Raw genomic sequence first — 857,597 nt, 5'->3', positions numbered from 1 at the left:
TTATACAAAGGTGTCACACAAGGAAGAAGTGTTAGTTTGTTTTCTAAAATGAACTATGACGATTTTGTATGGCAAGTTTAGCTCTAAGTAACGGTCCTCGTGTTTATTCGCGAAATTCACATCAAAGATGGATCACTTGCGTAGGAAATCATTTTGGCAAGGCATTTATGACCAGCATACACATTCCGGTCGTATGAAACGGGTCCAAATCCGTCCGTATATTGTTTTGTTTTGGCATTACTTATGGCAAAATAGTGAACTTTTCATAGGCATGTACGGCAAAGAACTCACCAACACTAGCGGACCGTAAGTACTGGGCCACCGATATATACTTCCATCTTGATCCAGTTACAGTGATTTCCATTCGAAGAAGCTATTTCGGTGTTTCGATTTGAATGGTCTGAGTTTTCATTCAAACAGAGGATGATGTTTAGGTACAGTCAGGCATGGAAAATCATTTACATTAATTTGCCTCTAACTTTTTTCATCGCCAGAATTCCGCAAAATGATACTCCAAGTTTTTGAAGGTTTTGATATTAACTACAACTCTTGTCAATAACCCATATCAGTACCTTTTATGCAAGATGTGCGATAGTGCAAATAGTGCAAGATAGGGCGGACAGAATCCACCATTGTTTTTAGTGAATGTAAATTACATTCACTGAAAAACAATAACAAGTTCGGCTCGCTCTAGTTTGTCATGCATAAGGGATACAGATTTGATTTTAACAAAAGCTGTAGCTAATATCTTATATTACGGAATTATGTTCAAGAAAAAAGTTAAACGTAACTGAATGTACCTACATGAATGCACGAAATGGATTTTCCATGCCTGGGTACAGTGCAGGTGGAAGTGCACTCAACATCCGGTAAGCATAGGCATAAATAAGATGGTTGGCTGGCAGGGGCCATGGCCCTAGCTGTCAAGACATGAACTATCGGTAGTAAATACCTACACATTTCACACCCCTAGTTTTAAAATTTGTGGGTAAGGGTACACCATTTCAGATTTATAAACCTGAGTCTTCATAGACTCATAGGCTTCATTTATAAGTAAGTCTGAGACCTTCATAGAAGTCAATGGAAATTCGTAGAAGGTAAGACTTAAGAGAAAGTCATTTGATTTCAGGAAACTCCATAGAAGATTGGGGAACTTCGTAAATATTTAGGAAATGTTATAGAATATCATGGAACTTTACTGCCTATAACCGCAAGTCAGTTCCAATTGTAAAAAACTGCAAATGAGAAAACGGTGCTCAAAGATTTTGTATGTTTTCTCATTGTACACTTCTTTTGAAAAGATAATTTTGAAAATAAACGTGTAATGTGATGTGAAAAAATATTGGATAAAATTTCGTGAAATTTTTATTTTATGACTAAAATCAGAGCGGACTTGCAATTACATGTAACTTCAATTAGGAAAATAACCGCAAGTCAGTCACAATTCCATGACGATGCTGCATTAGTTAAGCGTAATATAGATCAGTAGAAAGATACCATGGTCCCATAGAACGTTATTGAATGCTTTTGGAATGGTTTTGCTGGTTCCGGAGCTATGACCGGAACATATTCCAGTGAGTCTTGAAACCAGAAATTTTCAAAATCGTGCCAAACCATGCGATAAATTAATTCACATTAGAATTCTAAAAGAAGATCAATAAGAGTAATGACATAGAGGTAACTCTAAGACTAGTAGGTCCCGAAGAAACGTGCTCAACTTTTTGGCTCAGCTCTGGTACTATCTTCGGTCCCAAGCTAATCGATTCACCCCTCGAAACATAGGAAAATCCAATAACCCCTCATTTTATCTGTCAAATTTTCATAGCGAATAAAAACAAACATTGTGTAGTACTAGAATTTTGACTAGAATGGGGTACGTTAATCGATTTGCTTGGGACCAATAGGCTAGTCAAGTAGTGAGCCAATTTAAAATCGATAGTTTCGTATTGATTGTTGGTAATGATGAGTAACCATCAGCACGTTGGCCACACCCGGACATGTTCCGGTATCCGCAGGGAAGTGGTAAAACCTTTTTAAATCAAAATCCATCATGTGACAAAATAAATCACATGAGAATTGAGATCCCTAACCATTGGCGGTCATATTGAGTATCGTAAGAACTATATTGGCCACATCCGGACATGTTCTGGATTAGTGTTGCGCCGAACATCAGGCTTTTAGCTGACAAAATATCACTCAGAGTTGGTTGGAAATGCTATCCAACATGAAGCTTTAGTGTGATAATGTATTAACTAGAGAATGGTCTTAGAAGAGGGTAGGTAGATAGTTCCGTTAGAGTACGGCAGTATGAAAATTGAATTAAAGCTGAAAATGAGCGAAGAGCCATTAATGCGTCAAACCCACACTTTTTTGCCTAACCCGTACGATGTACGCAGAGATTTGTATGTCTTCAAATCTACAGGCAAAAAAAGTGTGCGCTTTGACTTGTACTTTGACAATACTGTCTGGCGACGTTTCATCACTGCCTGTAGATTTGAAGACATACCTACTTCAATTCTCCGCGTACATCGTATGGGTTAGGCAAAACAGTGTGCGTTTGACTTGATCTGTAGGTGTCGCATTAATGGTCCTTCACTCATTTTCAACTTCTATTCAATTGTCATACTGCTGTACTATAACGGAACTATCTACGTATCTCTTAAGACCATTATCTAGCTAATAAATTATCACACTAGATAGCATTTCCAGCCAACTCTGAAAATCGCAAACTTCGCGTACGAAGTAACATAAAAACACCGAATACCAGGTCAAATCAAGCTGAACATTGAATTAGGTACTAAGTAACATTGATCGATTCTCTTCGTCGACTTTCTCTTTCGTTAATTAGGCCTATTCTGCGCGGTGTGTGAGGTGAGATGACTCGCTTTCACTAGTACAGTGACAATTGTCACCTCGGGTGAGGTGACTCTCCATTTGATTTGCATGGAGACTCACCTCACCCGAGGTGACGATTGTCACTTCACCATCACTTCACTGTTACCTCACCTCACACGCCGCGCAGAATAGGCCTAAATAACTTGAGCACATAACCGTTTCTTGTTGTGTTTGTCATATTAGATGCAAGATAAAAGCTGCTTTGTTCGATCTGTGTGTTGAAAATATCTGGGTATGTCTTAACATGGCCGTGGGCATACAAAGAGAAAGTCGACGAAGAGAATCTGTCAATGTTACTTAGGACCTAGTGCAATGTTCAGCTTGAAATAGCACTATTCGGTGCAGCTCTATTCCGGATATCGCAGGGGAAGTGGCCAATATCTGTCTTGAGTCAAATCTCATGATGCGATATGTTTGTCTAACATTCTTAATTAAATAATCTTATCTTATCATTCGTTATTGAAGAGACTTGAGAGACCGTCTGCTGGTTAATCTCTGTTAATCAAATAAAAGCAAGCCTAAAAACAAAGCTGTGACGTTGTTTTATAGTTTATTTAATCAAATCATTTTTGTTTTCCTAATGTGACTGACTTGTGGTTACTTTTCGCTGTGGGCTCGGCTGTGGGACATTTTGACTTGGTATTGTTTTTCTTTTTTATTTTTTAACAAACCACCTTTGTTCAATTGCACAGCGAAAAAAACAGAAAGATGAACTGAATATTGATGCTAAACTCAAAATTTATAAAAATACAAATGGGACTGACTTGCGGTTACCGGCAGTTCATACATCTTCAGAAACTTTATAGAACTTTAGAACAAATTATATAGGAGATTAGTTAGCTTTATAAAAGCTGAGCGAACTTCATAGAAATCTTGTGAATTTCGTAAAACTCGTAGAAATGCAGAAATTCATTGAAGGTCACGCATTTTCTAGCCCTTAAAGGTAGAGCTTCGAAATAAATCTTTAGAAGCGGGAAACATATACAAACTTGAGGAACTTCGATGAAGTTGAATGAAACTTTGTTTTATTACCTTCTTCTCTTCTTCTTCGTATTTAAAGCAATATTAGCTTATTGCGTGCTCTCAACTTAGGCTCTGAACCATTTGGAGCATTATTTTAACTTTTGGTTAAAATTTGACAGATGGAAAGTTATCGATTAACCCTGCTATCCGAGCGTGGTTACTTCTGACAGACAAGAAGTTAAATTTTAACAACCTTCGCTAAGTTCTTCTCGAAAACCGGTCGATCGACAGCACAGGGATTTTCGAACATAGAAAATAACTTTCGAAATGTCACTTTTAACCACGAGTTAAATTTAACTCGGCAAATGGTTCACAGCCTTAGACTGTGAACCATTTGCCGAGTTAAATTTAACTCGTGGTTAAAAGTGACATTTCGAAAGTTATTTATTATGTTCGAAAATCCCCGTGCTGTCGATCGACCGATTTTCGAGCTATGGTCGTCAAAATTTAACTTCTTGTCTGTCAGAAATAACCATGCTCGGATAGCAGGGTTAATAGATAACTTTCCATCTGTCAAATTTTAACCAAAAGTTAAAAAAATTCGCCAAATGGTTCAGAGCCTTAGTGTTCTAAATGCACTTCCACAGTTATTAACTGAATTTGAATATTGTGTGGCTAGCACAATGATACTCTTATCCCAGTCAAGTTGAGAAAATGTTCAACCCGAAAGATTCCCTCGACCGGATGGGGAGATCGAACCTGCCACCACCGCGGCGATGAGGCTCCTCTTACATAAAACTTTATTAAAATTCCGGGAACTTCTTTTGACTTAAGGGCTTATTTTGAGATAGGACTTGAAATAGTCTAGGGGATGCCGTAGAAATTCACAGAACCAACTTTGTTCAAACATTATTCAGCAAACTTCTAAGAACAATTTTGGAACTTCCTGAATATCAAAAACTGTTCAAAATTTCAAATCTCGCAGATTTTTTTATCAAGGTCAGGAAGTATTTGAAAGACCTCCAGCTAAGCGATTTTTGTTTTTGTTTATTAATTTATTTGATAAGGCACAATCGAATTAACTTTACAAAGCCGAGCCGATTTTTTTTTTGCGAAGTTCAGCGTTTTTCGGAAACCGGAAATAAAACTCACATTGTTACATTTCGTTGCAGCCGGCGCCGGTGGTGTAGTGGTAAGCGTGACTATTTTCTCACCCCAATGGGTCTGGGTTCAATACCAGCCGAGGTCGGTGGGATTTTTCTGAGGCATAAAAATCTCTGGTCACGTCTTCCTTCGGAAGGGCAGTAAAGCCGTTGGTCCCGGCCCATGTGTGTTGTTGAATGGGTGCGATATCCTACGCAAGTGTGGAAGCTGCCATCCTTGCACATTCGATTACCGTTAATGGATGGCAATCGATGTCCGTCGGTGATTGGCACTAGATTGCGGAACAGAGACCAACGTTAAATAAAGAAAAGAAGAAGACATTTCGTTGCACTTCCACGACCGCGGTTAGGGCAAAACTTGGCAAAAATAGTTACCAGTTCACTGAGGATTCAAACGAACTCATAGCGTAGAAAACGATAAAGTCACGCACAAAGCTGGAACATTTAGCTCCGCGGCAAGTGTTGGCAGCTTTTGTAAACAAAACAAATCACATTGCCAAATTGTCTGATAATATTTCCGCGAAGCTCTGTATATAGGATTACTAGTAGCATCCAATTGGGTAGGCGCATAATACATTCAACAGTGGCACATGTTACGCCTACCCCGCGAAAAACAAAAAAAAATCCTATTTTGAGCAAATTTTTTGTTAAATAATTTTTTACGGTGATAAATGCATATTTCCATATTAATTTTTTTTTTCCTTGATTTGTTTTCCTTCGATCTTGTTTTCCGTATTGAGTGCAAATGCTATCCGACGCCAGAAAGGCGGCTCCCACACCTGGACCATACATATCGACTCATCAAATTCATGGACCGGGGACCAACGGCTTTACTTCCCCAGAGCTTTTATGCCTCAGAAAATCCCGGCGGCGCCGACTGGGATTGAACCCAGCTCCTTTGGGGTGAGTGGAAATCACGCTTACCACTACACCGCTATTTTCGTATGATGTTTCCGGTAACATCAAGAAGATTAATTAGACTAATGAAGGTACTAAAATGGGATGTATAGTTTTGATCAATAAGTAGTGAAAATTGATTATTTTTTTCTTGGAGGGTGCGATACATCACATAGGAGACAATCCTAGTCTGACCAGCCTTTGTTTGAAAGTCTTGTTAGTAAAGATAACCAAATAACCATAGGAGTCAAGGAACTCAACTAGCTCGTTTCTCGTTTTTTTTTTGTTAAATAGGTATTGAGCGAACGAAAACCGAATTCTCTTTCGAAATTGTTTGCCGCAATGTTGTGCTCATCTGGTTCGGGAACTACACTGTACACAAACACCATCCTCTGATCAAAACGAAACATCGAAATCGCCGGATGACGGTTGTTTTGAAATCAGATGATTTTTCTCTCTACTACAGGATGAAAATTGTTAGGGATAGGGCCTTTAGTTTTATTTTTTTCCTTTGGTTTGTTTTTTCCGTCGAAATTGTTTTCCGTGCTGAGCACCAATACTACCGACGTGCCAGGAAGGCAGCTCCCACACCTGGACCCTACCTATCGACCCATCCAGGGACCAACGGCTTTACTTCCCATCCGAAGGAAGGCGTGATCAGAAATGTTATGCCTCAGAACATCCCGGCGGCGCCGACTGGTATTGAAACCAGGCCTGCTGGGGTGAGAGGTAATCACGCTTACCACTACACCACCGGCGCCGTTAGGGCCTTTAGTTGAAATGCGTGATGCTCTCTGCAGAATTATTGTCATACTAAATGGAAATGCATATATTATTGACTCAGCCCCAAAATCATTCAAAACGATGATGTAAATAATTCTATCGAACGTCATTTGCTGATCTGAGCTGAAAAACGAGGTGGAAGCATACACTCATAAAATTCGACACATTTTTATTGGTGATTTTCCATGTAAAATTACACATGATTTTCATGTGTCCACACATAAACAGAATCCACTCAGAAGTACACATGAAATTTATGAGGCAAATGAATAGTATGTGTGGTTACACATTACAATTTTATGTCTACGCATAAGAACTACATATGTGTCCAACACATATATATCATTTGTTTATCACATTGCAAAAATTCATGTGTGGGATACATAAAAATAATCATTAAATATTTAATAGTGTAGCCATCGCTTTCAGAGCTGTTACGAACATAGGTGAAGCCTGAAAACCAATGTTTGGCTAATTCATGGTGGAGGTGGAGGAAGTTTCCCCTAACAACGAAGAATTAGTGTATCCATAATTGGAATGGCTGTGTATGGCTAGGGAAATTTAGATAATCAAATTATAAATCTAATTAAAACTCTTGCATGTCACACTATTCTAAAATGTTAGTTCTCTGAGTGCCGTATAGCCAATTTACAAACGAAAATCATCATGTATTTGGATGACAATCATATGGATGTTCGTCATCTGACGACGAATTCAACCATAAGAAAATCATCCGAAATTCGAATGCATATTGTTAAAGGGCTCGAGCAATGCAATAATCATTCGAAGTATTGTGGATGTTTTGGTTCAGTGTAGTCCAGTCTGTTTGTATCTATACACTCATGCTCTACCGTGGTGTCTTCCACACAACACAAACGGTAGAACACACGGGGCAACAATCAAGCATTTCGTCGTTGCTCACATCAATGTGGTGAATATAGGAGTTAGGATGACTGCAACAGACTCTCGTACCAACTACTCTTTCTAGCATTCATCACTACGATGCAAGTGTGAAAGAGTAAGCTGGTTTGTTCCGTCTTACCTCCGTCAGTTTTACCGCTGTCAGTATGTCCAAAAGTGTCAGATTGTCCAAAAATGTCAAAATATGTGAGTTACAGTCACGAGGCTGGCAACCCTATATCAATCTTATACGTTTCACAGTAGGAAACATCACGGGCAGATGATAGCATCAAAAACATGACCGCCAGTTAGGCCCCTGGCTACAGTGCATCTATATGTGGTTGACAGTGATAGAACCCCCTTGGTAGAACAACATTCGAACAATGAAATTATTATGAAATAACTATCATATGACAATGTGTTACCCAACTAACATTTTCAGCTTTATAATCCAACTTTTCCAGCATTGTGCTGTAAAGTAGCTGAAATAAAGCTGCAGATACAGCTACAAGCAGAAGCTAGCAAAATAGTTTTGGAGAGCGTTTACTCAACTTTCTCACAACCATTATTCAATTTTTCAGTCGCACTGAATAACATCAGCCAATAAACGCTAATGTCACTTCTATACACACACTAATCAACTTTCAACTTGTAGCTGAAAAGTGACAAAGTGACTATATTACTCATTGCATGGCTACTACGCAACCAACTACTCTTGCTGAATAACATAAACTTCAAAAGTGCTTTTTCAGCAACTAAACAACCTGTACTCAGCTAATAAACTGTGTTAGTGCTACTTTAGAAGCATGTTTACAGTCAACTAGGTTTATTTTTAGACTAGTGCAGCTTTTACTCTGCTCCTTTACAAACCTGAAGTAACTAGTCGAGAAAAGTGATTCATGTGCACTATTATAAAGCCTCTACTCAACGGTATTATTGTAGAAACTCATGTATATTTGTTTACATCAGTTCAAAGTGTTGGCGTAGCGAAGTTGGTAGTGTCAAGGTTGCCAATACGGTCGTCTCGAGTTCGATGCCAGGTTCCGGTGCAGGGTAAATAATTTGGGGGTATGCTTATAACTAATTTCGAATAATTTTATTCGCACAGCAAAATAAACTCAATCAATTCCTCCAACAAAAAAAGCGTAAATAATATTTAACCCGGCTTCTAGAGAAAGCTGTGTAGTGATTATTGAATAACCAGGAAAAGGTTGAATAAGCGCCTTTCAAGTTCACACACAACTAAACAGCAGGATAACAGCTGTATAGAAGCGTTAATGGATATGCAATAAGAGCTTGCCACGACTCTCCCAATAGCCATAATTAGCTGACTAAGTTCGCCAGATTTGCTTGTATAGAAGTTTAGTAAAGGTTGCCTCATATCGTATAACATTTAAATACAGCTTGAAGCTGTATAAATGAAATGAGTAAAGCGTTTACATGGCGAAAATTGTTAGCTGGGTATTTCGTTCTAATTCCTCAATTTTGTGTAAATTAATTCATGTCTGATCAGAAATGTTAATACTAGGGCATCACTGATTGCTATTTCCAGAATTCGCATAAGTACAACATTAGCAGCTCTTATTATGAGAAAAACTAAAATACATAAATATGTTACGGTCTTCCACGACAATGTCGTACGACAGAAACCGTAATATTACATTTTAGTTTGGTACTGCACTTTGATAGCTTGTTTTGCAAATGTTGGAGGCAAAGGCATTCCTTAGCTCAGTCGGTAAAGGCGCAGCTACAAAGCAAGACCATGCTGGGGTGGCGGGGTTTGATTCCCGGTCTAGGAATTTTTCGGGTTTGAAAACTTCTTCCTGGGCATTTGAAAACCTGGGCATAGAGTATGCACTTGCCACACTATACTAATGCAAAAATGGTACATTAATAACTGTGGAAGTGCATCTAGAACACTAAGTTGAGAGCACGCAATAAGTTAATATGCGATAAGCAATAAGCTTGAAATGCGAGGAGGAAGAAGATGAAGCAGCCAAAGGCAGTCGATTATCACATAAAATGGGTCGACTACGGTGACCGCCTACACCACTGGAGTAGTTCTTCAGCGAAATCATTATTTTTTGACAATGGATTTTCCAAAACGGGGCATCGATATTGACCATACATCAGAACTCTAAGTAGTCTTGACCACTTCAAACAAACTAGAGAAACGAATGAAGAGAAATAGGAATCACCGTAAACCGTTTGTGCTCGTGCAATGCGCTTTACACCGTATCCAATATATTCTCATACAAATTCAAACTGTATGTATTAGTAATTGTATTAATTACGGCTATATAATATTGATCAATTGCAGCATATGTTTTGGGATTATCCTGCCTTCAACCTGTTTGATCAGATTCAGACGTTTCTCAAATGCATCACAGATGGTACGCACGACTTTTATAGGCATTATGTCCCATTTCCATTTGATTATGGCTCTGAGTTGGATCAAATTTGATACACTGTGCTTGTTGTATGTATGACCATATGAAATAATCCAAGGTATTCAGATCTGGTGAACTGGGAGGCCATTTATCTTTGGCCAAAAATTTGGTCAATTTATCTCTTCATCACCTCTGAAAGAGCTTGCTGCCTTGCTGTGTGAGAGGCCGCTCCATCCTATTTAAACACATAGTGATCTTTTCAAATCATTTCTTACACACTTGGTTTCACATCTTCTTCCAAACAATTTCTTTTCATAATATATAGCGTTAATTTTAACGCTATTTCCATGAAAACTGATGTAATTTTCCGCACTTGCATATTCCTTCAGAAACCAACACTGGAGTGGTACTTTGGAACCGTGGAATATTTCAGTCACTCTCTGGTACAGAGGTGGAAGACTACAATCTGTAGTTTTGAACATTATGGGACTGCTGCAGGGCAAACTACTTTTCGTTGGATAGATCAAACTCTTCCCCAGCGTGCCGTGATAGTAGAATAATTCGACAACGAGCGTTCATTAGACCTTAATCGTAATGCCTGATTCCTTCTTTAAATTGCTTCATCTAGGTGGAACAATTGTCTGGAACTGGTTCAATGTAGAGTCGGTGTATAATGAGTCACGCCAAGAGAAAAACAGTTGAACTCGCATCACGGTTTTCGAAATATTCCCTTTCTTTTAACTTGGCAGCAGAGGACTTCTACATCAACTTTAAATGACTTCTAGCGAGAAAAAATAATAGTGGCTGTAGTAAATCATTATATCAGTGATTTTGTCAAATTATCTTAACAAAAAATAGTAGAAATTCTCATTACTGATCATTACCAAACGTATCCCATGACAATTGAATGTTCACTGCGTGTTTATTATCATTGCTTCGATTATATCTTATATTTTATTGCAATACCTTTCGTGGACCTTGCATAGCATCGTAATGTTTGTTTACTTTGCACGATAGGTAGCTGGTTTGACAGTTAGTTCGATAGGTAGACTTGGCTTCACTCTTGGCGTGACTCATTATACACCGACTCTAGTTCAATGTAGTGCAGTAACAGGTTGTATTGGCTATCAAAAGCAACAGCAAACGCACCGAGAAATGTTAATCCAAGCGAGTTATTAACAAAAGAGAATCATTTGCCCTTATGAACACTCACTGTCGAATTGCTCTTTCGTGCCTTAATTTCTTCGAAGCTTCTGAAACATCATAAACTTTCCGTTTCTTGAATGCTTGGAATCTCAGGTCAAGTTTCAGGACATTGTGCATAAACGACTTCGAAATATTAAGATCATCAGCCTTTTACGTATAGAGCGCTGGGATTTTCGTCAAATCCTTTTTCTGGCTATTTATACACTCAAAAAATTTCACACGTTTGATCGAAGTGTTTAAACACTTGATTTTTTAAATGCAGAATCACATTTTCTTTAAGTGAATTTCACCTTGGTTCTATGTGTTATACACGTTAATTTAGAGTGTTTCAAACTTTGAAATGTTGAATTTTTTTCACTTTCTATTCAAGTGTATTGCACATTGAATCACGCTACTGTTCAAAACAGATGGATTTAAAGTGTTTTGCATTTCAATACGATGTGAATTGCTTGCTCAGAAAGGTAAACATCGAAAACAAGAGTTGTGACTTTATCCTATTAACCCGCCTCATATATGAGAACAACCCTGGCACAGTGAGATAGAACGAAGACTCCGGCAGCAGCACACCCCAACAGTCCATGATCGAATCCCAAATCAGACCCATTAAAAAGATATGTGAAAGCTCTGGCCTCTGGCAGTTTTGATTATATATTTGTCATTTCAATTTTTAGAGTTGGTAAAGTAGAAGTCGATAAAGTAGAATATTGTAGAATATTGAACTATGGTGTGCAAAGCTATTGACATCACACATAGAATCCAAGTGTGTCACAATTCAAATCCATAGTGTTCAGGCATGGTTCATAGCATAAGATTCACACATGAAATGGATGTGTTTCACAATAAGCGCAAAATTAAGTGTGAGACACATGATGATGGCGTGTGGAATTTTTTGAGTGTAGATAAACATTTCAAAAGGTTCTATCTGCGTTGATCGATTCTCTTAATCGACTTTCTCTTTCGTCAATAACTCAGCTGCAAAACCTTTCTCTGTTGTATTTGCCGTTTTGGACACTATGAAAAAGAAAGTCGATGAAGAGAATCGATCAAAGCAGATAGGACCATTTAAAATGTTCATCGAGATTTTAATAACTCGTTCTGTCCTCACTAAACGTACTCGGCCGGATCTCTTCCGGTCATCCAACGACGTAGAATTTTGGCGCTCACCTTTCAAGAACTCTTTTAACACCCCTTCACAAAGATTCTTCATTGTAGATTAAAGATGGGTACATCATGAAAAAAAGTTGACATAACCCCCAATCATTTGTTTTAATGTAGTGCAAAAAAACACCAATACATCGTTAGTGTATGTGCTGCAGTTATACTACACTGACAAAAGTTTTCATATAGTTTCCATTGGGAACGCACATGATATTTTTCCAATAACAAAATTAATGATTTTTATCAGAAATGCACATAACATTCATGTGATCACATGAAATCTATGTGATAAATCACATAAATTTCATTGGACACATAAGGTTCATGTGATTTTGTGGTGAAGTTTTCAATTATGAGGTCACATGAAAGTTATGTGAAATTCTAATGAATATTTTCCATTGGAAATGTGATTTATTTTTTGAGTGTACAACAACGAAATCAAATTGTGTATGCGAATAAAGGGTGGAACGGAAAAAAATTGGTCAAATATAATTAAGTGCACACTGATTATATTATTATATAAATGATCCAACTTTATTTCTTTTTTAAGTTCAACGGCTACAAAATACAGAAATATTATTGTTGCAGGCTTTCAACTTTCCAAATGCGAACTGCCGGGAAATTTGATTTGAACTGTTTCTCATTTTCAACTTTTTCTGAGTTTTCTTTAGGTTTCACTTAACGATTGCCCAATATTTTTCGATTGGGTGCAGCTCCGGCGAGTTCGGAGGGTTTTTGTCCTTGGTTACGACTTGGACGTTGTTGGCGGTATACCATTCCGTAGTGACAGGAAGCGAGGTCTGGCCAAAACAGCACTGAATAATTGTGTTTCTTAAACAAGGAAACAGGCGTTTTTGCAAACATTCCTTTCCATAAATTTCATGGTTAACAGTGCCAGTAGCTACGAAAATTTCGCTTTTCAGCCCACTGTGCAAACCCGTAAGAAAAGAACCATAGAGGCACAATAAAATGTATTGCAACCATACAATAGAATGTATTGTATTTACAATAAATCATATTGTCTACAACGATAAAATAACCATAGAATGTTTTGTTTTACAATAGAATATATGGTAAATGGGGAAATATACAATAGAAGAAGGGGGTTGTTATGTATCTTAACCATAGGAAAAATCACTTTTTCCCGAACAAAGATGAGCCATTTACCATTAGTTGTATTGTTGTTCTATTGTTGAAAATTCTTAGTATATGGGACGTATTATAAATCTATTGTAATAACAAGATGTTAAATTTTCTTGTACAATATACGTACTCTCAGATCGATTGTTGGCAATAGATTTTGATGTAATTGTATTTTAGTTTATGGTAATTGTATTGTCATTTTTTTCCGGGAATCGCCTGCCAAACCAAGTATTTTTTCTGGACCTTTGACTACTGTTTTCTGCTTAACCTTATCTTGAACCTGTCCTTTCCGGTGTAAAAATATTGAACTGGGAGCTGCTTGAAATCCACCTTCACGTATGTTTCATCGTCCATTATGACGCAATCAAACTTAGTCAGCAATGTCGCTTTGGCCGTGGTGTTTTGCTTATGGTTCTTTGCGCTGCTGTGTGCGATATTCCCAGCTTCTTTCCGACATCTCTGATGGAAAGGTTAGGATTACGCTTGAAAACTCTGGCCACTCTTCTACCGGTTGCCGGGCATCCTGGTCCTCGATTTCCTTTCTCGTCTTAAAAATTCAAGCACTGATCCAAACGGAAATTAAAAGAATTTAAACCGTTACTTTACAAATAACGTTCGTAGATAATCAAAAAATGATAAAATGAAACAACAGTCTCATTTCGTATTCTAGGTAAGACTTATAACATTCAGGCGGCTTTGGAAGTTTTTTTTTTCAATTAAAATGTAATGTATTGATTTCTATATCAGCATGTCATTTTTGAGAACATCGATTTCAAAATAACTTGCGTCACACAAATCATTAGCCCATAACTTAAGAAAGCAATTTTAAACATTAAGCATTATTAGTTTACATATTATTTAAACGAGACACTCATTCGACCCTTCACGGGTCCTCCTTGTTCATAGTAGTCGTCGATTACTCCTCTGAAGACTCCTGATGAGAACAAAGAAGTACAAATTAGTAAATACGCTTCATTCATCTAATCGAATGCACACAAACCAATACAATACACACGTTGTTGGAGAAACTCGAAAACACGATACTGTAAAAATAAACAACACCTACTACACGTGCACATTTATGCATTACGAAATTATGGGTCGATTTATTAGGAGAAATTGAGAAAGTATTGCTATCATTTAGACCAATCTCGCATGCGTTGGCCGCAGACGACAATCTCCCTTAAATGGTACGGAAATGCTGACTTTTTGCCCTGCAAAAACGAACCGCGACGAATTGAAACCGACTAAAGAAAAAAAAACACAATTTTAGAAGTCTTTGGCAATAATTTGAATCGAAGCAAAAACAAAACAAAGTCTATTTTCGGGTAACTTAGTAGAAATTAAAAAGTAACAAGCATCATGCGAATTATTAAACTGATTGCTGTTTCATAACATTTTCTAAACCAAATGTATAGAACTGAATTTTAGATGAAATCCAATCTGAAAATTAGGCATAAAAATCGTTGCTATTCGAGTTTGGTAACTCATTCGCTGTATAAATAAACATTATGAATCGAATTTAATAGCCGATAGCGTTTCTTTCTTTTATTGTTTCCAGGAAAACACAATCACACACACACACACATACGCAACTGTAAAAAATTCTTCCTGTACTGAAGGAAAAAGTTAAAGAAAAAATCAATTTGATAACTGTTTATCTACAACAAGAACAACAACAACAACAACAACCACAACAAAAGTATAATTACGTAATGTGACAACAAAAACTTAAAAAAAACACGGAAATGAAATCAAAAGTCAGACACCTTCTACCACTTTACGAAAATACCAGTATATTTCTACAAATTTTAATAAATTACACAGTCAGTGCATATATAATAGGCAAATGAGAAAAAGAAAATGTAAGTTTATATAGTTCGATATCGCCACAATTTGAAAAATAGTAACCATGAATAGTGACGAACAAACAAACAAACAAAAAACAAGCAAAAGATTATATACATATATAAAGAAATGAAGAAACATGTACTATACAGAACTACGTAAAACCGCAACGGAAGCAGAGGTGGAATGTGTGTTAATTTTAATCAACTTTTCTTTTGGCTGTGCTTTTCAAAAAAGAAACCACAATTATTCAGCGTTTAAGTAATCTTATATCGATAGGTTTATCAGTTTATTTTTCTATTGCTTCGTTCCCGTACACACGAGCTTCACAGTTTTTTTTTTGTAAGTTGCGTTCCGCAAGCAAGCAGTTCGGTTTAAATGTCCAACATAAGCAGAGAGGATGAGAAAATAAGAATTGGCCAGTTAAGATCATCGATAGATGTGAATTCAGTGTTGGTTTGCCAGGTAGAACTACTGACCGGAAACCAAACGAACGGCAAATCTACTAGGCCGGGTGATTTATTTCTTACGAAACCAATAATTTGCATAAATTTGCCATTTAAATGTTATCTAGTAGTTATAATGAATGAGATACTACAAGTAAGCATGTAAATCTATAGCAGAACAACACACAAACACTGTTTCAACTTCACTTCAAAATACAAATAAGTAAAGGTTTAAAAACAAAATGAAAGCAACCATACAATTCATAAGTAGATGATCGTATATTAGAGGTAAACAGAAAAGAAGAAAATCGTTACATACAAAACAAAAAAGCGCTCCGATGAGACAAGCGACAAAGTAAAACAAAGAAAATAGTTACACTTAGAACAATGCAGAATACTGAAATTAAATAACTACTTCATTAATGACTATAGACAAAATAGATCAAAACCACTGTCATAAAAAAAAATATTAAAAAAAAACAGCAGAAAACAAAAGTAAGGGAACCCAACGTTAATGAAACTGTAGCAAAATAAACTCGGAAGCAAGCAACAATGTAACAAAAAAAAAGAGAATTAATTACAACAAGCAAGTAACTAAACCAAACGCTAGGAGAAAAAACAAACAAAACCATGAGAATGAGGACAATGCTGAGCAACATTGTAAAAGATGGTAATTTAAAAACCAGAAAATAAATAAATTATAAAAATGATTATTGAAAACGCTTGGCGCCTGTCTTGTGATCCGAAATATTCCTTTTTATATCCGCGGAATGTTAAAACGGCAGACTACGGTGGGCTGGGCATAGAGCAGCGATGCCGGAAGAATGACAAGCGAAGCGAGAATCCAGGCGAAACCTTCGACTCCGAAGCAGACTTCATACATTTTGTTAATGCGGTGGAGCAGGATCTTAACCGACTGAAAGCCATTGCCGGAGTCACAACCGAGTCCAAGTGGGAAAGGATTCTCCGTTTGGTGTAGACCTAACTACAGGGAACTCACTCCAACTCGATATTGAAGGGACCAGCGGGACCAGCAGAATGTAATTATTACGGATTCTAACCCGTCAAGTAATTAATAGCAAGTAAGTAACCAAAATATTACTAACATCTTACCATTCAGGCTTATAAGGCCATGTATAAATCCACCTTGTCCGCTGCTTACCTCTTCACCTAGTTACAGTCGAGATAAAGCCCCGAGGTCGAAAACAATTTTTACCGTATTATCGTTCGATATTCTAATGACATTCTCAGTCCGCCGTAAATCCATAGAGGTAACTCTAAGCCCAGAAGGTCCCGAAGAAACGAGCTCAACTTTTTGGCTCAGCTCTGGTACTATCTTCGGTTCCAAGCTAATCGATTCACCCCTCGAAACATACGAAAATCTACCAACCCCTCATTTTATCTGTCAAACTTTCATAGCGAATCAAAACAAACATAGTGTAGTACTAGAATTTCGACTAGAATGGGGTACGTTAATCGTTTGCTTGGGACCAATAGGCTGGTCAAGTAGTGAGCGAATTTAAAATCGTTAGTTTTGTATTGATTGTTGGTAAATCTCCATACACTGTACCAAAACATCATCCTTTGTTGGAATGAAACCTCAGACCGACACAGCGAAATCAACAATCAATACGAAACCAACGATTTTAAATTGGCTCACTACTTGACTAGCCTATTGGTCCCAAGCAAATCGATTACATACCCCATTCTAGTCAAAATTCTAGTACTACACTATGTTTGTTTTGATTCGCTATGAAAGTATGACAGATAAAATGAGGGGTTAGTGGATTTTCCTATGTTTCGAGGGGTGAATCGATTAGATTGGGAAGATAGTACCAGAGCTGAGCCAAAAAGTTGAGCACGTTTCTTCAGGACCTATTAGTCTTAGAGTTGTTACCTGCTAGCTCAGGGATTGAAGGATATCAGGGTCGTTAAACTGCTTATAACTCTCATACACGTAAGGTCGTTGACATCAAGTAGGAACACGTGAAATGAAGGTACCCTTTCAAAGGTGTTGCTAGATTCAGACACAAATAAACCCACCAGGCTGTACCAAAGTGTGTGCTTAAAAAAACTAATACGAAGGCTTTCCAAATCAATTCGGGAACGGCGAGGCTTAATGTCTCCTTTGTGAGCCCAGAAAGAAGCGGAACAACAACAAGAAGTGGAAGTGCTATGACCTAAGGACGTGCTCTACCTAATAAAGCTATAGATGCAACTTTTCATTTTAACATTTATTTTGTGACGTCACATTGAAAAGGGTTACCTGCGGGCATACTGCTTCTGGTTGATGATGTAGTTGGTGATCTGGTTGTGTTACTGATGGTGGCGGTTGTCGACGGGTGGTGGAGCTGATGATGTTGTTTGCTGGCCGGTATTCATTGCGGATGGAAACTAGCTTCAGCGAGGCAATCGCCGAAAGGCCAACGAATACAATGAACTGGACAATCGGGTGGCTTTTTTTTTTTTTTTTTTTCTTCATTATAGAGATTTTTAGCCTGAGGCTAGTTCATCTCTTAAATCGGGTGGCGACGGCGGTGTGATAGACGTACTGCCAGCGACGATGGTGAACTGGGCAGCGGGATGTCAACGGCGGTGCGGTGGCCGTACTGCCAGCAACGATGGTGAACTAGGCAGCGGGATGGCGACGGCGGTGCGGTTGCCGTACTGCCAGCAACGATGGTGAACTAGGCAGCGGGATGGCGACGGCGGTGCGGTTGGTATTTGTGCTCCGCACAAAGGATGCCGGCATGAACAATGCTAGGACTGTCTGGAGGTTCCACCGAGATGACTGGTGGACGTTATCGGCGGTCTGCCGATGAGTATGATACGCCGTTTGCCACTCACGCCAGTCGTCCACGTACTTCTCCTTATCCTGCCAAATAATTCCAAACAGAAAGAAAAAAGGCCCACTTCCTGGACCTTTTTCCTTATGTTCCTTTACTCCTATTCGTAGGAATCTCCTTTCTCCTTCTACTTTTTTTAATAATTTACACAAAAGACTACCACTAGAACAATGAAAATTCCTTTGTTCCTTTGACCACCTGCTAGCACAATGGTCACGCCACTTTCACCGAAGTCGCAAAATAATCAATTTGACTTTCGCGCGCACTTCTCCTTTCGAGAGTTGAAACTAGATAGCCTTCTGCTTTTGGAATTTTATTTATTTTAACTGCTTTTCGGCACCACAGGGCCGATGAAATGCCGAAGTTTGACATTTCGGCCTGGTTGGTTCATTTTTCTTCCTCATGCGCCACCTGTGATTGAGCTAAACAACTTGGCGGGGAAGTATTTCGCCCGTTCGTTCAAACTCCTTGACACTTGCAACACACACATGGAGAATCGTGAGAGTGGAACAGGCTCTCTCACTTGCTAAGCCTACAAATGAGAGCCACTGTTCCAGGATGTTAGTTTATTTATTTTATTTCAGGTGGGACTGTTACAGGGAGGGAGGTTTTGGACTTGTGGAGGAGCCAACAAGTAAACATTGGAACCAACGGTTACAGAGTTACCTCTATGACGAAATCACTTCTTCGAATGATAGCTGCAAGCGGATGACGGTTGCTTGTAATAAGATGATGCTTGTCTCGAATACAGGGTGAAAATTGATACGAGAAGCGAACGGACCCAGCTGAAATGCGTAGTGATCTCTGCAGAATTTGATAAGTAGATGCCTACTGGATGCACTTCATGTGAGGCGTGCTGTGTTCAACATACGTGATTTCGTCCAACTTGACGCATTATTCAGAGGCAGACCATGACAAACCGGATGCCGCTGGTAATGAATCCATAGTTTTAAATAATATTGTCGAATCTTATGATCTTCCAAAAATTTCCTCTGAAACACATTCTACGGAAATTCTGGTTTATTGTCAGAATTTCAATCGCTTGAAGAGCGCATCAAAAATGAATGAAATTTATAAGAATATATTGTACTCTTATTTTTCGGTTATAATGGGAACTGAAACAAGTTGGAATGATTCCATTAAGAAATTGTTGGCAGTGATTATAATGTTTTCAGAGATGACCGCGATTTAGTTTTATCTCAGAGAATGTCAGGTGGTGGAGTTCTTATCGCAACCTCATCAAAATTTAATTCGGAAGTCATTGTGTCATCGAAATCTTAAGAATTTGAGCATGTGTGGGTGAAAACAAATATAGCTGGTGAAACTCATATCTTTGCCACAGTGTACTTTCCACCAGCTTATGCTCGTAAGACTTCTTATGAAATATTATACCAAATAGCCAAAGGAAATAATGTCTCAATTTCCTCCTGAACTTAAAACTCATATCTATGGCGATTTCAATCAACGGAATGCTGATTTCATTCCTGATTCAGAAAATGAGTGTATTCTGCTCCCAGTCGTTGGTGAAAATTAGACATTGCAGTTTCTTTTTGAGGAAATTACTCTCTTAGGCCTAAACCAAATAAATCATGTAAAAAATCAGCAGAACTGCTTCCTATATATTTTTTTTACTAATAAATACGCATGAAGATTTATTATTTTTTTTTTTTTTTCCTTTGGTTTGTTTTTTCCGTCGATCTTGTTTTCCGTGCTGAGCACCAATGCTACCGACGTGCCAGGAAGGCAGCTCCCACACCTGGACCCTACCTATCGACCCATCAACTCATGAACCGGGGACCAACGGCTTTACTTCCCATCCGAAGGAAGGCGTGGTCAGAGATGTTATGCCTCAGAACATCCCGGCGGCGCCGACTGGGATTGAACCCAGGCCTGCTGGAGTGAGAGGTAATCACGCTTACCACTACACCACCGGCGCCGTTCATGAAGATTTATGTGTAAGTGAATCTGTTTCTCCATTATCGAAAAATGAAGTGTTTCTATATTTGTGCACGAAAACCATCCCACCGACTGTGACTACGAAGACGTCTTTGATTACAAACAATGCTAATTATGACAATATTAAGTACAATTGTGCAGTAGACTTTTTTTTATAAAATTGTGTTGGAAATTAAACAAGAGGAAATTCCTTTTAGGAGAATACGACGTAGTTAAACTAAAATTAATTCGTGCAACTTTCCATCAAAAATGACTTTAGACGAAAAAGTAGGAAATAATTCAGAATATATATTTAATCTTTTAGAACATTTTTTCAAGAGACGTACTCCAATTTCTCGGATAATGATCGTGATTATGAATATTTTTCATGCTTTCCTGACTTTTCGAGTAATGTTGGTATTAGAAATATTTATGTTCAAGATATTTTGACATGTCTAAAAGATTTGGACGCCACTAAAGGCTCAGGATCAGATGAAATCTCACCAGCCTTTATGAAAAATTTAGCAATTGAGCTTACAACCCCTATTTAATATGTCACTTGACTCTGGTACATTCCCGCAGGAATGGAAAAAATCGTTTTTAATACCCATTATGGTAAAAAATCTAATATCCGAAATTATCGTGGGATTGCCATCTTCTCGTCCATGCCTAAACTATTCGAATCAATCATAAACAAAAATATGTTCAGCCAAATAAAACATAGAATAACAAATGCACAACACGGCTTTTTTAAAGGTCGCTCTACCACAACAAACCTCCTGGAATTTGTTGATTACTCATTAACTGCAATGGACAAGGCAAACCAAATAGAAGCTCTTTACACTGAATTTAGTAAAGCGTTCGATAGACTTGACATTCCAATGTTGATTTTTAAATTAGAAAAAAAAAATTGAAATTGAGATGAAACTCCTCACCTGGATTAAGCCATATTTAACGGACCGTCAGCAAATTGTAAGATTCAGCGAGAAACAATCTAACCCAATTTAAGTCACGTCAGGAGTTCCACAGGGCTCGCACTTGGGACCTCTTCTTTTCATTTTGTACGTTAACGATATCTCTCTTATTTTGAAAAATCTCAGAGTGCTTATTTATGCTGATGACATGAAACTATTTTTAGAGATAAGAAATGATGATAATATGAATACGTTTCAGAATGAAGTTCGTGTTTTTTTTAACGTGGTGTTGTAGAAGTTTGCTGGAACTAAATGTTAAAAAATTTAATCGTATAACTTTCAGTAGAAAACTAATAAAACCAGATATTCGTATTACATTAGGTAATCAAATTGTTCAAAGTTGTGATAAAATAAGTGATTTAGGAGTTATTCTTGATTCTAAAACAACATTTGTGGATCATTATAACACAATAATTCATAGATCAGGCAATATGCATAATTTTATAAAGCGTTTTGGTTTCCACTTTAAATCGTACCGTTACGAAATCGTTGGTCGCGCTGAACAGGCGTAAACTAAGTTCATGGATTTGGGATTTATTCCAAGAAAATGTGATTCACTCAAATGAAGTAGCAGCTCAGGTTATGGTGTCACTTTTTTAATTAAATTTGATAACCAATCCACTAAAATTGCCATTTAATATCAGTGCTACCAGCCCTGTTACTGAAAATCATGGAAAATCCAAATCTTTTGCAAGTTTTAAATGTCATCAAAATACTTTATTCATCTTCTTCAAGTACATGCAAACGTCAAATTAATCCTACAGCAATAAATCTACCGAACTATTGCGTTAATCTGTCGATTCTTAAGCACACGGATATCTACCTAAAATCTAATAAAAAAAACTTTAGCATCGCATTCATTTCTATCAGCTCCAAATACAGAACTCTAAGACCTACTACTGGACCACCTACAGTGCTATCCTAAGTAACTTCAATTCGCCGGAGGAGATTGGTTGAAATCGTCCACCTCTTCGGAAGAAATCTTATGCGGCCCGGGCCCTTTCACCCGCTCCTGGACCTCCATGAAGCTACTCTTTATTTCATCTAGCGCTTGACCAAGACCACGCTTGATCAGATTGAACTCCTGAGTCACCAACGATAGACGACCCAGCAGATAGTTCAGATTCGAATCTACCTCGGACATGCGACCGGTAATCAGCGATACCTAAATTGGAAACAGTTATCAATCATGGTGCTTCAAACTCCTACAAGTCATCATGTTACCTTTCCTTCCATGCTATCCATGGTCATCAGCGTTCCATTCACGTATGCTTCAGTCTGCTGCTGTAGACGATCCAGAGATTGTTTGCTCGAAGAAATTTCCTGATACATAATACCGATCTGTCTCCAAACCTGGCTGATTTCGGTTTCAATCTTTGAGCTAAGATTGCTCAACGCTCCATTGTGATTGTCCAGAATCGTGGCTCCGATTTCATCGAACCGCTTGGTGACAGTCAAGTTCAACTCCTTTGAATTGGCCTTCACGACTTCCGTCACCTCCCGCAGAATCTGATGTATGCCGTAATCAATGCCACGCTTTGCATCCAAAACATTTTCACCTGTCTGCAGCAGGAACTTCTCCAGTCTGCTCAACGCCGCTATTTCGTCCTTCAGCGAGCCAATGTCCTTCTTGGTGCCGGAGAAGAATGCTTCGGTGTCGACAATTTCCTCCGACAATGTCTTCAAAATTTCATTCACCGAAGACTGCAGCACTTCGTTGTTCTCCTTGATACGGGTCGCCGTCTTCGAGAAGCTCTTATCGGATGCCGTCAGCACCTCAAGGCGCATATCTTCGATCGCCTCCAGTGTTTCATTGATCAATCCATGAACGAACTCCTTATCGACGGTTGACCCTGCGTTGGCGATTGGAGCCGATAGGGATGAATGGCTGTCCTTCACGTTGGCATCGATGGCGTCCAGCTTCTTGATGACCTTCTCTTCGAAGTCATCGTTCGAGTGGGAGATAACCACCGGGCTGTTATAGTAGGAGGACAGCCGTTCCTCGATCTTGCCGATAATGTCGTCCGATGAACCCAGTTTGGCCGTGACCAGTTTCTCCGCTTGCTCCAACAGGTTACGGTTGGTTTGCTGAAAAGATGACGTGAACAAATGTTCATCAGAAATTTACTCTCCACAAACTAGGTTAGCTTAGCATAATCGTGAATAATAGCTACCGTCAAGTGGGATATTTTGCAATACTTTTCATCTTCAAAGCTTTTCAACGTAAAATAATACAACTTACTTGTACCACAGACAAACAGACATAACACATTGAAGATTTTTCTCTATAAAACATTGCCGCTAAAACACTACCGCCATCTGTTGATTATGTTGTGGGAAGTACGATGAACAGATGACGGTAGTGTGTAAACGTCAAACGCAAGATAATTGACTATGCGCACCACAGGTGGCGCCAACCATTTAAATTGACCGTTAAATGCGTGATCGATGAAAAACTTGCGAGAGTTATGTCTGTGTGTCTGTGCTTGTACGCTATTGGCAGTACAGTAACCCCTCCATATATGCGGTAGGTGGTACCATCCACCCACCGCTTTTTCTGGTCTGTCCTTCAAACAATTACGCTAATTTGTTGAATGTGAGTCGTGTCGACCATAAATTAGTTATCTACAGAAATCCGCTCAATTGTTCCAAGGACAGCCGAGAAATAGTGGTGAATGGACGGTACCACCCACCGCATATATGAAGGCGTTACTGTATGCAGAATACAACATGGTACTAACTTTATCGAAACTTGGTTTCTCTTACTCAGGATTGACCAAAAACATACTTGTTACAAGTTTCTTTACATGAGAGGTAATTTGCAACATACTCTCCGGTTTAAAGTTTTCTGCCAATCGCTTCATCTACACTAATCAGTTGTTTTATAACCTGGTCATATAATGAGTAACTAATGTGCCCCTTACATCAACAAATTGTGTAAGCATTAAAAGGGAAGAGGTTTGAGATTTTTTTATGTGTTATACAAATTTCAGGAGGTAATTTCATACTAACAAAATCTTACACTGGGGCGATGGAGGTGTTGGAAATGTCCACAAACCGTTAAATAATTTGTGCATAGCCCCTAAAAATAAATATTTTTTTTCTTGCGAAGGTTCAAATGGTCAAAATATAGTAATGGTTCAATAAAAAGGGGCCTCCCTTAGCTCAGTCGGTAAAGGCGCCAAAGCAAGACTATGCTGGAATTTTTCGGGTTAGAAATTTTCTTCACTTTCCTGGGCATAGAGTATGATTGTACTTGCCACACAATTATACTAATGCAGAAATGGTACAGGCATCGCAAGCTCACAATTAATAACTGTGGAAGTGCATCTAGAACACTAAGTTGAGAGCACGCAATAAGCTAATATGCAATAAGCAATAATTTTGAAATGCGTCAAATTTAAACAGCACTTTTCAGTGCTCAACCTGTAAAATTTCTACCTTGTCAGACTCTCCTCTTCGATCCTTGTTTGGACCCTACCCGAGGTAATCCTGCTTGGCCATCGATTTGTAAAATTCCTCTTCGAACCTTCAGATTCTTATAGTTATCTGCTTGGAAGTCGATTTGGAGAAACTTGGTTCTGCCGCCATGGCGCCTAAGCGCAAAAGAAAAGGACAATCGCTTGATTCGCCTTCTGATTAAATTCAATTGAGCAATCAATTTGATATGCTTACTGATGTTGAGAATGATCCAGCATCCAGGCGAAATTCTATTAAACATTCTAGGCATAATGCCAAAAAGGAAAAGGTCCCCCTATTGTTGTAATCACTTCCGATTTCCATGGTTTTTTCAAGGAACTTTTGAATTTCGTTCAATTTAAGTTTTCACTTCAAATTGGACGTCGGGGTGAATTCCGTGTATTGGCTGAAACCTTGGATGGATTAAAACGTCTTCTCAAGTATCTTACTGAAAAGCAACACACATTTTTTTACTTATGACACCAAAACTGAACGTCTGTTCGAGGTTGTCTTGAAAGGTCTGCCCAGTGATGAATCTCTGGATCAGATCTAAGATGAATTTACTAAATTACTGTCCAAGTATTTAAAATGAAAATGTAATCTCGTCCTGGCGATTCACGCAACAGGATTTCCAATGATTTTTATTTAGTTCACTTCAAGTCTAGTGAACTAAACAACAATGTAATAATTACATAAATTACATTAACTGAAAAATAATAACAAGTTTTGCCCACTCTAGTTAGTCATGTATAAGAGATACAGATTTAAGCTAATCACAAAAGTTTTAGCTATTATTAAGATCTACAAAATACTTCATTTCACAGAATTCTGTTGATGGAAAAAGTTTGACGCAAATGAATGTAAATGAATGTAAATGATTTGCCATGCCTGCCTGCTTCAAATTCTTCATCTAACTACTAACAAAGTTCAGTAAGTAAATGGAGCTACCTATGCTGCAATTGCAGCCGTTAGAAATCAAAATTCTAACCAACATAATTCTAACGGAAATTTTGATAATTTTGACTTAGGAAGCATTACCAACGGGTGGAAACTAACGATTTTCAATTGGCTCACTACTTGACTAGCCTATTGGTCCCAAGTACATCTATAAGCGTACCCCATTCTAGCCAAAATTCTAGTACACTGTACACAAACATCATCCTCTGATCGAATGAAACCTCAGACCATTCAAAACAAAACACCGAATTCGCTTTTTCGAATGATAGCTGCAACCGGATGACGGTTGTTTTGAAATCAGATGATTTTCCTCTCGAATACAGGATGAAACTTGTTATGAGAAGAGAAAGGGCCTTCAGTTGAAATGCGTAATGCTCTCTGCAGAATGACTGTCATACTAAATGGAAATGCATATGGTATTGGTTCAGCCCCATAACGCAAATCATTCAAAACGATGATGTAACTAATTCTTTCGAACGTCATTTGCTGATCTGAGCTGACAAACGAGGTGGAAGCATGTGCATCGCTATCAGAGCTGTTACGAACATAGATAAAGGATGAAAACCAATGTTTAGCTAATTCGTGGTGAAGGAGGTTTTCTCCACCACGAAAATTTTTTGTTTCCATAATGGAATGGCTTATTATGGCTATTCAGGATGGAATTGTAGATAATCAAATTATAAATCTAATTAAAAGCACATGCATGTCACACTTTTCTTAAATGTTTGTCCTCTGAGCGCCGTATGTTTTATAGCTAATTTTCAAATGAAAATCATCCTGTATTTGGATGACAGTCATATGGATGTTCATCATCTGACGACGAATTCAACCATAAGAAAATCATCCGAAATTCAAATGCATATTGTTAAAGGGCTCGAGCAATGCAATAATCATTCGAAGTATTGCGGATGTTTTGGTTCAGTGTACTACACTATGTTTGTTTTGATGCGCTGTGAAAGTATGACAGATAAAATGAGGGGTTCGTGGATTTTCCTATGTTTCGAGGGGTGCATCGATTTACTTGGGACCGAAGATAGTACCAGAGCTGAGCCAAAAAGTTGAGCACATTTCCTCGGGATCTTCTGGTCTTAGAGTTACCTCTATGGCATTACTGCTCCTAAAATGGAATTTTTATAGAAATCATTAACTAACATGATTACTGATATGCTTAAAACTAACTCCATGTTTGATGCTATTCAAACTGGAGTAAAATTTGCGAACAATGTCGTTATGACTTTGAAATTTAGTCATGGATTTTAAATCATAAAATATTTTGAATTGGAATGCTCGATCTCTTAAATATAATGAGGACGAGCTATTTAACTTTTTGAGAGCGAGTTTGAGAGTTCATAACGTGCATATCACCGTTATAACTGAAAGATTCCTTAAACCTGACCATCAGGTTAAAAGGAATGTAAATTATTTCATTTATCGAAATGATCGTCTTGATGGAGCTTGTGGTGGCGTTGCCATCATTGTTCATAGACGTATCAAACATCAAATTCTTTCTTCATTTGAAACCAAAGTTTTTGAAACTTTGGGAGCTTCTGTCACCTTACATTTATAGCTGCCTATTGGCCATTCCAATGCGTAGGCCAGCAAAAGAATTTTCTCAAGGGTGACCTTCAGAAACTTACCCGTCATAGGTCTAAATTCTTCATTATTGGTGATTTCAATGCAAAACACCGCTCATGGAATAATGCTCAAAGAAATTCTAATGGTAATATTCTGTTTGATGATTTTTCTGCAGGCTATTAAACTATTCTATAGCCCAACATGCTTTTCTTCAGCAAGAAATCCCTCAACTATTGATTTGGTCTTAACTGATTCATGTCAACTTTGTAGCCAATTGGTTACCCATGCTGACTTCGGTTCTGATCACCTTCCAGTAACTTTTGAAATATCCCAAGAAATAATTTCTAATTCCAACAGCTCTACTTTCAATTATCATAGAGGTGATTGGGAGCAATATCAATCATTTATGGAATATAGCTTTGATATAAAACATTCCTTTGCAAACCAAGGATTGAACTAATCATGCTCTTGAATTTCTAACTGCTTAGCTGAAACAAGAGCTGCCTCAGTACCAAAATGAAAGGTTAAATTCGATTTAATTATAATAGAAGACGATCTTCAGCTCTTGATACGGCTGAAAAATGTCCGTAGGAGGCAATATCAAAGAACACGTGATTCTGCTATGAAAGTTATCTGGCGGGATTTGTAAAAACTAATTAAAACTTTTGAAAATAATGTTTCTAAATTAGACCCGAGTTCCAAACCCTTTGGAATCCAACACAATTTTGAAAAAAACCTCAAAAGCCTATTCCAGCGCTTAAAGAAGGTGGTAACATTTTGGTCAAACAAATAGCTTTCAAACCATTTATATGCAGTACAAATACTCAGAGAGAGAATGTTTTCAGCCAAATAAACTGTTAAAATCTGAACCAATCGAAAATTCCCATAAGAAGTTTACCGAGGATTTCTTATTCTTACTACATTAAATTTGAAAGTAATGCAATCGAACAGAAATTCTATCGCCTTTATGTTTCGTGTTCTTCTCAAATTCAACTAGTTTTGGAATCAAAAATAATATTCTAACTCTATTGATTAATTGATCTTAGTTGGTTAATTAATGGCAACCAGAAATGTGCAAAATATTGCGATGCACTCAATTATTATTTTGCACCCCAACAAACATTGAATGTTGAATAAGAGCTTATTCAGCCAAAAATAAGCATGATCAGCTAAAAAATGGCTTATGCAGCTGTTGATCAACTCAAATTGTTTGTTGGGACGTAAATCGAATCAAAAGAAATACTAGCTTCTAGCAAGGGTTGCAACATAACTCAAGTAACATTGCTAGCTTTATAGAGGTTTTATAGCATTCTACTAGTCCAAATCATGGTCTACAGAACCCTTATAAAACCAAAATCGTTTCTTGGCAAGTTAGGTTACAAATCCCTGCCGCCGAATTGTATTTTGTTTTCTCCGCTCATCTCTCCCTCTAAGTATTTCTAATATGCAGTACTCGTAATTTTTAATACGAGAAGCCGAGCAGACAATTGATTTAAATTTTTAATTATTATTTAATAGGGGAAATGGATGTAATGTCGGCCTAAATGCCCCTAATTCGGGCCCATACATAAATTCAGCAATCGACTAAATTTTCAATAGCGCCCAAAAATATTCATTAGTACCGTCCCAATGACGCGTTCATCTAGATAAATTTGATAAATAGCAGATTTTTAGCGATAGGCCCAATCTTAGATCCATAGGCCATAGGCCATGTTGGGTGTTTCTAGCATTGATGGACGCATAGCCGTTAGTACTTTTGTAATTAATTATATCTTTTCCCAAAATATAATAAATTAATATAAAAAGATGAAATACCGCACTAGACTGTAATCTCAAAAAGCGCTCCGTTGTAGCGAAGCTTAATTTCGGCGTTCAAATCACTAGAGCTGCGAAATAATTGTCCAATAAGTTGACCGATGTCGAACTTGCTGTATTAGATACCAAATCAATTGAACGCTGATTACCAGATCGGGGTGAGTTGAATCAACCAGGGTTGCTTCCACTCATTTCGCTTTACAAATTAGATGTTATATATAACCCCGGGAAAATCACAATGGCATCACACACGGATGTTCTAATGATATTTTGTGCTTGTAAGTTACAAGATGACGCTGTAATTCCTGAGTGCTCACTCTAAGTGAACGCTCACCAATCGAAACATTGCTCGCTGAAATCGAGATTGACAGGTTTTATGTGTCAAACACATAGGAACCTCTTCTTATAACTTACAAGTACAAGTACAGTATCATTAAAATATCTAATGATTTCATGATTCCGAAAACATTTCTCATGGCGAAGTTTGTGGAAGCAACCGTGGAATCCACTAGCTTGAACCGTGCATTTGCGCCTTAAGAGAGATCCAACCATTTAGTGCTTTATTTATTAACTGATGGATGGCAGGCTAATAAATGAACGCAAAGTAATTGAAAACCAACATGTGCACATAGTGACGCCCTTCAACGAGAATGGTTCATGATAGAACAAACCTAGTGGCACAATTGAGCTACTATTGGATCATTCGAAAGAGACGAATGGACAGTTTAATGTTAGGTATGTGCAGAAACTATTAGCGAATTCGTTTATTATCGGGGTTAACACCAGTTCCAACCCAGTGCGAAACCGAACTTTTTGCCAGTGTGAACCTCAACCTGAGCTAGGTTTTAAAAACAAACCAGCAAACTGACGTTTGTCAGAAAACAAGCAGACCCAATTTTGATACCCGATCCAGGTTGGAACTGAATAATAAACGAATTCGCTATATGTAAACCTTTGTGTCCGTGCCGAGCCATTCTCCAGTTGCCATTTGACTACAATTCCACTATTATTACATTGTGACACATTACCACCCATAAAAATACCAACCTCAATGGAATCTCTGTCTAATTTCAGCTCGGCCATCTCCCGGCGCAATTCTCTAATACTTTCGGTAAGCTCTTCCATCTTTCCTCCGAGTCCCTCCGAGTCCTCATCTGGCCGCGATTCCGGATTAGCTCTAGCTTCCAGCGCGTGTGCATTGTCATTCAACCAGCGCAGAACACCCTCGAGAGTTTCGCTCAGCTTTATCTGCTGCATCGTGTTCTTTTCATCTTGCTGCAATGAAAGTACATTAGAAGCAGTCTAAGTAGCAGGAACCCGCCCATCAATATTAACTAGCACTCCAACGATGAGATTATCTTAAGAGCGCTAGCAAGCGCGCATACTTACGTTGAGGAGTGCCGTCTCGATGCTACCGACACGTTCCTCCAGTCTCGTGATGGTCCCCTTGAGTGGTTCAAATATCCGCTGGTTCTTTTGCAGCGTTATCAGTCCCTTCTTAACCTGCTCGCCCAGTGACCGCTCCCGTTGTTCGTGGCGTTCCAGCTTGTTGTCCAGGAGATTGTACGAGTGCACCAGCGACAGGATGGCATCGCGGATTTCCTGATTGCTAGTGAAAAAGGGGGAAATCGATGGGTCAGGTTAAATTTGTATTTTTTTTTAAGTTGCTACACAATTTCATAACATGAGGATTAAAAAAAATAATAAGCCATTTGAATGGTATAGAATATTACTATCATTACGAAATTAAATATTGGATATATTAATGATGAATCATCAGAATTTCATTTAACTTGTTACTTACACATTTCTTTTCTTGTTACTTACACATACAAAATATCATCATAATATCGTATTATTTCATAATTTCATAAAAGACAGGGTGTAAATTACATCCCAAGCAAAAAGAAAAAGCAATACTCCGAATGTATTGACAAAAAACCGAGGGGGGCGACACATCTAAATCTCAAGTTTAGATGCTCAACAAATCTCACACTAGCGAATCAATCTTCGAAAAATCTTCTTTCATTTGTCGCATCTACTTGCATCGCGCATCATCTTCTTTCTATCTACTCAGCGTGCGCGCAGCTAGCCACAGCAAAACACAATCTTTTCTACATCGTAGATAGAGTCGTCCCCCTTGCAAAAAACCGCCAATTTCGCCATCAATAACATCGATACACGAATATTGACAACATTAATGGCAATACGTTAGAAGCCTTTTTACCTCAATGTATTAAAGACAATATTACTTTTCTCAATTTCCCCACACAAGAAACATGAATCAACAAAAGAAAGTGTGTTTAGAGTTCATGTTTGCATTCGGGTCCAAACAAAAACGATTGCTGGACCTGTATGTATTGAAAATACTAACTACACACTGAATTCGGATCACCGAAGTCGGTAAATTTTGCCGGGTTTTTGAACAGCTGAAAAAATTGGAAAAAATTGAAATGACCGTTACTCGAAGGAAATCAATCAAATCGACAAAATTGTTTTGTATCATTAAATGGGGTTAACTATGTCCGTACATTTTCGGAATGAATTTCCAAATTTTTCCATTTTTCACTGATTTGTAAACTTTTAACGAACAGTTTCGTAGTTCAAAAATAACCAAACAGCGGAGTCCTGGTTTAATGGATATAGGTATATATAGAAACCAATTTTCACCCAACATTTACTTGCACATTTTAAATTAATTTTCAGAATTTTTTTGAATAAATAGTGTTAAATAATGATCTATTCCAGGCCTACTCTTAAGTTTTCAGAATGATGTAAGAAAATCCTCTTATACTTTCTGGCAAATTACTATTGATGTAGATAATGTAGGTAATATGTCATATAAACTGTATTAATGGACACATATATAGTTTATTAATTAAGGGGGGAGTACACTTTGATTTTTCAAAAAAAAAAATGCATTTTTTTTTAGGCTTACAATGTTCCTTGGGATGTATACTTTAATTTAGAAAAGACTCCAAGTCCGCCAGAATATTCCTTACCGCTTTACGAAGCGATTTCCTAAAACATGTACCGGCGCGCTGAGAGAGCATTTTTATCTTTAAACGCGTTTATCTCGAAACGGGGTTTTTCAAACTGGCGTGGAAAATAACTCTAACCATAACTCTAATCATCAAATTTGAATATCGCCCTTGTTCAGAATTAAATTTTGCTTAGAAATACGTATCCACATTTTCGATTTTGTCAAAAATGGATTTTTAATCCACGATTTTGTAAGCATTTTTAAGGTGAAAAAATGGACTTTTTTTTCCTAAGGCCACAACTTTTGAAAAAATCAATTTAAAAAAAATCGGAATACGTATTTCTAACCCAAATTTCATTACTAATCAGGATTTTTGTTCGATTTATGTTCCAGGATCACATGGAAAGAAGTATTTTCCCACGCCGTTTTCCGACTTCCGCGCGAGGACGCCCGCGCAACCTGGTGCACGGGGAGACGCCAATCGAGTTAAAAAAAAATACAAATTGTAGTTCGAAGGATGACTAATAAATGGGTTATAACATATTTGCCCTTCCTGAGTGTTTTATTGCTTAAAAAATTAACGAAAATGCCTTACTTTTTGGACGTTCAAAGTGTACTACCCCCTTAACATAGGATGTACCGTGAACGTGGGTTATTCTGCGTGAGCTGTAATTCCGCGGACTTGTCATTCAAATACCAAATTGGTATACAAAATGTTGTAATTTTTCGACAGGACACAGAAAATACACAGGACTACAGATAACATGACATGAACTTCCAAATTGATCGAATTTAATCAAATCGATTGTCAAGTGCATGGAATTACAATACGTGTGAAATAACCCACATTCACGGTACGCAGTTTCCCAAATAGAAACTATCATGCTGATGTTTTGGTAAACATTCATAAATGAAAATCATGCATAGGAGAAATGTATGTAATGTCAGCCTAAATGCGCCTAATGTGGGCCCATACATTAATTCAGCAATGGACTAAATTTTCAATAGCGACCAAACATATCCATTAGTCCGTCCCAATGACGCATTCATCGATAGATAAAATTGATAAATAGCAGATTTATAGCGATGGGCCCAATCTTAGATCCATAGGCCAACATTAGAGCCGCTTCCTCAATATTAATTAATGTAACGTAAGTATGATAAACGCTGATAGTATTTATTTTATTTTAAAGTAAAAAAAAAAAACATGATTATGCTTGTGATTTTGTAGAAAATGTACATACATATAAACTAAGCCTGGGTGATTGGTCACTGTAAAATGATATTTTTTATTTAGTTTGTAATTGATTTTACATCACACACGAACATTAAAACAAATGGCAACACTGCATGCCTAAATGACGTACGTTCTCCCTCCTCTTGGGTAGGGGAAGAATATTGACAAAGTGGAAATTTTTCAACAATACTCGTCATCAATATTACCTTTTCAATAATATTGTCAATATTTCAATTTGCTGTCAATATATTGACCAGTGTAACGAGCACTTTTTGTGTTATCAGTAACCCAAGTAACACTTGCAACATCTTGCATGAAAAATAGAAAAAAATCCAGTTGTAAATAAGTTATATATTAATTGCTTCTAAAACACCCTGTTTTAGACGCGTTGTATTGTTGTTTGTGAAGTATTCAACCTTTCAGACAAGCACTTGTTATCTTGAAGCTATAATTCGGTATTTCATGTCTCAATTACCAGTTTATAACACATTTATAACTGATTGTATTTGGTGAAAACTGGCTAGCCTTATATACAACATGTTTTCATATGTCATTATTAGAAACATGGATACATCTGAGATATAACTTATTTATAACATGTTATTAATAAGTTATAATTCAGTTGTACTCATGTTTCCAAAAATGACATATGAAAACATGTTGTATATAAGGCTAGCAAGTTTTCATCAAAAACAATCAGTTAAAAAAAATGTTATAAATAGGCAATTGAGAGTTGCCATACCTAATTATAACTTCAATATACGATACAAGTAATGTTCTTGTTTGTCGTGTTATAAACATGTTTTGATAACAATTATGAAATTTCTCAATGCATTCTACAAACTGCACTACAATATGGCTGAACAATGAAGCAATGTATAGAATGAAAAAAACATTTAATTTGTGTTTTCAACATCACATGTACGTTTTGTAACAGAGAAAAGTAAGATAATTAAAAAAGAAAGTTGATATTCTATTTTTTTTTTGTTTTTTGCAAAGTTGCGGAATTTTATCCAGGATTTTTTATGCAATTCAATTTATAATATTAAGCTTTTTCTAAGAGCCAATGAGTTTTTTAGAAGTAGAATGTGTAGATTTACCATAAATTCGTAACCGCATAAATGTTTGCAGTACGAATTCTAAGTTTAGGCACTTTATTCGCACGATAAAACTCCTCAGAAGAATAAGTTGTGTAAATTGATGATAAACAAATTCCATTTGTAGGATGAATGAAATTAGTTTACAACATGTCCAATACAGTAGGTGCGTTATAGTCATAAATAAGTTACACAAGTCAAGCATATGTTATATATAGATCCCGCCTCTTGCGCTTTTTTCGGTATAAATAAGTTGTATATAAGTGACTAGACGTAAATGTTTACCGCTGATATTGTCATAAATAAGTTATGTAAACCCGTTTATGACAAATTGTGTTGCTTAGGAATGTTGTCAATATTTATGTATTGATAATATTGTAAGGAAAATTGACAATACGATGTTTGTCGATATATTGACATGTGTAATGGGCGCTTAAAGGTGGTTGTAATTTGACTGGGAATATTTCTTCGATTACAACAATGTTAGTGAGGAGCGACGCTGTTTTGATGACCCCCCGAAAGAATTGTTGAAATTATTGACATGAACATATTGATGGAAATGTTGACTAAACATTTTCCCTACACGAAAGTTGCAGCCCCACGGAAAGTTGAAGCAACCTAGCGCAAAAGCAAAAAAATATGTACAGAAACATACCTAATGATTTTCTATACACGGAAAACAAAAGCAAATCATTAATGATTAATCTTTAATCATTTTCAAACAAATGTCGGTTACTTGTACATCTATAAATTTTAATCATTCTTGTATGGTTTGGTTGAAAATAATGCAAACATTGTTCAAAACCATTAAAAAAATATTAAAATTGACACGATGTACAAATAATCGATTTTTTTTTCAGAAAATGAATAAATATGAATCATTAATGATTGATTTTCGTTTTCCGTGTGGATATGGCCAAACGAGTGGGGAAACTACACGCGAAAACTTGTTCGTTCCTTTCAACTCCAAATTTCCACTGCTACATTTTTTCAATTTTTTTTTTCTATGGAAAATTTACGTAACATTTTATTCATTGACCTTTGAACTGATTTTTTGAACCAATCGCATCAATCTTTGTTTTCATTTGGTTTCGTAGATTAGGTGTATACATTTTTAATGGACCACTTTGTCAAGCACTTTCGGCGTAACTTTCTACCAGCAATTTATCAAAACTGGACCAACAAATTAATATTTTTTAATGAAACGCTCAAATCTTGGCTATTTTTCTCGTGGATGTAGAAGAAAAAATCTCAAAATATTGTGTTATTTCTAAGTTCGAGTGGTTGTAAATTTTCATTTTAACTGCTCGAATGAAGTGATTAATTCCAGAGAGAAGCAGCAAATTGTTGCCACAAGTGTTCCGGGTAATATTGATAAATGATAATGACGTTTTGCTACCTGTCAAATTGTATGGAGTATTTTTGATTACATCATCAGTTTTGTACCTTTGCTTAAATTCATCAATAGAAGTACCGTAAAACGGGGCATCTTTGATAATGCGGGTAACTTTGATAGTATAATGTAAAGATTAAAGTTTCTCGCTGCGCTTTTTCTAAATTAGAAACATTGGTTCCATATTGTAGCTCAGGGTATTTCCGTTGATATCAGTAAAAACCAAATTAAAATATGACAATTTTCCTTCAATAATGCATCTTGACGAAAATGTCGGTGATAGCTCGGAAAAAAACTGCAATCTATATGCAAATTTTTTTTCAAGAAATCTATACGACATTTTCTGAAGAAAATCGCGACCGCGATTATTTTGCATTTTTTCCAGAATTTTCAAGGGACATTGGCCGCAATCAACTTCAAGTGCAGGATATTTTGTAGGCTTTAAAAAATTTAGACGCCTCAAAAGGTCCTGGACCTAATGGAATTCCTTCAGTATTTATTAAATGTCTAGCAATGGAACTCCCTGCTCCATTGTTCTGGATTTTTAATATGTCCCTGGAATCTGGAACCTTCCCAAAAACTTGGAAAAGCTCATTCCTAGTGCCTATCTTTAAATTTGGCCGAAAATCTGACGTACTTAATTATCGTGGTATAGCCATTATCTCTTGCATTCCTAAACTTTTCGAGGCAATTGTCAACGAAAAATTATTTCTCCAAATCAAAAATAGAATTACTGACATGCAACACGGCTTTTTCAAGGGTTGCTCGACCTCGACAAATTTACTTGAATTTATTGACTATTCATTGAATGCAATGGATAATGGAAACCACGTAGAAGCTCTCTATACAGACTTTAGCAAGGCATTTGACCGCATAGACATATCAATGCTACTTTTTAAATTGCAAAAAACTGGAATTGAGTCAGGGCTCCTAAAATGGCTTGAATCATATTTAACTAACCGCCAACAAATAATTAAATTCAACGGAAAGAAATCGAGTTCAATTCAAGTCACTTCAGGCGTCCCCCAAGGCTCTCATTTGGGACCTCTTCTTTTTATTCTATACGTAAACTACATTTCTTTCATTTTCAAAAAAACTTAAATTGCTTATTTATGCCGACGACGTGAAGCTCTCTTTGGAAATAAGAAATGAAGAAGACATCAATATATTCCGGAATGAAATACACATATTCTACATATGGTGCCAAAAAAAAAGTCTACTGGAATTGAATGTAAAAAAATGCAACTTAATATCATTTAGCAGGAAAAGAACAACTTCAAATATTTCAATTGCACTAGGAAATCAAAATGTAGAAAAATGTGAAAGAGTTAGGGATTTAGGAATTATCTTAGACTTTAAACTAACTTTCATAGACCATTACAACACAATTATTCACAGAGCAAATAACATGCTAGGCTTTATCAAGCGCTTTTGCTATAACTTTCAGGACCCATACACAATTAAAACACTATATATTGCCTATGTGAGGTCAATACTGGAATATTGCAGCATTGTATGGTCTCCTTTTTCAATCACGCACGAAGAAAGATTAGAATCCGTACAAAAACAATTTCTATTATACGCTCTTCGTAAATTAGGTTGGACATCATTTCTTCTTCCATCATATGAAGCACGCATGAAGCATAAACATACAAACATTAAAAGAGTGCCGTGAATATGCAATGGTTTCATATGTAAACGATATCGTTTCGCAGCACATTGACTCCCCATAATTTTTATCAAAATTAAATTTCCATGCACCTACTCGGCAACTCCGAAATCGAAATTTATTTGCCATAAAACATCATCGCACAAATTATGCAAAATATGGGCCATTAAACCGCATGATGGCCTCTTACAATCAATACTGCGAAACCATTGACTTTACAATGTCTCGGCATAAACTAAAACAATATTTTTACTCCATAAGGCTTTATAACTCATAAAAAAATAGGAAAGCTGACATTGCTTAATTTTTATTAAAGACCAAAATTATACTTTTGTCCAAAGTTGACGAAATGAATAAATAAATTTAAGAAATCAAAACTGTATTCGAATATGTACTTGTCTACGTTGGTTGACGAAATAAATAAATAATGAAATGTATTTCCGATATAGCCATCACAAATTCAATGTTGTATTCTTATTGCTTATGCTGTTTTCTGATTATTCAAAGTTTCATAATCAAAGAACTAAATTGTTTGAGTTTCACCCATTTTTTTTTACTACATTCATTGAACAAAGTAACCCCAAATCAAAAAAACTGAAGTTCGTTCACAAAACTAAAAAAACAGTGGAAATGGTTTAATTTGCATTTAACATATTACTAACGAATTGACTCTTGGATCCTCAGTATTTGGTTTAAAAATATAAAATTTGATAAACATTCATTGATGTAAAAAATATTTTGAATAAACTTTAAAAAACTATCAATGTTATCCCGTTTTACGGGCCCGTATATATGCAGTATTTTTAGTTGAAATCGAGGTTTCAAACCTCCTTATGTTTCTCATCTGCATCCTATTAAAAACTTCTGCTCAAATCTCAACACAAAGATCTACTCCACTTACTTTGTGACAAAAAATGTGACAAAGGAAATGCTAAAAATTACCCTATAAAAACACATTTCGTCCACTAATGTCGCAGCTAGCTGCCTCAAAGTTTATTTTACATGCCTGAGTTATTAGTACAGGAGTACAGGTACTTTGGTACAAAATGCGCAATATGTTCATATGTTAATTCAATAATTTTTAACGCTCATTCAAGTTTATCGTAATAACCCGCTTTACAGACTTCAAAACAATCCCGTAGCAAAAACGTTTGAACGAGAGATGTCATTATCTTTTGAAAAACGTGCGTCCACTCAGTGCTAGATTTCAATGAGCCGTGTTGCGTCAGGGCGCAGCCTCTTAACACTTGACTGCCATAATGATTGTATGCCTAGAGCCAAGCAGACCGACAACGACGACTTGTATACGGAACAGAAAGTATTGCAACGCACTTTGCTCGAGAGTGTCACACGAGTGCTCCCGAATGCCATAAATCATCATCTAGCACAGTACCGCATAGCCGTCCGATCCAGGAACTGGATGGATAGATGGATGAACGGATGAATGAGTACAAGTTGTTGGCAATGAATGTCGCTGTAGCCAGCGCAAAGGGAAAAAAGTGACACTTTTTGATCTAACTGAAAAGTCCCAGCGAGTCCAACACTCAGCATCAGCATCAATTATGACCAATTAGATCCTTGTCTTCGCTGCCATGTTTTCGAAACTAAACACTATATGCTACTGCATCATGTTTTCTCAAACGATTAATGAGTTCATTGCCATCACGATCTGCTGGAGGGAAATGGATCGTATCGGATCCCTTCGGAGCGAGTCATAAGGCACATTGCACAGCATTGCGATCTGATGATATGCCACAGTTAACTTAATTATGGTGGCGGGGATTTTCGTGTGTAATTAAGATGTCTTTTTTGGAAAATGTGCAACACTCAATTTTCAAGAACAACAGCCTGACAATTAATTTATTCTGAGGAATGTTTTGCCGTCCACCGAATGTTTTGGTTATTCGGGTTTGGGATTAAAGATAAGTGTAAAATACTTTTTTTTAATGGATAAATTCTTATATAGATGGGAAGCCAAAATGATAAAAGCAAATAAAGTGGCTAATAATATCTTGAAATTGAAACCGTCCAGTCAATTAATGTTTGACATACTTACTTACTCTTTGTTTAGTTTTAAAGATTTTTTATACCAAAGTTATTAAGGAATTACTTATTGTACTTACGTCACATCTACCCTTTGTTGAGCAAACACTTGTGATGATATCATACATAACACAGCCAAAATGAGTGTACTCGTTTTGATCCCCATGGTTGATTAGCCTTCAGTTTGATCTGTAAAACAAAATATAATTAGTAATAACAAATAAACTAAATAAAAAATAACAGAATAAACTGTTTTTAATCATATAGAGAAAACGCACCAGCATTGGATGGTCAATTTTCTGGGAAAACTTTAGTAAAAGATTTCGGATTTTCCCGTAGTTTGAAAATTCATATCTCATGAACCATACTTCGTAGAACAAATGATAACGAAATTATCTAAGCAATTCATAAAAAAATATAATCTAAAGTGGACCCTACAGGATTGATTTTATTGACAATAACCGTATCGTCAATACATTCTGTATTGCCGTGAATACATCGAAATTGACAATATTCCTATATTCACATCATCAATATTGTCGTCAATAATTCCCCTTCGCGTTAATATATATTGATATGTGTGGGGTTCGCTTAACAAATGTTTCCTAGGAAAATTTTTAACATGGAGGAAAATTTCAATGAAAAGCAGGAAAACCCTTTTTTAAGTGATGACAATTTTTTCAACTATTTCATTAATGCTTAGAAAAGAACTATCTTTCACAGGTTGAAATTTCAAAGCGGTGTCTCTTGCCGTTTTTGAGTTATGAACAAAAAACTAACTGCCCTGAAAATTGGTATTTTTGGAATCGGAGTGACATGTAGGAACCGTAAAACGGGGTAACATTGATAGTTTTTTAAAGTATATTCTAAATAATTTTAACAGCAATGAATGTTTTTCAAATTTTATATTTTTAAAACAAGTATTCAGGATCCAAGAGTCAATTCGTTAGTAATATGATCAATGGAAATTAAAAAATTTGCACTATATTTTTAGTTTTGTGAGACAATTTCAGTTTTTAGATTTGGGGTTACTTCGATAATGCTCGATGAATGTAGAAAAAATGGGTGAAACTCAAAAAAATTAGTTCTTTAAATATGAAACTTTGAATGAGTATATAATCAGTAAACATGATAAGCAATAAGAATACAACATTGAATTTTTGATGGCTATATCGGAAATACATTTCATAAGTGATGGTTTGAGTGCTTTTTCAAACAGGTGAAAAACACGAAAATTGTTTTTTAATATGTTTGTACAATATGTAACACATACTATATAAAAACTATTTACGATATCAACGGAAATACCCTAAGCTACAATATGGAACCAATGTTTCTAATTTGGAAAAAGCGCAGCGAGTAAATTTAATCTTTACATTATACTATCAAAGTTAACCGCATTATCAAAGATACCCCGTTTTACGGAACCAGAAATCCATTTCTGACGCCATTTTGATATCCAAGATGGTGGCATCCAGTTAGACAAAAACTGGGAAATAATGTCAGCATCCCAAAATATGGATATTTCTGGAATAGGGGTGCCGTTTAGCGACTAGAAATTTATGTTTGACGCCATTTTAAAATCCAAGATGGCGGCTTCCGGTTATAAAAAAAACTGTGATATACTGTCAAATATCCCACAATATGAGTATTGTTTAAATCTATGTGACGTGTAGGGACCGGAAATCTACACACTACGGAAACGTCATGTAAATTTCGGTTCCCTGAGACCGACACATGAAAGCGGCCCTTTTGACATACGAATCAGTTGAAAGATACGATAAAATCAATTCAATCAAACGTTCTCTTCGTCGAGTTGCTTATGTTTCGGTTTGAGAATACCGTAAAACGGGGTAACATTGATAGTTTTTTTTAAGTATATTCTAAATATTTTTTACAGCAATTAATGTTTTTCAAATTTTATTTATTTTAATACAAGTACTGATGATACTTGAGTCAATTCGTCAGTAATATGCTTGACGGAAATTAAATCATTTGCACTATTTTTTTAGTCTTGTGACCGAACATCAGTATTTTGATTTGGGTAGCTTTGATAATGCTCGTTGAATGTAGAAGAAAATGCGTGAAACTCAAATAATTTAGTTGTTGAAATATGCAACTTTGAATATATAATCCGAAAACATCATAACTAATAAGAATACACTGAAATCTTTTTTTACACGGTTTTTTTTACGAGGTTTTTTTTACACGGTTTTCCACGATTTACACGGTACTTTTTTAACGATTTCTCGACAACCATACAACCTATCGACTTGATTCCAATCACATTATCCGTTTCAAGCTATAGGTAATCGAATGACATACTTAAAAAAAATCACAATTTTTGGTGTAAATACAGAATTTTTAAAAATATGTCTATATGGACCATATCATGCTTTAATTACAAATGGCATCAAAATCCGATTTTTTAAAAATATTTAAGCATGCGAAAAATCAAAATCTCGTAGGATTTTTTTACACCGTTTTTTTTACACGGTACGTATCCCCCGTGTAAAAAAAGACCTGAGTGTACTACATTTAATTTGTGATGGCTATATTGAAAATACATTTCATAAGTGATGGTTTGAGTGCTTTTTCAAACAGGCGATAAACAAGAAAATTGAATTTTAATATGTTTGTAAAATATGTAACACCTACAATTAAAAACTGTTTATCATATCAACGGAAATGCCCTAAGCTACAATATGGAACCAATGTTTTCAATTCGGAAAAGGCGCAGAGAGTAAATTTAATCGTTGTATTCTACTATCAAAGTTACCCGCATTATCAAAGATACCCCGTTTTACGGTACTTAATTTTACATGAAATGTTAGTTTACATTCCATGAATTACATCCAATATGAATTACGTCTCGTGTAAAAGTAGTTATTTCTAAGTGTGTATGTATGACGCCATTTTGAAATTCAAGATGGCGGCTTTCGGCTAGAGAAAACTGAAAAATACTGTCAAATACCCCACCCCAATGTAGGTGATGTGTAGGAACCGAAAATCTATATCTGATGCCATTTTTAAATCGAAAATGGCCGCTTTCGGTTGCAGAAAAACTGGGAAACACTCTCAAATACCCCACAATATGGATATTTTTGAAATCTGGGTGACGTTTAGGGACCGGAAATCCATGTCTGACGCATTTTGAAATCCAAGATGGCGGCTTCCGGTTCGAGAAAAATAGTGATATACTGTCAAATTCCACCTCATGTGCCGTTATTTGGAACCACAAAATGAACAAAATGTCATACTAAACCACGATACCGATTTCAGTATTTTTGTACAGTGTAGACTGTTGGACTCATGTCAAGGATCTAGGCAAGAGAATTCAGGTGAGTTTCAATTGTACAGGGTTTGAAATTGTTATGCTATATGTATAGGTATATTAATTCCAGATCTATCTAATGATTCCAGTGACAATGACGAAGTATTTCCTCGTTATACCTATGTGCTTGTGTATGAAAGCGATTAGGAAAAGGAATAACTATCTAAAAATGGTTTATTTCTGGAAGTTTAATGTTTTTCATAATTGTTTTTAATCAACCTATTAATTCCCCGTCATCAGAAAAAAAAACTAAAGTTAAATTAACATCTCAAATAAAATAAATATGATCAAGTCGGCAAGTAGCAGACGGAATACGAGTATCTGTCAAAAGATAAGCAATTATAACGGAATTAAAATGAAATAAACCAACGCACTCAAAGTATTTCCCAGTTTTGCTGTAGTTGGAAGCCACCATCTTGGATTTCAAAATGGCGTCAGACACAGATTTCGTGTTTCTACACGTACCCATATTGTGTTCCTAAAATACCCATATTGCGGGCAATTTGGCAGTATTTCCCAGTTTTTCTGTAACCGGAAGCCGCCATCTTGTATTTCAAAATGGTTTAAGCAATGAATTTCCGGTTCGTGCACGTCACCCCACTTAAAAAAATACCAATATGTTGTGGTATTTCACAGTATTTACCAGGTTTTTTCTAACCGGAAGCCGCCATATTGAATTTCAAAATGGAGTCATACATGGTTTTATGTCTCTAAACTCCTTTTTTTTCCTTTATTTAACATCGGCCTCTGTTCTGCAATCTAGTGCCAATCACCGACGGACATCAATTGCCATCCATTGACGGTAATCGAATGTGCAGGAAGACAGCTTCCACACCTGCGTAGGATATCACACCCATTCAAACACACATGGGCCGGGACCAACGGTTTTACTTCCTTTCCGAAGGAAGACGTGACCAGAGATTTTTATGCCTCAGAAAAATCCCACCGACCTCAACTGGGATTGAACCCAGACCCATTGGGGTGAGAAAGCAGTCACGCTTACCACTACACCACCGGTGCCGGCAATAGGTCCCTAAACGTCACCCCGATTCCAAAAATACCCATATTTTGGGTAATTACACGGGGAACAAATGATAGCAGACACAATTATTTTACCGGGCAAATTAACTATATTGTTCAATTGTTTTAGGGATAACTCGAAACTATAGTTGATTTGACTACATATATATAGATGGCAACAACTTTATTCCATAGTTGGTTCAACTATATTTTTCAGTAGATGAACAAACGTCTAACTTCAAAATGCAACTATGCTTTAGTTGATTCAAGAAAACTATTGTTGGGAAAACAAAATTTTACAATGTTTATTAAACGAACTGCTCTTCATTATCGACATATTTAGGAATTTTGTTTTGCTTCTTTATCGATCTCAAAAACACAACTGCAAAATCATTAAAAAAAAGTGAACAAAAACATTCAACTTAGATTTGAACCTTGTTCATCTGCGTGAGAGCCAGCTATGTTATCGCCTGCTCTACACATTGCAAGTTAAAAGTATATAGATTTATGATGATCACTTAAAACCTAATTATATAAATAAATTACATTTGTTATAATTGTTGTTGTTAATTGATCAAAGTTATATTATTGGAATAACTATAGGTTTCTTTCATTGTTGTTTGTCCATGTGAAAGTAGCAATTAGGATTGTTATCTTAACTTTACGAATTTGTTCTCCGTGTAGGCAGTATTTCCTAGTTTTTCTCTAACCGGAAGCCGCCATCTTGAATATCAATACGGCGTCAGATATGGATTTCCGGTTTCTATCCGGCACCCCAATTCCAAAAATACCCATATTGACCAATATTTGACAGAATGTTCAAGTTTTTCTCTAACCGGAAGCCATCATCTTTGATTTCAAAATGGCATTTGACATAGATCTCCGGGGTTTACACGTCACCCCGATTACAAAAATACCCATATTGTGGGGTATTTGGCAGTGTTTCCAAGTTTTTCTGTATCCGGAAGCCGGCATCTTGCATTTCAAAATGGTGTCAAATATGGATTTCCAGTCCCTTAACGTCACCCCGATTCTAAAAATACCAATATTGTGGGGTATTTGATAGTATTTTTCAGATTTTTTTCAAATCGGAAGCCGCCATCTTGGATATCAAAATGACGTCAGACATAAATTTCCGGTCCATACACGTCGCTCAGATTTAAAAAAAATACTCATATTGTGGGGTATTTGGGGTACAACATCGATATAACTTAACTGTCACTTTTGACTTTCATCGTCAATATCTCACTAATAACAATTGTATTGTCCGATGATGTTATTACTTTGCTTGTTTGAATGATCGTTTTCCAGAAATCGGCGATGCAAGTCAAAAGTGACAGTTACGTTACACACTTAGAAAAATTCATGTAAATTTAGGCGCTCTGAGAGTGACATATACGAGCGTCAATTTTGACATAAAGTTGAGTCATAACAGACATAATAGCATTACATGACATGTTTGTTTACGTCTCATCTTTTTTTTTAAAGATAGATTCCGTCACGTGTAAAATTAGTTATTATGCACTTAAGGCCCACGCACATTAGATCCGGATCGGACTCGTTGCGGCAAAGTGACAGCTAAATATTTTATCTAACTGTCAAATTTACGTCAACGCAACGCAAACGGATCTAATGTGGGTGGCCCTTTAGAGTATATTGAGGTATACCTGTATATCACAGTTTTTTATATAACCGGAAGCCGCCATCTTGATGGGGGAGGTAGCTCATCGATTCTTCCGGTTCGCCTCCTAGCATCGTGCTATAAGGTACCAGGCGATAACCAGGGTAGTTGATCGATAGCTCGATGACGTCATTTCGTTGGCGTCTGCAATGGGAAATTCTCATAGCAGGCGTTGACGATGGGACGTTGTCGAGTTGTTGAATAGCAACTATCGTGGTAACTCACCGATTACCTGTCGATCTGCCAAATTTGGAAAGACGTCTGCATTGAATTGTCTCATATAATAATATTCCGCCAACTATATCACAAGAAATTGCGAGTAGCTGAGTGGAAAGGAGATAAGTTAAGCATTGGGTACAGGACCAAGTCTCCCCTGGGTGGTGCAAGAAGATGAGCGCAATAGAATCATCAAGTTGCCATAAGGCACGGAATGAGACTATTGCATGGCTGGGTAGTCAAAGTCTTCCATACGTTAGTCATTTCAGGTGGATTAGAACAGGTTTAGGTTTAGGGTGGGCGTTGGCCAGATTTGGATTTTTCAGATATAATCCTAAATAGGACCTAGATTATTTAATACACTAGTAACCTCAACTTCTGCCACAATGTTTCATTGTGACTAATCAACACTCAATGGGTAAAATATCAAATTTGCGGTAAATTTGAAAAAAGGTAACTTGGAGTGTAGAGCGCACTGCCCACTGGACGATTCTGAAGCCTGACCAATATATATAGATACATTCATACCATTGGCATTTTGTATTTGAGATAAGACAGAGACAGGATGCGGAGGGCCCGCTTAGGGGGAGCGTAACCCATGCTAAGGCTTCCATTTATTAAATAGTTCAGATAGGCTGGAAATGATAGGTTCATGTTGAGAAAATGTACCATATGGTGCCCGTTCACTGATCAAAATTAAATTAGATTCAAATCGTCAGGCCCTGCCCTGTAATAAGGGGATTGACGATGATGTGTCAAGTTTCATTTTGCATTTGCATATAATTGTAAGTTTCGGTTTGCTTTTGTAATTGTAAGGTAGATAGTTTGGCTCAATTGAAACATTGAGTTGTATAAACTTGACGAATCATACCTCTAAAATAGTAGTAGTTACAGTGCCGCATTATCTAACAACCACTGCCTGCAACTAATGTTGGAGGGGTCAGCAGGGCTGATTACGGATCAAAACTAACATAACTCTAACACTGAAATGATCCCGAAACTAACGCTCATTCATTGCACTTTGAGTCATAAAGTAGTTTTATTTATTTTCCTACTAATCTATCTACACACTTATTTTTTTCTACCGAGCTCGGCTGTGTGGGTCTCGGCGGGGAGGGGGTTTCGCTGAGATCTCGGCGGGAGTGACATTTGATTGCCGAGTCTCGGATAATGCCTTTTCTAATAATCTGCCTACGTTTCTTTTATTTGTTATCTACTTCATCCCTTTTTTATTTGTCTGCTTCTCTTCTTTTGTTTTGTTTGTTTACATATAACTAATACTAATACCTCCTTGTTTTCTCTCTAATTTGTCTACTATGTCCCACCATCACGATGAGAGATGAGCTACCGTACATGGTACACGCTCATATACACTCCCAAAATAGTATGCCGCAAGTAAGTATATCACAGAGGCAACTAAAGATCCAGAAACGAAAACCGATAACGCTGAAGATAATGAGCTGTGGTGATTTATATGACTAAATAGTATTATTTATTTATACTAACCTAAACACAACGTGGGGTGACCCAAATCCAAACTATCACTAACCAAAATAATAGACTTATCTTTTTTCAGCAGCACTACACCAGCCAGCAAAGTTCAACAATCCATCGTTGCTTATGCCTTTGTTGTCGTTTGGAACCAGTTTTGCGAGGTATAGGCGACGATTGTGCGTATTTCTCGCGTAACTTTTGAAAAGAGCCTACTTATAGCCTGAACAATACGTAAAGAGCAAATTGAAACATTGAACGTCGCGTGAAAGTGGAACTTAATGAAGGCCTAAGTACTTTTTCGTAGTTTTTAGTTTTCGGATTTGAAAGATCGTCGGTTACAGTGTCCTGCTTACTGAGCAGAAAAACGCGGTCCCAGGTCCTTACATATCAAAGAGATTTATGGTAAAATCGCTTGTGTATCGTGTATTTTGCGAAACTCGTTGTTGTCGTTGGTTCCGGGTTTGAATGGATACAAAAATTTGAGCAACGGTATTATGTGATATGAGGGGCTCGGTGGCCTTAGAGCAACCGTTTTTGCTTACTGAGCAGAACATCATGAGTCTAATCTCAGGCCCATCCACATTCAAGATTCGTCAATCGTTTTATTTGTTAATACGACTACATGGTAATAACAGCAACTCGGTGATTAAAAAGGTGCTCGTCTGCCTAGTGGCAAACGTTCTTGCTTACTGAGCAGAAGACCGTGGGTTTAGTCCCAAGCTCCTTCGCGTTATATGATCGTTAGGACATCAATTCAGCTTATCGTTTACCAAAACGAACCCTGCTGCAAACCCAACCCTCTTATCCAACATCCCAGTGATTCCTCGTGGAAGTGCAGAGGTGTTCTCGGCTTCCATCAAAGCGAGTGTCATGTCAACACAATCCTTCCCATTCCTTTCTTGACCTGTGTTCGGGCGCGGCCGGCGCTGGTATTGCCTAATTTAAGATCACCAGTTTTTACACATTGAGGATGATTGCTAGTCCCAAGCATCGTCTATTGGTTCTCTGTGTAATTACAGCTGATCTGGCAATAACAGAGTAGCAACCGTGGGCGGTCAATCAAGCTCAAGCTCAAGCTCAAGCTCAAGCTCAAGCTAACCGGAAGCCGCCATCTTGAATTTCAAAATGGCGTCAGATATGGATGTCCAGTCCCTACACGTCTTCTTGATTCCAAACATACCCATATTGTGGGATATTTTACAGTATTTTCCAGTTTCCCAGAATCGCAAAAAAAACTCGTTATTTGGAATTTACTTCGTAAAATCAGGGACGTAAACTGAATACTGCGTAAAAAAAGATTTCGTAAACGGAGGTTTCAGTGTACAAACAATGCTTATGTGCATAGTTTGTCATACAAGTGTATCGGCGGCATTAAACCGAATATAATAATAATAATAATAGTAATAATAATTATAATAATAATAGTAAAACTAAAGCAAAAAATAGCATTCTACATAATGGCATTTATTCATCAAAAATTTTTATCAAACAGGGGAATTGGCTCTAATGTTGGCCTATGGATCTTAGATTAGGCCCATCGCTAAAAATATGCTATTTGTCAATTTTATCTAGATGAACGCGTCATTGGGACGGTATTAATGGATATTTTTGATCGCTATTGAAAATTTAGTCGATTGCTGAATTTATGTATAGGCCCAAATTAGGGGCATGTAGACCGACATTTTATCCATTTCCCCTATCTGATTTTATCCCTCGAAAAGATAGAAAATTGTATGATGAACAACTTTGCTGAGAAAAGTACGTTTCTATTGTTGTTAACAATTAGGCTCCTTAATGCACTTTGAATTTGCTGAACATAGCAATGAGTATGATCTGAATACTGATAACGAGAAGCACCATTTAATATTTAAATCTGAATCATGCTCAAGATTGCATTGATTTGAATGTTCAACTTGATCACTTTTCAATAGTCAGATAAATAATAAATGTTTTCGTATTGCAGTTTTAATTGAATCAGTTTTTTTTTATTTGCTTGAATCATCCTCCAGATAATAGATAATTTTTGAGTAGTTTTGTTGTTGAAATTTTGAATTTAAACGATGCTTCTAGATAAAGGAAATTAATTTCTTCAACCCATACCAAGGCTGACCTTTGATTTTGGGGATTCAAACTGGTAATCCAGTGGTATTGAGCAACTTTATTTTGAAAATTATTCTACCTCTTTGAATTATAACAAAAGATCATTGTGTTGGTCGTAGCAATTTATGACCTGAGCAAAAAAAACTATTAAAATACATTCTTGGAAGTTGTTCTTCAAAAAATATTTCATATCTAATTTAAGCGTGCGACCTTTAATCATATTTTAATATAATTTAAATACAGGGTGACTGGCAATTCGTGTTACACCCGAAAAGAGGTGCAGTAGACCGCATTTACAGCAAAAAAATTACATGGCAAGGTAGGTCGAAAAATCATTCCTTACCGAGCTATTGAGCAATTAATTTTCTACTGATTCAAAGTGTCGCATTTTGTTCGGGTATTCATAAGCAATCAAAAAAAAATGTTGTAACTTTAAATGGTTAGAACCTGATCAAATCCATCCGACAGCTAGCCTGTGAGGCCAATTTAATAAAGTGGTTAGTAAACAAAGATTGATCATAGTAGCCAAGCAATGCTTACGCCCTGGTGGGCTTTGGTAATATTCGCGAGTGCCCGAGCAAAAGGTGGTAGTGTTGCTCGGCAATAAAAGTAAATAGATCAATAACTCGGTAAGGAATGATTTTTCCTCCTACCTTGCCATGTAATTTTTTTGCTGTAAATGTGGTCTACTTGCACCTCTTTTCGGGTGTAACACGAATTGCCAGTCACCCTGTATATTATATTGTATCTAACACCCTATTCTATCATATTGTTGGTAAACTTATCAAGAACATAAATTGGGACACCCTGCTATCATTCTTAGGCAATAGACAAATAAATTAGCCAAGCACAACATATGTAGGAGCTTGGTAATAATTCACAATCTAGGAAACATTTCGCAGCTGACTGACTGATATAGAAGAAACAGCTCTGCAATAAAGCAGCAACACATTCTAAACGGACTTGACCTTTTTCACAACGCGTTTTACGCGAAAACTGATAATCTCTCGCACAGTGTACAGATTTGATAGCCGCCGTTCGCTGGTCACAGACCAGAAGTACCTACATGAGGAGTTCATGGATCATCATCACTGACAATTATCAAACCACACACACAGTAAGCACAGTAGCACTTGATAGGAAGGTGCCATTCATGTGAATCAAATATATTAATTATTTTAATTTGAAAATCACATTAGATGTACTCACACTTTACAATCCTCCCAAAAACACAGAACACGTGCAGTCCCGTCACTGGACCAATGCAGACTGCTCGGCCGCCTGTCTCCGGATATCTCTGCGGTTCAAAAGAACAAACACATCACTTTTCTGTGCACTACTGAACAAATCAAAACGCATAAATTCTACATGTAATGCGACACAACATTCCTGCCTGCTTCTTCATTCAAACCCCGAACATATGTATGTGCTGACTGCACCATTTGGTGCAATTCGACAATGTTACGGGATTTCAAACGAATGGAATAAAAAGACGAACTTCTCAAGTTACACACTCTTGAGAGACACTTGACTTGGGCAATCTTTATCACTTATTCTTTTCGGGAAAAGCTTAAACAACCAAACAAACCTCTCCTCCGAGACGGATCCTATTTCTGCTGGGGGGAAATTTTCGGCTCACACTGCACAACGAATGCGACACTATGCCGAGTTAGTAGTCCAGTGAAGATGTTAACCGATCGAGCACTGTGGATGGACTGAGAAAAGGACCGATCAATTTAACTTCTCAGATGCCCTGTTGCTCATTGCTCGGTGGGAAACGCGCCGGCTGGGTGCTGCTCGCCTTTTTACTAGATGGGTGACGTACAGTGAAAACAGTTCGCACTTTAGATGCGAGTAGAAGTGATCATTTGGAATAGGGTAAGAAAAAACATTATTAGTTTAAAAAATTAGTTTAAAAAACAACGTAAGTATTTTGGTTAGAATTACTGTAACATTTTAGTTAGACCTAACTGGCACTCAATTCATTCTGTCGCACTAAACAAACCATTCAATTCAATTATTTTTTCATTAGGTCTCATCTATATTTTTCGGTCGAAAATTTGATTAACTTGATTCGTTTCCTTCCTTTGAAATCATTCGCAGGGAATTGTGTCAATCAGCACAAATTCTTCTTCATCGTGCAGAACTGTTTCTGTAAATCATCCTCCAAAAAATTCGACCACATTCAGAGAAATCAAAATTGACGCTCGCACAGCAGCAGATTTCATCGCATCGGTGAAAAATGTAATCGATGCCTCATCCTTCCATAGGTCACAACCAGCTCCGTTTCAATTTTCGACAATCAGTGATCGACCACATAGCGTGACATGAGGAACCAGTTGACCTTCGTACATTCTCTTAGAACGCTTCACACGGCCGCGGCTCAATTTACTGGTAAAATTTCCCAACAATCGGCTTCTATCAGCTTGATCAGACCAGAATGGAAGCAGTCCAGTTCCGACTACCGGAAGAGTTTTTTGTTCATCGGCCACCGTTTATCAGCGTGCTGCTCCTTCAATTTATGTACTCCCGGTGAAAATTTCAAAAAATTGTAAGTGTTCGCGTCTTACACTCAAAAGTTCATAAATCGTTTTCAGCACTTTTATGCTGGATTTATTCTGAAAAATATAATGTTTACCGAAAGCTTTGTAAAAAGTATTGATTTACCAATTTCCTGCAACGCTACACACTTATTTTGGATAAGCGAAGTCAGTAAAAGTTTACTTGGTTTTTGAATTTCGGATCACCCAGTAATCGCCACAGCAATCAATTTTTATTACAGGACTGTCCGTAAATTAAAGTTAAGTTAATCTGTCAAAAACAACTGTACATTCAGTAATTAATCCGAGTTGTGTTCAGTAATATTAACTGGAAAACCCAGTAAATATGATTATTGTTCTGTCATCTTTAACGGACAATACAATTATTTTTTGCACTGTGTTAGCCAGTTATCAAACAGATTTTTTTTCATTATGAGAGAAATTCTTATTTAAATTAAATAATAATAATAACTAAACGCAGAGCAGAAATACATTCTATTTAAATGCTTATGTTTATTTCATTACATATTTCTCTTATTTTAGTATTGATGTGAAATGACAGCAACCAAGAAATCACTCCTAACTCATCAGAAACTTGTTGCCCGTAGTTGTGATGTTTCCCACCCACATGAATACACTGGAGTCGCTTTTTACGCGGTTTTTTTACACGGTTTTTTTTTTACGCGGTTTTTTTTTACGCGGATTTCGGAATTTACGCGGTTTTTTTTACGCGGTTTTTTTTTACGCGGTTTTTTTTTACGCGGGACGGATCACCCGCGTAAAAAGCGACTCCAGTGTACTGGCTTTATGAACTTCGGGGAAATTCCCTCGCACGTAAAGTGTTGGAGTTTATTTTATTTAACTACGTCTTCAGCTATGCAGTCTGGATCACTTAAATTACTATTTTAGCTGTCTTATTCTAGTTTTGACCTATTTCTACTTATATGGAAGTCAAAAAGTTCAGCATCATCCAACAAATTAAAACATGTATCAAGTGGATGCTTTTGCCCAAACACGGTGCGATGTCTAGCAGCCCAGAATAACGAACGTTGGCGGGAGCGTCGCACTGGAACGTAGAAGTTTGCCTGTTGCAGAAGATCAGGGCAGTCAATCCGGTTACTTAGAATAACGAATGCAAACTTGCGTTTAAGATATGTATGCCGTTGGCGACACCGATGTTCGTAGGGAGGCAACCTGAGCCGATCATTCCAAGGTAATCTCCGTAGGACGAATCGAACGAAGCAAAGTTGCACTCTTTAAATTCGGACAATATGGGTTTCGTGGTGAGGGGTCCAAATTTGCACAGCATACTCAAGAACAATCCGAACAATTGAGCAATACAGACTTTTCAATGCATACACGCAAAAAAAATCTATTTTCATCATCTATTTACATTGGTGGAGGTTTATTGACGATATCTTCAGCGTAGTTAAATGGGAAGCCCTTCCACAAATTTTAGATTAGATCACCAGAATTCACAAGGATATCAAATTCACTCACGAGGTAGAAAAAGACGGGAAACTCGCATTTCTCGATCTTCTAGTCATCAGGGAATCGTCATCATCTTCTTCGCTTGAGTACGAAATTTACAGGAAACCAACAAGCACCAAAAGAGTTATCCCATATACTTCTAACCATTCGTTGGCCGCCTTACACCACATGATTCATCGGATTCAAACCTTTCCACTCAGCGATCGAGGAAAGGTTAAGGAATTACAGTACATCTGCGAAACAGCGAGACTCAACAGATACAAAGAGACCACAATCCAGGCAATCTTCAATAAAAAAGCGAGAATTCTACAAAGAAAATTATTTACAACCCTCACCTGAACTATTGAAACGAGTGTCCGTTCCATTTGATCAAGATATTACTTGTAAGCTAAGACCACAGTATAAACAATTAGGATTAGATTTAGTTTCCACCAGTAGACATAACCAATTGAAATCATTGTTAGGATCCACTAAAGATCCAGTTAATGTTTTAGGTAAAGCAGGTGTATATAAAATAAGCTGTAATCATTGTAACAAAGTATACGTAGGACAAACCAAGAGAACTTCAGCAACTAGATTTAAAGAACATATAATATCCTCTGATGATGAATCACACATAATTGTAAGCGAATCCACCGGTTGGGTGTAGTGTATTTGCAATAAAAATTAGAAGCGTTTATGTACCTCCGGATACAACGTAGGGTAACTGATGATGGTTGGACCTATTTAGGCTGGTTTCACACGACGTCAACATTCATGTCGTATTTTTTTTATGAATTCAACATATAATTATGAAAAATGCGTGATTAGGGGAAAGATCTACCTTTCTTGTTTCTAATAATAACATAAAAAGTTAAATATTATGAACAAATGATTTGATAAAACGTTTTTATTCAGCAAAGAATTATGATGTTGGTTGGACCTAAAAAATGATGATGGTTGACCTATTTTTGCAAATGCTAGTTTAGCCTATATTTGTTCAAAAACTTTGTTTAAAGCTTATTGGTATCATGAAAAAAATCCTTTTTATACAGTTTATATGAATTTGCTGTTTTAAAAAATCAAGAAATTTGGGTTTACCTTCGTTTTCAAAAAAGTTCACTTTCCACGCATTAGCTATTCATCTCGGCTCATTTTCTCGGAAATCATTGACCCGATTTGGAAATTTTTTAAAATCAAACTATAGGTATTGAAAGCTATCGAATATTTTTGGAATCGGTCAACTGGTTCCGGAGATATGGCCGGAACAAGTTCCAGGGTATATGGAACATGGACCTAATTTTGACATGGAAGGAATAAAACCTATCATGCGAAACTTCACATTACTTCCAAATTCGATAACAAGATCAATAACAAAATTGAGTGCCTTGGACCACATTGGCCACTTCCGGGCATGTTCTGGGTGCCCCCGGGGAATTTAGGGGCTTAAAATGACAGAATATCAGAACTTAATTCCGGTTTTATAGTTTTTTTTTTCTCCTGGGAGTTTTTTTTTCGGAAATAAGTTTTAGTTAGCAATTTTTAGTTTGTTAACATTTTATTTTAACGGCGCTGGTGGTGTAGTGGTAAGCGTGATAACCTCTCACCCCAGCAGGCCTGGGTTCAATCCCAGTCGGCGCCGCCGGGTTGTTCTGAGGCATAACATCTCTGATCACGCCTACCTTCTAATGGGAAGTAAAGCCGTTGGTCCCCGGTTCATGAGTTGATGGGTCGATAGGTAGGGTCCAGGTGTGGGAGCTGCCTTCCTGGCACGTCGGTAGCATTGGTGCTCAGCACGGAAAACAAGACCGACGGAAAAAACAAACCAAAGAAAAAAAAAAAAAAAACATTTTATTTCAAGTTAATTTACACACAGAAGGTGTATGAGAAGTGCTTAATGTAAATTAATATTAACAGATTCCTTCGGCGCTTTCGTGGTAGTTAGGAAATCGGTGGTTACCCTTTCAGCCAACCTGACGATGGATTCCTCCTTTAAATTAACACCCAACTAGGGACGCAAGGTCTTTAGCAGCTTCCAAGATCTTTTTGGTCGTCTTGGGACTGCCAGAAGCAGCGCACATACAAACCCAATCCCCTAGCTGGTTCTCCAAATCAACACTCAACACTATTTCCCTTCCATATTTCTTGCCATGGCTTCCCTTAATTTTTGCGTGAAGAGTCGTTTTCGGCATATTGTACCTTTTGTATGCCTGATAAGCGGTAAGTGATTTATTTTTTACTAAAAGAACAGCCTCTTCAAGATTTTCGACCGTATAATTCTTTTCTTTAGCCATTTTTTCAATCGAAGAAACTGATCACTCGGCCAAAACGAAATCGAATTTCAAATCAGCTGCGCATGAAGGATGTAGACAAACCGAAGCGCACCTAGTGGCCGTCTTAGAAAACACATAGGTCCAACCATCATCATGCGTAGGTCCAACCATGATCATATTTATCTATTCGAATTTCGTCAATTATTCAAACATTTTAGTGAAACCAATGGATGAATGACGTACTAACGTGTTGTTTACACCTTAAAGCAGTATTTTACTGCATGAAAATAAAAATAAATGTAAAAAATATTCCTTTTTTGTATATTTGAAAGTAAGGCATGATGACGAGCTAATGCGTGGAAAGTGAACTGTTTTGAAAACACATTGAAACTCAATTGTTTTGAAGTTTTTTCAATAAAACACCTATACAAATTGAAGAAAAAGAGTTTTTTTATGATAGTAAAGTGATCTTTGAAAATAAAAAATTAGCGAACATTGACTAAACTAGCGATTGAAAAAATAGGTCCATCCATCATCAGTTTTTGGATAGGTCCAACCAGAATCAATTTCCTACATTCGTTATAAGTCAGGTCAGACAGTAGCGTCAAAAACATCAAACACGATAGGGTATGTTTTTGCAGATAAGTTATTAACGAAAGAGACGTCGATGAATAGAATCGATCAATGCAGACCTTTTGAAATGTTCACCTTAGTATAAATAAATCGCAGATCTTGTAAAATGTGTTATATTGTTTCATTATCTAATCAATCACTTAAAGTGTGTATTGCTCTCATGACAAATTCAGCTAATTTTACCACCCTATTTTCTATTCGAAAATGCTTCAACTTCTTTAGCTTCAACTGCTTCACCGGAGACGCGAGAGGATCGCCGCCGATTGCCGGTTGGTTGGAAAGTGCCCGCATGCGGCGGCAAATGATTGTTTATGTTATTCCTTGTGGTGGCAAAGCCGGTCAAACATGCACACACAACAAAAACGATCAAATGTCGGAAAATGTAAACCAGATGAGCGCATCGCGTCCAGGCTATTCCTTGTTCTACATATAATTTAGCCGGAGATCCATTGCCGCTACCCGGAGTGAGAAGAAAATGGATGCTGTAGCGCTGATGACGATCAATTAATGCACATTTGACGCCAAGTCATTCTTTGCTACCCGACCACGACACCCGCTACTGGCCGCTAAATACTGCAGTGCTACAACGCCATGTCTCCATCATCGATAGGCGCGTGTTAATCCAATTTTCTTACTCTTTATTACGCGCCACTTGCTTTCCTTTGTATTCCGTTGTTGCGCTCTAGACGGACATATCCGACAACTTTGCTGGATCCATTGGGGGAAAATACTTCACTATAGGTTATAGCAATAAATAAAACAAGCGCTATTTATAGCAAATTTGTAAATATTTCATGTTTTATTAAACAAATCAAGGGTGAAGGTCAAAACATCCCAGCAAACATTGGAAACAGAGCTTATGCAGGCAAATACAATAAATAAATACAATAATCCGGACACATCAAAACTTAAGTAAAACACAAATTTCGCATTATATTTCATGGGATATGATTTAAAAATTCACGAAGTCAAAACCTCGGTCAAAACATAGTTATTCGCAATATGCATAAAATTTTCGAACTTTGCGCTTAACTCCATCCATTAGGGTTTGTACAGACTCCTCAGATATCGTGGTGTGTTTGATATTTTTGATTCCTTCACACTTAATCACGGCTTCCCTGTTCGGTAATTTTGTTTACAGTTTACGAACTGTAAACCACATAAAATACCGAACATTCAGCTATTCTAAATAAAATTACTGATGTTCAGTAGCTTTTGCGACAAACTACTGAATACGGTAATAGAAAGTACTGTAAAACGGGGTAACATTGATAGTTTTTAAATTATATTCTAAATAATCTTTTACAGCACTGAATGTTTTTCAAATTTTATATTTTTAAAACAAGTACTGAGGATCCAAGAGTCAATTCGTTAGTAATATGTTGAACGAATATTAAAGCATTTGCACTATATTTTAGTTTTGTGACCAAACTTCAGTATTTTGATTTGGGGTTACTTTAATAATGATCGATGAATGTAGAAAAAAAAAATGAATGAAACTTAAACAATTTGGTTCTTTAAATATGAAACATTGAATAAATATATAATCAGAAAACATCATAAGCAATAAGAATACAACATTGAATTTGTGATGGCTATATCGGAAATACATTTCATAGATGATGGTTTGAGTGCTTTTTCAAACATGCGAAAAACACGAAAATTGTTTTTAATATATTTGTAATATATGTAACACGTACTTTATAAAAATTATATACGATATCAACGGAAATACTCTAAGCTACAATATGGAACCAATGTTTCTAATTTGGAAAAAGCGCTGCGAGTAAATTTAATCTTTACATTATACTACCAAAGTTACCCGCATTATCAAAGATACCCCGTTTTACGGTACTGAATTTTCCGAAAAATAACAGATTTACGATTAATGGCTGAAACTCAGTAAAATAGAGTACCCAGTTTTCAGTATACATTATGTTTTACTGAACAGTCATCAAACGAAATTTCAAAATTGCTGATCTCACCAGTAAGTCAACTCGCTTGGGTTATCCTCCTCCGTTTCACCTTGCGCGCTTTACCAAGGTGAAAATAAGTGAAACTGTTACAGCAATTGGACAGTTTATGCACTCCTGCATCGACTTCCAGATATTTCACTGATTTTTAAAGAAAAACATTCACTAATAGTGTCTGCTGTAGAGCTCCAGACATGGACACGCAATCCGCACACCAAGAGAGCCACCAACCGGTCGAACCACCAGGAACAACACGATAAACATGTTAACCTCGTCCCTAAAAAATATCGTTTAAAATTTTAATCAATTTAATACTACCCATCGTATGGAAAAAAAATCATTAACTACCAGTAAATAAAATTTTTTGATGAATTACTGACTTATTCAACAAAATGTTATAATAAAAATACTGAAAAACTCAGGAAAAAATTAAAGGTTAACAAATACATTACTGATATAGACAGCAATTTCTTTACTGACTGTAACGGCAATTTTGAACAGTTCAAAGATTCTGCGATTTAAGAAGTTTTTAGTAAAAGTAAAAACTACTGGGTTCATGATTGAAAACTAAAATTTTATCAACTTCGGTAATCTAAACTCTGTGTATTGTTTCTTTCCAGAAAGCTTCCGCTTCATCAGAGTCCAATATCTCTCGATTGGACGTAACTCAGGACAATTTGGCGGATTTGCAGTTTATATTCACTTGATTTGCTTCGTATCACTCCATCACAGTTTTATAGCATAATGGCATGATGCCAAATCTGGCCAGAACAAAGGGTTTGATGAAGGGTAGCAATCCCCGAGCAAAGTCGGTTAACAAAATGATAGCAAATCTATATTAAAGGTTGAATTTCCTATTATAATGAAAACTCATTTTGATTTCAATTGTCGCGACAAAAGTTTGATTCACATTGTGTTTCATTATGCAGTCAAGACTTTTTAAATGAAAGCAACTTAACTTGAAGTTCTGCTGTTAACGTCTTATTTAAGTTCATCTGTTGTTGAACTAACATTTTAGGTCATTCATGACTTGTCCGGGGTGGGATTTGTGCTCAAGTTGTTCAGCGTGAGAAGCATGGATGCTAACGATTTACGCCAGGTCCGTATTCAGTTAAACATTATGAATGCAAAATCAGTAATCAAATCGATTTCATTGAAAGCCGGATTATTTTTCCGTTTGATTGAACAGCGTAAAATTTTGCTGTGTTTACCGTTAAGTCAACCAAAATGAGATCAACTGGAGTTACATCATAACAGTTACATCATAACAGCAAATTTTGATTTAAATTTGATCTCCAGCTTTACTAGGGTCGCTTCTGCAGGCACTGTTTCCGGTAAATCTCCTTGTTGATTGTGCCTGCACACTTTTCCAGTCAGTTTTTGAATTGCGGAACTGTTCGGTAAAATTTTAAAAAAAAATGTGTAAAATTTACAGACTTACTTTTGTTAACCCCGTTTAATGATGAAAAATAAAATTTGTCGATTTTATCGAATCTTTACGAATAACGGTCATTTGAATTTTAACCGAGTTTTTCAGTAATTCAAAAGCTCAGTAAAAAATACTGACCCCTGTAAAAAAAATCTAAGTGTGTGTAGTTCCTATTTTACGAGCCACCGTTAGAACAAAGAGATTCGGGATTCCCTCTAACACACATATTACGCAATTCGTTTTACGTTTAAGGTCTACCGGAGGATTTCTCAGAGTCTATGACCATCTTATTTCTCAAACGTCATCGTTTTGTTACATTCAATAATGTTGCAGAGTAAAATCACTCCATTCTTTAACCAAATATACAAAGCAATTAATGTTATGGATGTTCATGATTTTGTGGAAGCACAGACAAACAGACGTAACACTTTGAAAATATAGTATCTCAAAACATACACACTTAATCTAGCTCGGTAAAATCTCCAACAGCCGATTACTTCGGCATTCCGTTTGGCTGATATCTCTGCAAAATATCTGTTTGTTAGCTGATATCTCAGCAAAATGTTATTTGTTAGCTGAGTCTCGGCAATTTTTTGACTGAATCTCAGCAAAATAAATTGCAGAATTACTCAGCTGTTGGAATCTCGGCGAAAAAAATTAAGTGTGTAGGACCTCAGTAGCGACATCTCTCTGGCTTTTCGCGGAAAACAAGATTGCTCGCTAACTCGCAAACAATATTGCATAAAAGTTCTATAGAATGTATAGAAACGTCAATGTGATCCGATGCCAGCGCTGCGGCGAGTAGTTCGCGAAACTGATAATATTTAAATCAACCGTTAAATGCGTGAACGAAGATACACAATGAAGTGTAACGTCTGTTTGTCTGTGGTGGAAGACTATTATAGGTAACAACCTAGATTTTATGATAAGCATTTGTACCAAAAATCACAATTTTGTCATATTCCAGCAAAAGCGTAGCAGTGAAATAATTATAAGTCAAAAAATTTAATGTTGTATTGAAATACATTAAATCGGATTTAATTTAAATGTTCCCTCATTTCACGTTGAACCATTCTGAATAGCGTTAAGAAAATATCCGGAGATGGGCACTGTCCATTTTCCGCGCTGGTGTTACATTTTATTATGATGCAACTAGGAACTTATTATTATTATTTAGCTTTATTAAGGAGGCTTTCAGCCTTGGGCTGGTTCGCCTCCAAACTAGGAACTTGAGATCATCATACAAAGATAATGAACATACGTTGAAATGTCGTGGAACACATCAGAAATAAGAGGGAGACTATTAGTGATTTTGAATGGAGAAATACGAAGCGTTAGAGAGAAAAGGCGGTGAGCGGTGGTGAGAGCTGCTCAATTATTCCTTACGAATTTAATATCAAAATTAAACTAAATGCGTGTCAGAATATTTTAGAACCTGGAAGTGTGTATGTAATACCAATATCCATTTGATAACGATGATATATGTATACGTACATGCGTGGCTTATTGTAAGCGAAAGTGACCTCAGAACAACTCTCATCTTAGTGTTATAATGCACTTCCACAGTTATTATTTGAGAGATTACTAAGCCAACCAATGCATAAATTTGTATATTGTGTGGCACGGACACAGTTACAGAAAAAATACATGGCCTACTTCGATCAAATTTACGCCGCAATCAATATTATGGATGTTCCGGGTGACCAGTCAGAGACAATGACCAGCTAGTACATAAAAAATCAATAATTTACTACATTACATATAGTATCAGAACAAATCTAAGCATACTTTGATCAAATTTACGTATCAATCAATTTTACGGATGTTCCAGATCTTCTGGTGCTCCATTTGATGACAACTAAGATCCAATAACCAGCTTGATCGATTTATTGAAAATCATCATTTACCTACATTTCATGTAGTTGCAGACATAAGTCAAGACATACTTTGATCGAATTCACACAAAAATCTATTTTTCGGGTGTTCGGGATCTTCCGACGAACCATCTGGTGACCACATCGCATATACATGCAGAGAATAACCAAAGCACAGACAAACAGACATAACACTCACAAATTGTTCATCGCACAAGCATTTAACGGTCAATTTAAAAGTATCTCAGTTGGTAGTACTGCCACATGTGGCGCGCATAGTCAATTCCCTTGCGTTTGGCGTTTACACACTACCGCCATCCGTTCAGCGTACTACCCACCACAGTGTATTCAACAGATGGCGGTAATGTTTTAGTGACGATGTTTTACAATGAGAAATATTCAATGTGTTACGTCTGTTTGTCTGTGACCAAAGCCTACTTTGATCAAATGACGATTTTTTTTAAATTTTTGTCGACCTTCTACGATTGTGTTGAAACTTTGCACAGTTTTTGTTATTGCCCAACATGCCATTTCTACATAAACATTTCAAAAGGTCCTATCTGCATTGATCGATTCTCTCCATCGACTTTCTATTCAAATGAATAGCTGAATAGTATGTGTGGTTACACATGAATTTTATGTGTACACATAAGAACTATGTGTCCGACACATATGCACAGCAAAAAAAAATAATATCGATCAATGTAATTCAAGCTGATGTATGAAATAATGATGTAATAGCATGATACAACCCAACAAACAATTGCCTATTGAAGAAACGACTTTTTGACGATTTTATTCCACTTCATGCTTAATAATACTTGTACTATTTTTAATAATAACTTCTGTTCAGGCTTTGTTCACACAAATCCGGAGGATTTATTCAACCACAAGATCGAAATATTTGGTGTTGAATAAGGTATGTCGAGAAGCTTTTAGTCGACTTACAAAAGTTGTAACAGAGCTTATTCGATCAAATTTTTGATTATTCAGCGTTTACTAGACATCATTACTTCCTTAAACAGCGATGGTATAAAAACGCTTAATTCTCATGTGAAATACTGTTTAATTAGACACTATTATACATTTATTAAACGATTATTCAAACTACGGAATAATTATTCAAAAAATAAGAATGGGACAGAGCATGGTTGTTCTCGTTAGTGATTGTTGTGTCACATTATTTCTGTCGAAGCACGCACCCTCCACACATAGATCATAGAAAATTTATTACATACATACATACACACATGACCTTCCGATCACCAGCCGCTTGCCTTGCTGAGCTATCCTAGAATACATCATATGGGCTGCTAAATAAGCAATAAAAGCTTGAATCTGAATACCTATCACCACTCCCTGCCGTTACTCTAGCTAATTCAAGGAGATGTGAGAATGATTAAATCATTAATAGTTGTTTTACATGAGACCAATTTTACCTCTCCATCTCTCTAATTTCGATGGAAAGGATGCTGGGCTATTCTTTTAGATAGATCTATGAATTGTTTGTCTTGAGTGATACGATCTATGATTACGATTTAAATAAATTAGGCGTAGAAAATAAATATAAAAAGGGTTTAGGTTGGGATTGAACTCGCGACCTTCTACTTGGAAAGCGGTAACCACTATGCTACCAATTTCGTTTTGTTGTTAGCCTGAAGCAGTGATGTGGAATAATGAATGAATACGCCGTTTGTAAAGCATTTACAAATCATGTAATTAAAACATGGACGCATAGTGGTATAAGAGCTATTATGCTGACTGTATTCACCTTCATTCAGCAATATTGTTAAGCAATGCAATGGAATCTAATAATGGAGCTAGAAAACAATTATTAGACGTATAATAAAGAATGTTATTGAATCAATTTAAAACAGTCGAATTAAAGCGTCAATGTATGTGAAAATTACACTTATTCAGTATGTTATTAGATCAAACTTCTAGTGTGGAATCAGGAAGATAGTCATCGTTTGTATAGATTTTAATAAGTATATTAATCAAATCAGAGCAATCAGCGGAACAAAGGCGCATCATCGATCTCAATGAGGTTTTTTGGGCATATAATTTGAAAACCCGTTTTATTCAGCATTGTAAACTGTTATGAAGCATTTATTCAATCTATATGCTTATTTGTGGCTCTGTTTGACTGAACCAGTGTTGTGGAATAATGAATCTAATACGTCGTTTATAAAGCATTTACAAGGCTGCATGCATTAAAACATGGACGCAAAGTGGTATAAGAGCTAATTTTGTTGACTGTATTCACCTTTATACAGCATTATTGTAAAGCAATACAACGAAATCTAATAATGGAGCTATAAAACATTTATAAGACGTCTAATAAAGCATTTTATTAAATTAATTGAAAACAGTCGAATTAAAGCGTAAATGTATGTGCAAATTACACTTATTCAGTTTACTATTAGATCAAACTTCTGGTTCTGAATCAGGAAGACAGTCAACGTTTATAAAGCTTTTAATAAGTAAATTAGTCATATCAGAGCAAACGGCGGAATAAAGGCTCAGCTTTCGATCTCAATGAGCTTTTTTCAGCACATAATTCGATATCCTGTTTTATTCAGCAATGTACACTGTTATATATGTCTGTGGTACAACGTTATATAACACAACCGATTCATTGATGTAATATTGTATCTGCTTTTTGCTATTACATCATTATTTCATACATCAGCTTGAATTACGTTGATCGATATTACATTTTTTTTGCAGTGCATGAGTTTTAACCAAGGTTGCAAATACTCATTTCAGCTAAAACAATGTTTTTTTTTAACTATGAAATAATTTGATGCCATGATCATATTTTGAATTGGTAGGATACAAGAAGAGGTTGCAAATGATGTGTTTGGCATATTAAACCTGTTTATTTCGCTTCATGAGAGTCAGAATCAGCGATTTTTCACACACTCACTCACTCACTCACTCACTCACTCACTCACTCAGCGATCAGCAAATCGCTGATTGTGACTCATAGAAAGCAAAATTTACAGGTTTTATGTTTCAAACGCATACTTTGTAACCTCTTCTTGTAAGTTACAAGTAAAACATGCCATCATACCATCTTTTGGTTTTATTATTCCGAAAAACATTATTTTAGCTGAAATGAGTATTTGCAACCTTGGTTTTAACAATGTGCACTCAAAAAATTCCACACGTTTGATCGAAGTGTTTAAACACTTGATTTTTTAAATGCACAATCACATTTACTTTAAGTATATTTCACCTTAGTTCAATGTGTTATACACGTTAATTTCTAGTGTTTCAAACTTTGAAAACTTGAAAATCTTTCACTATCTATTCAAGTGTATTGCACATTGAATCACACTACTGTTCAAAACAGATGGATTTAAAGTGTTTTGCATTTCAATACGATGTGAATTGCTTGCTCAGAAAGGTAAACATCGAAAACAAGAGTTGTGACTTTATCCTATCAACCCGCCTCATATATGAGAACAACCGTGACACAGTGAGATCGAACGAAGACTCCGACAGCAACACACCCCAACAGTCCATGATCGAATCCCAAATCAGACCCATTAAAAAGATATGTGAAAGCTCTGGCCTCTGAAATTTGTTTATATATTTGTCGATTCATTTTTAGAGTCGGTGAATTAGAAGTCGAATTAAGTAGAATATTGTAGAATATTGAACTATGAAGTGCAAAGCTATTGATATCACCATATGAGGCACATACACTGAACGAATTTGACATATTCCTGTTATGTGGAAGTCTAATAAATTTGCGCTATAAGATAATCCATTGAAAATGATATGATTGAAAATGTGTCAGGTAAATTCTATATGAATATCTGATACATTTACAATGCTGATAATTTGGTAACTTTTATATGATCGTCATATGATAAATGAAAATCGATTAAATTATAATAATTAACTGAAATGGATTTGAAACCCATAAGCATAAGCTATACTTTTCACCACAATATAATATATGTGTCATAAATCAATCGAAGTACAGTTTATGTGAAAATAACATGAAATTTACTTCTTCTTTTGACACATATATTCAATCGATTTCTAAAAATAAATTCGAAAAAATAAACATCAGGCAGTGGGAGCTTTCACAGTTGTGCCTTTTTTTTATTGTAGCTGATTTGGGATTCGATCAAGATCTGTTGAGGTGTGATGCTTTCGGTGTCTGTGCTCGATTCCACTGGGCCACGGCTGACTTCAAGATTGAGCTCGTTCAAATAGCATGAAGTAAGAACAGCTCTCCCGACATGGAATGTAGTGCAACTTTATGCTCGTTTTGCTAGAGTGAAGACAAATAGCACTGACAAATTTATGTTCCGTTTCGGTGGTGTGGTTTGTTCAAATCTTTCTTAATGCACCTGTGTGCAATAAATCAACGACTAAATTATATGATTTGATAGAACTGGCTCATGAAGTTCGAGTACTACTTAGGGCTGGAATCTGAATTAGCCGTGTAGAAGGCTTACAATTAGAATCATAGCAAAGTAAATATTACAGTAGAATCATTTTTTTTTTCAATCTCAATACATTCTTTTTTGGAACCAATTATCATATGAATGAGTGTACGTTAACATCGTTGAAAATTGTTTCAATAATTTATAAAGAACAATCATGTAAGATGTATTTTATTGGGAGCGATGAAGAAAAACATGCAAAAACAAATGCTTGCTGTTGGATTTCCTAAAAGGCATTTCTATATGACTATTTAATGATTGGGATAGATCTGTTTACAATCTTTAAACGTCAAAAATCAAAGCAAGCTATTACAATGAGATATACATGTTTTCCTATACTGCAAAGTTAAATGACAGTCCAATAGTTTCTACATGTCTATTTACACGCGACATATCAACAAACGTCAAAAATCAGTAAAAGCAACTCCAATAAAATATACATGATTACCCGCATAAACGCGAACCATAAATTGACCTTACCTAAAATGGTTAAAAATTGTTTATAATCCCTGCTAAACTTTAACTGAAATGGTTATGGAACTTTACATGAACGTTTAATGATAAAGTTTCAACCTTATGTATTATGGTTTTTTGGAACTGGACCTTACAAATAATGGGTTGTTAAGAACCATTACCATTCCAAATTCTTGTTTTCTCCATACATTTTCAGAAAGAGAACTATATAAGAACGTTTTTACTTATGATTTGAGAACATTAATGGTAATGGTTATGGTAGTCAGTAAGGTCCATTAATGGTTTTGTATTATCGCTCAACTTTACGTGGAATATATCGTGAATTGGTAATCAGTAAATTACAGGCAACCAATTCGCGATATATTCCACATAAAGTTGATCGATGTTAGAAAACCATTCGTGGACCTTACTGACTACCATAACCATTACCATTAAAGTTCTCAAACCATAAGTTAAAAGGTTCTAATATAGTTCTCTTTACGAAAATGTATGGAGAAAACAAGAATATGGAACGGTAATGGTTCTTAACAACCCATTATTTGTAAGGTCCAGTTCCAAAAAACCATAATACATAAGGTTGAAACTTTATCATTAAACGTTCATGTAAAGTTCCATAACCATTTCAGTTAAAGTTTAGCAGGGATTATAAACAATTTTTAACCATTTTAGGTAAGGTCAATTTATGGTTCGCGTTTATGCGGGTATCTTATAAGATATATATATTTTACACAGCAAAAAAAATGTAATATCGATCAACGTAATTCAAGCTGATGTATGAAATAATGATGTTATAGCAAAAAGCAGATACAATATTACATCAATGGATGTAATTTTGTTCGCAAAATCGATGTACATCGTACAATGTGACACAGTCGATGGATTGACCTGGTTGCAGCAGTTTCGATGTAATATTCAACAACTTTTTTTGCTGTGTAGCGAGCAATATTCATCATGAAAACAGGTATATTTTACTGAATTTTCTCATAGTGCAAACTTATATGATTTTCCATTAGTTTCTAGATGTCTGTTCCCACCCATGACATATCAACAGTTTTTCACCATGAAATATATCAGACAATATTCATATACTTCTTACCTTCGCTAACCACGTTCGAAGCAAAGTATTATCAAGTACTAAGTATGTGAAATTACGATAGAAATCATTCCATATCGCAGTCATAGTTTTTAAGTGATAATCCAATGGAATCTATCAATCATCACATAGAATGAATAAATCTGCTGACATTGCTATGTTATAAGATGGATCCAATAAACGGTACATGTCGATTTGTTTCAGTGTAGAATCCAAGTGTGTCACAATTCAAATCCATAGTGTTCCGGCATGGTTCATAGCATAAGATTCACACATGAAATGGATGTGTTTCACAATAAGCGCAAAATTAAGTGTGAGACACATGAGGGTGACGTGTGCACGTGTGAAAATTTTTGCATACAAATAATCATTGAATTTTTATTAGTGTGATAATCATGTAGGATTTTACATGGAAATTTGCCAATAAAAATGTGTCGAATTTTATGAGTATACACAACCAGCGAAATTACCTCTGTACAACTTTTTTTTCTGTGTATGAGTGACTATGTACACGCTACCTACCCAAAAAGGGTAAACAATGTTGGGAGTGACAAGTTGACAAATGGACAACATCGACATGTTCATTTTTGAACTTGTCTCTCTCAACATAGTTTACCCATTTTTGGGTAGGTTCAGTTTTCACGATCTGGGTGTATTCTACCCAAATTTAGGCAGTTTTGAAATAGCGTGAAGAAATTTTTTTTGAAATTTGCCGTGATATTCGAACCAAAATTCTAACCAATTTCTATTTCTAACCATTTTTCATATAGTTCACCCCTTGCTAATCAAAACAAATCACGCACATAACGATACCAACAAATAAACAGTATAGTTTACTGTCACACTACTGTCAAACCAACCGTGCTTCCCTCTCGCGATTCCCGTTTTCATATCAAAATGTGCTCACGATCGTGCTCGTGCAGATAATTTACGCATTACCCGAAGATTTTCGTTAATATTTCAGTAAAAGTGCTACCAAAATGTATCGAATGCTTAGCTTAAGAAGCCTATCTAAGAATAAGAACAAAATATTATCCAATAAGACTAGTGTTGTGCGGCTCAATCCGGAGCTGATATGCTTCGAGAATTTTACCCATTTATGTAACCAGCAGGGTGGAGCTGTGCCCGAAGAGATCACACTGCTGAGAAATGGTGAGTTAAATCGAAATTCATTGTCGCTTGACACGCAGCTATTTTTGATCTGGATGCGACTTTTAAAGATTCGACGGGTATTGCGTATTATTTAAATTCTGTATTCCCTAGCCGCTTCCTATCTTGGGAGGTTATGTTTTGTTTGTGATGCAATCAAAACAAACCAAACCGCAGCTATGTAAACAAACATTGATCATACTGATTTTTTTATGTTTCAGATGTTTCCACAATCAAATTCGACATAATCAAACGTGTTCACTCGACTACTCCAACACTCGAAGTGCTGGAGCTTGCAGAAAAGAAAAAACGGAAGAAAAGTACTGGCAAAAAATTTACAGAATTGTTGAAAGGTAAATTTTCTGGTTTAACTTTTCGAAGAGATGAATATGATGTAAATGAATAATTCATATTGAATTTCAGTTACTGACACATCAACCAAGCAGACCAAAGCTTCGATTCAGCAATTGAAAGCTAAGAAGCTGTCGGATTTTATCAATTCACAAATTTCTCGCAAACAGTGCCCGTCTTCAGTGGGGGAATCCTCTGTCGGTCAGAGGAGTAGCTTGCAGAACACTCCAGAAGCATCCGAATTAAATTTTGTAGAAACTCCCGTAATCTACATCGGCAAAGATATGAAGGAGACAGAATTACCCAATGCAACATTGGCAGAAATTCTTGAAAGCTATCGCACGCTCAAAGAACTTCACGAGAGGCGTCATTCGGGTGGAGCAATAGCCGTGGAGGATGCCATTGAAGAGGAATTTCTTGAACCGAACGAGGGTTTAGTAGAAGAAGGGATCATTGAAATTCCCCCTGTTCAGAAACAGAGACGTAAGTCAAAGAAAGATAAACAAGCACCAGAAAAAGGCAAAAAGTTCTCTTCGAAGTATTACAAAAGCTCCGAACTGGAAACGTTGGCACGACAGAAAAGCTTCCACGTTACGCTGCATGCCTATTTGGATATCTGCCTCACTAGCGGGATGATTAATCGTGCCTATGCAACCGTGCTGAACTACAGGCACAAGCGGAAACGAAAAGTTTTAGATGTAGAAATCTACAACATCCTTTTACATGGTTATGCCGAGAATGGTAACATTTTGAAAATCAAGGACATCATGAAAATTTTGAAGGAGGACAACATTGAACCGAACCCACAGACCTATGCTGCCATTTTCGAGTGCCTTGGTCGGTTAGAAACGACCGAAGAAGTGAAAGACGATGCACATGCCTACCTCCTAGAAATGGAAGCCAAAGGATACACTATGGACATAGTGTTGGATCGCAGTAAGTTTATACGTGACCAGCGAGAAACTGTGCTTAGTTTGTTCAGTGAGCTGAACGCAGGTTATAGTCCGAAATATACTGCTCCGCCGTTACTTTACAGCAACCATTTACTGAATGTGCTGAATGAGACCGTTAAACCAATCGATGCACAGAAACTCAGCGAAGGTGATGCAAAAGTGACCGGTTCAGAAATTATGATCCCAAAAGCAGGATTCACTCGGGATCAACTGGAACAGTTTAGTAAATCGCAAGTAGAACTCGAATTGAAGGGATATCTCACGGTGAAAAGCATACAAGAATTTCCCGAACTGAACGAAACGGTTAAGCAATATGTGAGTATGATGGTAATTGATGAAATCGGTTCGACTGAAACTTACTGTTCTTTTGGACATTCTAGCGCAAAGAACTGGAGGAGCTTCGAAAAGTTTGGGCCAAACAAATCACGATGGCGTTTCACCGCGACGTAAACACTCTGAAAGCAGTGACAGAATCCAAATCGAGCCGAGCCATAAATCTGTTCCCCTACCTGAAAGCCCTCAGCGTTCAGCAATACACGGAAATCATGCTCGACGAAGCACAGATGTTAATCGAGGGATCGGACACATTCAGCATCATAGTTTCCCAACTACACAGAGAACTGGGTCGAAAGGTGGAAGCTCGGTATCACGTCGAACAGAAACGCCGAAGTGGAGTGCTGGATAAGACGTGTGAAATTTATAGTTTGTACTGCGACGCCCTTGCGGAAGGGAATTGCAGTGACAACTCGAGACAACTATGGCAAAGGTTGGTGCATGAAAACAGACACGAAGGTCCCAGCCTAGATATCCAGAGTGTTACTTGGCCGAAAGCTGCGGTTAATGGAGTGGGAAAATTCTTGTATAATATCCTTAAGAACGATCTTAAGATCAATGTAAATGCTACCTCCCGAGGGAACCGACAGGTAAAACTGGTTCCTGCCTTTTACTCGCTGTTCAGGTATGAGGCGAAATTAGCTAAGGAACAAATAAAACCACACCCAGTTATGATTAAGCTTCATCGAAAGTCCCAGCAAGATAACCTCAAGTTCGATATTAATTTAGTACCGATGGTGTGTCCTCCCCAGCCTTGGAGTACACCGGTGAATGGCGGATATGTTTTGGCAAAATCAGATCTCATTCGATTGCCTCAACAAGCTCACCAACAGTCCGAACGAATCAGTGAGGCCAATCCCCAGGATATGTACCCAACTCTGGATGCACTCAATCAGCTTGCAAGTATCCCTTGGAAAATCAACGGAGAAGTCCTGGATATAGTGCTGGAGGTGTTTAACAAGGGTGGTAATGCAAAGCTCGACGTTCCAGAGCCACCCAGTTCACTACCTCCGATTGTAGATGCAATACCTCGAGACAAAATGACCGGCTTTGATCGGTTCAATATGATACGAAAAAAGATGACTCATCGCCGGAAACAGGGCGACATGTATAGTTTATGGTGCGACGCTTTGTATAGGCTTTCGTTGGCAAACCACTTTCGTGATAAGGTATTCTGGCTTCCACAGAACATCGACTTCCGTGGTCGAGTTTATCCCATTCCACCACACTTGAATCACTTGGGACACGATCTAGCCCGCTGTTTGATGGTCTTCCACCAAAAGAAACCTCTTGGACCTGATGGTTTCAATTGGCTTAAGCTACACTGTATCAATTTAACCGGATTGAAGAAACGAGATTCAGTTGAAGACCGGTTAAAATATGCAGACGAAATAATGGACGATATTTTGGACTCTGCAGATCGTCCTTTGACTGGAAGAATGTGGTGGAGTTCGTCCGACGAACCATGGCAGACGTTAGCTTGTTGTATAGAAATCGCCAAAGTTCATCGTTGCCCTGATCCGGCCAAATTTATGAGCGGTTTCCCAATCCATCAAGATGGGTCCTGTAACGGCCTCCAACACTATGCAGCCCTTGGTCGTGATACAGCAGGAGCGGTTAGTGTGAACCTCGCACCTTCTCATGTACCCCAAGACGTTTATAGTGCGGTAGTGGCCCTGGTGGAGGAAAGCCGCGCCAAGGATACTGAAAACAACGTCAAGGTTGCTAAAATCCTCGAAGGCTTCATCACACGAAAAGTCATCAAACAAACTGTGATGACCACTGTTTACGGTGTAACCCGTTACGGCGCCCGAAAACAAATCGCTCGTCAACTTGAATACATCGACGAGTTTCCAGAGGAATGGGTCTGGCCTGCTTCCAGCTACCTAACAGTGAAAACCTTCAATGCCCTGAGTGAAATGTTCACCTCGGCGAAGGAAATACAAGATTGGTTTACCGATTGTGCGCGGCTCATTTCGGCCGTTTGCGGCCAGAACGTCGAATGGATCACCCCTCTTGGACTACCGGTAGTTCAACCCTACAATCGCTCCGATAGACCAATTTCGTCTAAAACGGTTCATTTTCCTGAACACTTTTCGATGGACTCGTACGAAAAGCCCAACATCATGAAGCAGAAAAATGCATTCCCGCCCAACTTTGTGCACTCGCTGGACTCGAGCCACATGATGTTGACCTCGCTGTTCTGTGAACGGGCCGGATTAACATTCATTTCTGTGCATGATTGCTACTGGACTCATGCCTGCACGGTGCCCACGATGAATAAGGTAAGTTTAGTCAATCGGTTTAATGACAATATCTAACTAAACATTTTCACAGATATGCCGTGAACAGTTTGTCGCCCTGCATTCGGAACCGATTCTCGAAGATCTTTCCAATTTTCTGGCACAAAAGTATAGCTACAATGAAAGGTAAGTTTGAAAAAAAATTAGGTATTTTATTCAGCCAAGCTCAAACTGGATCTCCCTACAATTCCAGTGAAATCACCAATGATGGATCGGTGATAGATCTGACTAAACGTAAACTGAACCGCATACTGCACCAATATCCGGACAAGGGAGACTTCGATCTGCGGCAAGTGTTGAAGTCGGTGTACTTCTTCAGCTAAAGGTGCATAATGCAAAAAAAATCTTACTAGGGATATATAGGGGTAAGGTTAGAGTCTAGTCAGTTGTGATTTGTGCATTCGATCGAAACTCGCCAAGTGTTTTTTACTTGGCCTCCGAACAGTTGGTAAGTTGAACCATTGTGATTGTAGCGATTGTTTATCGCTCATTTTTTTTAACTCGCCGCCCTAATCATTTACATAAGGCTTTATGTGGTAGCAAGCAGGACTGATACAGAATAAAGTGTTGTATGCATCGTATCGATGGCATCGTTTGGTGGTAGAGCTAAAAGAAATGTCCGTCATTCTCATTCGTATATAATGTGTACTCTGCCGGTGGACGCATAACGTTCAACGTCAGCATCTTATTTTTGAACTTGTCGTGGGTATCCAATCCCGAAGCGTACAACGAAGGATCAGATTAGAATCCCAAGGATCTTCGGGGTTGAAATTTTTACCATTTCCCCTGCGTTTTTCCTCAGATATTTGCCACTCATTAGTCTCAATTGGAATGGACTTCGAAGGGATAACCACAGCTGGAGCTGAGTGGATTGGGCGAAAACATCTCGAGTTCGGCGCCGGAAAAGTTCTTCCGCTGAAGCCTGCGGAGACCGAGAATCCTATTTTCGAAGCATAACAGGTCTTCATGGGGAGATGTTTGATAGTTTTCATTTACAGCTGCATCAGATCGTAGCTTGGCAGGCTTGAACGGTTGGTGGTGTGTAATTAGGAGGTGGTAGAAGGCATGATAATCAGCTATACGATAGGCTTTGGTGACATCTTAGAGGACACGCACTTTTGAGTCGATCAGATGATATAAACCTGGTTCGACGATGTTGCTCTTAGGGTAAGATTGAACTATCGCCCGTTCGAGCTCTGGGTTTACTATGAGTTTCATTCATCATCAATCATTGAATCAACAATTCAAAGGGACATCGAGCCAGAATCTAGTGGACGGGTTGTATTTGCTTGAGGCTTTGATGGCTTCCACCCAAGTAGCAATTTTGGTTTGTGAGGGTTTACACCATGATTTATACTTGTAGAATGCTTTAAAACTTCGATAAAACTTTCAATGTTACTTGGGCAGTTTTTTCCTTTTGGTTTGTTTTTTCCGTCGATCTTGTTTTCCGTGCTGAGCACCAATGCTACCGACGTGCCAGGAAGGCAGCTCCCACACCTGGACCCTACCTATCGACCCATCAACTCATGAACCGGGGACCAACGGCTTTACTTCCCATCCGAAGGAAGGCGTGATCAGAGATGTTATGCCTCAGAACATCCCAGCGGCGCCGACTGGGATTGAACCCAGGCCTGCTGGGGTGAGAGGTAATCACGCTTACCACTACACCACTGGCGCCGTTACTTACTTGTTACTTGTTACAACCTCTTCAGGGTTGCCAAACTCGTAGAATACTGACACCTTGATAGGCAAACTTTGATTGTCCTTGATAGGCACGTTCGGCACAGTGCTTGGCAGAGCTGTCGGCACGAATTAAGGTGTGTAGAGTTGCTACCATTGGTGTTTGTATTTCTTTTAATAAGGTGATCCATGAGACGTTTCGAAGTTGACCTGACAGCTAAAAAGCTCACTTATCGCACCAATACAACCGGACGTAAAAATCTCTATAGCAACGATAGCAACGGACAGCTGAGATTGAACCAATGATTAATCGTTAGAAATCAAGAATTACTAGAAAAACTATGCATGGGATTGATCATGATCCGACAAAAATGTATCCAAGATTTTTTGAAGACCGGTTTGGAGTATTATTTGAGAATGAAGCATAAAAAAATAATTGGAAAAACTTTCAGTGAGGAAAATCAGGATAAAACATTGTCAGGTTTTTCCTTATTTTACTTGCACAGGAGGCGTACCAGCCCCAGGCTGGAAGCCTTCCTAATACAGAAAACTTAACTTAACTTAACTTATTGTACTTGCAATTTTCTTCCAAATTTCATTAAAAAACATTTTTCAGATTATATTGTTTATGGATTGCTGAGATAATTTTCTTATCATTTCACTATACACTACACACGATGCTTGGATCATGAGTTATGAATTCCGGGAAAATCCGAAAACTTCAACTATAATTTTCCGGAAAAATTAACCACCTTGAATTGTTTCATTTTTTTTTTTCGTTTAGATTACCATAAACTCCGCTAATAATATTTGAATTGATATTTTGCTTAACGCCGTGTTCGGGGTATCATCTAAACCATTTGTGGAATAGTTCAATTATTTTACTTATCATTCGTTTATGTTTTTTATTAGGGTCTTCCTGCGGCCGAAATTTCATTGATTCTTTCGGCCCAAATATGTTCGATAATATAAGAAAAACCCATATCTTAAAAAAGTCCATAACTTTTTAATATGTAGAATCCCGAATTATAAGTCCTAACATAATATAAACAGAGACAAACAGACATAACACATTGAATATTTCTCATCTGTGGTGGGTAGTACGCTGAACAGATGGCGGTAGTGTGTAAACGTCAAACGAAAGGGAATTGACTATGCGCGCCACAGGTGTCTGACTGAGATACTTTTAAATTGATCGTTAAATGCTTGTTCGATGAACAACTTCTGAGTGTTGTGTCTTTTTTCTCTGTGATATAAACATATTCGAAGTTCATCTAAATGTACGGTAGCCCTGAGAATACACCTTTTAAATTAGAAGTGATAAAAGGATCCATAAAACAAACCTACTCCTTAAAAACACACAAACGATCTATAAAACTCCGGTGAAAATATCTAATAAAGTGTGGCGCGCAGCAGTGAGCAGGGAGGCCTGGAGCTACAATTACTAGCGCTGAAATGTAAGTCAATCGCAATCAACCGACACCTACAAGAGAGAATCCCTTCCTTTTTATAGATCCCTTCTTTTCCACGATAATCCCTGCCCAATCATCTCAATAGATCTTCCCATCCTTAGACAAATCCTATCAAACTTCTCAAATTCTCCACCAAATGCAACATAACCCCTCCGCCGATCAAATCCACAAGCGCACTTCGTCTAGCAAACCGAGCTGCCAAGGGTGGAACGTAACAGTCCAACAAATGACCGTGCGTGGCCATGGCGAAACATTGCATCGATACAGATTACTTCAGCGCAGCGTACGAAACTTTACTTGTTAGTGAACGAGAAGATCGAGCACCGCAAACTAATATTCGTGATACGGCAAGTAGATGTCGAAAACTGTACACATTCTGGCATCAATACAGCAGAAACTCGCTTCCACAAGTAAGTTCAGAACTATTCCACAGCCGCAGACAGTAATGAGCAAAGGCGGGCGCATACTTTTTGCCTGTAGATTTGAAGACATACTTCAAATCTCCGCGTACATCGTACGGGTTAGGCAAAAGGTGTGCGTTTGACTTTGTACTATCGCATTAATGGCCCTTCGCTCATTTTCAACTTCTATTCAATTTTCAAACCGCCGTACTCTAACGGATTTATCCACCTACCCTCTTCTAAGATCATTCTCTAGCTAATAAATTATCACACTAAAGCTTCATGTTAGATAGCATTTCCAACCAACCCTAAATGAACGCGTCATTGGGACGGTACTAATGTATATTTTTGGTCGCTATTGAAAATTTAGTCGATTGCTGAATTTATGTATGGAGAGAGTAGTTGGACAGCTCAGGTGCTACTAGCGTACAGCACAATCGAGTAGTGCACGGTGTTATGACGCGGAAGTAGCACTTTTCAATCGGGAGAGACGTGGCTTAGAGATTTACAAGAATGACTGCACTGCCGGTGGAAGCATAACTGTCCCATAATTCGACTTTTTTTGGGATTATGATGCTTAACGAGATAAATCAATACATATTTTTGAAATATTATATTCAAACATGTAATTTGTTCTAGAAAAATTTAAAAAAAAAAATGTAAAGTCGTTTTGTCCCATTGCAAAAATTCACGCATATCTGTCCCACTGCTCCAATTTTTAATACGTATAAGAAATTAATCAAAAATTATAGTCTGGTATCCAAATAATACATCGTTAACATATTACAAGCTCCAAACGATTGCCCAAATGGTAAAATTAATCTTTTAATTAATTGGATGATACCTCGATAACGTCGTAATCACATTAACACTTTTTTAAGGAAAATTTGAGCTATCATTCTCAGTTCTGTTACTATTTACAAACAAATAAATTAAAAACTGTACTAATCAACTTGTAACACCTTATCCTATTTGTACCTTTTCGTGACACATATGATTATTTGGTATTGAAAAACTATGGAGTAAAATGATGAGATTTATTTAAAAATAAAAGAAATGCATACAACGGTTAACCTTAAATAACTATCATTCCTATGCATGTTGCTTGGTCGGAAGAGCAACTAAAAATAATGTTTCGTCTTCTCCAATAACAGGTACGACAACTGCCAACAGAGAGGCTTTCCTATCTACTTCAATTCCACAAGGAGACCTTTGCCAGAGTACGTTAGCTTCAGTAGAGTACGTATCCTTTTCGATCAGCTGGAGTTGTTTCTTGGAAAAAAAATTTTGCGGTATTTAAGGTCCTCACTGTTGATGTTACTTGCGTATCCTAGCTCATAACTTCCTTTTTGAAAAACCAGTTTTCTCATGATGTCCACGATGGCTTGAATAAGTTCAGCGTGTACTGTGAGACATTAATCTTGGCTTGGAACGACACGTTCGAGACGCATTTTTTTCAACCGCTGTGTGAAATGAATGAGCGGCCATAAAAGTAAGGCCTGATTCAAAAAACTTGAACAGTATTTGCTCAGCTTGAATTTCCGTACTGTTTATCAGAAGGATGATGTGTTGAAACTAATTCCAATTCTTGTTTTGGGATGAGCAACTGTCCAACCAAAATGTAGGTTTGTTAAGGTGAGCATGCTTATTAATTACTCTGCAGTTTTAACATTTTTGTGTTTTTAAACATGGGACAGTTATGCTTCCACCGGCAGTGCATATGTTGCAGTGATTGTATGGTATTCAAAAGCATAGGAAAATGCAAATTTTGATACTTTTCCTAAAAAGATTTTTTTAAGATCGATGTGTAAGTGAGACCGTTGGTCCCGGGTCCATGAGTTGAAGGGTCGATAGGTGGTAGGGTCCAGGTGTGAGACCTGCCTCCCTGGCGTCGGTAGCATTAATACTCAGTACGGAAAACAAATCAAGGAAAAGCAAAAAAAATACTATACGTTTATGGGTAATTCGTACAATTTCAATGCTCATTCTTTACCAATTTAACGGTACATTATTGTGTTGCTAAATTTTCCATAAAGTTTGGATCATATTAATATTTTTTATGACGTTTATAGGGATTTTCACCGGGGTTTTATGGATAATTTAGGAGTTATATAAGGAGCATTTTTCAATTTGCTATGGATCAGTTATTAGTTTGTATATGCAAAAGTATGTATGCCATTTTAAAAGTAGACTTAATTTTTTATGAATTCGATAATTTTAGGCTGTATTAAAAATCTTTTGTTCTAGCTTTTATTCAAAAACGACTTTTGGCATCTCAAACTTTCTGGGTGGAAAAGGGATAATACAACGATATTATATTTGATGTCCAGATATTTACTACTCCAGGAAAAAAACATGATTCTACAGTTTATATAAATGTACAATTGGAAACGTTTTTATTTTGGAAACCATTTAATGAACATAAAACAGTATGCAATGCATTTCAAAGGTACATACGGTACAATAAATAACATTTAATAACATGTTAGCATTCGAAACATTTAAACCAATTACTTAAGGCAAAAAAGTGGATGTTTCTATACTCCCACCTCAAGTATTTTGACTATACGTGGCATGTAATGCGTGTACCCCCACCACCTCCTGCGTTACGTTGTATTAGAACGGGATTTTGTAGTCGCAACAATTTTATTAAGAATGTCCTTCTAACACAGGTGAGGTCATTTGTTACTTTATCGGGATCTAGATTTAAACGCGTGATTGACAATTTATTACTAAATTAAACCACTACACTACAACACTTGAATACTCTGTTTCAACTGCTCAAGTGACTGTTTTGCCACATTTGCTAGAATACCCTCCGGAGATGAAGGATCTTCCCATTCCAGTATTTTTGCACATTCTTCCAACATAAGGGCTGCTTCCCTGAGCTTTTCCTTCAGTGGATCTCCATCTAGCACGCCTTGACGGTACTTGGACTGCGAAAGCATTACGATCGGTCCATGCAGCTCGTATAAGATCATTGCCCGGGATCGAGTTTTCCCTGGCTCAAATATGTTCAATACCCGCAGAATATCTCGACACAATTCAATTTTACGTTCCAACAAAATATCCGGAAGTTCTTGCATTTCATATCCCGGTACTCTACCGTACAGTTCAATCAGACTTTGACGGATAGATATATTGATGTAATGTAACGGATGAAGAATGCTTCGGTACTTCTTATAAACCCTCTCAAAGGCCTCTAGTCTTTCCGATCCGTACTCCATGTAAGCCAGTTCATCTAGTTCGGCTTGCATCACTTGGGCGGCTCTCTGAACGGCAGCTCCCTTTATTTTGAATTCACAGTGTGTACACTTCCAATCAGCTTCATCATCTATTAATCCAAATACACAATAGATAAGCATTCGTTTCTCTGCAGAAAGAAATGTAAACTTACCCAAAGGATCACTGGACTCGATTAAGCCATTATCACATTTCTGACATTTCAGTGAACTGAAATGGGTGCCAATTTCGGTTGGATCCAGACAGCGTGCACATCGACAGGAGAAGAATTTGCCATGCTTTAAAGCAGCCTGTCGCACGCTGGTTCCGTTAAGCGTGTATGTGTAGGTGGTGTATAGTTTTTCACCCTCTGCAACGTCGATTGCCGTTCTTGCAATTAATCTAGTAAATGAAACATTATTTTAAAAAAATAATACTTTTTTTTATATTTGGAAGTAGCTGCCCAAGTATTTATGCTTGCTTTCCGTTGATTGTCTAAGAGTATTCATCGTACGAGTGCAAATACGCAAAATAATGCCCCCAACGCAATGCAAAAATGGACTTTGAATCACCCTAACATGGATGCTATTATTTCGTTTGAATAAATTGAAAGACTCTTTACAAATGTATCAACGGGAAAGGAATTTTCGAATATGCTCGGTTTTCTATTTTTAACCCAAATGCAAATCGTTTTGGTCTACTGCTAACAGCCAGCATGGTGTATAGCAATGTAGTGCGTGAAAAACGTTGAGCATGTTGATACCCATTAGCGAAGTGTGAAACTAATTTTCGCACAGATTTATAACTGTAAACATTTACCTGTAATCGTTGCTGGGATGAATCGAATGTGTTACGTTAGGCACACAGGAATGCGCCATGATGGCCAACTTCGGATATAGACCTCGCACACCGTAGCCATTGCGTGTCCGCGCTTCAAATGCGTTCACCTCAAGAATGCCTATCACCTGTTGAATCAACTCTTCTGGGAAGCGATCCTTCAGTCCACATGGGCCACGCAAGTAGCCAACAATATTCTGCTGGTCATGTTTCCATATCGCATCATCCTTTCGTGCATCATGGTGGTACTCCATCACACTGATTTCCGCATTCCACCGTTCCGGGTGGTCTTCCTTTGCCAATAGCACTCTCAATGGTGTTATGCAATCCAGCTGCAAACAACTGGCAGTTGAATCTTCAACATTTAGGAACTTGACCTTATTCTTCACAAATAGTTCACATTCCTTCTTGTGATACACAATTTCGTCCCTATTAGCACTACATTCTTCACATAGTGGCCAACCGCACTCGGAGCATTTTTGACCGCTCACTCCTCCATCCACTGGGCATGCACATTCCAAACATATTGGAGAACTGTCCACTTTAGGCCCAATCGCGAAAGGTGTTTCCTCCAAAATAATTTCGCCAGCTGTCAGATCCTTCGTTGCTACACCGTATCGTCCTAGCTCAGGACTTTCGAGCACTTTGAATGCTTCGCTCATACTGTTATCTTGTGATAAGAAATGTATGTATTTGGTCACTTATTATCTTTCTATTATTATGGCTTTTGAAAAACTGATCCGAAAAAAATTTCCTCCCCAAATATATATAGGCAGTTCAGACATACATGTTCACTCTACCGATTCTAGAACAATATTGCGAATAAAGCCGCGCAAGCAAACATGATCATCTCGTCTTGGCAATACGCTCCTATTTTTAAAAGAACTACGAGCTTATTTTTAGAGTTAACTACATGATATTAAGGACCAGCTCGGCTAGCGCCGCGCGGGAAAGCTTTGAAATGTTCTCTTGTTTTGTTGAGAAATAGCATCGAAATTAAAATGTTTTCATGACTGCCACAGTGAGTAGTTACTGTCCATATTCTAGAAAATTTATTTTAATTTATTTGTCGCCAATTAGGATCTTAAATGTATATCGGCTTAATGACCTAGACTTGACTAGTTCAATTACAAACATTTTTTGCATTGAAGGCATTTTTTCTTCAATAAAACAAATAATATAACACGAAGCCTTAATATCTTAATAAATTATGAATACTACTTAGTAGCCTCATTTAACCGGGAAATGCAGGATTATATTACAGATTTGTATAAAAAAATTACAGAATTTCATTTTATTTTCATTTTATGATGTACAAGAGGGGCCATGTCACCGATGTGAATATTCACACCATCCATAATACACCAGGGAAGGGGAGAGGAGTGAGCAACACAGCATCTTTACCCATGGGGGTTAAAAAAGTTCTGCGAGGTATGCTTATGGTAAACCAACTGCTCAGGGATTGTAGAAAGGAAAGGGTTGGGTAGGTTTTGTGTGAAAAGCGCATAAGCTATTATCGTATCGTTGAAAAATGGCCTCGTTTGGTTGGCGCTCTCGTCACAGAGCACATCGATTACATCACACCGTCAATGAAAAAGAAATTAAAAGAGATTGAAAGAAATTATTAGTGAGTTTTAAACTGTGATTTACCTATTAGAAATAAATTTGTAAAATTGTCTCCGTGTACTGAACAGCCATCCCTCTCGCCCTCCCGCCGCCTAAACGTCTGAAGGAGTGTGACGTCAAACTCCGTCATCCATTCATTCAGCCGGACAACGAAAGAGCGTGCAATGAGCGTCAGCGACCCTAATAAAGGGTGGGGGAGCACCATACATGAACGATACCACAAATCGTGCCACCGTACCACATATTGTTGGGATGATAACCCAAATAGGTTGTTAGGCACTCCTTATGGTTATCGTTCATGCGGGTGTTTCAAAGCAATTTACATCTAATCAACCCTCTGTGCGACCCAACCCGTGCAATGTATTTAATGTTGAGAGCCTTGTGTGCTTAATCATGAGTGGTCACGGATCTGGCAATCTTCACATGACTATGCGTCCCGGTGACGACGACTACGATCTAGCCGGTTTACAATAGGTTTTATACAAGAGTACTAGAATAGATCGGAGTTTTCTACGTTCCCATGTACTCCTTGTTTACCTTCAATACTATTTCCTTCTCTTGTTGTATTGTGTTTCTGGATATGCCACTTCCATCCCTCTAACACAAGATAATGGATCCTCGCTCCGGAATGTCTTCAAAACTGGGGGGATTAAAATCGCTCTTCGTGCACAACCCTTCCAGATGATCGAAAGAGCGCTCAGTCCGATTGGTCTCACCCGATATTCTTGAAATATTTGACATTTTGAATGAAACATTGCCATTTCCAGACATCGTGTTGTTAGTTTTCTTGATGGTCTTGTTCTTAATGCTTGATTTGTCTTTCGCTTCGTATTTCTAAGAAATGACTCTATAAATAGATAAAAAAAAAAACACAAACACAATGTTTCCCGCCCATAAGCTGTAGACCGAGTGCAGAATCTTTATGATGATACTTTCCAAACGTGCATATCCATAGAAATAAATCCAATTCAATAAAGGATTGATTTCTACTGCGACTAAATCCAGCATTCCTACTAAAATATCAAATGCTCTGCTTAATCATTTATTATTAGTACAGAGCAATAAAAAATGTACGGTGATGATTAATCTGCTTTTATAAGCGGGTTCAAATGCACTTTTGGTAAGCATCAACACTGATCTGGCAACACTAGTGTGCATCTTTCCAATGTGGTAAAGATCCAGATCAGCCCTGGGATCTGGTAGCCTAATAAAGCTACCTCAAGGTTTTGCCAAAGCCCAGGGTGTTTAAAAAAAAAATACAGAATTGGTAATGTTTCACCGCATGTTCGGTAGCTAACTTTTCGAACAATGCTAGTTGCCCTCAATCAACTGGGGCTAGCTGACTTGGGACAAACCATTTCAAGTTTATATGGAAATTGCTATGGGGGAACCAATTTGTTTTGTTCATATCTATATAACAATTCACCATACCGATCTACATTAAAAAATGATACATGTGCTAAAAGGACTGAGAAAACTTCCAATAAGAATAGCTATAGAACTTTTCATCAGGGCAATACGAAAAAAGGCTACACGGATAGAAATCTCCTTATACCTTTTGGCAAATTTATATAGCTGATTATTCATAAATGTATTAGGCCTATTCTGCGCGGCGTGTGAGGTGAGGTGACAGTGAAGTGATGGTGAAGTGACAATTTTCACCTCGGGTGAGGTGAGTCTCCGTGCAATTCAAATGGAGAGTCACCTCGCGCGAGGTGAAACACTTCAGAAGTGATAGCGTGTCACCTCACCTCACACGCCGCGCAGAATAGGCCTATATAAGTCAACTAATAAGCAGACGCCTTGCAAAAAGTTAACGACGATCATGCGTCAAATGAAATGTATAAGCGGTCACACATACCTTTTATGCATTCTTATAGGACCTATGCGGTTTGTCTTATGGAATGTATAAGGCTGATGTTTTGGCAAAAATGTATAAGTGAAACACATGAATAAAATAATTGATTTTCGTTTCGTGTAGAAGACAATGATCAAAAAGTATGGTTTTCTTATAGTAATTTCCATATAAACTTCAAACAATATGTGCCAAGTCAGCTTCTTACCAAATGAGGTCCAGTTTTGGGAGACTGATCAGGACCCGATTTGAAGCCGTTTGAGCACTCTGGTGCGAAAGTTTCGAATTTTGCATCAGTCTACTGTCGAGCAAAGTGATCAAATTTAAAACTAAATTTGATGTTGTGATGTCGATGATCATGATTACTTAAGTTGCTGTCGTTTTGGTCGATTTAATGGTTAAAATATCAAAATTGAGAGCAAAGAAATCTTCCTGTGACCATGCTTGTACACACCAACTGCTCATTTGTTAATAACTTGTCCCTCAGTTGTTGAAATTTGTTTTTCTTTAAAGTAATTGATAGATTAGGATCATAGTTTACTAAATATATATGCAAAAAGTAGGTAAATCTTAACATTTGAATCAACGCCAATGATTTTTTCACTTAAAGTACGAGATGTGCAGCGAGCATGTCTCATTTCATTTTTACAACGCAAAAACAAATACAGTTTATTACTTGAATTAAAATCTACTTGTTTTTACGTATCTATAACAAGCTTAAACTCTATTCTATGGACTGATTCAAACATAACTTTGTTTCGTCAAATCTGTGTAAAGTTATTAGCAAATGAGCAGTTGATGAGTACAACTGTGTATGCCAAGCATGAATGTACACGAAAAGTTTTTTACTTTGTTCAGAAAATGTCGCAAAAAATACCAAAACTATGTTGTTCCATCCATAATGGAGAAACAAAATATTTAACCGCGTTTTTCTCAGCTTGCTGTTTTAACGAACGGGACAATTATACTGAAAAGGGCAGTATAGGGTGTCCCAGAAAGTATAAGCACACTTTCAACTCGCCGCCATTTCTACACGAAACGAAAATCAATTATTTTATTCATGTGTTTCACTTATACATTTTTGCCAAAGCATCAGCCTTATACATTCCATAAGACAAACCACATAGGTCCAATAAGAATGCATAAAAGGTATGTGTGACCGCTTATACATTTCATTTGACACATGAGCTTCATTAACTTTTTGCAAGGCGTCTGCTTATTAGTTGACTTATACATTTTATGAATAATCAGCAATAGAAATTTGCCAAAAGGTACACTGAACCAATTTGACATATTCCTGTTATGTGGAAGTCTAATAATTTTGCGCTATAAGATAATCCATTGAAAATGATATGATTGAAAATGTGTCAGGTAAATTCTATATGAATATCTGATACATTGACAATGCTGATAATTTGAAAACTTTTATATGATCGCCATATGATAAATGAAAATCGGTCAAATTATAATAATTAACTGAAATGGATTTGAAACCCATAAGCATAAGCTTTACTTTTCACCACAATATAATATATGTGTCATAAATCAATCGAAGTAAAGTTTATGTGAAAATCACATGAAATTTACTTATTCTTTTGACACATATATTTAATCGATTTCTAAAAATAAATCGAAAAATAAACACCAGGCAGTGGGAGCTTTCACAGTTGTGTTTTTTTATTGTAGCTGATTTGGGATTCGATCCAGAACTGTTGAGCTGTGATGCTTTTCGTGTCTGCGCTCGATTCCATTGGGCCACGGCTGACTTCAATATTGAGCTCGTTCAATTAGCATGAAGTAATAACAGCTCTCTCAACATGGAATATAGAGCAACGTTATGCTCGTTTTGCTAGAGTGAAGAAAAATAGCACTGACCAATATATGCTCCGTTTCAGTGGTGTCGTGTATTCAAATCATTATTAATGCTCCTGTGTGCAATAAAACAACGACTACATTATATGAGTTCATGGAACTGATTCATGAATCTTAGCAAATAAATATTGCAGTAGAATCATTTTTTTTCAATCTCAAAACATTCTTTTCCGGAACCCCTTATCTTATGAAACAATAACAAACAATGATTATTTATTACAGTATCATTGTTGTTAGCAATATTTAGTTCGACTAATCATTCTAATGAGTGTACGATACAAGGTACGATAACATAGTTGAAAATTGTTTCAATAATTTATAAAGAACAATTATGTAAGATGTATTTTATTGGGAGCGATGTTCATCCCAGAAAAACATACAAAAACAAATGTTTGCTGTTGGATTTCTTAAAAGGCAAATCTATATGACTATTTAATGATTGGGATAGATCTTTTTACAATATTCAAACCTCAAAAATCAAAGGAAGTTATTCCAATGAGATATACATGTTTTCCTATACTGCAAAGTTAAATGACAGTCCAATAGTTTCTACATGTCTGTTTACACGCGACATATCAACAAACGTCAAAAATCGTTAAAAGCAACTCCAATAAAATATACATGATTATCTTATATGATATATCTTTTAGTGAGCAATATTCATCATGAAAACAGGTACATTTTACTCGATTTGCTCATAGTGCAAACTTATATGAATTTTCCATTAGTTTCTAGATGCCTGTTCCCACCCATGACATATCAACAGTTTTTCACCATGAAATATATCAGACAATATTCATATACATCTTACCTATCGCTAACCACGTTCGAAGCAAAGTATTATCAAGTACTAAGTATGTGAAATTACGATAGAAATCATTCCATATCGCAGTCATAGTTTTTAAGTGATAATCCATTGGAATCTATCAATCATCACATAGAATGAATAAATCTCCTGACATTGCTATGTTATAAGATGGATCCAATAAACGGTACATGTCGATTTGTTTCAGTGTATAAGGAGATTTCTATCCGTGTACCCCGATGAAGTTACTACACAGTCCGTGATGTTCTCGGTGATGGTAAGGAATTTTATGATGCCGATAAGTCAATTTGTACCGAAAAAAAATGGTAAGAAGGCCATTGTTTGGCAAGCGATGTATAAGTGTGGCAAGTTGTTAAAGCCATTTGTGACGAAGGAGACGATGAACATTGAAATTTACGTTCGAGAGTGTTTGTATCGGCGTCTCCGGCCCATGATCCGTTAACATGATGGCCCAGTACTATTTTGGTCCGATTTGGTGTCAATACACTACTCGAAATACACGATAGCTTGGTACAAAGCAAACATAGTACAATACGTGCCAAAAAATGAATCCTCCGAATTGTCCGGAGGCCCTGTCAATCGAAACTTTTTGGGCCCTTTCCAAGAGATATCTACGGAAACACTTTAAGGCAGCGAATTCATTCGAAGAATTTGATAAAGACTGAGCAAAAGTGGCTGCCAAGGAATCTGTGCTGAAGTTCATGGGCAGCGTCAGATCAAAAGTTCGCTCCTTGGCATACGATTAAAAAAAAAACTACGAATTATTTTCATCCTATTGAAAGAATCGAGAACATATGAAATATAAATTTGAGTTCAATAGCAGAACGTTGTTTTATTCCAAAAAAAAAAACTTTGCTAACCCTTTCTTGGACACCCTATAAGGCAATGAAAACAAAACTGTAACAACTACTGTGTTATACCCCGTTCACATTACAGCGTATATCACGTGATATACGCTGTCTTGCAATGAGCACTCAAACATCTAGTTTTCACTGGAAATCCTATGTATGAGTGCTCATTGCAAGACAGCCTATATTACGTGATATAGGCTGTAATGTGAACGGGGTATTACATGACTTATAACGAATAAACGTTGTATACGAGTGTCCCGAATACAACGTATAGTTCTTGTAATTTTGCATTGCAAATGCTATGCAAAAATAGACGAGTCATAAGTTGTATTTGGGGTACTCGTATACAACGTATATTCGTTATAAGTCAGCTAACACAGTAGCGGGTGCATCGACGTGTAAAGTTGTTTTTTATTTTCCTCTAGCTAACCTAAAAATGTATGAAATAAACTTCTCTGGCGTTTGTGAAATGCACAAGTATTAGTACAGAATATTGGGTAAATTATAAGTATTGGTGCAAGAAAACCTTTGAATTTACCCAAAGTGCTGCACTAATACTTGTGCATTTCACAAACGTCAGAGAAGTCTATTAGATCTGTAAAAATGAGTTTGACAGCGGTTTGTTATTATTATTTTTTTATATTTTTTGAAAATTAAAAAAATATATAAAACATTTATTTTAATTCTAAATGTTAGGATCAAAATTGAGATTTAAAAAATGGGAAATTTTATACCAACTTCCAATTACAGCATTTAAATATTCTAATAGCAAATTTCCAAACAGGAAAAACATGATTTATGAAACTGGGAAACTGTTGAATTATTAAACAAGAAAAATGGGAAAAACCTAGAATTTAAAATGGAAATTCAGTTGCCACTCAGAAAATTGAGCTCATGAAAATAAATATGTTTAAACCTAAATTGTGGTAACATTAACAATAGGGGTAATAATCATTAATTTAAAGTACACATTGTATTGCGTTATTATTTTATGATGATGATGATGATGGTCCCACCTCTTACCCCTACAAAGGTTTGAGCTGGACGATTTATCTTTAAGATAATTGAATATGACATTTTAACCAGGTTGGCAAACAAAATCGAACTGGTTTCAGTTACAGATATAGATTCCCTCTAAAGTTTACAGTTGCTTCACAGCGATATAAATGTGGAAAAGCTCAGGCGTCCACCTCTTAGTTCGCCTTTTTGTCCACCTAAAATATTCATAAGTATTACAAGCAATCAAGAGTTAATGAACAATCAACAAAGCATCCTATTACACTAGTAACCCCGCAATCTGATGCTATCATAATTTTCAGCAATGTCAGGAATGCTCACGAACCCCCAACATTTGCCAGAAAACTTGCTACTAACTCAAAGTATCTTCCAAATAAGCTTCAAAATTGCATTTTTTTTTATCAAATGTTAAATTCAGTCCTCTATATCCGTAATACGCGCGCGAGGCTCAAACCTTTGTAGACTACTTTTTTTTTTAATTAATCTACTATAAAATCATATATTAAAAATCCATCATCACCCTCGTGGCGAACAGAAATAGTTTTTGCAGTGCTACAATAATTATTAAAAAGTCGTTATGACAGCTATCCATATAAAATAATCCGTTAGAGATAACTTCGTCAAGATACATAATTTGTCAATTCATAAAAAAATCATTGGATAACTGTTCAAAAGACAGTTTTAACGTGTGAAATGCAGTGTCTTTTAAATTCTGTAAGTGTTGCTAAACGTTTGATATGTCTAGGCATCGAATTGAAAACATTTATTCCTTTATAATATAATGAATTTTGTGAAGCACAAGTCAAGAAATGTGGTGTTCTTATTTCAACCGCGTTTCTAGTATTATATCTATGAAAGTCACTTCCTCTTTCAATTCGATCACCCAAATATCGAGGCAGCAAACCGTTAACTACTTTAAAAATGAACACCATAGTCAAATATACAATTCTTTGCTTCACCGACAACCATTGTAAGGCGTCTAGCATCAAAGTTGAGGAAGTGAATCTATTACATCTCAAAATCAAACGCATTATTTTATTCTGCAAGCGCTGTAATCTCGATATTTGTGTTGCATTGGCCAGAAATAAAATGGAAGGGCAAAAGTCAAGATGAGGAGAGATGATTGATTTGTATAGCTGTATTTTACTGGCAATAGTTAAATCGTTTTTCAGTCGACATAGAATTCCATACTTCTTGGCAATTTTCTTGATGACATTGTCAATGTGAGAGCTGAACTTAAGTGTGTCATCAATAATCACGCCAAGATATTTAATCTCCCGAACGCGATCAATAGTCTCATCATTAATTACAACAGAGACGTTCTCATTTACTCGATTCCGCGAAATTACCATAAATTTAGTTTTACTTGTATTCAATTTTAACTGCTTATACTTCAACCATCTACTTAGAGAACGCAAATCTTCATTCAAGTGTAAAACGGCATCATCTAAATCCTTAGCTGCAATGAATAACACAGTATCATCTGCAAAAAGATTAATGTCGCAAAATCGTAAAACACGTCGCAAGTCATTAATATACATAATAAATAACAGGGGCCCTAATACACTTCCCTGGGGCACTCCAAGGGTATTCCCCACGGGACTGGAAACAGAATCATTTATTTTTTATTGTAAATGCACAGTTTTTTTTTCGGGTTTCCCTAGGTATTTGTTTGGGCTGCAGAATATTCTACATATTTCTACTTTCTTCTACCGAAATCATTACTAGATATAGAATAATGTCTGTTTTACCAAAAAGCTGTCCACCAAAGAGCAGTGGCATGAAAACACGAGGGAATATATCTGTGACTATGTTGAATATATATTTTCACACATTTTCACACCCACTTCAATCATTGCATTATGTTTTCAAAAAACCGCCAACTGTGACTTAAAAGTGGGAGTGTAGCTGTGTGAGAATATATTTTCAACATAGTTATAGAGATGTTTACTCGTTCTTTCCTGCCACTATTCTGTAGTGGATAGTTGTTTTGAAAAACAGACATTATTCTGTATCTAGTAATGATTTGATAGGTAGAAGAAAGTAGAAATATGTAGAATATTCTGCAGCCAAATGAATTCCTAGGGAAACCCGAAAAAAAAACTAACAGAGTTATCTTGTATATGATATTGTAGTGAAAAGTAAAGCTTATGCTTATGGGTTTCAAATCTATTTTCAGTTAATTCTTATAATTTGGCCGATTTTCATTTATCATATGACGGTCATATAAAAGTTACCAACTTATCAGCATTGTAAATGTATCAGATATTCAAATAGAATTTACCTGACACATTTTCAATCATATCATTTTCATTGGATTTTCAAATAGCGCAAATTTATTAGACTTCCATATAACAGGAATATGTACTATTGGTTCAGTGTAGGTGTGATCAGAGTCGATGTTATAATAAAGGCCCAAACGCAATGTGGGCGGAAGCGGAACGGAAACGGAAAGTTTGACAGTTGTCACAAATGACATCAAGATGCCTAACCGAAGTCGATTTGATTCTAACTAGTTTTCAATCCGACAAGTAGGCTTACTCAGATCGGGCTTTTCCGCTGCCGCTGCCGTTCCGCTTCCGCTGCCGTTCCGCTTCCGCTGCCGTTCCGCTTCCGCTGCCGTTCCGCTTCCGCTGCCGTTCTGCTTCCGCTGTCATTGCGCTTGGGCCTTTAGAGTCCCGCAAAGAGTGAAGCCAGAAGTACCAATCGAACTGTCAAGCGGGGTACCAAACAAGCAAAGTAAATAAACATTATTGTTCCCACAGCCAGTGAACTACTGACAATATTTTAGTAAGTTTAGATTAAAAACACTTCTTCGCTTTATTTAATACATTGTGGTATTTATAAGTTATATCAAGCTCTTGTTTGAACTTTTTTCAGGTTCTATAATTATTTTTGTCTCCCAGAAGCTTTGTTATCGAGATGAAATTTTTCACTTCTGAATGAAAATCATCCGATGCTAACACAAATCTGGTTGCCGTTTACTCTGACAGTGCTCCTTGTTCAATGAGGTACAGAGAGAGGTGAAGCAAATCGTGAAATATGGTTGTATTAGTAAACCAAAAAATCAACGTAAACGCAAGTAGTGACGTCACTACTTGCTTGTATCGTACAGGGGTTTTACTCACACAACTTAACCGATTGCTTCACCTCGGTAATCCAGCTCATTGCTCCTTGTTCGCAACATTTTCTCTTGGCGGGACTCTTATTATAACATCGACTCTGGGTGTGATGAGTTAAGTCCTCGGATAAACCACAGACAAACATAAATTCTCGCGTAACACGAGAGAAGGGTTGATCGATTGTCTTCATCGATTTTCTCTTTCGCGAATAACCCGACTACAAATGAATTTCCCATTCAGTGTGTTGTTTCAGGTGGTAAACCAAAGAGAAAGTCGATGAAGAGAATCGATCAACGAGGATAGGCTCTTTTCAAATGTTACGCGAAACTATTTGAATAAGTTTTTTCTTCACGGTAAAAAGTTGTTACACCTAATCCAAATGCTCTTGCACTTGACTCAGTCTGTCATGCGGCACCAATCGAAGTGATTTATCATTGATTTTCAAGTGATTTGCGTTTTGAAACAAAATGATTTGTCGTTGAAAAATATGTACTGTATAACACTTTAAATCAAAATGATTATCATTTGAATTGGCACCACTGTTTACAACTATTGAATTCGATTAGTTTTGCTTTTGGATTCAAATGTCAAAAACGCACATGCCAAACATTACTCGCGAAGATGGCATGTCAACCTCTAAGTCAACAACAAATTAATTAAGAGCAAGAAAGCGATAAATTTTCATTTTGTTTGGCAAGCAGTGCAAAACAGCAAATCACTTCACTAAATAGTCAGTCCGCATCGTGCTCTCTTGCCGTGCGGATCTATTTGCTTTTTGCTTAAGGAAGTGTTACTACTACCTAAAGCTACAACAAATTTAAACAGCACTTTTCAGTGCTCAACCTGTAAAATTTTTTCTACCTTGTTCAACTCCTCTTATTCCTCTTCGATCCTTGTTTGGACCCTACCCGAGGTAATCCTTCTTGGATATCGATTTGGAAAATTCCTCTTCGATCCTTCAGATTCTTATAGTAATCTGCTTGGAAGTCGATTTGGATAAAAAATTTACTGCCGCCATGGCGCCTAAACGCAAAAGAAAGGGGCAAACTCTTGACCCCCCTTCTGAAGAAATTAATTTGAGTAATCAATTTGATTTGCTCACGGATGATGAGAATGATCCATCATCCAAGAAAAATTCTAGTAAACTTTCCCGGCTTAATGCCAAGAAGGAAAAGATTCCCCCTATTGTGATAACCACTTCCGATTTCCATGCTCTTCGCATGGAACTTTTGAATTTCGTGAAAGTTAAGTTTTCACTACAAATTGGACGTCGGGGTGAATGCCGTGTATTGGCTGAAACCTTGGACGGATTTAAATGTCTTCTCAAGTATCTTACTGAGAAGAAGCACAAATTTTTTACTTACGACACCAAAACTGAACGTGTGTTCAAGGTTGTCATGAAAGGACTGCCCAGTGGTGAATCCCTGGATCAGATCAAAGATGAACTGGCAAAATTACTTGGAGTTGTGCCACTCCAAGTAATCAAAATGAAAATGAAATCCCGTCCTGGCGATTCGCGCAACGGGATTTCTAATGATTTTTATTTAGTTCACTTCAAGTCTAGTGAACTAAACAACCTTAAGGCCTTAGAAAAAGCTAGCCTTATGCTCCATGTCCGAGTGAAGTGGGAACACTTCAGGAAGACTGGAGGAAATTTCCAAAACCTCACTCAGTGCCGTAAGTGCCAGGGATGGGGTCACGGAACTAAAAATTGCTACATGCCAGCTAAATGCATGAATTGTGGTGATTCCTCTCACGCAAAGGACGACTGTCCTGTGAAGGAAGATCCTAAGAAATTTAAATGTTCAAATTGTGGTGAAAACCACAAATCCAATTTTTGGGAATGTAAGACTCGCAAAGCGATCCTACAATCTCGTTCTAACCGACAGGTAGGAAACGCTCCACGTTTCCGACCAGGTACAAATTCCTCTGCTGTTAACAACGGTCAGCGAGGAACAAATTCTACATTCGTACCCGTAGGTACAAATATCACCCCTGCTTCAAATGTTTCATCTGTACCTACTCCCCTCGCTGCTAACAATGTTCAGCGAGTTAATGGAGCTACCTATGCTGCTATTGCAGCGGGTAGAAATCAAAATACTAACCAACGTTCTAACGGAAATTTTGATAATTTTGACTTAGGAAGCATTACTGCCCCTAAAATGGAATTTTTACAGAATTCATTAATTGACATGATTTCTGATATGCTTAAATCTAACACCATGTTTGATGCTATTCAAACTGGAGTAAAATTTGCTAATAATATTGTCATGACTTTAAAATTCAGTAATGGATTTTAAAGCATTAAACATTTTAAATTGGAATGCTCGATCTCTTAAAGATAATGAAGACGAGCTATTTAATTTTTTGAGAGTTCATAACGTGCATATTGCCGTTATAACTGAAACGTTCCTTAAACCTGACCATAAGGTTAAGAAGGACGCAAATTACTTGATTTATAGAAATGATCGTCTTGATGGACCCTGTGGTGGCGTTGCCATCATTATTCATAGACGAATCAAGCATAAAATTCTTTCTTCATTTGAAACCAAAGTTTTTGAAACTTTGGGAGTTTCTGTTGAAACAAAATTTGGACAACTTACGTTTATAGCTGCCTATTTGCCATTTCAATGCGTAGGCCAGCAAAAGAATTTTCTTAAGGGTGACCTCCAGAAACTTACCCGTCATAGGTCTAAATTCTTCATTATTGGTGATTTTAATGCAAAACACCGCTCATGGAATAATGCTCAAAGCAATTCCAATGGAAATATTCTGTTTGATGATTGTTCTGCAGGTTATTACACTATTCAATATCCAAACAGCCCAACATGCTTTTCTTCTGCAAGAAATCCCTCAACTATTGATTTGGTCTTAACTGATTCATGTCATCTTTGTAGCCAATTGGTTACCCATGCTGACTTCGGTTCTGATCACCTTCCAGTAACTTTTGAAATATCCCAAGAAATAATTTCTAATCCCAACAGCTTTACTTTCAATTACCATAGGGCTGATTGGGAGCAATATCGAACATTTATGGAATATAACTTCGATCCAAACATTCCTTTGCAAACCAAAGATGAAATTAATTATGCTCTTGAATCTCTGACTACTTCTATAGTTGAAGCAAGAGCTGCCTCAGTACCAAAATGCGAGGTTAAATTCGATTCAATTATAATAGACGATGATCTTCAGCTCTTGATCCGTCTTAAAAATGTCCGTAGGAGACAATTTCAAAGAACACGCGATCCTGCCATGAAAGTTATCTGGCGGGATTTGCAAAAACAAATTAAAAAGCGATTCTCTGCCCTGAGGAACAAAACTTTTGAAAATAATGTTTCTAAATTAGACCCGAGTTCCAAACCCTTTTGGAAACTCACAAAAATTTTGAAAAAACCTCAAAAGCCAATTCCAGCGCTTAAAGAAGGTGGTAAAATTTTGATCACAAATTTGGAAAAAGCTCAGAAACTTGCTAAGCAATTCGAGAGTTCCCATAATTTCAGTTTGGGTCTTACTAGTCCTATTGAGAATCAGGTTGCTCGGGATTTTCGGAATATTTTCTCTCGGGAAAATATTTTTGATGATTCCTGGGGGACTGATTTGGACGAAGTAAGGTCTATAACTAAAAAATTTCAAAATATGAAAGCTCCAGGTGATGATGGAATTTTCTATATCCTCATCAAAAAACTCCCAGAGAGTACCTTGTCTTTCCTGGTAAAATTATTTAACAGATGTTTCCATTTGGCATACTTTCCTGATAAATGGAAAAATGCAAAAGTTGTTCCAATTTTGAAGCCGGATAAAAATCCAGCTGAAGCTTCTAGCTACCGTCCAATAAGTTTGCTTTCTTCAATAAGTAAACTTTTTGAAAAGATAATTTTGAATAGAATGATGCTTCACATCAATACGAACTCAATTTTTGCAGATGAGCAGTTTGGATTTCGCCATGGGCATTCAACTACTCATCAACTCTTGAGAGTTACCAATTTAATTCGTTCAAACAAATCTGAAGGCCACTCAACTGGAGTTGCTCTTCTAGACATAGAAAAAGCATTCGACAGTGTTTGGCATGAAGGTTTGATTGCTAAATTGAAAAAGTTTAATTTTCCACTTTACATTATGAAATTAGTTCAAAATTATTTAACTGACAGAACTCTGCAGGTAAATTATCAAAATTCCAAATCTAATCGACTACCTGTTAGAGCAGGAGTTCCTCAGGGTAGCATTCTTGGGCCTATATTGTATAACATTTTCACTTCGGACCTCCCTGATTTGCCTCAGGGTTGCCACAAATCTTTGTTCGCTGATGACACAGGCATTTCCGCTAAAGGAAGAAGTCTTCGTGTTATTTGCAGCAGACTTCAGAAAAGTTTAGATATTTTCTCTTCTTATTTACAAAAATGGAAGATTTCTCCCAACGCTTCCAAAACTCAACTTATAATATTTCCACATAAGCCCAGGGCTTCCTTTTTGAAACCTAGTAGTAGTCACATAGTCACTATGAACGGAGTTCCAATTTCCTGGTCAAACCAAGTGAAATATCTTGGATTAATACTTGACCATAAATTAACTTTTAAAGATCACATTGAGGGCATTCAAGCCAAATGTAACAAATATATAAAATGTTTGTATCCTCTTATTAACAGGAAATCCAAACTTTGCCTGACGAATAAAATTCTAATATTTAAACAAGTTTTTAGACCGGCCATGCTTTACGCTGTGCCAATATGGTCTAGTTGTTGCACTACCAGGAAAAAAGCACTTCAAAGGATTCAGAACAAAATTCTGAAGATGATTTTGAAGTTGCCTCCCTGGTACAGTACTACCGAAGTACATAGAATTTCGAATGTTGAGACTTTAGCACAAATGTCCTACAAAATAATTAATAATTTCCGGCAAAAATCGTTACAATCCTCAATTGCAACGATTAATTCCCTTTATACTTAGATAAGATTTAGTTTTAGTTATTTAGTTTTAAGCTATCAATTGTTATACTGACATGCAGGTTTAAAAAACCTGTTTAAAATACTGAATTGCCAAGACAGGAACAATGTAAAAACACTTAGATATATATCATAACAATTAAGGCTGGTAAGTTACTGTAGTAACTGGAGCACCTAGGTTAAAAATGAAATGTAATTTATTTTGAATTTGGAACAAATAAAGAGTTAAAAAAAAAAAAAAAAAAAAAAAAAAAAAAAAAAACTTCACTAAATAGTGATGTAATAGCAAAAATCAGATACAATATTACATCAATAGATGTAATTTTGTTCGCAAAATCGATATACATCGTACAACGTTATATAACACCACCAGCGGAAAAACCTCTGTGCACCTGTTTGGATGTAATATTCAACAACTTTTTTTTTCTGTAAAAATACACAGCAAAAAAATGTAATATCAATCAACGTAATTCAAGCTGATGTAATAGCAAAAAGCAGATACAATATTACATCAATGGATGTTTACTTTGCACGCTTAAAGCGCTCTTGTAAAAGTATGGACGACTGTCACCACAAAACTGAAAAGAGTTGTTCCAATCGATCCAATGGATTGATCCCACACGGAGATGAAATACTACCAAAAATTAAGTACTTTTTCTTAAATTCCCGGGTTTAGCCAGACCCCCTTCACTCTTTGGAATTTATAGAGACAGATAACAGCGCCAAACGGTTTGTGACGAGACAACGTTGAACCAACAATCAATACGAAACTAACGATTTTAAATTGGCTCATTACCTGACTAGCCTATTGGTCCCAAGCAAACGATTAACGTATCCCATTCTAGTCGAAATTCTAGTACTACGCAATGTTTGTTTTGATTCGCTATGAAAGATTGACAGATAAAATGAGGGGTTATTGGTTTTTCCTATGTTTCGAGGGGTGAATCGATTAGCTTGGGACCGAAGAGAGTACCAGAGCTGAGCCAAAAAGTTGAGCACGTTATTTCGGGACCTTCTAGTCTTAGAGTTGCCTCTATGGTTGAACTGCTGCGTTGGAAGAAAACACGCACACCAACATCTATGCATGTACGAACCCACACAACTGAGCGGACGGTACAGCGCAAATCAAAACACGAAGTCATCATTCAGCTTCGGCTACTCCCGTTTGCGTTTGTTTTCACCGGCGTTGTCAAATACTTCCTACGTTATAAAATAGAAAAGTAATGATTATTCCAACGTAATTTTTGAATGGAATGCTTGTTGCGTTGGCCAAAGAAGATGGCATATTTTATTACGTTTAGCAATGATTTCGATACGGTGCATTTCCAGTGGCTGAGGTGTTGGAATAATTCTTTAGAGAGAGGGAAGGGGTTTTCCCCATGTTTATGCTTATTAAGATTATGTTGAACAACAGCTCCGCAAATCATCAATTACTATTAGAGATTTGCATCTTACTGATACCGGCGGAAACTTTTTCGCTCGAAAGCAAAACATATAACATGCACATCATGATGCGCGCTTGAATGTGTGATTGTTTTCTCAAGTGTTTCTGTTGCATATAAAGTGGCAATGATTGAAAATCGAAGCAATCACAAACAAGTAAGAATCTTGCTATCGCAATATAATGATGATGACTTCGAGGACGATATCGTCCTCTTCCCTCGGCTGATTATCAACGTCCGCGTTGACATCTGCCATGCTGACACCTGTCAGTTATTGAGCCCTGGTGGTAAAGTTGGCGGGGAACTCCTAACAGTTTCAATGTGCACTCAACAGATACCACTGCGATCACATAAGGGTGGTAACTATATGCCTTGTATGAGGAATTGATTAGTGGGATATCTTGTTAATTAGATATCTTTGGATTTACTCAAATTTGAGTAAATCCAAAAATATCTAATTAACAAGGTATCCAACTAATCAATTCCTCATACAAAATTAAGTTTAATTCACGTAAATTTGGGAATATTCAAATTACTCAAAAGCAACTTATTGGGCTGAACTATATCGTTGGGTCGAATCTCTCGTTTCTTTTTTGACAACAATAACGAGTGCAAGTGAGAGGCTCTACTCAAAATTAAGAAAAAAGAACTCATACAAAACACAGACACGTCAGTGACAGATGCTGTCAAATACAATTGAATCCGATATTGTAGAAATAAACATGCTTTTGAATTCAAACATATATATTTTAGTTTTCAACATGCTTTCAATTTACTTTGAATAATTTATATGTTTAGAATATAAACATTTATATTTTTGATTTAAATGAACAAAATTCGTATCCGTGAATAAAAGTAAACAAATTAACATGTTCATGCTACCAGACAGTACCGATGGCAACTAACGATTTAAAATTGGCTCACTACTTGACTAGCCTATTGGTCCCAAGCAAATCGATTAACGTATCCAATTCTAGTTTAAATTCCAGTACTACACTAACTTGGGACCGAAGATAGTACCAGAGCTGAGCTAAATAGTTGAACATGTTTCTTCGGGACCTTCTGGTCTTACACACTAACTTTAGATTGCTGGAGTCAGTAAAATTTTACTGGGTTTTTGAATTGCGGATCCCCCAGTAATCATCACAGCAAAAATTTGCATTACCGAACTGTCCGTAAAGTCAATCTGTCAAAAATAACTGTTCATTCAGTAATAGGTTCGAGTTGCGTATACTGGAAAGCCCAGTAATTTTTTTGTTTATTTAGTTGCAATTTAACTGACAAGACAGTTATTTTGTTAATTCTTGTACCGTGTTACCCAGTTATATTAAAAGATGTGTCATTCAATCATGTATCATGTATTTAAATGTTAAATGCATTTTATGTTATCATATTGTCAGGCTGCTGATAGGAAACAACAATCATAAAATCAATACACACTACGCAGAAACTTATCGCCCGAAGTTGTTATGTTTCCAACCTCCATAAAAACTGACTTAAAGATTACAAAGAATTGCTTGCGCTTGATCGAAATGAAGACAGTCAACGACATGCTCAACATATGGAAACATTCCAAGAAATTCCTTTTCAAAGGAATAGTGACGTTCTTCCAGGAGATAATTCCACCGGTGTTGCCTTCAGGGAATTTTCCACGGACGTAAAGTGTAGGAGTTTCAAGGTTTAATGTTGGTATTGGGTCATCTAATAGAATCAAAAATAATTTAGTCACAAGTCATAGCCAAATCATGCACTATACGTACTTGAATCCATTCAACAATTCCGTCATGATATAATTCATGGTTTCTTGTAAATTTTCACAAAACTGCGTGATAAAACACTTGCTCCCGGATTTTACTGAAGCTAAATGGCGGCGGGAATAAAATTGACAGGTTAGAGTTTTACAATTCTTGGTCGGTAAAACAAAGTGGCTATTTCGCTGACCAGTCGGTAAACAAATAAAGCCTACTATGTGCACAGTAATTATTTTTACTGACTTTTCGTGAAATCTAGAAAATTTAGAAATTACCGACTTTCTCAGTAAATATATATTCTGTGTACAGTATTTTGCATCGAACGTTACCGAAGTTCAGTTTGTGTTTTACAGAACGTCGGTTATTCATCAGGTTTAAACTGCATTTTCAGTAAATCTTTCGTTTTACCGTGCAAGCCCAGTACAAAAAAATACCGAACAACTAAATGCTGGATTAGTGTGTAGAGTTACCTCTATGGTACTCTGCTTACTCTTCCTATAGAGGAAAATTTGGATCCACTACCTCATTTCTGTTTCATTTGCGCATAAAAAAAACTATTTGTCGTATGTGCCAACCGATCAAAACATAGCTCAATGTTACATACGACACTTATCTTCTATGGAGGTGTCAATCGTCGTATCAAGAGCAAATTTTCATTACGTCGAATGTAACAAAGGTAAACAAAGTCGAGCTATCAGTGTCAATCGATTCTCCTGCTATTACACTATATACTGTCCGAATATAGGATCAAATCCCATTTTTAAATTTATTTGCCAGTCAAATTGCTTTTTGACGTAATCACCTTCCGATCAAAATAGTTTTCGATGTTACTTAAGTCACCCAATTTCTATGGAGATGCCGTTTGACTTAAGTAACAGCGCTGAGAAACCCGTGAAAAGTGTACGTTCGTCGTTTCGCTTTCTCATTATTTAAGTGAATAAATCGAACTGTTTGTTGCTAAGATGATTTCGGTAGTCCTAAAATGATGAATGGGCTGCACGTAAGGAGACGTAATTGATAATTCTCCCGAATATCCTGGTAAATACACTTTGACTTAAGTAACAATAGGGGCCACCAAACGACGTATAATAACTTTTTAGCATGAAAGCTAGCGATTTGCATTTGTATGATTAAAACCCTGCTAAATATGTTAAACATTGCTATCACTATGAGATTATATGTGTTTACTTGGAAATAGGAATAACTTTTCGGTCATCAAAACAAAACTTTATTTTTCTCGGATTGGTGCGAATGTTACTTACGACATAATGAAAATTTGCTCTTGGTATGTAACAAATTATACAGAAGCGTAAAACTGTACATACGACTTGTTGTTTTTCCTAATAAAAGCACCGACAAACCGACATGAATGACCATAGCAAAAACCATAACATTTCTGACCAAAGCACACTACTGACATCTGGCTCCGTGTTCGCGGGAAATATTTAGCAAAACCATGAACCCGCATGCAAAAGTTATGAATTGGTTCGTGTGTGATCTATTCTGCAAAAAATATTTTTATCTAGATCAAAAAATCCTATGTTTTTGACAGTTCGGATCACTGCACATTTAAATCGGTCGTTTACGATTTTCTGGCGTAAGTCAAAATTAAGTGTCATGTCGGTTTGTCGGTGATAAAAGTGCAAATTTTGCAAATCTTAAATGTCAAACTGTTGAGGGTGGTCCTTAAAATAATAACTACGTTTTCCGTGAGATATTACTAATTGTAATACTTTTTTAAACCCAAAAAAGGCGCTCGGTCGAATGTATCACCACGGCATGCAAACGGTCTTATAATGTTGATTGGCTAAAACACGTTTTTTAAGGAACGCTATCAATACCTTACACGGCCAATCATACCAATTGGGTTCTTTAAGGGTATTGAGGTAAATGCATATTCGTAATCTTCATTAAAAATGGAACCCAAACCCAAAATTTCATCAATTTTGGCACACTGGAACTATTTTAAATAAGTACGATTACATTTGCATAAATCACCTTATAAGCGCCTCTCGGTGTCACTTTGTATGTGAGCGATCTGTCAGTTTGTCAGTTTAGTGTCAAACAGTGAAGTTATTATTTTGCTTTAAATCTTGATTTAAAAATCGAGATGAAAGTGTGTGGGTTCGAAAAAAATATCGCTGTGCTCAGAAAACGAAGCTCTTTCAGATGATATATAAAAACCGATATATTTTTCAAAATTAAAGAACCCAATTGCTATGCACAAGCTATGAGTAACTACAGTTTATTCCGAATCTGAGTAAATTTCGTATGGAAAGAAAATTATCTGAGTCAATTAATCTCAGTCGCTGAGTTGGTATGATTGACCGTGTACTCAATCCTCGACTTAAAGGCCCAAGCGCAATGACAGCGGAAACGGAACGGCAGCGGAAAAGCCCGATCTGAGTAAGCCTACTTGTCGGATTGAAAACTAGTTAGAATCAAATCGACTTCGGTTAGGCATCTTGATGTCATTTGTGACAACTGTCAGACTTTCCGTTTCCGTTCCGCTTCCGCCCACATTGCGCTTGGGCCTTTATCCTATCCAGATTTCCATGCTCGGTAATGGCAGCCTGTTTGTATGAATAAATGTATCCTTCACTGTGCTTTTTTACACTAATTGGAGGGCGTATGTAGAGTCGGTGCATAATGAGTCACGCCAAGAGTGAAGCCAAGTCTACCTATTGAACTGTCAAACCGGCTACCTATCGTGCAAAGTAAACAAGCATTACGATGCTATGAAAGGTCCACGAAAGGTATTGCAATTAAATATTAAATATAACCGAAGAAATGATCATATACACGCAGTGAGCATTACATTTGTCATGCGATACGTTTTGTAATGATCAGTAATGACAATTTCTACTATTTTTCCTTAAGATAATTCCACAAAATCACTGATATAATGATATACTACAGCCGTTATTTTTTTCCTCGCTAGAAGTCATTTGAAGTTGATGCAGAAGTCCTCTGTTGCCAAGTTAAAAGAAAGGGAATCTTTCGAAAACCGTGATGCGAGTTCAACTGTTTTTCTCTTGGCGTGACTCATTATACACCGACTCTACACGGAGAAAAAATACTACCCAAAATTTGAGTTCTTTTTACTTAATATTGACTTCAGCCTCTCACTTGCACTCGTTATTGTTGTCAAAAAAGGAACAAGAGATTCGATCCAACGATATAGTTCAGTCCAATAAGTTACTTCTGAGTAAATTGCATATTCTCAAATTTACGTGAATTAAACTTAATTTTGGGTAGAATATACTTAAGAGCAGGTAATTTTTTTGCTGGTGTTAAATGGAAACTACTATATGCGATTTACTCAAATTTGAGTTATTGGACTGAACCCCGGAATTTAGGGAAAAGTACTTAATTTTGGGTAGTTTTTCATCTCCGTGTAGGCGTATGTTTTTCCATTTTCTTCTGTTCCTGGGAGAGGGAAAGGGAGGGGTCAAAATCCGAACCTCCGCTCCAGATAGTGTCAACAAGTACAGTGAAGGATACATTTATTCATACAAACAGGCCGCCATTACCGAGCATGAAAAGCTGCACTAATAAAAATTCAATGATTATTTTTATGTGTCCCACACATGAATTTTTGCAATGTGATAAACATATGATATATATGTGTCGGCCACATAGTTCTTATGTGTACACATACAATTCATGTGTAACCACACATACTATTCATTTGACTCATAAATTTCATGTGTACTTCTGAGTGGATTCTGTTTATGTGTGGACACATGAAAATCATGTGGAATTTTACATGGAAATTCGCCAATAAAAATGTGTCGAATTTTATCAGTGTGGATAAATGTTAGTAAATTGGAATTTTTAAGAAATTATCATACATACGACCCAGTCAAAAAGGACTAAAAATAGCATAATGAAAGTAAAATTAGACGAGTTCATACAACGTATATTCGTTATAAGTCAGGTAATAGAAGTCGTAACATACAAATAAATTAACTTTCGTGGTTGAAAGGCGAAAACAAATAATGTTTGCGTATAGTGTATACGAAAATTCACCACTTTCAACGACAGCAACTGTTGTGTGACGTAAATCCATCATACGTCGCACCCACACTAGCACACTTTTCGCGAAATCCACCACGAAAAATTCAAATCACGCTTTCTCTCGCAGTCTTGAAAGTTCCGTCGAAGTTCTTGTGTGCGCATTCTCATCCCAGTGTGTGGCATTTTCGCTGCTTCAGTGAAAAAAGAGTATTTTGTGTTCCTTTTAAGCAAAGTTAAACTATATAAAACTTTATTCAAAAAGTAAGTACTTATCAAGCCTACGAGTAGTTCAGGCAGATATCAACTGTCGGAGATAAATCGATTTGTTGGTTCAAAAGAACCGTAGCGGAGTTTCATCATTCGAGCTGAAAATGTACCGCGCCTACCATCGATCCCGTTATATTTTCACTATCATCCCATGGAATTGGAATTATCGTGAATCGTATCTGTTAAACCGTTCCGGATGTGTAAATTTGCAAGTGTGATGGCTTGAATTATCCTTCGGGATTTAGAATTATGTGTGCGTCGCCCAAAACTGGGTTACATAACCGATCAATAACAGCCTCTCGTGGGGCAAAATGGTACCAAAGGAAATATCACGTCACACTTTGAAAAGTGAATGAGAATCAGTGCGAGTCCAGGGCCCTGTTATCAATTTATTGCCTTCCCATAGGATGATTAAATTCACCGACAGTATTTTCTTCACTATTACGGGACTCTCATTGGACCGGAACGTCGCCGGGAAGCATGAAGAACGTAGATTTCAGGGAAGGAAAATCAATATGGCTGCGAACCTAATTGACTACAATTGCAACTCACACCAACATGGGGAGCAGTGTAGAACAGAATAGCCAGCAGAGCTATTTCTCGTCACTTCCAAAATCTTTTATCTTTCAACGGAACAGGTTTAATCTTCTCCAAGGTAAGAAAGAAACCTAAGCAGATACCGGTTTCCCACGATTATAAGTTAGACACTCTAATCTCCTGTCTGGAAAGATATTATTTAATATAGGTACTCTTGCATTTCTAAATTTACTGCCTCGTTGAGGATCTACTATCCAGAAACAGCTCACGAGGTGAATCTGCAGGGGAACACATTATATAATTGTGAAGCAAAAATCCATGCACTCTACCTTCATTTGAGATCCCATTGAAATGAAAAAGTGCTAAATTAAATGGCTGGTCAAAAGTTATCTATATCGTTCAAAGCTGTAGACCATGCGATTTGCCGGCACTTGGGTTGGGGATTCTTTGGGGTTAGCAAGTAATGTGACTGTCACCAGTGCGATATACATATAGACATTGCGTTTGTGTTTGTCCGTGTTGTCCGTCTATTGGGGTGTTACGTCACCAATCGAAAAACGGAGAGGAATAAGTTTTTCTCGGTTTTGGTGAGGTGTTCAGCACATGATGAATTAGGCTCTTTCCGGAACGATATCGGGATTATTGGTTCGCGAATTGCGCACAGCGTTGTGTGATGCATGTTTTACATATTTCATATTGAGGTTGAATAGATGTCGGGATTACTTTTAAATGTGTCTTTCGCATAAGCTGGACAGACCTTCTCTGCCGGTGGACATATAACTGTCCCATGGGTATAGGAAATTTTATAACCCATAGCAATGCGTCTACTGACAGTTCTGATTATCGAAATCAGTAGATCTATTATCACTTCCCGTCAAAGTGTTGCATCATTCGAGGGATTTCTACCAAGCTTGAAAGATGAAAGTAATCAATATTATCGATGATGATGTATGGGTAACTTCAGTAACTTATGCATTTTCGCAAATAATCCGATAATCATTACAATAATTTAAAAGTAATTACCTGAATATTTAAGCTCGAAAGTTTGTACTTAAGTATACTTTAGGGGGCTTCTGTCATCATTGATTACAGGTCAGTGTCCATCGGATGATCACGAATCTTTGGGATTTTTTTTTTCGCTCTATTTGTTCCAAATTTAAAATAAATTACATTTAATTTTAACCTACAGTGGTGTCCTTTAAAATTAGCTCAATAGGTTCTCAATAGGTTGATTTTTATACAAACTAGCCAACTTTGACATGTTGCAACTATGTTTTGTTATCATCAATTGAGCTGAAAATTTGACCCAGAACTACAAATATGCTGAATTTTGCGTGTACGCAATATCAAATTGAATATGGCCAACTAATTAGCACATTTATAATTCGAAATTTCCGAAGTCTATTATTTCGGAAATGTTTGACCATATCGTAAATAATGTTTATAAGCACACAGTCGTTTATTGGCAAAATGGTTGAACATTTTAAAATTATAACACTTCGGAAATTTCGAATTATAAATGTGCAAATTAGTTGGCCATTTTCAACCAACCCGTCAATTTCCGGCAAGCGCTTCCAATAATTTGATATTACGTAAACGCAAAATTCAGCATATTTGTAGTTTTGTGTCAAAATTTCAGCTCAATTGATCATAACAAAACATAGTTGCAACATGCCAAAGTTGGCTAGTTTGTATGAAAATCGGCCTATTGTGCTAATTTAAAGGCCACCACTGTAGATGCTCCAGCTACTACAGTAACTTACCAGCCTTAATTGTTATGATACATATCTAAGTGTTTTTACATTGTTCCTACTTTGGAAATTCAGTATTTTAAACAGGTTTTCTAAGTGGTTGTTTGTTGAATCCGTTTTGAACGAAATACAATAGAACCACGTTGGTTTGAATAGCTAAAATTGCAAATAAAACGGAGCTCATTCAGAATTTGTTTAACCAACACTGCACAAAGAGATTTTTTTCTAAAGTCGCTGGATATGATGCGATATTTGTACATCAAACGATAGTTTTTTTATGAGAATTGAATGCCTAGATGGTTGTTCACGGTACGACACATTTTCTTATAGATGTATAGATGTACATGGGACCAATGGGCTACCCGCATAAACGCGAACCGAAAAATTGGTTAAAAATTGTTTATAATCCCTGCTAAATTTTAACTGAAATGGTTATGGAACTTTACATGAACGTTTGTGTGATATACTTTTAACCTTATGTATTATGGTTCTTTGAAAGTGAACCTTGCAAATTATGGGTTGTTAAGAACCATTACCATTCAAAATAGTTGTATAATATAGCATACAAACGTTCATGTAAAGTTCCATAACCATTTCAGTTAAAGTTAAGCAGGGATTATAAACAACTTTTAACCATTTTTGGTAAGGTCAAGTAATGGTTCGCATGCGGGTAGTCAAGTAATGAGCCAATTTGAAATCGTTAGTTTCGTATTGATTGCTCATAGTATAAAGTCCGCACAGTCTGACGTTTGCTTATGAATTTTACCATAGAGCACTATATCAAAGACATCATATCAAGAAGACTAACAACTTTGCCAGAATCCAAGCGACAGATACAGTAGCGCTGCGCTTGAGTGAAGGTAAAAAGTAACGCATAGAGAAATGAGCAAATACACAAACCTTTCTTCTGATGATGTAATATTTGCTATCAAATTCGTCGAAGCATTTACCTTTGAGCGGCAGATGACGCAATTGTACCTGTCTCATAGCGGTGTACGAGAAAATGAAAGAGTTGCCAGTCTTCTTGATATGTTGTCTTTGACTATATGCAAAAGAAAACTTCACTTTTCGTCGTCTTTTTACTCTCCGTTCTCATGAGAGTAAAAGAGATATCAACGAATAGAGACCAACATAAACCCGACAGAACTGTCCAAATTCGCAGGTGAGACGGTGAGAGTTTGGTTATGTTTCGCGCAGTCATCTATAGAGTTCTCCAGATGCACAAGAGTGTACGTGAGACCGCAAGATTTTTTTTTTAATGTGTGGTGATATAGAGGCGTCGGTGATAAAGGGGGTTCCTTCTTGGTTCTTTTTCATGAGATAGAAATCTCCATGCACAATCTTACTCACACTAAAGTGAAACGTCGATAAGGAGGGAAAAAAGGATCATGGAGGATTCCCGCGACATCACAACTACATACTGAGATAACACAAATTGGTGGCGGGGGCAATACCCCTCACCATCCCTCTCCAAGTGTAGAGTTTGGTAAAGAGAGATGATCAAACCGATTTGTACCTTCCTAAAGTTGTCCTCTACTCTCTCTATATGCAATTTTCACACTGCCGACTCTAACGGAACTATCAATTCTATACTTTCATCTCCTCATCTATCGTATAAAAATTACCACTTTAGTCTGTTACTTGAAATTAGCATCTTCAACTATTCAAATTCATTGGACAGTTCGTATACGCCACGATCAGTCAAGTTGCTTTTTACACCGTTGCTTTTTCGCGAGATTGCGAGTTATTAACAGATTGTTTATTCCTTCAGTGAGTGCGAATAGTTTGATAAATTGACAGGAAGTCGTGTCACAGTGGGGGTTTACCCCGATAAAACCATACCGGCGAGTAAAATTGAAATAAATAGTGAACCATTATTATCGGACAAGCGTATAGAGTCGCAAAAGTGGCGACAGCCATTGCTGTCAATTGACCCATATCAGGTGATGTAGAGATCTTGCATGCAAGTTCTTATATAATCACAAGAAGATTGTGTCGTGATTTGAAGTGACGGTTTAATTAATTGGTTGCGAGTTATATTCTCTGTGTGGCGCGAGTGGAAGACAAAAAATTTTCGAGCAAGTGTTTCTCTCGATTTTAGCTTAATTTTCTCTAGAGTTTCATCGAAAAAGCGGTTCTGACAAACAACTTCCGTCACCGATTCCCCCCAGCCATGTCGCTGGCGTGGGACTTTCCCCCCCTCCCAGACTCCGGAGAAGGGGCAAGTAACACAATCTATGGATCATATACGGGTGCGACACTGCCGGCCTACATGGACCCACAAGGTTTGCACGGTGAAATTGTGGTATTAAGGATGGAATCCGATACCGAATCCGGAAAACTACCGGAGCATCCTTTCTTGATTCGCTCGTCTATCGAGAAGTGGATAAAAGGAAAAATTGATGGTGCTTTCCCTGAATCTAGAGGTAAAACATACGCACTCAAAGTCCGTTCGCAGAACCAAATGAAACGCCTCCTCGCCATGGATCAGCTCTCCGATGGAACCAAGATCAGGATCACCAAGCATGCCAGTCTCAATACCACCCGTTGCGTAATCAATTGCCCAAGCATAGCAAAGGTAACCGATACCGACATTCTGTCGTATCTCAAGGATCAGAAAGTCACACAAATTCGCCGGATTACTAGGAAAGCAAGAACCGGGACCGAAAGAGAGAATACAGCTACTGTTATTCTGACAATCGATGGAACCCGCATTCCAGAACACGTTGACGTTGGGTATCTAAGGTGCAGAACCCGGCCCTATTACCCAGGACCGATGCTCTGTTTCCAATGCTTCGCTTTCGGGCACACAAGCAAACGATGTCAGCAAGCAGATAAGACATGTGGTCAATGCGCAAAAAAACACATTACTGTTCAGGGAGAAAGCTGTTCTGCCATCTCTTTCTGTCCCAGGTGTAACACGAATGATCATTCCATAGCTAGTCGGAACTGCCCGGTGTATAAGACGGAAGACGCAATACAACGTATCCGTGTTGACAAGGGAATCCCATACCCAGCGGCCAAAAGGATTTTCGAGGTGGCCACCGGAGAGAAATCCTTTGCTGGAGTCACCAACAAGAGTAAAGATTCCGATTTCGCTGACCTCTCAGCTAAATTTGACCTTCTCCTCAGCCAAATGGAGGAAAAGGATCGCAAGATTGCAGAATTGGAGGCAAAGAACCAAAGTTCTTCAACCACTAGCAAAACGGATATTGATGAACTCCGACAGATGATCGTGAACTTGCAAACCGAAGTACGACGTAAAGACGAACGTATTCAAGCCCTAGAATCAGCCCTGAAACCGGAAAGTCGGTTGAACATCATACAGAAACACGGGACCATCGAAGACTTAGTAGCCAGAGTCAAGTCTCTCGAGACCACCGTATCCCAAAAAGATAAGGAGGTTGCCAATCTTCGCCTTGTTAATCAGCAGTATAAAAAGCTCATCACAAATACCAGCTCAAAACTCCCGACACCATCTGTCCCAAAAGAGAACACCAAACAGGAGCAACAACAACAAAAATCCCAACATACACCACACGAAAAACCCTCTGGAACGAAGAAGAAGCAAAATAAACAGACAAGCGACGAAGTAGACTCAAAACGGTCAAAAACACTGGCATACATCTCTGATACTGAAATTGAACTCGACCCTTCGCCATCTGTAGAAAAGGTTGTCGACAACGAGCTTATCTCCTCGGAAGACGAGGTGATGTCCACCGAGGACAACTCAACTCCAATGGAAGACTAGACATCCACAACCCAGTCCGTCTTACCTGATCAACCGGAAAAGAATTCCCATAACAATCAACATGCACTTTACATCTACACCACCCTCTACTGAGGCTAGAAACAATCAGGAAACAAAGCGGACTGCATCTATCTCAATCACCACAAACATTACAACGACATTGAAAACACCGGATAAGGCCTCGGGTAGTCGGGGCCCTGTCAGTGCGGACGCTATGGACCAACCGGAACTGGCAGACACCCCCCGACACTCGTTGGCAAACCCCGACGAGCACCGGAATTTCATCATCTCGGCCGTGTCACGGAGCAGTCGAGGCCCCCTCGATGCGGAAGTCATTATCCCACCGGAATCGACGGACAACCCTCGTCACCCTGTGACCGCCGGAAGAGGGACGGAAAAAGGAGGACACTCCTATCCCCCTTGGGACAGCGTGGGACCAAAGGCAACCGTAATGAATAAGGACGACGAGGGATTCAAGAAGGACAAGCTGCACAACGTCAAAAATTGTGGAAATAATGGGTCGAGTGATAACATCACATTCCCCCAACGAAGCATAAACGATGATCCCAAGGAAGATGAGAATAGCATGGAAGGAGAAAGGACCAGTGGGTCGCGTGATAACTTCACTCTCCCCCACGTGGAATCCGAAAAGGCTCAAGTCGGCAGGCTGAGTGACATAAATACACCCCGAACATTTGAAACACCGCTGCATGAATTAAGTAACATGAGAGATATTCCCAAACAAGCACTATCAAATGCCCGCGAGTACGATAAATGGCGAACCCGGATTGGAGGGAGTCCCCTTCCGATCGCTGGTTCCTCATCTAGTCCGTCCTTCGTATCGATGGCTCAGACGACTTTGCCAGCAGCGGGGCCAGTTCTGGCTGCTTCTGTTGGTGGAGCTCTGCTGGGGTCCACCATTCTCCCCTCAACACTGATAAACATCCACACATCTGAACCCAATCGATTCCATGCCAAGTCAGTCATTGGACCCGGACAAACGTCGCGGGTCACTACTGGTGAAGAACGACCTATGACCGTCGGTCCGTTATCCAGATATCCATTCCTTTCGGTGACCCAGACAACTCTACCGGAAGCGGAAACAATCCTGACAACGTCTACCGTTGATGAATTGCTGGAGTCCATCTCTAGCTCTCCAACCTCGACATGCTCCAATGCTGCCAGCTCCAAACGGCTCCACACCAGACAAGCGCAACTGCCCTCACTGTCCACTAGTCCTATCGGCCCTGGTAGACCCCGCAGCACTACTTTAGCGATCCAATGGAACATGAACGGATTTTTTAACAATCTTGGGGACTTAGAAGTTCTGGTTCATAATATCTCACCCAGGATTCTGGCTCTCCAGGAGACCCACAGAGTCAACATAATGCAGCTAGACCGCACACTTGCAGGCAAATACCGGTGGATCAACAATTGCAGTCAAAGCAATATTTATCACTCGGTTGCCCTCGGAATTGCTGATGGCATTCCGTTCATCCCTATCGACCTTAATACCGACCTCCCAATCGTAGGAGCCAAATTGGAATCCCCATTCCCGGTCTCAGTCATCAACCTATACCTACCAAACGGGAAAATCCCGGACCTTCTACACAAACTCCAACGAGTTTTGGCCCCAATTGATGGCCCTCTTATACTCCTCGGCGATATCAATGGGCACCACCCATCTTGGGGGAGCTCTAAAGCAAACCTCCGTGGTGCTACCATAGCGGAACTCATCGAGTCCCTCGACTTAGTGACCCTCAACGACGGATCGAACACCTTCGTCCGTGGCCAGTGCGAAACAGCGATCGACATCTCTGCAGCCAGCCCAGCCATTACCGGGCGCCTCCTCTGGAAAACTCTGGATGATCCAGCAGGGAGTGACCACTATCCTATCATCATATTGTTAGGGGGAGAACCTCCAGAGACCTCAAGGCGTCCCAGGTGGCTCTACGATCAAGCTAACTGGGAACTCTTCAACGATACCGTGACTCAGGCACACATCGACCATCCAGTGGCAAGCATTGAAGAACTCATGGAGATCATTTCTGAGGCCGCAAAAGTTTCCATTCCAAAGACCAGTTCAAACCCCGGCCGGAAACCCTTACACTGGTGGTGTCCAGAAGCAAAGTCTGCCATTAAAGCGAGAAGAAAAGCTCTTCGTGCAGCCAAACGCCTACCCATGAATCACCCAGACAAGGAACGAGCTACCGAGCTCTACCGCTCCAAGCGAAATGAATGCCGGCAAATCATCAGGGATGCTAAGAAAAGTAGTTGGGAAGAATTTTTGGAGGGGATCAACCCCAACCAAGCGGTGTCAGAGCTGTGGAGTCGAGTCAACGCCCTCAAAGGAAAGAGAAAGGCTAGAGGGATGGCCCTTCGTCTCCCAAGTGGGCTCACACGAGACCCACAAACCATCGCCAACGAATTAGCAGAATACTTCGCTTCACTTTCGGCCATTAATCGTTACGACACGGCGTTCATACAAAAAAACCATGCGTCCACACAGAGTATTCGTGACATTGCCATCCCGGAGGACCCAATGCCAACAAATATAAACGCTCCCTTTCGGTTCGAAGAACTTAATCTAGCATTATCCCGTAGCAAAAGTAAATCTGCTGGTCCAGACGACATCGGATATCCCATGCTGCAACACCTCCCACCCAACACCAAAATCGAACTGCTAAATCTAATAAACAAAATTTGGTCGGACAACACCCTGCCTAAAGAATGGACTCACAGCCTAGTAGTCCCCATACCAAAGCAGGGACAAGCTGCTTCAACACCGGAAAATTTCCGTCCGATTTCACTGACGTGCTGTACCAGCAAAGTCATGGAACGGATGGTCAATCGCCGACTAATACGGTTCCTAGAGGACAACAACCATCTCGATCACCGACAGCATGCGTTCAGACCCGGCCACGGGACCGGAACGTACTTTACCGGCCTGGGAGACGTACTTCAGGAAGCGATGGAGGAGGAACTCCACATCGACATAGCGGCCTTGGATCTAGCCAAGGCATATAACCGCGCATGGACCCCTCAGGTCATAAAACAATTGGTTGACTGGGGTCTAAGTGGCCATATCCTTCACTTCGTTAAAAACTTCCTTTGTTGTAGAACTTTTCAGGTTCTGATTGGAAACCACCGCTCCTCACCCCGAGCGGAAGAGACTGGAGTCCCACAGGGCTCCGTCATTGCGGTCACCATCTTCTTGGTTGCAATGAATGGTGTCTTTAGTGACCTGCCAAAAGGAATATTCATCTTTGTATATGCAGACGACATCGTTCTGCTAGCTATCGGACGCACCCTCAAAGCATTGCGAAGAAAATTGCAAGCTGCTGTATCAGCCATCTCAAGATGGGCCTCCAAGGCCGGCTTCGTACTGTCCCCAGAAAAGAGCATGGTTTCCCATCTATGCCGCTCCCGCCATCGGCCGATACCAACGAACATCTTAGCGAACAACATTCCGATACCCAACAAAAAGACCATTCAGGTTCTCGGAGTGCGCCTGGACCGAGAGCTGAGGTTCAACGCACACTTTACTGACACTAAAGCCAATTGCCGTACGCGACTAAACCTCCTGCGAACACTCTCAAAACCACACCACAGCAGCAACAGAGAGATCCTACTAAAGGTAGCCAAGGCCACCGTAAACAGTAGACTATTTTATGGGATTGAACTAACCTGCCTCTCCAAAGACTCTCTAACCACGCATCTAGCCCCAACCTACAACAAGGCCATCCGGATCGTCGCAGGTCTTCTGCCCTCTACACCCGCTGAATCGGCATGCGTTGAACTTGGTGTACTGCCGTTCCAATATCAAATCGCCGAAACGCTGAGCTGCAGAACATCCAGTTACCTAGAAAAGACCACTGGGAACCACGAGGTCTTTCTCCTCAGAGAGGGGAATAGAGCCCTAGGAAGCCTGGTCCATCAGGAACTCCCATCCGTGTCCAGGTTACACTGGATCGGAGCCAGAGGATGGACAGAACCAACCCTACATGTTGACCTTTCGATTGCCAAGCACTTTAAGGCAGGGAACAACTCTCACGCTATGCACAGCCACCTAGCGGAGTTACTCAGAACTAAGTATGCCAAGTTTCAACACCGCTTCACGGACGGCTCCAAGGCTGCGGGAAAAGTAGGATACGGAGTAGCAGATACGTTCAACAGTTTATTCTTTCGACTTCCCGATCAATGCTCCATCTTCTCGGCGGAGGCCGCGGCCATCTATTTAGCCATCACTACGCCCTCCGATAAACCCATTTGCGTTCTAACAGATTCTGCCAGCGTTTTATGTGCCTTGAATTCAGCAACATCAAAACATCCCTGGATCCAAGGCATACAAAAGACCGCACCACCGAACACCTCATTTGTCTGGGTACCTGGCCATTGTGGTATAGGCGGTAACTGCGAAGCAGACCATCTCGCCGCCACTGGGCGCACCGGCCGGATGACTACCACATCTGTTCCCAGTTCAGATATAAAAACATGGGTGAAAACGACCCTTCGAGACGCCTGGTACCAAGAGTGGGTTACAAAAAGGGGACCTTTCTTAAGAAAAATAAAGGACGACATATTCAAATGGAAGGACACTACGAGTCGACGGGAACAACAGATCCTATCTCGGCTCCGATCTGGACACACCCGAGTAACCCATAATATGGGCAGCGCTACATCTTTTCAGAAGTATTGCGACACCTGCAACACTATAATGACTGTCGAACACCTGATCGTTAACTGTCCCTGCTTCCAGAACATCCGGGTCCACAACGGAATCCCGGACAACATACGCAATGCCCTGTCTAACGACCCATCCACGGAAGCTGCTCTAATAACCTTTCTTAAAGATGCTGGATTGTTCGATAAAATTTAATCACCGACCCCCTATACAAAATAACAACGCACCGAACACGGACCCGATTGACTCTAGACTGGATACCACACAACGATTATCTGATTACCCTTCACAACGACCATCCCTTTTATGAACCGCCAATCACGCTGAACAACCACAAAACACAAACGTTAACAAACTCTGTAAAAACCACTATGTACCAAGGGAACACCCTAAGCACATCTATACCCAGGAGAACCCCCTCAGGGTTCACCGAAAAAATCTAAACCACGTTACTCGGGGAGTCCACTTCAGGGTCTCTCGGAGATGAACCAGCCTACGGCTGAAAATCTCCTAAATAAAGAAAGAAAAAAAAAAAAAAAAAAAAAAAAAAAAAAAAAAAAAAAACTATTCAAATTATAGACAAACAATATGAAAATTATTCATGATTTTGGACTTCCAATAATCTAATCTGTCATACTTGAAAAAAAAGTTTCTAGGCCTTTGAAAATTTGTCAGGACATTGGGACAAATTGTCTGGATTCTGTCACTTTGCAGAATAATTAAAATAATGTGAAAAAGTATTTCACATTTTTAATTCGAGGTTGATTTAAAAGGAATTACATCCATAATGCCAAGAGATATCTAAGAATATTTCTTTCACAAGTTGGAGGAGAAGTTCAAGGTAGTTCCAAGCTAGGTCTGGCGAAGACGCATCGTAGTCATCCCTCGGTTGCCACCCCTAGGCGTCAAGTTGGTAAATAAATCCAATCAGTGCATGAGCTGTGCATGACTCTCTTGCTTGCATCGACAGTACCTAGCAATGAGGTACAGATAGAGGTGAAGCAGATCGTGAAATATGTTTGTATTAGTAAACCAAAAAATCAATGTAAACGCAAGTAGTGACGTCACTAATTGCTTGTATCATACAGGGGTTTTACTCACACAACTTAACCGATTGCTTCACCTCGGTAATCCAGCTCATTGAGTACCTAGTTGTTCGATTTGTTTGTTTGTCGTAAGCAGTTGAAATGCAATGTCACGCGAAGTTTTAAGGTGCACCGGTAAAACGAAGCTTATTTCAAGGTTAGTTTCGCTAAGTTCACATTATTCAGCATTTCACGTCAATAAGACAGCTGATAAGCTGAAAACTGCATCGTACAAAAATTTCTCAGATTATATCAAACTTGTGAAAGGTAAAAAAAGTTCCAATCGAATGCCACGATATTCAATAAAAGCTAACCAATTAATTAATTTCATATCATTTGAAAAACATGCAGAAGTTGATAATTAAGAAAAGATGATTAAATAGCAAATATACGATGATGTAACATTCACCCAGTTGATAATTTTGTTTATGTTTAAGCACTAAAAAATAAAAATAAACGTATTTGTTTCATAATCATGAAGCTATTTCCGAAAAAAGGGTTGACTTTTCACTCAGTTTCGATTCCTCCTACCTATCTGTTTCCTTCTTAAAATAACAGTAAAAACTGGTTCGATTTTGACAGTACAAATTGTTTCGAAAATCAGTACCTAGGTTCCAAGGTAGTTGTGAATACAACTTCAAAGTTATTGTGTGAAGAATTCGAAGGTAATTGTGAGAAAGAGAGCTCTGAGTTTAATTTTTCGATAATTCTGGGAATTCTATGACGATTGTGAAAAAGATTTCAAGGTAATACCAGAGAGAATCTCAAGCTTATTTTGGGGGAAATTTGAAGAGAAATCTGGTAAGTTCCAAATGATCCATCATTAAACAAAAACATTGTGTGACTTCCACCCAACCCCTCCCTCTACAGTTGAATTCCTTATATTTTGTAACATGCGAATGTAGAAGATTTGCAGATTTTACAGATTTTCTATTTTAAATTTGCCAAATATTTCTTAGAAAGTACTGGCAGCCCTGCATGTTTTAAGCTTATGATAGGTAGTTTTATTTCTCTTGATAATACTATAGAACTTATTTTGTCTTTTTCCACATGATGGCCATGAATTTTACCAGCACTAATTTGCGGGAAAAGCTACGACAATTAGGCATCGCGTAAAGTATGGCGCCAGTAAGATCAAAAGTCGTGAGGAGTACTCGATGTTTTCCTCCTGTAATTTAAAAAAAAAATACGAATTAAGGAGGCTTTATATGTGATTTGGATGTTCAGTGGGTATGTACAAAAAAAAAGCATTCCCAACTGGTCTATGAACACTCTACAATGTCAATTCCACCGACGCGACAACTGCCATTTTATTGGCAACCAAATGCAACGCTGTATTCAAATCCAACATCTATACACATAAACAACTATACGATGACGAACCGAATCTAAATGCCAGTTGGAGATGCACTAGAGGATGCACCTCGATAGTAACAGTGCGCTTTGTAGCTCGTCCTCAGTGATTAGAGTACACCAGACTCATCGTGTGCAAATTTCTCACTATCTTTCTGTGTACATTGCATTTTACTTTGGCATTAGAAGGCATGGCTTCAGCGTGCTTTTGAACCTTCGTTTATTTACTTTTGTTTCAAATGCACAGGCCCTTATTTTTAGAACGTGTTTTTGCTAAAACGCGACGATGAAGTAGTACAACACAACTGTGATAGAGTTTGATGAAATAATCACTCACAGTCGTGGATGTTCAACATGGTTCACAGGGGAGTAAGAGCAGGATAGCTGTATTGTTTACTATTATACTGCGCTGCTTGACTGAATGTCGATGTTGATAAGGATGATCCTCACCGCATGCTTCTCCTAGTTTTGGTTCAGTATTAATAGAACTACTGAAAGAAAGGGAAAGTAGCATGGTTCGATTTAGTCTTGGCAAGGTCATTACCCCGACGAGATCGATTTAGAAATAACTCCGGCATTATGATCTGCTGACCAATTGGTATAGCTAAGAAGAAAACAAATTTGTGACAATAATGATATATGTATCTTTTGCAGATGGCCCCACCAGCATACGCAGATCTCGGCAAGCAGGCCCGCGATGTCTTCGGCAAGGGCTACCATTTCGGCCTGTGGAAGCTGGATGTGAAGACCAAGACCAACTCTGGTGTCGAGTTCAATACCAGCGGTTCCTCGAATCAGGACAATGGAAAGGTTTTCGGTTCCCTGGAGACGAAGTACAAAGTCAAGGAATACGGTCTGAACTTCTCCGAGAAGTGGAACACAGACAACACTCTGACCTCGGAGGTGTCCGTCGAAAATCAGCTCGTCAAGGGACTGAAGCTGTCCTTTGACGGTTCTTTCGCTCCGCAAACCGGGTACGGTAGCGCCAAGTTTAACTACAGCGTCTCCTACAAGTACAGACGAAAGATAGACCATGCTAATGTTCTTACTTTGTCCTACAGAAGCAAGACCGGACGTTTTAAGACTGCCTACTCGCATGACAAGGTTCGCGTCGATGCCGACGTCAACGTTGATCTTGCCGGACCACTGGTGAACGCTTCCGGTGTGTTCAACTACCAAGGCTGGCTAGCCGGTTATCAGGTTGCATTTGACTCGCAGAAGTCCAAGGTTACCGCCAACAACTTCGCTCTCGGTTACTCGACCGGTGACTTTGTTCTGCACACCAACGTGTAAGTATCATACTGACGATATTACATAACTAATTAGATAGGGAACGCTAGTGTCTTTTCTTTTGGAGGGACAAATATATTTTATCTATTCTAATGTCCATCTAATGAAATGTTTAATGTGGTCATATTTTCAAGCATGCAGTATATTTACCCACTGATAAGATAAAATTACCTTAAACAGTGTGTACTCACGTAGGCGTATGTGTCTCGTGATACATGTTTCGAAATTTATAATTGCCAAAATTATCTAAGCTAGACTACCGCATCGTTCCAGTCAAAAGTACGGATTACACAATGTCTACCTTACTAGACATCGAACTGGAAGTATGTGAGGGCGAAGTGCAATTTGTCAATATTCTTGTTTTAGTGAGCGATAGGCTTAGCGTCAATTAATATTACACTGAAGTCTTTTTTTACACGGTTTTTTTTTACACGGTTTTTTTACACGGTTTTCCACGATTTACACGGTACGTTTTTAACGATTTCTCGACAACGATACAACCTATCGACTTGATTCCAAACACATTATCCGTTTCAAGCTATTTGTAATCGAATGGCATACTTAAAAAAAAAATCACAATTTTTGGTGTAAATACAGAAATTTTTAAAATATGTCTATATGGACTATATCATGCTTTAATTACAAATGGCATCAAAATCCGATTTTTTTAAAACATTTAAGCATGCGAAAAATCAAAATCTCGTAGGTTTTTTTTTACACGGTTTTTTTTTACACGGACCGTATCCCCCGTGTAAAAAAAGACCTGAGTGTATTGTTTTGCATAGTCATAGGGTGTAACACGGTAACTCTGCCCAGTAAAGGTTTGGTTGGTTTTCTTTATATAAGAGACTTGCTGCAGCAGCCGTAATCCTGCCCGGCAGCGCCGACTGGGATTGAAGCTAGGCCTTTTGGAGTGAGAGGCAATCACGCTTACCACTACACCACCGGCACCACAGCGCAGATTAGATTAGATTCGATTTATTTAATCAATAGACTTTCAGCTATATAGTCCTGCCCATTACTGATTGTCTATGGGGCAGTTTTGCATTTATGGGTAGAGCACTACTTCGTCATATGGAACCAATTTCCATCATACGCATCGAAAAACATGAACATGTCTGCTCCAATTTTTTGCTCACGAGTTAAATTACGATTGATGTAAAACAAATTCTACGGGCTGTCGAATGACCGATTTCATGTGCCGAAGCGAAAGTACAGTATCCCCCGCTCATCCGACAAAATCATGACCGGATTATCGGGGTTTGATTCGCTAATCCGACTGTGAAATCCATACTAAAAAATCAAAACAAACATACAGCATGTTTACAGCACAATGTATTCAAACGCGTGTTTATACTTTATAATCCAACATTTTCCAGACTAACGTGGTCCGAATTATCGATTCGTCTGATTAGCGAGTGTCGGATGAGTGGGTTGATACTGTATGACGATTCACTTTCGCACTCTACCTGATTTAAACGTGATTTGAGACATTTTGTAACTAGCTTTTTACCAAACTTGTATCAAGTTTCAATGGAATTTAACATGACGAAGGCCGAATATTTTATTTTTTAAAGCTGGTCAGCTAAGTTCTGTTCCGTTTCACCTCACACATCCATACTCCGAGAACTCCCAGAACTGTAAGAACTATAATATCATCCAAAAGAACTCCGAGAATGCTTGATACTGAAATTCCATTCTTGAACTACAAAAACCCACGGAACTTCAGCCACACCCAAAACTCTTGTAATTCCCGGGAGTTCAGGCATTGCGGCTTCTATGTATCACAGAACTCTATAAATTGGGTTCTTTCATTTTTAAAAATAAATCGGTTTTTATATATCATCTGAAAGAGCTTCGTTTTCTGAGCACAGCGATATTTTTTTTCGAACCCACACACTTTCATCTCGATTTTTAAATCAAGATTTAAAGCAAAATAATAACTTCACTGTTTGACACTAAACTGGCAAACTGACAGCTCGCTCCCAAACAAAGTGACACCGAGGGGCGCTAATAAGGTGATTTCTACAAATGTAATCGTACTTATTTAAAATAGCTTCAGTGTACCAAAATTGATGACATTTTTGGTTTGGATTCCATTTGTAATGCAGATTACAAATATGCATTTACCTCAATACCATTAAAGAACCCAATTGGTGGCACCCTAAATAATTCAAACGTTCTTGAACCCCAAGAGCTTTCCACACTCCAAAAATCCAAAATCTTCCGAGAACTTTTGACACTTCCAAATCTTTCGACCCTCCAGGAACTTGTAGATATGCTGAAACACCGAAACCTCGAAGTCCTTAAAAGTACCAAGAACTTCAAATCTAGATAGAGCTGGAATTAGGGTGTAACAGCTTTTGTAAACAATGACTTCTCTCGTTGATTTCTAGGAATTCAAGGAACGCCTACACAATCACATCACCATCGGGTAGAGCCAGTCTTCCCCTTTCCGATAGTGACGTCGATTGTCCAGGGAGACCCATGACTTTAGAGAAATCAACGAGAGAAGTAATTGTTTACAAAAGCTGTTACGTCCTATCCAGCTCTATCTAGAAATGTTTTGCAACGGGTGGTTCCATAATAGCCGAATATCTATGTTGGGGAAGCTCCGGAAGCTCTTAAATTTCAGGAAGTTCTTGGAGAGTTATGTGAGTTTCTGCATTTTGTACTTGCTATTTCATGAAAAAAAAATGTCCAAATAGCACTAAAACAAATTTGAGGAAATAAATAGCTGATGTATTATTATGCGAATGGCGGCAGTTGAGATGTTGGGTTGGAAGCGTTAGATACTGGCAAACATTTTCCATTAAGCGGGCTCCGAACAACGCCACCCCTGTAATTCCAGTCTAGGTATGGATACAGGTTTCAAAGGGGCCACTTTGCTTTTGGCTATGTTTGGCTTCACATTCGCCTACTGTCCGCAGATAGATGGCACATGCATAAGCCTGTCGACTCGCATCTACGAATGCATGTAACTCCGATACCCTGGATTGATCCGAACGAGTACAACCCAAAAGACATCGTGGAATCTGGATTTCGCTCAGATGCGTAAGATACTTCTGCCATGCTCTCAAAGTGTCTTGCAAATGACCCGGGGTCAGTTCATCCCAGTTTGTCCTAGCTCGCCAGATATGTTGCATCAAGACTTTGCCTTGAATTATGAAGTGAGCTTTTAACCCTAACGGGTCAAAAGAGACTCATTATGATCCGATCCCCCCCCCCCCTCCAAATGAATAGTTTTGATCCATTTCCCATAAAAATTGTACAAGTTGTCGCGGATTCAATTAGAGTTTTGGAAGTTTTGGGAACTTTTAAGAGTTGTGATAGTTCTAAGACCACCGGTGGATGTAGTCTGAGTTTTTAAAGTCCTCGGAGTACTGAGAATTCCTAGCGGCTTGAAGTGTCGATAACTACAAATTTCTAGAACTATTCTGTAATTCCATAAATCTCATCTCATACATGTTTTAATCGCCTATCAACATTGCAGCAACGATGGCCGCGAATTCGGTGGTCTGATCTACCAGCGATGCAACGACCGCCTGGAAACCGCAGTTCAGTTGTCGTGGGCCTCCGGCTCAAATGCCACCAAGTTCGGTCTCGCCGCCAAGTACGATTTGGACAAGGATGCCGCCGTCCGCGCCAAGGTCAACAATCAGAGCCAGATCGGTCTGGGCTACCAGCAGAAACTGCGCGACGGTAAGTTTAAATTGGCCAAATAAACCTAACTAAGGGGTATCTAATTTATTTTTCCAAAATATTTCAGGTGTCACCCTGACTCTGTCCACGATGATCGATGGCAAGAGCTTCAACACTGGCGGACACAAGATCGGTGTCGCTCTGGAACTCGAAGCCTAAGCGAGTCAAAATCGTGTTCGTGTTTTAACAAACAGATTCAAATCTAATAACTATTAAAAGAAATAAAAAAAAGTGTAAAACCACATAGTAAACATTCGCATCATGATGAAAGACAGCATGTCTCGGCAAAAGCGCACTCCCCAGACAGGGTTATGGGATGAGTCCAGCGATTGTTAGTGTACTGCCCAGTAAGCAGACAAATGAGACGTAAAAAAAGATACAGTCAAAAAAATCAAATAAAGATGGAAAAATCAGTACAGTCCCAAAACAATTTTTTTTTTGAAGTTTATTGAATTTATGAGAAACGTTGAATACGAAAACGGAACATCCACACACAAGGACAATGGCTTTTTACAACACGGCGAAACAATTCTACAGCCAGTTACAGATTTCCTACGCACACTTTTTAACGAGAACCCCGAACATTTTCTGCTTTGATTCCACTGCGCTTAAAAACCATACAAAGCCTAGTTACCCTGCAAATCTTCAGATAAAGTTAAATAGTTAGTAAGTTTACCTACCTTGCATCGTTAGAGCAGCCTGAAGCGAAAAAGATACAGACATCGCCAATCAAGTGTATTCGTAAGTTGATACGCTGTTATTTGGGTCGATTCCGGTTTCGTCTAATTGTAGGTATCGATTAGAAATAAAGCGAATAGAGCATGGATTTTCGCCTCTGCTTCACAAAAAATAAGCGTTTGACTTCAGGATGCCATTCCTTGCAACCCTTTCATTCCCAGTAAAGAGCCTGAATTTAATTTAAATTCAGGCTCTTTACTTCCCATGACTGCATAGATGATTCACAACGATTCTATAACATTTTCCCAAATGTAACACAAGCCCGAATCGTTTGGAAATAGTTAAATTTTGAACTCAGTATTTGCAACACAGTAGAAAAGGTCATAAAATGTATGCAATGTTTAAATATCTTTTTAAAATATTACATTCTGATTTCTTAGTACTAGAACTCAGAAATTTTCCAAAGTTCTCGAAAGAACTGCTCATATTACATAAACGACTTTCAGTCAAATTAATTGTTTTATGGAAAAGTTAGAAGGTACTGAGAAGCAAAGCACACATTATCGGATCGGAAGCACACAACATTTGCGATAAAATTTACTGCAACCGGTGGGGTTTGAACCCACACGAGTGCGTAACCAATTATTATACTACCTACTATTATAGGTACCGCTTGTTGGGGAACTAGGGGCAAGAAGGTCACCCGGGGCAAGAGTGCAACCCTCAATATATCTTGAAAATGAAAACATTTCAATCCTATCTCACCATGAATCAATGCATGGTATTCCTATGAAGCATTCTAGAAACTTCTGTCCGAATCGAAGTCGTAAAAAAATGCACAATTTCTGCATTGAGACGTCGCTATTGATGGTTGATTGAAACATTAATAACAATAAATTATTAAATATTTTCTTTAATAGATCATATGGGGCAAGAGTGCCATCCCTACATTTTATACATAAATGATTTATGTATAAAAAATTTCAGAAATTAGCACAATGGGGCATTTATGTTTCCAATATTCATTGTTTTCGTGAAATTTTGGAAAACAAACTGTATAAAAAATCAGTGCTAACATTTGAAAACGGCGCAAAAGCCATTTGTAAACAAATGGTTTTTTGGGCCCTTTACTCGCTACCCGAAGAACGCCCACGCAAACCAACAGCATCGTCAGGAAGGGGAAAATTTCCCCTACCCGATGTTGCTGTTGTGTCGCGTGGGTGTACTTCAAGTAGTGAGTAAAGGGCCCACAAACCATTTGTTTACAAATGGCTTTTGTGCCGTTTTCAAATGTTAGTACTGAAATAGTATCTCGAACATTGTTTCCTTTTGAATTCTTTGGCGCACATGGTTTATATTTTTTGGCCAGTATATACCATGTGGATAAGTCAATATGTTTGTGGAACAAACAATAAAAGTAGTTGCTGGCATCCTTAAGAAAGGTTATTTGTTGTTTATAAATGAACATTTATCAGTTTCTCTTCATTTCAGACCTATGGCCTTTTTGTCCCATAAGAGTGGCCCTCTTGCCCCATAGCATTTTTAGAGCAGGTACGACATGACATTTTGAAAAAAATCCTTAACGTGTTTTTATCAGGGGATGGATATGGCTGTCATATCGCTTAAGTTTGCTGCGTACCGAACATCTGCAACGTTGTAAGCGGTACCATGATATGTTTTGTTGTTTTGATGTTGAGTAAGTGTATTCAACTATATGTCAAACCCCTGGTTTTTATGGGGTTTAATTTTAATTTCAATAATAATACATGGAGACAAGGTTATAAACTTACAATTCGGTGCATAAATCCATATAAATATTCACGGAATCGCATATAACAACGCACTATCGTTAGGGTGACCTTCTTGCCCCTGGGGGGGATGTGCTGTCAAATCAGCCTACTGATCATCTTGTATGAAACTGGTTCCAAACGTAAACAAACGCTGTAGGTTTCTTATGGCTTGTTTACGTTTGGAACCAGTTATGCGAGGTAGGCGACGATTGTTCGTATTTGACAGCCACCTCCCCCCCTTGTCTTGCCCCGAGTATTTGACTAATGATCACGTATCATTCAAATTCGTTTCCACTACCGCATGAACACAAGGGGACAAGTTAGAATGTGAGAACTACCAAAATGGGTAAACTAACCATGTTGGGAGTGAAAAGTTGCCAAATCCGTGAATCCGATCGACATTATTAATTTGTCAACTTGTCACTCCCAACATAGTTTACCCATTTTTGGGTAGGTTCAGTTATGGCCGATTTGGGTGGATTATACCCAAATTGGATAGTTTTGAAATAGTGTGTAAAGTCACAACCATACGCTATTGTGACGGTTTTGAAATTGAATAAAAATATTATAAAAATCTATCAATTGAGTATTTGGTACTAAGGGAGTCTACAGTAGTTATGATGAAACATGCATATCTGTAAAAAAAATAAACAATTACCCTGATGATCAGTGAACCGAAAAAATCCATGACACGTTAAAACACAAAAAAACTGGGAAAAGCATTGAATTTATTTATTTTAAATCACTATCTTTGGCATTGAAGCCACACATACTGAATTATCGGGATTTAAATAATTCTATTCTTAAAAACTAGTTTACTAATATTAAAATCAAAAGCATCACACACACACACACACATCATTGAGTAATCTGCAACATTTGTTTAGTGTATTGTTATAGCCTTAAGTAGTACGATGCCCAGGAGTCCACAAGAGGTACGTATTGCGGAGACGATGGACTGAAGCGTGGAAGTTGATATCCCGGAGCACACTGATGCAGTCAATATGATTACTACAGGGTGTCTGCAAATTATCCGTACAAACATTGACGGCATACCTCTACACTACCAACCGGATTAAAATAAGCATACCTATATAGTTTATTATCTCGCCTATTGTCTTTATACGCAGCAATTTTCTTAAAGTAAAGTCCTGTACGCAGCAAATTTGATAAAGTTATGATTTCAAAATCTTGCAAAATAAAACCGAATAGTTTGTGCGGAGCTGTTGTTGAACTTTTTAGTCAAGGAAAAACTGTGTCAGATTGCAAAGACGCTGAATATGGCGAAATCTACTGTGACTGAATCAATAAAATGATTCCAGAAGCTTGTAACGCTAGAGGACCGCGTCGGGAGAGGGAAAAACGCACCGTTCGGACTCCACAAATGCGCGAGACAATCCGGTGACGAATCAAGCGAAATTTAACAATTCCCATCCGAAAGTTGGTGAAATCACTGGAAATGTCGAAATTTTCCACAACTTGAATGACACTATGAAAACAAATCGGTTCAGAAAAGTTAAGGTTCTTCTGAACCGGTTGGGCAGCCGCTATCAATCAGTTCTGTTTATCGATGAAAAAATTTCACTATCGAACAGCATCACTTATACTGAATCACAACCACCAGAATGATCGGTAGTTTGTAGCAGGTATACCAAGTGTACGTACATTAGAGTGATGCAAAATTTGAGATTTTCGCTCCACAATACTTAAACGATTCAAAATCGGATCCTGACTAACCTCTCAAAATTTGAACCCATTTGGTGAGAAACTGAGATGGCACAAACCAATTGAAGTTTGTATGGGAATTACTATGGTAAAACCAAGATTTTTGTTCATGTCTATCTAATAATTCACCATATTGGTCTGCTTCAAAAGTTTTCAACTGTACTTGTAGGAAATTTTCCCAGCTACAACTTTGCTCAAGACCACTTTTTAATTAAATGCAGGGATCGAAAGTTATCAATGGTTCAATGCGCTGATGTCTTATGATCATGCTCAATCAACTGCTCAGCAGACAACATTGGTGTTTCTGGGGCGTTGAATAGGACACACAAATCATGGCTACTATGTCACACTGCAAAATACAGTGTTGCCTACAGAGCAGCTGCTTGATCATGTCATAAGTTTACCAATCTCTTAAATTATTAATAACTTTTTCTCGTTTTACATAGAAACAATCTTCAGCAAAGTTGAAGCTGAGAAAATTTTCTATAAGAATGGCTATCGAACTGTTTCGCAACCCAATATGGAAAAAGACTAGAAGGCAATGAACAAAAAGTTGAGATTTCCCATAGTAATTTACATGTAAACTTCAAATGTCTTGTGCGAAGTCTGTTTCTAACCAAATGAGTTGTAACTTTGAGAGGCTAATCAGGACCCGATTTGAAACCATTTAAGCACTGTGGAGCGAAAAAGTCAAATTTTGCATCAGTCTAACGTACATGTTGTAAATAGTAAATAGTAAAATAAGAATGAAATAGATCTAATCCATACGCCAAAAACTATGCCAGTAGCAAAACGACACTGGTCGATTTACTATAAAAATAGAATGTCTCGTGAGTAAAGCCACTCGACCTTGTACAATTTCTCCCAAGGCCGAGTCCAGTGAAATCTTCGGGAAAGTTGGGAAAAGAGAGAGTGTGGCTACACCCGACTTTGAACGAAGGACCAGCGATCGGAATAATCTCTCGCATTACCGATCTCGTTCGAAGAAGTTCGCGGGAAAATCGAACTTCCGTTAAGTTCGGCCGAGGTCACCTTCCCTAATCTGAGGTCACGGTTTCGCTTCACTTTCGTCCGAACCGCAGATTGCAGTGGAAGTGTTTCGTTTTGTTCGCGTGATTATTTCGTTTTGTAAAGTGAGTCACGTTGTACTTTTATACTTCAATTCTAATTTCTCCTCGTCGTTGTTTAGTTATAGTTATAAATCTAAACGTAGTGTGCGTCTTAGGCTAGGCTTTGTGTGTGCGAAAAATAAGCTAGACCAGGTAATGTGCTCGTTAAAAGAAATCTGTGCATTGTGCTTAATGTTCTTTTCCCCAGCCAACGGCTACGTTCACGCTTCCAACGTCAGCATCTGCATCCCCGGGGCGAATAATCCCGGCAACCGTCACCTTGTCCGGTGGAAAGCGATCCGCATCTACATCGCTGAGCGGGGCTTTGTGGTTCATCCACCCACGTGGAAATCGTTGGCCGTTCAACACCAACGGTCGAACGCGCATCGATCGAAGTAGCATCGTCGCCGCGCCAGTAACAGCAGCGCAGCAATCATCAGCAGCTAAACCAACTGGTGAGTCCGTTCTGTTTTTTCGTTGAGTGTGGCGTCCGGCGAGGGCGCCACGGAGGACATTTTTTGCCGACCATAAGGTCGAAGAGCATGAATTGCTAACATTTGGAGAAGTCCAAGAATTGTAAGGTTGGGTGTCGGTAAGACAAACGTGCGCACGTAACGTCATACATGGATGCCCACCCAACCCATCAATGTTAGACACCCGGGTGCCAAGCTTTGCCGTTCCCCGCTTGCTGCATCGTCGTGGGATTCGTCAAGAAGAGACACAAGAGCACAGCACAGATAGGTAGTTACGCACACAAGGATAGGACCAGATAGAGAAATAGAATAAAGAGGAGTAGAAAATATACAAACAATGGAAATTTCGTAAAAGCATGCATTAGTTCATAATAAAATCTCAACTTACCGTTTTCCGTTGTGAAATAAATGTTTGATTTGAAATTGATGTAATGTTGTTGATCAGTCCTATCAAAGATTAGAATGGGAGGAAAAAAGTATCTTTACGTTGTTTTCGGGTCCGTTTAATTGTTGTTGTCTTCCGCATGGTCGGAATTTGACTGTTATGTTGCGTACCTCTTTTACTGCAGCTGCGCCTCTGGCGGAATTTAAGGGAAACTACCGATGAGGAGAACTTGACGTGGAACGTCGTTTAGGGTTTGTGTATTCTCTTACCGGGAGCTGTTTGGAGTCATTTCGAGGTTGTGAGAGATTATGCTGTTTCGTAATAGAGGTTTCTAATCGATAAAATTCGGTAGTAGTCAAGCTGGCTCGATCTCTTCTTTCTAAGAAGATTTTCACTTGGACTCGCCCTGGGGCAGTCTCATCCGGGCAAACTCAACGTGGCCTGCGGTCTCCTTTACCGGAGTGGCGCTTAAGCCGCAGGCTTAACAGAGATCGGCCAGTGTCGGCTACAAGTTACTTCGTTTTGCTTTTAAAAATCGAGGAAATATTTCATTTCAAGGAGTCATCATCCCGCTTCCATCGTGTCTTGGGCTGGAATAACTCACACCGGTAAAACCCCGTTGATCTTCATAGACAAAGGAGTGAAAGTGAACCAAGCAGTGTATCAGAAGCTGTTGACTGGCTCAGTACCTCCCTGGGCATCGCAGCATTTCGGCAAGAACGATTGGATTTTTCAGCAAGACTGACCGGTTATCGATATACCTACTTACGAAACCGAACTTCGTGCAACTGTTGTACTCGGCTTCTGCAAGCTGCGTACCATACTTGTTTTCAGCAGTCCTGGCGCGAAAGTAACATTTACGTACCTTACGCAGACGGTTACGCAGATTACGCAATTGCGCATTCCGCCACGGTTGTTGGAAATGCATAGAATGTCTACGAGCCTTTACCGGAACAGTATCATGAATTACTTGATAAATATTGTCATAGAATTTTGATGACAAATCGGGGAAAATATTCTGATATTCTGATCCTTGGAAACTTTTCTGAACTAGATTTTCAGAAGTCTTTGAAGAATGATCAAAAAAATTTATGGAAAATTCCAATGGAAATTTGAAGAGAAGGAATTCTAGGGATAACATCAATATATTTTAGAGAAGAATACCAAACTACACACTATGAAAGTCTCATGTAAATTGAGGTGCTCTGTGTGGGCTGATTTCTTCACGTCCTCTTATATCCTAAACCTGGTTTAAAGCGAAAGCTGAGCGTTGCTTTTGATATTAAATGATTAAAGACGCAAAATTCAGCTCAATAACAATTTTGGGAAGAATTTCAATATAATTGAGAGAAGAGAGTTCTAAGAAGAATTGGATGAGGATGCAATTCTAATAAGTAGGGGAAATGGCTCTAATCCCTAAAAATCTGCTATTTATCAATTTTATCTTGATGAACACGTCATTGGGACGGTACTAATGGATAATTTTGGTCGCTATTGAAAATTTAGTCGATTGCTGAAATTATGTATGGACACAAATTAGGGGCATTTAGGCCGACATTACATCCATTTCCCCTATTCAAAATATGTTCTGATTGTTTTTGAAGAGAGCTTTGATGAGAATTCCAAGGAAATTCCGTGAACTCCAAGGGTAATGATAATGAACTCTGCGAATAGTTTAAAAATAATTTTGAGAAGTTTTCTGAGGATAATTCCAGAAGAATTGTGAAGAGTTCGATAGAAATTCTGAAATTAATTTAAATGGAATTGAACTTTGAGTATACAATCTCAAAGGAATTCTGAGAATAGTTTAAAAGGTATTTCAGTTGGATTTTAGTTTTGAAAATTCTGAATTCTAATATTTAGGGGGAAGTCCAAGATTATTCTGAACAGAAATTTAAGCCATTTCTAAGGTTAATAGCCGGGGATTCTGAGGAGGATTAAAGTAAATTTAAAATTGAGTTATGGTAGGAACATTCAGGGAATCCCAACAAACATTGGAAGCAGCATGAGAATTCAGGCAAAAATATTGCTTCTTTATGCAGGCTTATTCAGCCTTTAATCAGTTCGAATTGTTTGTTGGGATTCCTTGAAGAATCAATAACAATTTCTAAGATAATCAATTTCCAAGAATTGTGTGGATTGTTCTGCAGAGAATTTCAGTAATGCCATATTTTTTTAAAGCTTATTTCAGATGCTTTAAATAAAGGTGGATAATTTTAAAAAAGTTCTTGAGAATATTCCGAAGAAATACTGTTAAAAATCAGCACTACCAGCGCTAAAAGGTGTTTTGAAACATGCGGGACACGATCTACAATAGATCCAGCCAGTTCATCTGTTTCGCTGATGACGTAGACAAGGTCCGAAGAACATTCCAGGCGGTGGCAGAGCAGGACGCCAAGCTGCAAAGGTTGGATTAAAGGTGAATACGTCCTCTATCTGTTGGCTGGAGAAGCCGAGCGCGAAAGAGAGCTCGCATAGGCAAAAGTGAGATAACCGACGGGTTGCGGATGAATTTGTGTACCTCGGATCATTGGTAACTTTGGTTAACAACTGAAGCAGAAAAATTGGAAGACGCCTTATTATCGGAAGTCGTTCTTAGATACCACAAGGCTTTGAGGTCTGATAAACTTCACACCCGTACTAAGTGTACCATGTACAAGACGCTGATAAGACCGGTAGTTCTCTATGAGCACGAGACGTGGACAATACCTTAGGAGGACCTGCAAGCACTGGGCGTTTTCGGACGACGTGTGCTTAGAACCATCTTTGACGGGATATGTGAAAACGGTGTATGGAGGAGAAGAATGAACCATGAACTGGCACATCTCTATGGCGAACCCAGTATCCAGAAAGCTGAAAGGGTACAATGGGCGGGACACGTTGTAAGAATGCCGGACAACAATTCCGCAAAAATGGTGTTTGTCTCGGATCTGACCGCTATAAGATGCAGAGGATTACAGCGAGCTAGGTGGTTAGACCAAGTGGAGCAAGTAGTAGGGGTGCCAGCTATACGAATTCTAAATGGCCCCGTTTAATTGCTTCAAACACAATTGATTGTATGGTTCTTCATTGTTTTTGCTACCACAACCAACAGGAATTTGAAAATCTTACCACTCACAGGGAAAATGATCGATAACGACGATTACCGTTATCGTCCGGAGACTTGGCTGTATTATACTATTGCACCTCTACTAAATAAGCTTTCACACTTCAATTAAGTTCCGTTTATATCAAACTCTTATGAAATACAATGAATTATTTAAGAATAATAATTATGCATCGCCTGTCCAACGTCACTTAAGTGCACATTTCTTCGTCCATGATCTTGGAAATCCATTCAGGTTCAGCTGCACTGATTTTTTCGATTAAACCATTAACCTGATAGCACAGACTTTGAATTTGCTTGTCCCACTGAGGCAAAATGTCACGAGCTTAAAAAGAAAATATCCAATTAGTAATAGGTACTTTCGATATACGACAAATTTAAAACTTACTTTCGAAATGTACCACCCCATCAATTTGATCGATATAACCATTCATGCGACCTTCGGTGATCATCTGGCTGGCAATACGTTCAGCCTTATGCGGAGGAATTTCCAGCAGAGAGCCCAACTCATCGAAGGTAATATTGTTGTACAACTTACTGGCCGACAGCAGATTGTGTTCGAACACTGCCCGATCGAGGATGGTCGAACCATCCACGGTACACGCTTTCTGGTGAGCTTGAAGCAATGCTTCGAAGTCCTGCAGCTCCGACCGACGAATGATGCGGTCGAAGTACATCTTCTCCAAAATCGAGTAAGCCGGTAGGTGCTGACAACGTTCGTCTTTGAACAGGGTAGCCAACATACGAGACCGTTGTTGACCAGCTGACGCAAGAACGGTACAAATCAGCGCTTTCTTCAGAGCAGTCATGCGTTCTCCTTCGTCAACGATGGTACGATATGACAGTTCATTGTACCGTTGAGCCGCTTCAATGAACTTCCGACGATAGTCAAGAACACGAGCATAACACACTTTGTACAGAATTTGCAATTTTTCATCTTTTGTATCAGCCTGAAGGATAGAGGCACGATTGATAAAAGCTTCAGCCTGTACGGGATCCTCGTCTTCCATGTAAAGACGTGCTATTTTGAGATACGTTTCCAGCTTATAGTCCAATGAGTAAGGCCTTGTGTAGAGAACAATTAAGGATTAGTTAGTATCTACCACACATATCTCCATTTAACACTTACTTCTGTCCGGTCTCGAGCGGAATGCCACCGAGTACGTTAGCGGCTTCCTTCCAATTTTGATTACGTTCGTAAATCTGTGCCAGATGTTGGCGAATGCTTGCCACTTGTTCCTCAAATGAGATCACACGGGGTTGCACTTTGTCGAGCGTAAAGTGTGACACTGCCTTGGAGATATCATCCGGCAATTTAGTCAGATGTGTACTAACATCGGACAAGACTTGCCGAGAAATGACCAGACTTACATGTTCGTTGACAACTAAAATGAAGTATATAAACGATGAAAATATCCGATCCAATAGCCATCCTACGATACTCACTTGCTTCGATAAAGAGTTTCAATGTATCCACCAGCTCATTGCCAGTATTAAGCAGAATTTGATCCAGCAGACCCCGGTACTTATCGGCTTGCTCCTTGTGGATTCCCGACGAAATTGTTAACGACGCTAGCTGATTCCGAAGGGACGATTGAGAAATGGCCATGGTTGGTCGCAAATTCCCACAAGGAAGCACTTATTCGTTGGTTACGCCACTAAATCCGTAACAAAGGTACAAGAATACACTTTTTATCGTCACAAATTTTGTGAAAGGCAACCGACAGAAAAAATGTTTTGGTAGATTGACATGTGAGTATTTTTCATAATCACGCCGAGTTAGCCCATAATTCTTCACAGGGTCGTTCATATATTATGTAACACATAAGGGGAGCTCATCAGTTAATGTTCTACAAAGGGTCATTTATTTTGTTTACTTCTTCTTTTTGAAATATTCTTCGATCATCATTTTATAAATGTGTTGGTAAAATTCATTAGAAGTGCATGTCCCCACGCCAAAACTGCCAATTTTTCATAAATATCAACTGGTATGGTGAGGAAAACTTAACCATAGAGGTAACTCTAAGACCACTGGGTCCCGAAGAAAATCATTATTATTTTTGGCTCACTCAGTACTAGAACAACGGTCCCAAGCAGTCCCAAGCTATTTCACTCACCCCTGCATGTTCTGCATGAATCCACACACCCCTGATGTTATCTGTCAAACTTTCATAGTGAATCAAAACAAACATAGTGTAGTAATAGAATTTCTACTAGAATAGGGTACGTTAATCGTTTGCTTGGGACCAATAGGCTACTAAAGTGGTGAGCCAATTTAAAATCGTTAGTTTCGTATTGATTGTTGACTTAACCATCTCTTAGTGGATATGAATGTAGCAGACAAAACATTCACACTGCCAGACTGCGCTGTATGCAAGTTTGTTTACACCCCTGAGCGGAAAAGTGAACACTCAAAAATATTATGAAACGAATATAGATTAAAAATTATGCATTTTATGGATTTTCAAAATTTATACATCGGTTCGATTAAAATTTTCGTCAAAATTATACTAAGTCCGAATAACAAAGTGGAATTCGATCAGTGTTTTCTAAAATGATAGCAAAAAGATCATCTGGATTCTCTTCGGAGCTTCGTGCTGGTGAAGAGCTTCGTTCCGGCGGATTTATACAGCGCATGTGATCAGCTGGGCAGCTAGACTGCGTGAGCACGAGTTCATCCTAATGAACATCGAAAAGGTATGTATTTTTTAATAATATTCATAAAAATAAAATAATTAAAAAACCTTCCTGAGACAAGTTCAATTTTGATTTGAAAACAATAATATTTACCATAAATAAAATAAAGAAGGGAAAAATACATTCTCTCGAATAAACCGTATCTATGCATTGTAAGTATATTTCAATTTTATACTACGGAACGCATAAAACATTTTTATACTAAGTTTACATTCTCTCCCTTTATACCGACCTTTGCGTCGGTACGGAGAGTTGCGATTTAGCGTAGTTTTTATATTATTTAGATTTCAATATTTTTTTAGTGAATACCATCAGGCTACGTGCACTGCTGCCATCAACCCTGTTAGTGTTGAATTCAATCTTCTGTGACTTTTTAATTGGACCCGTAAAATGCCTTAAAATGGTCATTTGTTTTATTTAATCAGTTTTTGATATTTATCCACCATTAAATACATCTGCTCATCTATGTTAATGCGTCAGAATTCACAATTAATTGTTTTAATAAACTTAAATTCATTGCTAGAGGCAATACATCTGGCACTGCTGTTTCAATGTTAATTTTCACGATTGCTAGCAAAGCAATAAAGTAGAAATGGTTTTCTTTGTGATAAATTTTGTTCACCAAGAGTTTTGTGAAGCAGTCGTTTTGAGTTTCGTGTATTCGATTGCGTTTAATTGGGTTCTTTAAGGGTATTGAGGTAAATGCATATTCGTAATCTGCATTAAAAGTGGAACCCAAACCCAAAATTCCATCAATTTTGGTACACTGGAACTATTTTAAATAAGTACGATTACATTTGCAAAAATCACCTTATTAGCGCCCCTCGGTGTCACTTTGTATGGGAGCGAGCTGTCATTTTGCTAGTTTAGTGTCAAACAGTGAAGTTATTATTTTGCTTTAAATTTTGATTTAAAAATCGAGATGAAAGTGTGTGGGCTCGAAAAAAATATCGCTGTGCCCAGAAAACGAAGCTCTTTAAGATGATGTATAAAAACCGATACATGTTTTTTTTTAAATTAAAGAACCCAATTGTGCTATACTTCGAAGAACAAAAGTAAGTAAATACAGTGAATGTGTTTTATCCAGGAATTTTTCGATTTAAAGTTACGAAATACATGTTTTAAATTTTTGTGTTCATAATATATCCATGTATGTGTAAACTAATGATGATGATTTTATGATATTTAAAAAAGAAGAAGAACACAAAATTACTTACCCTTTGTAGAACCTTAATGTTAAAAGTTATTACTCCTAATTTAAGGGGTGGGAGTTTTAAGGGTTTTAAGAGATCCCAAGTAACAATTTCCAGTTGAAGAAACGCTTTTGTTTTGATTTTGTTCAGTTGCATGTTGAATAATAATTGCACAATGTGTTCACCACAACTTTTATAAAACCCTTGTTTACTCTGGTTTGGAGAACCTATACAACTGCAACACAAAGGTGTTGTCTAACGTATTCAGTAAAACGTTTACCCAAAATCAATTTCTTGTTGAAGAAACGCTTCCATTGTGATTTTATTCAACTGCATGCTGAATAATAACTGTACAATTTGTTTATTACAACTTCTGTAAAACTCTTGTTTACACTGGTTTGGAGAACCTGTTCAACTACAGCATTATATGTATACGCGGTATAGGAGTAGAAGCAACTTTTATACAACGTTTATAGATACATATTTAAATTCAAGCTTTATTATTTTGGTGAAAGCTCTTATACAACGTTTGTAGACACTTCTTGACAGCTGCTTTGAAATTTAGTAGAGAGTAAACCTGAGAGGCGTTTGTTGAACTCTTTTATGACTCCTAAATAATCATTGTACAGCAAGCGGTGAAAAGCGTTTATAGCACTTTTCAATGACTCCTTAACAACCGGATAGAAGCAACTTTTATACAACGTTGATAGATACATATTTAAAGTCAAGCTTTATTGTTTTGGTGAAAGCTCTAATACAACGTTTGTAGACACCTCCTAACAGCTGCTTCGAAATGTATTAGAGATTGAACCTGAGAGACGTTTGTTACACTCTTTTATGACTCCTAAATAATCACTATACAGCAAGCGGTGAAAAGCGTTTATAGCACTTTTTAATGACTCCTTAATAACCGTTGTGTAAGTACTCACAATATTCACAGATTAAAATTAGTTTAACAACCCAACTAACATTTTTTGCAATGTAAACGCTTTACTCATATCATTTATACAGCCTCAAGCTGTATTCAAACGTTTTACGATATGAGGAAACCTTTACTCAATCTCTATACAAACAAATCTGGCGAACTTAGTCAGCTACTTATGACTGTTGGGACGGTTGTGACAAGCTCTTATTGCATATCCATTAACGCTTCAATACAGCTGTTATCCTGCTGTTTAGTTGTGTGTGAACTTGAAAGGCGCTTACTCAACCTTTTCCCGGGTATCCAATAATCACTACACAGCTTTCTCTTGAAGCCGGGTTAAATATTATTTACGCTTCTTTTTGGAGGAATTGATTGAGTTTATTTTGCTGTGCAAATCAAATTATTCGAAATTAGCTATAAGCACACCACCAAATTATTTACCCTGCACCGGAACCTGGAATCGAACTTGAGACGACCGTATTGGCAAACCTTGACACTACCAACTTCGCTACGCCAACACTTTGAACTGACGTAAACAAATATACATGACTTTCTACAATAATACCGTTGAGTAGAGGCTTTATAATAGTGCACATGAATCACTTTTCTCGACTAGTTACTTCAGCTTTGTAAAGGAGCAGAGTAAAAGCTGTGGAACTGCACACGTCTAAAAATAAAACCTAGCTGACTGTAAAATTGCTTCCAAAGTAGCACTAACACAGTTAATTAGCTGAGTACAGGTTGTTTCGTTATTGAAAAAGCACTTTTGATGTTTATGTTATTAAGCAAGAGTGGTTGGTTGTGTAGAAGCCATCAAATGAGTAATATATTCACTTTGTTAGCTTTGTTTTGCAGCTACAAGTTGAAAGTTGATTAGTATGTGTATAGAAGTGACATTAGCGTTTATTGGCTGATGTAATTCAGTGCGACTGACAAATTGAATAAAGGGTGTCTACGATGAAATTGCCACACACAAAATTGATTCGCAAAATTCGAGTTTTCATCCGATTGCCATCAAATTTTCAGGGATTGCGAATAAACTATTAAACTTCATTTTACCATTTTACTCGTATTTTATTTACAGTCCATACGCAAATGCCCGCACCTTGGCCTTAACCCCGGCCATAAGATTCTGCACAACCTGTGAATCAACCGTTTTTTGCATGTAAACCCATACTTTCTTCAGTTCCTCGACTGTCTTCACTACCTTAGGTCGTTTAAGAAGGTGCTGCTTCATAATCGCCAAGTACTTCTCGATGGGGCGGAGCTCCGGAGTGTTGGGAGGGTTGAACATTTTCGGCACGAAATTGACCTTATTGTCCGCATACCACTTCAGCACGTCCTTGCAGTAGTGGCATGAGGCCAAATCCGGCCAGAAGATTGTTGGGATGTTGTGGGCCTTCAGGAGAGGAAGCAGCCGCTTCTGGAGGCACTCTTTTATGTACACCTGTCCGTTCATCGTGTCCTGGGTCACGAAAGGTGCACTCCGCTTCCCGCACGTGCAGATGGCTTGCCAAACCAGGAATTTCTTCGCAAATTTGGACATCTTCTGAGTGCGGACATGCTCCGGAACGCTGAACTTATCCTTGGCCATGAAAAACAGGTTGCCGGGGATCTGTTTGAAGTCGGCCTTCACATATGTTTCGTCGTCCATGATGCAGCATTCAACTTTCGTCAGCATGTTGAGGTACAACTTCCTGGCACGGGTTTTGGCGGACTTGTTCTGCTTCTCGTCGCGATTAGGGGCCTTTTGAACCTTGAGCGTTCGAAGCCCAGCCTTAGTTTTGGCCTTCTGGACAAAACTTCGGCTTAGGTGCAGCTTCTTAGCCACATCCCTATCGGAGGCGTTCGGATTTCGGTTGAAGGCCCCAACTACGCGGTTGTGATTTTTGGTGTTGTACGAAATACTTTTTCCTTCACTTCTGGGCTTCCGATCGGTGGTCAACCGTTCCTCGAACCGCTTAATCACTCGCGACACCGTGGAATTCGCGATTCCCAACGTTTTAGCGATGGAACGATGCGAGAGATCCTTGTTCTCGTGATGAATGCGCAAGATTTTATCACGCACGAGCTGTTCTTTCGACTCCATTTCCGCGAGTTTTGATCACAGGACTTTAAAACTTGCAGGATGTAAATAATGCACTATGAACTAAATCCACCCAAATTTTCATTAAATTCTACCCACCGGTTAAAAAGTTAGAGCAATTTCATAGTGTGGCAATTTCATCGTGGACACCCTTTAATGGTTGTGAAAAAGTTGAGAAAACGCTCTCAAAAACTATTTTGCTAGCTTCTGCTTGTAGCTGTATCTGCATCTTTGTTTCAACTACTTTACAGCACAATGCTGGAAAAGTTGGCTTATAAAGCTGAAAATGTTAGTTGGGAATTGTCGTGGTACGCCAAAATAATTGCTTGTACAGTTTTTATTAATTTAATTTATTTGTGCACATTGAAAAAATATGTAATTTATGCCATAATTCACATTCTGTGATCATGGAGGAAGTAGTAACAAGCGTCTGTTTAATCTTTGATTGATATTCTTTCAATTAATCTCTCTAATCATTAATTGAGAGAATTTATCTAGAAATGTTACACGCTATGTCTGAAGGCACTTTTTTTGCAACATTCATGTACCTCAGATTTTTCTTCACTGGATGTTAGTGTTGATCTTAACAATCAAATCTGTGATGGTTTTAAAATAATTAATCTTGGGTTTTTTTAGAAATCGTGTTTTGAAGTTTACAAAGTTGAGTATAAAGGCGTATAAAGGGTGATACGGTCAAAATTTGGTCAATATCAACTTGACGTATTTCTTTCAATTTTGCATTTAAAAACCCTGAACACCCCTCATTTTGAAGGTGTGTGTGTGTGTAGAATGTTGCTCCTATTTCGATTTTGGAATTCACTCTTCAGTTGTCAAAATGCCGTCCAAGCAAGAAGAGTAGCGTATCAAAATTTTGCTCGCGCATCGCGAAAATCCGAGCTACTCGTACGCAAAGTTGGCAAAATCGCTAAAAGTTGCCAAATCAACCGTTACAAATGTAATTAAAGTGTTTGGGGAACGTTTGTCGACAGCCAGGAAGTCTGGATCGGAGGGAAATCGAAAACCGGAAGCCGCTGAGTCGACAAAGAGAGTTGCCGGTAGTTTCAAGCGAAACCCTAACCTCTCTCTCCGAGATGCCGCAAATAAGCTGGGTGTATCGTCTACAACCGTGCATCGAGCCAAAAAACGAGCCGGACTATCGACTTACAAGAAGGTAGTGACTCCAAATCGCGATGATAAACAAAATACGACGGCCAAAGCGCGATCCCGGAGGCTGTACACGACGATGCTGACGAAGTTTGACTGCGTGGTAATGGACGACGAAACCTACGTCAAAGCCGACTACAAGCAGCTTCCGGGACAGGAGTTTTATACGGCAAAAGGAAGGGGAAAGGTAGCAGATGTTTTCAAGCACATGAAACTGTCAAAGTTCGCAAAGAAATATCTGGTTTGGCAAGCCATCTGTACCTGTGGCTTGAAAAGCAGCATTTTCATAGCTTCTGGGACTGTCAACCAAGAAATTTACGTGAAAGAGTGTTTGAATAAACGTCTGCTGCCTTTCCTGAAGAAACACGGTTGTTCCGTACTGTTTTGGCCGGATTTGGCATCTTGCCATTACGGTAAAAAGGCCATGGAGTGGTACGCCGCCAACAACGTGCAGGTGGTTCCCAAGGACAAGAACCCTCCCAACACGCCAGAGCTCCGCCCAATTGAGAAATACTGGGCTATTGTCAAGCGGAACCTAAAGAAGACCAAAAAAAACTGCTAAGGGCGAGCAGCAGTTCAAGGCAAACTGGCTTTCTGCGGCGAAGAAGGTGGACAAGGTGGCTGTACAAAATCTGATGGCAGGGGTCAAGCGTAAGGCCCGGCAATTCGGATTTGGAAAAGCGGAAGCCTAACTGAATATTTTTCCTGAATTTTATACTAATTGAACTTGAAAAAGAAATTTAATTTGATTTTTTAAATAAACGATTTCACCGATTTACACGCGTTTTCCCTTGACCAAATTTTGACCGTATCACCCTTTATGGACAATTTACCATACAAAACAATTACGAATCAAACACATGCAGTTAAATAAGGTTTAAGTTGATTGAATTAATCCAAATGGCATTAAAAAAGTTCTCTTTGTAAGTAAGATTCATATTGATTATGTCGACTTGGTGCAAAATCAATTAATAGTTGTTGGTAGCACAACATCTTATTTAGTTTCTCTTCCCTTATAAGAGTAAAAAAGAAAGAAATGAACAGAACAGTTCGTTACAGCCACGTAATCATAGTAGGCATTGATTTGTGTCCTGTTTTGAGTGTTTTTTTTATAGATAAATCGTGTAGAAAATCTGGAAAAAAAGAAAATAGAGTGAAGCAACTCTGAAAAAAAATCATGTCACTTTAGTAGTGACGATCGTTGAAAGATTTTCACCAGTTCAATAAAGGAGATAGTATGTATCCAAAAGTTTTGTGCCCCCTACTCAACACGTGGCGAAGGTGGAATTTGCCACCAAAACATCCTGAGGGATGGAAATTTTGCTTGGATTTTTAAAAATAAATTGAGATGTTTGACTCAACGGCGAGATCGAAAATAAATTCTGGCAACCATAACGAATTTGTTGAAAATTTTTTGTACGATAATGTCGATAATACAGGAATGAAACTCACATGGGATCAACTACTCTTGCCCAGTGAGTTTAGGTAGCTCTCACCTTGCATTACTACAGAATTGCTAGAGCTTCATTGCAGTTACCATATTTTGTTTAAGGAAACATTTTGGAAGGTTCAGCAACTTTTTAGGAAATTCTGCGAACTATAGGGAACTGTAATGAATTTTAGGAAAGCTTTGCAAACTTTAAATAAGGTCCTCCAAAGAAGCAGAGAAATTCAGCAACTTTCAGAGCAGTTCATTGAACTTCAGGGAAGTTCTACAAACTTCAGAGGAGTTCTACAAACTTCAGGAAAATTCCAAAAACTTGAAAGATGTGCTTCAGAGGAGAAGTTCTATAAACTTCAGGAAAATTCTTCCAACTACAGAGACGGTTTATGAGCTTCAGGGGGAGTTCCTGGTTAGTTCTACGAACTTCAAGAGAGGTCATAAAAAGATGAACCAGCCCAAGGCTGAAAATCTTTCTAATAAAGCAAAAAAAACTTTAAGAGAGTTCTGTGAACTATAGCAACATTATATGAACTAAATGATGCTCTGCAAAAGTTCTTTAATCGTGAGGAATTTTTTGCAAACTTTACGATGGTCTGTGCACCACAGGGAAAATTTAATAACATTAGGAAAATACTGTGAACTTTAAGAAATATCCGATAATTTCAGGGAAATGCCAAACTCAGAGACGTTCAAAGAATATTAGGAGAGTTTGAAGAATTTCATCGAAGTTCAACGAAATCATGGAAAAACTTATGAACAGGGATTTGAATTTGAAATGTAAATTCTATAAGAGGTAACATTGGGTCGTTGGTTGAACAACTCCACCTCCATATGTTAGAAAACAGGTATAATAGAGAGAATTTCCTGCGATGCATCTTCCTCTTTTACGCTTCCCTTGTGAAATGTGATCGAAGGCATGTTTTTCAATACAAAACGCTTTTTTATATCTTTATATTTTCCTAACAAGTGTTTTTTATTATCTTTCATTTGATATTTTTATTTTTGAAATCAGTCTAGTGGTTCAAAAGTTTTGAAAAATAATAATTTAAATAAAAAAAAAGATTTTTTGGACCACCCCAACGTTGAAATGGTCATCCTAATGCCAAAATAAAATTTTCAATAAGGAACAAATTACCTTTTTTAACATATTCTGAGAATCACTACAATTTTTTGCTATGGAATGGCTGAATATTAGTAAATTTAGAGACTAAACCATTTTTTAATTATGTTTTTAATTAAAACATTATGAGATCATGGCGAAGCTTTGATATTTTACGGTAACGAAGAGGGAATCTTACTGTATCATTGAAACTTAGTATTTGGACTACTTTAATCCCCTTTTTAATCATTTTCAGCTGAATTTGTTTCGATCCGTAACAATTTTGTATCGTCAATAGTCCTTATACGCCTTTGTAAACGGCTAAGTATACTTCAAAACACTTTTTCTCAAAGAACCCAAGATGAAATATTTTAAAACCTTCACAGATTTGATTTTTAGGATCAATACTAACTTCCTGTGAAGAAAAAACTGAGGTACATGAAAGTAACAAAAAAAGTGCCTTCAGACATAGCGTGTGTTATCATTGATTATATGATATATGTCTTAAATTAATGTTTGTATTTATTAATAACACCTATATATAATTTACCTACCCTATACCTATTTACCTCTAGGGTTTCTCGAAGCAAGATTCGAACTCATGATCCCAGATTGTCAGCCGCTTCTGTTTCAATCTGCTCTATTCTTGAATACATATTTTGATCATATGAGAGAAGTATAAGAAGCTCATCTTGAGTGAATTCTCTTGCAGTCGAATAATCATTGCCTTATGGTCATATAAACGTGCCTATCACTTGTGCTATTTTTAGCAACAAAATTGTGGTTGGTGGTTGGTCGAATGTAAACAATCATTTAAGAGTGCTCCAAGCAGCTTTTGAAGCTTTTAACCAAATGTCAATACAACTACATTCTTGTACAACTCTGGAAGCTATTATTCAATGTTTGATCAACTCAGGTGTTTTATAAGAGATCCCAATTGTTTGTTTTGATGCGTTTATTCCACGTTCTGTATAGCTCTTGTGAATCAGTTTAACTAAGGTGCTATAAAAGTTATCGTAGGTCTTATAAAGCATATAGTTAAACCGAACGTAAACAATCATTTAAGAGTGCTCCAACAGCTTTTAAAACTTTTAATCAAATGGCAATACAACTACATTCTTGTTCAACTCTGGAAGCTATTATTCAACGTTTGATCAACTCAGGTGTTTTATAAGAGCTCTCAATTGTTTGTTGGGATGTTCCCTAATAAAATTGTTATTTTGCTTAACGACGTGTTCGGGGTATCATCCAAGCCATTTGTGGAATAGTTCTATTATTTGGGTTATCGTTAGTTTATGTTAATTTTTTATTAGGGTTCCTAATAAAGAAAATACCATAAACGAACGATAACCCAAACGATTGAACTATTCCACAATTGGTTTGGATGATACCCCGAACACGTCGTTAAGCAAAATAACCATAACAATTTTATTAGGGTTGTTACGTGTAACCGGTGGAAACTAGAAATACTCAGAGGCAGAGATGGGCAGAGAGAATGTTTTGAACCAAATGAATTATCAAAATCTGAGCCAATCGAACATTCTCATTAGAATTTTTCCGATGATTTATTATTCTTACTAGAATAAATTTGAAGTATTGCAATCGAACAGAAATTCAACCACCTTTATGTTTTGTGTGCTTCTCAAATTCAACTAGTTTTTGGAATCAAAAACAATATTCTAACTGTATTGATTAATTGATCTTCGTCTATTAATGAATGGCACCAAGAAATGTTCAAAATATTGCGATGCAATCAATTATTATTTTGCACGAAAATCAAATTAAATATACAAGTCATTTAAAATGCTAGCTTTAGCAAGGGTTGCACGATAATTTAGGAACAAATCCCTGTTGCCGAATTGTATTTTGTTTTCTCCGCCTATCTCTCCCTCTGAGTATTTCTAGTGGAAACTAATGATTTTAAATTGTCTCACTACCATGTTTGTTTTGATTCGCTATAAAGTTTGACAGATAAAATGAGGGGTTCGTGGATTTTCCTATGTTTCGAGGGGTGCATCGATTAGCTTGAGACCGAAGGTAGTAGCATAGAGGTAACTCTAAGACTAGAAGGTCCCGAAATAACGTGCTCAACTTTTTCGTTCAGCTCTGGTACTCTCTTCGGTCCCAAGCTAATCGATTCACCCCTCGAAACATAAGAAGAACCAATAACCCCTCAGTTTATATGTCAAACTTTCATAGCGAATCAAAACAAACATTGTGTAGTACTAGAATTTCGACTAGAATGGGGTACGTTAATCGTTTGCTTGGGACCAATAGGCTAGTCAAGTAGTGAGCCAATTTAAAATCGTTAGTTTCGTATTGATTGTTGGTAGTAGGTAGTATCATAGAGGTAACTCTAAAGGCCCACGCACATTAGATCCGGATCGGACGCGTTACGGCAAAGTGACAGCTAATTCTATTGTCTAACTGTCAAACAAACATAGTTTTTTTTTTTTTTTTCCTTTGGTTTGTTTTTTCCGTCGATCTTGTTTTCCGTGCTGAGCACCAATGCTACCGACGTGCCAGGAAGGCAGCTCCCACACCTGGACCCTACCTATCGACCCATCAACTCATGAACCGGGGACCAACGGCTTTACTTCCCATCCGAAGGAAGGCGTGATCAGAGATGTTATGCCTCAGAACATCCCGGCGGCGCCGACTGGGATTGAACCCAGGCCTGCTGGGGTGAGAGGTAATCACGCTTACCACTACACCACCGGCGCCGTTAAACAAACATAGTGTAGTACTAGAATTTCGACTAGAATGGGGGGAAGTGGAAGATTAAAATCCGTCACCATTTTGGAATCCAAGATGGTGGACCAAAATCCAATATGGCGGCCCCCGGACAGGAAATATTCTTCTTAACCCATGCAATATGAGTATCTACGGAATGGGCTTGATGAGTGGAAGAGGAAAATTGAAATCCTCCACCATTTTTGAATACAAGATGGCGGACCAAAATCCAATATGGTGCACCCAAACAGGGAATATGCATCCAAACTCATGCAATATGGGTATCTACGGAATGCACTCAATGAGAAGAAGTGGAAAATTGACATCCGTCGCCATTTTGGAATCCAAGATGGCGGACCAAAATCCAATATGGCGGCCCCCGTACAGGGAATATTCTTCTTAACCCATGCAATATGAGTATCTACGGAATGGGCTTGATGAGGGAAAGTGGATAATTGAATAGGTTTCGAACCATGTACCTTCCGATCACCAGACGCTTGCCTTGTCTTCTGAGCTATCATAGAATACATCATATGAGCTGCTCAATATTCAATAAAAACTTGCTTGAAACTGAATACCTATCACCACTCCCTATCGTCCCCAGGTCCAGTGGAAATCATTAATTCATTCATCGTTGTTTTACATGAGACCAATTCTACCTCTTCACCTCTCCAATTTCTAAGGAAAGGATGCTGGGTTATTTATTAAACTAAATCAATAAATTTGTTGTCGTGAGTAATGTGATCGATGATTACGGTTCAGAACACAAATAAAAAAGGGCTGAGCTTGTGATTGAACTCGCGACCTTGTTGTTAGACTGAACCAGTGTTGTGGAATAATGAATCTAATACGTCGTTTACAAAGCATTCACAAAGCATGCTATTCAAACATGGACGCATAGTGGTATAAGAGCTATTTTGCTGACTGTTTTCACCTTTATACAGCAATATTGTAAAGCAATGCAATGAAATCTAATTATTCGACAACAAACGTAAAACGGGGAAATCACTCTATCTCTAACAACAAACGTCAGATTGGCTGAAATTTTTTCTTCAAGTAGAAGTCATTACCAACTGCCTTCTGTGAAAATTTCAGCTTGATGAGTTGTGCCTTTGATTTTTAAAAAATAGTAATAGAATTATTCCACAAAAGTAAAACAAGTAAATCGCTCTATCTCTAACCCCAACCGTCAGATTGGCATGAAATTGTTTCTACAAGTAGAGGTTGATGCAAACTCTACCATCATGGAGAAGTAACTACAACGCACAAAAAAATCAGATTCCCTAACACAGACATCAGATTTCAGGTGCTAAGACTCATTGGCGTGTCTCATGGGGGAGCCTTAGGGGCCAGGCTTCCCCTTTGAATTACCTAGTCTCCACGCCGTTTGCAAGCAGGTTGAACGTTACTAATTACACCCAACAATTCGAGATGTTGTTTAATGTTCTATGTGTAGACTGCTTTTCTTAACCTTTGCTTAACTTTTTGTTAAAAATCTTTAATTAAATTTTTTCCACAACAAAAGTAAACCGGAGAAATCACTCTATGTCGTACCTCATGGGGGAGCCTTAGGGGCCAGGCTTCCCTTTGAATTACCTAGTCTCCACACTGAATGTTTTTTCGATTCTTAACTCGATCATCCCGTTTGCAAGCAGGTTGGACGTTACTAATTACACCCAACAATCCAAGATGTTTTTTAATGTCCTATATGTAGACTGCTTTTCTTAACCTTTGCTTAACTTTTTGTTGAAATTCTTTAATTAATTTTTTTCCACAACAAAAGTAAACCGGAGAAATCACTCTATTTCTAACAAAAAACGCCAGATTGGCATTGATATTGTTACAAGTAGAAGTCATTACCAACTGCCTTCTGTGAAAATTTCAGCTTGATGAGTTGTGCCGTTAATTTTTAAAAAATCGTAATAATCACTCTATCTCTAACAACAAACATCAGATTGGCCAGAAATTTTTTCTACAAGTAGAACTCATTACCAACTTCCTTCTGTGAAAATTTCAGCTCTGGTCTTAGAGTTACCTCTATGGTAATATTGACATTGCGCCAGATGACAGGAAAAACGAATGTTTCGTACCATTTATGAAAGATGTGTTGTATGTACGATATTCATTTTTACGAAACGGTTTTCAGAGAAATAACGAAAATACATTTTCAGTGTACTATTCGTACAGTATTTATGTTTACGGATTTTTCTTGCAATACTGAAAATTTACATAGGTATATTGAGCGTTACCAAAACTCAGTTTGTACTTACTGAATGTCGGTTACTCGTCTGATTTCAACTGAATTTTCAGTAAAATTTTAAAAATGAATAAGTGCGTCCAAGACAAATTTAACGTTAATAAAAGACCAATTTATAAGCGTTTGCGCACTTCTAATCCCACAAATAAAAAAGTTTAATCAAAGTAGTTCAAAACATGATTGCATACAATAATATCATAGAGGTAACTCTAAGACCAGAAGGTCCCGAAGAAACGAGCTCAACTTTTTGGCTCAGCTCTGGTACTATCTTCGGTCCCAAGCTGATTGATGCACCCCTCAAAACATAGGAAAATCCACGAACCCCTCATTATATCTGACAAACTTTCATAGCGAATCAAAACAAACATAGTGTAATACTGGAATTTATACTAGAATGGGGTACATTAATCGATTTGCTTGGGACTAATAGGCTATTGAAGTAGTGAGCCAATTTAAAATCGTTAATTTCGTATTGATTGTTGATAATATTACCTTCTGACAAGTAATTGATTAATAATAAATTTGCCACATTTATCCGCAATTTTTATTTGTTCATCATCTTATGGTATTGTGTTGATCCTCTGTTTAAAGCTTTACTTTTACTTGTTGTTGTTTTTTTTGTTGTTTTCAAGACACTTTATTTGATACATTTTTATTATTCTTATTGAGTATCAGTCATCGTTTACCACCCATTCGTCATTTTATGTACTACTTCTGCTTCCATTCGTGATCGTTCGATGAATTTGTGAATCCTCGAAACAGCTTTATGTGTAACATTTCCAGGTGGAAAATACGGTAGCATACACGATAATTCCTTCTGTTGAGCTTGTTGCTTTTGTTGTTGAAAACTTTGCTCACATACGTTGCACTCAAATTTCGCTATTGTCCGTCTTTTTCTATCTTCTATGTAGTAAATATCTTCTTTGAATATAGCATTTACCAATAATTGATTCGATATAGGGTAAAAATTTGATACTTTGTGATACAAAAAACCTACATATACATCTTCATTATTGGATGCTTGTAATATAAACTGCGCTAGATTTCGGGGGCTGGAATAATCGTCGATTAGAATCGCTGAGTCGGGGTTTGGTAAATAGCTCTGAAAAATGATTGTATTGAGTGTACGTATAATGAATAAATAAGTGTTCTACTTACTCTTATATTGGTTGCTCCGAAGTAGATAGGAACAATTCCCAAGGTTAAGGATTTCCAAAATTTATCAGCGATGTAGTCTTCACAAATCATATCTTGGTATACAATTATAAACTTGTATTTTGAGACAAAATCGTAGAAATCCCGTATAACAGTCTTATTTCTTGAATCGTTTGTTATACCAGCTGGAAACGTTTTGTTCCTCAAACAATGACCGTATGAATCTATTGCAATGTGTTTTCCAAGCTCCTTTACATACAATTCTCGACCAGTAAGTGTATCGCAATTGGATTGAATGTATAAAATTGGTGCTAATTTCATTTTCCTCTGAAAAGCCGTTTTCTGTCCAAATGTGTACATATTTTTATTGCTAATAAGCTTCTCTAAAGTTGTAAATGGCTGAAAGGTGAGTGGAACAGTGCTATGCCGGCTAAACGTTGACGAAAAATTGAATAAATCTAATCCATGTAACAAAAACGGTACGCTTTTAGGAGACCCATCGTGATATAAGCCCCAATATTCGCCTATTCTGCGATTGGAGGGCATGTCGTTGATTAAAATTTTGGTGCCATAAAATAGATAGCCCTGCAAATATAAGTAATTAATTTCTTAAATATATCCATTACATGTTAATTTTTCTACTGTAAAGAATGGATCTGTCTTTGCTTTCCTATCGCTTGTGAAGCGGCATTCTATTTGGTCACATTTCCTGTGATAATCCATCTCCTTTTCATACGGGCTCCACCAAACCAGCACATTGTAACCTGCTTTCGTGGGGCTCCCATGTCTTTTATACATCTATTAATTTTTAATAGAATAGTAAGTATAACTTCTATCAGTTCATAATAGTAGAGGGACTCACGTATGAACAAAAAATCAATATGAATAAAAAACTAAACAACAACAGTTTTGCATTTCGGTACCGCCCGAACGACATTGTGAACAGAGACTGCTCATATCAGCCAATCTCAGTACACAGCTCCAAGGGCATCACATCATATGCAAAACCATTTAACACATTTCTTTATCAGTGAGAGCAAAAGCGTACACCCATATATGCTATCGTTGTTCAGTTTGTTACGGCATAAACAGCTCGATGTGACAATTGGGACAATGCCTTGATCAGGCGTTTTTTTTTTTAAATTTTATTTGGAAATCGTGAAGTTCAAGCATTCATTGATTCGTCAATGATTGCTAATTGAAGTTGTTTTTCATACACCTGAGAGATTCATACTTCATACTGCAGAATGTTTCACCGCATGAATAGCTTCTGAAATTTGGTCGCCGTAAGGTTCTTTTTAAAATAATTTTGAAATTTTTATGAAAGCTAAATTTTCGAATAAAGTTTGTGCCTCCTAATAAACTCGTGAAGGTTTTATACGAAAATATTCATTCTTCAAAAACTTGCTTGTACACTACAGTTCACTGGTATTACATTAGTTGAAAGAAAACATGCAGAGGATGTAAGAAATCTACAACTACATTCGATGTTCATTCCATTTGTTTGTCTGTACGTTCAATAATTTGCATGGTGATTCAATTGATTATTGAAAATCCGGAATAACTCTGCGTTCATGAAGAAGATTCAGTGTGTGTATATGTGTGCATGTTTTTTTTAATCGTAAGGTTTAGGAAAGCTTCGAAAGCCTGGCCTGATATTGCTAATTAGTTCGCGGATCGCCTCACCACTTACGTTGCAGCTCCGACAGAATTTGAGTGACTGCCTTCCAGGTGCCGTCCTTTCGACACATTTCATCGACGACATTCTCTGCATTAATGACAGGCATCTTCCTTCGCACTGCTTCAAAACGAGGACAGTCGAAGACCACGTGCTCCGGTGTTTCGTCTACATTTCCATATTTCGGGCAGAGGGGTGGCATTCCCAGCAAACAAACGCCTATTGAAGAAACGACTTCTTGTCGATTTTATTCAACTGCATGCTTAATACTTGTACTATTTTTAATGATAACTGCTGTTCAGACTTTGTTTACACAAATCTGGAGAATTTATTCAACAACAACATTGAACTACTTGGTGTTGTATAAGGTATGTCGAGAAGTTTTTATTCGACATACTTAAGTTGTAACAGAGCTTATTCGATAAATTTTTTGATTATTCAGCGTTGCTTCCTTAAACAGCGATAGAATAAAGGTGTATTATATACGCTTGATTATCATGTGAAGTAACGTTTAATTAGACACTATTATACATTTATGAAACGATTATTCGACTACGGGATAATTAATCCGAAAATAAGAACGGAAGAAGAGCAGGGTTGCTGTATCTCTCGTTAGTGATTGTTGTCATTATTTCTGTCGCACGCACGCACTCTAGACTGATGCTAATTTTTAACATTTTCGCTCCACAGTGCTCAAACGGTCCCAAATCGGGTCCTGATTAACCTCCCATAATTTGAACTCATTTGATAAGAAACTGACCGGGCACTAATCATTTGAAGTTTATATGGAAATTACTAAGGGAAATCCAAACTGTTTGATCATTATCTTCTAGCCTTTTTACTGGCTGATTTTTTGGTAGGGAACATATGATTTGACGTTTGGGTTGTGTCGTTTGACTTATAAACGATCAAATTTGAACGTTTACTCGTCAAACGACACAACCCAAACGTCAAATCATATGTTCCCTACCAAAAAATCAGCCAGATTGTGGCGGCCATAAGCGCTCGTAAAATGCTGGATAGCTATTCTTTTGAAAAAATTCTCAGCTACAGCTTTGCAGAATAAAGTTTTTAAGCCAAACTTCAATTAAAATAGTTTTTAAATCTTTAAGAGACTGATAATCTTATGGCATGAGCAAGCAGCTGTTTTGTGGGCAACACTGTATGCTGCAGTGTGACATAATAGCCATGATTTTAGTGCTCTATTATACGCGCCAGAAACACCAATGTTGCCTGCTGAACAGTTGATTGAGCATAATCATAAGACATTAGACGAATTTCACGCTAACTCGACAAATGGTTGGCAGCACCCTCTCAGATGTCAATAAAACTTTTTTTTTTATATGCGTTTATTTTTCCAGGCTCATTTGCCGTAGCTTTCCGGAGCCGATATTCATCGTTTGGGTTACAAAATTACTTAAAACTAACGTTAGTAAAGCGGGGGCCGATTACTCGCGGCTATCTCGAGGTTAGGTGTAACAAATTGTAACAAACGGGTGGCAGGGTAGGGATTGAAAACACAAGGTTTTTTAGAGCAATGTGCTCTTGATCTAGAACTAAGCGACATACTGGAGAAAAAGACAAACATGGGGGTACACCGATGGAGACCTACCAACTTGAGAGAACGCAAGATGACACTAACTACTAAATCCTTAGATCGGTCCGTTATAAAAACACATAAATTAAATTAAAATATTCGAGATCTCGGCTCGCCAAGATGTCTCTAACGGGCTGCATAGGTTGTTTTCCTCGGGCCCTGAGGGATGCGGATAACTCGGATCTAGCAAAACAATGTAGGGTGCATGACCAAAGCACGTGGTCGATATCGTGATAGCCATTACCACAAGCGCACAAATTGCTGCCTGCGAGCCCGATTCGGAAGAAATGCGAGTCTAACGAGTAGTGATTAGACATGAGCCTTGACATAACACGTATAAAGTCACGGCTCATGTCCAATCCTTTGAATCATGACTTGTTGGATACCTGTGGGAGAATAGAATGTAACCATCTTCCCAGATCACTCTCATTCCATTTTTGTTGCCAGTTGGTGAGGACGTGCTGACGGGTAATTGAAAAAAATTCCGCAAAGGCGATTTGTCGATCAAAAATATCGCCTTCCATAGCGCCCACCTTAGCTAGCGAGTCCGCTTTCTCATTACCCGGAATTGAGCAATGAGATGGGACCCAAGCTAAGGTGATAATATAGGAGCAGTTAGATAAAGTACTCAATTTTGCTCGGATTTCGGTCAGGAAATACGAGGAGTGCTTCATCGGCCTCATTGATCGAATAGCCTCCAACGAGCTAAGGCTATCAGTAAAAATAAAATAGTGATCAGATGGTAGTGAGGCAATTTGCTCTACTGCGTAGAATATGGCTGCTAGTTCCGCAACGTATACGGAACAGGGTTTTTGCAGTTGATATGAGGCGCTATGAAATTCGTTGAATACTCCAAATCCAGTGGAAGCGTTTATAGTTGACCCATCTGTGAAAAAACTCTTATTGTTACTAACATGGTGGTACTTGTTTGAAAAAATCGACCGATAGTGATCTGGTATTCCACGGATTTCTTAAAACATGGTCAGATCAAAATTTACAGAGGAACTATAAAAGTCTTGGAGGCAAACACGAGAGGAATTGAATGAAGAAGGGCCAATCTCCAGCGTCATGTACTCGTAATAGAGACTCATGAATCTTGTTTGAGGATTTCTGTCGAGCAGCTTCTCAAAGTTTTCTATTACCAATGGATTCATTACTTCACAACGGATAAGAAACCGGAAGGACAGTTCTGCGAAACGATCTGTCAGTGGGATAACACCCACGAGTACTTCGAGGCTCATCGTATGCGTCGAGTGCATACAGCTGTAGAGTATAAACCAGCTGTATAAAAAAAAAATAAATAAATAGTAAAACAATCAAGTGTATATTTGTACCAGTGCATTCCAGCAGCCTAGCTGTAAACTCGTTCTGATAATATTCCCCTATTTACATTTCATACTATGTACAATGTACATTAGTCGCTTAGATGCGAGACAGTAACTCAGTTTCCGGAATAAATGGGTGAGAGAACAGACCCGAAAGAAAGACTCTTTTAATCGATCTTCGTATATGGTTCGGTACCCGACTCATCGCTCTTTCTCTTCAAAGAAGAGAATTCGCTCAGAAAATACGAACTAAAGCACGAATAAAGGGTACACAAAAGAAGGAGAGAGCATTGTGTCAAAAAAAACGAACGGCGTGAGTGGAGTCAGTTTTTGGAGAGAAGTTGTTGGAAACAGACGTGTTTGTGCGACACCGAAAAAAAATAATAAAAACAAAATGGAGGTAAAAAGAACGGCTGGATGCGACAATGGCGCAAGAGGAAACGCTCCCAAGAGGTAAGTTAAAACTGCATTAGAACCAGGTTGAACAATCACCTGGGAGTGAATTTATGAAAAGCCAGACATCAGCTCTGTGCGGCTGTTAGATTAATTTCTTTGTCCCCTGGGAGGGACTTGGAGAGTATGGCAAAGATAAAAGAAATCGAATTGCAGCAGACATTTTAATGCTCCCATGGGAGGGACTGAGCTCTGTGAGGCTGAAGAATATCCCCTGTGACGGATTGAAGCTCTGTGCGGCTGTTAGATTAATTTCATTGTCCCCTGGGAGGGACTTGGAGAGTATTGCAAAGATAAAAGAAATCGAATTGCAGCAGACATTTTAATGCTCCCCTGGGTGGGACTGAAGCTCTGAGAGGCTGCAATAGTGTATCGGCAGCGAAATGCATTCTTAGTTTTTTTTTTTTAATCATTTTTGCTCTTTGGGTGCCTACAGTGGTCGTGTGGTACGTATACAGGTATTAGTGAGAGATACAATAGAGTATCGAGTAACATATGCAATTCTCAATACGTTTGATTTGTGGAAGTTGAAATGACGCCGTGGAATGTTTCGAGCAGCAAAAATCGGACTTTGTGTTATCGATTTCTTCAATCGCATACTGTCATATGATAACCGTTAACGACTGTTATTACGATTGTTTTCTAGGGACAGCAAAAAACCTACCAAGAAGGATTTGGACGTGTTGAAAATGGCATTGGAAACCGAAAAGAAGCGAAGCGCCAGCCTTGCTACAAAGTTGAAGAAAGTACGAATGGATAAACGTGAACTTGAAGAATCCGTCAATCTTGGTGAAGCAGCACCTAGTTTCATGCAACGAAACTCCACGATGCATGAGGATCAGCGAATTGGTGTTGGTAAATCATCGCTCATTGCAACAGTGAACAATCTATCTTTGGCGTCAATTAACATACCAGAGTGTAAGCCCAAAGAAAACGTAGATGAGATCGACAGAAAAACCTACGAGAGCTGGATGGAACTGCTGGATGCGTCGCTACAGCTAATCGGTATCACGGACGAAATCACCAAGATGAATATCTTCAAAGTAAAGGCTGGTTCGAAGTTGCTGGAGGTTTTAGAAGGCACTTCTTCCTCCGCAGACTCACCCGACAAAGTTACTGCTCCGTTTTCAAATGCAGTAAGTCGTTTGAAAGACTATTTTGGATCTCGAGAATACAACCTAATGCAACGTCAGAAGCTCCGTTCCATAACGCAGAAAACAGGTGAGTCAGATACAAACTACGTAAAACGTATGGTTGCCACAGCAAAGTTGTGTGACTTTGAACAACAGCAGCTAACAGAAACCGTTGCCGACGTAATTCAGTTGCACGCCCTGAACGTAAAGGTTCGAGAAGCGGGACGAAAGTTATTGCGTAAAGGTGGAACACTCATAAATCTGGTCGATAAAGTACGGTCATATGAATTGGACAAGGCTAACGAAGAAATCTTTGCAAAAAATCATCCTCAAGCTTCAGCTTATACCGAAGTCGCAGCTGTCTCGTACGGTCAACTGTCAGGTCAACCCCATCGCATAGACTCGCACTACAGATCGCAAGGTACACGCGGTTTTAACCATGGAAATTCAGGATACACTAGAGACTGGCAGAACGTTAGAGGAAGAGGCAGCTCCCGAAGCCATGGAGTGGGAAGAAATGCTCAGCCATCAGGTATCCCGTGCTGGAGATGCACCAGCAGGTTTCATCAACCATCGACATGCCATGCTTTGAACAAAGTCTGCCGCAATTGCCAGAACATTGGACACCTCGAGCGTGCTTGCAGAAATATGCCGGCTCCACCAAAACGACGGAATAGTGAGGAAGTAGATGGTGCTACTAAACCGAAGAGAATTGCGGCAATTATTAAGGAAGATGATGAAAATGAGAAAGACGATAAGATTGTAAGTGAATAATCATCTTGATCATTTAAGTTTGATTTGCGGTTTAAATTTGTTTCCATAAATCTTGTTCGATATACCCTTGTTTCAATAAATATTTCATCAACAACAAATAGAGTTTATATCCACTTTTGAATACTTGATCGTTAAAAAAAAAAAAAAAAAAAAAAACTAGTTCGTTAAAAATAAAAATAATAATAAAGTTAAATTCATCACTAATTTTTATCTTACGTAAGTTGATAAACTTAAAATTCGCCTTATCGTTACTTTCCTTTGCAGAGCAAAATACAGGATAACCTGGCTATCAATAATTGCTCGATTGCAGATTCACAAGACGGCATAGTTACTGGCCAAATCGCTGGGGTACGCGTTGGTTTTCTTGTCGACTCGGGAGCCGAGGTTAACACGATTGGCGAAGATGTTTTCAAGTTTCTCATAAGCAACGTACGGACAAAAGAACAACTGTTCTCGGTAACTGGAGGTACAGACAAACCACTTAGAGCGTATGCAAGCATTGAGGAAATACGTGTGGTTGCGACATTTGTTGCTGAATTACATATTTCTGACGATCGCCCAATATTCTTGGAAAAATTTTATGTCATCGAAAACGCAAGACCATTGTTAAGTAAGAACACTGCACTCCGCTACTCTGTACTCCAGGTAGGACTTAACGTGCCAATCAACAGCTTAGGACAGTATTGTTATGCTAAATTACTTCCTGGAGAAGTATTCGTCTTAACATCACTGAAAGAATTTCCGAAGTTTAATGTGCCAGCCGTTACCCTGGATTATAACAAAGAGATTCCTCCGTCTAGAAACGTCTACACTAACATCCCTCTAGCGTTCAGGACAGAAGCAGAGCGTAGACTGAATGACCTGTTGTCTACAGGAATCATTGAGCAAGTCACCGATACAATGGACAAATCCTTTTGCTCTTCCCTTCTGGTTGTCCCAAAAGGGAAGGATGATATCAGATTGGTAGTAGATTTGAGAGGGCCCAATAAATCCATAATAAGGACTCCATTTAGAATGCCAACGCTCGAGGAGATACTAACAGATCTACATGGTTCAACTTGGTTTTCTACCATTGATTTGAGAAGTGCATTCTTCCACGTTGAGTTAGCTGACGAGTCGAGACATCTCACGAATTTTTTCGCAGGAAGTGCGACATTTCGCTTCAAAAGATTACCGTTTGGACTTTGCAACGCTCCTGATATTTTCCAGGAGACACTTCAGACTAAAGTTCTTGCCGGATGTCGGGGCGTTCGCAATTATTTAGATGATATTATCGTGCATGGGAAAACAAAAGAAGAGCATGACGTGAATTTGCAGGATGTACTTTCCCGATTACGAGATCATAACGTGAGCATTAATGAGGAGAAATGTGTCATAAGACAGCAGTCGGTCAAATTCCTTGGTATCACACTTTCACATGACGGTATGCGAGTCGAGGAGGAGAAACTAAGGGCAATCAAAGAATTTCGTAGGCCTGAGTCTCAACTTGAGGTTAAGAGTTTTTTAGGACTCATGAACTTTACAGAAAAGTTTATTTTAAGGAGAGCTGAGAAAACAGAGAAGCTGAGACTTCTGGCAAAATCGGATTCATTTTATTGGACAGAAGACGAAGAAAGCGAGTTTTTATACTTGAAGCACGAGGCGCTAAAATCAATTTCCAGATTGGGTTATTTTAGCCCAACGGATGAGACGGAGTTATACGTTGATGCTTCGCCAATCGGGTTAGGAGCTGTTCTCATTCAATTCAATGCAGCTGGAGCTCCCAGAATTATATCCTGTGCATCAAAAGCCCTAACAGACGTCGAGAAAAAGTACCCTCAAACTCAGAAGGAAGCCTTGGCCATGGTTTGGGCCGTCGAAAGGTTTACTTACTATTTGATGAGCAAACGCTTTTCAATCCGAACGGACTCTGAGGCTAACGAGTTCATTTTTGGAACTGGTCACAGAGCAAGTAAGCGAGCTATTTCTCGTGCAGAGTCATGGGCTTTGAGACTACAGTGTTTCGACTTTACGGTGAAACGAGTTCCCAGCCATTTGAACGTAGCGGACGCTTTATCTCGCCTGATAGCAACACAACTGGACGAAGCTTTCGATGAAGGCAACGATAAGCATATGCTGTATGCTATCGACGGAGGATTCATGAGCATCACCTGGAAGGATATTGAGGTCGCTTCCGAAAATGACACAGATCTTCTTCAGATTAGCGCGGCTATACATTCCGAAATATGGCCTGAGAACCTCCGTCAGTACGAAGCTCAAGGTAAATATCTGACTACTCTTGGTCCTATTGTGTTCAAAGACGATAAAATTTTGCTACCAACAAGACTTCGTTCGAGAGCTTTGGAAACGGCGCATCAGGGTCATATTGGTTGTGCGGCAATGAAACGTGTAATGAGGGAATATTTCTGGTGGCCAGGGATGGGCAAATCCATCGAATCGTTTGTTAAGGAGTGCAACACTTGTCTCATTATTTCAAGGAAAAACCCTCCGATTCCGCTGACCAGCCGCCGATTGCCAGACGGGCCTTGGCAAATGTTACAAATTGATTTTTTAGCCGTGCCTGACTGTGGTTCCGGTGAACTGTTGATCTGTGTGGATACATACTCTAGGTACTTGTCGGTAATCGAAATGAAGACGATAGATGCGAAAACCACCAATTTGGCGCTCTGTAAGATCTTTTACACGTGGGGATTGCCACTTTCGATGCAAAGCGACAATGGACCTTCGTTCCAAGGAACAGAATTCGTAAATTATTGGGAAGAGAAAGGAGTGAGAATCCATAAGTCGATTCCGCTGCACCCCCAATCTAATGGTTCCGTAGAGAGACAAAACCAGGGCATTATTAAGGCCCTTGCCAGTGCTAAGAACATCGGTACAAACTGGAGAGAAGCACTACAGGAGTACGTTCACATACACAACACGGTGAAGCCACATTCACGACTTGGAATCACTCCTTTTGAGCTACTTGTTGGTTGGAAATATCGTGGAATATTCCCAAGCCTTTGGGATTCGAAAAGAATAGTTCAAATCGATCGTACGGAGGTAAGAGATTCTGATGCTACATCAAAACTAATCAGCAAGAAATATGCTGATAGGCGCAGAGGAGCAATGATAAGTGATATAATTGCCGGTGATAACGTTTTACTCGCCATTCCGAGAAAGAATAAGACCGATCCAACTTTTTCTAAAGAGAAATATACAGTATTGGCACGACATGGCGCCAAGGTGGTAGTGCGAAGCGAGGGAGGTGTTCAATATGCACGGAGCATCCAGGACGTAAAGCGAATTCCAGATTCGAACGATATTAGCCAAGACAATTCCGAGGAGACCGATGACTTACCAGCGGAACCAGGTACGAGTGTTTTACAGAATCCACAATCAATTTCATTGGAAAATGATGTTCCATCGTATGTTAAGCCATATGACAAACCGAAAAGAATCGTTAGTAAACCAAAAAGATTCGAGGACATGGTTATGTACCATGTGTTTCAGTAGTGACCTATAATGACTATTTGCAGAGTGGAGGAGAAGGAGATTGTAGAGTATAAACCAGCTGTATAAAAAAAAATAAATAAATAGTAAAACAATCAAGTGTATATTTGTACCAGTGCATTCCAGCAGTCTAGCTGTAAACTCGTTCTGATAATATTCCCCTATTTACATTTCATACTATGTACAATGTACATTAGTCGCTTAGATGCGAGACAGTAACTCAGTTTCCGGAATAAATGGGTGAGAGAACAGACCCGAAAGAAAGACTCTTTTAATCGATCTTCGTATATGGTTCGGTACCCGACTCATCGCTCTTTCTCTTCAAAGAAGAGAATTCGCTCAGAAAATACGAACTAAAGCACGAATAAAGGGTACACAAAAGAAGGAGAGAGCATCGTGTCAAAAAAAACGAACGGCGTGAGTGGAGTCAGTTTTTGGAGAGAAGTTGTTGGAAACAGACGTGTTTGTGCGACACCGAAAAAAAATAATAAAAACAAAATGGAGGTAAAAAGAACGGCTGGATGCGACAACAGCCAAGCGCGATTCGGAGGCAACGGTATTGAACCCGTTGTAGCTTCAGGATGTGTGTTTTTGCCGCGGATTGAAAGCAGAAGTTACCGTACTCTAGGACCGACAAGATGGTTGTTCGATACAACCTGATCAGATCTTCCGGGTGTGCTCCCCACCAAGTTCCAGTAATTGTACGAAGAAAATTGATTCTTTGTTGGCATTTTTGTTTCACATACGCAATATGTTTTCCCCACGTGCTTTTGGAATCGAACCAGACTTAGGTATACTTGAAAGATATACTTTGAGTGATTGTTCTACCCTTTAGTTGAAGCTGTAACTGTGCAGGATGATGCTTCCTAGAAAAAAACAACCAACTCAGTTTTCTCCGGAGAGAATTCGATACCCAGCTTCATAGCCCAAGTAGACAAATTGTCTAAGGTATCTTGCAATGGTCCTTGCAGGTCCGGTGCACTTGGCCCTATAACGGACACAATCCCGTCATCTGCAAGCTGCCTTAGCGAGCAATTTTCATCAAGACAACCATCAATGTCTTTTACATAAAAATTATAAAGAAGGGGGCTTAAACATGAACCCTGGGGGAGACCCATGTAACTAATTCGTGAAGTTGTCGAGTTTCCATGAGAAAAGCTCATATATTTCTCAGACAACAAGTTGCTCAAATATTTGTTCATAATTGGTGAAAGCCCACTATCGTGGAGTTTATCCGAAAGGACATCGATACAAACAGAATCAAAAGCCCCCTTAATGTCCAAGAAAACTGAACCCATTTGCTGTTTTTGCCCATAGGCCAGTTGAATTTCAGTTGAAAGCAACGCAAGACAGTTGACTCTGTCTCTCACCCCTGGTAGGGGAGTATGGGTCATAGTGAGACAACTTTTTGCAAGTAGATATAAGTTTTTTTTTTTTTTTTGTTTCGATTTTTTTTTTTTTCTTTTTGATTTGTTCGTACGTCGGGCAAAAAATTTAATTACTAGTAATTAAAATTAATTAATTAGTGAAGGTTTTATTTTTTTTTTCCTTCTTAAGTGGTTGCGCACCGCTTTTGCGCAACACTTATGGCATCTTCCGATGCCTACGTTACGCGAACCAGATACTATGAACCGTCTTCGAAAGGACCATGGGTTGTCTTTTTTCGGCCCAAAAATAAACCTTTGAAAACTCTCGACATAACGAGAGATTTGCTGCGTAAGTATCCGGGAATCTTGGTACACAAAGAAAGATTCAACAAACTGCGTGTAGAAGCACCGACTTATGATGTGGCAAATAAAATTGCTGATCACGAGTTGTTTAGTGTTGAGTACAACATCTACATCCCTTCTCGAGATGTGGAGATAGAAAGCGTGGTCTCCGACGCGAGTCTGACTGTCGAGGACTTGAAACATGCCTCGGGAACTTTTAAAAACTCGACATTCGCTACCGCGCTAGTGAAGATACTGGATGTAAGGCAACTGCATTCAGCATCTTTGCTAGACGGTAAAAAAGTTTATAAACATTCAGACTCGTTCCGGGTGACTTTCGCAGGTTCAGTTCTCCCAAACTTTGTTAAAATTGATGGTGCTTTTTTTCCGGTGCGACTGTTTGTACAGAGGGTATATAATTGTACCAACTGCAAAAGGCTGGGACACTCGGCCAGCCATTGCGGCAACAAAACTCGTTGTGGCAAATGTGGTGAAAACCACAAAGAGGATTCTTGCCACAAAGAATCAGTAAAATGCGCTTACTGTGGCGAGAATCCTCATCCCTTGCAGGAGTGCCCGATGTACAAACAGCACTCCGATAAAGTGCAGCGTTCAATCTCTGGACGCTCCAAGCAGACATATGCTCAAATGTTGAAGGCTGCATCAGCCGTCCAAGATGCAAACCAATTTTCGGTTTTGTCAGTTGAAGAATCGGACTCTGACTCATCCGATGAAGGTGATTCTACGGTGGTACACGCACCTTCAAAAATAGACGGTTCCTCAAAAAGAAAATGCCCCTCCCCGAAAGTGCGCCGTAAGAAAACTAAAGTCACCTCCAGACGATTGCCAAATTCCCAGGGTAATGGGGATGAAAAAACAAAACCGAAGGCTCCTGTTGATCCAATCCCTGGATGCAGCAAGAATTTTCCGCCATTGCCCAACAAAGATAAAAAAAATAAAAAAGCTGCTCCTCAAACTTCTCAAAAGAAATCCAAGTCCGAACGAGGTTTGCTAGCTTTTTCGGACATTGTGGAATTCATATTAAACATGTTCAACATACAAGACCCTCTAAGAAGCTTAGTTTCTGCCTTGCTTCCAACGTTAGAATCATATCTTAAGCAATTGACTGTTTCATGGCCCCTCCTTGCATCAATCATATCTTTCGATGGATAATTCGTCGAACGAGGTTGAAGATATGATCACTGTGCTACAGTGGAACTGCCGTAGTCTAGTGCCTAAACTAGACTCGTTCAAATTTTTACTTCACAATTCTGATTGTGATATATTTGCTCTCTGTGAAACATGGCTTTCTTCCGATAAAGAACTCAACTTCCACGATTTTAACATTATACGCCTGGATAGAGACGATTCTTATGGAGGAGTACTTTTAGGGATCAAAAAGTGCTACCCTTTCTACAAAATTTCCCTTCCTGCTCTATCCGGCGTCGAAATCGTTGCTTGCCAAATAAATGTGAAGAACAAAGATCTTTGCATAGCTTCAGTATACGTTCCACCAAGAACCTCCATTAGCCGTAGTCAACTCTGGAATCTAGTTTCGATTCTTCCATCCCCAGTATTAATTCTGGGTGATATGAACTCCCATGGTACTGGGTGGGCCGATCTATATGACGACAATAGAGCGGCTATTTTTTACGATTTATGTGACGATTTCAATTTGACTATTTTGAACACTGGTGAAGCGACACGTATAGCAAAACCTCCGGCTCGAGAAAGCCGACTCGACCTATCTTTGTGTTCAAGATCGCTATCATTGGATTGTCAGTGGAAGGTTATCAATGATCCCCATGGTAGCGATCATTTGCCAATCATCATTTCAATAAAGTGTGGCCCTCACTCTGCAGAACCATCTCGGGTTCCATTTGATCTTACAAGGAACATCGACTGGCAGAAATATGCAACGGCGGTGACAATCGGTGTCGAATCAATAGATGCGCTTCCACCATTGGAAGAATATCGATTCCTAGCCGATTTGATTTACAAAAGCTCACTGGAAGCACAAAAAAGAAAAGTTCCAAGTGCACCCTTTAAAAGGAGACCAGCCACACCTGGTTGGGACGAAGAATGCACAAAATTGTATGTAGAAAAATCTGATGCTTTCAAAGCTTTTCGTAGACACAAAACCTCCACTTACTTCGAGGAATATTCAAAGCTTGAGACAAAGCTGAAACAATTAATCAAAGCAAAAAAACGCGGTTATTGGCGCAATTTCGTCGAGGGACTCTCACGAGAAACCTCAATGAACACCTTGTGGAGGGTGGCTCGCAACATGCGTAACCGCTCATCTTTCAATGAGAGTGAAGAATACTCCAACCGATGGATATTCGATTTCGCTAAAAAGGTCTGTCCGGACTCAGTTCCAGCACAAAATATTCTTCGAGAAGCGTCTCTTAGCGGCGGCTCTCTGGATAGACCATTCTCAATGCTGGATTTCTCTATGGCTCTTCTTTCATCGAACAACTCCTCACCGGGAAGCGATATGATTAAATTCAATCTTCTGAAAAATCTCCCAGATATCGCTAAAAGACGCTTGCTAGATTTATTCAATTCCTTGCTAGAAAACAACATTGTACCGCCTGAATGGAGACAGGTCAAAGTAATAGCCATTAAAAAACCTGGCAAATCAGCGTCTGACCATAACTCATACCGTCCGATTGCTATGCTTTCGTGCATTAGGAAATTGTTGGAGAAAATGATCCTTCGGAGACTCGATCACTGGGTCGAATCAAATAACTTGCTATCAAATACACAGTTTGGGTTCCGCAAGAGCAAAGGAACAAACGATTGTCTAGCGCTGCTTTCCACAGATATTCAACTGGCCTTTGCACACAAGGAGCAATTGGCTTCAGTATTCTTGGACATTAAGGGGGCTTTTGATTCAGTTTCCATTGAAGTTCTGTCAGACAATCTGCACAGATGTGGACTTTCTGGAATTTAAATAATTTCTTGTACAATTTGTTGTCAGAAAAGCAAATGAACTTTTCCCTTGGACAACTGACAACTTCCAGAATTAGCTACATGGGCCTGCCCCAAGGCTCATGTCTCAGCCCTCTTCTTTATAACTTTTACGTCAAAGATATCGACAACTGTTTGGCAGAACAATGCACGCTAAGACAACTTGCAGATGACGGTGTGGTTTCCGTAAGAGGTCCACATGCCGTGGACTTGCAAGGACCATTGCAAAATTCCTTAGATAACTTGTCTTCTTGGGCTATGAATCTAGGGATCGAATTCTCGCCGCAGAAAACTGAACTGGTAGTGTTTACTCGAAAGCGGTACCCAGCCCAAATGCAGCTTAATCTTTTGGGCAGAAACATTACCCAATCATTGTCTTTCAAGTACCTTGGGGTCTGGTTTGATTCAAAGTGCACTTGGAATGCCCATATTACGTATTTGAAGCAAAAATGTCAGCAGAGGATCAACTTTCTCCGTTCAATTTGCGGCACATGGTGGGGTGCTCATCCGGGAGACCTCATAACGCTTTATAAAACAACTATTCTCTCTGTTCTAGAGTACGGCTCTTTCTGCTTTCTCTCGGCAAGAAAATGTCACCTAATAAAATTGGAACGAATTCAATATCGTTGTCTGCGTATTGCTCTTGGCTGTATGCACTCAACGCATAACATGAGTCTCGAGGTTCTGGCAGGAGTAACACCCCTCCAGAACCGTTTCTGGGAGCTCTCTCTCAGAAAACTAATCAAATGCGGAGTGACGAACACACTTATAATTGCAAATTTTGAAGAAATTCTTGGGCTGAACACACAATCTCGATTTATGAGAATCTACCACCACTACATATCATCAGATATGTGTCTTCCTTGTTATACTCCAGACCGTGTTCACTTCACCAATCGCAGTTCCTCAATTGAATATGATCTGACCATGAAACAAGCAACTCATGGGATTCCCGATCAACTTCGACCTATTATTATTCCGCGTATTTTTACTGAAAAGTACCAACAAGTCAATTGCATGAAAAGATATTTTACAGACGGGTCCCGTCTCAATGGATCCACTGGCTTCGGTGTCTTCAATGAAAACTCTAGCGCCTTCCGCAAACTTCAGGAACCTTGTTCCGTTTTTGTTGCTGAGCTGGCAGCAATCAACTTCGCATTGGGGATGATTTCCAACATGCCCGCAGACCATTACTTCATCTTCTCGGATAGTCTCAGTTCGATTGAGGCTATTCGGTCGATGAAACAAGGTAGGCACTCATCTTATTTCCTTTCAAAGGTAAGGGAGCAGATGTGTGTGCTGGTCGAAAGATCATATATGATTACCTTTGTATGGGTCCCCTCACATTGCTCAATCCCAGGCAATGAGAAGGCGGACTCTCTCGCAAAGGTGGGCGCGCAGGAAGGCGAATTGTATGACAGGCAAATTTCACACGATGAATTTTACCATTTAGTGCGTCAGAGTACCCTTTCGAGTTGGCAAACCGATTGGGACACTGGAAATCTTGGACGGTGGTTACATTCAATTATTCCTAATGTTTCTTCGAGAGCGTGGTTTAAAGGCTTGGGCTTAAGTCGTGACTTTATTCGCGTGATGAGTAGACTTATGTCCAACCACTACTCGCTAGATGCGCATCTCAATAGAATAAACCTCGTGGACAGCAACATCTGTCGGTGTGGAAACGGTTACGATGACATCGAACACGCAGTTTGGCAATGTACGGATAATGACGCCGCCAGAGAGCGACTTTTGAATACCCTCGAGGCCCAAGGAAGACAACCCTATGTTCCTATCAGAGACGTGTTGGCAACCCGTGATCTCTGCTATATGCAGTCCGTTTATGTCTTTCTTCAAATGTCTAGTATAAGAATTTAATTCCTTTTGTCTTTTGTCTCTCTTTATTAGTTTTTGTTTGTCTTGTCCCCCGTCTCGATGAGTCTCATCGTCGCCCACTGGTCACCCACCATAGCCGGTCGAACTCCGGACGAAGCTAGAACAGCACTACCGTTCATACTGGCGACAACGCTCTGATGAGACAACGAAACCCTACCCCAAGCTCCTCCCCTGATCCTATCCTTCGAAAATGTACCCTTCTAACCTCGAGTAAGCCGCGAGTAATCGGCCCAACTCCTACTAGACATAGAATTAAGTGAATCTTGTTACACACAGTGAACAATGAATTATCGGCTCCGTAAAGCTAACGCGATTGAGCCTTCCAAATAAACGAACTAGATAAAAAAAAAAAACGCAAGACAGTCGCTCGTTCCTTTGCCTCTCCGAAATCCAAATTGCGTATCTGAAACTAAACCATTCGACTCGACCCATTTGTCTAGACGAAAAAGAATCATTTTCTCCAACAATTTCCGTATACAGGACAGCATCGCGATGGGACGGTACGAGTTATAATCCGACGCGGGTTTACCGGGTTTTCGAATGGCGATAACTCTTACTTGCCTCCAGTCATCCGGAACAATGTTGTGCTCCAGAAATTGATTGAATAAGTTCAACAAGCGTCTCTTTGTGACGTCTGGGAGATTTTTAAGCAAGTTGAACTTGATTCTATCCATTCCTGGAGCTGAGTTGTTACATGAAAGGAGAGCAAGTGAGAATTCAATCATCGAAAAAGGGGAATCTATTTCGTTATTACCCGACGGACGATCACGAACGTTGGTTTGAACCGGTACCGAATCCGGGCAAACTTTCCGCGCGAAACTGAAAATCCATCTGTCCGAGTACTCCTTGTCTTCATTTATCGGTGATGACGCGTTTCGCATTCTCCTGCCGACATTCCAGAGTGTTCTCATGGAAGTCTCTCGCGACAAACCATCGACGAACCGACGCCAGTAACCGTGTTTTTTGGCTTTAGTCAAGCCCTTAAAGGTTTTCTCGAGGTCGGTGTACCGCTCGAAATCCTCGACCTTACCGTGTTTGCGGAAGCGTTTAAACGCGGCGGACTTCTCGCTGTTCGCGTCGGTGCATTCCTTATCCCACCACGGGGTGGGAGGTCGCTTGCGGACGGAAACACCCGGAACACGTTTCGTCTGTGCTCGCAGCGCACAATCGATGATGAGACGAGCGAGAAAGGAGTACTCGTCCAGTGGAGGAAGTATGTCGACCGATTGACTGGCATCAAGAATCGCGGTCGCAAATTTTCGCCAGTCAATGTTTTTTGTAAATCGTACGCGATGTCAACCGAGCGAGTAGAAGATGAACCATTGGTAATAGAAATTTTGATTGGCAAATGGTCACTACCGTAGGGATCTTGAATTACTTTCCACGAGCAATCCAACGATAGTGAACTCGAGCAAAGTGAGAGGTCTAATCTGCTTATTTTTGCTGGAGGTTTGGCTACTCGTGTTGCTTCCCCGGTGTTCAGAATTGTCATTTTGAAGAAGTCGCACATGTCGTATATCAAGGTTGAGCGGTTGTCGTCTTACAGTTCCCCCCAGCCTGTACCGTGAGAGTTAAAATCTCCCAAGATCAACCGTGGCTACGGCATAGCCGTGCAGAGATCCGAGAAACTTTGACGAGAGATCGCGGTTCTCGGTGGAAGATATACTGAGGCATTTACCTCGAATATTAACCTGACATGCAACTACTTCAATGCCTGTCACCGAAGGCAGATCGATTCTGTAGAAGGAATGGAGCTTGTTGATCCCCAGAAGCACCCCTCCATACGAATCTGCGCGGTCAAGGCGAATAATGTTGAAATCGTGGAAAGCAAGATCGTTGTCTGAAGAGAGCCATGTTTCACAAAGGGCAAATGCATCAGAAAGTGAGTTGTTAACTAAAAATTTAAATGTGTCAGTTCCACTGAAGAACAGAGATCATATCCCCGACCTCATTCGGAGAATTATCCATCAAAGGATATGATCGATGCAAGGAAGGACCACCTAGAAGCTAGTTGCTTCAAAAGATTTTTCACCATTGGCAGCACTAAATTGATAATGCTCCTCAGAGATATTGAATATACTGAAGAAGCTATCCACAATACCAGAAAACGTGAACATGGGGGCATGTTCTTGCTGATTATTCAGCTGCTTTTCTGGCCGAAAAACTGGGACATCTGGGGTTTTAGATGATCCGGGAAGTGACAGAAAGTTCTTGTCATAATTACAAGGTTTAAAACCCGGTGGAATGGGTTTCGGTGCATTTCCGTTACCTCTTGATTTTTCCAAGGTGGAAGGGTGGTCCGTACGAGTGGCCTTACGAGGCTTTTCGGTGGTGTGGTTTTTTGCTCGTTTTCTCTATTGCCTTTAAAGACAAACGGACTACCCTCACCGACCTCTGAGTCAGAGTCTAGATCATCAACTGGCAAAATGGAGAACGTGTTACTGCTTTTTGGTGTGGTCTGAGAAGATGAAGCGGTATTCTTCAAGAGTTCTGCTAGTGTTCTCTTGGAGCGAGCTTGCAGAGACCGCTTAAGTTTTTCTCCCTGCTGTTTATACCTCGGGCAGTTAGTAAGGGTATGTAGGCTTTCCTTGCAGTACACGCATTTTGGAGGAGCACCGCAAGGGCCCTCTTGATGTTGCTCGCCACACTGATCGCAGCGTGGTTTGTTCGAGCAGTAGTCCGATGTATGACCAAGTTGTTTACATTTCGAGCAGTTCATTACCCGAGGTACAAACAGACGTACAGGCAGCCGAACCTTGCCAATAGCGACGTAGTGAGGTAACGCTGAACCCGAAAAGGTCACACGAAACGAGTTTGACAAGGAATAGGTTTTTTTGGAGGCTACTACGGATACTGACTGCATTTGAAGGCAGTCCAATATCTTCACCTTCGGCAGAGCACGGTTTTTAAAGATTCCGAAGGAATCGGGACCCAAGAAATCATCACTAGTCAAACTCGCTTCGGTGACCACTCCTTCGATTTCTAACTCACTACTGGGTATGTAGACTCGGTATTCCAATGAAAAAAGCTCGCACGCAACAATTTGGTTAGCCTGCTTCCGGTCATCAACGGTAACGCGCAGTTTTATTGGTGTTACCTTGAAAATATCGGTAACGGCCGAAAAATGTGTTGTTAGATCCTTAGAGATCCTCGGAATGTTCAAAGGTTTTTGTTTGGGCTGGAAAAAAACAACCCATGGGCCTTTCGAGGCTTCTGGGTAAGCCTTTAGGCGGGGGAGTGCAGAGGTTTTCGGGGTCAATGGTGTGGGGGGTGCAGGTGGACGAGGAGGAGATGGTGGGGGAGAGGGTTGTGGGCGATACCTTTTCTTGGGATATGCTCCAGTATTTTTGCTGGAGAGCGAGTCAACTGGAACGTCAAGGGTTTCCATTTCCACAACTTCCTCGAGACTTTCGTGTGAGGTGGAATTAAGAGTTTCGTCGTCTGAGATGGAAAGCGACCATCCCCCGCCTTTATCATTTTCATCCATTGCGGTTAAATATCGCCGCAATGGTGTTTTTAATAAATATTTTACAAATAATTACAGCAATTTCAAATAGTATAAAAAAACAGTATCAAAAAAAATGCAAAAAAAAATAAATAATTAAAAAAATACAAAAAAAAATGATATAGTTTTACTCTACTAAAGAGTAACACGAAAGAAAGAAGAAAAAAACCAAGAAAAAGAAAAAAATATATATATTTACTAAAAAAAAAAGTTTGGATCACCCTAACTATGCTCTACTTAAAAATAGTACGAGAAAAAAAAATCAAGAGAAAAAAAAATTATGGATATATACTATTTACAAAATTTTGGATCACCCTAATTATGACCCAACCTAATCTAATATGTATTGGACCATGCGGGGAGATGCGATACTGGTGAAAACAAAGCGACACGTTATACCTATTGCACTGAGGCGGCAGATGACTGGTGCGATGCTATTGTTAGCCCCAACGACTGTTGGGTCGATAACCTTGTAGCTGGTATGCCTCGGTCGCCTCGGTAGGCAATTTAACGTGCTTTCGTAGTTGCTATCAATGCACACTAATCGAGTCAGTACGGTTTTACTGAGTTTTTGAATTGCGGAACTTTTCGGTAAAAGTTTAAAAATCTGTGGAAAATTTATTAATAAGAAAATTTGTTCTGAACTTGTGTATACTTAGTTATGTTAACCCCATTTAATGATAAAAAATAAAATTGGTCGATTTCATTGATTCCTTACGGATAACGGTCATTTGAATTTTTACCGACTTTTTCAGCAATTCAAAAACCCAGTAAAAAAAATACTGACTCCTGTAAAAAAATCTTAGTGTGTGGGATGATGTGATGATGCGATGATGATGAGTTAAAGATGGACCGTAATCAAAGCGCTCGGCGTATGACTAACGGCTTCCTCACTCGCGCACTAGTTGTCTTAACACTATGCCAACTAACTTTGGCGAGAAAAACAACCCTCGCGTGGGGAAAAACTCAAAAACTCAAATACTAGTGTCGTACAACGAGACCGATGCGACTTAACCGGCTCAGCGTGCGAGACGGAATGACAATAAAACTTTGTAAGTGTATATTTCGTCTAAATACTTAAGCAACATTTGGAAAGGGCAGAACTTTTTTGTCATCATTTTCTTCAAAAAATTATAACTCAATAATGTCGAGTCCTACAAAATGTTACCAAAGAATGATTTGTAGAGAAATAAATGAGCTTGCTTTTATAACAAAATATAAAAAAAAATTAAAGTCTTTTTTCCACACTGAAAAAAATAATTTTTAAAACTGAAAAATGAGATTTCTCAAAAACACCATTTTTTTAATCTGAAACATACCATTTATCTACAACTCATTGATACATTATTATTATTTATCTTTATTAGGGAGGCTTTCAGCCTTGGGCTGGTTCGTCTAGGTCATTGATACATCTCAAGATGGGCACTTTTAAAGGAAAACAAATATTCAACAAAAACTATTTCGTGTTCGCACTGAATAAAATCTATGATTTTTTTCAGGGTGGGAACGACAAATTAAAAATTTTGAAAGACGTGTTTCACGTCTACCACTAAATAAGATTGAGTTAAACTCCAAATAAAAAATAAAATGATCTTTTATAAAGCTTTTGAATACTAAGGAAGGGTCAACTAGTTTCAGAGATATGGACGGAATTAATTGTAATTTGCGATTTCTCTGAAAACTATTCATTTATTATTCAGAACGCTGCTCAGGGTTACCATTAGAAAAACGCTAAGGCAACTATTCACCCTTTTGTGGTTTATTATATGAAGGACAGTAAAATAACGGCGCCGGTGGTGTAGTGGTAAGCGTGATTACCTCTCACCCCAGCAGGCCTGGGTTCAATCCCAGTCGGCGCCGCCGGGATGTTCTGAGGCATAACATCTCTGATCACGCCTTCCTTCGGATGGGAAGTAAAGCCGTTGGTCCCCGGTTCATGAGTTGATGGGTCGATAGGTAGGGTCCAGGTGTGGGAGCTGCCTTCCTGGCACGTCGGTAGCATTGGTGCTCAGCACGGAAAACAAGATCGACGGAAAAAACAAAACCAAAGGAGAAGGACAGTTAAATAGAAAACGTTAGTTTTATAATAATATCAGAGGTATTGGCCCATGATACAATAGCAGTTCAATTTTTCATTTCAAAACTGATAGAATTCTTGAAACTATCAATAGATTTCTCCAAAATTACATTTATGTCAGATGGAGCAGCTGCTCATTATGAGAACAGGAATTTTTTTTGCCAGTCTATGTTACTTCAAATCAATGCGCAAATTGGAAGCAGATTGCCATTTCTTTGCAACATCTAATGGCAAAGGTCCCTGTGATGCTATTGGTGGAACTTTAAAACGAATGGCAAAAAGAACAAGCCTTGCCCAAGAATACGGAAATACTATTACAACCCCACGAGAGCTCTACGACTGGGCAGTTAAACAAACAGAGAAAAACATTACAAAATTGATTTTCTGTAATATATCTACTGAGCAATACGAAAAAAATGTAAGAAGAACTAGAAGATTTGTTTCACCACGCAAAGGCGATATCTGGTACACAAAAATTTCACAGTTTTCAGCCTATTGCCAATAATCAAATTGCAGCTAAAACATATTCTAATTCAACGGAGCATCCAAAAAAATACTTCAAATGACAATGTTAAGAAACAATATATATATACGTTATTCTCTAAATAAGATAAAATAAAAATTTATGAAATAAGAACACCATTTTTTCACACTCTGCCAATTAAACATAAGATTAAAATTAAATTTTCTATATCATTCACATTAGGATTGAATACATCTTCAATATCTTTTTTGGTGTACCTTTCATTAGGAGCTTGTTGAGTGAAATCCGGTTGAGTGGTAGCTTTTACATGAGTCACAACATTTCAATATTTTTCATGCCTACACTAAAAAAAAATCATTGATTTTATTCAGTGCGAACACGAAAAAGTTGTTGTTAAATAACTTTTTTTCTTTAAAAGTGCCCATCTTGAGATATATCAACGAGTTATAGATAAATAGTCTGCCTACCTGTAGAAAAAAAAAATCCGATTTTTAAAAAATGGTATTTTTGAGAAATCTTAATTTTAAATTTTAAACATTTATTTCTTCAGTGTAGCAATAACATTTTTAATGTTTTGGTATTTTAACATGCAAGCTCATATATTTATCTACAAATCATGTTTTGGCAACATTTTTGTAGTACTTGACATTATTGAGTTATAATTTTTTGAAGAAAGTATTAATAAAAAAAAGTTCCACCATTTTTAAATGCTGGTCTAGCGTTTTAAAAAAATGCAAAGTTGCTTAAGTAGACGAAATCTACACACCCACAAAGTTTAATTGAACTCTGAGAGGGTGCTGCCAATTCCTTTGTCGAGTTAGTGTGAAATTCGTCATTAGTGGCTTGAATCATTAATAACTATTGTCGCCGCCAAAAGCTACTTTCTTCTCGGGTTAGGCAGAGTCTTTCGCTTACTAGGTCAGACACTGTTTCTCGATTCTAGGAGCTACTTTTTTCTCCGGTTAAGGAGAGAAGTTTTCACTTCTAGGCCGAAAGTTCTTTCTTAATTTTATTCAACAAAATTGTACAAAGTGATCTTACGGCTACGTGTTGCATTAGCAACTTATAATTATGTAAAACCTTTACATGATTTGTCCAGGGTTTAGCATATCCCTTTCAATACCGAACTTTAACCTTATTTGCCTCTTCTAATTGACTAGGATTCCGATCGCCCTTGAAAGGGTAAATTTGTGTTGTTTAGACCTTATTATGCCCTCTCAGATCTGGGATTTCTCAGATATCTTGTAAGTTTATTTATTGTTGTAACTCAGATCTGATATGGCTCTACAAATAAGAATGTGACATTTGTAACGTTTAAACATTATAATTATATCCTTCGTTAAGGATAAACAGAGAGGGAAAGCTAAACGTAACCTAGATGCGCAAGCATGCCATGCGTGGGCGTGTTTATCCCACTTGAACGCAGAAACGTTCCTAAGTAAATACTGCAGTTAGATTATGTAAAACGAGCTCTCGCTCCTTTTGCCCTACTTTTCATTTCATATTCTTGGCCTTGGTATCAACGTCAGCTAGGGCTATGCAAACGAGATGCAACTATGTTGTTATCTTATGGTTTTGGTTTTAAATTAATTGCCTCGCGGTAACAACTATTGATGCTTACATTATGTCGAAAAGTGAAGTGTTTTGAACAAAGTTGTAGCTGAGAAAATTTACTATGAGCTCAATTATCATTGTTTAAAGCAAAGCGATATGGTGAATTGTTAGATGGATATGAACAAAACATTTGGTTTCCCCATAGTAATTTACCTATAAACTTCAAATGGTTTGTGCCATATCAGTTTCTTATCAAATAAGTTCAAATTTTGAGAGGCTAATCAGGACCCGATTTGGAACTGTTTGAGCACTGTGGAGTGTAAATGTCAAATTTTGCATCAGTCTAACCCACACAGATACTATAAAATCTATTACATACATACATAAACATTTCGTTCTATGGAATTCGAACCATGACCTTCCGATCATACTAGAATACACCAGCTATCAAGCTAAATAATCAATAAAAGCTTGAATCGTGAAGAATACCTATCAGCAGTCCCGATCGCAACTCTAACTACTTCAAGGAGTTGTCGTATGAAGATTAATTCATTCATCGTTGTTTTATATCAGACCGCTTCACCTCTTCAATTTCCATGGAAAGGATGCTGAGCTATTTTTTTTTTCACTAGATCGATAAATTCGTTGTCGTGAGTGATGTAATCGATAATTATGATTTGAATTAATTAGGCGTAGAACATAATTAAAAAAAAGGGTTGAGGTTGGGATTGAACTAACGACTTTCTACTTGGAAAACGGAAACGGTAACCACTATGCTACCAATTTCGTCTTGTTGTTAGGCTGAACCAGTGTTGTGGAATAATTACACTGAGATTATTAATCAAACGAATTTCATAGAAATATCGTATGATTTTTTGCGACAAGATTTTATGTTGAATTTCATACGACCGAACTATGAACTGTCAGTTTTTGGTCAATCAGCCATCGTATGATTTATCATGCACATAACTATGAATCTCAATATAAACGAACGATAGCTATCATTGGATATTACGAACAATTTCATTTGTCATTTCGTATGAAACTCATAAAGGATATGAATGAAAAATATAGTTTGAGTTGATTAATTACTATATTAGTGATGGTGGTGACTAGTACTGATTTGCTTAGTTTAACGGCTTTCTAAGTCTTAATATCACTCTAACGACAAAGATTTAATCTGCCCGACGTTTCGGCCATGGACCATGAACTAAAACCTACACACTTAGAAACAACCATGTAAATTTAGGTGCTCTAAGACTGACATATACGAGCGTCAATTTTGACATAAAAATGAGTCATAACAGACGCGCAATTCAACTCAATCAAACGTACTTTTCGTCGAGTAACGAACTTTTCATTCTCAGAGCACTTAATTTTACATGAAATAATTGTTTACGTCTGATCCTTTATGTCAAAGATGGATTTCATCACGTGTAAAATTAGTTATTTCTAAGTGTGTATGACCAAAGCGTCGGGCAGATTAAATCGTAGTCTTTAGAGTGAGATTAAGACTAAGAAAGCCGTTAAACCAAACAATTATTAATTATATTTATTATATTATATATATATATATATATTATATTGAGACTCCGAGGCATCTCGTGTTTTCTGTAACTGTGGTAACTGTCGTCGACTCTAATGCTATTGGGAAAGGTGAAGCTGCAGCAATAGATACAGTTTTGCTAGCTGGAGTAGCAGCTTTACTTAAACGGTTTTCCAGTACGTCAATTTGTGGTAGCTGAGGATTGAAAATGAAACCGATTAGTTTTTTTTTTTTAGAAATTTTTTTGTTTGTTTTGCCCTACATTTTCCTCGGACTTCAGTGTGTTTTTTTTCTGCAGCACTTTAGCGTTATTTGCTGTCAACCCTGTTGCCTTCAACACAGCTGGAATAGAAGATTCCAGTTGAATTATTGAAGCTGTGGCACGAAGAAAAGCTGATTTGGATATTGGATGGTGGTTCCAATTTATGTAAACAAAAAAATGTAAAGTTAGGTTAGGTTTTCTTTACTAGGGAGGCTTTTAGCTCGGGGCTGGATCACCTTCGGTATTGTAAAAAATAACGAACCAACTGAGAACTTTATACTTACGATTTTGCGAGTAGTTTTGCTTGTACTCATGTCCAATTCCTGTTCAAAATTTTTTACTGTTGTATTAAATTATCAAAACAAAAACAAAAAATTAATCTCACACTTACCCGCAGCCGCTTGCTTAACTGTCACCAAATGTAAATAAAGTTGTAAACTACAATGAAACAATGCAAATTAAATTTACTTACAGGTTTACGGAACCTTGCGCCACGTCTTGAAGCTGGATCCGCCATCTTGTGTTTTGTTGTTGTTTTGATTTGCGCTGTCTAAATAAATTTCATACGATCATCGTATGATTTTTTGCCGTAAGCTGAACCAAAATAATTCATACGATGTGTTTATGAAATTTTAATGTTTTTCGTACACCTTTCGTTGTATCAAATTATGAATACTATAGATGGAGTATGAAAACATAAGAAAATTATGAAATTGATTCAGGCTCGTATTTGCATGCGTTCATACGATGTAGTTTATGAAATTTGTAGGGATAATTATCTCAGTGTAATATAATACGTCGTTTATAAAGCATTTACAAAGCATGCAATTAAAACATGGATGCATAGTGGTAAAAGAGCTATTATGCTGACTGTATTCACCTTTATTCAGCAATATTGTAAAGCAATGCAATGGAATCTAATAATGAAGCTATAGAAAACAATTATTAGACGTATAATAAAGCATGGTATTAAATCAATTGAAAACAGTCGAATTGCGTCAATGTATGTGCAAATTACACTTATTCAATTTGTTATTAGATCAAACTTCTGGTGTTGAATCAGGAGTCAACGTTTATATAACTTTTAATAAGTAAATTAATATGATTAGAGCAAACAGCGGAATAATGGCGCATATATCGATCTCAATGAGGTTTTTTCAGCATATAATTCGACATTCCGTTTTATTTAGCATTGTACACTGTTATACAGCATTTATTCAATATGTATGCTTGTTTGTGACTCTGAATTGTTTGTTGGGTAGATTTAAACTTTCAATTTCTTAATAATGAGAGATGTCATTGACGAATAGAATAAATAAAAGGGGTTCTAAATGAGAGGCTTGAGGAACTCCTGAAGTGACATCAACGGGATTTGATGTCTTTCCTTTGTGTTTTACTATTTGATGGCGGTCAGTTAAATATGATTCAAGCCACTTGAGGAGTGCGTAATGAATTCCCATTTTTAGAAGTTTAAATAGAAACATAGGTATGTCAATTCGATCAACCGCTTTGCTGAACTGAAATCTGTATACCAAACTTCTACATGGTTTCCGTTATCCATTGCATTATAGGAATAATTAATGAATTCGAGCAAATTCGTACTTGTTGAACGGCCTTTAAAAAAGTCGTGTTGCATAGCAGCTATTATGTTTTTAATTAGAAAAGTTTCGCATGAACATGCAAGAGCTAATGGCTATACCACGATAATCACGTATGTCAGATTTTTGCCCTATTTAAAAATAGGCACTAAAATCGAGGTTTTCCATATTTTAGGGAAGATTCCGGATTCCAGTGACATATTGTAAATCAAAAATAATGAAGCAGTTCAGTTGCTAAAGTTTTCATAAAAAAACAGGAAGAACTCCGTCAGGACAAGCACCTTTAGATGCATCTAAATGTTTTAAACCCTTAAAGATATCTTGAACGTTGATTTGACTTACGCTGATGTCACTTGAAAGTTTTGGATAAGATCCAAAATATTCACGGTCACGGTCCTCTTCTGAAAACGTAGTATAGATTTCTTGGAAGAAATTTGCAAACAAATTGCATATATCTTTCGAGTTCTCACCTAACCTATCGTCTCAATGCATCTTTGAATTGAAGATGTTCCTAGGACAAGATTTTATTTCAAGTTCAGTTTTAAAATTATGTTCCTCAAATTCTATATTTACGACCAAATTTAACTGATCGCTAGTGTCTAAATAGCATGCCAAAGTTTCTTCACTATTATATTTTTATAACATTTGTGTGTTTTCGATTAAAACAAAAAATTTCCCTGATGTACCAAACCGGATGTTTTGCATGACTCTGACATCTTCTTCTTTTTGAGAGAAAGGTGATTTAATTGACTTATTTTGTTGTTGATTTTTAGGAGCTCAGTACCTAGCTTCTGAGCGAAAAGTCAACCGTTATTTTTTTGCGGACATAGAGATAAATTGTATGGGATTTTTATTGTTTCGTTCTTATCTTATTAAAACAAACAACATTATCATTAATTTTCGATTGGCTATTGAATTTTCAACTCTTTTTCAAATTATATGAAATTAATATACTAATCAGCTTAGATTAAATATCATGGCATTTACGCAAATCGATTGGAACTTTCCGTGTACACAATTTTGTTTAATTTCCATATCAACCGATTCAAAATGTGCACAACACAGCCTGACACTACCGGGAATGTCAACCACACGCGGTGCAGGATGTGATCTTTCGGGAAGCGAAATAAGTTTCGTTTTACCTATGTACTTGCAGTGTTTCAGAAAAACTTCGCGCAACATTCGCCTTGACACCAGTCCCGAAGTGACGTTTCTTCACACACATTTTGACAGTTCCTTATGGGGTTTTGCGTTGGAGTGAGAGAATAAGAAAAAGTCCGCCATGTTTCACACATAGACTGACAGATACATATGAGATTTCTCCATAGGAGTAAAGAGTTACAGAGCTCTCGTCAACGCCAATAGCATTTCAACTGCTAACGAGAAACGGAAAAGCGAACAACTAGGTACTGTATGTACTAGGTAAGTAACAATTAAGCACTTGTAAGGGAAGGTTCATTAATTATGTCACGCAAATTTGGCCCATTTACAACCCCCCTCCCCCCTTTGTCACATTTTTTATATGGAGCTAATTGTTTTTTGTAAGGCTCGTCACAGTTTTCAAAACCCCCCTCCTGTGACATAATTAATGGACGATCCCTAAGCTGTACATTTTCGGCATAACATGCGCATTTAATTTCGTTCATTTACTTTATAAAAAGGCGAAATAATTGGCTAGTAAAGATCTTGAGTTAAGACTTGAAAAAGATTTTGACAATGTTGATATTACGCCACGAGAGATATGTCAAACCAAGCAACAACGATTGCATGCTCTGTTTTACCGTTCTAAAAAGCAGCAAATGAAAATAAAAATATTGGTGTCTGTAATTCCACCTCTTTCTTTCATTCGCTTGATGTTTGATTTATTTAGATTTTTTTTTTTGTTATTGATTTTAAGATTCGAACAGGGAACCAAACTTTAGTATTTATTTTTGCACGTCTCAATGAGGCCGCTGTATATGATCGAACTAAATGACATTAAAGATTATATTTATGTTGTTTACTTCTTGATATTCAGATACATGGAATGGGGGAAGATGCGATGAAGGCTGTTTGAGGCGGCGCCGGTAGTGTAGTGGTAAGCGTGACTGCTTTCTCACCCCAATGGGTCTGGGTTCAATCCCAGTCGAGGTCGGTGGGATTTTTCTGAGGCATAAAAATCTCTGGTCACGTCCGTAAAGGAAGTAAAGCCGTTGTTGGTTCCGGCCCATCTCAAGTAACATTTAAGCGAAGACAACAAATCAACGAATTTGATAGCAAAGATTACATCCTCAGAAGAAGGGTTTGTGTATTTGCTCATTTTTCTATGCGTTGCTTCCACCTTCACTCAAGTGCAGCGCTACTGTATCTGTCGCTTGGATTCTGGCAAAGTTGCCAGTCTTCTTGATTTGTTGTCTTCGATTTAAGGTTTTATCATGGGTTTAAAGCATTCTAAAAGTCTAAACATGGTCTACAGAACTTTCATAAAACCCAAATTGTTGCTTGGGATGTGTGTTGAATGGGTGCGATATCCTACGCAGGTGTGGAAGCAGCCTTCCTGCTCATGCGATTGCCGTTAATGGATTTCAATCGAAGTCCGTCGGTGATTGGCGCTAGATTACCGAACTGAGACCGACGTTGAATAAAGGAATGAAGAAGAAGGCTGTTTGAAATTGGGAAAAAAAAACATGTAGCAAGTTTAATTGCACTTGAGGCGGCCCGCACAGATAGAATTGAGCTAAACAATATAAAAAGGATACGCTTTTAAATTGGCTCACTACTTGACTAGCCTATTGGTCCCAAGCAAACGATTAACGTATCCCATTCTAGTCGAAATTCTAGTACTACGCAATGTTTGTTTTGATTCGCTATGAAAGTTTGACAGATAAAATGAGGGGTTATTGGTTTTTCCTATGTTTCGAGGGGTGAATCGATTAGCTTGGGACCGAAGAGAGTACCAGAGCTGAGCCAAAAAGTTGAGCACATTATTTCGGGACCTTCTAGTCTTAGAGTTACCTCTATGGTTTTACTTCCCTTTCGAAGGAAGGCGTGATCAGAGATGTTATGCCTCAGAACATCCCGGCGGCGCCGACTAGGCCTGCTGGGGTGAGAGGTAATCACGCTTACCACTACACCACCGGCGCCGCTAAACATCATTATTTTGGCAAAACAAAAATTCTTAACATACGGTAAGAAAAAGTACCCAAAAGTAAGTTCTTTTTACTCATCTCGGCACTATAGTGCAGGAACCTAAAAGTAGGTGAAGCGGGCCAAAGTAGTTTTCATTTACTTGTGTGCAATTCGTATAGAATTTTCAACTCGCTTTATACCCTATAGTAAGTTAGTTGTACCTAAAAGTAGGTAAATATTATTATACTCAACGTTGGGTTCCCACACTTTACTACCCCTGTTGGGTGGTTTTGCTCCTCCGTTTTTGACAACATTAGAAGGAGAAAAGGAGACAAACTAGTCAAAAGTAGGTAAAAGTGAACTGGCCGTTGGGTACTTTTTTCTTACCGTGTAGGGGAAATGAATGTAATGTCGGCCTAAATATACCTAATTTGGGCCCATACATAAATAAAGCAATCGATTAAATTTTCAATGACGACCAAAAATATCCATTAGTACCGTCCCAATGCGTTCATCTAGATAAAATTGATAAATAGCAGATTTATAGCGATGGGCCCAATGTTAGATCCATAGGCCAACATTAGAGCCATTTCCCCTATTTGCCCATAGGAAGGTGGCGCCAAAATAAATCGCCGTAACTTTTTTTACTAGCAGCGTATGTAGCGTAAATCAATCATGCTGTTGCGTACGCAACGAAAGAAAACACTTCCGGAAATTTAACTCGTTTATTGGGCAACCGAGCGGGAACCGAACGGTTAAAATTCTCCTAGAGATAATATCAACACGGTTAGTTTTTATCTTCACACAATAGAATAGAGGTTAACTTACGTTTCTGCGTTTCTTAGGGTCGTCACCCGGATCTGCCTACAGAGATGGGCTCGAATGACCACGTTATTAAACCTACATGTAAATGTTTGTGTCAAATAGTATCGTGAATCCAAATTTACATGTTTTTTACCGTATTCTTCTCGTTAAACGTAAACTTCTATGTAGTGTGGTGCTGTACAATGATTTGTAAGTGGACCTAGATGTGTTTATATTCAACGTTCAATGTTTAGTCAACAAATTCACAGTATAATTGTAAATTCCTCACCTTATAGTGTAATGATGATTTTAAATACAAATTTAAAACTAATTTAAAGTAGGTTTAATTGCAATTCAAATTTATGCACCAAAGTTCAATTTTAGGAGTGATTTGCACTTCTTTTTCTCACGCCGAATTGACAGCTCCGTATACCATTATGCCGCTGTCAGCTTCAATGCGGCGCCGCTGCATCCATGAGATAGATTAGTAGGTGTGGCGTCGCACGAGGGGCGCACGCAACAGTCCCCCCCAGTGGTTGGACCCTGGTCCGACCCACTCCCGTTTACACCTACGTCCAATACAGCTAGCTTGGTTGCAGGCCTCTCGTACAGTCCAGTGGTGGTCTGAACTGCCGCTGACCGAACCTGTCCATCAGCTGATGTCTTCACCGAAACCACTCGGCCCTTGGGCCAGCAATTTCTCGGCAAGCTGGGATCGGCCACGACGACAATCTCTCCAACTGCAATCGGCCTCACCGGGTAGTGCCACTTTGTACGACGCGTAATTGTTGGCAAGTACTCGTCCACCCAGCGTTTCCAAAAAAGGTTTGCCAACGCCTGTGACGCTTTCCACGATCGTTGGAGCATCAACGGACATTCGTCATACGGGACCAGTGGCTTCGATCCGTCCGACGAACCTAGTAAGAAGTGGTTCGGTGTAAGCGCCGGTGATGAATAATCATCCACCGGTACCTGGGTCAACGGTCGGCTATTGATGATGTTCTCTACCTCGATTAGATAGCTTCTCAATATTTCCTCCGTAGGTACTCGCTGTGGCTTGACCTGGGACAGGACCTTCTTCACGGATTGGATGAGCCGCTCCCAACAGCCACCCATGTGTGGCGCCGCAGGGGGATTGAAACACCACGTTGTTCTCGGTGTGGTGAATTCCGCCATGAACCTGTTCTGATCTAATGCCGCTAGCGCCACTTTAAGTTCCTTGTCCGCACCCACGAAGTTCGTCCCACGATCGCTCCTAATTTCTACTGGAGTTCCCCGTCGAGCGAAGCAGTTCCGTAGAGCTAAGATACACGAGCTGGTGTTCAACGTGGCAGCCAACTCGAGGTGTATCGCTCGAATCGTCAGACAAGTTACGATGACACCCCAGCGCTTCTCGTGATGGCGCCCTACAACGACGAAGAAAGGCCCGAAAAAGTCCACGCCCACGTACGAGAACGGGCGAACGAAGGCTGCCATCCTTGCCTTCGGTAGCGGGGCCATCATCGGTGGCGCTGGTGCAGCACGTTGCAACTTGCATAGCTGACATTCTCGACGCACTCGGTCGTAGACCCTGCGAACTCGTGGGATGTGGAATCCTTTGCGTACTTTGTTCACACAGGTCTCGTGGCATTGATGATGATACCGTAGGTGAACGTCGCGTATAACAAGCGTCGTAACTGGATGTTCTCGTGGGAGTACGATGGGGTACCTGCTGCTCTCATCTATAAAGTCGCATTCGCCCAATCGACTGTGGATGCGCATCACGCCCTGCTTGTCAATGAACGGACTGACCTTGAACAGGCTGTTCTTTTTCTGGAGTCGTCGGTCGCCCGCTGCTAGTACCGCTAGTTCGTCTGCATAGACCTCCTCCTGCGCTCGTTTGATTTGGAACGCCTCCGCTTCGAGAAGTTCCTGCTGCGTAAGTGGCCCGACACTCCGTTGTTGACCTCCCTTCTTCAGCCAGATGTTGTTTACGAACCGTTGGACGAAAGCTGTTACACGCCGTATTCGGTACCACGACGAGAAATTCTCGGGCAACAAAATGGTACGAACTCTCCCAACCGAATGGTGCAACACGCTTGAACGGATTTCTTCAACGGTTTCCTGGCCATTCAGCGACGACTCCGGCCATTCTATTTTGGGTCTCCACAGGAACGATGGACCGTTGAACCAACGGCATGCTGGCTTGAGATCCGGTTTGTACCTCCACTTTGTTCCGTCGTCGGCCACGTTCTCCTTTGTGCCTATCCACTTCCATTCTGTAACATTCGTCTCTTCCAATATTTCACCCACGCGGAAAGCCACAAACTGGGAATACCGGCGGTGGTCCGATTGAAGCCAGCACATGACGTCCCGAGCATCGGTCCAGAAATAACGACGGTCGACCTTGACAGAGTGGCCTGCCTCGATACTCTTGGCCAAGCGCATACCGATGACTGCCGCTTGCAGTTCCAGGCGAGGAATGGAGACGAACTTGAGAGGTGCTACTCTAGTTTTGCTGCCAACAAGCGCGCAATGAACGTGTCCGTCCCTTTCAAAGCGGAAATAGGAAACGGCTGCGTACCCAAGCTCGCTAGCATCTACGAACGTGTGAAGCTCGATCCTAGCCTCGTCAATGCTGGAGTCAGCCCGGTAGTAGCAGCGCGGAATTTCTACCGACTCGAGTTCCGGCAAAATGCGTAGCCATGTATACCACTTCTCCAACTCCTTTTTTCCAATTTCTTCATCCCATCCGGTTTTTGCTCTCCAGATCTCCTGTAGCAGTATCTTCAGGAACATCAAGTAGTGCGCAATGAGACCTAATGGATCGTAGATGGCCATCAGCGTCCGTAACATGTCCCGCTTGGTTGGGTGCTTGATTCCGGTGAGAAGGTCCTTGTTGCGTTCCGTGCAGAGCTTGTAGCGAAAGACGTCCTTCGTTGTGCTCCACCACATCCCGAGGACCTTTTCCATGGCAAGGTCGGCGCTCATCTCCAACGACTTTTCCGGAATTTTCTTCTCTCCAAGGACTTCCAGCACTTTGTACGAGTTTGATACCCAATTTCTCATGTGGAATCCGCCTTGTTGATGAATGTAGCGAACCTCGTTGGCCAAGTTGATGGCTTCCTCCTCCGTATCTACGCTCGTAAGCATGTCGTCTACGTAGTGTCTATGGCGTATAGCGTCGACAGCAATAGGGTACTCACTTTCGAAACGGGCAGCGTTTTCGTTCAAGACGAATAGCGCAGTGCTGGGTGAACAGGTAGCTCCAAACGTGACAACCTGCATCACATAGTCGCACGGATCCATCGTTCCGTCGGCACACCAAACGATACGCTGGCTATCTTCGTCTTGCGGGTTCATCATCATCTGGTGAAACATTTCAGCTACATCGCCTCCTAGGCCAATCAACCGCTCCCGGAACTTAAATAGTACTGGTGGTAGAGCGTTCAGTTGATCCGGACCTTTCATCAATACTGAATTCAACGATACTCCTCCGAACGACGCGGCTGCGTCGAACACGATTCGGACCTTGCCTGGTTTATTAGGGTTAAAGACTGGAAAAATAGGCAAGTACCAGGTCCGATTCCCCATCCTCTGACTTTCTTCCGGAGTAAGCTTGCGGACGTAGCCTTTGCTGATGTAGTCTGCCATCTTCGCTCTTAACGTCTCAGCTAGTTGAGGTTCGCGTTCCATCCTCTTGACCAGACAGTGATGGCGTCTCAACACCATTGATCTGTTGTTGGGTAGGCGCACATCATCGTATTTCCAAAGAAGACCGACTTGATAGCGCCCATTCTGGAACGTCGTAACGTCACGTAATTTCGTCAACGCTCGTTCGTCCTCTTTGGAAAGCAGCTGGTTCTGCGGAGCACTGATCCCCAAACTGTCAAGAGTGAAGTAGTTTTTGACGGTTTCGTGCAAGAGCTCATCCGAATCGTAAGAGTGGAAGCAGATATGGTAGCTGTACGGGGTAATTTTCGACGCCGGGTCATTATCGGACAAGCAAGTCCCGTAGATCGTCCATCCAAGGCGTGTCTTGACAGCAGCTGGTTCGTTTGGCTTCCCTTCACGGCTATCTAGGGGGTGGATCACTCGTACATTATTCATGCCGATCAATATCTTCGGTTGAACGTTGCTGTATGGTTCTATTGGCAACCCGTCGAGATGAGGATATTTCGTCGAAAGCATCCGCATGGAGAGAGATTGCGATGGAAGTTTCAACTCTTTAACCGTGTAGACATCTGTCAGTTTGTTTTGAGGACATCCGTCATACGTGCCCGAAACGTTGAATGAAACTCGCATGGCAGCGTCTTCGTAACGGCAGGTATCAGCCGTCCAGCGGAGGCAGAGTGGATGCCTTTCGCCGCGCAAATTCAACTCCTTCGCCAAACTTTCCTCCATCAGTGTCAAGGAAGATCCGCTGTCTAGGAACGCATAGGTTTGAACCTTGATCCCATCATTGTACAGCGTGATCGGAACGTATTGGAATAGTACAGCTCTGCTTTCTCCTCGATGCGTGTTGCATGATCTGGTTTCTCGGGAACTGCTCGCGCTGACGTGCTGTGAAGTAGAAGTAGTCGGTGTCGAACTCGACGAAGATGACGCTATCGATTTATCTTTCGCGTCGTTGTGCATCATCCGATGGTGTTTGTATTGGCAGCCGTTTTTACCACACGACTTCCCGGACTTGCAGGGACCTCGATGACTTTCCAGGCAGCTACGGCATAATTTGTGTTCCCGGAGTGCAGCCCACCGAGCGGAAAGATCCATTGCAACGAATTGTTTGCACTTCTCCACTACTATGCAGTTGCTATTGCAGATGACACATCCACTATCAACGTCGCTTTGGTTGACCTTAGGAACCGTCTCGGTGTGTGCGTTCAGAAATCCATCGTTCTTCCGTTCCCGGTGTGTCTTGTTGTCGAAGGAGCCCGAGAACTGAGGCATCGTCACCGTGCTCGCTGCTTCTGCCAGTTTGTACAGCCACTCGCTAAACTCCAACAAAGTTACCGATCGAAGAGACTGACGATGGGTCGCCCAATTCAGCCGAATCATCGGTGGAAGACGATCTACCAGATTGTGCAGCAGTGTCAAATTACACAGATGCTCCTCTAACTCACAGGCCTTCACTGTTGCTACCATGTTGCGAACGGCCAGCGCGAAATCAACGAGCGTACCTAGGCGTTCTGCTTTGGGAGCGGGAAGAGTGTTTATCTTCTGCAGCAGCGAATGTACGATGATTTCCGGACGCCCAAACAGCATTCGCAACGTCGAAAGAACTTGATCCAGGTTGGCTGGGTGCAACAGCTGGCATTTGACCGCTTCCAATGCTTTCCCACGTAGACACTTCTGTAGACGAGCCATATTCTCCTCCGCCGAAAATCCGCAAAGGTTCGTTGTGTTCTCGTAGGTTGCGAAAAACAAGGGCCATTCATCCGGTTCCCCGCTGAAGATTGGTAGTTCCTTAGAGACTGCGTGACGTGCGGCGATTTGGCTTTTATTGAGCAACGCCGTCCCCCCCGTGGCAGAAGGATAGTCGTGTAAGTCGTACGGATAGTACTCTTGAGCGGCAGGACGCGGAAGACCAGCATATGGGGCAAATGCCGAAGCATTCGGGCGCTGAGTATGATTCGCTTGAGAGAACGTCGGAATATGCTGACGTTGATCGGTCCGGAGAGAAGCAAACGTCGAAGCGATAGGACGGTGAATAGGTGGAGGTGGATTGAACGCTGGTATGTTCGAATGATGATCGATACGAGGAGGGTCACGAGCAGAGAAATCGGGACGATGGTTGATTTCAGAAGGAATATCAACTGGAACGTATAACTGTTGCTGTTCCCGATGTGGAGCGAAAGTTGGTCCGTCGTGATCTTGGCGGACTGGGGGTGGTGCAAAGGGAGGCATATATCTACGGTGACTATTCACAGGCGAAGAATGAAAGACAGGATGGTTTCTTGTGTTGTTTGGTTCGAAAGCGTTCCCTTCTGGACTACTTTGTCGTGCAGGAATGGCATTTCCCGTCGACTCGAGCAGAAGCTGAAACCTACGCAACATAAACTTGCGTTCGATAGCTTGCTCTTCCTCTAGAAGTTGGATCCGGAGTTCGGCAGGCAGTTTGTTCACAAAATCTGGATCGACAGCAACTTGTCTGGGAACTACTGGCACATCAGGATTCACAATAGGTGTTCGAGGAGTACGCAGACGTGGGGTTGGCGGTGGCGGATTTGGCGATCGTGGTGTTCGTGGACGTGGGGTAGGTGGCTGCGGATTTGGCAATGGACTACGTGGGGGTACTATTGGCGTTCGCGGAGTTTGCGGTCGTGGTGTAGGAACGGGCGGGATTGGTGTTTGCGATGTGGGCAGACGTGGAACTGGCAGTGGTATTGGTGACTGCGGGTGTGGTAATGGCTCACCTGTAGGAGTTCTTGGATGTGGCGATTGTGGAGCAGGAACTCTGGCAACGATGCACTCCTGGCAGCTCCAATCGTGATCGGCCACATCTTCGTTTACTCCGGCGCAGTCAAAGTGGAACCAACGCTCGCAGTCATCGCAGCTGACCATGTCGTTGCTATCTGGCAGACGGCAGAGCGGGCAGGATTGCTGCAAGCTGTCATCCGGCACTGGATCCCGAGTTCGGTCCCTTCGTGGCATCTCCGATTGATCCGGGAAACGAGAATTTTAAAACTGTTGCGTACGCAACGAAAGAAAACACTTCCGGAAATTTAACTCGTTTATTGGGCAACCGAGCGGGAACCGAACGGTTAAAATTCTCCTAGAGATAATATCAACACGGTTAGTTTTTATCTTCACACAATAGAATAGAGGTTAACTTACGTTTCTGCGTTTCTTAGGGTCGTCACCCGGATCTGCCTACAGAGATGGGCTCGAATGACCACGTTATTAAACCTACATGTAAATGTTTGTGTCAAATAGTATCGTGAATCCAAATTTACATGTTTTTTACCGTATTCTTCTCGTTAAACGTAAACTTCTATGTAGTGTGGTGCTGTACAATGATTTGTAAGTGGACCTAGATGTGTTTATATTCAACGTTCAATGTTTAGTCAACAAATTCACAGTATAATTGTAAATTCCTCACCTTATAGTGTAATGATGATTTTAAATACAAATTTAAAACTAATTTAAAGTAGGTTTAATTGCAATTCAAATTTATGCACCAAAGTTCAATTTTAGGAGTGATTTGCACTTCTTTTTCTCACGCCGAATTGACAGCTCCGTATACCATTATGCCGCTGTCAGCTTCAATGCGGCGCCGCTGCATCCATGAGATAGATTAGTAGGTGTGGCGTCGCACGAGGGGCGCACGCAACACATGCTGTTAATCCAGTTAATCAATCACCGTAAGACATGCTCGCCTATAGACTTCTCTGACGTTTGTGACATGCACAAGTATTAGTGCAGTACTTTGGGTAAATTATAAGTATCAGTGCAAGAAAACCTTTGAATTTATCCAAAGTTCTGCACTAAACTTGTGCAATTCACAAACGTCAGAGAAGTCTATAGACTTCTTTGCGGTTTAGGAAATACATAGGTGTTAGTGCAATAATAGGGTGGGCCACATAAACCATAATCCATTGGTAGAATTCACTTCTACATTTTAAAATTACGGGTGGCGAAGATGTACTTATTAAACATACAAAAGTTCTGGGACCACCAATGGAAATCAATGGAACTCGTAGAACCTATGTCTTAAGAGATTGATTTCAGGGAACTTCGTATATTGCGAGGAAACTTTTTAAGTTTATCGAATGTTCTATCGAGCAATTCATAAAACTGTCCACAAACTTAGGGAACTTTATTGAGGCTCAGATAAATGGATTGGTAAGAAGTTCAGGGAGCATTTTTTGAGTTTATGAAATTGAATTAAAGAAACTTGGTAGAAGTACGGGACGTATACATTTTATAGAACTTAGTTGATATACATGGATTTTCAATATGATTTCAATAAAGGGCCCATGCATTAATTATGTCACCCTAAATCGAAGAAAAATGTACCCTCTCCCTTCCCCTATCGTCACGTTTTTCTTAAACCTGATGCATTGATTGTCCCAAAATCTTAGACCCACCACCCTCGCCACCACGGGGATTTTAAGCTCAAGTCATATACACGCTATTTCAAAACTTCCCAAATTAGGGTAGATTACACCCAGATCGGCTAAAACTGTACCTACACAGCAAAAAAAAATGTAATATCGATCAACGTAATTCAAGCTGATGTATGAAATAATGATGTAATAGCAAAAAGCAGATACAATATTACATCAATGGATGTAATTTTGTTCGCAAAATCGATGTACATCGTACAATGTGATATTACACAACCGATGGATTGACCTGGTTGCAGCAGTTTCGATGTAATATTCAACAACTTTTTTTGCTGTGTACCCAAAAATGGGTAAACTAAGTTGGGAGTGACAAGTTGACAAATGAACAAAGTCGATCGGATCCATCGACGTGGATCCGATCGACTTTGTCCATTTGTCAACTTGTCACTTGCTACATAGTTTACTCATTTTTGGGTATGTTCAGTTTTGACCGATCTGGATGGATTCGATCCAAATTTGGGTAGTTTTGAAATAGCGTGTATAGATATATCAGTAACGGGTACCGAGCTCATCTCAAGTTTGCGGGCTAACATCGCGTTGGCGACTGTCATTCGATTTTGTCAAAAATAATCATCGTCCTCTCCAGCGCACGGCGCAGATTTCGCTGTCGTGAGTTCGAACTAATTTTCTTATAATTCGACCAAAAATTCAGTGTTTCTCGTTGATAAATCTTTGCAATAATGAGCGACGACTATTTGAGTAAACCTCTATCGTTTGGAGCACCTTCTCCTGGTAAGTTTGACTCCACAAAATAATAATTCATTACGCAATATTGCAGCTAGCAATGTAACCTCAATGCATGATGGTTGTTTTGATTCTTGCAGCACGACCATCCCAGCAGGTTCAGTCATTGTCTCCGTATTTGAATTATGATACCCGCTATATGCAGTCCCAGCCGGAATTCATCTTTCCAGAGGGAGCTTCCAAGCAGCGGGGAAGGTTCGAATTAGCGTTCTCTCAGATCGGTTCGTCGGCAATGATCGGAGCCGGAATTGGGGGTGCAGCTGGCTTCTACAATGGAGTACGTGCTACTGCATTGGCCAACCATACAGGAAAGCTACGACGAACACAGTAAGATTATCTGCCCTAACGCGGTTTGTTTAGAATTCTAATTCCAAATCTGTCATCATTTCAGGCTTTTGAATCACGTCATGAAACAAGGAGCGGCCACAGCGAATACACTTGGCACGTTAGCAGTGATGTATTCCGTGTTTGGCGTAGTGCTCCAGTGGGCGCGTGGTGAGGATGATGAAATCAACACGATAGCGGCCGGCGGTGCCACCGGACTGCTATACAAATCCACAGCAGGCTTGAGAAAGTGTGCCATCGGAGGAGGAGTTGGTCTAGCTTTGAGTTCACTATATGTGCTATGGAATGTCACAGGCGGAAGCTCAAAGAAGTTGAAGGAACTGCGATCGCAATACATGTAATTTGATCGATTTTTCCTAATTAGGATTATGACAAGAAGCTACGGCGGAAAATCGCTAGGTTCAGTAAGTAAATCCAAAGTGTATGTAGTGCTGATGGTAGGCAAAGCTTTCAGTTGTAAATCATTGTGGAATGTTCTGTCGAACGTCGGTAGACCAATGACTTATCGGGATCAAGTGTTTCCTTAAGATGGGTTTGATTATGTATGTTAAGGTACGCTTGTTAGCTGTGATCTTGATTTTTTTTACATATTTTCGTTGTACGAAAATGGCACTCTAATCTAAGTACTGCTTGTGAGCAAATTAATAAATTATAATTACAATAAGTTACGCGTTTCAACGTTGCTATTGAACCTGTTGGATAAACTGTAGACTGATGACTTCCATTTTGAATATATCTAGATAGAGCTGGAATTGGGTATTGGGGTATTGAGGTAAATGCATATTCGCAATCTGCATTAGAAATGGAATCCAAACCCAAAATTTCATCAATTCAAGACCAACAATTGAAATGGCCTTAACTCCATTTTGTAAACAAACCTTGTAATTCCATTTTCTCGCGAACCGAAACCTTCATTCGCAAAGCTAAACCACAATCGGGTTGAGGAGAATTTTCCCTACCAGTTCATTATGTTGGTTTGCCTTTGCGGACTTCTGTTCACGAGAAAATGGCCTTTCAATATTGATTTAAAAATCGAGATGAAAGTGTGTGGGTTCGAAAAAATATCGCTGTGCTCAGAAAACGAAGCTCTTTCAGATGATCAGTGTTGGCAAAATCATCAATCAAATAATATTTTTCCGCTCTCATACGCTCTCAATATCACACGTGATATTGGAACATAATATCATGCTTGATATTGATTTTACAAGCTCCTTTGATATTGCGAGACTATTCATAACGTGCAAAAATCAAGCTGACTCAACACAAAAATGATTCCGTTCCACATCGTTTTCTTATAAAGAAAAAGTATAGTTTGCTATCTCTTTTTACTCTTCACCGATGGCGGACACGAAGGGACTGCTGCCAGAAGTTATGGAAGTTTCGGTTGCATTCGGGTGTAAAGCTGGGTTTAGATTAGGCAAGTCAAATGATCAACTCAGTTGAATTCAATTGGCTTGAAAAGTTGAGTCTGGTTTAACTTTTTTCAATTCAAGTGAGTTGATCAAGTCAGTTGAATGGCATGGTTTACACGTTCAATTCATGTTCAAGTCAGTTGAATTCAACAGAGTTGATCATTTGACTTGCCTAATCTAAACCCAGCTTAAAGCAAAAATCATTCAACTCAATCTCACCACAGTTTGGTGAGATTTGCAGATGGTGACTTCTGTTCAGGGGATGGATATGGCTGTCATATCGCTTAAGTTTGCTGCGTACCGAACATCTGCAACGTTGTCAGCGGTACCATGATATGTTTTGTTGTTTTGATGTTGAGTACGTGTATTCAGCTATATGTCAAACCCCTGGTTCTGTTAGCTTGATATTCCGAGCTGCGATATCATAGCTTGCAAAATCAACCGCAGATGTTTGTTTGTTGATTTTTGTCTACGAAAATCAAGCGTGATCTTGGGCATTGGTGAGATTTGATTTTTTGATATTTTTCCAACACTGCAGATGATATATAAAAACCGATAAAATTTTCAAAATTAAAGAACCCATTTAGGGCGTAACAGCTTTTGTAAACAATGGCTTTTCTCGATGATTTCTAGGAATACAGGGCGCGCCAACGCGAACCTACATAACCATCGGGTAGAGGAAGATTTCCCCTATCTGGGGGCTTATTACGGATGTCACTTCACGGTGAAAACTTGTCACTTGTAGTCACGGTGAAGTGATTCCCATTTGATTTGTACGGCAAACACGGTTCTTATTCTGAGTATCACTTCATTATCACCGTGTAGTGACACCCGTAATAAGGCCCCTGATGTTGATATTGCTTTGCTTGGGCGAGCCTTGAGTTACTGGAAATCATCGAAAGAAGTCATTGTTAACAAAAGCTGTTACGTCCTAATTCCAGCTCTATCTAGATATATTTAGAACCTCAATTCTTGATAGTGGCTTTCTCAAGGCCGGCGCACAATAGATACGTTTTCGGGTTTTTTGACAGATAATGTATGGGCTAACTGTCAAAAAATCCGAAAACGTATCTATTGTGCGCCGGCCTTCACCCATATCCGTACACGCTAACGTGAAAGTAAATTTTCACCAATTTCAAAGAAAAGTGGCTTAACATTTTTACACATTTAATGAGTATTTGTTTCCGATTAATGGGTAACTGTTACCCATTACATATCAATAATGGATAACAGTTATTAATTAAATTGGTTAAAAACACTGATTCATGAGTGCCACTTTTCTTCAAAATGTGTGAAATAGTCGAGTTCTAAGTCAAAAGGTAAAATAAATAGCCCCATCTTCATCGAAATGTAAGTGTTGAAACAAAACGTTCTATCAGCGTATGCATTGACGAGTGTAGAATGAGTGTCATGATATTTTGCATCACTATGCGCTTTTATGTTAAGAATCAACTTAGCCCTCATTTATTTTCGGAAGATTTCAATCGACTCGCGTAAGTCATTATCTACGAGCCATCTCATCTATATTAAAGTCCTCTAAGTAAAAGTATGGACGTCTGTCAAAAGTTGTTCCAAGCGAACCGTCAAAATGCACTGTTTTGCTCGATTGGAACAACTTTTTTCAGTTTTGTGGTGACACTCGTCCATACTTTTACTTTAATCTATATCTATCTGATTGCTGCATGGAACTCGGCATGAATATGAAGTCGCTGGTAGAAAGTCACGCCAAAACTGCTTGACCAAGTTGTCAATTAGTCACCAAAGTGAAACTGGCGAATGCACCCGTCTTATACCTCATTTCATATGCTTTCGCGCGCATCGCATCCACGCTACTGCGAATGAACTTGACATATTGCCTCATCAATTAAGAATTAGTTGAATCTTGAATTTCAACGACGTGAGGTGACGAGATCACGTAACTTGATTACAAGCCTAGGTGTAGTTTTATGTAAATTGGTAGAATGATATTCACATAACGAAATATTTCAAAATTTGACCCGCATTTTCTTGATCAAGCAGTATATTGGAACATGTCATACCAAAATCCACATACAACTGGTTGTATGTGATATGCTCACAATACAGGTGAGTAGTGAAAGGTGTTGGTACCATGAAATGCAATACGCAATCAATTATTAAGGTTCAATTTACTTTGATGCATTTTTTAAAAATTCAAAAGCAGTTTTTTTCGACGCATTATTTTAGATTGCAGAAAGCTTACGTCATTTTGTGTAAAATATCAAAAGGAATCGAATAGTGCGAGCTTTTTGCATTCTGAAATAATGCGTCGGAAAAAACTGCTTTTGAAATTTTCCAAAAAGTTTCAAAGTAAATTGAGCCTTAATGAGTACAGGTGAGTTGAAAACGAACACTAATACCTGGTCAACGTAGAACCTGTATTTGCTATGTAATATGCTTCGTTTCTTTGGTATTCGTGATAACTTTGATAGGTATGTGCTGCGTTGATTGAGGCGTCGCTCGTAAAGACGAATTAGTTCTCTGCGCGTACAGATCTAGTTAGTGAGCGACTCATTGTTTTGATTAGGATTCCTGCGAGCAAAATAATGCCCAGTGTGTAAGTTGTAGATTTGTTCGACGGTTTATATTGTGTTCCCTTAATAATGAGGTAAATCATTTCAAATTTATGAACTAAAGGTACCAATATCGTTGCTGAAAGAACGGTGAATCAACATGAACGAATACGACAGTGAAAGGCGTCTAGCCTATCTATATCCCCTTATCGGTGCGTTATCATTTATCTGCTGCATATCAACGGCCGTAGCATGGCATCATTGGCAGTACGTGCTCGACACTTGTGTTGAAACCAACTGTGGGTGCATTCTGAATGGGCTGTCGACTCCAACATTCTTCACGGGTGGCCATATCGCCTACTGTCATTGGGCTACCTATGGGCTGGTTTTACCCATCATCTTTTGCTTCATATTCGGCATCTTCCATGTATTTCGAGTATGTTGCGGAAAACCGAGAGGACATACAACAGCAACAGTCCGGCAAATGTAAGTAAATAATGCTAACATTGAATCAATTTTAAGGAATATTATTCAAGATATAACTCACAACCGACACCGAAGATGTACATTAACCCTCAAATACCCAAACTGTAATTCGATGATTTTCAAAATCCTAACTCGATACCTCCTTTACAGGGTTGCCACATATACAGATTATTCTGTATTTTACAGATTTCTTATTAATTTCTTGACCAAGAATGTGTATATACAGATATACAGATTTTTACCTAAACTACAGATTATATAGATTTTTCGAGAATCAAAATTATTTTGCGAGAAGATTGAAAATATATTACGATTTATGATTTCTATTTGCAACAATTTTACTAAGTGTGTACATTACCAGTTTATATATTGTGCTCCTGATTTTCTCGTGTTCCTTCACTATATTCAACGCTCACTAGGGTCGAGTATTTTATGTATTAGTTATTTATCAAAATTTAACTAATTATTTGTCAAAATTATGCCACTGAATGTCAGAAAGTGTCGAATGCATTTTAAATGCATTTGACAACCGTTTTGACATTTTCAATGTGATGAACCATTTCGTTAATGTCGCTCCTAGGTGATGCTCGCTGTACAAGGCATTTTCCAGTTATGGAACATTGAGTGCTTGTAAAGCCAGCGGTAAGCGTGACTGCTTCCTCACTCCAATGGGTTTGGGTTAAATCCCAGCCGAGGTCGGTGGGATTTTTCTGAGGCATAAAAATCTCTGGTCACGTCTTCCTTCGGCAGGTTAAAGCCGTTGATCCCGGCCCATGTGTGTTGAATGGGTGCGATATCCTACGCAGGTGTGGAAGCTGCCTTCTGGCACATTCGATTTCCGTCAATGGATGGCAATCGATGTCCGTCGGTGATTGGCACTAGATTGCGGAACAGAGACCGACGTTAAATAAAGGAAAGAAGAAGAAGAGAAGAGTGTAAATTGTTAACTATTCATAGAAAAATTAGCATCCGGCATGCGAATAGTTACTTATTTTTCCTATGAATTGGCAATATATGCTCTAAAAAGAAACATATAATACAGTTTAGTTTATGTTAGCTAACATTTCTTTTTTTTGAGTTGACCAACTGCAGTTTCAATAGTCTAATATCTCGGTTGAGCTCTCCATGTGATACACAATACTAATGGCGGTAAGCTCCAACTCGGATTAACTTTTAACACCATCCCTGTTTGGATGATCTGCAAAATGTTTGCTTAGAATCATGTTGATTAACTCTGGTGTCGACATCAAAGCAGCTGGACATTCTTAACCGGGATTTAATTCGGGGAGCTTACCACCACAACAGACGACCCGAGCGGTGCTCACTAGATCACTGCAGCTTTTAGGCTCGTATTGTGATCAAATGTGTGTAGTAGATTGCAACCATAAGTATGTGATAAATCATGTAAATGAAATATTCAAAATAAATAAATTTTTACCTTTTTCATGGTTGTTTGGTTATAATTGTGCTACTATTACCTGTTTGCAGTTGCCTCCATTAAGTCGCTGTAATGTCCTGTGTATTTGTCGCCATTTTGTAAAATCATATTGAAGTCATTTTGAGTAGGTGTGGTTCATAAATATAATCAGTCTGGTATTGTTTCTGCTCGAGCCTTCAAATTCTGATGGAATCGATAATGGTGTCTTTTACTTTTTTGTCATGCTTTTATATTTTTCCCTATCATAAGATGCTGCTTGTCAATCCGTTATGTGTATCTCGCTTCTGTAGATATATTGTCTTATGCTGGTTCTCCAAATAAAGGCAGGTTTTCCTAGTTTTTTCTTCATAAATATTTTATATTCCATAGCCGTTTTGAGTACTCCTTAACACTGATAACACTGCGGAGTATGTGCCTATAGTAGTTGAGATTATTTTCCCTAATTTTGTTATTGATCGTTCTGCCTTTAAGCTATTTTGGAGCAACATGCACATGTTCTGATCCTTTTTTAAAATAACTTAGCGGAGCCGAGTAATATGGAATACCAATTTTAGTACTCACAATACCAAAAAAAAGATAGAAATGCATTATATTTTAGGTTTTTCCTGGGTGGCGATCGAAGCGGCGGTAAAGCGATCTTCTCCCGTGCACGCAACTTCTTTCTTTCCCGAATTTGTTCCTCATTTTCATTGAACCCGAATCGTGATCGCTGCTGCTGCTTCTGAACGTCGTTTCCCGTTGCATGCTCTCCGCTACTCTCGTCGGTCGTCACGTCCATGTCGTTATTTTCATTCAACATCTCCAACCCCGTGTCCGTTTCCTGGTCGCTAATGACTAACGACGCACCTTCCACCACTACACCAGCAAACGTACTGTTGCTGTTTTGTTTTCTTTCACTTTGCTGCTTTCCTTTTTCCTTAAGTTGCTTCTCCGGTTCCTTCCGAGCCTTCCGCTTGGGGCAGGAAAGCTTCCGGTGTCCGTCCGCCTTGCACAGAAAACATTTATCTTTGTTGTCATCATAAAAAAATATTTCCTTTGCGATTGAAGAAATGTAAAGACGTGGGGATTTCCTTCTTCACATCCATATAGGTATATACCGCGTATCATATTTCCCCAGCACTTTATCTAGCTCGTTGTCGGGTACCTCTGGTGGCAAGTCATACACACGCACATATTGGATGAATTCACCAGCATGCGACATGCGTACCTTTGCCGTCGTTCCATTCGAATAATGGAAGATTAAATCCTCCGAATTAAATGTCAGAGCATAGAACATCGCTTCCTCTGATTTGAACTTCATGAAGACTCCCCTTTCCTCACCAATGCGATAAACACCTTTCATTTCAGCGTCGAGTGCATTGGCGAAATTTACAATCTCTCCGATGTTTGGTTTAGCATCACCATGGCTGAAGCTAAACTTGAAGGTGTTTTTTTATTTCACACATCTTGCACCGTAGCAACAAAAGGCACCGAACTGCTAGCAACGAACAAAGAGCGAGTCTCGAAAACAGGCTATCGCGTGGTTCACACCGAAATAAAAAATCGACTGCTGCTGTAGACAGGTGTGGGATAACTGATGTTCTGATCCTTATTCGTTGTTGTTTGCAGATACTTCCTCGGGTACGTGTTCTGGGATTGATTCCGGGTTGTCTAAATGTATTATCTGATCCTCGACGTCATTACCTTCCGTTTCGTCCCGTTTATCATTATCTAGGCTCAGTTGATTTAAAATTCGAAGCATGTCGCTCTCCATACTTCGGAATGAGTTTCTGTTTCTTTTCAGCACTCCATAGAATAGGCGTGATCAGGCTATGGTATAGCTTAACGACCATTTCAAGACCAACAATTGAAATGGCCTTAACTCCATTTTGTAAACAAACCTTGTAAGGGCATTTTCTCGCGAACCGAAGTCCGCAAAGGCAAACCAACATAATGAACAGATAGGGAAAATTCTCCTCAACCCGATTGTGGTTTAGGTTTGCGAATGAAGGTTTCGGTTCGCGAGAAAATGGCATTACAAGCTTTTTTAAAAAATGGAGTTAAGGCCATTTCAATTGTTGGTCTTGATTTGACTACTTATAATATAATACTTATATTATATAATCATACTTATAATATAAGACAGGATACAATTATTCGGATGATCAGCGCTTTTGAGACTCCTAGATCACTGCTGTTTTCGAAATGACCAGACGTTCAAAGACTTGCTTTAAATCCAGCTACAATGTAACATCCTTTGTGCTATCTTTCATCTAAAATCCTACGTAGGACGAAAATTTGGTCGGAGGAACTACACTTGAAAGCCCATTTGGTATGCTGGAACTGCATAAAAGCAATCTGGCATATATTTTATACGCCGTCGGACAAAGTGTGATACACCGATAATCATCTACATTCTAAGCACACTGCTTTTTATCAATCGGGATTTGAAAAGTTTCCGTCTAGCTTTGAGGAATAACATAGCTTTGCAAAACTTCTTTCAGTAGATTTATAAGTTCTACCAGTAGTTCCTCAGATCTATATTGCAAAAATTCATCATGGATATATCGTTCTGATTTATTTTATGGAAAACGGAAGAAGGAAACCACTCCTCGATTCATTGTTTCAAAGATTTGCTTTGCACTTCATTTTGAACGTGTGCGCATGAGAGAAAACAAAACAAAACTAAACTACACAACAAAGAGCTTTATTATATGGCATGAACATTTTTCACGGATGTCAGTAAGATCATTTATTTTTCGTAATTACCAACTTTTTACGCCTACGCTTATCTTTGGAATCTATAGTTTACTATCCTCGTACTTCTTACCTTCTTATGACCAAAATTCAGCATACAAACGCATCACATTTTACTATGATATCGACTAACATTCAATACTCACTTTTCTCCCCCAGATCTGGTGAAGTGTTAGTTATGGCCACCAAGACGGATGTAACGGACGATGACGACATCAGCCCGTACTACTGGATCCCCGTAAGCATCATCGGCAGCTTCATGGCGTTATTTACACTGGTCCATGCCGCTATGTACCTGGATGGTTTCCTCTACAGTTGTAAGCAGTACCGCAATGAACTGATCAAATACATGCACGCCAGTGGTTCTTTGGTAGCTGCCATCCAGGGAAGACTGTCCTGTGCATCGGTATTCGATTTTATGGATTATCTTCATCAGGACGTGTCATGGGACCGGCGCCGCGAGGGAAAAATCAATACGTCGGCAGCACTTATCATTGGCATCATTTGTTCATGGACGTGCATTGCGCTTTGGATTTGGACCGTTGTCATTGCGGTCCAACGTGCCAGGGCAAGTCGTCGCGTCCGGGTTTAAAATAAGTTCCAATCATATCGGAACAGTGACCTCGTCCAATCATCTACCTGCTCAGCATGTTGCTTGAAATGCATACATATCAGTAAAATAGAAATGTCAAAGATTCTTTGCATTTTGCTAGCACATTTTGTACACAGGTTTGAAAGCCACTGCATCAGAAACGCATAAAAAAATGCGTTTATATAGATGAATACAACATGTTGAAGATAGGCCAAAATAAAATTACCCTCTCGCCGATAGCCGCCTAATTCTGAAATCTGCATTATTTTGATAACGCATATTCGCACAAAGGGGGCATATTTTTTATTGACCTACAAGTTTGCCATTTCTGAAGTAATTGACAGTGCAAAACAGAGAATGACATCTCAAAAAACATTCACACCTATTTAAACAAATTGAATGATTTATTATGACAGGGAAAACGTGCCTTCAAATATTTTAATGCGCAGATATATTTACATCATCGAAGCTTATTAAATTTTTTCTCACGCTTATGCCGCGGATACACTTGTATAATAAAACACTTGTATAGTTTTTGTATAGTGTTCATAATTATTATACAAATAAGACTCATACTCATAGTTTGTCATACAAGTGTATCCGCGGCATTAGACGTTTAATCACATATAATGTTAGTAATACATAGTTAAGCATAAGATTTTAAGCAGCAATAAAGATCTCTAGAGCAAATTTTGTTTGTTTATAATAAGCTGTTATATTTCAAAAAGGGCCCTTATCGGGCTATTAACGGGCTTGGTGGTTACTTGCGACTTATTTCTATTTTTTATACCCATAGGTTTTTTGAAAATTTTCAAGTGACTATACCGGAAGGATTAGTCTATCACACTAAGATTTTGACGCAGGACTACGTCTGTGATTTTTATATGGGGGTAAACCTTGTGAAAACCGAAAATGGAACATGTAACAAAATTATGAAATTTTTTGAACGCTAATAACTCAGCTGTCCCTAGACCGATTACAATAATGTTATCACCAATTGATCAGAAGTGGTTCTACGCATCTTTTAAATTTAAGACTTTATCATTTTTTTTAAATGTCAATATTGAAAATTGCACGAATGTGCAATTGTTGCAACGATAATTAAAATTATCACCGATTGTCTGCGAAAAGCAATTTTCCTAACACAGATTTCAAAGTTGAATTCCATCCGGTCTCACCAAACGGTGTTTTTTTTCTTTATTATAGAGATTTTTAGCCATATTTATTCAATCACCGCGTGATGAGTGGTGGTGTTCTCAAGTACACAACGAAAGGCCCTCCGCAAGCAACTAGCTATCAAGGCTGTGTGGTGGTGTCCGGTCGTCGGCATCAGCAGCGGCAGTGCTTTCGGCGCGTGGGTGGCGTTGAACATTGTTCTCCAGCACACAATGAAAGGCTGCCTGCAAGCAAGCTGTAGTCCACATCTATGCCAAGCGCATCACCTTCATTCTAAATAACATATATCTCACCAGCCTCATATGTGTTTAATACCCTAATAACTCAGCATTAATTACTCAACCATCATAGATGTCAGATCCCATATCAAGATATAGCTGGAATTAGGGCGTAACAGCTTTTGTAAACAATGACTTCTTGTTCTCCAGTACACAACCAAAGGCTGCCATCAGCCCACATGAGCATCTATAGAAGGAGAAAGAAGGCGCACCGCTATTGATCACCCGCATAAACGCGAACCATAAATTGACCTTACCTAAAATGGTTAAAATTTGTTTATAATCCCTGCTAAACTTTAACTGAAATGGTTATGGAACTTTACATGAACGTTTAATGATAAAGTTTCAACCTTATGCATTATGGTTTTTTGGAACTGGACCTTACAAATAATGGGTTGTTAAGAACCATTACCGTTCCAAATTCTTGTTTTCTCCATACATTTTCGGAAAGAGAACTATATTAGAACCTTTTAGCTTATGGTTTGAGAACTTTAAAGGTAATGGTTATGGTAGTCAATAAGGTCCAAGAATGGTTTTGTAACATCGATCAACTTTATGTGGAATATATCGCGAATTGGTTGCCTGTAATTTACTGATTACCAATTCACGATATATTCCACGTAAAGTTGAGCGATAATACAAAACCATTAATGGACCTTACTGACTACCATAACCATTACCTTTAAAGTTCTCAAACCATAAGCTAAAAGGTTCTAATATAGTTCTCTTTCCGAAAATGTATGGAGAAAGCAAGAATTTGGAATGGTAATGGTTCTTAACAACCCATTATTTGTAAGGTCCAGTTCCAAAAAACCATAATGCATAAGGTTGAAACTTTATCATTAAACGTTCATGTAAAGTTCCATAACCATTTCAGTTAAAGTTTAGCAGGGATTATAAACAATTTTTAACCATTTTAGGTAAGGTCAATTTATGGTTCGCGTTTATGCGGGCAGTCGTGAGTCTCTGTGGGCCATCAATGTCAAGCGCGTCATACTAAAGAGTATAAACAGAGAGAACCCCGCTCAAATTCATATTCCCACACAAAACAAAGCTCCTGCTGCAGTTAACAAATAAGTTTTATTATATAAGACCACGTACTCCTACGTCACCATTGCATACAACCCCTGGGCTGTCCCTTGTAGTTGTTTTTTTACAGTATACTGTAATTTTTTACCGAATATGGAACAGCTAAACATTAGGTAATCTATTCGGTAATTTTATTATTTACTGATTCCGTTCAGTAAATTTTCATCGCTCTTGAGCTGTCAAAATCTAAAGACCTGGATTTTAAATTATACAGAATGATTCGTTTGACTAATCAAACGTTAATTTTTGTATACTATCATCGCACGTTCGTACAAAAATAATATTCAGAAGCGAAGGACGATGCTATTGACTCCGTAACAAAACATACACAAATTGGCTTTTTGCATTTTTTTTTTTTTTTTTTCCTTTGGTTTGTTTTTTCCGTCGATCTTGTTTTCCGTGCTGAGCACCAATGCTACCGACGTGCCAGGAAGGCAGCTCCCACACCTGGACCCTACCTATCGACCCATCAACTCATGAACCGGGGACCAACGGCTTTACTTCCCATCCGAAGGAAGGCGTGATCAGAGATGTTATGCCTCAGAACATCCCGGCGGCGCCGACTGGGATTGAACCCAGGCCTGCTGGGGTGAGAGGTAATCACGCTTACCACTACACCACCGGCGCCGTTCAGCTTTTTGCATTTGATAAGGGCACTAAGTAGCGTCGGTGGTATTGGTACCCAGTACACTCAATAATAAATTAAATCAAAAAACTTAACAAGTATGCAAATTCCCCCTTCACCTCATTGGAGTCCGGGCCATTATTATTTCGAAATAAAAAAAATATATATCGGTTTTTAAATATCATCTGAAAGAGCTTCGTTTTCTGAGCACAGCGATATTTTTTTCGAACCCACAAACTTTCATCTCGATTTTTAAATCAAGATTTAAAGCAAAATAATAACTTCACTGTTTGACACTAAACTGACTAACTGACAGCTCGCTCCCATACAAAGTGACACCGAGGTGATTTTTGCAAATGTAATCGTTCTTATTTAAAATAGTTCCAAGTCCACATACTTCAAGTCCCCGCGTACATCGTACGGGTTAGGCAAAAATGTGCGTCTATCTTGAAAAACTGTCGCATTAATGGCCCTTTGCTCATTTTCAACTTCTATTCAATTTTCATACTGCCGTACTCTAACGGAACTATCCACCTACCCTCTTCTAAAAGATCATTCTCTAGCTAATAAATCATCACACTAAAGCTTCATGTTAGCATTTCCAACCAACTCTGAAAATCGTTAACTTCGCGTATGAAGTAACATAAAAACACTTTGAATGTAACAACTCAAGGCGGGAGTAGCCGTCAACAATGCTGATGATGGTACAGCACGCAACAACCACCCTACTGCTTTCTCTCTGAGATGATCACGTTGGTCATGACGAGAGGAGCAACACAATAGTTGGGTAAAGAAGAACTGCATTATAACACACCATCGACTGGAAATGCTCTCGCAACGTGGGGCTTTAGGTAGTGATGAAAACGTCGCTAGAACTATTCCACAGCCGCAGTCAGTTTATGAGCAATAAGAGGGACGCACATTTTTGCCTGTGGACTTGGAGACATACTTCAAGTCCAGGCGTACATCGTACGGGTTAGGCAAAAATGTGCGTCTATCTTGAAAAACTGTCGCATTAATGGCCCTTCGCTCATATTCAACTTCTATTCAATTTTCATACTGCCGTACTCTAACGGAACTATCCACCTACCCTCTTCTAAAAGATCATTCTCTAGCTAATAAATCATCACACTAAAGCTTCATGTTAGCATTTCCAACGAACTCTGAGTCCTGTAGGGTTTTATAATGCCCTCAAAGGTAGACCAGAAGCCTGGCCTTTTGTGATGAGAAAAACAACGGTCTATCGGCTGCCGAAACCAGTGGGGAACATTGTTGGCGACTGACTATAGAGGATGATGAATATGACATCTATAGTTTGTTTAGTGTGAGTTACAGCATTATTTTGAATTAAGGGTACTAATGGGGTCTGTTTAAGTTCTCTTGAGCTCACTCTAGAACTTACATCAATGACAGTTGTCCAGCAGTGCTCCCATTTTATTTGCAACAATCCAATGCCTACGAGATTGTGCCGATGGATGTGCCCAAGTTGTGCCGTATCTAATTTCGGCATAATGTGCTGAGTGACTTACCTCTTGGGATTACCCCTTTTCAGCATTATTTTTTTTTATTTTAGAATATTAATATATAATCAAAAATTATTTAAATTCAACCAAAAAAGATTAAAAAATCAATGAAAAAAGATTGGAATTAATCAAAAATTATTCAAATTTATTCAAACAAGATAGGTTTCAATTTAATCAACCATGATTTAACCATAGAGGTAACTTGATTTAACTGCGTTTAATATCAGATGATTATTTTTTAGCAAAAGATAAATATTTTATTATTTATTATTTATTTTAATTTTTTATTTATTATTTATTAAGTTTTAATCATTCGATATGATTATAGTACGTTCAGACTACTGAGTTATAACATGTTATAGCGCTATCTTGATGGTGGTTTCTGTGTTGCAATTATTTGACAACCGTTATAACATGTTATAACTCTCCAGTCTGGACAGCGCTTTAAACTAAGTTTTATGTCAAATTGATTAAATTTTGCAAAATGAGAATAGTTTAATTTATCAGTGTCACTATTTTACACAGAAACAAAATCCATTGGCAAAATTACTAAATATATTGATGGTTTAAATTAAATACTCCCACCAATAGATTTGTGCAGAAACGAAATTCATTTAATTTTACTTTTTTTTCTATCAAAACTACCCTAATAAAAATTGTATGGTTAATTTGCTTAACGACGTGTTCTGGGTATCATCCAAACCATTTGTGGAATAGTTCAATGATTTGGGTTATCGTTCGTTTATGGTTATTTTTTATTAGGGTACTCTGCCGTTTGAGTAAGCAGAATGACAGAATGGTATTGACTTTGTTTATATTTATAGTCAACTATACTGAAATCATAGATTTAACGGCATTAAGCGTAGTTATACTGAAAATAAGTGTTTTCTGCAAAATAGTATTTCTAACTATGATCTTTGTTTCAGTGTAGGGTGACCAGGTGTTTTGTTTACAAAAGCTGCTAGGCCCTTTCCAAATGTTACGCGATAAATGGTAAAAAGGTAATACACAAGGTAATACATCTATCTGCACACCCCTCAACCTCTCGTTGATTATGTTCTCCTTTTCCTTTTTTCGTTTTCGGATTTGACAGAACTCATCAGAAAATATCGCGTTGACTTCGCCGAAAAAGTACAGATTTTCTGATTTCCGAACACATGCACGGATTAAAGCCGAATTATTCATAAACAGTTCAATTTAATCGACAGTTTCCTGTTATAAAGCTAATAACGCCACAAAATAAACATGGATTTGGAATTGAAAAAGGTAACAACGCTTCTCAAAATCACGAAGTAGATGTGTCATACATTGTTCCCATTTTAGGCCTTTACCGAGATGCAGATGAACAAAATCGAATCCACCAAGAAAATCCGTTTGTTGGACATGAAGACCGATAGCCTGAAGGTGTCGAAACAGCGAGTTGAGCTTACAAATAAGGAAGTCTCCCATCTTAATACCGATACCAAAGTTTACGCTTCGGTTGGTCGAATGTTCGTGCTGTCAAATGTGCCTTCATTGACGTCGGAGATGAAAACCAAGCAAAGTAACTTCGAAGAGATGATCGGCCAATGTGAAAAGAATAAGGAGTTTTTGTTGAAAAATCTCAAAGAACAGGAAGACAGCCTAAGGGAATTGGTACAACAAAAAAGGACAGAATCTACAGCGAAGGAAAACGGAACCGATACGAAGGAGTGATGCTAGAATTTAAGTTCAGAACCATTAGAGGATGCATTTCGGATGATTGACGACGAATTATAGAGCACAGAAAGCTTAACTTTTGTTTGTAATGTTTTTCGTCATTAAATAAAGCTACATCTTTTCTGCGAACACACTATCCAAATCGAAATTGGCATAAGAAGAAAATTCATTCCCTAAATTCCTTTCGTGCTGAGGCTCGAATTTGCAAATATCAAGATTTAAAAACGTTTTAGCCCAATCACGTACGGCGTAGCCTGAACAGAGAATAGTTTTACAATGTGGTTTGGAAATCTTACGAACTACGATACCCATTTTTTCGATGCATTCCTCCGACAAGAATGGAGGATCAGCTATGATAAGATCGAAGGCTTCACTGAATTCGTCCAAATAATCGTTCTCAACGGCACAGTTGTAATCGAAATGTTGGAAGTCCGATCCAATAGATGCAAATCGTTCATCAAACTCGAACAATGTTACTAACATAAAATGTAATGTAATTATTTATTGACGTATTAACGATCTATTGGATATATGCACATCAAAAGCTTAATATTGGAAAACCTTGATTAAAATACCGAATGAACTACAGTCAAATTTCGCTCGTTGTTCTATGTCTAAGTGGGCTACGTTTTAGTTGGGCTGTAGGCAACCTGAATCGAAGTCAAACCTCATTTCAGACAGTGCTGATTCCTTTTCGATGGGCTCATGGATGAACAATTTGGATAGTTGCTAAAGGATTTTAATGATAATAAACAATAATTATTGGTGTATCCCTTAACAAATTTTCATCTTAACAGCTCAGCTAACCTTAATTAACGAAAGCCTTAGTGGACTACGAGTTTAGCCCAACGAGCTAAAGTTGACTGTATTTTTGTCACAACCGGCCAGACTAGTTCAATTTAAATTGTAAAATGTTGACTACTCTTGACCATTACAATTTCAAGCGATTTATAATAAAGTTTCGTCTTGCAGTGTTTGTGCATTAGCATTATAAGATTATTATAAAAGTTATAGCTTACCCTTTTCAGCAACATCCTTTACGTGATGATAGAGCGACGGGGAAGAAAGCAGAGCTACTCGCAGTTCTTTTCCATCAGAGGCAAATCGTTCTTTGAAATGATTTACAATTAATGCCAATTTTTCCTTTGTATCATTATTATACCAAAACTGGCTAAGTTGCTGCAAATAAAAATTTCCAATTCTTAAACGTTGTAATATGTGTACCCAAATGAGATGCAAACCCAATTTTCCTCGAAACCTGTGTTTCCAGCTAATTCACCGGTTTCTTCTGCCTTCTCGCGCAATTCCTTCTCCTGAAGGAACTGCTGCAGCACCAGCAAGGTATCCGCGGGCAGCCGGCAATCATCATCACTATCAATGTGATATTGGGCTAGCGACATGGTTTACTATTTTACTACCGAATTATTACAAATGAAACGAGAACCCGACGCCCGCACCGCACGGAAATCCGAAATCCGGATCAAAAGAACCAAAGCTGCACTTTGTTTTGTTCAGCTACGGCTACACTTTAGACCATGTTTTTATTTCTATGTTCTATGTTTCTATGCCCTTAGGGATGTCACAAGTATTATTCTAAGACGTATTATTTAAAATTATCCCGGAACAATTACCATATCATAAAAAACAATCATTCCACATCGAACGCTCGACTGTTTCGGTCAAGTATTGCTTGCACTCCGTAATCGGTACTAGTTTTTTTCCCCTATTGAGGTTTTTTTTTTCAATCCGCTTTCATACTGAGTGGTGTTGTAGTATACAACAGTGCAGTGAGCATCGCGGAATTGTAATTGCCGCTCAATCGTTCGAGAAAGGAAGCAGTCATTTCCGGCCGAGTCCGGCAGATGAGCTGTACATCTCTAACCAACAAGTTTCATCGCATCACGAAACGGCAAACTCAAGGTCATCGAGTTCACCAGCCGGCGAGCCAGCCGGTGCTTTGTTGCAAACACTCGAGGGCAACAATAGAACGATCATCACCATCATTCTCACATCAGGATAGATCATCGTCATCAGCCACACTCCGTGCGCTTGTGTGGAGAGTTAAGTAACAAACGGTTATCTTCCGTTCTCCGCAACCTGATTAATCTCCATACAGTGTTGATTAACTTTTCTGACACCTTTTTGTTTTTTCCTGAAAAAATTTTCATTTTTTTTTTCTCTTTTTTCTCATTTACTGTTTTTTTTTTTTTTTTGCAAGTTGATTAATCTCCCTATAGTGTTGATTAACTTTCCTGGCATTATTTTTTTCCATTTTAAAGTTTTTTTTTTTTTTTGCTTTGTTGGATTAAGTATTATTTTTACCGTTATATTTTTTGGATAAGTTTATTTTTTTTTTCTTATTTTTTTTTTTTATTTATTATTTTTTTTTTCTCAACGCATATATATATATAAATATATATATATATATATTTCCTTTTTTATGTCGAAATCTGTTGCGGAGGTACTTAAGACCCCGCAATGGATGAAACCAATGATGGCGGGGGTATTTCGCTAGCAGATATCTCCGATGATGAGTCTGTTAAATCTCCATCATTCGAAAATCTGCTTCTCACTGAAGAGGAAATGGATACCTCAGGGGATTCTACTTCGGACCCCAAAACGAGCACTGGAGCTTACCCAAAGGTGATGTCTAAACAACAACCTTCTTCACCCCCTGCCCCCCCTTCTCCACCATCGCCCCCTCGTCCACCTGTTCCCCCTACTCCAACCGTTCCCTTAAAAATTTCTGCGACCCCCCGCCATAAAGCTTACCCAAGCGACTCAAAAGGTCCGTGGGTTGTTTTTTTCCGGCCCAAACAAAAACCTTTGAATATTTCTCGGATTTCGAAGGATCTGACAAAACATTTTTCGGCCGTAACCGATATCTTTAAGGTAACGTCAAACAAACTGCGCGTTACCGTTGATGACCTGAAACAGGCAAACCGGATTGTTGCCTGTGAGCTTTTTTCGATCGAATATCGAGTCTACGTCCCCAGTTGTGACGTAGAAATTGAAGGAGTGGTCACCGAATCGAGTCTGACTTGTGAGGATTTCCTGCAAGTCGAATCATTCGGCATTTTCAAAAACCGTGCCCTCCCGAAAGTCAAGATACTGGACTGCATTCAACTGCAGTCAGTGTCGCACATAGGCACAAAAAAAAAGTATACCCTCTCAGATTCGTTTCGTGTGACCTTTTCAGGATCGGCATTACCTGACTACGTCACAATTGGGAAGGTTCGACTACCTGTACGCTTGTTTGTACCGAGGGTAATGAATTGCTTGAAATGCAAACAACTAGGTCACACCGCGGACTTTTGTTCCAACAAACCGCGGTGCGATCAATGTGGGGAGGAGCATACGGAGGGTCCTTGTCATGCTACCCCAAAATGCGTTTACTGTAAGGATGCTCCGCATGCTCTGAGTGATTGCCCGAAGTACAAACAGCAGGGAGAAAAACTAAAGCGGTCTTTGCAAGCTCGCTCTAAGCGCTCGTTAGCAGAAATTTTAAAAACGACCGCTTCATCTTCCCAAACCACCCCAAAAAGCAACAACACATTCCACCTCCTGCCAGATGATGATCAGGGCTCTGACTCAGAGGTGGGTGAGAGTAGTCCTTTTGTCTTTAATGGCAACACGAGGAAGCGGTCCAAAATAAACGTCACCCAAAAACCTCGTAAGGCCTCTCGTATGGACTACCAACCTACCTTGACAAATTTAAGAGGTAGCGGAAATGTACCGAAACCCCCACCACCGAGATTTAAATCTTGTAATTTTAACAAGGACTTTCCGCCACTTCCGGGATCATCTAAAACCCCAGATATCCCAGTTTTTCAGCCAGAAAAACAGCTGAATAATCAGCAAGAACATGATGCCATGTTCACGTTTTCTGAAATTGTGGAGAGCATCTTCAATATATTCAACGTCTCTGACTCAACTCGGAACATTATTAATTTAGTGCTTCCATTCGTGAAAACTCTTTTGAAGCAACTAGCTTCTAGGTGGTCCTTCCTTGCATCGATCATATCCTTTGATGGATAATTTTCCGAATGAGGTCGGGGATATGATCTCTGTTCTTCAGTGGAACTGTAGAAGTCTTATACCGAAACTTGACACATTCAAATTTTTAGTTCACAACTCACTTTGTGATGCATTTGCTCTTTGTGAAACATGGCTTTCTTCAGACACCGATCTCCCTTTCCACGATTTTAACATTATTCGCCTTGATCGAGCAGATTCGTATGGAGGGGTGCTTCTCGGGATTCATAAGCTCCATTCCTTTCATAGAATCGATCTGCCTTCCGTGACAGGCATTAAAGTTGTCGCATGTCAGGTAAATATTCGAGGTAAAAGCCTCAGTATTGCCTCAGTATATCTTCCTCCAAGAACTGCGATTTCTCGCCAAGGTCTCTCAGATATCTGCTCAGCTTTATCTGAGCCTCGGTTGATATTAGGAGATTTTAACTCCCACGGTACAGGCTGGGGGGAACTGTACGTTGACAACCGCTCAACCCTGATATACGACCTTTGCGATAACTTCAATATGACAATTCTAAACACTGGGGAAGTAACACGAGTGGCCAAACCTCCAGCAAGAGAAAGTAGATTAGACCTCTCCCTCAGTTCGAGTTCACTATCGTTGGATTGCTCGTGGAAAGTAATTCAAGATCCCTACGGTAGTGACCACTTGCCAATCAAAATTTCTATTACCAATGGTTCATCTTCCACTCGCTCGGTTGACATCGCGTACGACCTCACGAAAAACATCGACTGGCAAAAATTTGCGTCCGCGGTTCTCGGTGGTACTGATTCGGTTGACATACTCCCTCCGCTGGATGAGTACTCCTTTTTATCGCGACTTATCGTTGACTGCGCTCTTCAAGCACAGACGAAACGCGTTCCGGGTGTTTTCGTTCGCAAACGACCTCTCACTCCGTGGTGGGATAAGGATTGCACTGACGCGAACAGCGAGAAGTCCGCCGCGTTTAAACGCTTCCGCAAACACGGTAAGGTCGAAGATTTCGAGCGGTACACCGACCTCGAGAAAACTTTTAAGAGCTTGATTAAAGCCAAAAAACGCGGTTACTGGCGTCGGTTCGTCGATGGTTTGTCGAGAGAGACTTCGATGAGAACACTCTGGAATGTCGGCAGGAGAATGCGCAACGCGTCATCACCGGTCAACGAAGACAAGGAGTACTCAGACAGTTGGATATTCAGCTTCGCGCAGAAAGTTTGCCCGGATTCGGTGTCGGTTCAAACCAACGTTCGTGATAGTCCGTCGGTTAGTAACGAAATAGATTCTCCGTTTTCGATGGTGGAATTCTCACTTGCTCTCCTCTCATGTAACAACTCAGCTCCAGGAATGGATAGAATCAAGTTCAACTTGCTCAAAAATCTCCCAGACGTCGCGAAGAGACGCTTGTTGAACTTATTCAATCAATTTCTGGAGCACAACATTGTTCCGGATGATTGGAGGCAAGTAAGAGTTATCGCCATTCGAAAACCCGGTAAACCCGCGTCGGATTATAACTCGTACCGTCCCATCGCGATGCTGTCCTGTATACGGAAATTGTTGGAGAAAATGATTCTTTTTCGTCTAGACAAATGGGTCGAGTCGAATGGTTTACTTTCAGATATGCAATTTGGATTTCGAAGAGGCAAAGGGACGAGCGACTGTCTTGCGTTGCTTTCAACTGAAATTCAACTGGCCTATGCGCAAAAACAGCAAATGGGTTCAGTTTTCTTGGATATTAAGGGGGCTTTTGATTCTGTTTGTATCGATGTCCTTTCGGATAAACTCCACGATAGTGGGCTTTCACCAATTATGAACAACTATTTGAGCAACTTGTTGTCTGAGAAATATATGAGCTTTTCTCATGGAAACTCGACAACTTCACGAATTAGTTACATGGGTCTCCCCCAGGGCTCATGTTTAAGCCCCCTTCTTTATAATTTTTACGTTAAAGACATTGATGGTTGTCTTGATGAAAATTGCTCGCTAAGGCAGCTTGCAGATGACGGCGTTGTGTCCGTTATAGGGCCAAGTGCACCGGACCTGCAAGGACCATTGCAAGATACCTTAGACAATTTGTCTACTTGGGCTATGAAGCTGGGTATCGAATTCTCTCCGGAGAAAACTGAGTTGGTTGTTTTTTCTAGGAAGCATCATCCTGCACAGTTACAGCTTCAACTAAAGGGTAGAACAATCACTCAAAGTATATCTTTCAAGTATTTAGGTGTCTGGTTCGATTCCAAATGCACATGGGGAAAACATATTGCGTATCTAAAACAAAAATGCCAACAAAGAATCAATTTTCTTCGTACAATTACCGGAACTTGGTGGGGAGCACACCCGGAAGATCTTATCAGGTTGTATCGAACAACCATCTTGTCGGTTCTAGAGTACGGTAGCTTCTGCTTTCAATCCGCGGCGAAAACACATATCTTGAAGCTGCAACGAGTTCAATACCGTTGCCTCCGAATCGCGCTTGGCTGTATGCACTCGACGCATACGATGAGCCTCGAAGTACTCGCGGGTGTTCTCCCACTGACAGATCGTTTCGCTGAGCTGTCTTTCCGGTTCCTCATCCGTTGTGAAGTATTGAATCCTTTGGTAATAGAACACTTTGAGAAGCTGCTCGACCAAAATCCTCAAACAAGATTCATGAGTTTGTACTATGAGTACATGACGCTGGAGGTTGGTCCTTCTTCATTAATCTCCAATCGTGATTGCTTCCAAGCCTTCTATAGTTCCTCTGTAAATTTTGATCTGACCATGATGCAAGAAATCCATGGAATACCAGATCACCATCGGTCGATGGTTGTTCCCTCAATTTTTGCAATCAAGTACCACCATGTAAGTAACGATAAAAGATTTTTCACAGATGGGTCAACCATAAATGCTTCCACTGGATTTGGTGTATTTAATCAATTTCATAGCGCCTCCTATAAACTGCAGAAACCATGCTCCGTATACGTTGCGGAACTCGCAGCTATATTTTACGCAGTAGAGCGAATTGCCTCACTACCTTCTGACCATTATTTCATTTTTACGGATAGTCTTAGCTCATTGGAGGCTATTCGTTCAATGAGGCCGATGAAGCACTCCTCGTATTTCCTGCCTGAAATACGATCTAAACTGAGTGCTTTATCTAACTGCTCCTATACTATCACCTTAGCTTGGGTCCCATCTCATTGCTCAATTCCGGGTAATGAGAAAGCGGACTCATTGGCTAAGGTGGGCGCTATGGAAGGCGATATTTTTGAGCGACAAATCGCCTTCAACGAATTTTTCTCCATTGCTCGCCAGCAAGTCCTCATCAGTTGGCAACAAAAATGGAATGATGGTGAATTGGGAAGATGGTTACATTCTATTCTCCCACAGGTGTCGAACAAACCATGGTTCAAAGGGTTGGACATGAGCCGCGACTTTATACGCGTTATTTCAAGGCTTATGTCCAATCACTGCTCGTTAGACTCGCACTTCTATCGAATTGGGCTCTCAGGCAGCAATTTATGTGCGTGTGGCAGTGGTTATCACGATATCGAGCATGTTGTTTGGTCGTGTACCTTACACCGTGTTGCCAGATCTGAGTTATCCACATCCCTCAGGGCCCGAGGAAAACAACCCGCGATACCCGTTAGAGATGTCTTGGCGAGCCGAGACCTTGACTATTTGAATTTAATTTATGTGTTTTTAAAACGGATAGATTTGAGGATTTAGAAGTTAGTGTCATCTTGTGTTCTCCCAAGTTGTTAGCTACCCATCGGTGTACCCCCATGTTTGTCTTTTTCATCAGAGTGTCGCCTAGTTCGAGATCAAGAGCACATTGCTCTCCAAACCTTGTGTTCACAATCCCTACCCTGCCATCCATTTGTTACAATTTGTTACCCCTAACCTCGAGATAGCCGCGAGTAATCGGCCCCCGCTTTACTAACGTTAGTTTTAAGTAATTTTGTTATCTAAACAATGAATATCGGCTCCGCAAAGCTACAGCAAATGAGCCTGGAAAAATAAACGAATTATTAAAAAAAAAAAAAAATAAAAAACAATCACAACAAAATCTATTGACAATGTAAATCATACAAACAAATTAAAAATATTATTATTACAATAGATCTACAATACGTCCTATGTAGTATGAATTTTCCGAGGTGTGCAGGGGGAACGACACTCATTTGGATGTATTTTTTCAGTCTAGTAATTACTTGGGATTTTCGGGGAAAAACATAATTGATGGGATTTTTTTGAGTGTGTCGTGTTGACGAAAATAGAGCAGGGATAGAAAAAATAGATGGGAATAGATCAGGCAATTGATGTGATGTGAGGGATGTTAAAAAATTTCAGAGGGATACGAGTCTGAACGCGAAGAGGATAGGTGTAAAAAGAAGAAAAATTTGCTGCAATGAAGCGTCCATGAATTACGTAACGCTTATAGGGGGAGAGGGGGTCACCTATATCGTTACGAATAATACATAGGGGAGGAGCTTTGCGTTGCGTAAAAAGAGAACATTTTGTTTTTTTTTCGTTTCTTGATGTAAAGTTTGAAAATACAGGTCTTTTTTGACGCTTTTGGCAACGATAACGAAGGCTATCATCACTAAATCTTGCTTTACAAAATGGATCTGTTTTAATTTTATAAATTGAGATTTTTGCTATCTTGAACTTTTGAAAAGGAGGTACACGATGGTACGCTGATCTTTTGTTTTTGTTTTGAATATTAATAATATAATTAATTACCTAAAAATAAAAAAATACAAAACGAAATCATACATTAATTAAATGAAAAGGCGGGGGAGGGGGGTTTATTTAGCGTTGCGTAATAAATAGAGGGGGGTCATTTTCAGTGTACCGTTTTGTTCCAAAGGGGGGGGGGGTCAAACATATTGATTTTTAGCGAAACGGAATTAATGGACACCGCTCGGGACACCGCCCAACTATAATAATCAAAGCTCACAGCTCAAGTGCAGAAAATGGTTCCGCACCGAAAAGGTCGAAACTGCACAGTAGGATGAACGGGTGATGGCGATGGATTACAAGGTTCCAGTTAATATTCCCAGCTGTATTTGGACGGGAATTTGATCCGCAATATTCTCGCACAGAAATACATCACCCGGTGGGTGTCTTACTTCACTATTAGCTCTTTCTTATCCGAACCCTTGACCAGCAGCAGAGACGAGTAAAACTTGGGCCGAGTGGAAAAAACGACCTGAATTCCTTTTCCACCTGCTTGTCGTAGGGGGTTTCATTGGTAGAATCAGCAGTTCGAACGAAATAAACAGTTGCTTCGCGCCTGTTCGGTAACTTCCATGATACAACACACAGAGACCCGGGCTCTTATCCGTCGAATTCGATCGGTTTGAGTCCGGGAAATGGATGTGCGTTGCCGTCTCCTCCGTGATGCACTTGATGTTTTTTGCCCCCGAGACCGATTATAGACGAATGGTCCGTCATCTTTTTTCTAGTTTTCGCACCGATTTTTTACCGGCATGGTCAGCTGACATACGTGGTGTTTGTTGTGGAGAGTGTTGTAAACTGACAGTGAGTATGGCAGAGTGCTTCGCGGTCGACCTGAAAACTTCGAGAAACTGCACGGCTTGCTTGACAATTTGTGTGCATGCAGAAGGGATAAGTTGGGAATAGAAAGAATAGATAGGATGGATTGACATTTTTTTTTCCTTTGGTTTGTTTTTTCCGTCGATCTTGTTTTCCGTGCTGAGCACCAATGCTACCGACGTGCCAGGAAGGCAGCTCCCACACCTGGACCCTACCTATCGACCCATCAACTCATGAACCGGGGACCAACGGCTTTACTTCCCATCCGAAGGAAGGCGTGATCAGAGATGTTATGCCTCAGAACATCCCGGCGGCGCCGTCTGGGATTGAACCCAGGCCTGCTGGGGTGAGAGGTAATCACGCTTACCACTACACCACCGGCGCCGTTCAAGGATTGACATTTTGTGCACGTTGAAAATTATATGAGAGGTTTGGGTAAAAATGGGATAATCCTGAAGTGTCGTTCCCCCTGGAGGTGTGGGGTTTACGTAAACAGTGTTTACAAACTTCAAAGGCTTATGTATATACCACTATATGCTATGAGCGCTATGAGAGCTATGGGATCAACCGCTTTTAAGGCTGTCGGTTTTATTAATGGGATTAGTTTAGGCTAGGTTTAGGCTTTAGGCTGGCACACACTTAGAAGTTTTCGCCGAATTCAGTAATTTTTACCAAAATCTGAACAGCTGAACTGTTCGGTAAAATTTATGCAATTTAATTCAATACGCTTTTCAGTTACTTTGAAACTAAATCTACACTAAAATGGCAAGATTTGATCGTTTAAACAAGGTTGAACATGTTTTGAAATTATTTTTGTAATTCACTGGACTTTAAAATGAAGGTTAAAGTATTACCGAACGTTCAGCTGTTCTGATTTCGGTCAAATTTACCGAAAACGAAAACAAAATCTTAGTGTGCAGCGAGGTGTGCAGGCAGGTTAATTTACATGGGATTTCTTGTGGAGAAGCCAACAAGTAACATTAAAGAACCAACGGTTACACGCTTCGATCTGTATACTATCACACTTATAAAATAATACCTAACTCGGTTTAATTTGCTACCGAACCTCTTTGGTTACCTTTGGTGTCTCTGGCTTGCAAATGCATTTTAAAAACCATTTTAATAAGAACACTGATAAAATTTCAAATATTGTTTTTATGTGTCCCACACATGAATTGTTGCAATGTGAACAACAAATGATATCTATGTATCGGACATATACTTAATATGTGTACACAAAAAGCCATGTGTAACCACATTTGACTCATAAATTTGTGTGCTTCTGGGTGGATTCTGTATATGTGTGGTCGAGGGCTCAGCCGAGGGGGTAAATACGTACACGCTGAAACTAAAATACCCTAATAAAAATACTCAAAAATACCTCGAAAATACTTTGTACATGAAAAATACATTTTATAATGAATTTAATACACCTCAATACAAAAATACAGTAAACTTAAAAATACATAAATATGAAAAAAATACAAAATACACATCTTCAAGTCGGGTAGATGAATCGAAAATACACAAGTTGACAGCCCCTCGTGTGTGGTCACATCACAGAGAACAGACATCCAAGTCAAATTCCTAAAGTGTGTAAGAAATTTAACTGCTATTTCGAATAGATATTTGAAACTAGCAATATTGTGGTGGCGCTAGTGTTGATTTTCGTTTTGTGTAGAACAACCCTAATAAAACAGATACCATAAACGAACGATAACCCAAATGATTGAACTATTCCACAAATGGTTTGGATGATACCCAGAACACGTCGTTAAGCAAATTAACCATAACATTTTTATTAGGGAAATCCAGCAAAAAATAGGTACCGAACAAGATTTAAGAAATTTGGTGTGTATAGGCCTTGCTGGGTTAAAATATTTATGTCGCTCCCCCAAACACCTGGCACCCTTGCACATTATTCCCTTTCTGCGATGTTATTTGCGTTCTGTCAAATGATTGTCAATGTCAAAATTTTCACTTTCCTTTTTCTACTGCGTGATGTTGGAAGTGGCAAAAAACTAGTGCTTGCTCCGTTACCCTTTTTCGCACTTAACTAGTTAGTAGTACGCAAGTGATCAGCCAATAAGTATTTTACTAGCAGGAGTAGCGAGCGGATTGTAAAGTGAGTAGTGCTCGATCTGACGTGTATAGTTTGTTGGAAGCTAGCCGTATAGTGTCGTGAATGCGTAGTAGTTTTCATGTCGCTTTCACTCGGTTCGTATCCGGATCAACGGTAACGATCTTGTTGAATTTCTAAAAAAAAAAAATCATTTTGGTTACAACCAAGCCTGCGTTTTTAATATGCTCAAATCGATTAATTATTAAAGTTTTGCTGCCAATTCTGGAACGAGATTTAGTGTATGTGACATAGAAAAAAATCTGAACATTCGAGATAAGTTAGTGACGGAGAAGACGTGCTTATCGCACCGAAGTGATGCGCCCGAAATCGATTCTAGAAAGATGGAGCAAACCCCAAGAAAATCAACGTACACGACTGGTGTCGTCATCGTCATTACTCTTTAATATCACCTCAGACGTATATCAATTTCATGACATTTAATTAGTGGATGGCAACAACGGAAACCTTTTATTTAATATTTCATACAATAACACTTGCAATTGACTTTCGAATAGGTGTATGTATTGCTGACTGCCTAGTCCACAGATTTGGATGATGACGGGAACTTTTCTGCGAGCCTTACATAGATCCCGTGCTACAAAAAAAAAAATACGGAACGGAAAACGGGACCTTTGTGTGGTCTATTAATAGCGGAACCGTTCTCTGGCACTTCGATCGGTTAGCCCAAAAAATATGTGTTTCAAATTTTAATGTCTTATTATAGTAATTTGATCACTGAATTTTAGTAATAATAGTTGAACTTCTTCAGAGTCCGATGATATTGAAGTATTTCTAGTTTTACTACATTATCGTTGAGATATCAGTTAATATTATGTGGAGTTATCGTTATTCTGAAATAGGTTGAGCTCTTTAAAGATATGCATGTATATCAGCTGATAAGACTGATAAGTTCGAACCACGAACCACCTCTCCATAAGTGACTATCCATTTACAGAAGATTGGCCGAGTAAAATAACAAACATCAGAGAATAAAACGTGTAGAATAGTTGAACTTGTCAGACTAAAATATTGTTTATCTGGTATTTTAATATTTTCATCTAGATTTTTTAAACTATTCAGGTATTAATGTTTTATTGAATGCTTGCATCCACTCACTTGAAAACACTATAGTCGCCTTTCTAGACTACTTATACTAATACTCACTTTCTGATTGTCCATAGTTCCATGTTATAGTTTCCATCGAGGGGTAATACTCCAGTTTAAGGCGGACACTAAGCTGAACAAGTCTTTCGGGCAGTGCAGGAGCACAGTAAAAGACAAGTCTACTGGTTAGAACAAGGGTGATTTATTGATCCAATTAATGTGACTTAAATACTAACCCTCAATGTTTCGCTAAGTAATAAGTATAAAAATGCATTTCTGCTAAATCTGCAAAGTATCAGGCGTCGAACCCAAAGAATAATTCAATGAAAAAAGATGTAGAAATTTGATCACTTACGGCACTAACATCTTGAGTTTTGAACAACATCGGTATTGAGAAATAATTGTTTTTGAACTTTATGTAGTGGATTGACGAATGAGATTGGGGAAAAGTGCCTCTGTGATATTTTGGACCTGAATTTATGAACTACCATTTTGCCCTCCCCATGCACATGGAGGCTGGCGGTACTGAAGCAAAGGGTTATGTTTAGTCTTTTATATTTGCAACTATGATGATTTCCCATAGTGACACATATCACCTTCATAATGCATCAGTATGTCTCAAACGATTAATTCTTGGTTGTTAATAGTACTTGATGAAATCGGCTGCTTCATGCAGGCTGAGCAATTCTGATTATGATATTTTGTTCTGTATATAGAGGAACTGGGAGGGCTTATTAGAAACTTCTCACCAATAAAGTAATGATCTTCTAGTAAATTTGACATATCATTTTATTAAAATTTTATTTTATCTTAGCATATTATTTTTATTACAGTCAATTAGCATTAGCATACGATACAAGAGATTTTATATAATTGCTCGTTTTTGCGTAAAATAATCAATATGTATTTTACTTGTAATTTCTTTTGAAATGTTTTAGCGTTTTGTTTTTTTTTGTGATATGATAGATTTCCCAGTTTGATTAGAAGTTAAGAAGCTAACGCATGTCCACAGGCCTAATAGAAAGATATGTAGAAAAAGTGTATCATGAAGAAAGGTTGCGTTCAGGGTTCCTTCCACTCACTTGCTATTGGAGGCGGATTCTGAATTCTGACTGACACTGGTTCTCATAAAATTTCAAGAAGGTCATGCATAAGAAGCTATTGCAAAACATGGTCCTCTGTACGTTTACTTCCCAACTTTTACTATTACTACTGTTACTCTGACTATCCGCTACTTGAAACACTATTCCTCCTTATCCGGCATCGTAAGCAGGATTCACTTAATCCCTGTGATTATTATTCTGTGGTGCCAAATATTTACCTCTACCCTTGTGTTGTATGGACAGTGATGTTTCACTGGAGACCTGGCCCTATGACCCCCTTCTGTGCTTGAAAATGGAAATGAATTTATGAACTACAATTTTACATTAGCTATTTTTAACTTTCCTTTGTTAATTTTTCGAAGTTAGTATGTACCTACTAGGTATCTGATTTAAATTCATATTCAAATTGGTTTCAAAAAGTACATAACCTTCTAGGTTTACTAATATATAATCCATTTACAGGAAATTTGATCTGGATTTGCGAGAAAACTTCAAAGTTGCTATGGGAAAATTTATGGAAAACGGAAAGATTCTAATGATTCTATTCATTTGGTTGTTAAACATTCATACATTGTTCAATATTGTCAATGAATGTAGAAATTTTGTGCCGTAGACCACAAATCGATTAATATTCTTTGCAACAAGTTATTTTTATTAGGAAAAAACAACAGGTCTTATGTACAGTTGTTACGCTTCTATCAACTTTGTTACATACGACGATTGACACCCTCATAGAAGTTAGGTGTCGTATGTAACATTGAGCTATGTTTTGGCCAGTTAGCACATACGACGGATAGTTTTTTGATGAGAAAATGAAACAGAAATGAGGTAGCGGGCCCAAATTTTGCCTTTAGGAAGAGTAAGCAGAGTAGAGTCTGGTAGCATTAAAATGTCAATTTGTTTACGTTTTTACATACGACCTAATCAAAAAGGACTCCAGAAGTGTTAGTTTGTTTACTAAAATGAACTATGACGATTGTATATGGCAAGTTTAGCCTTTATCAATCCTCCTAGTGTTTATTCGAGAACTTGCGTAGGAAATCAATTTGGCATGGCATTTGTGACCAGCATACATGTTCCGGTCGTATGAAGAGGTCAAAATCTGTCCAAATCTGACTGTATTTTTTTTTGGCACTGTTTGGTAAAATAGTCAACTTTTCATGAGCATTCTCGGCAAATAACTCATCGACACTAGTGGACCGCGAGTACTTGACTACCTATACATCCATCCATCCGGGTCTGAGACAAAGTTGTAAGAAACTGGATCGTCTAAAAAAATGCAACGAACATTTATTTTTGTTCGTTAAGTTTTTTTAAACAACTCAAATTATTTGTGAAAACAATGTTCTAAAAGTTGATCTTCTACGATTTTTTATAAATTTAAAGCGTCTATTGTGTCCAATATCAGAATCAGCATTTTTGATTAGCTTCTAAATAAAAATAAGTTCAAAAATCTTAAAAATATACTTTTATGTTATTGACGTTTTTTTTTTAATTTTCTACAATAGTTATGATATTTTTCAGTATGCCCTGTTCACGTGGTAGTTCCTATCATGTCAGAAGCTTGAGTGAATATAAAAAAAATTATATGGTATGTCCCTGAGTCCATTTTCCCTTACAGCATGTAATCAAAAGGGGATCAAGTCTCTCCCAATTTTTCAAAATGCATTTTTTTATATCTTTTAGAAAAAACATACTTTTGAAAATTTAGGGTAAGGTGGCGCAGCAAGATGGGTCATCTACTTGATTTATTTATTTTTTATTGTCAGCATCAACAGGCTCAATATAGCCCAAATTGGGGTTGCGTTGAACCTGTTGATTTTGACAAACAAATAAATTAATAAATGTACTAACTAACCAGTGCTGGCATAATCATTAGCAAAATTTCGCGGGCATTCAATATCACGCGTAATATTCGTGCATGCATGTTTTCTCCTTCATCCATCGGTGACGACATTTGGTTAACTCTCAAGGCCCACGCACATTATATCCGGATCGGACGCATTGCGGCAAAGTGGTAGCTAAATCTATTTTCTAACTGTCAAATTTACGTCAACGCAACGCAAACGGATCTAATGTGGGTGGCCCTTTAGCGCAACGAATTACAACAAACACGATAATCAGACGCCACACGCTAAGATCAGATATGCCATATATAGAATAAGTTTACCCAAATTGAGCATGAAGCGGGCGAACCCAGAATGAGGGCAAAATGTATAACCCAAGTAAGTTAAATGAAAGTTGAATAAAATTAACTCATATAAGGATCAAATTTACCAATATTTTGGTCAAAAACCCACTATTATTCTGGTTTGTTTGGTTTACAGCCAATCGCTGTGTTAGGCTGGGTGATCTCTTAGCGCAATCTGGGTAAACTGCCCAAGTAACCATCAAGCCCACCAATGCAAAAAGTGCAATTAAACGCTTATATAAGGCTAATATAACCGTATACACTGGAGTCGCTTTTTACGCGGTTTTTTTTACACGGTTTTTTTTACGCGGTTTTTTTTTTACGCGGATTTCGGAATTTACGCGGTTTTTTTTTACGCGGATTTTGGTTTTTTTTTACGCGGATTTTGATTTTTTTTTACGCGGATTTCAGAATTGACGCGGTATATCGCTTTTTACTCGGTTTTTTCTTACACGGTCTTTTTTACGCGGTTTTTTTTTACGCGGATTTCGGAATTTACGCGGTTTTTTTTTACGCGGATTCCGGAATTTACGCGGTTTTTTTTACGCGGTTTTTTTTACGCGGGACGTATCACCCGCGTAAAAAGCGACTCCAGTGTATTTCAAAAGAGCCCTTCTTCTTCTTCTTCTTCTTAGCGTTTCAAGTTTATTGCTTGTCGCAAATTAGCTTATTGCGTGCTCTCAACTTAGTGTTCTAGATGCACTTTCACAGTTATTAATTGAGTTCACCCGTGTACAGGTCTATACTGTCATGGATTGCGTTGTGTCAACATCGTTATTTGTAGCAAAAATACACATGAGTTTACAACTTCGCTCAAAAAGATTCCTTAGATCGTGTATCTATAAAACCTCCATAAAATAGGCACAAACGTCGTAAGGATCTAGTGCTTATACTTAAGCTCATGAGCTGAGGAAAATAAACTTAAGATATCCATAATTAGGTACTGCAGCGTGACGTCACAAATGAACTCAGTGTTCAAACAAATAGTTTAAAATTTCCGAAATTGTCGAGGAAATACACGGTTAAAGGATGTTGCTCATTGTTGGACATTGCAGAAGTATGTGGTTTACATCTCACTGCAGTTTTTTAAGTTAATTAATAAAAAAAAAATCTACCTAAGAAAAAAATGACTAAGACCATCTAAACAGTAGGATCCACTGAACTGTCATCCGATTGAGGTTAACCCCGAAGCAAGATGCAAAACCTTTTAGACGAGTACACGGATGAATTTGAGTTCACTCTCTCTAGAAAAAGTGACACAAGTTGCAGACAATGTTTACTAATCATGAACACTAAATCTCGATTACTTACGATTACTTACGAAAAAGTAATCGAGAAAATTTCATTTAATGTTCATTATTCATTATTTATGAAGATTTAGTGTTCATGAAAAGTAAACATTGCCCGCAGCTTGTGCCACATTTTCTCGAGTGAGCGAACTCAAATCTATCCGTGCACTCATCTATTTTGATTTCATGAGACACTTATGAATTCCACAAATACGGCTTATGAATGATTATCTTAGGCTGAAGGTACGAATCCAGTCTGCTCTATTTTATAATCCTTTTTTTAAGTTTAATAAGCTGACTTATTAGTTTCTTTGTGTTGACTTACGAATGATGTTTCATATGTCAAAGTTATGATTTAATTAAACCTTGTGGCGAAAAATCATACGTGGTTCTTATTCAGTTCTTAAGTTTATTTACCTCAGTGTACGTTAAGGTGATTTACGCCTGCAATTCAAATTTTGTAGCGATTTATAAATGAAAAAGTTCAATACAAAACCACTTCCAGCTATTCATGGTTTAGACTTTCTATCAAAAAAAATAATGTTGAATCTAATGGTATGTGTATAAAACAAGCGTAAATGATCAACAATTACCTGTAATGCATTAATTGTATGAAATCAGATCGAATCAGATTTAGTTATTCCATATCAGTTACTAAAGCCCTAACTTTTTCACATCAATAATGTGGTTTTTCACATCAATGACAGTGTTGTATCAAACGAAATAATTGAGTTTTTCAACGCCAGCTTTTAGCACACTCAATAAGTAAACAAACAAGATGGCGCCTTAAATCTTTACATTCTTGCTTATTTTATATGAAAACATATAAACATTAATAGGTTATTGATCTAAAGCCAGGAAAAATACTTAAAATTACTGTAGTGGGCGAAATTAGGCAATGTACAACATTGTAGTACTTCACGGTATAATGATGAAGCCTTCTACAAGATCTAGATGTACATTTACTACCAATTAAAACATAAAAAAATACATGTCTTCCAAAAAAGTTATACAAGAGCGAATAGCTCGTCTCTGTTACTCATCATGAACTTCCTAATACCTAATGTCGTTATAAAGTAATTAAAAGTAAGCTCATTTTCCAGTGTCCATTAGAACTAGTGATTTTAACTTTTTCGCTGCCATATGTTCCATGGATAGGTAACGGATTAGTACCCTCTGTTTCGCTCGCATCGAGTTTCGTCGCAACGACATGGGTAGCGTGTGATTGATGGACGACCATTCATCGGTTTGGGGTTTTATCCGTTCTTACTAGAATCGATTGTCGGACGGCACTTGCCGAAGTGTTACCGAATCAGGTGCAAACGAAGTGATAACAAGAAGCTGATTTTCCCTTTACCTACCTTGCATTCTACAGTTGGTTGGTGTAAAAGTGCTACCCACAAGATTTAGTACGAAGCCTAAAGTTAAAGTGATACAACATGAGTGATCAGCAGTCACGAGACCCGCAGCCGCGTGGAGTGCAGGCACTAAAACAACACGTCATTCTCAACAAGATCGACACGGCACTGTGGGCATCCCGAGTGCTAACCATCCTCTTCACTATCGGCTACGTCATTCCGATCTTTGGGTAAGTAGTACAAAATACAACATGTTAGTACACGTGTATCGAGTATCATTGGTTTCATGAGTCACTATCGTTGGATATGTACTGTTATCAGCTACGTGACGTCACTTTCACATACATACGCAGACTTATTTATTTATCGTCCTACTGCAGTTACATGATTAATATAGGCATGGTCGAAAACATGAAAACACATCGCTTGTGTTCGGTCAGATATAAAAATTCAACTCACTCAGGTGAAGAAAAAAGTTGCACCGTAAAAGGCAAACAGAAAACCACATTGCCGCCAGTTCTCCGGTTGTGTATTTTGAATCGCTTTCTTACCTCCCAGAGATAGAAGGTATCTGCGGTGGCGGCGGCACGACACGAGAGTCATAATCGCGGCGTTGAAAAAAAAGTAATTGGTTTACGTAATAGAAATATATGACGCTTCAAGTGGATATAGGTACCTCTGTATGTACCAGTTTACATAGCAATATCTCCAGCGAATAGAAACAGTGAAATTGTATTTACTGCCATACAGCTGATAATGCACACATTGACACGATGTACCTTGTCTAGTGTAAGTAACACAATACTAGTTGAATGCTTGTGATGGAAGTTTATATCTTAATAGTATACCTCGCAATTTCCGTATACCTACAGCTGTGTTCAATATAATAGCAGCGCCGCATGCCGATTTCCACACAAAATGGTCAACTTTGACAAGTTGTAACTTTGTTCTCTTAAGATCAATTCGCCACAGAACTTCAAATATGTTCAATTTTACGATTACAAAATACCAAATTTTTGAAAGTACCTGTTGTAAAATGAGACACTAGGTAAAATTGTTCAAGATAATAGCAGTTTTTGATTTGAGTTTTTATGTACTGCAAATATTTTAAACATTTTTAATTATTATGTACATTTGTTAATTGGGTGGGGATTGTTTGAATTTTGAGAAATGTAAAATTTAAAATGTCAAAATTGTGCTGAAATGCAAATTATTAGTACTGCTATTATTTTGAACATTTTACCTAGTGTCTCACTTTCCGGCAGGTGCTTCCAAAAATTTGGTATTTTGTAATCGTAAAATTGAACAAATATGTGGTTCTATGGCTCAATTGATCTTAAGAGTTACAACTTGTCAAAGTTGACCATTTTGTGTGGAAATCGGCATGCGCTGCTATTATATTGAACACATGTGTAAGTATAAAAATGTACCTGTCTACCCATCCCATGCCTAAAGCAAATTAATAACACAATTGATCTTATTGTCTATGCGATCACGGTCACGGTTAGATGCATTCACATGGCAAACTAATTTTAGATTTAATTTTCCAATCCTTTAGGATTCAGTTTTAATTGTTCATACATATAAGATTGTTCGCTATTTTGTCCAATGCAACAGCATAAATATTTTTTTTTTTTAAATAAATATTCATAGTTATTTTGGTGTTTTTTTTTTTTTCTATATTTGCGCTATTTAAACAACACGAATGGAATCATTAGTATCAACACAGACTATTTAAAGGAGAAGGCCAACGATGTGTGGGGATGTGTCCTAGTGTGTGTCTTCAATCTAACTCCCACTGTCCGGCAGTTGTCTCATGGAAGAAATCTGCTTACAACAATCATATTGGGGGTAATTGAAAGCAGTTTTAGTCAGGGACTTGGAAGGTGATACCTGTACTGCTGATTCAGAGACCCATTTCAGAATGTATGATTATTCACGCCCATTCCGTGGTTACTTTATCGATCGTGTAATAAACCGCCAGCGCCGTTATCAAGTGTGGATATTGGACACTTCCAGAGTTGAAATATTAACGGGTGTTCAATAAAAAATGAGAATTTTTTCAGTCATATTAGCTAGTAAAAAAAGGTTTCCACCGAATTCAGTTTTTTTTATTAGAACATTATGTTTATTCTTCAAAAACAAAAACGTCAATGAATATTGGAGAAGGGGCCCTGGTCAGTAGACTGATGCAAAATTTGAAATTTTCGCTCCACAGTGTTCAAACGGTTTCAAATCGGGTCCTGATTAGCCTCCGAAAGTTTAAACTCATTTGATAAGAAACTGACTTGGCACAAACCATTTGAAGTTTATATGGGAATTACTATGAAAAACCATAATTTAGGTTCATATCTATCTCAAAATTCACCAGTTCACTCTACTTTAGAAAATGATAGCTTAGCTTGTTGAAAATTTTCTCAGCTACAACTTTGTTAAAGGCCATTTTTCGATCAAATGTAAGGAACAAGAATTATTAATGATTCAAGTCACTGATGTCTTATGATTATGCTCAATCAACTGTTCAGCAGGCAACATTGGTGTTTATGGCGCGTAGAATAGAGGACAAAAATCATGGCTACTATGTCACACTGCAGAATATAGTGTTGCCCACAATACAGTTGACGGATTTCACGCCAACTCGTCTTCGGAGTTGGCAGCACCCTCTCAGAACCTTATGAAACTTTGTGGGTGTGGAGACTTAGCAATTTTAAGCAACTTTGAGTACTTATTTTTTTCAAAATTTATCTCGCCTAACATTTGATAAGGGTCAAAGTTTTTTGTCGATTTTTTTTTCAAATCGATATAGCTTAAAAATGACAAGCCCTACAAAATAGTGATGTATGGCGAACTTTTAGCAAATAATCTGAAATTTTATAAAAAAAATTAAATAAATTAAAAAATTGGTTTCTACACTCTAAAAAAATATATTTAAAAATTAAAAGTCATTTTCCCAAAAATGGTACCCCTCAGATTTGCTTGATATTTTTTCTCATGAAAGGCAATATAATTACCTAACTTTTCTTCATACATCGCAAAGTGGGCGCTTTTAAGGAAAAAAAGTTGTTCGAACAACAACTTTTTCATGTTAATTTTTTTTTAGCGTGTTTCACTCAAAGTCGAATAGTAATACGCGCACAACCTTATTAAAATCCGTTGAAACTTAATGAGCATAAAGATTTTGACCTTTTGATAATCTGGGCGTGCTTAAAACAAAAATCTAGCCTAACATTTGAAAGGGCCTAATACAGAGGATTTTCCTGCATTTCGAATGGTGTTTTAATAAATGAAAACTCTAGTGTTTTTGTTTAGTGCATAATTTATTTTCCTATAATTCTCCATACATAATTTGAGTTTTTCATTGATTATTAGTCTATCGGAAACAGAGTGAAATTTTTCGGAGTTTCCTTTGAATGTGAAAATCGCTTAGTAGAAATTATGTTTTGAGAAATAGGTACAAAACAATGAAATTTTTGTGTACCAGGTATAGTTTTTACATGACTGAACAGCTCCTTGAGTTCATCGGACATCTTTGTGTATTGATCATTTGATATGAAGCAGAAGTTCAATTTTGTTATGCTTGTATCTGTTTGTTTAACTGCCCAGTCATACAGTTCTTGTGGAGTTGTGATTGTGTTTCCATAATCTCGAGCAAGACTTGCTCTCTTTGCCATTCGTTTGAGAGTTCCTCCAATTGCGTCACATGGGCCTTTCCCATGAGACGTTGCGAAGAAGTGCCATTCTGCTTCCAATCCATACTTGGACTTGAAGTTGCACAAACTGGCAAAATTCTTTTTATTTTTGTAATGAGCCGCTGCTCCATCTGACATGAAAGTAATTTTTGTGAAACTAATAGATTGTTTAATGAAATCTAACAATTTTGATATAAATAATTGAACTGCTATTGTATCATGGGTCAATACTTCTGAAATAATAATAAAGCTTAAATTTTCCAACTTGTTTTCTTTTATGTAGTAAATTTCGAAAGGATGTATCGTAGCTTGATTATTGTTCCAATGATAATTGTGCTGAGTTTTGAATAATAAATGAATAATTTTCAGAAAAGTCGCAAATCACTAAAATTTCACCGTTTTGAAGAGAATTTTTTTATTACTTAGGTAAGATGATTGCTCTTTATGAATAAAATCATGGGTTATGAGCTTTTCAACTTTTTCCGTCAAATATTGAACAAACTCATCTGCAGGTTTAATAATAGTTTCCAAATTACAACGGTCGGTAGTCAACCACTGTTGAAATAAAACTTCTTCCATATCATCTGCTTCTAATACTGATGTAAGTTCCCTCACGATACTATCTGTGGAAATGCATTCTTCACATGTACGATAAAAACAATCTATGGTTCTAATAGGACTACTGCAAAGTATTTTGTCTGCAATTTCTTTATATGAATCAAATTTTACACTATTAATAATCAATTTAACATTTTCATGTATAGTACAGACACATACATTATGTGTACCTGTACTATCCAACAGTATGCAATGCTTTGGTCGGAGCTGAGTGAACGAAGTAAATCCGATTTTAACACTTTTGTATTTCTCTTCAAAAATCATAAAAGCCTCTTTAAGAGACATCATCAATAAACGTTTCTGAACATGCTCTTTATATCCATTTCGATATTCAGAAACATAATCCTTACTTCCTGGCATAGGCCTACTAATATCATCACTGTCAAAGAAATTTAAAACAATTTGTTTTTCAGTATCATTAAATCCATGACCACTTCTTGCTTTCTTACTACAAAGAATACCTTGTTCTCTGACTAGCCTTTTCATCTGTTTCACTGTATGATGGGGTGCATTAAACTCATTAACTATTTGATTCACTGACCATGATTTAGGGAGCACTGATAACACTTTTAATTTGTCATTTGTACTCGTAGAAGGCAAATTAAATTTCTCCTTTAACTGCATGATCATTTCGTCAAAATCATTTGATTTGTTGACATCGTCTGAATCCATCCCAAATATATTTTTACGCACTGCCTTTGTGATCTCTGCAGATTTTTGAACACGATAATTCATACTTCTCATACTTCTCGATGAAATTGGTGATAACTGTAAGGTTGTAGCTATACAATTGAATTGTTCCACATTATATGGACCTTGGATCTGATCCGCTGATGGGATTGATTCTAGCGATGGATCTGTATCTGTAAAATTGAAGAAAAGAAAAAAAAATATTACCACACATTAATATATAACGCTGTTAAGGTGATAGTACCATGAACGGGGGTGGTTTTGATAATAGGGGTAACTTTGGTAATGCAGCTAAGCCAAAAATTTATGACTTAAGGCACATCGTACGCAATATTTTGGATAGGAAACCGATGTTCCCTTCCAAAATAATGAATACGAAGAGCATTAAGTCATAACTTTTTGGATTAGCTGCATTATCAAAGTTACCTCCATTATCAAAGACATCCCCGTTTACGGTACATCGAAGCCGCATCTGAATTTTCCCCATGTTTGTGGAGCACGAGCTGCATAAACCGCATATCGTACAGTCGTAAAAATTTGATAGATTGTTCACCGAGGTTGGCCTACCAATCGATCAAATTTGTACGATAAGCGGTTCATCCAGCTCGTGCTCTAAAAAAATGTTGAAAATGAAGTTGTATCTTCGATGTACAATCCTTAAACCACACAGTTGAAACAGTTAAAGTTATTATTATTTACCTAGTGTATCATCAAATTCCTGATGTTCTGATTGCTGATGACTTGTTGATGGTTGCGGCTCTTCAAACTTCCGAGCATGGCTTGATTCTTTTCCATCCGATCGCCTCTTTTTCGGGAGAGGTGTCCTATTGTGCACTAAAATTCCACGACACGATTCACAAATACGCATTGTTACATCCAATTGATGATCAAAGCCCCATGAATGTATTTTCTCTATGAGACTTGATGATAAATTACGTAAATTATTGCGGCTGCAATTGGGATTGTTTATGTTGGCACTACATTGCACCCTTTTAATAATCAATTCAGCAGATTTTTCCATTGTTGTATATATAAACACTTTTTCGTTTCAACAACTATGCAGCACTACACTTTCAACAACTATGCACTACAGCAACTATGAGCATTGTTGTGATATCACCAAACTTAAATATTAGATTATGTCGGTAGAAACAGACTGCGGTGCTTTAAGTTTATACCTTATATCTCTCATGTGACTACCTGCGTTGTTATATAACTGCTATATAGCAGGTAACTTAACGATTATTTTAGGCATGCCTTAAATAATCGTTAAGTTACCTGCGCTATTATATGTATTCACTTGAGAGATGAGGTATAAACATATATGCATATTGCTTACTAATGGACACACCTAATACATAAAAATAAATGAATGATTATTTTTCTAATTAAATTAATCACAAATACATGAATTGAAATCTTTTCATGAATAAAACATACTAAGTGATTTTTACTTAGTTTACCTGTTGATTTGGAACAATTTGAGGGTGGTTTTATAGAAGTTGGATAGAGTGTATGCATATATTATAATACAATCCATCACAGGAAAGTGCAAACCATGCTGAGATGGCTGTTCCTCATTAGAACGTTTTGTTCTGAACTCTTATTGGACGATTTGCAGGTAACTTCTCTGTACCCTTTTCAAATGTTAGGCTAGATTTCGCCCAGATTATCGAAAAGTATACCCATAAAGTTTAATCGAATTTTAATAAGGTTGTGCGCGTATTACTATTCGACTTTGAGTGAAACACGCTAAAAAAAAATTAACATGAAAAAGTTGTTGTTCGAACAACTTTTTTTCCTTAAAAGCGCCCACTTTGCGATGTATGAAGAAAAGTTAGGTAATTATATTGCCTTTCATGAGAAAAAATATCAAGCAAATCTGAGGGGTACCATTTTTGGGAAAATGACTTTTAATTTTTAAATATATTTTTTTAGAGTGTAGAAACCAATTTTTTAATTTATTTTAATTTTTTTTATAAAATTTCAGATTATTTGCTAAAAGTTCGCCATACATCACTATTTTGTAGGGCTTGTCATTTTTAAGCTATATCGATTTGAAAAAAAAATCGACAAAAAACGTTGACCCTTATCAAATGTTAGGCGAGATAAATTTTGAAAAAAATAAGTACGCAAAGTTGCTTAAAATTGCTAAGTCTCCACACCCACAAAGTTCCATAAGGTTCTGAGAGGGTGCTGCCAACCACTGGATGAGTTGGCGTGAAATCCGTCAGTTGCCTAATTTGCCATTAGATTATCAATCTCTTAAACAATTAATAACTATTTAATTTGACGTTTGGCTGAAAAACGATTTTCTGCAAAGTTGTAGCTGATCATAGTTCCCATAAGAATAGCTATAGAATTTGTTAACATTACAACATGTAAAAAGGCTAGAAGACAATGAACAACAAGTTTTGTTTTCTCATAGTAATTTCCATATAAACTTCAAATGGTTTGTGCCAAGTCAGTTTCTTGTCAAATGAGTTAAAACTTTCAGTGGCTAACTCGATTTGAAACCGTTTGACACTGTGGAGCGAAAATTTCAAATTTTGCATCAGTCTACTGGTCAGCCGTACGACGCAACTTAGTCGCGATGCTCTCACAAGAGCGCTGGACGGCACTGAAATCATTCTCATTTTTTATTGAACACCCGTTACTTGTGTAATTTGGGCCTCCCTTAGCTCAGTCGGTAAAGGTGCAGCTGTAAAGCAATACCATACTGGAGGCGGCTGAGTTTGATGCCCGGTCCGGTCTAGGAATTACAACATGTAACAGTACCTTCCGTTTTTTTTGAAAGCACGTGTTTTTTTTTTGTTTCCATCCATCGAACACTGAATTCAATTTATAATATTACTAAAATGTTCTTTAGGGATCAGAGCTGCTGGCAATGTATTAAAAAAAAGTTAAGGGTTGTGTCCAAAGCACGACCGCATTGTTGACGTAAGACTACGAGCTTATTAATATTTGTGCTGCTCCATTCTATAATATATTAAAAACAAAATAAATGGTTTAGAAATTTAACGCTAAAATGAACGATTCATTATAAAAAAAATTCAATTGGCGATTATTAAATCTAAAATTAAGACTCATTTTTTGCAATTAGCAAATCATCAGTTCCTTTATTATTCATAATTAGGTTCCAAACATTTTCATCCAACTTTCGGAGACTTTTTTTTTTCTCTGTTCGGGACATAATTTCACTGTGACCAGTAATTTGATCTGTTGTATTGCATGTCGTATTACTCCATCACTATTGAGAAATGATAAAGTATTCGACGTTGATACATTTGTCATTCGGGTCTTCATCGCAAGGAATCGATTCTAATTGAAAGATCCCGCTATTTATACCCTTCGAAAAGTTAGAGCACCCTCCCTTTAGCAACAAAATTAAGCAATGACACCGATTATAATCATGCATCAAAACCCTAGTATTAACACTTCAAACTAGGGAACAGCGAATAGAAGATTAGGAATCACATAGATGAAGACTAACTCATTTTTTCATTGTTTCAATAGCAAACCAAACAAAATCGAACCTTGTCACTATCAACAAGGCATAAAAAGTAACAAGGATTAAGATGTGTCCTGAAAAATCCTGTTCCCTTAGTTGGATGTAGGACTAGGAATCGGTGGTAGATTTTACATCCCGTAACGTAACACGAAAAGGTGATCTACCTACGTTACGGGAACTTACTAATGTTAGTCATTAACAACTTTAGAAATCAAAGTGCATCTGACATCATAAATCTGTATGTTGCAGAACTATGACATACAAGTGGCTTTCAATTAAAACTTATTTAAGTTAACTTAAATTCAGTTTATTTTTATCTTTGCTCAATTAAAAATCTATAAAATAGCAAACGTTTTAATTGAATAAATGGAATGTCAATTTGATTGTTCCATTGTAGCATATTTAACTCCCAATAGAATGGATTAAACCTCATATATTCAACAAAACATTCTACTTATAATTATAGTTTTCATAACTTTTATTATTCTTAGTGCTCTTTTCTTTCGAGAAAGATTGCCACGCAAATTACATATAAAAAATGCAAAATTACTCCGACGGCATTCGGATGAACTCGCGGATTTTCTCTGGAGTTCCCGCCATCAGCTGCCGCACACTAGACTGGTCAACCTCGGCGGCCATTATTTTCCAACATCGAGCCATCTGAGTCGTTTTTCCAGTTTTCATTAACTTCCGCTTGATAATTGTCCAATATTTTTCGATTGGGCGGAATTGTGGGCAGTTGGGTGGATTGATATCCTTGTCGACGAAATACACCTTATTATCGCGGTACCATGCGACTGTACCACCCGGCTGTAGTGGCAGCTTGTCAAATCTGGTCAGAACTTCACTGGATCTTTGTGAGCCTTAATGAAAGGTAGTATTCACAGGGCAAGTCACTTTTTAGTGATTTGATCACTATTTTGAAGCCTTGGTACTTGGAACTAAGAAAGTCCACAGTATTTTTAACAAAGTATACATATCTGTTAAAAAATGGAAATTTTAACCAGGGTGACCAGTAAACCGCAAAACTTTACAACACCCGGAAAAGTATTGGGAAAAGCCTTTAATTCCGATTAAAAATCGGGGAAAACATACCTCCTTTCCCAGAAAATAAATTGTAAACCTTGGAAACTTTCCAAAGGTATTTGTTTGTGATAGATTTTCAAAAGTCTCTCAAGGATGATTAAGAACTTTAAAAAATCCAAAGTAAATTTAAGAGAATTTTAAAGGATCCTAGGGATGATACCAAGACATATCAGAGAAGAATACCAAAGTACAGACTACGAAAGTCTCACGTAAAATTAAGTGCTCTGAGGACCGATTTCTTCATGTCCGCTTAAGTCTTAAGCCAGGTTTAACTACATAGTTAAACTTGGCTAAACACATACGAACGTCGCTTTTGATTATTGTGTAAATGATTAGAGACGCAAAATTCAGCTCCGAAACATTTTTGTACATAATTACAATATAACTGAGAGTGAATTTTAACGAGAGTTCTGAGAAGAATTCAAAATTTGTTCTGAAATTTTTCTTAAGGGAGCTCTGATGTAAATTCTATGAAAATCCAAAAATGATCTCTGCGGAAAGTTCTAAAAGAATTCTGAGGTGATCTCTGAAGATAATTCGAAGAGAATTCTTAAGAGTTCGAAATAAATTCCGAGAAGAATTCCAATGGAATCGACTTTTGAGGGTTCAATCTCAAATTCTGAGAAGATTTTCAAAGTTATTCTGTGATGAATTGTTTGTTTTGAGAATTCTGAGGAAATACTATGGGAATTCTAAGGAGAATACGAATTTAATTTCCACTTGAATGCAAGGGAGTTGTCCACGATTATTCTTACACGAATCGGGTAGTTGTTTACGTCAGATGGCGACTTGAGTGTGAAACAATCGATAGAACTGTTTCCGCACATCGGAGGTACATGAGCAAATCGGTGATCATCCCTTTTGCCAGTGGTGGCAGAGGGAAACACCCCTCACCATCTCTCATTAACGGATGAGCTTGGTAAAGGAGAGGCTCTACCCGATTCGTACATACCTCAAAATTGTCCTTTGTTTGCTTTCTACTTTCTATATACAAACTTCACACTGCCGTACTATAACGGAACTATCAGCTCCTCATTTATCGTATAAAATGTCCACTTTAAATCTGATATTTGATGTCAAGCATTTCCAACTACGAAAATAATCTATTTCCAAGAATGTTGTTGATTGTTCTGCAAAGAATTTTAAGAATGCAATATTATTTTTGTAAAAGCTTATTTGCCTCTAAGTTTAAGAGAAGGCAAATTATTCTAAAAAAGTTCTTGAGATCATTCTGAAGAAATTCTGTGAAAAGTTCTTAGCGAATTATCAAAGTTATCTATCTAGGTATATCCAAATTTTAAAGATTTCGAACGCAGAATCAATTTCAAGATCATAAAAAATGGGAATTACTATTTGTTAGTCATCATGGATAACGTAAGCAAAAGTAAATTATTCAAATCACTTCAAATGCTCTTCACAGGAGATTCCGTTGTGAGATTCGATTAAATTAGAGGAATTTATGAAATTTGATTTTAAGTTCCATGATATAAAAAGTTTATTTCAATATTAAACCTTATTTGAATTTCTTAAAATTCATATAAATGGTTACTTATTTAGAATTTACAAGTCACTATTGGGTCACTATTTCCGTAATTGTAGTCACTAAAGTCACTACTTTTATATCGCATCAGCACTACCAGCCCTGTATGCATTTCTCAACGCACTCACTCTTGCTTAAACAGATTCAAGTCCATCGTTTTGTTGGTGATAAGCTTGGTTTTGAGTCCCCTCCCCTTGGCTAGTTTTTGCACCTTGCTGTTGGTGGGCGGGCTTAATTTCATGCTAGTGGAGTGTTGGAGACGGTAGGTTTATGGCCGGCGTTGCTGGCTCATGCCGCGATAGAATGGCGCTATGGGCAGGCAATGGGGATTACTAGGCTTCCCCTCTCTGATAAACCACTGCATGAGAGAACCAAAGATCTAGTCCAGCAGTGATAGTATCACACTTGTTACTCCTTTAATTGAGAGCCGCGTCGTAGTACGCTTACGTATAGGCACTGACGTTGGGTGTGATACTGGCGGGTTTTGCCGCAAATCGCTCTTATTTTATTTATTTTTACGCAGATAGATTTAATTGGGGTTTGCAATGGAATTATACTATTGAAATATTTCAGTAAATGCCCAAAGGTGCTCCTTCTATTTGCGTGACAAGCTTTCATTGTTGTTTTCATTGAAGTATTACTCAGAAAACAATGTTAAACACCATTTTTGTACATGGTATTGTAACTAATCTTATATGTGCTTCATTTTGAATTGGGATAAGTGTTTGAACTATGGCTCTGGATTTCCACTATGGCATGCTTCTATTGTGACATACCTATACGTAATGTTGTGGGACGACATAGTGGAAACGTGTGAGCGTAGTTGGAGCATATACCCTATATAACTTAAAAATCAGCTAGGAAACTAACTTCAAAGTGAAGCATTTTAGTCACTTGAAGGTGTCACCTAGGACGAACTAATCAAAGTCAAAAACACGTTAAATTTTAGATTACATGCACAAGCATGGGGTATAGTTGATTAGATAGATTAGAGATTTCAATTATTTATTAAATAAGGCTAATGAGATATCATAATCATCAAACGAACTCAGATAATAAAATCTAGACAGCCCAATAGCATTGAGTAGATTAACAGGGGAGTTAGGATGCGGGGGCTCCGCTTAGGGAGGCAACTGGCTTTTGAAGCAACTTGCAGGTAGCCTTTTCATATATTGTCCGTTTATTTTTAAGGTGGCTTTGAAATGTCAGTTTGGTATATGTATGAAGGGATGAATCAGTGGAAGATGGATTTTCGGTTTCTTTACATTTTGCAGCACAAGTCTCGTACTATGTGTCTTTTCCTTAAAACCCCCCAAAATTGACCTCTTCAGTCCCTTCCTTTTCTCATGGCATTCGAGAGGTCCGCATGGACTGTTCAGCCATTACCATTCCTTTATCCTTGTCTTTGGTTCGACTTGCGCTCCCATTGCCCCAGCAAACGCTGCAAAATGAAAATGGAAATGAAAGCCAAAAGTACTTGAAACACGTCCAATTTTAGTTTACAAGCATGGGGTATAATTGTGTGGGTAGATTGGACGTTTCAGCAATTTATTAAATAAACATCAAATGAACTTCAATAAAAGGGTTCAGAAAGTCAATTAACTTAAGAGATAGGACGCGGGGGGTCCGCTTAGGGAGACATCTAGCCTTTGGAGTTGTATAATAAATCTTCCTATATAGTAATTTATTAATTACAGGCAATGCCAATAGCGAAAGTCATATCTTCAGTCTGGCGCCTGCGAATAAGTGAGGTTTTAGGAAAGATGTTTTAAATATGTTGATAGGTTTGAAATAAGAATTAGGAATGTTATACTTTAGTTTTCGGTAAGGTATGATGTGTCAACTAGACCCTTTTGTGCAATTCTTTAAAAATCAAATTGACTGAATGATTTATTGACTTCATTGAAACATCGCGTTGAGCTAGAAAACAGTACTCTTCTCTAACAAAAATTGACAAATCATATTCCTAACATAATAGTAATAGCAGTGTCACATAATCTAATCACAATTGCTGCAAATAGTGCTGGAGGGACCGGCAGGGCTGTATGCGGATCAAAATGATCCCGGAACTAACACTCATCCAATGCACTTTTGGTTGCATATTAGTTTTGTTTTCATACTAATTTATCTATACTTCTTTCTATTGTTTGGATCAAGTACAACTAATACTAACCTGCCTTTATGTATGCTTTTCTCCCTTTTAACCCATTACCTTTATGAATGATGAATCATATAATACGAGACACGTACAAGCTGGAAACCAAACAAATAAAGTGATTTCAATGGAATATGGAAATGGAATAGAATTTCTTCAAACAGGATATCAAACAAATTCAGGACCAATCCATTAGAGACCAGAAATCAACAAGCCATCTGTGAGTTATATACTCGGAGAGGTAATCGATAAATAATCCAAAAGTGGTAAGTAAAAATCATAGTGGAGCCAAGGATCATGAGAGGTAATTGTCAACAATTCATTAATTAACAGAAATAACCATATTATCCTATAATTGATTTTACTATTTTTATATTTTATTTTATATCTTTATCATAAATAAATACAGGTGGCATCCTAATGACGTTTTATACGGTTGGATTAAAAATTTATGCAATGAAAATACAAATAAAATGTTAAAAACATAATAGATAAAACGTTATTAATGGATGTCACCAGTATATTAAGACTAACGATCAATACACTGCATTATACAACAGATAAATATTATAATAAGTGCAGTGTTATCGGTGATATAAAAAAAAAGATACAGTAAACAATGGAACATATGTATTACAACAGTGGAACGGTGCTGGTGAAGAAGATGCCAGGAGATGGGCATTGCCTCTTCTCTACTATTGCGTATCAATTCTACCGAACAGAAATAGGATCGCAAGAACATCATAGTCGAATAATGGAACTACGAAATAGAATAGTCGACCATATTGAGAATAATCTGGAAGATTATATAGTGTCATTACGAGACACAGTCAGCGAAATGAAGCATTTAGGTGAAGAAACAGAAATAAGAATCGAAAAACTATTGAGGCGAATAAGAGAAACAAATGAATGGGGAGGACAAGAGTCGATTGCAGCGGCAGCGAGCATTCTGAATCGCAGAATCGATGTTTATTACGAAAATGGCCCATTAATATACTTCAATCGAGATGCTGTAGCAACGGGAGTAATAAGGATGGCATATCGTCTAACAAGAAATAGGTCAAGAAACGTGAATAGGAATCACTACGATAGCGTTATACAAAGAATAAGGACAGAAGAAGAGAGTGCACGATCACAAGACCAGCTGAGAATACCAATCCTACGAATAGCAGAAATACAAGATAACATAAGGACGAACGCGTCGCAAATAAGCAACATATCGAAGGAAATAAATGACTTGGGAACCGGTACATTTCAAAGCAAGGATACGCTTAAGATAGTTAATTGGAATGTAAGGGGGTGCTCGGAGGAGATTAAACGCAACGAAATGGACTTATACTTTCATCAGAGTGGTTACATGGTAGTAGCACTTCAAGAAACAAGAATGGCCCAATGTACACTGGAATCACAAAATTACTTCTGGTTCAATGTGAACAACAGCGAAGAAGTCAGGACGCGGATAGGAGGTGGTACGGCGATTGTTGTATCAAAAAGTATTTATAAAAGCGACAAATTTAGGAAAATAAGCCAAAATGCATGTTCCTATTTATGCGATATATTTGGAGAAAAGATCTTAATAATATCAGCATACATAAGGTCGGAAACACAGGTGGAAAGCAGGGAATTTGCCAAGATATCAAGGTATATTATCAAAATACCTTCCAGACTAAAATTCAACATCATTATAACCGGAGATATGAATGCCCATATTGGGAAACAAGACTTCACGATTGAAGACCATCAAATAATTGGACACAGCCTTCATCACCAGTTCTGTAACCCGAACGGATTAGGTCTTAAAGAGCTCATGCATGGTCTAAACCTGAAAGATTATCTTACATTTAGCAAATCACCATCGGTTGTTACAACATGGAGCAATGGAAAGTCGACATCGCAATTGGATCACATCCTGATGTCAAAAATGGATTTTGTCAAGATTCCAAGCATCAGAGCATATTTTCTACCCCACCTAAAAAGCGACCATAAAATGATAGAATGTGTATTGAAAAAAGAAACAAGAGAACGTGCTGCTAGCCATTGTTCTCGTACGACCATCCCGCAGGCTAAAAAGGCAAGATACGACCTGGATTTGCTAAAAAATGAAGAGGAACGGAAAAAATACCAGGATAAAGTTGACCGAAATCTGCTTGCGACAACGATAAGTGATAATGTCAGCGTGGATGAAAAATGGACTAGGATCCAAGCAGCAATAACAAGCAGTGCTGAGACAGTGCTTAAAACCATGGGATCCCCACCGACTCCAAGAAGAAGGGAAGCATCGAAAAAATACTTCCTAGCAACGCAAAGGAGGATGGCGGACAAAAACAATCCGGATTTAAGAAGGGAAGCAGCGGCGGCAAGAGTTGAAAAGAGGAAGGCATATGATTTGCATTTCACCGAAAAAGTAAATAAATTTCTTGGAGCAGTTGAAAAAGAAAACGAGTTAGCCCAAATGACAAAAACGTTCAGGTTTATAAAACACCACAAACGCAATAAGGAAAGCAAGTCGCGAAAATATATACCAATCCAACATTGGGAACGAAAAATTAAAAACACATCAATTGACAAAGAAGGAACATCGCTGAATCCACTCGAAGAAGATGATGGACGAGAGGCAGGACCGGCGCCGACGAGGGAAGAAATTCAAAATATTATATGGACAAATAGGAACAATAGCGCACCAGGACTGGACAACCTTAATAACGAGTTGATAAAATATGGATCGGAAAGCTTAATTGATAGCATAGTGGAAATAATGAAAGAGGTATTCCGTACAAACGTAGTTCCAAAGGCATGGATCGACACAGTACAAGTACCAATCCCAAAAATTTCACATCCTCAAAGCATGGAGGATTATCGATGCATAACTTTATGCAATAGCCCGTATAAAATATATGCTAAACTATTGCTTAAAAGGCTGCAAGAACAAGTAGACCCATTGCCGGCATACCAAATGGCCTTTCAGAACAAGAGAAGTGCTACAGACCAGATTTTCGTTCTTCGGAGGATTCTTGATGAACGATGGCGCAAAGGTTGCAAGACGATACTAGTTGCTATCGACCTGAAACAGGCATTTGATAGGATAGATATTTCCAAAACTGCGATGATTTTGGCAGAATTGGGAGTATCTAAAGCACTTATAAACCGGATTGTCACTGCTTGCTTACACGAAAAAACCTCCATACAATGGTTTGGACAAAGGACATCAAATGTTACCAAAACGAAAGGCATTAAACAAGGATGTCCAATAAGTCCTCAAATATTCATTCTGATGTTGCATCATGTGCTATGCACGCTACAAGAATTCATCCCAGAATTGAGATTAACACAAATCCACGATATAAAACTACCTTGCATTCTGGGATATGCAGATGATATAATGATAATTTGCAAAAGCGAAGAAGATGTGGAAAGACTGCTTTCAGTTCTGGAACCGCTACTCGCATCAATCGGGCTTGAAATTAATATGAAGAAAACGAAGGTTTTATATCGTGATCCCGAAATCATAAACAATATAGAGTCGGAGAAAATAATGAAATTTGGAAAGTACGAATTGCCGGTAACAACCATCCTGAAATACCTTGGAGCGCAAATCACCAGCAGCTTAACTAGAGGTGCAACAACGGCAGACAGGATAAGAAAAGCACAGAAAGCGTTTTTCCATTTATGTTCATTTCTTAAAGAACATCGCCTTCCGTGGGATGTGGTTAGAAGATTGTACCACTGTCTAGTGACTCCGGTGGTGACTTACTCGATGGAAGTATCTACACTCATTAAAATAAATAGGAATACACTCAGAGCCATGGAACAGGAAATGCTTCTCACGCTCAAAGGGTTAAGTGATGAGAAAGCGGAAGCTGAAAATAACACTACAAAGGTAGCTAATCCTAGAGAAGATGAACAAATAACGGAAAACGACAACTCACCATATGATGGAATGGAACCCCAGCAAAACGAAAACAATCCATATATACCTCAGAATTGGCTCAACGGTTATACAATAAATAACAAAATCAGAATTGCTAGATTGAACTACTATGGACACATTATTAGAAGTGAGGATAACGGCATCCTAAAAACAGCACTGGAATACAAGATAGACAAGGAGAAGAAAGTTGGAAGACCAGCATACACATGGAGGACGTGCATAAGACAAGACATCGAAAGAAGTGATATCAATATCAATGAATGGCAAGAAATAGCTAAAGATAAAGGAAAAATGAAAGAATCAACGAAGAAATTGTTTAGAGTAATGGTAGAATCAGAATATGAGGATAGTAGCGACTCAGACAGAGACAGCGATGAAAGCTCACTACTAACGTCAACATTTGCTGGATTCAGTGATGAAGACTCGATAAACTTTCGATTCGATGAAATTAATTAATAAATAAAATTAAAAACAATTTATTAACAACGCTAAAAGAAGTCAAGAGGAAAATATAAAATATCGCCATCAGAGATACTACAAGTAGAGATCGAAAAAGAAAGCGGCAAACACAGAAAGCATATGGTATGTAGCATGACATTTCAAATTAATGTATTGAATCAGTTAGAAAAGGAAATAACGAATGGGGATGAATCATATCTGTAAGGAATAATTAAACAAAGGTTCATAATATATTTATGGGCAGAAATACAGAAAAAAGGATATAGAAGAGCTTCTGTAGAGCAGACCGTACAGAGAGTATGGATGATAAAAAAAAAAAAAAAAAAAAAAAATTAAAAATTAAAAAAACACTCAATGAAATTAGTCGTAACAGAGTAACAGAACGAGCATAAAAACAGTTGGGGGGGGGGGGGGTTGGTGGACAATAGACACATGTTAACACAATACACAAGACAAGTTGGGGTTAATACACAAGACAAAATGACAAAATAAGTGACGACAGAAGACAAGACTGGGACAAAAAAAAAAAAAAAAAAAAAAAAAAAAAAAAAAAAAAAAAAAAAAAAAAAAAAAAAAAAGGTAACAAAAAAACAAGACAAAATACAAGAATGTGCAATTATATTATAAAAACTATTTGGATCAACACAAAAACAACAGTGACCACATGGGCACCATAGCCTAGGAACGTCTGTGTGTTGATTTAAAATAGAGGCTCATAGAAGCAAAATTTACCAATAAAAGGGGTCCAGTGTAGAGTTTAAGCAAGTTGCTGCCACTGGATCACTACAAAAAAAAAAAAAAAAAAAGAAAAGATAAGCTTGGTTTTGAGTCCGCAGCTGCAAATTCTTTGCCAGATCATTAGTTTTCGGGCGAATTTATCGGCGAAAACAAACTTGAATTTGCTGTCACCCGTGCTGTGGGCAGATAATTTTTTTGTCCGGGAACCTGCCGGAAATCCATCTTGACATCTCTTTCGAGATATTTCGAACTGACCACGTCGGATTGCATAATCAATTTTATTTTCTCGTCTTCCATCTAGTACAACTTTTTTAATACTGCACGTATCGAGACGAAACTTTCACCACTGAAACACGTGTACTCTGAATATAAATCTCTGTCAAAACATTCCAAATCCGACCACTACAGGCGCTGCTATCGAATAAAAATAAAGTTTTCGGATTCTAAGTGGACCAGACTTTACCTGGCTCTTACTATATATGTCTACATATATCTAATGTACAATATATCGAATGGCTATATGGAAAGAAAAGTCTTATGCAAAATGACTTTCATTGAACCTCCCTGCGAGAATAAATTCGCGTGCGAATGCGGCAAACAAAATTCACGCCTAAGATTCTCATGCATATTCACGCACTCAGTCACAACGCCGCAAAATCATTCCAGCTTTAAACTTATAAAAACCACTCAAACGTTAAGTGATAGCATGCTTATTCATGCTGTATTAGTTTTCGAACCCCTGATGCGCAAACAATAGTAATAACAATGAATAATGCCAAAATATAAAGAAATTAATTTTCGAACTCATCGGTGATTTTTGCGACTTCGAATTTTACAAGGCAAAACTCACTCATAAACTCACCCATGTGATTTGTGTTTTTTCCAAACACTGACCAGATGAGCTTCCCACTCACAAATGAGTAGCAGTTACTCGTTTTATGGTTAATAGTAACCCATAAATGGGTAAAAAAGTTATCCCAATTGTCTTCAAATTGAGTGGAATAGTAGTCATTAATGGGAACTGTCATGCTACCGTGTAGGGGGGATGGGGGCAAGAAGACCATACGGAGCGAGATGGGCCACCGTTCGTTTGGGCATAATACCTATTAACTTAATCTATTTTTTTTTACAAACTTGTTGAAAATGCATCTGCATCTCCATGAAAACCGTATCAAAATTTAATTACATGTCTATGATAATAATGGAAATGTAACATTAGTTCAAAATCTCTAGAATATTATAAGAATGCAGCCAAGAAAACAAGCATTGCATTCACTATATTACATTTTACTGATCCGCTGGTTTTATAGCGAGCAATACACGTAAATGTTGCTAAAAGAACTTATGTTTCTATTTCACATGATTCCTGAATGTTATTTTCTAGTGAAAACCTGTCAAAACGTTAACTTTTACTAGGGTGCTCATATTGCCCCGTATGGTTGTTGATCGGAGCAAAAACTGAAATTTTTCAGATAGGTATAATAATTTATTGAGTCTATCATATTTTGAACATTGTATATTATCAAACATATTCCAAAGTATGAACATAATCACAGCTATCATACATTTATAAATGTTTTTCATGTGTTATGTAGTGTTTTTCTTAGGAGGACCATATTGCCCCTATCTACCCTAAAGTATGTATAGGGTAAATGCCGGTTTCGACAATACCTTAACCTATAATCGTCAATTGAAGACCGTGAGCACTCATTTTTTGCTTGAGGATAAATACCAAACATGTTTCAGAGCATCGATTGACCCAAATTGAACGCTCAATCAAGGGCTTTGTTAACCCCTGACGATAATAGGTAAAGGTATTGCCGAAGCCGGCGTTTCCCCATATACTTTATACAACTCGATATTGAAGGGACCATTGTGTTATAGAACAACAACTCCATAGGAAATCCTGTTTACATTGTTTCTCGAACTCGATATCGAGTTACTTGACATCGATTTGTCGAGAGTTGACTTATTCTGCGAAAATAAGTGGTTCCAATTATTACCAATACTGACAGTTAATTTATAATCATACATTATCAATTAAACTATTCCCATTCTTCCATTTCAGAAACCCCACAAATGCTTACTACAAAGTATTAATGGCCAATGCCGCCACAAGTGCACTTCGCCTACATCAGCGCATGCCAACGTTCCAGTTCTCTCGGGATTACCTACAGAAGCTCCTGCTGGAAGATTCCTGCCACTATCTGCTGTATTCGCTGATTTTCCTGTACGCCTATCCGGTGCTACTGATCATTTTCCCAGTGGCACTGTTTGCGGTCCTGCATTCGGCTAGCTATTCGCTAACGCTGCTCGATGTGAGTATCTAAATGTTTATTAGTCTTCTAATGTACGATCTTCATATTAAGTAGCGGCATAAATGACGATTGCACACCACGTAACAGGTTTGTTAAGTTGCTAGCAAGATGCATTATAACCTTCGAGCGCCAACCCCGTGCGACCCACAGTACCTCGTGCGAGTGTTTTGCTTTGCGTGATGGGGAAACTGACGATTTTAATACGAGCTTAGCACTATGTCTATCTTTATTTCAATACGCTGTGTAGCCTTTGAATGTGTTTAGTTTACAAAGCAATGTTATATTCTTGCAGGATTTTCTCAAACGATGTTCCGGGAAGATACAGTTGCGTTGTTTTCTATTCAATGAAAAACGAATGCAAATTTTGTCACTCTGCACTACGTAGGCATTACTAATTAAATGTTATTTTATGCAGTAATGTAGCAGTCAAACGACGCACTTCGCTTTTTATCTCAGGTTTTCTCGATCCTTATGAGGGATAGCATTGCGGCCTTTCACTAGGTGCGTTTGTTCAAATTTTCAAGTGTTATCGGTCGTCCCAATATTAAATAGAACGCCCCAACCGATGGACTGACCTATGTGCATCTATTGTGCTGTAATATTCAACATGTTTTCTTTTGTTGTAACTCAGCCATTTGATTAGGTGCATGTAAACACCTTAAAAGCTGAATGAATTTAAAGTAAATCTATATTTTTTTCGTGATGAAGTTTTGTGAATCTTCCTGGGAAGCGATATTCTGTGTTGTTCTCATAATACATGCTTACGTTTCCATAAAATTACTTTTCTTCCTTTGTTTGCCTTTTATCTGTACAGTTCATGATTCCAAACTTATGTTAGTTAAGCTTATCATCATAATCATCACCATTTTGATTCTTGAACACAAGTGACTGCTGTTTCTGAGCTTCATTTTCACTCTCTTTTTCTCCACTGTTCTCTTCGGTTTCTATGATCTCGGTCATCAATCTTCCTCGAGCATTCCTATCACTTCCTCTGTTTCTCTGGTATTGTTGTTGGTGTTGTTAATGTCGTTATCCAACGATGTACAGTGCTGTTCGACATAACAGCAGCGCATACTGATTTTCATGCAAAATGGTCAACTTTGACATGATGCAACTTTGTTGTCTTATGATTAATTGATCTGAAACCTTAGTCACAGAACTACAAATATGTTCAATTTTACGATTACAAAATACCAAATTTTTGGAAGCACTTGCCGAAAAGTGAGATACTAGGTAAAATTGTTCGCAGTTTTAATGATTTTTCAGCTCATTCCTCAAAATTAAAATAATCTCCACCCAATTATCAAATGTACATAACATTTTTTTCCTTGATTTGTTTTCCGTGCTGAGCACCAATGCTGCCGACGTCAGGGAGGCAGCTCCCACACCTGGACCCTACCTATCGACCCATCAACTCATGAACCGGGGACCAACGGCTTTACGTCCCTTCCGAAGGAAGGCGTGATCAGAGAAGTTATGCCTCAGAACATCAGGTCTGCTAGGGTGAGAGGTAATCACGCTTACCACTACACCACCGGCGCCGCTATACATAACAGTTAAAAATGTTTAAAATATTTGCAGTACATACATTTTCATATCAAAAACTGCTATTATTTCGAACAATTTCCGGCAGGTGCTTCAAAAAATTTGGTATTTTGTAAACGTAAATTTCAACATATTTGTAGTTCTGTGCAAGCTTGCAAATGCTCATTACAGCTAAAATGCTATTTTTCGGATTTATGAAGCTATGAAATATTTTAATGATAATTCTTATTTGCAAGATGCAAGAACAGAAGGTAAAGTGTGTGTATGGCACATAAAACATGTCAATTTAGCTTTCAGAAGGTCACAATAGCGATTAGCTGTAACGATGAGCAACGCGATGAGCGAGCAATCAGCGATCATAAAATCGCTAGTTGTGACCTTCTGAAAGCAAAATTGACAAATTTTATATGTCATATACAATCTTTACCACCTCTTCTTGTATCTTACAAATAAAAATTATCATTATAGTAGGGTTTTTGATCTAATTTCCGTCCTACTAAGCACAACCCGCGCTTTACCTCTCTTTTCTGAACGAGTATAAACAAAAAATGGAATATTTCTATCAAAAATGACTTGCAAATTTATTCACCTTTCCATACGTACCGTTGGATTTGATAAAGAGTCACACATTGTTGAGATATTGTCTAAAATCTAACACTGCTTCTTGATTCTAAATTCGTTCTACGAGTTTCAATTCCGTCCTAACGCATTGAAACGCCATTAGATTTTCTTCGTCCTACGGATAAACGTAGAAAAAGGGGATTCGCTAGGAGCGCTTCTTTTGTTTTGAGAACAATGAGCGTAAATATTCATACAATGCGCTCTAACAGGATTTATGTTGTAGCTAATGAACTAACGCATCGGAACAAACCTATTATTGATTTGGGCACGGTGAAATCATTGATATTATTGATCTTTTCTGATCGATAGAACGGAAATGGGCGATTACGACGAAGTAGCGCTCTACCCTATCCCATTGTTTCATAAAAACGAAAAATAGCATTTTAGCTGTAATGAGCAATTGCAAGCCTGGTTCTGTGGCGAACGTTTTAGCATATTGTTTATTGTTGTTTACATCAACAGGCTGGATGAAGCCCCGTTGATGTTAAACTTATCAACTATAGACTTATCTGACGTTTATGAAATGCACAAGCATTAGTGCAGAACTTTAGGTAAATTATAAATATTAGTGCAAGGAATCCTTTGAATTTACCCAAAGTCTGCAATAACACTTGTGCAATTCACAAACGTCAGAGAAGTCTAAAATCTTTCAAAAGATGTATGCGTAACTTATAAACCTTAGAAAACTCTCAATTAACAACTGTAGAAGTGCTCAAACAACACTATGTTGAGGACCGGCGTAAAGTCCTGTAATAAAGCCATAAAAGAAGAAGACAAAAAGAAAAATAACTTTTACGCATATTTTCTTGCATAATAATGAAACAAACCGTGTATTTCCTTTCATATTTCTTGAAACTGAGAATAGGGTAAAGGTACTAATTTTCGACCTTCTAATACAAATAAAAAAAAATCAAAACTTTGTAGTTAAACAATAATGCGAGATTTTCGTATTTCCTGTTTTAATTACATAGAAGAAGTTTGTTTTTAACTCATTTGTAGGCAAAAAGTTCAAAGAACAGCACGCTTACCCTATAAAAGCAGCATATTTACAATGCAGTTCATATTCTGGGGTTCAGCCCAATAATCCAAATTTGAGTAAAGCGCATATAGTAGTTTCCATTTAACACCAGCAAAAAAATTACATACTCTTAAGCATATTCTACCCAAAATTAAGTTTAATTCACGTAAATTTGAGAATATGCAATTTACTCAAAAGTAACTTATTGGGCTGAACTATATCGTTTCGTCGAACCTCTCGTTCCTTTTTTGACAATAATAACGAGTGCAAGTGAGAGGCTGAAGTCAATATTGAGCAAAAATAACTCAAATTTTGGGTAGTATTTTTTCTCCGTGTGTGTTGGAAAAGTTCGCGATATTTCTAGACTAACATTTGAAAGGGGCGGAAGAGCCAAAATGTAAACAAACCATATTTTCAGAGTTGGTTGGAAATGCTAACATGAAGCTTTAGTGTGATGATTTATTAGCTAGAGAATGATCTTTAGAAGAGGGTAGGTGGATAGTTCCGTTAGAGTGCGGCAGTATGAAAATTGAATAGAAGTTGAAAATGAGCGAAGGGCCATTAAAGCGACAGTTTACAAGATAGACGCACATTTTTGCCTAGCCCGTACGATGTACGCGGGGACTTGAAGTAGGCCTGTGGACTTGGAGACATACTTCAAGTCCCCGCGTACATCGTACGGGCTAGGCAAAAATGTGCGTCTATCTTGTAAACTGTCGCTTTAATGGCCCTTCGCTCATTTTCAACTTCTATTCAATTTTCATACTGCCGTACTCTAACGGAACTATCCACCTACCCTCTTCTAAAGATCATTCTCTAGCTAATAAATCATCACACTAAAGCTTCATGTTAGCATTTCCAACCAACTCTGAAAATCGTTAACTTCGCGTATGAAGTAACATAAAAAACACTTTGAATGAAACCATATTTTGCCACATATAGAGAGAATAGTTCACAAACTACTCGATAAACACGAAAAAGTAGAAGAATATATCACTTCAAATCATCAAAAATGTTTCTTCTTACATGGCGTATTTCAAACTTTCAACTCTATGATGAATCTGGTTGTTACGCCTTGCACCAGAACTACGAATTATATCGTTTTAATATGCCAAATGTTTTGATTCTGTAGTATCTAGTCACGCCCGATTCATTTGAAATGCATCCGATTGATAGTTCACGTGTAAACAACGAACAAAAAGAAGACCAAACCATCTCCGGGCGTAATTCCACTCTCACAAAATTTGCGAACGAAGAACCAAGGCGGAACAACAAACAAAAAATCCCGAGGGGGTACTTCCACGGCGTATCACCAGTGTTGGCAGTTCAAAGGGTGGAAGATCTGGGGGGTAACAACATGTATGAAATTATCAGGGCGTATGATGTTTTCTTCTCATTTTCACGACAAAGAAAACTTTTTTTGAGTTTTTAGTGATGCATGATGATAGATTACACTATTAACTATATGTCAAGCTTATAAAATCAACCAGAAAATGGAAAGTCGTGAAATAGGATTAATTTTTAGGTCAACAAAATTCAGAAGCGATTTTCTCGATATGGTCATTTTGGAATTACGCCCTTTTCAAATGTTAGTCTAGATTTCACGAAGTTCACCAAGGGAAAAGTTCGCGAGTCATAGTGAGTTTTCGCGAACTTTTCCATCACTGCGTGTAGGTACTATTAATATAGATTTTCCCTGCAGTGATAGGAGCGATTATCTATAGGAGCGATTATCCTATTAGAAGCTAGATAATAGAATCTTTCGTCAATCTGTGTGCTAAGAATAGCTGGGAATGTCTTAACATGACCGTAAGAATGCAAAGAGAAAGTCGACGAAAAGAATATGTCACGATATTTATTTTGTAAGGAGAAAACTGATAGTTGATAAGATTCTTCCTTTTAGGTTTAAAGCTAAATCACAGATAACCAGACATAACTCTGGCAATCTGTTCATCTAACACGCATTTAACGGTCAATTTAAATGTTTTCAGTTGGTAGTACCACCACCTGCGGCGTGCATAGTCAATAACCCTTGCGTTTGATGTTTACACACTACTGTTCAGCGTACTACCCATCACAGTATACTCAACAGATGGCGGTAGAGTTTTAGCGACGATGTTTTATATTGAAAAATATTCATTGAGTTATGTCTGTTTGTCTGTGGTTAAACGTTCATTATTTCGAATGGCTAGTAAACCGAATGACCTTGGCTTATTAGCCGAATGACCTCAGATAATAAGCCGAATGACCTCAGCTAATAAGCCAAATGAAACTCGATATCTGCATGTGTCGAAGACTCATTCAAACTAGAGTTTTGAAGAGTTTATGGATTGAAGAATTGGTATCTGTATCAATTTTCGGTGTTATGATAGTACATTTGGGGTGATGGGATATACAAGGTGGCAAGTGAACCAGGAAAATGTCGGGAATTTAATTTCACCAGGATTTTTTAAGCAAAACCAGGAAAAATAATAATTTACAGCTGCATGTCGGTTTGAAATGATGACGTTACTATTTTTGTGTGATGCGTGCAAAATAAAGTACCTGTATATTCAATACACTTTGATAATCGAGCAGAAAAGCATCAAAGCTTTCGTCGCTGCTGTCATGACAACTTTGCTTTATGTTCTCAGTACAAACACGATGAAAGCTTATATACACGGTCCCTAACCCCACACTTTACACTAGAGTAAAACTGATGGCAACAGATAACTACGAATGGGAGCCGAAACAAACCACCCAAAATTGTCAAATTTGACATCTACGTGCACTGATCTATCAAAAATCTTGCTTTTGGTGCCGGATACTAAAGAGACTGAATTGGGTAAAGAGGCGACAGGTCTGCTGCTCGATTGGAATAACTTTTCCTATGACTTTGACAGATAACCGATTGTTCCAATTTTGACAAGTCGTCTCTTTATAAATTCAGCCTCCTGTAAACGTGATTGATAAGAGGAAGTGTGAGCTTTCATTAGATTTCGTTGTTGAATGAAAACTGTTACCCTTTTTTAGCACTGCGTAAAATGTGTAACGGCAAATTGGCAATGTTTGAAAAATCACTGATCCGCAGCTCATCGACAGATTTCAAGTCTATTGAACCCGAATAAGTATTTAAAGTATGTAGTTACAGATGGTGCCAATAAATTTGAAATCCGTCAACAAATGTCTGGGATATGAGTTTTCAAACATTGCCAGTTTGCCGTTACACATGTTACCGAAGGCCTCGTGTTCGGAGTGTTAATGACATATAAATACAAATATCGCTAAGGTCCAATGTACCTGTTCAGTTAAACCAGAATTAAGGCATGAGCGGAGGTCAACAAATTGACCTTTTGCCGCTTGATTACAGTATACGTTAGCTAAGTGAAAACCTTGAACTGAAACAAATACTCTGTTAATGGATATTTATCTGCCAAAATTTAATTTCAATTTGTTGACATGAACCGATGCACTGATGTATTTTGAATATTTTTCATTATCAAGTTTGACACATGATATGCATTTTAGTTACGAAATCTGCAAAACTGCTTTGTTAAAAAAGAATTTTTATAGAAGAAATCAGAAAAACCGGGAAAAAACCAGGAATTTTAAATCAGAAATTCACTTGCCACCCTGGATATACTTTTTAACGGGATTCAGGATTATGGCCCATTCCATTCTGGGTAATGGCGTGCGGTGTAATATAGCACAATCTTGGTATTTTATACCATCGACAGACATGATTATAGTAACGTTGTGCTCCTTTAATCTATTGTGTTACCTGACTTACAACGTATAAACGAGTACCCCGAATACAACGTATAGTTCGCCTAATTTTACATTACAAATGCTATGCAAAATTAGACGAGTCATATGTTGTATTCGGGGTACTCGTATACAACGTATATTCGTTATAAGTCAGATAACACAGTAGTACCAACCGGTGGAAACTAACGAATTTGAATTGGCTCACTACTTGACTAGCCTATTGGTCCCAAGTACATCTATAAGCGTACCCCATTCTAGTCAAAATTTTAGCGCTACACCATGTTTGTTTTGATTCGCTATGAAAGTTTGACAGATAAAATGAGGGTTTCGTGGATTTTCCTATGTTTCGAGGGGTGCATCAATTAGCTTCGGACCTTCTGGTCTTAGAGTTACCTCTATGATAGTATGTCGATTGTGGTAAAATAAAGCGGCTGAATTTATAAATAGACGACATGTCAAAATTGGACCAATCGATCATCTGTCAAAATCATAGGAAAAGTTATTCCAATCGAGCAGAAGACCTGTCAAATGGATAAGATGTCGCCTCTTTACCAAATTCAGTCTCTTTAGTAAAACGGTACTACAATCATGTCTGTCAAAAGTATTATCAATTTTCGGGGTAATGGTACATTCGGGGAAATGGGGTATAGGTTTTAATGGGATTCGGGTTATGGGACATTCGGGGTATTGGCATTGGGGGAAACGACATTCGGGGTAATGTAGCACAGTCCTCCATATTAGATATGAAATACTTGAATTTGATACAGTCATAAATTTTGTTTCCGTTTAGATTAAGGAAATCGAAAATTCATTATTTTTAGTTTGATAACTGACAAAATTTTCGATACTTCCTATTTAACTATGTTTCTAAGCTTGCGTTATTAAACCTTATAATGCATTCAAAGAAGAGAATAGTCCCTTTTTTATTATGTGTTCACAGTAATGAATATTCCATTCTTTATAAACTATCCCAAGAAGGACCTGGACGTGGTAAACCTTTTTGTTTCCTACAATCTCTTGATCTATTGAGCATTAATCTTCTTGCGTTATGAGAAAATTAAAGAAGGAAAATTTATTGTCTAACTTGTTACCTTCTTTAAAAGTTCTTTCCATTTGTGTGTACAACTGATGATAAAAGGTAAAGAAGTGCCAAAGTCGTTATTTCCACTACTCGAAACAAACATTTTGTATTTCAAGGCGACTGGTTATAGGAAAATGTGTTTATGTTTAATCGACCAAAGTTAATGGCGCACCCCTTCCGATAAATTAATTTGTGACCTCTTTTCCATTATTGATATATATATATATATATATAAGAACCTCCACCAACAATATTTTCCACGGCCTAATATCCTCATCATATTAAAAATAATCTAATTTTCATTTCAAATGAATTCAATTTCAGACCCTCGGACAAAATTCATGGTGGGGCGCACGCCTGTTGATATCGCTGGTGGAATTTCAAACCAGAAACATCCTTCGATTGGCGGCATTCGCTGAAATCTTCATTATGCCGCTGGCAGTTGTATTAGTATTTCTGTAAGTATTTCTTTCGTCATACCGCGCGGGAAATCAATCAATCAATTCACTTTCATTTCGTTTCGTGTCGTTGCAGGGGAAAAGCCGGCATTATGACTCCACTGGTATACTACCAGTTCTTGGTGCTGCGCTACTCGTCCCGCCGCAATCCCTACACGAGGAACGTATTTTACGAGTTGCGTCTGGTTACGGAGAATTTCGCTAATGGTGCACGCACACCACCGATCGTGCGCAAGGTGCTTCAGAGCAGCGTCAGCTTTATCAGTCGGTTAGCGCCACCCATGCAACAGCAGCAGCAGTAATGCTCGGGCAACGTGCTAAACGGAGTCGATAGTTAATTACAACAAATAATAACAACAATCATTTCGAAAAAACCATTCGCACATCCATCAACCACACCTTTCTTGATGCGGATTTGTAGGCATTTTCACCTAAACAATTAAGTGGTAGCATGGTTTGGACGAAGATAGCAAAGTCATCTTCACTTACATCGACGGCGACGACGACGGGTGTGTGCTTTATTTTCATACTAAAACAATTGTGTAGGATATGGGAATCATTGTAAGTAAGTTAAACGTTTTCTTTTGTTACTGCAATAGCATCTATCATCACGAAAGGACAAATTCATGCGGTTTGATCGTTCAAGTTTATTCCTTTTAATCAAAGAAAAGACGATCATACTAACTATCTAATTGAGGATTTTTCTAGATCCGAGAATCACAAAACAGAGTTAAGTAATTAATCGCGTTTCATGTTTTATTGAAGGGCTGCGAAACAATATGTTTTATTACCGTAGGAGGATGTTGAAGCATAGAAATTGAAAATGCATGGTTTATTGGGTAATATATGTTAACAGAGTGACACATTTCCTATATATCTCCTGTCGTTTAATGTTTTAAACGTGAAAGAAATGGCCCTGAGGCGGAAACGATTGCTGTCGGACAAGGTGGCGAAATGAATTATTAACATCATCGTAGTAAATGGGTCAGTGCAGTTAGCTAATGACTAGCGTCGGCTAGGGGTTACGAATCGATATTTAAGTTGGTTTATTGATTTTCATGGTTCTGGATGGAAGTATTTTATGCAAAATAGTCGAAGGGTTGAAAGCTCCTATATTTTTAAATGTTTAAAGCTTCTAATTTGACATACACAGACAACCAGAAGTCATATAATAATGCACATGAAGAATCGTAGTGCCTCGCATATTAAAATGAAATTCATCCCATTATGTTTACATTTCATAAAATACAATATTCTGCAGATTAAATCGTAAGGCTTGTCAAATTGTATTTGTTTTTTATTTTCATTTTATGATGTACAAGAGGGTCAGGGGCCATGTCACCGATGTGAATATTCACACCATCCATAATACACCAGGGAAGGGGAGAGGAGTAAGCAACACAGCATCTTTACCTATGGGGGTTAAACAAATTCTGCGAGGTACACTTATGGTGAACCAGCTGCTCAGGGATTGTAGAAAGGAAAAGGGTTGGGTAGGTTTAAAATGTAGAATTAGATGCCGTCGCGATTGAATGCGCATGTTTAAATAACGTTGATCCAGGTACCTTTCGTATAAATTTGCATATCATCTAGTTATGATTATTGTCAATAATACTTACATTTCGATAAAGATGATGCTACCTATCTTACCTTTTATGTGATACTCATCATCACAGAATGGAACCGAGAAGGGGCTCGTTGTCATCTGCTCGTTATGCGGTTAGCAATATCAAACAGTGTTACATGCAAACGAAAAAGAGATACAACCAGGATTAGTTTTTAAAGTAAGATTTTCATCTGAATACCCAACTAACCAGATATCAGTGACATTCCCTCCCCTTGGCTAGTTTTTGCACCTTGTTACTGGTGGGCGGGCTTAATTTCATGCTTTTTAGTGGAGTGTTGGAGACGGTAGGTTTATGGCCGGCGTTGCTGGCCCATGCCGCGGTAGAATGTCACCATGGGCAATGGGGATTACTAAGCTTTCCCTCTCTGATAAACCACTGCATGAGAGAACCAAAGATCTAGTCTAGCAGTGATAGTATTACACTTGTTACTCCTTTAATTGAGAGCCGCGTCGTAGTACGCTTACGTATAGGCACTGACGTTGGGTGCGATACTCTTATTTTTTTTTACGCAGATAGATTTATTTGGGTTTGCAAGGGAATTATACTATTGAAATATTTCAGAAAGTGCCCAACAGTGCTCCTTCTATTTGCTTTCATTGTTGTTTTAATTTCACTCAGGGAACAATGTTAAACACCATTTTTGTACATGGTATTGTAACTAATTTTATATGTGCTTCATTTTGATTTGGGATAAGTGTTTGAACTATGACTCGGGATTTCCACTGTGGTGTGCTTCTATTGTGACATACCCATATGTATTTTTGTGGTGCTTCATAGTGGAAACGTGAGAGCGTAATTGGAACATTTACCCTATACAATATACAATTTAAAATTAGCCAGGAAACTAACTTCAAAGTGAAGCATTTTAGTCACTTGAAGGTGTCACCTGAGACGAACAAAGGTATAATTAATATATGTCAAAGCCAGAAGTACTTGAAACACGTTTAGTTAAATTTATTTTAGTTACTTAATTTAGTTTAAAAGTATGGGTTATGTTCGTAGATGTTAGCTGAGATCTCGGCAAAATTCCCGTTTGTTAGCTGAATCTCGGCAAGTTTTTCACTGAGATTCAGCAAAATAAAATGCCGAGCTGCTCGGTGGTGCCCATCTCGGCGAAAAAATCTAAGTGTGCATGATATACGCTGTAATGTGAACGGGGTATAAAGCTGGGTTTAGACTAGGCAAGTCAAATGATCAACTCAGTTGAATTCAATTGGCTTGAAAAGTTTTGCCAGGTTCAACTTTATTCAATTCAAGTGAGTTGATCAATTCAGTTAAATGGCATTGTTTAGACGTTCAATTCACATTCAATTCAGTTGAATTCAACTGATTTGTTTACCAATATTATGAAATTATTGATTTCGGTTCCATTTTTAAAGCAGATTACGAATATACTTTGACCTCAATACTCTCAATCAACAAATCACTGATTGTGACTCATAGAAAGCAAAATTTACAGGTTTTATGTTTCAAACGCATACTTTGTAACCACTTCTTGTAAGTTTCAAGTAAAACATGTCATCATACCATCTTTTAGTTTTATTATTCCGAAAAACATTATTTTAGCTGAAATGAGTATTTGCAACCTTGCTTTCAGATGGTATATAAAACCGGTATGTTTTTCGAAATTATACAACCCAATTCTAGTTAGGAAATTAAAGTTATTAAAAGCTACAAAAAATACTTGGTGAAATTAATTCATTTAACATTCCGCCAAATAAAACTTCGCGAAATGGAACTCTGTAAAATGGTTTTCCGAGAAATAAATCCCTACACAAATGGGTCATTCCGCGAAACGTCGTACAACCTAAATGTTCCTAGAATTAGGGCGGATTACGTTAATCAGCAGGATATTCAAGAAGTTGACCACTTTGCAGCGCTTTAATATAAGCCGATGGTCTTGAGCATGAGCATGAGCATGATTGATCGCCCACGGTTGCTACTCTGTTATTGCCAGACCAGCAGTAATTACACAGATAACCAATAGACGATGCTTGGGACTAGCAATCATCCTCAATGTGTAAAAACTGGTGATCTCAAACTAGGCAATACCAGCGCCGGCCGCGCCCGAACACAGGTCAAGAAAGGGAGGGATAGGAATGTGTTGACGTGACACTCGCTTTGATGGAAGCCGAGAACACCTCTGCACTTCCACGAGGAATCACTGGGATATTGGGTAATAGGGTTAGGTTTGCAGCAGGGTTCGTCGTCGAATCTTGAATGTGGATGGGCTTGAGATTAGACTCATGATGTTCTGCTCAGTAAGCAAAACCGGTTGTGCTAAGGCCACCGAGCCCCTCATATAACATTATAGCGTTACTCAAGTTTTTATGACTATTCAGACCCGGCACCGACGACAACGAAAAGTTTTACGAAATACACGATAAACAAGTGATCTAACCAACTAAAGGGTAGAACAATCACTCAAAGTATATCTTTCAAGTATTTAGGTGTCTGGTTCGATTCCAAAAGCACGTGGGGAAAACATATTGCGTATGTGAAACAAAAATGCCAACAAGGAATCAATTTTCTTCGTTCTAGAGTACGGTAGCTTCTGCTTTCAATCCGCGGCGAAAACACATATCTTGAAGCTGCAACGGGTTCAATACCGTTGCCTCCGAATCGCGCTTGGCTGTATGCACTCGACGCATACGATGAGCCTCGAAGTACTCGCGGGTGTTCTCCCAATGACAGATCGTTTCGCGGAACTGTCCTTCCGGTTTCTTATCCGTTGTTAAGTAATGAACCCATTGGTAATAGAAAACTTTGAAAAGCTGCTCGACAGAAATCCTCAAACAAGATTCATGAGTCTCTATTACGAGTACATGACACTGGAGATTGGCCCTTCTTCATTCAATTCCTCTCGTGATTGCCTCCAAGACTTTTATAGTTCCTCTGTAAATTTTGATCTGACCATGTTGCAAGAAATCCGGGGAATACCAGATCACCATCGGTCGATGGTTGTTCCCTTAATTTTTGCAAACAAGTACCACCATGTTAGTAACAATAAGAGTTTTTTCACAGATGGGTCAACTATAAACGCTTCCACTGGATTTGGAGTATTCAACGAATTTCATAGCGCCTCATATCAACTGCAAAAACCCTGTTCCGTATACGTTGCGGAACTAGCAGCCATATTTTACGCAGTAGAGCAAATTGCCTCACTACCATCTGATCACTATTTTATTTTACTGATAGCCTTAGCTTAGTAATGAGAAAGCGGACTCGATAGCTAAGGTGGGCGCTATGGAAGGCGATATTTTTGATCGACAAATCGCCTTTGCGGAATTTTTCTCAATTACCCGTCAGCACGTCCTCACCAACTGGCAAAAAAATGGAATGAGAGTGATCTGGGAAGATGGTTACATTCTATTCTCCCACAGGTATCGAACAAGCCATGGTTCAAAGGATTGGACATGAGCCGTGACTTTATACGTGTCATATCAAGGGTCATGTCCAATCACTACTCGTTAGACTCGCATTTCTTCCGAATCGAGCTCGCAGGCAGCAATTTTTGTGCGCTTGTGGTAGTGGCTATCACGATATCGACCACGTGCTTTGGTCATGCACCCTATATTCCCCCTTATTCTGCGAGTCACGTGACTCTCTGTCACCGGTGAGGTGACTCTCCATGTAAATCAAATGGAGAGTCACCTCACACGAGGTGACTATTGTCACCTCACCGGTGAGAGAGAGTCATGTGACTCGCAGAATAGGGGGGATTGTGTTGCTAGATCCGAGTTATCCGCATCCCTCAGGGCCCGAGGAAAACAACCTATGCAGCCCGTTAGAGACATCTTGGCGAGCCGAGATCTCGAATATTTTAATTTAATTTATGTGTTTTTAAAACGGATCGATCTAAGGATTTAGTAGTTAGTGTCATCTTGCGTTCTCTCAAGTTGCTAGGTCTCCATCGGTGTACCCCCATGTTTGTCTTTTTCTCCAGTATGTCGCTTATTTCTAGATCAAGAGCACATTGCTCTAAAAACCCTGTGTTTTCAATCCCTACCCTGCCACCCGTTTGTTACAATTTGTTACCCCTAACCTCGAGATAGCCGCGAGTAATCGGCCCCCGCTTTACTAACGTTAGTTTTAAGCAATTTTGTAACCCAAACGATGAATATCGGCTCCGCAAAGCTACGGCAAATGAGCCTGGAAAAATAAAAGCATAAAAAAAAGTGATCTAACCATACATTTTTAATATGAAAGTATCTGGGACCGCGCTTTTCTGCTCAGTAAGCAAGCCACTGCAACCGACGATCTTTGAAATCCTTAAACTAAAAGCTATGAAAGAGGCCTTCATTAAGATCCATTTTCACGCGACGTTAAATGTTTCGATTTTCTCTTTACGCATGGTTCAGGTAATCATAAAAAGCTATGACCGACGTGACGATTGTTTAAGATCTGGTTGAACAAGCTATTCAAATGAAATTACGTTCTCGAATTTTACGTGGTATGTAATGAACAACAGAAATACGCGATAATTCATATTTTCAGCGGTTGGTGGTTAATTTTAAATATACTAACGGTACTGCCTACGACTAAATCAAACAACGCAGATAGCGTCAAATCTTCTGTTGCTTGCAAACATGATAAATCATGTTTTCTTTCTCGATTCTAAAACTTCCCGGAAAGCGAGAAAAACACCACTCACACACGTATAACCGTCCGGGAGGCAGAGTTCCAGCGCTAATCCGGCAAATGCAGCCGAAAACTATGAAAGCTAATGCACGCACAAAACAGAGAAGAAACTTAAGACACAACCGTATCCAAAGGCGTTCGAAACTCGACTCCCTTTAATATAAGCCGATGGTCTTTTCGCTAAAGTCCTCTAAATAAAGTAAGGACGTCTGTCAAAAGTTGTTCCAATCGTACCGTCAACACTGCACTGCTTTCCCGCATAAACGCGAACCATAAATTGACCTTACCTAAAATGGTTAAAAATTGTTTATAATCCCTGCTAAACTTTAACTGAAATGGTTATGGAACTTTACATAAACGTTTAATGATAAAGTTTCAACCTTATGTATTATGGTTTTTTGGAACTGAACCTTACAAATAATGGGTTGTTAAGAACCATTACCGTTCCAAATTCTTGTTTTCTCCATACATTTTCGGAAAGAGAACTATATTAGAACCTTTTAAATTATGGTTTGAGAACTTTAATGGTAATGGTTATGGTAGTCAGTAAGGTCCACGAATGGTTTTGTAACATCGATCAACTTTATGTGGAATATATCGCGAATTGGTTGCCTGTAATTTACTGATTACCAATTCACGATATATTCCACGTAAAGTTGAGCGATAATACAAAACCATTAGTGGACCTTACTGACTACCATAACCATTACCATTAATGTTCTCAAATCATAAGTAAAAACGTTCTGATATAGTTCTCTTTCTAAAAATGTATGGAGAAAACAAGAATTTGGAATGGTAATGGTTCTTAACAACCCATTATTTGTAAGGTCCAGTTCCAAAAAACCATAATACATAATGTTGAAACTTTATCATTAAACGTTCATGTAAAGTTCCATAACCATTTCAGTTAAAGTTTAGCAGGGATTATAAACAATTTTTAACCATTTTAGGTAAGGTCAATTTATGGTTCACGTTTATGCGGGTTGCTCGATTGGACCACCTTTTTTTCAGTTTTGTGGTGATAGTCCTCCATACTTTTACTAGAGAGCTTTACTTTTCGTTACTGAGTTGACGTCGGTAATACCGAACACAAAACGAGGGCAGAATAGGATGTTTTTTTTTTCACTTTTAATAAGACATCGAGTCAAAGCTTTTAAATACGTTCTTTTGTAATTATTCCTTTGTATTTAATCCGACCATTCACACACCACACTTTTGTTGAAAAGCACTCTGGAGGCTTATCGCTTTCCTCCCACACGTGGAGCGGCCTTCTGTGACACCTTGGTAGCCTTCTGCTTCTGCAGCTTCGCGGCCGGGGCCTTGGTTACCTTCTTCTCGGCCTGCTTGGCCTTCTTCGCTTCCTTGGCGACCCTGAAAATGTAAACATCATAATTGTGTTAGATGATTTACCGAAGTGGATTTCAACTGGGAGGAATTCGACTATACTAGGGGGAATTGTGCATGAGAAAATATTGCATGCTACTTTAAGTTATTTAAGGAGGAAATGATGACCAAACTGTTGACGGTATATTGGATTCAGCCCAAAAGTATTCCCTTCTGTGATTACGAATATATTATGTTGTTGTGGAAATCCTTGGCAATCTAGATGCTCTAAAAATCTCACGTTAACGAATCAGTCTAATTCTTTGCTACAAACAACGTAAATATTTACCTTTTTGTTTTGACAAAACCCAGGTAATCATGACGTTTGATTATTGAAAACAATATGAATGAAGAAAAGAGACCAACTGCTGTCATGATTACCTGAGATTTGTCAAATTGTATCGAAGAATACCCCGTACAGACTATGGCTTATATCATGTAATATAGACTGCCTTGCAATGAGCACTCATACATAGGATTTCCAGTGAAAACTACGGTGTATGAGAAAAGTCTTTTGCCATTTCTTGCTTCTAAATCTATCTACTCTCATCGTGCTCCATCCTTTTGCAGGAAATCTTCATTTTATCTACGCGCGCATCTCACGACAGCAAATTATATATCATAGAACCAATCTTCCCTGCATCTTAGTAAGAGACGTTTCCCTTGGACTTGGTCATATTCACCCATATTCTTGTTTTCGTGTTTTGTTCGAACGAAAAAGTGAATATGGGTGATTGTGGAATTAGCCTTTCGAATGTGCTGCCATTCGTATTAAGTTTTATGACAGATTCTGGATTTTCTGCAATGTTGCAAATGAAAACGAAACAGCTTACTAAACTAGACGTCGAAGGTCACATGCGGTGTGCTTTATCAACCACAGCTCCAAAGATTAAAACGCAGCAAGTTGGCTAGTTTAGGTAGATTTCCCAAAAATATAATTTGTATTTCCACGTCTTCACATGTGGGGTCCCAGGCGCAGATTTCTCATTGACGATTTGCAAACTTAATAGGAGTCGTACACAGCAAAAAACATGTAATATCGATCAACGTAATTCAAGCTGATGTATTAAATAATGATGTAATAGCAAAAAGCAATTAAAATTCTTGACTTGTGCTTCACAAAATTCATTATATTATAAAGGAATAAATGTTTTCAATTCGATGCCTAGACATATCAAACGTTTAGCAACACTTACAGAATTTAAAAGACACTGCATTTCACACGTTAAAACTGTCTTTTGAACAGTTATCCAGTGATTTTTTTATGAATTGACAAATTATGTATCTTGACGAAGTTATCTCTAACGGATTATTTTATATGGATAGCTGTCATAACGACTTTTTAATAATTATTGTAGCACTGCAAAAACTATTTCTGTTCGCCACGAGGGTGATGATGGATTTTTAATATTTGATTTTATAGTAGATTAATTAAAAAAAAAGTAGTCTACAAAGGTTTGAGCCTCGCGCGCGTATTACGGATATAGAGGACTGAATTTAACATTCGATAAAAAAAAATGCAATTTTGAAGCTTATTTGAAAGATACCTTGAGTTAGTAGTAAGTTTTCTGGCAAATGTTAGGGGTTCGTGAGCATTCCTGACATTGCTGAAAATTATGATAGCATCAGATTGCGGGGTTACTAGTGTAATAGGATGCTTTGTTGATTGTTCATTAACTCTTGATTGCTTGTAATACTTATGAATATTTTAGGTGGACAAAAAGGCGAACTAAGAGGTGGACGCCTGAGCTTTTCCACATTTATATCGCTGTGAAGCAACTGTAAACTTTAGAGGGAATCTATATCTGTAACTGAAACCAGTTCGATTTGTTTGCCAACCTGGTTAAAATGTCATATTCAATTATCTTAAAGATAAATCGTCCAGCTCAAACCTTTGTAGGGGTAAGAGGTGGGACCATCATCATCATCATCATCAAAAGCAGATACAATATTACATCAATAGATGTAATTTTGTTCGCAAAATCGATGTACATCGTACAACGTAATATTACACAACCGGCGGAATGACCTCTGTGCAGCTGTTTGGATGTAATATTCAACAACTTTTTTTTCTGTGTACGTATAAACCTTTGAAAATGCGTGAAATTCATTACAATTCAATGCACTCTTCTATTTTACGACAGTGTATGTAAATATGTGTTGTAACACTCGTGTTAATTTGTCTTGTATAGGTATAACTATCTAATAGATAATCTAGATGGAGCTTACAAAAGCTGTTAGGCCCTTGTTCTATCTCTATCTAGAATTTTTCGTATGAAAGGGGAACGTGGTTAGCAATTTTTGAAAATGGGAAATAAAACAGAAAAGGCTGAAACCCACTGATTTACCGAAAACGACAAACAGTCTTCACTAAACATAATGTTCAAATTTATCGGTTGTTTCATTTTTAAAGATTGGAATCTCCATGTATTCTCTAGTAGCAAGAATACAGAAATCCCAGGTGAACAAAATGTGCATTTCTCTAGCCTGACTTATTTCTTCTAATCGCCACCGATTATCGGACGATTAAACGCGCAAGTTGGCTTTTTGTAATTTTGAGATTATTAATCGCAGTTTGTTGCCAATGGATCAATGGTTGGACGTAAGATGTTTCTTTCTCACCTATGCTTGGTAGTTATAGATTAGAGAGAAGCTTTCGTCTTACAGGCATTGATCCATTAGCATATCATTTGGCGTAGCATTAAAACTATGTTCTTGTTGATATGGGCTAACGCCATACTTACTTGATGGCCTGATCCCGCTGGGCCTTGCGAACCTCCGGCTTCATGTTACGCTTAGCCATGATATCGGTGATGGAAGCACCGATGATGGCGCGCTGGAACTTCTGAGTACGGCGGCTACGCTTCTTGGTGGCTTCCTCAATCATGCCCTTCTTGTGCTTCCTGCGGTACAGCACGGTCCATTTCACCTTGCGCGGGTTGCGCTTCATCAGGAAGGAACGCTCGCATTTTTTGTTGATGAAGGTGAAGGTCTAAAACGAATGTGGATTTTAGAGCAGCTGTCATGAACCATTAAGGTTAGGCATATTAAATATCAACAAACTACAATAGAAGCATCTTCGTTAAAAATCTACTATCTGTGTAACTTTTCCATCAACGGATATTTGCATTTATTTAATAGAGAGAAATTTGTTGTAAGGAATCCACAAAATCTGAAACAATTCACTGATGTTGTGACATTTACCTTGCCATCGGCTTTGACCAATGTTTTACCACTGGCGGGGTAGATTTTGAAACCGCTGAACGCGCAAAGTCCGATCCTGGAATAAAATTAATGACTCTGCTTAGTTTCACTTAATAACTTTTATTTGCACACAAATCCGGTCTCGAAATATCGGAAAACTCACTTCATTTTGGCGAATTTCTACTGCCTCTTCGACTCAGTAAACTTGAAGCCCGAAACGTGGGACAGAAAAGAACTTGACGGTTCAATGACGTCACGTCCAGAAATCGGCGTTGCCAACCGAACAGAACCAACTGTCAGTGTCAGTTGGCATGGAAACAATGCCCTTGATTGTAGTTTCTCGATTGCGTGTTGTCCGATGCGGTCTGTTATGATATATGCGTGCGGAAATCTAAACGGCCACCCGCATAAACGCGAACCATAACTTGATCTTGATCAATAAAAAGTAGAAGGGTCTGTGCCTAGGGGCACGAACGGGAGCTTGACGTAGGACCGCTAGTGGACGGAATAAATGTGAAGAGCATTTAGTTCTTTTAATTGATCAATTATCTATTATCTCAACTCTTTCCGTTTTTGAATTGTAGGCGTATCAAATTTGTAGTATTTTTTTTTTCAAAGAGAAAGTTGATTAAGAGAATCAATCAAAATCACTTGCACCCCTGCTTCCAAGTTTGGTTACAAGATTACAACTCTGGAGAGCATTTTGTGTGGTCGTGTTGGGGGCTTGTGGTTCTGAATATGGACAAACAAGCACAGATAAATTCTATTCCAACTCTTTACTGATGTAAGCTTGATGGCCCTGTAGTCTGATAGTACACACAAAGAAAAATCGTTTCTAAAATTAAAAAAACCATTGGTAGAATTGAAAGTTTGCATTGGTTCTTTTTGGTAGAAAGCGGTTAGCTTTCAAAGCGATAGTCAGCAAACTGTCAAATTAAAAGTTAAAACTTTCAAAAAGAATTGTACTTCTGTCAAATTAAAAGCGTGACTGTGTTAAAATTAAAGGCGGAATATTGTTCATGTAAAACATATTTTTGACTTGAAAATATGGTATAGTTGAAATGACATATGTGTAATTTTGAATTTAAAATAATAATATTTTCAAAAACAAAATAAGCAATTTTCAAAATAATAAAATTTATTTACTTTTCATAAATATTACATAGTGTTTTTATAAGAAATAAATCGAGAAAACAATACAAAAAGATCCAAGAATATGTGTTATCGATGGCGATGCTTTCGTTTACGTCTTGGCCTCGGTCTTGAAGCTGTCTTCACTTTGAGAGGAACCACAATGTTCAAGTGCGATAGCGATAGGCTCGGTGATAGGTGTATGGATAGGTACAGAAGAAGATGATCCAACAAATAACATCGTGATCGGTTCCTGGTCCATTTTCGTCTGACGTCAGATATTGAATCGGACCGTCCTTGGCGAGGAAAGTTTATAAAAATAATTAACACACTTTGCATCTACTGTAAACAGTCGTTGATTACTCACTTGCATTCTGAGCCGTTTCATGCTACTTGCAGGGGTTGATGATTTCCAGCGTTCGCTTTTCATCTTCAGTGGGTTGAGTTGAATAATTTCGTTTAACCGAGGATCACGTTGCTTTCCTTGAGGAAATCGATGAGTTGTACTGATGGCATCGCTCTTACCTTGGGTTCTGCAAAAATATCCAGAACATTATTCAATTGTGTTCTCAAAATTGTACTTACAAACAAAAACTCACATCGATTGGAACAGCGCAACAATGTGTTTCCCGGGGAGATCTTTTGATTTGATAGTTTTTTTTTCCGTTTTACCTGAAATTAAATTATTAAACTCAAATTTTTATATGTATTGTCATTTCATCTTACCTGTAGCGAATGTTTTCCGCGGAAGCTGCTATAATTACTTGTAATTGATGAATTGATTAAAGTTCCGTCCCAGTTTATTCTACCTCTTGGTCTGAGTGACATCGGTTCAAATTCAGCGGCAAAAGAAGGCACAGTGTTGCCAAAAACTTTGTTAAGAATTGGTATTTTTGGCAGTTTAACAACTTTTATTTCAAAAATATGAACTTTTAAAATTACAAGTCGAAAGTGAAAGAAAAACTTTTAAACAAACAAAATTACATTCATTTCGAATATTTTCGAAGTTAAAACAACGAAATTCAGGAAACTTTTAATTTGAAATTGCAATATTTTTATAAGAACCATTTTTATTTTTTGTGTGTACGTTCAGACTATAGAGTTATAACATGTTATAGCGCTATCTTGATGGTGGTTTCTATGTTGCAATTATTTGACAACCGTTATAACATGTTATAACTCTCGAGTCTGGACAGCTTTTAAACGTACTATTATATCATAACTTCATATCAACTTGAATTACGATAATCGATATATGCTGCACAGACAAACAGACATAACACTCGTAAGTTGTTCATCGAACAAGCATTTAACGGTTAATTTAAAAGTATCGTAGTTGGTAGTACCGCCACCTGTGGCGCGCATAGTCATTTTCCTTGCGTTTGACGTTTACACACTACCGCCATCTGTTCAGCGTACTACCCACCACAGTGTACTCAACAGATGGCGCTAATGTTTCAGCGACGATGTTTTACAGTGAGAAATATTCAATGTGTTATGTCTGTTTGTCTGTGTATGCTGTGTGTGTATGTAGTTTGTCTTATGGAATGTATATAAAGGCTGCTGTTTGGGCAAACAATGTTTCAAAAAACACATGAATAAAATATTTAATTATTGTCGTTTCGTGCAGGATGCTTGTTTCATTGATATTTACAATACCTCCCTGATGTGTAATGCCAAGCCAACTTTCACTACAAATGTACTACTTTACCGGAAATTAGTTCCGTCAAATTCATAAATGAGTCGATAAAGAAGTTTCCCTGACGTGTTTCTCTTTCTAATGAAGCTTTGTTTGCTCTCCATCGCACTCTGGCATAATACCAAAAGTGCACTTTGTTGTTAATCTTTCTCGTTCGCACCGCAAGTACCACGCAAGAGAGTGCATCTGCTGTTGCGTGGGTGGTGCAGTGTGCCGTACTAGCAGAACGTAGAAAGGATCTACATTCGTAATACTTCAAACCGCGGTTCATCGCTGAAAAAAAAAATGTTCAAACTATCTCTGAAACGGTTTGCTTCCTTATTATTTTTCCAACTGGTCTTCTTGAGCGTCGATTTAGGAATCAACAGCTTCTCGTATCTGGTCCGTGGCGACAAAGTGTCCATCATCTTTCTGTTTTTGTAGGCGGATTATCGATTTTTCAAGGATCAACTTTTTTCGGCTTACGGTTTCTTTTGCTATATGTTTCCATTTCAGAGCCCAGGATGTATGCTTGATTCTCTCGCTTACGGCGATTATCTTCAGTCTGTACTCAACTTATGTTTATCAGGTTAGTTGATATTCGTCCAAGGATGGATTTGTTCAACGTTACGTTCTGCATCGTTTCAGGCTGGTATGGCCCATTTGCTGTATGAGAAGTTCCGGGTCCCACTGTTGGCAGCAATGACGTATTTCCTGCTCTGCATCAGCCTACACATCTGGCAAGTGATTGATCACCACAAGTCTCCGTATCTCTTCCAATGGCCCAAGGCACTAACGGCTCTCTTCATCATACAGAGACTATGTAAGCCAACAGTAAGTAACCTTAGAGCAAGAATTTTAATATTTGGTCAATTTTAGTTTCTCCTCTCTACTACTATCTGTACAAGAGATCCGCTTTGAAGATGAGCGATCCACGGTTCTATGAAAATTTGGATTGGATCACTTCGCAGTTGGCTATCAAGTAAATCCTGGGGGAAGGAATAGTGCTACTTTACGTTGAATATTATGTGTTTAGCAATGTCGTTTGTGCACTCGGATATATGGGTTGTTGCTTTTGTTGCAGGAGGTCCGTGGAACCCCGTTGGGTTGGATCAAACTTCAGTTGTCCGATTCATTCAGTTGAATATCGAGATTATTCAGGCACATACTTTTTTTTAGTTAATCTTACGTTATAGATTCTAATAAAAAGTTGCTATTATCACAAGGCAGCGAGTTCTATAGGAATCTCGTGCGTCGTCTCAAAGTTGAACGAATAGACTGTCGGTTTAAATCGATGTTACGCTCATAAAGAGTAAATAAAAAAAAGTATTGAAAAATTTGTCGTACTAGCAAGACAGTAAAATATGTTATTGCACATATCAATAAATCATAACCATGATGTTTGGGAATTTATTTGCATCGAAATGTCCCTTCTTTAGTAACACGCATATAACAGACCCATATTCTTGTTTTCGTTTGAACCGTATTTTTCATACTATTAGACAATAAAGCTTAACTGTTCTTTTTGAGCGACAGCATGTTTTTCAAACTTATGGCAGGAAATCCTTCCTAAATCATTAAACAGTCTCTGCATCAGTCAGCTCGTACAGAGCGAGTGTCATGTTACTATTATTTATTTATTTATTTATTTGGAGGGAAAATCCCACACTAGTGGGCGCAAAACCTCATCATTTCAGTACCAACAGATACATTTGCTTGGACTAAGTTTGATTGGATGATTGCTTTTCGGTTCCGATATTAATGATAACATAATTAACTTAATTTAAATACAGAAAACTGAAACCGTCAGGAAGTTGAAAGTACATTATAAAATAGATTCTTAAGCCTAACACGGGAGATATTAAAATCAAAGCAGTTAAAACATTTGTTGAAAATCTTGAACATGCTAGTTAACGGCTCATTAGCGCCGTAGTTTGTGCGAGAAGCCGGGATGTTGAAAAAATAATAAGAACGTAAATTTACGCGTCTGATATTGACTGCGCTTTGGTCAGAGAGCGTATAGGGCGTCGTTGTGCCAATTTGGTCGTGGCACATTTCGAGTATGAGAGAGTGATTGCAGTTTGCTCAAAAGTGCCTGAGTAAAATGCAAGTATTTTCGATGATTACCCGTAGTTGTTACAGTGAAGATATACACCCATATTCTCGTTTATGTCTGGACGTGTTTGCCATACAGAAACATTTTTATTTGATTTTGTGTGGTGGATGGGTTTCGGGCGTGGACAGGCATATGGGTGATAATATTAAGTTTACGTTAGGATAACGTTGAAACATTGAGAAATGTATCGCTTCAGTTTAAGAGGCACTTCACTTCGCAACCGATGAACCACTCTGACGGCCAACATTGCCGTGCAGGCGCCGTGTGTTGGCAGGGTCCAATATTGGACAGTTTGACGTTTATAAAGTACCATCAGTTGAAACTGTATTTTTGAACTTTATCTCTATACATTCTTAGATGTTTCTTAGTAGATTATCATGTTGGTGTAAGCTGATTCAAAGAGTAAATGGTTTTAACATTGAGCTGTCCATAGTTGGGCGTTGTTGAACTTCTGGTACTTGCACAACATTTCATGTGAATACCAAAGTAACCATATAATCACAAAATAGCTTTAGGTGTGGGTTCAGAGTGGTACAATGTCACTGAGATATGGTTAGTTGGGTATTCAGATGAAACTATTACTTTAAAAAACTAATCCTGATTGTATCTCTTTTTCGTTTTTTCGTTTGCATGTAACACTGTTTGATATTACTAACCGCACCGAGCCTTCATTCCGGGTGGTGAGCGAACCTGAAGAAGAAGAAGAAGAAGACCATAAACCCCTTCTCGGAACGAGTGTTTTGTTAGTGGACCTGGTCTGCGATTCAAGGTTGGACTCTGTGATGATAAGTATCACATAACAGGTAAAGTAGGCAGCATCATCTTTATCGAAATGTAAGTATTATTGACAATAATCATAACTAGATTATATGCAAATTTATATGATAGGTACCTGGATCAACGTTGTTTAAACATGCGCATTCAATCGTTACGGCATCTAATTCTGCATTTTAAACCTACCCAACCCTCTTCCTTTCTACAATCCCTGAGCAGCTGGTTTACCATAAGTGTACCTCGCAGAACTTTATTAACCCCCATGGGTAAAGATGCTGTGTTGCTCACTCCTCTCCCCTTCCCTGGTGTATTATGGATGGTGTGAATATTCACATCGGTGACATGGCCCCTGACCCCCTTGTGCATCATAAAATGAAAAAAATGAAAATGAAATTACGCGTCTGATATTGACATTCAACTGCTGCAGAAGTGAACCGCAATTGATGTCCGATCGCAGGAGATCAGCAATAAAGGTAGCCTTAGAGACGCCTCGGCGAACACTAAGTAATTGTAAGGACATCAAATTACAACGACTTTCATAACTAGGGAGATTGAAAGGATCACTCCAGGGTAGCCAACGAAGGGCGAAACGTACAAATCTTCGCTGATTGGCCTCAATACGATTCACCCTATTGCTGTAAAAAGGAGCCCATACTACGGAACAGTACTCTAATGTGGAGCGGACTAGCGAACAATAGAGTGTTTTTAAACAGAAAATGTCCCTAAAGTCTTTAGCGAAACGAAAAATGAAACCAAGTTGAGAAGATGCCTTAGCGGAAACATAAGCCACATGATCCTTGAAAGTGAGTTGTGAATCAAGTAGAACGCCTAAGTCTTTAATGGTAGATTCACGGTTTAATATTTGCTCCTGCATAAGCATAACAGATAGGTGATTTTTTTCCTGGAAAACGTTATAATGGCACATTTAGAAGCATTTAGTACCATCCTGTTCTTGTCACACCAAACAGCAAAAACGTCCAGCTGCTGCTGAAGAAACAATGCATCACTTCGATATTTGATGACAAAGTATAGTTTGAAATCGTCAGCATAAGACAGCTTCAGGCAAAGGATCAAAAAGTGAACGTCATTCAGATACAAAAAAAAATATGAACGGTCCCAGATGATGTTATGCCTCAGAACATCCCGGCGGCGCCGACTGGTATTGAACCCAGGCCTGCTGGGGTGAGAGGTAAACACGCTTACCACTACACCACCGGCGCCGTTGTATGGGTGGAGTTGTCAGCTTAGCTTAGCTTAGTCTGACTGCACGTATCGATAGTTGCACTCCGTGATTGATCTGAACCAGTGAAATTGTACAAAGAATCAACTGAATGGGGCTTGGTAGTAACCTGCCATTCCGCCGTTGTATGGGTGGAGTTGTCATGGGTACAAACTGGTCGATCGCATACACGACAATATTCGAGAAATAGAAGAGGCAGCATTCGCGTCACGATCTCGGAGTTCATCGTCCCAGCTGATGTTTTCAAAAAAGGTTGCCATTTCCTCGAAGTCAGTCCTACGGTAGTCATACGATACGCTGTCCACGGTAGCCCGAAAAGTGCAAGCCTGATATAAGTGTAATGATAACTGCAGAGGTGAATGGTGTCTACAACGTTTAACAAGTGGTTCGGGTGCCTCTTTCGATTCTAATCCCGTAATTAGTCGTCTGTTAACCATCCTTTCAGCGGGGCCGGTGGTGCAGTGGTCATCGTGATAACTTCTCATCCCAGCAGGGCTGGGTTCATTCCCAGTCCGGCGCCGCCGGGATTTTCTGAGGCATAACATCTCTGATCACGCCTTCCTTTGCAAGGGAAGTAAAGCCGTTGGTCCCCGATTCATGAGTTGATGGGTCGAAAGGTAGGGTCCAGGTGTGGAAGCTGCCTCCCTGGCGTCGGTAGCATTGGTGCTCAGCACGGAAAATAATATCGACGGAAAACAAATTAAGAAAAAAAAAAACATCCTTTCGTAGACTTTGGACATGTAATTTATAAGTGTAATCGGCCGAAAAGCAGCAGGTCCGGTCTCAGTGGAATTCGGCTTCGGGATTGGTACGAAAACCCCTGTTTGCCAGTTGTTCAGGAATACTCCGCTGTGCCAAATACCATTGGTGTAGCTAATGGGGGGCCCTCCAGAATTATCTAGGCCCCTCTCTAGAATTATCTAGGCCCCCTCCACATAAATTGTCTAGCTACGCCAATGCCAAATACGATTCAGCAACTCTAGAAGCGCGGTTTTCACTGAAAAAGGTAGCCGTTGGAGCATGGGATACCCAATGGAATCAGGGCCCGTAGCTAAGCCCCGTCCTTTGTCGACAAGCAAGCAAATTTTGTATTTGCTTGATTCTCACTTTGTTTATTCCAGAAAATCAGTACATTGCGCGCATTGAGTGATCAGATGACAGCCCTGGCCGTTGGAATACAAAGAGATAGTCAACGAAGAGAATATGTCAATGTTACTTAGGACCTAATGCAATGTTCAGCTTGAACTGATTTATTCTTTTATGTGTAAATTATGGCGAAGCGTCGAATGTCCTTTCTTCTTCATCAATTAAGATCATAAAGTTTTACGGTTTTACTTGTTCAAGACTTAAGGTATTTTTTACAGATCAAAATGTCGAAAGTTTTCAAAGCCTCAGATTTTTTTTTAAATGGTTTGGAGTAACAAAATCATACTAAGTTACAAATATATTTATGCTGAAGGCGATTGGGCTGAATTCTGATAAGTAAAAGATTGATCTAAGCAATTGTGTAAGAAATATAGAACTTGAAAAAATAACTGATCACATGTATTGGATCTTGAGGCTTCAGGGAGTTTTTAAAATTCAGAGACAAAAAAAAAATAAGCTTAAGATTTTTCGACTTTTTTCGACAAGACATTTTTAAGATGTTAGCTTTGAAAAATGTCAACAGCCCAGATTTATAAAATTCAGATTCCGGATAAAATTTTCTTGGCTCATAGACTGGACAAATTTTCCTGATTTCAAAGAAATTTTGATGCGAATATAAAATAATTCTGACTTGAATTTAAAGGAAATTCTTATAAAAATTCTTTTGAGGAGAAGCTAAAGGAAAAGAATTGTGCGGATAATGTAAAGAAAATGAAGAAGAGAGTTCCAAGTGAATTAATCATATTGTCGAGCAGTTCTGGGACCACCATCTATCTACCAGTGATTTTACGAAAATGACGCAATAAATTCCAGAATTTTCAAGCTTAGCATGAACAAGATTCTATTTTCTCGAGATTCTAGAAGAAAAATATCAAAATATTGTTCCACAGTAAAGTTCGAGTAGTAGGAATGATGTGATGTTATGTGATGTGATCCATTCCGAAATGTGTTCCAAGGAATCGCGGCAGAACAGATGAGATAAATAAGACTATAAAAACACACATGGATTTCGTACAAACACTTTTGTGTATTTATTAAAAAGGAGCAGGTAAAATACTTTCCTTACACGATGTTTAAATACAGTTAAGACTTAACGTAAAAAAACATTTAAAATAGAAAAAGTCTATTACACACAGTACCAAATTGCATTTTCTCCACCGCCCCCTTTCACCACCGCGTTACATCCGTTATCAGTACGGTTTCCTCTGGCTTTCGAAACTGATCCCCAGCGGCCTGCGTGAGGTAAATCAGTTGGCCGGAAGAGGTGCCACTACTTATTCTACTGCCTGGTCCGCCTGCCGCTTGGTTGATGTCCTTGGAGAGTACCGTAACGACCGGTGACGCATGAATCGTTCTCACTTTGCTTCCGCCTTCACTTTTGATTTTCGTTAGATCTATCACATCCGTTGCTGGGGTTTTAGCTGCCGTATTAGCCTTGGATTTTGCTTTGTCGAACGATTCGTCATCGAGTTGTACTGTCGTTTTGTGGCTGCCGGACGTAGTTTTGCTTCGGTCGTGCGTCTTCAGATGGCGCTTCATGTCCCCTCCGCAGCGGAACTTTTTCATGCAAATCGTACACGAGTACGGTTTCTCACCGGTGTGAATCATTCTGTGCGACTGAAGATACGAACTAGCCCGGAAAGCTTTGTTGCAAATATCACAAACGTGATTCTTTTCGTTTAAGTGTATTTTTCTGTGTAGCACTAGCGAGTATCGGCGTGCAAATTTCTTCCCACAAAACTCGCATTGATGCGTTTTCTCATTCGAGTGTATGGAGGATTGGTGGTACTTCATGTCACCCCACTGGCGGAATGCTCTCCCGCATTCCTCGCACTTGTAGGGCTTCTCTCCGGAATGCAACCGCTCGTGTACCTTCAATGCACTGGAAGTGAAGAAATTTTTCGGGCATTGGTTGCAGTTGTAGGGCCGTTCGTTCTTATGCTGCAACTCATGGTAACGAACTGCCGTTTTCGAATTGAAAACCTTATCACAGTCTGGTTCAGCACAGGGATACTTTTTGCCAGCCTTCTTCGACCCATCATCGTTCCCTGTTTCATCCGAAGCTTCTCCATTGGCCTTTTTCCGACCTTTCTTTTTACCCGGAGGGGCAGATAAGGTCACTACTGGTCTTGAGCTGTTAACATGATTAGGTTCACCATACCGGTGACTCACATCAACGACTTCCGCATGATCTTCACTATCATCGTTAGCCTCCAACGCATCTCCTTCACCCTCTTCATCGTCGGATACATAGAATTCTTCGTTATCATCGTCCAAGTCGCCCTCGCTAGGATCTTCGTTTGGTTTATGTTCGTCTTTTAGAAGCTTGGTCCCGTCCAATTCGTTCAACTGCGGCGCTGTAAGGTTGAACTCCACCAGCTTGGCTATCTCGTGGTTTTCGATGTCGTTCGTACTGAGGCCAAGAATTTGAATACTGTTCATGTCACAATCGTCGACAATGGTTGGCTGCGGGAGTGACTGCCCGGTTTCCAGTATGTAGGACGTTGATGGGTCGTGGTTTGGTTGGAGCGAGTGACGAAGAATCGCGTGCTGTTGAGAGTTCGAGGATAGCCGATTTGTTGATTGTTGGTGGGTGGACGGCATTTGATGCGCGGTGTGCTCCAATATATCTGGAAAAAATGGTGGAGATAATAATGTATTTAGTATTTATGGTTTTGATAAAATAGAATTTGAGAAACTATTATTAAAATGTAATAAAGAGAACCTATAGGGTGTCCTACAAAGCATAAGTACACTTTCAACATGCCGCCTTTGCGCAATTTTCGATATCGTCGAAATGCGCGGCATTTGCCCATTTATAATTTGGAAGTAAAGGCACGGTATTAACAAAGCTGGCGGCGGATTCGATTCCCCGTCTGGTCCAGAATATCTTTCGGGTTGGAAATGTTCTGTACTTCCCTGGACATAGAATGCAGCACAATATAGAAATTCATGCATTGGCTTAGAAAGCTCCCAATTAATAACTGTAGAAGTGCTTCGAGAATAATCAAGTTGAGAGCAGGCGAAAGCTCGTTTAAGAGCGTCAAAGCTAAGAAGAAGCAGAAGATTTTGATCCTCGCAATAATTTGGAGTACTTCCAAGTTTGCTGAATGTGAAGTCGTGCCAAAGACGTCAGGCGTACGCAACGATTTGTCTGAGCCTGGAAAGTTTTAGAGTTATATTCTGGTCCAGGTCCAGGCCGCAGCAGCAAATTGGAATCCACCCTCGCTCAGGAGGAACTTCGTTGGCTTGTTGGGAATGATTGAAGAAGTTTATTTTTGTGAAATCTTTGTAAGAATGTCCTGATTTTTTAAGGTCGCAGTGTTTGATGAAATCTCTCGAAACTTCTTAAACTTTTCAGAACGTTTCTGAAGTTGCCAGAACGGTATTCGAAACCATCCCAAACAATGTATGAAACCTCTCAGAACTTCTAACAAACACCTACGGCTAAAATTCTCTCAAATGTGGATCGATCGATTAATTAAAAAAAAACATGGATAATAATTCCAAGAGAATCTAATTATAGGTAAAATCTTTGCAAAATTTTAAACTTGCTTGAAGATAGTTTCAAGAGAATTCCTAAAATAATTCATGAGAATTTTTAAGAAATTTCAAAAACTTTGAGTGGATTTGTTAGGAAATTTCGAGGATATCTCCAAACAAACTCTGAGTTGTGTTCCAGGAGATTCTGAAGTAATTTCCAAGGGAATTTTAAGGAGAGTTTCAAGAGAATTCCAAGAGATCCTTCACAAAACCATTTTTAAAAAGCATTTCAAGAAAATTCTGTGGAATTCTGACGTAGAATAAAAAAAATATGGGATAACAGTTTTCTAAATTATAAATGGCATACCACAAGATTTCGAGGAATGTTCCAAACGAATTGTGATGCATATAATGGAGAGAAATTGAAGCAATTTCTCGCGAGAATTTTTAAGAATATAAAGATAAATGTAGAGCGGAGCTTCCTTTAGCTCAGTCGGTAAAGGCGCAGCTACAAAGCAAGATCATGCTGAAGGTGGCTGGGTTCGATTCCCGGTCTGGTCTAGGAATTTTTCGGGTTTGTGGAATTGTATACAGTGTATAAAACAGTTAGGGTTAAATGAGTCATTTTCATATGAATATGAACTGCCATCTGCCTCATCATCCACTGCGAGATTCACTGTCTCGTGAGAATCTGAATGATTGAGAAGTAAACGAGTCACTGACAGCCAAGCACTCAGTCAGCACGTTTATTCTTCCGTGATGGTACCCAATCCTTGTTTTGAATGAATGAGCGTACATTTTCTATAGAAACATGCTTTAATTGCATGCTGTTTGAGCGAAGGCAAGCGGTGTGAGTCGCCTGTTCGTGAGTGACTGAATGTTTTTGTTGGCTCTTTCATTGTCTCGTTCTTTACCGCTTTGAACAAACGATATGGACAGAGCAATTAATTGAATAGTGCAGTGCCTTCACACTCAGCCTAAGCAGTCAATAATTTTACGCTCTGATTGTATATAGAAAGTAGAAAGCGAGCAAAGGACAATTTTGAGGAAGACACGAATCGGGTCGAGCATCCTTTATCAAATCAAGAAGAAGACTGGCAACTCTGCCAGAATCCAAGCGACAGATACAGTAGCGCTGCGCTCGAGCGAAGGTGGAAGTAACGCATAGAGAAATGAGCAAATACACAAACCATTCTTCTGAGGTTGTAATCTTTGCTATCCAATTCGTTCGAAGCATTTACCTTTTCGCGTTAGATGACGCGATTGTGCCGGTCTCATAGCGGTCGTATGAGAAAATGGTAGAGTTGCCAGTCTTCTTGATATGTTGTCTTCGCTTTTATCAAATTCATTCGTTGATGAAGGATGATGAGGGGTGGAATTTTTCACAACCTGGAAATTTCCCTACTGATCTACTGGGTGTTGTGAATGGACTGAATGGAAGGTACCGTGGCGCAATCCTACGATCACACTGTTCAGCGCTGCCTACAAGATTCTCTCTCAAATACTATGCTCACCGAAGAAACGACGTGACAGCTCATACAAGCTACTTTCAAATTCGTGTCCAAGACGCCATATTTAAAATATGTAAAAACTACCGACATCTACTCATCCGATCGCGTCATACCATGAGCAAGGACACGAATCCTCGTATAATTTATATTGCCTTGGTTTAAAATGGACCATATTTTCACGATCCGGCAAGTTTACAGAAATGCCGCGAATACAACTTGCCCTACTACCCGCGCATAATTTATTCATTGATTTCAAATCAGCATACGACATAATCGATCAAGATCAGCTATGGCAAAATATGCACGAATACGGATGTCCGGATAAACTGACGCAATTGAACCGAGTCCCTTCGAATCTCAAAGAAGATTACAGCAAGGTGATGGGCTTTCGTGAGAGGAAGAGGTTCAAGAGAAGATAGTGTTATTCTCGCACCCCGAGTTCGGATTGACGGCGATATCGGGGTGGTTGATGAGTTCGTGTATTTGGGCTCACTGGTGACCACCGATAATTGGCGTTGACGGCGACTCTGTAGCTCTTTACTCCTATGGAAAATCGCGTAAGCAAACGTCGGACAGTGCGTGAAACATGGCGGCTTTTGTACTATCTCTTTACTCCACCGAAAATTCCCGTAAGATACTGTCAATTTTTGCTAGAAGAGACGATTTTCCAACGGTTCCGTCAACGCCAATGACACCAGCAGAGTAATCCAAAGCATACTTTGTACTCCACAGGACGTCAAATAAAGTTCGCCGCAAAACGAAGTTCACACTAAAGGCCCAAACGCAATCTGGACGGAAGCGGAACGGAAACGGAAAGTTTGACAGTTGTCACAAATGACATCAAGAAGCCTAACCGATGTCTATTTGGTTCTAACTAGTTTTCAATCCGACAAGTAGGCTTACTCAGCTCGGGCTTTTCCGCTGCCGATGCCGTTCCGTTTCCGCTGTCATTGCGCTTGGGCCTTAAAAGGCTCTGAACCATTTGGTGGATTATTTTAACTTTTGGTTAAAATTTGACAGATGGAAAGTTATCGATTAACCCTGCTATCCGAGCGTGGTTATTTCTGACAAACAAGAAGTTAAGTTTTTTACAACCGTGGGTTGAAAACCGGTCAATCGACAGCACGGGGATTTTCGAACATAGAAAATAACAAGGTACAAAGACAAAGCTTTTGGTATTGTTTGTATGGTGTTTTTGCGCTGGTTTGATTAATGGTTTTTTAGCATACGGGTTAGCGAAAAATTATTTTCTCCGTTGTGTATCGTTGCATAAACACGTCAGCAATCAGCGAGAAGTGAAGTTCGTCGTGGAAATATTGTTTATAGTGTATATTTCGAGTTGTGAAATAAGTGCTGAATCAATTTCGTATCGGAAATCTTGTGTTTACTGCTGTGTTATTGTTATCAAGATCAGACGCACTGCTGAATCCACCTCCACCGTTCGAGTGACGAGCGTATTAGAGCATCTCCACACGCGTGTTCAGTTGCTATCATGTTCATCATGAGTTCTGCTTGTGACAAATGCGCAAAACCTGTTAAAGGCGATGAAGAGTTACATACACATGAGGTGCGCGAACACGAAGCTGAACAAGGCTTCCCAGACAACCAAAATGCACATATATTCAAAGTTGTTTTCGTGATATACAAACATATATACAAACAAACAATTCGTATAGAATGCAAAGAAATGGCTTATACGTACAAAAGTGGAGGCCATATACGTGCATATTTTAATTTAATTTTAAACGAGTTGATTTAACATCATATACGATTTAATCTGTAATAACAAATTCATTTTGAAAAGTCTTACGATGTAATCTGATTTAATTTGTGATTCAGTACGAGGGAAAAATGAGTCATCGCATATAAGTCGGAAATATGCATTCTATACGATTTAACTTAAACATAATGCGAAGTATGCCATTCTTATATGCGATTTTGACTTAAACTGTAGCAATTTACGATACTGTCTGTACATTGTTATACGACTTCTGGTTGTCTGGGTTTTCTGAACATTATCCACTCAAGTCCGAACTTGTACTGGATGTGTGACGAGTGCGTAACTTTGATGAAATGTGCCAGATTTAAAACAACAGTCTCGTCGTTTGGAAGCGCAATCAACTTTATTACCGAGAGGCAAGAAATTGCACATGCTGAGATCAGACAGGAAATGGCCAAATAAGGACAGCAAATTGCTATATTGACGAGACGAATAGCGTCATCCTCTCCGACAAATCTGGATTCCGGAAATATCACCCGTCAACCCCCATTGAAACGTCGCCGTGATGAAGCCCTACTGACTAGCAAACCACTTGTTGGTGGTACTAAAGCGGTGACTGATGCTGATGTTCGGACTGTTCCTGAGCCTACTGAGTTGTTTTGGCTGTACCTCTCCCGTGTGCACCCTAGCGTGAAACCGGAATCAATTGAGAAGCTAGTCAAAACTAGCGTTCAGTGCGAAGATCCGGTAAAGGTTGTGCCGCTTGTGAAAAAGGGATCCGATACGAGTCGAATGAGCTTTATTTCGTACAAGGTCGGAATGGTTACAAAACTACGCAAAATTGCTTTGAGTTCGGATACTTGGCCAGAGGGGATGTACCGCGAATTCGAGGACACAAGTTCAAAAAACATGTGGTTGCCTCGTTTGAACACGCCGACCATCACAATCTCTCCTGTTCCGGGTCCTTCGGATTATTCCACTCCCGTCACCGGAATGGATGGCATCTAATTCCGAGTTACATGCAGCGTTGCACAATCGAAGCTGCAGCATCACTTGATGAAGTCGATTTTATTCCCAATTCCTGTAAACCAGAACGCACTATGGGGGACCTCGTTCCGCTCTATCCGGTCGCGCACGCTGTTTCCAGTCATCATAGTCGTTCTGGCCCTGCGGTCGAGTATGGCGGTGAGGTCCCCCAACCTTCATGTTCAGGCAAGTATGCTTCTAGTAGCAACAGGTATTTGTCTGATCAGTTTTCGAGTTCCAGTGTTACGCCTCTAGATACAAAATCCTTCACCGACTTCCTCCTGTTGAGTAGCATTTCTGTTGCCAACGGCATTAAACAACCACTGTACAGCATGAGTCACCAAACTTCACGCCCGGGTCGCACTATGGACTGCATTTTGGAAGCCTCTGGTTCCTCTAGTCCAGTCCCGCTGATTCCTGCCACCGGTCATCACAGTCGTCCCGGTCCTGTGACTAGATGTGGATCAGGGGTCTTCCAGCTTGCTTCAACAGGCAAGTACAAATGTGATCAAGACAATTCTTCGCCTGATATGCCTTCAAGTTACAGCACGTCTTGCATTTCCAATGTTGCTTATTTCAATCCTGAACATCACGGTCTGCAGTCCACCGATGACGGCTTCCTTTATAACACCGATTCTGAACATACTGCACCGAATCGTAGCTGCCACGTTTCTGAAACTGTCAGCCCAGAACGCATTGCCTACCGCCCCATGGAAGCTCCTAAGCCTCTCAACGCAGTCGTGTGTACTAATTCCTACCATCGTAGTTGTTCTGACCCTGTGGTTGAGAACGGTGAAGGGGTATTCCAACCTTTGATTTCAGGCAAGTATGCGTTTATTGAAACCAATTCCTCGTCTGATCAGCCTCCACGTTTCAGCGCAACATCTTCTTCACCACCGACTGAACCTTGCCTTTTCGATTGCCAACCTATGTTATCCGATGGACTTGTGGTGTATTATCAAAATGTTAGTGGCTTGCGAACTAAAATTGACGACTTATTCTTGACTGCTGTTGAGTCCAACTACGATGCAATAGTTCTTACCGAGACCTGGCTAGATGATCGACTTCACTCAGCACAATTATTTGGCAGTAGGTTCTCAGTTTTTCGTAATGACCGTAACCGGATGAACAGTGTCAAATCACGCGGTGGTGGCTTCTTGATTGCGGTTTCCAAACGACTGAACTGTTGCCTCGATCCTGCTCCGGTTAGTACTTCTCTTGAGCAGTTATGGGTGAAGATTACGACGTCACACAACATGATAAGCATCGGCGTTATGTACCTTCCTCCTGACCGTAAATCTAATTTGAGCTGCGTTGAGAACCATATCAGTTCCATTGGTGCTGTATTGTCCCGATTACATCACAACGATCTAGCTCTGTTATTTGGCGACTATAACCAGTCTGGGCTTGTTTGGAATATTTCCGCGAATGATCATCCAACCATTGACATTCTTCGGTCGTACATGCCTGCTTCCTGCTGTGCTCTTTTGGATGGTTTTAGCCTGCATGGTTTAATGCAAATTAATTCTGTACCAAACAGAAACTCTCGGCTGCTTGATCTTGTGTTGGTGAACGAAGCCGCCGCACTAGAGTGCAGTGTCACTGAGGCATCTGAGCCTCTGATACATCTAGACGCCGATCATCCAGCGTTGGAAACATTCATCAATCGATCAGTTCCTGTTCTCTATGAAAACATCGTTGATGTACAAAGCCTGGACTTTCGTAGAACTGACTACGTCGCATTGAATCACTCACTGGCCCAGGTAGATTGGCAGTCGTTTGACTTGTGTTCGTCCATTGATGAAGCCGTTAACTATTTCGACGAAGTTGTTAGCCGATTAATAATGGATTGTGTGCCTCTGAGGAGACCTGCTCCAAAACCTGCATGGTCCAATGCTCGATTACAAAACTTTGAAGCGTGTGAGATCGAAGGCTCTTCGAAAATACAGCCAGTCCCGTAATCCATTCACCAAACGATTATTTTCGTTAGCAAGTAATTGCTACCGAATGTACAACGGTTTTCTATACAAGAAGTACTCGAGACGTATGCAGACCAATCTCCGGCGTAATCCTAAGCTATTCTGGACGCTTGTGAAGACAAAAAGGAAAGAGGATGGGCTACCGGTTGAAATTCATCTAAGCGATAAAAGAGCCAACACTTCTTTAGAGAAATGTTACCTCCTAGCTGAGCATTTCAAGAGTGTTTTCAACGATTCAACGGCATCGTTAAGCCAAGTTGCTGAAGAGATCAAAGATACTCCCAGTGACGCGTTCAGCTTTGATATTTTCACGGTCACATTGGACCTCGTCGACTCTGCCATCCAGAAGCTGAAATTCTCGAACGCTGTTGGGCCTGACGGCATTCCATCGTCCATACTCAAAAGATGCTCAACAGAGCTTTCCTCTCCGCTTTCAAAGCTGTTCAATATTTCGTTACAACAACGTGTATTTCTCTCTCGTTGGAAATCTTCGTTCATGTTCCCGATTTTCAAGATAGGAGACAAACAAAATGTGGAGAATTACCGAGGAATTACTTCACTTTGTGCCTGCTCGAAAGTATTCGAGATAATCATCAACGACGCTTTATTTGCCAGCTGTAGAAACTACATTTCTCCTGACCAACATTGTTTCCACCCCAAACGTTCGGTCTCAACAAACCTCGCTCCTTTCATTTCCCTATGCCTACGGAATATGGAGGCAGGGGCACAGGTGGACGTCGTATACACGGATCTCAAGGCTGCTTTCGACCGGGTTGATCATGCCATTCTAATTGCCAAACTTGAGAAGCTTGGTGTTTTTCATGGACTCACTCGTTGGTTTGAATCGTATCTTACCAATCGAGAGTTTTGTGTGAAAATCGGGTCTGATCAATCGGAATATTTTTCAAACAACTCAGGCATTCCTCAAGGCAGCAATTTGGGACCGCTGCTATTCTCCATATTCATTAACGAAATCGGTTTGATACTTCCAACTGGCTGCCGGTCATTCTATGCAGATGATGTCAAGATGTACGTGGTTGTGCGATGCTTCACTGACTGCCTGCGGTTGCAGCACCTGATCGATAGTTTCAAAGAGTGGTGCTCTAGGAATTTTCTCACGTTGAGTGTTCAAAAATGCAATATCATCACTTTCCATCGCAAGCTAAAACCTATTGCATTCAATTATACGATCGATAACCAACCTCTGCAGCATGTGGACAACGTTCGCGATCTAGGAATTACACTTGATTCTGCTTTGACATTTAAGCTACATTACACGGATATCAAAGCAAAAGCTAACAGGCAACTCGGATTCATCTTTAAGATCTCTGATGAGTTTCGGGATCCTACCTGCCTGACAGCTCTATATTGTTCTCTAGTGCGATCGATCTTGAAATTTGGTGTAGGTAGTAGTATGGTGTCCGTATGAAACAGTTTGGATAGCGAGGATCGAGTCTGTTCAGAGGAAATTCGTTCGTTACGCTCTTCGCCACCTTCCTTGATACGATCCTACGAACCTTCCACCCTAAGAAGATCGTTGCCAACTACTGCGTATTGAAAGTCTTGAACGTAGGCGGAAGATTAACCAGGCAGTTTTTGCAGCAAAAATGCTGATAAGCGAAATCGACTCTCCCGGGATTTTGGCTGAATTCGAAATCTATGCACCTGAACGAGTTCTACGATCGAGAAGTTTCCTGCATCTCGGACCCCGTTCAGCTAATTACGGATTACATGATCCAATACGGTTCATGTCTGCCCGTTTCAATGAATTCTATGTTTTTTTTCGATTTCAACTGCACAGTGGAAACATTTCGTCAACGGATTCAACGTAGTCTGCTGGATAGGTGACGATACGGTTCGACACATGCAACTGCTTTCAATCAGCAAATTGTTGCAAGACGGTGAGTAGCTGTTCATTAATGTACATCTGATGAATTTTGCTACCTGTTTCCTTTTTTGTTCCCGATCAAGTCTGCGATGACGGCCTCGACTGATCCAAGGACAACTCCATGCCATAGGACGAGGTTATTTTTTTATGATGAAGACCATAGTATTATTATTTTTATAATTGATGTGTTTTTCTGTCCTTTTTATATTGTTCCTTGTATTTTGAAAAGATATGGGGGTTTTACGCCTATTTGCGCAAATATTTGCCAAATAGGCTTTTCCCCATCAATCTTCATTTAGACAACAAAAATCCGATGAAGAGAATAATAAATAAATAAATAAACTTTCGAAATGTCACTTTTAACCACGAGTTAAATTTAACTTGGCAAATGGTTCACAGCCTAAGGCCACGGCCAGGGTAGACGCGACACGCGACGCGACGCGATGCGACTCACGCAAGGAATAATAATAAATAATAAGATTCTTTTGAATTGGTCGCGTCGCGTCGCGAATCGCGTCTACCCTGGCCGTACCCTAAGACTCCAGGAAGCCATGATTCTGGTTAATTTCATTCGGACTAGTAAGTGCAGGCGTTATGTTCCGGTTGGATCGTAATATCAAATAAGAAGAAGGAGGGCCAAGTCCCATTAGAACTTCAGATCGATTGGACGTTTTATGATTGACTTATAGAAACAATTTAAAAAATGACATTTGCCATCTCTAACCCAATACACCCCGCGCTCCACTCACCTTGTTCCTGGAAGTCCGACTTGTTGAGAAACAGCACAAAGTTGTCGTTTCCTGTGTTGATGTGAATCTCCTGTGCATCCAGATCGCTGGCAAAATCAATCGCTTTCACCATTTCGGACTGTACTACCGTTGGTATCTGCTGCTGCTGCTGAGTTTGGAACCATGCTTTATCATCCACTGTGCTGCGTCCCATGCTGAGTCCAAGACCATCGTTAGTATCCGTATCGACGGCTTCCTGCACTTTCTGTACAACATTTCGGATGCCTTCCAACATGTCTTCGGTCTCGCTAAACTCTCCGGCTGCTTCAGTATCGGTACAAACCGGCACTGTTGTTTGCTGCTGAGGGTTGACAATCACGTCAGTGCCAAGCTGATTTTGTTGCTGATAAAGACGATCGCTTTCGGTGTGGTTGACGACTTGCGAGGTGAAAGCTGTCTGATGATTGGGTTGGTAGTTTAATCCTTGTGCTAAGTCCTCGGAAGTAGACCGAGAAGATTTGTCATTCTGCAGCTTCTTGGTATGTTTCACTCGTGGAAGTTTTGGTTTCTTCTTCGGGTCATTTCCTTTGCCATCATCGAGTGGACTTCCCGTCAAGGGTTCGTAGTGACCTTTTAGATGAGTAAAAAAAATCAACTGATCTTCAAACGATTCACTGCAAAGTTGGCAGGCAAATGCCTTAGGTTTTTCCTTGACGGTGCCCGTATTCTGCTGACTTTGGTGATCATTGGAAATGACCGAATCCCGATGGAACTGATCCGGGTGGTTTGTACTCTTCGAAACGACCAATTTCTTGGCAAGTCGCTTCTTGTGAGGCAGGTAGGTGTTAGCGAAGTGACTGTTGGTATTATGTCCTGTCCCGGACTCGATGTCGTCTTCATCATCGGAACGAGGTTCGCACTCCATGAGATCTTCTCTGGAGATGAACCCCTCAGTGGATACGCTATCGGAGGGTGGCCTTTCAAGGACAGTATTTTGTTGCGATGGAGCCATTTGATAGGCAAGATATCGCTTAGGAGATTCAACACGTTTGATGGGCGCCAGTGGGGGCATTTGAATGCACTAAGGATAGAAAAGAAATCAAAATGGTAATCCCGGTTGAATTCCGTTGCACATTCTATTAGGTCTTAACTTACATTCTGGCTTGTTGCGGTACTAATCGCAATATTTGTACTGGCGGTAGCTGATGAAGCAACGTGAAATAATTTAGGGGGAACGCAATCGTTTTGCAACATAGGATGGATTGACGAAAGGTGCGTTTGATTCGGTTGTTGCTGTGGTTGTTGTTGCTGCTGTGGCTGTGATAGTGACTGTTGCTGGAGCTGTGTTGTATTTTGTATTATCTGATGAGAAACTGCTACCGGAGCATGGTGATGAGAGTGATGGTGATGATGAGGATGATGATGATGATGATGATGCGTGCCATGGTGGGTAGTGAGAATATTTCCCGAACTATTTAGATTGGCCATATTGGGGTGCGTCGTATTGAGAAGTTGATCTTGATGATGGTAGTGAATGAAGTTACTTCCAGATGTGGCAACAGGCATGTGATTGACATTGGCCAATTGTGATTGGGTTAGCTTGTCGTGATCACTCAACGAATTAACGGAAGACATATCCTAAAATATACGATTAAAATAATAAACGTCAATCACCAAGAAAAATCTCACAAATGACTCACCTTAGGATTCGTAACAATGACCGGTGCTTCATGGGATATCTGTGTGGTCGGCTTGTTGACGAATTGAAGAAATAGTTTTCGATCATTCTCCGAAGTTTGCAAGGTACTCGCATCGACCAGCGTTTGAAGGTCTTCGGCCGTGTAGGTTTGAATACTGTTGTGATGATCCATTAAGTTTGTTGTTTGCTGGTGAAACTGATTGTTCGGTGTAGATGGTCCTGGGTTGCTGATATAGTCCACCAGTAACCCATTAGGCAGATGATTTGATAGTAGATCTGCACCCAACAGGGAGCTTTCGATGTATTCCTGTTCACGGCTGCTGGATGCTGGAGGAATCGTAATGAAATGCAACGTTCCATTTTCGACGTTATGAATCGTTCGAAGCACTCCTTTGGATAGATCCTCTTGTAGATGATGAGTACCAGTTCCCATTTCCAGATGATCCATTATGCTGCGATGATGAGATTCCTCCATGTTTCCGATTCTGTTGCTGATGTTGGAAGCGAGAGTAGCGATTTCAAGGTCGTAAATGTAGCAGAATCAGAAAACAGTCAAAAATGCACTAAAATTGGTAATTCTTCAACAAATTTCACTGCCTGTCACTGCTTCACTACTATCACGTTACGAAAAATTTGATGTTGTTGCCGGGAAGTAACATTTTAGCAAATAAATCGAAATCTTCCGTAAAATTAAAATGCGACTCCCGTGAACATCAACAAATTGGTGTTTGACATATTTTTCTGACATAATATCAAAGATATCGTAGTTGAATTCAACACTGGAAGCGGGTTTGTAAACAAGCACCCGTGCACGAAAACCTCGATGCAAACCGAAGAAAAAAAAAAAATCACCACAAAGGGCTGTTCAAATATTACGTCATAATGCCTTTTGATCCAAACGAGGATCCAAATTCAAATTCGAGTTCAAATTATGTTACATTCAGGCATAACATTTGATAACGGCACAAAAGAATTTGTAAACAAACTTTCTAAGGTCCTTTAAACGCGAACCAAAGTACGCCCACGCAAACCAACAACATCATCGGATAGGGGCAACTATCACCTTTCCGAAAGTGGTATTGGTTTGCGTGGGCGTACTTTAGTTCGTAAAGGGCCTTAGAAAGTTTGTTTACAAATACTTTTGTGCCGTTATCAAATGTTATACCTGACATATCATTTTAATCTAGGTGCTTCAGCTCGAGCTTCATCTACTACCACCGACGAACCGACATGCCACTGGAGCATTAAGTTAGTCCGCAACGAGGTCCGCAATTAAATTTGTCAGATGAGCGATTTGATCTGTCAAACGGGCGATCAGATCTGTCAAGCGACGTGAGACGCATACCAAGAAAATAAAATTTTACGTGTGTTCGTGTCGTTGCCCAAGTAACATTTTAAGTTTTATAGTGGTTTTAAAGCATGCTACAAGTCAAAATCATATTCTATAGAGCCCTCATTAAACCAAAATTGTTACTTGCACGGTAACCAGCGCGCCGCCGGGATGTTCTGAGGCATCCCTAATAAAAATAATCATTAACGACGTGTTTGGGGTATCATCCAAACCATTTGTGGGATAGTTTATCCATCCGGGATAAAGTTCTTTTATGGTATTTGTTTACTAGGGATAACATCTCTGATCACGCCTTCCTACGCAAGGGAAGTAAAACCATAGAGGTAAAGCCGTTGGTCCCCGGTTCATGAGTTGATGGATCGATACACGAAACGAAAATCAATTATTTTATTCATGTGTTTCACTTATACATTTTTGCCATTACATCAGCCTTATACATTCCATAAGACAAACCACATAGGTCCTATAAGAATCGAGAAAAGGTATGTGTGACCACTTAGGGGCTGTCCATAAACTACGTAGACTGTTTAGGGGGGGGGGGGGGTTGACAATTATCCACGGTCCATACAAATTTTAAAAATTTTGTATGGGCGATTGTCTACGCAGGGGGAGGGGGAGGGTCAAGAATCCCAAAAAACTGTCTACGTAGTTTATGAACAGACCCTTATACATTTCATTCAACACATGATCTTCATTAACTTTTTGCAAGGCGTCTGCTTATTAGTTGACTTATACATTTTATGAATAATCAGCAATAGAAATTTGCCAAAAGGTATAAGGAGATTTCTATCCGTGGACAGTGCAACGATGGACATGCTAGAGGTTAGGCGATTTATACTATTTTCCGAGCTATTTTCATAGCTAAGTTCGAGGCTAAGTTTTAGGAAAAAAAAAATCATAATCAATGTACGGTGTCTCGCTTGCTTGCTTCACACACACAAAAAATTATCTTTAATTAAATTGAAAAAACCATTGGTATACGCAGAGAAAATATTTTTGAACATAGCAATATTCAGTATAGTTTCAACAAAAAAGTTGTATTATCTCCCGGCTTATAAAACAATATCTTTGGTTCAACAATAATCATGCTTTCGTTTCAACAATATTTATTGTTGAATTCAAAAATGGGATGATACGACCACGTAACAATACTTTTCTTAAAGCAAAAATGATTTTTTGAGAAACTACAATATCTGGTGTTTAAAAGGAACAGCGTTAATTTTTGGACCCAAAATGCTATTTTTCTTGGTTTAAATAAAAATTTATTTAGCTCAATAAATTAATATGGTTGTTTTTATAATTCGTGGTATTTTCTTGTTTTATTTTTTAAATAAGTGAGAAATTGTTTTGATGCGTATATTATGCCATAATTCCTTCAGCTCATAAGCTCTATCCAGAAGTTCCGACGAGAACAGCTTAGAGAAACGGGGTTTGAACTGGTCAACAACGATGTGGGTGACACTTTTTTTGTCTGATCTGGAGAGGAACGCGGTTTTGCTGTACTTCCTTAGGATGGCTTGCTATAGAATTAAAAGTTTGCGTTGGTTCTTTTTGGTAGAAAGTCTTTAGCATTCAAAACAAAAGTCAGCCAACTGTCAATTCAAAAACAACTCAATTTTTACTTTTAAAAGTAGAAACTTTCAAATCAAATTGTAGAACTGTCAATATAAAAACCCATGTTTTTAAATAGACTCACGAAAGCATTTAATTTAAAAGATGGGCATTTTTAACGCAACGATGTATGTTTTCATTTCAAACATGAATTATTTTTTAATTCGACTGCTATATGCTTTGAAGAAAATAAAAATAGAAATATTTTATTTAATATATATTCGTTTATTTATATTTTTGATGATGACTGAAAGGGCACTGCATTGTGGAATCTTCCATGAGAAGCATTTTACGCAAATGATACAGTTGGTGACGAGGCTGCTCAAAACACATAAATTAGTAAAATCGGAAGCATGATCGAAAGTTTTCGAAAATTTCATCAACCTACCTCCAAATCCCGTAACTGGAATATCCTTCCGATCCTTCCACTTGATAGCGTCAGAAGAGAAACAAGCGCGCCGGCTTATGAAAATGTGGGAAACTGCTGCTGCTCATGCATGTTAGCTGCTGGTTTACTTTCTTTTTCACATGTCTAATTTGGCGGGAAACGGTGGTCCAGTACTGTCAACAACTTTGCAATGAAGAGGTTTTTGACAGTTTTTCGACTTTTATTCTAAAAAATACACTTTTAAAATTACAAGCCGAAAGTGAAAGCAACACTTTTAAACCAAAAAAATATGTTTTATTTTGAAAATTTTCATAGTTAAAACGACGAAATTTGGCAAACTTTTAATTTGATCATGCAATATTTTTATAGCAACAATTTTTGTTCTTTGTGTGCACTTAAACAGAGAACCTGAGTTCGGTAAAAAAAATACCGTCTTCGATCGGTAATGCTGAAAATTACAGATGTTTCGGTATTTTCTCACTTGATTGCTGAAAACTGTAAATGAAATGACCGAATTTCGGTAATTTTATTTTAATTTACCGAAAACGGTAAACATTTTTACCGGCAGGTCTGTAAATCAGCTTCATCACTAACTTCGGTGAAATATTTTACTGAGTCCGGTAACGGTCTAGGTAAACGTCAAATCCACCATATTGTTATTTTCGATCGACATTAAAAGCGTTCGTGCTTGTGAAAAATAAAAAAGGTGAAATTATGGAGGCTATTATGCAATGCCAAGAGGAGCGAATCGTAGATATTTTCCGTAAAAAATTAATTCTCGTTATCTAAATAAATACCGATTACAGATGGCTACCAAGCCTTTGGGGATTTTCCTTTTTAGAGAGTTTTATAGATTTTTCTCCTTTAGCTTACTTAAATCTTTGGTTTTTATTAGTTAGGTAGGTTCCGATTCAACACATTGTAGTTTCATTTTATACCTATGATCTTGACTTTTTTTTAACTTGGGGATGAGTACTTAAGGGGGTTAGATTTTGATAAATTCTTTAGTGGGAATGACACTGATGAAGACTGCACATTGTAGTCGAAATACGTATCTGTCATGGATACCAAAATTAATTAAGTGGAATTAAATGGAAGATAACCTTTTTTGCTGTTTTATTTAGCATTCCGCTAACAACCCAATTTCATTACTTCAATAAAAATTATTTTCTTTGAATTCAATAAAATGAATGATTGTGTCAACAATATTTATTGTTAGCCGGGAGACAACGATTTTTTTTATTGAATTCAATACAGAATATTGTTGAAATTAAAATATATTTCTCTGCGTGTACAATTAATTGGAATCGTCTTGGTGTCAGCAACGCATTTAAATCTGGTGCATTGAAACCAAAGACAGCATGGCGATTCAAATTAATTGTGTGCTTTTATTTACTTTATTGCAATCAAAATTTAAAATAATTTCAAAATATGTTTGTTTCAAAAACAAAGTACGTTTAAAATAAACTCGACTATGTAGTAAACAAACATAAAAAGCATGTTTAAAACAAACATATCTATGTTCGTTAACAAAGCTGTCAAAACAATCAAAAATGTTTCATTTATTCTCAAGACGAATATTTTTATATTTATTTTAAACATTGATGTCACATCGTGTCACATGACTTCAAACATAGAATACGTTTGAAATCAACCGAGTTTATTTTCGTGGCCAGAACAAACTAAGTTTACGTTTAAATTTACCTCAAATATTTTTGTTTCGATGATAGTTTTCTCTGCGTGATCTTCAGCTCTTGATCCGTCTGAAAAATGTCCGTAGGAGGCAATATCAAAGAAAACGCGATCCTGCCATGAAAGTTATCTGGAGGGATTTACAAAAACAAATCAAAAAGCGATTCTCTGTCCTAAGGAAACGAAACTTTTGAAAATAATGTTTCGAAATTGGACCCGAGCTCCAAACACTTTTGGAAGCTCACAAACATTTTGAAAAAAATCTCATAAATTCCAGCGCATAAAGTAAATTTTTTATCACATATTCCAAAAATGCTCACAAACAGAAACTACACATTTAGAAATTATCACCGGCTTCGGTAATTTTTACCGAAATCTGAACAGCTCGGTAAAATTTATGCAATTCAATTCAATTGCTTTTCAGCTACTTTGAAACTAAATCTCCACTAAAATGACAAGATTTGATAATTTAAACAAGGTTGAACGTTTTGAAACTATTTTCTAATTCAATAGGCTTTAAAATTAAGGTCAAAGTTTTACCGAACGTTCAGTTGTTTTGATTTAGGTAAAATTTACCAAACACGAAAAAAAAAATCTTAGTGTGTAAGCCATTCGAGAACTCCCTTAAATTCAGTTTGGGTCTAATTAGTCCTATTGAGAATCATGTTGCTCGGGATTATCTGAATATTTTCTCTCGGAAAATATTTTTGATGATTCCTGGGAGACTGATTTGGACGAAGTAATGCCGTGGATACACTTGTATGATCTACTATGAGCATGAGCATTATTTGTATAATAATTATGAGCACAATACAATAACTTTGTCTGTGCAATAACTATACACAAACTGTATATGCAAGTGTGACCATGGATGTGCTAATAATTTATTATACAAATAATGCTCATGCTTATAGTTTGTCACCCAAGTGTATCCGCGGCATAAGATCTATAGCTAAAAAGTTTCATAATATGAAAGCTCCAGGTGATGATGAAATTTTCTATATTCTCATCAAAAAACTCCAAAAGAGTTCCATTTCTTTCTTGGTAAAATTATTTAACAGCTGTTTCCATTTAGCAAACTTTCCTAATAAATGGAAAAATACAAAAGTTGTACCAATGGATAAAAAATCCAGCTGAAGCTTTTAGCAACCGTCCAAAAAGTTTGCTTTTTTTTTTTTCTGTTCGGGACATAAAACTACTGCGACCAGTAATTTGATCTATTGTAGTATATCCCGTGTCCTTAGTTTAGTGCATGTCGTATTACTTCATCACTATTGAAAAATGATGAAGTATTCGGTTTTGATACAGTTGTCATTCTTGCCTTCATCGCAAGGAATCGATTCTAATTGATAGGTTCCGCTATTTATACCCTTCGGAGTGTTGGAACACCCTCCAAAGGCGCGCCCCTTTGTCCGTCAAAATTGGATTCCTTAGCAACAAAATTAAGGAACGACACCGATAGTGACCATGCATCAGAACCCTAGTCTTAACCACTTCAAACTAGGGAACACCAAATAGAAGATTAGGAATCACATAGATGAAGACTAACTAACTCATTTTTTCCTTGTTTCAAGATCATCCTCGGTCCAGGCAACCCGAGGACTTATCACTATCAACAAGGCATAAAAAGTAACAAGGACTAAGATGTGTTCCTTTGATTACTGAAAAATCCTGTTCCCCTAGTTTGAAGTAGTCAAGGCTAGGAATCGGTGGTAGATCTTACATCCCGCAACGTACCACGAAAAGGTGATCTACCCACGTTACGGGGCAAATTCAATAAGTAAACTTTTTGAAAAGATAATTTTAAATAGAATGGTGCTTCCTAGGGTGCTTCACATCAATACGAACTAAATTTTTACAGATGAGCAGTTTGGATTTGGCCATGGACACTAATCAACTCTTAAGAGTTACCAATTTAATTCGTTCAAACAAATCTGAAGGCTGCTCAACTGCACACTTAGATTTTTTTGCCGAGATGGGCACCACCGAGCAGCTCGCATTTTATTTTGCTGGATCTCAGTGAAAAACTTGCCGAGATTCAGCTAACAAACGGGAATTTTGCCGAGATCTCAGCTAACAAACATATTTTTTGCTGAATTTCCAGCACAATAAAATACCGAGCTGCTCGGTGGTGCCCATCTCGGCAAAAAAAATCTCAGTGTGTATACAATTTTTCACCGAGATTCCAACAGCCGAGTAGATCTGCAATTTATTTTGCTGAAATTCAGTAAAACAATTGCCGAGACTCAGCTAACAAATCTCATTTTGCTGAGATATCAGCTAACAAACAGATATTTTGCAGATATATCAGCAAAAGTAAATGCCGAAGTAATCGGCTGTTGGAGATTTTACCGAGCTAGATTAAGTGAGACATAGAAAAAGCACTCGACAGTGTTTGGCATGAAGGTTTGATTGTCAAATTGGAAAAGTTTAATTTTCCGCTATATATTATGAAATTAGTTCAAAATGATTTAACCGACAACTCTGCAGGTAAATTAAAAAAGTTTCAAATCAAACGACTACCTGTTAGAGCAGGAGTTTCTCAGGGTAGCATTCTTGGGCCTATATTGTATAATATTTTCACTTCGGACCTCCCTGATTTGCCTCAGGGTTGCCACCAATCTTTGTTCGCCGATGACACAGGAATTTCCGATAAAGAAAGAAGTCTTCGTGTTATTTGCAGCAGACTGCAGAAAAGTTTAGATATTTTCTCTTCTTACTTACAAAAATGGAAGATTCCTCCCAACGCATCCAAAACTCAATTTCTAATTTTCCTAGAGCTTCCTTTTTTAAACACATTACACATATTCACATAGTCACTGTGAACGGAGTTACAATTTCATGGTCGAGTCAAGTGAAATATCTTGGATTAGTACTTGAGCATAAATTATTTTTTAAATTCAAGCATATTCCCATTCAAGCCAAATGTAATAAATATATAAAATGTTTGTATCCGCTTATAAACAGGAAATCCAAACATTGCCGGAAGAATAAACTTCTAACATTTAAACATTTTTAGACCGTCCATGCTTTATGCTGTGCCAATCTCGGTGCCAATATAGTCTAGTTGTTGCCCTAACAGGAAAAAAGGACTTCAAAGGATTCAAGTTCTAAAGATGATTTTGATGAAGTTGCTTACTTAGATTAGATTTAGTTTTTAGTTTTAAGTAGAGTCGGTGTATAATGAGTCACGCCAAGAGAAAAACAGTTGAACTCGCATCACGGTTTTCGAAAGATTCCCTTTCTTTTCACTTGGCAACAGAAGACTTCTATATCAACTTCAAATGACTTCTAGCGAGAAAAAAAATAGCGGCTGTAGTAAATCATTATATCAGTGATTTTGTCAAATTATCTTTTCAAAAAATAGTAAAAATTCTCATTACTGATCATTACCAAACGTATCCCATGACAATTTAATGCTCACTGCGTGTGAGCACCAACTCTAGTTTTAAGATGTCAATTGTTATACTGACATGCAGGTATAGAAACCCTTTTTAAATTACTTAATTGCCAAGGTAGGAACAATGTAAAAACACTGGCTGATAAGTTACTGTAGTAGCTGGAGCACCTAGGTTAAAAAGAAATGTAATTTATTTTAAATTTGGAACAAATAAAGAGTTAAAAAAACACAAAACAAATCAAATTAACTCAATACGTTCTAATGCTGATAATGACTCATTAGTAAACGCTACTGTGTTACCTGACTTATAACGAATATACGTTGTATACGAGTACCGCAAATACAACGTATAGTTACCCTAATAAAAAAATACCACAAACGAACGATAACCCAAATCATTGAACAATTCCACAAATGGTTTGGATGATACCCCGAACACGTCGTTAAGCAAATTAACCATACCATTTTTATTAGGGTAGTCTAATTTTACATTGCAAATGTCCTTTCTCTATTTTCGTCATGACGACACACTCAAAAACTCTCTTAAATTACATTATTTTTATATTCGTTATAAGTCAGGTAACTCAGTAGGGACAATTAACTCGGGAGACATCGAACTTCATCCTGTCCGAAGCGTTTAGATCTGAAGGATTCAGCTTGTGTATTACTTTTTGGCCCTGTTCCAGCATTTTCTTTAAAAAAGCAGAGGATACAACGAATTTCCCTATATTGAAAACGCATTATTCTATATTATACAGTGCTGTTCGACGTAGACCGATCGTCGTACAAAATGGTCAACATTGACATGTAATTTTGTTCTCCTATGATTAATTGATGTAAAATCTAAGCCACAGAAGTTAAAAATGATTAAAATATTTGATGAACAAATATTTGCCAATAATGCTAGTATTATGATCAATTTTGCCTCAATAACTTTGGTATTTAGTAAAGAAAATTGAACATACTTAGGTATCGTTCTGCGGCTCAATAGATCTTAGGAGAACAAAACTACAATTATATCGATTATATCGTACAGAATAGTAAATGATTAAAGTATATACTGCTTTACCCGAGGCTTTACTCAAAGCCATTTACATTTAAGGACCAAGCAAACTATGAGGAAGTTTGTTCACAAAGTGGATAGTATCTTGGAAACAACCCGCCAGGCTTGCAATTGCTCGTTACAGCTAAAATGCTATTTTTCGGTATTATGAAACAATGGGATACTATAATGATTGTATATATGACATATAAAATTTGTCAAATTTGCTTTCAGAAGGTTAGTAGTTAGTAGTTATCGGTCAGTCGACTTAAGAAGGCTTTTCCGATACTTGAAACTTTTGTGAGCGGGGGGGGGGGGGATGACTCTGCTCCAGAACACTACTGTCCTTCAGTTTTTCTGCTTTAAACGTGTCGAAATCAATTTTTCTAATTATAATCTAAAAATCTGTGATTCTCGGTAGGCAAAGTGAAAAATCGGTAGTTTTGAACCTTTCGTTTGTGAATCGGTAGGCACCCCGAAAATCGGTAGGAATACCGATAATTCGGTAGGTCTGGCCACCCTGGCTCGCTCATCGTTACAGCTAATCGCTAGTTGTGACCTTCTGAAAGCAAAATTGACAAATTTTATATGTCATATACAAACTTTACCACCTCTTCTTGCATCTTACAAATAAAAATTATCATTATAGTATCCCATTGTTTCATAATACCGAAAAATACCAATTTAGCTTTAATGAGCAATTACAAGCCTGCAACCCGCTCTATCGTCTACGTTGATTACTTAATGTCGCCCAAACATTTTATTTGGTAAATCATTTGGAATACTGGTTTGAACTTTCATTGCAGTTAGCAGACGCGGATCGCGACAATGAGCAACTAGTTTTATAGCAGCTTTTTGCAATTCAGCTTCCTCGTGCTTTGAGTCACATATTCATGAGTGAATGTGTTATCACTGCACATGTACAGTATACAAAACGGCGATGCCCCGATGGCCAATATAGCATACACACATTCTCCAACAGGGTAGCATTCAAGATCGCTGATCATTTTCTTCACAAAACTTGACAAAAAATGGATCTGTTTTGGCATTCCGTCGAGTCCGCGAATGGAATCTGTCCGTGGATCGTGTTCAGGACTGGGTCCAACTGGAGTGCCATCTTCGCTTAAAGCACCATCATTGGATAGCCAAGAGCTACCAAATATTTTTTCAGAGGTTGAATCATTAAAACGCCCTCTGAGTCTTACTGGTGTGTCGCAAAAAGTGCCGTTTAACAGTGTTAACACAGCGAAGCAGTATGTTGGCTCTTTTAAACTTATAACTGCTATTCTTAGCCGTCATGAAGTCGTACGCAGCCGTGTCGAGTTCCAAATCGTTATAACGCATTCCACGGGGTTTGTAAACATCGAATATCTTGTTGATGTCGATGGGTACCTTTCTTTTTATTTTCCGGAAACGTTGCGTTAATGTTTGTAGTACAAAATCAATGTTAAATAATACGTATATTTAAATTAAGATTAATTTGTAACAACCTTAAAACGGTATGTTCTGTTCTGTGTTCTGTTACTCTGAGTCTTCATAATCATCAAAATTAATTAAGTGAGTGAGGTTTTTTTTTACGACTGGGTCGTCGTCTTCAGAATCGTCAGATTCACTTCCTTCTCCATCTTGTGCTAGTTTCATCACCACCATCAGAGGCACTGTTACTTCAGAATCAGCGCAGTCATGTTCACGTTTAACTTGGACAAGATTGTGCATCAAAGATAACTCTAATTCTCGCTCTAATCCCTTAGTTTCATCCGAGGTATGTTCTGCAAAGCCTTGCTTTTCCGCCACGCTGGTCTCGAGGTCTTCAAAATAATCCAAATAATAAGTGGTTATAAACTCTCTATGATAAAATAGAAACCTTCTTCTTGAGTAACATCTATCGTAAGAGGAACGTGCTGCCCCATGTTGCCAATGCATCTCTTACTGGGCCCAATGCCTTCTTGTACACGTTTTCTTGCCTTCAGCTGCTCACTTGGGACTTCCGCAATGTGCTCTGGTTCTGGAATGGTTTGCAATACATCATTTACATGAAAACAGAACGTTTAGAAAAAAAACTTCATCGTTGCCTTTATCTGCTTCAGAACGGTCATCTAGTTTTTCACTCTCCAAACAAACAGCCCTTTGTTTGGCCGGCTGGACCTGGTTTTCATCAAATCTGCTGTTCCTTTTTGGCTTGGAAGATTGAGACAATCCAAGATGGACAGCATTGCAGTGTCGCGTGAAACTAAATATATGCCAACTGCCAGTGCGGTCCATGGCCAACGATATTTTCGTCCGTTTTCCCTCAGAGCTGCAAATTGGGCATACTACTTCGGCACGGTATTTATCGCCTTCATTTCCGTACACCTGAATTGTCAGGTCCTGAAGCTGTTCAAGGAAATTGTCATAAAATGACCCAGAAATGTTTCTGAAAAAGGATTGCGTTATGCTCACGAATTAATTTTTCTGTTAGAGTTCTACTTACTTGGAAGTAAAATACGTCAATATTTTTTCAAGTAGTTTATGTCCACTTGGATCCACCTCCACAGAACGTACGAGAACACTGGTGGAAGTCTTCGCCGATCCAGTCTGTTTCTTGCGTGGCTTAAGGAAGCTCTTTATCCCTCGACTTCGGATGATCGCTGCCAAATCGAGCAGGCACAGCACTTCCCCTTCCAGGAACTCGAACTTCTGGGGCTGCTTAGCATACAAAGGCCCATATAGCTCAAGGAGTGGATCCCCACCTTCCGCTGCTGCTTCGATGTAGTGGTCAGCCATACGACGCATATCCTCAGCAATTTTTCCTATCGATTCCCTCGTTAGGTTTGTTAGGGACTGCCGGCATAAATTCTGGACTTTTAATATATTCTTGATGTGGAGATTTATTTGGCCGTGCTCCAGCTCCAACTGTTTCCAAAAGAACGCCTAAAAGTTGAGATTGTATATTATATTTCATTTTTTTTCAATTGAGCAGCTCTTTTGACAAAACTTACCTCATCCCATGTCTCTTCCATTTTAAATCGGTATCAAACTTGGTACATCTCTTAAAACGTTTTAAAATTCTTAGATTTATCTTTGTTTCACCAGTATTGATTGATATTTTTATTTGGAAGTAAACAAACCTTAGCAGCGTTAAATCGATTAGAAAAGCTTCAGCGCTCAACAGTGTTGCCGTTTTTTTAAATATTTTCGTGCCGAACAGTGTGTCATGCTGTGTTTCGGCACAGTGTGCAGAGTTGATTACTCCTTGCCACAAAGGGCTGTTCAAATATTACATAATGCCAATATATGCAAAATTTTGACACCTTCACGGCCCATCCCTTCACGGCCCCACCACTTTGTCAAGCAGTTTTGGCGTGACTTTCTACCAGCGATTTCACAAAACTGGACCAACTAATTTCTATTTTTATGAAACGCACAAATGTTGGCTACTTTTATCGTGGTTCTAGAAGAAAACATCTCAAAATAATGTTTTATTTCAAAGTTTGAGTGGTAGTAAACGTCATTTTAACTGCTAGAATGAAATGGTTAATTAATAACAAATGAAAAAGGGGATATGCATAAATGACGCTGCATTTTAGGGTGAACAGCCACGTAGAAAAATACACTGCAAGGGGGAGGGGTGCAAAGTTGGTGCTTCATCAAACATCAAACGTAAACAAACGTTTAAAGTTTGCTTACACAGTAACTGGAAAGTACCCATTAATGGGTACAATTTCACCCATTTTGAAGTAAAGTAGGTTAACCTATTTAATGGGTGAAAAAATTAATCAAGTAATTAGTAAGTAATTAATGCCCATAAATGAGTAATTGTTACCCATAAGTGGGTAAACGGTACTCATTAATGGGTAATTTGCGGTAATTTGTATAACCTACTTTACTTCAAAATTGGTGAAATTGTACTCATTAATGGGTACTATAATGCGAGCTATCAAGCATAACTTTTCAAAAGGACGTAAGTCGCAAAAATAAACAAATCGATATTTTGCTTCTAACCGAATATAAAATACATGCTTTTCCTACGAGTTAATGAAAAACAAGGTTGGAAATTTTAATGAATTATGGAAAATATATTTAATGAACGCCCTATTTGAGGGGCGACCCCGGCGTAGTGGTTTAACATCCATACCACTCACGCCAAAGTCACGAGTTCAAATCTCACCCCCAGACAAGTCACGAATGACCCAAGAGTGTTAAAGTGACTATAATTAAAAAAAAAAAGCCCTATTTGATCTTCTTTTTTTGTATTTAAAATTTGTTGATACACCCTTTTCTTGTCAACATGACTTAACTGTTAAAATTTGATGGTAACACAAAAACTGCAGATACACTCACAGTGAAGCTTCGTATGTGAAAAAACAAAGCAACCATTAACAATCTGCAGATGCGCCAAGTTGTTTCTGAGTAGCAGTTATCTGTGAAAAATTCACAGATATTTGTGAAAAATTACAGGAAATCTGCGAAACTGTTTATACCAAACGTTCAGCTGTTGAGATTTTGGTAAAATTTTACAGATTTCTGTAAAAATTCTAAGTGTGATCACATTTTTAAATTTAGTTACCAGTCAAATTGCTTTTTGACGTAATCACCTTCCGATCAAAATATTTTTTGATATTACACCCAATTTCTATGGAGATGCCGTTTGTCTTAAGTAGCAGCGCAGAGAAACCCGTGAAAAGTGTACGTTCGTCGTTTCCCTTTCTCATTATTAAATTGAATAAATCGAACTGTTTGTTGCTACGATTTCGGTGGTTAAAGTTAAAATTGAAAATCATGTGGAATTTCACATGGAAATTCGTCAATAAAATGTGTGGAATTGTATTACGCATTTCACACCAAACAGGACTAATAAGCGTGTTTTCACTTATTAAAAAGTGTGATTAAAGTGCGAGCTTACGTCTAATCGTCTTGGTGTCTTCGGTGCACTTATTTCTTATGATGCGCGCAATAAGTTCTCCGAAGACACCAAAACGATTTGACGCAAAGGTGCACTTTTATCACACTTTTTGCATTGTTGGGGCACTCCAGTTTTAGATGCAATCAGCAATATTAGTGTGTATTTTCACGGGGTCCCAGATGTTTATTGCAATATCCAAAGTGGCCAGTTCGCAAGGTTTTGTATCCGCCAGACTATAAATATAGTGACTATAGTGAAAATGCCTGCAAAAGACAATTGCGTAATTTGTGCATGCACCTTAACCGGTTACTTTATAAATAAAAAAAAATAAGCAAACGATCAGCGGTGCCAGATATACAGATATGTTTGTATTATACAGATTTTTGAAGTCTCGTACAGACCCGATACAGACTACAGATATTATACAGATATTTGAAAATGAATACAGATTTAGTACAGATTTTCGCCAATTGGTTCCTGAAACATAACATAAAATAAACAAATTATTTTCGAATGTGTGCATCTTGTTATGATTATGGTACGTTTCTTAATGGTACAAGCACCTGGCAGTTTTTGTTTTACTGATTACGAACCTGACCTTTTTGACGTTTAAGTTCTTCTCTTTTGTAGCACACGATGACGGAGAAGAAAAATTTGTTCATAATCTATTTCCTGCTTGGTCATGCATCTTAAATTAAGATTGTGCGCACCGTAAATTCAAAAAGTCTTTTTAAATATCGTGATTTTAAACAGCAATATGCTGTTTTAGTCTCGGTTTTAGTTTTGAATTCGTATACTACTAAAAATAAAAAATGGAAGAAAAATACACTAAAATGAACTTTTTAAGTTCTAAAATGCTTATTTATTCAGTTTAGTGTGTTCCCGCATAAGCGCGAACCATAACATAAACCTTACCTAAAATGGTTAAAATTGTTTATAATCCCTGCTAAACTTCAACCTCGACTTCAACTGAAATGGTACTTGTAATGGAACTTTACATGAACGTTTAATGATAAAGTTTTAACCTTAAGTATTATAGTTTTTTGGAAGTGGACCTTACAAATAATGGGTTGTTAAGAACCATTACCATTCAAAATTCTTGTTTTCTCCATACATTTTCGGAAAGAAAACTATACTAAAACTTTTTAACTTCTGGTTTGAGAACATTAATGGTAATGGTTATGGTAACCAGTAAGGCCCATGAATGGTTTTGTAACATCGATCAACTTTGTGTGAAATATATCGCGAATTGGTTGCCTGTAAATTCCTGATTACCAATTCACGATATATTTCACGTAAAGTTGAGTGATAATACAAAACCATTAATGGAACTTACTGACTACCATAACCATAACCATTAATGTTCTCAAACCATAAGTAAAAACGTTCTAATATAGTTCTCTTTCCGAAAATGTATGGAGAAAACAAGAATTTGGAATGGTAATGGTTCTTAACGACCCATTATTTGTAAGGTCCGCTTCCAAAAAACCATAATACATAAGGTTAAAACTTTATCACACAAACGTTCATGTAAAGTTCCATAACCATTTCAGTTGAAGTTTAGCAGGGATTATAAACAATTTATAACCATTATCGGTAAGGTCATGTGATGGTTCGCGTTTATGCGGATTGCGAGCAATTTTATAGCCAAAATACATGTGGGAAATACGTAATCAGCAAGAAGGCGATTTTTTCTAGTGTACAGACAAATACAGACTTATTTTTTGACACTCATACAGACTTTTGAAAAAATCATCTGGCATCCCTGCTAACGATTCAAACGTCAAACCGAAAAGAGTCATCACCATCATCATCAATGATCATTATTGCATCCAGCGAGCCAGTTATCGTTTCGCTTCTGCCCAGTGCTGCCATTTATACAGATTTATCTGTATTATACAGATTTTTAAATCTTAATACAGACCCGATACAGAATACAGATTTATCACAGATTTTTAAATTACAATACAGATTTATACAGATTTTTATAAAATGAATGTTATGGTGTTTTTGACAGCATTCACAACCAGAGGACCAACCGCTTTCGGATGCATATGGAGCTGGTAGTAAACGATTTGAGATTGTATGGGGATTTACAGTATTAATTGAATATTTCCAATATAAGCATGTATGTTAAATACAAGAAATGTGGCCGAGCACATTAAAATGGTACAAATACAAGTACTCGTAAACATTTTACTTGCATTGAAAATGTATTTCGTAAGAAATTGCGGATTTTCTGATATTCTCCATACTGCAAAAATGATTTTACCAGCACTGGCGGGGCGGCATCTCTCGACTTTTCGGTGTAACTACCACACAAATGATGTAATTAATTGTATTCATCTATATTAAAAATATCAAATAGTAATGAACTCGTGCACTTTTTTGCATTTAAAACTGCTTATCAGGAAGATAATGAATAGAAACTAAAATCTCCATACATTTTCAAACGGCTTCATATCACTCTTATAAATAAGTACGGACGATATCACAAATGGCGCAATTATATCCCGTATGGTTGGTACCATAATCCGAATAGGTGGTTAAGCACTTTTTATGGTTATTTTGTATGCACTGTATTTGTAAAACAACAAAACATGATTAATTAAGAAAAAAATCGTCAATACAGAAAATACAGATTTTTTAATAGAGTGGATACAGATTTTTTATAAAACCACCTGGCAGCTCTGCTTCTGCCGCTGGCTGGTGCGGGTCTGCTGCTGCAAACGCCGGCTGCTTCGTAAATTTTTCCAAAATAGCCTAAGTTTTATTTAAATGTAGTAATTCGGCCGCCGAAAGTGTAAATCAACATGAAGTTCTCGTTTACCTACATTTTAGTGCTGGTAAGTTTGAAATAGGTTTAAATTTGACCCGGGGAGAGTGATTTTTCTACGTAGGCGCTCCCTTTGAAGTGTACCTTTTTGCCGACGCCGCCACGTCAGGATTTTTTCCGCCTGTCTGCCTGCTCGCCCTTGCTCATTCACTTGAATTGTTTTGGCAATTATTGTAGTGATTATCCATCGTTTATATTTGTTGCAAATACCGGAATATGAATTCATTGGGGCAAAGTGATCAAGTGATTTATTAAATGATTCAGTGGATTTTTAAAATTGGTGCATTTGATTTTAGCTCTGCGCACTGATACTGCCGTCAACTCTAGGAAAAACCAATTCTAAGAGTGCAGTTGTAGAAGGAATCACCGATGCCAAGGAGCTGAAGAAACTATTTCGCACTAAAACCAACGTGCTAGTATTGTTTGTGTCCAGCTTGAAGGAAGCCCAGAGTACCGTGAATGCATTCCGAGATGCAGCCGAAATCATCAAAGGACAGGGTACGATGGTTTTGTTCGACTGTAGCAATAGCGACATGAAGAAGATCTGCAAGAAACTCAAGGCCCATCCGGCTCCGTATACATTGAAGCACTTCAAGGATGGTGATTTTCACAAGGATTACGACCGCCAGTTGACGGCAATTAGCATGGCCAATTTCATGCGCGACCCAACAGGAGATTTACCTTGGGAAGAGGATCCCGTTGGCGTCGACGTGGTGCACGTACCGGATGCAGTGGTAAGTAGGCGGTAGAAAATGGCTTTGCTAGTTGTCACTTTCCAACTAATAAATATGGTTTACTTCCAGGCTCTAGGCAAGTTCCTCAAGAAGGAAGTTCGACCAGTATTAGTAATGTTCTATGCACCGTGGTGCGGATTTTGTAAAACCCTCAAACCAGAATACTCAGCAGCAGCCACCGAGTTGAAACCCAAGTACGTACTGGCTGCGATAGATGTGAACCGTCCGGAGAACTCCATCATCAGGAAGCAATACAACATCACGGGATTCCCAACACTTCTCTACTATGAGTAATTGCCTGCATTGTTAAAGGAAATATGGTTTCGTACTTACCATTTTTTAATTCCAGGAATGGTCGCATGAAGCATACCTTCGACGGAGAAAACAACAAAGCGGGAATCATTGCCTTTATGAAGAATCCGGCAGCCCCTCCACCGACGAAACCGAAGGAGCCGGACTGGGCTTCGGAACCGACCTCGGAGATTGTCCATTTGGGTAGCGCCAACTTCGAGCCGGCACTGAAGGATGAAAAATCGGCCTTGGTCATGTTCTATGCACCGTGGTGTGGCCACTGTAAGAAAATGAAACCAGAATACGAGAAAGCGGCCACCATCATGAAGGACAAGAAGATCGCCGGTGTTCTGGCCGCGTTGGATGCCACCAAGGAGCCAGCCATTGGGCAGCAGTTTGGAGTGAAGGGCTATCCGACGGTGAAGTATTTCAGCAACGGTGAATTCAAGTTCGACGTGAATGTTCGTGATGCGGATAAGATTGTTGAATTTATGAAGGTAAGTAGCATAACATCTAATCCGATTTTCAAAGTTGGTTAATGAAGTGAAGAACCGTAGACAATTGCCAAAAACAAGTAAGGGAAATGTTGGCTTCAGCAATACCTTAACCTATTATCGTCAGGGGGTAAACAACGTCCTTGAGAGCTCAATTTTGGTATGTGGATTTTTTGAGAGCATCTATTGGCTAAATTTGAGTGTTCCAGGACTTTGTTTACCCCCTGACGATAATAGGTTAAGGTATTGCCGAAGCCAACATTTCCCCTACCTTCGAAATCTACTGATATTCTTTGAAATTAAGAAAATTTATCCAAAATTTGCAAAACTTCTTTGGAGTTCGGTAAAATTGTACTGCTGGTGAAGCATAATTGCCCCATGTTCTATGGACTTTCATATACACATGGCACTATTGTGCTTCCACCGGCAGTGTACATCTAGCATCCCTGGGATACAAAGAATGGCCAGTCAACTGACTTCGTTTGAGACTGCCTATCAAATTATTTCGTTCGACAAACTTCCCCGACGATGTCTCACTTTACAACTTCTATCACTCCAGAATCCATCGGAACCCCCACCACCGCCGGCTCCGGAAGCACCCTGGGACGAAGAGCAGAACGAAGTCGTTCACCTCAACGACGAAACATTCAAACCATTCCTGAAGAAGAAGAAGCACGTACTGGTTATGTTCTACGCACCATGTAAGTTCTTCGTCCAAAATGTATTAAATAGTCTCTCATGTAATCGATCTTAATGTTTCAGGGTGCGGCCACTGCAAGCGCGCCAAGCCAGAATTTGCCAACGCCGCCGAGCAGTTCAAGGATGATCCCAAGGTTGCCCTGGCAGCTGTTGATTGCACCCGGCACAGTGGAGTCTGCTCGGCATACGAGGTTCGTGGCTATCCAACGATGAAGTACTTTAGCTATCTCAAAACCGTCAAGGAGTATAACGGAGGCCGGACGGAGGCAGATTTCGTAAAATTTCTCAAGGATCCCAACGCACCACCGCAGGAGAAAGCTCCAGAACCATATGGAGATTTCTCCGGTTCGGATAAAATAATCATCATGAGTGATAAGAACGCAGACGATGTCCTGCAAAATGAAGACCGTCTACTGGTGATGTTCTACGCACCGTGGTGCGGACACTGCAAACGAATGAAGCCAGACTTTGCCGAGGTGGCTAACCTTCTTGTTAAGAATGGTGTCCCGGGTAAGGTCGCGGCCGTTGATTGCACTGAGCACACAAAAACGGCCGAACGGTTCGAGATTCAAGGGTTCCCCACGATGAAGTACTTCGTTCGGGGGAAGTTTATCAAAAATTATGAAGATAAGCGCACGGCTCAGGCCATGTTTGAATTTATCCGCTCGAATGGCGCCAGCACAAAGGATGAACTATGAACAACCCTTTGTTGGACGGGTTTCTGTAAAAAAGAAGAAATAGTTTGTGATCTGATTAAACTCGCACAAATTGCTGAAAGAAGCGAGTGATCTTTTACTGTATCTGCCTCAGTTTATATATTCCTCTATCTGTCTGTGTAATAACTTTTTTTAACGATCTTGATTTTCTAAACAAACTGTTTTCAAATATTAAATTAAATCGTTGACCGTGCTGTATAATTTATCGCGGGAATCGGAAGCAAGCACACCTACGGTCAACAAATCAAACTAAAAGACTTTCTTGAATGATCAAATATCGTGGTTGAATGAGTGATTTATCTGCGTAGCCGTCACTGGAACGTGTGAATGAAATATAGGTGTTTTATTATTTAAATCTAGGTATCTGGTGGTTATTTTACTAATCCGAAATAGACCGCTGCGTAAGTGCAAGAAGTAAGGGACAACATCGTTCGCAATAAGAACGATACACTTTCAGGCGTGGTGTGGTGTGGTTTGTATTTGTTCAAATTTTTATTCATTGCTTCACAACGTGCAGTCCATAGTTGCAGTCATCGTTGTCGATGAATTTCCACGAGTTAAACATTCGGTCATAGAAGAATCCTCGGACTCTGCGCATTTGGCAGCCGTATTTGCTGGTAATCTTGGCAACTGCTTCGGGTGAGATGAACTTTTCGTAGAAATGTGTATTTTTCGGAATGAACTTGAGAATGTACTCTGGGATGATGATGAATATGAACCACGCCAACATAGTCTGATTTTCGGTAGTTACAAACAGGGATCCACCAGGCTGTAAGGAATAGATAAATTAGGAAAATTTCAATAGAGCTTACGATTCCGACGTATTGTTGATTTACCTTCAAACAACGGCAACATGCTTCCAGGATCGATTCCTTCTCATCTACATGTTCCATCACTTCCGAGCAAATGATAGCATCGTATGTTCCAGCGAACTTCTTTGCGTGTTCCTCCACCGTAATGTCGTGATATTCGAGGAAATCTTTCAATTCGCTGGATTTGGTTTCTAGATGGATTTTGGCTAGATCAATCATTTCTTTGCCCGGGTCAACACCTACGACGTAAGCTCCCAGTCGAGCTAGGTCTTCGGCCAGAACGCCACCACCGCAGCCAGCTTCCAGAATTCGCACGCCCTTTAGTGCGTCCGGTTTGGCAATATCGGCCTTTGAGATTCGACCCGTTTCGGCTAAGCCTTCAACGACAAGTGGTACCCTAGAATTGTAAAAGTCGGTTGCATGTTAGTCTCTTCCGGCTGTAATTTTCAGACAATCTATCACGGACAATTCAATAACACATGCTTTGCTATTAGCATAACAGTCCCACGTTATGTGGAATTGCTATTTACAAGAGACTGTTATGTGAGTAGCTGAAGCACAAACCTACCACCGAGATAAAAAGTGTGCTTAAAAAAATCCTCAAAAATGTTATTTGTGTTTGGTGCTCGAAGTGTTATTTTATTTATTTGAGAGGGAAAAGCCCACACTGAACCATAAGAAAATCCAATGAAAATGCTTTGAATGAAAATGTCAGGTAAATACTATATGAATATCTGATACATTAATAATGCTGATAATTTGGTAACTTTTATATGATCGTCGTATGATAAATGAAAATCGGTCAAATTATAATTAACGTTCTTTGAAATCGCCCCAGTGGTTCAAAAGTTGTGATTTTTTGAAATAAGCTATTTGAAAAAATCGATTTTTTGGACCATCCTCACATGGAAATGGCCACCCAAAACACAATAATAAAATATACGGGTCTTATAATTCGCGTTAAGGAACAAAAGTACCAATTTTTACGAAATTCTGTGAACAACTAGATTGTATTGCTATGGAATGGCTGCATACACTGAGAAAGCTAGAATTACACGGACAGAAAATTGAACCAAAAAAAACTTTAATTGTATTTAAGCAAACAATTCCGGTTGAAATTATATTGCATTTTGTTGTTTCAATAATACTTATTCATATAAATTCAAAATAGGATTCTTTTTGTTTTAATCAACCACTCTTCAATTGCAACTATTGTAAAAATAACAATATTCTATTATTAAGCCAACAATAGTTAATTCTAATTTAGCATTTATTTGCTGTGTTCATTTTCTGGGTCATGAAAGCAAAAATAGCTACCAACGATTCCCTCGTTTTCACCCGGACAAAAATGTAAACAATAACAATACTTCCGCGTTCCTCGTAAGTATTGTTTTTAATTGTGAATTTCGGGAAATAAGTGCAAGATTTTCGAAAATCTTGAGACTTGAGGTAAGTAAGTATGCTGCAATTCGAGCTGCAGTTGATAAATATAATCAATGTTTCTGTTTTTTTTTTCCTTGATTTTTTTCCGTCGATCATGTTTTCCGTACTGACGAGTACCAATGCTCCTGACGCCAGGAAGGCAGCTCCCACATCTGGACCCTACATATCGACCCATCAACTCATGAACCGGGGGCTTTTATTTTGCCTCAGAAATTCAATTGCAATTTCTGCAATTTTGTTTCAAAAATAAAACGAAACATAAAAAAATGCCAGATTATTTTTGCATCAATAAACATATTTTTATTTCTACTGCGTGAATTGTCAGACTTTATAAATAAATATGATTGAATCAACCAGAAATCTCTTTTAAAAACAAACATATTTTTGTTGTTGACCCAGCTGCCAAATTTGACAGCTTACGTCAAAACTATGAAAGCTCTTGTAAATTCTAACAGATTTCCTTTTTGATTTTACAATCCATGGGTTTTTAGAAACAAAAATACTGGATTGTTGAAACAATAATGATTTCTTTTTGCAGCCAAAACAAAATGAAATTCTTATTGATTTTACGTCAAAAATTATTACGTTTAAAATATTTTTTTCTGCGTGTACGATTTTCATAATATGTTTCGTATGAACAAGCATTTTCAGCTCTGGAAATAGTTTCATACGACACTTATGTTATTCATAGCATGCGTATGAAATTTACATGACTCAAAAATGATTCCCATACGAAATGAGTCTAAATTTCGTACGAGGCTGCAATGAACTTTATGAGTTGATCTTGTGTGAAAAAAATCATACGTCGTTCGTATGAAACGCTGTTCAATACAAAACAATATGGCGTACGAGCCGAAATTACTAGCGTATGTTAAAATTCCGGCGAAACTTGGGCTGTATTGAGAGGTAAAAACGATGAATTCTAAATAATTTTCCGGATCCTACCTAAATTTTTAAAATAATAGAGTGTATGGCTTTAATAACAACCATTTTTGTGTACTGGTAGATCCAGAAGAGCAATTTGATTTGGACGTGAATTGCATAATGGCTAGAAGAAAACGTAAGAAGGTAATGTAAAGATTGGGTCGTATGAATAAAAGCGTTTACTTTACTTTCCCCGTAAGAAAAGCACGGGAAAGTAAAGTAAACTCTTTTTATTCATACGGCCCATTATTTCAAATATTTACTATCAATTTGTCCACAGAATCTGCCTAATATCAAAATACTGCGGTTACTGCAATCCTGTTGCGATAACAGACGTAACCTAGGACGTAACTGAGTTAAAGTTGGAACCAGTGGCGTCAAAAGCCAGGCAGATTGTATTCCGGCACTTAAAACTTTATAGTTAATTTTTGAGTGATTTTGTTTACACAGAGAAAAAAAAAATTACCCTAAATTTAAGTTCTTTTTACTTAATTTTGGGTAATTTTGAGTTTTGCATCCCACTCTCACTTTTTGTTGTTGTAGGCGGAGCATAGCAGCTACTTAAGTATACTCCATTAACCCTGGCGATCACGAATCCCTCGCTCGAGTTGGACACGACTACTTCCTGAATGGGGAAGCTCCCCATCGTGCATATCGCCGCCATCCCCGACGCGTCCGTGACCCAATTCCCGTTGCCGGTTGGGACGCGATACGGGTCAGAGATGATTGCGACATCCGCTCCCTATTCCACTGCCGATTGCCACAGCAGTTGCTGGGCAGCCGAACAGTGGTTCAGGTTCAACTGCGCTACCTCGAACATGGCTGAGCATTGCTCTTGGCCCCCGGGCAGCGTGAGCCACCTGCCATGTGGTTGGTAGGGGTATTCCCCTTCTCCGCGCATATAGTGCACCTCGGCGGCTTTTGGCAACCTCGCGCCTTATGGCCCTCCAAGCCGCACCATCTGCAAAGCTTGCTCCTGTCGGTGTTCTTACAGTCACGGGCCACATGGCCCTGACCGAAGCACCTAAAGCAAGCCGTAACCGGTCGGGGAATACTGACGGGGCAGACCGACCAGCCCACTCGCACCCTCCCTGCGGCTACCGCCTTTCTGGCCTCAGCTGTAGAGAGCCTGATGGTAGCCACTTGGGTGGAAAACAGTCCCTTCCTCAAGGTAATCGCTGATTGCGGTACACAGCAAAAAAAAATGTAATATCGATCAACGTAATTCAAGCTGATGCATGAAATAATGATGTAATAGCAAAACGCAGATACAATATTACATCAATGGATGTAATTTTGTTCGCAAAATCGATGTACATCGTACAATGTGATTTTACACAACCGATGGATTGACCTGGTTGCAGCAGTTTCGATGTAATATTCAACAACTTTTTTTGCTGTGTACCTCGACTTGACACTGTTCCCGGAGCGCCGTGACTATCTCGGTCGCCTCCGTCACTTCGTCCACCAACCTCCTTTGCCAGTTTCTGGTAGGTTGGTCCCTGGTCCTTAGCACCACGTTTGAGCATCAGGAGCATCTCACCTGTACGAGTGCGCCTGATGCTCCTCACGTTACTGCCCATCTCCACAAGGCGCTCGTCCGTTCTCATTTTTTTCAAGACTTCCGCGAATGTCGACGCGTCCGTCTTGAAGATGAGAGCTTCGCCCTTGTTCCTGGTCCGGGCAGCACTGCTCTTGGGGCAGTTTTGTCCGGGGGTTTCGGGGGTTTCGGGGGGGCACCCTTCTTACCGCCCTGCTTCCCGCCCTTGGAGCCGCTACATTTCTCAACTTTGCTACTGGCTATTCCAGCCCTCTTTTTCGGTACGTCCACTAATGCAGTGGACTGATGGGCAACCGCCACACTCTCCACCTGCACAGAGACTTTCCATCTCTTAGGGCGTGCTGCGCCCTTTACTGGCGAAGGTGAGGGCCGATTTTGCTTCTGTCCCTGCGTAACGGCAAAGTGGAGGGCCTCGCTGGACATCGTATTGTTGCCCCCGAAGTTGAAGGCGTCCGTCTGGCTAGACTTCGGTTCCTTCTGTGCCGCCCTCTCTGCGACCTCTAGTCGCTTCCTGAGCCGCTCGTGGTCGTCCTGGGCCTCGTTCACGGTTGCACGGAGCTGTCGCAAGGCCTGCTTTAGGTCCTTCGCAATGTTGCTCTTCGTGCTCGTGAACTCTATTATGGCGTCGAGCTGTCCCGCGATTGCCAGCAGCCTAGGGAGGGGCCCAAAGCTATTCATGGTTCTGATTAGCCCGGGCCAGTCCTTCGGCTGCTCCTCTGGCTGTCCACCGATCTCGGCCGTTGTCTCTGCATCGCGCGGAGATTTCGGCCGTTTGTTCGGCTCATTGTGTTCGGGAGATCTGGGTAGACCTCCCTTCGCGAACGGGTTCGCGGTCGCCTCCTCGGTGACTTGTTCACCTGGGGTTTGAGGTTTTTGGCTTTTTTGATGATTTTGTTTAATCATCCTGACTGTTGGGTCCCCCTTAGACCGCTATCCTACCGTGCAAATGGAATAGTCGCTGATTGATCCCCATGGGTGCCTATGCGAGCAGTGAGGTCCATGACGAGGGTTGACATAGGCCTTCATGGGGCGTTATGTTCAGAGCCGGATCGCGTAATACGGGAATAACTCAACCTAACCTATTCCCACCGCAGCCCCAACTGGATGGCACGGGAGGAACGTATTCTAAGGCCTGCCAGGGTTTTATGGGACGGAGACAAGCAAGGCATTAGCTCAAACGTCGTTTCGGCCGGTTCCACCCGACTCTACTAAGAGAATGAAATACCTTGAGTGCCAGCCCGTAGCGTGGTTTATGGTAAGTTTCCACTCAGTGTCCTACATAATGCCAGTGTGTCAGTATACATACTTGCGATCTTACTGACATCGATCGCAAGGCGCCTTCCGGCGCTTCCCCTCGTTTGTTGTTCGATTAGCCGACTGGATCAGTACCGCAGCACTGGTTGTCCATCGTTTCCAGGGTGCACCACGGGGAGGCGAACAACTTCTTACCCCCTCCAACACCTGGACCCTACCTGTCGACCCATCAACTCATGAACCGGGGTCCGACGGCTTTGCTTCCCTTCCGAAGGAAGGCGTGATCAGAGATGTTGTGCCTCGGAGCATCCCGGTGGCGCCGACTGGATTGAGCCCGGGCCTGCTGGGGTGAGAGGTAGTCGCGCTTACCACTACACCACCGGTGCCGCTAATCGCGTTGTAGAACTGTCTCTACAACATTTGTGACTGATTTTATTCGTTGAATTATCGGAGGCTTTGCCGTCGGTTGATCTTCTTCCCGCATCCGTTTCGGTGTGTTTGGGACAGGATTAGTGCCGAAAATCTTCCATACTGGGTTCGATCCTAAATCTGCAGGTTTGGAATCAACACAGTTTACCCATTTTTGGGTAGGTTCAGTTTTGACCGATCTGGGTGGATTCCACTCAAATTTGGGTAGTTTTGAAATAGCGTGTAGAACAACTCTAGATAGAGCTGGAGTTGTAGCGTAACAGCTTTTGTAAGCAGTGACTTCTCTCGGTGATTTCTAGAGGTTCTAGGCTCGTCCACGCAAATCTACATTACCATGTGGTAAGAGAAGACTTCCTCTACCCGATGGTTATGTTGGTTTCCGTGGTCGTGCCTTGAATTCCTGGAAATCAGCGAGAGAAGTCATTGCTTACAAAGGCTGTTACGCCCTAATTCCAGCTCTGTCTACAACTTGGATAATTTGCTGCGATCTTAAGGGCTGTCCATAAACTACGGATACAAATTTTTATACAAAAGATTTAAAAATTTGTATGGAGCATACGTGATACCAGTATGTATTGTATAATGGTATTTTTACAGTTTGTACCGTTCTGATTCATATTACGAACACGCTCAAATTCTGAGCACTTGTGTTTTTGTATGGGACGGATTTTGAAAAATTTTCTTTTAGGATGTCCATATTACGATAAGTCGTGAGTTTAAATACATTCTGAGCGGATCAGCAATATTTTAGGTAAAAAAGGTGTTTTTCAAAGGATGATTTTAACGCACTGTTCGGAATTTGAATCAATACGGTAAATCGCGCGATGATCGAGACGTTTCCGTCGGATAAGATTATTTTGCGGCCGAGTGTCTAGGAAGCTATGGAAACCGAAATGGCTCTTGATTTTGTTTTATGCCCTTATAGTATAAACCACCATCGCACTTCGTGAGTTGCCCCAATAGAACCCTTGCTTTTGGTTTGAATCAGTACAAATTCGTTCTATTATATAAAAAAAAGAAGTATACATATTCATTTTCTTCCGAACTAAATAAACCACCATCACACTTTGTGAGTGACCCCAACAGTATCCTTGCCGTTGGTCTAAATCGGGTCAAATCGGTTCTAATAATTATTTTATATTCAATCAAGTAAACCACCATCACACTTTGTGAGTGGCCCCAACAGCATCCTTGCTGTTGGTTTAAATCGGTTCAAACCGCTTATAATTAATTATTTTGGTCATTGATAAAATAAAATAAACCATCATCACACTTTGTGAGTGGCCCCAACAGTATCCTTATTGTTGGTATAAATCGGTATACACACATCTAATAATGATCTACATCTCTAGACAGCCGGCTGTTTAGAGCATAAATCGAAAACACTTATAAATAACTACACAAAACAAAAGATCGCATCACTTATCAAGGTGAATCCTGATCCAACGAACCTAACCCACTAACAAAACCTCCTTCCTGTGACTTTTGTGGGATGCAGAGGTAAACACGGTCCCAAAACAACAAAAGTCACACACTAACATTCCTTCCCTCTCCCACCTGATTGCAAGGATGTGGCCGGTGACGTTATTGATCTTTAAAGGTAGGAGTCACTGGAACATGTACACTGAGAATGGCAGGTTACTCCCAAGCCCCATTCAGTTGATTCTTTGTACAATTTCACTGGTTCAGATCAATCATGGAGTGCAACTATCGATACGTGCAGTCAGACTAAGCTAAGCTAAGCTAAGCTAAGCCACTCTCACTTTTTGTTGTTGTCAAAAACGGAACGAGAGATTCGACTTTCTCATGACTATCGTTCAATAAGCTACTAGTGAGTATATGAGATATTCTCAAATTTGAGTCAATTGAACTTTATTTTTTTGTAGAAAATACACACGAGTAAGTAATTATTTTTGCCGTAGCCAAATGCAAACTACTATAAGCGGTTTACTGAAAATTAGCTTATTGAACGGAACATGGGAGATGAGTGAAAAGAACTTAATTTTGGGTAATTTTTCGGTTCCGTGTATCCAGCTTTCCATGCTCGGTAATGGTGACCTGTTTGTATGAATAAATGTATCCTTCACTGTGCTTTTTGACACTAACTGGAGGGCGTATGTAGAGTCGGTGTATAATGAGTCACGCCAAGAGAATAACATTTGAACTCGCATCACGGTTTTCGGAAGATTTCCATTCTTTTCACTTGGCAACAGAGGACTTCAACAACTTCAAATGACTTCTAGCGAGAGAAAAAATATTGCGGCTGCAGTAAATCATTATATCAGTGATTTTGTCAAATTATCTTAACAAAAAAATAGTAGAAATTCTCATTACTAATCATTACCGAGCGTATCCCATGACAATTTAACGCTCACTGCGTGTTTATGCTCATTTTTTCGATTATATTTTATATTTTATTGCAATACCTTTCGTGGAACTTTCATAGCATCGTAATGTTTATTTACTTTGCACGATAGGTAGCCGGTTTGACAGTTCAATAGGTAGACTTGGCTTCACTCTTGGCGTGACTCATTATACACCGACTCTAGGCGTATGTTGTTCCATTTTCTTCTGTTCCTGGGAGAGGGAAAGGGAAGGGGTTGAAATTCGAACATCCAGATAGTGTCAAAAAGCACAGTGAAGGATACATTTATTCATACAAACAGGCCGCCATTACCGAGCATGGAAAGCTGGATAATACAAAAACTCAAATGCAACGCTTCAAAGTTTAATTTTTCTTTGTTTATAAAATAAATATGAATTTATGATTATAATAATACATGCATATAATTAATTTGCAAGAAAAAAAAACTACAAATAGCTACAATGAATTTCATAGTTGATCCGATTGCTTTTCGTATTCCTCTCGTTTCTAATTCATACGAATGAAACGTACATTTGATACTCATAACGTATCATTTTCATACGACATATTTATGAAATCCATATGTGTCTACTGCAAAAAACATAAATGATAACAGGGTGCGCGTTCATATTTCTATCGTATGAAATTCTAAATAAATTCTTTTGGTTAAATTCCATAAACATTTCGTATGAAATTCCAACGAATTATTTCCTCAGTGATCCATTGACGGCAATCGAATGTGCAAGGAAGGCAGCTCTCACCCTTTGAACACATATTGGCCGGGACCAATGGTTTTACTTCTCTTCCGAAGGAAGACGTGACCTGAGATTTTTACGCCTCAGAAAAATCCCACCACCCGGTTGGGATTGAACCCAGCCCCATTGGGGTGAGAAAGCAGTCACGCTTACCACTACACCACCGGCGCCGGTTTTCAAGGACCATTTGATAGATGATAAATTGAAATAACTAATGACGATGATGTCGTCATTTGCATTCATCTTGGATATGACCCAAAAGATAGAATTTAAATGTTGATCAATCAATTCGGAATCTTCAAGGTAATCCGGAGACAGATACAGCACACAGCAGAAAACCACTTTCGTTTGTACACGCTGATTCAAAACTACCCAAATTTGGGTAGAATCCATCCAGATCGGTCAAAAAAGAACCTACACAAAAATGGGTAAACAATGTTGGGTGTGTCAAGTTTAAAAATGAACAAAGTCGATCGGAATCATGTCGATGTTGTCCATTTGTCAACTTGTCACTCCCAACATAGTTTACCAATTTTTGGGTTCAGTTTTGACCGATCTGGGTGGATTCTACCCAAATTTGGGTAGTTTTGAACTAGCGTGTAGAGTTTGCTGGAGGAACCGAGCACGATTGGCGTTGACGGCGACTCTGTAGCTCTTTACTCCTATGAGAAAATCCATAAGTAAACGTCAGACTGTGCGTGAAACATGGCGGACTTTGTACTATCCTTTCACTCCACCGAAAATTCCCATAAGAAACTGTCTATATTTGCTGAAAGAGCAAATTTTTCGACGGTGCCGTCAACGCCAATAGAGGTTTGCATCGAGGAGATGTTTGTTAATCGATGGTGTATGAATTTGTGTGGGGGTGTGGGGGTAAAATTAAGATAGCAGCTAAAATGAACATTTCAAGCGTAACTATGCAAATCGACGTATCTGATTTTGTAAACAATCACTGCAATCGATGATTTGTGGCAACTGCTACCTCACTCACAAACACAACAGCTAGTAGGGAGAAGATTCCCCTACCTGATGATGGTGTTTGTTTGCGTGGGTGAGTTAGCATTTAAGACAAACGTTCGATTGAAGTGATTGTTTACAAAAGCAGATACGTCGATTTGAATAGTTATGCTTGATTTGATGTTTTAAGGGTTTATTTATAATTATAAACAATTCAGCACACAGGCAATTCAATCAATACGTCCTCTACCCCGTCCTCAGTTGTTTACATTTAAAGAAATTTGATTATTTCACCGTTAAAAGAGTCATGCGTTCATTTAACCTGGTACACGCTAAGATGCACATACCTAAAAGTCGGTAAAGAATACCTAGATATCGGTAAAAATTACCGATAATCGAAGAAAGTGCACATACCTAAATTATCGGTTATCATGGATTACCAATAATTAACGTCGAAAATGTCCTAGTTTATAGTAAAAAATAGCCTATTTAAAGTAAAAAGTAAAGATTTTTATCGATAAAAAGTACCGATAAATTTTTACCGATAATTTTAGGTAATCGTAGCTTAGAGTGTATGTTAATTTTACCCCCGCTTCCCCTACTTCTGATCAAACCGGTAGTTCTCTATATATATACTGGAACGAGATGTTGAGCCCAGTATCCAGAAATTCGCTAAAGCTGAAAGTGTATACGATAGGTGATACACGTTGTGAGAATGCTGCACTACAATCATGACGTTTGCCTCGAATCCTGTGTCGCAAGGTTGTCGATCGAGCTAGGTGGTTAGACCAAGTGGTGCAAAATCTAGGATGTGTTGCGGACGCTCGGGAAATTTGAGACAAGCAACCATGAACCGAGTTGGAGTTGGCGCAACATTATGTAGTAGGTCAAGTCTTATCGAAGGACCAGGAAAAGTTAAGTTGGTATATTCAGCCAATGCTGAAAAACTGTCCTATTATTGTTTAAGTTAATGGGATTCTTATTGTAATACATAGTTCAATAAGTAAATTTTTCAAGAAGAAAACTTTTTCTATGAATGCCTGCACTTACCTCACTTGATAGAACGTATGGAGCATTTTTGCCGGTCCTTTGGTGTCCCACCAGAAGTCGACCATCTTAGCCAGGTGGTTGATTTCCGTTTTGCTAACGCTATCCTTTGGTGCTGCTTCTTTTGGTCGATTGTCATTTCTGTTAGAAGAAAATAAATTTATGTAGGTATTATCAAAAATTAATTTATTTCAGCATGATTCAGCGAAATACGAATCCGACGATCAATGTTCGCTTACAACATCGATTATCAACGTTGCCGCACCGTGCGATTAAGTGTTTTTTTCATTCAGTGGTTGAGAATCGATGGCTTACAAGACTGTTTTAGATAATAAAAATATGATAATAATTTGATTGTTGTACATCACAGTCACTGTGACTACACCGTTTCATTTCAATGATAAAGTTCACGCTGATAACAATCGTCGGATGCATGTTACGATGGGCTGTCTGTTCTAAAAAAAGATTTTTTTTTGTATATGCAAATCGAACGACTTAACATTTTGGTTGCCCTGGTGCGTTTCTTAACAAAGTGGGTTTTCAAATGGTAGATTGCAAATTCCGTTCATCATTATCGTTCTTTCTCACGACAGCGTTAATTCAATTGAAACACATAACAACTTCTCCACATAATCTCCGGTACACTTACAGTCCGATAATGAAATTGCCAAATTGTGCCTCCAAAGCCTTCGCAACTAAATTGAGCTTCAACACGCTGAACACGATCTCCAGTGCTTTGAACACCAGGCCCAGAACTACGTACATTCCGTAGTAGGGACTCATCTTGATAGTTTAAATTCAAACGCGTATAATACCACAGACAGACATACAAATTAGTACCGTTGTACTCCTTTAATCAAGTACCTCAAAACGTACAATTTGTGGTACTAGCTTAAAGCAGTACAACGGTATTACAACAGTGAACTTTGTATGTCTGTACAAGGTATAACCCAGGATTGGCTGCAAACGTGATGAACTGACGATGATTCAAACTGAACTGCTGAATTGAAACTGACTGTCGGTAGGAGAAGCTCCGTTGCGAATCAGGAATATAATTTTAGTTGTATGTATTGTGATTTTCACGTAAAAAGAAGCGATGTAGACCGAGCTTGATCGCCCGGTGGGACAACGTTGAGAATCGATGCTCTAATTCAGCGTTTCTCAATTTATGCGTCGCGACCGACCGGTGGGTCACAAACATTCAGACAACTTGGTCATGTTTTTAATATATCGTGCCAAATTTGTCTGAATTTAAAATTATGTTGAGGTAATCCAAATTGAGTTATAGTACGTTCAGAATATAGAGTTATAACATGTTATAACGGTTGTCAAATAATTGCAACACAGAAACCACCATCTATAGGCCGGCAAAATAAACTGCCGAGAATCCAACAGCCGAGATTTCATTAAAAATCTCGGTAAAAGTATAGAATACCGAACGCTTGGTAATTATCAGTTTTATTCAACTGTCAAAATTTACCGAGAACATCGGTACTTGTATGCCGAGCGTTCAGCTTTTATTTTACCGAAATACCTCAAAATAAGAATAAATCTTTTACCAATCCTCCGGCAAACCGTTCATGTAAAGATTTAGCTTTTGCCGAATATCGTGGAAATTTCAACTCAAATTAATTGGATTATTCAGATTTGCAATAATAATAATAATAGGGTAAACGCTCCTATAGTTGCGGTACGTTAGAAGCGTTAGGTTCATATAGTTGTGTATGGAGACTCCATACACAACTATAGGAACCTAACGCTTCTAACGTACCGCAACTATAGGAGCGTTTCCCCTAATTACAAATTAGTGGAAATTCTGTGAACAAGTCTTTATTCAAGTTATTCACGCAATGACACATTATTTCTCACTCTTCCACTCACCTATCAGCGTGTCCCGGAACTAGTTGTTCCGGTTAAAAACATGTTTTCTACCGAGAAATCAGCAAAAATCGTATTTTACCGATTAAGTTCAGCAATCTATTTTACCGAGATAAAAATATAAGATTAAGTGTGTAGATAGCGCTATAACATGTTATAACTCTGTAGTGTGAACAAGGCATAATATCACGTTCAGACTACAAAGTTTTAACATGTTATAATCAGTGATGGCATAATCATTAGCAGATTGATATTTTTACGCTCTCATGCGCGCTCAATGAGGCATGATATTGGAGCAAAATTATCATGCTCGATATTGACTTTACAAGCTCCTCTGATATTGCGAGACTATTCACAACCGAGTTCACAACGTGTACAGTTGAAGCTGAGAGTTGAATTGCCGCAAAAATGATTCCGTTGCACTTCGTTCTCTTCACCGATGGCAGACACGACGCGACAGCTGCCAGCCGTTATGAATGCTTCGGTTGCGTTCGGTAGTACAGCAAAAATCATGAAACTCCATCTCACCACAGTTCAGTGAGATTTACAGTTGTTGAATTTTGTTAGCATTATATTCCGAGCTGCGATATCACAGCTTATACAATATCAACCGCAGTTGTTTGCTTGTTGATTTTAGTCTACGAAAAACAAGCGTGATCTTGATCGTTGGTGAGATTAATTTTTTTGATATTTTTCCAACACTGGTTATAATAATTATTTACAAGACAAATATCATCAAGATAAGCTTATAACATGGCTTATAACCTGGCGAATGTGTATTAGAAAGTTCTCAATTAACGACTGTGTAAGTGCTCAAAGAAACCAAGTTGCTGGCATAAAGTTCCAGTCAGGCTTGCAATTGCTCATTACAGCTAAAATGCTATTTTTCGTAATTATAAAACAATGAGATACTATACTGATAATTTTTATTTGTAAGATGCAAGAAGAGGTGGTAAAGTTTGTGTATAAAATATAAAATTTGTCAATTTTGCTTTCAGAACGTCACAACTAGCGATTAGCTGTAACGATGAGCAACGCGATGAGTGAGCAATCAGCGATCATAAAATCGCTAGTTGTCATACACAAACTTTACCACCTCTTCTTGCATCTTACAAATAAAAATAATCATTATAGTATCTCATTGTTTCATAATTACGAAAAATAGCATTTTAGCTGTAATGAGCAATTGCAAGCCTGGTTCCAGTAAGAACGTATTAAAGCCAAAAAGAAGAAGATTCAGCCTATTTTGGAGATTTCAATGTCATTTTAAAGCCAGTTTGGAAAATCTGGGCCATTTTGACATTTTTAGCGATTTGATGACCATTTTGACGTTCAATGAGAGTTCTAGACGAACAATTGAAATAGGTGAAACAACCAAACGTAAACAATGACTTTAAATGCAATGTCATACTTAATTATCTTAAAGATGAATCGTCCAGCTCAAACCTTTGTAGGGGTAAGAGGTGGGACCATCATCATCATCACCCACGCAAACTAACAGTGCCATTCGATTCGATAATGGAAGTTGGATGATGCTGGTATTAAGTCCCAAGCACAATGTGGGTGGAAGCGGAACGGAAACGGAAAGTTTGACAGTTATCACAAATGACTTCAAGCTGCCTAACCGAAGTCGATTTGGTTCTAACTTGCTTTCAATCCGACAAGTAGGCTTCCGCTGTCATTGCGCTTGGGCCTTTATATCAAACGGTGAAAAATAACGATTTTACGATTACGATTGGTTTGGTTTGTTGGGTAGCCTATTGGTCCCAAGGAAACGATTAACGTACTCCCTTCTAGTCGAAATTCTAGTACTACACTATGTTTGTTTTGGTTCTTGGATTTTCCTATGTTTCGAGGGGTGCATCGATTAGCTTGGGATCGAAGAGAGTACCAGAGCTGAGCCAAAAAGTTGAGCACGTATCTTCGGGACCTTCTAGTCTTAGGGTTACCTCTATGTTTATATTGCGTGGATGTGATTTGATTCTCGAGAAATTTTAAAATTAAGTTAACTTTTGGTTGTTTCGCCTATTTCAGTTGTTGGTCTTTAGTTGTCGATTTCAAAATTATTAAAAGAGTTGTCAGGCCGTTTTGATGATTGTAAGGCCATTTTGGCTCATTTTATTATTTTGAAGCCGTTTAGGAAACAATACTAGTCTATTGTGAGGCCATTTTTGAGTGTTAACGTCGTAAGGGTTGTATTTCGGTGTTTTCAAGATTATTTGAGGGTTTTTAGGGCGTTTTCAAAGGCCATTTCAGTGTTTCGAGGTAATTTTTGCGGTTTTGGATCATTTTTTGCAGTCGCAATTTTGGCGTTGCACGTTGGTCCGGAGTCGATAATACTATTTTGTTGATTCAGAACTACTGTTACGTTTCGATTACTCTTTCAATAATTTCAGATCATTTTCGTACATTCAAAGTAGTTTTTGGACTGATTTGGCGTTTTGGCGTAAGTTTGTCGTTTTTTTGTGTTTTTACTTGTTTTTCATTTAACGCCAAGCTGTTTCAATGCCATTCTGTTATTGAGTTTCAAAGAATATTCAGATCAGAGGGCGAGCTAAAGACATTTTAGAGATTTTAAGGTCATATTGGCTCTTACATCATCTGTATTCATTATTGGTGGGTCGCGAGCTAAGGAAATTTCTAATGATGGGTGGCACTCGATAAAGGTTTGAGAACCGCTGTCTAATCCATCGAGTTGCGACGAAAGCTTGCTGACAGTCATTCTAGAATGGAACGTGCAATATCAACGCACACCCACTCACTCACCCGCACCGGCACGAACAGAGTGCGCATAATCAGAGAAGCATCCACGAAATAAACTCCGTTTATTTTTTGCGTGGTCATAGATAGGGCAACCGTATCAGTTGTGGTTATAATTCCTACTAGAATGTGTTTCTGTCATGACATATGGGACATAGGAACGTGTAGCCAGAAATGATTCACTTACCCTTTTCAAATTCGGCATCCTCTCGGGAGGCGTAACCGACGCATTCACGTGCCGGTCAACAACACACCGAAAATGGTTAACTAACACAGTTCCCTGGTGAGAAGAACTTTCATCATGATGAGATTGCATTTTTTTATGGTTGCAGAAACTGGTTTGAAGCTCAAGCAGAAACATTCATTGGTGTTATGGAACAAACGGTCTCTGGCTCTTGACGGAGGAATTACTGGTTGTGAGTGTACGACGATCCCCTCGCTGAAATCATTAGTTTTCGCAAAATCAATTAGCCTCAGCATCTTGAAAACTTCTTAGTCCAAGATCTCAAATGTTATACCGTAGATCTAATTGTTTTTTTTTTTTAATATTTTTAAGTTCAATCTATCCCTTCATCACACCTGATGCAATCATCGACAAACCGACGTGGCTGCCTATATTGATATTACACCAGGTTGAATATTCTCCTTTTATTCACCATCTCCACCTATTCGATTGTGTTCATATCAGGGGGACTCTATCCCTGTCAACCACATATTTAGATGCACCAACAATCAATACAAAACTAACGATTTTAAATTGGCTCACCACTTGACTAGCCTATTGGTCCCAACCAAATCGATTAACGTACCCCATTCTAGTCGAAATTCAAGTACTACACTATGTTTGTTTTGATTCGCTATTGAAATTTGACAGATAAAATGAGGGGTTCGTGGATTTTCCTCGAGGGGCGCATCGATTAGCTTGGGACAGAAGATAGTACCAGAGCTGATCCAAAAAGTTGAGCACGTTTCTTCGAGACCTTCTGGTCTTAGAGTTACCTCTATTATAGTAGCGTTTCGCTTAGAGTCTTTGAAACAAATGTACATGTAACTTAGCAAATATTAAAAGATCTGAAACTTTTAAACTTGCTTTAAATTTCAAACTTAAATTTTGTTTTGAACTATGGGACATGAATTTGACAGTTGGGTCCTTTAATTTTGCAAAATATATCGGTTTTCATATATCACCTGAAAGAGTTTCGTTTTCTGAGCACAGCAATATTTTTTTCGAACCCACACACTTTCATCTCGATTTTTAAATCAACATTTAAAGCAAAATAACAACTTCACTGTTTGACACTAAACTGACAAACTGACAGCTCGCTCCCATACAACGTGACACCTAGGGGCGCTAATAAGGTGATTTTGCAAATATAATCGTACTTATTTAAAATAGTTCCTGTGTACCAATTTGTGCTAACTTAGTGTCAAATAAATTTTCAAAATACTGAAAATATATTTTGTTTAGTTGAAGATACTTAACGTCAAATATCAGACTTAAAGCGATCATTTTATACGATGGATAAGGAGAAGAAAGTATAGAGTTGATAGTTCCGTTAGAGTACGGCACTGTGAAAATTGTATACAGAGAGTAGAAGCCGAACAAAGGTCAATTTTGAGGAAGGTACGAATCAGGTTGATCATCTCCTTTACCAAACACGCCCGTTGGGGAGGAATGGTGAGGGGTATCTCCTCTCGTCACTACTGGCAAACGAGATTATCGACGATTTGTGTACGTACTTTCGATGTGCGGAAACAGCTCTATCGACAGCGGTAGAGGCAACAATAGCTGCAATTTCCAAATCTATCGACTAGAAGCTTACGTCAGATGGCGACTTGAGTGTGAAACAATCGATAGAACTGTTTCCGCACATCGAAGGTACGTGAGCAAATCGTCGATCATCTCTTTTGCCAGTGGTGGCAGAGAGAAATACCCCTCACCATCCCTCCCCAACGGGGGAGTTTGGTAAAGGAGATGATCAACCCGATTCACCCGGAAAAAAAATAACCATACAATTACTATAAAATTAAATACAGTTACAACGCAATCTATTGTCAACAATCTATCTTATTTTACGTATATTATACAAGAAATTTTAACATATTGTTAAATATTATAATAGATGTACAATACGTCGCATATTGTAAGGATTTTCAACAATAGAACAACATTACAATTAACGGTTAATGGCTAAAGTCTGTTCGGGAAAAAGTGATTTTTCGTATGGTTAAGATACTTAACAACCCCCTTGTTCTCTTGTAGATTTCCCCATTTACCATAGATTCTATTGTGGAAATAATAAATTCTAAGGTCATTTTATTGTTGCAGACAGTACGATTTATTGTGAATACAATAAATTCTATTGTATGGTTACAATACATTTCATTGCATCTCTATGGTCCTTTTATTACGGGCATACATTCCTCAAAATTGACCTTTGCTCGGTTTCTACTCTCTATAGAGTATATACATACAATTTTCGCACTACCGTACTCTAACTGAACTATCAACTCTATACTTTCATCTCTTCATCTGTCGTATCAAATGATCACTTGAAGTCTGATATTTGACGTTAAGCATCTCAAAATATGTAAATCGTTAACTTCACGCATACAAACATGATAAGTTAAAGTCCCGGTTAAAGTATATTTTGTTTGTTTTGAGATTTTTGGAAGAGGGACGGTGTTCTTCGGTTTTTTGTATTGAAAATTAAATAATGTAACATCGTTTTTGACGTAGGACTTTTACTATACTGGGGGCCACATTAAGAACTCAAAAATGAGGCATGTAACGAAAATGGGGGAGTTTTCAAACGCATATTTCTCCAAAACATTAATGTGAAATATGTCATGCAATATGCCATTTGACGGGGAATTTATTGAACAATGTTTTGGCATATAGTAGAAATAGTAGCTAAGAAATTTAACGAAAATTTGAAGCATCAAAATTTCCCATACATTTGCTTTGACCACAAGGTGTCTTGTGAGGAGGATCTTGCTGGGATCCTTAAAAACTCGGTTTTGACGCCAGATGACGAAGTCATCTCCCAAGCATTCCGGATGTATTTACCCAGCGAGGGATTTGTAATAGCCCAGCAGAATCTTCCTACTATTTCGCTCCCAACTACCAAATACTTGCCCAAGCCCCAACATTTAATAGCCCTAAATATATTTCTTCCTGTCCTAGACATTTGATTACCCAAATTCCTTGAAATAATTACTGGATTAAAATTTATGAATCAGAAACCTTATTAATTGATAACCAATAAAAATGTATGACTACACTAATAAAATTCCACACATTTTTATTGACGAATTTCCATGTGAAATTCCACATGATTTTCATGTGACATACATAAACAGAATCCACTCAGAAGCGCACATGAAATTTATGAGTCAAATGAATAGTATGTGTGGTTACACATGGCTTTTATGTGTACACATATTAAGTATGTGTCCGACACATAGATATCATTTGTTGATCACATTGCAAAAAATCATGTGTGGGACAAATAAAAACAATCTTTGAAATTTTATCAGTGTAGGCAGTTGCGCAAGCATATCAAGCTGAATATTGCATTAGGTCCTAAGTAACATTGATCGATTCTCTTCGTCGCCTTTCTCTTTCGGTAATAACTTGAGCACATAACCGTTTCTTGATGTGATTGTCTTATTAGATGCTAAATAAATGCTTCTTTTATCGATCTGTGTGCTGAAAATACCTTGGAAAGTCTGGATGTGGAGATACAAAGAGAAATTTAAAGAAGAGAATCTGTCAATGCTACTTAGGACCTAATGCAATGTTCAGCTTGATATTTGAAAAATTGAAAAAAAAACTGTTTGATTTTGATTTCCAGTTTGAAAATTTTCGAGGTTTATTCCTGCCTCTTCTCCTTATACCTTTTCTCCTGTCTAAGGAGTCAGAGTGAATGAGTCGGTCACCCGCAGCGATCTTCGCTGGCCTACGACAACGACCTGACTTCTCATTCTCTCGTTGAGTTGTCGGGATCGTAATCCGACGAACGATGAGCACCGATGCGATGACGGAGGTATGCGACGCTCGTGTACCGCTCCGCTACAGCAGGCTTCGGGTCTGAGTTACCCAGGACGGACTCTCCGTCAAGCCGTTGAATCGCCCGGAGCGTAATCCGACGAACAATGACGTAGATTGACGATGCTTTGCAACGCTGCGATGCATTTTCCCGAAAATCCTGTTCGGTTTTCCACCTTGCAGAGAGTAGGGTGGTCGTATCATCCGAATTTCTACCGGCGCCCACAGAGAGGAGCTTGGGAGTTGATCTAGACTGGTATTGAAAATTTATTTTACAGGACGTGAGCCTAGGCGATTCCACTGGCTGTGGTGGCCTTTCTCCCAACAAACCTTGCTTGCGAGGACGAAGTTCAATTCGATGACCACGCTCTCTGGTGGTATGCTTAACGAAATGCAACTGTGAGACGAAGGATACCTCCAAGGGATAGCTCTTAGTCTGATCCGTAGCACTTCGCTAACCGAGTGCTATTCGAGGTTAGTTCTCGCCAGCCCTCGAATGAAAATCTCCTCAAGTTCTCTCAACGAATTGCGTGGTTACGGGTGCCAACTGTGAATGAAGTTACGTTAGCACCGACACCCCTGATAATTTCCACCAAATTACCTCACGGAGACTTTTTACTCCTACTCTCACTAAAAATATTATCAGTTTTTGTTCCCCTAAATATTCGAAATAAAATTTTCTTTAAATATTCTCGCTTTTATTTTTCCAAAACATGTGCTTACGTTCTACAGTTTCGTTTAATAGGTTGTGGAAATATTTTAAAATCAATTAATTGACTTTCACCTGTTTTAAAGATTCAACTTTTAAATATTCGATTTTAAATATTTGGCTTTAAATTCACTTTAGATTACATTAGCTGCTGATTCACAAAATAAATCTTCTTTTATAGGTTAAACTGATATGGAAAGGAAAAGATCGAAACGATATTTTTTCCGATCAGAGAAGCCCAATACCTTCAACTTTCCACTTTAGTCCCGTTTTTCAGTTCTTGGTGTTCAAATTCAGATTAATATTTCTGTTTGCCCTGACCAAAGAAAAACAAACCTTTTCGATGATTGTCTTTTACACCTTCTTTTAACACCCATCATCATTATTTACTGATTCGTACACTGTAATACATGTTGCCTGCTTCGAAGGTGTAGAAACTGAATTATATACATCTGAATAGGGTTCTCAATGAAACGTGGACCGTAAGTCAGTTTCAGTCTTTCCTAACAGAGACATTACAAAGTACGAAAAAAAAAGCCGAAGGCGCATTTACGTTCGAACTTCGGACGTGTTCATAACGTTCATCTCGAAGCAGCTGAACGCAGATGATTTTCAGACCAGAAAAAGGCGCGCGCGCTCCAGCCAAAGAAGAAGTGAAGAAGCCATACCGCCACTGGTCGGGTACAGTTGCTCATCATGAGAAACATCACTGGGGGCCAGCTTCCCCAAGCGTGTCATCATCATGGCGAAGAATATCAAACTCGCTCACCTATCCGTGGAGAAAGCGCCTATAGATCTAAGTATTCCCTAATCACGACAAAGAACAACTCGATACTGTGCACCAAACTAAGTGTGTATAATCTTAAAGTACCTCCAGCGTTGCTCGTATTATCAGCCTTCTACACTTACACTGTATCTAAACCAAGCGGCCCTTGTCAAGGCCATCACATTTTTTTTTTAAATGGGTGAATTTAAAATTGTTTATAACGTCCATCCACCTCACTGCTGCCAGACATACCAAGTTATCACACCCAACGCTAGGAAGTCAACCAAGGACCAAAACTTTTGTGGGAAAACGCTTCGAATAAATTTGCAGTACATCTACTATTTATCGATTGAGTAGAAGTAGTAGTAACAATACGTTTATTTCCATTGACTATGCTTTTTAACATTGATCTCACATTGTAGTTGATTTGCCTAATGGGTTTTTCATCTTTGTTTGAATGGTTGACTTGATTTTAAATTAAATGTTCTGTTTTCAATTAGTTTACCTTACCTTCCCATTTAGCGGCGTATTTTCAGTGATTTGAAAAATTTTATATACTAAGTAAGTACCCGAGTAGAAGAAAATATCTCAGTCATAAAATTATGAACGTGATACCAGAAAACGATATGTATGAGCATGGCATAAGAGGTAAAACATCATAAAATAATATCGTAAAACTAAGCAATTACTATATCATATCAATTGCAATGTACTATGGATTTGATACCGTAATTTCTACGTTTGATATTTAAACAGTATCTTATTTCTTGATATTTTAACTCTTATGTCATGCTGATCTATCATATTATCATATATCTATGATATTATAATTTTTAATATATTAAGGTAGGACCTCCTTCAGAACGCTAAAAGATCAGAACAAAATTGAGGTGCCCTATTTTGCACACATTTTTAGAGAAATTTCGAAATCGGTCATCAGAACATTTTAGCCATAAATCCCTCCAATAAATTCTCATAAAATCAACTAATGATTTAATGAAGCACAATTTAGCGATCGTTAATCAATTCGTTAACGGTTCTCATATTTAACGGAAACGTTAACGAAACCACTGGTTAAATGTCTAACTCAGTTTGGATTATTTTAGGCATTTATTTTTATTTTGTCCGCAAGCAGAACCACTCGCGAACTTTATCTATGTTTTTTTTATTACTAATTTCAACCTCTAATGAGCAGCCATAACAAACGAATCAAATTCTGCATATTGAGCGCTTTGTTTGATAATTTCCGAATTCAACGTGTGTTCCATAACGCCAATCTTTATATCCATGTCGGAGATTTCTTCCTTGATTCTGAATATGGCTTTCTTGATGTTAATCAAGGGACCTGCAAAAAATATATATAGATTTAAATCGAACACTCTCCGCAAATAACAAAAGCACATCTCACTTCCATCCGTCATCGAGTTTCCTCGTTGTTCCATCTGAATCTTTATGTTCTCCAACTCGTTTGTAATTTTTGAAAGTTCATGCTCTTTCTCAGTTTTCTCACCATCACTTCTCTTGATTTGATTATTAACCTGATTGTATTCCACTAAAATCTCTTTGTACTGCCTAACTAACTCCTTCAAATCGTTGTTCAAGTGCTTTTCGCGACTTTCTATTTTTTCCATAACGTAGCTGATGTCCGTCTGCAGCTTCTTCAATTGACTGTCCGTTTCCTCGGTGGCACTTTCGATGTTCGATCGAAGGCTTCTCATCTGCTCCAGGTGCGCTCTCCAATCCCGGGGATCAGTTTTGACCACCACTTTCAGCTGGGGTAGAACTCGCTCCAACTCCAATCGCCAATTTTCACTATCCGTCAACGAGTCGACCTTGTACTCTTTGTTGGTTATTTTCTTGTTCTTCTGGTCGGAATAATTCAAATCGAACAATCCATTTCCCTCGTCATCGCTCTCGTCGGTTCCTTCTACCATTTGTTCTTCTTCCATTTTTTCCAAGATTATCTCCGAATCGTTTTCGATCAGATCCACCATAGGATCATCCTCTTTTCGGCATTCGGGTCGCTTGATTTGAAATTTTGTTAACTTCAAGGCCTGTGTCGCCAGGCAGTCCATGATGTAGATGCAAATCGGTCCGGCTCCTTGAATGAGTTTGTTCGTTTGAAAGTCTGTGGGAACGTCCTGCGAAATGTATGTTTCATGAAAGAATATTGAAATATATGTCTGCGCCTTACCATTTCTTGCAGCACTCGTATAATCCTAGAAATAACCATGTTGGGGTCATCAAATTCCTGCGGTTGATCGAAAGTTTTGCCAATTTTCCGAATAAGCCAGGCACAGATGGAGGTAAACATGAAGAATTGTTCGCCCGGATTGAAGGATTTAAGGAAATAGTATCGATTGATTTGCTTCATTTTCATTTCCTTGAGTAGAAGTCGCTCGTAGTTTAATAGTTTCAGCTTTTCCATCAGATCATCGGCCTGGAAGGAGGACACATACGAGGCGCTATTTTGGTCTCGATCCATGGCGAGGCCATACTCATGCCGGAACATTTTTGTTTGAATTAATTTCACAATGTTCTCTGGAATAATATGAACTACAGATTTGAGCTATGAAAGCAAACTAATGAATTCGTACTTTACAACTCATGGACACAACAAATGGTGGGTTAGTGTTGCTAAGGAAATGTGGCGCGTAAAAATGCGCATGCTCACACGTGCAACATGGTCGACGTTAGACTACCCTCCCAATTGTTTCCCAACGTATACCGTGCGGGACCGAAATCCGTACACCCAAGCACGAGAGAATCATTAACGGTCAATACTAAATAATGCTATCACATTATGCTCTGTATCACATCTTTTTCCTTTACATTTATCTTTATTTTTCCAATATTTGCAAACACCAGGTCTTAAAATTACCTTTAATTATTAGAAAAAAGGATTTAAATTGCACATATCTTGAATCAAAATCCGTACAGCGTTTTACGATTGAATCAAAATCCGTACAGTTTTGAATCGAAATCCGTACACTGTGTTGAGGATGAATCAAAATCCGTACAGTCATGAATCAAAATCCGTACATGAATGTAAATCGATCGAAATCAATGAAAAAAAAACGTGTTGCTATCTTGAATAAAGTATTTTTTTGTAGTTGCTTGGCTAAGAGTCCAAAACAGCTATATTCGTTTAAATACACTAGTTTACAGCATATTTGAACTTTGTACGCTGATGGTCATTTCCCATGTAAAATCGTGCGCTGAATCCAAAAATGTAGTCCATCGGTAGGATAGTTTTGGAGATATAGGGGTAAGAGAGGCATAGTGAACAGGTGGGGCATAGTGAGCATCGCGCGTGCTCCAGCTTGGACTTCCGGCCGTTCAGAACAAATTTGTTGGCTGTAGGATCAATATCTTAATGATATTGATCCTACTACCAGTTGATTTGTTTCATGCAGTTGGAGATCCAGAGCCAAAGTACGGGATGCTCACTATGCCCCACCTGTTCACTATGCCCCTCCTTCCCCTAGCTAAAAAATGAAATCTCACGTTAAATAAAACTAAAACACAAATATCTCTGGCTGCAATGAAGTGATATTAATTATTTTAACGCCAAATTAAACGTGATAAAATTTTATTTCGATCGTTATAACACTATTTTTCCGTGAGAGTAATGGTAGAACCACCATAAACATTTTAATTTACATTGCTTAAAAACTTAGCAGAAATTCAATTTTTCTTAGGAAAACTTAAAAAACAAACTATTAACTAACAACAATACCATCAATCTCACTGACAATTGATCGAACGAAAAAATGTCTTACCTCTAATTTAGCGTTAAAATAATTGATATAATCTCATTACAACCGGAGATATTTGAATTATAGTAATCAAACTTGTTTAAAGTGAATTTTAATTTTTAGCTGTATCTCAAAAACTATCCTACTGACATTTTTTTCGACTACATTGTTGAATTTAGTGCACGATTTTACATAAGAATCATTCGTCAAAGGTTCAAGTTCATTTATTTTACTTTTACTTTTTTAACTAATGATATCAGCGTTAGATTAATTGATGCTCCAATCGATTCAAAGGTAACAGAGGTAACTGAATTCTTTTTATTTAAGAAGGTAACTGTTCTGGATTTTTATGCTAACTAATATCATGTTTAAGGATTAATTTCTTCCAAATTTTATTCTATACCAGTGCTTTGGGTTAAACATTCTTACTGGAGTTTTCCTCCGATCACAACTTCGAGGTTTTTGAAATTTACATGTGATAACGTGCAAGATGCGCCATACTTTGAAACTCCACCAACCCACTGGCATCAAGCGATAAATTAACCGGTTCCTAAGATGGTAGATGGTAAATAAGTAAAATAAAAATACAACCATCTTAAAAACCAACAAAAAAAGACAATGAACTGACATCAAGGATTAGTTTTTCGTTTTGTGCATGAAAATTAAAATTGGTAAAATAACGACTTTAACTTAATTTAATTTAATACGTCAAAAGAGTAATAATCATAAAAATACAGATCTTTCATTGCTTCTTTTCCACAGCTTTCTTCTGCTTCTTCTCCATTGTTACCATTGCCTTTTCAAGTTATAATGCCCTAATAAAAATAACCATAATAGAGAGCTTAACGACGTGTTCGGGGTATCATCCAAACCATTTGTGGGAAAGTTTACCCATCCGGGATAAAGTTCGTTCATGGTATTCGTTTATTAGGGAACTTTCTTTGCTCTTCTTCCTTTTCTTCCTCCTCTTCCTCTCTCGCTCAACCTTTTTCTTTTGTCGTTCTTCAATCCTTTGTTTCTTTGCGTTCTCTTTATCAATTTTCGCCCGCACTACTTTCATGTGTATTTCCGGTCATTCCTCGCTGGTAGCTGGGAATGCTCTCTGGCCCATTTCTGTCTGCTCTCTGTAAGGGAGCATCCAAAGATGACGTAGCATATTTTTGATCAATTTTATACTCCTCCCCCCCACCCCCTCGTAGCGTATTTGGCTATATCCAATACATGGCCGGTCACAAATTCTGAAACCCTCACCTCCCCCCTCAAATGCTACGTCATTTATGCATGGTCCCTAATTTGTATATGCGTGTTGGTGATATCCTGTAGGGGAGCTGCGTTGTTTTACTTTTTGGCTGGTTCTTGACGCTCTTCATTAAAAGATATTAATAATATAACGTTTACAATACGAATAAAATAAGAGAGTAGCGATTCAATACGGCATCTCTTATGGTGGTGAATTGAACGGCAAAATCCCTGGATGCTTCTTGGTAAGATTTCTCCGCACGCATCATTGCCATAGTCTTCTCCAAATCCTCCGGCGTGTATTTAGTTTCCATGATCTGCTGAAAAACATTGGATAAAGTAGAATCGTCATTAGTGATGCACAAGTGTACGGATTTAGAATCAGCTGTTATATATGGATCGAAATCCGTACAGTACTAATTTTGATAAATAAATACCATATGAACGATCCATTGCTTAGAATTGAGATATAAAACGATAAACACTAACCTTTTCGATCGACCTTCAGGAAACTACTTGCAAACATCACTAAAATACGCTTAACAAACTGAAGTAAATCCGAGAGATTTTCTTAGAAAATCGTTAAGAACGCAACCGATTGACAGAAATGCCCGACACGTGTTAAGGTTTTTATTTTTCTTATTTTAATTGTATGACATTCTGCTTAATTGTTGACGTAAACATTAAGCTAATGCATGAATGAACATGAATATGTATTCATGTATAATATTTACATTGTTATGATGCATATAAATAAACAAATTCAACAGGGTGTACGGATTTCGGTGCTGTACGGATTTCGGTCCCGCACGGTATTTGTGCAATTGTGTTTTGACTGGTTTTGAAGGAAAAGTAAACTGCATTTATAAAAAGTTAGTAAACCATTGCTAACCAGAGAACACGCTTCGAGTTTCAGTTAGTCAATCACTCGTAGGTATATGCATGGTGAACGGTATGATGCGAAGTGATTCGAATACGAATGAAATGTGGTACGCCTAGATGTAGGCGTACGGATTTACTGAAATGAAAACCGAAATATTTCAATGATTTCAACACCTCTATAGGTACGAGATAGCTGCCTACAATGAGGCACTTTATTTTCAGCAATTATTTTAAGATGTGAAGACAAAATAAAAGTATAGATTTAGTTTTTGAATATCATACCCAAATTCATAATAAATCACATAATAAATTGGTAGGGTAAATGTAGTAGTCTCATGGCTATACGTTGCCATATGCCATAATACACCATAATAGCAACCTATAGCACAGAGAACAGACGTTGAGGCTCGAACAAAATATCTGTCAACACTAGTGTGAAGATTCCTATTCGACTTAAGCACCACCAACGCCAACTTTCCAAATTAAAAAACTCTCTTTGACAACATGATGGCACTTGCCTTGCAAAACTTGCACTAGATACTAAGTGCCGGTAGCGCTGAGTGGCAATTTTCAACAGAAAATTTATCGACACTGTAATCGATCTTTCCTTTACCGATTTATTTTGAACTGCGTACTGGGTCAAGAAATGCTAAAGAAAAGTAATTTCTTTAGCATTCCGTGTCCTACCCCGCAGCACATAAAACAAGCGTAAAAAAGTTATTACTATTCAGCTGCTTACCAGGCTTTACGAAACAAATTGGTCAGCCTTTAAGCACAGACAAACAGACATAACACTCGCAAGCTGTTCATCGAACAAGCATTATACGGTCAATTTAAAAGTATCTTAGTTGGTAGTACCGACACCTGTGGCGCGCATAGTCGATTTCCTTGTGTTTGACTTTTACACACTACCGCCATCTCACTATCAGATATCAGGCGTTCAAAAATCAAAAAATCGACTTTCACTAATCCTTATTTCGTTATTTTTGGTCGATAGTAAACATTTCAACTAAGAGAATCTGAAAGTTTCAAGCTTCTAGCAGTTCTAGTTTCTGAGATATCGGATGTCGAAGTCAAAAAAGAGTAAGAAAAGTACAAATTTTGCCGCAAAAATACACTACCACTCAAATAAAATTTCATCCACTATTTATCATATAACTACCACATCATTATACATCGTTGGAAAGGTAATTTAATAAGCTTTCCGAAAATAAAATCCATTTGGAAATTTGATGGAGACAAAAAAATTTAAAAATAAATATAGAAAAAACTTTATTTTAACTTTATTGATCACAAACTTTCGAGTCTCGCACATTCCCAGGCTAATTCTCAGCTCTGGATGAAGTTTTGAGTTATTATGAGAGATTTCAAATTGCACAAGAGCTGGCTTGGAAACAAATTTTTTCAACAATTATTTTGCAACTTTTGGAGTTATATTCGGTTGGTATAGTCGAAATATATTGTTAAAGAACATTTTCTAATATTTCATGACCAACTTTTAAAAAGGGCTTAAGCTTTTGTACAAAAAGTAGTCATCATTATCATAAAGTTCACTGTTGGATGAACGTAAAACTACATTCGTTTATGCTTTATTCTAAAGTAAGTACCTGGGTTATGACGATTATAGAAGCATATGCGTAAGTATGTACCTACGCATATGCGCGGATGAGTTTAATTTATACCTAAGTCTGTACTTAACCTACTGTAGTGTCAATTTGAAGCCATAGTGTATTTTGTGTAGCTTTTATTTAAACTACTACAGTGTAATTCAAATTTACGGTTGAGACCAAGTGTGAGCATGGATAATAGAACCATTATTAATCTATTAGACGCAAATATAAGCCATAGTGACAATGTTCACAGAGCCATTGAATTCATTTGTGAAAATTATAACATCTCGGTGGAAAAACGTAAACGTCTCGATGAAAAGATCCATAAAATCGTTACTAAATACATCAACAAATGGCATGAAGCTAATCGCACGAAAGAGCGATTTGAGTCGTATTTTCGGAATTGGCTTGATGGAGAATTTGGCATCGAGGAATTCATCGAACCTTTCTTGGATTTGAGTGAAAGAGGAAAACGTCGTGTCATCGATAAAGAAGCAGTTGATCCAAAATTCGATACCATCGAGAAAGCTTTGTTATTTGCAAGACGGACCGCTTATAATCGAAAGGATTTTAATTTAGTTAAAGTTATTGGGCATATTTTAAAAAATTAAAAAAGCTCTAAAACCATGCTGGCTCAACTAACTGATCAACGAGGAATGATGTCACCAGAAGATGTCACTTATCGAGGCTGGATTGAGTAGATTTCAATACGAAGTAATACATAGTGAATCACCTTCAAGATTTCCACCTTACTATGTGATCGGAGCAGTGAAAAAATATGCGCCCCTCCTAGTGAATTCATCGAAGAAAGTGCATTGAAAATAAGAGTGAAACTCCAGGGGCTGATGGAAAATACAGTGAAACGAATCGTCCAAATAATTGATGCAGAGCTCAACGAGTATATGGATAGCAACGATCTAGTTTCTACGGAACTGGTTCTTCTATGTAGCTGGGGTATGGACGGATCAACTGGATATTCGCAATATCATCAAGTGCTACCAGAAGGATGTCAGGACGATTCAGATGTATTTTCGTCCACTTTAACACCAATTCAGTTGTTCATGTACAATGATCGAAAGGAAATTATGTGGTTTAATCCCATGCCTCAAAGTATTCGATTTTGTAGCCCATTCATCCTTGAATTCATTAAAGAGAGTAAAGAAGTTATTCTGGCTACAAAACAGGATGTAGAAAAAGAAATGAGTGAACTAACGCCAGTGAAAATTGAACTCTCAAACGACAAGTTTATACTTGTTGATTTTGATTTTGTCCTCAGTATGATAGACGGAAAAGTCTTAACTTATATCACTGGAAATTCGTCGATGCAGAATTGTTTAATATGTGGGGCAACACCAAATGTAATGAATGATGCAGAGAAATTCGAGGAAGGATTTATATCAAACGAAGAAGCCTTGCATTACGGCATATCTCCACTTCATGCTTGGATAAGATTTTTCGAATGCCTTTTGCATATTGCATACAGAATGGATATCAAAAAATGGAAGGTAACGAAACCGTTCAATGAACTATATGAACAAAGAAAAAAATATGTGACGACACAGCTTTACGAAAAATTTGGAGTAAGAGTAGATCTACCACGATCGGGTGGAGCAGGTACCAGTACTACAGGAAACGTTTGTCGAAGAGCATTTGGAAATCTCAAGCTTTTAAGCTCCGTGCTGAACATTGATGAAGAGTTAATTTTCAGATTCCGGAATATATTAATTGCTATTAACTGTCAAGAGCCAATAAACCCGGAAAAATTTGATGCATATTGTAAGGAAACATATAGGCTCTATCTTAAATTGTATGATTGGTACAAAATTCCTGCAGCCGTGCATGAAGTTCTCGCTCATGCCGGAGAAATAATTATACATTCACCAGCACCACTTGGTTCATTAGCGGAAGAGGCAGCAGAAAGTCAACATAAACAATTGAAAAAATATCGAACCCATCATGCAAGAAAACGATCAAGAGTAGCAAATTTACATGATGTCTTTATTCGTGCCATTAATGAATCGGACCCACTGATCAGTTCCATTTGGATGGCAAAAAGACGACAGAAAAAAGTATCCCTGGATTATCCCGACATCGTGAAAAGTTTCATGATATTTGAAAATTCTGTAAGTGATTCAGTAGTCGATACTAATGCCTTGGAGGAACTTATGAAAGCAGTCGAGGAAATTGAAGAAGAATTTGTTCATGATGATATTGTAACAGAGGAATAAAAAAAATTCGTTGAAACATATTTGATTTTGATTATTGTATCATGGCTTTTTGTATTTTTTTACAGAAGATTTGTTGAAAAAAATAAACATATTTCCAAAAAAAAGGTTTTTTTTTTATTTTTTACGGTGTTCCCCCGAATAAAACTATGGTAGGTTGTCTTTGTTCAATAGATTTTATTCTCTGAAAACAAGCTTGAAACTGTAACCGTTATAAAATCGTAAAAATTAAATTTTAATTAATCAAAAGTTAGGCCCTTTTCAAAAGTTGGTCGTGAAAATGTTGAAAAGTGATAACGCACACCTTATATTGATGAAACAAAGCAAGAATAATAGTAGAAATTGTTACAAAAATTATAGAAATATTTTTGACCGCCTGGTTGTATGAAAATGTCCCATAGTGCATCTGTTCAGCGTACTGCCCATCACAGTATACTCAATAGATGGCGGTAGTGTTTTAGCTACGATGCTTTACAGTGAGAAATAGTCAATGTGTTTTCTCTGTTTGTCTGTGCTTTAAGATACACTTGTGTTATTACTATACAATTTGATTTAATGATACAACTTTGAGTGTTGATCCTGACCCTTTATCTTTCGAACGAATCTGTTTAAGGGGCGTAAGCCTTGGCGTTGGTCCTGATAGTTGACTTATTTTTGACAGTTGGATTTTTTGACAACCATTTCGAGTGACTCCACACCCCTCAGATTATAACCAGTATGGGGGAAAATAAAACCATAGAGGTAGCTCTAAGACCAGAAGGTCCCGAAGAAACGAGCTCAACTTTTTGGCTCAGCTCTGGTACTATCTTCGGTCCCAAGCTAATCGATGCACCCCTCGAAACATAGGAAAATCCACGAACCCCTCATTTTATCTGTCAAACTTTCATAGCCAATCAAAACAAACATAGTGTAGTTCTAGAATTTATTCTAGAATGGGGTACGTTAATCGATTTGCTTGGGACCAATAGGCTAGTCAAGTAGTGAGCCAATTTAAAATCGTTAGTTTCGTATTGATTGTTGATAAAACCCTCTAGTAAAAACGTAGAGTAAAAGTATGAACCTGAGTGGAGTGGAGTCTCTCGAAAATAATTGTAAAAAAATTGATTTATAGCGACTGTAACATGGACACGACGCATGGTAATCTAGCCGCATAGACGTATTGAGCAAAACCCCAAAACTTTATAACTTCAAAAAAATTTAATTCAAAAACGAAAAAAAAAAAACACATTGCTGATCTTTTATATGTTGTGTAAAAAAGCCTAAATTTTCATGGAAAAATATAAAAACATATTGCTTCCTTTGTCTACAAACAATGAAAGCCATAAAAATCAAATACAATCTGTCAATCTAAAGTTATAAATATTTGAAAAATCGAATCATATAAAAATTAAAAAAAATTAGAAAATCTAGACCATGTTGAGTTTTTAGAACCATTGTTGGCTTTTCAAAATTATTATGCGTCGTTTTAGTGATATGAACGCCATTTTGGCGTTTTTATAGTAAATTAGGCCGTTTTAGAATTTTAAAGCCGTTTTAATAATTATAATTAACAATTAATAGTAAAAACCAACCAACGGTAACAATGAAAATCATAATCAGGTAACAATTGTTAACAATAATCACTGATAAAATTGGAAGATCGGCAAAGGAAATCAATGAAACCTACGGCCGTCTTATTATACTTTGCTGAGAATTGTTAAAATATCTGTCAAAATGAAAACGGCCTCATTTCATTTTTCCACGAAATTTGCGAGGGGCTTCCAACAACATTGATTACTTGTCACTACCGTCAAAATTACTCTGATTACTCACATTTTCGTAGCTAGAAAATTTATCTGGAGTTAACTCGCGAAGATGTTATTCAATCAAATTGCGTCAAGGCAACTTTTTGTTGGGTGTGACCAATAATATGACATTGAGCCATAATATAATTTTAATGGTGAAACAATAAATTTGATTATATTTATTTCATAACAACGATTGGGACCTCGATTGGGGGAGCCTTAAAGGCTTACTGACTTTGAACAAGCAATTATCGTTTGTTCATTCTTTTTGTAATGAAATTACATAGCGTCCGTATGTCATAAAAGTAAGCATCTCAAACTTAAGAAAATTCTTAGAGTTAGGTAATTACATGAATTTTGTTATTACGTTTTTATTTAGATTTTGAATATTTCATTATCAGTTAAATCTCAGACATAAGAACCAAAATTAAATTTTAAGAGTTTGAATTTTATAATTTTATAAAGTTCTGGCTTTGAAACATGGTAAAGAACACACAACTTGAATTTCATACATTTAGGACCTAGGAAAATGTTCAAGATATATGTCGATGCACAATTCTTAACATTCTGTATATTAAAATAAAAAATAGTTTTGAGATTCCCATATGATTTCATGATTTTGTACCAAAAAAGAAATTACACTAAAGTCTTTGTTTACACGGTTTTTTTTTTACGCGGTTTTTTTTACACGGTTTTTTTCCACGGTTTTCCACGATTTACACGGTATGTTTTTAACGATTTCTCGACAACGATACAACCTATCGACTTGATTCCAATCACATTATCCGTTTCAAGCTATAGGTAATCGAATGGCATACTTAAAAAAAAAATCACAATTTTTGGTGTAAATACAGAATTTTTAAAAATATGTCTATATGGACCATATCATGCTTTAATTACAAATGGCATCAAAATCCGATTTTTTAAAAACATTTAAGCATGCGAAAAATCAAAATCTCGTAGGTTTTTTTTACACGGTTTTTTTTACACGGTTTTTTTTTACACGGTACGTATCCCCCGTGCAAAAAAAGACCTGAGTGTATATTTCTGATACAGGTTGTAAATGGTAATAAAAGCCAACGAAATTAGATCAATAGTCATAATTCTTAAATTAAAATAAAATTGAGATCTTCCCTAGGCAGTCATTTCATAAAAATTCTAATACATGAATATTGAAAACAAATAAAATAAGATTTTCTATAATTATAATATGTTTAACCTAATCAAAAGTTTCATAAAAACTCCACAAAATATGTATGCCTGAATTTTTGTCGATGCAAAAAATTTGAAAAATCTATACATTTGACAAAAATTATGAAAAATAAGGTTATAATTTCATTTTATCAGGTTTTTAAGATACCAGACTTCGAATTTCATCAGATTCAATTAGAATACTTCATGAACAATTTACAGTCTTGAAAGAATATTTGAATGTTTAAAAGTTGGAGATCCTTAGAACTTGATCAACCTGAAGTCTTTGAAAAATGTCCAGAGAACTTTACTAATATCTTCGTCTATATGGAGATCTTTTGAATATTTCCTGCTGTCTAGGAAAGATGGTTTCGAAGAATATCCTGTAACTTATACAACGTTTCCTGAACATCTACAAGACTCCCTTAAGTTATAAAAAATTTCCTCAACTTCTACGAAGTTCCCTGAATTTATTCCAAATTCCATTTTCTTTACATCTCTCGTAATTCTACAAAGATCTTTGAACATATTTGCACTTCTGGAAAGACACCTATCATCGTCAAATATGTTTGAACACCTGGAAAGCTCCTTGAAATTTAAAGAAGTTTCCATAACCTCCAAGAAGTTCATGAAGCTTTTTTGAAGTAAGATATCTGAGAAACTGCAACGAAGTTCCTTAAAGTGAAGCGAGGGTTCCTGAAGTTCTTAGAAGTTTATTGAACTATTTCTAGATGTTCTACAAAATTCCCTGAACTTTTTCAAAATTCCTTCTACGATATTCTGCACTTCTACGTTTCTCGTGAAGTTCTACGAACGAAATTTCTTGAATTTGTACGTAATTTCCGCAACTATTCCAAGTCAATGAGGCTTAAAATTATATAGAGATTCCCGAAAGGACTTTAAAAAAATCGTTATTTGAGGTAACATCGAACTTGACAAGTTTGACAAAATACTGCCGGGTCAAAAAAACACCAAACATTCTGGGGGGTGCCTGGATAATTCTGGAGGGGCCTGGTCCCCTTGGCACCCTCATTAGCTACGCCAATGAGTGATTACAAAGATTACCCAACAAACGGTTGCCTATTGAAGAAACGACTTCTTGACGATTTTATTCCACTTCATGCTAAATAATACTTGTACTATTTATAATAATAATTTCTGTTCAGGATTTATTCACACAAATCTGGAGAATTTATTCAACCACAACATCGAAATATTTAGTGTTGAATAAAGGTATGTCGAGAAGCTTTAATTCGACTTACAAGAGTTGTAACCGAGCTTATTCGATCAAATTTTTGATTATTCAGCGTTTTATTAGACATCATCATCATAACTTCCTTAAACAGCGATGGTATAAAGGTGTATTTAGACGCTTGATTCTCATGTGAAATTAATGTTTAATAAGGCACTATTATACATTTATATTAAACGATTATTCAACTACGGGATAATTAATCCGAAAATAAGAACGGCACAGAAGAGCAGGGGGTTGTGTTCTCTCGTTAGTGATTGTTGTGTCATTTATTTTTGTCGAAGCACGCACCCCCACCTCAGATCTAGATTATTACATACATACATACACACACATGTCGGATATATGGGATTCGAACCATGACCTTCCGATCACCAGCCGCTTGCCTTGCCATCTGAGCTATCCTAGATTACATCATATGGGCAGCTAAATAAGCAATAAAAGCTTGAATCTGAAAACCTATCAGCACTTCCAGCCGTAATTCTACACGGTAAGAAAAAAGTACCCAACGGCCAGTTCACTTTTACCTACTTTTGACTAGTTTGTCTCCTTTTCTCCTTCTAATGTTGTCAAAAACGGAGGAGCAAAATCACCCAACAGGGGTAGTAAAGTGTGGGAACCCAACGTTGAGTATAATCATATTTACCTACTGTTGGGTACAACTAACTTACTTTTGGTTAAAAGGCTAGTGGAAAATTCCATACGAACTGCACACAAGTAAATGAAAATTACTTTGATCCGCTTTACCTACTTTTGGGTTCCTGCACTATAGTGCCGAGATGAGTGAAAAGAACTTAATTTTGGGTACTTTTTTTTCTAACCGTGTAGCTAATTCAAGGAGATGTGAGAATGATTAATTCATTCATAGTTGTTTAACATTAGACCAACGTTACCTCTCCATCTCTCTAATTTCGATGGAAAGGATGCTATTCTTTTCGATAGATCTATGAATTGGTTGTCGTGAGTGATACGATTTATGATTACGATTTAAATTAATTAGGCGTAGAAAATAAATAAAAACAGGGTTCAGGCTGGGATTGAACCCGCGACCTTCTACTTGGAAAGCGGAAACGGTAACCACTATGCTACCATTTTCGTTTTGTTGTTAGCCTGAAGCAGTGTTGTGCAATAATGAATGAATACGCCGTTTGTAAAGCATTTATTTACAAAGCATGCAATTAAAACATGGACGCATAGTGGTATAAGAGCTATTATGCTGACTGTATTCACCTTTATTCAGCATTACAATGGAATCTAGTAATGGAGCTAGAAAACAATCATTAGACGTAAAAAGCATGTTATTAAATCAATTGAAACAGTCGGATTAAAGCGTTGTGCAAATTACACTTATTCAGTATGTTATTAGATCAAACTTCTGGTGTTGAATCAGGAAGACAGTCATCGTTTGTATAGATTTTAATAAGTATATTAATCAAATCAGAGCAATGAGCGGAATAAAGGCGCATCATCGATCTCAATGAGGTTTTCTGAGCACATAATTTGACAACCTGTTTTATTCAGCATTGTACACTGTTATAAAGCATTTATTCAATCTATATGCTTATTTGTGACTCTGAATTGTTTTTTGGGCAGTGTTGTGGAATAATGAATCTAATACGTCGTCTATAAAGCATTTACAAAGCATTGAACTAAAACATAGACGCATAGTGGTATAAGAGCGACAATGTATGTGCAAATTACACTTATTCAGTTTGTTATTAGATCAAACTTCTGGTTCTGAATCAGGAAGACAGTCAACGTTTATAAAGCTTTTAATAAGTAAATTAATCATATCAGAGCAAACGGCGGAATAAAGGCGCTATCAATCTCAATGAGCTTTTTTCAGCACATAATTCGACATCCTGTTTTATTCAGCATTGTACACTGTTATACAGCATTTCTTCAATGTGTATGCTTATTTGTGACTGTGAATTGTTTGTTGGGATATTAAGTGCTCCGAGACTGAAAAGTTCGTTGCTCGACGAAAAGTACGTTTGATTAAGCTATATTTTGTGTCTGTTATGACTCAAATTTATGTCAAAATTGACGCTCGTATATGTCACTCTCAGAGCACCTAAATTCACATGAATTTGTCTAAGTGTGTAGATGATGGTTAAAACACGTCCTATTGTAGAACACGTTCTATCGATGGATGAATTAATATCGGCTGATCGGATGAATTTCAAAATTGTAGAGAAATTAATGGAGGAAAAGTAATGTTAGCCAAAGCAGCACGTTCCGTGAAGTAAACGAACCCGTATTTTCCTCAAGTTCATGCGATATGCCGTATCATCGTACATGAACCATAAGTTGTCAGTTGAAGATTTTTGTATCATATAAAATTCACAATTTTGCATCGAGCTACTACCGTGCGATCACACTGCTGAGCGCCGCCTACAAAGTACTCTCCCAAATTCTGCCACCGGCTGTCATTATTTGCATGAGAGTTCGTGGGGTAATACCAGGCGGGGTTCATGGGTGCCCGCGCTACCACGGACCAAATTTTATCGATTCGGCAGGTTCTGCACAAATGCCGTGAATACAACGTTTGAAATTTTTGCTCCACAGTGCTCAATCGGTTCCCAGTCGGGTCCTGATCAACCTCTCAAAATTTAAACTCATTTGGTAAATAACTGACTTGGCACAAGCCAGTTGAAGTTTAAAAAAACACCAATTGTGGAAAGTTCAGACATGCGTCTATACCCGAAAAAAAAAATAACAACAAAAATACATTAAAAACAATGTAACAATAAGACGAAAATTATTGTCTTAACAATGATTTATATTGTTACGTCTACAATAAATTTACCTTGATTTATGTTGTACAAAACAGTAAATTTCATGGTAAATGGAAAATTTACAATAAAAAAGGGGGGTTGTTAAGTATCTTAACAATGAAATTTTCGTGATTTCCCCATATAATTTTTTTTCAATAACATAATATATTATTGTTATTTTACTGTTGGTTGGCGAATTTATTGATTAAAAAAATAACAGTGTACTTTAGAGTGTATGTGTTGGCTTGACAGATCTACTTTATCGACTTTAAAAATAAATCGAAAAAATAAAACATTGCCCCGGGAAGGGAAGGGGGTGGTATGTCTGTTACGGGTGGTCCTTTTTTTTACTGGTTATGGATCGAGATTCGATCCGGAACTTGTGAGAAATACAGGCCAACTCCCCTGCGCTCGATCTCTCTAGGTCACGTCTCCTTGGTGGTTGAGCGTCGTTGATAAGTTAATGCATTCAACTGGAGAGAATCGCCCATGAAATATGCTTCCACCTGAGAGTTCCTTTCTGACATCTTCAAGTGGTGGAATTTTTTATTATTATTGTATGATTATTGACTGCACGGAAAAGGTCTCCATTAAGCTTTAGAGAGGGTCTAGGATAAGATATGAACGGACGCGGACTGCCTGATTTTGAGTCAAACGAACTGTCAAAGCCAGAGCCATACGAGCAGCGCCTATCTTAATTACATTGGCAGTGTTGCTGACCCTCTCATAGTCTGCATGCTTCAATCAGATTTATTTTTATTGTTCGTGAAATGAAAATACACCAATATTTAATGTAACAACAATTTTTATTGTAATAGAGTTGTTCATTATTGTTCATGATCGAATCATGTTAACAATAAAATAAATGAAAAATACGATAAAAATCATTCTAACAACATTTTATTATGTACATTCATTGTACATCTAGGTAGCAGTTTTGCCGTTTTCGGAAGAGTACAACATTATAACAATCATTTTTATTGTCGACAATAAATATTAATGTTAGAGCATTGTTTCCACTGAAGATTTTACTGTAATTTTTTTTTTCGGGTACCCAGAGACTAGAGACAGCATTTCTGCCTTTTCTACAAAACGGAGACACCTATTCTCTAAAAACAATATTGGAACGTAGTAGCTGGAGAAATAAACGAAATAAATTATAAGCACAAATTGAATCAGTAAATACAATACATTTTCTTCTTTGACGCCAAAAATACAATCGAAAGTTAAATAAAACCCTTTACGTCAAAGATGGATTTCGTCACGTGTAAAATTAGGTATTTCTAAGTGTGTCCTTAAGCGGTGAACAACCTTAAATTTGGTGGAGCCCGTTAAATTTGAACAAATAATTTCATGGATATGGCTTCACTTTTCATAAAGGCTTATGATAAAAAGATCTGTTGTTATACCTTGTTTTGTATAGCTAATAGGAGCACCATTTTTATCACGCAATACTTTCCCAAAGTTACGTTCATTCAAGCCTTGGAACACCCACCCTGGGCCATCGAGCAGAAGTAGTGTGAGTGGCAGCTCAAAAGTGTCAGCCATCATAAGCCTGCTTGAGCATCTTGCGCCACAAATCACGAACACATGGCCAGTGGCGCGTTCCGATAGACGCTTAAGCCAAAGACGACGCAAAAGAGACCCTGCTGTTCTGTTTCTCCAGTTTTGTTGTATAGAAATACAGGCAGCACGAGCAGCGGCTCCTCGGCCTACCTCGTTATCCGGATGGAAATAAGGAGAGAGCGAAGGAAAACCCCATGCACAAGAGAGAACCAAAACAACTCGTTAACTTGTTGTTGTTGTTGGGTGGTTGTTGGTTTGGGAGTTGGTTATTGGGAGAGCGAGCGGGTGGAATCTTATGCGCGCCGTTGTTTGGCTGTCTGTTCGTCGGATGGGATATCTGCTTAGTTCCTCGTGAGAGTTGGTCGTCGCAGGTAGACGTATTTTTTAAGCGAGTCGGTACGGTCACGCGGCTGGTTTATCAGTGAACACAGGAGACCGCTTTCCGCGTCGTCGTCGTCATTGTCAGGGAACGGAGATTTCCAGTTACAAACAGATCAGTGACTGTGCGCTTAATATTGTGTATACGCGCGAAAAAAACATTCGGATTTTGGCGAGTTTTATCTAAATTATGATAATTTTTTTCGTGGTTCTGTTGAGTGTACGAGCGTGCAGTTTTAATTAATTTATTCTGTGAAAGGTAAACTTGTGCTGCTGTTGATTTGCTGTTCATTTTTATCAGTATAAATGCGACTTTGAAAAAGGTAGACAGTGCCCTCATTGTCGATGTGTCGCTTTAAAGCAATTATGATAGCGAGGTGACAATCATCGCGTAAACAGCTGACTTATAGTACGTCTGGAAGTGAATGAAATTGTTTACATTTTGGTCGGGAGCGTAATAGGATCATTCTGTGAAGGATAGTCTTACCTAGGAGTGTGTGTTGGCCTACAGCCTTCTAAGTGTAAGGTGTGCGACTAATAATGTATTCATAACACATTCGAATCGTGAGCATATGTCGGACGCTAGTCGCGATTGACTTGTCGGTCATAATTCGATGTCATAAATCGCTAATTTACATTCGTGCTCACTCGGATAGGAATGCCAAGCACGACCGCGGTCAATGTGTGAGGTTCGGTGCGATGGTTGCATAAACATTTGACGGAAAATTAGCATAAAAACTGGGATGGATAAATAAATTTTCGGAACAGTTTGGCGTTCACGTCATGATCGATCAAGATGCTCGCAGCTTCCTCCCGTTCGTTGAGTCGAATGTGTATGCGATCGTCAATAACCGTACATCTGTTTACGCATCGACCGAGCTGGGTGAATGTTTGCTGGCTCTAAATCCAGTGAAATAGAACGCAAAATTTACCGTGATTTATTTATAAAAGTGAACCACGATGAAATGTTGCGATACTTGCGTGTGCCAGGAAAAATAAGCATTAGCTGCACGAGTCGCTCAACAGGTGCCCTCCCCCCGACTCGAATGTAAACAACCAATGTGTAACTGTGGTGCTTTCACATTGAGACTTATTTTTGCGCGGAAATCTCTGGGAATCAGAACAAGTGTACTTGGAATGAGATTCAGCGAGGTATACCACTACTTGGTCTAAGGCAGACGTCAAAAAATGTTGTTTTTCCAGCAGCAAACACTGAAGGACCGAAGAAGGTGAATTACAACAAATAATCGCATAACAAGAGAAGAATATCAACCGAAAAGAAACGAGAAGATTATTAAAGAAGAAAAGAAGGTTGTTTCAAAGTGCAGAGAAGAAAAGTTTCACGTTTCGAGAAGAGAGCAGCCGAGTGCACTGTTATAGCGGAGGCTGAATGGTATTATTTTTATGAGATGAACGTTGTTGTTGTGTTCTCTCGTTCGTCGGAATAGTCATCATCATCATCAACATATTGGTGAAGACGAGAGACGACTCCCCGTGCACGCGGTGGAATGTGTTGTGTAGCCTTAGCGGGATCACCGGTGCCTGTGGGTTTCTCTTCGCTTCTGGCCGTGTCCGATATATGTGATGGTAGAAGAAGATGATCTAACGAAAAAGGTCTACAGGAAAGAGTGAAAAACATTACGAGCATAATCCTAACTGTGACAGCCGCTCGTTCCAAGTAAAAGAGTGTGAATATAAAAGCTTTTAAACAAGATTAAAATTCAATTGATTGGTGCGGTAATTGTGAAGTACTCTTAGCATCGAGCAACTTTGATTAAGTGGATGGGGAAGATCCACTTGCAAGTTCGATAATCCTTTGGTTTGAAATGCCATTTATGAACCAACTGTGTTGGAACTTCTATCGAAAAATGGCTAAAGGAATCGCGTTTCTAGTTTTCTTGGCTAGTTGTAGTCAAGTACTGTCAACCTCGGACTTTGCAACGCAACGTACATGCGAGCCCATCAGAATTGAACTCTGCCGAGGAATCGGCTATAATGAGACGTCCCTACCGAACCTAGTGGGACATGAACTTCAGTCTGACGCGGACTTCACGCTGCAAACCTTCTCACCTCTAATTCAGTATGGTTGCAGCAAGCAGCTGAAGTTTTTCCTGTGCGCAGCGTACGTCCCTATGTGCACACCAAAAGTTACTATGCCCATAGGACCTTGCCGGGGGCTGTGCCTTACCGTGAAGACCCTATGCCATCCTATTCTACAAGGCTTTGGATTCCCGTGGCCATCAGCATTGGATTGCAACCGCTTTCCCGAGGAAAACAACCATGAACACATGTGCATGCAAGGTCCCGGTGAACCAGCGGACGGTGTAATCATGATCTCCAAAAACGACCGCCCCACGTGCCAAGGATTGATCAAATCCCATCTGTACGTGCGGTTGAACCGTTCCGGCCGATGTGCACCGCTGTGCGAAGCGGATATCATGTTCGAGCAAAATGAGAAACACTTTGCGGAAGTTTGGCTCACATCGTGGAGTGTGGCCGCCCTGTTTACGGCCATTATTGCAACTCTGTGTTTGATCCTCGCTACCAAACGGTGGCATAAGATTCTTATGCCACTGGTCATCAGTCATTGCCTGGTCACAGTCGGATGGGCCGTCCGTTGGTTGGCAGGACGCAATGCAACTGCTTGCGGCTACGATACACAGCTTCCGGGCGTTTCGCTACTGCTAACGGATGGCCTCATGACGGCGCCATGTGCGGCCACGTTCCTGCTACGATACTACTTCGGCATGTCGGCAGCTGTTTGGTAAGTCATAAAATCCAACCATTACTCATTTATTACTTCTATAACGAACCTCAATATATCAACCCCGAGCAGCTTTCTCCAACGAGCACGTTCTTGTTTAACTCGTTGACTCCGTATTCTATGGCTCTCGGGGACACACTTAACTATTTTCGGAAACGCAACGTACGATGTATGTAAGCGATAATTAACTCTTTTTTAATCATACTCCCTCCAAGGTCCAAAGCAGTAGTATTGCATCTCTCAAGTGGCAGCAGCTGAGATTGATCCCGCGCTGATGGGCGAAGGCGGGCGCAACTGACGAAATGCATGTACGTGCACTCACTCGTCATCAATTTTGCTATGGCTTGTTTTTCGACAGCCAGGGCAGTCCCCTGCTTTGGTGGCGAATTGCGTGGATCATTAATAGCGTGCTACTTTTATTGGAATCTTTTGACTTGACTGCACAGGCCTCTCTCTGTCATTCGACGACGTTCGTCGTCATGCCATTTCGCTTCGGTTATTACATATGGCCATTAAAATTTGACGTGCGCATCAGGCAGGCAAATGTAATGAGCGGCGAAATCCGCAACCGATCTCGTTAATTTTAGGAGATTTTCAAATTTTCTAACTCTTTCGTGGCGTAATGCAGTCCATGTCCATGTGAAAAAACGGTACATTTGCTGAATCCGTATGGGTGAAGTTGAGTGGTTCCAAACCGTTGCGTTATTTAAAACTGACTTCTGGGAATTATGGCACAAAAACGGGAAGCAATTTAGCACAATTAATATCAAACTGATTCCGGGTGGTTTGCTGTTTTCCGTGGTCAATTTTGGCGCAATATCACTTCTTGATTGCGGTGAAATAAATTTGTGATAAAATTCATAACAAGGCATTGGTTGTTCGATCACAACTTGTCTTATTGTCGTTAAAATTGAACTGAATTTCATGTTTGAATTTGCGATATTATTGAGATTATTGCTTATCGCATATTAGCTTATTGCGTGCTCTGTACATATAATTGTGTGGCAAGTACAATCATACTCTATGCCCAGGGAAATCGAGAAATTTTCCAACCCGAAAAATTCCTAGATCGGACCGGGAATCGAACCCAGCCACCTCCAGCATGGTCTTGCTTTGTAGCTGCGCCTTTGAGCTAAGCGAGAAGATTAGGCTTGGTTGATTCTCCTATAAAATGTTTGTTTTAACAATCATAGAATTGGTTTTGAAATTTTGATCATCTTTTGTTCTAGGATGGAACCTGACTGTGCAATTTAATGGTTGCAGTGATTATGAACCAAATAATAAAAAAAGTAAAATGAGACACTCAAAAACAAAAAAACTTTTATGTTATAGAGCTAGAAAGCTCAGAACAGAAAACAATTAGATCGTTCTACGAGGACGGTATCTTTATATTGGATATTGAAATGAGTCGTTCAAGTCGGCCGTCGACGACGTTGAATAATGTTTCAACCACCACATTCTTAAACCACCGCCCCAAACAGGGATGCCAGATAACTTTGTGTCATTTCGGAAAATTGATAAGGGAAGCGGGGCAGTTTGGCACCTTATGAAAATCATCACTAAAAATACCAAGTGTAGTGAAAAATTCGACTGATTTTAATCCAAATTGATACTTTCTAGCCCTAGCTTCCATGAGGATTTAAGGAGGATCAACAATGAACAGTTTTAACTGCACCTGTAGACTTCAAGACATACTTCAAGTCTCCGCGTACATCGTACGGGTTAGGCAAAAGATGTGCGTTTGACTTTAAAAACTGTCACATTAATGGTCCTTCGCTCATTTTCAACTTCTATTCAATTTTTATTCTGCCGTACTCTAACGGAACTATCCACCTACCCTCTTCTAAAGATCATTCTCTAGCTAATAAATTATCACACTAAAGCTTCATGTTAGCATTTTCAACCAACTCCTAAAATTATTTAAAAGAATCAATTTCTTTCTGTAGAATAAATTAAATTTCAGAAATACTACCTAATAAAGACTATATTTTTTTTGCAAAGCAGCTGCTTCCAAACATGGTTTCATAAAATTGAAGAATATAAATAGAAAATATTTGAAATATCAGTTGTGCTCATATTGCCCCGAATGATTTTTTTTTGTGTTTATTTGGAAGGCTCATTGTTTCTAGGAGCTAAACGGAGCCTGAAGACTATTTTTTTTATGTGCATTAAGGGGGATTGAGCTCTTCATTTTTTTTCTTCTGCATAGCTTCGTACTCGTATAGATCATTCCATTGCTTCTGCCGTTGCTTACGCCAGGTCAGTCGAGGTTCGGTTTCGATTTCGGTCACAAGGGTATTAAGGATGGATATTCCACGATAGTTTTCGACGACATGCGTTTTCCCTGCTTTGTGTATTGAAACAATCGAAGCAGCCTTCCACACATCAGGGAATGTTTTGTCTGACAAGGATCGGTTAAAAATGCAAGCAACAGGTCTCATTGAAGAGTCAGCGCATTTTCTGAGGAAAGTTGGTGGAAGATTATCAGTGCTGGCTCCTTTGGCTGCGTCGAGATTTTTGAAGGCAGTCATAACGTCATTTTCTGTGACGTTCAAGACTGGAAAGTTCAGATCAAAAGTAGGATCGTTTGACAAGGCTTCATCGTGTTGTGCTATTTCAGAGTAGTAAACGCTTTGGAAAAACTCTGAAAAGAGGTTAGCAGTTTCCTCGCGGTCGATAGAAGTCCGAGATTTGTATTGCATCTCACTCGGAATTCCTCAACTGCTTTTTCGACGTTTGATGACACACTTTAGTTTTTTCTACCGAGCTCGGCTGTGCAAATCTTGGCAAAAATAAGTTTCACTGATATCCCAGCATAAGTGACATTTGATTGCTGAGTCTCGGATAATGTTTAGCTGAATCTCAGCAAACAAATGAAATGGCAAGTTTTTCACTGAGATCCAGCAAAATAAAATGCTGAGCTGCTCGGTTGTGCCCATCTCGGTAAAAAAAATCTAAGTGGTAATAAAAGGTAAGGGAGCCTTAAAAATGGTCCACATAGTTTATGAACAGTCCCTTAGATCTTACGAAAAAAAATGAGTAGAAAATCGTTGCATATAGTGTGCATAATCCGAAATTTTTCAGCATCATCCGGATCATCCGGATGAAATATCATCCAAAACTGAATGATGAGGTCCGGGATGAAATCTCTGCAATTTGAGAACAATCTTCTTTCAGGTTTATCTAGCTATGGAATTAAAGCGATACATGAAGCATAGCAAGAATTTGATCTATGCGTTCACATTTCACTGGATGAATGTAATCTTCTGTCTGAACATTTTAGGAACATGTTCAAAGGCTTTTCCGCTTCGTCGACCCAAGTTGATGAAGCTATCAGAGATACTCCCAGTGATGTGCTTAACTCCAACATATTCACGGTTACTCTTGAATCCGTCTAATCTGCCATTAGGAAGCTGAAATTCTCCAATGCTATTTGTCCTGATGGAATCCCTTCTTGTGTACTGAAGAAATGCTTAACTGAACTCATAATTGCTTTATCAAAGTTGTTCAACTTTTCGCTGCAGCAGGGTGAGTTTCCAACCGGCTGTAAATCTTCGTTCATGTTCCCGATTTTCATGAAAGAAGACAAACGAAAAGCTGAAAATTACCTAGGGATCACATCACTTTGCACCTGCATTAAAGTCTTTGAGATCATCGTTAACGACGCTTTATTCTCTATCAGCAGAAACTACATTTTTAAGGACTAACATGCTTTTCACCCCAAGAGATCGGTCTCAACAAACCTTCCTCCTTTCATTTCCTCGTGCCGACGGAATATGGAAGCAGGATCACAGGTAGACGCTCTGTACACGGATCTAAAAGCTGCTTTTGACCGGGTTGAACACGCCATACTTGATAAGCTTGGCGTGTCGGATGGCTTTATTCGTCGATTTAAATCCCACCTCACCAATGGAATACCTTCGGACTATTTCACAAGCATGTCGGGCGTTCCTCAAGGTAGCAACTTGGGACTGTTGCTATTTTCGATTTTCATAAACGAGATTGGATTGATCCTACCAATTGACTGCTGGTCGTTTTATGCAGACGATGTGAAGATTTCCGTGGTCGGGCGATGCTTCGCTGACTGCTCGATGCTTTGAAGAGTGGTGCTCTAGGAATTTTCTCTCCTTGTGTGTTCATAAATGCTATATTATCACATCCCATTGCAAACCGACAACAATTGCATTTGATTATACGGTCGATAACCAACCTCTGCATCACGACACTGCTATAAAATTTAAACAACATTACTCGGACATAATTGCCAAAGCTAACAGACAACTCGGGTTCATATTTAAGATCTCTGACGAGTTTCGTGATCTTGCCTGCCTAATAGCTCTGTACTGCTCTCTCGTGCGATCTCCGAGTCCGGCAAAAATGTGCCGAGAATCAGCAGCATTGGGAATTTTTTTTTTGTGAATCCCGGATTTTTATATTTTTTCGTTTTTTAACTTTTATTTGTAATTATGATCGATATTTTGAAAAAAAGAAGTAGTATACAATTTGACATCAATGTTTTTTTTTATTCCAGCTGGTTGTTCCACACACTTAGAAATAACTAATTTTACACGTGACGGAATCCATCTTTGACATAAAAGATGAGACGTAAACAAACATGGCATGTAATATTAAGTGCTCCGAGCCTGAAAAGTTCGTTGCTCGACGAAAAGTACGTTTGAATAAGCTTTATTTCACGTCTGTTATGGCTCAAATTTATGTCAAAATTGACGCTCGTATATGTCACTCTCTGAGCACCTAAATTTACATGATTCTTTCTAAGTGTGCACGACAACCTTCTTTTCAGCTTGGCTACCACTTTCACAGTAAAAGAGTGGTCGATTTAATTTTGTCAGTTATTTTACGTATTCTCGGCAAAACAAAACGTTTGAAATATGTCCGTCTTCGTTTTGACAGATATATTTTAAATATTTTCAGCAAAGAAAATGCAAATCCGTAAAGTTCGTTAAATTATTTGGCTGATTTCGGCTGTTTGAGATGATTCCAATTAGCTCAGTGATTACTATTGACGAAGCATGGTAAATTATTGTCTTTACCGATATTTGGCTACAACCAGATCCGAATTTCGCTAAACTATTATCTGTACAAGGAAACTTCGGTAAATTTTCAGTTTACTGAACTGTTACGGCAATATACTGCACCGAGGGCTGATTATGATTTTAAGTGCGTTGTTGGCGTATTTGTGCCATTGACTGGCCGGATATATGGCAGTTCTTGCACTGCAGTTCGAATTTGAGTGCCACAATGCAGATAAAAAAAAAAAAAAACAAACAAACAAACATTCATTGTCTTTCGAATGAATTGAAAGGATTTTCAAGATAGAATCCAGATCGTTCATGTGGCAAACAGCATTGTGTTTCTTACATATAGTTTATATTTGCCATAAATTGTTTTTATCTGCTGTAATTTCGAAAAGTTTGTCTATACCTTTTATGAAATGTGTATTAGTAACCACATAATTCATGAACGTTTATTTTATCGTCAAAACTGAATCACGTATGACAAACATAGCTAATGTTTTGAAGACAAGTACTCTTTTACGATCACATATTGCTACTAAAAAAATTAATTAATTCAATATTCGTTTAAACATCGGTACATTTCACAACGTAAACAGCGTGTTTTCTTTTCGGAAACCTTATCGGTTCCCAGCCATCAACGACACAGCCAAATAACAACCAACCAACCGGACAGAATTACTAAAATTCTTCCTCGTCGACGTGGTCGTCGTCGTTGTCGCCATCAACTGAATAGTGGTGCCCGAAAAACTGCGAACCAGACATAATCTCGCGTACGCACCGAAGCCGACAAAGTATCGTGCTAAAGAATCGCACCGTGCGGACGTCCAAATCAGCACCACCACCAGGAGGAAACCTAGTCAAAACGAGATAAATGTGATACCCGGGTGCGATGGAACAACAACGGCGCGTTTGCTGTGCGATTCTGCGACTTTCGATAAACACAGCAGATGTACAATATGCGACATACAAAATACAGACAACTTTTCTGATTTCACTATAACCGCAACTCAAAACATGACATTTGATGCATTTGCAGTTTTTTATTGCCTTAGACTGTATATTTTGTGAAAGGAAGTCAGGAACTCCGCGAACGCATCAATTGCCGGGCATTGTCTCGCGAGTGCGGCGGCGACGAAGAGGAGCACGGAACAGGTTCATCCGACCAATAAATTTGGCTGTCTTTTCAGTTTTGGAGAACGTAACGTCATTTAAATGATCCCATGTTATGGCTTTTTTTATGCCATGCTTTGATTTTTCACGCTTCGATCTGCTCGCACCCGAAGCCCGAACGTCTTCGAATTGTCGATGACGGTGAGAAATGTATCGAACCCGAATCGATGTTGGAGGTATTGCATGATACATCCTCCCCGGACGAACTTTGTGAATTCTGATTCCGAATATACAGTGTTATGCATAGATAATTAACGAGCGTTGGAATGTGGACAAAAAAACACAAATGGAACGCTTTTCAGGATCACTGCCCGAACAAAGTTGGATATCAAAATACAATCAAATGATATTTAATTTTTTTTTGAAATCATGTTGATAACATATTTTGATATGCTATTTTAAATTTTGGTTGAATTCATGTTTTGATACTTCTAAGAAATATAATTAAATACAAAATTTGATATTTTATAAAAAGAGCATCCACATTTATCACTGAAATCTACATTTATTTTTATTTTTTTTTTCTTACGAGTCACTCAGGATGCTTGCTGTTTTCTTTATGAACATCACAAAGACATTTATGATTTTTACAGTGTTGTTTTACATCATTTAATGATATTAATCTACCTGCGAATTGAATTTACATATCGATATAAAATTGATTTCGTCCTGTTCGTCTGTAATACTTATACCACAGACAAACAGACATAACACATTGAATATTTTTCAATATAAAACATCGTCGCTCAAACACTACCGCCATCTGTTGGGTTACTGTGATGGGTACCCGAGCAGAGAATGAAAACAAAATGTAAACTAAATTTGATATTTTGATATAAATGTTCGTGATAACATATTTTGCCTACCGTGTGGTCGAGTTAACAGTAATCATAACAAAAATGAGATCTAAATGGCATATGAAGAATATTAAAAAGATAACAAATTATATTTTTTGATAACAAATCTATGTATGCGTTTTGATATTAGTAATTTTGTCAATAATAAATAAAATAAGTAATCAATATGTTATTATAACAATGGTAGGAAACAAAAAAATAAAAAAAAACTAAATTAGTTATTATTTTGATATCATGATATCAAGTTTAGTAATCTGAATGTTTTGAAATCTATTGGTAAATATAAAAAAAATTGTCAATAAAGTGCGAATGGTGCCATATTTAAGTACAGAACTGGAAATAATCATCCAGTGGTACAAATTACAAGAAAATATATAATGAATAGCTTTTGTCATTATAGACAAATAACGAAAGTTAAAATATGACGAACGATTGAAGTTTATTAGATCCAATAGCATAGAAATAGACGATGTGAAGTTTTTAAATGTAGAGTTTCGTTTTCATGATAAATTCAAGTGGAATTAAATTCAATATAGGAATAGGACACACGAATCATGTAAAAAATTAGTCTAAGAGCTTATGAGAGCAGAAAAATATCATTTGATTGATGATTTTGCCAACAATGCAACCAACCAACCATACAAAATTGATTGCTCAATTGAATTTCATTTGAAGGGGAACAAGCGATTGCCCGATTTCTATGGAGATGCCGTTTGTCTTAAGTAACAGTGCAGAAAAACTCGTAAAACGTATATGTTCGTCGTTTCGCTTTCTCATTATTAAAGTGAATAAATCGAACTGTTTGTTGCTAAGATGATTTCGGTAGTCCTAAAATGATGAATGGGCTGCACGTAAGGAGACGTGGTTGATAATTCTCTTGAATATCCTGGTAAATACACTTTGACTTAAGTAGCATTAGGGGGCTACCAAACGACGTATAATAACTTTTGACTCTTTAACCAATATTTTTAGCATGAAAGCTAGCGATCTGCTTTGTATGATTAAAACCCTGCTTAATATGTTAAACATTGCTATCACTATGAGATTATATGTGTAATTGCACACTTAGAAAAAATAATGTAAATTTAGGTGCTCTGAGACTGACATATACGAGCGTCAGTTTTGACATAAAATTGAGTCAGAACAGACGCGCAATTCAATTCAATCAAACGTACTTTTCGACGAGTAACGAACATTTCAGTCTCGGAGCACTTAATTTTACATGTCATATTAGTTTACGTCTGATCCTTTATGTCAAACATAGATTCCGTCACGTGTAAAATTAATTATTTCGAAGTGTGTGGAAATAGGAATAACTTTTCGGTCATAAAAAAAAACTATATTTTTCTCGGATCGGTGCGAATGTTACTTTCGACATAATAAAAGTTTGCTCTTGAAGTGTTAGTTTGTTTACTAAAATGAACTATGACCATTTTGTAGGCGAAATTTTGTTATAAGCAATTTTCCTCGTGTTTATTGGCAAGGCATTTGTGACCAGCATACAACTTCCGGTCGTATGAAACAGGTCCAAACCTGTCCAAATCCAAGTTTTTTGGTTGTTTTAGCATTGGGTCACCTATACATACTCCCTAGGACATGTGATTATACACGGAGATGAAAAACTACCAAACATTAAGTACTTTACCCTTAATTCCCAGGTACAGCCCAATAACCCAAATTTGAGTAAATCGCATATAGTAGTTTCCATTTAACACATGCAAAAAACTACAAGGGACAGCCCTATGGGGTTGTACGCAATGGTGACGTAGTCACTACGTGGTCTTATGTAATAAATCTTATTTGTTAACAGCAGCAGGAGCTTGTACTTTGTGAAGGAATAGGACTTTGAGCGGGGTTCTCTCTGATAATGCTCTTTAGTATGACGCGCTTGACATAGATGGCCCACAGCGACTCACGAAGAGCTACTGATTCCGATCAATAGCGGAGCGGGTTCTTCCTCCTTCTGTGGATGCTCATGTGGGCTGCCGCTCGCTGCTTGCAGGCAGCCTTTCGTTGTGTACTGGAGAACACCACCACTCACCACGCGATGATTGAATAAACACCGTTCGATGAGACCGAATGGAATTCAACTTTGAAGTCTGTGTTAGGGAAATGGCTTTTCGCAGGCAATCGATGATAATTTTAACTATCATAGCAACAGTAGCACATTCGTGCATTTTTCAATAGCGACATTTAAAAAAAAATATTAAGTCTTAAATTGAACAGATGCGTAGGAATATTTCTGATCGATTGGTGATAAAATTATTAAAATTGGTCTAGGGGCAGCTGAGTTATTAACGTTCAAAAATTTTCATAATTTTGTTACATGCTCCATTTTCGGTTTTCACAAAGTGTACCCCCATATAGAAGACCATACAGACGTAGTCCTACGTAAAAAAAAATAATCACTCTTTAGTATATTTGGCCCGTAACGTGGGTAGATCACCTTTTCGTTACGGGATGTAAGATCTACCACCGATTCCTAGCCTTGACTACTTCAAACTAGGGGAACAGGATTTTTCAGTAATCAAAGGAACACATCTTAGTCCTTGTTACTAAAAAAACTTGTTACTGTTGTTAAAAATGAGTTAGTTTCTCTTCACATATGTGATTTCTAATCTTCTATTCGTTGTTCTCTAGTTTGAAGTGGTTACGACTAGGGTTCTGATACATAGTCATTATCGGTGAATGAATGAATTTTCTCTATATATTTTAACATTGTCTTCTAACAAAAGATGTTTTCGGAAGTGTTTGACTGATATTCTTTTCAGGGTGATTCGGAATAACTACCACTTTTAAAAATGTACATAACGATTGAACGGTTACTTGATTTTTTGATGTCAGTATATTCTAGATATACTACATATATAACCTTCAACTTAGCATATTTCCATTCAAATCTCTCTCCCTTTACCTTTAATTACCAGCCATATTTGTCACGTAAATGAACCACAACTGGAACGCATAATGATCCATTCAACCTAATGGGTTTCGGCCTGACGATTATGGGCGTAATAGGTAGTGCAGTGATATTAGGCCAGGTATTCGATGTTCACACCAAAATGTTAACTGATGTTCGGCTATTACCACCTAACAAGTGGTTGACAAAGTATTTGAGTGAAATTTTGAGACTGCGAAGCTTGATATTAGGCTGATTACTATATTGGCCAAATATTCGGTGCATCCCTAGTAAAAGGCCATGCGGCGTTTGGTCTAGTGGTATATCAACATTAGTATCGGGTCAATTTTATGGAATTTGTTTATTCAAAGTCGTTCCGAGGTGGTCATTCTACGTGAATGTTTTCGTATCTGTCGTTTTATTACTTTTATTTCATTTTGCGTGACAGTCGGCGTCGTTTGTAGTGATATGAGGGGTTCGGTGGCCTAATGCTTACTGAGTGGTTTTTGCTTACTGAGTAATATTTTTTCTATGGAAAACATAGAAGGTCGCCGTAGTTTTCGTGATGTAACGAGGTTCGGTGGCCTAGTTGCGACCGTTTTTGCTTACTGACCAGTAGGCCATGGGTTTCATCGCAGGCTTATTTACATTACTGAATTGAAAGAGTCGCATCACAGCGTTAAAAGATCGTATCACTTTCCAATGTGAATCTAGGTCGTATTTACCCTTCCTAGTTACAAAAGCGTCCTTCGTTTGTCACGTCGAAATATCCTGATCATCTATATGTTTATAGGATTTCCTGTATGTAAATCAAGAGGAGCATAGTAAACAATAAATATAGAGGATCTAACACTAAAACTATTTCTGAAATGCTACAAAACTTGAAGTACAAATTGAGTTGAAACTGCAAAAAAGCGATAAAAAACAATTCAATTCAAACCGCTCACCCCAGCAGACATGGATTCTCGGTGCCGCCGGAATGTTCTGAGGCATAACTTAGGGAAGAAAAGCCATTGGTCCCCGGTCCATGAGTTGATGAGTCGATAGGTAGGGTCCAGGTGTGGGAGCTGCTTCCCTGGCGTCGGTAACATTGGTACTCAGTGCGGAAAACAAGATTGACGGAAAACAAAATAAAGGATAACAACAAGTAGCTTTTGAGAGTAGTCTAGAAGACTGCTTACCCTCCAATGAATCGTGGTCTTTGAAAACTACATAGTTACTTAAAACAATCAATATTGTCAAACGATCACGAAAGCTTGACCCATCCAACAGTCAATTTTCGTAATCATGATCAGGAGCAGTGCTGGAGAAGTTCACCAAAACTCACTATGACTCGCGAACTTTTCCCTTGGTGAACTTCGTGAAATATCGCGATCTTTTCCAACGCTGATCAAGAGTTTGGCAAAGTCATTCAATTGGTTGGTCTCATTCAGATAACTGCTAGCTCAGAAGAAGATCTACGATTTGATAACAATACGAATGGAGCCGACTTACACACTTTTGAAATTAATTTAAATGACACCAAACAATCATCTCTTTCGATCGCCGGCTTCCATATCCGTCCGTCGATGTTTAAATAGCACAAATTAAAATAAACAAACTTTAATTCTTTGGAGCGATTTTTTGCTTTGATGAAATCTGATATCTCTAAGCCGTCTACTGCTGCGACATTGTCACACTCGGTTCACCCGCCGAGCACGGTCGAGCTGTCCACCAAGTGTGACAATATGTGTGATCGAATCGCTTTCCGTGCACTTTTGGGGCTTACCCGACCCGAGTGAGGACTGAGGAGTGAGATCATTATTTGAGAGCTAGGAAGAACGGTTCGGTTACGCTGTATGTGCACCATGAGGGACACCGAAATACGTGAACCCGAAGCCCTAATTTTTGACGAAACCCCCTTGTGCCCACTTCAAGTCACTTCGAGGCGAAGGAAGCAAAAACATCCAACTAAATTAGTTTAAATGAAGTGAAGATGTAAAACTACTTCTTTTTTCTCCACCACTGCAAGGCACCGTGGCCTTAAGTAGGTTCACCCGGCATGACGGACGAGCAGCAGAAAGCCATCCGTTCGTATATACGGCAGAACCCATCAAGAGCCAATTCCCTCTTGTCTCTCGGATCGGATCGAGAGATGGAACATGAGACGCGAAGAAAACTAATGAAGAAAAAAATATGCTTAGAGCTCGATTCAGAAGACTGAAAAACATAAGAACCTCTCTATACCTACATACGGTGCAGAAAGAGTAAAAGAGGAAATCAAACATTACCCAGGCAAGCAGAGGCTTTTGCACATGAGCCATGAGCAGCCAGGCAGCCAGTCAGTCAGTCAGTCAGTCAGCCCAGCCAGCTACAGCGGTAATCATAATTATAATAATTCATGCAAGATAGAAAAACACTCGTAATTACTAATGAGATGAGTGCGAAAGAGATGGATTGATGGGATGACAATGGGAGGAAGGTTGGGTGTATTTGAAGGGAAATTGCGAGGAAAGGGTTTTGAAATGGGTTTGGAGAAGGAACGAAGAAAATGGTGGAAGAGGATAGTGGGTACCGAGTTGTTGCGTGCAGAATGGGAATCGACAATCCGCGAAAATAAGCAACCGCCAAGATCTTTGCGCCTTGCGCGAGAATCAAGCCGGGACCGAGGGGTGCGTGGATAAGCAAACCTTTGTTGGTCCAGGTTTTGCCGACTTAAAGCTTGCAGCATGTAAGGTTTGACTTGGACGAGCATACCCATTAGACTGATGCAGAATTATGAAATTTTCGCTCTACAGTGCTCAAACGGTTCCAAATCTCGGGCTCCCAAAACTCATTTGGTGAGAAACTGACATGGCACAACCATTTGAAATTATGGGAAAACCAAACTTTTTGTTCATCATCGTCTAGCCTTTTTCCATATTGTACTGTTAAAAAGTTCTTATGGAAAATTTTCTCAGCTGCAACTTTACGCAAGATCGTTTTTAATTGTGCATAGTTTTTAATTGTTTAAGAGATCGATAATCTTATCTTTAAGTGGTATGATTTTTTTTTTTTTTTTCCTTTGGTTTGTTTTTTCCGTCGATCTTGTTTTCCGTGCTGAGCACCAATGCTACCGACGCCAGGGAGGCAGCTACCACGCCTGGATCCTACCTATCGATCCATCAACTCATGAACCGGGGACCAACGGCTTTACTTCCCTTCCGAAGGAAGGCGTGATCAGAGATGTTATGCCTCAGAACATCCCGGCGGCGCCGACTGGGATTGAACCCAGGCCTTCTGGGGTGAGAGGTAATCACGCTTACCAAGAAGTGGTATGATCAAGCATCTGTTTTATGGACAACATTGTATGTTGAAGTGTGACACAGCCATGATGTTTGTGATCTATTCTACGCGTCAGAAACACCAGAGTTGCCTGTTGAACAGTTGATTGAGCATAATCATAAGACAACAGTGACTTGAATCATTTATAACTTTTGTTGCTTACATTTGATCGGAAAGTGATCTTGAACAAAGATATGTAGCTGAGAAAATTTACTACAACCACATTTGTCATTTTTAAAGCAGAGTGAAATGGTGAGTTTTGAGATAGATATGTTCAAACATTTAGTTTTTACTATAGTAATTTCGATATAAACTTCAAATGGTTTGTACCAAATCAGTTTCTTTGAAAATGAGTTTAAATTTTGCGAGGGTAATCACGACACATGGGACTAGCTGAGTTAATGTTAATCAACTTCGTTGAAGATATCTACTGTTTTTCAGTGTGCCTGAAAAATTTAGTTTTATAGCTCTAAATATATTTCTTAAAATTCTCGGAAATTCCACCTAGAAGTAACTTTTAGAACATGTTAAAATATACATTTTTGCATAATAAGTTAAATCCATATCTCTGAAATATCAGGCGAAGGAAGTGTCCTATGGATCTAAAATTGGGCCCATTGCTAATAATCATCTATCAATTTTATCTAGATGAACGCGTCATAGGGACGGTACTAATGGATATTTTGGTCGCTATTGAAAATTTAGTCGATTGCTGAAATCAATTATTGATGAATTACTCGCTTTGCTAAAATCATCGTGCTTGGAACGTAGTGAACCGAATGGGCTGTATTTACATATACATTTCTTTATGACCAGGTTTTCGATGTTTCTGTCGTCATGACAGCCTTCACAAACCGACGACATCCCTCAGCTTACCCAAGTGGCTGTCACGAAACATTATAAACAATTCTCGATGAACATTTCAAATTGTCCTTCTATCAGCTTTGATCGATTCTCTTAATTGATTTTCTCTTTTCATAACCACTGCTATGCAAACAGATTTCGCGCTAATTCTACCACATAGTTTGATAACGGAGGTTCTTATCTGGCGTCCAAAACGTCAAATACAATAGGGAAAGGTTTTGCAGCTGAGTTATTGACGAAAGAGAAAGTCGATGAAGAGAATCGATCAATGCAGATAGGACCTTTTGAAATGTTTATCTAGAATTGATATACGGCAGTGGAGTATGGAAGAAACCCAGTAATATGATCCCGAACATACATGTCGGTCGGACATTGGATCAATGTAATGTCAATTTATGATCGACATCGGCCAAATGTCGGGTCGACGTCGGGTCAATGTCGGACCAACATCGGGTTGGGATTTGGTAGAAATAAGGTTGGTGTCGGGTAGGCTTATATTTTTCGCCGGAATGTCGGAATGTCTGATCTGTTCAATACCGCGCGTTTTAAAAAAATATCGGATTAAAATTTTGCAACGGGCAGCACGAACGTGATAGCAACCGAACGAGCTTCGGCATCACCTTGGTAGTATAGTAGCAGTCATACGAACACAATTTCAAAGACAGCAGCAACGAATCGGCAGTTTGACGGACTGCTTGTTGTATACGTACAAGGAACGTTACGAATGACAATCTGAGGCTGTCATAGTCGAACGAACAAAATATATGAATAAGAACGAGCTGTCGTGTATGTTGCATGTCGTATGACAGCCTCACTGTGGGCTGTCACTTATAGCTCAATATCAAGGCTGTCGTAGGAATAAGAAAGCGACAGCCGTTGGAATACTGTCATGAGGCGGTACTTTTGGTATGCCTGGACAAGACAAACAGAAACTAATAACAAAAGACAAATGATTTAAATTCTTATACTAGACATTTGCAAAAACATATAAAGCAACTGCATATAGCGCAGTGATGGGAAAAATAAAAAAAAAATCCAAAATCAGGAACGGCCGAAAATCACTGCTGATCTTAAGCAAAACCACAAAACAGAAAATCAAGGCTGATTTTGAGGTAACAAAATCACCAAACGGAAAATCAATACCTTACTTACTTACTTAAGGGTCCTGTGCACCACCAGCGGTGCAAAGGGCCAACGTGAAAGACTTCCATCCTGGGCGGCTGCTCGCTTTTGCCTTGACCTGGGCCCAGGTCAGATTCCTATCGACTTGCTTAATTTCCTTATTGAGGCTCCGCCGCCATGAGCCCCTGGGTCTGCCTCTGCTGCGATATCCTGCCGGATTCCAATCCAGCGCTTGCTTGCAGATTTCGTTTCCGCCCCGTCGAAGTGTGTGGCCGACCCACCTCCACTTTCGCTCTCGAATTCCTGTTGCTATCGGCTTCTGATGAAATCGAAGATGGAGCTCGGCATTCGAGATCCAGTTGTGAGGCCACCAGGCACGAATTATGTACCGTAGGTATCGGTTGATGAAGACCTGCAGCTTTTGAGTGTTCTCCGCTGATACACACCACGTCTCGCTGGCGTATAACAACACAGATTTCACGTTCAAGTTGAAAATTCGGATTTTGGTGCGTTGACTTATCTTGTTGGATCTGCATACGTTTCGTAAACTCGCAAAGGCAGCCCTAGCCTTCTTGATTCGTGCACCTATGTCGCTCTTGGTCCCGCCATCCGACGCTATTTGGCTGCCAAGATATTGGAAACTTTCGACCTTCTCCACTGCTTGCCCCGCTACCGTAAAGTTGGAAGGGTTGCCCGTGTTGATATCCAACGATTTGGTCTTGTTGACGTTGATGGTGAGACCCGCCGCAGAGGAGCGTTCGGCTAGGTCATTGAGCTTACTCTGCATATCAGATAGCCGTTGTGCTATTTGAGCAACATCATCAGCCAAATCGAAGTCGTTGAGATGCTCCATGGTGATAGGCTGCCAAAGCAGCCCACGGTTCGGTACACGGTCAATTGCACCTACCATGATCTCGTCGATTACGATGAGAAACAGTAGCGGTGATAGTATACATCCTTGTCTCACACCAGCGACTAACCAGATAGGGTCGGACAAGGCTCCGTTATGCAGAACTCTGCACGTGAAAGCCTCATACTGCGCTTCGATGAGGTTGACGATTTTATCCGGGACTCCCTTGCGTCTCAGGGCACCCCACAGATTCTCGTGATGGAGACGGTCGAAAGCTTTTTCATAGTCAATGAATACCAAATAAAGGGACTCTTGGAATTCATTGACCTTCTCCAGGATGATGCGGAGCGTGACAATATGGTCCACACAAGATCGTCCGGCACGGAATCCTGCCTGCTGCTGTCGGAGAGTCGCGTCGATCTTCTCCTGTATCCGATTCAGGATAACTTTACACAGAACTTTGAGAACAATACACAGAAGCATTATGTCTCGCCAATTGTTGCACACAGTCAGATCCCCCTTCTTTGGGAACTTCACTAAGATGCCCTGCATCCAGTCAGTCGGAAAAGTCGTGGTGTCCCAGATATTACAGAATAGTTGATGCAACATTTGTGCGGATAGCATTTGGTCAGCTTTGAGCATCTCCGCTGATATGCGATCGACCCCTGGAGCCTTGTTGGATTTCATGCTTCGGATAGCTGCTTCAATCTCCTGCAGTGATGGGGCCTCGGAATTGACGCGAGTGATGCGCCGCACCCTAAGCGGATCATGCCGAGATCAATACCTTGGTATTAGAAAATTGTATGTTATGGGAAATCATTCAAATTTATGCAGGAATTAGGCTATATTGACTTGTAATTCATATTTTTCAATAAATCATAGCACAAAAACTTCCCTTAAAATTGAAATGACGTCTGAGACAGAAAAAATGCACAAGGTAAATAAGTAATACATTTAGCTTAAAAATCGGTTATAAAGCTCAATAGCTTAAAATGCTTTTTTATAATTTTTTTAGCTTTTCAAAAGTGCTAAGATTCCAATTTGTGTGTTAACTATTTTTATACAACCTTGTCTCAGACGTCGTTTTGATTTGAAGAGACATCTTTGTGCTATGATTCATTAAAGAATATCAAACAAGACTGGATTTGTTCTAATGCTACCAGTAAAGGTACAACTTTGCTGAAGAAAGTATGTAGCAATAAGTTAACTAAGCTGAGCTAACTAAGCTGCGCTAACTAAGCTGAGCAAACTAAGCTGAGCTAACTAACCTGAGCTAATTATAGGATGGGACCATATATGACCCCGACGTCCCGAAAGGGTTAAGACACTTAATGGATTTTAAAATGATAAGTTAAACACGACATGTTTAATGTTTAAAATGACATGGCTTTTGAAAACGATGGCCGTTTTGGGGCTAAAAGACGACGGATGACCTTTGGCAGTTGGAAAGCGATTTCAGTCAATGGTCAATGATGTTCGATGATATTGTTGAATCTTGATACAATGTGGATATTGGAGAAAATTTAACCACCATCATCACCTAACAAAAGTGTAAATAATCACAAAAATAACGCCAACAACAACATCAGCCAAACAATAATAGCGTTGTGCCTCTTCGATGTATCAACGATTCAAACATGGCCGGCTATATCTACAGCTACATTCAAGAGCACTGCGAAAGCCCGTCTCTTGTAAACATCGCTATATACCTACTCCATGCTATGCAAGAAGAGATCGATCCGAAAGAAATCCATCATAAATGGAAGAGAAAACGGGGTTGATGGAGCCTTCGCCGAGAAATGATTTTGCGAAACTATTCAACTGTTGCCTTCAGTTCCCTTTCAACTCGCATTCCCCTATTCGTTGCTTGTAAATGTACGAAACAAACCGCGAGCTGCCCGCGTTGAGATGATCGATCGACAATAGTGGGGTGAAGGTGCTGATGATCGTGATTGGGTGCTGATTATTGTTAAGCAATAATTTCCCATAAACCAATGAATCAGTTAAATAAATGTATAATTTATGAATTTCGGTTCAATACCACATGCGTCAAATAACTGCCGGACAAAGTTGGTCGTTTACCCTACTTACGGCGGCCAAAGTCGGATTGAATATCGACAAAAGAAAACAAGAATCGAAACAAGCCTTTTCCTTCAACCAAGCGGGTAACAAAAGATTGAAGAAAAAAGCAATAACGAGACGTTCCATAAATATGATGAAAATCAATCAAATATGTAAATATATAATTTTACATTCTGGAGAATGGAAACAAACGCGGAGATTTTCTTTGGAGTAGAGCCTCTGCAGCGGCGTGAATTGATCGGAAAGTTCGATTTCCGAAGAAATATTAACGTGTGACTTGCAGCAATGATGATGACCAACGTCGCCGTCGCCGTCGTCGTCGCCACCGACATCGTGAAAGATTTTCTGGTGCAAAGGTACTGACTCTACGCTGATTGTGAACTAAATATGTACGATGCAATAAAAAGCCCGCGTGAATACCGAAGGTGTGCGACCGGTCGGTCGGTGGGATAACAAGCCCGGTTCGTTCGGAATGTGCAACCTCTTGTTCTCCTCTCGAGCTCATTTCCAACGAACCGAGGAAGATGGCACCGTGCGCGGCATGGAATATGGGAATGTGGTTGCTGGTTGCTGGTTGCTGTGGTTATTGATGGTGCGATTGTTGTTACTGGGCTGAATTATGCGCGCTGGATTTTCTCATTCCGCCTGCTTTGCAGTTTGCGGCTTATTTTGGCTCGATTGCATTCCGGTGTACTCGTTCCTGTAACCACCTCTTCCGAGGGAACGATGATTTATGGAAAGGAAAATTGTGTTCTTGTTTGGCTGTTGAAAGGAATCGATTGTTAGATGGAAGTCTTGTTTCTTTTTTTTTCTTCTGTAATGGACGAGGAAGGACAATAATGGCCGCCTTTGATTGGAAGTAACGATGCGCCGTTGTTCTGAGAAAATATCGATGTCTGTATTTAATTACACTGGGGTAAGTGTGCCAGTAATTTAAATTTTACTGCGATCTCAGCAAACATTAAATTTGTTTGCTGAGATTTAGCAAAACATTTCCCGAGACTAAGCAAGCAAACTTCACTTTTGCTGTGATCTCGGAAAATATATTTGTCAGGAGCTTGTCTGTGCAAATCTCGGCGCAATAATTTCCGAGATTCGGCAAACAAAATTATATTGCCTACAAAATTTATTTCGATAGAAGGTTAGGACATATATTTTCCCAAATTATTTCAAATTTCATTCGGGCGCTAGGGCCAAAAACTGGAGCGCTAGTGCCAAAACTGGTACACTTACCCTGCGTGAAGTTTGTTCGCATGCTGTTGTTTGTAATTCATTGGTGGTAGGGTAGAGCGCTACTTCGTCGTAATCGTCCATTTCCGTTCTATCGAGCAGAAAACATCAGTATAATCAATGATTTCACCGTGCAAAAATCAGTAATATGTCCGTTTGTACCGATGCGTTAGTTCACAAGCTAAAACACAAAGCCTATTAGAGCGTATTGTAAACTCGAATTTCTACCTTCATCCGTAGGACGAAGAAAATCCAAAGGCGTTTCAATACGTTTGGACGGAATTGAAACTCGCAGGACGAATTTGGAATCAAGAAGCAGTGTTAGATTTTTAACAATATCTCAACAATGTGTGGCTCTTTATCAAATTCAACGGTACTTATGGAAAGGGGAATAAATTTAGAAGTCGTTTTTGGTAGACACATTTCATTTATTGTTAAAATCCGTTCAATAAAGAGAAGTAAAGCGTGGGTTGTGCTTAGTAGGGCGTAAATTAGATCAAAAGCCTATATGTATGTTGATTTGTTTTATTGTGAAAGAAGTGAACAAACTTTTTAAACTTGCTATCATATCGTTCTGTGTCCTGAGTGGAGGTTGCTCGGTTGCTGTAAGATGATGTCACTTGTAACACTACCACACTACCACTAGGGGAACAGAATTTTTCAGTAATCCGAGGAACACATCTTTATCCTTGTTACTTTTTATGCCTTGTTGATAGTGACAAGACTTGCCTTTGTCCACCGAGGATGATCTTGAAACAAAGAAAAAATAGTTAGTTAGTCTTCATCTATGTGATTTCTAATCTTCTATTCGTTGTTCTCTAGTATGAAGTGGTTAAGATTTTTTTGCCATTGCTTAATTTTGTTGCAAAGGAATCCAATTTTTACTGACAAAATGGCGTGCCTTTGGAGGCTAACCAAATCAGATTCGTGAATGTCATATGTGGTTTTTAGTAAATTTACCAGCATTGGTTTATCAGGAAGGTTCAGCAATTTCTTGGAAGAATCATTAAAAATTCAATGTGAGTCTTAAGACGAATTCCATGAAGTTTTGCAGTGATCTGCAAACAAATTCTGGATTGTCCTAAATAAATTTTCAGGTGACTCCCAAAGAGAAGCTCAAGCTTGTAGTTTGATCAAAGTTTTTTTTTTTTTTTTTTTTTTTTTTAATAATTCGTTTATTTTTCCAGGCTCATTTGCTGTAGCTTTGCGGAGCCGATATTCATTGTTTAGATAACAAAATTACTTAAAACTAACGTTAGTAAAGCGGGGGCCGATTACTCGCGGCTATCTCGAGGTTAGGGGTAACAAATTGTAACAAATGGGTGGCAGGGTAGGGATTGTGAACACAAGGTTTGGAGAGCAATGTGCTCTTGATCTCGAACTAGGCGACACTCTGATGAAAAAGACAAACATGGGGGTACACCGATGGGTAGCTAACAACTTGGGAGAACACAAGATGACACTAACTTCTAAATCCTCAAATCTATCCGTTTTAAAAACACATAAATTAAATTCAAATAGTCAAGGTCTCGGCTCGCCAAGACATCTCTAACGGGTATCGCGGGTTGTTTTCCTCGGGCCCTGAGGGATGTGGATAACTCAGATCTGGCAACACGGTGTAAGGTACACGACCAAACAACATGCTCGATATCGTGATAACCACTGCCACACGCACATAAATTGCTGCCTGAGAGCCCAATTCGATAGAAGTGCGAGTCTAACGAGCAGTGATTGGACATAAGCCTTGAAATAACGCGTATAAAGTCGCGGCTCATGTCCAACCCTTTGAACCATGGTTTGTTCGACACCTGTGGGAGAATAGAATGTAACCATCTTCCCAATTCACCATCATTCCATTTTTGTTGCCAACTGATGAGGACTTGCTGGCGAGCAATGGAGAAAAATTCGTTGAAGGCGATTTGTCGCTCAAAAATATCGCCTTCCATAGCGCCCACCTTAGCCAATGAGTCCGCTTTCTCATTACCCGGAATTGAGCAATGAGATGGGACCCAAGCTAAGGTGATAGTATAGGAGCAGTTAGATAAAGCACTCAGTTTAGATCGTATTTCAGGCAGGAAATACGAGGAGTGCTTCATCGGCCTCATTGAACGAATAGCCTCCAATGAGCTAAGACTATCCGTAAAAATGAAATAATGGTCAGAAGGTAGTGAGGCAATTCGCTCTACTGCGTAAAATATAGCTGCGAGTTCCGCAACGTATACGGAGCATGGTTTCTGCAGTTTATAGGAGGCGCTATGAAATTGATTAAATACACCAAATCCAGTGGAAGCATTTATGGTTGACCCATCTGTGAAAAATCTTTTATCGTTACTTACATGGTGGTACTTGATTGCAAAAATTGAGGGAACAACCATCGACCGATGGTGATCTGGTATTCCATGGATTTCTTGCATCATGGTCAGATCAAAATTTACAGAGGAACTATAGAAGGCTTGTAAGCAATCACGATTGGAGATTAATGAAGAAGGACCAACCTACAGCGTCATGTACTCATAGTACAAACTCATGAATCTTGTTTGAGGATTTTGGTCGAGCAGCTTCTCAAAGTGTTCTATTACCAAAGGATTCAATACTTCACAACGGATGAGGAACCGGAAAGACAGCTCAGCGAAACGATCTGTCAGTGGGAGAACACCCGCGAGTACTTCGAGGCTCATCGTATGCGTCGAGTGCATACAGCCAAGCGCGATTCGGAGGCAACGGTATTGAACTCGTTGCAGCTTCAAGATATGTGTTTTCGCCGCGGATTGAAAGCAGAAGCTACCGTACTCTAGAACCGACAAGATGGTTGTTCGATACAACCTGATAAGATCTTCCGGGTGTGCTCCCCACCAAGTTCCGGTAATTGTACGAAGAAAATTGATTCTTTGTTGGCATTTTTGTTTTAGATACGCAATATGTTTTCCCCATGTGCATTTGGAATCGAACCAGACACCTAAATACTTGAAAGATATACTTTGAGTGATTGTTCTACCCTTTAGTTGAAGCTGTAACTGTGCAGGATGATGCTTCCTAGAAAAAACAACCAACTCAGTTTTCTCCGGAGAGAATTCGATACCCAGCTTCATAGCCCAAGTAGACAAATTGTCTAAGGTATCTTGCAATGGTCCTTGCAGGTCCGGTGCACTTGGCCCTATAACGGACACAACGCCGTCATCTGCAAGCTGCCTTAGCGAGCAATTTTCATCAAGACAACCATCAATGTCTTTAACGTAAAAATTATAAAGAAGGGGGCTTAAACATGAGCCCTGGGGGAGACCCATGTAACTAATTCGTGAAGTTGTCGAGTTTCCATGAGAAAAGCTCATATATTTCTCAGACAACAAGTTGCTCAAATAGTTGTTCATAATTGGTGAAAGCCCACTATCGTGGAGTTTATCCGAAAGGACATCGATACAAACAGAATCAAAAGCCCCCTTAATGTCCAAGAAAACTGAACCCATTTGCTGTTTTTGCGCATAGGCCAGTTGAATTTCAGTTGAAAGCAACGCAAGACAGTCGCTCGTTCCTTTGCCTCTCCGAAATCCAAATTGCGTATCTGAAAGTAAACCATTCGACTCGACCCATTTGTCTAGACGAAAAAGAATCATTTTCTCCAACAATTTCCGTATACAGGACAGCATCGCGATGGGACGGTACGAGTTATAATCCGACGCGGGTTTACCGGGTTTTCGAATGGCGATAACTCTTACTTGCCTCCAATCATCCGGAACAATATGTTGAGCTCCAGAAATTGATTGAATAAGTTCAACAAGCGTCTCTTCGCGACGTCTGGGAGATTTTTGAGCAAGTTGAACTTGATTCTATCCATTCCTGGAGCTGAGTTGTTACATGAGAGGAGAGCAAGTGAGAATTCCACCATCGAAAACGGAGAATCTATTTCGTTACTACCCGACGGACTATCACGAACGTTGGTTTGAACCGACACCGAATCCGGGCAAACTTTCTGCGCGAAGCTGAATATCCAACTGTCTGAGTACTCCTTGTCTTCGTTGACCGGTGATGACGCGTTGCGCATTCTCCTGCCGACATTCCAGAGTGTTCTCATCGAAGTCTCTCTCGACAAACCATCGACGAACCGACGCCAGTAACCGCGTTTTTTGGCTTTAATCAAGCTCTTAAAAGTTTTCTCGAGGTCGGTGTACCGCTCGAAATCCTCGACCTTACCGTGTTTGCGGAAGCGTTTAAACGCGGCGGACTTCTCGCTGTTCGCGTCGGTGCAATCCTTATCCCACCACGGAGTGAGAGGTCGTTTGCGAACGAAAACACCCGGAACGCGTTTCGTCTGTGCTTGAAGAGCGCAGTCAACGATAAGTCGCGATAAAAAGGAGTACTCATCCAGCGGAGGGAGTATGTCAACCGAATCAGTACCACCGAGAACCGCGGACGCAAATTTTTGCCAGTCGATGTTTTTCGTGAGGTCGTACGCGATGTCAACCGAGCGAGTGGAAGATGAACCATTGGTAATAGAAATTTTGATTGGCAAGTGGTCACTACCGTAGGGATCTTGAATTACTTTCCACGAGCAATCCAACGATAGTGAACTCGAACTGAGGGAGAGGTCTAATCTACTTTCTCTTGCTGGAGGTTTGGCCACTCGTGTTACTTCCCCAGTGTTTAGAATTGTCATATTGAAGTTATCGCAAAGGTCGTATATCAGGGTTGAGCGGTTGTCATCGTACAGTTCCCCCCAGCCTGTACCGTGGGAGTTAAAATCTCCTAATATCAACCGAGGCTCAGATAAAGCTGAGCAGATATCTGAGAGACCTTGGCGAGAAATCGCAGTTCTTGGAGGAAGATATACTGAGGCAATACTGAGGCTTTTACCTCGAATATTTACCTGACATGCGACAACTTCAATGCCTGTCACGGAAGGCAGATCGATTCTATGAAAGGAATGGAGCTTATGAATCCCGAGAAGCACCCCTCCATACGAATCTGCTCGATCAAGGCGAATAATGTTAAAATCGTGGAAAGGGAGATCGGTGTCTGAAGAAAGCCATGTTTCACAAAGAGCAAATGCATCACAAAGTGAGTTGTGAACTAAAAATTTGAATGTGTCAAGTTTCGGTATAAGACTTCTACAGTTCCACTGAAGAACAGAGATCATATCCCCGACCTCATTCGGAAAATTATCCATCAAAGGATATGATCGATGCAAGGAAGGACCACCTAGAAGCTAGTTGCTTCAAAAGAGTTTTCACGAATGGAAGCACTAAATTAATAATGTTCCGAGTTGAGTCAGAGACGTTGAATATATTGAAGATGCTCTCCACAATTTCAGAAAACGTGAACATGGCATCATGTTCTTGCTGATTATTCAGCTGTTTTTCTGGCTGAAAAACTGGGATATCTGGGGTTTTAGATGATCCCGGAAGTGGCGGAAAGTCCTTGTTAAAATTACAAGATTTAAATCCCGGTGGTGGGGGTTTCGGTACATTTCCGCTACCTCTTAAATTTGTCAAGGTAGGTTGGTAGTCCATACGAGAGGCCTTACGAGGTTTTTGGGTGACGTTTATTTTGGACCGCTTCCTCGTGTTGCCATTAAAGACAAAAGGACTACTCTCACCCACCTCTGAGTCAGAGCCCTGATCATCATCTGGCAGGAGGTGGAATGTGTTGTTGCTTTTTGGGGTGGTTTGGGAAGATGAAGCGGTCGTTTTTAAAATTTCTGCTAACGAGCGCTTAGAGCGAGCTTGCAAAGACCGCTTTAGTTTTTCTCCCTGCTGTTTGTACTTCGGGCAATCACTCAGAGCATGCGGAGCATCCTTACAGTAAACGCATTTTGGGGTAGCATGACAAGGACCCTCCGTATGCTCCTCCCCACATTGATCGCACCGCGGTTTGTTGGAACAAAAGTCCGCGGTGTGACCTAGTTGTTTGCATTTCAAGCAATTCATTACCCTCGGTACAAACAAGCGTAGGAGGTTGTTGTTTAGACATCACCTTTGGGTAAGCTCCAGTGCTCGTTTTGGGGTCCGAAGTAGAATCCCCTGAGGTATCCATTTCCTCTTCAGTGAGAAGCAGATTTTCGAATGATGGAGATTTAACAGACTCATCATCGGAGATATCTGCTAGCGAAATACCCCCGCCATCATTGGTTTCGTCCATTGCGGGGTCTTAAGTACCTCCGCAACAGATTTCGACATAAAAAAGGAAATATATATATATATGCGTTGAGAAAAAAAAAAAAAAAAAAAAAAAATAATAACTAAAAAAAAAAATAAGAAAAAAAAATAAACTTATCCAAAAAATATAACGGTAAAAATAATACTTAATCCAACAAAGCAAAAAAAAAAAAAAAAAACCTTTAAAATGGAAAAAAAAGTGCCAGGAAAGTTAATCAACACTATAGGGAGATTAATCAACTTGCAAAAAAAAAACAGTAAATGAAAAAAAAAAGAAAAAAAAATGAAAACTTTTTCAGGAAAAAACAAAAAGGTGTCAGAAAAGTTAATCAACACTGTATGGAGATTAATCAGGTTGCGGAGAACGGAAGATAACCGTTTGTTACTTAACTCTCCACACAAGCGCACGGAGTGTGGCTGATGACGATGATCTATCCTGATGTGAGAATGATGGTGATGATCGTTCTATTGTTGCCCTCGAGTGTTTGCAACAAAGCACCGGCTGGCTCGCCGGCTGGTGAACTCGATGACCTTGATTTTGCCGTTTCGTGATGCGATGAAACTTGTTGGTTAGAGATGTACAGCTCATCTGCCGGACTCGGCCGAAAATGACTGCTTCCTTTCTCGAACGATTGAGCGGCAATTACAATTCCGCGATGCTCACTACACTGTTGTATACTACAACACCACTCAGTATGAAAGCGGATTGAAAAAAAAACCTCAATAGGGGAAAAAAAACTAGTACCGATTACGGAGTGCAAGCAATACTTGACCGAAACAGTCGAGCGTTCGATGTGGAATGGATCAAAGTTATTTTGGAGGAATTTTGAAACGAACTCTGTGAAGGGCGATTATTCTGGGGAAAATTCTTGAGAGCATTCAGAGCGAGCTTTCAATATAGTTAAAACATTGATAAGTTTTGACAATTTTTTTAGACCCTATTGATCTCTTTGGTTTAATCGCATACGATTTTATGCTTAAATAAAATGTATTTAACACAACCGGGAAAATTTCCGAAATGCGGACAAAAAATCGGGAAATTGCTAATCAAGATTTTTTGGTCATCATGAATTTACATTCGTATTTTTTACAATTCTCGAGAGAATTTGCTCTAATTTCTTAAAATTCCCGAAATCTCGTGATATACCTACCTTTTATAATTTATAAAAGATTCTTCCAAAATTTCATTGGATTTCACCTGAGAGTTGCATGGGATTTTTTTCTCTGAATTCCCTAGAAGTTCTTCTCGAAATGGCGTTGAGAGATTCTCTTGCAATTTTCTTCAAATTCTCGGTGGAATTCTCATAAAACTCTCCTTAAAAATGGAAATTAGTTCCATTGGAAACCTCCTGGAACGGTGCTTCGAATTTTTTATGGAAATAATGTTCAAAATTTCCTCGCCACAAATTTATTGAATCTCTCCTCAACCTAGCTTGAAATTTTGCGAAGATTTTTAAAAACTGTATTCAGAAATAAGTTCTTTTGGAATTATTATCAATATTTAACTTTAGGTCTCCTCAGAAGTCTCTGATTGATTTATTGATTGATTGATTGATTAACTAATCAATAACTAATAAGTTTTAAGAGTTTTCCAACCGAAGGTGATCATAAGACCTCTGAAATCCATATCAAATCCTTCTCAAGAGCAGTTGTTGTGGTCATTGGCGAGGTCACCGCCGGGATCGAAATCTAGTAACAGTAATTTGAACGAGAACTTGATCGTATTTGTTTCGTGATATACGGAGCTCGGTGACCTAGTGGCGACCGATTTGGCTTAATGAGCTGAACATTAAATCGGATTTGTTTTTAATATGAGATAAAGCGTATTGAAATTCGGTTGGAGGAACGTGTACGTAAAATAAATAATGTTCGAATTTTAGGAAAGACGTGTTGATCGGAAATCTATAACAAATCCTTTTCAGGAGTAGTTGTTATCGTCAACGGTGATCAAAAGCTAGTAACAGCATGTTGAATAGGAACTTGGTCGTAATTGTTTTGTGAAGTAAGGAGCTCGGTGGCCTTGTGGTTACGATATCTATGACTTTTGAGCTCAAGTTTATCAACAGTATTCAAAAAAACTTACTTAAGTATCCTGGGTACCTTCAGTGGTGCAAAGGGTCCACGTGAAAGTCTGCTGTTCTATTCTGATGAATAAAAGCAATGATTTCAACTTATTATCTTCCTAGACTTAGAAAAAAAATAATTACCGAGCCATCAGTTGTTTCTTTCCCGGGAAGCCAAAAATGGATGGGTAATGAAAACACTAATCGCAACCCATAGTTTGAGAATTGCTGTTGTAGAGGTACCGTAATCCAAGGGGGAAATTGATTACCGGGGTAATATTAATAAAAATGCAGTGCGTTTTCAGCTGACTCGTAGAACATTTTCGGTAATAGATATGAAGAGAGATCTTGATATTATTTCATCAAGAGACTCTAATGATTGTTTGATGAGTTTTTCTTTTCAAAAAATGATATTTTACTGAACAAATTTCAATTTTATTTTAATGGTGTCCAATTGCTTGCAATATCATTCAAACAAACGACTATAGGGCTGCAACGACTGTGATCATTAGCTTGGGAGATATGTTTTTACTAATCTTAGTACCATCGCATTAGGAGTATTTAAAATATTACGAATAAAAAATGAACTAGGTCATGAAATTAGAGGTTTTTCGTCAGATTTCTCACGGTTTTAAAATTATTTGCTTGTTTTAGGTGCAACTTCATTTAAAAAAAAATATTTTGGCATTTTTGCTTAAAATACACTTCGCACAAGGATTTTAACTTCTGATTCGGATTCAGGGAACCCAAATCCATATAGCATATTTACCATAAATGTACTGGGATGCTTGATCAATTTCACCCCATATCACCAATTCTCATGATGAATATCAATATGAATTTAGAAATCTATTTCGATATTAACGTAAAACAGTGATTAATTTCCCCGAACCGAAGTACGCCCACGAAAACCAAGAGCACTATCGAGGAGGGTAGAATTTGTTGGTGGTTTGCGTGGGCGAACTTCAGTCCGCGTGAAATGGCCTAACAAGTTTTGTTTACAAAAGTTGATAGGCCCTTTTCAAAAGTTATGCGAGATATATGTATTCACACGAAAATTGCTCCGGCAGTATTCCTATCCAAAATCCGAACGTTATTTGTCGATGTTCTCGTTCCTGAAATAACGCACTCATCCATAGGGTTGATCTGTTACCAAAACAGTGGTAATCACTGTACAACCTCACTTGAGAAATTACTACCCTAAAGCCTACACAGTATGCATCTTGAACCAGCGTGCCAAGCAGATAACGACTTTTGCTAACGATGCCAGAGGGCGTCTCCTCCGCGCGAAGGAAGATTTTCCTCGTACATGCAGAACAGCAAACGATCTGGCGCTGCCTCCCAGTCGTTTCCCCGTGTCGTCGTCGTCGTCGTCGCCGGAGAAGGGCTTGATTCTCGCCCCATCCGCAATCTCATTTACCAGGGTGAAACTTTTCTTCCCATTCTCATTTTCGGCGTGTTCCTCGTCTGTCGGTGAACAGTGTAATTGGCGCTTGATTGCAGAGCTGTGTCCGATCTCCGGCCATCACACCAAATCATGCCGGTTGAAGACATGATCAGGTTCCAGGGTGTGTGTGTATGTATGCGTTTGCGAGTGAAGGCAGCAGCAGCATACGAATCCGAACCAATTTGATCGAGTATTTGGGAGTTTCACGTGGTGCTGGTGCGGTGCCAATCGCTCTAACGCGTTCGCCACCATCGGTCGTGCGGTCAATGGCAAATCGCTGACCACGACGACGGCGACGACTACGACCGGCCGGCCGGCAGAGAGCAATGATTCGATTTATTGATCAGTTTTTTTTTATTCAAATCAAATCAAGCCGAACTAGCTTGGTTTGGGATGTGATGTTTGAAGTTTTTTTTCTTTCTTGTTCCTCCTCCGCCTTTGCGATATACACCGATCGATAGCCGCTAGGCCGGATTATCGATGGCAAAGCTACGATCAACCGTTCGATCGAAGTGGGAAGAATATACGGATGGAAGAGGTGAGGGAACTCGTTCAAATCGTTCAAAATCTTAATCGCTTTATTTTGTAGATTTTATTCAGCATTTATTTTTATTAATTAAAATTTATAGCCCCATCGTGGAACAATTTATTGCCGATGAGAGAAGGCAGAAAGGTGCTGCTTTAGAGACGGGATTTTCTTTCTGTTTGAAGTGGAATGTAGCAGGGTGTGACGAGCTAGGGAGAAATATGCCATGAAAATAATATGCGTTTGTTTGTGAATACTAAATATCTAGACCAACAATTGAATTTGGCGTAACAACCAAACGTAGACAATGGCTTTAAACGCAAATTTCTAGAGAATCAAAACACACCCACGCAATAAGTAGCTTCCCACAAACGTTGTACTATTTTGAGAGATTTTAGATACCCACATTTTCATAATGTTTCATGGACCTAACCCTCTTTTCAAACTGTCCATTTCGGTGGGTGAACTTTACAACCCCTTGCTCCCTACTGCTTCTTAGATCTGTATTGAAGTATTCAACAACTGTGCAAAACTTGAGCGAATTTGGTTATGATCTGGATTCGCGGGAGAACTTGATTGTTTGTATAGGAAATGTAAGTGGATCGAAACTATTCATTTGTTTGTCAAAAAACAAAAAAATAAAATTCAATTTTTACCAAACTTGGGACTTAGAATTGAGTTGCTACGGTGTTAATCGACTAGTAAATAAAGCTATTTTTTGTTATTTTTTAGAAGATCCCGAGATGCAAAGCACACATGATGAGTAGTAGTTTAGGGTGCTTCATTTTGTAAAAAGTGTTAAATTTATTATAGGCTCCAGCTCGATTTATAACCTCAAAATATGAGCCTGTGCAAAACATGGTAAATATTGATGAAGGTTTAGAGTTCGTGCAAATGGGTTGAAATTTGTAAGTGAATTACTATGGAAGAATTTTAAAAATTGCTTATATCACCCTAACTTTGGTTCTACTTGTCCAAATGTTGTTGCTATAAGATCAAAAAGGCTATTGCTGTTACGATCGGTTTTACAGCATATCAAGATAGATAGATATGGGGGAAAATGACAAACAGGTTATAATGACAGATGAAAATGTGCAAGACAACAGTACTAATTTCATCACAACGTCAATAATTGTCATGACAACCACATATCAATTTTTGACGTAGAATTACGTTTTTCGGCAACATATTGGGGGTGCAATGTCAAAAAAACAAAATCGACCACATTACGAAAAGTGGTCAGGTTTTGACCACTTATAACTCTGCCAATAGCGGATGGATTTTAATGGCATTGCTTTGTGTGATGGCAAACAGTGTAGTTCAATTTGTTGTGCAGTGAAAAAAATTATTTTTAATTACGTGTGAAATTGTGTTGTGTGCCGCGATTGATTAATTGCAACGCGTGCCCAATTGTATTTCATAACAGGATAAGTAGGAGAACAGGTTACAAAAGTAGCCGTTCTCGTAAAATTTTGCTTATTCTTCGATCCCCCCGGCGCACTGAAAGGAAGCAATTGCTTTCCTATAGTAGCTGCGGCGGTGAAATCGATATTTAATTGTCTCTTCTGTACCCTGTGTATTGTTGCATGCAGCGTCTGTTGACTGTGTTTAGGTAGAAATGGAATGTCCAAAATGCGAGTCGGGGGTAATGGCAAGCGATCTGCCGTTAACCTGTAGTGGTAAGTGTTCTCGTGTGTTCCACATGAGATGCACTACACTTACAAGGAGTACGGCAAAGGTTGTCATGGAGAATGTTAATCTCCTATACAAGTGTGACGATTGTCTGTCTAGTTGTGACGAGCCGAGTGATTCGATCTCGCATGTTAGAAATATTGAGGAAGAAGTGAAGAGAATATCTTCTATTTCGGCCTCGATCACAAACATGCGAGATCAGATTGCTGCTCAAATTGATAACGCGTTGAAGACCGGTATGGAAGCTATCCGTTTAAATGTAAATGGTACCCTGAAGGAAGCCGTTGGCGGACTTGAAATATTATTAAATGAAAAATTGGAAAATATGACTAGTTCATTTTCGAGAATTATTGCGGACAAAAATTTAGTTGCAATGAATAAAAGCAGTGTATCTGTGCCGATTCCCTCTGAAGGGGGTCAAATCCCCGATGGTAATAGTAATAGTCATGACGAAGAGAATTCTACTAATGATAAAGTTAAATGTAGTTTCGCGGATGCTTTGAAAAACGGACAAGGGGACGGTAAAAGTAAGAATATCAGTAAAAATAAAGTTGAAAATGATAAAAGTAAGTTTGAAAGTAAAAAACTGAACAACCGTAAGGCTCGCCCGGTCATTGTGATTAAACCTAAAGAGTCCAAACAAGATTGCGAGTAAACTCGCAAGTTTTTGAAAACAAACCTGGATCCAAAAACACACAAAATTAGTAACTTTAGAAACGGGAAAGATGGCTCCATTATTGTTGAGTGTGCAACAGGATACAATGTAAATGAGGTGAAAAAGGGCATTGAAAGCAATTTGGGTGGAAACTACAACGCTGTTGTTCCCACATCGGTGCCAATGTTAAAAGTGGTGGGCATGAGCGATCAGTATTCCTCCGATGTCTTCATTGACTTCTTAAAAAGTCAAAATGAAGACATCGCAATTAATGATGTAAAAGTAGTTAACATGTTTGAAAATCCACGCTTCACTTACAACAAGTTTAGTGTTGTGATTGAAGTCGATATCGAGACGTATAAATGTTTGTTATGTGCGAAAAAAGTAAATGTAGGGTTTGATCGGTGCTCGATAGTTCCCGCGATTAATGTTTTGCGATGCTTCAGATGTGGAGAATTTGGGCACAAAAGCACGGATTGCAAAAATTGCGAACGATGCTCTAGATGCAGCAAACAACATAGCACCTCTAAGTGTACGTCAACTGTATTGAAATGCGTTAATTGTTTAAAAACTAATAAAGAGCGTAAATTAAATCTGGACGTCAACCACGCAGCATTTAGTTCTAATTGTTTTGTTTATAAAAAACTATATGATCAGAAAAAAAGCAGCTTACATTTCAATAAATAGCAACCAAGTTCCAGTAGTAATGTGAGTAAATTAGAGATTTTATATTTGAATATTGCGGGGTTATCTACAAACTACGTAACATTACGTCAGATTGTAGAAGAAAATCGTCCACTTTTGGTTTTGTTAGCAGAAACACATATTGTAGAAATTGAATCTTTTGATCAGTATAGCATTCCGGGATATAAAGCTGCTGCTTGTTTGTCACATTCAAGGCACACTGGCGGTGTTGCTATTTATGTCAAAGAATCAGTTCAATTCAATCTTCGCCAAAACGAAGTTATTGATGGCAATTGGTTCTTAGGCATTACAGTTGAACGTGGCATGAAGATGGGTAATTATGGTGTTTTGTATCATTCTCCCAGTTCAAGTAATCAGCGTTTTATTGAAATTTTAGAGAACTGGTTCGAGACATTTTTAGATTCTAGTAAATTAAATATACTTGCGGGTGATTTTAACATTAATTGGCATGATACTAGCAATTCGAACCATCTGAAGCAATTAGCTGATTTCTTTAATTTAAAACAATTAGTAAGTGAATGTACGCGTATTTCCCGGCACAGTAGAACTTTGATTGACCATGTTTATTCTAATTTTGATTCTGTCAGTTCAGTTACTCAAGCTGATTTGAAAATAACCGATCATGAGACTTTAGTGATTAATGTCTTAGACCATGTTAACGATAACGATAATTTTGTAAAATTGAAGTGCTGGAGGAAATATTCGAAGCAAGCTGTTTCGAATCTTGTTGAGAGAAGCGTGGATTTTCCATTAGTTACCGGAACTTTAGATGAAGATGCAGCTGTTCTTACTAACGTTTTGAAAACTTGTACCAATAAATTAGTTGAACAAAAGTTTGTTTCTTTGAAAAACTCGAACAGCTGGTACAATTTGGATCTTTTGCGTCTTAAACGTAAGCGGGACAAATGGTACAAAAAGTTTTGTAGATCGAATAGTGATAATCATTGGAATAGGTACACGGTCGCGCGTAATAAATATTCACAATCAATTAAGAAAACTCGATGTGAATATATTCAGAGGAAAATTGATCAGCATCAAAACAACAGCAAAGAGTTATGGAAAATTTTGAAATCTTTGATGAAGCCTAGTAATTGTAAATCGCGGACCATAACTTTTGATGGCATATTAGAACAGTCAGAACCAGTAATTGCTTCTAAGTTCAATGACTATTTCGTTGAGAGCGTTTCACTGATCAATCAATCTATTGAACTGATCAATGAACCGGACGAAATAAAACAGCCGATTAATAGTAATTGTAGATTTAATGGTTTTCACCCAATTACATTAGATGAACTTAAAAATATTTGCTTTTCATTAGGAAAAACGGCTGGAGTAGATAATGTTAATGCTAGAGTTATTCAAGATTGCTTTCATGTCATTCGACACACTCTGCGGGACCTTATTAATCAATCATTGCAATCTGGGCACGTGCCGCATATTTGGAAAGAATCTTTAGTTGTTCCTATACAAAAAGTTGCTGGGACGATTAAAGCCGAAGAGTTTCGTCCCATCAACATGTTGCACACATTAGAGAAAATTTTAGAACTTGTTGTAAAAGGCCAGCTGTTAGAATATTTAAATAGTAACTGTTTGTTGATACCGGAACAATTGGGATACCGGGAAGGCCATTCTTGTGAAACCGCGTTAAACTTAGTGTTAGCTAAATGGAAAGAAAATTTGGAGCATAAAGATACGATTGTTGCTGTGTTTTTGGATCTAAAACGCGCTTTTGAGACAATTTCTAGGCCCTTATTGTTGAGAACAATCAAGCGCTTTGGAATTTCGGGTTCTGCATACAAATGGTTTGAAAGCTATTTATCTGACAGAACACAAAGGACTGTTTTTAATGATTTTGTATCTTGTCCCGTTGACAATGACCTTGGAGTGCCTCAGGGAAGTGTATTAGGGCCCCTTTTATTTATTATGTATATTAATGACATGCGACGAGTTTTACGGTTTTGTGATATTAATCTTTTTGCTGACGATACTGTGTTATTCATTGCAGCTAAGGATTTAGAAGAAGCCGTTTCACGCTTGAATGAAGATTTGCGTTCTCTAAGTAGATGGTTGAAGTATAAACAATTGAAATTGAATATAAGTAAAACTAAATTCATGGTAATTTCGCGGAATCGTGTAGATGATGATGTCTCTGTTGTTATTGATGATGAGACACTTGATCGCGTTCAGGAAATTAAATATCTTGGCGTGATTATTGATGACAAACTCAAGTTCAATTCTCATATTGACAATGTCATCAAGAGAATTGCCAAGAAGTATGGAATCCTATGTCGCTTGAAAAACGATTTAACTATTGGTAGTAAAATACAGTTATACAAATCAATCATCTCCCCTCATCTAGACTTTTGCCCTTCCATTTTATTTTTGGCCAATGAAACACAAATATCGAGATTACAGCGTTTGCAGAATAAAGTAATGCGTTTGATTTTAAGATGTAATAGATTCACTTCCTCAACTTTTATGCTGGACGCTTTGCAATGGCTGTCAGTGAAGCAAAGAATTGTGTTTTTGACTATGGTGTTCATTTTTAAAGTAGTTAACGGTTTGCTGCCTCGATATTTGTGTGATCGGATTGAAAGAGGAAGTGATTTTCATAGATATAACACTAGAAACGCGGATGAAGTAAGAACACCACATCTTTTGAATAATGCTTCACAAAATTCATTATTTTTCAAAGGTATAAATGTTTTCAATTCGATGCCTAGACACATCAAGCGTGCAACTACACTTACAGAATTCAAGAGACGCTGCATTTCACATGTAAAAGCTGTTTATTGAGCAGTTATTTTTTTATGAATGGATAAATCATGTATCTTGACAAAGTTATCACTAACGGATTAGTTTGTATGGAGACTGTCATCAAGACATTTTAGTAATTTGTGTAGCATATACAAAAAACTACATTGTTTGCCTCGATGGTGATGATGGATTTTTAGTTTTTTTGATTTTGTAGTAGTAATAGTAAAAATAGCTTTGAGTAGTCTACAATGGTTTGAGCCTCGCGCGCGGAATACAGGTATAAATGACTAATACGTGGAAATTGTGGCAAAAGCCTTAAATTAGTAAAGGATTGGCTGGAAGTCGTTTCCTTGGATATAGTCCTGGCACTGCGGAAGCTTAAACGTGTAAATCCCAGGTCACGTGTAAATGGAAGTATTGTCGAGGACTATACTTGGACTTTTGATAACTAGCTACACCTTTGAATGTTTTTGGTTGATGCCTATAGCATATTTAACAGGACATTTATATCTGTAATTGTAACCAGCTCGATTTTGTTTGCAAACCTGGTTAAAATGTTTATATTTAATTATCTTAAAGATAACTCGTCCAGCTCAAACCTTTGTAGGGGTAAGAGGTGGGACCATCATCATCATCATCATCATCATCATTCTAAACAATCCACGGTAATCGCCGAAGTGCGTAGCAAATGAATCTGAGTTGAATTGACTCGATTCGCTCAACTCCATATTGGTAAAAAGGGTTCCAAACAGCTGCACCATATTCTAATGTAGATCATACTGGGGAGAAGTATAACGATTTAAGGCAGTACACGTTAGTGAAATCCTTAGCTGTCCTAAAGATAAACACCAAAGATCTGGAGGCTTTGTCTACCATGAATGAAATGTGCTGTTTGAACGTCAGTTGTGAGTTCAAGATAATACCCAGGTCCTTCACGTGACTTACTCGTTCAATTAAAATACCCAGGAGTGTGTAATTGAAGTTTAGGGGATCTTTTTGCGAGAGAAGGACACTTGTTAGGGTTTACTGTCATGCGGTTCAAGTCACACCAGTCACTGATTCAGTGACTGGTGTGACTTGAACCGCATGACAGTAAACCCTAACAAGTGTTATAGAAGATAGATTCTAACAAGATAGATTCTATCAATCTGATTTTGTAGAAACATAGCGTCAGCATGCGTTTGAATCTTGAGAAAAACCTTAGTAAAAGACAAGCGAGTTGTCTTTAGCACAAAGTTCTCATCGTTGAAATAAATAAATAAACAAATAAATAAATAAAATTATTGCCCCGGGGCGACTTCCATGAGGAATTCCTGAAGTTGCTGGGAAAGCAATCGAATTGCAATACTCAATAGACACTCTGAGTTGGCACTCGATAAGATACGACAGGAACCTAGATAGTAATTAGGCTTCTCGTGACGTTGGAGGTGAAGCATATCAGTGTAGAAGTCGTTGATCGGTTGGAAACGAATCCGTGTGGCTCCATAATAACTAAGGTTAATCCTCGGTAGTTATTTACATCCTTCCTGTCCCCTTTCATTTGAACTGGATAGATTTGTGCGTTCTTCCAGCAGATCGTGAAGATTCCATTGAGCACTGAAGAGACAATCCGAGAAGAACACATAGAGGTTTCAGTAAACATGTTAAGTGTTCCTTCAGGAAACCGGATGGTATTCCGTCTAATCCGGGATTGTGAGATGATTTCAGCCAGAGCGTCATCGACCGGCATTTCGTTCAGTACGTGATTGTAGATGGGTACATTTGAAGGAGCTATAGCAACTTGTTGGGATGATATACTCTCGCGTGGCAAACACGCTGGAAATTTTGTTTGCGAAGTGCTGGAAAATTTATGTAAGGCTAGATGCAACGTTAACACCTATCTTCATGGCAGAAGGGAGACCGGACTCTTTCAGAAGGGAGACCGGACTTTCTTCCAAAAACTCCGTGGATTGGACATGAATTCGCGCTGCAGTTTCTGCTGGTAGTGGGAAAAGCTTTTCAGTGTTGCCTTTTTGTACGCCATGTTTAGCCTAACGTAATAGTCTCGAAGTGATCTAATGTGGTATCTCGTCGGTATATCGTTCAGTCTTAACGCAGCTCTCTTGATGGATTTCATCTTACGATGACTCTTTGTTTGCCACGAAGGACGATCTCGATCTCGATGCACCGTTTTTGGCACTTGCCTATCGATAACATATGACTGAACATAAGAATCAATCCGTGCGACAATTTCCACGTCAGTGCTATCGAGCACATAAGTTGTGGGTAACAGTAAAGGGACTAATTGTGGATTCGATGATGCGACGTTCCTCCAAGGTGAACATATTCTTTCATTCCTTTATTTAACGTCGGTCTCTGGTCCACAAACTAGGGCCAATCACCGACGGACATCGATAACCATCAATTGACGGCAATTGAAAGTGCAGGAAGGCAGCTTTCATGAAAATTCTTATTCTGATATTCATTCTGACAAACGAATAGTATTTTTTTATAGTTGATTGTACTGAATTTATTTTTTTTTATTAACGACGAACTTTAAGATTTTTCCAGCACCAAGTTATTTAAATGATAGCTGAATACCATTGTACCCTCATAACACCAAACATTTACTTTATCTTTCCATAACAATTCTTTTTTCCAGTGTTTTGGTTTTTTATTAACAACATTTTTAGACCTGATAATTTGGAGAATTTTAGTATGATTTTGAGGGAGGAGGAGGAGGAGTCATAAAAATCTAATAAAGTATTATAATAGAAGGAGGAGGGGATGGAAAAATTGAAAAAAAAAACCTTGTGCAATTAGTACTTGGCCCCTTAGCGATGAAATATTTTTGGTCTGAAAAAGATTAGAAACAGCCAAAAATAGAAGGATAAACAAGGTTAGTTCATATATTAAGCTCAAAGCTCCAATAATTATTCCTTTTTATGTCCAAAAACTGCTATAGAAAATCTCAGTCAAAGTTGAATAGAAAATAATGGTCAGAATTTAAAAAGAAAGAAAAATAATACGATTGCTAATTTTGCTCATGATGCAAAAAATCACGAAAACAGTAAAAATCGAAAGAGCTGTGCATGTTTGAAAGATGGAAAAATATATATCAGCCTTTCCATAGCATAACGATATAGTGATTCTCAGAATTTCGTAAAAATTGGTAGTTTTGTTCTTTATCGCAAAATATTGGACAAGTATTTTTTTATGTTGTCATTAGAGTGACCTTTTTTATGTTAGGGTGGTCCAAAAATCGATTTTCATAACTATTGAAGATCAAAACATCAAATGAAAGGTAATTAAAAATAATGTTTACGCATTACATAAAAAATTCAGCGATGTATTATTTTTCGTTTTTGAATTAAATATTTTTTTAGGTTATCAAGTTTTGTGTTTTCGCTCTATACTCCTATGCGACTGGATTACCATGCGTCTCTATTGATTTATAGCGACTGTAACATGGTGATTTTGACATTTTTATCTAGGAGATGAGTACTTAAGGGGGTCAGATATTGATAAATCTTTCGTGGAAATGACACTGATGAAGACTGCCCATTGTAGATGAAATACGTTTCTGTCATGGATACCAAAATTAATTAAGTGGAATTAAATGCAAGATAACCTTTTTGTTTTATTTAAGCATTCCGTAGTAAATAAATGTTCAGTTCGATTGATACGACAAGGAAAACTTACACAGTCCATTATTTCGCTCTCCATATTGCACGGATTGACTTTCTGTGGATTTCAAGATCAAACGTCGATAATTGTTTTCTCCACAAACAGTAAATTGTAGCGCGGGGGCGGGTGCTACCACTAAAGAACCATTTTATAATTGAAACGACCAAAAACTGCGGATTGTTTGACCAACATAAAACAATAAAGAAATGCGGAGGAGAATTCCAAGGAAATTAAAAGGAGAGATTTATAGATATTTGGTGGAGTATTTTAACGCAATTATCCGATGGCTTAGGACGAATCTCTGTCTCGCTCTGTCTAATTTGGTAGTCATTCCATGTAATGACTACCAAATTAGAAATTCCTAGCGGAATTTCAATGGAGCTCAACAAATAATTCTATGAGAATTTTGATGAACATTTCAAAGATTTCCTGAGCAGAAATCAAAAGTTATCCACAATGCATACATTCCGGACAACTCGAAGGAGAATTCTAAGAGATTGTTGAGAACTCTTAGAGTGTTATGAAGAAAACTATAAGGCAGTGAAAGTATCAGATTGACTTTGATGGAATCCTACACTCTAAGCTACGATTTCCTAAAATTATCGGTATCATTTACCGATAAAAATCGTTATTATTTTTTAGTATAGACATTTTTAATGTTAATTATTGGTAATCCAGTGGAGGCGAACCAGCCCAAGGCTGAAAGCCTCCCTAATAAAGATAAATTAATTAATTAATTGGTAATCCATGATAACCGATAATTTAGGTATGTGCACTTTCTTCGATTATCGGTAATTTTTACCGATATCTACGTATTCTTTACCGACTTTTAGGTATGTGCACCTTTTTTGCGTGTAAGTCACGAGATCCCAGAGTATCATCTTCTATTACAATCCGTAGTATTGACAAAGATTTCAATTATTTCCGACTGGTGTTTTATGAAATGTTCATTAGAAGTTCTGAAAATCCCAACTGATTTAAAAATATTGCGAATATTATCCGGATAATTCTTGCTGGGATATCGAGAATCGCAACTGGGATCATAAAAATACGATACGACGATTCATAATGGATTGTTGAATAGTATGCAGCAGTAATGTTACAACTAATTTTAAAATGATCTGTGTGAGATCAGTATCCATCGATCTTGACTAGTTTTATTCAGAGTTTGCTTTTTTAGAATCTTGAAGCAACGGTCAAATCTTATTGATAGATAGCTTCTCAAATGTTATCTCTGTGTAGTCAGGGTGGCCGCTTTGGTTCGGTTTGTGTAAATATTAAGTCTAACCACTGTAACAACCACAACCAACATGTTTACTGAATTAGACAAACAGCAACCCATATTGAATCTTTGGCTACCTAGATTTCCAATGAATGTGTACCTATTTGCTCTTTTAAAACCTTAGTACCTACCTCCCTACATTTTTCACCTTTCACGGAACAAATAAGACCAACGAGACTGACGCACGGAATTTCTGCATCATCTGTGTCAATAACCGATCGTTCAGCAGAGAAGAGGATTGGAGTGGAGGCTGAAGTGATGATCAAACAACTCTTTACTGGCCGAACAAATGGTCCCACAGGGGGAGAGAGAGAGAGACAGATACAGATGAGGTGATGATGATGCTGTTATTGTTGTTGTTTCCGTTGTGGGATCGAGTACCACCACCACCGACTGCACGTAGCATGAAGTGTGTTCAATAGCCTGTTGAAATGTGCGCGGGCTCTTGGCTTTGTCGGCTCTCTGCCTAGAAAGACCGTTCGATGATGGCTCTTCTTCGATTGGGCTGACCAACTTTCCGGCTCTAACCAAAGTGGCGTGAAGTGGCCGCGGCCCGGCCACTCTAAACCGGGCTTTGTATTTCTAATAGAGGCCGATTAGATGTTTTGGTCGCCTTGAAAAACTTACCGTGAAGTAATGAAGGAAAAAAATATGCTTGCGTACGGTAACTGATCTAGTCGTATCAAATCACTAAAATCAACCCCGCTATCGGAATTGGGTAATTTCGCAAAAGCGCATCAAACTTTTCGCCACACAAACCATCCACCAATATTTCAGATTTTACGCTATGAGCTGAACATATTTTGCTTTCGTATTTAATAGCTCAATTTTTGCTCGTGAATCATAGAACGCTGCAATTTGACCTTTCGTTTCGCTATTTTGAACAGCAACGCCCGGGTACGTGACCAATTTTAAACGCCTCGGTATATTATTACATTCTACTCTGTCCATCGATCGGCTACCGATCGCCTAGACCATTTTGGGTTAATTTTTCCTCCATCTCTCCGTATTTTTCTCGTAATGAGTATAATTTACGGAAAACCAAACCAATTGACTGACTATTCGATTTTCTACCGGCACAGCTTCTCGTTTTGGGCACTTCCACACGCTTTTTAGGATCATCATTAGAGCCAAATTTCATGTTGATTATCGCGGACCGAACACACCCGCTTCAGACAGCTCAATAAACTTTGAATCGATTTCATAGCGAGCCATCGAAGATTCTATCACGCATGGCTGTAGGGCGATCGACGGCGAAGCTGATGACGGCACATATGGGGGATGTGTAGATAGATACATTATTTGATATGTAGAATATGGTTTCCAATATTCTTCACTGCCGGCTGGTCTCCTCCGTTGCCTCCGCTGCCATTCTCTGCATGGCAACTCACCAAATGCATAATTTTGTTTTACAAACAAACGCGTTTCGGACGTCCAGATAGAAAACATGCCGGGGAACTTGTACTTGGTGGGAAGTGCTACCAAAATGATCTTGGGAAAATCAATGGTGAAGAAATCATGCCATCCTGAAACAAAATGATGATGATGATGGTCCCACCTTATACCCCAAACATTATCCATACATAATAATCCGTTACAAACTTCGCCAAGATACATAATTTGTCAAATCATAAAAAGAAATTAATTAGATAACTGTTCAAAAGACAGCTTTAACGTGTGAAATGCAATGTCTCTTAAATTCTGTAATTGTTGTTGCACGTTTAATGTGTCTTGTCATCGAATTTAAAACAATTATTCCTTTAAAATACAATGAATTACGTAAAGCACAAGTCAAGAAATGTTATGCTCTTATTTCATCCACGTTTCTCGTATTATATCTATCAAAGTAACTTCCTCTTTCAATTCGATCACCTAAATATCGAGGCAGCAAATCGTTAACTACTTTAAAAATGAACACTAGTCAAATGTACATTTCTTTGCAATCTCAATATTTGTGTTGCATTGGCCAAAAATAAAATGGAAGGGCAAATGTCTAGGTGAGGAGAGATGATTGATTTGTAAAGCTGTATTTTACTGGCAATACCATACCATACCATACCATACTTCTTGGCAATTTTCTTGATGACATTGTCAATGTGATACTTGAACTTAAGTTTGTCATCAATTATCACGCCAAGATATTAAATCTCCCGAACACGATCAATAGTCTCATCATCAATTACAACAGAGACGTTCTCATTTACTCGATTCCGCGAAATTACTATAAATTTAGTTTTACTTGTATTCATTTTCAACTGCTTATACTTCAACCATCTACTTAGAGAACGCAAATTTACATTCAAGTGTAAACCGGCATCATCTAAATCCATAGCTGCAATTAATAACACAGTATCGTCTGCAAAAAGATCAATGTCGTAAAATCGTAAAATCGTAAAACACGTCGCAAGTCATTAATAACATAATAAATAAAAGGGGCCCTAATACACTTGCCTGGGGCACTCCAAGATTATTCCCCACGGGAAATGAAACAGAATCATTAAAGACAGTCCGGTGAGTCCTGTCAGACAAATAGCTTTCAAACCATTTATATGCAGTACTCGGAATTCCAAAGCGCTTGATTGATCTTAACAATAAGGGCCTAGAATTGTTTCAAAAGCACGTTTTCGATACAAACAAACAGCAACAATCATATTTTTACGCTCCAAGTTATCTTTCGACTTCGCTAATTCCAAATTCAACGTGGTTTCACAAGAATGACCTTCCCGATATCCCGATTGTTCTGGTATCAACAAACTATTACTATTTAAATACTCCAACAGCTGGCTTTTAACAACAAGTTCTAAAATTTTCTCTAATGTGGGCAACATTTTGATGGGACGAAACTCTTTGATATTATTCGTTCCAGCAACTTTTTGAATAGAAGCCACCAAGGATTCCTTCCAGATTTGTGGCACAGTCTGCAATGATTTATTAATAAGGTCCAGCAAGATGTGGCCAATGACATGAAAGCAATCTTGAATAACTCTAGCATTAACATTATCTATTCCAGCCGCTTTTCCGAATGAAAAGCAAATAGCTCTAAGTTCATCTAATGCAATTGGGTGAAAACCTTCATCTATTATCAACTAGCTGCTTTATTTCGTTAGGTTTATCGACCTATTCAATGGATTGATTAATTAATGAAACACTGTCGACAAAATAATCATTTAATTTAGATGCAGTTGCTTGTTCTGACTGTTGTAATGTTTAATTAAAAGTTATGGACTGCGATTTGCAATTAGTAGGTTTTAATAAAGATTTCAAAATTTGTCATAACTCTTTGATATTGTTTTGATGCTGATATTTTTAAAGCTAAGTTTGACACATTTGCTCTAACATGATGAAAAACATCAAGTATTCAAATGGCTAAAAAATGCCAACTCGGACGAATCCGGATGAGTTCTTACCTCTAGTGAGTTCATAACAAGACGAAGTTTCATTCGTCCATAGATTATATGGCCAGATATCGAACTAGGCCCAAGTAACACAACTCTATGCAATTATGTTGAGTAAACTTGTTTACAACCAAATTCAGTTATATAAAGGCTATATAAACTGGTATAGAACTTGCGTAGTGCTTGGGTGCTGCAACTTAATGAAGGTAAAATCATTATGAACTGTTAATATTTAAACTCACATAGCGAACCACTTCAAAACGGTTTTGCTCTAGAGTTCGGACGAGTCCGGATGAGTTTTGTTTTGTATCGAAATCGGAAAAATAAGATATTTCATAGTTGGAGATGTATAACGTCAAATATCAGATGTATTCAGTGGTCATTTTATACGATATATGAGGAGATGAAAGTATAGAGTTGATAGTTCCGCTAGAGTACGGCAGTGTGAAAATTGTATAGAGGGTAGAAAGCTAGCAAAGGTCAATTTTGTGGAAAGCACGAATCGGATTAATACCAAACTCCCCTGTTGGGGAAAGATGGTGAGGGGTATCTCCCCCCGCCACCACTGTCAAAAGAGATGATCGCCGTACCTTAGATGTGCGAAAACAGTTCTATCGATCGACAACTCTATACTTTCATCTACTCATCCATCCATCCATACAATGACCACTTTAGGTCTGATATTTGACGTTAAGCATCTCCAATCTTAAACTTCACGCATAAAGTTATTCGAACATAATTAGTTAAAGTAAGATATTTCATCTAGTTTCAAGTTTGCTTTCATCAACAATGATGTTTGCAACATATCTGTGAGTGTTGAAACACTCATCAACATGAACTAGTTTTGAGTATCACTTCCATGCAATGAATGCACAGCAGGAACAATGCCGATGGTTGAAACAATGCGTGGATTCTTCTAGAAAGAAGCCGGATGGCCGGAATGCAATGGCGGAATGGCGTGGCTTGGGTAGCAGCTTCTACCCTTTGCTTCAATGGCGATGAACGGGATGGCGTCGTCCTATTGATATACTCCAAACGGCTTGGCAGCAATCGAAAACGCCCGTTCGTACATGCAAATAGAAACAGGAATCTAAAGCGTACCTGCGAGACCCCGGAAGAAACAATTGGACAGCTAATCACCTGCTGCCCGATAGATCGAGCCTTGTATGTATGCAATCCGCCGCCAGCAGTATGGCGGGAGCAAAATGGCAGCGCCCAGTAGATCGTCCCACGTGCTTCGACGGATGCTGGATCCGGGACGGTGTCGACGATCCTGGTCACGGCACCATCCCGGATCCAGCACCTCTGTAGTTTCTTTTGAGTGAGTTGCAGCATGATTTGAATTAAGGGTACTAATGGGGTCAGATTAACAGCCTCTTTCTGTAGAGCCCACACTAGAACCTACATTTTGGAATTTAATCTATAAGTGAACCGAGACGTGACTGCTGGTCTGAGTTCCTCTAGTTCCTGAATATACAGTCAAACAGCACGTAATGTTGTGAACGGCTTCAATGACAGTTGTCCAGCAGTGCTCTCATTATGTATATTTACAACAATCCAATGCCTACGAGATTGTGCCGAAGGTGTGCCCATGAATATGCGCAAGCTGTGCCGAATCTAATTTTGGCACAATATGCTGAGTGACTTACCCCTTGCACATAACACACACCACACATATTTTCTCGACCGTAGCAAACTTTTCGGCATAAATCTTCATGTTTTACGAATGATTTACGGAAAACTTTTGGAGACTTGATGAAGCACTAAGTGCTTCATGGAGTACTATATGTAATGCCCTGCACAAACTTAAACTTTCATTTAGTATGTCCTGATTATTGCCCTTTTTTCTCGTTTTTACTCAGTTAAAACGAAAATAATCTGATACAGATCCTCCACATTTCTGGTTTGCCAGATTCTCTTCTGGGCTCCTATCAGTGATCGATGTTGTTCAAAAACACCGCTGGCAAATCTCGACACCTACACCTACACGAACTATTCACAAACTTTATTAATTTATTAGCACCACCGCGCAAAATCTTAGTTTTCAAAGAATCATGCAACCGGAAAAGAAATTTCACAGAAAACACGCAGAAAAGCTAAAAAAAATTCGTGACAGCGCAAGCAACTTAACCGTTCGCGAGCAGAACCTACTTCGATCTTAGATTTTAAATGTGTGCCCCAAACACAAATAAGCTAGAAAAGATTTAATGATATCAAGGAACATTTATTTATAGTTAAATACGCACTGACGAAAAAACACAATAAAAAATAAGTGCTGAAATCGCAATGTTTACACGACTGGCACTGGATGTAAGCAAAGTATTTTCTCAAAATTTAATGTAAAGTTATCCGCCATGTGTACACGGCAAACTGAAGCTATACAGGTTTAAATTTAAACATTTTCATATTTTTAAATTATAGCCAGGTTTTTACTCTAGTTACTGCACTGTGTGTCGCTTTTAGATTAAAATTATATGGGGATATTGGTTGAAAAGTATGGAGAAATGACAATTTTTCACATTTTCGTGCATAGAACTGGTTCAGTATACTCGAATTTCAGCACTTGTAGTTTAAACTATGAGAAACTGAAGACGGCATCACGATTCAAGTTGGTTTTATTGAGATATTTTAACTCATTATTTGAGCTACAAGTTCTGAAAATCAATGCTATATCAAGTAGCTATTTAATCGCAGGAGTGTCAGTTTTACAAAAACAAAACTCTTAAAATTCAAAATAAAAGCGCCAGCTCGTGTTACAACTAAATTAACTGAAACTTTCAAGGAGTGGGTTCTCCACCCAAATCTATCAATTTGGGGGCTGGCCTTAAGAAAATACAAACTTTTATTGTTTTGGCCAGTATACTTCACAAGCACATTTATTCAACAAGCTATTTATGTTGAGGTAAACCAAACAAAAATTACTTAAAAATACGACAACCGACTGAAAGTGGCCTAAATGGTCTGAAATCCCCAACGGCCTCACAACACTTCTGCTAAAGTTTTTTTTCTAACAACAACTTTTTCATGATAAATCTATTTCAAAGCCAAAAACCGCCTTGAAGTGGCTTCAATTTTATTTACTGCTTACTATATTAGATTGCAACAGAACTACATTCCAAGGGAAGCTATATTGGCAACACTGACTGACTCACCAACTCAATCATTCCCGTCTATTTATGATGCTACCCGTAATTGTACACTTCCTGATAAACATTGATCGAAGAGTTGTATATATTCTCAAATTATAAACCCTCTACCGCAAACTCGCTCTCTCTCTGCCTCGCCCATGGAATTATGATCGACTGGCTCTGCGGAGAGCAAATAATACAAAAGAGAGCCTCATTAGAGGATCGAAGATAACCATCTCATCTCATCATCATGCACTCTTGGCAGAACTTGTGAACTTTGCGCCACTATGGGTCAGATGGGGCAACGAACATGACGGAGGGAACGAAGAGTTTGAAATTGAAGTTTTGAAGTCGTGCGAGATGCCCCTGCCCTGCGCTTCCCGAGCAGGAACGAATATCTCGATACCTTAAATTTGTATGGATGAGCCTGACATAAGAGGTAAAATACCAAGAAAAAATTCACACAATACCATTCCAATACCAAATTATGATAATGCAATACCAAAACAACACCAAACAGGTATTCTTTTGGTATCCAAATATATTTTTTTGTTATTTACAGTCTTATGTCATCCTGGTTAATATAAAATTTTGGTATCAGGTCAGAATTAGGTATTCATCAGTTATTTTCTCCTGCTCGGGTTTGGTTCGATTTCTCCTGGTGCAGGTCTCATCGTTCTCCCTCTATCGCATCTTGTTAAACCGCGCACCGCCTGTGGATTCACCGCCGTCAAAATTAGGCAACAAGAAGCGAAATTGATCGAGAAAAACAAAAATAAACTACACCATCAAACGTGATTACACTGGAAAATAACGAGCCCAACGAGGCGCAATTGTTGTTTGTACCCTCGTTACATTCCTCCACGGAGTATATACCTTGCCTACATCTACATTTCCTGGACCAGGAATTGCGTTCGTCAGACTGGGAACGATTTCGGTTATTACACGATAGGAAACGAGGTGGCGGGCCACCCCAGCAACAATGCAACTATCCAACCCGAAAAATATCGAGCCTATGAGAATGAGAAAACAAGCGCTTCTCGGAATTAAGGAGATAATTTGTTGAAATAGCAATCCAATTTGGGGATCTTTTGAGCAGCTTAATGGGAATTCAATGTGCGTGCGTCAATTGCACTACGGTGGCTGCGCGGCACATGTATGTAAAGCAGCAAAAGCAGTAGCAACAACAAGAGCCCCAGCATCAATTGTCGAAAGTTGAAGAGCTCCAAATTATTTCCGGAATCAATGTCGGGCTGCCGTTTGTGGTGCTGCTGCTCTGAGCTCGATGATGCCACTTTAGCCTCGTAAAAGTCTACCATTTGCCTCGTTGGATGCGCTGGTTTGAGACGATCTTTCTCCAATTTCTTGGTGCTTTCCGACGCCCGAGCAGAGCTCTCGCCAAATTGCTGTGCTGAATTGAGTTTGAATTGAAACTGTACGAGATACGCCAATATGTATAGACCATCATGCAGCGCGCAGTCTGTAGAGAGCTCGTTCGACCGACGACGGCGGCTTGACGTGAAGAAACCGCGGTACGGTGAGATGGCCAAGTTAGCGCGCAGCTGATGATGACCACAATGGACGAAGAGGTGGATGATGGAATAGAGCAGGAGAGAAGGAGCCAAACGGACCCCGAAGTCATTATGAAAACAACCACAATAATTGCCAACTCGTTAAGTAGATGAGCAGGCAACGAAAGAAGCTACCCCAGGCCAATCCTGCGCTCGCTCTGTCTCTATCTCTGTTGGTATACCGGCGGATGGTGATGGGTTATTCGATGGACAGAAAGTTAGCTGTCATTTCTATGTTTTTGCGTAGCATTAACCAATGAGGGATATTGCTAAGCTACTAGAGTTGACTGCTTCTGTATAACTGTGTGGTATGCATGGAAAAAAACGCGGTCGATAGTAGGTAATTGTCGGAAGATGTCTACAGAGAAATGCCAACGATCAATAATTTCCATTTAACGGCGAGGTGGAATGGGAGGGACCCAGGTTAGAGTAATTGGTTAAATTTTGTTGGTTGTGGCAGGTTTGACATTGAAATTATTCGAATAACATTGATTCATTTTGCACGAACACTGTTTAGATACAGAGAGGTACCGTTGTTTGTAGATGGAGGCTTTTTTTTACTCCTTGATACCTGGTTTTTGATAATTTAATTGCGGTCATTATTCTTACTATCAAATTTCAGGCAGCAAGGAATTGGGAAAAAATAATGCTGGCTAAAACTTCATCCTCAATAAGCGGTCAAGTTATCAGTGCCGTTAAACTGGGTAACATTGATAGTTTTTTAAAGTATATTCTAAATATTTTTTACAGCAATGAATGTTTTTCAAATTTTATATTTTTAAAACAAGTACTGAGGATCCAAGAGTTAATTCTTTAGTAATATGTTGAACGAAAATTAAAGCATTTGCACTATTTTTTTAGTTTTGTGACCGAACTTCAGTATTTTGATTTGGGGTTACTTTGATAATGCTCGATGAATGTAGAAAAAAAATGAGTGAAACTCAAACAATTTAGTTCTTTAAATATGAAACATTGAATGAGTATATAATCAGAAAACTTCATAAGCAATAAGAATACAACATTGAATTTGTGATGGCTGTATCGGAAATACAATTCATAAGCGATGGTTTGAGTGCTTTTTCAAAAAGGCGAAGAACACGAAAATGGTTTTTTAATATTTTTGTAAAATATGTAACACATACTATATAAAAACTATATACGATATCAACGGAAATACTCTAAGCTACAATATGGAACCAATGTTTCTTATTTGGAAAAAGCACAGCGAGTAAATTTATTCTTTATATTATACACAGAAAAAATTCTGAATTTTAACTATCGCGTAAAATCTCCCTTCGTTTAATTTTGAGCTACACTTGGCATAAACAGTGAAACCGTTCACAAGCTTGCATGCAATATTGCTAATTTGCGCGATATTGCGCTAATATTTACACGAAATATCGCGTAAATTAATGCCAAATCTAGCGTTAATTTTATGTGCGCTATATCTCGTAGAAATTTACATGAATTTTTCGAACGGTGTACTGTCAAAGTTACCCGCATTATCAAAGATACTCCGTTTTACGGTACTTACAATTACATTTTGAATCATAGGGACATTTTTATCTCCATGGTCCATTACTTTCATACTGATACTTATGCTTGCTGTTAATTTTGCCACTTTACTTTTAGGACTAGTGGGTACTCATTGCATTGATTCATGAGTTTTCAGTTTAAATCTTCTTCTTCACAAGGCTCAAAAGGTTCAACATCCGTTTCTGGTTAAATTTTGAGGGGATTATCGGTTCTATAGCCCTGAGTATTGACATTTACATTTCCAGATGGAAAAATTAACAAAAAATGTTTAGCAGCGCATGCCGACTTTCATACAAAATTGATAACTTTGTCCTCTTAAGATCAATTGAGCGTGACAAGATATACAAACCCCTATCAGCTGTATACAGATGGCTCATTATTAAATTGCATTCCGGGATTCGGTTTTTATGATCCTCAGGAAAAAATACCATTCAGCCACAGATTAAAAACAGGATTTTCAATTAAGAACACTGAAATAATTGAAATAATCAAAGCAATAGAATACGCGGGAACCAAAAATATAAAGAAATTAGCTATATTGACTGATTCAAAGAGTTCTTGTACATTATTAAACAATCACAAACAAAACAAAAATTACTTCATTAAACAGCTAATAAATACAGTTGAGGAATGCCACATAGATTTTGTTGGTAATTACAGAGCGAATCATGCAGCCAAGTTAGGAACCACTCGAAACACCATGAAGTAATTTTTCATTAACGATTGCTTCAAAAATCTTTGGAATGCAAGAGATAATGGCAATCCCACGATAATTACGTATGTCAGATTTTTTCCACTTTTAAAAATAGGCACTAAGAAAGAACTTTCCCATGTTTTGGGGAAGTTCCTAGATTCCAACGACTTATTAAAAATCCAAAACAGTGGAACCGTAAGTTCTATTGCTAAGCTTTTCATAAATACGGGTGGAATACCATAATGTCCTCCACTTTGGTATGATTGACACTAATGTCTCTTGTAAATTGAGGGAAGCATGAAAAATATTCTCGATCGCGATTTTCACCAGAGAAAGTGGTGTAGATTTCTTGAAAGAAGGTTTGCAAATAAGTTGCAAATTTTTTCCGAGTTTTCACCTTCCTTTTCGTGCAACTTCATTCTCGAAGGAAAGTTGTCTGATTTTGATTTAGTTTTAAAGTAGTTGAAGAAATTTTTTGGCAACATTTAATTTCAAGTTCTGTTCTTGTACTCTTCAAATGCAATATCGATGTCCATATTTAATTAATTTCAAATGTTAAAATAGTTATCCAAATTACATTGTTGTTATACCTTTTACAAATTTTATGTGCTTTCTGTTTTCGCTTTATTAAATGTTTGATTTCAGTGTTCACTCGGCTGTCGACAAAAGCAGGCCACTCTCGATGTGTGCCACGCGATCGTCTGTTTTCTCGGCAGCAACCATTGTGTGGTCCTCCTCATTGTTCTTCATCAGCAGTTCTTTCGGTCGATGCGTCGTCGACTTTGGAAAGCAACCGTTTCGAGATGAGTCTGTGAGTGTTGACCACGTTTTGCGTCCATTGCTGCAATGGAAGCGCTTTGCCCCACGATGGCGTAATTGCCATATAATGCAACCACTGAAAGCGGCTCCAGTTCTGATGGAGGAGGCTTTTTGGATGGCGGAAGATAAAGTGTTTATTGTGTTGTACCTTTTGACTATAGTTTTAAGATGTATTGTATAGTGACCAAGAATCATCGGCTCTGTTAAGTTAATTCGGTTGAGCCTTATCAAATAAATAAATGAACAAACAAAATGTTTGATTTGTCTGTTGAACCAAACTGGATGCTTTAAGCTGCCCTGACGCCTTCTTCTCTTTAATGGTACTTCTTCAAGTATTACTTCAAATATTATTTTGTAGAAGGCTTCAACAGCGTTTTCGACAGTTTATTCATTCCTCAAAATCGTTGGGAAATTTCATTTTATATAATGAAAAATTTAAAATCTCAAAATTGAGCTGAAATGCAAATTATTAAAACTGTATTATTTCGAACAATTTTACCTAGTATATATCTTTTTTTTCGGCAGGTGCTTTCAAAAATGAGGTATTTTGCAATCGTATAATTGAACATATTTGTAGCTCTGTAACTATGATTTCAGTTCAATTGATTGCAAGGCAGCAAAGTTACATAATGTCAAAGTTTAGCATTTTTTATGAAAATCGGCATGCGCTGCTGTTATCAGGGATCTCATTTAGGTCCTTTATTATTAATTTTATTTGTGGATGACGTGAAGTTTGTGTAGAATCGCTTAAATGTGCTCATATATGCTGACGATATGAAACTGTACATGGAAATATTTAACAATTCTGATTTACTTCATTTAAAAAATTAAATTGATGTTTTCTACAATTGGTTCGTTAAAAGTCTGCTGGATATTAATGTTAAAAAATGCAATATTATATCTTATTCCAGAAAACACACTACTCTAGATTTTACATGTACTCTTGGAAACCAGCTGGTTGTAAGGTGCGATAAAAATAGGGACTTAGGAGTAATTCTTGACTCGAAGTTGACATTTGTAGATCATTTGAATACCACAATTCACAAAGCAAATAATATGCTGGGATTCATAAAAAGATTTAGTTATCATTTCAAAGACCAATATACCATAAAAACACTTTATATAGCTTACGTGAGATCAATTCTCGAATATTGCAGTGTGGTTTGGGCTCCATACCATGAAACTTATATAAATCGTATAAGATCAGTTCAAAAACAGTTTTTGTTATTTGCTCTTAGGAAACTAGACTGGACCTCTTTTCCCCTTCCTTCTTATGAGTCCCGTTGCATGTTGATAAACATTGAAACACTTAAGAAATGAAGAGAATTTTCGATGATTTCCTTTGTTAATGATATTATCTCACAACGCGTAAATTCAGAAAAAAATATTAGCAAGCTTAAATTTTTACGTACCATCACGTATGTTGACGCCGTTTTGAAAATTTCACAAGATCCATAATGGCCGAATCTTTTTATGAATGATTGCCCATAAAAGTTTCATTCAAATCGCAGAAGGTCGAGTTTTTCCGATTCGTCATGTGGTGTGGAATTGCTCTATTCAGATTTATTTTGCAAGCGTTTTTTTAGATTTTAAATTATGACAAATTGCTTCGATCATTTTACGTTATTTCTATTAAATCTAATGCACATTTTTTCTTATTGCTTACAGGTACGTAAATAACAATATTTGGAGATTTGTCTTATCATTCAAGTTGTATAATTCAAGGTATGTTAAATCCCATTAGGTAACCAGTAGAACGAATCCAGAGAAAAACTAAAAAATAGCTTATTTCAGATTTTACCAATCCAATTTTGATTCTGTCAATTATTTTAAAATTATGCAAATTTCGCTCTTGATTAGACTCCTGTGCTAAAAATAAGTGCACGGTAATATTTAAATATTGAGTTCGTTAAAGTTTTCTAGAGCTTAGATTGTAGCTTGCCAGTAGGGTTACTTCCACTCACTTCACTATAACAAATATTTGTCGTAATTACGAAATCATTTGATGTTATATAGAGCTGTACCACGCCAAATTACGAATCGATCAACTCGTTCTACGACGGTTTACATAAAACTTTGTATAATTGTTTGTTATGGTCAATAATTCACATTTGAACTAAAATTCGGCCATTTTGAATCTTGCAAAAAACGCCATTGGGCACATCTGAAGGGGTACCAGCTGAACAAATTATAAATAAGCTCCGATTAAATACGATTTTAGCTATTCAAACTAACGGGATTCCACGGTATTAAAAAATTTACGGTATTAAGAAATTTTTAAACAAATCATAATTCGAAAATGTCACTTTCAATCGAAATAACACTTTCACGGTAAGAAAAAAGTGTCCAACTGGCAAGTTCACTTTTACCTAATTTTGACTAGTGTGTCTCCGTTTCTCCTTCTAATGTTGTTAAAACCGGAGGAGCAAAACTAAAGAGCCTGAATTTATAAAAAGACGACATGTCAAAATTGGAACAATCGATTGTCTGTCAAAGTCATAGGAAAAGTCATTCCAATCGAGCAGAAGATCTGTCAAATAGATAAGATGTCGTCTCTATATAAATTCAGGTTCTTTAAGTAAAACCACCCAACAGGGGTGGTGAAGTGTGGGAACCCAACGTTGCGTATAATAATGTTTACCTACTTTTGGGTACAACTAACTTACTTTTGGGTAGAAAGCTAGAGGAAAATTCCATACGAATTACACACAAGTAAATGAAAACTACTTAGACCCTCTTTACCCAATTTTGGGTTCCTGCACTATAGTGGCGAGATGAGTGAAAATAAAGAGCCTGCATTTATAAAGAGACGACATGTCAAAATTGGAACAATCGATTGTCTGTCAAAGTCATAGGAAAAGTCATTCCAATCGAGCAGAAGATCTGTCAAATGGATAAGATGTCGTCTCTTTATAAATTCAGGCTTTTAAGTGAAAATAACTTAATTCTTACCGTGTAGACTCCCGCTATCAATCATACCATCGTCCAGTTCCAGTTTGAATGATACCCTGATGCTCCCTCCCAACCCAGTATTTATTTATACACTGTAATTTATTGTAATGGAGCGATAAGATACATCAGAACATTAAATATGAAATAATGCAATATACACAGAAAAAGAAACCCATGTGATTTTTGGTAAAAAAAATCCATAAAGGTGATTAAAACTTAAATGTGTATGTGTCATCCTCTACCCCTCACCTAGTTCAAGAAAAGATAGGCTTATAGGCTTTGTTTTGAATCTTTTGAACTCTACCCAAGTAATCACCAAACCTAATAAAGACCTTTTTTTGCAATATGAGGCTGAAATACGGTTTAAAATCTTTATGTTTGCCTTTTATCTGCATTATTTTGCATTAGTGGGTGATAGCGCACGGGCTGGACCCTATTTACGTTGTGTTTACGGAGAAATTTACAGTTACATTTGAAATGGGCCGATGTATAAAACGTAAAGAAATCATGTTTTGATAACATTCTATAGCACCGCTTGAAATCTACTAATCGTGTAGGAAACTTCCGCATAATCAATAAAAATCATTAAAAGTAACTCGATTTTCGGAACGGTCGATCAAAGAAATTTTTTGATTCATTAATAGGTCCGCACGCCAAAAGGGCTTTTTTTTTTCCTTTGGTTTGTTTTTTCCGTCGATCTTGTTTTCCGTGCTGAGCACCAATGCTACCGACGTGCCAGGAAGGCAGCTCCCACACCTGAACCCTACCTATCGACCCATCAACTCATGAACCGGGGACCAACGGCTTTACTTCCCATCCGAAGGAAGGCGTGATCAGAGATGTTATGCCTCAGAACATCCCGGCGGCGCCGACTGGGATTGAACCCAGGCCTGCTGGGGTGAGAGGTAATCACGCTTACCACTACACCACCGGCGCCGTTATACCAAAAGGGCTAACCATTCATTTTTATCATTTCATTGATAAGCCCAGTGACGTAGAAGGGCCGATGATTGAAAATTTTCAAACCAAAGCTAGGCCAACAATGATATGTTTTTATTTTATTTGACGTTGAGAAAAGTCTTAATAAAGGGCGTACCATTTCTGATGACAAGCACAACGGCTCAACAAAAAGGGCCTATCCGTTGAAAGATGCACAAATAGGCTTATTAATTTATGAAATTAAATTGTTATCGATTTTCATATATTTTTGAAAACTTTTCATTATGTTGGATGTTGTACACTGGGATACAGTTACTATTGTTATTGTGAACAAAATAAATGCCTAAAATACTTCAATTTCCTCATATATGAATTGAATAGGGGCGGAAAAATTTAAAATTCATTTTCTGGATTGTTAGCGGCGCCGGTGGTATAATGGTAAGCGTGATTGGCTCTCACCCCAAAAGGCCTGGGTTCAATCCCAGTTGGCGCCGCCGGGATTTTCTGAGGCATAAAGTTTCTGATCACGCCTTCCTTCGGAAGGGAAGTACAGCCGTTGGTCTCCGGTCCATGAGTTGATGGGACGATAGGTAGGGTTTAGGTGTGAGAGCTGCCTCCCTGGCGTCGGTAGCATTGGTACTCAGTACGGAAAACAAATTAAAGAAAAATTAAAAAAAAATCTGGTTTGTTTACATTTTGGACATAGGCTCTTTTCAAATGTTACGCGAGAAATGTATAAAATAAAACATGACCGTTGGATTGGCCGTCCTGCCATGGTGGAGACATACGAACTATTATATTTATTTCTGTTTATTTACAATAGAACAGTAGGCATGATAAAACTAAGCTAGCGCACTTGTGTGTTGATATGAGTATTTGGGTAGGGTGATTAGTAAGTAAGTACTAGTTACACGTATTCCTGACGTTTTGCACAAACAGTGGGCTTGATGGTTACTTGGGTATTAGCGAAGCACACGTATTATTGATTGTAAAAATTATTCATATTATTGATGTTTTTTATACTTGATAGAACCGAAATTGCCTATAGTACGAAGTAGTGCTCTACCCTGTCCCATATTTTGATTAAAAAAACTGATTTCGTCATAATCAACATTTCACTAGCGGCATCTATTACAAAACTCTAGCATGTTTTCATTTGATTGAAATATCTTTATACTGGAATGTTGAGGGTTATGATTGGATTTTTTAAAGGCTGAGAATGCTCTTAAATATTTGTAATTCATGCCAATGACATTCTCTCATTTATTTTGCTGTCAAGCATTGGAATGGTAATTTGCTTGAGTTTTGCAGCAGATGTCGCTAGGGATTAAAAGTTACGGCATTTTATTTCGTATGCAGAAAGATATAAAATGTTGATTGAATGAAATTGAAACATTTTTCGTTGCTACTCCGTGATTGATCAGAATCAGTGAAATTGCACATTAAATTAACTAAATGTTATTTATTTATTTATTTATTCGTCAATCAATCAAATCGTAGACTACATATTAACATTAGGACTTATGTTCTATGACTTCGCAGGGTTCTGAAATATATTTTTAAATTCGGTTGACGGCATATTTAGATCAATCATTTCACAATGATGATTATAAACAGATATAATGACCTTTGTTGTTTTTTTTACCTGTGTTTACCTCTGAGTCCCCACAGAGATACACACTTATAAATAACTAATTTTACACGTGACGGAATCCATCTTTGACATAAAAGATGAGACGTAAACAAACATGTCATGTAATATTAAGTGCTCCGAGACTGAAAGTTCGTTGCTCGATGAAAAGTACGTTTGATTGAGCTATATTTCGTGTCTGTTATGACTTAAATTTATGTCAAAACTGATACTCGTATATGTCACTCTTAGAGCACCTAAATTTACATGATTTTTTCTAATTGTTTAGGAGGAAGTTTATGTTATTCAGTGTTCGAAAAATCATTCTCAAATCTCATTCATTGAGCCTCCCTGCGAGAATAAACTCACGTGTGAATGCGGCAAACAACATTCATGCTTGATATTCTCATGAATATTCACGCACTCACACTCACAACGCCAAAAAATCTTTCCAGCTTTAAACTTATAAAAACCACTCAAACGTCAATTTATATCATGCCTATGCATGTTGTGTTTTTCGGCTCCGCAAAGCTACAGTAAATGAGCCTGGAAAAATAAACGATTTATTAAAAAAAATGCATGTTGTGTAAGTTTTCCAACTTCTGATGCACAAACAATAGTAATAACAATGAATAACGCCAAAATATAAAGCAATGAATTTCTGAACCTGAAAACTCATCGGTGATATTTGCGACGTTGAATTTTGCAAGGCAAAACTCATAGGCGCATAAACTCATGCATGAGATTTGAGTTTTTGAGTTTTTCCGAACACTGGTTATTCGCTTAGGTTCGTTGGATCAGGATTCACTTGCAGCCGGCGCCGGTGGTGTAGTGGTAAGCGTGACTGCTTTCTCACCCCAATGGGTCTGGGTTCAATCCCAGCCGAGGTCGGTGGGATTTTTCTGAGGCATAAAAATCCCTGGTCACGTCTTCCTTCGGAAGGGAAGTAAACCGTTGGTCCCGGCCCATGTGTGTTTGAATGGGTGCGATATCCTATGCAGGTGTGGAAGCTGCTTTCCTGCACATTCGATTGCCGTCAATGGATGGCAATCGATGTCCGTCAGTGATCTAGATTGCGGAACAGAGACCGACGATAAATAAAGGAGGATTCACTTGCGACCATAGTTTTGATCTAATGTATTCATTCCCGAAAATTGACACGAATAAGACTTGCGTGTGTCGTGCGTGTGTGATCTTTGTCTGTGTGTGCCGATTAAACGTCAAAAAGCTCTAAACCTATTCCGATAGATACATTTAGTTTTTGAAGCAGCTCGAAAAGTAATAAAAATGGTGTATGTCATATAAAAAAAATCTCTTTTCAAAAGAAAACGAAATATGCATGCGCCTATAGACTTCTCTGACGTTTGTGAAATGCACAAGTATTAGTGCAGAACTTTGGGTAAATTATAAGTATTAGTGCAAGAAAACTTTTGAATTCATCCAAAGTTCTGCACTAATACTTTTGCAATTCATAAACGTCAGAGAAGTCTATGCTGGCGTGTTTACGTTAGTGTGTGTATGATATTTCAGTGTTATGCTATCTATGAGAATCAACCTAAGAGAAAGAGGAGAAACTGGCTTGTTTTTATTTCATTATGGGCTGTCAAAATACAAGAAAATAGATTCACTGTTGTAAAAATTCTCGCGTTTCTATACTTTCGCCCGACCAATCATTCGCTGGTTCGCGTTTGACAGAAAATTGGTTCATAAAAGTCCTCCTATAGACTTCTCTGATGTTTGTGAAATGCACAAGTATTAGTGCAGAACTCGGGGTAAATTATAAGTATTAGTGCAAGAAAACCATTGAATTAACCCAAAGTTCTGCACTACTACTTGTGCAATTCACAAACGTCAGAGAAGTCTATTGTCTCCTCTTACTCTTGGCAATTAACCTTAGACTTTTATGACGTTCTATACTTGTACATTTCACAAACGTCAGAGAAATCTATTGAATTACGATTGAGATGTGACGTTTAACAAACGCATATTAACGGGCCTATAGCTGTGTTAAGTTGTTTCTTATTTTCTTCGGTTACTTACCTCAAAAAGTATGAAATACGATCTGTCAAAATGAGCTTGACAGCGGTTTGTTATATATTTTTCTCGTATTTTCACTAACACTTTCTCAAAAAGAGCACTTTGGGTAAATACAAAGGTTTTCTTGCACTAATACTTATTATTTACCCCGAGTTCTGCACTTATACTTGTGCATTTCACAAACGTCAGAGAAGTCTATATATAGCCAAACGTGTTAATCTCTATTTGGAGTGTCATACAATTTGTCGGCAAACCGCTTATGTTCAAAAGACATGTCCGTGCGTTAAGGACAGGAACTTGTTCGATATCCTTCCTGATGACGACGAAAACAGTCTCACCGCGGATAGGAAAGGAAGAAGACCTGTCGGCTTCGCTTTCATTCTCCCGCATTTAAGGACTACGAAGGCATATCGTCGTCAAACCTCAAAAACAAACAGTGAATCAAAATTTCTCCTCCTAATCTATCATTCCTAATTATGGACAGGCAAACATATTCTACGAACGGCGGCGGCAGGCGACGAGCCTTTTGGGTAGGAAGAAGAATCCCGGCACTGCACACATGCCACAATGCCACATGTATACTGTCGGATGGAAGGTTCGTGCCTTCGTTTGGGAACCTGAGCATAAGAAATAAAAAATGGTTAAGAAGGCCAACGAAGGTTAACAAGAGAAGTCAGCACGACACGGGACGAGCGGACTGAACCGTAGAAGCAGCCAAATTGAAGAAAATGAACTAAATTCGGAATACACAACGTATTATTACCGGGTCGCCTTTTTCCCTCATCTCCCTGGCACAGTTTCACCGAAAGGGACGATGAAGAATGTTTTTGTTCCACTTTGGATCGGTTGGACGTTTCCGAATGTGGTAGAAAAAAGTTAGACTTATGGACACAATAATACATATTTATTCAAATGGAAGAAGATACTGGTCGGCAAAAAACATGAATTTACAAAGGCCGAAAACAGCACGATGCTGACTTTTTTGTTTTGAAACAGATGTTTGGAGCGGATCTGGCATCAGGTTTTAGATTTTTGGGATTTGGTCGGTATGTTGGTATACCTACACGAAGACAAAACGTTTGCTGTAGTTGTTTCTGCTCAGTTCAATGGGACTGGTGCATCAATGTTAATCATAGCTACTGTGCATAATAAGTCTTCTTCTTCGTGGCTTACTACGATCTAACTGAAACACTAAGCTGTGCCAATATTTATGAAAAAAAAATGCATTTTTTGTTGGGACTTAACAGCCAGAGATGAAGAAGTGCTTTTTTAAATTGAATAATCCAATTCTCATGAAGCCTATATAGAACCGAATGAGGCAGCTCTATCTCTCTTATATGTGAAACAAGATATTCCGTTTTCATAAATCATTCCACTTTAACATTTATTAGGATTACCTTGATTTGGATCAGGATTACATTTTCTTCTTCTTCTAGGCTTTTAACGCATTTGATGCACTCAAAAAATTTCACACATTTTTATTGACGTATTTCCTTGTGAAATTCCACCTAATTTTCATGTGACCACACATAAACAGAATCCACTCAGAAGTACACATGAAATATATGTGTCAAATGAATAGTATGTGCGTTCACACATGGCTTTTATGTGTACACATATTAAGTATGTGTCAAACACATAGATATCATTTGTTGATCACATTGCAAAAATTCATGTGTGGGACACATAAAAACAATATTTGAAATTTTCTTAGTGTAGCGTTTTGCTGGCTCTCAACTTAGTGTTCAACTAGGGGGAGGGGTATAACCCCATTAATCCTAGGTAATGTAGCCCCATCTAGAATTGTTTCTACAATTACTTATTTTCCAAATATATCAAAATGGTACACTAATTGTTAATTAAGAAGTTCGAATAATAAATTTAGCCTCCTCTAGGATGTTTCCTTAGTTACGCCAATGGTTCTAGATGCTCTTCCACAGTTATTAATTTAGAGCTTTCGATGCCAACCAATTTGTAGGTGATGCATGAATTTGTAGGTATATTTTGTGTGGCAACTACAAAGATGTTCTATGCTCAGGAAACTAGAACACATTTCTAACTCGAAAGATTTCTTCGATTGAACCGGGACTCGAACCAGCCGCCTCTGGGTTGGTAATACCGTACCTTTACTGATTAGCTATCTGAGGCCTCATGACGCATTACATTTATTAGGACCATCAGGAATGCCAGGTACCACTTAACGAACTTTCATTATGTAAAACTTCTAGAAACTCTACGATTTTGGCGTAATAGGAATCATTCATTGCGCATTTTACTACATTATTAAAAATAAAGTTGTTAATGGTCCTTTTTTTCTTGGATGCACATTTTTTGCGTTCACCTCACCATCCCATTCCCACCCGAATTGCTGCTCTTGTGGACATCAATCAGCAGCAGATCAACATAACAGTTTGTTTTGGATATTCCCCTCGATGATTTCAGCTATCCAATTATCGCTCACTAAAATACGAGCGGCGAACTTTGGTCTCGTCGCTCGCGGTCCAATCATTCGAAATAAAATTTAAACACCGATCCGCCCCTGGAGATGCGCCCAGGAAATACAGCGTAAAACGATAACACGAAGGAATAATTTTCCTATAAATTTATATTTCATTCGAACATTTCCCCATCAACCGAAGCGGGGCCCCACGACGATACCTATCCGCTCTGGGAGTGAGTCTGAGTGGGAACCTGCGTGGACTGCGGCGGAGTCGTGACTCCGTTTTTTTTTCTTACCGTCTGCGCCTCGCGTTCAGACTCTTTCTCCGCCAAGAAAGAGTCCAATGCTAGCTGGCTGGCTGCTCGAACAAAACCAGCCCGGCACGATGATGGGCGTAACCTGTTGATGGCCGTTGTTAGTTCCAGAATAATGACGACGAGCGGACCGGACCGACCGACTTCCCTCGGCTCAAATCTCCCGCATCTTCCGCATCGAGCCGTGCATAGAGGCGATGTAATTAATTTGAACAAGCCATTTCGAAAATCCCGTTTCTTTGCGGACTCACGCCGTCCAGCGAGTCTTGACGACGACGACGATGCTGAAGAAGAGACCTCTCGACGAAACAATCTTACAGGCCTCCACCGGGCTGGAAACGAGCCGAAGAGCTATTGCTTTGGCATCGATGGGCTTGTTAACGTCGATCATCAACACCCACACAGCGCAAAATTGGACAAAGTGTGATGCCACGCGGGCGGCTTCGACTGTTGTTTCGCCCTCTGCTGTTTCTTGTTGTTGTTGTTGTTTTTGTTTGCGTAGAAATCGATGGCACTCTCCCAATCGAGAGCTGTTTACGCTACTAATGATCGAAGAGTACTCCAGTTGCCGCCACTTATCGCACAATGTTCATTTGTCCTTCTCCCGGGGGGAAATCTCAATTAATTCATGTGGATTCTGATGTCATCGGCGGATGTGACCCGTTATCGGATTTGACATTTTTGGAAAGTGTTAAAATCAACAACTGGATTATTTCCAGGCCAATTGGTATGGTCGGTTTTTTTGACGCCCATCAGGAAGATTTTGGTCGCGCTGATTCTGATTCAGAGCAGGAAGAAGAGGACGGAACAGTCAAGACACGGTTTTTGCCAATAAGGGAATGAAAGGAATTAAGAAACGCGCAGCATGAAAGAAGTAATCAAGGCGCGATTATTACCGAGAGCGGAAGGGAAGCAGTTAAGAAGAAACGTGAACAAGGTGTTGTAGAATTTGAGATGCAGAAACGATGGAGTAAGGGTTGTAGTTAGTGGGTTGCATTTCCAAACAACAATAAACTGGATAAAACTTCGCCAATTACTGAATGATTTTTGTTTCAATGGAGCCCTTTACTAGTATCATTTTTGTAACATTAAAAAATTCGCTTAAATCTTCATCTAGCAGAGATAGGACCGATTACTCGGAGTTAAACGGGTAACATTTTTCAGGGTAGGATCAGGGGAGGAGCTTGGAAATTGGGTTTCGTTGTCACATCAGAGAGTTGTTGCGGTTGTACTGTTGTGGTGCGGGTCAAAATTCAACTTCATCTGAATTCTGATCGACTCATCGAGAACAGCAGACAAATCAAGCACATACACGTCATCTCCGTTCCAAAAATATCAATATTGTGGAGTATTGGACAGTTATTCCTTAAACTGGAAGCCGTCAGTTTAGATTCCAAAAAGTAATCTGATGTCGATTTCCAACCTCCTTTCCATAGAGTAAGGTGGGGCAAAATAAAACTCACTGTTTTGGCACTTGTCTGGAAGGCGAGGGGCACGCCCTATAGTACCAAATATTTAAGATCTTGCCATTACTGTATTCATTACTTTAAATACATTCTTAATATAATTACATACCTAAATGACTGGGAAAATATGATATATTAATTATTTTACTTGGATGTAAATTATGTTTCATTACATTAATTATCGTTAATTATTTGTTGATTACTTTCAATACCGCTAAAAGTATTTAAATTCAAATTATTTATGTCTTGAAAGTATTTAAACTACTATGATGTATTTTAAATATCACGCTATCATACCTGGAAATGCGTGCCCTTAGCTGAAGGTCTTTTAGAACCAGGCTGTCCTCCGAAAAATCACAAAAGTTGGTGGTGTTATCGAATAATTATAGGCAAATGTCTGTTTCGATGATAAATTATAACATTTGTTCATCAAGAAAAATCCAATAGTGAAGGGATAATTTTCTTTTAGGGCATGATTGAGTTTTCCTTGAAGATGATTTTATGAGTATCAGACTTTTGATATGTCAACAGGAAGCTGGAATTGCCTATAGTGGGGCAAAAGTTCGAGTCGTGTCCCAAACCCATGTAATCATTCACAAATGTCTAAAACCAAATATTATAAATTAACAATATGGTTCACTCTTCTACTTTTCCTAAGATAGGATTTTTCCCGACACTACCCGAGCAGGAGAAAATAACTAATGAATACCTAATTTTGATCTGATACCAAAATTTGGTATTGATCAGCATGAGATAAGAGGTAAAATACCAAAGAATAATACTTAAAAATTGCAAGCAAACTACTTTATTAATAACAAAAAATGATATTTGGATAGCAAAAGAATACCTGTGTGGTATTGTTTTGGTATTGCATTATCATAATTTGGTATTGGAATGGTATTGTGGGAACATTTTTTTGGTATTATTTTTTGGTAAAAGTACATGAAACTTATGTGTCAAATTAAATTTGAGTGATTTATCATATAGAACTCATGTGATCACATGAATTTTATGTGAAATTCAGATAGATATCATTGATTTTGTTAATGCAAAAATATTATGTGCATTCCCAATGGAAACTACATATAAATTTTTTTTCCGTGTATGATAGAGAAAATAGTAACTAGAGCAACATTAGAAAAGGGCCTATGTGCCAAATGTAAACAATGACTTTAAACGTAGATTTCTCGTGCATATAGACTCATTCTGGCAAACCGACACCAGCATCTGAGAGATAATTTGCTCTATCCTGGGGTTGCGACACTTTTTGATCGTCGAAAAATCTAACACTAGCGAATCAATCTACGAAACATATCTTGATCTCTTGCATCATAATCCATCTACTCGCATCGCTTTCCACCATTGTTATGAATGGACACTCAAAATGCTCAAAAATGGAAATCGAACAAGATTTTAACTAACCTGTAAAATATCTCCAAGACAATTTGCGCAGCGACAAATAAGTTGGTAACACACCTTTGAATTCCTCAACATTTTTTGCTTATAAAACTTCAAGATCTAAACTCCAGGAAGATTTGAAGAACTTTTAATACTGCGTTTCTCCTGTGCAGGTACCTGGTATTGATATATGCTTTTTCTGACATACCAAAACAACATTTAGGCTCATTTTTGCACTCTTTTATTTTATATGAATTCATGATTCCATGAGATTTTGAAGATCTAGATCATCAACATATTAATGCAAATCAAAATATACGTATTGTGGAGCAATTCTGCTAAAAAAAATTTGATTTTCTATAAACGGTTATTTTTAAACGCCTTTTTTGTTTAAGGCAGCGGTAATTTTAGGGTTGCGTTTTTTTTTAAATAACCGGGAAAACCGGAAATTAAAAAATATTAATAGATACCCTGTGGTTGTATTTTTATTTTAAAATCAAATCTAAAATGCCTTAAATATCCAAATGTGGTTTAAAGTGTGTGGGATTGATAGATAAAATGTAATAGATCAGAGCTGTTTAAAATGACGTTTCCTACCACTCAAATTTGACCGTGGAACAATATTTTGACCTCGAAAAAATAGGGTCTTATTTATGCTAAGCAAGAAAAATCTGGAATTTATTGCGCATTTTGCATCTTAGTAGACTCCTGAGCTGAAATTATTTTCTCAGTCACGATCCCTCACCTCACCCACAGGCGTGCACGCTTTGATCGTTTTTCTTGATTTGTTTTGATTATTTTCCACTTACGCGCTTGTCAGATTGTATTCAATTCAAGCTGAACATTACATTATGTCCTAAGTAGCATTGATCGATTCTCTTCGTCGACTTTCTCTTTCGTTAATAATATGAGCACATAACCGTTTCTTGTTGTGTTTGTCGTATTAGATGCTAGATGAAAGCTTCTTTTATCGACATGTGTGCTAAAATACCTGGGAATGTCTTAAGATGGCCGTGGGGATACAAAGAGAAAGTCGACGAAAATAATCTGTCAATGTTACTTAGGACCTAATGCAATGTTCAGCTTGAATTGTTCTGTTCCACTGTTCTCCTATCGGCTTCATTCCGGAATAAATAGTCTGGGGAAAAGTTTATTGTACCAGTGTACATTCATCGATAGGTGGGTATTTTCAAATATCAGTTGTGGAATAATTTATCAAACGATTTCTTCAATTGCACAGATTGCAAGAGTATGGAGAAAAACCAAAAACGGCGTTGCTTGGGAGCTTCGGAAAATCCGGAAACAGAAAATCTGTCGCGTCTTTCCAACCCCCATAACGAGATGGAATATCCCGAAGATGGACAAGGAGGAGAAGAACGCTTGATCTCTGATTGTGATGATGACCCGGCCGTGATTGTAGATTATGAGTTTTATTTAACCGGTGAAAATCGTGGCTACGCTCAATCTATGCTGCCTAGTAACTTGTATAGCTGTTGGCTGTTGGCTGCTGGTATCGGTTCGTGAGTTTAAGGGTCAGAGTTCAGGAAAAGATGCAAGTAAATGGGGAGTTTCAGGAGACTCTCCCGCGGAGTTTGTGAAAAACTGTTGGTTGTTGAGACTGTCTTCGTCTGCGATGGAAATGGTGTTGCCCAACCGTCATGGTGCACAAAAATGCAACCGGATGAAGAAGATTTCAGTCGTTTCGCATTATTTAAGGACAAATCTTGTCACAGGTCACATACCGTTGACAAAATCACAGCAACAATTTTGCAAAACTGGAAGAACAAAGAGATTCATCTTCACGTGTTCACGTGTACTCTCTTTCCGTAAATAACAAGGCAGTCAATAAGGTGGTGACGGACACTCTTTTAGAGCAGATCTGTTGGACTATTAGCTGAAAAGTTACGTCAAACGCACGGGGATCATTGGCAAGCAGTGGATGTTGCATGGATCATGTGGGCTAATGCCATTTTTGCTTAAGATTCTTATCTCCACGAAAGCCTGGTGAACAAAGGACCTCCAGCGCACTTGGTGAAGCTTTTCACAGCCAAAGAGCTGCCGCAATTGAGGCAAATTCATCAGAACTTTACCGTGGCTCACAACGTCAATGCAGGGTACCACGATGAAATCATCTTCATAACAGAAACATTCAACAATCTTAAAAAAAAAAACCGTTGAATGCTTAACTTCTCAAATGCGGCTTTTGAAAAAGAACATTGAGGCATTTGAAGCGCGAGACCGCTTTGGCGAATCATTTCTCTCAGCAGCGGAAGAAGCAGTCACATTCAACAAGTAGGATTTCGGAGCTTCTCTGGCTGGAAATGTCAGTAGCATCGAAGACGTGGACCAGAGATACTAATATTTCTAGACCAACAATTGAAATAGGCGGAACAACCAAACGTAAACAATGGCTTTAAACGCAAATTCCTCAAGAATAAAAGCACATCCAAGCAATCTAACACCGTCATCTGATAGAGCAAACTTCCTTTTTCGAATGGCATTGTTAGTTTGCGTAGGAGTTTTTTTTATTCTTGAGAATTTTGTGTTTAAAGCCATTGTTTACGTTTGGTTGTTCCGCCTATTTCAATTGTTGGTCTAGATTTTATGTTTTCTTTTGAATTTACCATTACAATAAAGCGAATTGAAACCGAATTGATATTTTATTTCTACATTTCACATAATTTATTAATTATTTTTAAACCTATTGTCTTCAAAACCAAGATAAATTAGATCACATTCCAACAGTTGGGTCAAACCTTCCTCCTCTGATATATCCACACTTTTTGAATAAATTATTCATAGAATACTTCGAGAAGTCTGATAATACTTCCGTCACTGCTAGATCAATATTTTTATTGTGGTTCTCTTGATACGTCCTCTTCAGTTTTCTTTTGATCATCCAAATACAAATTCTATCGGATTGAAAAAAGGGCAGTAGGATGGCAGGAATATGGCATAAATGCCCAATGACTGGAGATAGGAAATTATCGCAGCGTCGCAATGAATTCCAGCTTCATCAAGAATCCAAACAGAATGGAACCCAGGGTAGCACTGAACAGTTACAGATTCCAAAGCAAATTTTCTACAGCATTCAAAAAAATTTACCCTGTTAAAAGTCCCTTTTGTCGAGAATGCTTCAGTTAACCCTTCTTGTCCAATGATGTACAACAGTGACATTTTGAGTTTTCTGACAAACTCACCACTACAAATCAAACGTTCACCTCATACTCCGTATCCTTTAGATCTAAGCATTGACCTATTATGAAGACTAACTTCATCCAGGAAGATTAAATGTTGATAATCCCATTTGATTTCACTCATTTCTGAGACAAACCGGACGACGTCTTCGCTACGTATTTGAATAGCTCGTATCTCGAGTGCTTTCCAGCTAAGCCTGGCAAAGGATTCGACAAATTGATGATGCAGAAATGGCGATCCGGAACGTGTCTTCAAACAACCGCTTTGCTTCGTTCAGATAAAGAGTCGGTTTGCAGTGATACAATCCAACTAGCCATGTTCGCTTATCTGCACCAATTTTTTTCACGTCGCGTTCGTATTCTTTTCGGGAAAAAAATCCTTTCTGTTGATACATGGAAATCCATTTGGAAATGGTTGACTTATGCTTCCGATAGATGATTGCAAGCGTAGCTTTGGATAGACCAAGGAAAAAGTATCCGTAAAGCGCATGATATGCTGTATTCACCGATGCCCGCTTCTGCGAAACTTGCAGCAAGATATCAGACATGGTTTTACAGATAATCAATAGACCTGATACAAAATGCAAGATAAATTAATTTTATGATAATTTTCAAGTGGGGGGCGACCCCGGCGTAGTGGTTAGCATTCATACCTCTCACGCCAAAGTCACGAGTTCAAATCTCACCCCCGGACAAGTCACGAATGACCCAAGAGCGTTAAAGTGACTATAATTAAAAAAAAAAGAAAAAAAAAATTTCAAGTCAAAATGTTTAAATAATTACCTGCGTAATGATGGGATATTGTTGTTTTTTTGCAATTTGACAGATCATTCACTGAGATGATAATTGAGGAAAAATACCTGTCAACTACGATCCTAGGCCAGCGCCGGTGGTGTAGTGGTAAGCGTGACTGCTTCCTAACACCCCGATGGGTCTGGGTTCAATCCCAGCCGAGGTCGGTGGGATTTTTCTGAGGCATAAAAATCTCTGGTCACGTCTTCCTTCGGAAGGGCAGTAAAGCCGTTGGTCCCGGCCCATGTGTGTTGAATGGATGCGATATCCTACGCAGGTGTGGAAGAAGCTGCCTTCCTGCACATTCGATTGCCATCAATGGATGGCAATCGATGTCCGTCGGGGATTTGCACTAGATTGCGGAACAGAGACCGACGTTAAATAAAGGTAAGAAGAAAAGAACTACGATCCTCACAGTAGTCTAAAAATTCATGACATGTGCAATATTTCTCCATTTTTTTAAAATCGCTGGAGAAGGTTGTCTCAAAATTGCTCAACAATATGATAAATAGATCATGGTTACAATGACAGTGAAAATCAATGTAATTTTATGGGATTGTTTTTACGGGTTATGAATCGAACTTTGTCGTGATATTGTTTCTTCTAGAACCTCGAGAAAATAGGGTCTTATTTATGCTAAGCATGAACAATCTGGAATCTCAACAATATACTCGACAATATGGATCTGCTTTGTTTCAGGAGTTCACGGACACCATTACCGACCCGATTACCAATTTACCGAAATTACCGAAATCCGGCAATTTCGGTAATCGGGTCGGTAATGGAGTTCAAGAGTTTCCGAATCAGAAGCGAAACAGATTCAATTGACATAGCTTACTTTATCTACCATTCCCACAACGGCGCCGGTGGTATAGTGGTAAGCGTGATTGCCTTTCACTCCAAAGGGCCTGGTGTCAATCCCACCTCAATAGTTATAAATGCTTTGATTTGAATCAATATGGTTGAACCAAAGACAGGAATATTTCAATTATTTTATAATGAACATGATAAACCACATTGGCCAACTGAACAAAACACCTTTTGAAACTCTTTAAAAAGCAAGTGATAAAGCCAAAAATTCCACCGACTTCGACCCTTCCGACCGGATTACATGAAGTCAGCAAAACACCACTCTGAAGGGAATAAAAAGGCAGACATAAAAACGGCTTGCACTGCTCTTCAAAATATTTGACGCTTGTTGATATTTCAGCAATTTGGCATGCAGTTTAATTTTACTCCGTCCACCATTCGCCATTCCTCGATGGTTGAAAGTGTTCTACCTGCAAATCACATTCACATTCCCACTCACACCAACATATGTCTTTAATCCTTTAAGTCATTTTTTATGTCTGTTTTGTGAGACGATTAAAATCTGTTTCGTTTTTCTATTTTTGGCACATTTGGGGTTTATTTTGCCCCTTTCTTTACGATCCCTACAATCGCTTTAATCATATTTCTCGCACCTTGAAATGATGACGGCGCGCGAGTGGAGGAGATTACTTGCGAGGCCGACCAATCGATTGATCGATCGAGTCGAAGGAAGAAAATATTTGAATTTTGATAAAGATCTTGAGCGAGATATCCACATTCACATTTCGAGCACCATCGGGGCACTTTGAGCAGCTATCATTTACCGAAGTCGACGTTGTAAGATCATTTTTAGATCCGTGCAGCGGAGCTGTTGGAAAAGTCATTATTTCTTAAATGATCAATCGTTCATGGCTCGATGCGTAGTCCTATCCTGAAAAGGCATCGACTCATCAAGTAGTTTCCGAGGCGAAAGAGATATGTATGAAATGATAAATCATTCGAACAGGTTCGTTGATTTCCAAATTGAGCGCAAGATCTGAGACGGAGTGCCGGCCGGAGCGCTCCGTAATGGGGAGTTGTGAGTGTTGTCAAAAATATAAATGATTAATTTTTCTTTCTCAAAAGAAGAAATGCCAGACCGGTACGGGAATTGAAAATCGTTCGCGGTAGGTGGTGAAGCAGCAGGAGAATGCGGGGAGTCTGTAATTTCCACTTCACAATCTCGATTGGAATCACGTGGTTTGGTGGATGGAGTAACAAACGACGACGACGACGACGGGGGAAGGCTCGCGAAAGAATGAGAACCGGTTGAGAATTTTTCGAAAACAAGAAACACCTTGGAGTCGAAAGTAAAACAACGCCAATACAATTTCCATCCTCATTTATCATGTGTTAAATTAAGAGAGCACGAGAAAACGCATGCCGTCTCGTAATAGTAGGGGAATGGGAATTTATATGTACGGGTAGGATTATTTATCTCAATTCTTCACCTCTGGTCCACGAATTAATTACACAGGGGGGGGGGGGGATGGATGGGATGATGTGTCAGTTCAGTTTTGGGTTGATTAACTTATAAGCACTATCGTTGAAATTGGACGAACCGATATGGCAGGAAAACGATCGATTTTCATCGTTAACAGTCAGATGGTCAGATCACATCGGTTGGCTGCCGATCCATTAAAAGCGAAACGAAAATGACTGACATGTTTGTCCAGCAGGCCGCAAAGCCTAGGCTATGGCACAGTGTCAGAATATGTCAGAATGTTTGTTTGGGCGGAAAAAGAGTGCGAGAAACCTAGTAGCCATGGTTTAATATCGCTCACCGCGCCGCGCCGTAACCTGGTGACCAATGTGTAAATGCATCCACATAGTCAACCGTTTCAGCTGTCGTGTTTGTATCATTCCTTCCCTTGGAGCTGTCAAAGATGACAAATTGCCGCTTGATAAAGTGCGGGATGTATTTGTAGAAAATGGTGCCATAATTGAGTTGATTGTTCGTGTAAGGAGTATCGAAGTTGTGGAATTGATATTCAATTGCACAAACAGTTTTGTGACAACCTTCTACCAGCGCCAGATGGGCACCACCGAGCAGTTCGGCGTTTTATTTTGCTGGATCTCAGTGAAAAACTTGCCGAGATTCAGCTAACAAATGGGAATTTTGCCGAGATCTCAGCTAACAAACATAAATTTTGCTGAATCTCGGCAAGTTTTTCACTGAGATCCAGCAAAATAAATGCCGAGCTGCTCGGTGGTGCCCATCTCGGCAAAAAACAAAGGCTCTGAACCATTTGGTGGATTATTTTAACTTTTGGTTAAAATTTGACAGATGGAAAGTTATCGATTAACCCTGCTATCCGAGCATGGTTATTTCTGACAGAAAGACAGACAGACAAGAAGTTAAATTTTAACAACCTTGGTTAAGTTCTTCTCGAAAACCGGTCGATCGACAGCACAGGGATTTTCGAATTTACTTTTACATTACATTTACATTACTTTACATTTACTTTTGCTGACATATCCGAAATATATCTGCAAAACATCTGTTTGATAGCTGATATCTTTGCATAATGATATTTGTTAGCTGAGTCTCGGCAATTGTTTTACTGAATCTCAGCAAAATAAATTGCAGAACCACTCGGCTGTTGGAATCTCGGTGAAAATCTTTAAGTGTGTAGAAAATAACTTTCGAAATGTCACTTTTAACCACGAGTTAAATTTAACTCGGCAAATGGTTCACATCCTAAGTGTGCAGCTAGGGGAATCCCACTCTAAACTTTGTATTTCTCGCGTTCTACACAGAAAGTCCTTACTGATATCTAAGATACCTGAAAATACTTAAAAATACTTAAGAAATATTTAGCGTTATCATCATTCTGTAATAGGTGAAAATTAGGCTATTGACAGTGTGACACTAGCTGAAGTAATTTAGGCTGATCGGAGCTGAATTAGAAGTTGTGGAGGCTTTCCACACCAAAAGGAATTACGCGATGTAGACCGAGCTGATCGGTGGGGTAACGTTGACAATCGATGTTATAAACGATTATCAAGTCTGGACAAGATCAAACCGGCATTTTTGATAATGTTGGAATGGTTTAATTACTGCTTCTATAAGCCCTAGGTTTTCAAATCGTGTACCGCGTTTATGACATCAGCGATCATGCTCCACGGTCTGAAAATACTGCTGTAAACTTTCAGAAACGGTTGTGGTATGTTGAAATATTAATATGGACTGTTTTGGAATCAATTTATACAAATTAGCTTTGGACTTGCAAAACACAAACAAGCTAATGAAGTGATCTTTTTATTGTGAGAATCGCAAAATTATTATTTCACAATATTAAAATGTGTATTCCCTCTTTACAAACTTGGCAGACTTCTTCTTCATCTTCGTCACATAAAGGTAACGAAACAAGTGTTTTGCAATCTCCAATCATCATCCGAAACCTAAAAGCACGAAATCTATGTAGAGTTTTAAAAAAATCATTGACTCCTAGTTGGATAGTAGGATTTTAACTTTCTTTTTGACTTTAAATGATCTATATTTCTTGAATTTGTGTGGTTTACATGTATAACTTATCAAGTGACACAGATGCGTCTTTTCAACTTTAGTTCCTGTGAAATTTCAATTATTATTAATTACAGTTCCTAGTCCTATCAGGCCTGTTTTAGAGAATGACCACCTTGGTGGGATTGGTTTGTTTTAAAATTTTGAAAAAGGAGACTACTTATAACTACTATTTACAACTACAACTAACCTACAACTACTATATACACCTAATCTACTATATACAAATTGCTTATCAAAGCATGTTCTGATAAATTACATTTTTGTGCAAATTTAGTCTTAATTTCGTTAATTCTGGAATCTATTTTGGCAATGCCTGCCTCTTCATGTAAATTTGTTATTCTAGTGTCAAAAGGACGATCAAGTACCATCCTCAGCACTCTATTCTGAGGGATTTTAACTTTCTCGCCAGTATGCTCCTCAAATAGTGGCACTATGGGGAGGTCCACTATCCCAATGAATAGCTCCTACTGCAGCCTGCAGGCAATTGTTATTTGGAGATTGTATGCCTCAAAAAATTCCGGTGGCGCCCCATGTAACATGACAGATGAAGCATACAAAGATAAGTCAAGAAACATGTGAAAAGGGCATACAAGCTTTTTGTAAACAAACCTTTGTAGGCCCTCTTCTCGCCAACCGAGGGTCGCCCACGCAAACTAACAACATCATCGGGAACGGGAAACCTTCCCCTATCCGGCGATGTTGATGATTTGCGTTGGTGTCTTATGGGTGGCGAGAAAAGGGCATAAAAATGTTTGTTTACAAAAAGCTTGTATGTCTTTTCACATGTTGTTCTTGAAGTTTAGTTCTTTTCGAGGGATCTATCATTGGATGTTCTGTTTATAGTCATGAGTGCGTGTGTGTGTGTTTGTGTGTGTGTGTCGTGTGTGTGTGTGTCGTGTGCGTCTGCGTATTTGTGTTTGTATACCTATTATAAATCGCTACAATGAGCATTAGTTTACCAAAACGATCCCTGCTGCAAACCATTCCCCACATCCAACATCCCCGTGATTTCTCGTGGGAGCGCAGAGGACTTCTCGGTTTCCTTCACAGCAAGTATCACGTCAACAAATTCCTTCCCATTTCCTATTTGACCTGCATTCGAACACGGCCGGCACTGGTATTGCTAAATATAAGATCTCCTGTTTTTACACATTGAGGATGAATGTTAGTCCCAAACATCATCTGATGGTTCTCTAAGTAATTGCAGCTGATCTGGCAATAACAGAGAAGCAACCGCAGGCGGTCATGCATGCTCATTGTCTCACCCCTTGGTCACTATCTTCTGAAGTTAAAAAATGTGGAAGCCGCCATCTTGAATTCCAAAATAGTGTCAATCGCCTATTTCCGGCGTTTCCTATCCGAAAACACCCATATTGTTGGGTATTTGCCAGCTTTTCAAAAAACGGAAACCGCCATCTTGGATTCCAAAATGGTGTCAATCATCGATTTATGGTCTTTACTCGTCGTTACCGTCACCATTTTGGTTTTTAGATAGCCGGAATTCGCCATTTTGGCCTCAACACGCCGTTTTCGTTTTCAAAATACCCATAGTGTACACACTTAGTTTTTTCTACCGAGCTCGGCAAAAATAAGTTTCACTGAGATCTCAGCAAAAGTGACATTTGATTGCTGAGTCTCGGATAATGCTTAGCTGAATCTCAGGAAACAACACTAAGTGTGTAGGGTATTTGACAGTTTTTTGTTTAAACCGGAAGTCGCCATCTAGGATTCCTAAATAGCGTCAATCATCGATTTCCAGGCTCTTAACCCGTCGTTACCGTTCCAAAAATATCACGTTATGTATGGTATTGAGTTTTTCAGAAACCGTGCGTCGCCATCTTCGGAAGTTAGATAAATCTGAAAGCTGCCACCTTGGATTCTAACTGTTTGATATTTAACTGTTTTTCAAAACCAGAAGCCGCCGTCTTGGATTTCAAAATGGCATCAATGATCGAATTATGGTCTTTACTCGTCGTTTCCGTTTCGAAAATACCCACATTATAAGAGTTAAAATTCAGAAGTCGCCATCTTGGATTTAAAAATATTCAAAATGGTGTCGAAAATTTGTATTACACCACATTATACTAGTGTAGTTTAGTTTAGTTTAAAGTACACTACAATATACGTTCCATTTAAGTTTAACATTTTCCACCCAGCGGCGCCGGTGGTGTAGTGGTAAGCGTGATTATCTCTCACCCCAGCAGGCCTGGGTTCAATCTCTGATCACGCGTTTCTTCGGAAGGGAAGTAGAACCGTTGGTCCCCGGCTCATGAGTTGATGGGTCGATAGGTAGGGTCCAGGTGTGGGAGCTGCCTCCCTGGCGTCGGTAGCATTGGTGCTCAGCATGGAAAACAAGATCGATGCGAAACAAATGATGAAAAACAAAAAAACTTTTCCACCCTCCAAAAAGCAAAATGAAGAAGAAACAGAAGCGTAACGAACAAACTTTCGCATTTATATATTACATGTCGCTTGTATACTAGCACCGCGTTATGTATGAATTCTCATATATGCGGTGTATTAATCTGCACAATTTCTCTTTTAAAATCGTCTTATATTGTTTGTAACAGATTCATGGGTCATTTGTAATGGAAAACGGTATCAACACAATTTTGATCAGGTTTGATGTGCTGAGTACTCCACTGTGCGTCGTGGTCGTCATCTTCGACCTCTTTGGAACAGGAACAGTTTTTCGAAATCTACTGTCCTGAGACACGTGAGGAAAGATTCATCGCCTACCCAATAAATTGAAACTTAACTTATCGGCCTTCTCAGCCGGCCAAATTACAAAGTTCGTAAATCTATATCAAGAAATTTACAACCATCTTTACAGCGATCCATCCTCATATGAACGATCCCCCTTCATTCCTTTTTCTTCCGCTCCTGGTCCCAGAGGGACGTGTCCGGCACTGATTTAACACCCATCGACGCTGGTGCTGCGGCTGCAGAGAAAATTAATTTAATCGCCTGACGATTTATTGCACCGACTGCGTTACCGCTTGGGTCTTAAAGAATCTCGCTTGGCTCAACACTTGGCTAATCCCTCTCTGGGGAATGTTAAAGAATAGTTCAGTAGTTAGCGTCAGCTAGCGCGCAGTAAGTACATGACTTCTTTTCCTTCACCCCCTGAGCCCTGAGATGAAACCAGGCGGAAATGAGCTGAGAATGAAAACGACCAATAGATTAACCAATAAATTAGATCCTCTTTCTCTGAGATCCGTCGTGTGGTGCTGCAGGCCATGTTGATCTATCTCCCCAATTAATGGTCGATCCGAACCTTGTTGATGAATGAAATTAATTAGGAACTATTGAGATCGGAACGGGAAGCACTCGAGGCCGACCGTCGTCGAGAGGGTTCTAAGTGAGACGTAAATATTTAAAACATTTCGTTGGATTATTTTACCCTTGCCGGTAGTTGTTTAAACACCGCATAATACTCTTTTAGATACCGGTCGGATTATCTGCTAACCTAATTAAGAATGTATGTATGTATGTATGTTTTTTCGTTCCGCTTGTCCGACGGTAGCGAGCGGTGCCGGTTTATGGAAAGATCCCGCGCCATCGGTTCATTTATCTAATCAGTTACACTACTTTTGGCGTGTAAATGCAAGATTGCGGCTAAACTAATTATTTTCTTGTATTTGTTTTCCCCGTCTAGGTGGGCGATTCTTTGCTTGCGTTGGAGCAAATCGGTTCGTCGGCTGCTGAGCAACGATCTGAGTGGCGATCCACAGGCTGAGAAGACCGAGTCATCGTACAATACGCTGTTCCAGCTGGCTGCCTGGGGACTTCCGGCAGTGCAAACTGTCATTGTCCTTGTGGTTCGGTTGGTTGATGCGGATGAACTTTTCGGTAAGTGGCATATTGACGGTTTCTATCATTATATTTGAAGCGCAAGACGATTTCCATACAAAGTAGAACAAATGTTCACATGAGAAAGTACAGTTACAGACAATTAAAACATTCTTTGAAGACCACCTGAACTAATTTGTAAACAAGATGCAGTGGCGGTGGTGTTCGTTGAACAGGGCCCATTTAACAACAGTTGCGCTCGGTTTAATTGCTTAGGTGGTCAAACAGCGGCGTCGTCGCTGCAGAACTCCAAATAAGTCCTACGCCTGTCCTAAGCCCGGGGATATTGTTGTACATATTTGAATTGCGTTCACTGCCTGCCATCAAGCACCATCGTTTCATCGGGGTGCAATAAAACGTGCTATAAATCACAGTTTGTGATAAGTAAATTCTTTGGGGCCAATACTCGTGCTGTACAGCAGCAGAACGGGACGGCGCAGATGGTTCAACAAACCGCAGCAGGTTTGTAGCCTATCTTCACACCGACCGACCATATACATATGTACGTACACACCCGAATCCAGATTAGCAGCCCAGCCATCCCCCGCGCACCTTCTACTACTGTTTACGTATGCTGCTCGAGAAGTCGTTGTCGTCGTTCGGCCCTGTTGAATAATTATCATAGAGCGCGGGAAGAAGACCGCCAAAGACGCGCTCGCTGCTCGCTCCGATGCATAAACACGCGGTGTGTACCTTCTTCCTATACGCGCTCTCCACCGTTTAAGAGCCGGCTAAATAGTTTCTATTTGGGGGATCAACCGGCCGACCGGGGGAGAAGGTAAAGAAACGACATTAAAAAAAAAGACATATATTTTAAGGTTCAACTTGGACGGACGGACGTCAGAAGAAAGTCCGGTGCAGTTCAAATGAAGCAGACGCTCATGGAAATTTAATGAGGTGCCGCCTGGTTTGTTTCGTTTTCCTCATTCCGTGGCTCTGGTTGGTCCGATATTATTAGGGAGAGGAAAGGTGCACTAAACTGGGAAGGAGTTATCGTATTTGACATGCTAGGTGCACTGTTTTGGGAGATAAGTGTACGTGTTTGTTCGACTGTTTGTTTGGGAATGAATGATAAAAGTCGTTTTCGGGTGCCATGTTAAGCGTTAAAAGTAGAATAAACAACTGGAGGCGAACCACCTATAAGGGTGGTACGAGTTTTCCGTTGAACACGTGGCTGATACAGTGCACACTTCATGCCTTTTAAAATTGCTGTTATTTTACAAAAAATATAAATAAATAAAGCTTAAACTTTTCAGATTTGTTATGTTTCCTAAAATTCGAATTTAAAATTTGAAACATTTATAATTATGAGATCAGCTCTGGACGCTCCAGGGGGAGGAGAAAGGGAAGGGGCATCTTCTATCGCTGGTTGTGGGTAAAGGGTGTCCACAGTTAAATTGCATCACTTTAAAAAAAGCAATTTTGCGTGAGATGACCTCATTGGCGTGTATTTTTTACACTGCATGAGTTTCATTGCGAATTTTTTAGTAGTTTTGAAAATGGAATCGAAGAAACAGCGCGTTGCACATTCACCTCAACAACCCACATCTTTCATACCGAGCCATTGGAAAGGTGTTGGGAATCTAACAATCTACTATTTCTCGTGTCATAAAACGTTTCGGAGAACGTTTAACTGTCAATCTTGCTTCCGATTGAGTTGAGTGAGTTGAGTGAGTGCAAGAAAAAGTGTTCCGTACTGCGTTGAAGATCACAAGCGATCGGTTGGCCTTTCGTAACAACTACAACCGTAAATGGTCAAGTCTACATGAATGAGTGCCTGAAGAAACGACTGCATCCGTTTCTTAAATCACACATCGTTCCTACATTTTTGGCCGGATGTATTCTCTTGTCACTGCGCCAAGGACGTTCTGGAGTGGTACAAGACGAATGAGGTCAATTTCGTGCCGAAGGATCTCAATCCCCCAAACACAACGGAGTTGCGAAAGATACTGGGCTATAATGAACCACGACCTTCGTAAGCGTCCTGACAACCTACGGAGCGGGAAATGTTGAAATCATGGTTGAAAGCAGAAAAAAAAATGTCGATTCAACCGTTGTACAAAACCTTATGGGTGGATTTGGTGAAGAAATATAATGAAATAAAGATACGTAAACCAAGCTTATATATACACAGTTAAAAAAAATAGTGTAAATTTGCGTTACTATGATGCACATAAAAGGAGCGGCATACATCACACAAGTTTACATTACAGATCGTGTAAATTTATGACACATGTCATGAAATATTCCATATATTGTATGCAACTGTCTTTCTTTGTAAGCCACATTTCTTGCAAGCTGCTAGTTTACGTGAAATGGAAGTTTACATGCATACATTTTTGCATCCATGGATGTTTACATCACCAGTAAAATTCCGAATTTTCAACTGTGTAGTATTACATTTCCTGAAAATTTCTTGACAATCGGTTGAGAGACTTATTTTTGGCGAGTACTTCTAAGTGATGCAATTTAACTGTGGGCACCCTTTATTGCCATCGGTCATTTAGTCCTGAAGATCAAATGAATACAGATTTTAGGGAATAAGTTTTGTTTCTCGGCAACCACTCAACCGAATTGAACGCAACAACCACCAAATAAAAGATATAATGATCTCATAGAGTTTAATCAAATGGTTTTAGATTCGGTTATCTGGTTCCGGAGATATGGTCGGATCAAGATATTAAAAACATGGATTTTGGGAACTACTTGACAGAATTGAACGCAATAACCGAAAAATGCAAGGTATCATGGTGCCATAGAATTCTACTGAAAAGTTTCAGAATCGGTCATACGGTTGCCAGTACATATTTCAGGGAATACGGATTTTTTTTGGAAATAAGTCATGTTTCTCGCTAACCACTGAACCAAATTGGACGCAACAACGCAAGGCACCATGGTCTCATACACAGGTTTTCAATATTTTTGAAATTCTTCTTCTGGGTCCCGATATATGGCTGGAACAAGTTCCGGTTTGTATGGGCTATGAGACTAAACCTGAACTGAAACGAATAAGACCCATAATGTGACACATCAAATGACATGAGAATTCAAAAACCAGTCATTTGAAGTGTGCAGGATCACGCTGGCCTCATCCAGCCATGTTCTTATACCCCCGGAGAATTTTTCAGTTTTTGACTAGGGTCAAAATCTATCATGCGATATCCCAAATCACATGAGCATCCATCTATCACCTCACATCATAAGGACTGTTCATTAATGAAAGTAGACACCTGTTTCTCAAAGGAAAATATTTATTTTTGAACAAATTCATAAGTTTACTTTATATAAATGAAAGTCAACATATAAATGACCGATTTCACGTTTGAATGTTTACTTCTCATTTCTGAAGAACGCTCGGACTTTTCTTTTGATACCGCCCATTAGATTCTGCACAACTTTTTTTCTTAACTTTTCGTTGTGCTGCAGACCAAATTTTCTTGAAGCTGTCAACAGAGTTTGCTTCTCTTCATCTTTCTTAAGATGCCGTTTAATTATTGCCCAGTATCTTTCGATGGGATGCAGTTGAGGACAGTTTGGGCGATTTTGGAATTTTCCGACAAAATCAACTTTTTCAGGCTTGAGCATCTCCAACGAAGTAGAAGCATAGTGAGTAGATGCCAGATCCGGCCAAAACAATGGAGCATCCGAATGCTTTTGGTAGATGGGTAAAAACCGTTTTTTAATGCATTTATTTCTGTAATTTTCACCATTGATTGTGCTCGTTGTGAAATACGAAGAACTTTTCAAGCCACAGGAGCAAATGGCTTACCATACCAAAACCTGTTTTTCTAAATTTTCCGGTTCGGATGTATCGCCCATCATCAGACACATCTGTCTCGGGCTCAGCGTTGAAAAATTGCGGCCCGGGAAGTGTACTGGTCTCGTCGTCCATCAAAAGGCACCGGTTCGGCTTTTGAAGGAGAATGTCATACAAGCTCCCTGACCGTATTTTCGAAGAAGCTTTCTGTGAATCCGTCATTTTGGGTGCTTTTTGCTTCTTATGGGTTCTGATATTGTTACGTTTTTTTGATATTCTGCGCAGTTCCGAGGCTAATGTCCAACTTTTTGGCAATTTCTCGAACGGAACACGGTTTATGCGATTTCAAAAGGCGTACTGCTGCCAGCTCCTTTTTCTGGTCCGATGGATCGTTAATTTTCTTGTAAATATCATGCTGGGCATGGCGAAGTCACCCCAGACTACTAAGATGAATGTCGACTGGTTTGATTGATTCTTATTTAATCTAATCTAATCTAATCTAACACCAACACAGCCAGTTCTTGAAAGCATCCTGGAGAATTTATATAAGGTAGAGCACTACTTCGGCCTAATCGCCCATTTTGGGCCTATCGAGCAGAACACTTCAAATAAATCCATGATTTCAGAGTTAACAAGTAAATTATGCGTTTGGTACGATACTTTAGTTAATAAGCTACCGAACAAAGTCAATGAGAACGCGTGATATGAAGGTTTGCACCGATAATTCCCAAAAACAAAGGAAGCGCTCTGACCGAATCAATTTTTATCTTCATCCGATAGGCCGAAGTGAATTCATTGGCGTTTCAATGGCGTTTTAATGCGTTAGGCTGAGTTTAGAATCCGTAGGCCGAGTTTGGCGTCAAGAAGCAGTGTTAGACTTTTGACAATATCTCAACGATTGGTTGCTCTTTATCAAATTTTACGGTACGTACGGAAAGGTAAATAAATTTGGAAGCCATTAGTACTAATAACATTCCGTTTGGTGCTAACCTGAGCTAGATTAAGAAATACTAAGTGCGGGTTGTGCTTAATAGGCCGGAAATGGGGTAGTTAACCCTACCTACATCATTTTTCTTGTCTATTTGATATATGTTTCACATCAAAGATGCGTCACACATATCAAAACGGCCAGGCCTACTGTGCAGGGGGCAAGATGATTCAGAAAACATCGGCAGTTGACAGTTGGGGCATGAGCACTAACTCTTGTCCTAGCCTTTTATGACTTATGGCTATAGCGCCATTACTCGCATTCTGAAAAGAGAAGAGGGAAAGGAAAAGGAGAAAGATAACTAGGTTACGACTAGGGTTCGGTGGTAGATCTTATACCAGTAACGCACCACAAAAGGGTGATCTCCCAACGTTACTGGTTTGAAAAGATAAAAAATTGCAAAATGGAGCGAAGTCACCAAGTTTAGCCAATTGAACCTGAAGGCTGCCTGACATGTGTTGATGGAGAAGTCCAAATTGTAGACGAAGCTTGACGAAGATCAACATGAACTAGTCCGGTTTATGGTAGTTGCGCGGAATGTCTTCCTTTACATCCCGTAACCCTATTAGTTTTTTATATCCAGAAATTCGAATAAGTTTAACTCTCAGAATCGTTCTAAAAGCTAAACAATTCGTTGCGTTGCGTTTGCAACGGAGTAATTCGTAGATTGCAATACTGGCAACTGTCATGTATCTTCATTAACGTTCTTATTCTAATTTCTTAAGGAAAACTATTTGGGAGTGAATAGCTTTCCATTCAGAATTCAGAACAGGAAAAGCATGACAATAGCCATTGCCGGCCAGCCCCATCTTCTCCGTTACGGGGAAAGCAAGGATATTGTTGGTGTACCATCTACTTAACGAGAGGCCAGCGACTCACCAACGCCCCCATATATGCTACGGAGTTGGGTCAAGATTCGCTTAAGCAGACGATGCGATCTTAGGAATTGTTTTATTTTGGAGGAGCTCTTCTACGCAATAAGCAAAAGCGGCAGCCACCAAGCTAGCCGAGTTTCTCAATTTAAACCCTGGGACATAATTTGGTAAAGTTTTTATAAATACTAAAATAATTATAATGCAAATGCCCACCTAAAAATGAGGATCTCACCAGAATGATCTGTATTTAGCCCGCCTCTTCGTGATTCTTAAGATCAATTGTTCTCGCAAATGGAGCTCCATCTCATTGATCCTGATAATAACAAAGTCAGCTTCCCCTTACTCTGGCCTCGGGAAGAAGTGCATCGGAATAAACGCACCGTCATTGCAGCATTGTCGATGAACCTCCAGATGTTGGCTCATGATCCCCGTTCCGATCAGCTCTAACTGTTCCACTCTCAGATTCAAACATTCCAATACGCAAAAACACATGTTCGCAAGAAACTTCACAATTTGTTAAACACGGGGGCAAAATTCGAACACGTAACTTCTTCAGCGTGACCTACTTCGATCTCTGTCGACTGGTTTGATTGATTTGTTCGAAAACCATTACGTCCCCGCCACACCTAGATATTAAGTATTTCTAATGCAGTTTTATCGCTTTATGGCCATTTGAGTAATGCAAGAAGCTCTTGATGGTTTCAGACCAATGTTTAGCTAATGACCAGCTGTAGGCCCAATAGCAAAAATAATCTGATTTTTGACTCGACCTTCCCCGATTTGCATCAAACTTTGCTTAATTATTTGTTATGGGCAGGCATTCTTGTTTATGCAAAAATTCGGCCATTTTGGATCGTGCAAATTGTTTCAAAATGGTGTGTTTATCATTTTTTTTCAGTTCCGATAGGTTAAAACACTGAAATTTTTGACTCGACCTTCTCCGATTTGCATGAATCTTTGTATAATTTTGTGTTATGGGCAATGATTCACATTTTTGCAAAAACTCGGCCATTTTGGACTTTGCTATTTTTTTTCGAAATGGGGTCCTTGACATTTTTCAATAAATTGTAGCGCAAAAACGTCACTTCTGGTCGAAATGACGTCCGAGACACAGTTGTTTAGAAAAGTAAAATCTTTGTGAGAAAAATATGTTTGCATGTAATTTGCAGTAAAAATTCAAATTAAGTATTAGGAACTGAAATATCTCAAAAATCTATCTTTAATATTTTTCCTTTAAATAAAGCTCATGAAAAATGAAACCATCATTGACAAAATGGCAAATATTTTAGAACATAATGTTTGGGTTATATTTTCAAACATCTTGTTAACAGGCTTTTGATGTAATGGTTGCACTAATAAAGATTTCGAATATCTCGAATAAAAAAAATTGGTGTTGTTTTAGGATAATGCGTAAAGTAAGTGACGATTATTAATAAGGCTGAATTTGTTTTGCCCCTTCAATATTTTGTAATTTTTACGACGTTCGTCGTATTTGCTGGACCTGATACATACATGCTACCTTCACTCTGATCCAGCAATCGACTACAGCCGATTATCTTTTATCCCAAGCCGGAGGAACACTACATTTGGACACTTCAAATTGGTTCTACATAGGACGGGACTAGTTTATGTTGATCCCCATCAAGCGAATCGTCTTTAATTGGAACTACAATGCAACAATAGCTCGGATGCTTCCTGTGGATTCATTTGGACTAACTTGGTGAGATCGTATCTGGTTCTATATATTTAAACTAAGTTTACATGGTTCTCTTAAATTTGACCAATTCTCAATAGAGTTTTCTCCACGCAGCACATTCTTTATGTCTTTGAAATCATCATTGAACGCCAAATGGATTGTCTGCACATTTTTTAGCATGTGGTGGAACATTACTGTAAATCATATATGTTAAAACATTATATTATATACTGGGTTGGGGGACAGCCTAATGGAATCAAAGGATTTGTTGACTGGACGAGGGTTCGTGGATTTGCCAGTCCCTTGTCACGTGATTACAGATGGCCATCTGGTCGTTTTGTCCTCCAAAGGTCAACTGGTGGTGCACTGATGCACTGATGGTGGATTCCATTCACATCACATCACATCACATCACATCACATCACATCACATCACATCACATCACATCACATCACATCACATCACATCACATCACATCACATCACATCACATCACATCACATCACATTCAATATTTTGTAATTTTTAAGGGGGGAGGGGAGGGTGACATAAAATAAAAATAAAGATTTCATCAGCTATATTGAAAAATGTCAAATACGCTATTCTTAAAAATATTTCAAGTTCCAAAATGATCGAATTTTTGTACAAATGTGAATTGAGCCTAATCGATTCGGCATTTGGGACCGTGCGTAAGATTTTTCTTGGAATTATTCTATCCCTCGCCTTAGCAAGATCTTACGTCGAACATGGTGAAGTTTACCGCCTCGAGAATATTTTTTTTGGGAATATGGTAATCCCATAATCCATAATTGGAACACACCATAATAGGAACGTATAGCCATAGCTGGTACATCTACCCAATAATCAAGTTCGAGAAAGCATACTGGACTTGCGCTGGAAGTGCTGTGGAAGTTGTTCTTGAAACTTGCACGGCCACCGAATATATTTATCATAGAAACCCTTTGAACACAACCTGTGGGTGGGAAAGCTATGAGAAGTTCACTACACTTGTCTTAGAAGTTCTCCGTATTTTCTCTGAAACCCCTGTCTCTGACAGCGTTTAGAACGTGTTCGCTGAATTTAATCTTTATCTGAAAATACTCTGGGAATCGCCTGATCATTTACATTTGTCCTAGACAAACACCAAGCATTCTTTATAAGTATCACACCCTAGAAGTCCTCTGAACTTTCCCTGAATTTGTTCCAAAAGCAGCCTGTTTTCAGCTTGCTTAACGCCCTAAGAACTCAGTGAACATGCACTTTAAGCCCCTTGCACTTGTTGTGGATGTTTTTCAAACATACCCTTGCATTAACACTGTTTTGAAAGTTCTTGGGACTAAACATGTGCCCGTAGAAGCCCTTTGAAATAGACCCTGAATACCTCTCGAGTTAGTGTTAGCTCTGGACAAATAGAAATCACTGAAGTCATTTTCCTATGCTCTTGAAAAACGCTTCACATGCTTTGGAGGAATCCGGAAATTCCTATAGATATACGCTGGATTTGCTTTGGCTTTAAAATTCAGGAATTTTTACGCCAACTCGGTGGTTGGTAGGAATCTGCCAGATTCCAATGAAACTTACTGGATGAAAAGAAACTTTGTTTACTTAAGCAACTTTTCATAGTTGTTTTCCTAGCAACAACTTAGACTTCCATTTGATCGATTTAAAACAAAAATATATAGAACTAAACATGGTAAAAGTTTAATAAATTTGGGCAATGGGTATATTAAACGACTCACTCGCTGATTCTGGATCTTATCCGTTTTAACCGAGTTTCGTTCTAATGCTGTCAGTTCAATTGCAGCAATTTTGCTGCCGTTGTGCAATTTCTTCATATTAAATTTTGACAGCATTTAGATAACAGGAATCCAAATTCAGAATCTTTCATAATTTTTAGTTATGAATGGAATGAAAATATGTCTGTCATGATTGCATGCATATTTTTCCAAAAAAATAAATAAATAAAATCCTAAAAGGATTTGATCGAATCGGTAGAATAGGTTTTGATCAAAGGAATATAAATTAGTACCAATTTTTCAATACGTCAGTGGAAAAGGCCACTGCTCTGTAGGACACCGCTCAGCTGTTCTTAATCATAATCACCTACACATACCATGCAAATAAGCAAACGATCCTCACACATTTATACATTGTGCGTACAGTTATGGGTACGATCTACTCAGTGGTATTGGGGCCTGTTTCAGAACCGAACCGCAGTCTGCAGCAACAGCGAGCGAGCGAGCTGATGTTTATTTATTATTCCGTAATTTATTGTTTGATTTTGTTTGGATAATTAATTTATTCGAGTTGCGTTGCCACGACCGCGGCAGGAAAAGGAGAACCTGGAGGTGAATTTTTCTCGCCCCGGGAAGCATCCAGCGATCGTTGAAGGATGAAAGCCGCGCGGGAAAGAGGGGAAACAAAAATGCGGCGCATTCGGGGCCACGATGGAAAGGAAAACCACATTTCTTCCAGAAAAATTCATTGGCTGTCCGGGAACGGATTCCGGATCCCGGGGAACCATAAATTAGCCATGAAATAAATTACAACATACACGTAGCTGATTGCGCGCATAGCTCGGATCATCGCATGTATGGATGGGGCTCGTGGGGTGCGAGTCGTTGAAAACTAATGCTCCCTGAGTTATGTGTTCGCATTCGGGTGTGATGCGTAGGAAAGTGAGCCGAGGGCCATGGTCGGCTACTTTTTCGGACTAGTTTTTATTTTCGTTAGAGTGGAATTTTTTTTTGAACTCCCGTATGAACAAAATGCGCACGTTTTGCGCTTAATTGATCACCCATCGTCGGTCGGGCGGCCGGTCTGTCGGTCGGTCGGTGTTATGTATTGGTTTACCATTTATCTGCGCATGAGAAAATTAATCACTCAATTAGACAGGAAAAATAAACTATTTCCTTCCCGCCGTGGTGGAAATGATCCTATGCTTCTGTGGCCGTGCGGGCACTAATTGGGTGTTCGGTTGATGGCTAGAAGCTGAAGGAATCGATGGAAATAAATAACACGGCACAGTGAAATTCAGATAATTGATTCCAAACAATCTTATTCGGTTGATAGTGCAGTGGAAAAGGTGATGATTTGAAGCATATGTTTGGAGTGCTTGCTGGTTGGAGTTTTTTTTGTGGAAAATATGAAAAACAGAAATTTTAAATTGCAGTTTGCGATAAGAAAGTATAATTTATTTCGATTCTGAATTAACTCTTCAGCTCATGGAGTCGAAGTCGGTATCGTCAACTCCAATACCCACTCCACAGCTTTGGTATTGTGTGTGATGTTATTCATAAGATAATAATTGTCTGACAAGAGAGTTGTCAGGTTTCAGAATAGGAAGGAGGCAGGGTTGGTAGTAAAAGGTCAAATGAGTCATTCAACTGAAATTTGAACAATCATCTTAAATATTTCTTCAAGACTTACACTTGACTTTTTGCTATGTTTTCAATCTCAATTGCTCTGGCATCTCGATCATTGCAGTTTGTCGCTTCTTCTTTTTTGGTTTTATTACGTCCATACTGGGACTTTACGCTGGGTTTCAACTTAGTGCTCTTATAACTGTTATTTAGATTTGCCATTGACTAATTGGCTGATGATTTTTTGCATATCTGAGTCCCCAACTCCGCTTTGAAAAAATGAAGTGCTCCACACGAAAATTGAATACTCTATATTCCTTTTAGGAGAAAATTAGGAAATGTTGGATAATAATTTGTCCGAACCGTCCTTTGATTTTAGCAAAGCAAACTATGGACCAATCAAAATACATTGGACAGTATAGACTGGCAACCTCTACTACGTGCATTCTATCAAATTGTTTATGGTATTTTAGAGCAGATTGTGCCAATGAAGCAAAAAAATAGAACAAATACAAAGGCACCAATATGGTGTAACAGACAGATTTTCAAACTAAGAAATAGAATGTAGAAAGCTCATAAGGCTTACAAAATAAATAATAACGATGATAATCTTATATATTATTTGACCTGATGTGACCAGGTGAGTCTACATCTCTAGACTCTTATGAAGAACACAATATACAGTTAAAAAATAACATTAAGTCAGATCCAAAATATTTTTTTTAAATTTGTTTATCAATGAGCTGTAATTCAACAACAGGACTGGAAAGAACGAGCGAGATTATCAATATTTTTCATATCTCCAAGTGCCAATGATGGACATTACAGTTGATAATTTATCCGTCGATGAAATCATTCGTGCTTCAATGTATGCTTCAAAGGGTGCTGGAACAGATGGTTTTCCACCTTTGGTTCTAAAGTCACTTTCAAAGGTGCTAGCTTAACCTAGGAGTAAACGTAGGAGCTCCTCAAGGAATTAATATTGGGCCCCTCTTATTTCTGATCTACATCAAGGATATTGGAAATTTACCTCTTAAAGGAATAGCCAAATTATTTGCGGACGATACAGCACTTTTTTACCCTAATCATGATTATTTATCTATTGTTTCTTTTCTTGCATATACGATGATCTGCAAGTTCTCATGAGATACTTTGATGCAAATTTACTTTCGTTAAACTAATCCAAGACTAAATATATGGTGTTCCACACACTAAGGAAAAAAAAAATCTTCCGTACAATTGTTCGTCAATTGGATCTAAAGTAATAGAAAAAGTATCCAGTTTTAAATACTTAGGTTTGGTGTTAGATCCTACGCTCTCTTGGGGTGATCAAATAGAACACCTCCAAATGAAAATTTCGTCTCTTTGTGGCTTAATGTATCGTGTTAGCAAATTTGTGCCTAGGAGTGCTTTTCCAACGTTTTATCATGGTTATATACACTCTAATCTGCAATACCTAATCATTAGGGACATGCTTGCAAAGGTAAGATGAAAAAGCTTCAAGTATTGCAAAATCGATGTTTAAAAATCATTTTTCGGCTATCACAATTGTATTCTACTTTCTCCAACTTTACACCAACATATCGCACAGTATTCTCCCATTACGTGGCTTGTGTAAGTGTGTAAGTCTTGCTTGTTTGTATACGATACGCTAAAAAACCCGAACATGCATCGTAACGTCATCTTACCGATCGCAAATCATGAGCACAACACTCGGTATGCAAATAATTTAATTCGTTCGAGGGCATTTACATGCCTTGGTCAAATACGAATCTCCTTTTATCGTCCATCTGTATATAACGTACTTCCGGAACGCTTGAAAAATTTGAACAATCGATTGTTATTTAAAACCAGTTTGAAACAATATTACAAATAAACAATCAATGAACTCTTGATATAAATTCGTAAACTATATTATAGGAATTGCACTGATTATTATCATTGTATTACACTCACTATTAAGCTGTATATATATTAATATTTTGAATCATTTATATTTATAGGAAAGGGATCCCTTTGAAGGAACTTAGTTCCACTATGAACATCCCAACATTATTAACTTTGTTTGTTTTACAGATAGCTCATCACACACACCTGCAAATTATCAGCATATGTTACTATTCTTTCTAATTCTTATATTTATTTTTAAATTAAAATCTTAACGAGGTACCATTACCAGGGGGCTCTTGATGAGAGCTCTTTGGTGTGGGGGTGAGCTGGTGGGCATCTAAAAAAAGAAGCTTCCCCTCAGAATTCATCTGAAGCTTGCCAATTCAACACAATTTGTCTTGATTCATCATTGAATTACAACGAAACTGAATGTCCTTTTAACTCTGAGTGACTTTTCTTGGAAATCTTCTCATTAACCCTTGCATTAAAAGATGAACCTGCCTATGGCTGAAAGATTTGCTAATAAATATAACCTAACCTTATTCCTTGCAATTTCATTGCTATTCTCCTCAAATCAAAATTCTATGGAAGTTCTCCAAAGCGCCAGAATACAATTTATTTCCCCCAATATCAAGAGCCTTGTGAATTCTACCAAGGCCAAGATCCAGAGATTTGCTTTTTGTTTTGAACGTTAAAAATTTTGAATTTTTAGGGTTGAAGCCCCTAATGTTGGCATAAGTGTCCCTAATATTGGGCCCATACATACATTCTGCAGTAAAGCATTTTTTGACAATTGCTTACTAGCAACCAAAATATCCATTTATATTGTCCATATGACGCATTGTTCAAAGAAAAATTGAAGAACAGAAGCTTTTTATCGATGGACCCAATGTTTAGATCCATAAACCAACATTAGAGCCATTTCCCCAATCTCTGCTAAACCATTTTGAAATTTTCTGTTTTGGGGAAATGGATGTATTTCCTAATTTGGGCCCATACATAAATTCATTCAGCAATCGGCTAAATTTTCAATAGCGTCCAAAAATATTCATTAGTACCGATTTTAGTAGCTGATTTTTAGCGATGGGCCCAATCTTAGATCCATAGGCCAACATTAGAGCCATTTCCTTTATGTAGGGAAAATTCAACCCTCTTTTAAGTAAATCCTCTTTTGGCAAAATCGGCAATTTTGAGTCGGTTAGATCGTCAGTCGTTCCTATTATGGCTGGTTTCCAATTATGGCTGGCATAGGCCAAAAAATCAAAAAATCAAAAAATCATAGTCTGTGACAACAAAAAAAAAAAAATCCGTAAGTGTGTCAGTTTTGCCATTAATGCTTCAGTTCAGCCCTAGAGCACAGAACAGAAGTGGCAGTGTGAACGAATCAGAGCATCAAACCGTGGGAGAAAATATTGGTTCACCAAGTGATGCTTGTGGATGCGCTTCACACAGGTTCTCAAAGTATGCAGCCCATGTACTGCAACTGCAGGCAAAGCTTGCCTTCTACCGCTAGGTGCTTTAGTGTTCACACAAATTATATGGAACCCACTGGCGTGCACAGGGTGGGGTAAGGTGGGGGCAATTGCCCCTCCTTTTATACATAAGATTTCTATTTCCACATTTACAAAATTATGATATAAAATATTTTTTTTCAATTGATTTGAAGGTAAAATAACTTCATTTCATAAAATAAGAGCACTGAAAACCTTTTATTGCGTCAATCGCTTTGAGATGGTCCCTGAAAATTGCACCACAAAGGTGCATGAAGGGACGAACTTCAATGAAATGTTTTGGTTACAACACAGTGCATTTTTGCACATAAGCAGCGGTGCATAAAAAAAAAAAAAAATTCTGGTGTCTTTTTTTTTCAAGGTTGTTCATGGAGGGTTTAAAGAAGAGGGTAAATGTAAAGTTGAAAAAATTCACCTTCGTGATGGTAGATGAAAGGATAAGCTTTATATTGAATATTTCTGGTGTTAAAATATTATCAAGGTGCTGCACGGAGGGACTAATCAAAATGAAAATTGAAAAAATTGAATCATTGAATGAAAATTGGAAAAATTGAATCATGCTAAAAATTTGGAGGTGCACATTTAACTGAAAATGTCTGGCGGAAAGTTCGCTACACTGTGGTGAATGTAGAAGCAAGGTTTATTCATTTTTCTGGTGCATAATTTGCATCGTTCTGATGAATGCAAGGTTCATTGAAAATTTATGGTGGAAAATTTGCAGCATTCTGGTGCATGAAGAGGCAAAGCCTGAAAATTGCACTACAAAGGTGCATTGTGAAACAAACTTCACTGACAATTTTTGGTGCACCGTTCTGGTGAATGGAGGAGCATGCTTTATTGAAAATTTCTGGTGCAAAATTTGCATAGATCTGATAAATGAAATGAACGGAAAATTTCTGGTGAAAAACTTGCACTGGTTTGGTAAATGAAGGCACAAGCTTTATTTAAAATTAAGCTGTATTGAATAATTCTGGTGGAAAATCTGCATCGTTCTAGTGAACGGATGGGCAAGATTTTTCGAAAAAATTTTGTCTTAAATTTGCATTCTTGTGCTGAATAGAGAAACAAACTTTAATAATAATTTCTGGTGTAAAATTTGCACCATTCTGATGATTGGAGGGAAGCTGCTTTACTGAAAATTTATGATGAAAAATCTAAAAATAGGGGTAAGCTTTATTTGGTGGAAAACCTGTAACATTCTGATGATAGGAGAAGCAAGCTATATTGAAAATATCTGGTGGAAAATGGAAAAAGGTAATCTGCACCAATCAGAAGATTGGAGAAGCAATTTTTATTGAACATTAACGGTGGTAAATTTGCATCGTTCTGATCAATTGAAATTTTCTGGTGGCAAGTTTGTATTGAAAATTCCTGATGTAAGATTTGCAACAATCTGCTGCATGGAGAGGCCTGATGTAAAAATTGCACAGTTCTGGTGAATGGAGGGGCAAGCTTTGTTGAACATTTGTGGTAGAAAAACTACAATGATTTGGTGAATGGGCGGACAACTTAAACTTGATTTCCGAGAAGAAAATATTTCTGGGGATGATTCCATGAAAATTCTGCGAATAATTTTTAGTGAATTCTGCATATAGTTCTAAGATAATTTCGAAAAGAATACCGAGAGAATCAAATTTTGAATGAAATTCCAAAGAGATGTTGAGAAAAATTTCAATGGAGTTCCGAGGATAATTTCAAGCTCATTCTGGGAAGACTTTCTGTAGAATGCAGAGGAAATTCTTCTGAAACTTTAGGGGAATTTCAGTTCCAAGGTGTTCTGAGAAAAAAAAGTTCTAAAATACTCCGAGAAGAATATCAAGGATATTGAATTCTTATGACAGTTCCAAAATATTTCTGGGGAGAATTCAAAGAAAATTCTGCAGATAATTTTTAGTGCATTTTGCAGATTGTTCCATGACAATTTCGAAAAGAATACCGAGAAAATCCAATTTTAAATGTGATTTCTAAGGGATTTTAAGCAAAATTTCAAGCGAATTCCGTGGATAATTTCTAGCTCATTCAATTCCAATGTGTTCTGAGAAAAAATCATGAAGAGTTCTAAATATAATTCCCGTGGACTTCTGAGAGTTCTAAAAAATCCGAGAAGAACCTCAAGGATATTGAATTCTGAGGATAGTTCCAAAGGATTTCTGGGGAGTATTCCAAGAAAATTATGCGTGTAATTTCTAGTGAATACTGCAAATAGTTCCTAAATAATTCCGAAAAGAATACCGAGAAAATTGAATTTTGAATGAAACTCCAAAGGGATTTTGAGGAAAATTTCAAGGGAGTACCGATAATTTCTAGCTCATCCCAGGAACATTTTTTTAGGAAATTCTTCTGAAACTCTAAGGGAATTTCAGTTCCAAGGTGTTTTGAAGCAAAGTCAAGAAGAGTTCTAAAAATAATTCCAGAGGACTTCTGAGAAGAATTTCAAAAGAGCTCATAGAGTTCTAAAAATTTCGAAAAGAACCTCAAGGAATTCTGAGGATGGACTTTTTCGCAACTGGATTGGATTCTCTAATTGAAAAGTGGGTATTAGTTTGCCATTGAACCTTGATCTATTGTTGTCTTACTAAAAATTCGCCTAAGAATCTTCTCTAAAAATTTCAAGTCATTTGTTACCGTGGTTAAAAAGTTACTGCTGTTTATGTGCGTTACAATAAATTCGGATTTGTCTTTTATATCATCTTTAAAACATGTTGAATGTTCGGCATCATTTTCTGTCACCCCGACTGACGGTACTTTGGGACGGTTCATCATCGTCGATGCGATTAAATTGCCAATTTCCGCAGTTTGCATTGAAGAAGATGAACCACCACCGGAGCAAAAAATAAATAAAATTAGCTAAATTAAACAGTAGGGAAACAGTGGTGGGTGGACAGCACCATCTCCCACGCACTTTGGAGTACTCCCATCCCCAGATTAAATGCACCATAGAGAGAAAAAAATTGGCTCTCCTTAACAAGATTCCTGTGCACGCTAGTGATGGAGCCGCTTTTGGATCCGAAGCTCCATTTCTGATATGTGCCTGAAGCCTAAAAAAATACATGGTTTTATTGGCATTGGTATATAGCAATATGTATGTTCTAAACTTGTGTCGAAATAAATATCGTAAGTAATTAAAATTTGGGAAATTAGAGGTCCGCTAGGGCCAAAACTGGTTCCCTCACCTTATTTTTTAACAAGCATATAATTGTACAGCTTTAATTTTTTGTATCCCAATATTCGATTTAATGACCCATCCAGCACATCAGCGTTCGGCGTTCTGTCCTTAGAAAATCTTCCATGATTCCTTGACACAGAAAATATTCAATTTCGTTTTCAATATTCATTGTAGTTTGTCTTTGAATTTTTTTTGAGATTTCGGACTTCAGAATTTTTTAAGTTCTAAAAACATGGCGTAGTGGTCTGAAAAGATAAGGATCAGGTGACTGCATTAAGCACCTTGTATATCCTACGACTTGAATTGGATGGATGGATTGCCATGTTTTCATACCATGCCATTTACGTTGACAGAATTTACTGTATCAATGACAAACTACATGACCTATTTTGATGGGCAATTTAATCTTGAGATAGTGACAAAAATTGTTTAGTCATGTTCCTCGCAAATGAATGAGATTTCGCATTACTGCCTATCTGTTAAACCGCTACATAATGGCTCACATGTTGATATAAGTGATGTCTGTTTTTCATGGAGTACAATCCGTAGATTGGAAGATTTGTGTACACTGATGTAATCGTTGTTAAATGTAATGAACATGTTCCAAAAATGTCTTTTAAAAAGCTTTAAAACTTTTGAAATCGAAAATAATAAACAGTTCCTAAACTTCTTAAACTCCTTTGTAGCATTTTAAGATCAATGCGTAAACCAGTATTATTATTATTATTATTATTATTATTATTATTAATTTATTTGATAAGGCTCAACCGAATTAACTTTACAGAGCCGAGGATTCTTGTTCACTATACAATACATCTTAAAACTATAGTCAAAAGGTACAACACAATAAACATTTTATTTTCCGCTATCCAATAAGCCTCCTCTACCAGAACGGGAGCCGCTTCCAGTGGTTTACTTGTATGGCAGACTCGCCAACGAGGGTCAGAGCGCTTCCATTGTAGCAATGGAAGCAAAACGTGGTTAGCACTCACACATTCATCACGAAACGGTTGCTTTGCAAAGTCGACGACGCATCGACTGAAAGAACTACTGATGAAGAACAATGAGGAGGACCACACAATGGTTGCTGCCGAGTAAACAGGCGATCGCGTGACACACATTGAGAGTGGACTGCTTCTGTCGACAGCCGAGTGAACACTGCTTAGACCAGTAGTTAATTACAAAAATCTATAAATCTACGGATAAATCCATAGACCTGACCATGGATCTGACAACACTGGTCACGTTGGAACCAAATAACAGTGATAGGCCACATAGGTAGTTCAACTAATCCAACTTTTCGACCAACAAACAGGTTCGGTTCCTCTGATCAGCAACATCGTCTTTGGGATCCAACCGGATATGACCGATCAATTTACAAGATACGATCAGCTTGATTTGTTCGTGCGTTTTAATTGATTACCTATCCCCATCCGGATGAACGTGTCACAGAGTTTAAATGAATGATTGGGTTGCCCCGTCAGGAGATACCTAGTTGAACAAAACTGGATTGGTTTGTTTATCAACCGGCTGTTTCTGTACACTTCAGGTTCAATAAAACCTAAGAAATTAATTCCACATATTGACAATCGGTCGGTGGTGAACTGAGTCAGTATAGCAGAATATGAAAAAATATCAATTGCAACTTTGTGTCCATTAGCGGGTGCAATAAAAGTCGTAATCCACTATTTGATCGTTCGACACTGGCTGGGGGAAGGATATTTATCCAAAAACGTTATTTATTTGTGCCTCATATTCCATTCCGATAGAGAGAGAGCGAGAGAGGAGAGGTAATAAAGCAAACAGTAGTGGAATCATGTCCGTTATCACGATTGCTCGCGGTGTTATTGCCGTCACTTTTTTTTTATCGGGCAGAGGTCTCCACGGAGACTCCATTTGTGCATTCCGTCTGGAGCCAAGTAAATATTCCTGTGCTAAGGTGACAAAGTGGGGTGAATGTTTACGCGGTAAGTTTGTTGCTGCTGCTGCCGCTGCGGTTGCCGCTTTTGTATCTTGAAGGTACGAGAAGTATTTCCGATAAGAGTGAAGCGTGTAAACTTCAAAACCTTATCTCTACACAGGGACCGACCGTTGCGTTCGTTGGTTGTGTCGGTTGGTAAAGTATGACTGATGGGCACTGCCGTTCGATTGGTGTTTGGACAGTTACGATCGAACGAGAAGTGGGCGATAAGTGTTTTTCACCTCTGGAATTGGTTCATGTGTGTATGATTGTGTATATCAGTCTGTCAAAGGTTGATTGATTAGGTGACGGATTGATGGAAAGGCTAAGGTTGACATGGTTCAATTAGAGCTAGGCATGGTCTAGAACGATCAATTTGCAACCTGACGCATTATTAATGATCACGGTGTACTCATAGATGTGAGATATTCCAAAAAAATTCAATTGTATGGTGACGTCATTTCTATCTTTTTCGTAGACAAGCGAAATATGAACAAAGTCGATATTTTTAATTAATTCTTCCATGCATTAATTTAAGAATGAAAGTCATTTACTGAACAAAATGAAGTGATTTTATGTGTCTTCAATATATTTTCACTGTACAATTCGCATTATTCCACTTCACCTTATTCAAAGATAGCAATGACGTCATTAGTCAACATTCGAATTTGAAGAGTATATTACCTTGTTTATGTATACCGTGATTGATTATGATGTTTTGTTAATTTATGAGAAAAGTCATATTACAAGTTAGTTTACCATCAAGATTCAATTATCTTCACTGCTCGAAAACAGGATTAGAATTAAAATTGAGGAGCTCGGTTAGCTTTACGGCTTTTGCTTACTGAGTAGAAGATCGTGAGTTTATTCCCAAGCTCCTCCAAAACAACACAATTACTATGGTCGCTTAAGTGCTTAAGTGAATCCTGACCCATCTCCTACCCAATTATCCAACTCCGAACCATCTATGCGGGCGTCGGTGAGTCGCTGGCCTCCCGTTAAGTAGATTTTACATCAACAATATCCTTCCTTTCCTTGTAATCGAAAAGATGGGCGTGGCCAGCTGAACTTTGATTGGAGAACTATTCACTCCCAAATAAAGGGTGTCCCACATCAAATTGCATCCCGGAAAAAAAAACACTGTAGAAATTACCTAGTTGACCGATCTTTTTCAAACTTTCAGACAGTAAAACATACCCCATTAGTAAGCTTTTGGAATATTTATTTCATTCAACTTCAATACCATAAGCGTACGCTCGCACCTTACGCTTAACTCCATTCATTAGGTTCTGTACAACATCTGGCTGCAGCTTCCTCTGTACGGAAACCCACTGTTTCTCCATGTCTTCCTCAGATTTGACCTCCTTGGGATGCTTCCGTAGTGCCTGCTTTGTAATAGCCCAGTATTTTTCGATGGGCCTTAGTTCCGGTGCGTTGGGGAGGGGGGGGGGGTCATGTCCTTGGGTACGGAAGTGATCCCGTTGGCTTCGTACCACTCCAGAACAACATTTGAATAGTGGCACGAAGCTAGATCCGGCCAGAAGATCGTAGGGTCCTCGTGTTGCTTCAACAGAGGAAGCAGACGCTTCTGTAGACACTCCATGAAGTAGATCTCCCCCTTTACAGTCCCGTTAGTCACGAACGGCACACTCCGTTTGCCACATGAGCAGATCGCTTGCCAAATCATGTATTTCTTGGCAAACTTTGAAAGTTTCTGCTTCCTTACTTCCTCCGGAACATCAAACTTGTGCTGGGCGGTGAAAAACAGTAGCCACGGAAGCTGCCGGAAGTCCGCCTTGACGTAAGTCTCATCATCTATGATCAGACAATGAGGCTTCGTCAGCATCTGGGTGTACAGTTTCCGGGCCCGTGACTTTCCCACCGTATTCTGCCGTTCAGCGCGATTTGGAGCCCTCTGCACTTTGTACGTATGCAGTCCCTCCCGGTCCTTGGCTCTCTGAACGAAATACTTGGACAGATTCAACTTTTGGCCACATCCCATACCGAAGCATTGGGATTTCGCTTAAACGCTTTCACGACACGCTTGTGATCCTGATCACTAATAGAACATCCATTCTGACCGCATTTCTCCTTCCGTTCGATGCTCAGAGTTTCGTAGCAACGTTTAATCACACGACTCACCGTTGACTACATGATTCCGAGTTGTTTTCCGATGTCCCGATGAGAGAGTTGAGGATTTTCCAGGTGCTTGCGCAAAATCAGTTCGCGACGTTGCTTTTCGGGTGACGCCATTTTTTCAACTTTCGAAAAACTGACAATGATAAAAATAAAAATACACTCTAAACTACTTATAATGCAATTTGATGTGGGACAACCTTTAGCTATCCTTAAGCAATCAGATTAAGAACGTTAAAGTAGATACATGACAGTTGCCAGTATGCAACCTAAGAATTACTCTGTTACAAACGCAACGCAAAGATTCAATAATCTTACCAGCTCTTTCAATGCGTATTGAGGTTCCCAATAATTGTGCATAATTTGAACAAATTTGGTTATAACATCGATTTGAAGGAGAATTTTAAATTTTGTATAGGAAACGGAACCATCCTATTCATTTGCTTACAAAAAATCCAAATATTGCTCAACTTTCACCAAATCTCGGAATTAGATTGAGAATACTATACAAATCAACTTTGTCGAAGACTGCAAAGCGATTAAATCGTTGTACAAAAAGTTACTAATCTTTCACTTTAAACTATGTGTTCCACACGTGCTTACAAGCTCGTACATAACGCCTATAGGTATGCGCGGAGCAATTGGTCTAAATTAATATACATAATAAAGGGCGAACACGAAATTATTGCGACACCGAAAATGTCATGCCAATTTTCTTATAATGTTTAGAATCAAACCAAAATTTTAGGGTAGTTTTATACAAGGTTGCAAAGACTCAATTCAGCTAAAACAATGTTTTTCTAAATTATGAAATAATTAGATGCCATGATCAAATTTTGAATTGGTAGGATACAAGAAGAGGTTGCAAAGAATGTGTTTGACATATTAAACCTGTTTATTTCACTTCATGAGAGTTACAATCAGCGATTTTTCACAAACTCACTCACTCACTCACTCACTCACTCAGCGATCAGCAAATCGCTGATTGTGACTCATAGAAAGCAAAATTTACAAGTTTTATGTTTCCAACGTATACTTTGTAACCTCTTCTTGTAAGTTACAAGTAAAACATGCCATCATACCATCTTTTGGTTTTATTATTCCGAAAAACATTATTTTAGCTGAAATGAGTCTTTGCAACCTTGGTTTTATACATATATTTACTTCAAAAATCAAAAGAAAAGTTAATCGATGGAGCCTTGAGTGTAAAATTGAACGCATTTTCGCTTGATGCCCTCCATCAAAGTCTTTACAGTGTCATCCGGTACCAGTTTCTCAGTTTTTTTTTCCATTTTCTTAACATGTCCTTCTCGTCTTTGACTGTCTTCTTGCTCTTCCGAAGTTCCCGCTTCATTATTGCCCAGTACTGCTCCACCGGGCGCAGCTCTGGACAGTTTGGGGGATTCATGTCCTTTGGAACAAAATGGACAGAATTGGGCTCATACCACTCCAGGACACTTTTAGAATAGTGGCATGATGCCAAATCTGGCCAAAATAGCGGAGCTTCGTCGTGCTGCTGCAAGAACGGCAAAAGGCGCTTCTCGAGGCACTCAGATTTGTAGATCTCGCCATTTACTGTGCCCTTTGTCACGAAAGGCTCACTCCTCAGTCCGCAAGAGCAGATGGCCTGCCAAATGAGATATTTGGAGGCGAACTTCGACATTTTCTTCTTCTTAAATTTGTCGTCCACATCAAACTTGCTCTTGCCGGTGAAAAACTCCAACCCCGGAATTTGCTTAAAATCGGGTTTTATATACGTTTCGTCGTCCATCACACAGCAGCCATATTTTGTCAGCATCTTCACGTAGAGCTTCCGTGCCCGAGTTTTAGCCGTCGATTGTTGCCGCTCATCACGGTTTGGGAAGTTCTGTACCTTGTATGTATGTAGTCCAGCTCTCTTCTTTGCATTCTGGACGTAGCTCTGCGACATGCCGATCTTTTTAGCCAAATCACGGCTTGAGACGTTGGGATTTGCTTTAATCATCCGCTCCCCCCTTGCCTCCGTCTTTTTGTTCTCCGGTCCCGGTTTTCTTCCAGCTCCTTTGCCGTGGTCCAACGTCAACCGCTCCTGGAACCGCTTCAACACTCTGGAGACGGTTGAATGGTGAATGTTCAACATTTTTCCCAACTGCCGGTGCGACAGGTCAGGAAATTCCAGGTGTTTGGAAAGAATTTGTTCTCTCAACTCGCGTTGGTTCACCTCCATTTTCGTTGAATCGAAAAACACGACTTCGAGTTTGACAGCATGTACACAATACACATCAATGAGAAAGTGTGCAAAATTTGGTTGATTTTTACCCAATGGTAAAAAAGTTATGCCCTGTTGAATGTGTCGCAATAATTTCGTGTTCGCCCTTTAATAACTGTTTTCTCAGAAGTCTTATTGATTTGCAGTCTTGAACAAAGTTGTTCTGTATAGTATTTTCAATCTATTTCCAATATTTGGTGAAATTTGAGCAATATTTGAATTTTTGTAAATCATATGAATAGGTTCGTTTCGATTCTTATACATTTTCCCATACAATATTTAAATTCCTCCCGCAAATCCAGATCATAACCAAATTTGTTCAAATTTGACGCCGTTATTGGGGACTTCAATACACATCGGAAGAGCAGTGGGGAACATTGGGTTGTAATCGACCATAGAAATTGATCCACCATAATGATTTTTTTAAATTTAGTTTGTGTATTTGGAAGGCTCAATCGCGTTAACTTTACGGAACCGATAATACATTGTTCAATAGTTGTTGGGCCGAACACTCGTGGCTTACCGGACGTTAGAGGAGTACATTGTCGAAGAATACGATCAGGGAGGAGCTTGGGGTGGGGCTCCGTTGTCTCATCTGAGCGTTGTCACCAGTATGAACGGTAGTGTGGTTCTAGATTCGTCAGGAGTTCGACCGGCTATAGTGACCAGTGGGAACCCTAATGTTCATATAAGATCATTTCCAAGCCAATGAGCAAAACAAAATATTTTAAGAACCGGCCTTCTCCGATTAGCAGTTGTTATGATTTGTTGAAAAATATTGAATACACCTTTTTTATTTGTTTTTGTGAGATTCAAAACGGCTGAATTTTAATTCAAACGTGAATAAATGACATTAACAAACAATTATGAAAAGTTTCATGCAAATTGGAGAAAGTCGCGTCAGATCAATTGATCATTTGGCGTGCAGCTGCCAGTGCGCAAAACAATCAGGTTCAATGAGTCTTTTCATATTAAAATGAACAGCCGGGCGGACCTCATCATTCAGTGCCTCGTTAGAGTGTGAATGATTGGGATGTAAACGAGTCACTGAGAGCCGAGCACTCAGTCAGTATGAACTTCTACTCAGTATGAGACTGAGTACTCTAATCATAAATGCCTTGCCAAATCGATTTCCTACGCTAGTGGTCAAGCTTTGATGTGAATTACGCGAATAAACACGAGGAACATTTCTTATAGAAAAACTTGCTATACAAAATGGTCATATTTCATTTTAGTAAAAAAAATAACACTTCTTCTTTGTGTGTCACCTTTGTATAAGACGCCTAGGACTGAGCGTACATTTTGTATGGAAAAATACCTCAATTAATCGTAATGTCGAGCAGTTTTGAGGTGACCGTCTACCAGCGATTTTCAGAAGGTGAAATAATAATTTCCAGTTTTTTCTAGCTTGGTATAAATAAGACTCTATTGTGTCAATGTTCTAAAAGAAATTTCTTCAACATATTGTTCCACGACAAAGTTCGAGTTGTAGGAAACGTCATTTTAAACTGCTCGAATGATGTGATCCATTACATGCAGTGTAAGCGAAGGCAAGCAGTGTGAGTCGCCTGTTTGGCCAGGCTGGCAACCCCATATCAATCCTATACGTTTGACAGTGGGAAACATCACGGGCCTTATTTAAATACGGCCCGCCTGACGTATACATGGTGGAATGAGATGAAAAATCGTGTTAGAAGCAAAAAGACAAGAGCAGATGATAGCATCAAAAACATGGAGTATTGTAATTTTGTAATTTTTTAATAAACTGATCTAAATCTTTAACTAAGTTGTCATAACTTTAAATGGAACGCATTAAAATACAGTTTCAAATTAGATTCCAGAGCTTCAAGTGAAAATCAGGTGAAATGTTTAGCAAAATTTATAACATTTGTACCTGCATGTGTCGCAACTTATAATGCAATTGGTCACAATTTTCTAATCACATGTTCCAAGGAAACTCGTTATAAGCTCAAATTTACAATTAAATAGTTACTAATTGTAAAAGAACTTGGCGATCGATTTCAAGATAAATTTTTCCACAACTTTCGATGAAATTAATCACAACATTTCACCAATTTCAACGAAAATGGACACTTGATCTGAAAATTTAACGAAATCAACCACAATTTTCAGGGGGCGACCCCGGCGTAGTGGTTAACATCCATACCTCTCACGCCAAAGTCACGAGTTCAAATCTCACCCCCGGACAAGTCACGAATGACCCAAGAGTGTTAAAGTGACTATAATAAAAAAAAAAAAAAAAAAAAAAAAACACAATTTTCAATGTAATTGATCTCATTTGCCAAAGCACATTGGGTTAACATTTGAACAAATATATCTGCTGCATACTTATAATGAAAGTGGTCACCATTTTGAGCAGTTATTTTGTGTATGCCCTAACAGAATTTTTCACAACTTTTGCATTTTTCAACGGAAATGAACAATTTTTTGAAACTAAACTTGACACAATTTCTAAATAAAAGAATGATGCTGTTTCAAAAAATTGGTCTGAAACTTGAACATAATTGGTTTCAACTCTTAACATTTTTTTTATCCGAACCGATCTGAAATTATCCAAAATGTTCAAAAAACAACTAGAAAATGAATTTTAATGCATTTTAAATCATTTAAAAAAAAAAATTGAAATGCCTTCTTACGTTGTTTTTCCATTTAATTTTGAAATGGTGATTAAAAAAAGCGGCAATCAACAATTTATGGTATTTAAGGGTCATTATTTTACAAATCCGAATATATTTTTTAGAGAGGCTATACTTTTGTTTCAGTTACTTGTTGCATCAAAATAAGCTGGGACATAATTTATTGTCATTAGTTATAATAAATCATCATAACGATGTGAAACTTACAACATAAAAGAATAAAAACTTTGAAAACATAAAGTTTAGTAATATAGGATTGTTATATTGCAATTATTTATTTCTTTATTTATTGTAATTCAACTTACAGTAGTTTTCGTTATGAATAAAACATAGATAATACACAAAAATTACAAAAATAATCACAATCTTCTCAATCGGTTTCAAAATTGGTTCGATGTTTCTCCGAATTCAAATGCTTCTTCCACAGCGGAGAATGTCCGAATCATCGCAGACATTGGCTCGTGGTATCCATATACAGTCCGATGGAATCTTGGTTGTAGTAAGGATGATTGCCGCAACATCCTTTGAGGAACACGGAAGTTTAATTGTGAAAGCAGTTGAGGGCAGTCCACATCGCCATTTAAAAGTTTCGCTACAAATAAGGCTTGTTGCATTTTCTTCTGTGTTCCAATGTGTCCAGGTCCATAAGGTAGTAAATTCATTGGTTCGCACCACGGCAGGCTGCGCAAAGCCAACCTCAAAAATCTTTTCTGAACACGTTCTATTCGGAGATTCTACACTAGCTCATATGGAGACCAGAACACAGATGTATTCTCAAGTATGGGCCGAACTAAAGAGCAATATAGTGCCTTCAAGTAGTGAGGATCTTTGAAATCTCGTGCAATCTTCGAAATAAATCCCAGTTGACGATTCGCCTTAGAGATGATCGAGGAATAGTGAAGATTGAAGGTCAACACCAAGATCTACGAAGCGTTACATTGTCAATGGAGTAGTCGTAAAGGATTGAACTTTTAGAGCAGTGAAACGTCATCACTACACACCATGATGAGCTTATTGCGACGGCACCAATCCACAAGAAAATCTAGCAGAGCTTGAAGACGATGACAATCCTCAATCGAGTGAACTATGACGTATAGCTTAAGATCATCTGCATAAACGAGCTTGCATTTAACTCCCAACAAAGCTGCTACATCATTGAAGAATATCGTAAACAAAAGTGGACCCAGATTACTTCCCTGAGGTACTCCAGAGGTGCTGGAAAACGTAGAAGAGACACAAGATCCTAGTCGTACTCGAAGAGTTCGTCCAGTCAAGTATGAATGTAACCACGACCTAAGTTGCTCATGCTCCAAGTCGGGAAAGCTTGTATAACAAAACCTTCTGGTCGATTTTGTCGAATGTGGTTTTCAGATCAGTATATATGACGTCGACTTGTGCCTTATCCTCCATCGCGTTAATGCATGTATTGGTGAAGAAAATTCAAGGATGGAGATTCAAGTTAGCTTTTATGATAAAATAAATTATGAGCCAAACAAAATGCACGTGCTCCAATTTTTGGGACGATCAAGTTTAAAATTATTGTTCATACCAGTCGGAGTCGATACATTTTTTTTCCGACTCCGACTCCTTTTGCTCAACAATGCGTTCGACTCCGACTGCGACTCCACAACCCTGATAGTAATTATGACCATACCGTATCGATTGGGAGTGCGATATGAACACATTTAAGTACTTACAAGTCGCAGGTTTAGCAATAAAGTGGCGAAAGGCAAACGAAGCGCGCAATGGAAATGTGCGCGATCATCGATCGTGTAAATGTTTTCCTTGTTACTTCTCACCTCATCCTGGCGATAAAAGCTTCTCTGTTTACTCGTTCCCTCTGGATGGATTCACTTACGCTACACAGGTATGTAACTCGTATGTGCAGATGTGTATGCACGAGTATTAGGGCGGTTCAAATTAACGTGCATTCAACGGTTTGAATTCACCCAACCGGGAAATGTAGGATTTTGTTATAGTTTTGTAAACCTATTATAATAAATCTCCGCATATACAGATTCCATAATATGGTGGTCAGACAACTTTTCTAATTGCTTTATGAAATAAATGCTTGCTAATTGTATGTATTAGTAAGTTACCTTCCATCACTACATTGAAGCTAGAAAATCATCTTGTTAAGGTTTTATTCGAGTACAGCAAAAGCTCCATATATTTTTTTTAAGGCTAACCGAATTAACTTAACAGAGCCGAGGATCCTTGTTCACTATACAATAAAGCTTGCTTCATTTAGAATTGGAACAAACTTTTGCTCATATTGTGGTGCTCCTGGTAGACGGATTTGGAAGTTCTTGGCGCCCACGTGTCGGGAATTTTGTCAGCTTCACGTATGTATTTTTGACATTCCGCAAATCGACTGTACTTTGTAAACAATCAACATGAAAGCCGAAAGAAGGGAAAAAATTGTGCACAGTTATTTGGAAAATCCATTGTGGTCTGCATCTAGGCTAGCTAAACAGCTGAAATTGCCCAGAAATACCGTATGGCGCGTTATCAAACGGTATAAGGAAACATTGACGACGATTCGGAAGCCTCAAGCCAATCGTCGGAGTGGAACTGTCGACCGGAAACTGCGTGGTAAGATTTTGAAGACGATTAAGAGGAATCCCAATCTGTCGGACCGTGATTTGGCCAGAAATTTCGGTGCTGCCCATAGTACCGTGAGGAGAACTCGACTCCGGGAAGGAATCAAGTCGTATCGAGCTAGCAAACAGCCAAATCGGACCATAAAACAGAATAGTGTGGCCAAAATCCATGCGCGGAAGCTATACGACCAGGTGCTGACCAAGTTCGACGGGTGTCTTCTGATGGTCAATGAAACCTATGTCAAGGCTGACTTCGGGCAAATCCCAGGTCAAAAATTTTACTTGGCAACGGCTCGGGGGGATGTTCCAGCCAAATTTAAATTTGCACGAAAATTTATGATTTGGCAGGGCATTTGCAGCTGTAGCAAAAAAACGAAAGTTTTCGTTACAAATAAGACAATGACGTCGGAACTATACCAAAAAGAGTGTCTCCAAAAACGAATTTTGCCGTTCATTCGATCCCACGACCATCCCGTAATGTTTTGGCCAGATTTGGCAAGCTGTCATTACAGCAAAGTCGTTCAAGAATGGTATGCAGAGAAAGGGGTCCAGTTTGTTCCGAAAAACCTTAACCCACCCAACTGCCCCCAGTTCCGCCCTATTGAGAAATACTGGGCAATCATGAAGAGGAGACTCAAGGCAAAGGGAAAGGTTGTCAAAGACATCAATCAGATGAAGACCTGGTGGAATAAGATAGCTAAAACGATGGACGAAGAAGGTGTGCGCCGCCTAATGAGCCGTGTTACAGGAAAAATTCGAGAATTCCTTCGAAGCCGTGACGAACAATTTTATCCGTATTTTTTCTTAAAAGTATGAAGAAAACGCTACATTTGTATAAAAAAGATCTTGAATTCAATAATAAATAACTGAAATACAGGCAATTGTTTTTGTTCCAATTCTATCTGAAGCAAGCTTTATATCTTAGAACTAAAGTCAAAAGGTACAACAAAATAAACATTTTATCTTCCGCTATTCAATAAGCCTCCTCCACCAGAACGAGAGCCGCTTCCAGTGGTTTTCTTGTATGGTAGATTCGCTAACGGGGGTCAGAGCGCTTCCATTGCAGCAGTGGACGCAAAACGTGGTCAGCACTCACACATTCATCACGAAACGGTTGCTTTCCAAAGTCGACGACGCATCCACTAAAAGAACTGCTGATGAAGAACAATCAGGAGGACCACACAATGGTTGCTGCCGAGTAAATAGACGATCGCGTGACACTCATTGAGAGTGGTCTGCTTCTGTCGACAGCCGAGTGAACACTGTATCTCGATATTCTATATCTCGATATGTGACCCCTTTTTTCTTTATGTCGTTGATTATCTCGGTTCTTTCAAATGGTCTAGTAGGCTATTCTTGTTCTATATATCGATCTCTCCGTATCTCGATGGTTCCTTCAATATCGATACATGGAGAGTTGACTGTGGATTGATTCTGGATAATCTTCATTTTCTCTATAATCTGCTATATAGTAATAGAGAGTATAAAAATGCGATTTATTGTTTCATTGCGTCCTGGGAATCAATTGAGGCAATGGACAGTGCTAAATTTTAAAGAGGATGATCCGGAATCGAGAAAGAAAATGGATAATTTGTACCGCCCTAAAGTGTGTATGCATATATACATTCGGTTTGTAAATTGATTTGCTGCAGCAGATTCTCTGTTGGTACTCGTACATATAGCTTGTACGAGTCGCCGAGGAGCTGTTAACGCTTTGCTGGATACGTGCATTTATAATATTGTTAATTCGCTCCTCATTCGGAAATTGATTTATTTTGTATTATTATACGACCACACTTGCCGGGGGTATTTCGTTCTGCTCCGGTAGTAGTAGAACGCGTTGAATTAGCAGCGTTCTCTTGCACTTCGATAGAGTTCCATAATGGCGTGCAGGAGATTGCACACTAGAAAAGTGTTGAGAACGGTCTGCGCAGTTCAAGTGCTGCAGCTTTTCTCGAGTGGATGCTGCACTGCACTCCATTCTCTCACTGACCGATATGGCTGTATGCGCACAGAAGAAGGATGGTTTATGGCAGACGAACTGGTTTTGCTCCGGGGGCGCACCGGGATACCTGCCTGCGCTGCGTTGCGTTGGACGGATGAAGGGCGTAAGAACCTTAAAGCTTTCTGCCGTTGAGGCATAAATTATACATTTTTAATGTCCGTTGCACTTTTACTGCAGCAGCAGCAGCAGTAACACAGCTCATATATGCATTTAGCCGCAAGGGGGCAACAAGAGAGTTAATTCAGGATTTTATGCTTGTTGCTGCCGATGCTGATGATTTTTCATCTCGTTCCTTCTTCTTAGTGGCCACATTGGTACCGGCGCGGTGACGATCAGCAACACTTGACGACGTGCTACACGGTGTTCGTTCGGAGTAATCTGCGATACAGAGGCTGGTAATCGGAATACTCGTTGGCCATACACTTATGCATTACGCGTGTACGCGATAAGCGAACTGTGAAATTGTGCTCCAGGTGCTTTTCTGAAAGGTGACTAGTGAGAGCGATTAATCAGATGTTGAGTGGAGTACGATGGGAAGGGATGGTCGTGGTCCTAAAGAAGGAGTTGTGCGCACAAATTCCAAGAGTCCAATGTCGATAAAGTTCGATTGCTGGCTGCTACTGCGGCTACAGTAGCAATACTGTAATCATTTGAAAGACAATCGTTCAAACGAAGATTGGAAATGTGTTAAAATAGCTGATTGATCACTCACTCTTCATTGAGTGAAAAGCGTCGCCGAAATCAGTCAACCAGTAGATAAGAAAATTGCAGTCATTTACACCTATTTGAGCCGTGTGGGCTCAAAGGGTGAAGGCAGAGAAAGTGCTCGTGATGATGGTTAAGCTCTGACGTACACACTTACGTGTAGAAAGACGCAACTTCTCAGCCATCATGTTGATGGCGCGCGGTACGGTATCATTAGCGTCCAATCAATCATGACGCGATCAAATTGGCGAAGGGGTATGTTATTCAAATTTATTTGAGAGGTTTCTCATAGCAATTAGACGAGCTTTGTTAGAGTAATGGGATCGAATGGGTATCCAGTTTACTTTTTGAGTTTCGTTGATCAATCGGATCAATATTTCATAGTATTTCGGATGTTTTTTTTTTGAAACAATTTTATGTTTCATGGAGCGTGTCGTCAATTTTATATCGTTTATGGAACAGTTCCTTCTGAACTGTGTTGCCTTCTCATATTAAATTATCACTTTTGGATTTAATTTTTTAGTCAAGATCTTGAAAATTTAGGATCCCACTATATTTCACTTGAGTTCTCCATAAAGCAGAGTTTTAGAAATTTTGTCTAATATTTCCAGCATGCTTTATTGCTGATTTAGAATAAATGATTTTGAATTTGTAGTATTTTAATTTATATATTTTGAAAAGTTTACAATTCCTTAACCAATTTAATATGCTTTCTGGTAACATTTGGATTACTTCTGATGGCAGAGAAATAACGCAGAGTTTAACGGGCTAACATATATTATATTTAAATTCGCTTGTGGTAGAGTTGGAACAAGGTTTGTTTAGTAAAAGACAACTAAGGTTGCTAGGCGGTCGTCTTGCGATGCTTCGCTACTGCTTGCTGCGTTACCGATGATTCCAACACCCCCTCTGAATCGGTCAGTCCTAGAAGTGTTCTCAATTCTCGGAAACGCCCAACTTCCAGACCTTTGGTGAACGTGTCCGCTAGCTGGTCTGCTCCTATAACTTCTATATTGACGTATCCGTTTGCCACATGGTCCCACAGAAAGTGATGCTTGACATCTATGTGCTTCACACGCGCGTTCTCGGTGTTGGATGCTATTGCATTGCAGCCACGGTTATCTTCAAACAGTTTGAAAGCTGCTTCAGGTGGGATTTGCTGCAGGTCTTCCAGAACTCTCTTCAACCACAATCCTTCAGAGACAGTCAAGCTTAGAGCTGCATATTCAGCATTTTTGGCAATGCAACGGTTTGTTGTTTTAGACTGGTCTAGGATACAGTGCTACCAAAGACTTTGTAGATGAACCCACTTATAGACTTCCGATCCACAGCGTCGGATGCCCAGTCAGCGTCCGCATATCCAACTAATGCTTCATTTCGTCTGTACTGGAGCTTCAAGGTTTTCGTGAATTTGAGGTACCGCACTACTCTTTTAAAAGCTTGCCCGTGAACTTCTTCAGGTTGACTTTGGAAACGCTCCAGGTATCCAATCTCATAGCAAACATCTGGACGGAAACACAACATGGTGTTCATTAGGCTACCCAACAGTTCACGGTAGGGTTAACAACAGCATTTGAAGTTTTTACTGGGGGGAAACAGCTTTTTTCCATCGGTGTCTTGACGTGGTTACAGTCCTGCATCCCGAATTTCACCAGCACACGATCAATGACAAGTTCTTGAGAGAGTAACATTACACCAGTAGTTTGATTATAGCGCAGCTTGATCCCCAAGCAATGGTTTACCTCACTACAGTCCGTCACCTGAAGCTTCTTAGCAAGTGATAATTGTGTGATAAGTGAGCTCATCGACGTAGATGATGATGATGTAGAACCCCCTCGATCGACAATCTTAGTGTACAAGCAGTTGTCATGTCGGGAACAACGGAAACCAATTTCCAACAGGAGGTCATTCAATTTGCTATTCCAACAGCGTGGGCTTTGACGGTGCAGTGACTTCATCAGGAATGGCCAGATAAACATCTTCTTTCAGTTTGCCATAGAGAAATGTGGTCTTCACATCTAGTTGGTGGATAAACATTTTCCTGTGGACTGCTACTGCCAAAACGGTTCGTATTGTCGCCAGCTTCGCAACGGGAGAGAACGTTTCATCGTAATCCATTCGAGGTTTCTGCAGAAAACCTTTGGCCTCTAGACGAGCTTTGTACCGAACTAGTTGCCCGTTTTCATCCTACTTGACTCGGAAGATCCATTTGGATTTGAGAGGAACCACACCCCGACGTTCTACCAACTTCCAAACATAGCTGTCACTATGTCGTTTTCGTTTTTGCGGTGTAGCTACACCGGTGCTACACCGCCGAACACCGAAAAAAAAATAGGGTGTAGCTAACAATTGCACCTTTGTTTACAAACAAATGATGATGAGCTGTCAATGACTCGTGCTTATTGCTGCTTACACTACACCGGTGTAGTGTAGCAAAAACAAAAACGACGAGTGATTTCAATTCGTCTTGTACGGTTGCTTCCATTGATTTTCATCAGCTCGTCCAACAATATCTTTGTACGTTTCAGAGACATTTAAGTTCAAACGGCCACTCTCATCATATACGTTTGCGTCGACATCTAGCGAATGGGATTGAATGGCAGTGAACATTTTTCCAGTTAGGAAGTCTTTCAACTTTTCGGGGAGCTTGCGATCCCGTTCGCTGCGCCTCGGGGTTGCCATTTCAAGATTTGAACCACGATATGTTTGCACAGGGTCTTCGTCAACAGTAAGAATGTCGTCAATCTGCTCGAGTATGGCATCGTTTTGAAAGGCATGTGTAGACTTACTACTTCTTCTTGAGATTCGATCTCGCATGGAACAACAGTTAGGGGTGTCTCATGACTGGTCTCATTGGCGAATGGAAGTATGCTTTCATCGCACCTAACATCTCTGGCCAGGAACAATTCTTTCTTCTCTTTGTTCCATAGACGGTAGGGATTCGGTGCATAACCAACCATCACGACGGGTCGCTCTTTGGATCCAACTGTTTCCTCAACAGTGTCGGCACCCAAGCGAATGCTTTATAGCCAAACACACGTAGTTTGCTTAGGTCTGGCTTCTGATTGGTCCACATCTCTACAGGAGTCGGTGCTTCGGGGCTTTGGACTCTAGCAACATCGCTCGAACTTTTTCGATAATCGTCCTATTGAATCACTCGGACACCCCGTTTTGCAGTGGTGTGTACGCTGCTGTAGGCTCGATGTTTATTCCCTTAGACAGGTAGAACACTCGCTGGTCTTTGGAGCAGTATTCCCTGCCTTGTTCAACCGTTAGCTTCGATACTAATTGTCCCATAGCGACAGTGGCCATTGCTTCGTACTTTCGAAACTTCTCGAACACTTCCGTCTTCTTTTTGAGATAGTATCCCAAGTAACATTGCTAGTTTTATAGCGGTTTTAAAGCATTCTACAAGTCTAAATCATGGTCTACAGAATCCGCATAAAACCCAAATTGTTACTTGGGATTCGGAACTTCGCGAGTTGTTTCCTTGCAAAGGTTTGCGACGAAATGGGCTTTTTCGCGCTGACGGTTTCCAGGCTACTCCAGATTTCCTTGGCAGTTTCCTTTTTTTGAATAAGATCCAATAAATCATCGTGAATAAAAGAGATCAACAGGTTCGCCGCTTTGCCGTCCTGCTCCAGAAACTGCATAATTTCCGCTACTGCCGCCGGTGGATCCTTCTTGACAACATCCAGTAGATTTAACGATTTAAGATACCTCTCCATTCTGAAGCATCAATTATCGTAGCCGGTTCCCGAGAACTGCGGTATCCCGTGAACCGATTCCTTGCGCTAGTCACCCATAATCTTTTGATAGCAAATGAATAACGCAGGGTTTAGCTGCCTAATGTCGTTTTCGTTTTTGTGGTCTAGCTACACCGGTGCTACACTGCCGTACACCGAAATAATTTAGGGTGTAGATATAGGATGCACCTTTGTTTACAAACCATTGATGTTGAACTGTCAAAGACTCGCGCTTATTCCTACTTACTCTACACCGGTGCTACACCGCAAAAACGAAAACGACATAACAAATATTACATCAAGACCAACCATTGAAAACGTCTCAACAACCGTTTCTAGATAGAGCTGGAATTAGAGCGTAACAGCCTTTGTAAACAATGACTTCTATCGATGATTTCTAGGAACTCAAGGCACGCCCACGCAAACCAAAATAACAATATAACGTGTTGTTGATTTGCGTTGGCAAGCCTTATCTTTCTAGAAATCACCAAAAGAAGTCATTGTTTACAAAAGCTGTTACGCCCTAATTTCAGCTCTATCTAGATTTTCTCGCGAACCGAAACCTACATTCGCAAACCTAAAGCACAATCGGGTAGAGGAGTTGTTGTTAATTTTGTTGGTTTGCGTTGACGCCGAAGTCCGCGACAAAATAGCCTTACAAGATTTGTTTACAAAATTGAGCTGAGGCCGTTTCAATTGTTGGTTTATAATTTAAGTCAGTTTGTTTATTTACAGACAACTAAGGTTGTTAGGCAGGTCTGCTTGCTGCGTTACCGATTATTCTAACAATTACAAATTCTTCGTTGCATACAGCGGAAGCATGACATATCGTGACGCAGCAGGTCTCTTTTCTTGTTGTTTCCAAAGATAAAAACCTCATGATTACCTGTAATTTGCCAATAATGTAAATACTTACACGTCGTGCATTGACGAATACTGTCCAGACCTCGACTAGCAACTTTTTCTACTGTGTTACCTGATTCATAACGCTATCCGCCGATACAACGTACACCCCCAAGCAACACAAATGTTCTATAACAGTTTATATAACCTTTATATGCCTGATTTTGGTTGTATAGCAATTCACTCAACATAATTCTATGAATTTGTGTTACTTGGGCCTCCTCTAGTTTATCATAGCATGATGAATGCCAAATTAGACGAGTTCATGTTCTCCCGGATCTCAAGATTAAAAACAAAAAAATATTCTCAATCTTGCGTGACGTATGTAGGGGAAATGACGCCTTCGGCATGACAGACTATTTTCGGCAACACAAATTGAAACACTATTTTCACTGGATTTTCTTACGAAAACACTTCGCTGAATGCATGCAAACGATTCTTTATGCTTTCAGCTTCACTTTGACTATATTTTTACCACTGAGAAAAAGCAATCTAGCAAGGTTTTCTTGAAATGCAACACACGCACTACAAATTGTAGCTGATTTCGAGTTGCCGATAATAGAACAGCAGATTTAAATGCAGTTCAAATGGAACGGTTGCCGAAGAAAAACTGGTTGCCGACAATACTCGCTCTCACTAGAGAAGATTGGAGCTTTGTAAAAGCGTTTCAAAACAGTTTTTGACAATTCTTTCGACTGAAATTGTTAGAGCAGCTGGCAGCAAAAGATTGTAAACAAACCAATACTGCATATGTGTGCGTTCCTTAGAGAAAAAGGCTATAGAAAGAAGGTCGCTGCTTAGGTTGCCGAGAATACGTAAATTCCCCTATATAAGGTTTGATCGTTTATTAAGATTTTTGTGATAAATGGAAAGAATACCTACCTTAAGAAGTGAACATGGTCCTATTGTAGCTGTATCGTATTTGTGTTTATTTCGCGGCTAAACTTACTCACATTTGGAACAATGCGGTCACGTTTTCCCACATCTGCCATTTTTCCCGCCCTCAGAAGGTACATAAGTATCGATCCGCAGAGGAGACCAAATCCGATGAACTCCGAATGGAAAGCCACTTGCTACGTTAATTCTTTCTCCTACTCGCGTCTTCTCTGGTTGGATTCAATTAAAATTGAATTTATTCGACTGTTTACTTCTGGTGGGGAATGCAACTACGTGTAATTTATTTAAATGCATGCCCTATACGTTTTCCACGGAACAAGAGACACCATGAAAAAAAAACGATATAAAAACGTAAATCGAGAAAATCTGTTTGCCATTTAAGCCCTGTATGTATGTAGGGGAAAGTGGTTTGCAGTGGGAAGCTGCTCGATTCCGATAAACAAGGTTCAGTGTTGACCACCTTCTTGCACACATTTGTATGTATGTGCAAAGGGTTTGGACATCAATTGCTGAACGAATGGCACTAAAAGGTGCTCCAATGTTTGAATTTTTAGGAAGTGCAGTGCTTTCCTGTTCGTTGTTGCATTTTGCCATAATGCGCTCCGGCCTGTTTTGCAATGCAATGCATTGAAAGAAGCAGAAAAAACTCTCAACCTTTGTCAACGATATTTCACGAATGAGCTGCGCTAAACGCGGTGACAGGAGTGGTGAAAACAAATAAGTCAACGAAATGAATAAGTGCAGTACACTCCGGGATATTGCACCATTGAAGGTAGGGCGATGGGCATGTGTTGAGGAATGCGAATCAACCCGTAAAATGAAATGGGTAAGGAGTTGAAAATTACTTCCCGCCTGTGGGATAAGTGCATTCAGCTGTTTTACACGTACTGGTGCTGGATGAGCATGCTGGGTTGTACGGTTTAGGTGAGGGTGACGATTTTCGCATCTCCTCGGTATCGACTCAAATCAACGGAAATAATTTCTTGAGTTCATGAGGAGTAATTCTCATCATGGGAAACTTAATTGACAATGTTTTCGGAGTAATTTCCTTATAATTCACGGTTGCGATTTCAATTAATTCATAATGATGATGGAATTAATGGTAGATTATAATTTTTTTTGTAACCATGAATTTTTTCAAATGCAATTTAAAATACGATAGTTTGTTCCGACGTGTCATCTGTTGAAGTCACAGTTTAGAAGCCTTAAAAGATGCCATTAATAGGTGACTGTTACCCATAATTGAGTAATTGTTCCCCATTAGTGGGTAAACGTTACTCGTTAATTGGTAACTTTTTTACCCATTTAATGGGTTAACCACCTTTACTTCAAAATGGGTGAAATTGTACTAATTAATTGGTACTAAAAAGTAAGAGTGTATACCATCCATCGTAGTCTTGATCAGGTTGGTCAGTTTCCCGGGAAAACCGTTCTCATCCATAATCTTCCATAGCTCTCCACGTTCAATAGTAGCGTAAACGGGTTTTAAATCGATGAATAGCGAATTGATATGTATGGCACTTTTGGGACATCCGTTACAACGTAAATATTAGTTTCAACATTCCAACTTGACCCCCTTTTAATATATTGGACTCCTCCGGTAACTGTATCCACGATCCTTACTCTCTGTCGGAGCAGGCATAGCCTACTTATTCGGGCTATTTTTGAAAAGTTCCGCGCCCATATCGTTCTGCCTTGATGTTCTTTAGCTTTTTAACTTAACTTCAGTTTTAAAGGGATTTGAAATGCCTCTGTCAGTCTTGGTACCTGCGACATGGTTCTTGGTTGTAATGGTTGATCTTACCCTATCTCATGTAGTCAACAATCGATTGGTGATGATCACAGTCCCGAAAATAGTGTTGTAAATTGTTCTTCAAAAATCGTGTTGTAACAAAGAGCCTCTTGAGGAAAATAATCGCTCACCTTCATTTGAATATTCTGCAGTGACCGCCTCAACCGGATTAATATTCGATTTTCACTAGAAATAAATACAATCGAATTACATTCCCTTTGTTTTCGCTCTCTTCTTAAATGCATAAACTTTCCTTTTGTCAGTTGCATAGCTCTTGTGGGTAACTCCGATGCAGTTTGCAAAACCCAAATGAATGCGATTGGCTACTGAACACTTCGCTCCGATTTTTCTTAAACAAACAAAAACCGATTCTTCCGAGAAGGGTTCCTTCCTGGTGGTGAAGCAGAGGTGAACACTGCATGAGTTTTCTTCTTAGCTATATAAACGAGCATGATTTATATGTTTTCGATCGGTTCTCACATACGGCGCGTTGTGGCCCTACCTTCCGATTCTCTTTGTTCTTGATCGAACGGTTCGCAGAAGGGCAGCATGCACAGCAAGGTTAGGAAAAACAATGCCCCACGTTGCATAAATAAATTTAAAGACAAAAGATTCTGATTTTGGGATCCGATTTGGTCTACCAGAAGGCGACGCCGAGGACGACAGCGGCAACAAAGGGGCAACGGGGAGATATAACAGGGACATCAACACAGCATCCGTGCAGCAGAGCATATAGTAGAAACTGGTCCTACTGCTGCATACGGCATTATGCCGATTTATAAACAATGCCCCTTCCTTTCGCGATCATCTCTGCCGATGCAAATAAGGTCTTCTTTAAGCCATGCCGCCGCCCTTTGCACGATGCAGTGGAATCTCCGTCTTTGAGTTTAATTGGAAGCATTTTTTTTTTCAGGAGGTAGAGAGTAGATTTGCAACGACGGTGTTCTCCGCTTAGGCAGAAAGGTCGATCTCAAATTTCCGTTTCACACTTTCTGCACGCAGAAATGAAAGGACAAGGAAATTATTATTGGCCCCCAAGGTGGCTGACAGGATGCAGCAGTTGTCGTTGTGTCATAAAAGTGTTGAGGAGATCCCTCATCTCCTTCCCCCATTGATCGATCTCAGAGTTCTCCTCCGAGCGAACGCCACACAGCAAATCGTGTGAAATTTGACGGGGAAACGTAACTGCCTACATGAAATCCGATATGTTATGCTCCTTGAATTTTTAATGCACTAATAAAAATTCGATGTGAGCGTCAACCATTAGCGTGACATGTGCTGAATACTGAAAACTGATACGCTGGTCGTTTGCTTCTGTCTCAGCCAGCAGCGGTGCATTATGTTTATTTGAAAAGCGATTGGGAAACTGCGTCGCATGGCTTTTATTCAAATTTATGATCTCATGATAAGCACAATTATAGACGATACCACTATTATGCTAATCCAAGAATACCAGAGGTAGCATGATCTACTTGAGGTTAGCTGATGCCTAGACGGATAGAAATCTCCTTATACCTTTTGACAAATTTCTATTGCTGATTATTCATAAAATGTGTAAGTCAACTAATAAGCAGACGCCTTGCAAAAATTTAATTAAGATCATGTGTCAAATTAAATGTATAGGCGGTCACACATACCTTTTATGCATTCTTATGGTTTGTCTTATGGAATGTATAAGGCTGATGTTTTGGCAAAAATGTATAAGTGAAACACATGGATAAAATAATTGATTTTCGTTTCGTGTAGATCATCAATATGATCAAAGTATGCCATCCTCAAGCACACACACAAACACACCTCCAGACTTCCAACGCGGAAAACATAAGCAGGCTGCTAACCAAATAGCAAATATTTGCCCTTCCGTGAGCCAGCGAGCGGCTTGACACTGATCGTCATAGACTCGGGCACTATACTGTTGACCATAGTTTACTAAATATGTTTATGGTAGGTAAGGTAAACAAATATGTAGTAGCACCTCTGGTCGCACTGGGGTTGTCTTTTGCAAACTTTCTGGCATTCGCTTTGATCAGTCTTCTTTTGTAGCAGTGCGTCTGTTTAAAATTGTTCATCAGGTCAACAAAGATTCAGCTCACGACGACGACGATGAAACGACCGGCCGTAGGCATTGAGTCCAAACCAAGCCTGGTGGAAGGCTAAGGTTGACCACAAGGCACAATTCGACCAAGCGGCCATTATTTCATTTTTTTTTTCTTTTAAATGGTGCCTTCTAACTAGAATGGTTATCGTTTCCAATGTATTCCTACATAACACCAAAGCACTAGTCTAGTTTTGTCCCTCTAAATCGGCCACCACGAGTTTTTCTACCATCCTCCTCCCCGCGCTGCTTTTGCCCACAAACTGTGCATTTCGCATAACCTGTCTCTTGCCAGATCTTGGTGCAAATATTATTGGCTAGCCGCATACTAGTCACTAGACTGATACAAAATTTGAAATTTTCGCTCCACAGTTCTTAAACGGTTTCAAATTGAGTCCTGATCATCGTCCCAAAATTTGAACTCATTCAATTGAAAAATGACTGTGCACAAACGATTTGAAGATTATATGGGAAAAGCAAACTTTTTGTTCAAATTTTTCTAACATTTCACCATATTTAAATATCCACACAAATTTTGATAGTTATACACAAAGAATATTTCACAGATTTCGGTGAAATTTTACCGAAATCTCAACATCTAAACGTTTGGTAAACAGTTCGGTGAATCACCGAACAATCTGTGAAGATGCAAACAACGGTATCTGTCAAAATCACCGAAAAGCGGTGCCGGTGGTGTAGTTGTAAGCGTGATTGCCTCTCACCCCAGCAGGCCTGGGTTCAATCCCAGTCGGCGCCGCCGGGATGTTCTGAGGCATAACATTTCTGATCACGGGATCAAGGGAAGTAAAGCCGTTGGTCCCTGGTTCATGGGTTGATGGGTCGATAGGTAGGGTCCAGGTGTGGGAGCTGCCTTCCTGGCGTCGGTAGCATTGGTGCTCAGCATGGAAAACAAGATCGACGGAAAACAAATCAAGGAAAAAAAATCACCGAAAAGTTCCGTGATTTTTCTCAGTTTTCCTGAAATTTTTCAGTGTGATTTTTTTTGTTTAAAAATAAATAAAATTAAAATAATTATGTCAACTAAGGATTTATTTATTTACATTTTTTGGTTCTACTCAAATAAATACCAAAAATAAAAATATTCTGTGCCCAAAAAAAAAAGTGAATGCTAAGCACACGCTTACTTCCAACGCAGTCTTAACATTTAGAGCCACAATACTTTTAGTTCTATAAGGCAAAACATTTTTGGTGATTTATTCTATTGATGAATTTACGTGACGGTTGACCAGTAGATGGAAATGATGTGAAAATAAAAATGCCGTTTTGCTTCCTGTCAAATCGTATGGAATATGTTTTAGTACATCATCAGTTTTGTAATTGCAAATCTGAAAACTAGGTGTTGCATGGCCAGTTTTACCTTTGCTTAAATTCATCAATTGCAATGAAAAATCGGTGTTTAAAAACCACTTCTAAAACCTTCTTTTCGGAAAAGTGCAATCGAAGAAGTATCTCTGGGCTGAAGTGGTTTTTCTTTAAATCAGTGCCAATATTTCAAAGGGGCGTAATTGCTTTTGTAAACAATGACTTTAGCCGTCAATTTCTCGCGAATGAAATCTTACCTCAAAATACAAACAATCCTCTACCTGCTGGTGTCATTATTTTTCATGAGTGAGCTTTTATTGGCGAGAAATCGACGGCTAAAGCCATTGTTTACAAATGCAATTACGCCCCTTTGAAATGTTGGCACTGAAATTATGCACAGACAAACAGACATAACACTCGCAAGTTGTTCATCAAACAAGCATTTAACGGTCAATTTAAAAGTATCGTAGTTGGTAGTACCGCCACCTGTGGTCCATTCCCTTGCGTTTGACATTTACACACTACCGCCATCTGTTCAACGTACTGCCCACCACAGTGTACTAAAAAGATGGCGGTAATGTTTTAGCGACGATGTTTTATAGTGAGAAATATTCAATGTGTTATATGCCTGTTTGTCTGTGGTTTATGTGACGATGAAACCCTTCACATAACCGGGAACTTTGGCGTGGCAGAAAACAGATTATCTGCAACTAAAACAAAACATAGTGTTAATAATACATAATTATCATACTTACGGAACATGGCGACGAACTTTCCACTGTTCTCCTGCAGAGTTTCTAAAATTTCTACCATATTATTTCACTTTCATCGGATGTCATTACAAATTGTCTAATCTAATCTAATCTAATCTAATCTAATACAATCGCAGCCAGTACGAGAATCATCCTGGAAAATGATTAGACTAGGTAACGCCTTGGGTAACGCATAATTATTTGTCTTGTCAACATTGATGTTTGCAGCATATCTTTGATAAGACAAAAACATCAAAACGGCCAGGCCTACTGCGTTGCATTTGCCGCAAACCTCTGATTCTGTGAAATCGACAGTGAGCATGCATAAGGGCGTAAACGATCCTCTTCGTTGATTTTCTCTTTTGCTAATAACTCGCTAGATTTAACGTTTCTCGGTGCATTTGCTGTTGCTTTTGAAAGCCAATACAACCTGCATTAAATAAATTCTAGAAAATTGTTTCGCTGAACTGCAGCAATGCAAAGAGAAAATCGATGAAGAGAATCGATCATCACGTATACGCCCTTATGCATGCTCACTGTCGAAATGATTCTAGTTCAAATAAATCTATTTGATGAATTTAAGCAAAGGTAAAACTGGCCATGCGACACCTAGTTTTTAGATTTACAATTAAAAAATTGATGATGTACTAAGAAATATTCCATGTGATTTGACAGGTATCAAAACGTCATTATCATTTTTCACATAACGGCGCCGGTGGTGTAGTGGTAAGTGTGATTACCTTTCACCCCAGCAGGCCTGGGTTCAATCCCAGTCGGCGCCACCGGGATGTTCTCTCATCTCTGATCACGCCTTCCTTCGGATGGGAAGTAAAGCCGTTGGTCCCCGGTTCATGAGTTGATGGGTCGATAGGTAGGGTCCAGGTGTGGGAGCTGCCTTCCTGGCACGTCGGTAGCATTGGTGCTCAGCACGGAAAACAAAATCGACGGAAAAAACAAACCAAAGGAAAAAAAAAAAAAAAATCACATCATTTCCATCTGCTGGTCGACCGTCACTTAAAATCATCATTTAAACAGCGATGCATTTCGTGAAAGGAAGATGCGTGGACATACCGTACCAAACGCTCCGAGTTATGCAACAATAATATGCGATGAAATGAATGGTTTTTATAATATAGGGTAATGGAAAGATCTCACCAACTGCCTCCAATCATGTTAGCAAAATTTCTAATTTATAGATAAAAATGGAATGACCGCACCAAAACTGGTCAACTTTCCCGGGATCCGAAAAACTGCTATGAAATGTCCCAAGTGGAGACCTTCGGTCGCTTCTTCTTGATGTGGTTCCATCGGACGATTGGATATTGGAGGTTTTATGGAGATTTCTTTTTTCGTAACTACCCCTTGATCGGGGATCCAGCGGTTATGCGAGGGGGCAACTCATTTTTTTTCTGCACATTACGTGGTATCCCGTGGGCCCTGATGAGTATATCTGAAGTTTAGCATAATTTTTCAAACTTTTCTAGAATTTAACTATAACTGACGGAAACACCAGCACTTTATTATATCGATGAAAATACAAACCGGATTAAACCCATGATATTCTATTTTTTTCCTTGATTTGTTTTCCGTCGATCTTGTTTTCCGTCCTGAGCACCAATGTTACCGACGCCAGTGAGGCAGCTCCCACACCTGGGCCCTACATATCGACCCATCAACTCATGAACCGGGGTCCAACGGTTCCCTTTGTCGTAATACTTCCATTCACGATAACAAATTTTCTTGCTTTGCCATCGTCATCTGGAAGGAGGTTCGCGTCTACTGCTTTCCCAGGAACCGTTCGCGGTCACCAGCTACCGCCCATCCAGTCTTCGGCGTATCCAGTGAGGCATCCTTCAGATTGCTCGCAATCTTCGACACTGGCGAGAGAGCCGCAGCCGAGCACTTTTGTAAGCGGAAAACTTGCTGGTTCACGGCAACGTTGGCCACCGAATCACCAAAACTCGCAGCGGACACATTATCAGCACTTTCCCGGGCTAATTCGTCAACCGGACCGGTTTCAAACTCGCCCACGGTGATGAGACTTTCGATAGAACTACACGTCGAAATTGTGGCATCCGAACTCGGAGAACCGGGGTCACGGGAAGCAATCCACTATAGCACAATTTCATGAACACTTAAAACTCAACTACAGCACAAACAAATGACGATTAATCCAGGGGCAGGTCCCTCCGTACACCAATATTGGGTCATCTATTTTGTCAGTGTGCCGCAGGTGTACCGATTGTGCCGGCAAGCTGCTGTTTGTAAAATTTCTGACACCTTGAATGTTTAGGTTTGAAATCGCAAGAATAAATCGAATTGAGGATGACGTGGGAAGTGTCGGGTGTGCGAAATTTTGGTGTTTTGTGTTCATTGGACAATAAAAGTCCTGTATTTTAGGGTTTTATAATGCCCTCAAAGGCAGACCAAAATCCTAACCTTTGGTGACGTTAAACGGTTTATCAGCGGCCAGAAAGAGTTGGAACCGGTGGGGAACATTGTTGTAGACCGACTATAGAGGATGATGCATATGAGTTCTGTAGTTTTGTGTGTGTGTATTGCACCATTATTTGAATTAAGGGTACTAATGGGGTCTGATCTTCCTCTTTCTCTTGAGCCCACTCTAGAACATACATTTCGCATTTAGATTTATAAGTGAACCGATAAATGCACTGCTGGTCTTCTGGTATATTCAATTAGAGGCTGTTCCTGAATATACAGTCAAACAGCACGTAATGCTGTGAACAACTTCAATGACAGTTGTCCAGCAGTGCTTCCATTTTATTTACAACAATCCAATGCCTACGAGTTTGTTCCAAAGGTGTGTCGATGGATGTGTCCAAGCTGTGCCGAATCTAATTTTGGCACAATGTGCTGAGTTACTTACCACTTGCGTTTAATGCAAAAAATCCAAATCCGCGGAAGAAAAACACGCAGCATAAATAAGCACGTTTGATTTCAAGTGCGGCTTACTGCGATCCAACGGATGCCTTTACAAATTGTGTACAAAAACTACGAAAACTGACTATGGGACGCTTTAGACTGTCAATATGGCTGACAACTGTATTTACAGAAGTTCGGTAAATGATAGCTACGTCACCGAACTATCCGTAATTATTTCACAGATTTTTATAAATCTGTTTGTTTTCACCGATCTTGCAGTTAGATTTTGAAAAATTTGTGGAAAACATATAGATTTTACAGAAAAATCTGCAAAGTTTAGTTTACAGATCAACCCACAAAGCAGCTGCTTGCTCGTGTCTCTTAAATATTTATTAACTATTTCATTAAATCGTTTGACTAACAAACGATCTTCAGCAAAGTTGTAGCTGAGAAAATTTCCTACAAGAATAGTTATTGAACTTTCTCTCAGAGCAATAAAGAAAAAGTTGGAAGGGTTGTATACTAGATACGACCGCAGGGTTGGCGTTGGATAACGCTGTTATGTGTTGTACTTAATTGTGTATATTATATTTCAGGAATATTCCTTAATAACTCTTTTGCGAAAGTTTGGTGGCCCTGAAAAGGGCCGTTTTGTTGGGCTGATGTTGTTGGGTTTGCTCTACTCTGTCGCCCTGGAGGAGCTTTGGAATGATGTTGGTAGTTCGAAGACAGACAGCGTTCCCACACCCCAGTATAGTCCCCAAATTTAAGTATAACTGTGATATTCTGGAAAGAAATTGTCTTCAAAACTAACTCTTTGTCTAATTATTGGTGGCCCTGAAAAGGGCCGTTTTGGTTGTGGTTTTGGAATGATGGTTATGCCGAGCATGGGTACCGGATGGCGATGGTGATTTTGATGAGCGGTTTGCATGCCGGGCGTTTTGCTTCAACCACGAGTGCGGTGAACTCCGGGTAAATATTATTACCAATCAGTAGAACAGCGCTAGGTGGTATGATGAACCGGGAAATCCACTCGAGATGTCGAGAGGGTAGATGGTTGTTTTGGAGGTTGTGATGAGGACGATTTTGGAACGGAACGGGTTGTGCTCGATGATGCATCGTTCTTCTTCACACAGTCTGTGAAGACGAGTTCGATTCTGAAATAAGTTTTGTAGAAATGCAATAAAAATGGAATCTATGGCTCTGCGAAGATTCAACTTTCGATATTCAAGTGTCGGAAAGGCATTAGAAAATTAATCGTTAAACTCTTTCGTGATAATGTTGTGACCCTGAAAAGGGCCATTTTTCCAACGCGCTCGGCGTAGTTGCCCTTGCGGAGCAGACGGTGAATACGACCGACTGAGAACTGCAGCAGCTGGGCATTCCATGACGGCAGCCCAGTATACCGGAGCACTGGCACCAACGCACTCGGCGTAGTTGCCCTTTCGCCCCCAGGCTCTGCTGCCGCTGCTCTGCTGTCGTTGCTCTGGTACTGCTGCTCTGCTGCTGGGTCGACGATCGCATAGACAATGATGGAACGGGCGACCTTGTTGGACGCTTATATAGTAGAACAGAAAATATCAGAGGTGTCAGATACTCGCATCTGATGTCTCGGTTGGAGAAAGTATAAGAATATAAAAAAATCAATCAATTTTCACCATCTTTAGACAATGGTTTACTTTTAACCATTTTCAATAGTTTACAGAATGAAATCAATAGTTTTGAAACATTCAGCAAATTGCTAGAAATATTTCCAATCGATTGATGCCATTATCTCGTAAATCTATCAAGAGACGGTTGAGTTATTATCGTTCAAAATCTTTTAATTTTTCGTAACGCATCCAAAATGACTGTTTTCAATTTTGTACCCCAGTATGTTGCCGAAAGACGTTATCCAACGTCAAAAAGAAAGCAATGGGCAAAATGTCCCATAGTGATTCCCATACAAACTTCAAATGGTTTGTGGACAGTGAGTTTCCAACCAAACATGTTCAAATATTGAGAGGTTAATCAGGACCCGATTTGGAACTATTTAAGCACTGTGGAGCGAACATTTCAAATTTTGCATCAGTCTACTGGTCACTCACATACACACACACATACTAAATCTCCACTTGTTTGGCCAGTGCATTAACACCGAATCATCCTATGCTTAGCTTTGCTTCGCAGTGAGTGACTGAACGCGTTAGGAATTTGCGAGGGGGTTGAGTAAATTTACAAACCATTACCACCGTCCGGTGCCTACCGGCGAGAATCGCTGCATTGATTGATTGCTTGGGTGATCTTGTTTGTGCGATCACGATATTTACATTCCTCCGAGCAAGCCATTAGAAATGTTTTAATTTGTATTACACGTATCCAACGCGTACCTAGAAATGCTAAAGCAGCTCAACGTTTTACGTCGCAAGCGAGTGGGACCGTTGAAAGCATGAGAACTTGTTTTCCCCATCGTCATCTTCGTCGATCGTTGCCGGACAACTTCCGAACTAGGGAAAACGGCTATCAAAACTGGTCCGGCTTGGATGCGACCATAAATGGCTAACGTTGCATATGGCATCTCGGAGCGTGCAAAACTGCACTTGGCTGAGGGATTTGTGCTCCGAGCGTGTGTGCAGCAAACAAATTGAAATGGGAATGAATAAGCGGCGATGGGCAATGACGAACACTCGTTCCGATTTCGTAGCTCGTCGAAAGTTTATCGAAATAAAGGTTTATTGCCTGTTGGAATGAAGTACATTGTATTTAGGTTATGTTTCAATGAAGTATTATTTGAAAAACGTATTTCTACGAAGTGAACTTCAGGAATTATAAAGACTGGAACGCGCAAAAATTGGTCGACAAAAAATCGTTTTTTTTTCAGTCGATTTCATATCACAAAATTCTTCTTATTTTTCTTTTGGCAGTTCAATTCATATATTTAAAGGAAAAAATGTTCGTCTATTCTTTTGATTAGCCAAATCCAAACTGCCGTGCCTTCCACTTGACCTCTTCAATTAAATTTTGCACAGTGGTCTCATCCAAGGTTGCAAATACTCATTTCAGCTAAAACAATGTTTTTTTAAATTATGAAATAATTAGATGCTATGATCATATTTTGAATACGTAAGATACAAGAAGAGGTTGCAAAGAATGTGTTTGACATATTAAACCTGTTTATTTCACTTCATGAGAGTCACAATCAGCGATTTTTCACACACTCACTCACTCACTCACTCACTCACTCACTCACTCACTCACTCACTCAGCGATCAGCAAATCGCTGATTGTGACTCATAGAAAGCAAAATTTACAGGTTTTATGTTGCAAACGCATACTGTGTAGCCTATTCATGTAAGTTTCAAGTCAAACATGTCATCATACCATCTTTTGGTTTTATTATTCAGAAAAACATTATTTTAGCTGAAATGAGTATTTGCAACCTTGGTCTCATCAACCTTATTCGCTACCGAACGCCAGTTAGATTTAAACTGCTGCTCGTTTTCCATGGATTTATTAGTTTTTTTAGATTCCGTTTGATCCAGGCCCAATACCGTTTGATAGGGCGGAGTTCTGGGCTGTTGGGAGGGTTGTGGTCTTTGGGTACCACAATCACGTTGTTCGCATCGTACCACTCGATTGCCTTTTTCCCATAGTGGCATCTCGCCAAGTCCGGCCAGAACAGCACATGTTGCTTTAGGAATAGTAGCAGTCGCTTTTCCAGGCACTCCTGGACGTAGATCTCTTGATTGATGGTTCCCGTAGTAATGAAAATGCCGCTTTTTAGACCACACGTGCATATGGCCTGCCAGACGAGATATTTTTTCGGGAATTTCGATTGTTTGATGGTTTTAAAAGTTTCAGCCACCTTCCCTTTTCCTGATGCGGTATAAAACTCCTGTCCCGGAAGCTGCTTGAAATCCGCCTTCACATAAGTTTTGTCGTCCATGACGACACAGTCGAACTTTGTGAGCAGATTCGTATACAGCTTTCGGGACCGCTGCTTTGCCGACGTGTTTTGTTTGTAATCTCGGTTCGCCACCTTCACCTTCTTAAACGTCGACAATCCGGCTCGTTTCTTGGTCCGCTGCACAGTAGTATGGTAGACATTGAGCTTGCCAGTGACGTCCCGGATGGAGAGGTTAGGATTCCGCTTATATTTCACCCCCACCTTCTTCGTTGTCGCTGCCACGTCCAGATTATGATTGCTGCCGCTTCCAGGCTTCCTGGCGGTCGACAGACGCTCCCCGAACACTTGTAAAACGTTTGTCACGGTCGATTTGGCCACATCCAGCAATTTTGCCAACTTGGCGTGTGAAAACGTCGGATTCTCTTGCTGCGCGAGCAAAATTTTGACACGCTGCTCCTCTTGCTTGGATGTTATTTTGAAAACTGGAGAGCAAACGGTGAAAACTCATCATAGCAACCATTGTATATACACTCAGCTTCCAAATGCAGCATTTCAGGTTTTTTAAGAATTTTTAACAGAAATGCACCAATTTTTGCGCGTTCCAGACTTTAATCGATCATTGAATTCTCGAATACTATGGGTTTTATCGTATCACTTTTGGTGGTTTGTGTGTGTATTACGCGTAAAATTTGAAATTTTCGCTCCACAGTTCTTAAACGGCTCCAAATCGGTTCCTGGTAGGCCTCCAACAATTTGAACTCGTTTGGTTGTTTAGAAACTCACTGTGCACAAACCATTTATATTATTCAATATTGTAACATTTTGTTCATTGTCTTCTACTTTATGTCTTAATTGTTATGAGGAAAAGTTCGATATCTCTAGATAGAGTTGAAATTAGGGCGTAACAGTAGACAATAACAATGTATTTATTTATTTATTTTGTTTTTCTTCATCGGACTTAACGTGTCTAAATGAAGCCTGATGGGGAAAAGCCTAGAAAAGGCGTAAAAACCCCATATCTTTTCGAAATACATGAATCACAATAATACAATACAATTACAACGAACATTAATCAAGTCTATAGCATAAAAAAAAGTTATCCTCCTATGGCATAGAGTTGTCCGTGAATCAGGTAGAAGTCCTCGTCATGCAGTTGAACCGGAAACAAAAAATAAACAGGTAGCGCAATCCTTCACGTGTTCATTAAATGGACAGCTACTCACCTTCTCAGAAGTCTGCGTTGAATACGGTGACGAAAGGTTTCCGCTGCACAGTTGAAGTCGAAAAACTCGTAAAACTCGTTGAAACGCCCAGACATGAACCGTATTGGGTCATGCAAGCTGTAGTTCACAGCACGAGGTCCAAGATGCAGGAAACTCCTCGACCGAAGAACTCGTTCGGGTGCGTAGATTTCGAATTCAGCCAAGATTCCTGGAGAGTCGATATCACCAATAAGTACTTTCACTGCAAACACGGCCTGACTAATCGTCCGCCTATGCTCTAGTGTTTCGGACGAAAGGCATACCGAACAAATTTCCTTTGAACAGATTCAATCCTCGCTATCCAAACTGCTTGATACGGGCACCTACCGAGCTGAATTCCAAGATCGATCGCACTAGAGAGCAGTATAGAGCTTTTAGACAGGCAGGATCGCGAAACTCGTCAGCGATCTTGAAAATGAACCCGAGTTGTCTGTTAGCTTTCGCAACGATGCCCGAGTAATGAAGCTTGAATGTTAAGGCGCAGTCCAGCGTGATTCCTAGGTCACAAACATTGTCCACACGTTGCAGATGTTGGTGATTTATCGTATAGTTGAATGCCACTGGTTTCAGCTTGCGATGAAATGAGATAATATTACATTTTTGTACATTCAACGTGAGATAGTTTCTTGAGCACCAGCAATCGGCGAAGCTACGAACAATCACATAGATCTTCACATCATCCGCGTAGAACGATCGGCAACCAGTTGGGAGGATCAGTTCGGCCTCATTCACAAAAATCGAGAATAGTAATGGTCCCAAGTTGCTACCTTGAGGAACACCGGAGCTGTTTGTAAAATAGTCCGATTGCTCTGATCCGATTCTAACACAAAGTTCCCGATTGGTCAGATAGGACTTGAACCAACGAGTTAAACCCGAGGATACACTGAGTTTTTCAAGTTTAGCTAGCAGTATGGAGTGGTCAACCCGGTCGAATGCAGCCTTGAGATCTGTATATACAACGTCCACCTGCGCTCCAGCTTCCATACTCCGAAGACATAAAGAAATGAACGGAGCTAGATTTGTTGAAACTGATCTCTTGGGATAAAAACCGTGTTGGTCAGGAGAAATGTAATTTCTGCAGCTAGAGAATAATGCGTCGTTAATGATGATTTCAAAAACTTTAGAGCAGGCACTGAGTGATGTGATCCCTCGGTAATTTTCGACGTTTCTCTTGCCTCCTTTCTTGTAGATCGGGAACATGAATGACGATTTCCAACGCGTAGGGAACTCCCCCTGCTGTAATGAAATATTGAACAGCTTCGAAAGCGGTGTTGTAAGCTCTGAACAGCATCGCTTCAGGATGCTTGAGGGGATCCCGTCAGGGCCAGCAGCATTAGAAAATTTCAGCTTCTTGATGGCGGATTCGACGAGGTCTACTGTAACCGAGGTAATCGAAAAATTGAAAGCATCACTGGGAGTGTCCCTCACCGCTTCAGCAACTTGGGACAACGAAGCCGTAGTCTCATTGAAAATGCTTTTGAAATGTTCTGCCAGGAGATTGCATTTCTCAAGGGAATTGCTGGCGATTCTATCACCCAGGTGAATTTCGACTGGTAGCCCCTCCTCGTTTCGTTTGGTATTCACGAATGACCAGAACTGCTTTGGATTAAGCCGTAAATTAGCCTGCACACGCCTTGTGTAGCTCTTGTAAAGAATGCGGTTATATGTGCGATATTCGTTGCTCGCTGTTGAAAATAATCGTTTGGTGAATGGGTTACGAGTACGACAGTATTTACGGAGGGCCTTCGATCTCAGACGCTTCAAATTCCGTAGTCGAGCATTGGACCATACGGGTTTGGGAGAGGGTCTCCTCAATGGGACAGAATCAGTTATTGCCCGGCCGACGACCTCAGCGAAGTAGTTGACGGCTTCATCAATAGATGAACACGTGTCAAGGAACTGCCAATCTGCCTGGGCAAGCGAGTGACTCAGCGCGACGAAATCTGCTCTACGAAAGTCGAGCTCATGTACATCAACAGGGGGGTTATCGTAGCGAACAGGAACAGATAGGTTGATGGAAACTTCCAACGCAGGATGATTGGTGTCGATGCCAATCAAAGGCTCTGGGGCTTCTAGGATAGAACATTCCAGTCCTGCAGCTTCGTTCGCCAGAACGAGATCAAGCAGCCGAGAGTTGCTATTCAGTATCGAATTGATTTGCGTTAAGCCATGCAGGTTGAAACCATCAAGGAGAGCACAGCATGATGCGGGCATGTTCGAGCGAAGAACATCGATGCTAGGAAGATCGTTTGCAGGAACGTTCCATGAGAGCCCAGACTGATTGTAGTCACCAAATATCAGAGCTAGGTCGTTTTGTTCTAGTCGAGAGAACACGGTACCAATCGAACTGATGTGGTTTGCAATGCTGCTCGAATCAGATTTCCGGTCTGGAGGTAGATACATAGCGCCAATACTTATTGATCTACGAGGCGTCATTATTTTGACCCACAGCTGCTCTAGAAAAGTGCAAACTGGAGCAGGATCGATGCAGGAGCTTAGGCGTTTGGATACCGCAATCAAGACGCCTCCCCCACGCGATTTGGTACTATTCTGGTGGTTGCGGTCGTTTCGAAATACCGTGAATAGACTGCCAAATAATTGAGATGAATTAATGCGGTCATCGAGCCAAGTTTCCGTAAGAACTATGAAATCGTAGTCAGAGTCAACGGCAGTCAGGAAAAAATCATCAATCTTTGTTCGCAGGCCACGAACGTTCTGGTAATACACCAACAGGCGGTCGAACGAAGTCGGTTGGAGGTCTGCAGAATGATCGATCAGCCGAACCGAGCATGGTGGTACTCTGGAACACAGAGACGGATCAGGAGAAGAACTGTTTTCAAAAAACGCATACTTGCCTGATGTAGAAGGTTGGAAGACCCCGTCACCATTCTCAACCACAGGGCCAGAAAGACTACAACAACTTGACCTGTATTATCACCAATTTCCAATACAAGGCTGTATTTTATGCATGAGGGTAAATAAAAATGCAGTGGGAAAAAATAAATAAACAAATATTCTGGGTAAAATGAACATGTGATGGGAGTAAAATGGACAAACAGTGGGGGTACTTTGAGCCACTGTTGAGGGTAAAATGAGCAATGTGCACACTGTTCATTTGAGCCCCATCTTGATCTGTTTATTTTACTCCCCAAAATCGCTTATTTAAAACCTAGAATTATTGAAAATACAATCACGGTAAATCCTCAGCAATACGTCAAATACGCATAATAATGGATAGAATTTAGTGGATGTTTAGATTTGGACATTAATTTACCTATTTTTGACGTGATTACTCTACCTGTTAATGTTACCCCGCCTGTTAATTTTACACCCAGCTCCCTTACCTGTTCCGGTACCATTTTGCTAGGAGTCGCTCCACTGTGCATTGGTCACATCTTAATTAGAATCCATCATTCCACATATTAAATCATATTCTTCACTATTGAATAACCAGACCCACGATGATATCATTAATAAATGGTTTGACTTCTCTTCCTTGCATGCAGATTTCAGCATTTTTATCGGAGTTTTAATTAGCATAATCAAAGGTGCATTAATTCAGGTTTTTAGTAACCATGGCCATTTTAATGTACTTCTCCTCTCAGTGCTGTAAATTTTCATATCATTCGATTGAAGATGAACCAATACAACCATTCAATCAATTCTGTGTAAACGAATTCTCACATGACCGTAATTTGAAGAGCCCCTTTCTCATTCGAAGCTCATTGTCACTGTCAATTGAGTCACTCACTATCATTTGATATACGACAGTGGAGTATGGAAGAAATCCAGAAAAAAAAGGTCCCGAACAGACAAGTCGACCCGATGTTGGATCAATGTAGGGCTAATTTAAGGTCGATGTCGACCCAATGTCGTGTTGTTGTTGAGTCAATTTTGGGTTTATGTCGGGTCAATGTCGGGTCAATGTCGGGTCAACATCGGGTTGGGGTTTGATAGAAGTCAGGTTGGTGTCGGGTTGGCTTAGCTTTTTCGCCGGAATGTCGACCAGAGCTCCGTTTGTGTGTAGGTTACACTCAATTGAATGATATATAGCGTTTCTCAAATGAGAATGATCCATGCCTTCGTCAAATGACTAAGCAACTGATAGCGGAGGAGGTCCCCTTTGATAGTGAATAGCTGCTTTTCTCATTTTCATCAAAAATGATCAAATGATTTTGAAAATTTACAGCACTGGCTCTCATGCCATAATCTAATCGTCATTTTCTCAAACAATAAAAACCTATTACTTATCCCAAATTCGATCTCTTTTTTTCCAGGTTCATGCTTCATCGGAAACCAATCCGACCGTGCCCTGCTCGGGTTCGTCGTGGTTCCGCTGCTAACCTACTGGGTCATCGGTTCGGGCTACCTCTTCACGGCGTACCTTCGGAAGCGGTCGTCCTCCGCTCTGTTAGTCAACAACCTCCCGGTGCACATCAACGGTATGGGCAAGTTCCTGTTCATCTATTCCGTGCCCAGCTTCCTGCTGCTGGTGATTATGTTCTATGAGTTTGCGTACCGGGAGACCTGGCTGAGCATACCGCACCCATCGCTGGAACCGGTGTCCTCGATGAAGGCTCCGATTTGGCCTTTCATCTTACGAGCGGTGATAGAGCTGCTGGTCGGAGTGTTAGCCTCAGCGTGGGCCGTCGGTCCTCGGATAGCCGGTCTCTGTCGGAGTAAGATCAACAACCAGGTCTACAAACAACCGCAACCAAAGTTCAACACCTCACCGTACTCGGCGGCCTCCTACCAGACGGTGGTGTGCCCACAGAACTCGTTGGTGTCCGTTTCGATAGGAAAACTGCCACCTCGTCACGCGAGGAAGTACCCCTCGCATTCGCACATCAACCGAAAACCGCGCACCTACAAGGCGTCCTCCCAGACGATGAGCCTCACCGGCAACGAGACAGTACTGTGAGAGCGGTTGTAAATTAAGTGGAAACTTTGTTGCGGAGGAAGGGACAAAGCAGGGACGACCGACGACAGCGATCGTGGCCAAGAGGTGGTCAATTATTGGCGTACCATGTTACGTGTCGGCGAAAAAGAATGTGATATTAATTTTAAAATGAAGTTTAAATTATTTTATTTGGATTTTTATGTGTACTTGTGTAGAGGATAGCCTGAAAATTTACTATATAGGTAGGTGTTTTAGGACGTAACGATGCGCGATATATCGACCGATTGCTTGAAATTGGTACTTAAGGAAAGGTTTAATTATATGTGCGCTGTAAAAAAAAACGCAACTTGTTGGCTTTGCACGCTGAGATTGTGGAAAATGCGGGGAGCTGGTGCGGGGAGAGCGGCTTTAACGACGACAACATCGGACGAGGTTAATCGAGGTGCATACTAAAGTGTGCCTTGGCGACAGGATTCACTGGGATCTTCTTACACTTGTATTTGTAGAGTACCGTACTATGGCGAGAATTGGAAAACGGTGAAGTTGATGAGCAATTAGATTTCTGATAATTCAAGTGTGCTAGTTGAAAAAGGACAGTTTCGTTTCACATATTTTAACAATTGCATTGAAACAAGGCTCCCCTCCCGCTTCAAAGGACGGTTGATGTCGACTCGGTAATTTCACCAAGCCGATTATGCCAAAAATGGTGCGAGAAAGCTTGATGTAAGGTGAGATAAGGTACCTTATGCGGGTAGCTTGACCAGTTTGATGGACCCATCGATCGGTTACCTGTTTTATGGTGTTGAAAGTCACAAGGGAGACGCATTTCTCGAATATAATCGATTTTTGATTGGATTTTTGCTCCTCTTTCGCACCAACGTCTGTCGGTGCTTGTTGATGGGTGTCTCATGGTGGTGTGCCATGCCGAAGCCCGAAGTCTGCTTTCCTTCAGCGCGAGCGAAAATATTACAATAATTTATGATTAAAATTTTACGATAATGTTGGTAAATAAATAAATAAAACTTAACTACGCCGCGTTTCGACGGGTTGCGGAGGGAAAATGGCACACTGTTTTCGGAATTGAGAAGCTGTAAGATCGATAAAATCTCGATATTCCTCAACAATGCGGGAAAAGATGTGTCCGTGCAAGATACAAAACAGAACCCATAAAAGAGAGGCAAATGCATCCGCCGCATGCATTAATTCATGCGGGTACATGCATGCCCCCTGGTGGCTGGCGGCGAACGAGGAGAAAAAGACCCTTGTTGGCGGGTGTTGAATTGTGGCACGCCGAGAACAAGGTAAAATAATACCTTTGCTGGGCGATTTACGAAGATCCGCGGCCGTTTGGTGGACCGACGACGATGGCGATGTCGCTGCCGGAGGGTAACACTTTTTGCGACGCTTCTCCGTTTTCATTCCTTTCCTTATGCACGCCAAGGATGGATGAAGGGTTGGCGGACGGGTTGGATGTGGTTTGTTAAATGCAATGCTGATTGGATCATATAGTTAGCATAGATGCGCTAAAGATGTACTCGAAAGGTCGAACCGAGGTGAGTTTATCGCGAGCTCGGTACACAGGTTGTTAAACTAGAACAGGCAGTATTGGCTTTAGCGGGATGTAATGAGGAGGTTGATGCGCTGGGTGAAATATAATGAATGTGATTTCTGTTTTCTTCTTCATGCAAATTTGCTTTCAGCACAGTAATCATTGGTAGTTTAGAAATGGTCAAGCATACATTCAAATATTGTTTGGCAATCACATTGATACTCTATGCGCAAAACAAATTTCTCTTACATCCATAAGGTTGAATTTATTACATCCTCTGCATATGGTTCATACAACAAATGCTATGTCAATTCTTGCGATGGATTGCAGCGTACAAACGAGGTTTTCCAGAATGCACATTTTTGTTTAAAACATTCACGAGATGATGTAAATGTAAATGTAATGCATTTGGGGAAACAAACTTTGCTTGAAAAATAAGCCAACATACAAAATTACAAAATTATTTTAAAAAACCTTCCAGTGAGTCAGTTTATGTCGTGAAACATTGCAAATTTTGCATACTTTTCATGCATATATATAATATAATCTTGTATTTCCCAGTTAAGTGTATGCCCAATTATTACCAATCCTGAGAAAAATTAGCATTGCATTTGTCAACCGCAGCTTTAAAAGCATGCTGCGTTTGTCAAATGCAATGCTAATTTTTCTCTGGATTCGCAATAATCAATTCAAAACGATCATCAGGATCAGGAATCGAAGCGTATCATTTTTAGCATTTCGGGTGGAATGCGAATGTACCACAGATTTGAATTATTTCTCCTATCAATACGTTTACATCGCACTGTAGATCAGCGAAGCCACAAATACGCATTTTTGCACAAGAAGAAAGTTGGGAGTTCCTTATTTATGTTGATACAGTAAGGTACTATACCAAGTTTGGTAGCCAAATAAATAGTTCCAAAAATTAACTAGTTGTTGAGCTAACAAACTTGTTAAAGTACCTTTCTCTATCAACATAAACAAGGGGGTCCCAACTTTTTTTCGTGTGCAAATATCTGTATTTGTATCAAATGACAAGCCGATAAAGAGCATACAAAATACTCTATCGCTGACGGGCCTCACCTGACACCTACACACATAGATTTTTTTTGCCGAGATTGGCACCACCGAGCAGCTCGGCATTTTATTTTGCTGGATCTCAGTGAAAAAATGGCCAGGATTCAGCAAAATTTATGTTTGGTAGCTGAGATATCAGCAAAAGTCCCGTTTGTTAGCTGAATCTTGGCAAGTTTATCTCTAAGATCCAGTAAAATAAAATGCTGAGCTAGTTGGCGGTGCAAATCTCGGCAAAAAAAAAACTACACCGAAAATAGTTTTCATGTAGCTTCCATTGGAAACGCAAATGATTTTCATCCATAAACAAAATTAATGGAATTCATCTGAATTTCATATAACATATATGCGATCACGTTAATTTTATATGATTTTTCATATGAATTTCATCGGCCTCATAATATTCATGTGATTTTGTGGTGGGATTTTTAGCTATGTGATCACATGAAAGCTATGTGAAATTCACATGGTTTTCATCCATTAGATATGTGATAAATTTTTTGAGTGTAAGACTCTGAACCATTTGGTGGATTTTTTTTAACTTTTGTTCAAAATTTGACAGATGGAAAGTTATTGATTAACCTAGAGTCGGTGTATAATGAGTCACGCCAAGAGAGAAAAAAGTTGAACTCGCATCACGGTTTTCGAAAGATTCCCTTTCTTTTCACTTGGCAACAGAGGACTTCTACATCAACTTCAAATGACTTCTAGCGAGAAAAAATAGCGGCTGTAGTAAATCATTATATCAGTGATTTTGTCAAATTATCTTATCAAAAATAGTAGAAATTCTCATTACTTATCATTACTAAACGTATACCATGACAATTTAATGCTCACTGCATGATTATGATCATTTCTTCGATTATATTTTATATTTTATTGCAATACCTTTCGTTGACCTCTCATAGCATCGTAATGTTTGTTTACTTTGCACGATAGGTAGCCGGTTTGACAGTTCAATAGGTAGACTTGGCTTCACTCTTGGCGTGACTCATTATACACTGACTCTAGATTAGGCCGGCGCCGGTGGTATAGTGGTAAGCGTGACTGCTTTCTAACACCCCAATGGGTCTGGGTTCAATCCCAGCCGAGGTCGGTGGGATTTTTCTGAGGCATAAAAATCTCTGGTCACGTCTTCCTTCGGAAGGGAAGTAAAGCCGTTGGTCCCGGCCCATGTGTATTATAAATGGGTGCGATATCCTACGCAGGTGTGGAAGCTGCCTTCCTGCACATTCGGTTGCCGTCAATGGATGGCAATCGATGTCCGTCGGTGATTGGCACTAGATTGCGGAACAAAGACCGACGTTAAATAAAAAAAAAAAGATGAAGAAGACTCTAGATTAACCCTGCTATCCGAGCGTGGTTATTTCTGACAGACATCGAACGGCGCCGGTGATGTAGTGGTAAGCGTGATTATCTCTCACCCCAGCAGGCCTGGTTTCAATACCAGTCGGCGCCGCCGGGATGTTCTGAGGCATAACATCTCTGATCACGCCTTCCTTCGGATGGGAAGTAAAGCCGTTGGTTCCCGGTTCATGAGTTGATGGGTCGATAGGTAGGGTCCAGGTGTGGGAGCTGCCTTCCTGGCACGTCGGTAGCATTGGTGCTAAGCACGGAAAACAAGATCGACGGAAAAAACAAACCAAAGGAAAAAAAAATTCTGACAGACATGAAGTTAAATTTTGACAACCGTGGCTGAGTTCTGCTCGAAAACCGATCGATCGGTAACACAGGGATTTTCGAACATAAGAAATAACTTTCGAAATGTCACCTTTAACCACGAGTTAAATTTAACTCGGCAAATGGTTGTGTACACGCTTAGGCTGTGTTTGGTGAATTTTTACATAAATTTGACACTTCGAAAACAAAATATAAAATTTGAAAGTCCCTTTATTGTTGATCGTCAGATTTTTGAGAAGGTGTTTGTCAAAACTGATTCCTGGTTTGTCGGAACTATGTCTGGTAGAATAGATGGTTTATTTTTAAATTTTCCATCTGTCAAAATTAAGTAAAAAATCACTAAATGGAACACAGCCTTAGTTTGCTTTGCCGAATCTCGGTAATTCCGGCACCACCGAGCAGCTCGACAATAAGTTTTACTGAGATCTCAGCTGATTTGCTGAGATCTCAGCAAGTTCAATTTTTGTTGAGATCTCAGTAAAAAATATTGCTCGGTGGTTCCGGATCTACCGAGATTCGGCAAACCAATATTATAGTGAATTGGTTTATTATCGAAACCGAATTTTGTGTCAGTGTGAACCTCAACATGAGGTAGGTTTTAAAAACAAACGATCAAACTGACGTTGTTCAGAAAAAAAGCACACCCAATGTTGATACCCGATCCAGGTTGGAAAGGAAAATTATAAGCGAGTTCATCATTAGTGTGTGCACCCAACTCCTTGCAATGAGATTCAGTTCTTGAAACTGTCAGAAAAATCAATAGCGCTGCTGCTCCAAAGCATATTCAAGCTCCAACAATGTGACATTAGGGCTGTGAACCATTTGCCGAGTTAAATTTAACTCGTGTTTAAAAGTGACATTTCGAAAGTTATTTTCTATGTTCGAAAATCCCTGTGCTGTCGATCGACCGGCTTTCGAGAAGAACTTAGGCTGTGGTCCATTTGGTGAATTTTCACTTAAATTTGACACTTCGAAACTAAATTATAATGTTCGAAAATCCCTCTGTTGTTGATCGGCCAATTTTCGAGAAGGTGTGTGTCAAAATTGATTCCTTGTCTGTCAGATATAAGTCTGCTGGAATAGCAGGTTAATTTGGAAATTTTCCATCTGTCAAGTTTAAGTGAAAATTCGCCAAATGGAACACAGCCTTAGCCAAGGTTGTCAGAATATAACTTCTTGTCTGTCAGAAGTAACCACACTCGGATAGCAGGGTTAATTGATAACTTTCCATCTTTCAAATTTTAACCAAAAGTTAAAAAAAATCCACCAAATGGTTCAAAGCCTAAATGCGGCTAGGTGGAACAAATTTAATGCCCTCAAAACCATTCTGAATTTTTCACAATTGACAATTAAAAATTGATTCAGTTGTTTTCGAATCGACGAGCACAATTTTCAATGCTTTATTAATGTCGTTTTCGTTTTTGCGGTGTAGCACTGGTGTAGTGTAAGCAGGAATAGGCGCGAGTCTTTGACAGCTCGACGTCATTTGTTTGTTAACAAAGGTGCATCTTATATCTACACCCTAAAATATTTCGGTGTACGGCAGTGTAGCACCGGTGTAGCTACACCACAGAGAACAGACGTACAAGTTCGACCAGAAACTTGTGTAAAGTTAAGTGGAATCGTCGCCGTTACGTACCGCTAGCATCTCCTGATTTCCTCTATAAATTTATCACTTTCGACCAATTGGGCGCTAGTATCGATAAATTATCTGTTGAAAATTGCCACTTGGCGCTACCAGCACTTAGTGTCTAGTGTAAGTTTTGCAACGCCAGCGCCATCATGTTGTCAAAGAGGGTTTTTAAGTGGGGAAGTCGCCGTTAGTGGCGCTTAAGTCAAATAGGAATCTTTACACAAGTTTTTAGAGAAATTTTGTTCGAGCCTCAATGTCTGTTCTCTGTGCTTTGAGGTCACCACGTCCTTATTCAGCACCTTTACCTCAAGTACCACTACCTCTTCTTCTATGTCCATGTTGTTGTACCGTGTTCACTTTCAGACACGTACCACGTACGAACTCCTAACTCTCTGTTTTTCGTTCTGAGGGTTTTCTTCGTCCTGTTGTTCATGCTAAAGAAGCATTTATTTTTATTCCCGTCATAAAAAAATATTCCCTTTCCGATTGAGGCGTTTGTCAATGGTGCGGAATTGCCATTTGTTGGTGCAGTAATCAGGCTGTGTTAAAGGTGCTTAAGTTTTTAATTTTAAAGTCTGCACTTAAAGTTGTTGACCTGTTATAACCAGGTTGACATTTTTTTTGGGATGAACATTAAATCAATTTCGTTGGACTTCTATGTGCTTACAGCATATAATATACATGCTTTGGTATGCTTAGACGGATCTTAAATAATAACTGTGGATGTGCTCAAAAGTGAACTATGTTCACATTTAGGTTAGAATGATACTAACCAGAACAAAATCAGATCTTTGAGTTTTAATAGTTTTCATACTTGATACTTAGTAGGACTATATTCCGCTTAAATTACCATGCGATAATTTGTTATGGCAATTCCAGTTGCCGCTGTAACATGAAACATACGTCACTTTTCCAAGCAGTAAAAACGCTCACTCGTTCAAGCTCATCTTCATCAATCCTGCCTCCTTTTACGACCCATCGCCATTGTCTTTACCCACCACTCACTGTCGGTCCACCGCTCAGCCAAAGACGCAAGGCACGGCACGGACGGGAACGTCATCGACCCAAACGAGCGCAGCTGAAAGTTGTAATTTAAAATTGTTACTCAAAGGAGAAAACAAGCGCTGAAATGCAAACGATCTCTCGCACCCAATCGAATCGGGTGAATAACAATAATTGGATCCGGTGTACCTACCTACCTCAGTCAGTCATGGCCAGGGCTTATTCGCCGGTTGGTTTGGGTCATAAAATGTGCTTCCCTTGTTGGTTCAGCACGAGAGTCGGTGATGACGATGATGGAGCATGGTTTTAGAGTCCCCTGGAGGGTCGAAGGAAAACAACAGCACACGGCGGCAAATGATGGCGAAACGAGTGCACCATCTAATGATCGAGCACATGTGCTGCAGTTATTTTGTTTGTTTTAGAACGAAATTCTGCGTGCATGTTTCTCTTCAATAAGATTTGCCTATTGGAGCACCCGAAGCCACTCAAAAGTATGGCACACATGCAGTCAACTCGGTCCATCTACATGCTGGTATTGGTTCCTTATGTTTCGTCCTCACCTAAAAACCCGCTCGCAAAGCCAAGAAGTCACCGACGACGGTGTGCGGGATGGGGTAGCGATAGGCCCAAGTCCAAGATCAGAAAATGGTAAAGCTGTCTTAGTGGCGGTAGTTAGCGACCCGCAAACCTGTAATTTAGCTAGTTGAGTTTCTTGAAACGGAATTGCATTACCCTCGTCTCGTCGAGGCACTGTGCTTTGAGTACCACGGAGTGTGGAGGACGGTAATTATCGTGTCTTTAGCGATTAAATGTTACGAAATGTTTGCGCAGTTTTTGGACTTTTGATTATTTGGTTAAACAGATTTGTGTATCCAGTTTTTTTTATAACTGTGTTCCTAATTAGCGGGTCGCAACATTATCGGGGATAAAACTTCAAATGTCGTTTGTAGCTTGTTTTATTTAATACAAATTGGCGGCCTACGAATTATTAATTAGCGTTTATTGTGATTTCAAGACCAGTTTTTTTTTCTTAAACAACCTGTAAATATTTATTTTAGTGTAAAATAAGGTGTTAACTAGATAAATCAAGTGTAACGAACCGCAAGTATTAATGACTGTTTATACTGCTTTAGATCATAAGTGTATGTATTTGTCTCCAATTGTGCCATCTTTTAAGGTAACGTCCAATAAAATCAGAAATTTGATTGTGTTTCTGTCATCCTACTACTTTATAACTACATTTTACTAGGTGTATTTAAATTGCATTGTAAAAATACCCCGTCATTAATGAATACTTAGCATTGGAAGAGTATGCAAGCGTGTTTGTACATAAAAGTGTAATAAAAGAGCAATAAAATAGTGGTTCAGTGAATTTTACTATCTAGATAAAATGTGTAATTGCATTCCCAGATATCACAGTACTCATGAACGAACCAATACCATAACCTCAACAAGAATCCCGATTAATGTGAGCGTTTGTAATGGGAGCATGCATTAAGTACGTCACACGAAATTCAACCCCCCCCCCCCCTCCTTCCTTTAGTGTCGTTTATTATATGCCTAATACATTGCTTGTCGCACATTTGTAAACCACTATTAAGTTGTCTTAACACCATAGAGCGTGACGTACTTAAGGGATGCTCGCTACACAGATACGAATTTCGTTCATTTAAATCAAAAATATAATTATTTATACTCTAAACATATGAATTATTCAAAGTAAATTGAAAATATAAACGGCGCCGGTGGTGTAGTGGTAAGCGTGATTACCTCTCACCCCAACAGGCCTGGGTTCAATCCCAGTCGGCGCCGCCGGGATGTTCTGAGGCATAACATCTCTGATCACGCCTTCCCTCGGATGGGAAGTAAATCCGTTGGTCCCCGGTTCATGAGTTGATGGGTCGATAGGTAGGGTCCAGGTGTGGGAGCTGCCTTCCTGGCACGTCGGTAGCATTGGTGCTCAGCACGGAAAACAAGATCGACGGAAAAAACAAACCAAAGGAAAAAAAAAAAAAAAAAAATTGAAAATATTTACATAGCGGAAAGGGATGTAATGTCGGCCTAAATCTAGGGGCACGCAATAATCTTTAACTCCAACGCAGGCAACGGCTATAATTAAATTAATTCCATTAACTACTGTTTTAATTACATTAATTACAAAATGTAGAGCATTAACTACTTTTTAACTTAAAGTACATTAATTACATTTTCAATTCTTTTAATTACATTTATTACGGATAGATAATTTTAATTACCGTCAGTACTACTTCAATAGCCATAGAGCCATTTCCCCTGTGTTTGAATTAAATTCAAAAGCATTTCAACAATATAGAAAGCATTTGAACAATATAGAAATCAATCGTATTTGACAGCATCTGTCACCAACTTGTCTGTGTTTGACTGATGATGATCGGTTTTTGTACATGACGAATAAGAATGGAATCATTGTCCGGTGGGACCTTGCCAAGCGAGAACGGTTGACCGGAACAAAGGCGCAGAAGACGGTAGTTCTTTCACTGGCCATTTAGCAAAATCAGAAGCTTTTGTTAGTGGCCGATAAGACCAAGAGCTGTATGGACACTGGATTTGGTGAATACTGTGGACAGTCACACGTTTTTTTTTCCTTGGGTTTGTTTTCCGTCGATCTGGTTTTCCGAGCTGAGCACCGATGCTACCGACGCGACGCCAGGGAGGCAGGCAGCTCCCACACCTGGACCCTACCAATCGTCCCATCAACTCATGAACCGGGGACTAACGGTTTTACTCCCCGTGATCAGAGATGTTATGACTCAGAACATCCCGGTGGCGCCGACTGGGATTGAACCCAGGTCTGCTGTGGTGAGAGGTAATGACGCTTACCACTACACCACCGGCACCGCTGTCACACGTTGTTATCGGGGTGGATTTTCGGAAGAATATCCATCAGTTATATTCGTGTCCGAATGATAGGACGGTGAAGTACTGCCCAACAAACAATTCAGAGTCACAAATAAGCATATATATTGGATAAAAATTGCATGATCTTCAGGAAAGTTCCATAAATCCAAGCAAGATTGCTAAGGCATTAGGCAAGTTCGAAAAACTCCAGGGAAGTCCAGAGAAGTTCAGGAAAGTTTAAAGATTTTGAAAAAAGAATAGAGGAAAGTCCTTATATTTAGGGTAGTTACAGTAACTTCAGGGAAGCTCTTATTTTGTTTTTGAAAGTCTATTCTCTCAGGGTAGGGTAAGTGACCAGTTGTGACACTAATGCTCCAGCTTTTGGCCCTAGAATATAACCCAAATTTGTAATAAATGTGCATAGCTTTATTCAAAGCAACAGCATATTATATGACAAAATCTATGTTCTAAACCTGCATGGACATGAATTTGGTAAAAAAATAAATTAATTGAAAATTAAGATAGGGCTAATTAGGGAACCTCTTGGGCCAAAACTGGTTCACTAACCCAAGGAGCCTCCCTTAGCTAAGTCGGTAAAGGGTGCAGCTACAAAGCAAGACCATTCTGGAGGTGGCTGGGTTCGATTCCCGGTCTGATCTTGGAATTTTTCGGGTTGGAAAATTTCTCAACTTCCCTTTGCATAGACTATGATTGTACTTGACACACAATTGGGTTGTTTAACTTCGAAAAATATACCGGTTTTTATACATCATCTGATAGCGTTTCGTTTTTTGAGCACAACGGTATTTTTATCGTTTCCGTAGACATTCATCTCGATTTTTAAATCAAGATTTAAATATTTGATCATTGACACTAAATCTATTCGTTGATAGCTCGCTCCCATAAAAAGTGCCAACAAGGGGCGCTAAGATGGTGATTTTCCCTAATGTAATCGTACTTATTTAAAATAGTTCCAGTATACCAAAATTGATGAAATTTTGGATTTCAGTTCCATTTTTAATGCAGATAACCAATATGTATTTACCTCAACCCAACCCAATTATGCTAATGCAAAAATGGTACAGGCATCGAAAGCTCGAAAAAAAAATATCGCTGTGCTCAGAAAACGAAGCTCTTTCAAATCATCACAATTAAAGAACCCAATTAATAACTGTGAAAGTGCATCTTAGGCTGTGTTCCATTTGGTGAATTTTTACTTAAATTTGACAGATGGAAAATTTTCAAATAAACCTGCTATTCTAGCAGACTTATTTCTGACAGACAAGGAATCAATTTTGACAGACGCTTTCTCGAAAATCAGCCGATCAACAACAGAGGGATTTTTGAACATCTTAATTTATTTTCGAAGTGTCAAATATAAGTGACAATTTTCCAAATGGAACACAGCCTTAGAACACTAGGTTGAGCCGGCGCCGGTGGTGTAGTGGTAAGCGTGACTGCTTTCTAACACCCCAATGGGTCTGGGTTCAATCCCAGCCGAGGTCGGTGGGATTTTTCTGAGGCATAAAAATCTCTGGTCACGTCTTCCTTCGGAAGGGAAGTAAAGCCGTTGGTCCCGGCCCATGTGTGTTGAATGGGTGCGATATCCCACGCAGGTGTGGAAGCTGCCTTCCTGCACATTCGATTGCCGTCAATGGATGGCAATCGATGTCCGTCGGTGATTGGCACTAGATTGCGGAACAGAGACCGACGTTAAATAAAGGAAAGAAGAAGAACACTAGGTTGAGAGCACGCAAAAAGCTAATATGCGTTTTATGTGATGAACTAGCCTACGGCTAAAAATCACAAAAATAAAGAAAAAAAAAAGAAAAAAAAAAAAGCTAATATGCGATAAGCTTTGGTATGAAACTATATATGTTTTGGTATGAAATTATATACCCAAGTCTCTGGAAGGAAATTGAGATTGTGTTCCATTTGATGAGTTTTCACTTTCATTTGACATATGGAAAACATTCAAATAAACCTGCTATTGTACCAGACTTATTACTGACAGACCCAGAATCAATTTTGACAAACACCTTTTTGGAAATCGGGCCTTCAATAATGGAGAGATTTTCGAACATCATAATTTATTTTCGAATTGAAAATTCACCAAATGGAACACAGTTTTAAACGCTGTCCAGGCTGGAGAGTCATAACATGTTATAACGGTTGTCAAATAATTGCAACACAGAAACCACCATCAAGATAGCGCTATAACATGTTATAACTCTGTAGTCTGAACGTACTATTATAGTACATTCAGACTACAGAGTTACAACATGTTATAGCGCTATCTTGATGGTGGTTTCTGTGTTGCAATTATTTGACAACCGTTATAACACGTTATAACTCTCCAATCTGGACAGCGTTTTAGCACAAACGAATTTCGTTTGTGCTAAGGCTCTGAACCATTTGGTGGATTTTTTTTTAAACTTTTGGTTAAAATTTGACAGATGAAAAGTTTTCAACAAGTTTTCAATCCAACAAGTTGGCTTACTCAGATCGGGCTTTTCCGCTGCCGTTGCCGTTCCGCTTCCGCTGTCATTGCGCTTAGGCCTTTAACCGTCAATAATCTCTATTCCAGCAGACTTATTTCTGAAGGCCCACGCACATTAGATCCGGATCGGACGCGTTGCGGCAAAGTGACAGCTAAATCTATTGTCTAACTGTCAAATTTACGTCAACGCAACGGAAACGGATCTAATGTGCGTGGCCCTTGACAGACAAGGAATCAATTTTGACATAGGACCAGAAATTTATGGCATCGCGAGTGATAATTTTAATTTCAGCTTATTTACGCGGTGATGATGTTGGGGTTTTGTTTTTGCTGGCACTGATTTTATGTGTTTCCGCATATATTTTAAATGTAACAATAAAAAAAATAAATTTCGCGTGTGGATAAGTGTAAATTAAGATCTATCACGTTTTAAGAAGTTTTTTTTTAATGATATTGTAATTAACGTGAAAAGAGTTTTGAATAGTTTTGTGTCAGCGAGTGCGAATTAATCTCCACGACTATCGACCGTCCTCAGAAGTGGCCCCCCAAAGGGCATCAGTGTTTTTATCACACATGGCTGGAGTAAATTAGATCATTCGGGTGAGACGGTTTCTTTTTCTTTGTTTAATTTTATTTTAAACAGGATTAGAATTTAAATTTAGGAGCTCGGCTAGCTTGGCGGCTGCCGCTTTTGCTTACTGAGTAGAAGATCGTGGGTTTACTCCCAAGCTCTTCGAGAACAAAACAATTAAGGGATAACAGCCCATAATGCACCCCTGGGGTAAAATGCCCACTTATAGAAAAACAGCGATAACTTTTCCTCAGATGCATTTTCCGGGTAACGGATTGTGTTTGTTTTCAACTAGAGGTTTCACAATTGATTCTTGATCATAAAATCATATTTTGACCTACTGATTCCCTTAGAAAATAGCATTTTGTGCAAAATATGATACAGTTGTTAAAATCGTCGACTTCAAATTAAGCTTTTAACAGCATGTATCGCAAAAAATTGAACTAATTCACTTTTCGTATTTTTTTAGATGTTTTACTTAATGAATCACAGCTTAACACTCTATTGCGACCTTATTTCTGATGTAACATAAAGGAATAATCATCAGGCGTCAGATCACCATGAATCAGGCGTTTTGCCCCGATATCATATTGGAACCAATTTATAAAATACCTTGAAAATCATGAAAATGCATCGTTCTATAGTTCGAAATCACTTGATCTTCGTAGAAAACATGGTAATGAACCAAACACCATTACTTTCTTCTTGATTTTAGCTTCCATACGCCAGCAATTGACGATTTTGCTTAAACGGTGCGTTTTGCACCATCCTACCCTACTATGGTCGCATCGCCTGCTTAAGCGAATCCTGACCCATCTCCTACCAAACTATCCAACTCCGTAGCATCTATGGGGGCGTCGGTGAGTCGCTGGCCTCCCGGTAAGTGGATGCTACATCAACAATATCGTTCCTTTTCCCATAACGGAGAAGATGCGCGTGGCCGGCAATGGTAATTGTCATGCTTTTCATGTTCTGAATTTTGATTGGCGAACTATTCACTCCCAAATAGTTTTCCTTAAGCAACCAGAATAAGAACGTTAAAGTTGATACATGACAGTTGCCAGTATGCAATCTACGAGTTACTCCGTTGCACATGCAACGCAACGCAACGAAACAGACAAGAAATCAATTTTGACATACATCTTCTCGAAAATCTACTGATCAACAACAGAGGGATTTTTGAACATCTTAATTTATTTTCGAAGTGTCAAATTAAGTGAATATTTAGGCTCTGAACCATTTGGTGGATTATTTTAACTTTTGGTTAAAATTTGACAGATGAAAAGTTATCGATTAACCCTGCTATCCGAGCATGGTTATTTCTGACAGACAAGAAGTTAAAGTTTGACAACCGTGGCTCGAAAACCGGTCGATCGACAGCACGGGGATTTTCGAACATAGAAAATAACTTTCGAAATGTCACTTTTAACCACGAGTTAAATTTAACTCGGCAAATGGTTCACAGCCTTACAAAACGGAACACATCCTGAGGCTGAGAACCATTTGCCGAGTTAAGTTTGAATTTAAAAGTGACATTTCGAAAGTTGTTTCTTAAGTTCGAAAATCCTTGTGTTTCCGATCGATCGGTTTTCGAGCAGAACTCAGGCTGTGTTGATGAATCTTCACTTAAATTTGACAGATGGAAAATTTTCAAATAAACCCGCTATTCCAGTAGACTTATTTCTGATAGACAAGGAATCAACTTTGATGGACGCTTTCTCGAAAATCGGCCGATCAACAACAGAGGGATTTTCGAACATCTTAATTTATTATCGAAAAGTCAAATTTGAGTGAAAAATTTCCAAACGGAACACAGCCTCAGTCACAGTTGTCAAAATTTAACTTCTTGTTGGTCAGAATAACACGCTCGGATCGCAGGCTTAATCGATAACTTTCCATCTGTCAATTTTTAACCAAAAGTTAAAAAAAATCCACCAAATGGTTCAGAGCCTTTGGCTGTGTTCCATTTGATGAATTTTCACTTGAATTTGACACATCGAAAATAAATTAAAATGATCGAAAAACCCTCTGTCGTTAATCGTCAGATTTTCGAAAAGGTGTTTGTCAAAATTGATTAGTTGCCTGTCAGAAATAAGTCTGGTAGAATAGCAGGTTTATTTCAAAAGATTCCATCTGTCAAATAGTAAAAATTCACCAAATGGAACATAGCCTTAGGCTGTGTTCCATTTGGAAAATTTTCACTTAGAATTGACACTTCAAAAATAAATTAAGATGTTCAAAAATGCCTCTGTTGGTGATCGGCCGATTTTTGAGAAGGTGTTTGGCAAAATTGATTCCTGGTCTGTCAGAAATAAGTTTGGTACAACAGCAGGTTTATTTGAAAATTTTCCATCTGTCAAATTTAAGTGAAAATTCACCAAATGGAACACAGCCTTAGAAGAGGATATTATAAGAAATTCGGAAGAATTTTATGGAAATTATAAGAAGAATTATTCTCTTGATATTTTTTTAAGTTTTTTAAAATTTCTCTTTTATCTGAGTAGAAGTTACTCGTTCTCTGAGGGAGATTGAACGGCTGTGTATCGTCCGTGTTTGCGCCCAAATGCATGCTTTTATCAATACTCCTAAATCTACAAGTTTCATGCCGATTCCAAAAGGTGTCGCTAGGCTCGCTGTGCACTGCATACCGAACTTCAGTATAATCGAAGAAAGAGCGCGAAATGATGATGGCAGTCTGATGTTTACATTCCTACGCAGTAGTTTCACAGTGTATCGTTATTCGATTGATTTTATTTTACTTTAGAATCAAATCAATTTTGTGTTTTTAAATATAAGCACACTTTATCAGACATTGGCCACGCAAAAAGCTGCAAAAATGGATCAGTTTCCTACGGAGGAAGAGGAGTACGAGTTGATGTACGGTGATGATCTAGAGGCGATGGACGACATGGAAGTAGAGAGTGAATATCTTAGATCTGCTAATATCCTAAATAGCGTATTTTGATGTTGAATTGTTTCTTTTTCAGTGTCCCCAGCCACACCAGGACCGTCCAGGTCTAAAGAAAAACCAACGGAACTCCCACGGGCATCGACATCGCACTCTAACTACAGCCGTCCCCCGCTGGATAGTCCTAGTTTGTCGCAAATCAACGACGACAGTCCCTTACGAAGTCCAGCACTCTCGGTCATCTCGAAGAAATCTACCACGGTCAACAAACGCTTGTTCAATGGGGAGGGGCACTATAGACGAACAGCTTCTACTCCCTTCCCGGGAACATCGCAGTCGACGGGAGCTGATCCGTTGTCCGAGATTCAGAACATTGGTCTTAATCCTCGGAAGAGACGTTTGGATGCGTTGTTTGGGGATATCCAGGATATCGATGACGATGGGAGTGAGTTCGACTTTTGCCTGCAGGGTACAACGAAGAAGACCAAAACAGAAGAGGAAATGGATATGGAGCTGATTGGAAAGATTCTGGAGGCTAGGAAGCATTTCCAGGCGGCAATCAATCCAACCAAATCGGGTGGGTTGGCCCGGGCCGAAGCTCTGCATCGGTTCAAGATGCAAAATTTGTCCTATTCGTTGCCGAAGTATGTTTTTTGTTTGGCGTATTTTAAATTTTAGATTAATGAAACGATTTTTACTTTTCCAGATGGCCATTTGCCACTGTCGTGAGGAGTGACAACGAAAGAGTTTACGTGCGGTTTCATTCAGAGGAGTTCGAATCCAATTCAATAAACGAGATCAATTGCTTAAAGGACGGCTACAATGGGTTGCTGGGGGATGCCAAGGAAAGAGTTTGGAGAGAAGCTAACGACATCGTGAGTTTTTTAGATTTGATGTAGTTCGTAAGAAATTTAGTTCAACTATCTTTTAGATCGCTAAACGTTTGGATGCACCTAGCCGTGCCATTGAGCCAAATCCGGACGTCATTGTCGTTTCAGATAAAGCGACTGAACTGTGGGTGGAAAAGTATCGACCCAAACGTTACGTTGATTTGCTTTCGGATGAAACGACCAATCGGAGTCTGTTGCAGTGGCTCAAGCTTTGGGATAAGGTTGTCTTCGGTCGTGAACCGAAACAGAAGACCGACCCCAAACAGCTGAACAGTTTCAACAAGAAAACCGGTCGCTTTGAAACGAATGGAGGATGGAAGCGGAAAACCCGTTCCGCTTTGAATACGGATCTGGACGAACACGGCCGACCAGTGCAGAAGGTGGCTCTGCTGTGTGGACCACCTGGTTTGGGCAAGACAACCTTAGCTCATACCATTGCACGACATGCTGGCTATGTGGTGCGAGAGGTCAATGCTTCCGACGATCGAAGCCCAGAAGCATTCCGAGTTGCCTTGGAAAGTGGAACGCAGATGAAGTCATTGTTGAATAAGGAGAACAGACCTAACTGTATTGTGCTGGATGAAATCGATGGAGCACCGGTCCCAACCATTGATTTCCTATTGAAATTTATTTCCGGGACGGCCAATGCGCAAGCAGGCAAGAAGGGTAAAATAGATAAACCTGGCAAGTTCATGCTGAAGCGACCGATCATTTGTATTTGTAACGATATGTACGTTCCCGCCTTGCGACAGTTGAGGCAGATTGCCTTTGTGGTAAATTTCCCCCCTACGGAAGTAGCTCGGTTGGCCGAAAGGTAGGTCATCGTCAGTCGTATTTGCAATGCGAACATATTTTCAGAGTTTTGTGTTACTTTGCAGACTTCTCCTGATCGCCAAGCAGGAAAAAATCTCAACAGATTTGACGTCGATGATGGCATTGGCGGACAAATCTGGTAACGACGTCCGCTCCTGTTTGTCCCTGTTGCAGTTCTATAGCTCTTTGAAGAAACCAATTCGGCTGACCGACGTCTTGAAGTGCAACGTTGGTCAGAAAGATCGTCACAAGGGTCTGTTCGGCATCTGGTCGGCTATATTTCAGGTATGTACACATTTTTTTTGCTTTCTGTTTTATTGCAATTATATCGATCTACAAGTCTCGTCACTATCGAAAAAAAAAAATTACTAAGCTCTCTTGATTCGGTTGAACGTTGCCGAACTGAAATCTTCAACGGTCATGCTGTAAACCTGCAGCGGAGAGGGTGCCGTTTCGACCTTCTTGATGCGCGATCGCCGTTCGTCCGTCTCGGTAGCACGGTTGACTTTAGTTTGGGTGCCCTGGTTCTTCGGCATGAACACTTGCGTTTGTTTGACCTTGGTCGTTTGGCAGGAACTGGTCCGCTTCATGCGCAAGTTGGTCAGCTCGATTGCTTCCCGGCGAAGGTCCCAAATGTTCCAACGGTATTGGTGGTCGATGTTGGACGGAACCGGGTGTAGTTCGGTTTGGACCTCCTGTTCGCAGGTAACTGGAGCTTTGTTGCGAAACACATCTCGGCTGTGGGAATTGTATGCTGTTTGTACCTTGTAGAAGATGTCCAGAAAGGCGACTAGTTGGATCTTCTTCCGTGCTATGGTGACGACATTGAATATGTATCTGTGGAATGGATAGGATTTTCTTATACAGTTGATTCAGAACACATACACTGTAGTTATTCACAAAATAGTTCCATGTATAATGTATATCTGCATATTAGAGTGTTTCAAAATAGATCAATCCTGGAATTTCAGACGCTGCCCCCTGGAATGATAGTTTGGGGGGTCTTAAAAGCCCTGCCAAAAATTGAAGTAATTTGGTTCACGGGAACCCCTCGCTCAAACGGCTTGAAGTTTGTATGGTGAAAATCAAAAAAATGTGATATAAGATAGAATTGATAATAGCGACATAAACATGAACCCGGATGACCAAGGGACCGTCCTCTAGAAAATCCGGAATATTCGTATAGGTGGTAAATCTATAAAACTGATACTAGACCAGGTTTTTTTTAATCGTCTTCTGAAATGTTTATATTTTTCCCTCTACCAACACATAATTACGTGAGGGCTAGATCTCCACACCACCAGGTTGCACGAATACAACTGTATTGCTAAATGTGCATGGACACACATAAGCAGTTAAGTTAGCTGGTTCAATTCAAGATTTTTGGCTAAGCTTCAGGCATTTTGAAATCCTCAGCTGAAGCTGAAGTCTTTGTACACAAGAATAGCGATGAATTTCGTATAAATAAGATCGTTGATTGGCTGATGCCATCCGGGCCAATAATTACGAGTCACGACCCAAAATTCTTTCTTATATCACAGTTCAAAGTGTTTAAAAATAAACTGCAGAGCTCTAGGATCATTTTCACAGATTTACCAATTTATGGTTGTTCCGGATCTTTTGGAAGGCCTATGGCCATCTGGGATCATGTTTATGCCACGACCTTAAATTCTTTCTTAAATCACAGCTCCAAGAGTTTTCGAAAAAACGCGTTTTTTCACAGTGTTATAGATGAACTACTTTTACAGATCTTCCGTCCGTCATTAATGACCATCCAAGTCCATGTTTATGTCACGACTCCAAATTCATTTATATATCTCAGTTCGAAATGTTTTCGAACAAAAAAAAAAAAAAAACTGCGGAGCTCTAGAATCAGTATCATGGCTGGACCACTTTTACGGATCTTTCGGAGAACGGTCCCATGGTCATTCAGGTCCATGCTTATGTTACGAACCCAAATTATTTCTTATAACACAGTTCCACATGTTTTTGAAAAAAAAACCGTGGAACTCTCGGATCAGTTTTATGGATTGATCATTTTTCGGATGTTCCAGATCTTCCAGACGATGGTCCCATGGCCATTCAGGTTTATGATTATGTCATGACCCCAAATTCTTTCTTATAACACAGTTCCAAATTCTTTCGAAAAAACCGTGGAGCGCTAGGATCAGTTTTGTGGATTGACCATTTTTAAGGATGTTCCAGATCTTCCGGAGGTCCGATGGTCTTCTAGGTACATGTTTATGTTACAACCCCCTATTAATTTATATATGACAGTGTCAAGTATTTTCGAAAAACCGCAGAGCTCTAGGATCAGTTTCATAGATTGATTCCTTTTACGGATGTTCCGGATTTCTCGGAGGACGGCCCGATGGCCATCTGGATCCATGTATATGGCACGATCCCAAATTCTATCTTATATCACAGTTCTTAATGTTAAAAAAAAAAACACGGAGCTCTAGGATCAGTTTCGTGGATTGTCTTTTACGGATGTTCCGGATATTCCGGAGAACGGTCCCATGGCCATCAGGGTCCATGTTTATGGTACGACCCCAAATTCATTCCATCATCACAGTTCCTAAAATTTTTCAAAAACTACGCAGCTCTAGGATCAGTTTCATGAATTGACCACTTTAACGGATGATCCGGAAATTCAGGAGGACCGGTCTCATGGCCAACCTGATCCATGTTTATGTCACGACCTCAAATTCTCTATCATCTCAGTTCCAAGTGTTTTCGAAAAAACGCGGTGATATAGGAACAGTTTCATGGATTTACCCCTTTTACGGATGTTTCAGATCTTCCGGAGAACGATTCCATGGCCATCCGGGTCCATGTTAATGTCCCCTCCCCAAATTCTTTCATATATCACAATTCATAATATTTAAAAAACACGGAGCTAAAAAAAACTTAAACACACTTTAAAAAAAAGTGTAACGACTCTTTCCTCTTTAAAAATTACAAGGGACAGCCCTATGGGGTTGTACGTAATGGTGACGTAGGACTACGTGGTCTTATATAATAAATCTTATTTGTTAACTGCAGCAGGAGCTTGTGTTGTGTATAGGAATAGGAATTTGAGCGGGGTTCTCTCTGTTTATACTCTTTCGTATGACGCGCTTGGCATAGATGGCCCACAGTGGCTCAAGAAGAGCTACTGATTCCGATCAATAGCGGTGTGGTTTCTTCCTCCTTCTATGGCTGCTCATGTGGGCTGCAGCTTTTCGTTGTGTTGGAGAGCAATGTTCAACGCTACGCGCCGAAAGCACTGCTGCTGGTGCTGCTGATGCCGACGACCGTACACACGGTGATTGGAACTGAATCCGATCAGCGGTTGAGGGCAGCCTTGATAGCTAGCTGCTTGCGGGAGCATTTCGTTGTGTACTGGAGAACACCTCCACTCCCCACGCGGTGATCGAATAAACACCGTTTGGTGAGACCGAATGAAATTCAACTTTGAAATCTGTGTTAGGGAAATCGGTGATAATTTAAATTATCATAGCAACAGTTGAATTTTCGTGCAATTTACAATAGTGACATTTGACAAAAATAATAAAATCTTAAATTTATCAGATGCGTAAAAATATTTCTGATCGATTGGTGATAAAATCATAGAAATTGGCCCAGGAGCAACTGAGTTATTAACGTTCAAAATCGTTCATAATTTGGTTACATATTCCATTTTCGGTTTTCACAAAGTGTACCCCCATATAGAAATCACAGACGGAGTCCTACGTCAAAAAAATGTAGACGACCCTATTTTCAATCTGTTTCCCTTAAACAGAATCTATAGACCCTAGGAATTCTAGACGTACTACAATTTTTGAAATTCATCTAGAAATGGCTAAGCTATGTCATTGCAAACTTGCCGTTACACGTTTTTCGGAGGCTTTGTAGTCGGCGTAAAGTTTTTTACCCACCGTATTCGGAGTGTTCATATTTTAACAAAACACACAATCTGATTCTAAATACTGAGTGTCCACTGGAAGGCCTTCCGTGACATGGATCAACCTTAATCTTGATTATGATGTATCTTTGATCAAAGTATGCCTTGATTATTCTTATTGTGATTTTTTTATATATTGGCTGGTTATTGGCTCCCAGTGGTCACCAGATGGTCCGCCGGAAGATCCGGAACATCAGTAAAATTCACTGCTTTGTAAATTTGATCAAGTAGGCCCTGATTTATATATGCAACTATATGAAATGTAGTAAAATGGTGAATATTGATATATTAGCTGGTCATTTAATCTAAGCGGTAATCAGATGGCCCGCCGGAAAATCCGAAACATCTGTAAAATTTATTGCTACGTAGTTTTTAGTTTTTCATTAAAGTAGGCCTTAATTCTTCTCGGGAACTATATGGAATGTAGTAAAATGGTGTTTTTTTTAATATAAGTTGGTCATTAGCTCCGGGTGGTCATTATACAAGTGTGACCATCGATTTACTCATAATTTGATATACAAATAATGCTCATACAAGTGTATTTTCCTTAACCTCAATTAGAGATAAACTAGCCTAAGGCTAAAAATCTCTTAAATAAAGAAAAAAAAAAAAAAAAAACCTTAACCTCAATCTACTTGTGCACCAACTCTCAAAACATAAACAATTATCAAAATATTGCTTGCAATGGATCAACCGATTCGAGTATGAATATGGCATTCAATCTGGGTTTGAAAGTTGGCGTACAGGTAAAAAGTGAGCGCGCCACTGGATGAAAGTATAGAATATATAGTTCCATTGAACTAGCATTTCCTATACAAAGATATCTGAGAAGCTTGAAAATACAGCATGGTGACTTTTCTACCGAGACTGGCAAACGAAATGATGAAAATAACAAAAAATTGTGATTCGTCATTTGGCCTGGAATCGCCAAACTCTTGATCAGTGGTGGCACGAGTCCTGGAGTTTAACATTTTTTCCTTAACATTTGATACTTTTTGCGATAACCATTTTGACGACACACAAAAACAAACTGGCAAGCGGCAAAAATGTCATGACATTTCTAAACTGTTTTCTGCCAGCGACAGAACATTTTCGCACAAAGAAGCAGACAAGACCGGTGGCGCGCGTGACATAAATTTATGTCGTGTAGAATTTTGCTGATTTCTGGCTAATTACTGCATTTATTTGATGTTTATTGCATGGAATTAAAAGATAAGAATGAAGACTGACCACTCATAAGCATTGATGTTAAAATTATGCGTAAATAAGGGAGTTGGTAATTTACTGTCACACGCAAGCCTGCAGCTAAAATTTCATTACAATAAACTGTTTGGAAAAATCAGGCTGCGAGATTTTATTTATTCTCTATCTCCGCTGTTCGCTTGGAATGTAGTTATAAACGGTTGCCCGTGTGCTGGCTGTTTTGTTTCGCTCTGGACGATGGTTTTTCAAAAAATGTACTGTTGCCACCTCTGCTCTTGATAGAGCTGGAATTAGGGCGAAACAGCTTTTGTAAACAATGACTTCTCTCGATGATTTCTTGAAAGCCATGGCTCTCCCTGGCAAATAGACATCATCATCGAGTAGGGTAAGACTTTCCCTACTCGATGGATATGTTGCTTTATGTAGGCGTGCCTTGAATTCCTAGAAATCATCGAGAGAAGTCATTGTTTACCGTATGCGTGATAATGTTTGCACCATCGTACAAATAAGGTTCCCGTTTCGATTGTGCATACAATGCCTTGGTTTTCTTTGCATGCACGTAACCTTTAGCTCATACCGTAGTAGGCTGTGAATAAAAGAAAATGATTTACTTAGTTTGACAGTTGCATCATGACGAAGTGGCAGCGTATTCGTGATTAGTTTAACGCGCAAATGTCGTAAAACGACATTTCAATCGCCGTGGGAGTGTCCCGGTGGACCGTCAAAAGGGTTTTAGACCGAGAAAAGAAAGGACAACTATCCGCGAAGGTGGTTACAGGTTGCCCGAGGTGAGCTCGGTTTCCGAGGGTTATCATTGCTATCAAAAGAAAGATTCGGGTGAATTCAGTGCAATAAGGAAAATGGCAAAGGAACACGGGATCAGTGACTTTACGGCACGGAAGATCGTAAAGGAAGATTGCAGGGTGAAGTCGAGGGCACGGAAAAAAAACTCACATGATTACCAACCGCATCAGGGAGCCTGTTCACCGACGAGAGCATGTTTACCGTCGATCCCGTATCAAATTCCAGAACCGACCGGTATATTAGTTCTCTTCCAGTAAAAGACGTGACCGACGAGCACAAGAACGTGTATCTGACCAAGCATCCTGCTGGCGTTATGGTGTTTTGATTGGTGGCTTCCGATGGCAAAAAAAAAAATGGACCCGGTGTTCATTCTAGAAGGCGACAAGGTCAACAAGGAGGTCTACCTCGGGATTTTAAGTAAGTATGTTTTTCTGTGGATCAAAGAACAGTACGGTCCGAAGCCAAATGTTGTATTTCAACAAGATGGGGCTCCGTGCCACACCTTCAACCGCACTTAGAAGTGGTTTCAGGAACATCTTCCGTACTGGGCCAAACAGAAAAGTACAGTTTCTCACTGCACGCTGAATAATCTCAAACAATCACAACACGCTCAAAGCAAAACACGCGATTTTACTACACCTTTTTTGATTTGATTTCAACGGCATAAATTTTCATGACTTATGAAGATTTCTGTGTGACTGAATCGTTAAGTCCCATATGGAGAAATGAAATGTTTCACACAGCAATAGAGTATTCTCTATTCGTTCACATAAATGAAAGAACCAACGACTGCGAATTTGATGAAATCTTTGATTACAATTCAGCAAATTATGATAACATTAGAAATAGATTGAACATTGTCGGTTGGCAAGCAACATTAAGAACTGCAGGAAATGTTGAATGTGCAGTTGACGTATTCTACAATGTGTTGCTTGAAATAATTCTTGAAGAAGTGCCAACTAAAAGAAGAAGACGTCCGAGTCATGCAAAACATCCAGTTTGGTACAACAGGGAACTGAAAAATTTAAAAAATCGAAAGCAAAAAGCCCACAAATTTTATAAAAAATATAATAATGAAGAAACTTTGGCATACTATTTAGACATTTGCGATCAGTTAAATTTGGCCGTGAATATGGCATTTGAGGAGTATAATTTAAAAACTGAACTTGAAATAAAATCTTGTCCTAGAAACTTCTTCAATTATGTGAAAACCAAATTAAAATCTGATAATTTTCCCTCAAAGATGCATTTGGACGATAGGATAGGTGAGAACTCGGATGATATATGCAATTTGTTTGCAAATTTCTTCCAAGAAATATATACTACGTTTTCAGAAGAGGACCGTGACCGTGAATATTTTGAATCATATCCAGAATTTTCAAGTGACATCAGCGTAAGTCAAATCAAGGTTCATGATATCTTAAAGGGTTTAAACAATTTAGATGCTTCTAAAGGTCCTGGCCCTGACGGTGTTCCGCCAGTTTTTATGAAAACTTTAGCAATTGAACTTACTGCTCCATTATTTTGGATTTTCAATATGTCACTGGAATCCGGAAACTTCCCTAAAATATGGAAAAACTCGTTTTTAGTGCCTATCTTTAAATCGGGTAAAAAATCCGACATACGTAATTATCGTGGTATAGCTATTATCTCTTGCATTCCGAAACTTTTCGAGGCGATTGTAAATGAAAAACTCTTTCTTCAAATTAAAAACAGAATAACTACTATGCAACATGGCTTCTTTAAAGGCCGTTCAACAACTACGAATTTGCTCGAATTAATTAACTATTCCTTGAATGCAATGGATAACGGAAACTATGTAGAAGTGTTGTATACAGATTTCAGCAAAGCGTTTGATCGAATTGACATACCCATGCTTCTTTTTAAACTTCAAAAAATGGGAATTCATTACGCACTCCTCAAGTGGCTTGAATCATATTTAACTGACCGTCATCAAATAGTAAAATACAAAGGAAAGATATCAAATCCCGTTGATGTCACTTCAGGAGTTCCTCAAGGCTCCCATTTAGGACCACTTTTATTTATTCTCTTCGTCAATGACATATCTTTCATTATTAAGAAATTGAAAGTTTTAATATATGCTGACGACATTAAACTTTTTTTGGAAATAAAAGATGCCAAAGACATCATCACATTCAAAGAGGAAATTCAAATATTCCATATTTGGTGTCAAAAAAGCCTGCTACAATTAAATATAAAAAAATGTAACTCCATTACCATTAGTAGAAAACAAAAGCTACCTGATATAACAGTCACTTTAGGAAACCAGATCGTAGAAAAATGTGATAGAGTCAGGGATCTAGGTGTTATTTTGGACTCAAAACTTACTTTCACCGATCATTATAACACAATTATTAACAGAGCTAACAACATGCTTGGTTTCATAAAACGTTTCTGCTATAACTTTCACGATCCGTATACGATAAAAACATTGTACATTGCTTATGTAAGATCGATATTAGAATATTGCAGCATAGTTTGGTCACCTTTTTCAATCACACACGAAGAAAGAATAGAGTCCGTTCAAAAGCAGTTTCTATTGTATGCACTCCGCAAGTTAGGTTGGACTGTATTTCCTCTGCCATCTTACACAGCTCGGTGTATGCTCATAAATATCCAAACATTAAAAGAACGTCGTGAATTTGCTATGATTTCTTTCGTAAACGATATCGTATCACATCGAATTGATTCAATAGAACTATTGTCATCCTTAAATTTATATACACCATCTAGGCATTTACGAAATAGAAATATATTTGCTACAAATCGTCATCGTACGAATTATGCCAAATTTGGACCCTTGAACCAAATGATGGATACATATAATAAGCACTGCGATAACATTGACTTTACAATGACAAAAACTAAATTAAAGCAATATTTTAATTCGACGCATAACGTCAACTAGAAGTATGTTTTAACCTTTTCTTAAGACATATTATAAAAAATATAAACAAAGACAAAATTGTAAAAATAGCACTTAAGACAACAATTGTAAAACGGTCTACACTGATTGACGACAAATAAATAAATAAAGTAGAACTAGTATGCAATGAATTCCGTGTGTGCTATCTGCTTCTCCCTCCCAGGTGCAAACATTATCACGCATACGGTACAAAGGCTGTTACGCCCTCATTCCAGCTCTATATAGAACTCTTCTTTTAATTGCCGTGTTTTTTTTTTAAATTAGAATAATTCTGATATTGGATAAGGAAACATGCATGATTTCTCAAATTTTGATTTAAAGGCTTAAATTGCCTTAATTAAGCCTAATGGCACATAGTCATCATCTCCCTCTATTTCGAAACGCTCTCGACGAAATGTGTCACATTGACGAATTGATTAATGTGGCTTCCATTTGCTCCTCAGCTACCAGAAAACATACAATAACAAAACTGCTTCATGCATGAAATCGTAATAGTGTCCGAGATTTACTCCCTAGAAAATTTTAAGTAGTAGTGCAAGTCAATTGTGTCGGTGAATTGTGAACTCTTAATGGATTGACTATAAAACACTTGTTCGAACTGAAAGATTTACTCACTTATCGGGATCCTCATCGAAGAAAATCGCTGCCTCAGGAATGTTGAATGCATAGAAATCCTTCTGATATTGGCATACTCCCATTTCGGTGTTGCCAGGCATGAGCACTCCATTAGCCTCCGCCAAATGCCATACGCAAAACTTCAACAATTCAACCTGCAATAAATCCGTGTTCGGTATCGTAATATAACAAACCAATAACGTGCTGATCCTGAAACCTACTTTCATTGTCGACGAGTAGGGAACGACTTCACATGCATTTTCAACACTCATAAGCAGCCGCTTGCCTTTCGTTTTGTTCAGCCTGTCGACATCGGTGTGGATCTGACACTCACCCAACAATCGATACGCTAAATCGTCGAAACTCAGACATCGTTCCGTGAGATTGGTCAGCGTGTTACTAATCTGATTGATTTCGGAAAGCAGATAGATGTAGTTTTGGAACTGCAACCATATTCGAGTCAGTTCGGAGAATTTTGGCTGAATTGAATGGAACACTTAAAATATTAAACGTGACAAAATTGGACAGTATTTAAGGGCATACAAAAACTCTATCCGTTGGAATGGCAGTACGATATTGTACCGATTCGTGAATCTTGACTAGCTTTGAGTTGTATTCCTGGCTGCAGGTGTCAATGTTGAATTTAATCAGAGCTAGTTCGTCAATCAGCTTCCGCGTGTATACTTCGTGCTGTCGATACATCACCAGAAGGTCCTTAAGGTTGTCCAAGTCGTCTGCTGAGATGTTTTCCGGTAGAAGCGTCACTATTGTACGGTTCCTCAAGTCGTACGCAATGGAAGAATTCAGTGCACTGGTAAGAAGGTTGACCTTATCCATTATTTCGCAGAGAGTAATCTGCAGAATGGATTTGGTGGATTCGTGCGATTGATCCAGCACTCTTGGAACTGATTAAAAAGGAATAATGAAATTTGTTGTACATACATAGTTCGTTATCAAATATCAACATTCAACCACTCACGATCCGACATTCCGTTAGTGGAATTGCCAGCATGTTTGTTGAAAATGCGAATTCCGCAAACAATTTCCCGTATATCCTTCAGTGCTAACAGTCGGTCCTTCCTGTCTAGGGTAACGAACTTGGCTTTATCGCTTCGGGACATGACGGAGTTCAATGCCTTCATTGTTTCGTTAATAACGTCCTTGTTGTCCGGACTACCCAGGCCCATGTGCAGCACGATATCGATGATGATTTTGTTGAAAATTTCCTCCTGTTCGTCCTTGGTGATAACGTCGTTCTCGGTTATTTCCTTCAGTAGATGAGCCGTTTTGTGTTGTAAATTCCTGGTATGCTTATCCACGACTTCATCCCGGTTGAAGAAATTTTCCAGAAAGTACAGCTGCATTTTGAGTGTTATCAAAGCCGGTGGTCCTCTGCAATTAACAGATAAATAAAATGTTTGAAACTTTTTTAAACATCTTGCCCTACCTGCCAATCGTCGAACACATTCCTCCACGAAATCGTCATGATTTTTCCGGTCTGCACTCAGTGTTTCCATATAGATTTCGAATTTCGGATCCAAACTAACCAGATTCATGATAAAGGTCACCAAGTGCTTATCGTACCGAATATTCTTTCGTTCGCACTGTTTAATGATTTCATAGAATAGAGGCCGGAGGTTTGCATTGGGCTCCAGCAAATAAGTTTTAAGATGGTTCGATGTCATGATGAATGATGACTCTTTTGCAGTTTTTAGTACTTTTCAAATAGACGATTAACTCCAGACTGAGCCTTGTTGCAGTGTTTGTTTGTTTGAGTTCAGTTCCTTCAAACAACGAACGCTGCTTGTTTTTGTGGTTGCTATGAAGCTGGATTGCATGCATTTGTACTTCGGGTAGGCGCAAGAGTGTATATATTAGGGTGGGTCATCTAATCAACTACCTGTTCCCCACTGCTTTTTCGATATCAACAACAACTGTGCCATATTGCAATCAATTTGGGTGTTATTTGCTTTTGCAGGAGCATTTTAAAATCGGTATGGGAAAATGTATAGTAACCGGAAAGAAATTACACATTTGCATGTCAAAAATTTACACATTGCTCTGAGCATTGCTCAATGTAGCCCATACATGGGATTTAGAATAACTTTGTCGAAGACCGCAAATCTTTATGGTAACAACTGGTGCAAGTTTGATCAAAGTAGTCGACGATCGCGTTCAGAAATCAAGACCAACAATTGAAAAGGCCTCAACTCTATTTTGTAAACAAACCTTGCAAGGCCATTTTGCCGCGAACTGAAGTCCGCCAACGCAAACCAACAAAATGAACAGGTAGGGGAAATTCTCCTCTACCCGATTGTGTTATAGGTTTGCGAATGTAGGTTTCTGTTCGCGACAAAATAGCCTTACAATGTTTGTTTACAAAATGGAGTTAAGGCCTTTTCAATTGTTGGTCTTGAAATAACGTCAAATGACAATCGAAAGAAGAAAAAATATTGTGCACAAACACCTGGAAAGTCTAGAGTAGTCCGGTTCCAAGCTGACTAAATTGCTGAAGATGCCGAAAAGAACAGTTTTTCGAGTGCTCAAAACCTACTAGGAAACCCTGAGTGTGGAAAGGAATCAGCGGACCTACGAAAAAATTGGAACCAGGGATCGTCAGCTGCGCAGCAAGGTGTTGAGGTATTTTATAGCCAACCCCGGTCTTTCGATCCCGAGATGTGGCCAGAAGGTACAACGCCAATTTTAAAATGGTGCTGAACATCCATCGGAAGGATACAAGTCGTACAAAGCCAGTAAAGATTCGAACCAGCCCATGAAGCAGAATTCCGTGACTGTGTTTTGCCGAAACACAAGGGCTGCAATTTGATCGATGACGAAACATTCGTCAAACTCGAATTTTATCAGCTTCCCGGTCAAAAGTTTTACATCGCGACTGGACGTGGGGATGTGCCGGGAAGATTCAAGTTCGTGTTTGCTGACAAGTTCGCGAAGAAGGCCATGATTTGGCAAGCGATGTGCAGTTGTGGCCTGAAAACGGAACCATTCGTCACATCCTCGACGATGACATCCCAAGTTTACATCGAAGAATGCCTGAAAAGCGTGTATTGCCGTTCATCCGCAAGCATAGGGTCAAGGTCATTTTTTGGCCCGATTTGGTCAGTTGCCAATACTCCAAGGTGGTTCTGGAGTGGTATGCTGCCAACAAGATCGATTTTGTCCCCAAACTTATGAATTCTCCGAATTGCCCGGAATTTCGACCAATCGAAAAATACTGGGCAATTTCAAAGCAGCGACTTCGACGAAGCGGCGGGGCAGTCAAGGACACCTAGCAAATGCGGGCAAAATGGAAGAAATGCGCTGATTCCGTGTCCGTTTCCACTGTGCGGGCGGTGATGGGCTCAAACAAGAGGAAGGCTTGAGATTTCCTTCGAACTGGAGAAATGTAACCATCTACAGCTGTGTTCGATAAAATAGCAGCGCATGCCGATTTTCATACAGAATGGTCAACTTTGACATGATGTTACTTTGTTAGCTTATGATCAATTGAGCTGAAATGTTCGCCAAAGAACTACAAATATGTTCAATTTTACGATTACAAAATATTAAATTTTTGGAAGCACCTGCCTGAAAGTGAGACACCAGGTAAAACCAGATAAACCTTCGGGAAGGCGTGATCAGAGATGTTATGCATCAGAACATCCCGACGGTGCCAACTGGGATTAAACCCAGGCCTGCTGGGGTGAGAGGTAATCACGCTTACCACTACACCACCTGCACCGCTATTCCGTGAACTTATCTAGAGTTCGTTGTACTTTTCTCATCTTCCATGACTTTCTCTATGAAATTTCATTTTTTTTTTGATACTTTATTATAGAGATTTTTAGCCATAGGCTAGTTCATCTCTTAATGAAGTTTCAGTTAAGTTTTATGTATTTCTTTCACGTTCCGTAAACTTCTTTATGAAGTTGCATGATCTTCTTAATGAAGCTCTACGAACATCTCTCGAGATCCTTGAACTTCTGTCACGTTCCGCAAAATTATCTCATGTTCCGTGAACTTCTCTCTAAAGATCCGAGAACTTCCCAGAAATTTCGTGAACTTCTCAATGAAATTCCGGAAACTTCTCAACGTAGATCTGGGATTTTTATCTATGAAGCTCTGTGAGTCTACTTTTCTATGATGTTCTGTGAACTTTTCTATGAAATTCTGTGATCACTTCTATGAAGTTCTGTGAACTTCTCTATGAACCTCTTTGAACTTCTCGATTATCTTCTGTGAACATATTTATTAAGCTCTGTAAACTTCTTTATAAAGGGGGAACTACGCCGGAGTGGTTAACATTCATACCTCTCACGCCAAAGTCACGAGTTCAAATCTCAACCTCGAACAAGTCATGAATGACCCAAGAGTGTTATAAAAAAATGTTTATGCAGTTCCGTGATCTTCTCTATGAAGTTCTATGTACTTCTCTTCGACGTTCCGTGAACTTCTCTCGAGTTCGTTGTCCTTCTCTCATTTTCCATGACTTTCGCGATGAAGTTTTGGAAATTTCAGTGCTGCTGTCTAAAGTTCCGTTAAGTACTCTATGGAGTTCCGTGATCTTCTTATTGAAGTTCTGCGAGCATCCCTATGAAGTTCTGTGAACTTCTCTCGATATTCTTGAACTTCTCTCATGTTCCATGCACTTCTTTTTGAAGTTCCTGGAATTTTTATTAAGTTCCATTAACTTCTGTCACGTTCCGTAAAATTATCTCGAGTTCCGTGAACTTCTCTCTAAAGATCCGTGAACTTCCCAGATGTTTCTTGAACTTTTCAATGAACTTCCTTAAACTTCTCTCCGTAGAACTGGGATTTTTCTCTAAGAAGTTCCGTGAATTTCTCTACCCAGCTCCGTGAACATCTCTACGAAGTTCGATGATCTTCTTCATGAAGTTTGATGAACTTCTCTATAAAGTTTCATGAACTTCCCTATGAAGTTCTGTGAACTTCGCTAAAAATGTCCGTGAAATTCTCTATGAAGTTCCGTGAACTTTTCAATGATGTTCTGTTAACATTTTTGATGTTCTGTGAACTTTTCTATGAAGTTCTGTGTATTACTTTATAGGGGGAAGGGGGGACAAGTCACGAATGACCGAAGTTATAAAAAATGTTTAAGAAGTGCCGTGTACTCCTCTCTGATGTTCCGTGAATTTATCTATATCTATGCAGTTCTTTGTACTTCTCTCGACTGTGAACTTCTCTATCGCATGTTGCAAACTTCTCTCTAGTCCTTCTTTAAAGTTGCATAGATTTCTCTATGAATTTTCGTAAACTTCTTTCTAGCTCCGTGAACTTCTCTGAAGTTCTGTGAACTTCTCTGAAGTTCTGTGAACTTCTCTGAAGTTCCGTGAACTTCTCTGAAGCTCCGTGAACTTCTCTGAAGTTCCGTGAACTTCTCTGAAGTTCCGTGAACTTCTCTGAAGTTCCGTGAACTTCTCTGAAGTTCCGTGAACTTCTCTGAAGTTCCGTGAACTTCTCTGAAGTTTCGTGAACTTCTCTGAAGTTCCGTGAACTTCTCTGAAGTTCCGTGAACTTCTCTGAAGTTCCGTGAACTTCTCTGAAGTTCCGTGAACTTCTCTGAAGTTCCGTGAACTTCTCTGAAGTTCCGTGAACTTCTCTGAAGTTCCGTGAACTTCTCTGAAGTTCCGTGAACTTCTCTGAAGTTCCGTGAACTTCTCTGAAGTTCCGTGAACTTCTCTGAAGTTCCGTGAACTTCTCTGAAGTTCCGTGAACTTCTCTGAAGTTCCGTGAACTTCTCTGAAGTTCCGTGAACTTCTCTGAAGTTCCGTGAACTTCTCTGAAGTTCCGTGAACTTCTCTGAAGTTCCGTGAACTTCTCTGAAGTTCCGTGAACTTCTCTGAAGTTCCGTGAACTTCTCTGAAGTTCCGTGAACTTCTCTGAAGTTCCGTGAACTTCTCTGAAGTTCCGTGAACTTCTCTGAAGTTCCGTGAACTTCTCTGAAGTTCCGTGAACTTCTCTGAAGTTCCGTGAACTTCTCTGAAGTTCCGTGAACTTCTCTGAAGTTCCGTGAACTTCTCTGAAGTTCCGTGAACTTCTCTGAAGTTCCGTGAACTTCTCTGAAGAGTTTCGTGGTCTTTCTTCATATTCCGTGAACTTGCCAAGAGTTCCGTGAACTTCTCTCAAGTTCCATGAACTTCTCTGAAGTTTCGGTAGTTTCTATTAAGTTCTTTCAACTTCGATCATGTTCCGCTAATCCATCGAATCGTAAAACTTCGATTCGATTCGAGTGGAATGCTCAAATAAAACAGCAAAAAAGGGTTATCTTCCATTTAATTTCACTTAATTAATTTTGGTATCCATGGCAGATACGTATTTCGACTACAATGTGCAGTCTTAAGTGGAATTAAATGGAAGATCACCTTTTTCTTGCTGTTTTATTCGATTTTTATGTTTCACGTTAATTCTTGATAGTGATAGGAGATCAAAAGTGTGTTGCGTTTTTTGATAAAATAGTTTATAGTGAAATGGTCTGAATCAACTAATCCACCAGAAAATTGTGTAAACTAGCGCAGGCATTTCCTTGTTGATAATTGGAAATCAGCTTGTTTTGATTGAAAACTGCATTTTAACAGCTTCAAAACTGGCCAAACCATTAAATGGCATTGGATGAGGTTTCGTCCCAACCAGCGAAAGATGAATGTAGTTGCTTTTTATTTGGGACGTCACACCGCCATCTACTCTATCGCATCATATCGTGAGCAAGGACACGAACACACGTAAAATTTATATTGACATGGTTTGCGTCTCGACTCGTTTGACAGATCTGATCACCCGTTTGACAGGTCGAATCGATAATTGGACAAATCGAATTGTGGACAAACGAAAAGCTCGGTTCGTCGGTGCTAGGACCACATCAATCTCTGGAGGACGAGGTGACGGCCAGTTAGCTACACACTTAAAAATTATCGCCGACTTCGGTAATTTTTACCGAAATCTGAACAGCTGAACTGTTCGGTAAAATTTATGCAATTCAATTCAATTGCTTTTCAGCTACTTTGAAACTAAATCTCCACTAAAATGACAAGATTTGATCATTTAAGCAAGGTTGAACATGTTTTGAAATTATTTTCAAATTCAATAGACTTGAAAATGGAGGTCATTGTTTTACCGAACATTCAGCTGTTCTGATTTCGGTAAAATTTACCGAACACGAAAATAAAATCTTAGTGTGACATCATTCCGGGGCCAATGAAGGCCTCCCTTAGGTCAGTGGTTCTGGCAGAAAAATTTCTCGACTTCCCTTTGATTGTACTTGCTACAGAATAATACAAATGCACAAATGGTACAGGCATAGAAAGCTCTCAATTAACCAGTGGCGTTCCGTAACCTCACTTTTTACCTATGAACCAACTTTCAAAACCAGATTTAATGTCATATTCATACTCGAATCGGTTCAAAAATACACTAAATCTTCTAGTTTACTCGATATCTATCCATTGCAAGCAATATTTTGATAATTGTTTATGTTTTGAGAGCTAGCGGTGCCGGTGGTGTAGTGGTAAGCGTGATTACCTCTCACCTTAGCAGGCCTGGGTTCAATCTCAGTCGGCGCTGCCGGGATGTTCTGAGGCATAACATCTCTGATCTCGCCTTCCTTCGGAAGGGAAGTAAAGCCGTTGGTCCCCGGTTCATGAGTTGATGGGTCGATAGGAAGGGTCTAGGTGTGGGAGGTGCCTCCCTGCCATCGGTAGCATTGGTGCTCAGCACGGAAAACAAGATCGACGGAAAACAAATTAAGGAAAAAAGTATTTTGAGAGTTGGTGCACAGGTAGATTGAGGTTAAGGAAACGCCACTGCAATTAACTACTGGGGAACCGGCGTCCCAGTGGGGACGTTATGTATGTATGTATGTATACACAATCCAACTTCCACTGTCCGGCAGTGTTTTTATGGAAGAAAAATGTTTGCAATATAATCTATTATTATCTTATACCCCGTTCACATTACAACGTATATCACGTGATATATGCTGTATTGCAATGAGCACTCATACATCTAGTTTTCACTGGAAATCCTATGTATGAGTGCTCATTGCAAGACAGCCTATATTACGTGATATAGGCTGTAATGTGAACGGGGTATTATACTGATCTCATTGCAAACAATTAATTAATTAATTTAGCTTTATTTAGGAGGCTTTCAGCCTTAGGCTGGTTCGCCTCCAATTCATTGCAAACAATTTTAGCCCGGAAGTTGAAAGGTGATAGCTCTGTTGAGATTCAGTAACCCATTTCAGAATGCCTGGTCACTCACGTCCAACAAGCCCCGCATAACCGTATTACCGATATAAAATGTATATTGGTACTTCGTGTACACTTTCATCATCAAAGCAATTCCTGCTTTGTAGATGGCACGTATTTAGTAGGATGCATTTCATATTTTTATATCTAGTTGTAATCAGTTAGATTTCACCGCTTATGTATTGTGTCCTTGCTGCTGAATCTTTGTCATCTCGATTCTCGTTGAGTCCTGTTGAATAATCGGCATCTGCAGTGGAATACTCTTCTCTCTCTTTCTCTATCACTTTTCGATGTTTTTCGTATGTCTTCTTGAATATTGTAACCTGCAAATCTAGTATCCCCGGCTATTGTCCGGAGGGCAGAACGCCAACATCAAAATCGTAAAAAGACACGGTAAACTTATCTTCCGGGAGTGGAGGCATAGCACCGAAACACGCGAATAGAAAAACCAACCGAAGAACAAACCGCTAGCGGACGCTACAGCAGCACAACTATTCAACCCGAATTATTGCCCGGGATTTTTCACAATAATTTACAATATTACAACACTGATATATTAATCATAAGAAATCTTCATTTATACACATGATAGTAATTTAAACGAATTTCTTTTTGCCTTGGTATAAGTCAAAAATCACGCGGAAAACACGAAATTTGTGACAGCGAAATTGGAACCAACCGTTCGCCGGCGTCCCGGTGGGGGTGTTATAAAGCCAAAATAAGAAGAAGAAGAAGTTGCTAGGACCAGTAAAATATCAAAGATGGATAAATTTCATTCAAAAAGAGCTTTCTCTACATAGGTTTATTGGAGACCTGACGTTAGGGTTGAAATCGTATTCACTGCTCTCTTGAAATCTTGTTTTTTTTTTTTTTTTTTTTTAATTACTTTATTTGTACAGGCTCATTCGAATAAACTTTACAGAGCCAAGTTATCATTTTCTTTATACATTATAAATGTCTTAAATCTAAAATTTAAGGATTGGAACCGATTACTCGCGGTCTTCTCGAGGTTAGTGGATGACAATTGTTTGGATCGGGAGAGGGAAAAGGAGATTTGGAATATGATTTATGATTCAAAAATTTCACTATTTCTAAAACAAATACTTAATCCTATCGACGTTATATCAACTCTGTAATTATACAATTATTACAGAAACAAATCTACAAAAAAAAACCCACACGTACAAAATACAAACTAAACACAAGGTTAATAAAACTTACAAACTAATGTTAATATTCTTAAAGTAAACATATATGAGTTTCATAAACTCCAGATCGCGTCTAGCCAAAATATCCCGAACTGCAACATTAGGTTGTCTACCTCGAGCCCGAAGGGAATCGTACAGTTCAGATCTGACTCCGCGATGCTCAGCACAAGACCAAATAATGTGATCTGCGTCCTGGTAACCTTGTCCACATTCACAGAGATTGCTGTCCCCCAGCCCAACACGGAACAAGTGAGCGTTTAACGAATAGTGATTGGACATGAGGTGAGACATCATACGAATGAAGTCTCGACCCACATCCAACCCCTTGAACCAAGGACTCTTCGACACCTTAGGGATGATCGAATATAGCCATCGTCCCAAACTCCCTTCACTCCACTTATTCTGCCAACTGACGAGTGACTGTTGACGATAAATGAAGAAAAATTCATCGTAGGCGATTTGTCGATCGTAAATATCGCCTTCCATAGCGCCCACCTTAGCAAGTGAGTCAGCCATCTCATTGCCCGGAATCGAGCAATGAGATGGGACCCATGCAAAGGTGATGACAAAAGATCTTAAAGATAAAGCACTTAAAAGCTCTCGTATTTTCATGAGAAAATACGAGGAGTGCTTTACCGGCCTCATAGAGCGAATAGCCTCGACAGAACTGAGACTATCCGTAAAAATAAAATAATGATCTGGTGCAAGTGAGGCGATCGTTTCTAGCGTATAATTTATTGCCGCTAGCTCAGCAACATATACGGAACAAGGAGCTTGAAGCATTCGAGAGGCGCTATGAAATTCGTTATAAATACCAAAACCAGCGGACGCCTCTATTAATGATCCATCTGTGAAGAACGATCTTGCGGAATCAACTTGGCCAAACTTTGCAGCGTAAATTGACGGAACAATCATGGAACGATGATGTTCTGGGATCCCACGAATCTCCCGCGTCATAGATAAATCAAAACTAACTGAATTGCCGAAGTCGGAGAAGCATACACGATGAGGATTATGCTGTGAAGGGCTGACATCCTGTGTTATGTACACGTAGTACAATGTCATAAAACGAGTTTGAGGGTTTAGCTCAAGAAGCTTCTCAAAGTTTGCAATCACCAGTGGGTTCATAATTTCACAACGGGTGAGGAGCCTGAGGGATAATTCCGAAAACCGATCAGAGAGTGGCAACATGCCCGCTAACACTTCGAGACTCATCGTGTGAGTCGAGTGCATGCATCCTAACGCGATACGAAGACAGCGATACTGGATCCGTTCCAGTTTGATGATGTGCGTTTTAGCCGCCGACTGGAAGCAAAAACTACCGTACTCTAAAACCGATAAAATCGTTGTCCAGTACAACGTTAGAAGATCTTGCGGATGGGCTCCCCACCACGTTCCGGTAATTGTTCGAAGAAAATTGATCCTTTGTTGGCATTTTCGTCTCAGATACTCAATGTGGGATCTCCAGGTGCATTTGGAATCGAACCAGACGAAATCTTGTTGTTCTGATCAAATCAAAATAGGGGAAATGGCTCTAATGTTGGCCTATGGATCTAAGATTGGGCCCATCGCTAAAAATCTGCTATTTGTCAATTGTATCTAGATTGAGACGGTGCTAATGGATATTTTTGTTTGCTATTGAAAATTTAGTCGATTGCTGAATTTATGTATGGGCCCAAATTAGGGACACTTCTCTATGTACAATTTTTTTTATTCTATTCGTGAATTTTCACTTTAGCAGATGAAAGTATTTCAAAGAACCTAGTTTTTATTTCTGACAAAGGAATTAGTTAATTTTGATAGTCGAAAATCAGTTCGCTCACAGCGGCAGCAGGCTGTACCATTCGGTGTCGCTCACGCTATTGACAGTTTGTATACCTGATACAAGCTATTGTTTCGGTGCGCTTTGTTCATTACCAGCAGCTCGTTCGTTGTTTTTTCGTTGCCGTTGGAAGCAAACACTGAAAGCGAATGCTGCTGAGTTAGAAGCAACTTTCCGAATTTCGGAGGAAAAAGCGGTATTCAATAAGTTGAGGTCGGGGTAGTCTATGCTGTATGCCTTTAGGAACAACTGTGACGAATTAATTTTCCATTAAGCGGATGAATCTGCATCTAGAAAACTGAATCTTATTTTTACCTGGAAAAACCTGGAATTCTTTTAAGCGTGATTTTCTGCTTTTACAAACCAATAGAATATTCGTTTTCGCTGTTGTTGTAGATAATGAAGATTCATCGTCAGTTAATAATGTGTTGCTGTAGCGTTGCGTTAGCTGGTTCGTGGCAGTTTTTCTTTTCGCTTGATACGCTTGCTTGTATGTTTGTCAGCGCAACACGCTCAATGTAGTCCCAATACTGGTTTGAAAAAGCAATTTAGATTGCATTGAATTGATTTTGACAAACAAATAAAATAGTAGCGTTAGGTGGTTGTCAAAATCAAAAGGTTTAATGCAACGCCAATGATGGGTTGCTTTTTCAAACCAGCATTGGGGCTACATTAATCCAGTTGATGTTGATAAGCAAAAAAAAAAAATCATCTTGCCTCACCATACACTAAATATATTAGGTCTTTGGATGGGTCTTTCCCCACCTTGCTCTATTTGTAATACCATTACACCAAAATTGGGTGTCGTCAGTTTCCGAAAAACCGCAGTAATATTAGAGCCAAAAAACTGTTTCGTTTACCATATGCCTTTTCTTCGTTGCCATTGCAGATCCAACGTCCCAAGAAGACCCTGGTGCAGGATGATAACCCCGGCAGCGACGCCATCGTAAGTCTTACAGACATGTCCCCGGCAACCAGAATGGTCAACATTTTGGATGTAATCCACATGGCAGGCGATCAGGATCGACTGATGCAAGGAGTGTTCGAAAACTATCTGCACCAGAAAATGCCTGACCCAAATATGGTTGGCGTGGCTGAGGCCGGCGAGTGGTTCTGCTTCAACGATCGCGTCCAACAGGTGATCAATCATCAGCAAAACTATTCCATCTATCCGTACCTGGCGCACGGGTTCGTCGTATGGCACTATCTCTTCGCCAGCCTGGCCTGGCCGAAAATCAATTTCCCCAACAAGGGATATGAGGTGAGTCCGGAGTTTTTTTTTCGAAGCTTTTTAGATTTTCGTATTCCGAGCAGGACACAAGGAGGTGTTGAATGAAATCAATTACTGTGGCTATTAAAACTTATTATATGGTTTTATAATAATGAAAGCATATTTCCCTGAAAGGATGTAATTATTTTCTTCGGTGAATGGGTGAAGAGTTTGTTGGTGGTTATTATCTTTGAATGGGCCCCTGTGCACTTAAAAGTGCTTTGCATCTTGTGTCGCTTCTAATTATTTTCTTCTTTCATCATTCAATCTGCGTGGAATCCTCTCTAATTTAGTATTCTATTTTGCACCCGCAATGCTGGGGAAAATTCGCAACCTTTTAGAGGTGGATCATGTTTGTTTGTGTATGTGTGTGTGTGTGCGAGTGGGGAAGGGGAACTCGTTTACTGCTGATGAGGACGTATCATCGTCACGTACAGCAGTCGCTACTAAACCGCACTTTTCCGTCTTTGCCTTCGGGGCGCCTGGAATGCCTAGTAGGAAAAAGAGTCTCTTTGCTCGTGACACGAGAGCGCTGCCACTGTAGTCCTGTAGGATGATGATGATGTTAATGGAATGCACACAGTTTAAACATAATTTACACCATTTTAAATAATTCTTTTTGTACCGCTGTCGGTAGTTACGCGCTGAAGCTTGGTGACAATGTAACGGTACGCTGCTATCTTTAGCTTTGTGAAGACGGAACTGTTCGCAGTTTGGTTTTTCATTGAGCATGGAACATAATATTGCATTCGAGAAGTAATTTCAATAGAAGCAATATTGCGACAAACATTGTTAACACCTTCAACAAGTATGGACAATAATTCATAATAATATTGAATCGGAACTTTCGAAACTCTTTAAAGATTCGCTTTATTCAGAGTTCCCAAAAAATTGGCACAATACCCGAAAAATTTCTATAGGTAACACTGCCCATAAAAGCATAACAGTGGATTTTTATCAGAAATGAGTTATCGAGTAGAATCGACTGTAAACTACCTGTATTTTACATTATGCACTAAAAGTCGCAAGTTTTGTTCAGAAAACATGGTGTAAAATAACAAACCTTGGTTTTCTCATCCATAAGAGTTTAAGGATAAATACATCTAGATAGAGGTGGAATTAGGGCGTAATAGCTTTTGTAAACAACGACTTATTTCGATGATTTCTAGAAAGGCAAGGCTCACCAACGCAAATCAACATTACCATCGGGTAGGGGAAGATTTCTCCTACCCGACAGTAATGTTGGTTTGGCGTGGGCGTGCCTTAAATTCTTAGAAATCATCGAGAGAAGTCATTGTTTACAAAAGTTTTTATGCCCTAATTCCAGCTCTGTATAGAAATTTTCAACAGTTTTTTTCTCGGCTTGCTTTTTTTTCCAAATGGGACTACTACACTCTAAAAAATCTTTAGTCTGATTTACGTGAAATATCACGTACCTGATCTGTATTCAGAAAATCTAAAATGTTACGTGATGTTAGTAACTTTGACCTGCATTGTATGTCATGTCCACTAAAAATGTTGGTGAAATCGACCGCATATTCACGTAAACAGATTTCGTGTATTTGTGTTTGTGTGTTTGGGACTTCGATATTTCCGCAAAACGGGATTTACGTGATTTTCAGGTACGCAAACAAAATCAATATGGCGTCACCGAGCGTGGTGGAAGAACACTTCAAAGATTCAAAATATTCCAGCAGCTTGCTGCAAATATTGGACGGTAATTTGATTCTTTTATATGTCGCATTTTTCTAGTTTTATAATTTCAGACGGTGGCATCAGCATTTTGACTCTGCAAACCTCGCTGCAAACAGTTGTTAAAATTTTGTAAGAAATAAAAAAAAAAAACTCAAACACGTTTCTATCTCATAATAATCAATTAGTCAATAATTTAAAATTTTATAAGTAGATATAAGCATTAATTTCAACACGTGGATTCTATATCTGAGGCATTCCACGAAGGTTCGCAAATCGATCCTGACCGATCAATTCCAATTAGGCTGAAACTTTGCACAGTTGTTCCTTTTTAGTAAAGGCGCCATTTTGTGCTCTCAGTTTTTCATATTGAATTACGACTACTTTTTGAAAAGGGCCTGTGTAAAAATAGTACTAATGAGTTTAAAAATATATATTGCCGAAACGCTTTGTTCGATTGATTTGGGGTCTAGAGCAAAGTTGTAGATATTATTTTGGCAATTGTGTAAAAAATATACACTGTAAAAAATTTCGTTTGTATCAATGAAAAAGATTATATTTATTATTAAAAAAGTTAATTTCTCAAAAAGTACATTTTTGAAAATTTTCGTTTTAAGCCTCATTGAAGCTCATAATGTTTGCTACTAACTGGCAAAGTTTGGTGATGGTAAACTCAAAAACAAAAAGTTATGGTTTTTTGAATATTTCACGATTTTTACATTTTCATTAAAAACACATTTTTTTTAACCGTGTATATTTTTTCAAGAATTGCATTTTAATTTTGCACAACTTTTCCGAAGACACCATAGCAATCAAGCAAGCCGTTTTTGCAATGTATTAAAATGTTTATTTCATAAGCGCTTTTCTACACAGGCCCTATCGGAAAAGTAGTCGGGGTTCGCTATTACAATTTGTAATAGCAAATCCCGACTACTTTTTTATTTTAAAATCTCAACTTAAATCCACAAAATACATTTATCTGCTCTTTTTTACTTTTCTTTTATTCGAAAACCTTATGGACAAATGATACATTGTACATTTTCATTGTAATACACTTACTTTCTATTTTTATTTACATAACTTCTTAAATACATCGAATATTTTGGCATCATTATCATTACAGTTTGAGTATCGTTTGGCTTTAATTTTATTTTCTGATACAGGAATGAAAGAATGAAACTTTTGAGTTCCTTGAATTATTTTTGCATTATTATATTGCTCGTTGAGGTGTGAAGCCATACATTCGTATTCCTCTGTTGTGGCAAAACTAAATGATAATTTTGTTAATTCTTCTTCTTTTCGATTATTTGCCCAATTATAAAGCTCTCTTGCATTTTTTATTGGATGTTCACTGTAGTTGGCATCTTTGAGCTTCCGGCAACATGCTGTTCCTCGTTTGAGATGAAAAGAGCTTGTTTATCAACACGAAGACGACAGGACGTGCAAATGCGAAAACCAGTATTCAATCCTGATGCTTCAGAATATCCAATCGATTTTAATTAATATTCGAAATATTCCTGAGCTCTTTCGAGCACTTGACTTCCTCGAACGACCGAATGCACCTGATAAAACATGCTCGTTCACTCATGTTGCGTCCTGTATTAAAAAAATTAAAAATAATAATCTTTAAAAATGATTTCATTGAAATACAACTGAAGGTTATGCTTACCTTTTAACCAAATGGTGTTACACTTATTTCCAATGATAACTTTTTAAGATGTATGCGGTAAAAAGCAATCTTTTACACAGGCCCTGTTAGAAAAGTAGTCGTGATTCAATTTGAAGAACTGATAACACAAATTGGCATCTTTACTAAAAAAGAACAACTGTGCAAATTTTCATCAAAATCGGAGCCGACAAATTAAAAAAAAATAAAAAAAATCGTCAATCTGTAGAGAATTGCTCATCTGCCCGATAAAATTGCATAATATTGACTGCTTTTATATATACGTTCCATTATTATCATGCAAAATTCACGTACCAATTACGTGAAAAGCATTTGAAACAAAACGGAATGTCCCGTAAAAGTTACCAGTTGTCCAGTAGTTTTCACCCTGATTTCAGGTAAGCAGTATGTGAAAATCAGGTCTTATTTACCTGACTAATCACGTAGACAATCGAAGCTGGATTTTGATCGGCTATGTGTAATTCCGGTAAAAGTTACGTAAAAAATAGGGTTGACGAAAACCACCTATGTTTTCACGTAAATCGGACGTGAAGATTTTCAGAGTGTATGCTTGTATGGACAGAACATCTGTTGTCAAAAATCACAAACATTGGTGTTCAACGTTTCATACATACGTTACATGCATAATTTACCAAGCAATTATGGGAACATAGCAGACACATGTTCATCCCGTTAGAATTTCTATAGGAACAATTTTTGCGCGTTTCTCAACTCTAGATGGTGTGCAGAAATTTTTTGATATGATTTATCCTAGGTGTTTGCCGATGCGATCCTATACATTTGATGAGCCTCATAAAACTTAAAATTAAAACATTTTTCCATTCCACCCGGGGCAATCTTTTCCGAAAACGTGGAAAATAAATCTGATGATTATTAAGATAACCCACCCGGCGAGAGCGTTTCATGAAATGATTCTATTAATTATTCAATATTCATTTACCTTCTTTTTGAGCCTTCGCTCGCTATACGGGCGCTGGGTGGGCTTTACCCCCTTTTTTTTATTCATCCGCGAGAGCGATTCAATTTCTTTTTTTTTTTCGTTGTCCCGCGTTTGCTATGCAGTTCATTTCTTTTGATCTCTTTTTGCTAAAGAATCCTTTTTTCGATTTTATCTCCTTCCCCGCGCGTTAATAGAATTCTCAAAAGCTGGCCACCTGCAAACTGATACTCACCGGCCTACGGAAGGGGCTTTCGGCGCAACTGAAGGGAATTGGTGATGGACCAACGGTGCTGCTGGATACGGTACCACTGCTGAAGCGTGTAATCAGCCCGTCATTGCGTTCGGTGTCGTTGCAACTGCTGACGCCCAAGTATGTTACGTACTTTCAAATGAAGATTTGTTTTAACATCTTTGCAATTATTCTCTAACAGGGAAAAATCCGACCTAACGCATACGGTCGAAGTGATGGCCGACTTTGGTCTCAATTACATTCAACTGAAGTCCACCGAAGGGACGTATCAGTACCAGTTGGATCCGGACATTGAGCAGCTGGGTAATTTTCCAGGTGTAACTGGTCAAAATATGAGCTACTTCGGGAAGCAACTCGTTGCAAGGGAAGTCGAGTTGGAACAGGTACGGCGAGCTCAACCGAAAGCGGCCAGTAAGGGGCCGTCTGCTAAAATTACCGAAATTAAGGAAGGATCAAGTAGGTCTAGTAAGAGCAGCAAGAAGGTTGAACCACGGAAGCAGAAACCCACGGCGGAACTACCAAATCATCTGCAAACGCTGAAGCCGAAACAGATCAACGAGAAGGTGAAACAGGTGGTGAGTACCTATCTATATTATATGTTTGGTTTCTTGCTTGTTACAGTGAAAAGCCGGTTGGCAATTTGATATACAAAAGTCTGTTTGTCAAACGGATACATGGTAGCCACTGAACCAGGAAAAACCTGAGAACCGGGAATCGCAAATAATAAAGAAAAATCGGGAAAGAACCCATAATTTGCTTGGAACCATAGAGCATTTCTAGTCCAAATTGCAAAAATAAATGAATTTCAGGTTCGAACATCTCCGAGTTTCATGAATCTTTGCATTATTGTTTCGACCAATCATCAGGGTGGCCACTGAACTAGGAAAACCTGGAGATCCGGCAACTAACCGAGAATCGTAAACATCCTGAAAATAGTCGGAAATTGATTGGAACATTGAAATATTTTTTTATACCTATGATAATTAGTTTTTGTTATTCAAAAAATTAAGTCCGGTATCTCGAACATTTATTAATCATATTTGAATATTTCTTGAAGTCTGAATTCTGAAATTTTTCATAGCATGGGATACCAAAAATCATGTCTAGCTTCATCCGTCTAGCTTCGGCCTTCAGTCTGATGTACGTTTCCGCTATCATCTCAAAGTTCCGTGCCATAATGTCAATGTCATCGGCAAAGCCAAGGAGCTGGATGGACTTCCTGAATATCGTGCCACTCGTGTCTATCCCAGCTCTTCTGATCACACCTTCTAACGCGATGTTGAACAGCAGACACGAAAGTCCATCACCTTGCCGTAACCCTCTTCGAGATTCAAAGGGACTCGAGAGTGTCCCCGATACTCGAACAACGTACATCACTCGATCCATCGTCGCCTTGACCAATCGCGTCAGTTTATCCGGAAAACCGTACTCGTGCATAATCTGCCATAGCTGATCTCGATCGATTGTGTCGTATGCGGATTTGAAATCGATGAACAAATGATGCGTGGGCACGTTGTATTCGCGGCATTTCTTCAGAACCTGCTGAATCGCGAAAATTTGGTTCGTGGTAGCGCGGGCACCCATGAATCCCGCCTGGTATTGCCCCACGAACTCTCTTGCAAATGGTGACAGGCGGCGGCACAGAATTTGGGAGAGTACGTTGTAGGCGGCGCTCAGCAGTGTGATCGCGCGGTAGTTGCAGCAATCCAACTTGTCGTCCTTTTTGTAGATTGGGCATACGACACCTTCCATCCACTCCTCCGGTAATATCTCCTCCTCCCAAATCTTGGCAATTACCCAGTGCAGCGCTCTAGCCAGTGATTCACCACCGTATTTTAATAGTTCACTTGGTAGTTGATCTACTCCAGTTGCTTTGTTGTTCTTCAGCCGACCGATATCCTCCTCAACTTCTTGAAGATCAGGGGCCGGTATACCTGCTATAGCTTGTCGTCTTCTGCGCGTGCTCCAAGGTCTGTTGCAGTGCCACCTTCGTTTTCTACTGCTTCACCGTTGAGGTGCTCGTCATAGTACTGCTTCCACCTCTCAATCACCTCACACTCGTTCGTGAGAAGGTTGCCGTCCAAGTCCTTGCACATATCGGCTTGCGGCACGTAGCCTTTGCGCGAACTATTTAGCTTCTCATAGAACTTCCGTGTGTCGTTTACGCGGTACAGATTTTCCATCGTCTCACGATCTCGGTCTTCCTGCTGACGCTTCTTCCTTCGGAAAACCGAGTTTTGTCTGTATAGCTCCACATTCAATCTCGTGCGGTGTTGCAGCATTCTCACCCGTGCTGCATTCTTCTCCTCTACTAACAGTTTGCATTCGCCGTCAAACCAGTCCTTTTTTCGGTCCGGGATTGCAGTACCTAGTGTCGCTGCAGCAGTACTACCTATGGCTGAACGGATGTCCCTCCAGCCTTCTTCAAGAGAAGCTGCGCCAAGCTGCTCTTCCGTTGGTAGTGCAACTTCCAGCTGCTGCGCGTAGTCCTGGACAACTCCGGCGTCCCGTAGTTGCTCAATGTTGGGTCGTGGCGTTCGACTTCGACGTGTGTTATGCACCGTCGAGAGTTTTGAGCGCATACATACTGCAACTAGGTAGTGGTCCGAATCTATGTTCGCACTGCGGTACGTGCGGACGTTGATAATGTCGGAGAAGAATTTCCCGTCGATTAGAACGTGATCGATTCGGTTTTCTGTGTGTTGGTCAGGTGATCTCCAGGTGGCTTTGTGGATATCCTTGCGCGGGAAAAAGGTACTTCGAACTACCATACCCCGAGAGGCTGCAAAGTTCACGCATCGTTGGCCGTTGTCGTTCGATACGGCATGCGGGCTATTTGGCCCGATTGCCGGTCTATACATTGCCTCCCGTCCTACCTGAGCGGTCATGTCGCCGATGACGATTTTGACGTCCCGTTGCGAACAGCCGTCGTACACCTGCTCCAGCTGCGCATAGAACGCTTCTTTCTCGTCATCGGGTCTCCCTTCGTGTGGGCAGTGCACGTTGATGATACTGTAGTTGAAGAAACGGCCCTTAATCCTCAACTTGCACATCCTCGCGTTGATCGGCTGCCAACCAATCACGCGTTGGCGCATCTTACCCAGCACTACAAAGCCGGTTCCCAGCTCGTTGGTGGTGCCATAGCTCTGATACAAAGTAGCCGCTCGATGCCCGCTTTTCCATACCTTTTGTCCCGTCCAGCAAAGTTCCTGCAGTGCTACGACTTCGAAGTTGCGTGGTTGAAGTTCGTCATAGATTAACCTATCGCAACCCAGGAAGCCGAGCGATTTGCAGTTCCATGTTCCGAGTTTCCAATCGTAGTTCTTATTTCGTTGCGTAGGTCTGTGCCGATTGTTCCGATCCGTATTTCTTTCTTCAGTATTTGCAACTTTGTTTTTTTTCCAGGGCGGCTTGTTGGGCCTGCCAACCTCCTGTCTCGCCGGGGGACCATCGTGCACAGCTCTGTTTAGAGTCCCACGCTGGCACTAGGACGGTAATCAGCCGCTCCTAATATGGAGAAAAGACGCCGTTTTGAGCCGCACCTCCATGATGAACAGACGCTCAGGTTTGGTGAAGCATTTCCTCTATCACCGTACTATGGTTGCCGCGCCAGTGTTCTCCAGTGATTTCAGTGTGAAAAATAATTTCTATGCCTTAGACACATGATTTTTTGTTGAACTTTGCAATATCAACCGTGACCTTGAGTGGGCGAGCTACTTTTCTGGAGTATTCTCTCCAGAATACTCCAGAAAAAAAATGATTCAATTTCTCTTCACAGCTTTTCTTAACTTTCCCTTCGAATGTGCCTCTGGGTAGACACTTTAGAATTAAGAAAGTATTTTCCTCCGAATCCATTTGAAATTTTTCTCAAAATTCCGTTGAGTTAATCTCTTGGAATTTTTATCTCTAAGAAGCTTCCTCTTATTTTTTGTTTTAAACTAGCTTGAGATTCTGCAAACAATTTTGTTTTAGCTATATTTAGGATTCGATTCATTTGGAATTATTATCGATATTCAATTTAAGCTCTCATCAGAATTCTATGATTGAGTGATTGATTGATTAACATTTAAGAGATTTTCAGGAGTAGGTGAGGGATAGTATGATGAATTGTATCCATATCATCATTAAGTTTGTTCGTAGGGTTAATTAATTTTAAATCCTGCTCCGAATTCCTACAGAATGCTTCCTTAAATTCCTGCAGAGTTGCTATAGAAGTCCCTTGAGTTCTACTCATTGTCCCGATAATACACTGGAGTCGCTTTTTACATAATTTTTTTTAAATAATAATAAATTGTAAATAATTTGAATTGAATTCTACATGAAAGTAGGTATTAACCACTTGTGTATGGGAAAAATGTATGTTTAGATAAAATTGTAATATACTGCGACATTTTGGTGAAATGCGGTATAATATTCATGATTTATGTTTTTAATCTGAGATCTTGAAAGCTACGAAATTCAAGAAAGTTAAAAACTGGCCTTGCATTGACAATTTTCACTTGTTATTAGTCCAAGATTTCAAATTTTTATTCCGTTGATCTCATTTCTTATTCTTAAAGTTCAATCTCAAGATCAAAAGTTCAAACTATCACTTTATAAAATTCGGTTTAATGATCCACTCGGCCCAGTAGTGTTCGGCAGTGCTGTTAATTTTCATATCATTTGGTTGAAGATGAACCAATACAACCATTCAATCAATTCTGTGAAAACGAATTTTCACATGACCATAATTTGAAAAGCCCCTTTTTTTTTGCTGCTCCTCTTTTCCCTGGCTTAGACCGTGTGACGGTCCATCTCGCCATGAAAAGCCCCTTTCTCATTCGAAGCTCATCGTCACTGTCAGTTGAGTAACTCACTATCATTTGATATACGACAGTTGAGTATGGAAGAAACCTAGCAAAATGGTCCCGAACAGGCAAGTCGACCCGATGTCGGATCAATGTAAGTCAAATTTAAGGTCGATGTCGACCCATTGTTGTGTTGTTGTCGGATCAATTTTGTGTTTATGTCGGGTCAATGTGTAAGGAGGATCCTGGTAGGGCCTCCAAATTCCGACTTATGCGCCAGACGTTGGATTGCCCAGCTAGCTCTTTTTCAACCCCACAACGGAATCCACCTCCTATAATGTCCCAAAACCTTCCAAAGCTTCCTTCCCAATTTCCAATCCCAAGAGTTCCTTAAATTCGAATTATAGTAGGTATTCCGATTCAATAAATTGAAACTAAATTTAAAGTTTTGATTGAAAAATAATAGAAAACGATTTATTTCTCATGCAATAAAATGGTTTAATTGAAACGCTTAAATTTTGATTTCCAAAGTCTATAAAAGTTGGATTTATGTTTGCATGGTGATTTCCTTAAAACCTTCCCTTTTCCTACTTTCTCCTAACGGGTGACGTCATTCAGTAAGTGTGTTCCCTGAACGTGGGTCAACCTACTTGCAATAGATTCCCCCCATTTCTTCCCCTACTAATATAATAGTTTGCCCTACTAATGCTGGTGGTGGGGTGTGTTCGTGTGGGTACTAAAAAGCGGTTCAGGTACTTACAGGACTCGTCGTTGATCGGAGGTTACCTGGTCGGCCAACGGCTGGTTGACCGAGAACGACGTCCTCGCCGTTCGACGCTCAGGGGTGCGGGTTGCCCGGACGGACGACTTGAATGCTCTTCAGGAAGGGGACTCCCAGTTTCCTGTGGGCGGATATTTTGCTGACGCCCCCTCCGACGACGGTTCGTCACACAATGATGCAAGCCGGGCGGAGTGCCGACTTCAGGGACCATGCAGTGTACCCACCACACAATTTGGATGCTCAGATAGCGTTCGATGGCACCGGGAAGGGGCGGCCTTCGGCGCCGATGGTGAATGAAACTTCGTTGATACAGGCCGGCGAAATACCGACTCATAGGCCCATGCGGTTCGCACGGAGCGGGACTTCGGTGCTCTCTAGCACCAGGAAAGTGATTCGCGGCTTCTTCAGGCTACGTCGGAGATGTGCACTTGATTGCTGGGCTCTGATCGGGACTGGTCAATACCTTCTACCCGGGACGTGAGTCTGGGCGATTCTCTCTGGCGGTGGCAAGCTTTCCCCGTACAGATTACTCGCGGATTGTGGCAACCACGTTGTAGCGGAGTGGTGCTCGCGAGGCCGAACTTCCTTCACCGATGACCACGCTCTCTGCAACTATTCTTAGCGGCACGCAGCCGCGAGGCGAAGAATAGTCCCAGGGGATCGCCCCCAGTCTCACCGATAGCACGCGGATAGTTTTTGGATGCTGTTGAAGCCGTAGCTAGGAGAAACTTCCAGCCCGCACAATCTCCACGAAACGCACTCACCAAAACCCCAATGGTGCACGTGTTCACGTGTGGTGACTGTGGATGAATTCACATTAGTACCCCCAAACACGAAATAAACGACTTTCCAGCAATTACCTCACGTTTTTTTTTAACTGCAATGTCTGATTTCTTATCAGTTCTTTTATTTGGACTCACGTTTTCTTCCCTATTAAAATTTTATGATTAGTTTTATATACTGCAATCAAATTCACCACGCGCTTACTTTACAGGATTTTCAAGTTATTCACGACTCACGATTTTTTCTTAATTTATCAATTTACTTTAAATAAACTCTGGAAATACATAAAAACTATAAATTACTATTCAATTCAATTCACTGCACTTCTTGCTTTTAAATTACTTTTCAATTGATTAACCATCACTCCAAATTTAGCTTCGATATTCACTTGTTAAAATGTAGACTTTACTGTTCGGCGGTCTGAACGGGAAAGATCGAGCGGGTGCTCTTTCTTGATCCAGAAGCCTCAATTTTCCTATTTTCCGTTTTTATTCCGGTTCTGATTTCTTGATTCTAAAATTATATATTCTAAATTTTCTTCGCGATTTGATCGGTAAGTTAACCTTTTGATCACTGACGTGTAAACCCCACCCACTTAACACCCATCATTACTGATTCGAGCACATTGGTTGCCTACCACGAAGGCGCAAATTTAAATCACAAATAGGGTTCTTTATGAAACGACGGTGAGCCCGTTTCAAATTTCGGGTCAATGTCGGGTCAATGTCGGGTCAATGTCGGGTCAATGTCGGGTCAATGTCGGGTCAACATCGGGTTTGGCAGAAGTCGACCGGTTGGAATGTCGACCAGAGCTCCGTTTATGTGTAGGTTACACTCAATTGAATTATTTTTTCCTTGATTTGTTTTCCGTGCAGAGCACCAATGCTTCCGAAGCCTGGGAGGCAACTCTTATACCTGGACCCTATCTATCGACTCATCAACTCATGAACCGGGGACCAACGGCTTTACTTCCAGTGGCGTCACGTGAGAAAATTCACTAGTTGTGCACCTATTTTATTTATATTTTGTCTGTAACAGTAGAAGCCAATTTTGATGCATAATAAAAAAAATGGGATACAAATCTTTCGACGGGGGTACCTGCATAAAAAAATAAACGAAATGATGATGGGAAACAGTTCTGCTTCCAGTTTTGCTTACTCTTGCATAGAAACATTGATTTTCTTTTTAAGTCTCATGTTTATGATATTTGTCATCGTTACTCACCGCTTCCTAAGCAGTAGCGTAGAGTTGATGCCAATCGCGATTACCTCGAAATGCTCCACATCCCGCGCAATTTCCTCGAGCATGACACAACCAACAATTTCCACTTGTCCATTTTCGGCAAAGTTCCGCGTTATGATTTTACCATTTCTTTTACATGTCGTTTTCAAGTTGTCCAACTTTGATCGTGGGACGTCCATTCTCGCAATAAGCATTTATTCCTCCATGGATCTTCTGGCAAACGGTCTTTTCAGGAGGTAATCAATAATATCCTGTTCCATGATTCTTATTTAATTTTGCACTATGCTATGAACAATATTCCATCAATGCGCTGAGGCTTTTTGAATGAAATGCAGACATGGTAGTGAGAAAATTTAAAAATTTAAAAATTCGATGTGTGCGTGTTGGTAGGTATACAACGAATGACGGCTCTCCAAGATTCAATCAATTCAGAGAGAAACTCAAATGCGACGTAGCCTATACGTGCCAATTTATTCTCTTCTCTTTAAACTGTGCAAAGATAGAAGTGCACAAAATAAACACTAACACAGCGGCAATTATGCTTACGGGACTTCAATACATATACAACTGATTATATTATTTTTCCCTTTCACCAACGCTCATCCAACAGTTGCCTTACAAAGATTTGATCTTCGGCAGTACCGTTATTGTAATAGGTAAACTGGTAATTTGTGACGCTACCTAGATTTAATACCAACTGCATTTGGTGTGTACATTCTTCGTCACCCTAAAAGTATTCCGGTAATTTTGTACTTTATGCATAGCAAATGTTAAACAATTCATGAACAATCAATCAAGCTTCTCAATATTGGCTTGCTTATGTAAGAAAGAACCCCCTCGCAAAAAGAATCGACCATTTTCCAATATCACGCTGCTTGCGAATTTTAATAGAATACAACAGGAGCCAACGAGAAAACTCCACTCTGGAACAGAACAAACTTTATCAAGCTTCTGTGCAGGTATCTGCTGCCAGCAGAAAGCGAAAAAGGTAATCACCATCACCGCGCGTTGCAGAGTTATACGCCATCAAGGATCAATTTAGGAAATATTTTTATTATTCAGATTGATTGCATCGCTCGCCGTGTGCTTTCCGGGAACAAGCGAGCAAAGCCACCGAAATGAAGCTGGGAGTGAGTATAGGAGAAAAGTTTGATTGAACGGCTGATAGATCGCAGCTCTCGCGCCCTCTTTGTCCTTCCACGTTTTTCCGAATTTTCTTCATTCGGGTACAGACTGCTTCCTGGTATGTAGGTACCCATCCGTTTTCCACAACGGAAAGATAGATCCAATCTTACTTTTGATTGGTTTGATAGGATTGGTTTCATGACTAAAATTGATATTTGAGATTAGGGGTGCACTTACTCATCTTTCCAGTGGATTACTTGGGAAATCGAACCAGTTCGGGCTATCGATTCTGATAATAGCGTTTTGATCGGTTTTGTAAAATAATATCCTGTTTTATTGTTTCCAGATATCGAAGGATTTCTTCGGTCGAATAACTACGAAGGAAACAATGCTGTCCGTTCAAGAAGGTATGTGTTGTAGTTTTTCTATAGATTTTACATTTGTGTTAATTATTTTCCTTCATCATACAGGTGGAACAGATACAATCGTCAAAAGTCCGATCTGGTATCGTTACAAGGAAGGTTTCAACAATGCTGTTCGGAAAGATATTACACTACACGACTTGATGTAAATTGTATTACTGCACTTGGAAAAATGTTAAAAAAATAATTCACAGTAAAACCCCGTCGATGCTCTCGCCTTGGAACAGAAAAGAAATCCTTCCCCATGTATTTAAACGACACTAACGCCAAAATCGAATTACCGAACTTTCCAACACTCATCTCGTAAAACAGCAATTTCAGTATATTAAACAACCCACTAAACCCGCCATCACATCGAAGCCAGACACGAAGTACGCCTGTAGTCCTATATATCGTCGCAACGAAAAACTCTCGTAAAAATAACTTTATTTTACAACGGTGACATTTTTTTCCGATGCTGACACCTGTATCCCACCATCATCGTGTGGCTTGGATTCCCGGGCATCCTCCTCTCGCAAGTACCATTTCGTCGGGAAATTTGTTTTAATTTTTACTCAATTTTCACCCTCAGCACACGACGACACCACACAACAGCACTTCCGACAATCTTGTAACGACTTTTTCCTCCTATGCACGGGTGCTTCTGGCTTGCGTTATCAAAGTTTACGAAACGGACCGCTTTTTCATTTCACCGAGCGTGCTGCTCTTGGGCCTGGGTTTGGGTCGGCGGTCTACACCGGAATGTTTAACACTCCTCAACGTCGTCGGGATCGTCTATTTTATCCTTTGTTGTTTTCGTTGATCACATTCGATTAAATTTTAATAAGATGAGCAAAAGTTTGGGTAATTGCCTAAATAAATTGGGTTAAATAAAATTAAGCGGATTAAATGGCGCAAGCCGGGGGCGGCGGTGGGCTCAGCAGGTAAAATGTGTTCCCGTGTTTGCTGGTGCTGGTTAGGACGTAAAACGGCTGTAAAAACGGCTGGTTTTCGGTGGAAAAGTTAGTTTGCTTTGAAGCCGTCGGGATGGCAATTTTCTGGGAAGTTTTCGCCTACCAGCACTGACTATTTGGCCATCACGGCGACCGGTAGCTATAAGTTCAAAGCGACTCGTTGATGATGCGCCGCGGTGGAGAATTTTCGGTGAAGGTTAGCAGTTGAACTTGATTAGGCTTGATGATGTCGGAAATATTAGATTATTGGAAAATTATGAAAAGTCCAGGGGTGGGGTGTTAGGAAAAATATTAATTTTCCGAAATAATGAAATTAATAACGATTGCATGCTCGTTATATGAGGTTTGAGTTTATGTTCTCATACACACTCACGGAGAAATGAATTAATGTTAGTTGCTCAATAGGGGTAGACGGGGAAAGATGGCCACCCTAATAATTACAACTAATACATGCAAACGTTGTCTACCCTAGTTCGTGCTAGTTCAAAACTCAATCTTTCCAAGGGTCTTTCGGGAAGTAAATTTTCTCGTTTTCCCTCCGTTTTTCGTCAGATATTCTTGACAGTCATTGGTTTCAATTGGGTACGGTCTTCAATGGGAAATCCACAGGATTTTATAGGGATGTCGATTCGTAGCCTCAAATATTCCATCATATCTGGACCTATGTACGGTTGCCTTAGCGCAATAGTATAGGATATAGGAACATATCAATGTAATTACATTCCATTCCGTGAGTCCGACATCATGCACATACCCATCATCAACGATCCGGTCATTTGCAGAAGCATCTCTGAAGTCACCCTTCGGTTGAACTAGTTTGTCTCAAGAGGCCTCGATGCGAAGGGTGGTCTACCGATCAGTTCTTGTAAGGCCAGTGCTCAATTTCTAAAATTCTATTCGCGGTAGAAGGGGTTTCGGTTAGGTCAACGGTTTTCTCATGACGACACTAAGCAACTTGCTATTCGGCAAGAGCCCATGGGCGTGCTGATGAGCAACAACAATCACAGGGTTCTGCCTGCAGTAGTTTTCATTCTGCATTGTTTTTCATTGCTAGAACATTTCGGAAGGCACCACAACTACATAAGATTGTCAACTTGGTAGGCTTGAACGTGTGTAATTCAACCCCCTGCAATGCGATCTAGTTCTTGAAACTGCCGAAAACATTAGCAGCGCTGGTGATCAATAACATATTTAAGCTCCAATCTTGTAACATTAAATGCGGCAAGGTGGCAACAAATTTAATGCCTTCAAAACCATTCTTACTTTCCCGCAATGGACAGTTAAAAAATGGTTTAGTTGTTTTAGAATTTACGAGCACAATTTGCGTGAATCATGCTTTCCTATAACGTTATCTACACACTTAGATTTTTTTGCCGAGATGGGCACCACCGAGCAGCTCGGCATTTTATTTTACTGGAAATTCAGCAAAAAATATGTTTGTTAGCTGAGAGCACGGCAAAATTTCTGTTTGTTAGCTGAGGGAGAGAGAGAGGGAGAGGGAGAGGGAGAGGGAGAGGGAGAGGGAGAGAGATCCTCACCAGAGGATCATCAACCATCGTTTTAAACATATGCTGCACTCTCATTTGTGGAAAAATGACAGCACAGCGAACAAAAAATAATCGATTAGATGTTAATCGAATAATTTAAAAAATGGGACATCTCTGATTTTGGTGTGATTGTTTTGATAAAAAAGAGCGCAAAATTTCATCTCTACCGAGGGGGAAGCAAAACCACAAAATTACCTTGCATACGGGGGATATTCATTGGATGAAAGGGACCGTGAAAGAGGACACTAAAATAGAAAGTCTTTCCTCCGACTGTTTCATCTTAGTATTCATCTTTGACCATACTGTCCTCCACTTTGATATGCTTTCTTGTAAATTCAGGGAAGGATGAAAAATATTATCGATCGCGATCATCATCAGAAAAAGTGGTATTGAAATAAGTTACAAATTTGTTCCGAGTTATTCGTTCAAATTCATTCTCGATGGAAAGTTGTCTGATTTTAATTTTGTAGTTAAAGACATTTTTTGGACAACATCGACATGGCCGGAAGGCATCTTGTTTCGTGATTTTGAGGAGTACTCTACCCAAACATTTTGGAACCCTCCAGTCTAAAGCAGACGTCGATATCCGTTAAAACACCGGAAGTTGCAATGCAGCCATAAACACTGTTTCAACGCGTTCTTCTTTGGACGGTGGGAACCCTCATGTTCCCATCATAGGCGAGTATTTTATATCAGTTTCTTTTATCCCAACACTCATTCACCCTATGTTGCAGCATGCTTCAACTGCTATCGATGGGGCTGCCTGGATTTATAACCAAAACGTGAAAGGTTTGAGGACTAAACTGGACGAACGATAGCTTATGCTGACGGAGACAGAATTGGACGAAAGTATCAATTCCCTGCAGATTTTCGGAACATCGTGAAACGTCTTCCGTTGTGACCGATGCCACTTGAACAGCGACAAGCGTGTGCTTAAAGCTGTTGAAGCACGACATGGTAGCTCACGCATTAACATGCACAACAGCAGAAGACTAGAGCAGGTGTGTGTCTCTGCTAAGATTCGTGGTCGTCGACTTCTGATGTGTAATATCTACATTTCACCGGACAATAGCCGTTCCCGATCTGATTGAAGAACACATTGCCACCGTTCGTGAACTCTGTGAAAACGCTTCTCAGGATGACACTATCTTCGTGTGTGGTGATTACAATCAGTCTCGTTTGGCTTGGTCAATAGTTGAAAATGGCATTCGACTAAAAAATTCGACTCTTTTGACTCCGGCGTGTACAGCTTTAATCAATGGTATGGAATTCTTGAACCTGAATCAAGTTAATGTACAGCTGAATAATTTAGGTCGCACTCTCGATTTGGTTTTCGTACCTGAGAGCAGTTGTGCTGTGGTATTTGTTGCTGAGGAATCTCTGCTGCCAGTAGATCTTCATCACCCCCCTCTCAGCGTTCGCATTACTGTTCCAGCCGAATGTCACTCCTGGTCGCGATTAAACACGAAGGAGCACTCAACTACCGCAAAACCGATTTCGACGGATTTATTGCTCATCGGTCTGGCCTAGACTGGAATTGTGTCTACGACAGTGTGGATATCCATGACATGGCCTCAAATTTCTGCCAAATTATCCGTCAATGGTTGAACACAAACGTACATATAAAGAGAAAACCTGTCTCACCTCCTTGGAGTACGCCTCTGCTTCGAAAATCAAAACAGCATCGTTTGCGGGCCCATAAATCCTCATTTACAAAAGCTAGTTTCAAACGAGCGAGTGATGCCTACCGAAAGTTGAATGCTACACTCTACAAATCACACTTTCTACGGGTGGCAGTTGGGTTTACGTCGGGATCAAAAATCCTTTTGGAGCTTCGTAAATAGCAAGAGGAAAAATCCGTCAGTTACGCCCAATGTGGTCTAAGACGGCAGGGAGTTCAAGAGCGAAGCAGAAGCGTGTGATTTCTTCGCGACACTTTTTGCGTCAGTCCTCCAATCAGAGTCATCGTCCGACGCAGAGGCCGAACTGACTGCGTCAAACATATTGCTGGACGCAGTTGATCTGGACACGTTTGAAATATTGCATGCAATGATTATCGGTGCTTCAAAAAAGTACACGGTAAGAAAAAAGTACCCAACAGCCAGTTCACTTTTACCTACTTTTGCCTAGTTTGTCCTTTTCTCCTTCTAATGTTGTCAAAAACGGAGGAGCAAAACCACCCAACAGGGGGTAGTAAAGTGTGGGAACCCAACGTTGAGTATAATCATAGTTACCTACTGTTGGGTACAACTAACTTACTTTTGGTTAAAAAGCCAGTGGAAAATTCCATACGAACTGCTCACAAGTAAATGAAAATTACTTTGAACCGCTTTACCTACTTTTGGGTTCCTGCATTATTGTGCCGAGATGAGTGAAAAGAACTTAATTTTGGGTACTTTTTTCTAACCGTGTAGAAGAGTTCATTTGCTCCTGGCCCGGATGGAATTCCTGCTGTTGTTCTCCGTCGCTGTGCAAGCAAACGCAGTAGCTGAGCCGTTAGCCTTAATTTTCAACCACTCGTTCGAGCAAGGAGAATTTCCCATGAGCTGGAAACTGTCTTACATGTTTCCTGTGGACAAAAGCGGTGACCGGTGAGATGTCCGAAACTACCGTGGAATAACTAGCCTTTTTGCCGCATCGAAGCTATTCGAGATCATCGTCAGCGATCATATTCTGCGTGCTACAAAGACCCACATCTCGACCGATCAACACGGATTCATTCCCGGCTACTAATTTGTTGGATCTAACTATCACCTGTTTTACAGCTATGGAAGAAAAAAGCGCAGGCAGTCGTAATCTACACGGACCTGAAGGCGGCTTTCGATAAAATCGATCACAATATGTTACTCAGCAAATTATCACGATTGGAAGCCTCGAATAGACTGGTGTCATGGTTTTCATCGTGCCTGACTGGCAGGGTGCTGCATGTTAAGCACGGATCTTGTGTTTCATCGCCATTAGCTAGCACGTCCGGCGTCCCACAAGGATGCAATTTGGGACCGTTACTTTTTCTCATATTTTTCAATGACGTCGCATCTTCACTTGGCTATATATGCAAGCTAATATATGCTGATGATCTAAAGATATATGTGGTGGTACGCTGCATCGAGGATTGTCTTCACCTGCAAATGTTGCTCAACATGTTTGTTCACTGGTGTCGCTCGGATAAACTTGTCATCAGCATCGCAAAATGTCACGTGATGATCTTCCATCGTTCCAAAGACCCGATAATTTATGAATAACACCACATCGATGATACTGTGCTTGATAGGGTGGACCATGTGTCCGATCTTGGTGTTGTGTTGGATTCGAAGCTCTCCGTCCATTCCCATTACGCATCGAATATTTCCAAGGCAAATCGTCAACTTGGCTTTATCTCTAAAACTGCCAAGGACTTTTTGGACCCACACTGCGCTATATTGTTCCATCGTGCAACCGATTCTGGAAAATCATATGGGCTGCAAACGACGTTATATGGAACCTAAGAATCGAACGAGTCCAAAAAAGGTTCATACGACTTGCTCTCAGGAATCTACACAGCAAAAAAAAAAAATTGAATATCGATCAATGTAATTCAAGCTGATGTATGAAATAATGATGTAATAGCATAATGCAGATACAATATTACATCAATAGATGTAATTTTGTTCGCAAAATCGATGTACATCGTTCAACGTAATATTACACAACCGATGGAATGACCTCTGAGCAGCTGTTTGGATGTAATATTCAACAACTTTTTTTCTGTGTACCATGGCGTGATCCGTCTAACCTACCAGCGTATCCCCGATAGATGCCGTCTACTTGGACTTGAAACGCTTGATCGAAGACTAAAATTACAACGTTTGACGTTAAATTACTCAACGGTGACGTCGATTGCTCAAATCTTCTATCGCTCGTTGACTTCCGTGCTTCTGGTAGGATATTACGTCAGCGGTCCCTGATGCAGCTGGGATTTCATCGTACTTTGTATGGTTATAACCAGACTATATCTGCAATGGTTCGTTTGTTTGCCTCGGTTGAATCCGCGTTCAATTTTGGTATGTCCACGCCTCAATTTGTGAATAGAGTAAGAAGATTGAACATAATTTAGATATTCATTAAATGGTAACGGCTCGCGGCGCCATTTGGTCCAAATTTGGTCGCCCCCCGGCGCGCCAGCGCGCATATTTGCAACATTTGGGCGCCTGAGGCGAAAACGATACCTGTCAAAAAAACTGATCGTTTCGGCCATTTTGTCCGACCACAAGCGCCCCGGCGCGCTCACGGTTGTTCACCACCATTTTCTTTTTCAATGGGCTTTAATTTAATAAAAATAAAAACAGTGTAAGCATAAACATGACTTCATCAATAAACTTTATTTTTCATTTTCTTATAACTAACATAGGAGAAATGTATGTGTAATGTAAGTGTCCCTAATATAAGCCCAAACTTAAATTCAGCGTCCGACTAAATTTTCAATAGCAACCAAAATTATCCATAAGTACCATCCCAATGACGCGTTCATCTAGATACAATTGATAAATAGCAGATTTTTAGCGATGGGCCCAATCTTAGATCCATATGCCAACATTAGAGCCATTTCCCCTATATGTTTTTTTTTTTATTAAATAGATCTTAACCTAACAATAATACAAGCTTAGTCAACCGCATCATGTGACAAATCAAATTACATGAGAATTTAATTACTAGTTCAATGGAACTCAAATCTAGTTCCAAGAACCACTTTGGCCACATCGAGACACATTCCGGGTGTCCCGGGGGATGCAGCCAGCATCTGATTAGGGTCAAACCCACCATGCGACACATCAAATTACATGAGAATTCAAAGACTATTTCAATGGAGCTCAAATTTAGTTTCTAGAACCACTTTGGCCACATCCGGACATATTCCGGGTGTCCCGGGGGAAGAATCCAACATCAAATTACATGAGAATTCAAAGACTAGTTCAAAGGAACTCAAATTTAGTTCCTAGAACCAAAGTGGCCACATCCGGACATATTCCGGGTGTCCCGGGGGATGCAGCCAGCATCTGATTAGGATCAAACCCACCATGCGACACATCAAATTACATGAGAATTCAAAGACTAGTTCAAAGGAACTCAAGTTTAGTTCCTAGAACTACTTTGGCCACATCCGGACACATTCCGGGTGTCCCGGGGGAAGAGGTCAACATCTAATTAGGATCAAACCCATCATGCGACACATCAAAATACATGAGAATTCAATTTCTGGTTCAATAGAACTCAAATCTAGTTCCAAGAACCACTTTGGCCACATCCAGTCTTTTTGGTGCAGCAAATTTTGCTTCAACTCTCCGACGTTGCGGTGATGTATTTCACCATTTTCAAGGATTTAGAGGCTACGTTTTTTTGTTAAGTGTATGCGTGGTTTTACATAAATATGTCTTTGATTGTTAATGGCGTCCTTCTACGGTAAGCGCGTTTCCACAACTCTGTGTTTCCCTGTTTCGTTAGGTTTTTCACTTAGCTTTAAAAACACTACCTAAACAACTGTGATTTCTGATATAAAGATTTGTGGTCGGATTGTGAACGCTTGGGGCAATTGTGCTGCTTCTCACTTTCTGTTTGTGTGTATTTGTGTATTAAACGTTTTTGCTGCACTAAAAAGACTGAAACCCTTTAATCAATCCCTGGAGCACACCTGTCGCAATAATTATCGACTCACCATTTACTAGAACTGCCATCTTGTTGAATGAAGCTAATTTAGTTCACATAATCATTTACAGCATGCCAATTTAATGGAAATCCTGATCTTTTCTGTTATTATTTACAGACTCTGTTCAATTGGCACTTTACCGCTGCTCATTTTGCGTACTGATATCCATCCGTAATTGGTCTGCAAATTGGTCACAAATTTTTAATGCAGTCGCATATTTGCAGTTTCAGTTTTTTCTATTTCAATTTTTTTCCAGCCCGCTAGTTTATTATGCAACAAAGCAAACAACTGTGGGCTGATGTCACAATAAATTGGTTCCGGGAAAAAAATAATTGCCCATCAACTGGGAAAAAAAGCTCAAATCAATTAACATTTTTCATTTCCATCAATCTACCGCAATTCTCCCGCCGCGCCGTCACCAGGCGATTTCCGACCGCGGAAAAATCTCCCCCGCATTCATATGCCTCTCCACGCGATATCGCCGGCGTTATTTATTTATTCAATCCCACGAAAAACCACCGTAAAACAAGTTATATGAATTATAATTAATTTCATTAATAATTCAGCTAAATAGGAAATTAATTTTTCAGATTTTTTATATTTTCATTACGAGTGTGATTTTTTGTCGGTTCATCTTTCGGTTCCACGTGCTTGGCCAATATCAGCCCGGTTAATACAGGCGGGTTGGAACGATTTTTTCGAGAGAAACGAGTTTTTTTTTATCTCGAACGCCATCATCACATTGTTTTTCATACTCACGATTTTAATAACGGCACGATGAAAAATTAATATCAAATTACTGAAAAGAGAGTGAGAAGCTGGGTGGAAAATTATTATCCTTATGATGACTTTTCCGCTGGCTGACCCCAAACCACCCAAATGGAACGCTCGAAAAAAAAAATCGGAGGGAAATCTGTGGATTATTTTCGCATGATATTTTGATTTCCGAAATTTTATTGAGTTCTGGCCCGAGATTTAATGAGCTTGAATCAAATTCTGCTCAATCTGATGCGGGTTGATGAAATTAATGAGTGGATTATAATTAATCTTGAAATAATTAGCGACGTGAAGTGGAATGAATTCGTGGGATTAAGTTGCAATGTGCGAAAAAGTACATTTCACCAAACCTGGAACCTGGCAATTCGTCTCAATAAATGCTTCGTACCGTAAAACGGGGTGAAATTGATCAATGAGGTAGATCGCTACACCGTTCAATTAACATTTCTTAACTATTCTTTTTCAAGATATTGTTATAAGGTAATTTGTTTAGTATTTCATTAAGTAGTTTAAAATAGTACTTTTGAAACGTTTCCTCTAACAAACGATGCATTCTATTACGTACTAGCGTACAATTGTGTGGATGTGATAAAATAAGCAACTTTTAACTGTTCCTAAAAATCCTATCAGAAACAGCTTCAAGTTTGGGGCTGTGTTCGACGAATTTACTTATTTTACTTAATTTTGTTTCGCTGAATCTGATTGTGAAATCAGATTTTGTTAAAATGAACAATTTCGTATCATTAAAAATGATTTTTTGTGCAATACTGATATTAATTGCATACATTTAGGCGTATTTTTGTAAAACTTTTTTGCAACAAAATTGAGCGTACCTGATACCTGAATGGGCAATTTTTTCAAAGACAGAGTAGATAGATTATTGATATCTTGGCTAGTGGTTGAACAACTATTTATTGATATATCAGTATAGCTTTTGACTTTATTGGAAGAGTATGTATGAAATTTTAGTATTTTCAGTAAAACGGTAAATTTTCAATTTTTTTCATAGCAGACGGATTTTAGTAAAATTAGCGGCGTTTTAAAGATCTTTAATATGACTACAGATTAGCAAAATTTCAATATGTTTGGCTCATTGAATTCCAAAAAAAAAAAATGTTTTTTAGGAACTCTAGTTTGTCTAAAATAGCTCTAAATTCTTACACACTCATCCAAATAAGCCCAATACTATACCGATAACCAATAAATGGTTGATGAGCCAGCAGCCAAAAATTTAGAAATCCATCTTTTTAAGTTGTGCTCGTACAGCTGTTTTTTTTCTGAAATGTACGGACAGCTGTACGCTCAATTTTAAGATACACTGTATTTAGTTATTCGGAAACCACAGCTTAACACCTGATTCTTCTTCAGCGAACACAAATTAAGTATAAATGCTAACCTCTGCATATTGCATTGCATAAAACCCTGCATCATCAACTTCCCCCAGAATTGTTAATTTGCATTTTTAATCTAGTTTTAATTCTATAAAATAAACCAAACATGCAATTTTTAAATTAATACATTAAAACAGTATTTGCTAGTACAGGTTTGAAAGGTATTGTGTGGTTTGTGTGCCAAACATAAGGTTGAAACATAAAATTCAGATTTATCGGTAAAAAGTGATCAACTTCCCCCCGTTTTCCCATCCAATAACCTTTGGAAATGATAATAAATAGCATCTAATTCAATCACACTGACAATTCGCTAACGAGCTCTGAAGTATGATAATCATTTGATCCTAGTAATTTCTCATCTGTAATTTGTGATAGCACCTAGCCTCTTCACCACTAACCCTCTAATCCTGTGCTGGTACTGGCAACGAAAACATAACAAATCCTCATTTTCACTTTCCCCTAGGGCTAAACCTGCTCTGTAACATTTTTCGAAGCATATTTTAGCCTAAAACCACAAAACAATGCCCCTCTGCAAATCTTTGCTAACTGGTTCCTTTACAGTTACCAATCCACTTCACTAGGGATGATCTTTGACAAATAGACGACCAAGTGAGCGGGTAATAGAGAAGTGCAAACACTGCTCAGCCCTCCGGTTTCACACAATCGGCTTCGGTCGTCACCCTTTGCCGTCGCCTTTGTTCTGTGTTTGTATTATTTTTTTCAACTTCACAGTTGCCGGTGGACGGAAATTCAACCCCGGGGTGAAAAAAAGAAGCACATGTGCGTTATAACACCACTCACAATGCCTGTGGTGAACCTGCATGATTAACCCTTAGTTGAAATCTAATTTATGGCTTTTACACGAGGAAAATTATGTATGGATTGCAAAAGTTTTTCTAAACGACATTTACTGTGAATGATTATAGATTTATGCTATCAAAATAGGAAAACAAAGTAAGAGGTTGTATCCAAGACACGACCGTAGATTTGACGTCAAAGTTGCGACCTATCACAATCACCATCAACAAACAGCTGATGGTAGTAACGCTTTGTACATTCCTATGAATGTGCTCGTCGAAGCTCTCTCCATGACCATCCATCAAGTTGACGAAAGAAGTAAAAAGCAACTGGTGAATGTCGTCTTCTGTTGTGATCCATCACCGATCTGGTCATTCCTGACAATCACGACACTCATCTGTGCTCGTTTTGAAGCAGTTGCTGCTTTGCTTGCTTATGTGAGTGTGTTGGTGAGTGAGCCCAACAGCTTCCGTTTAATGTTGCCTGCTTTTTTTTTTTATTATAGTCACTTTAACACTCTTGGGTCATTCGTGACTTGTCCGGGGGTGAGATTTGAACTCGTGACTTTGGCGTGAGAGGTATGGATGTTAACCACTACGCCGGGGTCACCCTCCGTTGCCTGCTTTGTTTGTAACTCACACACTCGCGCCTGCCGAGACGAACTTGGAATCCGTAGGCATTGTTTTCATTTTCTTCTGTCGTTTCGCTTTTTCTCATGATCGTACTGCAGAAGTCTTCACTGTTTTCGTTGTGCTTTTCATTATCAGCAGCGAGTGTAACGTTTTGCTTGTCAGCAGCGACCATTACTGGTGATTGTAGTTTGCCATGGCTCTAACTCTCACTGCGTGACAAAACGATCTGTCAGCGATAGTCGATTGATGCGAAGACGGGTGTCACGTGAGTGTCATGAAATTTTGCATTACTGTTTGACGTAGCTCGGTATCAATATTGGACCCTATTGGACGACCCATCAACTCATGAACCGGGGACCAACGGCTTTACTTCCCTTCCGAAGAAAGGCGTGATCAGAGATGTTATGCCTCAGAACATCCCGGCGGCGCCGACTGGGATTGAACCCAGACCTGCTTGGGTGAGCGGTAATCACGCTTACCACTACACCACCGGCGCCGCTAGTATCAATATTCGGTGACTGTGTTAGGGATTTCCATCACAGAAACGCTTCGTTTTCTGATGACAAAATTACGAATTTTCGTGCACATGCTGAGTATCTTCAAGATTAAGTTGTCAAATCCGAGAGCCTTCATGTTCTTGGTGCATTTCAGCGCTGAGCAAATCTGTTGTACTGTAATCTTATCCGCCGGAGGTACGACACAAGGGGAGGCATCTAAATTTTGTACGCATTGCGCAATCTGATTTTCGATTAGCTTTCTCCTGTGGGGTAATTAAAAGCCGATCGTCATCATTTTCAGCTCTGAGAGGGGGAACGGGTTTGGGATGAGTTTTCAGGACTTTGGATACCTTCCAGAATGGTCTGGAGCGGTCGTCCAGATTCTGGACAACACGCCCGAAACTTTCATTTCGGACTGAGTCCATTCTGGAAGCAATCTGCCTGTTCAGATCGGCCATTTCACATTTTTTGCCCAGGTCTCCAGTCCTCTGAAACTGGCGTCTACGCACATCTGTCATCTACGGTGTCGAGCAGTGGATTTTCATCGATGTTGCTGTCCACCATTCGACCGTACTGCACCCAGTTGACACGGTGGTAGTCTTTACGCAGGCAGCTTCCAGCAGGAATCTCGTTGACACCGACTTCAGCCACCACCGGTTGGTGGTCGGAGCTGAGATCGTTGTACGCCTCCGTCTTGGATAGTCTGATGTTCGAAAGGAAAAAATCTCGGAAAAAATCCATGATGGAGGAATTACCCGCCGGAGAGATGAAAGTTGACTCGTCCGGAAACTGCACAGTGTAGAGGCCATGTTGTGCATGGTCGAGCAAAAGAGATCCGTTCCGGTTCCGCTGGTAGCTCCGCCAAGCTTCATGACGGGCATTCAGGTCATCCCCGACGATGAATCGGCAGCTAGTACGAGTAATGGCGGCAGGTCGTTCTTAAATTGGATTCCTACTCTGTTGCTTACGGTACACTGGCGTGGGCAGTAAACTGCGACGAACCGAACATTTTCAGTTTACGATTTCACCTCCACACTAAGGGCCTCGATGATAGAAGGGCAGATGTGGGGCGTAGTGCAGAACTTGATTCCTTTCTTGGCGACGACCGCAGCACCCCCTGGAGCTGGTGGGATCAAGCCGGATAATGTTGTGGTCAGGCAACCAGAAGCTGTCGGACTTTAGGTGGGTCTCGGTTAGAAGGCTCACGTCAATGTTATGCTTGCGGAGGAAGTCGCAAGCTCAATCTATTTTGCTCTCACAGAGCAAGCATTCCAGGTGAAGATAGTTAGCAGTTTAAACGCCATACTGGATAATGAACTTACCGAGGACTTGGATCTGCTCGGGCTTATTGCGGCACTTACATAGAGCACCGGTTATGTTGACGAACATTTCCATCAATTCATCCGCTGAGAACAGATCAGGGTTCTGCGCTGTTGGTTGACTCCAGAATGCAGGGGGAGGAAATCTTTGTCCAGCAGAATCACCGGAAGCTTCTTGAGGGGCGAGTTGCACCCGCGAAATTGCTTGCGTTTGCTGAGGAGCACGAAGAGGTGGAAAATCCTCCGGCCGGGGTTTTGTCCTTCTTGCGTCCTGGTTGATGGTTGGTTGCCAATTTGAACGCATCTAAAGGACCAGGACCTGACGGAATTGCACCTGTTTTCTTGAAGAATATTTCAGAACAACTCACCCTTCCTTTAGAACTCCTTTTCGATATGTCGCTGAAAAATGGTAAATTCATTGAAATTTGGAATTTTTTGTGTCTATTTTCAAATCAGGCAAGAAATCTGGCATCCCAAAACTTTTTGAATTAATCGTAAATTGTAATTGTAATTGTTATTGTTCAGTGTATAGGCTGTGCCAACCGCTAAGTTGGCTTATCTAGGGACTAATCCCCTAGTCTATACACCTACTGTCCTTCCCGTTGCACTCGTCAGCTCGTGCGATACTCTAGACACACATGGGTGGTCGTATCCGGGTCCTCTCCTCGGTAGACTTGGTCCGTCCAGGTTCTGGTACATTAACTTATATCTATGCATGGTAATTATACTTTACAACTCACTTTTTGATTATAAATGTCGATAATGCTGAAACTATATGAATGTTAGTGATCATTATTAGGTGTGTGCTGCAATGGAGTAGTAATTGAAGGAAATGAGGTTCTCGGTGGCATATAGGTAATTCTAAAATAGGTAAATCATGCAAGCACACACCTTTTCCAATTCTTATCCTACTTACCAGTTCCGTCCAGTATAAATTGGCTGTTTCCAAATGGCCTAGTCCTTTCTGACTGCTTACTGTCTTCCGTTTTCTCGCTTTTTTTTCCTTCTTCCTATTGAAAATCTGGCCGTGTTCCCATTTGTTCTCAGGTAGGTAATATTGGTACATGAGGGGAAGAAAGAAATAGAACAAGTTAAGTGTGAGCCGCATGCGTTGGTTAGTCGTTTGGGTACAAAAAAAAACCTATATTTGGTAACCTCTCGCTAGCTGCAATGCATAAGCTATGAATAACAAACAAATCTAGAACGGGGCTTAAACATATAACATTTTCTAAGACTGATCATGATTAATATAGTATAAATAATGAGACTTGTATGAAGAAAAGACGATCCCAAAAGAAAGTTCCCTAGCAATAAAACTATTACTCTGTGCTAATATGAGTTATTTCAAAATGGGCATCAATACTCAGTATAGCTAAACTACTCGGTAAGATTTTGGCATTTCTTTTTAATTGTATTAAGCTATCTCACAGAGACCAGACGTCCAAGTTCGGTCAGAAACTTGTGTAAAGTTAAGTGGAAACGTTGCCGTTACGTAGCACTAGCATATCCTGATTTCCTCTATAAATTTATCACTTTCGACCAATTTGGCGCTAGTATCGATAAATTATCTGCTGAAAATTGCCAGTTGGCGCTACCAGCACTTAGTGTCTAGTGTAAGTTTTGCAAAGCCAGCGCCATCATGTTGTCAAAGAGGGGTTTTAAGTGGGAAGTCGCCGTTAGAGGCGCTTAAGGGGGAAATACAAGTACATTTTTTTTATCGTTTTTTTATATTTTACTTTAATTTTTTTTTAAAAATGCTACGAGCACGAGGAAGGAGTGATCTATGGCTCCGGTATCACCGATTAACCGTAAGTTCTTTTTTTCCCTTTAATTAACGTCGGTCTCTGTTCCGCAATCTAGTGCCAATCACCGACGGACATCGATTGCCATCCATTGACGGCAATCGAATGTGCACACCTGCGTAGGATATCGCACCGATTCAACACACATGGGCCGGGACCAACGGCTTTACTTCCCTTCCGAAAGAAGGCGTGACCAGAGATTTTTATGCCTCAGAAAAATCCCACCGACCTCGGCTGGGATTGAACCCAGACCCATCGGGGTGTTAGAAAGCAGTCACGCTTACCACTACACCAGTTCCAGAAATCATGTTTTTACACAACCCAAAACTTTAAACGCGTTTTTCTCGAAAAAGGTGTTTTCCAAATTGGCGGGAAAGATAACTCAACAAGTTCTCATCCAAATGACTTGAAACCTGGCGCATCTTAAAGGAAATAGATTTTTACTCTATTCTATGTGAACCACTTATATGTATGTATGTATGTATGTAAGATAGCCACCATCCCTTCAAGACTTGTCTTGTATGCAGCTCCACTTAATAGCAAGATCAATTTGAGCTACCGATCTGAATTCACAATATCACTGTATGAAGGGCCAAAAAGGGAAGGGTGGACCCGTAAGCAGAGACACTTACGCGAAATCCACGGGAATTTAAGAATCTCCTTCCAACGATACGCTCCAACAAATCGAATAACACAATTCGCAATACTTATTAAGCTTCCTACTGGATGGTTTGTTAAGAAGGGCGCGTCAATCGCCCTGAAACTGTTGAAGTAGAATTCACACCACCACAATCGAATCGGTAGGATAAAGAAAATGATAGTGTTTATTCCCTCCTAGACTCCGGCTGTCAATCATACCATCGTCCAGTTCCAGTTTGAATGATACCCTGATGCTCCCTCCCAACCCAGTATTTATTTATATAATGAAAATATCAGGCATAACACCTGATAACGGCACAAAAGCATTTGTAAACAAACCCTCTAAGGTCCCTTACACGCGAACCAAAGTACACCCACGCAAACCAACAACATCATCGGATAGGGGCAACTATCACCTCTCCGAAAGTGGTATTGGTTTGCGTGGGCGTACCCTGGTTCGCGTGTAAAGGGCCTTAGAAAGTCTGTTCACATACGCTTCCGTGCCGTTATCAAATGTTATGCCTGATATATGTAATGGATGAAATATATCCTTTGGTTTGTTTTTTCCGTCGATCTTGTTTTCCGTGCTGAGCACCAATGCTACCGACGTGCCAGGAAGGCAGCTCCCACACCTGGACCCTACCTATCGACCCATCAACTCATGAATCGGGGACCAACGGCTTTACTTCCCATCCGAAGGAAGGCGTGATCAGAGATGTTATGCCTCAGAACATCCCGGCGGCGCCGACTGGGATTGAACCCAGGCCTGCTGGGGTGAGAGGTAATCACGCTTACCACTACACCATCGGCGCCGTTAGATGAAATATATCAGAACATTAAATATGAAATAATGAATATAAATTTATATGGATAAAATAGTTGCCAAAATAGTCACATAGAACAAAAATCTTTTCTGAATAAGGTCCAATTGATAAAAGTAAGTTTTGTCAATTTTTCAGGTCTCTAGAACGCCCGCCAATTACCAATCCCCACCGGAGGCGAACTCCTTCCGATATGACCCCAAGGAGCCACAGAGGTCACACACCAATGAAAAAAACATCTTAAATGTAGAGGAAGATTTAAACAATTTAATGCAAAAAACCCCAAACGTTTGCGTTGTTTCATTTGCTCACAAAAAAAAATCCGAAAATCGTCGAGTTTTTGACGTGTTACTTGTATTTCCCCCCTTAAGTCGAATAGGAATCTTTACACAAATTTTTAGAGAAATTTTGCAGCCTCAACGTCTGTTCTCTGTGGCTATCTTATATCAACCGCTTTTAATAATTGCAACATGTGAATAATGCAGAACAAGTTTAAAATTGTTCTAGAGCCAAATTGGTTTTGAAGGAAGGTCAAACTACAAACTCAGCCGCTCTGAACCCTATGAAAATTATGCTTTCCCAATATGGTACATTCTCTCACTATAAACCTGTCATTTCTAGCTTATCTGAACTATTTAATAAATGGAAACCATAACATGGGTTACGCTCCTCCTAAGCGGGCCCTCCGCATCCTATCTCTGTCTTATCTCAAATGCCAATGGTTTGAATGTATACATTGGAAATGACGTTCAATCAAATAAACCCATACCCCACTCACTTGGCCAGGATTCAGAATCGTACAGTGGGCAGTGCGCTCTACACTCCAAGTTCCCTTTCTTTCAAATTTACACCAAATTTTATATGTTACCCCTTTGAGTGTTGATTAATCACAATGAAACATTGTGACAGAGCACGGACTTGAGGTTACTAGAGTCTTAAATAATCTAGCTCCTATTTAGGATTTTTGAATAAATCGTAAACGACCAAAAATATCAGCAAGTAAACAATCAAACAGCACGGTTTTTTAAAACGTCGCTCAGCTATCTCTAATCTTCTTGAATTTGTAACCTTCATTAACGCAATTCGTAAGAGATGAACTAGCCTATGGCTAAAAATCTCTTAAATAAAGATACAAAAATAAAAAAAAATCTTAACGCGATGGACAATGGCAAGCACGCGGAAGCTCTTTATACTGAGTTCAGTTAAGCATTTGACCGAATCGACAAACCATTATTACTCTTTACATTGCAAAAAAATAGGAATGGAATCTAGACTTCTGAATTGGCTCGAATCATACTTAACTCAACGCAAACAAATAGTTTGTTTTCAAAATAATCTTTCAGAACCTATTTCGGTCACCTCTGGGGTGCCTCAGGGTTCTCATTTAGGCCGAATTATTTTTTATTTTGTACGTAAACGACATTTCCCACATACTTGAACAATTAAAAGATCTTATGACGGACATGAAGCTCTTCATATAAATAAGTAATTCTAGCGTCACAGAAGAATTCCAGAATTAAATCACTTTATTTAACACTGGAGCTCTAACTCAATGTAAAAAAAAATGCAACGCAATTGTATTTCGCAGAAAAATAGAAACACCTCTTTTTGAAATATTTTTAGGAAACCAATAAGTATAAACATTCTGAACGTTCTGAAGACCATGATTTAGATTTGTAGAATGCTTTAAAACTTCTGTTACTTGGACTAGGTGTAATCCTAGACTCCAAACTCACTTTTGTAGAACATTATAATACAATCATAACGAAAGCAAATAGTATGTTGGCCTTCATTAAGAGGTTCAGCTATTATTTTCAAGACCAATACACTATTAAATTATTATATATTACATACGTAAGACCTATGGAATCCGTACATAGCCGTACACGAGGAACGCATAGAGTCCGCCCAAAAACAGTTCTTTTTATATGTCCTTCGCAAATTGAATTGGACCGCATTTGCTCTTCCATCACATGAAGCACGCTGGATGCTCATCAACTTACAAACACTCAAAGAACGCCGCAAATTTGAAATGCTTTTCTTCATCAATGACATTATTTAGCCGGCGCCGGTGGTGTAGTGGTAAGCGTGACTGCTTTCTAACACCCCGATGGGTCTGGGTTCAATCCCAGCCGAGGTCGGTGGGATTTTTCTGAGGCATAAAAATCTCTGGTCACGTCTTCCTTCGGAAGGGAAGTAAAGCCGTTGGTCCCGGCCCATGTGTGTTGAATGGGTGCGATATCCTACGCAGGTGTGGAAGCTGCCTTCCTGCACATTCGATTGCCGTCAATGGATGGCAATCGATGTCCGTCGGTGATTGGTACCAGATTTCGGAACAGAGACCGACGTTAAGTAAAGTAAAGAAGATCAATGACATTATTTCACAAGGGGGAAGACAGTGAGAAATTAAAAGCAATCCAGAGTAACTCTGAGGAACTTTTTTGTTTTTTGATGAACGATTTTATTATCTCTGATATCTGATCTTTGCCGTAAAATACACTCAATTCATCGGAGAACCTGCTAGCAAAACAAACATCATGCAATAACGTTGCTGTTTTGATACAAAACAAATGGGGCTAGGGGGGCGTCTGTGGGGGTTTGGTGGAATAGTTTGTACGTTTGTATTTTCCTGTTCTAGCAATCGAGACCCTCACAGGATTCATCCTCAAGTACATGTCCCCACCAGAGCTGGTAGCCGGAAGGGAATATCCATTCGCTTACTCTAAGCACCTGGATGCCCAGTACTACGGTAGCAAGATCCTGGTCAATTTTATTACCATTGTAAGGAGAAAAGTGCCCTGCAGAAAGCCATCATCAGAGTGATTTAAGAAAATAGCCAAAACTTCAATGAACTGGTAGAAAACGAGATTTAAATATTGCAACTAATTATTTTCTTCATTCATTGTTTTCGTTTCGTTATCTAACTGACATGTGCATGGTCAGATTCCAAAACTATATGCCCTAGGACCTACTAATTCTGTTTTCGTCACAAATTAGATCAGATCCCAGAGCAAACCAGAGTAGCTCGGAGCAACTCTGAGTAAAAGAGGTACTCAAATGAAAGTCGTCTTCCCCCTCGTTATTTCACATCGCATAGAATCATCAGAAATACTTTCACAATTAAAGGGGTTAGAAGGAAAGGGGTGTAAGTGACTTTTAACGATTCTCTTCATCGACTTTCTCTTTTCATAGCCACAGCTTTATAAAGAGATTTTGCGCTATTTCTGCCACATAGTTTGATAAAGGAGGTTCTCATCTAGCATCCAGGATGGCACACGAATCAAAGAATATGTTTGCAGCTGAATTATTAACGAAAGAGAAAGTCGATGAAGAGAATCGATCAAAGTCACTTACACTCCTTTCCTTCTAACCCCCTCAATTAAACTTCTACACACCCTGTCGACATCTAAGAACACGAAAATTATTCTCAGAAAAATCACACAGAACAAATTACGCAAAAAATGGCCCCTTCAATCGAATGATGCGACAGTATAATCTACACTGTGAAGTCATTAGCACAGACAAACAGGCATAACGCATTGAGTATTTTTCACTGTAAAACATCGTCACTAAAATACTACCGTCATCTGTTGAGTAAACTGTCATAGGTCATAAGCTCAACAGATGGCGGTAGTATGGGGAGGGAATTGACTATGAGCCGTGTTAGTCCGGCAGTACCAACTAACAAAGATTTAAAATGACTGTTAAATGCGTTTTCGATGACAAACATGCAAGAGTTATGTCTGTTTGTCTGTGCATCACTATGTTAAAAGAAGAAATTAAAGAAATTAAAACCCAACTAAAACATAATAGAAATAATGCATTGTATGTAAGTAAAACGTTTGACGAAATTAATAAATAAATAAATCAACAGTGCTTATTTTCAAGACGAAAGGCATTAACAGATCTGTCTGTAATCAATGGTCAAACATCAACTTCAATCAATGATAAGTGAACTAACGCTAAACAGGTTCAAAAATAAATAATCTTATTCAAAATTCTCGGCAGCTGCAGCACCCATGCTCCTAATGTAGTGATTCAATTTCTCAGCTAGGATATTGCAGGTTTCCAATTTAGCTGCTGGTGCACAAGAAAACACTCTCGCCTTCCGCATGATTGATTGATTACTGGAAATCAGTTTTGGGACGCCTTTTCCGCGTCGTCCTCGATGGAAGACGGAGAGTATTCGTAATTGAAGTGGTTTGCATTACAAATTCTTGTTTCGTACCATCAAGAATGCCACCCGCAGCTCCAAACTAGTCTATGGTTGCACCTTCCTTCCGTGTTGCGTGTTATTGACTGCGATGGGAGCAGCAAGTTTCGCGTTATGAATTATTGAAACACTACGTTCTTAGGAGGCTTCCTTACCAACAAACGCGCTTCTACTGAAATTGGATGGTGCGGGTGCGATGCATTTCAATCAGCTAAACTAATCTTCACCCTTGCTGGTTCCGTGGGATTCACCGTTGCTCCAGCAGAGCACCCGCAGTATATTCAAAATTCCGAACGGTGTGCTAGCCGGGAACCCGGAAGAAAGTTGAGAATCTCGTACCACCAACTACTGATGCTCAGGTGCACTTCACTGCTTCTGCTCCGGCTTTATTGAATTTCCCTGTGATGATACTGAAGCGACCACCATCATTGGAACGACCCCATCCTCGAAGGAGCACTACCTCCGAACATCGTCGCTGCCGTGTTTGGAGCGGACTTAAACTCTCAGCTTATTTCGTGCATATAATCATCTTGTTAAAGTGTAATTTGATGTTGTTTAAATTATCAATATTGTGTATACTGAATAATTAATTAGCGCCATGGTATAACTTTATCGGTGGCACCTAGCCAAGACGCAAGCGGGAAAGACTTGGCTGCGGTTGATGGCTGATGAAAACGCTAAAAGGCGAACCAGGCAAGCAGCCGAACCCCAGCCAGTACTATTTTCAGTTAATTCTGGAAGCAGGAAAATTATGCTTTCGTAAAACACCCACTTAGCACTGCTTTTTACGATGATGAGGAGCAAACTGGGACAGTATTCGTCGTTGAGACGGAGCTGATGGATTAAATATGGATGTCCGCGTCTACCTCTCAGTGATCCGAAGGAAGGTAGTATCAGAAAAAAATTGCGGCAGCTGATGGTTTACGTGGAAAGGTTAGCCTAGTAGAAATCTTAGTTTATTAGAAAATTACTATAAGTTTCCTTAATTGTTTTTGTAAAAAAAAAAAAATACAACATTCCAAATTAAGCAAGACAAATATACTGTTAATATTCAACGAAACCTGGAATTCATTTACGAAAATTTCTCCTGCATGATCTGCGCCCACACATCTCAAGTAGAAATGGTTACAATCATAAACAAACGTCCAATTCTCAGGGAATGCATTCGTGGAAATCGCGAGAGCAAAACCCAGTGATTTAGCATCCAATCTGCACCATAATTCTCATAATTTATACAAAAGCTGTCATCGATTCGCTAATCGTTTTCCCAGGAATCGAACAATCGTAAATTCCAAACCGAGCATAAAATCACATTTCGCGTCAAACGTACTCTCAGCAATGTTCGATACCGAAATAATTGCATTTCACAGCAATTTCTTTTGCGCTCCTAACCAAACGCCATCCCATGTAGCAGATCAATCTCGCATCGCATCGATTGGAGGCGAGCTTTGATTTTATTGCATTCCGCAAATAATTTCGAACGGCGTGCAGTGAATAAATAAACAGCACTCCCCAGCTGAACCACTGACTCTGTGGTGGTGCAAATCCGACAAAGTGCCGATTCGAAAACAATCGAAAAACAATTGAATTACATTTTCATCACTTTCCACCACCACCACCGTCACTGGATCAGTCCAAAGGCCATGTGTTGGATCAAACTCCGACTGATACGGTACCAACCAATCAATTGTTGTTCGTCCCATGGAATGCTTATTTCTCGATGGCATATGAAATCAAAGCCGTTCAAAGACCCGGTAATGAGTTCTACGAAATCAATTTCTTACGCTTTAACGCCGAAATCAACACCTTTTCCTCATGTTCGTTTCGAGCACGTCGGTATGTGGCATTATGCATTGCACTCATGCTGGGCCTAATCGACCCCATGAGAATAATACAGCATAACGAAAACAATGTCATCAACAGCTAATCACACACATTCTCGGTCGGCACCCCTCGGCTTTCGGTTCCAGTCCAGTGTTGTTGATTGTCATCATGAATCCTTGATGGCATTATTTGTTAGCATCACCGGGCCAATAATGATCAGCAAACATCATGAGGATTGAGCGAGTAGCGAGGTACCTGCTGTTGTCGAGGTTGTTAATGTTGTTTGCTAAAGCAGCTAGTGAGCGGAGGGCTTTGAGTACTGCCACACCCTCCTTATTCGCAAAAAGGAAAAAAAAAAGAATCTAGCGAGCAGTTTATCATCCAGAACTAAATAAATTATAGGGAGGGTTTAATCGCGTCCTTCACTGGAATTGCATTACGGAAAAGCATTGAATAAATTATACTGATATAATGACTAGCTTGAGAATATGGATGCAATGAGTATAAGTTTCGTGGAAATTCATAAACAATTTTTATATTTAGGACCATGTGCAACTATTGCAGTTTGTAAAAAGTTTCAAATAGACTCTTCAACAAAGTAATCTCACGCATGCACAGTGGTGCAAAAGGCCAAATCCATGAACTTTTTTCATTAGCACCTTTTACAGTGGTTTTTCAATAGGGTGTCTTCAGAAGAGTTTTTATAAATGACAAGACTCATTGAATGAAGTAAAGTTTTAGTTTGAAACTTCACCAAAGGTGGCGCTGCAAAATCTAACTTTTTAGTTTGACCAGATAGAGATATAAAGTTTTCAGCTAAGTTGTAGGTTGCTTTATTACTAAAAACTTTGTAGAAGACGCCATGTCTCTATCTGCTTGCGATTTTGAGTTATGAAGCGTTTTTTTTTATAGAAGGGCCTCAAAAATCCGTTTTTTGTAAATATTTCCGAAATTATTTGTTTTAGATGAATATAATGTTCTGCAACTTTTTAGTAATCAATAAAATACACAACTGCTGAAGACAAAAAGGTTCTATCTGCAAAACAGAAAATGTTATAGGCAATATCAGCTCAAAAATAGCCAAATTTCAAGCATCCACAAACTTCAAAGAGGCAAAAAGGGGCAGACGGCTCTTCAATATGATGAAACTATAGTGAAAATACTATAATTTCATCTAGTAGTCATTTGTATCCCGTTGTATCCATGTGAGCTGACCAATGTTTTATTAACAGCATTCTAACCACCCACCATGTTTTGTGTGTTTGTTTTTGACATGCCAAAGCAACCCATGAATGCCATTTTTTAACTGTCATTCGAGTGTTATGGTACAAAACGTTCGGTGCATTTGCGTTCATCAGAGTAAAGCTGGTTACTGTTCAAAAAATTCTGATTTCGGATCTAAAGTTGTGGAAAGCTTTCTAGTTCCAATAGGCCAATTGTCGGAACAGGCGCAAGAAAGTCGTAATAAAGACTTATACCCCGTACAGACTGTGGCTTATATCATGTAATATAGGCTGCCTTTCAATGAGCACACATAGGATCTCCAGTGAAAACTAGATGATATAAGCCGTCTGTACAGGGTATTAACACGACGAATGAGAACGACTCAAATTTGAGTTTAGTTCACTCATAATCGCCAAAAGTGCAGGAACTCAGCGATGAGTAAAATTTGTATCATGGTTTCCTGCGGAAAACCTAAAAAATCTGCCGGAAAATGAGGAAATTGACGAAAACTTTATTCAGTCTCGGAGTAGTACCAATATACTGAGTAAATCCAATCTTTACTTTTCTCAAATTCGGGAATTTTTCCCTGGAAAATCCTGGAAAAACCTAGGAAAACATGAGGCAAATTTACTACACTTTTGGCGATTATGAGTGAACTAAACTCAAATTTGGGTCGTTCTCATTCGCCGTGAATATTTGCTTCTATTATTCTACGCCTTGTGTGTCTCAAAAGAGCCCCAAGTTTTACTTCAGCTGAAGTTTCTGAGATCAGCAAGGATTCTTTTACGGGGTAACAACTTCTCTTTGCATCCAACACTTTGTGGTATGAAGGATAAAGGTTTGCGTTGCGCTGAACGACACCTTTACGCAATCTTTCATATTGATTTTTCGTCAGATTCAGATCCATGACAAAAGCTTCATTATTTGTAAACGGAACAAGAGATTTAGAAACTTAACGATGCAATGACGACACTTGCGTTGCTCTTGATGGACTCCTTTGTGTAATATCTTGCACAATAGTCGCGGAATCGTTTTTAACCTCCTCTCTTAATTTTTATTTGAGTATAATATGCTAACTCAGCCGTTGGATATTTGTTCCTTAAATTCGATGTCTTCCGTCTTTTTAAAACTTCGCTGCTGTCTTCGAATGCCAGTAACTTTCTGCCACGTTTAACAGGTGAGGATGACGAAGGAATGCCATTTATACTTTTCGAAGGAAGTTTAAACGGGCTGGTAAAGTAATCATTGCTATATACTTTTTCTTCGGATCGGTTATGTTTTTGCCATAGCTTTTTAAAATATTTACACATCGATAATACAATTTGTTTAGCTTCTATGACAGGTGCTACCATGAGCTCAGGTTCAATTCCATAATGAGTGAAAACTTCGTTGCAAACGGAGGCAACCTTTTCATCTCCTAAGGAGTTTATCCAAATTGAAAACAGCTTTCGTTTATCAATTTCAATTGAAATAGAGAATCGATAAACTCATTTTAATGTAGTTCAGTATATTTGACTGGTAGGGTATACGTCCCTAACCTCGGTCTAATATGCAGCCATCGATTACGTTTTTAATCATAACTCATCAATGAATTTACCTGCAAACGATATTCTACTGCTAAATGGTATGCTTAGATATGCTTATCATGTCGTTTGCTATCAGAAACCACGAAAAGTTGAAAAACTTACTTTTTTTAAGACAATAACTCACGAGGGAAATGTATGTAATATGGGTCTATTGTCCCCAAATTGGGTCTATTTATGGATGCAACTTCGTCCTATCTTGTTTGATCCTCAAAAAAACGCTCTTGGTAACGTTTTCTGATGTATTTTTTTTTATCACTATCACTGTTAACTTAATGCTCTTCATTCCTCAAAACATTTCTTAGAGAAAATTTTACGAAAACTACATTAAATCACTCAATTTAAAAATTAAAAATTAAAAATTTCGCTTATCGTCTTTTGACCGCAGAATATCTAAATCAGAACATTGTGATGTTCATTATACAGGTTTGGCAGAAAAAATCTCCCTTCCTGTTCGTTCCTTATCATCCAAATGCAAAACAACATTGTTGACGTTACTCTTATTGCTATATGCTGTCAAATGAATTTCATGGGCCATAGTTAGGAACATAGAAAAGAAATGTGTCCCTAAAGTTGGGTCCATGTTTTACTTGTGAAAACGTTGTTAAACAATTAAAATAAACATAAAATATTCAAACAGCAACTGTAAGTTTTACGTCTAGTGTGTATTATCAGGTAATTCCAATCAATAAATGCCATAATCAGGCCATTTGATGATCGTCAGTCAACCTTCCCATCTTAACCTTATAAGTCATGGCGGCTAAAAACTCCGAACATTGTGATATTCTCAACCAGTTTTATTACTTACGAGAGCTGAAAATGTATTGAAATGTTGTGATATAAATTGATTTGTGTGTGGTACACATTTATCAACCATCAGTGATCAATATTTTCCTTATTTTTTGTGTAATATTCCTTAATTAATTATTTATTTGCGTGATAGGCCGAATGAAAGGACTAGACCCACATTACATACCGTAACCCTAGTTGCTCAAAAACCATTCCCCAGCAATAAAAATTACATGTATGCAGAATATCCAGAAAACAAAACGCAATACCATTCATATAAGTAAACAATATTTGGCTTACCTTTTGTGCAGTCAAAATTTTCAGAAAGTTATTTGCAAACGAATTTTTACTCTGATGAACGCAAATGCACCGAACGTTTTGTACCATAACACTCAAATGACAGTTAAAAAATGGCATTCATGGGTTGCTTTGGCATGTCAAAAACAAACACACAAAACATGGTGGGTGGTTAGAATGCTGTTAATAAAACATTGGTCAGCTCACATGGATACAACGGGATACAAATGACTACTAGATGAAATTATAGTATTTTCACTATAGTTTCATCATATTGAAGAGCCGTCTGCCCCTTTTTGCCTCTTTGAAGTTTGTGGATGCTTGAAATTTGGCTATTTTTGAGCTGATATTGCCTATAACATTTTCTGTTTTGCAGGTAGAACCTTTTTGTCCTCAGTAAAGTTGTGTATTTTATTGATTATTAAAAAGTTGCAGAACATTATAGTCATCTAAAACAAATAATTTCGGAAATATTTCCAAAAAACGGATTTTTGAGGCCCTTCTATAAAAAACGCTTCATAACTCAAAATTGCAAGCAGATGGCGTCTTCTACAAAGTTTTTAGTAATAAAGCAACCTACAACTTAGCTGAAAACTTTATATCTCTATCTGGTCAAACTAAAAAGTTAGATTTTGCAGCGCCACCTATGGTGAAGTTTCAAACTAAAACTTTACTTCATTCAATGGGTCTTGTCATTTATAAAAACTCTTCTGAAGACACCCTATTGAAAAAATCACTTTAAAAAGTGCTAATGAAAAAAGTTCATGGATTTGGCCTTTTGCACCACTGTGGCATGGTGTGAATCTACCATAAGTCTTATTTTGGTATTTGTTAATTAGATCACGCTGATACTTCTAGATATCCGCCACTTTCACTCTGTTGGATTTTCCTCTTTCGGATCTCATCAGAGAGACGTCAAAAACTTGGTTAGCTTTCCGTAGCTGAAAGCTGTAACGAATTCACTTTATTTTAGTTTAACCAACAACAAAATTCAATATTTTACATAATCCCACTTACAATTTGGTTTCCTTAGAGGCAATATAAATCCAAAAAATCTATTAAGAAGAGTAAATAAGCTAATTAAATACAATATTTAGGTGCACGGTTTAGATTTGGCTTCAATTGCTTTTTTCTCACTACAATTACTGATCAGAGATGCCAGGTTTTGTTTTCAGAAGTCTGCGAAAAAATGTCTGTTAATTTCAGAAATGTTGGTTGGGAATGCATCCATTTACGCCGTATACGTTAAAAGCAATTCATAAAAAGCTAAATTACGATTACACGCCAAATGAGGTCGCATCAAAGTTGAGATTAGTTCGCTAATATTCTTGAAAGCGTAGTTAAATCATAGACTGAGTAAAACTTTCCGAGCTTTCACAGGAATTTGTTTTGTAATATGAGCTCGATGTACATATGAAATTAGTACACGGAAAAAAGTTGTCATGTAGTTTTCATTGGAAATGCACCTAATATTTTTCCATTTACAAAACCAATGATATCTATCTGAATTTCACATAACATTCATGTGATGACATGATTTCCATATGAATAATCACTTAAATTTCATTTCACATATCACATGAAAGTTATAAGTAATTGTAATGAATATTTCCCATTGGGTTTGTGATTTTTTCTTTGAGTGTATACTTCTAGAATGAGTAAATTTTTCGACGAATTTTGTAATATTCGAAAAGATTTATGTGGCTTGGAAAATTTTACTCAGTCTACAAGTAGTTTTCTAGAGTTTGAGTAATTTAAACTTAAATTTGAGTCGATCTTATATGCCATGTAGTGTGGAAATCTGTTAGTTACTTAGTAATGGCATAGAGGTAATTCTAAGACCAGAAGGTCCCGAAGAAACGAGCTCAACTTTTTGGCTCAGATCTGGTACTATCTTCGGTCCCAAGCTAATCGATGCACCCCTCGAAACATTGGAAGATCCACTAACCCCTCATTTTATCTGACAAACTTTCATAGCGAATCAAAACAAACATAGTGTAGAACTGGAATTTATGCTAGAATGGGGTACGTTAGTCGATTTGCTTGGGACCAATAGGCTAGTCAAGTAGTGAGCCAATTTAAAATCGTTAGTTTCGTATTGATTGTTGGTAATGGTCCTTTTGCACGCCAGTAGCGGGGGAACGATCAGATTTTAGTGAGAGATTCAACTTTCCACTATGGTGAAATCGACAATTAAAAGAGCAACTTATAAGCTTATATCCGGAATCACCGGGAAAATGGTCAGTTCTTTTAAGTAGACCTAGAGATCCGAGTTTTTTTTTAGAAAATGTGAAGAACCCTAAGTTAAGAAGATATACCTCCAGATTGCCATATTGATTTGGTCCAGCAGTGGTTATTGAACGCCCTTCTGGATATTTTGATTCACCGGGAAAATGATCAATTCCGGAAAGTAGACCTAGAGATCCGCGATTTTTTTTTTCTAAATTTCATACAATCATGAGCATAGAGGAAATAAACTTTCACCATATCGATTTTGCAACCAAGTGGTCAGAAAACGGTTCCCGGAGTCACCGGGAAAATAGTTAATTCTTCAAAGTAGACATAAGACATCCGTTTTTTTTCTTTAGATTTGCTTACAATTATGAGCATAGAAGAAATATGTCATCATCATATCGATTCTGCTACTGGGTTGCCGGAATACGGTCCTCTGGACATCCGGAATCACCAGGAAAAAAGTCAATTCTTAAAAGTAGACCTAGAGACCCGTGATTTTTTTGGTTAATTGCATACAAGCATGAGCATAGAGGAAATATGCCATCACTACATCTATTCTGCTATCGGGTAGCCAGAAAACGGTCCTCTTGATATCCGGATTTACCGGAAAAATGATATATTCCTGAAAGTACACGTAAAGAACGCTCAGTTGAGAAAAGATATTTCAGCTCCATATTGATTCGATGCCCCGGTGGCCATAAAATGTCCGGCTAGATATCCGGATTCACCGGGAAATTGGTTATTTCTTAAAAGTAGTCCCAGAGATCCATGATTTTTTTTCTTAATTGCATAAAATCTTGAGTATAGAGAAAATATACCATCACCAAATCGATTCTGCGACCAAGAGGCCAGAAAATGATCCTCTGGATATCCAGAAACACCGGGAAAATGGTTAATTCCTGAAAGTAGACGTAGAGATTTACGATTTTTTTTCCAAATTGCATACAATCATGAGCATAGAGGAAATATGCCATCACCATATCGATTTGCTGCCGGATGACCATAAAGTGTCCTTTTGGATTCACCAATTCCTAAAAAAGGTCCTAGAGTTCCACGATTTTTTTTTTCTTAAATTGCATACAATCATGAGCTCAAAGGAAATATGCCATCATCATATCTTTGCTGCTTCCGAGTGACCAGAAAACGGTCCTTTGGATATCCGAAATCACTGGAATCAATGTCAATTTCTTGAGGTAGACCTAGAGATTCATGATTTAGAAAATATGAAGAACCCTCAGTTGAGAAGAGATATCTCAGCTCTATATTGATTCAATTCCCCGGTGGCCATAAAACGCCCTTCTGGATATCCGGATTCCCCTAACTAGTCCCAGAGATCCGCGATTTTTGTCTAAATTGCATACAATCTTGAGTATAGAGGAAATATGTCATCACTCTATCGATGCTACTTCAGGGTGGCCAGAAAACGATCCTCAGGATATCTAGATACATCGCGATAGCAAAAATCGAAGAAAAGAGGAGCACATTGAAACTTTGAATTATTCCTGCAAAAGGTGCAATCAATCAAAGCAAATCAAAATCCTCTGCATACAACAAGTTGTAAGAGTTGCACTCGGTCATCCCGAGAAGTGTCAGCGTCACAGCTTGCAAAACCCGTATTATGTTTGCACCAATTGTGAAGGAGAAAACTTAAGACAGACGAAGAACCGTCAAGTCAGACTACTTATGCTATTCCTCTACGGAAAACTCATCAAAATGTCGAGTAAAATGTAACACTTGCGGAAACACCTAAGAGAAGGGGTGACAATACGGGGGCGAAAATGAACCATTTTTCTGTCAAACGTGAACCAGCTCCTGATTGGCAGATTTCATGTGCGATAGAGATAGAGATAGAAATAATAGAGGAAGAAGCCAATTGTCACCTCTTCCTCTTAGGGAAACACCATTTGCTCTGCACATCGATCATTCTATATTGAATATAGATGTAAGCAATGCTGTGCATGATGGCAATGGGAAATTTTCATTGTGTTTTTTTTATGTATAGAAGCAAAACCATAAAATAAGAGATAATTATTTTTATTGTTTGTTGTTCAAAATCATTTATTAACTATTACCCGAAACAATACTAGAATGTCTTTGACAGACTGATGATATCTGAAGTATTATTTATGGCCCTTGGGTAACAAATCGACCACTTTTCAGGTTAATCCAGGTTAATCCTGCCATGGCCTCTTGGTTGCAAAATCGATGTGGTGGTGATGGTATATTTCCTCTATGCTCATTTTTTTTATTGATTAATTTATTTGTACAGGCTCAATCGTATAAACTTTACAGAGCCAAGTTATCTTTTGCGTTATACATAATTGGTTTCTTAAATCTAGAGTTAAAGGAACTGAACCAATTACTCGCAGTCGTCTCGAGGTTATTAGAGATTAACAGTTTTATTGATGGGGAGAGGGAGGAGGAGGTTTGAGTTATGATTTACGATACAAATATTTAATTATTCCTAAAACATGAACTTATTCCTATTCAATTTGGTATCCACAGTGTAATTATACCATTATTACAGAAACAAACATTAAAAAAATCCACACGAACAAAACAAACACTTAACACAAGGTTAGTCAAACTTACAATCTAAGGTTAATATTCTTAAAGAAAACATATATAAGTTTCATAAACTCCAGTTCGCGTCTACCCAAAATATCCCGAACTGGATCATTAGGTTGTCTACCTCGAGCCCGAAGAGAATCGTACAGTTTAGATCTGACTCCGCGATGCTCAGCACAAGACCAAATAATGTGATCTACGTCCTGTTAACCTAGTCCACATTCACAAAGATTGCTGTCCCCCAGCCCAACACGGAACAAGTGAGCGTTTAACGAGTAGTGATTGGACATGAGGCGAGACATCATACGAATGAAGTCTCGACCCACATCCAACCCCTTGAACCAAGGACTCTTCGATACCTTAGGGATGATCGAATATAGCCATCGTCCCAAACTCCCTTCGCTCCATTTATTCTGCCAGCTGACGAGTGACTGTTGACGATAAATGAAGAAAAATTCATCGTAGGCGATTTGTCGATCGTAAATATCGCCTTCCATAGCGCCCACCTTAGCAAGTGAGTCCACCATCTCATTGCCCGGAATCGAGCAATGAGATGGGACCCATGCAAAGGTGATGACAAAAGATCTTAAAGATAAAAAACTTAGAAGCTCTCGTATTTTCATGAGAAAATACGAGGAGTGCTTTACCGGCCTCATAGAGCGAATAGCCTCGACAGAACTGAGCCTATCCGTAAAAATAAAATAGTGATCTGGTCCTCTATGCTCATGATTGTATGCAATTTAGAAAAAAATCGCGGATCTCTAGGTCTACTTTCAGGAATTGTATGTATATGTATGTAAAGGATACCACTCATTGTTGCAAGGCACAGCCATTAGACAGTGGATCATCCTCCAAGTATGACTTGATCAAGTACGATACCTGGTTGTATTCAATTTACCATTGTAAGAAGGGCCAAAAACGGAGGGGCGGACCCGTAAGCAGATACACTTACGCGCAATCCGCGGGATCAGGACTCTAGGTCTACTTTCAGGAATTGACCATTTTCCCGGTGAATCCGAATTTCCACAGAGCCACCTTTCACGGGTTTTATCGTTCCAATTGGCCACCCACAACTCCAATCAGTTCCTTGTCTGTTCTGTTGGAAAGTAGATAGTCATATCTTTTAAGTAGTGGCTCAATCTTATGATGTGGTAACCAAATTGCCGAGAACCAGTCATGTCAACATGAATCGACACGCATTTTGCTCGGGACTATTCCGTTCCGGCTGGCCAACCACATGTCCAATTGGGTTTCTATCTGTTTAAAATAAAATTAGATAGCCATACCTTTTGATTGGAGACTGAATCATAACGATGGGTCATCGCATTGCTGAGAACCAGCCATGTCAACTATGAATCGATACGCATTTTGCAGCCTTGGTACTTTGAGGAAGTTTAGATGGCTTGGTATTATGTCAGTTAATACGATTATAAATACTTTGTGCTCAAAAGTGTTGATGAATCAGGATCAGGGCTACTGAAACGATTTAGATAGGAAGGAATGTATAAATAAAGATCATCGTAAAATGGAGAGTACTGTACAACGAAGCCAAGTACGGTGAATTGGCGCTAAACACTAACACTGTTGTTTAGAGAAGAACTAGCCTTCGGCTAAAAATCTCTAAAAAAAGATTTAAAAAAAAAAACTAACATTGCTGTAACGATTTTACAAATACAGTTTTAAAATAAGATAGGGGAATTTACGTATTCTCGTCAATCTAAGCAGCTTCCGCACTTCTATTAGCATTTTCTCAGTGTCACGCACACATATGATGTGTCTGTTTGTTAACATTCATCTGCTGCTAGCTATTCTATCCATTCCAATCAACAAAACTGTCCAAAACGGTTTGAAAACGTTTTTAAGGCGCTACAAACTTCTCAGGTGAGTGTGACTATTGTCGGCAGCCTCTTTTACTTCGGCAACCTTTCCGTTTAAACTGCGTGTAAACCAGCTGTTCTATTATCGGCAACTCGAAATCAGCCGTATTTTGATGTGCTTATGTTTCTTTTGCAGAAACACCTGGCATAACAGGTTTGCTCAGTCGTAAAAATGTATTAGGATTGAAGCTGAAAAACTAAGGAATCGTTTAAATACATTCAGCGAAGTGTTTTAGTGAGAAAATACACCGAAATTAACGTTTAAATTGTGGTTGCCGAAAACAGTCGATTGCTGCCGAAGCCATCATTTACCCTATATGAAGCAACATATTCATTACATTTTGCAAAATAATTACACACCTCCTATTTATCCATTAAAGGCGAATGAATTTGTTAAAATTTAAAACCTCTTAAATAAAATAATAAATAAATTAGTAAATAAATTACACACCTGGCGGAGCAAAACGTGGTTAAATATAACACAATTTGCTGAAACCAACCTTTTTGTCTTTCCCATACACCAGGTGTACCGAAAGGCTATGATATCACTTGAAAAACACAATTTCGCTCCAAGACCCGGAGAGACGAATGGCATATACCAATAGACTCATCTCAACGGGATCAGAAAATGTTTCTGTATGTGTGTATATATGTATGTGTGTATGTATGTATGTAAGTTCGTATAAGTGTAACTCACTCAATTTTTGCAGAGATGCCGCAGAAAAAAAAACATAAAGCACGATTCTTTTCAAACCAAATTGTGAATAGAATAAGATCAATAAAATCCATAGAGTAATCCAATAAAAAAGTAGAATTGAGATAATGCCACCAGCTTTATTGAATTAAACATCGATTTTTATTGATTCAAAAATATGTTTACTTGAATCAAAATGAATAATTTTAATTGTAGCGAATCATATTTTTTATTTCATTTTATTTCCATTTCATTTTATGATGTACAAGGGGGTCAGGGGCCATGTCACCGATGTGAATATTCACACCATCCATAATACACCCACCAGGGAAGGGGAGAGGAGTGAGCAACACAGCATCTTTACCCATGGGGGTTAAACAATTTCTGCGAAGTACACTTATGGAGAACCAGCTGCTCAGGGATTGTAGAAAGAAAAAGGGTTGGGTAGGTTTAAAATGCAGAATAAGATGCCGTCGCGATTGAATGCGCATGTTTAAATAACGTTGATCCACCCTAGTAGCACGGTTGTCATAAATCAATTGTAGAAACTTATTTACGACTTATTTCAGTCATAAACAAGTTGCTGTAACTTATTGTGATGAAAGTGTGCTACTCGGGCAGGTACCTATCGTATAAATTTGCATATAATTTAGTTATAATTATTGTCAATAATACTTACATTTCGATAAAGATGATGCTACACACTAAAAAATTATGAATTTTAATGGTGATGCAAATATCCATGCATGCTGAAATTGAAGCATGTAAACTTCCTTCTTACGTAAACAAGCAACTTGCAAGCAACTTGCCAGTGGTGGCGGGGGGGACACCCTCTCCAAAGGGGGAGTTTGGTAAAGAGAGATGAAAAAACCGATTTGTACTTTCCTTAAAAGTTGTCCTAGTTCGCTATTCTAATATCTATATACAATCTTCACACTGCCGTACTCTAACGGAACTATCAACTCTATGCTTGCATCTACTCCATCTATCGTATAAAAATTACCACTACAGTCTGTTATTTGAAATTAGCATCTTCAACTATGTAAATCGTTGACTTCACGTAGAAGTAATACTAAAAACATATAGTCAAAGAAATATTGCTTACAAAGATGGATGGTTGCATACAATATTTAGAATATTTCATTAAATGACTCATACATTTACACGATCTGTAATGTGAATTTGTATGATATGTGACGCTCCATTTATGTGCATCATAGTGACATAAATTTACACTACTTTTTCGAACTGTGTACCTACTTTACCTATTGGAGGCGAACAAGCCTCAGGCTGAAAGCCTACTAAATAAAGATAAATCAATCAATCAATACCTACTTTACCTTTTATGTGATACTTATCATCACAGAATCCAACTTTGAATCGCAGACTAGGTCCATTAACAATACACTCGTTCCGAGAAGGGGGTCATGATACCACTCATGTTGTATAGTAATCTTCTTCTACTTCAGGTTCGCTCACCACCCGGAATGAACGCTTGGTGCGGTTAGTAATATCAAATAGCGTTACATGCAAACGTAAAAGAGGATAAATTTTTTAAAGTAATAGGTTCATCTGAATACCCAACTAACTATATCTCAGTGACATTGTCTCACTCTGAACCTACATTTACAGTTATTTTGTGATTATATGGTTACTTTGGTACTCACATGAAATGTTGTGCAAGTACCACAAGTTCAACAACGCCCAACTATGGCCAGCTCAATGTTAATACCATTTACTCTTTGAATCAGCGTACACCAACATGATAATCTTGACCGCCCACAGTTGCTACTCTGTTATTGCCAGATCAGCTGTAATTACACAGAGAACCAATAGACGATGCTTGGGACTAGCAATCATCCTCAATGTGTAAAAACTGGTGATCTTAAATTAGGCAATACCAGCGCCGAACACAGGTCAAGAAAGGAATGGGAAGGATTGTGTTGACATGACACTCGCTTTGATGGAAGCCGAGAACACCTCTGCACTTCCACGAGGAATCTCTGGGATTTTGGATAAGAGGGTTGGGTTTGCAGCAGGGTTCGTTTTGGTAAACGATAAGCTGAATTGATGTCCTAACGATCATATAACGCGAAGGAGCTTGGGACTAAACCCACGGTCTTCTGCTCAGTAAGCAAAAACGTTTGCTACAAAGCAGACGAGCACCTTTTTAATCACCGAGTTGCTGTTATTACCATGTAGTCATGTTAACAAATAAAACGAAATCACGAATCTTGAATGTGGATGGGCCTGACATTAGACTCATGATGTTCTGCTCCGTAAGCAAAACCGGTTGCTCTAAGGCCACCGAGCCCCTCATATCTCATAATACCGTTGCTCAAATTTTTGTATCCATTCAAACCCGGAACCAACGACAACAACGAGTTTTGCAAAATACACGATACACAAGTAATTTTACCATAAATCTCTTTGATATGTAAGGACCTGGGACCGCGTTTTTCTGCTCAGTAAGCAGGCCACTGTAACCGACGATCTTTCAAATCCGAAAACTAAAAACTACGAAAAAGTACTTTGGCCTTCATTAAGTTCCACTTTCAGGCGACGTTCAATGTTTCAATTTGCTCTTGCCGTATTGTTCAGGCTATAAATAGGCCCTTTTCAAAAGTTACGCGAGAAATACGCACAATCGTCGCCTACCTCGCAAAACTGGTTCCAAAAGACAACAAAGGCATAAGCAACGATGGATTGTTGAACTTTGCTGGCTCCGGTGGTGTAGTGCACAGCAAAAAAAATGTAATATCGATCAACGTAATTCAAGCTGATGTATGAAATAATGATGTAATTGTAATTTTGTAATTTATCAGCACACACCCTGGTCGACCACTGACATGGGTATGGGTATGAAGTAGATAACAAAGAAAAGAAACGTAGGCAGATTATTAGAAAAGGCATTATCCGAGACCTCAATCAAATGTCACTCCCGCCGAGATCTCAGCGAAACCCTCCCCGCCGAGACCCGCACAGCCGAACTCGGTAGAAAAAACTAAGTGTGTAGATAGAGTTATGTTAGTTTTGATCCGTAATCAGCCCTGCCGACCCCTCCAACATTAGTTGCAGGCAGTGGTTGTTAGATAATGCGGCACTGTCACTACTACTATTTTAGAGGTATGATTCGTCAAGTTTATACAACTCTATGCTTCAATTGAGGCAAACTATCTATCTTACAATTACAAAAGCAAACCTAAACTTACAATTATATGCAAATGCAAAATGAAACTTGACAAATCATCGTCAATCCCCTTATTCCAGGGCAGGGCCTGACGATTTGAATCTAATTTTGATCAGTGAACGGGCACCATATGGTACATTTTCTCACCATGAACCTATCATTTCCAGCCTTTCTGAACTATTTAATAAATGGAAGCCATAACATGGGTTACGCTCCCCCTAAGCGGGCCCTCCGCATCCTGTCTTTGTCTTATCTCAAACACAAAATGCCAATGGTATGAATGTATCTATATATAACTTGGAAATGACGCACAATCAAATAAACCCGTAACTCACTCACTTGGTCAGGCTTCAGAATCGTCCAGTGGGCAGTGCGCTCTACATTCCAAGTTCCCTTTTTTCAAATTTACCGCAAATTTGATATTTTACCCATAAACCTGTTCTAATCCACCTGAAATGACTAACGAATGGAAGACTTTGACTACCCAGCCATGCAATAGTCTCATTCCGTGCCTTATGGCAACTTGATGATTCTATTGCGCTCATCTTCTGGCACCACCCAGGGGAGACCTGTACCAAATGCTTAACTTATCTCCATTCCACTCAGCTACTCGCAATTTCTTTTGATATAGTGGGCGGAATATTATTATATGAGACAATTCAATGCAGAAGTCTTTCCAAATTTGGCAGATCGACAGGTAATCGGTGAGTTACCACGATAGTTGCTATTCAACAGCTCGACAGCGTCCCATCGTCAACGCCTGCTATGAGAATTTCCCATTGCAGACGCCAACGAAATGACGTCATCGAGCTATCCATCAACTACCCGGTTATCGCCTGGTACCTTATAGCACGATGCTAGGAGGCGAACGGGAAGAATCGATGAGCTACCTCCCCCATACACCAACATGATAATCTACTAAGAAACACCTAAGAATGTATAGAGATAAAGCTAAAAAATACAGTTTTAACTGGTGGTACTTTATAAACATTAAACTGTCCAATATTGAACCCTGCCAACACACGGTGCCTGCACGGTAATGTGGGTCGTCAGAATGGTTCATCGGTTGCGAAGTGAAGTGATTATCAAACTGAAGCGATACATTTCTCAATTTTTCATCGTTATCCTAACGTAAACTTAATATTATCACCCATATGCCCGTCCACGCCCGAAACCCATCCACCACACAACATCAAATAAATATGTTTCTGTATGGCAAATACGTTCAGACATAAACGAGAATATGGGTGTATATCTTCACTGTAACAGCTACGGGTAATCATCGAAAGTACTTGCATTTTACTCAGGCACTTTTGAGCAAACTGCAATCACTCTCTCATACTCGAAATGTGCCATGACCAAATTGGCACAACGACGACCTATACGCTTTCTGACCATAGCGCAGGGAATAATTTTAGTTGTAGCGAATCATATTTTTTATTGTATCAAAATAAAATGTATTTAAATCAATATTTTTTTTGATTATTTATTCTATGTCAGTTCAGTTTTTTACAAAATTGCTCTCAATACGCTTGTTCGCATAAAAAGCATTAGATAACGAACAAAATTTGTAACCATTTTATGGTATTCGATCCGGTTTACCTTATAATTGCGTGTTTACTACGATTTGTTCACGTAACCGCTGAAATTGTAATTAAATTGATTAACTTGATAATATTTTGAAAGAATCTTAACAATTTAATAAAATTATAGCATACATTTTAAGAGCAAATAACGGAGGCAAATGTAGGAAGAACTTTTTTTTTCGTTTGCCAAACGATGCCGATACAGATTGACAGTTTAAAACGCGCCCTTAAAAAATAAACCATTTCGAGTGAAAAAAAATTATATAATTGATACAAATACAAATACAAATATCGTTTATTTAAATCGATCGCATTAATGATGCAATTCAATAAAATTTATATATTTGACGTGAATGGAGCGCTCTATTAATTTAAAACTTTTTTATGAGCAGAAACAAACCAAAGCATTTTATTAAAACACAACAAAATATTTTGTTGATTCATTACAGAGCGTTTTTTCTGCGATTGAGGATAGAATTTTACTATAAGATCAATGGTGGACATATTCAGACCCAATAATCACAATGGCTTCTTTCAGATGTAGCAGGGAGCAGCGTCGATGGTGTAGTGGTAAACGTGATTGTCTCTAACCCCAAAAGGCCTGGGTTCAATCCCAGTCGGCGCCTCCGGGATTTTCTGAGGCATAAAATCTCTGATCACACCTTCCTTCGGAAAGGAAGTAAAGCCGTTGGTCCCCGGTTCATGAGTTGATGATGGGTCGAATAGCAACAGAAGATAAAGGGTGTCCACGATGAAATTGCCACACACAAAATTGATTCGCAAAATTCGAGTTTTCATCCGATTGCCATCAAATTTTCAGGGATTGAGAAATAACTATTAAACTTCATTTTACCATTTTACTCGTATTTTATTTACAGTCCATACGCAAATGCCCGCACCTTGGCCTTAACCCCGGCCATAAGATTCTGCACAACCTGTGAATCAACCGTTTTTTGCATGTAAACCCATACTTTCTTCAGTTCCTCGACTGTCTTCACTACCTTAGGTCGTTTAAGAAGGTGCTGCTTCATAATCGCCCAGTACTTCTCGATGGGGTGGAGCTCCGGAGTGTTGGGAGGGTTGAACATTTTCGGCACGAAATTGACCTTATTGTCCGCATACCACTTCAGCACGTCCTTGGAGTAGTGGCATGAGGCCAAATCCGGCCAGAAGATTGTTGGGACGTTATGGGCCTTCAGGAGAGGAAGCAGCCGCTTCTGGAGGCACTCTTTTATGTACACCTGTCCGTTCATCGTGTCCTGGGTCACGAAAGGTGCACTCCGCTTCCCGCACGTGCAGATGGCTTGCCAAACCAGGAATTTCTTCGCAAATTTGGACATCTTCTGAGTGCGGACATGCTCCGGAACGCTGAACTTATCCTTGGCCGTGAAAAACAGGTTGCCGGGGATCTGTTTGAAGTCGGCCTTCACATATGTTTCGTCGTCCATGATGCAGCCATCAACTTTCGTCAGCATGTTGAGGTACAACTTCCTGGCACGGGTTTTGGCGGACTTGTTCTGCTTCTCGCCGCGATTAGGGGCCTTTTGTACCTTGAACGTTCGAAGCCCAGCCTTAGTTTTGGCCTTCTGGACAAAACTTCGGCTTAGGTGCAGCTTCTTAGCCACATCCCTAACGGAGGCGTTCGGATTTCGGTTGAAGGCCCCAACTACGCGGTTGTGATCTTTGGTGTTGTACGGAATACTTTTTCCTTCACTTCTGGGCTTCCGATCGGTGGTCAACCGTTCCTCGAACCGCTTAATCACTCGCGACACCGTGGAATTCGCGATTCCCAACGTTTTAGCGATGGAACGATGCGAGAGATCCTTTTTTTTTTTTTTTTTTTTATCTAGTTCGTTTATTTGGAAGGCTCAATCGCGTTAGCTTTACGGAGCCGATAATTCATTGTTCACTGTGTGTAACAAAATTCACTTAATTCTATGTCTAGTAGGAGTTGGGCCGATTACTCGCGGCTTACTCGAGGTTAGAAGGGTACATTTTCGAAGGATAGGATCAGGGGAGGAGCTTGGGGTAGGGTTTCGTTGTCTCATCAGAGCGTTGTCGCCAGTATGAACGGTAGTGCTGTTCTAGCTTCGTCCGGAGTTCAACCGGCTATGGTGGGTGACCAGTGGGCGACGATGAGACTCATCGAGACGGGGGGACAAGACAAACAAAAACTAATAAAGAGAGACAAAAGACAAAAGGAATTAAATTCTTATACTAGACATTTGAAGAAAAACATAAACGGACTGCATATAGCAGAGATCACGGGTTGCCAACACGTCTCTGATAGGAACATAGGGTTGTCTTCCTTGGGCCTCGAGGGTATTCAAAAGTCGCTCTCTGGCGGCGTCATTATCCGTACATTGCCAAACTGCGTGTTCGATGTCATCGTAACCGTTTCCACACCGACAGATGTTGCTGTCCACGAGGTTTATTCTATTGAGATGAGCATCTAGCGAGTAGTGGTTGGACATAAGTCTACTCATCACGCGAATGAAGTCACGACTTAAGTCCAAGCCTTTAAACCACGCTCTCGAAGAAACATTAGGAATAATTGAATGTAACCACCGTCCAAGATTTCCAGTGTCCCAATCGGTTTGCCAACTCGAAAAGGTACTCTGACGCACTAAATGGTAAAATTCATCGTGTGAAATTTGCCTGTCATACAATTCGCCTTCCTGTGCGCCCACCTTTGCGAGAGAGTCCGCCTTCTCATTGCCTGGGATTGAGCAATGTGAGGGGACCCATACAAAGGTAATCATATATGATCTTTCGACCAGCACACACATCTGCTCCCTTACCTTTGAAAGGAAATAAGATGAGTGCCTACCTTGTTTCATCGACCGAATAGCCTCAATCGAACTGAGACTATCCGAGAAGATGAAGTAATGGTCTGTGGGCATATTGGAAATCATCCCCAATGCGAAGTTGATTGCTGCCAGCTCAGCAACAAAAACGGAACAAGGTTCCTGAAGTTTGTGGAAGGCGCTAGAGTTTTCATTGAAGACACCGAAGCCAGTGGATCCATTGAGACGGGACCCGTCTGTAAAATATCTTTTCATGCAATTGACTTGTTGGTACTTTTCAGTAAAAATACGTGGGATAATAATAGGTCGAAGTTGATCGGGAATCCCATGAGTTGCTTGTTTCATGGTCAGATCATATTCAATTGAGGAACTGCGATTGGTGAAGTGAACACGGTCTGGAGTATAACAAGGAAGACACATATCTGATGATATGTAGTGGTGGTAGATTCTCATAAATCGAGATTGTGTGTTCAGCCCAAGAATTTCTTCAAAATTAGCAATTATAAGTGTGTTCGTCACTCCGCATTTGATTAGTATTCTGAGAGAGAGCTCCCAGAAACGGTTCTGGAGGGGTGTTACTCCTGCCAGAACCTCGAGACTCATGTTATGCGTTGAGTGCATACAGCCTAGAGCAATACGCAGACAACGATATTGAATTCGTTCCAATTTTATTAGGTGACTTTTTCTTGCCGAGAGAAAGCAGAAAGAGCCGTACTCTAGAACAGAGAGAATAGTTGTTTTATAAAGCGTTATGAGGTCTCCCGGATGAGCACCCCACCATGTGCCGCAAATTGAACGGAGAAAGTTGATCCTCTGCTGACATTTTTGCTTCAAATACGTAATATGGGCATTCCAAGTGCACTTTGAATCAAACCAGACCCCAAGGTACTTGAAAGACAATGATTGGGTAATGTTTCTGCCCAAAAGATTAAGCTGCATTTGGGCTGGGTACCGCTTTCGAGTAAACACTACCAGTTCAGTTTTCTGCGGCGAGAATTCGATCCCTAGATTCATAGCCCAAGAAGACAAGTTATCTAAGGAATTTTGCAATGGTCCTTGCAAGTCCACGGCATGTGGACCTCTTACGGAAACCACACCGTCATCTGCAAGTTGTCTTAGCGTGCATTGTTCTGCCAAACAGTTGTCGATATCTTTGACATAAAAGTTATAAAGAAGAGGGCTGAGACATGAGCCTTGGGGCAGGCCCATGTAACTAATTCTGGAAGTTGTCAGTTTTCCAAGAGAAAAGTTCATTTGCTTTTCTGACAACAAATTGTACAAGAAATTATTTAAAATTCCAGAAAGTCCACATCTGTGCAGATTGTCTGACAGAATTTCAATGGAAACTGAATCAAAAGCCCCCTTAATGTCCAAGAATACTGAAGCCAATTGCTCCTTGTGCGCAAAGGCCAGTTGAATATCTGTGGAAAGCAGCGCTAGACAATCGTTTGTTCCTTTGCTCTTGCGGAACCCAAACTGTGTGTTTGATAGCAAGTTATTTGATTCGACCCAGTGATCGAGTCTCCGAAGGATCATTTTCTCCAACAATTTCCTAATGCACGAAAGCATAGCAATCGGACGGTATGAGTTATGGTCAGACGCTGATTTGCCAGGTTTTTTAATGGCTATTACTTTGACCTGTCTCCATTCAGGCGGTACAATGTTGCTTTCTAGCAAGGAATTGAATAAATCTAGCAAGCGTCTTTTAGCGATATCTGGGAGATTTTTCAGAAGATTGAATTTAATCATATCGCTTCCCGGTGAGGAGTTGTTCGATGAAAGAAGAGCCATAGAGAAATCCAGCATTGAGAATGGTCTATCCAGAGAGCCGCCGCTAGGAGACGCTTCTCGAAGAATATTTTGTGCTGGAACTGAGTCCGGACAGACCTTTTTAGCGAAATCGAATATCCATCGGTTGGAGTATTCTTCACTCTCATTGAAAGATGAGCGGTTACGCATGTTGCGGGCCACCCTCCACAAGGTGTTCATTGAGGTTTCTCGTGAGAGTCCCTCGACGAAATTGCGCCAATAACCGCGTTTTTTTGCTTTGATTAATTGTTTCAGCTTTGTCTCAAGCTTTGAATATTCCTCGAAGTAAGTGGAGGTTTTGTGTCTACGAAAAGCTTTGAAAGCATCAGATTTTTCTACATACAATTTTGTGCATTCTTCGTCCCAACCAGGTGTGGCTGGTCTCCTTTTAAAGGGTGCACTTGGAACTTTTCTTTTTTGTGCTTCCAGTGAGCTTTTGTAAATCAAATCGGCTAGGAATCGATATTCTTCCAATGGTGGAAGCGCATCTATTGATTCGACACCGATTGTCACCGCCGTTGCATATTTCTGCCAGTCGATGTTCCTTGTAAGATCAAATGGAACCCGAGATGGTTCTGCAGAGTGAGGGCCACACTTTATTGAAATGATGATTGGCAAATGATCGCTACCATGGGGATCATTGATAACCTTCCACTGACAATCCAATGATAGCGATCTTGAACACAAAGATAGGTCGAGTCGGCTTTCTTGAGCCGGAGGTTTTGCTATACGTGTCGCTTCACCAGTGTTCAAAATAGTCAAATTGAAATCGTCACATAAATCGTAAAAAATAGCCGCTCTATTGTCGTCATATAGATCGCCCCACCCAGTACCATGGGAGTTCATATCACCCAGAATTAATACTGGGGATGGAAGAATCGAAACTAGATTCCAGAGTTGACTACGGCTAATGGAGGTTCTTGGTGGAACGTATACTGAAGCTATGCAAAGATCTTTGTTCTTCACATTTATTTGGCAAGCAACGATTTCGACGCCGGATAGAGCAGGAAGGGAAATTTTGTAGAAAGGGTAGCACTTTTTGATCCCTAAAAGTACTCCTCCATAAGAATCGTCTCTATCCAGGCGTATAATGTTAAAATCGTGGAAGTTGAGTTCTTTATCGGAAGAAAGCCATGTTTCACAGAGAGCAAATATATCACAATCAGAATTGTGAAGTAAAAATTTGAACGAGTCTAGTTTAGGCACTAGACTACGGCAGTTCCACTGTAGCACCGTGATCATATCTTCAACCTCGTTCGACGAATTATCCATCGAAAGATATGATTGATGCAAGGAGGGGCCATGAAACAGTCAATTGCTTAAGATATGATTCTAACGTTGGAAGCAAGGCAGAAACTAAGCTTCTTAGAGGGTCTTGTATGTTGAACATGTTTAATATGAATTCCACAATGTCCGAAAAAGCTAGCAAACCTCGTTCGGACGTGGATTTCTTTTGAGAAGTTTGAGGAGCAGCTTTTTTATTTTTTTTATCTTTGTTGGGCAATGGCGGAAAATTCTTGCTGCATCCAGGGATTGGATCAACAGGAGCCTTCGGTTTCGTTTTTTCATCCCCATTACCCTGGGAATTTGCCAATCTTCTGGAGGTGACTTTTGTTTTCTTACGGCGCACTTTCGGGGAGGGGCATTTTCTTTTTGAGGATCCGTCCATTTTTGAAGGTGTGTGTACCACCGTAGAATCACCTTCATCGGATGAGTCAGAGTCCGATTCTTCAGCGGACAAAATCGAAAATTGGTTTGCATCTTGGACGGCTGATGCAGCCTTCACCATTTGAGCATATGTCTGCTTGGAGCGTCCAGAGATTGAACGCTGCACTTTATCGGAGTGCTGCTTGTACATCGGGCACTCCTGCAAAGGGTGAGGATTCTCGCCACAATAAGCGCATTTTACTGATTCTTTGTGGCAAGAATCCTCTTTGTGGTTTTCACCACATTTGCCACAACGAGTTTTGTTGCCGCAATGGCTGGCCGAGTGTCCCAGCCTTTTGCAGTTGGTACAATTGTATACCCTCTGTACAAACAGCCGCACCGGAAAAAAAGCACCATCAATTTTAACAAAGTTTGGGAGAACCGAACCTGCGAAAGTCACGCGAAACGAGTCTGAATGCCGATAAACTTTTTTACCGTCTAGCAAAGATGCTGAATGCAGTTGCCTTACATCCAGTATCTTCACTAGCGCGGTAGCGAATGTCGAGTTTTTAAAAGTTCCCGAGGCATGTTTCAAGTCCTCGACAGTCAGACTCGCGTCGGAGACCACGCCTTCTATCTCCACATCTCGAGAAGGGATGTAGATGTTATACTCAACACTAAAAAGCTCGTGTTCAGCAATTTTATTTGCCACATCATAAGTCGGTGCTTCTACCCGCAGTTTGTTGAATCTTTCCTTGTGTACCAAGATTCCCGGATACTTCCGCAGCAAATCTCTCGTAATGTCGAGAGTTTTCAAAGGTTTATTTTTGGGCCGAAAAAAGACAACCCATGGTCCTTTCGAAGACGGTTGGTAGTATCTGGTTCGCGCAACGTAGGCATCCGAAGACGCCATAAGTGTTGCGCAAAAGCGGTGCACAACCGCTTAAAAATGAAAAAAAAAAACTTAAGAATAACTTTCACCAATTAATTTACTTAACTACTAGTTGTTAATATTTCCATGCAACCATACAAAAAAAAAATTATCAAAAAAAAAAAAAATTATATAAAAAAAAAAAATGAACTTTTTACTAATTGCAAAAATGCCCCACCCTATTAGGGAGAGCACACTGCCACAAGGCAACTTTGCTATACAATAGCAAGGCAATCGAAAAAACTATTCTATTATACTTATGCCGTTTGCTACTGCTTGCTTGCAGCTGCAGGTGGCGATACAATGGAGACGTCGTGATGATGGTGATCTTTCACCGGGATGGGTAGAGATGGACACTCGAAATAAACGGGCTCGCCGAATTTCGGTGCTTCCGAGACACGCGCGCTTATCACCTGGACACTGCACTGTGATGCGAAAAAAACCACGCGGGTGGAAAAAAATCACAACTAATACTTTATGTCGTGTGAGAGACCGGGACCGTGTTAACCGACTCAGCGCTCGATACGGAATGCGAGAGATCCTTGTTCTCGTGATGAATGCGCAAGATTTTATCACGCACGAGCTGTTCTTTCGACTCCATTTCCGCAAGTTTTGATCACAGGACTTTAAAACTTGCAGGATGTAAATAATGCACTATGAACTAAATCCACCCAAATTTTCATTAAATTCTACCCAACGGTTAAAAAGTTAGAGCAATTTCATAGTGTGGCAATTTCATCGTGGACGCTCTTTATACTGTTGTCCGAGATATAAAAGTTGTCCAAAACCTAGATAGGGTTTTAAAGCATGCTTCAAGATTTGTCACTAAAACTGTAGATAAATGTAGGTTGAATACACCCAAAAGCTGCCTACAGAAGTCCACCACGAGGATACTTCACTCCTTGCACCTCTTGAAGTAATAAATGCAGATCTAATAATGTCACCCGATTTACAACCCCTTCTTCAAAGGACGGAAGCAAATTCGCCAGTCACAGATCATATTTTCAACTTCAAAAAAGACAAGTAGGCACGAGATCCATATCAGCTCTAACTGGCTTGATTCAATTTTAAAATATGCAAATTAGGTAATTGATATTGAAAACCCCCGAGCCGAGTACCTCCCCCTCGAGCTGGCTGACTGACTTGCAAGGGGGAGAGATCTCCTCGTCGTCGTTTGGTGGTAGGTCCTCAATTATGGTGAATCATTCTGCATATTTTTCGGGTGTGCGAGTATAAAATATGCTAATGATAAAATCATCTCTTTTTGCTACCGACCCCCTCCTGCCAACTGCGTCGTTGTCTAGAGCCTGGTGATGAGACTGTTGATGTAATTTATACGAGTAGGTATCTGAGGCCCTCCTGTCGTATTTTGTCACCAAGTGAGCAAATCTGTCATCACATTTTGGCGGGTGCATCAGTTGGAACATGGTTCACATCTGGGAGGATCGGGAGATTTCGAGAAGAGATGGTTCAAGTACTTTATTTCAGCATCGGAGGGAAAATCAAATCGCATAATTTAGTTACCCGATTGAGATGATTGCCGTCGATGATGGAAACCTTCACTTTGCGGATGTTTTTTTAGAGGTTTTTTTTTTGGGTGATGTTTTGATTTATGTCTTCGTCGTGATATAGTGACTGTGAAGAATGATTTCTGTGTCAATTTAAAAAATACAATTAGCTTTGGTAAGTTGTGATTGATGTATTCGCGAGAATGTTGTTTAAAGATGAATCAGGTCATTATTGATCCACGTGTGTTGATAAGCTTAAGTGCTCTGTTGCTTCTTTAAAAAAATAGTTGGTATGAAGCCAAGTTTGGTATCCTGAAAAATTGTTCAAAACAAGGTTCCTTAAAATTGGAAAGATCTATTGAGTAGAACATAAAGCAACATTTGTTTTAGGGCGTTCGCACCACTACGGGTACGCTGAATTCCGTATCTTCTCTTCATTAAGGTCTGTATCCACAATAATCCATATTGCAAACACAATTTTGCATAATATTTCAATTGTAGTTGTTTATTTCTGATGCATTTACGAAGTCAAAACATAGTTATTCGGCATTTGCATAAAAATTTCGAACTTTGCGCTTAACTCCATCCATTATGGTTTGTACAGACTCCCCAGGTGGCCGTCTTTGTCCAAATTTGTAGCAAGTGTTTGATATCTTTGATTCCCAGTTTCTTTCCAGAAAGCTTTCGCTTTATCAGAGCCCAATATCTCTCGATTGGACGTAACTGTGGACAATTTGGTGAATTTCCGGTTTTTGGTACTAGGGTAGACCACTAATTCGTCGTAATCGCCCATTTCCGTTCTATCAATCAGAAAAGATCAATAATATCAAGGATTTCACCATGCACAAATCAATAATAGGTTTGTACAGATGCGTTAGTTCATTAGCTACAACATAAATCCTATTAGAGCGCATTGTATGAATATTTACGCTGATTGTTCTCAAAACAAAAGAAGCGCTCCTAGCGAATCCCCTTTTTCAACGTTTATCCATAGGACGAAGAAAATATAATGGCGTTCCAATGCGTTAGGACGGAATTGAAACTCGTAGGACGAATTTAGAATCAAGAAGCAGTATTAGATTTTAAACAATATCTTAACAATTTGTGACTTTTTTTTCAAATCCAACGGTACATATGGAAAGGTGAATAAATTTAGAAGTCATCTTTGAGAGAAATTTTTTATTTTTTGTTCAAACCCGTAAAAAAAAGGAGGTAAAGCGCGGGTTGTACTTAGTAGGGCGGAAATTAGATCAAAAACCCTATATTCACTTGATTTGCTTCGTACACTCCATCACAGTTTTAGCATAATGGCATGAAGCCAAATCGGGCCAGAACATAATTGCGATTTGGACCTATTTTTATTTTATAAGACTTCAGGTGGTGTTTTGATTTTTGGACAAAACCAGGTGACATTCCTATTTTACGAGCCACCGTTTGAACAGAGAGATTCGGGTTTTCCTTACATATCCTCTTCACCTTTCGGCTCACACCGTTTTAAAAATTCATGAATATTTCTGCGAGAAATAGCGCACATAAAATTAACGCTGGATTTGGTATAAATTTATACGATATTTCATGTAAATTTAAGCGCAACATCGCATAAATTAGCAATGTTGTATGCAAGCTTGTAAACGATTTCGCTGTTTATGCCAAGTATAGCTCAAAATTAATTCAGAATAGTTTTTCTGTGCATGACACACAGAAAAAAAAATTCAGAATTTTAACTATCGCGTAAAATCTTCCCTCGTTTAAGTTGAGCTACAGTTGCCATAAGCAACGAAATCGTGTACAAGCTTGCATGCAATATTGCATATTTAAGCGATATTACGCTTAAATTTACACGAAATATCATGTAAATTTTTGCCAAATCTAGCGTTAATTTCATGTGCGCTGTATCTCGAAGAAATTTACATGATTTTTTCAAACAGTGCAGGATCAGTACGTCCAATGTTTTTATCGCTTATTGGTTTTTTCTCGACCGTCAAACGTTCCGAAAATGAGTCTTTTTGATCAACGATTCCCAGCTATACCTCAGCGGAATTTTTCACTTCTACGTGCAATATTTCAAAAGTTACAGTGATTTGAAGGTTTTCGGATTAATGTGTATACAGACCTTATATACTGTTTGTTAGTTTGCTGCATCACTATCAATAAGGTACACTGGGGGAAAGTGCTACTTGGGGGTAGATGAAACCTTTGCAAAATGGTCCCAAAGCCATTTTAGGATGGCAATAAAGTTTCAAAAAATTAATTTACGCCCTAATTCTAACTCTATCTAAATATAAACTACGAACATGTTAGAAATATTCTGACTTGAACTTAAGATTGATGAGCTGCGGTTACGATGTGGTCGTTTTCACCCAAACGTGGTTCCGGTTCGATATTAAGCGATGCGGAACTAACATCGGATTACCCGCTGTTTCGATCTGATCGTAGTGAATCTTAGTAACTAAGATTAGTAATTGATAGTAAATAATCACTTATCAATGTTGTTCAGTAGGTCAAGGACTTTTGTTTGGTGAACAGAAGTTCAGAAATTTCTCACTTGATTGGTGGTCAAAATCCTAGAACTTTCTCATTATGTGGTGCTATATGGTCAGGATCACGAGATGTTCCAAGGAGGAACGGACAGACCACATGTGTTGTACAAAGTACAACGTGCGAGTGTTCTTGTCACAAAAGTTGGTGCGAGTATTGACAGGTTAAGATATCTGTGTACATTATTATATTGTTTTCCCGACCTATAGTCCATTCGATCTTTTGTCCCTCTTTGCACCATTCGACCATTTGTCCATTAGACCTTTTGTCTATTCGACCTTTTGTCACCATTTGACGTTTCGTTACTCTTTGGGCCATTTGACCTTTTGTTCCTATTTGGGCCATTCGACCTTTGGCTCTCTTTGAACCATTCGACCTTTTGTCCCTCTTTGAATCATTCGATATTTTAAAAGTAAAACTAACAAACATTCGACTTTTTAAAAGAAAAACCAACAAACATTCGACCTTTTGTTCATTTATCCATTTGACCATTTGTCCCAAAACCGTGCGCATGGCATGGGGTCAGCTTCAAGCCTCTCTACCCCTGGAGCCTTGTTGGATTGCATGCTTTGAATATTTGAATCTGTCTCCTGCAGTTATGGAGCCTCGTAGTTGATGAAACTTAAAAGTTTAATCGAAGTGCTCAAACCAACGCGCAGCCGGTCAGTGGTGTCGGTAAGCGACTTACTTGGATTATACTTGGATTCGTCCTTACGCCGGCGTCGTGAGGTATCGTAGAGGATGTTACCTGCAAGCTCAGGGATGATATCAGGGTCTTTTAACTGCTTATTACTCTCACCCGCATCACCCACGTAATTTAGCTCACATCAAGCAAAAACACGTGAAACGAAAATACTCTTTCACAGACAGGTGTTGCTAGATTCAGAAAAACAAATAAACCAACCAGGCTCTATCAAAATGTGTGCTTAAAAGCCAATACGAAGATTTTCCAAATCAATTTAGGAACGGCGAGGCTTGATGGCTCCTTTGTGAGCCCAGAAAGAAGCGGAACAACAACAAGACGGGGAAATGCCATGAGCTAAGGATGTGCTCTATCTAATGAAGCTATAGAGGCTAATTTTCATTTTAACATTTATTTTGTGACCTAGGTAAAGGGTTACCTGTTTGCATGCTACTTTTTGGTGATGATGATGTTGGTGGTCGTTGCTGGTGGGTGGGGTTACTGATGGAGGTGGTTGTTGGCGAGTGGTGGAGCTGATCGTGTGGTTTGTTGGTCGGTGGTCACAGCGATGATGGTTGCTATCAGTATATGGAGCCGATGGATGGGACTACTTGGTGGTGTTAGCCGGGAATAGCCAAGACCAACTAGCTCGTTCGACGATAATGATTAACGGGTCGTCGGCGGGTCAATAGCGGGGAAACTGCCGAAATGTCAACGACACTGCTGAAGGCCCGTTGGGCTTACAAAGGCGTTGCACTCGCCCGATTGTCGGTGATGAAAAAAGTAGGGCCGGCGATTTAGCGACAGCGATTCAATCGCCGGAATGCCAGCGACTATGGTGAACTGGTCAGCGGGGTAGCGACGACTATGCGGATTCGGGAATACCTGCAATGGGTTGGGTACTGTCGTGAAACTCACACCGACAAACCAACATGAATGATCATACAAATTAAAAAGAAATTTGTGATCAAAGTACAGTGTTCACCGAAAATATGTATCCTGGCCACGAACACGCGTACAAAATTGATGAGTTGGTTCGTGTCTAATCTATTTCGGACAAATTATTTTTATCTATTTAAAACATGTCTATGGTTATGACAGATGGGACGCTGCACATTTGAATTGGCCGTTATGGATTCTCGATCAAGAGTTAAATTTAAGTTTCATGTCGGTTTGTCGGTGTTTCAATGGCGTTACAATGCGTTAGGCCGAGCTTAGAATCCGTAGGCCGGGTTTGGCGTCAACAAGCAGTGTCAGAACTTAAACAATATCTCAACTATTTGTTTCTCTTTATCAAATCTTACGGTACGTACGGAAAGGTAAATTAATTTGGAAGCCATCAGTAATAATAACATTCCGTTTGGTCCTAAACTGCGCTAGATTAGGAAAGACTAAGTGTAGGTTGTCCTTAATAGGCCGGGAATGGGGTAGTTAAGAGTTCAGAGAAAGTTACTTAGGACCTAATACACTGTTCAGCTTGAATTGTGAAAATAAATCAAAAGGAATCTGAATTATAATCAAAGGGTCTATTTTGCAGGGAAGATTTTTATCCTGAATGAAATTATCTTGAAATGTGCGCACACTGAGCAGAAAGATAGAATATTGATGAAGATTTTGATGACTACCCACAGAAAGATGTATTCCGATCAGTCTTGTAAGCGGTCACCGCAGTCGACGCATTTTCTGTGATTATCGGTTGTCTTTGCTTCCGATGCTTGCAAAACAAGGTCTTACAGTACAGTACCAAACTAAAATGTCATATATGACAGTCTCTATCAAACGACACTGTCGCCGAAGACCGTCACGAATGTTTGTATTTTAGGTGTTCTCATAATAAGAGCTGCTAATATGGCTGTGTGAGTTCTGAAAAAAGCAATCAACGATGATTAGAAATAGTTTTATTTACACCAAATTGAGGAGTTAGAAAAAAATCTCACACAATGTCATATGATAGTTATTTGACAATTTTCTTTTTGCATGAGTGTACGAGTACAAACAGACTGTCGCGCACGATATCCAAGCGAGTGTATTAAAAATCATCAACCGGTTCAACGATGTAAGAAGATTTTCTGAAGTCTGAAGTTGAGATTCAGATGTGATCTGGATCTGAAGATAGTTTTTAAGAAAATTTGATTTCCATGGGGATAGTAAAGAGAACTCCAGGAGAAATTTAAGAAGAATCCTAAAAAAATTGAGACAAATTCTAATAGAATTTTAAGGAAAATCTCAACAAAACGTCATCTTATTTACCGAATGCATTTCGATATTCTGCTGTCAAATGGCTTATAAAACAACATCATAATCATTTAATTAAACAACCAGGACAAAATGGAAGGATTTCTTTGAAAACACTTCAAACAACCTTCGTTTCAACTGCATCATAATGAATTTATTTTGTAATTATCGTTTTACATTTTGGCATTTATATCCGCATTACAGCTACATTAAATGGTGTTCCGTTTGGCAAAACTTCTATACAGTTTCTGTTAGCTTTTTCAAAATTCTTAGTATTCTTTTCTATTGGTTTAGATATTTTTCACGATCTGCTGTAATCGAGAAGATTCTGTAACATTATATTTTGATTCTGTATGTGCTTTACGTATTGTTTTGTGCTATTTACAAGTGGTTCCTTTTTTAGCCAATCAGAATAATTAATAGAAATTATTTGCTTCGTTAATCGTTTCATCATTGTGTTTAATTAAAAGACTTTTGTTAAATATGGTTTGGGTGAATTTATTGTTAGATCCTGTATTTTTCACTAGCAAACTGCATTAACAAACTAAATTAAGTAATTTCGAATGAAAGCTTTTTATTCCTAGCTCTAATTTATTGCAAGTTGCCGTGGAATGTTAATAACCTACTCTCACTATGCAATCAGTAATCTAGTACGAACGATGGATGCTACTATACGTGTGATAGAGGACGACTTCTTCCTCCTAGCGGTATTTAAGTATATACACATTTTTTTTGCTATACTGATCAAAATCACAATATTCATTTCCCCAAGTTGAGACTCCTATTAATCACTGGACGATTTATCCCCGTTGTGCCTCGTGGGAGATGGGGATCCACCTATGCTGGATGCATTATTATTATTCATGCTGTTTGGATTGTTGTTGTTGAGGTGTGGTGCTCCGAGAACACCAAGTCCATGATTGCTCAGATGGTGATGCATCGAGAGGTCACTGATGAAATCACTCGGTTTGCGACCACTACTCAGGGCAGTGTGCAGCGATAGGGGTGGCAAATGGAATCCGGGAAATGCTAAACCAGCGGCGGCTGCTGCTTGTAGCGAGTGCAGGAGGGCAGCTGAGTGTTCCTGAGCTTTTCGACGAAGCTCGGCAACCGAAGATGACCGGGGATCCGATGCTCCAAGGGATGCGCTGCTGGTTGAAGTGGTGCCGGTACTGCAGATCGAGTGGGCTAGCGAAGTGCACGTCGGTGAGGATGTGGCTGTTGAGGACCCGCTGGTGATGGGAGATTTTGCCGGGCAGCATGAGCACAGACCCGGGAAGGCGGCTGTAGTTGAATAGAAGAGGAGGGCTGTTAAATGTATCATTCAGTTGATCTGTCTTCGAAATTATATACACACCTTTTAAATTAGGAAACAATGGCGGACCAAACTGAGACCCCAGAGAGGCCAGATGTGGAGGAAGAAATAGAGGAGGAGTTGTCCGTGGTTGACCGTTGTCCAGTACGGGCCGGAATCCACCATTACTGTAATGAAAAAAGATGGTAGATATTTGTTAAAAAATTGTACTTGTGGTAGATTGTTTGAATTAGGTTTTATGATTTATGAAAAATTATATGGCATTTAACGGAAATTTTTAAATGCAACTAGGGCATAAATGTTGCCAGAAGGCATGGAGATCACTGCTTCTTATAACTCAGCAACAATATAAATTTCTGTACATGCAGGCGACTACTACTGCCTCTACCCTTAACATAAAGTAACTACTGTACCTACTCATAGAAGTCACCACTTGTCCCCGTATCATTGTCATTGCCTTTGTAGTTTCCTTGTTATGTTACAATAAATAAACGTTTTATAGTTCTCATACCTCCGCCATGGCAGGACGGTCAAATAATAGTTCTCCGTAAACACAACGTAAATAGGGTCCAGCCCGTGCGCGATCATAATTTGGTGCCGTGACCAATCGTTTGACACCTGCGGGCAACGTTTTCAAGTCCATGTAACCACTGGATATGTGAAGTGAAAAACGCGATACACTGCTGCAAGGATGCCGCTCTACTTCCAGCTACGATGGTGTGGCCTTCAAGGTAGCCATCTAGCTGAGCATGTACGTTCCTGACTCACCGTGGACTAGGACAGTTCTGGTCAGGGAACATGCTCACTCCAAAAGGCGAGTGGGTATGCCGGATACAAGTGCAGTTATCGTGTTTGTCGTTCATCTTCGTGTTGTATTCGGAATATTCATCTCATCAATATCCGTTTTATCAATGGAAAACCGTTGGTTTTGAGGAGGGAGTATGTTTGTGCAAACGTCTACTACATGCACAACTACCCTACTATCTCAAGGGGTACATCTATCCTCACACAGATGCCACTACAGTAGTAATCACAAGTGTCTCTTTCTGTTGTGTACTGTTTTGTATTGTACATATTTGACAAATAAAATTATAGTTCGTATGCCTCCGCCATGGCAGGATGGCCCAACAGTCGGTCTGTTTTTTATCTATTAAAAATATCACAACGTAGGGAAACGAAGTTCCGTGCGCGATCATAATGGTGCCGTGACCAGGATCATTATGATCGCGCACGGAACTTCGTTTCCCTACGTTGTGATATTTTTAATAGATAAAAAACAGACCGACTGTTGGGCCATCCTGCCATGGCGGAGGCATACGAACTATAATTTTATTTGTCAAATATGTACAATACAAAACAGTACACAACAGAAAGAGACACTTGTGGATTACTACTGTAGCGGCATCTGTGTGAGGATAGATGTACCCCTTGAGATAGTAGGGTAGTTGCGCATGTAGTAGACGTTTGCACAAACAAATTTTTTAAATTTATTTGGTTAGTTAAACACTTTTGAACAAGTTTCAATCGTCATTAAAATTTATATTTTCTAAGTTTCATAATTTACCTACAGAATTTACATAAATTGAATAAACACGAAATTTTTCGAAGGCGAAGTTTAAATATATCACGCTGCATTGATGAGTCCCAAATATTGGATCGTAAAGATTGATCTTAATTTTATTTTTGAATCATTGAATAAAACAAAAAATAGTTCCATGAAAAGCATTTCGAGATTGCGGACCTACAGAAAAATTGATTATTGCAGAGAAAATCTTTAAAATAAAAAAAAAACTTGAAGTTTATGCAGATTTGGAGAAATTTTCTCGTCAATGAGACTTACAAAAATAATCCAGGTTTTGATAAAAATCCAAGAAACCGCATTTTAAAACATTAGACTAGAATATTCTGGGATTTGTAATATTTTGCATGTTTTTAGAGTCAAGCAATTCGTAGAATTTTAAGGGGATTTGAAAATCAATTAAAGGAATAATTCCTCGAGATTATAAAAAAAAAAAAAAAAAACCCATTTTAAAAACATTTTGAGCACAACTTCTGGTGTATTATTTGGAGAATTCCAAGATAGTTCTATGATAATGTGAGGAGAAATCCAAATTAATTAGAACGATAATTTTCACCGCATTCTGAAGAGAATTTATTTTTTGTTCATTTCATTTTCAACCCTCAAGTTCGTCCTTTGTCGATGCCATTTTCCTGGAAGTAGTAGTAGTAGCAAACTAGTAATTTAGAATAAGCACCCAATTGCTCGAAGAATTTCACTACGTACCATAAGCAGTTGACAATAATCCGGTTGTTAAGTAAAATCCCAATAAATAGAAATTGATAGAAATTGTGATGAGTAAGGTAAGTGCGCCAGTTATGGCACTAGTTCTCCAGTTTTTGGCCCTAGGGTCCAACTCAAATTTGAAAAAGGTTTTCATGGTTTTCAGGTTATTTGCGTAAATATGCAGTAAAATCTATGTTCTAACCTTTCATCGAAATAAATTTGGAAAAAATGAAACAAATTGAAATTTAAGATAGGCCCAATTAGAGGACCACTAGGACCAAAAACTGGCACACTACAAAGAAATATGAGAGGAAAAATTCTAGTAATTACTGGCATCATGTTCAAGGGAATTCTAAGGAAAATAATATTTTTTGGAAAATTCTGAAGAATAAAGAAAAATTCAGAATTCTAAATTAAATTTGACCTAAAGTAAATCTAAAGTAAATGCTCCTGTGGCATGTCGGTGTGCTAGCAACCTCTATCATTATGAGTAAACGGAGCATCCCTCGTTCATGCAATTTTTCACCAGTTGCTTTTCCCTCGTTCTGTCAACACGTCGCACCGTTCGAAAAATTAATGTAAATTTCTACGAGATACAGCGCACATAAAATTAACACTGGATTTGGCATAAATTTACGCGATATTTCGGGTAAATTTAAGTGCAATGTCGCATAAATTAGCAATATTGTATGCAAGCTTGCAAACGATTTCGCTGTTTATGCCAAGTATAGCTCAAAATTAAACGAAGGGGATTTACGCGATAGTTTAAATTCAGATTTTTTTTTCTGTGCAGCTGTGTTGAACAAAAACAAAACAGATGCAAGTCAGTGACGTCGGTGTTTTATGTAGATCTATACAATTGATGGAACAGAAACGCAGTATTTTTTAGGGATTTATTTTGTTTGTTTAGTGTGATTTTTTCGCTAATGCGTTCCCTTTCTACCACCGCTCATCACTTTAATGGGTACTCAGCCAACAAATATAATATGTATCCATGTATCTCATAATGATGTATTGTAGCTGGTAATGTTTTGTTCAGACAATAGTGTTATAACATGTTACAAAGGTGTTATAATACTTATCAACAAGTAAAACTGTTTGGATGTAATATTCATCAACTCTGTATTCGTCCGATTAATAAGTGGTCTGTGTCTCCAGTGGGATGCCTTGGCCCTCTTATCATTTTCAAAAGCTGAAATCTACTAAATTGACCTGAAAAAAAGCTGGCATCACTGACAAGTTCGAAATAAGGTGGCGCCTTCAAGACAAATGCGAGCACATTCCCTACTAAAACCTTATTTGCGTAGTATGTGATTGTGAGTGGTATGTCTGTTTGTCCGTGGCTAGACTATCAGTACGAAATGAAAATGATAATGAAGCACGCTTAAAATGAAACGCTGGCTGTGGATTTGCTTTGCTTTTCTCACCCCTTTCAATGAAAGTAACGTCGACTTTCGGGTTGAAAAGAAGCCTCATTATGGCTTACAATCCCTTTCACCGACACTGTCACCTGCTCTGTCAATTTGTTTAGATAAATTAAACATATTACGTGTAATCTTCAAGTTTTTTCAAGTGAAAAATGCTTTAAATATATATTTTCATTTTCTGTCATATACGTCATGAGACCTCGGTTGATGTGTTTCATGAAAGATGAAACTATCAAAATCGAGCACTCTTTCACTCGTCCGCTTCACCGAAGCTTGAAAGAAAGACGAATGAAGCGACGGGAGAAAGAAAAACAAATGATTGAACATTTGCTTGTAGACGCCAATTGAACTGCTGCTCGACTTCAACAGAAAAAGAAAGCTAGCAGATATTGTGACGCCCTGGTTGATTCCGCCATTTAGTTTATACACAATTAATTTATATTTATTTGATTCGAAAGGAATATATACAGAGCACATCACAGATAGGCCTACGTTGCGTATACACAATTATGACAAAAAGACAATGACAATGAGATGCGGTAATTTGTAACAGAGTTCAGCACCGGCTGCTGGAAAAAATTCAAACACTTACTAAATTTTTACGGCTCACAACTAATTTGACAATACAAAAAATTGTGAAATTTTATGGCTTCTTGATATTTTTAAGCTGCAAATATACAGAAATGCTTTATTTCAGGTGAAAAAGCCAGGGACCACGTTGTAAAACAATATGGAACGAAATTCTTCAACATCAGGTAGGTACCGCTAGCAACACATTCCCAAAACGACTTGATTAAAGCAATCAACTATGAATAAAACAGTAAGTTTAACCTTTTGTACTTTAATATGTTAGTAACAGAACCCAAAGGAATAAATTAAAAATATCATCCCGATTCAAAGTTATGCCTTTATATTTTTGCTGCAGTTGTTTATGCCAAACTTGTTTATTTGCATGCTACTAGCTCCTTATTTCACGCTGCTTTAATGTTTAATTTTTTCACGCTGTGAAGTAGATTGAATTTGTTGAAATACTCTTCTGGAGCATCGATTAGGTTTAGAGCTGCATGCAGCATCCAAATCACATGTTTTTAACCGTGACGTGACACATACCCCACCTGAAGCATTGAATGCGAGAATAAAATAAATGCAAATTCAAATAAAATGGATGAAAAATAAATGATTTGATAAAAATTGATAACTTCTAGCTCAGTGCTCCCTGGGGATGGATCCTGGCAGGACTTGTGCCGTCTCGTTTGCATAGCACAGATTTGGTTCTCGTTCGTGCGTTACGAGTGCTCCTGTTGTCGGATCGATGCCAACTGCCATACCACCAAGCAGCCAACATCGAAGCTCCCTGAAGAACTACCACTCGTCAACCGTGCTGAGTGGAAACACTCGGAAGCAGGTGCATTAAAATTTGATTCAAATCGATTTTGACAAGCGTAACGTAATAGCCTGCTGTCCCGGTGGACATGATGAACGGAAAAGCAGAGTGTCAGACAATTTAGGAATTTTCCGTCAAAAACGTGAAACGAAAAAATCTAATCAAATTTTCCAAATCATGGAAACGGTACAACTTTGCTGAAATGGTTTTGAATAGGGAAATTTATTGAAGTTTATTACAATAAAAAAAGAATATCTGGCAACCACTGAAATCACAGCATATTGTTTGTACTGGACTTCAGCCAACTCGTGACATTTACTGTCCACCCTCTTCGGAGTCGATGGGAGTTTGATGCTTTGAGCATGATTTCTCATGCCATCCAGTTTCCTGCCCCGTTCAGTTTGTGTCTGGTACGGAAGTGACACGAATGCATTTCAGGATTTTCTTCTTCAGCTTATTTGCTGTTTTGTTACAATGTTCTGCTCAATGGGGTGGTGGCAGCTTTATATGCTGATGGGGAGCGTCTGGGGCACGTTGATACAATCTTGAGTGAATTGAATTACTCTGAGCTGGTTCATAAATTGTTGAAGATAACATCAATTTTGGCAAGAAAATAACTTAATTGTCCGTAGTGGTTAACATCCATATCTCTCACGCCAAAGTTACGATTTCAAATCTTATCCCGGACAAATCACGAATGACGCATGAGTGTCAAAGTGACTACAACAATAATAATAATAATTTAAAAAACTTAATTAGGCTACATTCATCATGTTGAGTTTTTTTTTTTATATTGAATGTTGAGCAAAATAGTTTGCTTAATAATCTGAAATTTGATAAGTTTTGATAATTTGAACCGATTAATGAGCGTTTAAGTAGAACAATTGTACACCTTTAACGTTGTTTTTTTCCTTTTAATTCTATTACTATTGTATCACTTTCACTAATTCACTTTCACGACTTCAATTCCATTGATAGTAGTAGAATCAAAAGGAAAAACAACGGAAAAGGTATAGGCTTTATTTGTTTTTTTCGTTTACTCCGAAAGACTTCGATGTAGAAAGTTGGTCTTTTCATGACAGCCGTTCAAAAAGACGAAATCTGTAGCTTTACTAAAAATCTAAACCTTTCAACTTTAAATCAAACCGTATTCATAAATGTTGTTTGTTTTCCAGTGTTGCCAAGTTTGCGTTTTTTACAGTTGAAAACATTAAATTAAATTTTCTATAGTCTTCCAATATATTCTTATTTCGGGTGCTTAGCTTGCTTGTGATCCAAAACATTCGAGAGATTTTTTTCCTTGATTTGTTTTCCGTTGATGTTGTTTTCCGTGCTGAGCACCAATGCTACCGACGTCAGGCAGGCAGCTCCGACACTTGGACCCTACCTATTGACTCGTCAACTCATGAACCGAGGACCGACGGCTTTACTTTCGTGATCAGAGATGTTATGCCTCAGAACATCGCGGAGGCGCCGACTGGGATTGAACCCAGGCCTGCTGGGGTGAGAGGTAATCTCGCTCACCCTTACACCACCGGCGCCGCTTTTCGAGAGATATTGTTAATATTCAAATAACAGAGAGAAGTATTCGACAAATCGATTCAAAAATTGTACAATGCTCATTTTGACAAATCATAATGCCGTACCGCTGATGACAGACTGTATGGCAATGTTCATTATTTTATTCTATAATCAATAGTAGTTAATCAGTTTTCATTTTTGTACCCATGTCTTTTTTCACAGCTCGAAACGAAAAATCTCAAATTTTAGTTATCACCCGTTAGTTTGTCACGGCCAACTTGATAATAAAAAGCTTTAAGAAAATAGCGTGAGATACGTCAGAATAAATCCAGCTAAGGTTTTCAGTCGCTACTATCAAGTAGAAAAAGGTGTGTTTGTGCAACGTCATCTACATGATGATACATACACATCAACTGTGATTTCAACGATTTTCGCGTAGTTACCTCGGATCTTTGCTGCGACATCATTGTTCTCACGGAGACATGGTTGGATTCACGCATGCTCTATCGTCAGGTGTTCAGCGAAGATTACGAAGTTTTCCGTTGCGATAGGAATGCTGCTAATAGGCAGAAAGCTAAAGGTGGAGGTGTGTTAGTGGCTGTAAATTCTAGGATTAAAGCGAGGTTACTAGAAAATAATGCTTGGATATGCTTAGAGCAGGTGTCGACGTCGATCAAACTGGGCGTACCTTGTTTTTCTGTGCGGTGTACTTTCCTCCCGGCCGTATACGCGAGCGTGATCTCATCGAAACCCATTGCCAATCGGTTTTCTCTGTCCTGGATACCCCTAAGGCAACCGATGAAGTTATTGTGTTTGGTGACTTCAATCTCCCGGGGATTTCATGGAAAAAATTGCAACGGCTTCCTCTATCCTGATATGGATTACTCTTTCATCCATTCCAACGCTTCACTCCTTCTGGACAATTACAGCTCAGCCACTCTTTCTCAAATCAATCATGTTATTAACCAGAACAACCGCAGTTTGGATTTTTGCTTTGTAACCGCCAAGGACATAGCTCCTTTCTTATGCGAGGCGCCTACTCCTCTGGTGAGACTGGATCGGTACCACCCGCCGCTACTGATGACGTTAAGTACTTAGCTGATGCATGATTTTAATATTTCACCTGCCACCTTTTCCTACAATTTTCGCAACGCCGACCATGGTAGTATCGCCGAGTTACTCTCCAGTTTAGATTGGGACGACTTATTGGATACCGTTGACATTGAGTCCGCTGCTCAAACTATTTCCAATGTCTTGGCACATGTCATTGACAGACACGTTCCGAAAAAGATTCATCGTCGTACGACCCATTCACCACGGCCTTCGAGCGAATTTCATCGACTGAAATCCAGAAAGAGAGCCGCTTTTAGGAAATTCACCTAGCACCGCACACTATCCCTTCAACGTCATTATGTCTGAATCAATCACGAATACAAACGAGTTGCGAAATGGTGCTTTCTTCAGTATCGACGTGGATTGCAGAGAGAGCTTAAGTCACGTCCTAAGCAGTTTTGGAAGCTTGTCAACGAACAACGTCATGAAGCTGGTCTGCCATCGTCTATGATACATGATGGTAACATGGCCTCATTTACGCAAGCTATCTGTCAGCTGTTCTTTGAAAAAATTGCTAGTGTCTTCACGGACGAGGGACTGAGTGACGTCCATGCTCGACTGGCTGCCAGTTACGTACTACTCTCTGGCCAGACCATGAACAGAATTGATATCAATCCCGAGATGTTTTCCAGGGCTTCCTCGAAACTCAAGTCGTCGTACAATCCGGGTCCTGACGGAATTCCAACGGCGTTCCTCAAAACGCATTTGGACAGTTTGTTGTCTCCACTGCTGCACGTTTTTCAACAGTCCGTGGACGTCGGCGTTTTCCCATCTTGTTGGAAGCTAGCGCACATGTTTCCAGTACACAAGAAAGGCAACAAAAAGGACGTTAGCAACTACCGTGGAATCACTTTGCTTAGCGCTGTTGCTAAATTGTTCGAACTCGTTGTTATGGAACCGCTACTCGCTCACTGTAAGCCGTATATTAGTATCGACCAGCATGGTTTCATGGCTGGTTGCTACACTGCCACTAACTTGCTGTGCTTTACTTTCTACATCTCTAACAGTATGTCGGATCGTGCTCAGATGGATGTTATTTATACTGACTTATCTGCTGCCTTAGATAAATTAAATCACCGCATATCTATCGCAAAACTGGACAGGCTAGGTATCCACGGCTGCCTTTTGGTATGGTTTCAGTCGTACCTCACCGATCGCTATCTTATGTCGTTTTCGTTTTTGCGGTGTAGCACTGGTGTAGTGTAAGCAGGAATAAGCGCGAGTCTTTGACAGCTCAACAGGATTTGCTTGTAAACAAAGGTGCACCCTATATCTACACCCTAAAATATATCGGTGTACGGCAGTGTAGCACCGGTGTAGCTACACCGCAAAAACGAAAACGACATTACTGTAGTCATTGGTGTTTACCAGTCCCGTATGTTCACTGCTACGTCCCGGATACCCAGGTTAGTCACTTGAGACCGCTGATTTTCCTGATTTACTACAACGACGTGAATCTGGTAATTGATGGACTACGATTAACTTACGCAGTTGACCTTAAACTCTTCCTTCAAATTCACTCTATTGAAGAATGTTGCTTCCTTAAACGTCAGTTGAATGCTTTTTAACCCGTTCAAATGCTCGGTTATCTATTTTTCGTACAAGAAAGAGACTATTATGTTGAAGTATGTTTTGTTATGCACTGCAATTGAGCGCGTCAGCCAAATTAAGGACCTAGGTGTGATTCTGGATACACAACTCTCTTTCAAGCAGCACATCTCGTATGCCGTCGACAAAGCTTCCAAAATTCTAAAGTTTATCTTCAGGATTTCCTAAGACTTTACGGATATCTACTGCCTTAAATCGTTGTACTGCTCCTTGTCTCGCTCCATATTAGAATACTGCTCGGTTGTCTGGACTCCTCACTACAACAACGGTGTGGAAAGAGTTGAGTCTGTTCAGCGACGGTTCCTGAGATAGGTGCTATCACGAGGATTTTCATCATTACATAAAGATTGTGATTGAATGTTGCAAAATCTGCGTCCAGTGGGATAGAGCAGTTAGAGAAAACGCTGCGAAAGAAGGTTTGCTAATGAATCATTTTTTTTCATTGATTTTTTTCCGTCGATCATGTTTTCCGTACTGAGTACCAATGCTACTGACGCCAGGGAGGCAGCTCCCACACCTGGACCCTACCTATCGACTCATCAACTCATGAACCGGGGACCAACGGCTTTCACGCTTAGCACTACACCACCGGCGCCGCTGTAGACGAGTCGTTGAACAAGGAAACTCACGTTGAAAACGGTAATTTTTTAAAGAGTAGTGAAATTATGTTTAAGATAGATGCTATGGAGATGCCTAGTCCAGCTGAAGCGTTGGAGGATTCTGATGCGCCCGGTATGCTGTTCTATGTTTAAAATAGAGATTCAAAACGACAACGATGATGTAGCAGCTACCGAAAACCTCGGATCTTCATTTTCAACTCTTAACACTACGCTGAAATCGCTTGGTCAGTCATCAATTACTAAAACCAAAGTGAACCGTCCCAAGAAGTACCCCATCGAGAAGTATTCCAAAGCAACAAAAGCTTTAAAAACTTAATTTGATGCAGTTCTCAGAAAAGAATGCATTTCTAAAGAAACAAATTCCGGAAGCGGGCAATATGCAGCGGCTGAAGATGAGATGATAAGGCAACTGAAGGAAAGGTTTCGGATTTGTGAGAAGTTTCGGAAAGCATGCGACAAAATTCAAATTTTGTCAGTACTACCAAAATTAAATGTAAGCTGAATTGATCTAGAGCAGAATTTTAAACTAATAATTTTTGATTGATAATCCACAGACGAGTTTAAGTGCTCCGAGCGATTAGTGCGGAACATGAAAAATGAGTTGAGGAGAAAGGTATTGTTCACCTAATTCCAAAAAAGGCCATCCTCGTCCAGAAGGGTTTAGCAGCTGTGTACTGTGAGGCTGACGTGAGTAAGGAGTTAGCTGGAAAGATAGAATTCAAGAGCGTTCGACAAGGGAGTTCTCGTGTTCTGATGCAAAAGCGGTTGGGCTTGTCAAATCGCAGCGAAACTTTCAGTTTCTTCTTCTACAATCACCAATCTGATGTGTCTCACATCGTATATAACCGAAAGCATGTCGGATCGGGTTCAAACGGACGTTATTTATTCAGAATTATCCGCAGCATTCGACAAGTTGAACCATGCTATTGCGATTGCTAAGCTCGGCAGGCTCGGTGTATGCGGAATCTTCTGAGTTGGTTTCGATCATATCTTCCCGGTCGCCAACTAAAGGTTGCCATAGGAGATTGCAGATCAGCTAGCTTCTTTGCCAAATCAGGTATGCCTCAGGGAAGCCACATGGGACCGTTGATTTTTATACTGTACTTCAACGACGTGCATCTGGTCATCGAAGCTCTTCGGTTATCATATGCAGATAACCTCAAAATATTCCTACGCATCCACTCCATTGCTGACTGTCACTTTCTTCAACATCAGCTGAATGTATTCGCTAGTTGGTGCAGTTTAAACAGACTGGTAGTGAACCCAGCCAAATGCTCAGCTATTACGTTCTCACGAAAACAACAACCGATAATATTTAGTTATGACCTGCTTGGCTCGACAATCGAACGCGTAAACCAGGTGAAAGACTTTGGTGTGATCTTGGATTCGCAGCTATTATTCAAGCAACACATTGCGTATGTTGTCGATAAGGCGTCAAGAACGTTAGGGTTCATTTTTAGGATAGCTAAACATTTCACCAATATCTACTGTCTAAAATCTCTCTATTGTTCGCTTGTTCGATCGACACTTGAGTATTGTTCAGCGGTTTGGAACTTAAACTACAACAACGGTGCCGAGAGAATTGAATCTGTTCAACGTCGCTTTCTGCGTTTTGCTTTGCGTAGATTGCCTCGGAATGATCTGTTTCGATTACCAAGTTACGAAAGCCGTTGTCAGCTTATCGACCTATATTTTCTCTGGACTAGAAGAGACACGAGCAGAGCCCTAACCGTGGCCGATATCCTGCCAGGTAGGACAGATTGCGAGGCTATCCTGAGGAAAATTTACCTGAATGTTCAACCCCGACCGCTTCGTAATAACCTTATGCTAAGTCTGGCTCTACGTGGCACAAATTATGGAGTATACGGTGCGATTTGCGGACTGCAGAGAATATTCTACAGAGAGACGTCCTGGAGCAGAACCTCTATGATCCATCTACGGAGGCGTGAATTTTGAATACTTTTTCCAACAAAGCTTGTGGCGATTTGGATTCGATAAGAAGCTTGATTTGGTGGTATTTGGGTGCCAACTCCATCGAGAAAATTACGTACAAGCAATGGACGCAGCTTGGAAACGAAAGTTAGGGATGCTGAAACTTTTGTTGAAACATTTATAGAAGCAGTGCCAGATGTTCGAAAACACGACTACATAGTAGCAAGGCAAACAGAGTTCTATCAGTTTACTCGGGACAACTTGCACGAAGGAGAAGTTCTTGTTGTGGCTGACTTTTCCAAAAATTATTCGTTACAAGGGGTTCACTACAATAAACTGCAGGCAACCGTCCACCCATTTGCCGCCAATTTTTTGGATAGAGAAATGGTTGTTCCTTTAAACTGTATCATGATCTCCAACGTTCTTGAGCATAGCACAGGTATCTTCCTCGCTTTCCAGAGACAGATTGTAGAGTTTGTGTAATATCGGTTCCCAAAATTAACAAAAATTGTATACTTTTCTGACGGTGCTGATTCACAGTATAAAAACCGATTCAATATGACAAACTTGCTCTTCCATGAAGAAGAGTTCGGGATTCCAGCTGAGTGCACAACTATACAAACGTCAAAAGAATGGGTACTTTCAAATTGTAACCTGATTGTCCAATTTGTAACATCAGAGCAATGCAGTGAAGTAAAGAAGGATTTAGAAACCAGATTCGGTTTGGCACGATCTAAACCTGGAATTCGCGGGATGCATTCGGCAACTCCTACAACCGACGGAACGGTTTTTTATGAAAACGGTTTCATGTTCAGTAATAAGTTTAAGTTACAAAATACATAACTTCAAAGCCTAGCCAAAATTCATCACGTAAGCCGAAGACGAATCGAAGGAAGAAATAAACTTATGTATGTAATAAATACATATCCAATAAATGATAGAAAATACCAACACTCTTTAACTAAACCATTTGGTACTATGAATTTTATTTTAAAACTATCTGTCGATAAGTGAGTTATATGTTAAATAGCCTGCTGTTCATTTGGGCGTCGTTGAAAATCGAAAAAAGCAGGGGTATTTAAGAACATTTTCATTTAATGATTTCAACTCCAAAAACGCAGAGTTGGCAACACTGGACAACAAATCACATGTTTGCATTCGGTTTGATTGAAAGTTGGAAGGTTCAGATTTTTTGTAAAGCTGTAGATTTCGCCGTTTTTAACGGCTTTCTTGCTATACCGAAACATTTCGAAGTAAACGAAAAAAATAAAAATAAAACATGTTATCTTTAAAACTCAACATCGTTTAAATGGAAAATGTTGTTGTTTTTCTGTCAATAGGTGATTCTAAAAACTCCGCTGAACATTTTGGCCTCATCATATTAAAACAAAAGTAGGGGCATTTCGAGATATTTGTATTTAAAGTTTTCATATGCGAAAATCACAAAATTGGCAACACTGGAGAAAAATCTGTTCATACCATTCGATTGTACGTCCAAAACCCTTTCTAAAACGGTTCCCATGCCGTCTGTATCTTTAGTGGTGCCAGAGATATAATATATGTAGAACATTGAAAACTGGTGTTTATTAGGAATCGGCAAAAGAGGAGGTGGTCTCCAGCGGCGGGGGTGGCCTAATGGCTTAAGACTTTGCGTTTTTCAATATTGGTCCATAATAAGCTATTCCACCAATTGTGGTTTGAATCGGAGTTTGCGGGTTTTGCCGCAAATCACTCTTATTTTATTTTTTTTTTACGCAGATAGATTTATTTGGGTTTGCAAGGGAATTATACTATTGAAATATTTCAGAAAGTGCCCAACGGTGCTCCTTCTATTTGCGTGACAAATTTTCATTATTGTTTTCATTGAAGTATTTCTCAGGAAACAATGTTAAGCATTATTTTTGTACATGGTACTGTAACTAATCTTATATGTGCTTCATTTTGATTTGGGAATAAGTGTTTGAACTATGGCTCGGGATTTCCACTGTGGCGTGCTTCTATTGTGACATATCCATACGTATTTTTGTGGTGCGACATAGTGGAAGCGTGTGAGCATAGTTGGAGCATATACCTTATATAATTTAAAAATCAGCTAGGAAACTAACTTCAAAATGAAGCATTTAGTCACATGAAGGTGTTACCTGGGTCGAACTAAGATATAATAAATAGGAATCGGCCAAAATCAAAAGTACTTGAAACACGTTTAATTTTAGAATACAAACACAAGTGCAGGTACTTAATAAAGCATGGGCTATGATAGATAAGGAGAATTAGAGCTTTTAATAATTTATTAAATTAGACTAGGTCCGCTTAGGGAGGCAACTTTTTTTTAAAGCTGTAGAATAAATCTTCTTATTTAGTCTTGAACTTTAATAAGAAAACGCAAGCATACCAATAGCATTAAACAAATTAACAAGGAGAGGAATAATTTAGGAAATAAGTAAAAGTAGAAGTATGTGACAATTAATAACTTTTAAACTTTAGGAGGTATTGTATTCCCCTGAGTTTGTTGTACTCGATTACTATATTATTCTCTCAATACGCGAAATCTCTTATATATGCGGTTAAAGCATTTTAGTTAACTTATTTCTTAGTGATCAAGTACTTACATTTGTAAACAGGAGTCAATGTTAATCTATGAACTAAACCTTACGTGACCGTAAAATCGATCTTTCCTTATGTGGTATTGATGCATGTTTAACTTTTCGCGGCTGTCGGAATCAACGCGCCTACGTCTATGGAGCTTACGCAGAAGTGATTCCCAATGCGGTAGAGCTCATCAAACGTTTTTTTGAGCTTCTATAGTATAGAATTTGTTCGGTACGGTCGCGAAATCTTGAAATGATTGATACGTGTGGTAAAATAACTAATTTGAAACAAAGTTCAACAGTAAAATAAGTAGAATATTTAGGGAGGAAACCAAAATTAATCAACTTGCCAACATAGGCTATCACATTTATTTTGGTGGCACTCTTTAAGTGATAATAAGCTGTTTTTTCTCTACGGTTATTTCGCGAGGCGTTCACAATTTGCGCGATTTTCGTATCTTACGTAATTTAGATGTTTAGCTCTAAACGGTTTTACTAACTCGAGGTCGTTCCATAAGCGGTGTTGGTACAGGTTAAACCTTTGCCGATTGTCGGATTCAACGCGCCTACGTCTACGGAGCTTACGCAGAAGTGATACGCAATTCGATAGAGCTTGTCAAACGCTTTTGAGCTTATGTAGTATAGAATTTTTTCGGTGCGGTCGCGAAATCTTGAAATGATTTATACGATCTTTAAATTAACTAAATTGATACAAAGCTCAGTAGTAAATAAGTAAAATATCTAGGGAGGAAACCAAAATTAATCAACTTGCCAACATAGGCTATCACATTTATTTTGGTGGCACTCTTTAAATGATAATAGACCTTTTTTCTCGCTTCGGTTGTCTCGTACGGCTTTCGGAATTCGCGCGGTTTTCGTAACTTACATAATTTAGATATTTCGTTCGAAACGGATTTACTTATGCAATCGGTTTACTACGCGGATGTATCTACGCTCACACTTCACAGCATTTTTTCTATAACTATCTTGAAACAATGCAGACGAAATTTTTTTTTTTTTTTTTTTTTTTTTTTTTTTTTTTTTTTGTTATTATAGTCACTTTAACACTCTTGGGTTATTCATGACTTGTCCGGGGGTGAGATTTGAACTCGTGACTTTGGCGTGAGAGGCATGGATGTTAACCACTACGCCGGGGTCGCCCCCATACAGACGAAATCCAGTGTTCAAGCGGCCAACATAGGCTAGTCATTCTGCTGTATTGTCAACGATAGAAGCAAAATTTATTCAAATGGATCAAGTCTTGAAAACTAAGCTGTCACGCAACTCCAGCTTGACACCCAATAAAAAAAAAAAACAATAGTATAGACATTGAATGCTCTCAACTTAGCTCCAAATTAGAAGAAACCGTGCTCAAAAGCTTCAAATCGAAAAAAAAAACTCAAGTTAACCGTATTTCACTGATTGTCACCATTCCCTACCATATAACTGCGCTGTGGAATCATTCGACCTTCTAAAGCACTAAACTATTAAGAATGACATCTCAGCCCAAAACAACCCCAATATTATTTTACCATTCACCCATCTCGGCAGGGGTGCTGGGAAGTGGCAGCAATTAAGGACAATATTTTCGCATGCTTTGCTGCCGTTAAAAGTGCGTGAAAGTCACAACAAAGGAGGAAGCGATCATCCAAACCCAGCAGCAAGAGAAGGAGGAGGACGACGGTGGACAACAAAAGGCCTGCCGGCCGCACACGACAACACTGACGCCCTCCTGCCGATGATGCCAAGGTTCTCGCAATAGAAGTCAACTGCCGAAATGTAGGGGGAATCTTGAGCCTTCCGATTGTTTTCGTATTAGAACAAGTATCATCGTCGTCATTTGGAGCGAAACAAAATCGCCACGTGCCGATGTTTGTAATTGCGTTATTTTCATCGAGATCAGGAGCCAGGAGCGTGATCGGCGTGAATTGCTAGGAGATATCTCAATTAACGGATTTTTGCATACACAAACATAAGGATATCCTTGAGAGAGAGAGAGTGACATAGATGATGTCAGCCGGGGAAGATTTATTATCCCGAGCGGAGATGGCACTTTACGGACATTTGAATAGACCGGAAAAGGCAGCATCGTATTGAGCATGAGGGGATAGGGGAAAGTAAAAGGAGCCTACCTCTCGCTGAAACTGCTGAAGAGATGACTGCTAAAGCTGGGCGTGCTATTGCTGGATGTGACGGAGCATAAACCGTTGGAGGAATTGCTGGTCGCTGGAAGTGGACTGGAATCCTCCGTTGAAGCACGCGTTGAAGTTGTCAGCGAAATGGGTCCTCCGACTTCGATGGGCGAATCGGCTGAAGCTGAGGGCGTTGGACTTAGCTCAGGCTGTTGAGCGTATCTGGAAAAGTAGGGAAACATTGGAAAAATTGAAGATTATTCCGCTGGTCTACTTTTGGCACATTCACCCGGGAAATTTAAATTTATATTATACTAGGTGAGTCCTCGCCTTGCTCGGGATTCAAATATGCGCTGATTCAAAAAAGCATGCTATATTTTTCTGTTTCATTTGTATGTGAGCCCCTCCCTCCCCCTCCATCTCGAATGAACTAAATTCTCCTCTACCAGGGGAACAGTTTAAAGATACGTTAATAAACTAAGCCCCCCCCCTTAAAGCGGGGTGAGGGGTCTAGAACCATCATAAGAACCTTTCCCAGTCCCAAAAACCCCTGCATACACGTCGATCGGTTCAGTAGTTTCCGAGTCTATAAGGATCAGATAGACAGACAGAAATTCATTTTTATATGTATAGATATTTTTTAGTTAGTTAAATTATTTGTACAGGCTCAATCGAATAAACTTTACAGAGCCAAATTATCATTTCCGTTATATATTATTAATGTCTTAAATCTAAAGTTAAAGGTATTCAACCGAATACTCGCCGTCTTCTCGAGGTTAGTAGATGACAATTTTATGGATGTGAAGAGGGAGAAAGAGATTTGAAGAATGACTTATAATACACAATTTTTACTATTTCTAAAACATTTACTTAATTTCATTCAAAGTATTTTTATGTTACTTCAACGCGAAGTTTGAGATTTTCATAGTTGGCTGGAAATCCTTAATCCTATTCAACTTGATATCAGCAGTGTAATTATACTATTATTAGAAAACAACCATTAAAAAACCACACACACACAATATAGAAACTAAACCCAAGGTTAATCAAACTTACAATCTAAGGTTAATATTCTTCAAGAAAACATATATGAGTTTCATAAACTCCAGATCGCGTCCAGCCAAAACATCCCGAACTGAAACATTAGGTTGTCTACCTCCCTAAGGGAATCATTCAGCTCAGCTCTGACTCCACGATGCTCAGTACATGACTAAATAATATGATCTACGTCCTGGTGAACTATTAGATAGGCAGAGGTTATAAAAACAGGTCCGGGTTTGTTAAGTGTTACAGTGGAAGTGAAGAAATTTTGTATTCATTCTAATTCTAAGGCTACTAGGATTTGTTAATACAAGTTGCTATGCACCATCAGTCGGTTGCTATCTAACATCCCAACCGAAATTTAGTTCTCAGTGTCTCGAAAGGACCACGTGCCAGTTCTTTGGTGAATAAGTCTGCCAGCTGGTCATCTTGAACGTACCGTCTTGCAACTTCTCTCGAATGAACTTATAGCGGATGTCCACATGCTTCATCCTTTTATGGTCATGCGGCTCCTGAGCTTGTGGGTGCGGATTGGTATCTGCTGAAGAAATTAACAGCAGCACTAATATCCGGCCTCTATGAAAGCGCCAGGTACGTCAAGCACCCTATCAGCTCACGGTACGGTTCGGTAGTCACAGATTCACTATCGCGTCGTTCTAGCTTGAGGTTTGGTTCTAGCGGCGCCGTTGTAGGTTTGCTGTCCGTCATACCGAAACGCCGAAGAAGGTCACTAATATATTTCGGTTGACTGATCTTCATCGTTCCCTTTGCTTGATCTCGATCTATCTTGAGGGCCAAAAACATCTTCAACTCACCGACTTCAGCATCTCAATTCATGCTGATAACCTCTTCTTCATTTCAGCAATAATATCCAGACGGTTCGATACCAAAATAATGTCGTCCACATACAGCAGGAGATAGACCACATTTGTCTCCTCTCTCCACCAGTAAAGGCAGCTATCCAGATTGGAACGTTTGAAGCCAAGCTGAAGAACAAAGTTATGAAACTCTGAGTTCCAGCTTTGTGGTGCCTGCTTCAATCCGTACAGAGATTTCATCAGACAACAGACGCTGATGTAGGGCTCCGGTTGCACACGTACGCAGCAGTCAACATCACCTCGCCCCACATGGATTTGTTCAGTCCAGCCTCGTGTTTTCCATGTTTTGTTTTCCGTGCTGAGCACCAATGCTACCGACGCCAGGGAGGCAGCTCCCACACCTGGAACCTACCTATCGACCCATCAACTCATGAACCGGGGACCAACGACTTTACTTCCCTTCCGAAGGAAGGCGTGATCAGAGATGTTATGCTCAGAACATCCCGGTGGCGCCTACTGGGATTGAACCCAGGCCTGCTGGGGCGAGAGGTAATCACGCTTACCACTACACCACCGGTGCCACTTACGGAACAATATTCCGGTATACTCGCCTCCGTTGTCGCACCTTAGTCGAGACACTCGAGTGCCACAGAACGCCGTCCTCAAACTTTGATTGCACCCTGGGGGGGGACGTGCTGTCAAATCAGCCTACTGATCATCTTGTATGAAACTGGTTCCAAACGTAAACAAACGCTGTAGGTTTCTTATGGCTTGTTTACGTTTGGAACCAGTTATCCGAGGTAGGCGACGATTGTTCGTATTTGACAGCCACCTCCCCCCCTTGATTGCACCTCATCCTTAGACTGCAGAAGATAGACGATCGTGAAATGACTAAAGTCGTCAATGAACCTGACAAAGCATCGCTTATTGTCCCTCGTTCCCGGCGTGAACGGGCCACACACGTCCGAATGAATGATTTCCAACGGACGAGAGGCACGTCGCTCTTTAACGTCGTCAAACGGTTGTCTTGTTTGCTTCCCTTGCAAGTGTGCAAACACATTGTTCTGGCCAATTCGAGATTTTCGTCGTCGTTTCCACCATTCCATGCTTTCATAGAGCCTTCATACTCGCCGTTCCAAAGTGACCAAATCGTTGATGCCACAAACTGAAGATATCCTGTTTCGAACGAACCACCAGTCGCCGAGTTAGACACTTCACGCAGCTCAATGTCCAACTTGTACAGTTTACCAGCCCTTCTACCTATTGCAACTACAGATTTAGCCAGATTTAGCCACCGCCTTACACACCTTCTTGACCAACGGATGCAAGGCTTCAAAGAAAGCTTTGCTCCTTACCATACGGTCCGTCGCACCAGAATCAAGAATCCAGACGATACGCCTTTCGGATATCATAGCAATGGATAAAAATTCCTTCGTCGCCGTAGCAACGAACGTCATTTCAATTTCCTCGGCAACGTTTGCTCCAAACTTCTGTTTTCCATGACATTTTCCTCCATTTTTTTTGGCACCGTGGTGGTCCAGATTCTTCCGTGGGACGATTTTTTGGACACTCAGCTCGCTTGTGCCCGAAATTTCCGCAGCCAAAGCATTTAATGCCAGTCTTCTTAACAGCAAATGCCGAATCTTCCGCATCGCTTGCAGGACTTGAATTTACTCGCTTCACCTGCTAAAGCCGCTTCTTTACGTATTCCAATGTCAGCTGTAGTGGCTGTATCGTCTCCAGGGCCGTCTTCTTGTCCTTGACGTATTCCAGCTGATCCTCCGAGCTCCGAAGAATCAGAACATTCTTGCATTTTCTGTCCAAAGCCCACCGTTCTTCGAGCAGCTTCTTCTTCTGAGCACGTACTTCTGCAGTATCCACCGCGCGATCCCTCGCATACTCTTCTTCGTCGATGGCCTTTGTCAGGCAGCCAAGCATGTTCCGATCTTCCATCAAGACATCGATCCGAAATTTCCAATTTCCCAAATTGCTTCCGTCGAACAACCAGACCTTTTCCTCCGACATCTTGATGGCTGCTTCTTTCTTCAGATTAAAAGAAAAACTTAACTACTTTCTTTCTGTTCTGGGTCCATAACCTATTACATAGGCAGAGGTAATAAAAAGTAAGAGATTGTATCCAAGACACGACCGTAGTTTTGACGTAGTATTACGTGCTCGATATCAATATTCGGTGACTGTGTTAGGGAAACCGCTTTTTGTAGGCAATCGATGATAATTTTGATCACCATTGCAGCGGTTGGACATTTGTGTAATTTTCAATAGTGACCTATTGAAAATTGATAAAGTTTTCATTTTATCAGATTTGTAGAAAAAATTTCAGTCGATTGGTTTGTTTAGAATTAAAATCCATTCGCTATTGACAGAGTTATAAGTGGTCAAAGTCTGAACACTTTTCGTAACGTGGTCGATTTTGGTTTTTTTCAATATATTGCCGAAAGACGTAATCTTACGTCAAAACAGGTCCGGGTTTGTTAAATGTTACAGTGCAAATGAAGATTTTTTTTATTCATTCTAATTCTAAGGCTACTAGAATTTGTTAATACAAGCTGCTATGCACCACCAGTCGGTTGCTATCTAACAGTAACCTTGTCCACAATCACAGAGATTGCTGTCCCCCAGCCTAACATGTAACAATGAGCGTTTGACAAATAGTGCTTGGACATGAGGCGAGACATCACCCGAATGAAGTCTCGATCCCCCTCGACCTGAGTCCGCTTTTTCATTGCCCGGAATCGAGCAATGAGATAGGATCCACGCAAAGGTGATGACAAAAGATCTTAAAGATGAAGCACTTGGATGCTCTCGTATTTTCGTAAGAAAATACGAGGAGTGCTTTACCGGTCTCATGATGCGAATAGCCTCGACAGGACTGAGACTATTCGTAAAAATAAAATAATGATCTGGTGCAAGTGAGGCGATAGTTTCTACGTGTAATGTATTGCCGCCAGCTCAGCAACATATAAGGAACAAGGAACTTGTAGCATTCGAGAGGCGCTATGAAATTTGTTATATATACAAAACCCAGCGGACGCCTCTATTATTGATCCATCTGTGAAGAACGATCTTGCGGAAACAACTTGGCCAAACTTTGCAGCATAAATTGACGGAACAATCACGGAACGATGATATTCTGGGATCTCACGAATGTCCCGCGTCAAGGATAACTCAAAATGAACAGAACTCCGAAGTCGGAGAAGCAAACACGATAGGGATTATACTGCGAAGGTAGTACAATGCAGCAGTTCCATTTCAAATAACGATTTTTTTTTTAATTTTTTGAACGCCTTCTACGATTATGTTGAAACTTTGCACGGTTGTTTGTTATTGTCCAACATGCCATTTTACATATTTGGTTCCCTAGTTTTGTACACGACTAACACTTTTTTTTTTTCCTTTGGTTTGTTTTTTCCGTCGGTCTTGTTTTCCGTGCTGAGCACCAATGCTACCGACGTGCCAGGAAGGCAGCTCCCACACCTGGACCCTACCTATCGACCCATCAACTCATGAACCGGGGACCAACGGCTTTACTTCCCATCCGAAGGAAGGCGTGATCAGAGATGTTATGCCTCAGAACATCCCGGCGGCGTCGACTGGGATTGAATCCAGGCCTGCTAGGGTGAGAGGTAATCACGCTTACCACTACACCACCGGCGCCGTTACGACTAACACTTGAAAAGGGCTTATGCAAAAATGATACGCATCAATAGAAAAACATATATCTTGCGAACGATTTGTTTGATTGAGATGGTGTCGTAGAAGAAGTTGCGGACAAGTATTGTGCCTTTCAAGAAAAAAATAAACACTGTATTAAAAAAAAAAAAAAAAAAAAAAAAAATCAAAATAATCTAAAAAAAAAAAAATTACTCAAATTGCATATTTTTTTTATATTTATTTTGTAGTTTAGGTAAACTATTACCTACTGACACTGTGCGTTTGCTGGGCAAATCATAAATAAAAAAGTTATGAATTATTAAAAAAATATTTTTTTCCCAAAATACTACCGATAGTTATCGAATATCTTTGAAATAGTGTTAATATTAAAACACAATAAGTTTACAACAAAAAAAGCTCATAATGCTTAAATTGCCCGAAGTTGTTGTTTTCGAGATACTCGTAGGTTAACATTCACTTTTCGCATAATTTGAGGAATTTTCGCTCTTTTGAGATGTTATTCGTGAGTGTTCAATCTTGAAAGTATTTTTCACAAAAAGCCCAGTTAAATTCCTTAAACTTTGCTGTTCACAGTTTTTTAATTCATACGCATGAGTTAAGATATAATTGATAATTTTGATTTTTTTTGTGTAAAAAAAATTAACTTTTCCAGTGTATATTTTTTCTTGAAAGGCACAATACTTTTCCGCAACTTCGCCCAAGACACCATCTCGATCAAACAAATCGTTCACGAGATATATATTTTTCTATTGATGCGTATCATTTTTGCATAAGCCCTTTTCAAGTGTTAGTCGTGTGCAAAACTAGGGAACCATATATGTAAAATGGCATGTTGGGCAATAACAAACAACTGTGCAAAGCTTCATCATAATCGTAGAAGATCGATCCGAAACGATTTGCGAGTCTGTGTGGAACTGCTCAATGACATAAAACGAGTTTGAGGGTTTACCTCAAGAAGCTTTTCAAAGTTTTCAATCACCAGTGGGTTCATAATTTCACCCCGGGTGAGGAGTCTGAGGGACAATTCCGAAAATCGATTCGAGAGTGGCAACATGCCCGCCAACACTTCGAGACTCATCGTATGATCATCGTATCATCGAGAAAGGTAAAGTGTGGGTTGTGCTGAGTATGACGGAAATTAAATACCTAGTAATTCTGATTTTTGAAACATATTGTTTGAATATTTACGTTGATGTATACAAACGATAAAAAAAGGTTTTCTGGAATTTACGTAACTAGTTATCTGCTAGTTGATAATTACTCCGATCATTAGTGTAAGTTGAAATAGTATACCAGTAGGGTAGGTGTACCAGTTATGGCCATACGTTCCTATTATGGTGTGTTCCAGTTATGGCCTATGGAATTCCCTTAGGTCATAATTGGAACACACCATAATAGGAACGTATAGTTATAACTGGTACACCTACCCTAGTGAACATAGGTTGTAACTTCAACCATGCCTCAGAAAATCGCTTATACCATGACGATAAAGCTATAATAATGTTTCCGAAAAATATTCAAAATGGGATCCCTCAGACCCGTTACCACGAGAAACTTTTTTGCCCATACAAAAAAGTTTCCGGAAAGAATTATAGCGTGACTTGTTTCCCCGTCTGTTCACCGCTTTATTTATATTCCGTACACGGATCACTATTCATCAAAATAAAATTTATAATAAATATGAGATGGAAAGAAACTGATGAGATTTACTCTTTTAGGCCTAACAGATCGCATTTTTTTTACTACTGATCGTGAAACATGAGAAGAAATTGGTTTACTTACTTATTGTATAAAATTTTCTTACGTTTTGTAGATAATATTAGTCTGCTTCCCATTAGGACTAGGGAAAGGTTCCTATGGAGTACTTACTTCAATCCCGGTGACGGTGTCCCTGCACTATTCGATCCGGATTGCGTTATCGAGTGCATTTGAGTGCTGGAATGAGGCCTATCCGGCTCGGAATCCACCCTCGGGCTCATCGGAGGTGCACTCGAGCTACGCATATCGTCATCGTCCGCATCGCCCGTTATATCCGGACTCGAATCACGACTATCGGTTTCTAACTAATTGACCAAGAGCATGAACAAAGAAAAAGACAAAAAAATCGAATGGTTAATAAAAAAAAGAAAAAAAGATTCTCAAAATCCCATTACGGAAGGTCTTTCCGGTTTCGCCCCCCAGGAGGATAATTTGGTAGCCAGTTCAATTTACCTTATCATTCAATAACTGTGGATCGGAACCATCTCCTCGCTTCCGCTGTTCCTCCTTTAGCCGTTCGGCTTTGCGCCATTTGGCCCGTCGATTCTGGAACCAGACCTGCAATCAAGAGAAAGGAGAGGAGAAAAATTCAATTTCGCTACAAATTGACTTGAAACCCGTGCCGTGCGTATTCGAATATATTACATTGCCGAAGTGTAGTTGCCTCGGCAGATTATAGGATTTTCAGATCTTTGCGACCTAGAGTGTAAATTTCCAAAAGCCTGGTTCAAATACTGAGCTATTGATTGTATTTTCTGCAGACCTATTTACTAACAAACTTCAGTCCCTGCCGTCGACCAGTAAACACCACCAACTTGAATTGCTTGAAGTAAGCAAATGCGTTCCGATGTGTTGAAGCCCCCTCTGTGGATCTCCGGATAGGAGGAGAAAAATCAAGAGCTTAAATAACGAGCTAAATTGAATTTTTCGACTTCCCATTCGTTTTCTTCGAAATCACTCCCCTTCCCCAACAAATTTCGCCCCGTCGGTGTCTACCGAATTCGTAGAAACGTTCAACGGGGCCGACCCACCCAATTTGCTGGAGAGCTGTTTCAAATTGGCTGATTGAGTTCTAAATTTTATATACACATTTCTGCGCTTATTTTTTATTTCTTTTCTCCATCTCTGATTACCCACCCTCTAAGAGCCCCATCTTCGGGCAACGTCACCCGTTGCGGTAGCTTGGTATGGGTTTTATATTCCTGTCGATGCTATTGTGTATTGTAGCGTTCGGGTTGGGTGGAGAACACCATTTTGTTTGAGTGCACATGCGCCTTGGAAGAAAGCCAATCTCTTCCTCCGATGATGGAAGGAAAGGAAGAACCGTTGGCTTTGCCTGGCTGCCAGACAGCAGCGACATGGGGAAGCCTCAGGCGCCAAGACCGGAACGACGACGACGTCGGAAGAAGATGGAATGGAGAAAATGGTATAAGATAACAATTTCGCTAAGTATAAATGATTTTTGTTATTGTGGTGGTAAAGCTAAATGGATGATGAGAGGGATGATTTTCTCGGGGGGTGGTAATTTATTTAGCTTTAGCGGTGGGGTTTTTTTTTTGGGTAGAGCTCGGTTTTTCTTTATGGCAGAGAATTGGATTGTGGATTGTAAATGGTGATTGTGGGAATCAGGAAAGTGCTTTTTTATGTGTGATGAGTATTTTCGGATTAGGTTATTTGTATACTATTTACAGAAACGAGCAAGATGTTCAGTTTGGCTGTCGGTTCCGGAACGTTATATACTTGTTTTTCTCCTTCATTGGTTTTTACTACCGAACTGAAACCTTTTATCTGTCTTCAACATGCTGTAGCTGTACTTTGTCATGAATTATAGCACACAGCACAGACGAGTGAACCCATAACCCATAGTGTGTTTGCACGTCCAAATCGAAAGAGACGTGCAGTGTGTATTAAGGTGCTTCAATTTGAAACAAGTGATAGATTTCTTAAAGGTCACCCTTCTAATCTACACCCCCTGTAAAAAAACATGCGAAAAAACCTACCAACATTTTGATTTTTCACTTGCTAAAATAATTTTTTAAAAAATTGGATTTTGTTGCCAATCCTAGTTATAGCATGCAAGATGTTCCATATAGAAATTTTTTCATAATTTCTGTATTTACACCAAAATTTGCGATTTTTTTAAGTATGCTATTCGATTACCTATGAATTGAAACGGATAATGTGATTCGAATCAAATCGATTGGTTGCATCGTTATCGAGAAATCGTTAAAAACATACCGTGTAAATTACGGTTCAGCGGCACCAACCATTGTTAAAAAAAACCGTGTAAAAAACCACAAAAAACTGTATAAAAAAGACTTGAGTGTTGTTTGATTCTTTATCCCAAAATATGAGTCTGTGTAAAAAATCGAAGAGGTTGATGAAGGTTTAGATGTCGTGCAAATGGTTTGAAATTTGTATTTGGTATGGTTCGACTGGGAATTGATGTGTGTTGTGAATGGCTTTTCAGTCTCGAAAAAATCAAAATTTAGTTATTTATTTAGGGGAAATGACGGCTTTGGCATGCCAGACTATTTTCGGCAACCCAAATTGAAACACTATTTTCACTGGATTTTCTTCCGAAAAAACTTCGCTGAATGCATGCAAACGATTCTTTATGCTTTCAGCTTCAATTTTACTATATTTTTACCACTGAGAAAAAGCCATCTAGCAAGGTTTTCTTGAAATGAAACACACGCACTACAAATTGTAGCTGATTTCGAGTTGCCGATAATAGAACAGCAGATTTACATGCAGTTCAAATGGAACGGTTGCCGAAGAAAAACTGGTTGCCGACAATACTCGCTCTCACTAGAGAAGATTGGAGCTTTGTAAAAGCGTTTCAAAACTGTTTTTGACAATTTTTTCGACTGAAATTGTTAAAGCAGCTGGCAGCAAAAGTTGTAAACAAACCAATACTGCATATGTGTGCGTTCCTTAGAGAAAAAGGCTATAGAAAGAAGGTCGCTGCTTAGGTTGCCGAGAATACGTAAATTCCCCTATTTATTTATTTATTCGTCAATCAATCAAATCGTAGACTACATATTAACATTAGGACTTATGTTCTATGACTTCGCAGGGTTCTGAAATATATTTTTAATTCTGTTTAGGGCATATTTAGGTCAATCATTTCACAATGATGATTATAAACAGTCATCATCTGATTTACCGGTCCAAATTTAGCGTAATTGGTTCGATGGCGATCTACTGCGAACAACTGTCGATTGCGTAATTGTCGAGAAGGTGCATACAAATTTAACCTTGACAATTGCTATTTTATTTTTTGTCCATCGTTTCGGTCCGCTTGGGATCTTCTTCACGGACACAATAATTACAATTTTCTCGTCTAGTGTGGTTCGGTGGAAACTGGAAATGCCGAGGTCAGAGTTTTCCCGCTCAAATGCGGAAAATGCGGATTATCCGTCGAAAACCCTTTCCAATTTTCACGCTTTGGATTTCAGTACACGGCACTAGAATGATCACCATTGCTTTTTGAGCAATGTTGTGCCCTGTCCTCACGGTTCATCTCGCCAGGATTGCACCTTGGTTGTCGCTAGACCGATGTTATCCTTGCGATTGCAAACAAAAATAGTAAAACTGTTAGAATATACCATAATATTCATATTTAAAAAAAAAATCGCAGCTTGCTCTATGATCAGCACAATCGGCACACTTGCGGCACACCTGTGGCATACCTGCGGCATACCAGCGGCATACCAGTGGAACACCTGCGGCAAACATGTGGCACACCTGCAGCACACCTGTGGTGCACCTGCGGCACACTGAGAAGAAAGTTCACCCAAGATTGGTGTGTGGAGTGACCTACCCATTCACCAGACAAAAACACCAATCTTATCACAACTTCACAACAACAACAACAAAAAGTCATTGTCATGGCAACAACATACTATTTTTTTCAACGTTTGGGCAGTTTAAACTAAAGTTAAAGCGATATAAGTGAAATTCAATAATTTCCCACATTCGCCAAAATCTCTATATAAACCTCTGAATCTTCTTAATTGTTTATAATTTTTGCACAGGCCAAGGGGTAAGTCACTCAGCACATTGCGGCAAAATCAGATTTGGCACAACTTGGGCACATCCATCGGCACACCTTCAGCATACCTTCGGCACACATTCGGCACAATCTCGTAGGCATTGGATTGTTGTAAATAAAATGGGAGCACTGCTGGACAACTGTCATTGAATTTGTTCACAACATTACGTGCTGTTTGACTGTATTTTCAGGAACATCCTCTAATTGAATATACCAGAGGAACTCAAACCAGCAGGTCACTTATAGATCTAAAAAAGAAATGAAGGGTCTAGAGTTGGCTCAAGAGAAAGAGGCAGTTAATCAGACCCCATGAATCCTTAATTTAAATAATGCAGCAATTCATGCAAAACAAACTACAGAAGTCTATTCATCATCCTCTATAGTCGATCTCCAACAATGTTCCCCACCGGTTTCAACTCTTTCCGGCCGCTGATAGACCGTTGCTTTTCACATCGCGAAAAGCTAGGTTTCTGGTCTGCCTTTAAGGGCATTATAAAACCCTTAAACACAGGACTTTTATTATTCTATGAACACAAAACACCCAAATTTGGCACACCCGCCACTTCCCGCGCCATCCTCAATCTGATTTATCCTTGCAATTTCAAACTAAAACATTCAAGGTGTCAGAAATACCGGTATTTTACAAACAATTGCAGCTTGCTCTATGACCGGCACAATCGGCACACCTGCGGCACACTGACAAAAAAAAAATGACCCAAAATTGGTGTGCGGAGTGATCCACCCCTTGAGAGGCGCTCATCTTACTTCCTTACAAAAACAAGGGAGCAGATGTGTGCGTTGGTCGAAAGATCATTTAGTGGACTCTCTAGCAAAGGAGATATATGACAGAAGAATTTCACATGATTATTTTTTCCCATTACTACGTCAGATTGCTCTTCTAAGGGCCGTTTTCTTCACCCCCGCTTAAATCTTAAACCAAGCTTACCCATATAGTTAAACCTGGTTTAAGGCTTAAGCGGAGGTGAAGAAATCGGCCCTAAGTTGGCAAATCGATTGGATAAGTAATTATTTTGGGTGGTGGTTACATTCCATTATCTAATTGTTTCTTGGAGAGGGTGGTTCAAAGGTCTGCATGTTAGTCAGGACTTCATTTGGGTGATGCTACTCGCGAGACGCACATCTCTACAGAATAAATCTCGTCGACAGCAATATATGTAGGTGCAGTACCGGTTATGATGACATCGATCACGTAGTTTGGCATTGCCCGGGTAATGACGCCTGTAGAACACAACTGTTGGATACCGTAGTTGCCCGAGGTAGCTAACCCTTCCGTGAAGTAAGATATGTATTGGGATCCCGAGATCTTCCCTACATACAGGCGATCTACGGATTCCTTTGATTGTCTGATTTTAAAGTTTGGTGTGATCCTCGGTGTGATCATCCCCTCCTTTCCAAAAAATTTATCGTCTTTGTGTCCCAGTCTTATTATCCTCCTGTTCCTGTGCTACTTGCACCTGTTTAGCCAGCATTTGGTCAACCATCCGAGAGTAGTATCTGAAGGAGGCTTTGGAAACCAGTTTCCTACCTAGCTACTTCCAATCGAAATTGTTACCCATTAACCATGAGCCCGCCACGAGTAATTGGCACCCAATACTAACCTAGATTTACTGCTGTATAAAATGTTAATTCAAACATTAATGATTTTCGGCTCCGCATAGTGTCACACATGACTGAGCCTAGTAAATAAACGAATTAGTCAAAGAATAAACCTTGAATATCTAATCATGTAGTTTTTATGTCATTGTCCAGAATTTCGAAATACTTTCTAAATCTCTTAAACGAGCGGCGCCGTTGGTGTAGTGGTAAGCGTGGTTGCTTCTCACCCCAGCAGGCCTGGGTTCAATCCCAGTCGGCGCCGCCGGGATGTTCTGAGGCCGTTGGTCCCCAGTTCATGAGTTGATGGGTCGATAGGTAGTGTCCAGGTGTGGGAGCTGCCTTCCTGGCGTCGGTAGCATTGGTGCTCAGCACGGAAAACAAGATCGACGGAAAATAAATCAAGGAAAAAAAAATCTCTTAAACATTAATGTTTCAGACAGCTTTTAAAGACATCGAAAATACTCGTGATAATGTAACTCAGCAACATTTAAAATATCGGAGAATCGAAAGAGTGCTTAAAAAAGTTTCTTGAAATTATAATGTTTTCTGGGCATTCACCCCTGCCCAAAACTTTAAATATTTACAGCACCTCCTCCCGGGGGTCGCTCATCAAGCTCAAAAATTGTAGTGAAGAAATGGGAAGAATTTTTTTTTGAAAACATAGGGTGGAGTCCGACGTCGGAATAAGGGCCCATTTCCGTCATATCGATCAGAAACCATATAATATAGCATTGATTTATACGTGAACGCATTAATCATACGTTCGGTACGGTACCGTGGTAGTGTAGTTCAAAAGTACAAAAAATAGTATATCAAAACGTATAATACGCATAATATTTACGTTTATTCTTCGTGAAGACAAAAGAAGCGCTCTTGACGAATCAATTTTTTCTCCCTTCATACGTATGCCGAAGTGTTAGATTTTTATCAGGTGGCAAGAGAGGGAGACACGAGACACCTCCTCCCCCTCCTCCTACTGTGGACGGTGAAGAAAAGTTTCACTTCATCGATGTCTATTATATTAAATTTAACGTAAATTAAGTCGTAAAATTCGTATATTTTGTGTGCCCATGATGTATTTTCTTTAGTATTTTAATTTTTCTATGTTACAGAATCATGATTACATGGGGACTACAGAAAACATTTCTAAAGAATTTGGTCGAATATAAAGAAAGTTCCATGAATAGCAATTCTACATAGAAAAAATCTAAAATTCCCTTGGATTTCCTGAACTATTCACACAATTTAGAGATATCGGTGGAATTCTATATTAGTTCTGAGGACTTCAAAGGTGATTTTGTAACTTCATCCAAAATCAAGGGATTTCTTCCCAGGTAGTTCTGAGGACCACCTAATTTCTGTTGAATCTTAAGAATAATGCCGCCGATGTTGTGGAATGGTTTCTAAGTTAATTTCAATGAAAATCCTAAAGAAATTGAGATTGAACCTTTAAATTTCTATGGAAACATCAAAGGTAGTTCTTAAAGCATCCTAAGTTTAAATCTGAGAATAGTTTGAAGGCAATTCAAAGCGTTATTTGCAAACATCTAGCTCGATGTGCTCCTTTTTGTTTTGTACCGACCGGATTTGAGACAATCAGCGTTTTTACGGGCATTAATACAACATGTATGTGAAAATCAGTTAATATTAATACAGGAAAATCACCCGCGCTTTTGTAAGCTGCCAAGTAATGGGGTATGAAGTAATGAAATTGGGTTGTTAGCGGAATACTTAAATAAAACAGCAAAAAGAGGTTATCTTCCATTTACTCTGCACATTGTAGTTTCATTTTATACCTGTGATCTTGACATTTTTACCTAGGGGATGAGTACTTAAGGGGGTTAGGTTTTTGTTAAGTCATTAGTGGGAATTGTTGGCTCGACTGCCAACGTGATGTTTGACTTGAATCTAAAACGGCTGCTCGTTGGGCCTTGCCAACAGATGACGACAAATTCCAGCTGCACCAGCTGCGAGCCGACATCGCTTACTCGGAATCGGTAGTTCTTAAAAGAACACCGCGAAAGTAAAACTCTTTTTAGAGCAGCGACGGCAACAAGCAACGGTGGGAACAGCAACTCTCCATTTCGGAAGTAGAGGGAACAGGAACTCCACTGAGCAGGACCACCGACAAAACTACGACGGTAACAGGGACCCCTTGCATCGATATCGAATCGACGGGAAAACTGGAATTTTCTTTCTTGAATAGGATAACTTCAGCTTCTTCACTTTATATCTATATTGCTTGGCAATTCGGAAACGACTGACAATGTAAATGCGTGATTCGCTTGGTTTTATACTTTTTTGAATCAAAGAGAAATTAAATGACGATGATGATTGGTCTAACAATCTACTACGCAAAACGGAATGAACGTGTACAATGTCATAAAAGCTAGATTCTTATTGGATGTTTACACTTATTTCTGTTCTTATTGCTAGTGTTAGTAAGGGAAGCCGTTTGCCCGCGGCGTTCTCGGGGTTAGTAAAACAAAATGCAAGGAAAGGAAAAAAAGGATAGGGAAATATTTCTGCTGTGCTGATTTCTGCGGCCAACATCGGAAACGTGGAGTGGTTAGCGGTGGCGGTGTAATCGATACACGGCAGTGGTACCAATCTATTCGCTGTTGCGAACAGGAATGACACTGATGAAGACTGCACATTGTAGTCGAAATACGTATCTGTTATGGTCCCAAAATTATTTAAGTGGAATTAAATGGAAGATAACCCCTTTTTGTTGTAATGGGGTATGTCATGGCCTACCTAGTCATTCTCCATCGATCAAATGAAAGTAATTTAAAAATAGGGTTAGTGATGCCAGTAGTGTGGTGTAACAAATCAAATAAAAAAAAGACTACACTCCACACGTTTGATCGAAGTGTTTTTACACATTATTTTTCATATGCACAATCACATTTATTTTAAGTGTATTTCACCATGGTTCAATGTGTTCTACACCATAGGCGTATCCAGAGAGGGCAGGGTGCAACTGCCCCATCCCCTAAACTCAGCAACACAAAGACTTTCGGTGAAATGGCATTCGGCAAAAGTTTCCATCGTAATTTTTTTTTCACCCCTCTCTTGCTCGAAACCTGGCTACGCCCTTGTTCTACACGTTGATTTCTATTGTTTGAATCTTTGAAATGTTGATAATCTGTGTCTATCAATTTAAGTGTATTGCACATTGAATCACACTACTGTTTAAAACGGATGGATTTGAAGAGTTTTCCATTTCAATGTGATGTGAATTGCTTGTTCTGCAAGGTAAACATCGAAAACATGAGTTGTGAATTCATACTTATCAACCAGCCTCATATATGAGAAAAACCGTGGTCCAGTGAGATCGAACGAAGACAACGGCAGTAGCAGACCCCAACAGTCCAGGATCAAATCCCTAATCATACCCATTAAAAAAAGGCATGTGTATGCTCTGCCTTCTGGCAGCTTTGTTTATTTACCGTATGCGTGATAATGTTTGCACCATCGTACAAATAAGGTTCCCGTTTTACCTGTGCATACAATGCCTTGGTTTTCTTTGCATGCACGTAACCTATAGCTCATACCGTAGTAGGCTGTGTATAAAAGAAAATGATTTACTTAGTTTGACAGTTGCACCATGACGAAGTGGCAGCGTATTCGTGATTTGTCCCACGCGCAAATGTCGCCAAAAGGCATTTCAATCGCCGTGGGAGTGTCCCGGTAGACCGTCAAAAGGGGTTTAGACCGAGAAAAGAAAGGACAACTATCCGCGAAGGTGGCCACAAGTCGTCCGAGGTCAGCTCGGGTTCCGAGGGTTATCGCTGCTATCAAAAGGAAGATTCGGGTGAATCTAGTGCGTTCAACAAGGAAAATGGCAAAGGAACACGGGATCAGTGACTTTACGGCACGGAATATCGTAAAGGAAGATTGCGGGGTGAAGTCGAGGGCACGGAAAAAAAAAACTCACATGATTACCAACAGCATCCGGGAGCTACGAGTCGAACGATGCAAGAAAAGCTTGAAAATCCTGTTCACCGACGAGCATGTTTATCGTCGATCCCGTATCAAATTCCAGAACCGACCGGTATATTAGTTCTCTTCTGGTAAAAAACGTGGCCGACGAGCACAAGAACGTGTATCTGACCAAGCATCCTGCTAGCGTTATGGAGTTTGGATTGGTGGCTTCCGATGGCAAAAAAAATGGACCCGGTGTTCATTCCTGAATGCGACCAGGTGAACACGGAGGTCTACATCGGGATTGCCGTGTATTCCGGAAGCGTGTGGAGGCCGTAATTGCAGCAAGTGGAAACCCGATCGATGATTAACATAGCTTAAGACTCTGAGAAACATCCCCCTTTTGAATAAATAAAAAAAAAACTCGAAAACGAAATTTTTGAGAATTTTTTTAATTTTGACATTGCTCAATGGTGCAAACATTATCACGCAGACTAACTTCGGTTCGCCCGAAAAGGGCATTACAAATGTTGGTCCGCTCTTCTGAATGGTTGATGTGGATTTATTGATTGAGAGGATTCTGGAAAACTTATTCCGCACCAGGTGATCATGTAACCTTAAACTTCAGCTAACATCCGAAGGCTGCAGATTTTCCAACAAGTGGTTAATTGAATTAGAAACACGTTTTCTCCGTTTTTCCAAGGACAAACAACGCGCCCGCCTTGGTTAGCAGTTCCCTTCTGATTGCAACCAATTCTTCCGCGTGTGCTACGCAGCTGGAGGAAGCACAACATTGAAGCAATCGCAATTTGTAACTTGACACCACCGTAAGTGGAATCGTCCTGGGAATAGTCCTCGTCCGCGCTATGCCGCTGTTCTACCGGCCAAAACACGTGCACTTCCACATCAGGCAGCCACTTTCCGGCGTGTAAATCGTTCCGGAAGAAACAAGTACAGAACCAAAACTCGACAGCCACCACGGGGTGTGGGATGAGCTATTAATATTTTAAATGCATCAAGAAGAGGGTTATCACTTGGAAAGTTGCCGGCTGGTTGTGGTACGCTTGGAAGAAAGAATTCACTTCCCAAAGATGCCAAAAGCCAAAAGGTATAGCATTTCATAATTTCAGCTCATGTTTTATGGATCCACGTGGAATTTTGATGTTGCGCCGTGGCTTCTTGGGACTTGTATTTTTGCTTCGCTACTAGAGCTTGGCCGTTCAGCTTCGGTTGAAAAATTAAATACAAATTTCAGCGTAAATAATCATAATTTCATAAATGGAACGGAGGAGGAGATAAAACGTAGCAGGGAAAACATGACAAGAATGAGATTAAGGAATTATGTTTCAAACGATGGTGGTGGATTGAGATGTGGAACGTGACCAGTGTGGAACATTGAAGTGTTTGCGTGAGCCAAAATTTAAGATTTCACTCCAAATATGTAAAACATTACTTCTACGAAACTAACGCATATTACAATTTGAATTATTCCTTGGCAACTAGTTGAAATTTACTTTATACTCACGATGGAACCTAGCGACCAACGGTGCCACTTTAAGAATATGGCACCGTTCGCATAACGATCGCCATCGGCAATGGAAAAGTTTCCCAAAGCAGGTCGAATGAAAAAGTTGACTCCATCATCGTGAAAATTCTCCATTCCATTTCCAACTTTACTCTTTCCATTGCCCGGCTCCACGAAAGCGAAATAAGAGCCAAAGCAGTTTGACCGATAATACTCAACCCAGCATCCGCAGACCGGGAAAAAAACTGCAGCTGGAAGCACGGTGATGGGGATCGAGACCCTAATCTAACCTCGATAGTATAGCGTTCAAACTTACATAACCTTGTCATCATCACATTATCGGATTAGAGGATTTCGACGTTATTAAATTTGACTCTCTTCGTTTGCCAGAGTCTGGTCGAATTGCGGTGGACAGTCGGTCAATATTGAATTTGGTCGCTGGGTTTACTTTCTTTCCCTTGGCCATATTCTTTTCTGGCTGCTTGTGAAGTTTGCCAGTCAGTTGTGGAAAGTCGTGACATATGTGTGTTTGCATGCCTTGAGGACTTATCGTCTGGTAGTTCGTTTTTTTTGCCATGGAGTGTTCCGAATTGGATTTAGTGGTTTTTGCTAGGTGGAGGGTTTTTCCCCACTCGGCCCGCAGAGGTCGAGTGGGAAAGCGGGATGGACGGCAGCTGTGGAAGCTGTGTGGTTGGAACTCACCTGAACTCTCGCTTCGGTGAGGTTGATTTTCATCGCCAAATCCTCTCTGGTAAAAACATCCGGATAGTGGGTTTGGGCGAAGGCAGTCTCAAGCTCTTCCAGCTGTAAAGGGGTTTTTTTTTAAATATTGGTTTGTTTTGGATTCATCTGGATACAACTTACCTGTTGCAATGTGAAGGTTGTCCTATTTCTACGTTGTTTCCGTCTAACGAAACTTTCATCATGGATAGCAGGGTGGTAAGAGTAGCTGGTGTCTGTGAAAGAAGATACAATTTCAATCAGAATACAATCTTTTATTAAGGGTACGAAAACTTGTGCTTCTATTATGAGTACGAAATAATGAGAAATTTTGGTTAACAGTTATTTAACCTCTCACAATATTGATTATTTTAAAGAATATTTTTAGCGTATAGTTGTCACGTTCTAAAACTTAATGCATTCAAGAATAAATCGAAGTGATATTTTGAACTCTTACAATTGTTCAATAGCGCAAATCATGCCTCGAAGATATTCTTGCAAAAAAGTCGGTTGATCAAGAACAAAAATAATAATCTGCAGGGGGCCACCCAACTGGGAAAACCGGAGAAGCGAAAAATAATCGGCCCAATACCGGAATATGAATTTCAATCTTAATATATTTTGGTGTCTATTTGATCGAGGTCTGTTAATGTGTTAACTAAATGTACTGTTTTCTGTTCTGTATTTGATCAATTGAAGGCCTTTGGAATAATTCCTGATCAAAATCCAAAAATATCTAAGTGGCATGCTTTGATTTATTGAACAATAAGAAATCTGCAGGAAAATTACTAATATTCCAGAAGATTTTTGAAAATACCCAGAGAATAATATGCAGGTATTTGAGCAATTTAAAGTCTTTGTAATAATTCCTGAACAACCTGCTATTTTATGGGAATATATTAGATGCACATTTTGATTTATTGAACAATCTGCGATCTTCAGAATAATTACCAATCAAGCAGAATAATTGCCAAAACACCCATTTTGTAGGAATTTGATGAATTGAAGGTCTTTGGAATAATTACATCTGTGAACTTCTAAACATACTTGTGAGCTTCAGAAAAGTTCAACGCACTTCACTTAAATTCTGTGCATTTCACATGTGTTTTGAAACCTTTTTTTTCAATTCAACTAACATCAGAAATATTCAATGATTGTCAGAGATGCAAACCTTTGAGAAGCTTGTCGAATTCTAGGAAAAATTGCATTTTAGCAGAACTTCCGAAAATTATCGAGAAATGTTGTGTGTGTTTTTTTAATTTCTCTGAATGTTATTAAATTTTTCTGAAGCTCACGCAGTTCTTTGAAATTTGCAGGACTTTGCTGCAGTTTGTATTTATTTCCTAAATTCCTTAGATCGTCTTTTGATGTTCTTAGAAGTTATTTAAATTCCGTATTTTTTTTTTAATTTGTGCGTTTTATCTGAATGTTCACAGAATGTCTTTTAAATTCGTATATTTTCTGTGAAGTTTGAGATTTTTTTTAGTTCTTTTAAAACTTGCGAGCTTCTCAGAAATTCTCAGAAATATTCTATGGTATTTTGAGAACTACTTTGGCTTCCCTCTCTTCACATAACTTTTCCTGAAGCTGGTATGTTGTCGAACCTGCCGCCAAAATTCAAAATTACAGAGCTTGAATGTTTTACCTAGATCTTTTTAAAAACCAATTTTTATGTTCTGCCTCCCATTTTTCACTAGTCGCCTAAAAATCTGTTCAGAACGATCGCGATTGTCCTATTTAGAAGTGTTCGATTTTTTAAAGAGCCGTAAAACATTTCTGGGACTTCGATGAATTATGAGAGCTCAGACATAAAATAGTTATCTGAATTATGGAACGTGTGAAATTGGTAACGACACTGCAAACCAATTTTCTTTGTCAAATTTTGTATACAGAAATGATAAAATAATATATTATTGAATTATGAGAGACGGTGGGTGGCATTCACTAGCCCGGTCCCTCCCTTGCTTATACGAAACACTGGTCCTTACGACATAAGAGACGCGGATGATAGCCTCTTTTCAGCAGCATGCAGAATTAGCTGAGCTGTGCACTCATCCGTCTAAATAGTACCGCAGCAGACCTGCGGGAAAAAGGGATATCGACTTATTACCACTACCTACTTCTCTCCCTTCGGCTCGCAGGATTTGCCGATACGGTGTCTATCGTTGTGATTTTTTTGCTTATTCATTTATCGAATTAACTTTACAGAGCTGATGATTCTTGTCCACTACAAAAAAACATAGTAGAACTATAGTCAAAAGGTACATTACAATAAACACTTTATTTTCAGCTATCCAATAAGCCTTCTCCATCAGAACGGGATCCGCTTCCAGTAGTTTCATTGTAATGCAGTATCGCCAACGAAGGGCAGAGCGCTTCCATTGCAGCAATGGACGCAAAACGTGGTCAGCACTCACACACTCATCACGAAACGGTTGCTTTCCAAAGCCGGTGACGCATCGATCGAAAGAACTGCTGATGAAGGACAATGAGGAGGACCACACAATGGTTGCTGCCGAGTAAACAGACGATCGTGTGACACACATCTAAAGTGGCCTGCTGCTGTCGACAGCCCAGTGTCTACCATTGTGTGTTCTACTAAAACTGCAAAATTACGCCCAAATCACGAATCACTCCGGCAGTACTTACACGGAGAAAAAATACAACCCAAAATTTGAGTTAATTTTACTTAATTTTAAGTTGAGTTTCTCACCTGCACTCGTTATTGTTGTCGAAAAAGCAACGAGAGATTTGACCCAACGATATACAGTACTTTCCCGTTTTTGTCAGACCCATCTGAAAAAACGGGAAGCTGACAAAATCGGGAAATTTTCTTTTACAATATTTAACCATAAAAATAATTTTGAAATCAAGTTTATCCATTATTTATCCACTATTAATGGAATTACTGATAAATTTTTACAATTCTTACAACAAAGGGTACTTCGCTTGGTTTTCAGCGCTTCAACCCAGGCTGAACCTCCATATCTCAGTATCAACGTAAACACACTAGCCAGGAGCCGTCTCTTGCTACTGCTTGGTCCCGAGATGTTGGGTATGATTCTGGCTACCTCGTTGATGGCCTTTGCTACCTTCTCGTAGGCGTTTTCTACGTGGCTATTGAAGCTAAACGGTCGTCGACCATCCCAGGCATTTCAACACGCACTTCTTGTTTATTGCGTGCTTCCCAACGGTAATTTATGACCGCTGCAGCGCTTTAAAGTTACTGATCAATACCACCTCGCTTTTGATGTGGGCTATCTGCAGCTTCGCTCCATGCATTAGGTTTCCAATCATGTCGACCGCCTCGGTCACCAACATTTCCATCTATTCCAGCGTCTTGTCTGTTACCGTAAGACGACGTCGTCCACAATCACGTTCCAGAGCGTTGGACCAAGCCTTGTGGCATTCCCACCGTGATCCTAATCGATCTCTATTCCATATTTGGCTCGTAGATCAGAACCCGGTTCTGGTAATAATTCCTCATGATTCTGTACAATCAGGGACTCTGATTCTATGCAGCGCTTCGGCGATGGCCTCCCAGCTAGCGCTGTTGAACGCATTCTTGATGTCGATCGTTATCACGGCGCAATATCGATCTCCTCTCCGCTTCTGTTTGGACGCCTTCTCGGCTCTCTCGACCACTGTACGAATTGCATCCACTTTTGCTCTTTTTTTTCTAAACCCGTGCATTTCGTCAGCCTGTTTAGGATGATCCTCTCAAAGAGTTTTCCGAGTGTATCCAGAAGACACTGCTACGAGTTGCTCGTTGGTGACTTCGTCGTTATCTCCCTTTCCATCTCCGTACGATGTAGGTGGCCAGGTTTTTGGATCGTGCTTCGAGAAAAGTCCTTCCACGATGACTTTTAGATTCTCTAAGCACATTTCAGCTGCTTAACTTGACATCTGATCTTCGTCATAACGACACGGTGTGCGTCGTTAGGAGCAGCGTATCGACCCAGTTCCAGTTGACAGTTTGACTTGCTCTGCTTTATAGCAAACCCCACACGGTAAGAAATATTGTCAATAATGATAAGTATTGACAATAATATTGATGATGTGACTACATAAATATTGTCAATATCGATGTATTCACGTCAATATATAATGTATTGACAATATGATTATTGTCAATAAAAATTGTCGAGTGGGGTGTACTTATCACTCGTTTATGTGCTCGGAACATTCCTCTACGTTCCTCTCTGTCTGCTTCTGTTCTTGCTCTCTGAACACGTCTTCTGGCTCTGAGACAACTAGCGCGGAGGTTGCTAATTGCCTCGTTGCAGCAGTAAGCTGGAGGCCGTCTGTTATTTAGCTCCAGTTTCCTCGGCATGGTCGTGTCACATGCTCTCCCTAACGATTCTTTCAACCCGTCTTCCACTTCAGTCCAACTGGAACTGGAACTTCAGTGGAACTGCTCCATCGTCCATCGGGTGCTTAGCAACTGCATATGAATATTAATATTGGCGATTACTAAACCTTCTTGTTGAATGGGGAATCTGTCCATAACTTGTATTGCAGCCATCCCACCTCTATCCACCACCTAGTTACCTTTATCGAGAGGGACCCGATACAGCTGTGCAGTGTCGCAATATTTGAGGTTTATTTGAGTTACTCTCTGTTATTGTTGCGACACAACAATTAAGTGTCATTTGGAGCGAAATTGTTGAGAATACATGCTTAAAAACCAAAAAGTTCAGCAAAATCTTCAGGCTGACAAAATCGGGGTAAAAAAGCGGACAAAATCGGGGGTAGACACAATCGGGAGCTGACAAAATTGGGAGCTGACAAAATCGGGAAAGCACTGTAGTTCAGCCCAATAAGTTAGTTTTGAGTAACTTGCATGTTCATAAATTTACGCGAATTAAACTTTATTTTGGGTAGAATATATATAAGAGTAAGTATTTTTTGCCGGTATTAAATGGAAACTACTATATGCGATTTACTCAAAGTTTGGTTATTGGGCTGAACCCGGAAATTAAGGGAAAAGTACTTAATTTCCGGTAGTTTTTCATCTCCGTGTACCTTTGTTTTTATTTTTTGTCAAATGGGTTCTTTAATTTTGAAAAAAAAAATCGGTAATTTTACATCATCTGAAAGTGCTTCGTTATTTGAGCACAACGATATTTTTTTTCGATCCCATTTACCTCCATCTCAATTTTTAAATCAAGATTTATAGCAAAATAATCACTTATTTATCACTTAATAACTAAACAAATTGACAGCTCGCTCCCATACAAAATACCACCGAAGAGCGCTAAGATTGTGATTTTTGCCAATGGAATCACACTTATTTAAAATAGTTGCAGTTCGCGCACTTGATGAAATTTTAAATTTCGGTTCCATTTGTAATGCAGATTACGAATATGCAATTACCGCAATACCCCAAAAGAACCCAATTCCCATTTTCTTTGGCCGATGATATGCAAAGATAGAGAGAGAGCAAGAATTTCCTCCAAGTGGAGCTCCAAAGCTATCCCTGAGAAGGTATTTTTTTAAGCCCACTGTGGCGTGGTAGCAATCAAGGCATGTTCAGAGAGCCGAGCGTACCCGAATACCCGAAGTCCGCTCCGCTGTACTTGCTCTCGCTCAGGTTTGAATACACCTTTAAGATTCTCATGCATATTCACGCACTCACAACACCGAAAAATCATTCCAGCTTTAAACTCATGAAAACGCAGGAGGTAAGTCACTCTGCCACCTTGTATCTGTGCTCATTGTGTTTCATGTGTGTTTTTGAGTGCCGGAAGCTGTTTTTGGGTGTTTAATCGTGTGACCGTGCTGTCAAAACTTCAACCGAAAAAAAAATATTTTCTGGCGACCTGTTACCGTTGGGACATAATATCCCTTGTTTGTCAGTCAAAAAGTAGTTCAATTGTAAAACTTTTATTGTTGCAAAGTGTTTATTGTTTATTTATTTACATATTGAATATTATATGCAGTTATATTAAATAATTCATAAATAAAAGCCTAGCTAGGATTAAATTAATTGCATGCACACTCAAGAAACAAACTCAAATTGATAACCTAAGAACACAATTTGTTACACTACACTACACGAAAACCGATACCCTTGGGAAAAGCTGATGCAGAGCTAAATGCATTACCACAGAGGAGGCAAAGGACTACGATGAAAAATGGTATATCTGAAAGGGAGAGGCTACTGGTGGTCCTATTAATGATGGAATGTTCTTTTCCAAGTAAAACCTCAAGTGAGAAACATCTCGAAACTAGACCAGTTGTGCACAGTGAAGTGGAAAAGTGACTATAATCTCAATTTATATTGTTAAATTGGAGAAAGTCGAACCAGGACCCATTGTATTCCGGTTGAAGTCGTTCCGTTACCGGTTAGCTAAGGCAGCTGACCTGGAATAAAAGTCCCATGCGAGGTGCGTAGCCAAACCCAAACCTCGACCAGCCAAAGGTCCATTGTGATCGCAGGTTCACAAATAGACCCACAGCCCAAGTGGCCTCCGTCCGCAGAGGTTAGGCCAGGGGTACCGACGCCGTCGTATCCAACCAGCAGATCAACGAACGCAGCCGATCAGGTGCTTTTCGGTCCGCATGACCAACAACCGATCGCGAACCTACGACGTCCCACCACGCTCTTCTGCAGCAGCAGCCGGCCGGCCCATCATACCCAGAAACACACATACCATTGCTGTAAGTCAGAATAAAAATGTGTTTAACTTTAGTTTGCGTTGTGTAGTTTTTTTTATCTGGTGACTGGACTCTTGTTAAGCAGATTCCCTTGATAAAAGCCGACCCTGAGCGCAAAAGTGCCTCAAGCTCGAGCTTGCCGGGAGCAATCAAAAGAGGCCTTGAGAGCCCACCTTCAATGGTCCCCGTGGCTAGACTAGGGATCGAAGGCATTGTAGGAGGGTCCGTCTGATCCCCTATTAACAAACCTTATCCTCAACCATAACATAGCGCTGAAAATTACAAAGCAACCTGCGACTTCTTTGCTGTTATTTGTTTAATAAAAAAGCAAAACCGACGGGAAGGTTATTTGGAGCTAAGACGACCGCAGCCCGGGGCACCGGCTTCCAGAGTGAGATAGGCCTTCCCACTGCAGGAGGAAGACGAATGGGCACGTACCATCCGGGTACAAGGACTTAGCAATGGGTACAATTTGCAATTAATTGGTGGGGCTGAATTACTTTGGATTTCAATCCAGATCCAGATTGTTTTTCTTTTCCGGCAGGATGGTACGACGGTTTTTGACTCGTTTTTTCTCAAAAACAAAATAACAATCGAATGTAAACATTATTTGCAGTGGTGCCAGAATTGATTTAAAATTTGCTTATCATGCGGCGTAATGGTGTTTGTGGGTTTTTTAAGTGTGTCGAAGTGTGTTTCTGTGAGTGTTAACACAATGTGGCAGAGTGACTTACCCCTTGTGAAAACCAAACAAACGTCAATCGCATGTTTTGGTTAGTTTTACAACCCCTGATGCACAAACAATAGTAATATCAGTTAATAACGCCAATATATAAAGAAATGAATTTTTGAATCTGAAATCTCATCGGTGATTTTTGAGACGTTGTATTTTGCAAGGCAAAACTCATAGGCGTATTAACTCATGCATGCAATTTGAGTTTTTGAGTTATTCCAAACACTGGTTCGTGGTATCACGAAATAATGATTTTATTTTATATTTTGCATACTCTAATAAAAATAATCATAAAAGAGAGCTCAACGACGTTTACCATTTTAGTGCCCCTTGGTGGGACTTTGTATAGGAGCAACCTGTCAACAAATAGATTTAGTGTCAACGATCAAAAACTTAAATCTTGATTTAAAAATCGAGATGAATGTCTACGGGATCGATAAAAATATCGTTGTGCTCAGAATACGAAGCTCTATCAGATGATGTTTAAAAATCGGTAAATTTTTCATACCTAAACAACACAATTATAAAGGTAAACAAAGATTCAACTAAACACAAACAGAGAAGATGGCAGCAGTGCACGTAGCTTGTCATTTGCTTTCCCGCTAAGGGGTGTAAAAAAAATTCATATAACATGGTCTGACAATGGGATTTTTTTGTCTACGTAATTTTTATGCACTAGATAGTGTGACGTCACATTTGCTGTTGTATTGAAAGGTGAAGGAATAAAAGAGATGGTTATATTTTGCTCACCACACCAGTTGATATTTATGATGCACTAGCTGAGTGTGCCCGGCCTTGCTCGCGATTCAATATTAGCTTGAGTTTATGCACCGATTAAAAAAAGCATGCTAAATTGTACGTAGCCTCCCACTCTTATCTAAGGGGCTACCCCCTATTACCATCTCCTTATACCTTCTTCTTCTTCTTCTTCTTCTTCTTTGCATTTCAAGCTTATTGCATATCGCATACTAGCTTATTGCGTGCTCTCAACTTAGTGTTCTAGATGCACTTCCTCAGTTATTAATTAAGAGCTTTCGATGCCTGTACCATTTTTGCATTGGTATAATTGTGTGGCAAGTCCAATCATTCTTCTATACCCAGGGAAGTCGAGAAATTTTCCAACCCGAAAAATTCCTAGACCAGACCAGGAATTGAACCCATTGCCATCTTGCTTTGTAGCTGCGCCTTTACCAACTGAGTTTAGGGAGGTCCCCTTATACCTCCACATGCCAAGTTTGGTTTCATTTGCTTGATTAGTTCTCGAGTTATGCAGAAATTTCTGATTCATTTGTATGTGAGCCCCCCCCCCCTTACAGAAGCTCAAACCATCATAAGAACCTTTCCCGGCCCCAAAAACCCCTGCAAACAAATTTTCACGCCGATCGGTTCAGTAGTTTCCGAGTCAGACATGACAGACAGACAGACAGACAGACAGACAGACAGACAGACAGACAGACAGACAGACAGACAGACAGACAGACAGACAGACAGACAGACAGACAGACAGACAGACAGACAGACAGACAGACAGACAGACAGACAGACAGACAGACAGACAGACAGACAGACAGACAGACAGACAGACAGACAGACAGACAGACAGACAGACAGACAGACAGACAGACAGACAGACAGACAGACAGACAGACAGACAGACAGACAGACAGACAGACAGACAGACAGACAGACAGACAGACAGACAGACAGACAGACAGACAGACAGACAGACAGACAGACAGACAGACAGACAGACAGACAGACAGACAGACAGACAGACAGACAGACAGACAGACAGACAGACAGACAGACAGACAGACAGACAGACAGACAGACAGACAGACAGACAGACAGACAGACAGACAGACAGACAGACAGACAGACAGACAGACAGACAGACAGACAGACAGACAGACAGACAGACAGACAGACAGACAGACAGACAGACAGACAGACAGACAGACAGACAGACAGACAGACAGACAGACAGACAGACAGACAGACAGACAGACAGACAGACAGACAGACAGACAGACAGACAGACAGACAGACAGACAGACAGACAGACAGACAGACAGACAGACAGACAGACAGACAGACAGACAGACAGACAGACAGACAGACAGACAGACAGACAGACAGACAGACAGACAGACAGACAGACAGACAGACAGACAGACAGACAGACAGACAGACAGACAGACAGACAGACAGACAGACAGACAGACAGACAGACAGACAGACAGACAGACAGACAGACAGACAGACAGACAGACAGACAGACAGACAGACAGACAGACAGACAGACAGACAGACAGACAGACAGACAGACAGACAGACAGACAGACAGACAGACAGACAGACAGACAGACAGACAGACAGACAGACAGACAGACAGACAGACAGACAGACAGACAGACAGACAGACAGACAGACAGACAGACAGACAGACAGACAGACAGACAGACAGACAGACAGACAGACAGACAGACAGACAGACAGACAGACAGACAGACAGACAGACAGACAGACAGACAGACAGACAGACAGACAGACAGACAGACAGACAGACAGACAGACAGACAGACAGACAGACAGACAGACAGACAGACAGACAGACAGACAGACAGACAGACAGACAGACAGACAGACAGACAGACAGACAGACAGACAGACAGACAGACAGACAGACAGACAGACAGACAGACAGACAGACAGACAGACAGACAGACAGACAGACAGACAGACAGACAGACAGACAGACAGACAGACAGACAGACAGACAGACAGACAGACAGACAGACAGACAGACAGACAGACAGACAGACAGACAGACAGACAGACAGACAGACAGACAGACAGACAGACAGACAGACAGACAGACAGACAGACAGACAGACAGACAGACAGACAGACAGACAGACAGACAGACAGACAGACAGACAGACAGACAGACAGACAGACAGACAGACAGACAGACAGACAGACAGACAGACAGACAGACAGACAGACAGACAGACAGACAGACAGACAGACAGACAGACAGACAGACAGACAGACAGACAGACAGACAGACAGACAGACAGACAGACAGACAGACAGACAGACAGACAGACAGACAGACAGACAGACAGACAGACAGACAGACAGACAGACAGACAGACAGACAGACAGACAGACAGACAGACAGACAGACAGACAGACAGACAGACAGACAGACAGACAGACAGACAGACAGACAGACAGACAGACAGACAGACAGACAGACAGACAGACAGACAGACAGACAGACAGACAGACAGACAGACAGACAGACAGACAGACAGACAGACAGACAGACAGACAGACAGACAGACAGACAGACAGACAGACAGACAGACAGACAGACAGACAGACAGACAGACAGACAGACAGACAGACAGACAGACAGACAGACAGACAGACAGACAGACAGACAGACAGACAGACAGACAGACAGACAGACAGACAGACAGACAGACAGACAGACAGACAGACAGACAGACAGACAGACAGACAGACAGACAGACAGACAGACAGACAGACAGACAGACAGACAGACAGACAGACAGACAGACAGACAGACAGACAGACAGACAGACAGACAGACAGACAGACAGACAGACAGACAGACAGACAGACAGACAGACAGACAGACAGACAGACAGGGCTACAAATGGTGAGTTGACAACCTAGCTCTGGTTCTCACAAGTTCCTACCTCACGCCTCCCCGTGGTGTAGCCTGGGCAATGTTGTCCTTCTGACAATAGCAAAGTGAGGGGGTGCGACGCGAACACTGGCGCGGTAACCATAACACGGCGATAGAGGAAATGCTTCGTCAACCCGCAGGAGTGCCAACCGGCACATTAGGATCGACGCCAGTAAGATCCTTATTACGGCATACTGGATACGGCATGGAACTATGGACACGACACGGTACAATGGATTGGATACCACGCTACAGGGCTGACAGTCGTGCTATTCTGCTCCCTAAGTAAAGAAGGGTGACACCTTCTTGAAATGGCGAGTGGGCTAATAGTGCGGCTGCCCCCGTCCCGGTAAAACCTTGGCAGGCCTCCGGATACGTTCAAAACTCGTCACCAATTGGTGATTGGTGAGTAGTAGGCTCAGATGTAACATTCCTGACTTACGCCGATCTGGCTCTGAACACGGCCCCCATGAAGGACCGTGTCAACCCTAGCATGGCCTCCCTGCTTGCATAGATAACCATGGGATCACGATAGGAGACTACATACAACGAGTGGAGATAGCGGCCCGAAGGGGGGACCCATCAGAATGGATAAAATTGGAGAAAAAAATAAAAATGAAGAAAATGAAAAAACCAAAAAAAATATGAAGAACGACGGCAATACGCCAGACAGTGAAAACGGAGGAGCAAACGTGTTCGCAAGGAGTGGGATATTGCAGAGATCACCAGTGTCGAACCTGGGGGTCACTGCGAGTTCCAGCAGCAGCAGTAAGTTTCAAGAAGAGCAGCCAGGCGTTGGGCTAAGCCAGATATTCACACCAATATCCAGTAGTAGCAAATCCCAAGAACTGCAGCTCGGGAGAACTAAAATGACGGAGGTCAGGAGGAAGATCGATGATCTCTATGTGTTCGTGAAGGATAAAAACAACGTACACAAAGAGATCAAGCAACTTGTGACCGGTATCAAATCCGGCATAACAGTGGCAGATCGGGAATGTCAAGAGTGGAGAAAAAGGGCCGAAAATGCCGAAAAGGCTCTGCTGGAGGCCAAGGAGAGCATAAGACTGGCTCAAGCACATGAGACTCCGAAGGGACCCACAAATCCACGTCCTGAAAAGAGAGATAGGGACACGCCAGGAGATGAGGAGGAGCCCAAAAAACGCAGGGACGACGAGGAAGGCATCAAGGAGATGGGAGAAAATGGTACGTGGCGTAAAGTCGAGAACCAGAAGGAGAGGAAGAAAAAACAGAAGGAAGATGAAGTGAGGAAGAAGGAAGAGGAAGCGAGGAGGAAGGAAGAAGAAGCGAGGAAGAAGGAAGAGAAGAAGATGGAAGACAGGAAGAATAAGGAGAAGCCTAGGCCTCGTAGGGAGAGAAGCAAGGGTGACGCTCTGGTTGTTGAGGCGAAGGACAAAACGTCCTACGCAGCACTCCTCCGGAAAGTGAGAGACGATCCGGAGTTGAAACAACTAGGCGAGAATGTGGTGAAAACCAGGCGAACCCAGAAAGGCGAGATGCTATTCGAGCTGAAAAGGGACCCTACGGTTAAGAGCTCAGCTTTTAAGGAGCTCGTCGAAAAATCTCTTGGCGAGACGGCGAACGTAAGAGCCTTATCCCAGGAGTCAGTGGTCGAGTGCAGGGATCTGGACGAGATCACCACAGAAGACGAGTTAAAAAGTGCGCTGAAGGTGCAATGCAACCTGGGAGACGTACCGATGGCAATTCGGTTGAGAAAGGCGTATGGTGGCACGCAGACGGCGTTGATACGACTTTCTTCGGACGCAGCTAACGAGCTGCTGAAGACTGGCCGAATCAAGGTTGGGTGGTCAGTGTGCCCGTTGAAAGCTATTCCTCGGGTATCTAAGAAAATGGAGAGATGCTACAAATGCATGGGCTTCGGTCACCAGGCGAGACACTGCAAAGGCCCTGACAGATCTGATCTGTGCAGGAAATGCGGAGAGAAGGGGCACGTTGCAAAAGACTGTACAAAGCAACCGAGGTGCATGCTCTGCAAAAAGGAGGACGGAAATGGCCATGTGACGGGAAGTTTCAGGTGCCCTGAGTTCAAGAAGGCGATGGTGGGCCAGCAATAATGAAGGTAACCCAAATAAATCTCAATCATTGTAACACAGCACAGCAACTGTTGTGGCAGTCAACAACGGAAACAAAGTGCGACGTTGCAATCATTGCAGAGCCATACCGAGTCCCTCTCGATAATGGTAACTGGGTGGCGGATAGAGCAGGAATGGCGGCCATACAAGTCATGGGCAGGTATCCCATACAACAAGTGGTGGCAAGCACATATGAAGGTTTCGTGATCGCCAAAATCAATGGAATCTTTGTATGTAGTTGCTACGCACCCCCGAGATGGACAATTGAGCAGTTCCACCAGATGCTAGATGGGCTCACCGAAGAGCTCATTGGACGGAGACCAGTCGTCGTCGCAGGAGACTTCAATGCTTGGGCAGTGGATTGGGGGAGCAGATGTACCAACGCAAGAGGGTATAGCCTGCTGGAAGCTCTGGCAAAGTTGAACGTCAGTCTGGCCAACGAAGGAACCATCAGCACCTTCCGCAAAGATGGTAGGGAATCCATTATCGACGTTACTTTCTGCAGTACGTCGCTAATGGCAAATATGAACTGGACAGTGTGCGAGGAGTACACCCATAGTGACCATCAGGCGATCCGGTACAGTATCGGCGAACGAACACCGGTGGAAATGCGGAGGACGAAAGTAAGCGAGCGGAAGTGGAAGACGAAGGCATTCAATAAGGATCTCTTCATCGAAGCTCTAAGGGTAGACAACAGCGTCCCGGGCCTAAGTGCGAATGAGTTGACCGAATTATTAGCAAGGGCATGTGACACAACTATGCCGAGAAAACTGGAGCCAACGAACAGGCGGCGTCCAGCCTACTGGTGGAACGAGGAAATTAGCACCCTCCGTGCTACTTGTCTTCTAGCCAGAAGGCGTGCTCAGAGAGCAAGAACAGAAGCAGACAGAGAGGAGCGCAGGGTGGTGTTCCGAGAGGCCAGGGCTGCACTGAAACGAAAGATAAAGCTGAGCAAGTCAAATAGTTTCAAGGAGTTGTGCCGCGATGCCGATGCCAACCCCTGGGGCAACGCATACCGAGTTGCGATGGCGAAGATCAGAGGCCCAACGATGCCGGTTGAAATGTGTCACAACAAGCTGAAAGTCATCGTGGAGGGACTTTTCCCACAGCATGACCCTACGAACTGGCCACCTACACCATATGGCGAGGTAGATGAAGACAACGTTGAACAAGTCTCCAACGAGGAACTCATAGCAGCAGCGAAAGGGTTGAAAGCGAATAAAGCTCCCGGCCCGGATGGAATTCCCAACGTGGCGTTGAAGGCGGCGATCCAGACGTTCCCGGACATGTTCAGGATGGTGCTGCAGAAATGTCTGGACGATGGTCAGTTCCCTGATAGGTGGAAGGTACAAAAGCTTGTGCTGTTGCAGAAGCCCGGAAAACCGCCGGGGGATCCTGCATCGTATAGGCCCATATGCTTGCTGGATACTGTAGGAAAGCTCTTAGAGAGGATCATCCTCAACAGGCTGACGAAATGCACGGAGAGTGAACACGGATTGTCGGAGAGACAGTTTGGATTCCGGAAAGGGAGATCGACGGTGGATGCAATTCGGACAGTGATTGACAGAGCCGAGAAAGCTTCCAAACAGAAGCGGAGAGGAAATCGATACTGCGCCGTGATTACGATCGATGTCAAGAATGCATTCAATAGCGCCAGCTGGGAGGCCATCGCCAAGGCGCTCCATAGAATGAGGGTTCCAGGCTACCTCTGCAGGATTCTAAGTAGTTATTTCCAGAACCGGGTCCTTGTCTACGTGACAGACACGGGGCAGAAATCGCTTAGAATCACGGCGGGGGTTCCCCAAGGCTCCATTCTAGGTCCCACGCTGTGGAACGGAATGTACAATGGCGTGCTGACGCTCAAGCTGCCCAAAGGAGTTGAGATCGTTGGCTTTGCGGACGATGTCGTCTTGACGGTAACCGGTGAGACGCTGGAAGAAGTGGAAATGTTGGCGGCTGAGGCGATAGATACGATTGGTAACTGGATGCAAGGAGCGAAGCTGCAGATAGCCCACCACAAAACAGAAGTGATGTTGGTCAGTAACTGCAAAGCAGTGCAGCGGGCAGAAATTACCGTTGGAGAGCACACCATTGCTTCGAAGCGCATGCTTAAGTATCTGGGAGTGATGATCGACGACCGGCTAAACTTTAATAGCCACATCGAATATGCTTGCGAGAAGGCGACGAAGGTCATCAACGCAATAGCCAGAATCATGCCGAACAATTCTGGTCCAAGCAGCAGCAAGAGACGTCTTCTGGCTAGTGTTTCCTCATCAATACTAAGGTACGGAGGTCCAGCCTGGATTGAAGCGCTGAAAACGAAGCAGAACCAAAGGAAATTGAGCAGTACGTTCCGGCTCATGGCCATGCGAGTCGTGAGTGCGTACAGAATCATTTCGATGGAGGCAGTATGCGTTATCGCCGGTATGATCCCAATCGGCATCACCTTGGCGGAGGACTACGAGTGCTATATGACGAGAGAAACCAGAGGAGTACGAAAAATGGTGAGAACGGAGTCGATGGCTAAGTGGCAGCAGGAGTGGGATGCAGCAGAGAACGGTAGATGGACACACAGGCTAATACCGACTCTTTCGACCTGGGTGAACAGGAAGCATGGAGAAGTCAACTTCCACTTGACGCAGTTCCTGTCTGGTCATGGCTGCTTCAGGAAGTACCTGCATCGGTTCGGACACACAACGTCACCCTTCTGTCCGGAGTGTGGGAATGTGGAAGAATCACCAGAGCACGTGGTCTTCGAATGTCCTAGATTTGATGATGTGCGAGAGGATATGCTCGCCCTTAGCACGGAGAATGTCGTCGAAGAAATGTGTCGAGAGGAGGGCACCTTTAACGCCGTCAGCAGAGCAGTAACGCAGATCATGTCAGCGCTGCAGCGAAAATGGCGGGAAGACCAACTAGAAAGTAGTAATGTGCTCACACAAGTGCGAACTGAAAGCCGAAGCCGGGAGAACTCTCCGTCAGAGTAGGCTGTATCCACCACCAGGGATAACCGAGTAGAACGTGACGCTGGGAGATAAATGGCTCACAAATTGGAGAGACGATCAGCGAACTGGAAGCGCCAATTAGCTGAGGTAAAGTGAGGTGCGTAATGCACGGCCCCCTCCGAAGTAATACGACAAGTGGTTCCGGGGGAAAAGGGCAAGGCGTCTAAGGAGGTTTTAGTGCGGTAAGAATCCCACACACCGTGTCACCGCGACTGTGCGCCCAGTCGTCAAGCGGTGGCACGATGGCCTTTTTGAAGGTTTCCTCCTTGCCAAAAAAAAAAAAAAAAAAAAAAAAAAAAAAAAAAAAAAAAAAAAAAAAAAAAAAAAAAAACAGACAGACAGACAGACAGACAGACAGACAGACAGACAGACAGACAGACAGACAGACAGACAGACAGACAGACAGACAGACAGACAGACAGACAGACAGACAGACAGACAGACAGACAGACAGACAGACAGACAGACAGACAGACAGACAGACAGACAGACAGACAGACAGACAGACAGACAGACAGACAGACAGACAGACAGACAGACAGACAGACAGACAGACAGACAGACAGACAGACAGACAGACAGACAGACAGACAGACAGACAGACAGACAGACAGACAGACAGACAGACAGACAGACAGACAGACAGACAGACAGACAGACAGACAGACAGACAGACAGACAGACAGACAGACAGACAGACAGACAGACAGACAGACAGACAGACAGACAGACAGACAGACAGACAGACAGACAGACAGACAGACAGACAGACAGACAGACAGACAGACAGACAGACAGACAGACAGACAGACAGACAGACAGACAGACAGACAGACAGACAGACAGACAGACAGACAGACAGACAGACAGACAGACAGACAGACAGACAGACAGACAGACAGACAGACAGACAGACAGACAGACAGACAGACAGACAGACAGACAGACAGACAGACAGACAGACAGACAGACAGACAGACAGACAGACAGACAGACAGACAGACAGACAGACAGACAGACAGACAGACAGACAGACAGACAGAAATTCATTTTTATTTTATTAAAATCTTCTATGTATATAGAAGATAGAAGATAGAAGATAGAAGATAGAAGATAGAAGATAGAAGATAGAAGATAGAAGATAGAAGATAGAAGATGACGGTTTTGGTACGGTGACGCACGCTATCAATTAATTTGACCAATACTTTTAGATTTTTAGATAGTGATGATTTAGGATTACAAAAAGAAAAAGCAGAAGCACATCGAGTGATGGGTAGTTGCCTCTTCAGGTTGAGACGTAAACAAACATGTCATGTAAAATTAAGTGCTCCGAGACTGAAAAGTTCGTTATTCAAACGTACTTTACGATTGAGCTGAATTTTGCGTCTGTTTCAGCGCACATAAATTTACATGATTTTTTTTTATGTGTGCTAGTGATTTTCAAGTTTTTGAGAAGAGGCATGATGTACGTGCGAATCGATTTTACTCAGGATAACCAAACTTGAAACACTCAAACATCGCGGAAAATATCGAACGGAATCAACCTACTACCGAACGATGTACGTACACGCATCAACGCGTAATTAGATTTCGCCATTTCCGTCTCTAATTGAACTGGAAATGTACGGATACACACACCAGTTTGCTTCATCCTCGAGTTCATGTCGCTACTACTACAACTTGACTACGGCTGCCACATAACATCACTTTCACTACGGCTGTGAACACTTCACTGACAGGTTTACTTCATTGATCCGAGCTAAACGAATAATTCGATGAACATGAATTTCGCTTGCGGTGGGAATGATGACTTTCCGTCGAACTTTGCCTCCCTTTCACTTTGTAGTCTCGGGTCGAGAAGTTGTCGGATTTTCCGATACTCCACCAGGCAGGCAGAGGATCGAAAATTTCGGTTAGCTGTAATTTGATTACCAGCTTTTATTTGCTAGTGCAGCGCCTCTCAGTTGCGAACGTCTATCGGTTCTTCCACTAGTGGAAGAGGATAGGATATTCTAAGAAGGGAAATCCAATCCTCTGAAGAGCTCGAACAAGCGAAGGCGAAGAGTGATGGAGCAAGCACCTAATGGGCTCATAAACGATGATAATTCCTTGGCACATTATTGCTTCGAGACCTGCTCTCGGGGAGGAAAAGTGTGGCCCGAATCTGATGGGAATTGAAAGATCTCAAATTTCTACCCGGTGCGAGCGATGTGACGTTGAGAGAGGCTCACTTCTTGTTTCAGCATCCCTTGGTTCAAATAGGTAAATCGAAGCACCATATTATACATACACCGAAAACATTTCCCAAAAATTGAATTACCATCAGCCTACTGTCCGAGTTTGGAGTGCTTCCGGAGCAATCTTCGGTCGAATCGATTCGAACGAGTGCATCCAGTCTGCTGGGAGCTGGAGGTCAGCAAATCCTCTGCGTACATTCAGAGAGCTGAAACAGATTACCTAACTACGACGACGGTCGGACGATGGAGTGCGTATGTGTGTGGTACAAGCTTCATCGTGTCGAAAAGTTTTTTTCTGCACATTTGAACTTTGCCATCGTCGTCCTACCCAGAGCGACCGCGTTGATGAACTAGAGTAGATTCTCGTCTGATGTACGGAGCGATGAGTGCCTAGGACAAGTCCTAATTGATTTACTGATTTAATCAAATATAGAAACATAATTTGGCTGAAAAATGATACTGTTATGCGCTTTCGTGCTGTTTCCCAACAGTGAGAGAGGAGGGAATCGTCATCGCTGTCTGTAGGACACACAGGACATCAGTACCATATACGAACGCACCAATTTGTGTGATTTGAGTTGTTCTCATTAGGTAGCACATTTGCGAAAGATAGCTTTCTGCATGACGTTTGGCCTTCTCTTTGAAAGTGCCGCACTTCATCACTGTCGGTAATATTTAATCGTCTAGTATAATTACTTTGTAGGACTTTGTGATCAGCGTCTGTCATAGTCCCCGGATTAGTCGAAGCTATCATCCGAGTTTCAAAATTAGTTCAGGCTGACACATAAATAAGCATAGGGTAACTGTTACTTGTGATTGGGCTACGACCAGCTAAGAAATTTTCTCAAACTAAAACTTCAATAATCCTTCACCCAGATTCGGTACATTTACCCTTTCCTACCAATGCATACTAGATGTAATTTCCGTACCCGCAACGTCTAATGGTCATAATCTCTGTCGGGTAGCAACAGCAGTAGCCTCTACCGAAAATTAACACCAAACACGAAGCACCAACCACTTAGCAAATTAGTGACTAATTCATAAGTTTAACGTTGTACTAATGCAGTTAGAAAACGGATTATCTTGGGTAAATTTGTTGCTCGAAGCTCCCCAATGGAGAAGGGGAGATCTAGTTTCTAGTTCTCGCTATGCTTCAGTTGGATGTTGACCGGTTTGGTGAAAAGTTTGGTTAATCCAATCTAATGCTGATGTGCCATCCGGGTGCAGACATGCATCCAGTAGGGATTTTGGTACATAGGTGGCATGTTTGGACCAACAGCAAGTAATGGTGTATGATAGGGTGCCAATGAAAATGACTATCTTCCAATTTTACAAATCTTTGTTCGCTGATGACACAGGCATTTCCGCTAAAGGAAGAAGTCTTCGTGTTATTTGCAGCAGGCTGCAGAAAAGTTTAGATATTTTCTCTTCTTATTTACAAAAATGGAAGATTTCTCCAAACGCTTCCAAAACTCAACTTATTATATTTCCACATAAGGCTAGAGCTTCCTTTTTGAAACCTAGTAGTAGTCACATAGCCACTATGAACAGAGTTCCAATTTCCTGGTCAAACCAAGTGAAATATCTTGGATTAATACTTGACCAAAAATTAACTTTTAAAGATCACATTGAGGGCATTCAAGCCAAATGTAACAAATATATAAAATGTTTGTATCCTATTATAAACAGAAAATCCAAACTTTGCCTGACGAATAAACTTTTAATATTTAATCAAGTTTTTAGACCGTCCATGCTTTACGCTGTTCCAATATGTTCTAGTTGTTGCACTAGCAGGAAAAAAGCACAGAACAATGTTCTGAAGATGATTTTGAAGTTGCCTCCCTGGTACAGTACTACTGAGGTACATAGAATTTCGAATGTTGAGACTTTAGAACAATTGCAACGATTAATTCCCTTTATACTTAGATAAGTTTTAGTTTTAGTTTTTAGTATTAGGATTTCAATTGTTATACTGACATGCAGGTTTAAAAAACCTGTTCCAGACATGCAACGAATAAAACCCATTATGTGAGACATAAAATGACATAGAAAGTCAAAAACCAGTTCAATTGTAGTCATTTGGCGTGCCCAGGACTATACTGGCCACATCCGGACATGTTCCGAGTACCCCCGGGAAATGTCCAGTTTTTGACGAGTGTCAAAATCCTTCATGCTATGCTTTAAATCATATGCGAATTTAAAAATCAGTTCAATTGTAGTAATTTGGAGTGCCTACATCGGAACATGTTCTTGGTACCCCTGGGGAAGTGGTAAGTTTCCGACTAGAGTCCAAATCCATCATGGAGCTTTATAATAGTTTTTTATGTTATTTAATGCTAATCATAAATATTTTATATGAGCGGTTCCACGCCAAATAGCGAAACAAATTTCTTTTACTTGACGTTCTCCTGACCTTCTGACCTTGAAAATTTGCAACAATCATTCACATTGTTCCTACCATTCATTCTATTTGGGTCTTGTATTTTAATTTTCAAAATGGCGACTTTGACATTATTTTTTTTTCTATTTTTAGTAAAAATAAAAAAAAGTGTATTTCAAAAAGTCCTTGTCCAATTTTTCCCTGAACTTCTGAAAGACTTCCCTGAACTTCGGCCGGACTTCCCTGAACTTTGGCAGGACTTCCATGAACTTCGACAGGCCTTCCCTGAACTTCGGAAGGACTTTACTGAACTTCGGCAGGACGTCCCTGAACTTCGGCAATACTTCCTTGAACTTCGGCAGGACTACTCTAAACTTCGGTAGGCCTTCCCTGAACTTCGGAAGGACTTTCATGAACTTCGGCACGACTTCCTTGAACTTCGGCAGGACTTCTCTGAAATTTGGCAGGACTTCCCTGAACTTCGGCAGGACTTCCCCGAAGCTCGGCAGGCCTTCCCTGAACTTCGGAAGGACTTTACTGAACTTCGGCAGGACTTCCCCGAACTTCGGCAATACTTCCTTGACCTTCGGCAGAACTTCTCTGAACTTCGGCAGGCCTTCCCTGAACTTCGGAAGGACTTTCCTGAACTTCGGCAGGACTTCCCTGAACTTTGGCAGGACGTCCCTGAACTTCGGCAGGACTTCCTTGAACTTCGGAAGGACTTTTCTGATCTTCGGCAGGACTTCCCTGAAGTTTGACAGGTCTCAGTAGTAGGATTATAATGATTATAAAATAATATTGTATTTACGAATATGGTCAAAATGTCAATACTTCCATTTTGCTAATTTGTAATGCTTGTTGGTATTGGTGAATTTTGAATTTGTGTGTGGAACGAACAAGTGTGGATACAGTATCAATGGAAAAGCGTTAACTTTCACCTTGAACAACAATAATTTATGGTGGTTCTTAAAAGAACCGTTTTGTCGGCTTAGTAATGGTGTTCAACACAGATGAGCGTGAGCTGTATTTTGTTTGGAACGAGGTTGACGCGCTTGGCATAGATGTGCCACAGTGACTCACAAAGAGCTACTGAATCAGATCAATGTGATGCGGCTTCTTCCTCCTTCTTCGATGAATGGATGCTTGCGGGCAGCCTTTCGTTGTGTACTGGAGAATAATGTTCAACGCCACGCACAGAAAGAACTGTTGCAACTGTTGGAAATTTGAGTAATTTTCAATAATGACCTATTAAAAATTGATAAAGTGTTCATTTAAGCAGATTTGTAGAAAAAATTCCAATTGATTGGCTTGCTTAGAATTAAAATCCATCCGCTATTGACAGAGTTATAACTGGTCAAAACCTGACCACTTTTCATAACGCGGTCGATTTGGGTTTTGTGAAATTGCACCCCAATATGTTGCCGAAAGACGTAATCCTACGTCAAAAAAGTAAAAAAAGGCTAACAAATCTTGAATGTGTAGGGGCAAGCGATTAAACTCATGATGTTCTACTCAGTAAGCAAAAATTGTCGCTGTCAGTCCACCGAGCCCCTCATATCACATCAAACCACTTATGATCGGGTTGTTGTAGCCATTCAAACCCGGCACTTTCGGCCATTAAAAAAAACGACGATAATTTTCACAAAACACGATGAGCAAGCAATGTGACAACGAAACTCTTCAATATGATGGGGCTTGTGTTTGATCCCATGATTTTTTGCTCAGTAAGCAAAAACGACTTCATATCAGAGCACACCACTTATGATGGAGTTAATTCTATAAACCTCACTCAGACCCGACAGCGGTGCTTCTTACTCCATAACAAGCTGTGGCTTTCAAACCCGGAGGCATGAAGCTACGAGAAAGTACTCATTCCTGCACTAAGTTCTACTTTAACGCAATGTTTATTATTCGGATTGGTATTTACGTAGGATGGGAACATAATCTGCAAAGCCTTCATATGTTACGTTGTTTTTTGATAATTAATTTGAATATTTTTCAATTACGTATTAGAACTTTGCTGGACTGCTACTTTCTACCAGAGCTGTTGTATCACCAACGAGCTGGGAACCGGCTTTTTAGTGCTGGGTAAGATGCTACAACGCGGTATTGGTTGACAGCCGATCAACGCGAGGATGTGCAAGCTGAGGATTATGAGCCGTAGTTGAACAGCATCATCAACGTACACTGCCCACACGAAGGGAGACCCGACGACGAGCAGGTGTACGACGGCTGTTCGCAACGGGACGTCAAAATCGTAATCGGCGACCGGAATGCTCATATAGGACGGGAGGCTATGTACAGACCGGCAATAGGGTCAATGAACCTGAATGCCGTATCGAACGACATCGGCCAACAATGCGGCCTCCTGTTGGATGGTAGCCCGAAGTACCTTTCCCCCCGAAAAGATATCCGCAAAGCCACCTCGAGATCACCTGATCAACACACAGAAAACCAAATCGATCAAGTTCTAATCGACGGGAAATTCTTCTCCGACATTATCAACGACCGCACGTACCGCAGTGCAAACATTTATTTGGACCACTACTTAGTTGCAGTATGCATGCGCACAAAATTCTTGACGGTGCACAACACCCATCGAAGTCGAACGCTGCGACCTTGGCACAGCTACTCTTGACATCCGTTTCGCCATAGCGGTACTAGGTACTGCGATCCCGGTCCGAAGAAATGACTGGTTTGATGGAGAATTCAAACTGTTATCAGAGGAGAAGAATGCAGCACGGGCGAGCATGTTACAACACCGCACGATATTGAATGTGGAGCGATATAGACAAGCTCGGAACAGACAAAACTCGGTTTTTCGAAGGAAGAAGCGTCAGCAGGAATACGAAGCGATGGAAAATATGTACCGCGTAAACGACACACGGAAGTTCTACGAGAAGGAAAGGCTACGTGCGCTAGCCGGTATGTGCAAGAACATGGACGGTAACCTTCTCACGAACAAGTGTGAGGTGATTGAGAGGTAGAAGCAGTTCTATGACGAGCACCTCAACGGTGATGCAGCAGAAAACGAAGGTGGCACGGCAACAGACCTTGGAGCACGTACAGAAGACAACAGGCCCCTAATCTTCAAGCAGTTTAGGAAGAGATCGGTCAGCTAAAAATCAATAAAGCATCTAGTGTAGATCAACTACCAAACGAGCTACTAAAATACTGTGGTGAAGCACTGGCTAGAGCGCTGCCAAGATTTGAGAGGAGGAGATATTATCGAAATAGTGGATGGAAGGTGTCGTATGCCCAATCTACAAAAAGGGCGACAAGTTGGATTGCTACAACTACCGCACGATCACACTTCTGAGCGCCTCCTACAATGTACTCTCCCAAATTCTATGCCCCCGCCTATCACAATTTGCAAGAGAGTTCGTGGGGCAATAACAGGCGGATGTCCGCGCAACCACGGACCATATTTTCGAGATTTGGCAGGTTCTGTAAAAATTCCGCGAATACAACGTGTCCACACATCATTTGTTCATCGATTTCAAATTCGTTTAAGGCGACGATGGATCTAGTGATGTGCGTTGTTTGAGTATCGGGTACACTATCGAGTCCCTTGAATCTCGAGGGGGCTACGGCAAGGTGCTATTTAACATCGCGTTAGAAGGTGTGATCAGAAGAGCTGAGATAGACACGAGTGGCACGGTCTTCAGCAAGTCCATCCAGCTTCTGGCTTCGCCAATGACATCTATATCATGACACGGAGCTTTGAGACGATGGCGGAAACGCATACCAGACTGAAGGCTGAAGCTAGGTGGATTGGACTTGCCATCAACGCATCGAAAACGAAATCCATGAAAGGAAGAGGTTCTAGGGAAGACAATGTTAGCCTCCCAGCCTGAGTTCAGATTGACGGTGATGAAATCAAGCTGGTCGACGAGTTCGTGTATTTGGGCTCACTGGTGACCGCCGAAAATGATACCAGCAGATAAAATCCAAAGACGCATTATGGCAGGGAATCGTACCTATTTTGGAATAACATTCACTGCCACACGAAGTTGACCATTTACAAGACGCTGATTAGACCGGTGGTCCTCTATGGCCACGAGACCTGGACTATACTCATGGAGGATCAACGCGCCGGTGTTTTCTAACGGAATGTGTTGCGTACCATCTACGGTGGAGTGTAGATGGATGACGGAACGTGGAGCTGCTGGAAGAACCATCCATCGTCCACACTGCAAAAACTGGGTGACTACAGTGGGCTGGGCACGTCGTAAGAATGCCCGACGATGACCCAATAAAAATTATTCTCGAAAGCAACCTAACAAGAATAAGAAGAAGAGGCGTGCAGCGGGCTGGCGACGTGTGGCCATGGATTGAGTAGAGTGGAGACGACTTCTTCGGACAGCAGAGGACAGCAAGGCCTTAGCCTGATTGGTAAGGGTAAGTAAGGTTTGGCTTCAAACACAACCAAGGAATCAAAAATATCTCCAAATGACAAAATGACAAGCGATCAACGAACCGAATAATAACGCTATGTCAGAAGTGAAAAGCAATAATGATATAATCTTCTTCGTTCTTTTTCATGACAAGCAGCCCGTGCGACACAACTAACTCGGGTGGTAGAAGGAAACGAGCAAATTGTTGGCAAGCTGCTTCACGAAGTAAAGCCGAAGATGATACACGTGTGTTAATGGGAATTTTTTTGTTATGTCTTTTCTCGATTCATATCAAGCTGTGTCCTCATCCGTGTATATTGCAACAAAGCAGGCAAGCAATATATCATTATCCTTCTACCACTCGGATCGAGCTACATATGTTATAGAGCGAGTTTGTCATGGTAGTCGTAGCAACCGTTTTGTCTGTATCGTTGGTTGCTTTATGTGTTTGGATTCGCTGAACACAACTAATCAAAATGGACACAGCTTTACGTTGATTTGATCTAGAAATTAACTTTACGGATCATGCTTTCCGGAATTCTAAATGATGTTTTAAAATGACCAAAGCTAAACTCACCGAAGTGTATGAGTTGTGTGTTTGGCTTTCATGTTCGGTGAGGTTTTCCGGACTACTTCTTCTTATCAGAGAGATATAGTGAAAATGGGGTTAGGGATCTAAAAATTGGCTCCATACATGGATACAATTCTCATCATTTTGGATCAGTTAGATGGAACAAATGGTTATAAAAATAAAAAAAAAAACTAAAAAGTTATCAGTGGAAGTAGCCCAAAAACAGTTTTTCATCTGATTTTATCTTCTTATATGGATCGAAACATTTTAAAACGTGCATACTGCAGTTTCCGGAAGCGTCTAACTACAGTCGTCGGAAGGCAATTTTTTTGAATAAATTTACTTACAACTTCCATATGTTGCGAAAGAAAATAAATCGCACAAAATTCATTGCTAGAATAACTAACTGGTGTATTTTTTCTCAAATATGCCATTTACTGCAAAAATTCGTCACGCACCCTGTAGTATTCTTTGAGCATTTCCACACTTGTTAATTGATAGCTTAAATTGCGTGGCAAGTACAATCATACTCTATACCCAGGGAAGTCGGGATTTTTTTCAACGTGGAAAATTCCTAAACTAGACCGGAAATTGAACCAAGCCACCTCCCAGGAAGTTGAGGGAAGTTATTTTTGAGTTAAAAATCTATAAGTAGTTGTCACTTGCTTACACGTAAGCAATGTTCCTATTTATGAGTTGGTTTCACTCAATATCAACTTCAATCTTCTTCATATTAGGTTTTACACCACTTACTCAACACTCTAAAATATTCCGGTAACCATAATATGTAATTAAGGTATTTAAAATTACACGAGAATGGCACTTGTCACCGGTGGGATATCAAGAATTTCAAATCGTTCTTCTTATTCTTATTCGCATTTCAAGCTTATTGCTTAGCGCATATGAGCTTATACCCCGTTCACATTACAGCGTATATCACATAATATACGCTGTTTTGCAATGAGCAGCACTCATACATCTAGTTTTCAGTGGAAATCCTACGTATGAGTGCTCATTGCAAGACAGCCTTTATTACGTGATATAGGCTGTAATTTGAACGGGGTATTATTGTGTGCTCTCAACGTAGGGTTCTAAATGCACTTTCACAGTTATTAATTGAGAGCTTTCGATGCCAATATCAATGCATGAGTTTGTATATTGTGTGGCAAGCGCAATGATACTCTATGACCAGGGAAGTCAAGAAAATGTCCAACCCAAAAGATTCCCCCTCGACCGGACCGGGAATCGAACCCGCTGCCTCCGGCTTGGTAATACCACAGACAAACAGACATAACACATTGAATATTTCTCACTGTAAAATATCGTCGCTAAAACATTACCGCCATCTGTTGAACAGATGGTGGTAGTGTGTAAACGTCAAATGCTTGTTAGATGAACAACTTGTGAGTGTTATGTCTGTTTGTCTGTGGTAATACCGTAACTTTACTGACTAGGCTATGAGGCCCCCAGGTTTTTAAATCCATTTCACCTATTTCGCGATTAAAGAGCCCAATTGTAACTCTTTTGGCATTCGTTTCATTGTAACATTTGTATCAAACTTTGGGAATTTAATTTTTTTAAAGTGAGCGTTTATTTGGCTGTCATACACAAATCTCAAATTAAAATGGGATTCTTTATAAATTTGTATCAAACTTTGGGAATTTCATTTTTTTAAAGTGGGTTGTTATTAGGCTGTCATACACAAATCTCAAATTAAAATGAGATTCTTTATAAATTGTATCTTGTAATGTTGTATTAGGAGACTTATGTACTTTAACATATTTTAATGACTTAACCCAGAAGAGCCGTGAGCATACCAATATGATAAATTATTAAGGGTTTTGTCAACCATTTTCAGGAGGGTTCAAGAAGTTTTTGGAAGTTTCAGTAAATCGTATACTTACAAGGATGTGTAGGTGCGAACGGGTACTCAAGCGTGGGTAACCGCGGAGGATGTGGCCCAGCCGGATGCAACGAAGGGGGACAGTGATAGCAAAACATTCCACGACCCGCTGTAGCGGAACCCAGCTGAAATAGAAAAGAGAAGCAGGTAAATTAATGTTAAATTGCATTCGGTACAACAAAAAAAAAACATTAATAGAATTATTGAAATTCCATTCTTGCCCTTCGCTTTGGCAATTTGAACTCATGACAAAAATTTCTTTTAAACCAAGATTAATCGGAATTCTGGCTGAAGTGTTTTCTTTCGCTCCTTTCCTGTGATTTTGCTCACATTCGACAGAAGCGCGAAATAAAGCACAACACGTTCTTATTCGCAGATTCGTCGCTCTCTTTCCACTTGAGCGACGGGTTCTACATCCTTTAACCATATCGCGGCCTTCAGATCTTGTTTGCTGGCTCATATAGCCGTCATCACCGTCATCGCCGTTGTCGTCGTCGAGTTGCTATCGCTTCGAACAATTAATACCCGTATGTATTAAAAATATGTGCTGCCTGCCGCTCGCTCGGGCGTTTGGTAATTGAATAAAACGAGTTTATTAAATGAGTAAGAAAATTGCGTGATTTTATTAAGGCAAATTAAACGAGAAAAAACAACAGCCTCTAGTCATGAGCACAGCGACACAACAGAATTCTGTGAGCCACTTACCCGAATCGTGTTAGAGTTTTCGATCGCGATAAGGAGGTACAAATTTTGTTTACTCACTTCTTTTGAGCCTCAAGTGTTGGTAACCATTTGGTATTCAACACTTTTGAGTTGGCTTACGACTGGCGGATGGAAATTGGGACTTTGAGCGAATTGTCCCTGCACCGAGAAGCTCGACTGTCATCCGATGGAGTGTTAGAATGTACTCTTGAAATCCTTGTATTTTTTTAGTAAGGAAGTGCAAAACAACGGCTCACATATGCCGCAAGCCTCTTGAGAAGGATTATTAACCCTCCCTCGGGAGTAGGTTTTACAGGGATAATTAAAGCCGTAATGGAAGGCAGGCCGGAAAATGCAAACGCGCTAATCACATGTTGTGAACCCCTTTGCGTTTTGGTTAGGGCTACCAACGGTTACTATTGAATCAACGTCAACAGAAATTATTACGATGAAAATACGGTCACCCTGGCCACAGCGTCCAATTCATTGTATTTGGTTCCAGAGCCAAATTCAATTACCCACCACCATAGATCCCATCAACATCGTCATCATAAGCATGGCTAATCGCAGCGAAAGGGGTTAAGCTGGCAAAGCATCGAAATGCGTGTCATGTGTCTGACGACGACGACGACGACGACGACGACGACTTGTAGGCTCATATGCACGGACAAGTAAAGTGCAAACATCGCGGGAGGCACCCAGCCGGCCAAAGTCTACACCCCAAATCGATTCGATTCAATTGAAGACCAACATGGCACACTCTCACTGACTGCCTTCTGGGGTTGCTGCTGCTTTGTTTATGGTGTATGGTACAATATTCATCATCAGCAGCAGCAAGACTCATTCGTCTTGATTAATTTAATTCTGTTTGATGGCATTCACTCATAACACACTCAGGAACTGTAGGTACTGACTGTGCGGAGTGCGATACGATCGTGGTTCTGGCTCTTCGACCGCGGGCGGGATGGGTCTGGCTGATAAATTAGTTTTTATTACAATTAATTTATGAATACATTATTAACAGCGTTTATAGTCAAACAATTTCATCTAAATTAACTTAAATTGAATTTGACGCTAGCACGGCGACTGACTGGCTTCTCTGCCGGATAGAGGCGACGGCATTCAGCGATTGTTCATGGGTATAGGAAGACTAAGCCAGCTTTCGTCTGATCACGATGAAGTAGGATGCAAAAAGCTGACATTTCCTGGAACATCTTTTGACTGATTTGATTTGAAGCTACATCTTGAGGATACACATTCACATATTCACTCATATGAATTAGGGACCTCATTTAGCCCAGTCAATTAATGCATGGTATTTTGAACCGGAGGCGGCGTGATCGATTCCTGGCGTGGTCTAGAAAGTCTTTCGGGTTGGAGATTTTTTCGAATTCCCTGCACAGCAAAAAATAAATTTTAATATTACATCCAAGAGGATGCACTTCAATCATGTCGAAAATCTCATGTAATTTTTATGGCCACAAAAATAAACAAATGCAGTTAAATCAGCGTTATATCAGTTCATGCACTGTATTAATGATAATTTTGTCCTTTTTGGCAAATAATATTACATCATATTTTTAACATGATTAAAGTGCATCCACTTTGATGTGATATCAAAATTAATTTTTTGCTGTGTAGGCATGCCCATTAGAGTGGTTCACCGTTAAATGGAAAAAAAGTGTACTTGACCTCATTAAGCGAGAACAACCTTTTTTTGGTTCCATTTGGGGTCCCAAACAACAACGGTGCAAAATTTGGGGACGATTGATTATAAACCGGCTTTCCACATTGCGTTTGAAATTTGTATGGGAAAACCTAGTTTTTTGCATTTGCATCCCTAGGGACTACAATTTTGCATGAACCATGCAACTAATTATGTTCAAATATAGCCCAAGAAGTACCTAACAAATTTGATCAAGGAAGTACGGTGCCAGAATGTATCTAAAAAATGTTATAGCCGTTCAAATATTTTTCACTTTTCCTGTCAACACTGCCGGTCAGAAAATATTTTCGGAGTATCTCATCTCATCGACTTTGTATGTTCAGATGAATTATTGAATTATTCATAAACAATCGATCTTTCTCATATGCGAAGTTGGAGAAGGGGGGGCGCTCCCTTCACTCATATCAATCGAAGTAAAGATGCAAACTAGGGGCACGCAATAACCTTTAACTCCAACGCAGACAATTTTAAATTAATTCCATTAACTACTGCTTTAATTACATTAATTACACAATGTAGAACATTAACTCTCGCATTAAGTACTTTTTAACTCCATTAATTACAGTTGAAATTTCGTAATTAATGTACATTAATTACATTTTCAATACTTTTAATTACATTAATTACGAACAGATAATTTTAATTACCGTCAGTACTACTTCAAAACGCATTAATTACTTTAAATACTTTTGATTGCATTTTAACTTCAACGCACCGGTTCTTTGTATTGCGTGCCCCTCGGATGCAAACTGATATAACGTCGGAATTTCTTACCTTATTAACTCTTGAAATACACTGGCCTATTGGTAGTTTATTCACAAGTTGCAAGTAAAAAGCAACTTGGAGAACTTCCTTCACAGACGGAATTACGTTTTGACGTAAAACCGGTTTCATTGGTCCAATATATGGTAGGGTAAAATATGGCTTCGGCATCCATTGACTGTTTTCGGCAACCAAAACTTAAACGTTAATCTCACAGTATTTTCTCACCAAAACACTTTGCTGAATGTATTTAAACGATTCCTTAGTCTTTTAGCTTCAATCTGATTACATTTTTTACGACTGAAACATACACACTTCAAAATACGGCTGATTTCGAGTTGCCGATAATAGAACAGCTGGTTCACACGCAGTTCAAATGGAAAGATTGCCGAAGAAAAAGCGGCTGCCGACAATAGAAACACCAACCTGAATAGTTTAGAGCGTTGTAAAAACGTTTTAAACCCGTTTTGGACAATTCTTTAAATTGAAATTGATAGAATAGCAAGCAGCAGATAAATGTTAACAAACAAACCCGTCATATGTGTGCGTGACTCTGATAAATTGCTCATAGAAGTGCGAACGCTGCTTAGATTGACGAGAATACGTAAATTCCCCTACATCTACATCGAAATCAGATCGCAAAAATCAAATTGAGTCGCTTTTTCTCATCCATTATGAAAAATAAATATTTACTGTGCAGATAATTTTTGCTCTTTTTGCTAAGCCCATAGCCTACTTAGGCTATGTTCCATTTGGCACATCGAAAATGAATATTAATGAGTTTGAAAATCGTTCTGTTTTTGATCATCCAATTTTCAATGAGGTGTTTGTTAAAATTGATTTCCGGTCTGTCAGAAATAAGTCTGGTAAAATAGCAGGTTTATTTAAGTTCCATCTGTTAAACTTAAACGAAAATTCACCAAATGAAAAACCGCCTAAGTAAAAGACTTTCGTTGGTTTGGCTGAGCTAACAAAGCATACAATTTGTTGAGGAATACACCGATTGTTTATTATTATCAAAATCGTTTTAGAAACTATCCAAATTTTTCATCCATGATCCCTTCGAAAAGGAATCAGCACTGTCAGAAGTGAAGTTTTTTTTTGTTGCGAAGGTGGTTTAAAATAAAAAAAATCTAAGACAACAAGATTTTTTGAAAGAACATAGTGGGATAAGATATCTTTGAGTTATTCTTTATCAAAAGCTTAAATTAACATGAATTAAATGTTAACAAAGGTGGTTTGTTTACATTTTATTCATGGTAATTTAAGCTACTTGCGTAGTTTAGAAGAGAAGAGCGTTTCCTTAAACTGCTATATTATAAATTAACAAAGAACAAGTTTCGTATCAGATACATAGGTTACTGCACGCTAACGTCTCGAAGAAACGCGATGAACCCACATTAATCAGTTTGACATCTAGTCGTTTTCCAATGACCCATCCGAACATTATAACTCGAGAAGATGGGAAAATCCGAAGTTATTTCAGTCTATAGCTAGACTTTCTTTGATATAATGTCGTTATTGCTGCTTACATTGCACCGATGCTACACCGCAAAAACGAAAAAGACATAAGTGAAGGGGAGGCGATACAATAGCCCTCCTCCTACGCATATTAGATTTAGCATTTTTGAATAACACATTTGAACATTTCATAATATTTCAGTTTGGAACTTCCGGAGAACTTTGAGATTTTAGGGCGTAATTGCTTTTGTAAACAAACACGACAATCGCCGATTTCTCGCAAATTAAAGCTCAATCTAAACAATTAAAGGCACAAACAGGTAGTGAAATGATTCCTCTATTATTTGGTATGGTTTGTTTGCGAGATTGAGTTTAAATTTACGAGAAATCGTCAATCGACGTGTTTGTTTACAAAAACAATTACGCCCAAATCTCAAAGTTCTCCGGACTTTACTTTCATTGATATGATTGAGGGGACAAGGGTAAGGTTAGAACCCCCCATCCCCCTACATCTACGTTTTGAGATTGAGCATTTTTTTTCCTTGGATTTGTTTTCCATACTGAGCACCAATGCTACCGACGCCAGGAAGGCAGCTCCCACACCTGCACCCTATCGACAAATCAACTCATGAACCGGAGACCGAGATGTTATGCCTCAGAACATCCCGGCGGCGCCGACTGGGATTGAACCCAGGCCTCCTGGGGTGAGAGGCAATCACGCTTACCACTACACCACCGGCGCCGCTTAAGATTGAGCAATTGTTTGTGAATAATTCATCTGAAAATAACAAAACGATAAGATAAGAAACTTCAAAGTTAGAAATTTGATTGAGCCTTTACAGCTTTTCCCCGAAGAACGCGTTACCCACTGAGTAGCACCCACCGCTTTGTCTCGGTGGGTTTCAATCAAGCGCTTTGATTATCTGCGAGTGACTGGTTCTCCATTGACCCTACTCACATGCAAAAAGCGGTGGGTGTAACTCAGTGGGTAACGCGTTCTTCGGGGGATAGCGGTACTTCCATTGATATTTATGAGTGAAGGGGCGAGGGGAAGGGTAAACTCCCATCCCCCTTCTCTCCATCTACGCATATGAGATAAAACTATTGTTTTTGAATAATTCATCTGAACATACCAAATGGAAAAGATGTGAAACTCCGAAATTATTTCAGTTTGGAATCTGACTTCCCTTGTTACACCGGCAGTGTTGGCAGGAAAGTGATTTTTGGCATTTAATTCGAAACATCAATCTTTGGACAGATATAACTTTTTTTAGAGACATTCTTGCACCGTACATTCTTTGACAAAGTTGTTAAGCACTTCATGAACTATACTGTAACGTGATTAGTGGCATGGTTCAATTGTGGTCCCTAGGAATGAAAATTCAAAAAAGTAGGTTTTCCCATTCTAATTTCCATACAAATTTCAAACGCAATGCGGAAAGCCGGGTTAAAAGCAATCATTCCCAAATTTTGCACAGTTGTTTGGGACTCCAAATGGAACCAAAAAAAAAACATTGTTCTGAAAAAATGATCATGATAACCCACTCTAATGCCCATAGCTGTTAAATGTCATAGAAATCATGAGTGACTTTTCTAAACAATTAAATTAACCAAGTGCCAGCGCATGTTCGATCGCGATCGTAGTATATTTTTTTTCAAAAAACAATACTAACAAAAGCATAACCCATCGCTCATAGTCAATCACAACAAATCATGTCACGCATCTGTCGATATGTGCGTAAAGTATTGCAGACTTTGTCTTATCTCTTCGCTCCAGTGATAAATAGACCTGTGCGCCGCCGCGCTACGCCACCGCCGCCGAAGATTTGCATACGCCGCCGCGACCGATGAAATTGAGCGCCACCGCAGTAAAATCTTTCACGCCGCCGAATAAATTTATGTCACGGTAAAATGCATGTCGTAACGCGTTGAAATTTGAACTTGTGTGTGGTACAACGATTGTCGTTTGTTCGCACTTTCTCGATCTAACACACACGAATGAATCATTCGAACCGGATTTACATAAACGTGAATAAGTGATTATTATTAACAACACGTTGATATTTGAGCTTTTTTTTTAATCTCTCACAGGTCCAAGTTGTGCGGGATTCTACGTAACTAGGTGCGGTGAAAAGTAACCTCCTTGACCGCCAGAATGCGCTGTTACTGCAAAAAAGGTTATGGTGCTTTGTATTCCGTTCATATTTAGGCTGTCATGCTAAATTTCAGTGTGATACTGTCTTTAGTTTTGTTTTGACAGCTGATTGTTGTTGACGTGTTTGGCATAATGTTGAGTATAGATAAAAACGATTTTCTTTCTCTCATAAAACATTATTTTCGAGGGGAAAAACGGCTAAGGAAACAAAAGAAAAGGCCCGATGCGGTTACAGAGGACAATGTCAAAAAAAAAAAAAAAAAAAAAAATACACGAAATTGTGTTGGCTGACCGGAAAGTGAAGGTGCGCGAGCTAGCAGGTACCGCAAAGATTAGTACTGAGCGCACACGCCATATTTTAGGCGAGATTCTGCATATGAATGCCACGCAAGCTCACTCCTGACCAAAAACACGAACGCGAGAGCACTTCGAAAGAGTGTTTTGACTTGCTGATGCGGAATTGGGCGGACTTTTGGCGTTGATTGGTAACTGTTTATGAAACCTGGATCCACTATTACACCCCAGATAATAGAATGAGTGCTCGGCAATGGACTGAAGCCGGCACGAGTGCTCCGAGCGGCCGAGGGAGGCTGTATGGGTCGGAAAGGTTATGGCGTCGGTTTTCTGGGATTGTCATGGCATACTCTTCGTGGACTACCTCGAAAAAGGAAAAACCATCAACAGCGAGTTTTACTGTGCATTATTGAAGCGATTGAAGGCCGAAATCGCTGCAAAACGGCCTCACATGAAGCGAAAAAAATGTTGTTTTTGCAAGACAATGCGCAGGTGCACAAGAGTATCGCAACCACGGCTAAAATCAATGACTTACAGCTCCAATTGCTTCCGCATCCACCATATTCGCCCGATTTGGCTCCCTCATACTATTATCTCTTCCCAAACCTCAAAAGATGGCTCATCAATAAAACATTCAGCTCACGTGAGGAAATGTAGTTTGAGAATCGCTGGAATAAGTGTATCGAGTTAAAAGGGGACTATATTGAATAAAATAAAAAAAAACCTAATTAGACATATTAATAACGTGTAATGCTTAATAAATGAAAGAATTCCTAGGCCCCATTAAAATGTTACGTAAAGAAACAGATTGCTTTTTAATACTATACACCCCTACATAACGTACTTTTCTTATACTTAAAAGTTTGACATACGACACCACCAACAAGCACTTGAAATATTTTTCTAAACAAATTCCGCATTTACGGCCAATGAGAACGACTCAAATTTGAGTTCGGTTACTCAAATTCGCGAAAACGTAGGTCACTCATAGAATGAGTAAATTTTCCAACGCTTTTCCGAGGAAAGCTTCTCGAATATGAGGAAAACTAATTGTGGTTTTAGTCTGTCTACTAGTAAAGACTGGAATGCGTAAAAATTGGTCGACAAAAAAAATCGTTTCTCTCAGTCAAAATTCATATAACAAAAATCTTCTTATTTTCCTTTTGGTAGTTCAATTCATATATTTAAAGGAAAAAATGTTCGTTTATTCTTTTGGTTTGCCAAATCCGAACTGCCGTGCCTTCCGCTTAACTCTTTCCATTAAATTTTGCACAGTTGTCTCATCGACCTGATTGGCCGCCAAACGCCAGTTATATTTAAGCAGCCACCTTCCCTTTTCCTGCTGCGGTATAAAACTCCTGTCCCGGAAGCTGCTTGAAAACCGCCTTCACATAAGTTTCGTCGTCCATGACGGAGAAGGTCACAACAAAATTGACAAATTTTATATGTCATATACAATCTTTACCACCTCTTCTTGCATCTTACAAATAAAAATTATCATTACAGTATCCCATTGTTTCATAATAACGAAAAATAGCATTTTAGCTGTAATGAGCAATTGCAAGTCTGATCTGAACTCAAATGTGTGTAGCATTTTTTGTCCATGTGCGATTGGTTTAGAAAGTATTTTTTTCTAAATCATTAAAAATAAACTCACGCTGACCCACGCCACCACGCCGCCGTCATCGAAAGCAAACGGCGTGACGCTGCCACGCCGGCGCCGCCGGCAGAAAATAACATATCACGCCATATACATATCAAAATATTTGGATCGGCGCACAGGTCTAGTTCAGATCATACCTGACTGGAAAGTCTGTGAGAGTGAGGTTTTGCTCCTTACATTCTGATGTATTTTTCATCTCTTAAAAATGGTTAAAGGTAAATGAATCATTAAACAATGACGATGTTCCTTAATAAGTAAAAAAAATCTCCTTAAAATAGATCGGGTTGCTCCTTAAATGATTGATCAAATTACGTTAAAAATCTTAAAATGCTCAGTAAATACTTAAAGTACGCTCCCTAAAATAGAGAAAACTGTACATTAAGCATTTGAAAATGCTTCTTAGTATGCACCGCTTTGCACCATTTTGAAGTGTAATTGTACCATATATCATCGGAAAAGCTGCTGTAGAAAGGTTAATAAGTACCATGAAAACAGCTGAAATGTTCAGTAAAAATGCACAAATGCACACAATGATTTACTGAACATTTCAGCTGATTTCATGGTACTCATTAACCTTTCAACAGCAGCTTTTCCGATGATATATGGTACAATTACACTTCAAAATGGTGCAAAGCGGTGCATACTTAGGAGCATTTTCAAATGCTTAATGTACAGTTTTCTCTATTTTAGGGAGCGTACTTTAAATATTTACTGAGCATTTTAAGATTTTTAACGTAATTTGATCAATCATTTAAGGAGCAAACCGATCTATTTTAAGGAGATTTTTTTTACTTATTAAGGATATTTTCATCTGTTTTATTGAGCAAAAGTAGGGCTGCCCTTAAAAATAATAATTCTTATTTGAACCCTTAGTCCGTAACAATCCCGAAAACAAACAGCTTTTTCAAAGGTTACAATGAGAAGATAATTAAGCACAACTTGCTCTATCGTATCGCTTTGGTATTTTGTCTAACAGGGGAATTAGTCAATTAGCTGGGATCCTACAATCGAAGGGTTGTTACACTTTGTCCTGTCACTATGTCAATGCCCCGAATCCCATTGGTTCCACTTTAACGTGGTCCATTTTCTCCTGGGGAAGCAGCCACTGCGTTCTACTGAACTTAGGTAGTGTTTAGCACCTAACTTGAGACAAAACCAATCATCTGATACCAATTAGCCCATATCTCAATATCGAGAATTTCAGGCCCATAGGAAATTATCTAAAATTTGATCCAGAAAATGGATTCAAGCACATCGGGATTTAGATCTTTCCACCTAAGGATCAATTCAAGATTATTTTATGTTTTTCACTCAAAGTGAAACCCGTATTTAAACGGTCTTTCCCTTTGCAGAATCAATGAAGGCAATAATACAAATAATAACACAAAAAGCTGATTCGACCTCCCATCTGCATGCGGTATCCAACAGACATGTTGTTCTAAGCACCTGCTTGTCAATCCAATCGTTTCATTTCCCGTTTAGAGTTTTTCCCCCGCACCTTCATCAGCAGTGCCAGAGCTGTGGGAGTTGAAAAACACGGCAGCATCACATCACTAGTTCATGCCAAGCAAAACGTGACCAGATTGAATCAAATTTGAAATTTATAGGATTTTTGTGTCAGCCGCGTGTAGGCTTTTTTCGTCAATCAACTTTTGATGGACACGCTTTCCGGCAAAACTTGTCCTCGGGACGTGTGGCATCGTATGTATCAACATACCGGAATGCTTAAAAATTCATTCCCTTGCAGATGTGATGTGATCTACGTTCGTTGGCAATGCCTATGTAGGAACCTATGGGCTTTCAGAGTTTGCTCTCCTCGAAAAATTTCAAAATTTGATAGTGCTGAGAGCTCCACCAAGCGGCAACATTTTAGCGGAACCCTAAAGTTGCCATTTGATGCCTACTAGTCACAACGACTGCAATACGGAAGATTATTGTTCATTTCGTGCATGTGTACAAAGAACTCGGACCTGATTTGATCATATGCCTACATTGAAACGACCACTCCAGGAAGCATTTCACCACACGGAAAGGATTACCTACTGGGCCCGGTCTGGATGACGAGATCCTACTCCCACTCTAATTATAAATTGTGCAGAACTTCAAACAGTTTATTAAATTTTATTGCACTTGGGACTTGGGGACCTGCCTTCGCCGTTGCAGTATGAACCGGACCGGGACTCGAGAACAAGGCGGGCAAACAGTATTGAAATTTGTTGGCAAATTATCAACACACCACGGTGTGATGGGGAACCATTATCATCGGTCCGGATGAGTGTGTGTGTGCTCATACTCATATGCTTTTGCACATTTCATTCCACTTGACGATGACCGTATCTGACCAACTCGATGACATTCTCGGTGTCAGATCCAGTTCACCCGGTCGGTTGGTGCGTTGAGTAGTGGACAAGTGGTTTTATGCGTTCCGGAATTGCGCTATCACTCTGGCACCCCCAGAAAAACAATGCCTCGACGTCGCAAATTTGCACGATCTGTGATACTGCAACCGATGCTGGTTGCCAAGTTTGCTCCCAATAGCTGTTCATAGTAAGGGGACCCCGCTGAGTGTCCGTCATAAGACCGAACGACGCGTGATGACGGGTGTGATGACGCTGATACATATGCAGATGAATTTAAATTATTAACTTAATTCAATTCAATGAGATCTAATTTAATAAACGTTTGGTTGGATATTTTGTTTTAAACTAGTTTTCTCGCATTTGGGACATTGCGTCTCCCTTTGTCTGTATGCCCCTTTACTGGGTGTATGTGGCGATGGTGATGGTGGTGGCAGACGCGCAAATATTTTGGCGTGGTCAATTTTCGTGCCACGAGAGCATAAGCGGTTGATTGAATAGGGAAATACGGGTGAAGATTTTTGGCAATTGCCTGAGTGGCTGATGGGTACCATAATTTGACTGATTGTTTTGATAGAGTGTCGAATCTTGGGAATGAGGTAACTATAGTTGAAGTTGTTATTCTGGTTCAAGGTTCTGTTAGATGGCATCTTATTAGGTATATGACCATAAGTTGATCATTTGTGAGTTTTGTAGACCATTATTTTAAGTGCACCTTACGATTGCCTTTCCAATTTTAAGAGGTACCGAAATCATACTAGAGTACAAACACTTAGAAATAACTACTTTTACACGAGACGTAAACAAACATTTCATGTAAAATTAAGTGTTCTCAAACCCAAACATCAGCTAGCCGAAGAAGAGAACGTTTGATTGAATTGATTTTCACGTTTCTTTCAACTGATTCTTATGTCAAAAGGCCCGCTTACATGTGTCGGTCTCAGGGAACCGTTGCTAGCTCTGTTAATAATTGTGTTAAAATGATCTGTGAAAGTAAGTTTTGAGTCCAAAATAACACCTAGATCCCTGACTCTATCACACTTTTCTACGATCTGGTTCCCTAAAGTGATTGTTATATCGGATAGGATTCGTTTTCTACTAATGGTAATTGAGTTACATTTTTTATATTTAATTGTAGCAGGTTTTTTGACACCAAGTATGGAGTATCTGTATTTCATCTTTGAATGTGATGATGTCTTTGGCATCTTTTATTTCCAAAAAAAGTTTAATGTCGTCAGCATAGATTAAAACTTTCAATTTCTTAATAATGAAAGATATGTCATTGACGAAGAGAATAAATAAAAGTGGTCCTAAATGGGAGCCTTGAGGAACTCCTGAAGTGACATCAACGGGATTTGATGTCTTTTCTTTGTGTTTTACTATTTGATGGCGGTCAGTTAAATATGATTCAAGCCACTTGAGGAGTGCGTAATGAATTCCCATTTTTTGAAGTTTAAAAAGAAGCATGGGTATGTCAATTCGATCAAACGCTTTGCAGAAATCTGTATACAACACTTCTACATGGTTTCCGTTATCCATTGCATTCAAGGAATAATTAATTAATTTGAACAAATTCGAAGTTGTTGAACGGCCTTTAAAGAAGCCATGTTGCATAGTAGTTATTCTGTTTTTAATTTGAAGAAAGAGTTTTTCATTTACAATCGCCTCGAAAAGTTTGGGAATTCAAGAGATAATAGCTATACCACGATAATTACGTATGTCAGATTTTTTGCCCGATTTAAAGATAGGCACTTAAAACGAGTTTTTCCATATTTTAGGGAAGTTTCCGGATTCCAGTGACATATTGAAAATCCAAAATAATAGAGGAGTAAGTTCAGTTGCTAAAGTTTTCATAAAAACTGGACCTTTAGATGCATCTAAATTGTTTAAGCCCTTTAAGATATCATGAACCTTGAATTGACTTACGCTGATGTCACTTGAAAATTCTGGATAGATTTAAAATATTCACGGTCACGGTCCCCTTCTGAAAACGTAGTATAGATTTCTTGGAAGAAATTTGCAAACAAATTACATATATCATCCGAGTTCTCACCTACATAATCGTCCAAATGCATCTTTGATCGAAAATTATCAGATCTTAGTTTGGTTTTCACATAATTGAAGAAGTTCCTAGGACAAGATTTAATTTCAAGTTCAGTTTTCAAATTCTACTCCTCAAATGCCATATTCACGGCCAAATTTAACTGATCCAATAGTATGCCAAAGTTTCTTTACTATTATATTTTTTATAAAATTTGTGCGCTTTTTTTAGTTCCCTGTTGTACTAAACCGGATGTTTTGCATGACTCTGACGTCTTCTTCTTTTAGTTGGTACTTCTTCAAGTATTATTTCAAACAACACATTGTAGAATACGTCAACTGCATATTCAACATTTCCTGCAGTTGTTAATATTGCTTGCCAATCGACCATGTTCAATCTATTTCTAATGTTATCATAATTTGCTGAATTGAAATAAAAGATTTCATCAAATTCGAAGTCGTTTGTTCTTTCATTAATGTGAACGAATAAAGAATATTCTATGACTGTGTGAAACATTTCATTTCTCCATATGGGATTTCGATTCAGTAGCACAGAAATCTTCATAAGTATTTGTTAATAAACGGTCAAAATAACAATTTTGTTGATTTTTCACATGGTTAATTTGATTAAGTCCTAAATTTGCAATTTTGTCAAAAATGAAATGGAGTGTTTCATTTTCCCCAACGACTGGAAGTAAGATGCTTTCATTGTCCATATCAGAAATAAAGTCAACATTGCGTTGGTTAAAGTCCTCATATATATGTACTTTTACTTCAGGGGGTAAACTAGACAAAATTTCTTCCGCTTTTCCAAAAAACTTATCCTACGTGTCCTTATGAGCATTGTTCGGAGGAAAGTATACCGAAGCAAAGACATGTGTTTCGTCTGCTACTTGCGCTTTTTTATTTATTTATTTATTCAGTCTTCGACGGTTTCGCACAGACTAATCTTAACCTATCACATTTACTCTTAACCTATTTTTAAAACAGAGCCTCGTTAAATTAAAATCGAAGTCTTCACAAACAGCATTAAAAGCTCTAAGACAGGAACTTAGCGGACTATTAAACCCATAACTAGTCCTGTGACTGGGAATGACAATAAAGGCAGAGTTTCGTAATTGGCGCTGAGGTGCGTTAAGCATAACTTCCTGTAGAAGATCTGGACAGTCGGTGTTGTTCATCAGGATGTCGAATACAACCAATTGTTGCAATCTCAGCCGTCTATCTGATAACAACTCTAAGTTGATTAAACGGCACCTTTGTTGGTAATCAGGAAGATTCACGGGATCATTCCACGGTAGGTTTCGGAGTGCAAATCGTATGAACATTTTTTGTATACGTTCAATGCGGATCACCTGGGACGTGTGATATGGTGCCCAAACCGGGGCAGCGTATTCCAGAATGCTGCGCACTAAAACACAAAAGAGTGATTTTAATGCGTACACATCGGTTAGTTCACGGCGCCGGTGGTGTAGTGGTAAGCGTGATTACCTCTCACCCCAGTAGGCCTGGGTTCAATCCCAGTCGGCGCCGCCGGGATGTTCTGAGGCATAACATCTCTGATCACGCCTTCCTTCGGATGGGAAGTAAAGCCGTTGGTCCCCGGCTCATGAGTTGATGGGTCGATAGGTAGGGTCTAGGTGTGGGAGCTGCCTTCCTGGCACGTCGGTAGCATTGGTGCTCAGCACGGAAAACAAGATCAACGGAAAAAACAAACCAAAGGAAAAAAAAAAAACATCGGTTAGTTGAGAAGCATTACGACGAATAAACTCGAGTACGGAGAAAGCTTTTGCTGTCATGGTGGAGACATGTTCGCTGAATCTAAGTTTAGAGTCAATTATAACTCCCAAGTCGCGAATAAATTGCACACGTTCTAGCGGAGTAGTGTCAATTCGATATTGGTGAGTGCACTAGATTGGCACTACGTCGATGTCAGCCTGCAGTACAATACAATCGAGTACAGACGCGATAATTCTGAAGATTTTTAGGTCATCAGCATAAAGGAGCTTTCCAGAGGATATTCGAATGCACAGGGCGTTAATAAAGAGGACAAAGAGCAAAGATCCTAACACGCTACCCTGTGGTACGCCAGATGGTATGTCGAACGTATTGGAACGAGACGAGTTCACTTGCACAAATGCCTTTAGACCCGTTAGATATGACCTTATCCAGTCCGCAATCCAATCCGGAAATCCCATGTGTTTCAGTTTTTCTGTGGCATAGGCATGCGGGACGGTGTCGAACGCTTTCGAAAAGTCGATGTAAATAGAGTCCACCTGGTTGCGACGTTCTATCTCACGGAACAGTACGTTGGTATAGCACAGTAAGTTGGTTGTAGTAGACCGGTGTGGTATGAATCCGTGCTGATACTCAGAGATAATCGGTTTCGCTGCATTCAGCACGACCTTATGCACTAGTGATTCGAGAACCTTTCCAAGACAGCAGAGAATTGAAATCCCTCGATAGTTTACCACATTGTTTAAACTGCCAGATTTGTGTACAGGAATCATTGACGCGGTTTTCCATAAACTTGGGAACGTTTTTTGTTCTAACGAATAGTTAAACAGTAACGTCAATGGTTCAACCAGAGATGCAGCGCAGTTCTTCACTAATATCGGTGGCAGACCATGGACTGCCGCTCCTTTCGAAGCATCTAATTTAGCCAACGTACTTAACACTTCGTCACAAGAAAAACTGAAGATTGGAAGGTGGATACCATAAGATGGCACGTGTTGGAAACAATCCGGGCGAGGTACAGGAGAAGTTGAACAGAACACACTTTGAAAAAATTTTGAAAAAAGATTGGCAGCATCTTCAGGTGTGCTGGCCATGGAATCGCCGTAGATAACGTTATTCGGTACACGATTGCTAGCCTTTTGCTTTTTAACACACCTCCAGAACATCGACGGATTTTGTTTTAGGTTGGATTCAAGTTTGCGCATGTATACTTGGTAGCTTGAAGAGAGAAGTTCACTATAGGATGATTCAATTAGATGAAGGAAATCTCTGTTCTCGTTCGATTTATCAGCGAAATATCGTTTGCGTGCTTTCCTCAGTCTATTACGCTGATTTCGCAATTCAGCCGTCCACCAAGGCTTCCTGTTGACGCAACTTGAAATACGACGGCGACGAGGAACAATTGAGTTAATAATCTCATACAGCTTGTCATAAAACAAGATAACGTTTGCATCAACAGTGTGTTCATGTAGAAGAAGCTGCCAGTCGATCGACGAAAACGCGGCATTAAGTGAATCAAAGTTGCATTGCCTGAAATCTGGGTCAATTGCATCCGAATCCGCGTCGATTTGGTGGTTTATGATGACGCTGTGCACATCCACTAGTAAAATAAACGGTGGGTGATGGGCGTCGGTGGATAAGAGTGGAAGTGGTGGCCGCAGTTCTTCGATGACATCTGGAGAATTCGTGAATGCTAGATCTAGTAGTCTACCGTTCGGGTTCGTATAAGAATTCACTTGAACCAGCCCGCACGCAGAGATGGATTCGGTGAGATTGAGTTCTTGTTCACTGGAAGCGTTCGAAGGTATAAACCCATTAACGTCCTCATCGAAGCACCATTGCAGATGAGGAAGATTGTAGTCCCCGAAGAGTAGAATAATGTCATTGTCCGACGAACGATCCGATAAGTTCTGGACAGCCGTAGCGTGAGCCGAATATAAACTTGCGTCGGAATTCGGGGGAAGATAGATGCCAATGATCAACAGCGAATGGTGAGGAAGTGTTACTCGTACAACAATTTGTTCAAGCTGTCTACAATCGTCCAAAGAAACCGCAGTACAGTGCAAATTATTTTTAACAGCTACGAAAACGCCACCACCCCTCGAAGAATTACTAGTAGTTTCACTTCGATCACACCGAAATATAGAGTAGTCGGAAGTGAGTTCCGTGTCGCTTATATCAGACCGGAGCCATGTTTCGGTAAAAACAATTATATCGTAGTTGCAGCTCGATAGCCTTAACTTCAATTCTGTCGTTTTAGTGCGCAGACCTCTGACGTTCTGGTAGTAGACGGATAGAAAGTTGTGTCCTGAATGAGCTGCATCATTATTGCTGCTGGTCATTACCGTGCTGTTTGGATAGTTAAACTCGCTGACGTTTGAAGAGGGACAGTTGATTGCAACGCTAGAACCAGTAGATTGATCAGAAGTTGAACTGCTTAAAACAGAAACGTACTTGCCAAAGATAGCGGGTTGGAAGACCCCTTCTCTGACCCCACACACAGGGCCAGGAAGATTGTTGGCCGATGACGGGAAAAGCTCGACTGTGGTAGGGGATTAGGGGCTTCCATGTAGCCAGTATCGTTGCGTCCCAGAGTTGAAACATGCTGAGTTGAAGGTCTTGAATAATGACGGCTAAACGGTGTAGTACTGAAACCAAGCAACGAATCAGGAGTTGGGCTGAACAAGAATGAATCGTACTTGCCTGCGGTGTTAGTTTGGAAGACCACGTTTCCAAACTCACACACAGGGCCGGGACGACTGATGGACGATGGCCGGAAAGGCACGACTGTGGTGAGAGGATCGGTGGCTTCCATAGGGCGAACACCGTTGCGTCCCAGAGTAGATGAAAGTTTCGTAGAGTTGCGAGTAGTTGATGTAGAGTGTATCGATAAACTTATTGTGGAAGTATTGGTGGTCGTAGGTTGATTGGAGCCGCGTCGTTTTTTGATTCAAATTCACGTACATTTACTCCATCAGGCCAGTAGAATGATTCCCCTACAGTGGTTTAAAATTCGGGTGAAACGGATACTTTGAAGGAGACAAAGGTTAGCTCGTTGACTTGTTTGCCTCTAGGTACCAACTTCACACAGCGCACCGTAGAATTTTCGATGTTGAAGGTTTCGCGGAGGTATTCCAGGACATCTTCTTCAGTCTGCTCGACGTAGAATGGTTTCAACACTTCGGTTGTGTCGGTATTGCTTTGCTACCTTCGACGTTCGTTTCTCATAACAACCCTTAAACGGTTAGATTGTCCGTTAGGCCCTCGGTTATTTGTCAAGGTAGCTGTTGAGGTAACCGTAGTTCCAGTTCCAGGTGCGGTGATTGATGCGACAGTTGTGCAGTTCTTGGCAGCGGTGTTCATGGTTATTGTAGAGGCGACGGTGCATGTAGCAGTAGAGCTGTTAGTGGTAGCAACGGAAGTGGCATTCTCATTCGATCTAGTGACAGTTGTAGCAAGGATAGCAGTTGGAATGGCGGTCGTGGTGGTGGTGAGAGCAGCAGAACGCCTTACAACAGAAGCAGCGGTGGTTTCTGAAGTTATGGGTTCGTCATGTTCACCGAAAATATTCCCTAGGCTAGAATGCAACGAACTATTCAGATTTAACCGATCTATGCTGTGGTGAAAATCAGTGGGAGTGTTCATGGTCTTCAAATTTTCAGCATACTGTCCAATCCGAAGGTCAATAGAGTCTACTCGTATTGAGAGATCACGCAGTGCTCTGAGTATGTGCGATTCACGATCAACGATTGTTGGGTTAAAGCTAACTCTGCAAGCATCGCAAAACCACAGTAGACCGACATTGGATGACCATGCCTTGAAGTTGGTAACGTTGAGCCCAGCACAATTGAAGTGGAACAGTCTGTTGCAGACTCCACTGCAGTGAACGTATTTGTCATTTTTTTTTTAACCAGTATGTTTATTTGGAAGGCTCAATCGCGTTAGCTTTACGGAGCCGATAGTTCATTGTTCTTTGTTTGTAACAAAATTCACTTAATTCTATGTCTAGTAGGAGTTGGGCCGAATACTCGCGGCTTACTCGAGGTTAGAGAGGTACATTTTCGAAGGATAGGATCAGGGGAGGAGCTTGGGGGTAAGGTTTCGTTGTCTCATCAGAGCGTTGTCGCCAGTATGAATGGTAGTGTGGTTCTAGTTTCGTCTGGAGTTCGACCGGCTATGGTGGGTGACCAGTGGGCGACGATGAGACTCATCGAGACGGGGGGACAAGACAAACAAAAACTAATAAAGAGAGACAAAAGACAAAGGAATTAAATTCTTATACTAGACATTTGAAGAAATACATAAACCGACTGCATATAGCAGATATCGCGAGTTCCCAACACGTCTCTGATAGGAACATAGGGTTGTCTTCCTTGGGCCTCAAGGGTATTCAAAAGTCGCTCTCTGGCGGCGTAATTATCCGTACATTGCCAAACTGCATGATCGATGTCATCGTAACCGTTTCCACACCGACAGATGTTGCTGTCCACGAGGTTTATTCTATTGAGATGAGCATCTAGCGAGTAGTGGTTGGACATAAGTCTACTCATCACGCGAATGAAGTCACGACTTAAGTCCAAGCCTTTAAACCACGCTCTCGAAGAAACATTAGGAATAATTGAATGTAACCACCGTCCAAGATTTCCATTGTCCCAATCGGTTTGCCAACTCGAAAGGGTACTCTGACGCACTAAATAGTAAAATTCATCGTGTGAAATTTCCCTGTCATAAAATTCGCCTTCCTGCGCGCCCACCTTTGCGAGAGAGTCCGCCTTCTCATTGCCTGGGATTGAGCAATGTGAGGGGACCCATACAAAGGTAATCATATATGATCTTTCGACCAGCACACACATCTGCTCCCTTACCTTTGAAAGGAAATAAGATGAGTGCCTACCTTGTTTCATCGACCGAATAGCCTCAATCGAACTGAGACTATCCGTGAAGATGAAGTAATGGTCTGCGGGCATGTTGGAAATCATCCCCAATGCGAAGTTGATTGCTGCCAGCTCAGCAACAAAAACGGAACAAGGTTCCTGAAGTTTGCGGAAGGCGCTAGAGTTTTCATTGAAGACACCGAAGCCAGTGGATCCATTGAGACGGGACCCGTCTGTAAAATATCTTTTCATGCAATTGACTTGTTGGTACTTTTCAGTAAAAATACGCGGAATAATAATAGGTCGAAGTTGATCGGGAATCCCATGAGTTGCTTGTTTCATGGTCAGATCATATTCAATTGAGGAACTGCGATTGGTGAAGTGAACACGGTCTGGAGTATAACAAGGAAGACACATATCTGATGATATGTAGTGGTGGTAGATTCTCATAAATCGAGATTGTGTGTTCAGCCCAAGAATTTCTTCAAAATTAGCAATTATAAGTGTGTTCGTCACTCCGCATTTGATTAGTATTCTGAGAGAGAGCTCCCAGAAACGGTTCTGGAGGGGTGTTACTCCTGCCAGAACCTCGAGACTCATGTTATGCGTTGAGTGCATACAGCCTAGAGCAATACGCAGACAACGATATTGAATTCGTTCCAATTTTATTAGGTGACATTTTCTTGCCGAGAGAAAGCAGAAAGAGCCGTACTCTAGAACAGAGAGAATAGTTGTTTTATAAAGCGTTATAAGGTCTCCCGGATGAGAACCCCACCATGTGCCGCAAATTGAACGGAGAAAGTTGATCCTCTGCTGACATTTTTGCTTCAAATACGTAATATGGGCAATCCAAGTGCACTTTGAATCAAACCAGACCCCAAGGTACTTGAAAGACAATGATTGGGTAATGTTTCTGCCCAAAAGATTAAGCTGCATTTGGGCTGGGTACCGCTTTCGAGTAAACACTACCAGTTCAGTTTTCTGCGGCGAGAAATCGATCCCTAGATTCCTAGCCCAAGACGACAAGTTATCTAAGGAACTTTGCAATGGTCCTTGCAAGTCCACGGCATGTGGACCTCTTACGGAAACCACACCGTCATCTGCAAGTTGTCTAAGCGTGCATTGTTCTGCCAAACAGTTGTCGATATCTTTGACATAAAAGTTATAAAGAAGAGGGCTGAGACATGAGCCTTGGGGCAGGCCCATGTAGCTAATTCTGGAAGTTGTCAGTTGTTCAAGGGAAAAGTTCATTTGCTTTTCTGACAACAAATTGTACAAGAAATTATTTAAAATTCCAGAAAGTCCACATCTGTGCAGATTGTCTGACAGAATTTCAATGGAAACTGAATCAAAAGCCCCCTTAATGTCCAAGAATACTGAAACCAATTGCTCCTTGTACGCAAAGGCCAGTTGAATATCTGTGGAAAGCAGCGCTAGACAATCGTTTGTTCCTTTGCTCTTGCGGAACCCAAACTGTGTATTTGATAGCAAGTTATTTGTTTCGACCCACTGATCGAGTCTCCGAAGGATCATTTTCTCCAACAATTTCCTAATGCACGAAAGCATTGCAATCGGACGGTATGAGTTATGGTCAGACGCTGGTTTGCCAGGTTTTCGAATGGCTATTACTTTGACCTGTCTCCATTCAGGCGGTACAATGTTATTTTCTAGTAAGGAATTGAATAAGTCTAGCAAGCGTCTTTTAGCGATGTCTGTGAGATTTTTCAGAAGATTGAATTTAATCATATCGCTTCCCGGTGAGGAGTTGTTTGATGAAAGAAGAGCCATAGAGAATTCCAGCATTGTGAATGGTCTATCCAGAGGGCTGCCGTTCGGAGACGCTTCTCGAAGAATGTGTTGTGCTGGAACTGAGTCCGGACAGACCTTTTTAGCGAAATCGAATATCCATCGGTTGGAGTATTCTTCACTCTCATTAGAAGATGAGCGGTTACGCATGTTGCGAGCCACCCTCCACAAGGTGTTCATTGAGGTTTCTCGTGAGAGTCCCTCGACGAAATTGCGCCAATAACCGCGTTTTTTTGCTTTGATTATTTGTTTCAGCTTTGTTTCAAGCTTTGAATATTCCTCGAAGTATGTGGAGGTTTTGTGTCTACGAAAAGCTTTGAAAGCATCAGATTTTTCTAAATACAATTTTGTGCATTCTTCGTCCCATCCAGGTGTGGCTGGTCTCCTTTTGAAGGGGCTTTTGGAACTTTTCTTTTTTGTGCTTCCAGTGAGCTTTTGTATATCAAATCGGCGAGGAATCGATATTCTTCCAATGGTGGAAGCGTATCTATTGATTCGGCACCGATTGTCACCGCCGTTGCATATTTCTGCCAATCTATGTTCCTTGTAAGATCAAATGGAACACGAGATGGTTCTGCAGAGTGAGGGGCACACTTAATTGAAATGATGATTGGCAAATGATCGCTACCATGGGGATCATTGATAACCTTCCACATACAATCCAATGATAGCGATCTTGAACACAAAGATAGGTCGAGTCGGCTTTCTCGAGCCGGAGGTTTTGCTATACGTGTCGCTTCACCAGTGTTCAAAATAGTCAAGTTGAAATCGTCGCATAAATCGTAAAAAATAGCCGCTCTATTGTCATCGTATAGATCGCCCCACCCAGTACCATGGGAATTCATATCACCTAGAATTAATACTGGGGATGGAAGAATCGAAACTAGATTCCAGAGTTGACTACGGCTAATGGAGGTTCTTGGTGGAACGTATACTGAAGCTATGCAAAGATCTTTGTTCTTCACATTTATTTGGCAAGCAACGATTTCGACGCCGGATAGAGCAGGAAGGGAAATTTTGTAGAAAGGGTAGCTCTTTTTGATCCCTAAAAGTACTCCTCCATAAGAATCGTCTCTATCCAGGCGTATAATGTTAAAATCGTGGAAGTTGAGTTCTTTATCGGAAGAAAGCCATGTTTCACAGAGAGCAAATATATCACAATCAGAATTGTGAAGTAAAAATTTGAACGAGTCTAGTTTAGGCACTAGACTACGGCAGTTCCACTGTAGCACAGTGATCATATCTTCAACCTCGTTCGACGAATTATCCATCGAAAGATATGATTGATGCAAGGAGGGGCCATGAAACAGTCAATTGCTTAAGATATGATTCTAATGTTGGAAGCAAGGCAGAAACTAAGCTTCTAAGAGGGTCTTGTATGTTGAACATATTTAATATGAATTCCACAATGTCCGAAAAAGCTAGCAAACCTCGTTCGGACTTGGATTTCTTTTGAGAAGTTTGAGGAGCAGCTTTATTATTTTTATTATCTTTTTTGGGCAATGGTGGAAAATTCCTGCTGCATCCAGGGATTGGTTCAGCAGGAGCCTTCGGTTTCGTTTTTTCATCCCCATTACCCTGGGAATTTGCCAATCTTCTGAAGGTGACTTTAGTTTTCTTACGGCGCACTTTCGGGGAGGGGCATTTTCTTTTTGTGGATCCGTCCATTTTTGAAGGTGCGTGTACCACCGTAGAATCACCTTCATCGGATGAGTCAGAGTTCGATTCTTCAGCTGACAAAATCGAAAATTGGTTTGCCTCTTGGACGGCTGATGCAGCCTTCACCATTTGAGCATATGTCTGCTTGGAGCGTCCAGAGATTGAACGCTGCACTTTATCGGAGTGCTGCTTGTACATCGGGCACTCCTGCAAAGGGTGAGGATTCTCGCCACAGTAAGCGCATTTTACTGATTCTTTGTGGCAAGAATCCTCTTTGTGGTTTTCACCACATTTGCCACAACGAGTTTTGTTGCCGCAATGGCTGGCCGAGTGTCCCAGCCTTTTGCAGTTGGTACAATTATAAACCCTCTGTACAAACAACCGCACCGGAAAAAAAGCACCATCAACTTTGACAAAGTTTGGGAGAACTGAACCAGCGAAAGTCACCCGAAACGAGTCTGAATGCTGATAAACTTTCTTGCCATCTTGTAAAGACACTGAATGCAGTTGCCTAACATCCAGTATCTTTACAAGCTCGCTTGTGACTTTTCTGTTTTTAAAACAACCCGAGGCACGTTTCAAGTCCTCGACAGACAGACTCGCGTCGGATACCACGCCTTCTATCTCCACATCTCGAGAAGGGATGTAGATGTTGTACTCAACACTAAACAACTCGTGATCAGCAATTTTATTTGCTACATCATAATTCGGTGCTTCTACACGCAGTTTGTTGAATCTCTCCTTATGTACCAAGATTCCCGGATACTTACGCAGCAAGTCTCTCGAAATATCGAGAGTTTTCAAGGGTTTATTTTTAGGCCGAAAAAAGACAACCCATGGTCCTTTCGAAAGTGGTTGGTAATACCTGGTTCGCGCAACGTTGGCATCGGAAGATGCCATAAGTGTTGCGCAAAAGCGGTGCGCAACCGCTTAAGAAGGAAAAATAAAATAAAAACCTTCTCCAATTGATTAATTTCAATTACTATTAATTAAATGTTTTGCACGGCGTACAAGCAAATTTAAGAGAAAAAAAAATCGAGAGAAAAAAAAACTTATATCTAGTTGCAACAAGTTGTCTCACTAGGAACCATACTCCCTTACCAGGGGTGAGAGACAGAGCCACGCGCCACGAGGCAAAACAAAACTACAATAGGGAGGCAATGGACTTGCAAAATGTATTGTACTATACTTGTGCCGGTTGTGTAAACAACCTATCAGCCGGTGCAGCTAGGTATTCCGTTTGCTGCTGCTACTATTGCTGCTATTGACGGAGATGGTGCGATGATGATGGTGATGATTTTATGATGATCAATCACTGGGTTAAAGATGGACAGTCTATACGTAAGACTCAGCTTACGATAGCTGCTTCCGAAAACCGTGCGCGATTCACCTGAACACTTTTTTTTAACACGAGAGCGATGGAAACGCGGTAAAAAAACGAGTGTCGTATGAAGAGACCAGGACGCTGTTAACTGGCTCAGCGCTCGATACGGAATGTATTTGTCATTGCCGTCAATAGGCTCCGAACAAGTATTACAAGCGCTCATGACGATGAGAAACCTCTTCCCGTTGTTTAATGTAGCGCAATATTACAGTGATCCAAGTAAGAATGAAAGCGCCTAGATGTATGCAACGTTCAGGTTACTGAGATGTGCTAGCTTCCAAAGTTTACTGGTAGATAACGCTTCGGAAGAGAGACAGCGAGTAAGTAGTATAGTCGCTATATTCATAGTCTGGCGGATAGAATCTCGGGAACCAATTGAGCTGTCAAATAGCGGAACCAATCCAGCAAATCACGACCAACAACAGAAAAGAGCACATCAGCTATTGCGAACAAAACCTCGGAAACCGTTTTCTCGCGATTCAAGGCTTGCTTACGCAAACTAACACTATCTTTGGGATGGGAAAAGATTCCCTTATCTGATGGTGCCGGTAATTTGCTTCGATTGTCGAGGAAAGAATAATCAACGTTTTGTTTGTGAAAGTTGATAGGACATTTTCAATTGTTGGTCTAAAATATATTGAATTGGTTCCGCTTTTTGATAGATCGAAATTCTTTTCGCCAGACTATGAATATAGCGACTATAGTAAGTAGGTATGAGCGATTACGATGATACAATGCGTATTTCACAAAAACACAATTGCATAAAACACTGTGGCACAACTAGGTAAACAACACTAGATTCCGATATGCTTTGACCAAATATTGCACTAACGAGCGCGTCCGATAATAAACAGCGTGAAAAAAACAACGAAAAACGGCGAATTACAATCTGTGACGACAACAAACGCATGTTCGAATTCTTTAAATTTAGTAGCTATAATGATTTCTGAATTCAATTGGGTCGAAATCGCTATAATACTCCACCTCCCGATTTTTTGAAAATTGCGGTCGTCTCTATAAACGTTATAATTGTTACCAAAAACGTCTTCACTTCTCACATTATCATCCCAACTTGTTTCATTAGCCATTAGGACAGAGTAAGAAGAACTTATTATATTTGTGTTAATTTCATTCATTTTACCGGCGCTTCTCATGCGGTTAACATTTTGACAATATACCAAAATTTCTGTAGTGGTCTGAAGAAAAGGTAAAGAAATTGGTGGTAACCTGTCATTCATACAACTATTATCAAAATTATTTCGTTCTGCAAAGTGTCGTGATCTTCGTTATTTTCTTCCTCTATGGAGCGTGTCAGTTTTGTAGAAAACACGAGTGCCTCTCCTTGATGTAGAGAAGTCGTCAAGTCCTGGATAATGTCGGGGTCTGCCGGATCATTGTCTTCCTCCAAGGGGTGCGTCAATTTCGTACAAAACAGGAATTCCTGCATACACACGCCTCGCATGACGCAGTTGCAGCCATCCCGTTATACAAGTGCGCTGGAACGGTACGTGGGTATACATCGCACGCCGGGTAGGGGTTTAAGAAAACTTATCTTTCGTTGCCGCAAGAAGCTCTCGATCAGGTGGCAGTAGGTGATGTCACAGGAAGATTTTTTGCTCTCAATTTTGATATTTTAACCGTTAAAACGACCAAATCGACAGCAACCTGAGTAATCATTATTAGCGAAATCACAACATCAAATTTAAATTTCAATTTGATCTCAGAATTTACTCGGGTTACTAGGTTTACTTATGATCTTCTACTCAGTAAGCAAAAGTGGCAGCCTCCACGCTAGCCGAGCTCCTCAATTTAAACAAATTTAAGAAGCTTTTACAAATACTAATTGAAACAATAATCTAAACAAATAAAAAGAAAGGGTCTCACCCGAATGATCTGTAATTAGCCAGCCGTGTCATGTTTCCTAAGCTGAATCAAAAAAGGCAGTTCACAATTGCTTGACGGGGATGAAAATGCTTGGCATGCACAGTTGAATATACCAACTGCTCATTTGTTGAAAAATTTTCACTCAGTAATTGAAATTTGTTTTTCTTTAAAGTAATTGATAGATTAGTATCATAGTTTGCTATAGACAGTGCACAGTGGTCCAGAATGCAGATTCAGGTGGAATGATATGTTTGAGCCTGAAATTGAAACTTTAGGCTAACAGTCTCTTCTACAAAGTTGTTCCTTATAATTATGCCCTTATTTTTATGACAGTAAATTCTAGGGTGGTTCCTATTATCATTAAAATCAAAAATCTAACTTTTTTGTTTGAATAAATTAAGGTATACATTTTTGGGAAAAGTTATAGCTGAGCTAATTTCAAGCAAGTTTGTAGGAAACAACTTTTTTGTATCTCTTTAATTGGCCAATTTAGAGCTATTTTCTTGAATTGAGTTAGGGCCCAACAAACAATTTTAGCTGCAGTTTAGCTTATACAGGCAAAAAATAGCTGCATAAGGCAAATTTTGGCTGTATAAGCTAATCTGCTGCTAAAATTATTTGTTTGGGGGGGGGGGGGGGGGTCTCTTAAAAAAAACAGTTGTTTTGGTCTAGTTTTCTTATTTTGAATTTCTCAGCAAAGGTGTCTGAGCTAACTTTTCCGAAAAATGTATACCTTAATTTATTCAAACAAAAAAGTTAGCTTTTTGATTTTAATGATAATAGGAACCACCCTAGAATTCATTGTCATAAAAATGAGGGCCTAACTATAAGGAACAACTTTGTAGAAGAGACTTTTAGTCTAAAGTTTCAATTTCAGGCTCAAAACATATCATTCCACCTAAATCTGCATTCTGGACCACTGTGCAGTGTTGGAAAAATATCAAAAAATCAAATCTCACCAATGCCCAAGATTTTCGTAGACAAAAATCAACAAGCAAACAACTGTGGTGGGTTTGCAAGCTGTGATATCGCAGCTTGGAATATCAAGCTAACAAAACTCACCAGCTGCAAATCTCAACAAACGGTGATGAAATTAAGTTTAATGATTTTTGCTTTACACCCGAACACAACCGAAGTTCCATAACAGCTGGCAGCAGTCCCTCCGTGTCTGCCATCCGTGAAGAATAAAAAGAGATAGCAAACTATACTTTCTCTTTCTAAGAAAACGATGTGAAACGAAATCACTTTTGCCTCGAGTCAGCTCTCAGCTTGATTGTTGCACGTTGTGAATAGTCTCGCAATATCAAAGGAGCTTGTAAAATCAATATCAAGCATGATATTTTGTTCCAATATCACGCTTGATATTGAGAGCGTATGAGAGCGGAAAAATATTATTTTATTGATGATTTTGCCAATACTGGCTATAGATATGCAACGAGTAGGTACATCTTAACATTTGAATCAACACCAATGCATTTTTATATTTAAATTTCGAGATGTACAGCGAGCATTTCTCACTTCATTTTTACAACGTAAAAAAAATACAGTTTATTACTAGAACTAAAATCTACTTTTTTATGTACCTATAACAAGCTTAAACTCTATTATATCAACTGCTTCAAAAAGAACTGTTTTGTCAACTGTGTGCAAAGTTATTAGCAAATGAGCAGTTCGTGACCAAAGCTGTGTATGCCAAGCATGGATATAAATATGAAATGATCTGGCCTGTGGTGGAACTTGTGTGAATGGCTTCCTTCTTGCGCTTGGAATTAGCGATAAAATTGAATTTTCATTTGCAAGATCCTCGCTGCAAAATGTTTCTCATTGGCGCGATCGTGCCAAACGAGCAAGTTGCTCCAAATTAAATCATGAGCTCACTAAGTGTTTGATCTACTGTTGTGGCTCCAGCATTTGTTGAAAATTCTGTCCTGGCGGGTTTTTCACTAAAGTCGTTTTTACCAAATCAGCATCCAATCATCGAGAAAAAAAAATTACAGCGGAAAAAACGAACGTCATTACAACATGATGTAAATTGTAGCCTTTTAATTAAGACACTTCCAGTTCGACCAGCAGCCGGAAATCAAAAATACCAATCAGGATATTAAATTCACACATGACCTCGACTAATCGCTGAACTAATCGTGCCAACACCAATTCCAATTATTGGCGCTCTCCAAAACGAACAACAAATTCACATGCTGTGCCCAAAACCCCCTTTTCCAGTTTGATCTCTTGCAGACCATTTGCCTCTAGTTAGGGAATCAATCAACGCGCACCGTTGCACAAATTGAATAAATATCCGCGCAATTATTTATTAAATTGCTGCGCCTAGTTTGCACTGGCCTGTTTATTGCACCAACAGTATTTATGTCCAAACATTACGCCCCAATTCGCCATTTTGGGTTGCTAATCGGATGCTCTGGATTAAAGTTGTTGCGACGTTTTCCAGTTTTTGGTAAAAATTAGTATCATGAAATTACAATGATTTACGTACCAGACAACTTGTCAGACTATTTGCATTGATTTCCGTTGCATAAGATAGGGATGATAAATGATTTGTAAAACTCTTAGTGAAATAGGATCGGTTGTTCAATCAAAATACCAACGCTTCCATATGTACCAGGACATAGTGGAATGCCGGCCAAAAATGACAACATTGCAGCTAAGTAAACTCTGAATTCTCCGTACGTGTGCATCGCTGTATGTGTGAAAGCGTGTCCACACGGTTGTATTGATTCACTTATGTGAACTTGATTCCCTGAAGCCTTAAATCTGAATAATTTAAATTGTATCCGAGCTGAATAATTAATTTCCGTTAATTTTATTTGCGAAAACAAATCTCGCGACTGGCTGGCAGAAAATTGAGCAGTTTTCCATGCAATTGCGTGCGTGCAATGTGAGTTTGTGTGTGTGTAATGAGATTTTTTTATTCGGTTGGATTCGTACATCAATCACGATCAGATTTCATCAACGCCAGATTGCAGGTTCACATTGAACCGGAGCATTCGGTCCGGCTGTGGTCAATTTCGTCTCCACAATGCCAAGTTGATAAAAGCTGTAATCAAATAATCATAAATCAAAATAATACCGACTGCTGAACATGCAAATTTGTTCCTATATGGGCGGGTGTGGGACGAGCTGATTGAGCTGGAGCCATTTTTCATGACTTGTCACTACAGCACAGGACGTTGACTGTCCTAGATAGTCAACTTTAGCTGCTTAAACGTTAACGATGGTTTATTTTTATAACAGATCTTATCTTAAAGTGTTCTCCTGTAGCTCGCACTCAACCCACGATAACCTGTTGATAATTAAGCGGAAGGAAACGAGATGCGTTGGATTGCTATCAAAACAAATTATTTTTAAACTTTTCCGCTGCTTTAACCTATTTGGGGACGCTTGTTAGACGTCTAAAAATAAAATGCCCACGTTTGAACAGCGAGCTAAAAAAACTGCACTCTTCCGTTTAACCAAGCCTCCCATTCCGAGAACCGTTGAGACTATCGTAGAATTTGCTGTAACAAGCTATACACTTACACGTTCCAACGAATGTTAATTTGCTTAATTAAGACCAATTGTAGCACTCGGTCGTTGCTGCATACTTGCAGACTGGTAGTTTTAATTACATGCATCTTTTTTTTTCAATAATATGCCAAATCTGACCTTCGCTAAGCTGTTGCGTCACATTGCGTTTTGGCTACAATTTTTAATGCAATTGTGTCAGCCGATTTTGCAATGAATTTAGCCTTGCAGCTTGCAAAAAGGCATCCGGCACATGGTGGCAAATTTATTCCATTACAGTTCGTCATAAGCACATAATACGACTGTCATAAATTTAAAACAATTTGCAGGCAGCGACTACGGTTGTTCACAGCTTGTCGTCCCAAAACGGTGGCAGGAAGTAAGATAGATAATCTGGTAGTGGACTTTCTTATTCTGAATTAATTCAAATTCAGTCTACATTTCCTATACGGCTTATACAAGACCATTATCCACGGCTTATACAACACACTACGAAAAAGTCGTGTAAATTTAGGTTCCCTGAGACCGACACATGTAAGCGGTTCTTTTGACATAAAAATTAGTTGAAAGAAACGAGAAAATCAATTCAATCAAAGGTACTCTTCATCGAGTTGCTTATGTTTCGGTTTGAGAACACTTAATTTTACATGAAATATTTGTTTGCGTTCCATGATTTACGTCCAATATGGATTACGTCTCGTGTTATTTCTAAGTGTGAAGTTTATAAAAAAATGTATGGACAATTGTCTACTCAGGTGGTCGATAATCCTAAAAACCGTCTACGTAGCTAATGAACAGCCCCTTACATGTTGAACAAATGCAACGGTATTGCGGATCTTTAAAAAAATCCGTCCGGTGGCTACCGTTGAGTTCTACCACAGCTGCCAAAGTTCTACCGCCAGTGTTAAAATGAGTTGATTACTAAAAAACATAGTGCGCATTGACTAACTTGAAGTATTTTTGCTGGCGATTCATTGAAGGCTTGTTTATTTGACAGCTGCGGTGGAACTTCTTCTTCTTGGAATTAATCCGAAAAACGGAAATAAATCTCTAGAAACACAATATGTTGTTCTAAGCGAAGCGCTTGGAAAAAAACGTTCTCTTTGACAGTTCTATAGCATATGTATTGGTTAATTTATATCGGTCATTTAGGAAACGTGATAATACAAACAAATCATGTACATAAACATCATTGATAATTTCAATTTTAATACTCATTTTCTCCTCCGAATATTGATAAAATAATGGTTGACAACAGTATCGTAGTGAAGATGTATCAGTAGTGTTTGCTATCATGGCCATCCACGTTCCAGTTCCATTAAAAACTAAATAGCTAAATGCCAGTTGTGGCATTAATTTGTAAGAAATTTTATAAAATATACACCAATTTGATGTGCAGTAACCTACACTGAAACTTAAGTTTAGTCATCCTGAATCGAGTGCTGTGAGTAGAGCCGTACCGATTTGTCGTGTTTTGTGATAGCTTATGCGTGATGCCTCAGAAAAATCCCACCGACCTCGGCTGGGATTGAACCTAGACCCATTGGGGTGAGAAAGCAGTCACGCTTGCCACTACACCACTGGTGCCGGCTAGTGGATATTTCGTATCACAAAATTGTTCACCGAGTTCCTTTTTTTTGCCGTTCGAAGACGACGGGTTTGCTTTCGCGCGAGTAACGTTTATTGGATCCGTTTCTTTGCACGAGTGTGTTTTTAGTAACCAGTGGTGTGTAAGTGTGCTTTTGATTTTCATTGCCTACCAGGAGGCCGGTTCACCGTGTTCGGATGTTACGCTTTCGGCGTGTACATAGTTCTAGCGAGAGTCTCGTCACCGAGTGCGAGTTTGAACACGGTCCGGAAAGTGCTGATAATGTGTCCGCCGCGAGTTTTGGTGGTGATTCAGTGGCCGACGATGCCGTGAATCAGCGAGCTTACGGCTTGCTAAAGTGCTCGTCTGCTGGTCTCTCGCCAGTGTCGGTGATTGTGCAAGCTGAATAATGCCTTGCTGGAGACGCCCAAGACTGGACGGGTGGTAGCTGGTGGACGTGAACGGTTTCTGGGGAAAGCACTACAAGTGAACCTCCTTCCAGATGACCCTGGCAGTGTAGGAGATATTACAACCAGGGGTTGAAACAGTTGACGTTTTTTACTACATTCGCTTCGTTGTCGTGCGCGACAGTCTGTTTGTATTCGAACACTCATGCTCTACCGTCGTCTCTCTCACACAACACGAGCGATAGAATAACATTCGAGCTAAAAGAAAATTATCAAAATAGCTATCATATCACATGTGTGATTTCGTTGTAATTCCTCAATTTGGTGTAAATCAAACCATTTCTGATCAGAAATATTATTACTAGGACATCATCGCTTGCTATTTTCAGACTTCACACAAGCACACCATCAGCAGCTCTTATTATGAGAAAAACTAAAATACATACATTCGTGACGGTCTTCGGCGACAGTGTCGTATGACAGAGCATGTCATACGACATTTTAGTTTGGTACTGTACTATGATAGCTTGCTTTGCAAGTGTCGGAGGCAAAGGCAGTCAATTATCACAGAAAATGTGTCGACTACCGTGACCGCTTACAAGACTGATTACAACAAATGTAATTGCTATTAGATATGTTTGCAAACAGTGACAGCCAGCAGACATGGAGCTCAAGTGGAGGTGCCGGGCAAAGGTATTATATCCTAGACAAATGGTAAGCTACAAATTCGTTGTTGTCGTTGTCGTAGGCGCCGTCGTAATCGCCGTCGTAGTCACCGTATGCAGTACCGTTAGTATATTTAAAATTAACCATCAACCGCTGAAACTATACGAATTATCACGTATTTCTGTTGTTCATTACATACCAAGTGAAATTCGGAAACGTAATTTCATTTGAATAGATTGTTTAACCAGGGCTTAAACAATCGTCACGTCGGTCGTAGTTTGTTATGATTGCCTGAACCATGCGTAAAGAGCAAATCAAAACATTGAACGTCGCGTGAAAGTGGAACTTAATGAAGGCCTAAGTACTCTTTCGTAGCTTTTAGACTTAGGATTTGAAAGATCGTCAGTTACAGTGGCTTGCTTACTGAGCATAAAAACGCAGTCTCATGTCCTTTCATATTAAAAATGTATGGTAATATCACTTGTGTATCTTGTATTTTGTAAAACTTTTCGTTGTCGTCGGTGGCGGGTTTGAATAGTTACAGTAACATGAGTAACGGTATAATGTGATATGAGGGGCTCGGTGGTCTTAGAGCAACCGTTTTTGCTTACTGAGCAGAACATCATGAGTCTAATCTCAAACCCATCCACATTCAAGATTCGACAATCGTTTTATTTGTTAACATGACTACATGGTAATAACAGCAACTCGATGATTAAAAGGGAGCTCGTCTGCCTAGTGGCACACGTTTTTACTAACTGAGCAGGAGACCGTTGGTTCAATCCCAAGCTCCTTCGCGTTATATGATCGTTAGGACATCAATTCAGCTTATCGTTTACCAAAATGAACCCTGCTGCAAACCCAACTCTATTACCCAATATCTCAGTGATTCCTCGTGGAAGAGCAGAGGTGTTTTTGGCTTCCATCAAAGCGAGTGTCACGTCAACACATTCCTACCTCTTCCTTTCATAACCTGTGTTCGGGGAGCGGCCAGCTCTGCTATTGCCAAGTTTGAGATCACCAGTTTTTACACATTAAGGATGATTGCTAGTCCCAAGCATCGTCTATTGGCTCTCTATGTAATTACAGCTGATCTAGCAATAACAGAATAGCAACCATGGGTGGTCAATCATGCTCATTCTCATGCTCATGTGCTTGGGTGATCGAAGCAGGTTTTATCTAATGCATCTAATCTAATAACGCTCTAGAATTGCATCCAATTGAATTGACGTCTTCAGTGAAGTTTCTTTTCTACAATTTTGTGGATAAAAATAGTTCAAGTTTTGGCCGCACAGATGGCACAGCAATACAAACTTTATAATTTGACAAGATAGAGGTTTGCTGTCTTGGTTGTAGAACGTAAAATTTTCTGAAAAGTTGTCGAAGACATAAAAGCTGTACATCTTCAAACAACTGAGATATACGAAGTTTTATAAAATTTGCCTGAAATTCACATCGTTCAAAAGAATACTTTTAGCATTTTTCCCTGATCGGTGCTGATCAAATAAACATTTTCCAGACCAATGCTATCATATTTAAAGTACTGAAATAAAAAAAAAATAAAAAAAAATACATGATTTTCTAAATGAATTTTCCAAAAACTGCGCAAGTGAACGCAAAATGTCATCATTATTCAAATGTATATAGGTATTTTTTACATTTGGATTTGAATCAAACAATATATTTTATTTGAACAAATGCAGCTTATGATATTCTATTATGTACATTAAGGTGAGTCAAGTTTGAATACTTATTTCGATATGTATTGAGGTCCCCGAATCTAAACTATTCATATGCTCACCACAAATTCAAAAGAAAGTTACAATTTGGATGAAACCTAAGATTAAGATTGGCAAAACTATGCAGAACAGCTTTGTCCAAGATCGCAAATCGATTAGACACTTGCGCTAAATGTTATAAACTTAAACTTCAACAACGATTTTAAATTGGCTCACTACTTGCTTAGCCTATTGGTCCCAAGCAAATCGATTAACGTACCCCATTCTAGACGAAATTTTAGTACTACACTATGTTTGTTTTGATTCGCTATGAGAGTTTGACAGATAAATTAGGGATTCATGTATTTTCCCATGTTTCGAGAGGGGTGGATCGATTAGCTTGGGACCGAAGAGAGTACCAGAGCTGAGCCAAAAAGTTGAGCACGTTTCTTCGGGACCTTCTGGTCTTAGAGTTACCCCTATGGTGGATCTACCAACCTTCAGCTCCATGGAAAGGTCGTGAGGTCCATCAGAAGCAACCCAGGTATGTCCGATCGCGATTTGAGCAAAAAGTATGATTCCGCCCGTAGTAGGGGACAATGGTATACAACGCACCCCCTGGGCAGAACAAACCAGCTGACTTTCATATGTGTTTTTCATGGCTTTTACGTAACTGTTTTGTTGTCCTATCAATCAGAACTTCTAGCATAGCATCTGAACTCAAAATCCTGCATGATAAATCCTAGAATTGGATTAAAAATTCCATGAAAAACTCAAAATAAAATGAAAAAGTGCGTCCTACCCCGGGGATACGCTACACACATACTGCGCCAGTAGGCAACCAAATCGATCACTCAAGCAGAATACCGAAGCTTGAACCCGTGCTCGAAAGTTGTATGACAACCTGGCGACCAAGTCCGGTAGGTGCATTCTTATGGATGGTGAAACCTATGTAAAAGCTGACTTCGGACAGCTTCCAGGACCCGGGGTTACTTCCACTCACTCCGCTATAAAAATGTTTTTCGGAATTATGGAATCATTGGATGCTATTATGAAAGTTTGTACTTGTCAGAAACAAGAAGAGGTTGGAAGATATGTATTTGACACATAAAACCTGTCAATTTCGCTTTCAGTGCGTCACAATCAGCGAATTTATGACTCGTGAGCGTTCACTCAGAGTGAGCGCTCATGAATCGTAAAAAAATAATGACAGGTTTTATGTGTCAAACACCTTGTTTACAACCTTATCTTGTGACTTACAACTACTTACTATCATTATAATATCTAATAATTTCATAATTCCGAAAAACAATTTGTTATACCAAGTGAGAGGAAGCAAGCCTGTCCAGGACCAAAATTTTACAGAGCGAAGGCTCGAGGAGGTTTCCTGGGCAGATTCAAATTTGTTTTTGCAGATAAATTGCTTTTCTACATTTATCGAGAATTATCAAAGTGACAAAAAAAAAAAACTAATGTTCGGTTCCAATACAAACAAAAATACTTTAAATTTGTCGAACCTCTTAACGGAATCCCTTTATGAAAAGCTTTGAGTGGGATGGTTTATTTCCTTTAAATTCCGTTATAATTACTTATATTTTGACAGATACGCGTATTTCGTCTACTACTTGCAGACTTTATCAGTGCCAAGTGGTGTTGAGTGCCACAATCAACCAATAACGTTCTCGATGGCTATGACTATCGAGAGAACAGAGAGATACTACCAGTTGCGAGGTTATAGTAGAGCTTACATGGAGGAGAATGGAACATAACGCACTTTTCAATTTTATTTTGATTTTTTTTTTGGCATTTTCAATCCAAGTCAAGGATTTATAATGCAGCATTTCGAGATCAGATGCTATGCAATAGGAGCTGCTTGATAAGACACCAAAAAAGTTACAAAAAATTGAACGTTTGTTACGTTTTGCTTCAGATTGTCTAAGGATGTGACGGTTGTCATATCGTTAGACGCCGTATATGTTCGATGAGACTAATTCAAAGGCTTTTTTTTTGACAAAATAGTAGAAAATGAGTAAAATTTTCCACAAAAATCTGCTTGAAAAAAAGAAAAAAAAATTAAAGGGTTGTGTACTAGACACGACTGCAGTATGACGTAGAACTACACAAAATTTATGTTTGTTATGCATTTTTGACTATTATACTTTATTTTAAATTTTCCAAGTATTTCAATGTAGCTCCATCATTAGTTTTAAATTAGGTTTCTGAAGTAAAGAAGAGAGTGAAGGTTGCATTTTATGATACGCAACAGGCAGTTGTTTTGCTTATCAGAAGACGGTACTTTCAATATTGAACACAATGTTGGTTCATATGTCAGCGAAGTAGGGGAGGAAGGGATATAACGATCCTACGAGGTTTAAGTACCTCTTTGTTATCCAATTTGGAGGACAACCCTAACATAAAATTATCATGCATCATCTCTATTTAGCGTTCGTAGAATGATGCAAAATAGATTGCTGTGACTTTTCTCAAATCAAACGTTTGGTTTCAATAAGAAGGTGCTAAACATTGAAAATTAGGGGGATTCAGTTATTGAATTTCAAAGTCAGAGCAAAAGCTCGTATACAGTTTCTCCAACTGTTCAATTTTTTGATAGTAAGCATCGCAGTTAAGGTACACCTGTGTAAGTTGAAACGGTACGTTTATCTCTTAGTGGAAGTGAATATTCACTGTAAATATTTTTGAGAGGCTTTGTGTACTACCACAAACTACTATATTAGAAATAATCTCAGTGATTATTCACTTTCGCCAAGAGAAAAATCTACCGTTTCAACTTCGCCACGCGTTTGAACAACTAGAGGAAATGGCTGTTAATGCCCCTAATTTGGGCCCATACATAAATTCAGCAAAAAGCGGCGCCGGTGGTGTAGTGGTAAGCGTGATTACCTCTCACCCCAGCAGGCCTGGGTTCAATCCCAGTCGGCGCCGCCGGGATTTTCTGAGGTATAAAATCTCTGATCACGCCTTCCTTCGGAAGGGAAGTAAAGCCGTTGGTCCCCGGTTCATGAGTTGATGGGTCGATAGGTAGGGTCCAGGTATGGGAGCTGCCTCCCTGGCGTCGGTAGCATTGGTGCTCAGCACGGAAAACAAGATCGACGGAAAACAAACCAAAGGAAAAAAAAAAAAAATTCAGCAATCGACTAAATTTTCAATAGCGATCAAAAATAACCATTAGTACCATCCCAATGACGCGTTTATCTAGATACAATTGATTTATAGCAGACTTTTAGCGATGGGCCCAATCTTAGATCCATAGGTCAACATTAGAGCCATTTCCCCTACCTCTCTAATTTCTAATGAATGTATAATGTTCTCATAAAAGGATTTTATTGATCGTTTTTATTCAGCAATGAATTTGAATCATGGTTGGACCAATTGTATACAGTACCATTGTATGCTTAAGAGCCCGCAGGGCCGAGTGTCATGTCGCTTAATGAATGGTATTATGGTCACACATTCCGGTTTCGGAAATATGACCAGAACTTGCTACGGTTTATATGAGGCATGAGGCTAATTGCGACCTCAAACAAATAAAACTTATCATGTGACACCTCAAATCACATTAGAATAAAAAAAAACTAGTTCAATGGTAGTCATTGGGGGGGGGGGGGGGGTCCAGTGCCACATTGGCCATACCTGGCCATGTTTCGATCACTCCGGAAAAGTGGCCAGTTTCTGCATGTGGTAAAAAACTATTAAATCACATTACATTTTAACAACTAGTTCAATGGCAGTTATTAGGAATAGCCAGGATCCAATCAATTTCCGGAAACCCCTAGGAAAGTAGCCAGTTTTCGACTTGGATAAAAATCCATTATGCGATGCCTCAAATTACATGATAATTCATCTACTTCCTCTATGCTCTGTTTAAGAAAGTTGTGACTAGGAAAGTAAACAGAAAATCATGTTGCTGTGCGCGAAGGAAATTGTAAACAAACCGAAGCACACCTGACGGTCAATGCAGGAAACAACTAGGTCCAACCATGATACAAATATAAATCAGGAATTTTGTAAAATATTCAAACTTTTGAATAAAATTAATGCATGCTAGCATAAAGTTTAGATCTTTGAGTAGTATTATACTGCACAAAAACTTTGAAAATCAAAGTAAACATTCCTCTTGTAGATGTTCTAAAGTGAGCCATGTTGATGAGAAAATTAGTTAAAAGTGAACTATTTTTGAAAACATAATAATACCGACATTATGTTATTCAATAAAACATTTTTTTTTCTTCATAGTAATGAACTTTCAGAAGAAGTTTCTTAGACTTTTTTGAACTAAATTAGCGGCAATAAAAATAGGTCCAACATGATTCATTTTTGGATAGGTCCAACCTTACGTGTCGAACGTTGCTGGCACCACATTAACCACTGACTTGCTCCTGCTTGCTGCAGGACCCAGTGCCACACTGTCCGAAGCGGTAATGAGCAGATGCACGACAGCAGCGCTATTTTATATCTTTTCAGGTTCAAACAGAATGATGTGCAACGAAGTGGTATTCGATTATGATGACTGGGTTTGGGAAAAACGATTATTTCATGAAAACAGTGATAAAATTATCATTTGTACACTTTTCAAAAGTTATTTTATGGAAAATTGGAAAAGTATTTATTTTAACAGATTTGTAAAGAAATATCATATCGATTGGCGTATTTGGTTTTTTATTTCATCAAAAAATGACAAAGTTATAAGCGTTCAAAACCTAACACTATTTCACCACACATATTTTTTGATTTGCACCCCAGTATAGTCGACAAAGACGTAGTTCTACATCAAAATATGTTTTTTAAGTGTATGAGTACACTAGTACATGGCCAATGAGATTATGCTATGGATCGCAATTGATTGAAAACCATGGTTTTTGCTAAATTGCTCACCAGTTGAAAATTATGGAACTAGGTTAGCTTCCTAGCATATGGGGCGTTTTGACGTGCAAATGGCTGGTATTAAGGTTAAGGTATTTTATTAATTATATTTGGAAAATTGTTCCTTCACCCAACCACGAAATGTTTGATTCTATTACAGATTTGCATAAACAGTGTGCAGAATTTGCAATGCAGTCACACATAAACAGATTCTGTAATGTGGTCGCCAGAAGTTTTTGTTTGTATTAACTTAATTTTCAAACAAAGTTTTTTTTCCCAAATGCATTGCGTCTAGAAAATCATCTCGTGAAGGTTTTATGCGAAAATATGCATTCTGACAAAACTTGCTTGCAATGGACTGCAGCGTTCCATTGCAAGAACTACCATAACATTTGTTGTATGAAACATATGCAGATGATGTAATAAATACAACATTACACTGGCTGAAATAGAAATTTATTTTTGCGTGTACAATTGTTGTTGTTGCACTTATTTATAAAGCTAAGTTTACGTATATATAGTGTTGCATTGTTAAAATGTTGCAACATTTATATTTAAATGCGTTTTTTTTTTAATATTAAAAGGGATTCTCTTAATCTTATAGCTGCAGGTTTACGATCTACCAAAATTGTCCGCAAAGTATGATGATTGTTTGGATAGCTGCAAATCTTTAAGCCGTCGGTATACTCATGGTTTCAATTAAAAACGTACCTTATTCCCGTCCGTGAAAATTTTGCCGATGTTTAGCAGGCTGAAGCCCGCACACGTGTAATCCTGAAAAATCGCTTCTCAAGTTTTGAAATGATTTGTTCCGTATGTCACTGACTTTTTTTTTCTTCGTATGTGGCACTTTATCAATCAATGTTTCACTTGTGTTTTGCACACTGTTACTAAAACCCGGAAAGCGCACTGTTGTTAACTTTTTAGTTGTGGCACCAAGTTGTAAATACTTCTCCCAATATTGATTTGTTTCTCTTTTCAAAGGAGGTTCTGCATGTTGGACTCCGGAAAAAAAACTGTGGCCTTTTTCGATTCTTGCAATCTTTCACTTTTCCACCGTAAGATTTTCTTCTTTTATGTCTCGATTTTGCAGTACAGATTGTGAATCCCTTCTCCACAATTTTATCGCAACTCAATCACACCTGTACGCGGCCCGGAAAAGAATCGCAAACACCTGTAATGCTTCGCCACAAAACCGGACACTTGCTCAGGAATATCGTAATTTCGGAAATCTGCAATCCGAGCTAAAAAAACACGTCCATCCGCGGCGCCGGTCACGATTGGAATCAACCAGAGCAATCTCCTGCACAGTCAGTCACTGTCGGTGGTGTCGGTGTCGCGCGTTATCCAATTTCCAGCGTCGCCGTCCCGCATGTATATTCAGTTTCGGTGCACCAGCAGAGTTCAAGTCCTCAGCTACAGTCACTCGGTCGGGCAGCATCCCATCCCAGCCATAAGCGAGCTTGGATATATCACGGGCGAACGGAGTGGAGCGACCGACGTCGATGATTATGTCGTGAATGCTGGCCTGGTGGCGGACGCACGACAACGCAGCCTCAGCAAAGTTCTAAACAGCTGAACCCGGTCGTAGTGCAGAGAAGATTCCCCATCAGAGTGCGGTCCGGACGAGCGGAGATGTTGCGCGGAAAGGCGAATCCAATTGAATGAAAACGATATAAAAACAGCAATAATGTCCTACAGCGAGAGAGCAAGTGAGCGAAGGATGGGAGGGAGGTAAAGCTCAGCATGCGACAGAGTAGGAGAGATCGCACGCTGGAACAGATGAGACAGGAAAGAGTGAATTTAATCAAAATATGATCCTGTAATGAGTTTGCTGCCTTGTTTTCGCTCATCCTCATCCGAATCGGCATATGGGTGGTGGTTGTGCCGCCGATAGAGCGTTACTTCGAGCTTGTATGTATGGTCCCAGCACGCTTCCGACCGGCGAGTTTGCGCAATGTGCGGTTCCCCTTTTTCAAGTGCACGTGGTCTGGTTCTGGGGCTGTAGTTGTGTTGATTAAATGGAGTAAATGGTATTTTTGCATGTATCAGTTCTCTTTGGGAATTGGTGAATTAGGCACACGTTCCGCTGATAGTATTTACAAGGTTTTGTGTTAAACTTTTAATGAAGTAAGTATAAATTAAATTTTTATGAATGGGAACACCGAGAAAAGCTATCAATTCTGATTTTTCGTGTTTCCTCCAACAAGAAAACTGCAAACTTTTTCATAGACTGTTTTTTTTTAGGATCGGCTCAGAGAGCCGTTTCAATGAATTTGTTGTGGCTTATGGAAAGTTATTCTATCAAATGATTTAATAGTGAAATTGGAATAGTTCTTTTCAATAATTCAAAAACCATCACAAGGAAGAGAAAAACATTAACCAAACCGTGCTTTATGCTTCACGCATTCCATGACAGGAACAGCATGAAATAATCTGTTGACGCATAATTAAAGTTAATATCCATTCCGATATAGAGTGACTTCAAGGTCCTGCATCCAACAGCAGTTCACATGCAGAGCAGTTCCAGGCCAAATGTGAAAAAATAATTAAATTTTACCTCCCAGAGTTCCATGAAAATTTGGTCAATTCTGGACTTTTTTTTTATAAAGTCGACATTATTCTACTTATAACATTCAATGACATTCCTGCTGTAATGTAAAATTGCCCATTCATAGTCACTCCAGTGATGAAAACCTTTGTTTTCATTTATCTGCAAAGACAAATTTGAACTTACCCCGAGCATCCCCCTTACGTATGGGAAGCTACAATTTTTGACCCGGAATTAGTAAAAAATCAATTTTTGGTCTGCCCTATTAATCTTCGCTCGTAATTTGCGGTCATATATTCCACTTCTACGCGATCAAACGTTAGTGTTTTCCGGTAACGTTTAAGCATGGTATTTACTGTAGAACCTTTACGATCATTCCTCCTGACCACGTTGGGTTTTCAACGTGAGTGTGTAGAATTTTGTCTCTCGCGTTCCATCTTCGATAACTTATAATCGTATGTATGAATCCTGATGAAATTATCAACACTCAATAAACAATCTTCCAAGCAAAACGCTGTCAACAGTTTTTTGCTATGACATTTGGAGACGCTACAGTAATATAAAAAATAAAGGGTCGTGTCCTAGAGACGACCGCAGTATGACGTAGAACCACGTAAAATTGATGTATGTCATGCATTTTTGACTATTATACTTTATCTTAAAATGTTCAAGTATTTCAATGTTTCGGCTATAGTTTAATCAAACCATTTTTATTGACAATTTTTCATGTGAAATTCCGCATGATTTTCTTTTGACTACACATAAACAGAATCCACTCAGAAGTACACACGAAATTTATACGTCAAATGAATAGTATGTGTGGTCACGCAAGGTTTTTATATGTACACTATTAAGTATGTTTCCGACACATAGATATCATTTGTTGATCACATTGCAACAATTCACATTTTGCATATAACATACCATAAACGAACTGCAGCCCGGATTAGTAAACTATCAAAAATATATATATATATAGGTGATAGCTCTCTTTTATGGTTTTTTTTTAGTATGGCAACTTTTCTGCGGTTGGCGGTTTTCCGCATTCGGTTTAGTTATTTATTTATTTATTTATTCGTCAATCAATCAAATCGTAGACTACATATTAACATTAGGACTTATGTTCTATGAGCTCGCAGATTTCTGAAATATATTTTTATTTCTGTTGAGGGCATATTTAGGTCTATCATTTCACAATGATGATTATAAACAGTCATCATTTGATTTACCGGTCCAAATTTAGCGTAATTGGTTCGATGGCGATCTACTGCGAACAAGTGTCGATTGGGTAATTGTCGCGAAGGTGTTTACAAATTTAACCTTGACAATAGATCACCTGAGCGTTGAGCATTGAGCGTTGCGGAATGATATTGTTTAATAAAGAAATCTTTGCATAATCTCGACGTTCTTTCAATGTTTGAATGCGGATCAACAAGCAACGTGCTTCATATGATGGGAGAGGAAAAGCCGTCCAAACTAACTTACGTAGTGCATATAATAACAATTGCTTTTGGATTGACTCTATTCGTTCTTCATGCTTTTTCATATAAGGTGACAATATTCTAAAATTGACCTAAGCAACGTAAAGTGATTTGATTGTATAATGATCTTAAAAGTGGAGACCGAAACGTTTTATAAAATTAAGCAAATGCCTGCTCTATGTATTATTGTGTTATAATGGTCCAGAAATGTCAATTTAGAATCTAGAATAACACCTAAATCTCTTAGATTTTCACATTTTTGAACATTTTCATAACTTAATGTAATACAAAGATTTTGTTTGTTTAGTTTTCTACTGTACGTTATAAGAATACATTTTTTAATATTTAATTTCAATCAACTTTTACTACACCATCTATAAAAAATATATATTTCATTCAGAAACACATTCATATCGTTATCGCTTCCTATTTCTAAAAATAGCTTCATGTAATCAACGTATGTATATAAGTACTCTGATATTTTTTAAAATAAGAGAGACGTCATTAATGTACAAAATAAAAAGAAGGGGACCTAGATGCGAGCCCTGGGGAACCCCTGACGTGACATTAATTGGCTTAGATGTTTTCTCGTTGAATATTACAATTAGCTGGCGATCAACTAAATACGACTTAATCCAGGTGAGGAGCTTCATCCCAATTCCCATTTTTTTCTAATTTAAAAATCAGCTTTGGGATATCAATTCTGACAAACGTTTTGCTGAAGTCCGTATATAGAGCTTCTACTTCGTTACCTCTATCCATTGCATTTAATACGAAGTCCACAAATTCCAAAAGGTTTGTGGTGATTCCTTTGGCATATGGTCACATTGGCATCGGCTCGGGGATTCCGGAATTCCATTTCATAGATTCCGCAATACGATACGGTAAGGGGGGATCTTGTAATCCGGTTCTTTAGGCCATAGTCATATTTGAGGCAAATGAATCGTACTGCATATCAAATCGTAGGATGTGGCCAAGAACAATTATTTCAAATAATTTCATTGTCATATAGACACATTGGCATCTGTTTCAAGGCTTACAGTATCCGGTTCCGTAAATTCTAGATTATGATTTGAAATTATATATTTGAAGCTACTATATCGCACGGTATGTAAAATCATGCATGCTCAACCGAGCTGAATATTATAAGGGGTAGGGGGGTTTATGATTTTGTGACCGGCAATGCATTACGTATAAGAAAAACGTGATGAAAGGTGGGAGGGGGTTAGTTTTTTTCTCAATTCAGCGTGACATAATAAATGGATCGCCCCTAATGCAAATAATCTGAGGACAGTAGCCACCATGCAGGAACTGATCCTGGTGCTCCGCAAGTCATTATGAACTAACGGTCCTAGCTAAAATATTCCAAAGAGTATGACCATCCGCGATCTGATTCAGGTTCTCCGGAGATCATTACAGCCCAATAAACGAGGCTAAAATATTTCTTAGAGCGCAAAAAATAAAATTGCCATAGGAAACCCATGTGAGTATTACAATGACATTTGTGAACGCATTCCTTCATACGAAAGTAATTTTTAACTAATAGTCCTGTCTGAAATATTCCACTGAGTGTAACATAACAAGTTCAAGTGAATATTACAATTACAACGTTTCAGCTGGTCACTGGGGTCAGTAAGAAACTGTCCAGTCGTGTCTTTCATAGGTATCTTTGGATTCATCCTTACTCCAATCAGACGTCGTGATATATTTCAGAGGAGGTGGATATCGCCGGCTGTTGCGGTATTCTCTCCTTCGTCGGTCAGGGAGTCCAACGACACTCGCTTGTCCTGTCTGCAATTGCGGTTTACTTCTTTCTCTAGAGCCGACTACCGTTGACAGGCTTCGTTCTTGGTTCCTCTGGTTCTCACGCGCTCTATCGCGGTTTTTACTTCTCTACACTCAACAATATTCTGCCAGGTTTAATCCATGATCCACTCTTTTCGCTCACCTAATGCAATATTCACAATAGGCAATATAATTTCTATAGTGTTTTGATGTGTCGCACTCTATGGCGCACTCATTGGTCTGGAATGATTTACAGGGAACAACTTTTTCATACAAGCGATCATATGAAAAACGATTAATTTCGACTTCCCATATTGGCATCGTAATAATATTCAATTGGATTTGCTGTGGTAATTTAACGTGTCACACTCAACCCAAGTAGCACATTTCCATCTCGAAAATTTGAAGCAGCCTGTTTATGACTGAAACAAGTCGTATAGAAGTTACCACGAACGATTCGTTCTAGGGCTATGGAGTATTTTAGTCATGATCATAAGCAGTATTGTAAGCGGTCACGGTAGTCGACACATTTTCTGTGATAATCGACTGTCTTTGCTTCCGACACTTGCAAAACAAGCTATCATACTACAGTACCAAATTAAAATGTCATATGACACTGTCGCCGAAGACTGTCACGAATGTATGTATTTTAGTTTTTCTCATAATATGAGCTGCTGATGTTGTGCTTGTGTGAATTATGAAAATAGCAAGCAAGGATGTCCTAATAACAACATTTCTGATCAAAAATAGTTTAATTTACACCAAATTGAGAAATAAGAACGAAATCACACATGTCATATGATAGTTATTTGAAAGGTTTCTTTTTGCTTGAATGTTATTCTACCGTTTGTGTTGACTGAGAGAGACGACGGTAGAGCATGAGTGTACGAATACAAACAGACTGTCGCGCACGACAACGAAGCGAGTGTAGTAACAAACGTCAACTGCTTCAACCTCTGACCATAAGTCCAAAATGACTTCTGTAAAACTGTGTCCTCAGCATCATGTTTGATTGGAGTTTTAATATTACCTTGACTTTGTTGTAGTGGGTTGGAGTGCCACGCTCTATGGAATATTTTAGCCAGGATCACAAGTCCAGAATGACTTCCAGAGAACCTGTATCAGATCCAGATTTCCGAAATATTTTAGCTAAGACCGTTTTTTCCCCTCTGTTTGGGACCTAAAGGGTGATACGGTCAAAATTTGGTCAATATCAACTTGACGTATTTCTTTCAATTTTGCATTTAAAAAACCTGAACACCCCTCATTTTGAAGGTGTGTGTGTGTAGAATGTTGCTCCTATTTTGATTTTGGAATTCACTCTTCAGTTGTCAAAATGCCGTCCAAGCAAGAAGAGCAGCGTATCAAAATTTTGCTCGCGCATCGCGAAAATCCGAGCTACTCGCACGCAAAGTTGGCAAAATCGCTAAAAGTTGCCAAATCAACCGTTACAAATGTAATTAAAGTGTTTGGGGAACGTTTGTCGACAGCCAGGAAGTCTGGATCGGGGGGAAATCAAAAACCGGAAGCCGCTGAGACGACAAAGAGAGTTGCCGGTAGTTTCAAGCGAAACCCTAACCTCTCTCTCCGAGATGCCGCAAATAAGCTGGGTGTATCGTCTACAACCGTGCATCGAGCCAAAAAACGAGCCGGACTATCGACTTACAAGAAGGTAGTGACTCCAAATCGCGATGATAAACAAAATACAACGGCCAAAGCGCGATCCCGGAGGCTGTACACGACGATGCTAACGAAATTTGACTGCGTGGTAATGGACGACGAAACCTACGTCAAAGCCGACTACAAGCAGCTTCCGGGACAGAAGTTTTATACGGCAAAAGGAAGGGGAAAGGTAGCAGATGTTTTCAAGCACATGAAACTGTCAAAGTTCGCAAAGAAATATCTGGTTTGGCAAGCCATCTGTACCTGTGGCTTGAAAAGCAGCATTTTCATAGCTTCCGGGACTGTCTACCAAGAAATTTACGTGAAAGAGTATTTGAATAAACGTCTGCTGCCTTTCCTGAAGAAACACGGTTGTTCCGTACTGTTTTGGCCGGATTTGGCATCTTGCCATTACGGTAAAAAGGCCATGGAGTGGTACGCCGCCAACAACGTGCAGGTGGTTCCCAAGGACAAGAACCCTCCCAACACGCCAGAGCTCCGCCCAATTGAGAAATACTGGGCTATTGTCAAGCGGAACCTAAAGAAGACCAAAAAAACTGCTAAGGGCGAGCAGCAGTTCAAGGCAAACTGGCTTTCTGCGGCGAAGAAGGTGGACAAGGTGGCTGTACAAAATCTGATGGCAGGGGTCAAGCGTAAGGCCCGGCAATTCGGATTTGGAAAAGCGGAAGCCTAACTGAATATTTTTCCTGAATTTTATACTAATTGAACTTGAAAAAGAAATTTAATTTGATTTTTTAAATAAACGATTTCACCGATTTACACGCGTTTTCCCTTGACCAAATTTTGACCGTATCACCCTTTATCACCACTGCGACCTGTAATTTGATCTATTGTTGTATATCCCGTGTCCTTAGTTTAGTGTATGTCCTATAATTCCATCACTATTGAGAGATAATGAAGTATTCGATTTTTTTGCAATTTTAATTCTTACATTTATCGCAAGGATCCGACTATAATTGAAAAGTCTCACTATTTATACACAGCAAAACATAAATTTTAATATTACATCCAAGAGGATGCACTTCAATCATGTCAAAAAGCTCATGTAATTTTTATGGCCACAAAAATAAACAAATGCAGTTAAAGCAGCGTAATGTCAGTTCATGCACTGTATTTATGATAATTTTCTCCTTTTTGTAAAGTAATATTACACCATATTTTTGACACGATTGAAGTGCATCCACTTTGATGTGATATCAAAATTATGTTTTTGCTGTGTACCTTTCGGAGAGTTGAAACACCCTCCAAAGCGCCCGTTTGTCAGTCAAATTTGGATTCCTTAGCAGCAAAATTAAACAAGGACATCGATAATGACCATGTATCAGAACCATAGTCCCAACCACTTCAAACTAGAGAACAACGAATAGAAGGTTAGAAATCACATAGATGAAGACTAACTAACTCATTTTGTTATTGATTCAAGATCATCATCGGTACACAAAGCCGAGTATTGTCACTATCAACGAGGCGTAAAAAGTTACAAGGACTACGATGTGTTCCTTTGATTACCGAAAAATCCTGTTCCCATAATTTTAAGTAGTCAGGACTAGAAATCGGTGGTAAATCTTACATCCCGTAACGTACCACGAAAAGGTGATTTACCTACGTTACGGGGCAGCTAGGACCATTAGTTTATAATTACTTCCGGAGCACCAGGGTCAGATCCTGGGTGGTGGCTACTGTCCTCAGATTTATGTTTTGTTTGCATTACAACATTCACCTCGGTTGAACATGCATAATTTTATGTACTAAGCGATATAGTAGCTTCGAATGAATCATTCCTAGTCATAATCCAGAATTTACGGAACCTGATACTGGAATTATGACTAGGAATGATTCATTCGAAGCTACTATATCGCGGATACAAATGTGTCTATATGACAATGAAATTATCTGAAATTATCTGAAATAATCGTTCATGGCCATATCCTGTGATTTGATATGCAATATGATTCATTTGCCTCAAATATGACTATGGCCTAAAGAACTGGCTTTAAGGATCACAGGAACCGATGTCAATGTGGCCATGTGTCACAGGATTCATCTCAAACTGTTTCCATTAGGTATATCTATTTTTTTGTCGTGATTGGAACCACCACATGATATGGTTTTCATGAATATGATTATACATTACCGTATCGTATTGCGGAATCCATGAAATGGAATTCCGGAATCCCGGAACCGATGCCAATGTGACCATATGCCAAAGAAATCACCACAAATAATCTCTATTGACCTTATCTTATAATGCTAACATGATTTGATATGCCAAATATTTATTATACCGCGAACTTTACTGTGGGGTATAAAACCGGATTCCACGGATTTCCCGGAACCGATGCCAATGTGCCCATATGTCATCAGATACACTACATTCTGATTTCATTGCTCATAGCTTGTCATTTTGGCTAAACCTCAATGTAATTATATTCCAACAAACTGTTTGCCGGATTTCACAGATCCGCGATCCGGAACCGATGCCAAACTGGTCAAAATGATCTCAAATCATCTTCATTCACTATATTCTACCTATTTGACATGATTTGACATGCCACAAGATACTTTTGCCTGAGATATTACTATGTCCTACAGAACCGATTTCCGGAACTCCTGGAACCTCTAATATCGTAAATAGCCATACGTTATGGAAATATCTAAGTTCAGTCTTACTAATCATATTTCATCTATCTGATATCATTTGTTACACCAGACAACCGATTCACGTGTAAATTTTAAACATTTGGTCAAACAGATTGAAAGAGTACCAAAAAAAAAAAAACAGACATATTTGCATCTCCCAAGAACGAGGAGGGTTCTAAGGGGGCGGTACCTACGACAAAAGTTAGTTCAACTATTCCCCTTGAATAAAAATCCAAGTTTATGAAAATCGGATGAGGCATTGCATTAGTATAATTGTGTGGCAAGTACAATCATAGACAGGACCAGGAATCGTACTTTGTAGGGCTTTGTAGCTGCGCCTTTACCAACTGAGCTAAGAAAGGGACCCAGGGGTTTATTGTAGCGCTGAATAAGGAAATCAAGCAATGCTACAAGAACTTGACCTGGGCCCAGGTTAAAGCAAGCAGCTCTTCAGGGTGGAAGCCTTTCACGTTGGTCGTTTTCACCACTAAATGTGCACAGGACAGTGCTGCAAAATCCCAACAATTCACGGTTTTATTGAAAATTCTGCTTTGGTCACTCATTTGAGCTAACAGTCATCGTCAAGGCAACCATGTCAATTTGTCAGAGACAATGCTGCAGTGACGAACAAGGGTAGATTTTTATATCAACTAAATTTGTAACGAAATAAAATGACTTGAGAAACACAATTACATGAAGCCGTTAATGTGAACAAGCATCTACGTTCTGAACTGCTGGGATAACAATTATGTGACACAGAATGTACGAAATCACAATTTTTGTTACCAGATGAATCTTGGCATTGACGAAAAAATTAATGAGTTTTTGACGAAGGTTTTTTTGAGGATCAAGTCTGTCAGTGACTATGTGACGAATAATTTTGTCAATATCGCGCGAAAGTCTGTCAATGACAATGACAAATCTCAGCACTGGCGCAGGATACAATAGCATCTGATCTGCAGTCATTTCAGCAAGAAGTTAACATTTTTTACACTTGGTGTAAGAAGAATTTGTTAGAGCTTAACGTTAGTTAATGAAATTCTGTATCGTTTACAAGAAAGCATGCAACAGTAAATGACACAATTTCCCTTAATGAGCAAACAGTTGAAAGGTGTAATCAAGTAAAAGACTTAGGCATTTTTCTCGACTCTAAGTTGTCATTTGTTGATCACTACAATAATATTATATGCACATAAAGCAAGTAACATGCTAGGGTTTATCAAAAGATTTAGTCTGCACTTCAATGATCCATACACTATTAAAACATTGTATTTGGTCTATGTGTGACCCCTTCTTGAATACTGTAGCGTAGTGTGGGCTCCGTATCAGGAAACATACATAAACCGCAGTTTTTGTTGTTTGACTTTCGAAAATTGGGTTGGACGAGATTACCACTTCCGTCTTATGAATCACGATGTTTGTTAATAAATTTAGATGGACTGGAAAAACAAAGAGACTTCGCCATGGTATTATTTATAAATGATGTTATTGCTCAAAGAGTTAATGTTCCGGAAATTTTAGAAAATATAAATTTTATGCTCCCACTTGTTCTCTGAGGATTAGGAATTTGTTTTACATTAACAAGCAAAGAACATACTATGTTAAAAATGGGCCTTTGAATATAATTATGTTCTGCTATAACGCATATCCCCAATCAATTGATGAAACATTGAATAAAATAACACTAAAAAAGCATTCTTTTCAAGGTTAGCAAGGCAATAATATATAAGACATAGTTAATAAGCACTCATTGTAATTGGTCTACGATTGATTGACGACATAAATAAATAAACATGAGTGAGTGAAACAAACAAGGCGATTCTGGGGTTATTATTCCCACCACAGAGAATTTAAAATAAATCAAATAATCAAAATCTAATTTATAAATTTTCTTCCCCGTACCTCTCCAAATACACCTTAATTCGACAATCTAATATCATACAATCGATTAAACCTGACCGAAAAAAAAAATGGATCGACCGAGCTTATCAAATTCATCCTGAAATCACAACCGAACCTCTCTACCACTAATACGGACAATGAAAAACCTTCCATTGAAAGCACAAAAGAAAACGAGCAAACAAACCACCAGCAAACTCCGCCCACCTCACACTGCAACTCTGTTTCCGATTTTCACCCTCACACCAACCAACAACAGAACCATATTGCTGTTCGACTCCCATTCGAATGTGCACTCTTCGCGCGCGCGGAGAACACTCTACTCTTTTCATTGTTCGAATCTTTTTCGCTGTGGTTTTGTTCTCAAGATTTTCCTCTCTGCCCGATGGCCACCGTTTGTCTGCTGCCTTCCCACACTCAAACACTCTCAACCTGTTCCAGACTGCGCCACTTGAGACGTCGTCGATCCACTCGGGCACCTATACAACCATCAACGCTGCCTTCCAATGCAATGCACTACTGGAATCGAGAATAAATTGAAGACTGCAAATTGCTTTCATTCAATTGTTTGTGGGTGACTGAATGTGTATGTGTGGGGGGGGGGGGGGAAAGGGTGAGGAAAATTAAATGATAGGATTTTCGCTATTCTCTGCAAGGTGAGGGGTGTGTGTGTCGAACACTAGGGGTGAGGCTGGAAAACGCGAGGTTCTACTAACACACTACCAAACTGTTGTCGTTGTGTACGGCGTTGTCACACGTGATCACCGAGGAGAATCGTTTGAAAATAGCAAGATTGCAATGTTTGCTGTGTGAATGTATGAGGCAGCACTCGCCGGAGTCCATTATAAGTTAATATATTAAATTGCTTGGTTTTTAAATTTAGAAATTAAATTGATTCAGTTAAGCAATTTATGTGTCATGCAATTTTATTCCACTCGGTCTTTCGCTGTCTGTGTCTAAACAGAAATGCTTCGCTTTAGGAGTTTGTTCGTTTGTGCTGCACAAAGCTCGAGGCTTGTCTCGATCTGTATCCGTTGGAACGATGTGATTCACAGAAACAAGGATGCACAATCATACTATCCAATTGTGCTTATCTGATGGGATATTCTGTGTAAAATGTGGACAGCAAATATTTGATGTCCAGTTGGAATGCTTCCGGTAATTCGGTTGCATCCGACTCGGACCATTGCGTTCTTCTGGGCCACTGAATTGCCGTCGGCTTTGGCCCTTCAATCTACGATCTTGTTTCATTTGTTTTTCCTTTGTAGGCATTCAACATATGTACGTTACATCTATTAACCTCAGCTAAACAGAGGTGGTCATATCAGTCTCGGTAAATCTATGTGATGTCCTGAAGAGTAAACTTTGTGATGATGAAATAGAAATGATATGTAGAAAAATGCTCCACCAAGAAAACTCATTTACATCAAGCGGAATTTTTAAGCAGTCTCGGTAAATACTAGATGGAAATCGGATGAAAACCTGAGTCCTTGATGAGAAAAGGATGAATAATGGGGTTACCGGGGATGGGTCTCTTCAAGATAATTGCAAATATCATTTCGTAGGTTATGATAATTTTCTATCCTTTGAGGAAACTAATCATCATTTTAATTATTTGCGAATCAATTCCATAACACAGACTCTGTGTCCGGAGTTTATCAACTATGGTGTAGTCTTTGAAGGATCAGGCATTTATTTTTTCCCCTGTTCGGGACAAAAATCCACTGCGACCAGTAATTGGTCTATTGTGGTGTACCCTGTGTCCTTTATGGAGTGCATGTTCACTCCATCACTAACTGAGAAATGATGAACTAATCGGATTTGATACAGAGTCTACCCATGCCAAATAGCGAAAAAATTAAACGAATTTCAGATTTCAATTCTCAAAATTCCATGAAAGGTAGGAGGAGGTGTGCATGGAGAAAATGTGAAAAAAAATTCCAAGTCATGTGCGTACCACATTGATAGTACCCGCATTTATGTCCCATTTAGATGCTTCATTTTGAAAAATTATATTCAGAATCCACCCTCGAGTTTACAGGGCCAAACGCAATGTGGGTGGAAGCGGAATGGAAACGGGAAGTTTGACAGTAGTCACAAATTACATCAAGGTGTCTAACAGAAGTCGATTTGGTTCTAACTAGTTTTCAATCCGACAAGAAGGCTTCCTCAGATAGACCTTTCCTGCCGTTCCTCTTCCGCTGTTATGGCGCTTGGGCATTTTCTCATAACTCCAAGATTTTTTTACGTACCATCACGCATGTTAAGAACTCGAAATGTATTTCAACTGTCACCTCAAAGAACGAATTATGGTTAAAATGGAGCAATCAATATAATGATGAGAGTGTATAATAATCATTATGAGCGAATAGATCTAACGATGTCTAAAGATACAGTAAGGAGAACACTAACTGCTAAGTTTTCATCTCGTTGAGTTTAACATAATTTTTATTTCTTAGATATTTGGACATGCAGTCTACATTTATTGATAATTTCAAATAAAACGTATGCTTTAAAATAGCATGAAGCGACGACAACAAATCAAGAAGACTGGCAACTCTTCCATTTTCTCATAAGAACGCTATGAGACAGGTTCAATCGCGTCATCTGCCGCTCAAAGGTAAATGCTTCGAACGAATTTGATAGCAAAGATTACATCCTTAGAAGATGGGTTTGTGTATTTGCTCATTTTTCTATGCGTTGCTTCCACCTTCACTCAAGCGTAGCGCCATTGTATCTGTCGCTTGGATTCTGGCAAAGTTGCCAGTCTTCTTGATTTGTTGTCTTCGATGTAAGGCAACCGCACTATTGTCAAACGGTCTACACTGATTGACGACAAATAAACAAATAAACAAATATAAGCCTAGGCAACAAATGGTAATGATTGGATATTTGTCAAGGGGGAATCAACTCTGCAAGCTGTGCCGAAACACAGTATGACACTCTTTTCGGCACGTTAAGACACACGCTGATACGTATGACACGAACAATATTATATAAAAACGGCAACACTGTTGACGTCTGAAGTTTTTCTAATCGATTTAACCGTTGCTAACGTTTGTTTACAGTGTGTAATACTGGTGTAACAGTGATTAATCCTATTTGTTTTTCCTTGGTTTGTTTTCCGTCGATCTTGTTTTCCGTGCTGAGCACCAATGCTACCGACGCCAGGAAGGCAGCTCCCACATCTGGACCCTACCTATCGACCCATCAACTCATGAACCGGGGACCTACGGCTATACTTCCCTCTGCAGCCTCTTCCATTTTAAAACGGCTTGGTACGACTTAATAAACTTTTATCATTCTAGGATTTATCACAGCGGCGCCGGTGGTGTAGTTGTAAGCGTGATTACCTCTCACCCCAGCAGGCCTGGGTTCAATCCCAGTCGGCGCCGCCGGTATGTTCTGAGGCATAACATCTCTGATCACGCCTTCCTTCGGATGGGAAGTAAAGCCTTTGGTCCCCGGTTCATGAGTTGATGGGTCGATAGGTAGGGTCCAGGTGTGGGAGCTGCCTTCCTGGCACGTCGGTAGCATTGGTGCTCAGCACGGAAAACAAGATCGACGGAAAAAACAAACCAAAGGAAAAAAAAATGGAAGGGGCATGGGATGAGGTAAGTATTGTCAAAAGTTCAGCTCGATTGAAAAACTATTAAATATAATACACAAACTCAACTTTTAGGCGTACTTTTGGAAACAGTTGGAGCTGGAGTATGACCAAATAAATCTCCACATCAAGCAAATTAAGAACACAAACATTAAAGCATTATTATTATTAAAGCAAAATTTGCAGGTTTGATGTGTCAAACACAAACTTTACAATGTTTTCTTATTACTTACACATTCAAAATATCATCATAATATCTTATTATTCCATAATTTCATAAAACATTTTTTTAGTCAAACTGAATGGAAGGCACCCTGCATTAAAGTCTGAATAAGAGAGCTCTACACTTGGGGGACCGAGAGGGTCCCCATCAGACAGAGGTGTCCCAACAGCCGAAAGGAATTTAAAAAAGACCAAACTTTAAAATACAATGCAGCATCCTTTAAAAAGTGCATTACTGCTGCCAGTGTGGAGGGATCATCACCCAGCATGTCGCGTATTCTATTTGGTATCACGCATACGGTACACTTACATAATTTAAGAGACGCTGCATTTCACATGTAAAAGCTGTTTATTGAGCAGTTGTATTTATATGAATTGATAAATAATGTATTTTGACAAAGTTATCTTTAACGGATTATTTTGTATGGACACTGCCATAGAGACATTTTAGTAATTTGTGTAGCATATGCAAAATTTTTCGCCACGATGGTGATGATGGATTGTTATTTTTTTTATCAGTAGTAATAGTAAAAACCATTGATTAGTCTACAATGATTTGAGCCTCGCACGTAGGTATAAATGGCTGGAAGTCGTTGCCCTGGATATAGTCACAAGGGTTGAGTGGTCTGCCGAAGTAACCTATCTCGGGATGTTGTTCGATGAAAAGCTTCTCTTCCGTTTGCATATAGAGAAAACTGTAGTCAAGTGTTTTGCCTTGGTTAGGTGTCTGTATCCGCTGATTTGCAGCAGATCCCGCCGCTCAAGGGTGAACAAACTGGCAGTCTACAAACAAATCATAGCACCTGCGATCCTCTACGCAGCTCCGGTGTGGGAATCATGTGCACAGACTCACAGGAACAAAATCCAGGTCGCTCAGAATAGAGTTCTGAGGATGGTAACTGATCGTCCTTTCGACACTAGAATAACAAATTTACACGAAGAGGCAGGCATTGCCAAAATAGATTCTAGAATTAACGAAATTAATAGATAGGACTAGGAACTGTAAATAATAATAATTGAAATTGCAGAAGAATTAAAGTTGTAAAGACGCATCTGTGTCAATGGATAAGTAATACATGTAAACCACACAAATACAAGAAATATAGATCATTTAAAGTAAAAAAAAAATCGCTGGATATAGTCCTTGCACTGCGGAAGCTTATACGTGTGAATCCCAGTTCACGTGTAAATGGAAGTACTGCCGAGGTTTATACTTGGACTCTTGATAACTGGTTAGACATCTGAATGTGTTTGAATGATGCCTATAGCATATTTACCAGGGAATTCATATCTGTAATTGTAACCAGCTCGATTTTGTTTGCAAACCTGATTAAAATGTCGGATTTGATTATCTTAAAAATAACTCGTCCAACTCAAACCTTTTTAGGGGTAAGAGGTGGAACCATCATCATGATCATCATCATCCAATGTATTACATTAACGAATAAAACGATGACCGAATATTGAATGTGGAGGGCCTTGAGATTAAACTCATGATGTTCTACTCAGTAAGCAAAAATTGTCGCACTAAGGCCACCAAGCCCCTCATATCATACGATACAAGCTACGATCGCGTTGATATTGCAACCATTCAAAACCGGCCGCGACGGTGACGTTGATGACGATGATAAGTTTCACAAAACACACGATAATCAAGCGATTTTTTTTTTTTTTTTGTTTATTAATTTATTTGGTAAGGCTTAACCGAATTAACTTTACAGAGCCGAGGATTCTTGGTCACTATACAATACATCTTAAAAATACAGTCAAAAGGTACAGCACAATAAACACTTTATCTTCCGCTATCCAAAAAGCCTCCTCCATCAGAACTGGAGCCGCTTCCAGTAGTTTTCATTGTATGGCAAATTGTTGTACGCCAACGAGGGTCACAGCGCGTCCATTGCAGCAATGGACGCAAAACGTGGTCAGCACTCACACACTCATCACGAAACGGTTGCTTTCCAAAGTCGACGACGCATCGACCGAAAGAACTGCTGATGAAGAACAATGAGGAGGACCACACAATGGTTGCTGCCGAGAAAACAGACGATCGCGTAGCACACATCGAGAGAGTGGTCTGCTTTTGTCGACAGCCGAGTGAACACTGCATAATCAAGCGATGTTACTATAAGTTTCCTTACTATGATAGGACCTGGGATTTATTCAAACCCAAACTCGATGGGTGGTGCCCTTTACACAAGAATAAGCCTCTACGACTGATGATTTTTTTAAACATGGAGCCAAGAATGCTACGAACAAGTGATTGCCTTCATTAAATTCTACTTTTACGCGACGAAGTCGAGGGCACGGAAAAAAAACTCACATGATTACCAACCGCATCCGGGAGCTACGAGTCGAACGATGCAAGAACATCTTGAACTTCCTTAAGCGAAAAATCAAATTCCAGAACCGACCGGTATATTAGTTCTCTTCCGATAAAAGACGTGGCTGACGAGCACAAGAACGTGTATCTGACCATGCATCCTGCTAGCGTTATGGTGTTTGGATTGGTAGCTTCCGATGGCAAAAAATGGACCCGATGTTCATTCCAGAAGGCGACAAGGTCAACACGGAGGTCTACATCGGGATTTTAAGTAAGTATGTTCTTCCGTGGATCAAAGAACAAAACGGTCCGAAGCCAAATGTTGTATTGCAACAAGATGTGGCTCCGTGCCACACCTCGAACCGCACTCAGAAGTGGTTGCAGGAACATCTTCCGTTCTGGGCGAAGGATATGTGGCCGCCATCCAGTCCCGATCTTAATCCGCTGGATTACTCAATATGGTGCGTCATGATGGCCAAGGCCTGTTCTAAACGCCACCCGAGTACAGCAAGCCTCAGACAAACATTGACCCGTACCTGGAGAGAAATGGATCCAGACTACATTATTAGAACCTGCCGTGCATTCCGGAAGCGTGTGGAGGCCGTATTTGCAGCTAGTGGAAACACGATCTATCGAACATAGTTTAAGACTCTGAGAAAAATAAATAAAAAAAAAAACTCGAAAACGAAATTTTTGCGACTTTTTGTAATTTTGAAACTGCTTATTGGTGCAAACATTATCACGCATACCGTAGATCTTTGAGTGAGTACTTCATAAAAAAATCACCAAAATGAGGAATAATAGTATGTATAATGGTCGTATTGCGAATTTATATGGATTTAAGATTTTTGATGGGGTCGGAGGCGAACCAGCCCAAGGCTGAAAGCCTCCCTAATAAAGTTAAATAATAATAATAATTTTTGATGGGGGGTGTCGAATTTGAAAAATTACCCAAACGAGGGGTAAGACGGCGAGGTATCGTTTTTAAATGTTCTAGATAAATGTTCCTCTAATCGTTTTCTACAAAAAAAAAAAAACTTTTCGACAGCAATATCGTAACATGTTTTAGGTTTAGGCAGCACACGATGATGGACAACATACCAAAATTCATAAAGAGGGTGGAACCAAAAAATTAGGACGTGTTAGGATATCAGTATGTTTTAGAATTTTACTCAGGGGACAACAGGAAAGTCAAATATAATTAATTTTCTCAGTCCAAGAAAGTTGTGTTATTCTTATAATCAGGAAAGACCAATCATATTTTGAATTAAATAAAATAACAATAAAGTATGATTAAAATTATCGCATTCTTATAAGTTGTTAAAATAATTACTTTATGAAAATCTTAACATAACAGCACATACTATGGTTTTTTACAGTGTATTTACAAGAATTCTAGATTTTTAGGGGGGTACTCAGGAGCAAAATCCAGGCCGCTCAGAATAGAGTGCTGAGGATGGTAACTGATCGTCCTTTCGACACTAGAATAACAAATTTACACGAAGAGGCAGGCATTGCCAAAATAGATTCTAGAATTAACGAAATTAAGACTAAATTTGCACAAAATGTAATTTATCAGAACATGCATTGATAAGCAATTTGTATATAGTAGGTTAGGTGTATATAGCATTTGTTGGTTAGTTGTAGTTGTAAATAGTAGTTTTAAGTAGTCTTCTTTTTACATACTATGGTTTTTTACAGTGAATTTACAAGAATTCTAGATTTTTAGGGGGGTACTCAGTTTGAAAAATCACCCAAACGAGGGGTAAGACAACGAGATATCGTTTTTAAAAGTTCTAAAAATATGTTTCTTAAGTCATTTCCTACAAAAAAAAAACTCTTGGACGGCAATGTCGTAACATGCTTTAGTTAGGCAGTATACAACCGAAATCAGGACAACATAGCAAAATTCATAAAGAGGGCGGTACCAAAACATTAGGACGTGTTAAGGTATAAGTTTGTTCGAGACTTTTACTCAGGGGTCCACAAAAAAGTCAAATAAAGTGAATTTTCTCAGTCCTAGAAAGTCTTGTTGCACAGTGAATTATGCTCGCAAACATCTCTATGCACGCTTCGCTTAGAAACTTATGGCAAAAGCTTGCTTAGAAATTTACCTTACCTCAAATAAAATTGACTATTCTAAACTTTTTGCTTGCCCGTCGTTATACTGCTCTAACTAAAAACCATGGGGACGGGCCTTCTGACCTTCTGTTTAGTTCAATTCGGTGCTGCTTTTCAACATCAAATCCGACAGGTGTTGCACCTCTTACGTTGCATAAATCAGTTTTGTTGTATGACGGTTATCGGAAAATCGATTATTTATCCTCAAAAATTGTTTCTAGCGCTAAATAAATCTGTTTTGTTATAAGTATTAATGGCGACATTTTATAGAAATTATGTATTCATCAAAGTGCCTAATTAATTATATTTTTATTTGGTAAGTGCTGTTACAACCAGAAATGATAACCACCAAGTTGCAAAGCGTCTTCATTCTGCCTGTTCACACAGTCGTTAATCCACATTTGCTGAAATGGAGTCGACTAGACTCAATTTTGAGTAGATCTGAACGACCGTGCAAAACCAAATCGATTTATTCCGATTGCGACATTGTTGATTGTGATTTAATTGGAGGTTAATAGCGGTTAAGTCCCACCGCTAGAGTTATAATAAATATCACCAAACCAACCCTTGCTTGACTGTTGCGCTTCTTCTAGCATACCTACTTCCTTTCAAATGGCTTCGATTCCGACAGACTCCCTCACAACCGGTGCTGTGACTTCTTGAGACGTCGGCTATCGTATGAAAGGAATGTGATATTTGGTTTTCATCTTCATTCGATTGCCTTCACTACAAATACTCGCAGACACTCCAGTAATGGAAGTCGATGCAGCGTGCGGCTGCAGCAGTGTGTGCAAATGGGTGGAGCTTGATGGCTCTCCTCTCTCCGGGAATATACTCGTGTGAGTGCGATTGCATGGAAAAGCTTTTGCGTTGACTGTGAGTCGTTGCATGAAGAAATGGAATAGGTTAGCTAGGGTGGGTTTAATATTTAGTTGTTATTTTCGTACTATCAATTGTTTACTATTATCTTAATAATTTTAAAACTTTCAAAAAGTGCCAGCCCGGGTCTAGTATACAATGTGTGACTGCACATTGTTAGGGGATAGTATATATAACAATAAGTTACATCGCTTTTCGTGTAGTGAACGTTGTTAGGTGAAAAACTACAAGGTTGAAATAATTTGAAATTGATTGAGAAGGGTAAATGTCGGCTTCGGCATCCATTGACTGTTTTCGGCAACCAATATGTATACGGTAATTTCACTGCATTTTCTCATCAAAACGATTTCTTAGTATTTCAGCTTCAATCTGATTAGATTTTTACGACTGAGCAAACGTATTTTGCTAGGTTTTTCTTTAAATGAAAAATACGTACTACAAAATGTTGCCAATTTCGTGTTGCCGATAATAGACCAGTAGGTTAATACGCATACATACGGCTGTTGGAAAGGTTGCCGAAGAAAGACAGGATGCCAATAATAGTCATACTCACCTGAGAAGTTTGGAGTGATGTAAAAGCGTTTAATAACAGATTTGGACAGTTCTATCGATTGGAATGGAGCAGTAGGAAGAAGATGAATGTAAACATACAAACACAAGTCACACTTCACAAATATGCTTTTAAACAGTTTTTCACGTGATTTGGTTTTATTCTGGTTTTAATCGATGATTTTTTTAGATTCCCATTTTTTCCTGCTACTGGCAGGTGTGTATGTTATTCTTTTAATCCACTGTTAAGTTTCATTCATGTTTCTTTACTTTTGAATTCGATAGTTTTCCATTGAAGTAAAGAAATTGGGTTGTTAGCGGAATGCTTAAATAAAACAGCAAAAAAGGTTATCTTCCATTTAAATCCACTTAATTAATTTTGGTATCTTTGACAGATACGTATTTTGACTACAATGTGCAGATTTGTAGTAAAAATACATACTGCACACTGTAGTAAAAATACATATCGAGCATGCATACAAAAATTAATTAAGTGTAATTAAATGGAAGATAACCTTTTTTGCTGTTTTATTTTTTTTAGTTTACCATTATTTGTCTCATTATCGCGATTGTCAGCCAATGGAAAATTGGCCACTCTATATTTTATCATTTGATTTGAATTTTCAATTCGTAATAAATTACGGTAAACATACATATGCATACATAAATTAATAAATGATCCATAAAAAAAATGATAAACGCTGCTTAAAAAACATCCAACTGATCCATAAAACTCCGGTGAAAATGCCTAAAAAGGGTGTGAATAAGAAACGTCACTATGATCCATATTTTATGTAAAATTTAGCAACACAATTGTAAAAATCTACCTCTATATTTCTAAAGAATGAGCATTGAAATTGTATGAATTACCCCTAAACATAAACACTTAAAAAAAATTACCGACTTCGGTAATTCATTTACCGAATTCTCAACAGCTGAACGGTCGGTAATGTGTTCGGTAATCGAGAACATTACCGAAAGATCTGTAAACTGAATCAGCAAAATTAGCTGTTAAATTTACCGAACGATCGGTAACGTTTACCAAAAAAAACAAGCTTGATTTATAATTGATTTTACCGGAGAACTGTAAATTTGGAGTCGATATGGAAAATGAAAATTACCGAAAGATCTGTAATTTTTTAAAAAGTCTACCGACTTAAATTTAATTCGCTTTAATATTGTTTCAAGGTGTTTTTCGGGTTTTATCAATTATACAAATTAAATACAAATACTCAGATGAATAATTTTTTTGAGTTCATTCAATGATGCCTCTGATTCACGGGTAGAACTTGCTTCATCGCATTGAGCAGGCATTTCATGACCGATGAAAAGGGCTTCCCAAAGTGGATCGTTTCCCGTCGTGGTACTTCCGGCTGGAACAAAGGCGTTTTAAAGAATAGAAGTTTCTATATCTTGCATCACATTTCTGATATGTACAATAAAAAATTGTGTTTGCCGGTATAAAATCTTTCTTTTTTATGTGGTCATTGATGAAAAAACAAGCAACAACATCGGCCATCTGTAACAATGGGTATTTATTTAGATAACGAAATATCATTACTAACGGAAAATATCTACGATTCGCTCATCTTGGTGTTGCAGCTGGTCCATAACAGCCTCCATAATTAAACTTTTTATTTTTCACAAGTTTCCACTTAAATTTTTTTTAAGAAGGTCGAAAATTACAATATGGTGAATTTGACGTTTCTCGCTGTGAAAACTACCGAACTCGGTAATGGAACGGTTTGTTTACCGAAACTTCAGTAAAATATTTCACTGAAGTCAGTGATGAAGCTGATTTACAGATCAGCCGGTAATTTTTTTTTCCGTTTTAGTTGAATTGAAATGAAATCACCGAGAAAATACCGAAACATCTGTAATTTTTAGGATTACCGATCCAAGACGGTAATTTTTTCTACCGAAATCAGGGTCTCTGTTTAAGTGTGTATTAAAAATGATCCATAGAACGTTCAATGCACCATAAACTAATTAATTTAATCCATATAAAGTCAAGTTTGCGCACTTAAAAATATAGAAATGATCCAAGAATGGGATTGAATCTGCAATATTATACTCATTAAGCAAAATCGGTTGCTGCTAAGCCATCGAGCTCCTTTCATCACAACAAATCATTACGACTAACGTTCGCTAAAGCATGCAACTTGAAGCTATTCAAATGGAATCGAGAGTGTTCGTACGGCTGTCGACAGAATCAGGCCACTCTCGATGTGTGTCACGCGGTGTTTACTCGGCAGCAACCATTGTGTGGTCCTCCTCATTGTTCTTCATCCGCAGTTCTTTCGATTGCTGCGTCATAGACTTTGAAAAGCAACCGTTTCGTGAAGAGTGTGTGAGTGATGACCACGTTTTGCGTCCATTGTTGCAATGGAAGTGGAAGCTGTTTGCAAGAAATCAACGATGAAACTAAAAAATTACAGTTACGTTATATCGAGGAATACCTGTACTGACATATAATGAAACCACTTGAAGCGGATCCATTTTTGATGGAAGAGGTTTATTGGAGAGCGGAAGATGAAGTGTTTACTGTGCTGTACCTTTTGACTCTAGTTTTACAATGTTTTGTATGTGTATCCTCGGCTCTCTAAAGTTAATTCGAATGAGCCTTATCAAATAATCTAATCTAATCTAATCTAATCTAACACCAACACAGCCAGTTCTTGAAAGCATCCTACATCATCGTACTACAACATACCTACATCATTTTTCTTGTCTATTTGATATATGTTTCACATCAAAGATGCGTCATACATATCAAAACGGCCAGGCCTACTGTGCAGCATTTAAGGGGCAAGATGATTCAGAAAACATCGGGCCTGTTTAAATCGAAGATTCAAACACGATGCTTCAGAATCCAATAAATGGATGAAACGTGGACATCTCGTACCGTACGTTCCGATTTTGGTAATTATATGATTGGTTGGTCGTTGGAAGCATCAAAGCCAGAAAGGTTAAGTGATGCTCCATTTTCTTCTGACGGTTGGGGCATGAGCACTAACTCTTGTCCTAGCCTTTTATGACTTGGCTATAGCACCATTACTCGCTTTCTGAAAAGAGAAGAGGGAAAAGAAAAGAAGGGAAATGGATTACCCAACTAACAATTTTCGCAATGTAAACGCTTTACTCATTTCATTTATACAGCCTCAAGCTGTATTCAAATGTTATACGATATGAGGAAACCTTCACTCAACCTCTATACAAGCAAATCTGGCGAACTTAGTCAGCTACTTATGGCTGTTGGGACGGTTGGGACAAGCTCTTATTGCATATACATTAACGCTTATAAACAGATGTTATCCTGCTGTTTAGTTGTGTGTCAACTTGAAAGGGGCTTATTCAACCTTTTCCCGTTTTATCCAATAATCACTACACAGCTTTGTCTTGAAGCCGGGTTAAATATTGTCTACGATATTTTTAATGAAGGAATTTATTGAGTTTATATTTTGCTGTAAATCAAATTAATCCAAATTAGTTACAAGCAACACCACCAACCCTGCACCGGAAATCTGGAATCGAACTCGTAATTCGAATGAGCCTTATCAAATAAATTAATAAACTGGGTGCCTATCATAGATTTTTCCGGTTTTATATATACAACGAAATTTGATAAAGTATGGTTGATTTCAGCAATGAATGTCGCTGAAAAAAAAGTCACATATTTTTTTAAAGGCGCAAAATCGGAAAAAAAACCTTAATAAAAAAACGGATTGTAGAAAATGGTTTATTCTGCAAGATTGCATCAGATTGAAAAATTATATTCCATAATTTAGATAATGAAGTCAGAAATTTTAAATGTTTTTAATGTCGCAGAACACTACAGGCTGAGTGAGTCATTGGACCGAATGTTATACAGTGGTAGAATAAACTCAGTAATTCTTATAATAAGAAAAAATAGTACTCTTCTGAAATCCTATTCCGTATAGGACTTTTTAAACCCCGGACAAAGCTTTTTTTGTAATTCAGAAGTGTTATTTTTCAAAATGCTGAGAATAGGTCAGTTTTTAACTAAACTTTTCGAAATTTCAGGGTTAAAAAAATTTCAATTTGAAAAAATAAGACCTCAGATTACAAACAAAAAACACAACTCTTGGACTAAAATTAAACTTAAGGATTTTAACACGTAACTTTTGAAGAAATGCTTAGAGAATTTAGATCAGAATGCCAATTGAGTTTTTTGGAGAATTTTAGTCCTCTACAATTCTCTCTTTCTACTATAGAGTCTTTAGGAATAATTCCAATGGAATTGAGAGGACAATCCCAAAGAAATGTAAAAATAATTTGCAGGTAATTTTGAGAAGTATTTCAGGAAAACTGTAGAGAAAACTATGGTTGAATAAGAGATTTTTTTAAGATTATGAGCAGAAGTCCAGAGAATTCTGAAACAACTCAGAAGTATTTTCAGGCAGCATTCTAAAGGAATTGGGGAGGAGAATTCAATGTGAATTAACCCTACTACAAACCTAATTATGATATGGTAAAAATTCGGATAGTACTCCTAATGATCACTTAGGGCCTAAATGAGATGCAATCACGCTTACCACTACACCACTGGCACCGCTATATTAGCTTCTTGTTTACTTCTGGTTTTAAGTTTATTTTCTATATTGTATGTTGAATGATCTGTTTCTCCATTTTATAAAATGCTACGTTTTTTTTTCGAAAATATTCCTAAATTAGAATCAAAATTTAAAAATACCAATATGTAGACGTTCGTCTGCGCTCACCATGGTTCAATTTCCATCCAACTTTATTTCAATTTGCTGATTGTACAACTTCCTGCGCTCTCAAACGAATCATAATAATAAATTTAGCAATTTCGCTGCAAAAAATAACTCAACCTCACAATTGTCTACACCTGTATAGACTACCTCCCTCCGAGAGCCACCTCTCCCCCGTTCTCTATCCACCCATTGTCCGAGAGCAAATGGGGCTTTTCATTTCGTTACCAGCACCCGGAAGCAAACGAAAGTCGAGCAATGCTCGCAAAATAAAATAATGATAATAATTGGAATAAAAGTTTTCATTATACATATCCAGTGGCTGCTGGTCGTCGGCTCCTGTCCTGTTCCCTACCGTGTTCATGGCTCCGTTCGGGGTTTCAACAACCAACAACGTAACAAACGAGTGCAAGTGTGACTGAGCCTCAGGTGTGATATTCGCTTCGGCAGCCAACCCTTTCCTGCGTCCCATTGGGACGGCGTCGTTCTCCCGGTCCTGGCGAGCGAACAAGCGATAAATAAAATGAGAAATCAGGCACTAACATCCCACAATGCTCGAGTGCACCAGTCCTACCGACAAGAACAACTTAGCAACACACCGGCGTGCCATAGTCAGCCAGCCAGAGATGATAATTTTTAATTAATTATCAAAAGTAATTACGTACAATTGCCGTTCATTTTTTATTCAGACCGGAGCTATCATCCGGTTTGAAAAATGGATGCTTTGTAATTCGTTTGATTGTATTTTGGTTTTGCGAAATAATCCACTCGGGTGCTACCTAGTTGGTTGGTGGGTTGGTCGGCTGACTTGCTCTTGTTGACTACCTCGCGATGATGGGGGTTCATTTTTAATCATCATATTGAAACCATAAATCAAAGTTTGAATTTAATTTTATATGCTGTTGATCACATACAATACCGAACATATGTAAGTCTGTATCATTGTGTTTTTTTGTCTTTCCAGAATAGTTCAAAGATCTATCAATTTGTCTGGATGGTGATGTTTTATGAAAAAGTTTAAATGACACTGTGCAAAAATCTAGATTTTTTCTAGGATAGACAATTTGATCCATTCTACACCACTTTAGGTCGTTTTAGAAGGTGCTCTTTCACAATGGCCCAGTATTTTTCTATTGGGCGCACTTCCGGAGTGTTTGGGGGGTTCAGATCTTTCGGCACGAAATCGACATCATTCGCCTTATACCACTCTAGCACGTCCTTCGTGTAGTGGCATGATGCCAAATCCGGCCAGAAGATCGTGTCGGACCGTCGTGAGCCTTCAGGAGAGGGAGAAGTCGCTTTTGGAGACACTCTTCCAAATACACATGTCTATTCATGATGCTTGCGGTAACGAAAGGTGTACTCCGCTTTCCGCAAGTACAAATCGCTTGCCAAATTAAGAACTTCTAGGCGAGCTTCGACATCTTCTGTATCCGGAGGATCTCGGGAACATCACACTTATCCTTGGCAGTCACATACAGCCTTCCTGGAATCTGGTTGAAGTCCGCCTTCACATATGTCTTGTCATCCATTACGCAGCAGTGTCATTTCGTCAAATTCTGGTCGTACAACCTTCGGGCACTGCTTTTTATTCTGTTTCTCGTCACGGTTTGGGGACTTCTGAACCATAAACGTACGTAGTCCAGCTTGAGTTTTGGTATTCTGCACGAAAGTCTTGGAATTAATAATGATAAGGCTTCTATGAAGAGTTAAGAAAAAATCGCAAAGATTTTTTTTTCCTTGGATTTATTTTCCGTCAATTTTGTTTTCCGTGCAGAGCATCAATGCTACCAACGCCAGGGAGGCAGCTCCCGCCAACGGCTTCACTTCCCTTCCAAAGGAAGGCGTGATCAAAGATATTATGCCTCAGAACATCCCGGCGGCGCCGACTGGGATTAAACCCAGGCCTGCTGGGGTGAGAGGTAATCACGCTTACCACTTCACCACCGGTGCCGCTATCGCTAAGATCTAGAGTCAGATTTATGAATTTACCAATTTTAAGTTTTTTTTTTTATTTTCCAGTGGTCCATACCGTGATCCCCTGGGTCCACAATTCGATCAAATCATAAGACGTCTGTGAGTACTTTTGAAAAAACCACGGAGCTCTAGGATCAGTTTCAGGAATCTTCCGGAGGACTATCCCGTAGTCCCAAGAATTCACATTCCGGTCAAAATTCCGAATTCATTCTGATCAGTTGTCTATGAGTAGTTTCGACAAACCTACACACTTAGAAATTTTTACAGAGATCCGTAATTTTTTTCCGAATTCTTAACAGCTGAACGTTCGGTAAACAGTTTCGCAGATTTCCTGTAATTTTTCACAAATATCTGTGAATTTTTCACAGATATCTTTAAATAATTACAGGAAAACTGTAAAATTGTTTACCGAACGTTCAGCTGTTGAGATTTCGAAAAAAAAAATTACAGAAATCTGGAAAATAATCTTAGTGTGTACGGTGTTCTAGGATCGGTTTCATGAATTAACCACTGTTACGGATGTTGCCGATATTTTAGTGAACCAACCCGTAGTCCCCATCATCCATTTTCTGGTCACATCTCCACATTCATTGTGATAAGACATCTTTGAGTGGTTTCGCCACATCGCCGTTGGAATCTGTTTCATGAATTGACTACTTTTACGGATGTTCTGGGTTTTCTGGAGGACCATCGCATAGTCCCCAGAGTCCATATTCCGGTCACAACTTCGAATTTATTCTGATAATACGTCTATGAGTGGTTTCGAGAAAAACCGCGGAGTTCTAGAATCGGTTTAATGAATTGACCACTTTTACGGATGTTCTGGATCTTCCGGTGGACCATCCCGTGGTCTCCAGTGTCCATATTCCAGTCACAACTTCGAATTCATTCTGATAAGACGTCTAGGAGTGGTTACGAAAAATCCACTGAGCTCTAGGATCAGATTCATGAATTGACCACTTTTACGGATGATCCGGATCTTCCGGAGGACCATCGCATAGTCCCCAGAGTCCATATTCTGTTCAAATATCTGAATTAATTGACCACTTTTACGGATGTTCCGGATCTTTTAGTGAACCATCCCGTAGTCCCTAGCGTCCGTTTTCTGGTCACGAATCATAATTCTTTGTGATGAGACGCCTATGAGTGGTTTCGGCAAAACCACGGAGTTCTAAGATCGGTTTCATGAATTGACCACTTTTACGGATGTTCCGGATCTTTTGATGAACCATCTTGTAGCCCCCAGCATACATTTACTGGTCACAACTCCGAATACATATTGATGAGACGTCCATGAGTGGTTTGGAAAAAATCGTGGAGTAGGATCAGTTTCATAAAATGACCACTTTCACGGATGTTCCGGATCTTCCACAGGACCAGTCTTGGGACTTACCGGGAACTGGATATTCCCAAAAGGTGACCAACTATCTGCTTAACAACTTCTCCAAAGACATCAGGAAGTTATCTCTTCAATTGCCATGCAATCAGTGTTTGGTCCCAATTAGCTCAAATCCCATATGCTACGTGTATTAGTTAATGCCGGATCGACCGTACTACAGGAATCCAGTGGCAACCGTACTATAGGAATCCGATAAGAACGAATCCATACTATAGGAATCTTGACTTATTTCGACTACAATGTGCAGTCTTCATCAGTGTCATTCCCACTAAAGAACTTATCAAAAGCCCCCCTTAAGTTCTCATCCCCTATGTAAAAATGTCAAGATCACTGGTATAAAAATAAAAATCTCTTCCAATTTAAAAAAAAAAAATGCATTTCTTAGCCAGTTTTAGAAATTCGTCCTATCATATTAGAGGCTCAAGAATATTTACAAAGTTTCATAAGAAAGGTCCCGTTGTTAATGTGCGCATGCGCCGGCGTCGGTGGTGTAGTGGTAAGCGTGCTCTCTCACCCCAACGGATCTGAGTTCAATCCCTGCCTAGGTCGGAAGTATTTTTCTGATGCCTACAAATCTCTGGTCACGTCTCTCTTCGGAGGGGAATAAATGGATGGCAATCGATGTCCGTCGGTGATTGGCACTAGATTGTGGAACATAGACTGACGTCAAATAAAGGAAAGGAGAATGATAAAAAGAAGAAGAAGAAGAAGAAGAAGACAAAGAAGAATGTGCATTCTCCCTTCTAAACATACATGTCATGAACCTAGGATCAAATCTAACCCAATTATGCAAAATACGCTTTTAGACATTTTCAGAAAGGAAAAAAAAACGTACTTTTGAAAATTTATGCATTACTTGTGAGTGAAGCTTTTGAACATATATTTCCATGTAAACCCATGAAAAAACTCAACAAGTTTTGATTTTGCCACTGAGTTATATCCAGTGCTCATTGCAAGACAGCCTATATTACATGATATACAAAAGTCTGTCCGGGGTATTAAGAAACCAACATGGTTTGCTTACGTTTGGAACCAATTTCATACAAGAATGATCAGTAGGATGATTTGATAGCACGCCCCCCCCCCCCCTCCAGACTTTGAAGGTTTGATAGTTATTGAGCATGAGCATGATTGACTGCCCACGGTTGCTACTCTGTTATTGCCAGACCAGTTGTAATTACATAGATAACCAATAGACGATGCTTGGGACTAGCAATCATCCTCAATGGGTAAAAACTGGTGATCTCGAAATATGCAATACCAGCGCCAGCCGCGCCTGAACGCAGGTCATGAAAGGAATGGGTAGAAATGTGTTGACGTGACACTCGCTTTGATGGAAGCCGAGGAGTCTTCTGCACTTCCACGAGGAATCACAGGGATGCTGGGTAAGAGGGTTGGGTTAGCAGCAGGGTTCGTTTTGGTAAACGATAAGCTGAATTGATGTCCTAACGATCGTATAACGCGAAGGATCTTGGGATTGAACCCACGGTCTTCTGCTCAGTAAGCAAAAACGTTTGCCACTAGGCAGGCGAGCTCCTTTTTAATCATTGACTAATCTTGAATGTGGTTGGGCTTGAGATTAGACTCATGATGTTCTGCTCAGTAAGCAAAAACGGTTGCTCTAAGGTCACCGAGCTTCTCATATTACATTATAGCGTTACTCAAGTTTTTATAACTATTCAAATCCGGCACCGACGACAACGAAAAGTTTTACAAAATACACGATAAACAAGCGATCTTTCCATGCATTTTTAATATGAAAGGATCTTGGACCGCATTTTTCTCCTCAGTAAGCAAGCCACTGCAACCGACGATCTTTGAAATCCTAAAACTAAAAGCTACGAAAGAGTACTTAGGCCTTCATTAAGATCCACTTTCACGCGATGTTCAATGTTTCGATTTTCTCTTTACGGATGGTTCAGACAATCATAACAAGCTTTGACCGACGTGACGATTGGTTAAACAAGCTATTCAAATGAAATAACGTTCTCGAATTTCACTTGGAATGTAATGAACAACCGAAATACGCGATAATTCGTATAGTATAGTTTCAGCGGTTGATGTTTATTTTAAATATACTAACGGTACTGCCTACGACTACGACGGCGATTATGACAGCGACTACGACGGCACCTCACTTTGAAGGTTTGATAGTTATTGTTTGAAAACTTTTTATGCCAACCAACGCATGCATTTGTATATTGTGTTACAAGCTACTCTATGTCCAGCGAAATCGAGAACACGAAATTTTTTCTAAACCATTCCGGAAATCGAACCCTAACGGCACCGGTGGTGTAGTGGTAAGCGTGATTACCTCTCACCCCAGCAGGCCTGGGTTCAATCCCAGTCGGCGCCACCGGGATGTTCTGAGGCATAACATCTCTGATCACGCCTTCCTTCGGATGGGAAGTAAAGCCGTTGGTCCCCGGTTCATGAGTTGATGGGTCGATAGGTAGGGTCCAGGTGTGGGAGAGCTGCCTTCCTGGCACGTCGGTAGCATTGGTGCTCAGCACGGAAAACAAGATCGACGGAAAAAACAAACCAAAGGAAAAAAAAAAAAAAAAAGGAATCGAACCCGCCACCTGTGGGTTTGTGGTACCATGTATTAACTGACTAGGCTACGAGCTCTCATCTGATCTATGCGCTATTATTGTCAGTTTCAAAATATTACAGTCTAACCAAACACCACAACATAATGGATCTACAAACAGCTTACGAAGATTAACTATCCCTATCCAAATAAAAATTAGGTACCTACACCGCACCGCAACATCACCAGTTGAATAGCGGTGTCAATCTGCTGTTAGCCAAAGGGCACTTTCACTTTACCGTTCTCTTCTACAACTCAGCAGTACTCGTGCAGGCATGGCATCAGCACTATCGTGTTGCAAGTTGCACACCATATGCAACCATACGAACAACTGTGCGGAAATCGCCTCACCTCTCGTGACTGTTTGGCATAACTGTAACCCCTTCCAAAATTCACCCTTTGTATTACTTAAATTAACAATCCCTCTCGAAAAACATATCAAGAGTCCTTCAATTCCTTCGGAACATCTCCTGTGCCCCTATTCTAGCGAGTTCATTTATTTATTTAATCCTATTTGAGCCTCGCGTTCCCTTCTCCGCAAACACCCAAATACGCACACACTTCCGTGCACTTTACTCTGAGATTGTACCGTACAGGATGCTCCTACCGAAAGTTCTCAACCATAATGTTGCACTAATATGATCAAGCCCTACATCGCGACCCCCTACGGTACGTACATCTTAATCGAAAATAATAACAGTTATTACTTACAATCACAATCAAGTCCCATTAGAAGCGATGAGAGCAAGCAACAAACGGAAGGAAGCGAGCAAGGATGAGAGCCGATGCGAGCTAATGTCATAAGCAGCAACATCATCGCCGCCGTAATCACCGACATCATCTGGCTGGGTAGCGAGAGGATTAGCACACGGCGCCAGTCGTGGCTGGGGCGAGGATAATGGAAATAATAATCGAGTAATACATAATAATTATCAGTTTCAGCTACTGGTTTGTGTGTTGGTACAAGCTGAAGGGAATGTTGATAAGTTTTATTGGCAAAGGAGCGGGAGGAAAGTGTAAATGAAATCTTTTTGATGTTGCGACAAATTGTTTGAATATTGGAGGGTGCAGTTCCTACGATATGGGAGGCCATTAATGTTGCGAATTTAAGGGGGTTTAACCTCACCTTGCAACGATCGCGATTGGATTAAATGAGTTACGCTGTGCCGCTTATCGCATGTCGCCTTTTTTTTTTTTTTCAAAATTGAGTTTTTCATTGCATATGGAATTTTTTCATATTTTTATAATAATGGATAAACTCTGTTCTCGTAAAGATTGTAAAATCAAGCAAACAGGTTGGCCCATTACAAATAAAGTGATGGTACGAATCAAACTTAATTAGTATTTTGAAGTATTTTTATAGTAATTGAATTAATCAAAAAGGATTCTTTACAAAATGGAGTTAAGGCCATTTCAATTGTTGGTCTTGCTATGTTTAAATCTAACATACCATGAACTTTAAGGCAACATTGGGGGTGCGATTTTAAAAGTCGGTCGCGTCATGAAAGTGGTCTGATTTTTATCCAGAGATGATGGATTTTAATTCTTAATACGCAAATTGATAGGGATTTTTTCTACAAATCTGTTAAAATTAAGACTTTATCATTTTTTTCAAAATTTCACCTTTGAAAATTCAACGGATGTGCAACTGTTGCTATAATAGTTAAAATTATCAACGAATGCCTGCGAAAAGCGATTTCCCTAACACAGATTTCAAAGTTTTGTCTCAACAAACGGTGTTTGTTCAATCACCGCGTGGTGAGTGGTAGTACACAACGAAAGGCTGCCTGCAAGCAGCGAGCCTATAACATGAGCATCCATAAAAGGAGGAGCCCAAGCAAAAAAAAAAAATGGAATCAATATTTCCGATTCGAAAATAGTGCAGTGTGTAATTTTAATCCTCATACCTATCAAAGTTACCCGCAAAACAACAGATACCCCGTTTTATGGTACTCAAAAAAATTTAAAGAATCTTAAAGGCGTTTAAAGAGGGTTCAAAGTATTTAAAAGGGGAAGTACTCGAAAGTACTAGAAAGTATTTAAAAATTAATTAAAGTAATCGAATGTATTTTCATGCAAAAATAACGTTAAAAAAAACAAACTGGTTTTGACCAGGCAAATAATGTTTGATTTTCGAATCTATTATGATTTGTTTAGCTATGGCTCATAGAAAAGATAAGATATAGATTTTTATGTTTTTAATGGCGTTATAAGCTTATGACAAATGATTCTACTTTAAAATCTTAAAATAGGACTTTTTGTTTTTTTCCCTTGATTTGTTTTCAGTCAATCTTGTTTTCCGTGCTGAACACCAATGGACCCTACCTATCGACCCATCAACTCATGAACTGGGGACCAACGGCTTTACTTTTCTTCCGATGGAAGCCGCTATCAGAGATGTTATTGCTCAGAACAACCCGGCGGCACCGACTAGGATTGAGCCCAGGCCTGCTAGGGTGAAAGGCAATCACGCTTACCACTACACTACCGGTGCCGCTACAATCGGATGTCAGTTCCCATATTAAGATAGAGCTGGAATTAGGGCGTAACAGTTTTTGTGAACAATGACTTCTTTCTATGATGTCTTGAAAGTCAAAGCTCGCCACGCACATCAACATCACCATCAGCTAGGGTAAGACCTCCTCTACCCGACGGTAATGTTAGTTTGCGTGGGCGTGCCTTGAATACCTAAAAAATCATCGAGAGAAGTCATTGTTTACAAAAGCTGTTACGCCTAATTCCAGCTCTATCTATATATGTTTACATCTAACATGCCATGTACTTTAAGGCAACATTGAAAACCAAAGTCGGTCATGGCATGAAAGTGATATGATTTTTATTCAGAGATGATGAATGTTCTACAAATCTGTTAAATTAAGACTTTATCATTTTTTCAAAATGTCAGCATTGAAAATTGCACGGATGTGCAACTGTTGCTGTGGTAGTTAAAATTATCACCGATTGCCTGCGAACAGCGATTTCCCTAACACAGATTTCAAAGATTTGTCTCAACAAACGGTGTTTATTCAATCGCCGCGTGGTGAGTGGTGGTGTTCTCCAGTACACAACGAAAGGCTGCCTGAAAGCAGCGAGCTGCAGCCCACATGAGTATTTATAGAAGGAGGAGGAAGCCGCACCGCTATTGATCGGAATCAGTAGTTCTCTGTGAGTCGCTGTGGGCCATCTATGTCCACCGCGTCATACTAAGTAGTATAAACAGAGAGAACCCCGCTTAAATTCCTATTACTACACAAAACACAAGCTCCTGCTGCAGTTAACAAATAAGATTTATTATGTAAGACCACCTAGTCCTACGTCACCATTGCGTGCAACCCCATACCCAAGTAACCAACAAGCCCGCTAACCGCCCTTTTTGCAATTTAAGGCTGATGTACGACTGATATAAAGTTCGGAAACCCTATATTTACCTTATATCGCAAAAAGGGTGATTATCTATCCTATCTATCTATCTATCTATCTATCTATCTATCTATCTATCTATCTATCTATCTATCTATCTATCTATCTATCTATCTATCTATCTATCTATCTATCTATCTATCTATCTATCTATCTATCTATCTATCTATCTATCTATCTATCTATCTATCTATCTATCTATCTATCTATATATCTATCTATCTATCTATCTATCTATCTATCTATCTATCTATCTATCTATCTATCTATCTATCTATCTATCTATCTATCTATCTATCTATCTATCTATCTATCTATCTATCTATCTATCTATCTATCTATCTATCTATCTATCTATCTATCTATCTATCTATCTATCTATCTATCTATCTATCTATCTATCTATCTATCTATCTATCTATCTATCTATCTATCTATCTATCTATCTATCTATCTATCTATCTATCTATCTATCTATCTATCTATCTATCTATCTATCTATCTATCTATCTATCTATCTATCTATCTATCTATCTATCTATCTATCTATCTATCTATCTATCTATCTATCTATCTATCTATCTATCTATCTATCTATCTATCTATCTATCTATCTATCTATCTATCTATCTATCTATCTATCTATCTATCTATCTATCTATCTATCTATCTATCTATCTATCTATCTATCTATCTATCTATCTATCTATCTATCTATCTATCTATCTATCTATCTATCTATCTATCTATCTATCTATCTATCTATCTATCTATCTATCTATCTATCTATCTATCTATCTATCTATCTATCTATCTATCTATCTATCTATCTATCTATCTATCTATCTATCTATCTATCTATCTATCTATCTATATAAAAATGAACTTCTGTCTGTCTGTCTGTCTGTCTGACCCTTATAGACTCGGAAACTACTGAACCGATCGACGTGAAAATTTTTATGCAGGAATTTTTGAAGCAGGGAAAGGTTCTTATTATGGTTCGAGACCCCTCCCCTCTCTTTAAAGGGGGGGGGGCTCCCATACAAATGAAACAGAAATTTCTGCATAACTCGAGAACTAATCAAGCAAATGGAACAAAATTTGGCATGTGGAGTTCATAGGGGGTAGCCCTTTAGATAAGAGGGGGAAGGGGTACGTACAATATAGCATGCTTATTTTAATTGGCGCATAAACTCAAGCTAATATTGAATCCCGAGCAAGGCCGGGCACACTCAGCTAGTTGTTAATAAAACCCAGTTTTTTTTATCCTACATCTTTGTCCCACACGTCATTTTGATTTTTAGTTTTATTGCAATTTTTGTCAAAATGGCCGAATTTAGCTCAAAAATGATATATTGTCCACAACGAACAATTATGCGGTTTCATGCAAAGCAGAGAAGGTCGAGTCTAACATTCATTTTGTTTTTGCTATTTGGCCTGAAAATGTTCGTTATTAAAGAAGGCTGACTAAAAGTAAATACCTGTAATTTGTGATTCAATAAGTTTAAAAACATTCAAAGTGTTTTTTTATGTTACTTCATACGCGAAGTTAACGATTTTCAGAGTTGGTTGGAAATGCTAACATGAAGCTTTAGTGTGATGATTTATTAGCTAGAGAACGATCTTTAGAAGAGTGTAGGTGGATAGTTCCGTTAGAGTACGGCAGTATGAAAATTGAATAGAAGTTGAAAATGAGCGAAGGGCCATTAAAGCGACAGTTTTCAAGATAGACGCACATTTTTGCCTGTGGACTTGGAGACATACTTCAAGTCCCCGCGTACATCGTACGGGCTAGGCAAAAATGTGCGTCTATCTTGAAAACTGTCGCTTTAATGGCCCTTCGCTCATTTTCAACTTCTATTCAATTTTCATACTGCCGTACTCTAACGGAACTATCCACCTACACTCTTCTAAAGATCGTTCTCTAGCTAATAAATCATCACACTAAAGCTTCATGTTAGCATTTCCAACCAACTCTGAAGTTTAAAAAGTTTATTAAGGGTTGCTTTATAGTAGTTTTATTAAAACTTCAAAGTTACAGCATTAGATGGTTACATTTATCCAGTTCGAACGAGATCTCGAACCTTCCTCTTGATGGAGCCCATCAGCGCCCGCACAGTGGAAACGGACACGGAATCAGTGCATTTCTTCCATTTTGCCCGCATTTGCTGGATGTCCTTGACTGCCTCGCTACTTCGTCGAAGTCGCTGATTTCAAATTGCCCAGTATTTTTCGGATGAACGGCAACACACGCTTTTTCAGGCATTCTTCAATGTAAACTTGGGATCCTAAGAAATTTAAATGTTCAAATTGTGGTCAAAACCACAAATCCAATTTTTGGGAATGTAAGACTCGAAAAGCGATCCTACAATCTCGTTCTAAGCGACAGGTAGGAAACGCTCCACGTTTCGACCAGGTACAAATTCCTCTGCTGTTAACAACGGTCAGCGAGGAACAAATTCTACATTCGTACCCGTAGGTACAAATATCACCCCTGTTTCAATTTTTTCATCTGTACCTACTCCCCTCGCTGCTAACAATGTTCAGCGAGTTAATGGAGCTGCCTATGCTGCTATTGCAGCGGGTAGAAATCAAAATACTAACCAACTTAATTCTAACGGAAATTTTGACAATTTTGACTTAGGAAGCATTACTGCCCCCAAAATGGAATTTTTACAGAATTCATTAATTGACATGATTTCTGATATGCTTAAATCTAAATCTAACTCCATGTTTGATGCTATTCAAACTGGGTTAAAATTTGCAAATAATATTGTCATGACTTTAAAATTCAGTAATGGATTTTAAAGCATTAAATATTTTAAATTGGAATGCTCGATCTCTTATAGATAATGAAGACGAGCTATTTAACTTTTTGCGAGTTCATAACGTGCATATTGCCGTTATAACTGAAACGTTCCTTAAACCTGGCCATAAGGTTAAGAAGGACGTAAATTATTTGATTTATAGAAATGATCGTCTTGATGGACCCTGTGGTGGCGTTGCCATCATAGACGAATCAAACATAAAATTCTTTCTTCATTTGAAACTAAAGTTTTTGAAACTTTGGGAGTTTCTGTTGGTACACAATTTGGACAACTTACGTTTATAGCTGCCTATTTGCCATTCCAATGCGTAGGCCAGCAAAAGAATTTTCTCAAGGGTGGCCTTCAGAAACTTACCCGTCATAGGTCTAAATTCTTTATTACTGGTGATTTTAATGCAAAACACCACTCATGGAATAATGCTCAAAGCAATTCCAATGGTAATATTCTGTTTGATGATTGATCTGCAGGTTATTACACTATTCAATATCCAAACAGCCCAACATGCTTTTCTTCAGCAAGAAATCCCTCCACTATTGATTTGGTCTTGTCAACTTTGTAGCCAATTGGTTACCCATGCTGACTTCGGTTCTGATCACCTTCCAGTAACTTTTGAAATATCCCAAGAAATAATTTCTAATCCCAACAGCTCTACTTTCAATTACCATAGACCTGATTGGGAGCAATATCAAACATTTATGGAATATAACTTCGATCCAAACATTCCTTTGCAAACCAAAGATGAAATTAATTATGCTCTTGAATCTCTGACTACTTGTATAGTTGAAGCAAGAGCTGCCCCAGTACCAAAATGCGAGGTTAAATTCGATTCAATTATAATTGACGACGATCTTCAGCTCTTGATCCGTCTTAAAAATGTCCGTAGGAGACAATATCAAAGAACACGCGATCCTGCCATGAAAGTTATCTGGCGGGATTTGCAAAAACAAATTAAAAAGCGATTCTCTGCCCTGAGGAACAAAACTTTTGAAAATAATGTTTCTAAATTAGACCCGAGTTCCAAACCCTTTTGGAAACTCACAAAATTTTTGAAAAAACCTCAAAAGCCAATTCCAGCGCTTAAAGAAGGTGGTAAAATTTTGATCACAAATTTGGAAAAAGTTCAGAAACTTGCTAGGCAATTCGAGAGTTCCCATAATTTCAGTTTGGGTCTTACTAGTCCTATTGAGAATCAGGTTGCTCGGGATTTTCGGAATATTTTCTCTCGGGAAAATATTTTTGATGATTCCTGGGAGACTGATTTGGACGAAGTAAGGTCTATAACTAAAAAGTTTCATAATATGAAAGCTCCAGGTGATGATGGAATTTTCTATATCCTCATCAAAAAACTCCCAGAGAGTACCTTGTCTTTCTTGGTAAAATTATTTAACAGATGTTTCCATTTGGCATACTTTCCTGATAAATGGAAAAATGCAAAAGTTGTTCCAATTTTGAAGCCGGATAAAAATCCAGCTGAAGCTTCTAGCTACCGCCAAATTAGTTTGCTTTCTTCAATAAGTAAACTTTTTGAAAAGATAATTTTGAATAGAATGATGCTTCACATCAATACGAACTCAATTTTTGCAGATGAGCAGTTTGGATTTTGCCATGGGCATTCAACTACTCATCAACTTTTAAGAGTTACCAATTTAATTCGTTCAAACAAATCTGAAGGCCACTCAACTGGAGTTGCTCTTCTAGATATAGAAAAAGCATTCGACAGTGTTTGGCATGAAGGTTTGATTGCTAAATTGAAAAAGTTTAATTTTCCACTTTATATTATGAAATTAGCTCAAAATTATTTAACTGACAGAACTCTGCTGGTAAATTATCAAAATTTTAAATCTAATCGACTACCTGTTAGAGCAGGAGTTCCTCAGGGTAGCATTCTTAGGCCTATATTGTATAAAATTTTCACTTCGGACCTTCCTGATTTGCCTCAGGGTTGCCACAAATCTTTGTTCGCTGATGACACAGGCATTCCCGCTAAAGGAAGAAGTCTTCGTGTTATTTGCAGCAGACTGCAGAAAAGTTGAGATATTTTCTCTTCTTATTTACAAAAATGGAAGATTTCTCCCAACACTTCCAAAACTCAACTTATAATATTTCCACATAAGCCTAGAGCTTCGTTTTTGAAACCTAGTAGTAGTCACATAGTCACTATAAACGGAGTTCCAATTTCCTGGTCAAACCAAGTGAAATATCTTGGATTAGTACTTGACCAAAAATTAACTTTTAAAGATCACATTGAGGGCATTCAAGCCAAATGCAACAAATATATAAAATGTTTGTATCCTCTTATAAATAGGAAATTCAAACTTTGCCTGGCGAATAAACTTCTAATATTTAATCAAGTTTTTAGACCGGCCATGCTTTGCGCTGTGCCAATATGGTCTAGTTGTTGCACTACCAGTAGAAAAGCACTTCAAAGAATTCAGAACAAAGTTCTGAAGATGATTTAGAAGTTGCTTCCCTGGTACAGTACTACCAAAGTACATAGATTTTAGAATGTTGAGGCTTTAGAACAAATGTCCAACAAAATAATTAATAATTACAAAATCCTCAATTGCAACGATTAATTCCCTCTATATTTAGATAAGTTTTAGTTATAGTTTTTAGTTCTGACATGCAGGTTTAAAAAATTGTTTAAAATACTGAATTGCCAAGGCATGAACAATGTAAAAACACTTAGATATATATCATAACAATTAAGGCTGGTAAGTTACTGTATTAACTGGAGCACTTAGGTTAAAATGTAATGTAATTTATTTCGAATTTGGAAGAAATAAAGAGTTAAAAAAAAACACTTTCAAAGATTTTCGATTCTCAACACTAGAGGCGTGCTAGCGGCGCGCGAGGGGCATACTAATTAACTTTTAGTCAGCCTTCAGATCGTAATTACCAATAATTTGGGTTTCCACTAGATTCGTAGCTCACAACCTATGATTATTACCAAAATATTTGCGCTGGACCGTGGAGCTTCATTAGAGTATGACGAAGCTATGTGTAGCACACCTAATTAGAAAATGGTCACATATTTTTCCTAAATATTGACCGAAATTCATGCACCGATCTAACTCAACCGTCTTCCCAGTGGCCTATAAGTACATACTGGTTCGACTCGGCCCAATGTCAAAGTAATTTCAACCCACGTCTACCATCATGAGCAGCTATCATAATGCAGCCAACTCGGGAAGCAATGTTTCTATCAATTACCTCGATGCAGTTGCATTTCAATCGCCATCCGCTGCTGTTCCGCTTGCAGACATAGATGCGATACGTCCTGGCCGTCTGATGCGCAAACTGCATACATAGGTTACGAGCAATTCACTGCCAAATAGATAGATAGATGACAGCCGACTCGTTTCGCTGATAAGCCGTGTGTTTAATTTACTTTATTTATTACCCAATTGAGTCGCATTAAGGTACTTAAACTTGCACATTATCCGATTCAATTACAACTGTTTCAACATCCTCTGATTCTATTTTCGTCTACCGTACCGTCCCTATAGCCTAGCCGGAGGGCTGAGCATTACAACACTCGTCGCAAGCGGCAACTCAATGGCGCGGCGGTGGCCCCATCGGTATCGCTTGCTCGTTAGGAATGTTCAAATTTCAAGAAACATTTTCGAAAATTGTTAACCCTGAACCCTTAGTCACTCAACTGGTCGTAAGAATTCAATCGTTTCCTATGAACGCAACTGCCGATCGGTGGTCAAAGTGTCCATCCCAAAAAATAGGCACATGCAGCCTGGTTCGAATGTCGGCTCAAGTGCATTTATTGATGCAAATTTTATTTTTCCTTCTAATCAAACCACCCGCTCCGGTGCTGGTTGGTGGCGGCGAGGCGGCGCAAATGCATTGTTTTTGAGAGGTATCTATCTGCTACCCAAAGTGGCGGTCGTTTCTATTATTCACTTTGCGTCGCTTTTTGAAGCAACCGCACCAGCAAATCGCGTACAGTGCAACATTTACCTACCTACAGTGTGACTGTGCGCTGATGTCTATGCAATTTGATGGATTTGCATAAATGCAATGATTTTTACAGGTTGGTTGCATCCGCTTGTTTTGCAACGCCTGTTTCTGAGGTCCATAATAGCTGACGACATTGGCAGCAAGCGACACTGGTGGAGTGATTGAATCCATTGTTTGTCTGACCGGATTCCGGATGTTGCATCTGTGCGAGACTCTGATGGAGATGAATGTCTTAAAAAGTAATCTAATGCAATAGACTAAAGGCTCGTAAGCGGAAAGGAGTCAGTGTTGAATCACTCTGAAAAGCTTGAATTTTCGAGTTATGATCCCGGACAACTCACTACTAACCCAAAATTGTTTAATGGACTATAATGAAACAAGACATACAACATAATGTATTCCATTTCGTAGTTTACAGCATGATTGAGGAACATGTAAAATCAAAACTCTTGTACAATAACTCGTCGCATGCCGTTTTACAGCTAAAAATCCTACTCGGCAATCAACTCCCCCAACACTACCTGAACCAAACAGCAGCAGCAGCAGCATTAACATCAAACTGAGGCAAAGGAAGTAGCCGTTAATTTTTAATGATTGACAAAGTGGAAAACAGAAACGTGGAGGACCACCGGAGACAGAGGATAACAAAGGATTGCAGGTCTTAATTTGGCCTGCAAGCTGAAAAACGAGACTAATTCTTCTTGTGAGAAGCACACGACACTGCCGTTGGGGTGCAAGCCAGTCGGATCGTGGAAGGAAAAGGGGAAGGGAGAATTTCAAGGAATAGGACAAAGTCCTCTTGTACTGGTTTGCAGCAATCTTGACACCCCAATAGCTGGATGATGTTTGCCTTTGCAGGATAGCTGTGTGCTGTCCTTCTGGTATGATATGGTAGGTCTAGGGAGAAACGATTCATTTATGCTACCACGGAGTGAGTTTTCTCTGTGTTTATTTAATTTTATTTTCCAAGATTTTCGTCTGAATTGGTTGGTGCTCCCTGTCTGGCTGGCTCAAGATTGGTCCCCTCCTGGTGGTAGCAGAGCAGTAAAGTGCTTGGATAAGTTTTTGTGACATGCTCTGGATCAAGTTGAAATAGCCTACGATGCAGGTAAACCGTGCATGTTACACGTTTTTGTGACATTTGTTTGGACAAGTGGACGACAGGGCTGAGTGTGCTGCAGGTTTTAGGCAATTAAAATTATAACTCGCAAAAAATGGAAACAATCTGTTTGTTGTAAATAATGGATTGGTATGGCTTGTGTAACGTAGTGACCATTCTCGTCCTTGTACAAAGGATAGAAAAATGATAAACGTCGATACAATGTCTCAAGATGTCAGGTTTTCCGAACATGCACACTTATAGACATATTTGTCATTTACTCTTAGGCGCATTCGCAGACTTATATTGTAGAAATCTTGTTGGCTTGGAATACCAATAAAAGTCAATATAAACACGTGACTGTGAGGAATATAGACAGATGTACACGGGAAATCAGATGTTTGTACAATAAACCATATTTCAAAATTTGTAGGCGTTGCCTAATTGAATTATTTTTGAATCAGCAGAATGCAGAAGCTTGACAAAATGATTAATTAAAATGGTTGAATAACTCCTATCCGCTCTTCACACTCTTTTCACATGTTGTGAAACGTGACGCCAAAGCACTCAGTGCTCTAGTCCTTAAATTTGAGCTAACCGGTCGCACTAAATTTGAAATGCAAGTATGCAAGAATGCAAGGAAAGTCCGCCTTGCATAGCAATGCACCTTATTGAAGTCTAATTTATTGTAATTTCCGCGTCTAATGGAAAACGAAAAATGCCACTTTTAGGATAATTTCCAAACAAAAAATGGACTTCGGCACGATGAAGCTAATGAGAATGAGCCTTGAAAAATATTCGAATAAAAAAAAAGCGCTTTCGGCCATTCGTCGAAATTGTCACTTGCGCATGGTCTTTAGACTTGTAGACATAATTATGTTTCCGAGATTTTCAACACTTATAATCCGTTTTCATTACACTCTACATCACGTTATATAGCGAGATGATATCGTTATCAACCCGAGATATTCTCACTATGCTGACGAGTGCAGTGCGCAAACAGTCAGCTTCAATGAATCATTTTCATATGAATATGAACTCCCATCTGCCTCATCAGTCACTCGTAAGAGTCTGAAAGATTGAGAGGTAAACGAGTCACGGACAGCCGAGCACTCAGTCAGTAGCTCAGTCAGAACGTTATTCTTCCGTGATGGTACCCAATACTTGTTTTGAACGACTGAGCGTACATTTTCTATGGAAAATGCCTCAATTACATGCTGTGTGAGCGAAGGCAAGCGGTGTGAGTCGTCTGTTCGTGAGTGACTGAATGTTTTTGTTGGCTCTTTCATTACCTCGTCCTTTACCGTTTGGTACAAACGGTCTGCATAGAGCAATGGATTGGATGCAGTGCTTTCACACTCAGCCTAGACAGTCAATAATTTTACGCTCTGGACGTGTTTAACACGGTTCCAGTTATAACAACCCTATTGATAATTGTGTTATATTGATTAACAATGTGAGTACAGAATTTAATTTTAATTTGTCCAAGTCTGCGTTAATGAGTAGAATTAGGAACTTAGGTTAATAATTAGTGTGTAGGCTTTGATAAATTCGATACGAAGAACAATGAAAAATAAATAAACATAGGATGAAATAAATAAAATAAACTTGTTTGGGAATCATTTGATCCAACTTGAACCTAAAAATAAAATAAATCCATTTGATGTGCTACGTATTATTTGCACTAGAATCACATTGCTCTGCTAGGAATAAATTCAATAAACTATAATTCATAGCTCAAGCGTTAATTCACCATAAATAGATAGTTTTCGTGGTTTTTGTTTGGTTTTTTTTGAGCTTTCAGAATGTGATTTTTTTTTAAATTGAAGAAAATTACACATCTCGTTTTCTGAAGACAAAACTACGCATTTTCGTGCATAAAACGCACAACGACTCACGAAGAGCTACTGCATCCGATCAGTAGCGGTGCGGCTTCTTCCTCCTTCTTCGGTGAATCGCGGGCTCATAAGGGCAGCCTTGATACACAGAACAGAAGGGGAACTTCGGATCAGAAAGTTACTATTCATTGGCGAACACTAGTGCACCTAAGGGTAGATGGCATCTTCTGCCTGCAGGTAAGATACACAGCATGCTATGATAGTTTGAGTGCGCATGGATAGCCCGTGTGGAACGCTACCACAACGCAGCGCTTGTTGAGCAGAAAAACGTACCACTTTTTGATTCACCGATTTGTTTGCACTTCCCCTTCTGTTCTGTGCTGGATAGCTAGCTGCTTGCGGGGAGCTTTTCGTTGTGTACTGGAGAAAATGTACAACACCAGGCGCCGAAAGCACTGCTGCTTGGTAATTGAACAAACAACGTTCGGCGAGACCAGACGGAGTTAGATTTTGAAATCTGTGTTAGGGAAATCGCTTTTCGCAGGCAATCTGTTTTATTTTTATTTATCATGATGACAGTTGCATATGTGTGAAATGTTCAAAAGTGACCTATTTAAAATTGATAAAGTCTTCAATTTAACAGATTTGTTGAACAATTTCTGAGGCATAAAAATCTCTGGTCACGTCAAGGGAAGTAATGCCGTTGGTCCCGGCTCATGTGTGTTGAATGGGTGCGATATCCTACGCAGGTGTAGAAGCTGCCTTTCTGCACATTCGATTGCCGTCAATGGATGGCAATCGAAGTCCGTCGGTGATTGGCACTAGATTGCAGAACAAAGACCGCCGTTAAATAAAGGAAAGAAGAAGTACTGAACAAATTTTCCAAAGAATGTAACCTTTTATATGGTCAGGATCAGAAAATATTCCGAGGAGGATAGGACAACTCACATGTGTTGTTAAAGGTTTCTTACAAAAGTTGGTGAGAGTTCTGGAAATGTTAAGAAAATCAGTGTTGGAAAAACTTGCAATATTTCACGAAGCTTACGAAAAAAATCGCAAGGATTCATAATGAATCTTTGGGAACTTCTCCATCACTGAAGACAATTAATAGAAAATACCAAAGGAAACACCAAGATGTGCTTTGAAGACATAATTGATTCTTGAAAAAATGTCCTTTTTAGAATTCAATTCAGTTATAGACAAATTTTCAAAACCTTAGACACTGAAAAAAAATATGTTCTAGGTAATGATTTCCAGACTTAAAAAAAATTGAGTATATTTCAGCTAAAGAGAGATTCTAATATTGCAGTTCATCAAGACTCTGGGACGCAAATATTTGAGATGCCAGACGAAGGATTTTTGATTTTTAAATTTTCCATAATCTTGGGCTCAAATAAATTAATAAATCTTGAAGACCTTTAAATTTTGTGAGATCTGAGATTTTATAACAATTTGTGGTAGCCGGTGCCGGTGGTGTAGTGGTAAGCGTGACTGCTTTCTAACACCCCGATGGGTCTGGGTTCAATCCCAGCCGAGGTCGGTGGGATTTTTCTGAGGCATAAAAATCACTGGTCACTGGTCCTTCGGAAGGGAAGTAAAGCCGTTTGTCCCGGCCCATGTGTGTTGAATGGGTGCGATATCCTACGCAGGTGTGGAAGCTGCCTTCCTGCACATTCAATTGCCGTCAATGGATGGCAATCGATGTCCGTCGGTGATTGGCACTGGATTGCGGAACAGAGACCGACTTTAAATAAAAAGGAAAACAATTTGTGGTTTTCCAAACTGAGTATAAGTTATTAAATGCAGAATCCAAGAATTTTTCAAGATTCAAAGACTATGAATTAAGTTTTCAAAGAGAAATCTTCATTTGATAATGATCACTTCACTTCAGAGTCGAAAGAAATTGCTGACACAAGTGAAGATATAATTAGGGCATAACAGCTTTTGTTAACAATGACTTCTTTCGATGATGTCTTGAAAGTCAAGGCTCGCCCACAAAAATCAACATCACCATCAGGTAGGGTAAGGCTTCCCTTATTAGTTAGAAAAAACTCCCGTGGGAGAGAACCCGGAAAAAGATGGAAAAACTTCCTGGAGAAGTCAGATGCCTCTTATAAAAAGTTCTTGTAGCAATAAAAAAAGTCAATGAAATTCCGGGTAGAATTCACCATTCAATGTTCCATGGGTGTTCTACAGAAGTTCACAAATATGCATTTTGATAAATAACACTAGTTTACAAAACAACATAAAAAGTGTGAACTTTATAGTTGACCAACGTTTCTAATGCAAAATCCTACGCTGAATTCAATGCCGTGGTCAGAAAAAATTAAAGTAGAGCCATTTTTGAGATATACAAAAAAATTGATTTTTTGGATTTTGGACAAAAGTACGATTACTTAAATGTCAATATCTTTGGAACTAGTGCACCAATTTTAAATCTTTTTTTATGAAAGTGAAGCTAAATAAATTTGCTATCGTTCACTAGAATATTATGTCTTAATTAAAAATTTAATTTTGAAGTCATTTAAAAATTTACAGCATTTTTTTATTTTTCCTGCTAATTTTCCATAAAAATCTTGTTTTAATCAACATTTTTAATGGGATAAAAAGATTCAAAAAATCATTCCTTTATTTATTCTTAAAGTCCAATAAAAACTGGAGAAAATGAGCCTTTAAATGATGAAATCGGTTGGAAATTGTCGAAGTTATGAATTTTTTTGTAAAATCATGGAAATTGAATGTTCCAAGATTGGCCGTTGTCCTGCTCCTAGGTTCATGCACCACTTCCAGTAAGCCTTTCTGCGGACGTGTACGCATACGGTGCATTTCACTAACACTACCAGCTGTCACGCAAAATTAAATGGGATATTTTCAACAATATAATTTACGCTAGTGTTTGTGAGACCGCTCGGCGAGAACCTAACGCAACCAACTCAATTTGACAGCTTTCTTTCTTTAACATTGCTTAACGATGTATACAACAAAACGTGAATTCAAGTGTAAAAATGATCCTCAAAAGTTTTGTTACGCGTGTGGCAACTATATATTTACAAAATCGGTCAATTTCACTGCTTCGTTGCAAACTGCATACAGGCTTTATTTTAAAATTGATCCTGGAGACTTTGACGAACCGTGGATTCCAAAAGTATTATGTAGTTCGTGCAAAACGTGCTTGGCTAGGTGGATGTCAGGCGCAAGGTAAATTGATTTTTTGAATAACTTTCATATAAACAATTTATGTACAGCATGGTAGTGCTTTGTTCTTTCCTGATCGACCTTATCTTACTTCATCTATTTTTGATAAGTGTTAATGTCTTACTTACTAACTCACTTATTTGTTATCTGTCAGTCGCTATTTGTCCTTTGACATGCCCACCATATGGCGTCGACCGTTTTGTCATGCAACGGATTGTTATTTCTGCTTGACAAAAGTTAAGCAACAAGGACGTCACAAAACAGTTGAGTATCCACAAGTGGCTTCTATGACAAAACCTGTTCCACATTCAAGTTCGGTCCCGTATCCTGTTTATCCAAAGCGGAAACGAGCGCCCTCTGTTGAATAGACCGTTACAAAAAGTGAGGAGGAATTCAAGGAGGAATGCGAGGAAGACTTCGAGGTGGAATTGGAAAGAAACCCAAAACTGTTCACGCTTGAAAGAACACAACATGCTGAGCAAGGAGGTCAATATTTCTTGTCACAGGAATCGTCACAAAAAATTTGACAAATATTATTCTACAAAGGACAAGGCATGTTTTTGCCATGACGTAAACGGCTTGTTTGAAGAGTTTGGTGAGCCATATGATCCAGCTGAATGGCGTTTATTCATCGATAGCAGCAAGTTGAGCTTGAAAGCCGTTTTACTGCATCAAGGGAATGAGAAACCTTCTATTCCATTAGCTCATGCCGTTAATATGAAGGAAACGTATGAATCAATGGCTCTATTGCTCAATTTGATAAATTACAATCAACACAATTGGAAAATTTGTTCCGATCTTAAAGTGGTTGCCATGTTGACTGGATTGCAACAGGGATACACAAAATATATGTGTTTTTTTGTGTAAATGGGACAGTCGAGCTCGTAAGGAACACTACGTCCGAAAAGATTGGCCAAAACGGGATAATTTCACAATTGGTAAAGACAACGTTAAAAATGATCCTCTTGTGGTAAAAGAACGCATAATACTTCCACCACTACATATAAAACTTGGGCTATTCAAAAATTTCGTCAAAGCGTTGCAAAAAGAAGGGCCGGCATTCCAGTACTTGAAATCAGTATTTCCAAATTTATCTGACGCAAAGATAAAGGAAGGTGTATTTGTTGGCCCACAGATCAAAAAACTGCTCAATGATTCCGCATTCAATACAGTTTTGACACCAGATGAGGAAGAAGCGTGGAAATCGTTCCAGCGTGTTGTCACAACCTTTTTAGGAAATTTCAGAAGCCCAGATTATGAGGAAGCCGTCGATGAATTGCTCAAAAATTATGAGAAAATAGGTATCAAAAATATTGTGTTTGTTACATATAATTAATTTCAAATCCTTTTATTTCACTGAACACAGGTGTGAATATGTCTTTGAAGATACATTTCCTACATTCTCACATGGATTTTTTCCCGGAAAAGCTTGGTGACGAGAGTGATGAGCACGGCGAACGTTTTCACCAACAAATAAAGATGATGGAACGTCGTTACCAAGGGTTTTGGGATGAAGCAATGATGGGTGACTATTGTTGGTTTCTGATTCGAGAAATAAGTTCAAAACATCGAAGACAAAGTCATTCGATTCTCAATCATTTTTAATAAAACCTAAATAAATTTCTTTTGTATCAACTCGGTTTTAAATCCTGATATGCCTTAATCAAATTGATATGTAGAGAAAAGAATCTCCCATGAAAACTTTACATGCGATTTGGATGCTTACAACGACACCTAGAAAAGGAACTCTAAAGCTGTTGTATTTCAGCAACATTTTTAAGTGTTTTACAAAAATGCTCATAACTTCAACAATTTCCAACCGATTTCATCCATTAAAGGCTCATTTTCTCCGGTTTTGAATGGACTTTAAGAATAAATTATGGAATGATTTTTTGAATCTTTTTATCCCATTAAATATGTTGATTAAAACAAGATTTTTATGGAAAATTCGCAGGAAAAATAAAAAAATGCTGTAAATTTTTAAATGACTTCAAAATTAAATTTTTAATTAAGACATAATATTCTAGTGAATAATAGCAAATTTATTTAGCTTCATTTTCATAAAAAAAGATTTAAAATTGGTGCACTAGTTCCAAAGATATTGACATTTTAGTAATCGTACTTTTGTCCAAAATTCAAAAAATCAAAATTTTTGTATATCTCAAAAATGGCTCTACTTAAATTTTTTCTGACCACGGAATTGAATTCAGCGTAGGATTTTGCATTGGAAATGATCATCACCTTACCGAGTTCAAAAATGCTGTAAACTAGTGTAACTATTAAATTAAACTTATTACTAATATATATTGGATACAAATATTTGGAAATTTCTTGGAATTCCCAGGGAAGGGCCGAGAAAGAAAAACGCTATGTCCATCATAATTTCTAGGGTAAAAGTATCGGAGTCAGTGTACCACCCCACCCCAAGATTCTCCTCTTGTAGAGCCTCCAAGACGCGACTTCAGTTGGATATTCCACTTTGAAGCGTAAAATTTCCTCGAAACTTATAACGATCATTCGATCTACCACGCGATGAGGTTCTACAAGTTCAATTGTTGACCATCAATTATCAAGTATTAAATGGCAAGCACATTGATGCTCTTTGCCCCGGAAAATCAAGAAATTTCCCAACACTGAAAAAAAATTGGAATTGAACCCACAACCTCCAGCATGGTCTTGCACCTTTTCCGATTGAGCTAAGTTAGGCCCCAATAGTTCATCTGCAGCTAAGCCATTGAAACCGCTTCCTTATCAATACTAACCGAAATAGTTGAAAACCTCATTTATATCCCCATGAAACTCTGTCGCTCAGTAGAATATTGGCCAAGCTAAAACAATTTGCAACTGATTATAATTTTCCATTATCTCGCGGGCGATAAAATTAAGTTTTATTTCGAATTTCATTATCGACCCTCTTCAACGCCCTAGACCCAGAAGTAATCCGCTCCGTGCCGTGGCGCATTGTTCGTAGTGGGCCAGTATGGGATGGTGGGTGATGGAGTTTCTGATGCCAAGGCTAGTCGCCCGCGGGAATCCAACAACCAGCCCGAGTCGAAAGTGTATTCAAGCGGCATCTCTACACCAACCAGACAATGGAAACTACGACATCGAAACCAAAACTTTGGATTGGATTAAGTTGTTATATTACACCACAAGCCGTGCAGGAGAAATGAGATCCCTTGCCAAAAAAGCCACCCCTTTTGCTTCAACCATAGCATAGCATAGTACATAGCTCGGACGATGGATGCCTGCAGGGATAATTGAGGGAATCAAACCATCATGGATGGTCTAGCTCTGCTCGGCGGCGGCGTTCCGTCAGAGTTTGCTTATGGCCAACTTTTCCACCCACTTGGGCGAACGATGAAAATATGCCATGATTTTGGCGTTGCCGGCTTCACGGAACCCCACCATTACTGAAGGTGCCTACAGGAGCTTCGCTAGCGAGATGATGAAGAATTTAATTTGCAATACCACGCCTCGGTAATTATATTTCCAGAAATTTATTGTCGAAATTTTAATTGTACTTTGTGTTTGCTTTTCATGACGGTGGAACATTTTCAATTTTGTACACGCGCTCTCGTCGACGAGTGTGTGCGGGAGTTTGGGGGTGCTAAGCTTACAGCATTGCTGAATGTTTGTTTTGTTCTGAATGCTGGTGGAAAATTTTGTGTATGTATACATTTGTTCGGATGCTGGTTCGGTTGGTATCATTGTGTGGATTCAGTGTAGAAAGACAAAGACCGCACCAATTTCATCTTCTTGAAGGAGGATTTGCATGATGTAAAATTCAATCAACGGTGATATTACATTTTGAGCGTCGTAATTTCATATTTTCGGAAGGTGATCTTCGTGGATTACGTTTCTCGGGATGCTGGCAATGATATCACTAATAATCCTGGCGGCAAAGTTGCTGGGAAGTGAACGAAATTTTTGCTTCAAAGCGTGTAATTAGAATTTTGATTTTCAATTGTTATACATGATACCCGTGAGTGTCGGGAATAAACATTGTATACGCAGTAAAAAATAATCTATCCCATCAATGTGGATGTACTACAACTACTTAGAAAAAATTGTGTACTTTTATTTCCACGAAAAATTGGCGTTCGGGTGGCAAATATATTCAAAATAGGGTTTGTTACCTGTAATTTCGGTACAGTCAGTTTAGCCTTTGGCTCTTCATCATCATTTACAGAATATTTTTTTAAGGGTTTGTAAAGTTTGAGTTTAAAAATTTGATAACCTACCTATTTAACCTAAAGCTCTACCTAACGTACACATCCCCCCTTAATTAGGGCCTCGTAGCCTAGCCAGTAAAGGAATGGTATTACCAAGCTGGAGGAGGCGGGTTCGATTTCCGGTACGGTTGAGGGAATTTTTCGGGTTGGAAATTTTCTCGACTTCCATAGGCATAGTGTATCATTGTGCTTGCCACACAGTATACAAATTAATGCATTGGTATTGGCATCGAAAGCTCTCAATTAATATCTGTGGTTGTGGATTTAGAACACTAAGTTGAGAGCCCGCAATACGCTAATATGCACTAAGCAATAAGTTTGAAATGCGAATAAGAAGAAGAAAAAGAACGTACAGAACCCTGATGTTCTTCTGATCGAATCGCCTACAGCAATCTCTGAACCTTTCGATGGTAGCAGTTCTCCGTAGGTCCAGCATCTGAAGACCAGCCAGGCGATGGACCGCAGAGTTTCGAGTGCGTGGAGGACAGTTGAGGATCATCCTCAGGATCTTGGTTTGTGCCTTTTGTAGTTTGAGATGATGGTAATCCACGCTACTCTCCCAGATTGGAACCCCATATTCTATCCCGGGTAGGATTATTTGCTTATAGACAGCAAGCTTGTTTTTCATGGAAACAGTGAATCTCCTGTTGATGAGCGGATGCAGAGATCTTCATTTATTGCATTTAGTTTTCGTTTTGTCTACGTGTTCCCTGAAAAGCAGCTTGCTATCGATTATAAGGCCGAGGTAGACTACCTCTTTGGAGCATTCCACCATTGTGCCATTTAAGTTGATCTTATTATTCTCAGACGGAACAAGTCTGGGAGATTTGGAATAAGAAAATATGATGACCTGGATCTTCACCACGTTTCTTCCATCGGATCTTCCAGCTTTTGAAATAATCAGACAGGTCATCCAGTCCTCTTTTAAGTTTGGTGGTCAGAGCTCCGATGACCCTACCCTTATAGATGATGGATGTCCCAACAAACAATTTTAGCTACAGACTAGCTTATACAGGCAAAAATTAGCTGTATAAGCCAATTTTTGGTTGTATAAGCTAATCTACAGCTAAAATTGTTTGTTGGGGTGTCATCCAATGTTGCAAATATTCGCATCAATGAACACTCAATAGTATTTGAGAGACACAACTCACAATGTTCATTTTCCTACCAGGCTCTCACTATGAATAGGACAGAGGCAATAACAAAAATATTTCGACTCAACTCATCTCCCGTTGACAAATGCTGAGAATGTGATCATCCAACCAGACTGTCTCTCTCTCTCTCAGTCATTGAACTTAGTCGTTCTGATTGACCATGATTCTAATTCGAGATCTGAGTCATCGTATTCTACATAGTGTCGCACAATATTTCGTATTTTCGATTGGAACTTTTGGCTTCAGTCTTCGCGCGTCTCTTATTTAATATTGTCTCTGGTAAAATCTTGCTCAACCATTGATTCAGTCACTCAGTGATTTAAGCCGCCTGAAACTCGAGGCCATCGTGCCATGTGGCAATTTTTGGTTCCGTGCCCAGGCAGTTTCAGTATTGGGTAACGTTACGTCATAGAAGTGATCCAGTGGAACTAGTGGTGGAATGTGTCTGGGCCTATTTTTTAAGATTCTGTTTAGCTTTCAGAAAGGTTTTGCACAATCTGAGTGAGAACGGATCTTATTGACAAAATCTTAATTTCTGAGATCCATCATCCTGGCCTGAACGATCTTAGTTAATCAATTACAATTGGTCTTCAAGTTAGGCAGACCAGTACGTTGGTACTGCCTACGAATGATGCTACGGAGTCTAATGATGAATTTAGTAGAGCTGTCAAGGCTCACGGTGTTACGCACCTGTCTGGATACTGGCCCGGAAAAAAGCCTTCTCGATGGTATGTACACACCCGTCAACGTCTTCGATTGTCTCCGGTTGGACATCGTAATCGATGGTTGTGTCGACGCAGTGTTGATATTACTGGTGGGAGTGTCCGGATTCAAGATGTTGTACTGCGCTTCCTGCAGGCCGTTGTTCAGGATGGTGCCGTTTTGATTGCGCTGACTATTGTCCCAAGCTTGATGTTTGGCGTTCAGGTCGCCAGCGATTATGAAGTTTTTCCGCCGTCGTGTTAGCTTGACAATATCTCGTCGAACTCAGCTTCCGACCCGTCCCTGGTGTTGAGTTGTTTGGGGCAGATGGTGATGGGGCCGACAGGAGTAGAAACTTCCACCCCTACGGCAACAATGATCTTCAGCTGAAAGCTTGGTAGCAGGTGACAGCAGATGTTTCTCCTTAGCGCAATAGCCACTCCTCGTCCTCCAGAGTTGGGTTGATTAAGCCTCACGAGCCGGAAATCGGGAAGGTATACTTTATTTTTGGGCTTCAGGTTCCAATTGACGAGCAAGCGTTCCAATTGACTAGCTTCAACACTTCAGAGGCCATACTCGATGACGAAAAGGCCCAGAGTGTAAATCTGTTCGTAACGGGTTTTGCAACTGCGCAAACGTGTGGCAAGCTGGATGAATATGGGGATCAGTTGCTCCGCTGTGAACAAAGCACCTGTGTTTTTGTTCGATGGTGGTGCATCATCGTGACGTCTTGATAGTGCCGAAGGGGGGGGGGGGGTGTACTGCGGTATACGTTTGACGACTCGAAGGGTTCGGCACCCCAGTGTTTAACGAGACCGATGCAGCCAGTTGGATGTTGAGTGGGAGTGGTGGAAGCACCGGAATCGGCCGCCGTTGGCCAATGGCAGGGAAGTTCTGCCCGTTGTTTTCCTGTACCCTTCTGTGGCCTGGTTGGTTGCTTGTGGAAGCCTTTTTGCGGATTGCGACGAACTCCGCACATTTGGCACATATGGGATCAGCTTCCTCCATCATCTCGCAAGCGCCGGAGTTGTGTTTTTGCCACATTTGTTGCAGCGACTGGCCATATGGCAACAGTAAACAGTTCGTGCATTGAGTGACGTAGCAATAGCTGGCTTGTACAATTTTCATTTGACCACGATGTGGAAAAGGGCTCGAACGTTGTTCAGATACTTCATGCACGTTGACTTCTTCTTGAGGTGGACCAGATACAGCTGATCACGATACTTATGAGTGGCGCCATGACGAGCCATCTTGAAAATTTGCATCCATGATCGGGTTCGTTTCCCGGTCTGAGTTGTAGTCGCGTCACCACGTGGTGGTAACCCCATGCTGAGGTTGTGCAATGCTTCACCAAACACCGCGAAAGAACTCGAACAGTATCGCAACGAACTTTATGAACAACTCAAGAGAGTGAGCTAAACCCGAACTGAACTTGGCATCACTGCTAAGATAGCCCATTTTTAAACCCTACGTATTTTTCATCCGTTCCCCCATTGGATGCTAGCTGTGTCGGTAATTTTCCCTCAAAATTTTTCACACCAACGAGATTTTACTCAAATAGAGTGTTTCATTAACTCTCAAGTATTTATTTTGTTTTTCAAGTGTGTTTTTTGAAAGCTATTTTTTCATCATTATTCTACTCTATATACAGTTAAAATCTGTCGATTTTCATTTGAATGATTTGTCGGAATCAATGTCATCAAGCCTGGTGTCAAGCCGACACATGCAGATTGATGGTTGATCGTTGTAGAACTGAAATCGATGAACAAGTCATGAGTTGATCTGGTCAGAAACAGACCGTATTTTCCTGCTGTGTCCACTCGGAAGACCATTTCATCAAGCTCACGCACGTCTCGACTGTTGAACGCTGGCTGCAGAGGCATAAATGAGGTGAGAGGATCGGTGGCTTCTAAAACATACCGACATTATGATACCGATATTTACGGTCTTCCATGATTTTAAAAGTCGTTTCATTTCTCCGTGAATCAGAAGATTTTCATAATTATTTGGACGATCCATGCGCCATTATTGTAAGTTAGTTTACTATATATCAGGTATAAATATCAGCCCGACCCGTCATTCCCTCTCCCGGTAAGGATTTGTTCGTCATAAATGTATGACTTAACAAAAACCCTTCCAGAAGATATCACATTTTCCTCGGTCCGATCTCTAAATCATGCAAATTAAAGGTCCCTAGTAGATCCCATATTCAAATTACTGAGTTAGGATAAAGAAAAGCGCACCTTTCAACCTCCTCCTACGCATCATCACCAGCATCATCAAAGGGTTGTTCGTTTCTCGCGAAATTGAATAAACCTATCCAAAGTGACACCGGAACTGCGCTAATGCAACACAATCTCGAGGCATTCTCATCCGGAGCGCTGCTGTTATAAATAAGTAAACAATTCATTTGCATACTTTTCTTTGTTTTATTGCACTCTGGCCATCAACTGGATTCTTTCTTTTATTCGCACGTGCTACCCCATGTATGCAAACTCGTTTATTCGCGAGTAAAAACACCACCAACTGCTAGCTGTCTGCCGCTACTGCTGAAAGTTTTCCTCAGGAAAAATGTCTTGCACTTGTAGAGATGAAGGGAACGAAAAAAAAAATAATACGTGGAAACGAATTTTGCACCCTTTGTTTTATATTTTATGAATACGAAATTTGTATGCTTTCCACTTTGGGAAATTGTGCGACAACATCAAGAAGCATTCCGTGACGTTTGGTGATGGAGAGGGCGTTTGTGTTCACATCATAAGTATGCCATTTCTGTGGGTGGAAATGGATGTTGAAATCTGGTTTGTGCAATTGAAATCAAAACGTGCGAGTTGTATTAGACAACTTTTCATTTGAACTACCATGCAGAAAACAAGTTCTAATACTACGTTCCAAAGTCAAATTTGTATCCTGATGAATGTGGGCGTCTTAGTGGAATACCTGTATAATGAGAGAGAGAAGGATTAGTAATTTCCATTTAATTCCACTACCTTATTTGCTTATCCTTGACAGATACACGTATTTTGTCTACAATGTGCAGACTTCTTCAGTGTCTTGTACTAATACTCGACTGCCGACTGAGTCGAGTATTAGTACAAGACACTGGAGAAGTCTGCACATTGTAGGCGAAATACGCGTATCTGTCAAGGATAAGCAAATAAGGTAGTAAAATTTGTAATTTCACTACTGAAAATTCACTTACCTCCGGAAAATGTTGCTACGACAATAACAGGTAGCATGACCTTGCCAATTGTTTCACAGCTAAGCACGTGCTTTTTCATGTTTTGCGTGTTTTACGAGATTGAAACGATTTTTGAAGTAGAAATTCCTCAAGAAACCTTTGAACCTGATTCATGAAGCATTTCCAGAGCTTATCATAAATTTATATTCGTAAAAAATATCCGTAGGGGGAATGGAGCTATATTGGGCATGCTCTTAGTTTGGTCATGTTTTGGCGATATTTAACGTTTTTTTACAAGTTTGAGGTCTTGCCTTCTTTTAAGATTGTTGATACAAATCATATTCATCGGGGAACACATACATATCGTCCACAAAACGTTCGAAGATTGTGATTTATTATTTTTTCTGAGGTATGGCCAAAATAGGAAACTATGGCCAATACTGGTGCACCTACCCTACAATAAAATGTTTAAATGTGCCTCGGAGCGCACACGGAAACAAATCCGATTCCATTTTCATGAATTAAAAATCATGAAATGAAAAAAAAACTTGCCATCCCATGAAATCATAACAATGATTCATGATTTCGTGATGGAAATTCATGATTTCATAATGCAGTGGAATAAAGACCGCTACAAGCGTTACACGTACCTGGCAAATCGTGTTCATAAACCGCACTAAATAGGAATCTCTTATACGTCTTTTGTCTTATACAAGTACTGATAGTCTAATGGCCAAAGTATGGGTTTAATGATCGCATGGTTTGCTTGAGAGTGAGGTAGTTAGTAACACCCAGAAGTTCGCCTAGATTACAATCTTCAGGAGACATCAACAATCTTTCGACGTCACAGCTCTTTTTCCAAGTGTACCGGTCAAGGAAGCGATCAACCATTTAAAGGACTGCACACTTAGAAATAACTACTTCTACACGAGACGCAATCCATATTGGATGTAAATCATGGAACATAAGCGAACATTTCATGTAAAATTAAGTGTTCTCAAACCGAAACATAGGCAAGTCGACGAAGAGAAACGTTTGATTGCATTGATTTTCTCGTTTCTTTCAACTGATTCTTATGTCAAAAGGGCTGCTTACATGTGTCGGTCTCAGGAAACCGAAATTTGCATGACTATTTAGTAGTGTGGCTATTAACACAACTAGAGGATGCAGCATGGAAAAACAAGGTTCGGACGTACCTTAAGCTGACCCGCCTTTGTATGGAAGGGAACTACTCCTCTTTCCGAGCTAGCTTCTACAAGCACATGAAAGGAGCCCCAATGGGAAATGCCCTATCCCCCTTCCTGTGTGAACCTTTTATGGCTAACTCCTGAAGTAGAAAGGACTATTAGCAACTGGTGGAAACTAACGATTTCAAATTGACTCACTTCTTGACTAGCCTATTGATCCCAAGCAAATCGATTAACGTACCCCATTATAGTCTACATTCTAGTACTACATGAATACTATGAAAGTTTAACAGATGAAATGAGGGGTTCTTGGATTTTTTATGTTTCGAGGGGTGCATCGATTAGCTTGGCACCGAAAATAGTACCAGAGTTGAGCCAAAAAGTTGAGCACGTTTCTTCGGGACCTTCTGGTCTTAGAGTTCTATGATATTACCAAACCGTTGGTGGAGGTTTGTCGGCGATATCTTCAGTGTAGTTAACCCTTTGTCTGTATCTTAGGGTCAATATAAGCACAGGCAATTTTTGCAATCTTGATTATTCATCAAGACGATTTTTTTCTATTTTAGAGGTACAGACATAGGGTTAAACGGGAAGCCCTTCCACAAATTTTAGATGAGATCAACAGAATTGACTAGGATATAAAATTTACTCACGAGGTAGAAAAATATGGAAAACTCGCATTTCTTGATCTTCTAGTCATCAGGAAATCATCATCATCTTCTTCGCTTGAATACGAAGTTTACAGGAAACCAACATGCACCGAATGAGCTATTCCCTACACTTCCAACCATTCGTTTTTGATCAAGATATTACTTGTAAGCTAAGATTACAGTTAAAAAAATCGGATAAGATTTAGTTTTTACTAGCAGACATAACCAGTTAAAGCATTGTTAGGATTCACTAAAGACCCAGTTAATGTTTTAGGTATATAACATTTTCACTTCGGTCCTTCCTGATTTACCTCAGGGTTCCCACAAATCTTTGTTCACGGATGACACAGGCATTTCCATTAGAGATGAACTAGCCTAAGGCTAAAAATCTCTTTAATAAATAATAATAAAAAAACAGGCATTTCCGCTAAAGGAAATTATCTTTGCGTTATTTGCAGCAGACTGCAGAAAAGTTTAGAGATTTTCTCTTCTTATTTACAAAAATGTAAGATTTCTCCCAACGCTTCCAAAACTCAACTTATAATATTTCCACATAAGCTTAGAAACCTAATAGCAGTCACGTAGTCACTATGAACGGAGTCCAATTTCTTGGTCAACTCAAGTGAAATATCTTTGATAAGTACTTGACCAAAAATAAACTTTTAAAGATCACATTGAGGGCATTCAAGCCAAATCTAACAAATATATAATCCTGGATTGCGGACAGACATTCAATATCCACTACAACGATATTATTGCCGGAACGAATCGTCAATAGGGCATTATTTTCAAAATTTCCGACGAGTTCCGTGATCCAGTATCCGTGATCAGGTCACATTACTGCTCACTTGTCCGGTCTGTATTGGAATCAAGTTCTGTTTTATGGTGCCCTTTTTAAGCCAACTGGATCGCCAGAATTGAATCTGTTCAACGAAACTTTGTAAGAAACGCTCTTAGTTTTTTCAACTGGCGTGAACCAACGAACGCTGCCGTCTCCTGAGCATTGAACCGTTAGAGGTGAGACGGATGGTCGCTCAATCTATATTCGCTGGAAAGTTGCTCACGGGTGATATAGTCTGTCCTACATTGCTGGCACAGCTAAATCTAGACGCTCCCGAGAGACCTCTTCGTCAACGTTACTTTCTATTTTTGGAACCAGTGAGCAGGAATTATGCTGTACATGAGAGCCAATTCGAGCAATTAGCCGGCAGTTCAACAACTTCTTTGGTGTTTTCGACTTCAATGTGTCAGCTGACGTGTTTCGTTATCAGCTATTTGGCCTTTTTCGTACGGTTGACCGTAACTAATTACGTTAATAAACAAATTCAATACATTTTTCATTATATTTGTTCTACTTGTACGCACAAAAGATTGCACGCCACTCAAAATCACTGCAAGAATAACCTTGATTGTGTGTGTGTGTGTGTGTGTGTGTGTGTGTGTGTGTGTGTGTGTGTGTGTGTGTGTGTGTGTGTGTGTATGTGTGTGTCATCCTCTATCCCTCACCCAGTCGGGGGCGTTGGACAAGTAGAACTGCGAATAATTTGATTAAATCTCATGCTCCGTAATGGTGCCCTTTACGTTGTGAAAACTAGTACTTCAAAAAGGGTAACTTTTGAGGCAATACAGGGTGTCCTCAACAAGTTAAGGTTCAATTTACTCTGATGCTTTTTCGAAAAATTCAAGAGTAGTTTTTTTCGACGCATTAGTTCCGATTGCAAAATGCTCGCACTATTCGATTCCTTTTGCTATTCTACGCAAAATGACGCGAGCTTTTAGCAATCTGAAATAATGCGTCGAAAAAAACTGCTTTTGAATTTTTCGAAAATGCATCAAAGTAAATTGAACCTTAAGGGAACAGGATGCACTAGATCTCCACAACAGGTCAGCAAAACATCACATAGACGCCCTTATTCACACTAACTACTCAGGGGGTAGAAGGTCAAGAAGAGCCACCGCCGCCAACTAAAGCTTGAACCGGGTACCTGGGACTCCCACGATATACCCGCGGCAATGGTCAGCAGACACAAAATGTTTGAAGCCATGCGTCATCTAAACCATAATTTGCATCACCACAAATACACTTGTCAACAATCTTCAACTGGAACGTACTCACCAAATCACTTCACCCGGGAGCGCATTCCCGATGCTTCCACGCATATTTTGCTCTCACTGCAAGAATAACCTTGATTGCAGCTCATATTGTTATAAAAATGTATCATACTCGCACGCACAATAGTCCGCACCAAGGCCTTCGTCATTATATGCGCCTCCCGCATACACCGCACAATAGCACAATCGGTCAACCTCACTGCACAATAGATAGAGAAAATCGTGTACGGATGGGAGGAGAAACTTATAGCGAATTCGTTTATTATTCAGTTCCAACCTGGATCGGGTATCAAGATTGGGTCTGCTTGTTTTCTGACAAACGTCAGTTTGTTCGTTTGTTTTTAAAACCTAGCTCAGGTTGAGGTTCACACTGACAAAAAGTTCGCTTTCGCACCTCTTAAAACATGTTGTTTGTGCAACGTCATCTACATGAACAACTACCCGCTGTAGCTACTATACAAAGAAATATAGAAAACAATATAGTTCGCATGCCTCTGCCATGGCAGGATGGCCCGATAAACAATCGTGTTTTATTTTCACCATCTATTCACACAACGTAGGGAAGTTCTGCCCGTGCGCGATCACATGTCTTATTTCAATATGTTAAACAATGCATATCAAAAACACATGTTTTATCATTTAAAAATTGATCACTGATTAGCATGTCACGATGATTGGTAAACGTCATGGGCATGGATAAATACTGCACAGTAAACAATTAGACCTACTATGGGAGTCACCAAACGTGAGGTGACAATTGTCACTTCACTGTCACCTCACCTCACACACCTCAGAATATGCCTAAATATGAAGTGTGCAACAATTGTCAAATTACCCAACATTATTTTGAAAAAAAAAATCGTCCTTTTTCCAGAGTTAATATAAATAACTTTCGATATGGCTTCCTAGAAAGGAAACAAAAAAATCCTAATGAATATTTATCTCACACCTAGCCAAACTTGTATAAACCTTTTATTACCGCTATCTTGATTTAAAACTCGTCATGGCCGTCAAGTTAAGTGAAATTTGATTTCCATATGTAGAAAGCAAATCCAATTTGGTGAAAGCACCAATGCAAAGTGAATCCATAACAGTACCACTCAGCATTCCCGTCCTTGCCGAACAATTTTGAAATTCTAACGAACTTTGCGGATTGTTTCATCTAATTGAGACACCGCACCCCACACCTCGGGGCCATCGCCTTTTCTGTGGGTAACTTTCCCAAAACCTTGCGACGACTGTGACCCATCGTCACACGGAGCACCCCGCAGTAAAAGTGTGCGGGAACAACTTTTAAAATAATCATCACTCTCGGCTTGGCACATATCGCACTTATTCATGAAGCGCTGCGTGCTTTTTCTCATTTTTACCCCAGATGAAATAAAATTTCATCATTACCGAAATTTTTATACAATTTGCATACCGCTCGGTTTCCTCCCATCAGCCCTCAGTCGAGTCATCATCCATCCTCCGTCAGGATTTGCTGGGAAGAAACCGTCGTGTGATGAGAGTATGATGGCATGACATTAAGCTCCAACCCACTAGATATAGGCACTCTCCATGGCACTACTGGAAAGTACGAGAGGGTGGTGGTGAGCTCATAAATGAATGAGGCACGTTGATGATGGTGTTTAGCCTGAAGGCATCCCATGCCGTGCGCTCTACACGAACGGGAAACAAAAGAAGATGCGGTTTGTGCAAATGTGTATGTCTGTGTCACACATTTTTTTCCACTCATTCGTTGGAATCTCGTTTCTTTTTTTGCACCGTGAAATTAGGAAAATGAAAGCGATGTTAAGTGAAACGCGAGGTCAAAGGAGAATTACCGACATTTTTTTTTAGATGGATTGTGCCATCATAATTGTGGGGTCATGAAAATTGGACACGGTTGCCAGTTTCTGAGATTATCCAACTCAAGTAGCATAATTTCGTCACTGAAAGTAGTAGCATATACTTACCGTACTATAGCTATCAGGCTAAGGCCTTGTTATCCTCTGCTGTCCAAAGAAGTCGTCTCCACTCTACTCGATCCATGGCCACACTTCGCCAGCCTCGTAGTCTCCGAAGGGACCGCAGGTCACCTTCTACTTGGTCGATCCACCTTGTCCGCTGTGCGCCTCTTCTTCTTGTTCCTGTTGGGTCACTTTATAGAACCATTTTCACTGGGTCATCGTGTGGTATTCTTACGACGTGCCCAGCCCACCGTAGTTGCCCAATTTTTGCAATGTGGACGATGGATGGTTCTCCCAGCAGCTGGTGCAATTCATGGTTCATTCGCCTCCTCCACGTTCCGTCATCCATCTGCACTCCACCGTAGATGGTACGCAGCACCTTCCGTTCGAAAACACCACGAGCATAGTGCAGGTCTCGTGGCCGTAGAGGACAACCGGTTTAATCAGCGTCTTGTAGACAGTCAACTTTGTGCGGCGACGAATTTGATTTGACCGGAGCGTCCTCCGGAGACAAAAGTAGGCACGATTCCCTGCCATAATGCGTCTTTGAATTTCTCTGCTGGCATCATTACCGGCGGTCACCAGTGAGCCCAAATAAACGAACTCATCATTTTGTCACCGTCTGTGGGAGGCTAACATTGTCTTCCCTAGAACCTCTTCCTTTCATGTATTTTGTCTTTGATGCGTTGATGGCAAGTCCAATCCGTCTAGCTTCAGCCTTCAGTCTGATGAACGTTTCTGCCATCGTCTCAAAGTTCCGTGCCATGATGTCAATGTCATCGGCGTAGCCAAGAAGCTGGGTGGGCTTCCTGAAGATCGTGCCACTCATGTCTATCCCAGCTCTTCTGATCACACCTTCTAAAGCGATGTTGAATAGCAGACACGAAAGTCCATCACCTTGCCGTAACCCTCTTCGAGATTAAAAGGGACTCGAGAGTGTCCCCGATACTCGAACAACGCACATTACTCGATCCATTGTCGCCTTGGCCAATCGCGTCAGTTTATCCGGAAATCCGTACTTGTGCATAATCTGTCATAGCTGATCTCGATCGATTGTGTCGTATGCGGATTTGAAATCGATGAACGTTGATAATGTCGGAGAAGAATTTCCCGTCGATTAGAACGTGATCGATTTGGTTTTCTGTGTGTTGGTCAGGTGATCTCCAGGTGACTTTGTGGATATCCTTGCGGGGGAAAAAGGTACTTCGAACTACCATACCCCGAGAGGCTGCAAAGTTCACGCATCGTTGGCCGTTGTCGTTCTATACGGCATGCAGGCTGTTTGACCCGATTGCCGGTCTATACATTGCCTCCCGTCCTACCTGAGCGTTCATGTCGCCGATGATGATTTTGATGTCCCGTTGCAAACAGCCGTCGTACAGCTGCTCCAGCTGCGCATAGAACGCTTCTTTCTCGTCGTCGGGTTTTCCTTCGTGTGGGCAGTGCACGTTGATGATGCTGTAGTTGAAGAAACGGCCCTTAATCCTCAACTTGCACATCCTCGCGATGATCGGCTGACAATCAATTACGCGTTGGCGCATCTTACCCAGCACCACAAAGCCGGTTCCCAGCTCATTGGTGGTTCCACAGCTCTGATACAAAGTAGCCGCTCAATGTCCGCTTTTCCATACCTTGGTCCCGTCCAGCGAAGTTCCTGCAGTGCTACGACTTCGAAGTTGCGTGGTCAAGTTCGTCATAGATTAACCTATCGCAGCCCGGGAAGCCGAGCAATTTGCAGTTCCATGTTCCGAGTTTCCAATCGTAGTCCTTATTTCGTCGCGTAGGTCTGTGCCAATTGTTCCGATCCGTATTTCTTTCTTCAGTTTTTGCAACTTTATGTTAGCTCTGTTTAGAGTCCCCACGCTGGCACTAGGACGGTGATCAGTCGCTCCTAACATGGAGAACAGACGCCGTTTTGAACTGCACCTTCATGGTGAACAGACGCTCGGGTTTGGTGAAGCATTTCCTCTATCACCGTACTATGGTTACGCGCCAGTGTTCGCGTTGCACCTCTTCACTTTGCTATTGCCGGACTGGTAACATTGCCCAGGCTACGCCACCCAGCTGTGTCCATGTTTCAGCTGGTAGTCTTTTGTTATCATATGACTCGGGGAGGCGTAGCATATGGTACTATGTACCCATTTCCTACAAAGGTGCTACTAAGCAAGCGCCTATCCTGTGGATATCCTCTCACACTCATCATAACTTATCAGACTAGCCAGTCGACTTCTTAGGGCTTGACCTTTAGAACTTTCGAACTTGCTCAGTAAATCCTCTGGACAACAAGTCAATGGAACTTTCTTTCATCTACTTTATCATATCAAAACGTCACTATTGAAACTTGCACGAATGTGCAACTTTTGCTATAATAGTTAAAATGATCACCGATTGCCTGTGAAAAGCGATTCCCCTAACACATATTTCAAAGTTGAATTCCATCCAGTCTCACCAAACGGTGTTTATTCAATCACCGCGTCGTGAGTGGTGGTGTTCTCCAGTACACAATGAAAGGCTCCCCACAAGCAGCTAGCTATCAAGGCTGGCCTCAACCGTTGATCGGATTCAGTTCCAACCATCATGTGCGGTGGTGTCCAGTCGTCGGCATCAGCAGTGCTTTCTGCGCGTAGCGTTGAACATTGTTCTCCAATACACAATGAAAGGCTGCCTGCAAGCAGCGAGCTACAGCCCACATGAGCATCCATAGAAGGAGGAAGAAGCCGCACCGCTATTGTTAGGAATCAGTAGCTTTTCGTGAGTCGCTGTGAGCCATCTATGCCAAGCGCGTCACCCTCATTCCAAACAACATACAGCCCACCAGCCTCATATGTGTTTAACACCCTAATAGCAACCATTAAAAATTGGCTCACTACTTGACTAGCCAATTGGTCCCAAGCAAATCGATTAACGTACCCGATTCTAGTCAAAATTCTAGTAATACCCTATGTTTGTTTTGATTCGCTATGAAAGTTGCTAAGATATTCTGCCGGAGAGCAGCGTTGCTATTGTCGATGGTAGAAAACGGTTTGATTCCATTTGAAGAGTCAAGAAGGAAATAGTTCGGTGTTAGAGCGGAGTTGATGATGTTTTCGACCTCAACCAACAGATTCCGTAGAACTTCATCGGTTGGATTTCGCGGGGGGTTGATCTTCTGAAGGTTTCGCTTCACACTACCTATCAACCGCTCTCAACTGCCACCCATGTGTGGAGCGAGCGGTGGGTTGAATGACCACACTGTTTCGGCAGTAACGAACTCCTTCATCACTTCGTTCACGTTCACCACTGTGGCGGCCTCTTCCAGTTGACGTGACGCCCCTATGAAGTTCGTGCTTCTATCGGAGTAGATCCTTCTGGGCGTACCTTGGCGGGCGATGAAATTGCGAATCGCCATTATGCAGGAATCACTGCTCAGTGAGTGTACCACCTCAATATGGATTGCACGAATAATTAGGCACGTAGCGAGCATTCCCCAACGTTTTTCGATGCGCCTTCCGACGGAGATCTCAATCGGTCCAACAAAGTCAAGGCCTGTATGCGTGAAAGGTGGCGAGAACACGGATAGACGCGCTGGTGGAAGATCAGCCATGATCGGCGGTTTCGGTGAAGCGTGATCGTTTTTGCATCGTTGGCAGTTCTTCTTAACTTTGGCGTATGCAGCACGGATGCGCGGAATGTTGAACCTTTGCTGAACTTCGTTGATTACTGACTCATGATTTTGGTGATGGAATCGTTGATGGTAGTGTGCAATCAGTAGGTTGGTAGTGGGGTGATCACGTGGAAGAATTATTGGTTTCTTTGCGTCTTCTGTTGCGCAGTGACAGGCTCCAATTCTTGTTCGCATCTGCATGATACCTCTGCTATCTAGCCAAGGCATTAGCTGGAACAGGCTACTCTGCTTCGGCACTGTGCTCGATCTGATGCAGTTTTTGTGTGCTTTATTTAGATACAGTCAGGAATCCTTATTGCCGGATTCCTTATTGCCGGTATCTCTTATTGCCGGATCCTTATTGCCGGGCTATCCGCGAATAAGGATACCCACAGCTTATGGGATTTTCACTAATGGGGGCTGTAGTGGATTATCTCATTTGTTTCAATACATAAAGCTATACTGTCTTCGACAAAGTTGCTGTACTGGGTTAGACCAACAAGCCTGTGCCATTGGATTTAGGTTAAATTGGGAACTACGCCGCTAGAGGCGCTTCACTTTTATGTTACTTATGACGGGCGCTATAATATATGGATCATATTTCCAACATAGAATATTTCGTGATCCTGACCATATAGAAAGTTACTGTCTTCAGCAAAGTTGTTCAGGTGACCAAGTCCTTTTGGATGGTGGCCATATTAGTTCAGAACTCTCTCACTACGCAGCGCTAGTGTGCATGTACATTTCCTATATAAACTGTATCTCGAGAGCCTGGCCATATAGAAAGTTGCTGTTTTCAGCAAAGTTGGGCAGGTGATCAAATCCTTTTGGATGGTGGCCATATTAGTTCAGAAGTCTCTCACTACGCAGCGCTAGTGTGCATGTGCAATTCTTATATAAACTGTATCTCGAGAACCTGGCCATATAGAAGGTTACTGTCTTCAGCAAAGTTGTGCAAGTGATCAAGTCCTTTCGGATGATGGTCATATTAGTCCAAAACACGCTCACTACGCGGCGCTAGTGAGCAAGTAAATTTCCTGTATAAGCTGTATCTCGAGAACCTGGCCATATAGAAGGTTACTGTCTTCAGCAAAGTTGTTCAGATGAATAACTCCTTTCGGATGATTGTCATATTATTTCAGAACTCTCACACTACGCGGCGCTAGTGTACACATGAACTTCCTTAATATGTTATATCTCCAAAGCTTGTCCATATAAGATGTTGCTGTGCAATGTGAGAACAGGAACCGGAAAAGGGATGACGTGTAGAGGCCGGAAATCGATGTCAGATGCCATTTTGGAATCCAAGATGGCGGGCATCGGCTCAAGAAAAACTGTCAAATACCCTACAATATGGATATTTTTGGAAAGGGAACGACGTGTAGAGGCCGGAAATCGATGCCAGATGTCATTTTGGAATCCAAGATGGCGACCATCGGGTCAAGAAAAACTGTCAAATACCCTATAATACGGGTATTTCCAGAGAGGGAACGACGTGTAGAGGCCAGAAATCGATGCCAGACGCCATTTTGGAATCCAAGATGGCGACCATCGGGTCAAGAAAAACTGTCAAATACCCTACCATATGGGTATTTCCAGATAAGGAACGACGTGTAGAGACCGAAAATCGATGTCAGACGCCATTTTGGAATCCAAGATGGTTGCCATCGTTTCAAGAAAAACTATAAAATACCCAACAAAATGGGTATTTTCGGATAGGAGATGACGTGTAGGGACCGGAAATCGATGTCAGATGCCATTTTGTAATCCAAGATGGCGACCATAGGTTCAAGAAAAACTGTCAAATACCCTACAATATGGATATTTTTGGAAGGAGACGACGTGTAGAGGCCGGAAATAGATGCCAGACGACATTTTGGGATCCAAGATGGTGGCCATCGGGTCAAGCAAAACTGTCAAATACTCTACAATATGAGTATTTCCGGAAAGGAAACGACGTGTAGAGGCCGTAAATCGATGCAAGATGCCATTTTGGAATCCAAGATGGCGGCCATCAGTTTAAGAAAAACTGTCAAATACACTACAATGTGGGAATTTCCGAAAAAGGATGACGTGTAGAGGCCAGATATAGATTCCAGACGCTATTTTGGAATCCAATATGGCGGCAACATGTTTTCCATGGTCACCATAGCCGATCGAACTCCAAACGAAACTAGAACCGCACTACCGTTCATACTGGTGACAACGCTCTGATGAGACAACGAAACCTTACCCCCAAGCTACTTCCCTGATCGTATCCTTCGACAATGTACCTCTCTTACCTCGAGTAAGCCGCGAGTATTCGGCCCAACTCCTACTAGACATAGAATTAAGTGAATGTTGTTACAAACAAAGAACAATGAACTATCGACTCCGTAAAGCTAACGTGATTGAGCCTTCCAAATAAACGAACTAGTTAAAAAAAAAATATGTTTTCCATATATAAGGCTTACCAAGAATATTGCGTATAATTTATTGTGTATAGCGTATCACTGAGCAAGATCGCAACATAACGTGGAAAATTCCTCAAAACAATAAAACGCTTTTAATTGTTTTGTTTTTTTTTTTCTATCGTAAACTACAGATTTATTCCTGGACCCCTCTACAGTGAATATGGTTGATATTTTCACCCACCACCTGGTGCGGCAGAAATCGAGTTAAAACTAAATCAACTCTCCGAGATCGAAAGTTTATGCACATTGGACAGCAATGTTGAACGGAGTGCAAAAATGCAAGATTTGCTAAGGGAAGTCGAGACCCATCTCACGGTGTGGAAGATCGAGAGTGACTAGAATGCATAAAACATGACAGCGCTGGTTGGTTCTTTGTTATCGAAAGAGAAAATAAAATGTGGAATAAATCTGTAGCTTACGATAGAAAAAAAAACAAAACAAATCAAAGCATTTTATTGTTTTGAGGAATTTTCCACGTTACGTTGCGATCTTGCTCAATGATACGCTATACACAATAAATTATACGCAATATGCTTGGTAAGCCTTATTTATGGAAAACATGTTGCCGCCATATTGGATTCCAAAATAGCGTCTGGAATGTATATCTGACCTTTACACGTCGTCCCTTTTCAGAAATTCCTACATTGTAGGATATTTGATAGTTTTTCTTAAAACCGATGGCCGCCATCTTGGTTTTTAAAATGGCGTCTGGCATCGGTTTCCGGCCTCTACACGTCCGGAAATACCCATATTTTAGGGTATTTGACAGTTTTTATTGAACCAATGGCCGTCATCTTGAATTTCAAAATGGCATCTGGCATCGATTTTCGGCCTCTACACGTCGTTTTCTTTCCGGAAATACTTATATTGTAGAGTATTTAACAATTTTTCTTGACCCGATGGCCGCCATCTTGGATTACAAAATGGCATCTGACATCGATTTCCGGTCTCTACATGTCATCTCCTATCCGAAAATACCCATGTTGTAGGGTATTTGACAGTTTTTCTTGAACCGATGGCAACCATCTTGGATTCCAAAATGGCATCTGACATCGATTTCCGGCCTCTACAGGGTCGTTCCCTATCCGGAAATACATCTTGGATTCCAAAATGGCATCTGACATCGATTTCCGGCCTCTACACGTCATCCCTTTTCCGGTTCCTGTTCTCACATTGCACAGCAACATCTTATATGGACAAGCTTTGGAGTCATAACAGTTCATGTGCACACTAGCGCCGCGTAGTGTGAGGGTTCTGAAATAATATGACCATCATCCGAAAGTACTTAGTGACCTGAACAACTTTTCTCAAGACAGTAACCTTCTATATGGCCAGGTTCTCGAGATACAGCTTATACAGGAAATTTACTTGCTCACTAGCGCCGCGTAGTGAGCGTGTTTTGAACTAATATGACCATCATCCGAAAGGACTTGCTCACCTGCACAACTTTGCTGAAAACAGCAACTTTCTATATGGCCAGGCTCTCGAGATACAGTTTATATAAGAATTGCACATGCACACTAGCGCTGCGTAGTGAGAGAGTTCTGAACTAATATGGCCACCATCCAAAAGGACTTGATCACCTGCCCAACTTTGCTGAAAACAGCAACTTTCTATATGGCCAGGCTCTCGAGATACAGTTTATATAGGAATTGCACATGCACACTAGCACTGCGTAGTGAGAGAGTTCTGAACTAATATGGCCACCATCCAAAAGGACTTGGTCACCTGAACAACTTTGCTGAAGACAGTAACTTTCTATATGGTCAGGATCACGAAATATTCTATGTTGGAAATATGATCCATATATTATAGCGCCCGTCATAAGTAACATAAAAGTGAAGCGCCTCTAGCGGCGTAGTTCTCAATTTAACCCAAATCCAATGGCACAGGCTTGTTGGTCTAACCCAGTACAGCAACTTTGTCGAAGACAGTATAGCTTTATGTATTGAAACAAATGAGATAATCCACTACAGCCCCCATTAGTGAAAATCCCATAAGCTGTGGGTATCCTTATTCGCGGTTCCTTATTCACGCCCCCGTTACCCCGGCAATAAGGATTCCTGACTGTATGCTGATTCTTTCGGATAACCCTCGCGTTGAGCAGATAGTAGAAGAAAAGCTTCAGCTGATATCAGTTCTTCTGTAGTTGGTGGTCCAGTGGTAGTTGTTTCGTTGCAGAGTTTTTTTTGCGGCAGTTAACAGGAAAGCGGAGAACGAGGACAGCAACGTTAAGTAGACGCTTCCAGTTAGAGAAGTTTTTGGTATCCATGGCAGGTTCACATGAAGTGTGACACGCCATCAGGTTAGGACGAAGATCTTCTTCTGTTGCCCTGCTCTTCGTTAGCTGTGGAGGCCAATCCGCTTCCAGCCGCTGTAGGAAGCCTGGGCCTACAAACCATCTGCTTTCGGGTGTAAGATCGGGTTTGGGGCTCCATTTGATACCGTTATCCGCACCGTTCATCTCAGATGGCACCCAGCGCCACTCGTTTGTCTTAGTAAGATCCAAAATCTCCATTACACGGAACGCTACGTATTGTGTGTACCGTCGAACAAGTCAGAGTTTCCCGTTGCTACCGATCGCATCGGTGTATCGATAAGCTAGGGACCGAAGATAGCCAAAGATAGCTGAGCCAAAAAGTTGAGCACGTTTCTTCGGGAACTTCTGGTCTAAGAGTTACCTCTATGCAAATAGCTCAGCATTACTCAACCATCACGACAGAACGGTCCTTTTCAGGACCACCATATATTTGTAAAAGAGTATTTTTGGATATTTGACAAGGTCATCAATCGGATGTCTTTTTTTTTCCTTGATATGGTTACCATCGATCTTGTTTTCCGTGCTGAACATCAATGCTACCGACGCCAGGGAGGCGGCTCCCACACCTGGACCCTACCTTTTTTTTTTTTTTATTATAGTCACTTTAACACTCTTGGGTCATTCGTGACTTGTCCGGGGGTGAGATTTGAACTCGTGACTTTGGCGTGAGAGGTATGGATGTTAACCACTACGCCGGGGTCGCCCCCCTATATGGACCCTACCTATCGACCCATCAACTCATGAACCGGGGACCAACGGCTTTACTTCCCTCCCCGTGATCAAAGATGTTATGCCTCAGAACATCCCGGCGGCACCGACTGGGATTGAACCCAGGCCTGCTGGGGTGAGAGGCAAACACGCTTACCAATAAACCACCGGCGCCGCTTCAATCGGATGTCAGTTTCCATATCAAGATAGAGCTGAAATTATGACGTAACAGCTTTTGTAAACAATGACTTCTTTCGATTTCATTTAGAGCAACAATTGTCAATTGATGAGGCTTTCGTTTTATACTTTTAACGATGTATGTATGTCTATGAATGTATTTAACAACTTTGTTTGAATGTTTTGTCTGGCCACATTGAATCCAACAACCATATCTTCTTCATACATCTGTTGTTTCCTGTGGCTAAGGCGAGAAAAATCGCGCGATTCTCAACATCAGCACACACATACAAACAGAGCCCAGTGTAAAGGTGCCATGCATTTTTAATACCGTAAGTGAAATAAAATTCAGTTTACCCATGCTAATGCATTTCTTTGAGCTTGTTTTTATTTGCTTTCCAGTACTGCTCTGCTCCCATTCCCTCCAAATTGCTGTTCCTCGTTTTTTTACGATTATGGATTATGAACATTTCACTGCCTCCCCATTCTTCCAACCGCCATCAGCATCGTCATCCCCGACTTCATTCGCGTTCCGCTTGATGCAATAAACATCAACCTAAGTAAATTTGATCCAATGGAATTTCGGATACTGGCCCATCCCACCCCACTAACCATTTCAAAACAAATTACCGAGCACCGCAAATAATCTTTTTATTTTTTTCTATTTTGATGAACGAAATAAAATTGATTTTTCATCCCAAGAAGCCCAAGAAAACGGCCAAATCGAATTTGCCCGGGAGGAAATCCTTTTCATTTCAATTAGCTTTATTGTTCGCTGATGAATTTTGATTTCTGCTTCCCCTCTGCATTTCCACCCAAACAAATTCTTCCTAGACAAAGTTGAACGAAAGGATCCTATTGCAGAAAGAAAAAAAAAAAGATTAAAATGTTTCTCAAATGAATTATTCTCTGCGAAATGTGGAAACAGGAAGAAAACGGATCCAGAGAAATAATCAATGGAATTATCATAAAATTTACTTAAAAATGGCAGCAAGGCAAAATGGCATTGGATCGTCGGTGCGCTCTCTCCGGAGAGTTTGCAATTTCCACGATATGATTAAGAAATGAGACCGAGAAAAAATTGAGCTGGATGAAAAAGAGCACGTCAAATTTGAATAATTTATATAATTTTTCCTCGGAAGAGTCTCGGTTCAGGGTTCTTTTCCATGATTGCGAACGAATGATGGAAAAATGGTAGCTTTTGGATTTTAATGCCTCACTCGAAGAGAGAAGAAATCCTCCTGGGTGTCTGTTTCTTTACTTTGGAAAGCGATTGTGTTAGCGAATTATCCTCATGATATAAATTGTAAGCTTAGAACAGCAAGATGCTAGGCGAAGATGTTGATAAAATTGAACGAAATAACTACAAATTATACAATTTGTCAGCATTGAATGTGTATCTGTGTTTTCACTAAAGATTTTTTTTTTCATATGTTTGTGAGCATTCAGAATGTCGTTTTTCGAAGTAACAAGAAATAAACTTACAGTTTTGTACATATAATAAACCCTCGTAGAATGCACGTCTGCTTAGGACGTCGTAAGAATGTCGGGCGACCGCCCGATGAAAATGGTTCTAGATAACGAACCGACTGGTACGAGACGAAGAGGCACGCAGTGGGTAAGGTGGAAGGTGACCTGCGGAGCCTTCGAGGTTGGCGACGTGCAACCTTGGATTGAGTTGAACAACTTTAGTGTACAGTAGAGGACACCCTCACGCGGCTTACTTTTGAGTTGATGCCTCTCACTTGCTCTCTTGTTGTTATCAAAAACGAAAACAATGTCAATTGAAAATAAAAATGACGTGTCAATTTCCTCACCCTTATTAATTTTTTTTTTACTGTTTCTGGACTTCCCATTAGGGATTTTTCCGCATATGAAACACTTATCTGTAATCATCCGTTATAAAATATATTCTCCGTGCACATTTCAATGCCCATCGCATCTCCGTCGAACATTTGTTATGGATAACACGTTTAACCAAACGCTTGATCGCAGCGGGATGCCTCCGGTGGGAAATCGTTTACAAGCACGTATTGCACAGCCCATCCAAAGTAACATTGTAAGTTTCATTGAGGTTTTAAAGCACTCTAAAAGTTTAAATCATGGTCTACAGTACCCTCATAAGACCCAAATTGTTACTAGGGAGGTAACCAATAATAGCGGGCTTATTGGTTATTGATTTTGTTATATAAAGCTAACATACGACTAATACAGGGTTTTGGCGCATTATTAGTCGGATTATTACTAAGCAGGCTTGTTGGTTACTTGGAATTGCCCTTCACTTAATCAGCATAATCGAAAATTTGATATTCAGATTTGTGCTTTCACAAAATTAGAAAGTTTGGTCCAAGTGACCTTGAGTTCAATATTTAATCATAATTTGCTACTTTAAGCAATCAAAAATTCGTCTATCCAAGCAGGATCATAATTCTAAATGTTCATTGGATAGCTTAGCGTCCCAAGTCTTAAGCACATAATGAGGAACTAGAACTACACGTATTCAGAAATATATCTCTTAACTTTTTGCCATTCTTGCATTGACACAAAGACGCTCCAACCTATTTTCAGAGGTTTAATTTTTGTTGGACCGAACTAAACACAGCACCACCCAGAAAGTCGCTTATCCGCTTGGTGCATGAATTTTGTAACAAACAACAAAGTAAAGCTCTACTTAAAGATGTGAATGAATTTTTACCGTCCCTCTAAATCCCACTTCAACACAGGGACGGCCAAAAATCATCAAAATTCAGTTCGCCAAGCAAAATCTCACTAGCGTGTAAATTCATAGGATTTTGACAGTTCTTACAGTGATGCATCTGTAATTTGTATTCAACATTCGAAGTCTCTTCTTGTTTAAAATATTCCGCACAAAAAATACTCTCTAAGTCTGACAGGATTTTCCACCGTTTTTTTTTATAAATGGGGTGGGACAGAAAGTATTTTATTATTTCCTATCGATTGGCGTATTTGGTTTTTAATTGCATCTATAAATGACAAAGTTATAAGCGTTCAAAACCTTACACCTTTTTGTGACGGTTGCAATTCTAGATTTTCAATTTACCCCCAGTACCTACGTCAAAATAGATTAGTTACAAAAAATTTGAGCTATTTATTCGTCTTACGACACCCGATCTTTCTAAATATAGTTTTAGTATGGTACAGTGATGGCATAATCATTAGCAAATTGATGTGTTACGCTCTCATACGCTCTCAACATCACATCTACAAGCTCCTTTGATATTGATGACTGCTGCCAGCCGTTTTGGAAGTTTCGGTTGTGTTCAGGTGTAAAGCAAAAATCATGAAACTCAATGTCACCACAGTTTGGTGAGATTTGCAGCTGGTGAGTTTTATTGGCTTGATATTCCGTGCTGCAATATCACAGTTTGCAATATCAACTGCAGTTGTTTGCTTGTTGATTTGTATCTACGAAAAAAAGCGTAGCGGTGCCGGTGGTGTAGGGGTACCTCTCACCCCAGCAGGCCTGGGTTCAATCCCAGTCGGCTCCGCTGGGATGTTCTGAGGCATAACATGTCTGATCACGCCTTCCTTCGGAAGGGAAGTAAAGCTATTGGTCCCCGGTGCATGAGTTGATGGGTCGATAGGTAGGGTCCAGGTGTGGGAGCTGCCTCTCTGACGTCGGTAGTATTGGTGCTCAGCACGGAAAACAAGATCGACGGAAAACAAATCAAGGAAAAAAAAAATAAAATAAAGCGTGCTCTTGTTCTTTGGTGAGATTTGATTTTTTTTATATTTTCCCAACACTGGTATAATATAGAGAACCAAACGCGACAGTTTACTATCTTTTCAAAAGAACCCCACTTAAGCCGTCGGCCTACGTTCATACAAGCAGGCATGCCAAAAGTACCGCCTCATTACAGTATTCCAACGGCTGTCACTTTATTTTTCCTACGACAGCCTTGAGATTGAGACTGTAAAAATGTAAGCCTACCCGATACCAACCTGACTTCTACCAGACCCCAACCCGATGCTGGCCCGGAATTGACCTGACATCGACCCGACATCGACCCGACATCTACCCGACAACGACCCGTCATTTGGCCGATGTCAATAATAAATTGACCTTACATTTATCCGACATCCGGCCAACATGTCTGTTCGGGATAATTTTTCTGGGTTTCTTCCTTATTCCACTGCCGTATATCAATTGTATATAATGTCTCGTTACAGCCTTTTCGTGACAGCCACTTGAGTAAGCTGAGGGATGTCGTCGGTTTGTCAAGGCTGTCATGACTACAGAAACATTGAAAACCTGGTCATAAAGAAATGTATAAATACAGCCCACTCGGTTCACTACGTTCCAAGCACGATGATTTTAGCAAAGCGGGTATAGATGCGACTGTTCTAATACAGCTTTCATTCATTCGTGCGTGCGCTGTTGCCAATACACTTCGAATTCAGATCTGAACGTACGGTAGCAAGCGGTAGTAAATCACACAAAGCAACAATCAATTTAAGTATAAACCAACTGTCGCGAGAAGGCTATTTGGAAGCCTGTCTCCAACTGGTGACCCCGACGTGATCGTCGTGAAGATCGTTTGAACCTCTAGTTTCCAGACGTGTTATGTGCTATCTCGTCGCGAGTGAAGAAATCCCAATTTTCCGTGGGATCACAATGGCGACCAGGGACGCTAAAGAACCGACGGTTATTGAAAACATTAGTTTCCCGGTTTCCCGAGGTTTATCTGCCTCGAAGCGGCATTCAGTGTTAATTCGATCAGAAACTAATAAATAATAAATTTAAGTTCAAAACAGTGATCGTTGCCCTAGGATCGCGCGAGAAATTTATTCATTCAGTGATCGCTAATTGCAACATGTCTACCTCAAACGACAAGTACGAGGTATTTTTTATTTTTTTCCTTTGGTTTGTTTTTTCCGTCGATCTTGTTTTCCGTGCTGAGCACCAATGCTACCGACGTGCCAGGAAGGCAGCTCCCACACCTGGACCCTACCTATCGACCCATCAACTCATGAACCGGGGACCAACGGCTTTACTTCCCATCCGAAGGAAGGCGTGATCAGAGATGTTATGCCTCAGAACATCCCGGCGGCGCCGACTGGGATTGAACCCAGGCCTGCTGGGGTGAGAGGTAATCACGCTTACCACTACACCACCGGCGCCGTTAACAAGTACGAGGTACTCAAAGCAGCACTGATCGCGCATTTTTGACACAACAACTGACCAGCCTTCTTTCTGGGATGTCCTAGGGGGATTTAAAACCCACCGTCCTTCTATCTAATATTTGACGCCTAAGTCGAGCATGTTGTACTGACAACTTATTGTCTAACCTCTGGCTGCGAGCCTTTCCGTTCCACACTTGATGATCAAGCGAAAGTGGCAGACAACATTTTGGAAACTCCCCGTAAGCAGATTTCAGCTGTACAGACTGCAGAACAACCATAATCAACGTCCCTCGAGCAGCGATTCGAAGCTCTGTCGCGTCGTTTGGATGAAGCCCTGTCAGGATATTCCGTGGACGAGATCGCCGCAACAGCCGTCCGCGTGGTCGTTCATTTGGACGGCGAGAAGAAACTCCATCTAGAAGCAAGACACCCCGCCGTTGTATCTGCTGGTTTCACTACAGACACGAGGCTCAAGCTACAAAGTGCGAGAAGAACAAACACGAGAACCCAAGTTTTTTTTTAAATTTAGTTTTTATTAATTAATTTATTTGATAAGCCTTAAACGAATTAACTTTACAGAGTCGAGGATTCTTGGCCACTATCTTAAAATTATAGTCAAAAGGTACAACACAATAAACACTTCATCTTCCGCTATCCAAAAAACCTCCTAAATCAGAACTGGAGCCGCTTCCAGTGGTTTCATTGTATGGCAGCTACGCCATCGAGGGCAAAGCGCTTCCATTGCAGCAATGGATGCAAAACGTGGTCAGCACTCACACTTCTTCTTCTTCTTCTTCGCATTTCAAGCTTATTGCATATCGCATATTAGCTTATAGCGTGCTCTCAACTTAGTGTTCTAGATGCACTTCCACAGTTATTAATTGAGAGCTTTCGATGCCTGTACCATTTTTGCATTGGTATAATTGTGTGGCAAGTCCAATCATACTTCTATGCCCAGGGAAGTCGAGAAATTTTCCAACCCGAAAAATTCCTAGACCGGACCGAGAATTGAACCCAGCCACCTCCAGCATGGTCTTGCTTTGTAGCTGCGCCTTTACCGACTGAGCTAAGGGAGGCCCAGCACTCACACACTCATCACGAAACGGTTGCTTTCCAAAGTCGACGACGCATCGACCGAAAGAACTGGTGATGAAGAACAATGAGGAGGACCACAAAATGGTTGCTGCCAAGAAAACAGACGATCGCGTGGCACACATCGAGAGTGGCCTGCTTTTGTTGACAGCCGGGTGAACACTGAAACACGAGAACCCAACTGTGAAGTGTATTTTTTTCGATGGAAATGTCGAGGTGTACACTCGACCGAAGGAAAACTAGATCAAGCTACTGGTCGGCGCCGGTGGTGTAGTGGTAAGCGTGACTGCTTTCTCACCCCAATGGGTCTGGGTTCAATCCCAGCCGAGGTCGGTGGGATATTTCTGAGGCATAACAATCTCTGGTCACGTCTTTCTTCGGAAGGGTGTAACAATTTTGAACCTCGGGGGAATTGAAAACCCTCAGTTCGGACGACTAGCCCACACAAATCAAAATGTGTTCTGAATTCAGCGAATCATATTAGGTGATTTTATTATCGAGAAAGTCCTCTAATGTGCTGACTCCTACCCATACTACTATGCCTTCTTTCTCTATTGCTCTTCTACTTAAAATTATCTGTCTTACTCACGATGGGCCCATCTTATGTTTCTTCGCTGCTGCTGACGGGTGCACATGCTTTGTTGTTCTGGTGTGGTTGAGTTTGATGTCGTGTCCCGACCGACAACGCACCGTGTCCTGGTCGTGGCGTACTACTCGAAAGGCTTCCTTGAGTACCGATATGTCACTACACATAAGCGTACGGTTCCTCGGCTCGAATGTGCCCGTTGGCGCTGACCCTGCCAATGCCCGTAGGCGCTCGTATCCTCCGTTTCCTGCTCCTGTGAGCCCACCGACTGACCGGGCTCCCTGGTGTGGCACCACCCACTTCCGTGTGGATCACGACCAGCGGTGCTCCGTCTCAGTGTGCACGAAAGCGTTCGCTGCGTTCTTGCACGTAAGCACTCGTTTCCTTCCCTTCCCTTCTGCTGACAGCAACGATCACTGGATGACCATTCGAATAGTGCCCGCACGGAACTCCGTCTGAGTTGCACTCGCAGGTGCTCGGGGTCACTACGATTCGCTCCACTGGCAGGACTAAACGTCATCCAGCCCACTAGCAGAGATGAAACAAGAGTAAAAGAAAGGCCCTATGGCCAATTGAAGTTAGGATCGGAATCATCTTCTCCAATAACCTGACCTACCTCTTCCGAAGGCCTTTCCCGTCGTTACTCGTTCTGGAGCGATTCGTTTCGTCTGCACCCAACAGAGTGTTGGTACGTCTGACGTGGGTACTATCCGTTTGATCTGGGATGTATGGAAAAAGCTGCTTTATGCACGTAATGTCATGAGGATGTTATTCTAACTCACCCTCTACCGTGTACCTTTGGTCCGCCTGCTACTATGGAATTAGAAACGGTAGCCTAAACGTTTTCCCTGCGTTTTCCTTCGTTTGCAGATTCTCAAGTTGTGTAGCTCCTGTTTTATGGGAATGCGTGGGCTTTTTGCCTATCAGCTGCCTGCAAACGGACGGTAGGAATAACAATTAGCTGGCTCTTGCCTGCATGTGAGCGCACTGTCATCCTTTACCTAACCTCCGCTATCGTAAAGAAACGTTCGGCCAGTCGAATCAGCGCCGCTGATTATTCACGCCCTGCGTCCGATGCCCGTGCTACGATTCTCCGCACGGCTCTACCAATTGGAGCTTAAGCCGTCGTTGTTGTTCCGTCGACGTGAAAACTAATATCACCGCTTGGGTTTTTTTTTTCTTTTTACCTTCCCGTCGCACACTCAAAGCACACGCGAGCTGCTAACTTTCTTTTCGTTCTTCGTTCTCATTCAGCGGAAGCTGACGTGAAGGGCTGCATTCAGCGCGTCTCCTTTGCAAGCTAATTTGTTATGCGCTGCCCGTTTTCAAGCAGTGCACCCATGCAGCATTTGATTTCGCGGTAGACACGGAAACATTTTCGCGTATAACTAGCCTTTCTTAAATATGCGTAACTTTTTAACTGAACAGAAACAAAACGTAACAAGGGACCGTTGGTCTCGGTCCATATATGTTGAATGGGTGCGATATCCTACGCAGGTGTGGAAGCTGCTTTCCTGCACATTCGATTGCCATCAATGGATGGCAATCGATGTCCGTCGGTGATTGGCACTAGATTGCGACGTTAAATAAAGGAAAAGAAGAAGAGATCAAGCTACCACCAACACACCAACCGCAGTAATCAGCGAAGCCGCACTCAATCCAAATTCCACCAGTACTATGAACCGAACAACAAACGTCCAACAAATCTTGATTCACGACATGAGCTCATCGAATCGATACCTTATCGATACCGGGGCCGACATCTCTGTCGTTTCTCCAACACCAGAGAACGCCTCTCACCAACACGATCACATCTTTACGCTGCGAATGGAACCCAAATCCAAACATATGGGATCAAATGCATCACCGTCGACCTTGGTTTACGAAGACGATTCATGTGGATTTTCGTCATCGGTGATGGGAAATCACCTATCATATTGGCGCTGACTTTCTCAAGCATTACGATCTAGTAGTGGATCTCCTAGAACGAGGGTGATGCGCTTGGCATAGATGGCCCACAATGACTCACGAATAGCAGCTGCATGACGATTCATGTGGATTTTCGTCATCGGTGATGGGAAATCACCTATCATATTGGCGCTGACTTTCTCAAGCATTACGATCTAGTAGTGGATCTCCTAGAACGAGGGTGATGCGCTTGGCATAGATGGCCCACAATGACTCACGAATAGCAGCTGCATCCAATCAGTAGTAGTGTACTGTCTAAAATCGCATATTAGTCCCTCATGGAAAATTTGGCAATTCGAAAAGCAGAACTTTAACTTGAACTATGGATTATTTAATTTAAGGATGGAACTGATATGCGATTACTTTGTTTGATGGGACAAACTGAATTGATGTTATTTTCATATTTTTCATGATCAAAGTCCATAGTTTTATCACATAATATGAAAGTAGATGCCAATTGATAGTGGATAGCGTTGTTATCTCACAATTGATGAAAATCCATATGGGACCGATTATAGGCAGTGTAGCTCACTGCTTGCGGGCAGCCTTTCATTGTGTACTGTAAAACAATATTCAACGGTAATTGAAAAAGCACCGTTCGGCGAGACCGGATGGAATTCGATTTTGAAATCTGTGTTAGGGAATTTACTTTTTACAGGCAATCGGTGGTAATTTTGATCACCATTGCAACAGTTGGACATTTGTGTAATTTTCAAAAGTGACCCATTGAAAATTGATAAAGTGTTAATTTTAGCAGATTCGTAGAAAAATTTCCAATCAATTGGTATGTTTCGAATTAAAATCTATACTCTATTGACAGAGTTATAAGTTGTCAAAACCAGACCACTTTCGTAACGCGGTTGATTCTGGCTTTTTTTTTTAAATTGCACCCCCAAATGTTGCCAAAAGACGTAAAATTACGTCAAAATCACTAGTGCCATTTGATACCAAAGGCTTGCTAGAAGGTTGCTGTCAACATGATCTATTGTATAGTGGACAGCTCAGCTCTAAATGCTCACACCAGGCCTGGCAAGTATACGATTTGACTTATAATTACTTGCTTTAACTTGAAAGCTCAACTAGATAGATGGTTGCTGTTTTTGACAAAGTTGATCAGATTTATAAGACCTATGATATGGTGGCAGTTTAGTTGAAAATTTCTTCACCATTGCACGAACTGACTTGCTACCTTTAGCCGAGTGGTTCAGTTGCACAAGACCTATTGGATGCTGCACACTTTAGTTCAGAATTATGTCCCTGGTGAGGTGCCTATGAAATAATAATACCTTAAGTCGAAATTTTTATAATTTCTTCTTATTATTCATAGTTATTACGTCTCAACTGGAACTTTGCTGTTGTCTTCAACTTTCATTTCATTTGCTGTTTTGGGACTGCCGTCGTTACTTGTGAAATGGACATTACACGAATGTAACGTATTGACTTGTAACGTATAAATTACTGTCAGTATATGATTTGCAACTTTTATGGCCTACATCAGCGAATCAAAGCCGAACAAAGACTTATCACAATTGTGCCATAATGTTTGCTAATTTAAATACAGCCCTGTGTATAGCCTTGCGTAAACGAGTATAGATCAGTTCAAACTCACAAAATATGTTGATATGGAGCAATTTAATTGACGTTAAATTTATTTAATTACAGCGTGCGCTATTTGGTAGATTTTAGTTTCAACACAGATAAAGGACAAACTCGAATGAGATTCAGTTTATCTGTCATAATTTTGCAACATTAAAATGCTATAATATGATGTGACGTACTTATATGTACTCTAAACCGGTTTGTTATATGAATTGCATTTAAATTGCGAATTTTCACTACGGATACTATAATTAAACATTATTCAGTGGTACCTGAAAATCGGTTGTACATGTTTGGAACCTAACTTTGAATGGGAAAGAAACTGAATTTGGAAATAGAAAATTGAAATTCAATTAAAGATATTGAATGTCCCCAAATTTCAAAAAGTTGAATTGAAGGTTTGTTTATTTTAGAATAAAATTTAAAAATCAATTATTTTGTTATTATTAAGCAAAAACAATCTCGTAGGCCCACGTCAATAAAGCGGTCGTGCTTGGGACACAACCCTTAATTCTATTCCAATTCATTCATTCTGCTGATTGATTATTGTGCATCCAGTTTATCATTTCTAAGCACCGTTCCCTCACGAAGCATCACGTCCCATCTTACACGATAATGGTTTAACCTTCCAGAATTGTATTTGATTAATTATTTAATGAATCTCACCGTTTGATGTTTTGTGTAAACACATTACCTACACTTTCCATTTGCGCCACCCATCCTGAGCATCGGAGTTTGCGTGAAATTGTTTCAGCAGCACATTTCTCGATTTTCCATTTTGTTTGCGGGTAAGATGAAATGGTGGCGGGGAAACGACGGAAGACTACCTGGTGCTGGTGTGGCGAACTGTACATCCTCCATCAGGAACGGTGAAACCGACTGCAACACCGAAATGATAAATCAGAGCATCCGAGCAGGGTAACCTAACTTCCTCCACCCAACCGACCCAACCAGTAGTGGAAAGGTAAGCAAAGCACCCCGCTTGTTTGTGTTTGTACTTATTGAATTAATAATTTTCCTTCGTTCATTTGACTCCTAACAAAGTTACCGCCCGACGACGAGGGACGCATCAAAGGCTGCTCAGAGCTCAGATTGGGAATTTTATAATGATAATTTTAGGCGAAGGCGATGGGAGAGGGAAGCGGAATGTGGTTCCAATCCTCAAAGTCGTTTTCTTTGACTTGATCCCCCAGAGGAATTGAGGCAGGGCAGGGCCTAATCAGTGGGGGAAATGATTTTTCAGCCCGTCGGTTTGATAAAATGTTACAGCTCTAATTTAATTTTACTCGAAAGCATTCGAATTTTCCTTTTTGTAGTCTCCAGCAACCCGAGCAGGATATTCAAACAGACAGAAAATCGATAAAGCACGTTCCAGTGAGCCAGAGTATTTAATCTTCTTCAGGTTATGACCGAGTGGATGGAACATCGTCGTCGTCGTCGTCTTGGTCGGAGCGAATCGTCGGAACGGGAGTGGGAAATTCAATTAAACAAATCACTAGAGCTGACCAAAGATTACTGAAAGTTTAATGAGTGTCTATCAACACTTCTAGTGCTCTGTGGAAGGTGATTGGTCTTCTCTGATCTCGACTTGAACTTTGACCAATGTCCATTAGCCGAGAGAAGCATTATAGGAACGGTGAGACAAAGTCATAGCGAAGAAGGTGCAGATCAGAGCCGAGCAGGTGTTGATAAATCAAATTAGAATCGGATAGATTTATCACCTTACGTGCATTCAATTAATTTAGCTCATGCATTTGTAATTCGGTTTCGAACCTTAATTCATTTACCAACATTTGATGCAGCCCCGACGGGATAGTATTGATTTTCGATGAAGAAGTAGTCTCAGGTGGGCTCGGGTGGATTTTGATTTACGCAAATGCATTTATTTCACTTTCGGGAAGCCTAACAGGATTTGATCGGAGCAACTTTTTCCTATCATCCATCACGTGATGTACTCATCGGAGTTATGTAATATCATAAATCATGGTTTTCTATGTAATAAACTCAATGAGAAAGCACAAGTCCGTAATGCTCATGTGAAGACAGCATTATGGCTACCACTGAAGGCTGAAACCCCCATGATTGATTGGGATAAATCACATCTTATTATTGATTTCACTATTTCAGTTGGGGCCTGCCAAATGTATCATCAATCATTATATTAGGCTGATCTTGTATGCCTCAGTCAAGGTTTGATGCAATTTCTGCTTGATACTGAGTTAAACGTGTAATTTGATGTTTTTTTTTTAGATATAGAATTTCCCTTTATCAACTTTTATGACGTTCCAGTGCAATTTATGCCGCCTTTTTTTTTTCTTTTAACACTTCCACAGATGTTAATTGAAAGCTCTATAGTGAAAATAGAATAACAGTCTCCCAAATGCTCTGCCACCGCCTGTCATAATTTGCAAGAGATTTCGTGGGATTCATGGGTGCCCGCGGTATCACAGACCAAATTTTCGCAATTCAGCAGGTTCTGCAAGAATACCGCCAATACAACGTGTCCGTGCATCATTTGTTCATTGCTTTCATCATCGATCGAGATCAGCTATGGCAGATTGTGCACGAGTGTGGATTTTCGGATGAACAGACGCGATTGGTCTAGTGATGTGTGTTGTTCGATTATCGGAACACTTTGGAGGGCCTTTGAATCTCGAAGGGGGCTACGGCAAAGTGATGGACTTCGTGTCTGCTATTTAACATCGCGTTAGAAGATGTGATCAGGCAAGAGTGGCACGATCTTCTGGAGGCCTTTCTAGCTTCCTGGTTTCACCGATATCATCGACATCATGGCTCGGAACTTTGAGACGATGGCGGAAACGTACATCAGATTGAAGGCTGAAGCCAGGTGGATTGGACTTGCCATCAACGCATCGAAAACGAAATACATGAGACTCATGAGAAGAAAAGGTATTAAGGAAAACAATGTTAGGCCCCGACCTCGAGTTCAGATTGATGGTGACGAAATTGAGGTGGTCAACTAGTTCGTGTATTTGGGCTCACTGGTGACCGCCGAAAATGATGCCAGCAGAGAAATTCAAAAATGATGGATCTCGAAAGTGACCCAACAGAAAAAAAGAAGAAGTGGCGCACAGCGGGCAAGGTTTTTTTATATCTTTTATTAAGGAGACTTTCAGCCCTGGGCTGGATCGTCTTCGCGCTTGCAAGGTGGATCAACCAAGTAGAAGGCGACCTGCGGACCCTTCGCAGACGACGAGGCTAGCGACGTGTGGCCATGGTTCGAGTAGAGTGGAGACGACTTCTTCAGACAGCAGAAGACATCAAGGCCTTAGTCTGGATGGTTAAGCTAAGGTGAGTCAGTTTATTTATAAACTAACATATTTCATCGTTTTCAAATCAGATATTGATTACTTCATGCGTAAAGTCGACGATTACAAATTGTAAAGATATGTCTTAAGTTCAGTTTCCACAATATTCCTGAAGCTAATTGAACTGACATTTATCTAGAAATTCCTGCAATTTTCTTGAAGCTTTCGAAATTTCCTTGAAAGCCATGGAGCATTCCTTAAAATCTCTAAGCTTCCCTGAGCTTCTCTGGACTTGCCTGATGTTTAAGATCCTCTATGACGATGTTCCCTATATTTTCAAGAAACTCTTGGAACTTCTCTAACGTTCGCGGCGCAGCAAATATGGTGATGCAAACTTAATGCCTAAAATCGCAATAGTGTTCGAGATTAACTCCCTAGAAAACTCGAAGTGACAATGTGCCTTTGAATTGTGGACGCTGGATCGTATCACCTTTTTTTTTAATAATGCTTTTATTTTTCCAGGCTCATTTGCTGTAGCTTTACGGAGCCCGATCGTATCACCTTCAGAAGATTGATTTTGAAGCATTGATGTCTACATTGAGGCTAAATGTAGGCATGAATGCTACACGGATGATGCCAATACTTTTTACAGATTTTTATTGTTTTTAATAAATAAGAATAAATAACAGCAAATAAGAAATTAATTCTAACATTGAAGAAAATTGTCATACTTATGGTATTACTATCAATAGGCTGTGATGATGCTATCACAGACAAACAGACGTAACTCTTCATTGTGTATTGTCGTTCACGCATTTAACGGTTGATTTGAATATTATCACTTCCGCGAACTACTCGCCGCAGCGCTGGCATCGGATCACTTTGACGTTTCTACACATTCTATAGAACTTTTATGCAATATTGTTTGTGAGTTAGCGAGCAAGCTTGTTTTCCGCGAGAAGCCTGAAAGATGTCGCTACTGAGGTCCTATGTTTTGAGATACTATGTTTTCAAGAAAATCTTTTTCAAAGAGTTACGTCTGTTTGTCTGTGATGCTATCGTTAATATTATATTGAGTGTTTAGACGTTTTTGAAATCTCAAATTGGAAAACATAAATATTGGATGAAATTGATAAACCCCTCAAATGGTTTGCGAGTGACTTCTATGAGATATTCTTATTCAATTTGGGTTTCCTAGATTCTTGTTCAAAATGTATTTTCTGCAGATATTATAGAAAAAAAAAAATGAATGCAGTTGCGCCTAAATGGAGGCATTTTATATATCATTGGTAATTTCACAGAAAATTTCTAACGTTGATAACATTTTACCATATTTAAAAAGAAAAGAAAAGAATGATTGACACTTTGTTCAATGGGAAATTTTACATTCATGTAAATGACATTAATTTTTCCCTCCCCTTGGCTAGTTTTTTCACCTTGCTGTTGGTGGGCGGGCTTAATTTCATGCTTTATAGTGGAGTGTTGGAGACGGTAGGTTTATGACCGGTGTTGCTGGCTCATGCCGCGATAGAATGGTGCCATGGGCAGGCAATGGGGATTACTAAGCTTCCCCTCTCTGATGAACCACTGCATGAGAAAACCAAAGATCTAGTCCAGCAGTGATAGTATCACACTTGTTACTCCTTTGATTGAGAGCCGCGTCGTTACGCTTACGTATAGGCACTGACGTTGGGTGTGATACTGGCGGGTTTTTCCGCAAATCACTCTTATTTTATTTATTTTTTACGCAGATAGATTTATTTGGGTTTGCAAGGGAATTATACTATTGAAATATTTCAGAAAAAAACCCAACGGTGCTCCTTCTATTTGCGTGACAAGCTTTCATTGTTGTTTTCATTGAAGTACTACTCAGGAAACAATGTTAAACATCATTTTTGTACATGGTATTGTAACTAATCTTATACATATGTGCTTCATTTTGATTTGGGATAAATGTTTGAACTATGGCTCGGGATTTCCACTGTGGCGTGCTTTTATTGTGACATATCCATACGTAATTTTGTCGAACGACATAGTGGAAACGTGTTGGAGCATATACCCTATATAATTTAAAAAATCAGCTAAGAAACTAACTTCAAAGTGAAGCATTTTAGTCACTTGAAGGTGTCACCTGGGTCGAACTAAGAAATCAAAAGTACTTGAAACTCGTTAAATTTTAGATTACATGCACAAGTGCAGGTACTTAATAAAGCATGGGTTATAATTGATTAGGTGAATTAAAGATTTCAATAATTTATTAAATTAGACTAATGAGATATCATAACCAACAAATGAACTTAATAAGAAAATTTAGTCAGCCTAATAATTTAAGTAGCTTAGCAAAAGAGTTAGGATGCGGGGGTCCGCTTAGGGAGGAAACTAGCCTTTAAAGCAACTGGCAACTAGCCTTTTTATATATTGTCTGTTCATTTTGATGGTTGCTTTAAAATATTAATTTGGTATATATGTGAAAGGATTAATCAGTGGGAGATGGATTTTCGGTTTCTTTACATTTTGCATCACAAATCTAGTACTATGTGTCATTTCCTCCAAACCCCCCCATAACCGACCTCTTCAATCACTTACTTTTCCCATGCCGTTCAAGTGGTCCACATAGAATATTCAGCCCTTTATACCCTTCCTTTATCCTCGGCTTTGGATTGACTTGCGCTCCCATTGCCCCACCAAGCGCTGCAGGATGAAAATGTAAAGGACATTAATTGTTCCACCTCTATGATTCATATGTTTGAAAAATGCTAATGAAAGATATGTAGAAAAATCTACTTTTTTTAAGAGAAACTCGTCAAAGCTACCGTTGGGTCTCAAAATGAAATTCTATCAAGATTTCTCTTGATATAGGGGAAATGGATGTAATGTCGGCCTAAATGCCCCTAATTTGGGCTCATACATAAATTCAGCAATCAACTGAATTTTCAATAGCGACCAAAATTTCCATTAGGGGTTGTTCATACACTACGTAGACAGTTTAGGGGGGGAGGGGGTTGACAATTATCCACGGCCCATACACATTTAAAAAAAATGTATGGACAATTGTCTACGCAGGGGGAAGGGGTCAAGAATCCCAAAAAAAAAACTGTCTACTTAGTTAATGAACAGCCCTTTAGTACCGTCCCAATGACGCGTTCATCCAGATAAAATTGATAAATAGCAGATTTTTAGCGATGGACCCAATCTTAGATCCATAGTCCAACATTAGAGCCATTTCCCCTTTATCACCAACCAACCAAATTTACCTCGGTGATTTGCTTTTTTTTTATGGTAGCAGAACAAGTATTGGCGCATTTGAAATTCATACTTCAAAAGCAAATAACATGGGCCCCCGAAGGATAGCAGCCCAGGACCCCCCGGATCTTACATTCGGCACTGCCCTGAGGACCTCACAATATTTCTGAAACTTTTGGAACTTTCCTGAAATTCTCTGAATTTTTCTTAGTTCCACGGAACTTTCGAAAAGTTCCTGGAATTAATCACTGGAACTACTCTGAAGTTCTCTGATCTTCTCTTAAGTACTCGAAATATCCTTAAAATTAATGAAGGTGCCTAAAATCTCAAAACTTCACTGAAGTTCTGCGAACTTTGGAGATCTTGGAGCTATGCTGAAGTTTTTGGAAATTTTTTGAGGCTCTCAGACCATCTGTCAAATTTCAGTAATTTCCTTGATGTTAATTGAACTGATCTGAGGTTTGATGATCATCTATGTTACCGAAGGAACCCTGAAAATCTCGAAATTCTACCTTAAAAATCGTTAACATCCTTGAAAATTTATGGACAGAAGTTTTAATTCTACCTTTCTCAGAATTGGGTGATCCAAATGGTCAGCTGTATCCACAGTTTTCCTCAAGTTCGTTACATTTCTCTGAAGTGCATAGAACTTCATAAAAGTTCGTTTAATTCCTTGGAACTTTAAAGTTCTTAGAAATGTTGTGGACCACCCTGAAGTTTTGTAATCTTCCCTAAAGTTTGTGGAGCTTCCCTTAAGTTCTCGTTATTCTTCTGAGGATGTAACCGGTATTGCCCCAAAATTAATGATGATACAGATTTAGAAACTTCTGAACGTTTTCTGTACTTCTGTGAATTTATTGGAGTTTCTGTTAAGCTTCCGATTTTTTTTTTCTAAAGTTCTCTAATATTCCAGGATGTTCCTGACATTAGACTGGCCCACAAAAATAAAAGTTCTAATTTTCTACGGGCCAACCTCCAGATTTGTGCCTTTAGGTGAAAATACCATTCTCTGGAAGTTTCAGCTTCATAGGATGAGCTGGCGTTTTTAGTTTAAATCTTGTATGGGGAATTTCGATAAAATAAATGGAAAAAGGACACTCCTATACTCTATCGATCAAAGAAAAGTTTCCTCATTCTCGATTTGATTCAGATTTTCAAAACTTGTAGTTCAGTTAATGAGCTACAACTTTGCTTACGGTCCGGACAATCCCATATTCTTCGGTTCAATGATTGGGCACTTGCAAGAGTCTCAACCCGTCTGCAGCAGGACAGGAGTTGAACTAGGATTGGGTGATCTTGGATCGATCTTTGGAAGATCGATCTTTTTCATACCTTAAAAAATAGGTGTTAAATTTTGTTATTGTATTGACATCGAAGAAACGATTTACTCTCACCCCAGACTGCTTGGTAAATTTAATGAACATAACGTCAACATCAGCATCACTCCCTACAAAGACGTCACTATTTTCGTTTCCAATATTTACGAATACAGCAACATTTGAAGGTTCTAGCTACCTCCCTCCTGTGCCTATTACTCATTAGATTGGAGGCGAACCAGCCCAAGGCTGAAAGCCTCCCTAATAAAGATAAATAATAATAATATTACTCATTACCGTCACGACAACATTTAATTGAATATTATAAAGGAAAGAATTTCTTGGGGTACCAACGTAAGCAAGCGTATAGTTCATTCTATATGCAAGAGTATTGATGGTCCGAAACTGAGGACAACAATAACAAACCAACATTTTTGGCTAGAGTGAAAGTGAATATAGCAAACTAAGCACTTGAAAATAGAATTACGCAAGTGTGCGAGTTATAAACGTCAAAAATATCAATTAATATAAAAACCATAAGATCGATCTACCAAAGATCGATTCGTTGGTACCAATTTAAGCAGTGGATAAGATCGATCTTTCTATGAAGATCGCTCAATCCTAGGTTGAACTGGTGTCTGCGACAGGTTGGACGGCCGCAGAATATCAGTGTCCACCCAGCTAAGGCTCATCTCCTTTTTAGTTTTTCTCGTTGAACTGCTTTGCTCAACATACCTAAACCTCCATCTTCTGAGCCACTTTACGCTTCCAGCAACGATAACGTAACTCGAATAAATGGGCAGTCTATACAACATTCATCTACTCTGGGACGCAGTGATGTCAGCATCTTGGAAGCCACCGATCCTCTCACCACAGCCGTGCCTCTGCAGCCGTCGTACATCAGTCGTCCCGGCCCTGTGTGTGAGCTTGGAGACGTGGTCTTCCGACCGTACACTGCAGGCAAGTCCGATCTTCTTATGACCAGATCAATTCCTGACTGGTTCACCGGTTTCAGCGCTACAACGATCAACCATGATTCATCACTTACCAGAATAACTCTGGGATGCAACGATGTTAACTCCTGGAAGCCCCTAATCCCCCCTCGAGTTTTTCCCACCTTCGTTTACCAGTCGTCCTGACCCTGTGTATGGGATTGGAGATGGGGTCTTCAAACCCGTTATGCACGATGTTTCCACGATCTCCAAGAATAATGCTGCTACCTCTACTGCTTCTAGACCACCACCATCACCACCGAGACGCATCGTGGATAGCATTGTGGAAGCCCCCGATTTCTCTGCCTCAGTCGCGCTTATTCCAGCCAGCGCTCAGTATAGTCGTCTCGGTCCTGAGTGTAGATGTAGGTCGGGGGTCTTCCAACCAGCTACTACTGGCAAGTATACTGACGATTCAGCCTCTCTTTTGCCTGATACCACTGCAACCTCTAGCTGTGTTTCTGGTTCTGCGGCCTCCGCACTAGCCACATCATGTCTATGCATCCGTCCTTTCAACTGCCAGCAGGTTTATGCCACCGCATGCTCTTCCTCGGATCCGGGACACCCTAAAACAGGCACTGAGGAAGCTTTCGAACCTCCCGACCCAGTCGCGCATGCTGCAAACATCCGTCATCTTCATCGTCCCGGTCCTGAGGTCGGTGATGGTATCGGAGGCTTCCGACTTGAAACCTCAGGCGAGTATGATTGCGATTCCGAGCTTTCGGTACCTGATGTCCTTTCGATTTCCAGCTCCCATGATTGCTCCTCGAATGGTCTCCGGATTTACTACCAAAACGTGCGTGGGCTGAGGACTCAAATCGACTCGTTTTTCCTGGCTGTTGGAGAGGCCGAATATGATTTGATTGTGCTGACGGAAACGTGGCTGGACCACCGAATTCACTCATCGCAACTTTTCGGGTCACTCTATTCCGTGTTCAGAACTGACCGGTCTCCCCTAAACAGTCAAAAAACGCACGGTGGCGGAGTCCTGATTGCAGTATCAACGAGACTAGCCAGCTACGTAAGTACGTCACCCATTTCCAGTCAAGTGGAACAGCTGTGGATAGTCGTAGAACTTCCACAAAGCAAGCTTAGTGTAGGCGCAATCTGCCTGCGTTGTGTAGCCAATCTCTGACTTCCACTTGCGAGGCTATTCAATCTCTCGGCACAGCAATGTGAGTTCCCCTGCCGCTGGAAACATTCTTATCTGTTCCCAGTCTACAAAAAAGGAGATAATCGGAATGTCGCAAATTATCGTGGAATCACCTCCCTGTGTGCATGCTCAAAACTGTTCGAGATTATCATAAATGGTGCTCTGTTCGCGTGTTGCTAAAATTATATCGATACAGAACAACACGGCTTTTACCCGAAGCGCTCCGTGACCACGAACCTGGTGCAGTTTACTTCTAACTGTTTGCGATGCATGGATTCAGGATGGCATGTCGATGCTGCGTATATGGATCTAAAAGCTGCATTTGACACGGTGGACCATAATATCTTTCTTGCCAAGCTGGAGATACTTGGCGTCTCGTAAACGGCAGTGGATTGGTTCAGATCTTACTTGGTGAATCGCTATGTACGGATTAAGATTGGCGCGTCGGAATCGGATGTTTTCTCAAACAACTCGGGAGTTGCGCAAGGCAGTAACCTAGGACCGCTATTGTTTTTGATATTTTCAAACGACGTCGCCTTTCTGATACCATCAGGATCCCGCGTTTTCTATGCAGACGGTACGAAAATCTACAAAATTATTAAAAGTCTCTCGGACTGTTGGGATCTCCAGAATATGTTAGGTATTTTTGAGGACTGGTGCTCATGAAATTTGATGAGTCTAAGCATCGAAAAATGTAACATTATTTCCTATCACCGAAAAATCAAACCAATCATGTTTGCTGTCTTGCTCGTGTAGAGCACATAAAGGATCTCGGCGTTACCTTGGACTGCAGACTCACTTTCAGAATCCACTACAATGACATCATCTCCAGAGCTAATCGACAATTGGGCTTTATTTTCAAAATTGCCGACGAGTTCCGTGACCCGCTATGCCTCAGGTCACTCTACTGCTCGCTTGTGCGATCCTTATTGGAGTCAAGTTTAGTTGTTTGGTGCCCTTTCCATGCTAGCTGGATCACTAGAATTGAATCCGTTCAACGCAAGTTTGTGAAATATGCTCTTCGTTTCCTCAACTGGCGTGACCCAATAAACTTGCCTCCGTACGAGAAGCGTTGCCGTCTCCTGGGATTCGAACCATTAGAGGTGAGACGGACGGTCGCTCAAGCTATGTTCGCTGGAAAGCTGCTTACGGGTGACATTGACTGTCCAACACTGCTGGCTCAGCTAAACATGTATGCCCCTGAGAGGCCTCTTCGTCAACGCGACTTTCTGTTTTTGGAACCATGGCGTCGAAATTATACACAACATTATACACCAATTCGAGCAATCAGCCGGCAATTCAACAACTTCTTTTATATGTTCTTTAATGAATTAGCTTACGTGTTTCGTCATCGGTTACTTGGCCTTTTCCGTACCGTTGACCGTAATTATTTAATTTAAGTTTTACTCATTTAGACAATAACTGTCAGTTGAATTTATCTATATATGTACAAATAAACAAATAAATAAACAAGTTGGTCAATCTTAGCTTTTATCAGAAAGACGCTTAACACTTTTTTTCTAATCTATGATCCTGTTTCACGTCATGATTCTTCTCTAGGCCTGTTCAGATAAATTACTACTTTTATTTATTTTCTCTTCTGCGCTAAATCAAACGAGTAGAACTAAGTAGGGATGCTGGTTACGAGCTCGAATAATTGAAAATTCGATAAATATTTAATCGAATAGCTGGAAAAATCATTACTATTAATCGTTAATCGAACAATTGGACTTATAGGCATCCCTAGAAAATAGTGTAATTTCATGTTTTTTGGTGGTCCTTCGAAAATGTCGAACAGCAGATTTGCAACTAGCAAGTGTAACCTAAGAACCAAAATCGAAGCGATGCTAGGTATCATTCCTTTGACGACGACTGAGGGGCTTAGAAGTAAAGGGGTGAAAGTCGATTCTCTTAGTCGATTTTCTCTTTTGATGACCATGGCTTCACTAACATATATCGCACTATTTCTGCTATGCTCATCTATCATCCAGAACAACAAACGTATCATAGCGGTGCCGGTGGTGTAGTGGTAAGTGTGATTATCTCTCACCCCAGCAGGCCTGGGTTCAATCCCAGTCTGCACCGCCGGGATGTTCTGAGGTATAACATCTCTGATCACGCCTTCCTTCGGAAGGGAAGTAAAGCCGTTGGTCCCCGGTTCATGAGTTGATGGGTCGATAGGTAGAGTCCAGGTGTGGAAGCTGCCTCCCTGGCGTCGGTGGCATTGGTGCTCAGCACGGAAAACAAATCAAGGAAAAAAAATCAAACGTATCAATGAATGTGTTTGCCGTAGAGTTATTAACGAAACAGAAAGTCGATGAAAAGTATCGATCAAAATCACCCCTACTTCCAAGTTTGGTTACAAGATTACAACTCTGGAGAGCATTTTGTGTGGTTGTTGGGGGCCTGTGGTTCTGACTATGGCGATAAGTGTGCAAAATGTTACGCAATTGCATCCTCCCTATTCGCGAACGCCCGAAGATCGGAGGCGAATGTCACTTCGACTTGTTTCATCTTCTAACCAACTCTCTAATGGAAGTGTTGGGTAAGCTGTTATGCTACATCGACATGTTTCGTCTCGAAACGTTTCTCTGATGACTGTGTTAGGGGAGGAAGGATATGCATGTACGTAATTGGTGGATTTATTGGTAATTTCGACGATTTTGGACAATGCTTGACATTTACCACTTTTCAATAGTTTCTTGTTGAAAATCAACAGTCAACATTGCCATCGATGCGTAGAAATATTTTTGGTCGATTGGTGATAAAACTATTGAAATTGGTCCAGGGGCGTTTAAAATCTTACATAATTTCGTTACATGTTCAATTTTCGGTTTTTAACAAATGTACCGCCCTATAGAAATCACAGACGTAGTCCTACGTCAAGAGGTTATCTTCAATTCAATTCCACTTAATTAATTTTGGTATCCATGTCAGATACGTATTTCGACTACAATAGTGATCAGCAGTGAACATCATGCGGTAACGTATTAGTCCCCTCCTGGTTCATCATTTTGAGCGAAATCAGCAGCAGTTCGTAAAACTCCCCTGGATATCCATCTACCGAAGTCACTACATACGATTTTGCGATCAATCACGCTTGCCACCGCCCTCATATACATACATACAATTGTGTACTGTGCAATCCACAGTGGTCCAAATGGGAATTTAGCAAGACAAAATTCCTAATGATTTTGTGTTAAGTTTGAGTTTAAGCAAAGACATTTGGAAACTTCGCTGAAGTTTATTTGTTTGTTTGTTTAGAAGTTCCTTATTTTAGCCGTTGCAAACATTAAAGTGGACCTCAAATTAGTTGATGTTGAAAACTAACTTTCTATTTTTTTTTAGAATAACGACACACGTTGAAGCTGAGTTAATGTTAAGCTACTTTGATGATTTTTATTATTCTCTATTATAGTGTTTCTCAATTATAACTGTGGTGTGTCGGTGTGCCGCGGGCTGCCCTCAGGTAAAAAAATTCAGATCATAGGCTTTTTTAATTGCGTGCATAATTTATCTGATTTAAATATTTTGTAATTCCAATGTTTTCAAGATTATTTTGAGGGTGTTTTGGTCGTTTTTAAAAGCCATTTTTTTCGATTTGAGGCCTTTTCAAACCTATTTTGAAAATAATGTAGATTTGCTTCTTGTCATAACAATACAATTTGTAATTAATTACAGTCAGGAATCCTTATTGCCGGGCTATCCGAGAATAAGGATACCCACAGCTTATGAGATTTTCACTAATAGGGGCTGTGGTGGATTATCTCATTTGTTTCAATATATAGAGCTATACTGTCTTCGACAAAGTTGTTGTACTTATAGCGAATTTGTTTTTGATTCAGTTCCAACCTGGATCGAGTATGAATATTGGGTCTGCTTGTTGTCTGTCAAACGTAAGTGTGAACCTTTGTTTTTGTAACCTGAGTCTGGTTGAGATTCACGCTGCCAATAAGCTCGGGTTCACACGGGTTGGAACTGGTTCCAACCTGGATAATAAACAAATTCGCTATTAGATAGACCAACAAGCCTGTGTCATTTGATTCAGGTTTAATTGGGAAGTACGCCTGTTCCGAACGACGAGAAACCAGCACCCCGGTGCGACAGGGTTACCCGGTCTACACGCAGCAGGATGAACTATACCTAAGAACACCAATATATACGCATTGAATTGTCAACGAATTGAATAGTTCCTAAATACCTACACACGACAAGTAAATTCACCATTAAAAAGCTAGAACAAAGAACAAGCAAGACGCAGAACAAGTTTTTTCTTAAAATTTATAATTATTCTAGTTTAAAATTGTTGGACAGAGAACAAACACACTAATAAGGACTAGAAATGTAAGTGAACACATAAACACAAACATTTAACAATTAATTTAACTAATTAAATATATTGCAGCTAAAAAGCTGACTCATGCCCATTGCATAAAAACGAGTCGTGCTGTACCAGTCCGAAATCCAGTTTCTGTCCTAACAACGCCCCTAGAGGCACTTCACTTTTATGTTACTTATGACAGGAGCTATAATATATGGATCATTGGTCCAACATAGAATATTTCGTGATCCTGGCTATATAGAAAGTTACTGTCTTGAGCAAAGTTGTTCAAGTGACCAAGTCCTTTCGGATGGTGGCCATATTAGTTCAGAACTCTCTCACTACACAGCGCTAGTGTGCACGTGAGCTTGTTATATAAGCTGTATCTCAAAATCCTGGCCATATAGAAGGTTACTGTCTTCAGCAAAGTTGTTCAGGTGATCATGTCCTTTTGTATGGTGTTCATATTAGTTCAGAACTCTCTCACTACGCAGTGCTAGTGTGCATGTGAACTTCCTATATAAACTGTATCTCGAGAACCTGGCCATATAGAACGTTGCTGTCTACAGCAAAGTTGTTCAGGTGACCAAGTTCTTTCGAATGGTGGTTATATTAATTCAGAACTCTCTCACTACGCGGCGCTAGTGTACAGCTTGTCCATATAAGATGTTGCTGTGAAATGTGGGACAGGAACCGGAGAAGGGATGATGTGTAGAGGTCAGAAATCGATTTCGGACGCCATTTTAAAAACCAAGATGGCGACCATCGGTTCAAGAAAAACTGTCAAATACCCTACAATATGGGTATTTCTGGAACGGGGACGACGTGTAGAAGCTGGAAATCGATGCCAGACACCATTTTGGAATCCAAGATGGCGGCCATCGGTTCAAGAAAAACTGTAAAATTCCCTACAATATGGGTATTTTCGGAAAGAGGATGACGTTTAGAGGTCGGAAATAGATGCCAGACGCAATTTGAAATCCAAGATGGCGGCCATCGGTTCAAGAAAAACTGTCAAATACCCTACAATATGGGTATTTTCAGAAAGGAGACGACGGTAGATGCCACAAACCGATGCCCGATGCCATTTTGAAATCCAAGATGGCGGCCATCGGTTCAAGAAAAACTGTCAAATACCCTACAACATGGATATTTTCGGAAAGGGGACAACGTAAACAGGCCGGAAATCCATGCCAGACGTCATTTTAGAATCCAAGATGGCGTGAGAGAGTTCTGAATTAATATAACCACCATTCGAAAGGACTTGGTCACCTGAACAACTTTGCTGAAGACAGCAACGTTCTATATGGCCAGGTTCTCGAGATACAGTTTATATAGGAAGTTCACATGCACACTAGCACTGCGTAGTGAGAGAGTTCTGAACTAATATGAACACCATACAAAAGGACATGATCACCTGAACAACTTTGCTGAAGACAGTAACTTTCTATATGTTGGACCTATGATCCATATATTATAGCTCCCGTCATAAGTAACATAAAAGTGAAGCGCCTCTAGGGGCGTAGTTCCCAATTAAACCTGAATCAAATGACACAGGCTTGTTGGTCTATCTAAGTACAACAACTTTGTCGAAGACAGTATAGCTCTATATATTGAAACAAATGAGATAATCCACCACAGCCCCTATTAGTGAAAATCCCATAGGCTGTGGGTATCCTTATTCGCAGTTCCTTATTCACGCCCCCGTTACCCCGGCAATAAGGATTCCTGACTGTATTAATAACGTCTATGTCATAAAGATGGCTCACGGTGGTCCAAAATCAATGATATCCTAAATTAAATTTCGATATAAAACATTTCCATTTTGGCAACCCTGATTCTCGGGCTTGTTGCCAAAATCGGACGGGTACTACAGTTGCATGTTTTTGGCTGTTTTGGCGTTTCAATCTGTTGACATCCAATTACTTTTTTTTTTGGGTTTTAAATCCATTTAGGAGCTTTGAAGGCCATTTTGGCCTTAGGTGGATAGCGAACTTGTAAAATTTCTAAAAGTGGGTCGTAATCGAAAAAGTTTGACAACCGCTGCTCTTTTTACTTTCTCATTTTAAATCAATTTTTCAGAAGTGTTCCCATAAACATATTTTTTATTTTCAACCATTTAAATTTAAATTCAGGTGGCTTTTACAGCTAGTAAAGGGTGAAACGGCCAAAAATTGGTTGACTAAAATTTGGCGATTTTTTTAATCGTGCATTTAAAAAAACAGGAATACTCCTCATTTTGTATGTCTAAGCGTACGGAATGTTGTCTCTACCGCGAACTCCCGTTAATCTAAACGATACTGCGTGCATATTATAGGGGATCATTTTTAATTTGAACTTCTAGTAACCCTAGGACCATCATGAAAGTGAGTTTCTGGTAGCCTTATTTTATGTTTTGTTTTGATTCTGCATTCCATTTCGCAACGTTCCATTTCGTTTTTCTCTGTTCTATGTGCTAGATGACGTTTGAGCAAATTTTAGTTTGCACGGCGTGCAGATTAGCGAGATTCAAACTAAAAAGTGTGCAGATTAAGAACGGTCAGATTACCGGGGGTTCACGGTATTTTGTTTTTGTCATTTTTCATTCAGTTGTCAGAATGGCATCATAAGCATAAGTGAATTCCAATTTATTCTCAAGCAAATGGATTGCGTCAGAAATTTGATTGTGTTAAATATACGACAAGGCGGATTTCAAGCAGCTCCCAGGTCAAAAGTTTACATGCCTAACGGAAAAAGAAAGGTACAAGATAAGTAAAAGCAAACAAGTTGTCAAAGTCCCCGAAAAAATACTTGGTTTGGCAGGTAATTTGCACATGTGGGCTGAAAAGCAAAATTTTCGTGACAACTTGCATTGTCAACCAAGATATTAATGAAAAAAATGTTTGCAAAAACGATTGTTGCCTTCATTGAAGAATTTCAGTTGCTCCGTGTTGTTTTGGCCAGACCTTGCTTTCTGTAACTACGGAAAAATGGCTCAGGAACGGTAAACGCCAACATCGTGCAAGTCGTACCCAAGGACAAAAACCTTCAAAACTCGCCGGAGCTGCACCCAATTGAAAAATATTTGACAATCGTTAAGCGGAACCTCAAGAAAACACAGAAAACAGTTGGAAATAAGAAACAGTTCTAAGCAAATTGACGTTCAGATTCAAATAAGGTTAATAACAGCGTTACAACAGCGGTACAAAATCTGATGTAAGGTGTGAAACGTAAAACCCGACAGTTCGCATTTGGAAAATCGGAAGCCCAATCAAATAAGTACCAATGCCACCGACGCCAGGGAGGCAGCTCCTACACCTGGACCCTACCTATCGCCAAATCAACTCATGGATTAGGGAGAGATTTTATGCCTCAGAACATCCTGGCGGTGCCGACTGGGATTGAACCCAGGCCTCTTGGGGTGAGAGGCAATCACGCTTACCACTACACCACCTGCGCCGCTAAGTTTGATCATTTATACAATAACATAATCAGTGTGCATTTAATCATGATTGATCAATTTTTGACCGTTTCACCCTTTACATACCTTAAGAGATGAACTAGCCTAGGGCTAAAAATCTCAATAATAAAGGAAAAAAAAAAAAAAAAAAAAAAAAAAACCTTCACATACCAATCGACTCTGCTGGACATAACATACCCGAGCAAAGGATTTTACCAAATTGATAACAAGTTCTGATACCCGGTTATCAAGATTTGATAACTGAACATGTTATCTTTGTGGTTGAATAAACAGCCAACATAACAAAAATTATAACAAAAGAATACTTCTGGGATATCACAAAAATAACTGATTTAGTTATCATTGAAAACTTCTTGATAACAAATCCTGTGATACATACCAATTTTTTCAATAAAATTCCACATTATTTTATCGATTTGGTTTAAAAGTCTTACGCTGATAACTGAAATATGGTTGGCAGTGTTTTTATTTTCACACCATGTGGATAATATTTGAAGTTTTGAACTAACCTTGCATCATTTCATATTCTTTCATTGTTATGCGATAACAACTGAAAACAAACTGATATCTGGAGTAACAAGACTTGTTTTCAAGATGATATCAGGTTGTTATTTTACTTTGCTCGGGTAGCCTTTCAAACCACAGGAAAGTCATAAAATAATACTTTCAACCCAGCTGACTCACGATGTGCATAGTTTGAATTCAAATATAAGCTAATGAATGCCAATTAAATTTCATCGAATAAAGAAAAATAGCACTAATTGATATGTCAAACAATAACTCGATCATCACTCTTGCCAGCTCGCTAATAATCGTTTGCCTTCCTCTTGGCATGTTCGCACCGAAGTGTGTTTGTGAACTTGATACAAATGAATGTAGGTTTACTAGTAGAAGGGAGACCTCACACTGGACCGAGATGGATTGTGAGTGAGAATCACAATCAAATGTACCATCATCGTTGGCTTAGTTTGCGTATGTACACTGGGAGTTGACGGGACACTCAAATTCATCTAAACACGCGTTTATGCATATGGGCAGAGAGAAATGGGGACTTGATGGGTGAATTAATTTTATTAGCAGCAATTAAGATTAATTACAGCATGGATAGCATTGGATGCGCCTAACCAACACACGTTTGAATTGAAGTTTTTCGTTCTTAACATTGGAATCTCTCAGTTCGTTTGAAGTAGAAGTGAATTTTCAAAAACACTCAGTCAGTATATTTGATTGTGTGAAATCAATATCCCCAGGACATCAAGCTCAACACAATTACGGTGTGACACGTGCCACGTGGCTGCAGTAAAAGTCAGCGCAAAAAAAAACATTCGACATTACGAAACAGCTCTTCCACAAACCGAAACCGTCACGGGATCAGAATAAACAACGCCAAATCATCCTCATCATTAGCCCTGGCTCTGGTTGTGTGAAAATGGTTCCCCCCTGTAATAATCTCTTTCGCTCGAAGAGGACGCGTGCCCGATTGTCACTGTGTGGGCTCGAGTGCCTTCCCGGTTCGCCGGCGGGTAATATGCCATCATGTTATGTTGTGCAAAAACATGTTTCAATATTGACGTTAATTGCTCGAACGTCCCACTGGGAGGGCAACACCATTGTTGTCACCGGCTGCTACTGACTATTCCCGGTGTGCAGAGAGGGCAGATCGTTATAATCGTTTGACTGTTGATTGTTGTTCCATAAAAATCATTTCTAGGCTCTGTCTAACGGCTGTTTGATTGAAGTTTTGGTGTATCGGTAAAATTCAGTAACCTAATGTAACAAAAGGCTAACGTATGCGTGTGGATCGCCCTGGAGCCGACAATCCGTTATGTTACCACACCAGGTATTGTTGTTTAGCTAATCGATGAGTTGAATCCGGACAGCTTCCTTTATAATTCACGATTCATAGTTCTCACATTTGATGATTCTATTGGTTGTTGTGATCTCCAAGTGTTCCGATATGGGAGGATGTGGTGGAAGTCTAACTCTAGCTTGTCGCCCTTTTGTAGATTGGGCATATTACTCCCTCCGATACTCCCTTTTCCACTTCTCTGGTAGCTGTTCTGAATCCCAGATCCTGACTACCGGCCGTTGTAGACAAGTAGCCAACTCATCCGGGCCCATTTTAAATGTCATTCCTCCTACTGTTTTAGTTATCCGCCTCTGCGACATTCAACTGTTCATCGTAGTGATGCTTCTACATTTCGTGCACCTCCACCCTTATCGCGACACATTTTGACTCGCGCCGCAAAGCCTTTGCGAGATGCTTCAAAGTTTTCCAGGTGACGCTTTTTATCCCGGAAAATTAGGTTTGCAATCTTCGTTTCTGTTTGTATCAGTCCACATTTTTATGGGTCCCTTGCTGCAGCATCATCGTCCGCGTTGCATTCTTCTCGTCTAAAGATACAATAAGTTTCAAGCTATATGTAATGCATATAGTAATTGAATAACGCATACTTTATGCGTAGCGGCGCCGGTGGTGAAGCGGTAAGTGTGATTACTTCTCACCCCAGTAAGCCTGAGTTCAATCCCAGTCGGCGCCACCGGGATGTTCTGAGGTATAACATCTCGGATCCCGACGTTCAAAAATAATACTAATGGCAAGGACGAAAAAAAATGGAAAAACCCGATCAAAGTAAAGTGAACAAGAATATTGTATCTACAAAGCGCTTTGGACTAACTATGTACTAGAATCTCACAGCAATTGAATACAAAACAATTTTGAACGGAAAATACCGTCAAAACACAGCATTAATAAGTATACTGTAAATGATCCCAGAGTCGTAAATGATGTTACGGCTTACAATTTATTATTTTATGAATTTGTTTATTTAGACTGCAGGTATAAAATAGACCCCCACTAGCGGTCCTTAGCCTCTTGTCCAGTAACTCCTATCCCTACCTCCCGCGGTGCCGGCTGGGGTATGAGTAACCATAGGGAAGATCGGGTAACCAACCCCGGTTGGACCTTCTTCATATGCTGACAGGGAAGGGGGGGGGGGTGGACTCCTCTCTCCGGAGAGTGCAGTCTTTGAGCGTCTGTTCACCATGGAGGTGCGGCTCAAAACGGCGTCTGTTCTCCATGTTAGGAGCGGCTGATCAACGTCCTGGTGCCAGCGTGGGACTCTAAACAGTGCTGTGCACGATGGTCCCCCGGCGAGACAATGGGGGTTGGTGCAGGCCCTACAAGTCAGCCGTAAAAAAACAAAAGTACAGGAAGCAAGCAATGTAAATACGGACCGGAACAATCGGCCCAAGCAACGGAAACGGACCAACGATTTGATACTCGGAACATGGAACTGCACGTCTCTCAATTTCTTGGGAAGTACTCGCATTCTTTCCGATTTATTGAGGGTCCGCAAGTTCGACATCGTAGCGCTGCAGGAGGTTTTCTAAAAGGGATCTTCGGTACATACGTATAGGGATCGTTATACCATCTACCAGAGCTGCGGCAATACACATGAGCTGGGTACAGCTTTCATCGTGATGGCGAAATGCAGAAGCGCGTGATTGGGTGGTGGCCAATCGATAGCAGAATGTGCAAGTTGAGAATCAAAGGCCGTTTCTTCAATGTTAGCATAATCAACGTGCACAGCCCTCACATAGCAAGTGACGATGACGATAAAGATGCTTTTTACGCGCAGCTGGAACGGGAATACGACAGCTGCCCAAGCCATGACGTCAAAATCGTCATCGGAGATCTTAACGCTAAGGTCGGCCAGGAGGAGGAATTCAGACCGGTTATAGGTTATCAAGTTCAGCAGTTACCAGCTAACGAACTCCAACGGCCTTAGACTCATCGATTTCGGCGCCTCTAAGAAGATGGCCATACGTAGTACCTACTTCCAGCATAGCCTTACATATCGGTACACCTGGAGATCACCGCAGCAGACAGAATCGCAAATCAACCACGTTTTGATCGACGGAAGGCACTTCTCGGACATTATCGACGTCAGGACCTATCGCGGCGCAAATATCGATTCGGACCACTACCTTCTAAAGCTCAAGCTTCCGTTGCCAACATCATTCGGTACCGACCACGGTACAATCTGGAGCGACTTAAGCTACGTGCAATGCCTCGACTCAGCGTTGCCGGATGAGAGAGAGCTCACCGAAGCCCCTCTTGAGGACTGTTGGAGCAACGTGAAAGCAGCCATTAACAGCGCTGCTGAAGGCGCCGTTGCAACGCGTTGGGTTCGTGGAGCGGAATCGACGGAACGATTGGTCGAAGAGTGTCAGACGGTTCTGTGCAAGAAGAACGCAGCGTGGGCGGCGATGCTGCAGCAAGGAACCCGTCATAATGTGGAGCGATATAAGCAGAAGCGAAGACAGCAAACCCATCTTTTCCGGGATAAATGCAGCAGCTGTATCGTTCTCAAGAAACACACAAGTTCTTCAAGAAACTCAACGCATCCCGCCAAGGCTTTGTGCCGCGAGCCGAAATGTGTCGGGAAGTCCCAACGCACCACCTATTCATCGATTTCAAGGCCAAATATAATACTATTGACCGTATAGAGCTATGGAATATTATGGACGAGAACGATTTTCCTGGGAAGCTGACCAGACTGATCAGGGCTACGATGGATGGTGTACAATGCTGCGTGAAAATATCGGGTGCGTTATCGGACTCGTTTGCAACTCGCAAAGAACTTCGACAAGGCGATGGTCTTTCCTTCCTCCTGTTCAACATTGCACTAGAAGGTGTTATGAAACGTGCGGGCTTTAACATGCGGGGCACGATCTTCAATAAGTCCAGCCAGTTCATCTGCTTCGCTGACGACGTGGACCAGGCTGAAACGTGAAGCAGAGAAGGTTGGATTAAAGGTGAATACGTCGAAGACAAAGTATCTGTTAGCTGGAGGAACCAAGCGCGATAGGGCTCGCATAGGCAGAAGCGTGACAATCGACGGAGATGAGTTTAAAATGGTGAATGAATTTGTGTACCTCGGATCATTGGTGACGTCAGATAACAACTGCAGCAGAGAAATTCGTCGGCGTATTATTGCCGGAAGTCGTGCTTACTATGAACTCCACAAGACCCTGAGGTCGGGTAAACTTCACCTCCATACCAAATGTACCATGTACAAGACGCTGATAAGACCGGTAGTTCTCTACGGACACGAGACGTGGGCGATGCTCGAGGAGGATCTGGGTGATATCGAATGACGAGTGCTTAGGATCATTTTTGGTGGGGTATGTGAGAACGTTGTATGGAGGCAAAGGATGAACAATGAGCTGGCGCAACTCTATGGCGAACGCTGTATCCAGAAAGTTGCGAAAGCTGGACGGGTACGGACTGGTCCTTCGAGCCGGATCGGAGGACATACCCAAGCCAGGAATCAGCGTCGTAGGCAAGTAGCAAATATACCGCGGTAACGTTCGCAGCATCCCAAAGCCGGTCGTTTCTAATTTTTCCACTTCCTATTGTGTCTCGCTATCCATCTGTCGGTGACAGTAAATCAATCAAAGGTGAAAATTGAACTTTTTGTATGTCCGAAAGATAGCCAACGGTCGTGTACGTGCGTGAAGGTGGAACATCAGCAGTGTTTCAGCGTGCCAACTTCCTCAGTGGTTTCTGTGCGCCGTTCGAAGGCCGAACGGAAAGAAACACCTCCGAATCCCGGCAAATACAGAGCCCATGGCTCGATCATTGGTAAACGATCCCGCAAAAATGGTGTTTGCATCGAATCCGGCCGGTACAAGACGAAGAAGAGCACAGCGAGCAAGGTGGTTAGACCAAGTGGAGCAAGATCTTGGAAGCGTGGGACGGTCAAGAAATTGGAAACAAGCAGCCACGGACCGAGTGAATTAGCGTAACATTGTGATGCAGGTGCAATCCTGAGGGATGTCGTACCAGGGTAAGTAAGTAAGTAAGTAAGGTAAAATACTGATTATTTATTATTATTACGTAGATGAAAAAATGAAATTGGAAAATAAAATATTGAAATTGAAAAATAGATTTTGGATAAAGGGTTATACGGTCAAAATTTGGTCAATATCAACTTGACGTATTTCTTTCAATTTTGCATTTAAAAAACCTGAACACCCCTCATTTTGAAGGTGTGTGTGTGTAAAATGTTGCTCCTATTTTGATTTTGGAATTCACTCTTCAGTTGTCAAAATGCCGTCCAAGCAAGAAGAGCAGCGTATCAAAATTTTGCTCGCGCATCGCGAAAATCCGAGCTACTCGCACGCAAAGTTGGCAAAATCGCTAAAAGTTGCCAAACCAACCGTTACAAATGTAATTAAAGTGTTTGGGGAACGTTTGTCGACAGCCAAGAAGTCTGGATCGGGGGGAAATCGAAAACCGGAAGCCGCTGAGATGACAAAGAGAGTTGCCGGTAGTTTCAAGCGAAACCCTAACCTCTTTCTCCGAGATGCCGCAAATAAGCTGGGTGTATCGTCTACAACCGTGCATCGAGCCAAAAAACGAGCCGGACTATCGACTTATAAGAAGGTAGTGACTCCAAATCGCGATGATAAACAAAATACGACGGCCAAAGCGCGATCCCGGAGGCTGTACACGACGATGCTGACGAAGTTTGACTGCGTGGTAATGGACGACGAAACCTACGTCAAAGCCGACTACAAGCAGCTTCCGGGACAGGAGTTTTATACGGCAAAAGGAAGGGGAAAGGTAGCAGATGTTTTCAAGCACATGAAACTGTCAAAGTTCGCAAAGAAATATCTGGTTTGGCAAGCCATCTGTACCTGTGGCTTGAAAAGCAGCATTTTCATAGCTTCCGGGACTGCCTTTCCTGAAGAAACACGGTTGTTCCGTACTGTTTTGGCCGGATTTGGCATCTTGCCATTACGGTAAAAAGGCCATGGAGTGGTACGCCGCCAACAACGTGCAGGTGGTTCCCAAGGCCAAGAACCCTCCCAACACGCCAGAGCTCCGCCCAATTGAGAAATACTGGGCTATTGTCAAGCGGAACCTAAAGAAGACCAAAAAAACTGCTAAGGGTGAGCAGCAGTTCAAGGCAAACTGGCTTTCTGCGGCGAAGAAGGTGGACAAGGTGGCTGTACAAAATCTGATGGCAGGGGTCAAGCGTAAGGCCCGGCAATTCGGATTTGGAAAAGCGGAAGCCTAACTGAATATTTTTCCTGAATTTTATACTAATTGAACTTGAAAAAGAAATTTAATTTGATTTTTTAAATAAACGATTTCACCGATTTACACGCGTTTTCCCTTGACCAAATTTTGACCGTATCACCCTTTATCCTTGAATGTACCAGGTGGCAAATCTCAGAGGCGATCGACAATCCGTCGACAGCGAAGGAAGAGTCACATTCACAGTGGCTAAATGACAATCGAAAGACAAATTATGCGGAAGATTGACGATTGACGGTGTTGGGTAGGATCATCGGAGGAGTGTAACAAACAGGAAGATGGAAACGAGTGGTTTATCGAGGATAGCAGAATTGACCAACACATTATACTGTATAAATGAGCAATTTTTGACATAGGCTCATCACACAGCATCTAAAATGACAAACTACTTCAGCAACGGTTTCGCAAACATCATCATAAAACTACAGAATATATGACATCATTAAACATCAAACTAAAAAATGAGCACAATCAAGTACACAACTAACGCATGGCACAACCAATAAATTGACCAGCTGCATAAACACAGATAGAAAGCAATCGTGCACAAAATCCAAAATAAGTTTATTTCTAATAACGAAAATCAATGAAGATGTGGAATCATGCAACACCATAGAGAAAGTTGAAGTTCTAAATAGCACTAAAAAGTTTCAATAACGATTTTTTTACTAAAAAAAAATGTATATAAGAGAAAAACAGAGGAAATCGCATCACGGTTTTCGAAAGATTCCCTTCCCTTTTACTTGGCAACCTCTCTGCATCAACTTCAATGAATTCTAGCGAGAAAATAAATTAGCGGTTGTGGTAAATCATTTATCAGCGATTTTGTCGAATTATCTTAACAACAAATATTCCAAATTATCATTGCTGATCATTACCAAATGTTTCCCATGACAATTTAAAGCTCACTGCTCACCTTTCGTGGAGCTTTCATGGTATCGTAATGTTTGTTTATGTTGCACGATAGGCAGCCGGTTTGAAAGTTCAATGGGTAGACTTGGCTTCACTCTTTTTTTTTTATACAGGGGGGAATCTGCTCCCAGACACCTGAGAAGATAACTCAGGGTGTGGGGATGGGAGAAGTAGCGCTCCCGACACAATAAACCTTACCCTGTGCTCTTGCCCCTTGCCCTCCCCGAAGCCGCCCGAAAGCATTACATCATGGGAGCGGGCCGATTACGCTATGGCGCATCACACTAGTGGTGTGTCACAGACGTGACACTCGCTACTGCATAGTGAGCAGCTGTGCAGGGCCTTCCTCTTATTGTTCGCTGTTAATTGTTCACCTGAGTTCTAGAGCAGACGTGATAGCCAGCCAACTGTCCACGGCAGGACAGGACAGATGTGACCGCTTACCAGCTGGGTATGCTGCGACTTGGTCAGAGTCGGCTACACTCTAAGAACCCGGTGCCACTACTGCCTTTGCACAACGAGGGTTTGTGCAGGGCTCATCGACCTCCTGGGACGAGCTGGATGGGGCTCCAGCGTCCTTACTCTGCTGTAGTTCGTTTAGCCGCAATATCTCTCCCTTGGGTTCGATAATTAACGTTTCCAGGGCACACCACGAGGAGGCGAACTACTTCATGCCCCCACTCTTAGCGTGACTCATTATACACCGACTCTATCATCAACATTTGACAGGTAATTTTCAGTGTGTTTACCTCTACAGCCACCGTATTTATAGTCTGGCGGATAGAATCTCGGGAACCAATTGAACTGTCAAATAACGGAACCAATCGAGCATATCACGACCAACAACAGAAAGGAGCACATCAGCTTTTACGAACAAAACTTTGGAAACCCTTTTCTCGTGACTCAAGGCTCGCCTACGCATACCAACACCATCATCGGGTATAGGAAAGTTTCCTCTATGTAATGATACTGTTAATTTGAGAAAGCCATGCGTCACGGTCAGCCCATATCAGCATTTCCTGACAAAAAAAACGTCGTGCAAAGAGAAAAGAAGAATGTAGAAGTTATGGATATGGAAGCAGCCGATTTTTTTGACATGAAATCAATAGTTTCTACGTACACTCTCAATAAATGCAAACCACGTCCTTACATTGACAATATCAGGAAAGTTGTCTTCATGAAAGGTAACTACGAAATGCAGTACAGCCCGGAAAAAATAACAATACAATTACCATAAAATAAAATACAATCACAACAAAATCTATTACCAACAATCGATCTTATTGTACGTATATTGTACAAGAAATTTTAACATATTGTTATTACAATAGATTTACAATACGTCCCATATAGTAAGAATTTTCAACATAGAACAACAATACAATTAATGGTAAATGGCTCATCTTTGTTCGGGAAAAAGTGATTTTTCCTATGGTTAAGATACATAACAACCCCCTTGTTCTATTGTAGATTTTCCCATTTACCATAGATTCTATTGTGAAAACAATACATCATATGGTTATTTTATCGTTGTAGACAATATGATTTATTGTAAATACAATAAATTCTATTGTATGGTTACAATACATTTCATTGTGCCTTTATGGTTCTTTTTTTTTACGGGAGTAGCTAAGTAGATGAAACGGGAAAGTTGCTGTCATGCAATATCATCTCAAATAAGCATCGTAAGATCATCTTTTCCAACAAATTCACTGTTGAAAGTACCATGACTCATCACAAACGGCCAGTCGGAATAAACCCCGATCGCAAACGTGCCCTTTTGACTACAATTGTTCCCGTTGTTCCTGATGATCAAAAAGAGTTCTGGAACAATCTTCCAGAACGTAAGGAAACGGCGGAATGATCGCAACTGCTTGTCGACTGGAGTTCCTGCATAGCGGATGGCACAGCAGAAGAGCATCGACGAAAGCTGTTGAAACTGTACCAACTATGGAATTCTTCGAATACAAATAAATGAATAATTCAAAATGGAAACACTGGTTTGTATTGTTCCCAAATCAAATGTTCAGCAATTATTAGGTGATAAGACCGAAATTTCCATGAAAATCGTTAAACTATTTTTTTTTAGAAAGTGAATTTTTATTTAAAATTGAATTAAAAACATTCACCAAATGAGCTTATTTGAGTTTGAGAACATAGGACTGTTATGCAAATAATTTTGACGTGGCCGACAAGAGTGAATGTTTTCTTCGCCGTTTTCAGGAACAAATCCTGCTTTTTTATTAATGCTTGGTAAGGAAGATGCTAAATGTATCTCATTTTCAAAGAAAACTCAAAAACATCAAAATGTCACATAGGACTGTTATGCGAATAGCGGCAGTAATGGTTCTATTCAATATTAAAATTAAATTTCAGTTGAAACATGCATAATTAACGTAAGTCAGTTAGGCAAATGTTCATATCAGCAGAACGCATTCTTTCGAATCAAACAAACAAACTTTGCATAACGTGCCCATTAGGGGCTATTATGATAAAACATGTTAACACAGATGTTAATGCCAAATGTCAAAATTTAGTTAAAGTACGATCGATTTAATAAGTTTATTAATAATACAAAGAAGGGCCTTAAAAAAGGCACAGTAGCAGTTAGAACCATAATAGGAAGATTCAGATTCATGCGGATATTATTCTCATGCTGGTTAAGTAAGATGAGATGCAAAGGCCTCAAATTCCAATATCAAACCAAATAGGAAATTAACCAGTAATAGACCCCTATATGGTAGAAGAAAATACTCTCTCGATAACTTAACAGCAGCAACGACAAACCACACATTTCAGGGTCAGTTGTTTATAAACAGTTGCTATCGCGTCTTCCGCGATGCGAAGTGGCTTAATTCCGTGCTTCGCGAAAGCTCAAAGTAAAGAGTTTAAGTAGCAAATTCATGTATAACACGGTTTCAAAGAACAAATAATCGGGGAGTTGTTCTAATGAGCTTCTTTATTCGAGGTTTGCTAGGTGTGGACGAGCACAGTTCCAACCTTCATCATCATCATCAAAGAGTATTTTTACATACAGTAGAAAATGGAATTACTGTCTTTTATTTAACAAAATAAGAAAAACCACGTGAGTAAAAGTTTTCAGGAAATATGAGCGATTGTCTGGGTAGGAAACACAAAAAATCCACAACCATTCTGGTGTCGTAATCAACACGACCTCCCATCATTTAGTGAAAGTGTTCTTAATGACTTCCGGAACCACAGGCGGTTCGTTTCGACATGTCACCAAAAAGATTCCCGCTGGTATCGCTCTTTTTTATACCGCATTCACCCCGCGCACCACAATTACACCAGAAATCAGAGCATTAAAAATGTTAAGTAGCAAAATGAAAAATTGGCCCGAGAGGATGTACCACCGCCAACCCACCAACCAGCCAGCCAGCAGGAAGCAAAAACACTAAATCTGTTTTGAATAGTAAATGGAGCATGCCGAACCAAAGCCATAAAGTGGGTTTGCTCAACTTGATACATCATCAGCGCTGTGGATTGAAACAACATTAGCACAATTCAAATCGAAAGCAAAAAAAAAAATCCACCCTTCATTCTATTTGTAACGAAAATTGCCTACGACGATCCACTCTCCCTCGGTGGTTTTCCCTTCCATTCTTGAAAATTCTACAATCCGAATCACCGCAAATATGCTTTGCCTTCCTGCTTGCTGTAATTCAACCATTGCACGGAACCGTCTGTCTGCTGTGTTTGGGACGAGAAAGATTAATAAAAAATCAACTTAGGGTGCGGGGATCATTTAAGCTAACCAAACAGGCGACACAAGGAAGCTGATGTTTTTGCTGCTGTTGATGATGATCTTTGTAAATAGACTGCTCAAGTGCTATACAATAGACTGAATAACGCGTAATAATAGCGAAGAGATTGAGCGGTTTGATTAATACAATACATTTATACCATCAGCTCCTAATGCTAACTTATAACTCAAAGGTATTTGTTTTTGAGCAGGATTACTTTGAACAGAGTATATTAATCGATGATTCGTTTTCAAAACTAAATATGATTACATCAGTTCTCCAACTTCCTCCAAAATTTATGGAATAGCACACATGCAATCTCGCCCCTTTTTGTGTCCTTCTCCCCCCAACCAATAAACTCTCCATTTAGAGTGGTAATTTCAACGCAAGTACTTACCACACACATCTCATTTGAATTCATGCCGATGGCACATCCAACATCCTCCGTCTTCCATTCCGGATGCCATTTTCACGAAAGCATTCAACATTCTGTCCTCGATTGCTCTGAACAGAAATCCCTCCCTCGGTGTCGAGCACAGGCCAAACTCATCAGACTTCCGGTCAAAGGAAACATTTTTATACACTTTCGTTCTCTCCTCGCTGCTTTCTTGAGCAGAATCGCTTCGTCCAGTAGTGATTTTCTTGGCTCGTTTTTATTCGATGACGATATCTTTTGCTCATTTCGGTAAGAGCCCCGCAGCGCCAGATCTCCATCACTACGTATTGGATCGCATAAAAAAATCCCTTCTTAGCGTACCCGACCAACCGACCAAAGTGAGTTCCAGGGAAAACTCCCAGCATGAGAAATAGCTATAATTTAGTGTGTTAAACAATTTTCCGAGTAACGGAAACCCAAACTAAGGAAAATTCACTTGATTTATTTTTATTATATTTTAACGTTGTAGATACAATTTCTTATCCTCCCCGAGTACCGTGCATGGTCCGATGTGTGTACTCATATTACATACTCAACTCGCTTACCTAGCTCCGATGGAGAAGAATCGCATAGCATTACATATATCCACATATAGCCCAAATCGCTCTCCTTGGTTGGTGGTAGCTAAAGTGAACCCTCCGAATGGTCCAGCAAAGGAAGCCGTTGATGATGGGTTTATCTCCTCCCGCCACTGGCTGGCTGCTCCAATTCAATGGACCGAGTGGAAAGTCAAGGAAAACGGACACATTTTCTCCAAACCATTTCACAGCGAACTGGAAGTGTTGGCAAATAGAATAATTGTTTGAACTACTTTATTATACGATGCCTGTTTCGGGGCATACTTGAATGACAAAGCATATTTTTGAATAATTTTAGACCCCCTTTTCTCCCTTTAAGGTGTATTTTCAAATACTCAATTCATGGCTGGGTACAACTTTCACTTTGACAAATCTCATCCCATAGCGTCTATGGAGCTGGCATCACCCTCTCAGATTTATATGATACTTTGTGGATGCGAAAAATGTAGCTACTTAAGCAACTGTACATACTTATTTTTCTTAAAAATTGTATTCTAGACTACCATTTCAAAAGCACTGAACATCTTTTGATTTTTCTGTTGGAAAAATATTTCTCTTTTATGGCGATAAGCTCCATCGGGGACAATACGCGATTTAATCCAGATTTTCATATATCAAGATTAAATTGTAATTCGGTAAGCACCAAGAGAGTTTAAACGCAGCCATTCTCTCTCGCATAGTAGAGAAGGTAAAGGTGTGAGTGAATCCATCTATGCAGGCAGGAAAAAAGTGCTTTACCAACAACGTTTTTTTTTTCTTTATTACCGTGATTTTTAGCCGTAGGCTAGTTCATCACGTTATACAGCAGATGGTCAGGCTAGATCCTGCCTAAAAAATAGGTTTCAATTTGACATGAACGTGACGTATAACAGGCTCTGATTACCCAACGAATGAGACAGACAACATTTTAAAAACTTAATGCAAGGTGAGGATTAGATCGGGGCTGTGGTGAGGACTGGGTGCGCGAACAAGGTAGAACTCCACCGTAGGAGACAGTGCCCGTTCCGGCGGAGAAACCCCGACGGCAGAAAAAAAATAGAAACGTGAGGAACACACGATCAATGCAGCCACCGACGGGGGGCTAGATTTGGTCATACAAGTGGGCTTCTTTCAGAAAGGCGATAAGCGCAGCCAACGTCGAGGGGTCGTAACCAAGCAGATTACTGACGTTCTCCGAGAGTCCATGTTGTTCGCGTAGCTTCTGGAACTCCGGGCAGACACACAGCACGTGTTCCACCGAGGCGGGGATGCTGCAGATTGAACAGACCTTGCGGAAAGGTGTCCCACCGAAATTACAGGAAAGCCTCGCATGGCCGGTCCGGAGTCTCGAGATGATCCGCTGGTCCTTGTACTTTTGGCTGTCCGGCCAGGAGCGTACGGTTCCCTTGATCTTCCTCAGGAAAGTGGTCCGCGACTGGAACCATTCCTGCTGCCAGGCTTCCATAATGATATTCACAATCACACGACAGTTTTCTTTCACCATCCTGAAGTGCTGGTTGAAGCTTAGGGTGCGATCCAGTACTACCCCCAGAACACGCACTGTTTTCTTGAGCGGAATCGGGTGATCTTGGATGGTGATCGGTGGTCCTCGAATCAGATGGCCCGAGTGACAGATATGGCACCGTACACTCTTTGGAGCGGAGAGCTGGAAACCAACCGAAAGCGCCCACCTGCTGACGGCGGGGACTGCTGCTTGAGCTATGCTCCTGGTCCGCTTAGTCGTTCGTCCCGTTACGACGATGAGTATGTCGTCGGCACAAACGATTACGTGTACGTTATTTAGCAATCGGCTGAATACCCCGTTCATTGCCACCAGGAATAGCGTTACCGCTACGACGGACCCCTGGGGCACTCCAGTTTCTTCGGGGAACGGATTCGAACGAGTGTTCCCGACGGTCACCTGGAAGGTACGATCAAGGAGGAAATTCCGTACAAAATGTGTGATGTGACCTTCCAGGCCCCAGCCGATGAGCTGCCTGATGACACCAGGCGGCTGACCCAGCAACTGAAATAGGCTGAACATCTTATCAATGGCTTTGAATGCAAATTTCTCGAGAATCAAAACACACCTCCGCAAACTAACTATGTCCTGTGATAAAGGAAGTTTGTTATTTCAGATGCTGGTGTTAGATTGTGTGGATATGTTTTGATTCTCGAGAAATTTTCGCTTAGAGCAATTTCTTACGTTTTGTTGTTCCACGTATTTCAATTGTTGGTCTAGAATTTTCTGTTCATTGCTGATTTAGGATCTTTCGTCGACGTTAACACCACACGGGCAAACTCAACATTATTGACAATCATATTTTTTTTACGTAGGACTACGTCTGTGATTTCTATATGGGAGTACACTTTGTAAAAACCGAAAATGAAACCTGTAACGAAATTATGAAAGATTTTGAACGTCACCAATCGACCAGAATATTTCTACGCATCGACAACCATGCTTCTGACTGTTGATTTTCATCAATAAACTATTGAAAATTAGTAAATGTCTGGCATTGTCCAAAAGCGTCGAAATAACTAACAAATCCACCAATTACGTACATGAATATGCTGCTTCCCCAACACAGTCATCAGAGAATCTTTTCTAGACGAAACATGTCGATGTAGCATTGCTGCTTCCCCAACACTGTCATCAGAGAGTTGTAAGTACACAGAAAAAAATCTGAATTTTAACTATCGCGTAAAATCTCCCTTCGTTCAATTTGAGCGTTACATGGCATAAACAGCGAAATCGTTTACAAGCTTGCATACAGTATTGCTAATTTATGCGATATTGCGCTTAAAATTACACGAAATGTCGCGTAAATTTATGCCAAATCTAGCGTTAATTTTATGTGCGCTATATCTCGCAGAAATTTACATGAATTTTTCGAACGGTGTAGACGAAACAAGTCGAAGTGGCATTCGCCTCCGATCTTCGGACGTGTGCGAATAGAGAGGATGCAATTGCGTAACATTTTGCACACTCATCGCCATATTCAGAACCACACGCCCCCAAATACCACACAAAATGCTACCCAGAGTTGTAATCTTGTAACCAAACTTGGAAGCAGGGGTGCAAGTGATTTTGATCGATTCGGCAAACACATTCATTGAAACGTTTGTTGTTCTGGATGATGGAAGAGCATAGCAAAAATAGTGCGACATAGGTTAGTGAAGCCATGGTCATCGAAAGAGGAAATCTACGAAGAGAATTGAAATGAAAACTAGCATCGCACCGCTTTTGGTTCTTGGGTTACACTTGCTTGCACTGGTTGCAAATCTGCTATTCGACATTTTCGAAGGACCACCAAAAAACATGAAATTACACTATTTTCTAGGGATTGGAATTTTAATTATTCGATTAACGATTAATCGTGAAGATTTTTCCAGCTATTCGATTAAATATTTATCGAATTTTCGATTATTCGAGCTCGTCACCGACATCCCTTCTTAGTTCTACTCGTTTGATTTAGCGCAGTAGAGAAAATAAATAAAAGTACATACTAATTTATCTGAACAGGCTGAGAAGAATCATGACGTGAAACAGGATCATAAATTCGAAAAAAGTGTTAGGCGTAATTCGAGAAAAGTGTTAAGGCTAAGATTGACCAACTTGTTGAGAGAAGGAGTTTAACGAGAAAAACTAAAAAGGAGAGGAGCCTTAGCTGGGTGGACACTGATATTCTGCGGCCTTCCAACTTCTCGCAGACACCAGTTCAACCTAGGATTGAGCGATCTTCAGAGAAAGATCGATCTTGATGGATCGATCTTATATTTGGCTCTAAAATCGATCCACTGGTCTTTGGTAGATCGATCTGATGGTTTTTATTTGGTCTTTCTGACGTTTATTACTCGCGCACTTGCGTAATCCCATTTTTCAAGTGCTTAGTTTGCTATCCTCACTTTCACTCTAGCCAAAAATGTTGGTTTGTTATCCTCACTTTCGGACCATCAATACTCTTACATGTAGAATGAACTATACGCTTGCTTACGTTGGGACCCCAAGAAATTCTTTCCTTTTTAATATTCAATTAAGGTGAATCACTGTGACATCTTTATTCTCGGAACCACTTCGAAACTTTAAGTGCACAAATATCAGCTTCTACGACATATGCAACATTCAAATTGTTACTCCACGTTTGCTGCACTGCAGCATGCATAAAGTAGCAATTTCAGGTGACATGGTGTACCGATTTCCGAGATTTGTGTAATTGAAAATTCGAAGTGGAAGTGCATGTATAGCCTACGTGGCGGCCATTTGTGGACTCTACAAGGAATCACCTTAAATGTTGTCGTGACGGTAATGAGCAATGAGCACAGGAGGGAGGTAGAAAAAACCTTCAGATGGTGCTGTATTCGTAAATATCGGAAACGCAAATAGTGACGTCATTGTAGAGAGCGATGTTGACGTTATGTGTGTTTAATTACCACGCAGTCTGGGGTGAGAGTAAATCGTTTCTTCGATGTAAATACAATAACAAAATTTAACACATTTTTTTAAAGACCGAAAAGATCGAAAGAAGATATCGATTTTTTCTATCTTTTCGTGGACAAAGAATCGATCCAAAAAATCCAAAATTGGTATGAAAAAGATCGATCTTCCAAAGATCGATCCCAGATCGCCAATCCTAGTTCAACTCCTGTCCAGCTGCAGACGGGCCGAGACTCTTGCGAGTGCCCAATCATTGATCCGAAGAATATGGGATTGTCCGGTCCGATTTGCTAATTCAGCTGCCTACACGTCATCATCATCTTCCAAAGGCTTCACAACCATCGGCCTTTTTCAGGCCCACCAAGACTTTCCAAAAGAGCTAAATTTTTGAACATGTCCCAACTGAAATTCATATCAAAAGGTTCTTTCCAGGGTAATCATAGCCTCATTAAGGAGTATAAACAGAAAGAACCCCGCTCAAATTCCTATTCCTACACAAAACACAAGCTCCTGCTGCAGTTAACAAATAACCATGTAGTCCTACGCCATCATTACCGTACAACCCCTGTGCCTTGTACTTTTTTTCCTTGATTTGTTTTTGCGTCGATCTTGTTTTCCGAGCTGAGCACCAATGCTACCGACGCAAGGGTAGCAGTTCCCAAACCTGGACCCTACATATCGACCCATCAACTCATGAACCAGGGACCAACGGCTTTACTTCCCTTCCGAAGGAAGACGTGACCAGAGATTTTTATGCCTCAGAAAAATCCTACCGACCTCGACTGGGATTGAACCCAGACCAATTGGGGTGAGAAAGCAGTCACGCTTACCACTACATTACCGGCACTGGCAAGGGAAGATGCTATCCATGAAACATAAAACTCTGAACTGATTGGTGATGGTCCGGCAGGTGTGATTAACTTTGATCATGCCGATGTGTTTTAGGTTATTGTGAGGAGTATGCGACAATAAACTTATTAGGCACCTGGATATAGTACCGTCGTGTAGTAAGATTATTTCAAAGATGATGTACTGTGGATTGATCAAGGATCACTCTTCTCATCGTCAGCATAATCAGGGGAATAGCGAATGTGATACCGGACTTGTTAGTGTTTTCCGTGGACTTGAGGACTGGTCGACAAATCACTGGGCCACATTGTTTTATTGAGCCTAGGCCTTTTGGGGTGAAAGGCAATCACGATTACCACTACACCTGTTACTTTTTCTTCTTTGGGGACTACTTTTGTCCCTCTCCAGGCTTTGTCCTGGGATTCAGGGTCGTTTGCTTGCTCCAGAAAGGAATTGGGCGGAAATGCTTCCCAAAATTTAGCCAAGGTGAAGATCGAAAGATGGAGGAATTAGGAATTGCTTGTTTAAATGAAGGGCTAAACGGAGTAACTTAGTTTAATATAGTATATTCATTCTTTTTTTTGTTTTTAAATTCATGCTTCGTGGAGGTGGTGGAAGGTGAGGAGATTAGGATAAGGGAAAGGATTAAGCATCACCTGGTACAGTACTCCGTTGACGAGGCATCGGCCGGCTGGTAGGCATCGGACGGCTGGTAGGCATCGGTGGACTAGCCCGACGTGTTCTCCTTGGCGTCGTGGTCAAGACGGAGGTGACCCACTGGATGCTCTTGCAGCACACCGGACACAATGGCGATGATTCGCCTTTTCTTGTGGCACACCGGACACAATGGCGATGATTCGCCTTTTCTTGTGGCACACCGGACAAACAGTCTTTTTGGCACTTTAAACAATGGCCCTTTTTTTCTCTTCCACACCGTGGTGTGTTCCCGGAACTTGCACCGATGGCCTTGGTTTTTCTTTTCACTTCTTGCGGCGCACAACTTGTACAACTTTTGTTCACTGGCGAGGGTAGAAAAAAACTATTAAAAAAACGTCCGGTCTGATAATCGTGAAATTCGTTCACCTAATAGAGAGCGATCCACCGTTGACAGCCCCTTTTATGTCAGCCTAGGTGTCGATCGTCTACCACAAATATCCTGACGGTAGCTGTGGTGGTAAACTGTGGCTGTGGCTGGTAAGAGTAACGCTTGCGGGATGTATTTAGGGTGGGAATAGGGATGTTCAGGAAGGGGATATATTCGATTTCAAATTCGGTTGTTGTAATTCAATTCAATTTAATTCTTAACTTAACTAAGCTACTCAGTAAAACTAAAAGAAACTATTTACTAAAACAATGTAACATATTTGATAGGTTACATTCATTCCCCACTTCAGTTAAAAAAAAACCTTGGTATTTTTTTTTTTTTATAGGGAAGTAGGGTGACAAGATCAGGGCCGGTAGCTCTCTTTTCATTGAGAGTTAGTTTGATTTGACGGAATGATTTTTCCATGGGAGAGGAGCTCTTTTCCGCCAATTCACGTAACTTTAAATGATAGAGTCTGGCTACCATAAAAAAGGATCGGATAAGGATGCTGGTTTAGATGCTCTCTTTTTATGGCGCGTTAATTTGATTTTGCGGAATGATTTTTCCATGAAGAGGAGCTCTTTTCCACGAAATCACGTAACACTCAATAATAGAGTCTGGCAACCGGATAGGAGACAAGTTCAGGTCAGGAATACTTGCTGTGGCAACTCTCTTTTAGATGCGGGTTAATCTGATTTGACGGAATGATTTTTCCATGAAGAGGATCTCTTTCCCGCCAATTCACGTAACCTTCAACCATAGAGTCTGGCTACCAAGCTAGTGTAAAAAGGATGAAAATGTTTGAGTTACGTTGAAACAACATATGAAATCGGAAAGTACGGCCTTCCTGAATATTGGTTCGTCAGAATAAATAAGTTTGTGTTCCTCCTTCTTTAATCAAATATTTAGTAAAGCTATTCTTTTTCTCAATACAGCCACTTTTAAATTTTAATCTTAGTTTAGAAGAAAAGAAGAATATTCTAGTAATCTCTTCATTTATCTATCATCGCCGAAAATTTATTCGAGATCAAAAAATGCTTACACACCCACCTTCTTTCATACGATTCATTCATTCTAATAATTCATTCACAAAACTGTCTGGTTCAGAAAACGATAAACCCAGAACAACTCAATTTCACTCACGGACACTTGATTTATTATCGTAAACTATGATTCTAGGGATCCCTATTTCTAAATATTCAGAGAGAGTCGGTCGACATCATGACAGACCCCTCGAGTGTAAAATAAATTTTGCATATCTAAATGCGCCACCTGGGAAGGCGTTACTAAAAAAGTAAACATTCCCTTAGTCTGACCCTGGCTATAACCAATTGAGATCTGTCAGAATGGGAATGAAGAGGAATAAGAGGTGAATGAAGGAGTAAACAACAACAGTTTCGCTCTGACGACGTCGACGGTAAGGCATGAATGATGGAAGGTAAATAAACAGGTGAGTTTCAATAATTTTAGCCGATAATTATTGTCTTCTTTTAGCAATCGACGAATTAATTTGCTGTGACAGTATCACCCGGGTTTCAAGTGAACGGCTGGCCATACACCCAAGTTTTTACCGCGTAGGTCTTCCAGCTCGTAAGAGGACGAGCCAATTTTTCTCTTCACCTTGCAGGGTAAATACTGCCGCCCTAGCTTGGCATTGTAATTTTCGATGGCTGATGATTGCTTCATGTTCCTTCGATAGACTAATTGCCCTTCCGAGAAGGCCTTAGCGAAAGTACGGTTTCGCAAATTGTAATGGTTTCGGGACAAATCGTGTGATTTTTCAAGATTCTTGCGGACTAGTTCGTGAATCTTGTCAAACATCTGCTTGCGTCTTTCCTCTTTCTTTTCCACAGATAGCTCTTCTCCGTGCCGGGAGAGACGATGGTCAGATCCCTGTTCTGCTAGCTCTTGCCCGTGGGTGATAAAATATGGAGTGAATCCTGTGGAGGCATGAACGCTGGTATTAAGCATCATTTCGATCTCAGGGATCTTCGTATCCCATATACGTTGGTCTTCTTGGACGTACGTGCGAATGGCTGCATTTATTGTCCGGTTAACGCGCTCTACGGGATTCGACTGGGAATGATAGCGGGAGTTCAACCAGTGCGTGATTTTGAAGTGTTCTAGAAGTTCTTTAAACTCTTTCGAAATGAAAGTGCTGCCATTGTCTGTGATAATAGTTTCAGGGACAGAATTTCTATAAAACCACTGATTCTTCAAAATCACACACATGGTTGAACTATCCAGCTTCTTCACTGGATGGATCATTACCCATTTAGAAAAATAATCACAGATCACCAGGATATGCTGATTTCCCTTCCTACTACGTGGCAATGGTCCCACAAAGTCCATCGAAATGATTTGCCATGGGCGGGAGGCACATCGCATTTTGCCCATTTCCGGATTCGTCTGCACATACGACGGTTTGACCTCTTTGCAGGTAGAACAGGTCTGAATGTAGGCTCTTATATCCTTGGCCATTCTGGGCCAATAATAGCGCTGTTGAATTCGGGCTAAAGTTTTGTCAAACCCAGGGTGAAATTGTTCATCATGTGCCTGCTTTAATACGTCGAGGATTTCGTTGCTTGAGAGGACTTGTTTCCATTCATAGCGGGAGTCGAACGGTACATCCTTTGCGATAATAAATTTATACAATTTACCGTTCTCAACTTTGAAGTCAGTAAAATCGTCTGGGCGACTGGTGACCTTTGTCATGAGGGAAGCATACCATGTTGAAGTTTGTGAATCTTGGACTACAGCGATGCTTCGTGACAGGGCATCGGGAACGACGTTTTCCTTGCCCTTACGGTGCACTACTGTCATGTCGAATTGCTGAAAGTCCAAGCTCCACCGACTACAACGGGACCCAACTTTCCACTTCGCCTTAAGGATGTGGGTCAACGCTGACGAATCCGTAACTAAGGTAAAATGATAGCCTTCAATGTATCCCCTGAAGGCATCAATGGAGAGAAGAGCTGCTAAAGCCTCCTTTTCAGCAGCGTGGTAGTTCTTCTGAGGGGTGGTAAGTTTTCGAGAAAAATACGATATGACCCTCTCACCGTCCTCTTGCTGCTGGGTGAGTACTCCCGCCACCGCAACATCGCTAGCATCTGTCTGAATAACGAATTCCCGAGAAAAGTCAGGGCTTCCCAAAATCGGTGCAGTGATAAGACGCTCTTTTATGAGGCAGAAAGCTTTCTCTGCAGCTTCACTCCAGCCGATGATCTTAGTTTTGGATTTCAGTAGATCCGTCAGTGGTCCACAAGTTTCGCTAAAGTTCGGGATGAATCGGCGGTAATAATTTGCCATCCCTAAGAATCGCCTGAGCTTGGTAATCGTGGCCGGCCTTTCATATTCGACGATTGGTTGAATTTTATCAGGATCTCCACGAAGGCCTTCTGAGCTCAAGAGATATCCTAGAAAATGAATTTCCGGTACTCCAAACTGGGACTTTTCCAAGTTTATCATAAGGTTAGCTCTGTTCAGCCTGCGCGCAATTTCCCGAAGTAAGTGGACGTGATGTTCAAATGTCTCCGTTACCACGACGATATCGTCGAGGTAAACGAGACATAGGGTTCCAATATACCATGACCAAGAACCTGGTCCATCAGCCGGGCCAAAGTGGCAGGACTGTTCACTAAGCCAAATGGCATCCTGGTATATTGGAACAGACCCTTGCCTTGCACGCTAAAGGCCGTGTACTTCCTCGAGGATTTTTCCAACGGAACTTGCAGGAAAGCCTCTGACAAATCTATTGTCGATAGATACATTGCCTTAGGGAGTTGTCCTAAGATTCGGCAGGGGTGCGGCAAGGGGTAAGCATCACGAACAGTACGTTCGTTAATTTTGCGCGCATCTAAACAGAGCCGAACCTTATGGGGTTTGATAACCGGTACGCAATTTAGTGACCAGTCGGAGTTGCTAGGTTCGATTATACCAGCATCGAGCAGCCTTTGAAGCTCTACTGACACTAAGCCTTGTGTTTTGGGGGACATAACATAAGGAAATTGTCTAACCGGAGGCTTTCCCCGCCATTCTTCGGCTATTTCAATTTTGTGCTCCGCCCATGGGGTCGTAGACAAACTTCCTGGTATAGCGGGTATGAAAAGTTTTTTTATCTGCTTGATAGTCTGTAGTTCTGAAGCTGTCAGAACAGATGTTGAAGAGGGCTTTTCGAGACTCGACTCTTCTATGGAGTTCTCAACCATGGCACAATTTATGATTGTGGGCTCGATATGGAATGTCTTCCAGAAGTCCATTCCGCAAATGCAACTGAGAGCGAGGTTAGGAACTACCATAGTTGGAACGATCTTAACCATACCGTTCCACGAAAAAGGTAAATAAACTTGTCCGCGGACATGGAGTATTTCTCCGCTTGCCGTGCGTAAATTAACAGGGCTTTGGAGTGGAAATAAACGTTTAGGCTTAATGGTATTATACGCAGAATCATTTATAAGGGTGAGATTACTGCCGCTGTCTAGCAGGGCACGAAGATTTATCCCAAAAACATTGACAGTAGTATAAGGTCGGTTGTCATTGGGAATTGGGTAAGAAATAGTGTATGAAACCGGGGTAATCGGATAGAGATTATCCGGAGCCAATTCAAAATATGGAGGAGAATTTACGCTTAGTAGTTTTGGTTCAGCGGGCGGCGATTTTGGCTCGCTGATAATTCGTTTTTTATGCAATACGGACAGTTGTCTGACGGATAGCCTCGGAATCCACAATTCTCACATAAGACACCCTTGGGCAGCCTGCATCGGGTCATGTGATGTCCGAACTTGCCGCAATTATAACAGTGTTGCCTTGATAAAGGTCGATGAGACTCGATCATGTCTTCCAGTGTTGTTGACGATCGACTCGGCTCGCGAGGGACAGTGGTATGAGTTTGGGATCCCTTCCGGTTCTGATGGGATTGTGATGGAGGAGCGCTGATATTCGAATGAGAAGGCTGTTGCGGTGTTGATTTCTTATCCGGTTTTTGCGTTGATGAATCCTTGTTTGGCGTCGTATTGGGTCTGGAATTATCCACAACATGTACTGACTTGTCAGGTCCAAAAACCTTATTGTAGACTGAAAAATTTATTGCATCGATCTTCTGACCAGCTGATACAAGAGTCGGAAGATCGGAGATGGGAAGAAAATTGAGCTGCTTCTTGTAATCAATCCTCATATTCTGAAGCAAAATTTGCATCTTCTCATACTCCGGCAGCGGAACACTCATGGTTCCAAAGAGTTCCTCCATGCTGTGATAATACTGGAGAAAAGTTTCGTTTCGATATTGGTGGCGCTGATAAACTTTCATTTTAATTAATGTATCTAAGTCGGGGTGCATGAATGTCCTCCTGAGCTCTAGCACTAAGTGCTGCCAGTTTACCAAACGACCAGTGGTACGCATGGTCATATACCACTGCAATGCCGGTCCTTTAAAAATGTGGATTGCCGATTCAAATAGCTCGACATCCGAAACATGTTCGGCTAGCGCCATCGTGTGAACCATTCCTAAGAACTGGTTTAGCTTCAAACCCTGATCCTCACCATCGTATTTCGAAATTGTCCACTTGGACACGGGTAAGGTGTGTCGCGTTTGGTTACATGGCGGCGCTGGATTGAATGGTATGAATGTAGGGTTGGCTTGAGGGTTTAAACTTGGAACCTGGGTTCCTATCCACGGATTGGACGGGTGCGTATAACCTACAGACGGGTTTCCTAACCAAGGATTAGCAGCCTGGACATTGTTAAAAGCCGAGGCTCCGAGCCATGGGTTTGAAGGAGGCACATTACCTACAGGTGGAAAACCTAACCACGAATGGTTACCCAGTGTACTACCTAACGGTTGAGCAGCCGAAGTTGCCTGAAGATGGTTATGCCATGATGTGTGAGGCTGAGCAAGAGAGGTTGGGTAATTCTGTGGAATGGAAAATGTGGTACTGGGGATCGGCCTTGAGGTGCTAGCAGCTGTGAAGCATTGCGAATTTGTAGGATAAGTAGTAGTGAAAGAATTACTGGATGAAGTAATCTGTGTAAAGGGTTGTCTATAAGGCAATTGCTGCTGACTTTCACCCGGTGCCTCATTTTTACTTTTCTGTACCTGATCTTCCAACTGTTTTTCTTTTTTGTCCAATTCTGCTGTAAGCTCTTGGATTCGAGCCATCAAACAACGAAAAATATTTGCGTCTTCTGGCTGAGAGCATCCCGAAATATTCCCTGAAGGCAAAGGATCCACTACTGAATCCTTGGTACCCGTCACCGCATGTGATGTGGGTTGGACTGGATGGTCATTTAATACCCGGAACAAATTTAACAGAGACTGGTCATCTATATCCTCTTGATTTTGCGTTTCGGGTGTAACAGATTCGGTGTAGAAATACTGTTTTAAAAGCTTAACAACATCAACCAGCATAGCCTTTAGGAAATTTTCCCCCTCGCCAGCTTCTGCAGAATTTTGTAATAAAAGAACAATACGGTGACCGAAATGCAACAATTTTGATTGTCCTTTCACCCTAAGATTTCTATCATTTTGTTTAAGACCTGAAGAAATTTCATTGTAATACCGTAGACAAAACTGTACAGTCTGGTCCCAATTAACCTCAAGTTTCACCTCAATATTCCTGTGATTTTCTCTCTCACTTTTTAAATGATCCCTAAGGCTTCTTCGCCTTCGAGAGTATGTAGGATCATCTCGAATTATTATTGAGCGGATGTCCAGCTCAAAATCCATCTCACTCGGTGATAAATGGTCCACCCTCAAAGTGTGGTACCATTCTAAAATTTTCTCTGTAGCGTATGTGTGATCCATAAGTGCTTCAGCCATTGCTTACTCAAAAAAAATTCTTATATTGCTCAAAAAAAATGTAGAAAAAAAAAATGAAAAAAAGAAAAAAACAAAATCGAATAATATTTATAATAAATTTTCAGAAATAAACCAATCAAAGTAAAAACTACAATCGATTTGCAAAAACTAAAATTACGAAACTTAATTAACTACTATACACAATAAATTTACAAAAAAAAACTATATAAAAAAGAATCAACCATTATTGAAATAAATATTAAATAAACGAAGCACTTATTAATTGCAAATATGAAAAAAAAATCACTTTATATTCACTAATTTCAACTAAATCCGACTAAAATCTAAGCACTGTATAAAAAGCAAAAGGATAATTCACTAAAGATGATTTGAAAAAAGAAACGATATAATGACCAGTATTTCTCATCATCCGAACCGATCTAACAGGAAAAAAAAGCACTTTCACTGATTTCAAAATTATTCCGAACAAAACTCATTCACTTTTCAATAGGAAAAATTGGAATAAAGGATTCCAATTCCTCCCGGAGCTTATATGAAAAGGGTTCCACTTTGAGGTTAAAATGGAAACCTTTTCTTTTATTTTGCGTTGGGCGCCAATTGTTACTTTTTCTTCTTTGGGGACTACTTTTGTCCCTCTCCAGGCTTTGTCCTGGGATTCAGGGTCGTTTGCTTGCTCCAGAAAGGAATTGGGCGGAAATGCTTCCCAAAATTTAGCCAAGGTGAAGATCGAAAGATGGAGGAATTAGGAATTGCTTGTTTAAATGAAGGGCTAAACGGAGTAACTTAGTTTAATATAGTATATTCATTCTTTTTTTTGTTTTTAAATTCATGCTTCGTGGAGGTGGTGGAAGGTGAGGAGATTAGGATAAGGGAAAGGATTAAGCATCACCTGGTACAGTACTCCGTTGACGAGGCATCGGCCGGCTGGTAGGCATCGGACGGCTGGTAGGCATCGGTGGACTAGCCCGACGTGTTCTCCTTGGCGTCGTGGTCAAGACGGAGGTGACCCACTGGATGCTCTTGCAGCACACCGGACACAATGGCGATGATTCGCCTTTTCTTGTGGCACACCGGACACAATGGCGATGATTCGCCTTTTCTTGTGGCACACCGGACAAACAGTCTTTTTGGCACTTTAAACAATGGCCCTTTTTTTCTCTTCCACACCGTGGTGTGTTCCCGGAACTTGCACCGATGGCCTTGGTTTTTCTTTTCACTTCTTGCGGCGCACAACTTGTACAACTTTTGTTCACTGGCGAGGGTAGAAAAAAACTATTAAAAAAACGTCCGGTCTGATAATCGTGAAATTCGTTCACCTAATAGAGAGCGATCCACCGTTGACAGCCCCTTTTATGTCAGCCTAGGTGTCGATCGTCTACCACAAATATCCTGACGGTAGCTGTGGTGGTAAACTGTGGCTGTGGCTGGTAAGAGTAACGCTTGCGGGATGTATTTAGGGTGGGAATAGGGATGTTCAGGAAGGGGATATATTCGATTTCAAATTCGGTTGTTGTAATTCAATTCAATTTAATTCTTAACTTAACTAAGCTACTCAGTAAAACTAAAAGAAACTATTTACTAAAACAATGTAACATATTTGATAGGTTACACACCGCGTCGGCGGGTCTCGTTGAAGAGTAAAAAAATACACTTGACACAGTCTTCAACCAAAGATTGCACAGACTGAACACTTTTAACACTAGACACCGGACACACACAAAGGTTATACCGGCTTGCATTGTCAGGTGGTGTCTCTCTTGCGTACTCTTCAACGAGTTCCAACGATTTTCAACCTCTCCAAAACACTCACCCTTAAGTCAATTACTAACAAGTCCTATATCACCTAATGACTCCTCATCGTCTCTAAGCTATTCATCGTCACAAACCAACCATATAGCTCGTACTTTCCAAGCTTCCCAACTATTCACAAAATTTCCTCTGCACAACTTACTTCCTTCATAAGTTCAATCGTTCAATCCATTTCCCATAAATTCCATCATAGCTTCGCATTATTCACCAATCTTCCATAAGGGGCTGTTCATAAACTACGTAGACAGTTTAGGGGGGGGGGGTTGACAATTATCCACGGCCCATACACATTTAAAAAAATTTGTATGAACAATTGTCTACGCAGGGGGAGGGGGGGGGGTCAATAATCCCAAAAAACTGTCTACGTAGTTTATGAACAGCCCCTAAGCAGAAAAAATTAACAAATTTCATTGAATTTATGGAAGTTCAGGAGTTCAGAAGTTAATAGAAGTTCAGGAAGAAGTTCAGATAACTTCGAATAAGTTCTGCTACCAATGTCCTATGCGTTCTGATGAAGTCTGCCCCGAGGTCTGCCCTACTTCAAAGTGTATTTAAAAACTGTCGAGTACACTTACAAATTTCGTGCATACTTCAGAGAGGCTATGCATAGTGCAATGGTTTTAATTTCTGGCCTATTCTCCGTTGTGTGAGATGTGAGGTGGTTCGCTGTCCTGGGGATGTAAATTGTCACAACCTTTGACATGATATTTGAAGATCACTATATTAAACATTATTTTCCAAAGAGAAGGTCTTATAAGTTCACAGAGCTTGATTTAAGTTCTCTGAAGTTCCGATAGCATCCCACGAGAATTTTAGAGACGTCCGACGAGAAGTTCAGGGAACTTCCGAAAAAAAAAGATCAGATAACTTCCTAGGAGAAATTCACAAAACTTCAGAGGAGAAGTTTAAAGAGCTTCCGACAAAGATAAGTTCAGTGGTGTAAATAAGACAATGATAAGTCACGCGGGGGTGGTGTAGTGGTAAGCTTGATTGCTTCTCGCCACAAGGGGCCTGGGTTCAATCCCAGTAGGCGCCGCCGGGATTTTCTGAGGCAAAAATCTCTGATCAAGGGAAGGAAAGCCGGTTGGTCCCCGGTTCATGAGTTGATTGGTCGATAGGTAGGGTCCAGGTGTGGGAACTGCCTCCCTGGCATCGGTAACATTGGTACTCAATACGGAAAACAAGATCGGCGAAAAAAAAAGAAGTTCAGAGAACTTTCAAGGAGAGGTTCAGAATCGAACATCCGAGTTCAGAGAAGTTCCTATTTAATAAAAAAGGCACAACAAGTCCGGTCAACGGTAGCAACAGTAGAGAGCTAATGTATTTCCTCTTGGTATTAGCAAACCTCGTACACGAAAAGTATCTTTTTCTTTGTTTTCTTCTTAGAAAATTCTTATCGAAACTTGACAGCTAGCATGGACGAGTGCAACGATCAATTTGAGTTCATGCACTGACGAAAATCAGACAGGAGAACGGGGCAATGTTGACTAAAAACGAAAACTAAATGTTCATTATTAATGAACATTGCCCCACTCTCCTTCAAATTTCCATCAGTGCATGAACTCAAATCCATCGGTGCAATCGACTATAGGATGCTGCACGCTGACGTCACGAATGAACGCGATGAACCCGCATGCATCAGTTTGACATCCAGTGGTGGTTTGTTTACCTTTGCTTGTTAGTTGTTTACAGTGGATTTGAGGTTTTAAATTAAAAGAATTAAAATATATGATATCCGACCGAGTATCCGACTATGTTCGTTTAAAATATAAACACATATTTAATATTTTTTTTAAATTTTTTTCTAAGTGCCTGGAAACAAACCATTTCCAGATGTCAAAAAAATGAGGTTAACCCGACGGTGCAGCTCCCTATTGATGATATGAGGGGTAGGATTTACTACACGTTAATTCAAATTCACTTCAAACTGAGTATATTACACTGAGAACATCCGACGAAAAATTCAGAGAACTTCCGATGAGAACTTTACAAAATTTCCGACGAGAAATTCATAGATTTTCCGACGAGAAATTCAGAGTATTTCCGAGGAGAAATTCTCAAAATCTCCGACGATAAATCCAGAAAACTTCAGAGGAAAAGTACAGAGAACTTCCAACGAGAAATTTTGAGAACTACTGACAATAAATTCCAAGAACTTCCTACTAGAAATTCCCTGTACTTCCGATGAAAAGTTCATCCAGAAGAGCAGCGTAATCTGAAGCATAATCCATCCTAGGCAACAAGTTTCTTGGCAAACATGAAACATGAAATAGGGAAAATTGGATGTTGCGGAAAAGTCGGGTGTGGGATATCATATTCTTACCGACACTTGCAATCACTTGCTGCTTCCTCGCGAATAAGATGCGTATAACTTTTAAGATTTTATTTACTGCAACCTATCGGGCTGTCCAGGAAGACAATGAAGATGATGAAAACGAATGCACCCGCGGAAGGACTTTCCTATTTTGACCAAGCCGTAACAAACTTTCTGGTAGTTGTTCTTCTTCTTAATTCCTTTATTTAACGTCGGTCTCTGTTCCGCAATCTAGTGCCAATCACCGACGGACATCGATTGCCATCCACTGCTTCCACACCTGCGTAGGATATCGCACTCATCAACATAAATGGCCCTGGGACCAACGGGCTTAATTCCATTCCGAAGGAAGACGTGACCAATGATTTTTATGCCTCAAGAAAAATCCGATCGACCTCGGCTGGGATTGAACCCAGACCCATTGGGGAGAAAAATCAGTCACGCTTATCACTACACCACCGGTACACGCGTAACTGCAGTCGAAATAGCTGCAGCTCGTGCATACATATGTGTGTGTGTGTGTGAGAGAGAGTGGTGAGAGCAGATTTGGTTTTGGCTGCGTTCTTATCAAAATCCAAGATTTTAAGTATATTTTAGTTATATGTGAGATTAAAATTGAGGATAATACGGCATTTCATTACGGATTACGGATAGTTCCAGATGGAGCGATGGGTTTCATCTGATTGTTCAAGCACGTTCCGTTTGTATAGAAGATACTTTTGGCCCTACCGTGCAGTTTGTACATTTACCGTACATCGGTACGAGCAACCAAGCAATGAAACTCATTTATATAGTTCAACTTCAAATTACATGTCAATTTATATGAGATTTAGACTCGTAGGTAATCGTCCAACCTACTACGGAATCGAAAAAAAACAATCCTCAAGACGACGCGACGGAGAAACAAGAGTTTCCTTTGTGTGCAAAAGTATCGCAACATATCCAGTTGGTAAAAGGACATTATCACAATCCCGTTTTGTTCGGTTTTCTTTGCCCGTTTTGTTCGGATTGCTGCCAAGCGGGTTCGAAATCCAATGTCCTTTATTTCAATTACCAGATTACATTGCCCATCCAGAGAAAATTGAACCACCTCCAAAACCGACCATGACGGGTTCATTTGGAGTTGGCCGGATAATCGGTTTGTTATAAGACACACAATAGATGGGCATTTATTTGAGGTGGAAAACAAATTATCAATATTATTTGAATTGTGTTGGAAACGAAATAGGGTAAATGACGGCTTCGGCATGACAGACTATTATCGGCAACCCAAATTGAAACACTATTTTCACTGAATTTCTTACGAAAACACTTCGCTAAATGCATGCAAACGATTCTTTATGCTTTCAGCTTCAATTTGACTATATTTTTACCATTGAGAAAAAGCAATCTAGCAAGGTTTTCTTGAAATGCAACACACGCACTACAAATTGTAGCTGATTTCGAGTTACCGATAATAGAACAACAGATTTACATGCAGTTCAAATGGAACGGTTGCCAAAGAAAAAACTGGTTGCTGACAATACTCGCTCTCACTAGAGAAGATTGGAGCTTTGTAAAAGCGTTTCAAAACAGTTTTTGACAATTCTTTCGACTGAAATAGTTAGAGCAGCTGGCTCCTTGTAAACAAACCAATACTGCATATGTGTGCGTTCCATAGAGAAAAAGGCTATAGAAAGAAGGTCGCTGCTTAGGTTGTCCCCCTAGTTAATATACTGTTATAGAAACTGAGAGAGCCATAGAAAAGTTGTAATAATGGATTTGATATGTATTTTAAAAATGTCATAGATTTCTTACATTTACTTAAACAATTAAATTTGAGTACTCCTTTAATTTTTTTTTGTTCCGAGAAGCGAAATAGCCACAACCAGGTCGGATTCATATAACAAACATAGAGCTTAGATCTAATTTAGGGCCTATTAAGCACCACCCGCCCTTTACCTCTATTTTTCAAGCGATTTTATTTCTCAAAATAGAATGTTTTCACTGCAGGTGAGTCTTAAATTAATTTACCTTTCCGTACGTACTGTAATATTTGATGAAGAGTTACAGGGTTCCACGCACTTGCTATAAAAATTGTTTTCAGATTTATGAAATCATTAGATGTTATAATGATAATTCTTACTTGTAAGTTACAAGAACAGGTCGTGAAGCATGTGTTTGACACATAAAATCTGTCAATATTGCTTTCAGTGCGTCAAAATCAGCGATTTTACGATTCGTGAGATCGCTGATTGTGATGCTCTGAAACCAAAATTGACAGGTTTTATGAGTCAAACACATACTTTAGACCCTCTTCTTGTACTTACAAGTACAACATACCATTATATGATCTAATGATTTCATTATTCCGAAAAGCAATGTTTTATAGCAAGTGAGTGGAAGCAACCCTGAAGAGTAAGCAATTGTTGAGATATTGTTAAAAATCTAACATTGCTTCTTGACCCCAAACTCGGCCTACGGATTCTAAATTTGGATAAAAATTGATTGGGTCGGAGTGCTTCTTTTGTTTTTGAGAATAATGGGTGCAAACATTCCAATCACGCGTTCTTGTTGACTTCGTTCGTTTGAACTAAAGTATCGTACCAAACGCATATTTGACTTCCCAAATAAAAAATTAATCAGTCTTTTGGCTTTCACTCTAATTTATTGTGCGTTTAGAACGGCAATAAGTAATCTTTTTTGTTTGAATACAGCATTTAATAGTGCAAAACATTCTTGATTAGTAGTTCAGCTTTATAAAGTTTTCAAAAACCTTTTAAAGTCTGACGATAAAGTCAGAAAGTGTCTTGTTTTAAAAATAAATTTAATGCAGCACTCTATTCCTTTATAAAAATTTTCAGTAAATCAATCATAAACTTGCTCGGTATTTTTTTGTGTCACGGCAAAATACTCCCTAAAGGTATTGCATCATAATAAAAGCAATTATAATACCGTTCGATTTCAAACTACATCAAAAAGTTGTTTTTTGGTATCACCCCACTGTTTAGGGGCTGTTCATAAATTTTAGACAGTTTAGGGGGGGGGGGGGGGTGAATTATCCACGGCCCATACACATTTAAAAAAATATGTATGGAAAATTGTTTACGCAGGGGGGGGGGTCAAGAATCCCAAAAAAACTGTCTACGTAATTAATGAACAGACCCTTACAAATAAAACTAAAAAGATGGATCCGTCTAGATACAGCGGAATTCGTAAAAATCTAGCATTTCACTACCGTTTGTTTTTTTGTAAAACAGAATTTTTACAGAACATTCGTCCGTTTTTTACAGCAATGTGGAATTCCAGCAATTTATAGTTTTTTTTTTGTAATTTTTTCCTACAGTGTTCGGTGATTTGCTGTAATTTACGAAAAATCAGCATTTTCGATTGCTGAAAATTATTTTTTTTTGTTCATTAATTTATTTGATAAGGCTTAACCGAATTAACTTAACAGAGCCGAGGATTCTTGTTCACTATACAATAAATCTTAAAACTATAGTCAAAAGGTACAACACAATAAAAATGTTATCTTCCGCTATCCAATAAGCCTCCTCCACCAGAACGGGAGCCGCTTCCAGTAGTTTAATTGTATGGCAGATGCGCCAACGGGGAGCAGAGCGCTTTCATTGCAGCAATGGACGCAAAACGTGGTCAGCACTCACACATTCATCACGAAACGGTTGCTTTCCAAAGTCGACGACGCATCGACTGAAAGAACTGCTGATGAAGAACAATGAAGAGGATAACACAATGGTTGCTGCCGAGTATACAGACGATCGCGTGACACACATTGAGAGTGGTCTGCTTCTGTCGACAGCCGAGTGAACACCGAGCTGAAAATTGATAAAAACAAATATTTTACAAAACCTTCGGTAAACATTATGCTTTACGGAAAGAATTCAGTAGAAAAGTACCACACATCATTTATGAAATGTGGTGTGCTCTGTATTAAAACAGACCAACCTTCTCCAGAAAATGGGTTCCAACTTCTCTCTCATTTTCGTGAGCATTAAATCCTCACTAACCATATCAAGCTGAACATTGCATTAGGTCCTAAGTAACATTGACCGATTTTCTTTATCGACTTTCTCTTTGTATTCCCATGGCCATGTAAAGACATTCCCAGGTATTTTCAGCACACATATCGATAAAAGAAGCTTTTACACAACAAGAAACGGTTATGTGGTCAAGTTATTAACGAAAGAGAAAGTCGGCGATGAGAATCGATCAATGTTACTTAGGACCTAATGTAATGTTCAGCTTGATATGTTTCTTTGAAAATAAGCTTTTCAACTTTTTCCTCACTACATCCTCACTGAAAAAAATATTTTCTCTCACTCTCGTATACGGAAAAAATCGTAAACATTGAAAATCGATGACGTATATTTCTCACTCATAGCATCGATTCTCCTCACGCAAAAAGCTTCATTCTCTTTCTCACTGACTGAGCGGAAGGCTCTATCAAGTTCATGGTGCTTTTTCATCGTTTGATAGTTTTGTGCATTTGTGGTTTTTACTGATGGAAATTGATGTCCCGAGATAATTTCAGATACTGGAACCGGCCAAGCAAATCCTCACCCAGAACGTCAGGATCCAAAGATTCCTGTGCGAATGACCAGGCAACGCTTATATGGTGGAGTAATCAAGTTAGTTTCTGTACTTGGGTTCCGATTTTCGTTTATTATCTCGAATGAATAAGAGATCTTATTCAACCCTACTGTGATGCCTTGAACGTGTCCATTAACGACGAAAATCTAAATACCTAGCCGTACACCAAATATAATGAAAGTCCAGCAATCAGCTTTACGTTTGTTTATAAGCCATTGATGTTGCGTTGACAATAGATCACGCTTGTTGGCGCCACTTCATCGGTGCAGAACCGTTTTAAAAACGAAAACGAGATAGAGATTTGTCGTGACTGGACCGAGGTTTCCAGCCTCAGTCACGGTTCCACGAATATACCGCTCAGCTGGTGGTCCGCTAGTGCCGCTATCCCTTCTGCTGGTGGTCCTTTGCTGGTCGTCCGCTCTCTCCACAGTCCGACATAAGAATGCCGTCAAAAAGAGGTGATGACGAAAAACTCCTAAAAAATTTACATGAAAAAAGTGGAGTTTGACGTCACGGAAGGTATACTTCACAAACACTATGACCTATTTTTCAATACACGAATACCATGTTACAATCATTTCCTCACCTGTATATATCTCATTGGGTTCGACAGGCACCCGACTCATCACTCGTTCTCTTCAAAAGAGAGAATTCTCGCGTCACTTTTCAAATAGACCAATGTAACAAATGTAAACAAATCGAGTTAAGCGATACAAACTATTGCTCTTCTATCATTGTATGTGATACAAAAACATCTATCCAAATTTACTTTCATTTATTTAAGATAATCATTAATCAAAAATTGTCCAATGTACAGTTTGAAATGATGGGTATATGATTGTTACTTCGGTCATTCAGACTGCCTAACATGATTGGTGCTCATTTTCCAAAGGCGGGGCCAATCTAAAGTTAGGTACTATACTCTGAAATCTGTGAAAGGGAATCTAGTATCATGTAGACAAAACGTCCAATGTAACACTGATTGATTATGTCATTGAGAAAAATCGTCCAATGTAACATGTCCGATGTACAACTCGACTTGTCAAAACGTCCTATTTTTTTCTATGTTGTAGCATGAAATTCAAAGTAAAATTGTGATTTTACCGTTTCTTCTGAATTTTAAACGTTATTATACACTGACTACATTTAAAATAGTATTGCAAAATGTATTGTTTTTAAACAGTTAAAATATTAATCTGTCGAACTTCAACTTCGATTTTCTCAAAATGGTGAAAATGTTACATTAGTCTATTTGAAAAGTGACGCGAGAATTCGCTCAGAAAATACAAACAAAAGCACGAAGATAGACGAGTGTACGGGTGAACTTTTGTGCATCTACTGAATAAAAATTGACACAACAGCGGGGCCCTGTTCACTAAAAATGAACACATGAATAATACTCGCATAACATTTGAAACGGGCCTATCAAATTTTGTACACAAATCTGGTTAAATCCTCTTCGCCCGAACCGACTACGCCCACGCAAACTAACAATACCATCGGATAGGGGATATTCTCCCCTTCCCGATAGTGCTCTTGGTTTGCGTGGGCGTTCTTCGGTTATCGTGAAAAGAACCTAGTAAATTGTTTACAAAAGTTAATAAGCCCTTTTCAAATGTTACGCGAGCATTATTCATGTGTTCATTGTTAGTAAACAGGGCCCCGCTGTTGTGGCAATTTTGTTTTAGTACACGGCCAATCATACTAACTCAGCAACTGAGAATAATTGACTCAGAGAATTTTCTTTCCATTCGAAATTTACTCAGATTTGGAAGAAACTGAAGTTACTCATAAGCTATGAGTAACTGCAGTTTCTTCCAAATCTGAGTAAATTTCGTATGGAAAGAAATTCTCTGAGTCAATTATTCTCAGTTGCTGAGTTGGTATGATTGGCCGTGTACATGAACAAAAGTTCACCCGTGCACTCGTCTTTAGGGTATTGACCAATGCACGGAATGAACTGCACGAACAAATTTGACGTTTGAGCGGTGCCGTGTTTACTAAAAATGAACACATGATTCATGCTCACGTAACATTTAAAAATGGCCCATCAACTTTTGTACACAAAGCTTGTTAAGCCCTTTTCGCGCGAACCGAAGTACGCCCACGCATACCAACAACACCATCGGGTGGGGTAAATACTCCCCTTCCCGATAAAGCTCTTGGTTTGCGTGGGTGTTCTTCGGGTCGCGTGAAAAGGGCCTAACAAGTTGTTTATAAAAGTTGATTGGCCCTTTTCTAATGGTACTCAAGCATTACATCTTGTGTTCATTTAAAAAAAAAACATGGCGCCGCTCAAACGCAAACCAACAACACCATCGGGGAGGGTAAATCCTCCCCTTCCGATAAAGTTCTTGGTTTGCGTGGCTGTTCTTTGGTTCGCGTGAAAAGGGCATAAGAAGTTGTTAATAAAAGTTGATTAGCCCTTTTCTAAAGTTATGCGAGCATTACATCATGTGTTCATTTTTAGTAAACGCAGCACCGCTCAAACGTCAATTTTTTTCGTGAGTTCATTCCATGCATTGGACAAAAACCAGCTGGGTGGCAGCCCTATCTTGTTTGCCTTGCCTTGAAAAGAGCTAACATCGCTGCGGGCCCGCGAATCGTGGGCCCCACTGACAGCTCATAATTTGTAAACAAATCGAAGATTCAAGCCAGAATTTCAAAAAAGGCGTGACTGATATTTTAGATATTCTTAATATTTTTGCTTACATTTTGTGAAAAATAAACTTAGAACTCATAAAATAATATTTTATGATTTTCTACCACGAAGTCAACCATTTATACAGCATAAAAGGGAAAATAATTTCATTTGATAAAAATAAGACAATTCAGTCACGCCATTTTTGCAGTTCACACTTGAATTGTGACGTTTCAGATGTTGGTTTCAGTAACATGGCGGCATGCCACCCAGCTGACAAAAACAGAAGGAGAGACCATCGTGTCAACGAAAACGAACGGCGCGAGTGGATCCAGTTTTTGGAAAGAAGCTGTTGGAAACAGAAGTGTTTGTGCGACACCGCAACAAAAAAAAAACAAGATGGAGGATAAAAGAACGGCTGGATGTGACACACACGTGAACACAGAGTGAATGCTTATGTAAGCTCAAAAGCCTGCTTGCACATCTGTGCTAGGCTATACCGTGAAGACTGGTTTTAATAAATTACCCAAGTAACACACAAAACATCCTTCTGAAAAAGAATTATAACGACTTGTTGTATTAATGTATTATAAGTGATGCATAAAACATCCCATGTTTTATGTGAGGTTTAAAGATGTTTTCTTCATACTTCCTAGAATTCAACATTTTCCAAAATAGATTTCTTGTGCTTTTAACTTTAAATGTTATTTAAACGTGCATCTTACTGTTTTAATACCACTATAAAACTTGTCGTATGCAAAATCAATCTTAGTTGAATTTATAAAGCTCTTGAAGAGATTCTGCACTTTCAAGATTTATGTGGACATTGACGGCGCCATTGAGCCGGACTGTCACTTCACGCAGTCATTGACAGTTTCTTATGAGGTTTTCGGAGGTTTGTTATAAAGAAAGTTGAAAACACTCTTTTATGACATCTCATAAATTAATGCAACTGAAAAGGTGCAGGACGTGTTATAAATAGTTGAAAATACATTTAAATACCACTCTGGCAATTTAATGTACGCATTGCTGCTTACAAAACTTCTTTATGACGGATCGAAGCAGGCGTGTTGTACAAGAATATAATTTTCATGCCATTGGCAAGAAGATGATAGATACTTATTATTAACCTTTTATCAAGCGGAGTTGGTCTAGTTAGGAAGTAATTAATCTTTCACGCCAAGGACCTGTGCTCGAATCCCATGTTTATTTTTTTTTTTATTTTTTGCCCCTGGTTTATATGATGTTTTCAAAACATTTTATAAGACCAGTATTTAGTTTTATAAGCTCCGCTTCTTGCGCTTTTTAGGTAGTATAAATGTATTAAATGATGTAAATTAAAGTATTATTGATTCTATACGTAAGTCATTGAAAAGTATTTCCAACTTCATTATGACAAGCCGTGTTGCTTGGGTAATCATTTTGTCAAGCTTCTGCATTCATGTTCCATCAGATGTCACTGCTGTTGTTTGCGGTGACATCTATCGGAAGCAGAATATGTAAAAAAGGAGGGATTTCAAATGTGAAAGAAAATGCATATATAGAGGTACAAGACATGTTTTGTAGTGACAGGTACTCTATTGTATAATCTGTGAAAGGGAAATCACAAATCGAGTGTCAACAAAATACATGGCATGTTGAGAGATTGAAGATCGTGAGAGAAAATTTTCTCTCTTAAATTTGAATTTTTTGGCTCTCTGGGAACTGGTAGTAAAGCAGGTAAAACTGTTTGGGGAAAAATAATTTATAATTAATTGTAGCTTGTTTAACAATAATTTCCGTGAAAAAACTGAACGACAAAGTCCCTGATTAATTTCTTTAGGTTGTCGTTCACTTTTTTTCAGCTGAATATGCACTGAAAGCGAATTACTCCCACTTCTCTCAATTTCTATATGGGGATTTTTATCACTTCCTACCAGCGGAACAGCGCCATCTCTGTGGAAAATGGTCGAACAAAATGATTAATTACGCTCTAATGTAGAAGAGTTTGGACAATCTTTACATTACCATAGATAGAAGTATGTCAGGCTGTCAGTGAACCTTTTTTAAATAATTTAAAAAGTTATTTATTTTTCAAACTGTGTAAAATTAGATTGATGTTCTCGTGCGTTGTACACACGTAAACATTGTGTGTTCCTTAGCTGGTAAAAAAGTTTACATTGCTTAGGGCGGAAGTTTGCTAATGAAGATAATCCAGTTAGGTACAGATAGATGGTTCTGGTGTTGACTACTACAGCGTTAAGCATTGGACTTATTATCGTTAAGGTCACTGACATGGATCGAAATGTTAAGATTAAGTTGAATATTCATCAGAAAATTTCATTTCTTTTAAATAACGGAATCCCGACTACTTTTCCCATAGAGCCTGTGTAGAAAAGCGCTTGCAAAGCACATTTCACATTAGATTAAATCTAGCCCCTAAAACTAAGCACTGTTTTGATAATTTTGGTAAATATTTCACTGATGAGGATTTTTCACAATTTTATTTACGATCAGTTATTTTTTTTTTTTCCTTGATTTCGTCGATATTGTTTTCCGTGCTGAGCACCAATGCTACCGACGCCAGAGAGGCAGCTCCCATATCTGGACCCTACCTTTCGACTCATGGACCGGGGACCAACGGCTTTACTTCCCTCCCCGTGATCAGAGATGTTATGCCTTAGAACATCCTGGCGGCGCCGACTGGGATTGAACCCAGGCCTGCTGGGATGAGAGGCAATCACGTTAACCATTTCACCACAAGCGCCGCTGATCAGTTATTCGTTGCAATGAATTTGTCAATATCGGTTGATACTTATGAATTCCTTTTCATCTCGATTGATGTTTTTTGTGAACTTAGCAAGCACGTAAGTTGGTTTTTATGTATGTTAAATTGCTTTTATTGTAGTTAAAATATGGTTCTCAATGCATTCGTCATATAACCTTTTTGTAGCAAGTCAATCTTGAAGTGTGTCGAAAATACATTCTTCAGAACCTTCTCCAGGGTATTGGCCCACCCAGACAGATGCTAGTTTTAATGAGGTTTTGGTGGATTTAATAAAGGCAAAGCTGCCATGACCAAGGTTTTATGAATTTTGTTTTATAGTAGCCTTGTAGTTCTTCATAAAACATAAAATGTTACTTTGGTTGTTACTGCCGAAATCATGGATTTGACGATTTCTGCTCGATAGGCCCAACATTGGCGATTAGACCGAAGGTTGTTCTCTACCCTCCCAAGGAAGCAATCATTTGGCATAACGTAAGGGCATCTTTAGCGGTGGTCTGATCTAGATCCAAATTTATGTCACATTTGAACCAGATAAAATTAAAAAGATCAAGCCAAAATAGATCATACTGTGTGCGTACGCGGTGGTCTATTTTTGGTCGTTCTATTTCAAACGTCAAAACCCGAGTCAAAACCAACTCACACCCTGATTTCGTGGTCAGCCGTTTTTTAATCTCGTGCGCATTATAGATACGATAGATTCTATTGAAAAGCGGAGGCACAAAAAGTTGTTTTGGCAACCATGAAAAATAGATGATCTTACTGGCATCCGTGAAAAAAGTTCATGCCATCATAGAGCTCTTCGTTGTGCAGTTTTGTTTTGTTTCGTGCGTAAAAGTTCAAAATGAAGTGCAAAGCAAATCTTTACAACAGTGTATCGAGGAATGGTTTGCTTTATCTTTCCTTCTTCCATTGTCCGCGAAATAAATTGGAATGTGGAGTGTGGAAAGCGTTTTGTGCTCATAATATTACAATACTTCTTCCTCAAACAACACCATGATGACTTCATGCTCGTTTGGCTACACTAACTGACAGTTCGTTTGGCTACATTATACTTTTCCTCCGCTTATCTATGGAATCTATAGTATCTATAGTGCGCATTCATACCCGGTTTTTATCCGGCAATTCCGTGAAATTGACCTCCGATGGCTGTCTCCGGGATTGATGTGCGGCTTTAACAAAAAGCCTTGAACTGTTCCGGACAATGTCAAGTATGGTGACGCTTTGGCCTGCTCTTCTGAAGAGGCAGCTAATCTTTTTTCGACCTTCTTTCAAAGTGTGTTTAATGCGGAGTCGCCCCAACCTCACCCGGGTTGTTTTCAAAATGTGCCATCCCATGATATCCACCTTCCTTTTTTCAATTTTTCTCGTGAGGAAGTGTTGAGAGCGTTAGCTAAACTAGATGCGTCGAAAGGAGCCGGAGTCGACGGTTTAACTCCAACACTGCTGAAGAATTGCGCCGAGTCTATAGTTAAACCTTTGACGATACTGTTCAATCGATCGTTAAATGAAAAAACATTCCCAGGTTTATGGAAAACTGCCAAAATGATTCCCATCCACAAATCGGGTAGCGTGCGGCACGTTGAAAATTACCGCGGGATCTCGATTCTCTGTTGCCTGGGAAAGCTTTTTGAATCCTTGGTCCACGAGGTCTTACTGTCTGCAGCAAAACCGATAATTTCGGAATACCAGCATGGATTCGTTCCCCATCGCTCTGCAACAACCAACTTATTATGCTACACCAACGTTTTGTTTCGTGAGATTGAAAGCCGGAATCAAGTGGACTCTGTATACATTGATTTTTCGAAAGCATTTGATACTGTTCCGCATAGCTATGCCGTGGAAAAGCTGAGACATATGGGTTTTCCCGATTGGATAGCCGACTGGCTAATGTCTTACCTGACTGGTAGGAAAGCATTCGTCCAGGTGAACCCAGCACGATCCAGGACCTTCTACATTCCATCTGGAGTTCCACAAGGGAGTGTGTTAGGTCCATTGATCTTTGTGCTCTTCATCAATGACTTGTGCCTGCAAATATCTTCTGGAAAGTTGTTTTTTGCCGACGACCTCAAAATCTTCAGAGTCATCAAGTCTGTTTTGGACTGTGTTGCTCTGCAGATTGACATCGATGCCCTTTCACGATGGTGCAAGGAAAATGGAATGTGCGTGAACATCAATAAGTGCAAGGTGATCACTTTTAGCCGTTGTTGGATTCCCATCAATCATCTTTACAATATTGACACTGCTCCGCTGGAACGTGTGCAGTCTATCCGTGATTTAGGAGTTATCATGGATTGTAAGCTTCGATTCAACGAACATATATCCACCGTTACTGCCAAAGCCTTCTCCGTTCTTGGGTTCATTTGCCGCAATGCATTTCAATTCACCGACGTGCACACATTAAAAGCCTTGTTCTGTGCTTTAGTGCGAAGTATCCTGGAATATGCTGCTCCCATTTGGGCACCGTACCATACATCTCAGGTGATCCGCATCGAACGTGTGCAGAAATCATTCATTCGCTTTGCTCTTCGGCACCTACCGTGGAATGATCCTGTCCATCTACCTGCATATCCAGAACGATGTCAACTAATTGATCTGGAACTGCTATCGGCAAGACGGCTGAAATTGCAGCGGCTGGTTATATTCGATATCGTCCAGAATAACGTCGACTGTTCGGATCTTCTCCTGCAAGTATCACTGAACGTTCCACAGCGTCAGCTGCGGTACTCAGCACTTATCGCAGTTCCCGCACATAGAACATGTTATGGTCATAACAACCCGCTCAGTTCTTGCCTCAGAGCTTTCAACAATGTTAGTGATTTGTTTGATTTTAATGTGTCCAAAAATTGTTTTAAAAATAGGATTAAAAACATAGCATAAGTTAAACTAGTCTGTACGACACTGTCGAAGACGAAGAACAAATAAACAAATAAACAAATAAACTGCAGCACCGATAGCGCGATAGAGCTGGAACTACACCAATGTCAACAGCAGTCGTTTGTTCCGCCCACGTTTCTTAGAAAATCGAGGAACTAAATCGGTTTGTTTTGCAGAAAAAATCCCAACAACGAAACAAAACAAAACAAAATCTCGAGTGCGAAAGCTGTCAAACTAGTTTGGAAAAGTGCTTGCCTTGATCCTTATTCAGTTCAAAATAGATCGAGAATTATACTGGTTTAAAAAATTACATTTTAGAACTAGTCTAAAACAAAATATAGACCACCAGTGCAAGGGCTCAGTCTGGGTCTGTTCCAAAATTTTAGACCAAACCAACCAATTGGATCGCCGCTTAACATGCCCTAAAAATTTAGCTACATATCTCTATACATTTCCTCGCCCTACCCACTGTTCAATCACCATTGAACGCCAGCCGAAGCAAATTGTTATCATTTATCCATCCAAATTGCCCTAATATCATTCCCAGTCATAAAACGGCCCAATGCTGAACCCGAAAAAGCATTCGCCCCTTCCCTCCTCCCCCTTGACCGTTTCCGGTAGGGATTCTGATTAAGTATTTCCATTTACCGTATAGCATTTCTCCATTCGTCGGAAAAGAGGAAAACATCTCAGCCTCATAAATAGCGAAACCAGCACCGGGAAAAGGGAGGGGTCCAATCCACCCAACACAGCTTAACCGAGTGCAGCCAGCCAAGCACCCGTTGCAAAATTCAATAACAAACGGCAAAAAATATCCAGAAAATTTATTAGCCTCCCACTCTCCTCCGTGAACGGAGTCGGAAATGGAGAATTGCATGGCAAGTAGCGGAGCAGCAGCGGGTGAAGTCCACAAGTAAACAAGAAAACCAGCAAATGCGAGTCCCACTCAGATAAATTACAATCATTTATAACGCTGAATTGGGTTTATTTTGTTTCTTCTTTTTCGCCCAACTCGAAAGGATACAAAAAGCTTGCTTGAAGCATATAAGCCTTGAAGATGTTATGGGAAATCGGAGGGAGGGAGGAAATCTCGTAACAAAGCGACGCACATCTATTTATTTTCCGTGGGAGGAAGATTGGAGAAACAAACATCCAGCGAAATGGGAAAGCCACAGTCAAACAATCAGTTTTCTCATTTTTCTTTCGGCATTTCCGACACAGAGGGTAAGCCTTCGCTATTTATTCCATTAGGCTGCCCCTCGCCATCTCTCCACCACGGACGTTCGTTTCGTTCCGAAATGAAGCCAAAAATAAGATTTATGTATCGTCTTTAAATTTCCTCAATGATTCTCGATTGCTTCGGAAGAGTATGTACCCTCCGCTGCTAAGCCAGCTGGCTTAGAAGACTTCCATACTGTCCAATGGCTGAACTTGGAATGTGGAGATAATGGAGCCTAACAATGATAAATGGTGGACTGCGTGTTCGATACGGTCCGAGCAGCCATGTGCGATGCGTTTGATGTTTGTGTTGGTGGGAAATGACGAAGGAGGCGTGGCTTGCGATACTGAGTATGGGGTAGAGAGCACGAGAGCTTTCCATGGAGGGGAGGAAAGTAACTGTGCATACTTTCAGGCGAATGAAAGCTTTTTCGAACATTTCATAGATTGAACATAAGCTTTGCACAACTTGAAATATCTTCGAAGTTCGAAAGTTTGGCTTTGAAGAATAAGCCAAAACTTTCAGAATGCTACTGATAATATAAGGTATATCCGAGATGAGTTTCCAATATACGAATTACAGTGCTGTGGTTGTGGGTGGTCGCAGGTAGTCACTGACTACCAAGCACTAAAACCAATAAAATACCATCAACCAATTATCTGATGTACCCTGTCTTTTGGTTCAGTGAGGCTTAGGGTGCGTTCTGTCAGGTTGGTCGAGGCACACACTAAGATTATTTTACCGAAATCTGTGAAATTTTACCGAAATCTCAACAGTTGAACGTTCGGTAAACAGTTTGGTGATTTTTCACTGATTTTCTGTGATTTTTCATAGATAATCGTTGAAAAATTACAGGAAAACTGTGAAAAATCACCGAAAAAAAAAATCACAAACGTTCAGTTGTTGAGATTTTGGTAAAATTTTACAGATTTCGGTAAAATAATCTTAGTGTGCAGATTTCATGTGTGAGTGTGTTTTAAAGAGAACTTTATTGTTAAACAATGGGCAGATCTGATATTTTGGTGCGTGCAAGTAGAGGCGTTTCCCTAGCATTTACGACCTCATTGAAAATAATCGACACTTAGAAATGACTACCGACTTCGGTAATTTTTACCGAACATTCAACAGCTGAACCAGGGCTGGCAAATTTCATTTTCAATGAAAGATCTCACGCATTATTTACAGAGATACTTCTGTCACTATCTTTGGATGAGAAAACGATGATAGAGATTTTCTTCAAAATCTCATCGAATTTTTCGTCATGACAGAACGTGACAGTGTTGTGATCATCATAATTACTAGCTCATTTAATACTATTAAAGCTACTTGTACCGAGGAAATCTTGATAATATATTCACTCTACCGATTACAGACGGTTGTTTGCTTAAATTAATCTAAATCAGCTAGAAATGTTGATGTCAAAACCGCATAAGAATTATTCTCATGAGTGCTTGATCATTGAAAAATGACAAGAAAGCTAATGATAGGTAGTTTCGTCCCGTGATAGTGAAAGGACCTGTTTTCTCATCGTCTCATGACGGCCGTGATATTTACCAGCTCTGAGCTGAACTGTTCGGTTAAAATCAGGCATTCTAATTCATGAGTTTTAAAGCATCAAAACAAATAAAACTGCACCGCAATGGAAAGACTTGATTATTTAAACAAGGTTGACAGTGTTCTGAAATTAAAATTTAGTGAAACCCCTTTTGTAATGAGGATCAAAATTTTACCGAAGCTCAGCTGTTGAAAGTTCGGTAAAAAATTACCGAAGTAGGTAATAATTTCTAAGTGTGTAGAGCAACTTTTTTTTTTAAGTTTATTTTCGTTAAGATCATTGGCTTTAGAATGCACTTTGCAGTATCTACACATCTATCGACATATATTAGACAGGTTTGGGGCTAGGAAAGAGAGGGTTCCTCATTGGAAACAGGGAAGAAAATAATAGTTGTTGATCTAATTTCCGTGCAGCTAAGCACATCCCGCGCTTTACCTCTCTTTTCTGAACGAGTTTAAACAAAAAATGGAATATATCTGTCAAATATGGCATCTAAATTTATTCACCTTTCCATACGTACCGTTAGATTTGATGAAGAGTGAAAAATTGTTGAGATATTGTTTAAAATCTAATACTGCTTCTTGATTCTAAATTCGTTCTACGAGTTTCAATTCCGTCCTAACGCATTGAAACGCCATTAGATTTTCATCGTCCTACGGATAAACGTAGAAAAGGGGGTTTCGTTAGGAGCGCTTCTTTTGTTTTGAGAACAATGAGCGTCAATATTAATACATTGCGCTCTAACAGGATTTATGTTGTAGCTAATGAACTAACGCATCGGAACAAACCTATTATCAAAGATATTTCATTAACAAGATATCCCACAAATCAATTCCTCGAACAAGGCAATGGATACACCACCCTTATGTGATCGCAGTGCCATCTCGTGAGTGCACATTGAAACTGTTGGGAGTCCCCCGCCAACTTCACCACCAGGGCTCAATAAATGACAGGTGTCAGTATGACATATGCCAGCGTGGACGTTGATGATCAGCCGAGGGAAGAGGATGATCGAGGTCATCACCATTATATTGCGATAGCAAGATCCCCACTTCGTTATGATTGCATCCATTTTCAATCATTACCACGTTATACGCATCATTTTTTTTTTTTTTTTTTAATTCTTTATTTAAGAGATTTTTAGCCTTAGGCTAGTTCATCTCTAATAGTTATACGCATCAGAAAAGCTTGAGAAAACAATAATAAATGCAGATACGTCCCTTCGAAAAAGTAATCGAGAATTGATGATTTATGAAGCTGTTGCTCAACATAATAGAAAATACGCAACGTATCGAAATCATTGCTAAACAAACGTAATAAAATATGCCGTCTTCCTTGGCCAACGCTGCACGATATTGGCTATTCAAAAATTACGTTGGAATAATGATTTCTTTTCTATTTTATAAAGAAGGTATTTTTCAATGACTGCGAATGAAATCGTAAATTGAAGCTGCCGAAGCTGAGTGATGACAACGCTTGGTTTGATTTGCGCTGTACCCTCCGCTCAGTGGTGTGGGTTCGTACATGTATAGATGATGGTGTGCGTGTTTTCTTCCAACGCTGCAGTTCAACGTTGTATCGTCAAAGACCTATTGGTGCTGTTATCTGTCTCTATAAATTCCAAAGAGTGAAGGGGGTCTGGTAGAGCACTACTTCGTCGTAAATCATCAATTCTCGATTACTTTTTCGAAGGGACGTATCTGCATTTATTATTGTTTTCTCAAGCTTTTCTGATGCGTATAACGTGGTAATGATTGAAAATGGATGCAATCATAACGAAGTGGGAATCTTGCTATCGCAATATAATGATGATGACATCGATCATCCTCTTCCCTCGGCTGATCATCAACGTCCACGCTGGCATATGTCATACTGACACCTGTCATTTATTGAGCCCTGGTGGTGAAGTTGGCGGGGGACTCCCAACAGTTTCAATGTGCACTCACGAGATGGCACTGCGATCACATAAGGGTGGTGTATCCATTGCCTTGTTCGAGGAATTGATTTGTGGGATATCTTGTTAATGAAATATCTTTGGCTCTACCCTACCACAACAATCTGGATATCTGGAAGGTCATTCTTGTGGAACCGCGTTGAATTTGGTATTAGTGAAGTGGAAAAATAACTTGGAGTGTAATGATACGATTGTTGCTGTTTTTTGGATCTTTAACGCGCTCTTGAAACAATTTCTAGGCCCTTTTTGTTAAGATCAATCAAGCGGGAATTACAAGTACTGCATATAAATGGTTTTAAAGCTATTTGTCTGACAGAACTCAACGAACTTTTTTTTTTGAAGATTCTATTTCCAGTCCCGTGGGGAATATCCTTGGTGTGCCCCAGGGAAGTGTATTAAGGCCCCTGTTATTTATTTTGTATATTAATGACTTGCGACGTGTTTTACGATTTTGCGACATTAATCGTTTTTGCAGACGATACTGTGTTATTCATTGTAGCTAAGGATTTAGATGATGCCGTTTTACACTTAAATAAAGATTTACGTTCTCTAAGTAGATGATTGTAGTATAAGCAGTTGAAATTAAATACAAGTAAAACTAAATTTATGGTAATTTCACGGAATCGATTAAATGAGAACGTCTCTGTTGTAATTGATGATGAGACTATTGATCGCGTTCGGGAGATTCAATATCTTGGCGTGATTATTGATGACAAACTTGAGTTCAACTCTCACATTGACAATGTCATCAAGAAAATTGTCAAGAAGTATGGAATTCTATATCGACTGAAAAACGATTTAACTATTGCCAGTAAAATATAGCTAAACAAATCAATCATCTCTCCTCATCAAGACTTTTGCCCTTCCATTTTATTTCTGGCCAATGCAACACAAATATCGAAATTACAGCACACACTATTCAATAATTAGTATATGGGATCGATATTTCAATGTTTAGATTTCTAACTTCAAACCCTAAAGATTCAAACTTCCAGTTTATTGCGCACTGGCTAATCGAAAAAAGTGACTTTACAAACTCTAAATTTATTATTTTTGATTAAGTGGAGTGCTCTGTAAATGTGAATCCAAAGGTGGCACAGTTGTAAACCGGACTGGTGAAATCTAGATCCATTTTTGCGGTACAGTAACCCCTCCCCTCCAATCTCTTTGATTCTCCATTCTTACAATGGGCCAAATTTGAGAGATTTAATATACGGTAGTTAGGGCAAGTGTTGAATTTACAGTAACTTCTCCATGTATGCGGTGGATGGTACCTCACAACCACCGCTATTTCTCGAATGTCTTTCAAAACAAATTACTGGTTTTTTGCAGATAACTATTTTATGGTTGACACTAATCAGTATAATTAGATGAAGGACAGCCAACAAACAGCGGTCGGTGGACGGTACCATCCACCGCACATATGAAGAGGTTACTGTAAATTTAACACTTGCCCTTATTACCGTAGTTTTCACTACGTCGATTACACAAACCGTAAGACTTCTTTTCATCTTTTAAAAAATTGGTTTATGATTATAAAGCAAAGCTTTGTACCGAAATTCTAATAAAATACAAATCAAAGCCTTCACCTGAACAAAATTACACCATAAGATAAAAGAGTCAGTTCATTAATGTCCTGCACCCATAACAAATCAACAATTGATTTAATTTTTAATGTTTGGAATTTTTGTGAACATTCCATTATTATTAAGTTGCAACAACACCGCTACGGCTTGTCAACATATCTGCACCATTACGTATTATCGACGGTATCTATGTTGAAAATAAGTACAAATGCGTAGATTTAACAATCATAGAACTATTTGAGTATGTGCGTGCTTTAAACGTCACTTGTCAGTAGTAATGCGGCATCGAGTGATAGCGACAGGCGTTGCTCCTCCATCAGCAGTCTTCAGGTTTTGGCAGTATGAGCCATCAGTTCTGGCAATCTGCCCGCTATTTGGTGCCGTTTTCAGTTTGCTAGCAGTTCCGACAAATACGAGCTGCCTTAAGCTCCAGCAACAATCAATCCAACGTCTCCTTAGGCTTCTCACCGTTCTCTTTAGCTCTTTGGAACACCCAGTCGGTTGAGATACGACGGCCACGCCAGCCGCTGTTGGTATCGTCTTTAGTCACCACCATCCCCCGCCATCAGTAATCCTATCAGCTCGTCGTGGCCTTCCATTTCCTATGCAGATGTTAGCACACGCCAGGGTTGAAAAAAATCACCAGCATTCACTATGAAATGAATGTTTCATCCATAGTGAACTTTGATGAATTTTAGTGATTTTTTCAGAGATGTTATGCCTTAGAACATCGCGGCGGTGCCGACTGGGCTTGAACCCAGGCCTGCTGGGGTGAGAGGTAATCACGCTTACCACTACACCACCGACGCCGCTAAGGTCCGTTTCATATTTCACCACATGTTGTTGCAAAGAGCCTGAATGAAATGTGGCGCTTGCAAAGATCACTTGAAGATACGATATGGCGGAACATTGATATTATCGGTATAAAACACAAGTAAATACTTCCAGAAATTAGTTAAGATAACATATTGAAGAATGTGTTAATTGCTAGTCAAAACATTGAATGTTGATTTATTGATATTGCTGATAATGTATATATTTATATCTTTTCCGGTACGGAGCACGTGCGATACGACAGTGGAGTGATGCTCGTTAAGAAAATACCCGGAGATGGGCACTAGCTATTTACCGCACTGATAATGGATGTCTAAATGTCGTGGAACACATAAAAAATAACATGGGTGACTTTCTGGAGACTAGCAGCAATGCAGAGAAGGACAATAAGTTCACATTCACTCATTTTCGATCACTAATAGTGAGATTGTTTTAAACTCATTATTTTTTTAAACATCGTTTATAAAAAATTTCTAATACTAAAGACGAGTCAAAACATTAAAATTATAAATTGTTCTGAAAGTGTGAATGCATTACATGTATCTAATTGATATATCGATGTGTTCATGCGGGACTTATTGTATATGAAGGCGTACTTGAAATGAGTCGTTGGATGTACAGTAGAGCTATCACCTTCCATCTAAAGGGCTAAAAATGTTTGCATCTATGTATAAAAATAGGTGCAAACATTTTTCTTCCATAACAGCACTATCGGTTTATATCTTGTCAAACTCGTTTCGTGTGACCTTTTAGGGTTCAGCGTTAGCTCACTATGTCGCTATTGGCAAAGTTCGGCTGCCTGTACGTCTGTTTGTACCTCGGGTAATGAACCACTCGAAATGTAAACAACTTGGTCACACATCGGACTACTGCTCGAACAAACCACGCTGCGATCAGTGTGGCGAGCAGCACCAAGAGGGCCCTTGCGGTGCTCCTCCAAAATGCGTATACTGCAAGAAGAGCCTGCATACCCTGACCTGACTGCCCGAGGTATAAACAGCAGGGAGACAATATTAAGCGGCCTCTGCAAGCTCGCTCCAATAGAGCAATAGCAGAACTCTTGAAGAATACCCCTTCATCTTCTCAGACCACTCCAAAAAGCGGTAACACTTTCTCCATTTTGCCAGTTGATGATCTAGACTCTGACTCAGAGGTCGGTGAGTGTAATCCGTTTGTCTTTATAGAAAATACGAGAAAACGAGCCAAAAAACACACCACCGAAAAGCCTCGTAAGGCCGCTCGTACGGACCACCCTCCTCCCTTGGAAAATTTAAGAGGTAACGGAAATGCACCGAAACCCATTCCACCGGGTTTTAAATCTTGTAATTATGACAAGGACTTTCCGTCACTTCCGGGATCATCTAAAACCCCAGCCCAAGTAACAATTTTGGTTTTATAAGGGTTCTGAAGACCGTAATTTAGACTTGTAGCATGCTTTAAAACCTCGATAAAACTTCCAATGTTACTTGGGAGATGTCCCAGTTTTTCGGCGAGAAAATCAGCTGAGAAATCAGCACGAATATGTCCCCATGTTCACGTTTTCTGGTATTATGGGTAGCTTCTTCATTATATTCAATATCTCTGACTCAAAGAGGAGCATTATTAATTTAGTGCTGCCAATGGTGAAAACTCTTTTGAAGCAACTAGCTTCTAGGTGGTCCTTCCTTGCATCGATCATATCCTTTGAAGGATAATTCTACGAATGAGATAGGGGATATGATCTCCATTCTTCAGTGGAACTGTAGAAGTCTTATGCCAAAACTTGACGCATTTAAATTTTTTTCAACATTATTCGTCTTGACCGCGCAGATTCGTATGGAGGGTTGATTCTGGGGATCAACAAGCTCCATTTCTTGTTGCATGTCAGGTTAACATTCCAGGTAAATGCCTCAGTATATCTTCCACCGAGAGCTGCGATTTCTCGTCAAAGTTTCTCGGATATCTGCACGGCTATGCTGGAGCCACTGTTGATCTTGGGAGATTTTAACTCTTACGGTACAGGCTGGGGGGAACTGTACGACGACAACCGCTCGACCTTGATATACGACATGTGCGACTTCTTCAAAATGACAATTCTGATTATTCTGAACACCGGGGAAGCAACACGAGTAGCCAAACCTCCAGTAAAAGTAAGCAAATTAGACCTCTCACTTTGTTCGAGTTATGTTGGACTGCTCGTGGAAAGTAATCCAAGATCCCTACGGTAGTGATCATTTGCCAATCAAAGTTTCTATAACCAATGGTTCATCTTCTACTCGTTCGGTTGACATCGCGTACGATCTTACCAAAAACATTGACTGGCGAAAATTGGCGACCGCGGTTCTTGACGCCAGTCAATCGGTTGAAATACTTCCTCCATTGGACAACCCAACAAACAATCGCCTATTGAAGAAACGACTTCTTGACGATTTTATTCAATTGCATACTAGTACAATTTTTAATAATAACTTCTGTTCAGGCTTTGTTCATACAAATCTGGAGAATTTATTCAATCACAACATGGTGTTGGTTGAGGTATGTTTCGAGAAGCTTTTATACGACTTCCATGAGTTGTAACAGAGTTTATTCGATCAAATGTTTTATTATTCAATGTTTATTGGACATCTTTGTTCCTTAAACAGCGATGATGTATACCTTGGTTATCATTGTGAAGTAACGTTTAAATTAGACACTATTATACATTTATTAAACGATTGTTCAACTGCAGAAAAATTAACCCGAAAATAAAGAATGGTAGAAGACAGACACAGAGTTGTCTTTTCTTTAATTATCGTTTTCAAAATTTCTGACGAAGCACGCACCACACAGATACTAGAAAATTTATCACATACATATAAATGTCCGTTGCATAGGTTTCGAACCATGTACCTTCCTTCCGATCACCAGCCGCTTGCCTTGCCATCTGAGCTATCCTAGAATACATCAAATGGGCTGCTAAATATTCAATAAAAGCTTACTTGAAACTGAATACCTATCAGCACTTCCGATCGTCTCAAGGTCCAGTGTGAATCATTAATTAATTCATCGTTGTTTAACATGAGACAAATTCTACCTCTCCACCTCTCCGATTGCCAAGGAAAGAATTAATAATAATAAATCAATAAATTTGTTGTCGTGAGTGATGTGATCGTTGATTACGATTTAGAACACAAATAAAAAAAGGGTTGCGCTTGGGGTTGAACTCGCGACTTTCTACTTGGAAAGCGTCTTGTTGTTTGGCTGAACCAGTGTTGTGGAATAATACGTCGTTTATAAAGCATTTACAAAGCATGCGATTGCAACATGAATGCATACTGGTATAAGAGTTATTATGCTGACTGTACTCACCTTTATTCAGCAATATTGTAAAGCAATGCTATGGACTCTAATAATGGAGATAGAAAACAAATATTAGACGTCTAATAAAGCATGTTATTAAATCAATTCAAAACAGTCGAATTCAAGCGTCGAAATCTGTTGAATAATCTTAGTGTGCAGCCACCGCACATATGAAGCGAATGCTGTAACTTTGAAATACCTAGATCAAATAATGCGACTTCAATTTCAGAATTAAAAACAAACCTTGAACATCAAAATATTTTCGGTACTCGAACCCATTAACCGCAATAATCGTAATGCCCACACCGCTAATTAATGCCGGTCTCGTTCGCTCTATGATTTCACCCGCTGTCGGTCGTTCAAATTTGTTTTCAAACAAATCGATGAACGTGAATGAAAGTGAATTCGACCACCTCGATGCGAAACAAAGGAAGCCCACAAGCATATACTATTACTGCCACTATCCAACCATCCACTAACGATCTATGCATAGCTACATATTCATATCCCAGAGACGCTCCCCACATTCAAGGTTATCGGCATTTTCGGCCTTCCATCCCACTCCACCCGCTAGCGCTAGAACCGAGTTTGTGACCCGTTACTGACTCAAACCGGAGTTCTAAAAATAAACACTGGCTGGCCAGAAGATTTTTCTGCAACATTTTCTATACACAGAACTCCCTCCCGCACACATGTGTTGGGTGTTGGTTCTTGAGAATTTTATTCATGTTCAATTCTATCGATGTCAGCCAGCAGCAGCACGTATGGATGGATGGAGAGGATGGTTTCGCGAGTATGCCCGTGCTTTGTCGTATTTGTGTGAGATCGCGCAACTGATCGCGATTTCTCTGAGTCGACGCTCTCTCTTAAATTTAGCTGGAAAAGCAGCGAGCGAACTCATCAGATTTTGCTGTGATGAAGCGCATGTTCTCGCATATACAGGGTGTTTGGTTCAGGGTTTTACATATTTTCAGGGTAGATAGGGCTCCTAAAGTTATGAAAAAATCCCCATGAAACATAGGGTCGGAAATGACTGCTAAGTGAGTTATTCAATATTTTATGTTTTTTTGTATTGTAAACTTTGGTTAGCTATATTTTTTTAATCTTAATGTGGTTTTCTGATTTCAACATACCAAATGAAAGATTAAAGTCTAAGCTATCAATGCTCTTTGAAAAAGAACTCGATTAAAGTTAATTATCATACATTAAAATTGAAAAGTATGTTGAAAGTACCAAAAAAACTGGTGAAATTTCATACATTTTAGTGTTTTTAAGTTGAAAATTTTCATTCCTGTTTATTTAGTTGTTCTACAAAACATTTTCCATGCAATTCCCTAGATTTGTGCCTTTGGTAGTAACCTTGTAGGTTTTATGGTTTCTTCGTAATTATTGATTTAAAACAGCCAGAAAAACTTGTGACGTTTTCATAAAATACGCTATAGTCACCCTATTCGTTGGTAGTTCGGCTGTTGCAGTGGACTATGCACATGAAAATTTGGTAGAATGTTATTGTAAATGTTTAGCTACATTCTTAACTTTTGATTACCGCACATCTCCTGCGCCGAAAGAATACATAACTGCGGAGATGTTTCGCGGTATCGAATATTGCTCAGTCTCAGCAGAAAACACAACGAGAGACACCGAATCAGCGAATTCTGAGAGCGGAAGGGAGAGAAGTAGGTAGTGGTAATTGGCAAATCAAAGTTGGCACTCGTGGAGAATAGAAGAACTATGAGAGTGATGATGGTTTCAAAATTTTACACGGCGAGGTATTGGAAAATCAAAGTTGGCACTCGTGGAGAATAGAAGAACTATGAGAGTGATGATGGTTTCAAAATTTTACACGGTGAGGTATACGAGTGCAATCTTGAAATGCTTTTATTTTGCAAATGGAGCATTTTATTTAAATCTGGTTAGTGCTACGTTAGTAGAAAACTTAAGGACTACTCAATAGACATATAATATAGAAAAAAACATTTCTGTTCAGATTTTTAGGTGTACACATAGATTTCAGCTTTTCTACAACTGTAGCAGTAACCAGATTTAAATAAACTGCTCCATTTGCAAAATAAAAGCATTTTAAGATTGCACTCGTATACCTCCCCGTGGAACATTTTTAAAACCATCATCACTTTCATAGTTCTTCTATTCTCCACGAGTGCCAACTTTGATTTGCCAATAAGTCGATGTCCTTCCCTAATAAAAATTGTATGGTTAATTTGCTTAACGACGTGTTCTGGGTATCATCCAAACCATTTGTGGAATAGTTCAATGACTTGGGTTATCGTTCGTTTATGGTTATTTTTTATTAGGGTTTTTATTTCATAGCACTCGCAGCTCAGCTGCGGTGCTGTTTTGATGAAGGAGTGTGGAGCTCCGCTGCTTCTGTATACACACTTAGATTTTTTTTACAGTAGTTAGTATTTTTACTGGATTTTTGGATTACTGACTCAGTTAAAATTCAAATGACTGTTAATCGTAAAGATTGGTTAAAATCGAAATTTTTTATTTTTCATCATTACACGGGGTTAACAGAAGTTAGTCTGTAAATTTTCGTAACACATTTTCTCAACTTTGAATTTTTTTAATTTTACCGAAGAGTTCCGCAATTCAAAAACTCGGTAAAAATTACTGACTCGATAAGTGTGTACTGATGTATGGTTGATGAAGAGGCTAACATGTGGAGGGTATTCTCGGGCTAGTGAATGCCACCCATCCCCACTTATAATTCAGTAATACACTATTTATTCATTTCTGTTTGATATGTTTACAAAGTTTGCAAACAGAATTTTTTTAAGGCTTTATTAACACTCCGAATACGGTGGGTAAAAAACTTTACGCCGACTACGAAGCCTCCGAAAAACGTGTAACGGCAAGTTTGCAATGGCACAACTTAGCCATTTCTTAATGAATTTCAAAAAATGTGGTACCTTTAGAATTCGTAGGGTTTCTAGATGATTTTGATTGCAAAAAACTTGAAAATAGAGTCGTCTACATTTTTAAAAAGCGAAAAGAGTTGTTACACGTTTTTTTGAAAGGTGTGTTTGTAGGGTTTTGCAAGTGGTGCAAGATCTGTAATTTAGATTAATGGGCACAAATGTTCACAATTAGCCAGAATACAGTCATGGTTCCTATCTATGGATCCTGGAGACAACGGAACGGTTCTCGAAAAATCCGGAACTTCCGTAAAAATGGTCAATCCATGATCCAGATCCTAGAGCTCTGCGGTTTTTTTTGAAAACATTAGGAACTGTGATACAAAAAATATTTGGGGTCGTGACATAAACATGTACCTGGATGGCCATGGGACCGTCCTTCGGAAGATCCGGAACATCCGTAAAAGTGGACCATTGATGAAACTGATCCTAGAGCTCCGTTTTTTTAACATTAGGATCTGTGATATAAGAATGAATTTGGGTCATGGACCCAGATGGTCATGGGACCGTCCTCCGGAAGATCCGGAACATCCGTAAAAGTAGTAAATCCACGATCCTGATCCTAGAGCTCCGCGTTTTTTTTTATAAACATAGGAACTGTGATGATAGAAAGAATTTGGGCTTGTGACATAAACATTATCCTGGATGTCCATAGGACCATCCTCCGGAAGATCCGGAACATCCGTAAAAGTGATCAATCCATGAAACTGATCCTAGAGCTACGCGTTTTTTTAACATTAGGATCTGTGATATAAGAATGAATTTGGGTCATGGACCTTGATGGCCATGAGACCGTCCTCCGGAAGATCCGGAACATCCGTAAAAGTGGTAAATCCACTCTCCTGATCCTAGAGCTCCGCGTTTTTTTTAAACAGTAGGAACTGTGATGATAGAAACTATTTGGGGTTGTGACATAAACATGAACCTGGATGTCCATAGGACCATCCTCCGGAAGATCCGGAACATCCGTGAAACTGGTCAATCAATGAAAATGATCCTAGAGCTCCGCAGTTTTTGAAAAAAAAAAACACTAAGAACTGAGATGATAGAATGAATTTGGGATCGTGACATAAACGTGTACCTAGAAGGCCATGGGACCATCCTCCGCAAGATCTAGAACATCTTTAAAAATGGTCAATCCTTGAAACTGATCCTAGAGTTCTACGGTTTTTTCGAAAGCATGTGGAACTGCGATATAAGAAAGAATTCGGGGTCATGACATAAACACGTACCGGAGATGAACCAGCCCACAATCTCCTTAATAAAGTTTAAAAATCACGGCCCTGGATGGCCATAGGACCGTCCTCCGGAAGATACGGAACATCCGTAAAAGTGATCCAGAGGTTTCTTATATCACAGTGTTTAAAAAAGAACTGCAGAGCTCTAGGATCAGTTTCACAGTATGATAAATTTACGGATGTTCCGGATCTTTTGGAGGACAGTCTTATGGCCATCTGGAGCCATGTTTATAACACGACCCTAAATTCTATCTTAAATCGCAATTCCAAGAGTTTTCGAAAAAAAACCACGGTTTTTTCACAGTTTCATCGATGATCCACTTTTACGGATGATCAGGATCTTCTGGAGGACGTTCCAATGGCCATCCAGGTTCATGTTGATGCCTCGACCTTAAATTCTTTCATATATCACAGTTAGAAGTGTTTTCGACAAAACTACGGAGCTCTAGAAACAGTATCAAGGATGGACCATTTTTACGGATCTTCCGGAGGACTGTCCCATGGTCATTCGGTTCCATGTTTATGTTAAAACTCCAAATTCATTCTAATATCATAGGTCCACGGTTTTTCGTTCTTGGATCAATTTTATGACTTGCAATCGGGCTAAGGCCTTGTTGTCCTCTGCTGTCCGAAGAAGTCGTATCCACTCTACTATCCACATGGCCAGACTTCGCCAGCCTCGTAGTCTGCGAAGGGTCCGCAGGTCGCCTTCTACTTGGTCGATCCACCTTGCCCGCTGCGCGCCTCTTCTTCTTGTTCCTGTTGGGGCATTTTCACTGCGTCGTCGTGCGACATTCTTACGACATGCCCAGCCTACCGTAGTCGCCCAATTTTTGCAATGTGGACGATGGATGGTTATCCCAACAGCTGGTGCAATTCTTGGTTCATTCGACTCCTCCACGTTCCGTCATCCAAGAGCACGTTTGTCCTCCACGAGCATAGTCACAGTCTCGTGGCTGTAGACGACCACCGGTCTAATCAGCGTCTTTTAGATAGTCAACTTCGCGGCGAATTTTATTCGACCGGAGCGTCCTCCGGAGTCCAAAGAAGGCACGATTCCCTGCGATAATGCGTCTTTGAAATTCTCTGCTGGTATCATTTTCGACCAGTGAGCCCAAATACACGAACTCATCTACCACCTCGATTTCGTCACCGTCAATCTGAACTCGGGGTGGGAGGCTAACATTGTCTTCCCTAGAACCTCTTCCTTTCATGTATTTTGTGTTTAATGCGTTGATGGCAAATCCAATCCACCTAGCTTCCGCCTTCAGTCTGATGTACGTTTCCGCCTTCGTCTCAAAGTTCCGTGCCATGATGTCGATGTCATCGGCGAAGCCAAGAAGCTGGATGGACTTCCTGAAAATCATGCCACTCGTGTTTATCCTTGCTTTTCTGATCAAACATTCTAACGCAATGTTGAATAGCAGACACGAAAGTCCATCACCTTGCCGTAACCCCCTTCGAGATCAAAGGGACTCGAGAGTGTCCCCGATACTCGAACAATGCACATCACTCGATCCATCGTTGCCTTGACCAATCGCGTCAGTTTATCTGGAAATCCTTACTCGTGCATAATCTGCCATAGCTGATCACGATCGATTGTGTCGTATGCGGATTTGAAATCGATGAACAAATGATGTGTAAGCAAGTTGTATTTGTGGCATTTCTGCAGAACCTGCCGAATCGCGAATATAAACACATGAATCCCTGCTGGTATTGCCCAAGAAATCTCTTGCAAATGGTGACAGGCGGCGGCGTATAATTTGGGAGAGTACCTTGTAAGCGGCGCTCAGCAGTGTGATCGCACGGTAGTTGCAGCAATTCAACTTGTCCCCCTTTTTGTAGATTGGGCATACATCAAATCTAGGCAATTACCCAATGCAGCGCTCTAGCCAGTGCTTCACCAACGTATTTTAATAGCTTACTTGGTTGTTGATCTACACCAGTTGCTTTGTTGTTCACCAGTCGACCGATCTCCTCCTCAACTTCTTGAAGATCAGGGGCCAGTATCCTGTCGTCTTCTGCACGGGCTGCAAGGTCTGTTGCCGTGCCACCTTCGTTTTTTGCTGCATCACCGTTGAGGTGCTCGTCATAGTAATTCTTCCACCTCTCAATTCTATGGAGTGACCATTTTACGGATGTTGTTGATCTTCCGGACGACAAACATTTACAATAACATTCTACCAAATTTTCATGTGCATAGTCCACTGCAACCAAGATATTTGAAAGACATGGAATGAGTGATCGGCTTACCCAAAAGTTGAAGCTTCGATTGTGCTGGGCTATGCTTCCTAGAAAAAACGACCAACTCAGTTTTCTCCGAGGAGAATTCGATACCTAGTTGGACAGCCCACGTCGACAAGTTGTCTAAGGTATCCTGTAAGGGTCCTTGCAGGTCGACCCCTTTGGGCCTTGTCATAGACACTACGCCGTCATCAGCAAAATAAAATAAAAATCAAATTTTCAGCATCATATAGGTGTCTGTAGTTAAATTTTCAACGACATATCGTTTAATTTATTATGTTAGCTCATTCATGCATACAGTTAACGAGAAAATATAGCTTATATAAGAGCTTGACAATTTTAAGATTATAAAATATGATATCTTGATAACTTAATTTGAAAATAATGAAAACCCTTTAAAACATAGAAGATATTGTAACAAACTTAAGCAGACATTAAATTACAAAAACAAGTGGTGAAAGATCGTAAGCAATGCTTCTACTAAATTGCGTAAATTAACCGCTCAGAACCATTTTAAACATTCCATGCTGCTCATAAAAGTATAATTGTCCCATCTTCTTGATTTCCTATTGACATGGGACAGTTATACTTTTATGGGTAGTACATATGTGTGTGGTATCATAAGCATGTTAAAGGATTTAGGAAAACGAAAAAAAATAATATTCATGTTCCAGTTTTGTAATTGTAAAATATTATGAAATAAATTGAATGCCAGTAAAAACATTAAGCAGATCCGCTTTTTCTCATTCATATCGCTGTGAAGCAACTGTAGAGGGAATTTATATCTGTAACTGTTCATCGAGTTCGGGATACTATAATCGTCAATACGCGTCTCTGTGGTGCTTAGTCTTTTTTCACTATTTTTTCTGACTAACTCTTCGAATATATATCTAAAAGTTGGACCAAGTAGTGATATACGGATCGCCGAACGATTACTGCCAAATATATGTGACTATTAGTGCAAAATAATACTTAAAAACCCCAAAAACATTATTGCTGAGAGTGTGAACCACAAACAAGCGTGGCTTCGTTTGTTTAGTTTGCCTACCATTGTTCTGTGAATAGTGCATATCGTATACTGTTGATAGCCCGAGTCGAAGTCAATACCGAAAACGGTACCTATCGGAATAGTGAAGTGTCGGAGAAGAAAAATCAACTGTGTGCTAGGTTATCTTAGCATCCTGGCCTGATGGCCGGGAATCAATCTTTCTCCTCAGGGGGTCAACCAGGTGACCCCGGGGGGACAGTAGGAGCAACAAGACTACCAGACTGGATGCTAAGTGCAGATGAGATAGGCCAAACAATGGTGCTACTGATGCGTCGCAAATTGGATGATACTGCTTCGGATACCGCAAGCGGCATAAACAAAAAGCAGATACCGTTGCCCAATCCTTTCATCATCAGTGCATCGACAGATTTAGCGGTAGGCTTGAATGAGGCAACGAAAGTAACGATGAGTAAGGAAGGTCGTGGAACTCGTTATTTACTCCGCACTAGCTCAAAGGCAGCGTTCAACAAATTGTGCCAGATCACCCAACTCACCGATGGTACCATGGTCGAAGTAATCCCCCACCCTACGCTGAACGTCGTGCAAGGAGTGGTCTACGAACCAGATTCTACAGACGTTGATGATGACTCGCTTCGAAAGTACCTTATGCCCCAAGGTATAAAATCTGTCCGGCGTATTACTAAGCGGATTAATAATGCTGTAAGAAACACTCCACTTATAGTGTTAACATTTACTGGAACTATCCTTCCAAAATTTGTACTATTTGGTAGGCTTCGTGTCCCTGTGCGTGCTTATTACCCTGCACCGATGATATGTTTTAAGTGTGGCTCTTACGGTCATCCCCGCAAATTTTGCGATCAAACGAGTATTTGTCTGCAATGCTCTGAGACACACGACCTAGCAGATGGAGAACAATGCAAGAACGCACCTTACTGCAAACATTGTAAGGGCTCTCATTCGTGCACCTCACGTACATGCCAGAAGTACAAGAACGAAGAGAACATTATCCGTATGCAAGTTGACTGCAAAATTTCAACCGCCGAAGCTCGTAAAATTTATTTTGAGGAGACTACGAAAAGCACCATGGCCAGTAAAATACAAAAAAGGCTAGATCAGGCTGAATCTACAAAAGATAAAATTATCGCAGAATTGCGTGCTGAAGTGGAATCATTGAAATCTAAACTCAACACTATCTTGAATGACAGAAATCAGACTCGTAGCGATTCGCAAAGGAAAGCTCAGCAGGAAACACCATCAAAACCAGTGACTTCAACAGAAAACTCGTCAGGATCATGCCAGAATTCACAACGACTGTCGCGGAAAGACCGAACCAACAATGTCCCACCAGCAACACGTAGCACCATGATGAAAAATGCGAACAATTCATTCAACGAGTACGATATGCGAACGCGCAGCAAAAACAGGAAACACGCGATGGAAATAGCTTTAACAGATTCCAGTCATAGTCATGTCAAGCGTCCTTCTTTGCCACCCGATGCTGAAACACATACGATTGATTGGGACGAGTGACCAATTTACCGACCCAACCTTTGACCAATTGTATCAAAATGTATTTCAACATGACAGACCCTGCAATGCACACGGACAAGACAATGGACACCCAACGAAACCATAGCTACGCCAGGCTAAACAGAGCTCGCTCTACAATGAACCAAGAAGTGCAAAATGATTTGGAACCCCATCAAAGCATCTCAGCACCAGCAATTACTCATCCTCGGAGTATCGATCATCGATGTCAACACTCAGAAAAGGAAGCAGGACTGGATGGAAAAATTCTTCCGACTTTTTTCTCAAGGAAATCTTTACCAATCGCAGCATTGACTAATTCTACCTTCTATGATCAACTGACTAATCAGCAAGTGGAACCTGATACGTCGTCAAAAGGAACAGTCGCAGAAACACCGAATTCGCCAAGCGCGAGGCTCTCTACGTCGACACTGACCAGAGATGTACCGAGCCCGCTCGATGAGCCTCTGGCGGCAGTCGACGTGGACAGCCCCTCATCAAGGGCAAGTATTTCTCAACCAGTAATAAGCTGTTATCCATCGCAAACTACTTCTAAATGTTACGTTTCAGAAACTGTGCCGCTGATAGCAGTTGTACCTTATTCAACCACTTACGATCAACAATACCACCACAGAGCTCGACTTTGCACGTTATCAAACAGAACTGTTGCCGAAACATCTGATTCGCCAAGCACGAGGCCTTCCACGTCGACCCTGACCAGGGATGTTCCGAGTCTGCTCGACGAGCCTCTGGTGGCAGTCGACGTGGATCACCCCTTTCCAAGGGCAAGTATTTCTCAACATCTAATAAGCTGTTATCCATTGCAACCTACTCGAAAATGCCACCTTTTAGAAACCAATCTAAATCTATCTTACCACGACAACTCCACCCCGGAAGAAATCCAAACTTGCCGAAACTCCGACATAGCAAGTCCTCACAAGAACGCGTCCCGGACATCTGACATCTCTTCACAAGATAAAAGACCTCCTTTACCATTATCTCCAGTATATGCGCACAATACTTCCGATGGAATACCAGAAAATCGCCGCCGAATTGCTTTTCAGTGGAATATCAATGGCTTATACCGAAACCTGAGTGACTTGGACATCATGATCAACGGCGATAATGCACCAACAGTCTTGGCCATACAAGAACACCACCTTCGACCGCACGCTACACGTAATCTGGATTCTTTGCTCCGGGACCGATATACGTGGCGTACGCTGA

General features: G+C 39.5%; 22 protein-coding genes and 1 pseudogene across 27 annotated transcripts; 10 read left to right on the top strand and 13 right to left on the bottom strand.

Annotated features, from left to right (window-relative positions):
• Positions 1 to 22,242: 22,242 nt before the first annotated feature.
• On the bottom strand, positions 22,243 to 51,330 carry LOC135711801 (uncharacterized). 2 transcript variants are annotated; one of them, XM_065234764.1, is made up of 7 exons: positions 51,209 to 51,330; positions 50,830 to 50,959; positions 39,856 to 39,964; positions 30,743 to 30,962; positions 30,401 to 30,628; positions 22,772 to 23,635; positions 22,243 to 22,712 (listed from the first exon to the last, which is right to left on the bottom strand). In XM_065234764.1, the coding sequence occupies exons 3-7, from the start codon at positions 39,939 to 39,941 to the stop codon at positions 22,479 to 22,481; spliced, it is 1,632 nt and encodes a 543-aa protein (XP_065090836.1). In that variant the 5' UTR covers positions 39,942 to 39,964; positions 50,830 to 50,959; positions 51,209 to 51,330; the 3' UTR covers positions 22,243 to 22,478. The 2 variants fall into 2 exon arrangements, with proteins under 2 accessions (XP_065090836.1, XP_065090830.1); XM_065234758.1 differs by having other exon boundaries at positions 50,830 to 50,917.
• A 17,378-nt stretch (positions 51,331 to 68,708) lies between these two features.
• mtRNApol (mitochondrial RNA polymerase) lies at positions 68,709 to 73,513 on the top strand. The gene is made up of 6 exons (XM_065234577.1): positions 68,709 to 68,997; positions 69,216 to 69,347; positions 69,418 to 70,613; positions 70,679 to 72,916; positions 72,969 to 73,060; positions 73,128 to 73,513. Exons 1-6 carry the CDS (start codon positions 68,826 to 68,828, stop codon positions 73,255 to 73,257), a joined length of 3,960 nt encoding a protein of 1,319 aa, XP_065090649.1. The 5' UTR covers positions 68,709 to 68,825; the 3' UTR covers positions 73,258 to 73,513.
• Positions 73,514 to 79,231: 5,718 nt separating this feature from the next.
• Positions 79,232 to 81,346, bottom strand: SmydA-3 (SET and MYND domain containing, arthropod-specific, member 3). Its single transcript, XM_065234779.1, has 3 exons — positions 80,529 to 81,346; positions 79,885 to 80,111; positions 79,232 to 79,821 (listed from the first exon to the last, which is right to left on the bottom strand). The coding sequence occupies exons 1-3, from the start codon at positions 81,206 to 81,208 to the stop codon at positions 79,238 to 79,240; spliced, it is 1,491 nt and encodes a 496-aa protein (XP_065090851.1). The 5' UTR covers positions 81,209 to 81,346; the 3' UTR covers positions 79,232 to 79,237.
• A 22,640-nt stretch (positions 81,347 to 103,986) lies between these two features.
• LOC135711863 (voltage-dependent anion-selective channel-like) lies at positions 103,987 to 122,530 on the top strand. The gene is made up of 5 exons (XM_065234838.1): positions 103,987 to 104,129; positions 117,951 to 118,270; positions 118,358 to 118,585; positions 122,080 to 122,288; positions 122,356 to 122,530. Exons 2-5 carry the CDS (start codon positions 117,951 to 117,953, stop codon positions 122,445 to 122,447), a joined length of 849 nt encoding a protein of 282 aa, XP_065090910.1. The 5' UTR covers positions 103,987 to 104,129; the 3' UTR covers positions 122,448 to 122,530.
• A 9,119-nt stretch (positions 122,531 to 131,649) lies between these two features.
• Positions 131,650 to 133,249, bottom strand: CSN4 (COP9 signalosome subunit 4). The gene is made up of 4 exons (XM_065234377.1): positions 133,001 to 133,249; positions 132,684 to 132,939; positions 131,943 to 132,619; positions 131,650 to 131,879 (listed from the first exon to the last, which is right to left on the bottom strand). The coding sequence occupies exons 1-4, from the start codon at positions 133,161 to 133,163 to the stop codon at positions 131,746 to 131,748; spliced, it is 1,230 nt and encodes a 409-aa protein (XP_065090449.1). The 5' UTR covers positions 133,164 to 133,249; the 3' UTR covers positions 131,650 to 131,745.
• Positions 133,250 to 147,704: 14,455 nt separating this feature from the next.
• Positions 147,705 to 583,168, bottom strand: FucTB (alpha-(1,3)-fucosyltransferase 10). 2 transcript variants are annotated; one of them, XM_065234806.1, is made up of 4 exons: positions 149,170 to 149,265; positions 148,950 to 149,105; positions 148,311 to 148,892; positions 147,705 to 148,254 (listed from the first exon to the last, which is right to left on the bottom strand). In XM_065234806.1, exons 1-4 carry the CDS (start codon positions 149,242 to 149,244, stop codon positions 147,835 to 147,837), a joined length of 1,233 nt encoding a protein of 410 aa, XP_065090878.1. In that variant the 5' UTR covers positions 149,245 to 149,265; the 3' UTR covers positions 147,705 to 147,834. The 2 variants fall into 2 exon arrangements, with proteins under 2 accessions (XP_065090878.1, XP_065090887.1); XM_065234815.1 differs by lacking the exons at positions 148,950 to 149,105; positions 149,170 to 149,265 and adding an exon at positions 583,165 to 583,168.
• Positions 188,952 to 190,133, top strand: Tim23 (translocase of inner mitochondrial membrane 23). Its single transcript, XM_065234366.1, has 3 exons — positions 188,952 to 189,112; positions 189,205 to 189,451; positions 189,516 to 190,133. Exons 1-3 carry the CDS (start codon positions 189,061 to 189,063, stop codon positions 189,808 to 189,810), a joined length of 594 nt encoding a protein of 197 aa, XP_065090438.1. The 5' UTR covers positions 188,952 to 189,060; the 3' UTR covers positions 189,811 to 190,133.
• On the top strand, positions 193,498 to 199,162 carry LOC135711943 (uncharacterized). Its single transcript, XM_065234918.1, has 2 exons — positions 193,498 to 193,898; positions 198,232 to 199,162. The coding sequence occupies exons 1-2, from the start codon at positions 193,573 to 193,575 to the stop codon at positions 198,662 to 198,664; spliced, it is 759 nt and encodes a 252-aa protein (XP_065090990.1). The 5' UTR covers positions 193,498 to 193,572; the 3' UTR covers positions 198,665 to 199,162.
• Pfdn1 (prefoldin 1) lies at positions 204,463 to 205,097 on the top strand. The gene is made up of 2 exons (XM_065234351.1): positions 204,463 to 204,621; positions 204,679 to 205,097. The coding sequence occupies exons 1-2, from the start codon at positions 204,601 to 204,603 to the stop codon at positions 205,048 to 205,050; spliced, it is 393 nt and encodes a 130-aa protein (XP_065090423.1). The 5' UTR covers positions 204,463 to 204,600; the 3' UTR covers positions 205,051 to 205,097.
• LOC135711486 (protein-lysine N-methyltransferase CG9154) lies at positions 205,131 to 206,556 on the bottom strand. Its single transcript, XM_065234341.1, has 3 exons — positions 206,295 to 206,556; positions 206,073 to 206,232; positions 205,131 to 205,529 (listed from the first exon to the last, which is right to left on the bottom strand). Exons 1-3 carry the CDS (start codon positions 206,451 to 206,453, stop codon positions 205,165 to 205,167), a joined length of 684 nt encoding a protein of 227 aa, XP_065090413.1. The 5' UTR covers positions 206,454 to 206,556; the 3' UTR covers positions 205,131 to 205,164.
• Kr-h2 (Krueppel homolog 2) lies at positions 216,588 to 253,849 on the top strand. Its single transcript, XM_065234851.1, has 5 exons — positions 216,588 to 216,731; positions 223,791 to 224,003; positions 244,256 to 244,505; positions 252,842 to 252,975; positions 253,052 to 253,849. Exons 2-5 carry the CDS (start codon positions 223,855 to 223,857, stop codon positions 253,275 to 253,277), a joined length of 759 nt encoding a protein of 252 aa, XP_065090923.1. The 5' UTR covers positions 216,588 to 216,731; positions 223,791 to 223,854; the 3' UTR covers positions 253,278 to 253,849.
• Positions 260,391 to 264,121, bottom strand: RpL24 (ribosomal protein L24). The gene is made up of 4 exons (XM_065234894.1): positions 263,995 to 264,121; positions 263,832 to 263,907; positions 263,372 to 263,619; positions 260,391 to 260,615 (listed from the first exon to the last, which is right to left on the bottom strand). Exons 1-4 carry the CDS (start codon positions 263,997 to 263,999, stop codon positions 260,483 to 260,485), a joined length of 462 nt encoding a protein of 153 aa, XP_065090966.1. The 5' UTR covers positions 264,000 to 264,121; the 3' UTR covers positions 260,391 to 260,482.
• On the top strand, positions 266,836 to 268,102 carry LOC135711478 (transmembrane protein 138). The gene is made up of 4 exons (XM_065234335.1): positions 266,836 to 267,080; positions 267,157 to 267,229; positions 267,289 to 267,463; positions 267,520 to 268,102. Exons 1-4 carry the CDS (start codon positions 266,947 to 266,949, stop codon positions 267,624 to 267,626), a joined length of 489 nt encoding a protein of 162 aa, XP_065090407.1. The 5' UTR covers positions 266,836 to 266,946; the 3' UTR covers positions 267,627 to 268,102.
• LOC135711679 (uncharacterized) lies at positions 272,964 to 286,674 on the bottom strand. Its single transcript, XM_065234603.1, has 4 exons — positions 285,952 to 286,674; positions 285,407 to 285,889; positions 284,273 to 285,332; positions 272,964 to 274,546 (listed from the first exon to the last, which is right to left on the bottom strand). The coding sequence occupies exons 1-4, from the start codon at positions 286,423 to 286,425 to the stop codon at positions 273,084 to 273,086; spliced, it is 3,480 nt and encodes a 1,159-aa protein (XP_065090675.1). The 5' UTR covers positions 286,426 to 286,674; the 3' UTR covers positions 272,964 to 273,083.
• Positions 296,176 to 296,778, bottom strand: LOC135711549 (uncharacterized; annotated as a pseudogene).
• Positions 296,841 to 298,531, bottom strand: LOC135711466 (uncharacterized). Its single transcript, XM_065234323.1, has 5 exons — positions 298,413 to 298,531; positions 297,905 to 298,344; positions 297,507 to 297,847; positions 297,299 to 297,439; positions 296,841 to 297,242 (listed from the first exon to the last, which is right to left on the bottom strand). Exons 1-5 carry the CDS (start codon positions 298,431 to 298,433, stop codon positions 296,956 to 296,958), a joined length of 1,230 nt encoding a protein of 409 aa, XP_065090395.1. The 5' UTR covers positions 298,434 to 298,531; the 3' UTR covers positions 296,841 to 296,955.
• On the top strand, positions 303,015 to 306,445 carry LOC135711756 (protein disulfide-isomerase A5). Its single transcript, XM_065234722.1, has 6 exons — positions 303,015 to 303,162; positions 303,449 to 303,886; positions 303,956 to 304,176; positions 304,236 to 304,674; positions 305,231 to 305,372; positions 305,434 to 306,445. The coding sequence occupies exons 1-6, from the start codon at positions 303,130 to 303,132 to the stop codon at positions 306,066 to 306,068; spliced, it is 1,908 nt and encodes a 635-aa protein (XP_065090794.1). The 5' UTR covers positions 303,015 to 303,129; the 3' UTR covers positions 306,069 to 306,445.
• On the bottom strand, positions 306,555 to 318,440 carry LOC135711932 (ubiquinone biosynthesis O-methyltransferase-like). Its single transcript, XM_065234911.1, has 4 exons — positions 318,283 to 318,440; positions 317,637 to 317,774; positions 306,923 to 307,295; positions 306,555 to 306,855 (listed from the first exon to the last, which is right to left on the bottom strand). Exons 1-4 carry the CDS (start codon positions 318,414 to 318,416, stop codon positions 306,583 to 306,585), a joined length of 918 nt encoding a protein of 305 aa, XP_065090983.1. The 5' UTR covers positions 318,417 to 318,440; the 3' UTR covers positions 306,555 to 306,582.
• IFT57 (intraflagellar transport 57) lies at positions 328,982 to 330,319 on the bottom strand. Its single transcript, XM_065234315.1, has 3 exons — positions 329,992 to 330,319; positions 329,206 to 329,938; positions 328,982 to 329,142 (listed from the first exon to the last, which is right to left on the bottom strand). Exons 1-3 carry the CDS (start codon positions 330,307 to 330,309, stop codon positions 328,982 to 328,984), a joined length of 1,212 nt encoding a protein of 403 aa, XP_065090387.1. The 5' UTR covers positions 330,310 to 330,319.
• Positions 346,533 to 482,483, top strand: fz4 (frizzled 4). 3 transcript variants are annotated; one of them, XM_065234733.1, is made up of 4 exons: positions 346,533 to 346,718; positions 347,666 to 349,223; positions 425,926 to 426,119; positions 481,494 to 482,483. In XM_065234733.1, exons 2-4 carry the CDS (start codon positions 348,286 to 348,288, stop codon positions 482,135 to 482,137), a joined length of 1,776 nt encoding a protein of 591 aa, XP_065090805.1. In that variant the 5' UTR covers positions 346,533 to 346,718; positions 347,666 to 348,285; the 3' UTR covers positions 482,138 to 482,483. The 3 variants fall into 3 exon arrangements, with proteins under 3 accessions (XP_065090805.1, XP_065090811.1, XP_065090819.1); XM_065234739.1 differs by having other exon boundaries at positions 347,663 to 349,223; XM_065234747.1 differs by having other exon boundaries at positions 346,533 to 346,868.
• cutlet (chromosome transmission fidelity protein 18 homolog) lies at positions 497,718 to 535,575 on the top strand. Its single transcript, XM_065234680.1, has 10 exons — positions 497,718 to 497,923; positions 497,990 to 498,554; positions 498,617 to 498,785; positions 498,842 to 499,614; positions 499,679 to 499,898; positions 521,309 to 521,680; positions 526,203 to 526,378; positions 526,440 to 526,833; positions 535,323 to 535,383; positions 535,447 to 535,575. Exons 1-10 carry the CDS (start codon positions 497,839 to 497,841, stop codon positions 535,545 to 535,547), a joined length of 2,916 nt encoding a protein of 971 aa, XP_065090752.1. The 5' UTR covers positions 497,718 to 497,838; the 3' UTR covers positions 535,548 to 535,575.
• Positions 499,982 to 510,595, bottom strand: LOC135711959 (cilia- and flagella-associated protein 206). Its single transcript, XM_065234935.1, has 6 exons — positions 510,576 to 510,595; positions 510,108 to 510,520; positions 509,672 to 510,033; positions 509,350 to 509,607; positions 509,129 to 509,283; positions 499,982 to 500,450 (listed from the first exon to the last, which is right to left on the bottom strand). Exons 1-6 carry the CDS (start codon positions 510,593 to 510,595, stop codon positions 499,982 to 499,984), a joined length of 1,677 nt encoding a protein of 558 aa, XP_065091007.1.
• Positions 583,169 to 588,644: 5,476 nt separating the features above from the next.
• On the bottom strand, positions 588,645 to 694,043 carry Drgx (Dorsal root ganglia homeobox). 2 transcript variants are annotated; one of them, XM_065234784.1, is made up of 9 exons: positions 693,290 to 694,043; positions 653,294 to 653,417; positions 625,716 to 625,807; positions 625,554 to 625,655; positions 614,179 to 614,283; positions 613,837 to 614,030; positions 606,416 to 606,637; positions 589,849 to 589,973; positions 588,645 to 589,799 (listed from the first exon to the last, which is right to left on the bottom strand). In XM_065234784.1, the coding sequence occupies exons 2-9, from the start codon at positions 653,388 to 653,390 to the stop codon at positions 589,276 to 589,278; spliced, it is 1,461 nt and encodes a 486-aa protein (XP_065090856.1). In that variant the 5' UTR covers positions 653,391 to 653,417; positions 693,290 to 694,043; the 3' UTR covers positions 588,645 to 589,275. The 2 variants fall into 2 exon arrangements, with proteins under 2 accessions (XP_065090856.1, XP_065090864.1); XM_065234792.1 differs by having other exon boundaries at positions 588,645 to 589,775; positions 693,290 to 694,042.
• Between the last annotated feature and the right edge of the window lie 163,554 nt (positions 694,044 to 857,597).

This window comes from Ochlerotatus camptorhynchus, unplaced genomic scaffold (genome assembly GCF_037179485.1).
Source record: "Ochlerotatus camptorhynchus isolate MF236.1 unplaced genomic scaffold, CSIRO-AGI_Acam_v1.1 ptg000038l, whole genome shotgun sequence".
NCBI classification, from domain to species: domain Eukaryota; kingdom Metazoa; phylum Arthropoda; class Insecta; order Diptera; family Culicidae; genus Ochlerotatus; species Ochlerotatus camptorhynchus.
This window is presented reverse-complemented; position numbering and strand designations above follow the sequence as displayed.

Coding starts and splice junctions, on each gene's coding strand:
- LOC135711801 (XM_065234764.1), bottom strand. CDS start 39,941: ATGGGGATCAAAACGAGTACACTCATTTTGGCTGTGTTATGTATGATA. Junction 30,629..30,742: donor TCGAGACGGCACTCCTCAAC/GTAAGTATGCGC, acceptor CTTTCATTGCAG/CAAGATGAAAAGAACACGAT. Junction 23,636..30,400: donor TAGACAGAGATTCCATTGAG/GTTGGTATTTTT, acceptor TCATCTTTTCAG/CAAACCAACCGTAACCTGTT.
- mtRNApol (XM_065234577.1), top strand. CDS start 68,826: ATGTATCGAATGCTTAGCTTAAGAAGCCTATCTAAGAATAAGAACAAA. Junction 68,998..69,215: donor GATCACACTGCTGAGAAATG/GTGAGTTAAATC, acceptor TTTATGTTTCAG/ATGTTTCCACAATCAAATTC. Junction 69,348..69,417: donor ATTTACAGAATTGTTGAAAG/GTAAATTTTCTG, acceptor ATTGAATTTCAG/TTACTGACACATCAACCAAG.
- SmydA-3 (XM_065234779.1), bottom strand. CDS start 81,208: ATGAGCGAAGCATTCAAAGTGCTCGAAAGTCCTGAGCTAGGACGATAC. Junction 80,112..80,528: donor CATCCCAGCAACGATTACAG/GTAAATGTTTAC, acceptor TTCATTTACTAG/ATTAATTGCAAGAACGGCAA. Junction 79,822..79,884: donor CGAGTCCAGTGATCCTTTGG/GTAAGTTTACAT, acceptor TTGGATTAATAG/ATGATGAAGCTGATTGGAAG.
- LOC135711863 (XM_065234838.1), top strand. CDS start 117,951: ATGGCCCCACCAGCATACGCAGATCTCGGCAAGCAGGCCCGCGATGTC. Junction 118,586..122,079: donor TTTGTTCTGCACACCAACGT/GTAAGTATCATA, acceptor TCAACATTGCAG/CAACGATGGCCGCGAATTCG. Junction 122,289..122,355: donor CCAGCAGAAACTGCGCGACG/GTAAGTTTAAAT, acceptor AAAATATTTCAG/GTGTCACCCTGACTCTGTCC.
- CSN4 (XM_065234377.1), bottom strand. CDS start 133,163: ATGGCCATTTCTCAATCGTCCCTTCGGAATCAGCTAGCGTCGTTAACA. Junction 132,940..133,000: donor GAAACTCTTTATCGAAGCAA/GTGAGTATCGTA, acceptor ACTTCATTTTAG/TTGTCAACGAACATGTAAGT. Junction 132,620..132,683: donor CCGCTCGAGACCGGACAGAA/GTAAGTGTTAAA, acceptor TCTCTACACAAG/GCCTTACTCATTGGACTATA.
- FucTB (XM_065234806.1), bottom strand. CDS start 149,244: ATGTCGTTCGGGCGGTACCGAAATGCAAAACTGTTGTTGTTTAGTTTT. Junction 149,106..149,169: donor TATTGATTTTTTGTTCATAC/GTGAGTCCCTCT, acceptor AAAAATTAATAG/ATGTATAAAAGACATGGGAG. Junction 148,255..148,310: donor TCGGAGCAACCAATATAAGA/GTAAGTAGAACA, acceptor ATCATTTTTCAG/AGCTATTTACCAAACCCCGA.
- Tim23 (XM_065234366.1), top strand. CDS start 189,061: ATGAGCGACGACTATTTGAGTAAACCTCTATCGTTTGGAGCACCTTCT. Junction 189,113..189,204: donor GTTTGGAGCACCTTCTCCTG/GTAAGTTTGACT, acceptor TGATTCTTGCAG/CACGACCATCCCAGCAGGTT. Junction 189,452..189,515: donor GGAAAGCTACGACGAACACA/GTAAGATTATCT, acceptor TCATCATTTCAG/GCTTTTGAATCACGTCATGA.
- LOC135711943 (XM_065234918.1), top strand. CDS start 193,573: ATGAACGAATACGACAGTGAAAGGCGTCTAGCCTATCTATATCCCCTT. Junction 193,899..198,231: donor ACAGCAACAGTCCGGCAAAT/GTAAGTAAATAA, acceptor TTTCTCCCCCAG/ATCTGGTGAAGTGTTAGTTA.
- Pfdn1 (XM_065234351.1), top strand. CDS start 204,601: ATGGATTTGGAATTGAAAAAG. Junction 204,622..204,678: donor TGGATTTGGAATTGAAAAAG/GTAACAACGCTT, acceptor TTCCCATTTTAG/GCCTTTACCGAGATGCAGAT.
- LOC135711486 (XM_065234341.1), bottom strand. CDS start 206,453: ATGTCGCTAGCCCAATATCACATTGATAGTGATGATGATTGCCGGCTG. Junction 206,233..206,294: donor CAGGTTTCGAGGAAAATTGG/GTTTGCATCTCA, acceptor TTTTATTTGCAG/CAACTTAGCCAGTTTTGGTA. Junction 205,530..206,072: donor AAAGGATGTTGCTGAAAAGG/GTAAGCTATAAC, acceptor ATTTTATGTTAG/TAACATTGTTCGAGTTTGAT.
- Kr-h2 (XM_065234851.1), top strand. CDS start 223,855: ATGAGTGATCAGCAGTCACGAGACCCGCAGCCGCGTGGAGTGCAGGCA. Junction 224,004..244,255: donor TACGTCATTCCGATCTTTGG/GTAAGTAGTACA, acceptor CTTCCATTTCAG/AAACCCCACAAATGCTTACT. Junction 252,976..253,051: donor GCAGTTGTATTAGTATTTCT/GTAAGTATTTCT, acceptor GTGTCGTTGCAG/GGGAAAAGCCGGCATTATGA.
- RpL24 (XM_065234894.1), bottom strand. Junction 263,620..263,831: donor TGGTCAAAGCCGATGGCAAG/GTAAATGTCACA, acceptor CATTCGTTTTAG/ACCTTCACCTTCATCAACAA. Junction 260,616..263,371: donor CAGCGGGATCAGGCCATCAA/GTAAGTATGGCG, acceptor TTACATTTTCAG/GGTCGCCAAGGAAGCGAAGA.
- LOC135711478 (XM_065234335.1), top strand. CDS start 266,947: ATGTTCAAACTATCTCTGAAACGGTTTGCTTCCTTATTATTTTTCCAA. Junction 267,230..267,288: donor ACTCAACTTATGTTTATCAG/GTTAGTTGATAT, acceptor GCATCGTTTCAG/GCTGGTATGGCCCATTTGCT. Junction 267,464..267,519: donor CTTCATCATACAGAGACTAT/GTAAGCCAACAG, acceptor GGTCAATTTTAG/TTTCTCCTCTCTACTACTAT.
- LOC135711679 (XM_065234603.1), bottom strand. CDS start 286,425: ATGGAGGAATCTCATCATCGCAGCATAATGGATCATCTGGAAATGGGA. Junction 285,890..285,951: donor TCATTGTTACGAATCCTAAG/GTGAGTCATTTG, acceptor CGTATATTTTAG/GATATGTCTTCCGTTAATTC. Junction 285,333..285,406: donor GTACCGCAACAAGCCAGAAT/GTAAGTTAAGAC, acceptor TTCTATCCTTAG/TGCATTCAAATGCCCCCACT.
- LOC135711466 (XM_065234323.1), bottom strand. CDS start 298,433: ATGGAAGAGACATGGGATGAG. Junction 298,345..298,412: donor TGGAAGAGACATGGGATGAG/GTAAGTTTTGTC, acceptor CTCAACTTTTAG/GCGTTCTTTTGGAAACAGTT. Junction 297,440..297,506: donor CCGTTCTGAAGCAGATAAAG/GCAACGATGAAG, acceptor AAACCATTCCAG/AACCAGAGCACATTGCGGAA.
- LOC135711756 (XM_065234722.1), top strand. CDS start 303,130: ATGAAGTTCTCGTTTACCTACATTTTAGTGCTG. Junction 303,163..303,448: donor TTACCTACATTTTAGTGCTG/GTAAGTTTGAAA, acceptor ATTTGATTTTAG/CTCTGCGCACTGATACTGCC. Junction 303,887..303,955: donor TGCACGTACCGGATGCAGTG/GTAAGTAGGCGG, acceptor GTTTACTTCCAG/GCTCTAGGCAAGTTCCTCAA.
- LOC135711932 (XM_065234911.1), bottom strand. CDS start 318,416: ATGAGTCCCTACTACGGAATGTACGTAGTTCTGGGCCTGGTGTTCAAA. Junction 317,775..318,282: donor GGCAATTTCATTATCGGACT/GTAAGTGTACCG, acceptor TTCTTCTAACAG/AAATGACAATCGACCAAAAG. Junction 306,856..306,922: donor CATGTTGCCGTTGTTTGAAG/GTAAATCAACAA, acceptor TATTCCTTACAG/CCTGGTGGATCCCTGTTTGT.
- IFT57 (XM_065234315.1), bottom strand. CDS start 330,309: ATGTTCCGGCATGAGTATGGCCTCGCCATGGATCGAGACCAAAATAGC. Junction 329,939..329,991: donor TACGAGTGCTGCAAGAAATG/GTAAGGCGCAGA, acceptor TACATTTCGCAG/GACGTTCCCACAGACTTTCA. Junction 329,143..329,205: donor AAACTCGATGACGGATGGAA/GTGAGATGTGCT, acceptor TATTTTTTGCAG/GTCCCTTGATTAACATCAAG.
- fz4 (XM_065234733.1), top strand. CDS start 348,286: ATGCCATTTATGAACCAACTGTGTTGGAACTTCTATCGAAAAATGGCT. Junction 349,224..425,925: donor GGCATGTCGGCAGCTGTTTG/GTAAGTCATAAA, acceptor TTCCCCGTCTAG/GTGGGCGATTCTTTGCTTGC. Junction 426,120..481,493: donor TGATGCGGATGAACTTTTCG/GTAAGTGGCATA, acceptor CTTTTTTTCCAG/GTTCATGCTTCATCGGAAAC.
- cutlet (XM_065234680.1), top strand. CDS start 497,839: ATGGATCAGTTTCCTACGGAGGAAGAGGAGTACGAGTTGATGTACGGT. Junction 498,786..498,841: donor GGAGAGAAGCTAACGACATC/GTGAGTTTTTTA, acceptor ACTATCTTTTAG/ATCGCTAAACGTTTGGATGC. Junction 526,834..535,322: donor ACGAGAAGGTGAAACAGGTG/GTGAGTACCTAT, acceptor TATTGTTTCCAG/ATATCGAAGGATTTCTTCGG.
- LOC135711959 (XM_065234935.1), bottom strand. CDS start 510,595: ATGTGTTCGACGATTGGCAG. Junction 510,521..510,575: donor ATGTGTTCGACGATTGGCAG/GTAGGGCAAGAT, acceptor TGTTAATTGCAG/AGGACCACCGGCTTTGATAA. Junction 500,451..509,128: donor TTCGATGAGGATCCCGATAA/GTGAGTAAATCT, acceptor TCCATTCCACAG/ATACATATTCAATGTCGTCA.
- Drgx (XM_065234784.1), bottom strand. CDS start 653,390: ATGTTTTGCTATCACTGTCCCCCTTCGTTGCATCCGGCTGGGCCACAT. Junction 606,638..613,836: donor ACACCGTCACCGGGATTGAA/GTAAGTACTCCA, acceptor CTACTTTTCCAG/ATACGCTCAACAGCCTGAGC. Junction 589,974..606,415: donor TTCAGCAGTTTCAGCGAGAG/GTAGGCTCCTTT, acceptor TTTTCATTACAG/TAATGGTGGATTCCGGCCCG.